Genomic DNA, 1,153,433 nt, shown 5'->3' on the forward strand with positions numbered 1-1,153,433 from the left:
AGAATCTGCCTGCAATGCAGGAGACCCAGGTTCGATTCCTGGGTCAGGAAGATCCTCTGGAGAAGAAAATGGTAACCCACTCCAGTGTTCTCGCTTGAAGAATCCCATGGACAGAGGAGCCTGGCGGGCTACAGTCCTTGCGATCGCAAGAGTCAGACACGACTTAGTGACTAAACCACCACCACATACACTGAAATTATAAATTCCCTAAGATATATAATAATAGTGTCTATATTTATGAAAACATATTTATTAAGAGAGTTCCAAAAGTACATTGAAGAATATGAGGCATCTGTTATTTTTTCCAAAGAAGATTAACTGTCTAAACTGCAAGGGAATAAATGTCGTGGCTACTTATGTATTTGCTCATTAAGCTTACAAATCTTCAAGTGACAACTGCAGGATAAGTAAAAATGAGTAAAAAACAATACATATCTTGAGGATGTTAACAGATTGTAAATTATAATGTGATAAGATGACAGAATGAAAGTACTGGCAGAATTCTGTAATAGCACCCAGTATGGAGTGATCAATTTTGACTAAAGTTTGAGGAAATCTTTATGAAAGAGAAATCATTTAAGGTAGATCTTGACATACGAGTCATTTCATACACAGGGAAATTGGGGGGATAAGTGGGAAAACGGCACAGATAGATGAAAAATAAGATGTATTCCAGTAACTACAAATGTGTGATTCAAATGCTATAAATTTCCACATTAGCTACCACAAGTAGACTATAGAAGGAGTCAGCTAAATTTTGAAGCAAACAGTGGTAAAATAAAATTATTAAAGTATCTTAACAGTGTTTTGTTTTCCTTATTTCTTTGCTCATTTCTCTGCTCATCGCTTGATGGATTTAGTGGGTTTCTCTCCACATTCCTTTACTCTGACCACACCACTGTACTCCTCTCAGACGTGCAAAGGCCAGCACATGCATTTTTTCCATGAAGGCTTTTCTCTGACTCTGAAGCCATCAAGGCCACTTACCCTCTCGACCTAAAATACTGGAGACTGAAGTTTCTTTGGTGCAGCCTCAACCAATGTATGATGGAAGCTGATGGATGAATACCGCAGCCCCCACTGAGCCTAGAGTAGGAGAACTCAGGTGCATATGTACTCTGGCGTCTAGACTTCCACAGGAAGACTGAAGTCCCGTTGTCCACAGTGATAACTCACTTGAAAGTGGAACCTTTCTGACCATTTCTATTCTTCCCTGTCTTGCTTTCTTCTTCTCTTGGGATCGTCTATAAATCACTTACACTTGGCTGTTTTGTTCTGGGACCCACTTTGAAATGGGCATTGGAAGAAAAGCACATGAGATAAAGTGAAATTCCACGAGCAAAAAATAAACGTTATTTATAGTAAACCAAAAAAACCATGAGGTCATTTGTTTCTAAACAGTAACAGAGCCTGTATTGGCTAAAAATAATACATTGGGAAAAAATTCATCTATAAAACTAAAATAAAAGATGTATTATCAACAACAAGAAGGCACATGGAAAAGATGTTCTCATATTTCAAGAGAAAGACAATGTATTCACTAAGGAACACAGAACAGACCAAAATGTGGAGATCTGGAAAAAAAATAAAGGAGAATGATACAGGCTGTTCAGGAGAAAAACAGCAAATTTCAGAAGATCATGGATAAAGAGGATCAAAAGGAAACAGATCTCTATAAAAATGAGTTCAGTTTCTTACCTCTGAATCTGCTTTCCCACAGAATTCTCGTGTCATTCCGCATCACCACTTCTCCTTTGCTCATGCAAACAAAACTTCCACATTTCCTTCTCCCATCCCTTCACTCTCACCTCTCAGATCCACTCCTCACTCCCATTCAATGGGCAGGTCTTGCCAATTCTAACTCCTGAATGTTTCTCAAATCATCTTCTCCTTTTCAACTCCACAAATGCTCTGAGTCAGAGCCTCATTTTCTGTTGTTTGGTTCATTGCAACAGCTCAGTTATTCGTCTTCCTTTCATCCATCTGTTTACCTCCCTTCTCCACACTACAGACAGAACGAGTGACTGAAGCAGGAAATCTGATCACCTCACTGCCCCTCCTCAAGAACCTGTAAACAACCTAAATGAGTGTCCTCAAGGGGACTAAAAAGACAATTGGGATGTAGAAGAAAGTAGTAGAAACTTCACATATTTTTGCTTTATCCTACAAAATGAAATAAATTACTAATGTCTAATACACAGAGAGACAAGAGCACGTGTATGAAATTTATAGGTACATGCAGATATATTTGAGGTGACTGTTCAAAAAAGTTTTACTAAAATGGATGTATAGTCAAAAAATGTCTGGAGGCACGTAGCATAAGGGAAAAAACAGCGTGGCATACGAAGCAACTCCAGCCTCAGCTTCCTACCACACCCTCAACGAGCTTCACAGACTAGTAACAGTGGCTTGTTTACCGTTGCTTGATTATATATTGTGCTATTGTATGTTTCTTTATATTTGTTTACACTACAGTATGCCAGAAACACTCTTTTCACTTGTCTTCATATATCAAACTCAATCGCCTTCAAAGTCACATTCAGTGACCAGCTTCTTCAAGAACCCTCTTCTGAACGCTCGTGACAGGCTGCAATTGGCACATCCCTCCTCTCACAGAGCACCCTCTGAATATCCCTGTCACAACACATGTTCCGTGCCACGAACAATACTGCTTATGCATCACGCATGTGTTTATGTGTCTGTCTCTTCCATTCACTGGAACCATTTTGGAGTCAAGTATCATTATTTTTATTTATCTTTGGATTTCGAGGACCTAGAAGAGTTATCAGTTAGAAGACTGGAGCCCAGCAGATATGTTTGTTGAGCTCTTTACAGGGAGAGTAGCTGAGCAGTTTCATTCTGCATACACAAGCTTCAAATGTGTGGTCTCTAAAAGCTAGTTAGGAACCTAGTTTTAAAATCAAGTTTGGTTCCTTTCTAGGTTAAAAGGCACCCAACAACTAATGACAACAATAGGAACGTTCTTTTTTTTTTTTTTTGGTACCATCAATTGTTTGGATGCGTCTTCCTACCACTTAGTGTAGGGCCCTGAAAATGTTCATCCAGCTTTGGTAATGGATTTTTAAACCAAACGCCCATTGGCACAACTCAATCATACAGTTTTCCCTTTAAAATATACAGCTGAATCAAGCAGCATTTTATTTCCATGTCCATGTATTTTTTCCTTCATGCAACCTTTCTCTTTCTTCCATGAAAGTACTAAAATGCTTTGACCTCCACCCGATAAAAGCTGCACACAGATCTGAGGGATAATAGAGGTTTTCCCACCCCTGCGTACTCGTGTATCTGCTCCTTCTCCACGTGCACATCATTCATCCCCATCGTGAGGCTTACTCTGCTTTTCCCTTCCTAGAAAGATATTATTTTCTACTTTGTTCACTCTGTACTAAAAGTGATGCTATAGAAAGTTTCCCTGCTTGAAGCAAGACATTGAAAATAAATTGCCCTTGGGGTTCCTGGTTGGCCCTTGTGTGAATGCGCGTTACGGGAGTGTTGGGGAAAAAAGACGATGCTCAGCACCACAGTGAATGCAGATGATTCCCTTTCCGAGAGAAAGACAGAGTTACTGTGTAATTTTCTTTGTTTTGATGGTCATTGGCGCCATTAAATTGACAGTTAGACCTAAAAGACCACTGTTGCTGGAAAATAAAATAGCTGAAATCCTTGTACATAACCAGTGGCCGAAGTACCATACACAACCAAGCAAAACAGGACATTTGGTATTGGGAAATGACCATTTGCAGTGACTTTGCTTTCACTACACAGTAATAAGGTAGGTATTTGCAAGCACTGTCTACTGAGGATCACATCCGGGGACCCTACCCTTCCCAGGTTCCATGGCTGCGTCAATCTCGTTCCTTCTCTGAAAGAGTCTGGGTGGCATTGTTTACCTCGTGACTGCTACCCCTGAGTCTGCAGCTCCAGAGAAACACTGCCCCGCAATCACCCCAGCATTTGCACTGCCAAACATATGAAGGGATGAGGATGTGAGACTCAGGGCTGCGGCTTCGGCCACTCTGCGCTGTCACAAACACAAAACCCGGAGCAGGACAAAACGAAAAAGGGAAACCACTAACGCAAAACCTGCGAGATCTAGAATCACAGGGAACAAACAGAGGGCAGAGCAGGACTAACAAAACCCCAAAGGATCTGAAAGCTTCTCTGAGTCTGTGGGCAGGCCCTAGAGAAGACTTCCCTCCAGTAACTCTGGCCAAGATGCAGGGCCGCAGCCCTCACCAGAGGGAGGCAGCGGCATGCTTACAGGAGGACAAAACCCCCAAGTGTCAGAGTACATCATGTCAGGAAATAGGACTGAAGCCTCTACACGAGTCTCTCAGACTTCCTCCTTTCATCAGATTTAAAGGAGTCAAATAATGGTACCATGACATGCAGGACAGGAGAACAAGACAGATGTAATGGACACCTGTGCATTGATGACGCACCCGCCCTGTATGATGAAATGAACTGTTGGTGTCCCTGAATGCCTGGGGTGTGACAGCTGAGATGACTCATTTGTTCCCTAGCCTACTTGTTTGTTTAGCATCCACTGAACAGGAAGAATTCAAGATGGACCACCTCACAGGGCATAGGAGTGGATAGAAGGATTGGCCAAGGGCAATTGAGCCTTCATTTGCAGGACGTTTCTGAAGAGGAAGAGTGAAACACCTTGGAAATGAGTCATTTGGTAAATGGGTGCCCAGTGAGTGAAAATGTGAAGAGACAGGCTGTATTTTGTTGCAATTACTCTCCAGAGGATAAAAAGAGAATGAGCAGGAAATATCTTTGATTTTGCTTTACTGTTATGATTAATTATCTCTCTTTCTCTCCCCCTCACCTTTCAGGGATCCAATACCTCCTAGAGCTAGAGACCCTGTGATATTATATCTCTATTTTCTCTGTCTCTGTGTGTCATTCAGGTAATGTCTTAATTGCTTTTTTAAATAGCTTTTCCTTTCCACACGACACCTGGTGAGATGTTTTAGTGTTCAGAGCAGTTAGGGAGCCAGAGCAGTGACCTGCAACAGAGCAGCTGGCCAGGAGACCATCAGCGTGGAGACAAGAGAGCAGAAAATGGTAAACAGAACTCAGTTATGTCAGGTAGAAGGCAGGGTGCTCTGCCTCAGAATTCTCCATCTGCTCATCGGAGTTCATTCTCTGGCTCAGTAAATGGGGGAGCAAAAAGCCAACTCCACAAAGTGATATGCCAGCTCCAAACTTCCTTTCCTTTTATACCATACAATATTTAAAAAATAATAATGTGTATGCACTTCTTGAAAATGCCTAAATTTTAAGTCCAACCTTCTGCTGTTATTTTCCAACAATTTCTGTTTTTTTTTAGAAATGAGGTCTATTTTTTATCCATTCATTCACTCAGAAAATATGTACTGTGTGCCAACTAATAATATCTCAGGAACTGGTGTCCAAGTTGCAAACAAAGCAATGAACAAAACCAACAGAACAGGCCAAGAGATTTCTGCTCATTAAAAAGTTCCTATAGCATTAACTTCTGTAATATATCCTTCAATTTCTGATTATATTTGACTCTAGACTGTCACTAGAGTACAATACTTATGTAGCATAACCCACTGTGATAGGTTAAAAACGACACACCCCCACCCCCACCGCCACATCCAAACTCTAATCTCCAAAACCTGAGAATGCAACTTGAAGTGGTAAAAAGGAGTCTGACCTCATTTCTGGATGATTGACTGCTGACAGTTATCAAGTCTCACCCATGGTTCTTCACTTGTACCCACACTGGGATACGCCAATAAGATGGTATGCACCTTCTCTCCATTGGCGCTGGTAGGAAATTTACACCACCTAATCTTGTGGAGTGAGTGAAAGTCGCTCAGTCGTATCTGACTCTTTGCGACCCCATGGACTACAGTCCATGGAATTCTCCAGGCCAGAGTACTGGAGTGGGTAGACTTTCCCTTCTCCAGGGGATCTTCCCAACCTAGGGATCAAACCCAGATCTCCCACATTGCAGGCGGATTCTTTACCAGCTGAGCCACAAGGGAAGCCCAATCTCCTTCTAGCACACATGAATTCTCACTAGACCCTGGCCCCAACCCCTAGTCACAAGAACTATTGAGGCCCGTCTCCTTCCCTTGCTTTTTCAGGCCATTTCAGACCAATGTGCGAGTCCTACCTGCCTTCCTCAGAAACTTCAACTGTGAAAGCTTTTCATATCCTCTTGGTCTGCATGTGGCAGCGTCTTGACATCGAGACACATTTTAGGTGACTGTCCATCTCCCTTTACAGGCAATCATAACCTATGGAGGGAAAGGAGGGGGAAAAGTCATTGCAGATGTTGTTAAGTTAAAAATATTGAGATAAGGAGATTATCCTGAATTCTCCAGATGGACCCTAAGTGCCATTACATGTATCCTTTGCAGAGGGAGACAGAGAGGAATTTTACCACATACGGAGAAGATAATATGAAGATGGAACATTTTGAGATTGGAATGATGGCCTTAAAGATTCTCCCAATGCAAGCAGCTCAGGTTAGATCCCTGGTCAGGGAGCTAGATCCCACATGCCACAACTAAAGCCCAGTGCAGTCAAATAAATAAATAAATATTTTAAAAATAGAAAAGATTCAAGGGATGTGACCACAAGCCAAGGAATGCTGGACATTACCAGAAGCTGGAAGAGGCAGGAAACAGGTTCTCCCCCATGCCACTGGAGGCAGTATGGCTGTATATACTCACACCTCCATTTTGTCCCTGATACTGATTTCAAGACTCTGGGCCTCAAGAATCGTGAGACAATAACTCTCTGTTGCTTTAAGCCACCACGTTTGTGGTAATGTGCTATAGTAGTCCCAGGAAACCAGCACACCCTCGTGTGCTTTTCCCTCTTCCATCCTATGCACTACACAGCACCTCAAGACCACTCTCCCTGGTCCCTGCCTGAGAGCTCTGATTTCCTTCAAAGCACAGGACTTGACGCTAGACCTTCTGTCACATTCCTCAGTCTCTTATAATCTTCTTTACCATAGGTGATTTTAGTCAACAATAGGCTATTTTCCTCACTGTCACTCGTCTTGGTAATTTCTTTATCCATGTGGACAATCTTACCTGTATCCAGGGCACTGAGAGTGCCTCCTCTATTCCACTCCTCTAACCTTCCACGCTATCTCCCACGGTCATTTCCTAGACTTTTTGCACACTCCAAACCCACTCCATCTCCTCCATAATCTTGACAGGAAGGTCCCTCACCCTGAACAATGTCTTGGTGTCTATCTCACTTTCCATCTCCCACCCCCCATTGTAATACTTTGAATCTGCAAACTCACATTCCATTTATCCTGCCCCACATGCTCTCACTTCGTTCACAACTCAGCTTAAATCTCACATCCATCATTACAATCACTCCTTTACTCTACTCTGCATTTCTGTGCCCTTTTTTCCTATGTCACAGCTGCCCTGCAAAACCACAACAATACTTAAATGCAACCTAAGCCAATTACTTGTCAACACCCAAATAACTGGAGATGAATGGAGAAAAACATTAAATATGTGGACTGGCCTCACATTAAATGTGAGGAAATAAACTTCAAGAGGACCCTCAGGACTGCCCAACAACAGTATTCCCTTTATTTATCAAATTTACAGTCCTTCTCTCCTGAATGACTTTCATACCTTTTGTCCTCAAACCTCCAACATGCCTACTTTACAGCTTTTCCCTAATAATGACTTTGATCCTATATCACCAAGAAATATTAAACCCCTCAGAAGAGAACTTCTACAAATAAATAAATCAGTTTAACTACATCTTACTTGTATGTGCTTGTGTGCTCAGTTGCTTCAGTCGTGTCCAATTCTTTATGACCCTATGAACTCTAGCCTGCCAGGCTCCTCTGTCCACGGGGATTCTCCAGACAAGAACACTGGAGTGGGTTGTCATGCCCTCCTCCAAGGGATTTTCCCAACCCAGGGATTGAACCTGCGTCTCCTGCACCACAGGCTGATTCTTTACCCACTAAGCCACCTGGAAAGCCCCCTGATTTGTATACTTTGCTTAAAAATAGATGAACAACCTTTGCTGTTTCTGAGGCCAAAGGTCTCCCTTATGTTATGGATTTCTCTCATATATTCAAGAATCCTGCTCAGGTAGTTTTCCCCTTTTTCCTTCTGGACCGTAAATTATGCTGTAATAGATCATTCTTATAAACATCTAAAATGCTTCAGTATCACCCATCCTAAAACAAAAACCTCTCTCTTGGCAAGACAATCCCAATTCCCCATTTCTTACTTCTTTTTATGGCAGATTTCCTCCAAAGTTTCTATGCTCACTGTCTCCACTTTCTTTTTCTCATTCTCTCTCATATTCTTGCCAGTAAAGCTTTCACCCAGTATTCCACTGCAACCATTTATATCAGTGTCACCACTGACCTCCATACTATTAAATCCAATATTTATTTGAGGTCACCATCCTTTCAACTTCTCATCAGTATTTAAACTGACCAGGGAATTCCCTAGCAGTCCAGTGGTTAGGACTCTGCGCTTCCACTGCAAGGAGCATGGATTCTGATCCCTGATTGGGGAACTAAGATCCCACAAGCCATGCAGCCCAGACAAAAAGCAGAAATAAAATAAATGCCAACTGGTATACCTTGTTTCAAGAAAATAAAACAACTGACCATTCCCTCCTTCTTGAAGTCCTTTCTTTCCTTGATTATCCTGGATGAATATTTCTCAAATATCTTCTCTCCTTTTTAATATGTATGACTCAATCTTTTGAGTCTCAGCGTCACACTTTATATATACTCTTTATGACTCCAATCTGGCTGGATCTTCTTCCTTATTCCAATTTCTAAATCCTGTAAACCACCCTGGACTCCTGAATTACTACTTTCTCTTCTCCAGTTGTACTCACCATCTAGATAACCTTCAAAACTCTATAAGCCATTCACCCACCTATGGCTCTTGAATTAACACCCACAGCTCAATATTTTCCCAGTGAAATTTATCCAACTGCCTAGTTTAACAAATCCACTATGCTTAATAATCATCTGAGGTTTAACATGTACAAAACTGTTTTCTTTCCTCACCATCCTGCTCATTAGCAACCCATTCCTTCCAAATCTTTTTCATTTCAGGAATTGTCATAACCATTCATCCAACATTAAGTCAAAAATTTCTTTCCGTTTTTTCTTTCCTCAAAACATATCAGAACTCTACGGAGAAGGCAATGGCACCCCACTCCAGTACTCTTGCCTGGAAAATCCCATGGACGGAGGAGCCTGGTAGGCTACAGTCCATGGGGTCGCTAAGAGTCAGACATGACTGAGCGACTTCACTTTCACTTTTCCTGTTCATGCACTGGAGAAGGAAATGGCAACCCACTCCAGTATTCTTGCCTGGAGAATCCCAGGGATGGCGGAGCCTGGTGGGCTGCCGTCTTATAAAAAAAAAAAAAAAACATATCAGAACTCTAACCAAATTTCACTACCTCCACACCTGCCATCCTAACCCAAAATCCTCATGCTGAGGGGACAGCTGTGGAATTTGGGATCGACAGATACATATGGTTATATTTAAAATGGATAACCCATAAGGACCTACTGTCTAGCACAGGGAACTCTGCTCCAGGTTATGTGGCAGCCTGGATGGGAGGGGAGTTTGGGGGAGAATGGATACATGCGTATGCATGGCTGAGTCCCTTTGCTGTCCACCTGAAACTATCACAACACTGTTAACTGGCTAGACTCCAATATAAAATTAGAAGCTTAAAACAAAGAAAAAACAAAATACCCACACTGTGGTGGCCATGACGGTCCCCTTCCAGGAGCTCAGTGACGGGCCGCCACCAGCTGCCACACTTTTCTGTCCAGTTTTCCCCCAGGTTCTTCCCATGACTGGCTCAGTAGCAGGAGGGGTGGGAACTAGAACATGGTCACTCTTGCTTGTCACAGGATCCCTCTACAGAGCACCTTTTACTAGGGGACCGCCCCCGGGCTTCCCGAGACCCCCGCTGCAGTCTCACCTCCCCTCTCCTTTCGCAGGTCGTCCTCTCCCCTGCTGAAGGCTCTCCCTGCCTGCCTCTGCTCCCCGTCCCTTTCTCGTCCACAGTTATTTAGCTAGATCTTGCAACAGCTAATCCTGCTTGGCATTTGCGCCTCAGAAGACCTGACCTGGCACAAACGTTTCATGGCTACTGACCCTAATATTTCCCCCTGCCCCTACCCTTCCTCTCCTGGAACAGCAAGAGGGGCCTTTGACAGCGTGGATCACCTCGTGTCAGCCCTATCCTTAAAGCTCTCCAGCGGCCTCTCATTGCTCAACCAAATCTAACCAGGGCCCTGAAACTTCAAAAATGTGGCCTTTGGCTATCTCTTCAAATTCCTCCTGTGCTCCTCTGCCCCTGTGACACTGGTCTCGCTGGCATTTGAGTTCATGTGACACAGGCCCACTTCAGCATCTTCCCACACCTTTTTTCTCACACAGAGGTCAAGAATGTTCTTCTCCCCAATGTGCAGGTGAAAAACCCTTTACTGCTTTTGAGTTTCTGTTCTCATGTCTTCCCCTCAGGAAGACCTTCCCTGACCCCAACCGAATCTAAAACAAGAATTATTTCCCACAATGGTAACTTCAAATATAACTTAAATGTATTTAAAGGTCCAGACATGCAAGGCATTTTTCAAAGAATCCTTGAATAAACCCCAAATCAATGTCAAATAAGAACGTAAAACAAAAGCATGTCTTTTGATCACACAATGTGTTAGACATTAACAGTCTCTGGGAAACACTTTCCTCTGAGATTATGAAAGGTGCGCTTCCCTTTTCTTCAAATCGTGAGCGGTTATTATTTCCACTAATCTGTCTATCAGTTTTTTGTAAAATAAAATAAATGCATTGTGTAAATGGGTACAAACTGTGACAATTTGTATTTGTTTTATATTCTGAGAACATTTGCCACAGTCTGCATTTTAAAAGCCTGTCTGGTAGCTCTTTGAGAATATTGTTAGGGACCAATAATTCTTAGAAGAGCGCATATTATGAAGAGAGAGGTTTGATAAAGTGCTTATTATTTTGGTAGCTAAAGCTATAAGAACTCATGTCTGAAGTTGATTTAACAGTTATTTCTGAAAAGTGATCTAATGTGATTTATGTCTAAGAACTTTTTGCTGTATTCCTCTAATGTTAATTATTTGGAATTTAAAAATCATGTTAGGAAAGTCCTTACTTGACATATGTTACAGAGAGACGAATTTCAAGAAGCAGATTATCAAGAACATACCCTAAGGCACTGAATTGTTCCAGGGATGAGTCATTTCATCATCTAATTTGTAAACAGCAAATTCAAACATATGGAAAACATACTCTAATATCAAAAAGAAAACGAATTTATTAGAGTTTTCTAAGACTGAGACTTGGCATGATGCTTTAACTGAGTCCCGTTTTGTATATGAGCAAATTTGGATTTTGAGCTATTCTGTTTTCTGAAACAGACTTTATTTTTGAAAAGTAACGTAATTTTAAAAGTGAGTAAACTTTGGAGACAGTCTGAGCAAATCACTACATTTATAAATGGAATTAAGGTCCAGAGGAGAAGCTGACTTGTAGAACCTACAGAACTGACGTTAACTGAACAGCAATATTGGGCGGCTGAACTCCAGCATAGTAACTCCAAGCTAATGTTGTGTTCATTAAGCTACAATGTTTTTTATTCTATAACAGTTTTATGAAAGAATGATTCACTCTATTTTTTCCTCCAAATTTTTACAGCACAACTGTCACACAACACAAGGTTTCTGCTTCAAAGAACTTGGGGCTTAATTTAAAAGATTTAAGGAACATTTAGGGGCTTCCCAGGTGGCGCTAGTGGTAAAGAACCCACCTGCTAACGCAAGAGACATAAGAGACACAGGTTTGATCCCTGGGTCAGGAAGATCCCCTGGAGGAGGGCATGGCAACCCACTCCAGTATTCTTGCCTGGAGAATCCCCAAGGACAGAGGAGTCTGGCGGGCTATAGTCCATGGGGTCTCAAAGAATCAGAAATGACTGAGGCAACTTAGCACGCAAGGCAAGTTCCATTTGCTGAAACAACTAACAAAGTAATGGCATGTAACCATGAATAGAGATGATAACATGTAGGTTATATGATTACCATTGTGCTGATACTTGAAATAGAGAGAAAATAAAGTATATTTATTACACACGCACACACACATATATACACATATACATATGAAATCATGAGCAAAGTTAAAGACTCTCTTAGAAATTAACAGATGGAGTAGGAAAAAATAAAAAGACAGAAAAGGAAGTGAATGACACCATTGTAAAACAATATTTAAATGAAACAATTTCTGTCTCAATTTCCACTGATGCCCCAAAACAACAGCAAATGACTCCCCACAACCCAAAGTCAGGTGCTAGACCACCCACAGAGGGCTTGAAGAAGACCTTGTTGGGATAGTGTTTGTTTTATAAATCCTTACTCCAATTTGAGAATACATTACAGTTGAAGGGGCTATGAGTTGATAATCAGAGTAATTCTTTGGAAAGTTGTCAGGGTTGCTTTCCTCCCCTCTTAGCTTAAACAAGGACCTTCAATAAGCCCTGTTGGAGAGTTCATGACATGTGTTTGCTAAAGCTGCTGTGACACTAAGAACTGGTACCTTACACATAAGGGACAGTCTGAAACCAAAAGACTAACTCAAGTGGCCTCTGGAAGACAAGCTTAAGGAGCAATGTCCTCCTCAAAAGGGCAGTGAAAGTTGTCTATTCCTCAGCGTCTAGACATGGAACCTGTGTAGATACTAGTTTGTCCTGTTTAACAATTAATAAGTTCTGCCTAAAAGAGACTTTGCAAAAATGAGACATTCTCAGCAGAAAGAGACTGGAGATGAATGTTCTGTTGCAGAAACTGCAGGACAGCTGCAAGCTACCAGCAGAACTAGAGGCAAGGCCTGAGATGAGGGACCTGTGGTCAGACAGTCCAGAGCAGAATATGCATGAAAACCACGAAAAGAAGCACAGGAGAGAGCTTTAATCCTGCGCACAGGCAGAATCAGCTCCCAGCAGGTCCTGTAAAAGCCAAGCAGTGAGACCCTCCCTGCTCCCCAGGCCGCCTCCCTCCTCTCCTTTCCAGAATTCGAATTCTGCTTTGTGAGTGTGTAAGCGGGTGAAAGGGCCCACTGGGAAAATTAAGGAAAGGAGATGCCTGTCTCATCCTACCACTGGGTTCAGGTCTGAAGCAGAACAAGCTGGAGGAGATGAGAAGTTTTCATCTGGTATGAATTTTCAGCACTCATTTCTACACTGAACTGGATTCCACAGTCACTGAAATAAGTCTTTCTATCTAAAAGTGATCAGGGCGTATTTTCGGTATGTGAATCATCAGAAAAGTCATGTGAATGAAAATTCAAGCGAAAGAAGAAAAACAGTTGATTGAAGACATTTAAAGAAATAATGCAGTGAGAGGAAGAAATAAGTTCACTTTCTGTGTGTGTGTGTTAGTTGCTCAGTCGTGTCCAACTCTTTGTGACTCCATAGACTGTCGCCCACCAGGCTCCTCTGTCCATGGGATTCTCCAGGCACGAATACTGGAGTGGGTTGCTGTGCCATCCTCCAGGGGATCTTCCCGACCCAGGGATCGAACCCAGGTCCTGAAGTCTTGCCTGTTCACCATAATGACTATACAATTACATGTTGTGTGTGGGTGTGTGTGCCAAATGCACACATAGATACTCTATGTGAAAATAGTTTTTTTTCTCTTTTCTGGGACAATACTATACACACACACATACAAACATGCATTAGTGCCACAAGAAAAATCAAAATTAATACACAAAAGCTAGAATCATACAGGTCATATTCAAGGAACTCAAAACAATAAAATTAGAAAAAAAATATTTATATATTAGAGCAATGCAGTTCCCCTGCCAAAAGCCATAAAAGGGAAAGAAAACAATTAAAGAATTCAACTTGGAAATCCTCAAACATTCTTTTAAAAAGCCTCACTCTGGAAAAGTTTTGTAACCAATGGTTGTACTCATTCTAAAAATGAAATCCATCCTAATATCCACGGACAGATTCAGGCCAAATTTCATGAGGGATTGGGTACTGAAGTTCACAAAACACTGCCACTAAGACTTGTGCTGCTGAAAGTCTAAAATTGTTTAGTGAAAAAAGTGAAAGTGTCAGTTGCTCAGTCCTGTCTGACTCTGCGACCCCATGGACTACAGCCCTCCAGGCTCCTCTGTCCATGGAATTCTCCAGTCAAGAAAACTGGGGTGAAAAAGAAGAGAATACTGGGGTCGGTACCCATTCCCTTCTCCAGGGGATCCTCCCAACCCAGAGATCAAACCCAGGTCTCCCACATTGCAGACAGATTCTTCACCATCTGACCACCTGTTTGGGCAGTGGGAGTTGGCCCTCACATTCAGAGCAGTCTGACCGCAAGGGAAAGGGCAAATGCATCTGTTACAGAGCAGAGAACTAGAAGCTGAGCTGCAGTCTTAGAAACTAGGAGGAAGGGCCAGGTTTAAGTTCTAGCCTTTTTGATCTCACTAAAGCTTACAGCAATCACTGGTAGTCTAAGCAGCAAGAGTGTGCCCTGGGAGGAAGGGCTAGGGGGACAGAAGGCATGTGTTGGTTAATTGAGAAGTTTTGCTTGTGCTAATATGTAAATACATTTGCATAGCCAGTTGGCAATTTTCTTTTCTCATTTGTAATATACTTTCCCCTTAATCAAATACATTCAATGAGAGTTACTGATTCACTTTATGAAAAGTGAAAACTGATTTATAATGAGTCACATTTTGTATTCTAATCTATCCCAGAACTCATAGACTAAAGAAATAGATACTGTGTCATCTGAACCTCAATTTCCATTTGTGTTCTCAGGTACATTGATAAACAGAGTATCATCAACATACACAAATATTCAAACCTTGTTTTTCCTGCTGATTCAGATTTTCTATAGACTTCATGAATATTTCTTACTGTTCTGAAATACAAATACCCTGAATCTATGCCTTAAATTTAATACTATAATTTTTTTTATGTTTTCAACTAGGACGTATATGATAACATTTATTAACTTAGGAAAATAAACAAGAAATAGATGTTGGATTCCATGACAGCAAGCAACCTTCATTCTATAATTACACTGTCAATAAAAAATGCTTTTGGTGGGAGAGGAATTTATGGGAACTCTGTACTTTCCACTCAAATTTTTCTGTGAACTTCAGATTGCTCATAACATCTATTAAAAATACATTTAAAATGCTATTTGGCATCAAAAGTCAAACCTCATGTCAGGTAATTAATCATCTACTCTAACTGCTGGATGACTACTACTGTTCACTGATTACCTAGGAGAATCAGTACCAGCTGTATATTCAAATGGTGCTGCTCTCAGATGAACAAGGTAAAAAATAGGTTGTATATTTTGATTCTAAAAGATGCATTAAATCAGCAGACAGATATAAAGGTCACAAAGAATGTTGAAAGATATCATCATTCCTTCAATATACTTAATGCCTTCTTAATAAATGATACGAGCTAAAAATTTATAGAGTACTAAATCTGAGATAAGTAGAATTATTATCCCTATTTTACTATGGAGGGACGGAAGGCTTAGAAAAAAGATAAGTGAATGAACCATTTAAGGCCACACAAGGAGGAAATCTTAGAGATCAGACTCAAATCCACTGTCTGTTTTCAGGGACTGCACACTTACATACTACAGATAAGCCTCTACCCTTGACAAATCACACATGTTGAAAAAGGAATCAGGTATCAACTTTAAATGACAATCGGCTATTATCATTACCTCATCTTACTACTGATAACTTTTCTTAACAAGAAAATATTATTGGACTAGCGTGTTCTCATGAATTCTCTACAAATAATTTCAAACATAATATTATTTATAGACAGAATTTTCCAACAGAAACACATAACGACTATTTGCTTTTAAGTCACTTTGGGCAGTAGATAAAGATGAGGCAGGGCTTCTTGCCTCCTGGCCAGATTATATACAAACTTAATCAGAAGGAGGTGGTCTGTGTTCCCCATGAAATAGCTACTAAAGTTCCCTGAACTGTACACTTGGCTCCACTGAGTTTACTCGCTGAAACGGATTTTGTTTTTACTTTAGGACATACACGACCTTGAGCTGAGGAAATCTGGGCTCTGCAAATCAGGATTCTTTTGAAACTGTTTCCTCAGCAAATTGGTGACTATGTGGTAACATGATACCAGAGGGAATAAAGAAGAAGTATATTTGTGCTGCTGAAATTATAGAAAGGGTAAGTGGTTAAGACGGGGTTGCAACATAAGCTGTGTCTGCACATGCTCCATGAAGTGGACAGTTGGATCTATTACACAGATAAGCCAAGCTAAAATACCACTTTTCCTTCAATTATATGGATATTTCAAACAATATAATGTCCTCGGTTTACAAATTTCAGCAACTGCTGATCTTTACCTCTTTGCAGCCCTTTGGCAGTCTGCTACTTGGGGAAATTTAAGTGAGGAAAAAATTCAAAATTCACAGAAAAAAAATAATAGTATAGAATGTCCACTTATCCCAGCCTGTGGCTGTGGTTGCCAGTAGTTTCGACACTGAATCTTACAACCAGAAGTTTCTGCAGCAGCAGACTTAGCAGTAGCTGGTTCCACGTACAGGATAGAAAACTGTGAAAGGTGAATATAGTGGAAGAGAGTAGCCCCTGCTTTTAGAAGAAATATTTAAGCTTCAATATTGTTTGTCCCGGGTTCAAGGAATCTTCATGCACCGAATGGAAGGCAGACCAACAGTGAAAATGCTGAGTATTATGAAAAAGATGTAATACAGTGGGCACAAGAAAGAAAAACGGAGTTTTCAGTCAGAATGACCAGGATGCTTTATAAATTAGACGGTGAATATCTATTTCAAATCCATCAAATAAGATAGAGGTAAATGAGAACAAAAATGTCTCAGAGGTGGAAGCAGAGATGCTGTGAACAAAGTGATGTGAGTCATGAAGCAGTGATACTGAGTCTTTCTGACTCACGTTGTATTAGCACACTCAGAATGAAACCTGCTGCTGGAAGTCTTTGCTACACACTTGTCGAATGAATGAGAATTAAATACTATTCTGATATGCTGCACTACAGGAGGAGATGGTAGGTGATAAAGCCAGAGACATCGCCAGGAAGCAGAATATTAAGGACATCAATGTCAGATTAAAGACTGTGAAGGGTATTCAGTAGGCAAGGGAATTGTTGAAATTTTTTGAGAACAGAAGTAATATAAATGGAACTATGCTTTAAAAGATTATCTGGTTACCAGACATAAAATGAATTATACAGCAAAGAGAATTGAGAGTCTACAGCAAATTCCAAGTTAAATGAAGTGAGTATTTAAACTAAGGAATATGGTACACAGAGAAGAGAAAATGGATGCAAAAAATTAACAAAGGTTGACAAACAATTAATAGTGACGCAATATAAAGAATGAAGGGGAAAGACTGATAAGTTTTAGGATTAAACCTAATACTCCACAGTTTAAAAAACACAGGAAGATGAAAAGATTTGATTATGTGCATTTGTTTTGCTTTAAGGCAGTCTGGAGTGATAGCAATAATGAGTGATAATAGTGATGATGATAATATACCAATAATAGCCAAAAACTTGACAGCATTTAGCATGTGCCAAACCATGAACTAAATGACTTACATGTGACTGAGTTCAGCAGATCTAGATTGGGGTGTAATAAACACACAAGAGATAGCCTAGGCCACAAGATCTGACAAGAGAAAACTGTCGTTTTATATTTTTTTTGACAGTAAAAAATGCCACTCTTGCTGACAAGAGAAGAAAATAAGAGGTAAAGCATATTAAAGTATCTAGTCACCTTAAAAAAAATTACTGTTATTACTAATGGAAAGGGCAGTTTATAAGGGAGTGTTTAAGGAGAGGAGGAGGTCATTTGTTCAGTTTCACACTGTCAGTCATGGAAGGTTAATCCGGTGATATGCTGGAAGTGATATGCTGTGCTCAGCAGGACTGTCAGAACTAAATCATGGTTTTGAAATCAAGATTGGAATTATGACTCTTGAAATGTAAACCAGAAGGTTAAAAACATACCCTGGAGTTTACTTGTAATTTTTCAAGGTATACATCTTTTCTTCCCAACTAAATTATAATCTATATCAAGACATAGAAACTATTTCTTTAGTATCTTCTATGACTTCTCACACAGTGCTGGACACTCAGTTTTGCTAATACATTCTTCTCTAGATACATTTTTATTGTGGGTTTTTGGTTTTTTTTTTTGGTCACACCTCAGGGCCTTAGATCCCACTTAGATGTGGGCTCTTAGACCCCTGACCAGGGATTGAACCCTTGCCTTCTGCAGGGGAAACATGGGAGTCTTAACCACTGGATCACCAGGGAAGTCCTAGATACATGTTTTAAGAAAAACCTTAGATGATTCTCTTACCAATTAATTAAAAGCAAACACAGTGGTTCTATGGGGCTTTCCCAATGGCTTAGTGGTAAAGAATCTGCCTGCAATGCAGGAGAAGGAGACATGGGTTCGGTCCCTGAGTTGGGAAGATTTCCTGGAGTAGGAAATGACCACTCACTCCAGTATTCTTGCCTAGAGAACCCCATGGACAGAGGAGACTTGCAGCTACAATCCATGGGGCCATAAAGAGTCGGTCATGACTGAGAAACTGAGCAAGCAGTTCTAATTCTGATAAGGTAAATACCCTAATAAGGTAAAAGTCAACTTTAAAATAAAAAGTTGTGCTGCTGCTAAGTCGCTTCAGTCCGACTCTGTGCGACCTCATAGACAGCAGCCCACCAGGCTCCCCCGTCCCTGGGATTCTCCAGGCAAGAACACTGGATTGAGTTGCCATTTCCTTCTCAAATGTGGGAAAGTGAAAAGTGAAAGTCAAGTCGCTCAGTCATGTCCGACTCTTAGCGACCCCATGGACTGCACCTCACCAGGCTCCTCCGTCCATGGGATTTTCCAGGCAAGAGTACCAGAGTGGGTTGCCATTGCCTTACCCGAAAATAAAAAAGCACTACAGATGGTAACGATAACCCTATATGCGAGACAGAATAAGAGACACAGATGCATAGAACAATTTTATGGACTCTGAGGGAGAAGGTGAGGGTGGGACGTTCTGGGAGAATAGCATTGAAACATGTATATTATCATATGTGAAACAGAACACCATTCCATGTTCGATGCATGAGACAAGGGCTCAGGGCCGGGGCAATGGGATGACCCAGAGGGATGGGATGGGGAGGGAGGTGGGTGGGGGGTCCAGGAAGGGGAACACATGTAAACCCATGGCTGATTCATGTCAATGTATGGCAAAAACTATTACAATATTGTAAAGTAATTAGCCCCCAACTAAAATAAATAAATTTATAAAAAAATAAAAAAAATAAATAAATCACTTCCAATTCTGATAAGCCTATTAAATTAGAAAACCATCCACCCCTAATGAGCTTCCCTGGTAGCTCAGACGGTACAGTCTGCCCACAGTGTGGGAGACCCGGGTTCGATCCCTGGGTCCAGAAGATTCCCTGGAGGAGGAAATGGCAACCCACTTCAGTATTCTTGCCTGGAAAATCCCATGGGCGGAGGAGCCTGGCGGGCTACAGCCCATGGAGTTGCAAAGAGTAGGACATGACTGAGCAACTTCACCACACCTAATCCTCCACTGGGCCAAGAAGCAAGGCCCTCTGGTACTTTGATTCACAAACTGGACACTGAAGGGACCATCTGCTGTGTTATGTTCAAAAAGCCAAAGTCTATGTTGGGCTATTTTTCAGCAACATAATTTTTTCTTATAATGGCATATCAAGCATATTCCTATATATAATCATCTCAGTTTCCAGTTGCAAAGAGAACTTTAGTGACTACATTCCAGTGGTATACTTGAACGCAACACTTCTAACATGATATATTATTTACCTAGTGCTTGCTATTTTTAATTTTAAAGATATAAATTGCTAATTTGCAAAATATACAATGAGATGAGACTTCCCTGGTGGTCCAGTGGCTAAGACTATGCACTCTCAATGCTAGGGGGCCAGAGTTTAATCCTGGGTCAGGGAACTATATCCCACATGCCACAAGTGAGACTTGACACAGCCAAACAAGTATTATTTAAAAATACATATATATAATGTATATATATATACACACATATATATGAAATGAGAATATGGAAAGGGAAAAGGTATCTTGGGGATGTAAAGAAGAGTAGGGGAGATGAATAGCAAAAGCAGGGGCGGACACATGTTAGAGAGCCCCAGGACAGCTAAGGGACTAGGAGGTCCTCCATAATTACATATGAATGAGGCACAGTGTTCTCAGGCAAAAAAAAAAAGGAATAAAAGAACGGAAACAAACTGCATTCTATTCTAGTAAGTGCTGTGACCTCCCAGCTGCTGTTCTACCACTGACTCAATTCCATTCTAAGTGTTTCTAAAATATTTTTTCCTCTCTCTTTGGCTATCTTTAAGGAGCTCAAGAAGAAGCTCCCAGATAAAGGGGAATGTGAATCATACTCACTGATAAATAATTAGGAGGCTTTGGTTGAAAAATGTCCCTCAAGCATGGACTTAATTAATCAATTAGATTAATTAGAAGTATTTCACCAAAGACCGGTCAGTTCTGAACTGAAGATACCTCTTAGCCATCTAAACAAGATGTTTCATTTATTTATAAAACAGATGCTTGTTGCAGCATGCTGCTACTGCTACTGCTAAGTCGCTTCAGTCGTGTCCGACTCTGTGCGATCCCATAGACGGCAGCTCACCAGGCTCCGCCGTCCCTAGGATTCTCCAGGCAAGAATACTGGAGTGGGTTGCCATTTCCTTCTCCAGTGCATGAAAGGGAAAAGTGAAAGTGAAGTCACTCAGTCATGTCCGACTCTTAGCAACCCCATGGACTGTAGCCTACCAGGCTCCTCCATCCATGGGATTTTCCAGGCAAGAGTACTGGAGTGGGGTGCCATTGCCTTCTCCAGCATGACCATAGCTTAAATCACCATCTGGCAATATACCAGTTGTTTAGTTAGCCCCTGTCAAAATTAGAGAATTCAACTTAGTTGCCTGTTGTCTTTTATCTCCCAAGACAGATCCTAGGAATCCATTCTTCCATTTAATTTTTCATTCATATGCACATATATTAAAAATAATCATTGAGCACTCTCTGTCCATTTCAATATGTTACTGACAGCTTTGGAGAAAATTTTATATGGATACCAATTTATACAATAAACTTATGGCTTCTGGCTTTAAGTCTATGCAGTGTTACTCAGCAATAATTTACAGTAAAACATCAAAAATGTGAACTCATAATTGTGAAAATGATCACAATTTAGAATTTAAAAATCTGATTTTGAGGTTATATTACTTTATCTTTACATGCTAAATTGATTACATGACTTCCTATAGACATAATAGTGATACTTAATAAAGAGTCATTCCACACATTACAAAAAAAAAGATATATTGGGGGAGTGATGTCAATAAGATGACTGAAAAAAATGCCCCCTCCCCAAACTAACAATAATCTGGCATCCATCCATGAACAAAAAGTGCCTTTGTGGGATCCAGGTAGGAAACTGGCACAGTCTAAAAAGGAGTGAAGAAGGAAATGGCAACCCACTCCAGCACTCATGCCTGGAGAATCCCATGGACAGAGGAGCCTGACGGGCTACAGTCCACGGGGTTGCAAAGAGTCTGACATGACTTAAGAACTAAACAGCAAAGAAGGAGCAGAGCCATTTTGGAAAGGCAGGCTTGCACCCAGGTGGTGGACTCAATGACCATGGTCTTAGATCTGGAAACAGCTCTGCACCCGAGGACTCGACTACAGCACCATCCAGCCCTGGTTCTTCACCAGCACCACAGGCCGGGGGAACCAGGCTCCCCCACTGTACTCCGAGGAATAGGAGTAGAGACCTCACCGAGGTCCTCTGTGGCCCTAGATGTGGCCCAGGAACCGGCTCCGGCTCCTCAGCTGTGATCCAAGTGCCCTGGAAGGACACTGAACTAGACATCACCCAGGGACCAGGGAGCCTTTGTAGATGTCCACGAGTCCAGCAGAGACATTTGAGCATACTGTTCAGGAGAGGGAAAAAAACCCAAAAAGCCCACACAGGCTGCACTGGAGAGGCTAAGAAGAACCGTGTGACTTCACAGCATCATTTCTATCCTCAGGCAGCAGAGCTCAGTGCCAGGAGAGGACTTCTGATTTCTCCATGATTTCTCACGTGGGGAAAAGTGCGAGCCAATGGGTAAATGCCCAGCCTCCCGAGCCATGCAGGACGCTGCCAAAGAAGCCCACTTCTTCCCCACCTCATCAGGGCACTGAGTCAGGGGCTGCGCACCTGGGGGCCCCTGGCGGCTGGGAGGACAGCAGCCGTGGCTCAGAGCGGGGTGCATTAGGAGGATAGGGCTCCTACAAACTGCATCAGAGACTCCATCAGCGGGCCTGCCCAGGGGTCACGGGGGACGCCTCGTCTCTGCAGACCCAGGGGTACCACCAGCGCTTCACTGATCTCACCCACACCCCCTCCACCGGGTGGCCGACTCCCAGCACGCATTCCCAAGGGCGGCCCGGGCTTTCCTTTCCGCGCCAGCTGAGTACACGCAGAAAGCTGGCCTGACTCAGCGGTCTTGTGAGAGAAGGTCCTCGGGGAAGCAAAAGCGAGGTTCTCCAACACACGGCCAGGCTCCACAGGATGGAGAGACGGCAGATGAGCTTAAAGATTTTGCCACCAGAGCGAGAAAGAAGTACAGAGCAGGTGCAGCTGCAGAAGGAGCGAGAAAGGCTCAGAGTCACTAACAGGATTGATGGAAGGTATTTCTCTCCCAAAGTCAGGCAGTAAAGACTGCAGCAGATGATGGCTCCTTGAAATGTGAAGACAGCAATGACAGACATCAAGGAACAAGAAAAATCAATGAAATGAGACACTAGCAAAGAAAAAAAAATTTTTTTCGAGGAACTGACCCCGAAGACATGGAGATCAGCAATTTATCTAACAAAGAATTTGAAGTGCTGAAAGAAAAACAAAAAAACCAAAACAAGAATATTCTCCATAGCAAAGTTGCCCTTCAAAAATGAAAGAGAAAGAAAGACTGCCCAAACAGACAAAAGCTGAGGGAAGGCACCACCATACGAGAAAGGCTAAAGGAGTTCTTCAAGCTGAAACGAGGACTCTAATCAGCAACATGAAAACATATGAAAAAGGACAGCACAGGACTACAGGTTAGTATACAGTCAAATCCAGAACACTCTAAGGCTACAATATGGCACCGTGTTAACCAGTTAACTCTAGTAAAATGTTTAAAGGACAAGAGTATTAAAAATAACTATAACTACAACAAGTTGTTAGTGAATACACAGCATAAAAATAGGTAAATTATGACATCAGAAACATTAAAAACAGCATTAACGCTAAGTTAAAAAAGTCAGACGGAGAAAGACAAATGTGGTTGATGTCATTTATGTGTGAAATCTACAAAAGCTGAGCTCATGGCAACAGAATAGAATGGGGGCTGCCAACAGCTGGGAGTTGGGGAAAATGGGGAGATACTGGTAAGAGAGTACAAACTTCCAGTTACAAGACAAATAATCGCATCACAATGTCTGTGGTTAACAGTACTAATATTATACACTTGAAAACTGCTAAGAGAGTAAATCCTGAAAGTTCTTACCCTCCCCATTCTATATACATGTAATTATGTGAGGCAACCCTATTCTGGTAACCACTTCATGAGGGAAACATCTGTCATTATGCTGTACACCTTAAACTTACGTAGTATGTCAATTATATCTCAATATAGATGAAGAAAATAAATATTTTTTTAACTGACACATTGAAATAATGCTGAAGAAAATAAATTATCTTGAATTATTTTTTATCTTTTTCAAATATTTCTTAATGTTTATTTTCAGTCTTTAAAACATATCTACATATGACCTATTTGACCTTTTAAAAAAACCTGCTGTATAGAGCATTGGATCTGCAGGGTAGCTAGGGGGCTGAGATGACGGGTGGATATTAGGGATAAAAGTAAGGATTTTAAAATTAGTTCTGTAAAAAATGTTGATGAGAAATGGCAAAATTCTTTGCTATTCAACCAATCGGGCAACAAATAAATATCTCCTTTTCTTCTGTTATGTAGTTGATTAATGTCACAATACACGTTTAATACACCAACATAGGTTTAAAGTTCCTAGTGACTGACTAACTAGGGAATAATATGAAAGACCTTCACAATGGGGAAAGTTAACCCGAGTCTTCAGTGATGAATAGAAACTACCAGACGAAGAAGAGAAAGGTCCAGATGGAAAGGAATAATCTGTGAAAATTTACTAGCCTTTGGGAATGGCATGTTCTGAGCCATCCATTGGTCAAGGAGATAAATACTGTGGCCAAGAGGCCAGAGGACTGGGTAGGCAATAGACACTTACACGCCATGTGTAAGATGATAAATAACTGAGACTTCACTGCATAGATTATGGGATGCAATCACAGATTTTAAGCAAGACATTCACACTTTTACTTTTTGCTCTAGGAAAATAACTGGGAGCAAAATGGAGGAAAACATGGAATGGGAGGAGATGAGAGGCAGGAAGTAGTTTCTTGAGATAGACAAGATCATGCAGATGACACCACCCTGATGGCAGAAAGTGAAGAGGAACTAAAGAGCCTCCTGATGACAGTGAAAGAGGAGAGTGAAAAGACTGGCATAAAACTCAACATTCAAAAAACGAAGATCATGGCAGCCAGTCCCATCACTTCGTGGCAAATAGATGGGGAAACAATGGAAACAGTGACAGACTTTATTTTCTTGGGCTCCCAAATCAGGAAGGTGGTGACTGCAGCCATGAAATTAAAAGATGCTTGCTCCTTGGAAAAAGCAAACCTAGACAGCCTATTCTATGACAAACCTAGACAGCATATTCAAAAGCAGAGACACTACTTTGCTGACAAAGGTCCATATAGTCAAAGCTATGGTTTTTCCAGTGCTCATGTGTGGATGTAAGAGTTGAAATATAAAGAAAGCTGAGCGCCGAAGAATTGATGCTTTTGAATTGTGGTGTTGGAAAAGACTCTTGAGAGTTCCTTGGACTGCAAGGAGATACAACCAGTCCATCCTAAAGGAAATCAGTCCTGAATATTCTTTGGAAGGACTGATGCTGAAGCTGAAACTCCAATACTTTGGCCACCTGATGCGAAGAACTGACTCATTAGAAAAGACCCTGAGGCTGGGAAAGATTGAAGGCAGGAAGAGAAGGGGACAACAAATAATGAGATGGTTGGATAGCATCACTGACTCGATGGACATGAGTTTGAGTAAACTCTGGGAGTTGGTGATGGACAGGGAGGCCTAGCGTGCTGTAGTCCATGGGGTCACAAAGAGTTGGACACGACTGAGCAACTGAACTGAACTGAAGAAGGCTTCTCTTCTCTGCGAGTGAAGGAAAGGGGGAAGAAGTCTTGCCTACCCTACAACTGTGTGTAATACCTAACCTCAGTGCATTCGCAATACAACTTTTTATGGTGTGCATTATTTTATTTTTCAGGTAAAAGCATAACTTTCATGTATACTAGATACAGCTCGATACTTTTTTAATTAAAAATTAACAAAGCTAGGACTCCAACCTGGTTCCATCTCCATGTGTTGTTTGTATTCTACTATATTCCCCTGCCCTATATGGAAATTACTGACTGTATCAGGAATTCAGTATATAGGCTGCTTGGGTCTTGATGCAAAGAGATAGTTGGTTTCCATGCAGCCTCTAAAAATGTGCTTTCAAAAAGTTAACTCAGTACCTGAACATTGCTATGACCAGGGAAAGTGACCTTATATTTCTGCCATACAATTTACAGTACCGGCTTAAAAAACAATTTCACACCTTTCAACTTGACATGTATTTTGTAACTGAAATGAAATCTAACTGTGCAATAGGATAAAACCATGAATAATTTTAGAAATTTTGTTTAAATATTTTGTAAAGAAGTGTGCTACAAATTACCTATATTTAAGGTCCACGCATGTAAAGAAGCCTTGGGTATGAATTTACATAGAAAATAAGAATGATTAAAGGCTACCTTTAGTTTGGAGTGACCATTTGATGCTCTTCTGCCTGGTGCTGTGAAATTAAATCTCCTCTATGATTCTGGGCTCTACGGGCTCATATTCTTATCGGATTGGGTCTTTCTGCTTTCCTCAAGGATGAGTGCTCAAGTATTTCAAGGTTATCATTTCCATTATACAGGAAGAATTTTTTCCTCCTGTACCCTGATTGAATGTGAAATCCCTTCTCTTCTGCATGTGCCTCTGTTATAACTGGATTAGGAGCATGATTTGAATGAGCTCAGGTCCATAAGAACAGTCCATCAGTCACAGGAACGCATCTCAACTGCATTCAGAACTTTAAAAGCCACAGATTGATAATCAGGGCAACTGGTTTGAAACACATGGCTGACTGCTTTTTAAATTCTGATTTATTAGGCCAGGTCCCTGCAAAAAAATGTGTTTAATAAAGTTGTATTTGTATAAAAAAAAAGTTGTAACCAATATAATTTGGAAGTTTTTAAAAGTCTTTACATTTAAACCAAGAAAAATATTTCCTGCATCTCACTGTTCCAATTGAGATGATTAGAATACCAGGTCAACTCACTGCCTAGGAAGAAACACAGTTCCCTCTTAATAAAGTACTGACAGCAGCACTTATTATAAGTTATTCAAAGGTCTTAAAAATGTCTGTGTATTTGGATCTTTCCAGTTGCCAATCATTGAAAGATCGGTAAGTAATTAAAGTGAATCTGGAATTTTGTATTTGATTTTACCCTACATTCAAATTGTTGAAGAAACAGTCATGGACAATCACTAAGTTACATCTGCTTAGCATTATTCAATACTTGGATGTTAACTGGGAGAAAAGGAGGTGGGTTTTTAAAAAGTAAAAGTTTGGATGGATATATGCACTAAAGTTGCTAACAGAAATTTCATACACCCTTTGGTCATGTGTCATTCTTTTTGAGCTCTGAGCTTTCATTTGTATAAAATCTATTTCATTGTGCTTGTTTTAATCAAAGTTTTGGACAATTTTTCAAGATAATTTCTGTTTAACATAATGGCTAAACTGTGAGAATTTATCATTCATATATCAAATTAATCCAGAGACTGAAATGCAGTAACATTATTATTCTACAGACAGTTATGCCCATGAGGTAAGTTTCAATAATATAGTTCATGATATCCCATGATAATAACAGAAGAAAATACCTCATACAGAATCTAAAGTAATATATTGCAAATAAGAGAGACCTAGGTTAAAATTCCAGTATTCTGTCTGACTTCAGTGAAATGAACTAAACAATGTCAGCCTTAGGGGTAAGCAGCTCATAGAGCTTCAACATGTGGCCTTTGGTCCCTTTTTAGAAACTCATCTTTTTTTTTATTTTATAGGTACTAAAATTGAGGTGACAGTAGAAATCTAACTCAACCTCATTAATACCACTCACCATTCAACTGCTGTAAATGAGAGAGAGCTTTGTTAATCTGAGAGGTGGAGTTCAAATATAGTAGAAAACTAATTAGGAGTGCTGGCGGAGCACTGTTACCTGATACTGGCTCAGGCTAGAAGATGAGGAAATGAGGCACAGGACAAATAACCAGATAGGAGAACAAAACCACAGAATGAGAAGTGAGAGAAGCAGAATTTTATAAACTGAATTTAAATTGTTACTTTGCCTTTAGCTGCTCCCAAGAAAAGGAAAATAGAGTTGGTGGGGGTGAAAGTACTTGTTTGAAAATAACTGAGTCTTTGGTGGTTCTCTCTCTCTCTCTCACACACACACACACACACTTTGGTGAAATAGCAGCAGAATAAACATTTATTCTTAAAACTATGGAAACTCATTTAAATGAACAAAAACTAGGACTTTATAATGAAGTAAAAAACTATTATATAAAGTATTATATATATTTACTACTTACTATTATATATATTTACTATTATATATAAGTAAAAAACATTATATAAAAAACTATATAATGAAGTTGAAAATGGCTCTAATCCCAAACCACACACTGTACAGAATGTTTATCAAATATATCCAGTGAAACATGGTCAAAGAACAAACTAGAAAGCTGATACACCAATGAACTTCTTGCATGTACCATTTTAATTTTCCTGTACTGCAAATAATTAACTCAAAGAAACTGTCCGGTAAAACAGACAGAAGGAAAAAAAAGAAGGTATATTGTCACCCGTTTTGGAAATTGCTTACCAGAGTCGATTATTCTGCAATAAACACTACTTAAGTTACACACACACACACCTAAAAGGTCACAGTGAATCTAGCCCACCTCTTACCTGAAAGGGATGAACAGTGAAAGCCAAGGGAAGACATGTCTTTAGCAAAATTGATAAGAAAGGTTCTGGGACATAACATTCCATTTGAAAGTGCCAGCTTTCCAGTCATTGTCCCCAGTCCAGCAGAAACTGCATGTTTAAGTTATACTACTATCCCAGAAAGAACAATATAGAGAAAGTATGAAACTTGGAATTAATTCGTATAACATAGTGTGTATCAGTTTTCAGTCCTGAAACTCACAAGTACAAGATATATTACATTTTTCCATTTTCTTTAAATTAATTTAGTTTGACTCAAAGTCTCCATACTGCAAAGCTGGTATGAAATTCCAGCTCATTTGTGGTACTCCTTGATCAGACCAATGTTCTGAGTATAAGCAAAGATCCTCTATTATCAGACAAATATATACATATATCACATCTTCTTTATCTATTCATCCACCCTTCCTAAGCCTTCCTTCTCCTTAGTTCTTAGCAAGACTGAACCCATGGAGATCCAAACAACAGTCAACACTGACTCTGAAACAAGACAGATTTTTTCCTTTGGAAGCGAGAAAGTGAGTGTTCTCAGAAGCCTTAGATATTACAGGATAAAAAATTAGGAATAATCTTTCATGAATAAAATGTATAAAATAAAATGTATATCATTATTCAAATCAAAAGAGTCTCCTAAAATCATGTTTAATTCTGGTTTTGAAAATACATTTTTAAACTTGCAAAGCAAAAACAGATTTTTTAAAATACATATTTAATAAAATTGACACCCCCATTACCTATTGAATTTGAGCACTGCAGATACTTAAAAGCTTAGGAGAGAATATTTGCTTAGAAAGTAATTAAGGAAATCAGTTTTTTAATGAAAGCAATTAACATATTCACAGTGCTTCCATTTAATGTAATTGCTTAATATTAATGTACAGCATAGATGCTTTAGTTAAATTAGTTTTAATTTGGTACAGAGCATCAAAGCTTTCCAGTGAGATTAAGTTTCACCAAATAACCTATATTTCTAGATACAAAAAGTATTTAAGGGTGGTGATCGGTGAAACATTTCAGTATAATTGAAAATAATATTAGAAGATCCCCTCATTGTCCTTGGTAGTCAAAGTCACATTTTCAGTCATTATGAGGCAAGTGTGCTTACATTTTAGCAACACAGGCTCCACTACAGCATCACTTTGAGATGTCAACCAGTAATGCTCAAGCTTTTCCACAGATTCATAAATACTTTGTGAGAACAGTTTTGGTCCAGCTGGCAGGAGCTTTGGCAACCCACTCTTGTGTAGGAAGAGGAATGGACTTCCATTAAGACACACATATGTTTGCAACTTAAACCTTTTTTTGTATCTGCAGACTTGGTGGCAGGCATCTAGAGGCCATGGATCTTCTTTCAATCAAAGAGAACAACCTCGCTTCCAGGAAAGACTGTGCACCATCTAACATGCCTACAGAAAGTGTGTTAGGGAAGCAGGCTGGAAGGAAAACACTAAGGCAGTGATTTTCAGTCAGGGCCAAACCCATGCCCTAGATGCTCTTCTGAGCTCCCATGTGGGATTCTGTTATCACACTCATCACACTCCTGGCATTGAAGCTAATGGCATATTTGCAGTTATGTGTGTTGATCTTCTCTTAGAATCCTGTATTTACTGAGGGTGCAAGATTTGGAGTCCTACAGTTTCTGCTCATATCCTAGGCCTGCCACTTGCTACTTCAGGGATCTGAAAAGTTACTTAACATCTCTGTTCCTTTGGTTCATCTGTAAACGGTTTTCAAAACTGTTATGAGGGTTAAAGGAATTAACACAAAGAAGCCTCCTAATAACTAGCATATAATAAACATTCGATAAATTTAGGTATTATTATTAGGTATATAAATTAGGTATTATTATTATTCAATTGTAAGCTCCATAAGTGCAAAATTACAGTATTTATAACTGTATCTACCTAATGTTTGCTCCTTGGAAGAAAAGCTATGACAAACCTAGACAGCATATTAAAAAGCAGAGACGTCACTTTGCCCACAAAAGTCCATCTAGTCAAAGCTATGGTTTTTCCAGTAGTCATGAATGGATGTGAGAGTTGAACCATAAAGAAAGCTAAGTGCAGAAGAATTGACACTTTTGAACTGGGGTGTTGGAGAAGACTCTTGAGAGTCCACTGGACTGCAAGGAGATCAAACCAATCAATCCTAAAGGAAATCAGTCTGAATTGAACTATAATTTTTAATTCAATGCTTTTGTACCAAGTAAATCAAATTACTCCTCCCTTCCCACCATAATTAACTCTGATTCATACTTCAGTCTCAGAAAGGCCCATCCTCATTCCACAAACATTAGAAACTCTATTCTGTATGTTCTAATAGCATCTGGATGTGCCTCACTCTTTACCTGATTATTTGACTTATTTCATCTTATCTGTTAGTACATAAGCATCAGAAGACACGGACTTTTATCTTTGGATTCACTGATGTGTCATTAACAAATATCGTAGTGTCCCATATATGAGAGCCATTCAATGAATATTTACCCTATGGATTAATTGGAATAATAATTAAACCGAGCTGACCTGGAGGCCTAGATGCTAGTTGCTCACACTGGTAATAAAATTTAAAAAACAAAAACCTGACACATTAGCAGAGTAAATTAAAAGCAGTGGATATTTTCATATTTGCACACTTGGCAGCGTTTTTCTAGTAACAGGAAAATTAGCTACTTTCAAGTCACTAAGTAACCATGTTGTCTGCCTTCATCAGGCATGTGTATAAATGAAAGCAGATATCACTATGAAACAAAAGCTCTAATCTCCATTGATTTGTGTCTTAAGGTCTTTGTCTTCAACTCTTAAAAAACTCTCTTCCTTTTCATCTCCCCCTGATTGCACTTAAATGTGACAATCAATCCTGCTCCGTGCTCTCTCCTGTACTTGAGGCAAAAAGACATCACTGCCCTTTGAGATCAGTCCTCCTTTGAGATTCTCCCTCAACAATGCTGCTCTTGCCTTGGAAATGGCCTTCAGAATCCTTACGCTTTTGTTGGTGCTAATTCCTTGTACGATTTTTTTCCTAGTACTTGCTAGGATGGGGTCTGGGTATTTTCATGTTTTGAAATTTAAACCGTGCCTCTGGGAGATTTATTATCGCCACAGACATCTTTCTATACAGTGGAAAGTCTTTTTTTTTCCTTTGAAAAATGAGCATATGACTTTATAAAAGCTCAAAGTCAACACTGAAATACTAATTGTATAGATAGATCTCTGAGGGAATTGATAGTGATCATATTTTTTCAAGCAACATATGCAAATAAAAAATATGTTAGTGACTCTAAAATTATAGATTTCTGCGAGTACTATTTATTAATGCAACACTAGTTTGAAATGCATATGTACCAGAACATTATCTATTATATTTTTGTAAACAACATGGTATAATATACACAAAAGAATAATCTAATGAGATTCTCTCCATACCTTTTAATTTGCTGTTTCTATGTTTACTTTCTACTGTTATTAATTTCTGTCAGTGTGTCATGATGCTGTCAGAGAAATGCTTTGTTATCCATTCTTCATTACTGATAACTTCTCATATATGCAGTTTCTATTCATTATTTCCTTATTTTGTTCAGATCTTTTTTAAATAAAATTGTTTAGTGTTTTAGAATTAATGAGGATTCAGGAAAATTCTTGTTTGGGCCAGGGTGATACAAACAGCTAAAATAATTTTAGTATAGAGCTGATTCAGTTCTTTTTGAATGATCCACTCAAGTTCTGAGATGGATATAATATTTTAAATTTTATACTGTTTTTATAAAGGAGATAGTGCCTGCCATTATGTTTCTGCCATGCGCTATCTTTCTTTTTGCCCACAGAAAGAATTCATATTCAATTTGGTCATTCATTGGGCCTCTTTTGCAGACAGATGGCGTAACTAGGTGCTAAAGGAGATCCCAGGTCTCGCCTGCTCTCTTCCTAGTTCAGGAGTCTGTGTGATTATCAGCCCAGCCACTCTCTGATATTGGCCTCTCAACAGTGAGCTGTCAACTAGGGGCTGCTCTTGAAAGACCAACCTGGAAAGTCTCCTTCTCCTCCCTTCTCTCCCACCATCTCTGCCCAAGGCCAGGAGGGCAAGAAGTGACCTTCTCAGCCCAGCATCTTAGACTTAAGAGGAAGGAGATTAAGCAAAAGTCTTCACTTGTGTCTCTTGGCCAAAGCCAAGTTCTCAAAGGCAGTTTTAACCAGAAAGCCTTCCAAAGGGTCTACTGAGTATTTGTTCAGCCAGAAATAAACTGCTGGTTGGTATCTGAGTATTACTCGCTGTATGTATAACTCCCTTAATAGTAGACGTCAGAGGGAAGGAAAGGTGAGAGGTAGGAGTTAGGAACAGGCACCCTGGCCCCATCTGGTCTCCAAAAGGTAAAATCAGAGTACCCGTTAGGGGATGGCTGTGTTACAGTCGGCTCCCTTCAGGCGTCATGAAGATCCTTCTTGTAACAATTCCACATTCTGCACCATTAAGTCAGAAACCATTTTAGGCCAAATTGGCTCAAAAACTGAGGAACCGTGAATATCCGCTTTATAGTTTAGTGCCCACAGCCCAAAGGAGCTGGAGAATAACAGTGATGATAGTAATGCAACATACTGAACAATGTCTAGTATAAAAAACTGTGTTTTATGAAATTCTGAAAATACATCTATGAGATGGGGGTTATTTTTAATTCCATTTTCTACACACACACCCGGGAAATCAAGTTGCCCAACACACACACACACACACACACACACACACACACACACGAAATCAAGTTGCCCAAAGGCAAATTCAAAACTCCTGTCCTTAATTGCTATACAATCTTCCCTCTTAATCAGATACTCTCTTAGAAGAGAGAGAGTTACTTTAGACTTACTTTACCAGTAGTTTTGATCTGTGGAAATCTAACATGAGATGTATTCATCTGTCTCTCAGCACTCCTCACTCCCACCCTGGGGAAAAAACAAAACCTTAGGAGAGAAAACAATTTAAAACTTACCAGCCATGCTTATCTCAAAATAAATGACTACAACAGGCCCCTCTTTAGGATAGGTTCTATGAAAGCGAAATATGATAGAGAAGGACCATGAGGGAGTTGAGATGCTTCTGAAGTACATTCAAAAAGCAGAGAAAAAAAGCACCAATTCCCAAAAACACACTCTAAGCACTTCACGGGTTTGCCTATGCAAACCTTGCCTACAGAAGCTCTTATATAAATTAGATGCCATCACTACCTTTCAGAGAAAAGGTAATCAGAGATTTGAACCATTAGCAGGAAAAGAATGAAATTAGTTAACTTCAGGCACTAATGAGCTCTGAATCATCAAACAAAATGGGCCTTGTTTGGTCCTTATCATTCTGGGCCCTAGTCTCTCAATCTCGCTTGCATCCTTCACTTCTCTCTGTCCTCTGGGCTCCGTGTCCTCAGAGCTCCTTCTTACTGTCTGCACCCACTCCCCCCTTCACATCCCCCCAGCTCATCCCATCAGTGTTCCAGCACTCTCAAACTCAACTTGTATCTTTGTCCATCTTCCCTCTAACCACTTTGTTGTGCATTTCATTAAATTCCCTTCTCCTGGTGTAGACAAAAGAGGGAAAGGGGAGGAAAAAGCACAGCAATCTAATGTTGACAGGAAAACAGAAAAAAAAACAAGACACAAAAAAACTGAGGATCTGTATCCCTGGGTATGTGCTCAGATGCTCAATCATGTCCGACTCTTTAAGGCCCTTATGGACTGTAGCCTGCCAGGCTCCTCTGTCCATGGGATTCTCCAGGCACCAATATTGGAGTGGGTTGTCATTTCCTACTCCAGATCCCAGGGTATGCAGCTGCATAGATTTCCCTCCTGTGCTGCTAGTGAGAAAAACATCTCATCTTCCTTGGCTTCTTGCTTCAACTAAAACAGCAGAGTCCCTGACTTCTCACCTGAGTTACTGGCAGAAATGATTCTGATAAAAGCTATTTGAATGACTTAACATGGTTAGGATGGGAACTACCTTTATGGAGGACAGCTTCTACCAGAACCTAAGATAGCATCTGTATAACATGAGACACATCTTGCTTGGAAGTAGAAAGTGCTTAACTGAAATACTGGAATGTTCATAAACATCCTGTTTAACCACAATGTTCTTTTTTTCCTCTCCTTTCTACACAGTGCCTAAGTCACTGCAGTTTCAAAAAAGTCCTAACCATTTTCTGCTAGCGAATCCCACTCAATATTAAATAATGACTTAAATGGGAAAATAATTCGAAAAACATACATGCAAATGTATAACTGAATCACTTTGCCATGTACCTGAAACTATCACAACTATCAACTATATCCACTATATCAACTATACTCCAATATAAATTATTTTTTAAAAATTTAAATGTTTTTCTACTAACTTCCCTTGTATAAAGTTCAGGTATAATTTTTGTTAGGATTATCCATATCATTTCTAAAATTCAGTGATACAGAAAATAATATCCAAGTGTTCTCCAGCATCCTATCCTTCCTTTGCTTTACATGTTCAAATACTTGTGAATAAATGCCTGAAGAGAAAGCATACCTAAAAAAATCCTTTATTACTTCTCCTATGTTTTTGTTTAGTTGTTAAGTCATGTCTGACTCTTCTGTGATCCCATGGACGGTACACCACCAGGTTCCTCTGCCCATGGGATTTCCCAGGCAAGAATACTGGAACGCGTTGCCATTTCCTCCCCGAGCACACCTTCCAGACCCAGGGATCGAACTCACATCTTCTGCATTGCAGGCGGATTCTTCACCACTAAGCCATCAGGGAAGCCTATTTCCTCTATATCTGAGGGTAACGAGGAAAAATGTTGTCACTTTTAACTATCCATAGGGCTTCCCTGGTAGCTTTGACAGTAAAGAATCTGCCTGGAATGCAGGAGACTTGGGTTTGAACCCTGGATCGGCACAATCCCCTGGAAAAGGGAATGGCTACACACCTTAGCATTCTTGCCTGGAGAACCCCATGGACAGAGGAGCCTGGTAGGCTACAGTCCACGGGGTTGCAAAGAATCAGACACAACTGAGTAATAACACTTTCACAGGCATCCAGAGAGACGTCATTGATGTCATCTTGAGCACATTGACAATAACAGCCAGTATTTAAATAGTCTATCATCTTCAAAGCATTTTAACTAACCCCTTTATGAAAGAGAATGAGAATTACTCATTCCATTTTACAACTAGAAAACTAACGCTCAGACAGTTCAAGGGGCCTTGTGCTAGCCACAAGGCCACATATATCTTGCAAGTGGTTAAGATTTATCAAAGATATTCTTTATTTCTAATCCTGTGATCTTTCTACTATATTATGTAGTCTGTCTCTAAAAAAGGATAATACTTACCATAAATCCATATCAAGGTTGTACTGAATAATACTATATATATCAGTGAAGTTTATCTTCAATGTGCTCTCTTTTTTTTTAAGATTTTTTTTTTTTAAAGTGGACCATTTTCAATTAGTCTTTATTGAATTTGGTACAATATTGCTTGTTTTATGTTTTGGTTTCTTGGCCCCGAGGCATGTGGTATTCAAACCTACAGTCTCTGAGATGGAAGCAAAGCCTGAACCGCTGGACCCCCAGGGAAGTCCCTGCTCTTTTTCTTTATGTGTAGTACCCCCCCATCTTTAGGTGCTAACTTCCTTTAGAATTCTGTCCTCATGTTGGCCCTGGCTGAACAGGTTGTCCACCACAAGGCTATTCCTATCCTTTCTACCCTGGGCCCCAGAAATTCTCCTCTTAATTCTGCATCCCCTCAGCACTATTCAGACTGAATTAGTCCTGGGTATGGAACACGAAGTCCAGTGCCTTAGACAACAGGCACACTCAGGGATGGGTGGAAAGGACCTGAACTCACCCACTGCCCTGGAACACACTACTGTCTCATAAGGAAATTATGAAAACACACATGAGCTGTTTTGATGATGGCTTATGTTACTCTTTCTTTTCATCTCACTGTCTAACACTACTTATCAGATAGGCATCTTTTGAGAAATGATGGCCCCCTTTGACAGTATTTCTCACGAGGATTATATCAGAAATACCATGGTCAAGTATGATGTTTGAGAACATTTTTCCCCCAACTGCATATTTCTCAAAAGAAAAAGGTGACCCCCACATGTTTAGCCTCACTGGTCCCCCCCACACTAGGCATCACCATTGCATTTCAGCAGACGTATTTAATTCCTTCCTCCAAAGATGACTTCGGGCAAAATATTAATAGGAAGCTTACTGCAGCATATAAGAGTGAGCTAGAAATATTTCTTCAAAAATCAGTTTTCTATAGATATAACCACTTTAATTTCAGCAGTTTCAGATTTATTACAACTGAACTACTCGATCAGGTCTAATCTGTGGGGTTTGTTTTAAACAATATGAAAATTTGCACAGATTAAAAAGGCTAGAATGAAAGAACACAAAGATAAAGAGAAGGAGAAAAGGAACTTAACCCTAACCTTTACCAAGTACTTCCTGTGTATCAAGCAGTTTACATACATTAATTCTCAGAAAATCCTAGCAGTCATTATTAGTACCCTTATTATGTAGGAAGGGCTTCCCTAGTGGCTCAAACAGTAAAGAATCTGCATGCAATGCAGGAGACCCAGGTTCAATTCCTGGGTCAGGAAGATCCCCTGGAAAAGGGAATGGCAACCCACCCCAGTATTCTTGCCTGGAGAATCCCATAGACAGAGGAACCTGGTGGGCTACAGTCCATGGGGTCGTAAAGAGTCAAACATGACCGAGCAACTAACACTTTATTATGTAGAAAAAAGAATTGAGTTTAAAGAGATTAAATATCCCCCACTTTCCATCTCATTAAACAGTCCATTTATGCGTGTACTTTACACTTTAACAGTGCACTTTAACAAACTTGGTAAATTCAGGTCCCATATATATATATGCGTGTGTATATATACATATGTGTGTGTGTGTGTGTATACACACACACACAACCCCTTAAAAGTAATGACAGCCAGACTTGAACCCCAAGTCCCTTGTCCTTCCATCATAGCCTCCTAAGTACACAAATGGTGCTATCTGTGTTATCAGAAAATAAGAACAAAACTACTTGGAACCCATGCAATTCTGCAAACCAGGCCAGTACATACTATACCATTTTATGGGAAAATGTATCTGTTCTTCAATCTTTAATCGACTAAGACAACGGGATGAAAGATAAAGATACTCAAAGGTTACATAGTGAGACCCAATCAGATTCCAGTGAATAGCACACACCTGAGTGGAAAGGGAATGGAGCCTCAAAAGATGAGAGCACCTAAAATATAAACCCATTTTCAGACTGTCAAAGACTATGTATGGATTAGCTTCATGAATTTATAGTCTAACAACCCTTACTTTCTAGACCAGGAATCTGACAACCTAGCAACTAAAATGATTTACCTAAATAAACACTTGCTATCTGATATACACAGGTACTTTTTCAAAGCAGACTTCCCTGGGATGTCAAGGTGCCCTTCAATACTTGCAGGACCACCCCTGCGAATGCTCGTTATGAAGATTAATTATTGGGTTTAACACTGATGGATCTGGTATGAATCCAGGCATAAAAAATAGGCACTCAGTGCTCAAGAGACACACTATCTAAAGTAGAAAGACAAATACATGTTTTAAGAGCTTGAAGGGTGATCAGAACCTTGGAGTGTAAGTCACCATGTTTACATTTATGAAAAAAATGTTATTCTCCCCTTTTCATTGCCTTTACAGCCCATAAATACCACTGAGATTGGAAGGAGGACGATCAGCACATTTGTGAAACTGCATGCAACTGCGTGGGAATATTATTCATTTTAGTGAGTTTATTGCTGGACAGCTGTTTACAAATTTAGGAGCAGATTGGTCCATGGATGAATGAATTTTGGTTTAAGAAAGAGGAACATGAGGGGCCTCTGAGGTCCTTGCTCATAATATTCATACTAACCAATGTTCCATTGTTTCCCTCAGGGAGCAGTTGGATTTTTCCACACCAGTTGATCAGTGGAAAATATCATCTGAGTTATCCTGACAATGTATAGGATATGAAACATATCTTTAGGGAAACCAAAAGCCCAGGGGTCCATATGGAGCCAGGAAAAAAATAAGTTTTCAGATTCTGGTACTGAAATGCAGTAAGGTTTTAAAATCCTGCAGGCTATTGTCTACCTGTCATCAACCAGGTTATATTCATCTGGCCCATGTTAACGCCAAAAAAGGTCCCAGAAGAACCATTTTTTAGAAATTCTTAAAAAGTATAAACCTACAGTCATCAGAAAATGAGCAAATTTTAGTTTGTATATATATGGGGCTTCCCTGGTAGTTCAGCAGTAAAGAATTCACCTGCCAGTTTAGGAGATGTGGGTTCAATCCTTGGGTAGGGAAGATCCTCTGGAGAAGGAAATAGTAACCCACTCCAGTATTCTTGCCTGGGAAATCCCATGGACAAAAGAGCCTGGCAGGCTACAGTCCATAGGGTTGTAAAGAGTTGGACACGACTTAGTGACTAAAACAACATAGATATATACACACACATATATGTATATATACGTATATATGAATGAATAAATGACTTGGGCAAGTTAATTAAACTTGATAAACTTTATTATGAGAAATAAGAATGTTAATACCAATATCTTAGAGTTATTTTTAGGCTAAAATAAGTTACTTTTTGTTTTTAAAAAACTAGCATGATGTTTGGCACAGTGTATAAGATCAGTAACAGAAAATACAGTTACTATTATTGTTATTATTATTATTACTATTATGTCTCTCACTTAACGTCCCTTCACCAGCTTAGGGTGCTCTCCATACACAAAGTTAAAAGCAGTTGTTCTTCATAATGTACCATAAAGTGTTTGAAGTCAGAAAGACTCAAGCCTGAACAGTGTATTAATTTTTCAAGAGATTTAAATTCACGGAGACTCAGTTTTCTCACTGGAAAGGGGATATATTAAGCATAACTCAGGTAGTGAAAATTCAAATAAGATATTACATTGAGCAGAGAGCCTGAAACATCACGGCATTCAAAAAATGTCACCTCACATATAGATAGCTGTATTTTAATAGATAACACTTTACTGTATTTGACTATTTGTCTATTTCATCCATGCCAACATACAAACTTGAAGGCAGTCAACTGCTTTTCCATCTTCGTAATCCCAGTGCTTGACTAGTAAGTGGCTATTAGTTTTGCTGAGTGAATTCATGAATAATTTATATTTTATTTATTCCTCAAAAATGACCACTAAGAAGAGTTTTTAGAATTATAATTAAAAATTGACAGGTTCTAGGATGTTCACATGTAAATTCTTAAAATGACACCTGCTTATCTTATATGTAAGATACAACAACTTTTTTCAATGAAATAAAGTATAGTGACTAGAAATAAATGAATAGACACAGATTTTTGACTAGTTCATCCAATCATTAATTCAAAAATGCCACATGTGAGACATTGTGTAAGACTTTAGGATTATGATAGTAAACAACACAGATTTGACCACTACCCTTATGGAATTACAGCACAGTGCAGCAGACAGATGCTAGTCAAACAAATGCCAATGTACTGTTAAAATTACAACGTGAGTAACTGCTGCTGCTGCTGCTAAGTCGCTTCAGTCGTGTCCGACTCTGTGCGACCCTATAGACGGCAGCCCACCAGGCTCTGCCGTCCCTAGGATTCTCCAGGCAAGAATACTGGAGTGGGTTGCCATTTCCTTCTCCAGTGCATGAAAGGGAAAAGTAAAAGTGAAGTCGCTCAGTCGTGTCCGACTCGCAGCGACCCCATGGACTGTAGCCTACACCAGGCTCCTCCATCCACGGGATTTTCCAGGCAAGAGTACTGGAGTGGGATGCCATTGCCTTCTCCGTGAGTAACTGCAATGAGCTTTAAGATCAGAATGCCATGGAAGCATATACAGGATAATGTCATGTGACTTTTTCCTTCTGTCTCAAAGTTTTGACTGAGTTCCTCTCAGCTGGTGACTATATGGATGATAAATGATTATAGTTTCAAAGCAGAACTCAGCAAGAAGTAGCCGCAAAATCTCTATCGATCTTAATCACCTAACCCTTTAAGCCATACATGACAGGGCTAGAAAGTCATTCTGAAAAAAGATTCACTGAAACAGAGATTTCCTTGAATAGAATTCACAAGGGTAAACTCCAGTGGCATCTTCCCATTACCATTCCCGCTCCCCACAAATTCAAGTCAAACAGATGCCTCTCACGGAGACTGGGGTTATCAGAATAAGAATAGACTTGAATCTCATCCGTGGCACGTGTGCTAAGCTTTAGAAACTCAGGGGCTCACTCCATACACGTGTTAAGAAGAGAGCCCTTCAGGGGCATCCTCAAAAGTTTCGGGGCTTCCATGAGTCTGCAACTAGTGACTGAGTCTAAACGACAAAATACTAAAGGCGGGAGGACAGAGCAGAAGCAGCAAGAAGGAGCAGGCTGGCCTGCTACCCACCGCAGAGCAAGGGTGCTTATGCACGAGTAGGCACTGGGAAGCTAAACTGGATTCATCCTGGAAGCGTCTCTGTGTGGTTAACTTGATGTGGTGTCAACCTGACTGGATCATGGGGTGCCCAGATACTTTGCTAGACATTATTTCTGGGCATGTCATGTGAGTTTCCAGATGAGATCAGCATTTGAATCAGTAGACTGAGTAAAGAAGCTGACCCTCTCCAATGTGGGTGGGCATCACCCAGTCCATGGAGGGCTGAGTAGAATGAAAATGCAGAGAAGGGAGAATGTTCCGTCTGTGCCTGACACGTGTCTCCTCCTCCTTTCAGACTGGGAATCACATTATCCCCTCCCCTGATTCTCAAGCCTTCTGATTCAGACTGAATGACACCACTGCCTTTCCTGGGTCTCCAGCGTGTAGAGAGCAGATCATGAGACTTAACTTACACAATCACATCAACTTCTTATAATAAACTCAGTCTATATGGATAGACAGAGAGAGAGCGAGACCCTATTGGTTGTTTCTTTCAAGAAAGGAATGGCAACCCACTCCAGGATTCCTGCCTGGAGAATCCCATGGACAGAGGAGCGGGCTCCATGGGGTTCCAAAGAATTGTACATGACTGAATAACTTTCATTTTCACTTTTGGAGCATCCTGACTGATAAAATCCCATTTTAAATGGTCATTTGTCAGGATGGGGGGTGGGGGGGAAGGAAGGACTCTAGAGCAGGGGTGAGCTGAGAAGTTACCAAGTAACTATATGGAAAGAAAATTGCATTAGTTGAATACATAACTTACAACCTTCTTCATCAACAGTTGTTCCTTCTTTTCCAGGCACAATACTGTTTTGCAGTTTTTGTTCCTTAGAGAAAAGGGCTAATTATTTGAGATAAAATGCATGTTGAAGAGAGTACAGCACCGAGTAAAGCCGAAATACAATGATGGCAGAAGGAGCTGGAGGAAACTCGAAAACTGGGTCACAGAGGAAAATGGTTCATTACTGATTTGATTGATGGTGGACAGTGCTGGATGAAAACAAAGTCCGGAGTTGAAAAGAGGGAATATGTAGTGAACATGAGGAGGTCAATTCTAAATCAATGTTTTATAGGTAAGGAAAATTATCCCAACTGTCCAAACTATTTCTCAAAAAAAGGTGGAGAGCTGATTATTGATACTCAACTGAAAATATTTTAGGTCCCATTAGCATGAAAGATGACTTTTTAAAACTTGCCTTTTAAAATTGAACTTACAACTTGCAAACTACATTCTCGTACAAAATCTAATTCACTTTCTTTTTTAATTATTATTTCATATCTCAAGGCTTCTTTTCTTTTTTATTTACAACTTTTTAAAAAAATACTGATTTTATTTGGACTGCACCAGGTCTTCAGTGTAGCATGTGGGATCTAGTTCCCTGACCAGGGCTGGAACCTGGGCCCCCTGCACTGAGAGCATGGAGTCTGAGCCACTGGCCCATCAGGGAGGTCCCTAATCCACTCTCAAAATAAGAATGGAGTGACTGGGAAGAGCCTTTTGGAGAAACCCAAGGGCAATCCTCACTAGCCGAGGAGAAAAGCAAGCATCTGGGGATGTGGGGAGGAAGAATTCATCTCCGAGGGGAGGGGCCGAGTGGAGTTTCTCTGAATGACTCTTTTCACCCATGGCCTTGTAGATCCCACATGAAGAATGATTTTTGAGGAGGCTGAATTCCACACTTAATCATTGTCCTAATTATGAGACTACTCTAAGATCCCGGCCCTCTGCCAGCACCAGAAATGGCCCTCTGATAGTGGTATCATCAGGCATCATGATCTCCGAGTGGCCTGTTGCAATGTCTACAGTACTCCCTGTGCTTCAATGTCTTGGGTTATTTCTCAAGATATGGTATAAAAATAGAGTTAGTTTCTTGTACCAATTACCTCATCAATTAGCTCTCCTACAGGTAAAGAAACGAGAAACCACTATAGGCATATATAAACCTGACAACTAGCCTACTTAGACAGAATTCTGCCTAAGAACCTGCCTCACTTCCAACACCCAGGAAGCTGCACCATATATTTAAGATATCTGAACTGTTGCCACCATATGTCCAGCATATCTCAGTGCTCAGTGGCAACTTTCTTTATCAAGGAAGCTAATTGCATCTACTTAACTCCACATATTGTATTTCTGCACTCTATCTTTAGGGTATGACTATCAGTTTCTTCCCTCCCTTCATTTTCCCTGTGGGTTGTGGCCTTGAGACATCTGTATTTCAAATTCTGTCCTCCCTTATTCCCCCGACTACTAGCACTCTGTCCTATTCACAATCCGTTCTCACGGTCTTAGCCACCAGTAGTAACTCCTCCTTCCCTGGATCTATTCTATCCCTAGAAGTTTTCCCTTTTATCACTTTCCCTCATTTTCTGTGTCCTTGGGTGGCCCTCAAACTTCTACGCTGCACCTTTTTTTTCTACCTAAAAAGAAACTTGAAAACAAAGAGTGGCATGTGATTGTTCAGTCACTCAGTCGTGTCCGACTCTTTGTGACCCCATGGACTGTAGCCACCAGGCTCTTCTGTCCATGGGATTCTCCAGGCAAGAATACTGGAGTGGGTTGCCATTTCCTTCTCTGGCATGTGATTAATCAAATGCAAATTCATGCATATCTTCTTTATTCCTCCAAAGCATTCTTTCATGGAACAAATACAGATTTTTTAAAACTGAAGGTATAGTAGCACCTTAAGGGTCACTGGTGCATTATTTCCAAAAAATGTACTGACTGATCACAGGTTATGCTTAACATAGTAATATGAGGCAAGGAGATTAAAACAAATGAAATAATAATTACATACAAGGAACCTACCATAAGGGGCGCAGTTAAGGCAGTATCACAACAGATGAAAACAGAATAGTATAAACCTTAGGAGTGGTCTAAAAGGGGCCTGTGGGATATAAAAAAGATATATTCAATAAAGAGGATGCACTGGAGACTGATGAAATGAATAGTAAAGGAAAAGGACTTCCCACATGGTCCGGGGGCTAAGATGCCACAATTCCAATGCAGGAGGCTCAGGTTCGACCCCTGGATGGGTAACCAGATCCTACATGCCACAACTGAGAGTTCACATGCTGCAACTGAAGATCCTGCGGGCCACAGCTAAGATGTGGTGCAGCCAAATAAATAAAGATTAAAAATAGTAAAGGAGAGACAGCAGGAGAAAAAGAGAGAGAGACTGAGAAAGGTTGGGGAAGGCATTCCAGGGAGAAAGCAAGAGCAATGAAAGCAAATCAGGAGATATCAAGATATTGGGGAAGAGTAGATAACCCCTCCTGGGTAAATATTAAAATAAGAAAATAACAGCATATAGCAAGAATGGTCACTGGAGATAAGTCATAGAGTTTCAAGTGTGCATGGGCAAGGGTTTCATAAAACTGACGGACAGTGAAAGTCAGTGAAGGTGTTAGAACAAAAGAGTGGCATGATTGAAATTTATCAGTCAGCTTCTTAAACAGAATATCAATATGAGAGAAAATTCATTAAGCTTCATTAAAATAGATTCATTATTGTAGTTGTTGGAAACTATATCACATTTGACCAAATATCTAGCTTAACAGGACATGCATATCACCAACTCATAATGATTGTAGTACAGAAATACTTATTTTAACAGAGCAAATTCACAGAATACAAAGTGGCTTTTTTTATGATTCAGAAAAAATTTCAGAAATCTGTAGCATATCTGAGTCACTATCATGAATAGCAGCTGTTTGCAAGTTTATCAGGACTGTCTCATGAAGTAGTTTAGGTTAAGTGTCTACAATAATTTCTTTAATAGATATTAGCCAATAACTGCAGCTGTGCCACATTTATAGATAAAATTTAGTTATGCAGACATAAAATTTTAGTTTTTTAATAAATGAACTCAACTTACTCTGGTTCCACATCGTTTCGCTTCTGCTAATGTTGAAAAGACTTGAATCTCGCCATTTCAAGGTAACTCAGTCATTTCTGCTTTAAAATTTAGACTCTTAGGTAAATATTTAAGCAAATTTAATATTTCAGTCTCTCACAATTAAAATTTTAAGTTTGTATCTGGACTGTTTCCCAATCTTAAAGACACTTCCCTCCTCCTCTTAGAATCTATCCAAGGGCAAAAGGATTACAAGAGGACAGGCATCCTGGGGCAGGGGCTTCAGGCCTCAGTACTTGTTGGCCCCCTCTGAGATGTTTAAAGTCAGCTGGGGTACTGTTCCGGTGGTCCAGTGGTTAAGACTCTGCACTGGCAATGTAGGGGGTGCTGGTTCGATCCCTGGTTGGGGAACTAGGATCCCACATGCTACTTGGCACAGCCAAAAATTTTTCTTAAAAAATAATTGATTGAGGTTTCCTCCTTCAATACATCCACCAAATCCACCCCAAGTTCCTTCTCCCAACCCAGGGAAACCTCTTATTTTCTTTGCTCCGTCACAGAAATTCGTCCTCACATCAAATCTGGTATCCTTCCATAGTCTCTGATGTATACCAAGAAATTGATATTTTTATATTTCCTGAATATGGCTCTTGTTTAAAGGGAAACTTGGGATTTAGAAAACTCCATGCTCTCTTGCAACTGAGAGCCTAGCCTTTCAGACTATTGTTCCTTCTCTGTTTCTTTCCAAAATTTGTTTTCAAAGTCAAAGCTGGGCAGTGATGCATGTGTTCTTAATGAATTTTCTTTTCTTCTAAGGAAAGAACATACAGAAGACGATTGACATGGTTTGACTAATGGGCTTAAGGATAGAAAAAAAGTACAGAAAATAACCTAGCTCACCAGCAAATTATCATAACCATATATGGGCATCATAACTCAGAGATGGATGGATTTGTCTGCTCAGGCTGCCACAACAAAATACCACAGACTCAGGGGCTTAAACAGCACAAATATGTTTTCTCACAATTCTGAAAGCTAGAAGCCCAAGATCAAGATATCATCAGGGTTAGTTCTGGCACGACCTCTCTTTCTGACTCACAGAAGGGGACTTTCTCGCCAAGAGCTCATATGACCTTTCCTCTGTACACACACAGAGAGACAGAGAGAGCCCTCTTGGGTCTCTTCCTTATCGTTATGACTTCATTTAATCTTAAACACTTCTTTAGAGGTTTTGGGCTTCCCTCGTGGCTCAGACGGTAAAAAATCTATCTACCAATGTGGGATACCTGGGTTCGATCTCTGAGTCAGGAAGATCCCCTGGAAAAGGGAATGGCTACCCACTCCAGTATTCTTGCCTGGAGAATCCCAAGGACACAGGAGCCTGGCAGGCTGCAATTCATGGGGTTGCAAAGAGCTGGACACAACTGGGCAACTAACACTTTCTCTTAGAGGTTTTATCCTCAACTACAGTCATATTGGGGGTTACTGCTTCAATATATGAACTGTGGAAGGTCACAATTCAGTCCATATGATGGGTCACAACTTACTTAAATTGTCTGCAAATAATTTGTGAGGAATTGTAAATGTGGTGCTGGAAAAGACTCTTGAGAGTCCCTTGGACAGTAAGGAGATCAAACTAGCCAATCCTAAAGGAAATCAACCCTGAATACTCACTGGAAGGACTGATGCTGAAGCTCCATTATTTTGGCCACCTGATGTGATGAGCCAACTCACTGGGAAAGACCCTGATGCTGGGAAAGACTGAGGGCAAGAGAAGAAGGGAGCACAGAGGATGAGATGGTTGGATGGCAGCATCAACTCAATGGACATGAGTGTGAGCAAACTCAGGGAGATAGTGGAGGGTAGGCAAGCCTGGCGTGCTGCAGTCCATGCGGTCACCAAGAGTCGGACAAGACGGAGCAACCAAACAACAACAACAACAAAACGTACGTATGGGCTTCCCAGGTGGTGAAGCAATGAAGACTGCCTGCAATGAAGGGTCAGGAAGATCCCCGGAGGAGGAAATGACAACCCACTCCAGTACTCTCACCTGGGAAATTCCATAGACAGAGGAGCCTGGTGGGCTACAGTCCATGGGGTTGCAAAGAGTCCTACAAGAGTGAGGGATTGAGCGCACACAGCACACAGTCACATTTATGTTGATCAGAATGACGGAGCGCTCTGACTCACTGCAGTGACTTAGGGACACGTGGAGGGGTCTCCAGCATGCTCTTAAAGATGTCTTGGCAGGTTTATCCCACGCCAGTTGTAAAGGAAAGGAGAAGGGAGGGATTAAAGGAAATGAAGCAAGACAGTTCATCTCTGGGTTTTAGCCCAAAGGGAGAGAGCAGAAGATACTTCTGAATAAACGGACAGCAATGCAGCATATTAACAGTGTTAGAGTTATGGCTAAACTCTTTCCAACAGGTTCAACATAGAATGACCTTTAAAAAGTGAAGTTTATTTTTTTCCCCAAAAATGTCTAGTCCAGACTCTGATAAACTAGAGCCCACGGGTTAACTCTGGCCCACTGCCTGCTTTTGTATGATCTGCAAAAATGAAATTTATATCTTTTAAATATTGAATAAAAAATCAATAGAAGACTGGTACCTTGTTATACCTGAAAATGGTATGAAATTCAAATGTCAGAGTTCCCAAAGTTTTATTAAACACAGCCATGCTCCTGCATTTACGTACTGTCTATATAGAAGTGCTGAGTAATTGTGACAAGAGACTGGATGACCTGTGAAGCCTGAAATGCCTACTGACTTTTGGCCTAATGAGCTCAGGATGATAGAGCAGCTCTACCCTGTGAAGTCATCGAGGGACTTGAGCTGCCAGAGGCAGCGTTGCCAACTTACAGAAGCTCAAACTCAGCTTGTTGGCCATCGGGGGTGCCAGCTGGCAGGAAGAGTGGATATGGCACAATATAGCACAATTACTTGTATTGATTCATCGAGCGAACATGGCTGCAAGGGACAGAGACTAATGCGGTCTCCAGTCGGGAGGCCAGGTGTCCAATTTAAACTCTCTGATAGGAGATAGAGCCAAACTGGAAGCCTTTATGTTGACCCTCTAGTGCATCCTTATTCTCGATTCTGACCTTGAACTTCTGTCTTCATACACTGAATTTTTATTCTCACAAAACAATAAGAGAGACGTGTAATACAAAGTGCAAAAATATGTTTTGTTTGTTTTCAAATACTGGTGTGTCTTTCTTTAAAACACTCTTTAAATGAGGCAAACTGAGACCAATATATCTTATCATCTACATTCAGAAGCTGAAGAAACTGGTTTGAAAAATGACATTATCTTTGTTTTGATACTAGTTACTGATATGTCAAAATTTTTCATCAGTCTAGAACTTTCCTCCCTCCTCCTCCTCCAACCACTTCCATGCAGCTCTGCGACATGTGTCCACTCTACAGAAAGACATGGGAAAAGTATTAAAGCAAAACTATCTTAATGAGTTTCTGCTTCCATAGGATTATCAGGATAAGAACTGAGCTCATTGTCTTTATTCCACCTCCATGGCTGCTTTAGCTTATACTGGACTGGAAAAATTAATAATCTTACTTTTTCTTGATAAATCTCATTAGTCGAGCACTACCCAAACACATGTTTAAGTTTGGCTTAATGAAATCACTAAATGGAATAGTACATCAGAGAGTTGCATTTCCATGCTTCTGATCTGTACAAGACCAAAATAATTGAAAACACAACTGCCATTAAAATAAACCCTATAGCTATAATCAAGGTTACATTATTACTACCTTATATTAGATATTATCTAAATTTTGCCAGAAAACTTTTCCCATTTTTCCCTTCTAGGTTCTTTGGCTAACCCAATAATTGACAAAAGACAGATTAACAGGAGAAAAATTTAATTTCCTATGCCCAAGAGCCTCATATAAAATATAAGACTCGGAGCAGGTAGCTTTTATGCCGTTTAGACAAGGAGACAATAAATTTGTGAAGAAATGACAAGACAAAGAGGTCGGGGTTTGGGATACCAAACTAGTGAAGATGTAACATGTAACATGGTTTATTTAGCCTCCTTGGCCTAAATTCCCTAACTCTGGGGGTAAGGATGACTCCAATCTCTAGGTACAGGGCAAGTGTTTTTCATACAGGAGACTTATTTTCAGCTTTCAAGGGAAAGGAAGGAAGGTCAGAGTGTCTTCCTTTGAACTAGCTATTTAAGTAACTTTAATTCAAAATAACCAATAAGCCAAAGGCATATTCTGTTTTACTTTACTCTTCCACATAAGCATTTGTTTCAGCTACTATGTGACTCTTATTTCTGGCCTCTTGCCTAAGAGTTTGGAATTTAGATTTTTCAGTGTAGAATGGTGAGTGTCCATATCAATTGTCTGAGGCAAGTGAGGAATGATATTCAGCTCCCCCCTTGATCCAAAACTCCTTGATCCAAAAATATGCTTCTCTTTGATTAAAATTATCTGAAACAATGGAACTTGGGAAATAGAGATAAAACAACAGATCCATTAAATGTTAACGCAGAAGGGCATTTTAGAGACTAACCCACCCAGGGCTGCCCAAGTGCAGCCTGCAGGTAAAAAGCCAGCCTTGTCCATCTGTTTGCTGATTGTCTGTAGCTCTCTTGCACCATAAATACTGAGTGTAGTAGTGGCAACAAAGACAGTTTGCACCGAGCACAGAGCTGAAAATGTTTCCTCCCTGTATCTTTACAGACAATGTTTGCCAACCTCTGATTTAATACAACTCCTCTCACTGCCTGTGTGTGGATATTGAGTTCAGGAGAGGTTAAAGGGGTAAAGCAAGAAATAGATCCCACACCTCTTATTTCACAGGCTAGAGCCTCAAAAGTAAAAGATTAAAGTGAAACCTCTTTTTCCTGTTAATTCAATAACAGTCTAAGCTCTTGTCTGTTCAGACCAATAATCTGCTGCCCCTGAAAATGTGGGTCATTCATTTTTATGATTATGACACTGCTCATGCTCTTCCAACCACTTGGAACATCATTTCCTCCTGCCTTGTCTGTCTGGAAAACTCCCACTTACTCTTAAAGCCCATTTCAATGTCGTATCATCTCAGTAGCTTTCCTTGCTATCCTTAAGCAGAAACAATGGCTCTCTATATATTTTCTTATAACAACTTATGTGTGTATTTTTAAAATTTATTTATTATTCATTGAAGGATAATTGCTTTACAATATTTTGCTGGACAAAGAGACTGCACTGGTCATAGGAAACACCCTCTTCGAACAACACACGAGATACCTCTACAATGGACATTACCAGATGGTCAATACCGAAATCAGATTGTTTATATTCTTTGCAACCGAAGATGGAGAAGCTCTATACAGTCAGCAAAAACAAGACCAGGAGCTGACTGTGGCTCAGATCATGAACTCCTTAATTGCAAAATTCAGACTTAAATGGAAGAAAGTAGGGAAAACCACTAAGTCATTTAGGTATGACCTAAATCAAATCCCTTACGATTATACAGTAGAAGTGACAAATAGATTCAAGGGATTAGATCTAATAGACAAAGTGCCTGAAGAACTATGGACAGAGGTTCGTGACATTGTACAGGAGGCAGTGATCAAAACCATTCCCAAGAAAAAGAAATGCAAAAAGGCAAAATGGTTGTAAAAGGAGGCCTTACAAATAGCTGAGAAGAGAAAAGAAGTGAAAGGCAAAGGAAAAAAGGAAAGATATTCCCAACTGAATGCAGAGTTCCAAAGAATAGCAAGAAGAGATAAGAAAGCCTTCCTAATGCAAAGAACTAGAGGAAAACAATAGAATGGGAAAGACTGGAGATCTCTTCAAGAAAATTAGAGATACCAAGGGAACATTTCATGCAAAAAAAGGAACAATAAAGGACAGAATGGTATGGACCTAACAGAAGCAGAAGATATTAAGAGGTGGCAAGAATACACAGAAGAACCATACAAAAAAAGATTTTTATGACCCAGATAACCACAATGGTGTGATCACTCACCTAGAGCCAGACATCTGGAATGCGAAGTCAAGTGGGCTTTAGGAAGCATCACTACGAACAAATCTAGTGGAGGTGATTGAGCTACTTCAAATCCTAAAAGATGATGCTGTGAAAGTACTACACTCAATATGCCAGCAAATTTGGAAAACTCAGCAGTGGCCACAGGACTGGAAAAGGTCAGTTTTCATTCCAAGCCCAAAGAAAGGCAACAAAGAACGTTCAAACTACCACACAATTGCACTCATCTCACATGCTAGCAAAGTAATGCTCAAAATTCTCCAAGCTAGGCTTCAACAGTCCATGAACAAAGAACTTCCAGATGTTCAAGCTGGTTTTAGAAAAGACAGAGGAGCCAGAGATCAAACTGTCAACATCTGATGGATCATAGAAAAAGCAAGAGAATTCCAGAAAAACATCTACCTCTCCTTTGTTGACTACACTAAAGCCTTTGTCTGTGTGGATCACAACTGTGGAAAATTCTTAAAGAGATGGGAATACCAGACCACCCACCAGCCACCTGAGAAATCTGTATGCAGGACAAGAAGCAATAGTTAGAACTGGACATGGAACAACAGACTGGTTCCAAACTGGGGAAGGAGTATGTCAAGGCTCTATATTGTCATCTTGCTTATTTAACTTATAGGCAGAGTACATCATGCAAAATGCTGGGATGGATGAAGCACAAGCTGGAATCAAGATTGTCAGGAGAAATATCAATAACCTCAGATATGCAGATGACACCACCCTTATGACAGAAAGAGAAGAAGAACTAAAGACCCTCTTGATGAAAGTGAAAGAGGACAGCGAAAAAGTTGGCTTAAAGCTCAACATTATGGCATTGAAGCATGTAAATTATCATATGTGAAACGAATCGCCAGTCCAGGTTCGATGCATGAGACTGGGCGCTCGGGGCTGGTGCACTGGGATGACCCTGAGGGATGGGATGGGGAAGGAAGTGGGAGGGGGTTTCAGGATGGGGAACACATGTACACCCATGTCTGATTCATGTCAATGTATGGCAAAAAACACTACAATATTGTAAAGTAATTAGCCCCAATTAAAATAAATTAATTAATTTTAAAAAATTTGACTAAATCTATCAAAAAATCTAACAGAAAAAAATACTGAGAGGCTTGCTTTGAATTAGTTGAATATTGTGTTTTTCTTTCCTTTTTGTTTTTATATTTATTCTAATTATCTCCTATAACATATATAATAGGGAAACTTTTTTAAATAGTATCAAATTCTCAAATTATATAGTGTCTTTAAGTGATTCACGAGATTAAATATTTAGCCATTTAATATTCCACTCAAGACCAATTATTCTAATACCGTGGGAGAAAGCCAAAACATTCTTGTAATTGTTTCTTTAGTTTGCCAACTTTGCTGTTTAAATTATATTTGCTATTTTTGCCATGTACCAGTTATGCCAACTTGGAAATGTTACACAAATAGATAGCCTTTCTGATCTTCCGCTTTCTAATTTATAAAGTGGTAGAAATAGTAGCAGTGACTTCGCAGGGATTTTGTGAGTTATTACCGAAGTAAACAAAGGTAATACTGAGATTAAAACTGTGAGCTCTTTCCTTCTGGCAAGTATGTCTTCCAAAATTTGACAGTACAAACCACCATCATGTTCTTCACTTGAGCTATCTACCATCATCTTTTCATTTAAACTGGAAAAAAACACCAACAGCATGGCATGGGGCAGTAAATTGCATGCACTTGAAATTGTGTTAATGAACATCAGGAATAATAAGAAAAGTTTTTTATCTAGACTTGAAGAAGTTATATGCTCTTGGGAAAGGCTTTAAATAGCCTTTGAATGAAATACGCCATTTCTAATAGGATTCAAATACTATTAAATGTGTTAGACTGTTCCAAGAATAATGGTACAAGCACATTTTGGGAAAAAGATGAGTCTTGTTAATATGCTAATTTCATAGGCATATTTCTACTTGACAACTATGGGTATTATTTTAATTAGAGTCATACTTACACTTTAATATAAGAATTACTACTAAAAGCAGTCTTAATTTCCATCAAGAATAATTTACTGTATTCTTTTCACTTTATTCTTGAATCCACAACCGCTGCAAATTATCCTGTCTCTTTTAATTAGTAGCCTAAAGCAATCTTCTTGTTTTCTACTCTTTTCTGCTATTTATATCAATTATCTTTATTTCTTTTTCAATTTCCCCTTCATTTAAATCTTGATGTGATAAACTTTAGACTAAGATAATAGTAAAAGAATTTTGCAGGCTTTTAAATAAAAATCTATTCAGTATTATTTTTACTTATTTCCAAAAATGAGAAATGCTACAACTTAATGGGACACAATGGGGAAAACAGAGGGTAAAAAAATCTTAAATCATCACTGGGTTCTAACTGGAAGTGTTTATTTTATCTAACCTCATAGCTTTCAGAATAATTGAAAAATTAGTATGAACTATTTTGTGTTTTGATATCAACCTAATGTAAATCCAATTCAGGCCAGTTACGTCACAGATGTGCAGTTACCCTTTTGGGGGGGGGCTCCTTTAAATCATAAGAGTACCATCATAATAATATATACCTACTCCAAATATTCAACTTAGCATCTATAAATCTGAGTTTCTCTTGTGAATTAATGGGTACATGTAGTATTTAATTTAATCACCTTCTAGACCAAGGGCTTCCCAGGTGGCTCAGTGGTAAAGAACCTGTCTGCCAATGCAAGAAACACAAGTTCGACCCCTAACGAAAGCAATGTACTTTTTACACAGAAAAATAAAAGCTCCCTTCCTTCTACCCCCCATTCCTGCCCAAATACGCACACACAATTTTAGATGTTTATTTAGTAGGTTCATAAAATCTCTTGACACTGATTAGTGAAACACCAACCAGAAGTACTCAACAATATTTTCAAAGGAAGTTTTCAAAATCTCTTTCTTAAATATCTTTCAATGATTTTGATTTTTCAAACCTGGACTTTGTTTACATGACTCTGCTCTAAACCTTCAAAATATCTAGCTATTGGCCAGGATATTTTCTGACTTCTTCACTATGTCCTTCCACCACACGTCCCTGTGCCCCTCCTGTTCCTCATTTGCTCATCTGGCTTCCAAACTAGCTTTCCTAACACCCTTCCTGCAAGGCCTGACCTTGGATTTCAGTTCATCCCAGAAGCTTCTCTTTAACAAGCTTGTTTCTTCTTTCTAGGAACCACTGATCTAGAATTCTTCATGAATTCTAATCAATACCCCAATATGATATAACATTTTCTTGAAAAACCAATATATGCAGAGGTCTGTATTATACAAAACCCATAATTTAACTGAAAGGAAAAACAGAGCTAAGTAATTTTTTATGAAGTATCTTCATTTGTATGATTTAAATACAATTGATTTAGCAACTCATACAAATGAAAATTAGATAACAATTCAAAATAGAAATCTACATATAATCTTCAAATAATTTGAGACAATTTTTGCTTGACTTCCATATTTTTCAGAGAATGCCATACAATAAATGAGACTGCTTTATGCATCATTTGCTTCTATTTTTTCCAATCTGATCATCTGATATATTTTACTGACTAAATGTAGGAAATGTGGCATCAAGAAAAATAGGAGGAAGAAAATTAAAAAGCTGTGATCACCTGTAACGAGAAAAGTATTTTCTAATGGAGAGTTCATAATAGAATATTGTGTGCAGTTAAAAGCTCAATTACATGAAATACTTTAGTTATACTTTTATTTTTTATTCTTTTTTGAACAATCTTTACCTGTGTTAACCAATGACTCCCCCTCACTCTGTTTTATAATTTTATTAAAAGATATCTCCCATAGTTCTTACTGATAATATGCTTTCTAGAAAGCAAAGGACACAGTAGATCTAAAACAGTCAATGGAACTGTACATGAAACAACTGACAAAGGATTAATGTCCAAAATACACAAGCACCTCATGCAGCTCAGTGTCAGAAAAACAAACCAATGGAAAAATGGATGGAAAATCTAAACAGACATTTCTCCAAAGAAGACATACAGATGGCCAACAAACACATGCAAAGATGTTCAACACTGCTCATTATTAGAGAAATGCAAATCAAAACAACAATGAGGTATCACCCCACACCAGCCAGAATGGCCATCATCAAAAAATCTACAAACAATAAATGCTGGAGAGGCTGTGGAGAAAAGAGAACCCTTCTGCACAGTTGGTGGGAATGTAAATCGATACAGTCATTACGGAGACCAGCATGAATATTTCATAAAAAACTACCATATGACCCAGCAATCCCATTACTGGGCACATACTCGAAGAAAACCATGACTCAAAAAGACACGTATACCTCAAAGTTCATTGCAGCACCATTTATAATAGTCAGAACATGGAAGCAACCCAGATGTCCATCGACAGAACAAAGGATACAGAAGTTGCAGCACATATACACAATGGGCTTCCCTGGTAGTTCAGATGGTAAAGAATCTGCCTGCAACATAGGAGACCTGGGTTCAGTCCCTGGGTCAGGAAGATTCCCTGGAGAAGGGATTGGACAACCCACTCCAGTATTCTTGCCTGGAGAATTACATGGACAGAGGAACCTGGCAGGCTACAGTCCACGGCACTGTAACTAACACACATACAATGGAATATTACTGAGCCATAAAAGGGAATGAAATTGGGTCATTTGTAGTGATGTGGATGAACTTACAGTCTGTCATACAGGGAGAAGTCAGTCATAAAGAGAAAAATAAATATCACATATTAGCACATATATATGGAACCTAGAAAAATGGTACTGATGAACCTATTTGTAGAGGAGGAATAGAGACACAGACAAAGAGAATGGACTTATGAACAGAGTGAGGGAAGGAGAGTGTGGGACGAGTAGAGAGTAGCACTTATATACACACACACTACTATGTATGAAAGTGAGAGCTACTGGGAAGCTGCTGCACAACGCAGGGAGCTCAGCTCAGCTCTCTGTAATAACCTAGAAGGGTGGGATGGGACGGGTGCGAGGGAGGGAGGCTCAATTAGAGTGGCTTTATGTATACTTATGGTTGATTCACGTTGTTGTACAGCAGAAACTAACACAACATTGTAAAGCAATTACCCTCCAATTTAAAAATTAATTAAAAAATGAAGCAGTCAGTGACAAACTGCCTCAGATCATTGTTTGACCATCAGAAGTCAACATGTCATGTGGCAAATACGTGTGTGTGTGTGTGTGTGTGTGTGTGTGTGCGCACACCCAGTTGTGTCCAACTCTTTGCGACCCCATGGACTATAGCCCGCCAGGCTCCTCTGTCCATGGGATTTTCCATGCAAGAATACTGGAGTGGGTTGTCATTTCCTCCTCCAAGTAATCTTCCTGATCCAGGGATTGAACCTGCATCTTTTGCATTGGCAGGCAGATTCTTTACCACTGAGCCACCTGGCAAATATAACCCCCAATAAACACCTCAATGAAATGTGTAAATAGTTTGTTCATTAATAAGTCTCTGGTTAGAATTTAATAGTTAATTCATCATTTTTCCTCTTTTGCATTAAAGTAGAATCCTCAGATGCGGCTTGCCTGGTGGCTCAGTGGTAAAGAATCCACCTGCCAAGCAGGAGATGTGGGTTGGATCCCTGTGTTGGGAAGATTCCCTGGAGAAATAAATGGCAACCCACTCCAGTATTCTCGCCTGGAAAATCCCATGGACAAAGGGGCTTGGTGGGCTACCAACGGGGTTGCAAAAAGTCAGACATGACTTAGCAACTAAATAGTAGCAGCATGGCAACCCACTCCAGTACTGTTGCCTGGAAAATCCCATGGACGGAGGAGCCTGGTAGGCTGCAGTCCATGGGGTCGCGAAGAGTTGGACACGGCTTAGCGACTTCACGCTCACTTTTCCCTTTCATGCCTTGGAGAAGGAAATGGCAACCCACTCCAGTGTTCTTGCCTGGAGAATCCCAGGGACGGTGGAGCCCGGTGGGCTGCCGTCTACGGGGTCGCACAGAGTTGGACACGACTGAAGTGACTTAGCAGCAGCAGCAGTAGCAGCAGAAGAATCCTCAGACAAATCAAATGAGATGTCCAACCTTACAATTTCTGATTAATTAGAAATTATTAGACAGAGAAATGGTTATATTCAATTGATTGCAAAAGAAACATAATAAAAGGTGCAGCCTTTAAATATTTTAGATAAAGTAATTTTTTGCACAGTGACATAGCTTATTAAGGAAGGACTTCATATATGACATTTGAATGTACGTGAGATGTTTCTTTTGGAAATAAAACCTAATCCATCAGAACTCGGTCGCCATTAGCACTCAGGATAAACAATCTTTATAAAGGCCTAAAGGGGAGTAGAGTTTCCAGTTGCAATGCCTGGGAGCTGGAGAGTGAGTGAGAGAGAGAGGGTGTGGGGTGGGCGGGGAGTGGGTGGTGGGGACTAGGGGTGGGGAGGGGCTGCCTTGCTCGCTCCTCAGGCCAACATTATTATTAATGATAAAGACAGAAAACGGCAGCAGGTTAATGACATTTTCAGCCAGTACCAACTAAGCAGGCAGTGAAACTCCAGTCGGAAAACAGGAGAAAAATTCAAAAGGAACCAAAGCGTTTTTGATAACCAGGAGGAAAGGACGAAATGAATTCCAAGGAAAATCAGGAGCGTAAGCTTCTGGGAGCACAAGGGAGGGAGAGGGTGTCACCAGCAGAAGCCCAGCCAGGTAGCAGCTGCAGGAACATGAAAAACAAGCTGGTCACACGGGAACACTGACCGTATAGCAGTTTTGGCAGGCAAAAAAAAAGCCAAAGCTGATTGAAGCAGAATACCAAGAGAGGTATTTCAACTGCGAATAAAGAAGTCAAGGGTTGGGAACAGAAGCTGAATGTCTGAGAGCTAAATGATAAATTTCTTTTAAAATCACAAGTGAAATTGATAAATTAAATGTCAGTAATCTGGGAGTCTCCAACCTACAGTTTTCAAATATCAAGGTCTGTCGATTCCGTTTACTAAACAGCTCTCAAATTTACTCCCCTGTAACCGTTAAGTCACTCTCCTAATGCAAACTACCATCATTTCCCACGTGGAAAAAAAAGCAAGAGCCTCCTAAATAGTGTCCCCACATCCACTTTTGTCTTCCTCCTGTTTATTCTCCAAATGTTCACTACAGAGGGGTATAATTTTAAAATGCAAACAGGTACAGCCAGAGCCTGCTTCTGACCAAAATGCATTGCCTTTGTGTGCATCGTTAAAGGGCACTTTTCTCAAGACAATTTACTTCTGTCAGAACCCTGTCATAAGAGACATATTTTTTCAGAACGCTTTATCACCGTCGACCAGAAAATCACCATTATAAATATATAAATACAAGGTGTGACTAACACTCACTTATATCTGATTCTCTTCTAGCAGAGGGACTATACTCAATAATATTGGACTGACTTTGGATGGTAGCAGCTGGTTACCAGACATTATGGTGATGATTTAGAAATGTATATAAAGGACTTCCTGGAGGTCCAGCGGTTAAGAATCCACCTACCAATGCAGGGGACGTGGGTTCCATCCCTCGTCCGGGAAGATCCCAGATGCCATAGGGTAACTAAGCCCACACACCACAAGTACTGAAGCCCGTGCACTCTAGGGCTCTTGCTCCACAAAAAGAGAAGCCACCACAATGAGAAGCCCAAGCACCACAACTCGAGAGTAGCCCCTGCTACTTTCGACTAGAGAAGGCCCAGGTGTAGCAACTATTAATAAGATCCAATGCAGCCAAAATACATAAAATTATTTTTTAATGTATTTAAATATCAAACAATTATGATGTACACCTGAAACTAATATAATACTATGCACCAATTATACTTCAATTTAAAAAGTGGTCCTCTTATTCATTGCATCACATGTATAATCACACATATGATACACAGCAGCCTGGTATGTCACTTACTTTATAAAAGGTGTCAACGGCTTCCATTTTTATCCAGGTTAAAGCCTGAAGTCCAACACATGTGCAAGACTCTAGATCTTTCTTTGCCTCTGCTATTTTGTCTGCTTGACATGCTTTCTTCCAATCCCATCCCATACCATCCTGTCATTATTATTTCCCTCTCATCCTTTATTTTCTCAACATAAATGTCATTTCTTCCAGGAATCCTGTCTCCTAGATTGCATGAGGGCCACCAGTCACCTTAAACCTCAGCGAGTCACAATCTCTTATTCAATGCCTCATCTGGTAGAAGGAAGGTTCCAGAAGAGGAGACCCCATGTCAGACTTTCTCAGCGCCTCACAGTTCTTGACACAGTGGTGTGTATACAGTAGGTTCTTAATAAACAGCTGATGGGCGTACAAATGAAAGATGAGTATACAGAATAGTGTTACATAGTAAATAAGCACATGTTAAATTGTAAATTTAATGCCTTGAGAGAAATTATTTTAAAGAGAATAAAAATCAGAGGGAGGAGCAACATAAAATGAATGTTTGGTAAGTTAGAATTGAGCTGTATGATGCATTTTTGTCAGTCCTGTTCCTGACTATGAATTCCAAATTTATTACCTTCCTTTAAATTGAATTCTATATCATAAAATAGAAACATTCTTCCTCCTTCTCTCCATGTAAATATTAGGTCCCTCAAAATCAAATTACCATTTTATTTTTTTGTTGTTATCAAATATTTCTGTTAAAAAACCTTGATAGTGTTGTAAATAAAATATTACCTGTAGAAAATATTAAAGAGGTACAAGTAAACAGTAGTACAGCTGTTTTTCTAGAAGTCTAATATTTAACTTTGAAAAGAAGCATTTGAGTGTTTTTTTCTATAAAAACTTCAAAGAACTGTATAATCAGATATGTATGTCCATTTTATCCTGAGACATCAAGAGGTCAATAGGCTCCACTGACCTACATAAATAAATATAATATTTTAGCAAAAGTAGCTGAAAGAGTAAATACAATTTCTTCTCCTTGCAACTTCAGAAAATACATAGCAAACAACACAAATAAAAGGGACAGTTGTCTACATGTTGAAACAAAAGGATAACCAAAAAGACCTCACACCCCATGGCCTGAAGAAGAAAATCTTTTCTTTTTTTTTCCACATTAGAAAAAAATCATAAAATGATGCATTTTGATAGGGAGATGTTAGAGGCATAAATCTGAAGCTGCAGAGAGTCTGTCCAGGCCCTCTGCTCTGCCTACCAAAGACATGCAAGAAGTTATCCGAAAGGAGAGAAAAGCAGGTCCCTTTCAGTTTTGCCCAAGGGAAGTTTCACTCCATTCTTTGTGTCGAGTGAAGTACTGAAGCAAACTTGGTATATCTGGAAGACATTTTGTTTCTAATCTTTTCGAAGCATTTCCTGCAGAGATATGGACTGTTGACAACATTATGCTTTTCAAATCAACAAGTAACTTTAGCACCAGACTTTCCTGATGGTGCAATGGATAAGAATCTGCCTGCTAATGCAGGGGACAGGGATTTGATCCCTGATTCCAGAAAGATCCCACATGCTGTGCAGCAACTAAGCCCATGTGCCACAACTATGGAAGCCTGCATGCTGCCGCTACTAAACCCCACACATCTACAGCCTGTGCTATGCAACAAGAGATGCCACTACAGTTAGAAGCTCACGTACTGCAACCACGAGTAGCTTGCACTTGCCACAACTAGAGAAAGCCCGTGTGTAGAGTTGACTCATTGGAAAAGACCCTGATGCTGGGAAGGATTGGGGGCAGGAGGAGAAGGGAACGACAGAGGATGAGATGGCTGGATGGCATCACCGACTCGATGGACATGGGTTTGGGTAAACTCCAGGAGTTGGTGATGGACAGGGAGGCCTGGCGTGCTGCGATTCATGGGGTCGCAAAGAGTCGGACACAACTGAGCAACTGAACTGAACTGAACAATGAAGACCCAGTGCAACCAAATAAATAAACTAAATACATATATGTGAGTGTATGTATGTATGTGTATATGTATACACATACATACATACGTACATACATACATACAGTGTCAAAGTCATCTCTCCCTACAAAACAAAAGAACCGAGTGCACCCATGAACGTCTTACAGGCACTTCTGTCTGACAACACAGACTAGTGGAAAGATTAGGAACACATGGATATTACAAGAGATTAAAGACCTTCTTGGCATCCATACCTGTCAACCAAAGGATCGCCTGGCCCTACTCTGACTTGGCCACTGTCCACTTTGTAGCTCATCATAAATGTAACTCCCTTCATGGGTTTAAGTGTTGAGTTGACTCTTCTTTGCTCAAAGGCATTTGAGTGACTCTCCCCTGCTTTTATTTTCATTCAGTTCTCAAGTCAACTTGCAGGTTGACATAGGGCAGTCAAGTTTTCAAGGGCTTTTGTGAAGACCTTGGTTTTTGTCCCCTTGCCTTATTTACACTCTTCTCCAAAATAGATAATTACCTAGTCTCTTTTAATAGGCTCAGCTTCTCTCGAGACTCTAAAAGAATCTTGGCACTGGTGTCAGAGAAATTAAAGCAATTCAAGTGACACAATTTAGGAAAGACTGATTCAGCTCCTTCAAAAGATAACAAGAAGTTTCCCTAATTTAATGATGAAATTCTGTACCAAATGGAATCTAGTTTATTTCCTTAAAGGGCCACCTGCTATGGACGAAAGTTTTGTTCTCTCCTTCCCCTCCCCCACCAGATTCATTTATTGAAACTTACTACCCAATGTAATGTTATTAGGAGGTGGGGCCTTTGGGAGGTACTTAGGTCGTGAGAGTGGAGTCCTCATGAATGAGATTAGTGCCCTTATGAAAGCAACCTGAGAAAGCTCTCTTGCCCTTTTCTGCTATGTGCACTTACAGCAAAAAGATCATGATTTAGGAAACAGTTTCTCATCAGAAACCTAACCTGCCAGAGCCCTAGTCTTGTCCTTCCCATCCTCCAGAACTTTAAGAAATAAATGCTGCAGTTTAAGCACCCAGTCTATGGTGCTTCTGTTATAACAGCTTGAATGGACTAAGACACCCTCCTATTTACAATAACCAGATCCCTAAATCTCTTATTTGTATAAACTTTATACAAGTTCTCACCAGCCTGCGTCTGGCTTTGCTCTCATCATTTTTACCAGAGACTGAAGACCTGTTCTTTCACTCCTAGCCTCCAAATAAAGTGCCTCAGGAGTGGAGAGGTTGGGGGATATGTTGGCCAAAGGGTAAAAATGCAGAGGAATAAATCCTGGGGAATCTAGTGTACAGCATTGTGATTTTAGTTAACAGTACCTTATGACACACCTGAAAGTTGCTAAGAGACTAGATCTGATAAGAAATGATAACCAAGTGACATGCCAGAGATGTTAGCCAACACTGTGGTGGTCATCATATTGCAATATAGACATGTATCAAATCAACAGTTGTGCGTTTTAAACTTACACAATGTTACATGTCAATTACACCTCAGTTTAGAAACAACACAAAAGGAAATCTGATACACACACACACACACACACAAAGTACCTCCACTGAGACCAGACCCCTTACCAGCCACCCTTCTCTTGGATTTTCATCTAGTGCCTATTCTTTACTCCTCTGTCCACCTTCAGTCCCATATAGGACATCCTTAACTTGAACCATCTGCCTTGGGTCCCACTAATAGTCATCAGCACTCCACCCAGCGGGAAAGCCTCCCGCTGCCTCCAGCTGAACCTGCCCTCATCCAAACACCAGTCCTCAGCCCCTCCCAGAATAAGTTATTCTTTTTTTATTGGAGTATAATTGCTTTACAATGTTGTCTTGTGTACAATGAAGTGAATCAGCTCTACGTATACATATATCCCCTCCCTCTGAAGCCTCCCTCCCACCTCTCTGGGTCACCGCCGAGCACTGAGCTGAGCTGCCTGCGCTGTCCAGTTGCTTCCCACTAGCTACCTGTTGTACACGTGGCAGTGCACATCCATCAATCCCAACCTCCCAATTCATCCCACGCCATCTCCCTGCTCCATGGCTACCCATCCATTCTCTACCGGTGTGTCTCTATTTCTGCCCTGCAAATGGGTGCACCTCAGTGCTCACTGCAGCACTATTTACAATAGCCAGGACATGAAAGCAACCTAAATAGCCATTGACAGGTGAACGGATAAAGAAGATGTGGTATACACGGAATGTTACTCAGCCATTAAAAAGGAACAGTATTGGGTCATTTGTAGATTGAGCTAATCTTGAACCAGAAAATCCTATTTACTTCCACAAAGAGAGGTCCTCTGTGGTGGATTTAAATTATAGCTCTGGCTTCCTTACAGACATCACTCCTGCACAGGTACCCATGTCCCCTCTTTCATCCCCTTCTCCAAAGCCCTGCCCATCAACCTCCTTGTCCTTTTTTCTCATAACTGTAAGTTAACAATGCTTTCTCTCTGCTGACACTGTACTAAGTGCCTCGAATGCATTATCTTACCTAATTCTCAGAGCAGTGATGGTGTACTCATCATTTTTATTCAAATTTGAAGAAATAATAACATAAGGCTTATAATATGTAATGACTTGCCTAATAACAAGGTGTAGCTGCTAAATCGCTTCAGTCGTGTCCGACTCTGTGTGATCCCATAGACGGCAGCCCACCAGGCTCCCCCATCCCTGGGATTCTCCAGGCAAGAACACTGGAGTGGGTTGCCATTTCCTTCTCCAATGTATGAAATTGAAAAGGGAAAGTGAAGTCGCTCAGTTGTTTCCGACTCTTAGCAACCCCATGGTCTGCAGCCTACCAGGCTCCTCTGTCCATGGGATTTTCCAGGCAAGAGTACTGCAGTGGGGTGCCATTGCCTTCTCCTAACAAGGTGTAGAGTTGGGCCTTAAAACCAGGTCTGACACTGACATCCACATTTTTAATTACTAGGCTAAACTGCTTCCTGGCTCAGTGGCGGTTGAGTTACAAACCCTCTTTGGAGAGATGCTCTCCTCCACTGAAAGGACCCAGATTGAAGTGTATCCAGGAAAGCTGAGTCTGAGAGGAACAGTGGATCAGACTAAACCAAAAGAGAACACATCCAGATGCATCAGGCAACTTGGGAGGTCAACCAGAGAATCAGGCACGTCTGGCAAATTGTCCAGGAAGCACTTATGTGGCAGTTTTCAAAAGTTTAAGGGTCCGAAAGATAGCAAGGAATGTTAGTCACTCTGTCATGACCCCATGGACTACAGGCAGCCAGGCTCCTCTGTCCATGGGATTCTCCAGGCAAGAATACTGGAGTGGGTTGCCATTTCCTTCTCCAAGGGATCTTCCGGACCCAGGGATCATACCTGGGTCTTCTGTATTGCAGGCAGATTCTTTACTGCCTGAGCCACCAACTCTCATCAATTAGCATTATTTGTTTCTTTTGGGACACATTTTATTTGTGATTATCATTTTCCCTTACTCTATACACTGTAACTCTTATAATTCAGGCTCTATTTGCTTTAATATTTTTCTAACAATCACATCAATCTGTCAGCTTTTTTTAAGTTGTGGTTAATGAAACCCCTCAGATCCTTTCCTGATGCATTCCTGCCATTTAAACATTATTTTTTCAGAAAGCAACTTTTAGCTAAATAAATACAAAACTATGATTGCTCCAGTTACATTAACTTTTTAAAATTTACTTATCATATCCTTATGTGATGATTGCTGTTATGGATTGAACTATGTTCCCCCAATATTTATATGTTGAATACCTAGCCCCCAGTACCTTAGAATGTGACCCGATGTAGGAATAGGGTCATTGTAGATGTAATTAAAGTTAATATGAGGTCATACTAGAATAGGGTGGGCTCCTAGTTCAGTACGACTGGTATGCTTTTCAAAAAGGGGGAGATTTGGATGCAGAGAGCACACAGAAGAAATGCTATGTGAAGACGAAGGCAGAGTTTGGAGTGATGCTTCTACAAGCGAAAAAAATGCCAAAATGGCCAACAAACCACCAAAAACTAGGGGAGAGGCAGGAACAGACTCTTGCCTTCCAATCTGCCAACGCCTTGACCTTAGACACCCAGGGTTCAGAATTGTGAGAAAATAAATTCCTGTTGTTTAAGTCAGTCATTTGGTGGTACCTGGTTGCATCAGACTTAGCAAACGAATACCATGGCTCATACTTCTGAATCTATCATTTATTGTGAACCATCTTATAGGATTTCTACTCACATTCATCTTAGACATAGTTTACAAGTATAAAAGAGGAATTTTTAAAGTCTTATTTTCAATGCTTCCCTATGTGGGCCTTTTTTCACCAGCACATTCCACCCTTACTCCATCATTATCACTTATTCTTGCCTGTTCTGAAGCTGAAGTTTTAATATTTAAGAGGTCATGAAATAAAAGTAACTGATAAACCATGCTCTTCGAAAGAGTTTCCAGCCTGGCTCTCAAGATTCCAGGAGTTCTAAGATTATGTTTTGTATGTTAAAAGCTTAGGTTCATATACACAGACTCATGCTAAAAATGCACAAGCAAACTCAAAACATCAGGTACTTTCCCTGAGCTAAATTTCTACTAATTTTATACCTGTAATAAGATAAACACATTTTGAGAATTTAAAATTTTCCAGACACGACACTAAAAAGATTCCATGTATTATCTATCCCATTTAAACCTCATGACTACACCCCAGGGGGTGTTACCGTTATTATCCCCTTTTAGAAAAGAATTCACCAAGGGTTAAAAAAGTAAATTAAGTATCTTATGCAAGGTTGCAGAATCAGTAAGTGATGGAGTAAGAATTTAAATCTAAATGTGTCTGACTCTAGTATGTAAACTATTAACTACACATACACTTCTATTATACAAGCTGAGAAAGAAAAGGTCTCATTGCTTCAGCCACTTAACAGTAGCACAATGTTGGGCGAATTAATTAACCTTCAATTTCTCCTTTATAAAAAACAGTAGTGACATTAACCTTCTAAGATTACTGTATGGATTAAATGAAAAAAATTGTTATTTATGTTACTTAGCAAATGCAGTTGATTCAGTAGTTAAATTCTTTCATAACATCAGGAAAATAACAGATGAAAATGTCTGGAAAAACTCAGTTCTTGAATGCAATTTAACTTCTTATGCTTACTTCTATACTCAGACATACATACTTCATTGAAAAAGGAAGCATGATAAATTTCTGTTATCAAGTTTAATACTGGGAGGACATATATATAATACATGTATGTATATGGACATAGAGTAATTTTAAAAGTGCGTAAGACAGTTCATGATACAGCATATTTATAGTAGGTTGAGCCAGTACAACAGAAAGCACCTGAGAAGATTCAGTTTTGGTCCATGGAGGAGAATGAGGATGAGGAACCGTATCTTCTTCACACATTAATCCTCCCGCATGAAAGATAGCACAATCACCAAATTTTAAACAAATTCAAATTTCCTTGACAATGTACAGTTATACTTTGTTAAACTAACAACTCTGTCAAACTGACATTTCAGAAAAGGATATCACTTAGCATTTCACAGAGAAACTGAAATGGCCACGTGTGCATTCTCCAGTCATTTATACCGCCCAGGGCTTCTCATACTCTCAACCTCATTCAACCATCCTAAGAATCAAAGTGACTAGACTAATCACGTTCTGATTCAGCCAGTAGGGATGGTTTAACAATCAGATGGAAATTTTTTGTGTGACAGACCAATTGATTCATCAGTAATTAACCTGAAAATAATCAACCTGGCCAAAACAGTCAAACTTTCCCAATAGTTCATCTGTTTTCTTTTCTACATCCTTACTATTCCTTCAATTCAACAAACAGCACATAAAAATACACTTCTCTTACATTCTTTACTTCACTGTTTATAAAAGAGAGGGAGGATACTTTTTAAAAAGCTCTTTTTGAGATATATATTTTAGATCTACTTTTTAACACTATATTCCCTATAAAAGAAAGGATAGTTGAAATCATTGTTTGGAAAGTGTCTTGGAAACTTCTTCCCCTTCCCTGCCCCAGTGGGTGAAAACAAGAGAATCAAACCCATGAGGCACATTAAAATTTCAGAACAAGTTTAAAGAATGAATCTATTTTCTCCAGGTTAGTGTTCTCAATAACTGCACTTAGTAGATGCTGGAATAGCCTAATTGCACTTTCATTTTTGCCCATGTAATTATCTTAACTGAACTCAAATCTGGTATGTTTATAGTCCCAGCATCATCATTAAGCTAAAAATTGAATGTTCTATCTTACCCCGAAAAATTCCAATTAAGCCCATTTGGAGCTTTCCACTGAATGCCAGCACTAATTTCTTTCTGCAAAAGATCAAGGGTACCAGGATGTCACAGCAGAGAGAGGCCAATAGTCAGCTCATTAACAAGATGGATGAAGTATTCTAGGAGCTTCTACTGATGTGAGCATCTCATCTCGGACCAAAATCGCATCCTAGAAGGCTGTATGGGCGATCTGGGAGGTCATCCCTCATGAAGAGTAAGTGTATGTGGACAGTTCAAAATGGAGTCATCTAAAGAACTGAACTCTGGAGGGACGTCAAATGTTAACAAATAGACAAATGGAATTAGGTGCTGTTTTGTTTAAATAGCTGAACTGCTGATGTAAGCAGCACCACTAAAACTCCTCTAATCTCTTGGTTTCACCTCAGTGGAAAATGCAACATGAAAGTTGATTGTTTTTACTTGACTTCTGGCTCTCTCTGTCATTAAAATATGATTCTGTTCTCTCTAAAGTCACAGTCAAATGGAACATAGATCAGTCTACCTGCTAATGTTTTCATCAGTGGCGCCACAAGCACTAACGCGTAGGTTCCAGTTTTGTTTTGCTTTGTTTGTTTTGTTTCTTCAGTGAATTTAGAATATGGGCCTTTTAAGCAAAGAAAATGGCAGAAAGTGAAGAGAAACTGAAGAGCCTCCTGATGAGCGTCAAAGTGGACAGTGAAAAAGCTGGCTTGAAACTCTGCATTAAAAAAAATTAATATCATGGCATCGGGTCCCATCACTTCATGGAAAATAGATGGGGGAAAAAATTGGAAGCAGTGACAGATTTTGTTTTCTTAGGCTCCAAAATTACTGCAGACGGTGATTGCAGCCATGAAATTAGAAGACACTCGCTCCTTGGAAGAAAGCACAAACCAGAGACATCGCCTTCGACAAAGGTCCATCCAGTCAGAGCTATAGCATTTCCAGTGGTCATGTATGGATGTGAGAGGTGGACCATAAAGAAAGCTGAGCACCGAAGAATTGATGCTTTTGAACTGTGGTGCTGGAGAAGACTCTTGAGAGCCCCCTGGACTGCAAGGAGATCCAATCAGTCCATCCTAAAGGAGATCAGTCCTGGGTGTTCATTGGAAGGACTGATGCTGAAGCTGAAACTCCAATACTTTGGCCACCTCATGCGAAGAGTTGACTCATTGGAAAAAACCCTGATGCTGGGAAAGATTGAAGGCAGGAGAAGAAGGGGACGGCAGAGGATGAGATGGTTGGATGGCACATGGACATGAGTTTGAGCAAACCCCATGAGCTAGTAAAGGACAGGGAAGCCTGGAATGCCACGGTTCATGGGGTCGCGAAGAACAACAAGCAAATAAACTGGCCAGCAGTACGGTCAATGGTTAAACATGGTTACACAAAAGAGCTAAATGAACAAGCAAGCAAAATATCATAAAATAAATGGTTGAGACCACAAAGTTGTCAAGGAAGGACAACTCCTTGTCAGTCCTGTCAGGGCCTTCCACCCTTACAGGCTGGATGTTCCTTTCTCATCACAGATTAGGGACTGGGCTGAAAACAAATTACTTTTCAGGGAACATAGCACTGAGTGAACTCAGTAAGACAGGCTAACTCTTATGAGTTACTAGAATCAAATGAGGATGCAAATTTATCTATTTTCAGTTACTTCAACACTGACGAGCAAGCTCCCTTGTAATCAATGTATGGTGAAAATGAAATTAATCTTCAATAATTTTATTGGTCAGCTTGGGTCCAAGCAAATGAAAGAAGATAGTGTTGAGGAATATTTAGTTTACACCATGGTGAAATTTGAAATTTAGAAAAATCTTTCCACACAACTAAGGATACAGCTCTGCTGAAAATAATGCATTTTTCCTAAGAATTCTATGCCCATTCTAAACAGAAATAAATTAATCCTTCCTAAATCTGTGCTTTAATCTTTCCTTTTCCACATAAACAGTGTATCCTTGATTAAAAGTTTTTATCCTTAGGGAAGTTTACAGTGAACTTGGCAGAATAACAAACTATTTTTTTTTTAAGTTTCCTCATATTTTCGTGAGACACTGCCTTAAAAAACTTAACTAGAATTAGATATTTCCAATTAGTCAAAGATGAATGGATCTCTTAAAATAAGTTACACTTCAGATGCTAATCCCATCCATTTCATATTGTTTCCTCCTGTTTTAACTTTACTTCCAAAATTCTGGAGACATCTTGACTCATCTTTACATAATGGTTAGAAGAAGCATTATAAATTAAAACATTTCAGGGCCACGATGGGAGATACCTAACCTTCCCCCACCTCTCCAATCAATGGCATAATTATATGTCATAAACATTGTTAAAGATAGAAGGGGTCGGGGAAGAATGGGAGGAAAGGATGGTTAGGGAATTTAGATACATGTATATGTATGCCTGAGTCTCTTCCCCATTCACCTGAAACTATTATTAATCGGCTATACTCCAAAGCAACTGAACAACAACAACAAATACTCCAATACAAAATAAAAGATTAAAAAAAAAGGAAGGGACATACAGCATTAACCACAATGCTGATGAAGAGCATAAGGGGTGAGAAGTGGAGTACTCTTAAATATCCTTTATTCTAAAGAAGGAGAAAAAGATATCTATTAGCATGCAGTGAAAGTCACTCAGTCGTGTCCAACTCTTTGTGACCCCATGGACTATACAGTCCATGGAATTCTCCAGGCCAGAATACTGGAGTGGGTAGCCTTTCCCTTCTCCAGGGGATCTTCCCAACCCAGGGATCGAACCCAGGTCTCCCGCATTGGGGGCAGATTCTTTACCAGCTGAGCCACAAGGGAAGCCCATTAGCATTTAGATATACACATAAAGCTCTTCACTAATGAGCCAGTTTCCTCTTCCCTGATAGCTCAGTTGGTCAAGAATCCACCTACCTCCAATGCAGGAGATCCAGGTTCGATTCCTGGGTCAGGAAGATTCACTGGAGCAGGGAAAGGCTACCCACTCCAGTATTCTTGGGCTTCCCTTGTGGCTTAGCGGGTAAAGAATCCACCTACCATGCGGGAGACCTGGGTTCGATTCCTGGGTTGGGAAGATCCCCTGGAGCAGGGAAAGGCTACCCACTCCAGTATTCTGGCCTGGAGAATTCCATGGACTGTATAGTCCATGGGGTCGCAAAGAGTCGGACACGACTGAGCAACTTGCACTCTCACTTTCCAGGTAAACCCTAGAATAACCTGGAATTTAAGACAATGAGAAGAGTGCCCACAGTGCTTTTCCAGCTTCATTTCCTACCGTTCTTATCCGCGGGACTTTAATTCAGGCACATTAAAACACTCACCATTCCATGATTTTAATACAAGCTATTATCGTATTGGGGCACAAAGTGTTCTGCGTTTGTTTTGGCTTTTCATTTATTTATTTTATAATGGCAAACCGGTCTTAAATCCCCTTTTCTATCACTTACTACTCTGTACGACTTTAAGTCAGATTTTCATAATCTCTGAGTCATATACTCCTGTGTGCTTATCTAAAACTGGATTCAGTAATACCTAACTTGGATGTAACAGAAGAGAAATCTCACATCTAGCTATTTAGCACGCGTGAAAAATTAAATTTAAGAAATAATGAACAAAGAAGGATCATTATAAACATTTAGATGGAAAAATTAGGATATGGATTCAAATCATACTCTGAAGTCCACTTCTGCCTCATCTTCTCCACCTTGTGAGGCCTGGATGTGGACAGACAATTGGGAAGCACAAGAGGGGAGCTCTTCTGTCATAATTACAGTTTTACTGGGAAGGAAAGAACATCCCAGGTCCCTCATGCCCCTGTCGGAATAAATTAACCCAAATATATTAATCTCACATCTCTTCTCAGATACAGATATCAAAAATCATCCTATTGAAATCACACTTGACCACTACTAGCATACTATTTAAATTATAATAATACATATATTGTCAGATGCTGGTGTGGTTACAATGCTTATGAAAGCACCTACTCAGTATAGCCAGAGGGACTTTGAATAAGACAGACCTGAGCTGAATCCTGAAGACAGAGCTGTTTAGCTATGTGCCTTGGATGAGCTACATAACCATTTTAAAATCTCAATTTCTTCATCTATAAAATTTGATTAATTATTATTAATCCGCCTGAAAGGGTTGCTTTGAGTATTTAATGATGTAGTATACAAATGGCTTAGCACAACACTTGCCTCATGTTGCAAGTAAACAGGAAATGATATTAATTGTTCACTAAGGGTGGTCACTATCATTATCATTATTTCATCACCCCATGCCTTCACATGTTCCTTCTTCCTACAACATTCTCCTTCTTTCCTCTTTATGCTATACTTCTGGTAATTCTCTAGTTTTTTTCCCCTTTTAAGCCCAGTGCCCAGAACAGTGGTTGATACTAAGGAGGAATCTAGTAAAATTTTGATGGAAAAATAAATGAAGAAACAAGTGAAGAAATGGAAGAGACTGAACAGATTCCTGGTAAAGAAGAGCGCCCCTTAGGACCATTTCCATAAAGCTTGGATCAGCAAACTTTTTCTGTTAAAAAAAAAAAAAACAGAAAGTAAATATTCTGAGCCTCGTGAGCCACAGGGTCTCTGCGACAGCTATCCACCTCTGCTTTTGTAGCACATACGCAACCACTGAACGTACGTAAGTGAGGAAGCATGGCTGTGTTCCAATAAAGCTGTACTTAGGGAACTGAAACTTGAATTTCACGTAGTTTTCATGTGTCATAAAATGTATTCTTTGGAAATTTCTTTTCAAATATTTAAAAATGTGAAACTCAGTCCTAGTTCATAGGCCACAGGAAAATAGGCAGCAGGCTGGATTTGACCTGCGGCAATTATTTGCCCATCACTGAGCTACAAATGGAGAAGGCAATGGCACCCCACTCCAGTACTCTTGCCTGGAAAATCCCATGGACGGAGGAGCCTGGGAGGCTGCAGTCCATGGGGTGGTGAAGAGTCGGACATGACTGAGCAACTTCACTTTCACTTTTCACTTTCATGCACTGGAGAAGGAAATGGCAGCCCACTCCAGCGTTCTTGCCTGGAGAATCCCAGGGATGGGGGAGCCTGGTGGGCTGCCGTCTATGAGGTCGCACAGAGTCGGACATGACTGAAGCGACTTAGCAGCAGCAGCAGCAGAGGTAGAAAAACAAAATAATCGAAACTTAGAGGAAATTCTGGCTTAGCAGTCATTTTCCATTAGGCCCATCATAATGATTTGAGAAGGATGTCTTTGGAACTCCTGCGTTTTCAGAGAGATGTGAGAGAGCCTCTCTCATGATATGATGGCCACAGTTCAGTTCAGTTCAGTCGCTCAGTCGTGTCCGACTCTTTGCGACCCCATGAATCGCAGCACGCCAGGCCTCCCTGTCCATCACCAGCTCCCGGAGTTTACCCAAACCCATGTCCATCGAGTTGGTGATGCCATCCAGCCATCTCATCCTCTGTCGTCCCCTTCTCCTCCTGCCTTCAATCTTTCCCAGCATCAGGGTCTTTTCCAATGAGTCAGCTCGTCACATCAGGTGGCCAAAGTATTGGAGTTTCAGCTTCAACATCAGTCCTTCCAATGAACACCCAGGACTGATCTCCTTTAGGATGGACTGGTTGGATATTCTTGCAGTCCAAGGGACTCTCAAGAGCCAGACTTTATTATTGTAAAATTCTTCAGTCTCTTCTCTGAGGCAGTACTAGAAAAGAACTTGAGTTTTAGAGATTGAAGCTCTACCTCTACTTGGTATCTAGCTTTGAGCAAGCCTCTCTCTTAATTCTATCATGTGGGAAATTAGCACAATAATTCCTATTCATCAGTGAAATTGAAGTCGCTCAGTTGTGTCTGACTATTTGTGATTCCATGGACTGTAGGCTCCTCCGTCCATGGGATTTTCCAGGCAAGAGTACTGGAGTGGGTTGCCATTTCCTTCTCCAGGGGATCTTCCCCACCCAGAGATCGAACCCTGGTCTCCCACATCGTAGGCAGATGCTTTTACCGTCTGAGCCACCAGGGAAGTCATTAGTACTGCCATTATTATTAGAGAGTATATATAACGCCCTGTCATCTAATAGATGCTCAATAAATTTGAGTAACAATTGCACCCCCATATTTCACCTTTAGAAGATATTATTTCTCAAACCAATTCCACTTTCTCCTGTTATTTTCAAGCCCTATGGGAATTTACCACTCTAGCAGTGTCCCTGTAGTCACAGATAACAAGATTACCTATGGACTTTTCTTGTTCTCATTGCTAGAATAAGAAATTGGAAAGAATGAAAAGATAACAGCCAGTCAACATCACCACCTTTCCATGGCATCCTAAGTACCCTCATTATCATTTGAGAACATCTAAAAGAGAAATTCAACAGTGGTGGGTGTCTCATTGCCTTGTTCCATGCCACATCTTGGCCCCCAGAACAGTCCTCTACAAAAAACTGGTGCTAGACTTCTTTCGCTCAGTGAGAGAAGGATCTAAGTCAGAGACTATACATTGCCTATAACCTGAAGATCTCTTTTGTTTAGCTCACAGAGCAATTCCAAAGTAATAATAATGAGCTAAAAACAAACAAAAAACCCAGGAGATACGTATGTCCCTTTTATGTAAAAGTGATTTAGATTTATTTACCCAAGTCGGCTCTTCATATTCATATGACAACATGTTTTGAAATATGTTACTGTTGTTTAGTCGCTAAGTCATGTCCAACTCTTTTGCGAATGTGTGCATGCACTGTAGACCACCAGGCTCCTCTGTCCATGAGACTTCCCAGGCAAAGATACTAGAGTGGGTTGCCATTTCCTTCTCCAGGGGATCTTTCTGACCCAGAGATCAAACCCATGTCTCCTGCATTGACAGGCGGATTCTTTATCTCTGAGCCACCAGGGAAGCCAACTTCAATGTTTCTGATTAGAAGCATCATGCTTAAAACTGCGGTAAAATCACATCAAGCCTTTGTTCGAAGACTAGAGGGTGCACAAAGGCTGGTGCTTTATAAGCGTAAAAGAGTGGCCCGACTCAAGGAAATGGAAAGTGAAAAGACAGACACACTACCGTTCTCCTAGGTGCTGAGACCTGTGTATCATGCCCATGTAGCGTTATGGAAGGTGGCAGGATCTTGGAAGGGAAAGGCATGTCCGTGCCTTACAACCTGGAACTGATCCCAGTGCTCAGGCTTGATGGCAGCCATTGAGTAAGTGATGAAGCTGAGGCCCCTGAGACAGTTTTTAACTCATCCAGAATAGACATACCGGTCAGGTAGCTGACAACTATATTAACAGAAGTAATGCTGCTATGCTAACAAATTCCAGTATGTGTCCTATACACACACACACGTGTGTGTGTATGTATGTGTATTCCTGTATTTCAAACACATTTATTTCCTATATAACCAAACACAAGAGTAGTTTATTTCTTATTCACATTGAGTTCAAAAAGATGTTCATGGGACTTCTCTCTCAGTCTAGTAGTTAGGACTCTGCGTCTCCGCTGCAGAGGGCACTGGTTCGATCTCTGGTCGGGGAACTAAGATCCTGCATACTGCATGGCATGGCCAAAAAAAGAGAAAAGAAGAACATTTAGAAAAAGCAAATCGATGTTCGTGACTGAGGAACTGGCCCTTCTTCAAGATTCCATATTCCTTCCTCCTTGGCCTCTATCATCTACTTGATCTTCTAAATTTTCATCTAAAGCAAGCAAGTAGATGGTGAAGGGTTTGCAGAATTACATATGAGAAGTTTTTTAGGGTAGGTTCCCCAATGGACAGACCTACTGGTGAAGATCTGCACACAAGTGGTGCTCTGAGGAGCTCCCTCAGTAACACTTGAATGGAAAGTAAGTTGGTCAGGGAGAAAGTGAACTGCAATGCAGTTGCCAAGACACCTCCCCTGATCTACAGGGAAGTCAGCAGCGTGAACGGTTCACCTGAGCAACCCCAACCTGGACTTACACTGTCAGCCAAAATGGAGTAATGGGACTGAATTTACTTTCCCTCCTTAAATGACCAGAAAATTAGTCGAAATACATAGATAATGGGACTAAACAATAACTGTTTTTTCAGTCATAATAATTTATGGCATTGGACCACAGCGCAAGACAGTGGGGAAATGTCATCTAGAAACTGTACAAAAAAAGCTGGGAAATGTCATCTAGAAAACGTATATCCAAGAAGAAAGAAACAGATTTGGTAAAGAGCTGGCCAGGCTCTCCCAGAAGAGCAAGCACTCACCTGCCCTAACTTACAGCAGGACAGGGAGGAGAACACGGCACACTATGAAAGCATGGCAGAACTTCTGTTTTAAGAACAGGGATGCTTACTGCTGGGCTTGGAGTGGTTCACATTGCAGTGATGAACATCTTCCCACGTGGCTCACTGGTAAAGAACCCACCTGCCAATGCAGGAGACACAAAAGACGCGGGTTTGATCCCTGGGTCAGGAAGATCTCCACTGGAGAAGGAAATGGCAACCCACTCCAGTATTCCTGTCTGGAGAATCCCATGGACAGAGGAGCCTGGCAGCCTACAGTCCATGGGGACTTAAAAGAGTCAGACGTGATTGGGCACATATACACACACAGGTCTCACCAGATCATCCAAAAATACTTATAGCTGTATATAAAGGTTTGGGTTTTGGTTTTTATTTTTGCTTTGCTTTGTTTTGTTTTTGGTTGGAAAACCAAGGTTAGGAATGAGTTCAACATTTGTGTGAATGCAAGGTTGGAGATAAAAGAACACCAGCATAGACTCTAACAGAAGAATTAGGATCCAGAAAATTACACTAATTATAATCACCCTATAAATGCACCCACACACACAGACATACACACTTAATTATAACCACAAATTCACAGAATTACTGGAGAGGGCACTGAACCTTTCAGAAGATATAGAAATGGAGTTTTAAATTCATCTTCTCTAGATATTAAGGGTAAAGGGAGACTCCAAGAGACATATATCTTACAATTATTTTTTCATTCACTTATAATACACATATACACAAAGTTTTTCTTTCCCTTATCTAAATGTCCTTTGCCATGGCACTGACCTTTTGAACTAGGAAAATGAGCTGATGCTCAAACAAAAGAACTGTTGGCAGTATGCTTCATCAAAATAGTAAGTATTAAAATATATTAGTCCTCTAGCCCTTCTGCTTGTAAGGTAATGAATCTAATTTTAACTAGGTGGAATCTTTCTATTTCCCACTAACTGAGTATCATCTAATACTGCAATTGTAGCAGTCAATCACAGGCTTTTCTAGCACCTGAAATCCAGCCAACAAGGGACTATGTGACCTCCTTCTGGAAAGCTAGGAATAGGGAACTGGCTGCTTTACAGGTTTCAATACACCAATCCTCAGGGGCCAAGTGCTGTTTGGTAGTTGAGCAGTCACCATTTGGGATGCTAGGTCATAATGCACAGGGACCCATCAAGAACAGAGAACCTATCTCTGATGTACCTGCATTCCAGAAGTCAGGTGCCAGATCCAGAAAGCCTCTGACCAGTGACTGCAGAGGGACTCTGGGGGCAGAATCCACAGTATCCCAATACATGCCTGGTTCATACGATGACTTTGTTCCCAATATTCCATTCTTTTAACTACAAACCATCTTTGTTTAGGGCTTCCCTGGTGGTTCAGATGGTAAAAGAATCCACCTGCAATGCAGGAGACCTGGGTTCAATCCTTGGGTCGGGAAGATCCCTGGAGGAGGGCATGGCAACCCACTCCAGTATTCTTGCCTGGGATGTCCCATGGACAGAGGAGCCTGGCAGGCTACAGTCCATGGGGTCGCAGAGAGTCAGACATGACTGAGCGACTAACCACATAAATCTATGATTAACTATCAAAACTATCTTTAAGTAAAAGATGATTGTGATGGTTCTTTTTGCTTTCAACAAACTTTCAAAAATGGAAATGTCAACCCACCAGATCCAAAGAAAAGAGAATGAGTCAAGTGTTAGGAACAGGTTCTATTCTCTTCACAGAACGCAGAGAAGGACGACTGGAAAAAGATTTCTTGGAACATCCCTGAAGGTCCAATAGTTAAGACTCCAATACAGGGGACCCAGGTTCAAGTCCTGATCAGAAGACTAGATGCCACAAACTTCAATTGAGAGTCTACATGCCGCAACAAAAGAATCTGCATGCTGCAGCAAAGATCAAAGATCCCACGCGCCACAGCCAAGACCCAGTGCAGCCAAATTAACTATTCTTTTAAAAAAGATTTCTTTTTAAACCTGCAAATGGATACAGCAACCTGCTTCAGGAACCTGGGGAGGTATTAGAGTGAGGTGTTCCTCTCTTAACCCTGGTTGAATTGCCTCACCCCTCTGCCTCCAAGCTGGATTCCCTAAGACTGTCCAGTCAAAGGCTCATATCTCTACTCGGAGAGATGGGCAGTACTAAAGGCAATTGGTGACATTTATTGATTGTTTACCTTGGACCAGGCTTTGTTCCAAATGCTTTATATGCATGCTATTCATTTAAGAATAACCCTATGAGAAAAATGAGAAACTGAGATGTTAAGTAAACTGCACGAAGTCTGGAATGTTCCAGAGCCAGAAAACCATCCCAAGCAATTTGGGACCAGGATCAACATTCTTTTCAACCATATTTTACCTAAGTTTCTTTCTCTACAGTGAATTAAACCATTCTTTCAGAGCAAGGATCCACTACCTCTGCCATCACTGCAAAATCCTTTGTGCCCACATCATTCATCAGTTATTATGAATTTCTACACTCCCTTCGAGACCATGGCCTGGTAGTTCTAAACCCCAGTACTCACTCTGCTAAACAGGGACCCCGTTTGTGACACTAGCCAGGATGCTCTGTCTGGCCACTGCACTCTACAACTGTGGGGGCACCAGTCACATAAACCACAGTGTGAATAGGTTTATCCCATAAGACCCTCTTAATCACAGTTGACTTCCATGTTGACTGTCCAAGTCCTCCATCCACTCCACCTTAAGGACTGAAATTATTTCCTTCAACACTGATCCGTTATTTTGGACCCTCACTTCCACCCATTTCTTTTTGTGCCCTTTTCCCCCAGGATGAGATTTTCTTCCCTGGGGCTGATTGACGCTTCCTGTTAGTAGTGGTTCTTACAACGAAATGGCCAGGATCTCCCATCTTTGACCAGCTTCCTATCACCATCACCACACTGGTTCCCTAAGGATCTGTTCCCAGAGGACATTCCAGCCTGAAGAATTCTTGTCATTACTAGTGTATCCTTCTGTTCTAGGTTTTTTTATGTAGATACTTAACTCATGAATGGAATGAGTGGTAGAGAAACCACAGACATCTCCTTCAGTCTATTCGAAGTTTCTAAACCACCCTGTAGGTCTCCTTCCCCCTGTTCACTCTCATACCCTATTTTATCTTTCAAAGACCAGGGCAAAAAAAAAAACCAAGAAATTCACAGGGACATCTTACTGCGCCCATTATACAAAATAAAAGAGAAGCCCCAAGAGGAGAACACAGAATTATATTCTAAATATAAATCTATTTGAAATATTTTCTATCCAATTACTAAATTTATAATTATTTGCTGTAGAAAATTTTATAAACACAAAAACTAAAAAAAAAAAGGTCAGTCACATCACCTAATCTCAGTTGCTAATTAATATTCTTCCCCTAATTATCCTAAAATTATATGTTTGTATTTATATCTGTATTATACGTGTGCATGTAGCTTCATTTGTTTAAAGACTTTTTGCGCAAAATAGGAATGTGATTATAGCTTGGCCCTCAGAGAGCTGTATCAGGAAGTGATATAAAAAACTGGATTGAAGAAGGTAACTCTGGAGTCCAGAAAAGCCACAGAGAAAGAACACAGGCATGAACAAATATTAATGCTGTAAAAATTAAAAGAAGCTGACCAGTAAGAGGAAAGCTTATTCCATCTATACATTTCTCTAAGTCAATCTCTCCCATAGAGCTCTAAAGGAAATCAGAAGGCAGCTGCCTTCTGAAGGGTAAGGGTTTCAAATGTAATCACTCCATCTTTTTTTAAATTTGAGAACTCCTATAAATAAACCCACTATCATTTATTTGCCTTCAGTTTTTTCATTCTCCTAATTCTAGCAACTAGGAAAAAAATCTTAAGGTAGGAAAGAGAATGAAATTTATAACGCCAGTGTTAAGACTTGTAAGGTTGCCATCTTGTCATTTTTACCACTGCATTTAACTTGTATGAACTCCCAGAAATATGATTGGGAATTTCATATTTTTAAGCCCTTGGACATTAGTTTGTGCTCCCCCTGAATGAAGTGTACTGAATTTGTTATGTTAAATGTGGCACATATACATTTTCTATTATGTGCCAAAAGTTAAATATCAAGTTCTCATCCATAGTCAAATAGTACATCTGATCATATTTCTAGATTAGGGTTTCAGAAAAAAATCTCTCTTTTTGGAGGCAAAAACAATTCTGTGATCACATTAGGAAAAAACTAAATGCCTGATGCATGAATGTCTTCAGCACCAGTGTAACTAAATATTTGCTATTGTTGTTCAGTCGCCAAGTCGTGTCCTACTCTTCGCCACCCCATGGACTGCAGCAAATAAAGCACTAATTTTTAAATGGTGTGCTTGGAACAAAGAGGCCATCAATATGATCAAATGTTTAAACCATGTTTCATTAAGATAACTCAACAGCTTCACTTGAAGTGTGGCATGAAAGTCTGCAAAGTGGAAATTTTCTTATGACTCATCAGATGATTGTTTAGAATTCTATGGTGTTTCCTGAGCAACATGGGGCAGGGGCCACGGGATGGGAATCAATTCATGTCTGTAATTAGCACTGTCATCTTTCAATTGACTTGCCCATCCAACTAAGTTGATTTGACTGGCCCCGGGGGAAGTAATACCTCCTGCATTAACCACTGCCTTCTGACACACAGCCAGAATACCTGCCTTCTATAAACTTTCCTGAAAGATGAATACTGAGAAAATCAAACAATCAATGAACTAAATCTGGAAAGCAAGAAAAAAAATAGAAAATTGCCAGACACACGTCTGCTTCTTCTTTTGGAAAATGAAAGAGAGAAAGACTCCAACAAACCAATCAACAAATTTCCAGCCTCATTTAGAGATGACTATATTCAGCAGCTTCCTTTTAGGTAATACAAATGGGTTCCAATCATTGTTTTCCTAGCTTCAGCAAGTAGATTGCTTTTTATAGGAATTAATTTCATCATTCTAAAGCAATTCTGTCGGAGTTAATTTAAAACTATACAGAAACGTGTGGATTAATTTTGTAAGGTTTCACCTTAGGGAACAGTAGCCCAACATGGAATCAGTTGTATTTGGCACCTCCTCCCAGGAGTAAAGTCATGATTCTTATAAGAATACAGAAAGAAATGTGTCTTCATGGTCTCAGACCCTAGAACTGTTTTCATTCTCTTTATACTTTAATGCTTTCTTCTGTGGCCCAGGAAAAACAATGTTCCCTGTGTACTTGAAAAGAATGTATATTTTGTTGTTGGGTGGAATGTCCTGTATATGGCTGTTAGGTTCATTAGGTCTAAGGAGGGAATTTGAGGTCACAAAACAAGTCTTAAGAATTTCTAGAAGATACAGAAACAACCTAAATATCCATCAACAGATGAATGGATAAAGCAACTGTAGTATATACATGGAATATTATTTAGCCTTAAGAAAGAAGAAAATCCTGCAATATTAGACAACATGGGTGAATCTTGATGACATTATGCTAAATGAAAGAAGCCAGACAAGGAAGGACAAATACTGCATGATTTGACTGATACGAAGTATCTAAAATATCAAACTCACAGAAGCAGATAGCAGAATAATGGAAGCCATGCGCCAGAAAGATGACATGGGGAGTTGCTAATCAACTGGTATAAGGTTTCAGTAAAGCAAGATGAATACAGTCTAAAGATCTAGTATGAGAGCCTAGTGAGACTAGTTCTTTGGGTTTTCCTCAGCAGTCACAATTCTCTCCTATTGGGTCAGCTGCAAGCATCTTGGAGAGATCACCTTCACTGCAGTTGTGTCTGTAGGTGCAAGCTGGTTGGAGAGTAAAGAAATTACAGAGGTGAAACATATAAACATTCAGTATTCTTGTATAAAAGTGATTCTAACTCTGAAAACTGTCCATAAACATACAAGTAGGTACATAAGGCACAGCTTAGAGCAACAAAGAAGCATGTCTCCTGCCAAAGTGTTCATGTACCGCTTAGATCACCTGCGACTTTGTGTGTGTTAGTCGCTCAGTCGTGTCCAACTTTGCAACCCCATGAACTCTAGCTTGTCAGGTTCCTCTGTCCATGGACTTCTCCAGGTAAGAATACTGGAGTGGGTTACCACTGCCTCCTCCAGGGGATCTTCCCAACTCAGGGATCAAACCCAGGTCTCCTGCATTTCAGGCAGATTCTTTACCCTCTGAACTACCAGGGAAGCCCACGACTTCTTAGGAATCAGCATTCAACGGCGTAGCCTTTGGACCTGTGTGACTTATTTTACTGAGTTAATCAAATTCCTTTCTATATAAATCTATTCAACAAGGCTATTTTCCATCTTAAATTTTGAATTATTTACTAAATCCCAAGTGTGTGTGCATTAAGTTTGTGTTTCAGTGGTTCAAGAAATTTATACAAATTTATAGTTGACTCCTTGGAAAAGACCCTAATGCTGGGAAGGATTGGGGGCAGGAGAAGAAGGGGACAACAGAGGATGAGATGGTTGGATGGCATCACCGACTCGATGGACATGGGTCTGGGTAAACTCTGGGAGTTGGTGATGGACAGAGAGGCCTGGCGTGCTGCGATTCATGGGGTCGCAAAGAATCGGACACGACTGAGCGACCGAACTGAACTGAATTGAATTATTCAGAAACAGAAAATTAATTTAATATAAAAGATAAGTAACATACAAGTTAACCCACAGATTTTTTTCACTATATCCAATTCTCAAACAAATCTTGGGGTTTTTTTGTTTCTTGCTTTCCTGTTTGCTAATTGCCTAGTTAAAATGTACAAAAAAAAAGTTAAAGGATGCCATCCAAAAAAGTCTAGTTATAAAGATGGCTAAAAATGTGTCATAGCTAGGTAATAAATTATCCATTGTCAGGAATGTCTTATAGGAAAGAAAATACATTTATAACAATATTTATAAGCCTTTATTAGAAAGGTAGTTTAAATTCACAAAAGCTAAGCAAGCAAACATGAGATGGGAAGGAAGGTACAGCCATAGTGTGAACAGACTTAGATTTTGATTTTGCACAATTTTTTATCTAAAATATTGTAGCTGGAATTAGCCCTATTAAGATACAACTGTCCTTTTGCATTCACATTTAACCAAATTTCCATAGAAATGATGTTAATGAAATGTAGAAGGAACAGAAATTTCATTTACAATGAAGGATATCTGATTTAAGCATTCAACATTTTGCCTTTGATATATTTTTCTGAAGCTTTTTAAACAACTGTCTAATCAAATTCTATTTTAATTTAAGTACCTCTGTCAGTCTCCATGGTTACATTCTAGAGCCAGCCCAAGATCTACCAGTCCCTTCAAAAGATATTCACCAATGGTGTAACTTTTCACTTTGTATTAAAGGTAATCGCTACATAGGCACATTGACAGACATTCAATGTTTACCTCATCTTCATTTAAATGGAGACTTTGAGACAGTTTTCCCATTTCTAAATTCATTCATCAGAAATGTTTGGAAGCCCATGCATTACCTTTTACTGCATTATTCAAGCAGCTTTGGGTCAGTCACAACTATTTTCTGTCAAATCAAGTTACAGACAGTTCACATGACCGAACTGTGTAAATACTACTAGGCGATACTAAGCCTTTTGTCTTTAGATTCAACTTTAAATTCGCAGGACACTTCCTTATTTAACCTTGGACTCAGGAAATAAGGGTCTGTAAACAAAGTCAATCCAATTTTTTCTGATTTCTTTATTTTTCAATTGAAGGATAATTGCTTTACAGGATTTTGTTGTTTTCTATCAAACATCAGCTTGAATCAGCCAAAGGAATACATATCAATCCAATTTAATACGGTAGTTCTTTAACTGTATTTTGCCAAAAGGCATTAAAAATCTGTATTAGAATTGTAATAAATCAAGGCAATGGCAACCCATTCCAGTACTCTTGCCTGGAAAATCCATGGACGGAGGAGCCTGGTGGGCTGCAATCTGTGGGGTCGCACAGAGTCAGACATGACTGAAGCAACTTAGCAGCATGGTTTATATACATCACTGATTTTGTAGTTTTCTCGAATATTACTCTTTCTCATTTAATCGTGATAGAACTTACTATATTTAAGTACGAAAGTATTTTCTCCTTTTAAAAGTAAATATGAGCATATATTAAAAACAGTTTACTGAAAAAGATTTAGTGCCATTTTCAGGTAACATTTTTGCTGCATTCCCCTTCCATTTCATTTCAAAAATGTGTTTAAGTCTACTGAGCTAAGTTTACCTGTCTCTACTTAATGAATCAACTGTAATTGTGTGTTTTTCAACAGTGTGTGTATATAGATACATACATACATACATACATATCTATTAACATAAGTTACATATCCAAGTTACAGTAAATCCCCTATTTTAAAAGTTTTTATTTTATTTTAATGAAGATTAACTATGTATGCTAAGAATAATTTTTAAAAGAGAAGTCACATTCAGGTTATGAAAGAATACAATCCTGATAATTCTAGAGTAATTAAAATATCTGAATCTGACATCATCCTCTTTCCCCAAATGGCACAACCACAAGACCCTTTACTTTCTCATGGTACAAAAATCTAGCACAAAGCAATTACACTATAAGACAGTGCTATTTGCTCTAATCTTTCTGCAACACTGCAAGTTCAAGAAAATAGATTGCCTACTCTCAAACAAGTATATATGTAAAAAAAAAAAAAAAAAAAAGAAACTATGAATCTAAATTACAAAAGAAGGAAAGTGGAGAGCTGTCTTTTTCCTATGTACTACTAATTACATCTACCCAACCCTGCTTTTATGTAGTTCCTTTAAGTTTTATCTCATTAGATTGATTCCATGTCCTCTTTAGGTAATCATGCCATGAAACAGTAAATACAACCAACCTAAAGACGTAGGCCTGAAACAGGCTATCCAGACACTTACTCAGGCTAATAATAAATCATCAGTAAAAATATGTATTTTTGTTTATTTTTATGCAATGTGGTCCTTTAGTTAGTTACGAATTCACTGGGGGCAAACATCCAGTGCATATTTAACTACTTTGCCCACTGAACTGTCAAAAATATCATTGTCAGGCATGTGAAGAGATGCTCAACATCATTAATCATCAGGGAAATGCAAGCAAAGCCACAATGAGATGTTACCTCACACTTATTAGAATAGCTATTATTAAGAAGACAAGAGATAAATGTTGGTGAGGGCATGAAGAAAAGGGAGCACTTGTGCACCGCTGATGGGAATGTAAATGGACCCAAGCACTATAGTAATATAGAGGTTATTACTATAGAGAAAAATAATAGATTCCTCAAAAGTTAAAAATAGATCTACCAGCAATTTTACTTCTGGGTATATACCCAAAGGAAATGAAACCAGGATTTTGATGTGATAAATGCACACCTGTGTTTATCACACCGTTATTCACAATAGCCAAAATATGAAAATGACCCAAATGCCCACCAACATAAAAATGGTTAGAACAGATGTGGTACACAGAGGAATATTACCCAGCCATGAGACAAGAGGACATTCCGTCATTTTCAGTACGGATGGACCTTGAGCACACTAAACTAAGTGAGAGAAGCAGGACAGAGAAAGACAAGTACTGTATGAACACTACTTATATGTGGAATCTAAAAAATCTAATGTATAAGAAACAGTAAAATTATTGTCATCAGGGGATGGGGAGGATGAGGAGGGCTTAAGATTGATAGTGTCTAAGTGTACAAATTAGTAATGAGTAGTATACAAGCCATAGATATCTAATTAATGCACAGTACTCAGGAAAATCTTCTGGAGAAGGAAATGGCAACCCACTCCAGTATTCTTGCTGGAAAATTCATGGACAGAAGAGCCTGCCAGGCTACAGTCCATGGTGTCACTAAACAGTCAGACACGACTTAGCGACTAAACAACAACAAAAATGACTATAGACAGTAAGAGTGTACTGTGGTTACATCAATAGACAAATGGATAAAAAGGATGTGGTATATATATACATACACAGTGAAATACTACTCAGTCATAGAAAAGAATGAAATAATGCCATTTGCAATAACATGGATGTACCTAAAGATTATCATATTAAGTGAAGTAAGTCAGAAAGAGAAACACAAATGCCATACACTATCATTTATATATAGAATCTAGAATATGGCACAAATGAACTTATTTATGAAACAGTAACAGACTTACAGACATAAAAATCAAAGTTATGGTTACCAAAGAGGAAAGGGGGTAGGGGAGGGATAAATTGGGAGTTTGGGATTAGCAGATACAACTACTATATACAAAATAGATTAAAAGAACCAGGTCCTCTTGTACAGCATAGCGTTAAATCATAATGGAAAAGAATATGAAAAAGAATATGTGTATTTATGGTATGCATATAAAATAGACGGACCTCCGTTATCTTCCAATTACAAATAAACTTTTTACAAGTATTTAAAAAAAAATTTTTTAAGTACTGCTTAATCTTAGTTCATCCATCCTATCTTCTAATAATTACTACTGACTTTACAAAAGCTCATAAACAATATTATAAAAATTTACTTGAGAATTTTGTCATAAAACTCCATGAAGTATTATTGTATTTTGTAGAATTTATCATTACTTTTTAAAATGACTGCTCTTTCTTATTCTAATTCTTATTTTCTCCCAATTCCATGACTTTATGTGAAAATAAAAGAAGAAAAGTATACCACAATAAGTAAAGTTCAATGAGATCACTAAGTTTATGTCCTGGGACCCAGAAATTTCCAAAATGGGAAGTGGCCTGAAACAGAAGGTTGTCAAGTATTGACATTTCTATGGTAGATACGGTCAGCTGTGAAAGCTACTTCTTCAGGCTTTAATCGAATTCACAATATCACAATGCTTATACTTTCAAACATTCACACCCTGAAAGTTTATACCAGCCAAATCTATACCTACATACCTCCATGTTTTCCCTTTATATACAGTAGAATAATAAATTATATAACGGAATTAAAATATCAAGCTATTGTGAAGTGAGTTCAAGACTGAAGAGTCTTAAAAAAAATCTTACATCTGATTTTTGTTGTCACTATTGTAATTATGACTGAGAACAAAACTGTTGAAAGAAAGCAACATCTTTCTTATAGTTATAAGAATGACTGTAAATCTTATACTATGTTATACTATATAACTTATACTGTAAGTATGCTTGTAGTATACTTACACTTCACACATCTTCCTGGATATCATAGTATATAGGAATTAAAAACAAATATAAATATGGCTCATCACTATTTATTCTACACAGTCTATGATAGCTTTTTTCTAAAAATAAACCCCTATACAGAGAGCTTACAATATTTTATTTTGTATGTTTGGATCACTCAAACTTTTTTCAATGAAGAGTTTCTGGAGAGATGGGCATTAACACTGTGTATATGTTCTCCATTTTAGCACATTCCTCTACTTGAGATTATATTTTAAAAGCCTATTTAATATTGATAGCTTGTAACATATGGACTTTTAAGACAGAACATATTCATGTACCATCTTGTGTTGTTTCTATTTCAAATAAATTATATAAAACTGGAAAAAACTGATAATCATATTCAAAGAACTATGCTTTTATCTATGAAGTATATATTTCTGTTACCTTTTTTTCCCATTCCATTAATTTATCTGTTCATATATGTGCTTAAAAATTGAGTGCCTCCTATATGAAAAGTCTTCCAAAGAATCTAAGATTTAAAAAAAAACAAAACTAGCTATGTTTGCCAGGATGGAATGACTGAATGGGTGAGCAGAAGAATGACTAATATTTGCTATGGCATGTTCCTTGTTCTTTTATATTCGTCATTCATGAACAATTGATCTCTCTACTACTACATAATCTATCATGCCATAATTGATGTTGCAAATTTGTGTTTCATGTCTTAGATCAGTGATACACGCTGCCATGTTACCATTAACTATTGTAAAGAGCGTAGGAAGTGCTATGCCAATGATCAGACTGTAATTTGAAAACTTGGGAGAGTGTGTATGCCCAATTAATATTAATTATGGTAATAATGCCAGTGCACTTAAGATAGTACTTTCTTCTGCAGATTAAAATGAAGTGATGAGAATAAAACTGCACTAGAAATTTTTCAAAGAGCAAGGTACTTTTTTCCTTCCATCTCTCTTAACAGGTTGCTAATATTTACTTTTAAAAAGATTTTCATAACAAGGACTCAATACCCCCTCTGCCAATATTCTCTTTAATTTGGGGGGGGGGATGGTGATGGGGGTAGAGGGGGAACTATTCCAGCTATGGAAGACACTGTGATGAAGTCCCCCTCAGTTTTCTTAATGACCATGGAATGAAGAACTTGACTTAGTTCAATCAGCCTTCCTTGTACCCATACACCTGCAGCATCTTTGTGCTTCAGCCCCAGGGCACTGTGCCAAAGAGAAAATGACTTTTTGATTGGATAAAGCTTACAGCTCATGACTACAATGCCATGCTTCTATGAGTTAGCTTTTTTTGCAGTGCATGATAGTAAACACTCAAACACTGTGATGGAGGCATCGCATTCCTCAGCACAGGACAACTCAAGCAAACAAGAGGCCTCATAACTCACCGGTGTTATAACTTACCCATAAATTACCAGCGGCAATGGACAACAGTGAAGAACTGACCCCCATCCATCTCCACATTGCCACTCAGCTCTCAGAAAGTCTATGAGCAAAGAAGTAAAACATGATTTGTGGTAAGTTGCAAGATACCACGCTTGCATATTGCTGCGTGTAGAGCAGAGATCAATTCGTGGCTTACAAATTTGTCACAGGACAGTGCATCTTCTAGCCTGCCACCTTCAAATTAAGTGTCATGATGAGAGAAAAATATGGCGATGCCTTGGGAAAAAATACCACATTTCGATGAAGTTACGGAAATGGTGCGGTACAGTAAATGCCGGAAACGAGAGTTCGCATTTGGTCCCAACATTCGGACTAAGATCTAAGAGACAGAAACCGAGAGCAAATACATAAAACAGAAGAACAGGAGTCCTTACAGCTGAAATGAAGACGGTGTCTGAGACTGCAACATGGGAAAAAGACCATTACTGGCTGTCAGCAAAAGAACTGCCTGGCTCCTAACACTAACTCCTACATACCATAAATGAAACTAGCTTGTGGCTTTACTGTTCAAATAAGTTTATACAGACATCACCATTCTGTGAATATTTATTTGAAAACTTCCTTAATTTATGCACTTTCACTCTTATGGCTTTGAAGATAAGACAGCTTAGCGGCAGAAAATCAAACGGATTATTTTCTTTCTTTCTCAATACACAACTGTAAATTATTCTTATTTTAAGACTTAGACTTAAAATCCATCTTGAGCTAATGAGTAAGGCGATTAAACAATTAAAACTCTGCTGACTAATATAAACGTGATTCTGCAGACGCAGATGTGTCTTTATAGGATTTTCCAGAAGCTTTGTGGATTTGATTTGCATTTATCCCAGTTGCTTAAATCAATACCTCAAGGTAGAATCAGCTGATATGATCTTCAGATTCCTCCTGCTTTAGACAAAGAGCTATGTTAGGCATATAAGTTAATTGTGGGTTTTACGTGACATATGAAAAGTACCCAGATATTCAGTATGATGAAATGCCTTCTTGAATTCATCCTGTGTTTTTAAACTTAGCACGCCCGCATCTGAATGCTGGATCTTTTCTCTGAAAGCTGTTGCTCTACTCCCCCTCTGTACAAGTCATCACCATCATTCCAGGTGTTTATATCGCACATCTGGGGATTTCTGATACCTTCTTTTCCATCACCTCGCCTGAGTCCTATCAATTAAACAAACTTCAAGGACACCCGGCTCTTTCTGTTACCACCCCACCCCCACTGCCTACAGATGTGCCTACAGCCACATCTCTTTCCATCCTTACAGCAGCAGCTTCTCAACCAGTCTCACCATGTCTAACTCATTATTCCAACGATTGTTTTAAAAAAGCAAATCTAAACGTGCTCCTCCCATTCTGCAAAGTTGTCAATGTTTCCCTCTTTCAGATAAAGTTAAGCCCAAATCTACAGTGTGACACAAGAGGCTCTTCAGTTTGTGGCTGCTGCCTACCCCTTCAGCCAAAACGCAACACGGCATCCTCCTCCTCCCTTCAGTCAGGCATCCAGGTCACCTCTCAGTCCCGTTTCCTACTCTTTACTTGTGCTGTTTATTCTGGGCTCAGAATCTTTTCCTCCCCACCCCATGCTCCCAAGTAACTCATCTTCATTATTTGGGAGTTAATTCCTTAGGAGAGACTGTCACTGACCCCCAGTTCTGGTGGATCCTCTCTCATAGCATCTTAGGTAATTATGACACTTCTCAAAATTTGTACCTTTTAATTGCATGTTTGTTTATTTAATATAAGTTTTGTCCACTTAACTAGAGATGTCACCACTTTGTATTCACCTCTACGCATCCTTCACATGGCATAGCCTTTGACATGGGATCAGCACTCCATCAAGATCTGTGTGTTGTAGTGATGAATCTCAAACCATACAACTCAGACGTGCAAGGGATGGCCGTGCCTTTATTTCTGCTAATAAACGCGAATCTCATTCTGAGCCTCCATTTTATTGGGCTGGTAGGAAAATTTCAGTACAAACATCACTAGGACTCTCTCTGTCTCAAAGGATCCAACCCACTGGTGACCCCCAAGCTGGGAAGGTCTGTTATTCCTAAGCCTCTCTGTTCACTGCTCAAAACTGATGGCTGAAGATCATAAGGACCTTCCTTCCTAGCCTGCTGCCTGTCTCTGTGCCGTAAGTGGCCAACAAGAATTTTAGTCCAAGTTCAGGGCTCAGTTTCCTTCACATACTTTCTTAATGAGGTTCTGTCAACTTCCCAGGGCACCACTAGGAGCAAGGCATGGGTCTTCTCTGCTCACAAAGGTACCTCCTCTCCCCGCTGTGGATGGCTTCCATCGGGCCTCCTCTTTATTCTCCACATCTCCCCCCTTCTCTTGGGCACAGGGCCTGGGTAGACATCTGAGAAAAAAGAGTGAATCCTGCCCTGCCCACATGACCTTAAACCACTCTGAACCTCAGTTTCCGCATCTTTAAAATGAGATGATGAATTAAAAAAAAAAAAAAACTAATAATAAAATGGGGTAACAAAGGTGCTGACCTTGGGGATTATTGGAAAATTAAATCAATAAAATGAGTATCTTGACACAGAGAGAGAGATAGTAAATACAGAGAAATGCTAGTTGGTATCACCATGATAGATACAAGCCAGGAAAGTTCTCTTTTCAGGTCAGAAATGCAAACTTCACCTGGAGCAATAAGGTACAAAAGGTTTGGCTTTAATCCTCCCTCCAGTATATACTCTAGAGAATGAGACTTGCTTGCCTTTTTCACCGCTACAGCAATGACACAGAGAATGATGTCCAGCCTTAGGCGGGAACTCCATAAATACTCCTTGAAGAGTTCATTAAAAATCACTGCCCAGTTTCAGTAGCACCACACGGAGACAGGGACCCGTGAGGAGACAAGCCCCTACATGAAGTGAAATACAGCAGGGAGAGTGGTATCTCAGGGCTGAGGCCAAGGTCCTAAGAGCCGTCATTGACTAGCCAGGCACAGGGTCACCGGAGCAGAGAACAAATCCACAGCTCCCAGTAAGGGCAGGGAGCAGCTTGGCAAGAGGTGAGATGAGAAGAATCCAGGGGACCTGACATTCGGCAAGGATAAGGCAAGTAGCTCAGACAGTAAAGAATCTGCCTGCAATGGGGGAGACCTGGGTTCAATCCCTGAGTTGGGAAGATCCCCTGGAGAAGAGAATGGCAGCCCACTCCAGTATTCTTACCTGGAGAATCCCCAGGGACAGAGGAGCCTGGCGGGCTACAGTCCATGGGGTCGCAAAGAATGGGACACAACTGGGCAACTAAGCACACAAGGCAAGTCCCCAGGAGGAGGAGGGAGCCGGGGCTTCTTAAGGGGTGGGTGCGGCTGTGTCTGCAATGACATCATCTGCATCCTGGGCAGGAGAATGGGGCCTGCCTCCTGGTGGCTGTGAGGAGCAAACCTGTGAATTTATGTCAAATCTAGACAAACACCTGGAAACGGATGAGTTGGATGAGTTGGTTCACAGTGGGGTGGGCCACCACAGGGTCGCTCTGGCAGACCCCGGGCACCCAAGAGCAAGCCCATCATGTTAGTGACTGGAGCCCTGCTCCCGGCACACCACCTGGAATCTAGCTGCTACTCACTACCTAATTATTTGCTTAATTAATGATGGGGAGGGGAGGAGAGTAGGGGACAAAAATCAACTGGAGCTGGCTCTTAAAGGGAAGTTCAATGTGCAAAGGAGGCGGAGGGCACCCTCCAAGTGACGACTTTCCAGGAATGGGGAACACTCTGAGCAAAGACAGATGGAGGGAAGCAACAAGGGCTGGTCCTAGGAGCCTGTGAAGATCAGGACAGCAGCAAAGGGACAGGGGACGGGAGAGGAGAGATGCGTGCCAGGGGGGAGCCGGCTCTGCAAGCCACACACGTTTGTTTGTTGGTAAATCTGTAGTTTTCCCTAATTAATCTGTTAACTCTACTGAGGACAAAAAACCTTGTGAAGCAGTCAACCATGGAGACTCAGCACACCTAATGATGTCTCTGCTCCGGCTCATTTTGTCTTACCCGGATTGAACGTTACCATCTACCACAGTGTATTTCTAAGTATTCTTGTTTGTTTTTACGAGGTACAGGTGATAAACCCGAATACCGATGCCATAGGCTTAATTAGAGAAAAAGTCTAATGACACTTTCAAGGGACGACAAAAGTACAGATTTTCAGGTTTTGCCAGGCTAATTGCCATCATCTTGAATACCGCATTTTTAAGTTTTCCAAATATTTCTGTATGTTAAACAGTAAGAATGCGATAGTTTACAAAACAAAACTATTTTAAGGTCTTCAAGGTACACACATTTCTACACTTATCAACATAATTTTTCCTATTTTATTATATACATTATCTAAATATTTTTTCTTAATAAGTATTTTTACAAATTAAAAGTTATTAGTGATTTGTTTTACCAAGAAATAGCTTTTTACCCTATTTTCCTGCTTTATATATTCTTCCTGCAGAGTCCTTATTTCAACTAACTCTGCTATTTGAAAACACACTTGATCGAACTGGACAAACCCACCTTGTCATCACCAAAGGTTTTTAACTCCCTCTCCCACCATACCACATTCCTGCCTGGAATGCCAAAGTGCTCTATATTTATCTCTCATTTTGCACATTACATTTGAGCTTATGTGTGTGGTTTATCTTCTCACTAAACTGGAGGTTTATTGAAAGAGATCCATGGCCCACAGGACATTCTGGCATAGCATGCACCAAAAGAACAATACAAAACAGAAACCCTTTCAAATCAATCAAAAGAAAACAATGTTTAATAATCTATCCCTACAGATATATGATTTATATTTAGAATTCATAACTAATTATATTTCAGTTTTCAACCTCAAAACATTAACTAGATATTGACAAGGATGAATATAAGAAACTTTATTTTTTTTACCCTGCCCTCTGAATATCTCTTTCATCTCATATTCGAGGTATCTTTTTTCATAGTTTGAGCCTAAAACAGATTAGGTTTTAGAGTGATGGCAGAAGAAAATAAGGTTTACTTTTAATCAGACTTAAGTATAATATTTAAAATCACTGCTGTAAACTATAAGGAGCTATTTGAAAATTTCAGTAATATTGAATTATTTAATAATTCTAGGAAAAACATGTTATTATAAATATTACATGAAGATACTTACACACGTATCTTTTAGCTCCTTTGGCTATTACAGGGTCATAGACTGGTATATTATGCTATACGATGCTATGTTATGTTATGTTACAATATGTTGCATTAGGGGAGAAAGCTTATCCTTAAAATGAATAGAATTCTGGTGGCTATTAGCTTTCAAGCTGTAGTACAAATACAAATGCCAGCTGCTCTGGACTGTTGAAAACTGGCATATCTTCTTTTCTCCCTGGGGGAATTTAACCCATTTGCAAATACAAACATGGATATCTGTCTTCTTTAACTTTGTTTTTCCCTGGGGATCCTCCTTTAGGACTTGGAAGGACATGTCATAAGCTAGAGAAGACGTACTTTGTGAACAACAATATATTAAACTGCGAAACTAAGAGGTCATTCCAAATAAACTTCATTTCCCTCGTGATCCTGTGTTGCAAATAAATCTCAGTCAAATGGCTGCAATCTCCCTGGCCTTGAGTGAGAAAGAATGAAAACATAAGAGAAATACAACCCTGTTCTATATTTATTCACCTGCACCTCTACACATCAACTCAGTCCCAGTTCTAGATATGTTTCATTTAGCTGTGGAAGGCACACAATAATTTTTTTTTTAACTTTACTGCAAAAGTACTATCAATGAATTATATGGATATTCTTAGATTAATGAAATAGAATAAATTCATAAGGGTGTTGATATGATAAATCAACATAATATAAATATTTCTGGAAAATGTTATAAGTAGATGGATTTGAAATGTTCACACTGACATAATAACATTTTAAGTAATGCTTCCATATAACTTAATTGATAAATGCAGATATAGATCCTTTTAAATAAAATGTTTATTGAATAGCTAGATTTATGTATATTTTAAACAATTTTATAATAAACAGAAATAAAACAATCAAATTTGAAAAAATCTTGAGGAAAAGAACCCTCCTATACTGTTGGTGGGAATGTAAGTTGGTGAAGTCACCATGGAAAATAGTATGGAGGCTCCTCAGAAAACTAAAAACAGAATTACCATATGATCCAGCAACCCCAGTCCTGGGCATATACCTGGACAAAATTATAATTCAAAAAGATACGCACACTCTTATGTTTACAGCAGTACCATTTACAACAGCCAAGACATGGAAACAGCCTAAATGTCCAAACACCAGGAGTAAATACATGAGATGTGGTGCATATATATAGATATAGATATAGATATAGATATATATATATATATATACAATCAAATACTACTCAGCCATAAGAATGAAATAATGTCATTTGCAGCAACATGGATGCAACTAGAGATTATTATACTAGGGGAAGGAAGAAAGAGGCAAATGACATATGGCATCACTTATATGTAGAATATAAACTATGGCACAAATGAACGTTTCTACAAAATAGAAATAAACTCACAGACGTCAGACTCGTGGTTGCCAAGGAGGAGTAGGGGAGACAGGGATACACTGGGAGCTTGGGGTTGGTAGATGGCAATTACTACATTTACAATGGATCAACAAAGGTACTCCTGTATAGCACAGGGAACCATATCCAATCTCCTGGAACAAACCATAACAGCAAATTTTTTAAAAAATGCATGTCTATAATGTGTATAACTGAGTCACTCTGCTGTACAGCAGATATTGGCACACACTGTAAATCAACTATACTTCCAAAAACAAAATCTTGAAATCAAAATGAAAAAACCTAAAAAAAAAAAAAAAACCAAAATGAAAAAACCTTGAGGAAGACAATGGAGCGTTTTCATTTTCAGAGCAATATGCTTGGAACTATTTAGGCACACAGAGAGATTCAATGAATTTTGTTTGCTTTTTAACTGTGGTGATGATGCTACTGTCCTAATTTAAAGCTAGAAACAATTATTACACATAATCAGTTTAACTCAAAGCTGGAACAAGTTGAAGTAATCATTAATAAGATGGCTAATTTTTCATACATTTAAATAGGGCTAGAAATGTAATCGGCCATGCATATTGGAGAAAAATAATTATCCTACTTTGCCCTATGGGATTTTAATTTCTAGGCTTCCCAGCAAATATTACCCAGAAAGTTTGCCATTTTCCCTTTGTAGTAAAAAATTTTTAAATATTAATTACAGAAAGCATCCTAATATTGTTGCCTCATCCTGAAATTCTAGCACTGTGGACCAATCCCCTTACCACACACAGATATGGGACAGATATCAGGATGATTTGGGAGTCTGGCCTTTAACTTCTGGCATCAAAATTTACAATCAACATGCTTTTCTTCTGCCTTAGGAAATTAATTCAGGATATTCATCCATTTTTGGTTATAAAACAGAGAAACCTACTCCTGGTAGCTGATGACAAAGTACAATATGTTACCAAGTATGTTTCTCCTGTAAAATAACTAATAGGTCATCTCAATAGCAGTCTTTTTACTTATATATGTGAGCATTTCAGATTTGGCAAGAATTATAATGTTCAGTTACCAAAACCTTAATACCATCTCTGATCCACTGCTCAATCTCATTCTTGGTTCCTTTATGACTGCACTTCAACCACAAGCACTGACTGTAAAACCTCCTTCAAAATCCAAAAAGATTTTTTTTTCTCTTCCCTCTTCTTACCTCCTTTCCCCGCTTCCACTCTTTCCTTCCTCCTCCGCCCCTCCTTTTTCTTCCTTTGGCTAGAAAGGATCAGTTTAGTGTTACTAGTATTGATAAAAATAAATAGATACCAGGAAAATTTCTCCAATTTATGATTATGGAGAAACCTCTTACACTAATTTCCATAAATAATAAAAAATTGATGACCAAGTTAATAACTATAACCTCACCATAATGGAAATGAGTATGAAAAAGAACATAGTATCTCTATGAACATATGTATCTCACTTATGTATAACTGAGTCACTTTGCTGTACAGAAGAAATCAACACAACACTGTAAATCAACTACAATCCCAAATATATGTCACTCTGGAAAAGGCAATATTACAGTGAAGAAGAATAGCAGTTGTTGCCAAGGACTGGAGGATGCTGGAAGAGATAATCACAAAAGGGCATGGAGGAATTCTTCAGTCACTGGAACTGTTTTACATCTTTTCTGTGATGGTGGTCCCACTGCTGCACACATCTGTCAAAACTCACAGAACTGCCCTCTAAAAGGGGAGAATTTTAATATATGTGATATCATAATTGAAAAAATAAAATAAATAAGTATATATTAGGTAGTGACGGTTGCTCAGGAAAAAATGAATTAGAGAGGAGAGATACAAAATGCCTAACAATGTAAAATCTGAGTGTGGGTAGGTGAGGAAACAGAAGGCCTCACTGCAAGGATGGGGTTTTTGAAATGATCTCCTGTAAGAAGCCTGGCATATTTAAGGAAGATCAAGAAGATCAATGTGGTTAGAACAGTGAATCAGAGACAGAGAAGCAGAGGATGAAGTCAGAGTTGAGTACAAGGGGCTCAACTTGAGTACAAGGGTCTCTGACTATTACTACACATAAGACAGAAAGCTATCAGAATATTTTGAGCAGAAGATTGACATGATTTAGCTTATAGTCTAATGAGATCACTCCAACTGCTGTGTTGAGTAGAAGACAGGAGTCCACATAAGAACACTGGCCAAAAAAAAAAAAAGAACACTGGCCAACAGGCTACTGCAATAACCCAGGCAAGAGATGGTGGCTTGGGCCACAGATAATGGCACAGCGTGCTTGCATCATGGATATATCATAAATGTAAAGTCAACAGATTTCTACAAACTGGACATGGTATCAGTAAGTAAGAAAGGAGTCAAGCCTACATAGGTAGAAAGATTCTTGATCTAAACAACTGAAATACAGGAATATCTTAATTGAAATGCACAAGTTTACAAAAGGAACCAGTGTGGAAAAGGTGTGGACACTAGTCTGGAACACTTGAGATGAAGATGCCTGTGATATTACAAGTAGAGACATCAAGGATGTAGGCGGATATCTGAGTCTGGAACTCAGTGTGTATCTGGAACCTACTAGATACACACATTTGGAAGTCATCACAATAGAAAGATTATATTTAAAGCCATTAAAGAGTATGAGATCACCAAAGAATGGAGATAGAAAGAGAAGCGGTCCAAAGGCTGAACCTTGAGATAATATATGCATCAGAAAGACAATTATGAGAACAGATGCACCAAGAATTTAAGCACCATGAATACATTTTCAAAAATGAAAGAGATAATTTAAATAAAAAACAAGAGCAAAGCTCTATGAAACATAAACTCAATAAAAGTATTAAGAATGAAAAATGTAACAGTTGAAATGAAGAACAAAATGTTTCAGATAAATATATGACAGGATAGACATAGCTGATGAATAAATTAGTAAGCTAAAAGCTAAGTTTGGGAACTTTGCAGAGAGCAGCAGTCAAGGATGAAGAGAGGATATAACAGAAAATCTAAGAGAAATAAAGACTAGATATAAATATGCCAACATCTAGCTTATGAAAGTCTCAAAAGAGAGGAAAATAAAAATGAAGCTGAAAAATGTATAGAGAATAATGGAAAGAAACATCCAAGAATTAAAGAGAAATAAATGGATAAGATATTTTTTTAATTATTGTCTTAAAACATAAAGTGAGGACAGTATTTATTTAAAAAATAAAATAAAATGTATCCAAATTAACCCAGAACAAAAATTAAGTCCATATCAATATGATATTGGTGTGGGTGTGAGGACTAGGCAATAAACAGACATGAAAGAATTCTAAGGTAATTTCTTACTAAAGATAAAAAAGTGACTGATATTAATAATAAGACAATTGAGAGCCAAAAGACCAAAACAAACAAAAAAAGATAAACTAACTGATTCAAAAGAAAACAAAGGTAAAAATATTAGTATCTGACAAAATAGATTTTAAAGCAAAAATAACATTTTGGAAAAAAGAGTATTAGATATATATGTATAATAATGGGAGCTTCCTTGGTGGCTCAGATGGTAAAGAATCTGCCAGCAATTCGGGAGACCTGGGTTCGATCCCTGGGTTGGGAAGATCCTCTGGAGGAGGGCATGGCAACCCACTCCAGTATTCTTGCCTCAAGAATCCCCATGGACAGAGGAGCCTGGCAGGGCTACAGTCTATGGGGTCGCAAAGAGTCAGACACAACTGAGTGACTAGGCACATGTATAATAACAAAGAGAACAATACAACCTGTTCCTTATAATTCTGACCATAAACACATAAGTACCTAACTATGTAGGCTCAAAGTATATCAAGAAATAATTAATCAAACTGTAAAGAAGGATTTTTTTTTTTCTGGCCATGTGGTTAGCAGAATGCAGAATCTTAGTTCCCTGACCAGGGATCAAACCCGTGCCCTCAGCAGTGAAAGCACGGAGCCCTAACCACTGGACGAAACCACCAATGAAACCCCAGAAGAGAGATCGTTAAGTCAACAACTATAGTTGGAGATTTTGCAACCCCCTCCCAGGAAATGATACATCACGCAGACAAAAAGAAACAAATATACTGAAATCTTATGAATATAATTTAAGACATGAGCTACTTAATACACTGCATGTAGAACACAGCACATTTGAAGTCTCCATAAATACCAAAAAAACAATACAACTTCTCATTATACATCTGGTAACCATAATTAGAATAATTTTATTTTTCTAGTCAAAATCTTGAGCCTATATTTTTTGTATTACCCAATTTTAAGGAAATTACCTGGCAACAAAAATTGAATGATTTTAAAAATAGCTGTAGTGTATCAAATCTTGAAAAAGATAATTACAGTTATCTAAAACTAATTACAAATAAGAAGATACAAAGAACACACACAACTTTAAAATAGGGGAGATCTGATGTCCCCAGAAACATATACCTGTTTTTTATGCAAGCTGAAATTACATTTGTCTTATAGAAGAACTTCAAAATTAAAGGAAATGTTAGCACTATATTTTTTTTTCTGAGAGATGAAATAACTGTGGCAACATTTTAGCTATTGAGAAAAACACTAAATTTTAACAATGAATTTATATTTCATCCTGTCCTTTACTGAAAATGTAATGAATCTATCAATTTCATTTCATCATGCAGTTATAAATGCCATAACAACCTTATAGGGTTAATACAGAGGAACCTTATAGGGTTAATGGCTATCATATTCTCAGCTATGGATTTTAGCAGGTCTTCCATTTTTAACTTGAGGGGAAAAAAAGGAAACACACAGTTTCATAGTAGCCTGCACTCTGTCTGTTAATATTATCAGAGTTAATGTCATCCTTGATAGGCAGTTATTAAGTTCATTGCTTTGAGTGGCACCCTGACATTTACTGCCTTGAATACTGGCTGGCATGGTTGTAAATTCTAGCAAACAGCTTATATCAACCTTATTTGCTGCTTCTTGAAAAGCAGATTCCAAGTGAACCAACTTCATTAAGTATGTTTTCTTCTCCTATACCAGTTAGATTAAGAAACACAATTTTTGTTTAGGTCATATATGGTCAAGTAAAACAAACAAAAAAACAATGGAATGACAATAGGCAAGACAAACAAACCAGAGATTACCCATCAGTTCCAACAGAGGGACAATGAGAACAAAACACTCCATTTTTAAAATAGCCCTCCTGTCAACTAAAAGTGATATGCAAATACGACAATTATAGTCTGCTCAATGCAATCAGAGTGCTTCAAAATATTACAAAAGAACTGTTGTAATCCATCAAATTATTCATAACTACTTATACATCTGCTCTAATTTGACATTAAGATTTCCTATTTGCATAAATGATTCTAACTAGTGAAGGCCAAACCATTTAACAGGTTATTTATTAATTAAGCAATTGATTAATGACACTGGAAAACTGTGATTTAATGTTTCAAAATTCACATATGTCTTTGTAAAAAATGATGATTTCTTGTTCATGGACTCTCCTAGACTGATGATCGTGAAACTTATTAACTAGTCTGGTAGGTACTGGGCTATGGTTATAAAGCATCCTGTCAAATTTCACCTACTTAAAATAAACAAATTAATGGAAGAAGCTGTTTAGTTTCAAACAGTCTTCAGAAAATAATAATTTTTTCTATAATGATTCAAACCAAGACGATGCAGACCTGTGTGTCATGAGAGCAATCAGTCCTGAGAATTAGCTTCTGGTCATTGATTCTCGTGATAAAGAGTTACATGTGCCAGAAACTGTGAATGCCCTGAGGAGTAAGACAAACTTCCTAAAATGTACAAAATGCTGAAACAGGCAGCTAGTCTTCGATCCATCCACCTGCGTGCCCGTCTTGCAGCTCTCAGGACTGGCACTCTCATCTCTGACTGCCAGGGATCACACCAGGCAGCTCCCACTCACTCCCAGACCTGTGAGACAACTACATTTCTTACACGCCTTCAAAATGTATCTACTCAGCCTCATTCCCCCAAAACTTGGCTTAAATGTACTAATGCTAACATCCCACTCTGATACATTTTTCTGAGTATCAAACAAGGCTTCTCCCCTAGGTTGGGCATGGAGTAAGGACTCAAATGACCAACATTCCCTTGAATAGCTGCTGCTGCTGCTGCTGCTAAGTCGCGTCAGTCGTGTCCGACTCTGTGCGACCCCATAGACAGCAGCCCACTAGGCTCCGCCGGCCCTGGGATTCTCGAGGCAATAATACTGGAATGGGTTGCCATTTCCTTCTCCAATGCATGAAAGTGAAAAGTGAAAGTTAAGTCGCTCAGTCGTGTCCGACTCTTAGCGACCCCATGGACTGCAGCCTACCAGGCTCCTCCGTCCATGGGATTTTCCAGGCAAGAGTACTGGAGTGGGGTGCCATTGCCTTCTCCATTGAATAGCTATACTCCTCTATTCAACAATGTTTTTGAACAAATATTTGATAAGTATCTACTCTGGTTCACATTGTTCCAGATGTTGCAAATAGTGGGGGAATAGCAGAGACCAAGACAGATATGGTTCCTGCACATGCAGAATGATCTCAAGAAGGAGGCAGTTATTAAAAAATAATTATACAATTAGAGGCAAAGGACAACCCTAGATTTAGAAAACTTTTCTAATGAAGTGATTTTTTTTCCCCTGAGAATATAGAAATAAATATAAGTTTAAAGAAGGAAATTAGTGTTCCCCAAAGTCCTAAAGGCAAAAAGATAGGACACTGAAAGATGAACTCCCCAGGTCGGTAGGTGCCCAATATGCTACTGGAGATCAGTGGAGAAATAACTACAGAAAGAATGATGGGATGGAGCCAAAGCAAAAACAACACCCAGTTGTGGATGTGACTGGTGATAGAAGCAAGGTTCGATGCTGTAAAGAGCAATATTGCATAGGAACCTGGAATGTTAGGTCCATGAATCAAGGCAAATTGGAAGTGGTCAAACAGGAGGTGGTAAGAGTGAACGTCGACATTCTAGGAATCAGTGAACTAAGATGGACTGGAATGGGAGAATTTAATTCATATGACCATTACATCTACTACTGTGGGCAGGAATCCCTTAGAAGAAATGGAGTAGCCATCATAGTCAACAAAAGAGTCCGAAATGCAGTACTTGGATGCAATCTAAAAAACGACAGAATGATCTCTGTTCATTTCCAAGGCAAACCGTTCAATATCACAGGAATCCAAGTCTATACCCTGACCAGTAACACTGAAGAGGCTGAAATTGAAATGTTCTATAAAGATCTACAAGACCTTATAGAACTAACACCCAAAAAAGATGTCCTTTTCATTATAGGGGGCTGGAATGCAAAAGCAGGCAGTCAAGAAACACCTAGAGTAACAGGCAAATTTGGCCTTGGAATACAGAATGAAGCAGGGTAAAGGCTAACAGAGTTCTGCCAAGAGAACACGCTGGACATAGCAAACACCCTCTTCCAACAACACAAGAGAAGCCTCTACAAATGGACATCATCAGATGATTGACACCAAAATCAGATTGATTATATTCTTTGCAGCCAAAGATGGAGAAGCTCTATAGAGTCAGCAAAAACAAGACCGGGAGCTGACTGTGGCTCGGATCATGAACTCCTTATTGCCAAATTCAGACTGAAATTGAAGGAAGTAGGGAAAACTAAAAGACCATTCAGGTATGACCTAAATCAAATCCCTAACGATTATACAGTGGCAGTGAGAAATAGATTTAAGGGACTAGACCTGATAGAGTGCCTGATGAACTATGGACGGAGGTTCGTGACATTCTACAGGAGAAAGGAATCAAGACCATCCTCAAGAAATGCAAAAAAGGAAAATGGCTGTCTGAGGAGGCCTTACACATAGCTGTGAAGAGAAGGGAAGCAAAAAGCAAAGGAGAAAAGGAAAGCTACACCTATTTGAATGCAGAGTTCCAAAGAATAGCAGGGAGAGATAAGAAAGCCTTCCTCAGCGATCAATGCAAAGAAACAGAGGAAAACAATAGAAAGGGAAAGACTAGAGATCTCTTCAAGAAAATTAGAGATACCAAGGGAACATTTCATGCAAAGATGGGCTCAATAAAAGACAGAAATGGTAGGGACCTAACAGAAGCAGAAGATATTAAGAAGAGATGGCAAGAATACACAGAAGAACTGTACAAAAAAGATCTTCACGACCCAGATAATCACGATGGTGTGATCACTCACCTAGAGCCAGACATCCTGGAATGTGAAGTCAAGTGGGCCTTAGAAAGCATCACTACGAACAAAGCTAGTGGAGGTGATGGAATTCCAGTTGAGCTATTTCAAACCCTCAAAGATGATGCTGTGAAAGTGCTGCACTCAATATGCCAGCGAATCTGGAAAACTCAGCCGTGGCTACAGGACTGGAAAAGGACTGCAATCCCAAAGAAAGGCAATGCCAAAGAATGCTCAAACTACCGCACAATTGTACTCATCTCACATGCTAGTAAAGTAATGCTCAAAATTCTCCAAGCCAGGCTTCAGCAATATGTGAACCGTGAACTTCCAGATGTTCAAGCTGGTTTTAGAAAAGGCAGAGGAACCAGAGATCAAATTGCCAACATCCGCTGGATCATTGAAAAAGCAAGAGAGTTCCAGAAAAACATCTATTTCTGCTTTATTGACTATGCCAAAGCCTTTGACTGTGTGGATCACAATAAACTGTGGACAATTCTGAAAGAGATGGGAATACCAGACCACCTGACCTGCCATTTGAGAAACCTGTATGCAGGTCAGGAAGCAACAGTTAAACTGGACATGGAACAACAGACTGGTTCCAAATAGGAAAAGGAGTACGTCAAGGCTGTATATTGTCACCCTGCTTATTTAACTTATATGCAGAGTACATCATGAGAAACGCTGGGCTGGAGGAAGCACAAACTGGAATCAAGATTGCTTGGAGAAATATCAATAACCTCAGATATGCAGATGACACCACCCTTATGGCAGAAGTGAAGAAGAACTAAAAAGCCACTTGATGAAAGTGAAAGAGGAGAGTGAAAAAGTTGGCTTAAAGCTCAACATTAAGAAAACAAAGATCATGGCATCTGGTCCCATCACTTCATGGCAAATATATGAGGAAACAGTGGCTGACTTTATGTTTCTGGGCTCCAAAATCACTGCAGATGGTGACTGCAGCAATGAAATTAAATGATGCTTACTCCTTGGAAGGAAAGTTATGACCAACCTAGACAGCATACTAAAAAGCAGAGACATGACTTTGCCAACAAAGGTCCGTCTAGTCAAGGCTATGGTTTTTCCAGGGTCATGTATGGATGTGAGAGCTGGACTATAAAGAAAGCTGAGCACAGAAGAATTGATGCTTTTGAACTGTGGTGTTGGAGAAGACTCTTGAGAGTCCCTTGGACTGCAAGGAGATCCAACCAGTCCATCCTAAAGGATGTCCTGGGTGTTCATTGGAAGGACTGATGTTGAAGCTGAAACTCCAATACTTTGGCCACCTGATGCGAAGAGCTGACTCATTGGAAAAGACCCTGATGCTGGGAAAGATTGAGGGCAGGAGGAGAAGGGGATGACAGAGGATGAGATGGTGGATGGCCTCACCGACTTGATGGACATGGGTTTGGGTGGACTCCGGGAGTTGGTGATGGACAGGGAGGCCTGGCGTGCTGCGGTTCATAGGGTCGCAAAGAGTCGGACACGACTGAGCGACTGAACTGAACTGAAAGTCCTAAAGTACAACCATATAAACCTCTATTAATATTTATTCAAATATATTTTATATATACAGCATATATGTAAGATACATATGTATGTTTTAGAAAAAGAAAAAGTACATTATAAAATTGGGATCATATTGATCGAACAACTTTGTATACTAATTTAGAGTCATATTAGATATAATATCTTGCTAATTCAATTAAATACCTATATAAAACATTATTTTAATAATGACACAACTCTGTCATTTAAGATTAATTATCTTTTTTTTTTAACTGATCCCTTGGATTACTGAATTGGTTCTTTTCTTGGCATTAAAATTTTTTCTGTGATGGTCTTTATGTAAATTGTTGTGTGTTCATTATCTTCTGGTAAACACTTATGCATGGCCTTAATAGGTCAAAGGATATGAAAATGATATACAGTACCAAGTATATGTAATGTATAAAGTCAAGAAAACCTTAAATAACAAAGTTAGAGGACTTACACAACTGATAAAACTTATTTTAAAGATGAAGTAAGTTGATGGGTTACTGGTCAAAGAATTACAAATATACTACAGGGACAGGATAGAGTCCCACTCATAGATATGGATATTTGATATATGACAGTGATGGTATTGCAGGCTAGTGGGGAAAACACAGTGTTTTAATAAATGGACATAAATGGAAAGCCCATGGGGAAAAAAGTTAGTCCTAACTTCTTCCTCAGCCATAAACCAAAGAATACAGGACTTCAATGTAAAAGGAAAAGTAAATAGAGTATCCCTGAGTCTGTCGGTAGGCAAAAACAGGACACGAAGCCACTATTCCTAAGAATTCAAATTTCCTTAGAATTAAGAACTTCTGTGTGTCAAAGGAAACCACTGGGTCAAAAAGCACATGACAAAGTAGAGAAAGGTACATGCAACCAACATAACCAATAAAGGATTTACTTCCAGAATACACAGATAATTTCCACCAATTATAAGAAAAACAGAGACAATGTTGTATAAAATTGAGCAAAAAACATCAACTGGTTAGCCACAAGAAGGATATCCAGCATCAACTCAGGGACACTTACTTTCTTGTAAGTTAAAGGGAAAGCTATTACTTATTTCACCAAAACAACTTAAACTGAAACTGCCAACAAAGACAGGAAGAATTCTCAGCTTCACTAGGAATCAGGGTGATGGCTGATTGTACGCATCAACCTGACTAGGCTAAAAGATGCCCAGATAGCTATTAAGGCATCATTTCCGGTGTGTCCCTGAGAGTGTTTCTGGAAGAGCTCAGCACCCGCCCTCATCAACGTGGGTGGGTATCACCCAATCCCTTGAGGTGAACTCTCTCTCTTGAGGTGGGACATCCACCTCCTCCTCCCCTGGGACATCAGAGCTCCTGGTCGGCAGCTCTTCAGACTCAGACTCAGTTACAGCACCACATTCCCTAGTTCCCCAGCTTGCAGACAGCGGACTGTGTGACTCAGCCTCCATAATCACGTGAGCTGACTCTCACAATAAAGCTCTGACATATCTGTATATTCTATTGGCTCTATTTCTCTGAAAAACTCTAATACAATCATTGAAACATCAACCAAGGCCACAGTGAATCATCATTACCCAGCATGGCTAAAACTAAACAAACAAGCACAAATTACATCAAGTATTGTCTACAACATGGTAGATTTCTATCTCATATATAGCTAGAGAAGAGCTAATTGTTTATAATACTTTGGAAAACTGTATGGCATTATTTATCAAAGTAAAACACGCATTTCTTAAGGTTCACTAGTTCTAGTCTTAGGGATATGTTCAACTGAGCTATGTACTAATGTGAACCAAAAGACATGCAAAAAATTGTTCCTAACAGCATTATTCATGCTAATTAAAAACAAGGAGAAAGCCCAATGTCTATCAACAGTAGTATCAATAAATATGTTTTTGTATACCCAGCAGACTATTATTCAACAATGAAAATAAATCACTGCCAAAGACGAATCTCAAAAACACAGCATTAAGGAAAAGCAGCCAGCATAAAAAGAAAGCATATTGTTATATCCCACTGACATGAAGTTCTGAAACAGCAAAAACCAACCTCCCCGGGTAGAAATCAGGACAGAGGTTGCCAATGGGGAGGAGTCAAGTACAGTGACAGCAAGAGGGGGCTCAGGTTGCTTGTGTGGTCATTTTTGATCATTCAGCACACTGCAAATTTCATGATTTGCCCCTTTTGTTATATTTTCACACTTTGATAAGACTCATACGTCCATGTAAACACTGCCAGATTTAAAATGGATAAGCAACAAGGACCTACTGTATAGCACAGGACATTCTGCTCAACATTATGTGTCAGCCGAGATGGGAGGCGAGTTTGGGGGAGAATGGATTCATATATATGTATGGCTGAGTCCCCTTCCTGTGCATTGGAAGCTATGACTATACTGTTAATCAGTTATACTCCAATAAAAAATAAAAACTTTCAAAAAAGACTCTAATGTTTAATAATTACACCAGATTCCTCTCAAGATAACATAACAGAAAATTATGCATAGTGTCTACAGAAACACAAATGAAACTGATTAAATGTTCAATGAATTCTCACAGTATAAACAATAATTCAAGTAGGAAAATTTCTCAGGAGCCTGAACAATTTGAGTTACCTAGAAACTTGCTAAAAGTTTGCTTATAGATGCAGAGTCCTGGTTTTACATGGGAAAAAAATCCATAAATGTAGATATAAAATAACTCCAAAAGATATTAAATGCACAATTTAATATGAGAGTGCTATTGTTCTAGTTGACTAAGCCTAAGGAGCGATGTAATATAAAACAAATGCTTGTCAGGAATACATGTTTATTAAAAAATATAAATTCTCCATTATTCCAAAATTGTCAGTGCCTTTATTTGTATGAGAAGTGGAAAAGGATCATCAACTGTAAAACTTGATGTACCTTGTCACTGTAAATACCAGCGCTCTCTCACCTGTCATTTCAGCTTTACTGATGACTGTCAACACTGGAAAGGCAAGCAACCTGCATTCTTCGTCTGCTACAAGCATCACTGAGAAAACAAAACTAAACAAATGAAAACAACACCAAAACCACAGTGCTTGATTACAAATACCAAGCAATCATGGTATTTACTTCTGAGCTATCTCAGAGCTGGTGGTTGTGAAGAAAGTGATCTAGAGAGAAATTTACAAGAAATATTAACATAAGAGTGAAAAGTATAGTAACTGTTGAATGTCATTTTGCCATAGATGCTTTGACCTACGTATGCTGAGTGAATACTAGTTTCCAGTCCCACAATTAGGTGAGAAGTCACTTATCTATTACTTTGGTTGAACTGACTTGTGAAATCCCCAAATCACACACTGTTATATCAAAAGCTATTTTGGAGCACTCCTAACCCAATCGCCAATAAAAGACAGAAATCCACAATACATGCCCATTCAGCCTTCCTTATGAAGTCAAAATATGGTCCAGGAAATTCTTATTGAAAGCTTTCACACATGAACAAGCTGTGACAATGGTAACCTATAATATTGAGAAAATATTCTGATAATTCAAACCAAAAAATTATTTTTCCTCACTTGGCTATAGATTTCATTTAATAAAGCTTTTTTCTGATACCTATTATTATCTTCATTCTTCTTTGTTTTGGTAGGAAGTTTCTGCTCTCAGATCTTTAAACCTAAGAGTAGTACACATATTCCTAACGAGGCAGCTGTATTCATTTCTGTAAAAGAACTAATATATTGTCCCTCTGATCACATGAATTATGTAAATATAATTTTGTTTTGGCTAAAAGCAATCTGAGAAAATACCCGGGGTGTGATTAGATTACATCATTTTGAATCATTTATATAAAGAGTATAAAACAAAATTGTGCTAAGCTTGGTATTACCCTACGAAGTCCAGGCATGTCATGTCCCCCACAAGGTAATGCGCCTCAGTCAAGCAGACTCGGAAAAGACACTCATGAAGACAACTGTGCGAGGGTCATGTTGTCACCATTAGGACAGACGACACCCTGTGCCGAAGGATGGGACCACGCTCGGGACAGACGGGGTGTCAGCACTGGGGAGGAGAAGGGAATTTGGAACACAGTCCTTAGACTGAGATGAGAAGAGCATCCTTCTCCCTTAGGACTTACAACTCTTTTTTTGACCTGAATTCTAGAATCTAAGACATAGAAATTTCTGAGGCATTTTCATTGGCGAATAGGAGCTGCTCTGACCATCAGAAGTGAGGATGAAAGCTGGTCTACACAGGAGTTTGTGACTATTCTGAGCCTCCATGATAGCTGTATATTACTCTTTGGGTGTAATTATCTTTTAATCAAAAATCTTGAGAAAATTTTATTTTATGCTTTCCTCTTGACCTCATTGTACTGTGAGCAACTAAGGTAAAACACGTCCCATTCTTTAGATGGAAGATGGAGAACCCACGACCCCTGTGGCAGAGGAGAAGGACATCCATGGCCACCGAAGCAGCTGCCAGGCCAGCCATCGGGGGGGTGGTGAGAACAATGGAGAACTTGGGGAAACTTCCCAGGCAACGTGAAGCAAACTCTGGAGACCTCTTGGAAATGCTGAGGGTCACTCTGAAATGATGTAATTTCCAAAAATGACACCAGTGGCTCCTCATACTATCATGTGTGTGTGCGTGCGTGCTAAGTTGATTCAGTCGTGTCCAGCTCTTTGTGACCCGTCCTCTGTCCATGGGATTCTCCAGGCAAGAATACTGCAGTGGGCTGCCGTTTCCTTCTCCAGGGGATCTTCCCAACCCAGGGATTGGAACCCGCATCTCTTGGGTCTCCTGCATTGGCATGAGAGTTCTTTACCACTAGCACCACCTTGGATATTAAAGGTAAATGTGGATTTTTTTAATCACAAGCTGGTGAGATCTGAGACTTAGGGATTATAGTAAATTTGAACACTAGATGGAAATGATGGCTAATGTGTAAGCATTTATAGCCTGCATTTTTTTTTTTCTTATAAATTTATTTATTTTAGTTGGGGGCTAATTACTTTACAATATTGTAATAGTTTTTGCCATACATTGACATGAATCAGCCATGGGTTTACATGTGTTCCCCTTCCTGGACCCCCCACCCACCTCCCTCCCCATCCCATCCTTCTGGATCATCCCATTGCCCCGGCCCTGAGCCCTTGTCACATGCATCGAACATGGAATGGTGTTCTGTTTCACATATGATAATATACATGTTTCAATGCTATTCTCCCAGAACGTCCCACCCTCACCTTCTCCCTCAGAGTCCATCAAATTGTTCCATGCATCTGTGTCTCTTATTCTGTCTCGCATATAGGGTTATCGTTACCATCTTTCAAATTCCATATATATGCATTAGTATACTGTATTGTTGTTTTTCTTTCTGGCTTACTTCACTCTGTATAATGGGCTCCAGTTTCATCCATCTCAGTAGAACCGATTCAAATGTATTTTTTTTAATGGCTGAGTAATATTCCATTGTGTATATGTACCACAGCTTCCTTATCCATTCGTCTGCTGATGGACATCTAGGTTGCTTCCATGTCCTGGCTATTATAAACAGTGCTGCGATGAACATTGGGGTACACGCGTCTTTTTCAATTCTGGTTTCCTCGGTGTATATGCCCAGCAGTGGGATTGCTGGGTCATATGGCAGTTCTATTCCCAGTTTTTTAAGGAATCTCCACACTGTTCTCCATAGTGGCTGTACTAGTTTGCATTCCCACCAACAGTGTAAGAGGGTTCCCTTTTCTCCACACCCTCTCCAGCATTTATTGCTTGTAGACTTTTGGATAGCAGCCATTCTGACTGGTGTGAAATGATACCTCATTGTGGTTTTGATTTGCATTTCTCTAATAATGAGTGATGTTGAGCATCTTTTCATGTGTTTGTTAGCCATCTGTATAGCCTGCATTTTTTAAAATTTTGATTTTTTAATATGCTTTAAATTCATTTCTGTTTCTACTCTTTGATGACTTAATATTTTGTAGTATGTGTTTTCGTTACAAAATGCTTGTGCACAGGCAAAAATGAGGCAGGAAACTGTTAAAAATAACAATTTTAAATAAGCTTCCCAAAAAAGTGTCACTTGATGATTTTCATTTTAAATGCATTAGCTTTTTATCTGGCCGTGTGACCTACAGAAACATACTTTCTGTTTCTGTGGTTTAGTTTCCTTCTCTGAAACATGACGGAGTTGAGTTGGATACTGTGAGGTCCCTTCCACTACCGGGATTCAACCATGAAATTTACGCTCATGTAACTTAGTATAATATCCTAAAAACATTTTCTATGAAACGAAGGATTTCATTCTTAGAAATTTTATAATGAAAAACTATTGATTGAAACTCTAGGGGCTGTGATATTCTTTTAAAATAGCTGAATAGAAATACTATGACTGTTTTCTGAGAGAAACATGAAAAGTTGGAAATCTGTAGTCCTAGAAATGAGAAAGACAAAATGGGTTTCACACTGTATTTCCCCTAGTTCAGGAATCACACAGACGTCCGTATGAATGTAGTACAGAAAGCCTACGGATAAATATCAATAGCATGAGTCTATGAGACAAGGTACAAGTAAACAAAAGAACTAGATCTTGAGGTTGAACTAGACAACAATAACCTCCTCCTGTATCTTCACACACAGAACAATCAAATGAAGAAATAACATATAATCTAAAATGGAGTAACTTTTGCCTTATACTTGAAGCATGCAAGGGATGTTTTATTGGAATATCTTTGTAATTATTTCTATCAATGCCTTCATATTGATTTTATGCATGATCTTGTCACTTCATTTAATCAATGGACAGGTACTGACCTTAAATATGTGCCCGGAAATCAGCTTAAGGAAGCAAGCGTAAGCAAACTTCTCTTCAATCTAAACATTGCAATATTCTTCAGTGATTCTTCCAGTTAAAGATGATGCTCATATATTGGCTTAATAAGGAGGTAACAACCAATTGAGTTAGACTTCCCAATTAAGCTGTGGGATTGGAGCTATAGCTTATGAGGCTAATGCTGATAATAACCATTACTCTCCCAGACAAGGCAATACTCCAGCCTAGTTGCAGCCTACATTTCTTATCTATCAACCAGAACCTCTGGTAATAATCCTAGGACGCTTTCCAGCTTTCCTGGAGTAGAGATGTAAACCGTGTATAAATCTTACCTTCAGTGTTAAACCAACAGTTTTCAAACCTCATGGGCAGGTGCTAACTAGTTACACAAAATGTCAAGTTGTTACAAAAAAAAAGATAGGAAATCTCTGTCAGAAGAATCATCACATTGAGGTCACAGTCATCTACTCACTCTTCCCATTTTTTCTAATATGCCTTCCTCACCATTTCTGAGAGATTATGTGCTTATTTAACTTACATGCAGAGATCAGTTCAGCGGAGTATATCATGCAAAATGCCGGGCTGGATAAAGTACAACCTGGAATCAAGATTGCCGGGAGAAATATCAATAACCTCAGATATGCCGATGACACCACCCTTAGAGCAGAAAGCGAAGAGAAACTAAAGAGCCTCTTGATGAAGGTGAAAGAGGCGAGTGGAAAAGCTGGCTTAAACTCAACATTCAAAAAACTAAGATCATAGCAACCGTTCCCATCACTTCATGGCAAATAGATGGGGAAACAGTGGAAAGAGTGACAGATTTCATTTTCTGGGGCTCAAAAATCACTGCAGATGGTGACTGCAGCCATGAAATTAAAAGATGCTTGCTCCTTGGAAGAAAAGCTATGACAAACCTAGATGGCATATTCAAAAGCAGAGACATCACTTTGTCAACAAAGGTCCATATAGTCAAAGTTATGGTTTTCCCAGTAGTTATGTATGGATGTGAGAGGTGGACCATAAAGAAAGCTGAGCGCTGAAGAACTGTTTTGAACTGTGGTGTTGGAGAAGTCTCCTGAGAATCCCTTGGACTGCAAGGAGATCCAACCAGTCAATCATAAAGGAAATCAGTCCTAAATATTCATTGGAAGGACTGATGCTGAAGCTCCAATACTTTGGCCACCTGATGCAAAGAGCCAACTCATTAGAAAAGCCCCTGATGCTGGGAAAGATTGAAGGCAGGAAGAGAAGGGGGCATCAGAGGACAGATGGTTGTATGGCATCACCGACACAATGGACATGAGTTTGAGCAAGTTCTGGGAGATGGTAAAGGACAGGGAAGCCTGGCGTGCTGTAGTCCATGGGGTCAGGGAAGCCTGGTATGCTACAGTCCATGGGGTCGCAAAGAGTCAGACACAACTGAGTGACTGAACAACAACAACACGTGATTATCCAAAGAGAATGTGCTTTTACCTAAAAAGGAGTGACTTTTGTAACTGCAAACAATTTGCATTTTCTGTATTATAACAAAATCATTACACATTTTATAAATTTTTTTTTTCCAGGTAATGGGGTCTGTTAATGGGCTGAACTATGTCCTCAAAAAAAATATGTTGGAAGTCCTTAACCTCCAGTCCAGCAGAATATGTTTATTTGGAAATACGGTTGTTGCAGACGTAATTAATTAAGAAAAGGTCACACTGGAGAAGGGGAGGACCGTAATCCAAACTGACTGCTGTCCTTAGGGGAAGACAAAGCCATACAGCAAGGATGCCATGCGATGACAGGGAGGAGATAAGAATGATGCAGCTAGAGAGGCTCAAGACGGAGGGGATATATGAACACATACAGCTGATTCACGCTGTGTGTAGCAGAAATCAACACAACATTGTAAAGCAAGTATACTACAATAAAAAAAATCAACAAATAAAAGTGGAAAAAAAAAAGAATGATGCAGCTACAAGCCAAGGAACACCAGCAGAAGTTGGGAAGAAACAAGGAAGACTTCTACCCAGAGTCTCTGAGGCAGCATGGTCCTGCCGACACCTTGGATCTCTAGACTTTCTAACAAAAAGACCAAAAAAATTCTGTAGTTTTAAGCCATCCAGGTTGTGGTACTTTGAGAGAGAAGCCCTAGGCAACTAATACAGGGACTCATGAGGAAGAGCAGATGCGATCTCGAGACAGACCTTTGTGTGTGTGAGCTAAGCTTGGGTAAAATGGAGATTATCCTGCCACTGCAGAGAATCTAAAGTTTATCCAGCCCTTACTCTCTACCTAGCATTGTTCTATGCACTTTATAAATTATTTTAATTAAGACCAAGTATCACCTAGTATGGGCTTCCCCAGTGGCTCAGTGGTAAAGAATCCAAGTGTAATGCAGGAGATGCGGAGACATGGGTTAGATCCCTGGGTCGGAAAGACCCCCTGCAGGAGGAAATCGCAACCCATCCCAGTATTCTTGACAGGAAAACCTCACGGAAGAGGTGAGCTACAATACAGTCCATGGGGTCGCAAAATTGAGCAATTAAACAACAACAACAACAATCACTTAGTACTTCATCCACATGAATTAGGTTCTAATACTACCCCAAAGAAGAGACAAAGTCGGCACTAATTCTGTTTAAATAATATTCCTTTTAAGGAATGTATTATTCTGCTCTACAGATTCTTTCTGGAGAATATTGGAGATCTTATACCATTATGCAACTTTCACTGTATTAATACTAAAACTTTAAAATATTTAATTTCAATGAGAAAAAAAGTTGACAATCGTCCCTGTCTTCAAAAATTATATCAAAGTTAAATCTATAGGAGAAAGAACAATACAGACCTCTCCTCTGTTATATCAATGTAAGTGTGCTAATAATCATTATATATAATAACTGCACTGGCTCAAAGATTATTCTATGATATAAAAAAAAGCCTTTAAAAACCGTATGTTTAAAACAAGTATCTGACTTAGGTGGATAGGTTAAAAAATACACTACAATTAAACATTTTAAAACCTCCATGAAATTAGACAATTCTAAACTATAATTATTTTAGAAAATATTTCAATTTTTTGATTGTCAGTAAGTACTGAATGTTTTACTCTTATGTTCTACCTTATTTTTTTTCACTCTCTTTGTTCATAAAGTATTTCAAAACAACTGCAAAATGCTACTGACTAACAAAAGCCCTCAGAAACTTACAACACCCATATATCAAAACACTGCATGGAAAATCAGTGAATCTCTAAATTCCTCCAGACATATGGTTTACAATGAAGTAGTTTATTGCTGAATAAACATTAATCTCCGACAGAGGCAGCAAGTACTGCTTCTCCACCTCTAGATTTTTCTAATTCATATTCTTCAGCTGAAAGCAAACACATCAGTTTGAATTTGCTTTATTCCTACATACCCTCATTTCAAAATATCAAGAGCTTCCATCCCTTGGCAAGCCATAAAGCCCTGCAATTGATTTTCATCATTATTATTCTTTATTATCAATTTGGACACTCTATCAAAATCAGCACGGTGGGCTTTATAATTTAACTGCTTGATAATAAACATAAAGTAATACAAGCCTATACCCTGAGTTTTACATTTGCAAATTTATTGTGCATCTGTATACTGTAATTCTTCTTTTGCTCTAAAGCAGAAGACAATACACTTATAAGAAATAAAGTTTTATAATTAATACATAATTAAGCAGATAATACACTGATATATAACCATATAATGTGCTTCCAAAATCTAAAACATGGTCATCCCTAAAAGAAAGCTAAATCTGTAACAACTAAAAGATACAAAACATCCATCTGTGGAAAAGTTCCACAATGATACAAATAAATAGGAAGTCTGTGGCAAACAGGAAGAGACTGTGGGAGTCAGGAATTGGTGTAAGGACACATCAGACCACATGGTCTTATCCCTGGATTTTTACCAGTGTAACGGAATCGTCAATACCCTTCCCTGCCAAGCCAAAGAAGACTTCAAGGATGCACTTTTTTTCCAAGCTACACAGCTCAGAGGACTGAAGACCAGAGGTTGCACACACACAAATATATTAGCTCATGCACTTAATAGACAAATATTGACTGTTGAGCATCAATTATACCAAAAATCAAAAAGATACAGTTCCTACTTTTAGGAGGTCACTTCCAAGTAACAGAGTGTATAAATGGCACTGTTTGAGGCATGTATTAGTCTTCTATTGCTGAAAATAACAAACTACCCTCAATTTAGCAGCTTAAAACAACACACATTTATTATCTCACTGTTGCTATTTGTCAGGAATAGGGCATGGCTTAGCTGTGCCTTTGCTTCTGGGTCTCTCACAAGGGTGCAGTCAAAATGTTGGTACCACTTGAACCTCCCTCCCCATCCCAGGCCTCTAGGTTGATACAGAGCCCCTGCTTGAGTCTCCTGAGACATACAGCAAATTCCCATTGGCTATCTATTTTACATATGGTAATGTAAGTTTCCATGTTACTCTCTATATACATCTCACAGGGGATATATGTATACCTATGGCTGATTCATGTTGAGATTTGACAGAAAGCAACAAAATTCTGTAAAGCAATTATCTTTCAATTAAAGAATTAATAATTAAAAAAAAAAAAATGTTGGCCCAGAGTTTGTGGTTCCATCTGAAGGCTCAACTAGTGAAGGATCTTATTCCACCACGGTTTCGGGAGTTTTGGGCAGCCATCATTTTCCGTAGGCTGTCAGGCTGGGGGATGCAGTTCCCTACTGGCTCTTGGCCAGAAGTCAGCCTCAGTTCCTTGCCGTGAGGTTCTCCTACATGGCAGCTTTCTTCATCAAAACATGCATGCCAAGAAGGCAGCAGAGACAGCCTTCCAGTAAATTGGAAATCAGAGACTTTATAATCTAATCACATAAATATCATTCCATCTATTCTGCTATATTCTGTTGTATTATACTGTATTATCTGTATGTTGTTACTCAGACATACATACACATGCATCCATCCTTCCCCTAACTCCCCTCCCATCCAGGCTGCCACAAAACACTGAGCAGAGTTCTCTGTGCTGTGCAGTAGGGCCTTGCGGGTTATCCATTTGAATGTAACAGTGTGTACATGTCCATCCCAAACTCCCTAACTCCTTTCTCCTCTTCCTTCTCCCCAACCAGTAACCAAAAGTTTGTTCTCTGTGAGTAAAGAACTTCTTTTGTAAAGAAGTTCATTTGTATCATTTCCAGAAAAGATAAATTTTGATGAGATGAAATAGTGAAAGAAATTTTACAATATGAGTTCATGGTGGGAAAATCAACCTAGAGAATGCCATATGGAGGGAAAGGGAGAGAGGAGGAGTGGTCATCTGAAACCTTCACTGGTTGTTTATTACCCTAAGATATCAAGGATAAAATAGAGAACAATAAAGCTACTTTCATTACCAACTTAGTAATGGTCTATAAATATTTCACAGCCAGACCACTATGGCTAGTGCGGGTGATCGATAAGAAAACTTCAGACCAGTGGAAAACTCCTCTCTGCAGATCCTAACATACATTTACAAGCTTAGGGAGAGAGAAGTTGTATCAGCGCTTTAAGGAGAATAGAAAGGCCTATCATAATTTATTCAGTTTAAATGAAGCTATGTTTCTTTGTCCTCAGTAAATCAATCATACAGGTTGTGGCAGAGATTAGTAAGTGACCTTCAAAAATCTGTGTTTTTATGTTTCTGTGTTTCTTCCTATGCAATCAACAGATGACATTTTCCCAGCTGCCCTACTTGATAGGAGTTCTGGACAGTGAAATTTGCATGTAGGCGACATATTGCACCTGCAGGCTTGACCCACAAAATTCTCATTTATAGTCTTGCATGTTCTTCTTCTCTCCCAAGATAGCAGGAAATAAGGCAACTATGACAGTCTTGGAAGCTGTGTGGGGAAGATGACAGTGTCTTCTGAACTGGGTCACTAAACAACTATATGGAAGACAGCCTCCCTGTTGATTGGTTCCCATCCAATACCACTCCATGAGCATTAAGTAAACTGCTACTGTGTGGGGAGTTTGGTTGTTATACAAGCTAGCATTACTCCTACCATTCTATGCACACAACTATGAAGGGATTTGGATCAGAAATATATAAACTTAAAATAATATCTCCCAGCTATCCAAAATCACCCCCTTATTGTGAATTATATTAATGATTTGAATTAGCTTATATGGATACTATTTACTCAGAAAAGCAATTATTATCAGATTGTTACTTCCTTTAAGAAAGTATATCAAATTCTTTAATATGTGTAACAAACAATACCATTGTGTTAAATATTTTATAAAGACCCAGAAAGAGAAATGAAAATTTCTCTCGTCACTTTTCTACCATGTTGCTGGGGAGGGGGTCATCAGAGTAGAGATGAGAATGCCAGTGGTATTCTCTAGTCATATGAATTTAGGAACAATAATCTCACAGTATATTACAGCAACAACAACAATAAAAACTCTCAAACCTAGAATTAATTTTTTATTACCAAGTAGACACTCTCTGTAAACTGGGTTTATAATGGAATTACTGGCAGACTTCTAACCATAAATGGCACAAATGGAAAGACTGCAGCCATTTTAAATGAGTTTTTTGGTTTGAGATCTGTCAAAATAATAATAATTTGGCTGCTTTTTATTTGATTGGTTGGTTTCTACACTAATGCTTTATTAAATATTCAAAATCAGTGGTTCAAACTAATTTCCTATCACTTCGCCTAAGATTTTAAACATTCAATGTTGTTAATCTTTCGAAAGGGCTTTTGTCACAGTAGATAATCAAGCAAGAAAGAAAAATGCAGAAATGAGCTTCCTACTGAGTTATTTACTTGGAATAAGTGTATCCTATAAAATGCTTGACCTAAAGTATGTAACTATAACAACCCTAGAGACAATAAAACATGGGTTACACAGAGAATTCATCAAAATTTTATAGGAACTCTACAGAAAGAAAAAAATTTTAACTCAGTAATAACCTGAAAGCTATAAAGTCATACTGTTAAAACCAAAATAAGAAAATTGAAGAGATATTAAATCAAAACTTTGATAATTGTACTTATTATTAGAGAAATAAATGAAGCTAAAATACAATTTAATAGGATACTTTTTAATAGCATTTCCCAGCCTGCAAAATGTGTATCATTTTATTTGCACTCTCAAGGTAAAATCTAAGTTATTACTACTTTACAGACAGATAAAATTAACTAATGGTTTCTTTAAAATACCACTGACATAATAAAATAATAATTTGGAATGCTTCAGGTCACTTACTCTCTGATTTATCTGAAGAACAAAAATAAGTAGTGTTTTTCATCCTAAATTACAAACCATAACTTTATGGTTCATTTAAAGCACATACGTATGTATGAAAGTTTTGAAGAGATTAAGGAATTCTGCCAACTTCTCACAACTTGTTCAACTAGAATCAGTCGTTCTGGTTGCTAATCCAGTGCTTTTATCACTAACAGCTTGCTATGATAAAATAGTTTTGTCTCTTCAATGTACTGTCTCAATCAAATTGTTCATTAATGTCTCTATATTAGTTAATCAAAAAAATGCAGTTACCTCTGATTAACAGATACTTAATTCTACTAGGTGTGGTGGTTACAATGAACTAGGTATCTCTCTTGCCCTCCTAAGGCTTAGAGTCCAGAAGGGAAACATGTACACTTTCTTTTTTTCTCCTTTGGGGAAAATCATTTATTTTGGAAATAAATTGCAAACATATTTGTTATGACTACAGAAAACAGACAAGAATTGCTTAAGTTTAATTTTTTATCCTATTCTGTGCTTAGGACCAGAAAATAATGACATTGTTACTCTTGTCACTGTTCTCAATTTGACATCTCATCAGTGCAAATTTTTCAGCCTCAATTTATCACCCCAAGATAATAAAAACATTATTTTCCTGGACATTGTGATGATGTTTGGGGAATTTATCAGCTCTTATTTTTTTAATTTCTATTTATATATTTTATTGTAGTCGATTTACAGTGTTAAGTCCCTTTCTGCTGTATAGCAAAGTGACTTAGTTATACACATATATTGTTTCTTGTTGTTTCAGGCACTAAGTCATGTTCAGTTCTTCTGTGACCCCTTGGACTGTAGCCCACCCAGCTCCTCTGTCCCTGGGATTCTCCAGGCAAGGATACTGGAGAGGGTTGCCATTTCCTTCTCCAGGGCACATTTTCTAAAGGAGATGTTGGTGGCATCTCTGTGACCAGGCAACAAGACACACTTAATTTCCTCTACAGCATATCCTGTTTATAATGTAAGTCACTGTGATATTCATCATCACTGAGCAACTGAGTAGTTAATACTCAAATTCTTGGCTTATGGCTGTAAGGACCATTCAGTTTAACTCTGAGTGAACTGAAACAATGTGGTAAAAGCTTCACCTCTTCAAGTGCTATGTATCTCCCACTCGTAAAAGACTGCATTTACCCTACCCTTCCCCTCCCATCCTTCCAGCTAGATCCACGTCTGTGCATCCGCATGAGGACTCGGTCCTGTGATCATTCACTAATTCATTCAGTCATTCTTTCAACTAATACATCCTAAGCACTTACCGTACTGGAGTGTACTCCAGGTGCTGAGAAGAAAGTGACAAAACGCTGAACAAGACAGAAGAAAAATCCTGTTACTGAGGAGCTTACATTCAGAGAATAAACATCTCAAATAGGCAAAATAAATGTTATTTGAAGTTTCCCTGGTGGTTCAGATGATAAAGAATCTGCCTGCAATGCAAGAGACGCACGTTCAATCTCTTGGACAAGAAGATTCCCTGGAGAAGGGAATGGCTGCCTACTCCAGTATTCTTGCCCGGAAAATCCCAGGGACAGAGGAGCCTGGCAGGATACAGTGCATGGGGTCACAAAAAGTCCTACATAACTGAGCGACTAACACTCACAGTATCTGAGTGATTCTATCTAGTATGGATGTTAGGTGCCAAGAAGAACAAAAAATAAAGCAGAGGTAGAAAATGTGAACTGCAGCAAATGGGAGGCAGGGCGGGTTGGAATTTCGAACACAGAGTAGAGACGATCCCCCCAAGAGAGCTGTGATTTGTGTTAGTAAAGACTTGAAATAAAGACATGAAGGCTAATGTTGTGTCCCCTTGACTGGGTCAAGGGATGACCAGATGTATGGGGAAACATTTTGGGGTGTGACTGTGAGGGTGTCTCTGGAAGAGACTGGCATTTGATTCGGGGAGCTGAGCAGATCTTGTCCCCAAGGTGAATGGGTGTGAGTCTATCCACTGAGTGTCCAAATGAAACAGACAGGTAAAGGAAACTGAATTCACTCTCTCCCTACTGCAGCTGCAACATCATCCACCTTCTCCTGCCCTTGGACTTCAGTGCTCCTGGTACATGGGCTTTTGGATTAGGGCTTATATCACTGGCTCTCAATTCTCAGGCCTCAGACTCAGAATGAATCACACCGCTGGCCTTCCTGGTTCTCCAGCTTCTAGCCGCCAAATCATGGTACTGATTGGCTGGCTTCCGTAAATGCATGAGCCAATTCCCGTAATAAATCTTTCTACCTATCTACATATACGTCTCCATCCTCTGGAGAACTCTGGCTAATACAGGAGGACTTTCCTCAAGTAAATATGATTAAAGCAGGAAATACACCACTAACTGGGTCCCCACCATGGACGTACCCTCCTTGGCTGCAGAGGCACTGCCATGCTCCACAAGCCCTCCAGCCCTCCTTCCCGTGCGGGGCCTTTCATCCCTATGACCAGTGCTGGATAGTTCTCCTACCATGCATCCCAGCTCTTCTCAAGAACCCACGATAGTTAACAAGTGCTAATATCTTACAATGTTCCAGGCACTGTTCTAAACATACTGCATAAACAACATACTTAGTCCTTATAACAGCCCTCTGAAGTAGGACAGTTATCTCTTTACAGAGGCAGAAATTGAGATTAGACACCTCAAGTAAGGTCACTCATCAAGGGACTTCCCTGGTGGTCCAGTGGCTGGAACTCCAAGCTCCCAATGCAGGGGGCCCAGCTTCGATTCCCGGTTGGGGAACTAAGATCCCACATGCTGCAACTAAGACTCAGCGCAGCCAAATAATTTTTTTTAAGTCACTCATTAAGGAAGTGGAGAAGGCAATGGCACCCCACTCCAGTACTCTTGCCTGGAAAATCCCATGGACGGAGGAGCCTGGTAGGCTGCAGTCCATGGGGTCACTAGGAGTCGGACGCGACTGAGCGACTTCAGTTTCACTTTTCACTTTTCTGCATTGGAGAAGGAACTGGCAACCCACTCCAGTATTCTTGCCTGGAGAATCCTAGGGACCGGGGAGCCTGTCTATGGGGTCGCACAGAGTCAGACATGACTGAAGCGACTTAGCAGCATTAAGGAAGAGGCAGAGCTCGTCTTGTAATCAGTCAACTAGCTGTACTCTGAGTTCTGCACTCTTGTCCTTCCATGTAGGAATGATCTGGTGGGAGGCACTGGCCTCTGCCCTTTATCCTCATTGCTGACTCCCATCACAGTGCTCTCCTAGGAACCACATGGCTGTCTAAACCTGCGGTCCTCACCCAACTTCCAACCCAGTATCTTGGTCCCATAAACATGAAGGTCTGCACAGTCAGCCTGCCCCTGTAGTCTAACCGGCTTGCCTGAGTGTATGCAGCTGGACAGGCTTCCTCCTGACTGAATACCTCTTTCCAATAGTTCCTAGAACAAGGCACAGACCACAGTGACCTCTGGATGCAAGAACTGGCTGCCTTGTTGAATCACCAGAGCCAGGCCCCAGAGCTGGATCCCATTTCTCTACTTAATGATTGTGGAGAGAGGAGAAGAGCAAGGGTGTGGTAGAGTGTGCTGAGCTTTCTAAAATAGGGCTAGAAGAACAGAGGGCTAACATTAACACAAGCTAAGGGTGGCTGCACATTCCCAGTTATTCGGCGCTGTTCTAAGTGTTTTACACTGAACTTAGAACTTTACGTGGCATCATCAACACAAAGGACATGAGTTTGGGCAAAGTCCAGGAGATGGTGAAGGACAGGGAAGCCTGGCGTGCTGCAGTCTATGGGTTCACAAAGACTCGGACACGACTGAGTGCTGAACAACACTGAACTCATTGAAAGGGAGATATGCTCCTTCCCCAGCCATCTCCACGTGGGCCACCTTAGGTCATAGCCTAAGAGTTTTCCTCCTGAGGCAGATTCTGAGGTGGAAGAAAGAGGAGTCTCAGGCACCCTGAGCTTCTTCAATGGAGTTAGGAGAAAAAAAAAAATTAGAACAATGCTCTGTTTGCCAAAGGTTAAAAAAAAAAAAAATCTTGAGACACACTGTTCTTTTTGTTCTGGAAACCACTTAAATGAGTTATTTAGTTTTGCAAATGCAAAGCAGCTGATAACTGTGGCTTCAAGGAGAAAAACTGCTTAGCACAAGAACAGGGAGCAATCATCTGTGTAACGGGGTAAGTTGCAGCTATGTGAGTTGCTGCTGCAGTTGTTCTTGTTATTATAGGGGAAATGGATGTTAAGCATGAACTGAGATGACTGTTCCCTATGAACTATTGAGAGTTCGGGTGAAGAGTTTATGTTTTCTGAGCTGATGCCCATAGGAAATCTGACACTAAGGGTCATGCAGAAGACAGTGCATGACAGTGATCAGAGCCACGACAAGATCCTGATGGTGCACCCAGGTCACAGCACAGCACCCAGCAGGGGGGCATGGCATCTGTCCGCCTCAGTTCAGTTCAGTTCAGTCGCTCAGTCATGTCCCACTCTTTGCGACCCCATGAACCGCAGCACGCCAGGCCTCCCTGTCCATCACCAACTCCCTGAGTCCACCCAAACCCATGTCCATTGAGTCGGTGATGCCATCCAACCATCTCATCCTCTGTCATCCCCTTCTCCTCCTGCCCTCAATTTTTCCCAGCATCAAGGTCTTTTCCAATGAGTCAGCTCTTTGCATCAGGTGGCCAGAGGATTGGAGTTTCAGCTTCAACATCAGTCCTTCCAATGAACACTCAGGACTGATCTCCTTTAGGATGGACTGGTTGGATCTCCTTGCAGTCCAAGGGACTCTCAAGAGTCTTCTCCAACACCACAGTTCAAAAGCATGAATTCTTCGGTGCTCAGCTTTCTTTATAGTCCAACTGCCTAGCACCATAGGAAGGACACCATCACAGCCTTGCAGTCAAGGAAGGGCATCCCCAGAAGCCCAGAGCACTGGAGACTTGCGGACACCATGGCATGGTCGTTGGTCTCCTCATGGGACACGACAGTGGCCATGTTGCTGTTCCTACAGGCAGCTTTGGAGATAAGTGGGCAACATCTACGGGCATCCAGGGCTGGGGAGAAAGACTTGTGACTCTATGCATGGTGACGACAGCAAGGAGACAGACTGAAGTATCTGCCTGCCATTTCAGGAGATGGGTTGCAAGAGAGATGGGTGCAATCCCTGGCTCGGGAAGATTTCCTGGGGAAGGAAATGGCAACCCACTCAGTATTCTTGCCTGGGAAATCCCATGGACAGAGGAGCCTGGTGAGCTGCAGTCCATGGGGTCACAAAAAGTCAAGACATGATTGACCACAACCACAACAACAACAAAGGGGTGACCATCACACATCTGAGCGACATTTCAGAAAGTAATACTTCACATGGACATGGGGACATCCAGAAATCAAACTTCCCTGGGTCTTGGAATTATTGTAATGCAAGCATTATATATTAGTGCCTCACATATTCACTGCCTGAGCCCTCTAATTACACAACTTCCTAAATCTCCCCTTTATTAGGGTCTGAAACCAGCCAGCCTGTTTACTATGAAGTTAAGTCTTCACAGAAAATGGGCATCAAATACCTTAATGCCCTTCCCAGACTTCCTCAGACAAGGCTTTAATAATCAGTCTCCTTCACATTCCTACTGAGTTACTCTGTGGCTACATTCCTGAGATGCTTCTATTTCCTCAGTAACTTCCTCTTTCCCTTATCTTTCTGTTTTAAGCAGGAAAAGAAAAAGCAAAAAAAGAAATTGTCAATATCTGTACTTATATAAAGAAAGATAATGATGAGACAATGGTAAGTTTTTTTTATTTTTTCCCCATTCAACATTTAAAGAAAATTTTAACCAAGCTTTGTTTTTTAACAAGTTTTGCACTATGGACTCCATACACTGTCATTCATTAGGAGCAAAGAATCTCAATTAGTAACAAATAAATTCCTACATGGCTTCATAGGGTTATAACAACAACAGAAATTTTGATGATAAATAATATAATGTTAAAATGTATTTGTTAAATGAATAAGATATTGAGCAATACATTGAATGGATGATAATCTGTGAGTCTGTACTTGGGGGGCTAGAAATGTTTCAGTCTACACCACAACAGATATACATTCCTAAGATATTAAATATACTCTCTAAGTTATATCAACAGGGGTGGACGCTGAGACCCACAGAGGCCTAATCACAGGGGACGAGCAGGAGAGATGATGAATGATGATGTTTAACACGTTTTTAACACGCCAGGACAAGACGAGATTCTAACAGAAATACCACAGTGCATAAATAAACTGTTTACAGTAAATTTTGACAGCAGTATGGTAATAAATTTGGGATAAAACTTTTGCAAGTCATTAAAACTTGATTAAAAGATGCATCAATATGAATAAAGAAGATGTAGTAGGTATACACAATGGAATACTACTCAGCCATAAAGAGGATGAAATCATGCCATCAGCAGCAACATGGATGAACGTAGAGCTTATCATACTAAGTGAAGTAAGTCAGAGAAAGACAAATACCATATGATATCACTTCTGTGTGGAATCTAAAATATGATGCTAATGAACTTATTTATCAAACGGACTCACAGACATAAAAGACAAACTTATGGTTACCAAAGGGGGAAGGAGATGGGGGGGTGGAATAAATTAGGAGTTTGGGATTAGCAGATACAAACTACTACCTATAAAATAGGTAAACAACAAGATCTACTATACAGCACAGGGACCTGGATTCATTTCTTGTAATAAACCATAATGGAAAAGAATATGAAAAAGAATATGTTCAGTTACATGTGTAACTGAACCATTTTGCTGTACAGCAGAAACTAACACAACATTGTAAATCCAACTATACTTCAATAAAAAAATGAAAAACTCTATAAAGAGACTAAGCCTTGATGATAAACAGAAAGTATTGTTGTCCAAACTTTTACTCCCCAAGCATTTGCTATAAAGACTGCAGAGTTTTATCTCAGGATTTGCTATAAGAATACCTCACAGGCTAGGGAAGACTTCTGAACTTCAAAATTCCAATAAATATGGCCATATTTAATTGTACTTTAAAACTTAAATTATAGCAAAATATTTCATAAAAATTCAAAATATTGGAAAAGCAACATTGGTACTTTTTTTCCCGCAGATGACAACTAAAAGGTTAATGAGCTATATTAGAAAATCTCTAAAATTAGTATCAAAAAGTCAAAGAAACCAACAGAAAAATGGCCAAGGATGGGAATGGAAAAGTCCTGAAAAGGCAATTTCAGATGGCCAGTAGGTAATTTAAAAGGTGCTTAAACCGACTAGTCTTCAGAAAATGCAAATTTAATTTAAAATGAAATATTAGTTTATTGACCTCAGGCACACAAAATTTTTAAACGAGCACTAAACCAGACTTCCCTGGTGGCTCAGCGACAAAGAATCTGCCTACCAATGCAGGAGACTCAGATTCAATCCCGGATCTGGAAGGATCCTACTGGCCTGTGTGTCACAACTACTAAGCCTGTGCTCAAGATCCTGGGAACTACTGAGCCCATGTGTCTCAGCTCCTGAAGCCTGAGCGCCCGAGAACCCGTGCTCCACAACAAGAGACTACGTCATGAGAAGCCCGCACACCGCAAGAAGAGTAGCCCCTGCTCGCCGCAACTAGAGAAAAGCCAGTGGAGCAATGAAGACCAACACAAATAAAATGAAAAAATATTTTTTTTTTAAAAAAGAGCATTAAACCTACTGTAGAAAGGTGAAAGGGAATTCTCGTTTGATGCTGGTAGAAACGTGCTGTTAACTTTATGTCTGGCAGCACCTATTAAAATGTAAAATATGCCCTTTCTCCTAACCAGGCTATTTCTAGAAATCTCTATCAAAACAGTGAGAGCAACAGCTGATAAAGACACATGTGTAAGGATGTTTACTGAAGCATTGTTTATACTGACAGAATGAGGGGGTAAGTGAATATGCACCAGTAAAGGAGAATAATCAAGAAAGGAGGTCACACCTTTCCTTAAATACCATGTAACCTGTAACAAGAGCAACTTTTCTATTCCTGTTTACTTAAAGAACTTCCATCATACATTATTGAATTTAAACAATAGTGCATAATATAATACACATTTTAACAAAAGCCCCCATAAATACTAATATATGCATATACATTCATATATACAAATAAGCAAATTTCATATGTGATAATACCAGTACTGAGAAAAGTAAGAGAAATACACATCAAGTTGTTGCCATGAGTTACCACCAAAGAGTGGCTGGTTACACCTAGGGAAGGATCATTCAGGTGGAGGTAGAAACATTGCCAGGGGTGAAGTAAAAGGAAAAAATAAAAGCTGGAACTGTTATCTCATTAAAATAGTCTATTTATGTCTGTGTTTATATTCATAAAAAATTACCAAAATGTGAAGTATTTAAGGTTAATGGCTGACTTTGAGAATTTGATAAGAACAAAGTATCTAATTCCCAGAAAACACCCACATTTACACACAGATATAACAATGTTTAGTAGATTTAAGGAGATTAAAGATGCCCTAAAGTTCATCCATGTATACCAGATTAAGGCTATCTCAATGTGTGGATTGAGGACCAGGGACCACAGAGAAATCAAGTTTATTTCACCCATATGACATCTGAAAAGATCAAATGGTATTGCTTTGGTCCAAATTTGGCTGCTGGAGTCAAGATCATTTTCCCATTGAAATGTAGCAAGTGTATACTCAGGGATCAGCCAGTTCAGCCTGACCCATTTGCTCAGAAGGTATGCATCTCTCTGGCACAAATCCTACTGCAAAGTCCATGTTGTCAGTCTTTATTGCAGGAGAATCTCTGGTTTGAATTTTTATACGAGAAAAGTTTTTAAATTGGGGGGAGGGGGAAATTATTTTAGTGAATCAAATTAATCCTTTTTTTGTTTGTTTCTTTGTTTGGCAATTTAAATGCTGAACATAAACATCCAGGTAGAAAAGAAAACAAAGTTAAGTGGCTTGGAAATACAGAGGCAATCCTAAAGGTTTGAGTGGGAGTACATTTTTCAAGTTGAGCTTTGCCTTTTTCTAACTCACAAGCCTTTCAACTATCATGTAAACGTGTTTCTTAAAAGCAGAAAGTTTTCTAGAAAAGGCATCTTAAGAGGGCCAGGCAGCAAGGACCTGCTTTCAATCACAGCCTGCCAAGAGCATCAGGTATAACATGAAGTGCTGAGGCAAGTGGCTGTATTTCCTTCTTGCTTATTCCGTCCGGAGGCCTCCCCCGATGAACAGTTGCCAAGTTACATGGTGGCTTGGTAATGGGACTGTTATGGACAAGGCACTAAATGAGTTCAAGAAACTCATTCATCTTATTGATTGTGCTTGCAATCTGGAGAGAATGCATTCACTTTGAGTACAATACAAATAAACTTCTATAGCACCTTTGATGCAAACACATCCCAAGGCATTTTTCAGCAAAGTACAGCACTAAAATGTGCAAGCGTACTGTCAGAGAAAATCAACCGGTTCAAATATATAAAGTTTAGGTTTAAATAAAGCTTTACATTTAGCATTTTGTATTCTACGTTAAATCCCACTCAAGAACGGGGGAAAATTATAAGTACGTGATCAGGTTCTGGAAGTTTTCAACATTCATCAGCTTAAATGCTGTATTGGGTGATCACAGAAACAACCCCGGATATTTTTATATAGAAGTTGTAAATCTACATTTCATAATAAGTATATCTGCTCCCATCAAGCACTTAATAATCTGCTGTACAAATAACTCTAGAAGTTATTTTGTGTGATCTGGTTTGGCTCACTTCTTTGGTCAGCTTTGCAAGATGATTGCCAAAGACATGCTTCCTTTTCCTGTGGACATGACCCAGCTGACCATCACCCAGGTCATGTTCTTATCTTCACAGCTGCTTACCAATTCGCGATGGCAAAAACAGAAGCCAATGTTTTCTTATGTTTCCCTGCGATGAAACCAGCCAGGAACTCCTCCAGAAAGGCACTATTTCCTAACGTGATACTCAGCATGTTTTCAACATTCTATGGCGACACAGGTACCTGCCTTGTTGTTCCTCAAAAATGAAAACTGATGAGATATATCTTTCACCTGTCCGCACTGATGATGCTCTAAATGTGTTTGACTGCTCAATGAAATCCAGTTTCTTCATCTGAGGCTGGCATCCTCAATTATCAAATAAACTATCTTTACTAAACAGCATTTCATATTGTTCTCTATGTATGCATAATAAAAATACGTGGGATTGGGAAACGTCCTCCTCTACTCAGAATCATTTAATATTTGTACTTGCTTTTCAAAATATAATGCTGCATGTTATCAAGCAATCTACATTTTTGGTACCCATATTATCTTTCATATGGTGAATGTAGATGTTCTGGTGAAGGCCATAAATGCTAATCTGTTCATGTTTAAGGAGAGACTGGAACTTGAGAACACACAGGTGCATTCCTAATCATAAATGCATTTCTAATAGTAAGGGCATTTGTTGTGGGAACAAGCAGGAGGAACAAATACAGATACAATCATCTTATCTGAATTCAAATATTTGTGGCAATAAAAGAAGTATAAGATAAAAAGATGAAGAATGCCTCTGAAATGTTCCATTGTGCTGGTCACAGAGCATCACATCACTGACCTTTATCTGTGATTTCAAGTAACTATTCGGCCATCTGATTGATTTCTCAGTCAGAAATTTGCTGCCTAAACCCCTCTTCAAAACCACAATAGTCTTCTTTGCATCATCTGAGCCCCTCAAACCTGTGAACAGCCTGTGTGTACTAGTTTCCTCTTGCTGTCTAACAAATGACCACAAACGGTGTTTCAAACAATACAAATGTTCTTCCCTCGCATTTTTGTAGGTCAAAGTCTGGGCACACTGTGGCCAGATTTTCTGCTCCAGATCTCATCTGGCTGAAATCAAGGTTTGGCCAGGTGTCCTCACCTGGAGCTTCGTTCCTCGTCCAAGTTCACTGTGAATCACAGGATGCGTTTCCTTCCAGCTCTAGGATGGCGGTCCCATTTTCCAGCTGGCAGTGCCTCCATCCTAGAGGCTGCCTGCCGCTCCTTGCCTCATGATTTGCTCTGCAGGTGGGTCACACCATGAACACATGTTTTCTTCCACGCCAGCTGGAGCACGTTTCTCTGTCTTCCTCTCTACGTCCAGCCAGAGAAACTCTCTTATTTTAAAGGGTTCACAGGTCAGGCTCACCCAGATCACCTCCCTATCGTCAGATCAACTCATTTGGAATCCTAATTGCATCTGCCACCTCCCCTCCAGAAAAACCTAGATTAGTGTTTGACCGACTAACTGGAAGAAGATGTGTTTACACCACAAGTCAGGACTCTTGAGAATTCTGCCCTCTACAATACATAAAAATCTCTTTTGGGTGCTTCCTTTGAAATAACAAGCAAGTCCCATCAAGGAAAGTATCACTCTGTCCTTTTGAGCATGAGATTAAAATTTTGAGACATGAGGATAATAACAATCTGCCTTGAAAACTGTTGTGAAGATTATAAATTGTAAAATGGAGAAGACTGCACATTCTACGTATACTTAGGGCCTTATAGTAGAGGGTTTGGCGTGGACAAGATGCCAGTGGTGGGATGTACAGGTCAAGGACACCTGACACCCTCAGGTGCTTTGGACTGGTGGCCACACAGAAAATAAACAGTAGCCAACAGAGGACCCACCCATGGGGCTCAAGCCCAAGGGTCCACTGTGGACCGTCTGTAGCCCAGTGCCCTGACCTCACCGACCAACAATCGCTGGGACTAGCCATATGCACCCAGTCTCAGATGCTGCTCTCCGTGGACCTCCTGAGAGTCCTCCTTTAACTTGTCACATAGTTGGCTTCTTCTCTGCCTTCAGGTATGAGGCCAAACTAACCGTCACAGAGGCCTTTCTTTAGCATCACAGCCACATATCATCCCTTTAGTGTGATTTACAGATCCCCACCCTTTGTTACAACCTGAAATCCTCTCATATGTATCCATCTCTCCCAGAGGAACAATAAGCTCCATTAGAGAGAGGCTTGGTCTTTCTTGTTAATTACTGTGATAGACTGCTCAATTAATATTATTGAATAAATCAATGAACAAGCAATCTAAAGGCCCATAGCCTCTTGTGGGCAGAAGCCACATCTATTTACCCTTCTTGCTTATGTATTCAATTGAAGTGACTTTGTAACCACCTGTATATATAGATTTCTTGCAAAATCATCAACATCCATGGTGCTCTCCTAGAGACATGGTAACATCTAAACAAAAATTGGGAAATGTTTTTATCTTTACATGAAACTTTATTTCCCAGGAGTTTGGGGTATTCTCTGAGAACCTAGGAGGTAACACATAGATTCAGATACAAAACATATGGGAGGAGGGATGTGTGTGCACGTGCACGTATGCATTCAGTCATGTCCAACTCTTTGCAAACCCACGGACTACAGCATGCCAGACCTCTCTATCCAGGGGATTTTCCAGGTAGGAATACTGGAGCAGTTTGCCATTACAAAATGCATACATCGCGTATAATCACAGGCTTTAATATCAGGCAACTTAGGGTTGAACACCTGTTTCACAGCATACTCCATACTCCAGTTGTATATATGTGAGCAAGATCTTTAAAATCTCTAAGCCTCAATGTTCTCTTACAGAAAAAGGAAAGAACATACTAACATTAAATGATGTCTATAGTATATGAATGTTGAGCGTGTACAATAGGTTTTTAAGAGTAAATTCTTTGCTAGGTACCAAGATGAAATTATGCTGAGGTTTCCAAGTGAGATCTCATGTCAACATGTGTAGATTTTCGATGAAAGTGTTTAAGGACCATCTCCACAACCACTGAGCTCCTCACGCACGTGAAGGATATGAGAAGAGGGCTGAGCGGTGAGAGAAGAGAGGACGAGAGACAGTATCTCTTTGGCGGGAGTCATCGCTCAGTTGGTCCTTACTTATTCCCTCTGGAGGAGACTTCCGCCTCCTCCTGGCTTCAGAGGCAACCAGAGGAGCTTGCTGTGTTGGTTTAGCTCAGGAGCTGACAGCTGAGGGTCTAGCTCCTGCTCACAGTGTCTAGAACATAAGAGAGTGGCTGACCAGTGGTGAAGGATCAGGAGAGGATTTCTGTACTGCTAACTTAGAGTTGTCAGGAGTGACCTTCCCCCCTCTCTGCACTGCACCAGGGGAAGCTCCAGTGAGCTAACGGGAAGAACAAGAGACATACAAGGCGAGGGAATGCCGGGGCCACCAAGCGAGACCCCTATCGCTCAGCTGCTGCCAGTCCACCACGCCTGACCTGGAGGTAAGAGACACTTTCTTATTAACCTGAGTTCAGAGTTCCAAATGTCTTGAGTTGAGTATTCTATCAAATGAGTCGAGACCATATGGGAAGACTAAGAAAAGAGTCAAAGTGAACAAACAAAACCTACACACTGGTGTATCGTAGGATTTCTCAATATAGACTTACTATTTTTATTACCTGGAAGAGTTGAATCATTTAAGAAAGGACAATCCCGGTCCACTATATACTCCATAGCAAAATACAGATTCACCTCCTCTCCAAAAACTTTTCTAATAGAAATTGTAATTATAATGAAATATCACTGTTGTTGTTCAGTCGCCAAGTCGTGTCCGTCCTTTTGCAACTCTGTGGACTGCAGCATACCAGACTGCAGTCTTCACTGTCCTTCACTGTCTCCCAGAGTTTGCTCAAATTCATGTCCACTGAGTTGGTGATGCTACCTAAGCATTTCATCCTCTGCCACCCTCTTCTCCTTTTGCCTTCAATCTTTCCCAGCATCAGGATCATTTCTAATGAGTTGGCTCTTCACATCCAAAGTACTGGAGCCTCATCTTCAGCATCAGTCCTTCCAACGAATATTCAGGTTTGATCTCCTTTAGGATTGACTGGTTTGATCTCCTTGCTGTCCAAAGGACTCTCAAGAGGCTTCTCCAGTACCACAATTCAAGGGCATCAATTCTTCAGTGCTCGGCTTTCTTTATGGTCCAACTCTCACATCCATACATGACTACTGGAAAAACCACAGCTTTGACTATATGGACCTTTGTTGGCAAAAATGACGTCTCTTCTTTTTAATATGCAGTCTAGGTTTGTCATAGCTTTTCTTCCAAGGAGCAAGCATCTTTTAATTTCATGGCTGCAGTCACCATCTGCAGTGATTTGGAGTCGAAGAAAATAGTCTGTCACTGTTTCCATTTTATCCCCTTCTATTTGCCATGAAGTGATGGGACCGGATGCTATGATCTTAGTTTTCTGAATGTTAAGTTTTAAATTAAGCCAGCTTTTTCACTCTCCTCTTTCACTTTCATCAAGAGGCTCTTCAGTTCTTCTTCAGCTTCTGCCATTAGATTGATATCATCTGCATATCTGAGGTTGTTATTTGGCAGTCTTGATTCCAGCTTGTGCTTCATCCAGTCCGGCATTTCACACAATGTACTCTGCATATAAGTTTAAAAAGCAGGGTGACAATATACAGCCTCTACGTACATACTCCTTTCCCTATTTGGAACCAGTCTGTAGTTCCATGTTCAGTTCTAACTGTTGCTTCTTGAGCTGCATACAAATTTCTCAGGAGGCAGGTAACATGGTCTGGTATTCCCAGCTCTTTCAGAATTTTCCATAGTTTGTTGTGATCCACACAGTCAAAGGCTTTGGCATAATCAATAAAGCAGAAGTAGATGCTTTTCTGGAACTCTCTTGCTTTTTCTATGATCCAACAGATGTTGGCAATTTGATCTCTGGTTCCTCTGCCTTTTCTAAAACAAGCTTGTACATCTGGAAGTTCTTCGTTACATACTGCTGAAGCCTAGCTTGAAGAATTTGGAGCATTACCTTACTAGCATGCAAAATGAGAGCAATTGTATGGTAGTTTGAATATTCTTTGGCACTGCCCTTCTGTGGGACTTGAATGAAAACTGAATTATTTATGTTATACATAAACACACATTTTGTGTTGTGTGAAATAACCACAAGTTCCAAGGGGAGTTACTTATTGTGAAGAAAGATGATCATTCCGAGTAGGCAAGGTGTTCCCACTGTCAATTCTGCTGCTATTAAAGGGACAGAGGACAGAGAAAAGGTCATCTAGTTGGACAGCTTGTTAGGTACCTTTGAAAGTACAGCCTCTAAGGTGCTCTGTGGAGGAGGAGGGGAACAGATCACAGGGAATTAAAAGAGTATAGGAAGAAAGAAAAGGAGACAATGACTATTAAAATTCTTGGGAAGAAAGACAGCAGAGCAGGATGATGGCTTCTGGGTATCTCAGCAAGATCAAATGAAGGGGAGCAGAAAGAAACCTATGTTTAACTGCAAACCAAGAAGGAGAAACCAGGGCAAGAGAAAGATTTAAAATCCAGAAAAATTTAAATAAAAAGGAATGAACATTATATTTTTACAAGAGCTACTATGTATTTTGTACTACCTATAGGCTACACCTTTTATTACATATTTATATAAGGCACCTTACAACAATCTGGTGAAGTAGGTGTCATTACACCCATTTTAAAGATGAGAAAACTGAGACTTCCGTGGTTAATCCTTGACTCAAAGTCACACGTTTAGCACGCTCTAAAATGTCTGTTTCCCTCAATATCCCACTAAGATTTTGTTCTTTCTTCTAAGAAGGAAGATGAATCAAATAGATGTCAAAGAAAAAAATACGCTGAAATTAAGATGTGAGTAGTTTAGTGACCTCCTAACAAAATAATTTCTATTTCTCCTAAAAAGAAGCCAAGGTGATTTTTCAAGAACGTGGAAGAAACATAAAATTGAAACCTAACAAGAAATGGAGGTTTGGAAAAATTAGTGTAGGAAATCTGGTTGAGAAGTCACAAAATGTTCAAAAAAAAAAAAGATTATAATCTCTTATTTCTGCCAAAAAAATAACAAGTGGCCCTCAACTGAGTCATACATGAGCTCTGGGACAATCTCACTCACTTCAGTAATCATATTTTTAGTCACATGTATTATTGATTGGATGGGCTACCCAGGTGCTTCAGCAGTGAAGAATCTGCCTGTCAATGCAGGAGACATGGGTTTGACCCCTGGGTTGGGAGGATCTCCTGGAGAAGGATATGGCAACCCACTCCAGTATTCTTGCCTGGGAAATCCCATGGACAGAGGAGCCTGGTGGGCTACAGCCCATGGGGCTGCACAGAGTCCAACACGACATAGTGACTGAACAACAACAACACTATTGCTTTGATACTTAATACATCTTTTCCTTTCTTTCTTAAAGATTCAGAGATGACAAAAATCAAATGACATATCCTATGCAGTGGTACAAGCCAAAGAGAACCCAAGTTTTGGAGAGACTTCCTTGGCGGTCCAGTGGTTAAGACTTTGTGTTTCTAATGCAGGAGGCATGTGTTCGATCCCCAGTTGGGGAATTAAGATTCCACATGCTGAGGAACTGGGCCAAACAAAAAAACAAGAGAACCTAAGTTCTGGAGTGTTTATTTTTAACCGACTTATACAACATTCTCATCTGGGGAAATTAATTCATTTCTAAAAGTTACTTTGAAGTTGTGTCTGAAGGGACGAGAAGACTTTGTCAAAACATTGCTTTATGTTTTGAGAGAATAAATGGTAGAACAAAATGAGTTTGTTATTAACCTTATAGTCTTTTCATTAGCCTCATCTTTCTGACTAGAGAGAAATGAGATGCTAGTAAAATGCTTTCTTTGCATTTTGCCGACCTAACAGAAGATGACTTTATTTAAATTATGGCTCATTTCATTGCCATGGTGCTATATATTAGAAATTGATTACCCCATTTCTTTTATAATAGCTTCATTATATTTGGGGGGAGTCTTTCTTTTATTTTTTAAAATAAGAAATAATGAGTGTATAAAAGTGAAATCTTTATTTTTATTGTGCCTACGATTTCAAATAAAGCATACTGTGTGTAATTATAGCATGAAATTGAATTCAAGACAATTATTATTTTCTGAGCAAAATAAGATTGCTTACAAGAGGGTTTTTTTTAATCAAATATCACTTGTTGTCAACTTTTTAAAGCTTTATAGTAAATCTGACACCAGTTTCTAGCAAGTAGCAAGAATTGGTCAAAAATGCAAACTCTTCCTAACTCTCTGTTTTCTGAGTGATCTTAACATGCCCTTATTCAGAGTAGTGTCTTTTATGATCTTTTGAAATATTTTCAAAATTTTTTTAACTTTTTACTTTGTATTGGGGTACAGCCAATTACCCCAGGGAGAGCAACCCTGAATATCCACTTGAAGGACTGAAGCTGAAGCTCCAGGATTTCGGTCATCTGATGAGACCAGATCACTCATTGGAAAAGTTCCTGATGCTGGGAAAGACTGAGAGAGAAGGAGAAGAGGGCATCAGAGAAGGAGATGGCTGGATGGCATCATCAACGCCATGAACATGAACGTGGGCCAACTCCGGGAGATGGTGAGGGACAGAGAGGCCTGGCATGCTGCAGTCCACAGGTCACAAAGAGGTGGACAGGACTGGGCGACTGAACAACAACACAGCCAATTAACAATGCTATGACAGTTTCAGGTGAATAGCAAAGGAACTCGGCCATATGTATAAACGTATCCATTCTCCCCCAAACTCAAACTTTTAATTAGCTAGATATTCAGCATTTTTTTCATCTATAAGCTGGTAAAATTTTTAATTAAACTCTTAAATAATAAACGGGAACCAATTCCTGAGGTTTGGGGGGAAGGGTGACGCTAGGAATAAGCAAAGGAGCATGTGTGCTCAGTGGCTCAGTGGTGTCCAGCTCTTTGCACTCCATGGACGGTAGCCCGCAACAGAAGGTAAATGAGAGACGGTTGTCTGAATCCTGAATGCCTTGTACTGTTTTTCATGTTCTCCTTAGAACTCATTTTGTGTGATATAAAAAAGTAAGCTGAAGTGATCGCCTCTGCCCTTGAAGAATTTTCAGCCAAAGGGAAAGTACATATATAAGTGAAAATACTGAAAACGAACAGCAGGATGGCATACTGGCATGCTCGTCGGTCATCGAGTGGAACCGCCCGCTGGTCTGGGCTATTCGCTCAGGGTTTGAAAATAAAAATGCCAGGATGGCATACTGGCACGCTCGTCAGTCATTGAGTGGAACAGCCCGCTGGTCTGGGTTATCCGCTCAGGGTTTGAAAATAAAAATGCCAGGATGGCATACTGGCACACTCGTCCGTCATCGAGTGGAACCGCCCGCTGGTCTGGGTTATCCGCTCAGGGTTTGAAAATAAAAATGGCAACTGGAGCTGAGGTTAGTGAGCACAGGCTGACTCCCTGAGCTCAGGGCCATGAGGAACACTCTAGGAAATAGAGGATTTAAATCAGGGCTAAGTTGCCAAAGCAGTATTTCTTCTTGTGACATATCCTGCATTAATTTCCCTAAGCGACATTCAATACACAAAAAAATTCAGTCCTTACACTGTTTCCTTAAATTGGACAATACACTCATTTATTGAGAACTGTTTTCAGAGAATCAACCATATGCTTTTATTTACTCTATAATTGAAGGCAGGGATATGCAACTTCAGTATTAAAAAGAGATGCTCAATATAGAATGATAGGTAGTTACAAGTTATAAGAGGAACTATAGATACCACTTAAAGAGCAAGACTGAAACAACTACTTTAAAAAATGGTTTGCTTTTTTAAAATCCAAAGATGCTACGAGAATTCCTAGGGCTCCATGTATTTAAATATATTCCATTTTCAAACAAGTGTCTAACAGGACTTTCATGAAATTGAGAGAAAAAAAAAATGTGCTGTTACTAGTCCTCATATTCCTACTGTAGGAGCATCCTAAATTAGATTTGGACATGGATAATGGTAACCAGTACTAGCCAAATCTTATGATTTTTATTAGGTCAATCTCAGTTTTTAGCTCCTTGCCCTGGCTCTCCACAAAACTGTGAACCTGAGATCAGAGACTATGACCCAGTAAGCCTTGTGGGGACTCCCCCGGTGGTCCAGTGGTTGCGAATCCACCCTGCAATGCCGGGGACATGTGTTCCATCCCTGATCGGGCAGTAAGATCCCACATGCTGCAGAGCAACTAAGCCTGCACGTCGCAACTAGAGGGTCTGTGCACCACAATGAAAGATCCCACAGGACGCAACTGGGATCTGATGTAGCCAAATAAGTAAACTTAAAAAAAAAAGAAATTCTTGTGCCTGGAAAGAAGTAGGTGCATCATGAGTGATAGTGAAAGAAGGAAAAAGAAAAAGAGGGAGGAAAGGAGGAAGAGGATAAGGAAGGGAGGGAAGGATGAGTGAAAGGAAGGAAAAGAGAGGGAGGCAGGGAGTAAAAGGGGAAGGGAAACAGAGCAAAATTCAGTCCTGAAAAACCCAGACCCCCGATCAGTAAAACAATTGAAGAAGGAAAGACAAAACTATCCAAAAGCAGAAACACAAAGTAAGGGACTTGTATTTCAGTCTTTGAAAACTGTTGTTGTTAAGGATCCTCTGAAATCCTTGGATAAGCATCCTCTGCAGTTCCCGCCTAGTGGAGAGACGGGGACAGAGGTCTGTCCTGACAGGTACAGTATCAAGGGTGCTAAATCAACATATTAAGTTTAAACAAATGCCTTCAATGTGACTGAATTCGTACTATCTTTCATCACTACCATTTTAAACAGTAACAGATCTACACAGTGTTATATATTTGAAGTAGGAGAGGGAAGAATTTATGAATGCCTCGCACAGAGCCATTTTATCCAAATGCCCTCCTTCCAGCATCCAGAAATCAATCATGAGCTGTGTACAGAGACAGCTGTGGTCCTCTGGCACTATGGGATAATGAACTTGTAAAGGCAGTCCCTGCACTACTTCTGAGACTTAAGGAAACTTAAGACACTTTCAAGCTCCTCTGAATGATGTTCTTGAGTACAAAAGAAAAGTATCTTGAATATTTGGCTCAGAAGATCTTTTTTTTTTTTCAGCTGCTTCAAAGGTTATGTTGTAAATAATGCTTCATCTTCATATGAAATTCTGAAACTTTTGCAGTATGCTAATGAAAGGAATTTGGACCTTCAGGATTGTGTTTTAGAACCTGGAGATGTTTTCTGTACGCGTGACTATTCCCCCCAAGAGGCATCCAAAGTCTGAACGCATGCATCTTTGTTGACTGGGAAACCAGGCTGTCTGCTAATTACTATGAAGTCTGAATAAAAGGACAGCCTTAAGGCTGACAAAGCTCTTCAAGGAATAATGAAAATCAGGGATTTTATTAAAAGATGTGAAATAAAGGTAACTTTAGAAATTAATTCAGGAAGAGCAATGAGCAGGGAATGCCATTTGTCAGCTGAAAGTTAGGAACAATGGTTCAGTTTAATTCAGTCGCTCATTCATGTCGGACTCTTTCCAACCCCATGAACTGCAGCACACCAGGCCTCTCTGTCCATCACCAACTCCCAGAGTTTATTCAAACTCATGTTCATTGAGTCGGTGATGCCATCTAACCATCTCATCCTGTCGTCCCCTTCTCCTCTTGCCATCAATCTTTCCCAGCATCAGGGTCTTTTCAAATGAGTCAGCTTTTCACATCAAGTGGCCCAAGTATTGGAGTTTCAACTTCAGCATCAGTCCTTCCAACAATATTCAAGACTGATTTCCTTTCGGATTGACTGGTTTGATCTCCTTGCAGTCCAAGGGACTCTCAAGAGTCTTCTCTAACACCACAGTTTAAAAGCATCAATTCTTCAGCACTCTGCTTTCTTTATAGTCCAACTCTCACATCCGTACATGACTACCAGAAAAACCATAGCTTTGACTAGATGCACCTTTGTTGGCAAAGTAATGTCTCTGCTTTTAAATATGCTGTCTAGGTTGGTCATAACTTTCCTTCCAAGGAGTAAGTGTCTTTTAATTTCATGGCTGCAGTCACCATCTGCAGTGATTTTGGAGCCCCAAAAAATACAGTCAGCCACTGTTTCCCCATCTATTTCCCATGAAGTGATGGGACCAGATGCCATGATTAGTTTTCTGAATGTTGAGCTTTAAGCCAACTTTTTCACTCTTTCACTTTCATCAAGAGGCTCTTTAGTTTTTCTTCGCTTTCTGCCATAAGGGTGGTGTATCTGCATATGTGAGGTTATTGATATTTCTCCTGGCAATCTTGATTCCAGCTTGTGCTTCATACAGCCCAGCGTTTCTCATGATATACTTTGCATATAAGTTAAATAAGCAGGGTGACAATATACAGCCTTTACGTACTCCTTTCCTGACTTGGAACCAGTCTGTTGTTTCATGTCCAGTTCTAACTGTTGCTTCCTGACCTACATACAGATTTCTCAAGAGGCAGGTCAGGTGGTCTGCTAGTGCCATTTCTTTCAGAATTAAAGGCTTTGGCATAGTCAATAAAGCAGAAATAGATGTTTTTATGGAACTCTCTTGCTTTTTCAATGATCCAGCAGATGTTGGCAATTTGATCTCTGTTTCCTCTGCCTCTTCGTGAACCATCTGGAAGTTCACGGTTCACATACTGTTGAAGCTGGTTTGGAGAATTTTAAGCATTACTTGACTAGTGTGTGAGATGAGTGCTATTGTGTGGTGGTTTGAGCATTCTTTGGCATTGCTCAAATGAATGAAAACTGACCTTTTCCAGTCCTGTGGCCACTGCTGAGTTTTCCAAATTTGCTGGGATATTGAGTGAAGCACTTTCACAGCATCATCTTTTAGGATTTGAAATAGCTCAACTGGAATTCCATCACCTCCACTAGCTTTGTTCATAGTGATGCTTCCTCAGGCCCACTTGACTTTGCATTCCAGGCTGTCTGGTTTAGGTAAGTGATTACACCATCGTGATTATCTGGGTCATGAAGATCTTTTTTGTACAGTTCTTCTGTGTATTCTGGCCACCTCTTCTTATTATCTTCTGCTTCTGTTAGGTCCCTACCATTTCTGTCCTTTATTGAGCCCATCTTTGCATGAAATGTTCCCTTGGTATCTCTACTTTTCTTGAAGAGATCTCTAGTCTTTCCCATTCTACTGTTTTCCTCTATTTCTTTGCATTGATCACTGAGGAAGGCTTTCTTATGTCTTTTTGCTATTCTTTGGAATTCTGCATTCAAATGGGTATCTTTCCTTTTCTCCTTTGCTTTTCACGGCTATTTGTAAGGCCTCCTCAGACAGCCATTTTGCCTTTTTACATTTCTTTTTCTTGGAGATGGTCTTGCTTCCTGTCTCCTTTACAATGTCACAAAACTCCATCCATAGTTCATCAGACACTCTATCAGATCTAGTCCCTTAAATCTATTTCTCACTGCCACTGTATAATCGTTAGGGATTTGATTTAGGTCATACCTGAATGGTCTAGTGGTTTTCCTTACTTTCTTCAATTTAAGTCTGAATTTGGCAATAAGGAGTTCATGATCTGAGCCACAGTCAGCTCCCAGTCTTGTTTTTGCTGACTGTATAGAGCTTCTCCATCTTTGGCTGCAAAGAATATAATCAATCTGATTTCGGTGTTGACCATCTGGTGATGTCCACATGTAGAGGCTTCTCTTGTGTTGTTGGAAGAGGGTGTTTGCTATGACCAGTGCATTCTCCCGGCAGAACTCTATTAGCCTTTGCCCTGCTTCATTCTGTATTCCAAGGCCAAATTTGCCTGTTACTCCAGGTGTTTCTTGACTGCCTACTTTTGCATTCCAGCCCCCTATAATGAAAAGGACATCTTTTCTGGGTGTTAATTCTAGAAGGTCTTGTAGGTCTTCATAGAACCATTCAACTTCAGCTTCTTCAGCATTACTGGTTGGGGCATAGACTTGGATTACTGTGATATTGAATGGTTTGCCTCGGAAATGAACAGAGATCATTCTGTCATTTTTGAGACTGCATCCAAGTATTGCATTTCGGACTCTTTTGTTGACTATGGTGGCTACTCCATTTCTTCTAAGGGATTCTTGCCCACAGTAGTAGATATAATGATCATCTGAGTTAAATTCACCCATTCCAGTCCATTTCAGTTCGCTGATTCCTAAAATGTCGACATTCACTCTTGCCATCTCCTGTTTGATCACTTCCAATTTGCCTTGATTCATGGACTTAACATTCTAGGTTCCTATGCAATATTGCTCTTTACAGCATCAGACCTTGCTTGCATCACCAGTCACATCCACAGCTGGGTGTTGTTTTTGCTTTGGCTCCATCTCTTCATTCTTTCTGGAGTTACTTCTCCATTGATCTCCAGTAGCATAGTGGGCACCTACTGACCTGGGGAGTTCATCTTTCAGTGTCCTATTTTTTTGCCTTTTCATACTGTTCATGGGATTCTCAAGGCAGGAATACTGAAGTGGTTTACCATTCCCTTCTTCAGTAGGATCAATGGTAGAACTGCCCAAATGAAGAAACTGCTATTTTCATAAATGGTCAGAACTAGGATAACTACACACAGTCTTTTCCCAAGAGAGTCCTGGTTTAACACTATTATACAATGATCCCCATGATTTAACATTCATTCTAGAAAATTTTATTTTTAATGAAAAATCACTATTAATAATTACAGCAAAGTAAGTCAGAATGCTTTTGACAGACTTTCTCTTTGTACATCCAGCTTTGACACAGGTCTCACACAGAGGGTATGGGGCATGTGTACAGTGAACAGAGTTCTCCCTGTAGTGGGTAGTTATATCTGAGAGACTGAAACTCATCACTGTTCTCAATATTTTCTAAATGCACCGTAACTAACCCCTTCCTCTCAAGAACAGTTTGCGGGTTCTCTGATAAATGGAATGTTCTCAACAATCCCACCTCTCGGTACATATGCAAAGGAAATGAAAACAAGATATCAAAAAGGCAACTATATTCCCACATTCACTGCTGCATTATTCAAAATAGCCAAGATAATGGCATGATCATGATCTAAGTGTCCATTAATGAATGGAAGAATGGATCAAGAAGATGTGGTCCATATACAAGGGAATATACCCTTCTCAGCCATAAGAAAGGAGGAAATTCTGCCATTTGTGACAACATGGATGGACCTTGAGGGCATTCCAGTAAGCAAAATAAACAGATGAATACTGTGTGATCTTATTTATATGTAGACTCTAAAAACAAAGTCAAACTCACAGAAACAGAGCAGAAAAGTTGCTGTTGGGGGCTGGAAGGGTGGAGAAAATAGGGAGAGATTGGTAAAAGGCTACATACAAACTTCAAGGTATAATATGAACAGGGTCTGAGAATTCAACGCAAAACATGATGATGAGAGTTGACAGCGCTGTATTGTATACTTGAAATTTGCTAAGACTGTAGAACGTAAATGTTCTCACACACACACACACAGAAAAACACAGATGTGAAGTTATACGTGTGTTAATAAACTAGATGAGGGAATCCTTTCAGCACGTGCATGTGTTTCAAATCACCACATCGTTCACTTTAAAGTTGACTTTTAAAATGAAATATTCTCCGACATTAGCAGCTGTGGTATGCCAGCTCTTTCTAACCTTAACAGTGATAGCCGTATTCTGATTACCGCCCCTGCAGGCCACCTTGGTCTAGCAGACAAATTGCGAGGTAGCCTGTCTGTCCCTCAGCTTGTGAAATGCCAAGAAACCACCAGACTGAAAATCAGGAGGGTCAGTGAGTATACAGAAAGGCGCAAGCTAAGAGCATGCAGCTTAATGTAGGGATGGAGGCAGAGCAGTTTGGCCAGAGAATACAGATAGCTTTTCTTGTTTTAACTCACTGGTTAATCACTGGGATCTTCCATCACTATAAGACTATGGTGTTGCCCATCAGTGTAAATCAGCAATAAAAGTCATTTCTGATGTGCACCCATGTTTTACTAGATGATTTTAGAGACAACAGAATATAATGATTCACACTACAGAAGCATTCTGAAGTGTGAATACAAAAGCATTCTTGAAGACATATATATATATAATATATGCATAGATATATAGATATATAATTTGATTTGAATTCCAGATGTGCTTGCTATTCCAGCTTAAGGACCTTGAACAAATTTCTGTGTCTCAGTTTCTCACCTATAAAGTGACAAAAATACCACTGCCAAGTTTATAGAAGTGAGTTAAAAGACCAGTGAGTTAACATAGGTAAAACACTTAGAACTGCATGTACTTGGCACAAGGGTTACGTAAGTTTAAGACATCATTGCTTATTAAGCACCTGATATACGCTGAACATTGTACAGAATCTAAAATTAAAACACTGACTGCCTTCCACTTTAACAGAATTCTAATTCTTGATTACAGTACTGACAACTATAGGAAAAGTATTGCTTTTCTCTCTTTTAGTGAAGGAAAGAAAAAAATCAAGATGTTTCAAAAGCATTCATAGAAACCATTTTTAAAAAATACTGTAGGCATTAAACACACAGTTCAATTGGGCATACTTTTTATTTCATCATCACCATTTCTAGTAAGAAATCCTCGGTAACCATCTGAAAACTTTATCCAGGGAGATTGTAGGAAACAGAACTAACCTATATAGAGAAGGTAATAGCTTCCATTTATTACGTGCAGACTTTGTGCCAGCCACTGTTCTAAGCACTTTGTGGACCTAATTCATTCACATAACTCCAAGAGGTCTCTTCCAGGCTGGGCCAGACTCCACAGGAGAATCCTGGCTTCACTCCCAACAACAGTCCACAGGGCAAACTGGATGTGGAACAGAGAGCTGGGGAAAGAGTCTGCCTCCCAAAGCACTGTTGCTTCATTTTTGATTCTACGTTTCTCTGCGGAACTGAACAGTCACAGAGGAGTGGTACTTATGAGGGTAGTGGGGCAGGCAAAGAGGGGGCGGAACTCATCAGGTAACAAGAGACCAAATTCCAACAAAAGAAGCAAAAAGTCTCCCCACCAGGCTATACCTACTCTTAGATTCTACTCCCTGTCAAATTAGCAGGCCCTCATCCTGGGTTCCCAGGTGGCGCTAGTGGTAAAGAACCCACCAGCCAATGCAAGAGACATAAGGGACGCGGGTTCAATCCCTGGTTTGGGAAGATCCCCTGGAGGAGGAAATGGCAACCCACTCCAGTTTTCTTGCCTGGAGAATCCCCATGGACAGAAGAGCCTGGTGGGCTATAGTCCATGGGGTCACAAAGAGTCAGACATAACTGAAGTGACTTATAATATACAAATCCCAGGATTAAGAAGACAGAGAAAAAATGCAAAACTGCAGCCATAGAAACTCAATCAGCTTGGGAGGGTCTGCCCAGACACCTCAATGGCTGCAATGGACGCTGCTCCATAGACAGGGACCAAGCACAGCGGCCTGATGGATGTTAACAGACCCCCTGGACTCAGAATCTTCTGGGGTCGTTATCCTGGATCTGCTCATTGTCGCGGTCAAAATGACTATGCCGGACAAACCAACTACCTTTGGTAAATCACCCCTGGTTCCAGCTCTCCTCACTTCACCCCAGGAGCACTTCTATACCCTGATTACCCACGCAGGAGAAAGAAGTATGGGTAGAGACAGACTGCTCAGAGTCAGAAACAGGCCATCTTTCCTTTGTCAACTTTTTAAATTAACCTATTTTTCCAAGATTCAGATAGGCATGACTTTTATGCAACCTCGCACACTAATTGATAATCATGTGAAAATCACTGATTAATTCATAAATGTTTACACTGAAAGCTGACAGTTGCATGGTTGGATGGTGGCTAAGTCTCTTATGTTCTTCTGGCTTTTTGGGAAACTAACTTTATGATTTTTACAACGTGTATTCTGAATTTAAATGTAGCGTGTGAATATATTTATTTGAACAGAACATAAGTGAAGCACATTTAATATATCTTCTAAAATCTGTATGGAGTAACAAGTACCAAATACTGTTCTCACCATTTTGATCAATGAGCTCATTAAGAGTTGTATCCAAGGCAAATAAAATACAGTATATAGATTTACAAAATGCACTGATGTTTTATTACTAACTATTAAGGTCTGCTAGAAGGATATGTTATGCCAGGTAAACATGAAAAATGGTCCAGTGACATGAACAGAGTTCAAAAACTAGGAAATGCAACATATAAACACATTTATGAAAAATTAAAGGAAATTGCAAATAAAAAACATTTCCCTTTTAAATCTCTTCAATTAGGAAAAATGGTTTTAAATGATAATATCTCATGCTGTCAAGGGAACAAAGAAATGGGGACTCTCTGATCATGTTTTTAAATGCTCCAACACTTTCAGAAAGCAATTCGGCATTATGTTGGAACCATAAAAAATATTCATACTTGCTGTGCTAGAACCCCCTTTTACGTAAATCTTTCTTAAGGAAATAACCTGAAACACTGAAAAAATTATAAATCTAATTCAGTATTATTTATTGTAGCACCCATATAGAAATAAATTAAATTCCCTAAGATAAAGAAATAATCAAATTATAGCAAATTCCAATCAGTAGAACATTATACATCCTAATATACTTAATAATTATAGATGCTTATGCAGCAATATGAAAATGTTTATGACATAATGGTAAATAACAACCTCCTATCATTTGGGAGCAATTGGTAGAAATAAATTAAGATGAATAATATAATTTTTTTTTAAATTAATTCATAGAATTCCACAAAAACAGGTATGTATGTTGAAAAAGATGATAAAAATTTACAAAATGAATCTAAGTAATTATTTTAGCATGATGGCTTTGCTTTTTATCTTTCTTCACAATTTTTGATGCAATTATACTACTCTTTAAATAATATACTTTGAAGAATTCCTAAGTTAACTATATGAATTTAAAGAAACACAGAATGCCATACACTGGGAAATTTAAAACTATTTTTTCCTAAAGAACACCAAGGTCAAGAAAAAACTGAATGCATAACAGCATACTGTTTAGAAAACTGTGAAAATCAATACATTTCATATTAATTCCCGTGGGATCTAATCAAGATTCCTAAATTTAAATATTTTTTCTAAGAAAAAGGCAAAAATAAACTTTATCAACTAAAGAATGTTTTAAACACACAAAGCGAAAGGAAAGAAGGAAGGAGGGAGAGAGGGAGAAAGAAGAGAAAGAGACGCAATTTAATGTATTTATACTATATTTTGGGCAAAATTTACAGAAATTACTACCTAAGTCCAGGATCAGATAGAAAGGAAAAAATAATTTTATAATTTAATGTTTGAAATATTTAGCCTCCTTAGAAGCTATCCAACATTACAAATTAGTATACAATGTAGTGTAGAAAATTTCAACTGTATCTCATATCCAAAGGAGTATGATCTGGTGACTAAGATGTGAAATAAAAAAGTAGTCCATTGATTTTGGAGCAAGATTTCAGCAAACAGGATCCAGCTTTGTAGGTTTTATTTTCCTGTAGGGTGGGGCAGGGTGGGGTGGGGGGAGCTGGTAGGTAGAGAAGAGTAAAAATGGAAACAATGGTCAATATAAAAGAATGAAAGAGTATTCCAACTTTAGCCAAATGAGCATGATTCCATACAGGACTTAAGTACTTGTCAGATTAATCAATAAGTGATTGGGAAAACAAAACAGGAACCTAGACTCTTAGTTTGTGTTCCTCAACTGGAAACTCTTAAGACAAGAAATTGGATTCAAATTTCTTTGGGAGCTTTTCAAATCAACTGGGAGGGAGATTTCAGGAAGCTCCACATCCTCCTTCTTAAGAGACCCAGGTGTACAGGGAAGGAGGAGCTGTCCAATAAGGTGAAGGAGACCTCCATGGTTGACCAGAAGGACGGGACAAGTCAGAGCATTCACTACACACAGGTATACAGAGTCAGCAAGAAGAGCAGGGACTGGGGAACAGACATAGGTATTGAAAGCTCAGTGCGGGCATGATGAACCCTAGGCTTAGGAGAGTAACATTAATTTCAGACACCAGAGGGGGTTGAGATCTACTCATTTACTGCCGCCAGGATATACAGTCTCAAGTATGTGCAGCTGAATGGGACTAGTGTAGGCTGCAGCTGAACACCATCACCACAGGTTAAAAGAGATTTTATAGAGAGAGGTATCAGGCTTCCCCAGTGGCTCAGTGTTAAGGCCTGCAATGCAGGAGACATGGGTTTAATCCCTTAGTCAAAAGATCTCTTGGAATAGGAAATGGCAACCTACTCCAGTATTCTTGCCTAGAGAATCCCGTGGACAGAGAAGCCTGGCGGGCTACAGTCCACAGGGTCGCAAAAAGTTGTACATGACTGAGTACCCACACACACACCACACATACGTATGTATACATATCTATTTGTATGCATATATGTGTGTATGGTTTCCCAGGTGGCTCAGTGATAAAGAATCTGCCTGCAATGCAGGAGACGGGAGTTCGATCCCTGGGTCAAGAAGATCCCCTGGAGAAGGAGATTGGAACCCACTCCAGTATTCTTGCCTGATAAACCCCATGGACAGAGGAGCCTGGTGGTTACAGTCCATAGGGTCGCAAAAGTCAGACACAACTGTGCAACTGAGCATGCACGCGCGTATATGTGTGTATATATCATTTCAATTAATGTCAGAAGAATACTTAGCAAAGGGTCAATATTTATTTCCAATTAAATATCTGGAAACAGGAAGAAACAGTTTCTTCCTCAATAAAACAAAATTCCTTTAACCTAAAGGTTAATATTAAACTCAATCCAAAATCCTAGTCATGCCCTTTAAAAATGGGACAAAAATCAAAATGTCAACTTCTGCCATTCCATAGTATTTGTGAAGTTTGGATGATATACTAAGATATAACCAGAAATATTTGGAATAAATATTGGAAAAGAAATTAACAAAATATTATTGTTTGCTTGTAATAAAATAAGAAACTTATTAAAATGTCACTTGGATTATTTAATGGCTTTATGAAAAAGAAAATGATACAAAAGAAAATCTCAATAATGGGTGCAACTATCAACAAGACACAGCTAAAAATAATGAAAATTAAATGTTCTATTTGTATTAGAAATTTTGAGAATGAAAGTATAATACATGATCCTGTATTAGAGAAATTCAAAATCGTTTTTATAAACACTTTCTAAAAATTAACAAGGTTTTCTGACTTCTAGATAGCTCTCCACTTGTGTCACTATACTAAAATAAAAATTCGTTGAGACTGCTAGTTTACTGTTTTCCAAACCCAAGGTTTCATGTCAGTTCTCATCCTATTGGACCTCTTCTCACGATTTGTACATGCCAGTCATGCCCTGTTTGGAAAATCTTATCCTCTCCTGAACTATTCAAAATTCCTTCTCTCCTAGTTTGCTCTAAGCTCTAATTTCTGCTTCCCATCTGCTTTGACTTCCCCTTTCTAGATATTAATATCTTAAATACTAAGCTCCCTCAGTGTTTTTCCTTCCTTATTCTCACTTGCCATCAAAACTAAAATATCTGATTATGTACTATAATTTGACCTTTACCATGACTAACATATTTGCTCCACCCACTAGACAGCAAGCATCCAATTTACTTTTTTTTTTTTTTTATAAATTATAGCTGGTACGTTCTTAGCACAGAGCTCAGCATATAGCAGATACTTAATAAATGTCTGTTAAATAAATGAACAAATTAAAAATTATTTTATGCTAACTTATAAACCAAATTCTAAGTAAAACTTTGGAAAGGATTTCTAAAGTGTTTTTCAAATTGCTCTGAAACACTATGGTTAAAATATTCTTAAATGTAAGAATAGCTTTTAAAAAAAAGGAATCTGAGAGGGTTCTCCTAGATTATATTACTCATCATCCGTGAAAGTCATCTGGTAAAACCACTATGAGATATGACTACAGATACCATAGGATGTCTGAAATTAAAACAATCGACTTATAAGAGTTGCCAAGTATGTGATGAAACTGGAATTCTCACATGCTGGTGCTGCAAAAGTACAACTGTATAGAACTTTAGGAGACCATGTGCCAATTTCTTTTAAAGTTAAAAGCTGTACATACCACATGACTCAGTCAATTTTAGGAAAGTTTTCGGAAAGTCCAAAGAAAATAAAAGCATATGCCTGCACAAAAAGTCAGAGAAAAATGTTTAACGGCAACTTTGTTTGCATAGAAGGAAGGAAGAAAGGAAGACCAGAAAAGTCAATGTGATAACTTTCTACATAAAACTTTTTTTTTTTTAGCTGTAAGCCAGTTAATATTTGAGGAAAAGCTATATTAAGGTAGTAGGAATTGGGAAACACAAATAGGTCTTATCTAGGTGGGTGACTGACTGAGTATAGTGAGCAAAACTACACACATGCGTTGAAGTTTTGCGCTTAGCTTGACTTTGTGTTCCCAGAATGGGTTTTGCTTAGTAGATAAGTCGTAAGCATGGATGCTTGTTTGTTTGGGGTGATGTCAGTGAAACTGACTGAATGATGGAAGAATGGACTATCTGAGTAGAAAACATCAATCTAAAATTAAATCTTCCTCAAACCTGCCCATGGCAACTTATGCTATCCTTTCAAGGGTGAGATGACTGATAGCAAAGTAGCAAGTACATGGATTATTAAATAAATCTATGTGTGTGGTTCAGATTTATGCTATTCCATCAATTCTTTCTCATACACAGGGACACAGCTTGTTGCCTATGTCTCTGCAGTCCACCAAAAACATTTTCAGTGTATTTGTTTTTCCCCATACTTCTGCATGGCATATGAAATGATTTATTTCCCACAACAGTCTAGAATTATATGGGCAGTACAGAACAAGCCACAGAGCAAGACAACTGAAATATAAAACAAGTGACAGAGATGCGGCCAATGCAAGATAATCATAAGATGGGCTGGGGTGGTGATTCATAGGCAAAGACAATAAACCCATGATTTATCATCTAAACAGGAGGCCGTTTTTAAGGCACAAGGTGTGAGTCTACACCAATATAGACAGAAGACTGGATAAATAAATAAATGAGAGGAAAGAGGCAAATCTCTCTTGCAGAAGAATTTCAAGTAATTTATGGAGATACTTCACCCTTGATGTGGGGGCATAAATCACAATTCCGTTGAGTTGCACATAGTGACTTCCTTCCAAACAGCACAGTGTGAAAAAGAGTGGAGGAAAAAGCAACTTTCAATGGAGAAACCTAATCAACACTTCCTCAGTCAAGTGATCACTTTTAAGATCTACAATAATAAATCATTTTGACGGCATGTATCCTTGATACGATATGATGAAAATGGCCCGTCACCTCTATTCTCTTTCTCCCCAAAACCCATCATCCCAGTCTAGTCATGAGAAAAACACTAGGTAAATTCCAACAGTGGGACATACTGTAGAATAATTAGTATCCTCAAAACTGTCAAGGTTATTGAAATCAAGGAAAGTCTGACAAACTCCCAGCCAAGAAGACCCTAAGGAGATAGGACAAGTGAATTTAATGTGGGCTCTAGAATGAGATCTTGAAACAGAAAAAGGGCAATAGATAAAGGTAGGAAAATCTGAATCAAATATGGACTTTAATAATAATGTATCAAAATAGGCTTATTCATTGCACAAAGGTATCATACTAGTGTAAAGGGCTTCCTGGTGACTCAGTGGTAAAGAATCCACCTGCATGGTTCAATCCCTGGGTCAAGAAGATACCCTGGAGAAGCAAATGACAACCCACACCAGTATTCTTGCCTGGGAAATCCCATGGACAGAGAAGCCTGGTAGGCTACAGTCCAGAGGGTCACAAAAGAGTCAGACATGACTTAGCTACTAAACAACAACAACAACCATATTAATATAAGATGCTAATAATAGTGGAAACTGGATATGGAAGATATGAGAACTCTCTGTACTGTCTTCTCATTTTTTTCTGTAAATCTAAAATTGTTTTGAAAATAAAATTTATTATTAAAAGTTGCAAGATGCAAACACCTAGGCAAAGGGTGAAAACATTCAAAATCAATCCCTGAAGGATCAGAAAGGTTTCAAAAGCAGACTTTCATGGTGAATGTTTATACTCTTTCCAAAGTATGCATCACTGGACTTTCATCATTTATAATTTCTACAGAATTTCAGTTGTGTTCAATTCACCCATTACTTTTGCTTCTTTTAAGTTGAAATTGTATTTATTTTTTGCCCAAGTGATACCATCACACAATCCTCAAGTACAAAAAGTATGCCCACCAAAAAGTCTACCTCCCAGGTTCAGCAACTAGTTGTTATTACTTCTTTGTGTATCTGCCAGAGATAGTTTTTATGTCCATCAAGAAAGTATGTGTGTGTGTGTGTGTTTCCTCTCTTCTATTCTAGACAAATGCCTGCACACCACATATGCTGTTCCGCACGTTGCTTTTTCTAAGTAGCCAAACATCTTGGAGACTTTTTAAAGTAATTAATAAGCTTTCTTATTTTAAAAGTGTAAGAATGGCCAATAATTATGCTCAAAGAAGAGGTGAAACTAGAACTGTAGTTGACAAACCAGGATGTAAGGATGCTAGAACAGAGGAATGAGGTAATATATGCTTGTCGGGGTGGCAGGGGGGAGGATTAAAGTTGAATGTATACATTCTATAAGCTAGTATAAGCAAAGGTAACTAATTATCAGTATTGCATTATAGATGTCCATAGGAAAAATATGTGCCTTAATGTCATCTAATATAGGGACTGAATTTATACTCTCTTGTGAAAAATGAGGAGAAACAAGTCCCTGAATAAGAGAAGGAAGCCCCATCTCCAAACAGAAGGCACCCTAAAAATAACTCCAGGCAGGCAGAGTCTCCTTAAAGTCACTTATGGGAATTCCCTGGTGATCCAGTGGTTAGGAACCCACACGTTCACTGCAGGGGGCACGAATTCAATCCCTGGTTGGGGAACTGAGATTCCACATGCCACACAGCATAATGTGAACACCCAAGATGCAACATTTTGATTACAGTTCATGAGGGCAGATATTTTTGTCCATTCTGTTCACTGCCTGTCCCTGGAGCCCACAATACTATAGTCAGTTGCTTAAGATATATTTGTTAAATGAAACCAATCAATCAATAGAGGTTAATATCAATAGAGGTTAATCAATAGAGGTAGAATAGACAACAAATCAAGAAGGAAAAATCAGATCAGCACAAGTGCTAAGAGACCTACAAAGGTAGCACTGTGCAATGAGTTACAATGCCAGGACTACCAATTTGCCAGTTCACTTGGGGAGGTTGCTTGAAAGTGAAATTGTCAGCTGTTCAGCTGTGTCTGACTCTTGTGACCCATGGACTGTAGCCCACCAGGCTCCTCTGTCCATGGGATTCTTTGCTGAAACTTAGATTTCTCATTTCTAAAACTGTATCAGTAATGCACCAGAGTGAAAAGTATATGCCATACTGAGTTACTATAAAGATAAAATACACATACACACTAATACCCACACACAAACACACAAAACACATTTACATGTACCTGTAAATATAGTGTATTCAATTATATCAATATGTATATTGTATACATGAATACACATATATACAGAGAAAAACTACCATGTTGCTTAGTCTTTAAAACAGTGGTTATGATTATAATCAATGATAGTGGGAAGGATTAAAGAATGACTTCAATGATGCCATGGAAATCTGGGAACTGGGCATTTCAAGAAAGAAGTTAGTAAAAAATCATAATCTAATATAGCAAAACTAAACTCAAACATAACTATAAACGTAAATGGATAGATTCACCTGTTAATAGAAAAAACTACAACTAGAGTCCATGAGCTACAAGAAAAGATCCCATGTGTCACAACCAAGACCCCACATAGCCAAATAAATATATAAAGATTAAATTTAAAAAAAGAAAATATGTTTCATATTGCTTAAAAAAAAAAACTGTCTCCAAAGATAAGCTAAGAGGAAGAGACGGATCATGACTGCATGTAAATTACTAGACAATGATAGAGAGCAGACTGTTACACACAAAAACACAGACTCAACTATTAATATCAGACTACATGAATCAAGGCAAGTGGACAAGAGAAGGGTGCTTTGTGATGATACAGATATAACACACAGTGGAGACTATAACTCTCAAAAACCTTTATAGTTTAATTTCACAAAATAAACTAAAACTGCAACAACCAATGGAAGTGCCACCATAATGACAGATTTTCCACCTACTAACCCAGTTTCACAACAGATCAAGGAAATCAGGAATAATGGATACAACTGACTGAATATTATAATGAAGAAGACTTTTTTATATTTGTATGTATCAAACTCTGTAAGCTGAAAACATTTACAGGGAACATTTATTGGAAAGCATATTTCAGGGACTGCCCTGGTGGTCTAGTGGTTAAGACTTCCCTCTTCCAATGCAGGGGGCATGGGTTTGATCCATGATTGGGGAACAAGATCCAACATGCTGTGCAGTTACGGCAAAAAAAAAAGAAAATGTATTTTATACCATGCCAAAATCATGACTTCAGTGATTTCAAAAAAAAAAAAATATATATATATATATATATAAATAATGCCACTAGACTATTTTTAAGGTAGCAATAATAAAAATACTAAAACTGTGAGACAATAAAGCTTTATACACAAATGTAAACCTTAAACTTTGATAGTCTAGTAAAAGTGAATATAAAATAATTATGCATTCAAATAAAAGATTATAAAGAGAAACAAAATAAAGCAACCGATAACAAAAATAATTTCCCAGGGCCAGATAGCTTCACAGGTGAATCTTATTAGGCATTTAGAGACGAGCTAATGCCCACCTTTCTAAAACTCTTTCAAGAAACTGCAGAGGAAGGAACACTTCCAAACTCATTCTACAAGGCCACCATCACTCTTATACCAAAATCAAACAAAGACAACACAAAAAAAGAAAATTACAGGCCAATATCATTGATGAACATAGATGCAAAAATCCTCAACAAAATTCTAGCAAACAGAACTCAACAACACATTGAAAATATCATACAACATGATCAAGTTGGGTTTATTCCAGGGAAGCAAGGATTCTCCAATATACTTAAGTCAATCAATGTGATATACCATATTAACAAATTGAAAGATAAAAACCATATGATAGGGAATTCCCAGGTGCTCCAGTGGTTAAGAGTCCACCTCGCAATGCAGGGGATGCAGGTTCAATCCCTGGTTGTGGAACTATGATCCCACATGCCACACGGTGACGAAGCCCAAGGGCCACAATTACTGAGCCTTGCGTGCCACAACCAGAGTCTAAGTGCTGCAACTAAAACCTGACATAGCCAAATAAACATTGCAAACAAAAAACCATATGATGATCTCAATAGATGCAGAAAAAAACCTTTGACAAAATTCAGCACCCATTTATGATTAAAACTTGTCAAAAAACGGGCATAGAAGGAACCTGCCTCAACAGAATAAGGTCTGTACATATGATATACAGATATATGATAAACCCACCACAAACATTTTTCTCAATGGTGAAAAACTGAAAACATTCCCTCTATGATCAGGAAAAAGACAAGAGTGTCCACTCTCACCACTATTATTCAACATAGTTTGGAAGTCCTAGATACAGAAATTAGAGAAGAAAAAGAAACAAAAGGAATCCAGATCAGAAAAGAAGTAAAACTCTCACTGTTTGTCGATGACATGATACTATACGCAGAAAACCCTAAGGACACTCTCAGAAAATTACTAGAGCTAATCAGTGAATTTAGCAAAGTTATGGGTTACAAAATCAGTACTCAAAAATCACTTGCATTTGTATATACTAACAATGAAAAATCAGAAAAAGAAACTAAAGAATTAATCCCATTCACCACTGCAACATAAAGAATAAAATATCTAGAAATAGACCTACCTAAGGAGACAAAAGAATTGTATACAAAAAACTATAAGACACTGATGAAAGAAATCAAAGACAACATAAAGAGATGGAGAGATACTCCATGTTCCTGGGTTGGAAGAATCAATACTGTGAAAATGACTAGACTACCAAGTACAATCTACAGATTCAATGTGATCCCTATCAAATTACCAGTAGCATTTTTCACAGAACGAGAACAAAAAAATTCGCAATTCATTTGAAAACACAAAAGACCCCCAATAGCCACAGAAATCTTGAGACAGAAGAACGGAGCTGGAGAAATCAACCTTCCTGCCTTCAGACTATACTACAAAGTTACAGTCATCAAGACAGTATGGTACTGGCACAAAAACAAAAAACATAGACCAATGGAACAAGATAGAAAGCCCAGACATAAACTCGCACATGTGTGAGTACTTTATTTTTGACAAAGGAGGCAAGAATATACAATGGGGCAAAGATAACCTTTTCAATAAGTGGTGCTGGGAAAACTGGACATGTCCATGTAAAAGAATGAAATTAGAACACTTCCTAACACCATACTGAAGTGGTTTGCCATTCCCTTCTACAGTGTGACAAAATGTGGTCCTCTGGAGAAGGGAATGGCAAACCACTTCAGCATTCCTGCCTTGAGAACCACATGAACAGTGTGAAAAGACAAAAAAGATAAGACAATGAAAGATGAACTCCACAGGTCAGTAGGTGCCCAATATGCTACTGGAGGTCAGTGGAGAAATAACTCCAGAAAGAATCAAGAGATGGAGCCAAAGCAAAAACAACCCCCAGCTGTGGATGTGACTGGTGATGGAAGTAAAGTTTGATCCTGTAAAGAACAATACTGCATAGGAACATTGACTGTTAGGTCCATGAATCAAGACAAATTGGAAGTGGTCAAAGAGGAGATGGCAAGAGTGAATGTTGACATTTTAGGAATCAGTGAAATAAAATGGACTAGAATGGGTGAATTTAACTCAGATGTCCATTATATCTACTACTGTGGGCAAGAATCCCTTAGAAGAAATGGAGTAGTCATCACAGTCAACAAAAGAGTCCAAAATGTAGTACTCGGATACAGTCTCAAAAATGACAGAATGATTTCTGTTCATTTCCAAGGCAAACCACTCAATATCATGGTAATCCAAGTCTATGCCCCGACCAGTGATGCCGGAGACACTGAAGTTGAACGGTTCTATGAAGACCGACAAGACCTTCTGCAACTAACACCCAACAAAGATATCCTTTTCATTTTAGGGGACTGGAATGCAAAAGTAGGAAGTCAAGAGATACCTGGAATAACAGGCAAATTTGGCCTTGGAGTACAAAACAAAGCAGATCAAAGGCTAACAGAGTTTTGCAAGAGACCACACTGATCATAGCAAACACCTTCTTCAAACAGCTCAAGAGATGACTCAAACATGGACATCACCAGATGGTCAACACCAAAATCAGATTGATTATATTCTTTGCAGCCAAAGATGGAGAAGCTCTATACAGTAAGCAAAAAGACCAGGAGCTGATTGTGGCTCAGATCATGAACTCCTTATTGCCAAATTCAGACGTAAATTGAAGAAAGTAGGGAAAACCACTAGACCATCAGGTACGATCTAAATAAAATCCCTTACAATTATACAGTGGAAGTAACAAATAGATTCAAGGGATTAGATCTGATAGACAGAGTGCCTGAAGAACTATGGACAGAGGTTCGTGACACTGTACTGGAGGCAGTGATCAAGACCATCCCCAAGAAAAAGAAATGCAAAAGGGCAAAATAGTTATCTGAGGAGTCCTAACAAATAGCTGATAAAGAAGAGAAGCTAAAGGCAAAGGAGAAAAGGAAAGATGTTTCCAACTGAATGCAGAGTTCCACAGAATAGCAAGGAGAGATAAGAAAGCCTTCCTCAGTGATCAGTGCAAAGAAATACAGGAAAACAACAGATTGGGAAAGACTAGAGATCTCGTCAAGAAAATTAGATACCAAAGGAACATTTCATGCAAAGATGGGCACAATTAAGGACAGAAATAGTAGGGACCTAACAGAAGCAGAAGATATTAAGAAGAGGTGGCAAGAATACACAGAAGAACTATACAAAAAAGATCTTCACGACCCAGATAATCACGATGGTGTGATCACTCATCTAGAGCCAGACATTCTGGAATGCGAAGTCAAGTGGGCCTTAGGAAGCATCACTACAAAGCTGGTGGAGGTGATGGAATTCCAGGTGAGCTATTTGAGCTCCTAAAAGATGATGCTGTGAAAGTGCTACACTCATTATGCCAGCAAATCTGGAAAACTCAGCAGTGGCCCCAGGACTGGAAAAGGTCAGTTTTCATTCCAATCCCAAAGAAAGGCAATGCCAAAGAATGCTCAAACTACCACACAATTGCACTCATTTCACACGCTAGCAAAGTAATGCCCAAAATTCTCCAAGCCAAGCTTCAACAGTACGTGAACCACGGACTCCCAGCTGTTCAAGCTGGATTTAGAAAAGGCAGAGGAACCAGAGATCAAACAGCCAACATCCACTGGATCATTGAAAAAGGCACGAGAGTTCCAGAAAAACATCTACTTGTATTTTATTGACTACACCAAAGCCTTTAACTGTGTAGATCACAATAAACTATGGAAAATTCTTAAAGAGATGGGAATACCAGACCACCTGACCTGCCTCCTGAGAAATCTGTATGCAGGTCAAGAAGCAACAGTTACAACTGGACATGAAACAACAGACTGGTTCCAAATCGGAAAAGGAGTAAGTCAAAGCTGTATATTGTTACCCTGCTTATGTAACTTCTATGCAGAGTACGTCATATGAAATGCCAGGCTGGATGAAGCACAAGCTGGAATCAAGACTGCTTGGAGAAATATCAATAACCTCAGATATGCAGATGACACCACACTTACGGCAGAAAGTGAAGAAGAACTAGAAAGCCTCTTGATGAAAGTGAAAGAGGAGAGTGAAAAAGTCAGCTTAAAACTCAACATTCAGAAAACTAAGATCATCGCATCCGGTCCCATCACTTCATGGCAAATAAATGTGGAAACAATGGAAACAGTGAGAGATTTTATTTTGGGGGTCTCCAAAATCACTGCAGATGGTGACTGCAGCCATGAAATTAAAAGATGCTTGCTCCTTCGAAGAAAAGCCATGACTAACCTAGACAGCATATTAAAAAGCAGAGACATTACTTTGCCAACAAAAGTCTGTCTAGTCAAAGTTATGGCTTTTCCAGTAGTCATGTATGGATGTCAGAGTTGGACTATAATGAAAGCTGAGCACCGAAGAACTGATGCTTTTGAACTGTGGTGTTGGATAAGATTCTTGTGAGTCCCTTGGACTGCAAGGAGATCCAACCAGTCCATCCTAAAGGAAATCAGTCCTGAATATTCACTGGAAGGACTGATGCTAAAGCTGAAACTCCAATACTTTGGCCACCTGATGCGAAGAACCAACTCATTGGAAAAGACCCTGATGCTGGGACAGATTGAAGGCAGGAGGAGAAGGGGACGACAGAGGATGAGATGGTTGGATGGCATCACCAACTCGATGGACATGAGTTTGGGCAAGTTCTGGGAGTTGGGGATGGACAGGGAAGTCTGGCATGCTACCGTCCATGGGGTCACAAAGAGTCAGACACAACTGAGTGACTGAACGAACACCATACACAAAGATAAACTTAAAACGGATTAAAGACCTAAATGTAAGACAAAATACTATAAAACTGTTAGAGGCAAAGAGAACACTCTTTGACAAAAATCAGAGCAAGATCTTCTATGAACCACCTACCAGAGTAACAGAAATAAAAACAAACAAATGGGATCTAATTAAACTTAAAAACTTTTGCACCGCAAAAGAAAAAATAAACAAGGTGAAAAGACAACCTTCAGAATGGGAGAAAATAATAGCAAAGGAAACAAATAACTAATAGTTAATTTCCAAAATATACAAGCAGCTCATATAAGTCAATACCAGAAAAACAAACAACCCAATGAAAAAAATGGGAAAAAGACATAAACAGACATTTCTCCAAAGAAGACATTCAGATGGCTAACAAAGACAGGAAAAGATGCTCAACACTGCTCATTATTAGAGAAACGCGAATCCCAGGATTTGATCCCTGGGTTGGGAAGATCCCCTGGGGGAGGGTATGGCAATCCACTCCAATATTTCTGCCTGGAGAATCCCTGTGGATAGAGAAGCCTGGCGGGATACAGTTCACAGAGTCACCAAGAGTCAGACATGACTGAAGCAATAGCACAGACTGGCTTTTTCATCATCTCTAATGATACTCTTAGATGTTGTTTTATCTCATTAAGAATTTCTTCTCAGTATCCTAAATAAAAATGCACACCCCATGAATGTTCTTTTCCTTAGTGTAACTGAGTTCTTGGATGGCAAGAAGAAAAAAAAAAAAAACCTGGCTCTGGCATGTTAAACAGGAACAGAATTTGTTGGAAGCGTATCAATAACTTCCTGGCTCAAAGTGAAGGCTTAAAAACCAGATTTATTTATAAAAAGGATGAGACGCCAAGGCAGTCTTAGGGATCTGAGCTATGAGGACTAACAGAGTGTCTCACCAGACTGCGTGATCTAAAATAAATACTCTCCAACTATTTTCTTTTAATTTTCCTGTCCCTGTGCCATTTTACTCAAGACGTAGTGACCTAGAAGATTTCAACCTCATCTTGTAACTAGAGCAGGGAAGAGCATTTGCTTTTCAACATACCACGAAGGAACACAATGGCTAAAGAGGTCATTCCCCAAGAGGATATTAAGATGCTGATTATCAAAAGAACCAAGACCAGCCAACCAACTTTCATCACCCTCAGTGTCCTGTCCCAGTCGCTCTTCCCCTCTCGTCTCTTTTCTCTTGTCTTTGCTTACCTTCTAATCCTACACACACTCCGCGTAGTGGGGAAATTTTATCCCCCAACCCCCGCAAGTTATCATCTATTAATATATTCTGAAAATTCTCAAATCTGTATCTTAATCTCAGATCTCTTCCTCAAGCTTCAGACCTTTATTTCCAACTATCTACTATAAATGCCTTCATTTAAAAAGCGGGCATCTCAAACACCTCACATTCCAAATTAAACTCATTTCTCATTGCACCACTGCGCCCTGGAGTATTTCTTGGAATGGCCATGATGACTGCATGAGCAGTGACTACGAGAAAGGAAGGATTCTATTTGAAATGGGACCACTGATACAGATTCTGGAAGGGTTTCAGGCAAAGAAATGCCTGAGGTGAGACTCATGGATGAACAGGAGGTGACAACAGTCAATTCAATGCAGTGTGTGGGAGGCAAGAGAAGAGGCCTTGCGATAAATAGGGAAGTTTCATTAAAAAAAAAAAGATACCTGAGCAAAATGTCTGATATCAAAAAAGAACATGAAGTGGGTAGTTCAACATGGATGAAGCACAGGAGTATGAGCATGTCTGTGTGTGTGAATGTGTATGCGTGTGTGTTTCTTCGATAAGGAAACAAGGTCTACTTCCTAAAGACTAGAGCTGAGACTTCGCTGGTGGTCCACTGGCTAATACTCCATACTCCCAGTACAGGGGGCTAGTCCAGGAACTAAATCCCACATGACGCACCTAAGAGTTTGCATGTCACAACTCAAGATCCCACATGCCACAATTAAGACCCAACACAGCCAAATAAATAAATACTAAAATAAAATAAAAGATTAGGCTTGATTGAGCATAAAGGATATGTGACCTGTTTGGGGAGCCATAGGAAAATATTAGGAAAGAAATTCATCTATAAAATGTAATTTTGGAAAAATCTAGAGAAGGAATTGGTAAGGCTGGAAGCAAGAAGACCAATCCAAAACTAGTATAATGTTCCTATTGAGAAATGAGTGTGGTTAGATAGATGTGGCTATGCAGATAGAAAGGAAGGGAATTATTTAAAAAGAAACGTCAGAAACTGAACTTCCTCAACTTGGGAAAGAATTGAATACAATGTGAGAGAGAAAGGAAAGGATTGCTGGCTTTAGAAACTGACTTGTTGGTGATGTCATTTGTTAATGTTGGAAATAAAAAGGAAAAAGGGGTTTAGAGGGGGCAGTGGGAATGGCTAAAATTTACACTTTGAAACATTTAGTAGGTGGATCCTACAGGGGAAGTGCAGTGGACTGTTAGATGTACATAGGTTTGTATCTTGAGACAGAGGGCTGAATTGGAGCTGATGAACATGATACCATAGAATTAAGTCAGTAAATGAAGAAAAAAGATGAGTGACTAAAACAGAGACCTAGAATAGCTTTTAAAGAAGAGTCCAAGGAAGATTCCTAGAAAGAGCATTGCAAAGGATGGCCTCAGAGTGGAAAAAACGATAGCGACTTTTGTCCAGAAATTCAAAAAATGTGAGCTTTTCAAGTAAAAGCAAAGCTTTTAGGGTTGTACTCAGGACCAAGTATATTTCTGTTCTTGGGGAAAGCGGTTTTAATGGTATGATGGTGACAGTGTTCACTTTGGAACAGACTAGCACATGAAGGAGATATAAAATATCAAGAAAGACAAGTTCTAATTTTGGTTTTAGTTTTGGTTAATGTTGGAAAAGAAACACATGTTTAACTGCTGATAAGAAGTAGATTATAAAGGCTGAGAATGTAATAGAAAAGGGTAACAGGATCATGGTTCCTGAGTTACTGGAAGGAGACAGGGTACAGATATAGATTAGAAAAACAGAATGAGATAGAAAGTATAGTCTTCTACGCTATTTCAGAGGAAAAGCAGAGGATGGACCTGGATACAGACACTAGCACAGTGCTGGTTTTGTGACTTAGGACATTGTGGGGAACTCCTCTGTTTCTGTATGGTTTGCTACAGGAAGTGAAATGAGGCAGAGTTTGGGAGTCGGGGTTTGAGGAGAGCAGAAACTGCCTGAAATACCTCATGAAGCGAAACTGACAAGGAACAAGCAGAAACTCCTAATTACTGAGGTCAGATACCATGAATTCAGAGTGGCTCAAATCTCTGAAGTTGTGGAATTACTTAAAGTAATTCTGATTTACTTAAAGTAAATCGTTGACTGTTTCTCCCATTTGAACAGGTGGAAAAGGCAAACATCTAAATGCTGACATACTGGGATTTGGGCATGACGGACTTAAGAGATGTTAAAATTTTCAAAGTAATACACCACGAAGAGGGTTATTTAAGATTTCATGGTACAACAATTCTTGATGACAAAGTGCATTGGGAAGTAATGGCTAAAATGAAAGGAAAACCATGGTCTCTCATGATAAAGAAGTTAGGGGATTTAGAAATTAAGGTACTGAACGTGTCAACCACATGATCACTGAAGCCATTTTTGGATGATGCTGTAGGATTCAGGAGGGAGAAAACCCAATCCTGATTTTTCAGTCTCCAGTGAATAATGTAGGATGACAAGAAGCACGGTGATGAGAGCGATGAGATAAGTCAGAGGATGTCCAGCTGGAGGTCACGAGCCTCAAAAAGCACGTTTCATGAAAAGGTATTAGAACAGTTGTATGCGAGTGGCCATTCTGAGGTGTTTAGCTTGCAGGAGAATGATCTACCTCAATCTAAAGAACTGAAGGCAAAATGCTGTACTTGGTGGGAACCCAAGTTTTAGTTAAAGTAAGTATATTAAAATAAAGTTAAAATAAAGAAATAGAAAGACTATTCTGTGCAGATATATCAAAGATCTAAGGACCACTGAAGGTCTGAGGGCACAATAACAATTTCTGGACACAGCAGAATAGCTGTGATGGGGAGATGAGCAGAGATTATCGGGATAAGAAAACAGAGGAAGACAGAGGACCAGAAGGGCTAACATCTTGAGAGGTTAGTAAGAAGAGAAGGGATTTTAGAGATGGTGAGTATATGTAGCCCCAATTTTTCAAACTAATTGATTCTAGAATTTTCCTAATCCTGACTGCAGGGGCTGCGTGGGGGTAACTCAAACCTATGATCACATGCTTCTCTACAAAATACATTTCCTCATCTCTCGGCTAGCACATCACCATAAGGCAAAGCCACGATTATGAAAACAGAGGTAATCTGCAGAAGCAAGCACAGACCTAGAGACTAAGAGATACGGTAATGAACTGAAATTCAACAGTTCAGCCTTTGGGTGAGAGCGTCCCCAAGAATGAGGTACGCAGCCAGAAAGTCTCCTTGGCTATGTGGCACTGACCCTCTGAATTCATCCCCCGTCACTACCCAGAGTCTCAGATTGATTCTGAGCCCACAGTGTTCTCAGACTTACAGGCAGAGGAGCGGAGTGATTAAGACGTGGATCTACTGCTGTGCTGGCTTTGGGCAGTTATCTTACTTCTCTCACTTGCGATGCTTATCCGTAAAACACATGTAGCTTCCTCCCTGAGTTGTGAGGATTCAAGCAAACAGATTTGAAACACCTAGCACAAAGGTGGAATAAAATATGTGTTCAATAAACGGTGGCTTCTATTATTGCTCCCCCCCACCACTACCAAATAATGTTCTGGCAAGAAGCACGCAGAGCTCTTCTGAGACTGTGCTCACAGGACCTCGCTGAAAGGGCGGGGGGCGGGGGGAATAGATCCAATTTTAGAATAGGTGTCTCACTTCCTTCACTGAATTTTCCTGGTACTAAGCCAGTCTTCTCTCCCTGCCTACTCCTGCCTTTAAAAAAAAAACTGCAATTCGGTAGTATTTTGGACCTCGGCACTGGAAATTCTAATTCTTAATTCCAGGGAGGGACCACACAGTTCCGTATTTTTAATACTTCACAGGAGAATCTGGTGCAGAGCCAGGATTTCAGACCACGGTAGACAAGTCTAGAAAGTCATGAGTGTCTTTGTCAGTACAGGCATTAGGTGAAAATGACATTCGTAGTGAACAAGCAGTATCTCACCGATTTCACCTCTAAATAAGGGAAAGTTTGGAATAACCTCTGAATCATTTGGCTCAGTTATCAGTCCTTACTTCCAGCTTAACGTCCAGACCAGGACTGGTTTCTTCTTTAGTCACAGATCATTTCAGATAATGAAGGTCTACTCTCAGACTTCTCCACCCCACCCTCTCCCAAATTATTTCACATTCTTGCCTCAATGTCTCTGCTTCTTCTTTGCCTTTGTTTTAAAATCCAAAGGTAAAAATAAAAGTCTTTATTTCCTTTTTAGTAGATATGACATCTACACACAGTACATAATTCAAAAAGTCTGAATTGCATCCAGTGGAAAGTTGATTTCCTTTTCTGTTTCCTAGCAACCTACTCCCACTACTTGGAGACAAGCACGGTTAACCGTTTCTGGAATATCCTTTGCAAGATAAACATATTTTTACATACACATGGAGTGGATTCTATCTCTGTTTTGCCTATTTTTCACATTACAATGGGTACTGGAGAATTTTCCACATCAGTGTATACAGATAGTTATCATCCTTTATAAGAGCTGTATGTGCTCCAATATTTGAATAGAACAACATTTTATTTAGTTTCCTTGTTTTAAAAAAAAAACTACCATTTTCAGGCAGCTTTATACATACCATGAAGGAACAATATTCACACATTATGATTAAAAAGCAAGGCAAGGAGGGGAAATTATGGGACAGAAAGACTAGGAAGAATAGCAGACTGTTTTGGTTTTTTATGAAATATTTGTGACACAGAAAAGAATATTTGTGACAGATATAGATTACTATATAGAAAGATTTTTATGAAACAAAATAGAGAAACACCTCTGATCCCATCACCCAACTTAAGAAATAAAATAGCACCCGTAACTTTGAGGCTCCCTATCTGCTCCTGCCCATTCTATCTCCCAGCCTCTGCTTCTCCTTATCATTCCATTAACATACTTATTGAATTTTATATTATAGAATCATACTGCATTATTTTTTTGTGACTTGCTTCTTTTATTTATCCTTTTCTAGGATTCAACCTTTCTGACATATGTAGTTTGAATGCATCCATTTTCACTGCAATGTAATGTCCAATTCATGGACACTGGACAATTTCATTATCCATTTTTCACCAGTGAATGTTTCCATTGCTTGCAGGTTTTTCTTTTTACTATTATTAACAATGCTGCTTACACATGATTCCTTGTATAAGGATTCCTTGTATTCCTTGTATAAATGGGCAAACATTTCTCTAGTGCATATGCTAGGATTGAATGTGCTCATATTCAATTTATAAGATAAAACCAATTGTACCAATTTATACTCTATAGTTTCAGTGTCCCCATTGTCCTACATCTTGTCAAAATTTGCTATTGTCATACTTCAAATATTTACCAATGTATTGAACATATTATGGTATTTCATTGACTATCAATATGCTTTTCACTGGTTATGAATTAGAGCATTTTTTTATATATTAAAATATACAACTAAACATAATATTTGTATATATTTACTGAACATTTCTATTTCTTCCATGAAATACTAGTTTGTATCTTTTGTCCACTTTTCCATTATTTCCTCTACTGTGAAGTTTTTTCAAATTTTGCCTATTTTGATTGGTTTACTATTTCATTTATTGAATAGTACTCAAGTTTTCAATTTCATGTATAATATGACCAAAAAAATCTTCTCTTGGCATGTGGATTGCATTTTTTTCCTTTATTATATCTTTTGATGAAAAGAAATTTATAACTTTAATGGAGTCAAATTTATCAAACTTTTATGCTTTGCACTTTGTACATGTTATTTAAGAAATCTTTTCCTACTTGAAGACCGTAATGAAATTACTCTACATTTTCTTCCAAGTTCCTAAGTTTTCTGTTCACATTTAAAGTATCAGCGCATACTAAGTTCATTCATGCACACACAGATAGGTATATAGACAGACAGATGGATAGAGAGTTGTTTATGGAATAAGACACATTTTCTCCACTGATGCTCAGCGCCCACCTCATCACTGATCAAATATCCACAACTTCCTCATGCTGTTCCTCGACTATCAAATTTCTGGTATCTGTTGGTCTGTCCTTGTGCCAAGACCAGTATTGTATTCTCTGTAGATTATAATGAATCTTCATATTTAATAAAGCCTATCTTCCCACTTCATTCGACTTGAAAAATTTTCCGTCACTCTTGGCTCTTTGCACTTCCATGTAAATTTTTAAATTAATTTTTCCCATTTCCTCATAAGTTCTGTTGGATTTTAGTCAGAAATGCGGACTCTGTGATACTGATATTTTTTTAATATGTTAATATTTGCTTTATGGCCAAATATATGTCAATATATATAAATCATCTATGTGCATTTGGGAGAAAAAAGTTAGTATACCTCAATGTTACAGAAGTTGATGCATATCCATTGTATAAATATGGGAGTTTTTTCCTTCAGTTTCTATGCTTTTACTGGTATTTCTTTTCCTGCCTAATCTCTCAATTACTAAGTTTGCTAAAGCTTCTCACTGTGAAGATGGATTTGTCAATATCTCCTTGTAGTTACATCAATTTTTGTTTTATATATTTTCAAGCTATTCCATCAGTTATGTATGCATTTAGAATTATTATATCTTTCTGTTAACTATAACTCTTTTTTTCACTTCTAATGCTTTTTCCATAAAATACATTTAGTTGCTACTATTATAACTATATAAATTTCTCTTGGTTAGTATTTACACAATATATCTTTTCTGTTTCTTTGTTTTCATCATTTTATTATCCTTAAAGTTGAAGTCTATCTTGCACAGAGCTGGATTTGTTTTGTTATCAAGTGTGACAACTTGCTTCTTTTTTGTAAGAGTTTAATTAATTTACATTAATTATTAGCATTATTTTTACTCATGTATACAATGATATTTTTATTTTCTATTTGTTTTATCTTTCTATGTCTTTTTTCTCCCTTATCTTCTTTTGAAATAACTCAATCTTTTCTCATTCTACATTTTTTCCCCTCTACTGATTTAGAAGATATGCATTTTATCCTTTTCATGGTTACTACTGAAATGTTTAATATAAAATCTTTATGCCTCACTCCACCTCAGGACCACTTTGTTGCACAATTCCACAAGGTAAAGCACAAGAGGAGCCCAGCCCCACACTCTAAAGTCTTTAACAATAAAAGAATCTTTAAAAGCTTTAACCCCCTCAGCCCCCTCCTGATTGAAAAACTATTTTTGCCCTATGCTTTAGTTTTCTCTATATTTTTAATCTTATGTATTAGATATTTTGATTATTTTTTATTCAATCAATGTTTGCTACAATTTACACACATTTTCGATTTCTTTTACTTTTCCTTCTTTCTTGAATCTCAGACCTTCATTTCAAGATTCTTTTTCCCTTAAGTGCATCCTCTAGGCAATACTTGAGTGAGATCTTTCTTTTTTATAATAAGCACTGATTTTTATATTTGAAAAAAAATGTTTCATGCTTGTTCTTGAGTTTCATGATATATACAATTTAATATTTACAGTTATATTCCCTAAACACTTTGAAAATATTAATATAATTCTACTGTTGACCATCTATCTCCATCGTCACCGTGGAACCTAGCTGAGCGTTTAATTGTTCCTTTGTAGGTAATCTGTCTTTTTAACTGGGCTCTTCCATGATTATTACTATTGTTGTTGTTAACTTTATTTGTAGAGCTGTTTTAGGTTTATAGAAAAATTGAACAGCAAGTACAAAAAATTCCCATATAACCCTCACCATCTCCATGACCAACCAGTTTCCCCTAGTTTTAACATTAAGCACTAGTGTGGTATGGGTTTCCCAGAGAGCTCAGTGGGTAAAGAATCCACCTGCCAATGCAGGAGATGTGGGTTCCATCCCTGGGTGGGGAAGATCCCCTGGAGAAGGAAATGGCAACCCACTCCAGTGTTCTTGCCTGGAGAATCCCATGGACCCACAGCTTGGCGGGCTACAGCGCATGTGATCACAAAAGAGTCGGACATGACTTAACAACTGAACAACAACTAGCGTGGTATGTATGTTACAATCAATGAGCCAGTGTGATGCATTAATATGAACTAAAGTACACAGTTTATATTACAGTGCATTCTTCCTGTTGTGTATTGTACAGGGTTTGGTAAATGTACGATGACATGTCTCCGTTGTCACACAAAATCACTCCACTGCCCTAAACATGCCCTGTGCTCCCTCCCTCCCTTCCTCCTAACCCTTGGTCAACACTGATCTTTCTATCTTCAGAGTTTTGACTTTTCCAGAATGTCATGTAGTTAGAATCACACAGTATGTAGTCTTTCCAAATTGGCTTCTTCCACACAAAACTCAGCTTTGAAGGCTCCTCCATGTCGTTTCATGGCTTGACAGCCTGAGGTCTGTGGGGCCTCCTTACAAATTCACCTCAGACGCAAGGAGACCTCTAAAGTAAGCTTCTGTTTTTTTTTAAATTTTTTTTAATGTAATTAAAGTATAGTTGATTTAAAATGTCATGTTAGTTTCAGGTGTGTAGCACAGTGATTCAGTTAAACATGTATACTTTTTCTGGATTCTTTTCCTTTATAGGTTATTACGAAATATTGAGTATAGTTCTCTATGTTATACAGAAGGTCCTTATTGGTTATCTATTTTATATATAGTAGCATGTGTGTGTGTTGTGTCCAGCTCTTTGGACTGTAGCTCACCAGCTCCTTTGTCCATGGGATTCTCCAAGCAAGAATACTGGAGTAGGGTGCCGTGCCCTTCTCCAGGAGCTCTTCCCAACCCAGGAATTGAACCCATGTCTCCTGTGTCTTCTGCATGGCAGGTGGATTCTTTACCCAATAAGCCATCAGAGAAGCCCAGATATAGTAGTATGTATATGTTAACCCATAACCCAGACAGAGAAAGACAAATATATGATATCACTTACATGTGGAATCAAAAAAATGATAGAAATGAACTTATTTGCAAAACAAAAATAGACCCACAGACATAGAACAAATTTATGGTTGCCAAAAGGGAAAGGTGGGGGTAAGAGTAAGTGAGGGGATGGGATTAACATATGCATGCTTCTATTTTCTTGGAGGAAACAGTCTAGTTTCATAGGAGGAAAGACTATTCTTCCTGATGGTAGAACACTGATCCTGCCCCTTGTGAATCAACTATCAGACTACTGTACTAAGGAACATTTAACTCTTTTCTTGGCATGCCTTAACACTACAGTAGCTACTACATTGGCTGTAACAGACTCTCTCAGAAACCCAACAGCACTACCATCTACTTCTGTTAGTTCAATTTAAAAACCTTACCTATTTCCCATCTGTCCCTGTCAGTGGACAAAGGGTTATTTTCCAATACAGCTGACCATGTGATAAAATCATATAGAATAGAGGCATTCTTATCCTAAAGGAAATCAGTCCTGAATATTCATTGAAAGGACTGATGCTGAAGCTGAAGCTCCAATACTTCAGCCACCTGATGCAAAGAGCTGACTCATTGGAAAAGACCCTGATGCTGGGAAAGACTGAAGGCAGGAGGAGAAGGGGATGACAGAGGATGAGATGGTTGGATGGCATCACTGACTCAATGGACATGAGTTTGAGCAAGCTCCGGGAGTTGGTGATGGACAGGGAGACCTGGAGTGCTGCAGTCCATGGGATCGAAAAGAGTCAGACACAACTGAGCAACTGAACTGACTGAATGACTAGAATAAGATTATCTTCAAATGTTGGATTGGCCAAAATCTCACTACAATTTTCACCAACCTATGGTATTACCTTCATTCTAATATTGTTTCCATAGCTGTTATTCAAAGACAGTCACCCTCAAGGCAGTGTTAGCATTACTTGAGAAGCACAAATAAAGATTTCCCAGCTGAAAAATTTCCTTCCCACTAAGCTGCCACTAGGGAAAGAAAGAAATTAACATTTATTGAGTTTCTTCTAAATGTGAAGCACTCTCATAAAAAGTTATCTCATTTAATTCTCACAACACCCTGCAAGATGGGTATCATTATCTACATTTTGATACTTGGGGACACTAAAGGCTGCCAGTTCCCTCTGCAGGGAAGGGGTTGTGCCCTTTGTCTGTTATTCCTTCAGGATAGCCCAGCAGTGGACCCAACAGAGGGACTCAACAAAAGGTCAGCTGAATAAATGAGACTTGAAAAGTCTAAAAAGAAAACAATGAGGTCAAAAACTTTCTAAGAAGGCAAGGAAAAATTCGAACCCCATTCTGATTCCAAATTCCTAACCTTTATTAAAAGTTGCTCAGTCGTCTCCGACTCTTTGCAACCCCGTGGACTGTAGGCCGCCAGGCTCCTATGTCCATGGAATTTTCCAGGCAAGAATACTGCAGTAGGTTGCCATTTCCTTCTCCAGGGGAATCTTCCCGACCCAGGGATCAAACCCGGGTCTCCGTCTTTGGAGGCAGATGCTTTACAATCTGAGCCACCAGGGAAGCCCCAACCTTTATTAAGAGCCTAAATCAACGTGCTTCCCTGATAGCTCAGTTGATAAAGAATCTGCCTGCAATGCAGGAGACCCCGGTTCAATTCCTGGGTAGGGAAGATACACTGGAGAAGGGATAGGCTACCCACTCCAGTATTCTTGGGCTTCCCTTGTGGCTCAGCTGGTAAAGAATCCGCCTGCAATGTGGGACACCTGGGTTCAATCCCTGAGTTGGGAAGATCCCCTGGAGAAGGGAAAGGCTACCCATTCCAGTATTCTGGCCCAGAGAATTCCATGGACTATATAGTCCATGGGGTTGCAAAGAGTCAGACACGACTGAGCGATTTTCACACACTCACACACAAATTAAGACTTCCCTGAAAAAAAAAAAGACTTCCCTGACAGTCCAGTGGTTAAGACTCTGTGCTTCCACTGTAGGGGGGCATTGGTTCAATCCCAAATAGGGGAACTAAGGTCCCATGCATACCACCCAGCCAAAAAAGGGGGGGGGGCCTAAATTATGTGAGGTGCTAAGATTGTGTTACTTGAAAAACTTACATCATGGTATAACTCAAACATCACAAAAAAAGTAAAATATCTGTATGTGCTCTGCATTTTAATCAGTACCAGGGACACAGTTGGGATACAGTAATATTACTTCCCTTTTCCTATCTGAATAGAGCTACATTAGACCTTTCTGGAGCCAGTTCTCTCTTAGATCATCCAAACCACAGTCATCACTGACATCTCACATGTGGAGCTAACATGTCCATGCATTTTCTTGGCTTGAACCTACAGCAAGACTTTCCGAGACTGTATTCTGTTCTTCTAATGTGTGCCCATCACTATGGCATTATTATGAAAGAAGAACCAGACAAAAAGCAACATTTGGTTTACATTTAGTATGTGCCAGACCTGGACCTAGCCATCTAGCTAAGCGTGAAGGACTTGGAATCCAGTCCAGCTCTCCTGGATTTCCATTTCACAATAAGTTAAAAAGTAAAGAAAGGTGAGAGGTAGGGAGTAAAACTGATTAGCATTCCAACAGAAAATAAACCATATTTCTGTTACATCAGTGAAATCTAAATGCAGAGTCAAGTGGGAAAAGAAATTGAGAAGGAAAAGGAGGAGACAGAGGAGAAGACACTCTTCCCTAACTTTTCACTTACTGACTCCATCACAGCACAAAAATGCAAACCCACTGAGCTCGCTGAGTCTGTCCTTCCACTCAGTTTGCACAATTCTAACATCTTTTCACACACAAGTGCTCCCAGCATCTCTCCCTGTTACTGGTACTGTGGGCTGCTTGGAACTGGCCTTCCAATCATAGAAAGATCTACCCAAACCGGAGTGCATAAAATAGACCCCAATTTTAATAAGCCCTAAGGGGTTTACTGAAAATCTTTTATGCTTCCAATTTTCCTTGTAAACACGTCATTTTACTCCCAGAAGAAAGATATTTTGCCAGTAACAACTAGAATATGTCATCAACAGAGTCAGTACAGTGTGTCTGCCTGGAATGAGTCCCCTGGGCCACTGGCTGGGGCTCCACCAGACGGTCTCAAGGCATCCAGGTGCCCTTGTTCTGGTCCCGAGCGAGGTCGGCCTCAGCCCCTGGAGCTAAGCTGGCACTCAGTGGACAGATGCAACTGTAATCCTCGCTTTCAGATAAGAAGTGAAGGTCTTTCCCTGACCTCCCCCTTCTCCACTGCATATACACTTAAGTATTCGTTTTCCATCTCTGCTGCAATGAATAACCACAAACCCAGTGGCTTAAAATGACACAAGTTTCTCATCTCACAGTTCTGGCGATCAACATCAACAGTCTGAAATCCTTTTTTCCTAGATTAAAACCACAGTGTGGGTGAGCCTGCATTCCTTCTAGAAAATCTAGAGGAAAACCTGTTTCTTTGACTTTTCCCACCTCTAGAAGCCACATACATTCCTTGGCTTGAGGCCCTTTCCTTCATCTTCAAGGTCAAGAGAGTAGTATCATTTCTCCCTTCTGACCTCTGCTTAATCCTGACAGCTTGTCCACAATTCCCCTGGCCATCATCTGCAGTTCTCCTCATAGTCGATGACGTGCTTAGTCCCTCAGTTGTGTCCACCTCTTTGCAACCCTGTGGACCGTAGCCCACCAGGCTCCTCTGCCCATGAGATTCTCCAGGCAAGAATACTGGAGTGGGTTGCCATGCCCTCCTCTAGGGGATCTTCCTGACCCAGGGATTGAACCCAGGTCTTCTGCATTGCAGGCAGCTTCTCTACTGTCTGAGCCACCAAGGAAGCCCATAGTCTATGACACACCCCCACTAAATGGTTATTCAGACAGCTGTGGCAGGATATACAAAAGGGAGCGTTCAACCCCTTGTGTGTGAAGCCCACACACCCTATGCCCCATGCTCTGCTGCAACGAGAGGCCACCAGAATGAGACATCTGTGCACCACAAGTAGAGAGTAGTCCCCACTTGCCTTTACAGCAATGAAGACCCAGTATAGCCATAAATAAATAAAACTTTAAAAAAAAGGGTGGAGGAGTGTTGATCAGTGTGGTTCAAACCACGTCAGCCAGGCTGTAGGCTTTCTTCAAGCATGAGGCTGACAGCATCCCATGTGCAATCACAAGCTTTATGGATGCACAGTCATCCGTCTTGGTGCCTGAAATCCCTCTTACCAGGCATGAGGTGAGGGCAAGTAAGTGCTATCCTTCTCCCACAAAAGGGGGATGGTAGAAGAAGCATTAGTTGCTCAGTTGTGTTTGACTGTTTGTGACCCTAAGGACTGTAGCCCTTGCGACTGTAGTCCTCTGACCATGAGGCTTCTCCAGGCAAGAACACTGGAGTGGGTTGCCATTCCCTTCTCCAGAGGATCTTCCCAACCCAGGGATTGAGCCAGGGTCTCCTGCATTGCAGATGGATTCTTTACCGTCTGAGTCACCAGGGAATACAAGTCATAAGAATAACTTGTGAACTTGGGTCCCAAGTACACAAGTTATTCTCTCCAAAGAAGGCCTGCAATTTCCCAATAAACCTCTAGCTACATCAGCTTTTAACACTGGCCCACCTAAAGTAAGAGTAAACGAAAAAGCTATTTTTTCCCAACTCCTTTGCAAGTTTAACACAAGGAAAAATGAGGAAACTGTCACATAGATGATCTTGATCCTCAGCGGAAGCCTGAAGGAAAGGAGTTCCATTTTAATATCCTGTCATATACAGTCAGTTCTGCTAGGATGCTACATATGTGTTCCTAAAAATCACCATATAAAAACCACAGGGCTTAAGGGTTTATGGACATAATATTTAAAAACTTTTTCAGCGACACATTTAAAAAAGTAGGACTCTAATAAATATAGGAGTGCGGTTTTTCACTTGTTAAATGGTTAAGAAATACATAAATGGATTGCAATAAATACGACACTTTTCCTTGAGAAGCCTTACGGTGTGCTTGTGGACAAAGGCATCAGAAGGATGGCAACTGGTGAGTTACTGGGAAGTGGTGAAAGGAGAGTCACCAGGAGGGAGAGGAAAGGAGGGGAATCAGATGGAAGGATGGACGCCAAAGGGTAACAGTGTGGCTTGTAACAAGTGCAGTGAATGCAGGTGGCTGGCGGAGGTCTGAGGCGGGTGTATGTGTGTGTGTGTGTTTGTATTCCTGATCTGTGCATTCCGTGCTGGCTAGGTTTAGCTGAATGCAGTTTACTGTGTTTGCCTAGTGTTTCTTGTGGATGAAATCATGCATAAGCAAACATGAGATTCCTGTATGCTCGAATTATTCTCTGATACATCCATTGTGTTGGAACAAATTTGCATTTTCAAAACAAGCATTATAGTAAAACTGAACATATTTGTGTATGAGTGCTCTGATAAGATCCTCCTGAGGGAGATAAGCCAAAGGATAGTAGCTTATCAAACTATTACACCTAAGTTGTTTTCACTTTTCAGGCTTCTCTGGGTATTACTGGACAGATGGTGAGAACTAAGAATCACTCCCCTACATTAAAGGCAAAATGGGGAAGAGAGTAGGAAGATGTCTCGGGGGACACAAGAGGAAATGGAAGCAAGGAAGCAGTCTATCACAATATGAAGTAAACTTCCACTGAATTCCTGGTCCAAAAACTTCTACCTACACACTGTATGATTCCAACCATCTGACACTCTGGCAAAGGCAGAACTATGGAGACAGTGGGACTTCCCAAGTGGTGTAATGGCTATGACTGAGCGCCCAATGCAGGGGGTCTGGTTCCATCCCTGGTAGGGGAACTAGATCCTATATGCCACAATTAAGACTCGGTGCAGCCAGAGAAATAAATTAGCAAATAAGTAACTATGTAGGCAGCAAAGGGGAGGGGGGCCTCCCAGGTGGCTCAGTGGTAAAGAACCCACCTGCCAAGCAGGAGACATGGATTCGATCTCTGGGCTGGGAAGATCCCTTGGAGAAAGGAATGGCTACGCACTCCAGTATTCTTGCCTGGAGAATCCTGTGGACAGAGGAGCCTGGTGGGCAACAGTCCATGGGGTTGTCAAGAGTCAGACATGATTTAGCGACTGAACAACAATGACAGTAAGAAGGTCAGTGGTTGCCAGGGTTTAGGTAAGGAGAGATGAGTAAGCAAAGCACAGAGAATTTTTAGGGCAGGGAAGCTATTCTGCATGACACCACAACAGCAGATACCCGTTATTACACATTTGTCAAAACCCACAGAATGTACAACAGCAAGAGTGAACCCTAAAGTCAACTATGAACTTTGGGTAACAATAACGTGTCAATGTAGATCCATCAGCTATGGGAAAGGTACCACTCTGGTGGGGAGTCTTGATGGTAGGGGGAGGCTGTGCATGTGAGGGTGTCAGGGGGGTATTCGGGAAATCTCTATTTTCTGCTTAATTATGCTGTTAACGTAAAACAGTTCTAAAGAATAAAGTCCATTTAAAAAAAAAAATCCTTCCTCTGAAAAGAACTTAAATGTAGACATTACAAATATGTGTGGAGTATGAGTTCAACCCAGCTACCAGTTGTCAACAGAAAAGCCTTAAGACTTTCTCAAGCGATACTGTTCCTGCCATAGAGCTTTTCCAACCCTTGTTTCTCAGTCACAGTACCCTGAACAGAAGTTGAGAGCATCCAAAGAGGGAATCAGATTCGTATCTCTGGCACTGATCAGGCAGAAGCCCCTGTTGCATGTGACTTGTACGTCTGAGCCAGTTTATCCTGAGAACAAACAAGAAGCACTAGTTTTTGCATCCTGCATAATGCTGACTGAGAGGACTTCCCTGGTGACTCGGAGAATAACGAATCCACCTGCAAGGCAGGCAACCCAGGTTCCATTCCTGGATTGGGAGGATCCTCTGGAGAAGGGAATGGCAACCCACTCCAGTATTGTTGCCTGGAGAATTCCATGGACAGAGATGCCTGGCAGGCTACAGTCCATGGGGCCTCAAAGAATCGGGCACGACTGGTAACACCTTTCACTTAATGTTGACCGCAGAGAGGCAGGTGAGTGCACTGAGCGATTACAGTGAGCAAGCCCAGAAGAAAGCACGTCCAGATGGGGATTTGTTTTGCAAAAAGGAAGATGAGAAGGAAAGTGCAGGGCAGGGCTTACAACTAATGGGGAGAGATCCTGGGGTTAGGCTGGAGAGTAGGTCCTGGATGAGAGAGAAAGTAGTGTTTTGAGTGCAGAACTCACACTGCTGCCTCTAGGCCCTTTGTCTCATCATCTTAACAACCACAATGGCAACATATTCTCTTGCTCTTCTTAAAGAGGCACTTTTATAAATTTTTCCCAGAGAGCACAGAGCCTCCCCTCTTCCCACCCCCTCATCCCCTCTTCGTCCCTGCCATCACTTCTAACATCCCTAGTTCAGTTCAGTCGCTCAGTCATGTCCGACTCTTTGTGACCCCATGGACTGCAGCACGCCAGGCTGTCCATCACTGGCTCCCGGAGCTAACTGGTAGCTGGGTACTGGGTTGAACTTCAACATCCCTAACCTTGCTGCTATTGGACATGGGAGCTGTTTTAGCTACTTATTCCTAGACTTCTAAGTCATCCTGTTATTACTTAAGGCGTAGTTGTCACAAAAAGAGATGTAGAGTTAAGGAATCATAAATTTAAAAATACACATATAACTTAAGGGGCATAAATTGGGAGGCTGGGATTGACATACACACACTACTATATATAACAGATAACTAATAAGAACCTACTGTATAGTATAGGGAACTCTATTTGGAGCTCTGTAAATACCAATATGGGAATGGAGTCTAGAAGAGAGTGGATATATGTATATGTATGGCTGATTCACTTTGCTGTACAGCAGAAACTAATGCAACATTGTAAATCAACTATACTCCAATAAAAAGTTTCTAAAAAATAAAATAAAGAACATGAAAAAACACATAAGAATTCTTTCATCTTGTATCATTATAATAGCTTTTTAAATTTTGCTTTTAATTACTCATTCATGCTTAAATTACATGGTTTTAGTGTTCATTTCGTAATTCCTTATGCACATTATCAAATTCCAAAGCTAAAACTGCTTTCCTCAATTTGGTGCAAACTTATTTGGAGGCAAACCTGCCCTGCACTTCCAGGAGAATATTTTTATTTTTAGCCTTTATTTATCTCACTTAGAATGAGTAACCTTACATTTCACTACTGCACTAATAATACTCCAGTCAAATATTAATTGACCTGCTTAGAAGGTGCTGCCTCAAATCCCACTAGGATGTTACACAACACAGGATACATATAATTTATTACTTTTCTATAAACCAAAAATCTTGACGTCCAAAACATATTTATTAGAGTAAGGGTGAGAAGGAATTGAAAACCTGCATGATTTTCAAAGTTTTCTGTAATCCAGGAAACATAATGGTAGGTTTTAGTACACCTGCTGGAGAAACTGCTGGTTGAGGTCAGGTGTATTCTTTCTGCGCACTTGGCTACACATAATTCCCAATACTCTATGCAGATATGTGTGAGCAGATGACTAGAGGAACCTGAGATGAAGAAACACGTGATGCTGCTGTATCATGTGGTTAAGGTCACATCTCCCGCTCTGGACTTCAGCTTTTCCTTACCCACCTTGCTCCGACTAGCCTGAAACTGAGTTGGAAGCCATGTCCCAGCAGTGCCAGAGACACTTTGCTAGCCACAAGTGTGCGTGACTCTGTGGAGCAGAGACCACTTAATCAGCAAGTGCTGTTAGGTAAAGAAAAAGGTAACCTCCTCCACTATTTAATCCACAGTATCTTGGGCTTATCTTTGTTACAACACTTAACTGCTACACAACAACCTGAACCCATGGGGTCACCAATTTGAAATTAGCATGTTGGTTTCACTGCTTCTATTTAAAATATGTACACAAATATTTGAGTGGGTTTCTTTATTTAAATAAGATGCCCTTTCAGCTCACTGGTTTTTCCCCTCTTATTGAATCTTAATTAGCATGCAAAACAATTAGCTGGTCAGCACTGGCCCAAATCAACTAAACTGTTTTCCTTCCCTTTGTTTCCAGTCATTTAATAATAAGTTTCTTAACTACCAACTTTCTCAGTGTTTCTCTCAGATAGTGTACAGAAGGAGCAGCCCTCAAGGCTGTCCCTGTGTAGCTTTCAGGAGAAGGAAAAGACAAAAAGAATCTTGAGTCTCTTTTTAAAAAGATCTTTCTAAAGGGTACTAAGAAAATAAATAAATAAATAAAGGGTACTAAGGGGATAAACATGTACAAAATATATGCTTATAAACTCTGGGAATTCTTTTTATTGACTCTTTATGATTCTTGAATTTCTAATCAGTCTAGCCTTGATCCATTCACTAGCTTTTTATTAATATCCTAAACATGCCAACCAAGACACTGAAACTCTATCCAATCAAACCAGACTGTCAGGAACATACTGATAGACCTCTAGATGAGCCAGTCAGCAAATCCTCAGCTATACTGAGAAAACTACTGGTTATCTGAGGATCCAAAGTACTGATACTTGATTAGAAATATCAATGGTACCCTCTAGCTACTTAACAACCAAAAACAATGAGATAATCAGCAAATCTTCATAGTGAGAAAGCTATTGGTTGTTTGAGAACCCAGAGTATTAATATTTGGTTTGAAATACTGGTGGTATCCTCTAGTCACTTAACAACCAAGAACATGGTTTTATTATATGATATTCTCTGTTTATGACTACATTTTGTTATCATTTTAAGATCTTAAATTTTGTGCCCCCAAAAAGTAAATGTTTTTCCACTTACTTGGTCAACTAAATGCAGAATAAAGAAAGAGAAGAAGGAAACTCAAACATGGGAAGGAAAAAAAAATTGAGTGTAACGTAGCATCTTATTCCTTCCCACCTGTGATTTTTCTCTTAGAAATTCTTTATGAATGAATTTGGTACATTAAAATAGTACAATAGTTCCCAGTACGTCAATGACCTCTCTTAATTCAAATATTTTTTCCAACAGACTTTTATTTGATATTCTTCTACCCTGCTGATCTGCTGCTGCTTTAAGCTAAACTGAGGATTTCTTCCAAAGCTCAACACTTGGCCCTATGTTCTTCTTGATCTCCAGTCTTTACTAGATACAAAGTGATGTCATTTCACACTTCCATTATTTTATATATATGACTGTAAAATCACTGTAAAAACCCTTCATGCAGCCCGAATCTGTCAAAAGAACTGATTTTCTGTCTCTAAAAGCCAAGGAAGGGACTTGCCTGCTGGTCCAGCAGCCAAGACTCTGCACTTCCAATAGAGGGGGCCCAGGTTTCATCCCTGGTTGGGGAACTAGACTCCACCTGCTGCCAACTAAGAGTTTGAATGCTGCAACTAAAGATTCTGTATGCCTCAACAAAGATCAACAATCCCGTGCGCTGCAACTAAGACCCAGCACAGCCTAATTAATAATTTAAAAAAATAAATCAATAAAAGCCAAGGGATTCACTGTTCTTTCCCCATTATGTGCCACAACCTCCCTCAAATGCAAACGTTTTATCAAACAAACTGGATTCTTCACTTAATTTCTACTGAAGAAAAATAAAGCCCGGTGATTAAAAAAAACAGGCTCTGAAGTCAGTACACCTAGGTGGATATTGTACATCTGGGCTCTTCCACTTGACAAATGTGTGGCATTGGGCAACTTCTTTAACCTTTTCACAGCGTAAACATTATACATAATACTTTGCCTACAACAGATGTTTAATAAATGTGAGAAAATATTTTCCATCTGGGATACATTATCCAACAAAATATAATCTTAGTAGAGAGAAAACACATACTAAAGAAAATACTTCAAGTCACAGGTGTTCTCTTTGCCTCCATTTCATCAATGCCCTAAAGAAGCTTCAAAGCAATGGCTTAATTACCTAAGCACAAAGGTGTGATAATCAGTCATCAGGGTGGAAAGCTAGGGTACAGTCCTGAGAGGGCCATGCTTCCAGGAAAAGGGAAAGGATCTGAACCCAGACAGCCAAGATACCATCCATAAATGGAAGATAAAGGTGGTAAAACTGAGAAGAGGCGCAAAAAATAGAACGTGATTTCTAGCAGACACAAACTGCATCATTAATGAGTCTTCCACAGCAAGCTCCTTTTAAAGACCTATTCTTTGCCTCTTCATTAAGGAGCCAGTAAGAAAGAAGATCAAATTATCTGTTCAACTCCTGAAGAGTTCAGAAGAACCGTGCTGTTCTATGTGAAGGATACATTTTATTCTCCAACTATGATAATGGTTAAAAATCACAGACTTGGAGCCAGATCACTTGGGTTCAAATTCTATTTCTACTCCTTGCTGGCTCTGTGAACATGGTCCAAGTCAAGCAACCTCTCTGTGCTTCATTCTCCCACCTGGAAACTGGTCATAACAATGGTAACTATATCTCTGGATTGCTGTGAGAATGAGTAAATGTGTTCAAGGACTTAGGATAATCCCATACAAAGAATAAGTGCTATAAGCATTTGCTTTCATCATTATTACTATTATCATTCTATTTCAACACAGTTCTTTTCTCGAAGGAATTGTCCCACTGATGACAGCAGAAACCAATTTAAATACTAGTGATGAGGTCAAAAGTAATTCCCTGCCTGTTGGGATTGTTTATCAGAGGGTGGAGCTTGCTCTGTATCAGCTATACACGTATCACCTGTACAGACATCTATGTATGATGTTGAGTGATAAGGGGCAGCCAAACTTGGGCCATAAACAATGACATTCATAACCAAACTCCACTGCATCTATCTTCACTCTGAATCAACTTACAAATCATGTGCTATACAGCATTTTAAGCCACATTAACTGATAGTGTTCACCACGGAGTTACAGCCTTCTTCTCCCTTCTGACATATAGGCAGATAAACTCTTGCAAAGAGCAGCAAGGAACAGCCCAAGAGTTCACCACTGTTCCAACAATGCAAAAGTACACACATTTCATTAGCTTCAACAAATTTCATTTTTATCATCCTTTCCTTGGTACGCATGTTGTTCTACAGGCAAAAAGGCAAGCCATACCAAAGGAGGTTGTTATCAGGCCTTAAGTAGAACTCCAAATGGCGTTCCTTATTTGGAGCGTGGCTCACAAACAAGCATCTGAACCTGTCGTTACTATTTGACAGAAAACAAATTTATTTCTTGTGGTTTTAGTTGAAGGTGTAACAAACAGACAAAGACCAGGGCTGCTTTCGACATTACATCTTCAACGCCAAGCACAATATGATGGGTAGACGCTCAACATCTGTTGAACGAATAAAATTCATTTCAGGCAGGCAAAGTCTGGGCTTTTAGGGTCCTCAAAATACCGGACATACATCAGCTACCACGTATTGGGCAGACTTCGGTTTTAGAGCGTATGCGACGTCGTTTACACGAATCACTGGCTAATTCACCGAAACCGAAAAAGTAGATTAATTTCCTGCCAGAAGAGGAAACCGGGCCTGAGTTAGAAATGAGGTTTCCCGAGGTGGGACGGGGGAGACAAAAGGCCTAGGGGGGCCGCAACCCCGGAGCTCAGACGGCGCCCCAACCCGCAAGGCACAGGGGGCCGGGGGGGGGGGTGTAGACCCGCCCGGGAGGTGGAAGGGCTCGGCGGGGGCGCGGGCCCCCAGGCCCGGGCGGCGTCGCGGGCCCCTCGCCTCCCCGCCTACCTCATCCGGTGGTGCCTGGCGACGCGCTCCGGGCGCTGGAGGTCGTGCCGTCGGGGAGGCCGCTCACGGGCCTGCGGGAGTCGCAGCCCCGGTTCCAGCGTAGTGAGCGCCCCCGGCCCCTGGGGCCCACGCGCCGCCGGGACACCCGCGCCTCCGCCGGCCACGAGGCGCCCTGGCCTCCGCTCCGCCCACCTCGCGGCTCCGCGGTTCTGGGAGCGCGGCTTCCGCAGCTCTAAGAACAGGAATTCAGAGCACACGTGGGCCCATCTGAGCTCGTTTAGGCGCGCTCATTACGTATCATGTTAGGCTTCCCTGGTGACTCAGCTGGTCAAGAATCCGCCTGCAATGCGGGAGACCTGGGTTCGATCCCTGGGTTGGGAAGATCCCCGGGAGGAGGGCCTAGCAACCCACTCCAGTATTCTTGCCTGGAGAGTCCCATGGACGGAGGAGCCTGGCGGGATACCGCCCACGGGGTCACAAAGTGTCAGACGCGACTGAGGGACTAAGCACAGCACAACACAGCAAGGCTCTGAGAGTTAAACTAACTTGGGGAAGTTGAAACATGACTTTGTGGCGAAGTTAAGAGTTCCAACCAAGGACTGTCTGGTTTCAGAGCCCAACTACTGCTCCCCAATTCCTCCCAGGATAGATTTTTCTGGAGGCATAAATACATTGCTTCTGGCAAGACCACAGGGCACAGAAAAACATGTTCTTTCACTTGTCTTAAAGCTGTGTGTCTGCATCTTCAGAAACGCCAGTGAGTAAGACATTCTGGACTCCCTGCCGTGCACATTAAATCTTGTAGAGGGATGTTACGGCCTTCAAACACGTGCCCGCAGGGTCCGCAGGCAGCTTTCCCGCCTGCAGAGAGATGCTTGGGGAATAATTAGAAATGTACCCAAAGGTTTATGAACATGTGCGTTCATCACAGTGCCGGTCATAATAGCTACAAATGGAGAACAATCTAAATGTCCCACAGTAGGGAAATGATTAAACAAATTAGGGATACTCAAATGATAAAATATCACTCCCATTAAGAACTATGTTTTCCAAAACAATTACTTTTAATATATGATCCTATATTATTTCTGGATGCTGAAGGACAAAAATAGAGTCAAAAGGAACATTATAAGACTAGTTGGGGAATTTTTAATATGGACTGTTTATTAAATATCATCAAATAATACTTAATGTACATTTTTATATAAATGCAATTTAACAAATGTACTAATTCTTAGAAGATACATACTTATATATTTAAAGATAAAAAGCTATATTTTTAAGAAATATCTCATGATGAGAAGGCAGTTCACAATGTAATTTAGGGTAATTAATTTTCATTTTCCTTGAAATATATATATATATATATATATATATATATATACACACACACATAGAAAAAATTTAGAAAGACACATACCAAAACTTAACATTGGTTATCTCTGTGTAGTGAGATTAATCTTTTGTTTTTTTCACTTTTCTGCACACTTCTATTTTCCTGTTGTGACCTATTATTATTTTGTTCCCTCCTCTCCAAGGTATATGCACAGAGAGAAATCTAAGGCTAGGAAAAGGTTGACTAACACATCATTGAGTTAAATTAGTGTAGGAGAGCCTTGTACAGTAATTCAGAGTAAGGTAAGGCACCAATACACACAAAGAATAATAGATCAAAGTTACATTTATGTTGTAAGGGGAGGGATAATTAAAGTAGGCAAATAGATAAAAGCCTTACTTGAAGAATGAAGTTTTATTGGAAACTTTCAGGACAAGAGAAGTATCACACAATATTTTATTTTTGAGGTACTCTAAGGCAAACAAAAAAAAAAGTTTTAAAGGTTCTCAAACTGCAGTCCTGAGTGGAATCTTGGGTGATGTCTTCCGACCTTAGGATAGACTGCCCCTCTCCTCCAGCCAGCTGTCGGGATATGTGGTGGTTTACTTGCCAAGTCATGTCCGACTCTTGTGACCCATGGACTATAGTCTGCCAGGCCCTCTGTCCATGAGATTTTCCAGGCAAGAGTACTGGAGTGGGTTCCCATTCCCTTCTCCAGGGGATCTTCCCGACCCAGGGATTGAACCTGGGTCTCCTGCATTACAAGCGGGTTCTTTACCAACTGAGCCACCAGGGAAGCCCCTGTGAGGATTAGGGAAGGAAATGGCTATGACTGTGAATTCTATCTGGTGATATTCACTGCATGAGGCTACCAGTGCCTTGCTGTCTCCTGGGGAAATTGTCCATTCAGGAAAAGGTGGAAGAAGAGAGAGAGTCAAGGAGAGAGGAAGTTAATGGATGGATAAAAGGCAGCTTGAGTGATGGGAGCAGGTTCTTTGTGGACTCCCTTTATGTTGAAGGAAATGCCTTTATCAGATGTTCTGTCTGAGACAGGGAGACCCAGGTCCTTGAACAGTGCAAGGGGGTGCCTTCACCAAGAAAGGAAGCATATCTTTTCATTTTTCATGCTGGCCAGTCTTGCTCCCATCCTTCCTACCACATCTGCTTGGCTTGGAATTTATATCTAGAAACCTTGGGTGAAAATTTCCTTGCAAATTTTATATCATTATTTACACAAACCCAGAAGGATAAGAAAAATATAGATTTAATCTCCTGCACCCCTCCCCTGCGCACACACTCAATCGGTGGCAGTCCCAGTGTAGACAGTGATGCAGCCAAGATCTACTCAGTATAACTTTCCCAGAGGGGGGGAAAAAAAAGACTGGTTTCCTTGGCAATATCAACCCCTCTGGGACATAGATAAAAAATAAATAAAAGGGCCATTGCCAAGATTATACTACAATTAAGTGTAACGTGCACTAAATTAAAATGTATTACTTTTACATTCATTTATCCAAATGTTTAAAAATTCAATTTTTTGTAATTGAAGGTGACATACTCCAAATATGCCTGGTGTCTGCTGTTTATAATTTGCTTCTTGGCTTTTTGAGAGAATAAATCAAGAAATAAAATTTAATAAAATAAGAAATAGACTTCCCTCTCAGCCCAGTGGTTAAGACTCTCTATGGAGGCACAGGTTCAATCCCTCGACAGGGAAGTTCCACATGCCTCAAGGTGCAGTCAAAAAAAGAGAAACAGAGCCACGGATTATCTAAAACGGATGCGCCTGCCTCACCTTTCCACAATCCTCTGAGTATACCTGATGTCAGGGCGGAAATGCAAATAGGGAACACAAAGAGCAGAAGAGGGCAGTATCTGGGATTCAAAGTCTAGCTCATCTCTGCTCCCCGCCTTTGAGGGCACAGGGTTAAAATGTATAAGGTTGAATGACCAAAGAGGTCTAGATTAAAGAGAAGGGTGAACAGAGACCCCAGAATAAGCCCAGTTACTTACCGACCTCCTTCTATGATTTTCTATGCTGATTAAGAGGTCCCATTAGCAACCTTTCCTTGTTTATTCTCTAACTTAGAAATTAAAATCAGTGAAAAACTTTTTCTTAATAATTCGCAGTCATTCATGGGTTAGATCCATGCGTTTTCTTGTCAAAGACTAAAAATACTGACACTGACTTATCTGAGTGGGAAGAGTGGATGAAGGGCTGCCCTCTGTGATAGGTGACATCCTGCAATGGGAGCAAGAAGGAAGAAAAAAAAAACCAAAAAACCTGCTGGGACAGAGCACCAAGAATGTGGAGCACGAGTGAGACAAGACCAAAGGAACTCTGCTCGGTCACTACCCGCTTCCTACACCCTGGCACAGTGGGATAAAGAGAAAGCTTGGTCTTTCAGATATGAAAAACCTTCTGCTTGTTCAGTTCAGTTCAGTCGCTCAGTCGTGTCCGACTCTTTGCTACCCCATGAATTGCAGCACGCCAGCCCTCTCTGTCCATCACCAACTCCCGGAGTCTACCCAAACCCATGTCCATCAAGTCGGTGATGCCATCCAACCATCTCATCCTCTGTCGTCCCCTTCTCCTCCCGCCCCCAATCCTACCCAGCATTAGGGTCTTTTCCAATGAGTCAACCCTTCGCATGAGGTGCCCAAAGTATTGGAGTTTCAGCTTCAACATCAGACCCTCCAATGAACACCCAGGATTGATCTCTTTTAGGATGGACTGATTGGATCTCCTTGCAGTCCAAGGGACTCTCAAGAGTCTTCTCCAACACCACAGCTCAAAAGCATCAATTCTGCGGCGCTCAACTTTCTTCACCGTCCAACTCTCACATCCATACATGACCACTGGAAAAACCATAGCCTTGACTAGACAGACTTTTGTTGGCAAAGTAATGTCTCTGCTTTTAAATATTCTATCTAGGTTGGCCATAACCTTCCTTCCAAGGAGAAAGCGTCTTTTAATTTCATGGCTGCAGTCACCATCAGCAGTGATTCTGGAGCCCAAAAAAATAAAGTCTGACACTGTTTCCACTGTTTCCCCATCTATTTCCCATGGAGTGATGGGACCAGATGCCATGATCTTAGTTTTCTGAATGCTGAGCTTTAAGCCAACTTTTTCACTCTCCTCCTTCACCTTCATCAAGAGGCTCTTTAGTTCTTCTTCACTTTCTGCCATAAGGGTGGTGTCATCCACATATCTGAGGTTATTGATATTTCTCCCGGCAATCTTGGTTCCAGCTTGTGTTTCTTGCTTGTAGAAAATAGCAAAAGCTCAGAAAATAATCTGATATAAAACTCAAAAGGTAAAGAATCAGCCTGCATTGCAGGAGACTGTGTTTGATCCCTGGGTCAGGAAGATTCCCTGGCGGAGCAAATGGCAACCCACTCCAGTATTCTTGGCTGGGGAATCCCGTGGACAGAGGAGCCTGGAGGGCTATAGTCTGTGGGGTCACAAAGAGCTGGACACGACTGAGCAACTGACACACAAAACTCAAAAAATCACTCGGCACCCACAGCCTTGATATGTATATTGACTAAATACTTTGCTCTGTCTCCTTTGAATATATTAACAAACAACAGAAGGCGCCACGATCTTCTGAATATGGTAACGTCAATGCCACAATGATATTCACATATCTTTGTAGCATTCTGGACATATAACTCTTTCTGAGGACCAACACTTCAGGCCCCATAGGATAGGAAGAAAAGTGCTTTTTCAGAGAAGGCCGAGTCATGGACAATAAGGAGAACCCATGCATTCAGCCCCCTGGAGGAGTTAGGTTTGCCCTGGCACACAGAGCTTTACACATAAGACAGACACATGCAAATAGTAGCGCTTTTTAGAGTCAAATAAATAAATACACTTGAAAACAATGACATAGATTTATAAACCTGGCCTATGACAATGGGATTCAGGTTACTAGGGACTAGTTCTATCTTTACATTTTCAGTGATCAGCACATATAGGGGGCAGTCTAGACAATGAATTTGATTAAAGACACAGGATTAAGTCAGCTTTCTCCTATTGGTGTTAGAAGTTGATTGTCCAATTTGGCTTTTCATTGGGGGCTCAAGGTAATGGAAACTCTCGAGGGTTGGGGGGGGTGCTTTCTTTCAGATCACCTGATGTTAATACTATCAATGCATTAATCATCCTAATTAATAGTTATCAGTTGGTCTTAGACCTCACTCTCCGAGAAGGCTGAGGGCCTCTCCCTCAGACATGGTGATTCAGTGAGCAGATGACAAGAGGGCCTGTGTTGGTCCCTTCGTTTGGGAGACAAGGGGAAAAGATGGGCCTGAGAGCCTCTTGGAAAGAGGCTGGAGGGAAGCTGTAGATGAGGGACTCATCTGTCACGTTGTAGAATGCTATATGTCCGGACTCATAGTCTAAGAAAACGCCAACCTTATGCACTGGCTCTCTGACATGTTGGCCTTTCAAAGGTGATGAGACCCAAAGACTATAATCATCGCCGATCTTTAAGCCTATAAGTGAGAAGAGGTCCCCAGGAGGCTTGGGGAGATTCCCCTTCCTGCTCACTGAGTCCTTACAGATGCCCACCTCCCACTCAGTCTTGTTGCCCACTTCCACCTCCCAGTAGTGTCTCCCGCAGGTGAAGACCTGAGTGCCCAGCACCGTGGCAGACTGGTCAAATCTTTCAGGGTTGTCAGGCAGCTGCTGTCGGATTCCTCCATGTTTCACACTTTTCAGATCCTCAGACAAGACCAGGTAGGCATTGGCTGTGGCTGGATCTAAGGTTATATCCGCTGCAAAAGAAGAAAAGAATGAATTCCCGTTTGCATTCTAGAAAACCCCCTTATGTACGTGAATTTAAATTAAGGTCTTAGTATCTAATCCTTTTTTTTTTTTTGACTGAGCCGCACAGCATGTAGGATCTTAGTTCCCCTACTAGGGACAGAACCCATAACCCCTGCAGAAGAAGCATGGAGTCTTAACCACAGGACCACAAGGGAAGCCCCTAGTCCTATTGTTTAGGACTTAATTTAGGTGACTGTGGTGGGGATTTTTGTTTTGATTGGAACAGTGTCTCTGAAACCCTTCTTTTACTGTATCACAAAACAGAGAGTAGATCTCTAAAAGAAAACCAATGAGTCATGTGGAGAATGATACTGGATCTCTGATAATGGAATGGAAGTGGTTCTATTTAAAAGATATTTGTAGAACTAAGAGCTATTTATCTGCACAGGTCATATCTTTTATCATTTGTGTTTGCTTTAGCCAGGGCTGGTTATGGTTCTTGAGTCTGAGTGGGAGAAAAAGTTATTGGTTAGTGAAATGAACTACTTAGGTGCCAGGCATTTTCTGTACATTATCTCATTTAATCACGCAAATATTATTATCTTCTTTCCATTTTTATAAAAGAAAAAAAACTGAGGTTCGTAGAAGTTAGGGAACTGGGCCAAGATTACAAAGTTACCAAGTGTTTGAATAGCAGTTCCTAATCAGCATTTTTCATTATCTCAAGCTTAAATGTATTAATAACTTCCTATGAGTTAGGGCTCCCCAGATGGCACTAGTGGTAAAGAATCTGCCTGTTCATGCAGGCAGTTTGATCCACCTCTGGGTTGGATCCCTGGATCTGGATCTGGATCTGGAAGATTCCCCTGGAGTACGCAATGGCAACCCACTCCAGTATTTTTGCCTGGGGAATCCCATGGACAGAGGATCCTGGCCGGCTACAGTCCATGGGGTCGCAAAGAGTTGGACACGACTGAGCACAAATACAGGAGTTAATGCCACTGCCAATGACGATTTGATGAAACACTTTTTGACCCAGTGAGGGACCTCCTCTTCCAGCCTCCTGTGAGTAACTTTCAGTGATTATCCAGATAAGATTGGGCACCCCATCATATCATTTCATACTTTTATTTGTAGATCAAATCCCAATAATCACTATCTGTTTGATTCCTATCAGTCTCCTCAATCTCACTGTAAGATCTACAAAAGCAAAAGTAAGTGTGTCTCATTCATCCTTGTAAGTACGTGCATGCATGCTGTGTGTGTGCTAAGTCACTTAGTTGTGTATGATTCTGTGCGACCCTATGGACCATGGCCCGCCAGGCTCCTCTGTCCATGGGATTCTCCAGGCAAGAATACTGGACCGGGTTGCCATGCCATCCTCCAGGGGATCTTCCCAACCCAGGGGGCGAACCGGTGCCTCTTAGCACATAGTAGGCACTTCTCAAATATCTGTTGAGTCCAGCATCCATTAGGCCTTTCCCTGAAGGTCAGATTGTCAACAAGATAAAAGGTGAAACCTAATGCTCACCTCTCTAAGTCTTAGCCAGTGTAAATATTTGGAGCATTGTAAAAGGCTAATTCTTTGAACGTTCCCTCACTGAGATTTAACAGTTTAGATCAGCTTTTATCCTCACAAGAACAGAGGGAGCAACGCAGAACCCCCTGAGGAGGTCTGTGTGTGTGCGTGTGCAAGGCGATGGGATGAACAAAACAGAACCATGCAAACAAAGGAAGGAGCAGGACTCAGACAGAAAACAAAGGCAGATCAAACATCAATCAGGTCTCGGTGCTTCTGTCCGTTCCAGCAGAGATGGTCTGTGCCCACCCTGCACCCAACAACTCTGGAAGCCCCTGGAGGGTCGACAAATCATGCTAACTTACTGCTGAATTTTCTTAGCATCTCCCTCATTCCTGTGATGTGGCACAGAGTCAGTCCCGTGGTGATGGCCTCCGGACACTGAAGCAACAGGGGCTCACTCCTATGGGAGGGCAGAGACGGTCACTTGGTCTCCGCATGGACCGCATGACCTGCTCCAACTTGAGAATCCAGCCCTTTCTGCCCCAACACCAATGGACATTTTCATCCCCTCTCTGAAAACCTATTGCATCAGCACCATCACCCTGTTCCTTACACAACTGAACACAGAAGAAAAACCTACCTTTCCAGTATTCCTCTCACATCCTAAGGGTGTAAAAGAAAGAAGGTTAGTTTTTCTGCACTCTGAGAGCTAGAAAAGACATCCCATTTTGAATACAGTCCTTTGCAGATTTCATAGAGTCCCCTTCCCACGGCTCTAGAATACTTTGAATGGGGGAGCGTGTGGCAGAAAAAAATCTCAAACTTCTTCTAGGGTGAGTGCTTGTGAACACGAGGTGTATCTCACAATAACTAAAGATTTCTTTTTCTCATATCATCCTTTGTCAACAGAATCTGTGGCTGAGAAAGAAGTCAAACTATTGGCCTTATTATCTAATGATGCCTCCAGGAGGTAGAAATAAGCAAAGGGAAGTAACCTTGTGAGAGGTGAAACTAAGCCTGTGTATGGTTGGACTGGGTTATTGTATGTGCTAAGTCTCGTTTCAGTCGTGTCTGACTCTGAGACCCCATGGACTGTAGCCCACCAGGCTCCTCTGTCCATGGGATTCTCCAGGCAAGAATACTGGAGTGGGTTGCGGCGCCATCCTCCAGGGGATCTTCCTGACCCAGGGATCGAACCCAGGTCTCTTAGGGCTTCTGCATTGGCAGGCAGGTTTTTTACCACTAGTGCCACCTGGAAAGCCCAGACTGTGTTATTGGGAAGGCAATAGATTAAATAGCAGCATTCTGGGGAGCTAGTCTAGGAAAGGGATTTGAAGCTGGAAACAGGAAACTGGAACACAGCTTATGTTTTAGAAGGTCCCAAAGAATGCAACAGTAGCCTAGAAAGGTAGTAGAGGAAAGATGGTGAGGAATGTGGACTCAGTACACAAACGCCTGGGTTCTATCACCTACTAGCTATTTGACAGGCAAATGATCTGAGTTACTCAACAATTGCCACTATTACCTGGATGGAAGGAGAGTTTTGGGGAGAATGGATACATGTATATGGATGGCTGAGTCCCTTTGCTGTCCACCTGAAACTATTATAACATTGTTAATGGGCTATACTCCAATATGAAATAAAAAGTTAAAAGAAAACAAAATAATTGCCTCTATTAACCCATTTTATTGCTACCAATCACCTATAGTAAATATCATAATAGCATTTAACCTCTTCGAGTCTTTTTGAAGACATAATTTAAAGTGCCCAGTACACAATGTTCATTAAATATAAAATATTTGGCAAAGCTGAGATTAAAATAAGGCAGGCACACAAAAAAATTGGAGTCATCATTTGACTTGTTTGGATGGACATTCCTCTTTTTTATTTTTTTTTTCCTTTTCCTCTTCAAAATTTTATTTACACTATACAGAGAACAGTCATTCTTTAAGAAAACTTTCTTAGGGGGCCAGAACTTAATTTTTCAAGTAAATTAAGAAAAGTTTATTCTGTGCAACTTGAAATATGATTGGTGACATATGGGTTTTTTTTTTCCATTAGTTTCTCCAATGTTCTTACCTCGAAAGACTCTATAATCGAGTTCTGACACATGGACTCTATCTGTTCCATCATTTTGCTCAGGCTTCGCGTCTGCTGGGTCAGCCTGATCTCATTGTCCCGCAGTTTCTTCAGGTTCTCTCGTTCCTCCATTTCTAGCAGCTGCAGCTGCAGCTGCTCCTCCTCCTTCAGGAACTGGTGCATTTTTGCATATTCTGACAGGACAACCTGCTTACAGGTCTTTGTCTCTTCCTGCCATCACACCGGCGTACGCGCGCACGCACACACACGAACAATATAATAAAGTTAGTCACAGAATCACTTATGTAGATTTTTAACCCTTACAAAGTCCTAGAGTTCCACTGCGACAATTCTTGAAACCTGACACATAACACATACATTCTGTTGACTAGCTGGGTGGATAGTTTGATATTTTAGGAGCTGTGTGTTGTAGCTTATAGTAATAAAACAAAACAAAACAAAAAATCAAAAATTCTACTCCTAAGAGATTGTCATTCTAGTGGAAGCAACAAAAAATAAACAATCAAGCAAATTATGATAGGTGGTGATGAGTACTATTATTTTTAAAAAAGTAAAGCAAAATAAAGTTAGGACAAAAATTAAGGCGGGGGAAGCGTGCATTCATTTATTCAACAAACATTTAGTCAATGAAAGTAGACAATGGATCACATACTGGGAATAGAAATGAACATCACAAATGCTCCCATGTAAGAAGTCAGAGGTTATTGAGATAATCAAAAACATGCTTTTAAAAAATCTAATTAGACATTTAGTTCTGCTCTTTGCTATACAGCTTAAACTGTAATCTGCAGCTAACCTCAAGCTCTCGTTCAGGTGTACTAATCCAGACTGTATTTTGCCCTTTTTCCCCTAAATCATTTGAGATATTCTTTTTTTTCAATCAATTTCCATTCTATGTGATATATCTATAACATATATTTCATAATTATAATCAGAGCAGAAATATAGGTAGCCACCATGTGGTATAGGTACCCAAAGAAGGGAAAAATACGCCAGCCAGGGGATGGGAGAATTGAGCTGAGTCTTCAGATGGACAAACAGAAGTAGGCAGCCCAAAGCAAGGATACTCCACACTGCAGCCCTGGAGATGGTAAATGCTGTCATTTTCTTATGATATTCCATGAAGCATCCCTCTAGTCCCCCTTGTAGAATCACATACAAAATGGAAAAGTAAAACAGATACTGACCTTACACAATATCACTCTCTCCTTCTCATGGTTTAATATAACCTCTGTTTCCTTTCTCTTTTTACACAAAATGTCTAGTATTTCCTGGAGTTTCTCCTACAATAGAAAAAAACTCTCTGTGGTAAATGAGCAGAACACCAGGTCATGAAGGGGTCTTGAGGACCAATAACAAGATGACTGAGACTTTAGATCAAAAGGGGAAAAGGGATCCGTGCCCAGATTTGTGGTCTAGTGCCTGGAGATTAGCACCCATGATTGTCACCCGTAGAAAATTTTATGGCAGTTGGGGCTTCCCTGGTGGCTCAGACAGTAAAGAATCTGCCTGCAAGGTGGGAGATGCGGGTTTGATCCCTGGGTCAGGAAGATCCCCTGGAGATGGGCATGGCAACCCACTCCAGTATTCTTGCCTGGAGAATCCCATGGACAGAGGAACCTGATGGGCTATTCTCCATGTCCTGGTGGACAGAGGAACCTGGTGGGCAAAGAGTTGGACGTAACTGAGCACCTAACATCACCTTATGCGATAGAATCTGATTTGTGTTCTGAAATTTATATCAAGCCTCCCATCTTACTTTGTGATGCTCCTCAGCCTCACTGGAGAGATTCATTCTGTTTACTCCGTGGCCTTGGGTTGAGAAGTTGTGGCCCCCCATCTCCTGGTCAGACCACGCCCTAGTGGCAGCCAGCATCCTCTCATAGCCGCTATGGCTGCCCTCACTCTGCAGCACCTGAGATCTGAGCTGCCTGCCGATGCCAGCCAGCCTCCCCAGACGCTCGTTGGGCTGGAAATGCGGGATCTCCAAGGTCCTCCAGCACTCAGGACATGACAAGGGAGTGTTATGTTCCTCCCAGCTTCTCAGAAGACACACCAGACAAAAGCTGTGCCCACACTCGGTGGTCACCGGGCTGGTGAAATAGTCCAAGCAGATGAAACAGGTCAGTTCCTCCCTGAGATTCTCCATCAGATCTGCTGTAGACATTTTCTCAAAGAAGGACATCGAAGCAAGTCTCTATTCTGGGATTTGAAAATGTTCCCCCAGAGTCTATTGTTTCGAGTAACAAGTGGGTAATCAGCTGCTATGTTGTTATTACACAAAATTCTTACTCTCCTCTGTGACTGATTTCACCCATTGACACAAGCCAATTATGACTTAATTTGGAACTCCTGTATGCTGGGTTCACCATCAACCCCAAACTTTTAAGGAATCATGTAAGCCACATGCTGGATTCTGAGGATACTTGCTCCTAAGAGTTGTCATTTCAAGAGTTGGTTACTGTGTATAGATAGTGCCACCAAACCACTGAGACACATTGGTTTTATGCTGGAGGGTTGGGTAATTTGGTATAAGCCAGTACAGAGATTTAAATTATAATGATCTCTGATAATATCTGAATTGGAGTCTCATCCAAATCTTTCCACTAATGGAATCTAGTTGAGATACTGAAGGAGGAAAACTATAGTATACAGTCCTTCTCTCATTAAGGCCTTTTCTTTCTTTGACCAAAGCTTACAAGCTTTTTGCTCCTTTATCAGGTACTGTGTCCTTTGATTTAATTTTATTCATTCCCCCAAGTGAGACTAATTCCACTGAAGCACTCCCTGACTTTTGATGTACAATGGATTACTAGAGTTATATGTATTGCTCTGCCCTACAGACCATGATACTCACCTCTCTGCCACCACAGAAAGTACCAAGAACATCTTCGTTGTTGGAAGTTGCCACAAGGAGCCGTGACACTATGGAGTGGATGGAAAGAAATTGTATTTAAGGATAAACATAATTTGGCCCCTTTCTTTTCACCCTTTGAAAATTTTTAAACTAGGCTTTCTTAAACCTCATCACTTCTTACTGGACAGAAATTAAGTATGTAGATGTTATTTTTCTACTGATGAAAAGACTAAATGTTCAGTTTGCAGACTGTATACAACCACCACTGAAATTAGTGCTGACTCCTATATATTTACTGTCATGTATTCAGGAGTCAGATCTTGTCATGGCATGTCCTCCACTCCCTGCATGCCAGGAAGTGGAATCTTAAAAGCTCTTCCTCAGAGTCTAACCAGCTCTATACTCCCATCATGTTCATCATACTTTATTTTTCTCCTCTCACTCTCCAACTTGGCAACCTTTCATGGTTCTCCATTACTTGTGTTATCCTAATAATTCCTTTCTGACATTCATGCTCCCAACTGATTGTTCTTTCCCACTCATCTCCAACAAGATGTTGAATGTTTCCTTATCCTGAACTTTTGTCAAAAGACATTTTCAAGCCTGAAATGATTCTGCCTCCGCCTTCCATCCTCCTAGTCAAAACTCATTTTTCTAAAGTCATTAATGTTTTAATCATATGTCATGAGGGAATGACTGGTGTGAGAATTTATGCTAGAAAAAAGAAGCACCAGAACAGAGTTATACCAACGTTTGGGGTCATGAAATCTCTACTGTTCAGATTTCGTATAGGATAGAAACTGGGGGCACAACTTCAAAATATTGTTAGAAATTAGTCTTGAGTAAGGATCTTAGAGAGGGCAATGGCACCCCACTCCAGTACTCTTGCCTGGAAAATCCCATGGATGGAGGAGCCTGGTGGGCTGCAGTCCATGGGGTCGCTGAGAGTCGGACACGACTGAGTGACTTCACTTTCAACTTTCACTTTCCTGCATTGGAGAAGGAAATGGCAACCCACTCCAGTGTTCTTGCCTGGAGAATCCCAGGGATGGGGGAGCCTGGTGGGCTGCCGTCTATGGGGTCGCACAGAGTCGGACACGACTGAAGTGACTTAGCAGCAGCAAGGATCTTGCAAACACACACACACACACATGAAACAAAAAGTACACTACCATGGATTGCCATCTCTGGAAAAAGGATTTACGAGTTACCACGTACAGTCAATGTGTTAATTTCCCACGCAAACTCAGGAGTCTTTCACATTGACCAGAATCATTAGAACAAGCCCTTCATCACAGAGCCCGTATTCCAGTTTGGAATGAGGGGACTCTCGCGTTCTGAGTCAGCTCACACTGATCTGTTCCATCCCACTTCCCTCTTCCAAATAAACCCTTTCCATAAACTGAACACAATAACCATATCTTATTCATCACTTACTAAAAGAAACTTTTGCTCATAGCAAGTACTCAGTTTCTCTGTAAATAAGTTTCAGATGAATAGGCAGGGGAACCATATTGTTGTAGAATCACAGTCTTCTGTCTAACTGGAAGCCAAGAGGTCATACAGTCCAACCACCTTCTAAAGATGATGAAGAAACTGAGACTAATACATTGTGTTAGTTCCCTGAAGACTTAGTGTAGGAGTCAGATCTGGGCTAGGAAGCTGGGTCTCCCTCCTGCCTGTCATTCTCTTCTGTCTACACTATGCTGCATCTCGCTTATTGTCTTCTTTTCAAAAATAATTTTTATTTATTGATTTTGGCCACGTCTTGTAGCATGTAGAATCTTAGTTCCCAGACCAGTGATGGAACCCAAGCCACCTGCATTGGCAGTCCTGGATCTTAACCACTGGACTGCCAGGGAAGTCCCACTTACTGCCTTGTGAGTGGGTAAAAATTTCCAGCTGTGTCAGTGAAATGAGTACGGTTCAAGTGGCTTTCAGAAGGAAATTAGAGAGCTCTCCTTATGGTGTGATCCTGTGAAAAGCATCTGCAATCAGTGGCTACACACTCCCTATTGGGAAAGCAGACTTCTTTACCTTCTTTCTGAACACCTCGATTAGATTTAATTCGAGATGAACTTTAAAGAGTGGGCCAGCCTTCCCAGTACCCATTATACCAACCCTCCAGGCCCTGTACAGCCAGACAGGATTTCTGAGATTAACAACTCAAATAGCTTCTTTTCTGGCCTGTCTCCTCCTACAGAGGTGACCAAGAGGTGACCCAAGAGGTCCGTGATCACAACTATCACCGACCTGCAGTTAGGGGTGGGATACACAGAAAAGAGGAACCTCAAAGACACAGTGAGGACTAGGAGTTCCCAGGTGGTCCAGTGGTTAGGACTCCACGCTTTTACTGACAACGTTGAAGAGTCAGTCCCTGATCTGGGAAGATCTTGTAAGGCATGTAGAAGAGCCTTAAAAAAAAAAAAAGAGAGTGGTAGAATTTAAATTTCTTGACTGCTTTGGCATTTTTGTAGAAGAAATATTTCCTTCTTGATGGAAAACCAGGGAAAACTTCATTTGACCCAGACCTTTAAACTAACAGCTTAAGCACATTTCAAATAAAGGAATAAGCTACTATTCAGAAGTGTGAAAGCTGTGGGGATATTTGAAGAATAAAATACATGATCTGACAGTGGGTCAAAGTATTATCATAACAAAAAATCTAGATTGTAACATTCTTTTTATCTAAGACATATTAAAAGACCCAGTACGGCTTGTCCAGTACGGCTTGTAAATATTCACCTTTGTTATTCTTTCTAGGTAGCCTGTAGTTTCTACCCACTACACCTGGAGGGCAGATCAGAGAGGAGGGAGCTAGTGCTAAAAATTCATACTCAGTTCAAAGTTGTAAGCCAGCAGCTCCTGCTGAGTTGCCAAGGTCGGTGGCTGAGAGTTGCCTTCCAGAGCTCTGACAATTTATGTGTCTTATGTGAGAATTTAGGATGAGGTGTTTTGTTTGTTTTTCCGGAGAATAAACCCTTTACTTGTTCATCCCTTTACCTTAAGAAAAGTCAACTGTTGAAAATGTACTTGTTCCAGGCTTCATGCTGGATGCTTTATGTACTTTATCTTCTAAAGAGATACAAAGGGAAGCCAAGGAAAAGAAAAAAATATCTGAGTTAGGAAGCCTGAGCAGGAAACTGTTTTAAAAAGCAGTTCGAACAAATAGTGAAAAATAAGGATAAAAAGACATGGTCTAAATTTAGGATGGACTATTAGGAAAAAGGAGTTATAGTTTAACTTCTCTCTCCATTTTACTTGTTTTTTCAGTTCAGTCTTTTTTTAATTTATTTTTTAAAATTCATTTTTCATTGGAGGATAATTGCTTTACAATGATGTGTCTATTCCTGCCTTACAACAACATGAATCAGCCATAAATATACATATATACTCCCTCTCTTTCCCCTTTCTTAATGGGGAGGATGGGATTTGAGATTATTACAGCTAAATAATTTTGAGTACCATGCAAACAGGATTTAACATTGGTGAAGAATAATGCTAAATTGAAAAAAAGAATGCAAAGATACCTAGGTTTTTTTAAAATTTATTTATTTTTAATTGAAGGATAATTGCTTTACAGTATTGTGTTGGTTTCTGCCAAACATCAACATGAATGAGCCATAGTTACACATATGTCCACTCTCTCTTGTACGTCCCTTCCACCTCCCTCCCCAAGGTCACTAGTTTTGTGTCTTGCTTTTATCATGTGACATGCTTTAGGAGATGCCTATCACTTAATCCTGCAGGAATTATTAAATATCTTAATATTCCAGGTGTACTATACCCAGTAAATTAGAAAAACAATTATCTCACATAGACATGCATTTTATAGGTAAGGAAACAGATGCTTTCGTGTGTATATGTTGCTTCCTCATCTTTTTAATGGGAAAGTCTGCTTTTTCTCAAGGAATTATTAACATTTATTTCTAAGATTCTCACACCAAAAAAGTTATCTTTAGGGGAAAAAAATCATGAGAGTAGCTAGTATAAAATAAGAACTTTGGCTCTTTGCCAAACACCATTCTCTCTCTCTCCTTTTTTTTTTTAATTGTTTTGTGGCGACATGTACAGCTTGTGGGATCGTAGTTCCCAAACCAGGGATGAAACTCTGCTCCTCCACAACGGGGCTTCCCTGGTGGCTCAGACAGTAGAAATATCTGCCTGTAATGTGGGAAACTGGGGTTTGATTCCTGGGTTGGGACGATCCCCTGGGGATGGAAATGGCAACCCACTCCAGTACTCTTGCCTGAAGAATTCTATGGACAGAGGAGCCTGGCGGGCTACAGTCCATGGGGTTGCAAAGAGTCGGACACAGCTGAAACCGTTTACCTTAGTTTGGGACTCAAACCCAGCCAAAACCCAGTTTGGGACTTAAACCCACATGGCTGGGACTCAAACCCAGCCAAAACCCTGCCTGGGACTTGAACCCTTGTGGCTGGGACTTGAACGCAGCCAAAACCCACAGTACCTGGTTTCAGGACCTAATGAAGCTCAGGTTCTTGGTGTCTCATCACAGAAAAAATTCAGTGAGAGACAAAGTCATAGGTAAGAAGTAGATTTATTCAGATACAGAGAGAAACACATTCCACAGAGTGTGGGCCATTGCAAAGGGCGAATGAGCTGTGAAATTTGGTGTGGTTAGTTTTAGTAGGCTGGGTAATTTCATATGCTAATGAGTGGGAGGGTTATTCCAACTATTTTGGGGAAGGGGTGAAGATTTCCAGGATTAGGGCCACCTCCCACTCCTTGACTTCCCTGGTGGCTCAGAGGTTAAAGCGTCTGCCTCCATTGCGGGAGACCTGGGTTCGATCCCTGGGTTGGGAAGATCCCCTGGAGAAGGAAATGGCAAACCACTCCAGTATTCTTGCCTGGAGAATCCCATGGATGGAGGAGCCTGGTAGGCTTAGAGTCCACGGGGTCGCAAAGAGTCGGACACAACTGAGCGACTTCCCTTTCCCACTCCTTGGTCTTTTAACAGTGCCTGGAACTGTCATGGCATCTCTGGGTGTGTCATTTCACTTGTTGATTGAGGATTAAGGTCTAGTCTTGTCTGCCATCTTGGTCCCATTTGATTCTAATCAGTTTGTGTTGTGTCCTTGGGCTATGTCATTCTTTCAAAAGTTGTGGTGGTGGTGGTTTAGTCGCTAAGTTGTGTCTGACTCTTGCGACCCCATGGACTGTAACCCATCAGGCTTCTCTGTCCATGGGATTTCCCAGGCAAGAATACTGGAGTGGGTTGCCATTTCCTTCTCCAGGGGATCTTTCTGACCCAGGAATTGAACCCAGGTCTCCTGCACTGCAGGCGGATTCTCTACCAACTAAAGCGCTGCCCCTTTCCCTCCTGTTACACAACTGAGCGACTAATACTTCACAGTGAGAACACAGAGTCTTAACCTCTGGACCGCCAGGGATTCCCTCTCAACACTTTTGTATTTTTACTTAATGCTCCCAGTGGCCCTAGGAAGTAGATATTAGTTCTAGCTCCACTTACAGATGAGAAAACAAACCTTGCTTGTGAACCTTGCCCTAGATACCCAAGGTGGCCTAACTCCAGTTGTTGTCATTTAGTTGATAAGTTGTGTCTGACTCTTTTGCAACCCCATGGGCTATAGCCTGCCTGGCTCCTCTGTCCAAGGGATTTCCCAGGCAAGAAGACTGGAGTGGGTTGCCATTTTCTTCTCCAGGGGATCTTCCCAACCTAGGGGTCGAACCCAAGGTGGATTCCTTACCACTGCACCATCAGGGCGTCCCTGTTGCCTTACTCCAGAGTCCATGCTACTACCCACAGAGCTGTACTGCCATTTCCACAGGATTGAATGGGCCACAAACTTTAAACTCAAGGAGTTTACAACTGTGACCAAAAGCAGGTTTGTTGGTTGTGCAAAGATCCAGTCAAATCAAGCACTGAAGGTCAATGGGGTGTCTCCCCCTCTAACTATCCGAGGGTAATTGGCGCTAGATACTGCCAGGTGGCGCTCCTCCCATGTTTTTTGTTCGCAGCCACAGAGGTTAAGTTTCTTAAGAGAGATTGTGACATAGCTTAAGAGAGCAAGTGGAATCTCTTGAGAAAAACAAAATGACACTTTTCTTCATCACCCTTGCCCTTTCTTGGATATTGAGGTGCAAAGATCTAAGAAAACACCTGTTGGGCTAGGGCATGAATTATAGTTGGGAGAATCCTAGAGTTGGAGGTCTTAGGCATAGCTGGGAATTCATGAATTATAGCAATTCATGACAATAATCAGGTGCTGTGTTTAAGTGTGCTTGATGAAAATTGCTGCAAGTATAAGAACTAAGTGCTAAGCACCCTTAAGGAGCTGTTAAAGGGAAGGTTAAAAAACAAACAAACAAAAAAAGACTTTTAGAAATATCTGGGGAAGAGCATCCCCAAAAGATCGAATCTTTCCTGGCAAAGCAGCTGGGGATACAAAGCATGGCTCATGGTCACAGGTTAGGCTAGGTCATTGAGGTTTCATATATGCCACCATCTGGATGCTCCAAAATGTTTCTTTTTAAATCCTTTCAGTCTCTTATTAGAGTTGTCGTTCTCAGACTTAATTGTATATATTCACCTGGTGAGTTACACAAAACCTGTAGCCTATGGATTACCTCCAGAGGTTCTGATTGACTTGGTTTAGTCATAAAATTAAAAGATGTTTGCTCCTTGGAAAGAAAGTTATGACAAACCTAGATAGTGTATTAAAAAGCAGAGACATCACTTTACTGACAAAGGTCCGTCCAGTCAACCTATAGTTTTTTCTGCAGTCATGCACGGATGTGAGAGTTGAACCATAAAGAAGGCTGAGCAATGAAGAACTGATGCTTTCCAATTGTGGTGCTGGAGAAGACTCTTGAGAGTCCCTTGGACTGCAAAGAGATCCAACCAGTCAATCCTAAAGGAAATCAACCCTGAATATTCATTGGAAGGACTGATGCTTGAAGCTGAAGCTCCAATACTTTGGCCACCTGATGCAAAGAGCCGGCTCATTGGGAAAGACCCTGATGCTGGGAAAAATTGAAGGCAAAAAGAGAAGAGGGTCACAAAGAGTCAGATATGACTTAGTGACTGAACAACAACAACAGTGCCCTAACTGGTACAGTACTTCTCAACATCATGTTGAACTTGTTGAAAATATAAATTCTTGAGCACCATCCCAGACTTACTGAATCAAAGCCTCTGGGGTGGAGCCTAGCAATCCCTGTTTTAACAAGATCTCCTCTTAGCTTGGATGAACTGTAAAGTTTGGAAGCCACAGCTTTAGGCATAACAATTGTTAGAGCTCTCCAGAAGACTCTAATAAGCAAAGAAACTTGAGAAGCAGGACTTTAGTGAAAAAAACTACTCCCTAAGACTGGGTTCCACCGCAATGCAGACTGGTTCCTTGGTCATGTTTTCACCCTGCCTTTTACCAAAATCATACATCTCCCTCCTTGTCTTAGAAACAAGAGTTTCCAGCAGGAATGTGAATGGAGAATAACATTCTGAGAAGAACATTCCGGGTAGAGGAATTGAAGTCCCACACAACTTAATGGGGTAAGAATGGCAATTAAAGCCAATATTTTATAATAACTATAAATGGAGTATAACCTTTAAAAAATCATGAATCCTTATGTTGTACACCTGTAACTTATATTGTGGGGCTTCCCTAGTAGCTCAGCTGGTAAAGAATCTGCCTGCAACGCAGGAGACCCAGATTCGACCCCTGGGTCAGAAAGATCCCCCGGAGAAGGAAATGGCAACCCACTCCCGTATTCTTGCCTGGAGAATTCCGTGGACAGAGGAGCCTGGTGGGCTACAGTTCATGGGGTCGCAAAGAGTTGGACACGATTGGGCGACTAACTTTCACTTTCACTTCAACTTATATTGTACATCAGTATACTCCAATTTTAAAACGTGAAAAAAAATTGGGGACAAAAGACAGCATTAAGTGAGAATATAAGAATGTGATTTTGAAAAAAAAAAAAGAATGTGATTTTGAGACAAATCTTTGAGACAAATCTCTGATCTTGCAAAATACCAGGTTAAAGTGAGATTTCTTTCTTCTTAACCCCTCTCTGCCTTCCTGAAAAGGACATTGGCTGCCTTGGATCTACCAGATCTCCTGGAAGAGGTGACTTGTTCTATCTGCTTACACAATTTGAAGAAACCACTTGCAGTTGAACGTGGACACAAGTCTTGTTGTGATTGCCTCTTATGAAATTGGAAAGGAATCTCTGATTATAGCACCTGCTTTAAGTATAAAGAAATTTGCAAGGTAAGGGACTTGCCTGGAGGTCCAGTGGTTAAGACTCTGCCCTTCCATTGTAGAGACACGGGTTTGATCCCTGGTCATGGAACTAAGATCCTGCACACTGCATGGCATATTCAAAATATTTTTTGAATAAAAAATAAAATAAATGTACAAGATAAGTGATCCAAGGTGTAACCTGCAGCTGAGGATGATGGCTGAGACAGCAAAATCCTCACATGATGGATTTAAAGACTAGCATGTGTGAGATCTACCAAGAAAAACTGAAGAGGTTCTGTGTGAGAGATCAGATGCTCTTTTGTGGGATCTGTTTTATGTCTCAGGAACACAAGTCTCATGGTGCTTACCACTGAGAAGATGAAAGATTTCAAGGTAAAATTGTCTTTCAAAACTTCAGATATTCATTCTCATCATTCTTTCCTCTTTAAATACCTTGGGTTTTCAAAATCATACAGATTGAAATCATTTTGCTATCCCTGACCTGTCAAGTATGGAGATTTGGGAGCCCCAAAGACCTCATTTTTGTTTTACAGTAAAACTTCTATTTCAAGCATGCACACTTATTAAAAAAAAAAATGCAAGTGACAACAGTTGTTATCATTGTGGGGAGGAATGAACAGTGACCAGGTGAGGCTGAGGGTGGCATCTGAGGAGTTGATAATGTTCTATAATAATATTGTTTTGGGGTATGGTCATATGAACATTCATTTTTTGATAGATCACTGAGCTGTACATTTTTATAATTCTTAAGTATATGTACAGCATTTCACAATAATAAAAGTTTTTAAAAGAAAAAAAAAGATCCCATTTTGACAAGAAGTAATTGATTTTCACTTTAGAACTCATGCCTGAGTTTGTGCTTTAACTTCAATTATATAGATCTAGCATAGCAACCTCCAAGAGGAGTTAATAGCAAGCTCTTCTTTTCTGAATGAGATCCAGGAAATCCCGAATTTTCTGTGTAAGACATTAGAGTCTCAAAAGAGAGTCCCTTCCTCCAAAGAGATAACTCTATTGAGTCAAGGGAAAAAATCATGTAAAAACCTATAATTATGTGTATATGTTGCTGAGAGGGGAGGCAAACTGTTTTCACTTTTAGGAATAGGAAGCTATAGGGTGGCTAACACAGTCAATAAAATTCAAAGTCCTACCAGGGTCTCTGAAAAGATCCTAGTCATCATTCTGGCAGATGTATCTGGTCATTATGTCACTCTGTGAAGGGTGAAAAGGAGCTGCAAAATAATCATGAGGGAAGGGATTGATTAAAGTCAAGGTAAGAGGTCAATTTGCTTGATAAATACCCTGGATACCTGCAGCCCCAGCGCTCCAGCCCAGTGGGAGTTTCCAGCAAAATACAAACTCACTTAACTAAGAAGCGAATTATCTCCTAGTTGGTTAACCATTTAACCAATCATAACCACACTCTTAACGATTTGGTATTCAACACGTAAACATCTACTTAGTGTCATTCCTAAGGTTTAGGAGTACATAGCTTATGGTAATGGCCACGTAACTGTAATCTAAAATATACAATTGAGACACTGATTTAAGATTTGTGAATCTAAGTAGAGACCCAAATATATTGGGCTTCCCATGTGCTGCTAGTGGTAACGAACCCACCTGCCAAGGCAGGAGACTCAAGAGATGTGGGTTTCACCCTTGGGTTGGGATGATCCCCTGGAGAAGGGCACAGCAACCCACTCCAGTATTCGTGCCTGGAAAATCCCATGGACAAAAGAGCCCAGTGGGCTACAGTCCATAGAGTTGCAAAGAGTCAGACATGACTGAAGCAACTTAGCAGGCACCAAATATATACAATGCACTGTAATATATAAAAACTCCAGGTTTACTCTATGGATTTATGTATGCTGCTGCTAAGTCGCTTCAGTCGTGTCCGACTCTGTGCGACCCCATAGACGGCAGCCCACCAGGCTCCCCCGTCCCTGGGATTCTCCAGGCAAGAATACTGGAGTGGGTTGCCATTTCCTTCTCCAGTGTATGAAAGGGAAAAGTGAAAGTGAAGTCGCTCTGTCGTGTCTGACTCTTAGCGACCCCATGGACTGTAGCCTACCAGGCTCCTCCGTCCATGGGATTTTCCAGGCAAGAGTACTGGAGTGGGATGCCATTGCCTTCTCCGGGATTTATGTATACATACGGGAAAACTAAGATCATGGCTTCTCGTCCCATCACTTCATGGGAAATAGATGGGGAAACAGTGGAAACAGTGTCAGACTTTATTTTGAGGGGCTCCAAAATCACTGCAGATGGTGAGTGCAGCCATGAAATTAAAAGACGTTACTCCTTAGAAGGAAAGTTATGACCAACCTAGATAGCATATTTAAAAGCAGAGACATTACTTTGCCAACAAAGGTCTGTCTAGTCAAGGCTATGGTTTTTCCAGTAGTCATGTATGGATGTGAGAGTTGGACTGTGGAGAAAGCTGAGCACCGAAGAATTGATGCTTTTGAACTGTGGTGTTGGAGAAGATTCTTGAGAGTCCCTTGGACTACAAGAAGATCCAACCAGTCCATCCTAAAGGAGATCAGTCCTGGGTGTTCATTGGAAGGACTGATGTTGAAGCTGAAACTCCAATACTTTGGCCACCTGATGCGAAGAGCTGACTCATTGGAAAACACCCTGATGCTGGGAATGAATGGGGACAGGAGGAGAAGGGGACTACAGAGGATGAGATGGTTGGTTGGCATCATTGACTCAATGGACATGAGTTTGAATCAGCTCTGGGAGTTGGGGATGGACAGGGAAGACTGGTGTGCTGCAGTCCATGGGGTCACAAAGAGTCGGACACGACTGAGTGATTGAGCTGAACCCAGGTTTACTATTCTTATAAGCTTAATTTATCCCAAGAATTTAATGCTTAGAGGAGATTTTTATTTTTAAAAAAATAATTTTATTTATTTATTTATGGCTGTGCTGGGTCTTTTTCGCTGCACAGGCTTTTCTCTAGTTGTGGCGAGTGGGGGCTACTCTCCAATTGCAGTGCAAGGGCTTCTCATTGTGGTGGCTTCTGTCATTGCTGAGCATGGGTTCTAGGTCATGTGGGTTTCAGTAGCTGTGGCAAACTCATTCAGTAGTTGTGGTTCCTGGGCTCCAGAGCACTGGCTCAGTAGTTGTGGCACATGGGCTTAGTTTCTCTGCAGCATGTGAGACCTTCCCCAACCAGGGATCGAACCAGAGTGTCCTGCTTTGGCAGGTGGATTCTTACCCCTGGGCCTCTTAGGAAGGTGGGCAGGGGGAGGGTGGGTGGGGGTTGGGGTGGTGGATTTTTAAGTGAAATGATTGAAATACTTAAAGATATTGACTATACTATCGAGGGCCTATGAAGGTACTTTGTGATAAATTTTAACTTAAATTTGAGGCATTTTCTTTTATCAGTTGGCAAAAAATTTTAGTTACTAGAAGTAAGGAAGTATTGTGAAGCCTGGTTGTGATTCAAATCTGATATCTGTAATTTTTCTGTACTGAGTGCTCTGGGTCACGTACTCAACCTCAAAATCATTAGCTTTATCAACCATAAAATGGATTCATAAAATGTTTCCCACAGGATTGTGGGAAATGGTGGTGGTGGTGGTTTAGTCTCTAAGTTGTGTTTGACTCTTTGTGATCCCAGGCTCCTCTATCCATGTGATTTCCCAGGCAAGAATACTGGAGTGGACTGCCATGTCCTTCTGCAGGGGATCTTCCTGACCCAGGGATCGAACCAGGTCTCCTACACTCCAGGCTGATTCTTTACTGATCAGCTTTATCAACTGTGAAACGTATTGATAAAGTGTTTCTCACAGGATCATGGGAAACACATTGTGTTGCATACCACTTTCTAGAATTATCTTAGTTAAAATATGTGGTCTTGCAGAATAATTTACTATTTACTTAGAGTTTAAGATAGACCTTATAAGCCTCTAAGACATGAGAATTTTGCTTGATGTTTTACCTTTTAATTCAAAGGTTATGTTTTCCTGTCTCAGAATGAAATCATGTAAATTTTAAAAGCTCGGGAAAATAAGAATAAATGACCAAATAATTGATAAAATTTTCATATAATTTGGCTGCATCAAATATTAAAAGAATAAGGAGGACTGAGTAGGAAAAGGAAAAAGATGGAGGCTGAGGAGGGAGGGATACACAGAAAAGAATGTGATTGATTTGAAGGAGAAGAGGGTTTGGGTGGGGAGTGTCATTTGAGATAAAGAGAAAGGATGTATACTTAAGATTCCATAGGGTGGAACTAGGATTTGGAAGATCAGATAGCAAGCAGAAGAATTTTTTCATTGTCCTGCCCAGTAGTTTTTAAACCACTATAACAAAAAAAAAAAAAAAAAAACAGGCATGGTTTTGATGTTTGATAAGCGGCACACAGATTGATGAAAAATGTTTAAATTAAATTGAAAAAACACAAACTTTCCAGAGACAGAATTTTAAAACTTGGGGAGTTGTGCAGATTTTCCTTCCACTGAGGTCGTGCTAAGTCACTTCAGTCTGTCTGGCCCTTTGAGAGCTTGGCAGGCTACTAGTCCATGGGTCACAGAGTCCTAAAGGATTGACTGATTTAGCATGCTTGCACAGACACACGGACTGTAGACTGCCAGGCTCCTCTGTTCAGGGTTATTCTCCAGGCAAGAATACTCTAGTGGGTTGCCATTTCCTTCTCCAGGGGAGCTTCCCAACCTAGGGATTGAACCGGAGTCTCTTATGTTTCCTGCATTGGCAGGCGGGTTCTAGCTCCACCTGGGAAGTCCTCCAGTGAGGTTAACTATGAGCTATCTGAGATTACCCCTAATCTCCCATTCTGAAACACATTCCTCAGTCAGGCAGCTATTTCTCTCTTTTCTACCTACAAATAAAGCAATGATCACTTCTTTCAGCAAACAAGGAACTCGGGCATTGTTCTCTTATAAAACTATTCAATGGTTTAAGATAAAATGGGATGGCTAAGGAAAAAACCGAATGAGATTCTCAGGTAATCCTTGTAGAAGAATTTCTTCCTGTGAAATTGTTACTATATACATGATGTTCATGAAGAACAAAAACAAACCACCAACAAAAACACTTATGTAGTGCCTACCAGATAGCAGCCCCTTAACAAGACCTTGGTGGTGATTTAGTCGTTAAGTCGTGTCTGGCTTTTGTGACTCCATCGACTGTAGCCTGCCAGGCTCCTCTGTCCATGGGATTCTCTAGTCAAGAATACTGGAGAGGGTTGCTATTTCCTTCTCCAGTGGATCTTCCCAACCCAGGATTGAACCCCGGTCTCCTGCATTGCAGGCAGATTCTTTACCAGCTGAGCCACAAGGGAAGACCTTAGAGGTATAGAAAAGAATAAAATATTCACCCAGCCACAGAGACTGAAAGGCCTGAAGAAGGTCCCTGACTATTCAGCATTTTCTAGGAACACATTAAAATGCAAATTAGGGCTCCACCTCAGATCTACCCCAAAGAGATGGTTAGGGTGGGGCCCAGAAATCTGTTTGAATAAGCTGAGATGATTCTAGTGTTCACTGAAGTTTGATAAACACTGGCCTACATGTATTTTATGGATAGGATGTGGAACATGACTGGTTTCCTACCTGATGACGAGAGGGAGGGATTGAGGGAGTAGCTGAAGAGATCAAAGCTCCTCCTTTCCGCTTTTCTAGCTCTTTCCCCAAAAGGAAATACTCAGGGTTACAAAGAAAGGGAAACTTTTCTCTGAAGATTGTTTCCTTAATCATGTGTGTGCTCAGTTGCTCATTCGTGTCGGACTCTTTGCAACCCCAGGCTCCTCTGCCCATGGGATTCTCCAGGCAAGAACCCTGGAGTGGGTTGCCGTGCCCTCCTTCAGGGGATCTTCCCAACCCAGGGATGGAACAGAGACCTCCCGCATTACAGAGGGATTTTTCACCCTCGGAGTCACCAGGGAAGCTTCCTTAATCATGGTTTTCTTTAAATATCTAAGCTTGATTTTAGTATTTAGGGAAGATTTAAAATCATATATACAATGCAATGGTATAAAAGGGTAAATGAAAAAGCCAGGGCAAAAAATAAATAAAATTAGGAAAAGCAAAAATAGCTATGAATTTGGTGCATAGATAACGTATTCATAATCTCCTACTTTGTTTTCACTTGGCTTCTGTAAAAATATTTAATCTCTATTCTCTGTCCTTCACCTATTTCTCTTTGTGCTGGTTTGATTTAAAATATTTACTCTGTGTTAGATAAAATAGATACAGAGAAAATGATTATAAATGGTGGGAAGGTATTTCAAGTTGGGTAGTTAGGAGAAAGGACTCTCAGAGGAAGTGATATTTGAGCTGAGAATAGGGAGGAAAGAGGGCTGAAAGAAAAAGCGAATGTGTTAGTTGCTCAGTGACCCCAAGGACTGTAGTCGGACTCTTTGTGACCCCAACGACTGTAGCCCACCAGTCTTCTCTATTCATCGGATTCTCTGGGCAGGAGGCCAGATCATCTAGAACTGTGTTAGCCTTTGGATTTTATCCTAAGTGCCATGGGAAGTTATTAGAAATGATTAGAGGGAATTCCCTGGCAGTCCAATGGTAGGACTCTGAGATTTCACTGCTGAGGATGCCAGTTCAATCCCTGGTTGGGGAACTACAATCCTGCAAGCCACACAGCCAAATTCAAAACAAAACAAAACAGAAACTTGATTAAGGTTTTAAAATAGTGAAGAAGGAATTCCTGGGGCCTGGACTCCATCTTAGGCCTGTTGATGCTGATCATGCTCAGCTGCCTCTCTAATGGACTCTGAACTCTGTGCCTAGTGCCTGTGAAAACGACAATAGAAGGATAAGACCCCCTCCGGACAGGGGAACCTTGAAGATCTTATCCAGGTTACTCATCGCCTAAGAGAAAACATACACTAATCACCCCTGTCTCTGGACAGGCCGTAAATTTTTCTGTACCTATCGGAGTGTAACCTCGGGCTTATTGATTATTGGCCAATTGTTTAACTGTTTGAACACATAACTCCTAAATGATGAGATTATTGTGATTGTATTTACCCTTCCTTTGTTTATGTAAGTCTCAAAGAATTTGGGGTGGTGAGTTCAGACACGTACACATGGGGTATAAAAGATTTTCACAAATGCTGGTCAGGGTCCTTGGCTAAGAGGAGACTCTGCCTTGGCCCCGCCGGTGTAATAAACTGCACTCCATTACCTGCATTGTCCTTCTGAGTGAGTTTGTTTCCCAAAACGCGTGGCTATAACAATAGTATTCTAGTTGTTGAATTCACAGAACAAACTTATGGTTGCCAGGGTGGAAAGATCAGGTGAGGTATAGTTAGGGAGTTTGGGATGGACCTGTCTACATTGATATATTTAAAATGGATAACCCACAAGGGCTTATTGTATAGCATGTGGAACTCTGGTAATTGTTATGTGGCAACCTGGATGGGAGTTTGGGGGAGAATGGATACCTGTATATGTGTGGCTGAGTCCCTTGCTCTCCACCTGAAACTGTCACAACACTGCTAATCGGCTATATTTCAATATGAAATAAAAAGTTGTTGTTGTTGTTGTTGTTTTTAAAAAAAGCCCTTACCCCCCAAAAGATAGTATTCTGGCTGTTGTGCTGAGGAGCTGGAGATAGGAGTGGGGCAGGATTGAGTATGAACTAATAGAGATGAGGAATTGATGGTGGTGCTTCCAAACGAAATTTTAAAGTGAGTTTGGAGTCTGAGTCAAGAATACTGGAATGGGTTGCCATTTCCTCCTCCAGGGGATCTTCCTGACCCAGGGATCAAACAGGCATCTATGCATTTGCTGGCAAATTCTTTATCATCTGAGTCACCAGGGAGTTGGAGGAAGGGAAGGCATTATTGATTAAAATCCAAAAGTGTTACAGGTATGTTAATGTGGAGTGCTTATTAGACATTGAATTGCAGATGGTTGGGAGTGCCAGGTCTAGGTAGATGATTAAATAAACGTTTGGAAGTAAATGTGGATTACCTAGGGAGATACTAGAACTAGAAGAGAAGGGACCACGCTGACCCTGAAGCCTGTGAAAATTTAGAGGTTCAAGAGGATTCAAAGCCAGAAAAAAAAAAAAAATTGTTGAGAAACAGGCAAATTAAGTAGAAGGGATGTCATTTACAGGATCCTGATTGCAAAGAGAGGAAACTGTTCCTGGCCAACCATGTTGACTGCTGAGAGCTCAAGATAAAGCCAGGAGTGACCACCGACTTTCTAAACGCCTTCATTTTTGTAATAGATCAGTGTTCTGTTTTGATTTTTCAGTCTAGGATATGTTCAAGGAGGCAAGACAAGAGAAGCTACAAGGATCTGAAAGGACCCAGTAAAAAATAACTGGAGTAAATTCAAATCCAGATGATAAGTAGAGGGTAAATATTTGCAATTTGTATAATAAGGGGATAGTCTATTCAATGTGTATCTTAAAATTAAGAAAAAAAGACCAAAAACCTGTCAGGTAAAAAACAGCTGAAAGGCTTAAACATGGTTCACAGAAATATTAAAAATAAACATAACATTTTTATGAAGAACCTTTTCTGAACAGACAAGTGGCATGGTTTTAAAAATGTGCATATTCTTTAATTTTTGATTTATACCTGTTCTAACGTTCTATCCATTCCAATGTTATTTTAGTTGGAGTCCATGAAGAAAATCTGTCCTCACACCAGGACATAGTAGGAAAAGGGGAGATCATTCTATACCTTTTCAGATAATTGTTTGTTTTTAAATCATATTAATGAACGTTGTGTCCTCGGTAACACTAAAGTTCACTGATTTTATACTTTGAATCCACTTTACCCTTTCATAATCTGTGACATCATGCATTGAGCTTTTAGAAAATAACTTGTTGTTCAGTCACTCAGTCGTGTCCGACTCTTTGTGACCCCCATGGACTTCACCACACCAGGTTTCCCTGTCCTTCACCATCTCTGGGAGCTTGCTCAAACTCATGTCCATTGAGTCGGTGATGCCATTCAGCTATCTCATCCCCTGTTGTCCCCTTCTCCTCCCACCTTCTAACTTTCCCAGCATCAGGGTCTTTTCCATCAGTCATTTCTTCATATCACTTGGCCAAAGTATTGGAGCTTCAGCTTCCGCATCAGTCCTTCCAATGAATATTCAAGACTGATTTCCTTTAGGATTGACTGGTTGTATCCCCTTGCAGTCCAAAGGACTCTCAAGCATTCTCTCCAACACCACAGTTTAAAAGCATCAATTCCTCAGCACTCAGCTATCTTTATACTCAACTCTCACATCCATACAAGACTGTTGGAAAAACCATCGCTTTGACTGTATAGACCTTTGTCGGCAAAGTAATGTCTCTGGTTTTTAATACACTGTCTAGGTTTGTCATAGCTTTTCTTCCAAGGAGCAAGTATCTTTTAATGGTTCACTGAATTTGCAGGTTTTCCAAATGTTGACACATTTCATTTTACAATAGCAAAAACAATCAGTTGTTAATATCCCTACTAATTTCATCAGAAAAGGCGAAGTATCGGGAAGCTGTCAAGCTTAGAATAGTAGATACAAGTTTTCTAAAGCTCTCATTTTTGCTTAAAAGCTCAGATTTTAACATTGAGAACTAATACACTTAGTTTCCTTGAGATGACAGTGTTTGAGAAAATGTCTTTCCAAATCACTACATGCGAACGACCACAGTCTATCTCACTTGTTCTTTCTACTAAAAGTGATGTATGAAAAAAATAGCACTAGTACGGCTTGCAACTCAATCAGAAAAAATGCATATTTGTGAGACAAGCATTGTTTTTCCATATGCAACATAAACACTTTACACATTTCTATCTTGTCCCCTGGTATGCTAAATCCTATACTTTTTTTTTTTTAGTGGCATGGCTCAGCATGTGAGATCGTAGATCCCTGACCAGGGATTGAACTTGTGGTCCCCGCAATTGAAGTGCAGAGTTTTAACCACAGGATTGTCAGGAAAGTCCCTAAATTCTGTCCTCAGTGGTTGAGATTTAATATTTTACCACAGCATCAAGAAATATGAATGTTTTTAAGTAAAACAAATTTTTTTTTTTTAAACTGGAAGTCTACAAATAGGTAGAGATTTTTAAAATACAGTAAATGACTTTGGTTCTGTTTGGTGCTACTTCCTTGATGGTAGGACACCAGCAGTTTTATCTACTATCAGTGCAAATGTCAACACAGTGAAAAGGCAAATCAAGTCTGCTGCTTTAGCATGTACCCTAGCAAAATAACAATGTCTTCATACATTGAATATATAAGAATAACAGCTTCAGAATTTTTATTTTTTCACGTATCTTAAAAATTAAAAAAGAGTGAAAGGCCTAGGTGGTGCCATGGTCCGTGCATGGGCTGGAAAAGAATTTCCAGACATCAGGCAGAATGAGAAGAGAATAAAGTTTATTAGAGAGAGAGACAGAGACTGAACAGTGTTAGAAGAGTGGGTTGGTTCAAGGGAGAGCCAAACACTTTGGCAGGCTTGCAGCCAATTTTCATAGCCTCAAGATAGAAAATTCCTACTGGAATGGCGTCATTAGGTGTCAGGAAACTGGCCTGTTTAGATCTGGAGGCTCATGGCAACAGTTGCCATGGGGCTTGGTCAGTTCCAGAGATTTTTATCCTGTGATCTTGGTACATGGCTTCACACCTGTGACCTTGGTATAGGGCTCCACAGTAGATGGTCAAGTTTGGGTGGAATTGCAAGAATGAAAGGCAAAAAGAAGCTAATGAATCCAGAAATGGAAGTTTCGGAGTTCTGCTTTCTTTCAAGTTGATTCTTTGCAAGAGATGTTGTTAAAAAGAGCTGGCTAATGAACCAGAATGGGCAACTGTAAATTAGAGAATTTTGAGCAATTAATATCTGGTGTTACGTGTCATCCACAATGGCTACAGATGGGGTTAGACAAGGAAACTAAGGCGATTCCTTATTGGGAAAGATTTCCAAATTCAGTAGGTAATACATTTTAAGAATATAATTAAAATATTTCCAGTGAAAAGGTAGAATTGTTGCTCAAACGTTACCAGAATTGCCTAGAAATGCGGATGTGCGGATTATAGATCACTTGTTCTGTCTTAAAATATATTTGTATGTATGCGCATATGTGCATATGTATATATGTGTTACCTACATGTATTTATGCACGTACTTTGTTGTTTAGTAGCTCAGTCGCCTACCTCTGCCAAGTTCCTCTGTCCAGGGACTTTCCCAGACAAGAATACTTGAGCTGATTGCCATCTCCTTCTCCAGGGGTGGTCTTCTTCACCTAGGGATGGGACCTGTCTCCAGCATTGCAAGCGGATTGTTTACCACTGAGCCACCCAGGAAGCCCATATATGTACATTTGTGCTGTGCTGCGCTAAGCCACTTCAGTCGTATCTGACTTTGCGACCCCATGGACTGTAGCCGGACAGGCTGCTCCATCCGCGGGATTCTCCAGGCAAGAATACTGCAGTGGGTTGCCATGCCCTTCTCCAGGGAGTCTTCCCGACCCAGGGATCTAACCGATGTCTCTTACGTCTCCTGCATCGGCAGGCAGGTTCTTTACCACTAGCGCCACGGCCAGATCCCATATGTACATATAAATACATGCAATTTCCCTACAGTATTTTTGAAAAGGTTTATTTATTTCGGGGTTTGTGGTTTCTCTCGTGGCTCAGGCGGTAAAGCGTCTGCCTGCAATGCGGGCGACCCAGATTCCATCCCTGGGTTGCGACGATCCCTTGGAGAAGGGAATGGCAACCCACTCCAGTATTCTTGTCTGGAGAAATCCCATGGGCAGAGGAGCCTGGTAGGTTACAGTCCATGGGGTCGCAAAGAGTCGGACATGACTGAGTGGCTTCACTTTCTTTTCTTTCTTTTATTTATTTATTTTTTTAGCAAACATCCTTCAACTGCCAAGTCTCTGGTGAGACACGCCTTACCCTTCAGGCACAAAAATGGCGCCGCAGTCAGGCGCATGCACACTTGCGGAGCCCCAGAGAGCGCCTCTCAGGCATGCGCACCTCGAAGCCAGACCTGAAAGGGAGCGCCTCCTTGGAACGCAGCGACACACCACCTTCCCTCCGGCTGGTTTAAGGAGCCGATCCAAGAGGCTCTCACTTTCTGGATCTCTGCAAGCAACTGGGTGAGTAAGGGATTCCTTCGGCTTGCGATCTGAATGCCTGAGGCTAGGCTCTGTTTTTAGTCTCGGAAGTTCCTTTCTTGCTCTTTGCCAGTGTGCTTTCCTTTGAGCGCCATTTTTCTTTCCTTTTTTTAAAATGACTTACTGGGAAGCACTTTGCTATTTTGTCACTTGTTAATTATTTTCAATAACTTGAAATTCTCGGAGAACTCGACCACTGGTGTAATTCATCGTGTCTCGTTCCTCAGGCTCGTGGCTGCAGAAGGTTTGCTGCAGCCGAAGAGTCCAGGACCCTTGACTGCGGAGGACGGAGGCTGAAGAGTGTGTCTGCCCTATTACACCGCACTCCGTTCCCGTTCGGCGTGCGGGGAGGTGTATTCCGCCTCAGAAACAGCCCGAGCATCTCCAACGAGGGCCACCTGCCGGGATGTCCAAAAGGCCCCGCTCCCAGTTAGAGCAGCACATCCCAGGAGGTGTCCGCTGTGAGACACGCGCGCAGCCACCGCAGCTGTTCCGCAGTGGTGACCCATTGGCGGTTTGTGATCTCAGTCTCCCGCCCCAGGGGCATGGGAGACCTGTGGTGGGGAATGAAGTGCCAGAGGCGGCTGAGAATTACAGGGTAAGCTTCGTACAGATCCCAGACCACCCTGCCATTCTGGCTGCCTCCTCTTTTTATTAATTCCCTTATTTGTTTGGGGAACAGGTATTCTGATCCTTCAAGGCCATTCCCTTAGTTGATGTTGATCAACGGAATACTAGATAAGTACCATATGTAGACCTTCCATGTGTAGTCAGGGCTGTTGGCCTTTCAGTTGTCTAAGGTTAGGAATTTAGCTGTTGTAAAGCAATTACTGTGATATATTTCTCTGCAGAAGTTATTCCAGGAGCTGTTGGACACATTGAAGGAGAAACTTGAAGCAGCTAAAATCATACTGGCTGATGAACAAGAAAGAATGGTGATGATGCAGGTCAGTGCTTATCTTGATTCTTTGCTGGAAATTACCTATAATGTTGCCTAGCAAATAACATAAATAGTATCATAAGACCAATGACACAGCAGGAAAAGCTACTTAAAATCCATAGGTAGGACAAGTATTAATTTCTTCATGTATAAAGAGCTCTTGAAAGTCAATAAGCAGGGGACTTCCCTGGAGCTCCAGTGGTTAAGATTGGACACAGTTCCACTTCAAGGGATGTGGGTTCAATTCCTGTTCAGGGAACTAAGATACTGCAACAAAAACAAAAACAAAAACGTCAGTAGCAGAAGACTGGAAACTCAATAGAAAAATGATCAAAGACCTGAGAGCTCACAGAAAAGCAAATGCAGATAATCTTTTGAGTAGACTGAATTGGTTCATAAGCTCATGTTAAGAGAAATACAAATTAACTGTATTAAATTTGTTAGGGAGATGGCATTTTTATACCTTGTTTATAAATATAAAAAAGACTGATAGTGCAGTTAACAATGCCATAGGAGAGTGAGCATCTTTTGTACTTTGGATGTGGCAGTGTAAATCCTGAAGCCATTTAAAGGTCAATTTAAGAATTTCTATTCGGGGCGTGTCAATTAGGAGTTTGGTATTGACATGCATTGCAGGAGGATTGCAGGCTGATTCTTTACTGCTGAGCCACCCAGGAAGCCCTAACATATTCACAGTACTATATATAAAATAGAAAATTAACAAGGATCTTCTCTAAAGCACAGGGAACTATAGTCAATATCTTGTAAAAATCTATTAAGGGAACAGAAGCTGAAAAATAATACTGACTGTAAGAGGGTGAGATCACAGGTAGGGGGTACTGAAGGGGACTGTTTGCAATAATTAGGGACAGGTGATGGTGAACTGTTTCCACTGTTTCCCCATCTATTTCCCATGAAGTGATGGGACCAGATGCCATGATCTTAGTTTTCTGAATGTTGAGCTTTAAGCCAACTTTTTCACTCTCCTCTTTCACTTTCATCAAGAGGCTCTTTAGTTCTTCTTCACTTTCTGCCGTAAGGGTGGTGTCATCTGCATATCTGAGATTATTGATATTTCTCCCAGCAATCTTGATTCCAGCTTGTGTTTCTTCCAACCCAATGTTTCTCATGATGTACTCTGCATATAAGTTAAATAAGCAGGGTGACAATATACAGCCTTGACGTACTCCTTTTCCTATTTGGAACCAGTGTGTGGTTCCATGTCCAGTTCTAACTTGCTTCCTGATCTACATGCAGGTTTCTCAAGAGACAGGTCAGATGGTCTGGTATTCCCATCTCTTTCAGAATTTTCCACAGTTTATTGTGATCCATACAGTCAAAGGCTTTGACATAGTCAATAAAGCAGAAATAGATGTTCTTCTGGAACTCTCGTGCTTTTTCAATGATCCAGCGGATATTGGCAATTTGATCTCTGGTTCCTCTGCCTTTTCTAAAACCAGTTTGAACATCTGGAAGTTCACGGTTCACGTATTGCTGAAGCCTGGCTTGGAGAATTTTGAGCATTACTTTACTAGCGTGTGAGATGAGTGCAATTGTGCAGTAGTTTGAGCATTCTTTGGCATTGCCTTTCTTTGGGATTGCAGTCCTTTTCCAGTCCTGTAGCCACTGCTGAGTTTTCCAGATTCACTGGCATATTGAGTGCAGCACTTTCACAGCATCACCTTTGAGGATTTGAAATAGCTCAACTGGAATTCCATCCTCTCCACTAGCTTTGTTCGTAGTGATGCTTTCTAAGGCCCACTTGACTTCACATTCCAGAATGTCTGGCTCTAGGTGAGTGATCACACCATTGTGATTATCTGGGTCATGAAGATCTTTTTTGTACAGTTCTTCTGTGTATTCTTGCCACCTCTTCTTAATATCTTCTGCTTCTGTTAGGTCCATACCATTTCTGTCCTTTATCGAGCCCATCTTTGCATGAAATGTTCCCTTGGTATCTCTAATTTTCTTGAAGAGATCTCTAGTTTTTCCCATTCTTTTGTTTTCCTCTGTTTCTTTGCATTGATCACTGAGGAAGGCATTCTTATCTCTCCTTGCTATTCTTTGGAACTCTGCATTCAGATGGGAATATCTTTCCTTTTCTCCTTTGCTTTTTGCTTCTCTTCTTTTCACAGCTATGTGTAAGGCCTCCTCAGACAGCCATTTTGCTTTTTTGTATTTCTTTTCTATGGGGATTTTCTTGATCCCTGTCTCCTGTACAATGTCACAAACCTCTGTCCATAGTTCATCAGGCACTCTGTCTATCAGATCTAGTCCCTTAAATCTGTTTGTCACTTGCACTGTATAATCATAAGGGATTTGATTTAGGTCATACCTGCATGGTCTAGTGGTTTTCCCTATTTTCTTCAATTTAACTCTGAATTTGGCAATAAGGAGTTCATGATCTGAGCCACAGTCCACTCCCCGTCTTGTTTTTGCTAACTGTAGAGAGCTTCTCCATCTTTGGCTGCAAAGAATATAATCAGTCTGATTTTGGTGTTGACCATCTGGTAATGTCCATGTGTAGAGTCTTCTCCTGTGTTGATGGAAAAGAGTGTTTGCTATGACCAGTGCATTCTCTTGGCAAAACTCTATTAGCCTTTGCCCTGCTTCATTCTGTACTCCAAGGCCAAATTTGCCTTTTATACCAGGTGTTTCCTGACTTCCTACTTTTGCATTCCAGTTCCCTATAATGAAAAGGACATCTTTTGTGGGTGTTAGTTCTAAAAGGTCTTGTAGGTCTTCATAGAGCAGTGTCAGACTTTATTTTTTTGGGCTCCAAAATCACTGCTGATGGTGATTGCAGCCATGAAATTAAAAGACGCTTACTCCTTAGAAGGAAGGTTATGACCAACCTAGATAGCATATTTAAAAGCAGAGACATTACTTTGCCAACAAATGTCTGTCTAGTCAAGGCTATGGTTTTTCCAGTGGTCATGTATGGATGTGAGAGTTGGACGGTGAAGAAAGCTGAGCGCCGCAGAATTGATGCTTTTGAACTGTGGTGTTGGAGAAGACTCTTGAGAGTCCCTTGGACTGCAAGGAGATCCAATCAATCCATCCTAAAAGAGATCAATCCTGGGTGTTCATTGGAAGGACTGATGTTGAAGCTGAAACTCCAATACTTTGGCCACCTCATGCGAAGGGTTGACTCATTGGAAAAGACCCTGATGCTGGGAAGGATTGGGGGCGGGAGGAGAAGGGGACGACAGAGGATGAGATGGTTGGATGGCATCACCGACTCGATGAACATGGGTTTGGGTAAACTCCGGGAGTTGGTAATGGACAGGGAGGCCTGGTGTGCTGCAATTCATGGGGTCGCAAAGAGTTGGACACGACTGAGCGACCGAATTGAACTGAACTGAACTGATGGTGAACTGTGGCAGGAGGGGTAGTAGGAGTGGTGAGAACAGTCAAGTTCTTGATAAATCTTGACTCCGTAGTGTCATGAGGTTAAATATGGTCTTTTTGTTGTTGTTTTGGCTGCACTGTGCTGCATGTGGAATCTTTGTTCCCTGACCAGGGATCGAACCTTTGCCCCTTCAGTGGAAATGCAGAGTCCTAACCACTGGACCCAGGGAAGTCCCTAAATATAGTCGTTAAGCCAACTACTCCCAATATATGTCTCTAGCTCAGACTTTACAAGTAGTGGGCTTTCATGTCCAACTTTTTGCCTAGTCTCTCTCCTTGGATGGCTGACTTATCAAGATAGACATATCCTAAACTGAGTTGCTGATACACCCCCCATGTCTAGAATCTGTCCAATCCATAGTTTCCATTTTATGTTTTGGCATCTCTGTTCTTTATCTAAAAACCTTGGGGTCACCCGTTGATTCCTGTTTTCCTCTCATCTGCTATCCGAAGCATCAGCAAAAGCCGTTGGTCCTACCTTCCAGTTTTCCTGATCTCCTGCTCTTTGGTCCTGAAGTTGTGTAGATTCCTCAGTTTTCTGTCAATGAACATGTCTCTATCAGCATTTCATGTTCTAAAATTGTGTTGATATCTTGGCTGATGTTGACTCTGAAATTCCCTTTGTCCTTTGTATCTATGCCTATTATTTCCTCCCCAGTGCTTTATATTTCCTTGGATTTATATTAGAATTATAGATGGAAAGGGACCATAAATAATTATCTATAGTATTTAACCTGAAATCTGTCATTTCTGTGTCTATGATGAAGAAAGAGGAGCAGAATTTTAAAGAAATGATTGAGTCTGAATATAACATAAGGATCCGGTTGATGACTGAAGAAAATGAGATGAGCTTGCAAAGCCTGCAAGGCGGATTCAACCTGAATTTGAGACAAACCAGTCAGAACCAACTGATAGAGTTTGCCAAGAAGCTAAAGGAGAAGTTCCAGGAAACACTACAGGTGAGATACGCAACGTGGCATCCTCACAATATTTGGGAAATGAAAGAAAGAAGAGCTAAAATAGCACAACCACTGACAACTATGCTTTTATTAAAATAATGTGTGTGTGTATGTATATATATATATGTGTATATATATATATATATAGTCACCCCACAGTTCTGTTCCTAATAATTTGTTTTGCAGATACATTTTCATGCATATAAAAAGACACATTTATAAGGAATGTTGTAAAATGATTTCAGTATAGAGCCGTGGCTTAGAAATAGTCTTTGAAGCCAAACTGATGTGATTCCTAACTGGGTTCTATAATTTACTAGTCTAGTTGGCCACTTTCCCTGGTGGCTCAATGGTAAAGAATTCACCTTCAGTGCAAGAGACACAGGTTTGGATCCTGATCTGGGAAGATCCCCTGGAGAAGGAAATGGCAATGCACTCTAGTATTCCTACTTGGGAAATCCCACGGACAGAGGAGTCTAGTGGGCTACAGTCCACGGGGGTCACAAAATGCTGGACACAGATGAGCAACTGAATGACAATAGGTGGCCTTAGACCTTCTGCTTAAGCTCTGGCTTAGTTTCCTTAGCTGTTAAAGGATAATGGCCCTGAGTTCATAGTATTGTGTGATAATCTACATGAAGCTCTTTAATACTGTTTGTACATGTGTGCATTATTGTGTAATGTACATGTAAGTTTAGGTGTTGTTAGTACTTTAACATTTGTTGATAGCAAGAGAGTGGATTCGACCTGTATCCATCAATATTGGACTCATGAAATGCGTTGTATAGGACATACAATGGAATGCTCTTTAGCTTTAGAAAAGATAACATGGCTCTATATGTATGGATAAGGAATGCTCTCCAAGAGCATATTATCTGTTAAGAAAAAAAGCAAGTTGCCAGATCAGTAGTGGAATATGACATCACTTGTGTTAAGAAAAAAATAGCATGAACATTCTCACACGTGCTTAGATGGAGCATCTTTGCAAGGGTAGGAAGGAACCTGGTATCAGTGGTTTGATTATGTTTTTTATTATTGATTGAATTTAATTTTTAATTAAATTATAGTAAGTCTTAGTTTTAACGAAGGAAATAAGAAACTTCCTGAACAAAACTGAACAGCCAAAAAAAAAAAAAGTGACCTGTTTTCGGTCCAGGTTGTGAACTGATTAAGTAGATAGCAGGATACTGTCCACATCAACATAGATACAGTATGTCAGAGAATCATGGGTCTATTGAGGTGTCTTGCTTGACAAGAGGAATACCTTGGCCTTACCTAATTACTTCTGTTTTTGGGTTGGCAGGCAATAAAGTGGGTTTTTAAAGAGATGGTTGAATTAGCGAGTGAGAGAAACCGCCAATTGTTGAATAGTAATAAAGAGATGCTTTGCAGAGAGTGAACTTTCTGGGGAGAGAGAACATGAAGAAACTAAAGGAGAGTGAAGTCAGGCTTTCTGAGCAGATCTGCAGCCTCCAGCAGATCACCGTGGAGCTTGAGAAAAAGTGTAGGCAGCCCGCCGCAGTGTTGCTCCAGGTAAGATTCTGGAAATAACCTTCAGTACAGTATTTGAGAAATGAGATGTGGATAGTACTCATTAGGAGTCAGTGCTAGAACACAGTACCCAGTGATCTTCAGGTGTACTTGAAGATTGTCAGAAGCATTATGCTGCTGCTGCTGCTGCTGCTAAGTCGCTTCTCATCCTAAAATCATAATATGTACAGAGCTGCTTCACTGATCAATAGTTAAGTTTGAATTGACATGCCCTTTAATAGGGTAGGTGGGCTTCCCCAGTGACTCAGCGGTAAAGAATCTGCCTGCAGTGCAGATTCCAGCCCTGGGTTGGGAAGATCCAGCCCTGGGTTGGGAAGATCCCCTGGAGGAGGAAATGGCAACCCTCTCCAGTATTCTTGCTTGGGAAATCCCATAGACAGGGGAGCCTAGCGAGTATACTCCATAGGGTCACAAAGAGTTGGTCACGACTCAGCACGCACACACACACACACACACACACACACACAGGGGAGCCTAGCGAGTATACTCCATAGGGTCACAAAGAGTTGGTCACGACTCAGCGCACGCGCACACACACACACACACACACACCCACCCCTGACACACACACACACCCTGAATGCAGAGTCCAGGGCATTCTGACTCAGCACACACATACACGCAGAGTCCAGTGACTGCCAGGGCATTCCCAGTATTGTATATTTTAAATTTTGTTCAAGAGCATGCCTTGGGACTTCCCTGGTGGTTCAGATGATAAAGAATATGCCTACAGTGTAGGAGATCTGGGTTCAATCCCTGGGTTGGGAAGATCCCCTGGAGGACGGCATGGCAACCCACTCCAGTGTTCTTGCCTGGAGAATCCCATGGACAGAGGAGCCTGGCGGACTACAGTCTGTGGGGTTGCAAAGAGTCGGACACAACTGAGCAACTAAGCACAGCACAGCACAACATGATTATCATTTTCAATAAGTACATTTTTATATTTTAAAGACTATATAGATGCGCCTGGACATAAACAGTTAGGTTCTGCCTCATTCCAGATAGCGCAGACAGGTGTGACCCAGTTACATTCAGTTCCTGACCTGGTTCCAGCCACCGTCCCCAGCATAGCAAGCTAAGTTCCTGTCGCCCCGAGTATAGAAATCAGGTAGATGGGCAGAATTAGAATGAGGAATATCCTCTATGTGAAGTAGAGAGGATTATTTCCCTTGGGAATATAACAGTGATTTCAAGCATTTTTCTGACTTTCTGTTCATTGTTGAAATTTGATATCTGGGAATTAGCACCATGAGGCTGAAGAAATTACTTGGAAATCGAGTTTTGTTATTATGAGAGAAAATATTTTCATGAGCACAAGTCACAAAAGGCTTGGCTCAAATACCCCCTAGTAGTTTTTTTCCTCTTTTTTCATTCTATAGAATGCAAAATATGCTTTGGAAAGGTAAGTTAATCATTTTGGAAACATTTGGGTCAGATTCACAGTCTGATATGTGAGCGCGCAAGGGTGGAGGTGTTGGGATGCGGGTAGCAAGGCCATGCAATGAGAACCATCTACTGAATGGAGGAGCCTGGGTCTGCATGGATAACTGAGATTATCATTTCTTTAACAGGAGTGAGTCACTACTGTGTCAGTTTCTACAGCCCGCCCAAATCACAGACCTGAGTTTGTGCCAAATAACAGGAATGAGCAAAATGCTCAAAGTGCTGCAAAGTAAGTTGACACGTGTCCATGATCACAGGACATTTTATATAAATTCCAGATAGCTGAAGGATTTAAAGAGACTGTATTTGCAGATATTTCTCCCATGGTTTGTATTTTCACTTACCTAGTAGTATCTTTTGAAGAGCAGAAGTTTTAGTTTTTGAAGTTCAGTTTATCATTTTCTTTCCTATGGTTTGTGTTTTTTGTGGCCTAAGAAATTTACAGCAACAAAGATTTCCTTCTAGAAGTTTTATAGTTTTAGTTTTTGCTCTTAGGTCTATTATTCATTTAAAGTTAATATTTATATACCATTCAAGATATGGTACAACTCTCCTCCTTTTTTGTATATATGTGTATTCAGTTGTTCTAACATCATTTGTTGAAAATCACTTGAAAATGAACAGACCTGTTTTGAGTCTAATAGGTTCATTGATTGTTATTTATCCTTTTGGTAATATCATACCAGCTTGATTGATTATTCTATAGAAAGTATTAAAATTGGGCACTGTGAGTTCTCCAGATTTTTTCTTTAAAAATAATTTTGGCCACTCTAGATCTTTCTCCACATAAATGTTAAAATGAGCTTGTTGAGTTCTACAAAAAGCCTGCTGGAGTTTTGGTTGATGTTACACTGAGTCCATAGAACAATTTGGGGATAAGGTGATATATCTCCATTTGTTTAGGTCATCTTTGATTTCTCTCAACAGTGTTCTGTAGTTTTAAGCTAATATTGTACATATTTAATTAGATACCTAAGTGTTTTTTAGTTCTATTAATGAAATTAAATATCAGTTTATTTCTTCCTTTCTAGTCTGTAAGCCTTTTCTGTAGTTTTCTTACGTATTGCACTTACTAGGACCTTCAATGTAATGGTGAATAGGAGTGGTGAGAATCTTTTTCTTGATCTTAGGGAGAAAGCATTGTCTTTGACCTTTAATGTTAGCTGTAGGTTTTTCCACAGTTGCCTTTTGTCATGTTGAGGAAGTTCCCCATCTATTCCTTATTCAGTAAAATTTTGTATAATGAACAGATGTTGAACTTAAGAGATGTTTTTGTCTGTATCTACCAAAATATCCATTTTTTTCTTCATTAATGTGAATTATGTTTGCTTCATATGTTGAGCCAACTTTGCATTCCCAGGATAATGTGTTATCCATTTTATATATTGCCAAAGTGTTATGTACTAATGTATTTAAAAGAATTTTTGCATTTATGTTAATGCATATTTTCTGTAGCTTTCTTTCCTTGTAATCATCCGTTGGCATTTTAATACATTTTATTTCCAGATAATCTTATTTAGTTCTTTGTCAAACCCACTTAGTCTTGCTTTTTTTAGTTTCCTGTATTCTATAGGAGTAGAGGTTTTTCTTTTTTCTTTAAACATAGAAGGAAAATTTATTGTAGAGTTTATGCCTGGCAATTCCAGTATGTAAAGTTCTTCAGATTTTTTTCTGCTAGTCTCACTTTGAGTGTGTGGTTAATGATTTTTTTTTTTTTTTCAATAGTGAGCTTTCCTTTTTTCCTTAGATATTATTTTTAGAAGTTCTTTTCAGATAGGAATAAAAGGTGTACATTCTTCCAGAGACAATTTGCATTTATTTCTGCCAGTCTTCTGAAAATCCTAGGATCTTGGGACAAGCTGAAATTTAAAATTCAAGGCTTGTGGTTTTTAAGACCACTTTAATACTGATATGAATTAGGTCCAGAGATTCATCTTCACTTGCCCGTAAAAGTTTCTAGTGGATTAGATGCTAAAGAAAGAAATCAATGACTGCTACAGTTTTATGGCTTGACCAGCTATAAAGCGATGTGTTCCACTAAAACGTGGAAACTGGGAAGGGATAGGTTTGGAGTTCTATTTTGGATGGAGAATGTTTGAAATTCCTGTGTTTTGTCCAACTGGTATTTGTCATCTTTTTAAAGAAGTAAGTCATGAACGTATCAGTTCAGTTTAGTCACTCAGTCATGTCTGACTCTTGGCGACCCCATGGACTGCAGCACGCCAGGCCTCCCTGTCCATCACCGACTCCTGGAGCTTGCTCAGACTCTTGTCCATCAAGTCACTGATGCCATCCAACCATCTCATGAACATCTAGAAGATATTTAAAACTGAGGCTAAATGAAGTCACTTAGGGCAAAAGAATATACAGGGAGTAAAAAGAAAGATCCAGGGCTGATCTCTGAGAAGTCACAATATTTAGAGGCTGAACAGAAAGAGATGAGAAGGACCAGTTAGAGATATGAAGACCCGTACCACTTTCATTCAAGTATGAGAAATCACAGTGAGCCTTCTTGACTTCAGCTTGATTTTTCTGGAGGATTCTCACAGGTTTTCAGGCCTCTGATATATTCACTTTTGATTTACTCAATGTTAGGGGCCTGCAGGCAGCAGTTTCCAGATGTCTCTGCTGCACCCTGGTGATATTTAAGATAAGGAGGGAAGTTCAGTCACAGGCCAGCGTCATGAATCAGCTGCCCTATAGGAGACTCCAGTGCTCCCGTTGGTTCCAGGCTTGGGGAAGATCTTTAGAGAGTTTCGAGTTGGATTGTAGCTGGGCTATGACTGGGTGTCAGGTCATTCTTACGGCGTGACAGAATTCCTTTCTGGTTTGAGAGGTGCTTCTCAACTCTCTGTAGTCCATTATTCATTGTTTTGTTCCTCTTCCTCAGGTTGATTGCATCTCCTTCCATTATCTTACTGACTTTGTTTCTCTGTGATGTCCATTTGTTTAAAAAATTTTGTTTCTTTATGTACTGCTGGCTCTTTGTTGCTGCACACAGGCTTTCCATAGTTGTGGGAAAGGGACTTCTCATTGTAGTGGCGTCTCTTGTTGTGGGACCCTGGCTGTAGGCGCATGGGTTTCAATAGTTGCAGCACACGGGCTCAGCAGTTATGGCTCACAAGCTTAGCTGCTCTGCAGCATGGGGAATCTTCCCAGACCAGGGATGGCACCCATGTCTCCTGCATTGGCAGGTGGATTCTTAATCACTGGACCATAGGAGAAGTCCCTCCATTATTTGAAACAGAGCTCAAGGGTCCCTTCATCTGGACTTTCCTAGATTGCCTCTCCAATATCTGTGGCTGAGACTGGTGCCATCTCATTAGGGAGCCCTTGAGGTTAGAAGTCATCAGTCCCTAGCACTGACAAGCCCCTCGGGTAACTCAATTTCTTTCTCCCTGCAGGACCTATAACTTTGGACCCTAAAACAGCTCATCCCTATCTGGTCTTGTCCGAGGATCTGAGAAGTGTGAGATTGAGAAACATGCAGCGGGGTGTACCGGGTCCCCCTGAGAGGTTTGATTTCAGCGCCACCGTGTTGGGCGTGCAGAGCTTCGCCTCGGGGCGGCACTACTGGGAGGTGGACGTGGGCCAGGCGGCGCAGTGGCAGCTGGGCGTGTACAGGAGCTCGGCCGTCAGAAACAGTTCCGGAAGTAAGGTCTTACTTACAGGATCTCTCATGGGAACCGATCACACCTTCTGGGCTTTTCCCCCTTTCAAAAGGGTTTCCTTGAGAGAGCAAGTGTGCAGAGTTGGAGTTTTCCTGGACTATGAGTATGAGCAGATATCATTCTATGATGCCGCAAAGAGCTCCCTCATCTATAATTTCTCTAATCTCGGCTTCCAGGGAGCTCTCAGGCCTGTATTTTCTCTCAGTATCTCCAGTGGAGGCATGAATTCAGACTCTCTGAGTATCTGCCTCCCTCAGGCTTCTCCTTGTAATGATAGTGTTAGCCCTCCGTCCTCGGTGTGAAATCCAATAACCACGAGAGCCCAGAATGTTACAAGCCTGACTTTGTATAAATAATTTTACAAAGTCAGCCAGTAGAAGGGTTTTAGCACTTGAGTTGGAACCCAGTTGAACACCCCAGAGCTTTTGCATTCATACAGCCCATAGCCTCGCATAGACATGACTAAAGCAGCTTAGCATGAGGGCAGAGCATGGCTTTCAACACCCTTTTCATGGAAGTGGTTGCATTTAAGCTGAATCATGAATGATAATAACTAAAGGACCCCACGCTAATTAGAACAGCAAGTGCCTATGCAGCATAAGATTGGGAAATTAGAGAAGAAAATAGTCTGGGATCCTTAAGACTAGGTTAAGGACTCTTGAGATTTCTGAAAACAGAATTGGGTATAATCAAGACTTTAGATTTGAGAATGTCATCAAAGTGACATGTGGAATGGAGACATCCTATTCCTGATAGTGTCAAGAGTTCTATCGTCATTCCACATGGAGGAAAACTTAATTTCCCCGGATACCTTATCTTGGTGGGGAGGAGGTATTGCAGAAAATGTGAATATTTCCAAGTTGTTTCAAGTATTCTATTTCTTTCTTATAAGAAAATTAAATTTCTTGAAAGAAATTAGACAGTTTGCTGCTTTGTAATGGTGTCTTGTGTTTGCCTTCCTCTTTCTCTATTTGAGCACCCACTGAAAATTGTTTTCTACAGCCTTGCTCGGGGGTTCGTACAATGCTAAGAAGACAATGAAATATTTATTAGAGAGACTTTTAGTGAAAGGTTTATCATGCTGGATCTCCATGTTTTTAACAGCCTGTAAGTGTGTCTTAATCCTTATTATTCGAATGCAGAAACTCAGCTCAAAGGTGATCTTGGCTGAAGTGTTGCTCTGCAAAGCAGCTATATTTGATATAATAAGGGCAAATCCTGGAACATCTCTGCACCAGTTACAGCTTCTTATATACAAACAACAATTGCACTTTTTACAAATTCTGTTTACTTTTTTATTTTTTGGCTATGCTGGGTCTTTATTGTTGAGTGCAGGCTTTCTTTAGTTGCAGCAAGTGAAGGCTATTCTTTACTGTAGTTGCAGCGAGTGGGGGCTGTTCTTTATTGTAGTTCCAGTCAGCAGGGGCTACGCTCCAGTTGTGGTGCTCAGGCTTCTCACTGTTGGTTTCTCTTGTTGCAGAGCGTGGGTTCTAGAGTGTGGACTCAGTAGTAGTGGTGCACAGGCTTAGTTGCCCCTTGGCATGTGGAATCTTCCTGGACCAAGGCTTGAACCCACATCACCTGCATTTGTTTGTGGATTCTTAACCATTGGACCATCAGGGAAGTCTTTTTTTTTTTTTAATGTTTTGGCCACATTGCAGTGTGTGAAACTTTCCTCGCCAGGGATCGAACCCATGTCCCCTGCTGCAGTGGAAGCACAGAGTCTTAACCACTGAACCCACCAGGGAAGTCTGAAACTTTATATTTATTTGAACAGTTCTTTGATTGCCTTTCCATGAGATTTAAGTACCATGCCTATTTCTGTTCATTGTTTTGTGTTCAACAGTCCTTAGACCATGAATTCTCAAATATGTATTGTAAGTGAGGAAGAAAGCATTAAGTAGTGTTGTATATTATGGCGCTGGGTGAGTGATGCTGGAAGAGAGCTGCACTCGTGTCAGAACCAAAAGGTCAATAAACAGATTCAGGCGAATTGGTGGTTGAGTTTGTTACCGCAGCCACAGTGAAGTACCGCAGACTGAGTGGCTTACCCCTCAGAAGTGCCTTTACTCGTAGTTCTGAAGGCTAGAGATGGAGGTGTTGGTAGGTTCGGTTCCTTCTGAAGACTCATGCCTCTCTCCTGCTCCTTGTTGTTTCCTAGAAGTCTTGGTTCACTTGCAGGTGTATCACTCCCTTTTCGGTTCACTTGCAGGTGTATCACTCCCTTTTCTGCCTCTGTCTTCACTTGATGTTCTCCCTGTGTCTGGCCTTTGGCCTTTAAAAAAAATAAATAAGGGCATTCGTCACATTGGATTTGGGGCTCACCCTACTGTATGGGCTCATTTTAACTTAATAGTGACCCTGTTTCCAAACAAAGTACAAGGAGTTAGGAATTTTTTCTTGGGGGGGTGGTATAGCAGTTGAAGGTTATGTGTGTGCTAAGTCACTTCAGTTGTGTCCAGCTCTGTGTGACCCTGTGGACTCCAGGCTGCCAAGCCCCTCTGTCCAAATAAGAATACTGGAGTGGGTTGCTGTACCCTCCTCCAGGAGATCTTTCTGACCCAGGGGATCTTTCTGACCCACAGCTCTTAATGTCTGCCTGCATTGGCAGGGGGGTTCTTTACCACTAGTGCCACCTGGGAAGCCCATGGTGGGGGATGACAATTCAACCCACAGCGTAAGGGTTAATGTAAAAATAGTTTTTCATGTTCAACAGCGAGTTTGTAAATTCTGTGTATCCTGTAAGCACCTGAGGTTTTTTTTTTTAATCCCAGTATTCATCACCTCTTACCTGCCCCCACTACACATACATTAATTACATCAAGATCTCTGAGATTAGGGACTTCCCTGGCAGTCCCTGATGGCTCAGACGATAAAGAATCTGCCTGCAATGCAGGACACTTGGGTTCTCTCCCTGGGTCGGGAAGATCCGTGGAGAAGGGAATGGTAACCCACTCCAGTATTCTTGCCTGGAGAATCCCATGGACAGATGAGCCTAGCAGGCTATAGTCCATGGGATTGTGAATGAGTTGGACATGACTGAGTGACTACTATTTTTTCTGGCGGTCCAGGGGTTAAGACTTGGCCTTCTAATGCGGGAATGCAGGGGGTGCAGGTTCAATCCCGGGTCAGGGAGCTAAGATCACACATCCCTTGTGGCCAAAAAACCAAAATGAAAAAAAAAAAAAAAAAGATCTCTGGAATTGGAATCTAGGCATCACTTTTCCAAAGCTCTGTGGGTGATTTACAACATGCAGCCAAGATTAAGAAGTACGTTTAGTAAAGGCAAACAGAACAGCTGATTTGGTCAGTGACTACACTGCCTTTCGTGTGGCTTGTAATTTTAAGCTGTCAGAGGTACCGGATGGCTGGTGCTAGTGCTGGGGCGGGGGCAGGCTATTAGGTGAGAGATCAAGGTGAGGTGAGCCTGGATGCCTTCTTTAGTAACAAGCATGTGTAGTTCACATGACTGGGACTGCCAGTCAGCCTGATCTCTTAGGAAGATTGTTGACTGGGCCAGGGGTAATTGGAAGGCACTCTAAGAAACTATATGTCTTGGAAAACTGGGCTCAGTAAGACCTAGGAACTCTCAGGCCATTGGAAGAAGCTTCTAGTGGTTTAGGACAGGGGTCCCCAGTCCCCAGAACCAGGCCTCACAGCAGGATGTGAGCAGCAGGGGAGGGATATATGTATAATTATTATCTGAATATATATATGTGTATGCCTGTATTCTAAAGAGAAGGAAATGGCAACCCACTCCAGTACTCTTGCCTGGAAAATCCCATGGACGGATGGGCCTAGTAGGCTACAGTCCATGGGGTCGTGAAGAGTTGGACACAACTGAGCTACTTCACTTTCACTTTCATATTCTAAAGAGAATGAGGGAGACCCAACGCTTTCCACTGATTCTGCATTATGATGAGTTGTATAATTATTTCGTTATATATCTTGGTGTAATCATAATAGATATAAAATGCACAGTAAATGCAATGCACTTGAATCATCCCGAAACCATCCCCCTACCCCACCTGGGTCTGTGGAAAAACTGTCTTCCGTGAAACCATCTCTGATGCCAAAAAGGCTGGGGACCACTGCGTTAGAACACCTCGAGTTATCCCACCACACTGGGGATGTATCTCTACCCTTAGAACACTTCGAGTATGATAAATGTACGTTGGGTAAAACACTTAGGTAAAAAAATTCAGTTCTATTCTATAGTTATAACTTGAAATGACTTCTCTGTTCCTATATAGAACACTTAAGTTGTGAGACTGTTTATAGCTGAACTACTAACACATTTCTGGGAAGAGCCCAGGAAGGCTCACAGCCCATACAGGTCTAGACCTACTACCCTCCGCTGGGAGTCAGGGCAGTCTGCCTGAAATAATCAGGGGCTAAAAGAAGAAAAGGTAAGTGACTCCACTGCAGTAATTCTCTTAATCTTGGATAAAGAAAAGGAATTGGGATAGAGGAGATAATGAATTCATGGAGAATGGGCAAGTGACTTCACTGCAGTAATTCTCTTAATCTTGGATAAAGAAAAGGAATTGGGATAGAGGAGATAATGAATTCATGGAGAATGGGCAAGTGGTTTGAAACTTTGATTTCTTGGAGTCCCTGATTAGAATACCATCACTGGTACACTGAAGTTAAAAAGCACATGGATGGGAAATGGAAAAAGTTGGAGAAGGTTGCATTTTATCTGTCCTGACAAATTGGAAAGTATACAATGGAGTAGGACATTTGCCCTGAAGAGAACCAAATGTGAGATGAGAAACTTACCCCAACTGAGAGGAATTTTGTGCAATAGATAAATGTACAGTAATAAAAAGATTGAATTTAAGTATTACATGTTAAAATTTAAGTTTGTATATCTACTGTCTGCAAGGTAAGGTTCCAAGTGCTTTATATGCATTACTTCATCTGAGTCTTCTAACTCTGAGATAGACGTTTTTGCTTTATTGAGTCAAAAATATGCTAAAAACCTGAAGATAGTGTTATAAACTCTTGAAAAACCAGGCTATTCATTTCTTTCCACCCAGATTGTATCTCCCTAAAGGTATTCAGTGAGATCTGAGGTTGACTGGAGGGGAAGGTGTGGGAAGTTGAGGCCTGGTAGAGATATGAAAGTGAAATCCATGTTTCTCAAAAGAAGCAGTTGAGAGGACTTCCTGTTGGTCTGGGTCAGGGAACTAGATCCCTCATGTCACCACTGAGGGAAAAAAAAAGATCTTGCATGCCTCAATTAAGACCCATAAGACCCAGCCCAACCAAATGAGTAAATAATTTTTTTTTTAAAGAAACAGTCGATGGAGATTTAATGTAAAATTGTTTTCCTGGAAAGTATTTATGTATTTGTATAATATTTTGAAACGTTATGTAAACTTTTTTCCCCCTAAATGAGTACTTAACCTAATGAATATTCTAACCTGCTAAAGATTACCCTGTATTTGCGTGTGTTGTTTCAGATCATAGAACTGTGGTGATTCCAGATGCTGGTGGGTTTTCTCTTTGAAAAAGGGAGTGTTCTCTTTGAAAAAACGTTGTTCAGTTGCTAAGTTGTGTTCATCTCTTTGTGACCCCGTGAACTGCAGCACACCAGGCTTCCTTGTCCTTCACTATCTCCTGGAGTTTGCTCAGACTTGTGTCCATTGAGTCGGTGATGCCATCCAACCATCTCATCCTCTGTTGTCCCCTTCTCCTGCCCCCAATCTTTCCTGGCATCAGGGTCTTTTCCAGTGAGTTGGCTCTTCACATCAGGGGGCCAAAGTATTGGCATCAGTCCTTTCAGTGAATTTGGTGACAGTCTCCTTATCTCTGTGATCTGTGACATTTCTGAATCTAAAAGCTATTTCTGTGTTTGATGTTGAGATTCAGAACTTCAAACATGTGAATTTATTCCAGGGAGTATAAATGTGAATTTCTTCTGAGAATGTGCTGTCTTTATTTTCATTATGGAATTTAGTGGCTTGTGTAGGTAGAAGCGAGGATACTAGTTTCCTGGACAATTTGAGGAACTAGAGGAGGTAAATGACATACCAGCCTCTTTTCAAACACTTATAAAAAGTACATGTGAATATCCATCAGATGTCTTGCCATTCCTAGTCAGAGCCAGCTATATTCCCAAATGTGCCAACCTCGTGTTTTATGTGAACTTCACAGGTTCACTTTGTCTCAATTTACTTTGAAAATCACTGGCCCCTTTAGTTTGCTCCCATTCTGTGTTCAGTCTGTCAGCAATACCTTCAATATATATCCCAGGTCAAACTTTTAACCAGATTCCCTCTTGCCATACGAGTCTAAACTCTTCTTTCTCACCTAGAATACTGTGGCGGCCTTCTAAGTGTGGCTTTCATTCTTGCCTTCCTCCATCTGTCTTTCACAAAGAAAGCCCTTTCCTGAATATTCTATCTCATCCTGTCTAATTTTCTTACGTCTTACTCTCCATTATTTCCTTTATGGCATCGATCATTACCTGAAGTAATATTATTTAATTTATCTTTCTTTCCTCCGAGGCATGTAAACTACATCATGGCAAGAGCTTTGTAAGAATGGTGAACAAGATAACCAACAAATATTAGGTGATTTCTGTATGCTAGGGATTTGACATGAGAAAACAACTCGGATCTCTGACATCATTAGTGGATGAAAGTCCAACCTTAGAGCTTTGGAGTACAGTTTTGTCTAAGGGACTCTAAGAATTGCTTTCTGTTAGTTTGCTTATTGGGCTTCCCAGGTGGCTCTTACGGTAAAGAATCCATCTGCCAATGCAGCAGGCATGAGATGCGAGTTCGATCCCTAAGTTGGATAGATCCCGTAGAGAAGGGCATGGCAACTCACTCCAGTATTCTTGCCTGGAGGATCCTATGGACAAAGGAGCCTGCTGGGCTACAGTCCATAGGGTTGCAAAGAATCAAACATGACTGAAGCAACTTAGCACACACATAATTCCTTATTTTTATTTTTTGTAAAGATGGCAGCTCCTAATGAAATAAACTCCTCCAGTGTCATTTCACCATCCAGTTTTACCGAGTATATCTCTCAATACATGATTTTAAAAATCTGAACTCAGTGTTTTCTGTTTGTTGCTGTTGTTTGCACAGCATTTTATTCTTGCATGGATGGAATATAGTAATCCTGGCCTTAGGGGCAAAGGTCACATAAAGATTCTGCTAACCAGAGGCTATAGCTACTAGATTAAAAGATAGACCATTACAGGTTGAAATTGTGTGTAAATTAAGAAATTCTAAGAGCCATTTCCAAAATTCTCCATGGCTTGCCTATGAGTGTCAAAATCCAAATTCTTGAGAGCCCTGTTTTGGTTAATGGTTTCTCAGCTTTGAGGCACTTGCAGTTTTTCTCATTGGGTCCTTGGAAGGAAAGTTATGACCAACCTAGACAGCATATTAAAAAGCAGAGACATTACTTTGCCAACAAAGGTCCGTCTAGTCAAGCCTATGGTTTTCCCAGTGGTCATGTGTGGATATGAGAGTTGGACCATAAAGAAAGCTGAGCACTGAAGAATTGATGCTTTTGAACTGTGGTATTGGAGAAGACTCTTGAGAGTCCCTTGGACTGCAAGGAGATCCAACCAGTCCATCCTAAAGGAGATCAGTCCTAGGTGTTCATTGGAAGGACTGATGTTGAAGCTGAAACTCCAATACTTTGGCCACCTCATGCAAAGAGTTGACTCATTGGAAAAGACCCTGATGCTGGGGAAAATTGAGGGCGGGAGGAGAAGGGGACGACAGAGGGTGAGATGGCTGGATGGCATCATCGACTTGATGGCCATGGGTTTGGGTGGACTCCAGGAGTTGGTGATGGACAGGGAGGCCTGGCGTGCTGCGATTCACGGGGTCGCAAAGAGTCGGAGACGACTGAGCAACTGAACTGATACTTCTCTAAATGAAAGTTCTTATGCAAGGATCAGAACTCTTCTGTCGTTTAAAAAACTAAGTCCAAGAGAAGATGCTATCTAGTATCAGTGAGTGTCAAAAAATATATATTGACTGGTTGGGAACACGATGGGTTTCCCCCCACAGTGGGGGGTTAGTGGCTTTTCTTTTTGTTTGACAATGCAGCCATACTTTCATAGAGTATAGCATTTTTCCTTTAGAAAAGATGTCTTTATTTACCAATGTTTCTCTCCTTAAATACTGTGAATGTCCCACAGTAACCACTCATTGAATATTTGGTTAATCGATTTCTTGTTAAAAAATAAATGTCCTTTTTCTTAATGTTTGGTTGATGGTGAGATTGCATACTTGAAAGAGAAAATAAGTTAAATCCTGCATACTGAATAGTGAGACCCAGGCCCGTACCCCACTTGGCTTCTAGAATACTGGCAGTCAGGTTTATCTGTTGCCCCAAGGCAGAGCACTGAACCAAGTGCAAGGTCTCCTAAAGGAGAAGACCTGGCATTTGGTGTCCCACGTAGCTTCCCAATCACTTTTTAATGGACAACCAATGGTGATTTAAGAAATAACTGTAAAGGGAATGACAAAGACCAACAGTAAGAAGCAGAATTTAAAGGAAAACTTCAGAACTCATTAACTATCCTTGGAGAGATGAAAAGATTCTAGAAATAGTGTGTTTCTATTAAAAAAATTTTTTTAAAGAACTTAACCATATGAAAAACTACAGTAACAAAATTCAGATAAAGAGTTTGAAGGAAAAAAACCTCCCAGAGGAGAGAACAAGAAGATGAAAAATAGCTGAAAAAGCAAAGGTAAATCAATCTGTTTATATCTATCTAATCCAGGAACTTTGCTGCTTGACCAGTGGGAGTTCCAAAGAGAGAACAGAAAGTAAGGGAAGGAAAGGAAAATTTCAAACAAATTTTAAATGGATGGGTTTTACATTAAAGGAGTCTCTTACAAGCCAGCGTGGTGAGTGAAGACATATACACCAGGCAAAACATCAGGGATAAAGAGAAGACCCTAACAACTTCCAAAAGGAGAGGAAGTAGGGCGCAGATGTAATTTTCAGAATGGCTTTGTACTCATCAATGTTGATAGTAGAAAATGGAGGTTAAAAGGCTGTAAGTAGGGTCTCAAATGGGGAAATTAGTGAAGACTCTTAACATGGTTTTAGGGCCTGAATCAGGTAATTTTCAAGGTGTGTTTTGCAAGGTGGAGGACTGACGGAGGTTGGGCCACAGTTATGACATCTGAGCACCGGATGGTCATCCCAGAAGGCGAGGTCCCTAACGAGTCTTGGTGTGATGCTGCTGCTCCTGCTCATCAGGCTGTGTTAGGTGGATTTATAGGCTTGTCTTTCAGGAGTAAATTGCCTAAAACCAGTTGTTAAATTACCTTTGTTTGGTCTTAAGTATTAACAAAAGTGTAGGCCATCAGGTTGTTTTTAGTTCCCGTTTTTTGTTTTTGGCTTCTGGGCCTGTGGGGTCTTAGTTCCCTGACCAGGGTTTGAACCCGCATCCCCTGCCTTGGAAGCACGGCATCCTAACCACTGAGCTGCTGGCGAAGTCCATCAGTTCTCAATTTTTAGATAAGAAAATGTTTCCTAGTAGTTTCCAAGGGACTTCCCCTTACCTTAACCAGTACATTTCTGTACATTTCATATACAGAGATAGAGCAACATGGTGTGAATACTTCTCTATCTGTGGGTAGGTGGTGAGATACAGGGTCATAAAAAAATGGGATCATTTTAAAGATGCTACTTTTTTTTCTTTGTATCATCCAAATAATTAGTTCAATTTTTCTGAGAGCTGTTATTCAGTCTCCTGTTTTCTCACCACGTTAAGTCAGTATGTGTGCATGCGTGCTCAGTCGTGTCCGACTCTTTTCAACGCTCTAGACTGTAGCCCACCAGGCTCCGCTGTCCATGCGATTCTCCAGGCAGGAATACTGGAGTGGGCTGCCATTTCCTCCTCCAGAGGATGTTCCTCACCCAGGTACTGAACCCTCTTCTCCTGCGGCTCCTGCCTTGGCAGGTGGATTCTTTACCACTGCGCCACCTGGGGAGCTCTCATGTCAGTGTGCATCTCCTTTCATCTAAATCTCTGGAGATTCTCTTCTGTTTGTTCCCCTGACTTATTGCTCTGCTGGAGCCCGCAAGCCAGTTATTACATTTTCAGGAATAGTGACAGTCAGTTGCCATCATGTTCATACCTTGAGACCAGTCATGCTGGATGTATTCACACCACAGAAGTCAGTGAGTGCTCACCTTAGGGCTCCACACTCCCAGCTGGCTGCAGAACACTGCCTAGCACACTACTGCCTGTGTATCCCACTCTTAAAGTATTTCGTTTTATAAGTAATTTTTCAGGAAAAAAAAAAAGAATTGTTAAACTTAGCTATTCATTTGCTATAAGGAATGCCATTTCTTGTAAGCCCTCTAAGGTTATGAGACCAAAAAAGTTATGAAAAACATAGAGTTTTAACTTTCCATGTGTTTGGAAACTGCTCAATTAGATTTTGATATTTTTCGACTCTTGTACTTTAACTCATCTGACCTCTACTTGTTCCTTTTTTTCTTTGGCTATATATTTTTTAACTTTTTATTTTATACTGGAGGATAGCTGATTAACAATGTTGTAATAGTTTCATGTGAACAGCAAAGGGTTCAGCCACACCAGCACATGTATCCATTCTTTCCCAAACTCCTCCCATCCAGGCTACCACGTAACATTGGGTAAAGTTCCCTGGGCTGTACAGTAGGACCTTGTTGGTTATCCATTCCTTAGTTATATCTTTGTCTTCAAGATTTCACGAGCCTTTGAGTAAGCTAACTGGCTGGTGCAAAAAAGCTGATGAACTCCCACGGTAGATCTTGCCCATCTGTGCAGTAAAAGCTTCATTTGTAGTCAGATCATTTAAATGAGAATTCAGATGACAACATTCTTATCCTCTGACCTCATTCTGTGTTGTACTTCTGCTTATGCTTTTTCCAAAATCACCTTTCTACCTGTCTTCCTCAGAACGTCTGACAAACACCTGAAAAAATGCCCGGTAGCTAGTAGGTGCTTAGTATTGGTGACTTGCTATGCAATTAGACAACTGCCAAATTATATATGAGGCAATTTCTTAGTTCCCTAGGACTACCTGCTGTGATTACCTGCTGTGATAGATTATTACACACTGACCGACTTAACAGATTTATTCGCTCACAGTTCTGGAGACCAGAAGTCTGTGTTTTGGTAGGATGTGTTCTTTCTCAAGGCTGTAGGGAAAATCTGTCCCAGCCTTTTCCAGCCTCTGATAGATCCAGGCAGTGCTTTCTTTTCTTTCTTTTTTTTTTAAGGTGGTCCTTTCTTACAGCTGCATCGCTCCATCCCTGCCCCATCTTCAAATGGCCTTCTCCTTCCCTTCCTTCATGTCTCGCATAAGGATACTCGCCATCGGATCTACTATCCATGGAATTGCCTAGATCTGCAAAGACCAAATGGTCACAGTCACAGGTCCTGGGAATGAAAGCATCTATGTACCCTGGTGTTTTTTTATTTTTTGGTTGCACTGGGTCTTTGTTGCTGTGAGTGATTTTTCTCTAGTCTTGTCAAGTGGGGGTACTCTGTGTTGCGGTGCACGGGCTTCTCATTTTGGTGGCTTCTCTTCTTTCCAGCCATGGGCTCTAAAGTGTGATGGTTTCAGTAGTTGCAGCTGGTAGGCTCTAGAGCACAGACTCAGTAGTTGTGGCGCATGGGATTAGTTGCTCCATGGCATGTAGGATCTTCCTGGACTAGGGATCGAACCCATAACCCTGCATTGGCAAGTGGATTCTTATCCACTGCACCACCAGGGAAGTCCTCTACATATCTTTCTGAGGGCCACCACTCAACCCAGTTATAGGTTCTGGTGCTAGAAAAATGAACGAAACACTGAGCTCACGAGAAGTTTACAGTCTAGACAAGCACATAACTGGAGAGCTACAATCTCCAAGAGTCATAAACCAAGTATTAGCAGAACACAGAGCAGGAGTACTTTAGCTCTTTATAGTATATACTGAGTGAGGCGAATTTCTAAAAAATCTTAGAGGGGGCCAAGCGGCTTCTAAGCAGAAGTTTAAAAAATAAATTTGAGTTGTCTAGGATAGCAGCCCCCAACCCTTTTGGCACTGGGGATTGGCTTCATGGAAGACAGTTTTTCCTTGGATGAGGGATGGGGAAGGGGACATGCTTTCTGGATGATTCAAGTGCTTTACATTTATTGTGCACTTTACCACTGTTACGTCTCCTCTATCTCAGATCCTCAGGCTTTGGATCCCAGAGGTTGGGGACCCCTGATCTAGGACAGTGTGGGTGACTTAGAGAAGGTCACCTTGGCAAAAAGAATAGCCACATGAAGTCGAAGAGAAGTAGGTGTTTTGAGTAGGAAAATTCCAAGGAGTTCAGTATTGCTGGAATGGAAAATTGCTCATGGGTAGTGGTGAGTAAAGGTAAGACAGGAAGTGATGAGGGCCTCTCTGATTTGATGTGCTGTGAGATCATCTGGGGAGAAGGCAATGGCACCCCACTCCAGTACTCTTGCCTGGAAAATCCCATGGATGGAGGAGCCTGGTAGGCTACCATCCATGGAGTCGCTAAGAGTCGGACACAACTGAGCGACTTCACTTTCACTTTTCCCTTTCATGCACTGGAGAAGGAAATGGCAACCCACTCCAGTATTCTTGCCTGGAGAATCCCAGGGATGGCAGAGCCTGGTAGGCTGCCGTCTATGGGGTCGCACAGAGTCGGACACGACTGCAGCGACTTAGCAGCAGCAGCAGAGATCATCTGGGGCCCTTGTTCAAGTGCAGACTTTGGTGAGGCAGACAGGAAATGTGCCTGCAATTCTGCATCTGTGAATGCAGATGCTGATGCCGTGTTTCTCCAGAGCTTACAGAGCTGCACAGATTTAGACCAGTGGATCGAAATCCTGCAGGTGTAGGAGGAAATGAATGAAGCAGGGCAGAGCTAACTGGAATGATCCGGAGAGCCTTTCCACTCCAAGAAAATGTTGCTTGATGGAAACATCTGTTTCTGCCAGATCTTCCCATTATTTTCCAAGAGAAATAACAATCAGTGTTTTTATCTGAAATTGTTCTAACAACTGAAAAGAAGTTGATCGGCTAGTTCTAACTTTTGATCTGTGTCAGGACCTTTGAGATGCTTTAAAGAAGAGTGTCCCGGTGGCAGAGTGCAGTGAAAGAATAGTCCAGAAATAACTTGGGATTTCCCTGGTGGTCCAGTGGCTAAGACTCAGCCCTCCCAATGCAGGGGGCCTGGGTTTGATCCCTGGTCAGGGGACTAGATCCCACATGCCACAACTAAAGATCCCCAGTGCCACAACTAAGACCTGGAGCAGCCAAATAAATACATACAAATGAATAAATAGAAGAAATAACCTTACTGGGCTTCCCCACTGGCTCAGTGGTAAAGAACCCAGCTGCCAAGGCAGGAGGACGCAGGTTTGATTCATGGTTAGGGAAGATCCCTTGGAGGAGGAAGTGGCAACTCACTCCAGTTTGCTTGCCTGGGAAACCCCACAGATAGAGGAGCCAGGTGGGCTACAGTCCGTGGGATCTCAAAGAGTCACATGTGACTGAGTATAGAACGCAACTTTACTGGAGACAGCTGAGATAAGGATGGCCTAGACATGAGACCTTCTACTTACTCTTGAAACACCTGCGATTATCCCACCAAAAATGCAGAAATAGCAAGTGTCATGAAGCAAATTCTAGTTGATGGAAATGATGGCTCATTCTGAAGAGATGGAATGACCTTATGGACATTATTTAGTATAAAAAAACAAGTGCAACTTCCTGATTTTCTCTTGTGACTATAGAAAAACGAATCTGCAATTTTAGTATGGCCAGTGTTTGATAAAAGGTGGTTTTCTCAAGGTTTCCTCAAGGTGTAATTTGGTAGGGAAGCACCACGGAAGGGCTTGAATGTAAACCTTTTAAAATTAGGCTCTGATTTTCATTTGGCAAAATCAAGTAACTTTGTGTCATCCTTGAAGGGATGTCATCCTTGAAGAGGTGGCAAGAATACACAGAACTATACAAAAAAGATCTTCATGACCCAGATAATCATAATGCTGTGATCACTCACCTAGAGCCAGACATCCTGGAACGTGAAGTCAAGTGGGCCTTAGGAAGCATCACTATGAACAAAACTAGTGGAGGTGATGGAATTCCAGTTGAGCTATTTCAAATCCTAAAAGATGATGCTGTGAAAGTGAGACACTCAATATGCCAGCAAATTTGGAAAACTCAGCAGTGGCCCCAGGACTGGAAAAGGTCAGTTTTCCTTCCAATCCCAAAGAAAGGCAATGCCAAAGAATGCTCGAACTACTACACAGTTGCACTCATCTCACTCACATGGTAGCAAGCAGTACGTGAGCCATGAACTTCCAGGTGTTCAAGCTGGATTTAGAAAAGGCAGAAGAACCAGAAATCAAATTGCCAACATCTGCTGGATCATTGAAAAAGCAAGAGAGTTCCAGAAAAACATCTACTGCTTTATCGACTATGTCAAAGCTTTTGACTGTGTGGACCACAACAAACTCTGGAAAATTCTTCAAGAGATGGGAATGCCAGACCACCTGACCTGCCTTCTGAGAAATCTGTATGCAGGTCAAGAAGCAGCAGTTAGAACCGGAGATGGAGCAACAGATTGGTTCCAATTAGGGAAAGGAGTACGTCAAGGCTGTATATTGTCACTCTGCTTATTTAACTTATATGCAGAGTACATCATGTGAAATGCCGGGCTGGATGAAGCACAAGCTGGAATCAAGAGTGCCAGGAGAAATATCAATAACCTCAGATATGTATATGACACCACCCTTACGGCAGCAAGCGAAGAAGAACTAAAGAGCCTCTTGATGAGATTGAAAGAGGAGAGTGAAAAAGTTGGCTTAAAACTCAGCATTCGGAAAACTAAGATCATGGCATCTGGTCCCATCACTTCATGGGAAATAGATGGGGAAACAGTGGAAACAGTGTCAGACTTTATTTTGGGGGGTTCCTAAATCACTGCAGATGGTGACTGCAGCCATGAAATTAAAAGACGTTTACTCCTTGGAAGAAAAGTTATGGCCAATCTAGACAGCATATTAAAAAGCAGAGACATTACTTTGCCAACAAAGGTCCATCTAGTCAAAGCTATCGTTTTTCCAGTAGTCATGTATGGATGTGAGAGTTGGACTATAAAGAAAGCAGAGTGCTGAAGAATTGATGCTTTTGAACTGTGGTGTTGAAGAAGACTCTTGAGAGTCCCTTGGACTGCAAGGAGATCCAACCAGTCCATCCTAAAGGAAATCAGTCCTGAATATTATTGGAAGGACTGATGCTGAAGCTGAAACTCCAATACTTTGGCCACCTGATGAGAAGAACTGACTCATTTGAAAAGACCCTGATGATGGGAAAGATTGAGGGCAGGAGGAGAAGGGGACGACAGAGGATGAGATGGTTGGATGGCATCACCAAGTCGATGGACATGGGTTTGGGTGGACTCCGGGAGTTGGTGGTGGAGAGGGAGGCCTGGTGTGCTGCGTTTCATGGGGTCGCAAAGAGTCGGACACGACTGAGTGACTGAACTGAACTGAAGGGCCACATTGATGGTATTCTTAGGAATTGGGTTTGCAATGTAGTCTAGGTCCCCCTGTCGACCGAAAGAACGGTTCTACCATCTCCTCCCCCCAAGGAAGAAGGCAATTCACTGGAGATGTTTTCATCTATCCTGTTTTTCCATAGAGGGTTGGGGACAGAATTGTATGGTTCAAGTGAGCCGGTTTGTTGATTCAACAAATATGCTATGATTCAACTAATATGCTATGAACTAGGTCTTTGTTGAATGTCCTAAGAGACTGACCGAATGTTTTCCTCACACTTAAGAAAGGAACTAATCTATTATCTTCCTTCAAATTTTGTCATGAACAACTCCTTTTGACAGCTCATGGAAAACACTGGAAGTTAGTGTTGTTAAGTGTCTGAGCTGTCATGAGCGACTGCTTCCAGCTCCATCACACAAATACAACTGTAATTAATTTGATATGGAGTATTTCTTGCAATTCCCTTTCCACTATTAAGGTTTTAATTTGTGTAACCGGAATCATACTATGTATAATTATAAAATGCACTGTTTGCTTTGATGACTAAATTATAAGGCAACTTGTTTTTGAAATGTGTTTTTTGAATAGATAATACACTTTTCTACATCTACTCACCATCCTACCAAGTGTTTCTCTCTAGAGAGTCTGTAAATATACAAACATGTACATAGTTCTTTTTAACAAACTAATTACAGTACTTTTCCACATTTTTTCTTCACAAAATAATACATCATGGAATTGTTTTATCTCTGTTTTCAAAATTTTACTGAAATACATGATGTTATAACAAACAGCCTTGTATACCATCATTTCATGTAATCCATGTTCAGTTATATTTTAGAGGGAAATTCCTGGTAGAATCAAAAAGCATATGCCTTATGCTTTTTATATATGTCATAATTCTCCACAGAAATACCAACATACATTTTAACTTTCAATTGTTTCTTTCCCTTTGACTCAGTAAGATCCTTCTTATAAACATTCTTAATGCATTTAATCATTTTTTAGAAATATGCATGTATATGTGTATATAGATAAGTATAAGTTTGTGTGTGTGTACATATATATATTTTGCAAGTTGATAACCTTTGTTATAAATAGATTCTACAGCCATGTGTCCTTTTAAACATGTAAATGGTAACTAAATTTTCAGATGTGCTTCACAAATGGAGTACTTTACTGCTGGGCTCAGAAACTGAAGCACCCTCAGAAGAGGTTGGGGCCTGGCTGGAGGCCACAGATGGGTGTGTCTTGAGTGGAAGCCATCACTAACAGAGGATATCCTCACAGTTGCCAGTTGTGGATCTGTGGGTCTTGCTTCATGCACACACACACATATAAATATATCAGTGTGTGTGTGTATATATACACCTACACATATCTACATAGGGAGAATGACTAAAGAATAAACATCTGTGAACCCATCACCTAATTTGAAGAGAGAATATGTGTGTGTATATATGTATATATGTATATATATATATATATATGTATATTGCTAGTGTCTTAGATGCTTTCTACGGACTCTTCCCTGATAGTTTCTCTTCTTCCTTTCTCAAAATAATTAATATTTTAAAGTTTGCATTTATGTCTTTTACATGTATTTGTTGTCTGGTTTCTTTGTTTTCGTTTTTTGGCCACGCCCCCATGGTATGTGGAATTCTTGTTCCTTGACCAGGGATCAAACCTGTGCCCCCCTGCGTTAAAAGGGAAGAGTCTTAACCACAGGACCACCCTGTTGTCTGGTTGTTGTTGTTTTTTTTTTTTTATAAAAGTTGTCTATGGAAAAAAAAAAAAGTTGTCTATGTATTAAGGTAGTTAGTCTTTTGTAATATTAGTTGTAGATGTCTCCCAATTTTGTTTGTTTTTATGTTGCTTTTTATAGTTTTTGCAGTTTCTCAGTTTTGTGCTGTGTTTAGAAAAACCCTCCCCAATGTAACATTATTTTTTTAACCCCCCTTTTATGATTAGTTTTCTTTTACTCTTGTTGGCTGGTATCTTGGCATATGCTCCTTTCTGAATTTTAGAATTAGTATTCAATCCTTCCTTAGAATATCACTCCCATCATAGATGTTTCTTGATATTATTTCTGGCCATGTGTGAAATCTTACATTTACCCTTTTTCAGAATCTTCATCAATAGAGGCCGTTTGTTGAATAATTAACAGTCTAACCTTGGAATTTTCAATATACCTGATGCTGTAGCTGTGGATTTTGCAGAAGACAGTTCCTAATGCAGAATGTAAAGAATATCTAGCCTGGAAGAATCTTAGTGGATTTGAATGGGTTGTTTTCATTCTTAAAGAGTGTTAATACTGATTAATATAGAAAATTTGGGTTGACTACATCAATTTCTACCACCTGGAGGTAAACCAGTGTTGTTAACATTTTAATGTATTTCCTTTCAATTTATTCCTTTATGAATATATACATATTTTTAATCTTAAAAATAAATTAGGAAGAAAAAAATCAGGATTAAGATATTTAGTATTTTATGTGCTGCTGATTTCATATTATAATGTCTAAATATCTTCCTGTGTCAATACAAGTCTAAATCATTTTAATGACTGTATCGCTCCATTCTGTCAGTTTACCATAAATGAATTACCCCAAGTTTTGGTTGGATTCAGTTAAGTTACTTATAATTTTGTTTATATGTACATATGACAGGCAGTACGGCCTGGTTTCAGTCACACACAGTTCTGTGTTTGGGATGGAAGTTTCTGCAAAGTGCTTTTCAAGTGGAAGTGATAAGGAAGTAGAGACGGGAAACTTGTGGTATACCTGTAGAACAGAGTCAGACCTTGTAAAAATAATGTAGTGTTTATGACCAGTGGTGAGAAAAGATCTTACATTTAAAAAAGTGTTTCTAGTAATTATGGCGGCTCGTGTCCTTTGCGCCTGTGTCCGCCGACTTCCCACGGCCTTCGCGCCGCTGCTCAGGCTCCCCACGCTCGCCGCTGCCTGGCCGCTCAGCACTACCTTCTTTGCCGCGGAGACCCGGACAAGGCCTGGGGCTCCCCTGCCGGCTTTGGTGCTCGCGCAGGTTCCAGGCAGAGTTACACAGCTGTGCCGCCAGTATAGCGACGCACCGCCTTTGACATTGGAGGGAATCAAGGACCGTGTTCTTTACGTCTTGAAACTCTATGACAAGATTGACCCAGAAGAGCTTTCAGTAAGTAAATTCCCATTTTATAAAAGACCTGGGCTTAGACAGTTTGGACCAAGTGGAGATCATCATGGCCTTGGAGGACGAATTTGGGTTTGAAATTCCTGATACAGATGCAGAGAAGTTAATGTGCCCACAAGAAATTGTAGATTACATTGCAGATAAGGATGTATATGAATAATATATCAGACCCCTTTTCGTCACTGAAAGAAGGCTCAGAAGATGCTGGCGAGTGTCTGGCAGTGAGAACACATTTCTGCATCATTGCTGACTTTAAGAGTAATTCTGTTTAGACTTGTATTTAAATTGTCTTAAGTGTTTTTGCCCTTTGAAAATAAATCTATAAATCCAAGAAAAAAAAAAGTGTTTCTATTCAGTTACTTGATTCATGTTAAAAGAACAAATCATGCTTGGAGGAGTCCATGATGCAAAACGGTTTGTTTGGGTTTGATGAGGAGGAGCCAGTGGCAGCATGTGGGTTCAGAACCTACACAGGCCCTCATTCAGTGATGTGTAAAGTTAGACCCATCCATCAAGAGACAGAGCTTAGAGCTGTGCTTCTTGAACTGCACTGTTCAACACTAGCCACTAGCCACATGTGGCTATTTAAATTTAGATTAATTAAAATGAAAGTGAAATAAAAAATTCAGTTCTTCAGCCAAACTGGCCACATTTCAAGTACTCCATTCTTGCGACCAGTGGTCCCCACATTGGACAGCCGTGTACCTACAGAATAGTTCTATCATTGCAGAAAGCACTGTTCTAAAAGATTAAATACAGCATTTTACAAAATACACAGGGATCAGAGAATGGGTAGGAAGGATCCTATCAGAAGGGTTTTAAAAAAAATGCATTTTTTTTTTGCTTTTGGCTACAGAGTGTGGCCATCTTACTTCCTCAAGCAGGGATTGAACTTATGCTGTTTGCAGTGGGAGCACAGATTCTTAACCGCTGGACTGCCAGGGAATCCTAGACAGCTATTTTTGTAGTCCATTCAAAGATAGCATTAATAAGAAGGAGAAAAAAGAAGATTGATGTGAGGTGATGTTCAGTTATGGGGCTCTATTTTTTAATTTGGGGGACTGGGAGATAGAAATGTCATGGAGAGAAATACAGGACACATAAGGGACAGCAGGTAGAGGAGGCAAGATGCTCTGGGATTATGTATGCTCCCTGGATACTAGGGACTGCCCAGATAAGGCAGATCAAAGCAGGAACACATAGAATGAGCGTTAGAAGCATGAGTAGATCTTTGAGACAATTAGTTTGTCTTTTTTGTCTGTTTTTATTTATTTGGTTATTTATTTGAGGGACTTGTTTGTTTTTCATTTTGACTTTTATTTCTGACTGAATATGCTCAAGCCTATTAGGAAGCTATTTAAAAAAAAAATTAAAGTCTATTTTGAGTAACCCATACTTAACTGTACAGCTCCATTAACTTTTACACATTTATGTACTAGTGACTCTGCCACTTAAGGTTTTGATTCAGTTTCTAACATTCTCCAAGGTCATCTAGTGCAGCTTCTTAGACAATAACGAACCTCCTCCACGGTAACCACCGTGCTGACTTCTGCTGCACATTAGTTTTGCCTGTTCCTGAATCTTATGTGAATGCAATGATAAATACTGGTCTTGAAATATTCCATGCTATTTCTTGTATCAGTAGTTGTTTTATTATTGTTGGCATGCTGTGTAGTACCCCATGGTAAAAACAAATGATAAGTTTTTATCTATTCTCCCATTTGCAAACATTTGGATTATTTCCAATTTTTAGCTATTGTAAACAAAACGGCTATAAATGTTCTTGTGTACATTTTTTTTCATAGACACAGGCATTGATGCCACTTGGGTAGATGTTTAGAAGTGCAGTTGCTGGGCCATAGAGTTCTGAGACGTGCAAATAAAATAATGCATCCAAAATTTTATGTCCATCTTCCATCTTGGGAGTTTTATTGTTTGTTGCATGACTATGTGTGTACATAGGCATGAATACAAAAATCCCTAGCATTTTGTAAATGTCACATTAGCAACAACTAAGTAAAATAATGAAAGGGCAAAAATAATTTCATTCGTTGAGAGAAAAAAAACCCTCAAAGTTATATGATAACCAGGCATTAACAAAAAATGTGAAAGACTTGTGGGAACATTAATAATAAAGTTTACTTAACAACCTTAAAAATGGGAAGACATACCGTGCTTCTTGATGGGATACTTTGTGTCATACAAATGCCAATTCTCACCTAATTTCTAAAGTGATTCAAAATATAATCCCTTTAGGATTTTCTTCAGTTCAGTTCAGTTCAGTTGCTCAGTCGTGTCTGACTCTTTGGAACACACCAAATGGTTCTAAAGTGTATGTGCAATAATAAATGTGTGAAAAAGAGCCAATAAAAAGTATCCAAAAGAAAAACAGTGAGATGGGAACTCCCAACCAGGTATAGACAATAAATTATTCAATAAACAGTTTGGGACAGTTGGCTCTCCCTTTAAGAATAAAGTATATACCCTTGCCTCAAACTCAATAATACATTCCAGATGGATTAAGGGTAAGTGCAAACAGATTAATCCAACACTGTGGAAGAGACTACAGAAAAAAGTAGCTTTATAGTTTTGAACTAAGAAAGGCTTTTCTAAGCAAGACATAAATCCTAGATAGCATAAAATAAAGGTTGAACTATTTAAAATGACATAAAGTTAAAGACAAATGGCAAACTAGGGAAACTCTTCTGCAACATATATGACAAAGTATTAATAGTCTTAAGAGCTCCAACAAATCAATAAAGAAACGACAAGAGTCCAATAGAAAAATAAGAACACAAAAAAGTATTTCACAATGGCAGGCATCAACTACACAGTAAATATGCTTTTACATTCACTAATAATGCATGAAGTACAAATATAGGCATTAAGAAGAGGATGATTTTTTTTTATATATATTTGCAAATATATATAGCATCTTTGTGCCAAGGTCATGGGGAAACAGATACTCTCATAATTGCTTGAAGATGGTGTATGTGAGTACAACTTCATAGGGCACCCTGGAAAAATCTATTTAAATGCTTTGGTTTTGATCCAGCAAGTTCACTTCTAGGACTTAACCCATGGAAATTGTTGAACGGGTGTACAAATATGGATGACAAGGTATTCCTTTTAACATTCCCTTTAAAGAAGGGAAAATGTCAACAGGGGAATTCCTAAATAAATTATGAAATGTTATGTGACTGTTAAATAGGGGATGGATTGATGGATAGATTTTTTGGGGGGTGCACTGTTTGGCTTGTAAGACCTTAGTTCCCCAACCAGGGATCAGACCCATGCTCCTGCAATAGAAGTACAGAGTCTTAACCATTGGCCCACTAAAGAAGTTTCTAGGATGGGTGGATAGATGGATGGAAGTATGGAAAAGATGACTGAAATATATATTTGAGCAAAGTGATGAAAGTAACTTCCATAAAAACTTGTTTGTATTGAAAACTCTGGGCTAAACAATTTACATGGATCCTCTTATTTAATCTTTAGAACACTGATATCAAAACATTTATTACAAATATATCTTCCTAATAAGAACTTGCCTTAAATGAACAGTACAGTAACAACCAAGTTTTGTGAAATAAGTCTATCTTGAGATACCAGTTTTTATTTGTGAGGTTGGCAAAAATCCAAAGTTTTGACAGCCTACTGTGTTAGGGCTGTGGAAACAGGCACTCTCTTATTGTTGTAAGACTATAAAGTTTTTTATACCAACCACATGGGCATTCTTTCATGTCCTTCCTCAGGAACTTCGACTTGAAGCTTTCTTTGTACAGAGCCCAGCAGCTACTATTCATTCGTCAGAGCAAAGTTTAACCTCAACTCCTGAAGGAAGTCTTCTCTGACCTTGCCTCCCACCCCTAAGACTCCTGCCTTAAACATTCATATTACACTTTCATAGCACCTCTCTTGTTCCTGTTGTTCGGTCACTAAGTCATGTTAGGCTTTTTGCAACCCCATAGACTGCAGTACACCAGGCTTCCCTGTCCTTCACTATCTCCCGGAGTTTGCTCAAACTCATGCCCATTGAGTCAGTGATGCCATCCAACCATCTCATCCTCTGTCGTCCCTTCTCCTCCTGCTTTCAATCTTTCCCAGCATCAGAGTCTTTTTCCAGTGAGTCAGCTTTTCACATCAGGTGGCCAAAGAATTGGAGCTTCAGCTTCAGCATCAGTCCTTCCAGTGAATATTCAGGACTGATTTCCTTTAGGATGGACTGGTTGGATCTCCTTGCACTCCAAAGGATTCTCAGAGTCGTCTCCAGTACCACAATTTGAAAGCATTAATTCTTCAGCACTCAGCCTTCTTTATGGTCCAACTCTCACATCTGTACATGACTACTGGAAAAACCATAGCTTTAACTGTAGGGACCTTTGCCTGCAAAATGATGTCTCTGCTTTTTAACATCTCCTTAAATGATATTTATTCATCTATTATTTATTTTTCCCAATCAAATTCAAAATTTGTGAGGTCAGTAGCCTTAACTATCATTTCTTCTAATACTTGGCACCTAGTAGGTACAGAAAAGGGAAGGAAAGTTAGTTGCACAGACATGTCTGACTCTTTGTGATCCCATGAACTGTAGCTCACTGGGTCCTCTGTCCATGAAATTCTCCAGGCAAGAGTACTGGAGTTGGTAGCCATTCCCTCCTCCAGGGGATCTTCCTGAACAAGGGATCGAATCCCGGTCTCCTGGATTGCAGGCAGGTTCTTTACCAACTGAGCTACTAGGGAAGTCCCAATTATATTGCAATTAAAAACTATACTTTTAGTTGTGGGTGCCATTTAATTAAAATCTCAGCCTAAATTTCCTCAAGAAAATACACATCTCTTTGGGATATTTCACCTATTAGATGGATACCATAAAGGATTATGTAACATAGTGTTTTATACAGAGAAAACCCTCAAAAAAGGGGAAACTATTCTAATATTTAATTACAGTTATCATTACCAATGCAGTGTGTACCTCGTTGGCTCATGACAGATCAACAATTACGAAAGGAAAGTCATCCTTATCTGCTTCACTGTTATCGCAATAGCTATGCTCTGTCTAAACCCTTATTTCCTTAATATTTTTCTTTACAGTGACTGACTTCTTAAATGTCTACCATAGTCTGATGCTAAATTAATATCCACAAAATTATTAGTTTTTGTAATATTTTCTGCAATAAATCATTACCTAATAAAAAATGTTGCTGGTAATCACAGATAATCATCATGAGAAGGTGCTGCTTGACTCAATCTTTGGAAAATGCTGAGATAATCACTTGATATTTATCATTTCTGTTCTTTGCATGTCTCAATTGCACCTATTAAAATTATTTATCTCCGTGTTTCTCTTCATCATTAACTGGGATCTCTAAGGGCAAGGATTGTGACTGTAAATTCTATTGCTAGTGATTACCAAGATACTTTCTCTGAACAGCAGCTCAATAAATGTTTGCTAAATGAATTAAACAGCGTTTGAGTACCTACACTGATTAAGGAATGTGCTCAGCATGTTGGCAGAATTCAAAGAATAATCAGACACAGATTCGCAATTAAAAAGATAACAAACTAAAGGAGAAATAAAAAAGATAACAAACTAAAGGAGAAATACTTTTTAAATAAAAATGGATATGTTATATACATTTTATATGTATATTATGCACATACAGTTAATTTTCATGAGTGTTAATAATAGTAAAGATAAATTACTCTCAACTCTAAATTACACTCAGGCTGTATCTTAAAAGTTAAAGATGTGAATTATTAATATGTGTGTATCAATGCCAATTTAAGATTTTAAGGAAATACTAGAAAAAGTCATGTCAGAAAGAGCTGCAAGTGCAAAGCCAATGAGATGGGAAAGTGAGGAAGATGTAATGACTGAAGTTACAGTAGAGTAGAAAATAGTAAAAATGAGTTGATAAAGTTGATAATATGTGGAGTTCTTGACAGTTCATAGAAATGAAAATACGAATGTCTTTAAAATGTGAGAATGATTAACAAAATGTTTTATTTCATTTATATTTAAAAGAATATAAAGGTTACAATGTGATGTCATTTTTTGTGTTGGCTAGCATGAAGGAGAATGGTGCCCTTATCCAGTGTTAATGGAAGTATAAATTGGTATAATGTCTTCAGAAGGAAATGCACCAATATCATTAAAATTTTAAATACTCTTTTTAAATACTCTTTGATCCAGCGGTGTCACTCCTAAGATTTTATTCTCCATATGAGCAATTGCACATATGAGCAATGCTACCCATACAAAAACATTTATTGCAGCAGTGTTTAAAGTCACAAAATCCTAGTATCCTAAATATACTAATAACTGATCAAGTAAATGGAGGTCATAATTATTCAAGGAATACCTATGCCATGTTTATGAAGAATAGAGCTTTCCAAAAATTAATGTGAAATGACCCCCAAAATATCATAGATGCAAAAGATACAGAAATGTGTATAAGTTATTCCCACTTGAAGGGAGAAAAAATGATAATTTGGTGTGTGTCTGTGTGTGCACACACATTTGCCTATCCCATAAATGCATACATGCTTAGGTGGGCTTATAATAATGCTAGAAAAATACAAAAGAAATTGATAAAGTGGTAATTGCCTCTCTGGATAGAAACTGGGTATTCAGAGAGATAGGAGAGGACATTACTTTCCCTTTATACTAGCTGTTGAATTTTATAGTCCTTGAGCTAGATGCGATTTTTCAGGCAATAGTACCAGAGTGAGTTGCCATTTCCTTCTCCAGGGGATCTTCCTGACTCAGGGATCTCCTGGGTCTCCTGCATTGGCAGGCAGATCCTTTAATACTGAGCCACCTGGGAAGCTCAGAAAATACTTAGTACTTACTAAGCTCCAGGTACTTTCATAATTACTGGAGATAAAGCATCTACTCTCATAGAATTTACATTGCATAAGTACATGTTATAAACACTTTTAAATCTCATAGGACAAATATGATTAATGTAATATAGGTAAAATAAATGTGAATTTTTTAAAATTTCATCCCAAAATAAATTTTTTTTTCAATTTCATCCCTGTACATAAATACTAAAATAATTTTTTTAGCCCTTGCTAATCTAAAACTAGTTTTTAGAATAAATGAAATCATTAAAATGTATTATTTTTACATTAAGTACAAGTAAAACTATATATTTAAACTTACTTTTACATTTAACAGTTAGAAAGCCAAATCTTAAAAAGTTGGGGATCAGATAAAGGGTGCTAGAACTTGGATACTAGATTTATAAGTTTAAGAATGAAAAACTCAAATTTGGTGGGTTAAGTGAAAGATTATTGCAGTAGTTTTGTTCAAACAAGTTTTATGAACCTGAATGAACAAAAGGGACAGCATAGGTGAGGCAAGAGCAGCAAAGAGAGGGAGCCCAAATGGAATGGTTCAAACTTCATGTTTGGAGGTTTAAAGGACAAGGTCCCAATGGTGATCCTGAAGATGTGTCTTTGATATAGGATGCGCTGGAATAGGAGGGAGAATAAAATGTTGAGCCCGGTAATTTTGGAAGTGTTCTGAGACTAGAAGACTTTTGTTTTTTATTAACAAAACTTAAATAGTAAGCTACAAGGGAAAACAAAAATTAGAGTAGAACTACATGGCTTCTGTAAACTATATAGATTATGGCTTAGTGGTAAAGAATCCACCTGTAGGAGACTCCAGTTCGATTCCTGGCTTAGGGAGATCCCTTGGAGCAGGAAATGGCAACCCACTCCAGTATTCTTGCCTGGAAAATCCCATGGAGAGAAGCCTGGTGGGCTACAGTCCTCCGGGTTGCAAAAGAGTCAGACACAACTTAGTGACTCAACAACAGCAACAACAATAGATTATTAGGTCAAAATAGAAATGATCAGGGTTGTTTATTTCACACATCTCTTTCAGATCAGCTAATTAAGGTCATTAAAATACCTTAACGTGAATATGGTTTGTGGTGTATCAGGAGGCTTGCAATTGCTGAGATAGTATTCCATACACGATACACTAGCATTGTATTTACCGTGATTGTTCTTGCTTGGTTGATTGAATTAAATTCCTTTTTATTTTATTGAGCTGTCTAATTGCTCCATTATAATTTCTATGTATTTCCCCAAAGACTAGTTTCTTTACGATAGAAGACAATGAAGTAGCCCACAGAGATAAGCAAAAGTATAGGCATATTATCCTCCTTTTAGTTGAAGAAGAAATGTATTTATTTTTATTATAGTTTAGATTGGATGGGGAGGTGAATTCTATTAAATTAAACCACAGAGAAGTCACATAAATATGGATGGAGAGGATGTTTGTTAGGAGACTTTCCAACTGTGCCAAAATCTGAGAGGAGAGAGGAATAGCAAAACTGGAGAAGTGCTGTGAGATGGCCTGAATCATTAATATCCTTAAACATTACAGTCCTTGAAAAGCTTGCGGGCATTGGGTGCCCATGCAGTTGAGCTCATATAACATAAAAGACAGATACACTTTTTTTTCTGTTGCTAACTCTACGAATTACATTGTCGATGGAAAAAAACAATTGCACAGCCTAAAAATTGAGAATTATATTTTATTTTTGGTTGACTTACTGAGGATGTAAGCCCAGGATACAGCCTGTTAAAGAAGACTGAGGAACTGTTCCAAAGAGGCGAGGGAGGAGCCAAGACATATAGGGGGGCTTCCCTGGTGGCTCGGATGGTAAAAAATCCGCCAGCAATGCAAGAGACCTGGGTTCGATCCCTGGGTTGGGACGATCCCCTGAGAAGGGAATGGTTACCCACTCCTGTATTCTTGCCTGGAGAATCCCTCGGACAGAGGAGCCTGGTGGGCTGTGTGGTCCATAGGGTCACAAAGAGTCGGACATGACTGAAGTGACTTTGCACACATGCACGACTAATGAAATCTTTACATCTCACTTCCACATTACAGGAAATACAGATGATAAAATTAAATGATATCATGAGGAAATAGGACAAACCTAGAAGGTGGAACATTATAGTGACTCAGTCTCTTCAATGTCAATATAGTTTTAAAGCAAAGAGGGGCTATTCTAGATTAAAATACACCTTAGAGGCATAACTAAATGAGAAAGTTTGTCATTTATTGTATTTAGATTTAAATAAACATCTTCTTGTGCCAGAAAATAAAGACATGAGCAGAAACCAGGGACATGTCACAAGGACATAGAAATCAACTTGAAAGCACTCCTGCTTGTGAAATTTGGAGCAATCTGAGCATCCTAAATGAGCAATGATAGAGAAGTATTAGAAAAAGTCGATGTGATACATTCATGAGTCCATACTGGCAGGAATAAGTGAAAAAGGAAGACAGTTATTTCTTGAAGAAAAATTCCAACGAATAATGATTTTTTAATCACTATATTATACCCATTCCCATAACTGATTCTGATAAGGATTATCAATGAACTAAAACTGTTGAGTGAGATTCTTGGGGAGCATGATCTTCACACAGTATCAAAGTATCAGCCAAATGATAGCTTATTAATTACAAAGATAAAACGTATTTTTTAAAGGTGAGGGCTGGAAGACACCATTTTAACATCCTCAGTAGCCAAATTTTACATCCTCAGCTGACATAAATTTTCTGACCTGACATACACACCACCTGTGTGGTATTCCTGCCAGAAATGTTTTATCATAAATGAACCTATTTGTGAAGAAACCATTGTAAAAATGCAAATTGAGAGAAATGCTGTAAAACAACTGCTATTTAAAAAGTTTAATGTCAAGACTTTCCTGGCAGCCCGATGTTAAGATTCTGTGATTCCACTGCAGGGGGCTTCGGTTTGATCCATGGTAGGGTGACCAAGATCTGGCATGCTGCACAGTGTGGATAAAAAATAAAAACAATAAATTAAAAATAAATAAAAAGATTAATGTCATAAAAGACTTAAGAAACCCATGTGTCAGCTCAGCCTGGTAAAAGAAAATTACCCATACCAATAAGGCTCCTACACCCCTTCCTCAAAATGAAAACATCCTGGAAGCTGAAGCACAGATTCGAAAAGCAAAAAAATAAAACCAAAAACCTACATTTTCCAAGAAGTTATTTCTTCATTAACCTATTAAATCTAATGTCTCACTGACAAAGAATATTCTTAATGTGACCCAGGTCACCATCATGTTACTGCTGATTGTTAAACCATAGTCTTCAGATTTTAAAAATATTTCTATTTTGGGTTTTCTCTTATTGTAATTTAGCTATGAAATAAATGAATATAATTGCATTCACCTTTCATTTCTAATTCTTCATGATATTTTTCAGTCCTAAAGCTTTTTTCACCTCGGGTCGTGGTTTGTCAGGTTTTATAATCTCTGAGTATTGTCAGTGTTGCCTGTGTGTGGATTCAAAGACCTCTAGGGAAAATCTAGGTCTGCAGACAGGCATTGGTGATTCAGGAAGTGCTGTTCATTCCTGCAAGTGAGTATTGAACCAATGCCCCATCACAAGAGGTGCTATTGTTTTGAAAATGACATAAAACAGAGGTTTTAACTTTAGTATGAGGTTCTTTCATAAAAAACACCCAGAAACTGCCTCAGTTTCAGATTTCATGAGCAATCTTAAGACTTTTCTAAAACATATGTACAAAACTTAATACTTCAGAAGAGGAGAGGGACTTTATTGAGTTGCAAAGGTATCTTTAAACCTGATTGCTTTTTCAAAAGGAAAATTCTGGTTTTGTTTTTTTCCTGAGTATAAAGTTAGATAGTTTTTGTATAAAAAAATCCAGAAATAAAAGTATAAATGAAGTGAAAATTTCATACACAAATCTCATCCTTCAGTGACAAGAATTGTTAGTATTTATCCAATGTATTCCTCTAAAGCCTAGTAAATAAAGAAAAAGAAAAAATCTTGCCTTTGTGTTGTGTGGAGTATGTTTCAGGATAACCAAGGAATTACTTCTCGACACAAAGATTAACAAGAGATGTTTATATTGTTATCTAATTCTGAATTTTTCAAAATGATTCTCATTTTGCTCAGGAGCTTTTTTTTGTTTTTTAATTAATTTATTTTTTAATTGAAGGATAACTGCTTTACAGAATTTTGTTGTTTTCCATTGTTAACTTACCAGACAATGTTTTAAATCAATCACCTGCCAATGATTTTTAATTAATTGCATTATCAGCATACCATAACCTATATGATATTAAATATATTGAGGCTTTCTTATAAATTTGGTGTAACATTCTGTGTATGCTTGAAAAAAATTAATGTTTTTTCCAGAGTATAAAATTCTTTTTATATCTAATATTTCAAACATTTTTAAGGTGTTTTTTTCCCCAAATATGGGTTCACCTTGAAAATCATACCTATTTATCCCCAAAACCTAACAAATATTTTGGTTATATATTTTAATAAAAGTAGATTCATAGAGGTTTTACGAGAAAAACAACCAGCCTTTAATGTCTAATTTATTGGTATAGTCACCACCCAGCAGAGGATTAGCATACATAGCTGTTCCTAATACATCTCTCGGATGTATCTCTCGGATGTACCCTCTCTATCCTAGCTCATTAGTTTCCAGAGTTGGTCAGATCTCCAATTTATCACTTTCCCTAGATACATCATGAATTCCAATCAGTTTTACTGAGGTTAGGAGAAAAATCCCTCTCCCTTTCAAATAAATTTTATTTTAGCTAATAAACTCAGAAAACTAAGATCATGGCATCTGGTCCCATCACTCCATGGGACTAGATGGGGAAACAGTGGAAACAGTGTCAGACTTTACTTTTTTGGGCTCCAGAATCACTGCTGATGGTGACTGCAGCCATGAAATTAAAAGACGCTTACTCCTTGGAAGGAAGGTTATGGCCAACCTAGATAGCATGTTTAAAAGCAGAGACATTACTTTGCCAACAAAAGTCCGTCTAGTCAAGACTATGGTTTTTCCAGTGGTCATGTATGGATGTGAGAGTTGGACGGTGAAGAAAGCTGAGCGCCGCAGAATTGATGCTTTTGAACTGTGGTGTTGGAGAAGACTCTTGAGAGTCCCTTGGACTGCAAGGAGATCCAATCAATCCATCCTAAAGGAGATCAATCCTGGGTGTTCATTGGAAGGTCTGATGTTGAAGCTGAAGCTCCAATACTTTGGCCACCTCATGCGAAGGGTTGAGTCATTGGAGAAGACCCTAATGCTGGGTAGGATTGGGGGCGGGAGGAGAAGGGGACGACAGAGGATGAGATGGTTGGATGGCATCACCGACTCGATGGACATGGGTTTGGGTAGACTCCGGGAGTTGGTGATGGACAGGGAGGCCTGGCGTGCTGCAATTCATGGGGTCGCAGAGAGTCGGACACGACTGAGCGACTGAACTGAACTGAATAAACTCACACAAAACAGACACACAAAAGGATGGGAATCATTAAATAACTAGCTCTCTGAAACAATATGAGGTTTTAAATCCTATCACCTTTTGTCGTTGCTGTTCAGTCACTAAGTCATGTCCGATTCTTTGTGACCCCATGGACTGCAACATGCCAGGCTGCCCTGTCCTTTGCTATATCCTGGAATTTGCTCAAAGTCATGTTTATTGAGTCAGTGATGAAATTTAGCCATCTCATCCTCTGTTGCCCCCTTCTCCTGTCCTCAATCTTTTCCTGTGAGTTGGCTCTTCATATCAGGTGGCCAAAGGATTGGAACTTCAGCTTCAGGATCAATCCTTCCAATGAATATTAAAGGTTGATTTCCTTTAGGGTGGACTAGTTTGATCTCCTTGCTGTCCAAGGGACTCTCAAGAATCTTCTCCAGCACCACAGCTTGAAAGCCTCAATTCTTTGGCACTATCTTCTTTATGGTCCAACTCTCACAGCCGTACATGACTACTGGAAAAACCATAGCTTTCACTAGATGGACTTTTGTTGGCAAAGTCTCTGCTTTTCAATACACTGTCTAGGTTTGTCCTAGCTTTTCTTTCAAGGAGCAAGCTTCTTTTAATTTCATGGCTATCACTCTATTGATCGTTTTAGTTTTACGGAATGAAAACTCAATAGCGTTTATTTGTGATTAGTTGTTGGGTGATTTTGTATTTGTCATGGTAGGGACAGAGGTGAGAGGATTCATAAGGAATTATTCTGAGAGGCAGAACTGTTACTGATCCTCCAGTGGGTCCCCAGCAAGAGTTCTTATGCCTGACGTCATTCAAGCCAATAGAGTGAGACAGAATTCAGTTCAGAAAGAAGCAAAGGAAAGCTTTGTTTTCTGATCAAAGAACGGAAAAGTACCAGTTGCTCTAGAGCGCATGTTCTCCCCAAAACGCCATGGCAGGCCTCTTTAAATGGCTCTCATCAGCTGGGAAGGAATGGAGTTCTCGCGAGACTAGTGGGGCTGTGCTGCCCGTGCTATGAATCTCGGCGCGGGCGCAGCCTCTGTGCACACGGCCCGACGCCGCTGCCGCCATCCTGAGTGGAGGCGTCGTGAGCTTGTTTCTGATCGCAGTCGCTGGGCTCAAGCGGAGTCAGTTTTCACTAGAAACTCTCATCCAGAACTTCCCGCTGGGAGGCCTCTGCGTGTAGCGTCCTAGGAGAGAGTGAAACCGGATTGAGCACAAAGGACAAAAAGCAGGTTAGACTTTATTTTATTCTCAAGTTCTTGTTTTCTGTTTTGGAATTGAAGTATAGGTGATTTACAATGCTGTGTTAATTGCAGGTTAGTTTCATACCCAGGGTAGTCAGCGAGTTTCATACCCAGAGTCTGGTTTTATTTCCCAGAAATTACTAGCGGGCTTTGTAGGTGACAAACGCCTGCTCTGCCTTCTGTCCTGCTCCTCATTTTTGAGGGGTGCAGAGGGGCTAAGGTGCGGCTTCTGTAATTGCCTAAGGGTGTAACCCTGACCGCTGGTGGAGGAGAGGAACTTCCCCAGCTACCTTCAGACGCGTTTGCTTGTTTACCAGGCCTCAGGCCTAACTCTGTGTAGCCTAAGCAACCCCCATTTTTCTAACGTTTTGGAGATGGGACCTGAGACAATTTAGGATGCGTGGCCCATGTATCAGCAAGAGAATAGTGGTCACATATAAAATTTTTTCTTAAAAACGAAAGTGTCTTGGTCTTTGGCCTGTAGGTCTTTGTCTGTGCCCTGATGTGGCGCCTGAATCTTCCTGCTCACACTTTGTTGTGTTTTGGAAGAAAAACTTAAGGTCAGAGAGAGGTTCCCACAAGTAATCATGGGGACTGTTGCCCCAACTTGTCTCTCTAGAGTTTGAGGCTGTCTTTCCAGGTTTGGGGGTACAACCTGTCTCTTGGCTGGAAAGGGTGCAGGGCCAAGGGCGATGGGTGTGGGCAGCACCAGTTACCGTATTCCGTGAGAGCTTTCACTTTCTTCTACCTGGAGAGCACACTTGAGTTGTTTCATTGCTTTTTTTCTTTTTCTTTTTGACTGAGTTGCTTGCTTTGTAAGAACTTAATTCCCCGACCAGGGATTGCACCTGGCCATGGCAGTGGATGCACTGAGTGCTTCCCCCGAACCACCTGGGAATTCTCGCGTCGTTTCACTGAGGGGGCTGAGGTGGACCTTCTCTTGGGCCTGGGGAACGTATCTACTGTGTTTGTGCTTTTGTGTGCTTAGTCGCTCAGTCATGTTCGACTCTTTGCGACCCCATGGACTGTAGCCCACCAGGCTCCTCTGTCCATGGGGATTCTCCAGGCAAGAATACTGCAGTGGGTTGCCATGCCCTCCTCCAGGGGATCTTCCCAACCCAGGGATTGAACCCAGGTATCCCACTTTGCAGGTGGATTCTTTACTGTCTGAGCCACCAGAGAAGCCTTATGTACGCGAGTTCAAACTCACTTGATTTGAACTTACCTCTTCAGCAACGAGAAGAAACTTAGTCCACTTTTCTTGAGTTTCCTAACATAGCTTGATTAAGGTCCAGTTCAAGGTCTGATTGGATCTCTCTTCCTTCCCTCGACAGCCAGGGTCTCCAAGCTGAGTGCAAGGTCTGTTACGCCCAGGGGGCTTGTTTCCCCCTTCAGCACTTAGACCATTACCGCTTTGTAGGGATCCTGGGAGCACAAACCAGGGGATTCTTTTAGTAATGCCTTACCCACTTCAGCTGCTGTTTCAATTATAGCGGGGGATGCTTCTGTCCACCCAAAACACCCATTCACTAGCACTGAAAGATGCTTGAAATTGCACGGTAGTTGTCACCATGTCTGTGAAATCAACCTGCCAGTCTTCCCCAGAATATGTTACTCTGCTCTGAATGGGCCATATCTGGAGGTCTCTGGGGGCGTCAGGTGTTGGGGTTGTTCATTATGTAGGTGGGGCATGTCACAACTATCCGACTATACTTTTCATACCTGGAGTACCAGAACTCAATTAACCAATCATACAGGGATTCCCTCCAATAATGAGTTCCTTAATGAGCCTCCCTGATGGCTTGACAAGCTGCAGTTGGGGAAAGCAGTATTGCTCACATCTGTTAACTAGGCACCCACGGTCTCCTGAAACACCATTTTCAGGCTTTGTCTAATTCATCCTTTGTGTAGATTAGGGAATAATTGGATGGATGCCCCAGTGTGATCCCCTCTCTCAAGGGGGCAAAGTTCAGATGACTCTGAGGACTACGCTGTGTACACACCGCACCTAGTTATTGGGTAGAATTGCTCTGAATTCAGCCAACAGCTGCCTTCTTCTACCCGTCAGTGTCCTCAAAGATTTAGAGTCAGTCATCCTCACATCAGCCTCCCGAAGCCTATGCTGCTGGAGCCTGCATGAGCCTGAAGCCTAGTGGATGGGCACAGGCAAACAGGCCACAGTTCATCTCTTTGTGGCTGCCAGTATTTTGTTACTGACCTTCCTAAATCAGTCCCCAAAAGGGTCCTTCTGCCTTTCAATTGATTTCCATTTAGAAGCAAAGGAAAGCTTCATTCTCTGATCAAAAAATAGAGAGGTGTGGGCTATTTGTATTCTATTTTTATTTCCTGGGAATTGTTAATGGGCTTTACCGGTGACAGAACTACTTCCTTTAAGGTTTGTTCAAGGAACACCTATTAATATGACCCGGAACATACTTTGAGTAATGATGTACTCATAAATAGTGTAGTTGACAGTGTAGTTGTAGAAGACTATAATAATCTCTGGTAACTAGTTATTATTTCCATCCTTTTGTGGGGAAGGGGACAAAAAGTCCATCTCTTTCCTCTGCCACTGATGTTTATAGAACTGACTTTCTCATTGCATTTTGAGTGCACTTCCTGTGATGAAGTCTGCCTATAATGTAAGACGACTTCCTAATGATGCTTCTCATGAACAGGTCAGCAACATCCTAAGCAGTGGCAGCCATGCTGGAAGCATAAGGCACATTTTTGGGAGCCTTTGAAGCCTCTTTGGATGTATGGTTTCTCATCCATTCTGTTCATAGATTCTTATGTCACGCCCCAGCACAGCTGCCATTTTTAATGTGGCTTGTATCCTGACTCCTCAATTTAGAGGAGTCAGCATTGGTCCCTTTTTGGCTGTATTCCCAACAGGGGACCCATGATGTTTGCTGAGTCATCCAATGAAAAGTTTATCTTCTGGATCCATATTATTCTTCAGGCTAGATGTTAGCCACTGTACTCTTTCCTCTCATTGGAAAGATCTTTATTTTGTAGTATAAGGCAGCTCTACCATTCAGAGAAAAGTCACAGCATTTTCTTGTTATAATGATAGTGACCAACCATGATGCTTTCAAGGTCAGAGTCATTTGTTCTCTAGATTGGGGTCAGCAAAAACACATTTTTATCTTTGAGGTAAAAGCAACCAGCTACATTTTTCCCATTGGAAAGGGTTTTTTTAGAGTGTGAAAGCACTCCCTACCCATATCATGCACATATACAATTGTTCAGTGATGGGAAAATAGGTAACATGGGGTAATCAGCAGACTGTGAAAATCACTAGTCTGAGTTCTATAGGAGACCAGATGGCCAAAGAAGAGGCTTCTGGGGACAGGTTAGTGGCATTTTGGGAATACTGTTCTCATTTTAAACGTAAGTAGATACTGTAGTCTAACTTCTCTCTTAACACACACACACACAGTTATTGAACTGTGGAGTTGTATCTCTGTATTGACTATGGACAGTCAACAATAGGATCTTATGCACTATTATAAAGGGGTAAAACCCAGGTTCTCATATGCTGATTTTTTTGTACTGTAAGTCCTATTCGAGAAACATGTTCTTTTACTATTACTTGCTTTTCTTCTTTTTTTTAATTAAAAATATTTTATTTTTATTTTAGATAATTGCTTTACTCTTTCCACTAATGTGTTTTATTTATTTTATTGTACTGGCTGCACCGAGGGGGGTGTGGTATCATAGGTTCTTGACCAGGGATCAAACACTTGCTCCCTTCATTGGGAGCCTGGAACTTAACCCCTAGACTGCCAGGGAAGTCCCATGTTACCTGCTTTTTAAACTGTTTAGCCACTTGAAGGAAAATTGCTTATGGCACAATTTGTATCAAATCTTTTCCAAGTTGTGTATTTGTTTTCAGATTTTAAAAATTACAATAAAAAAGTGAAGCAAAAGCATAGTATTGTCTAAAACCACAATGATATCAGCAACACCTGTTAGAATGGCTGTTATCAGAAAGACCAGAGATAACAAGTGTTCCCAAGTATGCAGTGGAAAGGAAACTCTTGTTGGGAATGTAAATTGATACAGCCACTATGGAAAGCAAGGGTACCTTAATTCTCCCCTGTTCTCACCCTGTAGTAGGAAAACCTAAATTAGTTCACATGCCAGAAGGATTTCAGAAGGAGTAAGAAAGCAAATCCCAAACACAAGGTTTTTTTTTAAATTAATTTATTTATTTTAGTTACTTTTACTTTACAATATTGTAGTGGTTTTTGCCATACATCTATATGAATCAGCCATGGGTTTACACGTGTTCCCCATCCTGAACCCCCTTCCCACCTCCTTCCCCATCCCATCCCATCCCATCCCTCTCGGTCATTCTTTTAAAGCCTCTGCATCATGTTTGCAAATTTCTTAGCAGCAAAAGACAAGTCACAAGAGGGCAAGCCCAGATTCAAGGATAAAAAGCAATGGCCTTCACCTTTTGCTGGGAGAAGATACAGAAGATGTTGTAAAGGGGTGTGTGTGTGAAGAATGGGAAAATGTATGTGATCATTCTTGATGACTTAGCTTGAATGCTCACAAAAACCTTGAGAAAATAAGAAGAGTAAAACACAGGAAATTATAGCCATTCATCTAAAATCAGATAGCAATACCTGAGGGCGGCAAAAACAGTTTATGTCAGTCGCTGGAGATTGTGTCTCCTTTTTGTTTTGTTTTGCGCATGCCTCCAAACCACAGAGTTAAACTAGTAGGAGGGACCTGTTCAGTTTCCATCCACCACTGTTTAAAAAGTATCTATATGTATGCATATGCAGTTGACATTTTTGCAATATGTGAAGATCTACACAAATATAAAGTACTTAGTATCCCCTTCCTTCAGAGATGTTTGCTGACCCTGAACCCCTCCTGCATAGAAATCTTGTTGGCTCTTCTGTATATACTTAACTTCAGGCCATCACCAATCATGAGATTTTGCAATTGTCTATTAGATCATAGGCTCCATTATGAATATTCAGTGTGTCATGTTGTGTTTATCAAGTGCCTAATAGAGGAGGTTGTGTAAAGATGTTCAGTGAATATTGGTTGAATGAATGAACAGTTAACTTAGGATTTACTTTGCTCATCTAAGGGTATAACAGAAATATCTCAGTTTCGATGTAGCATGACCCAGTTAACTCCCAAAGGCCCCCGTCTCCTAATACCATCACACTGGAAACTGGTGCTTCACAATACGGACTTAAGGAGGACACAGACATTCACTGTATCCATGTTGATGTTCAGTTGTGACAAATGTACTGAAATAACATACGATCTTACCAATAGAGAAGAGTGCATGCAGGGTATGTGAGATCTTTCTGTATGTTTCTGTAAATCTAAAACTATTTTAAAAGTAAAAATTTACTTACAGATATCTCAGTTCACAAATAAAAAAAGAATATATTCACTTTAAGTTCTAAAACAGTTCATGTTCTGAAGATGTGAAAGTAATGATTAAAAGAACCCCCTTGAGCTTTTCTTTAAAGTGAGATATAGCCTATTTTAAATTAATAAAAGTCATAGAAACATTCAAGAATATGACCTATTTAAGAAAATAGATCACAGTTAAAAATGGTGCCACATTTTCAGGTTATTATGATTTTTCCAAGAGGTTAAACAACAATTAAGAATTGTAAGTTGATCTCTACCAAATTGCTTGACCTGGTGGGAGAATGGGTGGCTGGGGGATTATTATAAGAAAGGATTGACTTTTCATTAAGTCATTTTGTGTCTTTCGAATTTTGTATCATATGCACAAATGTATTACCTACTCTTAAAAGATTAACAGTCTGCTCTGTTGGGAGATAATAAATATAGCTAAAACCCTGTTTGTGGGGAAAAAAGCAGCATCTCAGTCGAAAATGACAAGATTGAGGCTGATAAGCTATACAGTTGGTGGTCAGGTAAATTAAGCCAAAGAGCAAAATGCCTTTTTGTGCCTGGAAGAATTTCAGAATTGACACTACCTCAACATTAGGCTCATGCCAAATAATACAGCCAGAGTTTGAAAAAAACAAAATTCCAAAGTCTGGAAATTTTCTATGGATGAAAATTAAGTATTAGTAGAATAAAAAGGTAATTTGGTGGTATTAGCATAGACCTTTAGCAATTAAGTGAAACTCTTAAAATGTAGTTTTATATTGGCAAGACAGAACCTTTCCAAAAATATCACACTAATAAGGGTGGTCTTTGAATGGAAGTAATATATATTCAGACATCATATGTTTTATAATCATAGAATTTGGCAATTTTCAATAGATTTTAAGTTATAAAGGAAAGTTATGAACTGGAAGATTTTCCAAATTATACTGGGTGTAATCCTATTTACACAAAGGTGTTGTAAGACCCAGAAGAAAATTGACTAATGTATTGAGTTTCAGTTCTATTCTTGAGCAGTAATTAATGCTGTGACTGTGTCTCCATAGGTTATCAAGTTCTTTTGATGATGATAATAAATTGGCCCGTGAACAACCTAAGAATGTTGTGGAAATCTGACAGCCTCCCCACAAAAAAACCTAGGTTTTCAAGGATTCATAGGATTTTAGGATGTCAGTAGGTTTTAGGGAGGATCAATTTACTCAAATCTCTTTATTTCACAGATTAAAAACTTCTTAAGAGTCATGGAAGGTAGCTAACCAGTTCATGGTCACTAAGCAAATACTTTGTGAACAGAACTAAAATCTAAATTTCTTCCCAGGTTTCACTGCAAGGAATGTATATATTCCTCTGGTTAAATACACGTGTCATTCACCAATATTCCCAGTATAGCTCTTGTTGTAAAACTACTGGGATAGAGAAGAGCTACACAAGAGGCAAACTAAGTCAGTACAAATGAAGTTGGGGGAGAAATTTTGAGTCCTAAATAAAGGAATTAAACAAGGGAGAAAGAAGATGACAATCTTATATCTCACAAAACAGGCTTCTACTCTTTAATTCCATGACAAATTCTCTTTGGCTAGTACATTCTAAATATGCATCTTAGTTCCAAATGAATTACCTCTATCTGAACATTCACCATGGACGATACTGTTAGTTTGTTTTTTAAAGATTTATGTTTTTATTTTTTGGCTGTAATCGGTCTTCACTGCTGTGATGGGTTTTCTCTAGTTGCAGGGATCAGGGGCTACTCTTCCTTGTGATGCTGGGCCTTCTCATTGCAGAGGCTTCTCTTGTTGCAGAGCACATGGACTAGGGCCTCGGACTTCAGTGGTTGCAGCACGTGGGCTCTAGTAGTTGTGGTTCCCAGGCTCTAGAGTGCTGGCTCAGTAGTTGTGACACACTGGTCTAGTTGGTCAGCGGCTTGTGGGATCCTCCTGGACCAGGGATTGAACTGGTACGCCCTGAATTGTAAGGTGGATTCTTAACCACTGGAATACCAGGAAAACCTGATACTATTTTGGAGACACTTCTTGATTCAAGCTAATTTTGTCCATGCCTCCTATTTGTATCCATGCCTCCTATTTGTGGGAAGTCAAGTTTGGAAATAAGGGAAAGGGGCCTAATGCTGGAGCTGAGAGCATCAGTAGCCAATTCTAAGGACGATAGTGGGCTTCCCAGGTGGTACAGTGGTACAGAATCTGCCTGCCAATGCAGGAGACACACGAGATGTGGCTTCGATCCCTGGGTCGGGAAGATCCCCAGGAGTAGAAAATGGCAACCCACTCCAGTATTCTTGTCTGGAAAATTCCATGGACTGATGAGCCTGGTAGACTACAGTCCATGGGATTGCAAAGCGACTGAGTGCACGCACGTGCGCGCACACACACACACACACACTCATAATGGCATTAAGGATGATAGGTAATAAGGAAAGCTCTATGTTAATAAGAATGCAGGCAATACCAAATGATATACTCAGGATTAGAATTATTCTTAAGAACATCTGTTCACCAAATCCCAATTTTCTTGGTGCACTGCCATACCTGGAATCATGTTTTTGTTTATTAGCTTTAGCTAAAACAATTCTTTACTATCTGTAATTATAAATAATATTTGTAAGCCACTTCTCTCCAATGGTAGCCTTGCTGCTACAATCATCCTTAATTGTATGGCTTCTATTTTGATCCATTTTGCAGAATTATCCTTTGACTTTGTATTCAAAAAATGCAAATTATGCATCCTACTGATTTTACTAATTAGACACACATGTCAATAGTGGTTTCTGAATAAAAAGATGATTACAGAGGACCCCTGTATTTATTTAGGAGTTCCTTTTTTTTTTTTTTAAGGGAAAAGAACTGTCTAGATTTTTTTGTTGCCCTTGCTCTTTACTTCAACAAGAGTAGGTGAAAGGCAACCCACAATCTCTCAGTAATTCCCTACTCTAGTATCCTGCCGGAGAAGGCAATGGCACCCCACTCCAGTACTCTTGCCTGGAGAATCCCAGGGACAGAGGAGCCTGGTGGGCTGCCGTCTATGGGGTCGCACAGAGTCGGACATGACTGAAGCACGTGACATTCTGATATAGGGGTTTTGATGTTGCAGTTTTTATACCTTCATTTTGACTCAGACTGAAAACAAACATTAAACTTTTCTCTCAAGTGGAAAAACTTTATTTTTTCCCACTTATAAAGATAAACAGAAATCTTGCTATTAAAAATAGAGACTTGACTTTATCTTTTAAAATTTTGTACGTGTCCCAAAATGCTACTAAAGCTTCTCTGTCCGTGGGGTTTCCCAAGCAAGAATACTGGAGTGGATTGCCATTTCTTTCTCCAGGGTATCTTCTCAACCCAGGGATTGAACCTCTGTCTTCTGAGTCTTCTGCAATGGCAGCCAGATTCTTTACCACCAAGCCACCTGGGAAGCCCGACAAAAATGGACACTTGATTTTATCTTTTTAAATTTTATATGTATCCTGAAATGAAACTGAAAACATAGTTATGAATAAACGAGAGATTTCAGAGAATTTTTGGAAATAGGTAACAATGGTTGAGAGCTTGAGTTTAGTACCATGTAAATAAGGCATTATCAATAACCCTGGCTTCAGTGAGTTTAATGCGTAGATGGAAAACAAATCCACCCATGTGAAGTATTAAAAGATGATTCATAATTAAGAGCCAAGTTGCATTGGAGGGACCAAGGATGCTACCAGCTCAAAGCATTAAAGGCTGGAACACACAAAAAAGCTTCCTGATAAAGTGTCTGTCATGACTTCTTCCTCTTCTCACCTGCCTAATTCAGAGGTTTATATCTCCAGAAAAATTACTAATTTGTTCTCTAACCAAGAATACATGAGAGTGCTACAAAGAAAAAAAACAAAACTCTAATGATTAAAAACTGTGTAGGAAAGATCATTTGGCATCAATTATAATTTTATTGGATAGGATGATGGTATTATAATTGTATTTTAAAATTTTCCTTATCTGTTAGAGATGCATACCAAAATATTTATCAGATGATATATACCTGAAATTTGTTTGAAAATACTCATAAAACAGATTTTCGGTGCAACAGATGAAATAAAAGCAGAACATTGATCATTAATGAAACTGGGTAATAGGTACAGGGAGATTATTGCTCTTTATATTTTTCTATATATTTTATTTTCTCTATAGTAAAATGAAACTTAAAGCAAAAGTTATGCTGAAATGCAAGATTAAAGTTAGCAACAAAAATAAACTATTCTCTGTCCTCATTTCTTTGGCATCTCTAGAGTTTAGCTATGGAAGGAAACCAGTTCGCTATTTTCCTACATATTGTTTATGTATAGATATGAGCATTAGTAATAGCACAAAATATAAAAGCCATGTGGGAGGAACTTCCCTGGCAGTCTAGTAGTTAAGATTCCACATGTCCACTGCAGGGGCCACGGGTTGGATCCCTTTTCTTGGATTTAAGATCTGGCATGCTGCGCAGCGAGGACAAACACTAGAAAAAATATTCTAAAATAAAAATTAAAAACCATGAGATTGAGGGGGAAGGGGCTTCTGGGATCTTAGTTTCCCAACCAGGGATCAGATCTGGTGCTGGCAGTGAAAGTGTGCCAAATCCTAACCACTAGACCACCAGAGAATCCATTTTCTCTTTCTTCTGTAGTGATAGAGCCACAGCCTTGCTGTTAGGTAAGGCCATTTAACTTAGTACTGATCAATGGACTGAGAAACTAATCTGTGACCTTTGTGGGACTGAGTTTTCAAGCTCATTCCCCGTGGCCCACTGACTTCCACAGAGAAGTGGCGGCAACCCAATCTTAACCAAGTAGGTGATGAGCGAGGGAAAGGCAGAACTGAAGGCTGGAAGATCCTTGCATCCCTGAATGACCCCCGGGGAGGAGAGCTGCCTTGGCAATCTGGACTGCTCACACTGAGACCATAGACGAAAGAAAGAAAGTATATGTTATGAAAACTCATCAGGTGGATTGTTTTAATTTAGAAAGTGAAAGTCTCTCAGTCGTGTCTGGCTCTTTGTGATTTCCCCATACAGTCCATGGAATTCTCCAGGTCAGAATGCTGGAGTGGGTAGCCTTTCCCTCCTCCAGGGGATCTTCTCAACCCAGAGATCAAACCCAGGTCTCCTGCATTGCAGGCGGATTCTTTACCAGCTGAGCCACAAGGGAAGCCCTATTATCGCAGTTTTATATCTCTATCCTTTTATAAAAATGTGTGTATATGAACAGAATTCTAAAAAAAAAAGCTACAATCTTTAGAGTAAGCTGAAATTATTTTTATGTGTATCTACATATTTGGGTAGTCATATAGAGAAATTAAGTATTAATACTTAAAGTTTATAAATTATATAGGTCATATGTATGCCCCAATTTTCAAATGTGCTTCTGAAAACATTCTAATTTATAGCAATTGAATTTTTTTCTTTATAGTATTTTGGTGGTATTCTTTTGATGTTGAATACAATGAACTTTCAATCTGTCAGCCATGTGATCGAGCTTAGGAATCAAATTTAATATGCTTTATGTGTTAATAAATATCATTTGAAGTTTAAAGAAAGATGTAAGCTTTTTAAGTAAAAATTGTAATTTTGTGAAACCAAGAGAAATACATACCAAGTTTACTCTTAGTAGATAATCAAGCTTAAATGACAAATGTTTGACTTTTTTTTTTTGCTACATGAGTAGTCACATAAAAAACATGTTTTTAGAAGGAAGGAGAAAAAAACCCTTCAATTAATATACAGAATTTCAATTGGAGATTCTAACTAATTAAGCTTTTAACAGTTATTTTGAAAATTCTTTTAAATTTCCACATACAGAAATATATTTTTGTTTGATTCTATCTTGATCATAGTATGAAAAAGTTAAGGTACTATACTGGACTTAAGTGATAAATCTATCATAAATGGATGATAAAATTTTTAAGTTGAGAAGGTGGTTTTACTGAACAAACCTGTTCAGTAAAATTAGCTAAGAATTTTTGAATGCCTGAATTTTTTTTCTTCGTAATCTGAATAAAGTAAGAAGTCAGAAGTAAAATTTTGTGGTTATTAGATGAAAGTAATGTTTAAACTCAGATGTCCATTGTTAGGGATCTCTTAAGAAATTATGATATGGCCATAAAAATATATAGGCGACAGCTACACAAAGAATGCTCTCAAGATACTAGTAGGTAAGGACTCTAAGACACATCATTAAATGAGGAAAGTAAGCTGTAGTGAAAGCTGCTCAGTCATGTCTGACTCTTTGTGACCCCATAGACTATGCAGTCCATGGAATTCTCCAGGTCAGAATACTGGAGTGGGTGGCCTTTCCCTTCTCCAGGGGATCTTCTCAACCCAAGGATCAAACCTGGGTCTCCTGCCTTGCAGGTGGATTCTTTAGCAGCTGAGCCACGAGGGAAGCCCAAGAATACTAGAGTGGGTAGCCTGTCCCTTCTCCAGGGGATCTTCCTGACGCAGGTGTTGAACCGGGGTTTCCTGCATTGCAGGCAGATTCTTTACCAACTGAGCTATGAGGGAGGCCCAATACTGGAGTGGGTTGCGATTTCCTCCTGCAGGGGATCTTCCCGACTCAGGGATTGAACCTGTGTCTCCTGCATTGCAGGCAGATTCTTTGCCCACTGAGCCACCAGGGAAGCCCCCGGCCTAGAGCAAAGAGTACATAATATACTGTATTTGCATAAAATAGGGATAATTTCTGCTTTTAACTACACAAATAAATTATTATATAGTTTTGCAAACAATAAATAAAAACATTCTAAAATTTGTCATGTATATATATAGTGAGAAATAAAAAGTAGGACACACTTCAGAAACAGTTACTCAAATTTAGTTCATTTTGTCAGTAGGATATCTTTTTTTTTTTAAGTTTATTTATTGACTGTGCTGGGTCTTTGTTGCTGCATGCAGACTTTCTCTAGTTGTGGCAAATAGGTGCTACTGTCTAGTTGTGGTGTATGGATTTCTCACTGTGGTGGCTTTCTTGTTGCAGAGCACAGACTCTAGAGCATGCAGGCTTCAGTAGCTGTGGTGAACAGGCTTAGTTGTTCTTGGCATATGGGTTCTTACCAGTTCAGTTCAGTTGCTCAGTCGTGTCCAACTCTTTGCAACCCCATGAGTCGGTGATGCCATCCAACCATCTCATCCTCTGTCATCCCCTTCTCCTGCCTTCAGTCTTCCCAGCATTAGGGTCTTTTCAAATGAGTCGATTCTTCGCATCAGGTGGCCAAAGTATTGGAGCAGACTAGGGATCAAACCTGTGTCCTTTGCATTGAAAGGAGGATTCTCAATCACTGAACCACCCAGGAAGCCCATTAGGTGATCTTTTAAATAAAAAATGATTCAGTTCAGTTCAGTTGCTCAGTCGTCTCCGACTCTTTGCGACCCCATGAATTGCAGCACGCCAGGCCTCCCTGTCTATCACCAACTCCCGCAGCTTACACAAACCCATGTCCATAGAGTCAGTGATGCCATCCAACCATCTCATCTTCTGTCGTCCCCTTCTCCTCCCCCACCTAATCCTACCCAGCATTAGGGTCTTTTCCAATGAGTCAACTCTTTGCATGAGGTGGCCAAAGTATTGGAGTTTCAGCTTCAACATCAGTCCTTCCAATGAACACCCAGGATTGATCTCCTTTAGGATGGATTGATTGGATCTCCTTGCAGTCCAAGGGACTCTCAAGAGTCTTCTCCAACACCACAGCTCAAAAGCATCAATTCTGTGGTGCTCAGCTTTCTTCACCGTCCAACTCTCACATCCATACATGACCACTGGAAAAATCATAGCCTTGACTAAACGGACTTTTGTTGGCAAAGTAATGTCTCTGCTTTTAAATATGCTATCTAGGTTGGTCATAACCTTCCTTCCGAGGAGTAAGCGTCTTTTAATTTCATGGCTGCAATCACCATCAGCAGTGATTTTGGAGCCCCAAAAAATAAAGTCTGACACTGTTTTCCCTGTTTCCCCATCTATTTCCCATGAAGTGATGGGACCAGATGCCATGATCTTCGTTTTCTGAACGTTGAGCTTTAAGCCAACTTTTTCACTCTCCTTTCACTGTCATCAAGAGGCTCTTTAGTTCTTCTTCACTTTCTGCCATAAGGGTGGTATCATCTGCATATCTGAGGTTATTGGTATTTCTCCTGGCAATCTTGATTCCAGCTTGTGTTTCTTCCAGCCCAGCATTTTTCATGATGTACTCTGCATATAAGTTAACTAAGCAGGGTGACAATATACAGCCTTGACATACTCCTTTTCCTATTTGGAACCAGTCTGTTGTTCCATGGCCAGTTCTAACTGTTGCTTCCTGACCTGCATACAGGTTTCTCAAGAGACAGGTCAGATGGTCTGGTATTCCCATCTCTTTCAGAATTTTCCACAGTTTATTGTGATCCACACAGTCAAAGGCTTTGGCATAGTCAATAAAGCAGAAATAGATGTTTTTCTGGAACTCGCTTGCTTTTTCGATGATCCAGTGGATATTAGCAATTTGATCTCTGGTTCTTCTGCCTTTTCTAAAACCAGCTTGAACATCTGGAAGTTCATGGTTCACATATTGCTGAAGCCTGGCTTGGAGAATTTTGAGCATTACTTTACTAGCATGTGAGATGAGTGCGATTGTGCGATAGTTTGAGCATTCTTTGGCATTGCCTTTCTTTGGGATTGGAATGAAAACTGACCTTTTCCAGTCCTGTGGTCACTGCTGAGTTTTCCAAATTTGCTGGCATATCGAGTGCAGCACTTTCACAGCATCTTCTTTCAGGATTTGAAATAGCTCAACAGGAATTCCATCACCTCCACTAGCTTTGTTCGTAGTGATGCTTTCTAAGGCCCACTTGACTTCACATTCCAGGATGTCTGGTTCTAGGTGAGTGATCACAGCATTGTGATTATCTGGGTCGTGAAGATCTTTTTGTACAGTTCTTCTGTGTATTCTTGCCACCTCTTCTTAATATCTTCTGCTTCTGTTAGGCCCATACCATTTCTGTCCTTTATCAAGCCTGTCTTTGCATGAAATGTTCCTTTGATATCTCTAATTTTCTTGAAGAGATCTCTAAAATGATTACTGAACCTTTAAAGGAATAAGAGATAAAGGGAGACAAAAGGAAACCTAATTTCATAGTATCTTAGTAAATATTTTTAGGAGGATAGTTCAGAAACTGCCAGTGTTTTTAGAGCACTCACTTTTGCTATTATATCAATGTTGTATCTATCCAGTTTTTGTATCATTGTTCATCACAGATGAATTTGCCTTCCAGCATGTTATTAACCTTTTCACAGTTTCTGTTTGTACCATTCCTCCCTATTTGCGTATTATTTCGCAGGATTTGAAAAGGAAGTAGTTTCATATTTCTTTATGACACGGTGGCTTAACTACTAGCATATGTATTTTTCAAGTCAAAGCAATTCTCTTTCCTGGCGACTAAGCAGGAGGGTTAAATCTGTACAATCTTCCAGTTGTTTTGTCACATCTTTCTGAAGAAATGTATTTTGTCACTTGGAGCGTCTTCCCCATTTCTTAGATTATTAGACATGGCTATATTCAATTTAGAATTGAAGTCAATTGAGAAAAGAGTTACTTTTTATTTTTACAAATATATCCTATCCATTTTCATTCACTCCAATTCATGCAAGGAAACAGCAGATATTTTGAGACTATCTTAATATTTTCTGTGGCCATAGATTTTCTACCAAGAAGCTTATATATATTTAAATATATATTATATAATATATAATATACAATAATATATTGATAACAATAGCATAGGAGTATAAAATATTAAATATATAAATAATATACATGTATTTTTTACAAAGGAATTTGACTACTCAGGTGATTACTCACTTGATATTTCTCAAATATTGTTACTTGGACTTTGTTTCTAGGTATTAGCAGTTTTCTAATTTGCTTAAATAAAAAATAATTATTTCTAGCCAGTAATAGTAAATAAAAGAAATTAGTTTTTTTCTTTGACAATCTACTCCCAGCTCAGTTAAGCTGATTGATTTGCATTGAAGAATTTTAAGCTAGTTTTCTGTGTGTGTGTGTGTGTGTGTATGTGTGTGTGTTTTGGCCCAACCAACTGGCTTTTGGGATCTTAGTTCCTTGACCAGGAATTGAATCCAGGCCCTCAGCAGTGAAAGTGTGGAGTCCTAACCACAGGACCACCAGGAATTTCCCTAAAGCTAGTTAAACTCTTTCAAAAATTTTGAGATTAAGTGGATTATCTAGTCCAGTGTTCAGCATCAAAATGCAAAATTTTAGACTTCACAGTTTTTAATTAATCAGTAAGCCATATTGATTTTTGCCTAAATATCTCTCATTTGAAGTACTGTAAGAACCTTAAAAGTGGTTTTTATGCTTCTCCTTGTCCAGTTCATTGTTATCAAATCTATCTTTCTGAAATTTCGTTTCCATCAGTTCATTATCTGATTCTAAACCTTTCAATAAAACTTTGTAATAATTTTAATGACAGTTATTTGAAAAGATTGGGCTGGTAAAACATTAATGTGTCAACAAGCAGGGGCTGGTTAAATAAATTGAAGAATTAATAGCTTTTTTGGAACCAGAGCCTGGCTTCTTTTTTTCTGCCTTGTCTACCATTTGAGAACATGGATCTGTGAGTTATTCTTGAACACAAAGAAGCCCATGGGGACTTTCTGTTCAATTAAAAAAGATTAGTTATATGCATTTTTTTCTTCCCCAAATAAGTATTATGTTATGATGAAACATCATATGTACCATTCAGTCTTTTGCATAACATTGTGCAGAGTATTATTGGTAAATATTTCATGTTATGTCTTAGAAAGTTACAGTATTCAAATGTGTCAGAATTAAAAACATTTTTTTAAATCATCAGATTACTTAATTGGGAACTTTCAAAACCACTTGGAGAAGAATCTACGTAGGCTCAGGTCCTAGGGAGCAAGCAGAGGACTCTGAGTAAGATGAACTAATAAAACGTGGCTATAAATGCAGGAGGAGAAGGGAATGACAGAGGATGAGATGGTTGGATGGCATCACCGACTCAATGGACATGAATTTGAGCAAGCTCCAAGAGTTGGTGATGGACAGGGAAGCCTGGCGTGCTGCAGTCCATGGAGTCACAAAGAGTTGGACACGACTGAGCGACTGAACTGAACTGATAAATGCTAACAGGCTCTAGGTTCAGTGTGTCTGTGTATGTTTCACTCACCGTGAGTGCCAGAGATATTGAAATGGTTCGGTCCAAAAATACAACTAAGAAATGCGGTTGGAACAAAGATGGTTGGTGAAAATTCTGACAGTGTAAGGACAAGTAGCAAAGTAATTTTAGGAGCCATTTATTTTATCAGCAGTTCTCAGATCCAGGGTAGCAGTACAGGGAATTGTTTTGAGCAACTGTGAGATGGGTAGGTACTTTGCTACTAATGATAAAGTACCAAAATTGTAAATTATGTTGCACATAAATTAGGAGAGTTATCCTTTTAGTACCTTATTGTCCTGAATTTCTTGAATGAGAAATGAGTTTCAGGTAGAACATATACATGTGGAAAGAAAAATCTTTTGGTTTATGGTATAATTGAAGAATTTGGAGGATGTCCTTCAGTCTTTAATTCCACACTCCATCGCTAAAACCTCCTACATGTTGATATTTTATTTTTTGTTTAAGATTATAGTCTTTAAAGTTTCAATGTATTAAGTCAGGGAGGAGGTACAATGTTTCCACAAAATGAGTTGAAGTATAACTGGTTATGAGCTTAGTTAAAATTAAGGAACAAAATATCACCAGGTGAGGGTATGTTTTAGCAAGATGTGACACTGGGCAGTTAAAGAGTAGCAGGATTAATCTTGGGACTTTAGGAATGGCAGGAATTGGAGAAAAACAGAACAAAACTTATGAATGAAAGCTATCAGGACCAACAACCAGTTTGGCATCCAGAGTCACAGAGTGGAGCATAGCACTAGAATGAATTCTAATCTTGGCTTTGAAATATAGCTTTGGAATGCTTCATAACTTTCAATTTTCTGTTTCTTGGTTGATAAAATAAGGTTTACAAAGAGGAAAAATAACATAATTTCAGATATTTTTAAGATAGACATCTCCATTGCTGGTAGAAAAATAGATTGACACAGCTTTCCTGGAGCTCAGTTGGCCAATATATGCAATTCATAAAAATTAGTATTACGCCATGTTGCTAATTTTTCACAAGGATATATCATTTTTACCTTTGCTAGTCATTATAAAGTGTTCAGTATTTACAGAGTTTAATACTAATATATTTTATTCTGGTAAAGATGTAAATGATTTCTGTCTAATGAGAAAGAAAGCCCAAAGGTTATGGTTTATTGCTCTGTAAGACATTAACCAGATTTTACAAAAATCTGCCCTACCAATCTTATCCTAATATTTTTTTCTAAATGCCTATCAATACCAAGTTTCCCAGGTGCTTTTGGAACTAGCTTAACAATCTTACTGATTCCCTCATTAATGAGTTAAATAAATTTTTGACAGATGTCCAATTTATATTTCTATGAGAGCCATGCTTTTAAATTTTAACAATAGGCTTATTGGTGTTCTGCCATTAGGTTTATAAATATTATTTAACATGTAACAGATAACAAAGGATTAAGAAAAATACTAACCTAAGGTAGCATCATTTTCATCATTTCTTATTGCTTCACATCTTCAAAATTTTGTGTTGTCAGTGTTTCAGATTTTGGTTGTTGTAGTAAATATGTAGTGGCATCACATTGTTTTCTTTTGTATTTCCTTAATGACATGTGAAATCTTTTTGTATGCCTATTTGTTGTCTGTACATCTTCTTTGGTGAAGTGTCTGGTAGAGTCTTTGGCCCATTTTTAACTGGTGAGTTTTAAGAGTTCTTTGTATATTTTGGATAACAGTGGTTTATTAGATGTGTCCTTTACAAATCTCTTTTCCTAGTCTGTGGTTTGTCCTTCTCACCATCTTCACATTGTTTTTCTCAGAGCACTTTTTGAATTTTAGTGAAATCTAGCTTAGCAATTATTTTTTTTAACAGGTCACAACTTTGGTGTTTTATCTAAAAAGTCATTGCCATACTTAAGGTCATCTAGATTTTCTCCTATGTTATCTTCTAGGTGTTTTATTTTAGGTTTTACATTCAGGCCTGTAATCCATTTTGAGTTGCTTTTTGTGGAGAGTGTAAGGTCTGTGTCTGGATTCATTTTTTTACTTGTGGATGTCCAATTATTCCTGCACAATTTGCTGAAAAGAGTATCCTTGTTCCATGGTATTTCTTTTGCTCCTTTGTCAAATACCAACGGACTATATTAATGAAGGTCTATTTCTCAGCTCTCTGTTCTATTCCAGAGACCTATTTGTCTGTTCTTTCACAAATACCACAGTCTTGATGACTGTAACTTTATACTAAAGACTGAAATTGAGTAGCATCAGTCCTCCAACTTTTTCTCCTTCAATATTGTGTTAGCTGGTTTGGGTCTTTTGCTTCTCATATGAACTTTAGAATAAATGTGCCAATATCCACAAAGTAACTTGCTGGGATTTTGATTGGGATTGCATTGAATCTGAAGATCAGGTTGGGAAGAACTGACAGTTTGATAATATTGAGTCTTCCTATCCATGAAGTATTTGTCTGTTATTTTGTTCTCTGATTTTTTTCATCAGAGTTTTATAGTTTTTTTTTTTTTTTTTTTGCCATGACACATGGCTTGTGGGATCTTAGTTCCCCAACCAAGGATCGAACCTGTGCCCCATGCAGTGGAACTGTAGAGTCTTAACCACTGCATCACCAGGGAAGTCCCTTCCAGTTATTTTTCATGTGGATTTTTTACACATTTGTTAGATTTATGCCTAAGCATTTCATTTCAGGGGTGCTGATAATAAAAGGTACTATGTTTTTAATTTCAAATTATACATGTTCATTACTTGTATATATAAAAATGATTTTTATATGTTAATATTTTGCAACCTTACAGTAATTGCATATTTACCTGAATATATTTAATGGCAAACTGTTAACATATAAGGGCTTCCCTAGTAGCTCAGACAGTAAAGCATCCTCTTGCAATGCAGGAGACCCAAGTTCAATCCCTTGGTCTGGAAAATCCTCTGGAGAGCAGCCGTGGCATATATGAGAAAAAAGTGTGAAGAAAAGCCTATTTGAAATAGTGTCAGAAGATGGGTTTTATTTGCATGCCAGCATCCACCTGTATGCCTACGTGCTTTGTGAAGATGTGTAAAAACAGACAAGATCCTTTTCTATAGGTGCCATTTGACGCTATGCTAATGGTTATAACAAAAGCTAACCAATATTGGAATTCTAAAACCTCATCTACATCTGAACATGAAAAGGAAGAATTCACTTCTCCATAGGTAGTTGAGGAATCTTTGTCAAGGAGTCAGAATTTTAACTTAATTTTTTAAAATGTGGATTTTGACAACTGGTTTGCCATTTTAAATATTAGTCAATAGGATAGTATATGGAGATTATTTGTGAGCCGGGTCTTTTGTGTCAGTTGAAATGAAAGTGTAGGATGGTGTCACTAGTTGTCTAATTTTTCATTACAGGAAAATCTTTCTAATTTCATGGTTCAGACTTTCCTGTAATTAATAAACAAAAGTAATTGGGCTCATCAGCGGTCCTTGGGTAATTTAATTAATTCTCTTTCTATCAAATATCCATTTTCTATCTGATACTGAGCCTGAGAGGCTTGAAGAAGTAGATGTTGGTATTTTTACTTTAAATTTGCCATTTTGATTAAATTCAAATGCTTTACAGTTGTTACAAAAAGGAGAGACAAACTAATTGACTGAAAACATTTTTGCAGTTTTTTTTCATTTTTCCTGGTTTAAGTATTACTCTTTTGGTTTCTATAGTTTCTTAATCCTCTCAAACTGATAATAGAAATAATAATAATGAGCACAGATATTTTAAAGAATTTCACACATGCTGACACTAATCACTCATAAATAATTTATGATGTATGCATTGTTATTATTCTAATTTTGCTGATAAGACCAAATACTTGAGAGGAATTCCCTGTCAGTCCAGTGATTAAAACTCTGCAGTTCCAATGCAGGAGTCATGGGTTTGATCTCTGGTCGGGGAACTAAGATCCTATATGCCACGAAGCCAAAAAAAAAAAAGAGAGACCTAATAGTTGAGAAACTTGCCCAAGATAAATGCAGTCAGTAAGTGGCAGAGCCATGAGTTAAAACCACAGTCTAGGACCAAAGCCTATTTGTAGCTCTCCAGCTAATGGCTGTTGGGTCTCTCTTTTGAAAAGGCCAGTGCTAAATTTTTAGAAATGCCGTATTCTTTACAGATTTTTTAAAAAAATGCAGAGTAGTTCTTTTAAGCAACATATATAATTTAATATGAATGCTTCTAGAGTCTATGGACATTATTTTAGGTTTTAAGTATTATAGTTTTGCATACTGCATATTCTATATCTTAGTCTGTCGTATTATGTACTCAGCAGGCACATTGCTTCTTCAGCTGTCCTTTTTTAACCTAGATCTGGGCATACAATAATGATGCCATTAAACATTAAAGGTTGAATTCTTTGATTTCATAAGTGTGTTTGTGAATAAACTGTGTTTTAGAAAAAACTTCACATTTGTGTAACAACTTTCACTCTCAGATCTTCACACAATATTCTATTTTATCCTAAATCCAAACACAGTAAAATAAGACAGGCATTATTTTTTTGTATTTTACAGATGAGGAACTTGAAATACAAAAATTATGTGTATTGTCCCAAGGTCACACAACCAGTTAGAGGGAAAGGCCAGTCAGGAGCTCAGTTTTCTGAATTCACAGCGTCAGGGTTTCTATTTTTCTCCTCTAAGAAACTGCTGTCCTTGTTGGACATCTTCTGTTGTTTCTGTTCTTTTAAGTCATGTTTTTAGAGGAATCCTTGACAGTAGCCTTGATTTGGCTACTTTTGAAAGTTGTGGAACTAATTTAAAGTGCGTTCTGAATAGTCCTTACTTAGCTGTCTGTACTGGGGATGTCTGTTGGTGGGGAGGAGTAGGAGACCCGGGATTGGGTGCCGCATTTGAATCTCTTCATGGGCGATGAATAATAATTATGTGGTTGCCGAATTAGTGCAACCAATTTGAATGTTAAACAGTAAGACAAGGGCAAAGAGGTGTACCCCCAACTCTGACAGGAAGCTAATGACAGAAACCTTTAACCAAATGTAAAATAGCTCCGGAGTTAGTAAAGAGGTCTTTAGTTCAGAATAATTATCATTAATAAGTGATTAGCGTAGAACTATTTAAAGTGAGCTGATGGACTATTTGCATCTGAATCATCTAGGAGCATTGGTTAAATCCTTGAGCTCCACCCACGATTTATTGATTCAGAATCTCTGGGCTGGGACTGGAAATTTATGACATCATCTAACTTCAAGAGGAACCAGTGAATAAAAGTAGGGAAAACAACAGAATATTTAGTTGTTGTCAAATACCAAAAATTTCCAGTTTAAAAAAAGTAGTGGATGGAGACAGAGCACAACTCCCCATTTCTTAATTATGCGCATTGCATAGTGACTTCCCTTCAAAAACTGCAGTGTGAAAAAGGTAATTTCACAGTGAAGAAAACTGACAAGTACCACCTCAGCCAAATGATCAAGACAGCATCAACTAGTGAGATTTAGTATGTACTCTTGATATGAAGTGATGAGAATGACAATTTTCCTCAGTGGTCTTCCTCTCAGAAGCATATTAACCCATCCGAATTATGAGGAAAAACAGCAAATTCCAATAGAGGAGCATCCTACAAAATAGAAGATCAGTACTCTGAAAAATTGTCAAAGTCCAAAGCCATCAAAAATGAAGTCTGAGACCCTTGTCACAACCAAGAGGAACCTCAGGAGAACCTAAGAACTAAATATAATGTGGTATCTGGGATGGGTTCTTAGAACAGAGAATGGGCATTAGGTAAAAACTAAGGCAGTCTGAATAAATGTTGCAGCTACATGGGTTCATTAATTGTAACAAATGTACCATACTAACGCAAGATGTTAATAATAAGGGTAACTGTGGAGTATATGGGAGTTTGCTACTATTTCATCCATTTTTCTACAAGTCCAAAACTGTTGTGGGGAGTTCCCTGGCAGTCCAGTCGTTAGGACTCCGTGGGCTCACTGCTAGGCCCGGGGTCAATCTCTGGTCAGGGAGCTAAGATCCCACAAGCTGTGTGGCACGGCCAAAAACAAGCAAACAAAAAATGTTGTAGAAAATTATCTAGTTTTAAAGAACCCTCCGGTTTGCCAGTGGTAACTGGGGACAATTGTGGTAAATGGTAAATAGAAAAAGAACAAGACTTACCTGGCACCAGTTTTTGCCATGGCTGTGCACTGTTGAAGGGAGGCTAGACCTGAATCTGGAGCTGTTAGGGCTTGCAGACTAATGTTCAAGATGGGAAGATCCACCAGTTGGCCAAGCACAGAGAACTCTTCTTACCTGAGACAAAGAGCTTTGGTAGACTGAATGTTTCTTTTAGGGAAGAAAAATGAGAGCTTCTTTAAGTCAATGTTTCTTGAGCAGATTTGAGAAAGAAGAGTTGGCGTTGATTGAGAGCTTCCTGTGTACCCAGCCCTGTTCTATGTATTTCATAGACATTAACTCATTTCATTCTCCCAACACCCCCATGAGGTAGGCATTGGGTTAGCCCCACTTTACAAATAAGACAAAGGAGGCTGAGAGAGACTGGGTGGTTTGTAGGATCCTCTACAAGATAGTGCAGTATTTGGCTCCTGTACTGTACTGTTGCCAAGTGGGTTTTCCTAGGAAGGGTGTCATTTCCAACTTGAGTTGAGGATGCCTTACATCACTGAAGATTTGACTTTCCTTTCTTTCTTTTTCTTGTACTTTACATCTAAGCTATTAAGAAACCCTGTGACCAACTCTTATCTTCAAAGTAAATAATCTGATCACTTCTCACCATGCCTCCCTCCACTGCCATGCTGATCCAGCCTCCATCAAAGCTTTCCTGACTTGGGACTTTTCCTGATGGTCCTGTGCTTAAGACTCTGCATCCCACTGTAGGGATGATTCAATGAATTTTGACAAATGAAACAGTCATGTAACAAGAATCACAAAATAAAAGTTTCATCAACCCCCCAAATTTCCTCATTCACCTTTCAGTTAGTCCTCCTATTACTGCCATCACCACGTACTAGCAAATGTCTGTCAACCACTGATCAGCTGTCTATCACTAGAGATTTGCCTTTTCTAAAGTCTGTTATATTTAAATGAAAGCAGGAAATAGATGGGGAAACAGTGGAAACAGTGTCAGACTTTATTTTTTTGGGCTCCAAAATCACTGCTGATGGTGATTGCAGCCATGAAATTAAAAGACGCTTACTCCTCGGAAGGAAGGTTATGGCCAACCTAGATAGCATATTTAAAAGCAGACACATTACTTTGCCAACAAAAGTCCGTCTAGTCAAGGCTGTGGTTTTTCCACTGGTCATGTATGGATGTGAGAGTTGGACGGTGAAGAAAGTTGAGCGCCAAAGAATTGATGCTTTTGAACTGTGGTGTTGGAGAAGACCCTTGGACTGCAAGGAGATCCAATCAATCCATCCTAAAGGAGATCAATCCTGGGTGTTCATTGAAAGGACTGATGTTGAAGCTGAAACTCCAGTACTTTGGCCACCTCATGCGAAGAGTTGACTCATTGGAAAAGACCCTAATGCTGGGTAGGATTGGGGGCAAGAGGAGAAGGGGACAACAGAGGATGAGATGGTTGGATGGCATCACTGACTTGATGGACATGGGTTTGGGTAGACTCTGGGAGTTGGTGATGGACAGGGAGGCCTGGCGTGCTGCAATTCATGGGGTCGCAAAGAGTCGGACACGACTGAGTGACTGAATTGAACTGATACAACATGTGTGTATAGCTTCTTTCACTTAGTGAGTGCTTTTGAAATGTTTCTGTTGTTATATGTATCAATTACTGAATCCTTTTGATTGCTCAGAAATATTCCATGGTGTTCCATACCACAATTTGTTTATCCATTCACCAGTTGATGGACTTTTGGGTTGTTTCTAGTTTTTGGTGATTTTGGCCATTTTGAACAAATTGCTAGATGAAGATTCCAGTGCAAGTCTTTGTGTGTACATATGTTTGTTTTTTGGTTGGTTAAATATGTGGAGTGACTTTGCTTGGTCTTACATAAGTACATGGTAAAAAATTTTTTAAGAAACTATCTAGTGTTTAAAGCGGTTGCATAATTTTGCATTCCCATTAGCAATTTTTGAGAGTTCCAGTTGCTTCACACCCTTGATAATGCTTGTTATTTTCAGTTTTTAAAAATTCAGTCATTGTAGTTGATGTGCAGTGGTATATCTTGATTTTAATTTACATTTTCCCAGTAACTAAAGATGTGTGTGCTTTTATGTGTTTGCCTTTCATATATAGTGATGAATTATCTATTCAGATATTTTGATCAGCTTTTAAATTACACTCATTGCTACTTTATTGTTGTAAAGTTCTTTATGTACTCTGGATTAATTTCTTTATCAAAAATAAGGTTTTTCTTTGGTGGGGAGAGGCTGTGTTGTGGAGTGTGGAATCTTAATTCCCTGACCAGGATTCAAACCCATACCCCCAGCAGTAGAAGCCAATAGGCAACATGTGGCCCACTGCCTTTTCTTGTAAATGAAGGTTATTGGAACACAATCATGCTTATTCATTTATACACACCTATGGCGTTCATGCTACAGGGCCTGAGTTATTTTTTATTTTTATTTATTTTATTTGGCTGCACCAGGTCTTAGTTGCAGCAAGCAGGCTCTAGTTTTCTGACTAGGGATTGAACCCTGGGCCGCCTGCATTGGGAGCACAGAGTCTCAACCATCTACCACCAGGGAAGTTCCCAGAATATTTAAAATAGAAGTACAGACTCCCTGAAATTCAGAGAGACTATCTGAGTGCTAGAACATCTTACATAGTTCTCTGTGACCCTCCACCAGTCTCCCTTCTCTGCCCATCTACTGTACTCCTCTATTAACCCCGAGCCCCTTTTCTTAAAAAAAAAAAAAAAAAGTTATAGAATTAAGTTCTCTGACAGAATTACGAAATGATTTAACTCTTTAAAATACAGAGTTCTTGTCTTATTTATCTTAATTTATAATTTATGGAATGTTAGGGTTAGGGTTATGAAATATTGCAAACACCTAAAACAATGATTTGAGGATCCATTTTTTCTTTTAGAGCAACTTCCTTTCTTTATTTTGAGTCACAAACTGCTTAACATCCTGCAGAACTAGGAAGGCTGCTTCTCATTTTCTAATCCCTGTCTGTATTAACATAATCTATTATTTATTCTCAGACTGAATTACTATCCTATTTGATGTTTCAGATGGATTAGTGACTTCTGGCCAGGGCCAGAATAAACTGATATAAGGAATTTCAGCATTTTAATGAGTCATACCATCCTGAAGGCAGAAAGTTTGCCACCTTTGATCCCAAACTGAACAAACTAAAATCAATGTAAACTATATCAAAAGCTTCTCCAAGTGATAGGAGCAGTGTTTGAGTGATGTTAACCAAGTTGTGGGTAGAAAGAGTGTGGCTTTCCACATACAGTTACTTCACTTACCCTCTTTACTTCTGCTGGCCTCATTGCCTGTCATTTCCCTTGGCTTTCAACATTCCAATTTTAATGAAAATGCCCGATAGCCACAGGACCTTTGAAAATGCTCTCTGGAATATGTGGGGCCTCTGTCCACTACCACCAACTCCCACCTGTACGTCTTTCCTTTCTCAGCCTAATTATAATTTTCATCCTCAGTCTCCCCTGAACCCCAAGGCTTGTTTATATGCCTCTCCACACACTGCATAGACCTGAATCATACCATTTATTGTGCATTGGGCACAACATCTTATAGTTGGCTATTTACCTGTCTGTTTTGCCTAGATTGTAAGAGAAACCATTTCTGTCTTATTCCATGTTGTATTAGCAGTGCTTAATACAGCACCTGGCACATGGTAGTAATTATTTGTGAAGTAAATAAACCTCTTAAATGTTGTCTTTTGTGAAAAAGGTATAATGCAACTAACCTGTAGAATTAGGATGGTTAAAAAAAAAGATGCTGGATATGAATATATTTACATATCACAGTGCTAAGCAGGTAATAGACATTCAATGAATGTTAGTTGACTGTGAAATCTGCATTTTCTTTGAGTCACTATAAAGCTCCAAGTCAACTTTTAAATTTTGTTGTAGATTCAATTCAAACTATGTATTTTATATATACTAACATTCCTTTGCTTTTTATATGGTCAGGTTTTTTTTTTGGTTGTTAAATGGATTCAAAAATATGCTGAAAAATTAAATGCCCTTTTTAATAGAGTTGGGTAACTCTAAATGATTTTGTGAGTTTTCCACTATATATTAAGTAAAAATATATTACCAGAAAATTAAAGCCATACATTTCTGATTTGTTTACAGTTAGAATATAATTAATATTCTTCTTCAAGAACTATCTTAATAGTTCATTATTATTATATATGTATAAAGTGTTCTTTTTCTCATGAGTGTATACTAAATCTACTGAGTGAAAGTTTGATGAACAAGATATATCCATCTCCAAGTATTTTCCCACAAATTACTTACGAATGACAAAGGATGAACATTGACTTCTCATTTGAGAAGTGTAGCAGACACCGCCTTTTAGCCAAGTGTTCTCAAACATAACCTTGCCCTGGAAAAACCAGCATTTTAGGCCTTTTGATATAATGCAAGGTGAAGACCACAACATCACAATAGTTATATTTCTACTAAAGATACACAATATAAATCTAATTATAAGGAAACAACAAACAAACCCAGTTTAAAAGACATTTTACAAAATAACTGGCCTGTACTTCTCAAAAATGTCAAGGTCAAGAAACACAAAGAAAGAATAAGAAACTTCTCTATGTTAAAGGAGACCAGAAGGTCATGACAATTGTCATGTAATTTAAAGCGTGATCCTGGATTGGAGCCTTAACCCTGGGGTAAGGGGATAAAGAACATTACTGGGAAGATGGACAGAATATGACTTGGAGATTATGGATCAGGTAATGGGCTTCCCTCGTGTCTCAGAACGTAAAGAATCTGCCTGCAATGCAGGAGACATGGGTGGATCAGGTAATAGTTTTAAAGTGAAAGTGTTAGTTGCTCAGTCGTGTCCAACTCTTGCGACCCCATGGACTGTTAGCCTGCCAGGCTCTTCTGTCCATGGAACACTCCAAGCAAGAATACTGGAGTGGGTAGCCATTCTCTTCTCCAGGGGATCTTCCCAACCCAGGGACTTGGGTCTCCAGCATTGCAGATTCTTTACTGTCTGAGCCACCAGGAAGGCCCAGTAGTCTTATGGACATGAATCTGAGCAAACTCTGGGAGACAGAGGAGAACAGAGGAGCCTGGCATGCAGCAGGGATCACAAAGAGTGGGACACAACCTTATGACTAAACAACAACAACAATAATAGTTTTATCAGACTTAAATTTGATAAGTACAGTATTTATGCAAGTAAGTAGCCTTGTTCACCTCATCTATTCTTGATGAGAGGAGTGGGTTATGCTTAAAGAGATGGGAAGAATTGTTGGCAGCCATATTGGAAGGCTGTCTACCACAAAGCCAAAATAAACTCATTTAGATAAATTTGAATGTATTTATCAAAGAGTAATTTAAGAACATTGGCATATAAAATAAATGTCAAAAGAATTTCAGTTTGAGTGAAAGTTAACCTATTGTGTGTATGGAGTCAGAACCATCATTTATAAATGTTTAGATGCAGTCTAATATATAAAAGTATCAGACAGGAATTCCCTGGTGATCCAGTGGTTAGGACCCTGTGTTTCCACTGCAGGGGGCCCAGGTTCAATTCCTGGTGGGAGAACTAAGATCCTGTATATTATGCGGCATGGACAAAAAATAAAAGCAAATTTTAAAAAAGTGTCAGATAGATGTTCTAGCTGGAGCCTCTCTTTAGAATTCAAAGTAGTTTGATTCTTGTCAGCCACCAGGAGACCATTATACAAATGAATTGTCATAGTCTGTCCTGGGATAGTTAGACCCCATGGACTGCAACCTACCAGGCTCCTCCATCCGTGGGATTTTCTAGGCAAGAATAATGGACTTTTGAGTGAAGGAGAAAAAAGTAGTGTTTCTCTGGGCTCACAGGTGAATGGTGGTCTCTGCCTCAGATGTTGTCCCTTTGTCCTGACCCATAGACTTGCACTGAAGAATTCATTCAATTTTCATTCATTCATCCAATTTTCCCTCAGAATTGAACTATTAGAATTATCCATATAAGGTGTGCCTGTCATTCTTTCCATCCTAGTCACTGCTGCAACTGATAAAAATGTCCTGTTAAATTATAATCACCCTGTCACAAGACCTGCTGAAACAGAGCTCTAATTCTTTATAATGGTCTGTGCTCTCACCTCAAAATTATTGTATACAAGCTGGCTGAGAGCACCTTTCAAAGACTGTATCTGGTATAACTTCAACTCAATGGACATGAGTTTGAGCAAGCTCCGGGAGTTGATGATGGACAGGGAAGCCTGGCTTGCTGCAGTCCATGGGGTCAAAGAGTCGGACATGACTGAGGGACTGAACTGAACTGAGTATAACTTGATGTGCTGTGCTTAGCCGCTCAATCATACCAGACTCTTTGCAAACCCATGGACTACAGCCCACCAGGTTCCTCTGTCCATGGGGATTCTCCAGGCAAGAATACTGGAGTGGATTGCCATGCCCCTCCTCCAGGAGATCTTCCCAACCCAGGGATGGAACTCAGGTCTCCAGCATTGAAGGCGGATTCTTTACCAACCAAGCCACGAGGAATACATATATAAGTTTCCTCTTAGGGAATTCCCTGGCTGTCTAGTGGTTAGGACTTGGCGCTTTCACTGAAGATGGCCTGGGTTCAGTACCTGGTCAGGGAACTAAGATCCTGCAAGCTGCATGGTACAGCCAGAAAAAAACAACTTTTTTTTTTCCTTCTAGTCTCTAGAGGTAAAGAATGTCATCTTTTACTTCTTCTAAGATAAGATATTTAACTTTGGCCATATTTAAACATCCTAAAAGGGTAACATTTTATTCTTGTGAGCTTTTTCCTTAATGATTGAGTGATTTACAAAAATGCATGCTCTACATTTTCTTCCTGTAAGACTTAAGTGAGACATTATCAATTCCTCATATTTCTTTTGGAAGGACACAAAAGGGACATCATTATCTACTCCCCTGTCTTTAAATGTGAGAAGCATGTGTCCAATTAAATCTAGTGCTTCCTCTTCATTGTTCTGTATGAATAATTAACCTTTCTAAGTGCTGACATCAGGAATGTTTTGAATCTCGCTTTCTTCCAAGAGGAAAATAAAATGAAGAGCAGAACTGACACTTCTTTAGAGTTTTTAATCACTTTGAAAGATAGTTAATAACAGTAAAATATGAGCATTCAAATGTAAAATGTTGATTCTTGAAATTATTTTGTTTAGTCTTTGGTGATAATGATTTTATTATTATCATAGACTTCTCTAAAGTAACAATGTTCTCTAATGCAATCATTTGGAACAATATGGTCACCAATCTACTTTCATTAGTCACATGGGAACACTATAAATCAATTCCTATGATCTTTGTAATTGAAACTTGCTGGGTGCCAGCTGTGTTAATATCTGTTAATTATTATCCTTTTAAACCTCATTCTTACTGTAAGTCAGATACGCACTTGAGGACTTTTTATAGTTTAAATTGTTCTGCTCATCCTCCTACTGATCTCCTACAAGGTTTTTGCCTCTCTCAGTTGATTTATAATGTAACCTTGAAGCAAGAAGTAGCATTTGTCGACTGCTGTTTTAATAAATGGCTTGTCAGCTGTTTTACAACTATGGTTATTTCTTTGACTAGAGAAATTTCTAGGTAGCTGGCTTTTGAATTCCTCAGTATTTTCAAGATTTGACTGGACATTCTTGATCAAATCTGTCTTCTCTGCAAATAAATGCTTGATTGCTAGAGAGAAATAGTTCTGCTATGTTTTGATTTTGATTTTACATGGTCTGATTCTGTCATAGACTTACTAGTCAATTTGGAGGGTTGAGAATATAATAAGACTATTTTACATTTAACCTGTTAAAAGAATAATTACCCTCTCTGGTTTACTTGTTTTGCAACACAGAATTAAATTATCATGAGAAATCAATAAAATTTTGGAATGCTGCAAAACTTTTAGCTTCCACAGTAAAAATTAATTAGGTTCACTTTTCACAGTGATTTTTTTCCCCCAACATGCACAATTGCCATTTCAAAATAAGTCTTGTCTTAAATTGAACGCATCATGTAGTCAGTCTCTCCTGGCTTCCATTTCTGCACTCTCAGTTTCCCTTTCCCTTAATGGCATCAATCCATCCACTTCACCAAGCTGGAAATCTAAAGAACATGCTAGATGTTTCTTCTTGCTTCCATGCATCCAGACAGTCCGAAGACTTGGCCGAAATATGTCCTGCTTCTGTTTCTTCTTTATCTCTCCAGTTGCTGCCTTTGGGGAGCTTTCAGTATTTCTTACTTCCAAACTGACCTGTTTTCTCCAGTCTTGTCTTTTCCCCTGCTTCCCGTTACACTCACATCCATAGCTCACACAGCAGTGTTTGATATAATACTGCCTATTCTCTTCATGTTCTTGCCCCTGGCAATCACTAAGCTACTTTCAATTTCTGTGAGTTTGTCTATTCTGGGCATTTCAAATAAACGGAATTGTATGATAACAGAGAATTTTGTGTCTGGTTGCCTGAACTGAGCATGTCTTCAAGATTCATTGTTGTAACATGCATTCATACTTCATCATTTTTTATGGATGACATAATATTCCACTTATGGGTATATCAAATTTTGTTTATCCATTCATCAGTTGGAGGCATTTGGGGTGTTTCCACTTTTTGGCTCTTATGAATCATGCTGTTATGAACATTTGTGTACAAATTTGTATATCTCTTGGGTATACATCCAGGGGTGAAATTACTGGGTCATCTGATTAGTGTGCTTAACATGTTAAAGAACTGCTAAACTGTTTTTCAAAGTGGCTATACCATTTTACATTCCCACTAGCAGTGATGGAAGGTTCAAATTGCTCCACTTTCTGACCAAGACTTTTTTTAAATTATAGCCATTCTAGCAAGCGTGGTTTTGTTTTGTTTGTGATTTTGACTTGGATTTTCCTAATGACTTACAATGTTTATCATCTTATTGTGTGCTTTATGGGTCATTTTATTTATTTCTTTGGAGAAATGTCTGTTCAAGGTCTTTGCTAAGTTTTAATTGGTTTATTCTTCTTTTGATTGTTCTATATCAGTGAGGTGAAGTTTAGTGCATCTGTCACTTTCACAGTTTTTCCTACTGCTTGGAAATGCTTTTAGCTTTGTCTAGTCAAGCATTTGGGCTTCCCAGATGATACTGGCAATAAAGAATCCACCTGCCAATGCAGGAGACACAAGAGACATCGGTTTGATCCCTAGGTTGGAAAGATCCCCTGGAGGAGGAAATGGCAACCCACTCCAGTATTCTTGGCTGGAAATTTTCATGAACAGAGGATCCTGGTGGGGTACAGTCCATGGGGCTGCAAAGTGTTGACAGGACTGAGCACACATGTGTGCTGTCAAGCATTTAAACATCCATTAATATATTATGTTCTCTGCCTGTGTTGGAAATAAAATATCCGATAAGACATGTCATCTCTCTTATGCTGCCTGACTTCCTACTCCTCAATCCTCTTTTACGCTGCATCCCAAATGATTTTTCTAAAAAGTGAATTTGATCATATTACTTACGCTAATGACTTTAATGCTTCCTTTATTCACTACTAGAGAAAGTTCTAGGTCCTTGAAATGATTTATGAAGTCTTCAAAATTTGTTCCTTGCCAACCTCATCAAGGTTATCTTGTCTCTACCCTGTACCCCCATCTGGGATAACTTTGGTGTAGTCTAGTTAAATGTGACATCTAGATATACTCAAGTTAGAAACTAGGGGGATAAGTGGCTTTCTGGTGGCTCAGTTGGTAAAGAATCTGCCTGCAATGCAGGAGACCCAGGTTCAATCCCTAGGTCAGGAAGATCCTCTGGAGAAGGGAATGGCAACTCACTCCAGTATTCTTGCCTAGAGAATCCCATGGACAGAGGAGCCTGGTGGTCTCTACTCCATGGGGTCATAAAGAGTCGGATGCAACTGAGTGACTAACACTGACACTCAAAAACCTGAAGCAGGTCTCTGGTGAGAATGAAAGGAGTCAGTGGAACTTCTTAACTCTGGATCCCAAATAAGCAGATCTCTCTGAAGCCTGTGACCTGAGAACACAGGCTGTATTCTGTTACCCTGTTGTCTTTAGTGGGATCTTTAGATGTTCCAACCTCACCTCATTGTTTCTATTAAATTGTAAGGAAGAGCTAGAGCTTGGATCAGGGTTGAAGGGGAGCATAGCCCTTTAAGGACCAAGGGTATCACTACCTCACTATATGACTTTGAAAATAGATCTAGGAGCTCCCTGGGAGTCCAGTCCATGCTCTCACTGCCAAGGGCCCAGGTTTGATCCCTGGTTGGGGAACAAAAATCCTATAAATACCAAAAATCCCATGGCCAAAAAAAAGAGGTCTATATAAATTTAAAAATTCCTTTTAAATTTTGGCATAAACTAGTAAAATAGCAAAATCTATATGTATATATACACACAACACAGAAATATAAAGCAGACTGTGAAATTCAAATTACATCTCCAAAGTGGAAAGTATGTTATCTATTGCTACATGATGAACTAACCCCAAAATTCAAATGGCTTAAAACAACCATTTTATTTTTTCAGCTTGTTTGCGCTGCAGTTGACAAATAAAATTGTAAGATATTTCAACTGTACATTGTGATGATGTATACATATATATGATGAGAATTTTTAAGTTCTACTCTTAGTAAATTTTAATTTTACAAATTATAAATTATAGTCACTATGTAAAAAAAAAAATCATCTTTTCTCATCCTTTTGTGGGTGAGAAATTTTGAAAAGGGCCATCTAGGCCCTACAGTTGATTTGGTGTTACCTGGGGTGAGTGTGGCAGGATGATCCTTCCGAGATGGCTCTTTGATTTGAATCCCTGGCATGTCATGACTCCTTGGCCTTGCTGTCTTCATGTCTTGTCCTGCTGGGCCTGTGCAAACGGCTTGCATCAGCTCCTGTTGCAATAGCTGCTGGTTTTCCTGGTATGGTGGTCTTCAGGTAATCATGCTTCTTAAGATGACAGTTGGTTTTGGCAGGAACAAGGCAGTAGCTGCCATGTCTCTTAGAGGCTAGGCCTGAAGTAGGCTTAGCTATTATAGCATCAATTATACCACACCCTGTTGATCAAAGCAGACCAAGCAGAGACTCAAGACAAAGGATCGTAGACCTCAACTCTTAACTGGAAGAGTAGCAAAGAATTTGCAGTCATCCCTAAACTGCCATAAAATCTTTTAGGCATATATATTTGATAAGCATGGAGGTTTCCACTGCCCTCTGTCAAGTATCAGAAGTACCACGCTAAGTCCTCAGCAGTTTGCAAATGTGTTGGCTGTCTTAGATAAAGATGAGGTGCTATTACATCTATTGTGTATAACTTTGTTATTGTTGTTCAGTCTCTAGGTTTTGTCCGACTCTTTGTTACCCCATGGACTGCAGCATGCCAGGCTTCCCTGTCCTTCACTACTTTAACAACTTCTAAAATATTTAATAGCCATAATCAAAATGCTCTAAAGTTGTATTTCTTTGATTTCTGCGTGTGTATTTTATGATCAACATATGCAGTTGCAGGAAGCATGTAGTTTGCCTTTTATGACACATACCTGAGATCTTAGGAGTATTAAAAATAGTTTATTAATGCCCAGGGTATCATTCTGGCTCACCTAATACCTTGATTTACTGAAGTCACAAAAGTTATTTTGGCTTTTTTTATGGATATAACTTTAGCCACATTGTAAAGCATAGCTTTGTACAGGTGTTTTCACATGTCTGATCCACTGACATGAAAGAAATTCAACCCTTGGGTCATAGAGAAAAGAAGCAAAAGACCTAATAAAAAGCACATGTTAACCGTTAATGTTCATTTACCAAATCTTACTTAAACTCTTGTACTCTCAGAGCTAATTTCATCCAATTGGCTTTTAATTATAGTCTCTTGCTCAGAGTTGCAAATATAATGGCTTTTTAATATAACTTGCAGTGTTCTGTGTCCGATGTAGGATGTAATCATGCAATTTATTCAGTCAGAGCTAGTGCATTAGGTAATTAAAACATAAGCATACACAGATTTCTGCACATGCATATTTGGCAGGAAAGTAATGTAAGAATCTGACAATTCTTCTTTTGCAGAATTCTTTCTGGATAGACTAGAAGGGAAATCCTATGTCTACCAGTGCAGAATGTAGCCAAGGTGAAATACAGAAATCAAATATGACTGTTTGGGAGATATGTGCACATATCACAGAGAGTACGATAAACTAAAGTAGGAATGTAAGTGGTTTAACACCTTGTTAACTAACTAATCAGAGCCTTCAGTTCAGTTGCTCAGTTGTGTCTGACTCTTGGCGACCCCATGAACCTCAGCACGCCAGGCCTCCCTGTCCATCACCAACTCCTGGAGTCCACCCAAATGCATGTCCATTGAGTCGGTGATGCCATCCAACCATCTCATCCTCTGTCGTCCCCTTCTCCTCCCACCTTCAATCTTTCCCAACATCAGGGTCTTTTCAGATGAGTCAGCTCTTCGCATCAGGTGGCCAAAATATTGAAGTTTCACCTTTAACATCAGTCCTTCCAATGAACACCCAGGACCGATTTCCCTTAGGATGGACTGATTGGATCTCCTTGCAGTCCGAGGGACTCTCAAGTCTTCTCCAACACCACAGTTCAAAAAAACATCAATTCTTCTGCGCTCAGCCCTGTTTATAGTCCAACTCTCACATCCTTGGTTGATATAATTCTCAAGGCAAGATAGTTCTTCATTATCTAAGATGTTAGGAGTTGAACGGACCCTCAATCTCCTGTCCCTTTTAGAGGAAAACAAACAAAAAAAAAGATATGGGATTTCAGATAATTTTGACTATTAACAAAAACAACCATTAAAATGTTTTTATGTAGTGATTACTTTTGGGGAGTAAGAGTTGACGTATGCATAGGTAATTAAATTCTTCTCTAGTTTCCACCTTTATTTTGGAGTAACCAGATTTTATGTAAAAACAAGTAGTGCTTTACCAGCTGTTTTAAAATATATATAATTTTGGTGACATTTAATTGAAAAGATGGGGAAACAGTGGAACAGTGGCTGACTTTATTTTTTGGGGTTCCTAAATCACTGCAGATGGTGATTGCAGCCATGAAATTAAAAGACGCTTACTCCTTGGAAGGAAAGTTGTGACCAGCTTAGACAGCATATTAAAAAGCAGAGACAGTACGTTGTCAACAAAGGCCCATCTAGTCAAGGCTATGGTTTTTCCAGTGGTCTTGTATGAATGGGAGAGTTGGACTATAAAGAGAACTGAGCGCCGAAGAATTGATGCTTTTGAACTGTGGTGTTGGAGAACTCTTGAGAGTCCCTTGGACAGCAAGGAGATCCAACCAGCCCATCCCAAAGGAGATAAATCCTGGGTGTTCATTGGAAGGACGGATATTGAAGCCGAAACTCCAATACTTTGGCCACCTGATGCAAAGAGCTGGCTCATTTGAAAAGACCCTGATGCTGGGAAAGATTGAAGGCAGGAGGAGAAGGGGACGACAGAGGATGAGACGGTTAGATGGCATCACCGACTCAGTGGACGTGAGTGTGGGTGGACTCCAGGAGTTTGTGATGGACAGGGAGGCTTGACGTGCTGCAGTTCACGGGGTCGCAAAGAGTCGAACTCACCTGAGCAATTGAACTGAATTCATAAGAAATTTATTTACTTATTTTTTGGCTGTGCTGGGTCTTTGTTGGTAAGCACAGGCTTTCTCTAGTTGTGGAGAGCAGGTGCCACTTTCTCGTTGTGGAGTATGGGCTCCTCACTGCAGTGGCTTCTCTTGTTGCAGAGCATAGACCCTGGGACGCATGCGCTCAGGAGTTGCGGCTCCAGGGTCTACAGCACAGGCTCAGCAGCTGTAGTGCACAGGCTTAGTTGCTCCATAGCATGTGGGATCCTCCTGGATCAGGCGTTGAACCTGAGTCTCCTGCATTGGCAGGCAGATTCTTTACCACTGAGCCACAAGGAAGCCCTGTAATTAGTTTTTAAAAAGCATATTAAGCTACATTTTTATACATTTACTCATTCTGTAATTTATTAAGTGCTAACTATTTATACTCCATATGCTACAGTGATACCAAAGTTTTTTTGTAGAGTGTATTTTTCCAGTGTTAACTTTAACTGTATTTGACCATTAAATAAATTAAAAAAAAAAAAAGGATACATGCCATGAATCTGCATATCAGTGTGAAAACAAAAATATTTATTGATCAGGATTTGGGGTTTGTAAATTGCCAGTATCTGGAGACATACAGAACAAACAAGAACAGTTAGGAGGCTAGCCAAGTAACTTCCTACTCTCAGGTCAGAATTTAACTTAGTCGTAGAATCCAGCTACACAAGCACTTTCTCAGGCTGATGCTCCTTGTACATTTACACGTTAGGGTTATAAATACTGAGACTTTGGCCCCTTCAGCTCCAGAAAGAGTCATCTCTGAAGGAGACCAGCCTCCACACACAGGGGATCCTTCCTGATGCTGAGTCCCAGCTCTCAAGTTTATAGCCTAAACCTTGCCATTGAATTTCTCTAGTCTTGACTGCTCTCTATTTAATCCTGCCTTTTACCTAGTCCTATCGAAGCTTCCCTCATAGCTCAGTCGGTAAAGAATTTACCTGCAATGCAGGAGACCTGAGTTTGATTCCTAGGTTGGGAAGATCCTCTGGAGAAGGAAATGGCAACCCATTCCAGTATTCTCGCCTGGAGAATCCCATGGACAGAGGAGCCTAGCAGGCTACAGTCCATGGGATCCCAAGAGTTGGGACACAACTTAGCGACTGAACCACCACCACAGTACTAATTAGCTTATTCTTAAGTAAAAATGGAAGCCTTTGATTTTTTTTTAAAAAATCACATATAGTTTTATTTTTGGCATTTCTAAAAACAAGATTAATTTTAAATTTGATATGTTTATATATTGTGTTGACTGTTTTCCCCTGAAAAGTTGTTCATGGTACATACTTCCTCCTATGACTTCTCTCTGGCTGTGGACCTCTTTCTTTCCCTTTATGCCTAGCTTCCTTTAAGGATATTTGCACATTTCCCTACTGAATAAAGATTTATGCAACTTGTTCCCTTTTAATGGACATTTGTATTATGAATCAGACCACTATTAAAACATGTTTTAGTCAACATCTTTGAACAAATTATCTACATTAGTACACATATTCTGTAAAATAGAATTCTAGAAATTATTTGGCCTAAAACAACACTCATTATGGTTTGAACTGTATACCCTCAAAAATCCATGTTGAAATCCTAACCCCCAGTACCTCGGAATGTAACCTCATTTGGAGATGGTCATCTTTATAGTCCAAGTTACAATGAGGGCATCAGGGTGGGTTCTGATCTAGTCTGTCTGATGTGCTTTTAAGAGGAAATCTGAACACAGGTATGCAGAGGGAAGATGATATGAAGATACAGGCAAATGCCACGTAACCCTGAAGATAGTCATCTTCACGCCAATAAGACACATCTGGAACAGAGTCTATCTTCACAACCCTAGGAAGGAACCAATACTGCCAATACCTTTTTTTGAACTAGCTCCAGAACTATGAGACAACAAATATCTATTGTTTAAGTCACCCAGTTGGTGGTTCTGTTATGGCAGTTCCAGAAAACTGGCTAGCACACCCCTCCCCAAATGGCTTTTTATCCCTTAACCGACCATGTAGGAGAGTAACTTTCCCCCTACACTTCACTGACACTAAGCAATCAGTTTTTACCATGTTTTGCTAATTTGGAAGACAACTAAATGACATCTCTTTTTAATGCACACTTCTTTGATTTTTTAAATACAGATTTTATACATTTCTGGGGTTTTATTTCCTTAACATCTACTGTAATTAACATGGTTTGATACAATCATAAAAAATAAAATGATTAAACAATATGCTTAACTTAAAAAATTTTAACTATGCATTAATTTATTGAGAATCTACTGCAAAATTTTCATTCTCTAGAATTATCACTTGTATTAAGTATATTCCTAAAAGGAAAAAGCTAAATGATTGAAAACTACAAAGTGAAAAAGTCAAAGTTGATTTCTTATTTATAGTATGAGATATTAAGTCTCATATCGAAAGATGCAATTTGTTAAAAATATTAAGGATTATGCTTTTGAAGTAAGTTCATTACTGACCTTACTGTTAGAAGCACGCTGTAATTCTTCACAAAGTACTAAAATAATATCTCAGACTAGAGGAGCATCTTAGTAACATTAAAAAAAAATGGCTGAGGGTCTCGATATTGATTTTAAAATTGTTTCCTGAACCAGTTATCAATGAAGCATATTTGTTCCCAGTAACTCTTTAGTTAATATATGCCTATCCTGTTTGATGATTATTTTTTAATCTTTTCTCACAGACTCATATGGGCCTTTGCATGAGTCAAGAGGTGGGCTTTCATGTTATTTGATTGAATAAATTTCCTGCGACAGCCTACAAAAGGACACACAAAAGGTTTCTCCCCAGTGTGGATGCGCACGTGTGTACGCAAATTGAAGGACAGGGAAAAGCGTTTTCCGCACCCTTCAAAAGTGCACGGAAATGGCTTCTCTCCAGTATGAACCAGAAAATGTCTTTTTAGCTTTGCACTCTCCTTGAAGGCTTTCCCACATTCTGCACACACATGATTTCGGGGATTATGAACACGAAGATGCTTTCTCAGGGATGATTTATTCTTGAACTCTTTTATGCATCCATCGTGAGGACAAATATGTTTTTCTGGAGCACCATATTCTTTATTTGTACTTGGCTTCCTTCTTGCACATCCTGTGAGCTGTTTAGGTTCTGAAAAGTCTGTGTTGGGTGTTCCTCCGGGAGGAAGCTTCTTGCTTGTCTTGTACTCAGAAAACTCCAGAAGTGGATTCTCTCCAACAATCTGTTGAGGAAGTTCTTGTTTTGTGTCCCTTTTCACGTATTCCAAGGAACGTTCAAGAAGTGAGCTTGCTGTAAGAACCTGTTGAGAAAGGTCTTGTTCTGATCCTTCTTTTAGACGTTCAAAGGACTGAAGGAGTGGGTCCTCTTCCATGATAGGTTCAGAAAACTCACCTCTTATTATGCATTCTATGTAACAGTCAGAGAAGGAGTCATCTTCGACAGCCCGAAAGCTCGTCTCATAGCACACATCCTCATCACATAAGATCCACGTTGTGTCAGGAGGTTCCTGCTGGGCTGGCAGTGACTTGTCCCTGCTGGCAGCTCTTCTCCCCAGGCCTTGGCTAGGTCTCGTTCCCCTTTTCTTCAGTTGCTGGTCCATGGTGCCCTGTTAGTTCCCTCTTTGAAGGTTTACACCAGGATAGATCAGCCACTTCCGGGTAGGAGTGATCAGCCTGGGTTGTCTTCAGCAAGCACCTGTTTGAGATGGCAGTTATTAGGTGAAATGTATTCCAATTAATATAGTCTCAATTCGAGCCATGATCAGAAAATGACCTCAAAAAATGGCCTAGGACTCATTTTCTAATAACAAAATCGCTACATTTACATCTGTGACTAATTCTGCAAGAGAGTAAGAGAATTAGTTGTGAAGTACGTAAGACTTGGACCATACCCATTTCTTTTCTGGGTACCCCCCACATGTCATCAGACCTCTCTGAACAGCTGATGTCTACTGGGCACTCATGATGTACTAGCCCTATTCTAGGCTACTTGTGGGTTGAGAGACCAGTGAAGAGATACACACAAGAAAATGTGTGCCTCATAGAGTATACGTTCTCCTGGGCACAAAAAATAGGTTACATCCATTGTATGTTGTATGGAACAAGCCAAAGGCCTAGTAGAAAGCAGAAGTTTGCACTTAAATAAGGAGCCCCAGGTAAACCTTGACTGAGGGAATGGCAGCAGGTTAAAAAGTTGGAGGAGGTGAGGGAGCAAGATAGGCCTACATTCTAATATAACTCTTCTGTGAAATTCAAATTAAATACTGCATTTAAAGTGCTCAGCACACTTCATGGCATAGAGCACATGCTGACCGCTCATGTGAGCTACTGTTAGTTCACCTTTGTATTCATTCTGTAAGTAAATATAGGATCCTGCCAAGTGCCAGGTACTCTTCTAGACCAAGGGCAGCAAACTTCTTCTGTAATGAGACAGATTTAAGCTTTGTGGGTCCTGCAGGCCTATGTCATAGCTATTCAACTTTCTCACTGTGGCATGGAAGCAGCCATAGACAATAATTGGAGGATGGGCAGTTTACAGCAGAGACTGATTTGGTACATGGCTGTAGCTTGCCTACCCTTGTTCTAGAAGATGGGGATCCAGAGAACAAACCACATGAGATCCTCGCATTCCCATCTGCTATCAGTGCAAGTCAAAATAAAGGCACAGGGGAATTTGGCCCCAAATGGTTTTTGATTTTTTTAAAAAAAATCTTTAAGTAGCATTATGAGAGTTACAACATGATTATATTCTTCCTAAGAGCCCTTTGCTTAATCGTTACAATTGTTTAGCAATTAAGCAAAGGATCTAAAGATCTTTTATAAGATCTCTTAATTTTAACCTGATGTCCTGCTGTAGGAACAAAAATTTAGTGCTTTTGAAAAAGGAGCAAATGTGAAAGTACTGGAATGAAAATTAACTGCTTGAAATATTTTAAATAGCCATATTAAAAAATACCACCTCAAAATTTTGTGTCATTTACTTTTGGTAAAATAATACACAGAATGAAAACAAAACATGCTTTTATGTCTTATATAAAGTAAATATACATTACATAAATCACTAATATACTTTAGTATGTATATATATAGTATATAGTATATATATACTAAATATATATATTTCGTATATACTAATATATACTAAAGTTTGGGTTTGGGTAGACTCCGGGAGTTGGTGATGGACAGAGAGGCCTGGCGTGCTGCAATTCATGGGGTCGCAAAGAGTCAGACACGACTGAGCGACTGAACTGAACTGAACTAAAGTTTGTATATGTAAAATTTGTATAATGTATATTTACTTATATATATAAATAAATAATATGTAAATATATAACAACATATAAACTATGTATGTATTATATAAATTTACTTAGCTGTATAAAATATATATAAATGGGGATTTCCCTCACAGTCTAGTAGTTAAGACTCCATGCTTCCAATGCAGGGAGTGAGGGTTTGATCCTTGATTGGGGAACTAAGATCCTGCATGCCTTAGCCACACACACACACACACACACACACACACACACACACACACACACACACAATATAAATGTTATATGATATTTTAAAATTGCTAAGGGAAGATTTTTAAATGTCTTCTTAAGCATTTATATATATATTATACAAGTAAAATAGGTATTATTTTTATATGAATGTAAGTATGTCATATTTATATATAAATTGCTCAGGGAAGAGGTTTAAATGTAATAAATATATATTTCTATACAATATATATACTCATATTTAAAACATTTAACACTCTTCCCTTACCAGCTGAAGTGCACGTTTGGTTTTTATTGCATGTTTTTCTTTTGCCAAATATAAGTAGCATCATTCTTTTGAGGTGGTTATTTTTAAACAATTTTAAAAAAATTTTATAAAGCTGTTTATATATGTTATATTCCTAATAATAAAGTTAATGGTATAAGCATTATTATTTATTCTCTCCAATCAAGGAGACTGTATCCAGGAATATTTGCCTAACAAAATCTTGCTCTCATAGCTAAAAAATAATTTTTGTTTCATTTTGTATTAGTGAATATAGCACTTTTGGAGCAAAACCACTAGTCATAGACCTAAAGTTTAAGTAGGAAAGATCACAATAGCCCACTCCCTCAATCAGCTCATTTAAAGTAGCTGCAATTCGTTTGATTCCAGCTTTTCTCTACAAACTTATCTCTTGCCATCTCCAGCTCTCCTATTTCATTTCCAGCCAAATAAACTCTCCTTTCACTAAAGTGTTAAGCTCTTTCCTCTCAAGAAAATACTACCTGGCCTCATATGTACATCTGAAATTTACATAATATTACTGTAATCAACTATATTCTCCCCCCTCCAAAAAAACTAGGATAAATGCCAAGCTATTTACCAAGAATTAAAAATTTCCACTTAATCAGCATTTGCTCAGGGCCACTTTCCTTGATTCTCAGTCTCTATTCAAGTCTCAAAGCTAAATGCTCTCCTAGCTCCCTACTGTACACTGACCGGAGCCCCTTGGTTCTGATTATTTCAGATCTGTCTTTCCTACCAGTCTGTAAGCTCTAAGAGAGCAAGGGTCTCTGTGTCTTATCCACATGCCCTAGCACTCACTAGCTTTGTATAATGATGTATACATTATGTATTAGTTTTATAAAAACTAATTGATGAATATGCATTTAGTCATCAGACTGGTAATACCTGATTTAGCAATCCTATAAAAAATTAATTTACTGGAAGAAAAAGTTGCCTATCAGTGATGCTAACGTGTACAGCACTCGCCTTTTAAAATAAGATTATTTGTCAGATCTCTGACCATGCCATTTCTCACAATATGCAAGCTTGTGAGAATGATGTATAAATTGAAATGGTAATTTATTATGAGAACACTCCTGTTGATACTGAACTATATCCTCCGGTGGTAGAAAAAGCCACATGGAAAACGTACTGGTTAAGCATGGTATTAAGACAAAATCTGGTTGTTACATGTATTACTTAATGGCATGAGATTATATATTGTATTTTTTATTTCTCAAATTGTGATTTAAGTACTTCCAAGGCACATCATTTACTTATTCAATCATTCGACAAATATTTAGTAGCAAACATTGTTAGGTGATGACGCTTAAAAAAAAATTTTTTTTTTGGCTGTACCGCATGGCTTACTGTATCTTAGTTCTCCTACCAGGGATCAAACCCGGCTCATGGCAGGGAAGGGAAAGCATGGAGTCCTAACCACTCTGCTGTCAGGGAAATTCCCCCAGAGCTGACTCTTAAGGCAGCGAAAAAGATCGAGTCCCTGGTTTTCATGGAACCTCTATCTGTGTGTGATAGAAATGTAAATAAAGTTTTTATAAGATGGTAAATAGTTTCCAGTTGAGAAAAATGCTATGAAATGAAACCAATAAGAGGAGAAATGGAGGAGGCTAGCTTTTAAAAAGAATGTCTGCAAAGGCCTCCAAGGAAGCATTAGAAGAAGCATCTGAAGAGGAAGTATTAGCCAGCTGAAAGAGGTGGAAGGAGAGTGTTCTTTTCAAGCTACAGCAGAAAGCACAAAGGGATTAGCTTGCTGGAAGGAAAGAAAGCCATGCTTGTTACACAAAATGGCGGGGCGGAGGCCACAGAGGTCAGAGATAAGGTTGGGGACGTGCAGGAGGGAGCCATTTGCAGGTCATTCCCAAACCCAGGGGAGCCATTAAGGGGTTTCTTTCAAACAAGGAAATTAGCATGCTCTGATTTAGGCTGAAAGAGGACTCGCTGATTTGTGAAGAATGGATTAAGGCAGGAGAAAGTGAAAGGAGAAAAAAAAATCCCTTAGGCTAGTTAGTAATCTAGGAAAAGAATATTGGAGGTTTGGAGCTTGTGGTGGCAATGGAGTAGAAACGGAGGGAGAGAGAAAATGGAGATAGTCTTCCAATTTGCTGTCAGGTTGGATGAAGGGGGTGAGAGGAGAGGAATCAGGAATGAGTGAGGAGCCTAATTTTTGCTCGAGCCATCGGGAGGATGGCAGTGCCATTTACAGAGATAATTGAAGAGGAAAGAAAGGGAAAATAAGTTTACTCTCTTTATAATAATTTAAACGTGTTAGCATAAAATAGACCTAGCCGTTTCTTGCAATGAAAGGCAATATCATTTTGAAACAAAATTTAAAGATGCAATTTCAAGGAAATTTCAACCAGGCATCTGCTTTCTTGAAAGTATATTTACTTTCCTACTTTGGTTTAAAAGTTTGAGGCCAGTGGCTGGCCCGAAACAGCTGTAGATTAAGGCCATTTAAACACTGGAAGTCTACAGGCCAAGGTCCACTCCCAACCTGGTTCTAGGATGATAAAATGGATTCCATTCGTGATTTTCAAATTTTTTTTTGATAGGGATACAGTTTAAAATCCATCCTAAATAGTGAACTCAATACACACCCCATCTCCAATAGCTGAAAAAAAGTAGTTCCACTGAACAGTACTTACCCATGCTACCGCGAAGCACTCTATCTCCTATTCCAAGTCCTCTCAAAGGTAAGATGTAGAAGAAACTGCTACAAGAGCTCCCCACACAGGGTTAAAATCAACCTGGCTTTATGCTCCAGGGGTTGGATCCACCCTCCTTTTGATGGACACGTGGTCACAGGTTACACCTACTTTTCAACTCTGCATTGGTTAGTTGAATTTCCAAGGGAAGGCCCTACCTACCCCCAGGAAGGTTGAGGGATCAGGCATCGGTGGGCGTGGAGGTGGGTGTGACTCAGCTCCGGGTTCAGGTGGGTTTGGCTGCCTGACCTGCTCCCGCTGGGTCACCTTCAACCGGGAGCCCAGGGGCAGGGGCGACTCCCCACCCCATCCATGCCCCTCACCCCTCTGCCACGTGGGAAAAACTTCTGAATCCCTACCTCCCAGTTTTAGCAAGAAGTAGACACTCAGTAAATCTCTACTGAACAAATGAATGTAAACAGAATCAAATTTAGGTAATTCTTTGTCAGTGAAAGAAAATCCATTTGCCAGGAGGCAGTTTCACCCCTGCTGAACGTACACCACGCCTTTCCCTGTGCTTTCTCTTACCTTCCCCCAGACTCCATCCCAGATCTCACCTTACCCTTGGTCTCAGAAAAATGCCTGTGAGTCTTTTCCAGCCATTATGTGTCTGTCCTTGTCTCTAAAGATAACGCAACTCACTTTGAAAGCACTGGTCAGTCCACGCTCACCATTGGCTATGGTCTAGTGAAGTTTAATAGTTCGTATAAGTACACAGACCATTAAAAGAAAAACCAAATCAATGTTTAAAAGCCTCTTAAACATTTTCACTTGCCTGCAATTTCACATGTATATCTGGGAGCAGTTCTCCACTTTTTTTTTTTTTTTGCCTGTTTTAGAATAAAAACTAGTGAGAAAAATTGGAGATTGTTTCTAATGGGGAAATAATGACTTTTTAAAAAATGGATTATTCTGATCTTCCGCAGTAGGCCACACCAGGTCCCCATCCATTTGATATCAAAATTATGTAAAACTTTCTTAGTTCCTTACCTTGAAATGTTTTTATTTGCGGGTGAATTTCTGAAGACAGGGATTGTGAGAAACTACTTCTCTCTTGTTCTTTGGGAAGCACTGCTACGGTCTCTAGAAACTGCAGGCAAGTTCTCCGAGCAGGTGTGAATCAGATGTCTGTGTGTGTGTGATAAAAATGTTAATGTTTTGGATTTCAGTAAGAAATACAACTTCAAGGAGCCAAAGAATCCTAGAAGAGCATTCTTTCAAAGCCTTTAAGTGTCAGTGTCATTGGTGGTTGAAAGTCCTTTTCCTCACTAGAGGTGCTCTCTCTCTGTATCTATATAAACTGTCATTATCATCATTTACATATATAAACGATACTTATGCTAAACAAAATATAAATGATATATCACAATATTGTGTATCCGTTGTATATTGACGTTATATATATTATATATAGGATGACATATGTAGAGGAAGAGATATACATACACACATGTAACTAAAGACGAAGATTCTTTTTTTTTTTCACCTACTTCTTGCATCTTATTTGCCATACCACACCTTTTTTGTTTTCACCCCGTTAACTTTTGAGACAGTGCATACAATCAACTAGATCAAATTATAATCTCCTTCCCCACTACTCATTCAGTCTGGTCACTTGATTTGTAGTAATGTAACTCTGCATGTAAACTGGAGGCTACATGTTTAGAAAATCTAAATTTACATTTCACACTATACTTCTTACATAAATTATTTTGATCCTATTTTGTTTTAGCTTTCCTTTCCATGGCCTTAGAGAAGTAAATCAAAAAGAAGGAACTCGTCTGTTGTCATATGAACCCAGCTCAAGGAAAATTGAATTTCTTCAAAATGAGCTAGGGATCCAATTAAATCCTGAAACAAAATTGGGCTGCCTTTTGAAATTGATACAAAGAGGGTGGTGGATGGAAACAAGTGGCTTTTTGGATTGCTGGAGCTTTAGTCATAGTAATTCTTCTACGAATAACATTTTAGGTGGTTTTTAAAATTTGTTTTTACTTTGACAGCTTATTTCTGTTACCAACCAATATTTTCCCCAAAAAACTTAGGATTCGAAAACTGCCAGTATGCTGTAGTTCACTCTACACGTATGGAAGGTTCTCCCTCAGTCACGCCGCTGTTATGGGTCCTGAGCATATGCGGCCCTGGCTTCCTAGGATTTGCAGACTGGAGCTGCAGGGCCAAAACTAGGATGAGGCATGTAACTTACTGGTTTCTGCAGAAATATTTCAGGGGTGCTCCCAAATTCAGTATTTAAGATTGATAATATTTTAATGCAGTATTTAGCAAATAAAATTAGTGCAAAAATTCATGATGAACACAATATCAAAAATTTAAAGAGAACGAAATAATCATGCTTTGTAAATATTGAAATTCAGGCTATTGTTAGGACAATGAAGGATAGGTATTGGATGTCACCAGAGCCCAGAGTAGGAGACTATGACAATCTGGAAGTTGAGGAAGATTTCCCTAGAGTGCTATGATAAGGTAGTCAGCCAAGAGTGGAGATCTCACTCAGAGTAGACGAAATAACCTATGAAGGCAATGGGAATTGGAGGGGATGTACGGTGCCAGACCCCCAGGCCTTGTAGGTAATGGAAAAGAAGTTAGATATTTATGCCAAGAGCAGAGGGAACAGAATACTTTAAGAAAACATGTGTCATATGTACTCAATGCATATTAACCTTAAACTTGTAGAATGTTGTTCCATTGTTGGAGCTTCAGTCTATCTCTGTTTGACTTAGCAAACTAAGTGTTTTACATACATTGTCTCGTTTTATCTCAAAATCAAATTTATAAAATGATTACTATCATCATCATCATCATCATCACTTTGCTAATATTTTAACTTAAGAATTCTGAGGCACAAAGGAAGTTTACACACCGGTAAGTAGCTAAACTCAGAACTTGAGTGTGCTTAATTCTTTGAGATATAGCATTTTATATTATGGTATTTTACAAACTGCATGGTTATAGCTTTCATAAAAAGCCTCTTGCGTTATTATTTTCAGTAATTTATAATGCTCTTTTACATACTTATTTGATTTTGATAGAAAGCTTATGAATTGTTATTACTCATTTTATGAATAAGGAAATGGGAAGTCAGTAATGACAAATGCCTTATTGAAAGTCACAGAGGTATTAGTTTATGGGCCAGAGTTTAGAACCTAGCTCTTGCTATCATGATACAAAGTTTAAAGGTAAAGTTAATTTTCCAAGTTCAGTCAGTTGTTTAAAGAGCTTTTAAAATGTCTTTTTAGTTTCCATTCCAAAAAAGCCAGTCAATAATATATGTTTCTCCTTGAAATTTGATATCTTAGTAGATCATGACTTTTATGAGGGCATATTCAGGCACACTTTGACTACATTAAAAATATATGTGATTAACATATAACATTAGTTGCAGGTGCACAGCATAATGATTTTATATATGTATATATTGCAAAATGATCAGCATAAGAAGTCTAGTTAACCTCCATCAACACACAAAGTTACAAAATTTGTTTCTCATGATAAGAACTTTTAAGATCTATTCTCTTAGCAACTTTCAAATACAATGCAATATCAATAAGAACAGTCACCATTACATTTCTAGAACTTACTTTATAATTAGAAGTTTGTACCATTTGACTCCTTTTACCAGGCTGAGTATCAGGGGGTGAGTGGGGCATGGGAGGCGCAAAATGGGTGAAAAATTCTACATTAAAAAGAAAATCTAAGTGGATGCAGTTTGGTACTTCACACTGAGCAGAATGAGACTTGTATCAAAATCTTGTTTATTTTCAACAGTCTTTACACTCTTTAGATGAAAACCGTAACCACATAAATATTGTCATATTACATTTTCTTTGTGAGAATTTAACAGTGGACCTCAATGCAGGAGCTAAAGGCAATTTTTTAGACCACAGATTCTCCTCAGTCCTTGACGGTGTCTTGTGAATGTGATTATTTGGCAGTTTCATAAGATCATTTCCTCTTAAGAATGAACTATCCACATAACTCCTTTCCTATTAAAGAATTAAAATTTGGTCCTCCTGGAGAAAAATTTTACAGCTTGAAATTTTGATCTAACTTGATCGTTGATTAACTTTGACCTTGCTTGATCTGACTAATTTTATGTAATTTCTCATTTTTTCCCATAAAAATTTAGGAGTCAACCTCAGATGTGTTTTCTGTTTTAGCTTTCTTATTTTGAGATATTTTGGGGTTTATGGAAGAGTTGCAAAGATAGTACAAGGCATTCTCATATATCTTTTCACCCAGTTTCCCTTAATGTTAACATCTTATGTGAACACTGTACATTTAGCAAAATGAAGAAATCAATATTAGTATAATACTAGTAACCAAACTCCAGACTTTACTTGGACTTTGCCATTTTTTCCCCAATAATTCCTTTAAACAATTTTTGTTCTGTTCCAGTCCAGATGCCTTTTTGTATTTAGAACATAGTGAGTGCACAGACATAAATACCACAATGTAACTAACCCCAGTTCTAGCCCAGAAAATGTAATTTTTGTCTTGGAATACCCTCTCTAATATCATCTCTCCCATAAAATTCATCCCAAATTTGATTCCAGCTTATCTCTCTCCTAAGACTCAAATCAAGACTCACCACCTCTCAGGAAACTTTTCTTTTGGAAACTCAATCCCACCTCTCCCTATACAGAATTGGGATTCCTTGGTGGCTCAAACAGTAAATAATCTGCCTGCAATGCAGGAGACCCAAGTTCGATCCCTGGGTTGGGAAGATCCCTTGGAGAAAGCATGAAAACCCACTCCAGTATTTTTGCCTGGGAAATCCCATGGACAGAGGAGCCTGGCAGGCTACAGTCCATGTGGTTGCAAAGAGTCAGATATGACTTGGCTTTTAGGAGTATATTCTATATGATATAATCAGCCATTTAACATTACCTTTAGAAGTTTTTTTGGTATGTATAATGCGGTAAGTAGAAAACCAGTAAAACACATCTGTGCAGGAGAAAATCATTGTGACAGATTGGAAGCTTCAGGCTTTTTAAGGTCTATATACTCTAAAAAGGAATATGGTAGAACAATAAAAACAGAACAGAGGTTTCTGTTTTTGTACTAAAAATTATGAGAATAAATGATGAATGTCAGCCTGTGAGTAATGCTGGTTCTGCCCTTATTTGGACAAAGAAAAATGTATTTAAAAATAGTCCCGGGTTACACAGTCATATATAGTCTTTTCTTTTTTTTTTTTGCATTTTAAGATCTAAATTTATATTGTTCAAACTGACTTGGAATCAGTGGGTGAGCATTTTGTCATTGCCAAAAACATTTGAAATATGCAACTCTAAATAATTTGTTTACATATATGGTTAGAAGTGGGTCAATATGGGTAAATATGTAAACATCAGTGATTCAGACAATCTTTGTTTTATTTATTTATTGAAGTGTAGTTGATTTACAATGTGCCAGTCTCTGCTGTACAGCAAACTGACTTAGTTGTTCACATATACACATTCTTTTTCAATATTCTTTTCCATTATGATTTATCATGGAATTTTGAATACAGTTCCCTGTGCTATACATTAGAACCTTGTTTATCCATTCTAAGTGTAATAGTTTGCATCTACCAACCCCAAACTCCCAGTCCACTCCTCTCCCTTCCTGCTTCTCCCTTCCTGCTTCTCCCTTGGCAACCATGAGTCTGTGCTCAGTGAGTCTGTTTCTGCTTTGTAGATGATCATTTGTGCCATATTTTAGATTTCACATAAAAGTGATATCATATGGTATTTGTATTTCTCTTCCTAACTTACTTCACATAGTATGATAATCTGTAGTTGCACCCATGTGGCCGCAGATGACATTAGTTCATTCTTTTCTTTGACTGAGTAGCATCCCATAAACGATTGTTGATTTAGAAGTTCAATGTTATCTTTTAATAGATCTTTCCTGTAGCTCAAACGGCAAAGAATCTAGCTAGATTGCAGGAGACCCAGGTTCAATCCCTGGGTTGGGAATATCCTCTGGAGAAGGGAATGGCAATCCACTTTAGTATTCTTGCCTGGAGAATCCCATGGACAGAGGAGCCTGGTGGGCTACAGTCCATGGGATCGCAAAGAGTCGAACTCAACTGAACAACTAACACTGCTGTGTTATCTTTTCTTTTTTAAACTGAATCTCCCAAATTTGCTGTAAGTCAGGTTGGTTCAGGTGATCTACTTTATGTAATTAGATAGTGTAGGTCCTCATTTCTCCAGTTACATATAACTGATCTGTCTGCAAGAAGATGCAGTGGGAATGAAATATGTTAGTTTTTTAGCTACATCCATCTTTTTAACTTTTAACATGTAATATTTTGAATTGTTTATTAAAATGTTAAAAAACTATAGAATGTAACACATTAGAGCCCAGAAACTGGCCTGTACACACGGGGTAATGTGACTCATCTTTATCCCCCCAAACTTTGTGTTGAAAGCTAATGCCTGATGTGATGGCATTTGGAGGTAAGACCTTTGGGAAGTAATTAGGTCATGAAGGCAGAGCCCTTGAGGTTGGAATTAGTGTCCTTATAAGAAGCCAGAGAGCTGGCTTCTTCTCTTTGCATCACTGTGAACATGATGAGAGGTTGACAGTCTGCATTTCAGAAGAGGACTTTGACCAGAACTGACCATGCTGGTGTTATGATCTTGGCTTTCAGCCTCTAGATCTATGAGAAGTAAATGTCTTATAAGGTGATAAAACACCTTATAAGGTACGCATCAGTATGGTGTACTTCGGCATTTTATTATAGCAGCCTGACTTGACTAAGACCCTAACTCATGACAAAGGTGACAGTGGGAAAAGGCTAGTATTTTCAGAAACAGTACTGGGACAATTAGCTCTCTGTGTGGCAAAAAATGAATCTTGAGCCATAAATCACGTTGCACACACAAATAAGTTCCAGATTGTCGCTATAACTATGGATTGTAGATATAATTGTGAAAGGTAAATACACCTTTGAGAAAGAAATAGAACAGCTTCTTAAATTTGGGATTGAGAAAGCTTTTAATTTTATACACAAAAATACTGAATATAGAAGAAAATAGATAAACTGGATGAGATTGAAATTAGGAACTTTAAGAGGTATCACTGAAAGAATGGAAAGGTATATCCTAGTGATTTTTAAAAAAGGTGTATGAGATGCCACTTCCTCCAATGGTTTTCCATCTTCCTTAGGAAAAAAAAAAAAATCCCAGTTCCTTCTTATCTTAGAAGATACCAAGCGATCTGGTCTCCACTCCCTTCTGCCTCAACTCTGCCCCCTTTCCTCTCAAGCCAAAGTGTCATCTCTGCCATGTTTATTGGTAGGATTTTGGTACTTATCTTTCTTCCGTTTGAATTTCTCCACCCTTCATTGTCATAAGCCTGGCTCTTTGCTCCATTCTGATTTCAAAGTCAGTTGTAGGGAGGGGCCAGTGTGAATGAATTGCTCAGATGCTAGGATATCTCCATTTCCTTCATGGCACTTCTCACTCTAGAAGGTATTATTCACTGCCCCAGTGTGGGAGGAAAGTACAGGTAGAGGAGACTGAATTTCAGTTTACCCACTTAAAGTGTAATCTGTAAGTAACAGAGGGCAGAGAAGAAGCTGAGTGGATTTTCTGCAGGGTACTCATCAAGTTTCTTTAGTTTGCTGGGATTCTTTGCTTGGATAAATACAAAGGCTCATGTAGAGGCGGCTGGGTATATGTTTACTTTCCTACAGAGAGAGCCAAGAAACCACTGCTGTGGTAGGATTGCTAAAAATGTCTCTTGCTGACCCAGTCCAGGAAGTCTTTGGGCTTGGAAATGGGTCTCAGACATGTGTTGCTAGGTCAGAATTGCTTATAGCTTCTAGTATGGGAATTCTCCTTTCCCTGCCCCTAGAGTTTCAACCACACGATGACCAAAAATTCAAGAGAGGTAAGCATTTTAAGACATTGACAATGGCTCAGTGGGTAAAGAATCTGCCTGCAATGCAGGAGACACAGGAGATGCAGGTTCGATCCCTGGGTGGAGAGGATCCCCTGGAGAAGGAAATGGGAACCCACTCCAGTATTCTTGCCTGGGAAATCTCATGGACAGAGGAGCCTAGTGGGCTACTGTCCAGCGAGTCCCAAAGAGTCGGACATGACTAAGCAGCAGCAGTCATAGGAAAGAATTCTCAAGTTCTAAAAGAAAATAATTTTAGCTTTGGTACCAGCTTGTACCATATTCTTGGACTGCCTTTTTCTGAGCTCTTCTCCTGTGTGTACCAACTCACCTTACTTCTTTATCAGCGTGGTAGTCTTACCACCTGAGTCTTTTGAGTTAAATCTCTTTAATGTTTCTAAATCTTCTTTTTCTTTCTGTCTCTCTGCCCTACATGTGTTTCCTCTGCCTGCAGTTCTTTTCACAGTTCGGTTCAGGACATTGGATTGATTTTTTTTGTTCATTTGATACCTTTCTTCTTACAGTTTTGTTTGGAGTGATAGTGAAATCATATATTTAATATCCTTTCAATGTTTCTACTTTATTTATAATGACATTGAATGTCTTATACTTTCTCAGACAAAGGGGTCCCTGGGCATTTATATCCTTTCTGCATAAGTGCCAAGCCTCTTAACAGACACTGCAGTCAGTCTCCTAAAACACTGATGATGTATCTTTTGCTTCCATGAAAATTTTGAATAGGTTCTAAAGCATCCCAAAAAAGAGAGTTCTTAGTATGCTTTTGAAGCCTTCTCTAATCTGGTTCCAACCTTTTCTTCCCTTTTACTGTCTACATATTAAACTGTTCCAAGGTTTGCCTATCTTTGGCACTTGGTCCGGATCTGGACTTTTGCCTGCAATCGGCTAAGAAAAGCTTTTACATTTTTAAATGATATAAAACAATAAAAAGACAATCAAAATAATAGTATTTCATGATATTGAAATTGATGTGAAATTAAAAGCTCAATAACAACAAATAGAATATTATTGGAACAGAAACATGACTATATGTCCAGCTATTGGATATAGCTGCTTTTTATATTACAACAGCAGGGATGAGTATAACACAAAACCTAAAATATTTATTATCTGGCCCTTTATAGAAAAAAAAGCTTACCGACCCCTGAACTCTTCCATTTTAGCTGAATTGAGCTGGTTCATCTACAAAATTCTGCTGCTGTTTATGTGTGTTCTTAGGACTGAGCCAGTTATTTTAGTTTTCGATTTTCTCTTCACACCTGCTCTACACCATGGGATAGATGTTTATCTTTTTCCTCATTGCTTCCTCCAGACTTTTCTCTTTCCCAGTACCTCGCACTGACCAGCTTGGTTGAAGCTTACAATGTCATACTGTTGTCATCACCACTACCCTCTGATGCGGTTGGATGTAAGTATCCCAGTACTAATGTTAGTGACTTCAGTATCTGCAAGGATGGATGATTCTTTCTCATCTCAGCCACCTCGTGGTCCAAACTTGTCATTACCTGTGACTCTACTGGATTCATATTCTCAATGGGTGTATGCTCAGTTGCTTGGTAGTGTCTAACTCTTTGTGACCCTATGGACCATATCCCACCAGGCTCCTCTGTCCATGGGGTTCTTCAGGCAAGAATACTGGAGTGGGTTGCCATGTTGCCATTTCCTTCGCCAAGGGATATTCCCCAGCCAGGGATCAAACTTGTGTCTGTTTTGTGTCTCCTGCGTTGGCAGGCAGATTCTTTACCACTAGCATCATATCCTCTCTAGCGTCATATTCTCTCTCTCTCTCTTTACATATATATATATATAAATATATGTATATTTTGTACATATATTTGTACATATATATGTACATATGTGTATATATATATATATATATATAGATGCTGGTTTAGTTGCTAAGCCGTATCCAACTCTTTGTGACCCCGTGGACTGTAGTCTGCCAGGCTCCTCTGTCCATGGGATTTTCCAGGCAGGAATCCTGGACTCGGTTGCCATTTCCTTCTCCAGGCGATCTTTCCCACTCAGGGATTGAACATGGGTCTCCTGCAATGCAACCAAATTCTTTACCAACTGAGCTACCAGGGAAGGCCCAAAGGAACTTGGGATGTGGTGGTTTAGTTGCTAATATATATCTTAGCGAACATATATATATATATGTATGTATTTTGGCATGCTGCTTGGCTTGGGGATATTAGTTCCCCAACCAGAGATTGAACCTGGGCCCTCTGCGGTAAGAACATGGAGTCCTAACCACTGGAACACCAGGAACTCTCCATATTCTCATTTTAAAAGCATCATGGTCTATGATAGTCACTCCAGTCTTCCTGGATCACCTTGTATATCTAATCCAACAGTCTGCCATCCAGCAGCTCTCCATCTTTTCACTCTCTCTTCCTGCTCTTGTTCTCACTTCCTGTCTGGTCCATCTTAGATTACATGGCCCATTATTTTATTAATTCCCTTATATACACAGGTTATAATCCTTTATCCCAAACCCTGAGGTCTGATCTATTTCCAGATTCAGATTAAAAAAAAATTAGATGATAATATATTTCCTCTATACCGTGTTATGTAATATCTGCAGTGTAACTGATGATTATTCCCAAGTAAGTGTTATCAGTAAGGGGTCTAAATAGTTTTGTGTCTGTTCAGGTTGAATTTTGCTACCAGATGAGTTGTGAGCAAACTTATGAAAGCAAAACAGAATAAAACATTCCTTTTTCCATGCTCTTTTTAGATTATTAAATTGCAGAAAGGGATGTGGACCTGGGCCTTAAATTCCTTGTTCCATTCTCAGTTCATTTTCTTCTCCAGTAAAGCTTCCACCCTGGTTAATGCAACCCAACCTACTCTGAATTGCATCCAGGCAGCTGAGCAAAAGGCACACCTGTACTGATGGTGCATGTGTGCTAAGTCTCTTCACTCGCGTCCGACTCTTTGGACCCCATGGACTGTAGCCCACCGGGCTCCTCTGTCCATGCAGTTCTCCAGGCAAGAATATTGGAGTGGGTTGCCATGCCCTTCTCCAGGGGATCTTCCTGACCCAACGATCAAACCTGTGTCTCCTGTAACTCCTGCAGTGTGGGTGGATTCTTTACTGCTGAGCCACCAGGGAAGCCTACACAGTCTATGGAATTCTCCAGGCTAGAATATTGGAGGGGGTAGCCTTTCCCTTGTCCAGGGGATCTTCCCAACCCAGGTCTCCTGGGAAATTATAATTCCTAATGGAGTGGGCTCCTCTTCATGTCCAGTAACAGTGGTCCTCATCAGCAGTTGTATCGCCCCCTAGAGGGCATAAATATGTTGTGTTGTTGTTCAGTCCCTAAGTTGTGTCTGACTCCTTGGGATCCCGTGGTCTCCAGCATGCCAGGCTTCCCTGTCCGTCACCATCTCCCAGAGCTTGCTCAAACTCATGTCCATTGAGTCAGTGATGCCATCCAACCATCTCATCCTCTGTTGTCCCCTTCTGCTGCTGCCCTCAATTTTTCCTAGCATCAGGGTCTTTTCCAGTAAGTCGGCTCTTCGCATCAAATGGCCAAAGTATTGGAGCTTTAGCATCATTCCTTCCAATGAATATTCAGGATTGATTACCTTTAGAATTTGTGGTGTTGTCTATGGTCTAATATGTTTAAGTACTGAGCATTAACATATGGGAATACATGTTATTTTATTATGAATAACTTTCCTTTTGTTTCTTTATATTATGATGAGGGCATTATATTGATTTTAAAAATACAGGTAGATAGCTTAAATTAATTATTTTTATTATAATTCCAAAGGTGTTAAAAATATGTGTTATAAAGGAGGACATTAGGTCTGATAGAGTTGAGAACAACTGCACAAATCAGTTTACCTTCTCACTTTTATTTATATAATGCACTTTATTGTTCAAGTGGTTTTAGGCCCACAGGAAAATTGAGTGAAGGTATAGAAGTTTCCCTTATACTCCTGTCTCCACTCATGCATAACCCCTTCCTCTACCTATCAACATCCCCCACCAGAGTGGTACATTTGTTAACTACATGATGAACCTATACTGACACATCATAATTACCCAAAGTCCGTAGTCTACAGTGGGCTTCACTCTTGTTGTACGTTCTGTGGATTCAGACAATTATATAATGACGTGTATTCGCTACTACAGTGTCACATAGTGTAGTTCCTCTGCTCTTAAAGTCCCCTGTGCTCATTGCTCCCTTCCCCATGTCACAGTTATTTTACATTGTTCCCTCTTTTGTCAAACATCCCCCAGTCCCAGCAGCTATCTTACTGCACTGAGAACCTCTACGCATTCCACCACCCAACTCATCTACATCTGTACTCAGGAACTTTGCAGCCTACTTTGGCAATAAACGTGAACTGTCTGTGCTTCTATCCAGAGCTTCCTCTTCACTTATCACTTTATCACTGGAGGGACACAGAATAAATTATGGAAATTAGATCATTAGAATGTTCTTCTTTCAGATCTTTCCATGGTTGGCTCTTTCTCATTTGCATCTTTTCCTGATCATCCTTCTAAAGTAGTACTCTTCCGTCACCCTTTATTCTATTATATTGTTTTATTTTAGTCATTTACTTATGAATCTGAAATTATTTATATTTTTATTATTTTATTTTCCATCTCCTACCCCTGTGGAATGTGAGCTCCATAACTGTAGAAATTTGCTCATCTGTGTTCTGTGATTATCATTAGACACAGTGCCTGGCACATAGCATGTGGTCAATAAATATTTGTTGACTGAGTGAATAAACACATCTTAAGAATAGGAAAGCCTCTTTGGTCCTGAACCCCATTTGCAGAGAATTCAATTATAAGTCTTATGTTATTATAACTTGTTGATAAGGAAAAAGGAGAATGTTAATAACAGATGGGCTACTGATGGCCTTTGAAAGACTTGGATTGAAGGCTTTTGAGTTTTGAGAAGACAGATGCTTTAGAAAGTAACTACCAAGCTAGGATGAAAATATTTTACTAGGAACTTTGAAGTGTAGTATTCAGCAGATACTCTCTGATGGACTAATTCGTCCATTTCTTTGGCAGGGATGATGCATAAGGAGATAATACGATTTGTCATTCAGAGCCCGTGTTTGGAGCTCCCAGGTTTTATAAAAGATTGTAATAGAACATTTTAAACCAATGTATGATCTCAGATCAGCAGTATTGGCATCATGGGGGAGCTTGTCAGGAATGAAAATTTTTAGTCTTCACTCCAGATCTACTGAGAACAAAGATTGAAACTGGGGGTGAGGGGTGTCTGAACAGTGAGTTAAGGGAACAGGTTATGCAAAGGAGGTTTAAGAGTTATTAATTTTCACCTCGTGGTCAAAATGAGCAACTTGGATGAATACACACATCATTAAGTCTAGTGACTAGTCTAAGATAGCACAGGTGTTTGGCATTACACAGAGAATGGAGGGCAAGTCTATTTTCTGACTTGATTATAATGAAACACATTTTTTTTTTTCCATTGAGAGTTTTAACTCAGTGTATGAATTTCCTCAAGGCTTTTCAGTACCTTTGGGGAGAGGGTGAGTCAGAAAGTGATAGGTTTGGTTCTATGTCCTAGGTCAGCTTTGACCACCAAGGAGACAGAAAGAAGGAAAAACCTTGGAGAAATGGAAAAAAAGAAATTTGCCTGTGTGGAGGCTGTATGGAATAAAGATTGTTGAAATAGATTCCTATATTTATTTCTATATAAGAAGGGATTTGCTTTTCCCTTGGTGAGGAAGAATGTAATTTGTTTCACAGATGTTATTTAGGAAAGAAGAAAAGAACTGCAGTTGTGTTCACAAAGACCTTTGGAGTAGGCAGTGGATTCATATCCTGAAATAAAAATTCAAAAAGAAATAGATCTAGGCTTATTTGCTTGGATCTGGGGAATTATGGTGATTTACTAATGCACTATATTGCCATGACATCTTTATGAAGTCACTTTAAGCTTTCCTGTATTTTTAATTAGCAGTCGTTTAGCCAGTGCCTCCGTTCCTTGGCAGCAGTGGTCTTAAATGGCTATGGCATAAAAAATGAATAATGCCGTCCCCTCTAAACATTTCAGACTGAACAAGAAGAGATAATCATTCTCTACGTGTCAAAGATTGTTCTGAAGCAGAGTTTAGAGAAATGGAGTTTCACACTCCACCTCCACTGTTTCTTCAGTTTTAACAATCTGCCTAACAGAGGTCCTAGTATAATGCTTTGTGCTTAGTGAACGTCTTCTTTACTGTCCAGCCCCACAGTGAGTATAGCCAATGAATCCTGATGATGCTGAATCAAAAATGGCAGGAGAAGCAATATTTAAGAAGTCAGAAGTCAGGAGAGCAATATTTAAGAGTCCATGTCTGTAGAGACTTTCACTCAGATCCACCACTGCTTTAATAGGTGTGCATTTTGGCTGAGAAGGGGGAAGATTTGGAGAGTAGAGAGGAATTTGGGTGGGTATTACGGTGTGGTGCCTCTTTTCCTTACAATCTCAACAAAGCTTCACCTCTGACTTTGGGATATGCATTAATATAAATATTTAGTTTAGATTAATTCATTTAGTATTGGATGTTCTTTTTATTAATATGGATAACCCTATAATTTGTTGTTGTTCAGTTGCTTATTTGAGTCTGACTCTTTGTGACCCTATGGACTGCAGCACGCCAGGCTTCCCTGAACTTCACTGTCTCCAGGAATTTGCTCAGCCTTACGTCCATTGAGTCAGTTATGCCATCCAGCCATCTTATCCTCTGTCACCCGCTTCTCCTCCTGCCTTCTATCTTTCCCAGCATCAGGGTCTTTTCCAATGTGTTGGCTCTTCACATCAGCTGGCCAAGTATTGGAGCTTCAACTTCAGCATCAGCCCTTTCAAAGAATATTCAGGATTGATTTCCTTTAGGATTGACTGGTTTCATCTCCTTGCATTACAAGGGACTTGGACCCCAACACCACAGTTCAAAAAGCATCAATTCTTTGGTGCTCAGCCTTCTTCATGGTCCAACTCTAACATCTGTACATGACTACTGGAAAAACGATAGCTTTGACTATATAGACCTTTGTAGGCAAAGTGAGGTCTCTGCTTTTTAACATGCTGTCTAGGTTGGTCATAGCTTTTCTTACAAGGAGCAAGCATCTTTTAATTTCATGGCTGCAGTCACCATCTACAGTGACTTTGGATCCCAAGAAAAGAGTCTGTCACTGTTTCCATTGTTTTCCCATCTATTTGCCATGAAGTGATGGGACCAGATGCCATGATCTTAGTCTTTTGAATGTTGGGTTTAAGCCAGCTTTTTCACTCTCCTCTTTCACTTTCATCAAGAGGCTCTTTAGTTCCTCCTAGCTTTCTGCCATAAGGGTGGTGTCATCTGCATATTTTGCAGTTATTGATATTTCTCCTGGCAATCTTGATTCCAGCTTGTGCTTTATCCAGCCTGACATTTTGCATGCCGTACTCTGCATATAAGTTAAATAAGCAGGGTGACAATATGCAGCCTTGCTGTACTCCTTTCCCAATTTGGAACCAGTCCATTGTTCCACGTTAAGTTCTAACTGTTGCTTCTTGACCTGCAGACAGATTTCTCAGGAGGCAGGTCAGGTGGTCTGGTATTCCCATCTCTTGAAGAATTTTCCACAGTTTGTTGTGATCCACAGTCATAAGTAAATAGAAAAGCAAATTATGTTGATAGTTGATTTCCACTTATTCAGGCTTCCCTGATGGCTAAGATGGTAAAAAATCGGCCTGTAATGCAGATGTGGGTTTGATTCCTGGGCTGGGAAGATCTGGAGAAGAGAATAACAACCCACTCTGGTATTCTTGCCTGGAGAATTCCATGGACAGAGGAGCCTTGCGGGCTATAGTCAGTTGGGTCGCTAAGAGTCAGACACAACTAAGCGACTAACACTTTCAGTTTCCACTTATTAAATGCAATTTCTGCAATATAGCATGGCACACTGCAAGTCTTAGGCATCTGTAGTTTCAAAAGGTTGTTGATGCATAAATGAGTAAATATATTTACATATTCTTTTCCCTCTGTTTTTAAAATAAATTTTAATTTTTTAAATAAATGGGAACATGCAATTTATTGGTATCTTTAGCTATTCCTTCACATTTGCATACCTTCTCTGTTGTTTCAACTCAAGGATTAACTGTGCACCTGCTCAGTTTTGAAGCAGTGGCAGGCACGGATGCTTGATTTATTGTGACTTTGAACTTCTCCAGAGCTGTCTGGGTGAGACCCCCCCAAGGCTAAAATTATGATGAATGAGAGAAAAAACCACTAGCTGCTGCTTTTCTGATTATCTTGAAATCATTTATTAAAAATTATTAGAAATTTATTTCCTAAACGAGATAATACATGCGCACAATACAAACACAGCGGCAACAGGGAGAATCAGAAAAGGAAGTGTCTTTCCTACTCCTGACCTCTAGCCACCCCTTGTTCTCTTCCCCAAACTAACTTACATGACCTTGTCTTCTATGGCTTTTGTCGTCCATCATCTCCAGATAACTGTGAGCTGCATTAAATAGTTATTTTTCAAGGTTGGTGTTTAATGAAAAGGCATTCTTCATGACTTCCCACATATAAACCTGGGAGATGATTCCTGTAATCTGGCTTTTTAGGAAGAAAGGAAACTCCAGAGATCCTTGAGTACACTGGTTGCTTCCCTATAGAATTAATCCTACTTGTTGTGATGCCACAAATATTCACTTCTAAAATCCCTCTGCTTCTTACTGAGATAGACATTCTGAAATGGAATTCATGAACTTGCTAACTCCATTTTCTTCCTCTTTATATGGCCCCTTGAGGCTACTGTGAAAAAATAGGTTCATGAGACATTTGTCACCCTTCATAATGGTCTCTAAATTTGTTTATAGCTGTGTTCACTAAGTTCCTGATTCCAAATTAGGTTAGGTCCACATAGAGACTAGAAAATTTTGTGAAACTATGTGATAAGTGTGATTTAAGCAATCAGAGTTTTCAATATTAACATTTATGTAAAACTTAACGTTGATATTTTGTGTGTTCAAACACAAAATTCATATGAATTTCTAAGATAAAATTGAAGCTTTCAAAGAAAGATTAAGCCTGAGGAGGCATATTTTTCTCTAACACTAGAGGAAGCCCTTGGAAAAGTTTGACAAGCATTCAAAGTAGATAAATCTCTGTGGAAGTTGAATAACTTGGAATATACAAAATGAAGAGCAAAGAGTAGGTGTTAAAATTGGAACGTGGGAGGTAAATGATTCTTCAGTGGCTCTATTAAATGAACACCATTTAATGGTGTAACCATCCATGATTGAAATAAGACAGCATCAATAGAACCACTTACAGCTAAGAATATGTCCTATGTTAATAGGATTAAAAAATGTGGTACAATGAGAATACTTTTCCTACACAACTAAAAGTAAGATAATTAAATTCTGTCAAATGTTGATTTTAAAAATCATGGTTACCTTTATTAAGTAGCATTTTAATAGATGCCTCAAGAAGGTAAGTCCTGTATACCTACAGATGAACAATTTGTTCATTGTTTTCAAGAAAACTAGAGTGGTAGTTAAATAACATTTCCTGTGAGATGGTAGGAAAAACTATCAAAAAGTGGTTAACTCTTTCCCCAGGGTTGTTTACCTAAAATCCCATGATTTCCTTTGACATTATCAATTCATTTTACTGCCTGAGCCTCCCACCTCCCAGTTCAATTATTTCAGTATTTAGATTATTTAAATATTTAAAATATTTGATTATTTTTAGTATATCAATTTATATATGATTGCATCATAACTTTAAATATATTTATATAATTAATATAGAGTGTGGTACATGTCTTAAATGTAAATTAATGTCAATCTACAACTTAGGGGTGGATTTCCCACATGGCTCAGTGGTAAAGGATCTGCCTGCAGTCCAGGAGACACAAGAGCTGTGGGTTCAATCTCTGGGTGGGGAAGATCCCCTGGAAGAGAAATTGGCATCCCACTCCAGTATTCTTGCCTGAGAAATCTGATGGACAGAGGAGCATGGTGGGCTATATTTCATTGGTGAAATGAACAGTATTCAAGATATGTGATAGGCAAGAAAGATTTTATCAGCTGTACTGCCCTTAAATAAAGGAAGTATGAATATCTCATAAGATTTGCATTCCTAATCTTGTCAAAATAAGCCATTAGGTCTTCATTTAACCCTATGACCCCACCCTTCACAGGTAATGACTGTGGAATCTGATATAAGAAAGTGTGCTGATCCATCCTAGCGGCAAAATAATGCATCTGCTCTGAAGTCAATGTTTTGTGCACCCTTCTTGTTACAGCAGCCAAGGGCTGAGAGTGGCAAGAGGTTGTATAGCTCTTTTTCTGCCTACTTTTTTTTTTTTTTTTTTGGCTTGCAAGATCTTGGTTTCCTAACCAGGGGCTGAACCTAGGCCACAGGTGAAAACCTGGAATCCTAACCACTAAGCCATCAAGGAACTCCCTTGCCTACTTGCTATTAGATGTTTGTAGGATTGATGATATGAAGTCCAGGACTTACTATCCTATAGTACGTACGTGTATGGGAGCTAAGTCGCTTCAGTTATGTCTGACTCTTTGCAACGCTGTGGACTGTGACCTGCCAGGCTCCTCTGTCCATGGGATTCTCCAGGCAAGAATACTGGAATGGGTTGCCATTTCCTACTCCAAGGGATCTTCCCAACCCAGGGATCAAACTCATGTCTCTTCCATCTCCTGCATTAGCAGTTAGGTTCTTTACCACTAGCACTCCCTGGGAAGCCCATCCTATAGTACACCACTTGGAAATTAGATAGTAAACTATAAGGTGTGTAGAACTAACTAGAATCCAGCAATTTTCATCATCAGATTCTTCCAACTGTCCAATGAAATAATATTTTTTACTTCAGTATTGAACTTCATAGGTTTAAATAGCTTCCCAGGTGGTGCTAATGGTAAAGAACCTGCCTACCAATGCAGGAGACGTGAGTTCGACCCCCTGGGTTGGGAAGATCCCTTGAAGTAGGAAATGGCAACCCATTCTAGTATTCTTGCCTGGAGAATCCCGTGGACAGAGGAGCCTGACAGCTACAGTCCGTGGGGTCATAAAGAGTCTGACATGACTGAAGCGACTTAGATTTTAAATACCCAACCAAGTTGGAGAGAATCTATTGATCTGTTTTGGTGAATGTTCCATCTGAATCTGAAAAGAATGTGTATTTTGCTGTTGCAGTCTTCAGTTAAGATAAGTTGGTAGCTATTTCTGTTCAAGTTTTATGTTTACTCACTGATGTTCTGCGGCGTTATCAATTTCTGAGACACATGTTGAAGTTTCAAATAATAACTGCATTTGTCCATTTCTTTTTTTTTTTCTATCAGCTTTTACTTTGTCCATTTTGAAGCTCTATAGTTAGTTGCACACATTTAGGCTCGTTACCTAGTCTTGATGAACTGGCCTTTTTATAGTTCTGTGATGTCTCTTTCTGCCCCTGGTAGGATTGCTCTAATCCGCTTTGTCCTGTTAATGCAGCTGCTCTACTTTGTTATGATCAATGTTTACATGGAACGTCAGGGTTTTCCACTTGTAAAAACCTTACAAAACTTTAGACTCTCTGTGAAAAATGAACACTGCTAATAGTAGAAAGTGGGGGAAATTTCAATCTCAGATGCTTTAGTGCCACTAAATTGCATATCACCTAGTAAGTAATAGATGACTTAACACACTTATCCTCAGAACTGTTTGAGAATGCAGTTCCGAGATGTGATTTGTAAGTCTGAATGTGAACCTCCCTCTTCTAAATATAATAATTCTGAATATTAAAGATCTATGAAAATCAGTACCTTAAAATGCATCTCTTAAAAATAATCTGTTCATTTGGAGTATTTTAAAAATGAGTCTTATTATAAAAGATATAGCTATGATATTGAATATTTTTTGTGTACAAACCTACAAAACGTAGTACTGATCCTCTTTGCTAAAACTGTTGAATGGCCTTTGATATTCTTTTTATGTGTTCAATAATGTATCTGTCCAATCTAATGAAATATTGTGGCTCAATTTGTTCAGGGATAATGGTACAATAAAATGTAGGCTTAAGCATGAAAACCTTGTCAATACAATTTACTATGTTTTTTTGGTAGGTTTACAGTGCTGCAAAAAATCATGACATTATAAAGCTGCACCCATAAAGCATCAGCACATAACTCTCCTCCTTTCTATGCTAAACAAGTTATTAAAAAATATTAACTCTAATTATGAGAAATAAAATCATATTTTATTTTTAGAATAATTGGTATCTCCCTTGTTAATTAAAGCATCTTTGCTTTCATTTTTGATGAAAGCAACATTTTCATTTCATTTTCATTTTACATGCCAAAGTAAAACAAAATATAATTATTGCTTTTTTCTTCCAAGTCCTTTAAGAGATTACCATCATTCTCTACTTTGCAAATCTAGACTTAACCAGTAAACAGCTGTTGATTTATTTCTTCTTCTCTAAGGAATTTTAATCTCAGCACTTAGAATTTTTTTAATCTATTAGTAGAAGTCAACACAAAGAGATTAAAACCCACAAAATGTAAAAATATGTTGTAACAAGTGTGTTTAAAATGAGATTCTTGAGGTGGATATTGCTAAGCTTTGGAAAAGGGAAGACAAATATCTTTGATCTCTTTATTTCAAGCCAACACTCGCTAAGAAACAAAAACAAACAAACAAAAAATCAATCGCTTTGTGTGTTTTTGAGGAGCTTAGCTCAGTTAAGGGAAGCTACAGTGGGAAAGTTCAGCTATCAGGTCATAGAATGGCCGAGATAAACTATGGGGGACTGGATGCTGGTGGTGGACTAGAGATCTATGATGCTAATGAGGCATCGAAGGTCAAGTCTCCTGTATGGCAGTCGAGGAGGTTGTTGCAGGCCCAGGGAGTGGGGAGGAATTGATAAGTGCCCTGTAAGAGGTCATCTCAAGAATATAAAGATACAGAATGGTTATCTCTGGGAGGGAAAAGTATTATCTTAGCACAATAGATAAGTATATTATTCCTGAATTTAGAAGAGAGATTGTAGCATAAAATGAACACTGCTTTGTATTACAGTACTAATTGAGAAGTTGAAAATACCAAGCAAATGGACAACCACAAAAGGGATTTTACATTAACTCTCAGTATAACCCATCAGATCTTGGACATGAAGTGTTTAAGCATTGATGTTACTGAGTTACTATTGCCTAAAGAATGTGTGCTCTGCATTATGGTGTGGTACACAATGTGCTGCATGAAAAAAGGGTTTCATTTTCTGTTCCAATTAAGAGCTGTAAGGGACAATAAACTGTAAAGTTCCTTGTGCTTCATTTTCCAAGTTTTCAGAGATATTTATCTCTATGTAAAGAATGTAGACAAGTAGCCTTTTTTCTTGTTTTGGCCACACCGGGTCTTAGTTGTGGCACGCCAGCTTTTAGTTGAGGCATGTTGCTATTTACTCGCCCAGTCCTGTCTGACTCTTTGCAACCCTATGGACTGCAGCACGCCAGGCCTCCCTGTCCCTCACCATCTCCTGGAGTTTGCCCAAGTTCATGTTTGCTCAAACTCATGTCCTTTGCATCAGTGATGCCATCCAGCCATCTCATTGTCTGTCGCCCTCTTCTCCTTCTGCCTTCAGTCTTTCCTAGCATCAGGGTCTTTTCCAATGAATTGGCTGTTCGCACAGGTGACCAGAGTTGAGGCATGCAGGATCTAGTTCTCTGACCAGGGATTGAACTCTGGCCCCCTGCATTAGGAGTGCAGAATCTTAACCACTGAACCACCAGGAGAGTCCCACAACTGGCATTCGTTTTGAAGAGACAGAAAATTGCAATAATCAACAACCAATGATGAACACAGTGTCAAAGAATATATTGAGTGAAAGATTTCTGCAGAAGCCAATGCATAAAACTTCTGTATGCAGTTTATATTTTGATCACACATGTAGAAGCAATATGGTAGCTATTAAACTGCCCTAATATATTGCTTCCAGTTTCCCTGTACAATATGTGTTCCTTCCTGATCTTACTTGCAGAAGATTTTACCCCGCTGACAACAAAATAGCCTAGTTAGTGATAGCACTGTGTCCCACTGCCTCTGGGTGAGCTAATTGGTATTTCTCTTCAAGATGTAGATTTGGCATCATTTCCTTCAAGTTTTTAATGATTCCTATACTTTTCACATGTTTATATCTTCCAATAACTTCTTGTGTATATGTCTTTTATACCATTTACTAAACGGTAATGTAATTATGTGTTTATATGTTGGCCTTTAGCTTATCATCAGACTTGCGAAAACCTCAAAAAAAAAAAGACTAACAATTTGTCTATTATTTCTAGTCTCTGATACAAGCTTCACACTAAATTATCATTCAGTATATTAGTTGTCTGTTGCTGCTGCTACTTTTTCCCCATATGTTTGCTATGATCTTAGTTTTTTGAATGTTGACTTTTAAGCCAGCTTTTTGACTCTACTCTTTCACTCTCATCAAGAGGTTCTTTAGTTCCTCTTTCTGCCATTAGAGTGCTATCATCTGCATGTCTGAGGTTGTTGATATTTCCCCCAGCAATCTTAATTCCAGCTGAATTCTCAGGTATCCATATGACACATTTGTTTCTCCAGTCTGATTTCTCTTCAAAGTACATAGGATACTATTGACAGAAGTTTGTTTTTTGTTTAATAGAAATACTTCAAAAATCAAAATGATAAAAAAATTTATTATTCTTTTCAGGCTTTCTAGTTGTTAAACATGTAATCTTGCTATCAAGCCAGTGCCAGTTCAAATCTCTGCTTACACCATGCTGGATAGTGACTCAAAGAAGAGGTTTCTCAGAGGCTCCCAGGGATAGCTTGAAGCCTTTCTTTATCTAGAGGAAGAAAAAGATGAAGAAAGGGTCTGAACCAGGAATTCTGTGTGAGCTATGGTGGAACTCTCAGTATAACCAACCAAGAGTCAAGGCTTTGTAGGGCTCTCTACTTTGGAATATCTCTCGTTTGCTGGGTTTTTTTTTTTCTTTCCTAAATACATGTATTTATTTATTTATTTATTTGGCTGTGCTGGGTCTTAGTTGCAACATGCAGGATCTTTAGTTGTGGCTTGTGAACTCTTCGTTGTTGCATGTGGGATATAGTTCCCTGATCAGGGGTTGAACGTGCGTGTATTGGGTACACAGAGTCTTAGCCGCTGGACCACCAGGGAAGTCCTAGTCTTGCTTGCTGTGCTCTTTTGTCTTTTGGCTGTCCTTTGTGTGATATATGAGAGACCTGGATATCCTCATGCTTAGCTACTCATCTCCTTATCCTCTCAGGAGGCCAAGCAGAAACCCAGCTGTGGCTGAAAGCAAAGGGGGAAGGTAGGGAGCAAAGCCCTAGGCTTGAGTGAGAAAAGGTGTCCCTTCCTTGCTCATGGCTTTCTGAGTCCACCACATGTAGGACTTGGCTCTACTTTTCATGTTTATATCCCTCAGGAAGTTACAGTGACAGCGATTGGGTGGGTGGTCTCCTCCCTGGAGCTGATGGCAACATTATTTCTTATTGCTAAAGCAAGAATGTTGTATTTGCTGGGGTATTCTGAAACGAAAACAACAGTTAATCTTTGTGTGAGGGAGATTCTTACAAGGAGACAAGAATTTTAACCTTAGACAGTTTTTAGTTAGTTTCTTTGTCTTGTTGATTGAGTTTCCACATCAGTATGTCTCAAGGATTTTTCTGTACTTGTGGTTGGAATGTAGCCACTTGGTATGGAACCTAAGAACTATTAGCCCAAAAGCCCAGAGGAATTTGAAATAGCCACACTTGATGTTCATTCACATAAGCAGGTTTCTGTGTAAGTGATAAGATTTTAGGACAAGCTTAAGGGAGGAGCTGAACTTTCTTTGAAGATGTGAGGTAAGGCTTTAGTAGGCAGAGAGGACAGGTATGTAGAAGAAATGCTCTCCACACTGCTTTGTTAGTAAATCTGCTAACAAATGTATAAAAGCAAAAGGCTTGAATAACACTTTCTGAGAATTGAGGCAGGCGCACAGATGGAATACGCAGAAGCTTTTGGTGCTAGAAAAGCCTGGGTATTTATTAGCACCGAGACACCACTTCCTCCTTGATAAAGAGATGGGTGCCTGGTACAAGTGTGGTGATTGAGTGACAGGTATTTGTTTTGCCTTTGTAGGATGTGATTAATCGATATTAATAATATGTAAATTTTGTGCTTTTTCTTAATATGAACAAATCCCATGAAAATAAAGGCAAATGTTATAGGATAATATGTGCATTATCTAAAAATAAAGGAAATATTATTGAGATGAATTCATATCCAAAGGAAAAAGTATGTAGTGAAAAGGGGCTATTTTCAAAATAAATTATATTCTTTGTGCTTTTATTTTTTCCTCCCTCTTTTCCTCTTTCTTTCTTTTTTCCTCTTTTCTTTCTTCTCAGAACTATTTTGGTATTCTTTAGTTTTCTGTGTTGCTATAGCTACCATGTGCCCATAGACACAGTCCTTAAAGGAACCATGATCTAGGTTGAAGGCAGGAAATAACAGAGAGCATTTACAGAACGAGTTTGTTATATAGGTTTGAGGGTGATCGTATCAGCTTTTAAATATAGCTCTTGAAAATGTCAGTGTCTATAACCATAACGAGTACAACTCCGTGCTAGGCACTGTACCAATTTATAAACATTTTGTTTACTTTCACAGTAACATGGCACAGGTAAATTTCTCATTCTGCAAGTGAAAAACTGAAGCTCCAAGTTTTAGCTACTCAAAGTTTTCCAGTGGGAAGATGATAATGCTGTGAATGATCCCTTGTCTGCCTGATTCGCCCAAACTGATACTCTTTTTATTTCATCAGATTTGCTTTTTTGTTTGCTTCCATTACTACTGTGCCATTCACTGTGATTCTGACATTGCTACCCCAAAGATGCCCTGAGCCCTTTGCCGTGGCTAACAGGTATTTGCCTGTATGGGGCTTCCCTGGTGACTCAGGGATAAAGAATTTGCCTGCTCATGCAGGAGATTTGGGTTTGATCCCTGGTCGGGGAAGATCCCCTGGAGGAGGAAATGGGACCCACTCCAGTGTTCTTGCCTGGGAAATCCCATGGACAGAGGAGCCTGGTGGGGTACAGTCCAGGGGGTTGCAAGAGTTGGACATGACTGAGTGACTGAACAACAACAGCAACAACAGAAGGACTATTACATTCTCTGATTTGTGGTGGATTTGATGTCATACCTCACATCACCCATATGCCCCTGGTTTTCAAACACATATCCCTCAGTGTCCTTTGCTCTCACCTCAGAGCAAGTAATTTTTGCTGATGCAGGATTTTCTTGCTGCAAGAAAAAATTAAGGACCATTTAGAGATGTTCTCTTTGAGGGAGACTTTGAGGATCTTTGAATCTTTAATTTTATATCTGTAGCTTTAGAAGTTAAACATGCTTTCTTCTTAAAGAGATGAAATTCAGCTGTAGAAACATTTTCCATTTCTAAGACTGCAAATATGGCTAATATTGTGAAAGGATAAAATATTTTGCTTGAAAATATTTTAATTACTTATACAGAGAAAGTGCTTCTGAAGAGAAGAATGGAGTCATATACATAATAAATTTAGTGTGAATGAAAATAGCTTTCTATCTCAGTGGAGCTGTATGATGATATAAGATTGCCTGATGTCTAAAATTGCTTTCCTGTTTGCTATTACAGTAGCTTCTTAACAGCTGTCCTTGCTTCCTTCATTGTCCCTTTCCCATTGCACTTTCTTTCGAGAACACAAAAGCCAGTGTTGACTTTTAAAATCTTAAATATAACTTTATTACTCCCTGCTTCAGTTGTATCCTATTGTTCTTAGAATATGATTCAGCAGCGTCTGTTCTGGCTGTAAAACCTATGAATGATCTCATTTCCATCTACTTCTTCAGCCATGGTCTCAGGCATTGTCCAAGGGTCCTAGACTCTCAATGTGTGTGTGTATGTGTGTGTGTGTGTATTCATATACACATAGTATGGATATGTACAATGACTGTCACAGATGAGGCTTTTCCAGACCTTTTCCTTTGTTTGAAATTTTGGTTGTACTTGCCACTTAAAAAAGTTGTTTAACAGGTATTATTTCATACTCTTAACAACCCTGTAATATAAGCAGTATTTTCAGTTTTCTCTATTTCACAATCAGAAAAAATGAGGCCTTACAAATGAAGTGACTTGCTTAAGATGTCCAGTTGGTATATGACAAATTTGTAACTCTAATCAAGTTTTATTAGTTCTGTACTCTTGAAAAGCAAACAGTGACAAATAGTCATCAACCAATTGCTATGTGTTAATGTCATGGAATTTATCCAAGTCAGTAAGATATGTTCCTTGTCCTCAAGGAGATAGAGCTAACTCTGTGATGCAAAGTAGAATAAAATTAAGGCTACGATCTGGGAAAGAAGAAAAATACTATGGAAGCAGAGTTTAGGGCAGCAGTCCCCGATATTTGGCACCAGGGACTGATTTCGTGGAAGAAATTTTTCCATGGATGGAGGGGGAGGGATGGTTTGGGGATGATTCAGGTACATTGCATTTGTTGTGCACTTTATTTCCTTCATTATTACATCAGCTCCACCTCAGATTATCAGGCATTAGATCCTGAAAGTTTAATGGATAATGTTGATACAAATGTTGGGTTCAGCTTGAAGAAAGCCTGTTTTTTATTTAACTTGTGTGCAGCATGTTGTTGATGGATAAGTTAAATAGATGGTGATGGTGACATGCGAAACCCTAAATGGTGATGCATCACAGATAGTTTAGCAGAAGACTAGTACAGCTGAATTTAGATTCCCCATGCTCAGCTAATCTAGCTGAATCTAAAAATGGATTTTAGAAAAAGTTGGACTGCTTATGGGAGTGTCATTTCAGTTAAATCTGGAGAGAAGGAAAAATTAGTACCGTGATAAAAAGCAGGTTGAGGGAGTCATACGAGCAAGGGAGAGAAAACAGTTCTTTGATGGGGAAAGGTGCATAGTCAAATGTGAGGAGAACAATGAGTCTCAGCACAGACTATTCATTGAAGTCATCTGAAGAGACTTCCCTGGTGACCCAGAGGATAGGACTCAGTGCTTTCACTGCTGAGGGTCCCTGGTAAGGGATCTAAGATCCTGTAAGCTTTGAGTCTAAATATGGAAGCAAGGTCCGATGCTGTAAAGAGCAGTATTGCATAGGAACCTGGAATGTTAGGTCCATGAATCAAGGCAAATTGGGAGTGATCAAACAGGAGATGGCAAGAGTGAACGTCGACATTTTAGGAATCAGCGAACTAAAATGGACTGGAATGGGTGAATTTAACTCAGATGTCCATTATGTCTACTACTGTGGGCAAGAATCCCTTAGAAGAAACGCAGTAGCCATCATAGTCAACAAGAGAGTCCGAAATGCTGTGCTTGGACGCAGTCGCAGAAACGACAGAATGATCTCTGTTCATTTCCAAGGCAAACCATTCAATATCATGGTAATCCAAGTCTATGCCCCAACCAGTAATGCTGAAGAAGCTGAAGTTGAACAGTTCTATGAAGACCTACAAGACCTTCTAGAACTAACACCCAACAAAGATGTCCTTTTCACTATAGGGGACTGGAATGCAAAAGTAGGCAGTCAAGAAACACCTGGAGTAACAGGCAAATTTGGCCTTGGAGTACAGAATGAAGCAGGGCAAAGGCTAATAGAGTTCTGCCAAGAGAACACACTGGTCATAGCAAACACCCTCTTCCAACAACACAAGCGAAGACTCTACACATGGACATCACCAGATGGCCGACACCGAAATCAAATTGATTATATTCTTCGCAGCTGAAGATGGAGAAGCTGTATACAGTCAGCAAAATCAAGGCTGAAAGCTGACTGTGGCTCAGATTATGAACTCCTTATTGCCAAATTCAGACATAAATTGAAGAAAGTAGAGAAAACCACTAGACCATTCAGGTATGACCTAAATCAAATCCCTAACGATTATACAGTGAAGTGAGAAATAGATTTAAGGGACTAGATCTGATAGAGTGCCTGATGAACTATGGACGGAGGTTCATGACATTGTACAGGAGACAGGGATCAAGACCATTCCTAAGAAAAAGAAATGCAAAAAAGCAAAATGGCTGTCTGAGGAGGCCTTACAAATAGATGAAAAAGAAGAAAAGCGAAAAGCAAAGGCGAAAAGGAAAGATATAAGCATCTGAATTCAGAGTTCCAAAGAATAGCAAGGAGAGGAAGCCTTCCTCAGCGATCAATGAAAGAAATAGAAGAAAACAATAGAATGGGAAAGGCTAGAGATCTCTTCAAGAAAATTAGAGATACCAAGGGAACATTTCATGCAAAGATAGGATCAATAAAGGAAAGAAATGGTATGGAACTAACAGAAGCAGAAGATATTAAGAAGAGGTGGCAAGAATACACAGAAGAACTGTACAAAAAAGATCTTCACTACCCAGATAATCACAATGGTGTGATCACTCACCTACAGCCAGACATCCTGGAATGTGAAGTCAAGTGGGCCTTAGAAAGCATTACTATGATCAAAGCTTTTGGAGGTGATGGAATTCCCGTTGAGCTTTTTTGAAATCCTAAAAGGTGATGCTGTGAAAGTGCTTCACTCAATATGCCAGCAAATTTGGAAAACTCAGCAGTGGCCACAGGACTGGAAGAGGTCAGTTTTCATTCCAATCCCAAAGAAAGGCAATGCCAAAGAACGCTCAAACTACCTCACAATTACACTCATCTCACACTCTAGCAAAGTAATGCTCAAAATTCTCCAAGCCAGGCTTCAGCAGTACGTGAACCATGGACTTCCAGATGTTCAAGCTGGATTTAGAAAAGGCAGAGGAACCAGAGATCAGATTGCCAACATCCACTGGATAATCTCAAAAGCAAGAGAGTTCCAGAAAAACATCTGTTTATGTTTTATTGACTATGCCAAAGCCTTTAACTGTGTGGATCACAATAAACTGTGGAAAATTCTTCAAGAGATGGGAATACCAGACCACCTGACCTGCCTCTTGAGAAATCTGTATGCAGGTCAGGAAGCAACAGTTAGAACTGGACATGGAACAAAAGACTGGTTCCAAATAGGAAAAGGAGTATGTCACGGCTGTATATTGTCACCTTGCTTATTTAACTTATATGCAGAGTACATCATGAGATACGCTGGGCTAGATGAAGGACAAGCTGGAATCAAGATTGCTGGGTGGAATATCAATAACCTCAGATATGCAGATGACACCACCCTTATGGCAGAAAGTGAAGGAGAACTAAAGAGCCTCTTGATGAAAGTGAAAGAGGAGAGTGAAAAAGTTGGCTTAAAGCTCAACATTCAGAAAACAAAAATCATGGCATCTGGTCCCATCACTTCATGGCAGATAGATGAAGAAACAGTGGAAACAGTGGCTGACTTTATTTTTATGGGCTCCAAAATCACTGCTGATGGTGACTGCAGCTATGAAATAAAAAGATGCTTACTCCTTGGAAGAAAAGTTATGACCAACCTAGATAGCATATTAAAAAGCAGAGACATTACTTTGTCAACAAAGGTCCGTCTAGTCAAGGCTATGGTTTTTCCAGTGGTCATGTATGGATGTGAGAGTTGGACCATAAAGGAAGCTGAGTGCCGAAGAATTGATGCTTTTGAACTGTGGTGTTGGAAAAGACTCTTGAGAGTCCTTGGATTGCAAGGAGATCCAACCAGTCTGTTCTAAAGGAGATCAGTCCTGAATGTTCATTGGAAGGACTGATGTTGAAACTGAAACTCCAGTACTTTGGCCACGTGATGCCAAGAGCTGACTGATTTGCAAAGACCCTCATGCTGGGAAAGATTGAAGGTGAGAAGAGAGATGATGACAGAGGTTGAGATGGTTGGTTGGCATTACTGACTCAATGGACATGAGTTTGAGTAAACTCCGGGAGTTGGTGATGGACAGGGAGGCCTGGCGTACTGCAGTCCATGGGGTTGCAAAGAGTCGGACACAACTGAGCGGCTGAACTGAACTGATATATAATCACCTGGAAAACTCCACGCCTAGAGATTCTGATTTCATCAGAATGGGTTGGATCGTGGGCACAGTTTCCAAAGTTCCCCCAGGGGATCCTCCAGTGCAGTGGGGAATGGGAACATGAGCTAACACCCTGTTCCTTAAGTGTGGATCCTGGACCGGCAGCGCTGGCATTGCAGGTTATGAGCTGTGAAAGGTATGTCGTGTCATGTGTGGAAGATCTTGAATATTGTTCCTAGGAAATTAGCTCCTCAAGGCTCCTCAAGGGCAAGCATGGGCCATTTAGCCTAAAACCACAGCCTAACGGTTTTGTTAATTGCTTTTATAAATTATAATATTTGCCCTCTAGTGCTGGTATATTGCCTTATCGTTTTATGACTTGGTTTTTTAATAACAACAGTTTCTCCATTTTTGAAAGATATGGCAAGTTGTCCTTTTACAATGTACACTCTCTCCTCTCTGGTCACCTTCATAGGAACTAACCATGTTATACTCCACTACTTATGGGTCTTGCTGTTTCCCTTCCCTCCAGCCATGCAAAGCCTTTTGTGTTATTCTATCAATATTCTAGTCAGCAGCTTCAATGCTCAGGTGATAAAATTACAAAATATTTCAGGTAAAACAATCACATGATTTTCTTGAGTTCTTTTAACCATATTTTGAAGAGAAATATGATGTCTAATAATAAATCATCCAGACAAAGACAGGAGTGCTCTTGGCAATTTTCTTGAAATTTGTGTCCCCTGAGTTTACTAATGAAAATGAATGGGGCAAGTTTTGTGTTCCCACAAACTTTCCAAAACCTTTGCTACTTCTCAATAGACAGCAGCTGTCATTGAATAGAATACTGAGATTGATGTTAGGATGAAAGGTTATGAGTTATGAAGACAGCTGAAAACTTAGGTCTGCAAAATCTATCAAAGTCTAGCTATTGAATCGGAATTTTGTGGGCTTTTTTGTTTGTTGCTTTTGTTTATTGTGTGTCCAAGGCTAATTACACTAATTAGATCAGGAGGCATAATTGTAAATTAAAGAGAAAAACCACTCAGGAAAAAAATAAGTGTCAGAAATTGCTGTGTTAGTTGATAGGGGAAGGAATTGAAGAGCTATTTCATCTTTCACCAAGCCCTGTAAATACATGGTGTGGAAATGGAGTTCTTCTGAGCAGAGGTCATATTCTGTAATATTATATTATCTTGGTCATTGAATTTGAGGACTAAAAATGAAGAAATGTAAGCTCATACAAAATAAAATGTGGGGTATAAAGAATCAGAAAATCTATTGCATAGAATGAAATCATTTCTGAGTTGATTATTTGTGGAAGAATTTTATGAGATGTCAGTTGTCCTACAAAAATAAGAAATGTATTCGGTGAAACACTTCCCAAAGCAATAATAAAAACATCTAGTTACATATCAGGGCATGTCTATTTTGAGAATTAATTCTTTTATGGGCACAGAAAGATCTTTAGATATTCTCACACAATGACATTTTAGCCTAGTAAATGGCACAGCAAAAGGAAGTGTTAAAAAGAGAGAAATTACAGCTCAGATTCACTGGCTTCTTTTTTTTCCTTTTCACTGGCTTATTTTTTGAGGAATTCATTTACTTATTCAGTAAATGTTTGTTTAGAACTTCCTGTGGGGACTTCTCTGGTGATCTAGTGGCCAAGACTCTCAAAACCAATGCAGGGGTTCTGGGTTTGATCCCTGATCAGTGAGCTAAATCCCACATGCCACAACTAAGACCCAGCGCAGCCAAATAAATAAATAAACATAAAAATAAAAAGAACTCTCTATATCTTAGTACTGGGTTAGATAACTTGGTTAGATAGGTTACTTGGAGAGCCTAGTACTAGGATGGGGTAAACATAAGGAGTTATGAGAATGCAGAGAACTCTTACTTAGTACTTGATTAAGAAAGTGTTTTGGAAGAAAGTAGAGTAAAATCTTAGAATATGATCAAATGGTTGAATAGACACTAGAAGAGTGAAATGATTTAGGCAAAGATTGTGAAATGATTTAGGCAAAGAGTGTAGCATATTTAAAATCCCCAAGAAAAGACAAAGAATGGGAAATTGAGGGACTTCCCTGATGGTCCGGTGGTTAAGACTTCATGCATCCACTGCAGGAGGCACAAGTTCAATCTCTAGTTGGGGAGCTAAGATCCTACATGCCACACAGCATGGCAAAAAAAAGAATGGAAAATTCAGGCATAGCTTATGAATAGTGAGAGGAACTATGTCAAAAGGGAAGCTAGATAATAGGCATGAATGTGTTTATGAGGACTTTGTTAGCCATTGTAAGGAGTACTGGTTTCATCCTGAGGCAGGAATGAACCAAGATAAGTTTTAAGCTTTCAAAAGTGCATGAAAACTATAAAACACTGATGAAAGAAATCAAAGATGACACAAATAGATGGAGAAATATACCATGTTCATGGATCAGAAGAATCAATATAGTGAAAATGAATATATTACCCAAAGCAATCTATAGATTCAGTGCAGTCCCTATCAAGCTAGCAACCGTATTTTTTACAGAACTAGAACAAATAATGTCACAATTCGTATGGAAATACAAAAAACCTTGAATAGCCAAAGCATTCTTGAGAAATCAGAATGGAACTGGAGGAATCAACCTGCCTGACTTCAGACTGTACTACAAAGCTACAGTCATCAAGACAGTATGGTACTGGCACAAAGACAGAAATATAGGTCAATGGAACAAAATGGAAAGCCCAGAGATAAATCCATGCATCTGTGGACACTTTATCTTTGATAAAGAAGGTAGGAATATACAATGGAGAAAAGACAATCTTTTTAACAAGTGGTGCTGGGGAAACTGGTCAACCACCTATAAAAGAATGAAATTAGAACACCTCCTAACACCATACACAAAAATAAACTCAAAATGGATTAAAGATCTAAATGTAAGACCAGAAACTATAAAACTCCTAGAGGAAAACATAGGCAAAACACTCTCTGACATAAATCACAGCAGGATCCTCTATGACCCACCTCCCAGAGTAATGGAAATAAAAGCAAAAATAAACAAATGGAACTTAATTTAACTTAAAAGCTTTTGCACAATGAAGGAAACTATAAGCAAAGTGAAAAGACAGCTTTCAGAATGGGAGAAAATAATAGTAAACGAAGCAACTGACAAAGAATTAATCTCAAAAATATACAAGCAGCTTCTGCGGCTCAATTCCAGAAAAATAAACAACCCAAACAAAAAATGGGCCGAAGAACTAAACAGACAGTTCTCCAAAGAAGACATACAGATGGCTAACAAACACAAGAAAAGATGCTCAACATCACTCATTATCAGAGAAATGCAAATCAAAACCACAATGAGGTACTATCTCATGCTGGTCAAAATGGCTGCTATCAAAAAGTCTACAAACAATAAATGCTGGAGAGGGTGCAGAGAAAAGGGAACTCTCTTACACTGTTGGTGGGAATGCAAACTAGTACAGCCACTATGGAGAACAGTGTGGAGATTCCTCAAAAAACTGGAAATAGAACTGCCATATGACCCAGCAATCCCACTGGGCATACACACTGAGGAAACCAGAATTGAAAGAGACACATGTACCCCAATGTTCATTGCAGCACTGTTTACAACAGCCAGGACACGGAGGCAACCTAGATGTCCATCGACAGATGAGTGGATAAGAAAGCTGTGGTACATATATACAATGGAATATTACTCAGCTATTAAAAAGAACACATTTGAATCAGTTCTAATGAGGTGGATGAAACTGGAGCCTATTATATAGAGTGAAGTAAGTCAGAAAAACACCAATACAGTATACTAATGCATATATATGGAATTTAGAAAGATGGTAATGATAACCCTATATATGAGACAGCAAAAGAGACCCAGATATAAAGAAGAGACTTTTGGACTCGGTGGGGAAGGTGAGGGTTGGATGATTTGAGAGAATAGCATTGTAACTTGGATATTACCATATGTGAAACAGATGACCAGTCCAAGTTCGATGCATGAAACAGGGCACTCAAAGCTGGTGCACTGGGACAACCCTGAGGGATGGGATGGGGAAGGAGGTGGGAGGGGGTTCAGGATGGGGGACACATGTACAGCCATGGCTGATTCATGTCAATGTATGGCAAAACCCACCACAATATTGTAAAGTAATTAGCCTCCAATTAAACAAATAAATTAAAAGAAAAAAGTGTGATGTGTTCAGAGGTTACCTTTGAAAGGCTGCACTAATTGTAGTGGAGAAAAAAAATTGGAGATATAAAGAATCTGCTTTTAACCTAAATGTGACTTCTAAAATTATAGTATGATATACAGTTTGATTCAAATAAGCTGTCAAAGCTCAGTGTACTGCCAATAACATCAATTTGTTGTTTGGCTGTGTTTTGAAGAAATTCGTGAATGAGGCAAACAATAACACATTATCTTAAAAATTGCAAGTTAGCAATGGTCTGATCTGAGATATGAAAAATTCATATATTCTTAGAATATTATTTATGTGCTATTATAGGATACTATGCATCTTTTGTGATTTTAGTGAAAATTATAATTCAATAGTAATAAATACTGATAAAGTGACATATTTCTGTGAACAGTAATAAATATTGATCAAGTGGCATATTTCTGTGTACTGTACCTTAGAAACACCAGTTGACTTGATTGTCTTGACTGGTTCATCTTTTAGTTGAATTGCAACTAAATTTGTTATGTAGTGATTTATACTGAATGACTTGATTCCATTAGGACCTTTTTTTTTTTTTAAGTACTTAAGATGGACTAAAACTTGCTGATTTGGTCTGAAGAATCATTTTGACTTACTCAGATTTAGATTTAATGAACTTCAGATGCTAAGGTAGACTAACACACATACCAACCATCTCTATCTAGAACACAAACTAAAAAGCCACACGTGGCTGATAATATATATATATATTTTTTACAATACCAACCGTAACTCAGGTGAAAAAACCTCATCAAATCACTTGGTGTTATTGATCTCTTGGTAGTTTTTTGTTGGGGCTGGAGATGAATGGAGGTTCAGAGGAGAATAAATGAAAAGTTTGTGTTTTGTTATTGTTGTTACCAGCTTCATTATCATTTTTTTTATTACAGAAATACCTGTTGTAAGTCTTTCATTATAGAAATAAAAAGAAAATTTTTTCATTAATCCTACCCTTCACCTATGACTACTTGTATTAGTTACTTTTTTGTTGTAGCTTAAGTCTCCATTGATTTTTTTTGTTGTTGTTCATCCATTCTTCTGTTTTTTTTTTAAATCTATTTTATTGAAGTATAATTGATTTATAGTGTTGTGTCAGTTTCTGATGTATAGCAAAGTGATTCGGTTATACATATTTATATATATTCTTTTTCATGTTCTTTTTCCTTAATAGTTTATCATAGGATATTGAATGTAGTTCCTGTGCTATACAGTAGGACCTTGTTTATCCATTCTATATGTACTAGTTTGCATCTGAGAGAGAGAGAGAGAGACAGAGTCCCTCAGACACTTTTCCAAAAATGTGTCCAAGTATTTAATACATTTTCCAAAAATGGAAGATATTATACGTTTTCCTATTTGCTTTTGCCATTTAACAATGTATCTTGGGGATATTTACAAATTAAAACATTCACCACTTCTGTTTTTCTGTGTTTCCTAAAAAATACAAATTTTGCTCAGAAAAAAATAGTGATTTTATTACACTTGAGCATTAGGCTTGATATGTTTACTATTCCATATATTTTGAGTATCAGAGTGAAGGGGCAACACACCCTGTCTCATGATCAAACCGTTGGCTTCACTTGCGCTCTGTCTCTGACACACACACACATGCCATCACATCTCCCTGACTATAGCTCAGATCATCTAAGCCTTTGTTCTCACCTATCATAGTGTGAGATTAAACTATCAACCAGATAACCCTCTCTCTTCTCAAGTGTCTTTTCTGGCTACCACCTTTAGAGATAGAGCTTGGAGGCAAGTTCATGCTTAAATTTTTTTGAGGTGGACTCTGATGACAGCTATTGAAAATCATTCAGGATAAGGTGATCATGTAGTTTATCAACCAAACTGGGATACTTTTTAGGGTAAAAGACAGGGCCCGGGAGTAATTAAATATTATTTTTTTAGTGGAGGATAGTTGTTTACACTGCTGTCAGTTTCTGCTGTACAGCAAAGTGAATCAGCTATGTGTATACACATATCCCTCCTTTCTTGGATTTCCTTCCCATTTAGGTCAACACAGAGCACTGAATAGAGTTCCCTGTGCCATACAGTAGGTTCTTACTAGTTGTCTATTTTGTACATAATAGTGTATAGATGTCAATCCCAATCTCCCAATTCATCCTACCCCTCCCCCTTTCCCCTTGTGTCCATATGTTTATTCTCTACATCTGTTTCTCCTTTGCTAATAAGATCATCTTGATCATTTTTCTAGATTCCACATACATGCATTAATGTACAATATTTGTTTTTCTCTTTGACTCACTTCACTGTGTATGATACTCTCAAGGTCCATCTACATCTCTGCAGATGACACAATTTCATTCCTTTTTATGGCTGGGTAATATTCCATTATAGTTATGAACCATATCTTCTTTATCTGTTTCTCTGTTGGGTATTTAAATTGCTCCCATGTCCTGGCTGCTGTAAATAGTGCTGCAGTGAACATTGAGGTGTATGTATCTTTTTGAATTATGGTTTTTTCTGGGTATATGCCTAGGAGTGGGACTGCTGGGTCATTTAAATATCAGATCCTGAACTGAGTTGTCCTGAGAAAATCAAGTTATTCAGACATCCCACTTCTAGAGGGTATTTCTGACAAGTCTGTTGTTTTAGTCTCTATCTCTTTCCTGCTTCCCTCCATAGTATTTTGTTACCTATAAAAAATAACAAAAAAGTAGAATTTTCTGTATTTTGTTAAATGGCTCTCAAAATACATGTACTACTGAAATCATGATCTATCGGTAACCTTTTTCCTCTTTTATTTCTGCAGAATTGATCTGTTCTGACCTATTCCATGCTATATCTTTTGGTCCCGTTTAGTATCTGTACCTCATTACACACTTGAATAGCTATTTAATCTTGCACAAACACCCATATGGTGAGGTTTGAAACCTGGCACAAGAGATCAAGGCAAGTAATTACCATCCACACTTAAGATTTTATCTTCTTGTCATTTAAAATCTTTTTTATAGAAGTCCTGGTAATCTGTATGATTAAATGGCTAGGGTCTCCATTCTTCTGATGTATTTTTATGGTTTGGACTCAACAAAAATTTATGTTTTTAAAAGTTATAGTTGTAATCTCATCCAAAAACCTAAGCTAGTTTATCGTACTTGCAAAAAAATGATCTTACGTGAAATGAGAAGTATGAAGTAGCATTGTAGACAGAGCACTTAATTTTATTAAATATAGATACTGCCGACAAAATAAATATGCTGAGATGGAACATTAACTATTAAAAAAAATGGCCAAAGGTGCCCCAATGATTCTTCCTTACTCTCTTCATCTAATAAAATTATTACACTAAGGTTGGTTTAAAATACCCCCTTTAATAATCATCTTGGAACACATTTCATGTATTTGGTTGGCCAAAAAGTTCTGTTTTTTCCAATGTTTTGGAAAAACCTGAATGAGTTTTTTGGTCAACTCAATATATCAGAAGTTCAGCATTAGAGTGGAAACTGTGGAGCTAAGGTATTATGTCACAGTCATGATTCTGACATTAATTAACTCTACGATCTTGAAAATAAAAATACAAAAATAATCACTGTTCTGAACATTCTCCTATTTGCCTCTCTATGAAGAAAGTGAAAGAAAGTAAAGTTGCTCAGTTGTGTCCCACTGTTTGTGACCCCATGGACTCTACAGTCCATGGAATTCTTCAGGCCAGGATACTGGAGTGGGTAGCTGTTCCCTTTTCCAGGGGACCTTCCCAACCCAGGGATTGAACCCAGGTCTCTTGCATTCCGGGCGGATTCTTTACCAGCTGAGCCACCAGGGAAGCCCAAGCATACTGGACTGGGTAGCCTATCCTTTCTCCAGCAGATATTCCTGACCCAGGAATCAAATGGGGTTTCCTGCATTACGGGTGGGTTCTTTACCAACTGAGCTACCAGGGATGCCCTTTGCCTCTCTATATATGTCACCAGTCCTCAAGATGGTCCCGTCAAATAGGCATTAATTGCAGTGCAGGGAGCTTTGATTACTGACAAAGGAGCCTAATAACATGTGCTTTTTCCTTTTCCCTCTTGGTCCTAGAGATGCTCTAGAAACCAGAAGGAGGGAGATTAATATATCAAACTTATATAACAATTATGGAAACCCCACTCAGCAAAGTAAGTTTTCTTGGTTCGTGGTAAATGGCAGCTTCTAATGGATTATAGACAAGAGAGAGTGAGGAAGGTTTCCAGGACCACCGTCTGCCCTGTTGCTACTGCTGGCCGCAGGATGGCCGCAAGCTCGGCGTAGTGGTGGCCTGCAGCTGTGTCATTGAGGCTTCTTGTGAATCAGCTGGTGAGAGGAAGGGAGAGAGGTTCTGGCTGATGGACACCAGCTCTACTCCCCAGCAGAAATTCTTCCACTGCTCCTCCCACCGCCTCCACACCCAGAGGGCTGGGAGATCAAAACTGGGAATAGCCTGTCCTGAAGAGGAGGCAAGTTAGATGAGTTACTAGCCTCTGCCAAGATGGAACCCTGTGCTGCTGCAGCTGCTGACCTTTGATACGCCTTGAAGGGAGTTCGGAGTGGAGAGTGAGGTACTCTCTGCTCCATGGAAATTGGCTGTTTTCAGGAACTGATTTCAAGGTCCCAATCCTTGAATCTCCTTTTATCTAGAAAAGCGCTAAACCCCTTCATGGTGACATCAGCTCCTCATTTGTGAAATGAGAGCTTGATGGCTTTGAACTCCCCCTTCATCAGAATCGTACGTATTGACCTTGCCCCGCTACCTCTTTGCAGCAGTTTCTCAGCTGTCTGAGATGCCATCTCCCAGTCTACACTCCTCATTTTGCCCCAAATAAAACTTAACTTGCAACTCTCATGCTGTGCATCTTTTTTAGATGACAGTTATGGTGCCCAACGATGCGACCCTTAACTTCCTTTCTTCACCGGAACTCCACGAGGAACTGGAGCTTTGGTAACAGAAGTGGTCCCTTGGGCCCATCTGCCTCCTCTGGGAGTCTGGGAGTCTGTTTTCACTTCTTGATTTATTATGAATAATGCTGCTATGAGCATTTGTAAGCTAGTTTTTTAATAGACATATGTTTTCCGTTTTGTTGGGTAGTTTTCTCTCTCATTATTGTTTAGGATTCTCCTAACCAAAATTTCAACGTAACTTGGACAATTAACTCCTAGATACTGAATCCTGCAGGTTAAGAAAGTAATTCCATCTCTGGAGTCAGAATTCTGTTCAGGCCTTTTCCAAATCATTATCAAACTTACTTGCTTTGTCATCTTTCCTGTTGTTGGCCCTTTTCCTACTGAAAACTTCATTTTCCTGTCACACCATTTTAGGGGGTAATTTTCCTAAGGTTAATTTATCATGGGACTTCTGGGCTTTCCAGTTGCCAGATCCATTTTTTGCATGTTCTTCTGCAGCCTTTGTGAATTTATCTAAATTTGAGCCCTTCCATCACCCTTCTTTCTATCACAAATATCAAATCAGAGTAGACATATTCATCTGCTCTTACATTAATGCCAGGAAATTTTGCTGTAACTTGTTCAACACTTTCAAAATAATTTTTCGTATCTGTCACACTTCAGAACTTTCATGAGCCCCTTCCACTAGAAAATGGAAGCTAAATACTGTTTTTTATCATTCTTTTTCCACTTTCTTGACTATAATCTCTGGTGCTTTAAAGTAGTATCAGTACTGGATTAGTAAACCATGTCGCAAAGGACATGCATTGTCAGTAGGAGGGTTTGTTTTTCTTCATCTTCCATTTCCAAGGGGCACTTAACTACACATTTAACTTATATATTTATTTATTTTAATTTTGGCTGCACTGGGTCTTCATGGCAGCACATGGACTTTCTCTCTAGTTGTGGTGCCCAGGCCTGGTTGCCCCATGGCAGGATCTTAGTTCCCCAGTCAGGGATCAAACCCACATCCACTACATTAGGAAGTGGACTCTTAACTACTGGACCACCAGGGAAGTCCCTTGCCACACGTTTACTATAATCTTCTAGTGATCTTTTTGTTCCTCTGATTCTCTTAGTTGTCTTTTTTGACTTTTCCTAATCTACATCACTGAACTTGACCAAGGGTTGGCATTTATTGCTTCCATTTCACTTGGCCAACTATTGGTAAGCGTCAACCATCAGAGTAAACCTCAGAAGAGAGTGAATGTGCCCTCCACCAAGTGAATGTTTACTTCCTGGTGGTCGCCTTCTTAGGGAGGCCAGATTTAGCAAATGAAAACATTGGATGCCTGGATAAATTTGAAGTTCAGATAAATGACGGTTTTCTAGTGTGTTTTACATGTTATATATTATCTTAAATTAAAATTTAACTGGGACATATTTTAACTCTATATAAAAATGTTCCTATTTGCTTAAATCTTTTAACTTACATGGACATGTTTAGGTCTCTGGACTTCTGTCTTGCCTTAATGTGTAAACAATATTGAAATTAAGTTTTTACACAATATTTTCTAATCTGTCATGGGTGGAACTATGTCCCTTTAAAGGATGAGTTGAAGTCTTGACCCCTAAGATCTCAGAATGTGATCTTTTTTGGAAACAGCATCATTGCTGATATAATTGGTTAAGATAAGGTTATTATTTTAGGAGGGTGGACCCCCAATCAAATATAACCAGTGTCCTTTTTTCAAAACATGTCATGTGAGGAGATGGGCATGCACACTACGCATGCCTTTTCCTTCTCTCAAATTTGAGTGCCACATCAGGGACTCAAGAGCTGTTGTGTGGTGGACTTCACAGTAACGTCTTTGGGTTGTGATCAGGACTGACCAATGCATTTTCTTTTCAGATAATCTAAGGGTAATTTAGCATTGAAGACTCTCTGATTGTGGATTAGTTTCATGGGGCAGGCATAACAAAATACCACAAGCAAGGTAGCTCAGAACAGCAGAAAGTTTTTATATCATGGTTCTGGAAGCCAGAATCAAGATCCAGGTGTCTGCAGGACCATGTTCCCCATTATGGTCTTTGAGAAGGATATGTTCCAGGACTTTCCCAGCTTCTGGTGGTTTATTGTCTTTACATGAAGTGTGCATGTCCATCTCCTCACATGACATGCTTTTTTGAAAAAAGGACACTGGTTATATTTGATTGGGGGTCCACCCTCCTAAAATAATAACCTTATCTTAACCAATTATATCAGCAATGATGCTGTTTCCAAAAAAAGATCACATTCTGAGATCTTAGGGGTGAAGACTTCAACTCATCCTTTAAAGGGACATAGTTCCACCCATGGCAGATTCGAAAATATTGTGTTAAAACTTAATTTCAATATTGTTTACACATTAAGGCAAGATAGAAGTCCAGAGACCTAAACATGTCCATGTAAGTTAAAAGATTTAAGCAAATAGGAACATTTTTATATAGAGTTAAAATATGTTCATGAAACTTGGAACACCTTAATTAGTCAACAGTAGGATGTTGTAGCTATGCAAAAAATATACAGCTGAGAAGACTTACTGATATGGAAAATATTAATGTTAAATGAATAATGGTTACATGATTATATTGTTTTATCACTTAAAATATTTGCTGGCCTCTCAGGGATGCATTGGAGGTTCAGTCACTCAATCTGAGCTTATAGTCCATAAGGCAAAAAATAAACATAGTTATTCAAATTATTTGCTACAACTGTAACTGATGCTGTAAAGAAAATCAGTGTTATAAAAATATATGTATTTTTGAAGGATTGGAAGCCAAAGTATCTCTGATATTTTCATTTGAAAATAAAACTAGAGATTACGTGCCTAAAGCAACTCCCAGCAAAGAACCCCAGACGCTCGCATCATCCGCCACCAGCAAGTGGGGGCTGAACGGAGAGGAGCGGGCGGCATTGCCTAGGGTAAGGACCGGGCCCGAGTGCCCCGAGGGCGATCTGAGGGAGCTAACGTGAGATAGTAACCTAAACTGTGGGACAGCGAGAGAGAGAGAGAACTATCCCGCGAAAAGCCCAACTCTAAGGCACTGCCGGCCCGCTCACAGAACAAAGGACTGAGCGATACCAGAGGAGAGCTAGCCGGCTGCGGACCGCCCCATCCCCCGCCGGACACAGCGGGCAGGCGGGGCCCGCCAGAGCCGGAAAGGGGCAATCTCGGCTCCAGAGAGGGCACCCCCTACCAAACTGCAAACAGGCTCCCAGTTTCTAAGCAAAGACTGCCTGAGATCCCGGAGGGTCGACAGCCGCCGGGAGGGTAGCAGCCAGAGACCAGCTCCCCAGAACCGACACAAAGCACACCGGAGCCGGGCGCACCCGTAAACCGAGGCGGGGACCAGGGTGGTGATAAGCCGCACCGCCCCAACAGGGGACAGAGCCCTCGCCAAACTTCTGGCCGCCTGGGCAGCTCCGACCGGGAACGGCACAAGCCGCGGGCGAAACCGAGTCTGCGCCTTTGTGGAGTAACCGGGAGCCTGAACCTGAGCGGCTTAGACCTGGGAAGTGCACGCAGCTCAGGGCCCGCTCCCCGGCCGAGTAACCTGAAGCCTGAGCAGGGTAGACGGGGAAAGCACACATGCCGTGAGCGGGGGCGAACCCAGTGCGGCCGAGACACTGCGAGCTTACCACACACACGCCAGAATTGCAGTGTTCCTTCCTCCCCACAGCACGATTGAACAAGCGAACCTAAAGAGATCACCTCCACCGCTTTGTTGCAGGGCGGAAATTAGATACTGAAGAGATCTCCAAACAGAAGCCAAATAAACAGAGGGAAGCGCTTTGGAAGGGACAGGCCAACAGATTAAGATCCCTGTAGTTAATACCGATTGCATTAAAAAGGACCTATAGATCTTGAAAAGTATAAGCAGGAATAAGGATCTATCTAAAACTGAGCAGATCCCACACTGCTCACAACAGCTCCAGAGAAAGTCCGGGATATATATATTTTTTACTATTTTTTTTTTTTTTTAATTTTTTTTTTTAATTAAAAAAAATTTTTTTTTTCTCTTCTTTCCTTTTTCTTCAAGTCCTCTATTACACCTTTAACTTTCATTTTCATAACCCACTATTAACTTGCAAAAAAAAAAAAAACAACCCTATTTTTGAAGCAAACTACATACATATATCTTATACCTTTTGTGTTTTCTTTTTTTTAATGTTTTTTTTCCTGTTCTACATTTTTTTACTGTTTCTTTTTTTACTGTTTTACTGTTTTTTTTCTTTTTACAGTTTCCTTTTTTCTTTTTTTTTTAGATTGTAAGTTTTATAAGAGTCTAACCTCTACTCTAGATTTTTAATCTTTGTTTTACATATTTGATATCAACTTTGTACATTTAAGAACCCAATCTTTAGGACCCATTTTTACTCAGGAGTGTGATCACTGGCCTGATCACTCTCTCCCCCTATTGATGCTCTTTCTTCTCCCCCAGGGAACCTCTATCTCCCACTCTCCTCCTTCTCTTCTCAACCCAATTCTGTGAATCTCTGAGGGTGTTCTGGGTACCGGAGAACACTTCAGGAACAAGATACTGCCCAGATCTCTCTCTCCCCTCTTAATTCCTCCCTTTCTACTCATGCTCACCTCTATTACCTTCCTCCCCCCTCTCTATGTATCTCTGTGAATCACTCTGAGGGTTCCAAACTGTGGAAAGCACAGAGGGAAGTGCTTACTGGCTAGATTGCTCTCTCCACATTTGAATTCCCCTCTTCCCCTCCTGGTCACCTCAACCCACCCCCCCCACCTCATCTCTCCATGTAACTCAGTGAACCTTTCTGGGTATCCCTCACTGTGGAGAATCTTTTCACCATTAACCTAAAAGTTTTATTATTGAGGCTGTATGGAAGGAGAAGTCTTGAGGCTACTGCAAGAATAAGACTGAAAGCCAGGGGAAACATTAATTAATAAGAGACCATCCAATAGCTTCCATAAATTCACTGAAACCAAGCTCCACCCAAGAGACAATAAGTTCCAGAGCAAGACATACCACGCAAATTCTCCAGCAACGAAGGAACATAGACCTGAGCATCAATATACAGGCTGCCCAGAGGCACACCAAATCCATAGACATCTCAAAAATTAATACTGGTCACTCCATTACACTCTAGAGAGCAGAAATCCAGCTCCACCCACCAGAACACCGACACAAGCTCCCCCAACCAGGAAACCTTGACAAGCCACCTGTCCAACCCCAGCCGCAGTGAGGAACCTCCACAACAAAGAGGAACTTCATACTACCAGAATACAGAAGGGCCACGCCTAACACAGCAATCTAAACAAGATGAAAAGGCAGAGAAATACTCAGCAAGTAAAGGAAAATGAGAAATGCCCACAAAGCCAAACAAAAGAGGAGGAGATAGGGAATCTATCTGAAAAAGAATTTAGAATAAGGATAATAAAAATGATCCAAAATCTTGAAAGCAAAATGGAGTTACAGATAAATAGCCTGGAGACAAAGATTGAGAAGATGCAAGAAATGTTTATCAAGGACTTAGAAGAAATAAAAAGGAATCAATATAGAATGAATAATGAAATAAAGGAGATAAAAGACACTCTGGAGGGAACCAACAGTAGAATAACGGAGGCAGAAGATAGGATAAGTGAGGTAGAAGATAGAATGATGGAAATAAACGAAGCAGAGAGGAAAAAAGAAAAAAGAATCAAAAGAAATGAGGAAAACCTCCGGGACCTCTGGGACAATATGAAACGCCCCAACATTCGAATCATAGGAGTCCCAGAAGAAGAAGATAAAAGGAAAGGCCATGAAAAAATACTCGAGGAGATAATAGTTGAGAATTTCCCTAAATTGAGGAAAGAAATAGTCACAGAAGTCCAAGAAACCCAGAGAGTTCCAAACAGGATAAACCCAAGGCGAAACACCCCAAGACACATATTAATCAAATTAACAAAGATCAAACACAAAGAACAAATATTAAAAGCAGCAAGGGAAAAACAACAAATAACACACAAGGGGATCCCCATAAGGATAACAGCTGATCTTTCAATAGAAACCCTTCAGGCTAGAAGGGAATGGCAGGACATACTTAAAGTAATGAAAGAGAATAATCTACAACCCAGATTACTGTACCCAGCAAGGATCTCATTCAGATATGAAGGAGAATTCAAAAGCTTTACAGACAAGCAAGAGCTGAGGGAATTCAGCACCACCAAACCAGCTCTCCAGCAAATGCTAAAGGATCTTCTCTAAACAGGAAACACAGAAAGGATGTTTCAACACGAACTCAAAACAACAAAGTAAATGGCAACGGGATCATACTTATCAATAATTACCTTAAATGTAAATGGGTTGAATGCCCCAACCAAAAGACAAAGGGTTGCTGAATGGATACAAAAACAAGACCCCTATATATGCTGTCTACAAGAGACCCACCTCAAAACTAGGGACACACACAGGCTGAAAGTGAAAGGATGGAAAAACATATTCCATGCAAACGGAGACCAAAAGAAAGCAGGAGTCGCAATACTCATTTCAGATAAAATAGACTTTAAAATAAAGGATGTGAAAAGGGACAAAAAAGGACACTACATAAAGATCAAAGGATCAATTCAAGAAGAAGACGTAACAATCATAAATATATATGCACCCAACATAGGAGCACCACAATATATAAGGCAAATACTAACAAGTATGAAAGGAGAAATTAACAACAACACAATAATAGTGGGAGACTTTAATACTCCACTCACGCATATGGATAGATCAACTAAACAGAAAATTAACAAGGAAACACAAACTTTAAATGATACAATAGACAAATTAGATTTAATTGATATTTACAGGAGTTTCCACCCCAAAACAATCAATTTTACCTTTTTCTCAAGTGCACATGGAACTTTCTCCAGGATAGATCACATCCTGGGCCATAAATCTAGCCTTGGTAAATTCAAAAAAATTGAAATCATCCCAGCCATCTTCTCTGACCACAATGCAGTAAGATTAGACCTCAATTACAGGAAAAAAACTATTAAAAGTTCCAACATATGGAGGCTAAACAACACGCTTCTGAATAACCAACAAATCACAGAAGAAATCAAAAAAGAAATCAAATTATGCATAGAAACGAATGAAAATGAAAGCACAACAACCCAAAACCTATGGGACACTGTAAAAGCAATACTAAGGGGAAGGTTCATAGCAATACAGGCGTACCTCAAGAAACAAGAAAAAAATCAAATAAATCAACTAACTCTACACCTAAAGCAACTAGAGAAGGAAGAAATGAAAAACCCCAGGGTCAGTAGAAGGAAAGAAATCTTAAAAATTAGGGCAGAAATAAATGCAAAAGAAACAAAAGAGACCATAGCAAAAATCAACAAAACTAAAAGCTGGTTTTTCGAGAAGATAAACAAAATTGATAAGCCATTAGCCAGACTCATCAAGAAACAAAGGGAGAAGAATCAGATCAACAAAATTAGAAATGAAAATGGAGAGATCACAACAGACTCCACAGAAATACAAAGGATCATAAGAGACTACTACCAACAGCTATATGCCAATAAAATGGACAACTTGGAAGAAATGGACAAATTCTTAGAAAAGTATAACTTTCCAAAACTGAACCAGGAAGAAATAGAAGATCTTAACAGACCCATCACAAGCACGGAAATCGAAACTGTAATCAGAAATCTTCCAGCAAACAAAAGCCCAGGACCAGACGGCTTCACAGCGGAATTCTACCAAAAATTTAGAGAAGAGCTAACACCTATCCTACTCAAACTCTTCCAGAAAATTGCAGAAGATGGTAAACTTCCAAACTCATTCTATGAGGCCACCATCACCCTAATTCCAAAACCAGACAAAGATGTCACAAAAAAGGAAAACTACAGGCCAATATCACTGATGAACATAGATGCAAAAATCCTTACTAAAATTCTAGCAAACAGAATCCAACATCATATTAAAAAGATCATACATCATGACCAAGTGGGCTTTATCCCAGGAATGCAAGGTTTTTTTAACATCCGCAAATCAATCAATGTAATACACCACATTAACAAATTGAAAGAAAAAAACCATATGGTTATCTCAATAGATGCAGAAAAAGCCTTTGACAAAATTCAGCATCCATTTATGATTAAAACCCTCCAGAAAGCAGGAATAGAAGGAACATATCTCAACATAATAAAAGCTATATATGACAAACCCACAGCAAACATTATCCTCAATGGTGAAAAATTGAAAGCATTTCCCCTAAAGTCAGGAACAAGGCAAGGATGCCCACTTTCACCACTACTATTCAACATAGTTTTGGAAGTTTTGGCCACAGCAATCAGAGCGGAAAAAGAAATAAAAGGAATACAGATAGGAAAAGAAGAAGTAAAACTCTCACTGTTTGCAGATGACATGATCCTCTACATAGAAAACCCTAAAGACTCTACTAGAAAATTACTAGAGTTGATCAATGAATATAGTAAAGTTGCAGGATATAAAATTAACACACAGAAATCCCTTGCATTCCTATACTCCAATCATGAGAAAACAGAAAGAGAAATTAAGGAAACAATACCATTCACCACTGCATCAAAAAGAATAAAATACTTAGGAATATATCTACCTAAAGAAACAAAAGACTTATATATAGAAAACTATAAAACACTGATGAAAGAAATCAAAGAGGACACAAACAGATGGAGAAATATACCGTGTTCATGGATTGGAAGAATTAATATAGTGAAAATGAGTATTCTACCCAAAGCAATCTACAGATTCAATGCAATCCCTATCAAGCTACCAATGGTATTTTTCACAGAACTAGAACAAATCATCTCACAATTTGTATGGAAATATAAGAAACCTCGAATAGCCAAAGCAATCTTGAGGAAGAAGAATGGAACTGGAGGAATCAACCTGCCTGACTTCAGGCTCTACTACAAAGCCACAGTCATCAAGACAGTATGGTATTGGCACAAAGATAGAAATATAGATCAATGGAACAAAATAGAAAGCCCAGAGATAAACCCACGCACATATGGACACCTTATCTTCGACAAAGGAGGCAAGAATATACAATGGAGAAAAGACAATCTCTTTAACAAGTGGTGCTGGGAAAACTGGTCAACCACTTGTAAAAGAATGAAACTAGAACACTTCCTAACACCGTACACAAAAATAAACTCAAAATGGATTAAAGATCTAAACGTAAGACCAGAAACAATAAAACTCCTAGAGGAAAACATAGGCAAAACACTCTCCGACATAAATCACAGCAGGATCCTCCATGACCCACCTCCCAGAATATTGGAAATAAAAGCAAAAATAAACAAATGGGACCTAATTAAAATTAAAAGCTTTTGCACAACAAAGGAAACTATAAACAAGGTGAAAAGACAGCCTTCAGAATGGGAGAAAATAATAGCAAATGAAGCAACAGACAAACAATTAATCTCAAAAATATACAAGCAACTTCTGCAGCTGTATTCCCGAAAAATAAACGACCCGATCAAAAAATGGGCCAAAGAACTAAACAGACATTTCTCCAAAGAAGACATACAGATGGCTAACAAACACATGAAAAGATGCTCAACATCACTCATTATTAGAGAAATGCAAATCAAAACCACAATGAGGTATCATTTCACACCAGTCAGAATGGCTGCTATCCAAAAGTCTACAAGCAATAAATGCTGGAGAGGGTGTGGAGAAAAGGGAACCCTCTTACACTGTTGGTGGGAATGCAAACTAGTACAGCCACTATGGAGAACAGTGTGGAGATTCCTTAAAAAACTGGGAATAGAACTGCCATATGACCCAGCAATCCCACTGCTGGGCATATACACCGAGGAAACCAGAATTGAAAGAGACGCGTGTACCCCAATGTTCATCGCAGCACTGTTTACAATAGCCAGGACATGGAAGCAACCTAGATGTCCATCAGCAGACGAATGGATAAGGAAGCTGTGGTACATATACACAATGGAATATTACTCAGCCATTAAAAAAAATACATTTGAATCGGTTCTACTGAGATGGATGAAACTGGAGCCCATTATACAGAGTGAAGTAAGCCAGAAAGAAAAACAACAATACAGTATACTAATGCATATATATGGAATTTGAAAGATGGTAACGATAACCCTATATGAGAGACAGAATAAGAGACACAGATGCATGGAACAATTATATGGACTCTGAGGGAGAAGGTGAGGGTGGGACGTTCTGGGAGAATGGCATTGAGACATGTGTATTGTCATATGTGAAACAGAGCACCATTCCATGTTCGATGCATGTGACAAGGGCTCAGGGCCGGGGCAATGGGATGATCCAGAAGGATGGGATGGGGAGGGAGGTGGGTGGGGGGTCCGGGAAGGGGAACACATGTAAACCCATGGCTGATTCATGTCAATGTATGGCAAAAACTATTACAATATTGTGAAGTAATTAGCCCCCAACTAAAATAAATAAATTTATAAAAAAAAAAAAAAAAAAAGAAAATAAAACTAGAGCTGTTTCCATTTTAGAAAAATACATTAGAGCATGAATTTATTTCTGTAAACAATGAATGATGGATATAAAAGATATGGCTTCTTGCTTCACAAGATTTGGATACAATACATTCATTTTTAAAAAGCTCCAAGTAATTATTTAAGCATCCCAGGCTTTCAGTGGCTTTTCATGGAACAAGGCATAAAATCTCAGCTGCTTGTTAGGGCTTTTAAGTTCTCCTTTTCTGGTTCTTGTCTCCATCTGCAACCTAATCTCCTATCAGAGTCCTTCCATTCTCTACTAGCTTGCTGCTTTCCAGCCACACTTATTTTCTTTCTATTCCTCTAATATGCCAAGCTTGTTCTGGCCACAGGGCCTTTGCTCTTGGTGCTTTTTCTATGCACAAAGCTGTTCACCCAGCGCTTGGATAAGGTAGCCTTCTGCTCATCATTTCAGTGGGCATTCCTGACAATTTAGCAGTCTATGCCAAACCCACTCCTATCGTATTGCATTTTATTGGTTTTGCAGCAGTTTCATTTTCTGAAATCATCTAGTTAAAAACAATCAGTTATCTATTCTCTTTCTCTCTGTCTCCAACAGTATGGTCGTACCATTTGACAGCCAGCCTGTGGAAATATAATTAGGTAGAGGAGCACATTTTTCAAAAGGTGTACCTCTTCAGCACATTTAAGGTATGATGCTGGCATAATATTTAAGGTTTTGATGATAGCAGAGAGAAAATAAGACCAGAAATAGATCAGGAAGATAGACCAGTGGTCCCTCACCAACAATGACTCAGGCCCTGCTATGCTTAACAACTCTCATATTAGAGCCTGGTTATGGTGTCCTGAGGGGCTTCCCAGGTGGCTCAGTGGTAAAGAGTCATCTGCCAAGCTGGGGATTAGGATTCAGTCTGTGGCTGGGGAAGATCCCCTGGAGAAGAAATGGCAACCCACACCAGTGTTCTTGCCTGGAGAATCCCATGGGCAGAGGAGACTGGTGGGCTACAGTCCATGGGGTTGCAAAAAGGTCGGACACATCTGAGCAACTAAACAACATATTCTGTCTTACTTTTGTTGACTGAATGAATGAGGGAAGGAAAGAAGAAAGGGAGGGAGGAGGGAGGGAGAACAGTTCTCAGGGCAGTAAGTTCAATCCTTTCCTCTTGAAATCATCACCCCATTCTCAATCATTCTAGAAGCCTTTATGCTTCCTCTGTTTGAATGAGCAAGTAGTGCTTCTAATACCACAAGGATCTACAGAGAGAGCTGACAACATCCTTCTATACCAAACAAGGTGCTGTTCTGCTGTAAGAATTAATCCTAAAAATAATATTTCTGTTTAGGAGTTAAGACAGCATTTATCTCAAGTCATTGTTTTGGCCTAATTTATAAACTCCGCTCAGGAGACTTCTGTCGATCAAAGAAAGACAAGAGAAGTTTTAAGGGGAGCAAAAGAGGGGCTTTGAACATGCTGTGTTTACAGTCTGACAAATGCTCCCGCACACATCCCCTGAATCTGTTTGATTTCCTTCCCTTTTCCTCCCTTGCTGAAACCTAAATATTTAATGTGTGAGAGTCTGTTCAGATAAAAGTGGCTCAGTGCCAGCTCTGGGTTAGTACTTTGCCTGAGGACATGAACAATTACAAACTATGGAGAGTTATGTATATCCAGTGTTGTCAGTATCAGCTGTAATAATCAATGGGCTTTTTGTTTTATTCTCGTACTTAAACCAGCATCTGCTCTATCCTCATAACAGAAATGAATGGGTTTTTGAAACTGTATTTTATTATCTATTCGGCTTTGTGTTTGAAGATCAATATGGTTGCACACTTGATTGCATTTCTTCGTACCAGTAAGTTTTCCCTGTAGGCTCTTTTTAATTTGTTGAAATTAACTTCAATCAGGGCTTCTTATTGTCTATAAAGCCCACATTTAAATTAAAAATGATTTTTTCTCCAAAAATAGTTTACTGCTTCTGGCTGTGTTCTACTCACTATAAACACACATACACACAGAGACACAAACCCAAGCCAATAAACAAATTTAAAGAAAAGTGCATCATAGTATACTTTATAAACATAAACATTTTATAAACTTATGGAAATTTTACATTAAAATGTGTGAAAGTCGGGCAAATGAAGATTTGCAAGGGTCTAATGTAATTGCACCCTGATATCGCTGCATGATGAATCTCTATTGTATTTGTTCTTATGTGTCAGCTTATTGTGTTTTCATTTAACTTAAATGAAAGGAAATATTCAGTATTTCAGTTTACAGTATTAGTCTTCCAGTTTTTGGTCCACACTTCCCTTAGTTAAAATGACTTTCTTCCTATTTAAGTTCAACGGTAGGAAATTTTACTAAGAAACTCTATTACAGAAGGTTTTGATTACTAAATTCAAAATATCCCTTCACCTTTTGTAGCGTAGAATCTTCCCTGTGCTCCTAAATTTTCAGTCTGATCAGTATCTAACCGATTATTCTAAATATGTTTAACATTTTGCATTTGGAAACATTTAGGCTTTTCAACATTTACATTATCTAAAAATATTTATTGGACAATATACTTTGCTTGTGACTACCCATAATTCACTTCCAAACACTAATATGAGACTTGAATATATTTTTTAATTTAAATTCTAGGAGCAAAGGTGTAAATTTTCTCTACATTTCAACTTACATGTTAACCTTTGTTTATAAATGAGAGATAAGAAGTGTCAAGTTCAAACAATAATGTTTCATGAGTAAGTGAAAATGGGTTGGAAGAGAAAACTGTATGTAAGCTTAATAATGCAGTGTACTACCATAAACAATATAATGAGAGCAGACTGTATTTGTTACTCTTTTGTGTTTCACTCCCTCTCACTCCTTTTCCTACTTTGCATTTCTTCATAGCACTAATCACCTTGGTATTAAATAAATGTTTTAACTAAAATATAGCATATAGAAAAATGAAAAGATTATATGGGTTATTTGCTCTACTACCCAGACTAAGACATAGAATGTTACAACCTCCAGAAGACTTGCAGAAATCCCTTCATCCTCTCCTCCCAAAGTAACAACTCTCTGTCTTGTAACACCATAGATTAATTTTGCCTCTTTGTGATCTTTATATAAGTGAGATCATACCATATATAATTTTTGTGTTCAGCAGTTTTTGCTCATGATGATTACATTTGTGAGATACATCTTTATATTTGTGTACTGTAGCTCATTCAGTTTAATTATTTATTCTATTGTATAAATAAACCCCAGTTTTAAAAATATTCATTTTACTATTACAGACGTTTTTATTGTATCTGGTTTTGGACTATTAAACATTGTCCTCCTATGAACATTCTGGTGCATGTCTTCTGGTGCATAGACATATGTGGTTCTACTGATTGTATACCTAGAGATGGGAATGTTAAATTAGAGGGTATGCAAATCAGCTTTGGTAGATACTGCCAACCAGTTTTCCAAAGTAATTGTACACATTTCCACTCTCACTAGAAATGTGTAGGTGTTTCAGTTGTCCTACATACCTGTCAACACTTAATATTCTCGATTTTCAGGCTTTAGTCACTCTACCTGATTCTTCCTACTAAAATTTGACTTTTATGACAGTAGGGATTTTATCTATTAGTATTTAGTTAATTATCATTTCCACAAATGCTTGAAGCTTGTGTTTCAGCTAATGTTGAATGAACAAATGCTTGCATGGTAGGGCTGTAGGAAAAAAGGGCAGACTTCATTCCAAAGTCTAAGATTTTTTATCTACTGGTATTAACTTACCCTACTCTGGACAACCATGATGCTTGTCTGTATTTTTGCATTGACATTTAAATATTTATGCCATGAGTTACATATTTTGATGTACATTTCTTATTCCTCCTGCTAGAACCAGAGTTGCTCAGTCTTGACAGAAGTGGCATTTTGGGCTGGATAATTCTTGGTTGTGAAGGGCTGTCCTGTGCATTGTAAAATGTTGAGCAGCATCCTTTGGCCTCCACACACTTGATGCCAGCAGTACTGCCTCCCCAACTGCATCCTGCCTCCCCATAGTGGTGACAGCCAACAATGTCTCTAGGCGTTTCCAGATGTCACTGAGAAACAGATTTGTTCTCCATTAAAAAAACTAGTAAGCTAGATAATAAGCAACATGAGAATAAATGTATCAACTTTCCCTCTTCCCAAGTTTAGCACAGAGTTTTATCCATAGTAAATACTTCAGCTATTCAAGATTTATTCAGTTGCCTCCTTGCTACATATCAAAATCACTTGGAAAACTTCAAAGGAATAGAGATTCCTCGAGTCGACCCACACCCTACTGAATCCAAGCCTATGGGATAGGCTTGAGGAATCTGTGAATGTGAAAGGCTTTCAGGTCATTCCAATGGGCAGCTTAGTCTGAGAATGACTACTTGTTAGGTGTCACATTTTTTAGTTCAGAAATAATTCAAACTGATTGTCAGATCATACTGCACATGTGTATGTAGATACAAAGTGCTTCCCCTTTAATAAATGTAGATACAGGTTTTATCCTATTAGTTTCTTATCTGAAAACCATGTTCAATTCAGTCTAGGCAATTTGTGGCTTCAGTGGCTCAGATGGTAACGACTGTGCCTGCAATGCAGGAGACCCAGGTTTGATTTCTGGGAGAGGAAGATCCCCGGGAAAAGGAAATGGCAAACCCTTCCAGTCTTCTTGCCTGGAGAATTCCATGGACAGAGGGGTCTGGGTCTGGCGGGCTACAGTCCATGGGGTTGTGAAGAGTTGGACACGACTGAGTGACTAACACTTTCAGATATTCTACAATACATTTTAGAGTTATTATTCCTATGAAGGTCTTTGTTTTGAAACATATCTGCAGTTGCAATTATTTCTTATTCTTTTAACTTCTGTGAGAAATATGAGAGAAAGATGTTGTTAATTATTCCTTTTTTGCATTGTTATATTCACCTTTTGGGGTAAAAATCTTAATCACAGCAGATGGCAATGAAAAAGAAATAGTGACTTCTTCAGAAATAAAAGAAGAAATCGATTTATATGTGCCTCTCTTTTATTTTGAATTGCAAAATTCAGCAATATAAAACATAAAAAAGATTGTATTTTGCAGCTACATTTTTTCAAGTTATATATACATTGGACTGGTAAAATTACATTTTTATGTAATAGAAAGGCAATTTTTATATTTAACTTTTAGTTTTTTTATTGATTCTGGGATAGTTTATTGTCAGGCTTCTGTGTGTTTTCTTAGATTTACCAAGTAAAAAGAAATATATTTTGACTTCCTGTCACCAACTACAACTGATAGTATAATGTAAATTTTCTTCTATAAAAATTCTGAAGCATCTGAAAGCAGTTACTTGAAAGGTGAAGTAAGATAACTACTGATTTTCCAGTTTTCTGTTTCCTCAATATTTCCTTTGTTTGCATCTATTCCTTAGGGGTCATTGCCATAAATGTGCAGAACAACCTGGAGTGATGATTAAATTAAGGGTCCCCTTCATTGTGTACATCTAATTTATTGACAACTGGAAGTGAGTTTTAGGCCTATTATTGAAACATTTCAACTTAAAAAAAAATCATCTGTGCTATATGCTGCCTGTTCCCTGTCAACATGTATTCTCTCCTTCTTCCTTATGTCCAGAACTTGATATTTTTTAGAGTGGTAATGAGTCCAATTTAAGGTAAAAAAGCAAACAAAAAGATTCTAGATGTCTTTGGTATCCATAAGTGACCATGTGATACAATTCTGATCAATAGCATATGAGCAGAAGTTACCCAGCAGGATTTCTAGGGGAGCTCTTCTTACTTTTAACTGGCATGGGCTTGTTTCTTTTTCCCCTTTACTCTTACTCTTTTTTAAAACAATTGATTAATTTTTAGTTACATTGGGTCTTTGTTGCTGCAGGCGGGCTTTCCCTAGTTGCGGAGAGAGGGCGCTACTCTTCATTGTGGTGCAGGGGCTTCTCGTTGCAGTGGCTTTTCTTGTTGAGGAGCACAGGCTCTAGACACGTGAGCTTCAGTAGTTGGGGCACAGCGGCTCGTTAGTAGTGGCTCACAGACCCTAGAGCATGCATTCCAGTAGTTGTGGCACACAGGCTTCGTTGCTCCGCCGCAGGTGGAATCTTCCTGCACCAGGGATCGAACCAGTGTCCCCTGCACTGGTAGGTGGATTCTTATCCACTGTACCACCAGGGAAGTCTTGCTCTTGCTCTTATTCTCCTCTCCATGACTTGAAGGTAAATGGCCATATTTCAACAAGGAGGTAAAAAATCATGAAATCATGAGGACAAAAGACACATGATAATTCTCACTCAATAGGAAGAGAGAAAAAAGAGAGAAAAATGCATCATCAAAAACATGATGATGCATTTGAATGCATCATTAGAAATGTTATATGAGAAAATAAAACTATTACTCAAGACACTTCACACTGTGCTTTCTGTTATGTTCCACTGAACCAGTTCCTAGCTGATGAACCATCCTTGCATCATAACCTTGTGACAGGCCTTGTTCTTGCCTCACTTGGTCTTTTGAAAACCTTGTTTCTCCTTATTCTTGAACCTAAAGCCTTTTTTTTTTTTTTTTTAATATTCATTCTGTCTTTAGCAGTATTACTGACTGCCTATGTAATTTTTACGAAGTTTAATTTGGGTCTTCTATTATATTCTACCTACTCTGTTTCAAGAAGCTAGTTATATTCCAGAATCTTTCCATTATTTGCTCATGCTTAATTCTGCAAAAGCATGATGATCCTTCGCTGTCTGCTTTTATTGAAGAGTGGAACCCTGAAAAATTGGTTGGAATTTATAGGCACAAGTTTCACATCAACTGGGGCTTCCCTCTAGTTTAAAATAGGCTAGGCTGTGTGTCTGGGGCTGTACTTCTCTTTTTTTCCAAGATGCTGTCCATCTCTTCTGCTGTCTCCCATTGCAGAGTTCTGTTTCTTGTGTGCCAGAGAATTAACTCCAGTCTTCTCCCATGGTGGAGAACAGTTGGTTGCCTGGCTGGCTGGCTGGCTGGTGAGGGAGTGAGGATTGTCCTGTGAGAGTTTCTGCCTGGTTCTTAAACAGCTTTTCATTCTTTTACTACTAGTTTCTGGGGCTTTGTGGGTTTTCTGCTATAAATCATGTTGCCTCCTTGCTGTCCTCATTAGCAGCCTTGATTTGAGCTTTTACAGTTCTGTTCTTCTGTTATGACTCATTCATTGGTTTCTACTTCCAATATGTTGTTATTGTCTTCTCTTTTGATGTTTTTGCCCTTATGGGTTTATGCCTTAAAACACAACACAACAAAGCAAGCTTGTTTTGTGTACACTAAAGAGGAAGCAGAGATTAGTACATATTTCCAATCTCTTATCTTTAACTGGAAAATTATACTTTCATTCCAAATATTTATTATAAATATAACAAATATTCATTGTACTAAATGATGAAACATTTAAAAACTGATGGTTAACATTATTGTATTTCTTTTGAATCTATATTACCTGCACATATATTTAATACCAATTTAAATGTTTAATATTTACACTTATGATGTATAATTACATATTAAATAAATATTAAAGATATGAAATAACATATATAAATGCATAATAACATGTATATTTAAGTAAATTGCCATCAATTTTGTATGTAGCTTGCTTTTTAAAATTTACTATTGTATCATGAGCATTGACTCATAAAATGATAATTGGAGCATGAGTTTTAATGGCCTCACAATATTTGATGTTGTCAGTGAATACAATTTCTTCAAAGTATTTACTGTTAGTCACTAAGATTGCTTTCTGGAGTTCAGCTTGTTTTTGATGAGTGTCCTGTTCCCATCTCTGTTCTTCACAAGCAGTACACTTACCTTCATCAGACGCCCATGATGTAGAGGAGTTCCTTGACCTCTGTTTATTGACAGAGGAGTATTACTAAATCAGCTCTGGAAGATCCTTCAAAAATACTCAAGAAAATCCTTCTTAAGGAGCAGAGCAGCAGTTACTGGAATCTCTCACCGTGCGCACTCTTGCTACTGCTATATTGTGTGCCTGCCTGTGTGTGTATATTTGTGTGTGTTAGTGTGTGTTTTATGGTTGAGGAGAGGGCAATAAAAATTCCTTCTTTTTTAAACGCACATGGGCCACCCAGCATGCATGGACTTTTACACCCTTCATGGGGTAGTGTGGCCAAACTAATGGTTTTATGAATACCACTTCCTTTGACATTCCTATGGTATACAAATTAACATTTATTTATTTATTTTAAATTTTTTTATTGGAGTATGGTTGCTTGACAGTGTTGTATTCATTTGTGCTGTACATCAAAGTGAATCAGCTATACATATCCATGTATCCCCTCCCTTTTGGATTCCTTCCATTCAGGTCACCACTGAGCACTGAGTAGAGAGCTCCCCGTACGGTGCGGTAGGCTCTCATGAGTCATCTGTTTTGTACATAGTCGTGTCTAATGTAATCCGTATCTCCCAGTTCATTCCCCCCCTTGGTAGCCATACATTTGTTCTCTACATCTGTGTCTGTTTTTATCCTCCCAAAACAGCTTTGGGTTTGAGACTGGACTGTCCATGACTGTAACCCGTGTACATGCATACTGAATTTATTTCCCAGGTTTTGATTCTGTTCTAAATGTACAATGGCAGCATCTTATTTTCTGAGAATCATGATTTAATTTTTTCAGAACATGTGTTTAGTATGAAAACTTTAACTTCCAACAAGACCCCATACTCCATTCCCATTCTTGCAAATGCCAAGTAAACTATATCACATAACTGAGACCACTTCTTGAGTCTGAAGACCAGTTCTGCCACCAAGGTATTGTTGAAACTGTGAAGGTGAGATCATTTAGCATGAATGAAGTTGCTAATCTTTTCTAAGCTTCACTTGCCTCATGTAAAAATTAAAATATATCTCTCCTCTTTTCCATCAGAAGACTGATAACAAGGTCAAATGAGATGATTTCAAGTTATTCATAAGTATTTAATGGACATTGCAGAAGATCTGAGTCCTGAAAAGAGAAGTTTTCTCCTCATTTCTCTACCTTAAATGCAAGTTCCTTTATAACAAATGCCTCTCTTCTATGCTTCCACAGCATTTTTGTCAAGTACAGGCAAGATTATCTGATGATAATGTTTGTTTTTTTTCCTCTAAAATCTGTACGTTGAGCTCCCAGAGGGTGGGGATTTTGTGTCTTAAGTCCCGGCATCTTAACAGAGTACCTGACATGCAGTAGGTCTTAGTTAATGATTGGGAATTGAGTCAAGTGGGGAATGCTTTGAGAAGGGCTTTAGAAATATAAAGTACTTTGTGATATTGTCTTCTGTGTAGGGCTTTGCATTGTACAAAGTTCTTTCACATGTATTATTCATTTACTTGTATTTGATCTTCCTGGCGATCCTGTGAAGGCAGATGTTAATATCTTTATTTTGCACAGAGGACTTAGAGTAAGATAGGTTTTGGGGTAAGAAATGAAAAAAATGATTAAGTATCCTTTGCAGTTTATATGAATTTATGAAAAGAAGTCCCTTGGTTATTGAGTGTGGGACAGTGCCATTTTGAGAAACGGAGACACATTCTTCACAATTCAAAGCTAAATAATCATTCGATTTCTACTCGTCTTTAAACATCTTAATGAACTAATCAGAGACACAAATTCAGTGCTGTTCTTTCAGAAACATGAAAGCCGTATTCTGCCTTTATAGTAAAATGTTTTAATGTTTAGTTCTTGTTTATAACTTGCTCTCTTTATACTGGTGGTTTGCACTTAATTTGGTGTCTCTTTTGTCCATAATCTCTTTACCTTTAAGTGATCTTTTATCTTTCCTGGAAATAGCTGACAACACTGTTTCTCAGTTCAGGACGTTTTCATAATTACATTTTTAGCCCTGAGGGAAAAACTGTACACCTCATCAAATCCTTGAGCTCTGCAACTGAGTAACTTTAACAACCCCAAATACCACTTGCTGCTATTATAACTTAATTGTGAATTAGGTAAAATAAAACTGCTTTATGACTTCTGACAATGTTAAATTCTGCTAAATGGAAGTGTTTTATATAGTGTTTTAATGTTACCAGTAAGTCAATAATATGGACTGTCTCAGGTGTTCATTTTCATTGAGAGACCTTGACCCACTGAACCAGTATTCATCAACACTAATTTAATCACTTTTACATTTTCTGGTACAAAGCTGTTCCTCAGCGTGACAACATGGTGCTGTTTTTTGTTTGTTTTGCAACAGTCTTTGTTTATAAATTCAGCACTTCTCAGTAACGTATTTTAGTTGGTCTATTTTCTCACAATTTGCATGCCACTGAGTTTTCTTTTCTTTGTTAAAATTTATTTATTTTTAATTGAAGGATAATTGCTTTACAATATTGTGTTGGTTTCAGCCATACATTAACATGAATCAGCCATAGGTGTACATATGTCCTCTCCCTGTTCAACCTCCCTTCTACCTCCCACCCCATTCCACCCCTTGTAAAATAGATGTGCTGTGCTTGCTTAGTCGCTCAGTTGTGTCTGACTCTTTGTGATCCCGTGGACTGTAGCTCACCAGGCACCTCTGTCCATGGGGATTCTCTAGGCAAAAATACTGGCATGGGTTGCCATGCCCTCCTCCAGGGCATCTTCGCACCCCAGCGATTGAGCCAAGGTCTCCCGCATTGCAGGCGGATTCTTTACCATCCGAGCCACCACAGAAGCCAGTGGGAATTTGCTGTATGACTCAGAGAGCTCAAACCAGTGCTCTGTGACGGCCCAACTGGGTGTTATGAAGAGGTGTAACTGGGGCTATCTTCGGTGGACTTGCCATGTAGCTGCAGTGATTCTTCCCTTGGGCCAATAAGCTACCCCGATCTGGTACAAATAGAAATCCTCTGTTAATTTTGATATTCACCAAGCTTCCTTCTCTTTTGCATTAATTGTATATTGGGCTGATTATTGCACTGTGCTTAGTCACTCAGTCGTGTCCTGTTCTTTGCGACCCTATGGACTGTAGCCCACCAGGCTCCTCTGCCTGTGAAATTTTCTTGGCAAGAATACTGGAGTGAGTTTTCATTTCTTACTCCAAATTATTATTATTGCATTAGTTTGGGTCACTTTTCCATCAGAAAAGTGAAAGAAGAATATTGTTGAAGGTGTTAACAGAAGGAATTCTGACTTGCACATTTCCTTACATGAAAGTGCAGAGTATACAAGGCTCTTCACCATCTGATACACGTACAACTAACTATGTTCTCTACTCCAGTTTTTGTCCTTATAAATCTTATGCTTCAGGCAAACCAGAGTATATTCCTACCATCATCTCAGGTAGTAGCGTCCCCCTGCCATTCTCCATGCTTCTCCCCCTCCAGGAGTCTCTCACCCAGCCTGGCTTTCAACGTCCAGTCCAAGTATCGGCTCTTCCCCACCGGGGGTACTACTCTGCCCCTTCACAACTGTCCCTTACTCCCTCCCGCTTCCACGTGAAGTAGGCGTAAATGTTCTCCCAGTAGTGGTAAATACTGTTTTAATGTGATTATTTGGTTTCATAATGTCTAATAGTCTAATAGAACGCTAGAGAGATGAAACTTCCCTCTAAGCATAGCGTTGCTTTCCCTGTATCCCATAAATTTTGATGTTAAATGTTTAGTATCATGTTCAAAGTATTTTTTATTTCCCTGTATTTCCTTATCTCCTTTGACTTTGAGTAATTTTAAATATTTTGCTGAGTTTCCAAATATTTGGGGATTTTCCACATATTTTTAAATTATTTCTAATTTAGTTCATTTGTGGTGAGAGAATCATGAGTACTGTCATTATTTCAATTATTTTAAACTTCTCATGATGAAATGGTAGGATGACATCTCCAACTCAGTGGACATGAGTTTGAGCCTGGCCTGCTGGAGTCCATGAGGTCGCAAAGAGTTGGACACGATTGAGTGACTGAACAACAACAAACTTCTCAAGTTTTATTTCATGGACCAGCATACAATCTGTCTTTGTGACTATTTAATGTACTCTTTAAGATATATATTAAGATTTTGCTCTGTGCTGTATTCTATAAATATTGATCGAGTTATATTGATTGAGTTATTCATATCTTCTTTACTGATTTTCTCATTACTTCGATCAGTTGCTAAGAGAGGGGTGTTAAAATATCCAACCATAATTATGGATTTCTGTTTTTCTTTTCAATTGTCTATTCATGTATTTTGAGATTATTTTTAGATGTATATGCATTTAGGATTGTTATATCCTTGTTTTTTCAAAGGAACCATTTGTATGTTTATTTTTTAATGAAGGCTTTTTTCTTTGTTTCTTTCCATTTTTTTTTCTTTTTTTTTGGCCATGTGTGATCTTAGTTCCCTGACTGGGGATTAAACCTGTGCCCCTTGCAGTGGAAGTGTGGAGTCCTAACTGCTGGACCACTAGGAAATTCCCAAGGATTGTTATATCTTCTTGACTTCTTGACTTATTATTATAAAACGTTCCTCTTCACTCTGGTAATAGTTTTTGTCTTGAAGTCTACTTTGATGTTAATATAGCCCTTACAGTTCTTTTGATTAGTATTTGCATGGTGTATCTGTTCCCATCTTTTGATTTTTAACTGACCTGTATCAGTATATTGAAATTGGTTTATTGTAGACAGCACATAGTGGGGATTTGTTTTTTTATGGCAATCTCTCTCTCCAACATCCCTGCCATATCTGAGCCTGGTTCTGATGCTTTCTCTGTCTCTTAAAACTGTATTTTTGCCTGTTTTGCATTGTAATTTTTTGTTGAAAGCCAGACATAATGAACTGGGTAAAAGAAATTGCAGTAAATACACCATTAGTGATAGGATGGTAAGGGATGGGTAGAAAGAAGCATCCTGTAGTCTTATGATTGTGTTTAAGTCTTTTGCTGAGCTTGTGTCTCTGGGATGTGACCTTCACAAGAGCTTCTTACTGATCTTTCCGTTGGTGAAACGGAAAGTCTCCGAGGGGCTGGAGTTGGGTATTTTCTTTTCCCCAGGTTATTTAAGGTCTGGTAAAACCTCAATAGATTCTGTTCTGGTAAAATATTTTCTCTTGAGGGAAGACCTTGTTAAGAACAGAATGCTCTGGGCTTATTTCAGAATAGCTATTTTCTCCCTCATCCTGTGAAAAGCATGAGGTTTTTTCCCCTCCAGTCTTCACTATGAAAATCTCATAGTGCTCCTGGAGGTAAAATACAAAAGTACAAAGGTGCCCCTAATACCAGACACCCTTGGAGTTTTTAACTCTCAGCTTTATCCAAACTGAGCCTCCAGCAATTTGTAGATTACAATTTATTTTCCTGCCCAGAACTGGTTCTGTGGCACTTTCTGCTTTGGTAATTCTCTGTATCTACTGGGCTATGTTTCCAATTTTGAGGGCATCAGTTTGCCCTGTGACTTAAATTCCCTGATGGGGTTAAAAACAGTAGTTGATGTTCAGTTTTCTTCAGCTTTTTGCTTGTTAAGAAAGAGTGATGATCTTCAGATTCATTACATGCTATACTGGGAACTGGAAGCCAGTCTCTTCCTTTCAGATGAAATATTAGTTCTTTTACATTTAGTTATTTATACGGTTGAATGTAAGTTCACTGTCTTGCTATTTGTTTTCTACATGTGCTTTATTCTCTTTGTTCTCTCTGTCCCTTTATTTTCTGCTCTAGGTTTGATTATCTTTTAATGTCTTGTTTCATGTCCACGTTAGCTTATTAGCACTACGTCTGTATTTTTATAAGTTTGTATTTTGTAAGATACTTCTGTACTTCTGTATGTTACAAGTTTATAAGATAGTTTTAACTTTAAACACTTTACCTTCAAATAAAGTCATACCATTATGTCATTTTATATATAAGAAACTCACAATAGCAATTTTCCCTTTTTGTTACAGATGCTGTCTTAGATTAAATTAATTGTTGAAATATCCATATATTTTTAGTAGTAGAGAGTGACTCTCTTTATAAAAGGGAACAGAAATTAATGAATGATAGTCTACTAAAATCTAGCACTTAAATTTTAAATTTAAGTATAGAGTATTATATAATTATTGCATAACAGAAATATAATGTATTGAGAATAAAATATATTCACAAACATACGACTCCTATATATATCATTTATTAATTGTTTGACTCACATTTTTATTATTTTTTCACTCAAATTTGATACAGCTGATACTTCAAACAAGTACTTTTCAATGTCAATTTTCTGTTTCACAGGAATAATATTTTATCTCTCTAACATTTGCATTTCAAATATCATTTTATTAGAATAAAATTTATTTCATTTTAAAAAGAAATATTAAAAAATAGAATGTCTTTACTATGTAGATTCAGTGTAAAATTTCCTAAGCAATTTTATATTCAAAGTATATGGAAAAAAGTTAAGATCAGCTCTAAATTTATATCTCAGTCTCAAGTAGCCTGATTAAATCTCACTGAATAAAATGACATTCTTTCCATAAATTGAAGAAAATGTCTCTATGAATTCAATCTGCATTCTTTCCTATGGACATTCTTTGCAATATTAAATTTTGACATTGTAAAGTGTACTCTCTTCTACCATCTCTTATGCTTAATATGGCATAGTTTTTAATCTTCAATCTAGAGTTTCATTCTTCAAGTGTATATTTTATCTAAATGTTTTCTGAGAAATGCTTTATTTTGTTAGGAAAGAATAAAATGAAGCTACAGCAATGTAAATAATTTCAGGGAGAAAAGAACAGAAATACTTACTGGTTCAGATACAGATGTGTCCTGTAAAATGTAAAGTAATGCTCTAAAATATGAATATTTAAACTTTTTAAAAAAAGTTCCTTCTCCCACCAGTGTTAATACCACCCCATTTCTGTATTCTCCTCTTTAGTGAAAGTATCCATGAGTTGCTATAGTCAACTTTTTTCCAGTTGTTCTCCTCCTTTCTTTCTGTCCTCCTCACTCTTTCTTTTGGAAACCTTTTGTTTTGCTCTACTTTCTACCATAAGTAAAAGTTAAATGAATAGTATGAGAAACTCCTATATATCCTACATATGAACTCTCCATTTGTTTACATTTTTGCTTGGTTTGCTGTATTCTCTTTATCTGTCTATCTATATACACATCCATCCATACACATACATACCCTCATCGCTTTTTTTTCTTAGCCATTTGAGAATCTGCAGCCCTTCCCAAGGCTTCCTTTATCTTTGTTGACTTTGTCATCATTCCTAAATGCACTCCTTTTAGGAGTGTTTTCTCTACCACTCTATTGAAATAGTTCTCCTTCATGAGTAGTAATATCCACAGAGTTAATTCTTTCTTTTTCCTGTTTATCACCATTATATGCATATATTCATTCATTCGTTGTTTAGTCACTAAGTCATCTGACTCTTTCATGGCCCCATGGATTATAGCCTGCCAGGCTCCTCTGTCCTTGGGATTTCCCAGATAAGAATACTGAAGTGGGCTGCCATTTCCTTTTCCATCCACAGTATTAACTCTAATGGGTAATTTTCCATCTCACCTGACAACACCATTTGACACAACTGGTCACTCTATCTTCCTTGATTCAAGTTAATTAAATCTTTCAGGACCCCACTGTCTTTTAATGTTTTTCCTGCCTCCCTTACCTCCTATTCTCAGTTTTTATTGCTGGTTCCTTTTCTGCTCTGCCACCTCCTGCAGTTGGCTAGCCCCAAAGGCTCAGTTCTAGGACATCTTCTCCTTTATCTACACTCACTCCCTAATGGATCTTATACCATGTCAGTGGCTTTATATTCCATCTACATGCTTGTTGTTCAATTGCTAAAGTTGTGTCTGACTCTTTGAAACCCAGTGGACTGCAGCACACCAGGCTTCCTTGTCCTTCATTATCTCCCGAAGTTTGCTCAAACTCATGTCCATTGAGTCGATGATGCCATCCAACCATCTCATCCTCTGTCGTCCCCTTCTCCTCCTGCCTTCAATCTTTCCCAACACCAGGGTCTTTTCAGATGAGTCAGCTCTTCGCATCAGGTGGCCAGAATATTGGAGTTTCAGCTTCAACATCAGTCCTTCCAATGAACACCCAGGACTGATCTCCTTTAGGATGGACTGGTTGGATCTCCTTGTAGTCCAAGGGACTCTCAAGAGTCTTCTCTAACACCACGGTTCAAAAGCATCAGTTCTTCTGTGCTCAGCTTTCTTTATAGTCCAACTCTAACACTGTATGTTTCAGAAAAATGTTTTTGTCATTCTCTTGCTTAAAAATATAAAGTTCTAATACAAAGTATTATAAAATGTCACCATTGGATAGTTTATTTTTATCATTCACATCTCAAATTTTATGAAATTTTTCATTTTATTTTTTTAAATTAAAAATTTTTTTTGGATGTTCTGGCCCTTAGCTGTGGCACTCGGGTTCTCTAGTTGTGGTGCTTGGGCTCCAGAGTCTGTGGGCTCAGTATTTGCAGCCTGTGGGCTTTTCTAGTTACTGTGCACAGGCCAGGATCTTTGTTCCTAAACCAGGAATCTAACTCTAGTTCCCTACACAGAAAGGCGGATTCTTAAACACTGAACCACCAGGGAAGTCCCTGAAATTTGTTGAAATTATCAGAGAATTTCCTTCTTCTGTGCTTCGAAATGTCTCATGAATCCTTTAAATTTTTATATTCCTTTTGACTGTTTCTCAGTGCTGATTTTATTACTGTGTTTAGGTTACAATCTATACAATACAGTTTTATAACGTTCTAGTTTGTTTAACCATAAATTATATGTTGTTTTATAGGTTATCATTTCTGTTTTTTCTCCATGCAATGTTTATTTTAAAAAATATATAAATTGATAAAATAGTGTCAAAGTTAGTATATATGTTACTATTTATAGCAGTATATACTAGTATATATGTTACGAGGCATCAATGGTTTATATCGATGTCTCTGTGTGTAATTATTTTTACACCATCCCTTCTCTAGCTTCCTTCATGTTGTGCTCAGAATCAAAATGACTCAATAAATGGCTGTTTACCAAGTGCAAGTTAGTCAAGAGTAGGATTTCTGAAAATGAAATAAATGTTCTACCAAAAGAAAGCTCCACATAAATGCTGAGTACAGAGGAAATCTCTGAATTGTGAAATTGTGACACAGCAGGTGGTTTTTACCTTTTGACCTTCAATGATTCCAGTCACTGGAATTAACAGGTTGGATTTTTGCTGAGCACAAAGCAATTTCTGTGGCAACATTTTACATAGGGCCAAAGAGCAAACTAAAAAGCAGAAAGTGACTTTGTGTGATTTTCTGAGCAGCACAAAGGCATCATTGAATTGTTTCTCTTTGTACAGTGTAAGAAATGTTAGCTCCACTGTAACTCTTACACCAGGCTTTCTAATTGTTTTGTCAGCAATGGAAGGTAGTTGGCACACTTTTCTAGTGCCTCTTTGCTTTCTTTTAATAGATAATACTTGAGTATCTAACAACACTTGTAGCTATGAATTACTGAAGACATTATTTAAATTTTTGAAGATGCAGTGAAATAGGCTTCCCTGTATCCTTTGAGTATTAAAGTTTTCAGTGACCTAGTGAAGAGACATACATTTATTTAAATGTAATACTTCAACCTATAACTTTATATTTCATACTAGTTAATATTTAATTCAATGCTAGCTTTTGTGATCTATGAATAGTGAAAACTGGTGGAGGAGGAAAGATTCATACAAAAAGGAATTACTGTAACATGCAGGAGGATGCAATTAACATCTGCTTTATGTGGAAGAGAAGTGAATGCATCAAGAGCTCAAAGAAAAAGACTCCATACAAGGCAAGGAGTAGTTGTCAAGGTTTTCTAAGGAGTGGTAAAAATTGAACTAGATCTTAATAGTTGTAAAGGCGGAGGGGAGAGAGAAGGAAACAGTTTGTCCAGGCACAGGGAGTGGAATTTAGTTTGGACAAAGTCTTAGGAATTATCTCTCCAACACTCTTAAGTTGAACACGAGCTTCCTTTAGTTCTGTGGTCATTCTTGCAGTTGTTTTAGTTTAAAAATGACCTTTAAAGTCTCCATTCATGTCCAGTCAAAAAGTGCCGTTGACTTCTCTTTTGAAGTGTTACTTCTGTCCATCCTTTCTTTTCCAGTCTCGTGCTGCCACTGTAGTTGTGATTCTTTCTCCTGCTTGATTTACTCCAAGGGCTTCCTAACACACCTTGATTCTAGTCCATCCCACCTCACATTTATCCTGCGTCCTGAAATGCACATCCTATAAATGCTCTTAAAATGACTCTCTTCATTCTATCATCAACTGCAGCTTATGAAATTGTCTTAAAAGCCTAAGCTGTCATTTAAGGCTCTCAATATGCTGAACAAAACTGTGATTTTCCTATCACATCTCCCACCCTTATAGGAGTTATCTTCCTTAGGAAGGCTAATGTATATTTTTCTCTAAATATGTCAGACTCTTTCCAGACCTGGTGATTTTTTTCATGCTATGAATGCATTCCTGAAATGCACTCTTATCTCTTATTCATCATGCTTAATCATATCCACTTTTGAAGGCACAAGTCTTTCTCTCCATGAACTCATCCAAGACTATGCCAATTTTAGTGAATCTTACTTCCCCAAAGTCCTATAATGCTATTTAATTTTTTTGTTTGTTTGTTTATTTCTTTTGGTGGTGCTGTGTGATATGTGAGTTCTTAGCTCCCCAACCAGGGATCAAACCTGTGCCCCCTGCATTGGAAATGCAGAGTCTTAACCACTGGAGTGCCAGGGAGTGACCTACAATGCTATTTAATTAACTTATATGGCATTTATACATATTATTCTGTCTTGTTAATTAACTTTTTAATATTTGCCTATCCTGTCTTTGTTTAATTTCCTCCAGGATAAGTACTGAATATCAATAATCATTTATATGAATATTAAGAAATGTTTAATTGAACTCTGTACATAGTAAGTACTTAATTAAATACTTCATGCATTAATTGAGTGGTAAATGAAATTAGCTCTTCTAAGGTAGGCCAAATTTGGAGCATTTTCAAAATTTCTCTTTTTACTGGTACATGAATAGGTAGAGAGAGGTCAGTGTTTTCTAAATTTTGACTTTCGGATTCATAGACTAAAATTCAAATCCTAAGTTTCACAACTATAGTAAGTGTCAAGATCGTCTGACATTGTACACTGCAAATTTAGTCAGCCACAAATGGGAGGAAGAACTTTCATTTGTAGCATTAATGACAAGCAAATAAAAATTTCCTTCTATTACTCTGGACTTCCTATTTCCCACACCTTTTCATATGACCTCTGAGATGGGAGAGGATCTTTTTTTTTTTTTCCCAATTTTTTTATTTTTGGCTGTGTTGGTTTTTGTTGCCGTGCGGCCTTTTCCCTAGTTGCAGCGAGCAGGGGCTCCTCTCCAGTTGCGGTATGTGGGCTTCTTGTGGCAGTGACTTCACTTGTTGCTGAGCACAGGCCCTAGGGCCCACAGGCTTCAGCAGTTGTGGCATGTGAGCTCAGTAGTTGTGGCTTCCGGGCTCCAGAGCACAGACTCAGTAGTTGTGGCACACAAGCTTAGTTGCCCTGTGGCATGTGGGATCTTCGGGATCAGTTGATGGAACCCAGGTCTCCTGCATTGGCAGGTGGATACTTTACCACTGAGCCACCAGGGAAGCCCTGGAAGAGCATCTTAATGAAAGTACTATTTATTTTCTTCTGACGCTGTCCTATTTGGGTAACAGATATTCAGTAGTTTTGGTTTCCTTATTATCTGAAGTTGTTTCTATAAATGAGCTTCCCAGGTAGCCCAGTGGTAAAGGATCTGCCTGCCAATGCAGGAGAAATAGGTTCGACTCCTGGTCAGGGAGATCCCTTGGAGAAGGAAATGGCAGCCCACTGTAGTATTCTTGCCTGGGAAATCCCATGGACAGAGGAGCCTGGAGGACTACAGTCCATGGGGTCATGAAAGAGTTGTACACAATTTAGTGACTAAACAATAGCAACAGTTTTTGTAATTACTTGATTTAGCTACTCATTCAGCAGTTACAGAGTACCTGTTAGAGCACTTATTCCAGACCATCCCTCTGAACAGGGATGGAGATATAGGAGGCAAGTAACAAAGACATAATTCTTCCTCTTGTGAAACTTACCACAAGATAATTGACATTTAATCAAATAAGTGGTTCGTCATCATGATATGTAATTCATTTATACTTTTAAATATATAATCTACCATTCTTATATTTAGTGATATGTATCATACCTTGTATAAGATGGACCAAAAATTATTAATTTGTGAAAAAGTTACTCCCAAAGACTAAAATAATGTAATGGTTGCTTTCAGTGAGAATCAATATATGTTCTTTTTCTTTCTTTTAAAAAAAATATTTATTTGACTGTATTGGGTCTTAGTTGCAGCATGCGGGTTCTCATTTGCAGCATGTGGGTTCTAGTTCCCAGACCAGGGATTGAACGTGGGCCGCCTGCTTTGGGAGCATGGAGTCTTAGCTATTGGACCACCAGGGAAGTCCCTTTTCCTTTCTTTTTAAGTGCTATCAGTGTGTAATCAAATGTTGCAATACTTGAATGCTATGAGATATTAAAGGCCAGGCCATATGAATATTACTATCTGCTTTAAGCAAAGTCCTGTCTCCAACCTGTTGAACCAATTTGAAGTATTTAAATGTGTGTACTGTATCTTCAAATAGATTATACTTTCCTTTATTCCAAATCATATTTTCACATCTCCGTGTTTGGGTCTGTGTCAAGTCTGCCTTTCTCTTTCTATCTATCCATCTTTTGTGAAATCTACTGGGCCCAAGTCAAGTTCTAGTTTTGTTGTAAAGTTTCTCTGATGCTTTTAGTACATGGTACAATAAGAACTGCAGTAGAGCACATTTCCAAATGCTGTTTTGTTTTTTAATTATTTCATGACTTTTTTTAAACCCAGCCAATTTGAAGGCTTTTTGTGGGAAGAGATGTTTTTTCCCTCTGAGGTTTTAAAATTTTGTCTTTGTATAACATTGTGCTGTTTACAAAGAGGTCAATGCATATTTCGTTCATAACTAAGAGGAGTAGCTTGATATAACCAACCTTATGATTATGCTCTCAGGCATGCTACAGGGGAAAGATACAAAGCAAGTACATGGGTGAAGATTGGAATGAATGTTTAATAATAACAATTATTATTAATAGCAGGAATTCTTAATGGAAGAGATTTATCTTTTTTTCCCAGTGCAGTGAAAACCAAGGGTTTCAGAGAAAAGGGATATAAATTCATTGTTTTGCTCTGCTAAATTAAAGGAATCTGCCAAAGGCAGGGTTTCTAGGAAGCCAATCTGGTTTTTAAATTATTTGTGGGTATGCTTAGTCGCTCAGTCATGTCTGACTCTTTGCAACCCCATAGACTGCAGCCTGCCAGGCTCCTCTGTCCATGGGGATTCTCCCGTGGAGTAGGTTGCCATGCCCTCCTCCAGGAGATCTTCCCAACCCAGGGATCGAACCTAGGTGTCCTGCATTGCCGATGGATTCTTTACTGTCTGAGCCATATTTATGTATTATTTTTTTTTGCTTTAATAAATATATGCTATCTCATGATGAGTTATTTCTTTAATTATCTGGCTTCAGTATGGGAATATACAGAAAGCATTATGTTAAATGCTCCAGCCCTTTTGCTGCATTACTGATCGATATTATCAATAGCATGTACCCATAGTGGAAATTGCCAAAAAGAAAGCTGCCAGGGCACATGCCTCGACTTACCTGCCCTGAGCACACCTTTTCAGTACTACCCAACTCTGCCAGATATAACAAATATGAAATTAATTCAACAAGCTATATAGAAAATTCAAGTGGGGCTATTTAAAACAAAAACATTAGGCCAAAACATAGTTTTATTTACATAGCTCATTTGTGAATATTGGAAGACAATTTAAAGATATTTATTATTTGTGTTGTCTTTATTTCTTTTTCCATTTTTACTTTCTTCAACAGCAAAATATGTTAATAAGAAAGAGGAAGTGTTTTACTGGATTTTTAGAAATACAAACCACTTATTCTCATCAAGTAATTAAAATATCTTATTTAAGGAGATATTTTAATGATTTCAGGCAGTAAAAATACTGGGTCTGTACTAGTTATAAATATGTGATATATATGCTAAATAATGTACATTGTCTTCAGAGTCTGCACACGCCCTGTCTGCAAACCATGGAGCAGGCTTCCAGTTTGCAATTATTTTACAGCATCTTAATTAGTATGATCTGTTGAAAACCCTAGTCTCTGTTAATATTTATACAGATGTCTATGCTTAGCAGCTGCCCAGTTTATAAACAAGCGTAAATGAACCTTTGGTAAACCATATGTAATATGGTCATTCATTTTGCATGCACTCAAACTATTTTGCAGCATCACTACATGCATTATTTATATCTCGCGTCTATGCCTTGCTGATGTGAAATGAGCTCAGAGTCAACTGTTTACAGGCTAAATCTCTTAATATATGCTCTTATAATGGGATGGAATAAGACTGACAAGGTGTTACTAGGCAATAATTGGTGATAAGCTTTGATGATGGCATTTACAGGAAGAGCATTTTTTTTTTCTGGGTTAATAAACAGCTTTATTTGCCCTTGACAGCATCAATCTTCATACATTCTCAATTAATTTGCCATTAAAGTGCTGGAAATTTTCTTAATCACAATAACATTTATTAAAGGAAATCAGAACTAATATCAGGAACGCGGCGATCACAAAGAAAACATTTCTCTTACAACACACAGAATGGAAGGCCCTCGAGTGGAGTGAGTGGGTGGCCTAATTTTCAGAGATTCTAATTCCCTCTCCCCCGTGAGCACCGAACAGGCTGGGACCCACCGCCCCCCACTGGGGAAACAAAAAGCAGTGGTACACAGTGATACCCACGTGCCCCGCCGGCCGGCTCCTCTCGGCCGGCTTTGGGTGGTTGCTGTTGGAGTAGACCCAACTGTAGGAGAAATAAAGGTCTGGCCCCCCTCTGCTGCCTTCTACCTCACCCCACCCTTACTAGCAAAAGCCCCCCAAAGTCATTACAATGAAAAAAGTGGGTTTCCATGACCCCAACACTAACAATGTTCACTAAAAATGAAGATAATACACACAAAAGCTGGCTTAGTAAACAGGAGCTCTCAGCATTCAATGCAAAAAAGAAAAGAAAACAAAACCTGAAATCTGAAGGCAAATACTGCTGATTTTGCACCTGTCTGTAAAGCTCTGGGAGGATCCTAAAGGCGGCTGGCTTTTCAGCACTTGCCCCTGGCAGAGGCCAGATCTTTGCATTGTTGCTGAGGCTGTTGGCGTGTTTCTCTTTGGAGTTTATATACAAACACACCCAGGGCTGATGGAGTTCTATACAGATACATACACACACAGAGGCCGGCTACTCTTTCTTTGTGGAAACTGTCAGCTCCACCTCGGGAAGCTGGATGCCAACCTTAGTCCCACTGTCATTGCTGGAAGAAGATGACAGTCGGGACTTCTTAGGGGACGAGGACACTCCACTGCCCTGTAACTTGCCTGCCTCATCATCGCTCGCGGTCACCTCATAATGACCTTTGCTCTTTGACCCCAATCCACCAAAGCTACCAAATTTCAGCTTAACTGTGTTTCCCTGTGACTTTCCCGCCTTCCAGCACCACCTCCGCACCCTCTTAACTCCAAAGTCCCCATGCGGGTGGTAGGGGCAGAGTGCTCCCTTTCCACTGAAGGAATTTGAGCGGTGGCTTGGCTTCTTGCTCTTAAATAAGGAGAATTTGCCTTTAGGTGAAGACATGTCGACCTCGGCCTCACCTTCCAGGGAACCTAGGCTGGCCTTGGAGCTCTTCAGGTCACCTTTGGACCCTGAAACAGATGCTTCTGGTGAGCCAGCGATGCCAGCTTTCCCTTTAGGTTTGGAGAAGTTGAACTTGGGCATCTTGATTTTGGACTTTTTAAGTTTTATGTCGGATTCTTCCCACTCGCCCTCTCCGGCACCAGACTGGACACTGGCCTCTGCTTTAGGGAAGTTAATATCCACCCCCAGGAAGAGCATTTTTAATGCTGATCATCCACTCTTAATATGTGCATCGTTTGTGGCATTGATTCAGTTCTGAGGATAAACTTGTTTCCAAGAAAAATTCACATTTGAAATTGGTGGAGTATGCCTATATGGGGAACAGAGAGAAAGTTTCTGTATCCAAATGAATGTTTCTGCTTAGCAGTGCATATCCATACCCGAGGCTCTGCCATAGCTGAACCACTTCAGTGAGGTTACGGATAGCCAGCAGCTGCTCTGGTTCTGGGTCTAGAACTTTTTCTTGGTCACCAGAGCTTCATCTTGGTTCTGCATTTAACAGAATCATTGTAAAACTACACAGTGTCTTTTGGTTAGAAATTTGTTCTGATTCTCTGCTGAAATTAATAAATTCTGTTATGTGTGTTTGTGTGTACATGTGTATCTGCATGTACATAGCTTCATTCATTTTGAAATCGGAAACTGTTAGTGCTCACCTCAGTATGAAAGGCTGTGTGTGTGTGTGTTTGCTAATGGCAATACTTTTTTTTTTTTTTTTTTTAAGAAATAATTTGCTCTGGTTCAGTTGAATGCATTTCTTTGCTTTTTGTAGGGATTTTTTTTCCCTTCTCGTCTCTCAGTGGGCCCCATCACAGAAATTTGGAAAAGTAGAAATGAAGCAAAGGTATAGAGGAGACAAGGGCAGTATCAGCAGGGGCTATTAGCAATAAAATACTGAAAAACAACTGTTCAAAGTATTTTGCATGTGATTATAACTTGATGTAGAAGTTACACAGTGCAGTAGAATTAGACCCAACAGGAGATGCTTTCCAGAACTGGGTTTGTGTGTCTGTGTGTGCGCTTGTCTTCTAGGGATCATTTGTTAACATTTGAATTAGTATTTTACATTTTCCCTTAAAGTCATATCCAACTATGGAAATTTGAATAGTGCCTTTTTTTTCTTCTTTAATAGTCCCTATGTCCATTTTGTGGTCTTTTATTCTGGCTTTTAAATACAAAAAACTCAGAATGTATCATCCTTGTATCTTAGAATCTGAGATTTCTGAATTCTTACGGTTATGTAATAGTATACAAACTGTGAAAGGAATAATTTACTACATGTATTTTATCTCTATATTTCTGGTGGGACAAAAATAGACTATTCTATAGACTGTTCTTCCCCTGCCACCAAGATGTAAGGAAGAAATGACCTTAAAAAACTCTAGAAATTGTTTTACAGTGTCTATGAACTTTTGAAAACAAACTCAGTGGCTTATATTTCTTGGTATTTTCTTTAGCACAAAGCATAGTGCCTTGCTCAAAAATAGTCTTTGTAGTATGAATAAATATATGATTGGGTGGGGAGGTGAATGAATTATGCCTCTGAATCTTAGGAAAAGGGAGTCTTACAGCCTATGAACAAATGGGATGGTAGTAGTTTTCTTAGGGCCAATTACTTTAGTAAATGCAGTGGTCAATTCATTTTGCCCACTCATGTCCTAGATTAATATTTCCTAATTAGTGGTAATTCTTTGGTCTCCACTGAGTGAATTCCTATTTTAGCTTTTCTTGCTCTTATTGTGTAAGAAATGTCTCCAGTGACACTCAGTTGCTCTTTGCCTAGAATTTGAGTGCAGAAACAAATTATACGCTTAAAATGGATTAGAATATTTCACACACATTGGACGGGGATGTATACCCTGCTAGGAGCAGACGGCTATAATTAGAATGTGCTCCTATGGCCGAGAATTTGATTAGAGAAGAGAAAGTTATAAATTCTTCATGGGAAGAAATTATCTGATAAAATTAAAAATTACCTCTATTTCATGGATATTCTTGCTACTTCTTATCCCACAAAGTTGCTAATGCTAAACTATGTGATACAAAGGTACTTTAATAAACATGTAAAAATGAAATTGGCTAGCAGAAAATAAATTTAAAATATAAGCATCTTAGATCCAAAAGTAAAGACAATGGTTAAAGGTAGTGCTCAGAAGCAACAATATCTTCTGCAGTTGGTTTACATATAATCTTTTTATGGCGCACACAAACACACACACACACACACATATAAGAAGAGCACCTATTTTTTTAAAGTTCCTTTAAAAATTATGTGGTTAGGAACACATATAACAGGAGCAGTACTGGGGATTATTAAAAAACCTGGTGATGGGAAGTTATTTAAATATATTTTTGCCTATAAGAAAAAAACACACCATACCTACAAAAAACAAAGAGATGTATTCCCTTTTAAAGGTGTATATTCTTTCTATGCTAGTCCCTATATGCTTCTGATCCTTTGCCAGATTCAACTGTAGTTTCCTTTCCAGCCAAGTTGAGCTTTCATATATACTGAAGAATTCAAGAGTTAGAAAAATTGTCCAGAATTTTCATATCATGTCTTCCCACGCAATTGAAGGGATTATAGGTGGTGAAAGTGTCTGTATTATTTAAATAGATGCCTGGGACATTTAAAGCAGATCAGAAAATCCTTTAAGAACATCGGTACTTCAAGAATTTGGAGGAAAAAAAAAAGACACTAAAACTTACAGTTTCTCTGTGGAATTGAAGAATCCCACTTTTCATAAAGGACTATAGAGAATTTGACACCTTTTAGAAGCCTATAAGTAATGAATATTATAAACATTCAGTATGATTATAAAGACTCCATAGACATTATAAGATATTATAAGGAAAAATACCTGTCAACCTTTAGTTTCAAATTGTAGAATCCTGACTCTTAATTGCTAATCCAGTGGTGGGAGTAGAATAGAGATATGAGGTATTGGGGGGAGATATTCATCGAAGTCTGTGCCAGGCAACTACTGTCTTTATTACCTGGCATATTGTCAGCTGCTACCCCCTGACCACCTACTGTCTAAGTGACACCGATTTCCTTCCCTTCCCTTTTATTTTCCTTGCCCTTCATTAGAAAATTAGCTCTAGGACAGTGGTTCTCAGTGGGGTATTTCCTCCCACCCCAGGGGATTTTGGTGAATGTCTGGAAACATTTTTGGCTTTCACATAGTACGGGTATTTGTGTGAGTGCTGCTGCCGTCTAGTGGTAGAGACCAAAGATTCTTCTCAACATTCTACGGTGTACAGGACAGCCCCCAAAGACAATTATCTCTCTGACCCATGATGTCAGTAGTATTGATGGTTGGGAAAAACTTGTCTAGGCAGAAAAAGCAAAGATTCATAATCCTATCACTTTGTGGAAATTCTGTCTCCTACCAGGAGCATGTTTATGTTTGTTGCAAGTTGAGTTCCTCCTGAAGTAGACACTAAGATGGAAATGAGCCAACAGGGTACTTTTAGGGAATAATTTACGGATTAGCACCCGTGGAAGGATACCTTCCTTCCTTTCTTACCCAGAAAGCATGATTGGGCAGAAAAAGTTGAGCTTGCAATGAAGTTCCAGTGAGGGCATTAACCAAATCCACCAAGAACTGGGAAGTTGGGGTGAACTGTCCGGGGCTCCAAGTGCTGAGCAGGCCGGTCCTTGGTACCCACCCTGCAGTTTAGTCATGAGGTGTGGGCTCTCCTGGGTGGAGCCACTGTTTGAGTGAAGCAACGTTCTTTAACTGAAACATTCCCCGGCGAGACTTGACAGCCGAGGACCATCTTTCCAACAGCACTTCCAGCCACTGGGGAAATAGGGTCTTCCTGAAATGGGAATTCAGGTGGGGAATCCCAGAGTCTGCTGATTTTCTACAAAGTTCTGTAGTGAAGCTTGCAGCCTGTACTGCTCTAAAGAGAAATGATCTTTATGTAGTTAAGATCCTGAATCTAAGGTTCAGTTTTTTTGATCTTTTGAGACAGGGTGTTTCAAATGCCATTATACTCTTAAGTAATGTGATCATATGCAAAGAGCAACACTTGTTTTGAAGAATATAGGTATGTCAAAATTAAACTGATAAATAAGAAGCAGAATAGAAAGACACAAAGCAAAGAAAGTGAAAAATTATTTTCTACTCTGTGTAAAACTGTGGTAGATATTTTAAAGAATAAATTTTGCAGTTTATTTCCAATATTATTAATTAGTAAGTACTAATGTCACCATATTTTAAACTTAAATTACTAATTAAATCACATATGATGTCAAAGATACCAGCTCTTCTTTCTAAAAGCAAATATTATCTATTCATCATAAAACTTTAGCTATTAATGTATTGCTAATATAAACACTAAATATATGTTGGGAAAGACTTCAGTAACAAGGGAAATATATAAAATAATACAATAAAACAATACAGTGCAATTCAGTTAAATATTTACTGAAAAGCTAAAATGCTCAGGGTAACAGTAAATATATCTCAATGAGTAAGAAAGATACTGTTTTTGGTAGAGGAATATTCATCACCCAGCAGCATCATAAAAGGGATACTTAAAAAAATAATAAATATGATACACCAAGGGCTTCCTTGGTGGCGCAGATGCTAAAAAATCTTCCTGCAGTGCAGGAGACCTGAGTTTGATTCCTGGGTTGGGAAGATCCTCTGGAGAAGGATATGGCTCCCCACTCCAGTATTTCTGCCTGGAGAATTCCATGGACAGAAGAATCTGGCACGCTAGAATCTGTGGAGTCACAAAGAATTGGAAATGACTGAGCAACTGACACACACATGATACACCCCAGAAGCAATATGAGTCTTGTCTCTGAAGATTTAGAAAGAAGGCTCACTGTTACGTTGAATTAAGGTGATCAGAGAGAATGCAAGTATAGACAGGGTTTTGACATATAAAAATGAATGATGTATGAGGTTATCTCAGGCAGAAGAGAAAGCATAAGCATTTTATTTAAACAAAGATATGTATTTTGGGGAATAATATAGGCTTTATAGAGAGTTGTCTTATTTTTTCACTTGACCTATCTATTTAATAAAATGAAAACTCCGGAATAGGTAGTTTGACAGTTTTAAATATGTACTGTGAAAAAGCAGTATTTCTTTGGGTTAAAAACCTTTTTTCTTCATCTTTATAAGGCAGTACTTCAATGAGTATTTAAATGTTTTTGATTATATGTGGAACATCCACTGGGGAAGAACTCATGAGAGGTTAACTTTTTGTTGGCAAGTAAATACCTATCAGAACTAGGCTGAGGCATTTTCAGGATGAACCAGATTGGAATAGGTTACAGTTAAAAACCTAGGAAGATAACCAAAAGGATCAGGAGAATTGCAGATGTTACAGTATTGGAATGAGACTTGGGATTGGTTATTCAGGAAATCAGTACAAAGAGATATGTTCCAAAGTCAATTATGCTTCAATTAAAAAAATTAAAGGAGAGAGATGTGTTCTAAACATTAGTCTGAAAAGCAGTTATCAGTTTATGAGGTAAATATAGATGTGGTACAAACTTTATTGGCCAAAGATACAGACCAAGTCTAAATTCCAGAGTAGCAATCTAACCTGCTGTCGAATGCTGGTAGATGAAGATTTAGCAGCAGGAAGTCGGTAAGTGTGTACAAGGAGTGTTCATATCGAGAACTCTGTCCTTCACGAATCAATAAGTAGAAACAGGTTGGTAGGGATGAAGGAAGTATGTATAGGAAATAAAGGGCCAGCTTAGCAGGAAAGTATTTAGATATACAGAAGAAGCTTAGAACATAATACTCAAGCAACCAAGCTATCTAGCAAAAGAGAAACAAACAAAAACCAAGAGGGGGCGGGAGAGAGAAAGGGGGAGAATAAAGTGGTTTATCAGCCAAATGAAGTTCCCAGCATCTCATCTGATTTCAGGCTGAAACAGCAGATAGTGAATGAGTGATCTAGAAAAGTGTTGTGGCAGGTCGGCTCTGAGAGGCTCCAGTCTCTTCCTTCTGTTGTTCATGTCCTGCTGTGATCCTCTTCTAAGTGTGGGTGGGAACACCTGACTTGTTTCTAACCGTAAAATACAGCAAAGGTGGTCAGATATCACTCCATGAGATTTTGACTTCAGTCTTGCTGTCATACTCTCTGTCTGGCTCTCTCCCTTGCTGGCCCTGATACAGTAAGCTGCCTTATGAAGAGACCGTGTGGCGAGAAACCAAGAGTCATCAAGAACTGTAGGTTCTCAGTTTGACAGCCTCCAAGGAACTGAATCCTTCCGATACCTATGCTCACTTGGAAGTGGTAGAGCTTGAGATGAGAGGCCAGCCCCGGTGGGCAGTGCAACTGCAGTCTTGTAAAAAAATGCTGAAGCAGAGGACATAGCTAACTGGTGTCCAGATTCCTTACCATAGAAACAGAGGGGTAATAAATGGATGTTGTTCTGAGGCTAAGTCATGGCAATACATTCAGTTCAGTTCAGTCACTCAGTTGTGTCCAACTCTTTGTGACATGTAAGTTAAATAAGCACAGTGACAATATACAGCCTTGACGTACTCCTTTCCCTATTTGGAACCAGTCCATTTTTCCATGTCCAGTTCTAACTGTTGCTTCTTGACCTGCGTACAGATTTCTCAAGAAGCAGGTAAGGTGGTCTGGTATTCCCATCTCTTGGAGAATTTTGCACAGTTTGTTGTGATCCACACAGTCAAAGGTTTTGGTGTTATTGAACACAGAAGTAGAAGTTTTTCTGGAGCTCTCTTGCTTTTTCGGTGATCCAATGGATGTTGGCAATTTGATCTCTGGTTCCTCTGACTTTTCTAAATCCAGCTTCAACATCTGGAAGTTCACGGTTCATGTACTGATGAAGCCTTGCTTGGAGAATTTTGAGCATTATTTTGCTAGCATGTGAGATGAGTACAATTGTGCAGTAATTTGTACATTCTTTGGCATTGCCTTTCTTTGGGATTGAAATGAAAACTGACCTTTTCCAGTCCTGTGGCCACTGCTGAGTTTTCCAAATTTGCTAGCATCTTGAGTGAAGCACTTTCACAGCATCATCTTTTAGGATTTGAAATAACTCAGCTGGAATTCCATCACCTCCACTAGAGCTTTGTTCGTAGTGATGCTTCCTAAGTCCCACTTGACTTCACATTCCAGGATGTCTGGCTCTAGTTGAGTGATCAAACCATTGTGGTTATCTGGGTCATAAAGATCTTTTTTGGTATAGTTCTTCTGTGTATTCTTGCCACCTGGTCTTAATATCTGAATATCTTCTGCTACTGTTAGGTCTATACCATTTCTGTCCTTTATTGTTCCCATCTTTGCATGAAATATTCCCTTGGTATCTCTGATTTTCTTGAAGAGATCTCTAGTGTTTACCATTCTATTGTTTCCTCTGCATTAATCACTGAGGAAGGCTTTCTTATTTCCCCTTGCTGTTCTTTGGAACTCTGCATTCAAATGGGTTTATCTTTCCTTTTCTCCTTTGCCTTTCACTTCTCTTCTTTTTCAGCTATTTGTAAGGCCTCCTCAGACAACCATTTTGCTTTTTTGCATTTCTTTTTCTTGTGGCTGGTCTTGATCACCGCCTCCTGTACAATATCATGAACCTCCGTCCATAGTTCTTTAGGCACTGTCTATCAGATCTAATCCCTTGAATCTATTTGTCACTTCCTTTGCCTTTTCTATGTTAGACAGCAGTAGATAGCTAACAGACACTGAGTTGGTGATGAGGCTTAGTGAATATTGTGTTGAATGGCTTCAAAAGCAAACAGGGACTGAGGACAAGGTCGTCTATATATGATCAGTCACTGTCAACAGTACAGGGACAGGGCAGGACAATTTTCTGCAACCTCCTCTCCTTTTCTTGCAGGAGTGATACCATTTTGCTGTGTAGACTTTCTGGTTGCAAGACTGTAAACCAGCGAATGGGCAATATACAAAGATCTACCTCTCTTTTAAACAAATATCAGGTCCAGTTTCACTGCTGTTGTGTAGAAACAGTTTTGGGTAAAATCCAGTTTTGTGGAATCCAATTTTAATAACTGAAACACAAAGAGAATTTGAGTGATGTTCAAAAATATGTTCAGCCTTCTTAGTGGATTTATTTATTTATTTATTTTTTTTAATAAATTTATTTATTTTAGTTGGGGGCTAATTACTTTACAATATTGTAATAGTTTTTGCCATACATTGACATGAATCAGCCATGAGTTTACATGTGTTCCCCTTCCTGGATTTAAAAACCAGCTTTTTGTGTGATGTTTTCGAGTCCTCAAATTCTTGATTCCAGTTTTCTTTTTCCTCCTCTAATCTTTAATGGAATCAATGATTTTTCATTTAGACTCTTAGAAGGGTAATGTGAAAAGTCTTGATCCCCAAAGGATATTATATTCTAATGGCTTACTGGAGTGAAAGAAGTAAAATGCACTTTTCTTTCCTGGGAAACAGCACTTTATTTTAGGAAATGAGCAGAAATTAAGAGCTTATTTGATACAGGCGTGAGTGATCAAATCTGAATTAGGTTTCTTGTTCTACCACTGATTCATTTTGTAACCTTGGTAAACTTCTCAAACTTGTGTGTGTGTGTGTGTGTTTTCCATGACACTTTCAGAAATGAAACACTATAAATCAAAAAGATTTTTGAAGATCTTTTCAGTATATTATGCTGTGTTTGACTACTTATTTGAGAAAGTTAGATCATAAGTTCTAAGGTGAGAGCAACAACAACCCTATATATCATATTAGTTCCTTGTTATAGAACTTTTTTATATTTTTCTATTTTAGTAACTGGAATTCCCTGGTAGCTCTGCTGGTAAAGAATCCTCCTGCGATGCAGGAGACCCTGGTTCAATTCCTGGGTTGGGAAGATCCACTGGAGCAGGGATAGGTTACCCACTCCAGTATTCTAGGGTCCTAGATTTAAAGGTAATTTCTTTTGTATAAAATTTAGTCATGGGAGTGGAACATCTCTTGAAAAATAGGTAATTAAATTCATGCAATGTAGAATTGTGAATATTTAGAAATGTCTAATATTAATAGATTTTTCTTGTTTTATCTGTTTTTATAAAAACCTTTCAGTTGAAAAATTGTGTCCTAATTATTTTAGTATGTTTGTAAGTTTTTACTGTATTAGAGCTTGCTTTTGTTTATATCAAGGACGCATATTTTGTAGCATTGGAACATTTTTATATGGTTAGAGAAGAGGAAAAAGAAAATGAAACTGGAAAACCTAAATTAAAAATTGCTACTAAATCAAATCAGAAGTCATATTTCACATAAACTAAAACGCCTTTCCTCTGCAAAAAAACCCAAAATCTGATAAGAAATCTATAGTGACAGATAGCTTCTTTTCAAAGTATAGTACAATTGGCATTCAGTGTTTTTGGAAGTTGGTTATAAACAACTTTAAGTAAAGCACTCCTATGACTTGGTTTTTGGTAAAGACTTTTATGAAGCATTGCAGAGAAAAAATCTTGCAAACTAATAACTGGAGAAGCATAATTTTGAGATGATGTTTTCCTTAGAAGTCAAGCTAATGTATATGCCTTCAAGAAGAGGTCTTTGTATTCAAAATGAGACCAAGCCTGAAAAAGATATAATTATTAGTTGATATTTTATTTACATGGAGTGCACCAGGCAGCTAGAGTGGAGATACATCCTAGAAACGATTCTCTGCTGATTTGAGAAATAGCCAGGGATGCTGGTGACTGTGCTAACTCCAGACTCCCAGCACATTTCCATTAGTCAGAGTTTTATAGATGGTGATCTGGTGAACATCTAGTAAGTGCTTCTGCAGTAGAGAACTCAGGGCAGTTGCTCAGTGCAGTTCAGTCGCTCAGTCGTGTCTGACTCTTTGCAACCCTATGAATTGCAGCACGCCAGGACTCCCTGTCTATCACCAACTCCTGGAGTTTACCCAAACCCATGTCCATTGAGTCGGTGATGCCATCCAACCATCTCATCCTCTGTCATCCCCTTCTCCTCCCGCCCCCAATCCTACCCAGCATTAGGGTCTTTTCCAATGAGTCAGCTCTTTGCATGAGGTGGCCAAAGTATTGGAGTTTCAGCTTCAACATCAGTCCTTCCAAGGAACACCCAGGATTGATCTCCTTTAGGATGGATTGATTGGATCTCCTTGCAGTCCAAGGGACTCTCAAGAGTCTTCCTCCAACACCACAGTTCAAAAGAATCAATTCTTCAGCGCTCAGCTTTCTTCACCGTCCGACTCTCACATCCATGCATGACCACTGGAAAAACCATAGCCTTGACTAGACGGACTTTTGTGGGCAAAGTAATGTCTCTGCTTTTAAATATGCTATCTAGGTTGGCCATAACCTTCCTTCCAAGGAGTAAGCGTCTTTTAATTTCATGGCTGCAATCACCATCAGCAGTGATTTTGGAGCCCAAAAAAATAAAGTCTGACACTGTTTCCACTGTTTCCCCATCTATTTCCCATGAAGTGATGGGACCAGATGTCATGATCCTAGTTTTCTGAACGTTGAGCTTTAAGCCAACTTTTTCACTCTCCTCTTTCACTTTCATCAAGAGGCTCTTTAGTTCTTCCTCACTTTCTGCCATAAGGGTGGTGTCATCTGCATATCGGAGGTTATTGGTATTTCTTCTGGCAATCTTGATTCCAGCTTGTGTTTCTTCCAGCCCAGCATTTCTCATGATATACTCTGCATATAAGTTAAATAAGCAAGGTGACAATATACAGCCTTGACGTACTCCTTTTCCTATTTGGAACCAGTCTGTTGTTCCATGTCCAGTTCTAACTGTTGCTTCCTGACCTGCATACAGGTTTCTCAAGAGACAGGTCAGATGGTCTGGTATTCCCATCTCTTTCAGAATTTTCCACAGTTTATTGTGATCCACACAGTCAAAGGCTTTGGCATAGTCAATAAAGCAGAAATAGATGTTTTTCTGGAACTCTCTTGCTTTTTCGATGATCCAGTGGATATTGGCAATTTGATCTCTGGTTCTTCTGCCTTTTCTAAAACCAGCTTGAACATCTGGAAGTTCACGGTTCACGTATTGCTGAAGCCTGGCTTGGGGAATTTTTAGCATTACTTTACTAGCATCGGAGAAGGCAATGGCAACCCACTCCAGTACTCTTGCCTGGAAACTCCCATGGACAGAGGAGCCTGGTAGGCTGTAGTCCATGGGGTCACGAAAAGTCGGACACAACTGAGCGACTTCACTTTCACTTTTCACTTTCATGCATTGGAGAAGGAAATGGCAACCCACTCCAGTGTTCTTGCCTGGAGAATCCTGACGGAGCCTGACGGGATTACTAGCATGTGAGATGAGTGCAATTGTGTGGTAGTTTGAGCATTCTTTGGCATTGCCTTTCTTCGTGATTGGAATGAAAACTGACCTTGTCCAGTCCTGTGGCCACTGCTGAGTGTTCCAAATTTGCTGGCATGTTGAGTGCAGCACTTTCACAGCATCATCTTTCAGGATTTGAAATAGCTCAACTGGAATTCCATCACCTCCACTAGCTTTGTTCGTAGTGATGCTTTCTAAGGCCCACTTGACTTCACATTCCCGGATGTCTGGGTGTAGGTGAGTGATCACACCATCGTGATTATCTGGGTCGCGAAGATCTTTTTTGTACAGTTCTTCTGTGTATTCTTGCCACCTCTTCTTAATATCTTCTGCTTCTGTTAGGTCCATACCATTTCTGTCCTTTATCGAGCCTATGTTTGCATGAAATGTTCCTTTGGTATCTCAAATTTTCTTGAAGAGATCTCTAGTCTTTCCCAGTCTGTTGTTTTCTTCTATTTCTTTGCATTGATCGCTGAGGAAGGCTTTCTTATCTCTCCTTGCTATTCTTTGGAACTCTGCATTCAGATGGGAATATCTTTCCTTTTCTCCTTTGCTTTTCGCTTCTCTTCTCTTCCTAGCTATCTGTAAGACCTCCTCAGACAGCCATTTTGCTTTTTTGCATTTCTTTTCCATGGAAATGGTCTTGATCCCTGTCTCCTGTACAATGTCATGAACCTCTGTCCATAGTTCGTCAGGTACTCTGTCTATCAGGACAGTTGAGATGAGCACTAAAACCCTCCTGCTCTCCTGTCATGTAGAGGTTACAGCTCCAACTCAGACTCTTAAAAAGGACCTGGCAATACAGATGCTTTTGTGGAGCCAGGTCACACCTGCATCATCTTCTGGCCTATGCGGATTATATTTATAATTTTCTTGCTTGTTTTTCTTTTAAAAAAATTTCTGGCCTTCTCTATTGTTATTATCTACTCTGTTGAGCCATTTATTCTCTTGTTTGTCTAGATCAGCGCTTCTCTAGAATTAAAGTATGTCAATCACTTGAAGATCTTGTTAAACTGATAGATTCTAGTTTGGTAGGTTTGGGGTGGGGCCTGAAGTTCTGTTTCTTTCATGCTCTTAAATACTGCTGCTGCTGCTATATCGCTAGCCATTTGAGCCTTGGCTACTCCTGCTTCTTAAGGGTTTCTGCTCCAGTTAAATGCTTTCCCATAATTCCCTAAATTGTTTTTCATAGTAGATTTCCCTGAAGCACACTCATAACTCCTATGCATGACTACCCTTTTCTTTCTTACAGTGGTATCTTCTGCCCTGACTTCTCTAGTTATAACTTTGCTGCCTACCACTCTCTTTGTTACTGTTTTCATGTAAGTATTCATCCCTACGGGCTTCCCTGTGGCTCAGATGTTAAAGAATCTGCCTGCAATGCGGGAGACCCAGGTTCGATCCCTAGGGCAGGAAGATCCCCTGGAGAAGGGAATGGCAACCCACTCCATTATTCTTGTCTGGAGAATTCCATGGACAGAGGAGCCTGGTGGACTACAGACCATGGGGTCTCAAAGAGTCAGACATGTCTGAGTGGCTCACACTTTCACGTTCACTTCATTCATTCCTCCATACTGTAATTTAGTTTTGCTTGCTTTCTTCAACTTTTAAATGAACGGTATTAATGAAATAAAATCACAGGATGACACTTTATGTGCCTGGCTTCTCTGCTCAGAATTATCCTTTGTGAGATTTATCTGTATTATTGTTTACATTTGTTTTCTTTGCTGGATAGTATTCCACTGTAAGGATTATCACTATGTCTTTTTGGACTCTTGATGGGTGTTTGGGTTGTCTTTAGCTGCTACCAATAATGTTGCAATAAACATTCTAGTACATATACTAGAATACCATTTTAGTTTGGTATTTACCTAGGAGTAAAATATTTGACCTATAGGGTATGAGGATTTTATATGTATATTTATATTTATATATATATATATATACACACATATATATACACACATACACACATGTATTTATTCTGCAACTTTATATAGTATTAAGCTCTTTTTCAAAGTGATTAAATCATTTTATTGACACAGCTTCTGGGTATAAGAGTTCCTGTTGCTGTATAATTTTATCAGCACTTACTATTGTCTGTTTTTAATTTTAGAAAGGCAGGTTATATAAATGGCATCTGCTGTGGTTTTAATTTGCTTATTACTGAAGTTAAATGCTTTAAACCATGCTTACTGGTCAGTTATAATGTCCTCTTCTGTCAGACTTTGTTCAAGCTTTCTATCAGTGTGTCAGTCATATCTTACTGCTTTTAGAAGCTATTTTGCATGTATGTGTTGTAAATATTTTCTCCCACCTGTGGCTGGCTGGCTCACTGTATTTCTCTGGATACACAAAAATTCTTAACACAGTTGAACTGAGCAATATTTAATTTTAAAATTCATGTTTTTTTGGTCCTATTTAGGAAATCTTTTCCTATTCTAAAATCCTGTGGCCTTATATTATCTTCTAGAAGCTTCATAAATTAGTTTCATTTTAACCTTTTACTATTCTTGAAATTATTGTATATTTATGAAGCAGGAGTCAAGCTTGAAATACTTTTCCATGCAGATATCCAGTTGACCCAGCACCATTTATTGAAAATACCATTTTTTCCCGTACTGCTGGTTTTGTCATACACTAAGTGTACATATAAACATGGGACGGTCTATGGACTTCCTATTATATTTAATTGATCTCTTTTTAAAAATCCTAGTGCCAGTACTATAATACACTGGATTCATTATAGCTTTCTTTTGAGTCTTGATACTGGGTAGAGTAAGTTCTCCCATCTTGTTTGTATTCAGGAGTGCCTTGACTGTTCTTGTCTCTTTGCATTCATGTATAAATTATCTGTAATTTTATCTATATCTTAACTTTATCATGTATAAAGTATCTGTCAATTAAAAAATAGCTGGGATATTTGTTAGAGTTCATTCAATCTATAGATAAATTTGAAAGAAATGACATCTATACTACACTGAATCTTTCAATCTATAAATATGTTGTATACCTCTGTTTATTTAGGCTTTCTTTAACTTGTTTCAGTAACGTTTTAGCGTTCATGTAGAAGTCTTACATGTAAATTGTTAAATTTATTCCTAACTTTTATTCTTCCATAAATAGAATTTTTAACTTCCCTTGCCTTAGAACATGTTTTTTTATCAGTTATTTTTGTTATAATGTTTTAAAATTTAAATGTAAATTGTATTTCTTAACAATTAAATTTTCTTTGTTGCTAATATAATTTGAATCTACTTATTTTGCAATATGTACTGATTATTTCTTTTAATTTTTCAGATATAAACTTAGATGTGTATTTTTTGAAGAGGTAGGTCAAAGCCTATCATAATTAACATCATTTAAGCTTATTAGTCCATATTTAAGTCACCTGTTCCCACTTATTTATATTTGTGCAGTTGTAATAAAAGTTCATATTTTCTACAAGTCCTGTTCTTAGGTATCTGCAGTGAAATATAAGGCATTTGATCCATAGCTGGCTCCTTCTCAAAGAGGTAAAGGTTAGTAATGCCAATAAAAGCAATAAACACTTTTATACTCCCCTTGACTGATTCCTGCATCAGGTGATTGGACATATAGCAATAATAAATGTGGGTATAAACACATCAGTATGTTCTATGATTCCACAATAAAATATGGACCTAGAGGACCAATGTGTCGATTTAAAGAGAAATATGTCATGCTTTAAAAGAAATTGTAGGAGAATAAACATAATAAAATATAAAATCTTAATTATGCACCTCAATGACTTTTATAAACTTTAATTATATTTTATAATAAAATATATTAAATATATTTTGTATATCCATGTAGCTTCAGCCCATATTAAAATAAATTTAGAAGACCATCGAAGTTTATCTTTTGTCTCTTCAATTGCATCCTCTAGAGAAAATTACTATTCTGAATGCTGTCTGTGGTATTTGGTACTTGGGTATCATATATTGTCATTTTTTTAATGCACTGCTATATTTGCTTTAAAAATATTTTGTTTAGAGTTCTTAAAATTTATGTTCTAGCTGGTGAAAAATTTCTTTTGCTGCCCTTTTTTATCTTGTTAAATATTTTTCAGTTTTATTGAGATGTATTTGACAAATATAATTCTTTTAATAATATATTTGCATGATGATTTCATATATCTACACATTGTGAAAAGATCCCACAATTGAGTTAATATATTTATCACATCACATATGTATCTTTATTTTCTTTTACTGTTCTTATCAGTTGCATTATCCTTATAAACCAAGGTTAATTTTACCCCACAAAATGAAATAGGTAGTTTTCTCCTATTTTTTTCCTCCTCTGAAAATTTTGTATAAAATAGAAATTATTTACATCTTCACAGACTAAATTTCTTTATTATTTATTATATTATTCAGATTTTGTTTTTTCACCCTTGGATCCAATTTAACATATTTTCTAGAAAATTATTCAGTTTAATTTTGAAATACTCATTTAAAGTTTTAAAATAATCCCATTGTGGTTTTTAAAATTTTTTAAAGAATTTCTCATATTATGTATTCTGTCTTTTCTTATTTTCTTTTCTCAGCTGTCTTAGAATGCTATATATCCATATTCCATATTTTCTGTTTCTCTGTAGAACACTGACATACTCTTACACAATATTAATTGCTGAGTAGCTAAATCCAGTCCAGTGGAAGCTGCACATTTTTACTGCCTAAGGGAATGCATAGCAGTATGAAAGGAAAAGCAGTGTACCACACATCTTCCCTGATATAGTGTTACTTTGGGTAATTGTTGTACCAAAGTCATTATGTCACGTTCACAGTAAATGTTAACAAAATTTCTGGCTGACTTTAATAAGAAAAATGAAAATTCTAGTACAGTTAATGGAAAGATCAAGAAGACTATGAAAAAAGAGAATCATTTCAAAGGGGAAGAAGGTGGTGGTGGAGGGACTGCTCAATTATACACAAAAAATGAAAAAGAAAGAAATGAGAGTGATGAAATATGGTCAGTGTTACAGTTCTTGAGTTGGATCATTCCAACAGACACATCAAGTCCAGAAAGAATGGAGGAAAGAGGCTTAAGACTCTATAAAGTAAAAGTGTTAGTGGCTTACTGACTTACACAACTGTTAGTCAGTTGTGTCTGACTCTTTGTGACCCCATGGACTGCAGCCCTCCAGGCTCCTCTGTCCATGGGGATTCTGCAGGCAAGAATACTGGAGTGTATTGCCTGTCCCTTCCCCAGGATATCTTCCCAACCATGAAAGAGAGGAAACCTATCTGAGCAGATTAGGAGGTGAGTGAGCCTAGGGATCAGAGGCTGAGGACCTCCTGGTGGAACACAATTTGGGACAGTTGTGTTCTTATCAGTTACTATGTGAGAGTTAAGATGTTACGGGCCACAAAGTCCGTGCCTTGAGAAGTGAGAGGAAAACTGACAAGAGGTAAGAGAGAGCTGAAGCGCTCTATTTTTGCTTGACTCCCCTGAGAGCGCCACCCTTCTGTTTCGGCTCCAAGGGTATTTTCATGTTTACACTCAATGCACCATCTGTTATTTTGCTGCCTGACTCATTATAAGTCCGGCTATGTGCTGGAGCAGCTGAGATCTCTGTCCTTTTACTCTCTCTGGGAGTGAACATTGTGAAGAGCTAGGAATTGAGAGCTGAAGGCAGTTGCTCTCCCTGATCCAGCCTGTTTGATGGGCTGGGTCACGTGGGGTGATTGTGGCTGCCTGCATCTCCAGTTGCTGGTTGTCAGCTAGTGGCTGCAAGCTTCTGCCTGGGCTGGCTAATGAGCGGTTGGTTTGGAATGGTGTAGAACCAAATGCAGCAGTGGACACTGGAGGAATGTGACCGATACCTTTCTGTAAGGGATAAGGAAACTGGGACTTTTCACGAGCATCCCAATTACATCTAAAGAGCTCGAGTCGGTATTGGAGGTCTCTTCTTAACCATATTATCAATATTGATGTGTAGGGAAAAAAGATGGGGAAATTAAGCTGAGCTTCTCTTTCTTAATAAACCCTTAGAGTCTCTGAACAAATTTTCTCAAGTCAATGTAAAGATAAATGTTTGCCTTCAAATGATAAACTCATGTAGAAGAGAACTAGGGAAGGAAAGGGTTAAAAGACTAATGGTAACAAAGTTTGCAATTAGAGTGTAAGTTGAAGCTTCTTTATGCATATTCTTTAGATCAAGACTTTTTTTTTTTGTAGGTCTGGATAAAGGAATACAAATCATAAGAAGCTAAGTATTTCTAATCTAATGTCCTTAGTTTTAAGTCCAGAGTTTGTCTCGTCTTTGAAAGATTAAATATTTATCCTCCAGTTGTTATTCTCTAAGAATTGCACTTCCTGTTTGTTAGAGAGACATGTCAAAAACCTGAAAATTGGGACTTCCTTGGCAGTCTAGTGGTTAAGAATCCACCGTGCAAATGCAGAAGTGGGTTCAGTCCCTGGTTGAGGAACTAAGATCCCACATGCCTTGGAGCAACTAAGCTCCAGCCACAGCTAGAGTCCGTGGACGGCAACGAAAGATCACACATGTTGCAACTAAGAACCTCCCACAACAAAGACCTGACACGGTCAAATACATATTAAGATTTTTTTTTAATCTCAAATGTTCCCTTTTGAGATTTTTACGTATATTATATATAAAGTAAATGTTATATATAATATATATTAGAGTGACATATATAAATGCACAAGTGTATACACTGATTTATATATTTATAGGTGGTTCTAAATTTATATAATGCATTCTCCTCATTGATATCTGTATAAACCCTTCTTTGTTGTCTTCCCAGGGGTAGAGTGAGCTAGTATACATTGAGTGAGTGAGTCAAATGCTTACACATTTTCCTCAGGATCAGAACCAGGTATTTTGGCTAAAGGTTTAGAGAACGCTGCTTAACTGGAGGATAAACATTTGATCTTTGAAAGATGAAACAAACTCTGGAGCATAGTATAAAGAGATGATATTGTCATGAAATTCTCACAGATGATCGTGGACTACCAAAAAACTGTCTTTAGTTCATTGAATTTCCTAGTTTTGATCTGGGATAATTTTCTCTGAAATGGTAGAAGGATATGTCAGGCTCTGAAGACATCCATATCCTCTAAGAGTGATAGGAGTCATCTAATTAGTTTTGCCTATTGATAAACTCTGGCTCCCACCTCCTTGCCATATTACTATGTAACTGTTTTTTCATTCAAGCATTCTATGATACTTTCTGGCCATCAGAGACTTTCCAAAGTCCTTGGAAAGCAGCACATTTCCTTGACTGGAACAGAAACTTAGTTCTCATTTTCTTACTGCTGAACTTCTTCCTTCCAGATCAACAGAAAGCAATAAAAATAACCAGTAAACTAAAGAAAAAAATAATATGTATATCTTAGTGTCTAATGAATTAGACTGTATTTTTAATGGATGGCATTGTGAATTCTGATACTTGCTAGTATGCCTTCTGTGTGCCATTCTGAAGAGTGAAAAATTCACAGAAGCATTTCTGTACTTCCAAGCAACATCAGCAGGAATGGGAAATAATTCTTCCTTTCAGTCTGCTCGGCTTGTACTTGGGTAGTCTATTATGCTATATAAAGACTCTGAAAAAAACACACTTCAAGTATGGCGTCTGGCACATCCCAGACTGGGAAAGGGTACTAGACTGTTTGCTCAAGCATATGATTTTGCCCTTTGTCTTAATTAGCAGTTGAAAGATTGCAAAGCATAAAAATGGGGTGACATAGAAAAATAAATGCATGTTCACCTGTAGCCAGCAGTGTTCTAAATTAAGTTATTTTCTCTTCTTCTGAAGCTGACATAGTCATGCTAGAAAAAGAATGATCTGATTTAAAAATGTGAGAGAAAATGTATGAACCAGCAATATAGTACTTTATATAAGTATGAAGATCTTTCCATGAACCACATTAAATTCTTTACTCTCTCTACATCTTCTTTTTATTAAAGTCACAGTTGAATAATGTGATTATTCTGAATTTATTTTAAAAAGAGAAAGCACTGCCTCTGACCTTTGAAAACCATAAGACACTGCAGAAATATTGTCAGGATTGTTATTTTGGTTTTTAATTATTATTACTGGAGATGAGGTTGTGTCTAGAATCAGATTAGAATCTGATGACATCCAAAGGTTAGTGAAGGCTTGATATCACACCATTAAGTGGAATTACAAAAAGTGACATTCAGTATTCAGATAGCCTTTATTAAACATTTATTCTATGACATGACTGTATTTGGCATTTATCTCTAAGTAGGGTTACCAGTTTAACAGAAAGCAAGTCAAAACGAAGCAAACCAACAACCAGAACAGGCTGCCCAGTTAAATTTAAATGTGAATTTGAGATTAGCAGTGAATTACTTTATGATCATATCCTGATTCCAATATTATTCAAATAGTGCGTGGACATATGTAAATTAAAATGATTTGTTTGCCTGAAATAAATGTATTTAATTGAGCATCCTGAGTTTATCTGGCAACGTTGTTTCAAAGATAAAAGTTGTAATCTCTGAGAAACTTAGTGTATTGAGGCAGTCAATGTGTATATATTACTTCTTGGAGATGCAGTAGAAATGAAGCAACATGCTTTATACACACAGAGGAAGGTGTAAACTAACTTGAGTGACCCATCCCTTGATTTGTTTTTCCCCTTGCTGGAAAAGAACCTACAGCCTGCTCAAAGATAATTTGCTGTCCTCCAGTCCTACATGAAAATGAAAGTGAAATTTGCTCAGTCATATCCAACTCTTTGTGACCCCATGGACTATACAGTCCTTGGAATCCTGCAGGCTAGAATACTGGAGTGGGTAGCCTTTCCCTTCTTCAAGAGATCTTCCCAACCTAAGACTGATTTTTCTCACCAGATCTACTCTTGGTAAGGTAATATTCTCAAAAACAGCACACAAATGGAAGTGAATAAGTAAAGTCAGTTCATCTCATCTGACCAAGTTTCCAAATCTCCCTTCCCTGGGTTTGTGTAACTGGGAAGCTTCTGAAGTCCTATGACAGCATATACTGATCTTAAGGAACATTGAGTACAAAAGCAAACATTTCTAACTGATCTGGAGGTTGTTTCTGGTGACTTATTTCTTACTGTTAAGAAATGGATGGTTCTATTAGAACTACATGTTTCTGTTTTTACCACCAACACCCACCAGCCCAAGCTGAGTCCCTATCCAAATGCTGAATTTCTGTCAGGAACTCCTAACTGCCAGATTGTTGACCTTCATAGAGGTGGAAGTAACCTGGAGCTAGACTTAGAATCTCTGCATTCTAGCTTTTTCTTTGCTTAATTTGCTATGTGGCTGGATTCTAAATTAAATTAGTTGAAATAGATGCTTTCTAGGGATCTTTGCAACTTTAGAAGTTCATAGCTTTAAAATTAAGAAATACAGTTCAGTTCAGTTCAGTTCAGTTGCTCAGTCGTGTCTGACTCTTTGCGACCCCATGAATCGCAGCATGCTGGGCCTCCCTGTCCATCACCAACTGCCGGAGTTTACCCAAACCCATGTCCATCAAGTCAGTGATGCCATCCAACCATCTCATCCTCTGTCGTCCCCTTCTCCTCCCGCCCCCAATCCTTCCCAGCATTAGGGTCTTTTCCAATGAGTCAACTCTTCACATAAGGTGGCCAAAGTATTGGAGTTTCAGCTTCAACATCAGTCCTTCCAAGGAACACCCAGGACTGATCTCCTTTAGGATGGACTGGTTGGATCTCCTTGCAGTCCAAGGGACTCTCAAGAGTCTTCTCCAACACCACAGTTCAAAAGCATCAATTCTGCGGTGCTCAGCTTTCTTCACCGTCTAACTCTCGCAACCATGCATGACCACTGGAAAAACCATAGCCTTAACTAGACGGGACCTTTGTTGGCAAAGTAATGTCTCTGCTTTTAAATATGCTATCTAGGTTGGTCATAATCTTCCTTCCAAGGAGTAAGCGTCTTTTAATTTCATGGCTGCAATCACTATCAGCAGTGATTTTGGAGCCCCCCAAAATAAAGTCTGACACTGTTTCCCCATCTATTTCCCATGAAGTGATGGGACCAGATGCCATGATCCTACTTTTCTGAATGTTGAGCTTTAAGCCAACTTTTTCACTCTCCTCTTTCACTTTCATCAAGAGGCTCTTTAGTTCTTCTTCACTTTCTGCCATAAGGGTGGTGTCATTTGCATATCTGAAGTTATTGATATTTCTCCTGGCAATCTTGATTCCAGCTTGTGTTTCTTCCAGCCCAGCATTTCTCATGATGTACTCTGCATAGAAGTTAAATAAGCAGGGTGACAATATACTGCCTTGATGTACTCCTTTTCCTATTTGGAACCAGTCTGTTGTTCCATGTCCAGTTCTAACTGTTGCTTCTAGCCCTCTATTTATCCTTGATTTAAAGCTGGCATCCCCAAACTCAAATGCCTGCAGGGGTTAGTTTGGTAACTAAACAAGCCAAATGGAGTCCACCATGGCTTGGAGAACACATGCAGTTTCAGACTGGGAGGTGACTCATCAGCTCCAGACAATGGTTATGTCGAGGGCCTAATTTTTAGCTAGATAGTGAAAAGTCAGGCAAATATTTACAGAAGCTGAAAATATCTATTATTACATGAAATCTTCTGATTATTATATGAGAGTAGTTAATAAAATAATTTTAAAAACAGAAGAAAAATTCTACCTTATAGATGTGGTCTTTAGACCTTGAGTTTGTCTCTGATAAAAGCATCATTATACATCTATAAGCTTTTTTCTTTTAACCCCAGGTTTCAAATCACTAGAGTTTCTTGCCATTTATTGCCTTTTTCTTATATTATGGAGTAATATGCAGATTTTAAACAAATATTCTAGAATTTTCAAGTGTATGTTAGTGTTGTCTTCTTCCAATTAGTTATCTTGAAGTAATAATTATGATTAACATCTGCTGAGCGTTTATTTGTTCCAGATTTTGTTCTAAGCATATATATATATATATAGTTTTTTTATCTTACCTTTACAAAACCTCATTAGATAAATGTTATTATTAATATTATCCCATTGCCAAATGTTTCACTTGATCCTTGCTTTTTAACAAACTACCCCCAAACTTGATGACTTAAAACAACATTTGTCAATTCTAATGATTCTCAGATTGGCAGTCTGGATAGTTCTTCTGATACCACCTGGGAACATTCATGTTCCTGCCATCATCTGATGGCTCAACTGAGGCTGGAGTGACCAAGATGGCCTGATTTTGTGTCTGGCTATTGACTGTCAGCTAGGATACCACTTGTCTTCTCCACAGGATCTCTCATCCTTCAGTAGGCTAGATGAGGCATCTTCATAACATGATAGTCTGATTTCAAGGAGGTAAAAATTAAAACTGTGAAGTCCCTTAATTCCTAGACCCAGGACTTATATAATGTCACATACTTGCATTATAGTTTGTTGGACTAAGCAATTCATAATGCTAGCCCAGATTCAGTGTGGCAGAAGACTCCATGACGACATGCATTTAGAAAGGTATATTTTATCCAGTGTTGTTTTGCAACAATCTACCACATACAGACAGCTAAAATGAGACGTAGAATGTTGAGTAACTTGCGTTAGATCATCCCGTCTGTAAGTAGCAGATGGTTTTACAAATCTGTATAGTACTCTGTGACTTTAGGTCAGAAGCTGTAATACCATTGCTATTTATTCAGTGTAACTTTCTTGAAGGATAACATTAATTTAGAGATATGTTTTTGTATCTTTGTTTCTCAAGTCACCTTAAAATTTTTCTTGGAATGCCCATGTACTTTTTTAAGTAAAAATTGCCCATTTTTTACTTTTAAAAGCTGCCTAGGGAAAGTTTTAAACAATTACAATTAATACGTGATATTCTGCACTTTGGTTTAAATGCCAAGAAAGAGAAAAATACAGATTGACATTTAGATCTTCATTTTTACCTGTATAGATAGAAAAAGTGAGTTAAATGATGTAGAATCAATTGCATCCATTTGTTTCATCTAGAATAAGGTGAGGAAGGGGGAAAAGGATGGTAGTATATTTATCTTCTATTTTAAACCATAACCATAGATAAGTCTGAGAAATACATTATAAAAATGTGTCTTCAATGGCAGTAGTGTGTCTTCAATGGAGGTAAGTGTGCATTTTGAAAGTTGAATGTTTTATTGGAAATGATTTCTCTAAGCAAATAAAGATTTCATATCCTAGAAAATTAAATTGCTGATCAGCATGTCAAATTAGACCAGTATGATATTATTTCTTAACATCTTAGGAAAGATATTGGGACATTCAGACTAAAAGGACTATTCCTTGGTAAGATTGACTAAATGTTCTATTTTGTAACACTGATCAACCTACAAAGTTTAGTTAACAATACTTTATTTCAAGTGCTCAAAAGTTGACCTAACTTTTCTTTACTAAGTCTTAGGAAAACTGTCTTCACTTTGATGGGTCGTCAATTATTTATAAATTGCTTGCTTTCTCCAAACACTATTGCCTTTTTGGGGGGTGTGATTCTATTTCGATTTGTATACAGGGGAACAAACTCATTGAAATCGGTTTAATAAGAACATGAAAAAGTAGAAAATTTCTGGGGCTTTAAGGAATTGTCAAGATTTTTGAGATATCAGAGTTCACAATATAAGTCAAAGGCACATTATTTATTCACTTCTTGGAGATGAGAAAGCTTGTACTCCTAGGGTAAAATAATAGAAAAATCAGCGGCTCTGTGTTCTCATTCCAGTGTTATAACTGACAGCTTTGAATTTGTCAAATAACTTTCCTTTACTCCAGTTTCTGTCCTTTATAATGGCTGTAAATACCCGAGCTTGCCTTAGGGACAGAACATGATATTTTCGTTCTTCCATAGATTTAAAATAGCCTCCTCAGGTGACTGGGAGGACAATTATAGGACTCTTCATGGCATTGCTCTGGTCCTACCTCTGTTGTCATCGGTGGTGAACAGTGATGGGTGGAGGTCAGGTGCAGATCGAGGTGGTGGTACTGGCCCTTCTGAAACTGGAAGAGGGAACAGGGTCCCCACAATGGACAGAATGGGGTGAATAGGCCATTTTTCCCCTCCCCTGCTTTGTGAGTTTCTGCTCTCTCATGGAAAAGTCTAGATGCTTCCAACCTATGAATTTAATTTATGACTGAGGCAGATATGTTTTCTTATCATAGAACAAGGTAAACTGAACTCTAAATTTTTTTTAATTGGAAACTATGATTTGGTCTCGTTATTATAGAAAACTCAATCTAGTGTACAAAACTCACACTCAGATTGCAAGAGATACTTACAGATTTTGAGGGAAACTGGTGTAGATGCTTCAGCAGTTAAAAAAAAAATCATGAAAACACCAGAAATCTTTCAACTGTTATTAATTATTCATTTATTCAGCAACTACTGATAAAACAATTATTTTGTTTGGAGTACTATATTTGACATTGGTGATACAGTTTTAAACAAAACAAAACAGAACAGTCTCCAGGTTCATGGGGCTTGCACATGAGATGCTGCTTGCTTCCGAAGGAGAAATCTAATCCTTGCCAACATCAGTTGAATGAAAACCATCACCAGGATCCAGTGAATAATAGTCATCATGTAATGTGATTCTAAACTACATCATAATAAATGTGGCAGTATATATACAGATAATGTTTTGTTTTATGTAACAGGGATATGTACTACAGTTTATTACAGCTTCCATGCAAATAATTTTCGCTGAGGTATTTCAAAGGACCAGATTTAGGAATAAAAAAGAAAAGCAGCTGTATTTATTTGCATATATTTGCATGAACGCTGCACATCCCATCCTTCACTGGAAATTAGAATTTTTACAAGTTAGCTCCAAAGTGTAATTTTCGAAGTTTTCTTTTCTCAATACCTTCTTAGAAACCTATTCATGGTTTCCCAAGTAGCCGCACTATGGCCTTGAAATACATATTTAAAAGCTTTTCCTCACTATCCATATTAAAAAGATACAGTGTTTACCTTTTATAAATGTCCTAGATGTGCAAACCTGCTGAAATCTGAGCCCAGAGAAAGGAATAGCCAGAGTAGTTACAGAGTATCTATTGCTGAGGAGGATGAAAGATAAAATAGTGATCCCATATTATATCTTTCTTCTAAATCAGAGTCAAAGATGTGATTCCATTTGTAAGTCCCTTTGTATCGAGACAGAGTAACTAGCCTTCAGTGTATTTTTGGGTAGTTTAGACTTTCACTGATGGTCATTCCTTGTTTTTTGTTTTTTTTTTTTCCCAATCATGGTGTAATAGTCAACAACAGCAACAATAATAGGTATCATATATCATTTCCTTGATGTATGCCAGTCCCTTTGTTAAGTGCCTTTATCATTTTATTTAATTGATAGAAAAATTCTATGAGGTGGGCAGTATAATTATATTTATGTTCAGATAAAAAATCTGAAATTCACAGAAATAGCCTGAACAAAGCCATAGAGTTAAGTAGGCTAGCCAAGATTGAAACTATACCTGCCTGATTCCAAATATCTGGACATTCACTTCTATTTACTCTCCTGAGAAAAACAAACAATAGGCAATAATTAAAATAGAACAAATCATGCAGGTAAGAAAAACAAGCCCAAACCATTAAGATAGAAATAGATATATGGTTAATATACATGTAATTTATCTATGTAAAGACACAATTCTTTATATAAATTTTAGTATTCTTCCAGAAATACATTTTGTTGTTCAGTTGCTAAGTTGTGTCCAACTCTTTGGGACCCCGTGGACTGGAGCACGCCAGGCTTCTCTGTCCTTCAGTACCTCCCAGAGTTTGCTCAAATTCGTGTCCATTGAGTCAGTGATGCCATCCAACCACCTGATCCTCTGCTGCCCTCTTCTTTTGCTTTCAGTCTTTCCCAGTATCAGGGTCTTTTCCAACGAGCCAGCTCTTCACATCAGGTGGCCGAAGTATTGGAGCCTCAGTATCAGTCCTTCCACTGAATATTCAGAGTTGATTTCCTTTAGGATCTCCTTGCAGTCCGTGGGACTGTCAAGATCTTGGTTCCAGCTTGTGATTCATCCAGCCCGATGAAACATATTTAATAGATAGTAAAATAGAGTAAAAAATTCTCACCCTCTTTATTGAAAGCAGCAGTTCTAAAAAAAAGCAAAATCTAAATGAGCCAAGTATTGGGAAGGCGGTGTTTCTCTAATACTAAATCAGCCTGCCTGCCCCTTTCTCATTGGTTTTTCAGATTGTAATAAAGCATACCCACTGCTTGACCTGAGAGTTCGAAAACTTATTGGTGGCAATCCATAATCCTTAAAATAAGAGAATCATAAAATTCACACGTTATAAAGAAGAAAATTAAGATTGCAAGTCTAGGAGTCTTCCATTATGGCTTGATTTTTAGCCCTTTAAATCATTTTGCTTCAAAAGGAAGTGACAATTTTCATAATTTAGGAACTAGTTGATTTTCTTGCACACTATGCTCAGACATATTAAAAATATGTTCTGTTTAAATCTGAATGTTCTTGAAAAAATATAACAGCAATCACCAGCCTGAGAAGAGGTGTGACTATCCTAAAGAAACATTGCTTTTACATCTTCCAGTGCTCCCAAACCTACAGTTGTCTTCTCTATCAAGTCAAAAATATGGGTTCAAGTTACTCCACAATCTGACTTTCCTATACATGCCTCACCTTCTTTCCTTTCAGTCAAGCTAGCATCTTACCTCTGACACTTACATACACATCCAGTTCCTGCCTCACACCATTGCTTATGTTATAACACACATTTATCTGTAATATTGATACAGTGTTTTTTCTCCTTCTCTTTACCTACTAAAGATTCAGTGGAAGTCTTACCTGCTACAGAAGACACATTCTGTAGAGTCCTATTATAAGTCTTGGTACACTTATAATCATTAGCACGAAGCTTATTGTCTTGTGTGTATTCTGTGGCTCAAACTGACCTTTCTAAACTCTGCTCTGTGGTGCTAGGATGGAAATATGTGACCAATATCGGGTCTTGCCATCAGGTTTCTGCCTACAAAAGGCGCTAGAGGGAGACAGGAAGGTGGGAGGAGGTGAGGTGGACTTGCTCCTTCCTGTCAGCCTCGTTCAGGAGCAGCATTTGATTCAGCCTTTGTTCCACACCCCAGAACCATTGTCATAGTTCTTGAGAGTAAAATACTGGGACCAATCAGGCAGCAACACCCACCCTTCTCCCCAACAGACACCCCCCCCCCACCCTGAACCCCAGCCCAGAGGTAGAAGTTCCAGTTCCCTGGGATCCCTCCTGAGACCTGTGAGGTGGCCTCCATCAACAGTAACTGCCCTTCTCTCACAGGCTTTCCAAGATTTTAGGTTATGACAAGCCCATGCTCTTCCTTTTATCCCAGTCCAGGGGTGTTACCTAGGAATCCCCTTATCCCTGGTTGTTGTCTTTCCAGGCCTCCAGGAATTTCCCGTGTTAAAGTACTGGCATGGTTTCTCTTTTCATGACACTGCTCTGACTGAAACACTCCTGAAAATGAACTTGAAATAAGTTCAAAAGATATTAAAAATGTGAATAATGACAGCACCACTTGAATGTTATACAAGAGAAAAGACAGTACAGTGTTTTAAACTGCAGGCTTTGAAGTTTGACAGAACAAGTCAATCCTGGGCCAGTTACTTGGTATGGTGTGACCCTGACATTTTGAAATATCTGTTTGCACACAGCTAAAATAGGGAAAAGATTATTTTCTTGGGCAGATATCAACAGTGAATAAAAGAGTAGATGTCAAAAACTTAGAACAGTGTCTAGCATGTAATAAGTATACAATAAGTTGTATTTAACACGTTAGAAGTGAAGAAAAGTTGACAAAAGTGAATATGTGTGTTCAGGTTGATAAAAAGTCATAAATTTATATTCTCTCTCTGTGTGTGTATGTGATGTTTCCCTTTAAGGGCTTAGTAGATTGTTGTATTATCATTAATACTAGATATTCAAAAGGAATACTGCCTTAATTTTTGGAAAACTTAGCACTGAAATTGAATTCTAAAGTAATCTATCTAGTGAAGGCTCATTCACATATGTGATAGTTCCTATCTACCATGTAACTTGCTTCTCACTGTCTTCTTCTATTTTCCATTTAAATAAATTCTTTCAGTTCATATCCTTCTTCTCTATGTCAGGCGTTTATTTGTATTTTTCAAGCCCTTAGTCTCTGTCCAGCATCAAGTTAGCAAGTATAAACCATGATGTTTGTTGGTTACTTTGTCTTTACACCTTGCTAGATTTATTTCAGATAATTCTTTGGTACAAGTCACTGAAATAAACCAGTGCTCCAGTTCTCTTTCACATTTGATCTAATCATTCTTGACAGTCCCTCCTCCATAGTTTTTCACAGGAATGGATAAACTGCATCATACAGACAATACAGACAAGTTTGAATTTTGGCAGATTTAATTTTTTTGAAGTTTCCAGAAATATATATTATGAGCCTCAATACTCATGACAAACTTGTTCTAGGATTATACACCTTTTACAAATAAAGGAACAGTTATATTTTAAGTACCCTTCTCAAGGTCAGATACATTTATTGGAAACCAGTGAAGTCGTCTTTCTCATCATGTAACGTTGTTTGATTATCTGCTCCATGAACTCTTAAGGTTACACAAATATGAGACATTCCTCCTCGACTTTTACAGTCGTTGACTTTTATAGTCATTCATAGTTTTTAAACAAATGATTGAACCAAACTTTTATATATGTTCAGTTTCTCTACTTTTACGTCTTGTTTTCAGTTTGAGGGTCGAAGTAAGCAAAACAGAGCGTGTCTGAATCATCAGGGAGATTTTTGTTTTCCTCTTGACTTTGGAGAGCGTGTGCGCATTTGAGGGGTAGCTGAGGGGCGAGGACAGGCAGGGCTCCGGACCACTGTGTCAACCAGTTGACAGATGAACCTATGGAATGTCCTTTCTTAAAAATGTTTTTAAACTAGACTATTTTGCTGCCTAAACTGGGTTTAAGTATTCTTGATTGAAGTTAGAGAAACTAGTTTATATTGAAACAATTTGAGATACACACACCCATCCTAGTGTTTAATGTGCTTTAATATTGCACTTCTGTAAGGGTTTCAGAATAGATTCCCAAGATCAAATGTTCATGAAAATGATTCATTTTGCTAGTTAATTTTTATCAGTTCTTCAAAGAGCCAGATGAACAACAACGCAACGAATAGGATAATAAGATGCCATTTGTGAGTCAGTGCAGTATGGTTAGAAATAGACTCAACTGAAGATGAAGCAATTTAGGTTCTCTTCCCATCTTCATTATTCATTGGGTTTTTTTGGCCCTTGGAAGAGACGTGCTTTCAGTATATTATTTATCACATCTGTAAAATGAGGTGAATGAATGATGTGGTGGATGAATAAAGTTAGTGCTGAATACCCCAGCACTAATTCTCTAATTTATAATTTAAACAGAAAAAATAGGTTTTCAACTACCGGATAAGTTCCGAGACATTCACGGACATAACTGTCAAGACCCTGTTAACATACAGAAACCACACACAGTGATACACACATAGGGTGGTTTTATGGGTTCACATAAATGAAAAGTACGTATCATTATTTGTTATGATACGTATTTTATATTTATCTCTGTCTCTGTCTGTACCTCTGTCTCTTGGTGTACATACAGAGAGGTCAGATAGATTAGCCAGAGTGCAGTCTTACGAATTCTAACCAACAGATGAAAGGTTTAGTTTGCTACCTTGCTCCATTGCCCCCAGAAAATGAGTTCTATACAGGGAGCTGTTCTTTTTCTTAGGAAAGAAAAAAAAATAACATATAATGTGTTGAAGTAAATGTCTGTGGCAGAAGTGTATATATACCTCCCTGTGTGTATCTATCTTTATATGTCAGATGAACTGAGGATTTTTCAACATATAGAAAAATTTCTCAAAATTATGTTTTACTAGAAATTTCTCTCTCTCTAATATATATGTTGCGTATGTATGTAAAAAATCTATTGCATATACATATAAATATTTACTGTAAAATTTAATTATTTTTTGTAGTTTAAAAATTATTCTATTAAAAGTCAAAAGTTCATTGCCTTTGTAAAATGTGATATAATATACTTTATTACATTCTGACAAACATCATATTTCATATTAAGAGGAACCAGAAGAGAGCCACATCATAAGATAAAATATTTAGTTAGTATAATAATGAAACAGTTTTATTTTGAATTATTGACACTTTTTATCCAAGCTTTATTTTGTTACAAACATCTTCACATACTCTGGTAAGACTTGGAAAGGGGTCAGAAAGGACATAAATTAGGATCAGTGGCCCCAATTTGGTCTACTCCCAATGGTCCATGTGAAATAATCAGAGGTGATAAAGAGTAGAGTTTGATGGAGAGCTCTGAACTCATATGTATAGCACAAGATAAGACTCCCTTCAGGTCTTGGTATTAGTTTATCTCTCAAGTTCCTAAATCATTTTGATAGAACCATTTGATTTCAGTATCGAATTAGATGCATTTGTGAACACTATTTGTTCAGCTTGCTTCCAGCCTGTTTCCTACTATATCTTTACTATTCTTAAGTGTACACGATCAGGAGTTTTAAGTAATAACAGGATGAATTGTAATGCTTTTAAAATGTTTTATTTATTTGCATTTGAAGATCTTAAAACTAGGCATGTTAAAATATGCTATGCTTCTTGATATAGTTCTTTATGAAAACTAAGAAATATCATTGAAGTAATTTGCTATGAAGTAATCAAGAATGACAGCTTAAATATATTTAAAATATTAGTTCTAGATAGTATTTTATAATCATTCTGTAGTTTTGTTTCCCTTTGTGGCAATTTGTCATGGTCTTGTCTCATGGATAGAAAGCTTTTTACAGAATGTGAAAAACAGTTAATTTCATTTAAAGTACTTTTTGATAAAAGTCTGTACCCAGTCGAATTACATGTATATTCGTAGAAAAAACATCTTAATATTTTCTTTCTAGTCATAACATCTCAATGCTCTGCTGCTTTAAGATTTTTTTGTAAATATTTTGCGCTTAAATTTATAACTTTGCCTTTACCAATAAAGGTAGGTTAAGATCTTAAAGATCTTATTGAGCCAAATAGAATTTTTAATTGCAGCACCGGAGTTTGAATATTTTGCATTGTTTCGGTTTCTGGCAGAGGTCATATTTTCCAAAGAAAGCAGGAAAAACAAGTTGATCTCTTACCCAGTAGTGTTAGAAATCATTTGTGGGAAGTATTTTTGTATCCAGATATTTCAAAGGAAGGAGGAGGAAGAGGAATAAAATCCCTGAAACATAACTCAGGGGATTAGATAAAAGGAAGGTTTATTCAGAGTAAAATCTGAGTGGAAAAGAAAGGGACAATGGAGTTGAAAAAAAGTAAAAAAGTGACTGAAATATGTTCAGAGAATAATGTAAACTTTGGGTCTGAAAAGTTCTTAGTAAAATACACTGAGAAATGTATAAGGAAGAACAATGGAAATTGCTTTATAAAAAGTAAGTTTCATGTTCATTTGAATGATTGTAAGAGAACTAATGCTTCACCCTTCAGACCTTGGAAACATTCCTGCATCCTGCATCTAATGCTACATGCCATCTCCACTTGAAACTTGCATTTATTACCATATATTTCATCTGTGCCTCCCAAGTTATTACGATGGTAATTGTTGGATTTCTCATTACACAAAGCCAGCCCTTCATAAATATTATATGTGGCTATTATTGGCAGACACAGTGTCAGTTTCTAAAGAAATATGAAAATTCTGTAATTTGAGGTGATTCATTATTTATCTTTTTTATAATTTTAATGAATACAAGTGTCTCTTATTCATTAAAAATAGAACAACAAAAATATTCATCTAGTCAGTATCCTCTTGATTAATCTTCCCCATTAAGCTAAAGATCCAAGCAGAGCACCTGAAAGCACCTTAATTCTTCTTCAAAGATCATCATCACACTAAAATTATTTGTTTCTGGAAATCATTAATTTCCTTTTATGGATATGAGATTTTTTTTTCTGGATTGTGGTATATTAACATTCATTTTCATTCACCCCATTCTAGGAATTCTTAGTAATAAAGCAGAAATAAATGGCACACATTAAACATCATTCACTTAATCTTGGGGGAAGTTAGTTACAAGGAAAGTTGCAAGAGTGAGTTGAAAATAGTTCTTCAATCTCATTGTTGGATATTTCATTTTATTTGCCAGTAAATACATAGCTATATATGTTACTAATACATATCAAGAGGTAAAAAATGATCACATAATTAATTACTCATCATTACTATATGCTAGAAACTCTTGAGATTGGCACATGAGCCCCTTGCTCACCTTCTGAGGAGTCTCCTGGCTTCAGGAGTGTTTCCACTTGGTGATCCTTAGAATGACCAGTCACTTTCAACTAAAGCCAAATTATTCTGCATGAGTTGCTGTTTTGACAGTTAAGGAAGGACCCACTTCTAAAGACGACTGGTGATGGGAAAATAATTCATGTGATTATAAAGAAAATACGCAGCTTTTAAAGGAGAAATCCTCACTTCTCATTTCTATACTTTTTCTTAGTTACCATATGTCCCAAGTATAAGGCAATTGTTTTTTGGCAAAATTATTTTTCAGAAGACAGCACTATCTGTGTCCTGAAGAAGTCTCTCATATAATAGGCCTCTCTCTATCATTTCATTTTAAACAACAAAGTTCAGGTTTTACTAAAATGATTTCAAGTTTGCTAGATTTTGTTGTTTTAAGAGTCACCTTACCTAGTGGGTGAAAAAGGAAGGAAATATATATTTAAAAAGCAGATTCAGTGATTATTCCTACGGGCAAAGTCTCACAATTGCAAATATGGATGTGGTTGTACACTAGTATTTTTACAGTCACTTACTTGAAAATAATTTGTGGAATGAAAAGGTTTGTTATTACCATATAGATCCTTTGGTTCCTGAGAACTTGGAAGAACAGAATGCTAAACTCCAGTGTAAGAGGACTATCTTCAAAGAAAACAAAGCCGAAAATCTTTTTTTGAAACAATTTTTGTTTAGTCAATTTTTGTTGTTGATTAGTCACTAAGTCATGTCTGACTCTTTACAACCCCATGGACTGCAGCATGCCAGGCTTCCCGGTCCTTCTCTATCTCCATGAATTTGCTCAAGCTCATGTGCATTGAGTTGTGATGGTGATGCCATCCAACCATCTCATCCTCTGTTGCCCTCTTCTTCTCCTGCCCTCAGTCTTTCCCCAAATCAGGGTCTTTTCCAGTGAGTTGGCTTTTTGCATCAGGTGGCCAAGTACTGGAGTTACAGCTTCAGCATTAGTCCTTCCAGTGAATATTCAGGATGGATTTCCTTTAGGATTGACTGGTTTGATCTCCTTGGAACTGTCCAAGGAACTGTCCAAGGAACTCTGAAGAATCTTCGTCAGCTTGAAAGTTCAAAAGCATAGTTTCTTTGGTGGTCAACCTTCTTTATGGTCCAACATTCAACATCCATACATGAACTCTGAAAAAAACTATAGCTTTGATTATCTGGACCTTTTTTGGCAGAGTGACATCTCTGCTTTTTAATATGCTGTCTAGGTTTGAAACAGCTTTCCTTCGAAGTAGCAAGCATCTTAATTTTCTGGCTGCAGTAACAGTCTGCAGTGATTTTGGATCCCAGTAAAATAAAATCTGACACTGCTTCCAATTTTTCCCTTCTATTTGTCATGAAGTGATGGGACCAGATGCCATGGTTTCAGTTTGTTGAATGTTAAGTTTTAAGCCAGTTTGTTCACCCTCCTCTTTCACCCTCATCAAGAAGCTCTTTAGTTCCTCCTCACTTTCTGCCATTAGTGGTATCATTTGCATATCTGAGGTTGTTGATACTTCTCCCAGCAGTCTTGATTCCAGCTTGTGATTCATCTAGCCCAGCATTTCACATGAAGTACTCTGCAAAGAAGTTAAATAAGCAGGGTGACAATATACAACCTTGACATACTCCTTTCCAAATTTTGAAGCAGTCCATTGTTCCATGTTCAGTTCTAATTGTTGCTTCTTGACCTGAATACAGGTTTCTCAGGAGGCTGGAAAGGCAATCTATTATTCTCATCTCTTTGTGGATTGTCTACAGTTTGTTGTCATCTACACAAAGGCTTTAGCTTAGTCAGTGAAGCAGAAGTGTATGTTTTTTTGGAATTCTCTTGCTTTTTCTATGATCCAGCAGACGTTGGCAATTTGATCTCTGGTTCCTCTGCCTTTTCTAAAACCAGCTTGAACATCTGGAAGTTCACGGTTCACATATTATTGAAGCCTGGCTTGGAGAATTTTGAGCATTACTTTGCTAGTGTGTGAGATGAGTACAATTGTGTGGTAGTTTGAACATTCTTTGGCATTGCCTTTCTTTGGGATTGGAACGAAAACTGACCTTTTCCAGTCCTGTGGCCACTGCTGAGTTTTCCAAATTTGCTGACATACTGAGTGCAGCACTTTGACAACATCATCTTTTAAGATCTTATATAGCTTAGCTGGAATTTCACCACCTCCACTACCTTTATTCTTAGTAATGCTTCCTAAGGCTCACTTCAGTTCATTCTCCAGAATGACTGGCTCTAAGTGACTACATAATCATTGCTATCCAGGTCACTTAAGACATTTTTGTATAGTTGTTCTCTGCATTTTTGCCACCTCCTCTTATTCCTTCTGCTTCTGTTAGATCCTTACCATTTCTGTCCTTTATCATACCTATCCTTGCTTGAAATGTTCCCTTGACAACCCCAATTTTCTTGAAGTGATATCTTCATTTCAGTTCAATCATTCAACAGTGTCCGACTCTTTGTGACCCTATGGAGTGTAGGACGCCAGGCTTCCCTGTCCATCACCGACTCCTGGAGCTTACTCAAATTCATGTCGATAGTGTCAGTGATGCCATCCAACCATCTCATCCTCAGTTATCCCCTTCTCCTCCTGCCTTCAATCTTCCCTAGCATCAGGGTCTTTTCCAATGAGTCAGTTCTTCGCATCAGGTGGCCAAAGTATTGGAGTTTCAGCTTCAGCATCAGTCCTTCCAATGAATATTCAGGACTGATTTCCTTTAGGATTGACTGGTTGTATCTCCTTGCAATCCAAGAGACTCTCAAGCATATTCTCTAACACCACATTTCAAAAGCATCAATTCTTTGGTGCTCAGCTTTCTTTATAGTCCAACTCTCACATCCATACATGACTACTGGAAAAACCATAGCTTTGACTATACAGACCTTTGTTGGAAAAGTAATGTCTCTGCTTTTGAGTATGCTGTCTAGGTTGGTCATAGCTTTTCTTCCAAGGAGCAAGCATCTTTTAATTTCATGGTTGCAGTCACCATCTGCGGTGATTTTGGTCTTTCCTATTTTATTGTTTTTTTTATTTCTTTGCATTTTCCACTTAAGAAGGCTTTCTTATCTGTCTTTGAGATTGTCTGAACTCTGCATTCAGTTGGGTATATCTTTCTCTTTCTCTCTTGCCTTTCACTTCTCTTCTTTTCTCAGCTATTTGTAAAGCCTCCTGAGACAACTACTTTGCTTTCTTGCAGTTCTTTTTCTTTGGGATGTTTTTGGTCATCGCCTCTCGTACAGTGTTATAAACCTCTGTCCATAGTTCTTCAGATACTCTTGTTTCAGTCAGTTCAGTTCAGTTGCTCAGTCGTGTTCGACTCTTTGTGACCCATGAATCGCAGCACGCCAGGCCTCCCTGTCCATCACCAACTCCCGGAGTTTACCCAAACCCATGTCCATTGAGTCAGTGATGCCATCCAACCATCTCATCCTCTGTCTTCCCCTTCTCCTCCCACCCCCAATCCTTCCCAGCATTAGGGTCTTTTCCAATGAGTCAGCTCTTCACATAAGGTGGCCAAAGTATTGGAGTTTCAGCTTCAACATCAGTCCTTCCAATGAACACCCAGGACTGATCTCCTTTAGGATGGACTGGTTGGATCTCCTTGCAGTCCAAGGGACTCTCAAGAGTCTTCTCCAACACCACAGTTCAAAAGCATCAATTCTGCGGTGCTCAGCTTTCATCACCATTCAACTCTCACATCCATACATGACCACTGGAAAAACCATAGCCTTGACTAGACGGACCTTTGTTGGCAAAGTAATGTTTCTGCTTTTAAATATGCTATCTAGGTTGGTTATAACCTTCCTTCCAAGGAGTAAGCGTCTTTTAATTTCATGGCTGCAATCACCATCAGCAGTGATTTTGGAGCCCAAAAAAATAAAGTCTGACACTGTTTCCACTGTTTCCCCATCTATTTCCCATGGAGTGATGGTACCAGATGCCATGATCTTAGTTTTCAGGTTCTAATCCCTTGAATCTATTCATCACCTCCACTGTAAAATCATAAGGGATTTGATTTAGGTCATACCAGAACAGCCTAGTGGTTTTCCCTGCTTTTTCAATTCAAGCATGAATTTTGCAATAAGGAACTCATGATCTGAGCCACACTCAGCTCCCAGTCTTGTTTTTGCTGCCTGAATAGAGCTTCTCTGTTTTCGGCTGCAAAGAATATAATGTCTTATTTTGGTATTGACTATCTGGGGATGTCCATGTGTAAAGTCATCTCTTATGTGTTTTCTATGACCAGTATGTTCTGTTGACAAAACTCTTTTAACCTTTGTTCTGCTTCATTTTGTACTCCGATGCCAAACTTCCTGTTTCTCCAGGTGTCTCTTGACTTCCTACTTTTGCATTCTAATCCCCTGTGATGAAAAGTACATCTTTTCTTGGTGTTAATTCTAGAAGGCCTTGTAGGTCTTCACAGAACCATTCAACGTCAGCTTCTTCAGCATTAGTGATTGGGGCATAACTTGGATTATTGTGATATTGAATGTTTTGCCTTGAAAACAAACTGAGATCAATCTGTCATTTTTGAAATTGTACCCAAGTTCTGCATTTCTGACTCTTTGGTTGACTGTGAGGGCTAGTCTATTTTTCCTGAGGGATTCTTGCCCACAGTAGTAGGTGTAATGGTCATCTGAATTAAATTCACCCATTCCTGTCCATTTTAGTTCACTTATTCCTAAAATGTCGATGTTCACTCTTGCCATCTCCTGTTTGATCATGTCCAGTAGGACCTAATGTTCTAGGTTCCTATGCAATATTGTTGCTTACAGTATCAGACTTTACTTTCACCACCATACACATCCACAACTGAGCATTATTTCCACTTTGCCCAGCCTCTTCATTTGAGAGTAGTTTATTGACAAGTGAAAGTGAAAGTCGCTCAGTTGGGTATGACTTTTTACGACCGTATGGACTTCTCCAGCGAAGTCCATGGAATTCTCTAGGCCAGAATACTTGAGTGGGTAGCCTTTCCCTTCTCCAGGGGATCTTCCCAACACAGGGATCCTACTCAGGTCTCCTGCATTGCAGAAGGATTCTTTACCAGCTGAGCCACAAGGGAAGTCCACAAATACTGAAGTGGGTAGCCTATCCCTTCTCCAGGGGATCTTCCTGACCCAGGAATCGAACAGGGGTCTCCTGCATTGCAGGTGGATTCTTTACCAAGTTTATTGACAATTTTGTATTATTTTCAGGTGTATGGCAAGGTGACTCAGTTTTATATATTCGTGAATCCATTTTTTTTTTAAGATTCTTTTCCTAGATATGCCATTTAAAAGCATTGAGTAAAGTTCCCTGTGCTATACAGTAGGTACTTATTATCTATTTTCTATATAGTAATGTGTATGTGAGAGTCCCTTGGACTGCCAGAAGATCCGACCAGTCCATCCTAAAGGAGATCAGTCCTGGGTGTTCCTTGGAAGGACTGATGTTGAAGCTGAAACTCCAATACTTTGGCCACCTCATGCGAAGAGTTGACTCATTGGAAAAGACCCTAATGCTGGGAAGGATTGGGGGCAGTAGGAGAAGGGTACGACAGAGGATGAGATGGCTGGATGGCATCACCGATTCGATGGACATGGGTTTGGGTAGACTCCAGGAGTTGGTGATGGACAGGGAGGCCTGTCGTGCTGCAGTTCATGGGGTCACAAAGAATCGGACACAACTGAGCGACTGAACTGAACTGATGTGTCTATTCCAGTCTCCTAATTTATCCCTCCCCACCACCTTATTCCCTGGTAACCATTAATATGTTTTGTACATCTGTGATTCTCTTCTTCTGAACTTTTAAAAAATTTTTAGTATTTATTTGGCTGCATCAGGTCTTAGTTGCAGCCTGTGGGATCTTTTGTTGTGCTGCACGAACTCTCTTGTTGTGGCACTCAGACGTGGACTTAGTTGCTCTGTAGTATATGGAATCTTAGTTCCCGGATCAGGGATCAAACGTGCATACTCTGCATTGCAAGGTGAATTCTTAACCACTGGACCACCAGGGAAGTCCCTGGTTTTTTTTTTTAAGCTTCTGAATTTCTTATTGTGCATCTCCTTCCTCTCCTCATTCTCATTTGAGACGTAAGAATCATGGACTTTCCTTGTTCTTATGCCCCTATCTTTACACATACAGCTTTTCAATCTTCTTTGTATTTTAAAGCAACTGAGAAGTAAAAAAAATTACATGCTGCGGAAAAGAAACAGTAACACATCTAATGCCATTGTTAGACTTGTTAAAGATGGTGAAGATAATATTGTCTAAGATGGATGTGGCTTCCCTGGTAGCTCAGATGGTAAAGAATCCACCTGCAATGTGGGAGAACTTGGTTCGATCCCTGGGTTGGAAAGATCCCCTGGAGAAGGAAATGACAACCCACTCCAGTGTTCTTGCTTTCTAAATTCCATGGACAGAGGAGCCTGTCAGGCTACAGCCCACGAGGCTGCAAAGACTCAGACATGACTGAACAATTACCACTAAATCACTCACTCAAAGTGTATGTGGACAGTTTGAATGAGAGTGAAAAAGAACTATGTTCCCAAAAGAATCTTTAATTTTATATTACCATGTTGTCCATTGTGGTAGCCACTAGTCATGTGAGGCAATTTAAATTTAAATTATTTAAAATGAAAGAAATGTACAAATTCAGTTCGTCAGTTGCACTAGTCACATTTCAGGGGCCCAATACTACACATGGCTAGTAGCTACCACATTAGACAGAGTAGATATGGAACACTTTTATTATTGCAAAAAGTTCTGCTGTATGATGCTGTACCAGAGTATAACTTTAAATATTTGGGTAGTGAAAAAATTAATATTGTAAATAGACATTTGACTATTTCATTTATATATCTACATTTTAAGTTGGTGAAAAATTTTTGGAATAAAATGGGAAATTACTTTTGAGGTCATTTTTCATTTGGGCACACATAGCGATATATTTAAAATATGAATTGACTATTTTATTAAATGTCATTACCTTAAATTCTCAGTACATTTTGTTAATTTTGGGACATAGCTGATACTGACACCAAACTTTGAAAAGCAAGTATTAAAAATGCCGATTCTAAGGTAGTGAATATAGGACTTCATATTTAATGAAAGTTTCACAGCTTCTATAATCCTTGATTTCATTTCTTCATGACATTTGCTAAGATAGGCTTCTGTTTTACAAAATGGCCCAGGGGCATCAAATAACGTGTTATATGAAAATGTAATATAAACTAGTAAAATTTCTATTTAAGAAGGAGTCAGAATTGTATTTACTTTAAAGCATTTTCTCCCTGGACTTGATAAGCAATCCTTGCAGTATTAGTTGTTTCTCCTACTAGTTGATACAGAGCACAGCCTCTATAACTGAGTCTTAATGGAATTTAGAAAAAATTTCTAAGACTAGTTTCTAAATTTAAAAATATAAACCTGCCTGGCATTCTAATCAGAAATTCAGAAGGCTTTTTTGGCAAGTAAATTTCTTTGGTTATATGGATTTCCAGAAGGAATATTAGCAAAAGCCTTTCACTGTAATGAATCTTCTGAGTCCTCTCATACTATTGCCGACTCTGAAAACCTCCTTAATTTTTGTTTCAGTTTGTTACATTGATTTTGTAGCTGTGTAGCTATAAATCTTCCTTTTGTTACATTTTGCTTTAATATTTGTGTGAAGAAGTAAACTGATTAACTCGTTAGCATTTCCACCATCTCTCTCTGCATCCAGATCACTTAGCTTCATTTCAGTCTTCCAGTTTTGAATTTAGAAAAGACAAAATTTGCACAGTGAAAATCTTCAGAGATGAAGAGTCTTCCCAGAGTACCTCCTCGCCAGAGTGTTTCCTCAACGTGTAGAAAGGAAGGTGAAGAGGAATAGCAAGAAGGGATAAGAAAGCCTTCTTCAGTGAGCAATGCAACGAAATGGAGGAAAATGATAGAATGAGAAAGACTAGAGATCTCTTCAAGAAAATTGGAGATAGCAAGGGAACATTTCATGCAAAGATTAGCACAATAAAGGACAGAAATGGTATGGACCTAACAGAAGCAGAAGATATTAATAAGAGGTGGCAAGAATACACAGAAGAATTATACAAAAAAGGTCTTAATAACTTGGATAATCATGATGGTGTGGTCAGTCACCTAGAGCCAGATATCCTGGAGTGTGAAATCAAATGAACCTTAGGAAGAATAACTACGATCAAAACTTGTAGAAGTGATGGAATTCCAGCTGAACTATTTCAAATCTTAAAAATGCTGCTGTTAAAGTGCTACACTCAAAATGCCAGCAAATTTGGAAAACTCAGCAGTGGCCATAGAGCTGGAAAAAGTCAGTTTTCATTCCAATTCCAAAGAAAGGCAGTGCCAAAGAATGTTCAAATTACCACACAGTTTCACATGGTAGTAAGGTAATGCTCAAAATCTTTCAAGCTAGGCTTCAGCAGTACATGAACTTGGAACTTCCAGATGTACAAGGTAAATTTATAAAAAGCAGAGAACTAGAGATCTAGAACTGAAACTAGTGGTTGCCAACAACCACTGGATCCCAGAAAAAGCAAGGAAATTTAAAAAAATATCTACTTCTGTTTCATTGACTACACAAAAGCCTTTGGCTGTGTGGATCACAGCAAACTGTGGACAATTTTTAAAGTGGTGGGAATACTAGATCATCTTAGCTATCTCTTGAGGAACCTGAAGAAGCAACAGTTAGAACTGAACATAGAACAACAGACTGGTTCGAAATTGGGAAAGGAGTATGTCAAGTATTGTCACTCTGCTTGCTTAACTTCTGTGCAGAGTACATCATGCAAAAGACTGGGCTAGATGAATAACAAGCTCGAATCAAGGTTGCTGGGACAATTATCAACAAATACACAGATGATACCACTCTAAGGTGAAGAGGAACTAAAGAGCTTCTTGATGAGAATTGAAAGAGGAGAGTGAACAAGCTGGCTTAAAACTCAACATTCAAAAAACTAAGATCATGGCATCTGGTCCCATCACTCATGGCAAATAGATGAGGAAAAAATGGAAACAGTGACAGATTTTCTTTTCATGGGCTCCAGAATCATTGCAGATGGTGACTGCAGCCATGAAATCAGAAGATGCTTGCTCCTTGGAAGAAAAGCTATGACAAACCTAGACAGCATATTAAAAAGCAGACACATCACTTTGCAGAAAAAGGTCCATCTAGTCAGAGCTGTGATTTTCTCATTAGTCAAGTATGGCTGTGACATTTGGGCCATAAAGAAGACTGAGCGATAAAGAATTGATGTGTTCGAACTTTGATGCTGGAGAAGGTTCTGGAGAGTCCTCTGGACAGCCAGGAGATCAAACCAGTCAATCCTAAGGAAAATCAACCCTGAATATTCATTGGAAAAAATGGATGCTAAAACTGAAGCTCCAATGCTTTGGCCACCTAATGTAAAGAGCTGACTCATTGGAAAGAGCCTGATGTTGGCAAAGACTGAGGAGAGTAGAAGAGCAATGGAGGATGAGATGGTTGGATGGCATCACCAGCTCAATGGACATGAGTTTGAACAAACTCCTGAAGATAGTGAAGGACAAGGAAGCCTGCTGTGTTGCAATCCATGGGGTTGCAAGAGTTGGATAGGACAGCAACTGAACAACAGCAACAAGGTGGTCATTCTGAGAAGAGGTATACATCTATTAAGTATTAACTGAGCCCCTGTCATTTTACTGTGCAGTATATAGAGGCTCCACCTAAAGCAATCAATTGACAAATAAGCTCCTATAATCCTGTGGAGTCAACTGTCTAGTGAAGGACAGAGACATTTTAATCATCCCACAAACATATTCAGGAAAATATATTCAATGACTGTGGCTGACACACAGAGTCCTTTCTGCCTTGTTTATTGCTATTTCCCAATAGGAGTCTGCTCTCAGCAAACATATGTTCTAACAAGGAGAAGTGAACAAATGCATGCAAACAACCAAAGAGATAAACTTACAGAATGTAAACCTTGGAAAAGGGTTATAAGAGAATGATCTATATGTAGACTGTCGAGAAGAAGAAGCAGAAGTTTCTGACTTGGTTTGAGAATTTGGGCGCGTCTCCTATCAGGGAGTAAAGTTGAGCATCACTTCATTTCTTTTGGCCGTGTTGGGTCTTCGTTGCAGCGTGTATGCTTTCTCCAGTTGTGGCACATGGGCTTAGTTTCCCCGTGGCATGTGGGATATAGTTCCCCAACCCAAGCTCTAACCCATATCCCCTTTATTGGAAGACGGGTGCTGAACCACTGAACCACTAGAATAGTCCCTTGAGCAGCACTTTACATGTTACAAGAGGTCAGTTGAAATGAGGAACTAATGAGGGAAGAAGAGAGATTGAGAGAAAAAGAACATATTGAGTGTACATCCTCGGAAAAATCCTTTAAAGAGGGGACAAGGCACAGTGGAAGAAATAGGGAGAGCGATTTAGTATGGTACGAGAAGATAAACGGAAAGGGTGACTGAAATGGCAGTGGAAAAGTAAGCGGAGGACGGGTCATTTGGGATCATAAAGGCCAAGGTAATGAGTCTGGATTAGAGTTTATTTCACATGCAGTGAGAGTTTCAAGCTTGCTGGATAGAGGGAATCAACTGGGATAGGATGCGTGAGATGAATTAAGAAGCTTTATGACATCAGATGAGAAATGGGCAAACTTAGATTGTGTGTGTGTATTTTATAGTTATTTTCAAATTAGAGTAGTTGACTGAATTATATATTTGGACTGGGAAGCATTAAGTAAACCTTAGAAATAGCCAGTGTTTGAGAGGAAATCTGGAGAGGAGATGATTAAAATGGAGATGGGATGATTCTTGGAGAGAAATGGTTGTTTCCTGTCCTTCATTTTGGATACAATGGCTTATCATAGACTAAAATGCTGTAGATGTCTCAAATAGCTGGACTTATTGCCAGACTGCTTTACACTTAGGTTCAGTGTTCTACAAGTGCTATCTAATTAAATCTCACAACATCGCATGAAGTAGATACTATTGTCACTATAGATACTATTACCATTTTTAAAAACTTTTTATTTTGTATCAGGGTATAGCCAATTAACATTGTTTTAATAGCTAGAGGTGAACAGAGAAGGGACTGGGCCATGCATATACCTGTATCCATTCTACCCCAAAGTCCCCTCCCATCCAGGCTGCTACATCACATTGGGCAGCATTCCTTATGCTTTACAGTAGTTCCTTGTTGGTTATCCATTTTAAATAGAGCAGTGTGTACATGTCCATCCCAAACTCCCTAACTGTCCCTTCACGCAGTCCTTCCCCCACAACAACTATAAGTCCATTCTCTTAAATCTGTGAGTCTGTTCCTGTTTAGTAAGTTCATTTGAGATATTATTATCATTTATATTTAATGAAGAAATTGAAGTTTAGACAGATTAAATAACTTGTCAATGAGATTATATAATGCAGCATCTCATTTTATAAATGAGGATTCTGAAGCCAATAGATGATCATTCATCTCCCTGTGGTGGATTGGATTATTGCTAATTCTGCACTCTGTCATGTCCATTTGCAGATTGAAGATGAGAGGGATGATCATCTGGAAGTGATCACTGATGATGAAAAGAGGCTGAGGAAGGACAGGCTGGCAGTGATGGCGTCCATGGTGAGGATGGCTCTTGAGCACATAATGGGGTTTCAAAATCATGTCCAGTTATTTCTTTACCTGGGTGCTTGTCTAAGATTAAAGTTTTCACTGGGGCCTCTCTCCTGGTATCTTCAGCACATGCTCCCTGCTCTCCCCACCTCGTCCTTCTCTTGTTCGTTAATTCACACTGTCCTGCTCCCAGTTCCATTTTCGCTTCCTTTGGCATCTTAGTAGTTATATTATGTCTTACTCTATAATTTTTGCTTTAAATTTTGATACCTCTTTATGACTTAACCATACAACGATATATGATTTAAAATAAAAGTGTATTTGTCCTTGTCTCTGATATTGGACTTGACCCCATAACTTCATTCAGCCGACACAATTTTAGTAGTACTGTGCGTAGAGAATGCCATAGTGGCGACTTCCCTTTTGCCTTGACCCTGAAAGAGAGGAAGGGAACAGAACCAAAGCTGGAGGCTAGTCCTGCAAACCTGCGGGCTGGCTGGCAGAACTCTTTTTTGCGATACGACTAACACACCTTTGTGCGTTTCATACATCATGTGGCACGTGAACTCATCAATTTTACCTAGAAGCAATTATGTTGTATGTGAAATTTTATATCATGCTTTTCCACTTGTAATTATAAAGACTCTTACCCTATTTCTACAGTTTTTATGGTTTTTAATGGATGCTACATTAAGTGAATTAATCATAATTTACAATTTACTTCCTGAGAATGTATTCCATGTTTGTTCTGAGGTAGAATTACTGATTTAAAGAGTGTAAAGTCTTTCAGTTCATGTTGCCAAATTGCTTTCTATATGGTTGAAGAAATTTCGGATGGTCCCAGCAATATGTGAAAGTCATTCTACTTCATTGCTGTTTTAATATAAAACTTTTCCTGTTTATCAAGTTTCAGCACTACCATATTTTAAAGCCAATGTCTAGTTAAAATGTGCTATTTTCTGAATTGCATGTTCATATCTCTTTTCCATTTAACTAATGATTTCTTCTGTTATTTTTCTAGTTTGTGTGTTTTTTTTAAAACATAAAAAGTCTTTCTTTTGTTGCTATCCTCAGATCTATTGATGCTTTTATTAGTTGATGAAAGAAAAATTCAGGTACAGATTTGGGGAAACAATCATAGTCTATTTTTATGTATTTTAAAAGCACTTTAAGTAGAATTATTTTGGTTTATTGTATGAAGTATGGTTCTAAATGAATTCCCCCCTCCCCACCCCAGTTGCAAAGCACTTAATTCAACTAATACTAACTACCCCTTCCATTCTGCATAGTTTTGTGATGTTTCTTTTAGTATACACTAAGTTGTTATGTAGGTAATTTTCTCTTCTTAGGTTAACTCTTCCACTTGTTTGGATAGCTATTCTTTAATGAGTTTTTTGAGAAGAGAAAGTAGAAGCGGCATTTCTTTTCATTCCTCAGTATTCTGCTTGGGAGACAGTCAGTAAATGTTTATTGTTGTTGACACTGGAATAAAACACAGAGAAGGGGAAAAAGTCTCTGCTACTCCATTCTGTACCCTGTATATGTTCCTCTCACTTAAGTCAGCAGTAACACAGGCATTTTCCTACATTAAGGAACAAAACACTGATTATGTGATAATCTCTGAGATATAAATGAATCTCACAGGTGGGTCCAGATGCTGAACATTGAGACTTACATAGGGAGTTTAAAGTGTACTGAATAGGGAAGGATTTGGAAAAGATTCAGAGCCACGGCCCTGGAACAAAAAGATAATTGGAGTTTTAGAAAAGCCTGATGCAAAGAAGAAACACGTAAAAATGGAGTCAGTGAGGATGCTAAGAACCATCAGTTTTAGTTTCTTTGTATGTCAAAAAAACATGAACAGCAACGTAAAGCAATTTAAGATTCCATTTAATCTTTATAGCTTTCTTATTGTTTTCATTTTTAAAACCCTTTCTTTTTTTCATGTAGTATTTGTTAGTAAAAATTGTTTTCAGCTCAAAATAACTTCTAAGTCTTAAGGTCAGAAGCAAGTAGTATATTCTTTGTGTATCTGAAAGATGAAAGTCTGAGTGCTGATAACAAAGAAGGGGCCAGGTAGAGCAGTCTTCAAAGCCCAAAGAAAAATGACAAGAGAAAGCTTTGGAACTATCTCAGGAGCAGAACTGGTGCTGAGAAGATGCGAGCTTCCGGGAGGCCTGGGTGCATGTTAGGAGCTGTTTGGTGTTTCTCTTCCCTTTTGCATCCTTCTGGGTCCTTCTTTTCTTTTTTCTTCAGCATTTCTTGCCTGGTGGATGTGTTTATCTCTTGGACCTTTCTTAAGTTTAAAATATCTTGCTGGGTTATATGAACTAGATGAAAATCATCTTCAAATTTATGGCTCTAAGTTTTGCTATTCAATTAACTTAAATGTCCCAGACATTGCTTCTGGGATAATTTTTGTGAGGGCCCCACAGGCGACTCAGATTTAGTATTTTCAAAGCCGAGTTCATTATTCCTCACCATTCTTTCCCAGCCACTTCTATATTCCCTTTTCTTAATTAATAACTTCAACAGCCACACAATCAGTCAAGCGAGAAATATTGCAGCTTCCCCAGTTTCCTGCTGTTTCATACCTCAGATTCAAATTGTTTAAACCCCATATTCAAGTCTACCCTCCTCTTTAAATTGTCTCTCAGTTCAGTTTTATATAAGCCCTTTTTAAAGTCTTGCCTGGAGGATCACCATACGTTCTTATTTTACTCATCCTAATCTTTTCCATCTTTGATCCACTCTTCTTTCCACTGGATATTTTTTTTTTCTATAATACATATCTGATATTGATAGCTTATTTTTAAATAACCAGTAATGTCAGTATTTTGTCTACTGTATAAAATCCAAAATGGCCTCCACCTGCCTTTCCACTTTATTAATTACTGTACCTGTTTGTGTACTCTAATCCTGAGTCATGCCAGGCTGTTTTTTTTTTTTTTCTCTAAATATGTTAAGCAGTGTCAGTCTTCCTGACCATATGATTGATTCAAACAAATTTATCCAAGTAGATTTAAACCACTCACTTTTGTTCTCCCATAACCGATTCTTTTATACCATATAACACTCAGCATTGTTTTTACAATAGTGGTATTTATCTTTTTTGTTGTTGTTTTTCTGGCTCCACTAAGTGGTATGTGGGATCTTAGTTCCTGGACCAGGGATCGAACCCATGCCCCCTTCATTGGAAGCAGGAAATCTTAACCACTGGACTGCCAGGGAAGCCCCAGTGGTGTTTATTTTTGTACATTACAGAAATACACACTCATGGAAGGCAGCCAGTGTGACCTCTCCACTTTTGCACCCTCCCATGTCAACAAAGGTCCATCTGGTCAAAGCTACGGTTTTTCCAGTGGTTATGTATGGATGTGAGATTTGGGCTGTAAAGAAAGCTGAGAGCCAAAGAATTGATGCTTTTGAACTGTGCTGTTGGAGAAGACTCTTGAGAGTCCCTTGGACTGCAAGGAGATCCAACCAGTCCATCCTAAAGGAGATCAGTCCTGGGTGTTCCTTGGAAGGACAGATGTTGAAGCTGAAACTCCAATACTTTGGCCACCTGATGTGAAGAGCTGACTCATTTGAAAAGACCCTGATGCTGGGAAAGATTGAGGGCAGGAGGAGAAGGGAATGACAGAGGATGAGATGGTTGGATGGCATCACTGACTCAATGGACATGGGTTTGGGCAAACTCTGGGAGTTGCTGATGGACAGGGAGGCCTGGTGTGCTGCGTTTCATGGGGTCACAAAGAGTCGGACACGACTGAGTGACTGAACTGAACTGATGTCTTCTATAAAATTTATTATGACAGTTTGCACACAAGAGCTATCCAGTGTGTGTACTTTAATATTCTACATTGATCCCTAGTTCTTCCCTGTTTTCCTCTACAGGGCTTAACATTTCAAAACCCACATGCATATGCACAGAAAATAACTCTGAATGATACACAAAAAATTCCTAACTGTGATTACTTCTGGAGAGGAAGATTTGGTGGAGGTGTACAGTGGGAAACTGAAACTTTTCCCTCTGTGCTCTGCACAGTTTACAATATTATGCTATCTATTTTGGAGAAGGGAAGTGGCAACCCACTCCAGTATTCTTGCCTGGAAAATTCCATGGGCTGAGGAGTCTGGTGGGCTACAGTCCATGGGGTTGCAGAGTCGGACACGACTGAGAGACTTCACTATCTATTTTATAATAAAATCTAATCAAATTAAATTCTGCAGACCCTGACGTAGACCGAGTCATATTTGTTTAAAGACTTGAATGTACTTCAGGCCCACTAGTGTTGATTCAGGGGTACATTTGAAGAATGAATGGAGAAGCATGCAATTCTTCTTCTTCTTTTTTTTTTTAAATCGAATAGTTTCCTCAGCCAAATTATCGAGGAATAAGTGACATGAGAAGAGTTTCAAATTTATTATTGAATGTACATATACATAAAATATTATTTCAGATTTTAAAACCGAAAAGGAGATAAAATTGAACGTATGTAGCTTACTAATTCGGAGAAGGCAAAGGCACCCCACTCCAGTACTCTTGCCTGGAAAACCCCATGGATGGAGGAGCCTGGTAGGCTGCTGTCCATGGGGTCGCTAAGAGTCGGACATGACTGAGCGACTTCACTTTCACTTTTCCCTTTCATGCGTTGGAGAAGGAAAGGGCAACCCACTCCAATATTCTTGCCTGGAGAATCCCAGGGACGGGTCACACGGAGTTGGACACGACTGAAGCGACTTAGCAGCAGGAGCAGCAGCTTGCTAATTGCTGAAATTTTTGAATATTTAAAAATGTAACTGATTTTTATAATTATAATTTAAATAACTTCTTTTTAAGAATTTTTTTTTTAAGTAGCTCTCCATAAGGCTAAGAAGAAACTAATAGTGGCTCATGTATTTATCCCACGATATGTTGGGTCATTCATGCCTTTGTTTTTAAAAACTAGTTATTTAGAAATGTATGTACTTAATTTAATTATAATTGAAAATGTATGAATAGTAAGACCGTGAAAGTCTTAACTCTACACACAACGGAGTTAATGAGCCATAAAGTTATCCTTAACAAAAGTGCTGGCTTTGGATGAGTCTTATACATAATTTGTAACTTCAGTGATATGATCTTCCTTCTTCCTTTTACCATACTATAATTAGAGATGTATAAATTATTCTTTTCATTTATTGTGCATGTTGAAGAATTACATGTCATAAAATCCTTTGACATTGTGCTATTTTATCAACAGTGATTGTGGGATATAAAAAATGATTCTAAAGAGCATCTTGCACTTCTCAGAAGTCGACACTAATCTCTTGAGAGCAAATATTGAAAGAAAGGAGCTGGGAAATTAGGAAATTACGAAGGTGACTTTAATCTCTCCAGTAGGCGTGCAGCATGCACCCTGAGCAGGTGTTGTTTCCCTCTATAGGAAACTTCGTTGTTTTAGAAACAGAAAGGACATTAATTCTAGCATTTTTGTGAGGTTAAAGTTTTGGTAAGTCTGGTCTCTTTGATATCCTAATTAAAGCAGATTTTGGATTCTTGAAAGAAAAATGGTTGCATTGAACTCCAAACTGGAAAAGATATATTCTAGGCTCAATCTACCCAGCTCTTTTATTGTACTGTTCATATTTCCACATTTTTACATTTGTACACAGAATTTTGTTTTCATAAGTACCTATTGAAACTGAAATTTTCTGTGCTAGACTAGAATCATTGATGCAACAGTTTCAGATGATTACATAGTACTTGGATGACAGCACTAGTTGGTAACTTGTTTTTGCAAACCATTGAAATCATAAACATCAAAATACTTACCACTGCAAAACAGAAAATAAAGGTCATTTTGTTTATTTTGAGTTCAGCAACATAATAACCAAAGATTTAATTTGACAAGAAATGGCTAGTTTATGTTTTCCTTTTTCTCTTGCTAAAAGACTATTAATCCCATGATTTTTGTTTCTTTGTTTTTTTTAAATTGAGGTATAACGTATATATAATCATCATGATAAAGAGAATTAATGTGTCATCTCATGTTTCTGAAGATTGAAAAGATATGTAACATTTCAATAGATTGCCTTAATAGTTAGATATATGTGTGCGTGTGTGTGTGTGTACACGTTGTAAGCTGGCAGGTGGTGTGGAGTAAAATTTGATCCAAGGTAACCTGCCTGCCATCTTTTCACTCTTAACCCCAAGCTCATACCATCTCTTCCTTGAATCTTTAAAGAACAGACCATCTGTCTATTTTTTGAAGCTTTGTTGTTTTTGTTGTTCAGTTGTTGAGTCTGAGTCTTTGTGACACGATGGACTGTAGCATGCCCGGCTTCCCTGTCCTCCACTATCTCCCAGAGTTTACTAAAGTTCATGTCCATTGATTCAGTGATGCTATCTAACCATCTCATCATCTGCAGCCCTCTCCTCCTTTTGCCTGCAGTCTTTCCCAGCTTTCCAGTGAGCTGGCTCTTCGTATCAGGTGGCCAAAGGGTTGCGGCTTCAGCTTTAGCATCAATTCCTCCAATCAATTTTCATCATTGATTTCCTTTAGGGTTGACGTGTTTGAACTTGCAATCCAAGGGACTCTGACGAGTCTTTGAAACCATCAGTTTTTCTGTGCTCAGCCTTTTTTATGGTCCAACTCTCACATCCATGTGACTACTGGAAAAACCATAGCGCTGCCAGCTATACAGACCTTTGTTGGCAGAATGATGTCTCTTGTTTTTTAATGTGCTGTCTAGGTTTCTCATTGCTTTACTTCCAAGAAGCAAGTGTCTTCTAATCTCATGAATGCAGTCACCATCCACAGTGATTTTGGGGCCCAGGAAAAGAAAATCTGTCACTGCTTTTTCCCCTTCTATTTGCCATGAAGTGATGGGACTGTAGCATTTCTGAAGATACTGGCTGGCATTCTGCTTGATGGTGTCTTCACATAGTGTAATACTTGGGTATCAATGATGGGCAGAAATTTGATGTCAATCAGGGAAAGTAAAAATATGATTGACAATGGGAAGCCAGTAATATATAATGTATTATGTGTTCACATCACATTGTTTTCCTTATGTATTGGGTTGGCCAACAAGTTTGTTCAAGTTTTTCCATGCTATCTTATAGGAAAACCTGAATGAATTTTTTGGTCAATCCAATACAAATACAACTTATAGACCAAAAGATACGGGTGTTGTTCTAGTTACTAGTCTTTTAAGACCTTCCCTTATTTTCAAGGAAAAGAATAAAATGGATGAAGGAGTACATTTACCAGTACAGAAAATTCTTAGAAGGGATTATGTCATTTGTTATCAGTAATACTGAGTTTGAGTGCTCAGCGGCTCTGTCATGTCTGATTCTTTGTAACCCCATGGACTGTGTTCCGCCAGGCTCCTCTGTCCTTGGGATTTCCTGAGCAAAAATACCAGAGTGTGTTACCATTTCCTCCTCTAGGGGAGCTTCTCAACCCAGGATTTGAACTCACATCTCCTGCTTTGCAGGTGGGTTTTTTACCACTGCACCACCTGGGAAGCCATTCTGGAGAATATCAAACATTGTTTTATATCGCAAGTGACAGGATAGTATAATGATGCATTTAATGAATCTAGAAACAGAAGACCTATATTAAAATCCATTCTTTACTGTCTGGGTAAGCGTGGGCAACTTACTTTTTTTTCTCTGGGCTTCAACCACTTCATTGTAAATGAGGTAGATGGGTGAGGTCAGGAGTCAACAGCTCTTTTTTGTAAGGGCCAGATAGTGGTTTATTTTATTTTTTTGCTTTGTGGCCCCTGCGGTCTCAGCTGCAACTACTCAGCTCTGCTGTTGTAGTACGAAGGCAGCCGAGACAATATTTACAGAAACAAGTGAATGAGCATGAAAGTATCTGTCTTTACAATGAAATTTGTTAGTAAAACCAGGAAATGGTCAGTAGTTTGGTGACCCCCGAACTGGATGGTTTCTATAATTCCTTCTAGTCATAAATGCCTGTTGTTGAATTAAGGGTGTGCTTACTTTCCAAGTGTTGGAAGTTGTCATAGAGACATCGTAAGAGGTGAGTTAGTTCTTTTATCTACCCGAGGCAAGATTAAACTTAAATACCTAATGAAGACAGCTATCCAGGTAGCTATCCAGCTACCTGATCTAGTAAAAGGATAAATCTCCTTTTACTTTTTTTTCTGTAAAATCACTGTATAATAGGTAATATATCTAAAGTTAGTGCAAGATTTTGGAAATAATCTTTAATGGTTTTAGATTGAATATCTTGTCATTTTAAAAATTGACTTTACACATGATAGAAGACAGAGGGATGATATATCTGTTTTTCATTATTCTTATGGCTTCAAACCCTAGGAAATCATCCTTTCTCTTAATAGATCTAAACATTATAAAATTTTTCTTCCATACAAAGAGATTGTCATAAATTATTTTTTTAGATATGCAATATAGATTTAATAGAGTAGGAACCATAGCGCTTCTGTCAGCCCTTCAAGCTTTTCATTCTGTTTATCTTTTTCATTTAAGTCATTTTATGAGCTTTATAAACAAAACATAAAAAGTGCCTAAGGCAATGTAGTAATCAGATTTCATGTAGTAAAAACTACTGGAATAATCTCAAAAATCGTTTATAATCATTGTTGTTTCATAGTGTAAAAAATTCATTCATTAAGATATAACTTAATTCAAAGTAGAAAAAATGCAGTATAATTACATGATATGGTACAGCAACTAAAGTTAACATTAAGTTTTACTTTTCCATTTTCTGCCTTGATATCAAGTAGCTTTTTGGAAATGATTCCAAGTATTTTGGAAATAATTTCCTTAAATTATATTTATTGTTTATTTTATATTTTTTGTTCTCATATTAATTGGATAAACTACATAAAAACACACTGAAACTTAAAAAGGACAGATGCTCCTTAGGATTAGGTTAAATTTACTCCAAGGCCCACATATATTTGTATGAAGCATATAATGAATATGATAAAACATAAAAAGCTATTGGAAGTCATTCCTGTTTTCATCTTCAGAATCTTCCTTTAATTTTTGTTTTCTAATAAAATCCAACCCCAAAATCACTAAGTTTCATTACCTAATCTTATGAAGCTTTGGCAGCAAGTTAACAGTAAATTCTCTCAGGGCTGGAAAGAGGTCTGTTTATATACTCCCATATTGTCAGTACCTTGGAGAATTATGTATCCCATATAGGTACCTTATAAAACAGGTTGACTTGACTTAAAATAGCATCATCTTATCAGCATCATTGGGTTTCTCTGGTGTGGCTCAGGAGGTAAAGAACCTGCCTGCAGTTCAGGAGACTTAGGTTCAATCCTTGGGTTGGAAAAATCCCCTGGAGAAGGGAAAGGCTACCCACTCTAGTGTTCTTGCCTGGAGAATTCCATAGACAAAGGAGCTTGGTGAGCTACAGTCCGTGGGATCGCAAAGAACTGGACACAACTTAGCAACTAACATTTTCACTTTTTTTTTTCATCACCACCGTTATTAAATTACTGTCCTACTACTGTGCCATATGTTGTACCGACCACTTAGATCATTTATAATCGTGCAGCAAAACTACAGACTGAGTTTCTTCATTTTAGATTTTTCTGTTTTCTCCCACCTTTTTCATTTTGTTCAAGTTGTTAAAATCTGCAGTAAAGTAAATATGGAGCCAGGATTTGAACATTGCTAGTTTATTACTTCTCTATACTGTTGTATTTCTCTAACGTGTTCAAAATGTAACTGGCATCACACTATAAACCCAGATATATCTTAATTTGCTCTATGGAAAAATATCTCTTAGTTATTCAGTTTAAAATATTTGGCCACTGTCTCATATCATACACAAAAATTAACTCAAAATGGATTACAGACTCGAAAGTAAGACCCGAATCCCTAAAATTCCTAGAAGAAAATATAGAGGCAATCTTCTAGACATAAGTCTTGGTGATGATGTTTTGAATCTAATACCAAAAGTAAAAGCAACAGAAAACAAAAATAAGTGGAACTATGTTATACGTTTCTGTGCAGAGAAGAAAACCATCAACAAAATGAAAGGCAGCCCACTGAATGAGAGCAAATATTTGCAAATCATATACTGATAAATGGCTAATATACAAAAAATATAAAATACTCATACAACTCAATGGCCAAAAATCAGGCAATCAGATTTAAAAATGGGCAGATGATCAGAATAAACATTTTTCCAAAGAAGACATACAGATGCCAAATAGGTATATGAAAAGACTCTCAACATCATTAATCATCAGAGGACTGCACATCAAAAACAACAGTGAGCTATCACTGCATGTCTGAGAATGGCTAGTATCAAAAAGACAGGAAGTTAGAAATGTTGGCGAGGATGTGGGCAAAAGGAACCTCAGTGCACTGGTGGAAATGTAAATTCATGCAGATATTATGGAAGATGGGATGGGGGTTCCTCAAAAAATTAAAAATGGACTACCCTATGATTTAGTAATCGCACTTCTGTGTATTTATCTAAAGCAAACAAAAACATTAATGTGAAAAGATATTTGCACCCCCATGTTCATTGTAGCATTATTTACCATAACCAAGACATGGAAATAGCCTGAGTGTTCATCAATTGATGAATGAATAAAGAAGCTGTAGTATGTATATATACATATATTGTATATATACACATACATACATGCAATGGAATATTATTCAGACATAAGAAAGAAATCTTGCCATTTGTGACAACATGGATGGATCACAAGGGCAATATACTTACTGAGATAAGTCAGAAAGAAAAACAAATACTTTATGATTTGTATTATATGTGGAATCTAAAGAAACAAAAACCCAAGCTCATTGATAAAGGGACCAGATTGGTGGTTGCCAGAGATGCAAGGTTGGAGGTTAGACAAAACAGGTGAAGGAGGTCAAAAGGTTAAAAAGAATTAAGTTTCCTTCCCTATTTACATAAATAAAAATAAAAGCTGTAGCTCAAATTACCAAATACATATTTATATAGCACAGATTTAACCATACAGGCAAGTAGAGTGGCTGCCATAAATACACAATAAAACATCTCATTCAATAAAGGACAAACATTTGTATATGTTTCAGAAAGTCATCTCCTTATAAAGATGACAAAATTATTTTCCAAAATAATGTTTGTCAACATTTGAAAAAAAATCACACAAAATAGGTGAATAGATAGGGGTAGATAGAAGATGTCCAAAGAATTTAGCTCTCTGCCTCTTAGGAATCCAGTCTCAATTTCTTCCCTGACTGTGCCATGAATATGCTTTCTCATCTGAGGATCCATCTTTCTCTATATCATTTTTCCTGCAAATATCTGGGAAGATATTTCATCACAAAGCTGATGTGACTATTATCTATTTAAAGTTCATTTTTTGAAAAAAGGTTAAAAGCAATGAAGCATGAAGCAGTGCCTAGGGTATTAGTGGTTACTTAATTGAAAGTAGCACCATTGTCAGAATTAATGCAAGGACTGCAGCTTGTTGGTGTTTAACGTACAAGTCTCACAACTCAAAGAGAAGCTTCTTTCAATTGATGAAGTTTCTCAGGGATGACTCCCTTTGTTTTGCAAACTCCTAAACTTCAGTAAATGTGTTGGAAGAATTCTTATTTAAAAGCACATTACCTTAAAAGGAATAAGAATGAAAAGTGAGAGACTATACTCACATATATGTACATATATACATGAATGTTCATTGTAACACTGTACGTGTATGTGTGTGTGTGCGCTTAGCACTCGGTTGTGTCTGATGCTTCGCGACCCCATGGACTGTAGCCTGTCAGACCCCTTTGCTCATGGAATTCTCCAGGCAAGAATACGGGAGAGGTTAGCCATTCCTTTTTCCAGAGGATCTTCCTGACCAGGGGATGGAACCTTGGTCTCCTGCATTGCAGGCAGATTCTTTACCCTCTGAGCCACCAGGGAAGCCCTGCAGCACTGTCCATAAGAGGCCAAAACTGAAAGCTACTGGAATGGGAAAGTGACCTTGGACAAGATACTCTTCTCTGTGTTTTCTGTTCATCTGTAAAAGCAGAAATCATAATAGCACTTTATTATCATCATTATTATTTATTAGGGTGGCTCTGAGGGTTAAACAGTGCCTGGTATATAGTAACTGATATGTAAATATTATTAAGATGAAACAAGAAAGATTCTGTTGTCTTACCTTTCTGCTGCAGCTGGAGCACATTTTGCTTTTGTTCGGAACTATTTGGGGAAAACTGACAAAGGAGAAAAATCCATGTTTGTACTGCTTGTCTCATCATCAATCAAAGAACATTCATTAATTGTGTCTCCACTGTGCCAGGCATCATCATGATCAAGTCAAATGGCAGCATTTGTTACCTGCTCTTTGGGTGCCGGTACAGGAAGGAGTATTTAGTAAATGTCCATGTTCACACTGTGTCATGTTCTTTCTAAACCTGGTCAGAAAGAGTCCCTGTTCTAAAATAAAACTGTGATTTATAGTCATATAAGAATGTAGTGGCTTTGAATAGCACCCTGCACAGTGTGAATTCCAACTCATAATTAATGACAGACATATTTTTCCTATTACTTAGCACTTAGAATGATGCTTCTATACACCAGTTAGCAGCATCGTACTGTCCAGGTGTAATGCAGTTGAGACTATAACATTGATCAGCTCAGTTAGTCTTCCGTTCTCTGCAAACGGAAGTATTCATGGCCAAGGACCTTATTTATTAGCTGGTTTTCTACTTCGTCATTTTAAGAACCATTCAGTTAGAGTAGATACAGTTCTAGCTAAGGTGCAGACAGGAGTGAAATGAGACATAGCAAAGAAGATTTCTGAAAGGCTCTTTATGAGTGGTTCTGAACCTCAGTGCTTATTTCAGGAGCCTTGGTCAATACTAAGGTGGAGACGATGGCTGGAGACCAAATGGTGTTCTCTGTGACTCTGAGTTGAACTCATCCAGCATATATCTTTTATAGACGTTGCGTAGATCCTTAGTAGGATCTTGATGAAGTTTTCTGCACACAAGCCAGAAGACTTTGATTTCAGTTAGGGACTAATAGATAAGTTAGAAGAGTTCTTTCCAGTTAGCTTGTTTTTGTGTGTATGAGTAAGATATAAAACCAGTGGGAGTGGTACCTGCTTCCTTACTAGTGAAGAGATGTAGACCATTAGCTGACATTCTTTCAAATCAAGATATAATTTAATTTCTAATTTTTTACCTTTAAAAGTATGTTGATTCTTTATAGATTTGAATGTATCTTTTGAGATTATAATTCTACCTTTCGCAATTTTTATGCAAGCTAATTACTTCTAAAACTGAAAAAAATTATTAGAATTTGAGAAGGAATACCAATTTGTTAATTCAAGTTACCTCCTTCTGGGTATAACGTGCCCTCGTTGTGTGCTAGTTTGCACATTAAGAACCTCTCCAAATAGAGAGTATAGTGTGTTCAAAATATCCATTGAATCTATTCATTTATCCTTTCCCTAATTCAGTAAATATTTAATGGTCACCTATTATGTACCAACTATTTTTGCAACAGTGAGACAGTCATGGGAGGTCCCTGCTATCAAAAAGTTTACATGACAATGACGGGGAGGGGAGAGGCAATGGACAAGTAACCAAATACATGAACAGGATAATTTCAGGTGGTGATTATTATAGTGAAAATGGTTAAATAAATGATATTCCAGAGAGTTCCTAGGGGATATGCAGCTGTTTTCTATCACTAAAGAGGAATATTTGTACTGATGTGTAAATAAGGACCCAGCTATGAGTTCTGGAGGGGGAGTGTAGTTTATTGTTTGGATGTCCTTCATTCAATAAATGTTTGTTAAAGGACACAGTTGGGGGATAAATTCTGTGACTTTATCCTGGAATTTCAGAATTGTGTAAGTTGATGAAAAGATGCATATATACTTGGGCGTGTACATGTCTGTGACGCAAACTCAGCAGCTCCTCAGATCTCCCTGCATCAGTGAGCAACATAAATTCACAGATGCTTGGTCCTGAGCATGGAGGAGAGAATCCATGAATAAGCTTCATCAGTCACATCTTTCCTTTAAAATACGATTGTTCAACAAGCGTGCACGTGGGTAGGTGCTAGAGGACAGGGTGAGTTGAAACAGTGCCCTGTGGTGGTTGGGCCAGCTAGGAGACTGCTTTATTATAATATGGTGACGAGCATGATTTACTTAGGGATCTTAAGTCATCTGTGTGTGTGTTAGTCACTCAGTTGTGTCCGACTCTTTGTGACCCTATGGACTGTAGCCCACCAGGCTCCTCTGTCCTTGGGGATTCTTCAGGCAAGAATACTGGAGTTGGTTGCCACGTCCTCCTCCAGGGGATCTTCCTGACCTAGGGATTGAACTTGTGTCTCTTACATCTTGTGCATTGGCAGGTGGCTTCTTTACCCACTAAGCCACCTGGGAAGCCCTAAATCATCTGTAGCCATTCCCGAAAGAAGGTGATACAGAATGCAGCAGTAGTAGGAATAGAGAACATAATCAAGCAGATAACATCATTTTGGGAATTACGGGAAACCTTCTACAAGAGGAGATATTAAAGCCAAGACTTGAATGATAAATATTACAGAAGAAGGTAAAAGGGGAAAAGGAGAGATTCAGGTTGTATGATTATTTGAAAAAACCCAAGGGAACAAGAGAAGAAATTTATTTGATAAAGTCAAAGAGTTTCATTAACATAAAATTTAGGCTACCAAGAAGTTCAGTAGAAGAGTTTGTTGTGAGGCTGAGATTATAGCCTTATGCAATGACTACACCATGAAAGACATGCTAAGTGGTGTTAAGGAACTTGTACTTCATCCTGAGGACACTGGGAACCTATCAAATATTCTGAATAAGAGAACGATGTAATCAGATTGATATTCTAGAAACATTAATTGAACAGCAATGGGGAGAGTAGACTGGAAAAAAGTCAGGGGCAGATGTGTAAAGAGGCTATAGCATTGTTCCAAGCAAATTATTAATATGCAGTAGTCAGAAATACAATAATGGCAGTGAAAACAGAAGTGGAAGAATTAGATAATTAGAATGAAGCAGCAAGACAATTGCATGATTAGATGTATGCAGAGTGGTAATGAAAAGAAGGGAGCAAAGGTGATTTCTAGGTCTTTTGCCTGAATACATGTGTAACACAAGAAATTGGGAGCATATATCAAGACTGTCAAGCCTTTGTTGTTTTTGTTGTTTGTTTGGTGGGGGAAAGAAGTTGAGCCAAATTTAGACTTTCATTCCTTTATATAGGTAAGTATTCAGCATTTAGCAAATAAATCAGCCCCTGTTATATGCCTGGCACCATGCCTGGTCACCAGGGATATAACCATAAACTAACAGGCAAGATCTTGTTCCATGGAGCTTACATACTAGTCAGGGAGAGAGAAAGCAAGTGAACACATGAAAAATGTTTTTATAAAATGTCAAGGTACCATGTTGAATTTGAGGTGCCTGTAGTATATTTATATGGATAATACACCCAAAAGGCTTCCCAGTGGTAAAGAACCTGCCTGCCAGTGCAGGAGATGCAGATTCATGATAATTTTACCCATTCTGTAGGGTTGTTGTAAGTATTAAATGAGGTAGTATAGGTAAGGTACTTAGACATGTACCTGACATATAGTGATCATTATATATTCATGTACTAGATTGTATTACATATATTTGCTTTATTGTTATTACTACTATCTAACTTACCTTAACTGGGTGGTAAGTTCCCAGGGACCTGGGTACAGTTTTGATATGTCTTTCTATACTAAGTTTCTAATGCTCATTGTATCTTTGATGAATATTTTGGAATGTGGCTGTTTCACTTTAAGAGTTACTTCATTAAAAAAAACTACGTTGTTACTGTAATATTTTACTGGGCATGTACTTTTCCTTTAATTCATTAAGGGTTTCTAAATTTTGTATTTTTAACCAAGAAATCATAACAGGGATTCACTAAATGCAAAAAAATATTTTTCATCTATATTTTATAAGTTCAATGGAAGAATAATGGAAAAAATTGAAAACTCTCATGTGCTTCCAAAGTGATGCAGTTTTATAGAATGTGGAGATTTGACAGGTGTATAATTTATTGTAGAAAGCTGAAATGATGTCATTTGCTGCCTTGACTTGTTCCTTCTAACTCTGAATGGAGCCAGTGCTTGAATAAATAATGATATGAAACAGGGTTAAGGTTTGAAAAAGGACATCATTTCAGCTTGTATATAACTTATTAAGGATCTGGAGGAAGTTCCTTGTGCTGGTAATGATAAGCCCATAAAGCAGTTTTAGGAAAAAGTTACCCTATAGTCCTTCTCTGCCAGAGTGTAAACGTAGCTTGGCAAATGACAAATGGTTGTAGTTTCTCTACCGTCGATGACTTTATTAGTATTCTTTTCCCATGTGGCTTTGTATAAAAGCCAAATTTAGTTCAATCAGTAGTAATATTTGAGACAGTGTTTTTTTTTCCAGTAGATGGAAATACATTATGTGCTCAAAAAAGGAGATAAATACAGAAAAGTAGAAGGCTATGGAAAATGTATGGTGGTGTATAAATATTTTGCTTTTGCACAAGATTAAAAAAAATGAACCTTAAAGCAGAAGCTCTGTCTACCCACTGGTAAAGATGGAGATTTCATTTTAGCTCAGCTTTGATATTTGAGGGACTTGAGTTTATATTTAGAATATTATAACTCATTCTTCTTACTGGAATTATTCTTAAAATGAGAGGAATATTTTTTTAAATTTCACATATCCTTTTTATTCTCTTCCCCTCTAGTCATATGATATTGAATATATTTCAGCCCAGTGAATTTCAAATTTTATTTCATGTTACAGATGTTAGCTTTATAAATTTAGCCCTACCTCACATACCCTATACTTAGCTTTCTTTAGAGATTATTTGATCACATTTTTAATAGAAAACTCATAATTACTAATGTTGTACCTCCTGAAACCAAAATCTGAATATTTTATGTTAAAACATATTGGCTTACATTTTGATTTTTCAAAATGATTTCATAAGTACAATTATTTTGCTTATACAATTCTGTGGAGTGCACATGACTATTATATTTAGCTATTTACCATTACAAAGTAAGATTAAGGTTTTGTAAAGTAAGTAAGGTTTTGTAAAATATTATATTGTGACATTAAGAATGAAGTCTGGACTCTCAAACTTACCTCTAAGTCTTTTGAATCAGTGCGTGTTTTTCTTCTTTCCCATGAGCTGGCCAAATTTAGTAATCTGTGAAGTTCTCTAGGGGTATATTCTTTGAGATAATACCAAAGTTCCCCCCCAAAAAATCATCATTATCATGTTGGTTCAGTTCAGTTCAGTTGCTCAGTCGTGTCTGACTCTTTGCGACCCCATGAATCACAGCACGCCAGGCTTCCCTGTCCATCACCAGCTCCCGGAGTTTACCCAAACTCATGTCTATCGAGTCGGTGATGCCATCCAACCATCTCATCCTCTGTCATCCCCTTCTGCTCCTGCCCTCAATCTTTCCCAGCATCAGGGTCTTTTCAAATGAGTCAGCTCTTCACATCAGGTGGCCAAAGTATTGGAGTTTCAGCTTCAACATCAGTCCTTCCAAGGAACACCCAGGACTGATCTCCTTTAGGATGGACTGGTTGGATCTCCTTGCAGTCCAAGGGACTCTCAAGAGTCTTCTCCAACACCACAGTTCAAAAGTATCAGTTCTTCAGCGCTCAGCTTTCTTTATAGCCCAACTCTCATATCCATACATGACCACTGGAAAAACCAGAGCCTTGACTAGACGGACCTTTGTTGACAAAGTTGTTTACTACATCTGTAATTTTTTTACACTGTTGATGTAATGGATTACACTAATTGATTTTCTAGTATCAAACCAACCTTGCATACCTGGCATAGATTCCAGGTATGATCGTTGTGTAGAATTACTCTTATACATTTTTGAACTCAATTTCTAATATTTAATTGAGAATTTTACATATATATTCATGAAGAATATTGTTCTTAGTTTTTCTTTCTTATAATGTCTCTCTGGTGTTATGATAATGCTGAGCTCATATTGAATTTAGGAGGGGTCCCTTCTGCTTCTATTTTTTGTAGCAAATTGTGGAGAACTGGATCATTTCTTCTTTAAATGTTTGGTAGAATTAACCATTGAGACCTCCTGGGCTGGATGCTTTCTGTTTTGTAAGGTTACTCATTGTTGATTCAATTTAGTTATTTAATGCAGGCCTATTAATCTCTTTGTGTGACTTTGAGTACATTGTATCTTTCAAAGAATTGTCTCATTTCACCTAAATTATTAAGTTTGTGGTTATAGAGTTGTTCATAATATTCTTGTATTATCTTTTTCATGTCCATGAGATCTGTAGTAATGACCCTTCTCTCATTTCCAATGGTAATTTTTCTTGTATCTATAACTTCTAATTCTTCCTCTTTCCTATTATCACCACTGAGGTTTAGTAATGTCTTCTCTCAACTGCATTTTTTTTTTGCCTGTTATAGTTATTAGTTTTGCTTATATGTCAATACTAAAATATAACACATCTTTATGTACCTGTGGATATCTTCTTTAAAGCTCTTTGTTGTTGACTTGCAAGAAAATATAGAATTCTGGTTATTCTTCCAATGTTTAAGTTCTTTTTTTCTTACTCATATCAAGTTTTATCCTCATTGCTTTATTCTATTATTTTCCTGTGAACATAACTTTTTGTTTGTCACTTTTTTGTGACAAATTATGGTACAGTCCTTCTGAAGATACTTTAAATGATAAATAAATAAGAAAAGAGGCCAAAAACAGGTAGCAGAAACAGTGTCAAGGGTTCTGTGTAGTAATTTGTTCTGGAAGGAAAAGGGAGGGCGAGTAGGGCTTCAGCCTCAACGGAAGGGAAGCGAAGAACAAAGGTGAGGGCCAGAGGTCAGCAGACTTCATTCACTCTTTACTTAGGAGGAAATCCAGTCAGGGTTTCTTTGCAGAGCTGGAACATTGGCTGGTGAAGGCCCTGAGGCCCCATGGGCCAGGTGGACTTACTGTGATGCCCTTGAAGGCCTACGGAGGTGGCGTTCCAGCTATTGGTGAGCAGACAACTGGTCTGGAGAGGAAGGTCACAGAAGGGATGAGACCCATTCAGTGTGCTCGCCCCAAAGGCAGCTTTGGGTACCAAAGCAGATCCTAATTTAGTCTCCTCCATCACTAGCGAGTGAATAGTGGTATGCAGATGTGAAGAAAACAGTGCTGTCATCTGCTTCTAGCTGCACAATGTCAAGACTCAAAGATGCCCTAAATATGGAACCACAAGCTGGTGCCTCCCAGTTGGCCTGCTGAACCCCTGCATTAACTCTCTCAAAATGTGCTGTGAAGTTCCTTCTTGCCAATGAAGACTAGTCATTGCATTGGCTCTTCCTCAAAAATAAATAAATAAATAAATTCTCCCAAGTCTTTCTTGGGCTCTTGGCCTTTTCAGCTGGAGGTGTTTCCCAGCATTCCTTGACTCTGTCATCAAATATCAAATATCTAAACAGAAACAGACAGAAGTGATGAGGTGGCTGAAGTCTTTCTGAAATAAATGGAAGTTATGAATGTAAAGTTAGTAACTGTAATCGAAAAAATGTAGAGGGACAAAAGAAGAGGCTGAAAATAGACCTGCAAAAGGTGGGAATAAAACAGAATCTAAAAAAGATTCAGAGAATACAGGAAGGCTCAAAGAAAGAGAATTGAATAGAGTGAGAATCAGGTTATGCTCAAAGGATGTTTCAAGGAGAAGTCAGAGAGGGTCGTGGAGCAGAGAAATAAAGGCAAATGAGAACTGGTTCTAGTTCGCATATTTCTGTGATGGTGGGAGTCAGGTCTCGCTGCAGAGTATACAAGGCTTATTGGTCTCAAAATTTAACTGGACTTAATATGTACATTGTGATTTTATTTCACCTGAGTTGAGAAGTTAGTTTATGTACTTTGATGCATTCCAAGCCTATTCTTGCTCACCTACCCCATTGCTTATAATTTCACTACTCTTTTCATAGTTAATTTTCTTGAATTATTTAACACTATTAATTATAATTGAAATCAGGCAAAAAGTATGCAATAGTAACCTTAATTAAAAGGTTATTTTTCCAGACGTGAGTATAAAGGTCTGGCTAATGCATCCTCAAAGCATTTCTTAGGTTAAGCTTGACTATTTCTTTATGTGAGAGACAAAGAAAAAAAACCTTACATTTTGAAGCTGAAATTATTTTTTTTTTTGAACTTGCACATTTATTTTTTTAAATTAGTTTATTTTCTATTTTTTAACTTTACAATATTGTATTTGTTTTGCCATACATTAGAAGCTGAAATTATTAATGGAAAATAAAATTTTAATATTAATCAGTGGGGAGATTTTAGGAGTCATATAGTGAACTACGCTATAATATTTTTTTTTCAAAGTTGGCACCACTAAGTGGGAATATTCTCAGTTGAATAAACACATAATAATGATGTGTAACATTTATTAAGCCCTTACTCTGTGTTAGAGACTGAGAAAAATGCTTAATTCACCATTGCACTTTCACCGCAGACAACAGACAGGAAAGCCAAGGCTTAGTAAAGTCAAGGGAAGTGTCCAAGTTTCCCAGGTGGTGAGTCATGAGGTTCAGACTCAGGCTGCTGGATTCTGAAGCTTGTTTAATTAACCATTATTAGATATTGCTTAGTTTGAGGGTAGGTGTGTTTTTGCTATTAGCCTTTCATTGGGAATCTTAAAATATTTTCCCAGCTATCTTTTAAGTATAAAAAGTTGTCTTTTCATACCATAGAGGCAAAACACTAAACCAGGTATATTTCTTGAGAAAAAGGAATGTGTCTATTATTTTTTAATTTAAAAATTGTATTTCCTAATTTTCTCAGAAAGAATTTCATTAATGCACTAAAAATAGCTTTTGGATTTTATAAGGTAGTTGTATAAGGATATTATAGCTATTACATGGAATTTATCTAGATTATTAATTTAATTTACAATTAGTTAATTGTTTCAGTAAGTGAATTGAGATCTTATGTTAGGAGATGTAGAGAGGAATTACAATCTAACATTTGCATGAAGATCCCTCACATTTAATATATAATGGAGATTACTAGTCCATTTTAATCCCCCTCATTAGAAACAAAATTTCTCCTAATGTTCCCTGTGCTTTTTAGGAAATTGCTAAACAATTCTAACCTCTATCATATACCTATCATTTAAATAGTTACTAAGGCAACAATACTTGTAAAACACATTTAATTGTTAAGACTGTTCCTGTGAAACAAAGAAGATAACATAGGAAACAAAGGCTTACATTATAGTGTATTGCAGTGCTGGACAGTAAGTTTTTTTTCACTTTTCTATACCCAGTGCTTAGTGGATATGATATAGAAGATACCCAATAAAGAGAGTACTAAAAAACAAGGCTACAAAGAGAATAAGAATGTCTAATGACTGGTAGAACATATAAATACTAAAGCAAGAGAAGGAGTCAGGTCATTACAGGAAATTTCTAGAAGATAATGCTTGAGATAGAGATCTAAGACTATGTAAGTAATGAGTGTTTGGTCCTTTCCAGAAGAAAGGTGGCAGGTGTGTAAAGGCACAGAGCTACTGTCTACATTTTTATAGGCAGTGCCTGTACTGAGTCAGCCAGTCGGTAGTGTAGCTGAAATCCAGTTGTATCCATATATGATTTTTGATGGCCCTGTATCTTATCTCTGGCCCTCTACCACCTGACTTCTTTTTCTGTGCCACTCTATACTAATTTTATGCCTCATTTCATTTCATTTTGTTTCTCTCTTCTCATTTATTCACATAATTATTATCAAAATATTATTAAAAATTTATTGTATATTAATTATACCTAGTCCTGCCCTGTTGGACGAGTTGCTCATATCTTTAGCTGGTATGTGATGATTTCAATTTGAGAGTTCAATGAATAGCATAATCCAGAAAACAGTTAGAAATGGTGATGAATATTTTCTACCCGTCTGGTATCACAATAGCTGCCAGAGGCTTGCCATCACTCTGTTGGTCATTTGTAAAACCTGACCAATTTTCTTTTTTGTTCGTGCTCCCAAAAGTTTACCCTGCTTCTCCCTCATCCTTCTGTATAGCAGTAGCAACATCTAAGAATTGCTGTTCGGGATGGTAGAGAGTAGAAGGGACACTGAGCGTGTGAAAATATTCTGCAGGTGACCAAATAGATAATATTAGAAGTAGCTCTAACACTGAGCAACTTTTGTTTCTTTCCTACTACATACAAGTCTCCATGCTGAGGACTGACGAAAAGTAAGATGAATAAAGTACCGTTCCTCCTTTAGGTCATTTGAGACCCTATGGAGAAGATGGGATGCATTTAATAGCATTTCTCATATTAAGTCACCAGATTAAAAAATGAATTTAAGTACCCTCAGAAAACATTCATATTGATACATGTTTTGTTAACTTTTTGTTTAAAAGAAATTCTTTAGAATTATTTTAAAAATATTTTTTAACTGAAAAAATTGGCTTCTTGAAAGTGTCATTTTCCTCCTGAATTGCAGTTAATAATGTGGACATATCTCTTTATTTGAGGACTCTACTAGTATAGTTTCATGTTAATAGTATTTTATGGTGTCTTCGCTTTTAAGTAATTTCAATTGTCTTTAAATACAATTGCAGTGTTTCCCTATAAAATGTCTTTAGTTTTACTGTTCTTAAAGGGAAAAAGCATTACATTTATGAGGTTTAATGCTCCTATATAAAATTGTCTGAGGCAAAACAACTTTAACAGAAGCTCAGATCTGCCTTCTAATGTACACACATAACTTAAGCTCCTTGAGGACAAGGATTTCATTTGCTGTGCATCTTAAAAGAACTCAGTACTATGCTTTATTGGAGATGATGTTCAGACTGTATTTGTTGAAATGATCTCTATATAATAAACATACTCTATAGATTAAAATCTTCATTTGTCAGATTAGTGGATCTTCTTCAACTGTTTCCACTGCCAAGTTATAGGTTAGCTATTCTGAGCAATTTTTTCCAGGATTATATAAGTTACAGTTTGAGTCAATGTTTATTGTTATCTCTAGCAATTAAAGAGCTTCCCTAGTAGCTTCAACAGTAAAGCATCTGCCTGCAATTCAGGAGACCCGGATTCGATCCCTGGTTCAGGAAGATCCCCTGGAGAAGGAAGTGGCAACCTACTCCAGTATTCTTGCCTGGAGAATTTCATGGACAGAGGAGCCTGGCAGGCTACAGTACATGGGGTTGCAAAGAGTTGGACACGACTGGGCGAGTAACATACACCAGCAATTAAAAACTTGAGGGCAACATGAAGACTAAAGAGTTAACCAAATAATACAGAATTATAGCATTAGAAAAGACGAAGTGTTCTGATTTTTTTGTTTTCCAGTTTTTCTGGGATAAAGATTTCATAATTTTAAGCCCATAGAGTATTAAATTTCCTTAAAGATCTTTGAACCATGTCGTTTTTAAACAGTGGCAAAGTGTGTGTACACACACATAAAATATACTTACTACTGGCAGAATAACTAGTTAAAATATGAAAATGAAATCAATAACTTTATCTCTTTCTCTTGCTCAATTAGTTATCTTTCAGGTCATGTATTTGATTTATTTATTTATGTTTTAGTATTCAAAGTTGGTCACTAAGCCAATTTTAGCTTTAACTCATTAAGACAGATTTAATGCTATGAAAGTTAAGGATGCAAATATTTCCTGAAGTATTGTCCATTGGGAATTTTTTTTGCTTTATATCTGTAAGAACAGGCTTATGATAATGTGAATATTTAATCTTAATTATATGTGATACTTAAACCTACACACGTTTCAGAATTTTACAGACACTGTACAAATCTCACAGGACTATGAGATGAAGTAACAACACCCTCCGAAAGGATTCTGAAAATTAGCATTTAAAATAAAAGTCATGCGCAAGCCAGTAGATGAATAGCCAAAGGAATAGTTCGTATTTCACGTGGTTAGACAGCATAATTTCCACATTCTATGGGGAAAAAAAAATATTCATTGAATTTTATATCATCTGGCAATTAAAATAAACATGGTTAATTTTCATAACTAAAACAAACTCCGTATGTTACCAAAAAGTTCTGAGAATTAAAAGCAATGCTAAAGGCAAAAACATAATTATTAGTTCTTTTCTCACATGGATAAAATGAGAAAAGATTTCTTATGATATAGTTCTAAAACTTAGGTATCTGTCTCTAGGTCTTGAGGGTCTTCACAGTTTCTAGTGGGTTACTGGATGAGAACTTTGAAACAAATTTTGGTTTAGAGATTGTAACCTTGATAACTAATCAAATGGGTATGGCCTGAGGAGCCAAGAATAAAACCAACAGCCTAGAGAAGAGGGATCTTGACTGTAATAACAGCTTTGGGTCTTTGCCTTCTTGCTTCATTCAAAACCTTACTATTATCTTAACAATCAAGTTTTTTTGTGCTATTTCCAGCCTTTGTCTTTCCATCTGCTTTTTGTTCTCCCTTTCAAACATGTATACGGATGAAGTTTTCAATAGAGCATTTGCTTCTTCAAGTTACTCTCCCATTTTTACAAATCTATTTTTTTTTGGCTGCACCACATGGCTTGCTGGATCTTAGTTTCCTGACCCTGAATAGAACCTGTGCCTCCTGCACTGGGAGCATAGAGTCTTAACCACTAGACCACCAGGGAAGTCCCTACAAATCTATTTTAAAAATATATCTTAAACATCTCTACTGTGCTTTGAAACGAACACTTAGCTTTACATTTCCACATTGGCTATCCTGTTTGCAGTTTCAGTATAGACTTGGCATGGTTGGATTATAAGAATATCTTGTTTTTATTGATAGAACTATGAAAGTAAGTTTCATCGTTTACAACGTTAAGAGCACTTTTGCTGTTCTGCTTGCTTTTGTCTGTAGAAGTTTATCAAAACCTCTTAGATGTTACTCACTATTAAAGTGGAGGACACAGGTGAAAATGCTGGGTAAATATATTTATCTGAGATCATGTGAGCAAGTGTAGAATAGTACATTAATTTAGGCACTGCCATGAAAAGAAATTATAAAAACACAAAGCTCAGTTTTCCATTTTTCAAACAGCTTTTGTCATCTGAGAATTGGTGTTTTCTGCTCAAGATTATTTAAACAGGAATTTGTTTAGACAATGTTGACATCACGAAGGTCTGAGTTCTTTTCATTGTTTTCACTGCTCTTCCATAAGTGTAAGTAACACCTCTCACTCCTGGAATCATGGGGATGTGTGCTTGGTGCAAGGCCTCCAATCATGTCCTCGCATATAGAGAGCAGAATACATTGTTAACTGACACGGAGGTTGCTTGTATGGCCCTCTCCTGCCCATTTTCATTTATCAAAACTCACAAACTCACCGAAACAGAGCTAGAGGGTAAGTTTGGAGGTCACTTTTGTCTTTTATAGACATGTATGGAACCCAAAATTCCTTCCATCTATTGTGCATTCGAATTAAAGACTATTTCATGAGTTCCTTTTTTCTGGACAAGAATATATATATGCCTGAAAAGAAAAGAAAACAAAACACACAAAAAAGCCCTTTATAATCAGATGCTGCCTGGAGCACTGTGAGAATGATAACCTGACCCATTTTTGGTTGCATTTAGTATTTATTTCCAAGACTCATACGTGTATATGCTTTGAGGCTTTCATTTTTTGTCCCAAGATAACATTAAAAAAAGAATTAAAATAGGAGATTCTAGCAAGTAGGTTCTGCTCAAATGTTCTTCCAACATTTTGAGGTGGACCTATCCCCAAAATTGATGTGTATGAGGATTTTAGTACATCATTCACATAAAGTAAGTAGTTCAGCCTTTTGTAACAGTGGCTGTCTAGACCTCAACTGCAGTGTCAGCTCTTGACAGGGAAGTTGTTTCCTATTCTAGACAGAAAGGTCACAGACTGGCCGTTAGAATTCTGTACTTGGATGAATGAATGGAAAGAAAATAGAAATTTATAGTGAACTGAGTTTTATATTTGCCCCCACGTTACAAAACTATTACCAAAAGCTCTTTCACTTGAAAATATCTCTGAGCTTGCTGAAAAGGTAAACATTTGCAAACTGCACTTTGTTCAGTGAGGTCTTCAATATGAAGCACCCTTTATTTATCTTGTTAGCAAGTCAAAAGTTTCTTGTAGAGCTGTTGAGTTAGATTCAACATTTTTTAAAAAGGGGATTATTGTAAGAAAACCAAAGAGCATTAAGAGGCTCTTAAAAAAATACCCTGTTACAATAATGACATGAAATGTGATCTAGGGTATTAGAATCTTTTTTAAAAAAATTGCTACATTCTCTTATGTAACAGCAAAAGGTACCTAGGATCCAGGTCCTGCTAAGTTGCCCCCAGAAACCACTCTTGTACTGCAGGTGGGTTCTTCAGGAAAAAGCTCACTTTAGCACTGACCAGAAAGAAGACAGAATAGGAAAACAGTTGAAAATAACTACTTGTACAATATTAAATGACTCATGATTTCATGATCAAAAAGGGCTATTTTGCCTCTTTCACTGCAGTGACAGCAAAGCACTTCACTTCATAAAGGACCACAGACCTGTTTGTTGCAGATTATAAACCGGTAGTCCTGTGTGTTGGCCTGAGAATTGATGCTTGCCCTGGTTCAGGTGGTAATGACCCTCCTGAACTGTAATCCGTGATACACGGTTCAAATGCTGATAACATCTATTATTGTCATCCTATAAAGAAACTTAATCTGTTGACAGGAAAATGTGGTTCATTCTACTAGAGTGCCCTTCTGACAGATGGAATAATTATTTTGACCCAGCTTTAGAGCTAATTATGTTATTTTAAACAGTCATGCTGATAACGGTTTTATAATTTCCTGGGTTTTGATATTTTATGGGTGCATAATAACTGTCCTCATTTATTAAGTTTATCACTGTTTTACAGAGGCATGAATACATTTCAATTAGATTTGTATAAAATGCTGAATCGCAAATTCTTTTCGAAATAGAATGAACTGGTCTATCATCCAAGTTCAACCCACTCAGATAATTTGATCCTTTTGGCTTATACACATGTAAAACAAATGACTCTAGTAAATTTGCATGTAAAATAGCACCAGTCCTAAAGGCTCTAACATAAGCAATTAATTCCATGTTTTTATCTCACAGAAACACTGGTTTTCCACACCACAGAAAACAACCTTGTAAAGTGTGTATTTCAGAATTATGTTAGGGAGGAAACAGTACATGGCACAAATAGTCCACCTTTATTGCTTTGCTCTTCAACAATGAAAAGTTCCCTAAACCATTTCAAATATATAATTAAAGATACCTGCTTGCACTTATTAAAATCAGGGACACTATAATTCCTATAATGCTGAGCTTACCTCATTATTCACATTGAGCAAAAATTCCACTGGAAATAACATTTAATTTTGAAAGGATGCTATGCTTATCTTAATATGCAGGTCTGCACAACCTATATTTAAAAACCATAAAGAGTTCATGTACCTTTCATTGAAACAAACATATGCTCTTGAAGGTTCTGGAAAGTCACAAAGCTTGAAGAGAGTTTATTTTTAAAAGCATAGTAATGTAGTAGTTTTTCCTTGACTAAAATATGTTCGGAGTGTTTGGGTCGTTAAACAAAGGACACAGTATTTGTTCTTTCAGCTCGTCATTAACCCAGCACAGGTCCTGGAAGCCGATTATAGAATTCACAGTGGAATTTTGTGACGTCAGTTTCAGTCATTAATTTTTCTAACCTGGATTGTGGAGTGGCATAGTATGTGGTGTGATAGATAGATACAGAGATAGATTTTACCATCATTTTCATAACTGTGGACAAATCTGACAAGCTTTAGAAATTAGCATTAGAAAACCTTTCTAACATTTAATATGCCCCCTAAGAAAACTTTCTTATTCTTCACAGATCTTAGCGTAACAAAGGCACATAGTCAGCAGCTGATAAATATTTACTGGTATATTTACAGAGATCCAATTAGGAATTGGTATCTTAGAGATGATACCAAAATAATTTTGAGTATTCAAACATTTTTTTATATGCCAAACATGACCAAGCCTGCAAAACTGCACTAAAATCTTGTTGTTTGACTTAACATGTTTGGATTAAAATATATTTGGAGTTTTATTTTGCCTTTGTGTGTGTATATATGTGTGTGTGTGCATGAGATTATCTAGGAAAGAGAGAGATTCTGAAACATAAAAATCTGTACAACAGCTATCGGAAGACATTTATGTCTCTTGTATCTTGAATAAAATAACAAGCACCATAATAGTTTATACATCTCTTCTCGTATATATATCAGTGCCAAAATGCTTCATGTACAGTCCAGGATGAGCAGTGACTGCTCTTTTGAGATATTATTTCTTTTGCAAACATTTCTTGGAAAGGATAAAGCTGAAGTGACTGTATTAACTAAAGTTTTTGTTGGTGAGACATTTAGCAAGTAAACTAATATTACCTATGTGGTATGTGGGCACCAGCCAAGGTAACTAAATATTTAATCAGTGCATTTTAAGTATCAAAATATCTCTATCTTAAAAACCCAGCTACATTTTGTAGAAGCTAAGTCTTAAAAGTTATTATTACATATATATGTATATTTTATTGTGGTAAGGCCATTTAACATGAGATATTTCCTTAACAACCTTTTAAGTGTACAATACAATGTTCTGATTATAGACAAAATACTTTACAGCAACTCTCTAGAACTTATTTGTCAGCAATAATTGACTTTAATTTTCCAACTTACAAGTTTAAAGAAAAATGCTTTTTGTTTTTTTTTGTATTTGACCAGGAATACATTTTTTGTTGTTGTTTTATTATCATTATTTTAGATATGGCTGCTTTTTTCCTCAGAATTTGCTCGTTATTGTTTTTACTGTTTGAAAATAGTAAGTAGTGTGTCTTCTCATTGGATACAGTCTGAAGAAGCATACAATTTCTGAAGCTCTGTATTTTACAAACTAATTAGCTCTAACTTCTGCAACACACACTTGTTATGAGAGGAAAGGCTCATGGCAGGAAGTTTTCCTTCTTACTTGCTTTTGGCAAGCCTAGTAATATTGACTATTTGTTGTTGTAAAAAATACTCATTAAAGATTTTCAACTTCCAATTTGCTTTCCTGGGGCTTGAATAACTAAAAAATTTATCAGTAAGAAACCATTAAAAAAAAAAAGAAGAAGAAGAAGAAGTAGTTTCAAGCCAGAAGAAGAAGAAGAAGTAGTTTCAAGCCAGGTAGCACTGGTTGATATTTAATGACACTTCTTGTGATTGTTCCTAATTGAACCAGGAATTCTCTAGGTTTAACCAACTAGAGAATGATAAGAGAATCTATTACAATCTAAAGTAAATAATTTTAAAATTCTTTTTGAATACTTTGTTGAACAGGGGAGCTTGGCACGGTTAAAAGTTATTCAGTGCTTCTGCAGCTGGATGGCGGGACATATACGTTTTTGATAAAATGCAGTGCTCAGCTCAGGGCACAATTAACAAATGCCTGGTCGGCTGATTGTGAAAGTGATGATGCTTAGTAGCAGGTCTGTGACTTCAGAGAAAAACCAGTTACTTTTTTTTCCATAGCATATGTTTTTATTTGTTAAACTAACAGCCCGTTATGGGCTTCCTTGGTCAATCTCATGCTAGATGACATCTATTATTTGGGACACACCTTTAAGAGAAGCTTAAATAGTTCTCAAAGATAATTGTTGGCAATGGTCTTCACACATTTTTAATAACTCATTTAATTCCTTTTCTGCCAAGGGAACAAATAAGGAACATTTAATATCAGAAATGAAATAAAAATGATTTGTTATCTTGCACTATCTTTGTGACAATTCGTAGATCCACTTAGATTTTTACAAAGTCTGGCAGACAACTGACATATATCAGGACACAGATTAATTTCAGAGAGAACCAGGTGGGACTTTGGGCAAAACTTTGACTTATCAACAAACTTTTCCCAACTGTGTTTCACCAAACAGTAGAGTATTTCCTTGCTGAAATAAGCATGGAAAAATATTGGGTTAAGTAAAGTTAAACACATTCCTTTGCAGAAAGTCTCAGAACCTTTAATACATGAATATGAATGGCAGACATCTCTAAATATGCCATATGGTTTGCATCTACTGGTGCTGCCTTCAGTAGCATTTTCAGAATGCCAGTTTCCTTCCTAACTACGTGGCCGGGCAGGTTTTCTTTTGGATGAAGTTTCCCAGAGGGTAGCATTCCAATGAGCTGATTACTGATCCTTAGCCACTGACTTGCCTTTGTGAGTTTGCCAGTCTGCTGAGACCTTTTCTTTTATCCCTTCAAAATGTCTACGCAGAGTCATCTAGTTACCATTTAGAGTTTTTAATTTTTAACCTAATTTAATTTTATGGCTGCTAATTCTCATCCTTGGCTGTTATTCTTTGCAACTTTTCTTATTACTAAACTGTATAGAAAGAGAGCCTCTTCAGTCTTGGGAAAAATAAGAACTCATATATGCTGAATCTGACAGTGATATAGTATACTTGATTTGATTAGCATTTCTAAAAATTGCATTGTCTTTTAATTATTTCTCTAGTAAGGCATCATGAGAATTAGCAGGCTTAGAATAAATTGTTAGACGACGACACAAGGAAACTGTAATTTCACATGTCATCAACTTGTGTTTCTTCCTAAGTGAATGAGCATTTTAGGAAATAAATACAGTCAATCTAAGTGAAGGAAATGAAGGTCATTCTGTCTGAAGTCACAGTGATGCTATATTTTCTGAACTTGAGAAATGACTGGAACAGAAAGATTCTAGAAGGGACAGGAAATGTTGCAGCAAATTGGTGAGATAGAGAAAAAAAAGGATCATTATTAGTGTTTTCGTCATTATTTTCGAAGGCAGTTACGTTGAGTCATCTAAGAAATCCAATGCATACATGTTTAGTGTCCATCAGTATAGGAAAACTTCATGAAAGTGAAAGTGTCAGTTGTGTCTAACTCTTTGTGACCCCATGAACTATAGCCTGCCTGGCTCCTCTCTCTGTGGGATTCTCCAGGTAAGAATACTGGAGTGGATTGCCATTTCTTCCTCCATGGGATATACCCGATCCAGGGATTGAACCCACATCTCCTTCATTACAGGCAGATTGTTAACTGTCTGAGCCACTGGGAAAGCCCCATGATGAACACTAAATACTCTCTTTACTTTTGCCTATGAATTCTTCAGTTCAGTTCAGTCGCTCAGTCATGTCAGACTCTTTGCAACCCCATGGACTACAGCACGCCAGGCTTCCCTGTCCATCACCAACTCCCAGAGCTTGCTCAAACTCATGTCCATCGAGTCAGTGATGCTATCCAACCATCTCATCCTCTGTCATCCCCTTCTCCTCCTTCCTTCAGTCTTTCCCAGCATCAGGGTCTTTTCCAGTGAGTCAGTTCTTCACATCAGGTGGCCAAAATATTGGAGTTTCAGCTTCAGCATCAGTCCTTCCAATGAATATTCAGGACTGATTTCCTTTCGGATTGACTGGCTTGATTAGTATATTTAATTGTAGGCTCTTGATTTGATTATTTGACACGAGTATCTGCAGCACTGACACATTAAACAAATGTACTTATTAGTACATTTCTTCTCTGAGCTTGCCCAGGCTCATTGCTCAAATTATCAGGATAAATGGAATACTCAGAGGGAAAAAAGAATTCTTATAGTGCTATTTTAAAATTCCATTTTTCCTCCTATCCAAGTTGCACTTATGAAATCAATCTTTTCTTGCCTGTGATTTCTAATACATAATAAGAGTGCTGCTAAATGTAGAATTATTACATTTTGCCCTGTATCTCAGTTACAGTGTCACATGGCTTTCTGACTGCAACCGGCAGCCTGTCCGTACTCTAAATACATGACTCTGTATCTACTGCCCAGATGGTAGGAACTTCTCCAGGATTCTTAAAGATGAAATCCTATACTCAAGTGAAAAGCAAGCCTCTGTTTAAAGTCAAGAGTCCAATTGTTTATTGTTGTTCAGTCATGACACAACAAAAGGACACTCTTTGACTTAAAGAGCACTGGAGATAGAAAAAAGGAAATCAGATTGATGATTTCAAGAATAGTTATTGTCTGAGGTCAAACAAAGTATCATAACCATGCCTGGGAAATTTTGGCAAGAATGAATTTGATGATCTATCTAGAAGTCTAAACTAGATCCTAACTAATCAGAATTTGGGTCAGAAATGTGCTCTTGACTTTAGTGTGTGGAGTGCTGAACAATTAGCCAAATTCACTGTTCCGTGTTCTCAACTTTTCCCCAAGAATTTGAAGGCATCCTGTTGTGACCAATATCTAGGCTGTGAATCCTTTGTTTCCAGGGTGGCCTTCCTGGTTGCTTTGATGAGTTTTCTTTGTTTTCACTCCAACAACAGTATGCATTTCAGCTTTCTTTCTTTCTTCCTTGTTAAAAAGAAAACAAACCCATCATTAACTTTCTTAAATGCAAGGCTGCTATTGTTTCTACTCAACTGAACTAATAAAATGAATAGCAATGGGAAATTTTCTGATGGATGCCTTCTAAATGATTACTATTATTGGATGCCTTTAAACTTATGTTAAATGGGGATGGCATGCTATCAAACAAACTCTTTCGCTATTTTTAGTGTGTAGATAGGAGAACTCAAGAAAGAAAAAGTTTTTTCTTTTCCTTTGTAATTTATAATAAAATAAAACCAGATTGTTTTGGCAGTTTTACTAGCCATTCATTTTTTTCTTTGTTGCCTAAAACTAAAACAGAACAGAACAAAACAAAAACCATCTCTCATATCTACATATTGAGGTTTCATTGTTACAGAGTTTCAGATTAGTTATTCTTTATGAATAACTCCAGAATTTATTGTCAGTACATATTGTTTTTGGTGTAGTGAAATTTACTATTTTTTCCCTGACATACTTTAATAAGTATGTTATTAAACTATTAACCATCCTCAAACTAATCACCAGAATTTTAATTTTTTAACAAAGAAAAAAAATGCAGACATAACTATTATCAAAGTAATCTTTGTTTAGCTAGTCATATTTTAATTGGTAACTTTGTGATGTGTGAAATATCCATGGAATATAATTTATAGTTTGGCCATAGGTATACAGTAGGATTAACCAGCTTTCAAACAGATTTAAAACATCTGAAAGAAGCACTGCTTTTTTTTTTTTTTTTTTTTTACCAAATCACAAGCACTGCAAATTAATTCTTATGAGACACAGAAATAATTAAAAGGAATAAATGTTCCTGGTGTAGGTTATCAGCAGTGCCTGTTGCCTCCACCTGGAGAACACACCCCAAATCTATCCAGCTCCACATTTCCACTACTTGGTTCAAGTCATTCCATCTCCCTCTAATACGCCTGTAATTTCTACTGTCTGGTCTCCCTGATAAGGCTCTTTTCCCTGTTTCAGTTCTATCAGAAACATAAATAAGATCCAACTACAGCCTGGGAAAACCCTCTATTGATTTCTCTTTATAGTTGAATCTAAAATCCTGAGTTTGACCCTTACTCCTGCCTACTCTTTCTTGCTTCCCTGACTTCACCTCACATCGCCCCCAGCCCCCCCTTCTCCTTTTGCGAGCTTGGCTGGCCTCCTTTTCTCAAGTATGATGAACTTCTTCCTTGCTGAGATCCGTGGCACTAGCTGCTTTCTCTTCCTATAGGTCTCTTCCTTCAGAATTGTCCAGGACTTGCTTTTTTTTAGTCAGTTCATTTCAGCTGAATATGATCTTTTGGGAGCTTTATCTAACTGCCCAAACTAGAATAATACCTCTCCCAATTACTCCTTGTCTTGCTTTAACTCTGTCATAGCATTTATCACATTGTAGACTGTATCACTCTGCATCATTGCTTATCAATCACTCCCTTTTATTTTTCCTTTACCATTTATCACTATGGTCTCTGAATGAACTGGAAGAACCATCATAACTATGCATCAGATAAAAGGTTAATACTCAAAATATATAAGTAACTCATACAGCTTAATAGCAAGAAAAGCAAATTGTCTGATAAGGAAATGGACAGAGAATCTGAATAGACATGTTTCCAAAGAAGATATATAAATGACCAAGAGACACGTGAAAAGATGCTCCAGATCACTAATCATCAGGGAAATGCAAATCAAAGCTATAATGAGATATCACGTTAACACTTGTTAGGATGGGTGTCATCAAAACACATGAGTTAAGAGGTGTTGGTGTGTGTGGGTGTAAAGAAAAAAGAGTACTAATGCACTGTTGGTGGGAATGTCAATTGAGCCCTGTGTCTAGAATAAAAAACTTCCGTGAGTTTACTGATATATGAAAAAATGGTAACACTGGAAATAAGAACAAAATTCCAAATCTTAAGTCCTCTTCAATTTTTGAAGCAAGTTTCATCCCAAAATGTCCAATCATTATAAATATGTCCATGTAATATCAGACCCTACTTTCCAGCCTTTCTAGTCTTCATAGTGTTACTAGTGTTCATTAATTAAAATGTCTAATTTCTATGGGGCTCTTATACTGAATCCAGTAATGTGTTGGCCTTTTAATGTGGTCCTTTCCTATTTCTTTATCCTTTATTGCTTTTAAGAAATGAGGTGATCCTTAATTTTGAGTCTGTGGAACTGCAGTCCCAGACTTGAGTCCCAGAATATTAAATTCAGTTCATTTATAGCTGCTCCTGTAAGCCATCCACATAATGTTAGTACTGGTGGTTCTGTTGCAGTAAACCTTGCCAAGTCTTTGAATGATCACTACCTTTATATTGAGTTTTTCTATATTCACTAGTGAACAAAAGTGAGAAGAATATTAATGAAAGTACAAATAAAAAACTTACTATTCCACAATCCTATATCTTTATTAAATGTGTAAAAATGTCAGTCATAAGGCTTGATCTTGAGTGTTCATTATTGGAAGGAATACCACATAACTGCCTGGAATGCTTCGTAAATTGTGAGACCTCTTAGCTTCAGTGCTTCTTTTGCATTGTACTGTCAAATTTAAAGTGGAATCATGACTCAGACTTTATGACTCAGTGACACTTCAAAATCAATTATGATTTCATTGAAAGCTACATTATTGAATATATATATATATGAGTGTTCATCGATAGAAAGTATAAATGGCTGTATATATGACATGAAGGTTTGCTACCTCATGTAATTTATATAGTGTTTCTATTTTCAGGAAAATATCATCTTAGTACATATTTATACCCTTTACATCAGTAAATTTGAAAAATCAGTGTAGAAATGCTGGCATTACTAGTGATGTTGTCTTCATGAAGATATGTAGAACTTGAATTTTAGTTATAGTTCAAAAATGTTGTACTGTGATTTCATCTTAAAAATTCTATGAAAAGTCAAATGCTTTCTTTTTGCCTACAGCTTCAGCATTTACTTTGCTATGCTGATATGCAGATTATCAGAGTCTAAGAAATCAGGAGTTAACTTAATAATGTCTACAGTTTTTCTTGGCTATCTGTAATGAATTCTTGTTCAAGTGCAGGTTTGAGTAGTTCTTCAACAAAGAATCAACTTTTGAAAATTGACATAGAGGATGAGGCATATGGGATATATTTTGTTTCTCTTTTCTTTTCTTCTTTTGCTGTTTCTTACAGAAAATGATTTTGTTAAAGAAAAGCAGGAAAGTAAATGAAACCAGGACTTAATATGCTTTTGGGACAGAAGCATCCCAGTAACCTAAGATCCTCCAATTATAGTTCAGGAGAATGAAAGTGTCTCTTTAGGACAAGGATAATTTAATATAGTAGTTGTTGATAGTATATATTGCACATGTACCATTCCTTAAAATAGCACATTTTATTTTCCTACTTCCCATCTTGTCTGGAAACTTTCAAGCCAGTGCCATTATTTGTGTTAGAGTAAATGTTTGCCATAATAACCAACATACTCTCAACATGCTCTCAAAATCAGGTTGATTTCAGTAGTTTACTTAATAGAGGCAGAAATAGAGAGGGTTCAGTTGTTTTCACTTGTGTGAAAAACTGAACAGCACCTGGAATAAAAAGCGAGTGCATGCAGAGTATATGTTTGCTGCTGAACTTTATCCAAAATTAAGCATGAGGCCAGACCAGATGGTGCTTAAGGAGAAAGTTTACCTAACTGCTTTCCAGACATGAACTATTCCAGTATGGTGTGGGCATGTGAGAATAAGATATCTGGTATAGCTAAGTTAGGGCTTTCCAAGTGGCTTTAGCGGTAAGGAATCTGTCTTCCCATGCAAGAGATGCAGGAGACACAAGTTCGATCCTTGGGTTGGGAAGATCCCCTGGAGTAAGAAATGACAACCCGCTCCAGTATTTTTGCTTGGGAAATTCCATGGACCAGGTGGGTCCATGACAGGCTATAGTCCATGCAGACAGTTGGACTTGACTGAGCGACTAAGCACTTGCACAGGTAGGTTAAAATTTTAAAGCTCGCTAGTCTTGAGAAATTACTTACCATTCATATACAGATTTTTTTCAGTTGTTGAATTGAGCTTCCTCAAAGGATTGTTGTACATATCAGATTGGTAAAAAAATTTGTCTGGGTTTTCCTGCAACATCATTTAGAAATACCAAAAGCACGTCTTGGCTAACTCAATACTTGTGAGATTTGAATAGGAGATACAGATGAAGTAGCCAGTACATAATAAGAATGCAAAGGACACTAGTGTTCTCTCCTGTCCTCCTGTTGTGTGTGTGGTAGTTGCTCAGTCGTGTCCAACTCTTTGCAACCCCTTGAACTGTAGCCCACCAGGCTTCTCTGTCCATAGAATTCTCCAGGCAAGAATACTGGAGTGAATTGCCATTCCCTTCTCCAGAGGATCTTCCCGACCCAGGGATTTCCTGCATTGCAGGCAGATTCTTTACCGTTTGAGCTACAGGGAAGTCCTATTGTCCTCCTATTATCATGTATATTTACAGTAATCTTTGGGAAACTGTATAATGCCGTGAGTGGCTCAGAGGGAAGTCACTGGAGTTTGTATAACAAAAACATACCCAAATAGAAACAAAAATAACAAAGGGAAAAAAACAAACTGAGTTTAAGTCTAGAGTTGAATAATTGGTGATTTATTTTCTCTGAGGCCAGTTTCTTCATCGGTAACATAGTGATGTCAATGCTGTCAGCTCCAGAGCACCAGAAACTTGTGCTTGAACGAAGCTGGCTCATTGACATGTTACAGTGAGGAAGAACACACATCCTGCGGACCCTGGAACATAGCAGCAGGTAAGTGTTAGAAAGAAATGATAGGATCTGGGCTTTGGTCAAGCGATTTTGGAGTCGGCTCAAAGAAGCAAAGTTTTGTTATGGATTGGAGGCTGTTAGGGAGCGGGGCGTTTTCGGATTCATTATGACAGAGGAATGGAGGAGGCTCAGGTAGTAACTGGTGAAGGAGCGGCAACCCCTCATTTTAGCCAGGCTAAGGGGACCTTGGCTTACTTCTGTGGTTTGACAAATGCTGTTGTTTTTGTCTGGGTTCAGGCTTGATTATGGAGCGGTGATATTTTTGTCCTGCTCCGTCCTCATCACAGTGTGATCCCACTGGCTGGCTCTGTGTGCGATAGTTTCTGTGCACCAGGAGCACATCAGCTCCACTGCCCACTGTTCCGGCTGCTCTGCTCTTTCTCCATAGTGGTAACCAGAGTATATTTTAATTAAAGAGAAAACCCATTTTAACAGCCTGGGATGGTGCCTGTTACTTCAAAATATGTTCCGTATTATTATTTTCATCATGAATGCCAGGTTTTTCACTATGACAGTCCTATTTGAGATATTCTGTCTTGTTATGTTTAGACTTGATTTCTGATTTGGAAAATAAGGACATATTTCCTCGATCCGAAAAAGAAGCCCTCAAGTAGGACAATGACATCCACCACTGTTATTTCTCTGCTTCCTGGTTTCTAGTCCAACTTCGAAGAAGTTGAGAGGATGATAATATCAGGTCTTGTAGTGCTTTTAAACACAATTTAAATGTTATTCTTTTAAGTAATGTGAGTTACAGGTAATCTCTGAATATTTTAGTAGATGGATAGTATTGAACAGAGGTCAAGAGCATGTCCTCTGTCTAGCGGTAGTCTGCCTGGGTTTGAATGCCCCCTCAGTCTTGTACTGACTGTATAATCTTTGTGTGAAGAAAACACACCTCTGTGCTTCTTCACACTCTATAATTCTGACTGGTTGTGTAGATTTTCCACATATTAAGCAATTCTCTCACACCAGCTGGGTGTCCTGCAGTTGAACTCTATTCTGACACTGGGGGTCAGACCCTTACCCCACAGGATTGTCCCCCTTGCTCCCTCATATGTCAATTTCAGTCCCAGCTTGTCAGCTGTATTTCTGACCTGTCAGCTGTAGATAAATTGGGGTTCCCATGACCTCCTTCTTGGCTTTGATAATTTGCTAGAATGTCTCACAGAACTTAGGGAAACACTTAACATTAACCTGTTGCTTGTAAAAGGATACAGATGAACATCCAGATGGGAGAGATACATAGTGCAAGGTGTGGGGTGAGGGGCATGGAACTTCCACGCTGAGTCTGGGTATACCACTCTCCCAGCACCTCCGTATATTCAGCAACCCAGAACATTCCAGATTCTTTACTTTGGGGACTTTTATGCAGGTTTCATCATGTAGTCATGATCCATCGTTAACTCAGTTTCCACTGCTTTCCCACTTCCAGGAGAATGAGGGGTGGGAGGGTGAGTTGGAAAGTTTCTAGCTTCTAATTATGGCTTGGTAACCAAGCTTGATCCTGAAGGTAGCTTGGAGCCCAGGAAAAGTCACCTCATTAGAGCAAAAGACACTTCTATCACCCAGGAAATTCCAAAGGATTTAAGAGCTGGGTCAGGAACTGGGATCAAAGACCAAGTATTAGAACAAAAGATCCTCTTAGTGCTCTTATCACTCAGAAAATTACAAGGGTTTTAGGATGTCTGTGTCAGGAACTGCCAGCGGAGACCAATATATATAATTTCTATTATTTCACAGTAGGAAAAGTTTTGTTTTTTTTTTTTTTAACCTTCGGTGCCTCAGTATCTTCAGATCTAAATGAATTGCAAATACCTGGTTCATAGAGTCAGTGTGAAGATTAAAGGAAATAAAACATTAAAGTGTTTAGAACAAATGCCTGGGGTATAACAAGCATTAACAGCAACATATAATAAATCCCAGCACAGTAGATTATGTAGCCATTTAACTCTGGCCATTTCATCCAATGATGAAGGAGCTTGAGATGAACAACAATATTCATTGCTAACGACTCTGTATGAGATGCAGCAACTGTATCAGATATGTAGAAATAACTACAGTACCTGCCTTCAGGAAGCTCACTATAATATAGCTGGGAAATACATGAAAAGATAAATACCTAAATAAGCCTGTAAGAATTCAGTACAGATGTCTATCATTGGCAATAAGAATTGCAGTGTTTTTGAGGAATGAGAATTAACTTCTCTAGACTGGCAAAATGCAGTGATGTAGATGGTAGATGAGCTGAGTCTTGGGTGATTTATAGAATTTGACCATTTGGAGAGATGCTGAAAGAGCACTCACTCTAGATGGATGGAACTTCAAGGGCAAATGTATGAGAATAAGATGATAAAAATTCCAGCAACAACAACAATAACATAGCCACAAAAGCAGAGTAGAACACGTACTAAACATAAACCCAAGCACTCAGCTAAGCACTTAAATTTATTATCTCATTTAATCTTCTTTATGACCTTATAGAAAAGGTAAAATCATTACCCTCATTTAGAGAGGAAACAAAGCTTAGGCATTTTAATTAATTTGTTTGCAGTTGCTAAACTAGCAAATGCTGGACTACATTTTAACCCTAACCTAATGGACTCTAGAGGAGAAGGCAATGGCACCCCACTCCAGTACTCTTGCCTGGAAAATCCCATGGATGGAGGAGCCTGGTAGGCTACAGTCCATGGGGTCGCTAAGAGTCGGACATGACTGAGCGACTTCACTTCCCCTTTTCACTTTCATGCATTGGAGAAGGAAATGGCAACCCACTCCAGTGTTCTTGCCTGGAGAATCCCAGGGATGGCGGAGCCTGGTGGGCAGCCGTCTGTGGGGTCACAGAGAGTCGGACATGACTGAAGCGACTTAGCAGTAGCAGCAGCAGCAATGGACTCTAGAGAGAAGGCAGTGGTACCCCACTCCAGTACTCTTGTCTGGAAAAGCCCATGGATGGAGGAGCCTGGTAGGCTGCAGTCCACGGGGTCGCTAAGAGTCGGACGTCTGAGCGACTTCACTTTCACTTTTCCCTTTCATGCACTGGAGAAGGAAACGGCAGCCCACTCCAGTGTTCTTGCCTGGAGAATCCCAGGAACAGCGGAGCCTGGTGGGCTGCTGTCTATGGGGTCGTGCAGAGTCGGACACGACTGAAGCGACTTAGCAGCAGCAGCAGCAGAATGGACTCTAGGTCCCAACTCTTAACCTCCACTGTTTGGTTTCCCTTTAAATCATCTTTGTATATATCATACCGTTTAAGGTCCCCAATAACTGACCCAAATCAGTGTGACTGTGGTCAGATCATGCAAAGTATTTAATGCAATGTCATAAAATTTTTTTTCTCTCTTGTGTAGAAGGGTGAATCCATTGCTGTTTGGAGGAGTGAAGTGGTATAATTTTTTTTAAAGGTATTTTAACCAATAATCCTGTCTTTCTTACTTACCACAAGTATTTTTAGAAAACTCCACCATAGTCAAACTGAACTGATGTATCTATAGAGGAAAGGGCCTAACAAAGGAAAGACTGTATTGAAAAATATTTCTTTCATTTGCAGAAAAACTTGCCATATATGTATTTTTTTTCCGTGAGGTCATATTTTTCTCAGGTTTTAAGCCTCACATATAAGGATTCAACCCACATACCTATGCCATTGAGAAAGAAAAAAAGACAATGAGAAACCTTGAGAAAGAAAAATCATTAGATTTAGTGATGGACATTAAAGACCACTACATTGAAAATTACTCACTTCAAAAACCACTACAATATTGTAAAGTAATTAACCTCCAATTAAATTAAATAATTGAAAAAAAAGAATTACTCAGTTTAATTGTTCACTAAGTAACAAAAGGGGCCAAAGTGCTTGGTTAAAAAAAAAAAAAAGATGAAGATCATTCCAAACAACAAACCCATTTGTGTTCAAGCAAATAGCTGCTCCTTTTTCATTTCATAGGCTTCCCTGATAGCGTAGTCGGTAAACAATCCGCCTGCAATGCCAGAGACCCCAGTTCAATTCCTGGGTCAGGGAGATCCACTGGAGATGGGATAGGCTACCCAGTTTCCATTTGGTACTTATTGAAATGTCTATAATTTATTCATCTCAGGATACATTTATATATCTGTAGAGCCGTTACTTTGGCTTATCTAAATTTTTTTTGAAATTAAATAAACTGTTGAACAAGGTAAAAGATAAAACTCAAGGGAGAACAATGGGTTTAGACAAAGTTGTTCTTGAGTGGAAAATAGATCACAAAAGTAAAGGATTTTTGTCAAATGGTCTGTAATAACCATTGTAAGCCTTGTCAATCATCAATTTAAATTCTCTGAATTTACATTTGTAACTCTATGGCTATATTGCATTCATCTCCTGATAGTTTCCTCCATACTTCAGTTATCTTTTAAATGTCATAAAAACCAAGTTTTTAAAAGTGAAGTTTTTCCAAGTGCAGTTCCTAGTTACGTAGAACTGACTCTGATAGTTAAGAGTGGAATGGGAATCAAAGGCTATTCCAAGTGCAGTAGAAATTTGCAGTCTCCAAATTACAAGCGTGGTTTGGAATTTACTTTTCCAAATTTTAATTTGCATCTATTTAATTAACTTTTGGTTTCCCTCTTTCTGGAATATTCACATCCATGAAATCTTTACCAGGCTCCCCAGGAACCATCAGTGGAACAAGTTACTGGGAATGTGTTGAGTCTCCCTAACTGGGGAAAGGACCCAAGGATGTTACCATTCATGTTGACGAGTCTGTTACCCTCAGTGGAGAGCACAGACCTTAGGTAACAAAGACTGGAGTTTGGAGCACTGCTCTGTCTCTTGCTAGAAGTGGAATCTTGGGCGAGATATTTAGACACTCTTTTCTGAATTTTGGTTTCCTCATTTGAAAACAAAACAAAACAAACAAAAACTCACCTCCTGAAGTTGTTATGCAAAACATTAAATGTATATTTTCAGTATTTATTATCAAAATGCTTTGCACAGGGCTGATATAATAATACACATTTAATAAATGTGAACTCTCATTTTTAAAAGGGACTCCAGAATCAGTAAGTTATTGAGCTAGAACATTTGAAGACTTTCCAATCTAGGGATTATATAATATTCTTTTTTTTCTATAATTACTTGGCTGTACTTAAGATTCTGCATCCAGTTTCAGTGCATGGGGGTTTTCCCCACAGCACCAAGCAATTATCTGACCTCAGGTAGAGGTCAATTCAATCCAGCTCTAGCACAGTGTACTGAGGGACATCATCAGATTCCACAGGTTAAGAGCTTAGTTCAGCAAGACTACTTTCTGCTTCAGATGCCAATTGTGAATCTAGTTTATCGTGTTTTGACCTATTGACTGTGATCAGAGGTCCCCCTACCCTCTCCTTGGATTCCATTCATTTGCTAGGGTGGCTCACAGAACTCGGGAAACTAGTTTACTCACTAGATTACTGGTTCATTATAAATGATATTAAAGGATATGAAGCAGCAACTAGATGAAGAAATATACAGGTCAGCGTCCTGAGGAGAAAAGCTTCTATTCTGGTGGACTTTGGGACATGGAGACATGTGGAACTGTGTCCTTTGGGGCTTTTATTGAGGTTATTATTACATAGGCACAATTGGTTAAATCATTGGCTGTTGGCAGTTGACTCAGCCTCCAGCCTCTTCTCTCCCTGGAGGTCAGGGGATGGGATTAAAAATTCCAAACTTCATATGATATTTTTCTTTCTCTGTCTGAATTCACTCAGTATGACAATTTGTAAGTCCATCCATGTTGCTGCAGATGCCATTATTTCATTCTTTTTAATGGATTTATAATATTCCCTTGTATACATGTACCACATCTTCTTTATCTGTTCCTCTGTTGATGGACATTTAGGTTGTTTCCATGTCTTGGCTATTGTATACAGTACTGTAGTGAACAGTGGCATGCATGTATCCTTTTGGACCATGTTTTTCTTCAGGTAGATCATGATTTAATCGATTGATTAAATGAGTGGCCATTGACAGTTGACTTGACCTCCAGCCCCTCTCCCCTCCCTGAAGGTCAAGGGGTGGGGTTAAATGTTCAAACCCTCCATTTCTGATTGTTTTTCCTGGTAATCAGCACCCCTCCGTAGGATCTATCCAGAAGTCACCTCATTAACATAACAAAAGAGACCTTTATTGTTCTTAGCACTCAGGAAATCCTAAGGGTTTTAGGAGCTCTGTGCCAGAAGCAGGGACCAGGACCAAATACATATTTCTTATATATGGATCACCACATCCCAGTACGGCTCATTTTGCCTGTAACATTTATGGCATTCACTTGTTATTTATCTTTTCAGATGTTTGTCTTATCTTCACTTAGATAGTAACTTTATTGAAGGCAGGCACTGTGTGAAGTTATTACAATTTTCCCTTGAGTATATGGAACATAATCTTCTGTACATATATGATTTTCCAAATCTTGTTTCTATTGATCATGCTGATAAATGTATTTGGAAACCTTTCTGCCTACCTTGTCAGTATTTAGTAATTCAGCTTACATGGATGTTTATTATTATCGCTAGGGAGCAAGGAATATGCAGGAGTTCTAAATATCCTAAGTGAAAGTCACTCAGTCATGTCTGACTTTTTGCGACTCCATGGACTCTACAGGCCAGAATACTGGAGTGGGTAGCTGTTTCCTTCTCCTGGGGATCTTCCCAAATCAGGGATCGAACCCAGGTCTCCTGTATTGCAAGCAGACTCTTTACCAGCTGAGATTCCTTTTATTCTCAAGGAATAGTTTAGACCCCAGAAACATCTGGTTCATTAAATGAGTGTTTACACATTTTCCACATGAATTAGCTTAAGGATTCATAGAATGACAACTTTGCACCAAATTATACTTTAGTGGCTTCCAGCATCTTTAAAACTGAAGAAAAAAAAATCATTTTTTTTATAGTTTTAAAATACAAAGGATGCTTTCAATACTGATTTGAGAAAAGGAACAGGACTAACAGCAGAGTACAGGTGGATACAAATGAATATGCAAACGTTGCCAGGATAGACTGAATTCCCAAGCATCCTGATCATTGTTTTTTTCAGAGAAAGCTACAGGTGGAAACCTGCTCATGAGAAGTCTTTCTGAACCTGTATTTTCATAGGGAAAGGCAAACAATAGTCTGTGATTGAAGTGTTCTACAAGGAGGAATCATCCTAGTGTCTCAAAGAATGGCAAGAACAAAAATATACTACTTGTCTGCCAGAACCATTCCCCACACAGAAACTTATTATCTGCAGAGATTGTTTTAGATAATAATGTGTGAAATTCAAAAAGTGTACCAACTCTGCTACATTCAGTCATGAGAAGCTAGTTTTCTGCCTGGCCTTCTGAGATTTTCTTCCACCTGCAAAGCTGTCATCCTGTACTTCAGAAGGAAAGATTTGGGACAGAAGAGAAGGGAAATTTTACCTTTGTACAGATTTGCCCCTAGAGTTAGTGGTTCACTTCAAACAGTTGTGTTCTTCCATTATGTGGTCAAATGGATGCTTATATTCTGTGTGACTCAAGGCAACCATAAAGCTAAAAGAAATAATTGGAAGGATAGATGTCACTGACATGGGAGGCTCTTTTTACATACTTACTTCTACTCAAGCTTTTTGTTCAATACTCATTTTTGAGCTTGCCCTCCAGTGCTATCTACCTTTCTTCGCTGGATCCATTCAGAGTCTGCCCTTTCAGACACTCTAATTTTCCTGCATTTAACCTTTAAAAAATTGACAATTTTTCTCTTCTTTACAATTTTATGACTTTTGAGTCCATAGAAAGCAGGAAATAAAATGCCATTTCCTTTCTCCAAATTAAAAATAAAAGAAATTTCGAAAGAGAACAGAAGACAAATTGTTAGACTGTCAAGATCTTCCATGTTAAGACATTGGATAATGAAATCAAAATGGATCATCAAGTATAGGTCAACTCATTTGCATTCAAGTATTTCTTTAAAATAATGTTGCATGGGAGGGTTTTCCACAAACCCCAAATGCAGGTCATTTTGAAATCATCTTCTAAAACATCCTATTTATATTTAGCCATTGTTTCATAACTACTGACTTGCAGGAGAATGTTAGGAAGTATAGGAGAAGAGTAGCTAAGAATTATGAATGTTTAGGTCATTATTTGTTATATTTGAAATACTGTCAAAGACTTTCCTATAATTTATCAATCTATGAATATTGAGTTCAAGTATACAGCAATGGGTTCTATCTCTAGTGATAAGAATACATAAAATATAAAGTAGCTATATTTGGACACATGGTCAAATATAATCTAACAAATGAGAGGATATCTAAAATCAAAACTGTCTTGGAAAAGTCTAGACTTTATAAAACATTCAGTTACCCCTAAAGAGTGCGTGTGTGTGTGTGTGTGGTGAGCAGCCATTCATTCTAAGTAGAAGTCCTGTGGCAATGTTGTACAGATGATTAACAATAAGGAAGAAGACTTTACTTAGTAATACAGTCAGTGCTCACAGAGGCCTTGTCAGAAACTCTGGCCCATTGTTTCCGTCAGATTTTATCAGTCACAAATAACAGGTAGCCATTTCCCTTCTACAATAGTTTTCATGTTTTCAAAAGTCGTCATGAAATCAGACAAACAGTAATTAGAACTATTACTATTCTAGATGCTAAAAATTAACAACAATTCTGAGGATGTTATATAGAACATGATATTAGTAAATTGAAGTCCACCTATGGAAGAAAGGAAGTGGGCATGTATATTGTTGCTACAAACTTTTCCTCTCACCCAGTTGTACTTAACCTATTTGAGTCCATTTTGTTATTGTTCTTTTATTTTTTTCTAAACATATATTACTTTTGTAGTGTTTTGTGCAGGCAAGGGTTGGAGAAAACATCTTTCTTGAAATGTTATTTCCTTAGATTATGTAATTTGACTATAATTTTTATGGAGTACATTTTTTAGTAAAACTCATAATAACTTATTGGTGTTCAGTTCTAACTTGATTCTTAGTGACAGAATTTGTCCAGTCTCGCTGTACAAGTATTGGAAAGTTTCTTCAGGATCTATGCTCTCCAAGTTCTCCAATTACCTGTTCACATGTGTTATTAGATTTTTTGGTCACGATAGAGATGTATAAAATTATAAAAGATGAGTGTTTGAAGGGTGATTGGAGGCTATACACCCATGCTGCTGCTAAGTCACTTCAGTCGTGTCCGACACTGTGCGACCCCATAGACGGCAGCCCATCAGGCTCCGCTGTCCCTGGGATTCTCCAGGCAAGAATACTGGAATGGGTTGCCATTTCCTTCTCCAGTGCATGAAAGGGAAAAGTGAAAGTGAAGTTGCTCAGTCGTGTCCGACTCTTAGCGACCCCATGGACTGTAGCCTACCCGGCTCCTCCATCCATGGGATTTTCCAGGCAAGAGTACTGGAGTGGGGTGCCATTGCCTTCTCCGATACACCCATGCAGATGCACACAAACATGTATGCAACATACATGTTGTATTAACCCTCCCAGGGCAGAAGTCTTCAACTCTTTTCCTCCAAATGAATTTTTAGGCCAAGAGTAGTCATGACTTCACTAAGCTTTGCCTTCTCCTATGCCACTTCAATTCTCCTCCCCTCTGAAACCACTCTGGGGAATAATAAAGTACTGCAGCAGAAAAAACCTTAGACCCGGGAGCCTAGGAATCTAAAACGACTTAAGTTATTGGTGGAAAATCAATTTGTTCTGACACTGTTTTTGAGGAAGGATTTGAGATCAATTTACCGTAATGCTACACTTGCTCCTGCCACTATTTTTGCTCAAAGAATGACATTCTGCCAAGGAAGGAGACAAGTATCTAAAACCTTCAATCATTCGTGAATAAAAGCTCTCCTATTGGGCAGTGTTGTCTGATCGTCCTTGGTGTCAATTCATATTTTCTTTGTGCCTTGCTGATATTTTTAATGAAACACATGATTAGGATATTGTACTTAGTAAAAAGCCAGCTCCTTTGTGCTCTAAAGATTTGAAGAAACATAACTTTTCATTTATCCAGGCTATATAAATAGAACTGAAGCTTTTCTTTTAGCCATACTATAGAAATGGTCCAGTAGTGGGCTTTTCATGACTGTGTAGGGGGTGATAAGTGGGCCCATTTAAAGGCAATTCCCCTGATCTCTCGCAGAATATGGGAGGGAGTGATGTCTAGAAAATTCTCCTGTCTAGGCAGAGAAACTGCTGTCAAAATAAATTGGTTATCAAGTGTTTATTATGTTTTATGTTTGCCTCTCATCATAATTCTTCATAATTATCTAAATAATTAATTGTGACTATATCCAGTCTTCTGAGACTTGGAAATAGACCCTAAGTTGATCAAAAGGGCTATGAATCCCTATTTGGGAAAGAGGGAGAAGAGGTTTTTTGTTGTGCTTGTGAATTTATCATATGTTAATTTTGCATTTATTGAGTGTTCACAACTTAGTGTGAACAACTAAATCTGCTTAGACATATTAGGCCATTAGAGTCTTTTCATACACTGCACATTCAAGAGTCGAGGGCTGTTTCTTACTGGCGGCAAAGGGTATAAGACAGACATTCTTTGTAATTTTCCTGAATGGTGAAAGGGTTAGTAAATACTATGTATTTTTTATGTAAATATAAATATATATACATATGTATATTCTTTCTATAAAGAAATCTCATGCATTCTAACCCTGTGTTAGTGTGCAATATCCAAGATATCAGACTGTCTGGCTCCATATTCTGTGTTATCTCATATTCTGTTTGGAGGAGTGTTTCTCATGACTGTGATGTGTGAAACCCTGGGGGTCCCCAAGACTTTTCAGGAGTTGCCAAGACCTCTTCAAGAGGTTCTTGAGGTCATCCTGTTTGAATAATGGGACAGTTTTTTCCATTTGCACTCTCATTCTTCCACAAATATATAGTGTTTTTTCCAAAGATTGCTTAGTAAGTGATTATGTCATCACTCTTACAGATAATAAAATGTGTCCTTGAGCATTCTTGTATTTTTAAAGACTTCTTAGTATTAACTTTTAGTAGGGAAAGGAAAATATTGGTAGATATAGCCCACATATACAAAAGCTCTTCAGAGTTTCGCAATAATTCTCAAAAGTATAGAGGATTCTGAGACCAAAGAATTTGAGAACTGCCTTAAAGAAATAAATTACTTATCTTCCACAAAGAACACAATCGATCTTTTCAGTAGAAATGAATTGGCAATACAGATATTCTCTGATCTTCTTAGTCTATCAGGCCTCCCTGACATGGTATATTTTTGGATGCCAGAATCCTCCCTATTTTCATAGAGAAATATAACTTTCTTGGAGGACAGGCTTTCGTGCGTCCATTAGAAAAACATGTCCCGCAGAACAACCCTAATTATATTTACTTTAGTTAGTAAACAATTTTTCAGGAAGTCCTACAGATCTCTCCTTCCTCTTTTGCACTCAGTATTATCACAGAAATCCACCTTGAATTCAGTTATATTTGGAACATTTGATACTATGAAGGCTTGGTTTCTTTGAGGTCATTTGTTTGTAATTTACTATGACCAACCAAAGGCTTCTTTGGAAGATAATCTCTTTGACATTCATAATACAGGAAAAAAATGCTTGCAAGGCAGTCTGAAAAACCTTGGATTGTAAGAATTAGTAAATCCTTTTAGGTTACCATCTGACTGATTATTGGGAGACTATCTGAAAAAACTGCCAAATTTGACATGTTTGTGTGTGATACACACTAGAGAAAATTTTACAAAGGAATTTTTTTTCTTAAGATACAGGACTTTGATCCAAGTTTTTGTGAATCAAACACTGTTTTCAGACTTTTAGTCTTTCACCTCTTACAAATTACGATGGAATTCTTTCTCCAATATTAAATATACATTTAACATGACAAGAATCATAATTATTGACTATATTTTAGAGAAATCATCAGTTATCAGATCTTGAAGAGGTTATCTTCAAGTTCAAATGATATAGAGACCCCAAATTTTGACTCAGAATAGATTAATTGCAAGTTGTAGAAAAAGTAAAAGTTAATGACTTTTAGTATATTCAGTTCAGTTCAGTCGCTCAAGTCATGTCCGACTCTTTGCAACCCCATGAACCGCGGCACGCCAGGCCTCCCTGTCCATCACCAGCTCCCGGAGTTTACCCAGACTCATGTCTATTGAGTCGGTGATGCCATCCAACCATCTCATCCTCTGTTGTCCCCTTCTCCTCCTGCCCCCAATCCTTCCCAGCATCAGGGTCTTTTCCATTGAGTCAACTCTTCTCGTGAGGTGGCCAAAATATTGGAGTTTCAGCTTCAACATCAGTCCTTCCAAGGAACACCCAGGACTGATCTCCTTTAGGATGGACTGGTTGGATCTCCTTGCAGTCCAAGGGACTCTCAAGAGTCTTCACCACAGTTCAAAAACGTCAATTCTTCGGTGCTCAGCTTTCTTCACATTCCAACTCTAACATCCATACGTGACTGCTGGAAAAACCATAGCCTTGACTAGACGGACCTTTGTTGGCAAAGTAATGTTTCTGCTTTTTAATATGCTATCTAGGTTGGTCATAACTTTCCTTCCAAGAAGTAAGTGTCTTTTAATTTCATGGCTGCAGTCACCATCTGCAGTGATTTTGGAGCCCAAAAAAATAAAGTCTGACACTGTTTCCACTGTTTCCCCATCTTACTTCCCATGAAGTGATGGGACCAGATGCCATGATCTTTGTTTTCTTAATGTTGAGCTTTAAGCCAACTTTCTCACTCTCCTCTTTCAGTTTCATCAAGAGGCTCTTTAGTTCTTCTTCACTTTCTGCCATAAGGGTGGTGTCATCTGCATATCTGAGGTTATTGATATTTCTCCCGGCAATCTTGATTCCAGCTTGTGCTTCCTCTAGCCCAGCATTTCTCATGATGTACTCTGTATATAAGTTAAATAAGCAGAGTGACAGTATAGAGCCTTGATGTACTCCTTTTCCTATTTGGAACCAGTCTGTTGTTCCATGTCCAGTTCTAACTGTTGCTTCCTGACCTGCATACAGGTTTTTCAAGAGACAGGTCAGATGGTCTGGTATTCCCATCTCTTTCAGAATTTTCCACAGTTTATTGTGATCCACACAGTCAAAGGCTTTGGCATAGTCAATTGCATGTTCATGTTTAGTATATTGCTGCTGCTACTGCTAAGTCGCTTCAGTTGTGTCCGACTCTGTGCGACCCCATAGACGGCAGCCCACCAGGCTCCTCTGTCCCAGGGGATTTAGTATATTGAAGATCCTTAAATCAAGTACCTGATAAGTGAGAACACTTTCCAATGTGCCAGCCATTTTATTTGCACCAGATTTCCTGGAGTTGATGAATAATATTGATTGGGGTAGTTGAATTGATTGTGCAACAATACCCGTTAATCATTAAGACAGCTGATAAGAGCATATCAGCCCTAAGACAGTTTGTTTATTTCCTGTATATGGACATAGCTTTAATTCCCAGCACAGGAGTCTCAGAGAAATTTTCTTAATACAAATTTTTTTTTCGGCTGAGTACACAGTAAAGAGTCATTTTCTCCAGTGCTGTAGGGAATGCGAGCTCAGGGACATGGTCTCCGCATGTTGACACTACATTTTAGGTTTGTAACAAAGGACTTAATTCTTCACCCTAAGGCTTAGAACTGAGCTCTGGTAAATCTATACCAGGAAACCATCTGCAGGTGTTTTCACGGTGAGGATGGAGTGAGCCTCTGTCCACGAATGAGAATAAAATGCCCCTGAGCATTGTGATTATAGTGTTTCCTGAATTTTTGCAGTTTGCTTTCTCCACATCTGGTTACAAGCAAGACCTGGATTATATGTGAATATATGCGAGATGGATGCCCCCAAAGAGATTCCCAGTTGAAAACTCTGACTCTCCCATCGGAGTTTCTTGGGTGAGCACAAAGTCTGCAAATTGGTGGCCACACAAACTAGGTGATGACTGTGAGAAAACCTTTGGGGCAGAGACGAGCAACATTTGCTCTCTGCGTTCAGAATTCTGAGATATGACACAAGTGACATAAGGAAGAATGCTCACAAAGTATCTACAGGGGAAGTTCTCTATAAGATGATTAAACCCCAAGTTACCTCTTTAATCCATTAGACAGTTTTTCTTTTTAAAAGAAACTACTGTAGAATCTTACAGCACAAAAGAACTTGGACAGGAGGGCAGAAGTTTATAAAAATGAAACTTGATTTTGATTTTTGTGAGCAGCTAATTTGGAATAATGTAAAACTTTTTATGTGGGGATCTCTTGAAATGCCACAATTTCTGTGAAATCTATAGGTTGGGTAGTCATCTTCTTCCCTTCTTTTAACTGTTCACCTTTTGAGAAAAATGACTTTTTCCTAGATTGTCATCTAGTATTTGTAATCTTTTTAAAATTTCTTTTTGGCCAAATGTTTCTTTAGTTGTTCTTTCTATAGATGCTGAATTTGTGTTTTCTTTGCCTCTAATTGGTACGTAAAGGTTGTCTGCTATTCTCTCTCTCTCTCTCTGCCTCACAGAGGGACCACAGCTTGCATTTGAGTCTCAGAGGGTTTTATGACCAAACAAATCTTGTAAACCACAGTCTGAGACCCTTGATATAAGTATCTTATACTTTCATATACCATAGTGTGATCCTTAGGGTTACAATCTACAGAATGACCACCTCAGTTTAAAGAATAGCTCTGACACCTGCCTTTTTAGGACCTTGAGTTAGTTTCTTACTATTTTGGTGTCTGAGTTTCCTCATCTGAAAAACAGAGAGTTGATTATATTATAGTTGATTATAGTTTTGAAGGGTAATTTAGTTAATACAGATAAGCTAATTAGGTCAGTGCCTGGCACCCAAAATAATTTCCAATAGCTGTTATTATTGGTTTGCTTGACCTAAGTGAACCAACAAATGTTTTTACTCTGTGCAGAACTGTATCTTATAGTCATCACTGCCATAGAATTATACTGAGAGATTATAGTAATCTCCAATTATGCAAAATCATTATCTTAGTAACTGTGTATGAAACAAAGAAGCACCCCTCAGATAGGGAAGGTCAAAGCTCATCATGAAATCTCAAGCAAGAATTAAATGCACAAGAACCATGGAGAGGGTATTTGATGGATCCTAATCTATAAATTTTCTCATTCTGTAGATCTGTGTTGAGGCCAAGACTTGGTACTTCTAATAAAGTGTCCCAGGTACAAATTATTACACACACACATACATATATATGGCTCTCCTAGTGGCTGAAATGATAAAGAATCTGCCTGCAATGCAGGTGACCTGGGTTCAATCCGTGAGTTGGGAAGATACCCTGGAGAAAGAAATGGCAGCCCACACCAGTGTTCTTGCCTGGAAAATCCCATGGACAGAGAAGCCTGGCAGGCTACAGTCCATGGGGTTTTAAATATATTAATTTATATGTAATAATGTATATAAATAGTAGTTGTATATATATAGTAATTGTATATATATAGTAATGATTATATATATTGATTGTATATAATAATGATTACATATGTGTATGTATATGTGTATTTATGTTATTTTAGTAAATAGAGAAAATACTCAGAGGATAAATGAACACAAACAATTGATGTTTTTATTTTTTGCCATAGTTCTCTAAATAGAATGTTGAGTCACAATAGAAAAATGTCCTTCTCACAAAACTTCTCCTTCTATGAGTGAACATTCCCTTTATTCTTAGACATGATAAGAGTTCTTTGAAGTCTTTTTGGAGTAGCCAGTTACCTGTGAGGATATTCGACTAGAGACTCAGGGAGGTTTAGAATGATTTTCTTATTTTGGGCTGTTCTTAATGCAAGTTCATGTTGGTATGATGTGTGAATCTATTTGACAAAAGTGTCAAGCCTTCAGAGAGAGTTTTCTGAAGGCTAAAATCAAGGCTGCTCTGACAAATAATTCAATATTTGTTCCTTAGTTCCCAAAATATTTTTATATTTTACATATCTTAAACATATTCCGTACCTTTCATCATCATAACAGCATAGTATCAGGTATATAACAAACAGTGTATGGGACTCAGTAAGCTAATATTAAATTGAATTTGTTTTAAATATTCTAAACTTATATTTAGACATAAATAGTGCACACACACATAAACACATTTTCAGGTCTGAAGTCTTCTCTTTTTACTCTAATGATTTTCATCTTATTTAGCATAAATAATTCACCAATTATGTGTATTATTTTCAACAAAATGTATCTTATATTATTAATATTCTATATACAAGGCACAGGGCTTCCCAGGTGGTGCTAGTGGTAAGGAACCCACCGGCCAGTGCAAGAGATGTAAGAGAAGTGGGTTTGATCCTTGAGTTGGGGAGATCCCCTAGAGGAGGGCATGGCAGCCCACTCCAGTATTCTTTCCTGGAGAATCCCGTGGACAGAGAAGCTGGGCGGGCTACAGTCCATGGGTTTCCAAGGAGTTCGAAATGACTTAGTGACTAAATAGCAGCAGCAGCAACTTGAAGTTCTGAGAGTTTGAATAACTTTCTTAAGATCATAAAAGACTGGTAAACAACAGAGTCAGGCTGTGTATACCTCAGTCTATTTACACTTCAGTCTGTGTATGCCAGGTGGAATCCCAAGTCACTTACTGCATTTTTCTATAGCCTGGAATTATAGAAATAGAATTAGAGCAGTAGCCTCAGATCGTTCAATGGAAGCCACGTGCAGAAACAGTACATAGACATTTGTGCCTCAGACTGGGAGAGTGAATCTAATTTAAAGGAGGAGTGAATGGTCTACTGACCAAAATTGAGTTCCCTAATTCAGTTTGTAAGTAATAAAGCTGATATTTTGGAGTCTGAGTCCCCAGCTATTTTTCATCTGGATCAAAATGTTTAAGACAAAATGATATGATTAATATACCAGTTCCCAACCCACTCAAGTATTCTGGCCTGGAGAATTTCATGGACAGAGGAGCCTGGCAGGCTCTAGTACATAGGATTGCAAAGAGTCTGACATGACTGAGCAACTAACACACACAACCATTCCCTAACAGGCACACAACAGCACGGTATTTGGAAACAGAATTAAAGACAGACTTGTGGCTGTAAAATCAATTCTTAATATCATACCTCAGCCAGATAGTTCAGAAAAATACACGTGTGCTCAGTCACTCTGTCATGTCCAACTCTTTTGTGACCCCCATGGACTGTAGGCCGCCAGACTCCTCTCTGCATGGGATTTCCCAGGCAAGAACACTGGAGTGGGTTGCCATTTCAAGCTGCATGTGATCTTCCCAACCCAGGGATCAAACCCGCATCTCCAGTATCTCCTGCATTAGCAGGCAGATTCTCTACTACTCGGCCCCTGGGAAGCTACAAAAATGCATATAGCATTTTATAACATTGATAAATGTAATTAAAGACCAAGAAAATTCAATATGTTTAAGAAGCTTCTAAGATAAAGCTTTTACATCTCCTTCATTATAGCTGCAAAGAATATAACTCTTTTTGCTTTAGCCCAAGCTCATTTTGTATTCTCATCCTCTCTGAATTATTTGAATTATATTTCTAGTTTATACTTCAGCACTTCTTTCACTTCAGAATTTCTAGTTTGCATTTTTCAAAGTTGTTTTTGTTTTGGCTGATATTTATTTCATATCTTAGCAACACTTCTTTATGTTAATTTGACCTTTTCATCTATCTTTGATACTCTCATCTACTTGAGTAGTCCCTATTTTTTAACTTGTCTATAAGTGTATAACCTATGTCTATGGGGATTTGTTGGTTGTGATTTCAAACCCTTTTTCAGTTCTTTCTTTCAGAAGCCTCAAAAAACGGAGGATCATTCTTTTAAGAAGTGGTGATTATAGAAAGAATGGAGCGGTACATAAACATTATTTATTGCAATTTAAACCAGTTCAAAGTCAGTAGCGGAGAAGGCAATGGCACCCCACTCCAGTACTCTTGCCTGGAAAATCCCATGGACGGAGGAGCCTGGTAGGCTGTAGTCCATGGGGTCGCTAAGAGTTGGACACGACTAAGCAACTTCACTTTCACTTTTCCCTTTCATGCACTGGAGAAGGAAATGGCAACCCACTCCAGTATTCTTGCCTGGAGAATTCTAGGGACGGCAGAGCCTGGTGAGCTGCCGTCCATGGGGTCTCACAGAGTCGGACACGACTGAAGCGACTTAGCAGTAGCAGCAAAGTCAGTAGAATATCTTTCTATTGGTGTATTTATTGTGAAACATCACAAAACATGCATTCTAAAAATAATAATTGCCATCATAATATTTAACGCTCATTGTATCAAGAAACTTTCTAGGAGGTTTATTTGTATTAAGGAGTATACTCTCCATAATAATACTAAATAAAATATTGCTAAGTACTATTATTAAGCTCCAGTATACAGATAAGAAAACCAAGATAGAGGTCACACAGCTATGACGTAGCAGTGTCAGGAATACCCCTAGTGTGTGTGTGTGTGTGTGTGTGTGTGTGGTTAAAGGTTATAGTCAGTAAAATCCATTGCCAAATCTTAACGGAAATGTTATTTAAGAGTCAGATGAAAAGATCAAGTTTGATCCATGATTAAAGGTAGGGGCCATTTTTCTCCTCTCAGACAAAACTGCCCCAGTTCTTCATGGATTAGTACAAGGACCTTTCTTACTCCTCTAGTCTCCTTGGGTGATGGCTCACTCACCTTAGGTGTGAGCAGAATGGATGGGCTGACTCAAAGGCCATCCATCACCTCTGTAATTCAGGGTCTCAGTTTCACTAGAAATTCATTCATCTGAGTCTGGAGCATGAAATCTAAATGACTTCCCTAAGACTCCAGTTGTCTCCCAAAGACTAAATCTAATGTTGGGCAGAATGCCATTCAGATTGTTAATTAAAATGACTGCCAAGTCTAGTTGAAAATTTGGGGACTTCAGAATCAGAGAATCTAGGGAGCAAGTTTCAGCTCTGCCATGAACTAGATGAGTGACCGTGGACACAAAAACTTTGCTTCATAGGTCTTGTTTTCACAAAATGGTTCTGTCCTCAATTATATGGATACAAAAGGGCAATGGGGTTGAGTGAGCATGTCTTAGCTTGGGCTGCAGTAATAAAATACCATAGGCTGAGATGGGATGGGGTAGAAGGTGGGAGGGAGATTCCAGAGGGAGGCGACGTATGTATACCTATGGTTTACTCATGTTGACGTATGGCAGAAACCAACACAATATTGTAAAGCAATTATCTTTCAATTAAAAAAAATAGATCTGAACAAAATTAAGGAAATAATGAATAGAAACCACATATGTGAGGAGTTATCAGTAATGAAGAATGAATAACAATGCATTTCTCTGATGGCATCATGGCACACTGACAAAAATTAATAACAGTACCAAATAGAGAAACAACAATTTAAAGCTATGGAGAGAATCTCAGTAGATTATCATTTTGTGTATATTATGCCATGTTGCTTACGATAGATAACATCCTGGTATATATATTTTACATTTTAAACTAGCATTGCCTTAATGAATAGTACTCACAGAAATCTGTAATTGTAGAGTCACTAACATTTTTTATTTGCATGTTACTTTAAAAATATCACTATTTAATAAATAAACAACACAACGCACACACACACTTGCAAACAAGCTTTTCTAGTGATTCTGCCACATACTCAAGTTTGAGAACATTATAGTGCACTGAGAACATTAGGAAAGTAAACAAAACAGAAACACCATAGGCTGGATGATTTAAAGAGCAGACATTTATTTTCCCACAATTTTGGAGGCTGGAAGTGAGAAATCAAGGTGCTGGCATGTCTGGTTCTGGTGAGAGTTTTCTTCCTGATTGTAAATGGGGCCTTCTCTTGGTGCATGCTCATGAAAAGAAAAGTGAACTCTCTCTCCTTCTTCTTATAAGGACATTTTCTCTTCCTGTTCTCCTAATCTTATTTCTAATTCCATCTTGAGGTTCCCACCCTCTTGACCTAATCTGAATCTAACCACCTCTCAAAAGTCCCAACCCCCAGTACCATCACAGTGGAGGTTTAGCTTCAATAAATGAATTAAGGGGAGAACATAATACTCAACTCATACTAGAGCTGTTTTAAACATGTCCAAACTGTGAAGTGGGATTCATAAATTTACCCTCTGTAAAGCAGCTCAGGATAATAAAAACCACAAAATTCTTTGCTATAATTTTATCAGCTCTGTGCTGTTACAAATAGTTGTCTCACACTGATCGTGCTTTTAGATTAATATTTATGATTAATAAAACAAAAATATTACTTAATAAAATGCAGTTTAATGAATAAAATGTTTCAAAATTCAATGTCTTTGTTGCTGGAAATAAAAACAATAATTTCAGGTGTAGTTGGTAACAGGAATGATTATTGTTGTTGCTCAGTCGCTTAGTTGTGTCCAAGTCTGTTGGGACCCCATGTAGCCCACCTGGCTCCTCTGTCCATGGGATTCCCCAGGTGAGAATACTGGAGTGGGTTGCCATTTCCTTCTCCAGGGGATCTTCCCAATTCAGGGATTGAATCAATGTCTCCTGCATTGGCAGGTGGATTCTTTCCCAACCTGGGAAGCCCACTAGGAATTGTAGCATGGATTTAAGGGAAAGTAATCAGCCTATTACAAAGCAAAGATGTCACTTTCTAGACAAAGTCCGTATATAAAAGCTATGATTTTTCCAGTAGTCATGTATGGATGTGACAGTTGGACTATAAAGAAGACTGAGCAACAAAGAATTGGTGCTTTTGAATTATGGTGCTGGAGAAGACTCTTGAGAGTCCCTTGCACTTCACAGAGATTAAATCAATCAGTCCTAAAGGAAATCTACCCAGAATATTCATTGGAATGACTGATGTTGAAGCTGAATCTCCAATACTTTGGCCACGTTATGTAAAGAGCCGACTCATTGAAAAAGACCCTGATGCTGCGAAAGATTGAAGACAAAAGGAGAAGAGGATGGCAGAGGATAAGCTGGGTAGATAGCATCGCTGACTCAGTGGACATAAATTTGAGCAAACTCCGGGAGATAGTGAAGGACAGGGAAACCTGGCGTGCTGCAGTCCAGGAGGTCACAAAGAGTCAAACATGACTTAGCGACTGAACAACAGCAATCATCGTATGACTGCTACTGCTACTGCTGCTAAGTTGCTTCAGTCGTGTCCGACTCTCTGGGACCCCATAGACAGCAGCCCATCAGACTCCCCTGTCCCTGGGATTCTCCAGGCAAGAACACTGGAGTGGATTGCCATTTCCTTCTCCAGTGCATGAAAGGGAAAAGTGAAAGTGAAGTCGCTCTTGGCGACCCCATGGACTGCAGCCTACCAGGCTCCTCCGGCCATGGGATTCTCCAGGCAAGAGTACTGGAGTGGGTTGCCAGTGCCTTCTCCGATTGTATGACTAAGACATGGTAATTGTTTGATATTCTGGGAGGATGATCTTCCTGGTAGAACTTAACTACATAACAAGAAATTTCTCCAATAAAGCATAAGGCATTTCTGAAAGAATCAGAATATGTGACCTATGAAGTTTGACATTCAAGTGACCAAGGAAGCCATGGTAGGTCATCCTCAGCCTCTTAGACTTAAAAAATCAATGTTGGCAGTGTGGGTAGTCCCAGGGCATCCTGCTTTACTGTGGAGGTGGGCAGCAGAGAGAGAAAGAGGAATGCTTATAGGGCATGTCACTTCAACAGAGCAGGGCAGAGAGCAGCTGGGAGGCACAGCTAGCACACAGTCACTGCTTAGCAAATATTTTATGAATGAATGAGCAAAGCCATGTCAGATGAAATGCTGATGAATACCACATACTAAGGTGTTATAGTATGGCCCACGAAGGAAGTATATGCTTGTAAGATAGAAGAACTGAAAAAGAAGAGTTAGGAGACCAGACAACTATTCATATAAGGCTTTTATACCAGATAATCAGACATTAGAAATAAAATATCTTATCATCAACTAAATGCATAGAGAGTCTCTAAGTTCTATGATGCATGTGTTAATAGCATAATATCCTTCTTGATAAAGTGTTCATTAAGTCTTGACCTAATCTTCCTTGCTGCTTTTGCAGAAGACTGACGGTAACCACCCTGTCATGATGAGACTCTGATCTACTTCTGAAGATTTTTAGAAAAAAAAAGGATTTCTGCCACCAGTACACACACTCAATAACAGCTTTATTTGTTTAGCCCTTACAGGTTACCAAGTGCTTTTCATAGATTTTCTCATTTAGATTTTTACCACCGATGATACAGGAAGCACATAGTTTATTCTTGTTACAGATAAGCAAGAGGAGGCTTATTAGCAAAGGTGGTCAAAATCGAGTTGCTGATGAAGGACTAGAGTTGGGTCATTAATATAGGTCTTCCAGTTCCTAGTTCTTGCAGTGGAGTCATGTTGATTCTAGGTAAGTACTGTCAAAAAGTACTTTTTCCTCCTAAACTGTATCTTTCATACTGTAATGTAGATTCAGTTTTTCTTGATTTGTAAAAAAAATGAAGCTAGAGAGCATTACTGGCACACATCTGAGACAGCTAGTTATTAGAAAAGATTAAAATTATCAAGTATAATTTTGTTAACCTTTCTACTTAGGCCATATTTTCTAAAACTCTTTAATCATCTTAGGTGGGTCTCATTTCAGTGTCTAATTATTAGAATTTGTGGTAAGCAGTGCAATAAATTTACTGTTTCTTGAAAACACAATCTGTCACAATAAGATAATTATGTGTAGAAAAATATGAACAGTTAAGAACATAACAGTACCTATCTTCTACGAATGAATGAAGAAAGAACTGCTGACAGTTAAAAGATTACTAAAATCATTCTTTCACAATACAGTGGGGTAAATTAGAAGCTAGCAGTAAAAATGTGCTTAAAAATAAATTGGCACAAGCTGCCTTAAAGAAATGTTATTGTTCTTATAATGCTGTGGTTTTAAATTATAGTTCTTATTTTCAAATGTTAAAATTAGAAACTTTATATCATGGGACCACAGCCTTAAACATCTTGTAATACTGTGTGGTTATATGAAATTCTACTTATAAAAGCATTTTAGGTGTAACAGTGTGGAAATGTGAGTTAAGGACAATAATTGTGGAGTCAATGCTTTATATTTTACAAATAAATGTTGCACATACATTGCTCACCCTATAAAGTATTATCTGTATTTTAGCCAAGTAAACTGGAGTAAGGAGAAGCCAGAAATCCCCTCCAAATAGCACACAGCTCTTGGGCTGAACTCAGAGATCAGACTCAATCTTTTCATTTCAAATATGCGACTTGTTCCATTTTTTCACTTTCCCATTCCAAATATTCCACGTGAGTCATGGAGCAATTTTCTACTTAGTCATCCCAGGAGAAAATGTAGGTGATATTAAATTTAAAAAGTTTTAGTCCCTTTTGTCTCCTCTGTTTTGACAAAATATATTGAATGTCCTTAATTATAAGAATTCAGCTTTTTTTATACACTCAGGATATTGACACATAGGATCACTACTCTTCTCTATTTGTTAGCTATCATCATCTTTTAGGCGCATGTGCTGGGCTTTATTCTTTTTAGAAAGAATGTATTTGGAAGTCTGTATTTACTACTATAGCAACCTTTGCCCAAAACATTAAATTATTTGACAAACATGGAGAAAATTAGCTTCCTCACCTATCTGAAACTCAGATGAGATTCACACATGCAATTACTACTCTGGTTGGAAGGACTTCAAGAGATTACAAGGACCACTAGTTCTGTCCACAAGGGCTTGTCAGTTTTGTAAACCCCTGGCCACATAAGTTGTTTTAAGGTGTCTTAGTATAGCTGCTATAACAATGTAGTATAGACTGGGCGGCTTATCAACAACAGAAACATATTTTTCATGGTCTGGAGGCTGAAAGTCCACAATCAGGGTGCCAGTATGGTCTAGTTCTGATGAAAGCCCTCTTCTAGGACACAAACTGCTGTTTCTTGTTATATCCGCACACAGGCAAATAGAATGAGGATGTAAGCTCTTCATGATTCTTAAAAGGATACTAATCCCATTCATAAGAACCCCATCCTCATGACCTCATCTTAATCCCAATTGTCTCCCAAAGGCCCTACTTCCTAATTCCATCACATTGATGGGTAGGGTTTCATCATATGAATTTGGGGGGTGGGGTGCAAATGTTAAGTCTATAACAGAAGGAGAACTGGAAGAAAGTTGAATTTTGAGATTGGTCAGGCATGACTTTGAGTCCCAGCTTTATCCTTCCATTGAGTTACCTTTTTTTCATGTTCATCCTTGCCAGTCTTATTTCTAAAGAAATTTAATTTTAAAGGAAGATTTGAAAAGTTAAGATGTATATTGTTATTCATTTGTGAAAATTCAGAAAGTCAAAAGGAAGAAAATAGAAATTGTGGTTACTCTGAAATATTATTAAGATTTTGAAGAATATACTGTATTTATCACTTATATGTTTATGTGTATTTACTAAGTAGAATCATATTGTAAATAGATATTTAAAGTCTGCTTTTTCCAAATAATCCTACAGTATATCATTAGTTTTATACAGCATCATTTTGAATCAGCAGTTCTCCAACTTTCTGGCACCAGGGACTGGTTTCATGGAAGCCAGTTTTTCCACAGACTGGGGAGAAGGGAATGGTTTCTGGATGATTGCATTGCATTTATTGTGTACTTTGTTTCTGTTATTATTATTGCATCAGCTCCACCTCAGAGCATCAGACATTAGATCCTGAAGGTTAAAGCCTCCTATTTTAAATGATTGGTTCATACTCCATTTTACAGATCACCATAAATTTAACTAATCCTCTGTTATTGAGCATGGAAATGGTTTCCAGTTTTTTGCTTTTATAAGCAACACTTGATGATTATCCTTATAGATGAATCTTTGCTTGCTTTCTTTATTGTCATCTTGGGATTTGTTGAGTAACTTTACATTTATATTTGAAGGTTTTCAACACAGATTGCCCAGTTGTACTCAAAAAATGCTTTACTAATTGGTATTATTACCAACCATGCATGAGAATGTTGACTTCCTCTTTCTACCTCTCATTCTGTACATAGTGATTCTTGAGTTTAGTGAAAATCAGGACTTTTCTCCTAAAGAAAAACCCAGGTCACATATAACCAAGTGTTACATACACATAAACCGTGTGTCCATCAGATCCCTCCTTTTACTCCACAACACCAGAGGCTTTTTCACTTACAACTCTCAGTGCTTTTTTTAAATATATTTTTTCATGATCTTTCATTTGTCTTTTGAATCTTAAGATCTTCTTGACGCAAGAATAGAGGGATGCATGATCAAAGAAAGACAACATTGTCAGCAATTGTTTTCTTTCCATTTGGGAAGTAAAGGGAGATACATATAGAAATATGCCAAGCATGTAAGGAGCTCTAAGGAATTGAAAGTTACAAGGAAAAATGCATTAACAAGCTGAGATGCATAAACAGAAACCATGGAAATGAAAACATCCCGCAAAGAGGGTGAGCATAATACATACTGATTACAGCTTCTGACACATACTTCAAGGGCCACTGAGAAAGAAAGTGGATTCTGGATGAATTTACAGCATTGATGACATAAACACACACACAAAGATAAGACAGGAAGAGATCACTCACGTGCTAACCATCTTTGTGTGTGTGTTGGAGGGAAAGAATAGTGAAAGAACATAAAAAAATTCAATGAGACATTTATTTTAAAAGTTCAGAATCCCTTTCTTTTTCTGAAAGGATCAGGTCATTGAAAATAAGTTCAAAATTAGAGGTGTATCTGACAAAGAGAATTGCTGGAACTTAGGTGAAGGATTATGTTACAAACATAAATATTACCTAATGGAAATAAAGGTGAATGGACAAACTTAGCACCATTGGTTAGCAGGAAGGGATTCCCTTGCAGTCTTCTAATAGAACTGTCTGATATCTTCCATATAATATGTTTCCACTTTTAAAATCAAAAGTTCTTGCCCCAGAGTTCAATATTAGAGAAAATCTCCAAGGAAGTCGTAACATTTTTAGGATGAAGAAAAGACCTGAAAATTGAAGTTTGTAGATCTTTCATAAGAATTTTGCATAGATGCTCTTGAAGAATAATTCTAAGTTCTAGGCTTCTGCATCCTCAGAGAAAAGAATAGCATGTAATTTTAATTAGGAAACATGTGTGTTGTGAAAAATACTGTTTTGTGCAGTATAACCAAATATGTGTAATAGTTTTAATCCTCACATATACGGATGCTTTGAAGGTAGGACTAATTCATAGAAAACACCAGTGGCATCAACCATTTCCTAAAGTGATCAAGATTGCCCCGGGAAATATCAGTAACCTCAGAGATGCAAATGACACCACCCCTATCGCAGAAAGCAAAGAAGAACTAAAAATCCTCTTGATGAAAGTGAAAGAGGAGAGTGAAAAAGTTGGCTTAAAGCTCAACATTCAGAAAACTAAGATCATGGTGCCTGGTCCCATCACTTCATGGCAAGTAAATGGGGAAACAGTGGCTGACTTTATTTTTCTGGGCTCCAAAATCACTGCAGAAGGTGACTGCAGCCATGAAATTAAAAGACTCTTGCTCCTTGGAAGAAAAGCTGTGACCAACCTAGACAGCATATTAAAAGGCAGAGACATTACTTTGCCAACAAAAGTCCATCTAGTCAAAGCTGTGGTTTTTCCAGTAGTCAAGTATGGATGTGAGAGGTGGACTATAAAGAAAGCTGAGCACCGAAGAATTGATGCTTTGGAACTATGGTGTTGGAAAAGACTCTTGAGAGTCCCTTGGACAGCAAGGAGATCCAATCAGTCAATCCTAAAGGAAATCAGTCCTGAATATTCATTGGAAGGACTGATGTTGAAGCTGAAACTCCAATCCTTTGGCCACCTGATGTGAAAAACTGACTCAATTTGACAAGACCTTGATGCTGGGAAAGATTGACGGTGGGAGGAGAAGGAGATGACAGAGGATGAGATGGTTGGATGGCATCACTGACTCATTGGACATGAGTTTGAGCAATCTCTGGGAATTGGTGATGGACCGGGAGGCCTGGCGTACTGCAGTTTATGGGATCACAAAGAGTCGGACAGTGCTAAGCAACTGAACTGAACTGAAAGGGATCGTTTCAAAGAAGAAATCAAGCAAAAAATGGCCTATGCTTAAAATCTGTTATTTGAGTCTAATTCTGTAAAGAATGAGATTGTAGCAGCATGTTGATATCAAGCCGCTGGTGCATTCACCTCCCCTCCCTCCGCCCTCTCTCTGTGTGATTCATGCTTGCTCAGTGACCATGTGCAGTCCTTACATAGGCCTAAGTGGCCTTGGTCACCAGGTAAGGTATATATTATGGCAGATCCAGAACTGCTTTTGAGGTAGATTTTGGCTTTTCCTTTCATAGGTGCTATCTGAGTTCACCCCTCTGCATAGGGCATATTTATGGCCATGTTGTTTGCAGTGCCCACCTCCACAGGGCACCCGTCATACTGAGCTGTGAAACATGGCCCCATGTCTCTCCAGAGGTATCAGAGGCCATCCATGTGGGTGTGGTTCTTGGTTAATCTCACTGATTTTCAGAAGAGAGCACTTGCCACATCTTTTACCTGGTTCACTCCCAAAGCTAACTGGCAGCATAGGTATGTACAAAGCAGATATAAGTCCAGGATTAAAAACTTTGAACTACTTGCTGTTTCTGTTGTCACAGAAGAGATAAGAGTTCCAGAGAGCCGACAGAAACTCCTTGTTGCATAAAAACATGAGAAGGAAAATCAGAACACGTGGAATGTTCTAGATTGTAAGGAAGGTAACGCTTCAGTGACTTCGAGGGGCACCTTTTGGAGCGTGGTGTGCAGGTCACTCTGATTACAGGAAGTTGAGGAGGCCTAGATGGGAGACAACAGTCAATACTCACAGGCCACTGACCTAGATCTTAGCAGTCAGACAAGTGAGAAAGACTGAGAGATGCACTAGGATCTTGGGGTGTGTTTTGGTGTATGTGTGCAAATTTGGGAAGAATTTTGGGTATTATTGTACAGAAAGAAAGGAGAAAGAGAAACTGAAGATATTGTAAAAGAAACTGCTAGGTGGGTAGAGTCGCAGGGCACCTCAGGCTTTGGGAGGGCATGTCACCCTGAGCCCGGGTAGTATGCTGAGCCAATGCAGAGGCACTGACACTGCTTCCTTGCGAGGCCACATTTTGGATGGTGTCCAGACGCCTCAGCTAGCCTTCTGTAGCTAAAAATGCATGCTACTACTAATAGGTGGGGTCTTTACAAGGGTATTGAAATCAGGGCTGTTTCCCCCAAGCCTTTGGCTTTAGGATCCCGTGCAGAGCTACAAACTGAGCAGAGCCTCATGTCAGGGAGGTTCATTATGTTGTACTGCAACATAAAAGAGATGTCTGGGGCTCCCATGCACACAGTTAGCTCATAACTCTTCCATCCCTTTCTGCAAAACACCATGGGGACTATATCTTTCTACTTTTACATACATCTCAGATTCCTCTCTAGTAACTTTTTCCCATTCCCAGCCTGCTGTTAATGCTCACAGTATCTCTCCTGGTTTTGCCTGTAGACAACCTTCTCGGGAGAAGGTGGGAAACACATACTGAGGTTTTCTTTAGGGCTGCTCCTGCCACGGCTGAGGTCAGAGTGCAAGGGACAGGAATGCTCATTCCCAAAGATAAAAGTGTCCTGAGTACATTTGATACAGTCAAATAGAAGCTAGCACATAGCCAGTTGTGTTTGGTCTTTTTCCCAGGGAAAATTTTCTACAGCATTTTGAATGTGTGAATCTTATAAAGTGCCTTTCTTTCTCTGAAATAAATTTGACACGAGGCAGATGAGTGGCAGTGAGGTCAGTGAGCCTCCTAGCTCAACCTTTGTAAAATGAAAAATGCTTTTAACCTGGTGGGGTGGCTGATTTTAATTGTATAGGAGGACTGCACTTTAAGAAGGATTCCTATTTGTATTTTATCTGTGTTCATAAACAAAGATTTTACTATATATGCTGCTGCTGCTAAGTCGCTTCAGTGGTGTCCGACTCTGTGCGACCCCATAGACTGCAGCCCACCAGGCTCCCCGGTCCCTGGGAATCTCCAGGCAAGAACACTGGAGTGGGTTGCCATTTCCTTCTCCAATGCAATTCAAAGAAACTTCTGTACTATTAATGTCAACGTGGCAGAAGTAGAGTTTAAAAAAATAAAGTATGGTCACATAACATGAAGCCTTTGATGTTTCGATGTTGTATAGGTATGAGAAAAGTCCACTGCCTCCTGAACTATTACTCCAAGTTTTGTCATTGTTCAGGGGCTCAGTTGTTTCCGACTCTTTGCAGCGCCATGGACTGCAGTGCGCCAGGCCTCCCTGTCCTCTCCTGTCTCCCAGAGTTTGCTCAGACTCATGTCCCTTGAGTTGGTGATGCCATCCAATCATCTCATCCTCTGTCACCCCCTTCTCCTTTTGCCCTCCTTCTTTCCCAACATCAGGGTCTTTTCCAGTAAGTCAGCTCTTCGCATCAGGTGGCCAAAGTATTGGAGCTTCAGCTTTAGCATCAGTTAGTTTATCGAGTATAACAAGTCAAAAGAGAGAAATGTGAGGTTAAAGAGAAATATGGGTCATGGACAGTGACTTCCATCTGAAAGATTCGTAATTTCAATTATTTTAGAGTTGTATTCCTTCAGAGAAAAAGGAGGTGCTGGTGTCCCCAGAAAGCACTGCATTGAGATGTGGCTGGGGTACCTTGAACAGACCAAGGTTAGCCGGGTAGAGTGTCCCTGAACTCTTTCCTTTCTGGTGCCCCTTAATCCACCCTTGAATTCTCTAGCAAATCACCTGTGTTACACGTAAGACTTTTAGACTCATTAAATATCTGTTCTAAGAAGACAGCATAAAAGAAATATCCTCTCCTCCCCCAACAAGGAGACAACAGTACTGAAACATTGTACTGCCACATCCACCGTCCTGCCCAGGCAACGAATGTCCCCCAAATCCCCTTTCTATGTTGCCCTTAAATATAAATAAGACTCTGTCATATCCACAGTTTTGCTGCCAATAACTATGAAAAACTGGACACAGATTTATCAAACTTGGCCTGAAATTTTATCTGGATCTTTACAGAAAAAGTTTTCCGAACCCCTGCTCTCAAGGGATTAAGTGATTTTAGATTGGATCATTCTTTTTGTGTTTCATAATCTTAACATAAATGCAGCTAATTTGGAAAGATGATTTTTCCAGTATCTACATGTGTGGGGCAAAGACAATGAAAGAGCTTATGTCTGGAACCTGTTTTCCATGGCGGAATCCCATTCAGTGCCTCGACCGGCCTTTCGGAAGACACCTATAGATGTTTGCTGGTAGAAAAATAATGCTGACCAAGTTGCAGAGTTCTTAGCTCTTACCTTTGTGCTCCAACCATGAGATCACCTGATAAATTATTCTTTCCAAAATCATACAGGGCAGTCTGTTTATTTTTTTTCCTCAGAAAAACAACGACAAAGACCGACGTGTTTCTTTCATTATTCACAAGTGAAACCTCATCAGCTGCTTTAGCAGACTCCTATACTGAGAGTTCTAACAGGTTCTAAACTTCAATTCAGCATCAGGCATGTGTGAACAGGCTTCAAAGGCAGCTTCCATCTTTCCTGTCCTTGTAGGATTATAGCCTTGAAATCCTTGAGGGACATGATGGCTTCTCTTGAGAAAAATCGGGCTACTGTCTGAAGTGTGCGTGATGTTCGGAGAGACACTGAAGAAGCCTGCTGTTTGAAGTTGTGACAGAGTCTGCTCTGCACTCTTCAGACAGCCCGCAGTACTTTCTGTCTTGTTTACTGCTGCCAGCGGGTCATTTCATGAAAAGTCACAAGTTGGAGTCAAAATGCTGTTATTTCCAACCACTCGTTTACTTGCAAAAACACAAGCAGGAACTTCACAAATAGAATTTTCCAAGGCCAAGCTAATGAGGTAAGAAAGACTACACTAGCTTCCGAATGACCCAGGTTTAAACTCAGATTCTGCCGTTTTCTCTTCAATGTGGTGACAGGTACCTAAGTCCTCTGAGTTTTGGTGCCTTGGCTGGAAAATGGGATGTTTCCCCTGGGTTGTTTGAGGAGTAAATGCAGTAAGTCACAACCTAGTTTTCAACATAGCAGCTGTGCAATAAACATTATTCTATTATTTCCATTCACTAGAATTCTAAACATTTTCATGTTTGAGGACATATGATGCTTAAACCTGGACCACTGAAGCACTGTTCTTAAAAAAGGTGAAAACAACAGACGTATATACACAAGCACATACTACTAACTTGTATGTAATGTAAACATAACCTTGACACAACTTAACGAGGAGGAGGGAACCTACAGTCTGGCTCTGATGATGTGGTGAGTCACTTCTCTGGCTTACAGTCTTTATCAGCAAAGTGAGAGAATGGAAGCAAATGCTCTTGTCGAGCGGCATAAAATGCTCATTTCTGTGATGTGTTCAGATCCTGATTCCTTTAGGGGAGTGCTTATATATTATTCACAGGTCTCAGAATCCACTCTTCTTGTTTTTTCATTTGAAGTTGTACACAGTACGCAATGCATTTATGTTTGGCTTGAGGATGTCATTTTGTTCTTTAACATATGGATGAATGTGAGTGTTTGGAAATGTGCTTTAATCAAAGTGCTGAAGTGCCACTCTCAGCTTTTCCTCCTGCCTTCTGCTCAAAGCTGTCCCTGGCTTCCTATCCCCTGCAGAATGCCTAAATCATAATCGCCTCTCTCCCTGATGACAGTTACTGGGTTAAGCTGGCCTTTTCTGTACCCTGTTTCTCTTTCTTGCTTTCCTTTTCTCAGTGGATTTTCTCATCACTGCTTTTCTCATTTGGGGGAGATAATGAAGTGCTTTGGTTGCTGATGCGTAGACGGCATGTAGAAATGAAAACCAGAGATACTAAACCATATTAACTGTGAGCTACTCTGTTTAATTGTATCCGTACAAACCATGAAAGATAACTGAAAGTTGACCAAGTTATCTTCCAGAGAACAATGGTTGTTTACACTTAGTTTTTGTCTTCTTGTGGCTGATTTCCTTCACCGAACTGAGGTGAGATCTCTGTTCTCCTGAGACTCATGCTTTGCCCTTTTGTCTTTTGGTATCATGCTGCAAGCTATTATTATGAGTACAGTAATGAACAAAATAAATCCTCTTACTGTCGGCAGATAATCTCTACTCCACGAGATAATTATCAGATCTCATGGGAATTTGTTTTTAAACTCACTTCATAATGATGGCTCTTTTCTCTGAAGATGCTTCATCACCTCTAATAGAATGTAATCACAAACCAGGGTGGCATGCGTAGTGGTTGTTTAAAATCCATCTCTTAAGAGGAAAGGAATGGAGTCAGTTAATTATATCTAATGGCCCTTGATCTCCCACGAGGATAGTCCTTCCCACCTGACAGCAAACAGTGGTTTGAGAAGCCAGGAAATCTGATAAGTAGCTTTTGTTTTGTAAAAGGTGAGAGGTCCCCTTGTGTTATATGTCAAGGCTACTGTCTAAAAGAGAGGCACTTAGAACTGCATATTCCTTAAAGAAAAACTGACAAGCAGAATGAGAGTCAAAGCTAATACTCTAAAAAAATAAAAATGGGAAGAAGACCTTTTGAATTTTTAATCATCTCACAGTCTATAAATACAGGTTTTTCATTTGATTATAGAAACTCCCGTGAAGGTTTTACATATCGGCAAATATAGCAGGTAATGAACTATTGATCTGAAAGAAGTTCAGGAAATGCAGAGCTTAACTGAATTGTCTATTTTCCATTGGAAGGTAAATTGATATAGTAGGAGAAGGGGGGCAGTCTATTGATTCACTCCCCAAATCCCTCTGATCCCTACTGATAAAAGAAAGGGAGTCTAAGCCCAGTTTTCATCCAAGGAATAATCCTGTGTAGAGAGAAGTACCTGGGTCTCCTCAAATCTGATATCATCGTCATGATAGTTGGCCTTATGACCCGTTTTGAGTTTTATCAGCACCACATGTATAAAATAGCAGTTGAATCTTTCACCTAGAAGCAGATTCCTGCCATGTGCTAAAAGAAGTGCTGTGGATTATATCTTGATGGTAAGAGACCGGAATACAGATAGTCTTTCCTAGGATTTTTCCTTTTCACTCATTTCTAAAATTAAGTTGAGGCTAGGTTGTGGTAGAGATTCTTGGTTCCAAGGAGAGGTGGACCACTTTGCTAACACCTCAGCCAGTCTTAAAATGCTAAGTTGCATCCTAGCAGAGTCAGCATAGTAAGCAAGAGAGGAGAATCACAGTGAACTGAGAAAGAGAAGAGATTTCATTTTAATATGTTACCAACATACTTAACACACATCCATTGTGCACTTATTATGTGCCAGGCACAGTGTCTGGCGTTGTCAGATCAAAAGGTAAATTAGACACAGTTTAATTACTTGGGAGAAGTAAACAAGCAAATCACATCCTCACCAAAATGTAATCAGCTCTATGACCAACATGCAGCCACAATGCTAAGAGATAACACAGGAGCATCTAAGTGATAATGAAAGGAAGTTTCCCCAAGATCTGAGTGATGAGAATAATACATCACACCTTTTACATTCAGGAGGAATATATGGATGCTTGATCTACATGACTCATTGGACAGACACAAAGCAGGATCTAAAGCAAAAATTGCAAATGTTGAGGGTAACAAAGAGGTGATTAGAGGAACAGAGGGTACCCAGTAAGTGAGAGGACCTGTGTGCTAATCAAGGAGTTAACAGTTTATCAGGAAAGCCCTGTGGACTCATTGAAGGATGTTAAGCAGAAGGTTGACATGACCATATATGTGATTTAAATATAGCCTCTGCTGGCTGTGGGGAAGCACATGTGGGGAACCAAGACCAGAGCAGGAAGGATATTTTTAGATATTCTTTTTTTATTGGAGTGTGGCTGTTTTACAATGTAGTGTTAGTTTGTGCTGTGCAGCAAAGTGAATCAGCCACATGTATACTTTTATCCTCTCTTCCATGGATTTCCTTCCCATTTAGGTTACCACAGACCATTGAATCGGAGAAGGCAATGGCACCCACTCCAGTACTCTTGCCTGGAAAATCCCATGGATGGAGGAGCCCGGTAGGCTGCAGTCCATGGGGTCGCTAAGAGTAGGGCATGACTGAGCGACTTCACTTTCACTTTTCACTTTCATGCATTGGAGAAGGAAATGGCAACCCACTCCAGTGTTCTTGCCTGGAGAATCCCAGGGACGGCGGAGCCTGGTGGGCTGCCGTCTATGGGGTCACACAGAGTCGAACATGACTGAGGTGACTTAGCAGTAGCAGCAGTAGCAGACCATTGAATAGAGCTCCCTGTTCTATGCAGTTGGTCTTAATTAGTCACCTGTTTTATACATAGCAGTGATGTATGTCAATCCCAATCCCACAATCCATCCCACTCCCCTTTCCCCCCATAGTATCCATACATTTGTTCTCTCCATCTGTGTGTCTGTTTCTGCTTTGCAATTAAGTTCATCTGTACCGTTTTTCTAGATTCCACATATATGTGTTAATATATATTTGTTTTTCTCTGGCTGAGTAATATTCCATTGTGTGTTTTTGTGTGGGTGTGTGTGTGTATCTATGCACCACATCTTCTTTATCCATTCCTCTCTTGATGGACACTGAGGTTGTTTCCCTGTCCTGGCTGTTGTGAATAGTGCTGCAGGGAACATTGGGGAACATGTGTCTTTTCAAACTACGGTTTCCTCTGGGTTTTGCCCAATAGTGGGATTTTTGGGTCGTATGGTAGGACTATTTTTATTTGTTTTAAAAGGATCCTCTTTACTGTTGTCCATAATGACTGTACTAATTTACATTCCTACAACAGTGTAAGAAGACTTTAGAAAACATGAAAACAATGCAAGAAGTAATCACAGCCTGAATCATTAACTTTAAATATGTCATAAACCAATGGGATGCTAAGTATTTTGTAAACACATCTCATTTAATCTTTATAACACACCTATGGAATAAGTACCAGATACCTATTTTAAAGATAAAGGAGCTGAGATTCAGGGAATTTGGAAACCTTGGTTGAGATTGCACAGATATTGGTAAGCCAGAATTTGGACAAACAGAATCCGATTTATCTGACTTTAGAATATATGTACCAGGAGGCATCAGGTAATACTTCCAAGGGCAATAGCAAGAGGAACTTAAGGGAAAGTTCTACCATTCACCAGAAAAATTCAGGTACAGACACAGAGTTTGGGAGAAAAAATAATGAGGTATATGTGGATAATGTTAAATGTGAGGTTCCTGTTAGACATCTAAAGAGAGATGTCCCCTGAGCAGGTATATACTTATCTGGAGTTTGAGAGGATCTGGGCAGGATAACCATCTACAGTCCAGTCACAGAAAATCACATAAATGGTTACTCACTCACAAAGAAATATAAAGTGAAAAGACTGGCAAGTCAAGACAAAACACTGGGAAATAGAACTAAGCAGAAGAGAAGCCCATGAATGAAATCAGAATGGTATCCAAGTTGAGTCTTGTGTAAAGTCAGCCTATCAATGTTAATTATGCTTTTTATGTACACAAGGTGCTGCCTTGGGCCCTGTAGTTGATGCTAGAAACTAGTGTGACATCAGGATTTCTCCCCAAAATTACAGAAGTGATGTTGGGAGGAAAGTCACATACACATAGTTAAAATTACTGTGAAAATTCACAAAACCACTAGGCAAAGTAAGAAATATCACCAGGCAAGATGCCATACATTTCTCCTATAAGTGGTTTAGGAAATAAGGGTTCTAAGTTAGGGGTATTAGTGAATCACTGGGGAACTGGGTGAACAAGAAGGGATTTACAGAAATTATAGAACAACTGATCTCAAATTTAGCTGTGCATCAGACTCAGCAAGACATCTTGTTTAAATTGCAGATTTCCAGGCCTTCCCTCAGTTGATCTGATTCAGGAGCTTGACATTGCGCTCAAACATCTGAATTGTTAACAAGGACTCCAGGTGATTCAGAAGCAGATGATCCATCAACCCCAACTTGAGCAGTAATATCTTAGAAAATGTTAAAACGTGGACAGAGGTGTTGAGCGGTGCCTAGTACATGTGTTGGGGGAAGGGCTGAATGTTTAAGGTGAAGAAAAAGCAAGAATGAAATCAAGACAATGTAAGAAATGAAAGACTATTTTCACAGATGGCCAAGAGAGTCGGGTAGGGAAACAGAAAGATAAAAGTGAAAGACAGAGGCCTCTCTCACTGAGAACCTTGATTGTCGTTGGAGGATTTGTTCTCAACCAAAGAGATCTCTTTGGTACTGAATGTTATATCTCACGCAATAAAATGTTGCTTTCTGGAATAGATAATATACATCACATTGCCCTTACTGTTGGAGAGTCTGCAAGTTCTTCTTGAGAAATGCTGAGTTTGAGATCTCTAGAAAAAAGCCAAAACATAAAGAATGAGGTTGAAGTGGTTTGGGCAAAATCAATAAAATGCTCCATAGCAAGTAAAATGCATAGGTTTGATCAAGTTACTTTAGTTGCCCCATAACTGTTTGTCAGCCTTCCCAGGTGGCACTGGTGGATGCCAGTGCAGGAGGTGTAAGAGAGGTGGGTTCAATTGAGAAGATATCCTGGAGAAGGTGGCAAAGAGTTGGACATAGCTGAGCGCATGTGTGCACGTGCGTGCGCGCACACACACACACGCACACGCACACGCACGCGCACACACACACACACACACACACACAGCCATTTGTCAGCTAGCCCCTCATAGCATTCTGTTTCATTTAGGCCCTTACTCTTTTAAGAATTATGAGTTTCATAAGCTCCTTTTGCTCCTTACAAAGTGGTATTTAAAAACTCATGCTTAAAATATACTACCAGACATTAATTACCGTTAGTAACAACTCTTGAAATTACTCCTCCAAACCATAGATATGAAAATTCAGGAAAAGAAGTGAGAATTTAATCCAAGACTCTGACAATAAATTGACATGCCTTTGCTTGCTCTTATGCTGACATTTATAAGATTTTGTCAGTAGCTCATAGACTTATTTGTTTCAGAAAAGAACTGTATTCTGAGGTCAAAGAGGGAAAAAAAAAAAGGAGAGGAAAGTAGCAAAGTCCAGTGTTCATTTTCCCAACTTTTTCTAAGTGTCTTAAATCCATCCTGATTCAAATACTCTTTCGAATATGTAATCTCTAATTGCTGGGATGCTTGTCTTTAGTCTCTTTTGCATGGAGGTGAGCTTCTCAGGAAATTCTCTGTCCCCTATGACAGAAATCTCTTTGGATGTGCATCTTCTAAAACAAAAGCCTTCACTTATTATCTTTTTACCTCCTACCCGATGTCAAGTTTCCTCTCAACTCTCCAATACATCTTAGCTTATATTCTGGGAAGTTGGAAAATGACTATCATCTCATAAAATTTTATGCATCCGGCAGAGATAAGGAATGTAGGCAATTAACAAAGAAGCTATCTTTTTAAAACTTTTTATTTTATATTGAAGTATACCCGGTTAACAGTGTTGTGATAGTTTCATGTGCACAGCAAAGGGACTCAGCCATAAATACACCTGTATCCATTCTCCCCGAAACGCCCCTCCCATCCAAGCTGCCGCATCACACTGAGCAGATCTCCCTGTGCTCTACAGTAGGGCCTTGTTGGCCATCCATTTTAAATGTAGCAGTGTGTATATATTGATCTGATCACAAACTCCCTAACTTTCCCTTCCTCAACCCTCCCCCACCTCCCCCTTTTGCCCCCGCAACCGACCAAGAAGCTATCTTTTTGTAAACTCAGTGCTAAGATCGTTTCAAGTTCTGATAATCATGTATACATGGGCATGTTAATATTTTGATTTCAAACATCTTTATTAGATGTTAAACAAGACAAATATACATCAGATGATTCAGTCCTTTAAAGGCCAAGTGGAGAAATCATTATAATTCCAGGACAGTAGCAGTAAATACTTCCTTGTGGCCTTATTCCAGTGTCAGCACTTCATTTTAATGATAAATGAATTTCTGCTGTTCATTGTGAAATCCTTGGATGTATTTAACAGTCTGCTTAGAGTGTATTGGATTGATAGGGATGACCAAATGAAGCCAGCAAATTTAGTGTGAGGAAATTGTGCAGATTATATGGGAGAGATTCCTTCTGATGAAAGGTTGAACCATAGCACAAAAATGTAAAGGTTTGAGTAGAAGAATGTTTCAGCAGGTACAGTCATGCCTGTTGTCACCCTTCATCATTGTCAAGTCTCCCTTTTGAGTCTACTTCTCTTAATTCTTGATTAGCAGCTATCAGAGCTCTCTCTAGAATGTGATAACACTACTGTGATCGTTCTGATAGCACTCTGCAGTTTGCAGAGCATTTTTCTTTTCTTTTAAAAAAATTTTTTTAAAATTTATTTGGCTGAACCAGGTCTTCATTGGGGCATTCAGGATATTTGATATTTGTTGCAGCATGTGGGATCTAGTTCCCTGATCAGGGATTGAACCCTAGCCCTCTGCATTGGGGGCTTGGAGTTTTAGCCCCTGGACTACCAGGGAAGTCCCAGAGCGTTTTTCAATGAATCATCTTTTTAATGTTTTCAGCAATCCCAAGACCCAAGAATTATTATGGTTATTTTATGTGTGAGGGAAAGGAGGATTAACTAAATTGACCCAGGGTTATTAGCTGAGTAAGGATGGTCCTCTTCCCTCTTGACAGAATGTGTATTTGTTTGTGTTTGGTTCCTTTGGCTGCCTCGCGTGAACTTTGTGGGCTGTCACTGTCCTTTGTGGTCCTGTGGGTCACAGGGCCTCGCCCCCCACCATGAAAACCATAAAGGGCCTGGCCCCCTTCTTCCTAGTGCCTGGCAGCAAGTGTGTAGCTCATTACCTGGTCTCAGCCAATTTAATTGAATCTGAGGCAAAATGAATCTTGAGAAAAAAAATTACAAAGATAAAGGAATGATGAGAATATAGTTCTGTGAGCTGTGTCTGCTGCCAGCAGCATTTGCTAGGCCCAGCGGTACACAGTGGCCCACATCCTGTACAACTAAATATTTAAACATTGTAAATCCATCTAAGGAACTGCTTAATAATGTATTTCTATTCTTATACCTTGACAAATTTTCATTAAAACCCATCTGGCCAGGACTGAATTAGAATTCTGAGAGCCCTCGGAGTTGAGGGCTGAATTTTGAAAGCTTGGGGAGAGTGGACCCTGGTGCTTGGCCCTGGTCTGCTGACCCCCTCTTTCTCTTCCTGCTCCAGGCTCTGTCCTGCTTTGTTAGGAGCTTCGTGCCCATGCAGGTGGACACCCTGGCCTACAGATGCAAATACGCATTCTATCAGAAGGAAGAGGACCATCCTCACTCAACTAATAACCCTGGGGTCAATTTAATTAATCCTCCTTGGGAAATTCATATTTCCCAACATAAAGCTGTATGTTGGCCACTCCCGTGTGTGTGGTCCACTCTTGAATGGGTCGAGGCTGTGAAGAGATCTGCATAGGTTCAGGGTATTTGTGCAGGGAATTTTGGGGTCCTGTGTATCCAGCCAGAGCTTGCTCAAGAAGGCAGGGATGGACTCTGGGCAGGCATGTTTCCTGAATTTCACAGACTTTTGTTTCAAGAAGGTCATATTCAGAAAAGGACCAAGATAGGCCTTTTAACCTTCCCACCTGGACATGAAGGCAGTAGTAGATGGTGGTATCCCATCCTGGAATTTGTTTCATCTTGGCTTCTAGAAGCCCTTTGGTTCTTGCTGGTTTTCTAAGCAGGTCTTCTTACCTCTGTGAGTCCCCTACATACTTCCAGACTCTTCTGTGGGCTTAGAAGAGCCAAACTAATTTTCTGTTGCTTACAACTAGAAATCTTGTTTGATATACAGAGTCTGTCATTTTTTCCCCACAGGATTAGGACGGTATGAGGTCGGGATTGACTCGACAATGATGGATGAAAACAGCCTGAGCAATGGTAAGTACCATTCATCAGTTCATGGTGAATATTCATCTCTCATGGAAAGACAGGTAGGTAAGAATGTCCCTCTGATTTTGTATATATTCCATCAGGCTCACCATTTCTTATCATCTTCCTTCAGAGTAACCTGAGTTAACCTCATGGCTGAAATATTGTGAAGTGACACAGTGCCTTGTGCTGGTTGCTGTAAAAACTAATATGCTATTTAGTTATTTAAAAGGCTATGAAAAATACCTTGTGGATTGCCAAATCAACAGATAGCCATTATAGGAAAGACTTCTAAGTATAGAGAAGCAAAAGAAAAGATATATATCCATAATTACATGATTATGCCACCCCAATATATCAGATAGTTTTCTGTGCATATCTTTAAAAAAAGATTCATACTGTATATACTCACTTGAAACATATTTTTTCCCCAACTCTGTATTATAGGTACTTTTATTTCAATAATTATTCCCACAATATTTTTTAAATGAGTACATATTACATCACTGAATGATGTGAGATTGTCTAACCTAATGCTTATTGCTGGACATTTTGGTTGTCTTAAATTTTACTATTGTAGACAATATTAACAAACATTTTGAAATGAAATAATTATGTGTATGCTTAATTATTTTCAAAGGATGTATTTCTGTAAGGGGAATATTCATTTCAAAGACTACAGTGTTTGAATGCTATTTAAAAGCATTGTAACCCATGCAAAGAGTAATTATATATTGAACAGCATTCATCTAGCACATATTTTTATTAAGAATTAGTAAAGCATGGTTAAGAACTGGTATTATTCAAATCCTTTATATTAATTCAGTGTGTTACATACAATACACTTTGGCAAGATCTTTAAACAAGTCTGGAGGGAAATGAAAATCTCTCTCGTCTGAGAGTGACCCACTTTTCTATTTCTCTTCTTTTTTAAAAACAGCTGTGTTGTAATATAGTTCATGTACCATATAGTGCACCCACTTAAAGAGTGTAAGTCAATTGTTAGTATGGTCATAGTTGTGCAACTATCACCACTATTATAGGAAACTTTTATCACTCGTAAAAGAAACCCTGCACCCTAGACTCTGCCCTAGTCCTCTGTTATTCCCAGACCCAGGTAACCACTTTTTGGTTACTTTTTGACACTGTAGGCTTACTCATTCTTGACACTTGATACAAATGGAATCACACAATATGTGGCCCTTGGTGATTGACTTCTTTCACTTAGCATACCATTTTAAAGGTTCATTTATTAGTAATATGTGTCAGTAATTTGTTCCTTTTATTTTTTACTGAATAATACTCCATTGTATGGATATACCTCATTGATCTGTACATCAGATAAACATGTGGGTTGTTTCCACTTTTATGTACTATGAGTAATGCTTCTATGAACATTTTTGTGCTAATGTTTGAGTGGACATACGTTTTTATTTCTCTGGGGTGTAAGTGTGAGAGTGAAATTGTTAATTGTATTTTAACTCTGTGTTTAACCACACAAGGAAACACCAGACTCTGTTTTCAAAGATACCAACTCTGTTTCACAGTGTTTATATTGATAATTAAATATATTTTCTTTTAGAATTCATTTTTTAAATAACCCAGCTTTACCTTAGGACCTACAGTTGTTGTAGTTATATAAAATTTGTATGTGTTTTGAATAGATTTGCTGTAATTGTTATCCTACTCTATTATAAATATAGATATTAATCATTTACTGTCTGTGGTTTCCAAGAATGTATTATTAATAGTTTAATCAAACATCATGACTAAGGTTTGGAAATGTTTTGTTAATGAAGAAGTACTGTATTCTCTTATAGGAAAATTGATAAAGTATATATTTTTGAAAAACTGATTTTAACAGATTAAGAACTTAGATTTATCATAGTTTTTTTTGTGTCTTAAGCTTCTTATTAAGATTTTTATTTTTAAAAGATTCTTTTTCACTTTTAGAATGTTATGTTATCCAAATTACAGTGGTAAACCAAAAGCATAGACACGTATCTTTTTCTTTTAATATATAAGGTACTATCAGTTCAGTTCAATTCAGCTGCTCAGTCGCGACTGACTCTTTGCAACCCCATGGACTGCAGCATGCCAGGTCTCCCTGTCCATCACCAACTCCCTGAGTTTACTCAAACTGATGTCCATTGAGTTGGTGATGCCATCCAACCATCTTATCCTCTGTTGTCCCCTTCTTCTCCTGCCCCCAATGTTTCCCAGCATCAGGGTCTCTTCAACGGATTGCACTATTTTACAGTGAATATGTTACAGTCACTCTAGTTGCAATTTTTAGTATCACATTATGCCCATCATCCCCTGGACCTTTTTGGGCTTTCATTGAAGGGCAGTTTAGGGTTTTTATGCTGGGGTTTCACACACATACACTCAGGACAATAAGCAGGATGTAGGCCAGGAAGACATTTCCAGTTTTGCTTGGCCAGGTGACCAGTATCCAGCAAAATTCCTGATATTTAGGTCCCAATAAGCACTTGATGAATAGTAAATCTACTTGTATACATTAGAAATAAAAACCAAAATCAACCTATTATCTTAGTCTTCTTTTCTTATATGTGGAAACTTCTCTTGGGGAAAAATAAGATTAATAATGGTTGAATGTGGTCTAGTTTTGCTTGATTTTTAGTAAGTGAATTTTGGGGGGGCAAACATTTAAGCCATTCATTCATTCATGAAACACTACTGAGTGTGTACTAATGGTCAACCTCTTAGGCATTTGGCGTTCAAAGACAGTATGATGGGATGTGGACACCTCCCTCCAGTAGCTGTAAGTCCTTGCTGAACCATTATATTGTCATCTCAGGGGTCATCTGGCTGCAGTAATTTTACTGTGGAGATTTTACTGTTAATATCTGACTCAGCTCAGAGCAGGACATCTGATAGGAAGCAATGGTGATATGATGTGAAATAAATACAACACGACTAACCATCTAATTGAATATTGAAAGTTAAATATTGCTGCAGAGAAAATACTTCTGTGACAATACTTTGAAAAGTATGTGGATAAATATTTGATGATATAAAAGTGGCATTCAACCCCTGAGGTAACAAACTTTGATACACTTGAGACTTTGTGGAAAAAGCTGAAGGGCAGAGTGGTGCATTTACTTTCAGAACAAAATCCACATGCATATATTGTAGGTCTCAGATGGATTTGCAGAAAATCTTGTTCTCAAAAGGATAAAAGTGTGCAAACTCTTTTGAATAAAACAAACAAACAAAAAAATTCAGGGAAGTAGTATCTGCAGTGTACGCTGGAACAGCTATTCATCAGCAAAATCAAGATGGCTCACAGAGCTCTGGAAGAATCAAGCTTTATATTGATATATATTCTATGAAAGGATTTCAGTTCCCAGTGGCATCAAGGACAAGACTGACTGAGATTCAGATCTAATCACATGATTTCTGGAGAGTGGATTAAGTAGATGACATGAACCGACTAAAATATTCTGAGAAATCTGAGAAAAGAAAGGCTATGAAGAAATGTTAAGATCACTACAGATTTGTTTTCATTGGCTTTGACCTTTGCTGCGTTAACTTGACCACTATCTGACGGTGTGACCTTGAGCAAATTTCTCCAAGCAAGATGGAGGCAGCTGCATCCCAGAGTTACTATGTGGATTAAACGAGATAACGTGTGTACAAGCATTGTCCTATTTAATTACTCAAGTGCAGCATTCTCCTTGTCTCCAGCATATAGTAAGCATTCAAAAACAATAATAAATTGAGCATTTACTCTGTACCAAGGACTTTTGCATTACTTTATACCTATTGACTCATAAAATCTTCACGTCAACCTAAGAAGAAGGTATAGAATTGTTTCGTTTTGCAAACAAGGCACCAAAAGTTAAAAAGTTTCAGTGACTTGCTTAAGGTCACACAGCTACTAAGTAGTGAGCCTAGGATATGAACCCAGGCAGTCGTTTAAAGCTTAATACTATTACTACCTTAAATATAAGGTTGGAGTTATAATACAAAAGCTAGTATATTTTAATGTAGAATTGTTACTTTCATACCAAAAATTCAATTGCCTTTTTAAACATTAGTTTGTGAATAACAGTAAATCTAGAAAACAGCAATATAGAAAACAGGATGATTTCATGGCTTTTGTAGTCACCCTTAATAGGATAACTTCATGAAATTTCCAACAGAGTATTTGATATCTATTCCCATGAGTCGCATATCATAATTACTGTAGTGTTGGAATCAATTGAATTATCTTAGCACTGACTCTCGGTAACTCTAAAGACAGGTAACTTCATGACTCTTAACAGATACATTATCTAAAAGCCAAGTGGTGGCAACACTCCACTATATTATAATTCAGGGTGTCTGTCATGACTCACTTGCAAGATCTTTCAACCTTTCCTTTAGTGTATTAACCACTGTAGGTCAAGCCTATGCCCTAAACTTGAGCCCCTTGAAGTGCACTCTGCATCAAATTCTAGACTCATACCTAGAGTTAGTTCCCTGGTGAAAGAAAAGATTACCTCTTTAAAGCAAGCTTTGACACTCTGAATCTGACTTGGGGCTTTGGCTGTGTAATCTTTGGTATGTGAATAGTGAGTCTTTTCTTTTTCAGAAATAGATGATTGATTCTGCTAAGACCCTAAAAAAAGCACTGTCTAGTGGAATAGCCACAAGCCCATTGACACTTACATATGGCTGCCCAGAATGCAGATGCACTCTAAGAGTGAAAACACATCAGAATAGAAAACTAAGTACCAAAAAGGGAATGTAAAATGATCATTATTTTTTTAAAATAATCAGTACATGTTAAAATATATTTGATTAAATAAAATATTATTAAAATGTCACGTTTCTTTCAACTTTATTAATGTGAATGTTGGAAACTTGTAAATTATACATGTGAAGTGCACTATATTTCTATTGGGCATTGCTGCTTTAAGAACTCTACACTATTCTGTTGTTTCCTTGGAAGACAGAAAACTGAAATCTGCGAGTTAGTGGTCTGGGAAGTCCACTCTTAGCTACAGAAGCAGTCAGACCTTAGGGTCAGAAGAAAGGACTCTTCAGAATAGACCCGCCATCTCAATAGAGGGCATGAGCAAACAAATGAGTAGAGGTTTAGAAAAAAAGATTTATTTTTTCAAGATTGAGACATTGTAGTTAATAATATGCATCATAATTAAAGTCAGCTGAGTAGATATTAATAATTAGCCAGAGAGAATGTAAAGATGGGAACCTTCAAAGATATTGATACATTAATATAAAAGGACAGAAGATTACAGGAAAAAACAGGAAGAGTGTAGGTCAGATAAATCAAGGGAGGGATATATTAACATATCCAACTGATATTAACATATCTAGGTTTGTGGATAAAGTCAGAAATACCGACCAATTTATTTTCTAAATTGGCTGGCCTATCAAACAGCTAAAATTTAAGATACAAAGTTACCTGTTCCTTGACTGTAATTAACTCTTTTACATATAAAGAACCTCCTCCAACTAACAAAATTAAGAGCAAGTTATGAAACATTTATAATCTTTGACATGCTTGGCCGAAAGGGGAATATATAAAGGGAGAATAGCTAATTGGGTTTAAATCAGGTGTGCAGATATTCAGTAAGCAAGTTCCATGAAGGCGTAAATGATCTGAGTCATAAACAGTAAAGAAGCTGAGTCATGAACAGTAAACCAACTTGGCACTTGGGTAACTATAAATTTAGGAAAAGCCTTAAGAGTGTACATTCTGCTTGCATAAATGTAGCAGTGCTTCTGTGTGGTAAATCTGTGTCACAAAAAAGGACTAGCCAGATTTTATTCAAATGTTAGAGGATGTGTCTGGAATCATTTGATTTAAAATATAAACTACATGGCAGTGAGCAAGTTTGTGTGGGGAAGGGACCTCTGAGCAGAGGCTGGCAGTCAGCTCCCAGGGTAGATGGACTCATAGATTGCTGACTGAGCTGTTTGTTAAGCCATGCCCAACCCTGACACCAGATCTCTAGGTGGAGAAATAGGAAGAATTGATTAATTTGTTTATTACTGGCTAACAAATCTCCTAGACAGTGCAGAACTAGACAGTGAGGACTTAAAATAGAAAGTTATTTCCTGTGAATAAAGCAGTAAATATGTACTGCCTTTCCAAAAAATGATAAAAGGTGTTATTAACAATTGACTTTGACATACTATCCATTATAGCCCTAAAACAGAGCTAGGGAAAGATTTTCTCTTCACATATCGAATAAATATAATTGACATCCAAAATTACTTTTGATCAAATTTCTATTTAAATTTCTGTTTGCTCTCTTTTTTCTGTTGTTCTTTTTCTCCTTGGGAACTAGTCACTGACTCCGCCATTCAGCAGTGTGTTGCCTGACTATTCTAAAAATCTACCCAAAATATCAAAATGTTAGTTTTCTTCAGCAGTGTAAGACCCATGCCAAATATTTTGTGTGTGCTTAGTCACTCAGTCATGTCCGACTCTTTGACCCCATGAGCTGTAGCCCACCGGGCTCCTCTGTCCATGGGATTCTCCAGGCAAGAATTCTGAAGTGGGTTGCCATGCCCTCCTCCTGGGGATCTTCCCAACCCAGGGATCGAACCCAGGCCTCCCTCATTGCGGGCAGATTCTTTACCAGCTGAGCCACCAGGGAAGTCCAACCTTTTATAATCCTGTCTAATCTTTCTCTTTCATTTGTGTCTATCTCTTTTCCTTTCTTCTGATAATTTGTTGATTTCTGCCATCATAAATTTTAAGGAAATGTGAGAGCAGTGACTAAATTCAGAGTTCATCATCATATGGATGTTTATCTCAGCATCTTTTATAAGATAGTGAAATAAGTCCTCTTTTCAAGACACAGAAACTCTTACACCAGAATATGTCATTGAACCAATAATCCAATAGCTTAGTTATGTATGTGCCAACTAAAAATTGTCACTCACTATCTGGCACTACAAGAATGAATTCACTAACCACTGTAGTTGCTGATCTTCACCACAGCCCAGGAGTTCAGGATAGAAATTAGGAATGAGGCACTCTGTGCTCTGGGAAAAACTGGCAAAACAGTTCTTCAGATAGTAGGTATTTTTCAAGAAATTTTATTAGCCCAGTTTCTTGCATCTTCCCATATCTAGAAAAACACTAAAATCTTTAATGGAGATTTTAAATCTTTAATGGAGAGATCTGCTCCTTATAAAAGCAACCTTCTTGTGACCAGCAACACCCTTCTGCCAAAATGTGTGCTTGATTGCACATACCACATTCACCAAAATCACATATGCATGACTCCCCCCATCCCTACCTCTTCAAAGCAATTCCTCAGAGCTATCTGAGAGGCTGTCTCCTGGCCATAGTCCTCATTTTGCCTCAAATAAGGCTTAACTCACTACTCACGTTGTACTTTTCTTTTGTTTCAGTCAACATATGTGATAGTGACTGCTAATTAAGATGCTGGGAGATCTGTGCTTTTCAACACACAAAGCTGTGTTTAAATTAAGCTTTGTTCAGTTCAAGTCATGCTTAGTATGTTGTTAGGACTTTTGATTTGCTCATCTTTCTACCTGCAACTCTTTGCTTTGTCTCATACAACTTTGTTTTTTTTCAAAGTTGTTTTGAATATTCTAGGTTATTTTCTTCATGAATTTTAGAATCAGTTGTCAGTTTCTTTAAAAAAAAAGCCTTCAATGAACTGAATTCATAGTTCTATTTAGTGTTGAGTTCATATATAAGCAATATTGTGTCTCTGATATACAAATGCAGTATATCTCCTCATTTATTTAGTTCTTATACATATTTCATCAGTGTTTGGTAGTTTGGAATAGGCAAATCTTACACATATTTTTCTGTTAGTTTTATCCCTAAGTAGTTGATTTATTGATGCCTTTGTAAACAGCATCATTTAAAGTTAATTTTAAATTATTGTTAACACATAGAAATACATTTGTTATTTGGCTCCTTATATCTTGGAATCTTGCTAAATTCATGCACTAATTCTAAAATCTTTTTTTTTGTAGGTATTTTTTGATTTCCTCTGTAGACAGTCAGGTTGACTGAGAATAAAACCATTTTGTACCTCATTTTCCAATCTCTGTACCTTTTATTTCTTTGCCTTGCATGTTGTGCAGCATCACCACGATGTTTCCTAGGAGTTATGAGAATATACATGTTTGGTTCCCAATTAAAGGAGAAAACTTTCAATTTTTCAGCATTAAGTGTGCTACTAGCTGAAGACTTCTTTGATGGTAGATATCCCTCAGTTGTTTGCTGAGAATTTTTGTATGTTTGTTTCATTTCATTTTAAATCAGAAATAGGTGTTGAGTTTTGTTGAATGACTTTCTTGCAACTATTGAGATGATGATATGGTTTTTCTTGTATGGTCTATTAATGTGATGAATTACATTGGTTGATTTTCAAATGTTGAAATGGTCTTGTGTTCCTGAAATGAACCTTACTTGATTGTGATGTATTATCATTTTTATATTTACTTGGTTCAATTTCCTAAAAGTTTGTTGAGGATTTTTGTGGCAGTGTTCTTAAGGATATTGCCTATAGTTTTCTTATAATGTTTTTATATGTTTTTGAATCAGAGAATGAATTGGGAAGTAGTTTTTCTTCTTCTCTTTTCTGGAGTAATTTGTATAGAATTTATTGTATTTCTTCTTTAAATGTATCCACTTCACTTTATATTTTTCTAAAATGTATTCCAGCTTTCCTCTTTGTTTAATTCATATAAGAAGAGGCCATCCAGTTCATCTGCATTGTTCTTTATATAATATGACACCTATATTATCTGTCATAGCTTTTGCATTTTTAAAAGACATATAAATAATTCAAATTATTTTATAGTTAAATGGTGTCATACTATTTTGATAAAACAAGGTTATAGAAATTAGTTATTGATGAAATTTAAACTTGAAATAGATTATTTTAAAAAGGATGGCAGCTAACGTTCTTCATCTTTAGTGAAGAGTGTTTAAACAGAAACTTAATTAAATAACAAAAGGGAGAATTTCCTGACCAAGAGGATTGATACTGAAATTGATTTGGATCTCAGATATATGTTAATAGGTTAAGTATTTTCCTAGCATAGATGAGTCTTCCAATTTAAGATCTCATGGGCAGAAGTAATACATTTAAATTTGCATGAAAAATTACATAAATATATGTAAATGTAAATTTGAAGCTTATCCAAGCTCATTGAAATCTTTAAGTAAGAATTATTTTTAAATTTTAGAATTAAGATGGGCTTTAAATGTTATGCAGGACTAAAATATAGAAAGTTAAGATTATTAAAAACATCTACCTTATAAACCCCTCAGGTTTAGGTAAGGAAATTGAAGTTCAGGGAAATATAAGAAATTTGTCCAAAATAATTTATCTGGTTTTAAGAACAGTTCCCTTTAAAATTGTTCATTATAATTTATATCATTATTCTGCATATGAGAAGAGTGGACCTAGATAAATTTTTAGCTTTTAACCCTTGAGTCAGTTTCATAAATACTGCTTTCCTTTGTGGAATTCTGAATGAGCAACACACTTCTGGGTACTGCAGTACTGGGAGTCCAGATTCTACTGTTAGTTCTGTCCCTTCAACCATTCAGCTTTTTGGTACAGTTGTGTGATTTAGAGTAAGAGCCTACTTCTGAAGATTGACCTCAGTCTGAATTTAATTGTTGGAATACGATGGAATAGTTCTATTTATTCTTTAGACCTTGAATGTTCAAATATTAGTGTTAGAAAACAGTAGTGTCAGCGTCAACTGGGAGCTTTTATACCACCAGAAACCACTGTCTTCCAATGCCCTTTGTTTGACTTGACTTTTATTTTAATTGTTTTTGAGCATCTATTCTCCAGGAAAGAAAGATATCTAGCATAATCTTCTTCATAAACAACAGTATTCAAACCTTATGGAAATGGTTGAAAAGGAGGACAGTTTCTTGAATTGACTGAGGGAGGTGGCACAGCTGTTCAGAGTGATGTTAACTTATTTAACATAAGGGATATACTGGGTTCAACAGAAGGCTGATGATCATTTTAGTTTCTATGTGAATCCTTTATCAGTCACAGGAAAGGTTGTTTACCTTGACAGTGGTTGAGCAATCTGTGATTCATAGGCTCCATAGATGAGAGAGGATGCATTTTCCTGGTCTTCATTATTGAGATCAATAAGCAAATTGTATAGGAGGCCATGCATGTCTGAAATAATGAAACAGAGTTGCCAGAACCCGTTTTTCTCTATTCTTTCTCTTTATTTCACAAAGGACCCTGAGAAAGCTGGGATGTGGAAATAATTGAACAAAAGCAAACCAACCCTGCTAGTTGTTTATCTTAGGTGAGGCTTACTGCACACTACTTGCATCACATGAAAGAGAAGTGCATAATAAGAAGCCTTTGCTTTCCTAAGGTCAAAAACAATAAATAATGAAAGCAATGCAGAAAAGATATAAGATGTGATAGTGTGTTTTTGTAGGGGGTTGAGTCCTGAGGATGGGAGCAGGCAGAGAGAAGACAGATACTTCATTCAAATATGGCATAAACTAGAGGCTGAATTATTATGCTTAAATTCTCTCTTCCAAACCAACTCACCATATGCTAACTACATTCCAATTTCGCTTCATAAATTATGTAGCAAAAATGCTGTGCACATAAATCATATTTTGTTAAGCTCAGCTTCGAGTGGGTGCATGTAACTTATTGTAAGTCCAGTCTTAACTGTTTTTTTTCCCCCTTTAGATTGAAGTCTTTTATTTTTATCGGAATTTCTTTCTTAATACTTTAATTTTGGAGCTAACAGTTACCTAACATGCTTTCATGCTTAAGAAAAAAACATTGTTCTTCATTTAAGACCTATTAAACACATTGATTCTCAAATTAAATGAAAAAATATTTTGAAAGCTGATTATATATATATTTTGAAACATCATATCATTTGAAATATAAAGCATGAACGTGGATTTTGAAACATCATGAATGTGGATTTTAAAGCATATTATTTTAATCCAAAAATTTTATCTAACATTATCTATTCATGGAACAAAATGTACATCTATGGGGGTCAGTAGTAAAATCCTAGGGTTATTTTATTTCTTATTGGAATATAATTGCTTTACAGTGTTGAGTTAGTTTCTGCTGTACATCAACATGAATCAGTCATATGTATACATATATTCCCTCCCTCTAGAACCTCTTTCCTACCTCCCACCCCATCCCTAGGCCTATTTTAATATGGCTGTGTGATATATACTTTCTAGAGAGGAAGGCAAGCTACCCTGGTTAAAAAGTTGAGAGGAAGTTTGCATCCCACATTTCCTTTATTTTTCATCAAAGGATCTAGTGATGAGAGCAAAATGGATACATTGTAAACAAGGTAATATGCGCTGTGTCTGCACTTCAGGTTGAAAAAGATACTCAATATAACTTAGCCTGACCATGTTCTCTTACTGTTGAAGAAACAAACATTTTGAGAGGTAAAATGATTAACTCCAGGTCACAAAGCTGCTCCAGAACTCAGGCCTCCCAGTTCTTGCCTTTTAATGGAAAGAACAGAGCCTGAGGCTTCAAACAGAGCTGGATTTGGATGTTAACTGTGTGACCTTAGACATAAATTGCATAACTTCTCTTGGCCAAAGTTTCTTTATCAGTGGTTAAAAAAATTTGAGCTAATAGTTCTTATATTTTAAGTTTGATGTGAGGATTAGAAATGTACATAAAATGCCAAATATAGGGCACTGCGCATCATTTGAGGGACTTTGTAATAATACACGATTAATATGAAACATAATTGTTTACTGGGGCTTCTGTTACAGGCACAGGAATCTAGTCTGAGAAAGAAGAATAAAGCCTTGGCTATAGAAATGTGTTAAAATTCAAAATTCTACCTAGGAGATCTTTAAAAAGAGAAGTAACCATGGAAATATAAACAATTCCACTGCATAGCAAAAGAAATAATCAGCAAGATAAAAAGGAAGCCTACAGCATACAAGAAGATTTTTGCAAACCATATGTCAAATAAGGGTCTAGTATCCAAAATATATAAAGAACTCATGCAACTCAATAATGGAAAAACACAAAACAAAAAAATCCATTTTAAAAATGGGCGGAGGAACTAAATAGTTCGTCTAAAAGGTACTCAAAATCACTATTCATCAGGAAAATGCAAATCAAAACCACAATGAAGTATCCCCTCATACCTGCTAGAAGGGCTGTTGTCAAAAAGGTGTGAAACAAGTGTTAGTAAGGATGCAGAGTAAAGGAAACTCTTGTGTGCCATTGGTGAGAATGTAAATTGGTGCAGCCACTATAGATACAATATGGAAGTTCATTGAAAAATTAAAACTAGAACTGCCATTTGATCCTGCAATTTTACTTGTGGGTATTTATTCAGAGAAAATAAAAAAACACTAGCTCAAACAGATATAAACTTCCCTGTGTTCATTGCAGAAGTATTTATATAACTAAGATGTTGAAACAACCTAAATTAGTCCTTTAACGCATGAATGGATAAAGAAATTGTATTATATATATAAATATACACGCACACAGCACAATGAAATATATGCAACTCACCCTTGAGACAGAAAGAAATTATGACATTTCTGACAACGTAGATGGACCTAGAGGGTATTATGTTAAGGGAAGTAAGTCGGTAAAAGAAAAACTTGCAGATGTTCAAGCTGCATTTAGAAAAGGGAGAGGAACCAGAGATCAAATTGCCAACATCCTTTGGATCACTGAAAAAGCAAGAGAGTTCCAGAAAAACATCTACTGCTTTATTGACTATACCAAAGCCTTTGCCTGTGTGGATCACAGCAAACTGTGGAAAATTCTTTCAGTTCAGTTCAGTCTCTCAGTCGTGTCCGACTCGTTGCGAACCCATGAATTGCAGCACGCCAGGCCTCTCTGCCCATCACCAACTCCCGGAGTCTACCCAAACCCATGTTCATCGAGTCGGTGATGCCATCCAACCATCTCATCCTCTGTCGTCCCCTTCTACTCCCTCCCCCAATCCTACCCAGCATTAGGGTCTTTTCCAATGAGTCAACCCTTCGCATGAGGTGCCCAAAGTATTGGAGCTTCAGCTTCAACATCAGACCTTCCAATGAACACCCAGGATTGATCTCTTTTAGGATGGATTGATTGGATCTCCTTGCAGTCCAAGGGACTCTCAAGAGTCTTCTCCAACACCACAGTTCAAAAGCATCAATTCTTCGGCGCTCAGCTTTCTTCACCTTCCAACTCTCACATCCATACATGACCACTGGAAAAACCATAGCCTTGACTAGATGGACTTTTGTTGGCAAAGTAATGTCTCTGCTTTTAAATATGCTATCTAGGTTGGCCATAACCTTCCTTCCAAGGAGTAAGCGTCTTTTAATTTCATGGCTGCAATCACCATCAGTAGTGATTTTGGAGCCCAAAAAAATAAAGTCTGACACTGTTTCCACTGTTTCCCCATCTATTTCCCATGAAGTGATGGGACCAGATGCCATGATCTTAGTTTTCTGAACGATGAGCTTTAAGCCAACTTTTTCACTCTCCTCTTTCACCTTCATCAAGAGGCTCTTTAGTTCTTCTTCACTTTCTGCCATAAGGGTGGTGTCATCCACATATCTGAGGTTATTGATATTTCTCCTGGCAATCTAGATTCCAGCTTGTGTTTCTTCCAGCCCAGCGTTTCTCATGATGTACTCTGCATATAAGTTAAATAAGCAGGGTGACAATATACAGCCTTGACGTACTCCTTTTCCTATTTGGAACCAGTCTGTTGTTCCATGGCCAGTTCTAACTGTTGCTTCCTGACCTGCATACAGGTCTCTCAAGAGACAGGTCAGATGGTCTGGTATTCCCATCTCTTTCAGAATTGTCCACAGTTTATTGTGATCCACACAGTCAAAGGCTTTGGCATAGTCAATAAAGCAGAAATAGATGTTTTTCTGGAACTCTCTTGCTTTTTCGATGATCCAGCGGATATTGGCTATTTGATCTCTGGTTCCTCTGCCTTTTCTAAAACCAGCTTGAACATCTGGAAGTTCATGGTTCACGTATTGCTGAAGCCTGGCTTGGGGAATTTTGAGCATTACTTTACTAGCATGTGAGATGAGTGCAATTGTGTGGTAGTTTGAGCATTCTTTGGCATTGCCTTTCTTTGGGATTGGAACGAAGACTGACCTCTTCCAGTCCTGTGGCCACTGCTGAGTTTTCCAGATTTGCTGGCATATCGAGTGCAGCACTTTCACAGCATCACCTTTGAGGATTTGAAATAACTCAACTGGAATTCCATCATCTCCACTAGCTTTGTTCGTAGTGATGCTTTCTAAGGCCCATTTGACTTCACATTCCAGGATGTCTGGCTCTAGGTGAGTGATCACACCATCGTGATTATCTGAGTTGTGAAGATTTTTTTGTACAGTTCTTCTGTGTATTCTTGCCACCTCTTCTTAATATCTTCTGCTTCTGTTAGGTCCATACCATTTCTGTCCTTTATCGAGCCCATCTTTGCATGAAATGTTCTTTTAGTATCTCTAATTTTCTTGAAGAGATCTCTAGTCTTTCCCAATCTGTTGTTTTCCTCTATTTCTTTGCACTGATCGCTGAGGAAGGCTTTCTTATCTCTCCTTGCTATTCTTTGGAACTCTGCATTCAGATGGGAATATCTTTCATTTTCTCCTTTGCTTTTCGCTTCTCTTCTCTTCCAAGCTGTTTGTAAGGCCTCCTCAGACAGCCATTTTGCTTTTTTGCATTTCTTTTCCATGGGGATTTTCTTGATCCCTGTCTCCTGTACAGTGTCACGAACCTCTGTCCATAGTTCATCAGGCACTCTGTCTATCAGGTCTAGACCCTTAAATGTATTTGTCACTTCCACGGTGTACTCATAAGGGATTTGATCTAGGTCATACCTGAATCGTCTAGTGTTTTTCCCTACTTTCTTCAATTTAAGTCTGAATTTAGGAATAAGCAGTTCATGATCCGAGCCACAGTCTGCTCCCGGTCTTGTTTTTGCTGACTGTATAGAGCTTCTCCATCTTTGGCTGCAAAGAATATAATCAATCTGATTTCGGTGTTGACCATCTGGTGATGTCCACGTGTAGAGTCTTCTCTTGTGTTGTTGGAAGAGGGTGTTTGCTATTACCAGTGTGTTCTCGTGGCAAAACCCTATTAGCCTTTGCCCTGCTTCATTCTGTACTCCAAGGCCAAACTTGCCTGTTACGCCAGGTGTTTCTTGACTTCCTACTTTTGCATTCCAGTCCCCTATAATGAAAAGGACATCTTTTTTGGGTGTTAGTTCTAGAAGGTCTTGTAGGTCTTCATAGAATCTTTCAACTTCAGCTTCTTCGGCATTACTGGTTGGGGCATAGACTTGGATTACCGTGATATTGAATGGTTTGCCTTGGAAACGAACAGAGATCATTCTATCATTTTTGAGATTGCATCCAAGTACTGCATTTCGGACTCTTGTTGACCGTGATGGCTACTCCATTTCTTCTAAGGGATTCTTGCCCACAGTATTAGATATAATGGTCATCTGAGTTAAATTCACCCATTCCAGTCCATCTTAGTTTGCTGATTCCTAGAATATCAACGTTCACTCTTGCCATCTCCTGTTTGACCACTTCCTATTTGCCTTGATTCATGGACCTAACATTCCTGGTTCCTATGCAATATTGCTCTTTACAGCATCGGACTTTGCGTCTGTCACCAGTCACATCCACAGTTGGGTATCGTTTTTGCTTTGGCTCCATCCCATCACTCTTTCTGGAGTTATTTCTCCACTGATCTCCATTAGTATATTGGGCACCTACTGACCTGGGGAGTTCATCTTTCAGTGTCCTATCTTTTTGCCTTTTCATACTGTTCATGGGGTTCTCAAGGCAAGAATACTGAAGTGGTTTACCATGCCCTTCTCCAGTGGACCACAATCTGTCAGACCTCTCCACCATGACCCATCCGTCTTGGGTGGCCCCACACAGCATGGCTTAGTTTCATTGAGATAGACAAGGCTGTGGTCCGTGTGATCAGATTAGCTAGTTTTCCCTGTCGGCCGCCGGCCCCCGGCCTGGCCTAGGCCCTGTAGGCCGCCGCCCCCGGCTCCCGGCCCGCCCTAGCCCCTGTCGGCCGCTGCCCCCGGCCCCCTGGCCCGGCCTAGGCCCTGTTGGTCGCCGCATCCAGCCCCCGACCCCCGGCCTGGCCTAGCCCATCTCAGCCGCTGCCCCCGGCCCAGGCCCTCTCGGCCGCGGCTCCCGGCTCCCGGCCCGCCCTAGCCCCTGTTGGCCGCCGCTCCCGGCCCCTGGCCCGGCCTTGCCTGGCCCCTGGAAAATTCTTTAAGAGATGGTTAATACCAGACCACCCGACCTGCCTCCTGAGAAATCTGTATGCAGGTCAAGAAGCAACAGTTAGAACTGGATATGGAACAACAGACTGGTTCCAAATTGGGAAAAGGGTATGTCAAGGCTGTATATTGTCACCCTGCTTATTTAACTTATATGCAAAGTACATCATGAGAAATGCTGGACTGGATGAAGCACAAGCTGGAATCACGATTGCCAGGAGAAATATCAATAACCTCAGATATGCAGATGACACCACACTTGTGGCAGAAAGCGAAGAAGAACTAAAGAGCCTCTTGATGAAAGTGAAAGAGGAGAGTGAAAAAGTTGGCTTAAAACTCAACATTTATAAAACCGAGATCATGGCATCCTGTCCCATCACTTCATGGGAAATAGGTGGGGAAACAGTAGAAACAGTGACAGACTTTACTTTTGGGGGACTCCAAAATCACTGCAGATGGTGATTGCAGCCATCAAATTAAAAGGTGCTTGCTCCTTGGAAGAAAAGCCATGACTAACCTAGACAGCATATTAAAAAGCAGAGACATTACTTTGCCAACAAAGTTCCATATAGTCAAGGCTATAGTTTTTCCAGTGGTCATGTGTGGATGTGAGAGTTGGACTATAAAGAAAGCTGAGCGTCAAAGAATTGATGCTTTATAACTGTGGTGTTGAAGACTCATGAGAGTCCCTTGGACAGCAAGGAGATCCAACCAGTCCATCCTAAAGGAAATAAGTCCTGAATATTCATTGGAAGGACTGATGTTGAAGCTAAAAAACTCCAATACTTTGGCTACCTGATGCGAAGAACTGACTCATTGGAAAAAACCCCAGTGCTGGGAAAGATTGAAGGCAGGAGGAGAAGGGGATGACGGAGGATGAGATGGTTGGATGGCATCACCGTCTCGATGGACATGGATTTGAGTAAGTTCTGGGAGTTGGTGATGGACAGGGAAGCCTGACGTGCTGCAGTCCATGGGGTCACAAAGAGTCAGACATGACTGAGCGACTGAACTAAACTGAATTGGAAAGAAAAATACTGTGCAATATCTCTTACGTGTGGAATCAAAGTTAAACTAGTGAACACAGAGAGTAAAACGGGAGTTGCTAGGGACTGTGGGTAGAGGAATAGGAGAGATATTTTAAAGGTTTTCTCAGGGCATTTGAATGACAGAGTATTTAGGTATTAAAAAACAAGTTTCTTTGGCATAATGTTGCTAGGTTAGTCGAGACTTGTTACAGGGCTAGGAAGCCATAACCTTTGGAGATAATTTTTTTCTACCAATAAGAAATACATTAAGTTAACATGTTACCTCACAGAAACTCAACTCTTAATTAAATAAAATTAGCAAAATGAAGACAGGTGCAGTCTTCTAGAAAGTAATCCCTGTTTGAACTTATGTTCTGTATGACATTGAAAGAACATGAAATCTTTTTTTCCCAGTTTTAAATACTTTTCCTTGATGTGATTCATGAAAGTCCTCTTATAATTCTTTTATCTTTTTTTCCCGTCATGCATTGCGTTTCTGTTGCCACCTTAATAAGTTTACCACAAATACAGGGGCTTAAAATAACACGAATTTATTATCTCACAGTTACGCAGATGAACAGTCTGGTATAGATCTCACCAAACTAAAACTAAAATTTCTCCAAGCTCTATTCCTTACTGGAGGCGGTAGGGGACAATTTCATTCAGTTTCTTGACATAGTTGAATTCATTGTGGTTATGGGAATAAGGCTTCCATTTCTTCCATGTCAGCTGAGGGCCCTTGCCAGCTTCTAGAAGTCCTTGTTCCCTCTCTTCATCTTCAAAGCTTAAATGGAGGATTAAGCATCTTGCATCTTTCTGACCTAATCTGCTTTCCTTTTCCACTTTGGTGGACATACGTAATTCTGTGGACTCACATAGATAATTTAGGATAATCTCCCCATCTCAAAGTCTGAGCCCTTAATCACATCTATATAATCCTTTTTTCCTGTGTAAGGTAGCATATTCACAGGCTTGGGGGATTGGGATGTAGATATTTTTTAGGGAGGTCATTATTCTGCCTATCACACATTGTAAGTGTACATACAATTCAATGGTTATTAATAAATGTGAAAAGTTGGGCAACCATCGCCCAAGCCAATTATAGAATACATTTCACCACTCCCTCCAAGTTTGTCTGTGCCAGCCTGTGCATTTGGTTCTGATCCCAACCCCAGGCAGCCACTGATTTGGTTTCTGTATTTATAAATTTACCTTTTGTGGACATTTCATATAAATAAAATCTGAAAATATTTGGTCTTTTCATTCTAGCTATTTTCATGTAACATATTTGTTTTTTTATCCATGTTTAGCATTTATCTGGGGATGGCGGAGCCTGGTGGGCTGCCGTCTATGGGGTCGCACAGAGTCGGACATGACTGAAGTGACTTAGCAGCAGCAGCAGCATTTATCTGTAGTTTGTTCTTTTTATTGCTGAGTGTATTCCATGGATTGTATATACTGTGTCTTGTTTGTTCATTTGTCAGTTAATAGACATTTGAATTGCTGTCTAACAGTTGTTGACTATGATGAATAAGCCTGCAGTAAATATACCACATATGTCTTTGTATGCAAATATATTTTCATTTCTCTTGGGTAAATTCCTAGAAGTAGATCATAAGGTAATTTTATGTTTAATTTTCAAGAAACTGGCATTTTTTCCCCCAAAGTGGTTAACATTATTTTAAATTCCTTCTAGGGATGTATAAAGAGCTTTTCCACTAGTTACTGTCTTTTTTGTGATTATTGCCTGTGTAGTCGGTGTAAAGTAGTATAATTTTAGCTTACACTTTTCTAAGGACATAAAATGTTAAACATCTTGGCATGTGCTTGTCAGCCATATGTCTCTATTCTTTTGTGAAATATCTATTCAAATATTTGCCCAGTTTTTGTTTGGGATGTTTGTCTTCTTAATGAACTGTATGAGTTCTATATTTTGGATGCCAGCTTTTATCAAGAGATATGATTTGCAGATATTTTCTGCCAGTGTCTTGTCTTTTTTTTCTTTCGTTTTCCTTCTTTCTCTGTGTCTTGAAGCATAAAATTTTTCATGTTGATGAAGTACAGTGTATCACTGTTTCTCTTATGAGTTGTGCTCTTTTAAATTGAGTTATAGTTCATGTAGGTGTGCTTGCATGCTAAGTTGCCTTCAGTCATGTCTGACTCTTTGCATCCCTATGGACTGTAGCCCACCAGGCTCCTCTGTCCTTAGGATTCTCCAGGCAAGAATACGCGAGTTAGTTACCATGGCCTCCTCCAGGGGATCTTATTGACCGAGGGATTGAACCTGTGTCTCTTACGCTTCTGCATTGGTAGGTGGGTTCTTTACCACTAGCACCGCCTGGGAAGCCCCTAGATAATGTACAATATTATGTAAATTTCAGATGTAATGTTAGAAGTTATACTTTATTTATAATTATTATAAAATATTGACTATATCCTTGTGTTGTATATTATATCCTTGTAGCTTATTTATTTTAAAATTTATTTTTTATTGAAGGATAATTGCTTTACAGAATTTTGCTGTTTTCTGTCAAACCTCAACATGAACCAGCCATATGTATACATTTATCCTCTCCCTTTTGAAATTCCGTTCCATCCCTCTCCCCATCCCACCCCTGTAGGTTGATACAGAGCCCCTGTTTGAGTTTTCTGAGCCATACAGCAAATTCCCATTGGCTATCTATTTTACATATGGTAATGTAAGTTTCCATATTACTCTTTCCATACATCTCACCCTCTCCTCCCCTCTCCCCATGTCCATAAGTCCATTCTCTATTTCTCTTTCTCCATTGTTTCCCTGTAAAGAAATTCTTCAATACTGTTTTTCTAGATTCCATATATATGTGTTAGAATACGGTATTTTTCTTTCTCTTTCTGACTCACTACATTCTTTATAATAGGTTCTAGTTTCCTCCACCTCATTAGAACTGACTCAAATGTGTTCCTTCTTATGGCTGAGTAATATTCCATTGTGTATATGTACCACTACTTCTTTATCCTTTCATCTATCAATGGACATCTAGGTTACTTCCATGTTCTCGCTATTGTAAATAGTGCTTCAATGAACAATGGGATACATGTGTCTGTTTCAATTTTGGTTTCCTCAGGGTATATGCCTAGGAGTGGGATTGCTAGGTCATATGGTGGTTTTATTCTTAGTTTTTAAAGGAATCTCCATACCGCTAAGAGTCAGACACGACTGAACGACTTCACTTCCACTTTTCCCTTTCATGCACTGGAGAAGGAAATGGCAACCCACTCCAGTATCTTGCCTGGAGAATCCCAGGGACAGTGGAGCCTGGTGGGCTGCCGTCTGTGGGGTCTCACAGAGTCGGACACGACTGAAGCGACTTAGCAGCAGCAGCAGCAGCAGCAGCAGCCATACCATCTTCCATAGCGTCTGTATCAATTTCCATTCCCACCAGTAGTGCAAGAGCGTTCCCTTTTCTCCACACCCTCTCCAGCATTTATTGTTTAGACATTTTGATGAGGGCCATTCTGACCAGTGTGAGGTGATATCTCATTGTAGTTTTGATTTGCATTTCTCTAATAGTGACTCATTTGAAAAGACCCTGATGCTGGGCAAGATTGAGGGAAGGAGGAGAAGGGGATGACAGAGGATGAGATGGTTGGATGGCATCACTGACTCGATGGACATGGGTTTGGGTAGACTCCAGCAGTTGGTGATGGACAGGGAGGCCTGGCATGCTGTGGTTCATGGCGTCACAAAGAGTCAGACATGACTGAGCGACTGAACTGAACTGAATAATGAGTGATGTTGAGCATCTTTTAATGTGTTTGTCAGCCATCTGTATGTCTTCTTTGGAGAAATGTCTGTTTAGGTCTTTTTCCCACTTTTTGATTAGGTTGTTTGTTTCTCTGGTATTGAGTTGTATGAGCTGCTTGTGTATTTTGGAAATTAATCCTTTGTCAGTTGTTTCATTTGCTATTACTTTCTCCTGTTCTGAGGGTTTTCTTTTCACCTTGCTTATAGTTTCCTTTGCTGTGTAAAAGCTTTTCAGTTTAATCAGGTCCCACTTGTTTACTTTTGTTTTTATTTCCATTACTCTAGGAGGTGGGTCACAGAGAATCTTGCTTTGATTTATGTCACTGAGTGTTCTGCCCATGTTTTCCTCTAAAGTTTTATAGTTTCTGGTCTTCAATTTAGATCTTTAATCCATTTTGAGTTTATCATTGTGTATTACTGTTGGGAAGTGTTGCAATTTCATTCTTTTACATGGAGCTGTCCAGTTTTCCCACCACCATTTATTGAAGAGTCTGTCTTTGCCCCATTGTATTTTCTTGCCTCCTTTGTCAAAAATAAGGTATCCATAGATGCATGGGTTTATTTCTAGGCTTTCTATCTTGTTCCATTGGTATATTTATCTGTTTTTGTGCCAGTACCATACTATCTTGATGACTGTAGCTTTGTAGTATAATCTGAAGTCAGGAAGGTTGATTCTTCCAGTTCCTTTCTTCTTTCTCAAGACTGCTTTGGCTGTTGGGGATCTTTGGTATTTCCAGATGAATTGTGAAATTTTTGTTCTAGTTCTGTGAAAAATGCCATTGGTAATTTGATAGGGATCACATTAAATCTGTAGATTGTGTTTGGTAGTATAGTCATTTTCACAATATTGATTCTTCCTACTCAGGAACATGGAATATCTCTCCACCTGTTTATGTCATCTTTGATTTCCTTCATTAGTGTCTTACAATTTTCTGTGTACAGTTCTTTTGTCTCCTTAGGTGAGTTTATTACTAGATATTTAATTCTTTTTGTTGCAGTGGTGAATGGGATTGATTCCTTAATTTCTCTTTCTGATTTTTCATTGTTAGCATATAGAAATGCAAGTGATTTTTGAGTACTGATTTTGTAACCCGTAACTTTGCTAAATTCACTGATTAGCTCTAATAATTTTCTGATACTATCTTGAGAGTTTTCTATGTACAGTATCATGTCATCTGCAAACAGTGAGAGCTTTACTTCTTCTTTTCTGATATGGATTCCTTTTATTTCTTTTTCTTCTCTGATTGCTGTAGCTAGGACATCCAGAGCTATGTTGAATAATAGTGGTGAAAGTGGACACCCTTGTCTTGTTCCTGATCTTAGGGGGAATGCTTTCAGTCACCATTGAGAATAATGTTTGCCGTAGGCTTATCATATAGGGCCTTCACTATGTTGAGGTAGGTTCCTTCCATGCCCATTTTTTGAAGTTTTAATCATAAATGGGTGCTGAATTTTTTCAAAGGCTTTTCTGCATCTGTTGAGATTATCATATGGTTTTTATCTTTCAATTTGTTAATACAGTGTATCGCAGTGATTGATTAGTGTATATTGAAGAACCCTTGCATCCCTGAAATAAACCCAGCTTGATCATGGTGTATGAGCTTTTTGACGTGTTGCTGAATCCTGTTTTCTAAAATTTTGTTGAGGATTTTTGCATCTATGTTCATCAGTGACATTGGCTTGTAGTTTTCTTTTTTTGTGTTGTCTTTGTCTGGTTTAGGTATCAGGGTGATGGTAGCCTCGTAGAATGAGTTTGGAAGTGTTCCTTCCTCTGCACTTTTTTGAAAGAGTTTTAGAAGGATAGGCATTAGCTCTTCCCTAAATGTTTGATAGAATTCTCTTGTGAAGCCATCTTGTCCTGGGCTTTTGTTTTTTGGGAGATTTTTGATCCCAGCTTCACTTTCAGTGCTTGTAATTGGGTTGTTCATAATTTCTATGTCTTCCTGGTTCAGTCTCGGAAGATGGAACTTTTCTAAGAATCTGTCCATTTCTTGCAGGTTATATATTTTATTGCTATACAGTTGTTCATAATAGACTCTTATAATCCTTTGTATTTCTGCATTGTCTGTTGTAACTTCTCCTTTTTCATTTCTCATTTTGTTGATTTGATTCTACTCTCTTTTTTTTCTTGATGAGTCTGGCTAAAGGTTTGTCAATTTTGTTTATCTTTCCAAAGAACCAGGTTTTAGTTTTATTACTGTTTACTATTGTTTCTTTCATTTCTTTTTCATGTATTTCTGCTTGGATCTTTATGATTTCTTTCCTACTACTAATTTTGGGGTATGTTTGTTCTTCTTTTTCCATTCGTTTTAGGTATAAAGTTAGGTTGTCTATTAGATGTTTCTCTTGTTTCTTGAGGTAGGATTGTATTGCTATAAACTTCCCTCCTAGAACTGCTTTTGCTGCATCCCATAGATTTTGAGTTGTGTTTCTTTGTCATTTGTTTCTAGAAATGTTTAGATTTCCCTTTTGATTTCTTCAGTAACCTGTTGGTTATTTAGAAACGTGTTGTTTAATCTGCATGTGTTTGTGTTTCTTAGAGTTTTTTTTCTTGTAATTGATATCTAGTCTCATAGCTTTGTGGTCAGAGAAGATGCTTTATACGGTTTCAATTTTCTTAAATTTACTGATGTTTGATTTATGACCCAAGATGTGGTCTATCCTGGAGAATGTTCCATGTGCACTTCAAAAGAAGGTATATTCTTCTGCATTTGGATGGAATGTCCTGAAGATATCAATGAGATCCATCTCATCTAATGTATCATTTAAGACTTGTGTTTCCTTATTAATTTTCTGTTTTGATGATCTGTCCATTGGTGTGAGTGGGGTGTTAAAGTCGACTATTATTGTGTTCTTTCAATTTCTCCTTTTATGTCTGTTAGTGTTTGTCTTATGTATTGAGGTGCTCCTTTGTTGGGTGCATAGATATTTACAATTGTTATGTCTTCCTCTTGGATTGATCTGTTGATCATTATGTTGTGTCCTTCCTTTTCTCTTGTAATCTTCTTTATTTTAAGGTCTGTTTTGTCTTATATGAGAATTGCTACTCCAGCTTTCTTTTGCTTCCCATTTGCATGGAATATATTTTTCCATCCTCTCACTTTCAGTCTGTATGTGACTTTAGGTCTGAAGTGGGTTTCTTCTAGACAGCATATATATATGGCTCTTGTTTTTGTATCCATTCAGCCAGTCTTTGTCTTTTGGTTGGAGCATTTAATCCATTTACGTTTAAAGTAATTACTGATATATAAGTTCCTGTTGCCATAATTGTTTGGGGTTGATTTTGTAGATCTTTTTTTTTCTGTTCTATTACTTGACTATATAAGTCCCTTTAACATTTGTTGTAAAGCTGGTTTGGTGATACTGAATTCTCCTAACTTTTGCTTGTCTGAAAAGTTTTTTATTTCTCCATCAATTTCAAATGAGATCCGTGCAAGGTACAGTCTTCATAGTTGTAGATTTTTCCCTTTCAGTACTTTAAATGTATCCTGCCATTCCCTTCTGGCCTGTGGAGTTTCTCCTGAAAGGTCAGCTGTTAAGCATATGAGGTTTCCCTTGTATGTTACTTGTTGCTTCTCCCTTGCTGCTTTTAATCTTCTTTCTTTGTGTTTAGTCTTTGTTAGTTTGATAAGTATGTGTCTTGGCGTGTTTTTCCTTGGGTTTATCCTGTATGGGACTCTTTGTGCCTCTTGGACTTGATTGACATTTCCTTTTCCATGTTGGGGAAATTTTCAACTGTAATCTTTTCAAAACTTTTCTCATGCCATTTCTTTTTCTCTTCTTCTTCTGTGACCCCTATGATTCAAATGTTGGTGTGTTTGATATGGTCCCAGAGGTCTCTGAGACTCTTCTCAGCTCTTTTCATTCTTTTTACTTTATTCTGCTCTTCAGAAGTTATTTCCACCATTTTATCTTCCTGTTCACTGATTCCTTCTTCTGCTTCAGATATTCTGCTATTGATTCCTTCTAGAGTATTTTTAATTTCAGTAATTGTTTGTCTCTGTATGTTTATTCTTTAGTTCTTCTAGGTCTTCACTAATTGATTCTTGCATTTTCTCCATTTTGTTTTCAAGGTTTTTGATCATCTTTACCATCATTATTCTGAATACTTTTTCAGGTAGCTTGCCTATTTCCTCTTCATTTATTTGGACTTCTGTGTCTTTAGTGGGTTCCTTCATTTGTGTAGTATTCCTTTTCATTATTTTTTTTTTTAAGTTATTGTGTTTGGAGTCTTCTTTTCACAGGCTTCAAGGAAAGTTGAATTCTTTCCTTGAAGAAGGTTGAATTCTTTCTTCCTTTTGGTTTCTGCCCTCCTAAGGTTGGTCCAGTCGTTTGTGTGAGCTTTGTATAGGGTGAGTTTGTGCTGAGTTTTTGTTTGTTTTTCCTCTGATGGGCACGCTGAGTGAGGTGGTAATCCTGTCTGCTGATGATTGGGTTTGAATTTCTGTTTTGTTTGTTTGTTGTTTAGATGAAGCATCCTGCACAGGGTGCTACTGGTGGTTGGGTGATGCTGGGTCTTGTATACAAGTGGTTTCCTTTGTGTGAGTTCTCACTATTTGATACTCCCAATGTTAGTTCTCTGGCAGTCTAGGGTCTTGGAGTTAGTGCTCCCACTCCAAAGGCTCAGGGCTGGATCGATTTTGCTTTCCCTTTGTGCTTAGTCAAGTTTCATTTGTTCAGAGGGTGCCACTTGCAGAGGTCTTGCACACAGCACTTAATACTAGAGTTCCAGGTGCAAAATGGCAGCAGCCATACCTCAGTTCAGGGTGGTGGCAGCAGGGAGTGTGGGAGAGCCTGGGCTTTGCTTATTTACCTTTTACATGGTAGTTTGGTCCTCTTCGTCCTCTCCTTTATGTTGCCCCTCCCCCTTCTCCTTCCCCACTGGTAACCACTAGTTCTCTATATCTTTGTGTCAGTTTCTTTTCATTAGTCAATAGTTGGTTTTATTTTTTAAGTTTAACATGTAAGTGTTACTGTACAAAGTTTGTCTTTCTCTATCTGACTTGCTACACTTAGCATAATACCCTCCAAGTCCATTCATGCTGTTGGAAATGGCAATTTTTTCTTTTTTATGAATGAGTAATTTTCCACTGTGTGTGCATGTGTATGTGTGTGATCTTCTTTATTCAGTCATCTGTTAATTGACACTTAGGTTGTTTCCATATCTTGGCTATTGTAAATAACAGTACTATGAACATTGAAATGCATGTATCTTTTTGAATTAGTGTTTTCTTTTTCTTCTTTTGGATTATATACCCAGGAATGGAATTGCTGGGTCATGTGGTAGTTCTGTTTTTAGTTTTTTGAGAAAGTGTTTTCCACAGTGGATGCACCAACTTACATTTCCCACCAATAGTATACTTCTTTGCTAAATATTTCTTTGCCAAAACAATTTTGGCATGTAGAAATTTGGGAATTTAAGTGCTAGCAAAAGAAGAACGTAACAACTTTTATTTATTTTTCGTATGTAAAAAGGTCACAATATCGTAAAGCTGCCCAGTGGCTGACTAGAATAGCAGTACATTAATACAAGTTTGGACAGATCGTTCAATTGATAAATTGAAACTGGAGACCAAATAATTGGTGGCACATTTTCTAAAGGACCATGTTTCTTTTCAGTGTGAATCTGCAGCCAAAGCACCTTTTCTGTGAGGAACAAATAAATCAACCACAGATACTGAATCCTTTTTTAGCACCATGGTAACAAAGATTTTGAATAAATCCCCAATATGGTCTATTCATATCTCCTGCCATCATAACTAAATTTACTCAAAGATAGTATTATTGCCACCCTCCTCTGACATTTTACATGGGACCAGGAAATCCAGATAGAGGCTCTGTGAGTTTTAAAAGCATACACAGGTGCCTTGATCCCTGGAATTATATTACTCTGTTTTTTCCATGACACATTTTATAAACTAGTTTTAAATCACATTACCTTGTTTATGATTCTGCTACAATAACCTCTTCATGTGTTTCTTTCAAGACAAATTAAGTGATCTCCTTAAAATGACCCCCTTCTATTTTCACAGTATACTCTTTTTTCCTTGCTTTTCTGTATCCCATATTCTTTAACACACTCCCAAATGATCCTTTCCCTTTGAATCTAGAATGTTATTGTTCTCCTAAAAGGAATTAAATTGAACCAGACTACCACATTGATATGCTTTGTAAGATTACCCAAACCATGTCTTATTTCATTAGCTCAGGTTTGTTTAAGAGAAAGTGAATAGAGTGGATCTGGACACACAGTGTCTGAGGCAGATCAGGGCTCTGGAGAATGAACCCTGAAAATGATTAAGAAAGGAAGAAACCAGTTTTCTGTTAGAGAATTACCAGCTGGCACCCAGACTCAAGAGTGCCCAGCAAATATAGTTAAGAAATCTGAAAGACAAGGCGACCTCAGCTATGATTTTGCTTTGTTAATTACTCTTAAACAATTTATGCTTGGCTCAGTGTTGTTGAAGTTCAAATATTTTAAAAAGTAGTCTTTCTTTTGGGTAGATGTTTTACTTTCACTCCACCTGTACTGATTCTCTTACTAATGAAATTCTTGGTTATCTGATATACTCTGAATTAAAGACACAGCCTGATTACTTCTACATGCTTTTCTTCAACTTCTGATTTTGAACCATTTTTTTTAAGAGAGCTTCCCAGGAAAATGACTCCCCCCACAGGACCCAATCAAATTTCCATATCAATTAAGAAATTTGACAGTAGTGTTAACAGATTTCTTAGTTATTAATACAAGGACTTTGTTAGAGCAACTCCTTCTGCTTCCTTCAAACCTTTAGAAATTCTTCCCTCAGGTTATATTCAATAGAAAATTGAGAGAACAATTCAACAATTATCTGTACAGCGATCTTTTTCTGTTCTTTTTTAAAATAACAAAATTAGAAGTTTTAAGATAAATAACAATCTTCCCATCTAAAATAATAGATATAAAATATTCAAGGAAAACTTTTACATAAAAGAAAGGAATAATATTTTGATAGGGTGTTAAAAAGTATTTTATTTGCAAAACTTACTTCCTAATGTAGCCATCAGTAGGTTTTCAGTTGTTCCAGCTCACAAAACATAATTCCTAGCAAAATAAATACTACATTTGTTTTTGCTAATTTACTAATATAAAATCAATAAAAAATAAAAAGCTATTATGAAGCAAAACCCAAAATAAAACTGTGGGATGCATTTTTGTGGGGTTTGCAAACTTAAAAAGCAAAGAAATTACAAATCTAAATTTTGTAGTTTTGATATATTATGAATTTGCAACAAAAATATGTATAGTGTTCAACCCTTTATATATCAGATTTAAAATTTAATACATCATCATTGTATACATGATTTGGTAACTGAATGACTTAAAATTATTTTATTTATTTATTTTTTTGGCTGTGTGGCATGTGGGATCTTAATTCCCTGACTAAGGATTGAACCCATGCCCCCTGCATTGGAAGCCCAGAGTCTTAACCAGTGGACTACCAGGGAAGTCCCACGAATGACTTAAAATAATTTTATAACTGAGTTAAGCTGATATTTTATAATCAAATGCTGGAAGAAATGTTTGATTAAAATATGGAAATCTCAGAAAAATAAAATTCTCAGAGTTGATGACTTCTTTCAAGAACAATTAAGAAGCCTTTAATATAGAGAATGCAGTATTTATTGAGTATTCTTGTAGAGGGGGGCTTCCCTGGTGGCTTAGATGGTAAAGAATCTACCTGCAATGCAGGAGACCCAATTTCAATCCCTGCATCAGGAAGAGCCCCTGAAGAAGAGAATGGCTACCCACTCCAGTATTCTTTGCCTGGAGAATTCCATGGATAGAGGAGCCTGGTAGGCTACAGTTCATGAGGTCTCAAAGAGTCAGACATGACTGAGCGAGTAACACTTTCAAGCTATATTCTTGTAGAGACAAAAAATTATTTAAGATAGAATAAAAATATATACACATTTTAAAAGTATAGTTATATTCCCATGTTTGTTTTCAAGAGGTATTTTCCTTCTTTTCCCATGAAATCTGTTGCCTGATCTCTAACTCTGCTCTTGCCTTGACCACCTCATGGTGGTCATGGAGTCCTGTAAGTCTTACAGTAGGCTGTTTTCCAGCCACGAGGAGAGAAGGTGAGTAGCTGCTTTTAGAGCAGAGTCAGTGCTTCAGCTAATAGGAGTGTTAAAACCAAAAACAAGAGTCCTTCTCCCGCTCTTCCATCTGTCACTTCTATACCAGGTGTTTCTTGCTGCCAGCCCAAGTGAAAATCTACCCAACTCTACCTTAACTTTTATCATCTTGTGTGGCCATTGGCTGTCTTGGCTGTCAGCTCATTTACTCTAATGGATATGCAAACCGCTAACAGAATGCCTTCCTTCTAAACTCAGTCTGAATATTTGCAAAAATATTTTACATACTTTAAAGGAGTTCAAGATGTGTATATAATATCAGGTTTTTGCTTTTTTTTCTTCTTCACTGTGAGCTGTTAGAGTAGAAATATCACAGTCCAGAATTAGACTTCCAAGAAAGCATGATTCAGGTTAACACACTGCGGAAAGTCAGCTTTGTTGGCGATTTTCCTGGCTTTTGCTGAAGGACTAACTGGTGTCCTTGGGTGAGATATTTAAACATTCTTCTAAGATTCCTCAACTTAAAAATGGAGATACTATAAAATATAAACTTGGAACATACAGATATTAGAGGCTCCACAAAAAATACAAATGAGAGTTCAGTACTTATCATTATAATAGAAACTTTTCTTTAAGATCAAACTTAATTCATAACTCTTGGAACACATAACCTATGCCTGTGATTTCTGTCTTTTGATTTTGAACTACCCATTTTATGAAATTTCCATAGAGTGCCTAACTTGAATAAATTTCATCCAACTCTATGGGGCAGTTGCTAATTAATTCTTTAAAATATTTTATGTTCAGGTTAAGTTAAAATGCTTTCAGCTGGGAAAGAAACAGGTTGAGTTCCTTGAGCAAAGCAAGCTCATTTAGTGCAGAAATAGCGTTGAGGATACAGCTAGACCACAAGGAGCAAGGATGCTGGTGTGCTCTTCAGCAGTGAGTAGCCCCTGATTAAGAAGTTTATGCTGCCACAGGCTCAGGGTAGGCACAGTTACAGACAGACAAACATCATGAGATGATATTTGTGGGGGAAAAAAATGCTAAGGATTATATAACCCATATAAATTCATAAAACCAAGTAACACAAGTGCAAACATTCCTGAATCATTGCTCCTCTTTTATCAGTTTGACCACATCAGAGAATGACAGTGCTTCCAGATTAGAGTGGCAGCAGCTACCTGGAAGGAGAAGGGGCTCCTGGAGCCATCTGGGCCACCTGTGAACCAGTTGCTTCTCTGTTTATTGTTCAAATCTGGAGTTGGAGGCAGAAAGGGATACTGTCTGCTTTGGAGAGTGTGAGAAAGGAAGGAGCTAAGGAGAAAGGAGATATTGTTGAGCCTCTGTGGAGAGAATCTAAATCTAAATTTACTTTTCCTTTAGCAAAACCACTCTTCAACAAGAGCCATGAATTAAGTGGTCTTAGGACAGATTTTAAGAGATTATTTCCACGTATCTAGACACTAATGAAACCTTAGGTGTCTATGGCGGGGCTCCAGGAAGCCTCAGCTTGGGTCTGTGAAGCAAATGAGGAGTCCATAAGTGAAGCAGCAATTTGAACTCATAAACAGTGTGAGGAAAGAAACAGAACTTTAAAGAAGCATGTTTTCTTTTAATACTGTCTTGTAAATTCCAAGTTAGTTTTCTTTATGTGTGTTTATTTGACTGATTTCTTTGTGTTGACAAACAAGATGTTAGACATATTCCTGAACCGTGTGTAATTAATGGCGTACTTCCATGGGAAAGAGTCTTTCCTCCGTCAGGCCTGCTGTGTGAGTAGCACTGCCACCTATTGGTATGTATCTCAAACTGCAGCTCAGGTTAGCATAGACCCAGTGACTGTATGGAGAGTAGAACAAGAATTTAAAAACCAGACTTGCCCAGAGTAAGAACTCTGGAGGCTTTGCCGTGATTGATTCAGTCCCCTAATTTTACTGCTGATGTGCAGAGAAAAGAGAGGGTTCTGCATTGATAAAATGATTCCAAATAGATAGTTGCAGTTTTTGTTGTCTTTGTATTAATAAAGGGCCAGAATATATATATATATATACTTCCCTGATGTCTCAGCAGTGAAGAATCTAGGATGGTGCAGTGCAGGAGATGCTGGAGACATGGGTTCGATCCCTGGGTCGGGAAGATTCCTTGGAGGAGGGCATAGCAACTCACTCTAGTATTCTTGCCGGGAAAATCTTATGGACAGAGGAGTCTAGTGGGCTGCAGTCTGTGGAATTGCAAAGAGTCAGACATGACTGAGGTAAGTGAGCACAGTACACACACACTCACACGCATATAAAATAGACAACTAGAGAACAGCTCACAGTCATCTGTGAGCAGGGTAAAAACTGCAGAACAAACAAGAAAGTACAGGCATTCAAGTCATTGCTATTAAACAAAATAAAATACAGTTTTCAAAATAGCAAATAAAATTTGAGAATAAAGAGATAATGTATTAAATAAAACTATTCTAATCTTGAAAAAGTGAGATTTATTTTTTAACTATGAGGAGTCATTATGTTTATTATAATAGTTATTCCTCCTTCTCTGAAAAAGAATCAAGCTTTCTTTCATGGTTATAGCGTTTTTCTTTTTTTCTCTCTTGAAACCAACATGCCAGTCTTTAACCAAAAACTGACATTGTACACTCTGTGGTTTGACAAGAAGGAGGTCATGAAATGATATACATTAAAAATTAACTCTGTGGGGAAGTTTTCAGATGTCATATTACAGGAAATAATCTAAAAACTACAGGCTATGGGATTCCAAACTGGAGAAATCATATAATACAGAACAAGAAGTTGTTCTTGCTATAAACTTTCTTCATACCTTATGAATCACATATGTAGTGCCATTACTAATGGCTATTGAAATCGTTTCCTGGGGGAACTCCTTTAGTCGCACCCTTTAGACACACTTTGATCCTACAATCAAAACCTTCTCTCTCTTGCCTAACTAGTGAACTACAAAACCCTGAATGCGATGTGATTTATTTTAGGTCTATAACCTGAAATTTATGATGCGAAAAGCTGACATTATCTTGCTACCTGAAAGAATGCATTCACTTTTCAAGTTTGGTTTTTGCTCAAGCAAGAGAGCTCCTTAATATATCCAATGCCACATGGGCAAAGCACTCATTTTCAAGCTAGCAAGTTATTACTAAGCATGTGTTTATTTTTCTCACTATACTTTACGGTGAAGGTCACCACAAATATAGACCGCATCAGGACATTTTAAGAAAGTATTTGGAGCCACTTAAAGTCAATGGTATACCACAGAATTATGTGAATTCCTGTGGGATCCCACCTTATGGCAGTCAAGTTTGTGGTTTTTGCAAATTCTGGAAATAAATGGATGCCTCGTTGGCATTTTTAGACATCCACATTACACGAGACAAGAACAATTCAAATATGGCTTAATTGGCAAGAAGAGTCAAGGAACAGCTAATACTCCTTTTCACCAGAATTTTCTAGGAAAAGTAAGTTATTTTCTAACCTTGGATTCCTAACTCATTAAAATCATATAGCATCAGAGTTGCTCCTAATTGAAGAACAGGCAAGTTTCAAATCATTTTGGTAAAGCTGTTCAGTGCTGAGTTTAGCGGCAAGAGATTCAGAGTCTCCCTTTTCATCCGTGAGTATTTTCTAAAGTTTAGCTACAAGCACACCAGAAGCCTGAGGCATGGTTTGCTGGCAAACACACCAAGGGCAGCAAGGTAGTAATTTTGTGGAAGGAACTGTTCTGTGACAGAAAAGCAGAGAAGTTATTTAGCCCAAAGGGTAGCAGGTAGGGGCAGGACTCTCCAGGAATGCAGTCTCAAAATTGGCAGACAGTCAAGTTCCTAACAAGTCCAGAGAGAAAGGTCAAGAGGCAAAACGGGGGAGACCTCGCACAAGCATTGGCTTAATCCTATGATGTGTTCAACACGGATGCAGAGCCTGCTCAGGAAAAGAGCAACAACATCCTCTCTCTTCTGTCAGAAATCCTTGCTCTGCAGAAACAGATAGTGACGAGGTCTCACTAGAAAACTGGGCAATGCTTTTACAAGTAGCAAATTGTGATCACTTCCTTTGGTGCTTATTAGACTAACATTAATCATTATAAATTCTTGTCGTGTGACATTATTTCCTCCTCTTTGTTCTCACAAGAAAACCTTAAGCACTGTGTCACTTGCCAAACAAACTGGTGAAGAGGGGTGATTTTTTTTTTGGCTCTTTCTGATCGTGACTGACTTTAAATGAAGACTCATCAAGTTGATGAAGAAAAAACTAGGCATGATTATAGTTTGACTGAACTGTCTTCAACCTTGATTCATGCCCTGATACTTGCCAAATCATTACAGTCGTTTGCTTTCAGATATAAGTTCTGTCAAATGATTATAGCAAATACTCAAATAATTTAGCATTTCTAATTCAGTAGCTAGTATATAAAAATCTTTCTTGCCTTCAACAACATTTATAACCTTCTTCAGATGATCATTATTTTCCATATTGCATTTTCTATTAATTTCAACAGTTTCCTCCTCCTTTCAATCCGTATCTTGTTTTCATAATGGTAGGACACAGTGTTTAAGGCATTAAAAGCAGCTTGTGGTGTTACACGGTTTTGGAAATCCTAGTTTGAGAATTAGAACTAATGCTTGAGTAGTTGATAGTTTTATGTCATGGTCTGTGTATTTAAATTAGCTGATATTAAACTAAGAGAAATGTAAAGTTTAAACTGCCTTTTTTTTTTTTTCGAAAGAGGATACCTATTCTTTCTTAACACAAACAACAGTAGTTTCATGATATTTTCTTGATAGAGGATACTCTTAACACAATTTAATTTAATATTGTTACCTGCCTTTAAGAGCTGTCTGCTCTAAACTGATTGCAGAATAAAGTTTTCTTGTTACTATCTAGCTGTAATGTTGACTAAAGTTCTTATTTGTGTATTTTATCTTATTTTATCTTCTATGTTGATGCCTCATGAGATTGTCAGTAGTCCACTCTTGGTTGGAATTTTTTATTTTGTGCTTTTCAAATAGCAGATCACTATGCTGCTTGAGTAGCCTTTTGTTTTCAAAGCTTTTGGTTGCTTTATTTTTGTTTTCAAAATTGAGAGATTTTACTCTGTTTCAGTAAAGTACCTACACATCAACAGTATAAATTCTGGAGCAAAATATTGCTCTTTTATGGAGTTTAAACTGCTAGACATTTATGCCTATATATCCCAGATATGAGTGTTAAGTCATACATGATTAGTTAAAATGTCTTTTATATCACCTTGTTGGTTATATAGAAGTCAATTATCGATCATTTAGAATATAAATAATCCTGTATGCAGCCAAGAAAGAAGCAAAGGTCTGTAAATAACCTTTGAGAGGTCAAGGTAAGCTTATTCTGTCATCTGTTAATTAAAACTGTATAATGTTGAATATTATTCTTGGGCTCGATACTGAGAACATATATGACTGCTTTTATGGAGCTTGTAGTCTATGGAAATGATAAGTTTTAATGAATGAATAACATAAATAACACAAAATATGTAATTTTAGGTGAGATTCAAAGAATGATTAGGAGTGAATTAGATGAATACTAGGGAAAAAGTGTTCCAGGCAGAGGGACAATTGTTCAAAGTCCTGAGAGGAAGACAAATACAAAGATGAGACTGTAGAATAAATAGGACTCACATATATATATTTAGTTATAGCGTTATTTTTAAAATTGTAAAGACATTCCAGATAGTTTTCCTATGCACCAAGCCAGTCCCCACTACTGACATCTTACATGAGTTTAGACTACGTAATGAACTATAATATTTAATTATTATTAGCTAAATTATTAGCTAATTAGCTAAAAATTAGTTAATTATTTATTAGCTAAACTTCATACTTTGTTCAGATTACCTTAGTTCTTACACTGTCCATTTTGTGTTCCAGAATCCTACCCAGGGAGCCACATTACTTTGTCTTATTTCCTTAGATTCTTCTTGGATGTATGGTTTCTCAGACCCTCCTTATCTCTGATGACCTTATCAGTTTTGAAGAGGACTACTCTGGTGTTTTATAGGCTGCTGTCTACTGTAATTTTTCTGATGTTTCTCTCATGATTAGACTGGAGTTATGGTTTTGGGGAGGGAGGTTACAAAAGTGAAGTGCCATTTTCATCCCATCATGTCATGGGCATACACTCACCATGATTTATGACTTTGATTGTACCTCACTGAGGCAGTTTCGACAGTTTTTTTCCACTGCAGAGTTATCTTGCGGTGCTCTCTCTTTCTATAATGGAAAGGATGCAGGATGTCCCTCTGTGCAACTCACACTTGAGGAGTGGGAGTTATGTTCTACCTCCTTAAGAGTAGTTGCATAAATTTTTGTGCTTAAGAAATTTGTTTGTGTTCTCAACTAGTTTATTTAGTCAGCCATTCGTTTATATCTGTAAGGACTTGTAGATATTTATTTTATACTTTGGGTTGTAGCCCGGCTCTACTTTGTTTCTCAGACTGGCCCAGTGTTGGCCACCTGGAGCCCTGGCTTCTGTGCCCCTTTGACATGCCTCCACCATGCCTCTCACTACTTTGGGGAGAGACGGCACTTCCTTACTCTGTGTCACCACAAGACACTTGAGGCTTATCCTGTGCATTTCCTGCCCCAGTGCAAGCACCAGCCATTTCTCTAAAGAGCGCTGGTTCCTTTTATGGGAGAAGGTGCTAGAAAGCAAGATCTGGGCACCCGGTGTGTTCATTGCTTCTGGATTGCCATTTATTTTAGGTCTTCTCAGCTGTCAGTGGAAAGAAATACATGTGTGCATTCTAATGAATGGGAGAAGGGGACAACAGAGGATGAGATGGTTGGATGGCATTAGTGACTCAATGGATATGAGTTTGAGCAAACTCCAGGAGATAGTGAAGGACAAGCAAGCCTGGTATACTGCAGTTCATGGGGTCGCAAAGAATGGGACACGACTTAGCCACTGAACAACTGCTGCTGCTGCTGCTAAGTCGCTTCAGTCGTGTCCGACTCTGTGCGACCCCGTAGACGGCTGCCCACCAGGCTCCCCTGTCACTGGGATTCTCCAGGCAAGAACACTGGAGTGGGTTGCCATTTCCTTCTCCAGTACATGAAAGTGAAAAGTGAAAGTGAAGTCGCTCAGTCGAGTCCGACTCTTAGCGACCCCATGGACTGCAGCCTACCAGGCTCCTCCGTCCATGGGATTTTCCAGGCAAGAGTACTGGAGTGGGTGCCATTGCCTTCTCCAAACAAATTCTAATGCATGTGTGTACACACCTATCATATTTATACAGGCGATCACCTCTGTGTATTTTCAGCTGAACATGAGGTTGTAGTGATGTTATCATCTCTGATCTATTAGTTTGTGCATCGTTCTAACGTCCTCTGCTTGCTCACTTGTAAATTCTCACTCCAAATGTAAGAAACCTGACTGCCTCCACCCATTTGCAGAGGTATTCAATTCTGATGTACATGTATAACAGCATAGGAGTTGTTAAACTGTACCCTCATGGGAAGTAATATTATCAACTAGAGTAGAATGCCTGTGTGCAAAATTTTTTCCCCTTTAAGCTTAGGTTGTTTAGTCGCTCACTCACTTTCACCTCTCATGTGACCCCTTGGACAGTAGGTTCCAGGCTCCTCTGTCCATGGAATTTCCTAGGCAAGAATACTGAAGTGGCTTGCAGTATCCTTCTCTATTAAGCTGAGGGATTCTAGCTAATTCCAAAGTTACTTAGGTCAGCATCTTTCTTCTCCTACCCCTACGTCACGTTACCACTCCAGTGAAGTAATTTCATGTATTTATAATACAGTTGGATTCTCTTCTCATATTCTGCTTTTATTTCTGGGATCTCCAGTTTCCTATTTTCTAAAATTGTGCATACATTAACATTTATTCTTCACGCTATAAAATTTTATCAATTTTAACAAATGTGTGATGTTATCCATCTACCATTACCATGATATCCATCTATCTACCACAATATCATACAGAATAGTTTCACTGTTCTAAAAATCCATGGTGCTTTGCTAATTCACCTCTCTTCTTCCCTCCTGGCAACCATTGATCTTTTTACTATAGCTGTAGTTTTGCCTTTTACAAATGTCACATAATTGAAATTATACAGTCTGTAGCCTTTCAGACTGGCTTCTTCCACTTAGCAATATGCATTTAACTTTCCTCTATGGCTTTTTGTGTCTTGATAACTCATTTCCTTTTATCACTGAATGTTATTCTATTGCATGGATAACACACTTAGTTTATCCATTCACCTATAGAAGGACTTTTTGTTTGTTTCCAGTTTTTGGCAATTATGAATAAAGCAGTTACAGTTATTCATACTTAGGTTTTCATGTGGATATAAGTTTTCAGATAAAATAGATATATACCTAGGGGCACAATTAGTGGATGGTGTTGTAAGACTATGCTTAGCTTTATAAGAGCTTGCCAAATTGTCTTCTACACATTTTTGTTCATTTGTCCCCAAAATGAATGAGTATTCCTGTTGCTGTGTAATCCTCATGATCATTTGGTAATGTGAGTTGTTTTTAGATTTTAGCCATCCTGATAGATGTGTAATGGTATCATATTGTTGTTTTAAATTTTGATTTCCTAATGACAAGATATTGAGCATCTTTTTGTATCTTTATTTGCCATCTTTTTGAAGTCTCTTCAAACATTTTGTCTATTTTCAAAAGTGTTTTTTTCTAATTGTTGAGTTGTAAGAGTTCTTTGCAGAGTTTGGATACGTGTCCTTTATTTGTTATCTGTTTGGCATGTATTTACTCCTGATCTCTGGCTTATCTTTTCACTCTCCTGATAGCGTCTTTTGCAGAGCAGAAGTTGTAACTTTTAATAAGATTCAACGTAACAATTTTTTTTCAGTTGATTATGCTATCAGTGTTATATCTGAAATCTCCTTGCTAAGGTCAAGGTAACATAAGTTTAAAACAAAAATGAACTTATTTTCTAGAGTAATTTTAGGTTCACAGCAAGATATAGAGACTTCCCATGCACTCCCTGCCCCCACACCCACATAGACTCCCCCATTATCAGTACCCCCACCTGAGTGTGACATTTGTTACAACTGATAAACCTACACTGACACATCCTTATCATCCGAAGCTCATAGTTTACATTAGGATTCACTCTTAGTGTTGTACATTCTCTGGAGACGGACAAATGTGTAGTGACATGTATTCCACATTATAGTATCATACACAGCAGTTTTACTGCCCTAAAAATCCTCTGTGTTCTACCTATTCATCTCTCCATCCCCTTTAAGCCCTGGCAACCACCGATCTTTTTACTGTCTCCATAGTTTTGCTTTTGCAGGATGTCATACAGTTAGAATCATACAATATATAACCTTTCAGATGGGCTTTTTACATTTTTTAATTGGAGAATAATTGCTTTACAATGTTGTGTTGGTTTCTGCTGTGTATCAAGATGAATCAGCTGTATGTTTACATGTATCTCATCCCTCTTGAGCCTCCCACCCTTCTAGGTCATCACAGAGCTTCAAGGTAAGCTCCCCGTGTTACCCAGCAGCTTCGCACCAGCTGTCTGTTACACATGTGGTAGTGTGTATATGTCAGTGCTACTCTCCCAGTTTGTGCCACCATTTGCTTCCCCTCCTGTGTCCACAGGTCAGTTCTCTACATCTGCATCACTGTTCCTGCTCTGCAAATAGGCTCATCAGTCCCATTCTTTCACATTCCATATATATGCAATATATGCATTAATATACATTTGCTTTTCTCTTTCTGACTCACTTCACTCAGCATGACACTCCAGGTTCATCTTCCTCACTACAGCTGACTCAGTTGGCTTTTTCACTTAGGAATATGCATTAAAGATTACTCATATCTTTTCCTGGCTCAATAGCTCATTCCCTTTTAGCACTGAATAACATTCTATAGTTTGAATATACTGCAATTTATTTATCCATTTGCCTACAAATGGCAAGCCACTTCAGTAATCTTGCTTGGGAAATTGCATGGATAGAGGAGCCGGGTGGCTGCAGTGAATGGGGACTCAAAGAGTTAAGACACGACTGAGCACGTGCGTGTACACACACATTACCCACTGAAGGACTTCTTGGCTGTTCCCAGGTTCTGACAATTTTGACTAAAGCTGCTGTAAACATCTGACCACAGGTTTTAGTGTAGACATAAGTTTTCAGTTCTTTTGGGTAAATCCAAGGAGCATGATCCTTGGCTGTTATGCTAAGAATATACTTAGCTTTGTAAGAAGCCACCAGACTGTCTTTCAAAGTGGTCGTACCATTTGTATTCTCACCAATATAAGTGACAGTTGCTCCACATCCTTGCCAACCTTTGGTCCACCTTCTGAATTTTGACCATTCTCATAGGTGTATAATGAAGTCTCTTTGTTGTCTCAGTTTGCATTTCCCTGTTGACATATGATGTGGAGCCTCTTTTTATATACTTATTTGCTGTCTGTATATTTTGGTGACGTGTCTGCTAAGATCTTTGACCTCGTTTTTAATCCAGTCTTTTGTTTTCTTATTGTTACATTTTGAGAATTCTTTGTATATTTTGGATTACAGTCCTTTATCAGATACGTCTTTGGCAAATACTTTCTCCTGGTATTTATTTTTCTCCTTGTTTATTTTTTTATGCTCTTGAGTCACGTAGATTGTTCTCTTACGTTTTCTTCTAGAAGTTTTATAGCATTTTGTTTTACATTTGAGTTGAATGCCCATTTTGAGTTACCTTTTGTGAAAAGTGCAAGATGAGTGTCTAGATTTGTTTTTTTGCAAGTGGTTGTTCAATTATTCCAGCACCATTTGTTGAAAGACTATTTTTCCTCTATTGAATTGCTTTTGTTCTTTTTATCAGTAATCAATTTATTGTATTTGCATACAAATTAAACTATTATTGAGCTATAATTTCATCTTATAAACTCCTCTGGAGTTAAGTGTACAATTTAACAAATTTTATAAATTTATAGGCTTATGTAACAGTTACTATAATCAGTTTCAGAACTTTTCTTTCATTTTAAAAGGATGTCCTGTGCCCATTTTCAGTTAATGCTCACCCTTACTCCAGCCCTAGAGAACCACTAACCTGCCTTCTGTCTCTATGTTTGCCATTTCTTGCTAGTATGGCTATTTCCATACAAGTTTTTGTGTGGCTGTTTGTTCAGTTTCTTAGGGTAAATTCCTAGGAGTAGAATAGCTGGTTCATATGGTATAGATTATATTGTTATCTCTTGCTTTTTGATCATTGTCATTCTAATAGATGTGAGGTAGTTTCTCATTGTGCTTTAATTTGAACTTCCTGATTGACTAATGACATTATAAGGAAGCATCTTTTTATATGTTTATCAGTCATTCACATGCTTTATTTAGTGAATGTCTTGTAACTGTTTACTCAGTTTTAACTAAGTTATTTATCTTCTTCTTATAGATTTATAAGAGCCTTTTATATATCCTGGAAACCAGTCCTTTATCAGATACGTGTGATTTGCAAACTTTTTCTTCCTGTATGTAGCTTGTCTTCGTTTCCTGAAGGTGAATTTTGAAAGCATAAATATTTTTAATTTTGACAAAGATCAATTTATCATTTTTTTTTTCCTTTTATGGATTCTGCTTTTAGAGTTACATCTAAGAACTCTTTGCTAAACCCAAATTCATAAGAAATTTATTATGTGTTTTCTTCTAGAAATGTTATAATCTTAGCTTTTACATTTAGGTCTGTGCTCCGTTTTCAGTTAGTGTTTGAGTATTGTGTGAGTCAAGTGTCTAAATTCCTCATTTCGTCTGGTGTTATCCAGTTGTTCCAAAGCTTTTCATTGCAAAGATCATCTTTTTGTTAACTACCTAACATTTTCCTCTCTAAATTGGTGCCTTTGTCAAAGTTAATTGATCTTATACGTAAGAGTTTATTTCTGGGCTTTCAAGACTATTTTATTAATCTTTATTTCTGTGCTTCTCTCAGTACTACATATTCTTGATTAGAAGTGCTTTACAGAAGTGTTGAATTCAGTAAGTGTAAGTTCCCTAACCATGTTTTTATTTTTCAAAATTATGTTGACCTTTGGCCTCACCAAATTAACCTTCTTCAGAGCTCTGCATCTCAGTGGCCATACCATTCTTGCAGTTCTCAGACTGAAACCTTAGAGTCATCTTTGTTTTCTCTTAACACTTCATAATTAGGGCCAAGATTGTAAAGAAAGAATGCTTTACATTAAGTAACCACTAAAATAGTTCCTGCAAAAGGGGATATGGTTCACATATGGGTTGTGGCATTAGAGATGTAAAGTGAATAGATTTTAAGTATATTTTGAATGTTAGAACCACCATAATTTTGTAGTGGACTGAATATTTTAAAATTTAAAGTTGAACATATTGACTTCCTGGTCTAACACCACTCAGCAGCTCCCCACCCAGAGTTAAAACCAAAATCTGTATGTTGCCTGTAGTGCACTGTATAACTAGGGTTTTTACTTCATCTCTAATCATGTTCTACTACACTACCAGTCTGTCTTCACTTTGGTTTGGCCACTTGGACCCTCTCAAGCTCACTCTGCTCTCAGCTCCCAGCTCTTCAATTGCCTTGATGTATGCCTGGCCATGGAACATATTTGTTGATGAATTTAAGAGATTGTTTATTAAACATAACCATAAGCAATATTAATTTATTTTTATACCATGTGGTATTTGAAGCCATAAAGTAGGGGAAATCAAGGGAAGAAGATTAAAAGGTAAAGAAAGACATAATAACAGTAGTAATGTATAGTAAGAAGTATTAATGTCTAACAGGTATTAATATCTAGCACAGAAATTGTGTGAGGAATAAACACAATAACTCAAAAGCTAAAACTTTTATTGTCACCAGTGCCCTTCTACAACTTGAGTGCTCCACTATTAAATCCCTGACAGTCACAAGATATCTCTGAACCATTTAGACAAGGTTAAAAAATATTGATCACATCATGAAAGCAAGAAAGAAGGTTAAAATGATTCAGGAAAAAAATTAATTTTATAAGTTGGTCTAATTTTCCAACTATTTTACTGCTTAAAAAAGTGACTTTGCTTATTTGGAGCATTAGGTTGGTTCTTCTCTCCCTTGGTTCTTGTCTAATCGTAGCAAAGAACTAAAAGGATAGACCAGGATAGCTCAAGCAGGCAAGATTTATTCAGCTGTACGCTCTGGAAATGTTAGAGTAGACCAACTCCTTCAGGAGTGGTCCTGCCGGGTTTTTGGCTTCCTGTTTAAATCCTTTGTTCCCTCCTCTGGGCAGTCCTGGGACCTGATTGTTTGTACCCTGTGCAAATAAGGCATGAGCCTGAGACCAATCAGGGAAGGGGGTGTGCCAGACTCATTTTCCTGCCGGGAGTCTTCTCTCAGGTCCTTGGTTTAGCCGCCACTTCTTCTGACCAACATTTTGGGTGCCTTTTTTACCCTACTCTAACTGGAGTATTCAGGAGTATTCAGTTCAGGGAAATAATTCCTTTCCTAGTGCTGTAGCAAGGGGCTTTGCCCCAGGTACCCTTAAGATGTATTATAGGAGAACTTTTCACTTGTGTGACATAAAGACATTCAAGTTAAATAATAATTTTTAAATTAGCATAAATATTTTGCTTTTGAAATATGTATCATGTGTTAGTTTACTCTTATTTCATGAAAACTTTTTTGAAAATAGTTTATGCTGATTATAAAAATGTAGAAAGAATGGGGGTAAAAATCACCCACAGTCCAACTAGCAAAAGACAAACACCATTAAAATTTATGTGTTTCATTACAGGCATTTTATATAATTATATTCTTCTAAAACTCTTCATATTACTTAATGTTTTATTATTAGTTTAAAATTATTATTCTTTGTGTATCTAAAACCTTGCAGCATTTCAATAATTTTTAAAAAATAGATCATTTCAATATCCTGTGGGATATGTTTAATGCCTTTGTTTATCTATGTACCCCATCCTTATTTTTCTAACACTGTAATACATTTTATTTTAAATACTTTAACAAAAAATTCTCTGTTAAAAAATAAGCCTAATAGAACATAACATTTGAGTTGTATTATAAAATACTTATAATAAAAAACTTCAGCATGAAACAGAAGTAGCTACTTATTCACAGGAGTCACTAATCTATGGAAACAATACTTAATTTCAATGTAAAATGCATTAAAGCTACATAGGTAAGTTAGGATCCCAAATGAAATACACAGATATTGTTTTAGAATGTAATTTAATTGCTATGTTTTTGTCAAAAGTGCAGAAAGAATTTAGTAGTTCATGACAAAAGTGAAATTGTACATTGCCATTAAAATTATATATTTTATTTCCTTTCTGAAGGGCATTCCACTTAAATGGACACAATTTATTTACATATGGAAAAATGCTTTACCAAACTTTTCTGTACCAGAAATCTTAAACTTTACATTTATGTATCACCCTCTCTCCCTTTAATAATAAACTCGCATCTTTGAACAAGTTCTAATGCTTAAATGATAATAGTGATCAAAACTATAGGAAATAATTGATCTCTTAAATAGTTTGACATTTAAAAGGCATCTTCAAGTCTTCTAATCTCATTATCTTCTTTTAGAAATCCTTTCAAGAGATTCCTGATAAATAATCATCCAGCCTTGACTGGAACATTTCTAGTGTCTGGGACCTCTCCAATCATTCACTCCATAATTACTTATTCATTCTTCCATTATTCATTTATTTAAACAGTATTTATTGAATATCTGCTCTTTACCTGCCAATATGCTTGACATTGAATACACAAGATGAATAAACCTGGAGAAACATAAGTGCAACTAGGATGTTTGCTTTAACTAAGCTTATATATCTCTTCTTTCCACTGCTGTCTTTTCCTGATTATAAAAATGGTGGCTGTGAAAAATAATTCTATTGTTTTTGGTAAAACATCCGTTTACAAAAATAAGACAGGATAAAAAGAATTAAACGTGAAACAAATGTTTTCCAAGAGATAATCCTACAAATATTAGTATTTTCATTTTACTTCCCTTTCAGTTCAGTTCAGTTACTCAGTCATGTCCGACTCTTTGCAACCCCATGGACTGCAGCACGCCAGGCCTCCCTGTCCAGCACCAACTCCTGGAGTTTACTCAAACTCATGTCCATTGAGTCGGTGATGCCATCCAACCATCTCATCCTCTGTCGTCCCCTTCTCCTCCTGCCTTCAGTCTTTCCCAGCATCAGGGTCTTTTCAAATGAGTCAGTTCTTCGCATCAGGTGGCGGAAGTATTGGAGTTTAAGCTTCAGCATCAGTCTTTCCAATGAATATTCAGGACTGATTTCCTTTAGGATGGACTGGGTACTTCCCTTTACTTCCTTTCTAAAAATTGTGGATGCAAACCCAAGTGCACACACCTTGTATTTCTAAGCTAAAAACATCTTTAATTTCTTCATGTGACACAGTTCCGAGTAAAGTTACCATATTTAAAACTGCCTTTTGTCTAAAATTGTCTCTAATCTGTTTTTAAGTATGGTAGCCAGAGCTAAAAAGGTACCATTATCTTTTAAATAGGGTAGCCAGAACTAAACATAGATTTCTGAACACTGAAACATAGATTTTCCTGAACACTAGTAGCTGAGTTTAAACTGCATTTGTTTTGGGAGAGGGAGAAGATGAAGTCATGCACACGACTGGTTCATGTCAAACTTGGTTTAGACATGTAAGTACTGTGTCATAGTCATAGTACTGATAGAGTATTGAATAGGCAGAATTTTTATTATTTATTTATTGTTACTGGTAGGCAAGATTTTTCTTTATTTACATTCCTCTCATAGTTTTAATTTTGTCACTTTAGCCTGTGAAACATTTGGAATTAAGGTTTTGTGATTGGATGTACAGTTACCCATGCTTCCTTGACTTAAATGATTTCTAAATTTGATTCTCTTTATATCTTTAGTTATTGATTTTTAAAAAAGTAATGAAGTCAAGACTGTGAGCAAAACCTCCAAAACAGATAATAAACCATTAATAAATAATTGATCCTTCAACTTGATCATGAGCTTTATCTTGGTAATGAAACAGTTATCAATCCTTTTTGTCTCCCAAGCCACAAGAAGACCTCACTATCCACATTTTTCAATCTTCATAGGAAAAAATCCTCAAATATCTTGATAACAACCTGAATGCATGTAATCTTTCCAGCATTTTTTTCATTGTTTAGTCCAGTTACCCTGCTTTAAAAATAAAAAAAAAAAACCTCTTATTTGATGAAATTTCTTATGCAACCTTTGCTAAATTATTATGATCATTATTACTATTAACTTGTATTTCACAAGTACTGATGGACCACATACATCTTTGATAATCTGTTCTAGAATTTCACCAGAGATATATCTATATTTTATTTTCCTTTTTACTTCTCACTTAAAATTGACCTAATTTTCTCTGGAGTGATTTCTATAAGGAAGCACATACTTAGTTTTCTCCCCCTCCCCTTTTTTTGGACTGAAAGATAGGATTAAATCATCTAATCCAATCTCATTTTTAAAATGAATAAATTGAGGCATAGGGAAATACATTTATGTCAATGTAAATCTAATCATGCATTTTATTTAGTGAGGTCCTTCACCATTTGCAAGGACAGTCCTAATTTACTCAAAGAAGTTAACTTCCAAGTTGAAGGTACCCTCGGAATTTCCAGATATGACTTTCCATCATTATGAAGTTGAGCGAATTTCATAACTGCAGTCAGGGGACTTTATGATTGGCCTGACTCCATCTATTCCACATAACTTACATTAATAAGAATTATCATTGGATGAGAAAGGGATAAATTGGATACAACCATTACATTAAGTATAATATACTAAACTGTTGACCTTACATCTATAACTGAAGGACAGACCGAGAAAAGACTGAGATTTCTATGGTATGAACTGAAGGGCAGCCCTGAAATAATTGATGCTTCCCTGATACAAACTTCCTATAGAAAATTTAAAATTTTATCTAGAAATAATTTGAATTTTGCAGAGCTTGTTTTTAGAGGTTTCAAATCAGCATTCACTGTATCATATTTTTAACAATCAAAAACCTGGGGCAAGTCGTGTTTCTCTTTCTCAAATAAATTGCATTTCTGTCAGCTGCACAGACATAGGATATTAATGCGAGTAATTTAAAAAAATGAAAATGCGAATAAAGCAAACAAAAAGGACACAACACTCAGAATGTGAGTTTTCTTCTTGCTCTTTGAATCTGAAAGTATGCTGGCCTTTGCAAAACCAAGCTCTGTGTTAGTTAGGCCACGTCTACTGAAGAGGACAACAGAGGCTTCTCTTTGATTTTGAATCAGTCCAGCAGGGATTCCTGATCACTTGAAAGCTACGCAAGCTTGCACTTTACGTTGGTTTTAGAAATCTGGTTTGAAAAATTGTAATGCATTTAGTGCTGAGAGTGGCATTCATCCTGATTCTCAGAAAACTAGACTCTTAGTGCCTTGAGAGCAAGAGACTAACACATAATTTCAGGATTAATCATTATATTCATATCTGCTGCTGCTGCTAAGTCGCTTCAGTCGTGTCTGACTCTGTGCGACCCCATAGATGGCAGCCCACCAGGCTCCCCCGCCCTTGGGATTCTCCAGGCAAGAACACTGGAGTGGGTTGCCGTTTCCTTCTCCAATGCATGAAAGGGAAAAGTGAAAGTGAAGTCGCTCAGTCGGTCTGACTCTTAGCGACCCCATGGACTGCCGCCTACTAGGCTCCTCTGTCGATGGGATTTTCCAGGCAGGAGTACTGGAGCGGGTTGCCATTGCCTTCTTTGATATTCGTATCTACAGTAACAGCAATTATTTGAGTATTTCTGTGTGCTAGGTCTCAGTGCTTTTGCTGAATTTAAAAATTGCACAATAAATAAGTGAATGCACTTCACTGTAAAGGATTCAGTCAATACACATAAAACAAAATTCAACCTTGATAAAATTATTTTCCTGCAAGCCCCACCCCCTCCTTTGCCTGATCCCCAAATTGACGATTGTCTTTATGTTGTTTACATATATACATATATAAGTAAAGTGTATATATTTTCTAAAAATATGCTTTGTATAGTACACATGTGTGTGTATGAATTATATACTATACTGTTTTGTGGACTTTAAAAAGTACATGAGATCAATTATTATGTATTTTTCTTCAATTTGTTTTTCAATTTAACAGTATGGCTTTGAAAATTCTTTGGCAGTATATGTAGATAGAGCTTATTATTTTAAACAGTTGGATTAAACCATGAATCACTGTTTACCTAGCTATACTGATGGGCATTTAGAGATTTTCTCATATCCCTAATTATAAACAATGTATTTTTGCAGGACTAGAGTATTTATCCAGGGCAGATTCTAGGAAATGGAACTGTTAGATGATACTGTATATATTTTATATTTTATAATGTTCTCCCAAATTTCTTCTTCAAAAATAGGCATAAATTTGTACTCACCAACATTGAACTTGAGGAGCTGTTTCTCTATAACACCACTGGCAATATAATCATTCTGTTGATTGTTTTTTTTTTTTAATCTGATGGATACAAATTGTTATCTTATTGGAGTTTGAATTTACATTTCTTAGAGTATTACAGTTAAAGATTTTTTTTTAATGTTTATTGGTCATTTATATTTCTTCTTCTATGAATTACTTGTCCCTACATTTTATTCACTTGTAAATTACATTCTTTGTACTTTAAAAATTAATTTTAAAAATTCTTTACATATTTAAATATTCTTAATATTATTTTTTATTGTGCATGGTAATAATGACACTTGTGGCTAATGAGCCCACACACCATTCTAAGCACTTTATGTGGATTAACTAATTTACTTCTTTCTGCACAACAAACCTGGTGGGATTGTCTCCATTTTACAAATGAGGGAACTGAGACTAGAGAGCTGAGAAACCCTGCCCAAGGTCACAGTAGCTGGCAGAGTTGGGTACAGACTCAGATAATCAAACAAACCTGGAGTCGGTTTTATTAACCAACATATAATATTAGATGAGACATCAGATATTATATATGTTTCATGTAGTAGAATTTCTTCTATCTTCTGTTTCTAAAGAGAAGAGTTTAAACAGAAGGAGAGTTTTAATATCAAAAGTACACTGGTACTTTACTTGGTACTTTATTATACAGAAGCCTGTATTTTACATCCCCAAGTTTTTTAGTCTTTACCTTTGTTGCTCTCCCCCTGCATTGCTTTAAGCTCTTCTATAGTCTAAAGATACATTGTATATTTTTCTAATAATATTATTGTTTCATTACATTTAGAATATATGATATATAATCTGTAAGTTTATTTTTACCCTACAAGTTGATAACCAATTTGTAAACCCTATTTACTGAGTTTTCCCATCCATCCTTTCCCTACTATTTTGGAAGGTTACCCTTATCATCTCACATGCTAGTAAAGTAATGCTCAAAATTCTCCAAGCCAGGCTTCAGCAATACGTGAAGCGTGAACTTCCAGATGTTCAAGCTGGTTTTAGAAAAGACAGAGGAACCAGAGATCAAATTGCCAATATCCACTGGATCATTGAAAAAGCAAGAGAGTTCCAGAAAAACATCTATTTCTGCTTTATTGACTATGCCAAAGCCTTTGACTGTGTGGATCACAGTAAACTGTGGAAAATTCTGAAAGAGATGGGAATACCAGACCATCTGACCTGTCTCTTGAGAAACTTGTATGCAGGTCAGGAAGCAACAGTTAGAAGTGGACGTGGAACAACAGACTGGTTCCAAATAGGAAAAGGAGTACGTCAAGGCTGTATATTGTCACCCTGCTTATTTAACTTATATGCAGCGTACATCATGAGAAACGCTGGGCTGGAAGAAACACAAGCTAGAATCAAGATTGCTGGGAGAAATATCAATAACCTCAGATATGCAGATGACACCACCCTTATGGCAGAAAGTGAAGAAGAACTAAAGAGCCTCTTGATGAAGGTGAAAGAGGAGAGTGAAAAAGTTGGCTTAAAGCTCATCGTTCAGAAAACTAAGATCATGGCATCTGGTCCCATCACTTCATGGGAAATAGATGGGGAAACAGTGGAAACAGTGTCAGACTTTATTTTTTTGGGCTCCAAAATCACTACTGATGGTGATTGCAGCCATGAAATCAAAAGACACTTACTCCTTGGAAGGAAGGTTATGGCCAACCTAGATAGCATATTTAAAAGCAGAGACATTACTTTGCCAACAAAAGTCCATCTAGTCAAGGCTATGGTTTTTCCAGTGGTCATGTATGGATGTGAGAGTTGGACGGTGAAGAAAGCTGAGCGCCGCAAAACTGATGCTTTTGAGCTGTGGTGTTGGAGAAGACTCTTGAGAGTTCCTTGGACTGCAAGGAGATCCAATCAATCCATCCTAAAGGAGATCAATCCTGGGTGTTCATTGGAAGGACTGATGTTGAAGCTGAAACTCCAATACTTTGGCCACCTCATGCGAAGAGCTGACTCATTGGAAAAGACCCTAATGCTGGGAAGGATTGGGGGCAGGAGGAGAAGGGGACGATAGAGGATGAGATAGTTGGATGGCATAACTGACTCGATGGACATGGGTTTGGGTGGACTCCGGGATTTGGTGATGGACAGAGAGACCTGGCGTGCTGCAATTCATGGGGTCGCAAAGAGTCGGACACGACTGAGCGACTGAGCTGAACTGAACCCTTATCATCCTTTGAGTTTGCACACATAGATCTGTTTCTGCATTTTCTATTCCGTGGCACTCATCGGTTTTCCCTTTCTTGTAACAAATCTTTGCTTAGAATAGTAAGTAAATGTTAATCACCACCACAAGCTTATGATTTTTTTTCTTTTTAATATTTTTAATGGCTAGTTTTTTACCTTTATCTTCCAGTCCTTTCTTAAAAAAATTTTAAACTTACCTACCATACGGTGTATAGATATGTTTATTCCTTCATCTGTGTCTTCTAAACTCATTTTTCCAAATGAAGCTCAATCTGTGTGATGAGTTTCTTGGAAAACATGCTAAACTTTAACTTAATTTATTAAAATATAGATAATAGACATCTCCATTACATTGAATTCTCTTAACCTGGCATGAGGTGTGGGTTCATTTCTTTATACCTTCCTTTATGTTCTTAAATATAATTCTACTGTTTTCTTTATATAGAACTCACAATTTTCTCATTAGGTTTATTCCTAACTATTTTAATATGTATGTTGGCAGTGTAATTGGTCATTTTTACTTATGCTTTCAAATTGGCTATTGCTGATGCTGTTGATTTTGGTCTACTTTTATTTTTTATCATGGATTGGCTGAAATCACTTATCAGTTTGTTGATTGATTTTCTTGGCTTTTCCAAGTGGAATTTTTTTCTTTGTTTCTCATTATTCTATCCCTTATATATTTATCTTGTATTTTACCTGGCAGAACTTCCAATATAGTATTGAACAGTACTACTGCTGATAGAGGGTATTTATGTCATATTGCTGGAATATTTAATGAATGTTTCTAATATTTCCTGACAAATATTATGCAGATTGAATGTTACTAGTACCTACCTTTATCAACAAGTTTCCTCTTCTTTTTGTTGCTAAATAATTGTTTTATTTGTTTGCTGGTTTGTTTGTTTGTTTTATTTAGGAAAGAGGGTGAATTCTCCCCTACCCACAGTTTTATTTCAATATAATTGACATAACATTGTATCTGTTTTAGGTGTACAAAATAGTGATTTAGTACATGTATATATTGCAAAATGATTGTTGCAATAGGCTAGTTAACATCCATCAGCCACACAATTACAATTTTTTTCCTTGTAATTAGAACTTTTAAGACCTATTCTCTTAGCACCTTTCAAATAAGCAATACAGTTTTGCTGACTCTAGTCACCATGATGTACATTATATCCTCGAAGCTTATTCATCTTATAGCTGGAAGTTTGCAGCTTTTGACCACCTTCACCTGGTTCTCCCACCCAACACCCCCTACCTGTGGTAGCCACCAGTTTGTTTTCCATACCTGTAATTTCTTGTGTTGTTTAATTTCACATATAAGGGACATCATAAAGTACTTGCCTTTCTGTGTCTGACTCATTTCACTTAGCACAGTGCCTTCAAGTTTTACCCATGTTGTTGCAATGGCAGGAGTTCTTTCTCATAGTTGAATAATATTCCATTTTCTTTACCCATTCTTGTATTGCTGAACACTAAGGTTGTTTCCATGTCTTCACTATTGTGAACAATGCTTCAGTGAACATGAGAGTGCAGTTATCTCTTCGAGGCAGCGGTTTTATTTGCTCTGGATATATACACAGAAGTGGAATTTCTGGATCATTTGGTAGTTCAGTTTTTAATTTTTGAAGGAAGCTCTCTATTGTTTTCTGTAGTGGCTGTACCAGTTTATCACCACCAACAGTGCACAGGTGTTCAAGAGGGTGGATTTTATCAAATAATGCCGTACAATCACTCATCTCTAAAACTCATAATAACTATGGCAGGTCAGAGTATGAAGTGAGATTTGAAGAGATTAGGTAGAAATGTAGAACCTGCCTCAGGAATACTAGATAAAAAGGGAAAGTTCTTAGGCTCCAAAGGAAACCAAGGAGAAGAAATTGTGTTTTCTCTGCTTTCTGTCCTTTCTCTTATGTTCCTGAGAAAAATGATGGAAACTGTCCTTAAAGGAACTGTCATCTTACAACCCAAACCTCATGCCAGTTAAAGTCAAAGCTTCTATGATTGTATCTTTAAAGTTACAGCACTATGAGCAAGTCTGAGCAGAAGAAAATATCCATTACTCTGAACTGCTCTTTGCATATTAATATGTCCTAATTCTGGTATTTCTGAACCTTGCCAGCTGTTTAAACTAAATGGATGAACTGCTGTAAAGCACATGAGCCAAATTTCCTTCCGGAACAATTTGGCAGCTGTCATATAGATATAATAGCAGTGTTCATTTCGGTAGAAATATATTGTTATCCAAAATTCAAATGTTTGGTAAATATCACTGATTTTGAAAATATATTTTCTGCTTTGTGATTCCTACAACTAAATACCGTTGCTGTTTGGGTGTTGTTGTGAAATATCTTTCTAACCATTTCTTTGGACCATCATTATCCATCATCTATCTCTGCCACTTTTGCATTTTCTTGTGAAACTCGTGTTTTTTTATATTTGCAGTGTTTCAATACACGAATGTTTCTCTGAAGATTCCTTTTGTTTAAAAGTAATATGTATCTTTACTTTTTAAAAAAAATATAAAGTTATATTTTAATCAAACCCAAAACAATCTTTAAGAAAGTAGAATTTCTGATTACTACAGAAGAATTTTCTTATTCTGTTTTAGTGTTGCTTAACAGTAAAATTTTACTTTACTTTGGGTAATAAGGTATTCAGTGTCCTATTTTAGACTTAATGTGAAAAGAAGCTGATTATCCCCAGATTGCTAAAATTTATTAGAAGCACTGTACAAGAAAGAAAATTCCCTTGATTTTTTTCCATCTTTGATCTCAATTATATCCTTAATAGCACATATTTTACAAAACAAGGAAAATAGTTCCTTTCCCAAGAAGAAGATTTCTCTAAGAATTCCATTGTCTTTTGACTCAGCACTAAGTGCTAATGCCTGGGGAATAGGGAACCTGCAGAGTGGCATTTCTACAAATATTTATGACCGTTTTACCCTCTATGATGGTCCTTTCCGTCCTGCTGCTGTAAATTCAACCAGAGAGCCTGATGTGACACCAAGTATCCTTTAATCAGAACATACCTTTCGGATGAATTTGCATAAATGTAAACCATTCCTCAGAGATAAAAATATAGATGGTAAATGTATGGGAGAATGTTTTGTAGTAAAGAGATTCAGATTTAAAAGCTAGGTATTATTTTATACGTATTAATTTTGCATTTAAACTAATATCTAATTCTAGTAAAACAGAAATGTTCATATACTGCTGGTAGCAATGAAGGTGGTGAAGTCTCTTTAGAGAGCAATTTGGTAACACATGTGAAGAGCAAAAATACTGCATCTTAAGCCTCATTTATGGGTATTTATTTTAAGTAAATAATTCAAAAATATGAAAAACTTATTATATAAAATTACATTCATTCAAATATTGTCAATCATGATTTTAAAAAAATGATTTAACAAATGAGATTTGGTTTAGTAAATTATGGCACCTACATGAAATCCTCCACAATCTTATTTGTGAGAATTTACTCACAGGAAATGTACTAAAAATATCTAATTGTAAAATAATCTTTATTGTGGTCTAACTGCTATATTGGAGAGGCAAGACTCATGGGATATAGTCAGATGTCAACTTAACATCCGGTCACGTCTTTTTTTAAATTTATGTTTCCAATTTAATTCAATATTCTCTTAAGATTTTTTTTTACATATATCTATTCTTTTTCAGATTCTTTTACTGTTTAGGTTATTGCAGACTGTTGAGTAGAGTTCTCTGTCCTATACAATTGGTCCTTTTTGATTATCTATTTTATGTATAGTGATGTGTATATGTTAATCCCAAGCTCCTAATATGCTTCCCTCTACCTTTTATCTTTAGTAACCATGCATTTGTTTTCAAAGTCTGTGAGTCTATTTCTGTTTTGTAAATAAGTTTATTTCTGTCATTTTTTTTAGATTCCACATGTAAGTGATATCATATATGTCTTTATCTATCTTGCTTACTTCATTTAATGTGAATAATCTCTAGATTCATCCACGTTGCAACTGGCATTATTTTGTTCTTTTTTATGGCTGAGTAGTATTCTATCGTATATATGTACCACATCTTCTTTATCCATTTATCTGTCAATGGTCTGTTTACTTCTTGTTAAAGCAGTTATGTGGGACTAATTTTTCCTATCTTCTTGAATGGCAGTTAGCTCAAATTCTGTGGTTCTCTAGTCATTCTTAGATAAATAAAAAGTGCTACCAATACTTTACAAAACATAAAAATAGTCTGTAAATTTCAGTTTAGAAATTAATTTTTTTATTTTATTAGAGTAATTACAACTTTATACTTACTCAAAGCTATTATTTCTTTTTTTCCGTAATTTCCGTTCTGAAATGGGAAAAGAGAGCCCTGTTAGACTCCTTCTCTTTTTTTTATTCAAAATTATAGTACTTACAGAATTTTAACAGCATGCAAAACCATAGTTTATGTTGTATAGTGATATATAACTAACACAACATTGTAAAGCAATTGTATGGATAGTGCTCAGTTGTGTCCAATTTTTTGCGACCCCATGGACCTACCAAGCTCTGCTGTCCATGGAATTACCAGGCTAGAATACTGAAGTGGGTTGCCATTTCCTGCTCCAGGGGATCTTCCCAACCCAGGGGTCAAACCTGCAGACTCTTTACCACTGTGCCACCTGGGCTTTGTAAAGCAATTATACTCCAGTTAAAAAAAAAAAGACAACAAAAATTTTTTAAAAAGATTTCTTCTCTTCCTCCTTTACACATCTAGCTTTCCTTCCCATCTTTACACACCACGTTTTAATTAATAAAGGACACAAAATATGGCTTATATGGCTGCAGCAAAGTAGATTTAGCACAATAAATATTAGGAGTGATTGAAAAAAAGGAATACAAACTGTCTTACTGGACTGATTTGAAGGCATAGATACTCCTTGGGCTCATCCATCATAGAAGGCTTACATGGCTTCTTTGAAGAACCTCTTACCCTCTTCCAAAGATCTCATTTATAATTCTCTTGATGTTGGTGAAGAATCTTTAATAATTGGTGCTGATAATTTTGGTAACCTCTGATACATATGGAAGTCTTTCTCTTTTTTGACATTCTCTAGAGGGTATTTAAGATAAGCCTCACATATCCTTAGAAGGAAAACCATCACCTTGGGTTCTGCAGCTTAAAGGAACAGCCACATCAAAGGTACCTTATCATTATTTCATTTAATCTTCACATCTTGCTGTGTCTGCATTACTGTTTCTGTTCTAAAGATGAGGAAAGCAAGAGTTAGGGAAGTACCTTGCATGTTCACATGCTTATGTGAAAACGTTGGATCTAAAACCAGAGCTTTCTGACTGCAAAGATCTGGGAGTCAGTAGAGCTGATTTGGCTCCCACTTTGCATAGGGCTCCTGAGAAACCTGTATGCAGGTCAAGAAACAACAGTTAGAACTGGACATGGAACAATAGACTGGTTCCAAATTGGGAAAAATGTATGTCAAGGCTGTATATTGTCACCCTGCTTATTTAACTTATTTGCAGAGTACATCATGAGAAACGCTGGACTGGGCGAAGCACAAGCTGGAGTCGAGATTAACAGGAGAAATATCAATAACCTCAGATATGCAGATGACACCACCCTTATGCCAGAAAGCGAAGAAGAACTAAAGAGCCTCTTGATGAAAGTGAAAGAGGAGAGTGAAAAAGTTGGCTTAAAACTCAACATTCAGAAAACCGAGATCATGATATCTGGTCCCATCACTTCATGGCAAATAGAGGGGGAAACAATGGAAACAGGGACAGACTCTTATTTTGGGGGGCTCCAAAATCACTGCAGATGGTGACTACAGCTATGAAACAAAAAGACGCTTACTCCTTGGAAGAAAAGTTATGATCAACCTAGACAGCATATTAAAAAGCAGAGACATTACTTTGCCAGCAAAGGTCTGTCTAGTCAAAGCTATGGTTTTTCCAGTGGTCCTGTATGGATGTGAGAGTTGGACTATAAAGAAAGCTGAGTGCCAGAGAATTGATGCTTTTGAACTGTGGTGTTAGAGAAGACTCCTGAGAGTCCCTTGGACTGCAAGGAGATCCAACCAGTCCATCCTAAAGGAAATCAGTCCTGAATATTCATTTGAAGGACTGATGTTGAAGCTGAAACTCCAATACTTTGGCTCCCTGATGCGAAGAAGTGACTCATTTGAAAAGACCCTGATGCTGGGAAAGATTGAAGGCAGGGGAAGCGAACAACAGAGGATGAGATGGTTGGATGGCATCACTGACTCAATGGACATGAGTTTGAGTAAACTCCGGGAGTTGGTGATGGACAGGGAGGCCTGCCGTGTACAGTCCGTGGGGTCGCAAAGAGTCGGATGCGACTGAATGACTGAACCGAACTGAACTTTCACAGGACTTGGTATACAAATAGGCAGAACTGTTTACCTCTCTGAGTGTTAGATTCCTGATCTGTAAAACAATAGGACTAGGAGATTCTTCAAGTTCCCTTCTACTTCATTCATGTTTAATATCACACTTTGGAATATAGTATCTTTGCTTTTGAAACCTTTAAATACCAGAAGTCACATGCAATTCATCATCTTTCCCTATGATCAGTTGTATACCGTAGCATGTTCTGTTAGAGAAAGTACCCACCACCATGCTAGAAGCAATGCTTTCTGAAGGTTTAGTGGGTTCATGGCACTGTAGTGGGAGCAATACAGAGTACCAAGTGCAAGTCTATATTTAAGAATTCAGGTATATTGGCTCTTAGCCCTTTCTAAGACATTCTTTCAAGTACATGGAGATGAATGAAGCAGAATGATCAAAGTGCTATCCTTAAGACTCTTTGTAGTATGATTGTAGCAAACTGTTCTTATGGGAGCATTCAGGGCCAGGTTTCTGTCATGTATATTTTATAATATCCACAGATTGAGAATTCTTTGTAATTCTTTTATGTACATTACAAGCAGCTACAGTGGGAGAAATATAAGCTTATTACAGTTTGAAGAAAGACCTTTCAAGGACTTTTTTCTTAATGCAAAACCATTGCTGCATTAGGTACAGAATTAACACTATAATTAGAATAAATCAAAATGTTCTTGCATTGGTTTTGTTTTTAGGAAATGTTAATTGCATGTTGCTTTATGCTCTGTCTATATGATGGACTTCTTTAATTAGATTATGAATTTTTGGTTTGAAGGTCCAACCTCAGGGTAATTAAAACACTGGCTGATTAACCATATTTTCTGAACCTTACACTCAGGAAATATTTTTGTGGCTTTATTTCCATGTCTCACCTGTTGTATGAATATATGATTTTTTTTCCTTTCTTATGAAAAAACAGTGTGGAAAACACAGTTGATGGTCTGCTGTTATAAGAAATGGTTTATAATTTGGATGATGATGCGATGATGTTTTTGGTATATTGAGGGAGCTGTGTCCATAACAGAGAGAGGCTGGCAGTGGTCATTCAAAATCCTGCCTCTGTCTGCCAGGCTGAGCTCGGGCACCAGGAGCCCCTACTTGTGCCAGGCAGTGAAGTGTCATTTAACTGTTGGCAGAGGATGAGATAGTTAAATAGCATCACCGACTCAATGGACATGAATTTGAGCAAACTCCTGGAGACAGTGGAGGGCAGAGGAGCCTGGCATGCTGCAGTCCATGGGGTCACTGAGAGCTGAACATGACTTAGCAGCTGAACAGCAAGAAAGAGAATTTCTAGTAAATTCCTAGAAACTTGTAGATGTTGTAAAGTGGCACCCTAGACTTATCATTAGTTATCAGTTCTTACAAAAAGCAGCAAAGGTTTATCTGCTTGGGAAAAGAAAAAAGAGAAGAAGGGCAAAAAATGGGATGAATGTGAAGCAGGTGACTATGACATAAAACACCAAAGCTATTTAACATTGTAAGGAAAAATGACAGCGGAGAGGAGCAAGTAAAATTATGGACACTTGTGAAATCAGATGAGGGGGAAAACTTAGCAATGCGGTTTATGGAAGAGCAGTTGACAGAAGTGAATTTCATCCTGAAGGAAAGTGATTCATCAAGACGATGAATGGAATACAGAAAATGAGACTTTCTCATAACTTACTGAAACCTTGAAAGAATCCTGTCCTCATACATGTGGCATTACTTTCCCTGCAACCTGGCAGAAACAGGGTCAGCCACACCTGGAACTCTGAGCCTCCTGACACCCATAGAATGGCAAACACAGATACTCCCCAGCCCCAGTACACCTTTCTGCTAGGGGAGGTGATGGTGCCTGGACTCACCGATTCCCACTTTGCCACTTTCTCTGACTCAAGACAGGGTGGCATCCCGTAGACATTTTCCTCACTGGTAAAGTGGAGAAAATAATAAAGGCTTAACAGGAGCCAGAATTAAATCACATAGGTTAAGACCATATACATAAACCCATCCCCCTTGACCATTCTAGAGTGTCACCATATTTGTCTTCTTCATAACACTTCTTTTAATAACAACAGCTCATCTCTTCACTTTCAAAGTGACACTGATACTTCCTTCTTCTTTGAGGCATTGGTTTCCTAACAGCTTTACCTGCCCCTCATCTTATGGTAATAACAGTCTTTCTAGAACATGAAGAGGGTCTAGCCTCTTCCACATTCTCCCTTTTTCAAGTTCTGTAAAATACACCTTGACCCCTTAATGATTTACATGCTGCTGTCATTTACTTTAATTTGTCTCTTTATATTTTAAACTTCACAAAGCATAATTAAAATTGTGTACAGTTCATGTTTACTTAAAATTTCTATGTATTTATTAGTCTTGCTGTTTTTGGTTCCTTTCTGTATCTATAGCTTTCCAGCTCTAATTATTTTCCTTCAATCAGGAAAATTTTCTTCAGAGGCATGCTGTTTCAGTTGTGTATCTGAAAATGTCTTTAGCTTGCCTCCATTTCCGTTGAAGGATTTTTGCTGCGTATGGATTTCTGAGTTTTCTATTAGCACTTTGAAATTATGATTCCACTATTTTCCAGCTTCCATCGTTTCTACCAAGAAATCTGTTTTTGGTTTATGCAGCACTTTTTCTTGTGGTCTTTCACCTTTGCCAGCTTTTAAGATTTCCATGTATTTGAGGTCCAACAGTTTTAAGATTTCCATGTATTTGAGGTCCAACAGTTTTAAGATTTCCATGTATTTGAGGTCCAACAGTTGATATGGGGAAATTTTGTTAAAATATATTGAGATTACTTGTTGAAGATTTCTTGGGATTTAGTATCTATGAATTGAGGTGTTTTATCAAATCTGGAAAATTCTCCCCCATTCACTCTTCACATATTGACGGCCTTTGTCTCTTCTCACCGTCTTAAACTACAACCTTGTCATTTCCCTTTAGCCTTCTGACACCATTTATTAAAGGAGAATTTATATTTTCTGGCTCTGCATCATTATTACCAAATATTGTTATTTATTGCTGTGTATCTTACATTTTCTCTATAATATCAAACCTGATTTCTTCAAGTTTTCCTGTTTATTCCTGTTTACTAAATCCATATGCTTTGCCTTGCTTCTCATTCTCCTCGATTTCTCTATGGAATTCATCACTATTTACAGTCTCTTTCTTTCCTCTTAAAATTTCTCCTCTTCCCAACTTCAAGAGAAAATTAATTTCATAACACAGTCCTGTCTTTTTAATACCCTCTGTCTCTCCTTCACTTCAAACCTACAAACTATGGATGATCTGGAAGAGTTTTTCATCAAATTATTTTTTTTTCTTTTAGTCATTTCTCAGTCAGAGATCCTATTGCCTGTTCACCCCTACTCATAGCTGTCTCACCTGCATCTAGAGCCCACAGTCAGCTGGTGGGCACTTGCCAGGCAGTGCTGTGTGTTTACGGCCACGGCAGATTCAGGCTTGTTATTGTGCTGCTGCATTGGTTGTTATATATTTTGAATATCACCCATGATTATTATTCCCAACTGTCATCTCTCAGAGGATGAGATGGTTGGATGGCATCATCGACTTGATGGACATGAGTTTGAGCAAGCTCCGGGAGCTGGTGATAGACAGGGAAGCCTGGCGTGCTGCAGTCCACGGCGTTGCGAAGAGTCGGACACGACTGAGTGATTGAACCGAACTGAACTGTTGCCGCTCTAACAAGTCCTCATCCCATATTTTCAATGGCCTTGGGGAGATTTCCATTTGATTTATTTCCAACATCTTAAACTCAATTTACCTAAAGCTAAAAATCTTTATCTCCACCCCTACTCACTTCCTACTTCTCTCTCCATATTTTCTTACTGATGTTCACATATCTCTTAATAATAACACTTAATTTTAGATTTTATCCTTTCTTTTATTCTAAATTTGATGTATGGACAATTTTTACTTTTTCTCCTTTGTATATTTTTCTGATTCATTTAATCTTTCTTCCCTTTACCATTGATGTACTTGCATCCAAGCATGTCCCAACATGTGGGCTTCTACCTGGATTCTGTTCTCATCTAGTTGATGTGCCAGAACCTTATCAATGTTAGAACAGCACCACGATTATAACATTGTTTCCTGTTCACAGAAGACACTGTGGCTTAGAGAATACTTCTTAATTATCTGTATTGAAAGCCCAGTTTTGTTTTTGCTTTTGATTTCTATCTCACAAGAAAGAATACCTTTGTAAAATACAATAAAATGAATCACATAAAATTAAAAAAATGGCATACAAAATACAGTGCCACTTCCTAAGTTATATATTTTAACAGATATAAAATTACATCATTAAGTTGCTGTACCATTTTTATGCACATATTCTCAATTTCTCGGTCAAGGATGGTAACAGTTTATAGACTGGCACAGTGTGCAGATCACACATGGAGTAGACCACACTTCAGTCACCAGGACACAGATTTTCCATGGTGCCTACAGAGCAGAATCAGTAGAGGACATTTAAAGTATGCAGATGGCCATACTCCTAAGAGGTAGTAATAGGATCTCTGGGTGAGTGCCAGGGTATGGGCATTTCAGAAAATTGATTATGATACTCAGCCAGGGCTGAAAACTACTGGCTTATGGAGAAAAGTGCAAACTTTCAATTCTCTATAACTGGATCCCAATCTGTCTTTTAAATATTGTCAGATCACTTCCTTCATATATCCCAAATTTCAGTCAGGCAGGATTTTTGATGTTTCCGTCATATGATCTGCTCTTCCTCATGTCTGCTCTCTACTCCCTGCCTTTTCTTCCATCTGGAATGTCCTCTTCCACCATCTCTACTATCAGAATCCAATCCATTCTTCAGGTGTCTATATATGGAGTAATACCCCTCATTATGAAATTGCAATGAATTTCAAATTTTAATTTTGTTCTCATCTAAATGTCTTGAATACTTTATGATACTTATGATATCATTTTTATTTAAATTTATTTAAGTTTATTTAAATTCTGTTTGTATAAACTTTATGATATAAAGAAAAAAGTTTTATATTCAGGAGAACTGTGTCTGAATCCAAATGCTACCTCTTTCTAACTGTGTGACCTTAAGAAAACCCAGTAACTTATCCAAACAGGGACATTGCAATAAACATCCAAACCTTTATCACAGGATAGTTGTTATAGCTAAGTGAGATTATGTATGTTAAAGCATTATCAATATAAGATGTTATTAACTGCTTCATTAGGTTAAAAGCATACTTGAGGAAAAAACTGAGTAAGATAAATCTTTATATTCCTACAACCCTAGGTAGGATATTTCACACAGTAAGAATTCATTATATATTTTCAATTGAGTGAATAAATAAGCAGATTCCTTCCATAGTAAGATTTCTATTATTTATCCCAAAAGGCCATCTTGCCCCAGATTGTTTCCAGTAGCTTTTTGGTATTGGTGCCTGAAATTTCAGCTTCATACATTTTTCCCCCCTTTGGATTAGCATTGACTAAACTAAGATAATTCATTGAATCATTCTTACTTATGTATTTATGTAAATCTCTTCATCAGATTTCTTCTCTGGGGAAAGGGTCTAGTGTCACATGAAGACACAGAGAAGTTGTTACTGAAAAGATGGGAAGGGACTTTGAGAATACCAATGGATATTCTAATTCATTTAGCCTTTTATTCATGAAAGGAATCTGAGTTGATCAAATGATAAGTTAACCTTTATTGATATCTTACTATGTATTAACTAGAAATGCTAAACTGTTTACATGAATTATCTTTGTAATCCTTATAATTTGCTTATGTTAACCATTGTTAACATAACATAACCAGGGAACGCACCAGGGCTTCCCTGGGGCTCAGTCGGTAAAGAATCTGCCTGCAATGGGGGAGCCTTGGGTTCGATCCCTGGAGGAGGGCATGGCAACCCACTCCAGTATTCTTGCTCGGAAAGAATCCCCATGGACAGAGGAGCCTGGTGGGCTACCGTCCGTGGGCTCGCAGAGAGTCAGACACGACTCAGCGACTAAGCACACAGCACAACCACTGTTAGCCTCACTTTGCTCTTGAGAAAATACGGACTTAGTAAGTTGACTAAGGTTAAAGGACATAAGTATAGAGTTATGCAAGTAGTAATCAGTGGAGGGACAGTTTGAACCAAGATTGGACCCTGGTGCCCAAGCTCTCGGTCATTAAATTCAAGTGCATTTCGGAGCATACTTCTAGAAAACCCAAAGAATACTTATTATTTTTCAGTAATTGCCCAATAACTATTTGGGCCTAAGTTTGGGTGTAAAAGTGTGCAAAACATAGAGTCCCTAAGTACACAGACCCTATACTATAGTGAAAGAAAAGTCAAGTAGAATTTATTTTAAGAAATCTAAGCACAGAGTATGATGGTAGCATACAAGGAGACCTGACTGTGAAACCTAGCTGGGAAAGATGAGTGATGGCAGGCTTCCTGGAGGAGGTCACATAAAAAGCACCAGAAATTCTCTTCAGCATAAGCAGAGGATTGGCAAAAAAGGAAATAATGTTGAGAGGAATGGAGTGTCCCATACTGAGGAAGAATAGACAAAGACTTGGAAGTGAATAAAAATATTGGCTATTTTGGGAACCTAGTTGGAGATTGGGTAGTTCCGTGATAGATTAGGTGGTTCACCTACTACATGGGAGGCCTGGGTTCAATTCCCAGCCAGTGCACTGCATATCCCTTTCTGGGCTTCCAATCCACCTGCCAGTGCAGGAGACACGGGTTTGATCCCTGGGTCAGGAATATCCCCTGGAGAAGAAATGGCAACCCACTTTGGTATTCTTGCCAGGGAAATCCCATGGACATAGGAACCTGGTGGGCTACAGTTCATGTCTTTGCAAAGAGTCTGACACGACTTAGTGAATAAACAACAGCAACAATTGGAGAGTATGGCTGAAGGATATAGTTGAGGGCACAGCTAGCTAAAAGACAAGACAGGAGATATAATTAGGGACTGGGGAAGGTTCAAAACCAAAAATTATTTTATGGATTATTTATCTTTTGGTTTATTTAATTTTAAATTAGGGTTTCTGGACAAAGAGAACATATGCTTAGTTCTTCTTTAAAAATTAGTGTGATCCAGAACTTATCTCATGCTTCTACATGCTGTAATTTCAACAAGAGCCGTTTAAGATGAAACGTTAACACTTACCAAAACAAATACTGGACACCAAACAAGTTCCACGATTTGGATTCCTGACATTACTGTGAAACTAGCTCTAATGTTCTTATTTAAAAATATTTCACTGAATATTAAAATCAAGAGGATTCTAGGAATCTTAATAGGCACAACTGAAGAACAAATAAGTGAGCTTAAAGATCAATTAATAAAATTTATAAAGGAGAACAGTGAAGAATGAAGAGATAGAAAATATAAAAGAAAAGCTAAAAGACATAAAAATAGAATAAGTAAATTATGAAAGAGCCCAGGAGGAGAGAAAAATGCAAAAAGAAAACGTGAAGAATTAATAGACACTTTTCAAAATCAAAAAAGTTAAAAGACTTCAAATGGATAGGACTTAGAGCTAACTGGGGGAGAGAGAAGGAATAAGGATAAAAATAGACTTCTCCATAGCAAAGTGAGAACAAGACAATGCAATGTTATTTTAAAAGTATTTAAGCATAAGAACAGTGAATCTAAAATAGTATAGCTAAAGAAGTTGGTATACAAAGATAACCATTTAATAAAATTATTCTTACACATAAAAGGCCTCCAAAAACATTTACCATGAAATGGCCATCATTTAAAACACCTTTTGAAGAACAAAACTAGGAAATGCTGAAAGAGAAACAGAAAGTAGGGATGAACAAATACTAAACTTGTAAAAATAGTTAACTATTAACTAATGGTTACACTTATAAAAATAAAAATTAGGTTGCAAAAAAGTATATTGACAGTAATTCAAAACTAAAATTCTGCTTAATATTATAGCATAATTGAGACAAGACAAAAGAAATATTAGAACTAATCAAGTTTTTAATGTTAGAAGATATATTTACACATTTAGGACATCAATAAGGACAAAAGAGTATGAGTCTTTTGATAAAGACAACAATTAAAATAATAGAGTATATTACTTTTAAAGCAGAAGGAGAAAAATCTATTTTATTGAAACTAGGAAAGGAGCAGGGAAAGTATAAAAAGAGAAGAATAAATAAAAATATTAGATGGCAGAGATAGGTCTTAATTTAACAACAATTATGATTTACATTTAAATTGAAATTGTGAATTAAGATGCCAGAAATAAGATCTAATTTCATAGTAATTACACCAATTAGTGCTCAGAGTAAACTAACTAATTAAAAGACCAAGACTCCCTAATTGGATGAAGAAATATGTTGTCTGCAGGAGAGACAAACTGGAAGCAAACATACTCAGAAAGACTGAAAATAAGAGGATGGGAAACATATACCAAGCAAATATAAATCAAAGAAGTTGACAGGAGTCAACCCTACAATGAAACCAAATGAAGAGTCAGTCACAATAGAGATAGGAAAGAATTTAGCAATGACCAAGGGAGACACAAATGAATTCAGATCCAGGACCTGGGAGCATCACAAGAACGGGGTTGCAGTTTGTGTTAGACCACTGACTTGAGAAGGTGGCCACTGGTAGGAATGAGATGGTCTTGATGGAGCAGCTTTGAGAAGTAGACATTGAGGTCTGTTCATGGAGTGATTATAATGGAGTATGTGGAGTCTCTTGGTTGCTCTGAGATGATCTGCTATGGAATATCTAATACCTGTTGTGACTGGGGAGTAAGAATTTTAAAATACAAGACTATGTATTCCTAAAGAACAAAGACAGAAAAGAAGATAAAAAAAAAAAAAAAGAAAAGAAAATGGTATAACAGGCAGAAGAAGAAAGGAAGAGAGTGAAAAAGGGAGAATGGAGGAAGGAAATAGAGAACAAGTTAGAATCAAGAATGTGTGTGTGTGCATTAAGTCACTTCAACTGTGTCTGACTCTTTGTGACCCTATGGACTGTAAACTGCCAGGCTCCTCTGTCCATGGGATTCTCCAGGCAAGAATACTGGAGTGGGTTGCCATTTCCTCCTCCAGGGCATCTTCCCGACCCATGGATTGAACCTTCACCTTTTACCTCTCCTGCATTGGCAGGCGGGTTCTTTATTGCTAGTACCACCTGGGAAGCATCACAAATAAACTATGTCTGTTTCTCCATTGTTGCCCTGTAAGTAGATTCATGTTGAGGTTTGACAGAAAACAGCAAAATTCTGTAAAGCAAATATCCTTCAATAAAAAAGTAAATTAATTAAAAAAAACAAAATAAATTATGGCAAAACTAAAAGACAAAACCTCAGGGGTTTTCTAACTGATAAAATTATGGGTTTTACTTTGCCTATAAAATAGCATTATTTCTGCTTTAGATGACAACAGATTGTCTTGCATGTAGTCCTAAAAATTTGAGTATTTGAATTTTTATTATTTATTTATAGGTATATCTGAGATAATGAGACTTTGTTATAGATAAAATAAAACAAAACAAAACAGAACTTGTTTTGATGAGATAACCAAAGCTGCCAACACTTGACTTCCTCTCCTGGGGTCTACTGTGGAGCAGTACACAGACCTTTACTCCATATAACCTTTCTCCTGATCTGTCGTGAAAGTTCCAAAGTGTTTTGTCTGACTGGACACTCCTCTCACAAGAATTGCCTCTGGCCTTATTTGGCAGTGTCATCTGTAATGACACCTAAAGGGGAGAAAATTCATAAAATTTTTATATTATGAATACCATGGAGGAAAACAGATATAAAAATTGACTCTACCAAGCTTTACTCCCAAGAAGGGGATTTACAGAGCATAGATTATCTTTCCTTATTATAAGAAGTTTCCGTTTGAATGCTGAAGGCAGAAGCTCATTCTAAAATAAAATGTGAAAAGTTAGTACCGAAAGTCTACCTGCATAGAGATAGAAACATCATTCCCTATCACTTTTGTTATTATTTTAACATTATTTTTTAATAAACTTCTTATTTAGTATGTGGAGAATATGCAGATACCTGTCTCAAGTTATCTTTTTGCAACCAACATCAAGGAAAAAATAAAAGAACCTACATTGATCTGCCTGTTTTCCATCATTGCCTCTATTCATTGAATTTTCCTTTTTTAATAGCCCGTGGATGTTTTCAAGGTAGTAACTCTGGAATCATGATTTTTATTAGTGGGAATTATTAATACTTAGTTTACTATTTAATCTTTCATAAAAAAATTAGGTTGTTTTTTCAAAGTAAATACCTGAAAGTAAATTTAATTTAGAGTGGTTTTAAGGTTTTTATAGATGTTTCAGAATGCCATCTCATGCGTGGAGGTAGACATTAAATGTGATATTTCATAAAGACAAATGGACACAAGGAAGCAGGTTTGTCAGTAATGCTTTGTTGGGCTCTGCCCTTTTTAAAATAAGTTAATGACATTTGTTTCATGACCCATTTCTAATGGTAGCTTAGTCTCTAAGGAGAGGATGCCGCTGTCCTAGTTCAGAAGTATTAGGCAGTCATAGCATTGGAGCACATTGAAAGCAAGTAGATAAGACTTAAATGTTAAATACTTCACAGAATAAAAGGCCACCAATTAGTTAAAGAAATTATTTGCAGTCAACAGATTGTAAAGATGGTACTTAAGCAAATATCTTGATAGTAAAATTCTATTTTAAAACATAGTTATAGTAACTAGACTAAGTAAACATTAGGAAGCACACAGCTCTTCTAATTAAATACCATCTCATTGTAGGTCATATGTTTCATACAAATAGTATTTTAATTATATAAAGGAAGTACATTTGTCTCTTTTCACTCTGAAAGCCACCATTTTGCTTCATCTGATTTTCCTTCACTTGGACTTTGGTTGTAAAGTGTTTGGGATGGACTAAGATTAATTCATTTATGATCATAAAATATTTTTGTATGTTTCAGGCTGTAAGTCAAGTGATTTTAAGATCTAAGAATCAGATTCCTATGTTATCTGGCCCCATCACTGTACTGGACTCATGAGTTTTTTAATATTTCACATCAAGAAATTTCTCTTCAGAAAAAAATTTAATTCTCCATCAGTGATGAGATTTTCAGTTCAATTAAACATATTCATGTTTAGTGTTTTCCTTTTGATGTACTACTACACTGTGTATTGAAATGGAGAAGTATAGAATTTTTCAAGTAGGTAAAATAGACAAAATCATTGCATGTGAATAGACTAATGAACAATTCAAGTAGTAACTGAACAACCATAACTATTTATCATAGAGAATGGACAGCAAGAGAATGATTCTCGTAGGTGAATGTTAGAGATTAATGTATGCAGGAAGTGGTTTTGAACGCTGAAAAAGAGTATTTCCTGTGTCCTGTGCGCATTCTTAGCATCTGGTCTTTCATAGTAATCCCAGGTTATGTTGAGTTTCTGCAACACTAATTCAGAGATGAGGCTGCTTGTAAAGGTGCAGATGACTTACAGGCCAGCAATATCTGAAACGACCTAGACGAGACGCGGAGCATATCCATTGTGTCTCACTCAGTGTTCCCTCGCATACTTCAGATCTGTTCAACTTTAGTATGCCCGTCTTTTGAGTAGGTCTACTCTTTCTCTTCCTGGCAATCCACTGTATCTCGAAGATTTCAGCTCTGTATTAAGATGGTGATTTACAATTCTGACACTACTAAGTTTCTATGACCAGGCTTGTACGTTACATAGTTTATTTTGGAGGCAACATGTGAAAGGAAGGAGGCTGAAGAAGCAATTCTGAGGTCATTTCAAAACCCTAGGTGAGAGATTGAGTACAGAATTGAATTTAGACATGGGAAGTAAAAAGGAGACTAATCCCATAAGGGATCATAAAAGGAGAAGACTACGTAAACCTAGTGAATAATTAGATGTGAAGGAAGACTGTTTATGGCACAGCCCTAGTCAGTCCAGTGTGAGTATCCTCGACTCTTGCTGCTTTGCTCTTTTAGCGACAGCCCTATAGTGCAGGAGGAAGCTGTGCCTTCCTGCCAGAAAGAAAGAAAAAGAGAAAGAGACAGTGTGCTCCTTAAAAACCAAAATGAAACAGGTTGTGGCAGTTGTACACATTACTGCTGTTGACTCCATGGGCAGAAAATAGATACAATCTTTATTCTGAGTGGCCACATGCCCATCTGAAATCCAGGATTTCATTAAGAGTAACAAACAGAAAACAGATGTAGAAAAAGAAAACAGGAAATTAACATGTGATACTGTGTTATTAGCTGATGTTATGCTACCGTCTATTATTTGTTTCCATTCCTTGTTCAAGACTCCACATTGTATTTAATTGCATTGAGTTGCTTCAGCTGCTTGCAACACATTCTGGTAAATTCTCTTTTCATTTCTATTCTATTACAAATATTTTAAAATTTTCAGTATTATGGCCTCTTAGATATTTAAAAGTGGACATTTAATTTCCAAGTATGTAGGATTTTTAAAGTATTTTTGATATTAATTTCTCATTTAAATGCTTTCTTATCTATAACCATACTGTTTTTTAGTCTTCTAACTTTACTAAGGCTTTCAGTGGCTAAGTCAAAGGTCTCTTGGTAAATGTCGCATTTCACATGAAAATATGTGGTTTATTTTGAAATATCTTGTGAAATTGATTTCTAACATAATTCCACAGTGATAAGAGAATAGACTCCGTATGATTTCAATAACTTTAGACCATGAAATATTTGTACCTTGTTTTATGCCCCTGGATATGGTCCAGTGTCTCCTAGTTTATAGACTATAGGAACTTGAATAGAATTTGTATCCTACTGTTGTGTGAAAACTGTATAAATTTTAATTATGTTGAATTTATTCATATGTTTTTCAGGTCTATTATATCCTTCTACTTCTCTGTATATTCTGTTAATTTGTGAGAGTTTGATATTGGGACTCCAACTAAAAATCTTGATTTATCTCCTTAAAAAATCATTGTAATATATAGTGAAGCTATATGTAACTTTTGTTCTGTATCTTCCAAGTCTCCTGTAAATGTGTTATCATACTTTCATAATTTAAAAATAAAAAAAGAGAATAAAAAGAAATGGAAAACAGCTCCCAGTTGTAAAAAGAAAAAGATATCTCCCACCCCCAGCCACTCAAGAGTAGAAGAATGAAATGAAACTTGAATGCTTTCTTTGTTTTCTTGACCCAGGGAGAGCAGTTTATAAAGATATAAACACAGACGCATTTTACTCATATACACAGGCATATGTATGCAGGTATGTGTGTTTTGGGCACTAATTTATGGGCAAACCACTGTACACCCTACCTATACATTCATTTAAATCATGCTTTTATAGGAAGCTCAAAAAGGAACGAACCATTTAGACTGAGTTATAAGTATCCCATGAGAAAGATAAACCCTCAAACCAAATTGTGTTTTAAATTCTCTTTGATTTAAGATATCACATTATTTCCTTTAAGTGAAAGTAGAAATGGAGGAGCTTGGGAGGGAGAGCAGAGCTACTGGGGCATCACTATAAATATGAAGTGTTCATAAAACATGTAATTATAAGTAATATTATTTCAGTCATTATTGAGAATATTGTTTCTTGATAGATCTCAAAATTTGAGATATATGCCTTTTTCTTTTTCATTATTTCACAGTTTCCATCCTACTCTTATTTGAAAATGCAGTGGGTTAATTTTCAAACCTGTAATTAGTATACTGTACATTCCACAAATATAATAGCAATCTCTCCATTTTCTTTTTTGCAAAAGTCAATTCCATACATACGAAAAAATGGAATAAACTAGGATTTCTTTTCTATAGCTGTATTCTGTTGTATATCCTACTGAGTGTAACAGTCCTAGAGTTTTATGGCTTAGTTATTGTTGTTGTTTTTTCCCAAATGCAGTTACTGCTTTGGGCCATTTCCTGCATGCAGAATCATGAGTGTGAAACAGAAAACAGACTGAATGGATCTCTAACGTTAGAACCCAGCACATTTGGGAAAGTGGCCTTAGATATATTTCAAGGTAAATGTGTTTCAAAAAGATAGCCAAACTTTAAGTCCTAGGTGGTAGAGATAATAACCAGACAGGTCTCTTACAACATTTTTTTTCAGGGAGATAAGAATGTTAATGAGGTCAGAGAGCAGTTCAGTGATGGCATAATAAGTCATGCAAATACTGCACTGGAGAAAAGATGAAAAGGTGTTTAAGAAGGGAAATAAGATTTTAACCTTTGGGTTAAATCCTTTGAAAGGACTTCACCTTTACTCACAGTAGTGTTACTCATTTTTGACCAAGTAGCAGGACCAATAGCATTTGATTCTGCAGCTTATGTTCCATCAGTACTGATATTGAATTACTGCATTTCAAACTTCAGAAATGGTATATAAATACATGCTCTGGGTCACTTTGGTATAAAAGGTTTCAGAAAATTTATGACATGGAGAGGAAAGGAGCAGTCATGGTTGGGTTTAGAACATACATCCATATTCTAACAGATCTAAATCAGAACCATTTTTTTTTTCCAACACAGAAATGCTTCTTTGTGGACATCAAGACTCTCATAGTTTTTCATACCTGTATTTTTATGGATTGTAAGAACAGAAAGTCATGATATTTGGAATTTAAGAAGTACTCAATGAGATTGAACAGGTGTTTACATTTGTCATTTTTTTTTAAATTTTTTGTATGGTATAATTGCTTTTTAATGTATCACTTTCTGTTGTACAGGAGAGTGAATCAACTGTATATTTACATATATTTTCCTTTTTTCATATATTCCTCTTTTTTGGATTTCCTTCCCATTTAGGTCACCACAGAGTTCTCTGTGCTATAGAGTAGGTTCTCATTTAGTTATCTATTTTATGCATAGTATCAATAGTGTATATATGGATTTGTCATTTCTAAAGGCTCTTTGGGAAGTCCTTTTAGGATATGTCTATTTTTTATATGATAAGTTGATCAGTAATTATACTTTGTATTTCTAATATCTACCTCTCTCTTGCCTATTTGTCAAAACAAGTTTTGTATGCAGATGATGACCCATGTATATGAAAGCATTTTATAAACTAGATTCTATCTGAGCATGAATTACTGTCATTTTAGAGTAGATACTAAAGAAGTTAAGTCTTGTACAATAAGAGGGCAGAAACTGGACCCTTGTTCTCTTGTACACAGGTAAAAGTGTAACACTGGATACTCAAAACAATCTAGACTTCCCTTTCTTCAAAATTAAAAGGTAGTTGAATTAAATTAAATTTAAAGTTGGGCTGCCCAGGTGGCGCTAGTGGTAAAGAACTTACCTGCCAATGCAGGAGATGTAAGAGACGTGGGTTCTATCCCAGGGTCTGGAAGATCCCTTAGAGAGAGGCATGGCAACCCACTCCAGTATTCTTGCCTGGAGAATCCCACAGACAGAGGAACCTGGTAGTCTACAGTCCATAGGGTCACACAGAGTTGGACATAACTGAAGCAGCTTTAGCATGCATGAATTAATGATCTCTAAGAATTCTTTTCATTTTTAGTATTCAGATGCTAGAACAAGTAAATCATTGGAAGTTCAAATAGCAATGAAGTGAAATGCATCAAAAAACCATAGCAAAGTCAGCTGTAAAAAGAAATGAAGTACTGACACATGCTACAACATGGGGAACCTCAAATGCTCTACGCTAATGAGAGAAGCCAGACACAAAATATTCCATCGCCGTGCACTTCTATTCCTGTGAAATGTCCAGAACAGGCAAATCCATAGAGCCAGGAAGTAGATCAGTGAGTTCCCAGGGCTGGAAATAGGGATCAGGGGACTACAGAGAGTGATGGTTGCAGGATCCAGGGTTTCTTTGGGGAGTGATGAAGATATTCTAAAATTGATTATAGATGATAGATGGATGTGCAACTCTGTAGTTATTAAAGGTCAACCACTAAATTTTGTGCTTAAGTGGGTGAATTGTGTGGCATATTCATTATATCTCAATAAAACTGTTTTAAAACATTTTATGGTTTTAGTGGTGCCAAGGAGAAACACTGGAAGTATCACAATGGTTCTCTTTTACTGGGACATCAGTCTCTGGGTAAAAATTTCTTGTTCCTCCTCACTAATGAAAATGCTCATTAGGGTGGAAAGTACAAGATAGGGAAGTGTTTACCTCACATATTTTCTTACTGATCTTATCAACATTTTGCTGTGCCTTTACCTACGAGTGTAGTTGTTTGTGCTTACTCTCACTGGACAGTGAAGTTTTTGTTGTTGTGACCTCTTATGTTTCAACCTATACTTGTTTTCTGCAACCACTCCTACCTGTCATAATCGTGGAATTGGACTTTATCCTAGCAATAAACAGAGATCTGGAGAAAAGGTAGTTCACAGCTAAGCAATAACAACATATATATTTACATATTTGTGTCATCTAATTTAGCTCTTTCAGTTCAGTGAAGTGATGAGAGATGTTATCCCCAGTTTACAGTAGAAGGAACCAGGGACCAGAAAAGTTAAATGTTTTGTCTAAGGTCAAACAGCTATTATGTTGCAACTCCTGGATCAGAATTTAATTTTATCTGAAATCAAAAGCCAAGTTCTTTCTTTTCCATTGTGCTGACTCTTCCACCAAAATGAAAAAAAGAAAAAAAGCTACCCTTTTGGAATGCTCTGTACTTTTAAAAATAGAGTTGTTACATAAAACACCCTAGCATTAGAAATAGTCCAGAGCTTGGAGAGAAGTTGAAACTTGAAAAAACTACCAAGCAAAGGTTCAGAAAAAGCCCACCTTTTAATTAGGTGGATTTTTATTTTTACAAAAAGTTTCCATATAGAGAGCCTCCTAAAAGAGAGTTCTGGTAGGCATTTAAAACATGATTTGATTTACAGAAATGAGAGGCAGTTGCTTGATGAAGTATGAATCAGAGAACGTAAATTTAAGTCTTAGTTCTTCCACTAACTACTTGAGTAAATTGTGAAGCCTATAGGAGCTTAAGTTTCCTCAGTAATAAAGCATGAGTTTAGAAATTATCTTTTATTCATTCATTCTTTTACCTGTTCATTCATGCATTCATCAAGTATGAGCCTTCTATGTGATACAGATTCCTTAGGGACAAAGAAGGAACATAGTCCTGTACCTTCAGCAGCAAGGTCGCTGCTGACTTGCTCTCAGCAATTCTAACCTTCCCATGCTCTGCAGTTTGTGGTGGGGACTAGCATTTTCTTAGGGTCTCTTGGCTTCTGACTTCTTGGTAAGTTCAGCCTATGGGAGGTATTGGCAGAAGATTAGAAAGAGTAGAAGGTATGGAAAAATCAAAGCATTTCTTCCTTTAGTGAATTCTGCTCTTCCCAGGCAACCCTGCCATGATTTTACTTCTGGAAATGCTGCTGCCTTTGTGTCTCTACATCCAGGGAGTCATAACCACTTCCCATCATTGCTAGTACCTCAATGCATCATGCTCCCCCTTTTTAATGAAAAATACAACACATCAATCCAAGGAATCTACAAACCCCAAGCAAGATAAACGACTAAGAAAAATATACCAGTGTGCATTGTAATCAAATTGTTGAAAATCAGTTAAAAAGAGAAATTCTTGAAAGCAGAGATGAAAGAAAGCCCAAGATAAGACATACACTGACTTTTTACCAGAAATAATGGATGCAAGATAACACAGAGTATTTAAAGTGAGGAAAACAAAAGCAAAAGTCCCTTTCTACCTAGACTTATACATCTGGCAAAAATATTCTTCCAAATTGAAGCAAAAATAAATACATTTTCAAGAAAGAGCTGAGAGAATCAGCCACCAGATAATTAGCCCTACAAGGAAAGTTAAAAGAAGTTCTTCAGGACAAAGGAAAATTATACCATATGAAAACTTGAATCTTTAGAAAGTAATGATGAACAACAGAAATTATATATATATATATATATATGCAAATATAAAATATTCTTCTTTGTGTTTTAAAATTGTTTTTTATAAGGATAGGTTTTAAAAGCAAAATAAATTATTTTAGGTTTTATAAAATATATAGAAAATAAAGTGAAACGAAAGGTACAAAAACAAATGATGGACTGAGTGTGCAGGGGTGGTTGCAAGTATAAGGTTGGGGTGTTCAGGATTATTTGAAGTTGGACTTTGACAAGCTAAAGATGCATATTGTGAAACACTAAAAAAGTAAAACCAAGTGTTATAGCTAATAAACAGCAATTTAGAAACCTTTATGATTCTGTGAACACTATCTCAGCAACAAATCTATTTTATTAGCTAAAAGTACACCTACTTAGGTTTTATTTAAGCATTTTATTAATTCTTGAATCTTCCATAATTCAAACATAAACTCATATCTTTGTGACCCCATGGGCTATATAGTCCATGGAATTCTCCAGGCCAGAATACTGGAGTGGGTAACATTTCCTTTCTCCAGGGGATCTTCCCAACCCAGGGATCGAACCCAGGTGTCCTGCATTACAGGCAGATTCTTGACCAGCTTAGCCACCAGGGAAGCCCAAGAATACTGGAGTGGATAGCCTATCCCTTCTCCAGTAGATCTTCCTGACGCAGGAATCGAACTGGAGTCTTCTGCATTACAGGTGGATTCTTTACCAACTGAGCTATCAGGGAAGCCCCATAAACAGTATGCTGCTGCTGCTGCTGCTAAGTCGCTTCAGTCGTGTCCGACTCTGTGTGACCCCATAGACGACAGCTCACCAGGCTCCGCCATCCCTAGGATTCTCCAGGCAAGAATACTGGAGTGGGTTGCCATTTCCTTCTCCACATAAACAGTATACATGTTTCTAATTCCAACCGAGAAGAAAAACTGGAGGAAGTAACGGGTAAAAATTGAAGCAACTCCAAGACCCTTAGGTCATTTACTTCCACTTCCTCAAAGAATATTGGTCACTTGACTATTTCAGCTCTGTTCATGAATGTGTTTCTTCAATTACATTATAACCTTGGGATTCCCTTATTTCTTACATGATACTCAGCTGTTGACACCACATCTGTTAGCTTTTATTGAAGGTCTCTGATGAGTCCATGACTATGTAGGTACAATATTTAGATATTCTTTGGTTGGATAGATTTCATTTTATTTAAGTATTTGTCTGATTAATTTCAGATTTCAGTGTTTAATGTATAGTACAAGATATAGTTTTGACTTCCATCTGACATATTGTCACAGAACTTGTTCATTCTTTTATCCCATCCATCAAACAAAAGATAAATTTACATTATATTATTAAGAGAAAAAGTAATTGTTGGGTAGTTTTAAAGCTCTTGATAATTTTCAGATGGCTGTGGTTGATATTGCAAACATGAAATAAAAATTATGTGCTTGTTTATATGCATGAAAATGTGCTGAAGATATTGAATATAGAAAGTTATTTGATTACAAATATATTTTCTTAAAGGAAAAAATCTAATAAGCAGAATAAACATATAAATATATTGTTTGCAAAGTGATACGAACAGAAATTATATTGTTTTAGTGAATATTGAAATTGAAGAGCTTCTTGTATGATCATTAGTGTGAAACAGAGAATTAAAAGTTTTCCTATTCTGAATTTCATTAATCAATTCATTCAGCTACATTTGACCTGTATCTTGAGATTGAGCATGATTCACATATATATTTCTTGAAGACAAAGCCTAGCATGTAATCATATATACGCTAAAGCAATGATTTTTTTCCTAAAAGAAGTGCAATAAATAGAAAAAGATCACAATTTTGAGATTAGCTACTTCATCAGTTATTTTTTAAAATTTTATTTATTTTTGGCTGTGCTGGTTGCTACACTTTGTTGCTACACTTGGGCTTTCTCTAGTTGTGGTGAGCAGGGGCTACTCTCTAGTTGCAGGGTACAGTATTCTCATTGTGGTGGCTTCTCTTGCTGCAAACAGAGGGCTCTAGGTGTGCAGACTTAGTAGTTGTAGCTTGCAGGCTCTAGAGCTCAGGTTCAGTAGCTGTGGCACAAGGGCTTAGTTGCCCTGAGGTATGTGAGATCTTCCTGGGCCAGGAATCAAACCCATGTCCCCTGCATTGGCAGAGGATTCATTACCACTGGGCCTCTAGGGAAGTCCTATCAGTTAATTACTGTCACAAAAAAATAATGCTGTGTACCAAGCACTCAAGCTCAACAGCTTCTAACAACAGTCATTCAATATTTCTTGCAAGTTTTCAGAGTTGGTGAAACTAGATAAGACAAGGAAGGGACCTTCTAGCCCAGCTAATATACATACAGGCAACTGAGGATTGGCTGTCTGTGTTGGGTTGGAGTCTCTGAGTAGGCTCATTTCCATTGTCGGTTATACTCCTCCTGGCATCCAAGGATTGTCTGCAGTAGAAGCACAAAAGAGGAAGCAGAGACATGCAGGGCCTCAAAGGCCAGGCACACTGTCAATCCCATCTCATTCTAGTGGCTAGAGCACATCAAACTGCTGATGCCAGAATCATCTGTTGTGAAAGAGATTGCCAAGTCACAGGGCAAAGAGGTGGATACAGGTGAGGGTGAATAATTGAAGTAATAAATAGAATCTATCTTGTCTCTGCTACTGTAAGACCCATTTAAGAATGTGCCAACCATGAATAGCCTGTTGATATCGAAAGGATGTACTTCTCAAGCGTCTGTAACTTGATCCCAACATTCAATGCCTTCACTCAACATGTCTTTGCTTGTTGTCTATTATTTTTGTGCCATCTTCAGAAATACCAGCATGCCATATAAGTGGACTGGTCACCAAATTGGATAGGATCACAGTGCACATGGTATTTAGAGATGCTATCAGTACATTGCATCTTGCCACCACATCACTGATCCATACGTCTTGTGTTCAGTGGTTATACTAGCTTCATTACTATAATGCTGTATTAAGTCTTTCTAACAATTTTGGGGCAAATACAGAGTACAAAAATAACTCTTTTAAAGAACGAATTTTCTTTTATGGCCACCCCATCCTTTTCCCTCCTATTTTACTATGTCAAAGAAAAGTCAAGCTTTGGGGAGATTTTTCCCATATTTATCTTGTTACACATGCAGTTTAAAACTACTTGTTTGCCCATGTGATGTTCAGATGTCCCAGAATAAACAGCAGTTGTTAAAAAAAAAAAAAAACTGCAAAGCCATTGACATAGTCTGATTCTCTTACTCTTTAACTCTGCTCTAACTGTGACCATAAAACAGTGCTTAAGATAAATCACCTTATGAAATATATTCTCTTTTTTCTTTTTTTTTTTTTTTTACTATTTTTTCTTCAACAAATGAAATCTAAAACTAAAACAACAAATAAAATAACTATTTTGGTGCTAACTGCTGCTTTCTAGACTTTTAAATTAAACACTCTCTATTGTAATATGTTTCAATAGATTAGAATATTATCTTCTGTGATAGTTAAACAGTTGTATATTTGATTAGTTTTCAAGAATCCAGAAATGAGAGTTAAGGTCTTATTTTTTCAGTGATAAAAATGAGTTTATAACATTTAGCAACATTCTCCAGTAGGTCCTTTTCTTTTTTGACCATACATCTTAAAATTACTGAATAACACATAGTAGTAAAACATGTAAATTAAAAATTTTCATAAAGATATCAAGAAAATGTTGACATTAAAGATATATAATTGTAATTTACTCAAAAAGTAGTCTTTTCTGCCTAAAGCTTCAAGAGGTCATTTCTGAATAATAACCAGTATTTGAGCAGTCTTGCAGTTTGCAAAGCATTTCCAGCCCTATATATCTGTGATTCAAGGAGGTGCTTGTTCAAAGTTAATTAGCAAATAAGATGCACAGCCCACATCCACATCTTGTGATTTCTAAACTTTGTATCTCTGCAGATATTCTGCCAGCTGCATAACCTTGTGAAACCTCTCCACTCCTGATCCTACCTTCCTTATCCACTCCTTATGTTTTCTTCAATTTATGTAAACTCAATTTATACTACATGCATCAGCAAGGTTCCCCTCAATTGTAGTCTGAATGTTATCTTCTGTCTTCACAACTGAATTGAGAATGTTATTACAGAGAGAGATCTCTTGTGCTGGATGTTTCTGTAAAAGCTGTCTCCTGTTCCCATCATATGCCCTTCATCTCTTCATACTCACCCACGCTTAATGCCATTTGGTGACTGAATGTAAAGAAACATTTGGTCATTAGTGTAACTAACAGCATTTCATAGTTCAAACTAATTGGATGTTTTCTGGTTTAGTACAGAGGGCTAAAGTGTGTGTGGTCATGTCTTGAGGATTCTATAGAAGTAAATGGCCTTGTTTCTAGAAGATGTGAAAAGTGTCTGATCTAAGTAGAGTTGGCTGAATTCTGTTGATCCCAGACTATCTCTCCTGAAGCTTAATTTTCTTGCTTTTCATTCAATAAAGTTCCTAAATCCCCTTCTTAATAAATTTATGTTTTTCTGCTCTGAATGTTGAAAGGCTTCCAACAAAACCTGAAAGCAGAATATTTCATCTCCTGGAGTTTCAATGAACTTTTTTTTTTTCCTTAATAGCTCAGTGAAACTGGAGAATAATTACTTTTTCAGTTAATGTTAAACTGATGGCATTTTTAAACAAAAAGCTGGCAGCAAATATTATGTCAAGCTATAGTGCACCAAAGAGCGGTTTTGGCCACTTTGCAGCTCACCTCTGAAGCATCAGACTTCTTTGTCGTGCCAAGTACAGCATTAAGAAAGAACACAATGAAGATAGAGGGGGATGCGGAAATTTTTTTGTTCTGGTTGTGGAGTTCTGTATCTCTACAAACTGCCACATGAGCCTGACTTCTCAATCCTATTTTAAAATAACCAGGCAGTCCTTTTGCAAAACCCCCACCCCAAATCTGTTTACTCATGATCTAAAAAATATGTACATATAAACAGGTTCATATTGATAAGCCATTCAAGTGTTTTAATGTTTCTCTGGTTTGTTTAAAACTCAGGACTAAGTCAGCTTTTTATCATGCTTTCTGAAATATTTTAAGAAGACTATAAAGTTAATATTTTCTGGCCATAAGCCAGGCATCGGTACATACTATACTGATGACTGAAATGAAGGATTGTAGGGCCAACTCATTCATATAACCTTAATAGATATTTCGATCAATCAGTACACATCAGAAACTATATTTCTTTTTTTTTAATGAGCAAAGCTCTGTGTTGGCTATTGTGGGGACATTTAGAAAAGATGAAACAGTTGGGGTTAGGACAGCTATATAAATAACTATATTTAATATACAGTAGGATGTATTGAGTTTAACAGTGAAAGTGCAAGTTGCTCAGTTGTGTCCGACTCTTTGCAACCCCATGGACTATAGAGTCCATGGAATTCTCCAGGCCAGAATACTGGAGTGGGTAGCCTTTCCCTTCTCCAGGGGATCTTCCCAGCTACGGGATCGAACTCAAGTTTAATAGTAGATGCACAGATAAAATGCTTTGTGGAAGAGAGGATGAGGTCTTCTTTTTGAAGGGACTGAGAGATGGTGAAAGAGGAATGGGGCAAAGTCAGAAGACCTGGGTCAGAACTGGGTGTGATGTGACCTTAGCGTGTTGACCAGAGACACGCAGGAGACAAGCAATCCAAAGTGAGAGAAATTGATTCTGAGTTGTAAATACAGAGTCAGGCATGAAGGTTAGAATCACAGAGCTGGGAGTTCAGAGGTGGGTGGGAGGGTCAGAATGACAGCAATTTGGGAACAAGTAAAGACCGATGCCAGAGAAACACTGGACAAAGTTTGTAAAACATGAGATTTGAGGTGGTTGGTTTTGGCTGTCTCCAAATGCTATGTGAGCAGGAAAAGGTTATGCCCAATTTTGCTGGCACTGGTGGCTGTTTTATTTGTGATATGTGTGTGTTTGTGTGTGTATCTGAAGAACTGGATTGTTAGTGCTACAGGTTACATGATTACTGCTATATTTATGTATGGAATAAAGCTTTATTTGATCTCGAAAACAATAAATGAATATATCATTCAGAATCTAAAAATCACCTTAAGCTTTTTACCAGTAATGTTTATGTTGAGGCAATCAACTAAATAGTATGTTTTTTTTTAGTCTTACTTTTAACTGAATAAATACAATTATAGCAGACATTGGTTATCTAAGTATATAAAGGAGGCAACCAGAAAATTAGTATACTTTGGTCTTGGTTGTATTATATGTTGTTTGGTTATGAGTTTTATTGTGGTGTACTTTACATGTCATAGAGTTCACCCATTTCAAGTGTACAAGTCAATGATTTTTGGTCACTTTGACAAGTAGTGTGAACATCACCATAAGTCAGTTTCAGGACATTTTCATGCCCCAGATAAGATCCCTTCTGCATATTTACATTGATCCCATCTGCATATTTAATCCCTTTCTTCACCTTCAGCCCCAGGTGACCACTAACCTACTTGCTTTTTCTGGATATTTCATATTTATAGAATCATACCGTCTGTGGTCCCTTGAAGACGCTGATTTCTTTCATTTAGCATGATGTTTTTGAGGTTCACGCATGATGTGGCATCTGTTAGCAGTCTCAACTAGTATTCCATCATATAAATATACTATATTTTGTTTATTCTTTCACCAATTGATAGATGTTTACATTGTTCCTGGGTTTTCACTATTATGAATAATGCTACCATGAACATTTATGTGCAAGTCTTTGTGTGCGTATATGTGTTATTTCCTTTGATTAGGTACCTGGGAATGAAATCCTGGATGATAGGGTAGTTTTATGTTTTTAACATTTGGGTAAATTGCCAAATTGTTTTTCAAAGTGGCTGCCATAGTTCTTTTATCTGGATGTTGATGATGAAGACAGTATCTACTGGTGACTGATTCTACCAGGTGTTTATTTTATCTTTGGGCTAGGGTTATGTCAGTTTTTATATATATATATATATATATATATATATATAAATGTGTGTGTGTGTATACATATATATATATAATTTTTTCCATTCAATTTTCACAAAAATTCCACGTGGTAGGAGGCCCCAACACTAGTATTCCCATGTAAATCTTGGCTTTCACTCTGTTCATCATTTAAGTTGCTCAAACATTAGTAGCCTAGTATTTAACAAGTATGCCTAATACTTCAAGGGGAAAGACCACCATGGTCTAAGTGAGAACAAGAAAGTTTCAAAATTTGTTGATATTAGAAGTCAGAATAATTTATGAACAACTCTAAAATAATGTCTGGTTTAATTGCGGAAGATGAGCGAAGAAGCATATTTCTTTCTTGGGTGACCCATTTATGCTAGAAATGTAGTGCATTTTCAAAGATAAGGAATCAGAGTGCCACCTGATTAAGTACCATGACGGGTACTGTCCCAAGCTGATTGTAACTCAAGCTTAGCTCATGACCATCCTGAGACTAGGCCGTTGGATTCTTCCAGAGCATGGCCGAGTCCTATTTCTTGTTATATCCCTGATGACTACATAGGAATAGGGGCATGATGTGTATTTTGGTTGATCAAATGTGGCAACAAATAAATATGCACTTTCAGAGATATTCTCAGAGGTATTAGAGTCAGATCACAGTGAATATATAACCAATAGAAGCATCACACCACAGAACAGATAGAGCATAATTGCTGAAACTCTAAATCCATACTAGCAAGTAAGCTCACTCTGGTACTTTAAATTTACCATTATGAATTTCCTCTCAAGGCCAAATTAAATCTGTAGGGGTACTTTTATTGCATGTAGTCAAATGTATTTGGTCTCACAGAATAATCTAAGTTAAAGATGGTCCAGTGAGAAACAGACATAGAGAACAGACTTATGGACATGGGCAGAGGGGAGGGGAGGGGAGGGTGAGATGTATGGGAAGAGTAACGTGGAAACTTACATCACCATGTGTAAAATAGACAGCCAACGGGAATTTGCTGTATGGCTCAGGAAACTCAAACAGGGGCTCTGTATCAACCTAGATGGGTGGGATGGGGAAGGAGACGGGAGGGAGGTTCAAAAGGGAGGGGATATATGTATACCTATGGCTGATTCGTGTTGAGGTTTGACTGAAAACAACAAACGTCTGTAAAGCAATTATCCTTCAATTAAAAAATAAATTAAAAAACATTTAAAAAAAGATGGTTCAGTGATATGGAACTTAGGGTATGGCAAACATTTGAAGAGGGGGAAAAAAGGCACATCACCCATGTGTGTGCTGTATAAAATGAAACAAAATAGTATCTAGATAAAATCATCATTTTTCATGTCAGTTAAGAGTTTGGGTTTAGATCCTAATAGCTTTTCAGATTTTTTTAAAGATAATTTCATCTATTTATTTGTTTTTGGCTGTGCTGGGTCTTTGTTGCTGCTCAGGCAGTTGCGCGCGCGCTAATCATCAGAGTTCTCGGGCTTCTCATTGTAGTATCTTCTCTGGTTGTGGAGCCTGGGCTGTAGGGCCTGCGGGCTTCGGTAGATGCGACACGTGAGCTCGGTAGTTAAGGTTCCCAGGCTGTAGAGCATACTCTATAGTTGTGGCACAGGCGCTTGTGGCATGTGGGGTCTTCCCAGACCAGGGATTGAGCCCGTGTCTCCTGCATTGACAGGAGGATTCTTTACCACTGAACCACCAGAAAAGTGAAAGTGAAAGTCACTCAGTTGTGTCTGACTCTTTGCCACTCCATGGACTGTCCAGTCCTTGGAATTCTCCAGGCCAGAATACTGGAGTGGGTAGCCTTTCCCTTCTCCAGGGTATCTTCCCAACCCAGGAATCAAACCCAGGTCTCCTGCATTGCAGGTGGATTCTTTACGAGCTACCAGAGAAGCCCCTCAAATATAAAAAAATATATAAAGTTAAAGGAACTTTAACTTAATAAATACTTAATGATTTTCTCTCTTTCTTTCTCTAACTGACCTTGAATGAAGACAGACAAACAAAGGCAGGTAAATAATTAAGGGAAAGATGTTGATTGATTATGCCATGGACATATTTCTTAATTAAAGCTAGCATAAATCCAGTGGTAGAAAGCCAGTGCATGACTAATACTTTCATACCCTGCTTCAGCATTTGCTCGGCAAACAACTTGGCAACAACCATCAAAAACCTTAAAAATACTTGTGCTTGTTGATTAGGTAATCCCTCTTCTTGAGATTTACCCTGAGAACATAAAGATAAATGTAAGAAACATGGAAATACTAGCAGAAAAATATTCTGCAGAAAAATATTAATCATAGTCTCTTCTTTCCATTTTTTGGCAACTTATTAGACAACAGTCCAGCAGTGCAGGAGATCTGGGTTTGATCCTTGGGTTGGGAAGATCTCCTGAAGGAGGGCATGGCAACTCCCTCCAGTATTCTTGCCTGGGGAATGCCCATGAACAGAGGAGCCTGACGGGCTACAGTCCTTGGGGCTGCATAGAGTAGGACATGACTGAGCAACTAAGCACAGCAGAGCACAGGGGGTGATTGTGTACATATCAGATGACTCAGTGGCATATAAGATAGCCATTAATAATGCTGGTGGTTACAATACCCTGTGATGACTAATAATGGAAGAGAACATAAAGCAATGTGTATATTTATATAACTGAATCACTTTGCTTCACAGCAGAAATTAATACATTGTAAATTGTCTAAACTTCAATTTAAAAAAGAAAAAAATATTACAATAAAAAACATAATGCTGGTGATTACAGTTTCGTAGAACACAGGACCTGGAGAAGGAAATGGCAGCCCACTCCAGTATTCTTGCCTGGAGAATCCACTGGACAGAGGAGCCTGGTGGGCTACGGTCCCCGGGGGTCGCAAAGAGTCGGACATGGCTGAGCATGAGCAGGTGCGCACAGGAAGATGCTCATGATAAAGTTGTACATAAACTTGATAGAAAGTCTTACATGCATTTAAATAAAGTTATTTACTTTTAATGCATGGAGGAAAAAATTCTGGGAAATTATACAGTAATACTAACAAAATTAGGCTCCTGTGATGAAGGACCCTGTCTCTCTTCTGTTTTCCAGTTTCTGTGTGTGGTTATGCAGTTATCAAGGAAAACAAAAAAAATAAGAATGAAATTAATCCTTACACTTTTAGTAAGAATAAATCTTTAGGCTTCTTTTCTTTAGGGATAAGTGTATACTTAGGTATACATATATATAGGGATAAGATGTATCCCTGTACATCTTTAGGGATGTGTGTATACAAAGTTTCCATATATCATGTTATTTAACTTGATCACTGTTTCACAGTATGAATAATATTCTTACCTTCATTTTGAGTGAGAAATAATAGCTTGGAGAATTCATTATATTAAGTAACATTCAGTAAGGAGTTAAGTACAGCATTGACTGAAATCCTAATCCTGGTCAATTCCCATGAGGGTATAACTTCTTAACCAGTGTTCTTGTCCAACCTTAAAACCAGAACTGGGGATTAGGTGATAAACTTGAGACCTTTCAGATTAACTGTGTAAAGGTAAAAGAAGTATCTTCTGGATTTTGGTTTTGCATAAACAGAAGTTTCCTGTGTCTGAATTTTTCACTTGTAGTTGGGACATTTGGCAAAATGAAATTGGACACGGGGGGATTGGAGGTCGGAGCAGGCAAAAGTTCTTGGCATATTTCCTCTTGATTAGTTTTACCAGTCAATGCTAAACCAGGATCCCATGCTTCTCTGGCCTAAGGGATCACCTGATTATGTTTTTTGGAGACAAGAGTATCTGGCCCTATTTGGTATTCCTGGACAACTTTCCTTCTTCCAAATAGAAGAGTTTTTGGAAATGTGCAATCTGTCCACAAGGAACCAGGAGTGATATTTCCTGCTCAGTGAATTGTAAAAGACAGTGTTACTGTAGCTGCAACCCTGATTTGAGAGCTGATCAAATGTGACCTTTCAAATGGAACTTGCAAGGGGTGGGTGGGCGGTATTTCCTTTCTCTTTCTTTAAGATGGTCTGACTCACCCATCTGATCAGCTGAGGCAAAATCCTCTAAGAACAACTCTGAATGAGAATTACAGTAACAGCCTTTGTCTGACAGCAAAGAGGTTTTCCTAAGGCAATGTGTTTGGCCTGGAGATGAGCCCAAAACAGTTTTACACTAGAGCAGTTGAGTTTGTCTCAGAAAAATATTTGTTTGTGCTGACTGGAATTTGAATGGGGAGTAGGAGGACCCGCCGGGTGTGTCTGAAGTGTGACAGTGTTTATTTGAATTAGATGGTAAAAAAGGGAGTCATATTGATTCCGGGAAAGAAGTTCTTTTCATTGGAAATGTCCACACTTTCAATCTCTGCGTGACTCTCCCACTCTCCTTTAGAATAGATTTGATGCTTTGGTTTTGGTTTAGAAACAAAAACAAACAAGCAGAGAAACTACTGTAGTCTCTCTCACTGTCTCCCAGTGATCCAGCCCAGCGCTGTGCAGTTACAGAAAGACATCAGCACAGTTTCCATGCTGCTTGGGGCAGTTTTTAATAGAGCCCAGAGGCACCCTGACATGTTTAAGAAAGGGGAAGAACTGAGTCAGTTTAGTTGAAATAACACCCAGAACTGGTACCATCACACCATATGGTAGGACTATGCAGCATGTAAAAATAACCACCCTTTCTTACATGTGCCACACTCAACCTTCTCTGTGAATTGCTAGAATTTCACCCAGTAAGGGACTATTTGGCTTCAATTTCCAAGTTCATGGTTTGTACGCCTCCTGCTCCAAAGAAGAACAATTTGTAACAATTTAGCCACTAATAAATAAATGATCCTATTGTGGTAAAACAAATAGTCTTTAATCATAGAATTTTTGTTGTATCCTTAATGAACATTGATTACCATCATGATAAAATGATGTGATCTGTTACAATAAATTTTTAAGTAAACACTGCTACACCTGCAAGCAGCCAGAGGAAGATGTGGAATCAATCCAGCAACCAACTTCTGTTTCTAACCTTTCACGTTCTCAACTGCCATTTGCTTTGAGAGGGATTTTAAATGAACATTCAACATTTCACAAAACTTGCTTTCTGTACTCAATAATTTATTTCTTGTTAGAACACTTTTTCTGGCTAATTAAGATGAATTGTTTGTAATGAACAGAAACCTGGCATTCATATAGATTGGCTTGAAGTCTGAATTCTAAATGACTAAAAGAATAGGAACCTTGAAATTAGAAAATGTTTACTTATGCTGCAATTTGCTGGTCAAAGATTCAGATTCATGATTTGGATTACCACACATACTTGGGTCACGATTTCTAAAGTAATGCCAATATTTCAAACATAACTTTCTTCTAATTAAGAGTTAAAAAAAAAAAACTTTTTGAAAAGGTCAGAGATTCAATTTGTGTGCATCTTAAAGATCAGAATTTTTCTTGGAAATTTACTAGTTGACTTTCTTCAGAGATAAGTTTCTGTAAATTTATACTTTCAGATTTTCTTTATTTTTTCAATTATTTGTCTAAATGACATTTTAAAAGGGAAAGAATGGTCAACTGACTCAATTTAGTGACCTTGGTTAAATAACATATTTCTATAGGATTGAACTAGATGCTCTTTTAAGGCCCTTTTCAGCTCTAAAATTCCATAATCCCAGCTAGTTTTTCTTCATTCTCATATACTTTAATTGCCCTCTGACTTGGTGGATTCTCTCTGAGTTTCAGACAAAGAACAGGATGTGGTCCAAGGTAAAACGGGACATTTTTACACACATACTTTAAAATGGACAATATGCTCCTCAGGGTGATCTTACTTAGTGGTTCCCAACATGTGTGAATGTGAAGGTCCCTCTTTCCCATCAAAATTTGAGTTTTTCCTCATGATTAAATTATACATTTTTCCCATGTAAGTATTGAGAAAATATATGGCAATAAAAGCTACTATGATAAAACAAAGAGATACAACTCCATGTTCATAAGAATGGCTAAAATCTAGAACACTGACGACATCAAATGTTGGTGAGGATGTGGAGCAACAGGAACTCAAATCTATTTTCTAGTGAGCATGCAAAATGGTATAGCCACTTTGGAAGTAGTTATAAAATTAAAGTTTCTTGCAAAGTTAAACAGACTCTTACTATATGATCTAGTAATTGTGCTCCTTGGTATACACCCAAATGGGTTGAAAACATATCTACCCCAAAACAAGCACATGGATGCTTATAGTAGCTTTATTCACAATTCCCAAAATCAAGATGTCCTTCAGTAAGTGAATGGATAAATAAACTGTAGTATATCCAGACAGTGGAATATTATTCAGCAATAAAAAGAACTATTAAGTCATGAAATTTAAATGCACATTGCTAAGTGAAAGAAACCTACCTTAAAAGGCTACACACTGTATGATTCCAACTATATGACATTCTGGGAAATACAACATAATAGATACAGTAAAAAGATCAATGGTTGCCAGATATTCAGGGGGAGGTAGGGTTGAATAGATGGAGCACACAGAATTTTTAGGGCAGTGGAACTATTCTGTATGATACTACAAATGGTAGATACATGTCATTACACATTTATCCAAAATCAGAGAGTGCATAACACCAAGACTGAATTGTAATGGAAATTATGGACTTTGAGTGATAATGAGGTATCAATCCATCTGTTATAACTCTGGTACAGGATGTTGATAGAAGGGGAAGCTGTGTGTGTGGATGCAGAAGACACATGGAACTCTCTGTGATGAATCTAAAATAACTCCAAAAAAGTCTATTAAAAGTTAAATCATTAAAAAAAAATACACTTACCGTATGATCCAGCAGTCACATTCTTGGGCATTTATTCCAGAGAAAACTGTGTACACCACACACATGCACACACACACAGAGGCTAATCTGACCTTGGCAACCCATCTAAGTTATTTGGAGGCTATTAATCAGAATAGTGGCCTTCCCAGGTGGCTCAGTGGTAAAGAATCCGCCTGCCAATGCCGAAGACACAGTTTTATCCCTGGGTCATGAAGATCCTCTGGAGAAGGAAATGGCAACCCACTCCAGTATTCTTGCCTGGGACATCCCATGGAAACAGGAGCCTGGTGGGCTACAGTCCATGGGGTTGCAAAAGACTTGGACATGACGTAATAACTAAACAACAACAACAATCAGAATGGCAGCTTGAGATTGGTTTGAAAACAGTGCTTGTACATTGTAGAAAGGGGGACATCTTAAAGGGTTTTATGCACTTGCAGACTGGGAACCACTGCCTTATGGTAAATGGCTTCATTTGAAATATTAACATCAAAGTCCCCCATCTTACACTGATTGAAAATTCTGAAAGAGATAGGAATACCAGACCACCTGACTTGCCTCTTGAGAAACCTTCCTGTATGCAGGTTAGGAAGCAACAGTTAGAACTGGACATGGAACAACAGACTAGTTCCAAATAGGAAAAGCAGTACGTCAAGGCTGTATATTGTCACCCTGATTATTTAACTTATATGCGGAGTACATCATGAGAAATGCTGGGCTGGAAGAAGCACAAGCTGGAATCAAGATTACCGGGAGAAATATCAATAACCTCAGAATGCAGATGACACCACCCTTATGGCAGAAAGTGAAGAAGAACTAAAAAGCCTCTTGATGAAAGTGAAAGAGGAGAGTGAAAAAGTTAGCTTAAAGCTCAACGTTCAGAAAACTAAGATCATGGCATCTGGTCCCATCACTTCATGGGAAATAGACGGGGAAACAGTGTCAGACTTTATTTTTTTGGGCTCCAAAATCACTGCAGATGGTGACTGCAGCCATGAAATTAAAAGATGCTTACTCCTTGGAAGAAAAGTTATGACCAACCTAGATAGCATATTAAAAAGCAGAGACATTACTTTGCCAACAAAGGTCCATCTAGTCAAGGCTATGGTTTTTCCAGTAGTCATGTATGGATGTGAGAGTTGGACTGTGAAGAAAGCTGAGAGCCAAAGAACTGATGCTTTTGAACTGTGTTGTTGGAGAAGACTCTTGGGAGTCCCTTGGACTGCAAGGAGATCCAACCAATCCATCCTAAAAGAGATCAGTCCTGGGTGTTCATTGGAAGGACTGATGTTGAGACTGAAACTCCAATACTTTGGCCGCCTCATGCGAAGAGTTGACTCATTGGAAAAGACCTTGATGCTGGGAAGGATTGAAGGCAGGAGGAGAAGAGGACGACAGACGATGAGATGGCTGGATGGCATCACCGACTCGATGGACATGAGTTTGGGTATACTGCAGGAGTTGGTGATGGACAGGGAGGCCTGGCGTGCTGCGATTCATGGGGTTGCAAAGAGTCGAACATAACTGAGCAACTGAACTGAATTGAATATATATTATTACCTCCTCACAATAACCCTGTCAAATAGATATGGTATCCTTTTACAGATTTAGAGATTGTGAGGCTAAATGATATCAAGAAATTTGATGATAGTGACAGAGCTTGTAAGTAGCAGAACTGTGATTTGAATACAAGTCTGTGCGATATTTAAATGATAATAGTGATGATGATGTGAAGATTGATTTCCATAGCTTTAAACAAGGACAGATTCTTTCACAATATGTTTATCATAACACCTCATAAGTCTCTCAGCTCTACAGTAACCTGCCAGAATTGAATGAATGCTAGTTACACAATTTAACTACTGTGCGATCTTCAACAAGCTACTAATATCTCTGTGCTTGCATTACCTTCCTAAAATGAAGTAATAGTACACTTGTGTTATAAAAATCACTCTGAGAATCAAATGAATTTCTCTATGTCAATATGTTTTGAATAGTGACTGGCCCATGGTAAGCATGAAATCTTGATTAGCTATTATTATTAAAATATTAAAAAGGCATTTTAGATGACATTACTACAGCATTGATGTTGTAGAGTGTTTATAGGTTTTCAGTGCCAATGACAACTGGTTTGAAATTTTGATTACTCAATATTCTCCATTCGATGTGGACCTCACTGGAACTGATGAGGTCCCCCACCCCTACCTGGTCTGATTGGATTCACTGCTGAACACTTCCATCAGGCGCCTTAGTTTGCTGAGCACCCTGATTGTAGAAATGGCACACATTTGGAAGGTGCTTGAAATGAAGGCTGTGGAGCCAAAAATTTCTATTTTTGAAAATCCTATGAAACATAAATTACGTAGGGTTCTTTTATTGCAGAGACTGTGAGATTATTCTTATTTGGTCATTTACAATATTGGTAGCTGGGATAACACAGTGTCAGTGTTGATGAGGACTCAGGGTACTATAAAGTAAGTTTAGAAATGTATTTGTGAGTCTTCATATTCTGTAAGAAAAATATCTTCAAACCTCAAGATTGTTCTATGTTAGGTTACATAGTTTGAAATTACATTAGTTGTAGAAACATCAACTTGTCTGACATCAGATACATTTCTCCCTGAGAGGAAGATTGAAACAGCATTATGAGACAGTTAACCAAAATGAGATGGTATATTTTTGACACAGCCTAATGTTCATTCACTAGGGCTCATATGATTCTATTCAGCATTGCACATGAAAGTTTACTCATTTATACACAGAAAACATATTTAACTTGTTTGTGGCAGAATCTAGTAGACAAATCCTTTCTTTCATTGATTTTTAAGATAAAAATTTACATTTCTAGAACTATGTTTTCAAATCATGATTGTTTACCCTAGGTTTGTACTTCTCTTTAATTTTAAAAGTATCTTTCTGTTTTTTCTGACAGTAAAATGAAAACTGTTGTTCAGTTGTCAAGTTGTGTCCAACTCTTTGAAGAGTCCAACTCATGAAAATACACAATTCCAATTGAACTCCAACTCTGGATTCAGAGATGACTTTTAACTGAGGCTGGATCGACTGTGACTGCAGCAGATGGTAGCACATGACGTATGTTTTATTTCTGGTCATTAGTAACAATATGTATGAGAGACTTTAGGGTCTCAGAAGTTATGACCCAGAATATTTTATAATTAACTTGTAATTTAGTATTTAGCAAATAAAAGTTTACAGGGGCTTCCTTGGTGGTCCAGTGGTTAGGAATCTTCCTTCTAATTCAGGGCACATAGCTTTGATCCCTGGTTGAGGAAGTAAGATCCTTCATGCCACAGGCCAACCAAGCCTGTGTGCCACAACTAGAGAACACTGCATCGAAGACCCAGCACAGCAAAAAAAAAAAGAAAAGGTTTGCAAGTAATTTTGAGAAAATAGTCCAGATAGGTAAACATTACAGGCTTATTTACTTCATCTTGTATGTATGGGACAAAAGAAATAAGCCATGTGAGATATGTTTAATGATGGAAACAGTTAAAGAAGATAAAAAATTCTTAAGCTAGAAAATACTCCATGAGAATGAGTGGAATGAATCTGGTGAGGCCTGGAACAGATGCAGAGAGATCTCTTTTTGTTCCTGACCCCCTGAGGCGAAGCTTACATCAGAAAAGCAATGTGCATATCATTAAAAACTGTAGTCTTGAATCTGCTGTAAATCTTTGATTTTTAACTCAAGAATGCAGTCTTCCTGCATCCCGACAGGGACAGAGAAAGGAATCAACATTTTTTCCTCCTCGAGTTAATTAAGAGTCTGCTGTATCTTTAAAGAGTCCTTATTCTTACAAAGAAAGAAGATGATGGAAAGTGTTTAAAAATGTAATAGATGCTTCTTCAAAGAAATTAACATAATACATTTGGGAATAGGATCACTGCAAAATGAGAATTTTAACTATGGTATTTGAAATCCACATAGCCAGATAAGCATGCCTGGAGAATGTGAATTTAAATAAATATTCTGTTGGTACCTATTGCCTTTGTGGAAATTTCTGAATATAGTAATTGAGTCATTTAGATAGAGTGTAAAGTATAATATTTCTATTTTGTAGGCCTCCGAGTTGGTGGAAGATGAAGTACAAGGAACTCTCAAGAGTCTTCTCCAACACCACAGTTCAAAAGCATCAATTCTTAGGCACTCAGCTTTCTTCATAGTCCCAACTCTCACATCCATACATGACCACTGGAAAAACCATAGCTTTGACTAGATGGACCTTTGTTGGCAAAGTAATGTCTCTGCTTTTTAATATGCTGTCTAGGTTGGTCATAACTTTCTTCCAAGGAGTAAGCGTCTTTTAATTTCATGGCTGCAGTCACCATCTGCAGTGATTTTGGAGCCCCCAAAAATGAAGTCTGCCATTGTTTCCACTGTTTCCCCATCTGTCTGCCATGAAGTGATGGGACTGGATGCCATGATCTTAGGTTTCTGAATGTTGAGCTTTAAGCCAACTTTTTCACTATCTACTTTCACTTTCATCAAGAGGCTTTTTAGTTCTTCTTCACTTTCTGCCAAAAGGGTGGTGTCATCTGCATATCTGAGGTTATTGATATTTCTCCTGGTAATCTTGATTCCAGCTTGTGCTTCATCCAGCCCAGCGTTTCTTATGATGTAGTCTGCATATAAGTTAAATAAGCAGGGTGACAGTATACAGCCTTGACGTACTCCTTTTCCTATTTGGAACCAGTCTGTTGTTCTATGTCCAGTTCTGACTGTTGCTTCCTGACCTGCATACAGGTTTCTCAAGAGGCAGGTCAGGTGGTCTGGTATTCCCATCTCTTTAAGAATTTTCCACAATTTATTGTGATCCATACAGTCAAAGGCTTTGGCATAGTCAATAAAACAGAAATAGATGTTTTTCTGGTACTCTCTTGCTTTTTAGTTTTTCTATTGATATCATTAAATACTTTTAAATAATGTATATAAATGTTTAGTTTTTCTTTTCTTAGCAACTGCAAATATCTCTTGATGCCCCAACTTGTTAAAACTTCTTTTTCCCCCTACGTATCTCTTTCTTAATTCTTTTTTCATCTTGTTAGCTGTACCTCGATATAGGCAAAACTGATATGTGCATTCAGATCAGTACATATATTAAATCTTTATTTAGCTGATTTTAAGATCTGAAAATAGATATATGGCCTTTCCTTTCTCTCCATATCCCTGGTACAGTAATTGCTTCAAGGACAGACTTACAATTGGGTTAGTTCACTAAAATGCAATTCCAGGACTTTTAACTATTGGAAAAGAAACACTTTTCCCAATAGTCACAGACCTCTCCTTCAAAACCTTCTATTAGATGTTTATAGAACCATATGGATCTAGCCTTTATTTCTCATGATTTTTCTCTTATATTGTCACTTTTCTTTTTAATTTTATATTCTGGGAAATTTCTTGTCCTTTTTTTTCCAGCTAATTAATGATGATCTTTTGCTCAGGCAATAGTTACCTGACAACCTTAGTCTTAATTTTTAAGAACCATTTCTTGTTCTCTGAAGTGTCTTTTCTCATAGCAGCCTCTTCTTATTTTATAGTTTAGTTATACATGTTCTTAAATTCCTTAAGGGATTAGAACTATTTAAAGTTCTTTCCTTATTTTTTTAAAGAAAAATTTTTATGTTTTTTATTATTATTGTTTCCCCCTCAGGGTCAGTTTTCCTTATTGTTTGTGTTGGTATTTGTCTTGCATAATCCTTGTGTAACACAAGTGTCTCGTGTCCTTGGAGTCTGGACTGTGGTGATGTCTCCAGTGGTGCCTTCTACCATCTTCTTGATTAGTGGATCATTGTAGGTAGGATTTGCAGAGCTGAGGCAGGGGCTCTGTGAGACAAGGGAAGATTGCCTTGTTTCCCCACAAAATGAGTACTCTTTTAAAGTATCCACAAGTCAGAGGGCATTTCTGCAACAATGGGAGCAAAGAAATCCTTCAGTCTGATGTCACATGGACAGTGGGCTCCATTTGGATGCTTTCCAGCAAGAAGATGATGTCGGAAAATAGGAAAGCATAATAAACATCCTAATTGCCTAAGTCTAATGCCAACTCAGACAGTCTGACTTTTTCAGTATATTTATGTCTTTGATCAGAGTGGCATGTGAGATGCAATGAAATAGCTGGTATCCACAGATGATATCCATATACCAGCAGCATTGGACACTCCAGATAGCCTAACCCAAACCTAATAAGAAGGTCAGTATCAGTTCAGTTCAGTTGCTCAGTCGTGTCTGACTCTTTGCGACCCCATGGAGTGTAGCACACCAGACCTCCCTGTCCAAAACCAACTCCCTGAGTTTACTCAAACTCATGTCCATTGAGGCAGTGATGCCATCCAACCATCTCATCCTCTTGTCGACCTCCTCTCCTCCTGCCTGCAATCTTTCCCAGCATAAGAGTCTTTTCAAGTGAGTCAGCTCTTCGCATCAGGTGGCCAAGGTATTCAAGTTTCAGCTTCAACATCAGTCCTTCCAATGAACATTCAGGACTGATTTCCTTTAGGATGGACTGGTTGGATCTCCTTGCAGTCCAAGACATTCTCAAGAGTCTTCTCCAACACCACAGTTCAAAAGCATCAATTCTTCAGTACTCAGCTTTCTTTATAAACCAACTCTCACATCCATACATGACTACTGGAAAAACCATAGCCTTGACTAGACGGACCTTTGTTGGCAAAGTAATGTCTCTGCTTTTTAATATGTTATCTAGGTTGGTCATAACTTTCCTTCCAAGGAGTAAGCGTGTTTTAATTTCATAGCTGCAATCACCATCTGCAGTGATTTTGGAGCCCCCAAAAATAAAGTCTACCACTGTTCCACTATTTCTCTGTCCCACTATTTTCACTGTTTCTCTATCTATTTGCCATGAAGTGATGGGACAGTGAAGATCAGTATACTCAACCTTTAATATAACATGACATTTCTCAATAAAAGAAAGATGGACCACTCCAGACACATGGCACACTTTTCAGAACCCTTGAGTCTCCTACCCACACTGCCCTGGACAGCATTATTGGGGAAGATGTTGGATGGAGATCATTAGGAGCCCTCATGTACCACCTTTTATTAATATTTCCTCTTCCCACGTATAACATTTTTAGAAACATTTCTTCAAGATTCGGCTTGGCAGGGAGTTCATGTGTTTATTCATGTAAATGTACATTTAAACATTCAGTAATCATGACAAAACCATGCCAATTTAGAAATGTTTGCAAAGACAAATAGAAGGTCCATAACAGTCCCCCCAAATTATATGCATTTATAGGGTGTGTTTAATCTTTTTGAAATCAATTTGACAATTTCTACCTGTATGGAAGTTTTTTAATGTCTGTCATGATTTTGATGTTACTAAGGCACTTAAACCTCTGATTATTCTCAGTCTGCAATCAAGGCTACTACAGTAAAATGTGCTAAAACCTGTTTTAGTCATTGAGTAAATGTTACTCACCAAATACTATACTGAAAGAACAAACTGGTTTATTGTATTAGCAATAAAGTATGTAGACAAGTAAATACATTAATGTTATATTAGTAACAGCTAAGAAATAGTATATAAAAACAATAACTATTAAAGTCTAATGATTGGCCTGATTAAGGTAGTTAAAATCACTCTCACGTGACAGTCAGGATCTATGTTAGAGATGATTAATTTCTGTGATTAAAGTATCACGAATCTCAATTCACACTGCTAAAAACTTATTTGTTAAAATCAATATTAAAAAGGAGCAATATATTTAAAGTAGTATGAACACTACCTACAGTGAAATTAGAAAGAATGAGTTGAATCAACCATTGTGTTCACTTTCTTTCTTGCTTTGTATTTTAAAAATACAGGTTTTAGTTGAAGTCTTAAATACTTATGGGTTAGATACCTTGTGTAATCAAATGATCTTTGGTTTGACAAAGCATGGACAGATACACAGCTGAAGAAAAATGTGTATTATGCTTCTCACTTAGTATGTACAACCTGATACACTTATGATAGTTAGATCCTGTGTTCCTCTACATAACTAGCAGCTGTCCCAATTCCAAAATGCCTTCTATTTTACCATTTTTATGGTGCCTGACAATCTCTCTAATCACTTGAAGCTATTCTTGTGAATTCAGTTATTGTTATATGTTATTTATCACACTAATTAGACGAAACCACACACTGGTTTGTTGTTTGAAGTTATACATAAATATTGCTTTCTGAGATTGAATGACTTAATGTTGTGATATTGAAATGGTTATAATCTAAGTTTTAAAAGAAAAGGATCATTCTAATGAATCTTTTATTTTTTTATTTTTGACAGATTGTCAAATTATTAGGGGCCACATGTTGACTCTAAATATATAGCAATCAGGAATTGTACAAGTGTTTTTATTTTAAACAAGTAATTTGGTTTTATTATAAAATTTATCTAGACAGCTAAATGAAAAAATAAAATCAACAATTTTCTACATATATGGGATGCTAAGTTGAAGGAACATCTTCATTTTATAATGTACACAATCAAATAAGATATAGATTCATATGTGATATCATAATGTGATATCTTAAAATTCCACTGAAGTTGTATGATAATGTGACAGAAGGAATACCTTTTTCAGTGAACATTTAAAAGCAACAGACATTTTAGAAACATTGAATAGGTTGGACATTTGTCGCCAAAAAATAAAAGTTATTAATAAGGAATTCTGTTAATTAAACCTTAATTTGAAATTAAGGAGATACTCAGTAATATTCCTATGTAATTTTACTTTCTAAATCAATATTTTCATTAAATTTTCAGTTGACGTTGTGACAGCTTATAGTCTTTATTAACAAAACTATATATATATCCTATTTATAAATATATATTTTATTTTAATTTATGTAAGTTTACACATATGTCTTATATGTAATAAAATAATTGTGATAGTAAAGAATTTGCCTGCAATGCAGGAGACCCAGGTTTGATCCCTGGTTCGGGAAGATCTCCTGGAGAAAGAAATGACAACCCACTCCAGTATTCTTCCCTGGAAAATTCCGTGGACACAGGAGCCTGGCGGGCTGCAGTCTTTGGGGTTACAAAGAGTCAGACACTGGTGAACAACACACACACACACACACACACACACACACACACACACACACACACTAAAAGGCATTTTGTTACAATCTACCATCCTATGTTTTATATGTTTCTCAAATTATTTTTAAAAATTATTTAAAATTTTAAATAATGTGTGTGTTTAACATACAACAGAATATTCATATTTAAAAATGAGAATGCCTCTCATAAAACATAATCATATTAATGTTTAGCAAATCAATAAAATTTTTCTTCTAGAATCCATTTTATATAATTCAAAAGACTTTCCTCATTAAATACAGTTATACTAAAGCATATGTTTATCTGTTTTCTCTAAAATGTTTAGATACTGCTTTGAAGGAATCCTAAGATGCACAATTTTTCAAAATGCTGCAAACCAGTAGATGATATGGAAGAATAAAGACATGATCAGAAACTAAAGGAAGCTGACGTGGAAGAAAAGAAAAAGATCAAAGCAATTGGATCAATTCAGAGAAACCGTATCAGGTTATTCTTGTATCAGGTTATTCTTCTTCTTTTCCTTGTTTGTCTATTATGTGTAGATGTGTGTCTGCTGAGAGTGAGGGTTGAGTAAGAAGGAAGAGAAAAGATAGTGGAGAGGAAAACAAACTCAGATTCAAATATATTGGGCACTTTGATCATCAGTAGATAAGTCCATTTTCTCTCAACTGAAGGTGGCAGCATGCTCTGAAAGATCTCAGTAACAGATTTTTCCTGTCATAAGTGAGCTCCAATTTTCCTTATCACAGTAGCAAAAGCCAGGATGAATCTCATTGCCTACTGCAAGAGCAAATAACCTCCCCCTAGTAGATGTGGACCAAGTGGAATTGTTCTGGTTCCCTTCACTTTGCATCGTGTTAACTATATGCCAATTGTATGTTTTGGTCATGAGTACTTTGTGGAAGCTGACTTCCACAAAGTCACCCCACTAGAATTATAACATAATTTGGACATATACAAATCATGGAGACACTTTCTGCAGACTTCTTGGAAAGAAGCTGGATTGTTTTCTAAGAAGTATACTGGAAAAAGTAATCCGTCTTTCTACTGAATACAATTTTGTCTCTCTTGCTAGCAGCTAAACTCTTATCTTCTAACTAAAAGGAGAGCTTTAGATTAAAGCCAAAGGCAGTTTTGGATTGAAATAATACTTAGAAGACAGGTAGGGAAGAGATGGAAGAAATCTGTCTATGGTAACATCATTGTACCAGTTTATCGAGTCTTCTGAGCCAGTGATTTCCCTTCATTGTTTAAAATAATCTGAGTTTAACTTATCAGTACATCAAGAGATTTGTATATAATACACTCTCCTAGAAAATGACAGCTTCTATTAACTTTTTATCTGATACTATTTCTCAGTAGAAAATCCCCATTTTCTAATTTCCATTAAGTTCAATTCAGTCGTTCAGTCATGTCTGACTCTTTGTGACCCCATGAATCGCAGCTCGCCAGGCCTCCCTGTCCATCACTAACTCCCGGAGTCTACCCAAACCCATGTCCATCGAGTCAGTGATGCCATCCACCATCTCATCCTCTGTCGTCCCCTTCTCCTCCTTCCCCCAATCCTACCCAGCATTAGGCTCTTTTCCAATGAGTCAACTCTTTGCATGAGGTGGCCAAAGTATTGGAGTTTCAGCTTCAACATCAGTCCTTCCAATGAACACCCAGGACTGATCTCCTTTAGGATGGATTGGTTGGATCTCCTTGCAGTCCAAGGGACTCTTCAAGAGTCTTCTCCACACCACAGTTCAAAAGCATCAATGCTGCAGCACTCAGCTTTCTTCACTGTCCAACTCTCACATCCATACATGACCACTGGAAAAACCATAGCCTTGACTAGACGGACTTTTGTTGGCAAAGTAACGTCTCTGCTTTTAAATATGCAATCTAGGTTGTCCATAACCTTCCTTCCAAGGAGTAAGTGTCTTTTAATTTCATGGCTGCAGTCACCATCAGCAGTGATTTTGGAGCCCCAAAAAATAAAGTCTGACACTGTTTCCACTGTTTCCCCATCTATTTCCCATGAAGTGATGGGACCAGATGCCATGATCTTAGTTTTCTGAACGATGAGCTTTAAGCCAACTTTTTCACTCTCCTCTTTCACTTTCATCAAGAAACTCTTTAGTTCTTCTTCACTTTCTGCCATAAGGGTGGTGTCATCTGCATATCTGAGGTTATTGATATTTCTCCCAGCAATCTTGATTCCAGCTTGTGTTTCTTCCAGCCCAGCGTTTCTCATGATGTACTCTGCATATAAGTTAAATAAGCAGGGTGACAATATACAGCCTTGACGTACTCCTTTTCCGATTTGGAACCAGTCTGTTGTTCCATGTCCAGTTCTAACTGTTGCTTCCTGACCTGCATACAGGTTTCTCAAGAGACAGGTCAGATGGTCTGGTATTCCCATCTCTTTCAGAATTGTCCACAGTTTATTGTGATCCACACAGTCAAAGGCTTTGGCATAGTCAATAAAGCAGAAATAGATGTTTTTCTGGAACTCTCTTGCTTTTTCGATGATCCAGTGGATATTGGCAATTTGATCTCTGGTTCCTCTGCCTTTTCGAAAACCAGCTTGAACATCTGGAAGTTCACGGTTCACGTATTGCTAAAGCCTGGCTTGGAGATTTTTGAGCATTACTTTACTAGCATGTGAGATGAGTGCAATTGTGCAGTAGTTTGAGCATTCTTTGGCATTGACTTTCTTTGGGATTAGGACCAAAACTGACCTTTTCCAGTCCTGTGGCCACTGCTGAGTTTTCCAAATTTGCTGGCATATTGAGTGCATCACTTTCACAGCATCATCTTTGAGGATTTGAAATAGCTCAACTGGAATACCATCACCTCCACTAGCTTTGTTCGTAGTGGTGCTTTCTAAGGCCCACTTGACTTCACATTCCAGGTTGTCTGTCTTTAGGTGAGTGATCACACCATCGTGATTATCTGGGTCGTGAAGATCTTTTTTGTAAAAATTACATAATTTGTCTATTCAAGTTCAAGTTTAGTTATTTTCTTACCTAATAATGTGATTTCAGTTCTTTCAACTAGATTCCATATCTACTTTTAAATTTTAATTTTTCTCTTTGTTTTTGATATTTTTCTCACAAAACTAGGCATTTCTTAGTTAACAGTAGTTCTTCTCCCACTAGTTCATTATATATGGTCCTTCCATCTCATAACCTTATTTAGCAATGTTTCAGTATAAAATAGAACCCCTGAGAGGTAATAAGATAACTTCCCACAGCTACCATTTATCTTAAAAGAATTAAAGACATAAGGCCCAGAGAGAGTAAGTTTACATGATGGTGAAGTTTAGTATTAGAAAAGAAGAATTTGTAACCTTTGTTAAGTGGAAAATAAAAGCAACAATTTTTATAGCTATTATCATCTAGATTAGAAGTAGTATCATATTTTGATTCTAATGAATTAAATTCATTTGCAAGTTGATTCTATTTTTCAGCTCAAAGTCTCTTAAGTTATTAGTTTCTCATTATCTAAAATTTGAGTGTTTAATTCTAATATTAAATTTGGCAGTTTGTACATTTTCACCAGGCTTTCCTGGTGGCTCAGTTGGTAAAGAGTCCTCCAGCAATGCAGGAGACCTGGATTTGATCCCTGTGTCAGAAGATCCCCTGGAGAAGGAAATGGCAACCCATCCCAGTATGCTTGCCTGGAAAATTCCATGGGCAGAGGAGCCTGGTAGACTACAGTCATGGCATCATAAAGAGTCAGACACAACTAACTGACTTTCACTCACTTCACATTTTCATTAAAGTATTTCCTGGAAAGTTTTGATAAAAGAGTAGATTTGAAAATTTTTCCCATAGACAAAGAAATTAACAATGACCAATTACTAGAAAACAAAGTTACTATCAATAGTTTTCCTAAAGCAATGATTATGGTTCATAGGGGTCCATGAAAGTTTTCTAGGTTCTAATAACTGATCATTTATTATGTTAATGTTTTATTAGTTTATCCTTACATTTCTATTATAAGTATTTGATTTGTAATATTTAGGAAAAAACAGACTTCTTTATTAGATTTCATCTAAGGTAATTTTATTCCTTACCCATTCTTCACCTAATTCGGATTTTTTCTTTCCTTAGTGCAATTGGGGATAGGTAGGGAACAGTGATCTGTAGTTCCATCTATTCTAATAAACATGAGTGAAAAAAGTTGAATATCCTTCTGTATAGCAGTGGCTAAAGCCTATCCAAGTAAATATAAAGCCAGAAGAAAATTAGGACTGAGGCTATAGCATTCATTTATGATTCTCTGTCTATATCTTTGTGTGGGTGGATTTTGTATAACTTAGGCCAGAATAAGGAACCATTTTATAAATGCATAAGAGACTTCCCAGGTGGCACTGGTGGTAAAGAACCTGCCTATCAGTGCAGGTTAGATATGAGACATGGGTTCGATCCCTGGGTTGGGAAGATTCCTTGGAGGCGGGCACTGCAACCCACTCTAGTATTCTTGCCTGGAGAATCCCATGGACAGAGAAGCCTGGTGGGCTACAGTTTATAGAGTTGCAAAGAGTTGGGCATGACTGGAGTGACTTAGTATGCAAGCAGTAATGGCTTAAGGACCTTCCTGGTGGCTGAGTGATAAAGAATATGCCTGCTGATGCAAGAGGCACAGGAGATTCGGATTGGATCCCTGGGTCAGGAAGATCCCCTGCGGAGGAAATGGCAATCCGCTCCAGTATTCTTGCCTGGGAACTCCCGTAGACAGAGGAGCCTGGCTGGCTACTATCATTGGGGTCCCAAAGAGTCAGACATGACTTAGCAACTGAACACAGCACAGCAAGAAGGGCTTAAATACCTGAGGAAACAAAAGAAAATGTTTGCTTTTTATGTATATGTATTTTATGACAACTTCTCATTACTAAAAGTCCCTTGGTACATGGGAAAGTATTAAAAGGTGGGATGTATTATCAAATTTTTGAAATACACTTTCTGTTTGACATTAGACGTTTGTGTGGTAATAACAAAGAGCTGTATATTACAAATGAAAAAAGCCCAAATTCAATAGAAGATGTATGCCATGCGGTTTTCCAATCATACAGATGGACTTATGTCAAACAACTACAGTTTCTCACCTCTAGGTCCTTAACTGATCCGATACACATATATTTAAAGCTGATGTTCAAAATGGAGGAAGACTCTCAAAACAGGTTACCCAAAGGCTGATGGAATTACTTCGGTGAGTGGAAGTAAATGAAATCCCTCTTTTGTGAAGCAAATGGGCACCTTTTTGGATGCAGTCTTAGAGGAGTACATGCAAATATAATGAGACATGTCTCAGGACAGACATGTCTCAGCACAGAAATCCGTTCTAGAAAGGGAATGTTCTTGTCCAGTACAGGATAGTGGGTCTCCTTTTGTGCTTCCTTTAATTTCTGTATTCTGTCATTAAAAAGATTAGCCATTATAGACAGAATTTCATTTTAATCATAATGTATGTTATAAAATCAGGCACTCCCTCTTGTGCTGGCAGATTAAAAAAAACGGACAGTATTTCTTCAATCAAGTTAAAATACTTCTTAATTAAAATGTTTATGATAGATGCCGTTTCTGTCCATATGTAGGCACCCAGTCCTGGCTGGTCTTACATATATTACTAGTAGTAAAACTTTATGCATACTTGTAAGGAATTCTTAATGTTGGTGAGGCTTTGCAAAGAATGCATTAATGTTTGAAAAGAACAGAGGAGCTGACCTTGGGAGGGGTTTGAAAAATGTTTCACAAATCCAAATAGGAGTCCAAAACAGTGAAGAGTAGAGCTTGAGTGATGGGAAAATGAGAAAGAAAAGCAAGATGAAAACAGGAAGGGTTTCTGAGAGCCTTTTAGCAGAAACAAGTTAAATCATTAGGCACCCAGTGTGATTTTAATGTAATAAGATGAATATTCCTGGGTGGCTTATGGAACTGTCTTCTTATTTCAGAATCACACCATGCTCTTAAATGTGCTCACATTTGTCTCTTGCTGCTCCCCACAGCAACACATTTCCCATTAAGCAAAACTGAAAATATGGACATCCCAAGCAGTATGAACTTCTCAAGGGCAAAAATGGTGTCATTCATAATGGGATATCCAATCCTTAATGCAGTGTATGGCACATAGGGAACAAATATATTAATTGAAAATAGAAATGTAATTATACTTAAATTTTAATATCCACAAGTTCTCATCTGTTTTTCTGAATTTTAACTAATTTATCCCACATGGTTAATCTATCTTACTTTGAAACTATTTATTAAGGATAAGCATAATTTTAATTAGTTTTTCTGAAAATATAAATAAAACTTGCCCAGTAATTACTAAACTCTACTCTTTCTCCTAACACTGGTTGTTGTAGCAGAAAGGCTTTGCCTTTGGGTTCCTATTTCTGGGTTTGAGTTTCTGATCCATCACTTACTATGTCACCCTTGGCAAGTTACTTCAAGTTTCTGAGCCTTTAAAAGAGTACAAAATACTTTATAATTATCAGGGTATTAACATTATCATACTATTAATTGTTAGAGTTAAATGAAGTAATGGGTGTGGGTGAGATGATATATAAACATCAACTCCTCTTTCTCTTCCCGTCTGAATTTTGGGGGTATTGACAGATAGGCAAGAACTGGCCTCATAGTATTAATATTCAGGACAGGAAACAGCTTATATTTAGTTGAAATGTATTATGTCTTTACTTCTTCTCTGAGGATGTGTGGGAAATACGTTCTGTCCTTATCTCCACTGATCAAAAATTGTTGCTATTTTTCTTTGTTTTTAGAATTCATATTCCTATTGTTAAAAAACAAAACTCAACTGAGTAAATTTTAAAGATCTTATTGGTATTATTCAATAATTCATAATCAGGTAGCATCCCCTGCAGCAAACAGAAATGAGCTCCAAGGAACTGAACAAAATGAAAAGACTTATTAGGCAGCAGGGAGCAGGAACAAGGAAGTTATACCAGACAGAACACTTGGATGGGTTGTGACTAGGCCACTTTCCTTGAGGGGACAGTAGGATCTATCAGGCAACCTAGCTGACTAGTGCCAGTTAGGTGATTCCTGTTGACTGGCCTAAGATTTTATTTCTGGAAAACCGAAATTGTAATGAAATCTCAGTTTAGTGAGGTGGGACCTATGAGTGACTCCATTTGGAGCCTGTTGTCTTGTTTTTAAAACTATTTATTTGCTGAGAGTATCTTTATGTAGTGGAAAACAGTGTTTGGGGGGGTTTGGTTTGTCTTTGGTTGGTTCCCGGTTTGTTTTCGTCTTTTGCTGCACTGTGCAGTACGGGGGATCTTAGCCCCCTATTGTTCAGTCGCCAAGTCCTGTCTGACTCGTTGCAACCCCATGGACTGCAGCATGCCAGGCCTCCCTGTCCCTCACCATTTCCCAGAATTTGTTCATGAATTGGTGATGCCATCCGACCATCTTATCCTCTGTCATCCCCTTCTCCTTAGGCCGTCAGTCTTTCCCAGCATCAGGGTCTTTTCCAGCGAGTCGGCTGTTTGCATCAGGTGGCCAAAGTGTTGGAGCTCCCTGACCAGGGATGAAACCCATGTTCCCTGCTGTGGAAGCATGTAGTCTTAACCACTGGACTGCCAGGGAAGTCTCAACAGTGTTTTGGGTTTATATTCCTGAAGAAGTGTATTTAAATAGTTTTCTAGAAGTAAAATCAAAAAGGTTTAAAACCTAAATGTCATTGTTGTTTTTCCTTGTTATTACTAATTAATCCCTTAATGCCCAACTCAAGTATATAATTTTCCACCAAGAAGCCTGCACCACCCCAGTCAAAATTTTTGTTTCCTGAAGGCCTTGCATTGCTGTTTAGTTTCCAGCCATATGTGGTGAAATATTATTATTTAATTAATACATATATGTTAGAGGCCAACAATTAGTCAAGTTGGGAATATAGATAAATAACACAGAAGAGACAAAAGTGTAACTATTATATACTATTATGTTTACAATAGGTAACATTTATCTTAGCTCTACTTTTACAATTTAAATGGCTGATCTTTAACATACAGAGATCTATGGAAAACTTTACTATTTACAATTTTCCTATTACATTTTACAATGAAACAAATCCCACAACTAAATTTCACGTGTTTTAAACATGCCAGTTAGAATCTAACATTCTCATGATTAATTTTTTTTTTCTGAATCAGATTTATTGCAGTCTAACAATTGAATAGAATTGAGACCAAAATTGTAAGAATAGTCTTACAACTTAATCTTAACAAGGCTGAGACTAAAATGCCCAAAAATATGTCAGGTGATCATCAACCTCATGTTGTTATTTTCAGATGCCATTAATTATTCTGTTAGTCATTCTCTCTATTCATATCGAGTGAGTTTTCTCAATTCAAATTTGAAACCAGTATTATTTTGCATGTATTGTATTACAGCAGAATCTTTCATTTGTTCTAACAGGCTCTGGGAGACATTTGAAATTCTGTAAAGTACTTAGAAGTCAACCACTTCCCTATTCTAACCTGGATTTCAGTATAATACATTTTTAAAGGCAAATATAGTAGATTAATATACACTGTACTATTCATTCAAAAGTAGGTCCTCTTGGGTATAATCATTTACTTATATTTGTGCTTTTTATAAACACAAAATACAACTCTTGCATGTTCATCCTCCGTAAACTGATAATGAACATAGGGAAACTATTGCTATATATTGATAATGAAGAATCCATTAATTCCTTGGTTATGCCTGCCTGGTGTGTTTAATTTAAAATGCTTAACTATGTAAATACTATACTATCTTCATTAAGCATGTACTTTTTAAAATCCATTTTTACATTATGCTGTCTTAACTCATTACACTCAAGGTCTGTTTCTGCTCTAATAGCCAAAAGTAAGTCACCACTAGATCTTCCTTTAGTGTGAGTTACCAGTTAATTGAGAACTGTTTTCAATTTCTTTGATAATTGAAAAAAAATGGTGATGTCAGTATTAAATTATAAAATTAAGATAAAGAGATAAACAGACCCAAGGATATTATGACCAAAACTGAAGTTAACATTAAGGGATACAGCTGACAGGGTTTCAGCATTTTCTCTGGAACTTGTTCTCATGATAAAAGAAATGTGTTCTGGTAGCATCATCATAGACAAAGTCCAGTGGAAATGTTTTGTAATCAACCATCTTACAATGGAATAGATGTTGATCTGATTTATGAATTTATGGATTACTTAAACATAGACTTCAACATTTTGTCATCAGGTTTTAAATGAAATTTATATATTAAGTTGCAGTCATTCTAGAATATTAGAAGATATTAATAATTGACTTCCTCAGAAAGAAGATTTGTGGGCTAATCCACCATATTTGCATCAATCTGTATCAATACTAGGGCTTCCCTGGTGGCTCAGATGTTAAAGAATCTTCCTGAAATGCAGCAGACCTGGGTTTGATCCCTGGATCGGAAAGATCCTCTGGAGAAGGGAATGGCTATCCACTTCAGTATTCTTGCCTAGGCAAGAACAAAAATATACAAATTATAATTTTTTTTCTCCACAAATTTAAGGATGAATAATAATTGAAAAGTCACTTTTTAAAAAAAAAATGTATTTTGAGCTGTGCTGGGTCTTCTTTGCTGCTCACAGGCTTTCTCTTATTGCAGAGTCGGGGCTAGCCTCTGGTTGCAGACCTTGCACTTCAGTAACTGTGACATACGGGCTCTGTTCCCTGCAGCACGTGGAATCTTCCTGGACTGGGGTCAAACCTGTGTCCCCTGCATTAGCAGGCAATTCTTAACCACAGGACTACCACAGAAGTCCCTGAAGAGTCCCTTTTGATGCCTATTTCTTGGCAAGAACCAGTCCTTTAAGAAAGTTGTATGTGGGTATGTTCACGTTATCACAAAAACATTTTACTTTTAATATACTTGCAAAGATACCTGGGCACTTCTGAAATTCATTTTTCCCCAAATGATAAAAGACATTTTGTTTTATCTAAATATATAATGTTTTTATGATCACAATTTTGATTATTATTGGCAAAACAATACCAGAAATTTTCATTAGCAGAGTAATAAATGTACCTGTGTATGAACAGCTTTAACACACAGGCAGCATCCTCTGTAGAGTCTGTGAAATTCCTACAGTGGTAGCTGCCCTGTTACACAATAGGCTGAGAAAGAAGACAAGCGTCTGCATTGTGCAATGTAATTACAGAAATATTTAACAAGTGGCAACGAAGCATGGCATAGGGGATTCTTCAACTGCCTTTCAAAGTGGTATCGATACAGAATCTTACTGATTTTATCTTCTACCGTGAGTGGCCCTGGTGCTCAGATGGTGAAGAACCTGCCTGCAATGCAGGAGACCCAGGTTCGACCCCTGGTTGGGAAGATCCCCTGGAGAAGGGAATGGCTACCCACTGTAGTATTCTTGCCTGGAGAATTTCATGGACAGAGGAGCCTCACAGGCCACAGTCCATGGACTCACAAAGAGTCGGACATGACTGAGCGACTGACACTTACACTTTCATGGGTAATTAAACCTTTCTCTTCCAGCAGAAACTGGAAAAGAAATGGTCTAAACCAGAATGCTTAATTGTCTCTCTGTCCCAGGAAAGGTCTGAGCCAGAAACAGAGAAATAAGGAAATTCTGCTCCAGCCTCCTGTTTCTCATCAGTATGTTAAGTGATGCATTCCATTTTCAGTGATGAATTGTGAAGGTTAGAATACTGAGGAGAGCGAGGCAGGTCTGACCCAGGCATCATTCCTGCTCCTCCTGATAACCTTCCACATGTTTGCTTTCATCGTTTATATTGAATGGCTGAACATCAATCATGCCCACATTCAAATGTAAATATGAAAGCATATTCCATAGGAAAATATAAAATGGATTTTGGTCCTTTTGGGGAGTTAAATTATCTGCTCAATTGCTTCCATCCATTAGTGAGGATAATAGAGAACTGACTGAACATCTTTTCTATACAGGAACAATTGAATTAGGCTTTCTATCTACAAAAGTGACTATCACAATTACTGAATGTGTTTAATGCCACTATAAATCTTTCCTGAAAGTAGGAAAAGAAGAAATAATAACTCTTTGAGATGTTCAATGGCTGGGAAAAGGGAAATTAAATACCACAATTATTCAAAATTATAAGAAAAAAGCAACTCGTGGGCTGCCCAAACTGTGGGAACCACAGTATCGCTGTATCCAACACAGGTTGGAGTTTCCTTCATAATAGTCTAGACACCACACCAGATCTTAGCTCCTAAATATTTATGGAAAATTTTCTAAGAAAGCAAGATGGATATATTCTACACAAATAATTCTTTACACAAATTCTTTTCTAGAAAACACTCATAGCATATTCTCAAAAGGCTATCTTTTTAGTGGGAGCTATAGAGAGCTCCTATAAACCAATAAGGGCATAGTCATCCCATGCTTCATAGGGGCATTTTGATTTGTAATGAAAGACCATGCTGTATCAACACACATAGCTATACTTGGAGACCATCCTTCTGGCAAAAAAAAAAAAGTTGTATAAAATTGAAAATTAATTATAGTTTCAGTTTAGCCTTGTCTGTCTCTCCTTATATGTTTCTTGCTTTCTCGCAACAACCTAAGACTGTACTTAGCGTCTGTATTAAAAATACTGTAAATACAAAGACATGGAGAAGACTTAAGTATTTCTCCCACATCTCTAGATTAATATTTAAAACACAGCAAGCTATGTAGTAAATTAAAGATGTCACAGAAAAAGTGTCCAAGAGTTTGACTTCTGCAGCCTTACAGTAGGAGTTGTTTGTAGATGATTGACCCCACACCTAGTTTTAGCCACTCAAGGCTCATGGAGAACAATCAGTTTGAGTTGTTTGGTGTCATACAACTGGATGATAGAAGAGCCTGGCCTGGAAAACAATCCGGACCCGTCAATAAAATTCATTTCAAGGAGGATATAAAACACTGGGAAATGAATGTCTTCAGCTAAACCTACTTACTCCATTTAGTTGTTTAATGTGTTTTTTAGTATTGCATTTTGTTGCTGTCTTGAGTTTCTTTATGTATATATAAATTTGCTTTATCTGTCTTGACTTTCTAATATCTTTTTAGTTTGTTGAACTTATGTGTGCTAAGGAGCATGCTATTTGCCAACTCAAGAAACCTCCAGATATCCAGTAAAGGATGCTGTCAGTAAAAGCGCCCTGGAATGTGATGTTCCAAAGGTCAGGGTTGCCTTTTGTTCATATTTATGTCCTAGCCACTAGCCATATTGGTTATTTAAATGCACATTTAAATTAATTAAAATTAAATAGGTAAGATTCACTTTCTCCATTGGAGTAGCTGCATTTCAAGTGGCCAACAGCTTGAAATAATTCAATTTCTCAGGTGTGACCATTGGTTGCTACCAAATATGGAATATCACCAGCATCATAGAAGTTCTTTAGTGCTGGAGGGCTTCCCTGGTAGCTCAGATGATAAAGAATCTGCCTGCAATGCAGGAGAACCACATTCAGTTGCTTGGTGGGGAAGATTCCCTGGAGAAGGGAATGGTGACCCACTCCAGTATTCTTGCCTAGAGAATTCCACGGACAGACCGTGGGTTGCAAAGAGCCAGACATGACTGAGTGACTAACACTTACTTACTTAGTGCTGGTAGCGATGATTACTACAAAGACAGCATATTAGGGAGAGATTGGATAGGGTACATATAGAGAGAGACAGTTGATAAATAGATTAAGTGGATGGGTAAGGAGGGAAAAGAACGAGAGAAGATGAAAGATAACTAGCTGATATTCTGAAATATTTTAGATAGGTTTTGTTGCTGGGTAATTCTGTAAAAAGTTCACTCATCACCACCTTTCTGAGGGTTATAAAATGTATCTGATCCACAGGGTACAGAGTGGAGAAGCCATGACTTATAGGCACCCTGTCACCTCAATGAATACAGCATGCCCACCTTGAGATAGGTGCTTTGAAGCAGAGTAAAAAATAGTGGCTTTCAAATTCTTTAAGCATAAAGAAGACAAAAGCTGCAGTAATGATAATTTAGGACGTGAGCCTCTGGGATTCATATTATGGCACAGGGATACAAAAATGATGAAAATGTCTGTGTACCTGTGGTTTAAGTCCATATTTATAACTTTTCCTTGAAGATTATATACTACATTCTCATTGTTCCCATCTTTCTGTCATTTTCCTCTTGTTTTAAAATCATGTTGTTGTATTATTCATAGAATTAATTTTAACATCTTACAAGCCATTTAGCAGAGCCAATATATGTCTGTTAAGTATCACATATTACCAATGAGGATTATGATCCTTGTCTAACGACTACACACAAGAACTTTTTTCCTGAGAAACATATAAAATGAAAAAAAAAAAATTTAATGAACTTATTAGGTTATATAATCCTTTCCCAGAGTTGAATAGTTCTCTAAAGAATAGTCGCAGTATTTCTTTCTCAGCCCAGTTGGAAATGGCCCATACAATGGAAGCTCCCTTGGGAGGTGACAGTATCTAGAATTCTGAATCAGAAACATCACAGATTTCTGTGGTGCAGAGTGAGGTTTTCCCATCCTATAATACAAAAGAACATGAACTTCTATCAGTGATAACATAGAAAAAGCTTTTATTAAATATTCTCATAAATCTACCTTGACTTTTTGCTTTTGTCTTAAAAATTTTTATGTTAAACATTCTGAATAATTGTTATTCAGAATGTTAGCTTCCCTAGTGGCCAGACAGTAAAGAATCACCTGCAATACAGGAAACCCAGGTTCGATCCCTGGGTCGGGAATATCCCCTGGGGAAGGAAATGGCAAACCACTCCAGTGTTCTTGCCTGGAAAATCCCATGAACAGAGGTGCCTGCTGGGCCACAGTCCATGGGGTTGCACAGAGTCAGACATGACTGAGCAACTAACAATTTAGAATGATAAATCATTCTGATGGGAAAGCACCTTACCTTTTCTTCAAGAATGATAATACTCACATGAAAATACAGCCCATTTCAGATAAAAGTTTCCATTTAGATATGTCAGTATACTGAAATATTTTAAAAACTCAGTGATATGACTCTTGAGGCAAATTATACCAGTATTAGTGGAGTACCATCCAGACTTAATATCTGTTTTTCTTCACAGCAAAGGATGCTCTCAATCCAAGGAAAGCTTTCGACTGATCTCTCTGTAAGTAGGCAAATTTTACTTTAGTTTTCATTCCACATGTTCTTTTCTGTATGAGTTATATGTAAAATAGCTTTTAATACAATTATTCAATTAAAAAGTGTAATATTTTACTATGCTACTATATGCTAATTATGGAGATGTAGGAATGAATAAGAAAGTTATAGTTTATGATTTAATGGAACTTAGAATTTAGTTGTGACATAAACATCCAACACATTCTTACATGAATGTTTATTTTGTCAAAATTATAACAGAATAATATCATATACATGTATATATGTTTGTATATGTTTAGTGAAAGGCAATCATTGATTGCAAGGAGAATATATAATAGGTGGACCTTATCAGGCTGGGAGGTCAGAGGGGGCCTCCCTTTCAAGTAGCATTTCAGCTGGGTAAGTATTATCATGTGAAAAATGAAGGAAGAACCTTACAAGAAGAGGGAACAGAATGTGGAAAAAAGTCTAGAATATTCTGGAAACTAAAAATGTATGTGTCTAGGATGAAAAAGAAAGCGCTGAATTTTGTGTCTGGAGAGAGAAGCAGAGGCTGGCAAAGAGATTATTGCAGAGGAAGAGAAGCTGGAGGGGAGGAGGAGGGCATGAAAGTGGTACTGCAGAGCGTGGAGCTTCTGAGAGGTTCAGGGAGATGAGGACTCAGAGGTGCCCTGAGGAAGAGGGCAAGTGACCTCAGCGAATGGCGGCTTGGTGTAGAGTGTGACTGTGGTGAGCTATCATGAGAGAAGCTAGGAGTAGATGGGTGCTGCAGATGAGGAGACGGAAACTATAATTAATGCTTTCAGAAAAGTTGGCTTTGAAAAGTGGAGAGAGAACTACGCTTGCAGGCAGTCGCTTTGTTCTTATTTTTAAGAATGGCAAATACTAAATTAGATTTCAGTGCTGATGGGAAAAGGGAGAAGACAGATTTAAGAAAAAATGAAAGAGAGGGGATAATTCCTAGCATAAGAAAATTATAGAAGGAATTGCATTTTAGATAGTTACATTTCTTTCAAATATGATACACATATATCTGGAAAAATATTCTACTCTGTGCTTTATTATGGAAATTCTATTTGTAGTTATCTCTTTCATAATTCTAATTAATTTATTTAGTTTTAATATTTAATCGTTTGGCATTAAATTGTTTACTGTGCATTATCCTGAAACTATTCACAATGCTCATTACTAATAATTGCTTATATTAACTTAGCATTCCCTTATTGCTAACAAATTTCTAGGTCATATCATTGCTCATGTAACTAATGAAATTTTGGTTTAATTGGCCATTCTCAACAGTGTGAATCTATTCTTAGGTGGAACCTTGTTCTTGGGACTAAAAGAACTTATATTATGCAATGGAATGAATCTCTTGATCTTTTGAATTGAAAGAGAAAATACAGAATAATGGAGAGGGATATGGGAAGATGGCAGCTCAATTCAACCACCACTTGTGGTTGCTGGGACCAGCTGAGAAGAGGGCTGGTAGCAGAGAGTAAATAAAACCAAGGGCTCCCTCTGGGCCTCTGGGTACAGGGTTAGAGCAGACTCTTCTCCTTTGAGAGCTAAAAGAAAGCCAAAGGAACAGTGTCCAAAAGCTCTGGGTGGCCATCCTAGTGAGAGATTGGCAAAGAGCTTTTCTGACCCATAAAAGAGAAAATGTTGTCTGATCATTTGGCTGTCTAATCATTGACTCAGGAAGGTCATGATGATCTATCAAAAATATGAAAACATCACAAGACCTGAACAGAGTCCAGAATTCTCTTCACTCTTAATATCAGAGGATGTGAGCCTTTGAATCTGGAATATTAAAGCCTCCCCACCATCAAATGGACTTCCTTCATGGCTCAGATGGTAATGAATCTGCCTGCAATATAGGAGACCCGGGTTCAATCTCTGAGTTGAGAAGATCCCCTGGAGAAGAGAATAGCTATCCACTCCAGTATTCTTGTCTGGAAAATCACATGGACAAAGAAGCCTGGCGGGGGTTCGTGAGATTGCAAAGAGTCAGACACAATTGAGTGACTGACACTACTGCTACCATTGAATGAATTGTTATATATCAGAAATCAATGTCTAGAATGTATAATTTAAAAATACTTTATTGACAATGGAAGGAGGAGGAGGGGGTAGGGCAGGGGACAGAGGAGGAGAAAGACTTAACCTTTATGAACAGTATTATAAACTTTATTGAAATATATTAAAGAAGAACCAAGCATAGGGAAAGGTAAAAATATTTGGGATAGAAAATCTCTGCAGAATATTTTGTAAGTAAGCATTGATTTTATACAGATCCTGTGACCCTGCAGTTCTGTTCCCACATGCATAGGCCAGAGGAACTCTGATATGTAAATACACAAAGAGACATCATCATCATCATCATTATTGTCATCACAATTAATGTTTACTGATTTATGTACGTGCTTCCGTACATGCTCGGTCATGTCTGACTCTTTGCGACCCCATAGACAGGTTCTTCTGTCCATGGAATTCTCCAGGTAATAATACTGGAATTGGTTGCCATTTCCTTCTCCAATTTATGTACAGGTACAACCATAAGCATGTTATATATAGTAGCTCCTTTATTACGTTGCAGCTGCTGCTGCTGCCAAGTCACTTCAGTCGTGTCCGACTCTTTGCGACCCTATAGACGGCAGCCCACCAGGCTCTGCTGCCCCTAGGATTCTCCAGGCAAGAATACTGGAGTGGGTTGCCATTTCCTTCTCCAGTGCATGAAAGGGAAAAGTAAAAGTGAAGTCGCTCAGTCATGTCTGACTCTTAGCGACCCCATGGACTGTAGCCTACCAGGCTCCTCCATCCATGGGATTTTCCAGGCAAGAGTACTGGAGTGGGGTGCCATTGCCTTCTCCTTATTACGTTGCACCATCTGAAAATGCTGTTTGGCCTACAAAAATCACAATTACATATCCCTCAGGCTAATATTCTTCTTAATATTGCTATGAAGTAGGCATTATTATCTCCATTTTAAAATGGGAAGCTGAGACCCAGAGAGACTAAATAACTTTGCCAAGTTTGCTTAGCTACCGAATGGATAGCCATACATCAAATTCACGAAATCAGACAGTGGAATCTGTGCCCATACCTGCGGTGCTGTACCACCTCTCAACCTGGAAAGAATGTTCACAGCAACACACCTCAGGATAGCAAAAGGCTGAAAACAATATTAAAGTCCCTTAACAAGGGAACAGATAAATAACTAGATGTGTATTCATAGAATACAAAGTACCCAAAATGAATAAAGTAGAGTTCCTCATCTCCACGTTAAATGAAAAAAAGAGCGTTTCCATGAAGGTTAAAAACATTTAAGATAGTGTTACATATTGTTGAGGGACAAAGATATATATGACACACAGATTCCTTCCCATGAATGAGAAGCCCCAGTTTAGGATAGTGATTAATATATGCATAGAAGATGCCATTGGGGGAAGGATGTGGAAGAAATATCAGCTGTATTGGTAATATTTTAGTTTTAGTGAGGTGGTTGGGTACGTGAATGCTTGTGGTCTCATTTTTAAGGCAACTCTGCAGTCAGAGAGAGAGAGAGAGAAAAAAAACCACAAAAAGATATTCTCAGAGAATGTTATGAGGAATGAAAAACTTGATAAGAGTGGGGGCAGTAAAAAAAAAAGACGGCATTAAACATTTCAAAGATGTACACAGGGAGTACGATATGATCTCATTTATGTAAAATTAATCTGTATTTACTTGTATGTTCACAAGAGGAGCATGAAGTAGAGAGGCCAAGATCTTAACAGAGATTGTGCCAGTGTGATAACATTTCAAAGTGACTTATACATAGTTTTCTTACAGTTTTGTACAATTTTCAAGTATTTTGCACTTACTTATATGCAGTCAGAAAAAGTTACAGCATTGTAGACAAAGAGAGAATTGAGAAAGCTAGATAGGAAGATGGACTCAACCTTTCGGTAAGGAAAATAAATGCTGGCTTCTCTCTCATTTAGTCTTCCCTGGTAGTTCAGACGGTAAAGAATCTGCCTGCAAGGTGGGAGAACCAGGTTTGATCCCTGGGTTGGGAAGATCCCCTGGAGAAGGGAATGGCAACCCATTCCAGTATTCTTGCCTAGAGAATTCCACAGACTGAGGGGCCTGGCCAGCTGCAGTCCATGGGGTCACAAAGAGTCAGACATGACTGAATGACTAACACTTATCCTAAACTTATCTCTCTCATTTAGAAGTGATAGACAGTATTTCCCACCAAGATCACTCATCTGGTTCAAATTCCATGTCTTATGGGACACCATCTAATTAATTAGCTAACGATCTCCCTAGGAATGTTTGGGCTAGGGATCTGTCTTCTTCTAAGATGTGCTTATGTCTTTGACAGACATGGGAGCTTTTTGTTTTCCTTTTTTAAAACTTCTATTTTTAATTAGAGGATAATTTACAATGTTGTGATGGTTTATGCCATACATCAGCATGAATCAGCTGTACGTATACATATGTCCCCTTCCTCTTGATCCTCCCTTCTACCTCCATCCCCATCCCAACCCTCTGCTGCTGCTGCTGCTAAGGCGCTTCAGTCATGTCCGACTCTGTGCGACCCCATAGACAGCAGCCCACCAGGCTCCGCCATCCCTGGGATTCTCCAGGCAAGAATACTGGAGTGGGTTGCCATTTCCTTCTCCAATGCATGAAAGGGAAAAGTGAAAGTGGAGTTGCTCAGTCGTGTCCGACTCTTAGCAACCCCATGGGCTGCAGCCTACCAGGCTCCTCCGTCCATGGGATTTTCAAGGCAGGAGTACTGGAGTGGGATGCCATTTCCTTCTCCGTCCCAACCCTCTAGGTTGTCACAAAGTACTGGCTTTGTGTTCCCTGAGAACCGAAAGGGAGCAGTAGCATTGAAAGAGTAGCGTTGAAACGTGTGCACTACCACATGTGAAACAGATAGCCAGTGGGAATTTGCTGTATGAGGCAGGGAACTCAAAGCTTTTTTTTTTTTTTTAAATTGGAATGGTTGGGGATGGGGAAGGGAGAAGCAGCTTAGGGGTCCAAGAGGAAGGGAGAATTTTAAATTCAGAGTTACAAATACATAGATTTTTGGAGGGATAAATAACGTGGGGGATGAATTATAGGAGGAGAGCACCAGATGAGGGATTTGAAGTTCTAAGTGGGGATAGAATTGAGGATTTGAATATCTAAGTGGGGATAGAATGAGGTTCTGTCCTTCCCTCATGGGAAAGGAGTCTGTTCCATACATGCCCCTTGAACTGCGAGTTAGCCTTGGATTGCCCTAGAGAAGACCAGAACCTGGCCAGTCTCTTTTTCATGAAGAATTGAGGTGAGCCCAGAAGCAGAACTATCTCATTGCCCAGATGGTAAGATAAGAGATGTGTTAGAGAGGAAGCCAGTCTCTCTACCTCTACCTGGAACTTGATGATTCTTTGTCACCACAGGGATGGGGCTTCATCAGCATATGGAGTCAGCATCTTGCAGGGTCAGTGTACTTCTCAAGAAGGGCAGATGAGAGGTAAACTTCCCCGGATGAATTCCCAGGGAGCCAAAGCAAAGTGGCCAGTAAAGTTGAAGGGAGGTTTGGTCTCCTGCTGACAGACCAGGTTGTGAGCAATTGCTTTGAGAACTTTTAAAGATTGCTGGAAGACTTGGGGGAGCAAATTTCTAATAACAGGAAGATGGTTGATTGGTTCATAAAAAGAGAATGTGTATCATTGTGTATGCAAAAATAGATCATGGTTAGAAGTACAAATATGGGTTACTCTTATTTTGCTAAATTTGTAACTAGGTATTGTCTGATGAACAATGTTAGCAGTGCTTTTTAGTATCGTGAGGATTACTTTTCACAAGGTTAAAGAGTTAGTAGAATTGTCTGAGTTGATTTAACTTTTTTTATTTGATCATGAAATGGGTGAAAGAACAATAGTATGAGAGACAATAAGAGCTAGAGTGAAAGAAGAGAGAGAAAGACATGGAGAAGAAAGAACATTAGTTATACATAGAAGCAGACAGGGTGAGGAAGAAAAATGAAGACCCATAATAGCTCTTCAATCTGTCTTTATAGAAGTAAACAGTCATTAATAGTGAAAACACAGAGCTGAAACTTTAGAGCCGAAAGGAGGCTTAGTTTTCATAAATTCCAGAAACCTCATTATACTGATTAGGAAACACAGTCTAAAGACTTCCTTAGAAGAAGAGTCTCAGACTGAACAGATTTCTGTTGAATGTCATGTATTAACTTAAGGCTTAATATATGTATTGTTAGCATTTTCTGAATTGGGTTTTCAGCAAATTAGTAGCAAATGAATCATCCATAATTACCGGAGTTGAATTAAAGGAGAGTATTTTCCTACTTAAAAGGTAGGCTGGGGTCAATTTTATGGCAGTGTTATTTATGTTTATGCATAAAGACATCTGGTGGCCTGAAAATTCCATTTCCATTTCCAAGCCTTTTATATTTTCCACAAGTTGAAATGCCTGGTTCCTGCTGAATTCATTAGAAATTGTTACAAAGGTGAAAGGAAAGGATATAACAGAAATGGTAAATGAAAACCTGTCACTAAGTCACTTTTGTGACCCCCATGGACTATAGCCCGCTGGGCTCCTCTGTCCATGGGATTCTCCAGGCAAAAACAGTGGACTGGGTGGCCATGCCCTCCTCCAGGGGATCTTCTCAAATCAGGGTTCGAACCCGGGTCTCCTGAAGTGGCAGGAGGATTCTTTACCACTGAGCCACCAGGGAAGAAGGTGATTAGAATTCAACGGAAGGTAGAATAAAAGAGCAGACTGTGGGGAATATGGATGAAGAGAATCATCCTCATCTTCAGAATGGAGAAGCTAAGGCACAAAGTTAAATGAGATGTGTCTTTTACTGTCAGTGACATATGCCTCACAGGTGGATGGGAAATGATGTCTTAGAGTAGTTTTAATTTGCTATTCTCTGGTTGCTAACGAGTTTGAACGTGATTTCCTCTGTGATGCATCCATTGTGCTTCCTTTACTGAGAAACTCCTTATCTTTCACCAATTACTACATTCAGTTCAGTTCAGTTCAGTTCAGTCGCTCAGTTGTGTCTGACTCTTTGCGACCCCATGAACTGCAGCACGCCAAGGCCTCCCTGTCCATCACCAACTCCCGGAGTCCACCTAAACCCATGTCCATTGAGTCAGTGATGCCATCTAACCATCTCATCCTCTGTCGTCCCCTTCTCCTCCTGTCCTCAATCTTTCTCAGCATCATGTTCTTTTCAACTGAGTCAGCTCTTTGCATCAGGTGGCCAAAGTATTGGAGTTTCCACTTCAACATCAGTACTTCCAGTGAACACCCAGGGCTGATCTCCTTTAGGATGGACTAGTTGGATCTCCTTTCAGTCCAAGGGACTCTCAAGAGTCTTCTCCAACACCACAGTTCAAAAGCATCAATTCTTCGGCGCTCAGCTTTCTTTATAGTCCAACTCTCACATCTATACATGACTACTGGAAGAACCATAGCCTTGACTAGACGGACCTTTGTTGGCAAAGTAATGTCTCTGTTTTCTAATATGCTGTCTAGGTTGGTCATAACTTTCCTTCCAAGGAGTAAGCGTCTTTTAATTTCATGGCTGCGATCACCATCTGCAGTGATTTTTGGAGCCCAGAAAAATAAAGTCAGCCACTGTTTCCACTGTTTCCTCATCTATCTGCCATGAAGTGATGGGACCAGATGCCATGATCTTTCTTTTCTGAATGTTGAGCTTTAAGCCACCTTTTCCACTCTCCTCTTTCACTTTCATCAAGAGGCTCTTTAGTTCTTCTTCACTTTCTGCCATAAGGGTGATGTCATCCGCGTATCTGAGGTTATTGATATTTCTCCTGGCAATCTTGATTCGAGCTTGTGCTTCCTCCACCCCAGCGTTTCTCATGATGTACTCTGCATATAAGTTAAATAAGCAGGGTGACAATATATAGCCTTGATGTACTCCTTTTCCTATTTGGAACCAGTCTGTTGTTCCATGTCCAGTTCTAACTGTTGCTTCCTGACCTGCATACAGGTTTCTCTAAAGGCAGGTCAGGTGGTCTGGTATTCCCATCTCTTTCAGAATTTTCCACAGTTTATTGTGATCCACACAGTTAATGGCTTTGGCATAGTCAGTAAAGCAGAAGTAGATGTTTTTCTGGAACTCTCTTGCTTTTTCAGTGATCCAGTGGATGTTGGCAATTTTATCTCTGGTTCCTCTGCCTTTTCTAAAACCAGCTTGAACATCTGGAAGTTCACGGTTCACATATTACTAAAGCCTGGCTTGGAGAATTTTGAGCATTACTTTACTAGCGTGTGAGATGACTGAAATTGTGTGGTAGTTTGAGCATTCTTTCGCATTGCCTTTCTTTGGGATTGGAATGAAAACTGACCTTGTCCAGTCCTGTGGCCACTGCTAAGTTTTCCAGATTTGCTGGCATATTGAGTGCATCACTTTCACAGCATCATCTTTCAGGATTTGAAATAGCTCAACTGGAATTCCGTCACCTCCACTAGCTTTGTTCATAGTGATGCTTTTACGGCCCACTTGACTTCACATTCCAAGATGTCTAGCTCTAGGTGAGTGATTACACCATCATGATTATCTGAGTAGTGAAGATCATTTTTGTACAGTTCTTCTGTGTATTCTTGCCACCTCTTCTTAATATCTTCTGCTTCTGTTAGGTCCCTACCATTTCTGTCCTTTATTGAGCCCATCTTTGCATGAAATGTTCTCTTGGTATCTCTAATTTTCTTGAAGAGATCTCTAGTCTTTCCCATTCTATTGTTTTCTTCTGTTTCTTTGCATTGATAGCTACATTATTTGTCATTTAAAAAAAATTCGTTTGTAAGAATCCTTTATATGCTCTTCATACCACAAACCTTTGTTGGTTTTGTGTTTTGCAAACACATCCTTGCTATTTGAGGCTTGTCTCTTCACTTTTTAATGGTTTCTTTTCATGATCAGAAATTCTTTATTTTAATGTAGTGTAATTATCAGTCTTTATTTTATGGTTGTCTTTTATGTCCTTTTCAATATCCTATCCTGAGATATTTTTTTTTGTCTTTCAAAAGCTTGTGCTTTTGCCTGAAATATATAATTCGTTAATCTACCTTAAAGTTACACATGGAGAGGACGTGAAGTAGAAATATAATTTTTATTATTTTGTATCTACAACTAAATGTGCTCATACCATTTCTGAACAATCTGTCCTTTACCATTGTACTTCAAGCCCCATTTCATGAAGGATCAGATTTCTAAACGTGAGAGTTTATTCCTGTAGTTTCCAATCTGCTTTCTTGGATCTATTTGTCTATCTGTAGACAAATATCATGCTATCTTAATTACCTTTGCTTCACAATAAGATTCAATATATCTGATAATAGAGCTTCCCTGTTGGCTCAGATGGTAAAGAATCTGCCTCCAATGCAGGAGACCTGGATTCAGTCCCTGGGTTGGAAAGATCCCCTGGAGAAGGAAATGGCAACCCAGCATCCTTGCTTGGAGAATTACACGGACAGAGGAGCCTGGAGGGCTATACAGACCATGAAGTCTCAAAGAGTTGAACATGACTAAGCAACCTTCACTTCACTTCACTATCTGATAATAAACCCCTACCTTCCTTGGCCCTTTACTACATAAATTTTAGAATCAGGTTGTCAGATTATATGCAAAAAAAAATTTTGTCATTATATTGAATCTGTAGATAAATTTTGGGGGAGTGGACATTTTTATGATGATGAGTCCTTAAAATCTGGATATGGTTTCTAATGGGAAAGACATTTTCCTAGGCCAACGGGAATGATTTTTTAAAATTTTAAAATTAATTTATATCTGAAGCTAAACTTAGTAAATCTGAATTTTAAACAGAATAAGCATTTATAAAAATCGGAAACTCCTCCAATTCTGGAAGCCAAGGAGCAGTTTACAAAACTGAGACACATTTTACAAAGCACTCCTTACCTGAGACCCTTGTCCTTTTAAAATTCACTGAGTTATAAGAAGAGAGAATCAGCTTTTATGATTTTAAGGAGCTTAATTCATCTGGTTTAAGTTCACTGATAACTAAGCTAATATAAAAGCTATTTCTTCTAGGCTGCTAGAAGTCTGTCTTTTCAGTTGTATTTTAACTCCTGTATGGAATTGCTTTTTTTTCTAAGCTACATTTTTCTGAAAATACATATATTTTGAGCAACAATCTCCTCCAAACATCCTCTTATTTATGCATTTCTGATTATGTGCATTCCTCTCATGGTGAGATGAACAAGCAACTGAACTTAAAAGGCAAAACTTCAGAATCCCCTTTTCTTGAAATGCAGGGCCCAAAATTCACTTACAGAGTCAAAACTGGTCCAGAGTTCTTACTTTCATTGTTCATGTGTTTCCATAAGCAAAGCTCCCTATTCCGTAAATCCCATAGACAGAAAGCAGCTCTTCCATCCTGGCTAAATATGGGGTATTTAGCCAGTCTCCCTCTTCATCCAGGTGTGTGGTACCTTGAGAGTATTAGTTGACCCTACCCTTGGCACTGATGTCAGACCTGTCACTGGTTGCAGATGCCAACTGAACTCATGAGATGCTTCGTCTCTTCTTCCATGGAAGTGACTTCAGTCATTGGGAGAAACAGAAAATTACTTATTATGTGAAACCTGTACACATAGGCGTGTGGGGTATTTTGAAGAGGACCGAGATCTCATGGCTGGAGATCCATGGCGGTGAAAGGAGACAAAGGAAAGCTGCCAGTGGCATCCTCCTATCGGGATGCAGCTAAAAGAAAGTTGGTTTTTCCTCCACGTGGTAGATGCAGAAAAAAATATTTGTTGACAACAGCCAACCTTCAAAACTTTATTTCTACCAAAAACCAATTCAGAATTCTCAGAAAACCACTGAAAGACATAGTGATATAGAGGGAATTGAGTTTTACTTCTTAAAGCAAGTTTTCTCTACCTCTTTGATTGTCCCCATCAATTTTGGATTTGGATTTGCAGCAATAGATTTGTGGAGGCTCATTTTTTTTCCTTCCTGACTCTATGGCTACAATCTGTTCAACAAATCTGCACCTTGGGTTATGACCGTATGGATCTACCAACTAGATTTCCCCAGGGTGGAGTAGCTAAATCTGAGAACTTTTATCTTGCAATGCACTCAAGCTTTTGCTAAGAAATATCATTATTTACTGAAGTAGTAAATACAAAATGCTAACTATATTAAATTATTTGCCCCCAAATGGGTAGAACATAGAACAAGGTTAAGCACACATTTCGATTTAAGTTAATTATATATTAGGCAGTGGATGTGAAGTTGTTTCTATCACTGTTTAAGCCAACCCTGTCTTTTCTTAATCATTAAAGGAAAAGATTTTCTTTTCTTTTTTTTTTCTTCTCTCTTCAGGCTTCAACAATTCCAGAGGCCTAGACTATCATAAAACTTCTTGGCTATTTCAAATAGCTAAATCACAAATCTTGCTTACTTCAAGTAGGTGAGATTTTATAGGAATTTAATGATATTTAATACACTTCTTAGGCTTATCCAGAAGATGATTTTGGTTTGTCCATTTGGCACTCTCAGCACTGGTATATTCTCTTTACCCTATCTCCACAAAAGGACCTCCCTTCCCTCCGCTTTCCTTTTTTGCATTGGTTGTCTGCTTCCTTTCATTTTGGGACAAATCTGGAACATTTAATAAGTAGATAAATGCAATTTTGTTGTTTTAATTACAATCAGCAGGTTTTTTTTCCCCCTGATGCCTAAGCTACCATCTCACTTACTCTAATTCAGGGCTCAGGCCTTTTATATGCTATGCTTCAATAATTAAGATTATGAAACAGCCAGCCTAGGAGATTAATAACACATATTTAAACTTGCTTCTTAATGGGGCTTTGCATTTTTCTCTCTCTGGCCATCGTAAAATTCAATCAGATAGAACATTTTAAATGTTATATTCAGGTCTTTTCCTCTATTCTCTCACTTTGATCCTCACTTGATATGTCTATTTTTCTTATTTCCTTCATTGAACAGAAGGATTCTGCCAACTTCTCTGTAGTTCAGAAAATATTAATGGTGCTTTTTAAAGGTTAAATGATAGATAGCCATATAGGGTTATAAATTGCAGATAAAAGTGTATGATCAGTTGCTAAAATAGAAAATACAATTTTGGGCTCTTTAGTTGCAGAAAAACAATTACATATAAACCACTGTGATTTCTATTAAAAAAAAACATTTTCTATCACAAATCAAAAGCACAAAACCACAATATGTCAGCATTAGTAGTATTTTGGTAAAAATGTACTTTCTCAAAGACTAAAGCTTGCATTGCTTTTATTTTTTTAAATGATAATGAAGTGGCTCTTAGGCCCAGTAAGAAACCCTCTTCAGATGGTCTATAACTTTAGAAATGCTTTAAAGCATCAATACTTGCTGCAGAAGTCTGATCTTTTAAAATTGCAAATTGGAAAGGCATAACAAATATCTTCTGATGGTCCAGCTTTAGGAAAATTAAAAATATGGAGATTAGTATATTGTAGTACAAATCCAGAAATGTTGTTTTTAATCCTTCTGTTCTATACACAAGTTTTAAAAGTTAGAAATTACAACATTTTGATTAAAAAATAATGTTATAAGGCAGATATTTATCTTTTTCACAGGGAGACGTTGTGAAATTAAGAACTAGAAATCTTCATGAGTAATTCTAGCTTAGTGCTAAACATGCTGTTTGGCCTCAAAAAGCAAGAGATAATTAATATTTTGCAGTCTTTTTGTTGCTGTTTGTTTTCTCCTCATTTATTGCGTAGTTCTTTTTAAATAAGCAGAATCATCTGAGTCTAGAATCTCTTCCTACCCATTTAAAACTCCAACATTTATGTGTCACTCAAGTAATTTATGGAGAAGGCAATGGCAACCCACTCCAGTACTCTCGCCTGGAAAATCCCATGGACGGAGAAACCTGGTAGGCTGCAGTCCATGGGGTCGCTGAGTCGGACACGACTGAGCGACTTCACTTTCACTTTTCACTTTCATGCATTGGAGAAGGAAATGGCAACCCACTCCAGTGTTCTTGCCTGGAGAATCCCAGGGATGGCGGAGCCTGATGGGCTGCCGTCTACGGAGTCGCACAGAGTCGGACACGACTGAAGCGACTTAGCAGCAGCAGCAGCAGCAAGTAATTTATGGATGCAAGAGCTAATGTGTTTCTTCGTGTGACCGATTTTCTTTCTTAGGGTAACTGGGCAAAATTGGAAGTTAGCTTATTTGTCTTTGGTGTTTTAAGTTTCATCCTCTAACTAGCTTTAGCCTGGAGGCCTGGAAGGCATCATGCTGCCTCCCAGCCCCTACCTCCATTTGCTCCTCTGACCTTCTCAGGAAAGGTTTTCCCCCTCCCCAGTTGCCACCAGAGTATGCCTGGGTGCTGATGGAGACGGGAAGATTTTTGATGTCCTTTAAATATCAGACTCCTTATTCCACTATTATTCAAGATAAACTTGGGGTGGCCTTACTATTTCTCAGGATATACTTGCCAGTTCTGGGACAGTTTCTAGACCTGGCATCTTTCTGACTCTCTGGAGACCAAATATTCTGGTTTCTTTGGGACTATCCCAACATAATTATTAATAGTGCCTCTTGCACAATCAGGAATGTGTTTGAACAATAAAGTATATGGCTGCCTTAGCTATAGATCAATACTTACCTTCAATTTCTGTAAAAGAGCAAGTAAGTTGAGGCCTGGAAAGAGAATACTGGTTTTAATGATTCAACACTTTGCTAGTGTTTGAGAAAGCAGATTAATTGGGGATTTGGGGGCTTGAACTGAAATGAAATGAGTTGAAAAGTGAGTGAGATGCAAGGAAAGGATCATACCTGGAGAGAAGGTAAGTTCTTTCACAAGTTATCAAATCAAGTCACATTCTACATTTCCATAATAACCCACATCATTGCTGTCAATCATAGCCGACCAGCAGCTCAATTTTTTTTTTTCTTTGTTGAATCTCCTATCTCATTGTCAGTCCCCTTCATATCTATTCAGGCTCTGCACTAGAAGCTACAGAATCTTGTTTCATTTTTCTTCCCCATAAAATTGGTGTTTTGTTTCTGTCTCTTCCAATTCTGTCATAAGATCTGAGTCAAAGACTCACTGGTTTTTGCACTGCTAGGATTATTGTCATAACCTTCTAACTAACTAGTTTCCGTGTGTGTTCAGTCACTCAGTCGTATCCGACTCTCCACAGCCCCGTGGGCTGCAGCACGCTAAGCTTCCCTGTCCTTCAGTACCTCCTGGAGCTTGCTCAGCCTCACGTCCCTTGAGTCATGGTCCCATGCAACCATCTCAGCCTCTGCCGCCCCCCTCTCCTGTTGCCTTCAGTCTTTCTTAGCATCAGGACTTTTTCCCGTGAGTTGGCTCTTCGCATCAGGTGACCAAAGTACTGGAGTTTCAGCTTCAGTATCAGTCCTTCCAATAAATATTCGGGACTGATTTCCTTTAAGACTGACTGGTGTGATCTCCTTGCAGTCCAAGGGACTCTCTAGAGCCTTCTCCACCACCACAGTTTGAAAGCATTCATTCATTTTAATTTGTCTTCCATGCTATTGACTGTTATTTCCTGGAAAAATATGTATCATGTCCTAGCCTGCTTTAAAACTTCTGTGTGCTTACTGTTGCCAATAAAGTAAAGATCTAGCTGCTTAATAGGATATAAAAGAGCTTTCAAAATCTGGCTTCAAAGTGCATTTTCAGTTGTAGCCATTCTCATCTCCAAATTCTTGTCCTGCTCTGCACTAAACTGAAACTCAGGCCATGCAAAAGTCTGTTAGTTCCTCAAGACACCTTCTCACTGTTTCTTTGCCAAAATGTCCTCTTCTTTGCCAAAATGTCCTCTTCTTTCTCATTTCCACTCCCATCTTTATGCCTCATGTATGTCCAGATAGGCTTCAAGACCCAACTCAAATATTGTCTTCACTCTGGAGCTTTTTCCAGTTCTTTTTTAAAGAAGAAGTTTGTGTTATTTGTGCAGTTTAAAAATGCCTCTGCTCTAATGCTGACAGTGAAGGCCCTGATTGGTGACTGTCTTACTTTTCTGTTGTCAAACTTTTGAGGGCAGCAACAAAGTTTTACGTGTTTCTGTACGGACAGGACTTAAGAAATTCTAGTACATAATTAGACTTCATTCTGTATTTGTTAATGAAGATTAAGACTCATTATAAATTTCACCCAGAGTTCTTTGTATCTATTTTCTACCTCTATTGAAAACCACATATTCACTTTATTTTATATGGACTCTGGTTCCCTTCAGTCTTATCAGTATGTCTTTTTGTTTCTCAAACTTTAAAAGCTGCAGAGTCCCAAGGTAATCGCAAGGATTTTGCTGATCCCAGTTGGAGGAATATAACATAAATTAACCTAAATATTTTAGATGATCATTTAACACTATGTGATAATATACAACAGTGTCTATGGTGGGTACTGAAATTTCATAGCAATATGCAAACAGAAGATGGTCCTCTAGATGATTGAGAAAATGCTCATATTAATTTTCAAAGCATTTTATCAAAATTAAAATACAAGATAAAAAATACTCAGATCCCTGGCAGATCTCCTAAGGCTATTTTGAGAATCACTGCACTATGGAGAATTCTCTTCTACTTCTGTGCACTGCCAGTTAATTATCCAGAGAACATAGCAAGGGTCACAAAGTGAACACTATGGATATTTGCCTACAAAGGGAATGTATCCCATCCTCCCAGTCACAGCTCACCAAAGGAGAAACACAGTTTGACTAAAGAATAGAATTAAGAAGAAGAGAGTGAATGGAGATGAGGAAAGAACGGGTGAAGGAAGGGGGGCCCACAGAAGTAGACAGGGAACTGGCCTGGCTCTGGACAGAGGCTGAGCACATGTCCTGCTTGATGGATTTGTCAGGGACACAGTGCACCGTGGGCTTTAAAAGTCTGCCTTGAGCCACCTGCTTTGATGTGTCTACACCTTTCTGCTCAGTCAGAAATTGCAGTGTTCACCATTAAGAGTCTATTTCTTGCTTTAGATGGGAATGTTGTCTCTAGAAATTCTCTGTAAAAATACTCCTGTTTTACAGGAAAAATTTAAAAAAAAAAGACCAAGCATTCTGGTTAATTTACTACAGTGATTTGTTAGTTTAGATTGACTCCCTTTTAGCCAAATACAGTCTTCCAAGGTACAAGGAATTGAAGCTGTGACTCATAACAGTAACAACAACAAACATAATAATGCATCACATTTTCTAGAAGCCGAAGTGCCAGGGAATGTTCTATATTTTACGTATATGAAATCATCTAGTCTGTAAAAATAACTCTGTGATTAGGTGCCATTATGACTCTCTTTTTGGAGATGGAGGAACTGCCATGAATCACATCTACTGATTCTGCCATTATGTTCATCCAGTCTCTTTTCAACAGAACCCTTGGTCATGAAGAAGACTAAAGATAAGGACAGGCTGCCTTCGAAGAAGCACATCTGTACAGTTGTAAATTCTGAGCATATACCTTATGATCAGTTTGACCAAAATAAACATTCATGCAATGTCAAATGTACATTTATTAAGTTCAAACTTAGAGGTACTGGGCTAGGGGCTGAGACTAGACAGATGCAATAGAAATAATTATTGAGAAATATATGTGAAAACCCCTTGTATATGAAGAACAGTGTATCTTCAAGGAACAATGTTTTATGCAAAAGGCTTTCACTCTGTCCCTCAAGCTTCTAGTCAATGATTTCTACCCCATCAAGAATTTACTAAGCAAAAGCATTTTCACTTCAAAATAGCTTCTTTCTATTTCTTCTGTCTGAAGACTGAAACTTCTGATTGCTTGCATTTCGGTGGAATTGACCAGAGAAGATTGCAGTGCACTTAGATAAGACTTACATTTGTCCATTCAAAAATTTTTCTTGAGCACCTACTATCTGCCAGGCTTTGCTCAGTGCCATATAGATAGCAGTGAGCAAGACAGAAACGGTTCTGAGTCTCATGGAGTTTGCTGTATAACATGCTTTGGTGGGCTACTGCTAAGCAAAAAACATCTGCTATAAATCAACAAAGTTATTTATTCCAGTTTCCAGCCGTAAGGTGGCACACCTCCAGTGATTTATTGTACAGGAACCCCCCTTGCTGTGCATGTTCCTGCAAAGTCTCATTAGGACCTTTAAACTAAAAATATCTGATCCAGCTAAATTTTGGAAAAGGAAACTATTATTTGAAGAATTCATTTTCAGCAGCTGAGTGCCTCAGGAAGTTAGTAATGCCCAATGGAGCTTTATGCTTCTGGTCTTCTCATTTGAAAGCAGCAGAGGTTGGAGCAGTTCTTAGTTATTAACATCTAATGGCTGTTTTGTGACTTCTCAAGTGCCTTGGACTCCTGCCCCCCCAAGTCCCAGGGAATGGAAAGATACTTATTTGATTTAATTAACTCAGAGGAGAGTCAGCCTAAAGGATAATGATTGAATATACTTAGTACTGAATGTTCCTACATCTTCCCTAAAACTTAATGATGGATTTGTTGGACTGCTAATTGCCAGGAGTGTATGGGATAGAAGCCCCATGGAGAAGTAAAGCCAAAGTCAGGAAGTATCTGTCACCACCATTCTTCCTCTGCCGTTAAGTTACAGTCTCACCTCTGTCTGTATCCGTCTTAACACAGAATCCCCTTTGCAGAAGTTACCCCTTGTGTTCCAGATAGAAGCTCCATGAAATGTAGAAAAGAATGACAGTGAATGAGACTTCAAATCTGTGCTTTTCTTTGAGGCAACTTCTCAGTCTGTCTTTCTCTCCTAAATGTCTGTACACACATGTTACTTTGCTAATTGAAAAGATACTTCCATTTTGATAAGTCTTCAATAACTTCCATTTTGATCACTCAAATTCATATCTCGATTAATGAGATGCTGTACATAAATTCCATGTTGTTTTGTAGATGCTGTCAAAAGCTGTCATAGTAATTTGTTCACAGATCTATTCATTCTCAAATATTTATTGCAGATATGCTATGTGTCAGGCATTGTGTGAGGAAGTGCAGGCATAACAGTGAACAAGAGAGATAAAATTACTACTCTTACGAGTTTAGAAACTCACGCATGTATTTACTCACCTATTTAGTATGTATCATATGCTAGATCCTGTTTAAGGGATCTGGGAAGATTCCAAAATAAATAAGAAAATATTGTAAGGATCAAGTGTAGGGTCCCTTCAGGAGGACAGTGACAGTGGGATCATAAAAGGAAGGAAAAGTCTTTAAAGATAGTTTGGAGGTAGAATCAACACTGGATGATTTTCAGGAGTGGAGAAAAGGTAGATATTGATGGGGATGAGTTTAACTTATTTCAAAGTTTATACCAAAGGTGTTCGGGTTGATTGCTGGTGCTACTAAAGCAAGTTAGAAGATAAAGGAGGAGAACTAGCTTGAGGGCAGGTTTAGGGGAGACAAAACAGCAAAAATAGTGGAAGGATAAGGATGGCATTGAGATATAAACCAAATTTGAGATGATACATCCACGTGTGTCCTTTTCTATTCAAATGAGAGACTGCGAGCTTCTCCAATCTCAAGAAAGAACTGAATTCTTTTCATTAGATGTTTATGTTAGATATTATTTATTTTTTATTCTAAATCTTGTTCCCAAAGGAGTTTTGGTAGCTTAAAATGCCATGTAGAATAAAGTAAGATAAAATAAAAATGAGAATACAAGGGGTGTGGTGGGCATTTGGAGAAAATCTTTCCCCCAAATTAAAAACCGTTCTTTTCTGCTACATGTATTTCTGGAGCTTCCTGTATCTCATCCTCTCTAAAGTCTGATTGTTGGACTTTTTCTTTATTTCTTTGGTCTAGTCCAGACCTTACAATTTTTTTTTCCCTTAAATCAGTTAGATTTTGGTTTTTCTGGTTTCAATGATAGAACCTAACCTGATTTTTAAAAAGTTCCTAAAGGTTGTTGTTGTTCAGTTGCTAAGTCACATCTGACTCTTTGTGACCCCATGGACTGCAACACACCAGGCCTCCCTGTCCTTCACTGTCTCCCTGAGTTTGCTCAAACTCATGTCCATTGAGTCAGTGATGTCATTCAACCATCTCATCTTCTGTCATCCTCTTTTCCTCTTGCCTTCATTATTTCCTAGCATCAGGGTCTTTTCCAGTGAGTTGGCTCTTCTCATCAGGTGGCCAAAGTATTGGAGCTTCAGCACCAATTCTTCCACTGAATACTCAGGATTGATTTCCTTTAGAATTGACCGGTTTGATTTCCTTTAGAATTGACTGGTTTGGATCTCCTTGCTGTCCAGGGAACTCTGAAGAGTCTTATCCAGAACCACAGTTCAAAAATCCATTCTTTGCTGCTCAGCCTTATTTATGGTCCAACTCTCACATTCATTATGACTATTGGAAAAACCATAGCTTTGATTATATGGACCTTTGTTAGCAAAATGATGTCTCTACTTTTTAATACAATGTCTAGATTTGTCATAGCTTTTCTTCCAAGGAGCAAGCATCTTTTAATTTCATGGCTGCAGTCACCATCTGCAGTGATTTTGGAGCCCAGAAAATAAAGTCTGTTGCTGATTCTGTTGTTTCCCATCTACTGCCATGAAGTGATGGGACTGGATGCTGTGATCTTACTTTTTTGAGTGTTGTGTTTTAAGCCAACTTTTTCACTCTCCTCTCTCATCTTCATCAAAAGACTCTTTAGTTCCTCTTCGCTTTGTGCCATAAGGGTGGTGTCATCTACATATCTGAGATTGTTGATATTTCTCCCGGCAATCTTGATTCCAGTTTGTGAGTCATCCAGCCCAGCATTTCTCATAATGTACTCTGCATATAAGTTAAATAAGCAGGGTGACAATATACAGCCTTTCCTTTCCTAATTTTGAACGAGTCCATGGTTCCATGTCCAATTCTAACTGTTGCTTCTTGTCCTACATACAGGTTTCTCAGGAGGCAGGTAATGTGGTCTGGTATTCCCACCTCTTTAAGAATATTCCACAGTTTGTTGTGATCCACAAATTCAAAGCTTTAGCATAGTCAATGAAACAGAAGCAGATGTTTTTTTGGAATCCCTTTGCTTTTTCTATGATCCAGTGTATGTTTGGAATTTGACCTCTGGTTCCTCTGCCTTTTCTAAATCCAGCTGGTACATCTGGAATTTCTCAGTTCACGTACTGCTGATGGCTAGATTGAAGGATTTTGAACATAATCTTGCTAGTGTGTGAAATGAGTGCAATTGTATTGTAATTTGAACATTCTTTGCATTGCTTTTCTTTGGATTAGAATCAAAACTGAACATTTCCAGTCCTGTGGCCACTGCTGAGTTTCCCAAATTTGCTGGCATAATGAGTGCAACACTTTAACAGCATCATCTTTTAGAATTTTAAATAGCTCAGCTGGAATTCCATCACTTCCACTAGCTTTGGTTGTAGTAATGCTTTATAAGGCCCACTTGACTTCACACTCCAGGATATCTGGCTCTGGGTGAGTGACCACACCAACATGGTTATCTGGGTTAATAAGGACTTTTCTGTACAGTTCTTCTGTGTATTCTTGCCACCTCTTCTTAATCTCCTCTGCTTCTGTTAGGTCCATACCATCTTTGTGCTTTATTGTGCCCATCTTTGCATGAAATGTTCCCTTGGTATCTCCAATTTTCTTAAAGAGAACTCTGGTCTTTCCAATTCTATTGTTTTCTTCTATTTCTTTGCATCATTCATTTAAGAAGGCTTTCTTATCTCTTTGCTATTCTCTGGAACTCTGCATTCAGTTGAGTATATCTTCCATTTTCTCCTTTGCCTTTCACTTCATTTCTCAGCTATTTGTAAGGCCTCCTTAGACAACTACTTTGCCTTCTTGCATTTCTTTTTCTTGGGGATGATTTTGGTCACCATCTCCTGTACAATGTTACAAACCTCCATCCATGGTTCTTTTAGTCACTCTGTCTACCAGATCTCGTCCCTTGAATCTATTCATCACCTCCAGTGTATAATCATAAGAGATTTGATTTAGGTCATACCTGAATGGCCTAGTGGTTTTCCCTACTTTCTTCAATTTGAGCCTGAATTTTGCATTAAGGAAATGATGATCTGAGCCACAGTCAGCTCCAGATCTTGTTTTTGCTGACTATATAGGGCTTTTCCATCTTCAGCTGCAAAGGATTAATCAGTCGGATTTCAGGTCTGACTATCTGGTGATGTCCATGTGTAGAATCATCTTGTGTTGTCTGCTATGACCCGTGTGTTCTCTTGGCAAAACTTGTTAGCCTTTGCCCTGCTTTGATTTGTACTCCAAGGCCAGACTTGCCTGTTATTGCAGGTATCTCTTGACTTCTTACTTTTGCATTCCAGTCCCCTGTGATAAAAAGGACATCTTTTTTTGGTGTTAGTTCTGGGAGGTCTTGTAGGTCTTCACAGAATCATTCAACTTCACCTTTTTTGTCATTAGTGGTTGGAGCATAGATATAGAAGTAAGATCTTGCAAATCACAGAATCTCAATTGTGTCACCAGCTAAGCTGAAGTAACATGAAGCCTAGTGAGACCCATCTCCCTGGTCCAACAGTTGAAACACTGTGATATTGTAGCAAAGTGATTGGTTACCTAATTTCCTTGGAAATCAATCCACATACTTCCTAGACAGAAAGTAATAATGTGGTAGAAAAATAACAGAATTTTGGCATGTGTTGACTAATTTGCAAAGGTTCTATGAAAAGAGACTAGTTTTACTTTAGTATAAAAACATGAAGAAAAACAAAGAAAAAAAGTCCATCCAAGCATCTCCTGATAAAGGTCTTGACCATAAAAAGCCTAGACTAAAATGAAGCCTGAGGACAAGGGACAGGTCACTTTGGACTTCGCACTTGAGGCTTATGTTCTGATGTTCTGGTAGAGATCCAAATGAGCCCCATAAGTTGGGGCAGCCCCAGATGGAGAATCTTATCTATTGCCATCTCAGATGTGACAGTGACGTCACATTGTCACATTGTCTCTTTCCCACAGAATTGGAAAAGACAGACTGGCTGACCAAGAGGCTGTTTCTCCTGAGAGGGCTCCAATTCTTATTTGCTTTGGACCTCCTACTCTTCTGTTGTGTTCATTCACCTCCTTTTCGAAACAAGAGGAAGGGTTTGTTTTGTTTTGTAATTATGCTTTTTTTTTTTTATTTCCACCACTGTATATTATGTATATTGGGGATAGTTAAATATATAATTTTCATATATTTAAATATATCATTTAACCATAGGTTGGTCCACCAGTAAAAGCTAATCTGGACTTGACCTAGAGAAATTCCTGTCACCCAAAGATCCTGACCTTGGATCTGGAGGCAGATCCTTGTTTAGAGGATAAGATTTTATGACCCCCTTCTTTGGTTGGGGAGGGGGGAGTTAGTGGATTTTAGATGTATAATTAACATATGCATTGAATTTGGTGTGGGTATTTTTGAAATTGCATGTTGGAAAAGAATCAGTGTGCATGTTGGAATGAAATGTTCAATATTATGAACATCTGTTATTTTTGCCTGTTTTATCAATAAGTTTAAGCTGAGAGTTGCTTCCATTACAAACCCCAGGATTCAGTGGCTTACAACAAAGGCTTATCTGTTGCCCACATTGCACATTCATATGAATTAGCTCTGACTTTGCTGTCATCCTCACTCCAGGACCCAGACTAAATGGAGCTGATCTTATCTGAGACATTGCTTTGGAATGAGAGAGTATAGCAGGATATGCCCACATTCTTAGAACTTCCACAAAGAAATGACACATATCACTTCTGCTCACATGTCATTGGCTGAAGCAAGTTCCATGCCAGTGCTGGGGATGGATTGCTTTCTGAGGGTGTAGGTGTCATAAGGAAGGAGTCTGAGTAATGTTCTTTTTGCTGGTAATAAAACTCAATTTTTCCTTGAAGGATAATCCCTTGCCAACTCTTAGTGAATGTGAGTTTGACAGGGTTGACCCAGATCCAGAGAGGGCTTGAGAGAGAGCTAGGGTTAGCTAACCAGTGTTGTCCATTTCTCTGGTCAAAGTAACACCAATGAAATTCAGTTCCTGGATGGAGAAATTCTTTTTATGTTGGAATTGCTGAGAAGATAACCTATAATCTTGGAGCTGCAAGGAACCATCTAGGTGGAAAAAAACACTAAGAATGAAATAATCATAAAAGAAACCAAAGCTGAGAGGTAGAGTGCATTAAACTCTGATGTGACTATTTGAGTCCCTGTCTGCCCTGTTTTCAGAAGGTAAACCAAAAATATGTAAGTCAGTATTTTTTTCCCCCCTAGGAGTCAATTCATGTTGACTTGTAACTTAAAGATTTCTTATTTTATAAAGGAAGGGGCCTTAGTGCCTGAAATGCATTTCATGTAAATGCTTCTCTATGCTTTGCTGAAGGGGCCCACAATTTTGGTTACAAGTTCCCTAGCTATCAACTCAAAGAAAAAAAATTTGATTAGTATATAGTACCCCTACTATTCTTGCCTAGAGAATCCCATGGAGAGAGGAGCCTGGCAGGCTACAGTCAGTGGGATCGCAAGAGTCAGACACGACTTAGCAACTAAACCACCACCCTTACTATACTGTATCTATATTACAAGAAATTGCCCAATATATGTTAAAAATGATCAAACATTGGTATTTTCTTGTGGTCCAGCTTGATACAATTTGCAGTACTCTGTAGTAAAAACAAACCATTTCTCCAGCAATCACAGTTTTTCAGAGTAAGTTTCTACCATGGGACATCAGTTAAAACTTGCTATGCAAAGTGTGGTACACAGACCAGCAACATCAGCCTCACTGGGGATTTGCTATAAATGCAGAATCTTAGCTCCCACTCAGACGTACTAAATCAGAGTGTGCACTTTTGCAAGATCCCCAGGTGATTTTTTTTTTTTTCTGCACAGTAAAGATGTTATGTAATATGGTAAATATCTTCAAGGGTACTCCTATAAAGAGTGTATTATAATATTTATAAGATTGTACATTTCCCATTATAACTTAACAACACACTGTCATGTGATTCTAGGAGGGATGGAAAAAATCCTAGGAGAGGGTCTTTGGAAGCATTTCAGATAATACGATCCAGGACTTTATTACTGATGTGTTTCCAAAGAGCACAGAAATGCATATAATCAGCCAGCTAGTCACCTTTCTATTATCCCCATATCATGATGATGGGAGTCCATGAACTTCGTTGATTCACGTAAAGCGTGGTGTTACCTATGGCATGGTTCATTCCCCACTTCAGGTCTTTTCCAATCTAGGCTTCATCTGATGGAGCTCATCCTCTTGCGTTTGAGTACAGATAGGTATGCTGGGTCTTGCAGCTCACTCTGACTCCTAGAATAGCTGTAGTAGTGTTAGTTGGTGGCCCTGGTTTATCAGCCTGTCAGCCGCATCTGGAGAGATTCGGTCTGAACAGTGCTGGAAACTAGGGACCAACTCATCCTTCATGCTTGCCCTGACCAGCCAGGCACATCACAACACAGTTTTTGCCCTCCATTCTGCTTTGCTTTTTTCCTCTCATCACCACCCGATAAGAATTTTCACCTGTCAGGTTAAAGAAAAGTCTAGGCAGAGGACAGAGCCACCTCACATTATGTACAAATTTAGTTATCAGCAGAATAGATTATATTCCTATTTCAGTGGTCTTCCCAGTTTGTTCAATGGTAAAGAATCTGCCTGCCACTACAGGAGATGCAAGAGATGTGGGTTTGATCCCTGGGTCGGGACGATCTCCTGGAGAAGGAAATGGCAACCCACTCCAGTATTCTCACCTGGGAAATCCTATAGACAGAGGAGCCTGGAGGGCAGTCGTCTGTGGAGTCACAAAAGATTCAGACATGACTTAGCGACTAAACAGCAGCAAAGTATAGAAAGAATGGTTTCACAAGGAAGAAGACACGTAAGAGAAGGGCGGTTGACTTTATTATGTCTGAGTTCTCAATGCACAGCAGTCATCACTGCGAGCATCAGTGTGTCAGATTACACATTGCAAAAGTCCTGCCTTCCCATTAATCAGAGGGCAGATTATGCTGCTAACCCACGGAGAGTGGTCTATGTGAACACAGCTAACCTGGCTTCATATGGAGTTTCTAGGCACCAGGCACCAAACAGAGGTACACACCATCTGGTGAAAATCATTTAGAAAATAATTAGATTTTTAAAATCTCTCTCTGCTTCAGCTCCTGGGATAAATTTGCAGTTGGGGAGATCTTTAAATACAGACTTAAGCTTCTAATTAGTGAAGGTAACATTTGGGTATAAATCCTACATACATAAACAGTCTGAGCTCTTTCCTTTGAAACCAACAAAAATAATATTTCTTCTTTTCTGCTGTTGCTTCTTCTGACTTTTTAAAGAGAATTAACTTCAATGTTTCTGCCATTCAAAGCAAGGATTGCACTAGTGAAGTTTATTTTTCTGTATTACAATCTATTTCTCTATTTGATTGGGACTAAATAATGGTGCACATTTATTTTTCTTACCATTAATATGAATGAGTATTTTGTACATGAATTTAGATCCCTCTACCTGTAAAACCATTCAGATCAGAAAGACCAGATTCCAAGAGCTTGCCAAGTGCATGTCTAGTCAGTTTGTTTCCTTTTCATCACCTGATGCTAAATCAGGCGATGTGGAGGTTTTGGTTCAGAAACACCCCAGGAGCAAATGTGGATGAGCATGGTGGTCAGTGATGGGCAGTATGTGGGATAATATGGACTTGATATTTTTTTAAATTCATAGAACATTCATTTGCTTTTATAATGAAGTAAAAATTCTCTAGGTAATTAGTTTTAACCAAAATATTTTCCAGACAACTGTAAATCCCATAATTGAGGGATCAGTCAGAAAACTTTATCGATATTCTTAACTAATCAGTGTAGCCATTTGATAAGCTGATTTGCAGAAATAAGATGCTCATGACAGTAATAGAAGGAATATATAACATAGGAAGAGAAGTATGTGAGAAACACTATAATTTATTGAAATATAAATACAGTCATCTTATATTTTAGGAATCAAATATACATTAATTTTCATAGCATCTGTCAGTTCTAGGTATTTTTGTTGTAAACTTCTTTGCTATAGACATCTTTGCCGCAAGCATTTTTGCCACAAACATTTTTGCTGCATAATAACTAATTGCTACATAAAGCAATTTTACCATAGAAGATAAAATAGCAAAAAATAAGAGAGAGACATTAAGACGGACATAATGAGTTGTGAGGCATGATATCAAAATTAAAAGTCTTTATTGCAAAATACAGAATATTTGAATACATTTAAGGTGTGTATAGATTCATGGCGACACTGTGAAATAACTTTTATTTTGTGCATTATACCTAAGCACTTCTGTTGCAAGAATTTGTACTTTTTTTTTTTCTTGTTGATTTGTCTCCTTGCTTGCCATTGTACTTTTTCTTTTTTACTAAAGTTTCTTTCTTCATTAAGAGAGGTATCCATTTCCAAGTACTGGGATGCGGATTTGTAACTGATCTTTGTAGTGTATTGTGAAAGCTTCTACATGGTTGAATGTTCTTGGCAATATGTTCATTGATAGATATTTCAAAGTTGTGTTCAAAATGTGGGTTCAACTCTGTGCCTTTTAAGCCCTCAGCCTATTTCTCCTCAAATGTAGTGTGTTTTAAAATAAGAAATCAACTCTTGGGGCAAATCTTTGTCATCTGTCATGTTTTTTGTATTGTATATGTCAACCCAAACTGTCAACTAGTTATTTTATCTTTCATGGCAAAATTGCCATATAACCAATTAGTTACATGGCAAAAATGCCACAGAAATGCTTGCTGCAAAGGTATTTACAGAAAAGAAGGTCACAGTGAAAACTATCAGACATGACATTTATCCTTTCTTTTCTTTCTATGAGTTTTGTTCTTTCTTTTTTCTTCTAGAGAATCTTGATAAAGTCATTTAAAAAATAAAAATCTAAAATGAATTTTTGGAAGGTTTAAAAATCAGTGTTCTGGAGCTCATCGTTAAATTTACAGAAATGATTATTTTTAGGGGAACTACCTTATCAAAAGAAACATTACATACATCATTATATGGTTAGAAAAATACCCATGTTCATCCCTTATTAAAATGCTACCTTTTTTTACAGACAAAGGATATGGCATTAATCTTCAGTGCATGTTTTGTTGAGCACATACTATGTGCCATACCTCTGCTTCCACTACCTCAGTTAAGTTTTATACCATCCTTTAGGAATTATAGCACTTTTCCTTTGACGGGAGAGGGTCCTGGAGAAAGGTTCCTATGGACAGGCAACCATGACAGCGTTATGTGATTTTCCAGGTGGGGATAGTGAACAGAAATTCTCAAGGCAACAGATAAAGTAACTGAAATGCAAAAAGATTCTGAAAGGAAGAGTAAGGATCTGATAAGGACTCTCTAACACTGAAGTTTATATCTCTACCAAGAACCTCTTACTTTCTTAAAAGCAAAGGATTATCTGTATTCACCTTTAATTGTTCATTGCTAGCACAGCACCTGCTAAGTGATCAGTAAGTCCTGGGAATTTACAGTTTTAAACATGTTCTCTTACTGGGCTTCCCTGGTGGCTCAGATGATAAAAGAATCTGCCCGCAGTGCGAGAGACCCAGGTTCAATCTCTGGGTCGGGAAGATCCCCTGGAGAAGGGAATGGCAACCCACACCAGTATTCTTGCCTGGAGAATCCCATGGACAGAGGAGCCTGGTGGGCTACAGTCCAGGGGGTCGCTCTGCTTTCAAATCTCACTTCTGACACTTGAGGTCATCCTCTCATGTGGGCAGTTGCAGTCATTTCTGAAGTCATTTTCCTGTCCTTTAGTTTTTACCTTCCATCAGTCCCCCGTGTGATTTATGCCCTACCCACCCATTCTGTAACTCCTCCGGTACCGCCCTTTAAAATAGGCGCAGGAAGACACTTTGTGTGCTCTGAACACCCAAGGCAATAACAGTTCTCCTCCATGACAGTAGTTGTTCTGTTTGCTGAAATGACATGTCTACCTGGAAAAAAAGAAGTCTGACTTGTCCTTCAAGACTTATTTTATAGATTCCTCTGTGGAACTGTTTTGCATCTACCCAGGATTGGTGGCGCTCTTCACTAGTTTTGGGTCTTGTACAAACACTGTTACAGCAGACCGGCCACTGTGCTGTAATAACTTGGCTTTATTTCTGTTTCCTTCCTCTGGAAGTTCCTGGAGGCAGGGACATCTTATTTGGCACTAAATCCTTAGAACCCATGCACTTGAGTTCAATAAATGTTATTAAATGTTGAACAAATGAATGGATATGTCTATGCTTAAACAGTAAGACACTAACTAGTGCCAAAAGAACATAGTTTTCCATATTAGAGGTTACAATCTGTGACAAAGAAGCTTATCCATAGAGCATGAATTCACAGAACCTTGAGCCCTTTGGCATGCAAGGAGTAGCAGTGCAACACGGAGTATCTTGGGAAATTATGAGCAGGATGACATATTAGTTTCTTACACTACCTAGAAATCTACACAGATAACTCCACATTTCCTAAAATCAACATCGAAACCCCAAGCAAGAAATTGCTCAGTGGAATGGTATGATTAGGTCAAGAGAGCACAGTTCACATGAAGAAAATCTAAAAATAACGGCTTGAGAATTGACAGCACTTTCTCTAAGTTAATTGTTTCAGAAGGATATTTCTTCACACTGGCAAGTTGAATAAGCTTAGAATTAAGTATTAAAGTTAGGGAGAACCTTAGGACCCCCTAATTTCAACTTCCCATTTCTGGAAAAGTGCTGATCCCGATTCAACTTGAATACTTCCAGTGATGGGAATCATTTTGGAGGCAGCCATGGATTATTCATGCTGAGTTGAAATCTGCCCTTTATAGTTTCATTCATTGATCTTTGTTCTTTTTCCTGAAGCTACGTTAATTGTTTTTCTATATGACAACTCTTCATGTATTTGAACACAGCTTTCATTTTTCCCCAAGCTTCCTTTTCCCAAGATTAAAAACACTCCATTTCATGTGCTAATTCCTTATGTGATGTTGGTTTAAAGCCTTTCAGCTCTCTGTGATCATATTCCAATGGACTCGCTCCAATGTGGTACCCAAATGTGAATGTAGTACCACAGATGTAGCCTAAGCACTGCAACCTAGAAGAAGACATTCCTCAGTTGATGTGTTTGGTATATTTCTTTATGATGATCAAATATTGTACTAGATCCAAAGGGTACATAGATCAAAATACTATATATGCCAGGAGTTGTTTGGGAGCTGAGATAGAAAGGTGGGTAAAACAGTCTTTGGTTTAAGAAGCCCACATCTGACAGACTACAGATATCCTTTTAATATATTGTGATATTGTATAAATACTATCTTTGAGGGATAAGCAACATATGATCAAGTAACTCATATCTTAAGTTTTTAGACAATTGAATATCTATGCCTATTTTAGAAGACTTGCTATACCTCAAGATCACCCTAACTCCAACCACGTGCTGTTGATTTTTTTAAAAATTCAAATTTTGGACTTTATGCATCTTTCTTAATTTGATCTTATTGATTTTGTTGTAATTCCAGCCTCACAAGGTCTTTCAAACCTCTATCATAAAATATGTTAGTTTTACTTTGTCAGCTGTAAGTCTGACAGTAACAGGAAAATTGGCTGCTGTTTTACATGAACAAAATGGTTTGTGTTCTGCTTTCCCAGCAGAAATTATGTTTGGGAATTTGGTTAATGGGAAGTGGTAAGGCATATATTTAGAAAAGAAAGTTCATTCCACTCTAGACAAATATAGGCACTTGGAATTCTATCCACCATGACTCACAGAAAGTACAGAAGTTTCTCATCTTCAGCTACCACTTGGTGTTAGCTGCTGGCATGTGGTGAAGTCCAGGCCTGAGAAACAGACAAAAGGGAGACAATACCTGATTCATTTTTTATTTATTTATTTATTTTTGTTAGCATCCATTTCTGATAAGCAGAAGCCCTACTGCAAGTTGAAAGTCACCTTTACTCTAGCCACCCAATGGAGCATTTAACATGTTTGGTAATAAACTTTTCCTGCATCTCCGCTTGAATGACATCTTGCTAGAACAGCCTTCTCTGACTGCACTGTGCTGCCGTCTCTGCTCCCACACCCCTGAGTCGCTTGCCCAGCATTGGTGTTTCCCATGGCTCCTGGCGCTCTCCAGCACAGTACGGCCTTCCGTTTGTTGTCAGTTTCTCTCCAGCCCCGGTGCCCATATATACTAGAGTACCAGCTCAATGAAAGCATGGGCTTTGGTATATTTATTGGAGTGCCTCCTTGGTTTTGAAGAGAGCCTGACACTAGCACATATTCTATCAATATGTGTTCAAATAAGTATTTGTTGAATATGTTAATGATTCTGGAGTAAAATGGTGGTAAATTATTCAGCTACAGTACTTAACTGGCAAAAGACTGAAAAAGATAAAACTGAGAAAGTCGTGTTTACTTTTCCTTCGTACAAAGATAAGATTAATTATACAGAGAATTTTGAGCTTCTCTAAATGAAAGAAAGTCATATGTACTTTCACTATAAGCTGATGTTACTTAGTGATGTGTAGAGAGAAAAGAGTATGGGAAAGAGTAGTAGTAGATATCCATGACCAAATACCAAGTAATGGGCTAACTGCTTAACACAGATGTTGTCATTAAGCATCACAATATTCCCATGAAGTAGGTTTTATCATGCATTTTCTTTATACAGAAGCAGAGGCTCAAAGGACTTCAGTCATTTATCCACAACTCCCTCGCTCCAAGTGCCAGAAGCCCAAAGCCATGTCCATTTAAACTTCTCCCACCTTGCAACATTTACTCTAGTCATGAACCAAGAAACAAATGTCACTTCCTTTTGCGAAACTTTCTGGTACCATTGCCACGCAGGCTGGGGAATTTTATCAGCAGGTGAGGTCTTTGTAATATAGCCAGAGTTCTGTAATGAGTCACCTAACTGCATAATAGAGATAGTTATGCTTAGACAAGTGACCACCAAAATGACAGCTGGGTATTTTCCGGTCCCTGCTTTCCTTGCAAATCAAATTTTCCAAGAAAGCCAGGTGAAGTGAGTTTTTTAAAGCTGTCAGCATTCTTTACATCAGAAACAAGTTATGTGTTTTCTATCACATTCATTACCCCCTCGACAAGATTTTCTCCTTTAAATGGGAGAGCTGTGTGAGGCCAAGTTTGCACTTCTCTCTTGCTGGCAATTTTGTGCAGTAAGATAAACTACAAAGCTTGCTCTTCAGACCCTCTCTGAATTCTGACACTCTCCCAGAACCAATTTTCACTCGGGGGTTACCAGGAAGAAGTAAAAGGATTGCCCATAAACCAGACATACATTACTGAGAAGGGACAGAAAACAGGAAAGCACAGTGACATGGGTCCTTTGCAGAGCTATTCTTTCAGCTTCACCCATGGCAGATTACCTAAGGTCAGCGATGTCTTTGGATAGCTAAGCTTTTGGAAACAATTGGAGAAACATCCTCCAGTTTTCGTTCCTCCAGTGCACGTCATGAGTATTGACCCCACTCTCATACATATTGTTGAAAGGTATGTGGTTTGCACTTATATTCAGGTCAAAACTTTTTTATTTGGAAAAGCCTCTCTTCCCTTACCTGTCCAAGCATCATGTGGTTCCTGTCAGCACCACTTACACAGAGAGTGAAATAGATGAGAAGGAAGTAGGAAGAATTTGACACTCAGCAAAGACCACACCAAGGTGTAGTTCCTAACACAGTTTCTTTGCTGTTGCCCTTGGAGGCCCCTTGCCTGTCAACAGTTCTGTGAGGGATGAGATAGTTCTCATAACATCTGCTCCACCTTCCTCATCTCTTTTGGCTGACAAAGTATCTCATTTGGGGGTCTGATCTGATTGAAGTATCTGATTTAAGAGGGCTTGGGTTTCCTCCCAAGGGTCTATAAAAAATAATCAGAAACTTCAATTAAATAGTTTCTGAAAATAAGGGCTTCCCTGGTGGCTCAGATGGTAAAATCTGAGGCCCCAGTCTAGTTAGTACAGGGAATAGGCATGGGCTGCTCTCCAACAGGAGTGTGGCTCTGGGAAACTCTTCTGAATATTGTGTAACAAAAGACGTCGAGCTTATTAACATATGGATCAGAGTATGATCAAAAATAAGCCTTCCCTGGTGGCTCAGCTGCAAAGAATCGACCTGCCTTGCAGGAAGACACAGGAGACGCACGTTCAATCCCTGGGTCAGAAAGATCCCCGGAGGAGGAAATGGCAACCCACTCCACTATTCTTGCCTGGGAAATCTCATGGAAGGAGGAGGCTGGTGGGCTCCAGTCGATGGGGTCACAAAGAGTCAGACATGAGTGAGCAACTAAGCATGCATGTGAACAAAAATAAGACCAACTCCTGTGTAAGACTTTCGCTCAGATCTCAAGTTGGCAGCCTACTCAAGGGAAGAGTGCTTACCATTGTAGGTGCGTTCTGTTTCTCTTCATCTAACCAGAAGGTTTAGAGAAAGGTGCCCAGAAATCCTGTGTGCTGAATAGGCATTGCTATCTTGAAAGCTGCATAGCAGACCACAGTCTGGCATTAGGCCTCCAGAGCCTGAAAGGACCAGGTAACTCCAGTGCAGAGTCGGTGGGAGAGAATGCAGTCACAGTCACCCTTCCCTGAACACTGTTTTCCCTCCTTCATTGCAAGATCAAACAATAATAATAACAACATATATAGTGAATGTATCTGGACTTCCCCAAGGGCTCAGTGGTAAAGAAACCACCTGCAATGCAGGGGACCTGGATTCCATCTTTGAGTCAGGAATATCCCCTGGAGAAGGAAAAGGCAACCACTCCAGTATTCTTGCCTAGAAAATCCCATAGGCAGAGGAGTCTGGCCAGCTATAGTCCATGGGGTGGCAAAGAGTCAGACACCACTGAGTGACTAAACAACAAATGTAGTAAACAGAATAAACACAGTAACTTCCAAACTCTTTAGTCATAAAATCATTACAAAGTATCTCATTCATGTGAGATATTGCATAAAATTCTAGCAGTGATACAAGCTTGAAATAAATGCAATACCATCTCTTTCAAAATCCTGACTTTTTTTTGTGGGGAAAGCAGACTTGAAACTGGAATTGCCAAGTGATCTCTTGTCATGTCATTTCACTTCCATATCTGTGAAAGTTGTCTGTGCATCTTCAGTTTGCTTGGACAAGTCAAGCTCTTTGTCCTGGCAAAGGAGATCGCCCATGGTCTGTCTGGTCCAACCTGCCCCTCCAACATCATCTTTCTCTTCATTCTGCCTGGCATCCTAGTCTTCAGCATCAACAGTCTGCCCACCCTTTCTTCAGTGTTCCACAGTGCTTTCATATCTGTTGCCCCTTTCATCTAGAATGCCTTTCCCTCATTTATCTTGAATAAGTTCACATTCTTTAAAGACTCCGTTTCTGCCTTCTTCTAGCATGAATGAACATCCATTCATCACATCCTCTTTAAACCATGACTTTTGTCAGGGTTTGAAAGAAGCTTATTGCCAGTCATTGTCTTCACACTAGAGTGTGTGCTTCTTGAGAATGAACAGCTTCTTTTGTCTCTGTTTCCTTAGCATGGATCCCAGGGCCTGACACCTCACAGACCTTAAAAGTATTGTGAAAAAGTAATGGTGATGCAAGGCATTTAACAAAGCAGAAAAGAAGGATACGATAGAAATGCAAGGCAGGTTTTAGATGTAGTTGGGAAGAAGGAGGAGTTCATAACGTGTTCGTCATTCAAGAAGGTTGGATTGGGGAAGTTGGATTGGGATTTCCACAGTGCCTTAAAGAATGGGCAGGATTCAGGAAGGAAAGAAAAGTTTCTTAAGATGAAGAGTCAACGTGAAAGACATCAGAGATGTCTGAAACATTGAACTGAATAAAGGCTTACAAAATAAGATGCCAAAACAGAGTGAGGTTGTTTATGTGGGTTAAGTCTATCATGAGAATATTGTGGTCTTTATTTAGAAGGTAACATGGAGACATTGATGGTTCATGAAAAAAAATTACATAGTATAATGCTTGTTTTAGGAGGATAATTATGGCAGCAATGTGCAGGGTGGTTTAAAATTCAAGTGTCTTAGAAAACCAGGAAAGAAAATGTTTCCAAAAGAATGTTGCCAGTGTGAAATTGAATGAGAAATGAGAAAAGGCAGCTGGTGACATAAGAAAAGCAGGAGGGTGGAGGGGAAGAATAAAAACATCACCAGAGTTAAGTAGAAGAGACCAAATGGATTGAAATTGCCAGTGAAGTAGATTACCTTTGGAAATAGAAGTGTAGGTTCTTCCTTCTAAAAAAGGAGAGAAGGGGGAGAAAATGGTAGAAAATACAGGATTCTGAGTTAAAGCAGAGTAGAGAAGTTTTAATACTGATAATTCTATATTAAATTAGGATATCTTTTATGTTTTAATTTATTGTTGTTCAGTCGCTCAGTTCTGTCCGACTCTGCGACTCCATGCACTGCAGCACCCCAGGCTTCCCTTCACTATCTCCTGGAATTTGCTCAAACTCATGTCCATTGAGTTGGTGATGCCATCCAACCATCTCATTCTCTGTCGCTATCTTCTCCTCCTGCCCTCAATCTTTCTCAGCATCAAGGTCTTTTTCAGTGAGTCAGCTCTACAAATCAGATGGCCAAAGTTTGGAGTTTCAGCGTCAGTCCTTCCAATGACTATTCAGGGTTGATTACCTTTAGGATTGACTGTTTTGATCTTGCTGTTCAAGGGACTTGCAGGAGTCTTCTCCAGCCCCACAGTTTGAAAGCATCAATTCTTTGGCACTCAGCCTTCTTTATGGTCCAACTCTCTCATCCATACATGACTACTGGAAAAATTATAGCTTTGACTATACGGACTTTTATTGACAAAGTGATGTATCTGCTTTTTAATACACTGTCTAGGTTTGTCATAACTTTTCTTCCAAGGAGTAAGTGTCTTTTAATTTCATGTCTACAGCCACCATCCACAGTGATTTTGGACCCTAAGTAAGTAAAATCTGCTAGTTTCCATTTTTTCCCCATCTATTTGCCATGAAGTGATGGGACTGGATACCATGATCTTGGTTTTTTGATTTAGGGCAAGGCAGAGTCTTGTGATGACCAAATGGAGAGTAAGGGATGTGTTTTGAGTTTGAGTGGAGTGGAAAACTTCCAGAACGGTGCTGTCAGAAATAAGAAAGGAGTTAATTAGTATGCAGTGAAGCACTGACAAGACCACTGAGGACTTGCCTGAAATAACATAGCATGAGTTTTTGTGGAGGCAACCACCATGGTTCCAGTATCTACAGCTGACTAACAAACCATCCCAAATTCTGTGGCTTAAATCAGTGGTCATTATATTAGATTGATGACCCCTGGGTCATAAATTAGAGCAGAGAAAGTCTGAATGGATCGTTTGTTCCACGTGGAATCGACAGGCCACTTGGTTTATCCAGCTGGTAGCTGGTGGAGCTTTCACTCTCATGTCTGGCACCTTGGGAAGGTGGCGGGAAACTCACACACCTGCATCCCTCTCCATGAACTCTTGGGATTTTTACATGCACTGTCCATCAGATTAGCCAGCCTTCAAACAGAAAAGGAATTATCTAGGCTCTCTAGGTCTGGGACTGGACATCAACGCAGAGTCACCTTCACAGTTGTTTCTTGGCTAAAGTGGACAGAAATCCCACCAATTTTCAAATAAGAGAGACCCACACCCCATTTCTTATTGGGGTACACTACAAGCATTTTTAGCTAGCTTTTTTTTTTTCCCCCTAGTGTGAGTTATTCTGACATCAGTGTAACACATTTATTTTCTGTTTTCTGTGTTGTCCCCTGGAATGTAAGTCACATAGAGCAGGAAGTTCTATCTGTTTTGTCTCAAGTATCTGATATGTAGTAGACAATAATTATTTGTCACATGTATGATAGAAAAATGAAGACAGAGGAGCAGATAATAAGGGTGTGAAATGCCCAGGGTTGTGGTCTTCCAGGAAGGTAGGGAAGAATGACAAGAGACTATAGGGTAGTGGTTCCCTCCACATTTGTGAGGCTGACAGCATTTCCCATCTGCCATCAGTGACTCAATAAGGCTTGGTTTTCACCTCCAGGGAGCAACCATATCAACATCTTCAGGGCCAGTGCTCCAATGAACAGATTTATCTTTATCCCAATTGGAAGTCTTCCTTCAGTTAAGATTATTGCATTGATGAGTTGCTAATTAACCATACAGTTTGGAGGAGTCTTCATCTACATTTCATAGAGTGGCTTTGAGAGTTGGTGAATCCTCTGAAATCATGTGAGCAAATGCATCATCTTGAGTCTCAGCAGATTTTCAAAGGGAAACCTGAGCCCTAAATATTAAAAACAGCACTCTCAGAATAAACTGTACTTGAGTTTTACCTTTTAAATATAAAAAGCTAAATCCTTCAAATATTATGAAGAAAAAAATCACCTGGAACAGGAAAAAAGACACTTGTAACTTTAGCTAACGCCACATATGTAGCAAGCAGATCGATGCGGTAATCTTTAATGATTCCCCAGGAGCTATTAAGTTTGATTTGGTTAGTGACTTGTGAACCTGTGGGGATTTGTTGGTTAAGTTATTCTAGCTACTAAGAGAAGTCACGTCAGAAAGTCACTTAAAAAAAAGATATTTTTGGAGATTTAGACTATGAAAAGCTCTGTTTCCCAATTAGTGCTTAAAAACCTCTGATTATAATGTGGTATTCCTTTAAAAATCCCCTAAGTATATGTTAACAATTGAACTTGAACTAAAATTATAACTCCATTATTTGAAAGTGCTTTCATATACTTTTCTTTCCTTTTTTTCTATTACCTTACTTACTAAAAATAAGTTTTTTTTTAAGTTTACAGTTGTCAAACTTTAACAACATTATCAACATAAGAGGGCTATATATAGTCAAGTATTTTAAATATTGGGTAGTTTATAAATGGAGGAGGCTATAAAGACATTAGGTAGATTACATCTAGAAACATGAAATTTATAGGGAAGCTAATACAGGTTTTAAAGTGCTGTAGGAATATTAAAATGTACAGGACTTTTAAAAAGTTTTCTTATTTTTAAGTGTAACTACTTAAATGATATCACCATGAGAATTTCCTGTCATAATTTATAAATTCCATGCAGGCTAGAAAGCTAAAGGCTTTATCTCAGCCATAGTCAGATTTATCTCTCATTGCCTGTGTTTTTTTGAATGAACAACCATTACATGGGACCACCCTTGATTCCTTTCTAACCAGGTCGGTCTGGTACCTTCATGTTCTCAAAAGGACCTCAGGTTCTACAACCATCTGGGTCCCATAGCTAAGGCAGGAAACGCACAAATATGGTACCAACACAGGTCTAAAATAAACATATTTGCATGCTCTGTTTTCTGGTTCATTCCTTGTTCTCAATCTATAGCTCAAATCCTACCAGTTTTCCCCTCACTGAAAAGTCCAATTCCTTAGTCTAGGTCGTCCTCATTTTCCTCTGAGATAATACCTCTACCTCATCGCCGTGATGCTGAACTACTTTGTTTTTTCTTTCAAATGCTGCTGAGACACAAAACTCTGTAGAAGAGTCCATTTTCTCTTCAAGTGCCTGTGGTTTTTCATTTTTCAGTGAATCAGTAAATCAATACTGTGTCTCTTCAGTCTCTCAGAACAATGCATAGGAGACCTGACCAGTTAGACAATGGCTAGTGAGAATTAGGTTGTAACTGTGATTGATTGGTTCACAATTAAAGATCACATGAAAATATAGAGGGATACTTCTTGTTTTCTTTTGGCCCAGGTTAGGGTCTAGTATACTAGTGGTAAAGAACTCACCTGCCAATGCAGGAAACAAAAGAGACGCGGATTCAATCCCTGGGTCAGAAAAATCTCCTGAAGAACACTGAACCCACTCCAGTGTTCTTGCTCGGAAAATTCCATGGACAGAGGAGCCAGGCGGGCTATAGTCAATGGGATCGCAAGAGTTGGACACTACTGAAGCGATTTAGCACTTAGCAAGGTCCGGGAATCAGTTCATGTCAGTTGCTCGGTTGTGTCCGACTCTGCCACCCCATGGACTGCCGCACGCCAGGCCTCCCTGTCCTTCACCAATTCCCGGAGCTTACTCAAACTCATGTCGGTGATGCCATCCAACCATCTCATCCTCTGTTCTCCCCTTCTCCTCCTGCCTTCAATCTTTCCCAGCATCAGGGTCTTTTCCAATGAGTCAGTTCTTCGCATCAGGTGGCCAAAATATTGAGCTTCAGCATCAGTCCTTCCAATGAATATTCAGGACTGATTTCCTTTAGGAAAGTCAAAGAGTTGGACTGAAATGACTTAGCACTTAGCAAGGTCCAGGATCCAGGAGTCAGCTATGTCTAGATGTAGTTCTGGCACAATGCACATACAATGAGTCTGATTCTGGTACATAGCATAGAAATTAAAGGATGTATTATACTTTTGGAGTCACATGAATAAGTATAAGTATACAAAACCTAAGTACAGGTTTCTCTGAATCTAAGTAAATGTGCTGTCCATGTTAGGGGTAGAGAAACTTAAAGGTGTCTTGGCATCCTGGTCTTAGCTGAACATTTGCATAGAGAACAAGAATTACAGGAGGAAAGAACTCTATAGTCAATCTAATTTTTATCAGTCACCAACATATACTTTCTCACCTAGCTAGTATTGGCTCTCGCCTTGATCCCCTAAACGGTAAGCTTACCTTCTAATCTGTCTCTCAATATTTTAACCCTTCTTTTGAGATATCCCTTCATATTTTCTCCATCTCGTCAAGTCCCTTTATTCTACTTTGTATTTTATTTCAAACGCCACTGAGGTGGAGCTGAGTTCCAATTCCATTTCATTCCTGAAGCCATCTCCAACTTCTTCCCGTCATTCTGATCTGTCTTTTCTTGGAACTCCTGTACTGACAATGAATAATGGCTGTGTCAGGGATGCTTAGTTTCATAAGTGGAGAGTAGGGAACATGGCTTTAACTTGTTTGTGTCTTATTTGTTGCCTGGCATGACTCTAAGATCAATGAATAACTTTAGATGATTGTTTTGATCAGAACTCAAATATTCTAAGAAATTACTAAGCTTTGGGGAATTATATTTTATTTTTAAAAAGAAAGAAATAAATATAATCATGAAACTACAAAATTTAAACCTGGAGAGTGATGTTAGAAGTCATCTCATTTGACCTTGAAAATTAGTGAAGGAGGAAATAATATGCCAGTTTGCACAAAGCTAAGCAGTAAACTAATGACAGATGCAAGGCTAGAACTCGGGACCTGAGTTCCATCCTAATACTCTTTGCTAAACCGAACTATAGCATACAGCATATAGCATATGTGAGCATGAATGGAAATAAAATATTTTAACTATGCTTGTCTTTTGAGATAATGAATGACATGCTTTATTTTAAACTATAAAATACCTGGGATATGACTGTGACTGACACTGCTGGTTGATTATCCAATATTCATTCCTCTTTCTTCCTTTACTACTTGAATATATCTGTGCAATAGAATACAGAGGGATGGTTATGTGCCTAGTTTAAATCTAAAACCCCCCACTCCTCTTCTTGTTGAGTGACCATTTGGTATGTGTCTTCTTACTAATGAGATATAATTAAAACTCTGCTGGGGATGTGATCACATTTTCAAATAATGAGCAAAATCCTTATGTGGGGAAGGTTTTGGGATCTTTATCCCTTTGCCTTTTTTATATTTGGAATATAGATGTGATGCTGAAAGTGCAGTAGCCATCTTGTGACCCTGAAAAGGAAGCCATACCAAGGATTACAAACAGCATGATAGGAAAAACCTGAACCCTTGATTACACTCATGAGGATCAGACTCTGTCTTGAGTCCACTCCAGACTTCTGAATAAGAACTATAAATCTACTTGTCTAATCCATTAGTTAGTAAATTTTCTATTTTCTGTTACTTTTGTCTAAATACCCTCCTCCCACCAAAGATAAGACCACAAAATATGTTAAAATGCAATGGATCTAGTGACTGATTCAGTCAGGTCATTTGGCTAGCCCTTTTGCAGTGACTTTGCCACAATGATGCTTTTTAATATGTAACAGGTTAACTGTTTTTTTAAAAATGGCTTAAATATGCTAAGCACTATTCTGAAGCCCTTTAAATATATTATCTTATTTAATAATCACTACAATTGTGTGAAGCTGCATTGGTATCCTCATTTATAGAGATACAAATGAAAATTTAGAGAGGTCAATTATCTTTATGCTTACATGATAAATGTCCCTAGATACCAGTGACCATATTCTGTTCATCTATCACACCATGTAACAAACCATGTGAAGCACAACTCTGTGAGTTGATTTATTATTTTAAAATTTAAGATAGTTGATTAACAACCTTGTTTTCTTCTCCTTAAATGAAATACTAAAGCTGTAGTACAAATACAAAACCTGGAAAATCTGTGTGTCATCCAAACAGACTGTTAGTTAAAGTTGTGCAATTGGAAACCATTAACTTAATATATAATTTCATAAAGAATCCATTATATAATTGATCGTATTTTTTGCTTTGGCTCTTGAACTTGACCTTCCATTGTGCTGGTAATTATTCCAGTGGTAGCAGCTTTGAACAAACAAAAAACAGTACTACATTCCACAGCTTGTCAACACTTCAACACCAGCTCCATTTAGTAGAATAACTTCTAGATTTGCCTAACTCCTACAGAAACACGATTTTAAGTACAGATTCCAGTATCTTTCAGGTAATTCATGTTTTCTGATCTTTTATTCTCTAGGGATTATTTTGTTCATTTCTTCCCTTGGAAAACAAAGGGAAACATGAAAAAATGGGGTGGCCCTTGATGAAAGGCTTGAATAAATATATATGATAATAAAAAAGAAAATTGATTACCTTACGTCATTAAATAGCCACTAATTAGAGCAGTTTTAAAAAGCTAATTATAAGTCTAGTTGTATCTGTTTAACTGAGAAAAGTAGCATTTTGAAGTCAATTGAAAATATACATCAAGGTAAAAAATATCTTCATTCTCTCATTAACACTAGATGTTTAAGACAAAATATTTTTCTGGTGTAAACTTCTTGTATATTTGCCACAGTAAAAAGGAGGAGTTTTCTCATGGCTATATCAGTTCAATTTACTTCAGTCGCTCAGTCGTGTCTGACTCTTTGTGACCTCATGGACTGCAGCACGCCAGGCTTCCTTGTCCAACACCAACTCCCAGAGCTTACTCAAAATCACGTCCATTGAGTCAGGGATGCCATACATCTTATCCTCTGTCATCCCCTTCTCCTCCCACCTTCAATCTTTCCCATCACCACGGTCTTTTCCAGTGAGTCAGTTCTTCGAATCAGGTGGCCAAAATATTGGAGTGTCAGCTTCAGCTTCCGTCCTTCCAATGAATATTCAGGACTGATTTCCTTTAGGATGGGCTAGTTGGATCTCCTTGCTCTCCAAGGGACTCTCAAGAGTCTTCTCCAACACTACAATTCAAAAGCATCAATTCTTCGGTGCTCAGCTTTCTTTATAGTCCAACTCTCACATCCATACATGACTACTGGAAAAAACATAGCTTTGACTAGATGGACCTTTGATGGCAAAGTAATGTCTCTGCCTTTTAATATGCTGTCTGGGTTGGTCATAACTTTTATTCCAAGGAGCAAGCATCTTTTAATTCCATGGCTGCAGTCACCATCTGCAGTGATTTTGGAGCCCCCCAAAATAAAGTCTGCCACTGTTTCCCCATCTATTTGCCATGAAGTGAAGGGACCAGATGCCATGATCTTAGTTTTCTGAATGTTTAGTTTTAAGCTAACTTTTTCACTCTCCTCTTTCACTTTCATCAAGAGGCTCATTAGTTCTTCTTCACTTTCTGCCATAAGAGTGGTGTCATCTGCATATCTGAGGTCATTGATGTTTTTCCCAGAAATTTTGATTCCAGCCTTTGCTTCATCCAGTCCAGCCTTTCTCATGATGTACTCTGCATATAAGTTAAATAAGCAGGGTGACAGTATACAGCCTTGATGTACTCCTTTCCCTATTTGGAACCAGTCTGTTGTTCCATGTCCAGTTCTAACTGTTGCTTCTTGACCTGCATACAGATTCCTCAGGGGGCAAGTCAAGTGGTCTGGTATTCCCATCTCTTTAAGAATTTTCCATAGTTTGTTGTGATCCACACAGTTAAAGGCTTTGGCATAGTCAATAAAGCAGAAATAGATGTTTTTTTTTTAACTCTCTTGCTTATTCAGTGATCCAATGGAAGTTGGCAATTTGATCTCTGGTTCCTCTGCCTTTTCTAAATCCAGCTTGAACATCTGGAAGTTCACGGTTCACATACTGTTGAAGCCTTGCTTGGAGAATTTTGAGCATTACTTTGCTAGCGTGTGAGATGAGTGCAATTGTGCAGTAGTTCGAGCATTCTTTGGCATTGTCTTTCTTTGGGATTTGAATGAACACTGATCTTTTCCAGTCCTGTGGCCACTGATGAATTTTCCAAATTTGCTGGCGTACTGAATGCAGCATTTTCACAGCATCATCTTTTAAGATTAGAAATAGCTCAACTGGAATTCCATCACCTCCACTAGCTTTGTTCATAGTGATGCTTCCTAAAGCCCACTTGACTTCACATTCCATGGTGTCTGGCTCTAGGTGAGTGATCATACAATCATGGTTATCTGGGTCTTGAAGATCTTTTTTGTATAGTTCTTCTGTGTATTCCTGCCATCTGTTGTTAATATCTTCTGCTTCTGTTAGGTCCATACTATTTCTGTCCTTTATTGTGCCCATCTTTGCATGAAAAGTTCCCTTGATAGCTCTAATTTTCTTGAAGAGATCTCTAGGCTATATAAATCTCATGGCTATATAGGCAGCAGATTTAAACTTGTTATCCAGTAGTCAGTGTTTTGGATGAGAGGCAAAATAAAACTCCCCCAAATTTGTGGTTTTAGGAGAAAACTTCTGAAAAACTTAGATACTATGAATGCAATCTAATACCAGTCAGATTAACTGATGATGATCTTGTTTTTAATGTGTTGTAAAAATCTTCCTCATGATTTGCTTCGGAATGTATTTCACCATTTCCACTGAATTTTCAGATGTTCCCCATAATGCAGTTCCACTTGGCTGTAAACCCAGTATGTCTTATGGCCTCTATGCGACCTCCAGGGGGATTGTTTCAGAGGTAATTCCTGATAAAAAGAAAATCCGAGTCCCTAAGATCCCATATCACTATAGTAATCCATTCTTCCCTATTAGGGATATGTGAGTTGCAAGGCCCTCAGTGAATTAGCTTAGTGGAGAGATAGTATTTACAAACAAGAAAAAACAAGCAGAAAATAGAGAACAGGCTATAGCCAGAAGTTAAATTGAGTGACACAAATGAGAAGCATGGTCAGACCTCCCTGGAGAGAAAGGTCACTGAAGTCGCAAACCCTGAGGACTAAGTGTGCTGCCCTTTGAGTTCATTCTCTCCATTCAGTACTGAATGGGGGACCCCTGTATGCAAGAAACAGTGATAGACTCTGATAGTAGAAGAGACTGTGACCCCAAGGAGTTTGCAGTCTAGTGGCGATCAGAGGAAAAACCGAGTAAGTGAGTAGTTGTGATACATTGTGACAAAGTCTGAGTAGAGGAATGTTCAGCTTCCACGTGTCAGAGGGGAGGGAGCTTATCATGGTTGGCAGCATGAAGAAGAAATTGCTGAGAATAACAGATGAGCAATTCATTGAATTAAGGAAGCATTAGCTTTGGATAAATACCCAGAAGTGGGATTCCTGGATCATATGATAGTTCTGTTTTCAATTTTTAGGAGCCTTCATACTGTTATCCATAGTCTCTGCATCAATGTACATTGACACCACCACCATACAAGGGTTCCCTTTTCTCGCTACCTTTGCAAACTCTTGTTATTAGTATTTCTTGTCGTTTTGATGGTGATCATTCTAACAGGCATGCGGTGATCTCATTGTGGTTTAAATTTGTATTTCTCTGAAGATAAGTGATGCAGAGTACCTTTTCCTGTACCTGTTGGCTATTAGTATGCCATCTTTGAAAAAAAAAAGTATTCAAGTGCTCTGACCATTTTTAAGATCAGATTTATCTTGCTATTGAGTTGTACAATAAATGAAGACAGGATGCAGTAGAGATCTATACATCCATTGTAGCATTATTCACAATAGAGGAGATAAGGAAAAAAACCTAAGTGTGCATCAGTGGATGTATAGATAAGGAAGATGTGATATGTATAATGCAATATTATCCACCCATGAGAAAGAAGGAAATCCTGCCATTTGAGACAACACAGATCGACCTTGAGAGCAGTATACTAAGCAAAATAAGTCACAGAAAGACTATTACTGTGTAATATTATTTATATGTGGAATCTGAAAAAGCTGAACTCCTAAAGACTGAGAGTGGATTGGTGGCTGCCAGGGGCTGGCGTTGAGGAAAATGGGGAGATGCTGGTCAAAGGGCACAAACTCCCAGTTATTAGCTGAATTAACTCTAGGGATCTAATATCCAGCCTGGTGATTATGGTTAATGATACTGTATTATACACTTGACAGTTGCTAAGAGTAAATGCTAAACGTTCTCACTACAAAAAAATAAGTGGTGATTATGTGACATGATGGAGATGCTGGTTAACACCACAGTGCAATTATTTTGCAAGATTATAACTGTATCCAGTCAACACATTGTACTTCTTAAACTAGCTTAATGTTCTAAGTCAGTTAGATAAAGCTGGAAAAAAAAATATTGAACATCTAGTCTGTGAGAATTCTTGTACAATCTCAATGAAGTATGCTAAATTTGAGGGTGAAGTGCTTTGGGAGGTAAGAAAAATTAAAATTTACTCTTTCTTGAGTAAAGGCTCCAAAAAAGGGAGGAAACAACTGAGCTGGGTGCATTTTCTTAATAGAGAAATGAAAGTTCATTAGAATAACTAGCTAAGCTGTGTAAAAGAGCATCAGTGTGGAGAACAGAGGATTTCCATTCTGCTAAGACCACAGGAGGGCTTCCCTGGTGGCTCAGACAGTTATCTGCCTGCAATGCAGGAGACCTGGATTTGATCCCTGAGTTGGGAAGATCCCCTGGAGAAAGGAATGGCTAGCCACTCCAGTATTTTTTGCCAAAAGAATTCTGTGAACAGAGGAGCCTGGTGGGCTACAGTCCATGGGGTCCTAGAGTCGGACACGACTGAGCAACTAACACTTAACTTACTGAGGCCAAAGGAAGCAGGAGTGAAGGGAAAGGAAGTCGATGGCGCTGCAAAGTTAACTTAGGGTCAGATAATTTAGTCTTGTAGCCACTTAATGAGAGAGTTAGAAGTCAACCACCAAAGTGGTTGATATGAAATCCATGAACATAAATGATGTCTTCAAGAGAGAAAGTATGTATTAAAATTGAAGAGCTAAGAGTCAAGGAAGACTAATCTGCTTCCTTTCATAAATGTACTTAGCAAGGCCAGGAAGAATTGCCTGCATAAAGTGCTAATTTTACTAGTCTTCACCTATGACATGAAGATTATCGATGTTCCATCTGTAGGTCTCAGGCATAGGGGTTTTCCCATCAGTGGGGCTGAATCTGCACTAAATTTCACAGCTGCCTTGTTATCACCTTTTCAAGAAGGTTGGGAATAATTAAGAGTTGTAGGTTGGTGTTTAGACATAGACAGAATTCAGAAATAGGCAAAGTTGTTGTTTAGTTTCCACCAAATTCAACAATGGAGGGAGAAAGAGATGTTGAGAAGAGACTACATAAAAGGAAATCAGTCCTGAATATTCATTGGAAGGACTGATGCTGGAGCTGAGACTCCAATACTTTGGTCACCTGATGTGAAGAACTGACTCATTTAAAAAGACCCTGATGATAGGAAAGATTGAAGGTGGAAGGAGAAGGGGATGACCAAGGATGAGATGGTTGGATGGCATCCCTGACTCAATGGATATGAGTTTGAGTAAACTCTGGGATTTGGTGATGGGCAGGGAGGCCTGGCACGCTGCAGTCCATGGGGTCACAAAGCATCGGACATGACTGAGAGACTGAACTCAACTGAACTGAAAATTGGATTTGTCAAGAAATACAGACAAAATTGGATTTGTCAAGAAATACAGAACCCCAAATTCCTTGCAACTTCTTTTCTAAACCTAAAATCTCTTTTCTTGGCAGAGTTCATGTGTTGTAGACTTAAAGACCTGGGAGACTGAGTTTTGTTCCTGGCAGTGGAATGGTGAACTGTGTTCTTCTACATCAAATTCTAAGAGAGAGAAGATTCTTTTCAGATCGTTCTGAATATTAGGCAAGTATGCATAAACAATAATTTCCGAGAACACAAATGAATAACCGTGAGTCAATTTCATTCTTCTGAGATGGGCATCAGAGGGAAACACAGAACAGGAAAGAGTTTTGCAAAAATAATAATGAGCACAGCCCTATCAAACAGCTACTTTGTTTCTTTCAGACTGGCTGACTGCCTAGGGGGTGACCCTGAGCAGTTTCCGAAGCAAACAAAACAGAGATTTGAACCAAAAGGTGGTGAAGGGAATAGGAAGACAGAGGGTAAATAGTTATGCATTTCTCAACTGAAGCTGTGAATGTTCTTTGCTGATCTACAACTGGTTGGATATATTTGCATTTAGTCTTAATATGCAGTGGTGGAACAATAGCTCATAATAATATAGATGACACCTCAATTTAACTTTTGTTCTCCATTGATGGTTTTTGCAATATATTGTTGTTTTCACCGACATTCATGAATGCGACAGTCTCTCAGTTCTGAGAATAAAAATATTTTGACCCATATTCATCTGTAAATGAATTTATTAGAAAGCTGTGGATATTCCCTAGATATTCATATTGGGAACAACTGATTTTATTTTGTCTTTTGTTGTCTTCTCAGAAGATTCATAAAGAAAGGCAGGGGCTGTGAGAATTCATACATCAAGGGTTTTATGCATGACATATTTTCCTGCAAAATACTTAAGTCCTGCAAAAGGCATTCTAGAAAACATTTACCACCAGATAATTGCAATTTGTTTGCATTTGAAACAAAAATGTAATTTGCATTTGAGTCAAATTGAAAGCAATGCTGAAATCTTCAACTTGCCAAGACATAAAGTCAGAAATGAAGTCTGTACGAGAAAGAAATAAAAATCATTTAAAATGCAGCATTTATCATTTCAGAAAAAAGCATATTCAGTATAAAGACAAATATCTGTGCTGTATAGATGGGGTTGATAATTTCCATTATTTGTTCAGTTTAGAGAATCATGATGAGCGATGGGTGGGAGAGTTGCAATTTTCAGCAAATTCATAGTTTTATTGCATCTTTTCAGATGAACTTTAAATAAGGAGAAGTTGTGTTGCTTACTTTGAGGTTTTAAAAAATAGCTTTATTATAGATAATGCTGTGGCATATAGGCTCCACACTGCCTCCACTGCTGCTTCTATTTCCACTGTCAGGACCTTCATTTTGGCTCTTATTCTATATATTTGAAATATAATTTGAATTAAAATATTGTGTTAGTTTTAGGTGTACAGCACATCTATTCATTTATGTTCTTCAGATTCTTTTCTCTTATAGTTTATTATAAAATATTGAGTTATAGTTCCCCATGCTATATAATACGTCCTTGTTGATTATTTTATATATAGTGTTGTATGTGTATTAATCCCAGCTTCCTAATTTATCCCTCCCCACACCTGCCCTTTCCCCTGGTAACTGTAAGTTTGTTTTCTATGTCTGTGAGTTTTTGTTTCAGAAGTAAGTTCACTTGTATCTTTTTTTTTAATTCAACATATAAGTGATATCACATGATATTTATCTTTATCTGGCTTACTTCACTTAGTATGATAATCTCTAGGTCCGTCCATGTTGCTGCACATGACGTTATTTCATTCAAACAGCATTATCTTTTGTAGGGCTGAGTTGCTATTCCATTGTAGACATGTGCCACATCTTCTTTAGTCATTCATCTGTTGAGGGACTCTTAGCTTGCTTCCGTGTCTTGGCTGTTGTAAATAGTGCTGCGGTGAACATTGGGTTTTATGTATCTTTTTGAATTACGATTTTCTCTACATATATGCCCAGGAGTGGGATTGTAAGAGTATTCGGTAGTTCTGTTTTTAGGGGGGTTTTTTGTTTTGCTTTTAAGGAAGCCCCATACAGTTCTCCATAGTGGCTGCACCAGCTTACATCCCTACCGCCAGCACTGTGGTCATTACACTTCAGCAGGCCTACTGTGCTGGCTATTATTTGTCCCTCCGAACTGTTTCTGCCTCGCTCACTTATTTCCTACTGTAGGAGGCCGATCTTTAGAGACTTGAATTAATGATCTCTCTCTTGCTCTCTGCCTTCTGACCGGCCTCAGCCAGTAGAAATGTTGGGCAGATTATCAGAAGACATAAGAACTGTGAGATTGGGATGTTACTCACCAGTTCCTTTCCTAGGGTTGATGGCTGTCCTCCTCTCCCAGAGGCCAGAGCCCCTCTTCAGCATCCCGCCCCCACAGCTGAAGTTGCCTAACTTTGCTTCTTTGAGCCCAGGACTAATGATGACTTTCTGTTGCTGCCAGGATGCTTCCACATCCTCCTTGGTTCCCAAAGCCCTGCGCACATCTCTGTAAATATACTCTTTATTAAACTGCTCTCCAGTGTCCTTTTTGAATAGGCTACATGGCCCCTGCTGGGATTCAGCAGCCTTGAACTAAGCCAGGTCTTACGTAATGGCAAAATACAGACCATGACTAAGCAGTGTCTTCATCTACATTCTGTAAAGATGAACGTAGTATGATCAGCGCCAGTCCCCCAAGCAATGCCTCCTGTAACCCCTCAAGTATTGGCCTGGCCACTGTGCCCTCACAAGACACGCCCCAGTCTGAATTTGGCAACTTGTTTATTTCATGTATGATAATTTGTAATGATTGTTAGGACTACTTGCATAATAATAAAATTGAGAAAGTTTTATAAATATATGCTGAATTTAGATGATATGAAGCATTTATTTAATAAGCCAGGCATCCAATCAATTTTTTTTCAAACTTTCTATTTTATATTGGGGTATTCCCTTGTGGCTCAGCTTGTAAAGAATCTGCCTGCAATGCAGGAGCCCTGGGTTTGATCCCTGGGTTTGGAAGATCCCCTAGAGAAGGGAAAGGCTACCCACTCCAGTATCCTGGCCTGGAGAATTCCATGGACTGTATAGCCCATAGGGTCGCAAAGAGTCAGACACGACTGAGTGACTTTCACTATAGCCAATTAACAATGTTTTGGAAGTTTCAGGTGAACAGCGAAGGGACTCAGGCATACATATACATGTATCCATTCTCCCCCTAAATTCCTCTCCCATCCAGGCTGCCACTTAACATTGAACAGAGTTCCATGTGCTGTAGTAGGTCCTTGTTGGTTGGGCATTCAGTCAAGGTTTCTCTTAATTACTAACCTAACTTGACAAAAACGTTTTTTTTTTTTTTTTTAACATGAATAGTTGAGGTAATTAAGTATATGATGTGATTCTAGACTGGGCTTTGGGTTGAGCTGATCTCAAAGAAATGATTCGTATTACTGTAGCAGGTCTCATCCTGCAAACCACATATTCGTCACACTGATAACAACAAAACAATATTCAAAACAGCTTGTGTGGCCTGACATAAAATATTTGCCTAATAACGTAATTCTTTCTCATGGGAACTATAAAATTTGGTTAACGTAATTTCTTCATTATCGCTTATGTGTTAATAATTCAGACATTATTACTCTAATTTTTCTTGATTCCTAAATCTTAGTATTTGTTTCAACTTTTAATTCTTCAGTTTGCATTTGCAATTGCAATCTTTTGTCATAAGAAATAGGCAATATTATCTTATAATAGACTAGTAATATGAAAGTGAATAATAGAAGGCAAATATTTAGACATTTATGAAAAGCATTTTCATGAAAACAGAAGAAAATTGTTAGAAATAACTTACGATTATTCTTTATGATAAAAGTTGGTATATGATCACTTGCTTGTTTTGAGGTAGGACATATTGTGAAAAAGTGAAAAAAAGTGTTAATCTCTCAGTCGTGTCCAATTTTTGGCAATCCCATGGACTGTGGCCCTCCAGGCTCCTTGTCCATGGGATTTCCCAGGCAAGAATACTGGAGTGGGTTGCCATTTCCTACTCCATGGGATCTTCTCGACCCAGGGATCAAATCCAGGTCTTCTATACTACAGGCAGATTCTTTACCATGTGAGCCACCATAATTATTCTTTATGATAAAAGTTAATATATAATTACTTGCTTGTTTTGTGACTGGGCATATTCTAACAACAATATAATGTCTACTTGTAATAGGCTGATTTGGCTTATGACTTAATATAAAGTTCTTTGAGATCCTCAGAAGAATATAGATATGTAAATGGAAATTAGTAGAAAATCTGTGATGTCCTGATTGTAACATATATAATGTCTACTTACTCATATCCCACCACACTTCTTTCCCTTCTGTCTCATCTGATACAGGTCATAATATATTTGTGTTTACTTTGCAAAGTGTATAGAGCATAACTCATGAAATCTTTTGCTATTCTTCATTTCTTTTAATTATTGAGAATGTCAGATCTTTGTGAAAGGCACTAATGTTGACATTAATTTCTATGTATTATACAGATGTCTTTTATAAAATAAAACATTCTGAGTCTTTTAATTTGGTCAAAATTTTATATGTTACATTATATATTATTGCTAAAACTTTGCAGCATTATGGTAGAAATTCACACTAAATTCAAGGAGCAAGCCTTCATTAGTACTCATACAACTCAAATTCCGAATTCTTCACAAATAAAATAAGTTAGAGTGCACAGACAAAAAGGGGACCTATTACACTTTTTCTGTGGAGATGAAGCAGTCAGAATGCAATGAAATCAATCAGCTTTCAGCAGAAACAGAAGCCTTGCTCTAATGCAAATACTGTGTGTGTGTGTGTGTGTGTGTGCATGCGTGCGCGCATGCACACTCACTCCTGAGATTTCATTTGAAAAAGCAAAGGAGTTTAATTAAATGTGGATTGAAGTTCCCAACCACCAAGTCAAACCCATGTGATGATAGATGTAAGTAGCTTTCTAGCTATGAGACCACACACTTAATCCATCTATATTTTTCAGCTGCCAGAAATTAAATAAATAAATAAATCCCTGCACTTAACATTTACTTGATGCCTTGCTTTTTAAAAGCTGAAATGGCAAGTCAGAGGAAGGAAAACATAGCTAAGTAGGTCATGGTTGAGAGGCCCCCATCTGTTCTGGGCCCCGTCTCTCACTCTTCCTGAGAGATTGGCCAATATAATATGCTCATGTTCATACTTCCTAGTATCAGCATAATGGAGAGTCTCTAGGGGCTATTACTTCATTGCCCATATATTTTAAATGTAAATTAGAACACCTACTGAAATGAATTGAAAAGAAAAATCAAAAGATCAATTTCACAGGCCAGAGGAGAGCAAACTCATAATATGGATATCCAAACAATAGAGTACATAAAATAGCAGGGATGTCAGGCAGTTTGCCCAAAAATTATATATTCTGTAAAGTCCATTTGCATATGCTGCCATGCTACCCTTGTAGTGCTTTGTTTTGTTTGTTTTTTTTTTCCTTCAGTAGCTTCAGGGCTCCATGGAAATTGAGCCTGTGCAGTTGATAAAAGCCTTCTATGATACACCTTCAGTTAAGAATTGCATTAGTGTAACAACACACGTTACAGGTAATCACCTCAATGTCATGTACTTTTTGCAGTCCGAGTCCGTTTGCCCTGTGGGAGAAGTTCCTGGATGTGCCTCTAGGGAGAACAGAAGATGCCTAATGAGAATGGCCAGGGCTCATACACTGTTTTGTTTTTGTTTTTTATTTCCTCTGGGTCATATTCCAAGTAACATCCATTTTTTAAAAAATTGAAATATAGTTGACTTTTGCAGTATTATTAATATATTAATTTCAGGTGTACAACATAGTCATTTGATAATTTTGATAGGATATACTTTATACACAGTTATTAATTATGTTAGTGAAATATTGACTATATTCCTTGTCCTGTACAGTCCATCCTTGTAACTTATTTATTTTATACCTAACACTTTGTACCTATTAAACCTTTCACTTATTTCTGGAATGTGAAGTCAAGTGGGCCTTAGAAAGCATCACTACGAACAAAGCTAGTGGAGGTGATGGAATTCCAGTTGAGCTATTTCAAATCCTCAAAGGTGATGCTGTGAAAGCGCTGCACTCGATACGCCAGCAAATTTGGAAAACTCAGCAGTGGCCACAGGACTGGAAAAGGTCAGTCTTCATTCCAATCCCAAAGAAAGGCAACGCCAAAGAATGCTCAAACTATCGCACAATCGCACTCATCTCACACGCTAGTAAAGTAATGCTCAAAATTCTCCAAGCCAGGCTTCAGCAATACGTGAACCGTGAACTTCCAGATGTTCAAGCTGGATTTAGAAAGGGCGGAGGGACAATATTTGTGAATCTGTTTGTTTTGTTTGTTCATTTGTTTGATTTTTTAAATTCTACATATAAATGAAAACATACAGTATTTGTCTTTCTCTGTCTCTCTTCACAAAGCACAACACTTTCCAGGTCCATTTTTATTGTCTCAAATGGCAATATTTCATTTTTAAAGTTAGATATAAGGCGTAGACTTAGTGATTCTATGTATACACTTTGGAGTAACATTTATCTGGGTGTGAATTTTGATTGTACCATTTGCCTGCCTGCACACCATGAAGCCTTTCTCATTTATAAGTGGAAATAATGGTAATTATTAGCACTTAACCCATGGGGTGGTTGTGAGGATAAAATTTAATTACATATGTAAATACTTTAGCCAGTTACTTTCTGCCCAGCTAGAAAGTAGCTGTTTTCAAAGTAGCTTCATTGTTGTTTTTCTTTCTTCATCTCTCCTCTGCTTCTAATCGAGCCTCCACACTGTTCATTTCTCTCTCCTGCTTTCCCACTTGTGTCTTTTAGTCCATAGGACGGAAGCACACAGTCCTCCACGTCTGGACTCAGGCCTCCATTCCAGGGCCGCCTCCCGTCTGTGCCCCCAGACCCACTGAGGTTTTCATCGTGCTCACTGCCGGGGGGCCTCATGGATCCGTGTTTTTTGTGTGCTCTTCTCTCCTCTGACTGAACACACTCGAGCTTGCTTTCCTGGACTTCACTCAAGCGCCACCTTCGCTTCTCACTGACGTTGACAGCCTTGCTCTCCTGGTACTATAATCACTGCCTGTGTGTCCACATCTTTCACCAGATGACACTGAGCGGAGATCAGCTTGGAGCATCTCTGGATTTTTGTTCTTTTCTTTTCATTTTCTTGTCCTAATGTACTGACAAATCTTATCACAGGAATTTAATATATGTTTGTTAAATAGAGGCCTGGGTACCTGTGGCCCTGAGATGGGAGACAGCCATATCCTTCTATTAAATTCAATGTTGTGCAGTGTGGTGACTATCGTTAAAAAGATTGTATTGCATATTTGAGGGTTGCTAAGAGAGAAGACTTTAAAAGTTCTCATGACCAGGAAAAGTATTGTAACTATGCGAGGAGATGGATATTAATAGACTTCTTGTGAGTGATCATTTTCTAATATATAAAATTATCAAGTAGCTATGTTGGGAGCTTCCTTGGTGGTCCAGTAGTCAAGACTCCGCCTTCCAGTTCAGGGAATGTGGGTTTGATCCCTGGTCGGGAACTAATTTCCCACCTTCCTTGCAGCCAAAAAACCAAAGCATAAAATAAAAGCAGTATTATAACAATAAAGACTTAAAAAATGGTCCACATCAAAAAGTTCTTTAAAAAAACGTACTTATGTTGTACACCTGAAACTAATATAACTTACATGCCGATTATATTTCAGTAAAAATAGAAGCAAACCTTGCTTGACAGCCTCCCCCCCCAAATTCAGTGTATGTTCATGCACTATTCATGAATAAGATAATTCCTGCCCCTTAGACTTTAAATGTCTTCAAGGAGAAATGAACATGTAAACAGATATAATTGCAATATAACATTCAGTGAAAGGCTGTTACAGGAGCTCAAGGAAGTATCACTTTTTCAACATGAAAAAGTTAAAAAAGACATTCTGAAAGTGGGGAGACGTGTTTCAAAAGATCATCTCTAGAGCACTATTATTATTGTTTATCCTTCTTAAAAAATTTGCAAGTGTAACAAATTGTAAATATATGATTAATAAGGATGTCTCTGAACTTAATGTTCTATTTAACATCAGCAACTATATAGAGAGATTATTAGTCTTGGGTTACAATTCTGAACAATCATATTAACATATTCTTAGTACTAAAAATTAAATTGACCATAACTGCGTCTTTGATAGTTGAGACGGCCCTTCAGGAGGCTGGAGTGGCTTGAGGTCAGTGTGAAATTACCCGCCAACACATAAAGAAGATGGTTACTTGAACATTGTTTCAATTATCTTTAAATAAGCATTTGCTGAAACATCTTGAAATTTGCTGCCCAGTACACAGGACTACCTGTGATAGTAGTGAGATAGTAGTTGATAGTTAAGAGGTCATTTGATGTTATAAATAGCATACTAGCATAGCTACCTGTGTTCCCTCTTTTGCAAATTTAAGAAAACAACTCTGTAGGACAAGATGTGTGGGATTTCTGCACATTTCCAGAGATGACCATTTTGTTAAGTTTTATCAAATTATTTAAAAAAATTATTCAATTTGCAGAATCCATAGATGGAAAGGTTTCAGATTAATCACTAAGGTGGTGAATAGCTGGAATAAATTTCCATTAAGAATTACACTTCTGTCTTTGTTCGTGTAACTTGCTGGGTTAGCAGTTCTTTGAGAACTCTTTCATATTGGATGTCATTCAAATACAGAGATGACTCAATTCTTAGCCATTTTTCTTAGCATTTTTTTTTCCTTGGGCTTTGCTTTGTTGCTCAGTCATGTCCGACTTTTTGTGACCCCATGGACTGTAGCCTGCCAGGCTGCTCCGTCCATGGAATCCTTAAGGCGGAATAGTGGAGTGGGTTGCCATTCTCCAGGGGATTTTCCCACCCCAGGGACTGAACCTGGGTCTCCTGCATTGCAGGCAGATTCTTTACCATCTGAGTTACCAAGGAAGCTCTTTTTTCTCTACCAAATCCAGTCAACAAATATGTATAATTATTGATTGGGACTCATATTTTTTTCTAAAAATTTTGAAGAATTTACACACAAATATGTAGTTGACAGTGCCATTGCTGGTATCTGTAGGAATATTGAGAGTCAACCAGTCATAGAACATTAAGTAGAAACAGAAGTAACAGAATCTTCTGTATTTTTGGAGGTATGTATTATGGATTATACATATTTTGGTTTGGATACATGTATTAGCCATATGGCTAAATTATTCACCAAACTGAGATATATGAGAAACCAAGGAAATTACAGATCATTATAAAGAGTTAGTTAATATCCATAAAATTCTTTTTACTTGGCTTTTAGAAAACTAGCATTGCTATGTTTTCCTTCTGTTCAATAAATGTGGACACCCTCCCAGGCCTACTTCAGGGTTCATCAGGAGTAGAGATTATGTACATGATTACACAGCAAATGAAAATATTAAGTGTCATGCAAAACGGATTGATTTCACTGCATTAATGTCAGCCCTTCCAGAAACAACAGCAGCCGAAGCAGAGCATGGACACAAACAAGCAGAGGGACCAGCTTCTGCCACTTTGTTCCTCGGGCTCCTGGCTGGCGAGTCATCTGCAGCACTCCGATTATAGCTACAAGCATCCAAAAGCAGCTGTGGACGGAAATAAGTTTTAATTCCAAGTGAATACAAAAAAGACTCTTCTAAAAACATTCACTTTACAGTACACAGTAGCCTGGCAAAAATAGCAGCATTCTTTTTATATCCTCATTCTCATAAAAATGAAGACAATAGTTGGAAAAGGCACAGTAACAAGCTATTATTCTCCCTTTCTATCTTAATCTGCTTCCAGAAGAGGGAGGTGAAAGAAAGCTCTTTTTGTATGTATATGTTTTATTTTGTTTTTATCCAATAATATGAAAATACTCTAAGTTTTATAGGTTTTTAAAAAAATTTTCATGGCTTAAAAATCAAAATGACTTATAAAGGGTATAAGTGGGACACAACCACATTTTGTGTTTCTGCCGTATCCTTCAGTGTTTCTTTATATATAAAGACATATTACTTCTCCACTTTCCTAGCAAAAGATTGCATACTACAAAGATTGTTCTACCCCTCCCTTTTTTTGCCTGTATCTTGAAGGTTTCTTCCATATCAATATAAATGAATGTTTGCATAGTATTCCATTTTGTAGATACGAAACTTCTTCTGCATTAGCTTTTAAGGGTAGGAAAATGCACGCTGTAATGTTCATGTTTCTTAAAAATAAAAGATTTTAGGGACTTCTCTGGCAATCCAGTGATTAAGACTCTGTGCTCCCAATGCAGTGGGGCACAGGTTCAATCCCTGGTTAGGGAATTAAGGTCCTGCATGCTGCACAATGAAGCCAAAAATAAAATAAATAGAGTTTGTCAGAATGGATTAAAGAAAAGCAAAATCTAGCTACATATTGTATACAAGAGACACAGAAAAATAAAATTAAGTTAAAAAATAAATAAAAGCTTTTAAATCTGATGAGACCAAAGGTGAAAACAGTTTAAATACACTGCTTTAAGATCTTCAATGAATGGTACAATTACAAATCAAGAGATGATGGTTTCATGTTCATATTGCAAAATATTATTGGTTTTGTGTAAAAAGTAAGCACCCACACATACAGTTTATATATCAGTATGACAGCTGCTATCTCTAAATACAAAGAATATTCAAGGACTGGTCACAAAAGCACTTTGCTTTGTAATGCTGTATTACTATTAATGACTTATGTTAATAGTTTTTTCTTCCTTCTAAATTAATAAACTCCTTATCTTCTATGTCTTTTGTAAATATAAGGCAGAGCTGAAGGTGTTGGGAATTTGCAACGGTGGTTTAGTCTTTGTGGCAATAAATACTTTTCTCAATATTTTTCAGGCTATCCTATGTTAATTTCTTGATATTCTCTTGGATTATTTGAACCACGAATTCTTTCTGTAGAGTAATTAAATTAAAACCAAGGATATCCACACAATTCTCAGAGTACGTGATGATGTTCAATAATAAACAGAGAAATGTAAATGAGAAAAGGACTTTTAAGAATCTATCATCTTACAGATAATTTAAGTACAGAGAAGTGAAGCAAAATTGTCCAGTATTGTATAGATTTGCTTTCAGGAATGTTGATTCTGATTGATCCCCTTGTTCTTATGTGCTGCTACTTCATCAATAAAGAGTTTGAAGACAAACTCTGTAAGCGTCAGGGCAGCTATTAATAGACACAGGGAGACCATTTGGCAGGCTATTGCCACATTCTAAGCAAGAGCTGGTGGTGGCTTGCACCAGGTTAATTAGCAAGCTTGAGAGATGGTTGTAATGCAGACAAATTTTAAAGGTAGAACAAATAGGATTATCTGATGGTTCAAATGTGGAGTGTCAGAAGAAGAAAGATGCCAAGAATAACTTAAGTTTTTTTGGCCTGAGAAGTGAGAAAAGTGGAATTGTCCTCACCGTTATTGAGAATGGCTGAGTGAAAAAAAAATGTTAGAGGAAAATTCGGAGTTGAGTTTAATTTGCTGTTGTCACAAAGATGGCATGTAGCAAAGCGTTCCAAAAGCTGAATGGATTTACTGTTGGCTGGTGTCATCTGGCAGGAACTGAGCTTGCCTGGGTGTGGCTCCAGCCTATGGGTTAGGACACAGTTGTTCCACTGTCTTCTTGGACTAGCAGGATGATTGAAGCATATTTCTTAGAGGGCAGAAGATTTGATTTTTCTTAAAGCCTAGGCCTAGAACTTGCACATTGCCGCTTCCCACCATGTTCCATTAACCAAAGCAAGTCACCCTATCAAGCTCAAAATGAAGGGACTGTTGGTAGATGGCCAAGTGCAAGGATGTGAGTCTGGAGTTCACGTAAGCAGACTGGGGTTCGCAGAGAAACCAAGGCATTATTAGTGTACAAATAATATCTAATGCTAAGTGACTGGATGAGATTAGCAAAAAAGTGAGTGTGATAGAGAAGAGGTTCAAGGTCTGAATATCTTGGAACTGAAAATTTATATGGTCTAGGTGAGGAGGAAGAACTCAAAACTGAGACTGAAAACTTGGTGCAAAAGAGGTCAGATGAAAGCCCAGAGAGTGTTATGTCCTGGAAGCCAGGTGAAGAAAGTGTAGAAAACGTGATTGACTTTGTCAAATATTGCATATAAGATAAGTAACACGGGGGTTGTAGGTGACATTAATGAGAATAACGAGACAAAACTCTGATTGGACTGAATTTAATAGAAATAGGAAAATAGATGAATAGAAACATTTAAAAGTAATTTTACTGTAGACATGGGAGAGAAAGTTGGGGGGATTCGACAAAGGGTAAACTGGGGCTATGAGATATTTTGTGGAAGTGTGTCAAAGTATTAGTCTCTCAGTTGTATCTGACTCTTTGCGATCCCATGGACTGTAACCTGCCAAGCTCCTCTGTCTATGGAATTCTCCAGGCAAGAATACTGGCACAGGTAGCTGTTTCCTTCTCCAGGGAATCTTCCCTACCCAGGGATCAAACCCAGGTCTCCTGTGTTGCAGGTAGATTCTTTACCATCTGAGCCAATAATCTTTTCTGCCAGCTCCATTTAGAAAAGTCTCTAAAGAGACTTTTAAATTGGCCCGCTTGGATCACATGTCCATCCCTGGCCAGTTGTGTCCAGGAGGATAGAGTGTTGAAATTGGTAATGTTTGCCAGCACCATATTTCTCGAAAGAGTTAAATGTGAAAAATAATCAAAAGAAAGGGAAGAGAGTAAAATTAAAGCAGACCAAAGTAACAGGGCACAAAAAAAGCTTCCTTTTCAATAAAATTTTTATAATATAATACAGTTGGTAGTATGGGTAAGAAGACATCATTCTGTTACTTGGGAATTCGGCGACAGGGAAGAGAAAGAAGTGAGCCAACATACTAAGAATATTAAAGACCCTGAATCCAAAATCCATAAGCCCTACATGTTCTCTGAATTTATTTTATTATTATTCTTTTCTCACCAACACACCGCTGTACCCTCTTTTAAATTAGTAGAGTTCATCACTGTAGACATGTTCTGAAAGGTGGCTCTTTTTAGATTAGGAAGTGGTAAATTCAGAGGAAGTGTTTTGATAAAGTAGGCAGTTGTGGCTTGTATCATTTAAATGACGCGGAGAGTTGAATAGTGGAATTGCTCAGTGGATGTTATGAAAAAAAGTTGATTGGTCAGGTATTATCACCCTCCCCAAAGTACTGGAGCTCTGATACCATTATGTAATTATTCAGCTTCTTGATTCACTTGAAGATCTGCACACAGCTTCTAATGAGCAGTTTGAATAAGAGAGGGGCAAATTGGAAGAGAGAGAAAATCAAAGTGGATGTCTGCTAATGCAATGCACAGTTCAGACACCTAAACTGAAACAGGACAGATATGGGAAAGAAGAAAAGTTAACAAAAGATGTCAGCTCCTTGACCTGAAACAGAAATCTTGGTATTCATCCAAGGCAAGAAATTATACCACAGGAATCCCTTAACATATTTAAATGTCTTTTCAGCAGAAGTCTTAAATTTGAGTCTAGTCTTAGCTGTAGCTAGTTAACTTGGAAGCAAGACACTTACTGTTTCTGAGCCTTGATGAATAAATTTCAAAAACTGTAAACTGATATGAAACAATTATTGCTCATATGATATTGTACTATATATGATTATGTCATGTATGTGTGTATATATACATATAAATTAGATATATATATGACATGAGCCAAGGATACTTTATTTTATTTAGGGTCTGTGCACTGCTTATTATCTGTAGCCTCAAGGCAACATGCTTGGCCTCTCTGAGCTCATGTCTCTTCTTTTGTACCCATGCAGAATTGTTTGGAAGGTTATACAATTTTATACAATTTCTGCCACATACAGATACTTAAAACTAGAAATTATTAATATCATTATCCTCATATAGTTCATATTACTTGGCTTTAAATGTTATTATCTATTTGAAGTTTTGGAATCATGCAAGCCTTCCACTCTGCGTTTTTCATTCTGAAATACAAAGAGGGATGATACTACGTACATTTCTGCTGTTGGGCTTTTTATCCTTATCTTTGCTTTGCTAGCACTGAATGCAATAGAAAGTTTGAACTTACAGGGAAAAATTGTGACCCAAAAGTAGAAATGAGTCATATCAAGTACTTCTCAGAAAAGTGTGCTGTGAGAATGAATGGTTCCAATTCTACTGCTACAGAACACTAGGCTTGAGGGAGCGTGTTCTTGTAATAGCAGTGATTTTTCTAAGTAGATCAGGATCTTATGTCAACTGTGAAAGAAACCCATCTTCAACTCTGTTTACCATCGTTTCTGGCAGAAAAATGTAGAAAGACTTTTTGATCTCCTAAAGGTTCCTTTAAAAATTAAATGATACTGGCAGAAATATAGAAATTGGATTAGCAAGCAACTGCCAAACTCATGATCATACATTTAAATAAATGATGATACACTTAAAATGAATATAAATATTATGATACATAATTCAAGTGTTTTCTTCTGATGTAATTTTAATATAATATTGTGTGCTCATACTTGACTGTAATTTCCACCGCACTTTTGTGTAACTATTTAGCATCTTTATTGTCTAATTGATATACCATGCAATTAACCATTTGAAATTTACTAGCCAATGGTTTTTAGTATATTCACAAAGTTGTACAAGCATCGCCAAAATTTAAGTTTGAAACATTTTTATCAACTCAAGATAAATCCCATATCTGTTTGCATTCACTCCATAATCCTTCCTCCCCCATTCCACAAGTCCTGGGCACTAGGCTAATATTGTTTCTTTATAGCTTTGGTTATTCTGAGCATTTTATATGCATGGGGTCATACAATATGTGTCCTTTGTAACTTCTTTCACATAACATAATGTTTTCAAGTCCGTTCATATTGTAGTATATATTGTTATTTTATTCCTTTTGTCAAATAACATGTAAGTATTTATTCAGCTGTTCATTATTTAAAGAATGTGTGTACTGTTTCCACTTTCCACTACTTTGGATGTTGCCACTATGAACATCTATGTAGACATTTTTGTATGGACATATATTTTTAGTTATTTTGGGTATTTACCTAGGGTAGAAATGCTGGATTATGTGGTAACTCTGTTTAACAGTTTGAGGAACTGCCAAAAGAATTCCAAAGTGGCTGCATCATTTTATATTCTCATCAGGAATGAATGAGGTTTCAAATTTCTCTGTGTCCTTGTCAACACTTGTTATTGTCTGTATCTTTTGTTTACAGCCAGCCTGCTGCTGCTGCTAAGTTGCTTCAGTCATGTCCGACTCCGTTTGACCCCATAGACCTCAGCCTGCTAGGCTCCTCCATCCCTGGGATTCTCCAGGCAAGAATACTGGAGTGGGCTGCCATTTCCTTCTCCAATGCATGCATGCATGCGAAGTCGCTTCAGTTGTGTCCGACTCTGTGTGACCCTATGGACAGCAGTCCACCAGGCTCCTCCATCCACAGGATTCTCCAGGCAAGAATACTGGCATAGTAGGTGTGAATTATTATCTTATATGGTTTTGAGTTGCATCAATTTTATTAGCATCAGAGAGCAACATGTACTAGAGGGACTATGGTTCAGGAGAGGAGAGAGCCTTGAAAAGGTGAGCTGGTTATCTGTGAGGACATTTTTTGGAGAGCATTTACAATGTTGGATGTGGTGGTCTGAGAATATGCTCTTGGCCTGAGGCTGGGAGCTATCATGAGAATAGGAATGAGCCAGACATGGATGAGGTCTTAATTAAACTGAAACCCAAGCTTTACTCAGCTCAGTTTTAAGGTGATCAGCTCCTCTATTTGTCTAGCAGAAGAATGTATAAAAGCTCTCAAACTCAACATTTAAAAAATATACATTATTTTGCTCTTAAAGTTATTTCTATATTTACTAATATAAAGAATCATATAATAAATACCAAAAGAAAGAATTGACAGACCTAAAAGACGTATAGATGATTTAAATGTTATAATCAGCAGATGAAAACAATGTAACTATTAATACATTCAAGAAAAAAGGAAAAAATAGGAATTAGATGAAAAGATAAAAATTTACAAGATAATTGGATTCTATAAGATGAGTAAATGAAAGTATTAGAAAAATTTGCATCAGATATTGAGAACTCTATTACTGAATTTAACACAAGAATATAGATATCAAATGTCAAAATATACAACTAATTTTTTTCCCCACACTCTTGGATATTGGATATTGAGTCATGTGTTTATAAAAATTCCTTGGGTCCAAAGCAGAAATAAATTAGAAATTTAACAACATTTATACCAAATACCATTGAATACATAACTCATTAAACTTGTGAGATATAACCAGTGAGAGGTTTAGGAAGAAATCTACTATTTGAATGTGTATTTTAGAAAATAAATACTAAAAAAAAAAACAACAAAAACAATGATATAAACTTGATCTCAATAAGATGAGAGTGGAATTTACTAAAATACTAGGACTTCCCTGGCAGTCCAGTGATTAAGATGCCGTGCTTTCACTGTGGAGGGTCCACATTCAGTCCCTCATCTAGAAACTGAGATCCCACAAGCCAAACTGGTGCAGCCAACCCCGCCCCCCCCCAAAAAACAACCCCAAAAGAATTCACTAAGATAGAAAATATAGAATAGAGGAAAATTTACAAAGGCACAATTTGGTTTATTTTAAAAAAATAATAAAAGTGATAAACTACTATCAGGACAAATCAATGGGCAAAAAAAGAAAACACAAGTTAACCAATATCAAGAAAGAAAAAAGAAAACTTTAGCATAAAAACTAGATTCACTAAAAAGAATGCGAACATGTTTTGAAAGAATTCAAGTGAATGTATAAATTCAGAGTATGAAGTCAAAGCGTAAATTGGGTCTTGTCATTTTTCTTTTCAAAAGTCTAAAAACTTTCCCATCATTCTGAGGATGAATAAGAGCAAGTAGGATCTGCTCTTGTCCATAACTTCAGCCTTTCTGCTGGTACTAGGCTTGCTCTTCTCAGCTGCAGCCAAACTGGCTACTGGCATCTGTCAGTTCTTCAGACACACAGAGTTCTAACCAGTGTCAGCATTTTCACAAATGCTGGTGTGTCTGCCTTTGACTGTGTTAGATGAAGAATCTTGAATGGGCCTTTTCTGAGAAAGCTTGAGCATGTATTTTCTATTTTGCTATCTTGGTTTAACATGATATCATTTTCTGGGATATAGAATAGTCTATGTATGTGTGTTAATTGCTCAGTCATGTCCTATTCATTGCGACCCCATGGACTGTAGCCTGCTAGGCTCCTCTGTCCGTGGTATTCTCCAGGCAACAATACTGGAGCACGTTGCCAGTCCATTTTCCAGGGGATCTTCCTGACCCAGGGATCAAATCTGAGTCTCCTGCATTGAAGGCAGATTCTTTACCATCTGAGCCACCAGGGAAGCCCTTGGTATAGACTACAGAATAGTCTATAGCATAATGTCTCTATTATTGCAATGAGTCCTGTAATTTATTTTTCACATTATATTAATACAACTATTATATAGTGATTTAAAATATAGTCAATAAATACATAAAAGTAGAAAAGAGAAAGCAATCCATAATATAGTCTTCTAAAACAAAAGTTGAGTACAGTTTTATGCTGTATTTTTATATAATGGAATTTAAAGTGATCTTCCACATTATTATACTTTATATGAGTCTATAATATTCCACCATGTGGTAATATCATACATAAACATTTTCTTTCTGATAAAATTTGAGTCTTCTCTATTACAAAGAATTCTTTGATAAACATCTTCTTTCATGAAGCATTTTCTGAATTTAGGATTATTTTCTTAGACCATATTTCCTGGTTGTGTAACTGTTATCTCAAAAAAATGTATATAATTTTGGAGTGATTACTACATAACACCAAACTGCTGTCTGAAGAATTGTGCTACCGCCCACTTCATTAGAAAGAGTATGATGCCCCTTCCTGTCACTAGGTTTCTTCAGTTTTTTAAATAGCTTCTCATTGGGTAATAGAAACCATATTTTATTTTAAAGAAAATTTTCTATTTATTTTATTACAAGTACTTTATGTAGTGGTTCATAGTTGAGGTGCATTTTCTTTTGTATGTATATTTTTACTCATTTTTCTGTTGCAAGAAAATTGTCTTTAGATGATAACTTTGCAGACCACTTGAAATCATCAGCAGTTAAGTGACATAACCTACAGACATAAAATAGAAAACAGTGGATAGAGAGATGCCTTTTAGAAGAGAAGTGGGTATTAGTTTTCTATGAAAAGCACTTGAAGTGACTTTCAAAATATTCATCAAATAGTTTATAGAAACTAACAATTCCTTAATTTTTTTTTTTACCACCCCTCTTGTAAAGCACTATATTAAACATAGTTAAAAGCACAGAGTCCCTAAGGCATATCTGCTCTATAATGGGGAGAGGTTGCTGATAACATTGTTAATTAGCAGCTTATCAGGATATCCATGTCACTGTGTACTCTAAAATGCCCATGGGCCAAATATAAATTATTCATAAATTAGCATAGGAAAAGCAAAAGCTAGATCAGCAAGTTGAAGGTCTTATCTACCTGTTATGCTGAAATGCTAATCAACCCATGGTTATTAAAGATGCATATAAATAAAAATAATCTCTTCTGAACAAAAAATATGCCTTATAATATACTTTAATTAGCTTAATAAAACTTCCAAATTAAATTTATAAAATTGTTAAAGGTCAGTCACAGTTCCTCTTTGGTAAATCTAAAATTTTTCTAGTGAAACCTATGCAATGCAACTTAAATAAGAATTTTAAGCAGTTATGAAAAATGCCACAGGGAAGATCAAGAAAAACAAGGAGCATTGTCCTACACCTCTAATTCCTCTGAATTTTTTCTAAATTCTCTTCCTTTAGTATCATTTCTGAACACAATTGTAATATTCCAAAAATTTACTCAAACACATAGAGTGCCATAAATGGCACAGGGGCAATCTCACGGAATTTATTTTTCACCAGAAACAAAGAGAACAAAGACATTGTTCTGATTCATAAATGCTAGTTTATACCCACTTGGCAGACAACTGAATACACATGTACAGTGATCAAGATATCTGTCACTTTTGGTTAGATACTTTCAGTTTCCATTAAGAGTTAATTTTATCACACATGATAAAAAATAATATTTACATGCAATAGTTGCATTTTCGATTCTCTGCTATTGTGAACAGTTTATTATCAAATATGTTAGATCATTTCAAGTTAGTCAGTGTCCATCATGCCCTGTACTTGGTTCAAGCAGTTACTGGTGATGAATGTTATCGCAGCAAAACAGTGCTCCCCATAACACTGCAGTACTGGATATGCTGCTGATGGAACTGGCCTATTAGTTCATTAACCATTCTGTTAACAGCTTACTGCCACCAGAACTGTGCACTCAGCTCTGCTCCCAGAAACTGACTGAAGTATTTAGGAAGGTACAGAATATATTCAAATGGGTCCAAATCAAGACCTTAAAAAAAAACGAGTGTGTTTTATTTATGGAGCATTTTTCATGTGATCTATCCAATGTGGAATTCTTTTTCGTTTGTTTGTTTTAATTTATCATGCTTTTTAAAAAAATCATTTACTTATTTTTTTGGCCACGCTGGGTCTTCGTTGTTGTGCAGGCTTTTCTCTAATTGCGTCAAGTGGGGGCTGCTCTGTAGCTGTGGTGCGTGGGCTTCTCATCGCAGTGGCTTCTCTTGTTGTGGAGCACGAACTCTAGGGCAGTGGGCTTCAGTCATTGCAGCATGTAGGCTCAGGAGTTACAGCTCCTGGGCTCCAGAGCACAGGCTTAGTAATTGTGGCGAATGGAGTTAGTTACCCCCTGGCATGTGGGATCTTCCCAGACAAGGGATTGAACCCATGTCTCCTGCATTGGCAGGAAGATCCTTTACCACTGAGCCACTAGTGAAGCCCAGAATTTTTTGATTTATTGTTACTATCATTATTGATTGGCTTTAGCCCTTACAACAATGTGTAAGAAAGTTATTTTTATGAAGATCGCTTTATAGGTGAGGAAACTGGGGCTTTGAGGGGTTGATAATGTCACCAAGGTCCTATCACTGGTGACAGGTGTTGCTGCGGCAGCCTTCCTACCCCGCAGCCTGTGGTGTTTGCTATCATGCTACATCTGCAGTGTTGAAGAGCATGGGCTTCTTCAAGGTCAGGCCTTGATTTCAATGCTCTTTCACTCTGACAACAAGATTCAACGTGTTATGTAAATTGCCCTCTATAAAGAGAGTAAAAAAAACACACAAAAATAGCCTGGTCTCTTCCAGGAGCTCTCTGAGTTCCATTTCTGATCCACAAAACAGTAGGAGTCTTAGCACTCCTGCTCTGCACTTATTAATATTTCATTTCTATTGCACCACCAACTTTGGAGAAAGAGGGAGAAGGTTTATGTTAAAACTTTTAAATAATAATCTTAATGGAACGCTGAATAACATGATCAAAACAGTGGTGAAATGAAATCCAAGATAATAACATCAATATAACATTTCCACACATAGCAGACACTCAGTTTTGAAAAATTTCAATAACCTGTTGATGAAACTGTATTTCTAAAGCAACAAGTCTGCGCTTCCAAGTTTTAATGAGCATTCACAATGTGAAGGCAATTTGCTTATTCCTCTTTATTTGTATTGAATTGAGCTTATTCAACCACCAGGAAATGTGCTCAGCTCGTGGCAGTTCAGAAGGCTAGAGGCATTTGTGAACAGAGAAGAAACGTTGTGTGGATTAAAAGCAGAAAAGGAAATCATGAGTTTTGAGGATAGCAAATAAAGTAATCAAATCCAGTAACCAAGAAATGCAGACGAAAAGGAGCTTTGAGACAAACCGCGTGACCGTGAAGACAGCATTCTTGTCTTCTGCTCAAATTCCCTTTCCTACCCTCCAATTCACAAAACCTTTGGGGAAGCCTTGGTTATCCAGTGTTTGGGATGGAGCTTGAGCAAATCTCATGCGGATGGATTCCAGGGGCTGGGAAATGTCAGTTGATATTAAGAATATATAGGCATAACGTGTGTGTGGTGTTCAACCTGCTGTTGGTTACTTGGCAGAAGGAGGGTGGTGCCAGGGCGTGGGAGAAAAGAGAAGGGTTACTTTCATTTATGATACATTTCAGTCCTTACAGAAATGCCTGCCTGCTGTCAGGTGATTCACTGGTCTGTCCTGTCCATCCACCTCTCTGGACCATAGATTCACAATCTTTTATGGTTGTCAGGTCTGCTGGACTCCAAACACAAGCCTCTTTTATGGATGAAAGGCAAATTTATAGACAGAAGGACAAATATCATGCCTGGAGATAGCATCTTTTGGTCCTTGCAATCTTTTTGGAAAATTCATGTCTATAAAAACTCTTTCATAACATACCAACAAGCCAGAACCAACAACATTAGATCCAAATTGTTACAGAGAGCACATAATAAAACTGTGGCACCCATAGTCTAGTAAAAGTCATCAGCCCTGTCATTGTCCCAACTAGCTTTTGTTTTAGCAGAGATTTTAGTGTTTTTAGGGGGAAAATGTCAGCAAATGAGTATCTTTAAAGTTTTGTTCTCTCCCTGATGATTTCTAAAGATAGCCTGTGCCTTTACAAGTGAATTATGGGTCCATTAAAGACTTTTTCTGTATTTGTTGCTAATCTTAAGGAATGTAATTTTTTTTAAAGCAGAGTATTAATCATAAAAGCTCAAATAAGGAAATTCAGTAGAGAAGGCAAAATATCCAATATGTAGAAATATACTAAATAGTTCAGGAAAGTATAATTTGCAGAATCAATTGAACAATCTGGGGGCAGGATCTAGATGGCCAGTCCTTCTGCTCAAAGACAGTGAGAAAGGTGTGTACAGGAAGAACTGTAACGAAAAAAGTTAAGGACGATAATGCCCATGGCTGTCTGGTCATTAGTGAGACTCTGCGTGAGAAAGGTGTGTACAGGAAGGACTGTAACGAAAAAAGTTAAGGACGATAATGCCCATGGCTGTCTGGTCATTAGTGAGACTCTGCTGGCAATGTGGACAAGTGCTGTTGATTTTTATGAAATCTGAGAAATTTTATGAAATTTGAGAATTTAAGAAATTGCAACATTAAAAGTTGGCTAAAGACTTACAGTCAGCAGGTAGGAAGAGATCATGGTCTAGTATATGACATTTATTCCTTAAATCCTACAACCAAGGGAGTTTTTGTAACAGGGTGAAATTAACACATAGTATGCTTATGTGAGACTTCCCTGATGGCTCAGCAGTGAAGAATCCACCTGCATTGCAGGAAATGAGGGTTCAATCCCTGGGTCGAAAAGATACCCTACAGAAGAAAGTGGCAACCCACTCCAGTTATTCTTGCCTGGGAAATCCCATGGGCAGAGGAGCCTGGCCAGCTACCCCTACAGTCCATGGGGGTCACAGGGAGTCAGACATGACTTAGCAGGACAGCAGCAACAGTAATGCATATGTTGTTGAATAAGCATTCAACTTAAGCCCTGAGAAACACCCTTGGTGACGAGCACATTGACCTTTGCAAATAAATCTCACTGTCATCATTTTGTGTACGAGCTCTGAAGCAGTAGAGCAGAGTTTCAGTTCGGGCTCCACTCCTCAGTAATTGAGTGACTCTGGGCATCAATTAACCTCTATGTGCCTCTGTTAATTCACCTGTAATGTGAGGATAATTATAGTAACTAAGTCATCTTTATGTACAGAGATAATAACAGTCTCTACCTGGTAGAGTTATTCCCAGACTTAATGCACAAAGCATTTAGAACAGCGGATACCTAGCAAGGCCTCAATAATATTATCTATCGATATCTTCTTAAAATCCTAAATTTACAAACAAGCAAACCAAAGGTCAGAGAGCCTCTCTGCTACAGATAATGGCTCCAGGAAGTGACAGGGCAGGGAGTAAGAGCCAGGTCTGCCTGATTAGAAAATGCTTATTCTTTTCCACACGATTGTGTATCATAAGTCTGTGTATAGGTCAGAACAAAAGAAGCAAAACAAGCCGGTCACTGGTTAGGTCAGGTGACTGAGAAGGGGAAAGGAGGGCCGATTATGGTAGAATGGTGAGATTATGACTCAGTAGTATATTGTTTGAGCTGATGATTTGCTCTGGGATATGTGTGGGAATGACTTAAAATGAAGTGAGTGGTTACATTTTGAAGCTATAAATTTCATCTTACCTGGGTTATATGATACAGGAATATAAACAAATCTCTTAATATTCTGTCTTGTTTTTGTAATTTGTAAATACAAAAAAAAGACCAAAATCATCTTTTAACCCCCTTTCACATTTAAATCTTGACTCAGTTATAGTCAATGAGCCTTAGCTTTTTGTCTGATCTAAACTTCACCTTTTAAATGAATATTTGCCACCTTATTCATGAATATTTATTGAGTCCTTGCTAACCATATAAACTATGACAATTATTATAAAAGTTAAAAGAGATAAATTAGTGTTAATCCTGTTCTGAGGAATGTCACATTGTAGTAGGAGGGGCACGGCATAGGCACAAGATGTTCAACGTAAGGTAGAAAGCTCTGATTTCTCTTTTGAGCATATAAATGAAATGCTACTGAAATCCAAACCTTGAAAGATGTAGGGTTGAAACAAGGTCTAGAATTGGAGTGTGCAGACATAGAGGAGAAGAGAGATACTTTGAACAAGTTTAGAGACTGTGAAATGCATGAACTAAACAGCTTTGTTGGCGTGTAGGGGATGTGTTGGAGAAACAGAAAATGAGGCACAAGCTCTCAGTAGCAACTAACAAAGTAACAGGGACTGAGACTAGGGTCCGGGTAAGGATTTGAGAGTAGCCTGGGGACAGTATCAGGGCTTCCCTGATAGCTCAGTTGGTAAAGAAGCCACCTGCAATGCAGGAGACCCCGGTTCGATTCCCGGGTCAGGAAGATTCACTTGAGAAGGGATAGGTTATCCACTCCAGCATTCTTGGGCTTCCCTTGTGGTTCAGCTGGTAAAGAATCCACCTGCAATGCAGGAGACCTGGGTTCAATCCCTGAGTTGGGAAGGTCCCCTGGAGAAGGGAAAGGCTACCCACTCTAGTATTCTGGCCTGGAGAATTCATGGAAGGTCACAAAGAGTCGGACACGACTGGGTGACTTGCACTTTCACTGTTACTTTGGGGACAGTAGGTTGGTAGCCATTGCAGGTTCTAAGCAGAGGATGAGCAGATTAGAGCTATCATTTTAGGAGAAGAATTTTACAGCAGATGGTATGACAGGGGAAGAGAAACTGAAGGAAGGTCAACCAGGAAGGAATTGCCATAATTCTTACTCTACATCACTGAACAAGCAAATAGGTGTTTTTGATTAGTGGACCTGGTTTAGCCCTTTGTCAGCCCATTAATATACTTGTTGAATGAATAAATAATGTTTTAATATTAGGAAAAAAATGAAAAAATGCTCTGCCAACCCAAAATAAAACTCAGTAGACTTGAGCTGACAAGATTAAGGTAATCCTAACAAAAATATAATAGCCTTATAGAAAGCAGATTAAAGAATGCAAATGTTTCTGTTTGCATGACCAAAAATACCATCGACTCCATTAAAATGTTCATGTTATTTGCAGAATGGCCCTGTTTAAATATTTCATTTTTGCTCATTTCCATATATGCAATCAAAATTCCAATATATTTTACATCCAGGCTTGTGCTGTGAAATATGATAGTCTGTTCAAACAATATTATAATAACACAGCCTCAAAAAATTTACAGAAAATCTTCCAGGGAGCCTCCTCCACAATCTGTTTGTTGTATAACTAGGTGGCAGGTTCATTTAAAATATATCTCCTCTGCTTTGGTTCAGTTTTGGGGGTATGTGTAGAGGGGCCCAAATTAAATAAAACTAGGTGAAGTGAATCATTTAAGAGCTGCTTAGCAAGTCTTTACTGATGGCTGCATAGGAGTCTGGTAAGTATAAGGACTGTATTTAACAGGTCTCCTCTCCTTAAGCAGTTTATCTGATACTATTAACATGAGTAAAACATACTCTTTTCTACTTATCCCAGGACTCTTGGTACATGATAACTTGCAAGCTTATAGGAGAGCTTACAAAATTATCAGCTTTTATATAGTTGATTGATACAGGAATTTTAAAAATCTGCATAAATGTCTTAGTCTATTACATATCTTTTATTGTATGACCAACTTTCTTGGAAAGAGCAGGAGATATGTGCCCCAGGCTTTGACTTAGAACTGAAGAGACATCACCTCTCTTAGAGAAATACCTCTCCCGCTCTGTTTTTACCTGCCTTTTTATCGTATGTCACATCCCTTAGGCAGAGGACTGTTTTGTACGCTGAGAGTCTAGGAGTAAATGCTTCTGGTGTTGAGCAGCTTGGCCATTTCAATGGCCATTTAAGTGCATCTGGAGTTGCACTCTTCTGTGATTCAATTAAGTCTTCTTGCAAACTGGTTATTTGAAAAAGTTAGCAAATGGGAGATGTAAAACATGGTCTTATATACTTTGATATTTTATCCATGTATTTAACTGGCTTTTAATTTACTATCTATGTAGTTTTTGATAGGCCAAACCCATTTTTGAATACGGATCCACAGATTGGGGAACCAGTTTTTTTTTTTCATAAATCACAGCCATAATGCACCTTTGTAATTTTAGAATAATGATTTCTTTAGAATGAATTAGAACTTAATGACAATTACAGAAAGATGGATGCAATAATAAACTTGTCCTCATACCAGTCTGCTTCAGTTGTCTTGCCCATGTATAATCAATGGCATATTTTAGCAGTTTGTGTTCAAAAGTCTTTAAGTGAATTTTTATTAGTTTTCATAGAAAGAGCAAACTCTTTCGTGTTGTACTCAAATTCCACCAGTTATCTGTTAGGCAGCTAACTAAAATATTTAATTGTAATAATAAGTAAGCCTGGCATATACAGATTTAGGAAAAAATACAAGTAGCACTTGCTAAATATAGAACTTAACGAATGGGAGCAGAATTATACCGTGAGGGAATTGCCTGATAGTCCAGTGGTTAGCACTCCCTGATCAGGGAACTAATGTCCCACATGCTGTGTGGTGTGGCCAAAAAAAAAAAAAAATGAAATAAATAAAATAAAATATTTTTGTAGAAAAAAGGCTTGTTCCATAATAGTGGAGTATAGCGACCAGCCACATGATTTCAGTGGGCAATGCCAGGTGTGTTTAACAGAATAAATGAAAACGTTAATTAGCTGTTGAGTTAGTTAAGTAAAAATTGATTTTGTTGTTGTTATTGTTCAGTTGCTAAGCTGTGTCCAACTCTTTGTGACTCCGTGGACTCACCAGGCTCCTTTGTCCTCCCCTGTCTTCTGGAGTTTGCTCAAATTCACGTCCATTGAGTCAGTGATGCTATCTAACCATCTCAGTTTCTGCCACCCCCTTCTCTTTTTGCCTTCAGTCTTTCCCAACATCAGGGTCTTTTCCATTGAGTTGGTTGTTTGTATCAGGTGGCCAAAGTATTGGAGCTTTAGCGTCAGCATTTGTCTTTTCAATTAATATTCAGGGTTGATTTCCTTTAGGATTGACTGGTTTGATCTCTTTGCAGTCCAAGTACATAAACTCAGTCTGTCAACACGTGGGCATCTTTGCTGACAAAGTTTTGAATCTCTTAAGGTAGCTGCTTATTTCAAGCACGTGTATATGCAGTATCTTGACCCTGTATTTTATTCCCTAAAATAAAGTTTCTTTCACATTTAAATAATTGGTACATTTTGTAACAAACCCAACTGTAGCTGAGAACTACCAACTGTTACCAAGCGCTCAGAGTTTAACAGGTGCTCTGCTCAGTGTTGTTAATCAGGTATTTTGTTTAATATTTTTAACAGCCCTGCGCATTTAATACTAGTATTATCAGCATTAGCAAGTGAGAAAACTGAGGCTCAAAAATGTAAAGTTACTTAGCAAGAGTCTCACAGGTAACAGGCAAATGCTACAGATTAAAATTCATTATTCCTCTGATCATAAAAGCCTAAACTTTTGACCATTATGCCATCATTTTAAATTTGGCTCAGCTTGCAGGATCTTAGTTCCCCGGCCAGCAACTGAACCCAGGCCACCACAGTGAAAGCTCTGAGTCCTAACCAGTGGACTGCTGGGGAATTCCCTAGATTTCTCAACCTTGATGATTTTGCTTAGTCTTTCTCTGATGATATTAATCTTTAACTTCTCTGTCTACTGTCAATACTAACTTCTAAATTTAAATGATCAAAACTCATTCAAAGTTTTCATGACAGTATTGTCACATCTTATTTTTTAAGGACCTGAATTTCTAGTCTTTCTCCTCATCCCCCCTACTCCCTTCCATCCTTCCTTTCTTCCTAAAAATAGTGAACATGATGACATTCATTAGTGTTCTAACTGGCCTTTGCCGCTTCCAGTTTATGTCCCAGCAGTCCACCCAGAGTACTGTAGTCAGAGTAATTCTGTGAACGCATGTCTGACCACACCCCTCCTCTGCTCTGACCTTCCAGAGGCTTACTGACTCACTTGGATGTAAACCAAAGTCTCTAAAGACATTCAAAGCCTTAAGGGGTTTGCTCCGCCATGGCCTCACCTTCCTAACTTCATCTGCTTCTCTGCTTCCCTCTGCTCCAGTCACCGTCCTCCTTGCCCGTTTTGAAAACATCAGGCCACTTCTGCTTCTGGGTTTCCGCATTTGCTGGTCCATTTCCTGGAACCCACTTCTTCCAAATGTCTGCCTTCTCACCGCTGTCATTTTTGGTCCAAATGTTAGGCTTTCATTGGGATCTTTGGTTGCCCACCCTAAGTGACATCATACACCCCATCATCTGTTCCCTTTTCCCACTCACCATACTTTTCTCCACAATACTCATCACTTTCTAACAGTGTGTTTATTTTACTCCTTTGTGCCGTATGATGATGTTGAGGTCTATCTGAGTAAAAGGTCTCTTTGTTGCACGGCTGCATCCTCAGAGCCTAGACCAGTGCTAAGCACAGAGTAATGCTCTCCACTGAATTGGATGAATGACTAAAAGAATGAACGATGATTTCAAGAAGCACATTTTATCAAACCCTAATGTATGTGGGTAGGAACCTGAACATGTTTAAAAGCATCTGTGAAACTGTAGGCAGTTTAAAGATTGAATATTTAGACTTAACATTTATCATAAAATACAATCATATTTTACTTTGACAAGTCGAAATTACTTAATCATAGGAAAGATTTTTAAAATGCTGACGTTTTGTCACCCAGTGATAGTATAAAGGAAAATATAATATGCATATAAATGACATATATATTTATGTACACATGTATACATGCACACAGAATCACAGCTCCATATTAGGACTTCAGGAATTATATTCTCAGGTTATATTTAGCAGAAAACATCACAGTGTTCTGTCCTGTAGTAGCTTTATAATCTGCCAAACCAACTTCATCTAAGTCTGTTACAATTAAGGGACAAAGAACAGGTATAAATGGACTATATCAAGGAGTTCTTCAACTTAAAAGCTTGACTAGGAGGGAATTACCAGCCTGTTCTTAAGGTCTTGAGAGGCTTATGAGTTCAGGTTGATTGAATTACACAGTTGAAGGAAACATTTTCAAATCATGCTTGCTATGTTTCCCTGGGAATTGCTGAGACCAAAAATAAATAACCAGGTTTAACTTATCCCAGAACAAGTCACATGCCTGCCAGGTTAGCAGACAGGGAAAAATTATACCCATTGTGGCTATTTAGAAGAAATATTCTGGTTTTCTCTTCTGTATTTTCACCATAATAACTCCTACTCATTTGGCGAGACAGATATATCAAATGTGATTTTAAGATCAATATTAAAGGGAAGGCATTTTTACTCATAGAACAATCTAACTGTGTTCACATCTGTCATAATAATGCAAGGGTTTAAATTGGAAAATCTGGATGTTTCTTTCCAATTCAATTCAAATGATGCCAACAAATCTCAAAATTCACAATTTTTTTAATCTCAGAGTCTTTTCAAGGCTCAAACAGTGTCCTCTACCTCTAGCCACACCATAGCCCTGTTCATAATTTTCTGTGAACCTTAATAGTTCTGTGAACATGATCCTTAGAAAGCTACTAAACTACTAGATCATATCAGCTGTATCTCGTTCCTGGTTTACTAATTATGTTCTGTAACTTGACCAGAGGAACTCCTTAAAAATGATTTCTCCAGGGAGCCACATGAGCCCATGAAGCTGGAGGATAAATCTCTAGAAGATTTAACACAAAAGAAAACTACATTCAGTTGAAAACTCCATTTTTGCATGTTCAATTCTGAGTTGCTTCTGGATAAAAGCAGAGAAAGTAATGTCGTATTTTTTTCTTCCAGTTTTATTGAAATGTAATTGACATTTAGCACTGTATAAGTTTAAAGTGTAGAGCATAATGATTTGACTTATACACATGAAATGATTATCACAATTATAGTGAATATCCAACAGCTTATGTAGATAAAAATTAAAGACATAGAACAAACATTTTTTTGTGATGAAAACTTAAGATTTATTCTTGTAACAACTTTCATGTATGACATACTACAGTATTGATTATATTAATCATGTTGTACATTACATCCCTGATATTTATTTATAACTGGAAGATTATACCTTTTGACTTCCTTCATCCAATAGGCAAAGAAAATAGCAATTTCTGTTTAATTGTATAAAGAAGAAAATGTAGCTCACTCAAGTTTTCAGTTAGTGGTAATATGGAATAGGGTCATATTGAACTGAGTGTATTTCTATTAGTTTGTGTAAGCTTCTAAAGCTTTATGAACAGTTAAGACTTGAGAGTTCCTTGGAATGCAGGGAGATCAAACCAGTCAATTATAAAGGAAATCATTGCTGAATATTCATTGGAAGAGCTGATGCTGAAGCCCTAGCTCTTTGGGTACCTGATGTGCAGAACCAACTCATTAGAAAAGAGGGATACTAGGAAAGATTGAGGGCAGGAAGAGAGGCGGGCAACAGAGGATGAGATGGTTGGATGGCATCACTGACTGAATTCATATGAATTTGAGCAAACTCTGGGAGATAATGAAGGACAGCGAAGTGCTGCAGTTCATGGGGTCACAAAGAGTCAGACACAACTTGGCAACTGAACAACATTGGAGAAAAAGTGTTGAAATGGTCAGTTAATTTAGTGTTTATTTTTTAAAGATGTTTGGTTCCTGGAGTCAGGCCTGTGCAGAGCTGCCCTAAGTACGAGGGGGAAATCAGACTGCTTTCTACACCCTCCTGTTTTGATTCCAAGAGACGATCTTTATTAGCCATCTGAACCACTTATTTTCTCGGCTGCTATGTCCTGCATCCATGTCTAGCTCCTTACCTACCATCCGTATCTACCAGGTACATACATCAGGGAGAAAGAATTTCAGGCAACTCTTAACTTGTCATCTCAGCTTTATACAGTTGAGTTGGGTGGGGCATGGAGAAATCAGTGTTCCTCTTTCTGAGATCTCTTGCTGACCATCACCATCCAAAGCATAGCACTTTAAAATTTAGGTCCTTAGATATTCCCCTGCATTCTCTAGCTTTCATGCAGTCCTCCTTTTTTTTCTTCCTCACATCACCTTTTTCTCCTCAGTTCTTTCTCTGAACTCCCAGTTTTTCTCCATGCGCCAGATACTCTGTTCCATTTCTCAACGTTCAGGGAGACAGAACTCCACCCTTAGGTAGTGTAAACTGTTGCTTCTTCTATGACTGATTATAAGTCAAAATGATTCTACCTTTTCACTCTACATTCCCCTCCTTCTTGTACATGGTTTCTTTTCTGAGCATGAAAGGGATGAGAGTAAACAGTCTAGTACTCCTCCAGTCTCAGCTTGGAATTCTTTCAAATTTAATTTCCACTCATTGCACCCTTCGAATTACAGCTAATACAGCTTTTACTTAGTCTCAAAAGCATTCTTCACTGATCCCCTCAAATTACTTTAGATTTTATTAGCCCCATCTCTGCATTATTTGTTCATATTTTTAATAGTTTATATACAAAATTTCAATTTCCCCATCCATAAGGTTAAATCAGGGAGAGAGACTCCATTCTCTCATTTAGAAATTTACATTTAAAATCATAGAATATTAGACCTCCAGTTCACCTTAGAGATCTAGAGGCAGTTCAGTGACCTCGTTGTAATGATGAGTAAATGGAATTAAGTTACAGCCTCCCATTAATATATAACACAATGCACACAGTAAATAAACAACAAGCACTTGTTGAATAAATGAAGTTCAGCTGCTCATTAACTGCTCCCATTACCTTTACCTGATGGCAGCATTTATTCATCACTTCTGTGTGAAACAGTGATAAATGCTAAACAAACGGAATTGAAAAACAATCACAATAAGAAAGATAACATTGAAGCTGGTAACTCTATTAAGACTGTAAGCATGGCGGAGGGGTTAGGGTTGGTGTGACATGCTGGTAATCAGGTGACTCCTAAAGAAGGAATTCCTAGTGGGGAGTGCAGGTTGCAAGGAACCTTCCAATTCTCTGCACAGTGGTGAAGACTGATATAATTGAAAGAGTATGATTTTAAAAGTTGAATGACAGTCCTGAAGCATCCAGGAAGATGAAGTGCTCCTTCATTGTCTTGTGTGCTCTGTTATTAATGGGTGAAGTGTAAGACCAATTCTCTTGAGAGCATGTATTCTAAATTTTGTTTACATTCCTAATTGGCCCTGTTCTTTCCTATAACATGATTCTTTCAGGACAGTTCTTATAATTGTTGAATCTTTAACATACATTTATGGTTATTAGGGAAACCAACTTTATTTCAAGTTCTGTGCCTCATGTTGGAAGCGTTTTAAGTGTCTAGGCTAAAAATGCAGTTAATTGGTTTGTGGTTTAAGAGAGAATATGCTTCAAACCATGCTCAAGAGGTGGAAATGATTGCCTAAATCTATTTAGTCATTTTCTTTCTTGGGAGAGCTAAACTTTAAAGATCAAAAAAGAGAGGAAAGGCAGAATCAAAGTAGAAAGCTATTTCGGACAAAGGGCAATGAGCATATATAGTAAATACATCTACACTAGAGAATTAATAACTGAGTTAAATACAAATATCTAAGAAAGGAGATAGGCAGAATATTTGAGATGCAAAGTAAATGCTATGCACTATAGAACACATAATTTTTAAAAAGTATAATACTCATTCATGAAAAAATTCAGACACTGTAAAGGTGTTTAGAAGAAAGTAAAAGTCTCTTTTCCCACAGTTCATTTGAACTTCTTACAAACATTTGTTATCAGTGTCTGTTGATTCCTTTTCAAAACTTCCCAAACATACCTCTATCTCTGTTTCCACATCTATCTACTTACCTATCTACCCAACATTTACTTTGTCTATTGCTATAGATTTCAGTCTATCTTGATGTTTCTCTGTCTGTGGGCACATGCAGTTTTAACATAAATGAAATCATTATACATTTGCTCTGTAACTTTCCTTTTTGTTCTAAAAGTTAACAGTATACCTTGATATCTTTTCAAAGCAACAATCATGTTTTACCTCCCTTTTTTTCATTGCATAATATTCTGTTATATGACTGTATAATTTTTAAAATTTAATCACTTCGTTATTTATAGACATTTTGATTACTTTGGAAGGTGTTTTTCTCTATCCTTCTAGGTTCTCCTGGCTGGTCTAAAAATTAAATTGACAGACAGATTCAGGGCTTCCCTGGTGGCTCAGGTGGTAAAGAATCTGCCTGCAATGCAGGAGACTTGGGATCAATCTCTGGGTCAGGAAGACCCCCCTGGGGAAGGGAATGGCTACCCATGTGGCACTAGTAGTAAAGAACTCACCTGCCAATGCAAGAGACGTAAGGGTTGAGGGTTCAATCCCTGGATCAGGAAGATGCTCTGGAGGAGGGCATGACAACCCACTCCAGTATTCTTGCCTGAAGAATCCAATGGACACAGGAGCCTGGTGAGCTATAGTCCATGGGGTCACAAAGAGTTGGACATGACTGAAGCAACTTAGCACACACGCATGAGACAGATTAACAGGAAGAAATCCATTACCAGCTTTTCTCTGGGGCCCTTTAACTGTGCCTTCGGAAAGGAGAACAACATTGTGAAATTAGAATATTTACACTGGATTTTTGCTTTTCCTTGAAGGTGATGCAATGGGCTACTTCTGTGGAACAGCTGGTGCTAAGTACAGTGACCAATTCTCTCTTTAAAAAAAGATCACACAAAAGTTTAATAACCTGTATACATGGGAGAGACCCAGGAAAACTGAGTAACTTGGAAAATGGCCAAAACTCTTGCATTAAATATCACCTTTAGCTAAAGACGAGACAATGTTCGGGGCAGTGGTTTGGGACACAAAAGGGGAAGAAGGCAGTTGATTCAAAGATGGAAAAGTGAATGTTTGGTGAATAAATGTTTGCTGGGCCAGGAATAAGCAATGGGACCCAGAGAGGAATTTTAACAAACAGACTTAGCTAGGTTCCTCTTTGTCTACACAGCGAGTTCATACTATAGTTATCTATGGTTATAGTTCTCGTTCTAGAACAAGTCCTCTAGCTACATTCTTTAAGCAACTAAGGGGTCAGAGTTTCTTCCTGGGTCTTCTGGGCATTAACTGTTTTCAGCTCACAACAATCCACATGACAAAGAGACATTTTGGGGTGACAAGTTTTGCTCCCCTGAAGGTTTCTTTTAGGTTTCAACGTTTTAGGGTTTCTTACAGTGAACCTCCCTGGGCATATAACTGTAATAAATTCAAAGCATTTTAAAGTCTCCTAAGAGAAGAAGTGAGCAAAGTTTTCAAGAAGGTTATATAGTTAGAGGAGAAATGAAGAAAAATGGTGTTAACCAGGTGGGATATTGAATGCAATCAGAGTCAGAGTCATATTGCATAGTAACATATACATATGCTAGTAAAGTAATGCTCAAAATTCTCCAAGCCAGGCTTCAGCAATACGTGAACTGTGAACTTCCAGATGTTCAAGCTGGTTTTAGAAAAGGCAGAGGAACCGGAGATCAAATTGCCAACATTTGATGGATCATTGAAAAAGCAAGAGAGTTCCAGAAAAACATCTATTTCTGCTTTACTGACTATGCCAAAGCCTTTGACTGTGTGGATCACAGTAAACTGTGGAAAATTCTGAAAGAGATGGGAATACCAGACCATCTGACCTGTCTCTTGAGAAACCTGTATGCAGGTCAGGAAGCAACAGTTAGAACTGGACATGGAACAACAGACTGGTTCCAAATAGGAAAAGGAGTACGTCAAGGCTGTATATTGTCACCCTGCTTATTTAACTTATATGCAGAGTACATCATGAGAAACGCTGGGCTGGAAGAAACACAAGCTGGAATCAAGATTGCCGGGAGAAGTATCAATAACCTCAGATATGCATATGACACCACCCTTATGGCAGAAAGTGAAGAACTAAGAGCCTCTTGATGAAAGTGAAAGAGGAGAGTGAAAAAGTTGGCTTAAAGCTCAACATTCAGAAAAGTAAGATCATGGCATCTGGTCCCATCACTCCATGGGAAATAGATGGGGAAACAGTGGAAACAGTGTCAGACTTTATTTTTTTGGGCTCCAAAATCACTGCTGATGGTGATTGCAGCCATGAAATTAAAAGATGCTTACTGCTTAGAAGGAAGGTTATGGCCAACCTAGATAGCATATTTAAAAGCAGAGACATTACTTTGCCAACAAAAGTCCAGCTAGTCAAGGCTGTGGTTTTTCCAGTGGTCATGTATGGATGTGAGAGTTGGACGGTGAAGAAAGCTGAGCGCCGCGGAATTAATGCTTTTGAACTGTGGTGTTGGAGAAGACTCTTGAGAGTCCCTTGGACTGCAAGGAGATCCAGTCAATCCATCCTAAAGGAAATCAGTCCTGGGTGTTCATTGGAAGGTCTGATGTTGAAGCTGAAACTCCAATACTTTGGCCACCTCATGTGAAGAGTCGACTCATTGGAAAAGACCCTAATGCTGGGTAGGAGTGGGGGCAGGAGGAGAAGGGGACAACAGAGGATGAGATGGTTGGATGGCATCACTGACTTGATGTGCATGGGTTTGGGTAGACTCTGGGAGTTGGTGATGGACAGGGAGGCCTGTTGTGCTGCAATTCATGGGGTCGCAAAGAGTTGGACATGACTGAGTGACTGAGCTGAACTGATATACATATGAAATTCTTATCCATTCAAACTATTTTTAGTTAGAGCCAAGAAACTTAGAGAAATTTTCCATAGTTTAGAATTCATTTAACTCTAATTATATAATCCAATTCATCATTCTGAATATTACTAGTTTTTATGTTTAAGTTCAAATGAAAGGCTTATAGAGCATTTAAGTGGCATTTTTGTCTTGGCAGCATTTTTCTCTTTTTAAAATCAGAGTCAGCAGTGAGTCTGTCCAGGAACTAAACTGTGCTAAATTATTCTCTACTTAATTGTCAGAGCTTCCCAAACTACCAGTGATGCTTTTCCTCAAGCTTTGCAATTCCTGCAGAGTTTAAGATAGAAAAATAGTTCTAGGTTGAAAAAGCTAGTTTGCAATACTGTCAAATCCATTTATAGTCCATCCAGATCTGTAAGCCAGGGTAAAGCTAACGATCTCTCTCAAAAGGATGACATAAAGAAAATGGTTAAATTGTAATATTTGCAGAGAAACTTTATATTAAGATGTTTAATACTGAATTTCAGCTACATTAATTATGTGAAAAAATTGTCAAGCTCAAAATGGTAACAGAGATAAAATGTTTCTTTGTTTTCAGAACTTTAAAGAAATTCTTAAAAATCTTGTGAGGGTGATACCCAGACCATAGGCATGTAGTACTGAAGGGTCTCTCGGTGGTTGTGGGGGTGTGTGACTGACTGTACCTCTTTGCCCTGCCCAGATAAGGAAGGAGTTTGAAAGGAATTAGGATGTGAAAGAGGTCAACAGGAAATCATTCATGAAAGTCCAGACAAGACCATTATAAGCACTAGAAAAAGAGCAAAGGATTAGAAATAGCACTGCTTTACTGTTTAGCATGGTGGATGCATCTAGATCAGTGCCTCTCAATCTTCCTCTTGCACATGGGTTTGTGGATGTTACTAACGTGCAGATTCTGATTCAGTGGTTCTGAATTTCTCATGAACTCCCAGATGATGCCAAGGCTACCATCCTTTGAGTTACAAGGCAGTCTAGGTATTAATGGGGAGATTAATTGTGGTTAATTAATGGAAAGTGGCACTTGATAGTGGGGGTGAACAGTTTCATTTCTTTGGAGGGTCTAATGCTCCTGCATGGCTTCAGAGGGCTGCAAACAAAGTTCTGGGAGTGCTGATGAAATAGTTAGCAATTTCTATTACTGTGGGAATGTTAATTTCAGTAGCTGAAGAAACCATTTTTGGTACACAGCGTCAGGAAATGAAATATATCTGGGCATTGCCAACTAAAGAATGTTGCTTGCCCTCCGGCTCTGCAAGGATTGCATCATTAGCCACTGCAGTCACTGAGCTGACCTTCCACACACCCTGGGAATGAGGCACTGTGCTCTGGCAGAACAGGCCTTCAGATAGACATTTTCAGGAGAAAATTTTATGAACCCAATTGCTTGCATATTTCCATATTTAGGAAAGCACTGAAGTCATTAACTAAAATATCTGTCCCTAAACGTAACTTTCTACCAAGATGTAGGCTTGGTTACACATACCACTTCTCCAAAATCACATATATACTGACCTCCCAACCTCCTTGGAGTTAGAGCCTCAGGGCTCCCTGAGACTGTCTCCCAGTCTGTAGTCTCAGTAAGATGCACCAGTAAAACTGAAATTCACAACTCTCATGTTGTGTGTTTTTATTTCAGTTCACAGCATCCAGTTCTCAGAAAGGGATTTTGGTCAAGGGTTATAATTGCACTTCATTAGACTCTGAAGGATTGATGGGGATTGAATTGAAAGGAACCAAGAGGAAAAGGGGCAAGAGAATAATTGGAAGAAAATAACCCCACAAGTCTGCAGTACACTAACCAATCATCAGAGAAGTGTTAGTAGCTCTTCGAGGGCAAAGATTAGTAACTTGAGAGAAACATACATTCACTATGTCTGCATACACAAATTAATTCATTGAATTAAAGAGAATTCATTTGTTTAGCTATTCTTCTCAAGTGTAAAGGCAAATAATTGATCTAATGCACTTTTGTGGGTGCAGCCATATACTTTTAAGTTTAGATTGTTTCAAACAAGGAAGATGACAGAAATTGTATCATATGAATCTAGAATTCCTCTGTATTTTGTCATGTCTCTTATAGCTAAGTATGTTATGCAAACTATGTCTATTTAATTTGACCATTTAGATCTGAATTTAAATGGTCAGTTTATTCTAGATCTTTAAGCAAGTTGTATAAATAAATTGAACATATATGCACTGTATGTGTGTGCATACATATGTGTGTGTGCTAAGTCGCTTGAATCATGTCTGAGTCGCTGTGGCCCTATAAAGACTATAGCCCCTGACAGGCTCCTCTGTCCTTGAGATTCTCCAGGCAGGAATACTGGAGTGGGTTGCCATGCCCTCCTCTAGGGGATCTTCCCCACTCAGGGATCAAACCCGAGTCTCTTACATCTCCTGCATTGGCAGACGGATTCTTTACCAGTAGTGCCACCTGGAAAACCATATGCTTTAGTCACATTAAAGCAAATTTTAATTAGAAGAATGAAGATCATTAGAAACTATAGAAAATCTTTTAAGTTCTGAAGACAGGGGGGAATCAAACTTTGAAAAAATGTAATAGCATATTTCCTGAGTACTTGCACCTTTAAATGTGAATAGAGAAAGAAAATATTAACATATAGGGAGAAATGGAATAAAATATTTAAGTATAGGATGGATAGTCGTATGACCTCATTTTTTCCTTTTTCTATTTATTAATATCATTATTTTCAAGAAGTATAGCCAAAGACTGATATTTTACATTTGTAGCAAAGGTGTATTTTTTTGTTACCTGAATAATACTCAAGGAGTTTCAAAATTGATTGCATGTGTTGAAGAGAATAGAAAACTAATGTATTGACTTGAAAATGTCCTATTTTAAAACTTTTCTATTTTATATTTCTTCTTTATTCATGTACATTTTATAATTAACTTTCACATTTTGACCAAAGAATGGTATGTCCTTCCGCCTCACCCTTGCTTTTGTTATGCATGAATGGTGCCTTCCATGTGGAATCACATTTTAAAATTTGACTTCATACCTTAAATTTGGGTCAAAATGTTAGAGAGAAAACTGGTAATTTGACTTCAAAACCGATTCTTTCTTTTTGCCCCATCTCTAAATAACTTTATTGTTCTCAGACTCTTCTGGTAACATAATTGAAATGGCTTATACCATTTAGCTAAACCACATTTAGCTCCTTTGAGATGTTAAAATGTTGAAGCTGGGAAATGTACCAAAAGTATATTTAATTTTCCCCCCATTTTCTAATTAGATAGGAAGCAGTCAATCAACAACATTTATTGGGTTCTCACTGGGTGCTGTGAGCTGCAGAGTAGATTATATGCAGAAGTGTTGAAAAACCCACTCTTCAGTTTACTAATGCTTCTACAAAGGAAGGAATCCTTCTGTTGTCAGTAAAAATTCAGATGAGATGGTACAGAGGTGAGAAACTAACTCAGAATTAATGGCTAACAGTAAAATTTAAATGGACAATTCTAAACCCTCAATCTTGATAAGGTTGAACAGTAAAAACAATAAAAGTAAAAAAATAAAATTTTCTCTCTATACCTAGAAATCCATGTCAAGGGAGAAATAAAGACATAGTAACTATGTGAATTCATGCAAGTTTTTGCTGAGGGTTTCGTCTGTATCTATCTGTAGAAGGTGGCGCTAGTGGTAAAGAACCCACCTGCCGGTGCAGGAGACGTAAGAGACGCGGGTTCGATCCTGGGTCGGGAAGACTCCCTGGAGGAGGGCATGGTAACCCACTCCAGTATTCCTGCCTGGAGAGTCCCATGGACAGAGGAGCCTGGCAGGCTACAGTCTATAGGGTCGCAAAGAGTTGGACACGACTGAAGTGACTTAGTATGCAAGTTTCGATGTATGTATGTATCATCTAACTACTATCATTTTTCTTTGGTTCAAAATAAGAACTTTAAAATGTTAACTTCCTCCTGACCTGATAACTGATTTGTCATTTATCGCAATTTGGTAACAATATAATCGTAAAGAAATATGCTAGTCTTCAATTACAGATGAGGGACAGAACAAGATTATAAGGCTGTCATCACCACACCCAAATGCTGGTATTTGTTTGAGTCATTGCACTGCCTTGATTAAGAAAGGGAATGGGCATTGTGTGTGTGTATTATTCAAATGAAAACATCCACAGTTGTATTTGATTCATTTTCTTCTATTCAGTTAAAAATAGTACAATATTTCCTGATTTTAAAACCACATTTTAAAAATTGTTTATACTATTCAAAACTATACCAGGAAATGCACAGAAAAATAATACTCTATAAATATTCAACAAGTCCTTTATCCTTGGCTTATTTGGCTTCTTTCATTTCATTAAACACATCATTGCAATATTAGTGAGTTAATGTCATAATCCATTATCTTACATCTTTTAAGTCTATGGCCATTTCTTAATTTACCACCACATTGACATTCCAAGTGTTGTTGTTAGTAGATGATTAAAACAACCACAACAAATAGGGTTCAAGGTAGTGGTGTCAACTACCAAATTGATCTTCTGTCTTTTCAGATTAATATATAAAAAATAGTGTTGCTAATTACTTTTTTTTAAAAAGAAATTGTATCATCGTAAGCATGATGTCTACATGATAAACCAGAAGCATCACTGTCTTTCTCTGCAGGGGTAAGAGCTCGTAGTAGGCAATGTTTATTTCTAAAAGTGTTAATCACTCAGTCATGTCCAATTCTATGACCCCATGGGCTGTAGCTCGCCAGGCTCCTCTGTCCATGGGATTCTCCAGGCAAGAATACTGGAATGGGTCGTTGTGCCCTTCTCCAGGGGATCTTCCAGTCCCAGGGATCAAACCCAGGTCTTCTGCACTGCCCACATATTCTTTACCATCTGAGCTATCAGGGAAGCCTTATTGCTAAAACCCCTGGGAAAAAACATTAAGGCAATAGAAATATAGATAGTTTTAAGCTCTGTTGTGTTTATTTGTAGGTTTGTCTTTATTTGCTTAAAACATAATACAAAATACTTCAAACTTTCGAGGAATAAGTCTCCAGATTTTGTTTTTATTTATTCTTTATTCTTGAGTTTGTACCGTAGTATCCGTGAAAGGAACAAAACATAATTTAAATATATTTTTCTTAATTTTTCTTTATTAATCTTAATATCTTACTTGAAGAATTCCACTTCTGGGGTCATGTTACAATATTCATCTCCTATCTCGTTCTCTCTCTCTCTTTGTTTTTCTCTTTTTTATGAATATTTATTGGAAAGAGATTAGTCTTTTCCCTCTTTAGAGATGAGCAAGGATTCAAAGGAAAAGTCACAATGAAATTCTGCTTTATTTATTTACCTGCTTTATTTATTTACCTGTTTTGTTAAGGCATGAGAGAAGACCCTCAAGTAGGTCAGTATTTTTTTCCTTTTAAATATGAGGACCAAATCCATTTTGATTTATTATTTTCCTTCAAAGGACAGGTGACATTTCCTGAAACATTAACTGTAATTCATAATCCCCTTTTGGCAAGCAAAAAGAGAATTACAATTGGAAAGATTTTCACAGTCAGACACTCTACTAGAATGAAATGCTATAGAGGGTTTCACTTCAGCCAAACCAGCAAAATCTTTCCATTGCCAGTTTTTCTTTTATATTTTGAAGTTGGCCTCTCAGCACAGATTTGATTTACACCATTTAAAAATAAATCTGGCATCTACAAAGCAGAAAATTCAGGCTGTGTTGTCATAGTATCACTATTTCCATTTTTATGCCTCGAGACAACCTAGACTTCTAAAGAGAGCTATGGTTCCTAATTCTATGATAAAAGTAAAACCTAATTTTATTGTAAGTGTTCACCTGATTTTTATACTTACTAAAGAATAAAGTACCACATTTATACGTAGCACATTAAACATTTTTTATGAGTGATTTAATGCCATGCTGGAGAGGGTGTGGAGAAAAGGGAACCCTCTTACACTGTTGGTGGGAATGCAAACTAGTACAGCCACTATGGAGAACAGGGTGGAGATTCCTTAAAAAACTGGGAGTAGAACTGCCATATGACCCAGCAATCCCATTGCTGGGCATACACACCGAGGAAACCAGAATTGAAAGAAACGTGTGTACCCCAATGTTCACCGCAGCACTGTTTACAATAGCCAGGACATGGAAGCAACCTAGATGTCCATCAGCAGACGAATGGATAAGGAAGCTGTGGTACATATACACAATGGAATATTACTCAGCCATTAAAAAAAATACATTTGAATCGGTTCTACTGAGATGGATGAAACTGGAGCCCATTATACAGAGTGAAGTAAGCCAGAAAGAAAAACACCAATACAATATACTAATGCATATATATGGAATTTGAAAGATGGTAACGATAACCCTATATGCGAGACAGAATAAGAGACACAGATGCATAGAACAATTTTATGGACTCTGAGGGAGAAGGTGAGGGTGGGACGTTCTGGGAGAATAGCATTGAAACATGTATATTATCATATGTGAAACAGAACACCATTCCATGTTCGATGCATGAGACAAAGGCTCAGGGCCGGGGCAATGGGATGACCCAGAGGGATGGGATGGGGAGGGAGGTGGGTGGGGGGTCCAGGAAGGGGAACACATGTAAACTCATGGCTGATTCATGTCAATGTATGGCAAAAACTATTACAATATTGTAAAGTAATTAGCCCCCAACTAAAATAAATAAATTTATTTAAAAAAAATAAAACAGATAAAATCTATTCTAAAAAAAAAAGAAAAAAAAGAAAAAATATATCTATGTTAAGAGGTGATACCCTATGGCAACAATTGATTGTGAGATAGATACCTTAATATGAATTTGAATTCAATATCAATATGCCATTTTGTTTTCACTTTATCATAACGATTTCATCGTTACCTGCTTAAAGATCAACTAAACAATTGATGGTGTTTGCCTATCATTTCGTGTGGTCGCTGGCCTCTAGAAATGACTCTTGCAGGTCTGCCCCTGCTCCCTACACATACACTCTGCTCTGAGCATCAGGAGGTGGGACTTTGCTCCCTCCCTTGAATTCTGTGATGACTTTGACTAAGAGGATGCAGAGCATGTGATGTTCTGAGGCTTGCGAGTCCAGACCTCAGAGTGTGATAACTTTCAGTTCCTCCATCTTAAATCTTTGAGCCAGTACATGTGAAATCCAAGTTATCCTGTGTGCAGATATGAGTGCTTGTGTTTGTGTGTGAGAGAGAGACAGAGAGAAAGAATGTGGGGGAGAACCAGGAGAATAAGACATCAGAAAAAGAAAAAAACAAAAAACAGAAGTGTCACAGCCAAGAATCTAAGGAGACGTGACAACTAAATGTAACACAGTATCCTGATGAGATCCTGGAACGAAAAAGGATAAGAGCTATAACTTAAGGAAATTTCGTGGAAAATAACAACTGTAGACTTTAATTTTATAACTTGCATCATGATTGGTTCATTAATTGTAATAAATGTACCGTACTAAAGTAAGATGTTAGTTATAGAGGAAACTGGGCTCTACTATCTTTTCAAGTTCTCTATAAATATAAAACTGTTCTAAAAAATAAACTCTGTAAAAAAAAAAAAAGTGTAGCCACTGAGATCGGCATTAGGGAGCTAGACATCTAGCTACACCTCCTCCAGCTGCCATTTGTCTGCAACTGCAGAGAAACTGCCAGTGAGGCAGCAGAAGCAGCCCCCAGCAGAGCCTCAGCCAGTCCACAGAGTTGACAGGCAACGAAGCAGCTGTTGAAGCCTCTGTGTGTTGGCATTGTTTATTAAGCTGCAATAGGTGACATGACCAACATGCTGCTTTAATTCGGTTATGTCAAAGATGTGTGGTAGTTGCTCAGTTGTGTCTGACTCTGCGACTCCATGAACTGTAGCTGGCCAGGCTCCTCTGTCCATGGAATTCTCCAGGGAAGAATACTAGAATGGGTAGCCATTCCTTTCTCCAGGGATCTTCCTGACGCACGGATCAAACCTGGATCTCCCGCATTACAGGCAGATTCTTTACCATCGGAGCCACCATGCCTATTTTATTACATGCAACTTGAGAAAATGAGTCGTTAAGACTTTCATTTCATTGGGAGGCATAGAGGTGTCTGGGGAAGGGGCTGCTCTTTGGAAAAGATGATAGCTCCGGTGGAAATATGAACACAGACTCTGGGGTCAGAAACCAGGGTTCCTATGTTCTGTTTACCTCCAACTAGCAATGTGTACTAGAAGTGGTTACTCTTTCTTATTAAGAGTTTTTTTTCTCCTCTATTAAACATGTTACCATGCTTATATCATAGTATGATAATTAGAAGAGGTAATACACTGAGGCTCTTGACACAATTCCAGTCACAGAGGACTCGTGCTTTGAATGTTAGATGCACTCAGCAGGCCACCCTATTGCGTTGTGTCTCCTCACCCATCCATGATGTTGCACAAGGCCCCTCTTTGCCATTGCTTAGTTACTTGCAGATCTGGGTCTAGTTCTGTTATCGCATCTGGGCAGATGTTAAGCTCTCAGTTAGTGATTAATTGTGTATCCAGTAGTTTACATATATTGTCTCACTTAATTTTCAAGGCTACTATCCAAGATGGATATCATTGCTTTCTTTTATTTAATGAGAGAGAAACTCATGCTTTAAATCATTTACATTACCTGCCCAAGCTCAATAGGCTGTCAGTAATAGACCTGGAATCTAAGCCTAGGCTATTAGATTTCAAAGTCCATGTACTCAAACGTTATGACTTACTTCTTCTGTTTGCATAGCTTAGTGTTTTTTTTTCTTGTTCTTATTAATTCAATACTGTTTTAAAATGTACTATTTTTAAGCCTGGAATTATGTTACTTATATGAAACCAGGTAGATATTAACCAATTTGATCTTGGTCAGAAATTTTTTAGGTGCTTTGCTATGAAACCATGTTACAAAGGAACACATGGAAATATACACACATACACACACACACATGAACTTAAATTTACATATGTGTGTATATACATACAGATATATGGTTGGATGGCATCACCGACTCAATGGGCATGAGTTTGAGTAAACTCCTGGAGTTGGTGATGGACAGGGATGCCTGGAGTGCTGCAGTCCATGGGGTCGCAAAGAGTAGGACATGACTGAGTGACTGAACTGAACTGAATATATATGGCTTAAATTGTGAAGACCTAGAATTCTCAAGTGGTGAAAGGAAATATTTTTATACTTGAAGAAAAATTCAGTATAACTAGGTAAAGATCAAGAAAAAAAGAACCAGAGTGTTGCAGTGATTGAGCTGAAGAATACAATTAGGTTGTGATGAAGGGCAACAAATGATAATGATAGAGATATGAGAAGGGAAAAAATAAACAAGACAGGAGAAAAAGAATATGGTCTGCTAATACTGACAGTGTTCCCAAGAATTTAGCCACAGTGGGGAGAGCCACAGTTACATAACTAACCTCTGATCATAATCTCTTAAGGGTAAATAAAGAAGGAACAGAAGAATTTCTACACAAATATTCCATAAAATAACATTTTTAAAAAAAACTTAGTTTTTGGTTGTCTGCAAAATACTCAGGATGCCAAGTCTGTCAGTTTAGGAGCTGTAGTTTTAAAAATGGGAAATGGTTTTCCTCCTGATAAGAATGGCATTTCCATTTCATCTTTACGGCTCTGTAACTGCTGTAGGAATAGGAAGAGAGAGGCAGAAGGAGATCAGGGTGACAGAAAACAGCCCCCTAGAAGAGAGAAAAAATTGGTTTTTAAAAGTTTTTTATTCATGAATGAAGCAATACTTACATTACTTCCTTCTAACTAGACAGTCAACATTGAATGTCATATTTGCAGTTTCCTACAGCGAGATGCACCTTCTTCCTTATGTGACTGTTGTATTATTTACTTGTCTTGCTTAATTTCCTATATATGTGTGTGTGTGTATAAAATATATAGTATATATTATACAATTATATATATAATATATAGTATATATATTATTATATACTGTCTTTTGGCATAATATATAAAATAATATATATAGTAATATAATATATAATTATATATAATTATATAATTTAATATGTGTATAATGTATGTATACACATAAAAGTTTGAGGCTTGTGGTAACTAGAATAATGGCTCTCCCAAATATGTCTGTGCTCTGATCCCTGGAACCTATGAATTTGTTATTAGGTTGGTGCAAAAGTAATTATGGTTTTTGCATGTTGAAATTTGCTGTTTGATACTGGAATACATTCTTAAAATAAATGGGGTTATGTTATACATCATTTTAATGTGCATTTCTCGCTTAATTTTTTTTTTTTTTTGCAAATGACTTGTTATTTGCTGTGTATTTTATATTTATTTTGGATTAAGGAAATAATGTTAGACAAAAGGCAAATTAGAGTGATTTTTCTTATTTGAGGCAAAATGGGTCGTAAAGCAGCAGGAACAGCTCGCAGCAGCAACAATGCATTTGGCCCAGGAACTGCTAACGAACATACAGTTCTGTGGTGGTTCAAAAAGTTCTGCAAAGGAGACAAGAGCCTTGAAGATGAACAGCATAGTGGCTCGCTGTCCAAAGCTGACAATGATAAAATTGAGAGCCATCATGGAAGCTGATTCTCTCACAGCTACACTAGAAGTTGCCAAAGAACTCAACGTCACCCATTCTATTACTGTCTTTTGGCATTTGAAACAAAATGGAAAGGTGAAAAAGCTCAATAAGTGGGTGCCTCATGAGCTGACTGCAAATCAAAAAAATCATTATTTTGAAGTGTCTTCTCTTATTCTGTGCAATGACATCAAACCATTTCTGTGGTTTGTGATGTGTGATGAAAAGTGGATTTTGTACAACAGCCGGTAATGACTAGCTCAATGATTGGACTGAGAAGAAGCTCTGAAGCACTTCCCAAAGCCAGACCTTTACCCAAAAACAGATCATGGTAACTGTTTGGTGGTCTTCTGCCCGTCTGTCTATTACTGCTTTTTGAATCCCAATGAAACCATTACATCTGGGAAGCATGCTCAGCAAATCGATGAGATACACTGAAAACTGAAAGGCCTGCAGCTGGCACTGGTCAACAGAAAGGGCCCAATTCTTTTCCACAACAATGCCCAACCACACATGGTACAACCAGCGCTTCAAAAATCAAACGAATTGGGCTGTGAAGTTTTTGCCTCATCTGCCATATTCACCTGACCTCTCACCATCTGACTGCCACTTCTTTAAGCATCTTGACAACTTTTTGCAGGGAAAACATGTCCACAACAAGCAGGAAGCAAAAAGTGCTTTCCAAGAGTTCGTTGGAAAAAAAAAAATTTCATCAAATCAGAAAGCACAGATTTTTATGTTGCTGCTGCTGCATCGCTTCAGTCGTGTCCGACTCTGTGCGACCCCATAGACAGCAGCCCACCTGGCTCCTCCATCCCTGGGATTCTCCAGGAAAGAACACTGGAGTGGGTTGCCATTTCCTTCTCCAATGCATGAAAGGGAAAAGGGAAAGTGAAATTGCTCAGTCATGTCCGACTCTTCGCGACCCCATGGACTACAGCCTACCAGGCTCCTCCGTCCATGGGATTTTCCAGGCAAGAGTACTGGAGTGGGATGCCATTGCCTTCTCCATTTTTATGCTGCAGGAATAAACAAATTTATTTCTCATTGTCAAAAACGTGTTGATTTTAATGGTTCTTATTTTGATTAATGAAGATGTGTTTGAGCCTAGTTATAATGATTTAAAATTCACGCAATTATGTTTGCACCAGCCTAATATATCACAAGACAAAAGAGACTTTGTAGATGAGATTAAGGCTATAATTCTTCAGATGCAGAAATTATCCACCTGGGTCCAATCTGTTCACAAGAGCCCTTAAATAGTGAGAACCTTTGCTGGTGGGTCAGAGAGATGTGACATGAGAGAGACTCAGCCCGTAGCTGTTGGTCTTGAGAATGAAAGAAGGGGCCATGGGGCAAGGGATATAGTCTTGAGAAGCTGAAAATGGCCCTCATTTACAGCCAGCAGGAAAGCGGAAACCTGGATTCTAGAACAGGAGATTGAGTTCTGCGAACAAGCTGAATGAGTAAGAAAGCAGATTCCAGAAAGGCACTCAGCCAAAGACACTTTGATATTAGATCCCTGAGATGAGAAGCAGACTTTTGATCTACAGAACTGTAAGATAATGAATTTGTGTTTTTTTTTTTTAATTATTTGTTAACTAATTAGGTAGCTTTTTATTATTAATTAGTTATTTTTGGCTGTACTGGGTCTTCATTGCTGTGCGGCCTTCTCTTTAGTGCGGTGAGCAGGGGCTGCTCTCAAGTTGCCGTGCGCCAGCTTCTCATTGTCCTCGTTTAGCACGGGCTCTAGGATGTGCAAGATTCAGTAACTGCAGCACGTGGGCGCAGTAGTTGAGGCTCCCAGAGTCTAGAGCGCAGGCTCAGTAGTTGTGACGAATGGGTTTAGTTGTTCCATAGCAGGTGGGATCTTCCTGGATCAGGGGTCAAACCCATGTCTCCTGCCTTGGCTGACAGATTCTTTACCACTGAGCCACCAGGGATTGTGTTGTTTTAAAATGCTAAATTTGTAGTAATTTGTTACAATGGCAAGAGACAACTTATACAAGTTTAATTATTGTATCTTGTCCTCTTACATTTTTATAGAGCATAGCACAGTGCCTTAATTATATATTATATACGTAACTGTTATATATGAAAGCTATTATATATCAAAGCTTTGGTTTTTCCAGTAGTCATGTATGGATGTGAGAGTTGGACTATAAAGAAAGCTGAGCACTGAAGAATTGATGCTTTTGAACTGTGGAGTTGGAGAAGACTCTTGAGAGTCCCTTGGACTGCAAGGAGATCCAATCAGTCCATCCTAAAGGAAATCAGTCCTGAATATTCGTTGGAAGGACTGATGTTGAAGCTCAAGCTCCAATACTTCGGCCACCTGATGCTGAAGAACTGACTCATTTGAAGAGACCCTGATGCTGGGAAAGATTGAAGGTGGGAGGAGAAGGGGCCAACAGAGGATGAGATAGTTGGATGGCATCACTGACTCAGTGGACATGAGTTTGAGTAAGCTCTGGGAGTTGGTGATGGACAGGGAGGCCTGGTGTGCTGTGGTCCGTAGGGTTGCAAAGAGTCGGACATGACTGAGCAACTGAACTGAACTGAGCTGATTGTATATGAATATTGTATTAGTGAATTTATGTATAATATACATAATTATATATAATTGTTAATAATTGCTAAAGTTACCAATTATTTGTTTTCTAGTCCTAAAAACAAGCACAAAGGGGCATACCATTATCACTCCTATTTCACAGATAAGGAAACTAACCTTAGTGAGAACAGAGGGTAAATACTTAGGCATTTCTATTTCTCTTTTACGTTTTCAAAACTATAAAAATAGCTTGTGAATGTGTCCACTATGACAGAATTAAAGACCTTTCATATAATAGTTCAGCTCACCACTCACATCTGTTAACTATGACATTAATTATAAATATAGGCTAGACATTTTTTCATCAATGTGAAATTTAAACAATAATTGAATGTTATTTTAAAAACTAAAAGCATTGATGTGGGTACTCAAGGGATTGAGCTTAATGAATCAATCAAACTTTATCTTGTTCATTCAGAATATATCTTATGTGTTTTGCAAAACACTTTTCGCCCAATTAACATTTTATTCAAGCTAAAAAATAATACCCAATTCCAATAAATGGACTTTAATAAGCTCTCACATTTTCTTTTTTGTGCTGCATATCTCCAGGTCACAAAGAATGTTATATATTGTTTAAGTGAACAATCAAAGGCATGTGGGTTAATTACTTAGCAAGGAAGCTGCAGGGTCCTTACAGATGTTATCTCTATGTCAGGATTGGTGTTTAACCAAGGCCAGCAGATATTTAAAGTAAGAAGGAACCAAATGCAATTTTATCTAGTGAATAACACTAATTTGCTAGTCTGGAACAACGTTAGCATAGCACTGAGCTTCTGAGGATAATCATGATAATGACTAGGAGGAAGAACATAGCAACCTCTACAGAACACATTTTACCCACACTGCCTCACTGAATTCCTCCCTGAATGCAATAGGCATCTTCAGTGATATTTTACAAGGATGGAAATCTGAGCTTTGTGAGGTTGAGTATTTTGTACAAGGACACAGATTAAAAAAAAATCTCTCACTATGAAGGTGTCTAAAATTAACAAGTTCTCTGTTCATACATTTCAGCTTTTCATTATTTCTCTCATTTCACAAGATTCTATCTTTAAATTGCTGTGGGTGTCCATGAAGGAGAAAAAAATTAAAACAATTGGTAAATGTTATAAGATTTCTTTGCTGCTTAGAAATAAGTGGCATTGATATGATACTTAGGTAAACTTTTGCCTTAGAAACCTTTTTGTTATTTCTTTGCCTTTACTTGCAGAGTCCTACATGTGCCAATCATGACTTCTTTTGCACGATGTCTAAAAATACTTGATATTTTATTTCAAAGATTTTCAAATTAAGATAATAATAAAGGGGATAAAAGCAAGGGTATATGTGTGGCTTCCCTTGTGGCTCAGCTGGTAAAGAATCCGCCTGAAATGCAGGAGACCTGGGTTTGATACCTGGGTTGGGAATACCCCCTGGAGAAGGGAAAGGCTACCCACTCCAGTATTCTGGCCTGGAGAATTCCATGGACTGCTTAGTCCATTTGGTCACAAAAGAGTCAGACACGACTGAGTAACTTTCACTCACATACGTATATATGAAAATCTGAAAGATATCTTAAAAATATATGTCAATATGTATAATATATCATAGCTATATATGCATTTCAGTTGTATATCAGACCCCTTTATATCTAACATATATATTTTTCATATATATATGACTTTGCATATATATGTCTGTATATATATATACATATATATATATGACTGATGGATTGACATATGGGATAGCTGAGTTTCAAAAATTAAGTTCTTAATCAGTTCCAATTTTCAAGGTCCTTTTTATTTCATCTTTAAGAGTTAGGCTCTGAAATAATGGAAGGGAATATATAAATATAAATATATATAGTTTTCCCCAGGTGTTTTACCTGAGAAAGTTATGTGTACTGTTTTCACTGTCTTAGAATCCAGGATCTCTACTGATAATAATCATTGTATATTCTCATCTTTCCAATTAATTCATATGATCAGTTCTCTTTTGAAGATTTCTTTTTGAAAAAAAGCATGTTTTTTAAGGAGTGTTAGTATGTTACTCCAACAAGAATTGACATACGGAAACCAAACTGTACTTACAAAAATTACATTCAACTCAAGTTTACTTCTCAATGATGTAACTTGATTTGAAAAAAGTTATCATTCCTTCTTTAACATATGTAAATCTGGATTCTGTGATATATAAATCTGAATTTCAAGATGCTAGAAATTATTTGTAAATGATAAATACTCTGGAAAATATTCATTATACTTCTCTTTTTATAAAAAGCTAAAACTATTTGTAAATTAAATTATAACACCTATGCTAAGCAGAAAGAAAGAAAAGAAAGTGAAGTTGCTCAGTCGTGTCCAACTCTTTGCGACCCTGTGGGCTGTAGCCTACCAGGCTCCTCCGTCCATGGGATTCTCCAGGTGAGAATACTGGAGTGGGTTGCCATTTCCTTCTCCAGGGGATCTTCCTGACCCAGAGATCGAACCTGGGTCTCCCACATTGCAGGCAGATGCTTTAACTTCTGAGCCACCAGAGAAGCTATGATAAGCAGATGATCCTATATTTTTTGTAGGTGTGAAAATATTCTAGGATTTTTGATAAAATAAATGAAGCCAGAGTAATGTTTAATAATGTAGATATCTAAAGTGGAGTAAAATGTTTTGTCCATCATTTTAAAACATGTACTTTTTTAAAATGACATAACTTTGCACATTTATGGGATAGTAAAAAAAAATAGTGTTCATCTTTTATTTCTTCATCCATCCCCAAAATCACATATTGACCACTAAAACTTGTTGATGGGGTTTACTATACAAAGTTGAGAAAATCTTATCTTCAAGCAGCGTTTTGTTGGTAAGATGAATCTTATTAAGAGATCTGCAGTGTTCTATTATTCTATGTCCTGCTCAGGTCACAAGAATCTTTCTCACTGTGTTAGTTTCCTAAGGCTATCCTAACAAGTTACCACAAATATGATGGCTTAAGACAACAGAAATTTATTTACTCACAGTTCAGGAGGACAGGAGTTCAAAATTAAGAAGCTTGCAAGATTGGTTCCATTTGGAGGCTCTGAGGGAGAAGGTGTTCCCTACCTCCCAACAAGCTTCCAATGCTTGTTGGCAATCCTTGACATGCACTGCTGAAAGACACAGTCCTCCAGTCTCCGCCTCCATCCCCACGACTCCTCTGTGGCTCAGTGTCTTCTTCTCTTCTTATAAAGACTGATCATTGGATTTAGGGTTCATCCAAAATCCAGAATAATCTTGAGACTCTCAGTGTAAGTACATCTAAAGAGACCTTTTTCCTAAATAATATCATCTTCCAGGTATCAGGATTAAAGGACTTGGACATCCCTTTAAAAATTTTTTTTTAATTGGAAGATAATTGCTTTACAGTGTTGTGTTGGTTTCTGCCCCCACAACAACTTTAAATCAGCCATAAATATATACGTATCTCCTCACTCTTGAGCCTGCCTCCCACCTCCCTCCCCATCCCACTCCTTTATTGGACATATCTTTTGGGGAACCACTATTTAACCCACCACATGCTCAGTCGTTTCAGTCATGTTCAACTCTTTGTGACGCTATGGAGTGGCCGTGGGATTCTCCAGGCAAGAATACTGGAGTGGGTTACCATGCCCTCCTCCAGGGGATCTTTCAGACCCAGGGATCAAACCCACATCTCCTGTGTCTCCTGCCTTGCAGGCAGATTCTTTACTCAGTGAGCCACCTGGGAAGGCCAGCTGTACCCACCCATATTTAATACATATGATTCTTTGTTCTATACTGTTCATGCAATCATGGACCATCAATCTTATATGTGTCCCTGTATTATGGAAGCAGTAAAATAGAGTGGTTAAAAAAGCATAGACTCCTGAGCCAAGTTGTTTCGTTTCAAATACTGGCTCTGCTATTTTACTAGCACTTCAGTTCAGTTCAGTTGCTCAGTCGTGTCCGACTCTTTGCGACCCCATGAGCTGCAGCATACCAGGCCTCCCTGTCCATCACCAACTCCCGGAGTCTACCCAAACCCATGTCCATCGCGTCAGTGATGCTATCCAACCATCTCATCCTCTGTCGTCCCCTTCTCCTCCTGCCCCCAATCCTACCCAGCATTAGGGTCTTTTCCAATGAGTCAACCCTTCGCATGAGGTGGCCAAAGTATTGGAGTTTCAGCTTCAACATCAGTCCTTCCAATGAACACCCAGGATTGATCTCCTTTAGGATGGACTGATTGGATCTCCTTGCAGTCCAAGAGACTCTCAAGAGTCTTCTCCAACACCACAGTTCAAAAGCATCAGTTCTGCAGCACTCAGCTTTCTTCACCGTGCAACTCTCACATCCATACATGACCACTGAAAAAGCCATAGCCTTGACTAGATGGAATTTTGTTGGCAAAGTACTGTCTCTGCTTTTAAATATTCTATCTAGGTTGGCCATAACCTTCCTTCCAAGGAGTAAGCGTCTTTTAATTTCATGGCTGCAATCACCATCAGCAGTGATTTCAGAGCCCCCCAAAATAAAGTCTGACACTGTTTCCACTGTTTCCCCATCTATTTCCCATGAAGTGATGGGACCAGATGCCATGATCTTAGTTTTCTGAACATTGAGCTTTAAGCCAACTTTTTCACTCTCCTCTTTCACTTTCATCAAGAGGCTCTTTAGTTCTTCACTTTCTGCCATAAGGGTGGTATCATCTGCATATCTGAGGTTATTGATATTTCTCCCGGCAATTTTGATTCCAGCTTGTGCTTCCTCCAGCCCAGTGTTTCTCATGTTACTAGCAGTTAACATTATGTAACTCTGCTTCGGTTTCCTAACCTGTAAATATACATAATAATAATACTTAATGTGTATAATTTTTGTGTTAAATAATATGTAGAAGCACAGACACATATGAGTATTACCAGTTACCATTACAGAACCATTGTTTTCTTTAGCAGTAGCTACTGTTTTGAAATGTGATCTTATAAGACAAGTCAGTGGAATCGATGGCTCGGCAGGATTACATTTAGACAGGAGAGATGATATCCAGGATTTTAGGTCAAGAACTTGACGAAATGGCGGGGATGATTTAAGTATAGAGGAGACTCAGAGAAAGAAGGTTTTTTATAACAACTCTGCACTGAGATAGAACCTTCTGGCCATTAAGGGTTGTAGAGCTGGAAGTGTAATGGAAGAGGGTGGGAAGAAAATAGTTGTCTCCTATGTATGTTGAGTTTGAAACAACAGTAGATGTGTTTAGCCAATGATTAGAAAGGACAGTGAAATCTTAGGGGTGGAAATTTGTTAGTTACTCACACAGAAGTAAATGATAGGCCTAAGGGAGAAAACTTAAAAGAAAAATAATTCCAGAGAACAACAAAATTTCAGAAAGCATCCAGTTGAGGAAGATAGAAGAGCGAGCGTTCCCACTAGGAAAGATAAGAATAAGTATTTAAGGATAAAAGTGAAGTGACAAAATATGCAAACTAATAGAAATCAGGGGAAGGAATTTCATGAAGGAGGTACAAAAAGAAATATCAAATACTTTAGCAGGGTCAAGGATACTGGGAAGACATTGGCCTTTTCTCAGTTTGCAATTAGAAAGTCAGTATTGAATTTTATATGAGTAGTATTTGTAGATTTGGAAAATCCACTGAGATTTCAAAAGGTTGCGTGAGTTAAGAAATTGGAGCCAATAATTGCTCCAGAAGCTTAGCAATAAAAGAAATAACTTTTAGAAGTTTTGTAGCAGGATTTATTCTAAAAGTAAGATTTTTAACCATATTTGAAGACAGTAATGATGAAACTAACAGAGTATACTAATTGAAAGGATAAGAAAGAGGGGACATAATTTTTGTGAAGGCTTAGAGGATTCAGGAGGGGAGAGATTAAAGGAGAATGATGAAGACCTTGGGTCTGGAGATGATTCGGTTCAGTCAGACAACAAATATTTCTGTGACCTAGAGAAAGCATATTCTTGTATTTCTTCACTGAAGCAGTGAATATTTATTGAACCACCCCTCCTACAAGGTTAGCACTAAACAAGACACTGAACAATAAAACAGACCAAAAGCTCCTCCATAGACCTTACTTCTGGTTTTTATGTGATCTTAGATCTAACTTGTAGCGTAATCAAATAGCATGTGACATTTAAAAAGCTCTGCTTACACACTTAAGAGGGGCTTCCGTCATAGCTCAGTTGGTAAAGAATATGCCTGCAATGCAGGAGACCCTGGTTCGATTCCTGGGTTGGGAATATCCGCTGGAGAAGGCATAGGCTACCCACTCCAGCATTCTTGGGCTTCCCTTGTGGCTCAGCTGGTAAAGAATCCACCTGCAATGCAGGAGACCTGGGTTCAATCCCTGGGTTGGGAAGATCCCCTGGAGAAGGGAAAGGCTACCCACTCCAGTATTCTGGCCTGGAGAATCCCATGGACTATAATAATCTATGGGGTCACAAAGAGTCGGACACGACTGAGCAACTTTCACTTTCACTCAGCCACTTAAGAAAGTTGAAAATGGTGTCACCTAGGTTCAATGGTTGGTTAGAACAGAAGGTTAAAACATCTTGAGTTGTTAATCTAGAGTTCTGAGTGAAAGAAGGTCTCTTAATCTCATCAGTGTTGACATTTGGGGCTGGATAATTCTTTGTGTGAGGGGCCATATTGTAAGATGTTTGGCAACATCCCTGGTCTGCCAATAGCAACCCCAAGCCTCAAGTTTTGGACAACTAAAGATGTCTGCAGAATTGTCAGATGTTCCCTGGAGAGCAAACTCACCTAAGCGAGAGGACTGAGCTATAGAAATACCCTGGGCCTGGCTGATAGAGGTCCAGCTGTGGAGAGAGGAAGGAGAAACTGGCTGGAATTATGTGGATATAGAGAGGCATGAAAGAAAGAAGGCCATGATGATGATGAACAGCAGATTCAGTGTGAGTGAGCAGAGTTGAAATGAGCTGGTAGTGTGATGGCTGATTTTATATGTTAATTTGGGCTTAGGGATGCCAGGAAAGCTGGTGAAGTCAGATTTCTGGGTGTCTATGAGTGTGTTCAGACAACAGTAGTGCTCAGATGGGGAGACTGAATAGAGGAGAGGCGCCTCGCAATGCCCTGACACTATCCAGTCTTTAGAGGTACTAAATAGAATAAAGCATACAGGAAGTGAGAATTCACTCTCTCCTTCTCAGCTGGAACATTCATCTCTGCCCTTGCCTACCAGTGTTTCTGGTTCTGAAGCCTTGGGATAGGACTGAATTATACCACCAGCTTTCCTGGTTTTCCAGCTTGCAGACGGCAGACTGTGGGATTTCTTGGCCTCCGTCGATAATTGCATGGACTAATGCTCATAATAAATCTCCTCTTTATCTCCTTCTCTCTATATATCCTATTGGTTTTTTGTTTTTCTGGAGAACACTGACTGATACAGGATGTTGCCAGTGGCATCAGATAGAGCTTGGAAATCAGAAGACCTGTGTGTGACCTGAGTAAAAGCATTTACCTGCTGAGTCTCAACTCTTTCCTCTGTAAAATGAGGGAAATATTACAGGTTGTGTGGTTTTGTTGTCGAGTTACATAAAATTCCACCTATTAAATTATTTCATACAATAATATGTGCTCTACCAATAAAGCACTTTTATTAAGTTTGAATACATGAGAAGAGAGAAAAAAGTCAAAGTGCAGGCAAAGCGCTTTAGCTATTTCACATGAATTTCATATGAATGCTTTTGAACATATGTAACACTTCAAAGATCAGTAGTGTATAAAACCTCAACTTTTTTAGATTGGTTTCTAAAAACTTTCAAATGCTTTCAACACTTTCTGCGTAATCATGATGGAAGACAGATTTTGGACAAAATAAGACTCGAGAGTTTGGACAGTGGCCTAAAATTATGTGTTCTTTTTGTGTCCTGTGAATTTAGAAATAGTTGGGACATTTCTGGTTTCTTTTAATGTGTTTAAATGTGTGTAAAGAACAGCTATATTTGAGCCTAAAAGGCCCTGTGTTGTTACCACCCTTGTGGTCTACATGGACTAAAAATATAATGCTTTTCCAAAAAGGTTTCAGTGCCTAGATCCTGCCTGACTTCTATAGTCAATGTATAAACCCCAGATAATACAGGTTTGTGATGGAAATGCTGACATGCTTTTAGGTCTACCAGTTATAACTTTCTGGCCCTGACTTACAGCCCTGCTCAACACTACTGTTAAAGGTTTTTCAGTACGGTCTTTTGAAATGGAGGACTATGAGAAGGTGAATTTGGGTAAAATCAAAATAGTTAAAAACAAGCTATATTGACATTTAGATTAACTTGAGAAGGTACTTTTTTGGTCCAAATTCTAGGTGAATGTCAGTCAGTCTGTTTGTAGTTTTAAATAAGTCACCTTCTCCAAATGGGTGTGAAGAAATGATTAGGAAAATCCTTTTAAAAATGTATATAGTGAAACAGAACACCATTCCATGTTCCATGCATGAGACAAATGCTCAGGGCTGGGGCAGTGGGATGACCCAGAGGGATGGGATGGGGAGGGAGGTGAGAGGGGGGTCCAGGAAGGGGAACACATGTAAACCCATGGCTGATTCATGTCAATGTATGGCAAAAACTACTACAATATTGTAAAGTAATTAGCCCCCAACTAAAATAAATAAATTTATTTTAATAAATAAATAAATAAATAAAACCACAAAAAAAAATGTATATAAAATATCACACCTCCTTCTTTTGATGGAATATGCCTTTGAGCATCGTGTTCCCAGTGGTTCACTGACAACATTGTGATTGTCTTATTGCTGTCTTGATGTGTTCTTTCTTGTACTTCATGGGTAGAGAAAAAGCCCCATTTTTATTTATATTTAGCCTTAGTGTTCATGCATGTTTATGTGTAATTGAAATAGATTTCCAACGTGTTATAAAAACCATCAGAATGGCAGCACCAAGGATAACAAATTACCTGATGGTATTAAAACAATTCTTTATGTTACTTTCTTTCCTAGAGTTTTTTTTTTTTAATATGAAAACTGGTTGTGTATACATACTAAAGTTTAACAAATTCAAGAAGTTCTCAGTTTCACACCATTTCCATTTATGTAAACATTTATTTGCTATTTGAACTTCAGAATTGACTTCAAATGAGCATTGGAAGATAACAAATCAATATAGATGCTTTGTAATATAATTTTCCAAGTCACTTGTTAAGATCTTTTTTATAAAACATAAAAGTCATAATTTCCATATGCCCATAAATTATGCTACAATCATTTTTCTAGTTTGTTTCTCTTGCTTGTGAAGTTGTAAAGTAATTCACTTATTTGTCTATGAAATGATAGCAAAACCTTTATTACTATAAGGGATTTGACTGAGAAGATCACATTAAAATAATCCATAAACAGTGAAACAATTTTTTTCAGCATAATTCATGTTCCAGTTTTTTTAAATGGCCACGTGAAAGGAGATAGATAATGAATATCTTTGGTGGGTTATTTTTATTATTCAAAAGCTGCATTTTCCATGTATGAAATCTCTTATTAAGTAAAAGTTGCTATAGCCTTAATGCAGATGTTTTTTTCAATTATTTTTTGAAGTTTTTATGTTTAGATTTTGACATTCGAAACACAAAAGCCTTTTTATAGGCTCTTTTAAAGGCTCTTTTTATTCTCCTTTAAAATCAGCTATATTATTCTAAACATTGTATATATGGCCCGTGATTTGTTTGCAGACCTTCTGGGCATTTTCCCCAGTGCCATACAAATTGGATCCCAAGAGATTTTCCTATTGAGACCTCTTTCATTACTGTTTCTTCTATTTATTTCTAAAAACATACTAATATTGGATAGTCCCAAAAGATGAAGTATATGCCATGATTACATTGTATGAACACATTTTCAACAAAAAAGATAAGTGTGATTTTTTAGGCCAACCGTATGAAGCCTTTGACTGTGTGGATCACAATAAACTGTGGACAATTCTGAAAGAGATGGGAATACCAGACCATCTGACCTGTCTCTTGAGAAACCTGTATGCAGGTCAGGAAGCAACAGTTAGAACTGGACATGGAACAACAAATTGGTTCCAAATAGGAAAAGGAGTACGTCACGGCTGTATATTGTCACCCTGCTTATTTAACTTATGTGCAGAGTACATCATGAGAAACGCTGGGCTGGAAGAAACACAAGCTGGAATCAAGATTGCTGGGAGAAATATCAATAAACTCAGATACGCGGATGACACCACCCTTATGGCAGAGAGTGAAGAAGAGCTAAAGAGCCTCTTGATGAAGGTGAAGGAGGAGAGTGAAAAAGTTGGCTTAAAGCTCAACGTTCAGAAAACTAAGATCATGGCATCTGGTCCCATCACTCCATGGGAAATAGATGGGGAAACAGTGGGAACAGTGTCAGACTTTATTTTTTTGGGCTCCAAAATCACTGCTGATGGTGACTGCAGCCATGAAATCAAAAGACGCTTACTCCTTGGAAGGAAGGTTATGGCCAACCTAGATAGCATATTTAAAAGCAGAGACATTACTTTGCCAACAGAAGTCCATCTAGTCAAGGCTATGGTTTTTCCAGTGGTCATGTATGGATGTGAGAGTTGCACGGTGAAGAAAGCTGAGCGCCGCAGAATTGATGCTTTTGAACTGTGGTGTTGCAGAAGACTCTTGAGAGTCCGTTTGGACTGCAAGCAGATCAAACCAGTCCATCCTAAAGGAAATCATTCCTGAATATTCATTGGAAGGACTGATGCTGAAACTGAAGCTCCAATACTTTGGCCACCTGATGCTGAAGAACTGACTCATTGGAAAAGACCTTGATACTGGGAAAGATTGAAGGCAGGAGGAGAAGGGGACGACAGAGGATGAGATGTTTGGATGGCATCACTGACTTCATGGACATGAGTTTGAGTAAGCTCCAGGAGTTGGTGATGGACAGGGAGGCCTGGTGCTAGTCCATGAAGTTGCAAAGAGTCAAACACAACTGAGCGACCAAACTGAACTTAAGTGATGGCAGTATAGCTCAAAATAACTTAATCAGCAAAGTGACATCTCGGCCCCTGCTGCTAACATATCTTGCTATGGAACTGTCTTCAAGGAAGAATTTATGCAGAGGCTCTAACTAGCGAGGAACTAAGCAGGCTGAGGGGTGCAGGTGGTGGTACCTGAAGAGCCAGTTCTCACTAGCAGGAAGGAATAGTTTATTACTTATAGTGGGCTTCCCTGGTGGCTCAGCTGGTATAGACTCCGCCCACAACGCAGGAGACCTGGGTTTGATCCCTGAGTGGGAAAGATCCCCTGGAGAAGGGAAAAGCTACCCACTGCAGTATTCTGGCCTGGAGAATTCCATGGGATATATAGTTCGTGGGGTCAAAAAGAGTCGGATATGACTAAGCAACTTTCACTTTCACTTTACAGTGTTTAAAATCATTGGCATATAATAATAACAAAAAACACAACTTGGCTTAATTTTGCATTTTTCAGTTCAGTTCAGTAGCCCAGTTGTGTCCGATTCTTTGTGACCTATGGACTGCAGCATGCCAGGTTTCACTGTCCATCACCAACTCCTGGAGTTTGCTTAAACTTATGTCCAGCAAGTAAATGATGCCATCCAACCATCTCGACCTCTGTCAGTTCCTTTCTTTTTATATAGTTAATCTTTTATTAAATATGCAACTTGTTATTTATTCGTAATACTAATTTGGAGAAGGCAATGGCACCCCACTCCAGTACTCTTGCCTGGAAAATCCCATGGACGGAGGAGCCTGGTAGGCTGCGGTCCATGGGGTCTCAAAGAGTCAGACACGACTGACTGACTTCACTTTCACTTTTCACTTCCATGCATTGAAGGAAATGGAAACCCTCTCCAGTGTTCTTGCCTGGAGAATCCCAGGGATGGCAGAGCCTGGTGGGCTGCCATCTATGGGGTCGCACAGAGTCGGACACGACTGAAGCAACTTAGCAGCAGCAGCAGCAGTGATACTAATTAAATATTAATTACGTATTAGGTACTTACATGAACTTAAAGTATAAAACAAGATACATTCAAAGAATTAATGCTTCAGTCCTTCTCCTGAATACCCTGTCCTGCACTGTCTCCCTTTAGGTAACCATTGTTTCTTTTAAAAAATACAAGTGGGTACATATATTTAATATACAAACACATACATGTAAGTGCACATATATATGATATATTTATAGGGACTTTGCCAATAGCTCAGTGGGTAAAGAATCAGCCTGCAATGTAGGAAACACAGGAGATGCGGGTATGATCCCTGGGTCAGGAAAATCCCCTGGAGGAGGAAATGGCAACCCACCCCAGTAATCTTGCCTAGAAAATCCCAAGGACAGAGGAGCCTGGTGGGTTACAGTCCATAGGGTTGCAGAGTCAGACATGACTAAGCATCTAACACTTTTCACTTTCATGATATATATATATTATAGAATCTCTCTTGTTTCTTCAACAAAGGGAGCTATACAATAACACTGTTTTGCATCTTGTTTTTTTCACATTATATTCTGTTGTTACCAAGTTAGTTAAGAGCATCCTCATTCTTTTCTTATAGTTGCATCACATTGTACTTTGTTGTGCAGCAAAACTTAACATGGCTGGGCCATTTTCTTTTAACAAAATAAAAAGCTGCACTAGTAATAAAAATAAAATTTAATTATAAAGCAAAAATACTTTAAATATTATGAGTAGCATATAAATACATTCCTTTATCCCTACAACTCCCTTTATGTCCATTCCTATTTGAAAAGTATTTCTACTCAACAACATTATTAAGATTTTTTTAAAGCAATTCCTTCTTTGTGGTTGTTGTTAAGTCACTAAGTCATATCAGACTCTTTTTCTGCATGCCAGGCTTCCCTGTCCTTCACTATCTCCCAGAGTTTGCTCAAGTTCATGTCCATTGCGTTACTGATGCCATCTAACCATCTCATCTTCTGTCGCCCCCTTCTCCTCCTGCCTTCAATCTTTCCTGGCATCAGGGTCTTTTCCTGAGTCAGCTCTTCACGTCAGGTAGCCAAAGTATAGGAGCTTCAACTTCAGCATCAGTCCTTCCAGTGAATTTAGGATTGACTGATTTGATCTCCTTGCTGTCCAAAGGACTCTCAAGAGTCTTCTCTAGTACCATAGTTCGAAAGCATCAGTTCTTTGGCACTCAGCCTTCTTTATGGTCGTTAACTCTCACATCCATAAATGACTACTGAAGAAGCCATAGCTTTGACTAGACAGACCTTTGCTGGCAAAGTGATAGCTCTGCTTTTTAATACACTGTCTAGGTTTATCATAGGTTTTCTTCCAAGGAGCAAGCCTGTTTTAATTTCATGGCTACAGTGACTGTCTACACTGACTTTGGAGTCCAAGAAAATAATTTCTAATCTAAACCTCAGAGGGTCAATTTGAGCAAAATTTTCCCTTTCTCCTTCCAGCAAAGATTTTCCTCATTAATTGGTATTGATGTCTCTGTTCAAAAAAATTCCACCCCATTTTTCTTTGCTAAAATCAAGAACACTACTAAAGGTACATTTATTTTCTTGAAAACTTTGATTTTGTTTAAGAATCCTGATCAGTTAATATCCAACTTCATTGTAGCTTCTTACTGTATAAAGTCACCTGTGTTTCCCTGAACTTGCTGTTCCTTGTCCCACTGTTAACTCACCCTGTCATGCTTACCTACTGGACTCCTGCCCTGAATTACCTCCCCTCATAGAGAGTATTAGGGGCTTCTCCTTAACACTCTAAAAAATACTGTGTACATGTGTGCCTCTCATCACTTCTCAAACAAAGTTATTTACTTGTCTGCTCTTCTATCTGATTGAAGTTCCTCTGGAAAAGGATCATGTCACTTTTCTCAACACCTTCTACCCACAACATAGTACTTGATAGGGTAGGTTATTAGAAAGTTGTATATACCATACGGACCGTAGCCTGCCAGGCTCCTCTGTCCATCAGATTCTCCAGGTAAGAATACTGGGGTGGATTGCCAGACCCTCCTCCAGGGGATCTTCCTGACCCAGGGATCAAACCCGCTTCTGTCATGTCTCCTGCATTGGCAGGAGGGTTCTTTAACATTAGCACCAGCTGGGAAGGTCTCCAGTTACAAACTTGTGTGTGTGGATGGTTAATTGTGTCACATTCATTTTTATATTTTGATATGCCTAACAAAATGCCTAAACATAGATGGAATATACAGCATCTTTCTTAAACTGAAAAGTTTAAAATATTAAAGGAACATGAGCATCTATTTAGGTTCACTGAGCCTCATTACCCTCTGTTTTTACTTAATGTTATAAAAAGAGACCTTACCAAAATTGTTCAGTGGTAGAAAATGGATGTGGAACAGAGTCTATAAGTTTGAAAACACTTGCAACAATAACAATACATTCCCCAGAGATAATCAGATTTTATCTCTTTTTCCTAGCCTGCAGTTACAATATTCTTGCCATGCATTCTAAAATGTTACCTCTCATTGAGTTGAATAGAATGCAGAACTTTTCTTCTGATTATAGGAACCAAAATTTTTCTAAAAAAAATAATTTAGAGATAATTGGAGGGTGACTATGTTCTCATATATTTTTAGGATAAATAACTGAGAAAATAAATATAAATTATGCTTAGTAGATGGAATGCTTATGAAATGTAGGCATTTTAAATGTGACTTTCTTTGATCATTTTAACAAGATTTTGTTATTCATTTTTTTTTGCCTAAATATTATATTACTTGCTCTGAAATATCCTCATAAAGTTTATATAATTCTTGCATTAGTTAGTTGCAAGTCAGAAAATCGCATCTGGTCTGTAAACTATGAATAGTAGAAACATATTGTCAAGAGCAGAATGCAGACTTTTTCTATTTTAAGATTGGGTTGAATAAGAATATGCTATATAGGAAAGCATACTACTCCAGGTAATAACTTCGTGATAGAAGTGAGCTTTATGTTTCCTTCTAGAAAGACTGAATGAAGTATCTGCCGTAAGTAGCAAACAATCAAACAAAAAACATTTTTTTCCCTCAGAGTATCTTGATATCATTTTGGTCACCTATGCATTCTTCATAAATTTTCTATTTTTAATGACTAATGAAAATAATAGTTCTTTGATACTGATAAAGGTCAGTTTGTTGGCTTGTATTTTTTTAGACTTTATAGGTAGTAAAATAATAATCCTAACTTCCACCTTGAAATAATTAGCATCAACAACCATTTTTGTCGTTACCTTCTTTCTGAGACCGTTTCTAAGTTTTAGAGATAATTTACTTTTAGGAAATCTGAAAGAGGTGACATCCCTTTATAATTATACTAGCAACATATGTATTACCACCACTGATGTAAATCACCACATATAATATGCTAATACGCTGCTCTTTTGATGGGGCTAGTTCAGATTTTCTTGTAAATACGTTGGATTTCTTCTGATTGCCTTTCCATATCCATCCCCCACCCAGGTCTATCTGCTTTCTACCCCTAAGGGTCCAAGGATACAAACTGAAGCAGAGGACTTGCTTCCTGACTTCTGATTGAACTTGGCTAATGGGAGGCATCAGTAGGAAATCATGGTGGAAGGAAAGTGAGGTCAGGCTCTTTATTACTCTGGCTTTCTCACTGCTAGGTATCCATGAGCTAACTCTGCACATCCAGGAAAGACCACAGCTCCTCTCAGGCAGCTTTGGAGGCTCCTCAGATTTTGGTCTCCTCTTTGCCCCTTCAGACCTAGCCCTAGAAACAACTTCCTGCTACTAGCCCTGGTATCACACGATCCTTTGTAACTTCTCTTAAACCTTGTCTGTAGCTTTGTAACTACAGACATAGCTTGTTTTATTGTGCTTCACTTTATTGTGCATTGCAGACATTATGTTTTTTATAAATTGAAGGTTTTTGCAACCCTGCATCAGACACGTCTATAGGCGCCATTTTTTCCAGCAGCATTTGCGCACTGCATGTCTCCATGTCACATATTGGTAATTCACAAAGTACTTCAAACCCTTTCTCAGTATTATTGTATTTTTTATGGTGATCTGTAATCAGTGATCTTTGGTGTTACTATTTTAATTAATTTTCTTTTGCATATTTTAAAGTATTACTTTTGTTAGACATAATGCTATTGCATGCTTAATAGATTATCGTAAAGTTTGAACATGACTTTTATATGTGCTGGGAAGCTAAAAAAATTCTTGGGACTCACTTTATTACAATATTTGCTTTATTGTGGCAATATGGAATGAAACCCACAATATCTCTGAGCTATGTCTGTAGTTTTCTATTAAACTCTCTCAAAATACCCAGTTTCAATGAGCTGTTTCCAGACAGGACTAGCACTGATACATACACTATTTTTGCATGTCTCTATTGGTATCCACTCCTTTAATTTCAATGGAAATTTACTAGTGTTCATGTGTATGGTGTCAGAATAAACATCTAATAGTAAATTTTCAGACATCGACAGCTCAAATAAAAATGAGAAATAGCCATACAAGATGGGCTATCTGCTATAGAGTTTGTAGTCTATAAACTTTATTCAGAAGCAGAGTATCTCATTCAGTCACATTCCTTATTTTTAGGACACAGTTATAATTAGCTTGTCTCTCTATTTGCCCTACCTAAGACATTTTATAAACTACAAATTGGAATGCAAGAGCTTAAAAGCCCACTAACAGCAAAATCTAGTGACAGATGGCAGCCAAACAGCACAAAAGGTGACAGAAAATATAAATAGAAGACACCAGCATTAAAAACACAGCCGTCTGGAGCGAAAGGAGACATTAAACGTTTCTAGACACCCTGATAGACCCAGAGACATCATCACATTCTAACCCCAAAGGACAAACACATCCATAATGGTGGCTCCAGGCTGTGTTGTCCTGTGCCTAAGAACACAGGAGGGCACAAGATACCTGTTAGAAAAACCCTGCCAGGGATACTTGAATTTAGTTAGTTTTTTTTTTTTTTTAATTAACTTAAGTGGCGTTATTTAACTATCTGGAGAATGAGATGATTTTACATCAGAATTTTATGCGCACATATACATCACGTAGAATGAACAGTATGAATGTAACTCTATGCCATTTTCATTTATTTTTTGGCTTACTATTTTTATCTGTATATTTACTCTACTTCTATCTCAATTTTTGACCATTCCAGTATATCTAAACGTGATTGCTCCAACTGTGTGTTTTCTCAGTTTCTTGACTTTCTCTTCTCCAATAACATTTTTCTTCACCCAACCTCAGGCATGTGCTACACCTTGCAACTACCAATACATATAAACATATTATTTCTACCCACAAATACCGTTCCATGACCATCACCCTTTTTCTTTCCGGTGCACTTAATCTATCACAGTTCTACCTAAGCTAGATTCCATGATCAACCATTGTAAGCTCTTGCTGAATACATGCTCAGTATGGTGAGCTGAATAATGGCTCCACACACACACACAAAATTCCATATCCTAAATCACTGAACCTGTGCATATTACTTCAAATATCAAAAAGGAAGCTGGGGATGCAGTTAAATTAATTAACCTCTTCGTCTTGAGATGGAGAGATCATCCTGGCTTTTCCATGTGGGTTTTGAATGCAATCGCATGAATTCAAGGAGGGAAAGAGGGAAACGGCAGGGGGCAGAGTGGGGGGGAGATTTGACACACAGAAGCCGAGAAGGCACTGTGACCATGATGGCAGAGCTTGGGCTGATGCAGCCACAGCAAGCACAGAGTGCTGGCCCCTCCAGAGGCTGAAAGAGGCAAAAAATGGATCCTCCTCTAGAGGGAGTGCAGCTCGACCACACAGTGATTTCAGCTCAGTGGTACCGCTTTGGTCTTCTGGCCTTGAGACCTGTGAAAGGAAAGATTCTTGTTGTTTCCCATGAACCATGTTGGTGGTCATTTGTTAGAGTAGCCATAGGAAACTAGTAATTCAGTTTCTAATAGCTTAGATGAAACCACAACCTTGGTTGAATTCACCCTCCCTTTGCTTCACGTCTGCATTCAAGCAACTGAATGTGAGTGGGTAAAAAGCACAGCCACATTGAACAGTCTCATTTTTAATTCATATGCATTTGATTCACGACCAAAGATATCAAGTGGCTCCCTGACGTGTCCAACGATTATATTATACTTGCTAGTCTACCCTAACATCTAGATGGCTGTTGTGTATCTTCTCCTTTCTTCTCAGTCTTCAATACGTCTCCCCCATCAGGACTCTCAGCTAATGATCTTGCTTCTTACTTCATTGAGAAAGGGCTTCCCTGGTGGCTCAGACGGTAAATTTCTGTCTGCAATGTGGAAGACCTAGGTTCGAGGCCTGGGTCAGGAAGTACCCCTGCAGAAGGGCATGACAACCCACTCCAGTATTCTTGCTGGAAGAATTTCATGGACAGAGGAGCCTTGTGGCCTATGGTCCATGAGGTTGCAAAGAGTGGGGTATGGTCCACGGGGTTGCAAAGGGTCCGAGATGACTGAGTGACTAACACTTTAACTTTCACTTTCATTGAGAAAATTCAGACAACTAGAAGAAAGCTTCTACAGAACCTTGTTAGAACATCTTCTTACCTTCTTCTGCCCATAAACTTTACCTTCCTGCCTGAAACCATAGACTATTGATGGTCTATGTATGCGTGGAAGCCTTTCACTCTTTGTCTATTTAAAGAAAGCAGTCCTCTGTGCTGTGTCATCGGCCTTCCCTTTTCCACCAAATCCTTACCATTGCTACTGTTACTTTACCAATTGTTAAAATTCTTTACTGCTCACTTATTATCCTTTGTGGTATAACTATTCCAAAGGGATTTTTTTTTTTAAATTTTTGTTGTCTCAAGTGCTGTTTTCCCATTCTCTTTTAACACATTGAATCCAGTTTTCAGATCATGTATTCCTCTAACATTGCTTTGTCACAGATCACCAACAACCTCCACATGGATAAATCTAACAAGTCAATGCTCCAAACAAGATATTTTCATATCTCTCGACTTACTAGCACTATTTGATATAGTTGTACATTCCTTTCTCCATAAACTTCCATTCTCTTTGGTTTTCCTCCAATTTCATTCATTCCTCTTTTGCTTCTTATTGTTAGAATACCTTAAGCTTAGTTTTTGGTCCTCTACTCTTTGCATGCCTTCACTGTCTCAATAATCTTTCCAGTCTGATGCCTTTAAAAATCACCCATAGTCCAGTAACTTGAAAAGTCACTTCCAAAATCAAGACCCCTTTCCTGAAATTTGGTGTCACACACCTAATTTCCTCCTTGACATCTCCATCTGGGTTACTAATAAAATGAAGCGTCACACATCCTAGAACTCAACTCCTGATCTCCACCTCTTTCAAACTTGGTCAGATTGCAGCCTTCCTTATCATAATTGATAAAAATGTCATCTGTCCACTTGTTCCAGTCAAGAACTTAGAAATCATCTTTGAGTTCTCTTTATTTCATATCCCACATCTGTTACACCAGGAAATCATCCAGGCTTTAGAATATATCCTGGATCTAGGCTCTCGCCACCTTCTTGCTCCCTTTATAAAGGCGATGTCACTTTCCTTGACTTCACGGACCTTGTGTGGTCTCCGTGCTTCCACTCGTTTCCTCAGAGTGTCTGTTCTCAGCACAGGAGCCAGTATTCCTCCTGAACATTGAGTGCAAGTTCCTCTTCATTCTTCCAGACACACTGGTTCCTTGCTGGTCTTCATATATGCCAGGCACACTCCTGCCCTTGGGTCTTTGCACTGGCCGCTTTTTCTTGCCTGTATCTTTCTCCAGTGACTCATGGCTAAATCCCTCACATCCTTTAAGAGGTGTCACTTAAAATCCTTCTGAATAAAGCCTACCCTGACCACCTGATAAAAATTGCACTATCATTGAACTTTTAATTCTCTTTGCCCTATTGTATTTTTCATTTTCCAAACAATCCCCACCTTTAAACATACTATTCAGGTTACTTAAAAACTTTTTATTTTGTATTGGGGGATAGCCAATTAGCAATGTTATAATAGTTTCAGGTGGACTGAGAAGGGACTCAGCAATACATTTATATATATCCATTCTCTCCAAAATTCCAATATACGTATTATTTATTTTTATTTGTGAACTTATTGTTTATCTTCCTGCCTTTGGAATATATACTCTTTAAAGGTGATGTATTTGTTTTGTTCACTGATGTATTTTAAGACTTAAAAACTGCCTGGAACATTCTTATGTTACATTGTAAGAATCAATTTAGAATTGGTTAAGAGGTATAAAATTTTTACCATAAGAGATATAAAAAGTGTAAAATAATATTCTAGTTGTAATAATTCGTGTCAATCTGTGAAAATAATCTTACAAATTCTCATCTCTTCAAATATTTTAATTTGAACAAAAGCACATTATTATCATGGTCTGATGTTTTGTTATGTTAGCCGAGAAATTTACTGGTTTTGTTTTGGAATAGCTTTCTTAAAATTTCATCTAAAACATAGAGTAATCTCTCCTCTTTATCACAAAACATACAATTGCTATACCCAAAGTATTATGTAATATGAATCAATTTGGGGTTATATATTCTTGAATTTGGGGCTTCCCAGCTGTCTCAGCAGTAAAGAATCTACCTGTGATGCAGAATACGCAGGAGATGCTATGAGTTTGATTCCTGTGTTAGGAAGATATCCTGGAGGAGGGCATGGCAACCCACTCTGGTATTCTTGCCTTGGAAAATCCCATGGACAGAGGAGCCTGCCAGGCTACAGTCCATAGGGTCACACACAACTGAAGCGACTGAGCATGCACACTTGAATTTATACAAATAAGCTCTATGATCCATAGCATTAGAAGGTTAAAGAAGCAGAATAAATAACTAATGTATATTGAATCTCTAGCTTCTACATGTAAGATGTGTATCCTTAATTCCACTATTAAAATTGCTTTGTGTTTTCAGCATGATGCTAAGTAGTTTATATGTGCTGTTTCAATGAATTATCTCGACAATTCTCTCAAATAGGTAGAATGATATGTATTTTATATGTGGGAAAGCTAGAATAAGAAGAATTAAAATCATTTGCTCCCAGGCAGCATTAATAGAAGATATCAGGACAGTTCACGATCTCAAAGCCTGTGTGACACCCACCAGGCAGTGGGAGGCAACTGTGCTAATTTACCTCGGAGGCGAGATTCAAACACCGTTTTTAACTTAGGGGCCCTCCTTTCCCAAAGCACAAGTTCTCACAATGCAAGGAATGCAGTTCCCTAGCAATGCGCATAGTAGCTATTTTTGATACTCATTCCAGAAACTCAGACATCTGAACAAAACTTGTTCTCAGCTTTTAAGAAAGTTTTGGCTGCTCTTCAACCACAACTTTGGCTTAACTTTCATCACATGACCTAATCAAGTGCAGATGATATGAAAGACAGTCTCCATCTGTGAATGGGAGGAGACCAACCCCTGAAGCTGACTCTTCTAGACGGATGCAAAGCGCACACATACAAACCTTTTCCAAAAGGAGAGAAAAATTCAGGCAATTCATGTGAATGTTAGGTTGAAGTAAAAAGTAACGAAAAGGAAAAAGTCTAGCCATAGTCACAAAGTTGTTGGGCCAGCCCAGAGGAAAGAAATGTTTTAGTAGTAGCAATCTGTAATTTACTCTTACTATTGTGAAATGTCACTGAGGAAGTCTCCAAACAAGTATGCTTTGTGGTAGGTAAATTGTTATGAAAAATATGAGGGGGTAATTCTTCCATTTTAAGATGCTGAGAGCAGCAGGAAATGTAACCACTGGCTGTAGATTCAAAGCCTTAGAGGGTCTACAGAATGGAGATCTGGCTCTGCTCAAATACAGTTCCTGGATTTGATCTGCAGTTGTTTAAAAGTTGAATCATTCCGGATGCATATTTACTCTGAAGTTAATGGTGAAGGATTACATTTCAAAATAAAGACAGTATTATCTTTGTTTCCTTCAAATCATCTTGTGACTAAAAATCTAAAAATCTAAAATTATTCTTCAAAATAAATTTCAATGATTCTCAGCAACAAATGAAAAGGTAAATTAAAATTGAACAAGAAAGAGAAAGCTAAATAATAGTAAAAATGAAAAGTAATATTTGGGAGTCTATTCTTATTACTCAAAAACAACAAAACAGACCTGAGACTTTTTTGAAATAAATGTGATTTTTTTCAAGAATTTGTATTTCCTTAATTTAAAAATATGATTCATGATTTCCCAAATTTTTGAAATTTCTTTTGAAAGAATTGTTTGCTTCAAGTATTTTTCTGATTTTTTTTTAAAAAATAGCATTATTGAGGTATAGTTAACATACCATAAAATACACCCATGTTCAAGTGTGCATTTGATGGTTTTTAGTATGCTCACATCCTTGGACATCCATCACCACAATCAATTTTAGAGCATTTTCATCACTCTTTAAAGACAACCTTGTAGTCTTTAGTTATCACACCTTCTCCCAATCATCATATCTTCTGTAGCCTTGCATGCGTGCTAAATCACTTCAGTCCTGTCTGACTCTTTGTAACTGGGCTGTAGCCAGTTAGACTTCTCTGGTCAATGTGATTCTCCAGGCAAGAATACTACAGTGGGTTGCCATGCCTTCCTCCAGGGGATCTTTCCGACCCAGGAATTGAATCCTTGTCTGTTGCATCTCCTGCATTGGCAGGAGGGTTTTTTACCACTAATGCCATCTGGAAAGCCCCAAGTCAACATCTGTAGGCTTAAGCAACTGTAATTAATCTAGCCATACTCTCTGCCTATGAATTTGTCAATTCTGGACATTATATAAGAGGATCATACATTATGTGGTCTTTTATGACTGCTTTATACTTAGCATAATTTTTCAAGGTTCATCATGTTGTAACCTATATCAGAATTCATCCTTTTTTATTGCCAAATAATTTCATTGTGTGGTTTTACTGCTTTTTTATTGATCCATTGATCAGTTAAAGAAAATTTGGGTTGTTCACACTTTTTGCTGTGATGGAAAATGCAGCTGTGAATATCATGTACACATATTTGTAAGGACATGGTTCATTTCTCTTGGGTATAGATCAAAGAGTAGAATTGCTGGATCCTATAGTAACTCTACCTTTTAAGGAACTGCCTGTAATGCATATGCTATACATTGTAAGTTGTAACAGTTTTTGGCTTATTCAACTTATTTTTTCTTGTTATAAGGGCAAAGGGTGACAACTCTTTACGTGTCTGAGCTGAAACTGGAAATCCTGATACCCTCACCCTCTTCTCCAGAAACCTGTTTGTCTTTCTGAACCGTGGATTTCTCTGTCCTGATGCTGTGTGGGCAGAGCTAATGTGCCAGCTTCCTGTTGCCATGGCCTCTGTTATTGTGGAGCATGGGTTCTAGGGTGTTCAGGCTTCTGTAGTTGCGGCCCATGGGCTCCGTAGTTGTGGTTCACAGGATTAGTTGCTCCGTGGTGTATGGAATCTTCCCGGATCAGGGATCAAACTCGTGACCCTTGCATTGACAGGCAGATTCTTTACCACTGAGCTCTACCAGGGAAGCCTGCTGAGTAGAGTTTTGATTAACTTGAATTTTCTCTTTTCTGAGATCGTGTTAAGTGTTCTCTACCAAAAATCCCTATATTCCCTGGGGAGGATTTGTCTTCAAGTCCGTGTGGAGCCTTGGTGATTTTTGTTTTCTCCCTTAGTACTGTGTGTATTTCCAATACCACCCAACACAGAGTGAAACCAAGTCAGGGGAGAAACCACAATTTTATGCTTGTTTCCTTTCTTTTTAACTTTTATTTTCAGTCTGTCTTTTTCCCTTCCTCTCCCTTTCTCTAAAATCGATGGCTTGTTTGTTTAATGCCCTCCTGATTTTTAAGTTCTTTGTTAATCATTTATTATAATTGGGATACTTGCATTTACTATCCTGGTGATGTCTACCTGGGAGTCTAAAGGAAACTGAATTTCAAGTAGAACATTTAGCTAATATTTGTAAAAATGTTTAGAATATTTTTTTTACATGGGGCAAAAAAAAAAAAAAAAGATTCTTTTTCCCTTCATGTAAAAGACAACCAGGAAGGGAGAAATCAGTGGCAGAATCCTTGGTTGATGGTGAGTAGGTGCCGGGCTCATCCTGGTTGTGCCAGCAACTCTGACACTGTGACTTTAGACAGAGGCATCTACATTCTTCAAGTATTATTTGAGTATTATATTCCCAACATTGTATCACTGGGGATTCACTGATGAATAAGACAAATTCTTACTCTCATGGATTTGCAACCCAGTTAAACGTTCCTTTAAAATTTTAATATGCTTAGTGCCTACTTTCCCATTTTAAGATGAATCTTGCTGAAATACTGAATGGGATAGGACCCTTCACTCTAGCATTCTTTGATTTCCAAGGACAAGAATGAGGACTTGAACAGGTATGTGATGAAAAAATAAGGACTCTCTGTCATGGGGAATTTAGCTAAAGAAAACATAGAGCTGATAGGTTTGCACTTAAAACACTTTAAAAGGACTGGGGAGTCCATTGACATATTAGATGTCCATACTTTCCAAAAATGTCAAAGTTCTTAAGTTACTGAATAGGACATTGAAAAATCTGATGTCCTTGAGCTCTATGCTATGTGGTGTCTTGGCAATTTAGAAGAAGGAACTTTTCCTTGCTTATCCACGTAATACATTATTTTAAATTTTTTTTTAATTAAGTTGAGGTACAATATATATTTCAGGTGTACACCATAGTGATTTGCAATTTTTGCAGGTTATATTCCATCTATAGTTATAAAATTTTGGCTGTAATTCCTATGTAATACATTTTTCAGCTTAAACATTACCAAGCCTGCTACTGTGTTCCATAATTCTCAGTTCTGTAATCATGGAGACAAAATATTACAGTGGTTTAACATGACAGGTAAATAAAGGATAGAAGGGATTTTATTAAATCTCCCCCTAATTCGGGGACAAAAGAACACATTAAGAATCATTGTACCTGTTCCCAATTTTTCTGTGTGGGTCCAAATGGCTGAACATTGAACTCCAAGAGGAGAAAAGGTGATGGATTTGATTGGGGCTCCCTTCTCTTCCCTGTGCAAAAGCTGCAGTTAAAAAAACAGAGAGGGGTAAGAGCATCTGTTAAAAGTATTTAACTTCACAAAAATACCAGGAACCTTGTTGCTGATGCTCCTTCACCTTCAGATTAGTTATTTATTCCACATACAGTTCATTAGAACTTCACTTAAAGATAAAGATAAATAGCAATAGTATCTTTCATCTAAAACCAGAAAATTCTAAGCCTTTTCAAAAAGTACGGCACAAGGAATAAAATGTTAGTTGCAAAGGTCTTACTTGCCTGTGTCTCAAGTCGTAGTCATATAAGTTAAACACGAAGATGCTTTTCTATGAAGTCTAATAACCAACTCATTTTTTTTTGCATAAGCAAAAGACTGGAAATAAATCAGATGTCAAAGAACAGAAAAATTTGTTAAATTATGGTATATACATAAAATGAAATTCTAAGCAGCTAATTAAAAAGTGTTGTTTAGCTGCTAAGTCACGTCCAACTCTTTGTAATCCCACGGACTGTAGCCCCTCAGGCTCCTGTATCTGTGGGATTTTCCAGGCAAGAATACTGTAGTGGGTTGCCATTTCCTTCTCCAAGGGATCTTTGCAACCCAGGGGTCAAATCTGCGTCTACTGTGTTGGCAGGCAGATTCTTTACCACTGAGCCACCTGGAAAGCCCCCAAAGAGCTTCAACTTCACCATACAAACTGGCCCATATGGGAATCAAACCTATGACCTTGGCATTACTAGTACTACACTCTAACCAACTGAGCTAGCCAGCCAAATTAGCTACATAGAATTTCAGTGTATGGATATACCAAAATAAGAGGATGCACGCTCTTATTTTTAGTGTATGTGTATGGCTTGAGGGTGGGAAGGTTTTGAATGTAAATTTCAAAAATATTTAAGACATTTGGTATCATACAAGAAAAAAATGTTCTGTTGATGTCTTAAGTGAAACAAGGAAACTGACCTCCCCACTATGGCCCCTGAAGTTTGGACCGATACTATGCTCATTATTAGTGGGCATATCTTTTGGACACTGAATGTTTTTTCCAAGTTTGTCTTTAAAACTACCTGGAGCATCACAGTAACCAGAGAAGCGATGTTCAGAGCTTCAGGTGACAGCATTTAATCTAAATGCAGCTCCTGGAAATAAAACAAATTTAGATTTCATCTGACATTGGGAATTGCCAAGTAGGTCCAGCTGCCTCTGAAACCCCATTTCTATTTGAAGTGTGTGCCAAACCACGGGCACCATGATCATAGCTAGCATTCACTGACCTCTTACTCTGTACCAGTTGCTTTATATCTGTTGATTCATTTATTTCTCATAATGATCTCATGAATAAGGTGCAGTTGTCTTTGTTTTAATCTAAGATTAAAGGAAAAGTAGGTGACTTATTCAGGACCACACACCCAATGAGTTGAACCAGACCTGAAATATAAGCAGTCTGACTTTAAAGGTCTTGCTTTCGTTTGCTAGCTTATCCTCTCTGAGGCTCAGTTTCAGCCCAGGATGCTATAACACTATGCAAAGGTGGTTGTGATTTGAGAAAGCTAGACTCCTGTTGGCCCAAATTCTCACCCTGACACAGTATGGCAACAATGCACACTGACATAGGAATTTGGCTCTGAAATGCCTCTAACACTAGGTCAGATTACCTGGCTTATGTTGAAAGGTTTTGTGCTTGGGTATTGTCAAAGGTGTCATTGAAGCATCATTAAATGATGCCACACAATCGTTTACTCTGGGCACCTAACAGCAACAAACAAACCTACCTGCAGACATTCCAAAAGGCTTCATGATTGCTTTTTCCTGTGTCCTTCCCACCAGCCAAATGAGTAATTCACTCTCCCCACAAAGACTCATGTTCTTCCTGAATCTGCAAAGTCTTATGCTTTTGGCTGTTTAAATGTTGCCCATCCTCATAAAAGACCCTTGGCCCTTGGAAGAAAAGCGTGACAAACCTGGACAGCATATTAAAAAGCAGAGACATTACTTTGCTGACAAAGGTCTGTCTAGTCAGAGTTATGGTTTTTCCAGTAGTCGTGTATGGATGTGAGAGTTGGACCATAAAGAAGGCTGAGCCCCAAAGAACTGATACTTTTGAACTGTGGTGTCAGAGAAGACTTGAGAGTCCTGTGGACTGCAAGGAGATCCAACCAGTCCTTCCTAAAGGAAATCAGTCCTGAATATTCATTGGAAGGACTGATGCTGAAACTGAAGCTCCAATACTTTGTCCACCTGATGTGAAGAACCAACTCATTAGAAAAGACCCTGATACTGGGAAAGATTGAAGTCAGGAGGAGAAGGGGACGACAGAGGATGAGATGGTTGCATGGCATCACCGACTCAATGGAGCAAGCTCCAGGAGATGATGAAGGACGGGGAAGCCTAGTGCCTAGTGTGTTGCATTCCATGGGGTTACAAAGAGTCAGACATGACTGAGCAACTGAACAACAACAAATCCTCATGGTTTCAAAGATATGCAAGCTCTCATAGTTTTTCTAAGTGGAAGTATCAGTTCCTTCTGCATTTTCATTGTGATGTTTATCATTCATTATCCTCCTCATCTAAGAACTATTTTATACCTTCCTTATTTCTCTTCCCTAGCTGGCTCAGATGGTAAAGGATCTGCCTGCAATGCAGGAGTGAAAGTGAAAGTCACTCAGCCATGTCGGACTCTCTGTGACCCATCGGCTGTAGCCTTTCTGGCTCCTCTGTCCATGGAATTCTCCAGACAATTCTACTGGAGTGGATAGCCATTCCCTTCTCCAGGAGATCTTCCCAACCCAGGGATCAAATCCAGGTCTCCCACATTGCAGGCGGATTTTTACTGTCTGAGACACCAGGGAAGCTGGAAGACCCGGGTTTAATCCCTGGATCGGGAAGATCCCCTGGAGAAGGAAATGGCAGTCCACTCCAGTATTCTTACCTGGAGAATTCCATGGACAGAGGAGGCTGGCAGGATCCAGTCTTTGGTGTTTCAAAGAGTCGGACATGACTGAGCGACTGTCACACACGCACAGCCATAAAGGCATGTTTTTCATACCAAATTTGGTCTTCTGTACACCACAGTAGGAATTCAGCACACATTCATGAGGAATGAGTGAAATGTGTTGAGGAGCCCTGATGCAGGGGAGTGTTTGCATATTTTAAGGAAGTGGTTGATAGAAGCAAACACTGATGCAGCAACTGAATACTTAGGCATTGCCTCCATCAAGCAGGACAGTTACTCAAAGGACACAATGCTTGTTTTCACACAGTACTACCCAGATGCACGTGAAACTCCCCTCACAGATTGTTGTGGGTGGTTGGCTATCATATTTCACTCCAGTGGAGGTGTATGGAAGCATGACTAAGATGACAAAAATCAAATCAGCAGGGGGTATTTAGGATAAAATAGCTGCCTTTGCATGTGGACATACTTTGGGATTTACACAAGGAAACTAACAGAGAGATGAGAGTCCTCCTCCTAATTTCACCTTCTATTTCAATAGACACTTGCCAGACTTTCCTTCCTATCAAAAAAAAAAAAAGTGAAGTCGCTCAGTCATGTCCGACTCTTTGCGACCCCACGGACTGTAGCCTACCAGGCTCCTCCGTCCATGGGATTTTCCAGGCAAGAGTACTGGAGTGGGGTGCCATTGCCTTCTCCACCTATCAAAGACATGGGTGAATCCTACTTAGGAGAGCATATGGCAGAATAATTTAACTATGACATCAGGGAAACTGCAGTATCTCTGAACCTCCTTGGATTCCTTCCGAGTTGTGGGAGATGCAGGTAGAGCTGTTTGCAGGACATCAGACTCTCAAGATTTAATCCTTGTTCTCCGGTATCTGACTCTCAGCCTCTCCCCTCTGGACACTTGGACACCGTGTGTCCATAAACAAGAGTTCCTTAGGCAATGGCATCAGGCTTCAGTCCAAGGGGTTGCAAAGAGTCAACTGAGTGACAACAACAACAAAGTTTCCTAGAAAGCAAAAGGCAAATGTATGTTCACAATAGGGGATTTCCTCTTCTCACTCCCTTCCCATCCTGGTATTAAAGTACCAAAAGGTCAGTTTTGTTATGGTTTTTTTTTTTCCCCCCAAAGATGACTTAGTGCCTCTCAGATTAGAGCAAGGGGTGATAAGCGATGTCTGTGAATGAAGTCAAGGTGTTGGGCAAGTTGCCTGTAATGTTCCTGCTGCATGGAGAGATTTCTTCTCTACTGAGTTCCCTGGATCCCCTTCTGCTTACCCGGGGCTCGACTCACACAGAGGCATTTACTTCTGCTTTTCTAGGCTGACCATTCCATTCCCACTGACACCTTCTTTCTATAAATGGTGTTGACACTCTTTCCATATCCCGGTTCCCATGGTCCTGGGAGATGTCCTATGTGGGGAGATATCCTTATGGACCACTTTAAGTATTTAATCTGTGCGAGCATAAACACCAGCTCCCTCCTAGGATGGAATATCTGCTGGAGTGCCCAGTTACCCTCCCTTCTTTTGCCTTTAAAACCAGGCAAATCTATCCTTATGACTTTCTTAATTCTTCGTTCTACGTTTCAGCTCCTTTCCTTTATACTTTTCTCCAGGGCGAAAAATAATTATTCTTCTTTGTTTTCCAAGGATCTTCTTTTTAGAGCTCTCAAAATCTCCTTTCTCACATGCATGCTCAGTCATGTCCGACTCTTTGCGACCCCATGGACTGTAGCCTGCCAGGCTCCTCTGTCCTTGGGATTTCCCAGGCAAGAATACTGGAGTGGTTTGCCATGCCCTGTTCCAGGGGATCTTTCCAACCCGGTATCAAACCCCCATCTCATACATCTCCCTCACTGGCAGGCAGATTCTTACCACTGAGCCACCTGGGAAGCCCCAAGTTTTCCCAATTAAATATAAGATAGAAATTTCCCTTCCTCATCATAGCAACCAATTCTCATATGTAAATAACCCCTCAAATCTGAAATATACTTGTAAAACTTTTCTATTTTAATTTTTGCCCTTGCTAGGATGTCAGTATTTTTATATTGACAAGAGATAATAAAAGGTTTCAAATATCTAAGGTTTTTGCATACAACTCTTAATAGTCTCTGGCTAGATACTCTGTGTTGGTTCACTCAAACTCTGTTATACCTTGTCTGTATCTGGGAAGGTTGCAGAGCTAACAGGTACACTCTTCAGGATCCTTTGATGCTAGGATTCTGGACAGATGCAATCGTGAAAAATTAGGAAGACAGGAATGAGTAGAGTCCATCTTCCTGAAGGTTTTGGATGGTGCTGCTGGCAAGCAAGTTCATGGAAATACTGAGTTCCTTCAGCACTAGCCAGTGGCTGTTACAAGGATTCTTGGATGTTAAGACACAATGGTGGCAGAGGAGTCAGTTTTAGCTTCTTATTTCCGGCAAAACTCGTGTGGTGGCCTCAAGAAGATAATTCTGTTTTCTGTTCTGTGTTGTTTTGTTGGTAATTCCGAAAGATTAAACTCCCTGCACCTTCTCAGTTCATTTCAGTTCAGTCGCTCAGTCGTGTCTGACCCTTTGCGACCCCATGAATTGCAGCACGCCAGGCCTCTCTGTCCATCACCAACTCCCGGAGTCTACCCAAACCCATGTTCATCGAGTCGGTGATGCCATCCAACCATCTCATCCTCTGTCGTCCCCTTCTCCTCCCGCCCCTATTCCCACCCAGCATTAGGGTCTTTTCCAATGAGTCAACCCTTCGCATGAGGTGGCCAAAGTATTGGAGTTTCAGCTTCAACATCAGTCCTTCCAGTGAACACCCAGGATTGATCTCTTTTAGGATGGATTGATTGGATCTCCTTGCAGTCCAAGGGACTCTCAAGAGTCTTCTCCAACACCACAGTTCAAAAGCATCAATTCTTCGGCACTCAGCTTTCTTCACCGTCCAACTCGCACATCCATACATGACCACTGGAAAAACCATAGCCTTGACTAGACGGACTTTTGTTGGCAAAGTAACGTCTCTGCTTTTAAACATGCTATCTAGGTTGGCCAAAACCTTCCTTCCAAGGAGTAAGCGTCTTTTAATTTCATGGTTGCAGTCACCATCAGCAGTGATTCTGGAGCCCAAAAAAATAAAGTCTGACACTGTTTCCACTGTTTCTCCATCTATTTCCCATGGAGTGATGGGACCAGATGCCATGATCTTCGTTTTCTGAACGTTGAGCTTTAAGCCAACTTTTTCACTCTCCTCCTTCACCTTCATCAAGAGGCTCTTTAGTTCTTCTTCACTTTCTGCCATAAGGGTGGTGTCATCCGCATATCTGAGGTTATTGATATTTCTCCCGGCAATCTTGATTCCAGCTTGTGTTTCTTCCAGCCCAGCGTTTCTCATGATGTACTCTGCATAGAAGTTAAATAAGCAGGGTGACAATATACAGCCTTGACGGACTCCTTTTCCTATTTGGAACCAGTCTGTTGTTCCATGTCCAGTTCTAACTGTTGCTTCCTGACCTGCATACAGGTTTCTCAAGAGACAGGTCAGATGGTCTGGTATCCCCATCTCTTTCAGAATTTTCCACAGTTTATTGTGATCGACACAGTCAAAGGCTTTGGCATAGTCAATAAAGCAGAAATAGATGTTTTACTGGAACTCTCTTGCTTTTTCGATGATCCAGCGGGTATTGGCTATTTGATCTCTGGTTCCTCTGCCTTTTCTAAAACCAGCTTGAACATCTGGCAGTTCACGGTTCATGTATTGCTGAAGCCTGGCTTGGAGAATTTTGAGCATTACTTTACTAGCATGTGAGATGAGTGCAATTATGCGGTAGTTTGAGCATTCTTTGGCATTGCCTTTCTTTGGGATTGGAATGAAAACTGACCTTTTCCAGTCCTGTGGCCACTGCTGAGTTTTCCAAATTTGCTGGCATATCGAGTGCAGCGCTTTCACAGCATCACCTTTGAGGATTTGAAATAGCTCAACTGGAATTCCATCACCTCCACTAGCTTTGTTCGTAGTGATGCTTTCCAAGGCCCACTTGACTTCACATTCCAGGATGTCTGGCTGTAGGTGAGTGATCACACCATCGTGATTATCTGGGTCGTGAAGATCTTTTTTGTACAGTTCTTCTGTGTATTCTTGCCACCTCTTCTTAATATCTTCTGCTTCTGTTAGGTCCATACCATTTCTGTCCTTTATCGAGCCTATCTTTGCATGAAATGTTCCTTTGGTATCTCTAATTTTCTTGAAGAGATCTGCACCTTCTACAGATCTTGCAAATATCTAACTTACTGTATTGAATACCTTTCTGCTTAATGATACCTGGAGTTCTCTCTAGTTCTGGAACCAAACCCTGACTGATATATTCCACCCCCCACCATGCTTATGTAGGAAATGTGACCTCCAGGGACCTCCAGATCTGTCCGTCTTAGAAGGTCTCCCCCATTGTCAGCAGTCTCAGCACTCAGCAGTCACTGCCAAGAGTGTGTGCTCATCACATCGTCCAGACTCTTATCATGAGCTTCCATATTTCGTTTTCTCAACTTGCCATTCCCTCTTGATCATGTCCCACCCCCTTCTCACCTCTTCCTTGACTCCCTTTCTTGCATCACAAGCTTCAGAATCTTCCTCAGTTTCTTTATTAAACCATTAGAGCAAAGTGAACTATTTCTTCTGCATTCAGTATACAGTTCCATCACTGAACTTATCATGTGATACTGCAGGAGGCCTTCAGATTTCTGTCTCCTACCTAGACTGTTAGTTCTTTGAGCTGGGGTACCTCATACCCCATTTGTTCTCAAACATCTAAAACATGGATAACAATTACTTGACAAAATTTTGAATGAGTAAATGGAAATTATTCATGGCTTCTCAATGGCTTCATATATAGTATTTCTATCTCCCGTGGTGCACTTTGCTTGGTATACTTTATAGCTGCATGTAAATAATAGTAGCCTATTGGACGGCTGCACTGTCCAGCAATGAAGTAAAGCATTAAAACTTTCCACCCTCATGAACAGCATTTACACATGTTTTCTGGCTATTTTCACACTGATTTACCCCACTCAAAGTGTACGTGTTTGAATATGATCTGATTTATAACATAAATTCTCAGAGGAGAGAATAGAATTTGTTTAGATGGTTTAATATAGATACTGTGGCTGAATCTTCAAAAATATACTGAAGGATAGTAATTTAAATACTCACACTAAGTGGGGCATTCATTGGGGGCTTTTCCAAACTGTGCTTGAACAGAAGGGTATCCATATTTGTTGCATCATGTGTATAAAGAACAGGTGGTCAAAACTGTCTCCTATTATAAGGGGGAAAATTACAGCAAATGGCTCTTATACTACTTCTGAACACTGGTATTTCCTTTTATGGGAATTCCTATTTGAATGTGGTCTCAGAATTTATTACAAGACTTCTGTTAATACTGAAATGTGAGACTAACTTTCTGTATAAAATTTTACTTTCTACTAAATTTTTCATTCAACCTGATCATTAAAAAATGTGCATTTATGAGAATGCCAAGAGAAGGACTGTATAAAAGTTTATTTGTCTTTCTTTAATAGAATGTGAAGGAATTGTTTTTCTGACACTATATACTTTTAGCTTTTTTTAAAATGAACTTTTTTTAAATTCTTTTTATTGGAAGAGATGTTATTCCTAAGAAACATTAAGCGAATTTTTTTAAGCTGAAAATTGTTACCACCATTTCATGATTTCAAGTTTTCTTTATCCAAAGTCAAAAGTCAGTAATGAATGCAAAATATTTATTAGAAATGAAGGTATAAAATAGGGTTTATAATGGAATACTGACAGATTTTATATTGTTTTCATAACCATTGCTAAGCTCCCTAAAGAAATAAATATTCCCCCAGGAGAACACACACACTGAATGTGTTTTTGTAAAGGGGTTAGTTTCACATGAAGTTCATTCCGAGCTGCTTTTACAAACCATAAATCTTTGCATCTTTGAGAACAAAAATTGAAATTTGTCCAGTTATTGGGCAATATGGACACTGTCAACATCAACATATTCAGTGAATTCTGGTACATTTATGTTAACTACATATCTACTAATTGTAGACTCTATTTTAGATATAAGTTTTCTTTTTAATAATATACAGTTTTTATTTTTATTTTACTTTTTAATTAAAGTTTTTTGGCCATGCCACATGACATGTGGGATCTTAGTTTCCCCACCAGGGACTGAACCCATGCCATGGAAGCACAGAGCCCTAACTACTGGGCTGCCTTGGAAGTCCCTAGAGACAAGTTATATTTATGATTTTAATATTAAGTGAACTGAAAACACTCTTTTAAAATATTTTTTTTACATTTAAATATTTAAATGATTCAGCATAGTCATGGCCACTCAAGGAATAAGATGACGCCCCTGAAAAAATTTGAATTGGATATTAGAGACTGATGGTACCATCCACACACCAACAGGGTGTGAACAGTGTATAAGACATTTGAAAGAGAGGACATCCCACATGGGCCAAAAAAAACAAAGGCTTGAGAAAACAAGAAGAAAGCCTAGCCTAGGGTTTCTATGGTGGCTGGAATGGCAGGAAAGTGGAAGTGTTAGTTGCTCAGTCATGTCCGACTCTTTGAGACCCCCATGGACTGTAGCCCCCCTGGCTCCTCTGTCCATGGGTTTCTCCAGGCAAATTTCCTGGAGTGGGTTGCCAGTCCCTTGGGAATGGGCTTTTTTTGAGTGGCATGAACTTCCTCTTGGTACCAAAAGAGAGAGCACCCAGACTTTTATGTCATCTTGTCCAGATATACGAGGGGAGGAGACAGGGGTGAGGCTTAAAAACTGTTAGCAGTCAGATATCAAAAATCAAGTCAGAATCTTTCATTATGCTTGGAATTTGCTCTGTTTATGTAACATTGAGCTGCCTTAGAAAGTTAACAGTGCCTTATATTGCACAACCTGACAAGCATAACAGAACAAGCAGACACACTGAGTTCACATTCTAAGTTGTTGCTTGTTTGTTTTCTTTTCACAGGGCTCTAATGAGCAATGGATGAGAAAAAACAGATGCAAAACGTCTGGTGCGCCCGAGAGATGGTCCATAACAGTAAGTCTTTATATATTTTGCTGGAAATTTTCTCAAACATTGATGCCTCTATGGCAAATTTGATTGCTGTCGCTGCAGATAGAATAAAAATAAAATTTAACCTTTGCCAAAAATAAACAAAGTGAAACACTAGTTAAAATGGTAAGGACAGATTTTAACCTGTGATAATTTGCCATAAAGTCTAGCATGAACTGAACTCAATTTTGATGTGTATAGAGGTGAATGGGCATTTTAGAGAGAGAATGTGGGTTTAGAGAAGGGGGGCGATCAGGGGCTTGGTGAACAGAGTTTGGTAAATGAAATATTACAAAAAGCAGGCACAGGAATTGATCCATGTGAAATCCACAAGGGTTTGCTAACTGGTGCTTGTTGAAAAGTCGAAGTTTGGCTCCTCTTTTCCCAGAGAGACTGAGAGACGCAGGCCAATCTCTAGGTGTTGGCTGAAACAGTGGATTTCTTTGGCAGCACTGAATTTTCTCAGGCAAGTGCTTTAGGGGTGGCTAACGTCTTCCCAGGGAATGCAGCCTCGAGCTGCTAGAAACTATGTGAGTGTTTGTTCAAGTCTCTATCGGTCAAGCTGGAGGCCTAGTTAAGAAGAGAGTTCAGCGGACCCTGGTTAGAGTTTGGTCAAGGAGAGAATCTTGGCACCTTAAAAGGGAATATTAGAGAAATGGCTTTTGGAACTTTATACGAAATTTGAAAACTGCCAAAATTGTTTATTAACATAAATTTTAAATTCTGAGTCTTGTTTAGAGATAAAAATCTCAGCACATGAAGTTATTCATATTATTATGAGGTTGAAAAATTATATGAGATTTATTCTTTTTTTGGCTAAAGTTTACAAAGGCAGTTTTTAAAATTTACTTTGAAATAATTACACATTTACAGGGAATTGCAAAAAAAATATACAGGAGGTGTCAAATACTTTTCATTCAGTCTCCCCCAGTGTAACATCTGACATCATTATAGTACAATATCAAAATCAGGAAATTGACATTGTACAATCCAAAGAGCATATTCAGGTTTTATGGATTTTATTCTTAGGCAGGAAAGTTAGTATTCTACCTCTACAGTGATACGCTGCGTCTGCAACGCAGATAAAAGACCCTTTGGTCATCAAGCTCCGGCAAGTACCCATGACTTGAGTTGTACTCTTCAGTACCGTTAATTCTGTCATCTCTGTACACAGGCTCAATCCTTTCTCTCATTCTTTGGCCTTGTTTTGCTTTGCTTTATTTTGACATAACTTCAGGCTCTCATAAAAGTTGCAAGAATTGCGCAAAAATTCCCATATGCCATTTACGCAAATTACTCAAATATTCATATTTTACCACATTTACTTTACCCATCCCACACATTCATGCACATTTTTTAGCTGTTTTCTTCTAAATAATTTAGTGTTTACTTCCAAGCAAAGACATGCTTTTTGCAACCCTAGTATAACTTTGAAAATCAGAAAATTAGCATTGACACAATACTATGAGACACTCTGTATAATTTAGTCAGATTTTGCCAGTTATCTCAATAATATCCTATACAGCAAATGCATTCAGTTGTCATGATTTCAATCTCCTTTAATCTGGAGCACTTCCTCAATAAACATTCCTTTGTCTTCTGTGACACTGATGCTTTTGAAGAGCACAGGCCAGTTATTTTTGTGGAATATCTGTCAACTGAGATCTGTCTTCTTTTCCCTCTTGATTAGGGTTGGGCTAAGCACTTTTAGTCAAAAATGCCATATAAGTAATTCTAGTTGTTCTCAGTGCCTCAGATGCAGAGGTGGAAGAAGTTATTTGTGCCATTATTGGTTATATTAATTTGATTGCTTGGTTTAGTTTGTTTTCACAGCTTTATCCAGTATAAAGCTATTATTTTTTTCTGCCTGGGAGAACATAACCTTGGCTCCCTCCCCTTCCCCTAATCCTTTAAGGTTCAACTCAAATATTGCTTTTCTACTTGACATATTCTCCACTGTATATTATTAAGAACTTAACTTCATTACTGTGTTGATTATATGGGAAAGTAACATTTTTTCTATAGTACCTAGTAGGTCGGAGACCTTTGTCATTAAGGACTTTATCATATTCATCACTGTATATTCTAGAAAAAATAAGTTCTCAATAACTGTTAATTGACTAAGCTATCAAATGAATAAATGAATTCCAAAAGGTAGATTTAAGAAGTATTACCTTCTCTGTTTTATAAAGATGAATAGTGAAGGTCAGCAGAGGCTGGTGATTTATGACTGCAAGATCTTAACATTGATTGTTGATTGACATTGGCTGTTGATTAGGTAACAATATTACTGAGCTAATTTTGGGGGAGTTCAAAAGCCTACTTTAATTTACTATAACTCAAAAACAGGGAAGGCAAGAGACTTTTTACAACTAGGTTCACGAGCCTAGATGGGTTGGAAAATGTTTCGTAACTGTTGATAGTATACCGGATACATCAGTTAGCGATACAGTACAGCCCACCACAACTTTAGTGAACTGCAGTAGCACTCCTTTTTCACTCACACTCTTCTGTGGGTTATCTGAGAATCAACCCATCTTGACTAAGGCCAGGGGGCTGGCTGTCAGCTTCAGGTTGGATCTCGCTAGGCTCCATTGATCTCTTATTCTCCTGAGCAGTAGACCCTCCAAGACCGGAAGAACAGTTGGCAGAAGCCATACCAGGCAGTGCCTCCCCGGGCTGCTGTACAGGAGTGGCACATGGAACCTGACTCCTGTTTGCCAAAGCCAACCACGTGGCCAGGCTCAACCTCATGAGGGCCAGTCCATACCCTCTGTGCGGGTATACAAGAGGGACAAATAATTAGGAAGAGTAATTTGGGGGCAATAAAGCAATTACTGCAGAAATACAAACACAGGGATGGATATATGCCAACTTCAGGTTGAGGAGGGACCCAGCGAGGTTGCAGATTATCTGAGAGATCTCCTGAGTGTCCAGGTGCCCGGGTGCAGGCAGCTGTGCCTACCTGGTATGTGCCGGCTCCCCCTCCATATTCCCTGTGCTCTGCCAAGTCCATATTCTCATCAGATCTAGAAACCCCATCTTCCCAATGACTACATATGTGTGCTACCTAAGGCATTTAAACATTTTGATATTCACCATATGCCCAGCCTAATTCACACAGTTATTGGTAGAATGAAAAATCACACAAGAGAAAATACCAAAAAGTTGCAAATACGATACTAATAACACCTTACTGTTATTGCTACTCTTTCGCTCTTCAGTCCAGATGTCGGGTGCTCCCCAGAGCACATGGAGATGATCATACTTTGAACAGGATAGCTTACTCCTGAGTAGAGACACACCAGAGTTTATGTTAGCTTGTATGGGACAGAAGTAAATGAACTCTTACAATTCTATAATTCCTAGAAAGGACACTAGAAAATGTCCTGGATGTCAGGGGTAATTTTTCAGCAATTGAAAAAAAGAAGGAGGGAGAGAAAGGTGAAGAAATTCCGAAAGGAAAGCATCCTTCCCTAGAAATCCAGTTTTCAACAGATATTTAGAATTGAATTTTGTTCTTGTTGTTGATTTGGTATAGTTTATTAAGGTTAGTATGCATATAAAAACCATGTGAACCACAAAGCAGATGGTTTATCCTCCACAATAACCACAAATAATCTACCATAATGTTGCATTTCGCCATTTATATGTTTCACAGAAATTCATAGTCAAAAAAATAGGATTATAACACACTACTTTAGGGAAAGGATTTTTTTTTTCTTTTGAACTTTTTATGTTATATTGGGGTATAGTGGATTAATAATGTTGTGATGGTTTCAGGTAAACAGCTAAGGGACTCAGCCATACATATATATGTATCTATTCTCCCCTAAGCCCCCCTCCCATCCAGGCTGCCACATAACATTGAGCAGAGTTCCCTGTGCTGTACAGTAGGTCCTTTTAGTAGAACTGAATTTTTAACATATGTTTGCTGAGTGCTACTTGAAAAACAATGTGTGTTTCCAAATACAACATGATCAAGTAAAAAGCATAATAAATTCAGGTAAAATTCACTAGACGTCTCTACCTACTTTACAAAGAGCAGATAAAAAAAATCTTTTCTTCAGAAATGCTCACACTCCTACCATTATTCAAGTCATAACTGTAAAAGTCATGGTCTGCTTTTATGGTTCTGTGGGTCTTTTTGGCAACAGAAAGCAAATGTTTAAGTCTTTAATATGAGAATGTGAAGTAGCTGCTTTGTTGTGTCATCTAGTCATGACAAGTCTTTACATCAAATCAGAAAATACAACCAATCATTTTCTGAGTTTCTTTTATCAGGAAAAAAAAAGAACAACCATTTTTAGTTTAAAACAAAGTATAGAGAAACTAGTTAATAGGTAAAGAGAAGAGAAATGCATAGAGCCAAAGGCTGTTTCTATAGATCACCATTCAAGAAAGGCGTTTACTATGTCTACATTTTCATTTACCCCGTCCCCCCAACCAAGGTGTAACTTTATAACCTTCTATGAAGGCAAAGACTTGCTTTCTGTGGTGCCAACCCTCTATTCTGTTTATTACCAGCAATCTTTTTTCTTAGCCATTTTCTTTGCTTTTGGGGGGAGAACGACTACATAAAGGAAAATAGTTTCAGAATTTCTAAGCAGTTCTGTGAATAGAATGGTCTCTGGTAGAACTAACGGTGCCTAAATTTGATCCATGCAGACACCATTGTCAGAGTAGCTCTCTTAATTCTCATTTCCTTCTCAAACCTAAATGCTTCCAACAGGTACCCTAAGCACATGGTCCTGACTGACTGGAGGCGTTTTCCCAGATTTCGCTTTGGTGACTTGCATTTTGCACCAAACATATCTCACACACACATGGCAGCAAATATAATGCTATAGGGTGTGAAGCATGCAGCTCTTTCCCTATTTCATCTCAAACTTCTCGCCTGTCTGAAAGTCAGTATTCATACTGATCATTTTAAGCACATAACATAGCTCTCCTCCAGAGCCGAATAAGCCTCTGGGGAAAATGCAGGATGAGTAACAGTCTGGTTCTCTTTTATAGAGAATGAAATATCTGAGCTTCTAGAACTATACCTTAGATTTCAGGAAGTTTGTCTTCTTCCTAATCTTTTTAAGTTCCATGTCATTTGCCATGTGGGTCTTTCAGCTGACAGTGCTCTGCAGAAATAGTTTTAAGTCTTCCTTTCCAAATATTTGGCTTAGAGGCCTTATTACCCTTCCTCCCGCATTTATTCTGTTCTTTCTTTTCGTCCTGAATTTAATGATGAAATCTGATTTACCAAACAACAGATTCATTATATTCCTTAATGAGTTTATACTTCATTCATAAAGACGTTTCAAATGTGTTACCATAGAATGCACAAGAGAGGAAACCCCGAGTCCGTCCAGGCCATTCTCTAGGTCAGTGTCACTTGGTGGTATGTGTCTGATAGCGTTGCCTTTTCTGTGTATTGTTTTTTTTTAATTGCCATACACTGCTTGGTACAGTGTCCTGGTATAATTCTCACAAAGTCAATCTACATATATTCTGGATTTCACTAGTCAAGGTTTCTAATATTATATAATTGTGTTTTAAAATGTAAAAACAGTAGATTTACGATCTCCTTTTTTATTGTGGTAAAAAACACATAAATTTTACCATCATAATCGTTTATAAGTGTATACAGTTCAGTAGTGTTTACTATATTCACATGGCTATAAAACAGATTTCCAGAACATTTTCATCTTGGAAATCTAAACTCTTTACTGTTACCGTTCAGTCACTAAGTCATGCCTGACTCTTCGCAACACCATGGACTACAGAATGCCAGGTCTACCTGTTCCTCGCTGTCTCCCGGATTTTGCCCAAGTTCATGTCCATTGAGTCGGTTTGCCTTCAATCTTTCCCAGCATCAGGGTCTTTTCCAATGACTCAGCTGAAGTTCTATACCCACTAAACAGTTCCTTTTTTCCTCCCCCTGGCAGCCCTTACTGGCCACCATTCTATTTTCTATTTCTATGAATTTGATTACTTTAGATACTTCATAACAAGTGGAATCATACAGTATGTTTGGTGACTGCCTTATTTCACTTAGCATATTGTCCTCCAGATTCACCTGTGGTGTAGCATGTATCAAATTTCCTTCATTTTTAAAGCTGAACAGTATTCCATTGTGTGTATGTACATTTTGTGTTTGCATTTCTCCATTGATGGACATTTGAGTGACTTCTGTTTCTTGTCCATTGTGAATAATACTGGTAGGAACCTGGATTCATGCAGATTGACTGTCTGTTGCAAAGGACAGAACTATATAAGATAAGAACTTCAACATGTTGAGTTATCTGAATTAAGTATGGGGAGCATTTTCTCAACTTCTGCAGTGCACACTAAAGAAATATTTCAGATTAAATACCTTGCCCTATGACTTGTAATGATGAATAACAGAGGTAATTAGATTAAAAAACTTTAATTAAACCTGTCTTTTACTTAGGTCTTACCTACATGACTCAAAGTTATTCTTAAACTTAAGTGGGAAATGTGTATGAGGGAGGCACATTTGAAGGGTTCCCAGGCTCCCCTCTTCCCCCACAGAGGCCCAAGTCTGATCTTCACTCTTTATAATCACCCCACTGAAAGGCGGCATCTGGTCATTCTCTGTAGCTTCCTGAGAGTGACTGTTACTTGATCATGCACTCACTGGTGCTTTTCTGAATACAGAAATACCAAGAGTCATTTTAGGAGCTTGGTTCTTTGTTGTGCCTCCTGAATCATCCTAAAGACTTTTCTCTTTTTTAAAAAATGTTTCATTTTGTATTGGAATATAGCTGATTAACAGTGTTGTGATAGTTTCTGGTGAACAGCAAAGGGACTCAGTCATGCATATATATGTATCCGTCCTGCCCCAGGGGCTTCCCTGGTAGCTCAGCTGGTAAAGAATCTGCCTGTAATGCAGGAGACCCCAGTTCAATTCCTGGGTTGGTAGTTCCCCTGGAGAAAGGGTAGGCTACCCACTCCAGTACTCTTGGGCTTCCCTGGTGGCTCAGATGGTAAAGAATCTGCCTGCAATGCAGGAGATTTGGGTTCGATCCCTGGTTTGGGAATATCCTCTGGAGGAGGAAAAGGCTACCCACGCCAATATTCTTGCCTAGAGAATCCCCATGGACAGAGGAGCTGGCAGGCTACAGCTCCATGGGGTCACAAAGAGTCGGACACAACTGAATGACTTAAGCACAGCATTCCACTCCAAACTCCCCTCCCACCCAGGCTGCCACCTAACACTGAGCTGGGTTCCCTGTGCTGTACAGTAGGTCCTTGTTGGTGATCCATTTTAAATAATGGATGTGTGTGTACATGTCCATCCCAAACTCCCTAACTATCCCTTCCCCACTGGCAATCATAAGTTCATTCTTTGAGTCTGTGAGTCTCTCTATTTTGTAAGTAAGTTCATTTGCATCATTTCTTTTTAGATTCTACAAATAAGGGATGTCATACAATATTTCTCCTTCTCTGACTTACTGCACTCAGTATGACAATCTGTCAGTCCATCCATGTTGCTGCAATGGCATTATTTCATTCTTTTCAATGGCTGAGTAATATCCCATTGAATATAGATACCACATATTCTTTATCCATTCATAATGGATTTTTGGAGGTTTAAAACTCTTTTACCAGTGTTATCTGTGACCAGTGACTAAGCTTAGGGAGCACAATAAGGTGAGAGGTAGTTGAAAGCATCAGTTTAAACAGTATTCATAGGAACACTCATACGTGCTTTGGATGTAGTATGATAACTGTGCCTGCGGTGATTATATTATGATGCTATGACCTGCTCTCTTGTTGGTTTCCCTTTCTGGGCCGTGAGCTTGATGGAAACAGACTTTGCTTTATTCAACGAGGTCTCTCACATGCACTGTTATTGCTATTTACCTCAAGTTGTAGTAATACCTGTAAGATACAAAATGTGAGACACATTTCAAAACAATTGAAATCATTAAAGTATAAGGGCCTGTAGATTATTTATTGGTAGCAATCCACTTATGAGAAGGTTCCAGTACACAGTCTAGTCAGAAAATAGTAACACTGCATTGTAAATGAATTTTCCTTTGTAAGAACAAGGAAGAAACGTCTTGACACTGATTAAGAGAAAAGTGTGCAGTGTTAGTAGGAACACATGTCCCTTGGGCCCTTCAGGTATTATTTTGACCTACATAAGTAGCATATATGCCTAAGTATAACAAATTGTAGAGTTTTCAAGTGGTTTAGATGCTATAGAAAAATGATATTACTAGGAAGCATTTCTTTAGATGTCTCTTTGACTCATTTATAAATATACGTATATATGTATAAGCATAAATCATACAAATTAGTAATTTAGAATTTTATTGGTATGTGTGGTTAGTAAAGAAAAGTAAAAGTTGTTTCCTTGACCCTGCCTTTAGTAATAATCCGGGACTATTAGAACCTCATTTATTTTCTCAGAGCAGTATCACCATGGAGCTACACTTTCTGACAAGAGTAACTCCTATCTTGACTGGGAATGCTACAACTACTGTGTCGTAAATCAGAAAGCTCTAATGGGTTGGGGAAGGGAAGCTGCTGTAAGGAAACATAATTAAACCACTCTTTGAAGGCAGTGTGTGAAGGTAACTAGATCCATTTATCCCTTCCATGAACTCCTCTCTTACGTGTGTTTGCGAAGGCTGTATCAGAAAACCAATTACAGATGTAGCTTCTGCACTTGGCTTGCTATCACTGAGGAGCAGCTAATGTCCTGTAAACACTACTCTGTTATCTTATTAATTGAAGAAACACAACTCAAAAGGGAAGTGTGTTTACTTTCAAGATAATTAAAAGAAATATTGAAAAGGCTGGGGACTCAATACCAACCTGCCTGCCTTTCAGAAAAAGTGACTGACCTCCAACTTGCATTTAATGCTCATCTCTATAAATTCTCACCAGGAAGTTCTTAAGGGATCAAATTAAACATGTCAGAAAAAGGTTTGTTCTGTAAAGATGTATAATTTAAGGAAGCATTGTCTCAAACATAAAAGAAACATTTACATCCTTAGACAAAGGGACTTCAAACCAGTTAGCCAAGAAACATTCAGGCAGTCTGATAGGTGTCTTTCGAAGGTAAAAATGAGGACTCATGAATAATTCAGGTACAAATAGTATAAGAGGAAACAAATACGCCTCACCTACAGTTATCTGGGGAAGACTTTGTGACCAGGTGCAATTTCAAGAGCTTTTTTGATTGAGGAGAGTATTTGAATTGATGGTTTCAATGCAATACTTCATTTATTCTAAAAATACACATAGATACACTAAAATTTTAGACTGTATGTAGAGATATTCTTAAAAGACAAAAGTTCAAAAACACTAAGCCAAATTTTCTTCAAAAATAAATTATGCCACCAAGCACAGCAGCAGAAATCTACGTACTGATCTGAAATAGTGAATGGGCGCTCCACAGAGACTGCACTGCAAGGGAAAACACAGTGGGGCCACGTGCATGAAGAACCAACGAAGCCCAGGGTTAGTAGAAAGAAGGAAATAATAAAAATCAGAGCAGAGATAAATGAAACTAAAAGGACAATAGAAAAGATCAATGAAACTGAGAGCTGGTTCTTTGAAAAAGCAAAATTCACAAACCTTTAGCTAGAGTTGTTAAAAAGAGAGAGTACTCAAATAAAACCAGAAAAGAAAGAGAATTACAGCTGTATCAAAGAAAGACAAAGGACCATAAGAGACCACAGTAAACCATTATACACCTGTACATTGGACAACCTAGAAGAAATCAGTAAGTTCTTAGAAACATACACTCTTCTAAGACTGAATCAGAAAGAAATAGAAAATATGAATCGAGTAATTGCTAGTAAGGAGGTTGAATCAGTAATCAACCCCCCCCCCCACAAACAAAAGTTCAGGACTTTACGTCAAAATAAATTGCCAGCATCCAAAATAGAGACTATGATTACAGCTTAGCTAAAGTCTTTTCAGTGTTCTCATTAGATTCCCAACTATCTCCACATAAGGGACGCTTAGGGTCAGTTTACTTTAAAGTCCCAGTCTCATTAAGGATGCTTTGAATGTGCACATCTATCTTGATCTTCTCAAATCATTTTTAATGAGTTATTTATGAAAGCAAACAACCAACGTATTTACCTGCTCTTACTGCTCACCATACGTACCAGAATATCAGGAGAGCAATAAAATACTGAAAAATTGCAGACGGATAATTTGGGGTGGGCATAGGCTCCATGCTTAACATTTAAACATAAATTTAATGTTTCCTTCAAATTTTTAAGAGATTGAAATTGTTGTCTTCAGGCAATCAAACCACATGGTAACTAGAATGAATGTCCACATAAAGTTGTGATAATAAAAATGGTCACATATGAAAATTGCTCAGTCATGTCCAACTCTTTGTGACCCCATGGACTATACAGTCCATGGAATTCTCCAGGTCAGAATCCTGGAGTAGGTAGCCATTCCTTCTCCAGGGGATCTTCCCAACCCAGGATCGAACCCAGGTCTCCCACGTTGCAGGCAGATTCTTTACCATCTGAGCCACCAGGGGAGCCCAAGAATAGTGGAGTGGGTAGCCTATCCCTTCTCCAGAGGATCTTCCTGACCCAGGAACCAACCCAGGATTTCCTGCATTGCAGGCAGATTCTTTACCAGCTGAGCTCCCAGAGAACCCCTTAAACTTATCTTTAATGTTTCCTTCAAATTTTTAAGAGATTGAAATTACTGTTTTCAGGCAATCAAAGCACGTGATAGCTAGCACGAATGTCCACATAAAGTTGTGATAATAAAAATGGTCACATAGCATTCCTGTAAATTTGGTAAATGAGGCCTGTCAAGACTCAATCCTGGCAGTAGCTTCTTTGTGGGCATAACTCACCCTTGCTTGCAGGATCATGTTTGGAACATCATGACCTTACTGAGCAGTAATAAGAACCACCCTTCTGTGGCACAGTAGCTCCAGTAATCTCTGGGAGTTGTGTAAAAATCAAGAAGGGCAGGCGACAGTATGGTGTTCATTCGTTAAGTCATGTCTGACTCTTTACAACCCCATGGACTGTAGCCCGCCAGGCTCCTCTGACCATGACATTCTCCAGGCAAGAATACTGGAGTGGGTTGCCATGCCCTTTTCCAGGCATCAGTATGGAGATTTGCCTAATTTTCTCTGATTTAATCTTTCTTTCTTGGCTCCTTTTCCTTCTCTCAGGAAAATTTCATGTAGAGTATGTCTTGGATCCTTTCCAACTAAGGCAAGTTTTTAGACCCACTTAGTAGAAAATATTTCAACAAATCATGCACTGTATGCTTTTATTTGTACAATTATTATGTACAATTGTTTGTATATAATAAAAAACAATTTAGGATGAAATCAAATGCTTAAATGTGGAGGAAGAGAGAGAGACCCATCTTGGTCTCTGGAACAAAGCCTTATCTTTTGACTTCTTCATCTACTATGAGTGCTCTGGCCAGCCCCAGGTTCCCCTTTTTAAAATACAAATCCTTCTTGGATTGGGATACATGTTAGCACCTTTCGTTCTGCACAGCATCTCTATGAAGAAGACCTTACTTCATTTCACAGTTTCAAAGAGGGAGACCCAAAGCACAATTGAGTATTAAGATTTAAATTCTATCTTCTGACTCCCCAAAGTGAATTTTTACCACTATACTTGCCTTAATGTTTTAAAAGGAATCATTAGAAAATGGGAATTTTAATAGGTTGATGTGATGGATTTGGAATTTTTATTTTCCTCATCTCCCATAAAAGCCAAAACTATAGTTCAATTCAATTCAATTAAAATTTATAGGGAAGATCCTATGCCCAGGGCAGTGCACTCAGTACTTTAAGCTACAGACACATGAGAAAATTCAGTCCCTGTTGTCAAATAATTTATATCCAGCATGAAAAAAGAAAATATGATTGAATTCAACCAATCTTGACAATCTGATGCATAAGACAAGTACTGTATCTTATCCTGTAGATATATTGTTAAAAGAACATGAAATGTTGTGGGGCTGGGAAAAAGGAAAAAATCATTTCCCAATGAGATGGGCCAGGTGCAAAGGAACCTGGTAGATACAGGATGACTCAGAGAGAGAAGTATGAGAGGGAAGGTAGTAGGGAGTCACAAACAGATTTTTCTTTGCTTCCACAACATTGCTTAAAAGAAACAGAAGTCTTTTTTTTTTTTTTTTTTTTGGTGTACCTGTTTCTGGTGTAAGTCAGCTTTGTGTGGAAAAGCCTTTTCCACCCAAAGACCATGTTAACACTTGTTGTTCAGTTGCTCAGTTCATGTCCGACTCTTTGCGACCCCATGGACTGCAGCACGCCTGGCTTCCCTGTCCTTCACCATCTCCTGGAGCTTGCTCAGACTCATGTTTGAGTAAAAGAAAAAAAAAAAAACCATTGAGTCAGTGGCGCCAGTGTTAACAGTGGTGACAAAAAAGGAAAGGTCTGGGAGGGTGTGAGACTGCTGACTCAAGCCCTAGAAGATCTTCGAGTCAGAACTGAGCAACCAGGAGCCCATGATATTTAAGATGCATGATAACCCTCTCCCTGACCTCAGGCTCTGTGTCCTTCTGAAATCTCTCTGGCCCTTCTTCCCTCTCCCACCCCCTCAAGCAAAGCTCATAACTGTTTGCAAGGAGGCTGGAGTTCATGGAAAACAAAGGTGAATATTGTTTTGGGCTATGTGACCCTTCTGAGTTGTTTTGAAAGGATTCCCTGAGGCAGGAGGAGAAATAAGACAGGACGAGAAAATAACCCGCGGGAAAAAGGGAGAGAACTAAGTTTGGAAAGTCATATATACCCCCAGGGGGAAAGAGTGCAGAATGAACTGGTTTGAGGAAAAAAAAGAAAAGAAAAAGTTGGAAACACAGGGAACAGTAGGAAGTTTCCATTTGTGAGGAAGAGAGAAGACTGTTTCCTAATTTGTATTACTCTTCAACATACACAGAAAATGACCTTCAGTTTTCAAATCTGTCCTTGGGATTGCTCCTTTCTAATAGTTTCTTAGTGCAGGTTTTCTCATTTGAAAATTAGTTTATCTTGGTAACGCTTACCACTTGCTGACTTTATTGTCTTTTCTTCATTATGCTTTGAGAAATTGAGAGATTATATTACCTCATGAAGTCCCATATGCAGCATCTCACTGTGTTTTTGAAATGTTTGCCTATAGAACTTGGAGATAGTCCCACTATAAGCAAGGAACATAGAAGGCTGTAAATTTGTTGGGGCTGCTGTAACAGAATACCACAGACTGGGGAGCTTATCAACAACAGAAACTTGTTTCTCACAGTCCTGAAGGCTGGAACTCTGAGATCAGGGTGTCCACGTGGCTGAGGGAGAGCCCTCCTCCAGGGTGCAGACTTTTCTCATTGTGTCCTCATGTGATGGGAGGGATGAGCTAGTGCTGTCAGGTCTCTTTAATAAGGGCACCAATCACCTCCCAAATATCCCACCTCCTAATGCCATCAACCTTGGGCACTAGGTTTTCAACATAGGAATTTGGCAGGGGGACAGAAACAGTCAGACCATAGCATAGGAGAACTCACAAAAGGTGATTCACCTCCAGGATGGCTTTCCACACTTTCAAACAACTCGTGTGTGTGTGTGTATTAATTGCTCAGTTGTGTCCAACTCATTGCGACCCTGTGGACTGTAGCCCGCCAGGCTCCTCTATTCATAGAATTCTCCATGCAAGAATACTGGAATGGGTTGCCATTTCCTTCTCCAGGGGATCTTCCTGACCCAGGGATCAAACCCAGGTTTCCTGCATTGCAGGCAGTTTCTTTACTGTCTGAGCCACCAGGGAAGCCCTAAAACAAACTCATGTAATTCCAAAAAGATTAAAATAAGGAATACAATTAAAATAAGAGAAAGGCAGAAAATTTATTCTGGAGAATTAAAATAAGTGAACTATTTGAAGAAATCAAGGGATTATAACTAAATTCTTTTGATTTGATATAGAATTTATTATTAATTATACTTGCTAAGTAAGGAACCATTTTGAGATCCCACTAAGTACAAACATTTTTGACTGGTGATTTTATTAAGTTTTCTCAAAATCTACATTAGTTGAAAAATGTTATTCTCATATGACAGTGGAACTTAGTAATTAAAATTGTCAACCAGTGTCTAATTCCTCAGTTCAGTTCAGTCGCTCAGTTGTGTCCGACTCTTTGCAACCCCATGAATCGCAGCACGCCAGGCCTCTCTGTCCATCACCAACTCCCGGAGTCCACCCAAACCCATGTCCATCGAGTCGGTGATGCCATCCAACCATCTCATCCTCTGTCGTCCCCTTCTCCTCCCGCCCCCAATCCTACCCAGCATTAGGGTCTTTTCCAATGAGTCAACCCTTCGCATGAGGTGGCCAAAATATTGGAGTTTCAGCTTCAACATCAGTCCTTCCAATGAACACCCAGGATTGATCTCTTTTAGGATGGATTGATTGGATCTCCTTGCAGTCCAAGGGACTCTCAAGAGTCTTCTCCAACACCACAGTTCAAAAGCATCAGTTCTTCGGTGCTCAACTTTCTTCACCGTCCAACTCTCACATCCATACATGACCACTGGAAAAACCATAGCCTTGACTAGACGGACTTTTGTTGGCAAAGTAATGTCTCTGCTTTTAAATATGCTATCTAGGTTGGCCATAACCTTCCTTCCAAGGAGTAAGTGTCTTTTAATTTCATGACTGCAGTCACCATCAGCAGTGATTCTGGAGCCCAAAAAAATAAACCCTGCCACTGTTTCCACTGTTTCCCCATCTATTTCCCATGGAGTGATGGGACCAGATGCCATGATCTTAGTTTTCTGAATGTTGAGCTTTAAGCCAACTTTTTCACTCTCCTCTTTCACCTTCATCAAGAGGCTCTTTAGTTCTTCTTCACTTTCTGCCATAAGGGTGGTGTCATCCGCATATCTGAGGTTATTGATATTTCTCCCGGCAATCTTGATTCCAGCTTGTGTTTCTTCCAGCCCAGCGTTTCTCATGATGCACTCTGCATACAAGTTAAATAAGCAGGGTGACAATATACAGCCTTGACGGACTCCTTTTCCTATTTGGAACCAGTCTGTTGTTTCATGTCCAGTTCTAACTGTTGCTTCCTGACCTGCATACAGGTTTCTCAAGAGACAGGTCAGATGGTCTGGTATTCCCATCTCTTTCAGAATTTTCCACAGTTTATTGTGATCCACACAGTCAAAGGCTTTGGCATAGTCAATAAAGCAGAAGTAGATGTTTTTCTGGAACTCTCTTGCTTTTTCGATGATCCAGCGGATATTGGCTATTTGATCTCTGGTTCCTCTGCCTTTTCTAAAACCAGCTTGAACATCTGGAAGTTCATGGTTAACGTATTGCTAAAGCCTGGCTTGGAGAATTTTGAGCATTACTTTACTAGCATGTGAGATGAGTGCAATTGTGCAGTAGTTTGAGCATTCTTTGGCATTGCCTTTCTTTGGGATTGGAGCGAAGACTGACCTCTTCCAGTCCTGTGGCCACTGCTGAGTTTTCCAAATTTGCTGGCATATCCAGTGCAGCACTTTCACAGCATCACCTTTGAGGATTTGAAATAGCTCAACTGGAATTCCATCACCTCCACTAGCTTTGTTCGTAGTGATGCTTTCTAAGGCCCACTTGACTTCACATTCCAGGATGTCTGGCTGTAGGTGAGTGATCACACCATCGTGATTATCTGGGTCGTGAAGATCTTTTTTGTACAGTTCTTCTGTGTATTCTTGCCACCTCTTCTTAATATCTTCTGCTTCTGTTAGGTCCATACCATTTCTGTCCTTTATCGAGCCTATCTTTGCATGAAATGTTCCTTTGGTATCTCTAATTTTCTTGAAGAGATCTCTAGTCTTTCCCATTCTGTTGTTTTCCTGTATTTCTTTGCACTGATCGCTGAGGAAGGCTTTCTTATCTCTCCTTGCTATTCTTTGGAACTCTGCATTCAGATGGGAATATCTTTCCTTTTCTCCTTTGCTTTTCGCTTCTCTTCTCTTCCCAGCTATCTGTAAGGCCTCCTCAGACAGCCATTTTGCTTTTTTGCATTTCTTTTCCATGGGGATTTTCTTGATCCCTGTCTCCTGTACAGTGTCACGAACCTCTGTCCATAGTTCATCAGGCACTCTGTCTATCAGGTCTAGTCACTTAAATCTGTTTGTCTCTTCCACTGTATACTCATAAGGGATTTGATCTAGGTCATAGCTGAATGGACTAGTGGTTTTCCCTACTTTCTTCAATTTAAGTCTGAATTTGGCAATAAGCAGTTCATGATCTGAGCCACAGTTTGCCCCTGGTCTTGTTTTTGCTGACTGTATAGAGCTTCTCCATCTTTGGCTGCAAAGAATATAATCAATCTGATTTCGGTGTTGACCATCTGGTGATGTCCACGTGTAGAGTCTTCTCTTGTGTTGTAGGTCTCGGCATTTTTGTACCCCCAAGTTGGTTAACTCAAAGGTCTACTAGGCTCAGGACCTGTGAGGGGTGGTTCAGAATCCTTAGATTAGGGGAGAGTAGAGCTTAGCAGTATTTCACCTATATAATAGAGTACAGCAGAATTTACTTTTCAGACATTAAGTATGCCTCCCCAAAAGACAGAAAAGAGTGGATTAGCCCTGGAGGTCACCAGTTTGTGACTACATCATAACATGCTATTTTATTAATGTACATGCTCAAAGAGACGTGTTCTTGAAGCAGCTTTCACTTGGGTTTAAACTTTTTTCTTTTTCCTAATAGAAGTCTGAGCTTATCTCTTCTCTATAAAGAAAAGTAAATGCTTTTATGCTTAGCAGAAAAGTAGCTTTGCAAATAAGCAAATATACCCGTGGTTTTTGGATTATTTTCCCCACTAATATCCTTGCTAATATGTCATAAGAAACAGTGGCTGCATTTGAGTTTGGCAGGATGCCACAAATAAATACAACTGCCTGGAGTTTAAATTCCAAATGCCTGGAGTTTAAAATTTCCACACAGTGTTTCCACTATAACCACCACGCAGAACTATAAGGCTTGATAGATGGTACCAGATGCCTGTGTTGGAAACCTTATATGCCTGCTGACATTATCATTGCCCTGGGATGCTCTGTGGCTCCCGAATAGAGAAGAAAGAACTACCACTGCATTAGAAGCACATAAATGTGAGTTCAAAGCCAGGGGGACAGTAGATGTGGATGAGAAGGCAAATTCTTTGCACACTGAATCTGCTTTTGAAGAAAACCTCTTTCTATAAAACATGCCTTTTACAGGAAGATTAAGACTTTATTTTCACATTTGGAGAGATTGTTGAATTTCCATAAAATATCCACTTTGGTGAACGCTGGACTAGATAGAAATGTTTACTGGAATCAGATGTGCTCTTTTGTTCATATTCTTTACCCACATTTGATTTGTTCCTATGTCTAGAATCGAGTATAATTTGGTTGACTGGAGCAAGGTTATATGGAAATAAGACAAGAAAGGAACATTCCACAGAATTTACTTTTTTAATTACACAAAGGAGAAGACAATAAGATTTCTCTGTCAGCAGTAGTCTCAGAGTGAAAAGGGAAAGCATACTGAGGAAACTATGCTATGTTCTTCATTATTATGATCACAAAGCAACATTTTGTCTTTGGCTTTTTTAGGAGGTATTTTTTTAAAAAATAATAAGGGATCTTATTAGAATTTAATATCCAAATATATATAAGAAACTCATACAGCTCAATAGCAAAAAAGACAGTCTGAATGAAAAAAGATCAAAGAGGACACGAATAGGCATTTGTCCAAAGAAGACACAGAAGTGGCCAACAAGTACATAAAAAAGGTACTAAACATCACTAATTACCGGAGAACTGCAAGTCAAAACCACGAGATATCACTTCACACCCGTCAGAATAGCTATTATCAGAAAGGCCAAAGACAAGAAATATAAGCAAAGATAGACAAAGAGAACCCTGATGCACTGATGATAGGAATGTAAATTGGTGCAGCCACCATGGAAGAAGTACGGATTCATCAAGAAATTAAAAACAGAACTGCCACATGATCCCGCAATTCCACTCCTGGGTATATATCCAAAGGAAATGAAGTCACTGTTTCAAAGAGATATCCACACCACCCTCCATATTCACTGCAGCATTATTCACAATAATCAAGACATGGAAAGAACTTAAGAGTCCATCAATGGATGAATGGATGAAAAAAATGAAGTATATATGTATGGGTACAATAGAATGTTATTCAGCCATAGAAAAGAAGGAAATATTGTCGTTTGTGACAACACGGGTGACCTTGAGGGAATTATGCTAAGTGAAATAAATTAGAGAAAGACAAATACTGTATGCTGTCACTTATATGTAGAATCTAAAGACGTCAGACTCATGGAAACAGAGTAGAATGGTAGTTGCCAGGGGCTGAGTGGGGGGGAAATAGATGTAGGTTAGATTTCCAGTTTTAAGATGGATAACTTTCAAGAATCTAAAGTACGGCATGCTGAGTGTAGTTAACAATACTGTATTTTACACTGAAAAGTTGCCATGAGAGTAAAGTTTTAATGTTCTGACTATAATAACAACAATGACAGAGTAGTAATTATTATGTGAGGCAAAGATGGAGGAGCCTGGTGGGCTACAATACATGGGGTCCCAAAGATTCAGATGTGACTAGGCAACTGAGCACCTGTGTGCAAGGTTAACTAACTTCTTGTGATAAACATTTCATAATATATAGCTGTATCAGATCTTCACATGTGTACCTGAAACTTATACAATGTTTTATGTCAATTGCATCTCATCTATAAAGAAAGCTGAGGATGTGAGGGCGATCTGGTTGCGACATCTGTCACCCCATTGATCGCCAGGGTTGATTTGGCTGATCTGGCTGGCTAGGCGGGTGTCCCCTTCCTCCCTCACCGCTCCATGTGCGTCCCTCCCGAAGCTGCGCGCTCGGTCGAAGAGGACGACCATCCCCGATAGAGGAGGACTGGTCTTCGGTCAAGGGTATACGAGTAGCTGCGCTCCCCTGCTAGAACCTCCAAACAAGTTCTCAAGAAAGCTGAGCGCCGAAGAATTGACGCTTTTGAACTGTGGTGTTGGAGAAGACTCTTGAGAGTCCCTTGGACTGCAAGGAGATCCAACCAGTCCATCCTAAAGGAGATCAGGCCTGGGTGTTCACTGGAAGGACTGATGTTGAAGCTGAAACTCCAATACTTTGGCCACCTGATGCAAAGAGCTGACTCATTGGAAAAGACCCTCATGCTGGGAAAGATTGAGGTCAGGAGGAAAAGGGGACGACAGAGGATGAGGTGGCTGGATGGCATCGTTGACTCGATGGACATGGATTTGGGTGGACTCAGGGAGTTGGTGATGGACTGGGAGGCCTGGCGTGCTGCGGTTCATGGGATTGCAAAGAGTCGGACATGACTGAGCGACTGAACTGAACTGAAACAAACAAAAGCCAAACAATTTTCACAAGCATCACAAACTTAACATATCCCATCAAGCTTTCATTATTTTTCTCATGGAATACCACAGTAACCTTCTAAGTAGTCTTACCACCACTATTCTCTCCTCACCTGCAGTACACCCTCTATGTTGCTTCTAGAGTGTTCTTCCTAAAACGGGAAGCCATGCATGTCACTCCACTGTTCAAATGGAGGCAGATGCTGAATCCAACTTGATTTCTTAATGTGGCATAAGTGTCTTGATAATCAGACACCCTCACACCCTCCTAATTCCTACTGTATGTTCCCCTTGCCTCATGGTCCCTTTCTCTCTCTGGTTGGATTATATTATTCCAAATACCATGTCATACTTTATTTACTTTCTGTTTAACATGTACTGCCTCTTTTTTTTCCCCCAAGATATTCTAATCTCCTCATTTGCCACTTTACCTCAACCTGGGGAACCAGGGAATACCTACTCATCCTTCAAGATGCAGTTCAGTTATCACCTCCTTTCTAAAGCCGGTCCTGTTGTGCTAAGTCACTTCAGTCAGGTCCAGCTCATTGCAACCCTATGGAATGTAGCCTGCCAGGCTCCTGTGTCCATGGGATTCTGCATACAAGAATACTGGAGTGGGTTGCCATTTCCTTCTCCAGGAAATCCCGACCCAGGGATCTTATGTCTCCTGCCTTGGCAGGTGGGTTCTTTACCACTAGCACCAAGTGGGAAGGCAAAACCCTTCCCTAGCCACTCATTATTACTTCCTCTTGGGTTCCTCCAGAGAACTTTCACCAAAGCAATGATCCCGTAAGATGCTTTTCTCCTTACTAAGGTGAGAAGACTATAACTTAAGTTTTATCTGATAATTGGCTGTCTAGTACCAGCTTGTTAGAGATGATCATTAGACATTCAGGAATTTTGCAAGATGGCTGTTAAATTGTGGGTAACTTAAAATCGATCACGGTAGGAGAATTTACACCCCAAAATTGCCAAACACAATGCATAGGGATACTTGTTTTCCTCAATGAGGCGGTTTGTGAGCATAGCTGGGTTTGTCTCCATAGTCTAACAGAGTCACTACATAGTCAGTAGAATTCCTCAAATTATTAATGTGATTCAATTAGCTAAAAATTATTTGGGCATAAATAAATAGAGATAATTACACAAACAACAATGGAATTTAATACATTATCACAGATTGAATTATAATCAAATTATAAGAAACAAGAATGGATTTCAATTTTTTAAATAATTAGAGATTCTATTCCAAGACAGTATGATCTGTAGGTATAGGTAGGGTGGCTCAAATACAGGAATGTTGGCTTATTAATCCTTGTGTAATTATCCATCATGCAGAATCTGGCATGTGGTTGATCCTCATTAAATTCTTATTAAGCAGATTTCCACATGAAAAAACATGGAGTGTATTTCTGTATCTGAAGGGTTGGCTATTTTTATCTACACATATAGAATCACTGCTGAAAAATGGCAGTGCCCATATGGTAAAATTTTGTTCAGAAACAAAAAAATTAAGCTAGTTAAAAGCAAAAGAAAAAATTTTCCAAAAAAAAAAACCTGAAAAATAATGGCTTTTTCCCCAAAGATGTTGATTTTGGGGGATATTATATGTTGAACATTTTTTTGATGTGCTTATTTTTTAGTAACTATATAGATATTTATGTGTAGTAGCTGTATTATATACAACCATATGTATGTTTATTATCAATATATTAGCTACTTATAATTTATGTAATTTTTACAGTAAACATATATAGAAAGAGAGAAAACGAGTAACTATAATCTTATAAGTAACTGAAGCTACTTATAGTATAGAGGAAAAAATTATTTATGTACACGGTTAACCAAAATTTTCACATATATTTGTGTTTAGATTTTTATTCATTTCAAAAGTCATATGTAATTTACAGCACTGGTTGTCAGTTTATGCAAAAGTATCACTAGAGGAGCTATATAAAACAGCAGCTGTCACTGTATAAATGATGAAACTCATAGAGCCATATGGGAACCAGCAGGTTTAAGACAACATTTTAGATTACCTTTGTCCAGTACACTTATTTTACAGATGAGGAAGTAGTGTAAAGAGAAGTAGATTTTCTTTGTTTGTTTCTATACACCTTGCTAAGGGAAATATCCAGGGTTTTAATTAATGTCAAGGTAATGGCAACCCACTCTAGTACTCTTGCCTGGAAAACCCCATTGACCAAGGAGCCTGGTAGGCTGCAGTCCATGGGGTCACGAAGAGTCGGACACGACTGAGCGACTTCACTTTCCCTTTTCACTTTCATGCATTGGAGAAGGAAATGGCAACCCACTCCAGTGTTATTGCCTGGAGAATCCCAGGGACAGCGGAGCCTGCTGGGCTGCCATTTGTGGGGTCACACAGAGTCGGACACGACTGAAGCGGCTTAGCAGCAGCAGTATTGTCTTTTAAATTGGCTTATTTAATACTATATAAACTTTGTGTGTGTGTTTGTGTTTTGGCTGTAGGGAAGCTAAGAATGCTATTCAGAAATTATCAAAGACTAAAGAGTAAAAGAAGAAGCATTTTAAATTTCAGTTCAGTTCAGTCGCTCAGTCATGTCCGACTCTTTCAAACCCCGTGAACCGCAGCACACCAGGCCTCCCTGTCCATCACCAACTCCCTGAGTCCACCCAAACCCATGTCCATCGAGTCGATGATGCCATCCAACCATCTCATCCTCTGTTCTCCCCTTCTCCTCCTGCCCTCAATCTTTCCCAGCATCAGGGTCTTTTCCAATGAGTCAGCTCTTTGCATCAGGTGGCCAAAGTATTGGAGTTTCAGCTTCAACATCAATCCTTCCAGTGAACACCCAGGCCTGATCTCCTTTAGATGGACTGGTTGGATCTCCTTGCAGTCCAAGGGACTCTCAAGAGTCTTCTCCAACACCACAGTTCAAAAGCATCAATTCTTCAGGGCTCAGCTTTCTTCACCATCCAACTCTCACATCCATACATGACCACTGGAAAAACCATAGCCTTGACTATTCGGACCTTTGTTGGCAAAGTAATGTCTCTGCTTTTTAACATGCTATCTACGTTGGCCATTACTTTCCTTCCAAGGAGTAAGTGTCTTTTAATTTCATGGCTGCAATCACCATCTGCAGTGATTTTGGAGCCCCCAAAAATAAAGTCTGACACTGTTTCCACTGCTTCCCCTTATATCTGCCATGAAGTGATGGGACCAGATGCCATGATCTTAGTTTTCTGAATGTTGAGCTTTAAGCCAACTGTTTCGCTCTCCTCTTTCACTTTCATCAAGAGGCTCTTTAGTTCTTCTTCACTCTCTGCCATAAGGGTGATGTCATCTGCATATCTGAGGTTATTGATATTTCTCCCGGCAAGCTTGATTCCAGCTTGTGCTTCCTCCAGCCCAGCATTTCTCATGATGTACTCTTCATATAAGTTAAATAAGCAGGGTGACAATATACAGCCTTGACGGACTCCTTTTCCTATTTGGAACCAGTCTGTTGTTCCATGTCCAGTTCTAACTGTTGCTTCCTGACCTGCATACAGATTTCTCAAGAGGCAGGTCGGGTGATCTGGTATTCCCATCTCTTTCAGGATTTTCCAGTTTATTGTGATCCGCACAGTCAAAGGCTTTGGCATAGTCAATAAAGCAGAAATAGATGTTTTTCTGGTACTCTCTTGCTTTTTCGATGATCCATCAGATGTTGGCAATTTGATCTCCGGTTCCTCTGCCTTTTCTAAAACCAGCTGGAACATCTGAAAGTTCACAGTTCACGTATTGCTGAAGCCTGGCTTGGAGAATTTTAAGCATTACTTTACTAGCGTGTGAGATGAGTGCAATTGTGCAGTAGCTTGAGCATTCTTTGGCATTGCCTTTCTTTGGGATTGGAATGAAAACTGACCTTTTCCAGTCCTGTGGCCACTGCTGAGTTTTCCATATTTGCTGGCATATTGAGTGCAGCACTTTCACAGCGTTATATTTCAGGATTTGAAGTAGCTCAACTGGAATTCCATCACCTCCACTAGCTTTGTTCGTAGTGATGCTTCCTAAGGCCCACTTGACTTCACATTCCAGGATGTCTGGCTCTAGGTGAGTGATCACACCATCATGATTGTCTGGGTTGTGAAGAACTTTTTTTTTACAATTCTTCTGTGTATTCTTGCCACCTCTTCTTTTTTTTTCTTTAATAAATTTATTTATTTTAGTTGGGGGCTAATTACTTTACAATATTGTCGTGGTTTTTGCCATACATTGACATGAATCAGCCATGGGTTTACATGTGTTCCCCATCCTGAATCCCCCTCCCACCTCCCTCCCCATCCCATCCCTCTGGGTCATCCCATTTTCCCCAGCCCTGAGCATTTGTCTCATGTATCGAACCTGGAATGGTGTTCTGTTTCACATATGATAATATACATGTTTCAATGCTATTCTCTCAGAACGTCCCACCCTCACCTTCTCCCTCAGAGTCCATAAGACTGTTCTATGCATCTGTGTCTCTTATTCTGTCTCGCATATAGGGTTATCGTTACCATCTTTCAAATTCCATATATATGCATTAGTATACTGTATTGGTGTTTTTCTTTCTGGCTTACTTCACTCTGTATAATGGGCTCCAGTTTCATCCATCTCAACAGAACTGATTCAAATGTATTCTTTTTAATGGCTGAGTAATATTCCATTGTGTATATGTACCACAGCTTCCTTATCCATTTGTCTGCTGATGGACATCTAGGTTGCTTCCATGTCCTGGCTATTGTAAACAGTGCTGCGATGAACGTTGGGGTACATGCATCTCTTTCAATTCTGGTTTCCTCAGTGTGTATGCCCAGCAGTGGGATTGCTGGGTCATATGGCAGTTCTATTCCCAGTTTTTTAAGGAATCTCCACACTGTTCTCCATAGTGGCTGTACTAGTTTGCATTCCCACCAACAGTGTAAGAGGGTTCCCTTTTCTCCACACCCTCTCCAGCATTTATTGCTTGTAGACTTTTGGATAGCAGCCATTCTGACTGGTTTGAAATGGTACCTCATTGTGGTTTTGATTTGCATTTCTCTAATAATGAGTGATGTTGAGCATCTTTTCATGTATTGGTTAGCCATCTGTATGTCTTCTTTGGAGAAATGTCTGTTTAGTTCTTAGGCCCATTTTTTGATTGGGTCATTTATTTTTCTGGAATTCAGCTGCAGGAGTTGCTTGTATATTTTTGAGATTAATTGTTTGTCTGTTGCTTCGTTTGCTATTATTTTCTCCCATTTGAAGGCTGTCTTTTCACCTTGCTTATAGTTTCCTTTGTTGTGCAAAAGCTTTTAATTTTAATTAGGTCCCATTTGTTTATTTTTGCTTTTATTTCCAATATTCTTGGAGGTGGGTCGTGAAGATCTTTTTTGTGTAGTTCTTCTGTGTATTCTTACCACCTCTTCTTAATATCTTATGCTTCTGTTAGATCCCTACCATTTCTGTCCTTTATTGAGCCCATCTTTGCATGAGATGTTCCCTTGGTATCTCTAATTTTCTTGAAAAGATCTCTTGTGTTTCCCATTCTATTGTTTTCCTGTATTTCTTTGCACTGATCGCTGAGGAAGGCTTTCTTATCTCTCCTTGCTATTCTTTGGAACTCTGCATTCAAATGGGAATATCTTTCCTTTTCTCCTTTGCTTTTCACTTCCTGTCTTTTCACAGCTATTTATAAGGCCTCCTCAGACAGCCATTTTGCTTTTTTGCATTTCTTTTTCTTGGGGATGGTCTTGATTCCTGTCTATTGTACAATGTCACGGACCTCCATCCATAGTTCATCAGGCATTCTGTGTATCAGATCTAGTCCTTTAAATCTATTTGTCACTTCTACTATATAGTCATTAGGGATTTGATTTAGGTCATACCTGAATGGTCTAGTGGTTTTTTCCACTTTCTTCAATTTCAGTCTCAATTTGGCAATAAGGAGTTCATGATCTGATCCACAGTCAGCTCCCAGTCTTGTTTTTGCTGACTGTATAGAGCTTCTCCATCTTTGGCTGCGAAGAATATAATCAATCTGATTTCAGTGTTGACCATCTGGTGATATCCATGTGTAGAGTCTTCTCTTGTGTTGTTGGAAGAGGGTGTTTGCTATGACCAGTGCGTTTTCTTGGCAAAACTCTATTAGCCTTTGCCCTTCTTCATTCTATACTCCAAGGCCAAATTTTCCTATTATTCGAGGTGTTTCTTGACTTCCTACTTTTGCATTCCAGTCCCCTATAATGAAAAGGACATCTTTTTTGGGTGTTAGTTCTCGAAGGTCTTGTAGGTCTTCATAGAACTGTTCAGCTTCTTTGGTGTTACTGGTTGGAGCATAGTCTTGAATTACCATGATATTGAATGGTTTGCCTTGGAAACGAACTGAGATCATCCTGTCATTTTTGAGACTGCATCCAAGTACTGCATTTCGGACTCTTTTGTTGACTATGAGGGCTACTCTATTTCTTCTAAGGGATTCCTGCCCACAGTAGTAGATATAATGTTCATCTGCGTTAAATTCACCCATTCCAGTCCATCTTAGTTCACTGATTCCTAGAATGTCGATGTTCACTCTTGTCATCTCCTGTTTGACCACTTCTAATTTGCCCTGATTCATGGAACTAACATTCCAGTTTCCTATGTAATATTACTCTTCACAGCATCGAATCTTGCTTCTATCGCCAGTCCCATTCACAACTGGGTGTTGTTTTTGCTTTGGCTCCATCCCTTCATTCTTTCTGTAGTTATTTCTCCACTGATCTCCAGTAGCATATTGGGCACCTACCGACCTGGGGAGTTCATCTTTCAGTGTCCTGTCTTTTTGCCTTTTCATACTGTTCATGGGATTCTCAAGGCAAGAATACTGAAGTGGTTTGTCGTTCCCTTCTCCAGTGGACCACATTCTGTCAGACCTCTCCACCATGACCTGTCCATCTTTGGTGGCCCCACACGGCATGGCTTAGTTTCACTGAGTTAGACAAGGCTGTGGTCCATGTGATCAGATTGGCTAGTTATCCGTGACTGTAGTTTCAGCCTGTCTGCCCCCTGGTCCCCTCTCTCAGTGCCCACCATCGTACCTGGGTTTCTCTTACCTTGGATGCGGGTTCTCTCTTCACGACTGCTCCAACAAAGTGCAGCCACTGTCCCTGACCTCTGACTCACCATGGGATCTAATTAGCAATCCAGTCAATAGCTGAGTGCCCACAGAGGAATTATCACGACAAGCAAGTTACACACTCCAACCCACAGCTCATATTCCGGTGAATAAATTTGGAATCTACCAGATTTTTGTGTGTTTTTTGTTCTTCATACATTGTGTTCTTTAATCATTACAGTTTTGTCAATTTTGTGAAAGTGAAGCCGCTCAATCATGTCCAATTCTTTGCGATCCGATGGACTGTAGCCTGCCAGGCTCCTCTGTCGATGGGATTTTCCAGGCAAGAATACTGAAGTAGGTGGCCATTTCTTTCTCCAGGGGATCTTCCCAACCCAGGAATCGAATCCAGGTCTCCCACATTGCAGGCAGACTCCTTACCATCTGAGCCAACAGGGAAGTCTTTATTATTTTTAATTAATTTTGAGTTTCCCACTGTAACATAGCAAGATTAGTTTTTATATTGTTTTCTTCTTTCTAATTTCATATTTTTATTGTTTTGCAATGTATAGGGAGATCATTAATAAACAATTTGATCAAACTACCATTGATAGTGAAGATTTGAAAAGTAGTTCTTAACATATAAATTGTCACACTTGATAATTTCTTTCTATTGACTGTCTCATTTCTATCATCTCTAATAGAAGAAATTTTGGAAATCCATTTTACCTAAATTTATCTGATCATTGAAAGCTCTTACCTGAGTGTATTTTTCACATATCTTATTTTGGGTGAAATCCACCCCCCCCCCAGTTTACCCTTGATTACTCATAAAGGTCAAGATGTTTCTTATATTAAATATGCCTCACAGTTTAAGTTTTAAATTTATGGCCAAAGAATACAGATTCTCATCAAGTGATAGCGTGATTTATGCTAGTGGATAACCAGTTCCAAGCATTCAGAGTCCGATGTCTTGTAACTATGATCTCAATGGAATTAATTTCATAATTCAACAGGTAAGCTTGCTAAACGAAGAAAAATATCTTTAAGTTCTTATTAAGGGCAGAGACCATATCATCTTTATCTATTTGGCATGTAACATAATGCTAAGAACAAATAATTTGTCATTAAATATGTATCGAATTGAACTAGATAAAAAAAAAAGTGATCCAAAATAAGAAAACCTCAGCTCCCTTGCAGGATTCATAGTTTTTCAAAATGTCTTTCAGTTTGTACCTTGTATAATTATATTTAATAAATATTTCTATAATATCATTTATGTCAAAAATATATATCTTCGTATTCCCTTATTAAGTTATTTAAAATTAAAAATAAATGATCTAGGAAAATAAAGTTTTTCTTCTTTCAATACAGATACAATTTCAGAAATCTTCTTCCAACTACCCAATGTTTATTGACCACTGAAAATATTTTTGTACTAGAAAAAAATGGTCCAGGATGTAAAATGCCTCAGAAAGATAAATTAGGCACAAGTATGCCTTTATTAGGAGAAAGCGATGGCACCCCACTCCAGTACTCTCACCTGGAAAATCCCATGGACGGAGGAGTCTGGTAGGCTACAGTCCATGGAGTCGCTAGGAGTCGGACACGACTGAGCGACTTCACTTTCCCTTTTCACTTTCATGCATTGGAGAAGGAAATGGCAACCCACTCCAGTGTTCTTGCCTGGAGAACCCCAGGGACGGCGGAGCCTGGTGGGCTGCCGTCTGTGGGGTCACACAGAGTCGGACACGACTAAAGCGATGCAGCAGCAGCAGCAGTGGCAGCGTGCCTTTATTACAAGTCCCAACCTGTAAGAAAGCACCTGTGTATTGTTGTACAATTTTGAGAAACAGAGAGGCTTGAGGAGACTGTAAATTGATATACTTCTTCAGTAGTTGCTCTTGTGAGATTCTTGTGATATAACGAAGAAAGGAATTAAGTAGCCAGGAGATGGATACAATGAAAATCTTACATTTATTTAATATATTGTGAATTATTTCTATACCTTGTAGACAACTAAATAAAAAGTAAAAGTTATAGAAGAAAATGGAAAATAAAATCATATTTAAAAAATTATTTAATTCATTAGTTAAGTAAAACAAAATTTTATAAGATATGTTGAACTATTAACATCTTAAATTCTTAAAAGGACTAGGATATTTTATATAATTTTGTTAAATTATCATCCTTTATTAATTATGTAGTTTAATTCTGCAGTCAACACATTTAGTGATAATGAACATTTTAAAACTTGACTCAAAATGTTTGTAACAAAATGTTTTTAATACCCAATGGTATAAATATGATATATATTTTTAATTATATTTATCTTCTAATTTTTCCTCTATTGTATTAGATGCATTCCAATATTTGGTATTACTTTGGGGCATATTTTCAAGTATCAAATATTCAGATATATGTTTATATAGATTTTCAAATACTAATGAATATTTAATTTCCAGATATTTACATACATTATAACATCATGCAATTTACATTGTAATAAAGATGATAAGATGCAATTAAATTGAACACAAGAATCAAGTACCTACCTCTATCCCAGACAGATCATAAAATTAAAAAATATATAAAATGAGAATTTTAAATGTAGTCTAATTAAGCAAAAATTTTCTTACAGGAGTTTTGCAAATACCTAAGCACCAATTTATTTCACTACCTAAATAGGTATGCCTATATACAAATTAATACTGCGTATTTGTTTGCAAAAAAATGATGATAGAGACGTGAAGTAACGTGAAAGTCACTCAGTCGTGTCCGACCGTTTGTGACCCCATGGACTCTACAGTCCATGGAATTCTCTAGGCCAGAATACTGGGGAAAGGGTATTCTGGGGAAGGAAAAGAATAGCCTTTCCCTTCTCCAGGGGATCTTCCAAATCCAGGGGTTGAACCCAGGTCTCCCGCATTGCAGGTGGATTCTTTACCAGCTGAGCCACAAGGGAAGCTTGTGATAGAGACAGGTAGATGCTAAATAGATGATAATTTTGTTAGTCATTCTTACTGTTTTAAATCAGAGGTAGAAATCTAGACATTTATTCTACTTGCTGCAAATTATTTTTATTTTGTCTTTATTTTTATTTATATAGAAGTACACAAGATATGTGAGGTCAATCTGATAGTATCTATTCTATCATTATTCCACTAGTTGAATTTTTATGCTTAGGTTTTAGCTGAATACATGATACATATTAGGCACTCAAAACTGATGAATCAATTGCTGAGTATATGACTTGTTAGGTAGTTTCATATAGATTGTTATATATTGTCAGCCTCCTTAAATACTTCTTGAAAATTAGAAGTAATGTCTGTGTTATTCATTTTGAGTTTTAGGCTAAGGAAATTGTTTGAAATAGTTCTATGACTGAAAGTAGACCAATATTACAAGTAATTTTACACCTGAAGTGAATTTTAATAGAATAGTAATCTAGCTTGGTTAGGTAAATAGCCAGGTTATAAAGATCTCAGAGCATGGGGGAATTACTGACATTCTAGATACTTTTAAAATTCTGACCAAGGAAAAAAAAATAAAATAAAAAATAAATAAATAAAATAAATAAAATAAAATTCTGTCCAAGGATTAAAGAGGACTTTAATGAAAAGTGAAAGAGCGGATTAATCTCTTTAGTATTTATGATAACATATAAGAAAATCACATTTTCAGAAACTAAAATGAAGTAAAATAGAATGGATAATTTTAATAAAAATGTACATTATATTCTCCAGTGGATGTTTTCCTTTTATCTTGAATTTACTTATTACAGATTACTAAATTTGTTTATGTCTTATTTATAAACTCTTTCAGTTTTCTGTCTGTAAATTTTTTTCTGTCTGTAATTTATGTTGTCTTTGTTCACAGAAAGTCTGAAGTCCTTCTGCTCCATCCCTGTTTAACCTAAGGATGGAATGAAAACGTTTACCATACCCTTAAAGGTTTTGAGTGATTTTACCATTGTTCTGTAGGACAGATTAGGGAGTGGTAATCTCTCCAGACTTCACAACAGGAAGATCTTCATTCCATTCATAAAGTACTGGGCTCCTTGGAGGGCAGTGTCAGATCCCTGATAGCAGATATTAGAGCTAGTGGAATGTTGAGTCAGAGTCCTTATTTTAAGGGCTAGAAATCTTAGTTTCCAGTTGCACCCAGGAATAAAATAGAAGTCCTCACAGAAACCTAAGTTACCACCAGACTTCGCAAATACCAGGCAGTCATTGCCCCACCAACTGCCAGCTGGTTTCTGCACTGTGGTTTTGCTAACGTGTCGCTGGTCCACCGCTCAGCTCTGATTCACCTGACTCACAGACATCTTCGCATCATCCCTCTCTGACAGGATAAAAGGCAGGGGCACCTTTCCCAGGGAGCTAGAAGAACCAAGTGTGGTTCTTAATGCCCTTCATCTCAGCCTCCAGGCTGTTTGTCACTGCTTCTACCAGACTGAACAGACACACAGACACCCTAGGCACAGGAATAACGAATAGAATTTTCACAAGGACAAAAATAAAGGCATGTATCTCCCTGCGAGGGACAGCACACGGCAAAACATTTCATTTGCATAAAATTATTGAGATCTTGTAATGTTATTTTACCCAACTCATCTGGAAATCTGTCAGGGTAGCCACCAGCCTGTCAACTCTGTTCTTTGCCTCCTTTGGTGGTACTGACTGTTTCTGAAGCTTGCGCCTTTATTATACTGGTGGTGGGGATAGAGGGAGGTAATTGATGAAATACTAGTAATAGAAAGACACAGTGTGTGCATGTCACTAAACAAAAGTCAGGACAGATCATTTCATGAGGAATTTGTATGCCATTTCTAAGGAAGAAAATAAGTGTTGCAGATGAAGCTTGAGTGTCAAAAAAGTTGGGATTTCCAGGATAATATCAATATTAAGGTTTATGGGACCAATAATGTAAGAAAATGGTTCAGAAAACCCAGGGTCATACAAGAATATTTAGAGCATATTGTTGCTGTGGATATAGTACATAGGGCAGCTGCTTGCGTCAGAATTGCTATGGGATTTATAATACCTACAGCTTACAAAGAGCATCACTGGACAGAGCCTGCAGAGATTGTTTTATACTCACTGAGGCTCCATGGAAATACCTAGTGTGAACTGCTCCAAAAAAAGTAGTGGTTCAAAACTGATGGAGTAAACATCCTTTGCATGATGTAGAGTTCATGGAAATAAAATAAGTAAAATCATAGTGTACATTTAATTTACACTTTCTCTGTATATTCAATATTATCCCTGGACTGCAGAGCTTCAATGGCACGGAGCAGTAAACTCCAAAAGCTTTCCAGAACCAAAACAGCTCACCCAGGAGCCTAAAGCATTCAGAGTGACTGGACAGCTGATGTCCCATCAAATCCAGAGTGCTAAATGACACCTCCTAGCTAATAAATTCCTGCTTTTGATTTTAAGGTCCTACCGGGCAGGATAATTCTCTTTGTACAGTTCCTAGGACAGCACTCTGCACATTTGAGCATTTAATCAGTGCTACTTGATAATGAATAAAGGATTTTACAGCACAGGATCAAATTGGTCCTGAGAGAAAAATATCTCACTCTCGGAAAGAAGCACTTTCTTCTGAGTTGCTGAGTAGCATCTCCCCGAGCTCATCGACATGAAACATCCTCAGGTAAAGAGCCACTTTCACTTCGCTTGAACTTCCCCAAGGTCAGACCCAGGAAGGACTAAGAATAGAACACAGATTACATAGTCCACTTCACTTAAAAACCTCAAAAACTAACAGTGGCTCCTGAAGGGGCACCCATGCATTTTGCAAGAAAGTCAAACTGCTCCCAAAACTGTCACAGATGGAGAAGCGGTTGAGGCCCAGAGGTCCTTAACATGTCCCGAGAGACTGCTGAAAAGATAATTCACCTCTAACATCGAAGACTTAATTCCTTTACATGTGAGAGAATACAGTGCACACTACATATCCACTCATTAGAGTCACATTGCCAAGTGGGTCAAGGGTCCTGACAAAGTTGTTGAGGTCCAAGGGCAATAAGTTCAGTGTGTGTGGAGGAGGTGTGATTCCTAAGGCCGGTTCTCACTTCCTCCTCCCCTTCCTTGGTGCCTGCCTAGACTGCCAGTTTCCAAATTTGACTCATTCTGTGCACTACCCAGTATCCTTCCAATATTTTCCTTTTCTCTGTAAATTAACCAGTTTCTGTTTGCTTACTTTTTTAAAATTCTAGCATCTTGACTAGTAAACATGGGTGCTTGATGAATGTCTTCATTAACAAGCTGTATGGATAAATAAAGGGGACATAATAACTATATTTATTATATAATATCACTTGTTAGAAATATGTTAGTATGTTCGCAGGAAAATGAAAAAAAAAAAACCAAAACAAAACACTTTCATCACCAGACATAATGAGAGTCCTGTTCAGCTCTAAGCTATGCCTCATGCCTGATGGCTTTGGGTTCCTTACGTTCAGAGACCTGAAGTTAAGAAGAGGAGAAACCAGTCTGGCCAGGTGACTGACTGGACCCCTGAGTGGGAGCAGGACTGCGGTCACAGTGGAGGCGGGGAGTGGGGAACGGTTCACTTGGGGTCTCTCTCTATCCCTTGGGATTGAGAGTATATTATCCTCCTGCGTAAGCCACAATGGCAAGCAGAGGTGTCGTGGGGACGTGGGGAATGGAGAACGTACGATGGAGGAGGAATTGATGGGGAGCCGGTGAGGACGCAGGGGCACTAGCCTTCCTCTGCTGCATTTCCTTTAGGCACAGAGCCTGCCAGCAGCCTTAGTTACTGCTCCTCAGATGTATCCAAAGAAAGGGCTTGGGTGGCACCAGAGGTGGATTCGGGCTTCCCAGGTGGTGCTAAAGAACCAGGTTGCCAGTGCAAGAGACTAAAGAGAAGCAGTTTCCATCCCTAGGTTGGGAAGCTCCCCTGGAGGAGAACATAGCAACCCGCTCCAGTATTCTTGCCTAGAGAACCCCAAGGACAGGGGAGCCTGGTGGACTATAGTCCACAGGGTTGCAAAAGAGTCAGACACGACTGAAACGAGAGGATTGACTGTGATGGATAAGGAGAACCACTGCCTAGATAACCCTCGTTGCCCCAGATGCTCTGAGTCCTGCCAGTCTCTATTTGTGACTTCTCTCAGGCTTTGCTTCATCTTCAGAGAGCCCCTCACCCAGGGTCACACCCCTCCCAGAGTGGCCCACGTCTGATGACTAATGATGATAGTACAAATGTCTCGTCATTTTGCCCCAACAACCTAAGGGTTCTGAGAGGCCGTTTTCTCTCCCGCTGGCCCCAGCCTGCTTCCTTCCCACTGGTGTTGATGCCAAAGACACAAACATCCTGCATCCTACACTCTGTGTAACGTCTGTTTCCCAGGAAATCTAACCTGCGACATAGGACTTAGAGCACAAGAGACCTAGTGAGGTCCCTCCTAAAGGGACCTCTTTTTATTTTCTTGGGCTTCCCAGGTGGTGCTAGTGGTAAAAAAAAAAAAAAAAAAAAAAATCTGCCTGCAATGAAGGAGACATACGAGATGCAGGTTCGATCCCTGATTGGGGAAGATTCCCTGGAGAAGGAAATGGCAACCTACCCCAGTATTCTTGCCTGGAGAATCCCATGGACACAGGAGCCTGGCGGGCTGTAGTCCATGGGGTCACGAAGAGTCAACACGACTGGGCAACTGAGCACAGCATGACCTTCAGTAATAGAAGCTGAATAGATATTTGTTGTATGAATGAAGAATAAATACATCATGTTGGTCCAAATTGGCTTGAGCCTATCACTGGCAAGAGAGAGGGAAAGCTATCAGCAGGAGAGGGGCTTCCCTGGTGGCTCAGATGATGAACAATCTGCCTGTAATGCAGGAGACTGAGATGCGATCCCTGGGTCAGGAAGATCCCCTGGAGGAGGAAATGGCAACCTATTCCAGTATTCTTGTCCGGAGAATCCCAAGGACAGAGGAGCCTGGTGGGCTACAGTCCATGGGGTTGCAAAGAGTCAGACACCACTGAGCGACTAACACACTTCGTTTTCTAACACACTTTGTTTTCTTCTAAAGAAAATGTGAAAACTAAGTATTACTACTGGTCATCTAAGGAATGATGCTTGTGGAATGTATAAATATGTATACTGAGCTCAGTCAGTGAAATTACAGGCTCATCTTACCCGTGCGCTCTGCTCTGTCCAGTGGCAGAAATTGCCTCCAACTAGTCATCTTAGAAATGAGTCTGATGGTCATAAATGGGGCTAGATAGGAAGAGAAATGCCCATCATCATTGAACCTGAAAACAAAATAGTATCAAAAATCTCCCAGATAGCACTCCTTGTGAATAATAAGGCTCTTTAATCGACCACTGATTATTACTCTAATATACCTTAGACCAGGCTTTTCCCTAACATGGAAGAATGGGTGCAATAGGGAGAAATTCCGGCACTCTGAGCCTGTCGTTCTGTGCGTGGATTTGAAACCCTGTCTGAGCTGCTTCTTTCAATCAAACTGGGAACCCTTCTTTGAAGCTTAGGGGTAATGGGAGAACTTTATCTAATGTAGAAGAGCATGAAGTCTCCCAGGCTAGACAGGCCAGGTGGCACTGAGTGAGGAGCCGTGAGTTAGTTGAGCTGAAGATGGCAGTGCTCTGGCAGCTTCCAGATCATATGCTGCCAGCATCTCTCCTGCACACCGCGGCCCAGATGTTAGAGGATTTCTCTGTGTTTGATCCCAAAACTAGGTGCTCCTCTATAAATTTCATGGGCAGTCCTTTAGATCCTTAAATGTGTGGATTGATATTAATAGGGAAAAAAGCAGTGAACTTGGAGTTAGATATTCTGGTTTTAAACCTTAGTTCTGCCACATAAAAGCTGATGAATTCAATATAGTTTCTCACTGGCAAAAAAAAAAAATTAAACTCAAGAATTTTTAAGGAAAAGTTAATAATAAAAATGTAGGTAAAAGCACCATTTCCACAGGACCAGACATCTATTACAGCTCAGTGTTTACTAGCTTTTTAGGTCAATTTGGATTCTTAGCCATAGAGCCCCTGATCCCCTCCTTCCCCACAACCCGGTTATTTATTTATTTTCCAATTTTAAGTCTAGTCCAGACTTGAAGTATACAAATCAAGGTTTATTTAAGATTATGAAAACGAAAGCAGTTCCAGAAACTAGATCATGTCTTTTCAGCATTAATTATGCTACCATTTTATTATACAAACAATAAACATTTTAAAAGATGTGATTACATTGAATGCCTTGACTTTTCATGTCTGCAAATAGTTTTAATAATTTACATAGCATAATAACAGGGATAACCTGTTAGTTTCCTTCACTGTTTTTCTGTCCTGTTAATTTCATAATTACATATAGTATAAATTATTGTCATTAAAGGTATTCTTGTTTTAAAATATTTGCTGCCCCTCCCTGGGTAAGGATTAAAATTAGGCTTGGCCCTGTAGCTTATTTTGACCAATGAAAAATGAGTAGAAGTGATACAGGTCACTTCTTAGACAGCAAGCCTTAAGGTCCTATGAGTGTTTTACTATTTTTTTTTTTCTTTCTCTCTACCAAAGCCATGTATTTCCCAGACAGAGACAGTTCTATCATTCTGACTTGGGGACTGGAATTTCTAACCCTCCAGAGCCCAGAGTTGCCAAGGTGGAAAGCCCAGAGTCTCCTGGTGGGTTATCGAGATTGATGGTAGCAAGGTCATTCTGCTTCCAGCCCATAGTCCCCCAATTTGTGTATTTTCCATATTTGGGTAAAGTGAAAGTGATAGTCACTCAGTCATGTCTGATTCTTTGCAACCCATGGATGACCCTGGTCCACCAGGCTCCTCTGTCCATGGAATTCTCCAGGCAAGAATGCTGGAGTGGGTAGCCATTCTTATTTGGGACACAGTCTGATTTAAGGTCTTTGACTCCAGGTGGATATTGCATTCTAAAAGGGATGTGACCCATCCTCAGAAAGTAGCACTGCTGAGCTAGTGCTTCAGCTCTAACTTCAGCGGGCCATTCTAATGCTCCATCCTACCTGCAGCATTCTGTAATATGACTAGTGGGCCCCATGGTATCCTGCTTCAAATCTCCTTTTCTGTTGAGTGAGCCCAGTTTATGCCAAATCCCATGCCAGCAGATCAAACACTTTGTAAACTCTTGGAGCAGGAAAGGCAAACCTAAATCTGGAGTGTGAGTCTGTGTGTCTAGTTCTCTGATTGTTTGCTCTTCCAGGGTGGAAGGGTCCAGTGTATTCAACTTGCCACTGAGTGGCCAGTTCATTTTCTTGAGAAATGGTGCCAGTGTCGGCCTCTATTACTGGCAAGTTGATCATCAGATGGCAGAAACAACTAATCAGCCTTGGTAAGTAGAAGCCAATACATGTCGTCTGTTCCACTGTGGCCACTCTAAGAGGGCATTTCTTTCTGTTACTAAGTACATGGTCTAGATTAATATTTCCAGGTGTGGAATTCACAACCTCCAAAACCCAGAGGCTTACCAGGCATTGTGTTATCTAATGGTGGGAGATATTATTCATGGGTTTTATTGTTTCATTTAATGTGTTATTCATGGTGGGAGGTGTGATGCAGTAATTTATCTTTTATTAATAGTTTGGCTGGTGTGTCTTGGCACGTTGTCCATGATCTCTGGCTGCTGACAATTTTAATTGACAAGGAAGTATTCTGACCATTCACGAGGTTTATATCCCACCTCATGGAGCCCATTTATCTAAACAGAGCTTCCAACATGCTAGCCCCTTCTTGCATATCCGACTTTATTATTAGCGTAATACAGTGACTCAGTGTGATAGTCTGCAGGCTTCCCAGACAGTTCTGAACATGGCAGATTATATAATGGCAGAAGGAGAGAGAATTCACAAAGCCCCAGGGCAGAGCAGTAAATGTATACTCTTATATATTATAAGTGAATATAAATTGCTTCTGATTTTCTTTTCCCATAAGGAGAGGGAAAAACTCTCTTGCCAGATCAAACAACACTTGTCATGTACCTCCAGGCCATGTTAAGTAACGATCCGACATCAGGCATGGGCCCTACAGCTGGGGCTGCTCCCTGTGGTCTGTGGGCATCCTCAGGATGAGCATATTAAATGGAGAATGATCCTTTAGATCTTAAGGGAGGCACTGATATCACCAATTTCCCCCACCACCCGGGGTGCAGTACTACTTTTATTCACTATGTTGGCAGTGTCAGGGCTGACTTTTAAGGGCTTTCATCTGGCCTTCCCACTATCAGACCTCTTATTCTCTAGACAAAGGACTCAGTGTGGACTGACCCAAATACCAAGCAAATCTATGCTGACTTCTACATGTGAGGGCCGGGAAAATGACCTGTGAGGGGTTAGCAGACTGTACAGACCCACTACGAGCCTCGTCTCAGAGAGGGTGTCATGTGTTACCTGACCCCCCATCCGCCCTACCCTCAGAGGAACTGGACTGACACATCAACGCTCTGGGTGTCAACAGCAACTCAGGCTTGTTCCTCTTCAGGTTCAATGCCCTCTTCTCTAGTGTAATGTGGCCTGAACAAATGGCCGTCAGTCCTACTAGGGAAAGACTTGGAAGACATCACTGTAAATAGTCTCTGCCTTGTCACAGGGGCCTGACCTGTGGAATACCAGCTTCTTTTCAATCGTGTGATGTGAAGCCTGGAAACTGACTCAGATCCAGAAATTAGACACAGGAAACTGTACCTGTCCCTGAAGATAGAAAAGAGCTGAAGACCCTCTGATGTCAGCATCCTCGCCAAGGGGGTATCAGAGCGTTCCTTCAAGGTGGATTGCCATACCCATTCTAGCCTCTCTCCATCGTTTCTCTTAACAACAAAGTTCTCTTTGGGAGAAACACATGAGCCTGAAGCAACCACAATCAATACTACTTTTAGATAATTATAGGAGGCGCCTGTTAGACAGTGGAAAGGAGCTAGAGACTGAACAGAGACTCAGTGATGGTTTCGGAGCCTGTGATCTTACTTGGACAAGAGTTTGATGTCATTATCAAAATTCCCCTAAAGATGGCCATTAAAAGCAACACAAAAAGTGGTTACATTGTATGTGGACAGTACACTCACACAGAAACAAATACAGAAAAGAAAGCTAAGGCAATTTAGTGTTCTAAGCATTGAAAAGCAAGGATTATGACCTATCACAAGCACCTTAAAGAAAAAACGATGATGATGTACGGTGGAAGAGTGTGAGATGATTCCAGTAATGGAACTAGTAATGATGGCCAAAGTCTGGTGGTAAAGATGCGTGTGAAGAAAACAGCTACTGGCTTCCCCCTCTCTCTGTGCCAAGAGAAACTTAATATATCATTCTCTCCTGACCATGCATGCTCTTTGTGACCCCCTGGACTATAGCCTGCTAGGTGCCTCTCCAGGCAAGAATACTGGAGTGGGTTGCCATGCCCTCCTCCAGGCGATCTTCCTGACTCAGAAAGCAAACCCACATCTCCTGCATCTCCTGCATTGCAGGTGGATTCTTTACCACTGAGCCACATGGGAAGCCCTTCCTGACCACAGGATAGTGCATGGAAAGGCTTCATGAAATTTCCATGAGTTCTTTTTGCATCCCCGAGTTCAGAACCACATGACAACTTTCCTGGAAATCACCAGTGCAATCCTTCCCTGGAACTCACCAGTGCAATCCTTCCCTGGAACTAATACCATCTGCATAGATTCACCTTTTAACTCAACACGGCAGGGAAGAACAGTGGGGAAAACTCAGTATAGGAGAAACACTCATGGAGGAAGCAGAGAGGAGAAGTGGAAGAGCAGAAAACCTGAATTTAGAAACAAAGAAAATCTAGAAAAATAAAAATGCAGAAAGTGTATATAAAGGCACTGTTGCTCAGAGATGAATGCATTTTGTTATTATAGGCATTTTATTATATACTTTGGGCCTCTGTGGACACGTTTAGGAAATCTCATTTGGTGGACAGTGGCCTATTTCCTAAAGTTTATCAGAATCCTATTATATTCTAATCTTCTCCTAAAGCATTTATCCTTGGCTTTGGATTGTCCACAAATCCAATTAGCACACTTTCAACTCAATTTACCAAGTATTTAATAGTAAGACTGAATAGAATGAGATTGAAAAGGGCTTCTTCTCACGTACAAGTTGTCAATAGGCTTCTACAGATAAAGACAATTCATATTCTAAGGGTTTCCCTTTAGGATTGGGATGAAATCCAACTATTACGGTAACAGCAATAACAATAACCATCATGGGTTTACTACATATATTTTTATAAAACTAGTTCACAACCATCATTTTAGTTATTCTTTTCAATAACACTGGGAGGGCAGCCAAGCATCACCAAATAAATTCTTGATACAATATTGTTCTGACTTTGGAATATGTGAAAATAGTCATTTATCTTTGTAATACTGATAAAATCTAAAATGGCTTAGACAGTTTGGAATAAGGTCTAAACTTCTGTTCAGTATCTTAGTATTGCCTACTAGCCCTGTCCCATGATATTGAACCATATTTTTCTTGTCTCAAAATATTCATCCTTATCTATTTGTCATGGAACAAAAAACTGCCTGCTCTTTTAAAAAATATGAAGGAAGATAAAAAAACAATCGTCATTTAAATTTTCTGTCAACATCTATTCTTGCATGCATCAGAATTGTGCTGACTCACTGCATCCAGCCCAAGATGGCCTTGGCCACTGCTTTGAGGGGCTGTTATGTGCCTCATTATGCTGCCACATGGCTTCTCCTCCCTTGCACTTGCCTGAGGAAGCTCCACTTCATGGACCTCTGCTGACCGTGTGATGGATGACGAAGCTACGAGGAAAATTTCATGAAACCGTCTAGAGGTTGGAGCCCTCAAACACTTTTCTTTGGATAACGCAGAGCATCACTGTAATAACTCAGCCTCTTCTGAGCACTTAGCACTGCCGGGAGCAGAGCCTCGTGAGGAATTGTTTTCGAAGCAGTGGGCCCAAAGCTCCTCTAACCCCAGTCAGGTGCTTTAAAGCTACCAGGAGTACAGGGCAAATTTATACTTGCCCTGCCTGCAAAGAACACCTTCATGTCTATTTTTCTGTCTAAAGGCGTTGTTAGGATCTTCATACTCGAGCCATTGTTGACAGGAATGCACGTGGACGCGGTGGTGTCTCTTGTTACCGACATACGTGACGCCGTGGGTGCCTGGCTGAACTACTCCAGGTCTTACCAAGCTCTTCCTCGCCTTACTCGTCCCTCTTCTCTTTAACAGAAGGCTCTCGACTGAGGAAGTGAAAGTTTCCCCCTTTCACGTGTTCTGAGACATACCGGGATGTGCCTGCAGCTTTCCTCAAAGCCCCCAGGGCAGGGCAAGACCACTAAGGGTGACTCTCCTGCACATTATCCCCACCTCTGTCCTAGAGCACCTTCAGGCTATCTGCTCTGAGTCTGTAGAAACAAGTTTATATTTTTACAGGCATTCTTACAATTCTTAATATTTTTGATGAGACTGAGTTTTGATGAGAATATTACTTCTCAATCAACCCCTTTTCTTTCCAAATTTCCTGTCATTTTCTGTGACTCCCTCAGTACTTTTATTCCCTGCTGCCACCAAGGGTGGGAGGGCTGCCAGGCAAAGGTCATAAATGTCCTGATCTATGTGGGAAGATAGATTCACTTTTTACATGAACCAGATCAGAAACTTTTGAATATGAAAGAGATGAGTTGACTCATCACATCAAGCATACTCTGCAAAAAATGGTTTGCTTATTTTAAGTCACTTTGGCTATGGACCAAAGTGCAAAGTACAAAATAAATTTGCTATCATTGTTTCGACTTGGGTCCCTATATAGCAAAAAAAACCCCAAAAAACCTAGACAGCATATTAAAAAGCGAAGACATCACATTGCTGACTCTGGTCCATATAGTCAAAGCTACAGTTTTACCAGTAGTCATGTACGGATGTGAGAGTTGGACCATAAAGGAGGCTGAGCACTGAAGAATTGATGCTTTCTCCAGTGGGGTTGAAAAATGCTCTGGAGAGGCCCTTGGACAGCAAGGAGATCAAATCAGTCCATCCTAAAGGAAATCAACAGTGAATACTCATTGGAAGGACTGATGCTGAAGCTGAAGCTCCATACTTTGGCCACCTGATGTGAAGAGCTGACTCACTGGAAGAGACCCTGATGCTGGGAAAGACTGGGGGTAGAAGAGGGCAGCAGAGGATGAGACAGTTAGACAACATCGCTGACTCAGTGGACGTGAATTTGAGCAAAATCCGGGAGATGGTGAAGGACAGGGAAGCCTGGAGTGCTGCAGTCCATGGGGTTGCAAAAAGTAGGACATGACTGAACAACAAGTGTTGGCAGATGCTACTCTTTTATTAGGGAGTGTGATCCCAGGGATACAAAACGGGGTGGAAAACAGTGGTGTGTGTGAGCAGAGGTTGAACTCGGAAGGAGAGAAGTCCCTTCCTGTCAGTCCCTGATCACTGCTCAGCATCCCACAGACCTGTTCCCCCCACAGTCCACCATCACCCAATCGTGATTGTCCATGGAAGACATGTACATATATCCCCAAATATTAATCTGTTTCATTTTGTAAATTCTGAAACAGACTTAATATTCAAGCAATGCAGCCATAGTTCTGGAAATAATATGGCGTATTTTTTTAATTCATCTAGAGCCATGAAATGATTAATTTTTCAGGCTTGATGAAATCAATAGACATGAATTAACACAAGATTTAAGACCACATAGATAACCTCTTCTCTCCTTCCTCCACCCTAACCACAACACCCAATGGACTAGGAGAAACTCTTAGAAACTAGACAGTATTCATGGTTGTAGAAGAAAATATTTGGGACAGGAAAGGACATACGCCATGTTTGTAAGGAGAATATGGGATCCCTTGTTTGCAGTGACACTCCAAACTCTTAAAGAGGAAAAGGACATCTTATGATGTCTTATATTCACCCACTAAAGAACTGACATAACTCATGTGTTCAATACATTTCTGAATATAATACTTGAATTAGAATCAGGTGAATGGTTGTGATGAAGTTCAACAGTAATCGCAGGTTTTTCTCACAGTGTTTTTCTCAGCTTAAGAGTTCTGACTTGTTATTTTATTATTCACACATAACATGTAATGTAGTGATTCTATATATAAACTCAGCAGTTAACACATGATCTCTTTTGTCATGTTTGTTTTTCAAATAATGAAGCATCTGTGAGCCATACATCATCACTCTTTTTTCTGATTTGCAAAAATCACTTCTACCCTTTTTAAGCTGAGACACCCTCCGGCAAGATCAACTTTAATGAGATGACCTCTCTTGCATAATTCCCTTCAAAGATGTACAGGGAGATATTCTTACTATGTTTATAATTACAGACAAATTTTATAGAATCCTTAGCAACACTGCCTGGAAGAAAATTCACAGATTGATAATGTGTGATGAGAAATTATTCCCACAATTTTGTGTTCTCTCACTCAATCTGCTTATGGTGATGGAAAGCATTTACAGGGAGAAGAGTATTCTAACACAGTAGCAACTGGATGACTGGGTCATTTGCCAGAAATGTGCTAAAATAGTTTGATTTTTGGTTTCACCATGGTGTCTGCAAGAGGGTGATAAGTCAAGTAACTCAAATAGTCTGACCCTGGGCTAAGTCTCCTCCAGACTCCCCCGTGAATTAGCTGTGTCTTCACACGTGGCTCCATCCTCTGCCTGTCGGCTCCCCTCTACTGACTACTGCACCGCAAGAAGAGGGGAGTGAGCCCTGGATGAGGGAACACGGCTCTCTAGATGAGGACCGGCAGCACCACTGGGTAGTAAGGCAAAGCTCAAGGGCAACTACTTTGAAGTCATTGGGACTCACAATAAGGTGTGTGGTGAAACAGTGGCTCCCGCCTTCTATAATATGTGCTTATCGGTAGACAGCCTCAGGGAATGACCCTTGACCTTTATGATACATAAACAGCATCTCTTCAGTTCAGTTCAGTCGCTCAGTTGTGTCCGACTCTGCAACCCCGTGGACTGCAGCACGCCAGGCTTCCTTGTCCATCACCAACTCCTGGAGTTTGCTCAAACTCATGGCCGTCGAGTCAGTGATGCCATCCAACCATCTCATCCTCTGTCGTCCCCTTCTCCTCCTGCCTTCAATCTTTCCCAGCATCAAGGTCTTTTCCAGTGAGTCAATTCTTCATATCAGGTGGCCAAAGCATTGGAGGTTCAGCTCCAATGAATATTCTCACTTCCGATGAATATTCAGGACTGATATCCTTTAGGATTGACTGCTTTCCACCAGACTCCTCTGTTCATGCCCTCCAGGCAAGCATACTGGAGTAGGTTACCATGCCCTCCTCCAGGGAATCTTCCCAACCCAGGGATTGAACTCCGGTCTCCTGCACTGCAGGCAGATTCTTTACTGTCTGAGCCACCAGGGAAGCCACCAAGTTTCCATCTCTACCGGAGAAAATTCCTGAGGGGGTCTCAAGGAGGGGTAGGGGGAATGTCACACAAAATCAATGTGTGAACCATATCAAAGAGAACAAGTTATCAGGAAGAAGCAGAATGCTTGATGAAGGTGGAGCAGAGTTGGCTGCTATAAAAGGCAACTATAATCTCGTCTCATCCTATTTCAATGAAATCCTTGCTCAGAGGAACACATAAAAGAAAGTTGACTGGGATTTTAAATGTGGTAAAGACTTTATATTTGATAGCATTAGCATGTTATTATCCCCAGTAACTCTCATATATCTACATAGTTGCAGGGCTGTTTCTGAAGACCATCAGAAGTAAAAAGTGAATATTCATTTTTGTGTGAATGTAGATCATCTGAGTTCCTCAGTTCCATTTGGCATGCTTTGAAAAAGAGTGTCTTCTCCAAGTTCACTAAAATCTAAAATGAATTAGAGGGTGATTCCTTTGAAGATTTTATTTTAATTCTCTGCTAATCATTCAAATTTCCCCCCAAAGGAGTTTAATATATAACTAATTTTAGAATTTAAGAGTGATTAAATACCCAATTAAATTGAACAATGAAAGTATAATGTAACAGAAATTAACAGTGTGTGGAGGATAATATTTTGGAGGTTTTTGATGTTTGATGACTTTTGTTTGCTTCTTTCTTAACACATGAAGCATTTCCCTGTATTATAAGTACAGAGTTACTTTTCAGCTTTACAGTCCCCTTCTGGACAGCACTGTGATGCCAACGATAGTTTCTATGGATTAAGCTCCCTAGGTAGAATAAATACAGATATGTAGAGATAGAGATATAGAGATATAAATGTGTATATTCACATATGTAATCAGATGACCAGGTAAATTGAATACACACATATGTATGACATATACACTGTTATTATATAATTATCACCTATGTTTTCACAGGTCACACAACTAACCAGAGTAAAAATATCCCCATAAACAGTTGTAATAGTAAAATATTTACAAAATCATTTCCTCAGGGATGCTTATACCTCAGGAGTCTGTAACAAAACTCAAAAAGAAGCCAATGTAGCCAAGTGTGTATCCTTCAGGGATGGTGTGAATGGCAAACAGAATGGCTTGTCCTCACTTGTCTAACATATGGCTGATGTCCCTCACCATTCAGGAGTCCCGTCTTTTCCAGGCATTGGCCTTGTGGTTTCCTTGACCACAGATTACAGTTTTACCTGATGCAAGCCCTGGACCACATCTGGTTGTACCGCATGGTGTTGCTCTCCCTGGATGGGCTGCCCTGAGCTTGGAAGGGCACAGGGAGCTTTAGTGACCTTGCTTTTCCATGCATTCTGTGGCCATCTCCCTCTTAAGGGCTCAAACACAAGTCTGTGATGTGGGTAGGGCAGGGAAAAATCCGAGCAAGGAAACCACAGAAGTGAGCTCTCTCACCTTGACACTTAGGACCTGACTTGCGCACTTAGAAATTCTCCTGCTACTGTTGTGTTTTGTTTTTTTTTTTCTTTCTGCTTCCTGTCCATGACCGAACACATCTGAATTTTCTGGGGAACTGAGCTCAGGCTCAAAACTTGAAATACTCTCCCCCGTTACCTATTTTAAATGTATTTTTTCTAATATATGATGATGGAAACAGGAAATATGTCTACATTAATGCAATTTTACCATGGAGACAATGTATTCTGCTTCAGGGTCACATAGCAACCTTAATGCGATATGCAAAGCCCAGGTGATTAAGAGAATTAATAACCACAATGCAAAACAATCCGTTATTTCTCTATATCCAGTCAAAAGTATTGTTGTTCAGTCGCTAAGTCATGTCTAACTCTGTAACTCCATGGACTACAGCAGGCCAGGCTTCCTTGTCCTTTGCTGTCTCCCAGAATTTGCTCAAATTCATATCCATTTAGTCAGTGATGCTATCTAACCATCTCATCCTCTGCTGCCCCCTTCTCTTTTTGCGTTCAATCTTTTCTAGCATCAGGGTCTATTCCATTGAGTTGGCTCTTTGCATCAGGTGGCCAAAGGATTGGAGCTTTATTTTCAGCATCAATCCTTTCATTGAGTATTCAGGGTTGATTTCCTTTAGGACTGACTGGTTTGATCTCCCTGCTGTCCAAGGGACTCTAAAGAGTCTTCTCTAGTACCATAGTTCGAAAGCATCAGTTCTTCAGTGCTCAGCCTTCTTTATGGTCCAACTCTCACATCCATACACGACTACTGGAGAAACCATAGCCTTGACTAGATGGACCTTTGTTGGCAAAGTAATGTCTGTGCTTTTTAATACGCTGTCTAGGCTTGTCATGGGCTTCCCTCATAGCTCAGTTGGTAAAGAATCTGCCTGCAATGCAGGAGACCTGGGTTCGATTCCTGAGTTGGGAAGATCCCCTGGAGAAGGAAATGGCAATCCACTCCAGTATTCTTGCCTGAAAAATCCCATGGACAGAGGAACCTGGTGGGCTACAGTCCATGGGGTCACAGGAGTCGGACACAACTTAGCAACTAAACCAACACCACCAGGTTTGTCATAACTTTTCTTCCAAGAAGCAAACGTCTTTTAATTTCATGGTTGCAGTCACCATCTGCCATGATTTTGGAACCCAAGAAAATAAAATCTGTGACTGTTTTCACTTTTTCCTCATCTATTTTCTGTGAAGTGATGGCACTGGATGCTATGATCTTATATATATATATATAAGTTTTAAGCCAGCTTTTTCAGTCTCCTCTTTCACTTTCATCTAGAGGTACTTTTGTTCCTCTTCACTTTCTGCCATTAGAATGGTATCATCTGCATACTAAAATTTGTTGATATTTCTCCTGGCAATCTTGATTCCAGCTAGTGATTGATCCAGCCCTGCATTTCACATGGTGTACTCTGCATTTAAGTTAAATAAACAGGGTAACAGTAAACAACCTTATCGTACTCCTATCCCAATTTTGAACCAGTCAGTTGTTCCATGTAAGGTTCTGTTGCTTTTTGACCCACATACAGATTTCTCAGGTGACAGGTAAGGTGGTCTGGTATTTCCATCTCTTTAAGGATTTTCCACAATTGTTGTGATCCACACAGTCAAAGGCTTTCTCCTAGTCAGTGAAGCAGAGGTAGATATTTTTCTGGAATTCCCTTGCTTTCTCAGTGATCCAATGAATGTTGACGATTCAATCTCTAGTTTCTCTTTGTTGTTGTTGGTCAGTTGCTCAATTGTGGCTCTTTGTGACCCCATGGACTGTAGCATGCCAGGCTTCCCTGTCCTTCACATCTCCCAGACTTTGCTCAAACTCATGTCGATTGAGTCAGTGATGCCATCCAACCATTTAATCCTCTGTCATCCCCTTCTCCTCCTGCCTTCAATCTTTCCCAACATCAGGGTCTTTTCCAGTGTCAGCTCTTCAATCAGGTGGTCAAAATATGGGAGCATCAGCTTCAGCATCAGTCCTTCCAGTGAATATTCAGGACTGATTTCCTTTAGGATTGACTGGTTTGATCTCCTTGCTGTCCAGGGGACTCTCAAGAGTCTTGTCCAAACCACAGTTTGAAGGGATCGATTCTTTGGCACTCAGCCTTTTTTGTTGTCCATTAGCCCCATTGTAGAGCCACTGGGTAGGCGACACACAAACTGGAGAACAGTTATACCAAAGAAGTTCTCACACTGCTGTGAAAGTTCTAGGACCCACAACAGACTTCCCAACCTGGGGATCCAGCAAAGTGACTGACTTTGAAGATCAGCTCCCCTATGACAACCTAGTTTCTCTGCCTTTTCAAAATCCAGCTTGTAAATCTGGAAGTTCTTGGTTCACATACTTGCTAAAGCCTAGTTTGAAGGATTTTGAGCAAAACCTTACTAGCATGTGAAATGAGCACAAATTCTTTGGCACTGTCCTTCTTCGGGATTAGAATAAAAACTGACCTTTTCCAGTTCTGTGGCCAATGTTCAGTTTTCCGAATTTGCTGACATATTGAGTACAGCACTTTAACAGCATCATCTTTGAGGATTTGAAATAGCTCAGTCGGAATTTTGTCACCTCCACTAGCTTTGTTCATAGTAATGCTTCCTAAGGTCCATCTGCCTTCACAGTCCAGGATGTCTGGCTCTGGGTGAGTGATCACACCATCATGGTTACCCTGATCATTAAGATCTCTTTTGTATAGTTCTTCTGTGTGTTCTTGCCACCTCTTCTTAACCTCTTCCTGCTCTGTTAGGTCCTTACTATTTCTATCGTTTATCATGTCCATCCTTGCATGACATGTTCCTTTGATGTCTCTGATTTTCTTGAAGAGATCTCTAGTCTTTCTCATTCTCTTGTTTTCCTCTACTTCTTTGCATTGTTCACTGAAGAAGGCCTTCTTACCTCTCCTTGCTATTCTCTGTAACTCTGTATTTAGTTGGGTATACCTTTCACTTCGGAGAAGGCAATGGCACCCCACTCCAGTACTCTTGCCTGGAAAATCCCATGGACGGAGGAGCCTGGTAGGCTATAGTCCATGGGGTCGCTAAGAGTCGGACACGACTGAGCGACTTCACTTTAACTTTTACCTTTCATGCACTGGAGAAGGAAATGGCAACCCACTCCAGTATTCTTGCCTGGAGAATCCTAGGGACGGCGGAGCCTGGTGGGCTGCCGTCTATAGGGTCGCACAGAGTCGGACACGACTGAAGCGACTTAGCAGCAGCAGCAGCAGCACCTTTCACTTTCTCCCATGCTTTTCACTTTTCTTCTTTCCTCAGCTATTTGTAAAGCCTCCTCAGACAACCACTTTGCCTTCTTGCATTTCTTTTTCTTTGGGATGGCTTTGTTCACTGCCTCCTATACAATGCTACAAATCTCTGTCCATAGTTCTTCAGACAGTCTGTCTACCAGATCTAATCCCTTGAATCTGTTCATCACCTCCACTGATAATCAATGGACTTGATTTAGATCATATCTGAATAGCCTACTGGTTTCCCCGCTTTCTTCCACATTAAGCCTGAATTTTGCAATAGGAAGCTGATGATCTGAACCACAGTCAGCTCCAGGTCTTGTTTTGCTGACTGTATAGAGCTTTTCCATCTTTGGCTACAAAGAAGAATATAATCAATCTAATTTTGGTATTGACCATTTGGTGATGTCCATGTGTACAGTTGTCTCTTGTGTTGTTGGAAAAAGGTGTTTGTTATGACCAGTTCTCTGGGAAAAACTCTGTTAGCTTTTGTCCTGCTTCATTTTCTACTCCAAGGCCAAACTTGCCTGTTACTTCAGGTATCTCTTGACTTCCTACTTTTGCATTCCGATTCCCTGTGATGAAAAGGACATCTTTTTTTGGTGTTAGTTCTAGAAGGTCTTGCAGGTCCTCATAGAATCATTCAACTTCAGCTTATTTGGCATCAGTGATTGGGGCACAGAAGTGGATTGCTGTGATGTTGAATGGTTTGCCTTGAACACAAACTGAGATCATTCTTTCTTTTTTGAGATTGCACCCAAGTTCTGCATTTCAAACTCTTTTGTTGACTATGAGGGCTAATTCATTTCTTCTAAGGGGTTCTTGCCCACAGTAGGAGATATAATGGTCATCTGAATTAAATTCGCCCATTCCCGTCTATTTTAGTTCACTGATTGCTAAGATGGAAGTGTTCACTCTTGCCATCTTCTACTTGACTACTTCCAATTTACCTTGATTTATGGACCTAACACTCCAGGTTCCTATTCAGTATAGTTCTTTACAGCATCAGACTTTACTTTCATCATTTGTCAACTCGGTGTCACAGAGACTTGAGTTCCTGCAACAAAGAGTAGGTTTTCATGTGACTGTTGGAAATAGGGCTTTTACTAGACACAGATTGCTTCCTGAGTAGGGTACCACACTGAGGAATTTGGGTTACACAAAGAATTCCAAAGCATATGAGAGATGGTTTGTGTAAGGGAAAAGATGGTATGTTGGAAGAAAATGTGTCAGTAAGTTGATCATGCCAAGCCCATAGCAAAAGAGGCATAGAGTTGAATGCCTCTGAGGCCAGCATAAGATGTCCAGTAAAAACCCTATTTCCAACCATCTACATTTGTCTGGCACTGAAAATGTCCTTGGATGTAGGATGTTTAGTGCTAAAACCATGACAGTTGCTCATCCTAACCCTAAACCAACTGGAAGCTGTGCTAAGTCACTTCAGCCATGTCCAACTCTTTGTGACCCCACGGACTGTAGCCTGTCAGGCTCCTCTGTCCGTGGGATTCTGCAGGCAAGAATGCTGGAGTAGGTTGCCATTCCCTTCTCCAAGGGATCTTTGCCATCCAGGGATTGAACCTGCATCTCTTACATCTCCTGCATTGGCAGGCATGTTTTTTACCTGTAGTGCCACCTGGGAAGCCCCAACTGGATCTTAGTTGGGATTGAAACAATCGGTAAAAAGAAATTATAAGAAATTTATAAAGTATATATACACAAAGCAAGGACTAGAAGTTTCTCACCAATTATCAATTTTATTTCTACTTTCTTATTAGAACCATCCAAAAAGTAACTTAGGTCTTAGAACTCTTTGTACTGCTTGAAAGGAATTCATCACCTAAATTCACTTGATGCTTCAAAAAAAAAAAAATGCTATGGTTCATTAACTCACAAAATTAGCTGAAAGGGCTCCAAACACCCTTATAATGCAGGGAAATTTACTTTTTTCCTTACTCAAAGTATTTCTTTTTAGATCAAAGACATAAAACTTTGTACATTATTGTGATTTATCAAAAATCTCATATTACACTATTTTAATGGAATAAAATATATTTAAGATCACTCGTGTACTTTTGCTTGCTTATCATGTCAAGCATTAAGAAATGTAGTTAACATGTATGTCTGGCCTTGAAGTTAAAAAATGTATTAAGGTATTTCATTTGACTTACATATCAAAAAAGGTTTTTTGTTTATTCAGGAAAAACTTAATATCATACAAAGAAATCTCAGTGTGTCTTTTACAAAGACTTCACATTCAGCTTAATTTTATTGTCCATATATGGGCTTCAAATTGTTTCATATTTAATTAGAAAACTACTTTTTTCTAAATACAAAGTATCACCTTTTTACAAATTAATTTTAGTAAAGTCATTTAGTGAGTTAACTCTTAAATATTCTATTGTTGACTTAGATTTAAGATTTCTGACCACTATAAGCGGTGCCTGAAGTTTAAGGAACAGGGGAAGAGAGTTATGTAATAGCATAGTCACTGAATAAGGAGTGAAGACGAGTGCTTCCCGAAACCCTCAGCTGACAAGCTGCTGCTGCTGCTGCTAAGTCGCTTCAGTCGTGTCCGACTCTGTGCGACCCTATAGACGGCAGCCCACCAGGCTCCGCCATCCCTAGGATTCTCCAGGCAAGAATACTGGAGTGGGTTGCCATTTCCTTCTCCAGTGCATGAAAGGGAAAAGTGAAAGTGAAGTCGCTCAGTCGTGTCCGACTCTTAGCGACCCCATGGACTGTAGCCTACCAGGCTCCTCCGTCCGTGGGATTTTCCAGGCAAGAGTACTGGAGTGGGGTGCCATGACAAGACTATATCTTAAAGTGAGAGGTCTGCTCAATTTTTACTTTCTCTGCCTATACGTTCATTATTATGGAATGCTCCATCCATTCAGCTATGGAACATCAATTCCTAATAATTGTGATAATTGAGTTTTCACATAAGCCAGTGTCTCCCTGGTGGCTCAGATGGTAAAGAATCTGCCTGCAATGCAGAAGACCTGGGTTCGATCCCAGAGTTGGGAGGATCCCCTGGAGGAGGGCATGGCAACCCACTCCAGTATTCTTGCCTGGAGGACCCACATGGACAGAGGAGCCTGGCGGGCTATAGTCCATGGGGTCACAGAGAGTTGGACACGATTAAGTGACTAAGCACAACACAGTGTCTCCAAATAGAAAGGCAAACTGACGCACTGAATCTGAGAGAAAGCTCCTCAAGCCTTCCAAATGTATTTCCCTGTTTTTGTTTGTGCTTGTTATGATTCAGGAGCCTTTTAAAAAAATTGTTTTTAGGTTGTCATCATTTAATTTACTGAGTAACTTGGTCCAAAGAAAGGCCAAATTATTTGGTCAAAAGCAAGGCCAAAATAGAAAGGAGAAACACAGTGACATCCTTGTTACTGTGTATATTCAAGTTGAGTTTTTATTGATCACTGGGAGTCAAAACAAGTTCTTAAAAAATAGAAGGGAAACACGTGGAAGAACTTTCTGGACCAGGAAGAGACAGAGACCACTCTCTGTCTGCTACTAAATAATGTCAGGTCTTTGATTAATTATTGACCACACTCATCTTAAAACCACACTATAAGCTTGTGAAAAATGTATTTCCTAGTCCAGCTTTATCTACTCCAGGAGTTAGTTTTTGTTTTTGGTTAACAAACTTTTCTTCAAGAAAGACAAAACAGAACTATATGTAATATATGTTTTCAAAACCTTCGTCTTTCCACTGCATGATCATCATGCTCTGTTTTGTGAATTTTATTCTTTGTGAATAATATTTATTTTTAACAATTTGTCTCATTTTGCCAACAAAGGTCCATATAGTAAAAGCTATGATTTTTCTAGTAGTCATATATGGATGTGAGAGTTGGACCATAAAGAAGGCTGAGCACTGAAAACTTGATGCTTTTGAATTGTGGTATTGGAGAAGACTCTTGAGAGTCCCTTGGACTGCAAGGAGATCAAACTAGTCAGCCCTAAAAGAAATCAACCCTGAATATTCATTGGAAGGACTGATGCTGAAGCTGAAGCTCCAATACTTTGTCCACCTGATGTGAAGAGCTGACTCACTGGAAGAGACCCTGATGCTGGGAAAGATGAAAAGCAAAAGGAACAGGGGACGGCAGAGGATGGATGGTTAGATAGCATCACTGACTCAATGGACATGAATTTAAGCAAACTCTTGAGAGATAATGGAGAACAGAGGAGCCTAGCCTGCCACCGTCTGTGGAGTCACAACGAAATGGACACCACTTAGTGACTAAACAACAAGTTTGAGCAAGTTCTCAAAATGAGAATATTTTAGGAATGCAATCACAAGCAGGAAAATGAGGAAATTGATGACAGGGAGTATGTTTACTCATTCATGAACTTATAAGTATTGACTGAGCATTTACCATATTCCCAAGCACTGCTGAATGGGGATATAGTGGTAAACAAGAGGAATAAGTCCCTGACCTCTAAGTAAAGATGAAGGTGGGGGAGTTTGTCAGTGTGCCACAGCAAGCAACAAAGATCAAAACCTTCTTTCTGGTTGTCCGCAGCCTGAAGGCTGCATCTTTCTACCCTAAACAGCTCAGGCTGTCTATAAAATCACTGCTGGTGATACTGAAGAGTGAAGATGCTCAGAGCAGAGAGCTAAGTGCAGCAGACTCTTGCCAGGTAAGACAGGGAACGGCATTACCTCCAGGGTAACCAGCAGCTGTGGTCCATGTTTGCCAGCGCACGATGGAAAAGGGCTTCTTTAAGGCACTGTTTATAGGATGAATCAGCAGTGGTTACTAGGCTTAACTTTTTGAGTATTTCTGGCAGGGAGGCCGGACAGGCCATTCAGGCATGATAAAGGCTCTGAAATAAGTGCAATGTGAGGTCATCTATATGGATGGGAGGGGGCTTCCTTTTAATACTCAAGTAAAGTAAAGTAAATTTCTCAAAATTCCACCTTCCATAGGCACAGAGTCTTTTTCTCACTCCTCGGTGGATCGTCTTCCTCTAGGGCTTGAAAATAGGATTGCTTTTCACTCACCTGCCTGAGACCTTCCTTTCTACCCTCTCCTGGGCCGTGACCATTGCTCCACTCAGCCTTGGCGGTCTACCCACTGTGCTGTGGATCACAGCCTGCACGCAAGGAGTCCTGCCTCCTGTCTGAATTCCCCAAAGTTCCAGCAACACAAAGCAAGTGTGTTCCTTCATGTGTTTTACGGAGAATATTTAGAAAAAATAGCAGGTTACTGTTCCTAGAGATGTAGCCACCTTTCTCCGCTAAAGGAACTTTCATTGTCCATGTCCCTCCAGTGGTCCAGGAAGCCTGCCATCTTGCGGAGCCCCTCTTCCCTTCCCCTGTCTACCATTCCAAAGTTCTCCTTCCTACACGTGCACCTCCAGGCAGCACTGGCACACTGCAAAATTCCTGTTACTTTTTTAGAGTTAATTTATGTCCTAATAGAGTGGATAAAGTTCCTATTACTTTATTTGGCAGAACAAGGGTATGATGGGATCCAACTTACATTGGTTTGACTTACGATTTTTCTACTTACAACGTTGTGAAAGCAGTACCTTGAATTCTGAATTTTGATCTTTTCTCAGGCCAGCAAGCGATACCTGGTACAATCCTCTTCCATGATCCTGGGCAGTGGCAGCTGCAGCTTCCAGGTGGTAAACAACCAATACCCTTAAAACCATTGTTTTCCACGTTCACTCCAATGTACAGTATATTAAAGGAGACATTCAATACTTTACTGCAAAATAGGCTTTGTGTTAGATGATTATGCCCAACTCTAGGCTAATGCAAGTGTTCTGAGTGTGTTTAAGGTAGGCGAAGCTAAGCCATGATGTTCAGTAGGTTTGTTGTTGTTGTTTGGTCACTAAGTTGTATCTGACTCTTTTGTGACCCCATGGACTGTAGAGCGCCAGGTTCCTCTGTCCATGGGATTTCCCAGGCAAGAATACTGAAGTGGGTTGCCATTTCCTCCTCCAGGTGATCTTCCCACATTCAGTAGGTTAAGTGTATTAAATGCATTTTCAATTTAAGGATTATTTTCAATTTATGATGAATTTCTGAGATGTAACCCCATCAGAAATCAAGGGAGATTGGTAATTCTTACATAAAATATTTCCACTTAGGTAATCCCAGGAGCTATTACACAAAGCAAGTGATCACACTGGGATGTTATCATGATCCATATTTAAGCCATTCAAATAGTAAAGCATGTATCTGTAAAATCTCATTTTAAGAAATACTTCTCACAGGCCATATTTGGAAATCTAGTGCAAACCTTCTTAACCTTAGACCCCATATTTGATAGAATGTAGAAGCTAATGTTTCAATAGCATTTGGTTTTGCCAGGTTCTTTGTTTCAAAAGATCCCCCAACACATACCACATCAACTCTGGGAAGCACACAGAGATTGCTTGAGAATGCCGAAGATCTGGGAAGTTTATAGAATAGTCTAAGTTGTCCCCATAGAGTTAAAGATGAAAAGAAATGAACAAGCTAGAGCATACACCTATACCCAGGAGATCATCTAGCTTGGTGAGGGGCGTCTCCTTTCCCCAGGAGAGTCTACTCCCCAAGCAAGCAGACATTTAGGACTGTGTGCTGGGGAAAGGGGGGATGCAAAGTGTATCTACCAGCTGCCCCTCATCTTTAAGAGGAAAAGTTCTTTCCTTTGCTCACAAGGCTTTGTGATACTGTGATTTATAGTAAAAAAAAAAAAATTATATTTAGTGTTACTTTCTGGCACAGGGCCCTTAAAACCTTTGAAAATTCCTAAGTGTTGAGAGCGTAAAGATATCTTTTGTTATGGACATGAGGTGACTGGTACTCTAAGGATGGGAGCTGGTTTCCAAGAGACAGTCTTGTGACTGGAGGGTTGGAACTTTCAGTCTCATCCCCCGGATTCCCAGAGAGAGGAGAGGGGCTGGAGGTTGAGTTGATCAGCAGTGGCCAATAATTTAGTCCATCCTGTCTGCAGTGAAGCCGCCTTAAAAAGATCATTGGAGTTTGGCCGGCTCTTGGGCCGGGTAGAGCATGGAGGTTTGGGGGCAGTGATGCTCTTGCAGAGAGGACAGGAGCTCCTTGCCTTTTTCCACACTTGCTCTATGTATGTCTTCGGTTTGGCTGTTCCTGAGTAATTTTATTATTGATAATCTGGTAGGTAAGATGATTCTCTGGGTTCTATGAGCCCCTCTGGCAAATTAATTGAACGCAGCGAGGAGGTTGTTGGAACTTCCCATCTGTAGCCTATCAATCAGAAGCATGGGTGACAACTTGGATTTGCCATGGACATCTGGAGTGGAGGGCAGCCTTGTAGGACTGAGCCCTTGACCTGGAATTTCGACACCATTGGCTGATACAGATGGTGTCACAATTGATTTGAATTTGTAGGACACCCAGCTGGTGTCAGGGAACTGCTAGGTGTGGGGCAAAGACCCACACGTCGGAATTGAGTGTGAGGTCTTAGGCTTCTTTCTGGGCTCTCATTATACAACTGTGTTCTCAAGAAGATTCTCATCTTCAGCTGAAAATAAGCTAAAAATTAAGGCTGATTTTTGTCTGGGAGGCAAAATAGAATAGTGATTAAAGGCTTTAGCTTCAGAGTCAGAATGTCCAGGTATGAATTTTGGACCTGACAAAATTCTATGGCATTAAGGAGCTAAAACCCTCCAAACTTTAGTCCTTTCCTCAGAAAATGGTCATGCTAATTGTATTTACCTCATGGGATTGCTGTGAAGATAAAATGAGATGATGCAGGCAAAGAATTTGGCACAGTGCAGGATGTAGAGTGAGCATAAATATATATTAGAAATTATGTATAAGGACCTTATCTACCACTCTTTAATTTTCTTCGGAAAATCTGAGTTCTTTATGTTCCACTTCGTTAAGAAAGAGACGATTGGAGTCTAACAAACTGAATTAATGACTTTGAGCAGAAAAACTCAAATTGATTTGAACTAAAAGTTTCCAACAGTTGGAATGTATTTCATGTCTTCAGAATATAGACTTTATAAAGACAAATGGAGATGTTTTAGCTACAGGATTCTGAGTTAGCCCACATTTTTCCTCCCAATCATGCAGTTATCCTCTAGTATTTTTAAAAATTCCACAGCCAAAGTTGTCAGCTTGAAGAGATAAAGACCTCTCTCTTAGTCTTTTGTTGTTTTTTTTTTGACTAAAATGGTTCTAAAAGTTAACTGTCATCATTATGAAAGTAGAATTATTAATGGACTCTTGAAGGATACACATAAGGAAAAATAAGTCCATGTACATATTTCTCATCTGGCCTCAAAGAGCGATCATTTGGTCACAGCTTGGAGTCAGCCATCAGCTTCACCATGGAAAGAAATGACCTATTTCACTTCAGTATTTCTCACTGAAGATTAAAATATATGAAAGTTTAAAGGTGTCTGGATAGATTTAGGCAAAGAAATCTGAATAAATATAGAGGTGAACTCTATGAAACTTTATAAAATGATGATAAATGCATTTCAAAGGCATGCATTTTATTTACAACTTAATATATTAAAATTCTATAAACATTGTATTGTAGCCTTTGCTATCCCATTTCCAGGAAGCAAATACAATTGCAAAAAATCCATCTTAGATTTTTTTTTTTTTGGCATCAAATTCTTTATTTATTTATTTAATTTAATTTATTTATTTTAGTTGGGGGCTAATTACTTTACAATATTGTAGTGGTTTTTGCCATACACTGACATGAATCAGCCATGGATTTACATGTGTTCCCCATCCTGAACCCCCCTCCCACCTCCCTCCCCATCCCATCCCTCTGGGTCATCCTATTGCCCCAGCCCTGAGTATTTGTCTCATGCATCAAACCTGGAATGGTGTCTGTTTCATATATGATAATATACATGTTTCAATGCTATTCTCAGAACGTCCCACCCTCACCTTCTCCCTCAGAGTCCATAAGACTGTTCTATGCATCTGTGTCTCTTATTCTGTCTCGCATATAGAGTTATCGTTACCATCTTTCAAATTCCATATATATGCGTTAGTATACTGTATTGGTGTTTTTCGTTCCTGGCTTACTTCACTCCAAAAGTCTACAAGCAATAAATGCTGGAGAGGGTGTGGAGAAAAGGGAACCCTCTTACACTGTTGGTGGGAATGCAAACTAGTACAGCCACTATGGAGAACAGTGTGGAGATTCCTTAAAAAACTGGGAATAGAACTGCCATATGACCCAGCAATCCCACTGCTGGGCATACACACCGAGGAAACCAGAATTGAAAGAGACACGTGTACCCCAGTGTTCATCGCAGCACTGTTTATAATAGCCAGGACATGGAAGCAATCTAAATGTCCATCAGCAGACGAATGGATAAGGAAGCTGTGGTACATATACACAATGGAATATTACTCAGCCATTAAAAAGAATACATTTGAATCAGTTCTGTTGAGATGGATGAAACTGGAGCCCATTATACAGAGTGAAGTAAGCCAGAAAGAAAAACATCTTAGATTTGTATTTCATGAATGATTCCCTTTTTTTTTTCCCATCTGGATTGAAAAGTAAGGGCAGACTTAATTTCTTTTGGCTGTATCTTTAAAACAACTCCTGGAGCAATGAGATTATAACAATGGAAAATCCTCAATTGATCAGAGACTCCTGTTCCTCTCTCTGCTTCCTCAGCCTGGATTTCTCAGGACCCAGCCAGAGCAGAAAGCTACTTCCTTGGTAGGATGCCTGCCTGCTTGCTAAGTCGCTTCAGTTGTTTGTGTCCAACTCTTTGCAACCCGTCAGTCCTAAGTTTTAAAAAATCTAAAGCTTTTCTTAACTTGTTTATATTTTCACCCTTGTGAAAGTGTTAGTTGCTCAGTCACGATTGACTCTTTGCGACCCCATGGACTGTAGCCCACCAGGATCTTCTGTCTGTGGGATTCTCCAGGCAAGAATACTGGAGTGGGTTGCCATGACCTCCTCCAGGGGATCTTCCCGACCCAGGGATTGAACTCACCTCTCTTATGTCTCCTGCACTGCAGGTGGATTCTTTACTGCTGAGCCACCAGGGAAGCCCCTTGATAGAGTGAGGGCTTGCATATCTGTAGGATGGGACCACTGCTAAGAGGGGAAGTTACTATTGCTTTCCTTGCAAGAAACCAGCAGATTCTGGAGTCACCTTCTACTTTCAAGCATCCTAACCCACTTGGCATCCAAGCCAGGAGATGGCACCTCTAACACTTGGTTTTTGAACTTCACACTTACCTCTTCATGATTTAATTGTTTATGTTTCCAGAAGAGTTGAGGGAAATAAAGTGACACATCGAAAATAATTTAAAAACAGCACCGTATTACAAATTGATGCTGTGTATAACTAAATACCAGAATGAGCACTGAATTAGGAAGTTGAGTGTTTAAGGACCAAGGTATTTGAGAGAATGCTTGATCTTTGAATTGAGAGAGTTTTCTGGAGATTGGTGAAGCTGAACATAGGTGAAGAGGAGCGTGCACACTGAGGACTCAAAGACTGGGCGGTGTAGGATGGAGCCAGAGTGGAGAGGGTATGGATCGACAACCAGACAGAGGCGTTTGGGTTTGATAATGCAGAAAATATGAAAAACTCAGATGTTTTTGAGTGGGAAAAGCCTGACAAAGAGCCGAATGGCAGCGTTAACTCTCAAAATCTGTTTTCCATTGTGTAAACATTGATGTATTTGTGCACTCACATATTACAGATATATCATGCAAGGAAAAATGTGTTTGAGGGAGGAAATAAACAAATGTGTTATTGACATTCTTAAGTGAGAATCTCAATTGGCATTAACATTAAAAGCATAAACCCTTCTTTTCAAAGTTTGCTTATAATCCTTCCATTTGCGTTAGTTCTGGCAACAGCAATGACAGCTCCATCTACAGCATGAAAACAACAAAGGTACACAGCACAGGAGCTACGGTAATCGAGAATGCAGGTGAAATAGACACTGGCACGACTTGGCTTTTGGTTTAGAATTCTATTCTTAATTCTGCAGTCCTAAAATGCACAATCTAAAGAAATAGAAAGGAGCCTACCATCTAGTGGGGTTCACTGGGCAGTGTAGGATAACTTCATATCCACGGAAGCTGTGGCAAACACTGGCTTCCCAGAGGGGAGGCTGGACAGCACACTCATGGATGCTGAACCAGATTCAGGACTATGCCAAGCAGAGGATTGTGAGGCACCAAGTTATTTGCAGGCCAACAACAAAAGGCACTGTTATCACATCGTGAAGTCTGGCTCACCACTGTTGATGAACGAGGACTCTGGCCCAAAATACAAAAACGGAAGTGATTTTCTAGAAATCTTGCTTTATATTCATATTACTGCATCTCTCAGGGTTTCTAAAATGCTCAAATTTTTTATGTACAAATACATTTAAAAAGTTACAATTGGATAGCATGTTATAAAAACATCATGCATACTATGTATGTATTTTTTAAATTAATTTCTTATACAGTTGTTAAAACACAAATTTTGTAGCTTACTTGCTTAATACACCTGAGATTAAAGTGCTTAGAATGCTTTCTGTTTTCCTGGTATTAGAGAGGACAGCCAGAATTCATGTTCTCAAATCAAGGCAAAAATATCTTTGAGACAGTATGGTTGTTATGTGAGTTTTCCCTTTTAGTGCTTCTTTTAAAAGTTTCAGTTCACCTTTAAAAATTAAAGTCCACTGACATGCAGAATGATCATAAAATAGATGTTTCATTGTTAGGGTGGAAACTTTCTGTAATTAGGTTTTAATGAAGTTATTTTAAATGGATATTTCAAAACCTGAGTGGGTGTGTTAATAACGTGCTAATATATGCAGGTGGTAATGTCTTTTCTCCTATTGATTGTGAGTGAATCACGCTTTTATCGAGATTTGCCCCTTTCATTTCTTCCTCAACACCCTCCTTTTTTCTCTTCACCGGATAGGCATTCAAGTGGCAACCTTGAAAATACTTCTAACTAGGAACAAAGCTGTGAAGCCCCATCCTCAATGGGCTCCAAATCAAAACTTCCACTGTTTACATCTTTACATATTCTGTCCACATTAAACTTTGGATGTCAGACGGCATAGATGCTTCGAAAGGAACCTGTGGTGTGTCCTCCGAAGGGCGGGCACAGGAGACATTGCTTTGAACACTGATCCTTTAGCTTTCCTGACTCGTCGGAGGAGAGCAACAAGCAGGTGGATACAGGGAAGTCTGCTTGTTTCCGAAAAGCCAAGTCCCTCAATCGTTTCATCCAGTTTTCATTACTGGGAACTCGGGATTCTAACTCAGGGTAGCACACAGACTCTTTGGAGGACAGCTGGAGATGAGATTTGGAAGACTGCCCTCTCCCAAGAGTGCGCCATGGCTGGCCCACACAGCAGACCTTCTGACTCCAAAGTGTGTTTGGAGTAACAGGCTCGTGTAACAGGCTCAGCAGACTTCAGTGCTGACACGCAGTTACCATCTGGTTGTCTAGGTGCTGAGATGAGCTCCCGTCCCAGACGCCCACTGTGACCCGCCTCCTTGTTCCTGGTGCACATCTCCCATAGGCGTAGCCCTCTCACATGCCAGCTGTCTTCTTGTGATTTGTCTTCAGCATCATGTGGCTTCTGTGTGTTCAGGCTTGAGGCACCGGGGAGCTTTCAAGAAAAGGTAAGACATCTATGAATTGGATATATGTCATCATGGATATTTTCTTATACTTTATATAGTGTCAGGAGGACAGGCAGTAGCCATAGTTCTCTTTAATCCGCTGGCCAAACTTGGGTGGTTCAAGGTAATATCAATATATTCCATTTTCATGCCTAAATGCTACATTGGCATCAGTATATTTATGATAGAAATATACTGATCTGTAGAAATGAATTAGGTGACTACAGCCTCAGAACATAAGGGGGAAAAGTGTTATTTTGGATTTAAGTTGCAAACGCTAGAATATCCAGTGTAGTTTCAGTAGAACAATGTGCTATGCTAGTTGGTGTGCTAAAGTGGCACCAGGAGTGGAGCTAATCAGACTCACATCCTAGCTCTGTTACTTTTACTACGTGTGCAGTTTGGACTAGTTCCCGAGCTTGTCCAAGCCTCAGTGTCCCCACATGCGAAATGCTAATGTTGACTGTCTCCTGTGATTGTTTTGAGGATTTGGTGAATTATTATGTGATTAGATAAGACTCAAGAAGTCCTACCTGTTACTGTTATTGGATCAGGCAGTAACATTTGAATGGATCCCTGTTTGCAAGAGAACTTTGACTCAATGAAAGGCAAGTGAAACACATGCTCAAAGAAAAGCACATTCACTCTGCCTTCATAACAGATAAGGAGCTGGCAAATATGGCTAACGTACAGATAGAAAATGCAAATTCAACACAGTTGTGTTCTACCCAGCTTTCTAGTATCTGAGTGATTTAAACAGTCCCTTCTAAGTTAGCTTCATTTTTAAACGTTTTCTAAATGTTTAACCACTGAAGGGTTCTTTTTTTTAATATAATTTTATTTATTTACTTATACTATTTTTGGCTCTGCTGGGTCTTCATTGCTGTGCGGTCTTTTCTCTAGTTGTGGCAAGTGGGGGCTACTCTGTAGTTGCGGCGTGTGAGCTTGTCATTGCAGTGGCTTCTCTTGATGCGGTGCACAGGCTCTCGGATGTGTGGGCTTCAGTAGTTGCGGCTCCCAGGCTCTAGAGCACAGGCTCAGTAGTTGTGGCACTTGGGCTTAGTTGCTCCATGGCATGAGGGATCTTTCCAGATCAGGGATCGAGCTCATGTCTCCTATGTTGGCAAGTGGATTCTTTACCACTGAGCCACCAGGGAAGCCCCTGAAGCTGCTTTTGCAAACTTGGTTTTTGGTCTCTTATCCTCAAACTTCCCATACATACCAAGTCTATAGTACCTACCACCCTTCTTTGATCTGTAATTGCTGTCCCCACTTTCTTCTTAACATCTTTGCTAAGATGGGGGTTTGGGAACAAATATATCCCAAAACTTCAAAACAAGTATTTCAGAATCCTCAGAAAAATCCCCACATTATCTGTATTGAAACAGCACTCACTTGGCCCCAGTGCAGAACCCATCGTGGACAAAGGAATTGGAAAGTGTATTATTTAACGTGGGCTTGAGTTCAGCTGTAAAAAACCACACATAAACAACCACTGCAAAATGAGATGAAGTCCCTGATATTTAGCTATAGATGTAGGCGTGGTTCTCGCCAGGTGGGATCTTGCTCGGACAGAGCATCTCAGGTCGCTGGTGTTTCACAGCTTTTTTGTACCTGTTCAGGAAAGACATGCCAAAAATTTACACAGATATGGGCAGATGTCAGTGCCCCTCTGGATTCTTAATGGAAACCAACAATCAACAAGGCTACACATTCAGTTAGGAGAAGAGCCGAGAGTGACATTGCTGATCTGTATATCTAACCACACAGCAGCCCTGTCTCCACCCCCCAGCCTTTGTCACTTACCCTGCCACTGTACTGGCAATTTGATTCTGAATTTTGTCGACTGACATCCAGTTACCCACAAAATGCTACACTCATCCAAAAAAGAAAATAACAGTAGGTAATCTTTTTACTCCAAATATGAGCCTTATGTGAGAGTAACTTGATAGCATAAAGAAAAAATATGTAAACATATATATGTATACAAATATGATGTTTATCAATGTATGTCTTGGTCTTTGTTAGCTGCTGTAACAAAATACCATGGACTGGGTGGGCTAAACAACAGAAATTTATTTTCTTATACTTCTAGAGGCTATAAGTTCCTGATCAAAGTCCCACAGGGTCAGGAGAGCCATCTTGCTGGCCTGTACAACTGTGGCCTAACATGACCTTTCCTTGGTGAATGGAGAGAGAAAAAGAGTGAGAGAGACTCTTCTTATAAAGCCACCAATCCTATCAGATTAGGCCACACATTCATGATCTCATTTAATTTGTGTGAGTGTGCATGCTCAGTTGCTCAGTTGTGTCCGACTCTTTGCAACCCTGTCGCCTGTAGCCCACCAGACTCCTCTGTTCATGGGATTGTTAAGGCAAGAATACTGGAGTGGGTTGCCATTTCCTCCTCTAGGAAATCCTCCCAACCCCAGGGATTGAACTCATGTCTCCTGAGGCTCCTGCATTGGCAGGCAGATTCTTCACCACTGAGCCACCTGACAAGCCCTGAATTACCTCCTGAAAACTCAGTCTCCAAATACAATCACATTGGAGGTTAAGGCTGGGCTTAGTTATAGAAATTGGGGAGAGGGTGGTGGTGAACAATTCAGTCCATACTATGTAACCACTATTTTAAACCACTGTTATACAGATTTATTCAGAAAAGTAACACAATCTATTATAATTAATTGTCAGGTCATCTAACATCTAAGGTCTACTCTGTAGACCTTACCAAACCCCGTGTCTTTCATTTCTGGTCCTATCTCAGTAACAAGATAGCTTTTCTCATTGCATTTTCTCCTGTTAAGTTCAATTAACACACATAGCGTTATTTCAGCACTTGGTATTTGAAATCAACAACCCCCCCTTTCCCATGCCAGCCAGTTTCCTACATCATACCTGCCAGTTCTAGTTTATGAGATTTGAACTTGTAGTGCTTTTATTCTTCAGATTTCTCCAGTACCTAAATTTCATGCTAAGGTTCCTAAAGTTGTTTATCCTCCCAGCCTTCTGAGATCTGGAAGCTGTACCTAAGTGCCAGCCCCCTCACGCTCGTAAGTGTTTGCATTTCATGTCTGAAACTCAAGCTTCACACTGCTCTGAAGGCTCACTGATTTGTCAAAGGAAAGGAGAACTTATTCAATTGCAATCATCATATTTAACTCTGTCTCTGTGAGATTTTTCAGTTGCCAACCAGTTTATCACTTCTGATTTTCGTCTCTCACCAGTTTACTGAGTAACTCCCGTCCTGCTACGGCAATTAGCACGTGCACTCCCGGCCACCACACCTCCAAGCACGTGTACACCCTCTTTCTCAGGGTATGTTCTCCCATTACTGCCAAGTAGAAACCTCTTTTCAAAAGAAAGAGATTGCATCTCATTGGCCCCTTAGCCCACCACTCAAATATATACCCAGAAATTTTCATGAAACTCAAAAAAGCCTTTGGATCAAAGCTTAATGTGTTTCCTAGTTGGCAGGCAACACAACTTAGAATTTTTTATTAATTTTTTATTGAAGTATATCTGATTTGCAGTGTTGTGTTAATTTCTGCTATATAGCAAAGTGACTCAGTTAGACACATATATACATTCTTTTTTATATTCCTTTTCATTATGGTTTATCCCAGGAGATTGTATATAGTTACCTGTTCTATACAATAGGACTAGCTGTTTATCCAGTCTACATGAATAGTTTGTATCTGACTCCCAGCCTGGGGTTTTCGTAAAGATTTTTATGAAAAGTCACTGCAACTACCTTGACAGTCCTTACAGGCCCAGACTGATAATAGAACACTCAGCTCTATAGTTATATTATGATGTAGGTTTTATGTGTCTGGGAAGTCTAAATCTAGAAACCATTTTAGATGGCTTTGAGTTATTTGGGGAATAGTTTTAAAAACTTAAATGGTTTCTCAGTCACATCGAAGAGAGTATAAAAGCTTATTTATTATTAATCTCCAGGCCATTGTGACTTGATTTAATGCCTTTCCCTTCCCGAACTTCACTCACCTGACCACACCCCCAGCTATAGCTGAAGGGACCCATGAGAGGTGCTTGATCTACACTGGCCCGTGACACTGTTTTGTTTTAGAAAAGTAGGATTGAGAGAGGCCAGTCACTCTCCACGGGCCTTTTGAGCTCAAGGCCTGTAAGTCTAAGATCTGCAGGGTCCTCTTCTGCCATGAAGAGAGCCAAGTTACAGAGAAAAATGCTGGAAGCTGATGGGCAGAGAGAAAAAGAGTAAGGACCCAGGCAGCCCCCGAGGGAGACGGAGGGTGACTGACAGAATGAGCTTGGTTTCCACGGGAACTGCCAGCTGCTCTTTCCCCTGGATTCTGAGGCCCAGCTGCTAGTTCTTCACCTGAGCTCCATGACCTTCCCCTATATAGTGAGTTGAATGGTGTTATGGTCTGAATGTTCATGTCCACCCCCCTAATCTTATATGTTGAAAGCTTAATCTCCAATGTGATCATATTTGGGGGAAGGTTGAGGGGTAACTTAAGTCATGAGGCTGGAGCCTCATGAATAGGATCGGTGCCCTTATAAGCAGGGACATTACAGCGCTTGCTTCCTATCTTGGTTCCTCACCATGTGTGGACACAACAGGAAGAGGCTGTCAGCGAACCAGGAAGCAGCCCTGGATCTGCTGACACCTTGACTTTGGGCTTCCCAGCCTCTAGAACTGTGAGATTGAAATGTGTGTTGTTTAAGCCACTATTGTAATTTGTTATATCAGCCCAAACCAAAGTATATGGTGACCTCCCAAGAGATATGTCAACCTGCAACCTCAGAATTAATCCTATGTGGAATAAGAGTCTATGTAGATATAAGTCAAGATCTTGAGATGGAATCATTTCTGGACTAGAGTTGGGCTCAAATTCAGTGATAGATGTCCTTTTAAGAGACCGAAAAGGAAAAGAAAGAGACATAGAGGAGATGAGGGTGTAAAAACAGTGAAGAAGGATGGAGACACAGCTTGGAATGATGCTTAGACCAGCCAAGGAATGGCCAGGATGGCTGGGCACCCCCGGGAGGCTACATGAGAACCGGGCAAGGATTCTCCCTGAGAGTCTTCAGGGCCAGTGGTCCTGTCACTGCTTGATTCTGGACTTCCAGACTCCAGAACCATGAGAGAATAAATTTCTATTGTTTTAGGTCAGCTGGTATGAGGCAATTTGTTGCAGCAGCCTTAGAAAACGGACACACCTCGTAAATCTTTTACTTCATTCTATTTAAACTAACAGGGACAATGTTTAGCTTTACTAATAAGCAAAAATTATTTCACTAAGACAGAGGTTATTTATAAATAACAATTCCTTGACAAACACAATTTAAAATTATACTTATTGTAGGATAGCAAAATATTATTTTAAATAATGTTAACATATTGAACAAACTGCACTGCAGTCCGTGCTCTGCTTAGTTGCTCAGTCGTGTCCGGCTCTTTGTGACCCCATGGACTGTACCCACAGGTTCCTCTCTGTCCATGGGGATTCTCCAGACAAGAATACTAGAGTGGGTTGCCATGCCTTTCTCCAGGGAATCTTCCCAACCCAGGGATCGAACCCAGGTCTCCCATATTTCAGGCAGATTCTTCACCATCTGAGCCACCAGGGAAGCCCAAGAATACTAGGGTGGGTAGCCTATTCCTTCTCCCGGGGATCTTCCCGACCCAGGAATTGAACCAGGGTCTCCTACATTGCAGATGGATTCTTTACTTGTTAGATTATGTTCGATTATGATGTAGGTTTTATGTGTCTGGGAAGTCTAAATCTAGAAACCATTTTAGATGGCTTTGAGTTATTTCAGGAATAGTTTAAAAAACTTAAATGGTTTCTCAGTCACATTGAAGAGAGTGTAAAAACAGCTGTAGTCCATGGGGTCTCAAAGAGTCGGACACAACTTAGTGACTGAACAACAACAGTTTAACAAACTATTGAATCAAAACAAGGAGATAGTGTATACCAAGGACAATGACTACCCTGTAGTCACTGTTTGTCCATTTGACATGGGCCCAACCTCCAATGTAAATATTTTCCCTGCTGTTCTAAGATGGGAAGATTCTGGCATGCATTTAATTTTTCAGTTTGTTTTCTAATTATTCATGGAAATGATAATGCCTTTTTCTTTAGTTACTGGTCACAGTGAAGTACAGATCTATAGAGGACTAAACCGCAAACAGGAAAAAACCATCTGATGGGAAAGGGGAAAAAAAGCCATTAGATTCCAAAGACTCTAGACTCGACTCACCACCCTCAGTCTCTCTCACAAATCAACAGGACTGTTCTCTTCAGCTATGGCTCATTAATTAGCTGATCCTCTAGTATTTGGGGCTGTAGTAAGAGATTCTGTCTTCCCACAGGGAGATGTGCAAACCTACAAAGACCTAGAAAATAGACCAGACACTGGAACAGGACATGATTTAGTGAAACTCACTCAATTTAAAGAAAAAATGTAAGGCCCAGAGAGGTGCTGTGAATTAGTAGTTGAATAGTCCAGTTAATGCATTCTGACTGCTACTAAGTGCAGGACCAAGGAGGCTGCAAGACTAGGCTGCTTAGAAATGCACAAGACTACCAAGCTAAAGAAAAAAAAATCAAAACGAGCAAATACAAAACACTACAAGATTTTAAAATGCTATTTTGTGGTCACTGGAGGAAACTGAATTCTGCCTTCAATTCCATCCCTCTGTCCCTGAAGTGAATAAAAAAGAGAAGTTTATGTTTCTTTTGAAAGCTATGTTGTCTGTTCAATAAAGTCTGAATAGTAAGAAAATTAGGTTCTGCCCTGCCCTTGTCTGTATTTCTCAGCTGGGTATGTATTCCTGAACTGAGTCACACATCTGCAAGTAAATTAATCCAAGAGAAAAGAAAATGGTGTTTATTTAAAGTTCAAGGCATTTCTTAAACATAAGCATTTGGTCCAATGGGTCACTGATTCCATTTTCAGAGCACTGATAACAAAATCTATATATTTAAACATTAAGGAAATAATAATAAGGAAAGCCTTTTACTTGTTTTGCTTCTTCTCCATGACATTTCTTGAGGGTTTAGGCATTTGGCCCCTAATTTTATTTTTCACTTCACTGCTCTGACAGCTGAGCTGCAAAGCTTGGCATTCAAAAAAAAAACACAAAAAATCAGTATGAGTGGTTGAAATGTATTATTTCCTTGGTTTGGGAAGGCTTGAGATGTCTGGAGACTTACTTCCCAGCTATCTTTGTTGGTTTTATTGACGATGGGTCACACAGCTTTTTGATGAAAGATGAGTTGGAAAGAAAAGAAGGAATGTAATTATCTGGTTTGGGCTCCAGTGGCGTGGAGAGGCCCTGGATACCTTAGTATGAACCTGAGTCCCCATCCCCTTCTCTGCACCAGGGCGAGAATGTCAATTGAGGCTCCTGGTTTCGTATTCTTGTCATTACTCAGACAGGAAAGCAGTGTTTTGTTCTCTGTAATCTTTATCATCATTTACTTCTAATCTCCTCTCAATCCTGACAGTTCCATCTTCAGATTTACCAATAAGATCATCATCCTTATCAGACAGGGCTTGTCTTAGGCTTCCCAACTGAGTGCTGTCACCTCGGCAGTCTTGCTTCCTTGGGCTGTTCCTAAATCAATCCTCACTGGGTTCCAGCCCCTTGGAAAACAGCCTTCAGGTAAGATTTTAGATTCCAAGGAAATTGGAGGCTCCATTGCTGCCTTACTTTAGCTTTATCTATGCTGGCTATTATTTCTCACAGGGAAACATTAGCTTGCCCAGAAATCACTCACTTCATGGAATAAGAGTATTGAATTGTCTCAGAATCTTTAGTTACACTGTCTGGGAACAGAGGCAAGACCCCGCTGCCCTTCAAGCTCCGACAGAAACCATCCAGAGCCATTTTCTTAACCAGATTTGAAAACAAACAAACAAAAAAAACAGGCAATGCCCAGAAGTGCCTACATTTGCTGAGTTTATAAATTGTGTGAATGAGTCGCGAATGTTTTGCATTGTCATGGAAGAGGAAAATCTAAATTTTAAATATCTGCTTCTCAAAAATAAACACGAGAAAGGATAATCAAGAGAAAATAAGATGAGAACAAGTGGAAATCTTTTTTTTTTTCCTACCAGGTCTAACGCGGGGCTGCAGTATAGCTGTGTGGGCTGAAGGGGGACAGAGTGGGTCCTAGAGCAAAGGCAGAGGTGAGGGTTGTTCCTTGTGAAGGTTGTTCCTGGAGTTGTTCCATGCGGTGGCCCCAGCTTTAGAATAGTAGGCAGGTCACTGACAGACCCCTCATCACCATAAACTTGCCTGAATGGCATTCATTGTCATTTAATGTGAAAACCCTGGGAGAACACCCTCAAGACTAGGAAGGACCCACCCTCCTATTGAATTGAGGGCTAGAGATTGTCTTGTATTTTTTCCCAGTCTCTCAGTGGGTTCTGCTTGGGATTGGGTTCACCCAATGTTTAATGCCCCCTTGCCCTTTTAATGTAAGAACATACATATGTTATCTATCTCTCTTCTCCAGTCTTGTATATTCCAGCCTTTCCGGGTTATTGCCATTATTTATGACTCTACTAAAATGTTAAAACTGGCTTCAGAAATGTCAAACAGAATGATGGGAATGGAGAAATCAGAGACAGAAGTCAGCTATAACCAGTCCCATCGCTCCTGCTTCTACATGGCAAGTGTGACTTATTTTCTTGTTCAGAGTGCTTTTGTGGCAAAGTAAAACTTCCATTCTTTAAAATGCAAAGACATGCACTCACACACATGTACCAACTTATCCACAGAGGTAAAAAGAGCATTTGCCAAGATGTCAGTTTACTGAATTTAAGTCTATGTTTAGTACTATGTCAATTTTATATTAAAGGGCTTGCATGCTCTTTTTGGAGACAATATTCAGTACAGTCCTGGGTAAGCTCACTTTGATAGGTTGTATTTCAATCAGAAAGGAAAGATGGAAATGAAAAAACAAAGCTGAAAATTATTCAAAATGGAAAGAATGGAATAATTTTTACAAAGCAGTAAATACTGGTAGGTAAGGATTACAAGTCAAACATAATTGCCAAATTTCTATGATCATTGTAAGTTAAAAAAATAGCTACAAAGAGGTAGGGAAATGGGGACCCCCCATGTCTAGTTGTGAACCTTTTTCTAACTAATCATATAACAATAGGCCTTTATGTTACTTCCATTTCATCTGTGAGAAAGAGAACTTGAATAGACGGTCTCTAAAGTCTTCTTTCATTGGAAAAGAACCTGATGCTGGGAAAGATTGAAGGCAGAAGGAGAAGGGGACAACAGAGGATGAGATGGCTGGATGGCATCACTGACTCGATGGACATGAGTTTGAGCAAGCTCTAGGAGTTGGTGATGGACAGGGAAGCCTGGCATGCTGCAGTCCATAGGGTTGCAAAGAGTCGGACATGACTGAGCAACTGAACTGAACTGAAAGTCTTCTGACACTCAGATTTTATACTTTTAAGTAATATACAAATTTGGATTGAGAAAAATCAGAAAAGGTTCATTTAAAAATGCATGATCGTGAAAGATTCACCTATTATTTTTAATAATTAGTATTTTCTTTTAAAAACATTATCATGTTTATAAGTGATAACCTATTTCTAATTTATTGGTTTCTTTTTATATCAATCTCATTTGCAATATCATCAGAAATCCACAGGGTAGATGCCACTAAGCTGACTTTTAAGTGTAAACACTGAGACATGGAAAAGTTAAGAGTAAAAAGTATAATGTATAAAGTACAATCCTGAGTTTTCTGAGTCCTTGCTTATTCTTTTAAGCCCAGCTACTGCTCCAAAAGTGCAAAAGACATAAAAAACTTTTTAGAGAACTATTGAATACATCCCTAAAATACTGGGATTAATTTCAGTAAATTCGAGGCAGATAGCAGGAAACAGAAAAGAAACTGAGCTCCGAACGGCTCACAGTTTCACGCATACAAATCTCTCCAGTATGCAGGAGCAAGAGTGAGAGCAGACTGGTATTAATGTCGGTTGTGAATGTATGCTGTCTTAGCTTGGCTCCCTGGAAACAGACTCTAAATTGGAGATTTGTGTGCTTGAGATTTATTGGGGATTGGTCCTGGGAATTACACATGCAAGGGAGTAAAAGAAGCAGGATTGAACCATGATGCAGTTGCAACACCAACCTCAAATTGATCCTTCTGGGAGTTCTTGAACAGAGATTCCTACAGAGCTGTCCCTCATTGAGGCAAGGGAACAGTCCTGTACATGCCCTCTTTGATCAGCACTGGAGGCAGGCTTCCCTTGGGATGGAGACATAACATTGAACCAAGTGATCCCCTTCTGCCAGGGGTAATTTTCACATAAGGAGTCAGCTATGAGATGTCAGTACCCAGTAGTCCCAGCAGCTAAGGTATTCATTCAGTTCTCTCCCTCCTGAAGGGAGGATCTAGGTGTCAAATGACAGCATCCACTACACATCCCATCTCTTGGTTAAGTGGACTCCATTTTTACCTAGCCACTAGAAGTTCAGTCTAAAAGCATTTGGAAAAATTGCAGGAAAAAAGAAACATCTCCTGAAAATCTATCATCTATCTATGATTGCCATCTCCTTAAATTCTCAAATAAGATTCCCTTTATGCATGCTGCAAATGTTAGGCAGTCCTTCTTTTTGCAAAACACCAGGGACTGACCAGGAAATTTCTACTCATGAAATTATTTGAGGGGGAAAAAAAAAAAGGAATCTAGGAGGTGATTGCTGACACTGCTTGAAGGCAAATCCATTAGATTCTTTGATCATGTTTATTTATCCTTCTCATCAAAAGCATTCTGTATGTGTGTGTGTGTATTCAGTCCCCAAGTCGTGTCTGACTCTTTGCGACCCCGTGGACTGCAGCATGCCAGGCCTCCCTGACCCTCACCATCTCCCAGAGTTTGCCCAAGTTCATGTCCATTGAATCGGTGATGCTATCCAACCATCTCATCTTCTGTCATCCCCTTCTCCTTTCTTAAATCTTTCCCAGCGTCAGGGTCTTTTCCAGTGAGTCAGCTGTTTGCATCAGTGGCCACAATATTGGAGCTTCAGCTTCAGTATCAGTCCTTCCAGTGAGTATTCAGGGTTGATTTCCTTTAGGATTGACTGGTTTGATCTTCTTTCTGTCCAAAGGACTCTCAAGAGTCTCTGCAACACCACAGTTTGAAAGCATCGATTGTTTGGTGCTCTGCCTTCTTTATGGTCCAACTCACACATCCATGCATGACTACTGGAAAGACCATAGCCTTGACTATGCAGACTTTTGTTGGCAAAGTGATGTCTTTGCTTTTCAATACACTGTCTGGGTTTGTCATAGTTTTCCTGCCAAGTAGCAATCATCTAATTTCATGGCAGCAGTCACCATCTGCAGTGAGTTTAGAGCCCAAGAAAAGGAAATCTGGCATTGCTTTTATCTTTTCCCCTTCTATTTGCCATGAAGTGATGGGTCCAGATGCCATGATCTTAGTTTGTGTGTGTGTGTGTGTGTGTGTGTGTGTGTGTGTGTGTGTGTGTGTGTGTGTGTGTGTGTGTGTATGTATATATGTGTGTGTGTGTGTATGTATATGTGTGTGTGTGTGCGTGTATATATATAAATATTGAGTTTTAAAATATTTATTTAAATTTAATTTTTATGTAAATATTTAAATTTAATAATTTTTTAATGAGTTTTAAGCTGGCTTTTTCACTCTCCTCTTTAACACGCATCAAGAGGCTCTTTAGTTCCTCTTCACTTTCTGCCACTAGAGTAGTATCATCTGCATATCTGAGGTTGTTGATATTTCTTAGTCTTGATTCCAGCTTGTAACTCATCCAGCTTGGCATTTCACATGATGTGCTCTGCATATAAGTTAAATAAACAGGGTGATAATACACAGCCTTGACATACTCCTTTCCCAATCTTGAACCGGTCCAATGTTCCATGTCAGATTCTAACTCTTGCTTCTTGACCCACATACAGGTTTCTCAGGAGACAGGTAAGACGGTCTGATATTCCCATTTATTTAAGAGTTTTCCACAGTTTGTTATGATCCTCACCGTCAAAGTCTTTAGCATAGTCAATGAAACAGAAGTTGATGTTTTTCTGGAATTCCCTTGCTTTCTCTAGGATCCAGCGAATGTTGACAGTTTGATCTCTGGTTCCTCTGCCTTTTCTAAACCCAGCTTGAACATCTGGAATTTTTCGGTTCATGTACTGCTGAAGCCTAGCTTGAAGGATTTTGAGCATAACCTTTCTAGCGTAGGAGATGAGTGCAGTTGTCTGGTGGTTGAACATTCTTTAGCACTGCTCTTCTTGGGAATTGGGATGAATATTGACCTTTTCCAGTCCTGTGGCCACTGCTGGGGTTTTCCAAATTTGTCACATAATGAGTGCAGCACTTCAATAGCACCGTCTTGTAGAATTTTAAATAGCTCTGTTGGAATTCCATCACCTCCACTAGTTTTATTGGCAGCAGTGGACCCACTTGACTTCACACTCCACAGTGTCTGGCTCTGGGTGACATACCATCATGGTCATCTAGGTCATTAAGATCTTTTCTGTATAGTTCTTCTGTGTATTCTTGCCATCTCTTCTTGATCTCATCTGCTTCTATTAGGTCTTTACCATTTCTGTCCTTTATTGTGCCCATCTTTGCATGAAATGTTCCTTTGATATCTCCAGTTTTCTTGACGAGATCTCTAGTCTTTCCCTTTCTGTTGTTTTCCTCTGTTTCTTTGCATTGTTCATTGAAGAAGGCCATCTTGTCTCTCCTTGCTGTTCTCTGGAACTCTACATTCAGTTGGCTATATCTTTCCCTTTCTCTCTTGCTTTTCACTTCTCTTCTTTCTTCAGCTATTTGTAAAGCCTCCTCAGACAATCACTTTGCCTTCTTGCGTTGCTTTGTCTTTGGGATGGTTTTGTTCACTGCCTCCTGTTCAACATTATGAACCTCTGTCCATATTTCTTCAGGCACTCTGTTTACTAGATCTAATCCCTTGAATCTGTTTGTAATAACCTCCATTGTATAATCATAGGGGATTTGATGTAGCTAGTACCTGACTGGCCTAGTGGTTTTACTACTTTCTTTAGTTTTAAGCCTGAATTTTGCTATAAGGAGCTGATGATCTGAGCCACAGTCAGCTCCATGTCTTGCTTTTGCTGACTGCATATGGTTTATCCATCCTCGGCTACAAAGAATGTAATCAGTCTGATTTTGAGATTGACTGTTTGGTGATGTCCATGTGTAAAGTTGTCTCTTGTATTGTTTAACAAGGCTGTTTGCTATGACCAGTGCATTCTCTTGGCATAATTTTGTTAGCCTTCACCCTGCTTCATTTTGTATTCCTAGGCCAAACTTGCCTGCTACTCCAGGTATCTCTTGAGTTCCTACTTGTGCATTCCAATCTCCTGTAACGAATAGGACAGCATTTTTTTGATGTTAGTTCTAGGAGGTCTTGTAGGTCTTCATAGAACTGATCAACTTAAGCTTCTTTGGCATTGGTGGTAGGGGCATAAACTTGGGTTACTGTGATGTTGAATGGTTTTCCTCGGAAACGAACTGAGATCATTCTGTCATTTTTGAGGTTGCACGCAAGGACTGCATTTCAGACTCTTTTGTTGATTACAAGGACTACTCCATTTCTTTTATGGGATTCTTGCCCATATCTACTACTTATAGTAGTAGATGTAATGGTCATCTGAATTAAACCCACCCATTCCTGTCCATTTTACGGAGGAGCCTGGTAGGCTACAGTCCATGGGGTCACTAAGAGTCAGACACGACTGAGCGACTTCACTTTCACTTTTCACTCTCATGCATTGGAGAAGGAAATGGCAACCCACTCCAGTATTCTTGCCTGGATAATCCTAGGGACAGCGGAGCCTGGTGAGCTGCCGTCTATGGGGTCGCACAGAGTCGGACACGACTGAAGCGACTTAGCATAGCATAGCATAGCATTCCTGTCCATTTTAGTTCACTGATTCCTAAGATGTCCATGTTTATTCTTGCCATCTCCTGCTTGACCACATCCAGTTTACCTTGATTCATGGACCTAACATAGGAATGGACCCAGATTCCTGTGCAGTACTGTTCTTTACAGCATCAGATTTTACTTCCATCACCAGACACATGCACAATTGAGCATCGTTTCCACTTTGGCCCAGCCGCTTCATTCTTTCTGGAGGTATTAGTAATCGTCCTCCACGCATCCCCAGTAGCACATTGGACACCTTCTGACCTGAGGGGCTCAACTTTTGGGGTTATATCTTTTTGCCTTTTTATACAGTTCATGGGGTTCTTGTGGCCAGAATACTGGAGTGGTTTGCCATTCCCTCCTCTAGTGAATCATATTTTGTCAGAACTCTCCACTATGACCCATCCATCTTGCATGGCCTTGCCAAGGCATGACTCATAACTTCATTGAGTTATGCAAGCCCCTTCGCCAAAATGAGGCAGTGACTCATGAAGGGGATTCTGTATATAAATTATCTAATTAACCAAGAAACATTTACAGATAACCTACTGTCTACAATGCGGCACTCGTCCAGGCAATGTGGAGAAGACAAAGAATTATAAAACCCAATCTTACCCTTCTCTTACATAAAAGAAGGAAGCACATGCCACTGAGTCGATGACACAAATGATTGCAACACAGAGGTAGAGATACATGGAAAATATTTGAAAAACCATGAATGCAATAGTCATATTATATTGGGTTGGCCAAAAATTAGTTTGTGTTTTCTGTCTTACAGAAAAGCCAGAAGGAACTTTTTGGCCAACCCAATAATATAGAGATTCCTTTGGGAATCGTGGGTAGTAAGCAAAAAACAGATCTAAAGTGAAATATAGCAAGATTGTAGATGGCCTTGAACCCTGAGCTAGTAAATGAGGACTATAGTAGACAGGCTTTAAGGAAGGAGTATAAGCCAATTGGCCTTCTAAAAGGCATGTAAGAAGCATGCAAACCAGATTGGATTAATGGGACAACTCAAGGGTCTGAAAATAGTCTTTGGCTTTCAAGGGCAAGTTGATTTTCTCGCTTGTCAGCTTGACAGGTATGGAAAATCAGTTTTTATGAAAATGGCATATGAGATAAAAATTATCAGATTTAAACACCTGTATACATTTCATCCCCATATTATATTTCTATTGTATTACTGTTCAAAAAGTTTCATTATGTGTTTTCTAAAAAATAGAGTACTGAGCAATCGTTTTATGTCTCACCCCACAAAATACATTAACTTTCCCCAAAACTAACCTTTTTTTCTCTAACACTTTGAGTGCATTTGTCTAGACTATTTGAAAGTTTTCCTAATATTTTACAAAATGTGTTACCTTTGTTTCTCTCTATGTTTAACTTCTGTTCTGACAATCTTACAACTAGCTAGAAATCTAAACATTTCTTTCCAGTCAAGAAATATATTAAACTGCAAAAATATGATATCCAGGGTTTGAACAAGACAAAACAAACCAACCTTGAGATATTCATGAACTTCAAATCATTCAAAATTCACAAATCTGTATACATTATGCTGCAGGAATTTTAACAATATGTGTAATGTGGCATGCTGCCTGCTTTACATCTAGACAAAATAAATACAAATGGTAATGGTTTTGTTGAAATCTTTATACACATGAACATTATAAGATATGTTAGATAGGAAATCTGTTAGGAACATTAAAACAGCATCTTGTATATGACTTCTGCAATAAAGAACCTCACCCAAATATCTGGTGGGTATGCACGATCACATCTCCTCTTCTATTTTCTCAAGCATCTACAGTTTAGACAGTTCCTAGTAAAGAGACTATTTGATTGATTTTAATACATTTTCTTTCAGTCACTGCTATTTGGATATAGACTCTGCATGAACGTCTATTTCTACCTAGCTTTTAAATATTGAAGTTTCTCATGGCTAGGTGCTAAGCATTCTTTTCTTACTCATATACACTGTGTCCTATTTAATCTCAACCATCCCCATGAACGTAAATACTAAATATAAGCTGAGAAATACAAATTATCTTAATACCTTTAACCTCAAATGCCCTCTAGAGCTAGGCTTATATCCATTTGAAGTCTACAATAAATGCCTGTTAGGCATGTCAGCTAGCTAGATTGCCCCAGATATGTTGTCTGACCTTCCCAGACATGTTCCTAGCGTGGTCATCCACATTTCAGTGAATGGTGTCATCATTCATTTAGTTTAGCCAAGAACCTAAGATTCACCTTTGACTGCTCCCTCTTCTCCTCCCTCACATCCACTCATCAGCCTGTCTTGATGCTTCTTTCTGTATGCTGCTGCTGCTGCTAAGTTGCTTCAGTCGTGTCCGACTCTGTGCGACCCCATAGACGGCAGCCCACCAGGGCCCTCTGTCCCTGGGATTCTCCAGGCAAGAACACTGGAATGGGTTGCCATTTCCTTCTCCAGTGCATGAAAGTGAAAAGTGAAAGTGACGTCGCTCAGTCGTGTCCGACTCTTCGCAACCCCATGGACTGCAGCCTACGAGGCTCCTCCATCCATGGGATTCTCCTGGCAAGAGTACTTTTAAAAAAAATTTTTTATTGCAGTATAGTTGATTTACAATGTTGTGTTAGTTTCAGGTCTACAGCAAAGAGAATCAGTTATACATACACATCTATCCATTTTTTAGACTCTTTTTCCATAGAGGCCATTGCAGAGTATTGAGGAGGGTTCCTGTGCTGCACAGTGGTCCTTCTCAGTTATCTGTTTTACATATAATAGTGTGTATGTGTCAGTCCCAATCTCCCAATTCATCCCTCCCCCAGCCTCATCCCTTGGTAACTATAAGTTTGTCCTCAACATCTGTGGCTCTGTTTCTGCTTTGTTGTTGTTGCTCAGTTGCTAAATAATATCTGACTCTTTGCGACCCCATGGACTGCACCATGCTGGGCTTCCCTGTCCTTCACTATCTCCCAGAGTTTGCTCAAACTCATGTCCATTGAGCCAGTGATGCCATCCAACCATCTCATCCTCTCTTGCCCACTTCTCCTGCCCTCAATCTTTCCCAGCATCAGGGTCTTTTCCAGTGAGTTGGCTCTTCACATCAGGTGGCCAAAGTATTGGAGCTTCAGCTTCAGCATCTGTCCTTCTAATGAATATTCAGGGTTATTTCCTTTAGGATGGACTGGTTGGATATCCTTGCAGTCCCAGGGACTCTCAAGAGTCTTCTCCAGCACCACAGTTCAAAAGCATCTGTTCTTCGGTGCTCTGCTTTCTTTATGGTCCAACTCTCACATCCGTGCATGACTTCTGGAAAGACCATAGCCTTAACTATACAGACTTTTGTTGGCAAAGTGATGACTTTGCTTTTCAGTACACTGTCTAGGTTTGCCATAGCTTTCCTGCCAAGTAGCAGTCATCTAATTTCATGGCAGCATCACCATCTTCAGTGATTTTAGAACCCAAGAAAAGGAAATCTGGCATTGCTTCTACCTTTTCCCCTTCTATTTGCCATGAAGTGATGAGTCTGGATGCCATGATCTTAGTTTTTTTTAATATTGAGTTTTAAGCTCGCTTTTTTCACTCTCCTCTTTCACCCTCATTAAGAGGCTGTTTATTTCCTCTTTGCTTTCTGCCATTAGAGTTTTATCATCTGCATATCTGAGGTTGTTGATATTTCTCCCAGCAATCTTGATTCTAGCTTGTGATTTTATCTAGCCTAGAATTTCACATGATATACTTGTCATATAAGTTAAATAAGCAGGGGGACAAAATACAGACTTGATGTACTGCTTTACTGATTTGGAACCAGTCCATTGTTCCATGTTGGGTTCTAACTGTTGTTTCTTGACTTGCATACCATTTCTGAGGAAACAGGTCTGGTATTCCCATCTCTTGAAGAATTTTCCACAGTTTTTTTTTGCGATCCTCACAGTCAAAGACTTTCACATAGTCAATGAAGCAGAAGTAGATGTTTTTCTGGAATTTCCTTGATTTTCTATGATCCAGTGAAATGCTGGTGATTTGATCTCTGGTTTCTCTTTTCTAAACCCAGCTTGTACATCTGGAAGTTTTCGGTTCACGTACTGCTGAAGCCTAGCTTCAAGGATTTTGAGCATTATCTTGCTAGCATGTGAAATGAGTGCAGTTATGTGGTCTTTTGAACGTTCTTTGGCACTGTTCTTCTTTGGGATTGGAATGAAAACTGACCAGATTATGCCTAATGTTTGTAACCAGTTTTTTCACTTAACAATACATCATGTACATATTAACAGTTGCTTTGTAAATAAGTTTATTTGTACCATTTTTTAAAGAGTCGGCGCATAAGCAGTATCATCTGATATTGGTCTCTGTATCTGACTGCTTTCACTCAGTATGACACTCTCTAAGTCTAGCGACTTTCCTCCACCTCTCTTCTCATCACCCTGATCCAAACCGCACTTACGTTTTGCCTGGATTATTCATTCACTTCTCTCCTATTGTCCACTTTTACCCTTTTTAACCTTCTCAACCATGAAAACACAAAAACAATTTTCTTTAATGTAAATCCTACCTTAGGAGCAAGATACTTCCCACCAAGTCTTTCAGTGGCTTTCTGTGACTGAGAAAGCCCTGCATGGCTTGGGCCCTTCTTTCCTTTCTGGTCACCCCATTTCCCCAGCCCCTGAACTCTGTTCCGCCCATACACCACACTTTCCAATCTCAGGACCTTCATAGTCTCTATTGTCTTTTCATATGACTGGATCTTCCTCATCCACTGTCTCAGTTGAACCCTAACGTCTATAAAGGGCTCTCCACATCATCTGAAATGTAATCTTTTTAAAAAAAAAATAATTTTATTTATTTATTTTTGGTGAAGGAAATGGCAACCCACTCCAGTGTTTTTGCCTGGAGAATCCCATGGACAGAGGACCCTGGCGGGTTACAGTCCATGGGAGTCGGACACGACTTAGCAACTTAACCACCATCCCCGTCATCTATGGCTGTGCTGGGGTTTTATTATGCACGGGCTTTTCTGCAGTTGCAACAAGTGGGGCTACTCTAGTTGTGGTGCTTGGGCTTCTCATTGCGGCGGCTTCTCTTGCTGTGGGGCACAGGCTCTACGCGGGCTCAGTAGTTGCGGCTTCCAGGTTCTAGAGTGTAGGCTCAGTGTTGTGCGGCACAGGCTCAGTTGCTCCTCAGTATGTGGGATCTTCCAGACCAAGGATCGAACCCTTGTCTCCTGCCTTGGCAGGCAGATTCTTATCCACTGAGCCACCACAGAAGCCATCCAAATCATCTTAAAGTATGCCCTTTAGTTGTTTTTTATTTTTACCCTCTATATTTAAAGATACGATTATTATAAAATAAGGACCCAGAAACACCATTGTATTCTTTGTAGCGCTTTCACAGTCTGGATTTTATTTTACTTATGTGATTACTTGCTTGTCTTCCCTATGAGTGTGTGAATCAAGAGTGAGGATCTGTTCAAATTGAATTCCTAATACTAAACACACTGCCTGTCATATAGATGATAACCAGAAATATTCTGGAGTGAATCAGTAAGTGCATGGAAGAATGAAATTTGGAATTTGAACTAAAATATCAACAGTACTAAAATCACAAATTTCCTTTTAGAAATTATTTTTTTCGTGCTTAGTATGTAAGTGTAATGGTGGAACTTTCAACAGCCACAATCCTGGGACAGAGTTCTTCTCAAAGTCATAGTATGGAAAAATATAGGGAGTAAAATATTTCCATGGGAAAAAAAAATAGACCATGTGTAACAAGGTTGCCACAAATTTCTGGCTGTTTCAGAAGGAATTGGCAGTCTCCAGTTGAAGCCAAGCCAAGGATAGTAAATAGGGTGTGGTGATATATCTCAGAAATTGTGTACATTGGCAGAGTTGGAGGAAGACAATTTTTCATCTGCTGCTTCTACTGTATTTGGGCTTAAGATAGTATCATTAGTCTTTTTCTTCCTTTTCAAGAATGACACAATTTACAAGAAAACTTGTTTTTTATTTCTAAAAATAAGCTCTAATTTTATAATCTTCACAATTTAATGAGGTGTGGATTAATAGTCCCTTAAAATGATGTCATAATTTGGACGTTTATTAAACACACCAGTTTTAATATTTAAATTTACAACAAAATCACTGTTATAATTAAAACACCCAGGCTTAGCTTGCCCTGGCATTGTAAAAGGGGACAAACTAGTAAGATGTATTTTTAATATTAAGTAAGTGAATAGTCTTTGGTAGCTCATTTTGGAGACGAGTCTAGGTTTCTTCTTAAAGGGAGGAATTTTATTCTTACCTCTGACATTATTCCTTTTCACTGGAGTTTCAATTTCGTTTCCAAAACTTCATCTTGACCCTGCTGATTAGACTATGACAGATGCAAGAATAAAACCTTTATTTTGTTAAATAACTGAGATTTTTGGTTCAATGTCTTTATAAAAGTTAGCCTTTCCTAACTAACACATCTGTAAAACCCCAATTTTCTAACTATTGGTTAAAAGTTGTGGCCACCTGTTGTTTTAATTATATGATTATGTTAGGTACAGGCATACCTTGTTTTATTGTGCTTTGCTTTATTGTGCTTCAAAGATACTGCTTTTTTTCCCCCTTACAAATTGAAGATTTATGATAACCTTGCATCAAGCAGTCTCATCTTGCAATTTTTCCAATCGCATTTGCTCACTTCATGTCTCTTTGTCAAATTTTGATTATTCTTGAGATACTTCAAACTTCTTTATTTTCATTGTATTTGTTATTATGATCTGTGATTGGTGATCTTTGATGTTACTGTGGCAAAAAGATTACAGTTTGATGAAGGCTCAGACAATGGTAGCATTTTTTAGCAATGAAGTATTTTTATTTTTTAACTTTTTATTTTATATGGAGTGTAGCTGATTAGCAATGTTGTGATAGTTTCAGGTGGACAGCAAAGGGACTCAGCCATACATATACATGTATCCATTCTCCCCCAAACTCCCCTCCCATCCAGGCTGCCACATAACATAGAGTTCCCTGTGCTAGACAGTAGGTCCTTGTTGGTTATCCATTTTAAATGTAGCAGTGTGTACAATTCCATCCCAAACTCCCTACCTATCCCTTCCCCTCATCTCTCCCCCTACTAGCAACCATGTGTTCATTCTCTTAAGTCTGTTTCTGTTTTGCAAACAAGTTCATTTGTATCTCTTCTTTTTAGAGTCTGCCTATAAGGGATGTCATATGATATTTCTCCTTCTCTATCTGACTTAAGCAAAGTGAGTATATTTAAATTAAGCTTGTACTTGTTCTTTTTAAGACATAACACTATTGCATGCTTAGTAGACTACAGGATAGTGTAAACATAACATTTCTATGCACTGAGAAACCAAAACGTGTGTGACTCAGTTTATTTCAATATTCACTTTAGTTTGGTGATTTGGAACTTAACCCACAGTATCTCTGAGGTACACCTGTACTATCTTGTGCACGTTATATAAATTGTCTTATTTAAATAGATAAGAATATTTAAGTACTTTTCATATTTGCCAGTTTTTGGTATCATTTTATTATTAACTGCTTTATTTGAAGGAATACACTTTTTGAAGTCAGGCCAACGTAGGTTTAAATTCTGGTTCTGTCATCACCTCTGGCTTTGTTGAGATGCAGAGAATTAAAATGCCTTTCCGAGGCTTTGTCTCTGTTTCTACACAAAGGACCTGTTAATGCCTAACATACTGGGTTCTGGTAAGAATTAACTGAATATTCTATGTAGTACCCTTCATATATTAAGGACCTGATACTCAATAAAGAGTGACTTAAAAATATTCCCTGTGGCTCAGATGGTAAAGAATCTGCCTGCAATGGGAGAGACCCGGGTTTGATCCCTGGGTTGGGAAGATCCCCTGGAGAAGGGAAAGGCTACCCACTCCAGTATTCTGGCCTGGAGAAGTCCACGGACTATATATAGTCCATGGGGTCGCAAAGAGTCGGACACAACTGAGAGACTTTCACTAGCAGTGAAAAACTTCTCAGAAACCTTTTCTATCAAAAATACAAGACCAACTGAAAAATATTTTTTAAACAAATCTTTAGATTTTTAGCCACCTACCCCAAAGCCACTGAGCTTAATTTTAATGACTTGAATGGATGAGAGATTATGTATATGATACAAGTTTCTTGGTTCATTTGGATTGCTGTGGCAAAAATGCCATAGACAGTTTCTCACAGTTCTGCAAGCTGGTAAGTGCAGGATGAAAACACTGATGAATTTGGTATCTAGTGAGGACCCTTCCCACATTGTGGATGGCCATCTTCATGCTGTGACCTCACATGGTGGAAAGATGGTGGAGCTCTCGTTTTTGTTTTTCTTATAAGGGCACTAATCCCATTTATGGAGACTCTACCCTCATGACCTCACCACCTCCCAAACCCCCACCTCCTAATACCATAACCTTGGGGGGTTAGGATTTCAACATGTACATTTCTGATAGACAAACATTCAGTACATTGTAACAAGGTTGTAGATTGGGTCGGATATGGAATTTTAGATTTACCCTGAATGATATAGGGGAATCTGAATGTATCGAAATTGGAATAAACCATAAAAGAAGCAGACTCAGAAAAAAAATTTGATTCTAACAACATGAGGTTTTAGGAGACTCAGGTTTCTCTCCTTCCTAGCCCACAGGAATTGCGTGATGTCACTTTCCACCCAGCACAAACCCAGCATCTGTGAACCATCGCCACCACTGCAACTTCCTTCTGGGGAGATGGCTGCAGACCTAAAAGAAGGAAGCGAGGCACACACTCAGGGCGTAAGTGGGGAGCACATATTAGCACAGTGTGTTTAAGGAGCTGGGAGGGTTTATCATTCATTCATTCAGCAGGGATTTATGAAGGTCTTATGTGTGCCATGCTGGATGCTGGGTATAATGGTGAACCAATTGGACACGAGCTCTATAGGCAAGAAAGTAATGTGTGTGTGTGCTCTGGTGGGGAAGAAAGATATATTGATAATCACATGGTAGATCTGAAAAACTCTGGATATGAACAACGGTATGACAAAAAGATAAAGGTACTCTAAGAGCATGTATCAGGGAGACTGATCTAGCCAGAGTGGTCAGGGAAAAGACCTTGGAGGGAAAGAGAGCTCAACTGAGAGCTAAAGAATGAGCAGGAAGTAAGTATGTGAGAGAAGGAGAGTGGTACCTTCCAGACAGATAAACATTGTACACAGACCCCAGGGCAAGTCTTGCTCAAAGGGAGTCTGGATAGCTAGAGCGAGGGGTGAGAGCACGTGTGGTTTGGGATGCAGCCACGGTGGTGAATCCATGGACCATGCTTAGATTTGTCAGAAATTATCACACTGGATACTGAATAGAGGTTGCCTAGAAGCTTTGATAAATATGAACTACCAAACACTGATATATAGATATATATTTACATATATATACATATATTTCAAATTATATAGATATATATATATATATATATCAATGTTTAGTAGAAAATGGATTGCCTAGTCATTACATGTTGCTTTTCAAATTATATATTTCAAATTCAACTTCTTTGGCCTAGAAGAATCAGATTTTACTTCTTGATAGATATACCCACATACCTAAAACTCTGATGGTTTATTCAGGGTTTTTTTTTGTGACTAAATATGACACAAGATTTTTATTCATGATATTTAAGAATAAAAGATCCCAGGAAGTATATGTATACATACCATTATCAAAAATGACAATCATTGGTTTAACTTTGAGACTTAAGGTTTTGACAAAACCAAACATAAAATCTATATGAGCGAAATTAATCTTTTAAGGATAAATTCAAGAAAGACCAATTGGTCTAATACCTTGAACTTCCCTCTAATACCCAGGCCTTGTCCTGCCCCAGGGCCTTGGAATATGCTATTCACCCTTCCTAGAAGAGATATATCAACAGTATAATATTTGCTGAATGAATAAACGAGTCAAGGATTTCCCTGGTGGTCCAGTAGCTAAGACTCCATGCTCCCAGTGCAGGGAGCCTGGGTTCGATCATGATCAGGGAACTAGATCTCACATGTTGCAACTAAGACTTAACATGCTGTAGCTAAAGATCCCACATGCCACATCTAAAACCCACCACAGCCAAATAAATAGACATTTAAAAAAAAAAATGAATGAGTCAGGATCTTCTTAAGGATGTAGACTATACTAAGTATTCACTTCCCCAAAGTAACTATAATACATGGTATCAGTGTATAGATTTGTATTCCTAGTGCAGTGATTCTCAACTGGGAGCGTTTTCCCCCAGAGGGTACATTTTGCAGTGTCTGAAGATAATTTTGGTCATTGTAACTGATGGTGTGCCATCAGCATCCATTGGGTAGAGGCCAAGGATGCTAATAAACATCCCATAAGGCACAGGACAGAACCCACAACAAACAACTTCTGGTCCCAAATGTCAGTAGTTCTGGAATTGAAAAACCTTGCTTTAAACTAATACATTTTCATTAGAAGAAGTCAGCTTTAGTCACTCTACTGGGCCTTTGAGTCTTTCACATTACATAAAAAGCCTATTTAAGTAATACTAGGAAAGGGAATCCTCTTGATTAAAGACTACTGTCATATACTCAGGGATTGTGTGTTTTTTTCCATCAGAGTCAATGTCCCTAGTCCACAACTTAGGAACCAAGATTCCCCTTTTGGTGAGTATCTTGCTTACTTCCTCACAATGCTAAGATGAGCCCTGCCTTTCCATTTGTTTTTCCAATGGTAAAATGACCAGTGATCTCCAAAGCTGAAGGCATACCTTTGAACCAAAGTGAGACCCTCTTCCTCCTCTACCACTTGACTAACTTTTTCATGATAGTTAAGATTCAGCCCGTTATGGAGACATAGTTCATTCTGCTGAAGTTCACCATTAATTTCAAGAGGATTGGGAGTATATTGCCTGTTTGTGAAAATCAAGAATCTGTGGAATTTTCAATACATGCACACATACATATTAACACATCTTTTATACAAAACTACCAGACCACAAGGCCTTGCTATATAAAATATCCAGATATCCATTTTATGAGACTAATATACACCTAAAAGATGCTTTGGTTTCTTTAAAAAAACTGTAAGTGAAATGGTCATATTCACCCAGGAAATGACCTGAGTAGAAGGTGAAGTATTTGTTACCTGATTTGGGTAATTTAGAAAATACTTAGAAAAATAAGAAAATATGCTTCCTTAGCTAATTTTTTAATTACCTTGTCTCCCATAAATATTTGTAACGCTCTGCAGACATGCAGTCAGGCTAATATTGACATTTCCCATAAGTGGCCCTACACTTTCCTTTTCAGGCTGTAGGAGGTTAGTGAGTACTTTCTGACCTAGTGAGTTTTCTAAGGCCTAATACATCCTACCTTAGAAGAGCACTTTGATTTAGTACTTCAGGTAACAGCCATGCACTTGATGTTTTATGTTTTAGAGAACAGAAATGTCTAAACTATTATGTTCCAACTTTAGTAAAATAAAAGGAATTTCCTTTCTAGTGAAAAACATGTTTCTGCACAAAATAATTGGCTCTCACGGAAATTACCATTCAAAGACCTAGGAAGCAGAGAATCAGTCATAAGACTGGAATAGTTAAAAAGAAGCTGTTGAAAGGACAGTTGATTTATAATGCTTGTACTCAAGGTGGAAGTTTATGGACAAGACCCTTTCTGTCATGTATTTTCCCAGTGACGGGACATTTGCAGACTAGCCAACTGTTGCTGAGTTGAAGAATCTGACTGACCTGACATTCCAGGGAATTCTGATGTGGGGACACTGCGTATAGCCTGGCGATGACATCTTTAGGACCTCTCCTCCAGCTCTCCTGGAAGCAAAAGCAAATTCTGAAACTGTTAGTTCATTTCCCTTGGTTTAGAAATATCTGGGTTGGAAGCTGGGATCTCAGACGTGTACGGGCCTGGAGGACTTGCCCCGGGACAGCTTGGCTCCAGGAAGGCTCAGGGAGTGGATGCAGGCCCATTTGGGGCCATGCCACTCTGAAACTACACCCAGAGAACTTCCAGGGTCAAGAATTCTCCAGGTAAGTGTTGAAGCAGTTACATACTATCCATTTTACAGGTATGCATTCCAGTGTTTCCAATAGCAGAGCTCCCTTTGTTTTGTTTTAAACTTTTACACTGGAGTATAGCTGACTAACAGTGTCGTGATAGTTTCAGGTGACCAGCAAAGGGACTCAGCCACACACACACATGTATCCAAACTCCCCTCCCACCCAGGCTGCCACCTAACACTGAGCAGAGTTCCCTGTGCTGTACAGTAGGTCCTTGTTGGTGATCCTTTTTAAATATAGCAGTGTGTACATGTCCATCCCAAACTCCTATCTCTTCATCCCTGACGACCATAAGTTTGTTCTCTAAGTCTGTGAGTCCGTTTCTGTTTTGTAAATAAGTTCATTTGAGTCATTTCTTTTTAGACTCTGCATATCGGGGATATCATACAATTTTTTCCTTCAGAGCTCCCTTTAAAGCTACTGATTTCCCCAAATTAAGTATTTATCTCTTTGAACTTGAATCCTCGAAGCAGGCTATTTGAATCTCTAATGCAAAGGCTTTAAGAGAATGGAGCTACTGTACTTTTTGTTATAACTTCTGGGGCTTTATAATTATAATATTCTTTAAATATGGCATCGTCGACTCAATGGACATGAGTTTGAGCAAACTCTGGGAGATACAGAAGGACAGGGAAGCCCGGCATCCTGCAGCCCATGGGGCCTCAAAGAGTCGGACATGGCAGAGACTAAACGACAAATATTCTTTAAAAATAGAAACTATTGTATCATGACAGTTTTAAAATATACAGAAAAATAGAAAGAATACCACAAAAAAGACTTATATACTTACCATCCAGATTCAACACCTGTAAACATTTTGCCTTTTCTGTTAATCTAGATGTAGGTTTTATTTGTGTTGTTTTAGTCACTAAGTCATGTCTGACTCGCTTGCAACCCCAGAGACTGTAGCCTACCAGGCTCCTTGGTCCATGGGGATTCTCCAAGCAAGAATACTGCCGTGAGTTGCCATTTCCTTCCCCAGATCATCTTCCCAAACCAGGGATGGAACCTACATCTCCCGCGTTGCAGGCAGATTTCTTTTCCACTGAGCCACCTGGGAAGCTCAATCTAGATATATACTCTCTATATAAATTTATACTTTTATCATTGCTTATACTTATCTTTTTGACTATAACATTTAAAATAATTTATTTATATCATGATTCTTTCCCCCAAATTCTTTAGTGTGAGAAGAAATGCTCTCCATACGATCACAGTAGCATGACTATACCTAACATCAACAATAATTCCCTAATAAAATCAGATACCCAGTCTATTGGTCTACATTCCAATTCTCTCACATATCTGTTCATGAGGATTCAATCATAAGGCACTCAATACATTTGTTGTGTCTCTAAGTCTTTCTAAGTCAAGTAGTTTTTACCATTTTGTATTTCTGCCCCAGCTATTCACTTCTTTAAGATATCAAACCAGATGTCCTATAGAATGTTTTACATTCTGCATTTGTCTGGATGTGTTTTCATCACATAATTTATATTTCTCTATCATCTATATTTTCTATAAGCTGAAATTTAAAACTAACATCAGGATTAGACACAAGTTAAAGACTTTTGTGAAAAAGAGTTCATGGAAAAATCAGTATTCCTTGTTGCATTTAATTTATAGAATGTCTGTGTTGTTCACAAGTAAGTAGTGCCACTGGATTAATTCCATTAGTCAGATCTTTCACCACAAAGGTATGTTTTCTCTTTTTCAATTAACAAATAATCTGTGGGGAGATACTCAACATTATGTGAATATTTTGTTTACCAACATTTCACCAAAAAATGTTTACATCCATTGAAGTTTCTTTCTTCCCTTAGCTGTTTCGTTAAGATTAGCAGTGATTTTCTTTTTTTTTTTACATTTATTATTATTACTCTATAAATAAGTAAAAAAAAAAATTTTTTTTAATCAACAACTAGGGCCCCTTTTTTAAAATCCTTGAATCTATAGTTCTTGTTGAAAAAACAAGATATTATATCTTGTTCTCATCCTTCTTTTGGACTGTGCTGGGTCTTCACTGTTTCGAGGGCTTTGCTCTGGTTGCGGTTAGGAGGGGCTGCTCTCTTAGTCATAGTGTGCAGGCTCTGAACTGTGATGGCTGCTTTTGTTGTGGAGCACGGGCTCTGGGGCATTCAGACTTCAGTAGCTGTGACACGTGGCTTCAGTAGCTGCGGCTCCCGGGCTCTAGAGCACAGGCTCAGTAGTTAGCTGCTCTGTGGCATGTAGCATCTTCCTGGGCCAGGATCAAACATGGTCTCCTGCATTGTTCGCATCTTTTAATTACCAGTTTTCAAAAGTAAGGAATTGGTATGTTAGTCATCTCCAGAGGTGATCAATGAATTTGTTTGATTTATAGTCTCTTTTCTTAGTCTTACTATTAACTCAGTGATATATATTTATGTAATGGATTCCAATGAATTCTAGTTATTATTATTGGTGTTTGAACTCTCCCAGTTTGGATCAGGAGGAGTTACTCTAAGGCTGGCAGCTGTGTCCTTTAACACAATCTGTTCATCCTTGAATACTTTCCTTCTCACAATATGGAGGGCACTCATGGTATTAAAGGTTTGGCAGTCACCATTCCCTTCCACTTCTTTGCTTCTTCCTTTAGAATCAGCCATTTCCTAAGTGTCTCTGATTCCTTCAGTGTGAATAATAATTAGAAAATGAAAACTGGGTGTGAGGAGTGCTGATTTCCACAGGGAATATTATTGTTTCTGAATGTTTTTGGATGGAGAGAGCTAGAATATATATCTTGTAAGATTATATTTGTATTTGGTATTTTCAACTTTTTAACATTACATGGTTTTAACTTTTAAAAAAATTTGTATGCATCTATCTCTTTTTCTCAGAGAAGGCAATGGCACCCCACTCCAGTACTCTTGCCTGGAAAATCCCATGGATGGAGGAGCCTGGTAGGCTACAGTCCATGGGGTCGCTAAGAGTCGGACACGACTGAGCGACTTCACTTCCACTTTTCCCTTTCATGCACTGGAGAAGGAAATGGCAACCCACTCCAGTATTCTTGCCTGGAGAATCCCAGGGACGGAGGAGCCTGGTGGGCTGCCGTCTATGGGGTCGCACAGAGTCGGACACGACTGAAGTGACTTAGCAGCAGTAGCATCTCTTTTTCTATATTATTGCAACTCTTGGATCTTAAACAATACAATAATTACTATGAAGACAAAGAAACTGAGATAATTTTAAGATTCCTCTGCATTTTTAACCTTAGAATATATCTCTAAGAGTAAACAGCTGCTGCTGCTGCTAAGTCGCTTCAGTCGTGTCCAACTCTGTGCGACCCCACAGATGGCAGCCCACCAGGCTCCGCCGTCCCTGGGATTCTCCAGACAAGAACACTGGAGTGGGTTGCCATTTCCTTCTCCAGTGCATGAAAGGGAAAAGTGAAAGTGAAGTTGCTCAGTCATGTCCGACTGTTAGCGACCCCATGGACTGCAGCCTACCAGGCTCCTCCATCCATGGGATTTTCCAGGCAAGAGTACGGAGTGGGGTGCCATTGTGCAGTATATTCTCAAACCATTCTGATGTGAATACTTATATTTCAAAAAGCTTCTCAGTGCTACATATTTTTCCTTTGTCCTATAAAAACCATCTTTTTATACCTCCTTTCTCTTGTTTTAGTGTAAACCTTTTAGTAGCTTCCAGTTACCCTCTAGTATGAAATCTAATTGAATTTGGTTCTCTTTTCCTCCATTTCTGTCATCTCTCTCATTACCTGTAAACCAACAGTCCTCCCCCCAGCAAAAGAAAAATTTTGTTCTCTGACATTCCAATCCGGATGCCAGTTCCTTTGATTGATTACTTCCTCACTTTCAGAACTAATCCATCATCTTCCTCCAAAATTAACAGGGTCTTCTCTAGTAATACCAGAGATTAGATAGTTTGAAAGACACTTGATCATACTTTTATGCTGCTTAAGAATAGTTCTACAGTAGAGAAAGTGGGAGGAATTTGGCTAAAATTATCCCAGTTGAGTGTCCCGTTTGATCAAACCCTCAGAATAATGGCTGGGCTGTTTCTTTCTGCCTGGCACCAGGGGCTCTTCTGCAGTCTTTGAGCATCATGGGAAATAATTTCATAATGCATTTTTGCCCACTAGAAGATCTGCAGTGTTTTTTACCATAAATTTGGGTATTTTCTTTCTGTAATAACTTTGACCCTCTCCCAATATTTATCATTTATTTAATAAGTGATCTATTTCTCACACAGTGATTTAGGGGGAAATTTTATGAAGCAGAAAGTTTGCAGTGCTCCACATAAAGTTCTACTATTTCCATAAACTCCACTAGTAGTCTGTCCTGATTCGTGTGACAGATCTACTTTTTAGTTCATTCTAAGACTCAATAACAAGATAAAATGATGTTAAAATGATTTTAATTTACCTGAGAATGTTATCAAAGTATGCTACATATCCAAGAGTCATATTTTAAAAATAATGAGAACAGAGTTGATTACATATATTAGACAAGAGTATTTAATGAAATCTCTACTGGTGTAGCTCCTCTAGCACTTGAACAGCATACTGTAAAATACTGACTTAGTGTCTCCTCTGTGATACTTTGCATCCTGTTTTACTTAATCTCAAGGTGTATACCTCTGACAACAAGAACCTCAGATGGAATAAATAATGTTAACTGAAGAGAAACTGAATTGTAGTAAGTTTGCAAGGAAATGTAAGTATACAGAATTTAACTGCATGCAAAATCTTTAATCCTGCTGGTTTTCAAATGGCTACTGTTGGGTTTCATCCTATGCAATATTTCATTTCCTATGTGCATTTTAAGGGCACCTAATTTTAAAGAAAGCAAACAGAATAGTGTGGAGAAGAACATATAGAAGTGTTTAGTGCTGAGTATTATGAGAACTCTAACACCTTAAAGATTTATTACTAATGAAAAGGATCAGCATTATTTGTAGGTTCACATTAGGAAAACTGAAATCTAAGAGCAAGTTGTGAAGCTCAGACTCACAGATTCTTGTTAAAATCTGAAATTCAGTTTTTCTTTGGGATAAATATTAACTGTAGACAGAGGAACCCTATCGAGGAGACTGAAGATCACAGAGAGAACTAGACTTCATTAAAAGTGTAGTAAAGCAAAAGAGAAGAAATGAATTAAATTCACAAAATACCATCATAATGTTCTTCAGCTACTGAAGAACAGAAGCAGTAATGTTCCCAGCCATAGACATCTGAAATACGAGCATGTGGATATGTGACAGCTGTGGCAGTCAGATAAGAAAAGCATCGTGAAACAGTAGAGAAGTCATTTTCCTGCAACTTATTTATAGTCACCAGGGCTATAAAGGTACCAGGAGAAGAGGGGTGGAAAAATCAATCCCAGCCTGTGAGAGAAAAAACTCAGTACTGATTTTGTAAACATTATACACTGAAACAGTGATACCGTTATTCCCCTTCATTTCCCACTGTTCTTAGATATAAATCGGCCTAGTGAAGAATTCTCATTGATGCCAAGATGCATTTCTTGGTAGTTGTCAAATGTTGTGAGACAGCTGTAAAGCTGCTAAGAGTAATTCAATTTTAGCAGATTCTAATGACGTTTGTGTTGACAGAATAATATTCATGGCATGTAGCCGGACGGAGCCTCATGGAGATCTAATAACCTTCTGGCCTAATGTGAATGCCTATTATATCTCCCTAAAGAAGCAAGGGGAGTTATTTGAAACAACGTACAGAAACACACTGTCCTCTGTTTCTGAAATTCCTACTGGGCAACCAGCCCAGATATCAGTCCGGTTACAAAGTACTGCACACTTTAAATAGGAAAAACAAAATCTAACTATAGACCAGCAAATTGTTGGAGCATCTTTAAACTCTTTTCTCTCCCCAAGAATTCTGAGTACAGTTACAAGAGCAAGAGAAGGGGGAGAAAGAGAAACATTTTTTTTTTTCCCTTACATGAAGGCGAGGCTATGAAATCATAGGGAAAAAATGTTCTGACAAAATACAGTGTATAATCTTTTCAAAATACCCTGGATGGCCCTTTACCCTGAGTGCTTCAACTGTGAAAATAATTGACTTAAAAATTGTAAAATGCATCTTTTAAGAATTCAACTTTTAAAGCAGATTAGTTACAACACTGTGGCTCTTATTCCCACAGCATCCCTGAGGGGCTTAGCTTACTTTCTCACGGAAAAAGCAATGCTGTGTATTACAACTCCTAGAAAGAACTTGGCCTGCTCTTGAAATAGCTATGTAGTATTCCCCAAATAAGAATTTTATGACTCTGGGAATCCCAGGGTCACAAATCTCACCCCCAGGGTCCGGAGTCCCACGCCAGCTTGTTGCTTCTCCTTTGCAGGAAGTCAGTGACTTGCCGCTGTCCTGAGCGCCAGTCTTTCTCAGAGGTGACCCAGAGGCCTTGTGGATCAGATAGAACGAAGCAGTGTTTGCAGAGGTCAGCAGGAGTGGAAAGAACAGAGAAGAAAATCAAAGTGAAAGTCAAAAGAAAACCCATCTATTCTGGAGCATGCAAAATCAAATACAGACGCACTAGGAAAACTTAATTTCTCTATACAGCTATTGGTGTGAACCAAATGCATTTTCTGCCAATTCTTTTAAAAGGTCTGTTAAATCATCCAGCCTTAGAAATCTTCCTTTATCATGTATTTTTCTCCCCATGATATACAGCTAGAGTGCTTGGAGTATAAAGTGAAAATAAATTCAGTAAGACTTGGTCTTCCCTGCCTGAGGCATATACCTCATTTGCTCTGTTCACCTGCCACTTGTCACACACTGCCTTATTCCCTGATTTTATAGATTTGTCTGTGTCTGTCTTATTTCCCTTAATAAGGCATACAGTTCTTGAGCACAAGGACCCCGTCTTATTCAACCTGTCTCCTTTAAAGTGTGATAGATCCCGAAGGAGGACCTGAGGTGGTAAGGTAAACTGGAGCACAATAGCACAGCCCACAGAAAACAAAATCACGTCTCAGAGAAACACCCTCATCTTCTCCTTCTCAGACACTGATGACTGTTTCTACAGAAAGAGCAGGAATAGCCTAACAGAAAACTGGATGGATGTGGCCATAGTAGTGGATTCCATTTTTAGGAAAAAACACGCTAAAATTTTTAATATAACTTTGCTCTTCTTTCCCAAAATAAATTGTATATTTAACCTCAGGGCTGCAGGGGGACAACCATAGTTACGCATGTTTGGAAGTAAAGACAAATTTCTTCTATAGTAGGTCTAATATTTCTTCCCCACTATTCAACTGGGAAGTAGACGAAAAGGATACTCACACGTGTTCGTGAAGAATGCATGTCCTTCTTCCAGTATTTCTAGAGTCACTGCACCAACTGCATCTATTCCTTGTAAAGGCTTGGTCTTTTCAATTACAACTCCCGCCACCCTCTCACAGGTATGTACGTGGCATACATGTGGTTCACCTTATAGGTAAAAAAGAGGTTTACCTGTTTATGCATTTCTATTCCACTTTGTTCTTGAAAGGAATTCTGGCAACTGAATAATGTGCAATAGAATGATTCCATAGATTTTTCCATAAGTCTGTTGAATGGGCTCCCCAACAACATTACCATATGCGATTTCTTTGGTGGAAAGTGAAAGCCTAGAAACTAAAAAGCAAACAAAGTTATTAGATGTAATTTTAAAAGGATGCAATTCGGAAAAATATGTAATGAGAAGCAAAACAGAAATATTGAAAATAGAACTTAACTAGGGAATCCTAGATAGACGTGAATATTGAAAAAGGAAAGTGATATCACATATGTTACTCTTCGTGTTGTCATAAAGCCAGGCCAAACAATAAGAAAAAAGTCTGTAGACAGTAATTTGGCCTGAGTCAGAGGAAAGTCTACATCATCCACGAAGATTTTTCCAATTCTAATTTATCTAATTCTGTGAATATTGACAGATTTGTTTAAAGAAACACAACAATACAGGAAAGAAGCTAGAGGGAACTTGCCAATAAGCAAAATATCTCAACGTCTGTGCCGAGTTACGTTGCCAATGCTCTTTAAAAGTGAGGCCCAGAATTACTATTAAGTGATAATTAAAAGGAAAACTATATGCTCAGGGCCAGCTTGGTTTACTGAGGGAGGGTAAATTTTGCCTTGTACTTCATACATTTATGTGATTTCTATTATATAGTGGACTAGCCCAGGTTAATATATAAGCGTTAACTGATTTTTTTAAGAAGTCAATCTGTGCTGATTAACTTACTATTTCTCTTGCCACAAATTTAATTATTAATTCATCATGAGTCACTGCATAACATTATAAAACATTTTGATTATTATAAATCTGTATGTTGAGAGAAAGTTAAATCTAGCAGTTTTTCAGCAAACAAAAGAAGAAAAACAATACAGCCTTTAAAATGATCTCTCTGAAAAGGTGTAACCAGATTGGAATAATTGTAGACTTCTTTCCCTAGAGTTAATGTCAGTCTATACAACAAATTATCTCATACACTAGCTTTGGCTCATACAGTTATGATAAACCCAAAGGATAGTGGGGAAGTCACTGTGTTAGCTGATTCTCTCTAGAAATATTTGACTTCTACAATACTTTGTCTACTTATGGATCAGTTTAGTCACTCAGTCATGTCTGACTCTTTCCAAACCCATGGACTACAGTATGCCAGGCTTCCCTGTCCATCACCAACTCCGGAGCTTGCTCAAACTCATGTTCATCAAGTCGGTGATGCCATCCAACCATGTTATCCTCTGTCATCCCCTTCTCCTCCCACCTTCAATCTTTCCCAGCATCAGGGTCTTCTCCAATGAGTCGGTTCTTCGCATCAGGTGGCCAAAGTAGTGGAGTTTCAGCTTCAGCATCAGTCCTTCCAATGAATATTCAGGATTGACTTCCTTCAGGATTGACTGCTTTGATCTCCTTGCAGTCCAAGGAACTCTCAAGAGTCTTCTCCAACACCACAGTTCAAAAGCATCAATTCTTGGTGGTCAGCTTTCTTTTATAACCAGTTTATATGCCATTTTGCCATATGCTATTTTCATAGATGCACTTAAAAAATCTTTTTAAAAAAGTATCATGGTATTTTTTTTTTTATGTGGACCATTTTTAAAGTCTTTTTATTGAATTTGTTACAATATTTCTTCTGTTTTATGCTTTGTGGGTTTTTTTTGGCTATGATGCATTTGGGATCTTAGCTCCACGACCAGGGATTGAACCCACACCCCCTGCATTGGAAGGTGGAGTCTTAACCACTGGACCACCATGGAAGTCCCATTACCCTGATACTTTTGATCCTAAAGTTATTTGAACTATATTTCAAGGCCCAGTTCACTGGACCATGAATCCAGCCCACAGGAGTAGACAGACTAAAGAGGCCCTAATTACTCTCCTTTAATTCTCCAAGCACATTAGAGTAACTCCAGGACCTAGTGTCACAAAGGAAAGTAAACTGTTACTTTCTGTTTCAGGTGGGTGTGTGAACACAGCCCTGGAAAGCTCTCCATTATGGGGGCAAAGTTGGAAAGCTGTGATCTGGGTGTTCTGCAAACTCCCCACTTCTAAGATTTATATTTTGTTTTACAAATGAAAGTTTATTTTATTAAAGGAAAAAAAAGCAGTGCAGCTCTGCTTGGGCTTGTTAAAAAAGGCTGTGTGCATTCCACAGTGGCTACAGAGAATGAATGCAGAAATCAGAGCCCTGGGGTTATTTGCCTGAAAGGATCTGGAGAAATACAAAACTACTTTCATAAAAGTCTTTCTAGAGATCAGACAGCTGTGATTAGGATGTGAAAATTGAGGGGTTTGCTTTCTAATATTTCCCTTTCCATGCTCTCTTCTGGGTCATGACAATTAATTGGCCTACTTGGGGCCGAGTGCAGCTAGCTCTGTGATAATTGCTAAAAAAAACCTATTGTGGAGTCAAAATAAATCCTTGGGAATTTCACTTTTCTGTCAATGAGAGACTCCAGGACAAATACTTAATCTGTATCTGATACATTCTTCCCAGTTACCTTTACAGAATGACTGAAGGGTCCACATGTTAGCAGTGGCTTTTTTTCAAAGTCTGTGCATAAAAAAACGTATGCAGTCTAAGTTTGTATTATTAAACATTGGAGTGGCAAAATCTTTTTAGAGCTATAATATTGAGTATCGCTGACTTTCATCTAGTTTGCCCATGACTAAAGTGATCCGTGTGGATTAAGGCAATAATTCAATCTGAATGTTTGCTTTGTATTTTAAAAACAAATGAAATGTTGAACAGTTGTCAGGTGTTAGCTTGATCTTTATTGTAACTCATTGCTAAGATTACGAGGATTACACTGAGCACTCGAGGTAAGATTTGAATAGTGACAAATACCAGGTTACTGTTATCTGGTTTCAGCATCAGTCAAAGAAGTATTAAATAATCAGATAACCTCTCTGAGCTCTCAAAACACGAAATCCCTTTATGCTAATCCACACATGCTACCAATCAGGAGGCAACCACAGAAACTACACAGAAAACAGTATATGTGCTTCTATTCACATATCGTGTATTCAGTATAAATTAGGAATTAAGATACTCTGTTCTGATTCATCCACGCGTCTTACCTTTAGGCAAGAAAAAATACCCATGGGTTGCACGCTCTCTCCTGGCCTCCAAAACTCACTGTGAGATCTCCATTCTTGCTTCCAGGGATCCCTTCCTGTTTTTCACCTATCTTTAAACCCAACTGAAAAAATGAAAATATAGTTATTATTAAGTGTCATGATATTTTGAGTCTAAATTATACCTTCAAAATGATTTTATCTAATCCATTCACTTTATAGATAAGAAAACTGAAGTTTATAGAATTATACTTCATTTTTAGTAGAAATCAAAACTTCTGATCCACAGCTTACTTATATTTTCATTACACCAAATTAGTTTTGGAAATTTATTGTCTGTCTGCTCTCTAAATCATTATCTTTGCAGAGGAAGACACTTAGAATTTTTTAACAAAGCTCTAGAACATTGCTTTTCATTTTCATTTGATGATATGGGTGTCTTTATGCACATTTCCAGGCTTCCCTGGTGGCTCAGATAGTAAAGAACCTGCCTGCAGTGCAGGAGATCAGGGTTCTATCCCTGGGTCCAGAAGATCCCCTGGAGAAGGAAGTCTGAGAAGCAAGGCTTCTAAGTATACCAAGAAACCAACATGTTTAATATACAGTTGACCTTTGGACAACACAGGTTTGAACTGTGCAGGTCCACTTACATTACAGATTTTTTTCAATAAGTATATTGGATAAATATTTGATTTGTGACAATTTGAAAAAACTCTCAGATGAGCCTTGTGGCTTAGAAATATCAAAAAATTTAAGAAAAAGTTAAGTATGATATGAATGCATAAAATAAATGTAAATAGTAGGCTGTCCTTTCATAGACGGGTGAGTGATATTTAATATGAAATGATGAAATTACCAGACAAAAATTTTTAAACTATAATAAATACCTTTAAGAATTTAAAGGAAAAGGTGACCTAATAAGTAAATATATGAAGAGTCTCAGTATAGCAATTAAATCTATTATAAAGAATCACATGGAAAAGTCTAGAATTTAAAAGTATGCAATCTGAAATAAAAATTCATCAGATGAACTTCACAGCAGATTGGCAACCACAGAAGAAAGAAAATTATCCAATCTGAAGAACAGAGAATAGAATTTTTTTTTAAATGCAGTTACTTGTGGAATGACATTAAGCAGTATAACATTTCATGTATGTTTTTTGCCAGAGAGAGTATTTCTTCATATTTGTTAAAAACCATCAACCCAGATCCAAGAATTTCAGCATACCCAGAACAAGATTAATGCAAAGACAACCACAACTAGATACATCTAATCAAGCTGCTGCATATCAAAAATAAACAAAGTATCTTAAAAGTAGTCAGAAGAAAGGACAATTTTTATACAGAGGAAAAATGATTTAATTGAGAGCTTCTCATCAAAAACAATAAAGTCCAGAAGACAAACGGCATTTTTAAAGGGTTTCAAGAAAAAAAAAAAACTACCAGCCAGAATTATAATACTCTTTTTTTCTAGCATAAGTATCCTTCAAAACATGAGTTAAATAGATTCAGATAAACAAAACCAGAGAGAACGTACGGCTAGTGAATCTTCACTGTAAGAAACAGTAAAGGGATTTTTCAGAATAAAGAGAAATAACACCCAAGGAAAACTAGGAAGGAAAGAATAGCAAATACATGAAATGATAAATATATGGGTAAAGATTTCAGATAAATTTGTGTTCTAATTCAGGGACTCACTGTCATGGCGTTCTCTGTCTCTGCCCCTCAAATTTTGATAATTCTGGTTACCTACCCTCGTCTTCAGAGTACCGTGAAGCTCTTACTGTCTGCTTCGGCTGTTGCCCTCAGGGAATAAACCAAGGTAATTCCCGATGTCCGATGTCTTTTTCTCAAGTACTTTCTGTGTCCTTGTTCTCTGATATATTCAAAGAGTTGTTTTTTGTATTTTCTCAAGGTTTCATACCGTTATCAGCAGGAGGGTTAGCCTTATAAGCTACTCAGTCATGGCTGAAACAGTGTCAGCCAAGCAATCTTTAAGGAGAAAACCAAAGCTAACAACCTTAACTCTGTATTTCAAGACACGAAGTTATAGCAATTAAGACAATATGACTTAATGCAAGGAGAAAAAAATACACAAATGGAACATTAGAGTCCAGAATAGACACATGTAGATGGAATTAAATTTACGACAAAGATGGCACTTCATCTCAGAGGAAATATACAACCTTTCGAAAACTGACATAGGGGAAATTGGAAATATATATATAATATATATAATGTCTCTATACCTAATTCACATTATATGCAAGAAGCAATTTAGGCAAATTGTAGATCTAAATGTTAACTGTAAAATAATAAGGTTTCTTGAAGTAAACATAGGAGCATATTTGAATTATTTTGGTTTAGGCAAAGACTACTTAAACGAAACATGAAATGCATTAAATAGGAAGATATTTTAGAATTACACTATTCTGTTCAACGCCAATAAAAGTGAAGCCACAGAGTAAAAATTGTCTTTGGTTTTTGTTTTTGCCATAGTTAAGGATGGAGATAGGACTTAACACTTACCAGAATAAATATAATGTATTTAAATTTAATATAAGAACCTGCAGTAGTAAGTGTTGTAAAGGTTATGTAGCAACAGTATCTCCCATCTTTTTGATAAGAGTAAAATAGTGTTGTGGAAACCATGCACAACGCTAATCACAACCCACAGTGCTCCAGAATCTTAAAAAAAAACTAAAGCAGAAAACAGCGTCCTCCATACAAAATAAACAGAAGTAATAAGAGAGGCTGAGGGGCTCTGCCTCACTTCTAGCCAGAATGATCCAGAGCTAAATGGCATGGAAGTGCCTGAAAGCCAAGAAGCAACGCTGCTTTCAAAGAGAGGATGGGAGCTGGCTGAGAGAACTCAGAGGGATAAGATACAAAGGAACAAATAAATAGAAAGCAAATATTAGTGAAACACTTAAAACTCAGAAATTCCATTTCTAATACATGCCTTTAAAAAGATACTTACGTTTATTAAAGGTGTGTACAGGAATAGTTATAGTTGGTCTCACCTGGCGGTCCAGTGGCTATAACTTCATCTTGCCTGGCGGTCCAGCGGCTGTAACTTCATCTTCCAATGCTGGGGGTGCAGGTCCAATCCCTGGTAGGAGTGCTTGCCTCGTAGCCGAAAAACGAAAACATAAAACAGAGGCAGTATTGTAACAAGACTTTAAAAATGGTCCACATCAAACAATCTGCAAAAAGAGTATTTATATTATTTGTAATAGCCAAAAGTATAATCAACCAGATGCACATGAATCATCTAACAGATAATTAGATTTTCAGAGAGTTATACAAAATACCATCCAACAAAGAAAATGAGCAAAATCATGCCCTTCACTATAACATGGATGGATCTCATAAACATAATATTGAGCAAAAGATGATAGAGAAAAGAGAGAATAAAGAGTATTTATATATATTAATTTATATGCAGATCAAAACAGGCAAAAGTAATCATTGGTGTTAGAGGTCAGGAGAGTGGTTATTTGGGAAGAGAATCAGAGACTGGGGAAAAGCATAAAGGAAACATCTAAGGTTCTGATATTTTTGACCTGAATAAAGGGTACAGAAGTGTTTCACATGAACAGTCTTTGAGCCCTACTTTGTGGTTTGTATGTTTGTATATAAGCATACTGTGCTTTGATACAAGAAGCAGCCTATTAAACATGCAGTTTGGTAGAACAGAAGGTGTAGGTACAATGATGAATGGGCAAGAAAGAGCAACAACAGCAAGGTTATAAAGAGAATTGTTTTGAATTGGGTTTTTCTAGGGCAACAGCTTTCAAACAGTTTTAAAGCCCCAAACTCACATTGTGTGTGTGTGTATTTATACTTATTTAGGTATATATAAAAAGTGAAAGAGAACTTTTAAAAAACAGTACCACACCAATAGCAATACACTCTGGTGCCTTCTATTCTAGTTACTTTTTTAGTTATCTTCCTCAGTCTGAAAAAGGACATCTACAAAAAACTATGGTTAACATCATATTTATTGGAGAAAGCTTAAATGTGTTCTCCATGAATCTGGGAGTAAGACTAAGATGCTAACAGCACTACCAGTCAGCATAGTATCAGAGGTGTTACATAGTTCACTTAAGCAAGAAAAATAAAATTATAAAGATTGGAAAGAAAGTAAACTTAAATCATGGCAGGATTATAGAAAATCCAATGCTTGGTGGAGATCGTCTTCAAAGCCAAGATTGTCCAATTTGCTAGTTTATCATTTTAGTTAATAATTGATAATATATTTTCAATTAATGAGAAAACAGCATGTGTTTAATACATACACATTTTTGGAGACAAGTGCAGATATTGAGTGAGATTCAAAATTCTAAGTGCAGGTAAGCTTTGAACCAAAACTGTAAATTATTATAAGATGCTTTTAACATCTGAAATCATTACAGTTTAAAATCTCTTTATCAAATTTTCATACAAACTACTTCTTTGAATAAGTTTCTTATTATGCAGACTTAGTATACTGTTACAGAACTATTAAATATAATAATTTAAATGGCCAATGAATGCTGAACAAAGTTAGCTTAACTATGCTAGGAATAAATATGTAAGTTATCAAATGCCAAGTACAGACTTAAGTACTGTGAAGAAGGCAAATACTTTCTAAAGCTTGTCTTTCCATCTTTTGCTCTATTCTGCCTTTTATTTTCATGTTATCAAGAAATTAGGTGTGTATGGGTATTTGTGTGAGTGTGTGTGTGTGTTCTGCAGGTAATGCTGGATAACATGACAAGTGCTCTATAGTAGCCAATACATTTCTAGGGCAAAGGAGCTGGAACTTTAGAACCTGGTTGCCTCTGGGAAAACTACCTTGGTTAACAGGAATCGAGCCAACAGTCTTTTTGGCTAGCATCCAACTCAATAGGCGGTCACATTTTTCAAAATTGAGTTTTTAGTTTTGTGTGTGTGTTTATTTTGGAACTCCACTGGGATTTTCAGGATGTAAGCTTGTATTACGTTTTAAATATATTTTCATAAAGATATTTAGATGTTCTCTTTCATGTATTGTTTCAAATTAAGTTCAGAAACTCAAGACATGGATATTCAGTGTGTCTTAACCCTTAAAGTTAATGACTTCTAATTAACCCAGCAAGAAGCTAATGACTTGTAATCACTTGCCAATTGATCCTGAGGTTTTGGTTTGTTTTTGTAAAATTAGTCTAGATGAAACGGAGAGAACTATGGCTGGTGGGGAAAAGGCAGAGGAAGATCCAGGTTCAAGAAGTCACTCACAAGATGAGTTCTAGAAGATACTCAGGGTGATGGAAAGCATGTTTCTGGTCTTTTGCCAATTATTATAAGACCCATGAATGTTGTTGTAAATAAAGGTGCATGTATTGGAGACTATATAACTGAAACTGAGAAAATCATTATCTAGTATCACTTAACTGATCTTAGTGCTTAGCACTTGGCAACAGTTCAGCTAAAAAAGAGGAATATACACATAAAATTACGCATGAGATAACTGATTTTATGAGATACTTCACTTACAAGGATATTGGTTGATGAAACTTGTTCCATAAAATGATAGAACATGAATGATTCTGAATCATATAAACATTTATTAAAATCTGCCCTTGGGCCAGGATCTGGGCAATCCATTGGGTATTGAAAGATGAATAACCCACAGCTCTTTTCTCCAGGAGTTTACACTGATTAATAAATAATCACCTAGAGTATGGAACCCTATAACAAAGAAATACTTTAGAGGATATGAGATTTGAAAATGCATGTGTAATCCTCTCCAGCCCTTCATACACAGCACACATATATTTTTATACCTCTTAGAATTTGCCAGTTACTACTCCCTGGAGGAGGGCTTCCTTGGTGGCTCAGACAGTAAAGAATCCAACTGCAATGCGGGAGACCTGGGTTTGATCCCTGGCTTGGGAAGATCCCCTGGAGGAAGGCATGGCTACCCACTCCAGTATTCTTGCCTGGAGAATTGTCATAGAGGAGCCTTGCTGGCTACAATCCATGGGATCGCAAAGAGTCAGACATGACTGAGCGCGTGCGCACACACAGAGATATTGAAGTTCAGGAGACTGACAAAGGAATTTTGTCGGGAATAAGGAAGATTTGGTAGAACAATGGTGTTGGCTAGTCTTATTTGACTTGTAAAAAGTGTTTCAGAGAATATTAAAAAAAAACAGTCCCTACAGCTGTAGCTATAGAACAGATATCTAGCTTAAGACTAACACTATTCAAAAATACTATGTATTAAAAAGAGTGGTTTGTGATTAGGTATAATTGGTTTTAATAGGGTGATAAGAAACTGGAAAAAAAAAGTCATGATTCATTACTATTTTTCAAGAAAACATACAGAGTAGCCTGACATTATGGAACAATTTTCACAACCGTGATGTTAAAAAAAAAAAAAGCTGTACTGATAAGGAAAAATTTTTAAATAAAGCAAAAAGAAAACGTGCAGTGCTTCAAACACAATCTTTTTTTCCCCTTTGATCATGGTTAAAGGCAATTCAGCCCTGTAATTATTTTCCAACAGAGAAACAAGGTCAGAGTTATCAGCAAATCAGCAACACTGGACACTCCTGAAGGCACGGCCCTTTCTGCCTCTAAACATGATCAATACTTACTTCTTCCTCAGTCCTGCAGCAGAATCACCCACTGACTCCCGCATTTTTAGCTGGCACCCCTCTTTTTAAGTGCCTGCCAAAATATCCTACTTAACTATTATGGCAAGAAAAAAATCATCAAATTAGGAAAGTAAAGAAAGAATAAGGCCATTGTCTGTGCAGTTGCCTCCCAAGCTGGCCTGTCATTTTCCCTGGAAGGGAGCTCTGAACTGAATTGACTGCCCAAAGTCTTAGGTTCTGTTCTCACACCAACCACTATGATTCCATGTGAGCTCAGCCAAGCTCTTTGATCTCATCAGCCTTTCCTTTTTCAGAGAGGAGACTGGTTGTGTGTGATTGCTTGTTTTGAGTGCAAGCGTCTGGGTACGGCTAATCAGACACCTGATGGGCTTGACTTCTTTGGGGTGTATCATTTTAATTTTGTTTTTCTGTTTTAATCAGTGGTGTTAGATGATTTCAGTAATTCTCATATAAATATACATACATATATGCCTATGTATTATGTGTATATATATTACACATAATGTGTGTGAAACTTTATAAAAGGTAACTTTATAATAAGCACATTGTTTATTGTACTCTGACCAAGTACAGAGGCTAATTTGAAAATCCTTGGAACAATAGTCAGAAATTCCTATTTTTAAAGAATTCATTCATGCATCTGCATGCCTCTAAGGACAGAAATGAACATGACAGTTCAGCATGATAACAATGACAGTTCAGAAAATAAACTCCTTGATTTTCCTTACAAAACAAAAACTGAAGCATGACAGTTTTGTTGTCGTTTTAGACCAGAAGCTAACATTTCTTCTGGTTTCTTCTCTCATATCCCAAAGCCATTTTCCCCTACTAACTTTCTATATAATGACTCTCAGCACCCCAAATCTCAAGGGAGGATCTAGTCTGAAAATTCAGGAAAGTTCTACCCTAACTGCTGCTTGCACCAGTGAAACACAGTATGCTATCCTTGCAAGTCAAGGTAAAGATCATCAATCAATGTTTCCTCCAAATTACACAATCCTCTGAGTAAAATTAATAATTACAGACACAATTATGCTCTATTAGCATGAGTAAAATGTTTATGCAAAGAACCTTAGCTAAATGAATGCAAATGATGGTAGATCACAGGCACAGACACTTTACTTTGCTGTTTCCTCTGCCAGGAAGGAAACGCTCTAAGATCTTTGTCTGCTTTCTCTCTTCTCATTATGGAGGGTTCAGCTCTGATGCCATCTACTGAGAATGGTCATTCTTAACTATCCCATTTCATGAAATACTCCAAACCCCCTGTTCCATATTACCTTGTTTGATTTTTATAGCACTTTGATCTTTATTTGTTCTTTTGTTAACTGGCTGGCTGTCTCTCCCATTAGCCTGTAAGCACCAGGAGAGCTGGGGACTTACCTCTCTGATTCACCACGCTGTTTCCAATGCCCAGAATCATGCTCGGTGTACGGTAGGTGTGCATGAATATCCAATTGGTGAACAGATGAACAAATGAAATGCTCATGTTTTTGTTGTAAAGGAAAAGATTACATAGGAAAGGGTGAACAATTACAAACCAAGCTCAAGACTGATTTTACTTAGAAGTACTTGTAGTTTACCAGACAGTACTTATTATACACTTGAATTTTTAGATCTGTATTAATCTATCTGAAATTTTACATATAATAGCCATCTTATGGAAGTATAGAGAATATGCAAAAAAACAAAAACCACAATAGTGGCAAATGCACAGGATTACAGTGAAGTAAAATGGCTTCTCCATGTGACAACAGACTCAAAGTTAAATTTCTAAGTAATTAGAATCATTATCTGTTTCTCTTTAATCAATTTGTAGATTGAGACACACTAACTCTATGCACACTGTAAACTCATGAAACATAGCAGTTATTAATTAAAGTAGCAATAAAAGTTCATAACCTAGCTCTCTCATAGGCAGGTCCCCTATCAAACAATGTAATACAAAACAACAGGAATTATTCTTTTTAATTTATGTTCTTATTGTGTTAGATGCTGTTGCACAATTTGATTTTGAGTTTTCATTGAAAAGAACACCTTAAAAATATGGACAGTATTTTCTTGCCATGAAACTAAAAATCTGAGTTGCATGAGTCTTAAAGTACTTTTCCTGGCTAATCTTCTTTTTGCTGTTAAAAAATGTGATAAATTATTATATGATTCAAAACCATAATATAACTGAAGGAAATGATTATTTGAAAGGATTTTAATTAAATTATGTTTCAAGAGTACTTTCCTATGACACTTTATTTTTCTCCCTATTTTCAACTGTCAGATCTGCTATAAGCCAGAACTTTGGGTAGCAAACTAGAAAAATTAAGTTACAGTTCACAGTAGGCATTTTCTTACATTTTGAATAGAACAGACCCCTCTGAATTCATTCCGTATTGTATTGAGAAAAACTATATGTAAAAATTGTGTTTTGTAAAGTATATACCTTTCCTTGGTCTTGCCACTGAAAAGATTTTTGTTTTGCATTAATAACACCCAGTGATAAAGAGTTATATGATCCATTTCGATATCTGTATTCATAAAAAAGTTACATAAAAATATAAGGGAATTTCAGAATTAGGGTCTATTTTACTGTTAATATATGTGGGGAAATGTGGATTTGCTAACCTAGAATCTCTTTTTTCTTTGTAAGGATAATTGATTCTCTTTCTACACTGTAATCTCTTTCAAGTCAGACCACCAAGAAAAATTGACTTTAAAACTCTAACATACCTGTGCTGGAATCTGTATGATAACATTGAAGATTTACTATCAAGAGCATGCCCTTATATAGCTGATGGTCTGGGAAAATATTACACCTGTAAGAGTTAAAAGTCAAAAAATCAGTGACACAAATTAGAAGAATTTATTGTGAAACAATATGGAGACTCATAGATATACATCTAGTACAGCAAAATATCCTGTCATTATAATGTTAAAGCATTTTGAAATATTTTTAAAATCCAAATTTGTAGTCAGAACAATTTCTGAGCCTCTTTTTTCGCTACACTAATATTTTCTTTTAGTCATTAATCCAAAGATGCCTAGAAAGAACACTGATGCTCTGGGATGTAATCAATAAATGCTGATGGTTCATTGATTGATGTCCTGGTCCTAGACAGAAGAGTTTCTAAGTCACCCATGCCTTCATGTGAGATGAAGGTTGCAGTATGGAATTGTACATATTATAAAGTCACCCCTCTGAACTTCTGTGTAATTCGTATCATCTATGTAAATTTTGAAATTGTTCTGTAAAACAGACAAGGCCATGGGTAAGTTCAGTGTACACTGTGCAAAAGTATACTGTTTAATAGCTTTTATTTGAGAAAAAATCATTTTATAGTTTCATTTTTATTTTAAATGATTTTGAGCTTAGACTATATTTTCTAAATTCTCCTTTGTTTCTTGCTCACAACCATTGCTGAACATAAATTTGCCTTTCCCTTCATGAAATCACTGCTAAGGACATAATCATTTGAATATGACTTACTTTAAAAAAAAAAAAAAGTCCAGAAATGATATTGCTACTTCACATTCTCATGGCACTTTGGTCATAATCCTGAGAAAATATTGACAAAGTTATTATTTTAAGATGTTAAGTACCAATAGTAATAAGTGTGGCAATCTGGCTAAAAAGCACATTAAAATCCACCTGTGAAGAATGTCAGAAAAAATTAGTTGATGGAAAACAAAAAATCTTAGGTTAATTTTTAATTATAAATTTATATACAAACTCAATCTTTCTTCTCTCCTCAAATTTTTACATAATTTTAGAGAATGCTGATTATATAAAGATGAATGAAAACCAACTCATAATAGAGCCCATTCTTCAGTCTATTGGAAGAGAGATATATGTGAATAATAATTAAGACACAAATCATGATGTATAGAAATTATAGCCCTTATACATTGCTGGTGGAAATATAAGATGGTAGAGCCACATTGGGAAAGATTTTGGCAGTTCCTCAAAATATGAAACATAGAATTACCACACCAGGGATTTCTCTGGCAGTCCAGGGGTTAAGATTCCACATTTCCAGTGCAGGGAGCAGGAGTCTGATCTCTGGTCGGAGAACTAAGATCTCACATGCTGTGCAGTGATGCCAAAATAAAAATTATAAAAGGCAGAATTACCACACTATCCAGCACTTCCACTCCTAGGTATCACCCAAGAGAAATGAAAACTTCTATCTACACAAAAACGTGTTCCCAAATACTCACAGCGGCTTTATTCATAATAGCTGAAAATGGAAACAATCCATATGTCCATCTATTAAGAAATGAACAGGTTAAATGTGTTATATTCATACAATGGAATATTATTCATCAGGAAAAAAATGAATCACTGATAACATGCTACAGCATAGATAAACCTCAAAGACATTCTAACTGAAAAAAAGCCAGTAAGTGACAAGAGATCACATATCTGTTTATATGAAATGCCCAGAATAGACAAATCTGTAAGAAAGTAGATGAGTGGTCGTCTAGAGGGAGGAAGAGGCATGTGGAGCTATAGAGGAGGACGCAGAGTAACTGATAATGAGCACTCAGGTTTCGGGGTAGCAATAATGTTCTCAAACTAGACGATGCCGTTGTACAAGTCTGTGAATATACTAAAATGATATTACAGCATATAGATCATAAATCAGTAAAGCTATTAAGATGCAAGGCAGTATGTGATAAAACAAAAAGTTAAGTATTCCTGAAGGATGGAAAAGAGAATAAGTAATTCCTTGTATGGTAGGGCAAGGGAGGAAATGGATGTTAGCGGTTTCCTAGAAGAGGAAACTTTTAAGCTAGATCTTGAAAAATAATTAAAAATATCTCTAAGTTGAGAAAACTCATCATCTGTGACAGAGAGGCTAAAGCACAGATACAGGAAAAATCACAGTTAATTTGATAAATGATTGAGCAGTGGGAGGATGGATAGACTTAGGAAAGGTGTGTGGAAGTGACAGAGAATGGTAGAAAACAAGGGTGGTTAAAAACCCTTTAGGCTTTGCTGAAAAACAATGATACACTCCTCTGAATTTGACAGAAACTATTAAAGTTTTTTTTAAGAAAATTACCATGCTGCTTTTTGTTCTATAGAAATGAAACACAACTCTTTCAGATTAAGATTTACATCTCTGATCAAAATTGTCCATGGAATCCAGGAATCAGTAAGATACTTACCTGATTCTGACTGGTCAGGAGTTGAATCAGTAACAAGAGCAGAACTCTTCCACCTTCTGGGAAAATTTTTCTTTTAACTTTGTGTTTCAGAGGGAACTGATGTAATCTTGCAGACACGCCTTCCTGGCTTCAGGCGCATCCTTGATCCAAATAAACTCAATAGTAACTGTGACACTGTCCAAAGTCTTTGGTCCTTTGTCACCGTTTACCTTTTTCTCTAGTTGGGACTAAGAAACGAGATCCCGTTTCTGTTTGATGGTAAAACCAAAGTCACTGATTTTGTTGGTGCCAGTGTCATAGAGGATGTCTGTTCATGAGAAGTGGTAGCAGTGATAAACTGAGGGCATCCTGATGGTATTCAAAACCACAGTTCTAGCAATCTCCCAGGCCACAACCTAGCCCTTGGTAATGAGAGCCATTGATTTCCTCTTTAGGGTTAAGCTGGTTAAAGTTGAATTTCTGTCACTTGTGGCAAAATATTTCTAACAACATTAGAGCTAGGAAGTTTAATCAGCCACCAATAGATTCTTGCTGGCCTATGTGATGCACCATAATGTTTGAATTACCTGATATCTGCCTGCAATGCAGGAGATCCTGGTTCAGTTCCTGGGTTGGGAAAATCCCCTGGAGAAGGGATAGGCTACCCACTCGAGTAATCTCCAGCTTACCTTGTGGCTTAGCTGGTAAAAGAATCCACCTGCAATGAGGGAGACCTGGATTCAGTCCCTGGGTTGGGAAGATCCCCTGGAGAAGGGGAAGGCTACCCACTCAGGTATTCCAGCCTGGAGAATTCCATGGACTGTATAGTCCATGGGGTTGCAAAAAGTCGGACACGACTGAGCAACTTTCACTTCACCTAATATCTATGACCTGGTTTAGCTAGAACCTGGGTATTAAACTCGGAAGTAAGAACAATGTGTGTGCTGTGGTAGGGGAACTTAAAAATGAAGTAATAAAGAATTTTCATCAATTTTTAACATCAGTTCCTGGCTGATAGATGTTATTATATCCTAAATGGACACATTTTCTCTTGGAAAGTCATTTACAACTAAAAATGTAGGTCAGAGATACCAAGTGTCTAGCGTGTGTGTCAGGTCTCCCGCCATACTTTTGGTCGCCTTGACTAGCTGACAACAGAATTTTACTAAACCTGGCTGTGCCCCCGAGTTCTTCATGAGCAGCCCACTAGGAAGCCACTGACAGTTAAGTAGAGTTTGCATGCATGATCAAATCTACTTGCCAGCCTGGATAAGGTTACTGATAATTATCTTAATAAAATCATTATGACCTCTCTTCTCTCTTCTCTATAAAGTTAAAAACCCTTCTGCCAGTTTAAGATGGAAAGCCTGCTTTTAGGAAATCTGTTATTCATGTATGCCACAGTGGAGTCACCTTTCCCCGTGTGGGTGCATTTTAATCCTTTACTACAAACATTGGATGAAAGGATTTCCTTTCGGTGATAAAGAATTTCAGGCATCTGAGAGCAAATGGAAGAGTTATTTCAGGAGTACTTTTTCACAGAGCTTCTGGGAGCCCACCATGTGTTTGGGGCTAATCCCCCCTTTTCGGAAGTCATACCGCCTAAATTGTACCCACCAGGCTCACTCTAGACAAAGAGAATTTGAGAGAGTCTGACCTGCTTCATTAAATAAACTGCCTTCAATTCATTTTACAGATTAGTTCAGAGGTCTGTCAAATTTTATTTCAAAACCCTCAATATTCTATAGACCTTAAGTTAAAAATGATATATATTCTTTCCACTTGGTAGATTCTCTGATTTCTCTTAGCCAAGGTAGTGGAGGAGGATATCAACCAGCTGTTTTTAAAAGCTAAGCTCCTGAATCCTTGCAACAACTGTCAGGAGCCTGTTCTCTTATAAATCACACACACACACACACACAGACACACATACACAGACACACACACACACACACACACACGAGACCATGACCAGCTAAGGAAATCATTAATTTAATGCATATACCCACATTTATGGGCTTCCCTGTGGCTCAGCTGGTAAAGAATCCACCTGTAATGAGAGAGACCTGAGTTTGATCCCTGGGTTGGGAAGATCCCCTGGAGAGGGGAATGGCTACACACTCTAGTATTCTGGCCTGGAGAATTCCATGGACTGTATAGTTCATGGGGTCGCAAAAAGTGAGACATGACTGAGCAACTTTCACTTTCCCTTTCACCCACATTTATATCCCTGGTGGCTCAGACGGTAAAGAATCTGCAATGTAGGAGACCCGGGTTGGATCCCTGAGTAGGGAAGATCCCCTGGAGAAGGTAATGGAAACCTATTCCAGTATTCTTGCTTGGAGTATTCCATGGACAGAGGAGCCTGGTGAGCTACAGTCCATGGGGTCACAAAAAGTCGGACATGACTCAGTGACTCACACACACATGTATATCACAGGTGGAAATCCACAAAGTGTGCATAGGAGTCAAAGTGTCCTAAAGAAGTCCCATTCTTCTTTGTCTTTTTCATGATGTTGTCAAGAACAATGAAGGGTCTGAGATGTTATCCTGACTAGAAGCAAATTAAGTAGCTCATCGAAGTTTCATGGATTCTGTCAAAAGTCAGTGACAAACAACATTGCTATTCAAGAAATAGCAGTGGCCAGAATATGAGCATTTTCCAGCTCCACAAGCCTAATTCCCAAAAGGGCAATTCAAAGAGGGTCAGGTGACCCTTGTGCCTGTATTAAAGGAGAGGTGACCTTTGTACCTGTATTAAAGGGTTGCAGTAAAGGAGAGGAACCCTGAGCTTAGGAATTCAGGTCTTTTATAATGAGCAGTAAATATGCCTGACCATTTGTTCTAGAGGAACATAATATAGTATGGTATAGTATAATGTAATATGATATAGTATTAGTATGGTATAGTATAATAAATTTAGTATTATTATTATTATAAGCATATCTGCCTTTTGTTTCAGTGACACTATATCTTCTAAGTCTGTTTGCTATTAAAAAAAAAATCCTTGAAAACATTGTACAAGAACAAGTACAAGTACAAAAGACCTCTGCTCATAAGACATGTAAAAATGAAAGACACACAGAAAATTATCTTTCAACAGATATGTACAACAGATTCTTTTTTGTTAGTATGGGTTGGTTATATTGAAAGTCATAGAATTCCAATCGATCAATAGATTTCATGATAAATGTTCTCATTGAGAATTTTTGAATGTAATATTAACTGATTACTGTCATGTGATGCTAGGAGAAATACTGGCAATGTATAAATTCAAAAAATACCAAATTTAAAAAGGAAATAGTGGCCATTTTATCCCTACCTTAATCCAAGAATGGAAAGCACATTGAAAACAGTCGTGGGAGAATTTTATAATTAGAGAAACAGCTTTATCAATCTAAAGTCAACCATTTAAAGATGATATAGTACATATTGGGGCTTCTCTGGTGGTTCAGACAGTAAAGAATCTGCCTGCAATGTGAGAGACCTGGGTTCAGTCCCTGGGTTGGGAAGATCCCCCTGGAGAAGGGAATGACAACCCACTCCAGTATTCTTGCCTGGAGAGTCCCATAGACAGAAGAGCCTGGCGGGCTACAGTCCATGGGGTCGCAAAGAGTCGGACACAACTAAGCAACTATCACTTGCACACTTTACTTTCACACACAGTACATATTGGGCACTGGTTTCCTTTTATGACAAATGTGTAAGAAATAATGGAAATTAATTGTGTTTGATCCAGAAAGCCAGCTTTATTTTAGATAAAATATGTAATTGAGTAAAATAAACAACATATATGCCCTCAAATGATGGTCCACTTCATATTTTATAATCTAAATCTATGTTAACTAGTAGTTTAAAAGTGTGGTATTGCTAACTAGAAATAAAGTTTGATACATACTACCCTATAATACTTAATCAAATGATTGAAGTAATCCCAGTATTTTTACTGTAAACTTGTCAGGTTTGTAAAATGCCTTTACCATGCATATAACTCACATAGAAGCTGAGCCCATGACTGTGGAACAGGCAGTGGCCCCACTTCCAAGCTTTTTGTGCTCACCTCTCACTTTAGGCACAATTTGAGCCCTACCTTTCCTGATAACTTCAAGGTCTTTTTTTTGCCTACATTGGTGTCTCACATAGGCAGTAATCTGCATGAACTTGTTCCAAGACCACATCTGGTGGGTTTCAGACCAGAGTGGATCTTTTGGGCCACCTGGGCTCCATGCTATTATCCGTGACTGTATCCATGGTTCCAAGGCTCTAAAACCTTCAAACTCTAATAGTTGCTTTTGGCTCCTTTGCTCCCGATTTGTCTATCCTTTCCAAGCCTGTTTCAGGGACCATACACCAAGTCATTACAATAAAGAATTGAATTACAATAAAGAAGTAAAAGTCTTTGGAGAGGCAAAGTTGCCCTTCTTCAGAGTGAACCAGCATAAGTAGATGTTCAAATATTTCCTCTCCTTTATGCTCCTTGTTTGTATATGGGGCCATGCACCCGAATGTTAACACACTAATGTCTCACTTGTCATCAGGCTGGCCTGTACCTAGTGCTGACAATTCCTTCATTCTCCTGTCACTGCACGTACATCTTCACCCAGTTAAAATTGGCCCATTTCAAACTATTCTCCTTGACTGTGGCTCCCTGATCAACACGTTGCTTGCTGCCAGTTTCTAATGTAGAAGAATATCATCATGCCTTCCACATTCCATGAGGGTTGGTTCAATTTTAAGAACACTGTTATAGCAAGCAGCATAATGACCACTCTTTCCCTCCTCTGTTTCCTGCCTAAGTAGCAGAATGTACTAGACTGAATGAACCCAGTAAATGTGGCACCAGTTTGTACTTTTCTTGAATGAAAAGCCATAATTAGTTTGTTTCCTTTACACAGTGTAAAACGAACAAGATGGATTAGAGTGGTTGCTTCAAGTAATTATGTAATTAAGATTCATGTGCACTGCTAAGTGAATTCATAATCTTTAGGAAATTCTTTTCAATTATGACTAGGGCATCATAAGCCATGTTTTAACCTTTAAAATCTCAAAAGATTTTTTTTTTTTTCCTTGACATGTCCAGTTATTGACATACTGGCCTACAGATCTCCCTGTTTAAATTTTAGTTGGCCTAGAAATGCTCTAGAAGGGTTCATAATCAAGCCTGAAAATCTGAATTACCTAAAGAGCACTTGTTGGGCTCCCCTGGTGGCTCAGTGGCAAAGAATCCGCCTGCCAGTTGAGAAGACAGGCCGCAGAGCAACTAAGCCCAGGCAGCACAGCCATTGAGTCTGTGCTCCACAGCCTGACAGCTACAACCACTGAGCCCACAGGCCGCAACGACTGAAGTGCGCGCACCCTGAACCCATGCTCCGCAGCAAGGGAAGCCACTGCAACGAGAAGCCTGTGCACAGCAACTAGAGAAAAGCCTGTGCAGCAACGAAGACCCAGGACAGCCAGGATAAATAAATGAAATAAAGAGCACTTGTTAAAAATTGCCCTGATGCGCTTACCGAAACTAACAGTCAACAGCTTGGATTTTATGTACTTCTCGCTTCTAAGAGCTCGCTATGAATTAAATCTGCATGGCCTGACAATAACATTATCTGAACGTTCAAAACTAATTACAGTGCTGCAAATATTCTGCAGGAAGCTAAATCAATATGAAATTCAAAAGTGCACAGCAAGCTTACTTGCTTCATAATATGCCTATGTACCTTTTTTAAATTACAGCATTGTGATTTTTTTAAAATTAACCATCATTCCATCCTGATTTGTCTTACATTACTACCAAAACATAATCAATCAGAGATGAACAGAGAACCTGTTCATTCAACATTTATAACCACCATTCAATAATTCATATCTAATGAACCAGAAAATATTCTCCCTTGTGTTATAATTATGTTTGTATATGTCTTACACTACTCTATCTGTCATCAGGCAAAACACCTAGTATAATACACTGAACATAGATATGTACCTATTTGTTGATGGAAAGGTTGGAAGGAGGAGGAAGAAGGGAGAGAAGGAAAGAGGGATACCCACTTTTGGATGTTTTTATTAGTTTGTACACTCTCAAAAATTAAACATAAGCTTAATTGTAACTGGGCAAGGATATTATAAAAGATTCTGATTTTTGCAGTTTGATCATTAAAAATATTTCAGTGCTTCTGGATAAAATTTACTTTTAGAAGAAACTATGAGGGTAAATGCTTTATCTCAGGGATAAGTTAATGTTATAGAAATATTTTCTGGTTTTCACATTCTAATATTTTACAAAGATGTTTGATATTCTCTAGATTAGACATGTTTAAGTATAGTTACTGTTTATGAACAATTAACATTTTTTCCCCAGATGTGAAACCATTCCATCACTATTCAAATACTTTTATTTAATTTTAACTTACAAAGAAGTAATATAAAGACCAATATTTGTGCTAATTGATCAAGTTCTTACTAATTATGAATTTTCACAAGATTTTTTGGGAGGGGTTCCTAAGATTTCAGGTCATCAAAATAAGGAAAGTTTTCTTTTTCTTGACTTGGAGGTTTTCTATCTTTGTTTTGTCCACAACTCCAGCTTTGGCAATGGCATCTTGTGGTTAACCTCAAAGTGAGCATCTTTCTTACAGTTTCAACTCAAATTACATTTATGTTGACCAATTCTAAATCTTAATTTCAAACCAGTTGTTTTCTCCAAGCTCCAAATATCTCCAACTGCCTCGTCAACATTACAATTCAAATGTAGTGTTATTTTCATTTATAAATGAATTTAAATGCCATTATACTTTTTATTCCTTATCTTCTTGTTTAAATCAGTGATACCCCATGTGACACATGCTTCAAATAATTTTTGACCTGCCTACATGGTGACAATCACCTTTTCTCTAATTTGTGATGGAACTGGAGACTTTTCGGGGAAGAACTGCGGTCACAGACTGGAAGACTTGTGATGATTTAAGGTGTGAAAATAATTACCCACGTACTTCTTCCTGATTTAATGATGTTAGATGCCGAGTCAGTAAAAAGAAGCATGCTATTTGAAAGTAGAGCCCATTCAATTAAAAAATAAATAAATTTTAAAAATAAAAGCAGAGGTCAAGAACTATAATATGACCTGTTACCTGGTGTATCAAGTGACCTTGAACATCCAGGTAACTACATCACTGAGAAGTCGCACCATATTTAAGAGTCAGCAACAAGATGCCACAAAATCCTGTTGTGTCTCCATCAGGATTTACCTATGTTTCTGACAAAAGATGAAAGATGACAAAAGATGACAAAAAGATGAAAGATGACAAAAGATGACAAAAGACATCATTTGAGATACCGCATAAACTAGTGAAGATTCAACCCTCGTGATATACTTTTTCTAACTCTCCTAGCCTTACTTATCTCCTGTTGATTGACCAATGTACTCCAGCTGATCAAATACTTATCCCTGAACATAAACTATTCCAAATGGTTTGGATTTTCTATACTTTCCCAGCATTTCATGGAAAGGCTAGATTTCTAGGATTCTTGGCATCTCCAGATTTCCTGATGTAACTCTGGCGATGTAACTTGTTCAGTGAACAAACCTGATGAGTGTGAGATGCTTATCACAAAGCAGACATTCAGATTCTTATTTTCATTAGGTTTTCTAGGATCCTATTTTATCCTACTTGGGGATTAACCAAAAAAAGAAAAAGCAGTCTCATTATTTTCTGAATGTTCTTAGGTAATAATACAGTATCCAGTGGTGACTTTTAAGACACAAAATACAAATTAAATTTTTTAATAAATAGAATGTTTAGTTACATGAAATAATCAACACTTTTATCTTCATTCAAAGATAGTCCTTCAGTCCTTTTCCTCTGCCGTACAGCTAAGGGGAGGGAAATGACCAGCCTCTCCCCTTTATCCCTCCTTCTTCCTTTCTCAGTAGCTCCTACTTCTGCTCTTCCAAGTTTGGGGCAGGAAGGATTGGAGGGTAGGAAGAGGGATCTGGAAAACCTTTTTTGCTTTTGTGGGCAGGTTTCATTCTCTTGAGGCTGGAAGTTTGAAGAAAGCTGCGCCCTCTTTGCATGTTTTAGGTTTTCCCAGAGCCTCCCTTCCTTACCCCACCCCGCCCTCTGTTCATTAGAGGGCTCTCTGACTTGTAATTTCCTCTATTCTGGCCCCTCAGTCCTTCTGTAGCTTTTCAGATTTCAGAGGTTGAACTCCAGCAATTCTTTTCATGTTCCTCAGGGCTATGGGCAATGGGGACGGGGCAGGAAGAAAAGTAATTAAACTCTCTATAATCTTATTCCCACATTGTCCTAGTCATCAGTCAACTCAGCCTTTGAGCAGGGGGAAAGAACTGTAGAAAGATATTTTGATATGAGACATTGAGGAAGCAAGAATTATAAAGGAAGTTTCAACTGACCCTATAGAATTACTTCCACTCAGCGTATTAAAAAGGAAATACTGTGATTCAAGTTTTAAACTCAAGTGCATGCATGCTCGGTCACCCAGTCACGTCTGACTCTTTGAGACTGCATGGACTACAGCCCTCCAGGCTCCTCTGTCCATGGAATTTTCCAGGCAAGAACACTGGAGTGGTTTGCCATATCCTACTCCAGGGAATCTTCCCCACCCAGGGATTGAACCTTCATCTCCTGCATTAGCAGGCGGATTCTTTACCCCTGGGCCACCTGGGAAGCCCCCACAAATTAATTAAACATCCACTGTATTTCCTAAAAACTCCGAGGATCTGTGAAGCTGTTAAAAAACTCTAGAATAATTTTTCTCCCAGCAATAGGAAGACAGATTCTGCCTTTTTTGCAGACTTAGAAAGTAATAGTGAAGTGAAAAACCCGAGTTTCGGTTTTATCCATATTCACCCATAGCTGTGCAGATCTGACCTAACTTGCTCACTGGCAGAATTCAGTCTCAACCTCCATTCTGTCTGTTACATGGCATTGTAAAGCTGAAATTGCCTAAGACCTTTAATTTAAATTCCAAGCAATAGTTTGGAAAATCCCACAATGGTCAAAAATTCTGGCAGCAAGAATGGAAAAGTGAGCTTTGTCAGGACAAAAGGACAGCTCTAACCCCTGAAAGTAATCAGACACTCTTCAAAGAAGGTTTCTGAAAGTCAAAGCATGTACTGGCTGGTTAGAGACTCCACTCCAACCAGTTCTCTCAGAAGGTTAAAATTACACCAATTCAAGATCGGACCTTTCAGTGCAGGGTTGACATTGAAGTGTGATATTTAATTCAGTGGGATAGGATTTTCCAGTACAATTAAATCCAAAGCTATGGTTAATGTGACTATAAAAAGGACATTTGGTTATCCAAGTACTGTGATTGAAAGAATACGTTTGTTCATTTAAAACATTCAAGATACTGAGAAGTAAACTGATAAGGGAGTTGTTAACTGCAGAGGGGAGGAGAAGAGCAGGAAGAGGACTAGTGAAAGGCAGAAGATTAGAAGGAAATTAAAGTGGACTTTTAATCTCTTTGTATAATTTTTCTTTGCTTTTTCATTTAAAAAGCCTTAAAATGCGCCTATTCATGGCCTTACCAGAAATAAATGCATGAAGAGAAAGAAATCCAATTGATTTTTAATTGTTGACACCAAATTGTCAATTCAGAACAGTTTCTAGGAGAAATGTAAAACTAGTCACATACCAATGTGAGCGCACTTGTCCTCTAGAGCTTGAGAAGTGAAAACATAGGCCAGGGAAGCAGAGCTCGCATTAGCCAGGGCCAGGATGCAGCCAGTCAAGACCCCTAAGCAGCATGAAGTGGGTCTAGAAAACTACACGTCTGGATGAAGGCTGCATGTGCGTCTTCAGTGGTCTTCTGTTATTTGCTGCTATGAATTTGAATTTGTATTTCCTTTCCACTGTCTTCACATTATCAAAGTATTTATATCCATGCCATATATACTATCAGCCGATCGCTGTCTACAGTACTTCTTGCAAAGTAAGCCATAAGTAACTTAATGAGTTATGTAATAATGATGATTGGTAAGTATTTATTTCAGGATGCTCACAACAAAAACTGAAATCCTCATTTTTCATATAGAAAACTAGGAAGCTTAGTTTGTTCAATGAACTCCCCCATGGCCATTTACCCAACTGGAAAATGTCAAAGTCAGAAATTGAATATATACATGTCTTACTTCACTCAGGATGCATGCTCAAAACACCATGGCTCTTTATTTTCTCTTCCTTTGGAGATGGCTGCTCATCCTCATTGCTTCCGTAGCTCCACCTGTCCAAAGGGAAGTGTTCTTTTAAATCAATACTCACTACACTTTCTGTTTTTAGTTGGGCCAACTTCTGCTGCCCACCTAGTGAATTGCATTTTTAAAGAAGCTTCTAAATTTTTAGAAGTACAAAGCCTAATTCTATCAAATAACTTTCTATCTGGATGCATTAGAGCCAATGGGCAGGTGAAATATTGGGAACTAGATCACCAAAGTGGAAGGGAAGACCAGCTTCTCTTGGGGTCCCTCTCCTGTCTCACAGCTACAATTTGCACAAAGATAAATATTCTGGAGGGATAATGATGACAGTGACAGGCAACAACACTGAAGAGAAAACTCTTCCTACATAATTGTTGAACGTTTTCATTTAACGTCCCTATTAGTATGTAAAACTCAACTAAAATCTTTTTAAAAATTATATAAAGAACAGCATATATGTTTCAAGCCAGGCAAATCTCCTATTAACAAATTTAATTTACAGCAATCAAATAAACCATCTTTCTCAAAGCATCATCAAAAAAATCCAGTTGTCTTGTCTCAGCCATTTCATTAGCTGATGTCCAGAAATGAACTGACACCATTAGAACTCTTATAAATACTGTTTGCAAAATATATTTTACTTGAGTGATTTTTCCTCATGACCTCAAATAACTTAATGACTCAGCTGCCTTTCTGCCAAAGCCAGAAATCCTTTCACCCTGTGATATGCTGCCTTCTACCCCTTGCTACCAAAACCTCTAGGTTCCTAAAACATCAATATATCTTTTACCTAAAGTTGCCCTTTGAGGTAATGCATGCTTTTGAGTCATCTGTCTTTAATTTCCTTTGTCAGTTTTTCTCCCACTCTAGTTTCAGTTAAATATCACCTGGCATTCTTATGACATTACCATGATCGTGATATTGTGAATGCCATCTAAAGAGTTTCCATATTCTGCACCTCCCCTGGAGATTACCTCTCATCTCCGGGAAACACTTTGGCCTCTGAGTTTTAGTTTCTTATGTCACTAATGGCTGACACTCATCCTGATTGAGGGAGTCCTGCCTGCCAGAAGTAAGTGATTCCATTTAGGATGGAATAAAATAACTATGTTGCTAATTATACCCACCACTTATTGAGTACTTGCTACATGAAAAGCCACCTGCTGAGTCCATTTCTTCCTCATGGTGATCTTATGAGAATGTATTCTTGGGGCTTTCCTGATGATGGTCCAGTAGCTAAGATTCTATGCTCCCAATACAGGGAGCCAGGGTTCGATCCCTGTTTTGAAAACTGGATCCCACATGCTGCAACTAACACCTGGGATGGCCAAATAAATAAATTCTTTTTAAAGAATATATTGTTTTCCTTAGAAACTGTCAAGGTGAGGAATCAGGCACCAAGACACAAAGTCATTTGCCTACCATTACCAGCAGATAACAAAGGGGAGATTTTAACCCAGGCAGCCTCACTCTGGAACCTGATTGCCCAGCAATATTAGAGTGTCCATGGCAGTTTGCGGGGACAATACTGAGAAGGCAGAGTGGTGGGCAGCAAAGCAAATGAGAATGGATGGGCTTCCTGGATGAGCAGAGGGCTTCCTGGATGAGCAGTGTTCAGGGTGTCCCAGACTCCATGGTTGTTTGAAAAGGATAAAAATCAGTGTGAAGGGGATATCAAGGATGAACGCTTTCAAGACTGTAAATTCATTTGACTCAATATCAGTGTGTAAGAATACAGATGGCTACATAATTTCAGCTGGTCTATGTAAATGATTAGCAAAACAACTCAAGCCCATGGCCTTTGGGGAAATTGCCATTGTGGTTCCAGATGCTCGGAAGATGTGCTCCCTGGACTAAGCCAGGCAGGGTCCCTTAGGTGAATGAGTGCCATTCTGTGAATCACCCTCCAAATGTGTAGGGTATGTACTGTATTTTTATTTATTAAGCAACCATGAAAGACAAAGCTGCAGAGGATTCCCCGAGCGCCAATAAACAATAAAAGAAAGCCCAACTGTTGTTTTGTTGACATTTCAGTTTTCCCACATGCCCCTCTTCTCAAACTGCAAAAGTGCTATTCATCCCCACGTTGACTTAAATGAAAAGCAGTAATCTGTTGGGATCAGTTTCTTTTAGGAGCAAATAGCAATGAAGCTTGCTATTTAAATCTTCCTTCCATTGATGCACATGAGCATTTAAATTGCGCAGTTAAAAGTAATGAGCACTTAGTACCATTTTCTGCCGGCATCAAACTGCTCTCTCCCATTATCTAAGAGAAAGTATTTCATTCCGAGCTTCTCAGATGAAATAGGAGAGGCTTCTTACCTGTTTTTCTTTTTAATTCTCATAATTCCTTGGTTCTCCCAAGTCTTAGCCCAACTGCTATTAATTCTCGCATGCTTTCTTTACATGCTAAAGACCTCCTTGAAGCTGTCTCAGCAACAGTGCTTTCTTCTTGCTTTTAAAAGAGCTGTCAAGATTAGTCAGTCCACAACATACGTGTTTTCTGTATCATTCTTCCTCCAAATCAGTGATAGTCATTTCTTCTGCTGAGAAATTCTTTATAAAATAGTAAAAAAAAATAAAATTAGCATATTTTACTTATAGCTCAATATGTGACTTGCTGTTTTGCCAAGCAGTGATTTCCAGTCATATGTGTCACAGTGAAAATAATAATAATGACTTGAAGCTTGCTGATGTTCAATGGCCCAGGCTCTGTAGGGCGGCTTCACCCAACCACTAATTCTTCACATTAAGAAGGATTGAGCCTCAAAGGTCTCCGTTTAGATACAGTGTCTATTCTTCCGTTCCTGTGCTTTGTCCTCCCCCTCTGAACCAGTGAAGCTGCTCAGTCGTGTCTGACTCTTTGCGACCCCATGGACTGTAGCATCCAGGCTCCTCCACCCATGGAATTTTCCAGGCAAGAGTACTGGAGTGGGTTGCCATTTCCTTCTCCAGGGGATCTTCCCGACTCAGGGATTGAACCCAGGTCTCCCGCATTGCAGGCAGTTGCTCTACCGTCTGAGCCACCAAGGAACCCTCCCTCTTTGGGCTGGATAAATTGTAACACACGGTGGGATAATGGCCCATCCAGATTGGTGCCCGGAGTCAGTGGCTCAGTTTATACTGAACAGTGTCCATCTGGCTGATGGTCTGCTCTCTGTCCTACCTCGCACCGCCCCAGGCCACCCAGAGCGGGTCTCCCTCACTGTTTCAAGGAGTAACAGGGAAGCCACACATCTCACAAGCTTCCTCTGTGAACAGCAGCATCTTCACCTAACATACGGTAGATCTGCTCATTCCCAGGAAGTCCAGCCACTAACCCACCACACACCTCTCACCTGCCCGAAATGACTTGGTATAAACCAAGTGTAAGTCCAACAGTAACACCATTTTTTGGAATATGCTAATATATAGCATTGAAATGACATAAAAATGGAAATGTGTGAGTTTTTCTTTAACAATAAGCAATCAAGGAAGCTTGAAAACACAATATTTTTTTTTTTTTTTTGAAAACACAGTATTTAAGTAATTTAACCAAACAAGGTTTAGGTAATTTAACCAAAACTACATGAGTCTATGTGTGTGTGTGTGTTAGTTGCTCAGTCGTGTTCAACTCTTTGCGATCCCATGGACTGCAGCCCACCAGGCTCCTCTGTCCACAGAATTTCCCAGGCTAGAATACTGGAGTGGGTAACCGTTCCCTTCTCTAGGGGATCTTCCTGACCCAGGGATCAAACCCATGTCTCCCACATTGCAGACAGACTCTTTACCATCTGAGCCACCAGGGAAGCCCTCATGAGTCTATATTTAACATTAAACATTAAATACAGACAGGAGGAAAGTTCTCAACTCTTTCATTGTAACTTGCCAATAAAAGAATTCATGTTGTAGTTTCATTAATTTTTTAACATTATTTCATATTATTTTTAAATATATGTTAAAAGTATATATGATATTTAAAGGATGGTAAGACAAATACCTACTTAGCTACCATTATACATTATCAACAGCCTTGTTATTCTGTTGATTTTTTTATAGTTATGTAAAAATATTAATATTACTAAACAGTAGGCTATTTGGTTTGTCCTAATTCCCCTTTTATAATGATGGAATCACACCACAATATATGTGGAGATTTGTGTGATTTTCATGTGATTTTCTTTTATTGCTCAATATTAACTTTTTGAGATGCATGCATAAATTTGGGAATCTAATTTGTTTATTCTGTTCTTAGAAGACAAAGAGTTGCTTTCAGGATATTGCTTTTGTGCAAATGCAGCCATGACCATTATTGTACATACCTTCTGATACATATAACACAAAGTTTCTTTAAAGTATATTCCAAAGAGTGGAATTGCAGTTTTTAGGTAATATACATATATACTTTAACTAGGTTAAGTCAAAATTTTTCCCAAAGAACTACTGATTAATGAGGTTAACAAGATTAATGAGAACCTAATCTTCTGAACATCTATAATCTTAGATTTAAAAATTATTCCAGAAGGTTGGGTGTCAAATGGCAACTAATTGTGATTTTATTATTTTTCATCTGATTCCTAAATAACATTTTTTTGTATCCTATTAGCCATTAATGAGTCCTCTATCCTGAACTGCCTGTTCACACTTTTACCTATTTTTGTATTGCATTGTTTGCTTATAGATTCCATTTTATATGTTCTTTACACTAACTTTTATTAGCTACATTTTTAACATGTGGCTGATATTGTGTCCAGTTTGCTTGTTTTCTTGCTCTATTTTAATCTAACATTTAAGTCATATTGGTTCCAAAGAACCATTTTGAAAATTTTACTGTCAGTACCAAGAATCTCTGGATCAATCTGGGAGAAAACTGACAAATTTATGATACTGAGCTCTCCCTATCAATATACATGGTCTATTTTTTCATTTATTTAGGTCTTCTTTGATTTCTTTCAGCTAATATCATTCTATTCTTCGTAAGAGACTCTTACATTGCTTTTAACTTTATTCTTATGACATATTTTTGCTGCATTTGTATGTGCTGTCTTTTATTTAGCAAATCGTAAGCATTATTTGCTAATATAAAAATAAAATTGACTTTAATACCTTGAATCTTCTATTCAGCAACCCTGTTAAATCTCTTATGAGTCCCATTGATTTGGGGAAGACTTTGGGTTTTCTCTTCCCTTTAAGGTAAGGATGGTACAGTGGTGCACCCTGGAAAAGGCTGGGAGAAAAGAATATCCCCTTTAGATCTGAGAGGCATGTGATTAGCTGTATAACACTGATATAAAGAAAAATGTGAACAATGCAAAAGCCAGTCAGGCACCCTCAAACTGCAGTCTCTGAGGAGCTTGTGTAGAAGATGCCTAGGGAATTTTTTTTCAGTTGTCCATTCACTGTGCAACTTTGAATTAAACCATTCAAGAACTTCCTCCATAGATTTGTTACTCTCTGCTATCTTCTGGTTCAAAAATTGCTAACTAATTCATTAAAAATGTATTTTTTACCTTTTAAAGAATAAATTAAATATAGTAGTACATGGAACAAATGTTATAAAATAGACAAAATGATAGCATTTTAGGTGAATACAGCATGTTTTGAAAACATCCCTATGTCAAGTTCAGTTTTTTGCAACAAATATTCATTGAGGGCTTCCTATAGGCAACACTGTGACCCATTAAGAAGAGTATTTGTTTGGTTATCCTGTGCCAGGAAAAATCAAGAAGATAGTAAATTTTACTAATATAAGCCATCAATCTCAGAAATAGAAGTAATGCTCACCCCCATCTTTACTCTGTAATAGGTTTATCACCCTGATTTATTGGATAATTGCCTGATCCATCTTGCATATGTAGACAAGAATTCATCTACCTGAGATACTTAAATGTATTCATCATTGAAAGAAAACTCCAACTAGCTAGCCATTACGTCCTAATTCATTAGCAATGGTCATCACTCAACACTTTCTAGGGAAAAGTCATACAAAAGAAATGCTTATGACAGTTCTTTTTCTGACTCAATGAAAATTCTAACATTTTTCAATTCATGTCTAAAACATGGAAATACAATGGTAATATTTAGCCTGAAAAGTGTTAGTTGCTCAGTTGTGTCAGACTCTCTGTGACCCTATGAACTGTAGCCCACCAGGCTCTTCTGTTCATGGAATTCTCCAGGCAAGAATACTGGAGTGAGTAACCATTCCCTTTTCCAGGGAATCTTCCCAACCCAGGGATTGAACCTGGCTCTCTTGAATTGCAGGCAGATTCTTTACCATCTGACCCACCAGAGAAGCCAAATTTTAGCCTGTGTGTGTGTGTGTGTGTGCGCACACACACGCTAAGTTGCTGCAATTGTGTCTGACTCTCCGCAACACTATGGACCTAGCCCACCAGGCTCCTCTGTCCATGGGATTCTCCAGGCATTAATACTGGAGTGGGTTGCCATACCCTCCTCCAGAGGATCTTCCCAACTCAGGGATCGAACCCACGTCTCTTACATCTCCTGCAGTGGCAGGCAGGTTCCTTAACCTAAATAGTTTTAGGGACATAATTTCTAGTAGCAAGAAAACAAACACTTTGTAAGCATAAGAAATTTCTGAACATGTTGCAGATTTTTCAATAAATGTTATTTTCTCCTTTTCCTCCTTGTGGTGTGTGTTGTAGGGAAGTAGGGAGGTTATATCTTTCAGAGGAGGACTTTGAAGACTCAATTAGATGTTAAGTATTTAAAAGATTTAATGCTCTTCCATTTAGTTCATTTATTTGAGCTACTCAAGTCTTCTCTACTTGCTACATCTGCTACCAATACAAAAATATATTTATTTAGAATCAATGCAAACAATACTGAAATATATTTGGAAACATTGCAAACCCTCCACTGTTGCTACCAATCTCATTTCCCTCCCCAGAAAGAATAAAAGCAGTGTACTTTGTAACTTTAGAATGTTTTTCTATACATTTACATAGATGCATTCATTGGAAGGACTGTTGTTGAAGCTCCAATACTTTGGTCACCTGATGCAAAGAGCCAACTCACTGGAAATGACCGTGATGCTGGGAAAGATTGAAGGCAAAAGAAAGGGGTGGCAGAGGATGAGATGGTTCGATAGCATCACCAACTCGATGGATATGAATCTGAGCAAATTCCAGGAGATAGTGGAGGACAGGAGCCTGGAGTGCTGCTGTCCATGGGGTTGCAAAGAGTTGGATAGGACTTAGCGACTGAACAACAACAACAGATTCATTCATAAATGGATAAAATGTTACATAATTTAGAATAATTTTGTTTCAATATAAATGGAATCATAAATATTTATGCAAAATTATTTTCTCATAATAATAGATCTTAAAATGTTTCCATGTTTTATTTGGAAAATATAAATATGGAAACATTGCTTTTTCAGCTGCCACAGAGTAGTTTTTTTTTATATAGTTTAGGATATTATCTAACCATTCACTTACTGATGAAAATTTATAATATTTACATCAATCTATGAATATGTTTTAGATCATCCTGGTGTGAATATCCTTATAGATGCCTCCTATAACAGAAGTGAGCAAGTATGTACTAAAAATACTTGGACATTATATTTTCCCTAAGGGAAAGAAAGGCCTAGAAATTACATACGCCATCCTTCAATCTACAGAACACATCCAAAGATTCCTTTAAATTCAGTTATGTGTTTCTCAATATGTCCCTCTAGTCAATTCTCATGCCCATGTACTCTGTCTTTTCCCAGTTCAATTAGTTCTATCAGATTGTGGAAGATTTGTTTTCTAGATTAAAACTTTAGCTATGATTTCAGGTATCCCAGGACTGCCTAATGTGTGATACAATCAATAATGTAGCTGGTAGGAAAAAACTGCTTAAATTTGGCTGAATTCAGGTTAGCTGAAAATAAGCTATTTCACTCAACAACTTGTGCAAAAATTAATAGATATAAGAACTCTGTTAAATATTTTGTTAAATATTGTGCAACCACCTGTTGCCCTTTGTAATATTGTACAGATCATTTTCTAAAATGCAGTGTGTATTATATCATAGATAAATATTGATGTTTTGTCAGTAGAATTTATATAGCATTGTTTTTTACCTTACCATAATTTATTTAGGCTATTTTGTTTCATGTTGCTGGAAGTTTGAACTTTTCCTGTATGTTAGTTTTCTAAGCAAAATCTTTCTCTAATTTTGCAATAGCAATTATTAGGCATTCTCTGCTTATTTCATTATCTTTTACCTGTATTTCTAATCCATTCTTAGATAACGCCCACTCTTTCAGCTTCCATGGAGAAATGTTGTTGTTGTTGAGTCACTCAGCCGTGTCTGAATCTTCTGTGACCCCATGGACTGTAGCCCACCAGGCTCCTCTGTCCATGAGATATCCCAAGCAAAAATACTGGAGTGGGTTGCCATTTCCTCCTCCAGGGGATCTTCCCAACCCAGGGATTGAACTTATGTCTCCTGCATTGGCAGGCAGATTCTTTACTGACATTAGATTAACTCAAATAGCAAATAAAAGTGGCTTACTTAAAAAAAAAAAAAAAACTGCTTAATTTTCTTTTCCCCTTGTACAAAAAAAAGGAAAACAGAGTCAGACGAACAGAATAGGCTTAACTGACTTTAAATTGTTATTTTCAAAGTAGAAAAATTCTATGCTTCAAATTTCAGTTCTTTTTAAATTAATGATTCATTATTGGCTTCTTTTTCTATTTTTCCATATTTAAAGAGAAATGTATGTTTTATTTTAAAATAGAAAAATTCAATTTTTCTATTTCAAAAATACAAGTTTTTAAGCATTTTAAAATAGAAAAATATAAAAGAGAGCACAAAGCTCTGTAATCTTACCTATCCAAACTATCTATTAGCTTTTTAATTATCTGTACAAATTGCTTTCTAAATACAAAGTATGTTTATTATATATTATTTAAATATTTGTATCTCAGTTGTTAGCAGAATTGGGATATCATTATTTTGTAACCTACAATAATTTATTCAGGCAATTTACCAAATGATATTTACTTTATTCCAACATCTTCATAGCTTAAACAGAGTGTGCAGGAATAATTTTATTATGAATTGGAAATATGAAAACAAAAAGATTGAGACTCAGGTGAATTGATTGGTTAAATATGAAAGAACATGACTGAAATGATATTAAATATTAAAAGAAAAAAGTATAAAAATACCTATAAAATGGAAAAGAACATGTAATGATGTATGAAGGTCTGCAAAATGTTCCAAGGTGCACCAAATATAGCTAATACTAAAAAAAAAAAAAAAAGCAGTGTCTAGGAATTCTCATTTAAAGCCCATCATCATTTCAGCCAAAATGACCTGCTGACCAACTTGCTTTTAACTAAATTGCTTTCAGCGAAATTATGTTCTATAAAATTGCATTTATCCACACTGCTTTTTCTGAGCTTTTTTTAAAATTATTTTTTAATGGTCAAATTATATGTTGCTATTGGGACAGAATTAGCAATCTAGAAGCCATTTTTTCCCATGCTTAGTTCTTTTCTCTATCTCTGCATCTCTCTGTCTCTCTGATCATCTTTATCCTTAGATTTCATCATTGATCAATTTCTATCCCTGGACCATGAGATTCTTCCTGTGAATATAAATGTCATTTGAAAGATGACCTTCTTCATACCAGACTTTCAGAAATACTCTGAAGTTGCGGCTTTTTAACCACAGAATATCTAACTCGCCTAGTTTTAGGGTGTTCCCTTCAGTCCTTTTTCAAACTAAATTTCATGCCTCGTGTTGTTATCTCTCCTTGTAAGATAAACACCAGGGCTTCCCTGGTGGTCCAGTGGATGAGACTCTGCCTGCCAATGCAGGGGACACGGGTTTGATCCCTGGTCCAGGAAGATCCCTCGTGCCGCAGAGCAACTAAGCCTGTGCATCACAACTGCTGAAGCCCATGTGCTGCAGCTACTGAAACCTGCGCTCTGCAACAAGAAGCCACTGCCGTGGGAAGCCAGGCACCACCATGAAGAGGAGCCCTGCTTGCCCCAACTAGGGAAAGCCCACGTGCAGCCACAAAGACCCGGTGCAACCATAAATAAATAAATATTTTAAAAATCCCTTAAAAAAAAAGATGAAGACTAAATATTTTAAGTGAATTCCTGAATAAAACATGTGGTGCTATATAACCAACGAACAAATCAACTAGGCTACTCTCACTCACTGGAGCGTTTTACAATAGCACACGCTTTCCGCATATACCAAGAACACTATTCCCCCCACCTTCTGGCTTCATCCTCCAGTTCCCAAAGCTGTCTGCATAATGTTACTGCCATAATAACAATGCAGTAGAAAAAAAAAAAAAAATTATCACTATGCTAGTATTCACAGCCTTTCTCTCCTGAATTCCAAAGATTCTTGTTTGAAAGGCCATCTCTTGACTTCTCTGTAGCTCCAATCCTAACAGCAGGCTGCCTGTGAGACTGCACTTTCCCAGTAGCTGTACCAAGAGCAAGAGAACGGTGAAATGTCACAGGGCAGAGGGTCTGGGGAGTGAGGTGTGGGGGACATGGTGCATGAGAGTGTGTTGAGTGAGGCTTATGAGGTCGGGGGGAACACGTGAAACAGAGGAGCAAAGTGGCATGAAGGAACAGGACATTTTTACTTTTGTGATGTGTGGTTTTCATGAACATATAATATTGAAAGAGATTATATTTGAAAGCATTTGTGGTAAAACCTCCTGTGTCATGGACAGAGTGAAATGGCCTGACTGGACTTGTTAAGAAGGTGAAAAGCAAAAATGATGCCTCAGAGCTTCTGGAGTCACATTAGTGTTTCCTTTTAACGTGATTTTGAGAGACTGGGTCATGTGTAGACATGGCTTATAAATATCATCACCTGGTCAAGAGCAGAATAACGTGTCCTGACCACTCTCACACAGGTAAAATTAGAATTAAAAACCATCCTCCACTTGATGACAGATTCTCAGGGAACACTCTAATACCAAGGGGCAAGTCTGGCTCCCTTGCCATCATTTTTGCTTCAGCCATCTAACAGAAATCTGCACAACAATCACCAACTACATTCCAACTCAAATTTCTCTTAGCTCTATAATCAACCCGTATCCTATTTTGCATTAATCCCTTTCAGCCTAACCACACCACATCACACTCAGCATCTCACTTGAGAATGGAACACAAATCTGTCATCTGAGCAATACTGAAGTCTTGCTGGAACATGACTAGCTGCAGTGTTTAGGAAATTGCGTTGTTCTGGAGAGAAAAATCTTAGAAATCTACAAATCTCTCCATACCTTATGGCGTCCTTTTATCACTCCCACGCCAAAGGGGACCAGAACTCTCACTGGCAGTATCGGGAAGGGAATAGCCCTGCAAATATATTAGATGTTCGGTTCAAGTGCTGTGACAGTGGCAGCAAGATTTTTGCCCATATTTTCAAAAGAAATCTACCATAGAATAAGGCTACCCTCGAGAACTCATCTGGACCTACTTTGTAAACTCCCCGTATCTCTCACTTTGCTGGTTACTGCTGTCTGTTAAGACTCCTCAGAAGCATATCTTTATGTTTGCCCTTATTTCATTTGCAATATCCTGTCATATGAAAGTTGTCCTTAAGTTCATGCTTCTCCTAAAAATACCTGTTTTGTTCACGGTACATTCCTGGCACATAGGACAATGCTGGTATGTAGTACATGTGCCATTTGACAGTGCCTGTATCTTATCTCTTCTTTACTCTTATCTCAGTTCCAAAAGCTGAAACAATACCTGCTATGGTAGCATAAAGGATCTGCACTGATTTTAATCATCAGAGGAAAAAAATTCATAAAAATTCATAGTAGTTAAGTTAAAGATAGGAGAAAGTGCAGAAAAATCCTCTGTTAAGATAAAGGACTAGGACCAAATGATGTTTTGCAGTTGTTTACAATGCTCGAGGAGCTGAAGTTTGTAAAGAAACCATAACTAGTAATTGATAAGAATGCAGTTACCTGTGTTAGGGTGGTCAGGAAAGGACCCTCTGAGGACATTTTCATAAGAGAACCAAGTAACAAGATGCAGAGAGCCATGTGCAAACTTGAGAGAAGATCATTCCAGGTACAAAAAGGACAAGTTCAAAGGTCCTGAGGCAGGGGGAAGCTCAGCGAATTCTAATGATAGGGCCAGCGAATCAAGTAAAGATCTGTGGGGAGAAAAAGCATCGTTAATGTTCGCCAGTCTGAAGATTATTTTCCATATATTTGCATAATAATGTATGTACTGGTCTCACAGCATCTCTATGTTTTTTTCTTTTAAGTTTGTTACTTTCCCCCTTTAAAAAAAATTGTTTAAAAGACAAGGGCTCAGGGCCGGGGCAATGGGATGATCCAGAAGGATGGGATGGGGAGGGAGGTGGGTGGGGGGTCCAGGAAGGGGAACACATGTAAACCCATGGCTGATTCATGTCAATGTATGGCAAAAACTATTACAATATTGTAAAGTAATTAGCCCCCAACTAAAATAAATAAATTTATAAAAAAAAAAAAAGAAAAAAAAATAAGTAGATTAATTAAATAAAAAAATAAATTAGTAATAACTGACTTCAAAGGAAAAAAAAAAAAAAAAAGACTTACAGAGTTGCTTAACATACTCCAAGTTATCTGAGAAGTTTTTTCAACTTGAGTAGCAAGAGGAGATAAACACAATTTGTGAATTATCTGCTTGGGAAAGGCACTTAGAGAAAAAATGCAAAGAACATCTGTAAATAACATTTATATGAAAAAGTCTAAAAGATTATCATTTTCCCCAAGCCACTATATCGCACAGCTATATATAGTTTTTGTTGGAACATAAGGAAGTGGACAAGCACAGGGAAGCTTGGAACTTGAAAGGTAAGTTATGACTTCTCATTGATCGTTTCTAAGAGGAAATTAATTATGTCTTTCTTAATGGAGGGATAATAAGGGAAGTGGAGGTCTACAGAAGATAGAGAAAAAGGCTATAAAATTTTAGATACTTGAATAAAGTATTTTAATTCTCAGCTGAGAGTCCAGTGACAACTACCATAAAATCAGGAGGACCCAGTAAAGACATGGAATGAGCTAATTTTACTTAAGAATGAGAAAAAAAAATCAGCATGAATAATAATTGAAGATTAGAGGGAAATGTATTTAATACACTTAACTTTGTTAAAAAAAATTCTGACCTAGATTATATATTATTCATTTAAATTCACAGTATTTAAATGCACTAGAGAGTAATTCTCATAGACACTAAGTATAGCTCTGTTAAGCACTCTTTGTGTTTTAAGAGTGGAAAAGGGGCTTTGGTTTAAATCTCTCAGTTAATCGCCCTTATAGGAAGTCTAGAGGTTAATATGAGGACTTAGCTATCTCCACACACCAGGTGGATAAATATGGACATTTGAAGTATAATGTCCAGAAGATAAAAAATTTTAAAATCCTTGCATTGTAGCCTGCAAAATAAAAATATTTTTAAAATATTAGTGTAAATATATCCAAAGTCTTAATAAATTTTCAGCTAGATCAGTTTTGCTAGCTGGTAACTTTAGAAAATATTGGGAAGCCAACCTAATAGAGGCTTTTATGACTATGATTCCTCATCTTTGAAGCATTCGTTCAGTGAAGAATATTCTAAGCTCTGTATTAGGTTGGAGGAGAAAGTTAAATGCTTGAACTTTCCTAGATGGACTCAGATGTCACAATCTATTTTTTTCATTGTTGAGACCAGAGAGAAAGTCAAAAATGTGCTCACTGTGATAGGAAAAAGATCTACTCCCTCGAATTAATATTAAAATACTGTTTATTACTGCCACATAGTATCAGTAATTGGTCTCCCAAATTTGCTTCCACATATTGACATGAAATACTTCCCCATTTTACAGCCATTCTTCTTTTACCATGTTTCTACCAAAAAGTGATATTTCTAAAGGGCTGTATCTGGATTGTAGTGTTGGCAACAATTTAATTCGCTTCGCGACGCTCCATCTTCTATAGAAGAATCAGTCTTCCCTCAGAAAGCATATTCCATACATCCAACACTAAACCTGTGCTAATTTTAAAGAAGAGAATCTCCTACTTAGGTAACCAGTACTTTTACTCCCACATCTCATTTCAGTTCCTGTATTCTCATACTGCTCTTGAGTGCTCTCATATTTACTGTTAGCTGTCTGGTTTATAAATTGTAATGTCAGGAATGAAAATACCAGACATTTCTCATGCACTTTGGGCTCCATTTAGGATCTTAGGACTCCCTTTGTAGCTGAATTGTGAAAACATTATTTGTAGATTTATAATGAATTTTCAGTTTTGTGGAATCATAAAAATCAAAAGTATTTATTCCATGGACTGACAATAAAATTTAGTGGGTATTAATTTTTATATTTTAACTCTATATTTGGCAGAAGTATACATTTATTAACAAGTTTCTAACAGTAACAGTGATATGGTGCATTTAGAATCTTTTTTCTGGATTTTTTTCTAGTAATATTTTTTTTCTAGCTGTAAAACAAGACAAAATTCTAATCCAATCCCCATTTCTTCTATTTACTAACAGTCAAATTTTTAACATTACTTAAACTTGGCTTCCTTGATCTGAACAGTAAGCATAATATCACTGTCATAGGCCATTGTAAAGATTCAATAACTGAATATAAAATAGATAACTAGTGAAGACCTACTGTGTAGTACAGGAAAATCTACTCAGTAGTCTGTAATGACCTATATGGAAAAAGGATCTTAAAAAGAGTGAATGTATGTATAAGTATAACTGATTCACTTTATAGCAGAAACCAATACAACATTGTAAATCAACTATACTCCAATGAAAAATTGCTTTAATTTTTTTAAAAAATCTTAAGAAAATAAATAAGTTACAGAGATGTAATGAATAGCACATGGAATATAGTATTTTATAATACTTTTAAATGGAATATAACTGGTAAAGATATTGTACGTTGTATACCTAAAACTAATATAATAAAGTCAATAAGAAATAAAGATAAGAAAAGATTCAATGAGAGATTATGCTCAGTAAACATTATTTTCCTTAATCTAACTTGCTGAAGCTTTTTTATAAAGATTTGAGATAATAGGGGATTCACATGGAGTTGTCAAAAAATGATACAGAAATTTCTTCTTACTTTTAAACCAGTTTTCCTCAGTAGAAGCATTTTTCAAAGCTATAGTACAATATCACAGCCAGCATATAACATTGATAGAATCTACACACAGGTCTGGTGTAGATCTCCCCAGTTTATCTGTACTACTGTGTATGGGTAGTGTGTATATGTGTTTAATTTTTTATTTTAAAGTAACTTTAAACTTAAAAAAACTTAAAGAATAATAGCAGGAACATTTTTTCTGTTTCCTAAATAATTTTAAGTTGCCAACCTGATACCCCAAATATATTAAGTATGAACTTCCAACAAACAAGGACAGTTTCACATATATAGAATTACCATCAAAATCAGGAATTTAACATGGATACATTATTACCATCTAATCTCCAGACTTGATTCACATTTCACCATTTTCCAATAATATCCTTTCTAGGAAAGGATCCAGTTCTGTTTAGTTGGCATATCTGTTAAGTTCAGTTCACATTGGATCTGTTCCTCCATCTTGACTTACATGACTTGACACTTTTAAAAAATGTAGGTAAGTTATTTTATAGAGTGTCCCTCAATTTGAGCTTGTGTGATTTTTCTTCATGACTAGATTCAAATTATGTATTTTGGGTAGAAGTATCAGAAAAGTAATACTGAATTATTTTCATTGCATTCTATCAACTTATAAGTAACTTCAATGCATGCCATTACTGGGGATATTAAACGTAAGCACTAGACAAAAGGTATTTTCTTTCTGTTTCTCTAGTTGTAAAGAGTCTCTTTTACCTTTGTAATTGATAAGTATTTCATGCAGAAGTGCTTTGAATCTATAGTAATATTGTGTGCATCATTTAACTCTCACCAAAATGTTTTACATGCGTTGATGTTTTTGGCTGAGTTACTTATTACTCTGATGACTGACAAATGATTATCTTATTCTATAGTTCTCTATTACTCGGCATTCCTCTGTTATGAAAATCTTTCAGCTCTTCCATTTAGTTACTCATTCATTTATTCATGCATTCATACCTGCATGAACTTGTAGATTTCCATTTTATTCAATTGATTCTAATATATTGCTAGTATTTCTTATTTTAATGCTCAGGTTGTTCCAGATTTGACTAGTGGGGATCTCAACATAGTTTGTGTATCCTTTTGACATGGTTCCATCACTAAGGGAACATTTCTTTATTTTCTGGCACATCAAGCTGTTCCTGACTCACCTGTTTCCTTCCTCCCTTCACCAGCCCAGGAATCTAAAATTCCTCCAAAGAGTTCTCCACTAATTCCTTTTAGTGGAGAATGGTATTTACAAAGGAAGATCTGAGTGAACAATATGCTCATTGCTATTGGGGTATCTCTGCTCCCAAGCTCTCTCAGACAGACCTAGGGTATATAAGAACCATACAGTATAGAAATACATCATTTATCCCCACATCTCCCTTTCTCCCTTCCTCTCTTTGTTCCTTCCTTCATTTTTTCCTTCTAATCTATTGAAAATTCACATTAATATTTCCATATTTAACCCCACATTCCAGGGTTTATTCTCATTTTCTCTTTTTCCATACTGTAACTCCCTTTTCCAACAGCAATAAATCAGACTCAACTTTTCTCAATATAAATAACTACTTGATTACTTCCTTGCTTAAGTCCTCAGCTCATCAGAGCCACCATCACCCTCCTCTTCATCCTCCTCGTCTCCTCCCCACCGACGCAGACAAACTTCCCAAGTGGCTTGGTTTCTGAATACCCTACACCAGTTGCCACCACTTCATTCCTCTACATGGATGCCATCCTCACCCCAGTCGATCTTCAGTCCTTCACATTAGATGCCACTGCTCACCTCCCCCATCAGACATCCTCCTCAACTGTCTCATCCTGGGGTAACCAGGCCAGGCTGCCCCTCACTGCCGTGAACCCAAGCCCCCAGACACACCCGTACCTCACTCAGATTCTGAAAGCCTCCCACCTTAGGTACTGTCCGTAACACTGTATGGATGACACTTTTTTCACATCTTTACTTAACAGTTTCTTGACCAAATTAGGAGGAAAGGAATGGAGAAAATGAGGAGGTAAAGGGAAAAAAGGGTTTACAGAAAGAAGGAAAGGAATAATTAATCAGGGGTTTGTTTATAGGCCCCTATCTTACACTATACATAAAAGTCAACTAAAATGGATTAAAGACTTAAACACAAGGCCTGAAACCATAAAACTCCTGAAAGAAAACATCATACTGTCCACTGTAAATATATGCAATTTTAAAAAAATAAAAGTAGAATCACCTTGAGATCCAGTAGTTCCACGTCTGGGATTTATTCCAAAAAATTGAAATTAGGATCCAAAAAGGTTTTACCACTCCTATGTTCAGTTCAGTCGCTCAGTCGTGTCCGACTCTTTGCGACCCCATGAACTGCAGCACGCCAGGCCTCCCTGTCCATCACCAACTCCTGGAGTTTACCCAAACCCATGTCCATCGAGTCGGTGATGCCATTCAACCATTTCATCCTCTGTTGTCCCCTTCTCCTCCTGCCCTCAATCTTTCCAAGCATCAGAGTCTTTTCCAATGAGTCAGCTCTTCGCATCAGGTGGCCAAAGTATTGGAGTTTCCGCTTCAACATCAGTCCTTCCAATGAACACCCAGGCCTGATCTCCTTTAGGATGGACTGGCTGGATCTCCTTGCAGTCCAAGGGACTCTCAAGAGTCTTCTCCAACACCACAGTTCAAAAGCATCAATTCTTCTGTGCTCAGCATTCTTTATAGTCCACCTCTCACGTCTACATGACCACTGGAAAAACCATAGCCTTGACTAGACGGACCTTTGTTGGCAAAGTAATGTCTCTGCTTTTTAATATGCTGTCTAGATTGGTCATAACTCTCCTTCCAAGGAGTAAGTGTCTTTTAATTTCATGGCTGCAATCAACATCTGCAGTGATTTTGGAGCCCCCCAAAATAAAGTCAGCCACTGTTTCCACTGTTTCCCCATCTATTTGCCATGAAGTGATGGGACCAGATGCCATGATCTTAGTTTTCTGAATCTTGAGCTTTAAGCCAACTTTTTCACTCTCCTCTTTTCACTTTCATCAAGAGGCTCTTTAGTTCTTCTTTACTTTCTGCCATAAGGGTGGTGTCATCTGCATATCTGAGGTTATTGATATTTCTCCGGCAATCTTGATTCCAGCCTAGGCTTCCTCCAGCCCAGCGTTTCTCATGATGTACTCTGCATATAAGTTAAATAAGCAGGGTGACAATATACAGCCTTGATGTACTCCTTTTCCTATTTGGAACCAGGCTGTTGTTCCATGTCCAGTTCTAACTCTTGCTTCTTGACCTGCATACAGGTTTCTCAAGAGGCAGGTCAGGTGGTCTAGTATTCCCATCTCTTTCAGAATTTTCCACAGTTTATTGTGATCCACACAGTCAAAGGCTTTGGCATAGTCAATAAAGCAGAAATATGTTTTTCTGGAACTCTCTTGCTTTTTCGATGATCCAGCAGATGTTGGCAGTTGATCTCTGGTTCTCCTGCCTTTTCTAAAACCAGCTTGAACATCTGGAAGTTCTCGGTTCATATATTGCTGAAGCCTGGCATGGAGAATTTTAAGCATTCCTTTACTAGCGTGTGAGATGAGTACAACTGTGCGGTAGTTTGAGCATTCTTTGGTATTGCCTTTCTTTGGGATTGGAATGAAAACTGACCTTTTCCAGTCCTGTGGCCACTGCTGAGTTTTCCAAATTTGCTGACACATTGAGTGCAGCACTTTCACAGCATTATCTTTCAGGATTTGGAATAGCTCAACTGAGATTCCATCACCTCCACTAGCTTTGTTCATAGTGATGCTCCCTAAGCCCCACTTGACTTCACATTCCAGGATGTCTGGCTCTAGGTGAGTGATCACACCAACGTGATTATCTGGGTCATGAAGATCTTTTTTGTACAGTTCTTCTGTGTATTCTTGCCACCTCTTCTTAATATCTTCTGCTTCACTGCAGCATTATTCACAATAGCCAAGTTGTGGAAACAAATTAAAACTCCATTAACAGATAAATGTAAAAAGAAACTGTGGTATGTACATCAAATGGGATACAATTTAGCCTTTAAAAAGACATGAATTCTGCAATACTCAATCATGTGAACAAACATTAAGGAGATACTAAGTGAAATAAACCAACTACAGAAGACAGATATGGCTTGATTCCAGTTATATGAGGTATCTATGAATAATCTCTAAACAGCTGATGTACAATATTGTACCTATAGTCAATGATAATATATTGCACACTTAAAGAATGTTAAGAGGTGAATCTCATGTTAAATGCTATTTCCATGATAAAACTTTAAAAGTTAAAAATACAGCCATTCTGATCTCTGTGTCCAACATAGGACTTGTACTGATTGAATACAGGTAATATTTGATGAATAAGAAAAAAAGTCAAAGAATTTATTTATTCCCAATAGAGATATGACAAGAAATTCTTTCTCTTTTAACTGGCAGGGAGAATGAGTAGTGAAGGAAAAAGTTCATTTAGGCTATTAAAAACTCTTTTAAAGAGCTGTCTCCAGAAAAGTTTACAGAATTACCACAATTGGGCTTTAGAGTTCTTAACCTCCTGTAAAAATTAATGAAAAGACATCTTGGGCTTTCCTGGTGGCTCGGTCGTAAAGAATCCACCTGCCAATGCAGGAGACACAGGTTCAATTCCTGATCCAGGAATATCCCACCTGCTGCGGAGCAATAAGCTCGGGTGCCACTGCTATTGAGCCTGCGCTCTAGAGTCTCAAAGCCCAAACTACTGAGCCATGTGCCACAACTACTGAAGGCTGTGTGCCCCGAACCTGTGCTCTGCAACAAGAGAAGCCACTGCAATGAGAAGCCTGCTCACCGCAACTAAGGAGGAGCCCTCACTCACCATAATACATATATATTTTAAAGCCATCTTAATTAAAATAGTCAGGAAGCCAGAAGGGGGCGCTCTGCGGCCTAAAAGATTGCAGATCTCAACAGGAAGCAGACAGACTTTCTCGTCTTGCCTGGCAAGAGCTCAGCCAATGACAGACTATGGCAGCTCAGCTGGTGAAAAGCCATTATACTTAGAACTCTCAATTCCTCCAGCAGACTCTGTTTAGTACAGCCCTCGGAGAAGGCAATGCCACCCCACTCCAGTACTCTTGCCTGGAGAATCCCAGGGACGGAGGAGCCTGGTAGGCTGCAGTCCATGGGGTCGCTAAGAGTCAGACACAGCTGAGCGTCCTTGCTTTCACTTTTCACTTTCATGCATGGGAGAAGGAAATGGCAGCCCATTCCAGTGTTCTTGCCTGGAGAATCCCAGGGACGGGGGAGCCTGGAGGGCTGCCGTCTGTGGGGTCGCTCAGAGTCAGACACGAATGAAGTGACTTAGCAGCAAACAGTACAGCCCTCTCAACTTCCTTTCCTCTTCTTTAAAAGCGTTCTTCTCTGGTTGCTATGAGTAGACTTGTGAGTGGCTCGCCATTGCAATTCCTTGCTGATCCTGATTAAACCCACTTTCGTTTTTGTTGGAGCAGTAGCTGTCAGTCTGAGGTCAACACTCCGCGTTTTGTGCTTTTCTGTCTCACCTGCTGTGGACACCTAGCACCCTCATGGACTCTCCCAACCTATTCAACAAGGATCGGAAACTCATTCACATACTGTAAATAAGCAAAAGCCAGGTTTTTGCTTTTCCTTAGATAATGAAGGCACAGAGACTAGGTGCTAAGTATTCTTTACCTACCTGACATCTTTTTCTAAACAGATGGCTTTCCCAGGCACTATGTTTGCCCTGCTTATCCATCACGCTTAAAGCTGAGGTCATGGTTCCGTTTTTGACCTGTGTATCTCATATCTGGTTCTTCCCTGTCTATGCTAGACCATACTCTTGCTCTAGATTGTATTCATAGCTGGTTCTTGCTTCTTAATAAACAAAAAGATAGAAATGACTTCTCAACTGCCCCAGGGAAAAAAACTGATTGTGGACTTGATGGCTGAAGTTCAGAAAACTGAACAGACAATACAGCCTTTTGTGTTCTTTCTGACACTGCGAGGAAGACAGGCTACAGAAAACAAGCTCCAGGAGGACAGCGCACCCGTTGGTCTGGCGGTGGATCAGAGTGCCCGGGGCAGCAGCGTTGATGCGCACAGACCAAGGAGAGGCCCCAGAGAAGCCGTTCTTAGAAGCTAGAACATACGCTCCTGTTCCTGTGCTCATGGTTGAGGTGATCTCCCTCTCAGATCCTCCGTCAGATTTTCTTTAGATTTTCCTTCCCCTATGGTTTCTCGGCGGCGAGGTGTTTTATTGAACATCTGGAGTAGCAGCATAGGAAAATGTCATAAAAACGGAGGAAATTAAACGAAATATGCCCGGTAGGAGCCGCGCATGAACGCGCCAGTTCCTGTTCTTCATTGCTGTTCTTTCCAGATGTGGAGAGTTTTCTTGAAGTGGAAGAAATAAAAAAAGAATGGTTAGTGGTGTCTAAAAATATATAATTGGATTCAATGACTATTGTGCTGGAAAGGTGTTTTTCAGAAATACTTCCTGGAGAGAAAAGACACAGGAGAAATTATATTTTGGCTGGCCTGGCAACATGATTTTCCACCCTGAGGGCTGTGACTGTTTTATCTGGCTGTCATCTTTTTGGCTTTGCTGAAAGTTAACCCTCTGAATGGATATTAAGAACTGAGTGCCAAGGTTCAGTGTCTCCACCTCACCAGTTGGCTGGTGTTGCTGCATATTAAAAAAAAAAAAAAAGATATATTGCTATGGAATACAGGGGAATATTTTCCTTATGGGTAGAACCTTCATGGAAATGTGGGAAAGAGTCACTAATGTCTTTAAAGATTTTTTTTTTTTTTTTCTTTAAGTTGCCTGAATCTTCTTACCTTTCCCTCAGTGCTGTTGACAGGGTTTACCCTTTTGGAAAGAAAGTCATTGTCTCAATAATCTTCTCAGTGGTTCTATTTTAATACCACTGATGATGAGTGATGATATTTCACTTGGTCTTTTTTCCTCTTTCTAATCCCACTCACACACAGTTTTTTCCTTACCTGAAGGGGGGAAACGTTTTACCTTGCTCTTTGAAACTGCTATTTCATGGAGTTGCACATGCTCTCAACAAACCTCCCAACTGTGTATCCCTACTGTTTTCTTGATTCTGTCATTTTCCAGCCCAAAATCTGAAATAAAAGAAAGAAGTTTGATGAAAGGAAAGGGAGACAGAAGCACCCTGCTGCCAAGAAGCCACTTGGACATTTTCCTTCTCTTCAGAATGTTCCATTCATTCCTCCATTCATTTAGTATGCGTCTATTGAAATGTACTGGCTACAAGGTAGAGAGTTACACATTGAGGTGTCATTACACATTTGAGGTGTAAGGATCTACTAGACACATTCTCTGTCTTCAAAAATTGAAATTTCAATAGGTGAGAAAAGATACTTTTAGAGTAAGTTAAAGGCTGCAAGAGAAGTCCCTGTTAAGTGCTGAAACTGAATAAATGAAAAGATGTATTGAATTAGGGAATTACTATATTAATTTTGTTTTATGAATCAGGGAGTTATTTTATGGGGAAGTTCCATTTGATTTGGGACAGGCACACTGGTTGAATTTTCACCGGTGGAGATGAGGTCAGAGGAGAGGGACTCAAACAAGGATGAATGGTATGACCACAGTCACACATGTTTCTCATGTGGGGAAAACAACAGAAGTTTCTCATACCTGTATTGCTCCCTTCATGGTTATACCCTTCATTTCTCATGTTGTTCCTTCTGATTCTCCACCTTGACAGGGTCCTATGGAGCCAAGGAGAATGTGGACGCTTCCATGTGCCCCCACTCCCCTGCCGCCCAAAGCTGTCTGCTTAAACTGAAGTTGACACCCAATCCACTGATGCTTTGGGAAGGCCGTTGGGCCCTCTGAAAGCTTTTACAGTTTTTCTTCTGTTTTCTGATTACCCATCCCCTGCTTAAATACTGTAGTTGCATGAGACTCACTACTCTTAAAGAGAGTCTATTTTTCCTTCTGAAAACTCAATTACAAATTTACTTTTCACATGTTCAGAAGAAACCTGATCTTCTTGTGCCCTCCAATTCTGTTCCCAAAAGTAGTCACGCAATGAGAAAATCCTCTTTTGCTAGAGATAAACTCTATTCTCCTTATGTAATTTAACAGCAGTTTTCTCTCTACAGGGTGATACATGTATAGAATGCTTCCTACCCTCTGACCCATGATTTGGAACATTGGATGGATTATTTTGTGTATTTACTCCTAAATTCCGAAGACTTGAAAAATACTTACTACAATAAAGCTCTTACCATTAAGAATGAATTACATGAACAGAAAAGAATACGATCAATTCCCTTGGCAAAATAAACAATAATGGCTTTATGAATGTCTTGTCTTTATGATCCCTTCTCTTATAGAACCAGATATCTTATAGAACCAGATATCTTGGGTAGAGCCTTCCCTCTAGAATGTTGAACAGATAACACTGCAGTAATCGAGGAGGCAAGAGTGGCATGAATATTGTGTTTTCAGGAATTATTTCCCGCAACCTGGCTTTGAGAGCCTATTTTGTGAAGGGGGATAATGTTAGTTAGGACACTGAGGAAACCAGTGATTGTCAAAAGTACCATCGACTCTTTTATAAAAAAAAGAGTGGCTCTAAACTCAAAGTGGATCCAAGTTTTGCTTTGGCTGCAGGAGCTCGTCTGCATCTCTCTAAATAAAACGAAAATAAACTCAACAGTTGTGTATTTCTCAGTGGCTTGCTGAGTAATGCTTGTTTGTTGCCAGATATTTAGTCAAACTGAGCCCACCTATAGAACATCCAAAATGCTTTGGGTTCCTTTTATTTTTTTGGAGTATAATTGTTTTACAATGTTGTGTTAGTTTATGCTGTACAATGAAATGCATCAGCTACATGTATCTATATGTCCCCTCCCCCCTGAATCTCCTTCCCACCTACCCCATCCCACCCATCTAGGTCATCACAGAGCACTGAGCTGAACTCCCTGTAAGGCTATGTCCTCGCTGGCTAAAGTTTCAGACAAGTTCCTGAATACCAAATCTAATTGTCTTTTCTAAACCAACTCTCCCTATTTTTACAGAGTTGGACACCCTCTCTTAGAAAATCTAATCTCCTCCTGGATGTTAAACATTATCAAGAAAAGGTAGAAAAACAGAGAGCTTCAATTCAGAGCTTAGATGCCTTTGAAATTAGTTGACTGATAGTTTTGAGAAATCTTTTTACAAAAACTGATAAAGAGTCATATCTCTCATTAAAATTATAAATTTGCTCTTCAAATTTAACTCTATAGACCATTTGGAGTTTATTTTGTAATATGCTTTGCTGCTGCTGCTGCTAAGTCACTTCAGTCGTGTCCAACTCTTTGCGACCCCATAGACGGCAGCCCACCAGGCTCCTCTGTCCCTGGGATTCTCCAGGCAAGAACACTGGAGTGGGTTGCCATTTCGTTCTCCTAATATGCTTTGAGGTAGTCTCAAAGTCATTTTTCTCTACATAGTCAGTTTTTCTAATGTGATTTAACAAATATTCTTTCCTTTACTACTGATTTTTCATGCCAGCTGAAGTGTATACCAAATTCTCACATATATAAGGATTTGCTGAACAAATCTATTCTCAATTCAGTGGGTTTCTTTATCTATTTCTATGCTCATGCCATATTCTTTTAATCAATATACTTTTATGATGTCTTAATAGCTTTATTGTTGTTGTTTAGTTGCTACATTGTGTCCAACTCTTTGCAACCCCGTGGAAGGTAGCCCCCAGGCTCCTTCTGTCCATGCGATTTCTCAGGCAAGAATATTGAAGTGGGTGGCCATTTCCTTCTCTGGGAATCTTCCCTCAGGGAATCAAACTCATGTCTCCTGCACTGCAGGCAGATTCTTTACCTCTGAGCCACCAGGGAAGCCTAATACATACAATAGCTTGGGTTTCTTTTATTAAAATTGCCTTTCCTAATCGTGAGCTGTTGATCTTCAATATAATTTTTAGAATCAGCTTTTCAAATTCCCCAGTAAAATCTTGTTAGAATTTTTTAGCAATATTGAATAATCAATATCTACATTAATTTGGAGAGAACTGACACAAAACAGTGTTGCTTTCCACTTGCTTAGGTCTTCTTTAAAGTTCTTTAGCAGAGCTTTTAAAGCATATATGTGTGCATATGTCTTATGCATTCTCTGTTAAATTCAAGATATTCATATGAATGCTGTTTAATTTTCTATTGTGTTTTAACTTGTTTTTACTGATGGAAAGAGGTGCTAAAGATTTTTAGCTTGCTTTAATTCTTGGAAATTTGCTGAATTCTTATTAACATGAATTATTTTGCGTCGATTTTCTATGTAAGTGACCAGAGCATCTTCTGACAAGAGTTTTTACCTCTTCACTTCTATCCTTATCTCTCTTGGTCTCTTTTAAAAAGCTATTTTTGCATTGGCCAGAATCTCCAGCATCACCTTACCTATTTCAATTCCTAGTTCAAGTATTACCTTTTTTATCCGTTTATTTAAGCTTGTGACTCCCACCCAATACTGTTTTACCCCATTCTTGTGTCTTCTTCATAATACTAATTACCTGGACTTCCCAGGTGGAGCAGTGGTAAAGAATCTACCTGCCAATGCAGGAGAAACGGGTTTGATCCCTGGATCGGGAAGATCCCCTGGAGGAGGAAATGGCAACCCACTCCAGTATTCTCACCTGGGAAATCCCATGGCCAGAGGAGTCTGGAGGGCTACAGTCCATCGACTCGCAAAAAGTCAGATGCAACTGAGCGAGCAAGCACACACACACTATTACCTACCATTAGGCTCAAATGTAGACAATTATTTGATTTTCTACTTCTTATTAGAATGTAAGTTCTGTGAGGGCTGGATTGTGTTGTCTGTTTTCATTCCAGTGGAATCCTCATCATCTAGGAGAGTGCTGGGAGGACAGCTGTCTGTTGAGGGAATAAATGCTGGACAATTGGAATGGTAGGGGGTATTCATTCTTATTCCTTAAATCTAAAAAAATTGTATCTAACATATGAAAATTTCTAGTAAACATAGCTTTTTATGTAAAAAGAATGTTTATTCTAGTCCTAGTGTTCTATTAGTAGTATGTTTATACTAAAGGTTTAACTTTATCTAATAATTTTGTGCATAAATTACAAAAGAGGCAGCGTAAATAAAAAGATATTCTTAGGATCCAGTGAAATGAATATGATAATAGGAAATGTAGGTAACTCTGCAAATTGCTTATCCAAAATGAAAGTGAAGTTAATTCTATCATTGGTGGACCTCAAAATTAGAAGGCAGAGAGGGCTGTTCATGCAAAAAGAAGGCTCTTGATCACTGGTATTTGACAAAAGCCACTTAAATCCATATAACAGAATCTGAGGTAACAGTAAATCCTGAGGAGTGGGCTGGGGAAAGGTTTTACTAAGGCTTTCTCATTAAAAGTGAGCAAGCTGTAAATTATAAAATAAGTTAATTTTACTTTTAATAAAAATAAGATTATGTTAGTTCTAAGAATCAAATTAATCAAATGTTAGTTAGATGAATTGGGCTTTTATTTTTTCTCATAATATTATGTTATAGATACAGGATTTCATACTTCATTTTTTATTTAAAAGCAAAATTAAACCATTTATTATTTTTTAAAAGAATTCTTAGTTTTCATCAATTTTTTCCCATGATCTTTTAAAATTATTTGATGATTAAGTCATTCTGTTTTACTTACCTATTATTCATCAACTTTGTTTTCTTTCCTTTTCTTCAGTTATCAGCTGGTCTAGACGGATGGGCTTTCATTTGTCGTTGGGTCTGTGGTGATCTGCTCAGTTCTTTCATATCATTTTTATTGACTGCACAAAATATTGCATCTTTTACAATGGTCACCCTTTCACTTTGCAAAAGCTTTCTGTTATTTTCTATTGTATTACTGAATATCTAACAATTTGCAAAACCACTCCCTGTCTCATGGCAAAGTCAGATTGTAATATTAAACCTCAAATGTAAAATCTTCCAGAGCAAAGATTTTGTCTGCTTTGTCTATAAGAGTCTCTTCCAAGACCTTAATGTAAAAACCTCACTTCCTACTTTGAAATCTACTCTACCTTCTATTTCTAGCCTCATTTAACCCACAATTTCCTATCCTTTCTAATTCTAGTTCTCTGGAAAAATATACATGAGTTAAGTCCATGGGCTAGAGTTTCTTGCAGTACTTACGGTTGTGGAGGGATTACTTGGTTCTTTCTCACAGTTTCAATCCATCTCACAGAGTGGTCTCTGTGAACCAAGAGAGAAGGAAAAGCTTCAATACTTTGAGTGCTAACTAATAAAACCAAGAAATATATGTTTGTATCTATTCGTTATCTTCTCCCTGAGGGTAATAGCTTTACCACATCTATAAGTCTATCTACAAGATAAATCAATAGAATCTATATGTTGAGTATGAAGTTATTCTCCTTTCCTCTGCAATCATCCCCTCTGTCCATTTCCACATTCCCTGTCTTCTAGTATGTGACACGATGCCTGGCACAAAATAGCTTCTTAACAAAGAGTTGTTGAGTTTGTTGTTGTTCTTAGTCGCTCAGTTATGTCTGACTCTTTGTGACCCCATGGACTTTAACCCATCAGGTGCCTCTGTCTATGGAGTTCTCCAGGCAAGAATACTGGAGTGGGTAGCCGTTCCCTTCTCTAGGGGATCTTCCCGACCCAGGGATCGAACCTGGGTCTCCTGCACTGTAGGCAGATTCTTTACCGTTTGAGCCACCAGGGAAAGTCAAATACTCTCAAAGCAGAAAACTAGTAATAATTTGTATGTTTTTACAGAATTATGTATAAATGTTAGCTGTAATAAATTTCTTCATGCCACCATGAACAAATCCAAGTTTAGGTGTAAAAAAATGTCATCAAAGAGAGGAAGGATTCCAGGGAAAGTTTTGCACTTTACACTATATGTTGAAGAAGGTTAATATTGTATAACTCTGTGGGGTCCATTTACATTAAGCAAGTAAATGACAGGCATATATATACATGGAATCTTTTTTTTTTTTAATATGGGCATGAATAGACTTGATTTTCTTATGATCAAATATGAACAATAGTGGCAAACTTGATTACCACTGGCTCTGGAAAAATCCAAGGCTTCCTAGTAGATAAACGTACGGTGTATGTAGTTCATTAGTTTGGTTGATTAGAACACAGCAAGGCCCCAATCAGAAGCTGAATTCCTGTGGTGATCAAATTATCTCCATTGTATACCATGGCCAACTCTTAACTCTGAACAACAAATCTGAGTTGGTGGTCTCAAGATGATCTGAATGAGAACAGGGTGCAGTTTTAAACTTGTCGAATCAATCACAGCTGTAACAATTGTCATTCTGGGCTATAAAGACTTTTCTGCATAGTTAATCCAAAAGAACAAAACATTAAATAACCTTAAGGTAAGGTACTGTGGTAGGATTTTTCTTTGTTACTACTGATCTGAAAATAATCTACCAGAGCAGAGTGACATCTTTGTTAAAATCTAATTCTAACCCATTAAATTTGCTGTTAGGGTAAGTAAAATAGAGTCAGTTTTCATATACAAAATGAAAATGGCAGCTACATTATTGACTAGAAGACAAAGAATAATTTAGATGAATAAATTGTATCCCAAGCCCAATGTATACAGAAAATTTCAACCCAAGAAAAGAGTTACAGTATAATGAGTCTTTTTCTCTTTTGCCTTCATGTAACACTTAAATAATAATAATAATAACACGAGTATATTTCCTTTGCTTTTGTTCCTGTTGTTACTGCTGTTTTGTTTTTTTTTTTTTTTTTTTTTTAGCTCAACTGCAACTAGATCATTCTCATCAAGTAACATGAAAATGTTAAATTCTGGTTATTTTATTCAAAAGAAAACATCCTTGCTGCCATTGAAAGTTTAATATGCTACAAATTTAGTATCACTAAGCCAAGAAAAAGCAATAATCTGACCAATTATTTCCCATTGTTACACTACTACTATTCTATTTTTTTCCTGGAATATTGACAGGCACTATAAAGATTATTAAACTTTCTGAAAAATATAAAGCAACATAGGGTAGCTTATTTCAGGAAATTTTGACCATAAAAAAATCAGAAAGGCCAAAGGAAAAATATAATAAAATCTTAGAATAAACTTAAACTTTTTATAATAAAATAGTTAAAAATACTGAAATTTAAAACTTTACCATTATATCACTATTTACAAATTATACTTAAATACTGAATTTTTATGACAAAATATCTGATCATTAATTATTTTCTACATAAATGTTTTGTTATAAGTGAGTGTGAATTAAAATTTCAATCATTTCTGTAAAGAAATGAGTTTTCTTTGAAATTAGCCAATGTATACCAGTCCTAGTAGAGTCAGTTACAGTTTTTTTTCTGATCTAGGATCACACACTGCTTTTAGTTTTTAATGTCCCTTTAGTCTCTGTAATCTAGAACAGGGCTTCATTCCTTCTTTGTCTTTCATGGCTTTGGTATTTTTGAAGAGTATAGGTCAGTTGTTTTGTATACTGGCCCTCATTTTGAGTGTATCTGATGTTTTCTCATGATTAGAGTCAGCTTACGCATTTCTAGCAAGGGTATTGACATAAGTGATGTTGTACCCTTCTCAGTGCATTGTATCAGGAGACCCATAAATGGAAACATTTTAAAGAAGAAATTTAATAATTGTGCCATCTCAATGAATAAGTTAGTTTCTATTTTTCTATGAACGCTTCCATAATTTTTCATACTTGTAACACAGAATGATAGAATTTTTTATTCTGCTTCCTTTTCCTACATTGTAGCATTTTTATGTTTCTGTAGAACTTTATAATTTTCACATAATAATTGTATAATATGCTGCTAAATTCATGTGCCATAATTTATTTTAACAGGTAATCTATTCATTATTGGGCATGCAGGCTGTTTCAGATGCTTCACTATACTCTTTATTAAGTGAACAAAAATGATACATGTCACACTGCTGATGAAGCTATTAGGTTCAACTGGACACAAAATGATGACAAAACGTTATGCTAACATGACTGAAATTCTCTATTCTCAAGTCTCCAGCAACATCCCCCATTTTTTCAGCCCACAGACGTACAAAAATGAGAGCTTTGCAACCAGCAGGATTTGGCAGAGAATAAGGGTGGGACCAACTTGCAGTCATTCCCAATCCTAGAAAATAATTGTAAATGTAGACTGTGTCATTTTTTCTTGATAGACTACAGAATAGCTTGGTATGTAAATGTGCTTAGGGAAAAATGTAATTTACATTGGCTTAAATATGCTTAAAATTATTCTTTTTTTTTTAAAAAGAACTAACATTAGGAAAAGCTTAGATGGGAATTTTGCTCATGCTTTTTCCAACTTTTACACTGGAAAAGAAGATATCCCAGAGAAATCTCTGCATACTTACACAAGTGGAAAGAGAACAATGTTTGACACAGGCCAATTATTGTGAATGCACCCGGGATGCTGTCAGGTGATCAGAAATAGTATGCTGATGTTCTGTAATGAAGCTCTGCAGATCCTCCATCCAATATGAAGTGTTCCATTAGTGCCAGCAGTGGGTCCTTTGGAAGATCTCAGAAATAAAACCTTGAATCAGAATGCCAAGCATCTTTATGTCCTGCCAGACTCCCAGGAGAGAAAGTTAGAGGGAAAGGATGAGAGAAGAAGGCTATTGGTGATCCCTTTTTAGGCTGCACCCTTGCCTAGGTTCACAGCAATTAATTGACTGCATTTCCAAAACTGGTCCAACCACCAGCTTACCGAAGAGCCTATGAGAATCATCTGCTGAGTGGGAAGGCAAGAATTCATGTAACTCTTGCAGGTTATATCACTGCTTAATTTGACTTCGCTGTATCTAGTCAACTCATTATTATCTTCTGTAATGGGTCTCAGAGGGAGGGGTGGGAATGGGTAGCTGCGACACAGATAATACTGAATAGCAAAGACGGCAGACTATTTTCTATTAGGCTTTTGCATATTATCATATGCTTAAGCAGGAAGTGTGTTTATCTTTCTAATTATGTTTTGCTTAGACTAATTTTCCTTTTAATTCCCATGCCAATGAAAAAGCTATTTCGTATTACATGCATAGTAGGGGAAAACACAGAGAAGGCAATGGCACCCCACTCCAGTACTCTTGCCTGGAAAATCCCATGGACGGAGGAGCCTGGTAGGCTACAGTCCATGGGGTCGCTAAGAGTCGGACACGACTGAGCGACTTCACTTTCACTTTTCCCTTTCATGCACTGGAGAAGGAAATGGCAACCCACTCCAGTATTCTTGCGTGGAGAATCCCAGGGATGGCGGAGCCTGGTGGGCTGCCGTCTATGGGGTCGCACAGAGTCGGACACGACTGAAGCGACTTAGCATAGCATAGGGGAAAACAGCCTAAGTTTTAAAATCTTCAAGATAAAATTCATGAAATTGGTAAACTACAAACCTGAAACATATTTTTTCTGAAAATGTGGCCTCTCCAAAGCCTCAGTTTGAGCCTTCATTACCCAGACTCTTCACCAGACTCCCTAGTATGGCTTGCTTTTGTCTTCCTCCTCTTCAACCCTGCAGCCAAAAGGGAGCCCAGTGGTTGCAGAAGGAAGTGATGCTGAGTTCACACCATGGTCCTGACTCACCCATAGTTGAGGCGCTGGAGTTGGTGGAGGGCTCACTGCCCTTGCTGTCACTAATTCCTCAAGGTCTTCATACTCCTCATCCAAGGGCCTCTGAGTGTGTTAACCTACTGAAAGAAAAAGCCCAGACAGCACAGTGCAAATGGCAAATTTTGGCCCTGGCCTCCTCCAACATAGCAATGCATCCAAGTCTCCTCTCCCAGGATACCTCATCTTATCGGAAGTGACCTTCACTGTGTGCGCCTGCTCTTTTCCCAGTTTAAAGTGTTTAAATAAACTTTAGTTCTTTCTTTATTAAGGTCCTGCTGTTGATTCTCAAGAATCTTATCTTCTTTCCATAAATTCATCTTTTGCAAAGGAATTGGTTTTGTCTTTCAAAACTATCAGTGGGAGGCTGGGTGAGCTTCAAGAAACTATTTTGGAGAAAATGAAAACACCCATATTTACTTTTTTTCTCTTTACATTTCTGGTATAGTGATGTAACTCTTCTCTGGCAGGCAATTAGTTGTTGCTCATCATCTAGTAGATAGGCGATCACTTACAAGAAAGTTTAGAAAGAAAAGTATCGGTATAACATGTAATCTGTCATTTCAGTAGAGGGATTGTTTGAAAGCACATCTCTCTATACTAGTCTCCTGTTTAAAACCCTCCAGTGATGTAGCATTCATGGCATTAAAACTCTATGTCTTATAGTTGCAAAATTTCCAACTGGTCTTTCTAGTTTCATCTGTGTCATTCCCCTATTAGGCTAATGCAAAAGTCTATTTTCCATTCTCCAAAGGCGTCATGTGTTCAAGTCAGTATAATTTAGGATAATGTCATTGTTGACAGAATATGGGCTCACAGCCTGAATACAGGCTCCTGTCCCACATCCACCAACACATTTTTTGGGAGTGGAGGGCAAACCTTATTATCCTTGAAAAAGCAATACTGAATGCTACCACTCACCCTGCCTTTTCAGTCTATTTCTTTATGAATTCAAAAATAGCATAAAACTAAAATGCTGCCCAAATGCTTCTTTGGGTGTGCAGTTCCCTGGGCTTGTGGTCATAATTAACATGGGTGAGAAGACTTACTACATTTCTCCTCTCCATATCCCTTCCCTATGCCAAAGAGAAGGTGATTTTATTACAGATAAATTCATTTTCTTCCCTTTTTTATTAATTGACCTACAATAGTATGTAAGTTTGAAGTTACTACATAGTGATTCAATATTTTTATACATTATAAAATGATCACTGTGACCCTTTAGGTTTATCCTGTTGGTTGCAAATGGCAAGATTTCTCCTTTTTTAAGGGCTGAGTAGTATTTCTTTCATTTGCTCCTCACGTATTAGAAAATCCCGTTGGCTTCTCTCCAAACTATACTCAAAATTGACCACATCTCCACCACCTCTCCTCCAGTCCCCCAGACCCCACCAAAGCCCCCTAAAGGCGCTCCTTTTCACTTCATTGCCCCTTTAAGGTCTTCCTCACAAAAGAGTCAGAGTGATCCAGTTAAAATGTGAGTTACATTCCATCCCTCGCCACTGAGCACCCTTCAATGGCTTCCTTCCATCACACCATAAATCAAATCCTGAAACTCATCCTACAACGTGCGACCTAATCTTTCCTGCCACCTCTTCCATCTCATCTTCTGCTTTATCTCCTACTACTCCCCCCGCTCACTGCACTCCAGCATCAGACCAACCACTTTATATTTTCTCAAAACACCAAGCCCCGCCATGGGCCATTTTCAATTGTTTACAATCTTCCTCCAAAACTTCTTACACAATAGGATTTACTTATTTGTCATGCTCACTGTTCATTTTTTATTTCCCATCTGTAGAATGTAAGCTCCCCAGGGGCAGAGTTCTTTGCTTTATTTACTGGTATATGATAAGTACCTAGCTAAATAGCTCAACATATTTTTGTAACTTCTTAAGGATTGGTCATTGAACGAAAAAATATTGGCTATTATTATCGATACTATCAATAACGTAAGCTACACTTGTCTTTACACACATACACAACAGTCACACAGCTTCATTTCTTTTTAGCATCAAACAAAGGACTCCCATCATGGATTTAACATTTTTGAATATCAATCTTATAAGAAATGAAAGAAAAATAATATAATTAATTATTTTTGTACTGGGTTAGTCCGTCAGGCTTATGTAATTAAGGTTTCTCAAAAAATGTCTCCTTTTCTAATAAATGATAAAGCCTAATATTTATGTTTCAGTCTTTGTTTCTACTATAATCCAAATGGATATTTATCATCAGTATTCAGGGCATGTTTTATAGAAAAGTAATAGAAAATGCCTACTTAGACATTTCAGAAAGCCATTTCTGTATGACAAAAATTGCAGGCTCTCGGGTACTCAGCGAAATGAATGTCATTTTATCTATTACTGCTCCGAAGAGGGCCTGTTTGGTATGTGGAATCTTTGCACACACTACCGAGGCATTCTGGTTTGGCATTTTTCATTCAAAATATTCAGATGAGCCCATTCGAGCCCATGGAGGCTACATGTTTGATTATTCAACTGTAGGCCAGGTAAGCACAAGAGTTGACAGTATGGGAATCCTATCATGACACTTCCTGCCCACGTTAGCCATGGTTTTCCCATCACTGCGATGATCTTCAACTGCGTAATCGGTTAGAATTCAATTCAGTTCAGGATTAATCTAGAAGTCTGAGCATTTCTCCAGTGTACCACTGCTGAGGATTAGCCAAAGCTGGATTCTGAGTTCAGAGATCAGGAGCAACAGAGGAGAGAGAGGGAGCGTAAGGAAGGACTGCCAAAATAAAGGTTGGCTTGCATGGGTATGTCTGCATGGGTATGTCTGCTTTATCCCCTTCACAGCTATAAAAATCTGGAAGACCAGTTTATTTTGGAAAATCAATCTTTAGTATACATCACATTTTGCAAAAAAAAAAAAATGGTTTATATAAAAATGTCTATACCAAAGTTGCCATGGTATACATTACAAGTGCATATATATTATGTATAAGGAGAAAAATAAAATCTGCTTTGTATTTCTACCTCTGGGATGACTCCAAAAACCATTCCACCAAGCAATGGGCTATTTGATCTCCACTTTGTTTTGCTCCTTTTGGAAGCAATGAAATTTGTATGACTAAGATTTAGAGAAGTCCTCAGGTGGTCATGTGCTAGAGTACTTAAAGGACCACTGTCTACATTAGTTAGCTATTCCTCTGGGTTTTGTTTCTTTAAGTGGGAAGCCATCCTTAATATAAAACAGAGAAGAGCCTCAGTGTAGCTGGCTCGCTTTGGTTGAAAGAACCTAAGCCCTGGATTACGTTGCTTGGGTTCAAATCCCAACCCTGCCGCTGACTAACTAGACAAGACTGGGTGTGTTACTTAACCTTTCTCTGCCTCTAGGTTTTCTCTGTAAGGATAACAATAACACCTTCCTTCAAGGATATCTTAGGATTTAATAACTTATTTTAAATAATGCTGTATTTGTCTGCTTAGGCAGCTCCAATAAAGTACTGCAGACCTCGTAGCTTAAACAACAGACACTTACTTTCTTACAATCCTGGAGGCTGGAAATCCAAGGTCAATGTGTTAGCACAGTTGGTTTCCAGGGAGGACTTTCTTCCTGGCTTGCAGACAGCAGCCTTCTTGTTGCAATCTCATCCGGCCTCTTCTTTGTGAACACACACTCCTGGGGTACGTTCTTAGAAGGACCCCAGTCTTAATGAACTAGAGCTCCATTCTTGTGCGCCCATTGTAACCTTAATTACTTCCCTGGTGGCTCAGACAGTAAAGAATCTGCCTGCAATGCAGGAGACCCGGGTTCGATCCCTGGAATAGTGAATCCCTAGAATGGCTACCCACTCCACTATTCTTGCCTTGAGAATTCCATGGACAGAAAAGCCTGTCAGGCTACTGCCCATGGGCTCGCAAAGAGTCGGACACGACTGAGCGACTAACACTCTCTTAAATATTTCTAGTCAGTAAGGATCTATTTATAAAAATACAGGACTCCTTAGTGGCCCTGCTCCAAATACAGTCATAGTAGGGTTTAGAGCTTCGGCATATGAATTTTGGGAGAACACAATTCAGTCCAGAGCAACTACATATACACTGTCTGGCACGTAGTAACTTCACAATAAATACCAGCTCTTATTTTGTGATATGCTTTTACTTTTCTCTCAGATGTGTATAAGAGTCCTACTTTCAATATTTACCACTTTGGTTGGTGAAAAATCCAGTTTATAAGTAGAGGCACATTTACATGAATCATCCCCAATGAATGCATTATTTAAAATGACAGGGAGTGTAGTTTTGAGATGACTTGAATGCAGACATATACACCTGTCCCATTAATTTATGTAAATTTATGTAATTGTGTAAAAGACACCTGACTGTCATCTCCTACAGTACATCATTGCTCAAAGTCAGCAGACTGTGGTCTGTGGGCCAAGACTTGCTTTTGTACATCACGTGCACTAAGGATGTTTTCTACATTTTTAAAGTGTGGCAAAACACACACACACAAAGAAAAATATGTTACTAAGACTTCATGTGGTTCACAAAGTTAAAAATATTTACTATCTGGCCCTGTACCGAAAGAGACCGCTGACGCTGCTACATGGAAGGAGTTTAATTTGAGCCCTTCAAATACATCCATTTCTTGTCATGTAAACACTTTGGCTTTTCTCTATCCTGAGCAGTCTTACTAGTTACTCCCAACATATTCTCATCCTCTTTATTTTGGGGAGGTGTAGTTCTACAGTCTCTGGCATGTCTGACCAACTTCGGAGAAATGTACCAGGTATTCACATTTTCCTGGTTCTGGGGACCCACTGATGGCCTCAGAAGTGAGCAAGGATCACTTGAGCTGCTTTTTCTGTTTGTACCTCTCGTGATCAGACTGGAGCTCTTATTTCTGCCTGCTGCTGTCCTGCACATCTTTGTAAACTCCTTCCCTTCTGTTTTCCTTCTGCTGTGGGCTGGGAAAAGAAGAAAACAGAAATCACTACTGAAGAATACTTTGTATCTATTGGGTTTCATTAGATTCTGTTCATATGTTAGGGTCTTTGATTCTCATAACTTTATGACTATATATATATATAAGAACAGGAAAAGCTAGAAAAAAATTTTGTGAATTTAGAGTTAAGGATGCAAATCGAAATACCTCACTGGCTCATGGAATCCAAAGAATACATTTATTAAAAGTTAGAAGAAGGGACAGGATAAAATTAGGCCAGAACATCCCTTACCTTTTGCTTCTGCTTCAGTCTCTTTCACATGATGGTAGCTTATTTTCTTATAGAGACTTGGCCTTATGATCATTAACATCTCCTAAACTGTATGTGTTATAGCTTCCCAAACTAAAAGGGGACTGGCTCATTCAGTTTCAGTAAAATACACACACACACACGCCCCAAAATCCAAGCAAACAGAAAACCCAGAAAGGATTTCTAATTGGCTTGATTTGGATCACATATCCATTCATATACCAATTAATTATGAAGAGGAAAAAGAATTTTAATTGGCCAGTTTGGATCCTGTAAGAACATGGAATCTCCCAGTTTAGCACATGGAAGTATTTCCTAGGAAAAGAAGAGTTCCCAGCAGATAATAGCATAACTACCTACATGGTAATATTTGGGGTATCTAGTAAGCCAGACACTAGAATAGATATTTGCATGTGTTTTTAAAAGGATCAGGAAAAGAAATTTTTATGAAATAAGTGAGAAAATATCATATGATATCACTTATATGTACAATCTAACATATGATACAAATAAACTTGTTTACAACACAGAAACAGACTCAGGCACAGAAAACAAACTTATGGTTACCAAACAGGAAAGGGGGATGGGGAGATAAATCAGGAGTCTGGGATTAGCAGATATAAATTATTATATACAAAATAGATAAAAACCAAGGCGCTACTTTATAGCACAAGGAACAATATTCAATATCCTTTGATAATGAAAAGAATATGAAAAAGAATATATATGTAACTGAATAACTTTGCTGTACACCAGAAAGTAACACAACATTGTAAATCTACTCAATCAAAAACTTTTTTAGAATTTTTTTTTTCCTACAATCCCAAAGGAATTTAGAATTACATTCTTTATCATTATTGCCATAATATATAATTGGTAAATAAAATTTTTGCCTTTAGAAAAATGTACAATTACAAAATCAAGATTTATGAAATTACATTTGGTAGACATTTTGTTTTGTCTTGTTTTTCATTTCTGTAAGCCTGTTTGTCCAAGTCAGAATTTTTTTAAAAAATGGAACACTTTCTCAGAGTTCTAGGCAGCCTATTACCCCATTTTCGGTAAAATGAAAAAATAGAAATGCCAAAGTAATCAGAGTCTCATGCATGGATGCATGGATGCTCTCTAGAGAACGAGTTGTGGTTTTACAATCTTGGCTGCCCACTATAATCACCTGGGAAATTTTAAAAGGTGCTTATGACTGGACTACGCCCCCCAGAGATGGTAATTTAATTGGTCTGATTTAATTACCTGGTACAAGGAGTATTAAGAGCTCCCTAGGTGATTCTAATGTGCAAGCAAGACTGAGAATCATGGTGTAGGTGGGTACTGATTAATTCAGGGTCAGTTGGGTGTGTCTGTGGAGCTGGGCACTGGACAGAAAGACTTTCATAATCAGTCGACTCTCCAAGCCAACTGAGTCACGTGCCACCAAGTAAACTGGCTATAGAGCCTCCGAAGACTGGAACAAAAGCGTCCAATTCAGCTGGACTTTGCAATATCTTGAGATTTTTGCTCTGGACAGTTACTTTCACTTTCAAATTTTTCTTTTTCTTAAAAATCAACCCAAATATTACCTTTGCGTTTTCCTAGTGGCAAAGATCATAACATAACAGATATTTTATGTTATTGACTATATTTCTTGTGTATTTTGCTGCTGATGATGAAGCAAACGACCACAGAAAGATTAAACACACATGAAACAACCTGGATAACATGCCCTGTAGGTACAATGGCTTTGCTCTTTTATCTGATTTGAGTGTGTCTTGAGATTCAGTATTATAGGAAAAGAATATTTCACTTGAACTACAAACTATAAACTGAAATTGTCCTTCAACTGGAAATAGTCAACCACAATGGGATTTCAAGGGGAAGATTTAAGAGTAGCTTCAAAGAAGTCAGAAACTTAAGGACAAGAAGATGCTGATGTGTTAGGAAAGTCTACAGTATTTGCTTCTGTGGTTTTCAAGATGTAAATAGAAACAGCCATGGCAAAGAACTTCTATAATTAGCTTTCATCCTGATTCCAAAAGTTGCTTATTATAGAGCTTTTAATAGTATGTGAAAACCACAGCTTGAAACTCTTGGTTTGAATTTTCTGGCACTTTAATGAAAAAATTAGTATTTTCAAGCTGGGGGGGTTCTCTCTAAAGTCATGTGCTAAGCAAGTAAAAGTCTAATGTTGCCAAAGGGTTCGGGGGGAGGGTGGATGCCCTGGTAATTTTCTCCTCCCCGGACATAGTTTTCTCTGAGTCAGAGAATGCATTTAAATCAGAAATGAAATGAATTCCTAATCTAAACTGTGGGTGTAGTTATGGACAGACACTGGTATTTAGACCAAACAAATGTGCTCTTTAAACACAGTGATCATACCCAGTTGTTCTTCCAAAACCACAACACAGAACGATCTTGCTCAGTTAATCATACCTCCCTCAAGAACCGCCACCTCGAAGGGTGTCTGTGTTTCAGCAACAAGATGGAGTGACCACATCCTACCTTGAAAAGTGAACCCTCCTCATTGTCCCTCCATCCAGACTGCCAGGCAATATCAGGTCCATCTCGTGAGCTCACCAAATGTGCTGTCTCTTGACTTGTTTCTCCACCCCAGTGAATTCCTTGTAGGTCTAAATCCTATAGGATATAAGTCAAATCTGGAGAAAGACTTTGAATAAGCCTCCACCATCTCCAACCAGATTTTATCCACATGCAAAGTAAATCAGGTGGGAATTTGTGTAGTTGCTAAGTTGTGTCTGACTCTTTTGCAACCCTATGGGCTGTAGCCTGCCAAGCTCCTCTGTCCATGGGATTTCCCAGGCGACAATACTGGAGTGGGTTGCCATTTCCCCCTCCAGGAGATCTTCCGGACAGAGGGATTGAACTCGTGTCTCTTGCATTGCAGGAGTCTTCTTTACTAAATTCTGTCTGTAACTGAAAGAACACAGTATAATTGGTGAGTGGTCAAGGAATATTTATGGCATTCTTGAGTTCCATTCAACATTTTGCTGAGAAGTTTCAGGAAAAGAAAAAGAAAAGCAATGGTGACTGATGGAATCAAATAAGTGAATGACGTAAAACTACAATACTTTTTACAAACCAGGGGAAAAAAATTAGTTCTGGATTAGTCTCTCGGATACCACATAGGGAAAATCTAGCCTAGCACACCCCCTAATTTGCAGAAATGGCAGTGAATCTTGGCATATACCCTATAGAAATCTGTCAAATAAGATTAGTTCTGGGTTCCGTCAAGAATTCAGGATGCTGCTTGATGATCACTGTGGGATGCCCCTGGACTGCCTTGAATCCATCCAGTATGAACTGAAAACCTTGCAGCAGTGGTGAAATAAAGAATCTTTATTTCTCAAACTTGTCTGTAGAGAATTTTTTAAAATTATCCATACTTAGAGCCCATCCCAGAACGTCTGAATCAGAATCTCTGGTGGTATATATTTTGAAAAAACACTCATAAAAGTTTCAGATGAACAGCCGAGTTGAGCGTCTCTGAATTTAGGTGAACAGAAGGGTTAAGTTTCCCACAGGAAACTAACTAGCTCTTCTAAGGGTAGAGGGACTGAAGGTTTGAGGGGATTGTTCCAGATCGTCTCAGCGGTCCTTTCAGGGGAACTCCAATCATTCAAGATGTTCTAATGAACAAGACTAGTTACAGAAAGGAGAAAGGACACTCTTGAATGGTAAGAAGTCTTTGAATATCAAAGAACTGTACACTTGAAATTATTCCAATCAACTTTGTTCTGTAAGAATTAAGTTTGGAGATGACTTTTATTTTTGCTGTTTGCAAATTTTACAAAAAAGAATAACTCTTTCAATTAGACAAACTTCTATCTTCTGTAATATACCCTTCATGTAAATATTTTCCGGTTTTAATATTTGTCATATCTCATTCCCAAGAATGCTTCCCTTAGAAAATGTTTGCCAAAATATGATCATACAGTTCATAGTTAAATTTTGTACAATTTCTTTGATGAAGAGGAGATTATATGAGAGAAGTTTGGACTAACATTCATTGATCTCCTCATATTATCCATTTAACTATGGACTGATTTGTATTCTTCTCATTTTACTGTTGAAAAAAATTGAAGTTCAAATTAACAGGAATCTCCAACACTGTACAGCTGTTAAGTTATAGTATCAGTATTTAAAACTCAAGTCTGGCTGATTCCATAGTTCCTATTTGCCAAATTGCATTATACCAGGACAATCCATAGAGAATTAGGCATCTTTCTTATTCCTTAAAAGCATGTCATTTAATAATTCACTTGGTGGATTAGTCTGTATTCACAGCATGGCCATAAAGATTAGACAGCTGGGTATCTAATAAGACTTTTTCGTCTTTCTTATTTTCCAATTTTTCACGAAGAAGTATATAGATACTTTAAGGAATCATTAAGAGGATCCAATTTTTAAAAATATACTGTCTTCCTAGCCAACTAGAAAAACAACACAAAAGATTAAGGTAGGTGGGGACCAAATTTTTGCCTTTATTGTGGACAAAATTTAGGCTGAAGGATGTGACTTAACCCAGGAGGAAAGTGGGCCTCCTATAGTTGAATTCCAGTTTTGAACACTTATTCATCCAGGTACAGGCAGCCCTCAGAACACTGGAAGTTTGAAGGAACAAAGTTAAATGTATACTTTCTCTAGCCAGACTTCTTTTTAAGAGAAAATTCTAGATTTCTCCAAACTCACCAATCAGATAAGTTGCTCCACTGGCAGTAGAGAAAGTCCAGCACAACTACACCTATGGATCTCCCTTCAAATGGGGGGGAAAAATCAGAATTAAAAAAAAGAAAAAAGTACTTCTCCTGGTCAGAAAACTGTACCAGGAAGTTTTTCACACGCTTGATAAAAATGTGTAAGGACACACCCAAAGTTAAACTTTATTTGCTGAGTTAAAGGAAGAAGCAAAAGGCTAGCAAACCAGCTCCCATATTTTTTTACATACCAGTTCACTGAAGAGGAAAACGAAAAGCCTCAGGTGGAAAATCATTTAATATCAATGTTTTTTAGTATGTACCAATCAAGCACATATGAAAGTCAAGGGTTTGAGGTGACATAAATACTATCAGTGTCAGAGAAGTTAATAATTAGGATATTTCTATTATACTTAAAAAAAAAAAAATCTTGCTTTTTGTTTCCTCCATCTCCATGGTAAAAATTTGCCCTAAATTTAGGTATCTTTGAGGACACATTCCTCACCATAAGTATTAAGACTGAGAGACTGCAGAAAGAGAGCCATATCCACATAGTTTTGGATGGTCTTTCGACTCTTCTTTAGTCTGTTTGAAGAAATATTCCCACCATGTAATATTCATAAAATGTGGGTACTTGTTCCGCTAGTGGTTCATTTATACCAGCACACAACAAATGAATTCATAATTAATGTAAATTAGATGAGTTAAATAATTTCTAACAATTTCTTACTCTTCATGAGTTTTTAATTTCTACTTCAAAATGATGTGCAATAAATATGAAGTCAGATTTCTGAATAATTTAGGCCAACCTTCCTACCCCATTCTCATAAAAAGTTCTTCTATGAGAGTCCTTAAATTTGAGCCAATATTTGTTTGACTTAACATCTCAAAAATCAGGAAAAGATTAGTGCCAGAAGGCACTGGGTCTTAATACCCTAATTTTGTAGATAGGGAAACTTGGACTTGAAAAGATTAAGTGATACAATGAAGATCACAGAACGACTTCTTTAGCAGAGCGGAAACTGGAGTTAAGTTCCTCCAACCTCTGAAAGAGCTTTTTTTTTTTTTTTTTGTGGTAACGCTTGAAATACATTTACTAATTAAGACAACCAACACTTTTATTTGCATTTATTTTTTGCGGCCATTTATTCCCGGGCCATAAGTTTTTGTTTCTTCAGTTTCTTCTGGGATATCTTTTTCTTCTGTGCAACCTCCTCTTCTGGTTTAGGAACAATCTGTTCTTTTTCAGTAAGGATCATCTCAATGTGACAGGGAGAGCTCATGTAGGGGTTGATCCGACCGTGAGCTCTGTAAGTCCTGTGCCGCATCTTGGGGGCTTTGTTCACTTGGATGTGCTCAATGACCAGAGAATCTACATCTAAGCCCTTAAGTTCAGCATTACTCTCTGCATTTTTGAGCATGTGTAGTAAAAATTCAGCACTCTTTTTGGGCCACCGACCCTGTGTCCAGCCCCACTGTTTGGCCTGTGCACACCTACCAACTCCACCGTTGTAACGACGGAATGGCACACATTGCTTCTTTAAAGTGACATCCTTCAGATACTTGGTGGCTTTTCGGATATGCATACCCTTTATGGCCTGGGCAGTTTCACGAGTGTTCTTAAAGTGAACACGAAGATTTGAACCTCTTGATTTGCATGATTTTGTGGGGTTTTCTGGGTCGAGTGAATAGCGCACCATTTTTAGGGGTCACCTCAGGCCGCTTACCGGAAAAGGAACTGAAAGAGCTTTTGAACACCAGACGACTTTATTTTTCAATTTACTTTCATACTACTAATGTCTAGCTTAAAAATTCTATTTCCTAGGGCCTCCTAGGTGGCTCAGTGGTAAAGAATCCACCCGCCAATATAGGAGACACAAGAGGCAGGGGTTTGATCCCTGGGTCAGAAAGAGCCCCTGCAGGAGGAAATGGCAACTCACGCCAGTATGCTTGCCTGGAGAATCCCGTGGAGTCGCAGAGAGTCAGACACGGCTGATCATGCACGTCTGTCCGGGATGGTATTTCTCAATCCTAGTTGCTTTGTTTTGAAGTTTAATTTGATAGTACCTTTTTTTTGCTTTAAAATCTGGTGTGATTCTACAGAAGGAGGAAAATTTTCTTTTACTGCCTTTATTGTTGCTTTTTATACTATAATATAAAAAAACTTAAACAAATATTTAAATCATATGATATCACAGTTCTTAGAAAGCATTTGGTTTACCTCCATCCAGCTCTAATTATAATAGTCGGTTCTAACCTCACGAAGGGTCTACACGTGCACTTTCTGTTGACTAAACATCCCAGTGCTTGGCTTCGGTTTCCCAGACTTGGTGTTTCATTTGGGTTTGACTCCCATCACCTGCATTTTGCAAGGCTTCCCTTTGCAGTTTCCAACGGCACATGTCAGATTGGGAGAAATGTCCCTGCCTGTTTATTACATTAGAAGATATTTAAGTGCATTTCCCAAATAAGATGTCCTGTTTTCCACCTGACTGCTGCCAGTAACTTCAAAATCTCTGGGGATGACCAAGTCTGTTCTCAGAGGTTCTCCTTTGAGTCTGATTGTGTAAAACAAATCTGCTTCTTTTCCGGACGCTCTTGGAAGTCTCTGTTATGTTCCCACTTCATTTAAAAACATGTTCAGCTGCTCCACACCAGAGGAAAACATTTCTGTTTTGCCCAAAGATTTTTGTATCCACCAAGGTTAATTAGATAGACTTGTTGTCCAAAATTTGAAATCGGGTTTTGTGCCTCTTAGCAATGATTTCCATCAACATAATGCAGCCATCGTACTTTTCCAACACAAAACATATGAATCAGGGCATAGAAATTTCTTGATGTAAAATAAACTGTAAAATGCAATATCATGTAGCATATGTCTACGCAGTGAGAAACAACCGGTTCCAAAAGAAATGAGCCTAATTTTCGGACCCACTGGTGTGAGAGGGACTGGACTTGGATGAGGCGCAAAAGAAGCCATCTGAAGATGTAGCATGCCAGAGGAAAGGGACATTTTGATAATGCTGCCCTGCTCAGGAGCACATCCGCTTTGATAGGAGACCCACTCTGATGTGAGCACAGAGGACAGAGTGCTGGAAATGGACCTGGTCTCTGGTCCGTTTCCTCCAGCTCCTTTCATGGCTCAGCTGCAATGTCCCGTGTACTCCAGTGGAGCCTTCATCAACAACTTCTCTCAGGACAGGGAAAGTTGGAGTCCTCATCTACGAGCCAGATTTTCTCTGGATTTAAAAAAAAAAATCATATAATTGAAATAGGACTACATGTTTAGTGTTGAAGTATTCATGGATGGCTTTCTTCCTTCTGCATGTATGGACAATCTGAATTGCTGTCTATACATGGTCTAAATGTCTCTCCTCACCCCATTTTGGTCTTTTTACAACCTTCAGCCAGAAAAAAAAACCAACAGAACAGGATTTCTCAGGAACTGTTAAGGAGCCAAAAAATATGCTAGACGCATTAGATTTATGTCGGATGTAGGATCTAAGAGAAACAAGAAATCCAGGAAAAGTTTAAAAATCAGATTGAGTCTAAGAGGAAGCAGTCTCTGGCGTGGCGCCTGCACGGACAGCAGGAATGATGCAAGGAGGGCTGTAAGTCACTCATTTCCCAATTAGACCTGATTTTCCCTGATGCCACTATAAAACCACGTCTCCACACAGCAGTAGAATTCATATTCCACTGATCAGTCAGGTTCTTTATTGCTGATTAGGTTTCCTGAGTAAGTTCAGTAGTAGCCCTAATGAAATAGCTTCAGATTTGATGGATGGAGAGAGTTGGAGCCTTGTTTAATAGCACTGTTTCAGTTAAGACCTTCACCATTCTTGCCAAATGGAAACTGAAATGAAATTTCAGCATATCCAACCTGGCCCTTTTCATGACAGACAAGTTATTGGTTCTGAAGCACCACCAAAGCAGCATCATATGGGAATGACCAGCAGGTCTGGACTGTGGCCCTAATCTGTCCAGAACCGTTCACTTCATTCCATGGTCAAGAGTTTCCTTTCCAGAGATCTCCTCCAGGTGTAACCACTATGGTCCTAGGAACAGGACAAAACAAATGTTCTAATCACATTGAGTCTGGTTTCCTTCATGAGAATGCTTCACCCAAAATAGCCACAATTAAAATAGTGTGTGAGAAATGAGGTTTTGGGTACCACTATCTATCAGGCAAAGCTATGGTTTTTCCAGTAGTCATCTACAGATGTAAGAGCTGGACAATAAAGAAGGCTGAACATTGAATTTTGGTGCTCTTGAGAGTCCCTTGGTCAGCAAGGAGATCAAACCTGTCAATCCTAAAGGAAATCAACCCTGAATAGTCACTGGAAGGACTGATGCCAAAGCTCCAATACTTTGGCCACCTGATGTGAAGACTCATTGGAATGACTCATTCCAATGATTCATTGGAAAAGACCCTGATGGTGGGAAAGATTGAAGGCAGGAAGAGAAGGGGATGACAGAGGACGAGATGGTTGGATGGCATCACCTACTCGATGGACTTGAGTTTGAGCAAGCTCCAGGAGTTGGTGATGGACAGGGAAGCCTGACATGCTGCAGTCCATGGGGTTGCAGAGTTGGACATGACTGAGTGACTAAACAACAACAAATTTATCAGGTAAATGGATCACATATCTTACGGGCATTTTGGATAGGACCATACATCAAAGACCTATTGGCCTGAACTAAGCATCCTAGAGGCATTCGGGGCAGGACCAAATATCCTACAAGGGGAAAGGAGAGGAGACAGGCAAACACTGACTTGAAGTGTAGAGGCTGGACAGCACCCCTAGACCAGTTTGCACAGAGGACATGATTGAGTGAAAGCAGCCCTGTGTCCGTTCCACTGCTGTTACAACCAGGTCACTGCTGTGCAGAGAGTGGGGTTAAGGGCAGCATGCACAGCTCTGATGGTACTGGTCCCCCACAAGTCCTACACAAATGCAATGTAGGCAGAGCTCTGTTCTGGCCATGTTCATCTTTATCCATGAAATCCTCTTTCTATGTTCTCTTCTCTCCTTCACAATCAACAACACAAAACACCCAGACATTTGTCCCAAGGAAATCAGTCATCCCCACCCCAACCAGGAACCCAGGCACCTAATTATCCACTTCTACTTATTTACTATAAAACATTCCATTCAGAGATCCTATGCCAGTATGTATATTCATGCAATTACAATAATTTGCCCATGAGAATATGAAAAATTATCTTTAACCTTCCAACTGGTGGATGTTTACATCCTAAAGTACTTCTTGTGTTCCCAGGAGGAATTCTAATTTGTAATATATGGAGATGGTACGTCTGAGCAGTGGCTTTTATGGTACCAGAGTGCCGTTCATCCAAACTCCCACAGGGAATGAAACAAAGAAATTAACTTTCTTTATCTCATTTAATCTTCACAAATTAGTGAAGCAAGCTTTATATATTTTTTTTACCTTTTATAATAGACTGAAATTCAGAAAAGGTTAAATGACTTGCCCAGAGCTTAGTAACTCCATGTTCTAAACACTCAACATGTTTTTGTACTTTATGTCAGAATTTTTAATATGAGTATTCAGAAGTATTAACTTTGAAGGCAAATTAAGAGTCTTCTGTATGTATGATAGTAGAACATGGGACTGTTATTCCTAAAGAGCAGGTGCTTTTAGTCTGGAAAGACTTGAGTTTGAATCCCAGTTAACTTGATCTGAGATTAAGGGAAGGGTTTTCAGATGTTCTGAGAATCACTTTTGTCTCTAGAGAAGGGTAATGGATGTTTAAATGAATTGGTGTATTTAAAGACCTTCTGCCAGTAGACACAATCCCTTTTTAATGTTTCAAATTTTTCAGAAGTAAAAAAAAAAAAATCCTGTCTTTGGAAAATTATACTTAAATTTCTAAAAATTATAAAAAGCTATTCACAATTGTTATCATAAGGGCCTACTTATATCATATTTTCATTTTTAAAATGTACCAATTAAAGCAATTTTTAAAATTTTTTCTTGGAAACCTACGAAATAAACACTGGTGCTAAAAAAAAAAAATAATACATTGCTCTATAATTGAGAAAGTGCTCCTGAATAAGAGAAGATGTTATAGTAATAATACAGGACACTGAATTAGTGCTACAGAACTAGAGTGTCATAGATCTAGAGGTAGAAGTTATATCTTGGTAGCCAATTCAATGGCCGGTTTAGACCTATCTCACAGATCAGAAACTGAATTAAAGGAACCCATTAGTCTACTTTTTCAGGTTTTATTATTGACAGCCTTCAGATAATATTTTTTATTCATCTATTACCATTTTATTTTATTTATCCCAAAGAGGAAAAACAATCCTGAGGGCCAAGTTAAGAAAAGATTTTGTAACAAGGCAGTTTTCTGTGACTGAGCCCCTCAGTAGAAAAAAATCACAAAAGTGAACTCGATTCAGGCAAAGAAAGGAAGAGTGAAACAAGGTGGCATTTGGAAAGTAGGAAATACTGCAAATGTTACCTGGGGAATCTAACAAATCTCTCTTCTGTCTCTCTCTCAATATATATAAAAACATATACAGAAAAATAAACAGTGCTCTTTTCCCTCTACTGCTGACTGTGTTCTGAGAAACAAAACCAGTAAGATACCTACACATATATGTATGTATTACGAGTGGAAGGGGAAAAAGTATTTGTTCAACTTTACTGAGGTTTAATTGTCACAAAAAATTGTAAGATATTTAAAGTATACATCATGAAAGCATTGCTCCCATCTAGTTAATTATCACACTCTTCACCACACATATTTACATACTTACTTTTTTCAAAATGTTTTATTTCTCTTAGAGCTGAAAGTCTGTTCCCTCATTTCACCAACCTCTCCTTATGGCACCCCCACCTCAGCCCCTGGCAACTACTTTTCTACTCTGCTTCTGTGAATTTGACTTTTTTGATCTTTTTCAGTATCTATCTTTTTCTATCTGGCTTATTTCACTTAGCATGATGCCTTCGAGGCCCACCTATGTTGTTACAAATATCAAGATTTCCTTCTTGCCTCCTGGCTGAATGATATTCCATATTCCACATCTTCTTTATCTACTCATCCATTGACAAACACTCAAGTTGTTTCCATACCTTAGCTGTTGTGAATAATTCTGCAATGAACGTGGCATTGCAGATATCTTTTGGCATCCTGTTTTTATTTTCTTTGGATGTATACCCAGGAATGACTTGCTGGATCATAAGGCAGTTCTATTTGTCATCTTTTGAGGAACCTCCATACTGTGTTCCATAGTGGCTGTACCAGTTTACATTCCCATCAACGGTGCTCAAGGATTCCCTGGAGAAAAGGCATTTTTGATGATAATTTTTAATCAGATCATACCATATCTGAAGCTAGTCATCCCTGGAATATCCCAATTAAAGAGCCTATAGATTTCTATATAGAAAAATAGCACTAGTTTGATTTCAGATACTTACAATTGAAGGATTATTGATTGATGCATAAGTAACTCAAGCTAAAAAAAAAAATCACTAAAGCTATTCTGTTATTTCCTGTTCTTAGTCACTCAGTCGTTTCTGACTCTTTGGGACCCCATGAACTGTAGCCCACCAGGCTCCTCTGCCCATGGGGGTTCTCCAGGCAAGAATACTGGAGGGGGTTGCCACGCCCTCCTCCAAGTGATCTGAACCCAGATCTCCCACATTGCAGGCAGATTCTTTACCGCCTGATTCATGAGGCAAGTCTAAGAATTCTGGAGTGGGTAGCCTATTCCTTCTCCAGGGGATCTTCCCGACACAGGAATCAAACTGAAGTCTCCTGCATTGCAGGCAGATTCTTTACCGGCTGAAGTATCAGGGAACATAAATATTCTTAAAAACACTGAAGGTGTCTAAGTGAGAAAACCATTCATAAAGGCAAACATAGCATTCAATACACATACACCTATATAAATACTACCTCTACATCTGAAGCTGCCAAAGATTCCAACCAAACAGGATAGGTACCCCTAGGCTTTAATGCACCGGAATTGTTTCAACTCCTTGCTTTTCATAAGAAAGATTTTATTTCCCCGGTTGATCAGAGAGCATTCTTGGAGAAAAATCTGTTGATATTCCCCTTGCTGAGTTTTAAATAGCCTGAGAATGTGTGATATATCTTTTGTAGTGAGTACTTTAGAGAAAAAGCATTGCTTTTAAATCTCATGCATGCCCCAAATGTAATGTGAAATAAATTCCACCGTGAATGAGCTCCTGCCATGTCTAAAAACTGAATTGTAATATGCAAGTTTCTCCAAGACAGGTCATTTTTTTGTGGTCTTAAAAGCAGCAAAGCTAAGAGGACTGATAAATTTTAAATCTCTCTAGCAGATTTCATGTAAAGCAGTAAGTTTACATCTCTATGCAACTCTAGTAGCAAAAACATAAGTAATTCATTTTGAGTCTTCCCCGGGAACTCAAGCCTGTTCAATTAACAGGGTATATTTTACTCAACATAGGAAAGTTGTGAATAAAAAATAATGATACCACAGCCTTGAGTCTGCCCTCTGGGAATTTCTGTTTCATCTCTGAAATGAACTTAGTGTCAGAGAGTTTAGTCTCTCAATTTTTCCATCTTATTTTTGGCATCCTTCTGAAACTATCAGCTTGTAATTAAAAGCTCCAAATCAGGGCTTCCCTGGTGGCTCAGTGGTAAACAGTCTGGCTGCCAATACAGGAGACATGGGTTTGATCCCTGATCCGGGAAGATCCCGGATGCTGTAGAACAGCTAAGCCTGTGTGCCACAGCTATTAAGCCTGTTCTCTAGAGCCCACGAACTGCAACTACTGAGTCCACTTGCTGCAACTACTGAAGCCCACGCGCCCTAGAGCCCATGCTCAGCAACAAGAGAAGCCACCGCAGCCAGAAGCTCGCATACTGCAGCAAAGGGTAGCCCCTACTCGCTGCAACTAGAGAAATGCCCACGCAACAGCAAAGACCCAGCAAAGCCAAAAATCAAGCAGTAGAAAATGTTTATTCGATTAACATTTATGGAGATGGTGTTTTAAAAAATCTGAGAATCAAATCACTATTTGGGAGTTCAGTGCTATAGGAAGTAAAGAGCTGAAGTTCCCTTCATGATTCTCTCATCCCTCAAGGGTGAGGGGGTCTTTTTTGAACTCTCAAAGAATATCTTACCTTCCCTAGAGACCCTTCTCAAATGCAATAGGAACCTAATTAAATGAAAATATCAGCCATTGTTTATTGAGCACATACTACATGCCAAACACTTCACTCGCTTTTCATATAGTATCTCTCTTCATACATCATTATCATCTTTCATATATCATGTTCCTTTCATATATCATCTTACCACACCATAATCTTTCACATACAGGTCTAGTTATTTCCAGCTTAAAGACCCTAAAGATTAGTATATATGTAAGTGTGTTAGTTGCTCAGTCGTGTCCGACACTTTGCGACCTCATGGACTGTAACCCACCAGGCTCCTCTGTCCATGGGATTTCCCAGGCAAGAATACTAGAGTGGTAGTCATTTTTCTCCAGGGGATCTTCCTGACCCAGGGATCAAACCCATCTCTCACACATTGGAAGCAGATTTTTTTTTTTTTTTTTTTTTTACCATCTGAGCCACCAGGGAAGCCCAGTGAGGTTAATTAACTGAACTAAGGTCACAGCGTCTTTAAAGGAGCTAGATTCAAATCCTGAGCTGTCTGTCATCAAAGCCCGGGTTCTTTCCACTCCACTGTGCGTTCCTGAAAACGTGCCTGTAGGGCCTCATACTGAAGCTGTGAAGTAATACATTAACACAAATACAGTCACAGCGGCCCTGACTGGCTTTCTTCTCCCACACCTCAGATCATTCCATAAACTACTAATGGGTAGTCTGTAACCTGAGAAAACGTCTGCCCAGAGGCATTTCACCTGCAATCACCGAAGATAAGAAAGCATTCCATATGCCACTCCGCTGTTAACTCAGTCCATAGAGGTCAGCCCTTCACTGTTACCAGAGTTTCATGACTGAGCAGAGGGGAAACCAGTGGACCAAAGGGACATTCATCTAACAGATAAGACTTGCAAATATCAGCTCCCGAGCAACAGTCACGTACCATTCACCGACTGCTATGCATGTCCGGTACGAATTGAAATATGCAAGATAAATAGTTGAGCACACAAACTTTTTTCCAAAAACAAGTCATTTGCAAATGCAAATTGAGGTCACACAGGCATGAACTGTAAAATAAGTGTTAGGGCATTCATGTTTTATCTCTTCAGCTCCAAGAACTTCACAGCTGCTCTTAATGTGTGGTGAATATTTTATGTGTGTGTTTTGAAAGTAATGTATTACTTTTCTTAAAATTCTCTATAAATGGCAGAAATGTTTTTCTCAAACACCTAAGCTTTCCTAAAACACTGAACCTTATTCTCAGAACCCAGTGTGTTAGAAGTGAGGTAAGCAAGTGTCATTTCTTCTTAAAAAGAAACATATCATTTCTTGCAAATATAAGTGTTTCCCTTTAAAGTAATTTTATTGGCCTCTGGAGAACATTTGTATAAAACATTAGATTTTATAGATTTTTAAAAATTTCCTTTCCATACTCTTATCAGTTATATGCCATTGAAACTGATTGAGCAGCTGTATTGGTTAAAATGATAAAATAAGAATGTATCAATACTCTGTAGTGACCTATATGGGAAATGAATCTTTAAAAAAGTGGATATATATCTGACTCACTTTGCTATATAGCAGAAAGTAAAACAACAGTGTAAATCAACTCTGCTCCAATAAAAATGTTTTAAAAAGAATGTATTATAGTGTTAAATTCCTCTATAGCAAGCTATGTGTTTTTTAATTGTGGCAAAATACCCATGACATAAAATTTGCCCTGTTAACCATTTTTGAGTGTACAGTTTAGTACTAATTACATTCACATTGTACTTAATCACCACTACCTATCTCTAGAACTTTTTATTTTTCAAAACTGAAACTGTGCTATTAAACAATAATGCCCCATTTCCCCCTCCCCTCAGTCCCTAGAAACTATCATTCGTCACTATGATTTGGACCTACTCTAGGTACCTCATATAAGTAGAATTGTAAATATTTATCATTTTGTGATGGATTATTTCACTTAGCATAATGTCTAAGTTTCATTCATGTTGCAGCGTGCATCGGACTTTTCTAAGGCTGAATAACAGTTCATTGTATGTATTTGCCACGTTTCATCCACTCATTTGCTGAGGGACACTGGGGTGGCCTCCTTGGGCTACTGTACGTAATGCTGATATAATGTGTGTACAGACAGCTCTTTAGGATCCTGCTTTCACTTCTTCAGGTCTATGCCAAGAAGTAGAATCACTGAATCATATGATGCGTGCTCAGTCGCTTCAGTAGTGTCCAACTCTTGGTGACCCCATGGACTATAGCCCACTAGGATCCTCTGTCCAGGGGGTTTCCCAGGAAAGGATAGCAGTGTTGCCATTTTTTTCTCCAGCAGATCTTCTCGACTCAGGGATAGAACCCAGGTCACCTGCATTGCAGATGGATTCTTTACCAACTGAGCCACCAGGAACTAACCCCTATTAAATACATGACTTGCAAATATTTTCTCCCAATCCATGCATTGTCTTTTCGCCCTTTTGATTGTGTCCTTTGATGCAGTTTTAAATTTTTGATACAGCACAATTATCTTTCATTTTGTTACCTGTGCTTTTGGTGCTATATACAAGAAATCACTGCCAAATCCAATGTCATGAAGACTTTCCCCTAAGGTTTATTCCAAGTTTTATAGTTTTAGCTCTCCCATTTAGGTTTTTATGCATTTTGAGTTAATTTCTGTATATGATACAAGGTAGGAGCTCAACTTCATTTTTTGCATGTGGATATATATATATGTGTGTGTGTGTGTGCCATCAACTCTCATTATTCATGGAAGTTTTGTTCTACACAGTCATTATAAACACTGAATTAGGGAATACTGAGCCATTGCTCTAAGAAAAATACAAGGTTAGTCTCCTGAGAGCCTGTGGTCACATTTTTGTCAACTAATCAATACATAATCTTGTATTATGTGTGTTTCTGTTTAAAGATACCCTATTCAATGTACATTGTTGATTTATGAATGTTGAGCTCAGAGCCAACAGCACCGTGACTCATGGCTGAATGAAGCTTATCTAACATACTGATTTTCTCTATAATAGAAGCCCTGCTCTTAGGAACACTAGCATACACTTCAGCACAATGTTTGGCGTGATTTTAAAGAGAAAAATCACCAACGAAAAATATAAAAAATGAGGAAAAGGTGGCACTAAATGGACCATGAAAAGGACACTTGTGTCCAGTACAAGAGCAGAAACATGAAGGCAGAGCGTCCCCTTGTCCCACTTCACTTGGGCACTTGTGCACAGGGTGACTGAAATGTTTTGCTACTCTGCCTGTTTCTGCAAATGACCATGAAATCCCCACATGTATTGATGCGGGGATTACAAATACATCATATGGGAATCTGCCATCCAATGCAGAGGACACGGGTTCCACCCCTGATCAGGAACCACATGCCATGGGCAGCTAGAGAAAGCCCACGCACCACAACAAAGACCCAGCTCAGCCAAAAATAATAATAGTTTTAAAACACACATGTAAATACATTTTAGTGAGTAGGAAAATTTGAAAAAATTGAATCCATGGATAATGAGGACTGTGCAAATATGTATTTTGACTTTGCTTCAGGAATCCTTCTCTCTTTGACATCCACTGAGAGAAAAAACTGGATACGCAGAACCTGTGAGAATAATATGTATATGCTTAGTCTTGGTCCCTTATCAAGGACTCTGATATAATTTAGTTGGGTTCCTCCTCCTCCCTGAGAACTAACTTACCCTCTCTCACCCACAAGCATCATTTCAGGAAGCAATGAGAAAAAGATGTTCATTCTAATTCTGAAATTATACTCTATTTGATTGTTTCATCCAAATCACTGACTTTTCTGAAGACAGGTCAGGTTGACTCAAGTAAATAAATGGCTGTCTATTGGGGAGATAGACGCACCTTACTAGCAAAACCCAATATCCTCAAACAATTGAGCAGGTGACTCAGATACTTCACTTGGCTCCAGTGTAGCTTCTGACGGGAGGAGACACTCCCCTCTAAAAAAGTACTAAACAAGCAAGGGAAAATATTGCATAGGAACCTGGAATGTTAGGTCCATGAATCAAGGTAAACTGGAAGTGGTCAAACAGGAGATGGCAAGAGTGAACATCAACATTTTAGGAATCAGTGAACTAAAATGGATGGGAATGGGTGAATTTAATTCAGATAACCATTACATCTACTACTGTGGGCAAGAATCCCTTACAAGAAATGGAGTAGCCCTCATAATCGACAAAAGAGTCCAAAATGCAGTACTTGGGTGCAATCTCAAAAACACGAATTATCTTTGGTCGTTTCCAAGGCAAACCATTCAATAGCACAGTAATCCAAGTCTATGTCTCAATCACTAATGCCAAAGAAGCTGAAGTTGAATGGTTCTATGCAGACCTATAAGAGCTTCTAGAACTAACACCCAAAAATGATGTCCCTTTCATCATAGAGGACTGGAATGCAAAAGTAGGAAGTCAAGAAGCATCTGGAGTAATAGACATGTTTGGCCTTGGAGTACAGAATGAAGCAGGGCAAAGGCTAACAGAGTTTTGTCAAGAGAATGCACTGGTCATAGCAAATACCATCTTCCAACAACACAAGAGATGACTCTACACATGGACATCACCAGATGGTCAATATCAAAATCAGATTTATTATATTCTTTGCAGCTGAAGATAGAGAAGCTCTATGTAGTCAGCAAAAACAAGACTGGGAGATGACTGGCTCAGATCATGAACTCTTTATTGCAAAATTCAGACTTAAATTGAAGGAAGTGGAGAAAACCCCTAGACCATTCAGATAGGACCTAAATCAAATCCCTTACAACTATACAGTGGAAGTGACAAATAGATTCAAGGGATTAGATCTGATAGGCAGAATGCCTGAAGAACTATGGACGGACGTTCAAGACATTGTACAGGAGGAGAGAAGCAAGAGACAAAGGAGAAAAGGAAAGATACACCCATCTGAATGTAGAGTTCCAAAGAATAGCAAGGAGAGATAAGAAAAGTGTTCCTCAGTGATCAATGCAAAGCAATAGAGGAAAACAACAGAGTGGGAAAGACTAGAGATCTCTTCAAGAAACTTAGAGATACCAAGGGAACATTTCATGCAAAGATGGGCTCAATAAAGGACAGAAATGGTATGGACCTAACAGAAGCAAAAGATATTAAGACGAGATGGCAAGAATACAAAGAAGAACTATAGAAGAAAGATTTTCATGACCCAGATAACCACAATGCTGTGATCAATCACCTAGAGTCAGACATCCTGGAATGCGAAGTCAAGTGGGCCTTAGGAAGCATCACTACAAACAAAGTTAGTGGAGGTGATAGAATTACAGCTGAGTTATTTCAAAGCCTAAAAGATGATGCTGTGAAAGTGCTGCACTCAATATGCCAGCAGATTTGGGACACTCAGCAGTGGCTACAGGACTAGAAAAGATCAGTTTTCGTTCCAATCCCAAAGAAAGGCAATGCCAAAGAATGCTCAAACTACTGCACAATTGCACTCATCTCACACACTAGTAAAGTAATGCTCAAAATTCTCCAAGCCAGGCTTCAACAGTACATGAACTGAGAACTTGTTCAAGCTGATTTAAAAAAGGGAGAGGAACAAGAGATCAAATTGCCAACATCTGTTGGATCATAGGAAAAGCAAGAGAGTTCCAGAAAAACATCTATTTCTGCTTTATTGACTATACCAAAGCCTTTGGCTGTGTGGATCACAACAAACTGTGGAAAATTCTACAAGAGATAGAAATACCAGACCACCTTACCTGCCTCCTGAGAAATCTGTATGCAGGTCAAGAAGCAACAGGTAGAACTGGACATAGAACAACAGACTGGTTCCAAATTGGGAAAGGAGTATGTCAAGGCTGTATATTGTCACCCTGCTTATTTAACTTATATGCAGAGTACAACATGTGAAATGGCAGACTGGATGAAGCACATACTGGAATCAAGATTGCCGGGAGAAATATCAATAACCTCAGATACGCAGATGACACCATCCTTATGGCAGAAGTGAAGAAGAATTGAAGAGCCTCTTGATGAAAGTGAAAGAGCAGAGTGAAAAAGCTCGCTTAAAACTCAACATTCAAAAAACGAAGATCCTGGCATCTGGTCCCATCACTTCATGGCAAATAGATGGGGAAACAGTGGAAACAGTGGCAGAATTTATTTTGGGGGGTTCCAAAATCACTGCAGATGGTGACTGCAGCCATGAAATTAAAAGATGTTTGCTCCTTGGAAGAAAAGCTATGACCAACCTAGACAGCATATTAAAAAGCAGAGACATCTCTTTGCTGATAAAGGTCCATCTAGTCAAAGCTATGGTTTTTCCAGTAGTCATGTATGGATGTGAGAGTTGGATTATAAAGAAAACTGAGCACCAAATAATTGGTGCTTTTGAACTGTGGTTTTGGAGAAGACTCTTGAGGGTCCCTTGGACTGCAAGGAGATCAAACAAGTCAACCCTAAAGGAAATCAGTCCTGAATATTCATTGGAAGGACTAATGCTGAAGCTGAAGCTCCAAACTTTGGCCACCTGATGTAAAGAACTGACTTATTAGAAAAGACCCTGATGCTGGGAAAGATTGAAGGCAGGAAGAAAAGGGGACGACAGAAGATGAGATGGTCGGATGGCATCACCGACTTGATGGGACATGAGTTTGAGGAAACTCCAGGAGTTGGTGATGGACAGGGAGGCCTAGCAGGCAGCAGTCCATGGGGTTGCAAGGAGTTGGACACAACTGAGTTACTGAAGTTTTCTGAAACAAGTACTTTAGTTCTTTTCAGATTGGCTCTAAGGGATGTTACTGGAAATGGATGGGACACTGCATTGCTATATTCACTTCCCTTGGACCACACTAACCTGAGGTTGCACATGGGGAGTCCCAACAATTGGGAACTACTACTAGGATCCCATTCTCTGAGAATTCAAGACGGAGGGCAGTCATTGTGTCTAGATACCAGGATTTAATCACTCCTTTATTTGAGACTTGTGCCTCCTTCCACAGAAACAGACTGTGCCTTCTGGTGTTCCTGTGGGTTCAGCTGTGTCTCCTAAAAGATACATTCAATTCTTAAACCCCAAGAGCTGTGAAGGAAACTTATTTACAAATAAAGTCTCTGCAGATGTGTTCAAGGTAAGATAAGGTCATACTGGATTAGAATGGCGTCCTTATAAGAAGAGAGAAATGTGGACACAGAGACGTTGACACCCAGGGAGATCACAAGAAGACAGAGACAGAGATGGGAATGATGCATCTATAAGCCAAAGAACACCAAGAACTGCCATCAATATCAGAGGTTAGGGTGAGGCAAGAAAGGATCTTCCCCCAGAGCCTTTAGAGTCAGCATGGCCCTCTCAATATCTTTATTTCCAATTCCCAGAACTATTGGGTTGGCCAAGAAGCTCATTTGGATTTATCCATAGTATCTTATGGATAACTTGAACGAACTTTTTGGTCAAGCCTGTATATGAGAGAGGGCTTCCCTGGTGACTCAGAGAGAAGAGTCTGCCTGCAATGCAGGAAACCCAGGTTTGATCCCTGGGTCAGGAAGATCTCCTGGAGAAGGGAATGGCTACCCACTCCAGTATTCTTACCTGGGAAGTCTCACGGACAGAGGAGCCTGGTGGGTAGAGTCCGTGGGATTACAGAGTCGGGCACGACTGAGCGACTATCACACACAATATATGAGAGAATAAGTTTTGTGTGGTTTAAACCATCCAGTTTGTGGTAATTTGTTAGATCAACCCTAGCAAACTAATACAGATGTCTCTTCTGGAAACAGTACTGCTTGTATAATGCTTTGTCTCTTTCATCTCAGGGAATTATTTCTTAATTAAATGCATCATAGAGAACATCTATCTAATTTTCTGAGATCCAAGAACATTATTTGTTGCAGATCACAGAGAGATAAAGGGGAAGAGTCAGAAGAATGACACAATCTCTTGACCACTTGATTTGTGTTTCTTTCCAATGCACACACTTGCAAACAAATTTTAAACAAATGGTAGAAAGAACAAAAACATAATTCTTGATCACCCTGTCAGACTACAGTTATAGATTTAGCAGCAATGAAGAAATACATTCAGAGCTACAGGAACTAGTACCTCATTGTGCCAAATGTACCTTAAGATTCGGCTTGGTTCAATAAATAATTTTTAAATACAACCTATCACATTGTCTTGGATTTTGCTCCTTATCATAATAGCATATGCAATGGGATTCAGACATGCATCATTTAACTCATGACTCTCACAGATTAAACATTTTCTACCTTCTGGGACTTCCTAGGTGGCTCAGTGGTAAAGAATCCACCTGCCAATGCAAGAAATGCAGGTTAGATTTCTGATCCGGGAAGATCCCACATGCTGCAGAGCGACTAAGCCCGTGCCCCACAACTGCTGAGCCTGTGCTCCAGAGACGGACCCCGCGACTACTGAAACCCACTCTCCCTAAAGCCCGTACTTCACAACAAGAGAAGCCACTGCAATGAGAAGCCTGCAGACCACAGCTAGAGAGTAGCCCCACTCTCCACAACTAGAGAAAGCCAGCCCAGCAAGGAAGACCCAGCACAGCCAAAAATAAATAAAATTATATATATATATAAACATCCTCTACCTTCCTTTTCCCAAATGTACCCCTCACATGCATAACATGTAAACCTACAGCAATGCCTAGACTTTGACTGAAGCATTAGATGTATGTGAAAAATCTATACATGTATGTATTTCCCAGTGAATAAGACCTATTTCTCTCCAAATTATTACATATCTAAAGAGCAAATACCGACAAGGGAAGGCTTAGCATCAAAGATAAAAGGTGAGGGGGATATGCTATCCTCAGTGATGGCAAGAAGCACCATGTACCATCGCTTAAAAAACACAAATTTCAGAGCTTGTTGGTCATTCTGTTTTCTTAAAACTGAACAGTAAATCTTATTTTGCAAGACTGATCAGAGATAAAATTTGAGTTATTTTATTAACAATTTAGATCAGCAAGTTATTACTCTCACTCATCTGTTAGTAGGTATACGATATTTACTTTTCTGAATGCCAGAGCATGACATTGAATTTTCTTCAAAATTACTATTTTATTTATAGTTTGCTTCTTTTTGGCAAACTGTCTTCAAGAATTATTATTACCTTCAGAAGAATTCAATCAAACTTATTTTACAGTGCCTTACATTCTTAGTTATCAAGATTCATTAAAATTCAGTAACACCTGTGCTTTTTGGTATTGCATGTATGGTGAGATTTACTTTTAAATTAAATTTTTTGTGTTTCATTGCTAGATATGTACCAGTACTCACTGACAACAACATGTGTTTTTTTAGCCATGCAACTTCTTCAGTTTTTGTGTAATATTACTACATAACCAAGTCTTACAAATTCTTTTTGGTTTATATATAAATATATATGCATGAATATGTATATTCAATACATATTTATATATGCTACTCTATTTTAAAAGTGCTTTAAAATTAGTTCAACATATGCATGACAAAAAGTTCTTAATATCTTTTCCAAAAAATTATCCTTGTATAATTAAGAAACATCTTACACTTCAGCTACTCTTTTTTTTTTTATTAAAGGATAATTGCTTTACAGAATTTTGTTGTTTCCTGTCAAACCTCAACATGAATCAGCCATAGGTATACATATATCCCCTCCCATTTGAACCTCCCTTCCATCTCCTTCCCCATCCCACCCATCTAGGTTGATACAGAGCCCCTGTTTGAGCCTCCTGAGCCATACAGCAAATTCCCATTGGCTATCTATCTTACACATGGTAATGTAAGTTTCCATGTTACTCTTCCCATACATCTCACCCTCTCCTCCCCTCTCCATGTCTATAAGTCAATTCTCTATGTCTGTTTCTCCATTGTTGCCCTGTTAATAAATTCTTCAGTACCATTTTTCTAGATTCTGTATATATGCATTAGAATATGATATTTTTCTTTCTCTTTCTGACTCACTTCACTCTGTATAACAGATTCTAGGTTCATCCACCTCCTTAGAACTGACTCAAATGCATTCCTTTTTATGACTGAGTAATATTCCACTGTGTATATGTATCACAACTTCTTTATCCATTCATCTGTCGATGGACATCTAGGTTGCTTCCATATTCTAGCTATTGTAAATAGTGCTGCAATGAACAACGGGATACATGTGTCTTTTTCAGTTTTGGTTTCCTCAGGGTATATGCCTAGGAATGGGATTGCTGAGTCATAAGGTGGTTTTATTCCTAATTTTTTAAGGAATCTCCATGCTGTCTTCCATAGGGGCTGTATCAATTTACATTCCCACCAGCAGTGCAAGAGTGTTCCCTTTTCTCCACACCCTCTCCAGCATTTATTGTTTGTAGACTTTTTGATGAGGGCCATTCTGACTGGTGTGAGGTGATATCTCATTGTTGTTTTGATTTGCATTTCTCTAATAATGAGCAATGTTGAGCATCTTTTCATTCAGCCACTCTTAAACACTGGAAAATTGATACTTTCAATAGTCTGATGGTGGTGGTTTAGTGGCTCGGTTGTGTCCAACTCTTTGCAACCCCATGGACTGTAGCCCGCCAAGCTCCTCTGTCCATGGGATTCTCCAGGCAGGAATACTGGAATGGGTTGCCATTCTCTTCTCCAATAGTCTACAGCTATGCTAATATGATGGCTACTAAATTTAAATGAATTAAAACTCAGTAGAAATGAAAATTCAGTTCCTCAATCACAGAAGTCATGTTTCTGGGATGTTCAATAACTACATGTGGCTGGTGGTTTCCTTATTAGACAGTGTGGCTATACAGGACTTCTATTATTGCAGAAAGTTCCATTGGACAGTTCTGGCCTATAGCATTAAAACTTAGAATTTAAAGTTAAAAAAATAGATTCGAAAAGAATATGATTCTAACATAATATGCTATGTTAGATGGATATAAGGATACAATATACTTAATTTATATGGTAGCATTCATGTCTTAAAATTCTATGTATTATTTTTAAAATAATGACTTACCATTATTATCTGTTAATTCACATTGTACTTTAATTTTTATATAAAGTTTTAATCCACACCTGGAAAGAGGAAGGAAAAACTTAAGAAAATCCACACAAAACAATACCTCTGCTAATATTTAAACAGAGTGAAAAAGCTAAATTTGGGCCCTCATTTAAATTTTCTCTTTCTGTCATTCATTTCTAAGTTTTAGTTTCAATGTGAATATTAGATAAGAAAATGAACAAAGCATGCCTTTAAAGATCATTAAATAATATGTCATAAAAATTGCTCAAGGTCAAAGCTCAAACACCATAGGGAAAGCTGCTGGCTCTTCAGGGAGCTTCTGAGTAACAACCAAAAATAATAGTTTCAAAGATGCAGGGGTGCCTCCAGCCAAAAACAAGAAGAAGGTTTTCCTACAGAGATTATTGTTGTATGGTGTGTGCTCCTAGGAAAGAGATGGACTTTAATAATGTAACAAGTCTGTCAAAACCCCATAGCAATGTCCTTTGGTGTCTGGCCAGAGAGATGTACTCTAACACTGGAAATGCTACTCCCATCTCTTTCCCTAGTCATCGAAATAAAAAGTTTCATTTCACTGTTTCTCAGTGGACAGTTCTTTGTTATAAAAATTAAAAACAGGACACAGAACATGTTCAAGTTGGAAAGCTCACTAAAGTTATGTGAATTTAACAGAACAGGCTATGAAATTGCCTCAGCCTTATAAGAATGCTCATTCAACTACCATAGGAAAAGGCTAATGCTCGTTGTTACACAAAGAAAGATAAATGGAATTTATCAAAGTAATAAGGAAGAGGAGAGGGACTAGCTGGGTATCAATTATTAATACCTTTTAAAATTGTTTCCACTTTCTTTTCACTGTCTTCTGATTTCTTTGACATCTTCAGCTGTATTCCCTGGAAGATTCAGAAAAGAAAAAAAAAAAAGATGAGCAAGATAATTAAAAAGAAAGTATGTTTAGGGGAGATATAAGTTGGTTACAGGGTAAATTTAAATTGATCCTATGTGTGGGCTTCCCCAGTGGCTCAGTGGTAAAGAATTTGCCTACAATGCAGGAGACATGGGCTTGATCCCTGGGTCAGGAAGGTCTCCTGGAGAAGGAAATGGCTACACACTCCAGTATTCTTGTCTGGAGAATCCCATGGACAGAGGGGCCTGGTGGGCTACAGTCCATGGGGTTGCAAAGAGTCAGACTTGATTGAGCAAATAAACACACACACACACCATATGTGTATTGATATTTTATTGTATCTCCAGCATCATGGTATGTCCTAAAAAAAGGCACTGATTTCAGCACATTAAATCCAATTATAGTGCAGTTTTATATGGCTTACCCTAAATAACTTCTGGAATCAACTAGGGCATTACTTAATCAGTCAGACTCTATGAATAATTATATCATAAAAGGTATATTACATTTAGTGCCACATCTTCTTGCATTGAGCTTCCCTCATAGCTCAGTTGGTAAAGAATCCGCATGCCAAGACGACAACCCCAGTTTGATTCCTGGGTCAGGAAGATTCGCTGAAGAAGGCATAGGCTACCTACTGCAGTATTCTTGGACTTCCCAGGTGGCTCAGCTGATAAAGAATCCGCCTGCAATGTGGGAGACCTGGGTTCGATCCCTGAATTGGGAAGATCCCCTGGAGAAAGGAAAGGTTACCCACTCCAGTATTCTGGCCTGGAGAATTCCTGTATAGTCCACGGTGTTGCAGAGAGTCGGACAGGACTGAATGACTTTCACTTTCACTTTTCATCTTGTATAGATGTGGCACTAAAAGTAATACAGACACATGTGTCCTGCATAGACACACGTCTTTATCACGTAATAACACTTCAATTAAAATTCAAAAAAGGGAGAAAGTCGCAATTAGCCGGATTCACCTTGACAAAGGAAATGAGATTTCATGTGACCTTGATGGACTGTTGGCATACACAAAAGAGAGTGGGGAGGAGGGTCTTTGAGGTCTACAAAGAAACGGAGTCAAAAGTGAGCATCTCGGCTCAGAAGACAATTCCGTTTCTATCGGAGACATGGGACTTCGCACGTGCACTGTATGGCTGTGGGAAACGGGTTACAAATGTGAGAGAGAGGTCTGTATCAAGGGGCCAAACACGCCTTCCAAAGTGGGCAGAACTTATTAAGATAAATGGCAGATTAGGCATTTGCATTTGCCCTCTGTTGCACTAGGGCCTCAATGATATAAAAGTCCAGAAGTATAATAAGGAATAAACCTAAACTATGAAAAACAACAATGCAATTGAGCGTCAACCATAAGGAGTGATCGCAACAAACTTGTGAAAATTGCTGAGGGGCAGGGTGTACACAGCCACTCCACTGCTGTATGCTGAGAGGCTGAGAACAGGGCAAGGGCTGTCCACCCATGAGGCTCCGAAAGGGTCCCAGGCTCGGGTCTGGATGGGACTGCTGAGGGCTTAGGTCGTGGGGTGCAGCCGGAGAGAGAGAAAGAGATGCATCGAATCAGTACTTACATCCCTCCATCTTTATCCAACATGGGAAGCAGCTGAGAGCCACTATTACCCCAGTGTCAAACCCTAGTTCTTCTCTGGACAAATAAGAAAGTGTTTGGGGAAAGCTACTGCTCCCAGCAAGGATGCTGACATTCCAGAATAAATCTTTCTTAGTTCTGTTCCTGGGGGATTTGGAGTTTGACAGCTACCTCCTTATCTATTCACTGCAAAGAGGGTTTACTAATCAGCATGACATCACTTCTGTTCATAGGTCCCCGGTTATGTTTTTCAGTCGGGTGGGAGACCAGGCTAGAAAAGAGCTGCAAGTGAAGTTCCCCCCAGATTCCCACCTGCCTATTAGAATGTGAATTCAGCAGCAGTTGTGTGAGCTGCTTGTGAGCATCTCAGAAACGTGTCTGCTTCCCTTTTATGCACAGGCGGGAAGCCTGGAAAGTACATTTCCTAGACTGACTCAGAGGAGGCATCTGCACAAGCTCTGGAAGGCACGGCTTCCGCAGACGGCGGAAGTGAGCGTCTGCCAGCATGGCTCACGGGTCCTCTTGTGAGTCATTCCCTGCTCTGGTCTCTGAACTTGCTGATTTTCTAAAGACCAGGACCAACTTCCTGGACCTAAAACACACCTCCAGTGCTTCCTATGGTTTTGTAAATTTCTAATTTCCTCTGTTCACTTACCTCCTGTCTCACTTTTCTGAATGAAATTTGTCCCATTCACAGAGATATATGGAGAGACTCATAGATTTCTCTTACTTTTATACATAAAAGTAAAATAAATTTTAAAAAACCAACATGAAAGAATAGCTCACATTGGAGTAAAGAGACCTAATTTAGACAAGACGATACCAGAAAAAAAATAACTAAAAAAGTTGGATTCCTATTCTTAGACAAACTTTAAAATATAATACATCCTTGAAACAAGATACTATAAAAATGGAGAATAAGAGATGTTTAAATATAGTAGCTGAAGAGGACTCAACAGGATTTAAAAAACAAATGTGAAGAAATCTAAATTAAAAAGCTTAAGACAGCAAGATTCAGGGATACAAAGAAAACAGAAAAAAATTAAAGCAGTGACTTTATCAAAGACATGATAAAAAGAAAAGTCCAAAATCTAAAGAAGTATACTAGGATATTTGCGGGGGGGTTGGTGGTTTTATTTTTTTTTTTTTATGCTTGATCTTGATCACCTAAAGGTTATTTTTATTCCTTAAACAAGTAATCTCCTTCCTCCATTGTCAACACCCACTGGTGGCTCAGAGAGTAAAGACTGCCGGCCATGCAGGAGACCCGGGTTCTATCTCTGGGTTGGGAAGAGACCCTGGAGAAGGGAATTGCTACCCACTCCACTATTCTTGCCTGGAAAACCCCATGGACAGAGGAGACTGGTGGCCTACAGTCCATGGAGTTGCAAAGAGTTGGATACAACTGAGTGACTAACACTTTCGCTAATCCTAGTATATTTGTTTTTCAATTTCATTAAAAATTTAGTCTCAGCACCTCTGCTGTTGTATACAGTCTAAATTCCCTATAATCAAATGAAAGTAAACATTCACTTTTTAGTAATATTTTTACCTTTCTTGTTCCTTTTTCCTTTTGTACCATTCACTGGGAGCAAACCACAATCTTGGACCAACCCAGAACCCTTCCTTCTGTTCCCACACCATGTTGGCGAGGGAACCATGGAAACAGATGCAGTGTAGTAATAGCGTGAGGCAGATCATTCTTCTCCTGAGAGCTAGCAATTAAATTCCCAAAGAAAGGCAATGCTAAGGAATGTTCAAACTACTGCACAATTGCACTCATCTCACATGCTAGTAAAGTAATGCTCAAATTCTCCAAGCCAGGCTTCAGCAATACGTGAACCATGAACTTCCAGATGTTCAAGCTGGATTTAGAAAAGGCAGAGGAACCAGAGATCAAATTGCCAACATCCACTGGATCATTGAAAGAGCAAGAGAGTTTCAGGAATACATCTATTTCTGCTTTATTGACTATGCCAAAGCCTTTGACTGTGTGGATCACAACAAACTGTGGAACATTCTGAAAGAGATGGGAATACCAGGCCACCAGACCTGCCTCTTGAGAAATCTATATGCAGATCAGGAAGCAGCAGTTAGAACTGGACATGGAACAACAGACTGGTTCCAAATAGAAAATGGAGTACGTCAAGGCTGTATATTGTCACCCTGCTTATTTAACTTATATGCAGAGTATGTCAAGGCTGTATATTGTCACCCTGCTTATTTAACTTATATGCAGAGTACATCATGAGAAACACTGGGCTGGATGAAGCACAAGCTGGAATCAAGATTGCTGGGAGAAATATCAATAACCTCAGATAGACAGATGACACCACCCTTATGGCAGAAAGTGAAGAAGAACTAAAGAGCCTCTTGATGAAAGTGAAAGAGGAGAGCGAAACAGTTGGCTTAAAGCTCAACATTCAGAAAACTAAGATCATAGCAACTGGTCCCATAACTTCATGGCAGATAGATGAAGAAACAGTGTAAACACTGGCTGACTTTATTTTTTGCGGCTCCAAAATCACTGCAGATGGTGATTGCAGCCATGAAATTAAAAGACACTGGAAGGAAAGTTATGATCAACCTAGACAGCATATTAAAAAGCAGAGACAGTACTTTGCCAACAAACGTCCATCTAGTCAAAGCTACGGTTTTTCCAGTAGTCATGTATGGAAGTGAGAATTGGACTATAAAGAAAGCTGAGGGCCAAAGAACTGATGCTTTTGAACTGTGGTGTTGGAGAAGACTCTTGAGAGTCCCTTGGACTGCAAGGAGATCCAACCAGTCCATCCTAAAGGAAATCAGTCCTGAGTGTTCATTGGAAGGACTGATGCGGAAGCTGAAACTCCAATACTTTGGCCACCTGATGTGAAGAGCTAACTCATGTGAAAAGACCCTGATGCTGGGAAAGATTGAAGGCAGGAGGAGAAGGGGACAACAGAGGATGAGATGGTTGGATAGCATCACCGACTCAATGGAGATGAGTTTGGGTAAACTCCTGGAGTGGGTGTGGACAGGGAGGCCTAGTGTCCTGCAGTCCATGGGGTCATGAAGAGTTGAACACGACTGAGCAACTGAACTGAACTGAAGTGATTAAATATTCAGAAATTTTGCAAGTGAACTGTTAAACCATTGACATCACCCATGTCGGGAAACTGACAAATGCCACAAATCAAGACGTTCATTTTTCCCCAAAGAGCCAACGTACCAGCACACCACTGCCCCTTTTTTGCTTTCCATATCCACCTGGGCTCTCTTCTCCTCTAGATAATACTTTTTAGTTTCATCATCAACCTTCTACTCCATTCTCCATAAATTATTTTCCAAAATATCCATTCTCCTCAAACTTCTTACTCCAGTCCTTCCTTCACTCTGGTCACATTTCAAAGAGAAAATAATGACATCATCTCCCAATTCTCTCACCATCCTGTCATATGTACCCTGTAATTTCTCCACATCCTTCCATTCTCATTTTTTCCTTCTTCCTTCCTGGTACAAAGTTTTCCCATTTCACCTGGATCTCACCTTTTTCTGCCTCCTGAGAAACTTCTGTTCAATTATCTTTTTTTCCTGTGTCGATACTAGCTTCTCATTAGTGTGTAAATATTCTCAAATTTCTCCAATTAGAAAAAAATATGTCTTAGCCCCCTACATCCCTCCTACTATGATAGTCTTTCTGGATCTTAGAACCATGCCAGGCTTTCTGAAGGGAACCTCCCCACCCACAAGAGTGGCTGCAATAGTAGCTCTGGAGCCAGAGAGCTGTGGTTGAGGTTCAGTGTCTGTCTCTCACTGTGTCTGGTACCTTAGACAAGTGACTCAACCCCTGTGTGACTCTGCTTCCTCATCTGAAAGCGGGGGAACACAGTCATACTTGTCTTAATAAAGGGGTTGACACAGCTAAAGCACTTAAATAAGTACCAGACACGGCAAACAGCAATTATCACTTATGCACTATGAACTATTATCACTATTCACTTCACTGCCCTCCACTGCCCAGGTCATCAGCAGTCCTCAAGCTGCTAAATCTAATGTGCATATTTCAGTCTTGACATTTTCAAGCTTTTCTGCAGCATTTGACCCTGCATCCTGGTAATTCCTCCTCCCCTTGAGTTCCCTGCCACACCATCCTCATTTCCTTGTAACCTCGCATACTGTTCTTCCTATTCTAAAAAGCCAGTGTAGTGTGTGTGTATATACACACACATTCATACTACATCCACACTATATACACTACCATGTGTAAAATAGACAGCTAGTGGGAAGCTTCTGTATAGCACAGGCTGCTCAGCTCCGTATTCTGTGATGACCTAGATAGCTGAGATGGAGGGTGCAGGGAGCAAGGTCCAAGAGAGTGGGGATATATGTATACATATAGCTGATGGATGTTGTCATACAGCAGAAACTAATGTACCATTGTAAAGCAATTAAATTCCAATAAAAAACTAAAATGAACAAACAAAAACAAAATAAATAAAAGGTTAGTATATCTGATAATGTCATGTTCTTCCTTGACTCCAGGCTCCTTGAAAATGTCCTAAGTCAACTGGCTCACAAAAAATATTTGGGGGCTCTTATTATTAATAACAATTATTGTCAATAGATAGAGTTAGGTGAGTGACAGATAACAGGTTCAAAACTATCCTTAATATGTGTTGTGTAAGCTAATTCCCAGCTTCCTGTCCTGCTTGGTGTCACTATACTATTCATGAAACGTTCACTGTCAGGGAAGTGAGTACATGTTAGAGCTAAGAGCCAGTTTATATTAAAGTTCATATCCTATTAAATAATAATCCAACACAGAACCATTAATGAGTCAGGCCTCAAGCATCATCCCTAAAGGAACAGGTAATGCGGACTGAATCACACCTACACTGTATTCTTACAAGGATGGGAATGTCTCCGGCACACTTCTGCCCATTCCCTCCCTGAATACCACTAATGTCATCCATGCAAGTTTCTAACACCCACTATGTTATCCTGCACATCTCACATTTCACCAGTGAAAACTCATTTCTAAGGTTAATTATGCTAAATAATAGACAGTGACTGTAACCATGAAATTAAAAGATGCTTGCTTCTTGGAAGAAAAGCTATGACCAACCTAGACAGTGTATTGAAAAGCAGAGACATCACTGCCCACAAACATCCATATAGTCAAAGCTGTGGTTTCTCCAGTAGTCATGTACAGACGTGAGAGCTGAACCATAAAGAAGGCTGAACGCTGAAGAATTGATGCTTTCAAATTGTGGTGTTGGAGAAGACTCTTGAGAGTCCCGTGGACTGCAAGGAGATCAAACCAGTCAACCCTAAAGGAAATCAGCCCTGAATATTCACTGGAAGGATGGATGCTGAAGTTCCAATACTTTGGCCACTTGATGCGAAAAGCCAACTCACTGAAAAAGCCCCTGATGTGGGGAAAGATGGAGGGCAGAAGGAGAAGGGGGCGACAGGGGTTGAGATCATTGGATGGCATCACCATCACTCAATGGGTATCAATTTGAGCAAACTTCAGGAGAAAGTGCATTACCAACTCGATGGACATGAGTTTGAATAAGATCCGGGAGCTGGTGACGGACAGGAAAGACTGGTGTGCTGCAGCCCATGGGGTTGCAAAGAGTCAGACATGACTGAGGAACTGGACTGAACTGAACTCAGAAGATGGTGGAGAACAGAGGAGCCTGGTGTGCTGAAGTTCATGAGGTTGCAACATGTCAGACATGACTTTGCGACTGAACAACAACAACAAGCCCCTCAGTTGTTGATGGGAAATAACCAAGCTGAAACACTTGTAGGAGCTGCTTCTGAAGAAGGATCTTCCCCATCAACTGGATACACCTAGAGGTGTGAACTCCTCATTAAAGCAACTGGCTGTTCCCATCTAACATGGGTAATACTTCACCAGCTCCAGGGAGGTTTTGTAAAGTAAATGATAAGCATCATAACAGGTTTTGTCATATCCTTTCTCAAAGTGAACCATCCTTCTTTCTGCACCTCCTCCAGCCCCTCTGCTCCTGGAGAAAATCCATAAATATCCCAGATCAAGATTCAGATGTGGCTTCCTCAGGGCTGCCTCCTCAGCTCCAGGGAAGCCTAGTAAACTCCAGGGAGCCTGGACTAAGCTCCAGGGAGCCTGGACTGTGAGCTCGGCTCCACTCTGCAGTGGCGCAGTTGCATTTAATTGAAATTGTTTATATACTTATCTTTTTTTTCTCTTTAATACTGTATGCTCCTTAAGATCAGAGGCTGGGTCATTGACCATCTATTTATTCCCAGGGGACCTCCATACACCTGGTATCATGTAGGTGCCAAGTGAGTGATCTTGGAATCGATGAAAGGAAAGAAACCTAATAGCAGTTTACATTGCTCACAATGATCAAACCTTTGGAATGTCTATGATGTAAAAGGATGTGAACTATGATCTGGAAATATAAAGAGGAATAAGTCAGGAGCCCTGATCTAATGAATTCACATTCTAGTTAGTTAGATAGACACACAAAATAGGCAATGCTCATAAAACACATCGGACACGACTGAGTGACTTCACTTTCACTTTTCCCTTTCATGCACTGGAGAAGGAAATGGCAACCCACTCCAGTATTCTTGCCTGGAGAATCCTAGGGACGGCGGAGCCTGGTGAGCTGCCATCTATGGGGTCGCACAGAGTCGGACACGACTGAAGCGACTTAGCAGCAGCAGCATAAAACACAAATAAAGATATACACCCCTACTTTCAGGGGAACTGACTGATGGAGTCAATCAGGGTAATATCATCCTCTTGTTCTTAAAACTGATTCTGTTATCCAGGTTTAAGTCAAAAAGTTCTGACATTACCCTGATCAGACCTTGCTTTAGAAAAGGGCACAGGATATATTTTAGGGCCAACGAGACACACAGGGAGTTTGGCTGGGATTTCTGAGACAGAAATCTTACTCTTTCAGAGCTTTCAAGAGAAATATTTCCTCTTCTAGTCTGTCTGTGTGATGTACCCATAAAAGCCTGGGACTTCAGCACTTTGCTATCATGGAGGCAGCCAGTCTTACACAAGTCTAACATAATAGAAGGTAAAGAGGAGAGGTAGAAAGAACCAGTTCCTTCATACACAGAGGTGTGCTGCTGAATCAATATAGCTGTGTCTCATATAGGCTTTCTATTATAATTGAATTTTCCATTATCCCAGTTTTGCCCCTACTTTTCATTATTTATATTTGAAAACCATTAATTATAAATGTGAAAATAGGGCACATAATCCAGATTCCAAGATTTATATCTCATTTATTCCTTGGTATGCACTGGCTAATAAAGCTGCTGTTTTGACCGATATGGCTAGTCATTTAAATTAATTATAATAAGAACACTCAGATACTAGAGTGGTCTGGTGGAATTAACCAAACCGCCAGTAGTTTTGGCATCAGGTAAACACTCAACCTGCTTTGAACTACCAGGCATTCGCTTGTAAGATAATTAGTTGTATTAATAGAAGAAAAAGGTGGGGAGAGAAAAATGGTAGCAAATGAATCTTAAGGAGGACACAGAAATGGAATAACCAACCCTCAATGGCAGAATGCTGCCTTCTGTAAAAAAGGAGGTTCTATACAATTCATAGAGTAGAACAGAAAAAAAAAAAAAAAAGAATAACTATAAAGTCACTGCAAGATGATTAGGAACCAAACCTTTTTAAGGCAGGATTCAAACATATCTACTACAGAGTGACCTATCTGCCAGCACACAAGGGTTAGAGGCATTCCTTATATGACTGGAAGTCAAATAAAATATATTTTTCAAGTACTTTGAGAAGCTCTCCTCATGCTTGCTTGGAAAATTTAGCATAGCAACAGCATTCAGAAGTAAATCCCCACACTACAGCCTGCATAGAAAGAAGGTATAAACTGAATTTTATTATTTCTGCTGCTTCTGTTTCCTACCCAATCCAAGGTAACTGAAAAGAATTAATTTAACTCTTACAGATCATCTGTTTATTTCAATCAATTTTAGGAACATTTGGTATGTGATTATTTTAGAATATTCATGTTTAACAATTACTCCCTCCATAAAAAAAAAAAAGCCTGAATCTACAGCCTCAGTTCAAATTGCATTAGTCTTATGCACTAAATCTCACTGCCAACCACACCTGGCCTGTTACCCTAGCAAGCCTTGTAGGTGCAATGTGAAATAAGGCCAGTGCATGCCATAAAGAGCTGGTGAGTTGTGGCAAAGAAAAAACGATGGGCTCACATTAAAAAAGAAGACTGAAAGTACTCTTAAAGCAGGGTTCCTCAAACTCTACACTATTAATACTTTGGGTCACGATTAACGTTTTTTGTTGTGAGCCATTGTCCTGTGCATTGTGGGGTATTTAATAGCATCCCGGCCTTCACTCATTTGATACCAATACCCCGCAGTTGTGACCATCAAAAACATCTCCAGGCACAGCCAAAAGGCCCCTGTCCTGGTTGAGAACCACTGGTTTAAGTACAATAATTTCCAGATGAATTGATGATGAGTTGGTGTTTTATGAGCACTATCTAACTCTTACAGGGCCTTCAAAAGTAGATACTATTAGTTCATCTGAAAGGGAAATGCAATTAGTGTGAGATGGAACAAACACTAGTCCAAGGCCCAACAACAGTCCTGGATTCAAAGGCTAAATGGTACTGTTCTAGGCCCTGGACATTGAACACGGACTGAGATAATAATTTTTGTCCTCAAGAACTTCCTAGTACTTTGACTCCCAGCTAAGGGGGTGGAATGAAGACAGAAAGCGCTATGGAAAGGCACGGGAGGCTCTACACGCTGCCCTGGAGTTGGGAGGAGATGTGGTCAGAGGAACCTTTCTGGAGAAAGACCTGAGGGGTAAACTGGAGTTAAGCCGATTAATGGAGGTCAAGACGGGTTTTGGAGGCCAGAGCAGAGAGGAAGTGATTTCCAAGAAGAGCAAAAAGGATTTACAAATGCCAAGAATGAAGAGAACGTGGCACAGATCAGCAGGACTGGAGAAGAGGGTGGGGGAGAACTGACCAGCTTCTCAGCGTGTCTTTGAGCAAAGTGATGAGCTGCAAACAAGAGGAGTTATCTTCTAGAACCCTCGTTATCTGCTGGAAAAAGCCTACCTGTTCTTCCAGGGAAATCCAGATCTACACATTTGCATCAGCCACAGTGTTTATTTGATAATAGAATTAGTGCTGTGCCCTGGACTAAGCATTAAAAAATAAAAGCACTGGGATGAGATCATCTCAACCTGTTAAAAACAGAAAACAGTGGGAATTCAGTAGGCATTAGTATTATTTATTTAATTTCATTTGTGTTCTTACCTCCATATAGCTTGGCACTTTTTTCTCCAGAATATTCTTACACACTCACCTAGTAAAAATACACATAATTTCATCAAACTGCAGATGCTGTTTAAACTGTGCTGCTCATATTACTGAGCAAGATGCATGGTGGGGCACAGAGGTCTATTCAGAGCCAGAAGGTATCAGAATTCCAGAAGCTCAGACATGCAGAGCTGGTTTGTTGTTCTTCAGTCACTCAGTCGTGTCCAACTCTTTGCAACCCCATGGACTGCAGGATGCCAGGCTTCCTTGTCCTTCACCATCTCCAGGAGTTTGCTCAAACTCATGTCTATCGAGTTGGCGATGCCATCCAACCATCTCATCCTCTGTCATCCCCTTTTCCTCCTGCCTTCAGTCTTTCCCAGCATCAGAGTTTTTTCCAATGAGTCGACTCTTCGCATCAGGTGGCCAAAGTATTGGACTTTCAGCTTCAGCATCAATCCTTCCAATGAATATTCAGTGTTGATTTCCTTTAGGATTGACTGGTTGGATCTCCTTGCTGTCTGGTGAACTCCATGAATAGAGTGGTTTAGGGGAACTGTGCTGAGAAGGCAGACCAGTGAAAAAAGGTTTAAGAGCAGACAGGTATTTACAGCGTGCTTCAATTCATGTAAAAGACATTGCAAGTGTACTTTATAAGCATACTTTGTATATTATATTTAATTTCCTTTCCATGACTGTAAAGAAAACACCTGACTCGGTCTCTAGATGTAAGGGAGCTAAACCTTGCCTTTGGTGTATTTTCACTGTTTTCAACTCTTTTTAAGCTATGATCTCCATCATTACACCTAGTGGATTTAGGAGACTAGGGAGATGTAGTGTGATATTAAAAATGCACTGGCACTATAGTCAAGAGATCTGGGTCTCTTGATCCTTTCTAAATAGGATGATGACAGAAATCAAAGAAGAGCTCAAGACCCTCTTGATGAAAGTGAAAGAGGAGAGTGAAAAAGGTGGCTTAAACTCAACATTCAGACAACTAAGATTATGGCGTCCAGTCCCATCACTTCATGGCAAATAGATAGGAAAACAATGAAAACAGTGACAGACTTTATTTTGGGGGGCTCCAAAATCATTGCAGATGGTGACTGCAGCCATGAAATTAAAAGATGCTTGCTCCTTGGAAGAAAAGTAATGACCAACCTAGACAACATATTAAAAAGAAGAGACATTACTTTGACAAGAAAGGTCCATCTACTCAAAGCTATGGTTTTTCCAGTAGTCATGTATAGATGTGAGAGTTGGACCATAAAGAAAGCTGAGCGCCGAAGAATTGATGCTTTTGAACTGTGGTGTGGGAGAAGACTTTTGAGAGTCCCTTGGACTGCAAGGAGATCCAACCAGTCCATCCTAGAGGAAATCAGTTCTGAATATTCATTGGAAGGACTGATGCTGAAGCTGAAACTCCAATACTTTGGCCACCTGATACGAAGAGCTGACTCATTTGAAAAGACCCTGATGCTGGGAAAGATTGAAGGCAGGAGGAAAAGGGGATGACAGAGGATGAGATGGTTGGATGGCCTCACCGACTCGATGGACATGAGTTTGAGTAAGCTCTGGGGGTTGGTGATGGACAGGGAAGCCTGGTGTACTGCAGTCCACAGGGTCGTAAAGAGTCGTACACAACCAAGCAACTGAACTGAACTAAATTAGCATGGCTGACACTGTGTTGCCATAGATAAGTCACAGGAATTGATCAACATATGTCCTGACAACCTCACCAGCTTGTCATGGGGATAAAAATAATGAAATCATATAAAAGTGCTTTAAAAAGTGAGATCTTCTAGAACTTCAAGACCTTCTAGAACTAACACCCAAAAAAGATGTCCTTTTCATTATAGGGGACTGGAATGCAAGAGTAGGAAGTCAAGAAATACCTGGTTCAGTTCAATTCAGTCGCTCAGTCACGTCCGAATCTTTGTGGCCCCATGTACTTCAGCACACCAGGCTTCCCTGTCCATCACCAACTCCTGAAGCCTACTCAAACTCATGTCCATCGAGTCGGTGATGCCATCCAACCATCTCATCCTCTGTCATCTCCTTCTCCTGCCTTCAATCTTTCCCAGCACCAGGGTCTTTTCCAATGAGTCAGCTCTTCCCATCAGGTGGCCAAAGTACTGGAGCTTCAGCTTCAGCATCAGTCCTTCCAATGAATATTCAGGACTGATTTTCTTTAGGATTGACAGGTTTGATATCCTTGCAGTCCAAGGGACTCTCAAGAGTCTTCTCTAACACCACAGTTCAAAAGCATCAATTCTTCAGCACTCAATTTTCTTTATGGTCCAACTCTCATATCCATACATGACCACTGGAAAAACCATAGCTTTGACTAGACAGACCTTTGTTGGCCAAGTAATGTCTCTGCTTTTTAATATGCTGTCTAGGTTGGTCATAGCTTTTCTTCCAAGGAGCAAGCATCTTTTAATTTCATGGCTGCAGTCACCATCTGCAGTGATTTTGGAGCCCAAGAAAATAAAGTTTCTCACTGTTTGCATTGTTTCCCCATCTATTTGTCATGAAATGATGGGACCAGATGCCATGATCTTCATTTTTAAAATGTTGAGTTTTAAGCCAGACTTTTCACTCTCCTCTTTCACCTTCATCAAGAGGCTCTTCAGTTCCTCCTTGCTTCTGCCATAAGGGTGATGTCATTTCCATATAGGAGGTTTTTAATATTTCTCCTGGAAGTCTTGATTCCAGCTTGTGCTTCATCCAGCCCAGCATTTCGAATTATGTACTCTGCATATAAGTTAAATAAACAGGATGACAATATAGCCTTGAGGTACTCCTTACCCAATTTGGAACCAGTCCATTGCTCCAGGTCAGGTTCTAACTGTTGCTTTTTAACCTTCATACAGATTTCTCTGGAGACAGGTCAGGTGGTCTGGTATTCCCATCTCTTTAAGAATTTTCCACAGTCTGTTGTGATCCACACAAAGACTTTGGTGTAGTCAATAAAACAGAAGTAGATGTTTTTCTGGAACTCTCTTGCTTTCTCTATGATCCAACAGATGTTGGCAATTTGATCTCTGGTTCCTCTGCCTTTTCTAAATGCAGCTCGAACATCCTGAAGTTCTTAGTTCATGTGCTATTGAAGCCTGGCTTGGAGAATTTTGAGCATTACTTTGCTAGCTTGTGAGATGAGTGCAATTGTGTGGCAGTTTGAGCATTCTTTGGCATTGCCTTTCTTTGGGATTGGAACGAAAACTGAGCTTTTCCAGTCCTGTGGCCACTGCTGAGTGTTCCAAATTTGCTGGCATATTGAGTGTAGCACTTTCATAGCATCATCTTTCAGGATTTGAAATAGCTCAACTGGAATTCCATCACCTCCACTAACTTTGTTTCTAGTGATGCTTACTAAGACCCACTTGACTTCACATTCCAGGATGTCTGGCTCTAGGTTAGTGATAACAGCATTGTGATTATCTGGGTCATGAAGATCTTTTTTGTAAAGTTCTTCTGTATATTCTTGCCACCTCTTCTTAATATCTTCTGCTTCTGTTAGGTCCATACTGTTTCTGTCCTTTATTGTGCCCATTTTTTCATGAAATGTTCCCTTTGTATCTCTAATTTTCTAGAAGAGATCTCTAGTATTTCACATGCTATCATTTCCCTCTCTTTCTTTGCACTGATCACTGAGGAAGGCTTTCTTATCTCTCCTTGCTATTCTTTGGAACTCTGCATTCAGATGGGTGTATCTTTCCTTTTCTCCATTGCCTTTCACTTCTCTTCTTTTCTCAGCCATTCGTAAGGCCTCCTCAGACAACCATTTTGCCTTTGTGCATTTCTTTTTCTTGAGGATGGTCTTGATCCCTGCCTCCAGTACAATGTCATGAACTTCCATCCATAGTTCTTCAGGCACTCCGTCTATCAGATCTAATCCCTTAAATCCATTTGTCACTTGCACTGTATAATTATAAGGGATTTGATTTAGGTCATAGCTGAATGGTCTGGTGGTTTTCCCTACTTTCTTCAATTTAAGTCTGAAATTTGCAATAAGGAGTTCATGGTCTGAGCTACAGTCATCTCCCAGTCTTGTTTTTGCTGACTGTATAGAGCTTCTCCATCTTCGGCTGCAAAGAATATAATCAGTCTGATTTCAGTGTTGACCATCAAGTGATGTCCATGTGTAGAGTCTTCTCTTGTCTTGTTTGAAGAAGGTGTTTGCTATGAGTGGTGTGTTCTCTTGGCAAAACTCTTTTAGCCTTTGCCCAGCTTCACTTTGTACTCCAAGGCCAAATTTGCCTGTTACTCCAGGTATCTCTTGACTTCCTAGTTTTGCATTCCAGTCCCCTATGATGAAAAGGACATCTTTTTTTTTTTTTTTGGTGTTCATTCATCAGTGGATATCTCTCAGGCACCCACTGATGCACTGTGCCCCCCACTCTGTTCCGAAACTAGTGGGCAAAGAGACCATATTTGTTTTACTCACCTTTACATCCCCATCATCTAACCCAGTTCTTGCCGCATAGCAGGCACTCAAACAAAATGGATGAACTGAAATGATTAAGGGGCTGAGTGTAGAAATGAATGGATGGTAAAATTTCCACAGATTGTAGGACAGCAAAGTGAATCCTAAAGGAAATCAATGCTGATATTCATTGGAAGGGGTGATACTGAAGCTGAAGCTCCACTGCTTTGGCCAACTGATGCAGAGAGCCAACTCATTGGAAAAGACCCTGATGCTGGGAAAGACTGAGGGCAGGAGGAGAAGAGGGACGACAGAGGATGAGATGGTTCGATGGCATCACCAACTCAGTGGCAGCAAGTCCAGGAGATAGTGAAGGACGGGGAAGTCTGGCGTGTGCAGTCACAAAGAGTCAGACACGACTTGGTGACTAAACAACAGCAGCAGCAGCCAGTGTTTTCTCTATTTCTCTGATTATAAAAACAATGCATAATCCCTCAACTTATTCAAGACCTTTGGAGAAGGTCTTCATTGATTGCCTTCGCTAAATAGTACCCTTTCCCATCATCTGCTCTCCCCTTAGGTCCTGCTTTATTTTTTGTAAAACTTACCTCTATCTGACTTAATTGTGTGTATGTGTTTATTTTCTTTATCCCCAGACTAATCAAGTGGGTAAGGGGGAAGTGATGGTGGCAGCAGTATGCTCCAGGAAGAAAGAGTATCGCTGAAATTGTTTAGAATTTAGTGATATTAAAAATTATTGACTTTTGGTGTGTGTGTTTTTGTTTTTTTTTTAATTCTCTACAGACGGGGCACCCTTTATTACCTGTGTTCAGGACGGACCATCCCTCTGCCCCACCCTTAGTGCATCAGTGTAAAACCCATTAGGACAGAGATAGTTTTTGGTTTTTTCAGGCTTTTTCCCCACATTAGATAAATTAAAGGGCAGTATAAGCATTGGAAAATAAATATTGACATTAAAAAATAGCCACTCATAATCCCTTCACCCAAAAGTTAAATGGCTTTTTAAAAACATTTTAACATGTTTTTTTCCACCTTTTTCTGTGTATTTTTTTTAACAGAAATAAGAGCATGAAATGTACGCCTATGCGTACAGTTTGTTTTTCCTTAATAGTTTCTAAGTAGTTAAATGAACACAATCTGAAAGCAGACAGCCACAGTTCCAATCCCTGATCTGCCACTTACTGAAATGTGAGCTCTTAAGTCACATACTTAACATCTTTGAGCCTCAGCTTCCTGATTTTAAAAATAAGCTAATCACATAACTGCTGTTACAAAGATTAAGCGAGATAATCTATGTGCCTGGCTGGTGGTATGTGAATGTTAGTTTGGGGCGTGAACAGCCTCTAAAATGGTCTGCAGTGATCCTAGCCTCCGGGTATTGACATCCTGTGTAATCTCCTACCTTTGAATGTGGACCATGACTCAATGCTAGAGAAATGACTAGTGACTCACTGCCAGAGAAAAGAATATAGCAAAAAGTAATCGGAATGCTACTTCTGAGAACTGGTTACAAAGAGACTGTGGCTTCTGTCTGGGACCATTTCTTGCTTCTCGTTCAACTCTGAACGAAGCCAGCTGCCACATGTGAGCTGTTCTAGGTGAGGTTCCTTGTGACAGGAAGCTCAGGGAGACCTGCCAGCAGCCAGCAAGATACTGAATTCTGAATGCTGATGACAACCTGAATGAGCTTGAAAATGAATTCTCCCCTGTTGAACCATCACCTGAGACCACAGACGCAGTCCAAATGGATTGCAACCTTTTGAGAGACCTTGTCACAATGGCATTCAGATTAATTGTGCCTGGATTCCTCATCCACAGGGATTCTCTGGTGGCTCAGACGGTAAAGAGTCTGCCTGCAATGCAGGAGAAATGAGTTTGACCCCGAGTCAGGAAGATCACCTGGAGAAGGAAACGGCAACCCACTCCAGTATTCTTGCCTGGAAAATCCCACGGCCAGAGGAGCCTGGTGGGCTACAGTCACAAAGGGTTGGACACGACTGAGCGACTTCCCTTTCACTTTAACTTTCCTCATCCACAGAAACCATGACATTAAAAAGTGTTTGTTGATTTAAAATAATTTCAACATTTTGAAGGAAGTTGTTATGTAATTTCAATGTAGGAGAGTGTGGAGAGTCCCCTGGAATGTAACACTTTTCTCCCGCACTAAGTTTTTGAAAAAGATAGGCAACAGGACTGGAAGATGGGAAATCAACATACCTTTTTATTAATAAAAGTTGAGCTTTCGTATGTGGCTTGGTATGACAGCCGCATAATCTTTCCAACTGAATCACAGAGGTAGGCAGACTGAGAACCCTGTCTTGGGCAGCACTGGATAAAACAGGCTTTTTCATGTGGCTGGAAAGAAGAGGACTCTGGAGAAAGATTCTGTTACTGGGGAGAAACAAGAAAACAGAAGTAGATCATGCTTAGTTTTACGACTCAAAGTTACTAGTTAACTAGGGGCAGCATGGCTAATGAACAGGGCAAGTAAACCAAGGAGGCAACAACCGTGGAGTCCCCTGTACCTAGAGGGGACTTAATCAGTATGGATTAAGTAGCACTCCTGGTCTAATTTTAGCCTTTACAAACTACTTATGAAAATCACCATAATCACTGTACCCTATTCATCATGTGGTTATACTCCAATTTATTAAACTAATCACATCTTGTTAGAAATTTAGATTATTTCAAGTTTTTAGTGTGGTAAGTATTGCTGGTGTGAAATGTCTTTCTTATTTCCTTAGCATAAGTCCCCCAAAAGAGCACTGTTAATTCACAGGTTATGAGCATTTAAATGTTTCCTCTGTATATTTCTAGTGTTAGTCGCTCAGTCCTGTCTGACTCCTTGCAACCCCATGGACTCCTCTGTCCATGGAATTCTCCAGGCAAGAATACTGGAGCGGGTAATCATTCCCTTCTCCAGGGGATCTTCCCAACACAGGGATCGAACCCAGGTCTCCATCATTACAGGCGGATTCTTTACCGTCTGTGCCACCAGGGAAGCCTATTTAGCAGTATGTTGCTAAATAGGTCTCAAAGGGCTGATTAATTTCTTCTCCCATCAGTAGAGTATAAAAATGTGCTTCTGACCCTTGAAACCTTGGATTTTAGATGTTATTTGATAATCTTTGCTAATTTGGTAAGTGAATCATATCTTGTCCTTATTTTTCTGTTCCTTGGTTATTGTTCAGGTTGAAGACTTTCATTGTTAATTGGCCATTTGTATTTCCTTTCCTCTAAATTATCTGCATGTTTCTTCTGCTCATGGATCCATTGGCATTATCCATCTTCATTCTTAGGGCAAACGCTCAATTGCCCTCTCTTCTGGAGCTGTGTGATCCCACAGAGAAGAGGGCCTGAGAAAATGCCACAGAATGTTTTCAGTTATTCTTAGTATTTCCCTAATTCCCTTTTTTTGGACTTAATTTTTCAAGAGTGTTTCCTACTCTATTGTTTTTGTTTAGTCACTAAGTTGTGTCTGACTCTTTTGCAACCCCATGGATTGTAGCCCACCTGGATCCTCTGTCCATGGGATTTCCCAAGCAAGAGCACTGGAATAGGTTGCCATTCTCTTCTCCAGGGGGTCTTCCTGACCAGGAATTGAACCCGTGTCTCCTGCGTTGCAGGTGGATTCTTTACCTCCGAGCCACCAAGAAGCCTCATGCTCTATTATGGCTCAGAATGACACCGAATATAGCATGATACAGTGTCAGGTTTTGTTCTAAGGGCTTTGCATAGATTAATGCACTGAATCCCCACACCAACTCTACCAAGTAGCTACTATTTTTATAACCATTTACAGAAGAGGAAGCTAAGGCGAAAAAGCACCGAGGATCTGTTTTGCCCCAGGTAAAACAGATAACAGGTGGCAGAGCTGGCGAGTTTCCATGCCAGGGTGAGTGAGCGATCCACCTATCTACCCAGCACAACACTGTGGTTAACCCTAGAGGATAATGGACTTAATTTTCCCTAACAAGTCATCCTCAAAGAATAATGTGTCTCCACATTAAAATGATAAGGGTTCTACATCACTCTGATAAGTTTTAATAAAAAAAATGATTGTTTTCAAAACTGAAGAACTTTTTTTCTGATTATAAATGATCTGTTTATTTTGATGTTTAAAATGTTCAGAGAGTGCATAAAATACAAAGAAAAATGATGGAAGTTCATCCTCTAGAAGCAGAAAAAGCACAGTATAAAAAAATTAGAGCAATCTGAAGTTCTACTTTCGTGTTATGGCAACAAAATCTGATGGGATGAGGAGAGGATTAATAGCATAAATCTGCTGCTGCTGCTGCTAAATCACTTCAGTTGTGTCCGACTCTTCGCGACCCCATAGACAGCAGCCCACCAGGCTCCTCCGTACATGGGATTTTCCAGGCAAGAGTACTGCAGTGGGTTGCCATTGCCTTCTCCAACATAAATCTTACTTGCTCTAAAAGACTTTCACACCACCCATTGACTATATATATTATACTATAACATTTAGATGTTACTAAAGGAACATACAAACTTGGGAAATTTAATTATTATAACCTTTTTAAATTTAATTTTGGGAATGAGATTTCACTTAAAGAGAAGAAACAAAGCATTTAAAAACAGCCCAGATAACCTCAGATATTTGCGTTGCTTCCTCTAATTCTATTTCCCCTTCTATTTAGAACACTAATTGGTTGCATTTACTTTAACAAAAAGAAAGTACCACACACTTAAGTTAATCAAACTTACATAGTAAATCATGGGTGAATGCAATTTAGATGTACACTGCATCCCTGAAACCACGCTGCTGAAAACTGATGACTTCCATTTTGTGAACTCATGAAACGACTGAATGCTCTAAAAACTATGACAAATATTTAAAATCAACTGAGATTGATTTTTGGTTATTGGGGCTATTCAAAAATCATATAATCCTAAAACTAAAAGCATAAGCACACTGTTCACATTTAATTTTAACAATTTAAACAATAATTTTTAAAGCCTAAAATAGTCTTTATTCAAAAATCCTTTAAAACTAAACATTGATTATTCTTCTAAAATCATTAATTATCTCATGCCTTAATTGTCAGTGTTACCAAGTTAGAATTGATCCCAAATATATATTTTCTGGTGTTAATACCTATTTCACCTGTTTAAAAATACTGTGAAAAATTATACTTCACAATGTAGGGACATGATATATTCAAGTAAAGGCAAACAACATATCTTTATCCTCTTGCCTAACAATATACCTGGTTCATAGTAGACATGAAACCAATAATTGCTGCCCATGTTTTCTATCTAAAGGTAAATATATTAGATCTGGAATATTTTGTTTTCATGCCAGGATATCACTAAACTTCTCTTTCACTGGGTGTTTAAAATGCACAGGCTTAAGAAGAATAAAACAATAGGATCAGTTACTTTGGCAGCAATCCAGTGATACCTCTGTTCTTGACCTCTTTTGAATCTCTTTGATTAAAAATCAAATATTTGATTGGATTTAAACTGGTAGGGTTTTTTTTTCCCCTTTCTGTTTTTACTTTTTCTATCTTCCACCCAATGCGGTAAGTACTGACCTATATAGAGTTGCACTGTACAGAAAAAAGGGCAGAACGAAGGTATATCCTAACTTGACTTCTTACGAATCTGTAACTCGGAGCAAATTTCCCACTTGCAAAATAATAGGATCTAATATTGTTCCCTCATAACATCACCTAACAAAATCATAATGCTATCTATCATCATAATATTTAACAACTGCCACAGTCGTTGACCATTCTTAGGTACACTGTAATTTCTTATCAATGTTATTTTTATTTCTAATTATCCAAGGTAATCAAAGATGTGCTTTTTTCAAAAATAGACTTACACAAAAAATAGAAAAATTCTAAAAATGTGGATGGGAAAAACCCAAAAAAGATAAACATTCGGAAAAGCTGACAAAGAGTTGAAATGTTCCAAAATAGATGACGTGATGATGAGATGCTATGCGACAGTGAGTCCTGTCTTTTCTATTTCTGGTTTCGTTCAGAGCCAGCCAGGGGACAGGAGGGAATCGACAGCTCGCATGATCTTACAATCCCTACCTCTGTTGCTGGACCTGAAGGTCCTTTGTATGTCTCTCACTGCTAAGAGAAACAAGATGCACGTTAGTCAGTGTGAGGCTAGCCTGTAAGACGGTCTGGGCTCATCCTGGCACTGGGGTGCTCTGGATTGTCCCATCGGTCCAGCAGCCATGAGGACACTGCCTTGTCTGTCACTAGATGGGTAGCAACCCTAAGTACCGTATTTATGCAACAGTGCGCAAGGGCACAAAGCAGTTGACAGCATGGAAGGAAGAGTCTCCTCGTCCCCTTCTATCTTTGCAGGGAGGCCCTAGAAGTCTTCCTGTTTTATTTCATTGTCCAGTGGAGGTTATGCCTACTTCTTGAACATACTTCTGTACTCTAAGATCAAAGTGCCTGAACCAAATCAGGGTTCCGATGGGAAAGAAGGGGGTCAGAGGTAGGATATTTTAGATAGGCAATATAGTGTACCTAATTTAGATGAACATATTTAATACAACAAACCTACAAGGTAGGGGAAGATTTTAATTTTTTTTTTTAACCACAGTAAGAACAGCAACAAAAACCCTCAGGTTCAAATACAATAAATAACTTGTCTTAGACCACAAGACTACATAGGAATGGAGTGGAATTGAAATTCAAGTTTCTCTTGCTAGAAATAGTTTCATTCTTAATATTAAGTTCACGTATTAACTCCCCTTTTGACTGTTAAATAATTTAACTGAAATGAATATGTTTGTTTTAGCTTTGTATGTGTACAAATTTATTGTATAAATAAAAATAACTCCCTCAACTCTATTTGGTAAGATATTAATTTCCATAAAGATACTGAAAGGCTTAAGTAGAACTTACAAAAGAAAGAGGATAGAACATCAGAAAATAGTAGAGTTGAATACAGAGTAGATAGAGAGCCATGGGACTTAGGTTTAAAATATAAAACCAGCTACTAGTTATAAGGCAAGAAAATTATTACTATTAATAATGAATGACAGTAATACACCAGCAGTGACTGAGATTCCTACAGTCTTTTCTGTTAGTTTAACAATGTAGGAAACGATATTGTTTATTCTAGTTTTGCTATTGACTTCTACATTTTACTAGTGATATATTTTAACAGATTTCAATATCACTTGTGATCATCTAAATGGTGATAAGAGACACCACCATCTACTGAAGACAGTGGGTGACCCACAGACCTTTCACAGTAGAATGTTTTTGAGGCAGACTTGTTTTACTTATGCTAATGTTAAAGTGAGTTTCCTTTTTTTAAGCACATTTCAGCTGGTCTAAATACAGCAGTCCCTGAAGGAAGCCATGTTTAAATTAACTGTCCTTTGTATGCCTTTAAATTCTCACATTGTTTGATTTTGCAATTTTTCTTACTGCCTGGCAAGGGCAAGTAATTCTGTATGCTAAAATACTGTATTTGAAATTGGCACTGTTATTAGTAACTGCAAGGATTTACCCAACAATTATTTGTGCAATTATTTATATTTTTAAAAATACCTTTCTGTTGAATGAGCACTTGCAACATAGATTTCCATCATTAGAATTAATTAGGCATACAAAAATCAGTGTGCATTCACAAAGACGCAGTGTCAGTTTTGCCTCCCATAAAGGCAAAGCAAGGATTTATGTAGAACTTCATTTAGAAATGTATCTATAATCACTATGCTTCTACCTTCAAACTGAGCATAAGGCTTAGGGCTGCAATATCTTATACCTACACACTGCAGCTGCCTTAGTTCGCTCATCTTTTTTATTCTCTTCTTACCTTTAATTAAAATGCATTAAAGAAAGAAAAAAGAAACAAATGGTTGTAGAAAGTAGCATTTACATGGAAACGACTGCTCTAAATGCTGCTGTTTAGGAAATATACGGCGAGGTGTGCAGCTTTGCAAGGTGTCAACAAGTACACACGAGATAACGTAAGTATCATTGATTATGATGCTGGTTGGAGTAAAAGGACTGTTCCTGGGATCTGACTTCCAGATGGAATTTTTCAGCGTATAAGCCAAAGCAACTCCTGAATCTTTCACTTTTTGAAATCACGTGTGTTTTCATAAAATTTACAAATGCATACAGCATTGAGTTACTTTTCCATTGCTGCTATAGAAAGTTACCACAAGCTTGGTGGTTCACAGCATACGAATAATATATTATCTTAAGAGTTCTGGAGGTCAGAAGACTGAAATGGTCTTTCTGGGCTAGAGACAAAGTGATGGAAGGATTTCACTCCTCTCTGGAGGGTCTGGAGGAGAATCCATCTCCTTGTCTTTTCCAGCTTCTGCAATCTGCCCTTATAGCTTGGCTCCCTTCCATCTACAAAGCAAGCAACAGCCAGTCCACTCATAGCCTATTCCTCTGACACTGACTCTTCTGCCTTCCTCCGCATTATGGACCTTGGTGATTACACTGAGCCCAAATGGACAATCCAGGATAATCTATCTCAAAACCAGCAGATTAGCAAATATAATTTCATCTGCTACTTAATTCCCATTTACCAAGTAATTTAACATATGCAAAGGTTGCAAGTATTAGGACAGGGGCGTTTTTTTCAGAGGCCATTGTTCTGCCAACCACAAATAGACACAGATATAGCCCACTCTAATACAATTAGAAATATAAATATTTACTAGTCCAGTGTTTTCACTTAAAGATTTGACACATTTAAATATGTATAAACCATGCATATTTGAGCACTATATAACCTATGTATGCAAATAATTACCACATACAGGCAAATTCATAAATATCCCTAAACAAGTCATGTGTTAAATGCACAAAATTAGGTCTAAGCTCTTCTGCTTCACTTCCCTGGTTTTTGCCTTGGCTGCTCTGTCACACTTTATCCACCTACTTGTTCTAATACGGGGTTCACCAGCCACCTCTCTTTCAAAAAAACAAAGGCATATAATCACATTTGCACACATACAAACCCACTTATGAGCACACACCCATTCAGAAACCTCAGCACGTTTCTGAATCAATCTCTCTAAGAGAAGGAAAGCTTTTTCACCCTGATTTCCAAGGATTCACCTTTCAGGTGCTGTTGCAAAATCCGCTCCCATGTTGTTTCCAGGACTGAAGCCACTCTAACCCCATGATGCCTAATTCTAAGAAGGCTCTGGTTACACCTGCATTCAAAGTCCGTGTTCCTTATCTCCTTTCAATGTAGGCGTACACCACACATCTTGGGTCACCTCTAAGTGTAGACTCACATTCTGAGGAATTGTATTTTGATGACTGCGTGTTGACTGTATTAGGTTTAGATTGTAAGATCTCGCACACTCAAATTAATTTCTGGCATGGCTCCTGAGAGGAAAATCATATTATTACACAATGAGTTTTGTTCTATTGAGAATGGAAGAGGGGTTACATTGGCAGAATTCACTCTGTCTTAAGACATGCTCAACCTACAACAGCTTAGTAGGCAACTAAACTCCCTAAAAATTTTGTTCTTCTAAGACACTAAGACATCATTGCAATAAACATTTACTAAACACATATTACGTGCCAGGCTTAGCTCTAGGCACACAGGATACATGAGTATACAAAAGAGAAAAATGACCCACGTCTAACATGTCTCATGTCACAGAGCAGAGCAGTACACTCAGGCCATCTCAGATAAGGGGCTTCCCTGGTGGCTCAGACAATAAAGAATCCACCTGCAACGCGGGAGACCTGGGTTCAATCCCTGGGTTGGGAAATAAAGGACTTTGTCCAAAGAATCCACAATACAGGAAGGAAACAATGGCAGCCTGCCTTTCTCATGGTCTTGTTCTTCCCTAGACCTGCTTCTCTTTCCATTTCTATTGTATCTTGTAATTTACCTTTTGGTGTATTCTTTTATGTACTCACTCATCACTAGAAGGTAAGCTTTAAGATGGCAGGCAGGGGATTTCCTTGATGTTGGTCATAGCAGAAACTTCATGGCTCAGAACAGTGTCTGGCACGTGGTAGAGTCTCCAGAATCTATTTGTTGAATGAGTGAATGAATAAGTGAACTTTGCCTCTTGGTCCTTTCCTGGTTACTCTCCTCCTCGGCTCCCATGTCATACTTTATCCAGTTTCTGTGATCTGTCTTGGTTGGCATATGCTGAAAAAAGAGAAGTACTAGTATTTTGTAACTTTAGCTCTCATAGTTTTCACTTCTTCATCTGTAAAATGAGGGTAATAAAGGTCTTACTGGTTATCTACTGCTATATAATAAATGACCTCCCATTAAGTGGTTTATAACCATAAAAAACAAAAGTGTATTATTTCACATAATTTTTAGGTGCCAGGAATCTGGGGATTGGCTTCGCTGGGTTCCTAGCACCAGGGTCTACTAGTCAAGGTCTCTCATGAGGTTGCACTTAGGAAACTGGCTGGAGCTGCAGTCATCGGAGACTTAACTGAAGCTTTATTTCTGGGTTTATTTCTGCATTGCTGGCAAGTAATGCAGGTTGTTGATCGGGAGCCTCAGTTCCTCAGTTTGTGGTCCTTTTCACAGAGCTGCCTGGAGTGTCCTGATGACATGGAGCTGGCTTCCCTCAGGGCTACCCAAGGGTGAGCAAGGCAGAAGCCACACCACATCCTTTCTGCAATATCCTACCAGTTACACAGGTCAGCCCAGTTCACTGTAAGAGGAGACTACACAGAGGCACAAATACCGGGAGGTGAGGATCCTGGGGGGATCATCATCTTCAAGTCTGGCCACCAGCAGATATTTAGCAGGATGGTGGCTGGCATGTAAATAAATCAGACATGTAAAGTACCTGGCATGGTGCCAAGTACACAGTAATTAGGAAATACCAGCTCTGTTTGGTTGCTCAGGTTTTGCTGAGCTTTTTTTTAGTGTCTATATAGTGATAGAAGATTCTCTCTAAGTGCTTTCTGTAGACGTCTGCCTTTATCTGTGGAATTCATCTCTCTTTCTTATCCATTCATTCAACAAGTCTGCTTCCCTCAAATACTGTAGAATATGTCAACCTTATTCACCTAAAATAAACATTCTTGACACCAACCACAAGGTGAAATAATGACCCTCAATGGCTGGTCTGCCACTGGGGTATGAGAATGCACTATTTCTTGGCATCTGTGCAATATTATCTCCTGGATTTCCAGGGTACACCTGAGGTCTGGCAGCGGTAAGTAAGTTGGCCACCTTCTCTAGCTCACCCTGATCACTTTGACCCTTTCAACATTACCTTCTCTGCTTCCAGCCTCTCTGCACACAGAGAAAAGTCTATCACGGCCTCAGTCTGGATGTCATGAAAGCAGACCTCTGTGGCCTCAGTAATACAGAGCTGTGCAGAAATAAAAGGGATAAGGAAGAAGATGAGAACAAGTCTTTGACAGAGGACTGAAGACCAAGCTGGGGGCAGAGAAAAAAAAATCCTTCTAAAACAAACTTTTCATCAAATCTGAGATCAAATCATAGGAAAAGGAGAAATTTTGAAAACCTCATTCTTCTTGATTTTGTTTGAATGATAAGCTGTTGATGAGTGCTCTCCTACATGCATTATTTTTGCACATTTGAAGAAACTAATCATAAGCCTCCCCTGAAGCCAGCACCTGTTCAATTCTGTACTGCCAGCAAGGGTGCCACAGGAGCAGAGGCCTCACTCCAGGGAGTTAGCCCAAGATTAAACTTCAGCTGGAATGCTAGGAGAAGCTGGTATGCTGAGTCAATACCAAATACCGGGTTTAATCTGATGTTTTCCATGCATGATCAAAACTGTGGTTTTTCCTAACTGTGGAGCTATTTCTTCCTCTGCTTTCTTTTATGGGTTCCCTGTAGAGTGTGTGTCTCTGATATCTGAAATTGATCGTGCAGGTTCTATTTCAAGGGTGATAATAAACCTGGTACCCAAGCTGGGGTTAGTGAAGGTGACTATTAACCTTTCTTCTAATACGGTCAATTGATTTTGCCTTGTGGCACAAACTGATTTCCAGTATGATCTGCTGATGACTTCAATTTAAATATCACATATAGATGAAGAATTAGGAATGGAAGAGAAATCGTTGTCTGGATTTTTGCACAGAGAGCTGAAAAGAGTTATCCCTCCTTATGTCCAGACTATTATTATAAATGTTGCCATTAAGGAATTCATAGACAAATTAAAACCTTTTATTATCTGCTATGTGGGGGTGAACATGTACAGAATATCAGATTTTTCCATTTACTTATGAAGGTAAAGATCAACATGCCAAAAATCTTGAAGCAATTTTAAGATCAAAATGATCCTTGCCAGTGTGTGGTGAAAGAAAGTTAAGTTTTAGAATCAGATAAACCAGACTTCCTGTCCTCAGTTTCTTTATCTGCCAAGAAAACAAAGAATTCCTGCTTGTTAGTTCTGTGAAAGTTAAATTATTTAATATCTGCAGCACCTAGAAGAATACTAGGTGAATGTTGAGTAAAATGTGAATTCTCTTCTTTCTTGGAATGGTTTTTACAATATATGTACAATTGTTGTTATTGTTTCTTCATTTCTGGGTCTAAAGAACCTCGGGTTTTATTCTCATTTGCTACAACAGATTTCCTTCAGATCCCATATTAACTGGGTTACAGATGAGTTACCCAGTGACTGATTGAGAAATAGATCTCTGAACATTTTATTGTCATCTTAAAACGTGAATATAGGTTGGATCACAACTGGTTTGGCATTAATAAAAATATATGCAACAATTACAGTTGTTCTTTATATGGCAGTTTTCACTGGTGCCTTGTGACCTGTTCACTATCTTGGGTGAAAGTCCAGTACATTTCATTTTTGTAGTTAAAAGAGTCTTTATTTCTAAATGATTAGTTAGCTAGAAAAACAATAAACATCCTAACTCAAGACTTGGGTGAGAAAGAGATCTGATACTGCTTGTAAATTCTCCACTGCAAACAAAATCAACATTTATATGATGTAAAAACCATGTCGACCCATTATCAGTCTTTGTACAAATGGTTTTAAATTTCCAAAATTAGGATTAAAAAGATATCTAACAAGGACCAAATGGGAACATGATACATGTGTTTCTAGAGTTACTTAGAAATTACTTTGTAAAATGAAATTTGATATTCATGGATTGAGAATAAAGATGCCTCTAGATAGCTTAAAGCAACATTATGAAAGTGGACACATGCTATATTAGCATAGTATTTACCCCTGCTCAAGTAGAAAGCCAAACTTCTATTTCTTTATATTATGCCTTTTGGAGATTGGGAGGAGAAAACCAATTTACTTAAGAATTAAAACAATAACTTTAAAGCCCCAGGAAGCTCAAGGACATGGTAATAATTGTACCTCCAGAATGAAGAAGCAAAATCTGTATCTTTTACTGAAAAAGATTGAGGTGGACAACAGCTGTAAAAAGACTGAGGATTTTGGACATTTTAGTATCTTAAAAATGGGAAAGACAAATGCAGTAAGGTTTTTATTGAAAACCTTGTGCTAAAGAAATTAATACATATCCAAAGCTATGGCATATGTATATTGTGTTTGGAAATATCCTGATGTGTTTAATGCAAACTCATAAACACATCAGGATAAGTTTGGTTGCTAGGTCATCTCCAACTCTTTTGCAACCCCATGGGATTTCCCACGCAACAATACTGGAGGAGGTTGCCATTTCCTTCTCCAAGGAATCTTCCTGATCCAGGGATCAAACCAGGTCTCCTGCTTGGCAGGCAGATTCTTTACCATTCTTTACCACCATATATTACCTAAAGTAATACATTCAAGGAACTGTATGCATCTCATCCATGGTTTAAATTTGGATTAAGGGGCAAAACAGAAGGCCTTGTTTATTATATGAAATATAATTTAATAATCAGTGAGTTAAAACTGCTAATTGACTCAACTCAGTAAAATGTCTTTTTACACTAACTCTTAGTAGTCAGTTCCCCTGGATTTGGTATGCCTGTGAATGTTGGAAAACCATGGCCTTCCTTGGTATGATAGCTGACACAGGTTTGACTTCTCGCTGGATTTGTTTGCTCAGTTGATTTTATAATATTCATTTCTCCTTAGATTTTCTGTGTTCATGTTCTGAAACACTTTTTCTCTCTACATATAGAATTCTATTACCAAAAGGTAAGTGGGCTTCCCTGGTAGCTCAGACAGTAAAGAAGCTGCCTGCAGTGCAAGAGACCTGAGTTCGATCCCTGGTTTGGGAAGATTCCCTGAGAAGAGAATGGCCAACTACTCCAGTATTCTTGCCTGGAGAATTCCATGGACTAAACGAGCCTGGTAGGCTGCAGTTCATAGGGTTGCAAAGAGTCTGACACAATTGAGCAACTAACACACCAACAACGTTAAAGTACAAAGATAGTATGTTTGTTGAAGGAATCATTTGAGGGGCTGCAGATAGCAAAATGTTTGTGTAAACTAAAAAATGTTTTCTTACTAGAAACTCGTTCGACAACTTAAATCTGGGCGTCTGTAGGCAGATTTTATAAACTCAGGGCTGGGACTACTAGAGAGACCAATTTTGTTGCTTTGGCCTTGGTTCTGGAAAGAATTACTTAGATTTTTTTTTTTTTTTAATTGCTTGAAACTTTCACAGTCCTCTAGGAGTTAAGAACATAGAGTCATTGACTTTATATGAGCCAGACCTGACTCTCCTTTCTTGATCTGGCCACGTTTTTGTTTTTTTGGCCATACCACACAGCATGTGAGATCTTAGATCTCTGAGCACGGATGGAACCCGTGTCCCCTGCAGTGGAAGCGTGGGGTTTTAACCACTGAACCAACAGGGAAGTCCCTCTGTCACTTCTTATGTGACCTCTGCCTCCTTCCCTCTTTAAGCTCTGGTTTCCTCACCTGGAGAAATCACGCCATAGTAGTACCTATTCTTCATGTTGTAAGGATTAGATTGGGTTTCCTTATAACAGTACAAAGCACAAGTGATTGGTGCATTTAAGTTTGCAAAACTTTTTACCTTTATTCTCTGCAGATGTTGGTTTGATTCATTCTTTCCTGAAGAGTTCTGAGCCGTCTTCTTGCCTTCTCATCAATGTCTTCACTCTGTGGAAACTGCTCTTCCAGGTATTGTGGAAACACAGCAAAGGAGATCTTTGACTCTCCGGAGCTCCCTCTCTAGTGGGGGTAAATATGCACAAAAATAGCTCAAAACAAAACACTGCTCTAAGCAGTGTTTAGAGCAGAAACATAGCATTGTTAAATTAACTCCAGGAGTTCAAGAAGAAGGCTGGTGGTATAACTTTCAAGTCCAGAGCAAAATGAGAATGCAGAGGCCCTTGTTCAAATTTTAAGAGCAGAGTATGAAGCCAAGCACTGGCCACTTCTGAGCTTGGGGCCCCGTGTGACTGTGTGTGTCCCGCACCCACGCAGAGGGTCCAGACTGGATGGACACATTCATTTCATGAAAGAAAATTAGAGATCTATTTGCTGAGAGCTCTAACAGATCAACTAGACCTTGGAGAATGGAAAGAACTTTGAAGAATGGATAGAACGGTCTGGGCAAAAGAAAAAAAAATTGTGTTGAGCCTTCCCTCCCCTACTCCATGGAATTAAAAATAGTTTGTGTGGTTTTTTTTTAATGAGACTTACTAGGGAAAAGAGATTTTGACCATAGAAGGGGAAGGGAGATGAGATAACAGAACTAAATTTGAATTTTCTAATAAGAAAAAAGCAACCCAAAGGATTTTGAGAACTGATGCAAAATCAGATCAGTTTAGGAAGATTTCTCTGGTGGCAGCAAAACAGAAGAATTGACTTGATGAAGGGGGCACAGGCAGTGGGAACTCTGCAGGTGAGAGTGACGTATTCCTTGACTGGGGAGTGGCAAGTTTCTCTGTTGCTATTCTCCGCAATGTGATGTGTGCTTTTTTCTTCCCCCACACAAAGCAACGATCTGTTTCTGTTCTGAAGACATCTTCAATTACACAGTGCCGGCCAAAGAAAAACATGATGGAATTTTAACCAGATTTCTTTATCTCTGTAGACAGCTTTTCAGGAACATCTCCACTGAGGTTATAGAAGGAGAGCCTGAGAACACGCAAATGTGCCTTGAAAACCTATCATCTTTTCTTGGCCTTTCAGACAGAATTGCATTCCAGAAACACCGGGTCACTCTGTATTCCAGGTGTATTCCTTGAAGACAGCACGGGTAAACCCTCGCCCTCTCTGTCGTCAAAGAGAAGAGCAAGTCGCTACACGTTGCTGCGTCTGCGTCTCATCCTGACAAACTGTCTTCAACAGTGGGAAATGCAAACCTTCTTCCTTCCTTTTCTGTTTTTCTTATAATAACTCAGCCTTGAGTCAGAGGTTCAGCCTCCCCAAAGTGCTGCTGTCATATAGAAGGAGTTCCTTTTGTCCCCTAATTTACCATGTCTTAAGGAAAGCTAAAAAGTTCAGGACTACAAGGACAGGATCAGCTATCCCTGAGAATGGAGAATGTACACAGGGAGCTGTATTTCAGCACCTACAAGATACAGGGAATGGAATCTTATCCTGTGTCACATCCCAAAGAAACAGGAGAAAAAGACAAATATAAGTTAATGTCAATGGAGTATTAAAACTAATTAATAATGTTAAGGAAGAACTCTCCTTAAGGTAATTTCAGAACTTTTTTCTTTTCTTTTGCTCCTCCATTAAATTTTACCGTTGCTGTTAAACTGAACAAATAACTTAAGTCTTTTCAGGCCTCAGATTCCTTCCCTGTGACAGGAACAGATACGTGCTAAGATCCTTCAGCATTAGAACATAGCCCTGACATTCTCTGGCTTGGTGAAGCTCTGTCTCGGGTGCCTGTGTAGGGGGTGAGAGAGAAGGGTTCGCATCCCTGCCTGAATACTTGCCCGCAAAACGCCCATTCCCTTCACTGCGGCACTAACCTCCATAAATGTATTTCTTAAACAAGTAGTTACCTTGTTATTTTCTCCAGGATAATGTGTAGATTACAGGCAATAATTAACGTTCCTCCAACCACGTGCAGCCAGTTGAAGACTGAGTCAGCAGCTGCCGGTCAAGCCCAGAGTGTGGGGTGCAGGTAGGGGGCAGGGCAGATGTATTCAGAGGAATCAGAAAATGCATGCATTTCCAGGACTCTAAGAATGGAGGCTCAGCAGCCCCTTGAATCAGAATTTCCTCTGCAGGTCTCTTTCAGAATTTCAACCAGACTTCAATAACTTGTTTTCATTTTAGTTGCTCTTTTAAAAACTCTGACCATTCACTTTTTGCATTTCTAACGTGCTATACACACACACAAAGATGTCTAATATTTGCACAGAGATAATTTTGCTACTTGGAATATGCACAGCAATAAGTGCTAAAAGAAATGGGCCTTGGGAAATCTCTATTTTTTTGGGAATCTGGATTGTAGAAAAAGAGCCATGTCAGAATCCCATAGTATGCCAGAGAGTGAAATGAATAATGGGGCAGGGATTTATCATGGTCCAGGAAGAAAAGCCGTCCCAAGGGACCACAAAGGTAGTAGGTGTGGTTGGGAGATTTTGAGTATGAGAAAGCTGTAGGCATTTACTGCTCTCCTGGAAAAGGCTTCTGGGTGAGGATGGGCAGTTTCTTAGAGCATTTTCCACTCACTGTCGTTCAGTTGCTCAGTCATGTCTGAGTCTCTGTGATCCCATGGACTGCAGCACACCAAGCTTCCCTGTCCTTCACTATCTCCCGAAGTTTGCTCAAACTCATATCCATTGAGTCTGTGATGCCATTAAATCATCTCACCCTGTGTCACCCCCTTTTCCTCCAGCCCTCAATCTTTCCCAGCATCAGACTCTTTTCCAGTGAGTCAGTTCTACACATCAGGTGGCCAAAGGATTGGAACTTCAGCTTTAGCATCAGTCCTTCCAATGAATATTCAGGACTGATTTCCTTTAGGATGGACTGGTTGGATCTCCTTGCAGTCCAAGGGACTCTCAAGAGTCTTCTCCAACACCACAGTTTGAAAGCATCAATTCTTTGGTGCTGAGCCTTTATGGTCCAATTCTCACATCTGTACATGACTACTGGAAAAACCACAGCTTTGACTAGATGGACCTTTGTCAGCAATGTGATGTCTCTGCTTTTTAATACTCAGAAATACTTCCAAGAAGGTGCCAGGAATAATTCTGAACTTCTGTCACTGAGCTGCAGAAATAGAGCAAGAAATTGCAGTGTTAGGGGGCAAGAATACTATAGCTAGTTGTCTAAAAATACTAATAACCATGATGCCAGTGCTTCAATGTCTTTAGGTTTTTTAGTCACTAGAATATGGAAGTGCAGATATCTATTGATAAACAATAATAATAGAACCACACACCAGTAACCTGCCTCCCAGTCTGTGTACTCTCACGTATAGTATTTCCCGCCTTTTTAATGTATATTGAAAACAAGGTTCAAAGTTTATTTGTATACATATAGCTGATTCACTTTGCTGGGCAGTTGAAACTAACACAACATTGTAACACAACTATACTCCAGTAAAAATTAATTTAAAAAAAATTTTAGTGACTTTGCCCCCTGTCACTTAGAAAAGGGCAGAGCTTATAGATCCCAAAGCTTAGACAGTCTTTTTTTTTTTAATTTGAAATGCAAATCAAACCTACAATGAGGTATCATGTACCCTGGTCAGAATGGTTATCATCAAAAAACCTACAGACAATAAATGCTGGAGAGGGTGTGGAGAAAACACTACCCTCCTACACTGTTGGTGGCAATGTAAGTTGGTGTAGCCACTATGGAGAACGGTATGCAAGTTCCTTAAAAAGCTAAAATAGAATTAATATATGACCCAGCAATCCCACTACTGGGCATATATTGAGAGAAAAGCATAATTCAAAAACACACATGCTCCCCAATATTCACTGCAGCAGTATTTACAATGCACAGGAAATCTTGTTGACTGCCTGCATTATAACAGCTTTGCCTCTCAAGTAAGGATGGTTTTACTGAGCACAAGTCTTTTCATTTTCTTTAAACCACTCACCGTGTTGTTTCTGTCTCATTCTTCTTAAAAATAGTTTGTCAGTTTTAATATGTTTCAATTAGATTATGCACAGATATGAACACAATGAGGAGGAATTTCTCTTTTGCTTCTACATTTTGAAATTCCATTTGATGGCGATATTAGTACCTTTGGATTTGTGATTATTTTTGTTTTCTTTCATTTTTGCCTCTATTTCTGGTATGCCTACATAGAATTAAAATGCAAGAATTTGCAGAAGGGACAAAATGGTTCAATCCAAAAAGTCACTGATATTTGGTGAGCTTGCCAAAATGCACAAACATTAGTCATGTGTTTTAATTTCTACTCCATTACCAATTCAATCATATTTTTAACTAGAGTCTGTAGGTGAATTTGAATTAAAGAAATAGCAAAGTTTCTCAAGTTGGTTTTGCCTTGTTTTTTTTTTTCCTGTATTGTTGTACACCTGTGCACACCTGTTTTTTTAAAAAAAAATGCTACTACATACAAGCATCTTCTTATTTGAAAGAAAGTTCACATTCATTTGAAAGGCATGAGCTGCCTAGAGTACTTCTCTCCTTTTACATTTACCATCTTGCTGTAGAAGGTCAAGCATCTCACAGTATGTATCTCTCTGTTACAATTTGCTTCCAGCTGAGCAGAAAGGCTGAGCCAAGTTCAATGTGTCTAACACACCTCTCATGGGCATGAGAGGCTGCAGATGCTGGCAGAGTCAGAGAAGCACTGGATCCCTCTTTATTGGCATGTTGCAGCTAATTGATGCTCCGTGGATTCCTTGCTCCATGCCCGATACGGCCCTTTATAATCCTTCCAATTTCATTGAGCTGCTGAGCTCACTGTGGAGATAGCTCAGAGACCCCCAGATAAGTCAGTGGTCGAGGAGAAAGTCTTAAAGAGCTCTGAGTCAATTTGCTTCTTTTGTGGTCACTGTGGCAATATTACAATGAGAAGAAAAAAAGGACAGTTGCATTCATCAACAAATTCTAAACATGGACTAAGTGAAATATGTCAAAGATAAATAGCACAATTTCACTATATGTGGAAATCTAAACAAGACAAAACAAATAAACAAATGTAACAAAACAGAAACAGTGTCAGAGATACAGAGAACAAAGAGGTGGGCAGGGTGGTGGGGAGAAGGTAAAGAAGTGGGCAGAGGTGGGGATGGGGAATTGGAGGAAGGCCATCAAAAGGTACAAACTTCCAGTTATAAGACAAATGAGCTCTAGGGATGTAATGTACAACATGATGAATATAATTTATCTTTAATAAAGATAAATATAAATCATTTTAAATCTTTAAATGTATTATTGAACAACACTGCTGTGTGTTCTGTTACTGTCCAGTTGCTAAGTCATGTCTGACTTTGCGACCCCATGAACTGCAGCATGCCAGGCTTCCCTATCCTTCATTGTCTCCTGGAATTTGCTCAAACTCATGTCCATTGAGTAACTTTCATATATTACATATACGCTATAGGTTATATATAAAAGTTAAATGAGTAAACCCTAAGAGTTCTCATCACGAGGGAAATTATTGTTTTCTCCTCTCTTTTGTATCTATATGAGATGAGGGATGTTCATTAAACTCACTGGTCACGGTTCATGATGTAGGTAAGTCATGTCATTATGCTGTATTCCTTAAACTTATACAGTGATGTATGGCAATTAAATCTCAATAAAACTGTAAGAAAAAAAATGTTTGTAATAAAATACAAAATAAGTTCCAAACATACAAAAGAGTTTCAGAGATACGAAGAGAACTACCTCAGCCTTGGGCCTCCTCTTTACTAAGACTATTAACTAGGACCAAAGGCTAAAACCTCTGTGAGATGTAACTTTCTCTCATATAAAATGAAAACTGACAAGAATTCCCCAGCAAGATAACATATAATAATTACATAAAATAACATGTGTAAAAATGGAGGGACATAGTCAAGTATTGGAATTTTACTGAAGTATCAGAATATCCTTGGGCTTTTTAAAAAGTGGTCACATTAGGGAATTTTTAATTTTTATTTAAATATGGCAGCTTTGACACAACCTGAACAGTTTCAAAATAATGTTACAAGAAGCTACATGTGCCACAAACATAAAGTTAAGGGCAAGTTGTGTATATATAGCATTTCTTTCCTTCTTGGACAATTTCTTTTCTCTGTTGCTTTTTCACTTTCTTGATAATTTACTTATTCTCTCAATGACATACACAGAACCAAGTTTATTTTTCTTTGTCTAGCTTAAAACATACAAAACCAATGTGCCATACTTATGCATTTTTCTATCAGTCAGGTGTTTTTTTTTTTTAAAGAAAGTCTTAATTTTTTTATTCTTGCTCTTACTAGAAACCTCAATAACAGAAATATAGCCCCAGGGGTAGATATTCAAGTTGATATATTTGTAGAGCTCCGATTAGTGATCTGAAGTATACAAAATATGTATTAAAAGGTCTCCCTATCCTCCACTCACCCCTTCATGACCTTTGCTCAACCAGGGTGCACCAGCTGACTGCCCTGAGGGCTCAGCAGTCACGCTACATAAAGACAGCATTTTTTGAAAAGGGTAAAGCAAGGTGTTGAACTCGGCCTCCTGGTAACCTGCAACCTTCCTCCAAGACTGCAGGACTCTAGAGGCACATAAAGTGCATTCCTCTTCCTCGCCTCTTAACTCTGCAGGCACCGGTGATAAGAACCTAACAAGAACTGCCTTTTCATCACTAGAAAATGCTAAAGTGGATCCAGAGAAATCAGAAGGTAGAGAGTCAAGCTGGGCACGGGAATGTTTCCTTCCATTACAGGAATTATTCTGTATGTTTTGACCCAGAGTTGGCTATGTTTCAGTTTTTGTGTTGATGGCATCTGAGGGAAGGCAAACGGGGCAGTCAGATGAAGCAAACCAAAGGTTCATTTTACTGTGGTGGCCTGTTACTGATTGGTGCAAAAGAACTTTTGAAACTATCACCCTGACGTGCAAGGAAAAAAAAAAAAAATGACCTCAAACAAAAAGCCCAGCAAATAGGCTGGACTCTGTAAAGCCATTTTCTACACACACACATCTCAACAGACTTAATTAGCACTCTTCATTTTCACATGGTTTAAAGGCTCAGGCTTAGCTCTGTCTAACCCCTAGAAGTTCCATTTATTTCCCAAGCACAACATTAGAAAATGTGAATTCTATATACTGACATGAGAGCTTGCTTTCTACTCTTGTGAACATTAAAATAAACAGAGAAGATAAAGGGGAAAAGAGAAAAGGAGGGAGGAAGGGAAGAAAGGAGTTAGGGAAAAAAGGGGAGGAAGGAAAAAAAGAGGAAAGGTATTCTTGGAACAAAATGAAAACCTTAATGTCAATTTCCTCTACTTTGGGTATGTTCCAAGTTGATGAAAGATGGGAAGTAGAAAGAAACAAAGGAAAAAGCAAAACTATAAGAATGTTAGACTGTAACTTTTTAATCAAAATATAATATTTGAAAGCAAAAATATGTTATCATGTGACATCACAGTCAAAATTTTTGTAGAACTCTCCATGTATCTCCATCTAAAAACTCATGAAACTTTAATATGCCAAGAAAAATAGGGTAGAAAAAGGAAGATGATTCCTCAAAACTGTCTTTCTTATTAAAACCTCACTTTTGGAGAGATCTACATGACCACAAATAAGCATCTGGAATTTGTCGATTGAATATTTCTTATTTTAATCCAAATACACAGCATTTGTATAGTTACCGAAAAGTATATTTTGAGAAAAACTCTGCAGCACAAAAAGCATACTTCCTCTTCAGAAAATATGTTATCTTGTAGTTTACTTTTAGAGACCCAGGCTGCAGAAGTGGTTTAACATCATTACGTGGTCATAAGAGACAGTCTTGCTACTATTGTAAGGGTACAGAGCACAGAGTCGAGACTATACCCTAAGATTACTAAGGTTCTCCCAGCACTGTAGGACTAGAAAGTGGAGAGACCCCATTACTGAGTATATTCAGAAGCATGGCTATGACAGCTGTTCCAGTTGGGTAGATACATCCAAGATGTTTGGTGAAGACCCAGAGAACAGCAAAGCAGAGTAAAACACCCCCACCCAGGACATGGGGTTCTTTCAGGGATTCTAAACACTATATGCATCTTCCTAAGTGTCTCATTTACTACTGAAGAATGATTCGACTTCTGGAAGTAATTTAGTTAGTAAATAAGAGATGATGATCAGGATAAAGATGGTCTGTAATTTGGGGTTAGACTCCATGACCCAACATAGCAATTTCCCAGTAGTTTATAATTTTTGCTTCCAATCTTGAACTGGATAGAGTACAAGTGTAAGAAAACAAATGGCTGTTTTTCCTTCCAACATTCTAAATACTTGATTTGGATTTGGGTACATGTTTGAATCTTTAGTGTGTTAGGAAAGATATTATCTTAAATCATTTTTCTCTCTATGCCTAGTCACCAGATTGGCACGAAGAATCTTCATATTTTTAATATTTTTTGTAAGTTTATCATATGTATACATATAAATGCATGCACATGAATTATTTATATTTACTTATCAGTCATATCAGTTGTAATACAATATTTGAAGCTTAAAAACTTTATATTTGGGCAATATTACATTAAGTAAAAGTTGTATACTTTCAATGAATAGTGTTTTAGTTTTTGCGAAAGAAAATCTGGAAAAAGTCAAGTGAATCTTTGATAGGCACTATAGTGTTTTATTAATGAACACCAAAGGACCTCGTAAAATCAGCAGAGGTTCAGAGAGCAAATTGTTCTGTTAATGCTATTTATATTCTTATCTAACTTACTGAAAATGTTTTATCATATTATATACCCAAATAGTTGTTAAGCAGCAACTCTTTAGAAAATGCTAAGTTGCCAAATAATAATAACCCAAGAAATTATGTATCATTTGAGGTTTGGAACTGAAATACAAAGTATACAATTTGTAATAACCACCTGCAAATTTGCAAAGCCATCACACAATCATAATGTGTGATCAACTATCTGAAGAAAGGGATTTCAAAGATGAAAGGAAAATTAAGGTAGGTATACTCTTTTCCAAGAAAACAAAGATAAAACAGAAGTGTGTGTTTTGTATATTTGTATTACAGAAACAAACAGACCTCTTATTTTTGAAGCAGTAAAAATGATTTGTAGAAGTTAATGACTGTCATCCTTTTGTCCTCTTCTTCTCCCTCTTCCCCCAAACACACACACACACACACACACATACACACACACACAGTTTTTTCTCAGGAAATGAATGGGGCTATGAGGATTTTTCTTAATTGAGGTAAAGAGGCTAAAACATCTAGAAACCATAGTCTCTCTCCATTTATGTACAAACCTTTACATTTTGTGAAGCTAGCAGTTTTGTTGATCAAGTAATGGGTATAATGAAACAGTTGGTATATTGAGCATTTTGGGTAATGGTGTCATCATTAACTCTACTAGGAAAGGAGTACATAGGTTACAAACTCCCATCACTGTATGTATTGGAGAAAAACGGGTTTTTAAGTTATAATTTTTATGGTAAATGTAGTTGTCAAATATAATCATAGAAAAATTAACGTGGCATAGTATTTTGAAAGGAAACACACAGCATTACATATAAGTAATGCTGTTTATTTCAGAAAGAACTCTGTCTAACAGAGATAATTCCTACACGTCTTTAATGAAGAAAGCTTAGCATTTCCCCTAATAATTATTCCTACAGTCTGACAATAGCTCTATTCAAGAGCTTTAGTTATATATAATAAAATAGTTGCTCCAATTTTACCAGTTCCTCCCTGAAGAGAAATAATTGATTCCCATTCTTTGAATGCCTTAAAAGGCTTTCAGATGAATGTTTCTATCTTCTGACAAGCAAGATCATCTCTGGGACCATGGCCTGGTCTCCATGTAGTTTGAATGGGTCATGTCTGTAAGTCTGCTGCAGTAGAGAAAGGGGAAGAATCTCATATAAATTGCAAATTATGATCAAATCAGTCACAAGTAACATGAAATAATTGGAAAAATGAAAAGTAGAATGTGTCTAGTTGTTCTGATTATGCCACTGTGCATAGATCTATAACCAAGAATCATTTTATTATTTCCTATTGATTGAGGAGCATATATGGCTATAGAGATTCTTTTAAGGGCAATAAGATATGATTTTTTCCAGAGTTTCAAAGGACACCTGGGTCTTGTCATGACCCAGCCATCTCTTCTGCAATGGGGTATCTAAGTGGTAGATATAAAAAGGAAGTCAAAAGGTCATCTAGTTATTAACTATGCAAAACTAGAAAACCCAGTTATTATTTGGTAAAGTGAACTGAGCAGATGGTTCAAACTAGACCCAAGTGGAATCTATTCACCTCCCAACAATGAATCTTACCACCAGATGGCCACAAGAAACTAAAGCAACCAGTGTTTACATACAAAGAAAAGAAGAGACAGAATTCCCTAGTGATCCAGTGGTTAAGACTCTGTGCTTCCTGTGCAGGGGGCCTGGGGTTCCATCCCTGATCAGGGGGCTGGATCCCATATGCCCCAACTGGGAGTTCACATGCCTCAACTAAAGGTCCCACATGACGCAAGGAAGACTGAAGACCTTGTGTGCCACAACTAAGACCTGGCACAGCCAAATAAATAAATAAAAATAAAATATAAAAAAAGAGAAAAGATATTAATATCTGCTGTCTTTCTTGTCCAGCCAACTCTAAGAAATAGGAAGCTAATAAATCTGCCTTCCCTAATGGCTCAGATGGTCAAGAGTCTGCCTGCAGTGCAGGAGACCTGAGTTTGATCCCTGGGTTGGGAAGATCCCCTGCACTAGAAAATGACAACCCACTCCAGTATTCTTGCCTGGAGAATTCCATAGACAGAGGAGCCTGGGGGGCTACAGTCCATGGGGTCACAAAGAGAGCACACAGCTGAGCAACTAACACTTTCACTTTTCGAAGCAAACAATAGGTAAATGTGGCCAATCAGATTTGTATTTAATCCACTTGACAAAGAACAAAAAAGTGATGGGTAGAGAGGCAGGAATCTCAACTCCTCTCTTGCAGGACTTAAAAGTGTTGAATTCAGGCCTATTCTTTTCCCTGTAAGTAGGATACAATCCTCTCTCAATATCTGCAGGGGATTGGTTCCAGGACCCCAGGGAATACCAAAATCTGAAATACTCAAGTCCCTTATATAAAATGGCATATATTTGCATGTAACCTATACACATTCTTTGAATCATCTGTAGATTACTTATAATACCTGCTGCTGCTGCTAAGTCACTTCAGTCATGCCCAAGTCTGTGCGACCCCATAGACGGCAGCCCACCAGGCTCCTCTGTCCCTGGGGTTATCCAGGCAAGGATACTGAAGTGGGTTGCCATTTCCTTCTCCAGTGCATGAAAGTGAAAAGTGAAAGTGAAGTCGCTCAGTAGTGTCCGACTCTTAGCGACCCCATGGACTGCAGCCTACCAGGCTCCTCTGTCCATGGGATTCTCCAGGCAAGAGTACTGGAGTGGGTTGCCATAATACCTAATACAATGCAAATTCTATGTAAAGAGTTGCTGTTATTGTTGCTTAGTCCCTAAGTCCTGTCTAACTCTTTTGGGACCCCACGGGCTGTAGCCCACCAGGCTCCTCTGTCCATGGGATTTCCCAGGCAAGAATACTGGAGTGGGTTGCCATTTCCTCCTCCAGGGGATCTTTCTGACCCAGGGATTGAACTTGTGTTTCTTGGAGTGCATGCAGATTTTTTACAACCAAGCCACCTGGGAAGCCACAAATAGTTGCTAGCATGTAGCAAATTCAAGTTTCGCCCTTTGGAATTTTCTGGAATTTTTTTCAAATATTTTTGATCTGCAGTTAGCTGAATGTAGAACCCTCAGATATGGAGGGCTGACTGTATTCTGCAAAACCACACTGAAATACCAACTCCCCTCCAGGATATCCTGCCATAGTGCGAGTTGCACAGGCCTTCTCCACAGCAAATAAACTGGGAATCAGGTAACTCCAGATAGAACGCCCAACCATCTTGGGAAGCTGCCCCAAAAAAGAAATTTCAGGCCAGTGATCTAAAGTTGGAATCCTGTACTCTGTAGGCAAATGTTCTACTAAGCAGAACAACTTCAACATTCTTCCCTAGTGCTGTCTCCTGGACTGCATGTTCTTTTCAATTATACAATACAGAGTTATCAGCTACAGTCACATGTGTCCATGAACAGATAAATAGACAAAACATGAGGTATATACATACAACAGACTATTATTCAGACATGAGAAAAGAAGGAAATCCTGATATTTGTGACAACATGGATAGGCCTTGAGATCATTAAGCTAAGTGAAATTAGCCAGATAAAGACAAATACTGCATGGGATCACTTATATGTGGGATCTAAGAAAAAATGTCAAACATAAAACAAGACAATAGAAAACTGGTTGTCATGGGAAGGGGGTGTAGGGAAAATAAGAGAAGGTTGGAAAAGGGTACAAACTTTCATCTATAAGATGAATAAGGCCTGAGGATTTAATGCATAACAAGGAAGGTCTGTTCTTCCTGATATCTGTATGTCTGGCTAAAAATGTTTGATGAATGAATGGAGTAATGAGATATATAATTAATTTGGAGCGAAAGAGTCATTTGAAGAAAGATATGCAACCAAACACATTAAATGTAACAATTATTCATTCTTGTTTGTAGGCTGAAAGATAATGATGCAAACTATTTGCATATTTTATTAATTACACATACATGGCTGTTGTTATTCAGCTCCAAGTCATGAAGTAATTTGAGAAGATACAAAAGAGCATCATCAAGAATTCCAAGAGGACTTGAATATTACCAAGACTGTCTTAAAGTTTCAAGCTATATAATATGTCTAAATAATTAAAGAAATAATTTTAAGAGGAGATATGGAGGCTTCTATCCTTAACATGGATGCTGCAGATATTCTGGAGAAGGCAATGGCAACTCACTCCAGTACTCTTGCCTGGTAAATCCCATGGATGAAGGAGCCTGGTGGGCTGCAGTCCATGGGGTCATGAAAAGTTGGACACGACTGAGCGACTTCACTTTCACTTTCATGCATTGGAGAAGGCAATGGCAACCCACTCCAGTGTTTTTGCCTGGAGAATCCCAGGGATGGCAGAGCCTGGTGGGCTGCCGTCTATGGGGTTGCACCGAGTCGGACACGACTGAAGCAACTTAGCAGCAGCAGCAGATATTCACTCAGCCATTCAACAAAATTTCAGGAGCACTGTGTTCCAGGGGTTCCATTAGACATCAAAGGTTCAGAGATACAGAAGGAATAACGCTCCTTCTCATGGAGATTCCATTTTAACCAGGTACGCATCATGAGAAAGCATAGTCTACACATCTTTGAGAATGTGGGAAAGGAAGTATCAATTTTTTACATGTGTCTAGATGAGCAATTTGGGGGATATTTTTATGAGATTTGAAGCTTGATTGGGATATTTCTTCATGTGAACTTTGGGTGGGAAAAAAATAGGTAATAGGCAGAGGTAGGGTACGTAGAGCTTCCTTCATGGCTCAGATGATGAAGAATCCACCTGCAGTGCTGGAGACCTGGGTTCAATCCCTGGGTTGGGAAGATCCCCTGGAGGAGGGCATGGCAACCCACTCCAGTAGTCTTGCCTGGAGAATCCCCATGGATGGAGGAGCCTGGTGGGCTACAGTCCATGGGGTCACAAAGAGTCAGACACGACTGAGTGACTAAGCACAGCACAGCACACAGGGCAAGCGGAAATCGGGGTGGGGGTAGTTAGTAAAAACAAGGTGAAGAATACAGCATAATGAAGGCATGAAACTGTATGATATTTTCTGGAGGCTGAGTTCTCCGGTGGTTAAAGCAGATTGTGAAGATAAGGAGAGGGGTGAAAACAATTGCACTCATCTAACACGCTAGTAAAGTAATGCTTAAAATTCTCCAAGCCAGGCTTCAGCAATACGTGAACCATGAACTTCCAGATGTTCAAGCTGGTTTTAGAAAAGGCAGAGGAACCAGAGATCAAATTGCCAACATCCGCTGGATCATCGAAAAAGCAAGAGAGTAACAGAAAAACATCTATTTCTGCTTTATTGACTATGCCAAAGCCTTTGACTGTGTCGATCACAATAAACTGTGGCAAATTCTGAAAGAGATGGGAATACCAGACCATCTGACCTGTCTCTTGAGAAACCTGTATGCAGGTCAGGAAGCAACAGTTAGAACTGGACATGGAACAACAGACTGGTTCCAAATAGGAAAAGAAGTATGTCAAGGCTGTATATTGTCACCCTGCTTATTTAAATTCTATGCAGAATACATCATGAGAAACGCTGGGCTGGAGGAAGCACAAGCTGGAATCAAGATTGCCAGGAGAAATATCAATAACCTCAGATATGCAGATGACACCACCCTTATTGCAGAAAGTGAAGAACAACTAAAGAGCCTCTTGATGAAAGTGAAAGAGGAGAGTGAAAAAGTTGGTTTAAAGCTCAACATTCAGAAAACTAAGATCATGGCATCCAGTCCCATCACTTCATGGCAGATAGATGGGGAAACAGTGGAAACAGTGGCTGACTTTATTTTTGGGAGCTCCAAACTCACTGCAGATTGTGACTGCAGCCATGAAATTAAAAGACGCTTACTCCTTGGAAGGAAAGTTATGACCAACCTAGACAGCATATTTAAAAGCAGAGACATTACTTTGCCAACAAAGGTCCATCTAGTCAAGGCTATGGTTTTTCCAGTGGTCATGTATGGATGTGAGAGTTGGACGGTGAAGAAAGCTGAACACCGCAGAATTGGTGCTTTTGAACTGTGGTGTTGGAATTACACTGCAAGGAGATCCAATCAATCCATCCTAAAAGACTAATAAGAGGATGAGCCAGTGATGGAGCAAGAGATGCTGAACTAGGAGCAGTGACCAGTTAAGAACCACTAGAGGATGAGGGAAATACAGACCTGTTGGTAAAAGGCCACAAACTTTCAGTTATAAGATGAAAAAGGTCTAAGAGTCAGACACAACTGAGCGATTGAACTGAAGGACCTAATATATAAAATATGAGGATTTCAGCTGGTAACACTCTATTTCATAATTGAAATCTGCTAAAAGGGTGGAAATGAAATGCTCTCACCAAAAATGGAGAAAGAGGGTGAGCAAATAAGTGGGGTGATGACTGTGTTCACTTAATGGGGGAATCCTTTCACAATGTATAAGTATATAAAATCATCACATAGTACAAATACCTTAAATTTTGTCAGTTATATCTCAATAAAGCTGAAAAAAGCAATGTATAAGACAAAAGTGATAAGTTGAAATGGTAATGACAGGGAAGATGAACTGAAAAGAGGGAAGAATCTAAGATGATTCAATTTTCTGATTTGATTAATGGAATAGACAGTGTAACCATCTATAAAAAGCAAAATGATATATGATGAGGCTGCTAGTGTGCAATTCAGCATTCATAAACTTTGAATTCAGTCAACCTTTCCTATAAGTCAAAGAATATTTGAGTTTATTCATTCTCATTTCTGCATTTGCTAATGTGAAGTTTGACTATTTGTGCATTCTGAAATACCAACAGTGTGAAATGAGAATATATCTTTCTTTTTTTCTACCCATTAGTCCATTAGCCTTTCATGTTCATTCTGTGTAATTCAAAATGCAACCAATATAGGAGAGGATAATTTTTTATATTTTACTTTCATAAAAGATGGTTCACTCTCTTGGTAATCAGTTTTACACATTTACTTTAATTGTATCAATTTCCAAGTGTTATGAACCTTTCCCTTGACATCTATATAATTCTACATAATTTTCAATTGCTTTCAATTCCATCACTTAGCTGAGTTTCATTCCAGTTACTAAAAAAATAAGTTTTGAGAAAATCAGAACAAAAATAAAATTCAAAGCATTATGCTAATGTAACGTGTTTTTTTCCTATGTGGAAACTTGGATATACACCAAAGAAAGAAAATGCAGAAATATTTTATTTAGAGTAGAAAAAAAATCATCAAAACAATTGTAATGTTAGTCCATATCAGACCTATTCTATTTGCCATTAGAGTAAACTTTTGAAAGGAGTATTTCATGAAGGTGAAACTTCACGGAGTAATCCATGAAGATTTCTGAGGGTGGTGATCTACTGATAAGTAAGACCACAGGACCTGAAGTCAGAAAGGCTTCCTCCAAGGTTTTCTTTCTGGCAAATTTCTTAATTTCTCTCTGAGCTATATCACAGTGTAAAATGAGAAAAATAATTGACCTAGTTAAGATTTCATAGGATGCAAGCTTTAGAAATGCAATTCAAGTTAGTTTCAGTGCAGAAAGGAATTTATTATGGCAGGCTACCCAGAGTGTTAAGATGCTAACCGCTAACTTGAGCGGTGTCCATTTGCTCAAATAATGGTTCTTTCTCTCTCTCTCCATCGCTAGTGACTTGTTTTCTTCATGTTGGCTTCATTCCCAGCCAGGACCTAGTGCCTATATATGTGGTGGGAAAGTTGCTGGCTATTTTTTCTGTGTGTGTGTGTGTGTTTGTTTTTTTTTTGTACCATGAGCTGAGAGGACTTATGTAATTCTGGAACTAACAGAGAAACAAAAAATAGCAACTTTCCCAGGGCAGCGCAATTAGTCATGCTTGGGTCATGTGACCAGCCCTGAACCAATTGTGGTTTCAAGAAGAAAAGTAATTATGATCGTTCAGGCCATGGGTTCAGCCAGCATTTGGTCCTGGGGAGCAGATCAATTCCACCCAACCACAAGATTTCTGCAGAGTAACTGCAGAATAAGGAAAGGCTGCTCCCATAAGGAGGAGATGACAGAAAGGCAAACAACATTATAAAAAACACTATTATAGTACACATTCCAAGGTGGTTGGCAGGTTAAATTGGATGATACACCAAAGCACATCAGAAAACTCAAAATGGGTTTATTATTAATTACTGGCATACAATATTAATATAATCATGGGCTATTCCTATCTTCTGTCTATAGAGGACATATCCGTCTCTGCCTGACCAGTTCCTGGGCCTTCATTGTTCAGGCTAACAGTATAATAATAAACACAGTGTTGAAGAATTGAAGAGGTAAGGGATCATATATTGAACAAATATTGACTGAGCCTCTACATTATGCTGACAGTTCTAGGTGCTAGGATACAGTGGTGAAACTAAACAGGTGTAGTGCCCCCTCTTGGGTACTTGTGTAAACAAAATAATTTCAAGTATGATCAAAGATTTCTAGGAAAACAAAACAAAGCAATAATGCTTAAAAAAGTGCCTAGGAATGAATTACTTTAGATTGGGTGTAATGAAGAGGCCTTGGCAAGAATGTGATCAGACAATGGTATAAGACAGTCAGTACCTGTTGGCTAGAACACAGTGAATGAGAAGGAGGAAAACAGAGATGAAGATGGGGGGAATATAGGTGCCTTGTAGGTTATGGTGAAGGATTTTAATTTGATTCATTTGAACCTACAGGTAATAGAAGTCACTGAAAGATTTTTGATCAGGAATAAAATGTGATTTGCTGGTTACTGAAAAATCACGCCCTCTTACTTTTTAAAAATTATTAATTGGGGCAAAAGTAGAAAGCAGAACACCAATTAGAAGGCTTTTGCATTCCATACTGTAATGACGGTGATGAGAAACATGAAGATCTCAGTAAAGGTGAAAAGTGGAGCAATACCAGATAATTTTGGAGATAAAATTTACAAAACTCTGTGCTGGACTGAATGTGGAAACTGAGGGCAAAAGAAATACCAAGAATAATTTATAGGTTTCAGTCTTGAGCAACTGTGTGGATGAAAAGATAGGAGAAGAGATAAACTTGGGGATAAGAGAATCAGTAAGAATTTGGCCATGCTAGATTTGAGCTCCCTCTTAGAAATCGAGATGGCAATGCCAAATAGCAGGTGATTTGGAGTGCAGTCCAAATCTGTCAGCCCAGCCGACCTCTCCGCGCACACTGCCCCTAACTCTCCTTCCAGCTAGTGGGGTCCGCTTTCTGTCCCTCCAATGCAACAAGTGCCTTTCTGCCCCCTGCCTTTGCTACAAGCCAAGAACACTCTGCCCTAAATCTTCACGTGGCTGGTTTGTCTCACCATCCAAGCTTCAACCTCCACATTTCCTCCCAAAGATCAGCTCTGTGGCACCGCACACCACAACACAGAGCACTTACGACTATCATACTTGCTTGTTTCTTTACTTTCTGCTTCTCTCCACGAGAATGTACGTTCTCTCAGGATGGGACCTATATTTAATTTTTTGTTCCCTACTTGTAAGCCTCAGTACATCTTCCCTGGTGGCTCAGCTGGTAAAGAATCCGCCTGCAATGCAGGAGACCTGGGTTCGATCCCTGGGTTGGGAAGATCCTCTGGAGAAGGGAACGGCTACCTCCACTCCAGTATTCTGGCCTGGAGAAGTCCATGGACTGTATAGTCCATGGGGTCTCAAAGAGTTGGACACGACTGAGAGACTTTCACTTCACTGTAAGCCTCAGAGTCTAGAGCCTGGCACAGAGGAGGTGGTTGTGAATATTGGTTAAATCAATGAAAGCGAGACATATTTTTGCAATACTGCTCTGAGGTGCACCCTCTAAGCAGTCTTGTGTGGTTGACCACCCTTAGCGCCTCCTGTTTAGTGCACAGATTCCAGAACCACACTGATTTACAGCTCTGCCCCTTGCCGGATGTGTGATCTTTGATAAACTACTTAACCTCTGTTTCAGTCTCTCCATTTAGAAAATCTGGAATAGATAGCCATCCCGAAGTGTTACAGAGATTGAAAAAATTTATGCATTTTAAGGGCCTCAAAGAGTGTATGGCTTGTGGCAAGCCATGAACAAGTGATGGCTATTTTTAGCATCACCATCATCACCATCACCCCTAGACCAACTGACTACCATGAGGGAGGCATTGTCACATAAGAACACAAAAGTTTCTGCCACATTAAACTCCAGATCATAAGGCTGGAGAGGAAAATGTTCAGAGAAGACATGATAGTGTGTGATCATGATTTTCAATCTTATTTGAGTGTGAAAAAGAATGAATTATCAGAAAGTTAACAACCTTACTTAGAGTATATTTCAACTATGTGGGGATTTGGGCCTGCCATTTTACTTGTTTTGATCGTAATGCTCTCATTTGTAAAACAGGTTATTCCTAAGATCTTTCCAGCTCTGAAAGTTTATGACTGTTTCATAACCACAAATCCGCATGTAATACAAAGGGGGGAAACTTAAAAATTAATTTCCTACTTAGTTTTCAACAAAGTCTAACTTTGTAAGGTATAAGACGTGAGCCAGTTTTTATTTTCATCCTGATTTCTATGAACAATATTTCTGGATCTCACAAAATTCTTATGCTGTAAATAAAGCATTATTGTTGTTTAGTCACTCAGTCATGTCCGACTCTTTTGAGACCCCCATGGGATTTTCTGGGCAAGATTACTGGAGTGGTCTGCCATTTCCTCCTACAGGAGATCTTCCTGACCCAGGGATCAAACCCAGGTCTCTTGCATCTCCTGCATTGGCAGGAGGATTCTTAACCACTGTGTCACCTAGGAAGCCATGACTATAGTCTATTTCATGAGTAGGTGAAAGGATGTTAAATGACTTTTTCCAACATCTTTCTAAAAATATTTTAGAAGAACGGAGATTAAAATAAAATTATTTATTCCGAGTTTCTTATCACTTGGCTGAATTAGCTCTCATTCTCTTTCTGGCACAGTTAACTTGGTAACATTCTCCTGTTAAGAGGGTAATTGTGGATGAAATAACCATATAGCACTCCAAAGAGATTTCAAAATGCTTCCTGGATTATAAATTCCTGGGCGACTTGACTTCATGTAGACCACAAGATACATTCAAATTAGCCAGTGATGAGTCAAAAATTATTTTGCTCTTGGAATTAGACAGGTGTCAAAGGGAGATTATAAAATGTAACCATTGCAGAAACTTCTTACTTCACATTCAGTGGCTTCTTGCTCCTTTCTGTGCAATTCCCCATGTAGATATTGACTTCAGTGGCTGTAAATACTTGTCTTAAGATCGTTATTCTCAATTTTGAGGGGGTTTATTTTCTCCTTTAGATTTCAATTATCATTGAAACAACAAACATTTAAAAACAGCTAAAGATGATTTTCATGCAAAAAATCAGGTACATGAAAGTAGTATTTGTCAAATATATTTATGCTGCATTAAAAACTGCATTTAGTAAACAAAACAAAAAGCTCATTTGTTGACCTTTTTCCAATCATTAACAAAAGGACTAAGAGGGCTTCTGTGGTGGCTCAGTGGTGAAGAATCTGCCTGCCAGGGCAGGAGACACCGGTTCAATCCCTGATCCATACCGCGGGGCAACTAAGCCCATGCGCCAAAACAACTGAGCCTGTGCTCTACAGCCCGGGAGCTGCAACTGCTGAGTCCACGTGCCGCAACTACTGAAGCCCATCCACCCCAGAGCCCGTGCTCCACACCAAGAAAAGCCACCGTAAGTAGCAGCTTACATACCACAACTAGAGTATCCCACACTCGCAACTAGAGAAAGCCTACACAGAGCACAAAGACCAAGCACAGCCAGAAATAAATAAACAAACAAAATTTAATTTAAAAAAACCTCTCATCCTAAAAAAAACAAAAGGACTAAGAATAACAGAGAGAAATATATCTATGATTATACATAGATAGATAAATCTGCCTCACAAAATAGCTAAGTGATGATGAAGATATAAGGAGCATCAATATGGGGATTATTTTCATGAGCTTTATTCACCTTTAATAAAAACAAGAATCTTAAAAATATAGTGAAGTTTATTATCACCACTTCCTGGTAATTTTTTGTCTTTCTGAAACTTGGAAGAAAGAAAACAGTAAACTCTTCTTGGAATCTACATATCACTCAAGTGTCAGACATGCCAATAATTAAGGGCCAGATGATTTATAGGAACATCCACACTTCGCATGACAACTTTCTATCCCTACAAGAATCTATGGATCATTTCTCTTTAGGGAAACTAAATCCAAACAAAACAAGACAAGCCACACTTTCCAATTTTGCAGCCAGAACATATCAAAGGGATGTTTTCTTGGAAGGAAAGAAAAACCAGGAGGCATGTATTCTGCAGTATGTGAATCACAAAACCCTGAATTTCCAGGTTTCTATCATCACTCAGCGTCCTGTAGGTGATACTTGTCGTTGTCACAATTATTAGACTCTTCAAATAGAGACATGTTCCAGAATCCTCCAGGAGATGGATTTCAATAGCCCTTTGGGCAATTTACACAACCAGCTTCCCCACTCAGCTGGAAAAAAGCCATCAGCTCTTTGAGGGTTGCTAAAGGGAAGGGGCATCACTTCATGGCAAATAGAAGGGGGGGGCGGTGGAAACAGTGAAGGGCTTTATTTTCTTGGGCTCCAAAAATCACTGAGGATGATGACTGCAGTCATGAAGTTAAAAGACACTAGCTCATTGGAAGAAAAGCTATGACAAACTGAGACAGCATATTAAAAAGCAGCAGAGACATCTGCTTTGCCAACAAAGGTCCGTATAGTCAAAGCTATGGTTTTTCCAATAGTCATGTACAGACGTAAGAGCTGAATCATAAAGAAGGCTAAGCACCAAAGAATCAATGCTTTCGAATTGTGGTGGTAGAGAAGACTCTTCAGAGCCCTTTGGATTGCAAAGAGATCAAACCAGTCAATCCTAAAGGAAAGTAATCCTCAGCCTTCATTGGAAGGACTGATGTTGAAGCTCCAATACTTTGCCACCTGATGGGAACAGCTGACTCATTAGAAAAGACTCTGATGCTGGGAAAGATTGAAGGCAAAAAGAGAAGGGGGAGCAGAGGATGAGACGGTTGGATGGCAGCACCGACTCAATGGACATGAGTTTGAGCAAACTCTGGGAGATGGTGAAGGACAGTGAAGCCTGGCATGTTGTAGTCCACGAGGTTGTAAAGAGTTGGACACGATTAAGAGACAGAACAGCAACAAAAATTGGCTTCACTTTGCCCCACCCCTGGGTAGATAGTTCAGTTCAGTTCAGTCGCTCAGTCGTGTCCGACTCTCTGCGATCCCATGAATTGCAGCACGCCAGGCCTCTCTGTCCATCACCAACTCCCGGAGTCTACCCAAACCCATGTTCATCGAGTCGGTGATGCCATCCAACCATCTCATCCTCTGTCGTCCCCTTCTCCTCCCGCCCCCAATCCTACCCAGCATTAGGGTCTTTTCCAATGAGTCAACCCTTCGCATGAGGTGGCCAAAGTATTGGAGCTTCAGCTTCAACATCAGACCTTCCAATGAACACCCAGGATTGATCTCTTTTAGGATGGATTGATTGGATCTCCTTGCAGTCCAAGGGACTCTCAAGAGTCTTCTCCAACACCACAGTTCAAAAGCATCAATTCTGCGGTGCTCAGCTTTCTTCAGCATCCAACTCTCACATCCATACATGACCACTGGAAAAACCATACCCTTGACTAGACGGACTTTTGTTGGCAAAGTAATGTCTCTGCTTTTAAACATGCTATCTAGGTTGGCCATAACCTTCCTTCCAAGGAGGAAGCGTCTTTTAATTTCATGGCTGCAGTCACCATCAGCAGTGATTCTGGAGCCCAAAAAAGTAAAGTCTGACACTGTTTCCACTGTTTCCCCATCTATTTCCCATGGAGTGATGGGTAGATAACATCTTCACAAATGGCCTGGTCTGTTTTCATTCTACTCTCTTCTTCTGTCCCTTTCCTTTCCATTTTTGCAGTTTCCTTGTTTCCTACATATATCTCTCTGTCTACATCCTTGTAGCAAAAAACAAGAGGATGCGATTTAGAAGTGGTGAATATGAATTGACAAAGAAATACTATTCAGATGCCTTTCTTTCTTCCAGTTTGTGACTGTATCATCTCTTTGTGAAGGGCAAAATACAGAGTCAACAGAGGTTGTATGGGTGATACAGGGTATTAATAGGAATGTTCTTCTCTAATCATGTTTATATCATGGTTTATAGAATGCATAAAATGAGAGACTTACCTACTCTTTGTAACTTTGCTAGAGAAACATTCGAGTTACCTAACAGGGTAAGAGTAGGACAAAAAGTACCAAATTATAGCTGACTAACTTTATATGAACTGATTTATGGGGGTGAAAGTCTGGATTAGGCTCCATGATGCAATGTAGAATTCCAGGATTTTTACAGTTTTTACAACCCATTACGAGTGCAGAAGGAATATATTTTATTTCACAACTTGTACTTTCTACTTTTGTGTATGCATTATGAAACGTGAAAGTGTTAGTTGCTCAGTCGTGACCGACTCTTTGTGACTCCATGGACTGTAGCCCACCAGGTTCCTCTGTCCATGGAATTCTCCATCAAGAATCCTGGAGTAAGCTGTCATTCTCTTCTCCAGGGGATCTTCCCAACCCAGGGATCAGACCCAAGTCTTCTGCATTGCGGGCAGATTCTTCACTGTCTGAGCCACCAGGGAAGCTAATATGTATTATATAAATGTGTAATGTGTAAATATATATATAAATTGGCATTAGGCAATTGAAGTTTTGGAAGACCTCTAGATAAGAGTATCTTCTGTACCTAAAATACTATTTTTCAGTTCAATTCAGTTCATTCGGTCAGTCATGTCTGACTCTTTGTAACCCCATGGACCACAGCACACCAGGCCTCCCTGTCCATCACCAACTCCTGGAGTCAACTCCATTGAGTCAGTGATGCCATCCAACCATCTTATCCTGTCATCTCCTTCTCCTCCCACTTTCAATCTTTCCGATTTTTACCCATGTCAAATAAGACCTCTTATAATATTCTCTTTTCAAGATTTTTGAATGGTAATTTTCAATTTAGCTTAAGTTTTGGCTATTTACAGACTTGTCATAATTAATACTTGGGCTTAATCAAGGTATTTTTTGAAAGCTATAGATAGAGCCCCATATCTGATTATTGATCATAGTGAGGTTAATAATCTAACCACGCAGCAGATGGCATTTTCATTTGTTTTAATCTGAATTCATCATTCTCAGAGCCAGTTATATCCATGTACGTGGCACCACAATCTGCTAATCGATGGGATTTGTGAAAGACAGTACTACCTGTAAAGCATTTTCTGAACAACACTTGTCTTGGCATCCGCAGGTAACTCTCTCAATGTACGCAGTGTGAACCAACAGGGAAAGGCAGATTATAATGTATAAGGCTCTGTTCTCCCCTCATGTGAAAAGCAGGAGTGAGATCTTTAATTTCTCGATGAGATGTTTGGTGAAGAATTGTGAATTTTCAAAATCCTCTTTGTATAAGTAATTACTACTGATTTCAAAATCATTTCAGCAGTCACCATGATAACTCTTGGTGAAACAAAACTCGAACACAATAAACACAATACCAAGGGCAGGTTTTAGGAGAAAAGGTTACGTATAACTAATACCAGAGAAATATATGATCTTAACCAGGGATGGGCAAGTTTTAAAATATTAGTTTAACACAGCCGCTTACTAGCTGTAAGACCTTGGGTGAATCTCTTAACCATGACATACCATATTGTTTCTCATTTGATAAACTTGGATAATCATAACCTACTTAGCAATGTTTCTGTGTGGGTGAAAGCCTAGACTACATTTTACTATCAGTAAAGCACAGAGTTCATTATTACAGTTACTGTTGGTATTATTATTACATTGGCAATGTAGAAATTGACCAAAATGACAAGTCTTTACCTAGCTTGGTAGTATATTTTGGATTATAGACACACACTGTGCTTAGTTGTTCAGCTGTGTCTGACTCTTTGCAACCCCACAGATTATAGCCCGCCAGGCTCCTCTGTCCATGGGATTCTCCAGGCAAGAATACTGGAGTGGGTTGCCATGCCCTCCTCCAGGGATTGAACTCAACTCAGGGGTTGAACCCAGGTCTCCCACATTGCAGGCAGATTCTTTACCATCGAAGCCACCAGGGAAGCACGGCAGGGTTAATTTTAGCTCAAATTTCCAATGTTTCTACTTGGGTTGAAAATGCCCATTGATATTAACATAAGAATTTTGTTTACCACAGAATTAGCTTACACAATATTCACAAAGTCTAGGAAAAATAGAGGCACACAAACTTAACATCTCTGATCTTCCATGACAAGGTAAAGGTGGGAAAAATTCTAAGTGTCACTTGCAGAGTAGTAAAATGGAAGAGAAATGCTGATGAGATGGCCAAATCTAAGCCAATGCAGGACAAATGAAAGGCTGTGCTGCTTTGTCACAACTGTGGGCTTTACAACCAGGCCTAAGTTTGAATCTCAGTTTACCCACCTACACACAGGATGCTCCAATGAGTCTATTTCCTCCTTGAAAAGCACATTCCCTTGTAGCTATTTCTGAAGTGCTTCCGGAGGATCAAATGAGACATCATTGAAGATGCCCATTTCCTTCTCCAGGGGATCTTCCCAACCCAGGGATCGAACCCGGGTCTCTCGCATTGCAGGCAGACTCTTTACCCTCTGAGCATCAAGGAAGCCCAGAAGATACTCAAGGGAAGGCTTAAAACTCTCAGATGCTATTTAATATTGGTGAAGTTTTTTTTTTTTTTTTTCTGTTTTTCCATAGAAATGCTTGTGGACTATTGTGCCAGTTTATAAATAACACATCTCGAAAGAGCAAAGTGAAAAGAGAGTGCAAATAAGCAAGGTGCCTGCAAGGGTATGCCCATTAAGCCAAAGAGTCCTTGATAATTAGAGAGGGAATTAATACTCCATATTTAGCGAACAAATATTAAAGAAAGATAAAGGTAGTGCTGAGCAGCCCTCAGAATGTGTTATCTTTTCCTCACTTTCTACTCAGCTGATTACTAAGGAAAACAGAGCCGTTTCGTTAATTCATAGCAATGATGAGGAGCCCCACTGCAAACAACTGAATATCCCAGAGTAATCAGTAAAGAACTAAGTCCCACTTTAAAAAGGAAATATAACAGTGCTGAGATATAGGAGGTAATATGTTCATCCTACAATTGCAGCTGAATTTAAATTATTTTGGATAATAATCTATTCCACATATATGGATGCTCTTTAATGCACTTGAGATATTATCGGATGGCTCCACTATTTCCATATCTGAATAATTATCTAAGTACTGAATGAGTTCATTAAGAAATTTGGATGGCTGATTTACATTAACATATGCCACATTCCTATTTTAAAATGGTTTTCATTATCTTCTCAGCTTTCAAGTTTTAATCATGCCTCAAACATGGGCAAGCCTCAATTACCAATGAGTAAAGTCACATGAGTTCAACAAAGAAGTAGGCATAACAGTATTAATTGCTTCTTGTAGTCTATCTTCACAATCAATAATGATCACAATCACTGAGTCAATCATGTGATCATCTGCTGTGTCTGTTAAAATGGCAGTAATAAGTGATTCAGCTGTCCTCAGATCATTCAGGTTTACATAAAAAAATATACTGACTCTCCAGCAGACCAAGGGTGTTCAAAGGAGATAGTCAGAAACAAAACCCAAGTTTGCACATGAAAGAAAGCAAGCCATTATTCCAGAACCCCGAAGCACTCTAACCCACCTTACAAGGTTATCATAGAAAACCCTACTAATATCTGATCCACTAACATCAACTTATTTGACAGTAAATAGTGTATTCTTGAAGAGAGGGCCCCAAATTCAATTAATACCTCACAGTCGAAGTAAATAAGAAAAGACTAACAAATCTCCCTGCATGCATCCCCACAATTTCATGTTCCTTTTGATCAAATTGGGGAAAAGACAGAGCAGAAAATGCGATTTTTGCTCTGTAAGAAGGCTGCATAAGTGGAAAGTGTGTTTTTAAAGTTCTCCATGGGAACAATTATATCAAGGATATAAATATGACAGAAATAGTATTTGTAGAAAATTAAAGGGGATTAAAAAGAAAAAGAGTCAAGTTAATAAAACTTCTTAATCAAAAAAATTATGACCTAGTCATTAATAACACATGGAATACAGGATCCTGTTTGCTTGAAACAGCATAAATTGTCCTTCTGAGAGAATACATGCTACCAGTGAGCAAAGGAAAACAGATGCTATTCATTTCTGGACACCTTATAGAGTTATTTCCTAGTTCAGGATAAAGTGAGCAGGTTCACAGACAGGAACGTAGTACAACTGAGACTTAGTAAAACTGAGTACAACTGAGGGCCAGAAAGCTCTGGTCGCCATTCATGGGCTGTTTCACAGACAAGTTTATGCCTTGTAACTAGTCGTTGACTTTGGCCTGAGCAGCTGCTGGAGGAGGAGACGACTTGTCTTACCCTCACTTTCAACAACTTCTTTCTAATGTCGCTTGCCTACATTTTACTACAAAAGTATTAACCATTGTACTTAATTTTATTAAAAGGACCTTGATTCTACCCTCTACCCTATTGATTCTTTTTAAATTTTTGGATCTTTTAAAATTGCAGCACGACATGGATGGATCTAGTGATGATCATACTAAGCGAAAGAAGTCAGAAAGAGAAAGAGAAATACTATATGATGTCACTTCTATGTGGAATCTGAAATATGACACAAATGAATTTATCTATGAAACAGAAACAGACTTACAGGCATAGAGACTCGTGGTTGCCAGTGGTGGGGAGGTGAGGGCAGGAGGGATTGGGAGTTTGGGGTTAGCAGATACAAATTATTATACATTGGACAGATAAACAACAAGGTCCTACTGTATACCACAGGGAACTATACTCAATATCCTGTAATAAACCATAATTTAAAAATATGAAAAAAAATGTATATGAAGCTGAATCACTTTGCTGTACACCAGAAACTAACACGACATTGTCAAGCAACTATACTTCAAAAAGATAAATTTTTAAAAAAACATTAAAATTGCATAACAAAATATCTTTACTTTTGGTTCTTGCTTTGATTACAACCTTAAAGCTTACACTCTCCAATTCTTACTAAGAAAAGAGCTAGAATTCATACATATATCTGCATATTCTAAGTTTTCTCCTAAGATCAACCCTGACCATCAAAATAATATGTATTTTACACTATTTTTGTTGCCTCTTAGAAAAATATTCACAAACAAAGCCTCAGCACTCTGTCATTGACATACACTTAGAGATGTTTTCTACTGAGAGTAAACCTATGGATCACTATTTATTCATTGTAGTGATGATATTAAAGATATCACCAGGGATCACCTAAAAAGAACTGATGGGAAATATTTCTTCTGACTCCAACATGTAGGAAAGCAATGATTCTTCTAAACAATTGAGTCGTATTTATTGTCTGGATACTATTTCTTGTAAATAGTGGTGTCTCTCTCTGCTTTGGCTCTCCATTAACTTACACAATACAATATATGTATTGATGTGTTAATTTTATTTCTGAATGTATTAGTTTCTTATTGCTGCATAATAAATTATCCAAAACATTAAGGCTTAAAAAGCAATAAACATTTATTATCTCACAGTTTCTGTGGGTGCAGCTTAGCTGAGTGTCTCTGTTCCAAGGCCTCATGCATGTCTGTGATCAAATTTTGAGAAGACAGGGCTGTCTTCTCAACTCAGGGCTTAAGGAAAGGAGCATCTGCTTTCTTGGAATCACTTACCTAGTTGCTGATAGGATGTGACTCTTCACAGGATGTTGGACTGAAGTCCTTAGTTTCTCATTGTTGGTCAGAAGACTCACTCAGTTCCTTGTTGAGGTGCTTTGTCCACAGGTCAGCTCACATTCATGGCAGACTGAGAAAGCAACAGAGAAGATGTAAGTTACCGTCTTTTTGTAACCTAATCTCAGAAGTGATCACTTCTGGTACATTCTATTCAATTAAAAGGAAGCCACCATTTCCAGCTGACGTTCGAAGGGAAGGAATTGCACAAAAGCATGGAGACAAAGAGGTGAGGTCCTTGGGGGCCAACTTAGAGGCTATTATTTTTATTATTTTATAGAGATTTCCCCTTTGCCTTAGGTCTCATTATTTTTATTCTTTGTACTATTCATACTCGATAACCTTCCTTAAAAGTCATACACATATCATATGAAAATGTGGTGTCTTCAATAAATGTCTAGTGTTAGATTGAACAGCCTCAGTCATTCACTTTAACAACTGCAATAATTATTAATCCATCCATTAAGTGTAGATCTGTTTTGAGAACTAGGCACACCATCATTTTTAAAAAGGAAGAAAAAAGTCCTGCCTTCCAGAGTGGGTGTGGGGAGTCAGTATGGAAAGTAAAATTCTAGTTATCATCCATTCAGTCCTTTAAAAATCATCAACTAGTGCCCACTATTTTTCAAATACCCTTCTGGCCATAAGGTGTTTTGATTCTCTAGGATAGAGTATCAGTTAGGGAGAAGTTGGAGCTTAGGTTCTAGTTGAGAATCAGAGATTGGAGGAGGCTGTATGTTTCACACAAAATTTTATAATGTTTTGTAGTAAAAATTTTAGTGGTTTTCTATTTTTCGTCATGACATCTGCGTAAATATCATGTACTCCATGCAAAAAATGCAGTGTCTGAATAATTCTCAAGTGAACATGCCCATGTCGGAGCAGGCATGACAGAATGACCACACCAAAATGCCATGTGCCCAGAAGGGAGGGCCTTGTGTTTCTTTGTAGGCTCTTGATTATGGAAGTTAGAGGCTTCAATTCTTGAAACTATTTTTATTAGACAATGGGTACCACACAATTTATCAAAAGTGACAGAAGAAATTTTAGTTGGTAAGTTTTATTAAAGTACCACAAATACAAAATGTGCACAAATTGTTCAGTGTTAAAAAATATATTTTTCTAATCCAGAGAGCTCAAAACTCTAGGGAGGTGAAATAAATGATAAAGATTATAATTTTGTATTTTAGAAAGATGTGATGCAAACAAGTCAAAGAGTCCTTAGCTCATTTAGTAATGAAAGGGCTACAGTTTCCTTCCTCATGGCTTTTGCCCTGGAGTCACTTCTAATGCATCACAACATGATGTTCTAAAAGAAAAATTACATATATAGAACCTATCTGGAGAGACTCAAACATTTCTATATATTTACAGCTTAAATATTCAGTAACAAATGCTTAAGTAATTCTTCATGTCCTAACTATTCACCGGAAGGACTGATGCTGAAGCTGAAGCTCCAATCCTTTGGCCACCTGATGCCAAGAGCCGACTCATTGGAAAAGACCCTGATGCTGGGAAAGATTGAGGGCAGGAGGAGAAGGGGACAATGGAGGATGAGATGGTCAGAGGGCATCACTGACTCAATGGACATGAGTTAAAGCAAACACAGGGAGATAGTGAAGGACAGGGAAGTGTGGTGTGCTACAGTTCATAGGGTCACAAAGAGTCAGACACGACTTAGAGAATGAACAACAAGGAGAACGAGAGTTAAGTGTTCAAGGAAAATTTGAAAAAAATCCGAGCTGAACAAATTTACATAGGTTTTTCTATGGAAAGATTTCTCTGAGCCTCTAATATGTTAAAGCTCAATGTTAATTTTATTTACCATCTAAATGTTTATTAATGGGAATTATATTTTTTAATATAAATCCTCTTTGCCTGCTGTAAATAAATCCAATCTTGTCTGGGTACATTTTCTTTTGTAATACACATTGGATTTGATTTTCTAGTTTTTGAATATAAATTATTTTTAGAATTTTTACACCTATATTATAAAGTAAAATTGACCTGCACATTTTCCTTTCACATGGTTTTGGTTTTTGACATAAAATTAGATATTCCCTCTTTTTCTGATGATTAAGAAGAGTTTGTTAAATTAAAAATTACATTAAGGATACTCTACAGTTTGAAAATTTGGTAGAAATCACCTATATAATCACCTTATTCTGCAGTTTTAATTGAAGATTTTTATTACTTATCTGTTTTTTGAAGACTAATTTATTTTAATACTTACAGAATTATTCAAGCTTTTAATTCTGTTTAGATCTCTTCTACACATTATATTTTCTCAGGAATTTGGCCATTTCAACTCAGATTTCAGAATCATAAGAATATAGTTGTTGATAGTGTTGCTATTATCTTTTTAATTTCTCTTTAGAGGAGGAACCTCTTTTCACTCATAGTGTTATTTATTTGTCTCTTCCTTCTCCTTATTTCCATTGTGGGTGTTTTATTTTCATGTATTCCAATTCTGGATTCTTGGATCCCTCATCTGACTTTCCTGTTTCTACAATATATTCCACAATTCTAGCCTCTCCTCTGGATTATGAACACCAGGATCCTGCATGGTCCTCCATCTCACTTTCTCCTTGGGCCTGGATTTCTCTGATTCATTTTGGATCAGCCACTTTCCACTATTGCAGGAATATGCTCTAAGCCAATCCCGTCTTGTTCAGAAAACACACACTCAGGATGGAACCAAGCAAGTCTGAGTCTCGGGAGCTACTCGCCATCTTCTCCTGACTCGTCTGCACCTCACACGGTGGCCTTGCCTTTGGAGCTTTAAACTCTGTACGATGCCATCACCTGCACCCGGCCTCAGACCCTCCCGTGCTTCCTCCTGGCCTTCATCTACTTAGCTATTATCCAGGCTTGGCCGCCCCTGACACCCTCCACCTCGAAAATAGTCCCCTCTGTTCTCTTCTTCTACCATCTGTGTCTGTAAAGAGGTGTGAGCCACTGAGACAGAGACAAGACGAGTCCAGAGGGAAAAGGGAAATGGAGTGGGTGCTTGAAAAGTTCTCCTGACACTGAAAATAAAAGCCTGAGGCTGAGACCTGGGATTCACTGTTCCCTCACGGCAATCTCTTCATGGAACATTAGCAGCTATCATGTCTCTACTGGGCCTCCCAGGTGGCTCAGTGGTAAAGAACCCTGCCAATGCCAAAGATGTGGTTTCCATTCCTGGGTCAGGAAGATCCCCTGGAGAAGGATCCATGGGGCTGCAAGAGAGTCGGACACGAGTGAGTGTCTGAGCACGGTGTGTCTCTACTTAAAAGTAGGTTGAGTAATATTCCCCTATATGCGAGACAGAATAAGAGACACAGATGCATAGAGCAGTCTTATGGACTCTGAGGGAGAAGGTGAGGGTGGGACGTTCTGGGAGAATAGCATTGAAACATGTGTATTATCATATGTGAAACAGAACACCATTCCATGTTCGATGCATGAGACAAGGGCTCAGGGCCGGGGCAATGGGATGACCCAGAGGGATGGGATGGGGAGGGAGGTGGGTGGGGGGTCCAGGAAGGGGAACACATGTAAACCCATGGCTGATTCATGTCAATGTATGGCAAAAACTATTACAATATTGTAAAGTAATTAGCCCCCAACTAAAATAAATAAATTTATATATAAAAAAAAAGTAGGTTGAATCATTTTAATACAAAAATGAAATTTTTAAATGAAACAATCTTTTGAAATTTTCTGACATATTTTAAGCGGATTTTTCGTTCTGCATCATGTACTTTCTACCTAATCTCTGACATGCCACTCACTCACATCTAAGAAACAGGAGATACGGTACTGCCTGGTGACTGGATAAGCCTCTCTGGCTGTCTGTGTGCCCAAAGTTCCCTTACGATTTTCTAATGCCTGCAGTTCATCTTCATACGGCTTAGTACCCATGTGACAACAAAAGTCAGGCTGTTTATTTCCTTGCCCTTGACATCATTTTGTCAAATGCTGATAGCAGATGTAAATATGAAAATGCCCTAACTAAAGTGACCGTGATAGTTATTCTGTAATTTTTTCCCATTTCTCTCCTTTCATAAGTTGGCAAAGGATCTCATCCGTCAAAGCCTCAGCAAGAAAATTCTCCAATTCTTTTAAACTGTTTAACAAAGGCTATGTCATTTTTAATCTCCTATGTGGGGATCAATGCTAAAAGGAATAAACAGATACTCTCCCTGAAGAAAACTGATATCAAATGCACCGAAAAATTCATCTCTGGTTTGATATCAATCATTTGCTTAATTATCACCATCTTCAGGGCTCTTTGAATTAGACAAGGCCATAGTGACAGAGAATATAGAAGGCGCCCTTTGTTCCTGAGTTAAGGGCCGTTCCGCTGTATCTCTCTTACATCTAACAATCGGGAGGTGAATGTGCTTAATAGGCTTTGTCTGTGAAAAGCTTCATTTCTTTTTTCTGAAGGAAACTATAGCTTTGGACTTGTCTCCTCATACACGCCACCTCTTGACAGCACTGAGCCTTCATTTGAGAAAGAAGTTTAATTAATGCCCTTGGATACACTGTTAACCTTTGAAATGGTTTCCTGATGCATGGAGGCCCTTTCTCTCCTGCCAGGAATTGATTTTAGAAATGGCCCTGCCTCCTTATGCCTTGAGATTCAGACAAAGGAAGAGACCATGTGAAGTGTAGCAAGGCTGAGATAAGAGCCCCATGAAGTACAGTGATGAAGCGTTTGCATCCGTTTCTGGAAAACACAGATCACTGAAAATGTGGGAAATCAGCTACAAAGAGAGATGATGGTCTTATGAAGAGGTTATAATATCATCCCATTGAAACAGAACCACAACACTGAAAATACAAAGCAAATTTCAAAGAAACTAAAGAAAGGCTCTCAAATTTCTAGTAAGATAATAAAGTGTTTTGTTTTGTTTTTTTAATGGCATAGACGATGGAGACACAGAGTGGGGAAGGAAGGACACAACTTTTAGGCTAGGAAATTTTATTGTATTTTCCTGGCATGGCTCCCAGAGACCTTGGCAAAGAAAAGGATGCCAAAGAGTTATACTTCAGGGGCTTTTTTCTGTTAATGTAGTTATTATTCAATGTACAGTTGTTTAATGGGACAGATGTTATTTCATTAACTGCTATTGTAGAAAAGTGATTTTTTTCCCAAAGCGGAAGCAGTGTTTGGGGGCAAAGGGTGTGGTGAGAAGTACTGCAGAAGATTCTTCACGTCTGTGCTTACTTACTCCAATAGTAACTCTTGGTATAATTAAACTACTGTGGCCCGCAATTTGATCCGTGCGTCAGGAAGAGTCCCTGGAGGAGGAAATGGCAAACCACTCCAGTATGCTTGCCTGGGAAATCCCATGGACAGAGAAGCCTGATGGATACCATCCATGGGGTCACAAAGAGTTAGACGTGACTTAGTGACTAAACACAGAGATACACACACACACAAACACGTATGTGTTTCCATGGTAGCACAGTCAATGGAGACGCCACAATTTTGTCATCTCAATTACCACCTTCAGAGGAAGACCATATTGGATTGTTTGCATGGAAGTTACCAAAAATACAATCTGCTGCAGATAAAAAATAAATGAAACTCTGTTCTCAGTTATATTATTATCACTTCAGTTTTTTTGAACTTCACTTATGAAACCTTTTTGTCTTCTATATTAATGATACAGATTGCTTATTGAATTAATAAGGACCAAGCAATAAAGATCTGAGGACAATTTGGAGCCCACCGGACTATGAAACAATCCTATTTTCTCAATCAAAATGCTAAGTGTTGCACTGTCTATTGCCTAATGAGAAATACCACTGCCCCGTGTTTCCCCTCTAAAACCAAATTAGGAAACAGGGGTATGCTTGAGGCTATGTTATCTACCCTGACAGTTTTAGCCGACATGGCACATTCTAAGGAAAATGTTGAAAACCAGCTAGCAGTGACTAGGCCAGTGCCTCCAGCCCCATCACTCCTCACTAACTGGGAGCCACAGCAGAGCCCTTCTGGTAACCAGGTCACTCCTCTGCTGGTGAGGACCACTAAGCCAAGTGCTGCCCTGGCATGCATTCGCTTGGCAAGGGCTGTTCAGATGAGTGCAGCCCAAGAAATGTGGCCTGGCCAAAGGCTGTTCACATGTGGTTCTGAGAACATTTGAAAGCCAAGTGAGTTACACCCAATATCTTATTTCTCTGGTATGGCTACGGAACAATAGTGTCCTGGAACACAAAACTTTTGGCTCTCAGTAAAAACAAGATTTTATTCTTCCCCAAGTGTTCCCAGATTTTATTCTAGTAGGTCCTAGAGGGGACTTCCCAGGCGGCACTAGTGGTAAAGAACCCACCTGCCAATGCAAGAGACGCTAAAGACACAGCTTTGACCCCTGGGTCGGGAAGATTCCCTGGAGTCACAAATGGCACCCCACGCTAGTGTTCTTGCCTGGAAAATTCCATGGGCAGAGGAGCCTGCTGGGCTACAGTTCATGGGGCAGCAAGGAGTCAGACATGACTGAGCACACACACACAAGTACTAGACAGTAGGTGTTTAACACAGGTAGATGGAAACTTTAGGCTTTATCCTTTCAGCTGAGTCAGCAAATACTTGGCACACTGACCTTTAGGCAGCAGTGCAGGACTCATCCATCCGCGAAGCTGTGACGCTGAATAGGAGATGGAGCCGTCCCTGGGGCTCTCGCGAAGGAAGGGAGTTTTTCATTGTGGCCTATCATTTGTTCATAGTACAGGCTCGCTTCAATATGAACAAAGTGTTCATTACGAAAATTGAAAAATGAATGACTTGCAAGACACTGTGGATATAAATATTATGCCCTTTTTAACTGACAAGTGAAATGAAGCCAGGGAAGATGAAGTACAGTCTCACAGGCCACACAGTCAGTGACAGAAGCATACTTCAAAAGTTTTGCTTTTGAGTCTCCTTCAGCATTCACCTTCTACAGCAGGTGCCGCTTTTTCTTCTCTTGGCTTCAATGTTGACTAATTGGGGTCCTTTGGGAAGGAATTTCTTTAAAGATAGGAGAATTGGAGAGTTCTCAGGAAACGTTCTCTTCTATAAATCTCGATTTAAAATTAAGAGAAGCTGCTATGAAAGCCAGAAAGAAAATGAGACATGATTAATTAAGAATGTAAACTAACCAAAGAGATGTGTAACCATGTTAATAGTATATTAGCCATCATGGCCGATTTGTGAAACTTTAAAATTTATATGACAGAATTACAAATGAGGCAACAAGAATTACCTCTTCTGCAGTGATGATGGTGTATGAAAGGCAGGTACATTCCAAAGACACTGGGATATAATTTAGATTTCTAGCTAACATCCTTCATACTCAGAAAATCTACAAAATGTTTTCAAAAGAATGATTTAAATAGACAGGGAGAATGAACACTTTCTCTAAAAATATGTCTTTATGTTCTAAGCATATTTCCACAGCCTTAGTATTGGAACGCTATTCAGATGACAAGTTTATGTATCCACATATAACAAAAGATTCATTGTTGAAATGCACCAAAATTAGAGACGGAACTGAATCTCAACAAAAAATAGCCACTTTTCTATATAAAACTGGCATTTCTAGGGATAGGTTCATATTTGTGATATATTTTATACCATCTAACAAAATTCTAAGAGGAAATGGCAACCCACTCCAATATTCTTGCCTAGGAAATCCCATGAACAGAGGAATCTAGTGGGCTACAGTCCATGGGGTCACAAAGAGTCAGACATGACTTAGTGACTAAATAAAAACAACATTCTACCTAGAGGATTAGCCCTTAACACCCAAATTCCCAACCCACTAAGATACTACAGCAATGGGCTTTATCTCTACAACTAATTCTACATTTCTTCTTACAGTCCTTTGCTTAAATATTGTATAGAATAAGAAACCGTTGACAAAAATAAACTAAAACCAAGTCTTTTAGGGTCAGATGAGGAAGACTGGTATTGAATTATTATGATCCACTTCACCTAAAAACCATTTAGGAGCCACTTAATAATGTTTGTTCAGCTTTCAATTCATAAGCTGTGTTAGGAAATATCTCGTAGAAAGAGGATGCATGAAGGTCTGGATAACAGGGGTCAAGTGAAATCATATTTTCTGCCATCACTGGGAAAATGACAACAGTGACTGTAAGATCCAGACTATCAACAAACCAGTGCTTTTAGAAATCTCTGCATAAGAATGAAAGTTCACACACACATGAAAGCCAAACATAGAACATCCCTCAGAAGAGTTGCCCTCTTGGTCCAGAGGACTCAAGTCTGGTCAGACCTGAGAAATACCACAAAAGCTCCTAAAAACAGAACTTAAGAATTACCATGAAATATGTCTATAAAGAGTATGATTTGGACTTCCCTGGTGGTCCAGTGGTTAAGAATCCGCCTGCCAATGCAGGGGACACAGGGTCAATACCTTGTCTGGGGAGATTCCACATACTTCAGGGCAACTAAGCCCACAGGCCACAACTACTGAAGCCTGTGCACAATCTAGAGCCCATGCTCTGCGACGGGAGAAGCCACCGCAATGAGACGCCCGCACATCACAACTAGAGAGTAGCCCCTGCTTGCCACAACTAGAGAAAGCCCACGCACAGCACTGAAGACTGAGCACAGCCAAACATAAATAAAAAAACGTTTTAAAAGAGTATGATCCCACTTTCCTCTAGTTTATACTAGGATCCTACTTGCTCCCATGTCCACTCTTATGCTTCACTTCCTTCTCTGTGCTCCCCATGCCAAGCACAGACATAAAATCATCTTTGAGAGTCCCCGGTTCTGGATTATTTCCTTGGGGGAATGAAAGGAATGAAAAATGGAAAGTGACAAAGGCCAAGGATATGTCAATATGCAGTAGACATATTGCACTATGCACTACCCAGTGTTACTGACATGGAGACAGAGCCACACAGCACTTCATGCACAGCAACTGCAAATCCCCATGTCGCAGACGCTCTGTGGGTAGAGTCATCTTGGCCTTCAAAAGTCTGTGTTTGATGTTTAGTCCCTGCGGGCTCATTCTATCTAAAATCTCTTAATTTTACTCATGAAACTGATAACATGCATTATTGTATTCTACAAAATGCTGTTGTTTAGTGGAAGCCAAATTTTGTGGATATCTTATGTTCTTAATTCTCCTCGTTGTTCAGTCACTAGGTCAGGTCTCACTCTTTGTGACCCCATAAACTGCAGCATGCCAGGCTTCCCCATCCTTCACTATCTCCCAGAGTTTGCTCAAACTCATGTTCATTGAGTCAGTGATACCATGCAACCATTTCATCCTCTGCCACCCCCTTCTCCTTTTGCCCTCAATCTTTCTCAGCATCAGGGTTTTTTTCCAATGAGTTGGCTCTTTGCATCAAATGGCCAAAGCATTGGAACTTCTGCTTCAGCATCAGTCCTTCCAATGAATATTCAGTGTTGATTCCTTTAGGACTGACTGGTTTGATTTCCCTGCTGTCCAAGGGACTCTCAAGAGAACACTCAAGCATCACAATTCAAAGGCATCAATTCTTCAGCACTCAGCCTTCTTTATGGTCCAACTCTCACATCCATACATGACTACTGGAAAAACCATAACTTTGACTATTAGGACTTTTGTTGGCAAAGTGATGTCTCTGCTTTTTAATACGCTGTCTAGGTTGGTTATAGCTTTTCTTCAAGGAGCAAGCATCTTTTAATTTCACGGCTACAGTCCCCATCTGCAGTGATTTTTGGAGTCCAAGAAAATAAAATCTGTCATTGTTTCCACTATTTCCCCTTCTATTTGCCATGAAGCGATGGGACCGGATGCCATGATCTTAATTTTGTGAATGTTGAGCTCCAAGCCAGCTTCTTCACTTTCTTTCAGCCTCACCAAGAAGCTCTTTAGTTCCTCTTTGCTTTCTGCCATTAGAGTGGTATCATCTGCATATCCAAGGTTGTTAATATTTCTCCCAGCAATCTTGATTCCAGCTTGAGATTTATCCAGCCCAGCATTTCACGTGATGTACTCTGCATATAACTTAAATAAATAGTGATAATATACAATCTTGCCGTACTCCTATCTCAATTTTGAACCAGTCAGTTGTTTCATGTAAGGTTCTAACTGTTCTTCTTGACCCACATTCGGGTTTCTCAGAAGACAAGTAAGGTGGTCTTGTATTTCCATCTCTTTAAGAATTTTCCAGTTTGTTGTGATCCACACAAAGACTTTAGCATACTCAGTGAAGAAGAAGTAGACATTTTCTGAAATTTCCTTGCTTTCTTTATGGTCCAATGGATGTTGGCAATTTGATCTCTGGTTCCTCGGCTTTTTCTGAATTCAGCTTGTACATCTGGAAATTCTAGGTTCATGTCCTGCTGAGGCCTGATTCTCTTTGCCCCATAACAAATAAGTGTCTATTTCCTTGAACGCTCTAGCTCTGAGCACTTGAATTCTATGTATATTCTACAACAGGAGGCTGACATACTCTCTTTTCCTGAATTAGGTTTTAATATATATATTTTATGTTCATAATTCCAGCTCTAAGTGCTAAGCAAAGGGAATTCCGTATGAATATACACTTTGAAACCAAACCTTGTAGTATTACAATGTCTCCAGAGATTTATTTGTGTACAACAGCTAACTACAAAGTAAGGTTAGAAAGGTAAGGTAGATTATTGGAAGAAGAAAAATTTTTTATTTTATCACTTTAGTTATATATTTTTAAGCATCCAAATGATATTAGTCTCATGATTTTAAAAACTAGCAAGTGGTAAATAATATTTTAGGAGCATTTGAGAAATTAAGAAGATTCTAGTAGATAATAACTCTTTCAAAGCTCAATTTAATGCCTCTAGAGCACTTACTGTGGGATTAATCAGACAATTTTAATCAGTATATTCAATATACATTGTTTATTAACACATAGTTCTTCAGGATTAACATCCACATTTTGCAATTAACACATACAACATCAGCATTTACAATCTTTCTGGTACCCCACTATTAATATTATGTGTAACCTTTACTAAAAAGCTCTTGTCTTAGGCTTCCCCTGTGGCTCAGTGGTAAAGAATCCACCTGCCAGTGCAGGAGTCACGGGTTCGATCCCTGATCTGGGAAGATCCCACGTGCTGTGGAGCAACTCAGTCCGTGTGCCACCACTATTGAGCCTGTGCTCTAGAGCCCGGGAGTCACAACTACTGAGCCCGTGTGCCCGCAACTCCTGAAGCACTCACGCCCTGGAGTTCATGTTTCACAACAAGAGAAGCCGCCGCAGTGAGAAGCCAGTGCACTGCAGCTAGAGAGTAGCCCCCGTTCGCCACTAGAATAAGGCCTACACGTCAGTGAGATCCAGCACAGACAAAAATAAACAAATAAAATAAAAAACTCATCTCGTGTCAAGATGCTCCTTCTGTTATTATTAGAAAGTATGCAGGAATTAGAAATTAAAAAGAAAGAGGTAATAATCTGTGTGCATCTTTACCAGAGCTCTGGACATATTTTACTGAAGTTATAAATTCATATTCTAGGCATCAAAAAAGTTTAAATCACAGATTTCCATGTCTCTTTTTTCACAGCTCTTTAGATGATATGATAAGCTCCTCAAAGACAGCGAGTCTATTTTATCTGACATAGAAACAAAGACTATGTCTGGCACAGAGTATGAAAGCAGTAATGTTCTTGCTAAACTGACTTAAACCAGTGGGTAAGAGGTTAATTATCATAAGTAGAAGTGGTCCAATGTATCAATATAAAGAAGGCTGAGTGCCAAAGAATTGATGCTTTTGAACTGTGGTGCTGGAGAAGACTCTTGAGAGTCCCTTGGACTGCAAGGAGATCCAACCAGTCAGTCCTAAAGGAAATCAGTCCTGAATGTTCATTAGGACTGATGCTGAAGCTCCAATATTTTGCCCACGTGGTGCGAAGAGCTGACTCACTGGAAAAGATCCTGATGCTGGGATTGAGGGCAAGATGAAAAGGAGTTGACAGCGGATGAGGTGGTTGGATGACATCACTGAGTCAATGGAAATGAGTTTGAGCAAACTCTGGGAGATGGTGAAGGACTGGGAAGCCTGGCATACTGCAGTCCATGGGGTCACAAAGAGTCAGGCACGACTTAGAGACTGAACAACAACAATATATCAATACACTCTGGATGAATGAGTGAATGAATGAATAAACTGTAGAAGCAATTTTACTTTTGTTTCCAACTGTCCCATTAAACCTAGCTGGTACTTATAGTCCATCCCCTGCCCTTGACAGAACAACAAAGACATTTCTACAACTCTTATGGTTTCGTAGATAATAGAAAGGCCCATGATAACTTTAAGTAATGAGTATGACCTCAAGTAATGTGAATTTCCTTTCCTAGGTGATACTGAAAAATTCTGAGCTGATTCAAGTTAAATCTTACTTCCTCCCTCAACTGCAGCCTGTAGCTAGCAGCGGAGGTGAAATTCCTTTCCTGTTTTTACCAGATGGGGTTGGAGGAGGCTGGATATAATAGTGACAGGAATACTCTTGCTCTTTACGCAACCATTGCTGTCACAGCTCTGCCTCATTTGCAGCCCTTGCACATGTAACAAAGCTGACTTCCTTGTGCACGTGCTTGTGTGTGCTCTCTGATGATTCCTCTGCTGGGCCCCATCACTTGCCACTCCTGTGACATGGGTAGTGTCTTTCCTTGAGTCTTCAGCTCTGGAAATCACAGGTCAGCTTCCGTCTCTGGTGGTACACCTTTCAGCCAGTTACCACTTCAGGCCCTGGCAGGAAAAGCCCTCGGGCAAGATTCATTTTGAAATGACATCATCACAACGTCCTCTGGCCGAGTAGCCACACCTCTGTTGACCTGCACTGATGGGGATTCATTTTCTTCCCAGATACAGAGTTCTTCTCTTCCACACAAACCTCTTTGACTTTCTCAAGCATGATTGTGGTGCTATGGCCTTTTAACCACAAACTCATCAAGTTGTCCCTGAAAATATCCTTTAATAATCTTGAGCAAAGGGAGTGTGACTCCTTAAGGGGAGTGTGGTTCCTGATGCCTTCTTGACATAGAACTTTTCCCAATCATTACTTGACAAAATCCTTTCCCAATCTTACTCAACCTTTCAATATTTTATCTTGGTGAAGAGTCCCTGGAAAGAGACTCAAAATCATGTAACCGGTTTGCAAATAAAAAGTTTGAACTTTATTTAATCATTTTCATCTTCCAATTTAACCATCTGCGTGGTCATTAACATAGAGCCAGGGATGGGAAATCAATTTCAACTCCCATGCTCACTCTGATCCAGTCATGGAGCACTGAATTGAGGAGATCTAGGCTCTAGGGTGAGAATGTCTTTACTGATTAGTGATGCCTGCAAAGGGAGCAGGAGTAGAAGACAGGGACATCCCTGTGATAGGCAGGATCTATGAGGGCAGATACCCTCCTGATTGTCTTGTTCATGCTATATTTCCTGTCCTAACATCATGCCTGGAATCAAGTAAGTTCCTGTTAAATGTATTGAATACATGAATAAGGGTGTGTATATGTAAATGAGTGGCTGTATACAGATATAGTTAGATCATTTAAGTATGTAATATTTATGTTATTATATATATGTGATGAATATTTAATAAGCTAAATATTGTTTAATATACCATAGTACAAGTTCAATTACTTTTTTTTTTTTTTTGGCTGTGCTGGTCAGCATGTGAGATCCTAGTTCCCCTACCAGGGATTGAACCTGTGCCCCTGTATTGGGAGCACGGAGTCTTAAACACTGAACCACCAGGGAAATCCCATCAATTACTTTCAACTAATTGTTTCTTATAAGAGTAAATTATAAAACCCTAAGGCAATAAAAGTCCCTGAGGCATAATTAAAGATATAAGCTTGAATTCAACTCAAATGATAATTATGAAAATTTTAATATCTCTTTCAAAGAAAAGCTTAAACATGGCCAATCACTGGCTATGTTATCATATAAAATACGATTTTAAATAAAGTTAATTTGGGTTTTCAGAGTATGTTAGTACACTATCATCTAAAAAGAAAATAAGAGATAAAAGTTGGTAACTTTTCATGACTTGAGGTATCTACTGTTTGATAACGATTGGTAATTATTGCCAGGTGGGGCCTTAGTTAAAGCTAGACAAACACTCCTATAATAAACCATAATGAAAAAGGATATGAAAAAGAACATGTATGTGTGTGTGTGTATATATATATATATACACATAACTGAAACACTTTGCTGTGTACCTGAAACTAACACAAGTTTGTAAATCAACTATACTTCAATTTTTAAAATATAGATTTAAGACCAAAAAAAGCTAGGACACCCTAAAGCTTAGGTTATGGCATTCCCCTCACAGCCTCCTCAGCCCTGTCTAGTGACTTCCTACTTCCATGACCTAGACAACAGATTGGGGACCTCTGGAATAGTAACCCGACGCTGCCTATCATCAGAGTCACCTCTGTTCCTCAGACACTGTTAAATATAACACCAGACTTCCCTGTGTACAGACCAGCTCTCCACAAGGGGCACCCACTAGCCTAATTCTATTTTGTTTTTCCTCTCCATCTCTGTTGAAGTCCCTGCATGTCTCACAACTGAGAAGAAACAATACACGAAACAGAATGTAGAGCAAACATTTTATAATATTGATCAGTAAATACAATTGAAGACTGACTCATACAGAACAGCCCTCAAGTGTCAAAGGAGAATATCCAATGGAACATATTTAATTTCAACAGTATTTACAATTGCCAGGACATGAAAACAACCTACTCTCTATTAATGGATGATGGATAATGGATTATTAGTCAGTCTTAAACGGAGGAAATCCTGCTATTTGTGACCACATGGAGGGACCCGCAGATTATTATGCTAAGTGAAGTCAGTTAGACAGAGAAAGGCAAATACTGTACGATTACATTTACGTGTGGAATCTTAAAAAAAAAAAAAAAACAGATTCACAGACAAAGAGATCAGATCGGTGGTTACCACAGGCAAGGGGGAGTAATGGTAGAAATGGGTACAGGTGGTCAAAAGGTGCAAACTTCTAGTATAAAATAAGTAAGTACTGAGATGTAATGTACAGCATGATGGCTATAGTTAACACCGTTGTATGGTATACTTGAAAGTTACTAAGACAGTAAATCCTAAAAGTTCTCATCACAAGGGAAAAAAAACATTTTTGTGTACTTATACAAGATGACAGATGTCCATTAAACTTCTTGCAGTGATCATTTCAGACGATACATAAGTCATTATGCTGTACGCAAACTTCTACAGTGCTGTATGTCAATTATATCACAACAAAACTGAAAAAAGTAAAAATATAAAGAGAGAAAAGTTAAAAAAGAAAAGAGGTTAAAAATTGTGCACAAAACATAAAAATTTTCTTAATGTAGGGAAACTGTTATTCCAAGATAATTTACAGAAATACTATTAAAAATAATATCAGATACCAAAAAAAGGAACATATTACATGTAAGTAATTAATTGCATAACTTCTTTATCTACACTAGCCACTGTTAACCATTCCCGATTGCGATGATGCACAATGACTCCTCATCCATGGCATGTGTAAAATGATGTTACTTCTGAGATGGAGCTTCTTTGGATTACCATTTAAATAATTTAGATTCTGGAAAATATTCACACTATAATTCCTCTCAAAGTGCAAAAATACCTTCCATTAGACTTCATGATGAACATACTAAAGCTTTTAAAAACACCTAAAAGTGACATTATTCAAAACTCAAGTTGAGGTTATTTACGGGAAGCACTTCAGTATGGCTCTTTAAAGTTTGCAGCTGCCACTTGGTTGAAATGTGAATGAGCTCACGACCTGTGGCTATTACTCAACTGAAGACAGTTTCCCAGAAAGCTAGATTAACAAAGCACATCCCATCAGGTTTTGCTTCGAAGGTTGAATCTTCACAGTGAAAAGAAACAAACTTCAGAGGTATAAAATGTAAGACTACTTTACCCAAAATTGCAGAATCCAAAGATTACCATTACTTTCAATTAAAAGACTAGCCTCTTTCCCCCATGCTGTCTCCGTTTTCTTCTACTGTTTTAGAGAATTATTCTAAAGATGTTACTAGTCACAATTGTCTTTGCAAAATATCTTTGTCTAAGCAGGCGGCTGTACCTTTTTTTTTTGAAATTTAGACATTTTCATGATTGTGGTCCTGAATATCTTCTAAAATACTTCTATTCCCCTAAATTCAAAACGTCTTATCTACTCTCAAGTTGATCTAGTGTTTTTCTTGTGACACATTATTCCCCTGAGAAGAGCATCTTGGATGAGAACTTGAGAAAGTTTGCTCAATATCACTTTCATCATATTTTAATCTCAGTCCTACTAATCAAGAATTGGATGGTAAGTGCTTCCCTTTAGATACATGTATTAAAACATATAATATTTTTAAAGACCCAAGTTGCAGCATAGTGGAGTTGATTGCTCTGAAAGTCTTCAAAATCAATGTCTGGACAAACCATTTATAATCACATATAATCATTAAGACAGGACAAATCACATTAATTAGGGCTGTGGAAGTAATCAAATCAGTAAAGTTTCAATTTGACTAATTCACTGATAATCATGCAACTACAATTTGGGCTCTTTCGGAAATTTTCATTCCAAACTAAAGATGAAAGTGTAGAGAGAAAAATAAATAAATAAACAGTCTAACATCCAAACTGAGTTCAACACTGTTATCAGAAGCAGTATAGAGGAGAGGTAAGTCTGGGGAAGTGCTGGGCAAATGGGAGACTTTGATTCCTTGACTCGATTCAGTACTGTGTGACCTTGAGCAAGTTATTTAAACACTCTGTGCCTCAGAATACTGTTCCTCTTCTCTGCTTTGAGCAGAGAGAGACTGATGAAGAAGAAGCTTGCTTCGTGTGGGCCATCTCTTACCTGTGGAGGTATGTGCCTAGGGCTACTCTTCAGAATCACAGGACACTTCAGCAGTATATCTCATCTTTGGGGTCTCACACACAAAATGAGATAATTCAACATCTTGTTTCAATGGACTCACTGTTATAATTATTTTGAATGTACTTATCATGCATTCCCGTAGCACTGTATCACACATTATTTATTCTATTTTAATTTGAAAAAATTCAAACTTTAAGTTGTAAAAACCATAAAGAAATAACCCATATACCACTTTCACCAACTGTAAACATTTTGCTACATTTTCTCTCTCACATATGTATATATGTATATATACATGGTGTGTATATGTATATGTGTGTGTGTTTGCTGAATCATTTGAGACTAAGTTGCACATTTCATGACCCCAAATACTTTAATGTGTCTCCTAAGAATAAGAATATTCTTAAAAACCACAATACAGTTACCACATACTATAAGTTTGATACTCATTCAATACATTTTCCCAACCATGTTCATTACAGCAACTTTTTTTCTGATTCACTATCCAATCCAGGATCTTGCATTACATTTGGTGATATTTTGTTATTTATTGTAACATTGCTTTACTAATTTTATCACTAGTCTCCTAGTATTAGGCTAGATTATAAACTCTTGATGACACATACTATATTTTAATATTTATTTTCATCTTTGTACTTTTGGCATAAGCACAGTTCTCTCACATAAAGAGACTTGGTAACTATTTCATGAAAGACTTGTTGGAAGCTACTTGTCTTTTTCCCGTGTTAAGTACTAAGCCAAAAATTTGACAGTGATATTTTTCATTTAAAAAATGGGACTCAGAAGTTATTTCATTCAAACCCTTATTTCTTTGATGAGATCTCAAAGAGTCACTTACTAACATTACAAAACTGGGAGGGCCAGAGCAGAACTGGAGCCAAGTTTCGAACTCCTAGAGCGTCACGCATTCTGCCATGCCATGCTAGCTTTCTCAGCCACTCGCAGAATCCAACACGGATATGTAAAATGTTGTTTCCTTGCTCAGCATCTATTAATCTTGGGCAACTTCACCAATGAGAAGGATAAGCATAGTTTAATATCTTGTACTACCCTCCTCTGGTCTGAGCCATTCTCATTTAGAAAAGCAATCATGGTACACAAACCATCTTTCACGATTGTGATAGATGTGAACCTGCTGTCACTGTGCTTCAAACAACAAGCTATTTTCCATCATCATGTGGGACATTGTTCAGTGTTCGACTGGAGTGTTGGAACATGAATATCACAATCAATTTGGCAATTAGCATTTTCCAAGACAATAGACACATTATTGGTTGGAACAGTAGTGCACACTTTAAACAGAGAGCCATTGAACCACTACTTAATGGCTGCTTTAGTCTCTTTTATGTAGGCTTAATGAACAAGGATGAACATTAGGGAAAAATTTATTTGGAAATTCATTAAAGACATATTTTATTCAAACCATATCATTGTCCATGTCTCTTCCAAAACTACTCATAAAGAAAATAATATGAATTTTTAAGGATGAACTCTCTTACTGATTTTCACTGGCATACATATCAAATTCTCCAACATTATAGTATAATATCATAATATAACAATAGTATGTAAATTAATATGTGCTATCATTTTACCTGCTCAAAACATGGTTTACATCTTTAAGAGGAACCTCATTCATGCTGTATTTCACAGTTTTACCCTAATAAAGTTATCCATTCTATACATAAATTGTTAAATTGCAATTTTCTCTGTGATAGGAAAGGGAAAGTCAAGTTTCTCTGAGATTTAAAAATCAAAGCGATAACTTCAATTTTATCCCTTGAGTCATTAGGTGGATAAAGTCTCTGGAATACTGCTCACTTGACTAAGGCATTTCCTTTCTCTGATAAAATTTGCAGCCATCAATGAAAAAAAGGGCACATGTCACCTCGTCTATAAAGAAATCAAATAAAGGGGAAGCAGTGTCTCGGGGGAGAGGAGAGAGGAAGGAATCTCTCAAGACATGAAGATCAAGAGACTAATTCAGCTCTGACCATCAGAATGGGAGAAACAGAAAGAAGTTTCTGCAGAGGGCTGTGTGTGTTTGTGTGTGTTGTCTGAGTTTCTCTTCTACTAGACTGTAAACAATCTGGAACAGAAACTTATCTTTTTTTGCCTGTTCTCCCCACAGTGCCTTGAATGTGAGAAATGCTTAATAAATGTTTGCTAGAGAAAGAAAGCAAGGCAGGAAGAGGGGGGAGGAGGAAAGGGACGGAGGGAAGAGAAAGAGAAAGGAATCAAGAAACCTCCCAGTGAAAAATAAAACCTTGTCTCTACCAGTTGTGCAACTTCCTTCAAATCCTTTGTTTGCAGGCTTCACCTTTCTCTGATGTCCTCACCCTCTGCCTGGCCTCACAGAGACGCTCACCTCTAACAAAACACAACCAGTGTTTCTCCTTCTAGACCTCCTGACCCCTTATCCCAGTCTCATCTAACCCCTAACTGCAATGCTCTTGAACTTGAGAAACTTAAGAGTTGGATCTATAGGGAATTTAAGATAAGCTAGTCCAACTCCTTCATTTAAGAGATAAAGAAATGGAAACATAAGGGGATGAAGTGTTTTATTCTCCTGCAAAGAGCCAGGTCACTGCACAGCCTGCTCCAGAAAACAGATTGTTTCAGATTCCTGATGTTTTTTTCCTTTTTTTTTCTTTCAAAATGCTTCAAATTTCAACAGCTTTGCTGCCCTGATGCCCTGTTACCCTCAATTATTTTAGAATGTGTTTCCTACAAGTGATATCTTTTCCTACAAATCTCTGATACAGTAATTAAAATAGATAATTTAGTGTTAATATATTTCAACCATCTATGTGCTGTGCTGTGCCTAGTTGCTCAGTCGTGTCCGACTCTTTGCGACCCCATGGACTGTAGCCCACCAGGCTTCCCTGTCCATGGGGATTCTCCAGGCAAGAATACTGGAGTGAGTTGCCATGCCCTCCTCCAGGGGATCTTCCCAACCCAGGGATTGAACCCAGGTCTCCCACATTGCAGGCAGATCCTTTATCAGCTGAGCCACCGGGGAAGCCCTCTATATTTTGGTGGGAATTTCAAATGTGATGCTCCGCTCTCAGTGCGGCCTATCGGTGCTGTATCATTTTGCTTTGTCTCATTCAGTAATGTTCACCTTAACCCCTTGACTAAGTTGTAGTCTGCCAGGTCTCTTCACTGTAAAAATCACTTTTTGTCCCTCTGTGAAGGTACTTTAAGACAAAAATCCATTCCTCATCAAAGTTTCTACCACTAATGAATAGTCATGGGTGTTTCTGGCCTGCATTATTACTATGACGGCTGCCAAATGACTTTCTTCTTCTTTAAACATTAATCAGTCAATAGTCTACTGTTAGGAGAAGGTCAACTATCATTTTTTCATTCTGATGCTAAAATTGTCCCTTATTTGGCCTCTTGGCTTCTATGTCCTTTTGAAATGTCCTGATTGTTCTTTGAGTATTTTCTTATTTTCCAGTATAATGAGATGCCTTACATTTATTTTAAAACTTCCCTAATCCCACCCTAGATCAGCCATTTTTCTGAGGAATCCTGGTTCTTTTACTGGAGCATGGATTTTACATGGCAACATCAGGATGGCACTGGTGTGTCACTGTTCTTAAGTCCTCTCATTGGACAGAGCTAGTTAATATATGCATGTATGTACATGCACATACTATACATTATGTTATTTGTTGTTGTTGTTCAGTCACCCAGTTGTGTCTGACTCTTTGTGACCCCATGGACTGAAGCACGCCAGGCCTCCCTGTCCCTCATCATCTCCTGAAGTTTGCCCAAGTTCATGTTCATTACATTGGTGATGCTGTCCAGCTATCTCATCCCCTGACACCCTCTTCTCCTTCTGCCCTCAATCTTTCCCAGCATCGGGGAATTTTCCAATGAGTCATCTGTTCACATCAGATGACCAAAACACTGGAGCGTCAGCTTCGTACACACATGCACATCTATCTATCTATCTAGTATCTATATATTGAAAACCATGAGTGCAAACCCATCCCTCAGTTCCAAACTAACACCACAGAGCTTATGCCAGTGTTCTCCTTTTCCTTATTTCCTACAGTGAGAAACCTGTTTCTATCTTTACTATACTTATTTATTCACTCAGTCCCCCAGAAGGTAACCAATTCCTCATCAAACCATCTCTATCACCAATCTTCCTGCAGATGTCCTATTCACCACCTCACCCCCAATGCCTGCACAGGTGCCCTGCACACACGGCTTGGGCTCCAACACTTATGCATGGATGTTGCTGTCATTACCTCTGTCTCCCACCAGGGTGCTCTCATCACCTGGATCTCAGCCTTCATGACCCGTGGTGGGTTTCACCACCAACACCCACAGAGAGGCAAGCTCCTCCTCTCTTTTGGGCTCTGATGCTTCTTGTCAGACTACCCACATGCCCCTTGTGCCCTCTGAAGCACGACTTCTCCCCCAAAAGTAGGAGGACTTTCACCCCTCAATTTTAAAACTTACAATAAAGCCACAGAAATCAAAGCAGTGTGACAAGCATAGAGATTGACATATAGATCAATGGGACAGAATAGAAAGTTCAGAAATAAACCTTTAGGTCGATATGTATATCGTGAATTTACTTTTGAAAAAGAGCCAGAGAAATTCAGTGGGGAGAGGATAATTCTTTTCAGCAAATGGTGCTGGAAAAATTGGATATCCATGCAAAAAAATCACGATAGTAATCACTATCTTAGCTCTTTATAACACCTCACACACAAAAAACAACTCCAGATGGATCATGACCTGAATGTAAGATATAAAACTATAAATATTCTAATGTAAACATGAGAGAAGATATTTTTGAAACTGGATTAGGCAAAAGACTTTTTTTAGATGGAACACTAAAGCTGTGATCTATAACAGAAAAACTGATAAACTGGACTTACGCTCCCCGATACTCCTCACACGGACTTTCTCCTTTTCCTCCAATTGCCCTTCTACACCCATCACTACCAAAACCTCTGCCTCCTTTCAAGGAGACCTTCTTCACTTGCTCTGACTCCAACACCCCTCACTGGGTTTTCCACAAGCTCCCACCTACCACTTTCTGTGCAGAAACCCACTCAACTAACTAAGTTTTAAAACTTCACCTCCAAGGGCACAGATACCATCTGCAACTTGCTCAAGCAGTAACACATTTACTGTGTCACAGCCCTTCCCACTTACAGGTGCGCGCCTTGATCAGCCCTGTCTAAAAGCTTCCAGACAGGAAAGGAAGGAGAGAAGGAAGAACAGACTTTGAGCTGAAAGAGTCAGTGTTCTACCCGGTTGCTGTTTGTATCGTTAAGTGTCTGCATGGAACACACATCAGCGTAGCTTCATTAAAAATCTAAGACAAGTACCCTATCTATTCACCAGATCATACATATTCCTGGAAAAAGATACGAAATGCACAGGACAGAATAATGCATCTCATGGGGTTCTCAACAAATATTCATTGGCTAAAAATATATATATTTCCTTTGCCAAACACGTAATAGTTCAATTGAAATCGAATTTCACATCATAGTTTGTAAGACCTATAAATTATATATGGTGAATAATAATTAACGAATTAAATACACAGAAGGAATTAGATTAATAAACTTAACTAGAGACTATCTCAGAAATTTTTCACTGCATCATTTTGTTTTCTAGCCCTGAGCACCAAAAACAATTCTTCTCTCTTAGTAGAAATTTTTAATAAAAAATCTATACTGAATATGTTGTTTTATTTTGAACTAAATCATTTCAATAGGCAGGGTGACACAAGTGTGGCTGAAATCTATGACATTGACTTGACAATAAAATGTCCATTTTTTTAAAAATGATTTGATTTGAAATAGCCATAACCTTCTGTTATAATACTGGCCCCTTAAAATGATTTTCTTATGTCTCAGCATTTGCCAAACTGAAGGAAAATCTATTCTTATAATAAGCCCACACTGAAAATAAAAATTTAAAATAGTCGATGCCAGATATTAGAAGACTAAGTCAATATAAACTATACCATTTTTTATTTAATTTATAATTGAATACCTTCTAAAAACTTCAGTTATGATTTGTTTTAATAGTCAACCTTTGTTATGGTTTCTGCTGGTTTATGGTTATCTAAATATTACGAAAGCCTCGTAAACAATGCACGGTATATACATGTAGAAAATACTGGAGACAGATGACCTGGTACAGCATTCAGTTTTTGAGGTGATTGGAATCTTTACAAACCAGAAAATGGGGGGAGAGGGAGGACTGGAAACTGGTGGAAAGAAAATGGACAGTTTCCATCTATCTACATCCATAAACTAAAATTGGTTCTATACAAAGTGAGACCAAGAAACAGAACACTGGAGAGAATGCACATGATAATTTAATGGTATGATTTGTATTGCACTGAATTGAACAAAACTGCATTTCTCCCAAACCACAATATTCTTGGATACCTTTTGTCTAAATGTCGCCAATGGACACTGCCTTCATTGTGTAGGTTTGGATAAAGAAAGCACAGGCAGCTCATAAGCTTTCTACTCTACAGACTGCATAAATTTGAAATTTTGAGAGGATCAGCCTCTACTGGCTAAAATCTTGCTCAGCTAGTGAAAGCACTGAACTTAACATTTAGCTCCTTTTGTTGCAGATGGTCCTGTATTTTATAGCCCTCCTTCTTGAAAGAAGGCTTTTTATCAATTCAACAATATCTCATGATTTGGGGGCTGTTTTTCAGGCATACTCTGTCAAACATTCTGGCAATCCAACAGCAGCTCCAGGCTTAGGTATCATTTGCGTCTCTCCTCTTCTTTCAGGGGGCTTCCTGGGTGGCTCAGCAGTAAAGAATCTGCCTGCAGTGCAGGAGACACTGGTTTGATGCATGGGTCGGGAAGATCCCCTGGAGAAGGGTGTGGCAACACACTCCAGTATTCTTGGTTGGAGAATCCCATGGACAGAGGAACGTGGCAAGCTACAGTCCACAGGGTCGCAAAGAGTAGGACTTGACTGAAGCGACTGAACATATACACACTCTACTTTCAAACAGGTCCCTGCGTCTTTCCAGGCTTAGTCTGGTGATTCTTTATTATCAAGTATCCTGTAACAATACTGTGATGCTAATCAGATTAGCATGCTTTAATCACTACATTTCTGTGGCTTATTTTCTACTAATTAGACCTGGTAAAATGTCCTGCTAATTTAATTAATGAAGGCACTCATCTCTGACAGGCATCATCTTTCTTGCTTCATCCACATATTTAAACAGAGCCTGAAGTCTGCAGGTGATTTAATCGATCACCACTGTAGACGGCAGCAACAATGCCTAACTCTGACCAAGGGGAGGCCTCCATTTCTTCATCAGTTCAGTTCAGTCCTCAGTCATGTCCAACTCTTTGCCACTCCATGAACTACAGCACACCAGGCCTCCCTGTCCATCACCAACTCCCAGAGTTTACCCAAACTCATGTCCATTGAACCGGTGATGCCATACAGCCATCTCATTCTGTGCCATCTCCTTCTCCTCCTGCCCTCAATCTTTCCCAGCATCAGGGTCTTTTCAAATGAGTCAGCTCTTGCCATGAGGTGGCCAAAGGATTGGAGTTTCAGCTTCAACATCAGTCCTTCCAATGAACACTCAGGACTGATCTCCTTTAGGATGGACTGGTGGGATCTCCTTGCAGTCCAAGGGACTCTCAAGAGTCTTCTCCAATACCACAGTTCAAAAGCATCAGTTCTTCAGCGCTCAGCTTTCTTTATAGTCCAACTCTCACATCCATACATGCCCACTGGAAAAACCATAGCCTTGACTAGACGGACCTTCGTTGGCAAAGTAATGTCTCTGCTTTTTAATATGCTATCTAGGTTGGTCATAACTTTCCTTCCAAGGAGTAAGCGTCTTTTAATTTCATGGCTGCAATCACCATCAGCAGTGATTTTGGAGTCCCCCAAAATAAAGTCTGACACTGTTTCCACTGTTTCCCCATCTATTTCCCATGAAGTGATGGGAGCGGATGCCATGATCTTAGTTTTCTGAATGTTGAGCTTAAAGCCAACTTTTTCACTCTCCTCTTTCACTTTCATCAAGAGGCTCTTTAGCTCTTCTTACTTTCTGCCATTAGGGTGGTGTCATTTGCATATCTGAGGTTACTGATATTTCTCCTGGCAATCTTGATTCCAGCTTGTGTTTCTTCCAGCCCAGCATTTCTCAGGATATACACTGCATATCAGTTAAATAAGCAGGGTGACAATATACAGCCTTGACGTACTCCTTTTCCTATTTGGAACCAGTCTGTTGTTCCATGTCCAGTTCTAACTGTTGCTTCCTGACCTGCATACAGGTTTCTCAAGAGGCAGGTCAGGTGGTCTGGTATTCCCATCTCTTTCAAAATATTCCATAGTTTGTTGTGATCCACACAGTCAAAAGCTTTGGCATAGTCAATAAAGCAGAAATAGATGTTTTTCTGGAACTCTCTTGCTTTTTCAATGATCCAGCGGATGTTGGCAATTTGATCTCTGGTTCCTCTGCCTTTTCTAAAACCAGCTTGAACATCTGGAAGTTCATGGTTCACGTATTGCTGAAGCCTGGCTTGGAAAATTTGGAGCATTACTTTGCTAGTGTGTGAGATGAGTGCAATTGTGCAGTAGTTTGAGCATTCTTTGGCATTTCCTTTCTTTGGGATTGGAATGAAAACTGATCTTTTCCAGTCCTGTGGCCACTGCTGAGTTTTCCAAATTTGCTGGCATATTGAGTGAAGCACTTTCACAGCATCATCTTTGAGGATTTGAAATAGCTCAACTGGAATTCCATTACCTCCACCAGCTTTGTTCGTAATGATGCTTCCTAAGGCCCACTTAACTTCACATTCCAGGATGTCTGGCTCTAGGTGAGTGATCACACCATCATGATTAACTAGGTCATGAAGATCTTTTTTGTACAGTTCTTCTGTGTATTCTTGCCACCTCTTCTTTATATCTTCTGCTTTTGTCAGGTCCATACCATTTCTGTCCTTTATTGAGCCCATCTTTGCATGAAATGTTCCTTTGGTATTTCTAATTTTCTTGAAGAGATCTCTAGTCTTTCCCACTCTATTGTTTTCCTCTATTTCTTTGCACTGATTGCTGAGGAAGGCTTTCTTATCTCTCCTTGCTATTCTTTGGAATTCTGCATTCAAATGGGAATATCTTTCCTTTTCTCCTTTGCTTTTCACTTGCTGTCTTTTCACAGCTATTTGTAAGGCCTCCTCAGACAGCCATTTTGCTTTTTTGCATTTCTTTTTCTTGGGGATGGTCTTGATTCCTGTCTACTGTACAATGTCACAAACCTCTGTCCATAGTTCATCAGGCACTCTATCAGATCTAGTCCCTTGAATCTATTTGTCACTTCCACTGTATACTCATAAGGGATATTGATTTAGGTCATACCTGAATGGTCTAGTGGTTTTCCCCACTTTCTTCAATTTACGTCTGAATTTGGCAATAAGGAGTTCATGCTCTGAGCCACAGTCAGCTCCCGGTCTTGTTTTTGCTGACTGTATAGAGCTTCTCCTACTTTGGCTGCAAAGAATATAATCAATCTGATTTCGGTGTTGACCATCTGGTGATGTCCACGTGTAGAGTCTTCTCTTGTGTTGTTGGAAGAGGGTGTTTGCTATGACCAGTGCGTTCTCTTAGCAGAACTCTATTAGCCTTTGCCCTTCTTCATTCTGTACTCCAAGGCCAAATTTGCCTGTTACTCCAGGTGTTTCCTGACTTCCTACTTTTGCATTCCAGTCCCTTATAATGAAAAGGACATCTTTTTTGGGTGTTAGTTCTAAAAGTTCTTGTAGGTCTTCATAGAACCGTTCAATGTCAGCTTCTTCAGCGTTACTGGTTGGGGCATAGGCTTGGGTTACTGTGATATTGAATGGTTTGCCTTGGAAAAGAACAGAGATCATTCTGTCACTTTTGAGATTGCATCCAAGTACTGCATTTCGGACTCTTTTGTTGACCATGATGGCTACTCCATTTCTTCTAAGGGATTCCTGGCCACAATAGTAGATATAATGGTCATATGAGTTAAATTCTCCCATTCCAGTCCATCTTAGTTCACCAATTCCTAGAGTGTCGACGTTCACTCTTGCCATCTCCTGTTCGTCCACTTCCAGTTTGCCTTGATTCATGGACCTAACATTCCAGGTTCCTATGCAATATTGCTCTTATAGCATCAGACCTTGCTTCTATCACCAGTCATATCCACAACTGGGTGTTGTTTTTGCTTTGGCTCCATCCCTTCATTCTTTCTGAAGTTGTTTCTCCACTGATTTCCAGTAGCATATTGGGCACCTACTGACCTGGGGAGTTCATCTTTCAGTGGTCTTTTCATACTGTTCATGGGGTTCTCAAGGCAAGCATACTGAAGTGGTGTGCCATTCTCTTCTCCAGTGGACCACATTCTTCATAAACTCCTTTACATAATGATAGCCATGACCATCAACACTAAGAAACTAGTCTCTCACTAAGCACCTTGAGTGATCTAACCTTGTAACAGCTTAAATGTTTTGGTCCAATTCCATATTGACAATCCCAACATAATACACTTAAGTAATCGTTTTAATCAACAAACTTGTCAGATAAAAATGAAATCAAGGAGCCATGTTTGAGTTGCCCATGTGGAATTGAATTAATTGGTTAGATTAGCTAATAAGTCTATCCAACGTCTCATATAAATCCAGCTGTTATCTATATATTCTGAAATAAACACACCTCAGGTTGACCTTAATTTACAAATGGATCGGTTTTGTAAAACTATTTGCTCAATTATTTTTTTCCAGTATAAACGCCATTGCTAGTTGGTTTTCCTGGTTGGCTCAAAGAGTATATTTAATCCATAACTACTGTTCCTAACATAATAAAACTACTCACTGAAGCCACACAGCTCTACTTGATGGGCTATGTCCAAACTACTCAGTTTCCTTCCTCTCATCTGCTTTCAAGTCTCCCCTTTGCTAAAACATTTCAAGTCTTTTCATAAAAGCAGTGTCAGCAGAAATTCTAAAGCCAATGGTTGATCCACAGCATATAATGAAAAAAACAATAATGAATTAATTTAGCCTAATGTGAATTTGGAAATAAAGCTCTGTCTTCCCACAAAATACTGATAGCTGCTTGTAACTGTTTCCCAGAAAAGTATAGGAAAACATTGCATGACTTGGTTATTTATGCAAAAGTAGTGGATTCTAATGTCAGGATGTCTATCTTGTTGATGGAGCTGTAAGGTACAACCTTCGGGTTTGGGTCTATATGACCACTAGGCCCCCTGATGCAAAGAGCTGGCTCATTGGAAAAGACCCTGATGCTGGGAAAGATTGAAGGCAGGAGGGGAAAGGGATGACAGAAGATGAGATGGCTGGATGGCATCACCCACTCAATGGACATGAATCTGAGCAAACTCCAGGAGGTAGTTAAGGATGGGGAGCCTGGCATGCTGCGGTCCATGGCATCACAAAGAGTCAGACACGACTTAGCAACTGAGAAACAATGACCACTGTGCTGTGCTTAGTCACTCAGTCATGTCCGACTCTTTGCGCCCCCATGGACTGTAGCACACCAGGCTCCTCTGTCCATGGAATTCTCCAGGCAAAAATGCTGGAGTGGGTTGCTACATCCTCCTTCAGGGGATCTTCCCAACCCAGGGGTCGAATCCAGGTCTCCCACATTGCAGCAGATTCTTTACCGCCAGAGCCACAAGGGAGGCCTCAACAGTGACCACTAGGATCTCTTGAAACTGCATAGCTCTAAAAGTAAATCACATTAAGTTAGGAAAGAACGGAATTGGAAATCCCTAATTGTTCTTATTGAGGAAATATTTTTGTTTCTTTGCGTTTCCTCAAAGCTTTGTGATCTGAAGGAAAATTATAAGGAACCATTTTATTTCTCTGTATTCTTCTCTAGGATTAGCTACCAGATGATATGTGGGTCTCAATGGATTAGGAATCTGTGTTAGAGTCAGTTCCGGTGACAAAAAATGGTTGCTTTGAAATAACTGGTTTGGTATATCCAGAAATGTGATTCTCTTCACGTTCAAAGCATTTAATTCCTCCAGGTTGCTAAAAACTGTGGTGGATGGACCCCAGTAATGCCTTCAATTAGTTCCTATATAATCTATTCTCCTTTGGTAGATCCCTCACAGAGGATGTTGGCCTTGGCTTTGTCACTTGCTTAACTAATGAGACATTAGCAAAAGTGATATGAACAGAGATTTCAGAAGTCTTTCCTCTTGCTGTTGTGGGTATCCTGCTGCCATGGGAACAAGCTCAGTGTAGTCAGAGGTATGATGAGAAACACATGGCCCAGTTACCCACACTTCCCCAGCTGACACCCAGTTAACCTCCAGAAGCAGAACAGTCACGGTGACTGGCAGCTGACCACAGACACATGACCGAGATCAGGGAAAAACTGTTCTGTTAAGCACATCTCAGACTGCTGACTCAGAATTGTAAGCCAAACAAACGGTTGTTTTTTAAGCCACTAGTTTTGAGGTAGCTTGTTATGTTGCAAAGACCAATTTACACGAAAGCACTTTTTCATGATTTTTTATAATTCTTTTAGGACTAGAAATTAAACTATTTCCTATAGTGGAAGGAGTATTACTAAGATAAGATTTGGCTCCAGTTAGAAAAAAAGAGCAAAGTAGGAGGACTTTATTCAATCTCAAAACTTCCTATAAAGCTACAATAATCAAGGCAGTGTGATTAGCATAAGGATTGACACATAGATCAATGGAACAGAATAGAAAGTTCAGAAATAAACCCTTATATTTATGGTCAATTGATTTTTGACAAAGAGCCAAAGAAATTTAGGGGGAAAGGATATTTTTTTTTTTTCCAACAAATGGTGCTGATATAATTGGATATCCATATGTAAAAAAATAGCAATAGAAATCATTATCTTAGCTCTTTATGAGAAGCCACACACAAAAATCAACTTAAAATGGATCATAGAACTAGATGTAAAAGAAAAAATTTTAAGAATTCTAATGAAAACATGAGAGAAAAGCATTTTTGAAATAGGTTAGGCAAAGATTTATTAGATATGACACTAAAATTATTATATATAAAAGAAAGATTGATGAATAGGACTTCATCAAAATTTCAAAACTTTTGTTTTCTCAATTTTAAAATTAAATACAAGTCACACACAGATATATAGAACAGTATTATGGACTCTATGGGAGAGGGCAAGGGTGGGATGATATGGGAGAATGGCATTGAAGCATGTAAATTATCGTATGTGAAACGAATCACCAGTCCAGGTTCAATGCATGATACAGGGTGCTCGGGGCTGGTGCACTGGGATGACCTGGAGGGATGGTGGTTCTGGAAGGGGAACACATGTATACCCATAGTGGATTCATGCCAATGTATGGCAAAACAAATACAATATTGTAAAGTTAAAAAATAGATAAACTAATTTAAAATAAATAAATAAATAAATAAATACAAGTCACAGATTGACAGAAAATATTGCAAATCATATATCTCAGAAAGGACTTGTATCCTGAATCTATAAAGAGCTTCTACATCTCAATAATAAAAAACCTCCAGTTGAAAAATAAGGAAAGGATCTAAACAGACATTTGTCCAAAAAATACATTTAAATGACCAACAAGCATTTGAAAAGATGCTCAACATCATAAATCACTAGATAAATGCAAATCAAAATCACAGATGCCACTTCACACACCCTAGAATGGCCATAATAAAAATTCAGACAATAAAAAGTACTGATGATGAAAATTTGGATCCCCCTGTCCATTGCTGAAGCAAATGAAAAATAATGCAATCACTTGGGAAAACTATTTATCTTTCTTAAAAAAAGGTTAAATGCAAACTTATGGCACAAAAATTCCTTTATTGGCTATCCATCCAATGAATATTGGCCATTCATCCAGATGAAAAATGACATTCATGCAAAGATTGTATCTGTAATGCTCACAGCAGCACATTCACAATAGTCCCAAATTGTGAACAATTTGAATGTCTATCAAGTGGTAAGCTGATTGAAAAAAAAAATGTGGTATACCCATACACTGGAATAGTATTCACCAATAATAATAATTAAAAAAACACAAGCTACTGGTAAAACACTACAGGTAAACCTCAAAAACAATATGCTAAGTAGAAGAAGCATTTCAAAAATGGTGTTGTATTCTCTTATATGATATCTATAAATTTCTTTGTTGTTGTTCAGTCGCTCAGTCATGTCTGACTCTTTGCAGCCCCATGGATTGCAGCACACCAGGCTTTCCTGTCCTTCACCATCTCCCAGAGCTGGCTCAAACTCATGTCCATTGAGTCAGTGATGCCATCTAACCACCTCATCCTCTGCCACCCCTTTCTTCTTTTGCCTTCAATCTTTCCCATCATCAGGATCTTTTCCAATTAGTCAACTCTTCACATCAGATGGCCAAAGTATTAGAGCTTCATCATCAGTCCTTCCAATGAATATTCAGGGTTGATTTCCTTTAGGACTGACTGGTTTGATCTCTTGAAGTCTAAGGGACTCTTCAAGGAGTATTCTCTAGCACCACAATTCAAAAGCATCAATTCTTTGGTACTTAGCCTTCTCTACGATCTAATTCTCACATCCATACGTGACTACTGGAAAAACCATAGCTTTGACTATACGGACCTATACCACCCACAAAGTGATGACTCTGCTTTTTAATACAGCCTAGAATGTCACAGCCTTTCTTCCAACAAGCAAGTGTCTTTTAAATTTTCAGCAGTGATTTTGGAGCCCAAGAAAATTACATCTGTCACTGTTTCCACTTTTTCTCCTTCTATTTGCCACGAAGTGAGGGGACAAGATGCCAGGATCTTAGTTTTTTTAATGCTGAGTTTTAAGCCAGCTTTTTCACTCTCCTCTTTCACCCTTATCAAGAGGAAAAGTGAGGTTACTGAAGAAAGCAAAAGGGAAATCAAAAAATTTCTAGAAACAAATGACAATGAAAACACAATTCAAAACCTATGGGATGCGGCAAAAGCAGTTCTAAAGAGGGAAGTTTATAGCAATACAATCCTACCTCAAGAAACAAGAAAAACATCAAATAGACAAGCCAACTTTACATCTAAAACAACTGGATAAAGAAGAACAAAAAACCCCCAAAATTAGTAGAAGGAACTGAGCAGAAATAAATGAAAAAGAAATGAAAGAAACAATAGTAAAGATTAATAAAACTAAAAGCTGGTTCTTTGAGAATATAAACAAAATAGACAAACCTTTAGCCAGACTCATCAAAAACAAAGTGAGAGAAGAATCAAATCAACAAAATTAGAAATGAAAAAGGAGAGGTTACAACAGAAAATGCACAAAGGATTATAAGACTATTATGAACAACTCTGTGGCAATAAAATAGATAACCTGGAAGAAATGGACAGATTCTTAGAAAAGTTCAATCTTCCAAGACTGAAACAGGAAGAAATAGAAATTATGAACAATCCAATCACAAGCACTGAAATTGAGGCTGTAATCAAAAATCTCCCAAAAAACAAAAGCCCAGGACCAGATGGCTTCACAGGAGAACTCCATCAAACATTAGAGAAGAGCTAACGCCTATCCTTCTAAAATTCTTTCAAAAAATTGTAGAGGAAGGAATACTCCCAAACTCATTCTATGAGGCCACCATCACCCTGATACTAAAACCAGACAAAGACAACACAAAACAAGAAAACTACAGGCCAATATCACTGATGAACACAGAATGCAAAAATCCTCAAAATTTTAAAAAACAGAATTCAGCAACACATCAAAAAGCTCACACACCATGATCAAGCTGAGTTTATTCCAGGGACGCAAGGATTCTTCAATATATGCAAATCAACCAATGTGATATATCATATTAACAAACTGAAAGATAAAAACCATATGATCATCTCAATAGATGCAGAAAAATCCTTTGACAAAATTCAGCACCCATTTATGATTAAAACTCTTCAAAAAATGGGCATAGAAGGAACCTACCTCAACATAGTAAAGGTCATATATGATAAGCCTATGGCAAACATTATTCTCAATGGTGAAAAAATGAAAGCATCCCCCCTAAGATCAGGAACAAGACAAAGGTGTCCACTTTCACCACTGTTATTCAACATAGTTCTGAAGTCCTAGCTACAGCAATCAGAAGAGAAAAAGAAATAAAAGGAATCCAGATTGGAAAAGAAGAAGTAAAGCTCTCACTGTTTGCAGATGACATGATACTGTACATAGAAAACCTTAAAGGTAGTATCAGAAAATTACTAGAGCTAATCAGTGGATTTAGAAAAGTTGCAGGATACAAATCAATACACAGAAATCACTTGCATTTCTATATACTAACAATGAAAAATCAGAAAGAGAAATCAATCCCCTTCACCACTGCAACAAAAAGAATTAAATATCTAGGAATAAACTTATCTAAGGAGACAAAAGAACTGTACACAGAAAATTGTAAGACACTAATGAAAGAAATCAAAGATGACATAAACAGATGGAGAGATATCCATGTTCCTGGGTGTTGCTGCTGCTAAGTTGCTTCAGTCATGTCCGACTCTGTGCAATCCCATAGACAGCAGCCCACCAGGCTCCCCCATCCCTGGGATTCTCCAGGCAAGAATATTGGAGTGGGTTGCCATTTCCTTCTCCAATGCATGAAAGTGAAAAGTGAAAGTGAAGTTGCTCAGTAGTGTTCTACTCTTAGCGACCCCATGGACTGCAGCCCACCAGGCTCCTCTGTCCATGGGATTTTCCAGGCAAGTGTACTGGAGTGGGTTGCCATTGCCTTCTCTGATGTTCCTGGGTAGGAAGAATCAGTATTGTGAAAATGGCTATACTACCAAACACAATCTACAGATTCAATGTGATCCCTATCAAATTGCCAACGAGATTTTTCACAGAACTAGAACAAAAAGTTTCACAATTCATATGGAAACACAAAAGACCCCAAATAGCCAAAGCAGTCTTGAGAAAGAAGAATAGAACTGGAGTAACCAACCTTCCTGACTTCAGATTATACTTCAAAGTTACCGTCATTGAGACAGTATTGTACTGACACAAAAACAGAAATATAGACCAATGGGACAAGATAGAAAGCCCAGAAATAAGCCCATGCACCTATCGGTATTTTATTTTTGAGAAAGGAGGCAAGAATATACAGTGGGGCAAGGACAGCCTCTTCAATAAATGGTGCTGGGAAAACTGGACAGATACATGTAAAAGAATGAAATTAGAACACTTCCTACCACACACAAAGATAAACTCAAACTGGATTAAAGACCTCCATGTAAGACCAGAAACCATACAACTCTTAGAGGAAAACATAGGCAGAACACTCGATGACATAAATCAAAGCAAGATTCTCTATGACCCACCTCCTAGAGTAATGGAAATAAAAATGAAAGTAAACAAGTGGGACCTGATTAAACTTAAAAGCTTTTGCACAGCAAACATCCTCAATGGTGAAAAATTGAAAGCATTTCCCCTAAAGTCAGGAACAAGGCAAGGATGCCCACTTTCACCACTACTATTCAACATAGTTTTGGAAGTTTTGGCCACAGCAATCAGAGCTGAAAAAGAAATAAAAGGAATACAGATAGGAAAAGAAGAAGTAAAACTCTCACTGTTTGCAGATGACATGATCCTCTACATAGAAAACCCTAAAGACTCTACTAGAAAATTACTAGAGTTGATCAATGAATATAGTAAAGTTGCAGGATATAAAATTAACACACAGAAATCCCTTGCATTCCTATACTCCAATAATGAGAAAACAGAAAGAGAAATTAAGGAAACAATACCATTCACCATTGCAACAAAAAGAATAAAATACTTAGGAATATATCTACCTAAAGAAACAAAAGACTTATATATAGAAAACTATAAAACACTGATGAAAGAAATCAAAGAGGACACAAACAGATGGAGAAATATACCGTGTTCATGGATTGGAAGAATTAATATAGTGAAAATGAGTATACTACCCAAAGCAATCTATAGATTCAATGCAATCCCTATCAAGCTACCAATGGTATTTTTCACAGAACTAGAACAAATCATCTCACAATTTGTATGGAAATATAAGAAACCTCAAATAGCCAAAGCAATCTTGAGGAAGAAGAATGGAACTGGAGGAATCAACCTGCCTGACTTCAGGCTCTACTACAAAGCCACAGTCATCAAGACAGTATGGCACTGGCACAAAGATAGAAATATAGATCAATGGAACAAAATTGAAAGCCCAGAGATAAACCCACGCACATATGGACACCTTATCTTCGACAAAGGAGGCAAGAATATACAATGGAGAAAAGACAATCTCTTTAACAAGTGGTGCTGGGAAAACTGGTCAACCACTTGTAAAAGAATGAAACTAGAACACTTCCTAACACCGTACACAAAAATAAACTCAAAATGGATTAAAGATCTAAACGTAAGACCAGAAACTATAAAACTCCTAGAGGAAAACATAGGCAAAACACTCTCCGACATAAATCACAGCAGGATCCTCCATGACCCACCTCCCAGAATATTGGAAATAAAAGCAAAAATAAACAAATGGGACCTAATTAAAATTAAAAGCTTTTGCACAACAAAGGAAACTATAAGCAAGGTGAAAAGACAGCCTTCAGAATGGGAGAAAATAATAGCAAATGAAGCAACAGACAAACAATTAATCTCAAAAACATACAAGCAACTTCTGCAGCTGAATTCCAGAAAAATAAACGACCCAATCAAAAAATGGGCCAAAGAACTAAACAGACATTTCTCCAAAGAAGACATACAGATGGCTAACAAACACATGAAAAGATGCTCAACATCACTCATTATTAGAGAAATGCAAATCAAATCCACAATGAGGTATCATTTCACACCAGTCAGAATGGCTGCTATCCAAAAGTCTACAAGCAATAAATGCTGGAGAGGGTGTGGAGAAAAGGGAACCCTCTTACACTGTTGGTGGGAATGCAAACTAGTACAGCCACTATGGAGAACAGTGTGGAGATTCCTTAAAAAACTGGGAATAGAACTGCCATATGACCCAGCAATCCCACTGCTGGGCATATACACCGAGGAAACCAGAATTGAAAGAGACACGTGTACCCCAATGTTCATCGCAGCACTGTTTACAATAGCCAGGACATGGAAGCAACCTAGATGTCCATCAGCAGACGAATGGATAAGGAAGCTGTGGTACATATACACAATGGAATATTACTCAGCCATTAAAAAAAATACATTTGAATCGGTTCTACTGAGATGGATGAAACTGGAGCCCATTATACAGAGTGAAGTAAGCCAGAAAGAAAAACAACAATACAGTATACTAATGCATATATATGGAATTTGAAAGATGGTAACGATAACCCTATATGCGAGACAGAATAAGAGACACAGATGCATAGAACAATTTTATGGACTCTGAGGGAGAAGGTGAGGGTGGGACGTTCTGGGAGAATAGCATTGAAACATGTATATTATCATATGTGAAACAGAACACCATTCCATGTTCGATGCATGAGACAAGGGCTCAGGGCCGGGGCAATGGGATGACCCAGAGGGATGGGATGGGGAGGGAGGTGGGTGGAGGGTCCAGGAAGGGGAGCACATGTAAACTCATGGCTGATCCATGTCAATGTATGGCAAAAACTATTACAATATTGTAAAGTAATTAGCCCCCAACTAAAATAAATAAATTTATAAAAAAAAAAAAAAAAAGCTTTTGCACAGCAAAGGATACTATAAGCAAGGTGAAAAAACAACCCTCAGAATGGGAAAAAATAACAGCAAATGAAACAACTGATAAAGGATTAATTTCCAAAATATACAAGCAGCTCATACAACTCAATACCAGAGAAACAAACAACCCAATACCAGAAAAACTCAACTCAATACCGGAAAAACAAACAAAAAGTGGGGAAAAGACCTAAGACATTTCTCCAAAGACATACAGATGGTTAACAAACACATGAAAAGATGCTCAACATTGCTCATTATTAGAGAAATGCAAATCAAAACTACAATGATATATCACCTCACACCAGTCAGAATCAGTTCAGTTCAGTCGCTCAGTTGTGTCTGACTCTTTGTAACCCCATGGACTGCAGCATGCCAGGCCTCCCAGTCAGAATGGCCATCATCAACAAGTCTACAAGCAATAAATGCTGGAAAGAGTGTGGAGAAAGGGAATGCTCTTGCACTGTTGGTGGGAATACAAATTGATACAGCCCCTATGGAAGACAGCATGGAGATTCCTTAAAAAACCAGGAAGAAAACCACTGTATGATCCAGCAGTCCCACTCCTGGGCATATACCCTGAAGAAACCAAAACTGAAAAAGACACATGTATCCCATTGTTCACTGCAGCACTATTTACAGTAACTAGAACATGGAAGGAACCTAGATGTCCATTGACAGGTGAATGGATAAAGAAGTTGTGGTACATATACACAATGGAATATTACTCAGCCATAAAAATGAACACATTTGAGTAAGTTCTAATGCGATGGATGAACCTAGAACCTATTATACAGAGTGAAGTAAGTCAGAAAGAGAAAGAGAAATATCGTATTCTAACACATATATATGGAATCCAGAAAAATGGTACTGAAGAATTTATTTACAGGGCAGCAATGGAGAAACAGACATAGAGAACAGACTTATGGGCATGGGGAGAGGGGAGGAGAGGGTGAGATGTATGGAAAGAGTAACATGGAAACTTACATTACCATATGTAAAATAGATAGCCAACGGGCATAGATAGCCAAAGTGAATCTATGGGGCAGAAAGTAATCAGTGCTTGCCTTGAGCTAGAGGTGGGAGATGAGATTGACAGCAAATGGGCAGTAGGAACTTACTGGAGTGATAGAGACATTTTTAAACTGGGATGTAGTGATAATTACACTGTTCTATAAATCCACTAAAAAAAAAAAAATCAATTTGCATGCATGCCTGCATTTTCATATAATGTAACTAATACCTTAAAAAAGCGTGGCTGTTAAAAAAACAGACTAGCTTTGGACTTCCTCTTGAAAGAGAGGAAAAAAAGGAACTGGTAAATATGAGAATAAATGTGATTTGGAATTTGCCCATAGACAAAATATAGTTTTTAAAAATTGACCAACTGTCATCTTCCGTGTATGCGTGTATATGTGAGTTAACGATCAACATACTGAAATGATATTACTCTTTTCTTTTGGAGTTATGCTAAAGTGAAAACTTTCATAGCATAATCACTCCCAGCAGGGGAGATTGGACAGCAGGGAACTTGTGGCTGCCCACAACGTGTCTAGGAGGCCAGCAGGAGGACAGATGATGTAAGCATAACAGGTTGTAACCGTATCTGTGAAATCGCTTTCTCTGGCCCTCACCCAGTACCCACTCTGTCAGCGCCCACCAGCACACCTGAGCATGATCAGGCCCGTCTGTCTGTCCAGATACCCAGAGTCAGATTCAAGTGAGGAACATGAAGGTGGTCTTGATGGAGCATATGGTTCCATTTTGCTGATTTGGTCCAGTTGTTTAAAAACACATTGTCTTAAGTAGCATGCTATTTATCATATTTCACTATCTTTCAGGAGAGGTTTGAAGAGGGAAAAAAAATCATACTTTTTCCTGATGTAATCTTACTTTCCCAAATTTGAGAAATAAGCTGTTTCATTATTTTACAATGGAAAAGAAGATTGCACCCCATTTTTGTTTTACAGCATTTATAAGCACATGCGTTGTTGTGATAAATTAAACCTGGGAAGGATTAAGGGAAAATTCTCCACCTAAGTGATCGTGCAGCTTCAGGCAACATCCATAGGTCAGCTCAACTACCCCTCTGCCAAAGACATACTGTGCTTAAAAAACCACACCCAGACAAATGAAAGTTTATTCTATTTTTAAAGATTTCCTGGGGAGAGGATCATAGGAATTTTTGCCCCTTAAGGCATTTAGTCTGTCTGAGAAATTCATTTTACAAAGGAACATGATCGAAACAAAAAGAATATGATTGTCTGGCTGGCAAATGCAAGGACTTTTATTATCAGTATCATCATTCTGAAATACAGAGGACAAAGTGAAAGATAAAATTCATGCACTATGTCTGGTGTTCTTCTGATTAATGAAACAGACCCTTCTATTTTGTTAAGGTTAAGTAAGCGAGCAGAGCCAAGAAGCTTAGTTTTGCATTTTAATTTTGGGGACTCTCAACAATAATAAGGCTGCTGAACATAAGAACGTAAGCCAAGAACTGCTTTCTCTAGAATTCTACTATGTTTTTCCCCAGTTATTACACTGAAGAAATTGCGGTTTAGCTAGTATGAGATAGGTTCATAAATTTAAAGTATTTATGGGTCATTCTCAATTATTATTCTGAGATAACGAAGATCCTCCAGCATAAATGGAAAAGTCAGCTCACAAGTGGTTTAAAATGAGAAAAACTGAATAACCAAAAAGCCATCTGAATATATATAAAATATATACATTTTAATTTAAAAGAAATCAATGTTTTGCTAAAATTTTAATTACTCAAATTGCCCGTTGTCATTACGAGCTTCATTCTTTTTCTAATCAAGGGTGATCATTTGCTCAAATTGTCCTCCTCTCGGTGGGTAATGGGCAAAAACTGACCTTGTGAAGAGAACTCACTTCCAAAACAAGGAATCTCTCTCTACATTTCAGTTCGTGATTAAAAAAGACAAACAAATGGGGGAAGGGCAGAGGGGTGGTGTGGAGGTTGAACCAGCTTTCTAAATGCCCAGGGCACCAGAGAAAAAGCTTACTCCGTGCATACCTAATGAAAGGGCAAGAGCAGAGAACCAACCGGGATACAGCCTGTCTGTCTGAATGAAGACCTAGTTTGCTGCCCAGCTCTGGGTCACGAGCACCTGCAGGAGGCAGACCTGCAGGAGTTTCCTGCTTTGTTCTCTTGTCACCGCTCCCTCACTTCCTTTCCCTCACCTCCACCTGCCCACTATACATAAGAGTAGGAGAACTCCAGAGTTGAGTTCTGTCTAGGGTAAATAGTTAACCTTTCTCTCGCTCATATTTGCCATCACACTCAAAAAATATTCCCACACATATTAGTCATTTTACTTCCTGGTAAGTCATGTATATGGTGTTTTTAAGAAGAGGAGTAGTATGCTGGGAATGGCATACACCAGCGGGTCTGTGGAGCTGAGCTGGTTGGAAAGGGCCTGCCCAGAGCTTTGAGACCAAGCTGACGGCTTCTGCTTTGTAACACTTATATCAGGAAGAAACCCAGATGAACCCCCCTTTAAGAGGGAATGAGGAAACCAGAGGATGGGGTCCTGACAGGAAAAGGTGACCCCAGTGAGAAGGTAGTGACCACACCACTTACTGCCCAACAGCGAAGAGAAAGCAGGTGCCATCTGCTAACTTGGAATGCCAGGGGCCGTGGATCTGCCCAGGACTGGGTGGAGGTTCGCATGAAATGAGAAGCATGTGCCATCGAGGATCTGGTTGCTCACATGCCCTTTCAGTTCAGTTCAGTCTCTCAGTGGTGTCCGACTCTTTGCGACCCTGTGGATTGCAGCACGCCAGGCCTCCCTGTCCATCACCAACTCCCAGAGCTTGCTCAGACTCATGTCCATGGAGTCAGTGATGCTATCTAACCATATGCCCTTTGCATGGGCACAAAAACTATGTACTCAGGCCAGTCTAAAGATGCCACAAAGGAAACTACAGAGTTCTAAAACGTTGTGGGTATGAACTTGCTTAGAAACCTTTGATTGCCTTAGAAGTAGCACAACATTCAAGGTTGAGGAAAGACTGAGATAAATATTAGTTCTCATGGGTTTCAGCATAAGGCTTCTCCTCGCCCCTACTTAACAGAGAACCTATTGAACAGAGATGAAAATATTCTCTTTGAAGTTTGGTTAACTCACTGAGGATTTGAATAAATTTTCATAACTCTAGGTTAAGGAAAATACACAATAAGCTAGAACATTCATATAAAACATGGATAGCCGTAAGCAGAAGGGGACAGAAACTGCTGCGGAAGATCCTGGGTCTGTTGTAAAGAAGAGATTTCTACAACAAAAGTGGCGAAACTTTATCTTGAGATGATGATTATTAAGCCCATCCTACAAAGTCTTTTTTAAAATATTTAGTTAATTAATTAACTTGGCTGTGTCAGGTCTTATTTGTGGCATGCAGGATCTCAGCTGCAGCATGTTGGACTGGTTCCCTGACCAGGGATCAAACCAGGCTTCCTGCATTGGGGACACAAAGTCTCAGCCATTGGACCACCAGGGAAGTCCTCCCACAAAGTCTTTAAACAGAGAATAAATAGTACATTCAGATAGAGAATAAATAGTACAGTTGACATGACTGAGCGACTGAACTGACTGAAATAGTCCATTCAAACCTAGAATTAGAATCTCTTAATTAAAAACCCCATGTGCTTTCAGTATGTCAGGAATTGTATACTTTGCATGAGCTTTCTGTTTTAAACATCACAAGAATTATTTCAAATGGTCTTTAGTAGTAGTAGTAGTAGTAGTATGCCCAATCGTGTCCAACTCTGCCACCCCATGGACTGTAGCCTGCCAGACTCCTCTGTCCATGGGATTCTTCAGGCAAGCATACTGGAGTTGAGTGCCATTTCCTCCTCCACAGGATCTTCCCGAACCAGGGATCAAACCCACATCTCTTAACATCTCCTGCATTCGCAGGCAGATTCTTTACCATTAGCACCACCTGGGAAGCCCATTATTATTATGATCATCAACACCACCAACTAACAAATACACTGAAACTTAGAATGGTGAAATAAACAACCTAGAATTATTGACCTCATGATTACAAGAGTAAAGATTTGAGCTCAAGTTTGCTTGATGTTAAGAATTTTGCTTTTTTATTTCCCTATTGTGACTTCTAAAGATGGATTTTTATGAATGCCTGATGACTCTCAGCTCAGGACATTCCCTATGGTAATGATTACAGGCTCTCAGCCCGTGAAAGGCTAGGACTTTGATCATAGCTGATGTCAGAGTTTTCCCACTGGAGCCTGGGAGAATTCAGGGACCCAGATGAACGTGAGCCTGCAGAACTAGTTTTCATGTGTTTATAAGGTACTGACTTCATTCCCTTTCGCCCACGTTTATTCCCTACATCCACCATGAAGTCCCAATAGGTATGTAGGTTTGAGTTCCTACCTGTCTTAGGTGAGGTTCTCTGGGAAACCTATCTGAGATGGAGATTTGCCCTCAGGGAGTTTATGGGACCAATACCCTGGGGAGAATTGAAAGAAGTAGGATTGGGTGGATGAAAGAGTTCAACTGTGATGCAGTTCTAACAACGGCTTGCAAACCCTTCAGTTGCCAACACTCCCAGAAGTTGGTAGAATAAATGCGTCTGTTTGTGGGTAAGCAGCACTCAATTGCCACATACGCAGGCCTTCAGTGCATCGGCTGACACCAGCTTGACTCAGCAAAGCAGACATGGCTAATTCTGCAAGCAGTAGACTGCCTCTGGGAGGTCAGCCTACCAGCAGTGGCAGGAGCAACCCTAACTCACCCAGACTTGCTAGCTCCAAAAAGCAGAGCCACACATGAAGTGCTGTATTTATTAAAGAGCCAGAAGTGCAAACAGAGAAAATCACTAGCAAGGATTTAATGGTATAGGTTTGTGGACCTGATGAAGAGACCATAGCCTCTGCTCGAATTAGGAGATGCTCTGTGGAAGTGGAACACTGTGTCCTGCCCTCCCTTTGGCCCTGAACTTCTGACAGGGGCTCCATAGAACATCTGAGAAGGGGAGAAATGGAGGAAAATGATTTGATATCACACCCAGAGTGAGCCAATACAGCACATCTAGACACAACCTGCTGTGATAGCTCTCATGGATTAGGAAGAGAATTTCGGGGTTAAATACATTCTTACATGTCACACTAAATTTATTCTATTAAAGAGTGTTGGAACACTTTCACTAAATGTTTTCCAAAGATCAAATGTTAAATCCAATTACACCCTAAGGTTCTCTATCTACAAGTAAAGAGCATGGCCTAGAAAACTTTCATTCAATCAATAAAAAATTTACTACACACCTACTATGTACCAAGTTGGGTTTCCCAGGTGGCACTAGAGGTAAAGAACCCACCTATCAAAGCAGGAGATGTAAGGGTTCCATCCCTCGGTCAGGAAGATCCTAGAGAGCATGGCAACCCACTCCAGCATTCTTGCCTGGAGAATCCCATGGAGAGAGGAGCCTGGTAGGCTTCAGTCCATAGAGTTGCAAGCAGTCCGATATGACCGCCGTGACTTAGTATACACGCGTGTACCAAGCATCAGTCCAGTCCCTGGAAACAAAAAATTTTGCTGAAATAGTGCTATCTGATATAAAAAAAAAAAAAAATCATGTGTGTGGAAGACACATAAATAGCTAGTTAAATAGTGATTTGATAGTGTTACAAGAGTCGGACACGACTGAGCGACTTCACTTTCCCTTTTCCCTTTCATGCATTGGAGAAGGAAATGGCAACCCACTCCAGTGTTCTTGCCTGGAGAATCCCAGGGACGGGGGAGCCTGGTGGGCTGCCATCTATGGGGTCGCACAGAGTCGGACACGACTGAAGCGACTTAGCAGCAGCAGCATACAATAGTGTTACATACAAATTGCTATGAGAGCCCAAAGGAAGAAGTAATCAGAGAGACATGACGATAATACACTTGGAAATAATGGCAGGTGTGGAACTGGATGTCAGAAGCATAGTTTGCACTCCTAGGGCCCTGCAGTCTAGCAGCCCTTACGCTAACACCATTGCTGTTTTTAATGTCATCCTTGCAGGGGTAGCAGGAGTAACAGTAACAGGAAAAGCAGAGGGAGAGAAATACTTCAAGTAAGCTAGGTTTTCTGAAAGTTTTCTCTACAAAATCTAAGCAGAACTTGACATTTGCCTTCAAAGAATGCAGTTATAAAAACGTAAGCACAGTTAAACCACTCAATCCTCTACACATTTTTTTTCTTTTATAGTAATCTCAGCCTTTCTGATTTACACATACCTTATCATCAAAGAAAACTGACCTTGATTTCAAAACCACAATTTAATGACTCACCCAGGCCTACCCCCACTCCACCTCCCCCCAAAAAACGGCTTCCTTTAGAAAAAGAACTATTTCTTGCTTTAAGGTTTCATGCATGCATCAACAGCTTAATTTTTGTTTAGAGTTTTCTAGATGGCAGTTAGGAAACAGGAAAGGACTCACCTCTCTGAAAAGCAACGTAATGTCTGGCTAGGTATTTATTCTGCTGCCTGGGAAAATGATTTCAGATGGTTCGTCGCGGATCGCCCAGACTTCCTCAGCTCCCTCCTGCTCTGGTGCAAATTCCTTTCCTGGGGCGGTAAGTTGAGAGGAGAGCTGTGTAACATTAGACCAGGAGCACCTGTCCTCCAGAGCTTCCAGTGGATTCTTTATCACGAGCAGCCTAGAAGCAAGAGTTTAGAGTCACATTTTTTTCCATGTAGGATGTGGTCAAATTTGGAAATTTTAACATGAAAAAGAAAAAGGGTATGTAAATATTTCAATCTCAGATAAAACTTGACAGGGAGGGGAAAGGAATCAGGAGAGATGGAGAAACATTTCTACTAGTTTAGGACTTTGCGTGATGCTTGGAGAGTCATGCCCTCTTAATAGCTGGGGACAACCTTCCAGTAGAGTTCTAAATGCACTGTTAATGTTGGAAAGAATTAAATAAGTGATATTTTTATAAGAAAACTTTGTTTTCATTCTATACTATTATTTGATTCTTATGTGACAAGCTTTTCAAAAGAATGAACATTTGCCAAAACAATGATAAGTAAAAATATATGAAACTGTTCTCACGGGGAATACCCACTCTGTAAAGTCTCACCTAGCCAGGGGTACATCCCTCCAGCGATATTTATGCCCTGTGTTTCCAGCAAGCACCGGTCTCCTTTTGGCCTACTGAAATTGGGATGATCTTGGCTACATGGCAAAGGGAGAAAGGAGATCAAGGCATGCACAGAAACGATAATCTGGGGAGACAAACTTGAATTCCACAGCAGTTTGGCAGGGCCAGCGGAATGGCCCGGTGCACTGTCTGCCTCGGCACGCAGTTCAACTGTCTGCTCTGACAGAAACCTCCCCACAGCAGCCTCTGAACTACAGACACACGCTGCTGTCGCTCAGCCACACCCCAGAGCAAGCATGTGAGCTGATAAATGCATGAGAAAATTACTCTTGGCAAATGAGTTTATTAGAGTCCTTTGAGAATCATAATAATGCTAATATGAATACTTCCATTTGCTGGGATTCTAGGACATGTCAAACATTGGAATGGACACTTGAAAAACATAACCTCTAATTACAGTTCTGTGAAATAAGTTACCCATCCCTTAGAAAATTAAATGCCTCAAGGTTAAACGACTAAACTGTGTTCATGTAATTACCAAGTTGCAGAGGTTACATCTGCACCTAATATTTCTGATTCCCTTAGATTTTCACAACATCGCTGTGGACTCTAAATAATAATGCTGTCAGGTGTCATTTGTTGAGCACCTATTGTGTACCTGGTATGCCACTATGAACTGTATATATTTCATTGTATTTAATTCCCAACATAGTCTTTGATATCAAGGAATGTTATTTCTATTTATAAAAATCTCTTATAAAGGTAAAATGTTTGTCTAAGTAAGGTTTGGGGATAGTTATTATCTGCATTCCTGCACGCATAATGGATCATCGTTTCCTACTTTTGTTCAGGAGATAGATTGGATGTCATGTCGTCTACATAAAGATAATTCTATAAGACTCTCTCAAAATATCAGCTAACGTGGCGCTCCTTGTACATCTTTTACTCACAGAGAAGAATGACTGCATGAAATTAACGATGATTGAGAGAACAAGTTTTGGGATCATCCCAAACTGGTTTAGAATCCAGGCTGGGTCATTTTTGAGTTCCATGATGATCCTGTAGTCACTATTTAATCTTTTTAAGTTTCCATTTTCTTAGTTGTAAATTATAGATAATAATAACCAACTCATAAGTATTTGTATTGGACAAATCAAATCGGGCAATGTCCATAAAACCTTTAGCACAATGTTTGGTATCTACTAAGTGCAAAATAATTGCTAGCTGTAGTTATTTTAAATCAACAATAATCACATTTTATTGACTGCATCAGTTAGAATTTGACATAGCTGCTTTAAGAGGAAAACAGTTAGCAGTGCCTAACAAAGATAGATAAAACTTGTGTCTCATGTAAAAAAGCACAGAACAGAGACCAGGACATGTATGGTGACTCCACGGTGTCATTAAGGAGACCCAGGATGTTATCTTTCTTCCATTATCTAGACAATTGCTTCCATTCTCAAGATTACCTAACAGTCTAAGGTGATTTCTGAAGTTTAAGCCAGCTCATCTGAGCCTTGTGTCTAAAGGAGAAGACCAAAAAAAGAGATCCCTTGAAGCCAGGTCAGCTCCCTTAAATCTACCTTCCCATGGTCCCAGGCAACTCATCTGCTTCCGCTTCACTGACTATCATAGTCCTTAGTTACATAACCACACTACGCTACAGGGAAACGAAGACATACAGCTTTTTATTCTAGGAAAGATTATGCCAGCTGAAATGGTTAGGATTTGTTCCTGAGGTGGAAGGGGAAGACAGACAGTGGGAAAAGTAATCGACGGTCTCTGCCACACTGGGCAAGGATGATACCACCCTGATTGGAGCAGGTCAGGGCTGATGGAATATTATCAATATCCTAGATCCATCTTTTTATTTAAAAGATGGTAAATGCTCACCCAGGGAGATAATAGGATGGATGAAGGATTGCCTGATGAGTCAGAGGCACTGCCCAAACAGAACTCAGATCTCCTCTCTGCTGGTCCAATACACTTTCCATCAACTTGGCTATCTTTCTAATACATGCTTTTTTTGTTCTTAAAAAATCTTCTTCTAGAGGAATATGATCTAGATCTTTGAGGCTTCTAGTTCTTGTTTCATCCTTCACATTGGTGAGCAGCAGTCAATATTCAATTTGCCACTGTAAACTCTGTTTATAATCACTAACAGCCATTTTACCAAGGCAATAAATACAATTCTGTTATTTGCTCTACAGATATTATTGTCTAAGTCTTTAATTATTCTGTTATTCTCCTCTGAACTCATTTTATTATTCTTACAGTCTAACATTTATCCTATGAAGATGCATTTTGCCCTTCCTGAGGTTATAGCCAGGGAAATATTATAGCCAGAGTCTACAATTTTCAAGCTTGTTTTTATTAAAGGAAATTTGGTTTGCATGTTTCTATCTCATTTAAACTAAAATGTGAAATACTAATATGTTGTTTGATATCTATACAATCCTGAGGGCCTTTTAAATAGGCTTTGGAAAAAGACTTATTTTTAGGAGAGGAAGATATGTAATGCTAAAATCACCCTAGTAAATGGACACAAGCAGTGAAAGATTAGAATTAAGTGCAGGCCAGTAAATTTTAAATGAATCCTAAATTAGAGTGATTTTTCTAGTTCCTAATTAAAGAGGTTTTAATCACAGATTGAGAATAAAAGTGTAAAAGAACATGCGGCATAAGGAAAGAAATCATAATTATTTAGTTGGAAGAAAGATGTGTTAGAAAAAAATTTGTGCCATCATCTTAACTTGTTATACTTTCCAGGCATGCTTTCAAAGAAAAATAAGAATTCCTTTCTGCTCTCTAGAAACTTGGATTTATCTCAATCACAGATTCTTTTGCAAATGAATTAATAGGGAATTCCAAATTTTAACAAGATGTCTTCTCATGGAAAGACATTAATCCTAAATTGGTAAATCAAAGAAAAAAAGACAAAAAGCTATATGTAGAACCCAGAAAAAAACTCTTTTAAGAAATAATATATACAAGCATGGATATTTTAAAAGTTATAGAAGGATGTACCCAGAGATTAATAGTAAATATCCTGAGTGGCAGAATAGTGAAGAATTTCCCTTTTCAGTCTATGCTGTTTTTATAAAGAGAAAAATTTTGTTTATATTTTAATTATAAATGACACAGTTACCTGATGACAAACCACTGAATTTGAAAGATAATAGGTGAACTCTCAAATGCACATTTTAATGAAAGAACAAAATACATCTGTTAGGTAGTTAGAATAGGAAAAAGAAAAACATTCAGATTCTACAGGATCTCAAGAATGAACTGCAGAGTTCTCAGGGTGGCTACAATTTCTCTTTGGGGGATCCTTCTCCTGGTGAGGGGGAATCTGGAGTTGGCTAATGCTCCTAACTAGTCCCTGTTATCACCATATCAATGCTGCTTATGATTGCTCCACGTACTATCAATTGTCTAACCCATTTTGTCTCTGCTCAGGTCAACAAGCTACAACATACAGTGCCAGTTTAACAAGGATATATAAAACTACACCCAACCACAGAAAATACCACTCACCCTTAAATGGACACTGCTATAAGGACTCTGAGGCTTGAGACAAGCAAGAAGGGGAGGCCTAATGCCCCTCGCCATCCCAGCTCAGCAGAAAGTAGCCAGAGAGACCTCAATGACCCTACTCCCAAAGAACTGGGCCTCCCATCTCTTAAGGAGGGGATGTTAGGTAGTTAGAATAGGAAAAAGGAGCCCAAAATGGCGGTAGTTAAAAGACAAAGAAAGGGAAAGCCCAGAAAAACAGAACAAAAGAAAACCCGCAGACCAGAGTGAGAACTTCAGGTGAAACAAACACACATTTGAAAAGACCCTGATGTTGGGAAAGATTGGAGGCAGGAGGAGAAGGGGACGACAGAGGATGAGGTGGTTGGATGGCATCACCGACTCAATGGACATGAGTTTGAGTAAACTCCAGGAGTTGGTGATGGACAGGGATGCCTGGCGTGCTGTAGTCCATGGGGTTGCAAAGAGTCGGACACGACTGAGCGACTGAACTGATTTTTATAAAATTTGAAGAAAAAAAAAATCTTTGTTTTCCAGATGTCCACAAAATGGTACTACGATTTTACTATGGTAAATAAGGGAACAAATAAAGAATAAAAAAGTAATAGCTCATATAAACTTACTAGCATTTAAAAGTAAATTTATATTCTGTTATATTTGAAATGTAGCACTAGTAAATGGCAAACATTATTTATTCAGTCTATGAACAATGGCAATGTTTATGGCACGTATCAATTGATAACCACTGGCAATAATTCCAAATGTCTCAGGGAGCTGAGAATGGGAATGTCTGGTGAATCCACTTGGGTTCCTGCCTTCACCACTGTGTGCACAACCTGAATTATCTACACATTAGTTGGTGACAGGAAATTTTCCCAGAAGTCAGCCTTATCCTCACATTCTCATTCCCCTTTTTCCTGTGCTTTCTCTCGCCTGCCTGTCCCCTCCTATACCAAGGAGCAAGAGACAGTGATAGGAGACAGAGATCCAGAAAGAGCCAAAAATTAGGGCACTGAGTAAAAAGCCATGTCAGGGGATGTCTCACGTAGTGCAGATCAAATAGAGGTGTTGACCTATCTTCTCCTTCAAAGCTCTTCTCCCGGGTGTTCCACAGGGCCTCACGCTCTCCAGCTGCCCCATTCACAGACGAAACCCAGGGCTCACTGCAGACGCTGCAGCTTCAGATCCTTTCTGTGACCTACTCTTCTTCCACATGTCATCAGAATCTAGCCCGAGCACAGACCACGTCCCCTCCATGTCTATTTCTGATCAAACCGGATAAACTAATAGCAGAGCCCAATAGAAGTCTATAGCTATCCAGCTGATTATCTTCTGGGAAAATAACTCAATTATGCAGGATTCAAATGCTTTATCTCAACCATAGAAGATGCCCAGAACTGCCTTTCTGAGGCTTATTTCAATCTCTTTCCAAGGTGACTTCCAAGAAAGGACTCATCCTACAATTTATAAGCTGACTGACCACAATTCTTAGGAGATTCAAAATGAGTAATGATTGAGTACTGTAATCGTTAGGTTTGCTCCAGTCCGTGTTCAAAGGAAAAAAGAGCTGTGAGTCAAAGGTAAAAATTCTGCATGCTGAAATCTCTGTAAGTCAGAGAAACACAGGAAAGTCACTTCAAGAGGCTATGTCAGGCTTCCCTGGTGGCTCAGTGATAAAGAATCTGGCTGCCAATGCAGGAGATATGGGTTTGATCCCTGATCCAGGAAGATCTTACATGCCATAGAGCAACTAAGCCCGTATGCCACAACTACCGAGCCCGTGTGCCACAACTACTGAAGCCTGCGCACCCTAGAGCCTGTGCTCTGCAACAAGAGAAGCTGCCACAATGAGAAGCCCATGCTCCACAACTAGAGAGTAGCCCCTACTCACTGCAACAAGAGAAAAGCCCACGCAGCAACCAAGACCCAGCACAGCCAAAAATAATAAATACATAAATTAAAAAAAATTTTTAAAAGAGGCTATGTCATCTCAAGTAGACTGTGACTCAAAGAAGAGCAAGGCAGAGCAGCAGATGAGTCAAGCAAAGGACAGGGATCCCAGAGGCAAACAGATTATTATCCAGAAGTATAGACTCTGTGCTTTGCAATTTAGATTTCTTAGCTGATCAAGCAACTAACAAGTCTCAAGCCAGCAAAAAAGAAGTGAGAGTTGGTATTTCCACCCTGATATGTCTGCCTCGTTGTGGCCAGCCAACCTGCCAGGAAAGAGCAGCTGGCTCATGGTCAGCATTCTCTTGTCAGTTCTGACTTGGGAAAAGCCTAGGGATGCCACACAGGGGGAATAAAGCATAGATTCCCAAGCTTTAGGTGTTAGACTTTTTGTTTTTCTCTTTTTAACTCTGGTCTGTTAAAAATGAACCAAAGAACTTACTCTTGAATTATGCTAAATTTGTTCCCTGGACAGTTTCTGGGTTTCGTCATTTTAGATGTCTCTCTTTTGATCAAATGATTCTAGAAATTTACTGCACTTTGTAGGGATATTTCACAGAGAACATGGCTTGCTCTCTTGGTTGATCCATCATCTGCTTGTGTATACTGATGTGTCACTGAGCAGGGGGCCAAGTGCCAAGATTCAGGCTGTCTTATTCCCTCCTAAGGACTGACCACTGACCACTGCGTACTGAGAGGAACACCGTGTCAAGTGTGCACAGGCAAACTTGCCTGGAGCCCAACCAGACCCACAGATCCTTAACTGCCTTTCCCTGGAATCATTCCAGAAGCTTTGAGTAAGACTTTCATCAAACCCCGGGACTTACACCTGGCCCTATCCACATGACTTTCTGTAAAGGATGACCTCTCAAAATTACGGGATTGGGATGTCTAGAAGCAAATGCATCTTGTGAAATGCCTGAGAGACACAGAATAGAGGAGTTTTATCAGGAGAGAATAAAACTAAGTCCAGAATAGTTTTCATCACTTATTATCTCCTATTACTATTGTAATAGGAATTATTTTCCTATTATTTCCTATTTTCCTACAATTTTTTCCTATTACTATTGTAACAAATTGCCACAAACTTAACAGCTTCAAACAATACAAGTTTATTCTCTTACAGTTCTAGAAGTCAAAAGTCCAAAATCAGTCTCACTGGACTGAAAGCAAGCTGAAGGCAGGGCTGCTTCCTTCTAGAAGACTCAAGGGGGAAATCCATTTCCTTGCCTTTTCCCTCTCCTAGAGGCCAGCTACATTCCTTGGCAGGGGGGCCCTCCTCCATCATCAAATCCAATGCCTAGCGTCTGGCTTCTGTCATCACAGTATCATCTTCTTCTGTAATCAACTCTCCCACCCGCTCTCTCCTATATAGAACCTTGTGATTACATTTAGGGACTACCAGGATAATCTCTCCATATGGAGACACTTAGATTTATCATTTTGGCAAAGTCTCCTTCCCGATAAGGTCACTGACAGGCTTCTAGGATTAAAATGTGAATATTGGTGGAAGGATCATCATTCCATCCAGCACAACCAGAAAATAAGGATGTTTATGGTTATACGAGACAGGGTTCTCTAAGAAACATAACCAATAGAAAATAGATACAGATATAGATGTAATTTTATACATAATACCATTTTAAATAGATTAATACCTTATATTAAATCTCTTTCTAGATATATACTACATATATATTAGATATAATTATATGATATACAAATATATTATAATCTAATAAATATAAAATTTTATAAATTATATATCTATTTTTATAAATATGTAATATTTATATTATATATTTAATATACGTATTGATATTTTAAATACATTATAATCATACATCTAGAAAGAGGATCTTTTTTTTTCACATTGGAGTATCTACTCCAGTATTCTGGCCTGTATAATTCCATGGACAGAGGAGCCTGGCAGGCTACAGTCCACGGGGTCTCAAGGAGTCAGACAGGACTGAGTGACTTTCACTATAGTTGCTTTACAGTGTTGTGTTAGTTTCTGCTGTACAACAAAGTAAATCAACTATTTGTATACCTATCTCCACTTTTTTGGATTTCTTTCCTATTTAGGTCCCCACAGAGCAATGAGTAGAGTTCCCTGTGTTGGTGTTAGTTGCTCAGTCGTGTCTGACTCTTTGCTCTTCTGTCCATAGAATTGTCTAAACAAGAATACTGGCATGGGTAGCCATTCCCTTCTCCAGAGGATCTTCCCGCTCCAGGGATCGAACCCGGGTCTCCCGCATTGCAGGCAGATTTTTATCATCTGAGCTGCCAGGGAAGCCTCTCTTTTTTGGATTCCTTTCCTATTTAGGCCACCACAGAACAATGAGGAGAGTTCTCCATGCTATATAGTAGGATTTCATTAGTCATCTATTTTATACATAGTAGTGTGTATTTGACTGTGATTGTGCTACTTACAGGCTGTGTGCTTATGACAAATAGTTTGATGTCTCTGAGCCTCAGTTTCCTTATATATAAATTGTGAATTATTTTGCCATAACTATATAAAATATTTGATGCCAAGTGATTTGTGAATTGCTACAGAAAATAAAGATGTTATTTTGAAGGGTCCACCATGCACTCTTGCCTATTTACAAATAAATGCATTGTTAATTTTATACATTTTGGTAGTTTAAAGTAGTTTAGGTGTCTATAAAGCTAAAGGTTAAAATAGCAAAACTCTTTTGGAGCCCCAGAGTAATTCTCTACACTTTCCATGTTGGTAAAGTTATTATTAGTACTTCATCATATAAAGAAATTCCAACTTCTAGAAATAAAATTAGCTTCAGAACAACAAAGATGATAATAATGCCAAAGTGGCTAAGATAAATCATACCAAAGTTGGCTATTTTGTTATGTACAAAAGGGATCTGAAGAGTAGTTACAGTATTGTATTAAAGATATTTATATTCAATACATACATAGTGCTCTAATTTAATACATATTTTGTGAGCAGACTATCCAATGGCATTTTCTAAAATAAGAAAAATTAACAACGAGAATTTGAACATTGACCCTGAAAAATAGGGCTGTTACTTCTCTAGGCAAGATGTAGGTATTTCTCAAGGATGTAGAAATTTCTCAAGGATGAAATCTTGGATGAATCTTGGATGAAAGGTTTCATCCAAGATTTCTCAAGGATGTAGCTCACTGAGTATCCTCAGGCCTCTGCCCTGCAATCCCCGAGCTTTGTCGTTGTTCAGTTGCTAAGTCGTGTCCGACACTTTGTGACCCCAGGGACTGTAGCCCTGCCAGGCTCCTCTGTCCATGGGATTTCCTAGGCAAGAATACTGGAGTGGATTACCATTTCCTTCTCCAGGGGATCTTCCCAGGGATCGAATTCGTGTCTTCTGCATTGGCAGGTGGATTCCTTTATCACTGAGCCACCAGGGAAGCCCAATCCCCTAGTTTGCTGCTGCTGCTGCTGCTAAGTCGCTTCAGTCATATCTGAGTCTGTGTGACCCCATAGACAGCAGCCCACCAGGCTCCCCCATCCATGGGGTTTTCCAGGCAAGAGGACTGGAGTGGGTGCCATTGCCTTCTCCATCCCCTAGTTTACCATCTAACAATCTTGTCCCTTCTGATTGGTCCACACCTGTGCAGTCTTAGGTGTATCATAAAATACCACTTCTGCTAACAGGAGGGTCAACTACTGTCCCCAGTCTGTATCCAGAGGTGTGCCTTCCAGATCATGGACCAAACCTGATACCTAATTATACACACCTTTTCCAATTTTCCATGAATCTGGCATTTCTGTTCATTATTATTCTAGTGAGGCATTATATATAGGAGCCATTCAGTAAATATATGATGTTAAATTATTCCAATATGAGATGAGAAAGAAAAGTAGGAACTATCACAGTTTCCTACAAATTATACACACACATACTACTTTGGGAAAGTAAAATGCTTATTAAAATGTTTTAGACATTATAATATCATGAGCAAAATATTTTTCTCTCATAGAAACACATGGGTTATAAACTGATAATATAGAAATTGATAACATTAATTAAGGAGGAGGAAACAGATTCTCCTAAGTTGATAATGTGAATAAAGAATTGTATCAAATTTTGTGGGGAGCAATTTGACACTGCAAGGCAAGAGTAGTTAACAGTTCTCCCTCCTTTTATCCAAATTTCCGCTTCTAGGAATTTGTCATGAGAGACAATCTTATGCTTAAATTTTGTATAATTACAAAAAGACCAGGATTTAAGAACACAAATGTTCAAAGAATCACTCATAATAGCAACAAGCAAAGAGAAATTACTTAAGGGCCTAATTATAGAGAGGGAAATAAATTATGTTGCTTACATATAATTAATACTTCACACATTATATTAATATTTTCATTAAATGCATCATATAAAAATATTAAATTATGCAACAATATGTACTATTTAATTTTATAACATGCAAAATTTTAAATAAAATTAAATTTAAAATTATAAAAAATGAAAATATATAAAAATAAATATGTATTTATACATTTCATTTTAAAAGATTGAGACCAAAATAGAAATAGTGGTCATTTTTCCAAATCAAGTTAATTTTTTTAATTATTCCCCATTTCTTTTGCATTTTTCTAATTTTCTACAGTGAACATGTATTAATTTCTTAAGCAGAACAAAAAACTCTATAAAATTGAAATAACACACTGAGGCAAATAAATATCCAATGTAGAAAAATGAATCCCATTTTACTCTAATAAACTGTTAGTCAATGCTTCATTGTGTACTAGGCTCTGCGAATTGGACAAGGTCGTTACCTACGTGACATTCATCAAAATGAATGTTTAAAATATCTTTCAATTTAATACTGTCTCAAAGGGATTTGGCAAAATGCCTGCTTGAATGCATTATTAAATATGTCCAGGAGGACGCTGGTTTGGTTTTGTAAGTCAGCTTCAGAAGACAATGAACACAGGCACCACAATATTCTCAAATGAATTATAACCAATTTGCTTCTAGTCAATGGTAACTTGACGGCCCTTAAGCAAACTATGTCAATACAATCCCTTTGGTAGATCTCCAATATCTGAATTTGACTCATGGGAAGAATACTGTATAAATATTTTCAATTCTTATGACCATTTTGTTTGTTTAGATGAAGATTTTCAACACCTGTGAAAAGAGCTCTTACCATCCTTGGTGCTCAGTGACCACCAACACCTTCATCACCAAGGTCTTAATTAATTAGAAAAAGTTTGTGTGCTAGCTTCAGTTAAATTAGCTCCTCAATATAACCTTTCTCAGAGAAGATACCTTGAGAAAAAATACACTTAGTAACTAAATGTTGGATACAGAGTTCCAGGAATTTACTAGGCAGTCTCTGCTGGAGATGAACTCACACATAAATGTTTATGTCAGATCTAGTGGGAATGGCAACACAACAGACAGCTCTTAGGAAGGGCAAAGAACTGGAAATCACTGGGGAGTCATGAAGATCCAAGGCTGGTTTAACATGATGCAAGAGAAACAAGGCAATCAGTAGGAAGTGCATTTGAACATTCTGATTGAGTTTTCAGAAACTTAAATGTTACTGCATTTATCCAAAAAAAACATAAAGTTAAATTCCTTATCTTTGAGCCCCTCCTCCTCAGCCATTCAGGACACTCATTCAGGCTTCAACTAATTTTATCAGTGCTCTAAGAATCCCACTACCTTAGAAACTGCTTTATCTACGTAATTTCATTCTATTGCAAAATATTCCCATCCAAGAAAGTATTTTTGTAGAATTCTTTACTAAAATGTGAATTATTTTTTAGGTGTTTCAGTCATTTCATGGATGGAGTATAAAATGCACCTGGGATCATTATAAATTGAGGAGGAGAATTAACACTGGATACACCAGTGCAATGGTTAAATGCAATAGAAACGAGATGCTCAAATAAACCGGAGAAGGCAATGGCACCCCACTCCAGTACTCTTGCCTGGAAAATCCCATGGATGGAGGAGCCTGGTAGGCCACAGTCCGTGGGGTCGCTAAGAGTCGGACATGACTGAGCGACTTCACTTTCACTTTTCCCTTTCATGCACTGGAGAAGGAAATGGCAACCCACTCCAGTATTCTTGCCTGGAGAATCCCAGGGATGGAGGAGCCTGGTGGGCTGCCATCTATGGGGTCGCACAGAGTCGGACACGACTGAAGCGACTTAGCAGCAGCAGCAGCTCAAATAAACTGTCTCTGCAAGGAATAGTACCTTATTTGATTGTATGTCTTCTTTTTACAGAAGAATATTGAAAACTTCTAAATTGGGTATAAAATGACAAATTGTTATATGATTGCTTTTATCTATAAGACAAGGGAGTTGAACAAAATGATTTCTAAGTTCCCTTCCATTTTTAAAATACTATGATTCTACCTTTTTCACTCACAACATGACAGTAATGGCTACCCAATGCTACAGCATCAACCTAAGAATGTTTTTTAATGACCGTTGACTGCCAACTATCATTTTCCATGTCAATGGCCCCGAAAAAGGCTTGAGATCCATTTGGACCTCACAGAAAGTAAGGCACTAGACGTACAAAGTAAAATGAAGTTATCCTTTGAGAAGTTGCTCCAGAGATGGGTTTTTAATAATTGAGAAAATATTTCTTAATGGAGGCTCAATATTTTGGCCAAACCACACAAATCTTCATCATGCTTACAAGAAGTGATTAATTAGAGTAATGATGATCCATCTTTCAGGCCAGTTCTCAGAGAGTAAAATGTATCTCAAAATCTTCTTAAAATGTTATCTTGGCTGGATGAAGATGAACACAAATGCTTTTTCAAAAGTGACATGAACAGCACTCTGGAAGTTTCCTTTTGCCTTATATTATTAATATTTTCTGGAAAAGGAAGAGTCTTTGGCAGGCCAGGGGAGAGTGTAGAGAAGAAGTACAAAAATGGATGATGCCTGAGTACCGAAGCTCAAGGATTCAGTAGCAGTGCATGAATACGTTCTGGGGCTCTGAAGTTCTGCACTGGACACCTGTGCTGTGCTTAGTCGCTCAGTCGTGTCCAACTCTTTGCAACCCCATGGACTGTAGCCCAACAGGCTCCTCTGTCCATGGGATTCCCCAGGCAAGAATATAGGAGGGGGTGGCCACGCCCTCCTCCAGGGGATCTTCCTCTCTGATTCTGCACCAAACACAACAGCAGCATCTTAAAGCAGCGGCTTAGAACCTAGAGAGAGCAGACCACCGAGAATCTGAATCTGGAAGAAAATTTTAAGAGCTGTACTACTGAGTGAGTCATGTTCACTCAGAAATCCTGAGATCACTTGGAAAAGAACTAGCCCTGAGGTCCTGCCTGGGCAGATCTGGATTTGGAGCTAACTAGATTTGGGTGTGGATGTTAAACTGATCACATTTTTACCTGCAAGATAATGAAACTCAGAATATTTACACTGAGTAGCAAATGACTTTCAAAAGGAATGCAGATTAACTTCTTACTCTACATAATAATGCAGATACCCTCTGTACTGGTAAATAAAAAGATGAAATTTCAGGCCAGACCAAAATCCTTTTTTCTCCCAGCGTGTTACATTGAAGTTTTAAAGCAGAGGCATCAAAAGATCATTATTTATATGCAAATATTATTATACCTTAAGGAAGTGTTATTCTGACCATTAACTATGGAAACTGAATAACTCAGTTCAACTCTCTGGCCTCAGTTTTTTATTACAAAAATAGAGGGATAAACAATGTAACAGTGAAGCCTTCTATTAATTCTAATATTTCAAATATTCCATGATTCTGTCAACCACTTCTAAGATTATATATATATTCAAAGATACATATGTATTCAGATATATATGATTCTATATACAAATATATATAACTACATATATATGTATAATCAAAGAGAGGATTTGTAATTTGGGAGTAAATCCTTTGACGGCTTAGTTACTTTTACTTTTGATGTTTTATATCAACAGTACATTTAGTGATATCCCTGGAGAACTAGTCAACTCCTATTACAGTTTGACTTCTTGATCTGAAAAGGAGATGAATCAACATCCCTAGCCACCGACATTATAAAAATCAATACCTTCACATCTTGATCTTAGTCTTTAATTTTAAACATTACCCCCATATAGAACGAGAAGTTCCCTATTTTTTTAATCTCTCTTCTCAGTCACGTCTTCTGTAGTACAGTCACAAATTAAGACTGAAAAATGCCTTCTCCTTCTCTATACAGTCTGTCAACCAGTAAAAGACAAAAGGATCCCAATCACCTGGCTCCTGTTGCAGGAATACAGCCTCGAGTGGACTCAGAGGATATTCCGTCCAGTCACTCATTCAACACAAACCATTTCAATAGACCTCTTGTCTCTAGCCTACGCTAATTTATTCATATAGCATTCAAGCATACGGAGTCTCCCTGAAAATGAAATCTTAATTTGCTTCTCTGATGGAACTCATTTTACTTCTTTTAAGCTCTGCCTTTGATTATTACTTTGTGACACTGAAAAACCAGCGATAAAGCATTTTAATGATGACACCTCATGATATTTGTTACACCTGCTATAAAGTAATTAGTTATTTAACTATAATAACTGCTTATTAAAGTGAAATGCAATAAATACTAGAAAATCTGTAAGCCAATTTAGCCACTTAGAAAAAGTTATGGTCTGTTAAAGCTTCCAAGAACAAGGACTTACCTGCGTATATGTGCGATCTGCACTGTATTCCCATTTTTTTGTTGTTTTTTAATACCCTGTGTTTTGATACCCTCAGTTTAGTTATTAGCAAACAGGTGTCCTTATTATGCTAAGCTTCCCTGGTGGCTCAGATGGTAAAGAATCCACTTGCTAATGCAGATGAGGGTTCGATCCCTGGGTTGGGAAGATGCCCTGGAGAAGGAAACCCACTCCAGTATTCTTGCCTGAGAAATCCCATGGACAGAGGAGCCTGGCAGGCTTGAGTCCATGGGGTCACAAAAGAGTCAGACATGACTTAGTGACTAAACAGCAAATCCTTATACATAAGGTGTTATTATATATATTATATATGGTGTCCTTATTATACATATAATATATGTAATAGCCATAAACTACTCCCTTGGTAGCTGAGAAACCAGAGACTCAATTCTCAAGGAGACGTGCTTTCTTGTGGAGATGATCCTTCAGTTCCAGACTGAGTAGGATAGGGCTGCTCTGCTGTATGTAAAGCCTACCAGGGGAAAAGATACTATTTGGAGTCTTTTATAAGCATTGAAGATAAATTTTGTCTACCAAGAAGAGTGCTAATTTTCACATAAGAGGCATTCTCTGGCTGCCTGTGCTGATGTTAAATTGCTGGCTGCAGGCAAGGACTGCAACAAACAACAGAAGATAATTCAGACTTAGCTACAAGAAGAGGGAAAACAATGGATTTTAATAAACAAACTATATAACAAACATTTCGTCTCTGTGTTTCAAAGGAAATTGACCTCTAAAGAAGGAAAGCCTACTTTTAAACTTCTTTTTGACTGTCTAGAAGGAGATCTCACAATCAAATCAAAAGAAAGCACAAAGGATTGGAGAAAACGGATCTGCTTTCCTTTCTTCATTTTCTGAAGTCACATGACCTGCCCGGCTCACTTACTCTCTCAATCTCATACTTTCTAGTTTTCTTATATTTAAATTTTTAGTATTAGTTGCCTCACAAGTGATAAAGTCTACTAAGAGAACTTGATTACCTTGGAAAAGAGATTTCACACACACACACACACACACACTTCACAGCTTTAATCTTCATAGCTTAGGTGTCAATCATTTATACCTTAACAAAATCTATACATACAGGCCATTTAAACAGGTAGTAGGCTCATTATATATTAACTTTGACATTCAATTGCAGGCCATCTGTTGCTCTGTAAACATTCTGAGGTTAATTTTTAAAATATGTCTTTGCAGAATATACTAGGTAGACTAAGTTACATAGAACAGCCTCCTATATTTCTGCTCTAAAATTTTTTATGAAAAGACTCAGTGTGAGAATTGCTGGGTCAGATGAATGTGAGCCCACTTATAACCCAGATATAAGCCCTTTTGTCTTACTTCCTTCACTAAAAAAAGCCTCTTCAGTACACACTACAGAAGATGAATTTATGAGGAGCCTTATTTAATTTACTTTGGTCAGTGAATAGAGATCTAACTTACTCCTCAGCTTAAAAATAAGAGGTACCAAGACCTAATTGAGATTACAAATGTACCCTTTTAAAATAAACTTGACTTTCTAGAAATGATAAGCATAAATTCATGATTTTTTACCTCATACTAATACTGTGAGAAAGTTAAAGTTTTAAAACCCCTAATATTTTTTAACAGTTAACTTGATGCTTTTCAGAGCAGATGTCCTTAACCATCCCTTTCTGATACTTCCCCATCCTAACCACCACCATGCTTGCTCCTTGGAAGAAAAGCTATGACAAACCTAGACAGCATATTAAAAAGCAGAGACATTACTTTGCTGACAAAGGTCCATATAGTCAAAGCTATGGTTTTTCCAGTAGTCACGTACAGGTGTGAGAGTTGGACCATAAAGAAAGCTGAACACTGAAGAATTGATGCTTTCGAATTGTAGTGCTAGAGAAGACTCTTGAGAGTCCCTTGGACTGTAAGGAAATCAAACCAGTCAATCCTAAAGGAAATCATTCCTGAATATTCATTGGAAAGACTGATGCTGAAGTTCCAATGCTTTGGCCACCTGAGGGGAAAAGCCAACCCTTTGGAAAAGACGCTGATGCTGGGAAAGACTGAGGGCAGGAGGAGAAGGGGATGACAGAAGATGAGATGGTTGGATGGCATCACTGACTCAATGGACATGAGTTTGAGCAAACTCCGGGAGATAGTGAAGGACATGGAAGCCTGGCGTGCTGCGATCCTTGGTCACAAAGAGTCAGACATGACTTAGCGACTGAACAACTAGTAGCACCAACCACCAATTCCCCCAAAACACCAAACTGCTAGAGTGAGAGGCAGTATCCATGGATGGACTTAGGGACCCATTATAATAAAATACTGAAACTATTTCCTTACTTTTATGTGTGTTAGGGCTCTTGTTTACAAACAACAGAAACCCATTCAGGTGACCTTAAACAGAAAATGAATTCACTGGAAGGATACTGGATAGTTTGCAAATTTACTGGAAAGATACTGTAGAACCTAGAAATCAGTAATGAAACCAAAGGAAGCTAGGCAATAACAGTGAAAATCACACCACAAGAAGAGACTGGTTAGGACCCCACTGCTAGCAGACATAGTATTTCACTGCTAGAAACACAGCTCTTGCTGGTCTGGAGCATTGAACCAACTTGTGCCTCCAGAGTAAATACAAAGGGATCACTGTTTCTTTGTAACATTAGCTCTAGACTCAAAGTGCCAGGAGTAGACAGGATGATTCAATTGGCAAGAGCTCAGGCCATGTGCCAACTTTCTATCTGCCATCTCAGAGACTGCAATGGGCCTCTGCAGATTCTGGGGTCCATACTACTGGGGGAGCTTAGTTGTTATGAAAACTTGCATAAAGGCTGAGTACCTAACAGCTAACTCTGGGCAATTTAAGAGAAATGAAAACTATATACACACAGATACACACACACACATGTATTAGGTATATACACATATTTCATGAAAAAAGTGTTAGTTGCTCAGTCGTGTCCAACCATTTGCAACCCCATGGACTGTAGGCCCCCAGGCTCCTCTGTCCATGGGACTCTCCAGGTAAGAATACTAGAGTGGGTTGCCATGTCCTTCTCCAGGGAGCTTCCCAGCCCAGGGATCAAACCTGGGTCTCCTGCATTGCAGGCATATTCTTTACCGTCTGAGCTACCAGGGAAGCCATATAAATATAATTACATACATATACAGTTAACCCTTGAGCAATGCAGGAGTTAGGGGCAACAACCCTTGTGCAGTCCAAAATTCACCTATAAATTTACTGTTGTCTCTCTGTTTGCCAAGTCCTTCCGTATCTAAGTACAGATTGTGTAGCATTGCAGTGCCTGTTTAGTGGAAAAATTCCATGTCTAAAGGGACCCATGCAGTTCAAACCCATATTGTTCAAGGGTCAACTGTACATATCTTTCAGGAATCTGTACTTTTTACTGGGGAGATAATTTAGAGCTTCTATCAGAGTCTTACAAATATTGATCACCCAACCAAACTGAGAATCATCTTTGCATAGAATCACAGAACTTTATCTCCAGAAGGAACCAGAGACCTGAAAGATTAAGAGATCATACTCGACATCCATTAGCTAAATCAACGCAAGGCTAGAATAGAGGAACCCAGCAAAGGGAAGCTGTTTTCACTCAAACAAGCCTAATCACATTTATAGTCCTTTAATTGGAAGTTTATATCTCCCTATAACTCTTAAGTTCACGAAAACTGTCAAGTTTCTTCATTGGTCACCAGATTAAAAGGGAAAAAACCTATTGGCAGACACAGAAAGGATCTTCATCCCAGGGGAAAAAATAAGGGTTTAAAAACTGCGTGCTGTTACTGGCTGCAAATTACTCTTTTGCTCAAGACCACATTAAAAAAGACATAACACTGTATCCATTTGCTTCCAAAATTAAGGGTGCAATTAGATTTCTGGTTCAGATATGGTTCCATTACAAAATATTCTATCTTTAAATCAAAGCTTGAATAAATGAATTGCATAAAAACTTGCTAGGAAATTTTCAGTCATTTGCTTTATAGGATTTCATGTTTTCTTTCCTTTCCTTTCCTGTCTTCTTTATTTTTTCTTTATTCCCTTTTTCTTCTTTATTATATTTAAGAAGTGCACATAAATACCTGTGTCGGAGGGAATTACACAGCATGTCTTGTTTTGTTTTATCCATCTACACAACAACAGCCACTGGTCACAGTCTGAACTTTAAGAACTGTTTTTTAAGTGCTAAGAAAAAATAAATTTTTCAAAAATAGCTTGCTATCAATAATATAATAGTAATATACAGAAAAATAGAACTGACAGCCAAACATAAAGATATATAACTTTATTAATCTTAATTCAAGAAGCTTTTCAGAATGTTTTAATTAACCTATAAAATCTCATAAAGACCTATAGAGAGAAAATATAATGTTCCTCATTTTGTCAGAAAACCAAGGCCAAGAAAATACTTTCTTAGGTATGAATTGTTAAGCAATAATCAGGGTATACAGAGTAATTAACATCATCATAATAATACAAGTCAGGCCTGTAGACTATGAACAAGGCAAATGTTAGGTAGTGTGGTTATTTCATTTAGGTATTAAATGCAGTTAATAGGTTAATACCCAGAAAATCAAGGTGAGATGGGGCTTGAAGAACAAGCTGGAATAAAAAGGCAAAGAGAAGGGTAGAGGTGGTGTGACTGAGGAGCTAACACAGTGCTCTGTTGTCTTCAGGAGATAACAGGGCTGGTGAGAGCTGAGAATTTCTAGGAAAAGTGAAGATCAGAAAACATGTATTTGAATAAGTATAAGGTGGTTCTCAAGCATCACACCAAAGAGTTTGACTTTGGGCAAGTAGTTTACTAAGTATTTTACAAAGACATGTCTGATATTTCTGTGAGTAGATGAGCTAAGGCACTCATAGGAAGAATAAAAAGGAAGAAAAACGCATTATAAAAGTATTAAGATAACACATGTAATACTGGAAATGCTATTCACACTTCAAGGACTTACATAAATTTGAAAGAAGTTAATCCGGGTCCACAAACTCAAGTGCTGTGGCTTCAAATTACGGACTCCTGCTACCTCCATATTGTGTTATAAACACACTGTGGTAAAAGGGAAGACAAACTTGAATTTACACTTGAGTCTGAGTGGGAACTGATAGTAGAACATCAGCAGAGTATCATTTATTTAGTAACAGGGATAAAACTCAGAAAAAAATTAAAACCTAGAGATATAGATTTCAGGACAAGTTAGGAAAACAGAGTTTCCAGAGATGATATTAGTCTTTACAGTGAAGTATGGTAACACGTTACTTATTTAGAGAGGGAGACAGAGCTACTGGGCCCAATCAATTCACCTAGTTCTGGAAAGTTCTCAAGCCTTGCAAGCCTGGTGTAACAACAAAGAGGATTGATGAGGAGGTGAAGTGGGATCTTACTGAACTGACTCAGTAAACCAGTGCTCACCAGTGGGGAGAGGGAAGCGGGGAGAGGCCTTGGAGGGGGGAGGGGAAGGAGAGTTATTAGGGGAAGAAAAGAGTTATTATGGGATTATATGGATTCATGTACTTTTGAAAATTGCAAAGACCAAAGAATTTAAAGAGTCTTTCATTCAATAAAAAAAAGTTTTTAATGTAAATGCTACAACTGCTGGTTGATGTTAAATTATATCTATCATAAAGCAATTACTAGTGAGCCCCCCACCCCCGCCAAAAAAAAACTGATCACAATTGAAGAAAGATTAAGAGAAAAAAGAAGTCCATGGTGTTGGTGAGAACTTCTCTCTCTGATTAAAGAAGCAAAGCCTGGGAGAGAAGCTCTAAGGAGCCCAGTGGGTCGAGGGAAGTGGGAAGAGCGACGCGTGGTTGTAGAACAGCAGAGTGTGAAGAGCAGGCAGGGCATGACACCCGGACATTAACACCCCACCAAGCACCAATCCTAAAGGAAATCAGCCCTTTATACTCATTGGAAGGACTGATGCTGAAGATGAAGTTCTAATACTTCGGCTACCTGATGCAAAGAGCCAACTCACTGGGAGACGCTAATGCTGGGGAAGATAGAGGGCAGGAGGGGAAGGGGGCAGCAGAGGATGAGACGGCTGAATGGCCTCACCGACTCAATGGACATGGGTTTACTGAGCAGACTCCGGGAGATGCTGAAGGACAGGGAAGCCTGGCATGCTGCGGTCCATGGGGTTGCAAAGAGTTGGACAAGACTGAGCGACTGACCAACAACAAGGTAGTGTGAACACAGGGAGGCTGGGCTAAATGGGGAGGTCTCTGATGAATGGCTCCGAGACCAAATGCTCAAGGGGCCTAAATGGGCTTCACACTACTAGAACTGTGTCTATAGCATCACTTGACCCTGAAAGAGGAATTCTCTGTCAGCATCACTGAGTTTCAGGGAACACTGTCAAATTCCCAGCCACCTAGTGCTACCGCCTTTGTGCTCTCTGGTGCCAACAGATGGTCCCTGGCATAACTCTGAAAGATGTGCTTCCTGGCTCGGAGTCGCCTAAAGCCTTAGATGGATCTCTACCCAGACAAAATTCTGAGAGTCCAAAGCTTCAAAGAAGTTTAAATCAAAAGTTTAGCCACAGGGGGCATAAGGTTAACTGAAAGTCAAGTTTGCAAAATCCATAAAACAGAATGAATAAAATACAGAAGTGTGAATATAGCAGTCACTGGAAAGAGAATTGATGCTCTCTATTACACACAATCTAGACACTTAGAGGGGAAAAACAATGAAAGACCTGACCCCCAAAAAATGTTTTTGAAGAAGAGTTTTAAGAGATTATTTTAAGTGCATTCTACTCTTTTATCTATAAAGGGTTTTATCAGATGTGCCATGAAAAATGGCTATTAATTTGGCCAGGATTACCCTCTTCTATTTTACTGGTGACTGATATACTCGTAAAAGATACTAAGAAAAATTTACGTCTGTTTTGAGGCAAGTACATAAAACAATACTTGGAATTTAGTAGCCATAGTCCTTGGTTCTGGTTTCAAGTGTTGCAACTTTGCAGAAGAAAAGCAAACATTTTTTTCAGTGAAGGAAAAATTATGTAAAAACACAAAATAGCATTTATAATGTGATTGTTAAGGCCCAGAGGAGGTGACGGACTTTAAAAAGGAAAGAAAGGAAAGAAAGAACTCACATTCGCTAAGAATATATTTGGGAGTTCTCTCAGCAACGATCATTTGAAATATGAACTGAGAGAGTTAAAGCAATGCACGGAAGTTACTACTGAGACCTTACACTGGTGCCTGTCCAATTAACTTAATATTTCCTTTCATTATGCCCACAGCCTTAAAAGGCATTGGTTTTATGGACTGTGGGATGATAAAAAGGATTATTATTTTGCCCATATCTGTAATGTCGATGGGAGAACTGTGCCGCTTAAGTTTCTCACACACACAGATCATAAATTCAAGAACAAACTCTCTCCTCCACTCCCCAACCTTTCAACTCTGAGGCCTTCACCAAGGAAATATTTCAACTGGACAGAAAGGCAGGTCTCCCGCTGGAAGGGCAGCAGGAACCCAAGGATGCTGTCTCTTCTCTGCAGAGCAGAGGATGTGCTGGAAGGCGCCTGGACAACCTTGCTCACCTTTTCACTTCTATGAAAAAGACGTCAACTGAGCCACTGTCAGGGCTGGGAGGTGAACTCGGTCAGATCAAGGAAGAGGGCTTTTCCTTTCTGAAAAACTGCATGTGTACGCACACACACACACACATACACACACACACACAGAGCTTTCCTTTTTTCCAATACAAAAGGAGAAATATATTGAAAGAAAAATGGGCCTGTCTTCAGGGACACAAGATTGAATGAAAGAGCAAATCAGCAAATGGCTAAAAACTGGCGGGGGAAGACAGTGGATAAGTTGATGGCTGTTATAGAATGAAGCAAACTATGTAGTAAAGGTTTGGGGTTTATTTGTTATTTCCTAAGCTCATTAACCAATACTTACCGATCTTAACGGACATACAGTTGTCTGGGGATACAATTACAAACAAGACAGTTTCTCTCCTTCAGCTTGTATCTGAGAACTATGCTCAAGTTAAATTGCTGGTTCTCACAAACCCCGTAAAAGTTATTTTATTCTATTTTCTCTGCAAATAAATGAGTAGCAGAATCGTATTGACTAGGTTCAGCCTGATTGCCTGCTAATGAGTTTCTTAAGATTTGCTAATCATCAAAGACAAGATTTGGTCGCCAAAATGAATTTGCAGTGTGGTCTGGAAATAACATATAATATGCAGAGTGATACATGTCCACAGAAATAGGTGGCCCGTAGAGAGGCAAAGCAGCAAACGACAAATTCTGTCAGCAGGGGCATCAGGTTAAGTTTGCCTCTGGCTTCCCTGGTGGCTCAGTCAGTAAAGAATCTACCTGCAATGCAGGAGACCTGGGTTCGATCCCTGAGTCAGGAAGATCCCCTGGAGGAGGGCATGGCAACCCTCTTCAGTATTCTTGTATTCTTCCCTGGAGAATCCCCGGGGACAGAGAGCCCAGGGGGCTGCAGTCCATGGGGTCTCAAAGAGTTGGACATGACTGAGTAACTAAGCACAGCCCAGCACAGCCTGAGATGCTTGAGCTGGTTGTGTAGTGGTACGAGAGAAGGGCAGAGGCCTGGCAAGGGAAGAATGTTTTCACAGGGCAGTTCCATAGTGGGTTCAAGCGTAGTCCGTACCAAAACTGTTTACATCTAGAGAGTGGATATTGGCAAGATATACATATCCTCTATTTCCATACCACTGATAAAAGAAAACTTCCGAATGTGTAAAGTTACATACCCTAGAGCAAATCATTACTACTTATTTTAGCTCTAGACAATATCAGTTCTCATTGTGATATATGGTAGAAGAAAAAGATTTGTTTCCATTCCAGTTCCATTTTCAAAAGAAAATGCAGCTGAATTTCCTCCATAAAGGAGGATATGAGAAGTTAAATTTTCATTTGCTGGCTGAAAAGCAACAGTGCTATGAACACACAGAATTGTATGAATATTTTTTCCTATTACAGAAATATAGTGAAAACTACACTAAGACCATGTTCCCATTCATTAGGTTCTAAAGAAGAAACTCATTGTGTATGTCACACTCATATATATTTAAAATCTATAGTTCAGTGTTATGTAATTTAATCAGCATTCAGTAAAAATTCAAGACTGTCAGTTGAGCAGTATCAGAAAGTTTGTCTTATTTCAAACATAACAAACCTAATTACTTTGTATGGAACATCATGTCAAACCAACTCACTGTACAGTATTTTCTAGGTTTTTAGCAAACTCCAAAATTCTAGAAATATATCTGATGTGCTTAAGTATTGCCCTATTTCTCATCATCTTTTCCAGACCAATAGAAAAGTGAAGAATGGTGATCACTTTATGTAGAGGACTTCCCTGGTAAAAGCAGACAGTAAAAGCGTCTGCCTGCAATGCGGGAGACCTGGTTTCAATCCCTGGGTCGGGAAGATCCCGCTGGAGAAGGAAATGGCAACTCACTCCAGTACTCCTGCCTGGAAAATCCCATGGATGGGCAGAGGAGCCTGGTGTACCGCAGTCCATGGGGTTGCAAAGAGTCGGATATGACTGAGTGACTTCACTTTCACTTTATGTAGAATTACTTTGACTATGAATTTAATATCTCCATATGACAATTATAGAACAGATGCATGGAAAAAGTTTATAGTTTCAGAGATATATTAATTTCCCTTTCTCCAGAACCACCTATTAGTGTCTTTGATTCAGGTTGTTCTGTCATATATTTGCTTTTCCTGAACTCAACTGAAGCATGAAATACAGGTACGTTCAAGGTGCTTTTAGAACTGGAAACAAATAGTACATGAGACCATAAGACTATGTTTTTGTTGAAAACACTGAGTTTTTAAAACCATGCCTAAATTACACTCTTCCGAACAATTGTTTTCCTTCCTCTGTCTCACAGGGGGGATAAGTGTTTTTATTATCTTGCAAATGAGTATTGCTTCAAAGTCAATGGATATCCAACAAATGTTATCAACTCATTGGCCAAATAGTATGTATTTTGTGACTGAAGCCGGTATCAGGTAGGTAGCAGGGAGGTAAGACATTTGCCAAAAGTATAATAAAAGGACGATTTATAAAGTGAGGGCAGGATTATTGGAAACTGTGAGAGTTAGAGCAGTATTCTGGAGATAGGAATGATGGAGAAGGAGATGAGCTTTGTAGAGAAAATGCAGCCAGCTTAGTCTGTCCCTTCCAGTCTGCCTGTAGGTAGGACTCAACACAAACCTTGAGGACAAGTTTCACTATGTGAAGCCTGTGGGTCAACTCTAAAGCTGAGAGTATACAACCTACTCCGGTCAGTCATGGTGTTGACCCTATCCTCAGTTTGAAGCTCGGTCTTTAGTCTGTCTCTTTCTGGGCTTTCCTGGTAGCTCGGTGGTAAAGAATCTGTCTGCCAGTGCAGGAGACAAGGGTTTGATCCCTGGGTCAGGAAGATCCCCTGGAGCAGGAAATGGCAACCCACTCTAGTAGTCTCGCCTGGGAAATCCTATGGAAGAAGCGCCTGGCGGGCTATAGTTCAAGGGGTCATGAAGAGTCAGACATGACTTAGCAACTATACAACAAAGCCCAGAGCAGGGTGGAGAAGGGTGGAGAGTGCGTCTAGAGGGCAAAGGCAGGTAAACCACACCACAACAGACCCACACTTTTGGGCCTGACATTTCACCTCTTATGTCTGAGTATGACAACAATGGATTTTGAACTCAAACTTTCCAAGCTTTGATCTGTTCACAAGCTGATCCTTTTTTTTTTACATTTTTTTTTCTTCTTAGTGCTGGAAAGCATTGCTCTAGTAGAGTGGAAAATGGTAACCAGACTGAACAAGATGCAAATATCCAAGTGCCTCAATGACATCTGAAGAGTAATTTTGGCAATAAGAAAATATGGTTCTTGACTCCATGTGCTCCTCTCTTGAAGTATCGAATCTATCAATCACTGGCCAATCAAGTCTTTGGATATATACCATAAAGAGATTTATTGATTCATATAATCCACAGTCAAACCTTTACCGAGAATGTGTCACACTCGATGTCCTTCTCCCTTAGACTGACCAAATGCAAAAAGCATTATGTTAAGCAGAATTTATGCTTTGAGAATTAGCTATGTATTTCATTCTATATTTAAGTATCACATTTCTTCTAAAACTAACTTTTAGATATTTGCAAAAAGTTGTGTATGACTTCTCTCTATATAGCAAAAAAAATCTTAATAATATATAAAAAGAAAGTTTGGTGAATAATCAAGTTTATTTAGGTACAGTCTATGTACGAGAGAAGTTGAGATCTTTCTAATTTATTCTTCATTACAGTCAAGTCTTTTAGGGACTTCCCTGGTGGTCCCAGTGGTTGGGACTCTGCTCCTCCACCGCTGGGGGCACAGGTTCGATCCTTGGTCAGGACATTAAGATCCCACAGCCACAAAAACTAGTCGAAAATAAACTTTTCAAACTTGATTTGTAAAATATTTTTTTCTACTGGATTGGGTTCTATTGTTAAGATATCCTCATTTACTACTTTGACAGTTACGTATATATTTCCCACACAAACAGTGAATTTCAGCGGCTTTTCCTTTCCTTGTTTGCCCAGCAGGAACATCTCAAAGTCAGGGGCTCTTCTTGGCTCTGAGGCAATGGAAGCTGGAAGCAATGGAAGTGGATGCTGTGTGATTGTATGTCTCAAAACACAGTGTCTCTCACAAAGCACCAAATCCCCATATTACTTGTCTTTAGAATAAGTTTCTCTAGTCAGATCCTACCCAGCATTAGTAAATTGTGCCCGTCACAGCAAGTAGGTATCCTTCAGGACAAGCTATTTAAAGGGGGAAATCCAGCTGAAATCAACTATCTTTATCCAAAAAAAAAAAAAAAATGAGTCTTAAGTCCAGTCTTGCTTACCTGCCACAGGACTTGAGATCATGAACAATTCTGTAGTGGAGTGAAATAAAACCCATTATCCTAAGGACTTACATGTTTCCTGTCACTGTCAGGAGTTTACAAAGTTCTGAGTTTTTATTCCCAGGGCCTGGGGTGAATTTATAAACATAGCTTTTAAAGTTCACAAGAATAGTTAATGTGGTCGATTTTCAGAATCAAAGCAGGCCGCAAGGTACTGAAGCTCTCAGAATGTTGGCTGGATCTTGGTAGATATCTCGGCCAAATTACTTACCATGTCTTTTGTTATTCTATGGTCCCTCATTTGCACATATCATAAGCTTAATTTGTTATATCATTAGCTACCTATATTAACTTCTAGGTTATCTGATTGTACAAGCAGGTGCATTTTTATACACTGCAAAAGTCTAGCACACTGCTCTGTATCTAATAAGAACTCATTAAACCTTTCTCAACTGAATCAGCATCTTTAGTGTTAATAATTTGGCCACAGGCTCTGATTCTATGAAGTGCTTATAACCTTCAAAAACTCTTTCTATAAAACAGTATTTTTTCCATTAAAAAAGTCAAGTCTTTCCTCTGAGATTAAAATATAAAATTAATAATGTTTAAAATTTTCAGACACATCAGTTCAGGTTCAGTTCAGATTAGCTCACATCACATCCTGGATGATCTATTCCCAATGCTTCTGTACCAGTTTCAAAACTGTGGCATGAACAATACTACCATCTCTAAGAAACCTTTCTTTGAGCACATCTTTCTCTGAAATCTTGTCGCATTTAGAGTTAGAATACTGGAATAATATTTTATAAAGATAGCCTATTTCATATGATACAGTGTCTTAATATTTAGTAACATATTCATGTATATAACTATTTTCTTGATAGCAAAATCATAAACTCCCACAGGGTAGGTAATATGTCAGATTCTTCTGGGAGGTACATCCATATCAATGAAAATTGAGAGCAAAATGACGTGACTATTTCTTTTCCAACTAAACTATTTTGTACCTTGAGCTGGGCCATGGGATAATGCCAGCAAAAAAAGTTCTGGTCCACTGTTCACAAGAAAGCCTACCTCTCACTTCAGGATATGGTTGTACTGGATATCCAATTTTCTTTGGAGTTTCTCCTGTATCTCTTACATGAGGGACTTGTTTTGCTTTCTTTCAATTGCTTCACCTTTTACTTTTTCTATGTTCTTATTGAAATACATTTGACATATAACATAACACAAATTTAAGGTGTATATGTTAATTTGATACATTATATATTGTAATATGATTGTCACTGTAGCAATCACATCTTTCACATTACATAATGATCCTTTCTTTCTAGTGGTGGGAAACATTAAATTTTAGTCTCTTAGCAACTTTGATAATTATAATACAATATCATTGTCTATGTTCACTGTACTGTGCATTAAATTTTGGGGATATGTTTACTGCTGTTGCAAATTTGTCCCTTTAAGCATGTTTCCTATCTCCCTATCCCCCATTCTGCAGTAGCCACCATTTGGCTTTCTGGTTTTCTGAGTTTGGCTTTTTTAGATTCCACATATAAGTGCTATCACAAAGTACTTGTCTTTTTCTGTCTGACTTATCTCAGCATAATGTGTTCCAGGTCTACTGAGTGAGTCAAGGTGACGATTGAACACATGCTTGAAACACAAGAAAAAACAATTTTTCTCAACTCCCAAGGTTAAAAGACTTTAAAAGATAAAATGTACATAATTTTCTAAAGTCACCTTCTGGCTTTTTGAGTAGCTTTTTCCCACTTTACTATCATGAGCCAGATACATCAAGAAACCTTGGAATGGTTAGAGGGGCAACAGAATGGAACAATTTCATTCTACTGGAATTCTCATTTCAGAATTATAATAAGTTCAATGTTATGGAATATCCCAGCTCAGATTCAATTAGGACAATGGCCAAGAAGAAGCTTTGTTGAACTATAGAGAAAGTGGCAGAATTAAGTATTTACTTTACCCTCCCTTCTAAATTATGAAGTACATTTAAAATTTAACTAGGCATTATATGTATGTATAATTGATATTAAAAAAATCTTCAATATTTCAAAATATTATCATAACTTCACAACTGAAGAAAGATGTGTCATTTTAACCACAGCTTCTCTATTGGAGGCAGTAGGGATTGAAACTGAAAAATACCTAAGCAAGTTTGTTTAATATAATACTATCAATATAGTGAAAATAACCATTTGTACTTTTGTCTGAAGATATAAAGAATTTTGAAAACATCAGTTCAGTAACCTTCACAAAAACTCTGCAATTTAGATTAAGATAAATCTATTCCAAAGTAAACCTTTCCATGTTGCACATTTTCCATCATAATAGAAAAGAGTCTGACATGTGTCCCCAAGTTGCACATAACAGCCTAGACCTTTCAGTTGCTAATAGGATAATATATATGTTGTTGTTGTTCAGTAGCTAAGTCATGTCTGACTCTTGAGAGCCCATGGACTGTAGCCCACCAGGCTCCTCTGCCCATGGAACAGCTGGACATGGCTAAGCAACTGAACATGCATATGTTAACTCTATCTCAGTAAAGCTGGGGAAAAACAAACAAACAAACAAACAAAAAAACTGAGATAAAATCAGCTGAACCACTATTATTATCCAATGAATAATTTACTGAGGGCTGACTCTTTATGACAACATGGGCTGCAACCCACCAGGCTCCTCTGTCCACGGAATTCTCCAGGCAAGACTTCTAGAGTAGGTTGCCATTTCCTCCTCCAAGGAATCTTCCCGACCCAGGGATCGAATCTGGGTCTTCTGCATTACAGGCAGATTCTTTACCATCTGAGCCACCAGGGAAGCATACATGATATACATTTGCACAAATATATTCACATATTACAAATTATGAAGAATGGGAAACAGCATTTAAGGTCTTAATGTTTTTTAAAAAGGTTTCTTCTAAACCCTTGGCTAGGAGCAGGCTGGGAAATGATTTTGCTCAGGTTTGCATTCATTTCATTTTTTGTTCTATTTAATTTGGCAGCATTTGTTGCCCTTCCCTGTACTTCATCCCGCTCTCACCCTAGAGTAATTCAATGACCAACAGCTTTGTGTACCAGCCAATCCCTTCCTTACACTGGGCTTTGAAGCATTGCAGCAGTGAATACTCAAAGCATGTAAACTTTTTCTAAATATTCAGACACTATAATCAATGATTTGCCAATAGCTCAAGACTCTCTTTCTTTCTAATAGCAATGCCGAGATCCCTTCAACTGCTGGAAGCACAGGGGACAGTTTTCTCTGATACTGTCCACAAACCACCTTCCCTACCTGTAAGATATTTCAATATCTGAGAGTTTGGAAGAAAGAGAAGACCCTCCAGATGGAGAGTTACCTGAAAGAATTTCCCCTGCTACTTAAAAAGTTTTACATCTGCAGTAGTACTTAATAAATCCTCTTCAACCACCAACCAAAGTTAACTAGATCTACCTTCAGCATCCCTGATAAATTTCTATTTCATATCACTTCTGTGGAACATATGTCTGTCACATGATTTACCTTCCTATGCTTTGCCTTCCATTGGAACAGTCACTTTGCAAAACAAATTTAAGTGTGCATATCAATTTATTTAAAAATTCATGGTTAAGATGTACTATTTATTTCATACACATAAATATTGGCCACTGTTTATGTATGTTGATGTAACACTGAATTTTGTATTTATGCTCTATCAAAAAATTTTGAGTGTCTACTCTAGTGCCAGCTTTGTTCAATGGTAAAGAAAGGAAACAAGACAGGAAAAAAACAATGATTTTATCTTACTGATGGAATTAAAATTTTACATCTGCATACCTTTCTATTTGTTGTGTTTCTAAATTTTATTTTTACTGAAAGTTGCCACCTTTGTAACAATAGAAAAAAATCAACAAATTGATCTTAAATAATATAAAACTTTTTATGTGAGAAGTTTATATACTCCAGGCAAGGAACTGGAAGAGACTTTTTCTGAGGAGTCTTAGAAAAGAGATCTAAGAATAAGATGCTAGGGGTTTCCAGAGAAGGAGCCTAGCCAGATTATCTCTTTCCATTGGGTTGAAAGGGCAGGAATTAGGAGAGAAAGATAGGCAGGAGATTACAAAGAGCTACATTCTCAGCTTGAATTTTGAGAAATCAGTAGTTAATACCTAAAACAAACAGACAAAAGGTTCCCAAGTAGTAGCAAAAACACTGTTAAATATCAAGATTCAGCAATATACATCTATTCATTAGAGACACGTCAGTAAATAACAAAAAAGTGTCAGTTAAGAGTTGAAAAGTAGTTGTTTCTAGGGAAAGAAAAATGAAAATCAGGGTGATCAGGGACTGACGACTTTTCTAACAAGTTTTAAAGAGTTAAGAGTGTGTTCATAGATAAATCATACAAAGTAAAATCAAGTTAGGACCTGTTAAGTACATAATAATATGCCCAAGAATTGTTGCTCACAAAGCAGAGAGCAAAAAGAGACAGAAGCCAGTGCTCTAGTGTTTTTTCTTATAAAGATACTAATCCTATTCAGGAGCGCTCCACCCTCGTTATCTTATTAACTCTCCAAAGCTTCACCTCCTAATACCATATCAATGGGGGTTGAGATTTCAACAAATGAAATTGGGGAAGACACAAACATTCAATTCATCAAATAAGCCCACTGCCATTTTGCTGATGGAATGGCTTTCACATGGACTCTTGCCACTCTGATCTGGCTCTTTCACTTTGACCTTCCACAGCACAACAGACGAGGGGCTGTTATTTATCAAGAGGCCTGCCGAAGTTTCCACAATCACGGGGCGAGTAACCCACAGGAGGCCTTACAAAGACTGCACAGAGCCATACCACCATTTCCGTCTCTCTCTGCACAGCTCCTGGACCACCTCCAGGTACCTCCGTGGATGTACAGCCTTTCCTTGGCTCCAACCTCCAGGGAATAATGGTTTACAGCATTACTTAGAGAACCCACACACAGGCTTCTAAGAACAAGCAATAATGAAAATACAATGGCAGTCTAAATCTAGATTTTGAAAACAAACAGTTCTCACAAAGAAGTAAGTTCTGCAGAGATAGCCTTAACAAGAAAATTCAGAGCAATTTAGCTCTTTGGAGCCATAACTTCAAACTTCAGAAGAGTAGTGGATATACTCTCCCAAAGCAAACTCTGGGAGATGGTGAAGGATAGGGAAGCCTGGCATGCTGTCGTCCATGGGATTGCAAAGAGTTGGACACAATTTAGCAACTGAAAAAACAACAAACAGTGCTCTTTAAAATGCAAGACTCCTTACTCTTCCTCACTTAGGTTTTTTTTTTCCCTAGAGCTTCTATTTTCTTCTTCATAGCTACATATACTTAAAGTTTCAACTAAATCTAGACTTACAACAAAGAAATTATAAAATTCCTGCCCATCTCATCCTATATTTCCTTGTGTTAGTTTCATCATTTTATATTTATTTTTTTTCTACATTAGATTTTATGCTCCTTGAGAGTGCAGATCATGTGTTATACTCAGAAAACATCTGAGTATAGATAGCACCTGTGTATGTATGTGTGTAGGTGCTGATTAATTCCAACTACATTTATAGCAATTCAGGTAAAGAAAAAAATTCATGTGCTATAATAATACCACCCAATGGCTTAGTTCTTAGAAGATTTAATATAAGTTGTTATATCACGTTATCCACAAATCTAGTCTTGAACCCATGTAATTACATTTTAGACCTAGAAGGGACTTCAGAGACACATTAGACCAACTCCTTAATTCAAAAAAAACTTTAGCCTAGGAAAGTTTAGATTGCAGATCAATCTTATCAATCAATCTTATGACTCAATCTTGGTCATAGTTTGTAGCATGACCCTAAACTTTCAGAATTAGAAGACAACATTCTTCCCAGCTCATGCTGCTTCTTTTCTATAAGATTATACATTCAATAAGTATTCTCTGAACACTTGCTGTACATGTGCCGTGCATTCAAAATAATATGTGAACTCAGCCTATAAGCAGCTTGAAGTCCAGGGGTTGACATATGTTACTACTAGGTATACGTTGAGATGAATGCTCAGAAGACTTCTAGAGCTGCTTTAATAATAGAAAGCCATATAAAATGTTAAGAGTCAGTCCTGCTAATACACACTTCTTATCTTGAGAAAAACTGCTATGATTCACCCAGAAGCTATCTATACATTTTTTTTCTCTGAAAAGTCTACCAATAACCCAAACATTACACCAATTCAGAGTGTTTATATTTCTGAAGTTTCAAGCAGGCAAATAACGCTTTTTGTAAGGTATACTTATTTCAAGAGGTAGTAAAATTATCAATTCCCTGCCTCTGAAGATTGCTCTATGTGCATCCATCTCTTTAGTGCTTACGGGAACCACCTAAACATTAATCTCATTTCTGCTCAAAAACAAATTGACATTCAACTCTATTATTCTCTTGGCTATTCATCATTACTCAAAAACTTGAAAGACATTACTCTCCTTGTGTCTTTCCAAATACATTATCTGACCTACACTTTCTAGAACTAAAATTTATGATGATCGTGATGTCAATATTGATATCTAGGAGATTTATAGGTGACATATAAATCATGGCTTAATATTTTCAAATCTAATTAATATCTATATAATTGTATATCTGAATAACCAACTATTACATATAACCAACTATTACATATTCATATAGATATGTATATATTACATATATATAATATTACCTTGACATCTCAGAAAAATGATGAGTCTAAAAGAGAACCCAGCAGCATAACAATAAGATTATAAGTCATGATTAAGTGGAATTTATCCTGTGAATGCAAGGGTGGTTCAACATATAAAAAGAAGTGAATGTAATGAATCACAATAATACAATGCGGGGGTGGGGGGACTAATAATCACATGATTGCCTAAAGTGATGCAGAAGCAACATTCAAAAAACAAAAACAGAGAATAGAAGATTTCCTCAACCTGATAACGAACATTTATGAAAATGATCTCATACATATTCAGTGATGAAAAACTGAAAACTTACTCAGTAACAGGACCATTTCTCTAATGATTTTGTATACTAATCTAATTTTACCAACTAAAGTACAAGCTATTTAAGTGAAAGCGAAAGTATCTTTTACTTCTTTGCAGTTCACTTATGTAGTGCTGGAAACAGAGATAATGTTTTAAAAATCACCTCCGTTTCTTCTACTTGAAAACAACTGAATTTAAATTTGAATCTTTTACATCAATGGAAAATTCTTTGAAACGTTTTTGCACTCCTGTTCAGAAAAATAAGACTAGGGATTGATACATTACAGTGTCCTGAACCGAGCAGCATTCTTATTTAGACAAAGGAAAATTTTAAGGTCATTTGTTACATACAGTATTACTAAAGGAAAATTATTGACTTAGATATTTAATCTTTAAAATAATATCCTTTCAGAAGTTCTGAAATCACTAAGCAAAACTAGAAATAGTTTTGATGCAATCAGCACATTTATTTACACACCCACCGTCTTAGTTCTTCAACATGTCTTTGAAACACTAAACTTGACAGCTTTTGAAAAGGTGCCTTGTTTCAACATAAAACTATGAGAACACCCATAATGTGGCTGTTTCCTTTCAAAAGAAGGAATGCAGGGGAATTTTTTTTTTTCTGTTTAAACAAATGCTATTGTTTTATTGCCAATTTTTCTTTAAAAGTACCCATTAATGAATCCTGCAACCTTATTAGGTATTTTTAATCAGTTAACGACGCTGTTAGAACTTGTTATAAATTCCTACATACCATAAGAAAGTTCTACAGCCTTTAGTCATTCTTTGAACCTATAACTACCTACCTGAAAATTTATTTCCAAAATGCTGATTTAACACTGTATAGTTCATTATGTTATCATAGGATTTCCATAAAACAGAATGAAAATTACTTTCTTCAGTTTTATTTCATGAAACTGACGATAAATTTACATTACATTGTCTCAGTATTTTTCCAACTTCTAAATCTCTACATGCTTGTTAAATAGCACATTGAATATGCATTCCATTCAGTTTTATCCACTTAGAAACACCAGCAAATGCCCCTTCCAGCCTGCACAGAAAAGGGTCTTCTCCCCAGAAGTTAAATATTTAACTCATTTATGTCAATCTTATGGAAATTCTAGTTTATTTGCACTACTGTGCTTTCAAAAGCCTAACATTTCACTGCTTAGAATTCTGTATTATCCAAAAAGTTTTGATATTTTAAATGCTCAACTGATTTGTTATTGTAAAAAACATAAAATTAAAATATGACCTGAAAAAAAACTGTAAGAAAATTCAAAGTGCTATATTAGCAAACTAGAGCTTAATGGAACAATTATTTGCAACATTTATCCCATCAAAAGATAGTCTATTACTTCAACCTACATGCACGTATTTTCTATTTTTTCCTGTTTTGATTCACAATCATTTCTCTGTCATCTATGGTATAACCAAGGAATAACCAAAGACAGACAACTTATAAAGCTAAATCCAGCATCTGAAAGTCATATTTTTAACCCGATGTTTAATGCCTTTTCTCGTTTTCTCAAAAGAGAAAGACAAAAGAGACTGATAAATTAGAATTTAGGCCACTCACTATCACAAACTTAGCCACAAAGTTTGTTGTAGGTGTTGTGTCCTCACTGAAGTGAAGTGAAAGTCACTCAGTTGTGTCCAACTCTTTGCAACCCTGTAGACTACACAGTCCCTGGAATTCTCTAGGCCAGAATACTGGAGTGGGTAGCCTTTCCCTTCTCCAGCGGATCTTCCCAACCCAGGGATTGAACCCAGGTCTCGCATATTGCAGGTGGATTCTTTTACCAGCTGAGCCACAAGGGAAGCTATGTAACCAATATTATATTAAGTAATCTGGGGAACATAAATGAAATAAGATTCTACTTCTGTCTGTGCAGTGCAAACCCCCAATTTATATTTGCCCCTATACAAACACTAGGTAGATACTGACGTGCAATGATACTGCCAAAACAGAAAAAGGAAAGGAGTAATCTGGTTCCTAAATACAAGTTTTCTGTGGGTATTTTCAGCAAGTAGACTGCTAAAAGCCCATCAGCCCAAATCTCCCTCCTAAAAAAACTGAGGGCAATTAAAAGTTGAAAATCTATTCACTTACTCATCAGAAGGGTACGAAAATTACCCCACAAATAGATCTTGGCTGCAAAACATATGAGTCATTCCCAGCATGCACCAATCTTTCCCATTTTTGATAGAACATTAACTTGTCCCAGTAGAAGGAACTCTCCACATTGCATATTGCTTCGAGTGTTTTACCTTGAATATTATAACTAGCAGCCCTTCAACATCTGGTAAGTAACATATCATCAATCAACACCAGCAATGAAAGTCAAGTATGAAAAGACACTGGAACATGCTGCATTTATAAGAAGCTGAGCAGCCATCCATCATGTGTCTCTGACTCTTGGAGAAGCAGCAACTACAACAAATTGGGGTTCAGCAGGAGGGGAAACCAGAAGAAATTTTGAAAGAAACAATATTCACACCCACCGGCTACTGGAAGCACACGGATTTTCTTAAAAACATTAACTAGAAAAGATGGCCATGCCTTGACTTTAAAATCAACTAATCTTTACATAGTAGAGTTTATTTTGTTTACTAAAGATTATAAAAGACAAAATAATGTAAAATATGCTAAAGGCAGTCTCTTTTCAAAACTTTCTAAGCTAATCATGAAACATGAAACATGCATTATTTCTAATACAGCATAATGTACAACAATTCCCTCATAAAGACATACTGTTGGAGTTACAAAAGTGTTTCTCTTCTCAGAAATCTCATTCTAACCCTGGCCAACACCTGTAATTTACGTGTTACTATACAAACCACAGTTAGGAGCCTGACCTATTATAGGTAAAACTTGTATCATTGATGTTCATTTAAATTAATACAGAAAATGTAATGGTCTGCAATCTAGTTTTATAGCATTTCTGAATTGTCAACTAGAAAAGTGCTACAAAACACATTCTACTTAAACATTAAGGGGGCAAATATTTCATCGTCAACATTTTAAGCTGCAAATCTGTGTTTAAAAGACATTTCAAAGCAATCAAATAGACCATGACTTCATTTGTATTTACTGAGTTCACTTTTCAAATTCACTGAAAAACATGACTGAGAAATGTCTTGTAATCTCTACAGGGAAAAAAAATGTAACCACCATTCCCTTCTCACTGAGTATATCAGAACATATCCATTCTTTATCCATTATCCCAAAACCCTTACAGTATGTAATCCATAGTACACCAGAGAAGTTGAAGATGAACTTCTTTAAGAATAGAATCAAAGGAATGTATGGGGCCAGTTCTACATCTGGTGAGAATATTTGGCATAAGATCCAGAGTTCTTACTTGCAACAACAGTACACAATCACAGAAGTAGATGCTAGAAGAGATGTTTGAACTTGGGCCAGGAGAGATAATAGAGACAGAGAACAAAAGAGAAACATTTAAGTCAAAAGGTCTATTGCCAATTTGTCTTTCACTATAAAAGAGAGATAGTTCATATGTAAAAACATTCATGAACCAGAAAATCAAAAAGTAATTTTGCTCTCAGATTTGGGGATAGAACATAGTGAAGACAAAACAAAAGATTTTTGATAGAGAAAAAGAAAAAACAACAAGAACTGCTTCCTTTTCAGAGTCTGAAAATTCCTTTAGACAAAATAGAAAACATGCAGTAGAACTATCACTATTTCAGAATGAGTTAAAGAAAAAAAAATATATATATACATATATATATGAATGCAACCAATATTCCCACAAACGCTTATAAGAAATGAAAAGTCCGTGATTTTCATGAACACATAGTACTCAGCATGAGCCATTCAAGGTCAAAGGCAAAAGCTTATTATTTAACTGATTTTTCTTAATGCTTTATTCTTTGAAAATTAACTGTATCATAATACTTCAAAGTATTAATTTTTATTTAAAACAGAATAGAAAGATCGCTAATGCAGTTATTTCCTAAACTACCCATAAGTACAATGGTTTTCTACTAAAAGGTGTGAATGTCCTCAGTGCTGAGAATGGCCCCATAAAATTGTGCAAATGAAAGCCACTGCCTTTTTGATATTTTCTCCAGTGCTGTATCTTAAATAAAAATATGGGGATTGGAAATAAAGAGCCACAGCCTGGAATGCAAAGTGTTGTGTGGTAATATAGCATGCATTTATAAAAGAAAAATTATAGACATTGGAACATTCAGTGAGAAATTTTAGGACAATTTGATTTGTCCATCAATTATAACATCTTTCTCATTAGAATCTATGCAATTATATATTATCTTTCAAAGATAAATATAAGAATCTTATGCAACTAAACAGGAAGGTATGTAATTTTCGTTGTATGACAAATTACTTATAAAATTTTATGAAAAAAATGAAAAAGCTGCAGAATTACTTTGCTCTTACTTTAGATTTGAAAACATTATGGAATATCAGACTGAGAGGTTTTTTTCCCTCTACTTAGTTCTGGAATTTTTTCCAGAAGTACTTGGAAAAAAACAACAGTTCTTAAACTTTGTAGTCTCAGGACCTCTCCTTTAATTACTAAAAAGTATTGCGAACCAGGAAAGCTTTTGTTTATATGGATTAGGTATACCTATGTTTACTGTGTTAGAAATTGATCCTGAGAAAATTTTAAATATTTATTGTTATGTAAATCTAACCATAACAACTTATTACATGTTAAGATATATAATATATATTTAAAAAACAGAGTGAAAAGAGTGACATTGTTTTGCACTTTGCAAATCTCTTTTGTGTCTGACTTAAAAGAAAAGCCGAAAAATTGTTTTGGTAAAAATATATCAACAAAATCATTCTCACACAGATATGTGTGAGGAAAAGGAAGAGTATTTTAATAATCTTTACAGATAATTGTAGATAGTCTTCTTTACTACTGGACCAAAATTTGATAATTAGTAGTTTTTAAATGATAGATGAAAAATGGAATCTGAAACCATAGCAATGAAAGCTGTATGCTCTGCTATATTAACATCTCTTGCACTATCTTAAACTTAAATGGATTTTTTTAGCCTAAGTATGGTTTTGTAATATCAGGCATTGCCATGTGGACAATACTGATTTACTGGAGATCTGCCAAATATTACCACATTCCACTATTCAATATTTTAAAAATTATATTGAGTATGTTTAATACTACTGATCTTACCAGAAAAGTCTTTGAGTATCAGGAAGCAGCTAAGTTCATGGGAGCAGACAAGTTTTTACCAATTCTAATTTTCACTGGTAACAAACATTATTAGTCCTTTTCTTCAAGATGACAATTCAATCATTTATTTAAAACAAAAAATCTACCCAATACTCAAGTTTGAATAGCCATAGTTTATCTGTCAGTTAGGCTCTCAAGTAAATAGTGTTCCTGAAGAAAGTGGCTAGTTCATCTTGAAAATCAAACAACTGCTTGAGGACTTTTCCCCAGGAAAACTGTTATAATTCAGTAAGCCGCAGAAAAGCCTTATGTATATTTTCCACTTCTTCCTATTCAATTCAGTCGTCATTCGTGTCCGACTCTTTGCGACCGCATGGACTGCAGCACGCCAGGCTTCCCTGTCCATCACCAACTCCCAGAGCTTGCTCAAACTAATGTCCGTCGAGTCGGTGATGCCATCCAACCATCTCATCCTCTGTTGTCCCCTTCTCCTCCCACCTTCAATCTTTCCCAGTATCAGGGTCTTTTCCAATAAGTCAGTCTTTGCATCAGGTGGGCGAAGTATTAGAGTTTCAACTTCAGCATCAGTCCTTCCAATGAATATTCTGGACTGATTTCCTTTAGGATTGACTGGTTTGATCTCCTTGCAGTCCAAGGGACTCTCAAGAGTCTTGCCCAACACCAGAGTTCAAAAGCATCAATTCTTTGGCGCTCAGCTTTCCTTATAGTTCAACTCTCACATCCATACATGACTACTGGAAAAACCATAGCCTTAACTAGACGGACCTTGGTTGGCAAAGTAATGTTTCTGCTTTTTAATATGCTGTCTAAGTTGATCAAAGCTTTTCTTCCAAGGAGCAAGCATCTTTTAATTTCATGGCTGCACCATCTGCAGTGATTTTGGAGCCCAAGAAAATAAACTCAGTCACTGTTTTCATTGTTTCCCCATCTATTTGCCATGAAGTGATGGGACCAGATGCCATGATCTTTGTTTTTTGAATGTTGAGTTTTAAGCCACCTTTTCACTCTCCTTTCACTTTCATCAAGAGGCTCTTTAGATCCTCTTCACTTTCTGCCATATGGGTGGTATTATCTGCATATCTGAAATTACTGATATTTCTCCCGGCAATCTTGATTCCAGCTTGTGCTTCATCCAGCCCAGCATTTCTCATGATGTACTCTGCATATAAGTTAAATAAGCAGGGTGACAATACACAGCCTTGACGTACTCCTTTCCCAATTTGGAACCAGTCTGTTGTTTCATGTTCAGTTCTAACTGGACAGAAGAACCAGTTGCTTCTTGACCTGTATACAGATTTCTCAGGAGGCAGTTAAGGCGGTCTTTAAAAATTTTCCACAGTTTATTGTGATCTACACAGTCAAAGGCTTTGGCGTAATCAATAAAGCAGAAGTAGATGTTTTACTGGAACTCTCTTGATTTTTCTATGATCCAATGGATGCTGGCAATTTGATCTCTGGTTCCTCTGCCTTTTCTAAATCCAGCTTGAACATCTGGACGTTCACAGTTCATGTACTGTTGAAGCCTGGCTTGGAGAATTTTGAGCTTTACTTTGTTAGCATGTGAGATGAGCGCAATTGTGCAGTAGTTTGAGCATTCTTCGGCATTGCTTTTCTTTGGGTTTGGAATGAAAACTGACCTTTTCCAGTCCTGTGGCCACTGCTGAGTTTTCCAAATTTGCTGGCATATTGAGTGCAGCACTTTCACAGCATCATCTTTTAGGATTTGAAATAACTCAACTAGAATTCCATCACGTATACTAGCTTTGTTTGTAGTGATGCTTCCTAAAGCCCACTTGACTTCACATGTTGAAAAGGTATGTGCTCAGAGATTGAGATTGATAGAATTAATTTTTACTGCTTCATCAAGAATATTCTTAAGTGAAACGTGTGTGTGTGTGTGTTTATTGTGGGTGTATAGCAATGAAGAATACAATAAATATCACCACATATTGGTGCTGTGACCTTGATCACTGCTAAGGTGACAGCAGTTTTCCTCACTGTTGTCTTTGCATAGTTAGTATTAATATATAGTGGAAAAGGCAAGCAATGTTTTAATATTGCCCCGAAAATTGTTTTGACTCACAGATCCCCTGAAAGCTACCCTCAAACCACCCTCAAAGGATCACAGTTTTAGAACCACTGAGACAGATAAACAAACCTTCAGTGACATTCTTCTAGGATCCTCAATGTGGTCTATATATTGACTTTCTAGGTAAGGGACACTCCAACAAGAAACTCAACTACAGAGTTAAGGAAAATGCAAGTTTAGTAACAATTTTATCTCAGTCAAACCCTCCAAATAACTCAAAAAACTCCTTCAAAATCTCAAGGAGCTCCTGCTTTTTTGTGTTGGATGTGTTTATGGAGAACCGATTTCAAATGGTGCAAATCAAGGCACTGGATGGAAAGAAAGAGGACGAGAAGCAGGGAATCTAGAGGGGATACGCAGAGGTGATGGAGATGCTGCCATTAGGAGTTATTGTACAAGGCTATTTAATATCTCAAATATTTTATTAAGTAACAAATTACTTCGGTGGTCACTTCACATTCAACTAATCTCTGATTAGAATAGGTGGAAACATTTATTGTGTCCAGTTCATACACAATCACTTTCTAGTTAATGGAATCCATTATGGTTAAATTTTGAGTGCCTAACAAGCTGAATATGGGAAAGTCATTTTGCATCCTCGTAATCAAGCATAGCATGTATTATAGCTATCTTTAGAAAACAGAAGAAGCTCTAAGGAAATTTCTTCATATCATATTTAGGAGCAATTAATCCCCACTAGACTATTTGATACTATATACTGCCAATACCATCATTCCAGAGATTCACATTAAACATTTACTATATGTGGAGGGGGGGAAACTGTCTATATGGAATTTCTCTTTACTCTGTTGAAATATTGTGAATGTCTATTTGACCCAGTCTGAAGCCTGGCTATACCCAAACAGGTCTTTGGGTTGATTTTCATGCCAAGTCCATCCACTGTATAGTATTTCAGTTATCTTTGCTTCATTGCATGCTAGAAAAAACATGTGCAGAATCTTGAGCAAACTGCTATAACAGGATTTGTAACATTTGTGATGTGGATTACATTTTAAAGTGGTTTCACAGGTAAAGCATACAGGAGAATGACTGTGAAATCAAATGATGAGAAATACTCATGATTCTACAAGTAAATTCTATGGAAAATTAAATTGATGAATACTAAATTAAAAAATAATATTCCAAATTGTTTCCTAATTATATAGAGAAAATATTGTAATATCTGCAAGGAAGAATATTTTGCCTATCTAAGTTTAAGCAGAAGTCTTGAAAGTTAAGGGTTATGCTTTCCGATATTAAACAACTTTTGTGACCTAAATAGCAACTTACCAAAGAACTTAAGAGAAAAACTTCCTTTATAAATGATATTAAATATACTCAACTTTTTTATTCCCAGAATTCTTTATGTTTATCTGACCGACCAGAAAAAGCTCTCCATGTCACGATGTTTTTTTTACCCTCTAGCCTTTTTACATACGTCAGGAAAAGTAGAGGGAATAATATCACCTTTAAATCAACTTAAAAAAAAGTTTTCTTAAAGTAGTTATCCATTTCAAAACAATTTGAAACTTTAGAATTATTTATTTTCTCATTTTTCCTTTCAATTTGTAAATGAAAATCAAGTCTAGGTGTCTTTTTTCCTACCCTACAATATAATTTGACAATGAAAACTACTTAAAGCACTTCAAATATATTTAGCATACTGAGTAACATCTCATATTATATATATATACATATACATAAAAACATATTAAGCACAGTTTCGTTTTTTTTCTTTATACTTGACACTTATTCCAATTCTAATTAGATATAAACTGCTTCACAGGAATCTTTAGATATTTGGGGTCTTCATCCATTTTCTTTTTGGCATTGAATCTTTCTTCTAACAGAACATTTCTTCGACTATTCTCTAAAGGGCTCACATTGAAATTTATTCAACAAGGACTACCACAAGGTTGTAGGTGGTTGATCAGGAAGATTCCCCTGGAGGAGGAAATGGCAACCCCCTTCAGTATCATTGCCTGGAGAATCCCATGGACAAAGGAGCCTGGCAGGCTACAGCCCATGTGGTCACAAGAGTCAGACACGACTGAGCACATAAGCACAATCACAATAACCTCTAGTCTTTCTCAAAAGTATTCTACAGATAGTTCTCCAATAATGGCATAATCAGAAACTTAGCCTAGTGGAAGTATAGTGTGCAAGGAGTAATCTGAAGCATAGTCAGAGTCATGATAAACCAGATTAAGAAGACTAAGTTTTAGCATAAGGATAATGGAAACTATCGAAGGATTATAAATATTGTTATATAATACTTTAAAATAATTAACTGTTATCAGTGATAACTATCACTCAGTTGAACTTTATAGGAATTAGACAAAGGTTATAATCCCTATTGCCCAAGAAATATATTATTGATTACCTTCATATTCCTGCTGTTAAAGATTGGGTTATCCTAGAGCAACCAGTGGCAACCTACTCCAGTATTCTTGCCTGGAGAATCCCACGGACAGAGGAGCCTGGCAGGCTATATAGTCCATGGGGTCTCAAAGAGACAGACACAGCTGGGTAACTGAATGACAGCACAGCAGCCACAGGAGAGGGCTCTGCTCTATTATATATATTATATACTAGATGTATATGTATTATATAATACAGAGATATATTAGAACTAACTATATCTAATGTGTTAAAATATTTATGCATATATGTTAGAGCCAATTCTAGGCTTAACAGCTGCTGAAGATAACTCTAGACTCCACAGTCAATTAGATTCATACGAAGCTCCACTGAAAATTTTGCAGCCAAGACCCTCAGATCAGTCAACAGTGAACAATATCCAAACAATAAATATTTATGGAAAGGCTACTGAACACAAGGATTAGTCCTCTCCAAGGATTTGCAATGAACAATCACAAACCAGACACAGAATCTTGGAACTGAGTCAAAACTAGCAAGAGCCTTAAGGAGTCAAGAAATGAGTCTGAGCTAACAAGAACTTTTACCTTTTTACTCTCAGTGGCTATCTTCAGGATTAAATTTTCTAAATATAATCAATTTTCTTCCATTTGCCAATCAGTTGAGAAATAACGAAGGATTTGCTGTGTGTCAGGCATATATTTGCTAGGTGACAGGAACACAGAGGAAAAAATTAGACCCAATTCCTGCCCACTGAAGCTCAAAAACTAATGGGGAAGGCAGACAATAGAGAAATTGTAAATGTGATTAGCACAAGGGAGTATTGAGGCAATGTACATCAATAGTACCTAATCATTTGGGAAAAGAAAGAATCCTGGTTTTAATCAAACTAATCAAATTCTCCAAAACACTGAATAATATTAACACAAATAAAGATCACATCACAGTTAGTTCATAGTGTATAATTCTCCAAAACTGGCTGTTTCCAATTTTCCTCTAAATTTCATTATTTTGCATAAAAATGCTTGAGGGTGAGAATTGCTTTGAACTGTCTCTTAGGGCTCTCCTGTTCAAAAATGCAAGACTGAGAATTCCTAGGATGCCATTTTGACCACCCAGTCCTGCAAATCTCTCCCCTTGACTGATGAGAGTTCAGATCTGACACCAAAAATCTTCCAGACCATCTGTCTTCCTCGGTTCTAAAGAAAAATCCTTAGACTAAATTCTTGGTTTTTTTTCTCTTTCCAACTCTTCACATTTGTGAATTTGCTTTACTCATGAATAATGCACAGTTGGTCAAGTATTATATCTTCTCCGGTAAGAACTTTTGTAACTCTCCATCACAAACAGTATTATTCCCGGATGACAATTACAACAGTAAGTTATTACTCAGAACATCATGTGAACTCAGTTAAACGAGGTGATGTAAACTAAACGAAGTAAATTGAAATTAACAAAAAGGAAGGAAAAATGTCTGAGGAAATGAAACTAGAAGCACAAGTAATTTGCCAAAGACATTAAACTGTATAAGTAACTGTTCAAAGGTACTGGTTATAAGTTGAGCATGTGTTTCTAAATTATTTAACCTAATTGTACTAAAAGAAAAAAAAAAAAGTTCTGTCTGGGTATCCAATCAACTATGGGAATTTTAAAGTCATCTGATGAAGTTGCCTGAAACAGAGGGGAGAAGAAAGTTAAGATGCTCTCTTACTTTCCCTACCTCAGCAATATACTTGGAGTTAAACCATTCCAACATGTGTACCAGAGTCTCATTTCAGATTTTTTTTTTTTGATGCATACCATTTTTAAAGCCTTTATAGAATTTGTCACAGCATCACTTCTGTTTTATGCTTTGGATTTTTGGCCACAAGGCATGTGGGATTTTATCTCCCCTACCAGGGATCAAACCTGCATCCCTTGCATTGGAAAGCAGAGTCTCAACCACTGGACTACCAGGGAAGTTCCCTCGATTCTTCTTATATGCATACAATATAATAAGATCTTTATCATCCTTTGGCTATTTCATTTAATTATCTGATAACCAATCATTTTTCATATTTTTCTTAAGCATTTTGTTTTCCCCATTCTTATATCATCTCTTATTTAATAAAATATTCTTGGGGGGGTAAGGAAGTAAGTTAGAAATCATTTTGGAACGTACTAAGTACTAAGTTTTGTCCACATTTCATTTCTTTAAATTTTTATTTAATCTTATTGCTAGATGCAGACAGGAGAATTCTGTTCCAAAAGAAAGGAACATTTTTTCTCTTCCCAAGATATTAGAGCCAAAAATGGTGACTAGAGGTGATAACTGGTCCAGAACCAGCACTGACCTCTATTGTCCCTTCACAACAAGAGAAGTCTCCCCACCAGGCTGTCCCAGATGGAAGTTTAGGCTGTGGTTGTCATCAGTCACCTCCCTTGCTGTTGTTGTTCAGTCGCTCAGTTGTGTCCGACTCTTCACAGCACGCCAGGCTTCCCTGTCCTTCACTATCTCCTGGAGTTTGCTCAAATTCATGTCCACTGAGTCACCTCCCTTAGTGCCTGCATATTTCCCAAGTCTGATTCTTCAGCTATTCTGACAATTCTGTGAATTAACCAACATCCTTTCAATAAAATTCTTTCTGCTTTAAACCAGCCAGAGTTGGTTTCTATTTCTAGCCACAAAGTGCCCTGAATAAAGCAAGGAGATTTATTGGACTCTCAGACCATTACATTAGTGCACTATTTCCTGGATGGTGCTGTATGGTGCCCTAAATTTATAACTTATACATATTTCTCAGGCACCAAAAGTAACTGGTAAAATAGAATTGGACTCATTATACTGGATAGATGGCTCTCATTCTAACACCAGACTTTAGGTTGTCATAGGAATTCCTTAATAAGCCTGAAGTTTAAAAAAAGTAATGAAAGAGGTACTTTTTTGAGCTATTGGTCTTCCCTGGTGTCTCAGATGGTAAAGAATCTGCCTGCAATGCAGGAGACCTGGGTTTGATCCCTGGGTCGGGAAGATCCCCTGGAGAAGGGAATGGCAACCCACTCCAGGATCCTTGCCTAGAGAATCCCATGGACAGAGGAGCCTGGTGGGCTAGAGTTCATGGGGTCACAAAGCGTCAGACACAACTGAGTGACTATCACTTTCACTTTCTTTCAAACTATTATATACCTGGGTTGAGTTAGAAACTTTCCTGGAATTGGGAATAGTTCAGTCCAAATTCACTGGCTCTTCTGTAAGTAAGCCGATACCAAAAGAAGACTTAGGACTTTAGTACTCTCTGACTCATTTTCCTCATTTCACCCATTATTGAGCAATATGACCTGACAGAATTTATTCCTCCGCCAAAGAATCCAATTTTAAATTAGGTTTACATAGCCTGGGGCTTCCCTGGTGACTCAGATGGAAAGAATCTGCCTGCAATTCGGGAGGTGTGGGTTCGATCCCTGGATCAGGAAAATTGCCTGGAGAAGGGAATGGCAATCCACTCCAGTATTCTTGCCTGGAGAATCCCATGGACAGAGGAGCCTGGAGGGCTACAGTCCATGGGGTTGCAAAGAGTCGGACACAACTGAACAACTAACACTTTCACTTTACATAGCCTAGGAAATCTTGATACAAAATACTAAAATTATTGTCCTATTTCAGTTAAGAAAACACTCAGCTGTGAATAGCAGAAAATCCTATCACAAGGTTTGACTAAGAAACAGTGTATTTGATACATTAACAAGGAGTCTAGACTAGCCCTTCTTCTCAACAATGCCATTAGCAACCCAGAAACCTTGCAGCTCTCCGCTCCTCCATTTCTAGCATGCGGTTTTTCCTCCTGATGGTTATGGTTGCGAGATGTCTCGGACATCTAAATGTCACTTTTATGTTCAAAGCAGAAAGAACACACAGGGGATGGGGCAAAATCCTTCTCCTGGGAAAAAATCAGTTTTTTCATCTGAAAAAGGAAACTCTCTCCTGAGGAACTTCTGACTTCCCATTATTGCACAGAGCTATGCTCATGATCTGGAAAACTTGGAAATTCAATAGTTGCTTTCCAGCTCCATGGTACAAGGAGGTAAAGGATAACGTAGTTCAAATGAGCACTAAATGAATCAGCACAAATTTACAGTATCAGCCATGTCTCATGACCTAGTTTTCATTGAGCAGATTCAGTGATTCTAAGGCCTTCATGTAAATATGATGAGATTTTTGCTTTGTGTTGTTACTTAGTCCACAAGTATATTAAATAGAGCATCGTCCTCATTTTAAAGTACACATCATTCACATTTCTCTTTAGCTAATAGTCAATTTTATTTGGACAACTGTCTGCATTACTTATCTAGTGCTGAATAACACATTACAGCAAAAGGTAGCAGCTCACAACAGCAAACATATATTGTCTCACTGTTTCTGTGAGTCAGGAGTCTGGGTGTGGCTACACAGGGTGTCTTTTCTGCAAGGCTTCTCAAAAGGCCACAGTCAATGTTTGTCAGCAGGGGATGCAGTCTCATCTAAAGCAAAGGTGGTCCCCAACCTTTTTGGCACAGGGACCAGTTTCGTGGAAGACAATTTTTCCATGGACTGGAGGTGGGAAGGGTGGTTTCAGGATGATTCAAGTGCATTCCATTTATTGTGCACTTTATTTCTAATCTAATGCTGATGATGATCTGACTGGAGATACCAATCCATGGACTGGAGGTTGGGGACCCCTGCTCTAATGGATCAACTAGGGGAAGTTGGCTTTATGTTCATTCACGGCATTTTTGGTCAAATCAGTTTCTCTCTGGTTGTGTGCCACGTGGCCTTTCCTTAAAGTGTCACTGACAGCAGGTATCTAGCTTCTCTAAGAGGAAGGTAGAAAGAAAAGAAGAGCAAGACAGAAGCCACAGCTGCTTCATAGCCTCATCTCAGAAGCGATATCTCATATCCTTTTCCACATTCTGTGCGCTGGAAGATCGGCCCCAGATCCAACCCACATTCAAGGTAAGAGAATTACACAAAGGCATGAAGCCAGGAGAGCTGGAGATGCCCAAGTGACTAACCACACACACACACACACGAAACCAGCAGGATTCATTGAAGAGGCAGTTTAGAGGTTACCAACATTACATACATCATCTATGTAAATAGGCAACTGATTGGATGTTATTATGAGACTTGTTTTCTAATCTGAGTAACTCATGTATTACTTGATTATATCTTGGAAACACTAGGAAGAATCGGGTATTACAGTTGAAAACTAGTTTAAGAAAAATATTTTCTTAAATTCTAAGCTTAGTTAAATTTCGATTAAATAATTTCTTTGTAAAGCTACTAATCAGATTCACCTTAGACCCTCTTCCAATTCCTAAACTACATAAAAGATTGGATTCTTTATTATGATAATTTGTGAATTCATTTAGAAATGTTATTACTATCAATAATGTCTTATATATTTTCAAGTTTGGTATTAAAAAGTGCTATTGATTTGAGATGTCTGTGCTGCTGTGGTACTTAGTCGCTTATTGTGGCTGACTCCTTGTCACTCTAGGGATTATAGCCCTCCAGGCTCCTCTGTCCATGGAATTGGCCAGACAAGAATACCGGAGTGAGTTGCCATTTTTTTCTCCAGGGGATCTTCTGGATCCAGGAATCGAACCCACAGCTCTTATGTCTCCTGCACTGACAGGCAGTTTCTTTACCATTAGCGCCACCTGTATTAAATAACTTTGCTCAGTTTTATAAATTCTAAGTTTCTCCATTGATTTTGCTTGTTTGTTTTTTTTAAAGGTCCCATCATCTGTAAATAAATGAGACTTGTTGCTCCCCTTTGATTCTCATGCACCCAATTTATTTTTCTTATTCTCTTCCATTAACTAAGATTTTCAATATTATGTCAAACATTTGTAGCAATTGGGAAAATCACTTTTCTTTTTTCCATTTTTAAAGGTGATATATACAGCTTTTTCAATGGTTATGACTATTGCTGGAGGTTATGTACTTTAACAGAATGTCTGGTATTGAAAAATCATTTTCTTTGGGAAAAAATACATTCAATTATTATGTATGTTTTAAATGTTATTAGGGTTAATCGAGTTTGGAAGCTTTTTGTTATGTGAGATAGAAATTACCTGTTCCTTGAGTTAAGTAGAATGCATATTTAAAACAAGCTGGTATTGGAGCTGTTTGGGCCATATAGGTATTTGATTATATTTTAATTTCTTCACTGATAAATATCATATCCAAGTTTTTTACCTAATCCTGTAACAATTCTGTATTACATATAGCTCCAGAAATTCATTAATTTAATCTCAGTTTTCAAATTTTTAGCCATTTTGTTGTTCATGATAAACTCATCATACTTTGTCTCTATATTATATAAGGTTATCTGCAGGTCTTTTAAAATTATCTTTTTGTTATTGATCTCTAATTTTATGATTTTGCCTTTATAAAACTTTGAGTCTTCATTTATAAATATTCATGTATGTGCAAAAAGAATGTGTATCCTATGTTTCAGAGTATAAAATTCTGTTTACATCTACCAGTTTAGGTTTACTAATCGTAAGGCTTTTTTCCCCTCAAATATTCTAAATCCATCCTTTTTTCATTTTTGTCTTCTTGATCAGTTTTTCTTCTCAGACATCTGTTAACAACACTAATTACAGTTGTTGATCTACCTACTTTACACTCATAACATCTTTTTTCATAATCCAAGTATTCATGCAAGTATTCATTCATAATACAAGTATTTTTCCATCATTTACATTTTAATCTTTATTTTTCTAATAAAATAACATTTATATCTTTTACTTATATTATTTAACAGCTTAAATTGCATTTCATCTGTTACTGAAATTGATCAGTTTTCCATATTTTTAACTATTTATTTTCAATTTTTCTGTTTCTTTTCATCTTAAATTTATCCTGTAGACAATGTATTGTGGCATCTTATTTCCACTGAGTGTCTCACTGATTTGATGTGCATGTTTAATTTCTTTACATTTACTTTAATTACTTTCATGATTTACTTCTATTTCATTTTTTCATGTAATTATCCTTTGTTCTTACTTAACTTTTTTCCTCACCTTCTGCCTTTCATTGACTAGATCAATTTTTTCCATCTGGTCTGAAAATTAAAATTCAACCTCTATTTTTTAGTTGCTAATGTATTAAACTTTATACTTTATTTTCTTAGAGCCCATTAATATCTATTTCTTCCCCTTGAACAAAAGGACCTCGGTTTTCCATCAAAATCTCCTGATCTCTCCTTGTTCCTTACTTCTCACCATATATTAGTATGATCTACAACTTTTACTTAGATTATTATAAAGCTATACCATACACTGTAGTAACCCACAAACCACAGATGGTGATTCAAATATAAATCCCTTAAAATTAAATAAAATTTAAACTTCAGGGTTTTTTGCCACATTAGTCACACTTTACATAATAATAGCCATATATGGCTAAGGATTATCAGATTGGACAGCAAAAATAGAACATTTCCATCAGAAATAAAGGTTTACTGCATAGCTCTGTTATAGATATATACAAATAATTATAGATACTTTTGGCCATTATTTATTTCTTCTGAAACCAGGTATTTTCTCTGCATAGAACCTTCTGTAGAATGTCTTCTATAGAGTTTATGTTTTATATGACTTGTACATATATCTCACAATGATTTTAATCAATCTCATGTTTAAATAATAATTTACTTGTATATGCAAGTTTAAATGAGATTATTTTCTTTCAGTATTTTAAAAATATTACTTTAACATTCTACAGTGCCACTGAGATTTTTGATGTTAATTAATTCATAGTAAGATTTTTCTTCTAGACCCTTTTAGAATTTTGTCTTTGATGTTTTAAATGAAACACCTCGTGTCAAGATTTGGGGTTTTCTTTATCGATGTTGTCTCTTGCTCTATGGGGCCTTTTGATCTGATTCTTCTATCTTCAATTCTTAGCCATTATTTCAACAACAAAAATGCTGGGCTCCATCCCGTTTATCTAAAAGATCAAAGTTGACCTTTCTATCTTCTTTCTATATTTTAGTTTTTCTTGGATATTTTCCATCTGCCTATTCCTTTATTGCAACTTCTAGGAAAATTCTGTAGCTAGGTCCTTGATCTCACTGATTCATTCTTTGGCTACATCAGTTCTTCTGTTATGTATTTTATTCCCATCTTTACTTGATTCTTCTTCTTCACTGATTTCCCTTATCCATATTTGTAATATTTTGCCCTTCTCTCTGAAGGTAGCTATTTATTTTAAATTCTTGCTTTATCTGGGCCATTAATTCAGCTTGCTCTGATAAGGGTCTTCAGTACCTATTTTTCTTTTCAGAGGTAGTACACCTCAAAAAAAGAATTAGTACATCTCCTCGATTACCTTTATTTTTTTAAAAGAAACTTTTTTCTTTCTTCTTCCTACGAACTTAAATTCTGCTAGAACTACTGATGACCTTATCTGGGAGCACTTAATCAGAGTAGAGAGTAAGACTTAGACCTCGCATGTAGTCTTCTCCTGGTACCTTTGGGCGGTTATGGCAATGACTTAGAGAGAAGAGCCTCGATTACTGCAAATTTGGAAGCCTTAATATCTACTCCAGGGCTTCCCTGGTGGCCTAGTGGTAGAGAATCTGCTTGACAATCTATAAGACTTTTGTTCAATCCCTGGGTCAGGAAGATCCCTTGGAGAAGGAAATGGCAACTGTTCCAGTATACTTGCCTGGGAAATTCCACTCTCTACTCTGATTAAGTGCTCCCAGATAAGGTCATCAGTAGTCCTAGCAGAATTTAAGTTCGTAGGAAGAAGAAAGAAAAAAGTTTTTTTAAAAAAAATAAAGGTAATGGAGGAGATGTACTAATTCTTTTTTTTGAGGTGTACCACCTCTGAAAAGAAAAATAGGTACTGAAGACCCTTATCAAAGCAAGCTGAATTAATGGCCCAGATAAAGCAAGAATTTAAAATAAATAGCTACCTTCAGAGGAGCCAGGTGGTCGCAAGAGTTGGACACCACTTAGCAAGTAATAACAACAGCACATCTACTCCAAGCCTCAATCCTGCCTTTCACTGAACTCCCATTTATTTTGCCCAGGAACAGCTATTCCTGGAGTCCAGTTCCCTCTGTTGTCCATTAAGCAATGATAGGGTACCAGCCTCCCTACTTGAGATGGTAATGATCAGGGCTCCCGCGTCACCTTTTCATTGTTATCTGGCTCATGCACTGGTGCTGGCACGGGGCTGCAGTGTCCTCTCACTACAGCGCAATGGAGAAAACAATGATTCAGCCAGGGCGATGCTGGATGAAGAGATGAGGACAGTTAGAAAGCTCCTTCGCACAGCAGCCCCTAGTTAGCAGCATCTGGTTCTCTTCAGGTCTGGACAGCTGCTCACCTCCCGGAGAATGACCCTGACACCTTTCATGATCACTAGCGCTCACTGCTGTTGTATCACCCTCCCTGTTGCTTGTGTAGCATTTCCAGGCTGAATTTATGCAAAGGAGCCAGTCTCCTGGGCTAGTGTGCTGTCTTGTCCACAGGCCTCAGTTTTTTGGTCAAAGTTTATACTCTGACCCGATTCAGACACGGCCATAGGACCAAATAAACAAAGAACAAGCAATTCCTTCATCTGAAAACTTTCCAGGAACACTTGGCAGAAAAATTCTATATCCCATTTCTATTGAAAAATGGACCAGGGAAAAACCTCACTTGGGAGGAAAAAAAGAAGCCTAAAATGGCTTATCCATTCCTAGCTTCCATTACTTCAGATTTTGAAAGCAAAATTATTTATAATTTTTCTCAAAATATAAATATAGACGTAGAAATAAATTATTGGTGATGAAAGACATAACTGATAATCACTAAATTATCAGCAAAATTTTATACTTTTATTAATCAGTTTCAACTGTTTTTTGGGCTTTCCTAGTGGCTCAGACAGTAAAGAATCTGCCTGCAATGCAGGAGGACCTGGGTTCAATCTCTGGATCAGAAAGATTCCCTGGAGAAGGGAATGGTAACCCACTTCAGTGTTCTTGCCTGGAAAATCCCATGGACAGAGGAGCCTGGCGGGCCACAGTCCATGAGGTCACAGAGAGTCAGAAATTACTGAGTGACTAACACTTTTGTTTTTTCACTTTTCAACTGTTTTTTTTATGTGCCAGGCATTTCCAAGTTTATTATCTTCTCTATTTTTGGTAGATACCTTGAAAAGCATCCTTAAAGAAAGTTGAGAAGAAGTGGTGACTGGTCCCCAGGTAGTAAATGTTGGAACTGAGGTTGAAATCCAGGTGGAATTCTGTTTTTAACTACCTAACGTGCATTTATACTGTTTAAATGACATTAAGGCTACACATCAGAAGATAAGGATAAATTACTCAGGAAATATTTACATCTGTCAAAAAGCTGTCTTGGATGTACACCTGGAAACCATGTACTTTGGTTTGATGTTTTATTCATTTTCTTTCCTTAAAGTTTTTTTATTTACATATTATTTCAGAAACATATTGCTGCCTCTCTGGGGGTAAACATGTGGTAGTTCCAGGATGAAGTCATACAAATGGAGCACCTGGGCACTGTAGTTTCCCCCATGTGGGCATTATTTAGAGTCTTCCCTTAAGCAGTAAAAGACTTTTCTACAGCTTAGGGTTTGGAACAGGGGCTAGGAAAAACCTACAGGGAGTAGCTTTTCAATAAATCATTTAAGCAAAATTTAACTGAGTTTAGATCGCGTTTTTTCTTAAACCAGTTTCCAGATATCATACTAGATTCTTCTCTGTATTATCAAATTATAAGTGAAAGTTGCTCAGTCGTGTCTGACTCTTTGTGACCCCATAGACTATACAGTCCATGGAATACTCTAGGCTAGAATACTGGAGTGGGTAGCCTAATCCTTCTCCAGCGGATCTTCCCAACCCAGGAATTGAGCCGGGGTCACCTGCATTGCAGACGGATTCTTTACCAACTGAGCTATCAGGTAAGCAAAGCCAAGTGTAAGTCTCATAATAACACTGAATGATCCAAATCAGAAAAATTCACAGTTACAGGCTTTGTATGGTCAGATATTTAGGTCAGAGATTTTTTCCCCCCTTCAATAAATGATACCTTAAAAAGAAAGGATCACCTTAAAAAATCTGTCACCTTAGAGAATGCCATTTCAATTACTTTATTATGAACAAAAAATATAGTTTATGGCAGGAAAGTTCTACTGTAATGACCTCTATCACTGCTAGTTTGGGATGCTTACATAAGCCAACTTCAGAACCTGTAAAATATTCTGAACATACATAATCATTATTCTTACATTTATATGACCAGTTACAGGTGAACATTGTAAATATACATTTTAAAAGATGAATGAAAAGAATAACTCAATGTTATATGAATAAGCACCTACAGTGTAGGATAAAATTTCTAATGGCAACATCACATATAATTCAAAAGTTGTTGTTAGTCGCTAAGTCCTGTCCAACCCTTTGCACCCCGGGGACTGTAGCCCACCAGACTCCTCTGTCCATGGGATTGCCCAGGCAAGAAAACTGGAGAGAATTGCTATTTCTTTCTCCAGGAGATCTTCCCAACCCAGGGATCAAACCCACGTCTCCTGCATTGCAGGCAGATTCGCTACCACTGAGCCACCTGGGAAGCCCAATTCAAAACTGGCACTTCTCAAAAATATATGGAATATGACATGGAAAATGAGATCCGAGTGAGCCTAACAAGTTGCTCTGGTGATGATGAAGACCCACTGTTTAGAGATACATGTGACAAATTGAGCAAAATTGTTTTACAAAAAAATTAGAAGTGGAAAGAATATTGCTCAGTTTGTATAATAATGGTAGTTGGAATGTGTAGATAGTACCAAATTTGAGAAATGTCATTGTTGTTGTTGTTGTTCGGTGGCCCAGTTGTGTCCAACTCTTTGCAACCCCATGGACAGACGCACTCCAGGCCTCTCTGTCCCTCACCATTCCCCAAAGTTTGCCCAAGTTCATGTCCACAATGCAGAAGACTTGAATACTTTGAGTTACTTAGTTGATTATTTTACCTATATCCCCAAACATTCATATGTTCAAGAATGGAAAAAGATTTAAGAATCTTCTAACAATGCTTTCTTTTCAAGGGCAAATAATCATTGGGCATCTGCACTAAATCTCCAAATCTCTGCCATACACCAAGTTATGGAGCTCAGCCCAGCAAAACGAACCACCACACCATCTACCCTAGAAGCAGCCATGCCTCTGAAAGATCATGAAGAAAGTATAAACACAGTCAGCGGTAGGACATTTCTGCAGGTTTCAAGTACACTCTTTTGCTTGATTCGCTCTCCTGAACAAATGATATTAATAATGGAGCTATAAATAAAAGTTAGTGAGCTTAAATAAATTAAAGGAGAATAAATATTCAAGCAATGACCATCCAAAATAGGTTGTTGATTCTCAATGAGTAAATAATTTCCTCAGGAGCGAAAAAAAAAAAAAAAAAAAGACCAGTAGACAAGGAGAATCTTCCCACTTACTTAAAATAAGAAAATATAGATTAGAGGGCTTGGTAGGAAATCTCCCTTCTACCTCAAAGTCAGCAGGGAACTGAGCAAAGATGAAATTCAAATCATTGTGACCTACAACATTCCTCAAGTCTCCTGCATTGTGGACATGAACTTGGGCAAATTTGGGGAGATGGTGAGGGACAGAGAGACCTGGAGTGCTTCAGTCCATGGGGTCGCAAAGAGTCAGACATGACTGAGTGACTGAACAACAGCATTTCTCAAAAACAAGAGAGATGATCCGAGTTATACAAAGAAGCTTCATGTCAAAGGCATCATAAAAAACGGCCTGCTACTTCCCTGGTCGCTCAGTGGTAAAGAATCTGCCTGCCCAGCAAGAGACATGGGTTTGATCCCTGATCCAGAAGATCCAACATGCCATGGGACAACCAAGCCCATGCATCACAACTACTGAGCCTGACGCTCTAGAACCCAGGAGCTGCAACTACTGAGGCCCACGTGCCGCAATTACTGAGCTCCAGCATCCCAGAGCCCATGTTCCACAAGAGAAGCCACAGCAATGAGAAGCCCGAGGACTGCAACTAGAGAACAGCCCCCACTTGTGACAACTAGAGAAAGCCCGTGTGCAGCAATGAAGATCCAGCACAGCCAAAAATAAAGAAATAAACATTAAAAAAAGGAAAACTGCCTGTTAATACATAATGGTCAATGAAGGAAAGCCAAAAATCAGCCTTATGAAATTAGGTCTGCCAATACAACTTCATCCAACCCCACTCAACCTTTACCAAGATTTTCTCTGCAAAAATGCTGATCTTAACAGACCATTCTTAACCTTAGCACTATTGACATTTGGGACCCAGTGTCCTGTCCCATGCACTGTAGGATATGTTAGCTGCATCACTTGCCCCTACTTGCTACATACCATTAGCATCTCCTCCCTAATTGTAACAAGCCAGAACAGCTCCAGATACTGGCAGACGTTCCCCTGCAAGGACATTTCCCCCAGCTGAGGACAACTGACCTAGGCTTTGTATGCTCAGTATCAGAATATCAGTAATGGCTGCTACTACGTTTTCTGGGTAGTTAATTCTAAATAAGAAAAGTATGTACGAGATGAGGGAGGAAAAGCTTGGCATTAATAACATCAGGGGCAAAATGAAGATGAGCGAGTCAACTATAGATTCCTTTCACTTGTCCTTTCTCCACAACGTTCTTATAAATCCTTCAGCAGAAAGAGAACCAGAGTCAGCTTTAGTTCTAAGCAGCAAACTAGTTCACCCCCAACTTTGTGTACACCTGGACCCTGGCGAGTTTCCTGCATCTAGCCTCTTGATGTTTCTGGATGGCTGCATTCTAAATGTGACCCAAGAGTGCTGGAGCCCACTGTGGAAGCAGGGTTGGGCTGCCCTTCCGTCCATCTGTTCTACTAGCCATGAACTTGTGTTCCCTCCCTCAAAGGCGTTCTGTCAAACATCCCTAAATAGCAAATATCACAGCTACATCCACCCTCTCGTTGGATACACGCCAAGGTGATTAAAGCCGCCTTCTATGACTTTGTGCTTCTCAAACACTTCATACTTAGCCCCAGTTGTGTGGACACTAACCCCCTTAGGAAGCGAAACTGAGACGGGTCCTGGGGTTAGGGCTCAGAGACTTCCTCTCTGGGCATGATCAAGACAGTCAACATCATATGACTTTACCGGCTCTGCTTGCCTTTTCTTTTCCAGGTTCACAAAACGGAAAGCTCTTTAATTAACTTACTGTGTCTGAGGTCTCTTTTCCCTATGGCGTAGTTCCTCTTGCTTTTGGTCTCTGCTCCCTGGTTGGGTGAGGCTGATCCAGTGGCTTGTGCAGCCTTCCTGATGGGAAGGACTTGTGCCTGCGTTCTGGTGAGGGGAGAGGAGTTTCTCCCCTCTGACGGGCAGGGCGGTGTGAGGTGGTTTGTTTTGGGGTGTCCACGAGAAGCCTGTCTGCTGATGGCTGGGTTTGTGTTCTTGTCTTGCTTGTTGTTTGGGTGAGGCATCCTGCACTGGATGCTGCAGGCAGTCGAGCGGTGCCAGGATATAGCTGGAGACCTTGGTGGGAGTTCTTGCTGATTAACATTCCCTGAAGTCTGGAACTCTCTGGCGGTCTAGAGTCCTGGACTCAGCACTCCCACCCCAGAGGCTCAGGCCGGACCTCAAGTTTTGTGTGGATCCAAGTATTTCCTTTGGTGGGGTCAGAGACTCCTGCCAGCTCTCAGCTGGAGCTCTGCAAGACCCTCTGCCTCTGAAGATGTACTCCTGGTGTGTCCGTAGAGAGGGACGTACTCCAGGTCCACCTACTCCTCCGCCATCTTGTTTTCCCCTGCAGAAGGCTGTTTAATTAAAATCAAGTGTTCTGAGTTAACCTCCCACTTCTCTCTCCATCTGTGGAGCATCTGTTTCCAGATATGCTCAGGCCGTTCCAATTTTCCTGGGCTGACATTGGTCTAGTTCACCCTGCCGCTGTATCAAACACACAGAAGCAGATGCATTTCCAAAGATGGTTATCTCTTTGCTGGGAGAGGCCTGACCTCTCCCCAGAGCTCCATTTTCAGAGGATTTCTGTTCTACACCTTTTCTCTCTTTCACTAGTAAAAACATACCTAAGAAAGTACTAGGTCCTTTATGTATGCTCCCTAACTTTTCCTGAAAATCACTGATGTTAAGTTTGCAAATTACAGACTTGCAAGCCAGCTAGGGTGAAGGCTTATTTTAGCTCTGACAACAGGTGTGACTTCTTTTCCCTCTTGTCTCTCTTCCCTTTTTAAGCAGAGAACATGACTGATCACAAGCTCCTTGAAGCAAGCGCCTTGTCTCTCTTTCTCTCTGCAATGTCCCGTTCACTGCCATGAACGCAGTAGAAACGCAGTATGAATTTCTTGGATTGAACTGAATTTTGTTTCTGAAGGGAAGTTGTCTGTGTCCCAGAAATGCCTTCCTGCAATTGATTCAGATGCTGACTTCTCAGTTGCTGATTACCATTGTGCTGAGGGCTGCTGAGTAGGTTGGTAGCTTTCTGGAGTGGACACCTGTCTCTCAAAGGCAGGGCTGAGTCACCATATAATTTCACTGACTAAGCAGGGCCCTGAGATACCCACTCAGAGCCACGACCAACCTGAGCAGGATTCTTTCTGGAAACTTAGTAGTGAAGAGGGTAAGTTCCAGGTTTTTCTTCCTAGTGTTCCAATGCCCCTTAGTCTTCCAGGGCTCTCCAGCCCCTTCTGTGATTCCTTGAAGGTTTATTAGGCTTCCTGCTGAAAAATGTTGCATCATTTTTCAGATGGTTAGAAAGTGACAGGAACAGCAAGAGCTGCCTCTCCCAGTGAACTTAATCTGCAACGACTACAGAGATTGGCTGAAGATCCAGCACCTGCTACACTAGGCAGACACAGCTGCTCTGCATCCAGTCTCACCCTAAATAATTACATCTCTGAAATTCTGCTGTACTTAAAAGCATTTAAAGATTTCTTGTGTTTATGTCTTCTCTTGTTAACTTGGCCTCTGAGCATCCCTCCACTTGTTTTGATGTATCAACCTCATCACTTGTATGAACATTACATATGCTTTCAACCATTAAACCCATTATTACAAACCACACAAAAATCCTACACGATAGGAATTATGCCTATTTCAAGCAGATGCAACACATATAGGCTTTCAGATGATTTTTAAAATATGCAAGCCAGATAGAAAAGCAATTCAAGGGCTAGAATTTTACAATCAAGTGAATATGAATATGCTAAACCTCCAAGTGCCAACACTCTGCAAGACACTTCAATATTTTTTAAAAAATAGATAAACCAAACTCTTTGCCTGAAGATCTCTAATGCTGATTCTGTACAGCTCCCATAATGTTGCTTTTATTAAACTCTCCTATCATTTCCCAAATTGACCAGCAAGAGATGTGTCCATTCATCACATGCCAAAAGAAGCAAGTGTTGTGGGAATTACAGCCACAGGTCTTACACACTGCTGTGGGAGCATAAACTATACAAAGCCCTTGGGGGAAAAAATTACCATTACCTAATAAACTCATGATGCACACACACTGTGACTCCAAGCTTCTACTTCTGGGTATATTTCTTTGAGAAAGTTCCCCATGCGCACCAGGACACATATCCAAAATGTTCACAGCAGTTTTATTTTTAACAGCAAAAATCAGAAAACAACACAAACTGCCATTGACAAGGGAAAAGATAATCGTGTTTTCAAAGAAATCTCTGCCCAGTCCTGCACATGTGCCAACAGATTTGACCGCTGCCTGACCCAAAGGCCTGCTTGAGCCTTCTATGACTCATCCTAGATCTTGCAGAGAACTGGACCAGGTTTAACACCCACTCAAAAGCCATCAGGCCCCGATAATGCTCCATACCTAGAGATGCTGCTACATTCCCTGCTGTATTTAATCAAAAAATGCCTTTCAGAATCCTACCTTGTTTGGAATGAGCCCTCAGAGAGACTAACTAAACTCATGCCAGAATAATGCTGCTCTAAAAATTAAATTCAGACTCAACATACTCTATTCTTCATCCTGGACTGTTCTTCAATGTATGTTACATTTATTTAATTGAGTATTACATAGCAGCATAAATAAGTGCACCATAGAACCTGTACTGATAGGAACTTACCTTACAAATATAATACTATGTTGCTTAAGGACACACACACACACACATATATATACACAGATATGAATATAAATATATTTTTGTATTCCCTGAGGATTCCCAGTCCCTTTGCTGGATCCCCCAGGTTGGGAAGTCTGATGTGGAGCTAAAGATTTTATTTTCTTAGGCTCCAAAATCACTGCAGACAGTGACTGCAGCCATGCAGAAGGCTGAGCACGAAAGAATTAACGCTTTCGAACTGTGGTGCTGGAGAAGACTCTTGAGAGTCCCTTGGACAGCAAGGAGATGAAACCAGTCAATCCTAAAGGAAATCAACCCTGAATAGTCACTGGAAGGACTGATGCTGAAGCTCCAATACTTTGGCCACCTGATGAGAAGAACTGACTCACTGGAAAAGACTTGACGCTGGGAAAGATTGAAGGCGGGAGGAGAAGGGGATGACAAAGAATGAGATAGTTGGATGGCATCACCAACTCAATGGACATGATTTTGAGCAAACTCCAGAGAATAATGAAGGACAGGGAATCCTGGCATGTTGCAGTCTATGGAGTCACAGAGTCAGACACTACTTAGCAACAACATCTGTGTATGTGTAGACAAAAGATATATTTGTATGAGCATTTTTGTGTGTCTGTGTGTATATATACAAAAGAATGATTGACACAAAATAAAGAGTGAGCAATAGTTAGCCCTCAACTTTTCCAGTCATCTCAGCCCAGTGACCAGACATGTGAGTGAAGGGGCTATCTAGAATATTTCAGTTTAAGATTTCTCCATATAAAATCAGGATGCTAATTATTGTAGCATTACTATTAAGATAAAATAACATAATATGTGTATAGTTCCTAGCATAATGCTTTGAACACAGTTGGCTACTTGATAAGTGATAGGCAAATAGCAGCAGCATGAGAGGCCAAAGACTGAGATGGCTACAGGGCATTTCACACACAAGGACTTGGTTTTCAAACTGTGGTCAGTCTGATTACCTGGATCAAAAACACCTGGGATGCCTTTAATACTACACGTGTGGACCTCATTGCAAACCTACAGAATTATCACCTCTATAGTTGGGGCCGGGCACCTTGCATTTTAACAAATTTTCCAGGTGATTCCTCAGTAGTAAAAGATTAAGAACCACAAGTTTAGAGATTCAGATTCAGTGATTGGGGGATTTCCCCGATGGTCCAGTGGTTAAGAGTCCATGTTTCCAATGCAGAGGGCATGGGTTTAATCCCCAGTTGGGGAATTAAGATCCTCCATGCCCTGCAGTGCAGCCAAAAATTTTAAACAAAAAAATAAATTCAGTGGTTGGTTGTGGTATCCTGAGGGAGAATATAAAAAGATCAGGAACTAGGGCAATGCAAGCTGCTGCCTCTTTAATGACGACCAGGAGTACCTAAAGTACAAGAGTATCTGAGATTTTAATCAATAATAATTAATTATACATACCACTTACTTATCAAGGTGGTAGATATAATATGCACATTATATTATTTCCAATAAAATTTCTGAGAGGTGTTAATACTCCTGTTCTTACAGAGAGGGGCAATGAGGTTCACAGCTGTTGACTGTCCAAGGACCAATATCTTATAAGTAGAAGTGGCAGGATCTCAAACCAGGGCTGACCTATTCTTTCTATAAAGGCATAAGCCAGCAGATCATGTTGCTGCTGTTAGGAATGAAACAGGTTATATCTACAGTTATGTACATCCTAAGGGCCCCAAAACACTATTACTACATGCTAGACAAGAGATGTCAGCAGGGAATTTTTCCTTGCTAGAACTGTCCTTCTTTAGAACTATAATCACTGAATAAAGCCACACTTGATTTTCTGTAGGCTACAACTACAGGGGACTAAAACTAATAGGATGTTTACATGAAAATTGACACTCATATTTAATAACTCCCTGTGTGTGCTCCCCACGGATCAAGATCATCCCCAAGAAAAAGAAATGCAAAAAGGGAAAATGGGTGTCTGAGGAGGCCTTACAAATAGCTAAGTAAAGAAGAGAAGCTAAAGGCAAGGGAGAAAAGGAAAGATATACCCATTTGAATGCAGTGTTCCAAAGAATAGCAAGGAGAGATAAGAAAGCTTTCCTCAGTGATCAGTGGAAAGAAATAGAGAAAAATAATAGAATGGGAAAGTCTAGAGCTCTCTTCAAGAAAATTGGAGATACCAAGGGAACGTTTCATACAAAGATGAGCACAATAAAGGACAGAAATGGTATGGACCTAACAGAAGCAGAAGATATCAAGAAGAGGTGGCAAGAATACACAGAAGAACTATACAAAAAAGATCTTAATGACCCAGATAACCACGATGGTGAGATCACTCACTTAGAGCCAGACATCCTGGAATGTGAAGTCAAGTTGGCCTTAGGAAGCCTCACTATGAACTAGTGGAGGTGATAGAATCCCAGCAGAGCTATTTCAAGTCCTAAAAGAGATGCTCTGAAAGTGCTGCACTCAATATGCCAGCAAATTTGGAAAACTCAGCAGTGGCCACAGGACAGGAAAAGGTCAGTTTTCATTCCAATCCCAAAGAAACACAATGCCAAAAATGTTCAAACTACCACACAATTGCACTCATCTCACAAGCTAGCAAAGTAATGCTCAAAATTCTCCAAGTGAGGCTTCAACAGTACATGAACTGTGAACTTCCAGATGTTCAAGCTGGATTTAGAAAAGGTAGAGGAATCAGAGATCAAATTGCCAACATCCACTGGATCTTAGAAAAAGCAAGAATAAAGCTCCAGAAAAATATCTACTTCTGCTTTATTGTCTATGCCAAAGTCTTTGACTGTGTGAATCACAACAAACTGTTGAAAATTCTTAAAGAGATGGGAACACCAGACACTTTGCCTGCCTCGTGAGAAATTTGTATGCAGGTCAAGAAGCGACAGTTAAAACTGGACATGAAACAACAGACTGATTCCAAATTGGGAAAGCAGTATCTCAAGGCTGTATATTGTCACCCTGCTTATTTAACTTATATGCAGAGTACATCATGCAAAATGCCAGGCTGGATGAAGCACAAGCTAGAATCAAGATTGCTGGGAGAAATATCAATAATCTCAGATAGGCAGATAACACCACCCTTATGGCAGAAAGCGAAGAGGAATTGAAGAGCCTCTTGATGAAAGTGAAAGAGGAGAGTGAAAAAGTTGGCTTAAAGGTCAACGTTCAGAAAACGAAGATCATGGCATCTAGTCCCATCACTTCATGGGAAATGGATGGGGAAACAGTGGAAACAGGGACAGACTTTATTTTGGGGGGCTCCAAAATCACTGCAGATTGTGACTGCAGCCATGAAATTAAAAGACACTTGCTCCTTGAAAGAAAAGCTATGACCAACCTAGACAGCATATTAAAAAGCAGAGACATTACTTTGCCAACAAAGGTCCGTCTAGTCAAAGCTGTGGTTTTTCCAGTAGCCATGTATGGATGTGAGAGTTGGACTATAAGGAAAGCTGAGTTCTGAAGAATTGATACTTTTGAACTGTGGTGTTGGAGAAGACTCTTGAGAGTCCCTTGGACTGCAAGGAGATCCAACCAGTCCATCCTAAAGGAGATCAGTCCTGGATGTTCATTGGAAGGACTGATGTTGAAGCTGAAACTCCAATACTTTGGCCACCTGTATGAACTGACACACTGGAAATGACCCTGATGCTGGGAAAGATTAAGGCAGGAGGAGAAGGGGACAACAGAGGATAAGATGGTGGGATGGCATCACCAACTCAATGGACATGAGTTTGAGCAAGCTCCAGGAGTTGGTGATGGACAGGGAAGCCTGGCATGCTACAGTCCATGGAGTCACAAAGATCGGACACAACTGGGCGACTGAAGTGAACTGTGTGTATTGAGTCGTGTTTAACTCTTTGTGACCCCATGGACTGTAGCCTGCCAGGCTCCTCTGTCCATGCGATTTCCCAGGCAAGAGTACTGGAGTGGGTTGCCATTTCCTCCCGCAGGGTATCTTCCCAACCCAGGTATCAAACCTGCATCTCCTGTGTCTCCTGCATTGCAGGCAGATTCTTCATCACTGAGTCACCTGGGAAGTCCCAGTACACTCCCTATCTCTCCCCAGAATTACATCAAATGGAGTTTTTGGTTGTCTGGTTAGCAGAGCAGAGGTCTTCTTCCAGGGCTAGAGCTCACTGGCTGTCTGATTCTGTTATCCCCACACCAGCAGCAGTAACATTTGTAGGCCTGTTCAGGACCCTGTGCTAAGAGCCAGAGGCAGTCTCAATGTCTATCACAAGTCCAGTCTGCTGAGGACTACTGTGTGAGGAAGGAAGCGAATGTCATTATGCACATCCTGATAGAGACACTTGAGACTGAAGAAACCAAAGTCACCCACCCCATCTTGTCTCACTTAGTGCTGGGCTCCGCTGCCCACCTGTGGTCTGAGATGGGAGGACAGGGAGGTGAGAGCCAGCCCCTCCCTGCTGTAAGTCTGCTCACACACAGCTCCAGGCCTGACCTCTATCTCTGTCTCTGAGGGTGGGGTGGGGGTGGAGGGCGGGTGCTTTGTGGACACCAGAGGAAAGGGTGATGTCAATTTGAAGGGGGAGGGCTACAGAAACATGGCTGCAGCCGCATGTCCCCTAAGAGCAATTAGCCTTAAAATAATTTCCAAGTGGGCACTTCCCATTCTGGGATAGGCAAGGGCTTAATGGGAGATCGGAAAAGGAGAAAGTATGTTCTGAAGTCTTTCCAACTGCTCGAATCCCCTAACAGACACAGCCACTTGATGAACACTGATTCCTGCAGCTGTTGGGTTTTCTCACTGTCCCCTGCCTCCCCAAACCTCACGCAGTTAGGCCCCACCGCCAGGCATCTGAAAGTCTAATGAAGCTTCTAATCTGATTTCTCCACTGATGAAGCCCTGGCTTTGTCTCTACTGCCATGACACACAGTATTTTCTTTCCGGGTGTTTACTGTACAAACACGCTTTCATCATCTGTAAGCATTCCCAAAATAAGCGCCTCTGGGGAAGAATGAGAGCCCAGTCTAATGTCCCAGCCCAGTCCCTCGTGTACTTTGAAATTTTCTTATCACAGAAAGTGAACCAAGGGCTCTCATTTTCCCATGCTCACGAGGTCCTCTGAGTGACTTCACATTCTATGAGCTATTTTTAGTGGTTAAATACTTGCTTCTGAAGAGCAAAGCTTCTCCTGTCCATTTGTGATCTGGGAATAAAAAGAATCTAAACATATTGACAAAGGGTTCGGCCCTATTTTATTGATCTTCTCTGGCCAAAAACCACCTAAATATTTCATCAGAGTAGAAAATACTTCTGGCACCCTAAAATATTGGTGCAACAGGTTTTATTTAAGGTATATTAAAATCAGTTAATGTTCACAAAAATCTTAAAATGATCAATGATTATTATTTTTAAGATAATCAAAACCCTAAAATTTAAGTATTAGAGCGAAACATGTTCCCAAGGCCAATTAAACTATGGACCAATTTTTTACTTAGTTTTGGGGATTTTTTTAAGGGTGTAGGAAGTAGAAAAGGATAAAGTTATACCCAGGAGAGAATCAGTTCTGGAGCTGTATTTCAATGACACGTATCAGCAGAACCATATTTTTTAAACTGGTATAGCTTTTTTTTTTCATCATAATGTACTTCCACCTGATTCTCTTATCTCAAATGTAAAAACTTTACAAGACAATACAATTTGTCTTTCTTTAATTTGACACATCTGTTTTTATAAGAGGAAAAATGCCAAATTCTGTTTTAGAAAAAGAAAATGCTGTATAGACAAGATTATCTGTCAACCAAATTACAACAGGATATCAGTCACATCTGAGATTTTTCTTAGCCACTTCCTAAAACATTCATTTGGACTCTTAATGCTGAAGCAAAACTTTCACAGACATCCTCACAGGACTGTCTTCACTACAAAGCAGCAAATTTCCAATAAAAAAAATCTCCTGTCCTTTGCTCTCTCCCATCGCTGACAAAATATGGACATTTGGGTTACGTTTTCAAGAGAAGCATCCACTGATCTGACTTGAATATAATTCTCCTTTCCCTTAATTTAACTTCAGTTTTGCCTCTGGAAAAATACAGAAGCAGACTGAATGCTTTTCTGTTACAGTAGCTATTTACCTGTGATTTAAAAATCATGCACTTTAATGAGTGGGGATCAGCAGGCTGAGCCCTTGGGAATACAGCCCAGCGGGGAGGCGGTGGCAGCAGGTTCCGTGCTGGGGACCCAGAGTGATGGGGAAACTCAGGCTGAATTTGTGTCTGGTTCAGGTCAATGTCAGGGTACAGTAAGTTCTTATCAGGTGACATAGGAGGGCAGAAGGAATACAGGTGGCAAGCGATCTTGAAGTCTAGAAAGGAAGAGAGGAAAATCCACTGAGGATTTAGATTCTAAGGGATATGAGTCAGACGAAGCTGGGGTGTACCTGCAGGAGGCTGAGATTCAGAGTGGCCAAGACTCACCCCACAGCCATACTGCATCCCAGATCCAGGGCTGCAAACCCCACTTAGCAGGTCATCAGGGCATGGGCCCATCCGGACTGACTAGAGCTAGATCTGCAGTGACTTCAGCTGGGAGGGGTAGATAAACATTCTAGAAAATTACTTATTTGCATGTATGATTCTCCCAGATTCTTTAAATTATCTTACTTAGCCATTAAATCACTTTGGTTAGACAGTAATTGGATTCTCTCATTAGCAAAGTGGGAGGTTTGCCCTTTTGCATTTCGTAAGCCTGGGAAGAATGCAATTCTTTTTTTTTTTTTTTTTTTTTTTTTAATAAATTTATTTATTTTACTTGGGGGCTAATTACTTTACAATATTGTAATAGTTTTTGCCATACATTGACAAGAATCAGCCATGGGTTTACATGTGTTCCCCTTCCCGAACCCCCACCCACCTCCCTCCCCCTCCCATCCCTCTGGATCATCCCACTGCCCCGGCCCCGAGCCCTTGTCACATGCATCGAACATGGAATGGTGCTCTGTTTCACATATGACAATACACATGTCTCAATGCCATTCTCCCAGAACGACCCACCCTCACCTTCTCCCTCAGAGTCCATAAAATTGTTCCATGCATCTGTGTCTCTCATTCTGTCCCGCATATAGGGTTATCGTTACCATCTTTCAGATTCCATATATATGCATTAGTATACTGTATTGTTGTTTTTCTTTCTGGCTTACTTCACTCTGTATAATGGGCTCCAGTTTCATCCATCTCAGTAGAACCGGTTCAAATGTATTTTTTTTAATGGCTGAGTAATATTCCATTGTGTATATGTACCACAGCTTCCTTATCCATTCATCAGAATGCAATTCTTAAACGCTCCTGGATAGTTAAGTCGTTAAAGGTCAGAGTTAAAAGAAGCCTATGGTTTGAAAAGAATCCCAGACTTGCAACATTGTATAGTGTTCAACGGATCCTTAACAGCCTTTCATGGACAGCAAGCCTGCATCTGACCTGGCCCTGTGGATACTGCTTACCCCTGCAGGTACCCCTCTGCCCTCCGACTCCTCCAACCAGTCACTGGCCAGCCCATCAGTCTGTCCCTTGGATTCCAGCATGCTCTATGATGGGGTCCACCGTGGCTCTTGACATGTCCACACTCAAGTCTTAGGTTCATCCACTTCACTGCATCATCTGACACTTTTTTTTTTTAAACTATCCAATTTTTTTCTCTTACTACTGCTCTCTGGGCTTTTGATTCTTATGAAATGAATGAAAAGTCATTCATTCCCAGACTTTTTCTCCATTTATTTTTCAGTCTGTCCCTTGAATACTGCTGCTTTTCTTAGTTCAGCTTTAGATTTCTTATACTCCTTATTCTACCTACTCTCCATTGGCAATCACTTTCACTACCATTGTTTCAACTACTTTCTGTAACTGGAAGCCCAGAAAGTTCCTCGGAACTTACAATTACGGGAATGTCTTACACTTTCCTCAATGTCTCTGAAACTAATCTCTTTTTTTTCACTTGCAATTCTAGCTTCTCCTGAAGTCCTTATCATGACTACAAATTTACTATTCACACAGGCTAACTCATCACCAACAAAGGTTCATACAGACAAAACTATGGTTTTTCTAGTAGTCATGTATGGATGTGAGAGTTGGACCATAAAAAAAGCTGAGGGATGAAGAATTGATGCTTTTGAACTGTGGTGTTGGACAAGACTCTTGGGAGTCCCTTGGACTGCAAGGAGATCAAACCAGTCAGTCCTAAAGGAAGTCATTCCTGAATATTCATTGGAAGGACTCATGCTGAAGCTCCAATAGTTTGGCCACCTGATGTGAAGAACTGACTCATTTGAAAAGACCCTGACGCTGGGAAAGATTGAAGGCAGGAGGAGAAGGGGACAACAGAAGATGAGATGGTTGAATGGTGTCTCTGACTCGATGGACATGAGTTTGAGCAAGCTCCAGGAGATGATGAAGGACAGGGAAGCCTGACATGCTGCAGTTCATGGGGTCGCAAAGGGTCAGACATGACTGAGTGACTGAACTGAACTGAGCTGAATTCATCACCCATCCTGTATCCTTGATTCTTGGCAAGCGTCATTCCGAGTCCTTTTATCTGGGCTTTCCAAATACCTCTTAGCTCTATATTCTCTTCCCACTGTGCTCTCCTTAGTTCATGGAGTCCTCAGCTACTGCCCAGATCATTCCCGTGGCTCCCTAGCATTTTTCCTGTCCTTCTGATATCTTCTGTCCTGTCCTTCTGTCCTTCTGATCCTCTCTGAACCATTCTCCACACTGCAGCCAAGTTATTTTATGAAAATTGAATGAATCTAATTGTCTTATCCCTTGCTGATACTTTTCATGTTTTCTCCGACATGTCTTTCTCTGACAAGATAAAAGTCCAAACTCTTTCGAGTGGCATGCATCTTAGTGTTGTTTGTTTTCAAAGAACATAAGTTGACTCCCTCCTAAAAGAAAGAGTATTTATTAAAAGTTACAGAGTGGTAACACATGGCACACAGAGGCAGGAAGCCCATCTCAAGAACCTTGCTCATAAGTCACGTGCTATCATGTCTCTGCTTCTCTCTGAGCACATGTTTTATTATCCTGTTTCTCTCTGCAGACCTGTGAGTTCTACTTCAGGAAGCACGTGGTGGAGAAGGGCTGCCAAAGCCCAACCTTTGATGATGTCTGCTCGGGTATCCACCACACACCCATATGACCCCTAGTTGAAGAGTTGTCATTTGATGGGTTCAGCCTATTCTATGGTTTAGCTCCTCTGGAGTCATGTAATCACCTTTTATTCAAGTGTTGTGGCCAGTGATAGCCAGAGAAAAACAGGTTACCCTGACTCACACCTGCAGCCAGGTTGTGAATGATGAGCAGGTCCCATAGAAAGGCATGATCTGGATAGGTTTCCCCAAATGTAAGTAAACTCAGCAGATAAAACCTTTTCTTACTGCCCCATGCCTGCCTATTAAGCCTCACTCCTACCTCTAGCTCTTCTTTCCTACACAAGAGTTCTGTAATGTCCTGAATTTCTTACACATTTTCACCCCTTTTTGCATCCTGGTGGTACGTATCTGCTTGGTATATCTTTCCCTTCTCCAAACTGACCTGCAAACCCCTGGAACTATGCAATTGGCAAACTATTCATTGTCCTTCAAAATCTTGCATAAGCGCCACCTCCTCTTTGAATGTTCCCTAAAATTTCTCCCTTGGAATTAGAGATTTCATCTTCAGATCCCATCATAACTTGAATATACCTCCCATTAGCACTAAAATGCACTGTATTGTCATCTTCAGCTGAAGCTCCAACATTTTGGCCACACAATGCAAAGGGCCAACTCATTGAAAAGACCCTGATGCTGGGAAAGATTGAGGGCAGGAGGAGAAGTGGGTGGCAGAGGATGAGATGGTTAGATGGCATCATCAACTCAATGGGACATGGATTTGAGCAAACTCTGGGAGATAGTGGAGGACAGAGGAGCCTGGTAAGGTATGACCCTCACCATGGGGTTGAAACAGACATGAGTGAATGAACAACAATAATTGTTGTCTTTGGTTCCTATCTCTCTTCTTAACAGAGAATGACCTTCTTAATGGTAAAGTCCAAGCTTGTAACTGTTTTGGTGGCAAGCATGTTTCTGAAATATGATTAGCCTCAACCCTTAGTGGGAAATAAGGGATGAGAAGAGAAATGGAGAGGATTAAGGGAAGGAGTAGTAAAGCTATACTCTTCCCCCTTATTTTCAGGAGCAAGCCCTAATCATGTTTGCATGCACAGTATACCCACTTTGGAGGGAGGGCATGTCTATCAAAAGCCCACTAGTGAGTGAATGATGACCTGTGTTTCTGGTCCTGCTTTGCTCTTGGTCCTGCCCTCTCTACTCTAGACAGATCAGCCCACTGTCCTTGTCCCTCTATGTCCTCCTTGCTCCCTTATACAAGACCCTGATATGTTACATGATTGATGTCTGCATCTTTCTTTCAAGATCTCTATAGTAAAACATCTGCTGCTTTCTTTTCCAGCATTTTGTCCTATTTTGTCTGGCATCTTGAAGCACCAGGTTTACCTTCAGTGCCTGTGAATTCCCTGGTTTCTGGCAAATTTTCATCAGACTTTATAAGCTTGAGGACACAGACTAAATCCACCTTGACTAAATTCTCCACATCCTGGCATTAAGCCTGGCCAATAGCAATCAATCAATAAGTGGTGTCGGTTTTGTTATTTCTTGCTCAATTGTATCCAGACCTTCAGGTTCTGGGCCTTCTTCCTGCTCTCCTAGCCATGGCTTCCTATCATAATAGAGCATTTCTTTACCACCCAGGTGTCCAACAGGCACATGTGTTCAAGGAAAGATAATTGTATGACCCAAAGTCCTTCCAACTTAAGAAAAAGGTAATATAGTGATAACTGCTTGAGGTAGACACAGCGTGACACCAGCAGTCAGGGGTCCTCCTGGTTCAAAAGGCCATGTGTGATTTTTGCACTCCCAGGATGGTCTCTCACAATAACTGCTTTCCCTGCAATTCACTGTAGTGTGACGACATTTGAATTAGGTTTGTTCTTTCCTAAAGCTTTTCCTCTGCTTATAAGTCTACTATTTCAGCTCCCTCTGCTGATACTCCCCAGTCCTTACCCTGGTGTAGTCAGCCCAGCAGAAAGCTTTTCCGATGTTTGTCAGCATGTCTGAATGCCAGGTGCTCTTTCTCCAAGCAATTGCTATGCTTTTTAAAAGAAATCAGGAATACTGTTCAAGTAGCCTTCAGTTTTGTTAAGGAGGGTCTTATGTCTCACTTTTATGTCGCTGTTGCCATTTGCTTGGGAATGTCCAGTACTCTAGGCTCAGAACATGATTGTTGATTTAGTTTAGTTCAAAGTACAATTTTGTTTTCAGGAAGGGATGCTAAATCAATTATTTATCTTCTTAATGTTCTCATAGTGCCTGGTAACTTGATGAAAGACTCCAGTGGTTTGGAATGTAGCAGTTGTCAATATAGCCTAAGAGAATAAGGAAAGAACTGAGTGGGGAGAATACATGTACCAGTATGGATCTGGGATCTGGATCTGGGCCCCAAGGCTCCTTTTGATGATCTCCCCATAGAGTTAGTCTGGACAGTATGTGAAAGTGAAAGTGTTAGTCGCTAAGTCACGTCCGACTCTTTGCGACCCCGTGGACTGTAGCCCACCAGGCTCCTCTGTCCATTGAATTCTCCAGGCAAGAACACTGGAGTGGGTTTCCATTTCTTTCTCCAGGGGGTCTTCCCCTCCCAAAGATCACACCTGGGTCTCCAGCATTGCAGGCACATTCTTTCACCATCTGAGCCAGCAAGGAAACCCTAAGAGTGGTCTAAATGATAAAGATCTCGGCCTGGGAAGCGAAATCTTCTAACATTAAGTATGAGTTTTTCCACAGAGCTAACATTGTATTAATTCCTCTAAAGCCATTTCCTTGTCATTCTAGTAGCAATTCTCTGACTCTGGAAAGGGTTAAATGCCCAGTGGTAAAAACTGGTATTCAAAAAATATATATGAAGGGGTAAAAAGAGAGAATAAGAAGACAGTAGGTAGAAAAGCAAAGGAAGTGCATGTTAACAAGGAACATGCACTAATAAGGAAGTAAATGTTTAACAAAGTAAAATGACATGAAAATAGCACTATGTCTAGAGAGCCAGTATTTAGGAGGGAGGTTAAGACATTACAGGAGAAACAAGAAAGCATGTTGAAGCCTGGAAAAGAAGTGGATATTGGTATGTGTATTCTCCCCATTTATTTCTTTCCTTATTCTCTTTGGCTATATTGACTAACGCTACATTCCAAACCACTTGTGTATTTCATCAAGTTACCAGACACAACTGGAACATTAAGAAGATAAATAATTGATTTAGTGTCCCTTCCTTGAAATGAAATTGTATACTTTGAACTAAACTAAATCAATGAAAAGAAATGCAAATATAAATCTAAGAGAAAACAACAAGAAACTTAATGAATATTTACGTTCTGAGCCTGAAGTAAGAAAGTGAACATTCTGAATTCTGTTTCATGTCCTGCCTTCACTCCTAAGAGTCTGATCATCATTCACACACTTATTTACCTGTGATTCAGAATTAACAATCTTCCCCATCATGATCTACTGAGTTAAATTAAATATACAGTAGGATATATATCTATTTATAGATAAAATATATTTGGTGTCTTTACAGCTATTATTAACAGAAAAATATAAAATCTACATAATGATTAACAAGGATTGTACTCAAACTTCACCAACAATTGCACGCATCCCATGGACACTCTGATAAACCTCCTCTCTTGCTTTGGAAAGGTTCCTGGGTTCCATTACACCCGGGACTGCATCAGACTCATATCACGACATGCTTTATTCAAAAGGTAAATTCACATCAAGTCCTGATGTGCCCTCCGCATACCCTGGGCTGGAACAAATCCCTTGGAGTATTTGTAGCCTGGATATGCCCTGCCCCTAACTGACTCTAGCTGCCCTATATGTAGTACTGGGAATAAGATGAGCTGGAGTCCAGGTAATAAAGCCAGGGCCACCTGCACAGGGCCATTCTAGGGAGGTCATTGGTGGACACTGCATGATAAGCCCACCAATACCCTGGTGACTATGATTTCCCCAAAGACTCAAGCTGCTAAATACTGAAATCAGTGTTCTAAATAGATAACAGCTTCTATTATAACACTCTCATACTTATCGCCTGCTTAACTGTATACACTGAATTTATTCCTTCTTCAATACAGCACAACTTCAATTGTGTTTACCGATTATCCCATATTTTCTACTAATGCATTCTATGGAAATCCTACCATGGTGATAACTGATATACCTCTAACTGCAGTTTAAACTTTTATTTTAAAAATCCCAATATATCACCCAGGCTCCAGTATGAATCCTAATAAGAGAGCCTTATTTGTACTTACATTGCCTACATGAAAAATGTGTTGATATTAAATCTGATATATAAATAAACACACCATAAATTTTAAATTTTAAAAATATTTTTAAACAACTGTGTTGTGAAGGTTACTATGAAATATTTTTTGTGGTAGAAACTTATTTGGATTTTATTTTGACCATTTCTTGCACAATGAAGTAATATTTCAAAATTAGTTGGGAGACAATTCCCCACAGGACTCCCACATTTTTACAAATCCTGTAAACAGAGGCACTGGCTGTCTTTGCTCTGGACTGTTTCCAAAGATGCTTTGTGTAAGAAATGGTACTGGAAGATAGAAATAGCATCTTTCACTGGAGCAAAGGATAGGCTTGCTAACAGCTGTGGAAAGTACAGATGATATTTCCTCCCATGACATGGGACAATCACTGTACTGTATAGTAAACATGATATTTCCCTCTTAAAAAGAATAAGCATGCCTACTGCCCATTATAAAAGAGTCAAGTTCCCTAAGGTCAGACTTCTCTCCTCTAATACAACCCACTGTGTGCTCAGATGTCACGTGGCCTTCTTCTCACTGGGGCTGAGGGCCGAGGTAACCAGCCCAGGAGAATGCAGGTATTCTGGATAAGAAAGTTCTTTATCTGTGACACTGGAGTCTCCTGACTTCCATCAGCATCCATGAAACTGTGACAAGCTAACTCTTTAGCTTGCAATCTCAGTAAACCTCAGACCCTTCACAGTTCTTGATATCATTTTTAATAAAATAACATATAATGAAAAATTATATATGAAGGCACGAACGATATATGCATTTCAAAAATACTTTACTAAAAAAAAATGGAAATTTCTATTTGAATGAAGTTTGTATCATGCTGCACCCCCTAACATCAGCTGTATTTCAGAATTCCAGAGTGGTTTAGCCTATATTAAAAGGAAAAAGGAATCACTCTGACTCACAGAAACCCCTTCACGACTACTTCTCCTTTAAGAGATGAGCTGGTTTCAGTGTATGTTGAGTGAAATCATTCAACCTGAACTACTTCAAATTTCCTCCTCACTTCAAACTGTTCTTTATCTTGGCTAATCCTCTCTTTTTCTTTTGTCTTAAAAGCAGTGTGGTAAGTTATTATAATCGACCCCCAGGTATTGTGCATCTCTGTATTTTTGCCTTTGTCCCATCCTCTCCCGCCTGGACTCTCAGCTGCTCTGTGACCTAAAGAGCACTTTCCTTTGACCTAAAGAATAGGACCGCAGTGATGCTGGGTGGATGCCAGCGCCTAGGCCTTTAGGGGTCTTGTAGCTTTCTCTTTCCTGAGTCACCATATTAAAAAAAAAAAAAAAAAAACCTCCAGGTTATCCTACTGGAGAGACAAAATGAAAGAGAGGGCCCAGAGGATAAAAGAGAGCCCTTAGCATTTCTGCCAAACAGACTAAGGAGTGAGATGAGCAAGCCTAACAGTTTGGTCGTTCTGGTGCAAACTGTGGCAACTTCGGGTGGGCCCAGCTAAGATGACATGGAGCAGAGAAGAACCATCTCAGGTGGGAAATAATAAAGTGATGTTGCTTTATGCCACTAAGTTTGGAGGTAGTTTGGTGAACACAGCAATGAATAACTGAAATAGATATAAATGTCTCTCTTCTTTACTGACACTTGCTTCTTCTGTCCTGCTGAGATCTCTCTCTTCCTTAGTAGTCATCTCCATGTTTGTCTACTGGCTCCTTCACTTGCTTATAATGTTCTGCAGTCTTATTCCCCGCCCCAACCCAATAAAAGCCCCTTTTTGAACAACAATACTCTCAAGAAACTATGTGCATACTTCCATACAACAATTAATTATCAAAAATTATATTTATAATATACACCCAGTTTTGCTTCCTCTTTACCTTCTATTCAAGTCTACCACTCAGATAAAAACTATCTGCATTTTTAATCTTTTTACGGAAAGCACAATCTTAAAATTTTTTAATCCCCAGTCCTGACCTCGATCCTCATTCTTTTGGAATCATTTTGCATTTGACTCTAGGAACTACCTTATTTTTTAAAGCTCCTCCATGATTATAAGTATCCCATGTTTTCTTAAGACGTCTCTGGCTATTCCTTCCAAACATTCTTGCTGGCTCGTGTTCCCCACCTGACCCTGTTGTTTAGGCACATCTGCTCTTCCCTTCCCACTTCTCTTTTTATTCTATCCTCTGTAATGTCAGTGCCTCTGGTCCCATGACTTTAATTAAGACCTCTATTAAAATGGCCTCTAAATCACTCTAACTTCTTTCCCAGCCTCTAGGGTTTTGCTACATAAACCCATCATCAGAACTGATATTTCCTGGAAGCTGGGGTAGGGGAAATAGGAATTTCAGACTTCACCTACTGCATCAGTATCTGCATTTTAATAAGTACCCCCATCATCCGTATTTCCATGAAAACCTGAGAAGCCCTGCTCTAAATATGTATTTCCATCTACCTCGGCCAAAGCAAAAACAATCACTTCACCTGTTCTTCCCCACAAGTACTGCAGAACACTCTTCTTTTTCTAGTGAGCCATTAGTCTATTCTGATTTTACCATCGACTGTATCACAAAAGCCAAGTCTTTGGCATCATCCTCATCGTGGACTTCTGCCTCACCTGCCCTCCACTACTAGTCCATCAGTTACCCATCTGGTCCATTTGACTGCCAGCATCTCTCCTTCTGCTCTGGCTTTGCCTTCCTGCTTACAATAGCATTGAGTTTCCCTTCCTGGAGACTATTATGATCACATCTCAACTGGACATGCTCCCTCCAGCCTCTCTTTCTTCTAATAACTTACTACTTAACGGCTTATCATCCTCACACAAACAAAAAATTAAATCAAAAGAGCAAAAAAACAAAACAACAAAAATTTTAAAAAGAAAACAAAACAAATAGCAGTCAAAAATGAGACCAAAATAACAAAAGTATGTCACGTTCTTGTTTAAAATCAACGTGAAATTTTTTTTTCTACAGAGTGTAAAGTATAAACTATTGTCACGTAGCATTCAAGAGCATGCAAATTCCAGCCCCAGCTTGCCTTTTTTTGGCCCACTCCCTACATTCTCAAGTCAAAATGGAAAACCAACATTTACTCATCTGCTCACCTAGTCTGGAATTTTCTCCATTTCCCCATAGCCCAGTGATTAGGTTAAATCTTACCTCTCCTTCAAGGCTCACCCTCTCTTGCATAAACACCTCAATACCCTAGTCTAGAGATAGGCACTTGTCATTCCTCTGAGCTCATTTGACATTAACATAACTTATTCCAGACTTTAAGACAAATATGCCTCAGATCTTGCTATCCATGCATAATCCACTCTACAGCAATCAGTTCCTCAAGCTGAAGATGACATTATATTTCTCTCTGCAGTCCCCACAATGTCTAACATAATAAGTACTTGATGTATGTTTGTTCAACTACTTAGTGAGTAGACTCAGACTATTCATTAGCTCAACCATATTGCTAACTTGCACTCATTTTTAAAGACTAGATTTAAAATATGTTTCAACAACAACAACAAAAAAATAGAAATTCCCACATCAGTTTGTCTCCATTTGTGTTGTGATGGCTGTTAGATTTCCTCCCACAGAACAAATTTCTTTGGAAATCTTGATAAACCCTGGACCATATCACCACCAGTGGACATAATTACGATTGCAATTTGGATGTGCTTTGCACACCCAGGCAAGCCAAAGTCCATGTTTCTTCTTCAGTTTACTTATAAATAAAACTACCGTTGCTATGGATGTGTCATCCAAAATATGCTTCCAGGAAGTAGGAGTGCAACCGTAAAAAATGCAACTCAGTAAAAAATTAGCAGCTCCATTCTCAAAGTATATAATCATGTTTAAAAGAAGACTTCCTGCAGGAATGTGGAATGGATCATAAAGTTAAATTATATGATAGTTAAGACAAGTTTGTTGAGGGAAAAAACAAAATAGGAGTTTAGAAGATATCAAGCCCTTATGCTGTAGAATTCTACTCTGGATGAGTACTTGAGTACATGAGAGACTGTATAAATATTTTAAACTAGAATGATCAAACTTCCATGGGATGCTTTTCATGACTTCAAGGAGCAGGAAGGAAGGAAAGACACTGTCAGCTTTTGAAATTCCATGTAAACAAAATATGGGAAAATCTTTTAGAGGCCATGGTACATGTCCTTTGTTTTTCCTCTTTCAAAGGCAAGTATGTTGTTTTCCTTACTTTAATTGTTGAAGAAACGTGGACTATTTATGACTGATTACGCTGAAGGGATTTTACTCAGGGATCCCTAAGTGTTATAAGGCAGCACGGAGCAACTAGAAACAGAGAAACAGAAACAACGAGGGAAAAATAGCTTGCTACCTAGCTTTGCTCCCAGAGAAGAATTTCCAAGTCTGCATCAGAGTTAGAGGGTGGGGCCTTCTCAGTCCTTCCAGGATGTCCGATGACTATGGCCACAAGGACAACAATTCAGACATTCCGTACTCATGGGAAGAACCAAAGATTTTTGGGTCTTGGCCAGTTTTAGACGTCAAACATGTGTATGACATTATTCCTCCCGTTGCTCGGAGTACCAAGGGGGCCAATCATGTGTTTTTCGGGCTCATTTTCCCCTAATTTTTAATTTTGGCTGCTTACCTATTTGACCAGTTCCTATTTATTAGCCTTTTCATCAGAAAAAGTCAACAGTTAAAGCAAAAGAAGAAGAAAATAAAACAATTAATTTTGTAACTCAGAACTGTAAGATATTTTCTTTGGCAAGATCTTAAGTTCCATGAGGTCAGGGATGATTTTTACATTGTTGTCCCCCTAGCACCTAGAATAGTTCTGGACATATAATACTCAATAGACGTTTCTCAAATTAAGTGCAAAAATGAGTAAAATTAGACATAAGAAATCCAAAATTTGCAAATTACCTAAGATATCCCGTCTTTCATTTCTGTGAATAATTGAGACCTGGCACTGGTAAAAAGCCACATGACATACATGAGTTTGTGCCAACCAATGTTCCAGTTTGGCGGCTTGGTGTTACAAGGTGATTGTGATTCCTTGATCAACATCCAAACCCCAGGTTGCTTTAGAGTTTCTAAGACAGAAGCCTTCAAACTGTTTTTACTGCAACCCAGAGTAAGAAATAAATTTTATATCAAGACCCAACACACACATAACACCACTCCACACACATACACACACACAGAGGAAAAAATTTAATAAAGAAAACAAAAGTTTCATGGAACAATATCTACTTATTATGCAAAATATACTGGTATGTTCTATTCATTTCATTTTTTAATTCATTTCATGACCAATTAATGGGTTACAACTCGTAGTTTAAAAAAATCCTTGTACCAACGTAGCTAAGCATAAGGGTGGTGAAATGGTCAAGGAGAGAAACTTAGACTTGCGGTCACTTCCCTTAGGCAGTGGATCTCTGAGGGTGCAGTGTTTCAGGTTACTCTCAGGCATTGACTGGACTCTAGACTGAAAATTTCTGGGTAAAATTTCACATAATGGTTCTGAATTCAGGCAAAATACACAGTTCTTTGCAGTAGGGCATCGGCTGAGCTGTAAGCCATGTCTTAGACATATGCATCAATCACTCACAGTCAGTGACTTGTAATTTTCCTAGCACACATGCAGTTGGGTTTTGAGGGTTGTATACAAGTTTCTCAGCAAGTCCCACACTCATGTAGATGTTGTGAAGGTATTATTAGCAATAAAGTCGAAGAGGAATGACTCTTTGACATCAGCATTTAATACGGTTGATACTAAACACCATGAGTCACTCTGAAGACGGGAGAATCACTCAAAGGAACTGAAGCAATTACCCAAATAGACTCAAAGAACCTGGGGTTTTCATTTTCATTGACTTAGTGCCTGGCATAGAAGAGGAAAATCTCTGTCCCGGTCAAGCTGCTTTGAAATCTAGTCTATGATATTCAACATATAACATGGGAAATATAATATGGACTCTTTGTCATATTGATCACTGTTGAATATCTTTCAAAGAGAAAGATAATACTTATCTGTACACGTAGACTACTTCCCAGACACTCAAATTTGCTAGATGTGACTACTAAGAGGAGTGAAATATGGAGTCCAGAGTCTACCAGGGTAAAAGTGGAAGTGATAAGACCAAAACTGCTTTCCACGCTCCTAACCTTTCTGTTATTTCTCTAGACACATCTCATTCCTCCACCCAGTTTCTGTTGAATCTCACCATATTCAAGGTGCTGCATTAGGTGTGGCACCCAGAGATGTAAGACGCAGTCCCCACCCTGACGGTGCTCACCAGGGAGGGTAGAGATAAACGTACAAGTGATTTCCAGCAAACAGGATGAGTGCTATAGTGGAATAATATGAGTGAGGCACACTGAAAGCAGAAAAAGAACACCTAAAGCAGCATAAGGGGGTCCTCAGCTTATACAGGGGACCTGATGTTTGAGCATTGAAAGATGAGGAGCGATTTGCCAGATGGGTAAGAAGTGAGGGCATTACAGCTGCAGGGAGCACCGTGTCCAGTTACAGCATCTGAAGAGAACATGCAAGTTGGAGAAAAGGCCCAAAGTTCAGCAAGAGAAGCTGAAGATTAGGCTGATAACAGCCTTGTTCTAAAAGAGGCCAAGAGGAAGGACAGTGATTTTAGAAGCAGCAATACACCAGTGTCACTTAAAGCCATGACGTGGATGCAAATTTTTAGGGAGATTAAAGCAAATGAGGGCTTCCCAGGTGGTGCTAGTGGTAAAGAACCTACCTGCCGATGTAGGAGACGTAAGAGATGCAGGTTCAATCCCTGGGTCGGGAAGATCCCTTGGAGGAGAAAATGGCAACCCACTCCATATTCTTTCCTGGAGAATCACACAGAGAGAGGAGCCTGTACAGTCCATGGTGTCACAGGGTCAGACATGACTGAAGTGACTCAGCACACACAAAGCAAATGAGGAGCTCAGTACTCTCAGTGTGGACTTATACCCGAGTGACTGCTTCCTCTTTTTTCTGTATTAAATTTTTTTTTTCGTTGCTTCCTCCTTATACCTCTTCCTTGGTTCTATACAACATCCTCCTCCTCTTCATCGTCATCATCAATAACCTGATCACAGTTTATGGAGCATCTACCATATGCTTCACCTTTGTCATCTTTAATCCTCACAACAGCCTGATGAGATAGGCTCTATTTTCCCCACTTTCCCAGAATCACAGATGCAGGGATGGATGGTGTCAGGTTTTGAACTTGGCTGTCTGATTCCAGAGCCCCTAGGCACGTAGCCACGATGCTATCCAATATATCTGTAAGGATGTAGTCTGCACCATATCCTCAGGCTCCGTAGCCTGGATCATAAACACTGTCTACAGCGCACTGAGTTACAACACCTCCTAAAGAAGAGATATAGCATTCTTCCCAAGCTCTCCTCACATCAATGTTAATAATCGAAACTCTCCTGTTTCTAGAATTATTTCTTCCTACCCCTCTCTGGGTTACTTTTGAGATTACTTTAAAGCATTCACCATGTAGATCAGCGGTTGCTATTTGGCATGTTCTCTGTTGCATAATTTGCAAGTTGCAGAGTTAGTGCTCAGCCGGATGATTCCAAAGCCTACTGGACAGTATCACTCCAAATGCAGTAGGCAGTAAGAACTACCATGGCAGTACTATGCTCACTTGGGCTATAAATTTCTTGAGAAAGGGAAGCTAGTTTATACTTACAACAACTGTTGACTGTAAATCAAAGGAGAACTTCTGAAGCCAGATGCTTCATTTGTTATTCTAATGTGTATTTTCTTTTCTAAAGGATTGCAGGATCCATGTTATCTTCTTTACTCAGAAACTGAGTGGTTGAAATAAGCTCTGTCTTTGTGGGTAGACAACTTTGTGGTCCATCAATGCTCACTTGTCCTGTGAACTTGAACTCTTGGGTGATTTTACTGGTGACTGGATTTAAAAGTTCTATCTAGCAAGCTTTGTGAGAGTGACAATTTAAGTAGCTCTCACAAAAGTCACAAAAACACCGGGCCGATTGGGTAATAAAGTAGTTCCTTTAAAGTTAAATGAGTCATAATTTAGCATGAAGTAGATTGATTAGAGAAACACTTGTGAGTTGGCAGGCAGTTAGGATCCTGGAGTCATCTCGGTAATTAGGACTGTTATGATGGCTATTGGCACTGCATACACAGCAAAGATGGGTCATGTCAAGAATCCATTCAAACACTTGTGGGTTCAGAGACTCAAACCCGAGTTGAACCTTTTGGCGTTTTGAGTTTGTTAACTGTTGGCTAAATGCCACTTCCTGTTCCTAAGAAAAGAGGCTTGAAAAAGTCTCATAAAAAATGACTTAAAAGGCTTCCTTGACTTCAAAGGGCTCTTACAAAACAACATTTTGATGAGTTAAGTGTAAAGGAATCAGAAACATACGGATTAAATTTCCCTTAATAGAGTCATGTGTCTTAAAAAACCAGGGAGGGAAAAGTAGCAAGTTCATTTGCTTAATATGTTTCCAAAAAGCCTAGGGTAGCCATTGATTCCCAAAGTGATCAAATTCTTCCATTCCAATATAATATTAGCATGTCAAAGGTTCCAATGGAATAAAGACCTGCATTTCTGTAGGTCAGGTTACATCAGGTCATCCTCCCTACAGTCCGTTATGCCAACCTCCACTTGAAAGGAAACAGCAGAATGTTACAGACAGAGCCACAAAGAACAAAGAGAATTTCTAACCAGACCTCTCACTCAGGTCATGCAATTGTCATCAAGTCACCACACTGATGCATTAAGCTGACTTTATTGTTTGAATAAAGCAAATAAAAACAAACACTCTTCAGCCATGGAGTGTCACCAAAAGGCAGCATTACCTGTTGCACATGTTTGATTTCCACATCTTTAATCATAATTTTATGGGTTTCTCACCCTTGAAAATCATGATTATTTTCCAAGGGTTGGGGTCTTTAGATAAGAACATAACTGCAGAATATAGAAAGAAAGAAAAATCGTTTGACCTGGTCTTGAACAACTACAAATTCTGGACAAGAATTACTCCTCATCAGGTTTGCCATGAATTTAACTGAGTGACAGCTAATCCCTGATTTATTCTGTGTCTGAAAGTCTTAAAGAACAAAGCATTTTACTTTTGAGGGCAAATAAAAACAAGACCACACATGTTTAACAATGCAGCATTAGATGTCAATGAATAATTTTGACCATTAGCTCTCAATATAACCTAAGTTAATTTTTTCTATTTGGCCAAATATAATAGTATGAATTTTTAGAGTAATAATGTGCTAGATGGATCCCCTATAGTGATGGCAGTTTCAGATCATAAAAGAAAAATTTCTGCAAGTGGACATTTCTTATTTTAATTTGCTGTGACTTGAACTGCTATAGTAACATAAATAAGCTTCCATCTTAAAACAAAATTAGTGAGAGAAAAAGGTCCTAATTAATTGAATATATTAGTAACTTTTCAAAATAATTTTATTTATGTCAACGTACTTCATAGAAAAGGAAGGAATAAGAACTTTAAGTATTGGCTTATGGAGTCTAGTGACATTTACATGTAATTCCAACTAATATAGATCAATAAATACACTTAAAGCAAATAAATATTACTCTTATAATATCCAGTATATCTTCAAATTTGATTCTAGGAGACATGAACTATGTTAGGAAATATCAAGCAATCATAGAAACAACTGCAGATTTTTTTTGTTTCTTTATACGTCCCAAATCACCAAGTCCTTAACCATGTCCCATGACCCAAAGACCCCAGAGGACAAAGGAATGACATGGCCATCCTAGGGTACAGAAATACTCCAGAAAAGTTTACAACTTCTGAGGGATGGTGCTAATGATTTCAACCTAACTTAGCATTAGTTGCCAGAACAGGATTAGAATGTTATTAAGCAGAATTTTAGGAGAGCTGCTGAAACAATCAATGAAAAATAAATGATGTTAAGAGGACAAATAAGCCCTAATATTTCAGAAGTGTTCAAAGAAGTGGCTTCACTTAATTACAAACCCCCGAGGCATGCTAATAATCACTGACTATAGGCATAGGGCAAGCACACAACAACTGTCCCTCCTTTCAAGAAAAAGGATTCATAATTTTCTGTTCCCCATGCATCTCTAAATCTTGAGATTATCTACCCAATTCCCTTTCCAAATATCTTGAACATTACTCGGGGCATCTTTACACATACTAACCAGTTATGTTCTAATATGATATAATTACAGGTCAAGAAGCATTTAGTCCAGCAAATACCTCCCCATCCAAGAATGCAGCTCTTGCAATTCTGCTATTGAAGAACCACAGACTTAGGTTAAATATTACTCCCTGAGGTTCTCCTTACAAAATTTATATCCTTCTAGACAGGTGGTAATTAAGCCAATAAAGCCTCTGTGTTAATTAACCCATCAAGAAGCTGTCTATATAAGTTTTAGAATACATGATATCAGCGAGTATGAGGAAAAGGAGAAACAGCAGAAGGAAAAAAGGGGGCAAGGTGATTCAAAGACAAGTTTCACCAAATTTACCAATTTGTCTAAAACAAGCCCCCACTTCCTACCCTACAGACTGTGACCTCTACCACCAAAATTATATTTTTCTTCCATAGTTTAGAACTGTTTTATGGGCATCTTTCAAAGTTGTGTTACCTGATCACCAAATTCAAATAATGTAACTTCAGCGAGAATTAACCTGAAAAATGACAACCATAGCAGTGCCTCTCTCCAGGGTTAAATAATCTTTTCCTAACAGCCCAGACTGTGTTTCATTGCTGTGTTTTATTCACTGAAAAAGTGTTTTTCTTTCTCAAAATGCTGACTGGAAGGGGAGAAGAATAGCAAATAAAACCTCAGGGAGTTAATATTAAGACAAGTTTTAATCCCAGATCCTACCTTGTTATTAAAAAGATTTCGGATGCTAAAAAAAAAAAAATACAAGCTTTAATAATGTTTGCAACAAATATGGCAGGTAAAATATGTTTGCAATGCATAGAGCAAAGGGTCTCCACCCTTCTCAAGATTTTTTTCGATGAATGGTGGTCAAATGATATTTTTCTCACAAAGTCCAGTTCTGCTTACAAAAATAAAAAATTATCTGAGTACCCACTAGCTATCTCAGTAGGTGTTAGTATAACTTTGCTAAACCACTTTTGTTTCAACGTGTTGGGTAGTGTCTTAGTCTGTCTGGTGGTTTAGTTGTTAAGTCGTGTCTGACTCTTGCAATCCCATGGACTGTAGCCTGCCAGGCTCCTCTGTCCATGGGATTCTTCAGGCAAGAATGTTGGAGTAGGTTGCCATTTCCTTCTCCAGGGGATCTTCCTGACCCAGGGATTAAACCAGTGTCTCTTTTGTCTAAGAAGCTATAACAAAATGCCATTGACTGTAGTTTATGAACCACAGAGATTCATCACTCATCATTTTGGTGGTTGGGAAGTCTGAGGTCAGGATGACACTATGGTCAGGTGAAGCTTCTCCTCTAGGTCACATATTTCTCACACTCACAGGGTGGAAGGGGTTAAAGACCTCTCTGTCCTCTTAAAAGGGCACTAATCCCATTCATGGGCGTCCCTTCCCAAGATTTCACCTCCTAATACCATCACAGTGTGGGTTCAGATTTTATCACGTGAATTTTGGGTGCTCACTAACATTCACATCAGAGAAGGGAGTAAAATATAAACCATTTACATTTTCTCTTTAGAGTAGATCTGGCATAGTAATCTGGATCTCTACTATGCTTACAACAATGATATGTTTGTTTAAGTAAAAACTAAAAAGGAGAATGGAAAAGTGGATAAAGTTGATTTATTAAGAAAATGGGATGCTGGGAGATATTTTTTCCAGCTCTAATGTTTACAGTTTTATTTGTAGAGTGTTGTCTGTTAAGAAGAATCCTAACAGGAAAATCACTTTTTTAAAGCCTTATCTTCATTACCCAGGACTGCTGCAACTTTTGAACTATTCTAGGAAGAGATGACTCAACTAGTTTCACAAGCTTTTTGTATCTGGGTCAAAGTACCCTCAGTGTTCAGCTAACATCCTATGGTTATCACCTGTGCCTATAAAACAGCTATCTAAAACCCAAGCAGGAGATACTGAGGCTCAGCCCACAGCTCCAAAAAACCAGATACAGCTTACACAGGACAGACCTAGAAATAACACAAACACAGCTACCCCAGAGAAGTTACAAATGGGAAACTCCATGAGACAGAGCGAGGAAATACCAGAGCCAGCAGCAAAACAGCCTTGCAATGATTTCTTTCGGTCAAATGCTAATTGAATGTCCTCAGTTCTGTGAACCAAAATGATGCCAGAACCTGAATTGGGCTAAACCTCCAAGTCTAGCTTGTTTTTCAATCACTAAGTCATGTCCAGGTCTTTGTGAGCCCATGGACTGCAGCATGCCAGGCTTCCCTGTCCTTCACCATCTCCCAGGAGTTTGCTCAAACACACGTTCATTGAGTCAGTGATGTCATCCAACCATTTCATCCTCTGTGGCCCCCTTGTCTTACTGCCCTCTATCTTTCCCAGCATCAGGGTATTTCCCAGTAAGTTGGCTCTTCGCATCAGGTGGCCAAAGAACTGGAGCTTCAGCATCAGTCCTTCCAATGAATATACAGGACTGATTTTCTTTAGGATTGACTGGTTGGATCTCCTTGCAGTCCAAGGGACTCTCAAGAGTCTTCTCCAGAACCACAGTTTAAAAGCATCAATTCTTCCATGCTCAGCTTTCTTTATAGTCCAACTCTCACATCCATACACGACTACTGTAAAAACCATAGCTTTGACTAGATGGACCTTTGTTGGCAAAGTAATGTCTCTGCTTTTTAATAAGCTATCTAGGTTGGTCATAACTTTCCTTCCAAGGAGTAAGCGTCTTTTAATTTTGTGGCCACAGTCACCATCTGCAGTGATTTTGGAGCCCAAGAAAATATCTGCCACTGTTTCTACTTTTTCCCCATCTATTTGCCCTGAAGTAATGGGACCAGATACCATGATCTTAATTTTTTGAATGTTGAGTTTTAAGCCAGCTTTTTCACTCTCCTCTTTCACCCTCATCAAGAGACCAAGTCCAGCTAGGGAGCTTGGAAATGGGGTGTGGGTCAAACAGACAAGCCAGGCTCCTTCCCTCCTCCCCCAAGTTAATCCTATGTCCTTCTCTTCCTTTCTCAGAGTGCAGATATAAGAGTATGCTTCCACCTCTAACCCTTTGACTAGGATGTTCTATCCCTCTCTTCAAATGCTGTTATTTTTTTTTTTTTCTTCACTCCATCTCAAAGGCCCAAAACCACTTCCATTTACTGCACAAAGAAATTCAAAGCCTTCTAGCCAAAGTCAACTGTCCCCTCTCCAGGTATTCCATTCACAGTGATAACTGGAAAAAAATCGGTTATTTATATTAACCACACTAATACTAATAGCACAGATTCTAATTAACTCTGAAAAAACTGAAAATAATAATGGGGTTTTTGACAACGTTAAATTTAATTCTCTTTTTTTAAAAGGGGGACCCATGTCTGATGTGAGATGGGGTGCCTTGTAGCTATGCCATTCTCTCACTTTAGGGCAGTTGGTCACCCTGGCAGGGACACTATTTAGGGACAAGACTACCTTCCAAACTTACAGACAGCTTAGCCTTACGATCTGCCTCTATAACCATTGGTCTTTGACACATTCTTGACTTTAGCTCTAAACCACCCTCTCGACACATTTTATTCTTCCTGTTGATTCTTTCCTGTTTCAGAGCATCGTAATCTTTGACCATCAAGCCTTTTCCATCAAGCTTTGGAGCTGCTTTAAACTTGGGTTTCCCTTCTCAACCGGGATTCTTTTCACTAACTGTAAAACAATTAAGCAAAGATACCCTCTGTCCACACAGGCTCTCAGGACACACACACCCACATAGCCTCAGACTGTGGCAACTTCTCCAGGTAGAATCAAAGCTAAATGATCCTGTTTAGATGTCCAGTTCTACCACATGTAATCTAACTCATGAAAAATAATAACAACAACAAGAGAAATAATTCTGGACACCTCTGAAGAGAGTACTATGAAAAATATAAAACTTGAATTGGGATAAAATACTTTAAAATAGCTAATAAAAGGGAAACTTTTGTATTGTCTTTAGATTTTATTCTTAATATTCAATCTTTATTTTAGTAAAATTGAATAATACTATTTTAACTAAAAAGGTTTTGGTTTTGTTCTGTTTTGTTTGTTAATCTTACTTAATTCCTGGTTAGTTTCTCTAAACACCCCTTTGTTCATTCCTGCATCTAATAAGTAAATAACTTCTTGTGAAGAATTGTGAAGGAAATTCAATCATAATAAGAGTTCACTAACTGAAATCAATTGCCTTTAATGTCCTGAAATACTATTAAATAAACCTCTTCTTTAACTACTTAATATGGAAAGAATTAAGCTAACTTCAAAACTGATTTTATTATGCTAGACACAGTCTTCCTCTAAAATTAAAATCTTAGTGTGGTGACTCTCCACAGCAATGAGAAAGAACAGAGACCTATTTTATGTTTTGAAATAAACATAATTCATAAATGCATGAGTTGTTGTATACGATAACAGACTATTAAAGACAAACATTTAAATCTATTATTATTCAAAAATACACAGCATTCTTCTGGGTATTTTGCCATATATTATATGCTAAAGCAATCCTAAAAAACAGATAAAAATTGCACAACCTATAGGATGTTATTATATAAAACTTTAAAATTCCATCTTCATAACACCAGTATCTCACCTCCAAAGAAATTATTGTCCTTGGAAAACAAAATTAAATAAAAAATTCCTAGAGTCTATTATACGGTGTCATGAAGTCTAGAAATACAATATAGGGTAAAAATTATTAAGTAATTGATTTTTAAAACTGGTTTTTCATTCTGAAGTCCAGCATTTCCCTAGCAGGAAGTAATAGGACATCATTTTCAAACATGTGACTTCCTTTATTATACACTTGAGATTTCAGACTTTAAATGGGATTACATGCTTTCTTCTGGTGAATCATGTTCCCACATTTAACGGGCTGCTAACATTTGAAATCAGAAAGGAATTTTCCCTTAGAACACTTTAGAAAAAACATGAATAGTTTCCCGCCCCCACCCCCTGCTCTTGGGAACACTGAATGGAGATTAACATTAGTGAAGAATAGAATAAAATAAATGTGAAAGGATGGACATTTTGATTTGTCCTTTCATCTACAGCTTTGTATTTCACCCTAAGACTTGGCATATGGAGTATCATTTCATCTTGAAGCTCCTCAGTGGTTGAATGATTTTTGACTGAGTTATATCCTCCTCAGTACAGGAAAACTGATGGTGTCACGTGCTCATAGAAACTAGAAGTTATGCCAGGAGACTTGTAATGCTTGCTGAGGCTGTGTAAAAACTGTGAAATGTGACAACAGGAAAGACAGTAAAAGGAACTGGAAATTTCTTTATGGCTTGCAACTTCTATCCTAGTCCAAATTGAATTGTGAAGTATTTTTGAACATTAAACTCCTTGGGGGGAAAAAACTATCATAGTAAGAATAAGACTTAGGGTCTTTAAAAGATTATCTAGAAAATGATTTTGTGAAAATAAAGAAAAATGAATAATCTGACTTGAAATCATTGTGATACTAAAGCACAAGCAAATACACAAGAAAAGTTCCTATTGATCAGAAACTCCCAGAATCTTCTACTTTTTTCTGGTCTCAGAAGTACTAACAGAAAAAACAAATTTGCCCATAAATTTGTTTGCAAGTGTATAAAAACCTGGCAAGATACAGTTTTCACATTACTGGTTAGTCTGTGTGCCTATAAATACATCTTGGAAGCAAAACATACATACTCTTTCATCAATATTTTTTAACAACCAAAGGTTCAAAATGAAAGCAACATTTATTTTTGAAAGAAAGTTACTTATTCTATTTATCCCCCAAATGTGTCTCTTGCTGGAAATATTAAAGATGCATGTCATTTTTCCTTGATTTTATAACAAAAGAAAGGAAAACTTATTATGAATCTTTCTTAATAGATCAATCTTCATGTTTACATCAACTTGACATTTTATGATTTCTTCCAGTGCAGGAATGCCATGGTATGAGAAGTTTGATAGTGTCTTATCAAGTTCCTAGCAGCAGTAAGACTTTTTTTTTTTAATTTATTTATTTTAGTGGAGGCTAATTACTTTACAATATTGTAGTGGTTTTGCCATACATGGACATGGATCCGCCATGGGTATACATGTGTTCCTCATCCTGAACCCTCCTCCCATCTCCCTCCCCATCCCATCCCTCAGGGTCATCCCAGTGCACCAGCCCCGAGCACCCTGTCTCATGCATAGAACCTGGACTGGCAATTCGTTTCTCATATGATAATATACATGTTTCAATGCCATTCTCCCTATTCATCCTGCCCTTGCCCTCTCCCCCAAAGTCTAAAAGACTATTCTATACATCTGTGTCTCTTATGCTGTCTCGCATATAGGGTTATCATTACCATTTTTCTAAATTCCATATATATGCGTTAGTATACTGTATTGGTAGAGAAGGCAATGGCAACCCACTCCAGTACTCTCGCCTGGAAAATACCATGAACGGAGGAGCCTGGTAGGCTGCAGTCCATGGGGTCGGTCGCTAAGACTGAGCGACTTCACTTTCACTTTTACTTTCATGCATTGGAGAAGGAAATGGCAACCCACTCCAGTGTTCTTGCCTGGAGAATCCCAGGGATGGGGGAGCCTGGTTGGCTGCCGTCTATGGGGTTGCACAGAGTCGGAAACGACTGAAGCGACTTAGCAGCAGTAGCAGCAGCATACTGTATTGGTGTTTTTCTTTCTGGCTTACTTCACTCTGTATAATAGGCTCCAGTTTCATCCATCTCATTAGAACTGATTCAAATGTATTCTTTTTAATGGCTGAGGAATATTCCATTGTGTATATGTACCACAGCATTCTTATCCATTGGTCTGCTGATGGACATCTAGGCTGCTTCCATGTCCTGGCTATTATAAACAGTGCTGTGATGAACATTGGGGTACACGTGTCTCTTTCAATTCTGGTTTCCTCGGTGTGTATGCTCAGTAGTGGGATTGCTGGGTCATATGGCAGTTCTATTTCCAATTTTCTGAGGAATCTCCACACTGTTCTCCATAGTGGCTATACTAGTTTGCATTCCCACCAACAGTGTAAGAGGGTTCCCTTTTCGCCACAATCTCACCAGCATTTATTGCTTGTAGACTTTTGGATAGCAGCCATTCTGATGGGCGTGAAATGGTACCTCATTGTGATTTTGATTTGCATTTCTCTGATAATGAGTGATGTTGAGCATCTTTTCATGTGTTTGTTAGGCATCTGTATGTCTTCTTTGGAGAAATGTCTGTTTAGTTCTTTGGCCCATTTTTTGATTGGGTCATTTATTTTTCTGGAATTGAGCTGCAGGAGTTGCTTTTATGTTTTTGAGATTAATTCTTTGTCCATTGCTTCATTTGCTATTCTTTTCTCCCATTTGGAAGGCTGTCTTTTCACCTTGCTTATAGTTTCCTTTGTTGTGCAAAAGCTTTTAAGTTTAATTAGGTCCCATTTGTTTATTTTTGCTTTTATTTCCAATATTCTGGGAGGTGGGTCATAGAGGATCCTGCTGTGATTTATGTCGGAGAGTTTGTTTTGCCTATGTTTTCCTCTAGGAGTTTTATAGTTTCTGGTCTTACGTTTAGATCTTTAATCCATTTTGAGTTTATTTTTGTGTATGGTGTTAGAAAGTGTTCTAGTTTCATTCGTTTACAAGTGGTTGACTAGTTTTCCCAGCAGCACTTGTTAAAGAGATTGTCTTTTCTCCATTGTATATTCTTGCCTCCTTTGTCAAAGATAAGGTGTCCATAGGTGCGTGGATTTATCTCTGGGCTTTCTATTTTGTTCCATTGATCTATATTTGTCTTTGTGCCAGTACCATACTGTCTTGATGACTGTGGCTTTGTAGTAGAGCCTGAAGTCAGGCAGGTTGATTCCTCCTGTTCCAGTCTTCTTTCTCAAGATTGCTTTGGCTATTCGAGGTTTTTTGTATTTCCATACAAATTGTGAAATTATTTGTTCTAGTTCTGTGAAAAATACCATTGGTAGCTTGATAGGGATTGCATTGAATCTATAGATTGCTTTGGGTAGTATACTCATTTTCACTATATTGATTCTTCCAATCCATGAACATGGAACATTTCTCCATCTATTTGTGTCCTCTTTGATTTCTTTCACCAGTGTTTTATAGTTTTCTATATATAGGTCTTTTGTTTCTTTAGGTAGATATATTCCTAAGTGTTTTATTCTTTTTGTTGCAATGGTGAATGGATTGTTTCCTTAATTTCTCTTCCTGTTTTCTCATTGTTAGTGTATAGGAATGCAAGGGATTTCTGTGTGTTGATTTTCTATCCTGCAACTTTACTATATTCACTGATTAGCTCTAGTAACTTTCTGGCAGAGTCTTTAGGGTTTTCTATGTAGAGGATCATGTCATGCAGCAGTAAGACTTAACCTGTTTGATCTCTGCACATGTTGCACATAGGTGAATATTTTGAACCAATAAACCCAAGCCGATTAGCCTTCAAAAAATGGATTAAGACCAATTTGTGTGATCTAAATTATGTAAGTTTACCTGAATTCATCAGGGACACACACACTCAAAAAAATCAGTGGCTTATGCAGCACACCTCATCTTGTTTCCTATTCATTGCTCACAGTCTGAAATCCCCAGTGATCCACATGGGAGCCCATAACAAAAAAGCAATTCCTGGGATTGATTGATATCTCAACAAATTGAGTTTTACAAAGGAGAGTTATACTGAACAATAAAAAGGGATATATTATTTTGTCTATCCTATTATTTTCTATTCAAAATGTAAATAATCCCTATGACTGCTTGATGAGATGAAGTATATCAACATAAATCTGGGTTAATTTTACCATCAGCTTTCTAGTATATCTCAAAAGACAAGTATTTAAATCTTTTTTTAAGGTTTTAAAACCTTTCAATGAACATCTATTTGAAATCTGTTTTCAAAGACCCACAAATCATGCCTTCCTTCCTTTATTTTGCATCTCATTGCGAACAGCAATATAATTTTAGCAGTCACTACATTTTGGTCCAAATGAAACCAGAGCTGCTTTATCGGATCTCATGATAGCTCTTTCTGTTTGAATTGTAAAAGGAAAAGCCCTTTGCCCGGGCATGTCCTCTGGGTATCCTTCCTTCACTTAGATCATTTAATTATTAAACAGTCATGAATCTACATTTTCTCAGTAATACATAGGACTTTATTATTGTTATTATTTTCAATTTTCAGGGTTTTTTTCCCCTCTGAGGATACAATTTTTCATTATTTTAGTCATGGTTCTGTTTTGAGCTCCTTCAGTACTTAATCAGACCTAGTCCCTTAAAATTAACTCAGAGAATAGATGCTGAGAAGACAAACTTACTAAACTGAGACAGAAGTGAACTACATTACATTCAGATTGTGACAGGCAGTGTGGAAGGATTCCCCTGACAAATGTATATTTTCCTTATCTGTTCTGCACTTGTTCAGCCCACTAATACTAACAAATAGAAAGCACACGGTCATAAATCTGTTATCCCTAGTGTATTTTTATTGTGGATGAATCTTTAGTGTAACCAAAATGTCAGAGTCTAGTTGACAGTATATACAGAATGTGGTTGTTAGGAAACTTTAAACATTTCTGAGTATTTTTTAAAGTAAATTTATTAGAACTCTTGGGAATATAGTATGTTTTTAAAGACTGAGAAAAATAACTTTTGAGGATTTCTTTCTGAAATAACAGTAAAAGAAGGGCATCATTAAGGTCCTATGCTAGCTAACTGTCCCTCTCTGAGGCATTTCTGACCCCTTCTCTGCTTTGCTTCCATTTAAACTGTGATGAAAAGTGACTTTCACATTTGATGGCCTTGTGTGCTTTCTCCTGATAAATAGTAAAAACTGTGTAACTTGTTCTGTTTAACCTTTTCGTTTGGACCACCAGGAATCTGAGAAAGCATCACAGTTCATCTCTAACAGTGTTTAAGATTATCATGGTGGGCATATATGTAGTATTACATCGTATACCCTGCTTGACTGTCCTCTTGCTATATCACATTCTTCATGGGATCTGAACTTTGTCTTTTCTATTTTCAAATCCTCTCTTCTTCCTTTCCAACATCTTTGTGATCCCTTGTCAGATGCTTAAAGACTTATGATTTCTGTGCATGGTATTGAGCAATGGAGTATTCCTGCCATATTAGTAAACAAGGATGTCCTGTGAATTCCTGAGCCCTAAGGGCACTCAGGAAAGAGAAAAATACTTGTGATCTAGCTGCCATTAGGCTGAACCACTCCCTACAGTGAGCTCTGAGGAACTCAGGATGTGAAAAACACAGGTTACTGGCCCCAGAGAGCTGAGATAGGAAAAGAATGATTTCAGTGAGCCCCCCACTCTGGCATCTTCCCATAATAGAAAAGCACTAAATTCCTTACCTTGAGATATCTGGTTTTCTTTAATTCACAAAAATCCTTCTGATGTTCAGACCACCTGCCCTTTTGTTGCAAACATCTATATAACCTGACTCCTCCCCACTGTCTCCTCATCTCTCAGAGCTACTTGAGATGCTGCCTCTAAGACTTAAGTCCGAAAATTTTCCACTGAATAAAACATAACTCTCAACTTTTAGATCGTGACTATTTTTTAAGTTGATGGTATCTTTTTGGAGAGAGAGTATTCATTTGTGATTCATGACCAACATCCATGTGGCTGCCTGCCCTCCCTCACCTCAATCCGCCCTGAGCCAAGTGCAGTAATGGGATGGAGCCAGGCAGAGTGGTCCTCACTGTCACATCCTCTCACTGACAAAACGGGGATTCTGAATCTCTAAAACTGCACAGCACGCACCCACAAGGACTGATGGACTTCTGTACACTCTGCCCTGTGGCTATGCAACACCCCAAACCTGTATCTTGAATTGGGCTTCCTGCCTGATGTAAGATGCAAGTAATGTTCTGCCTAAACTTACAGGAAATGTCTTTTGAACTAAGTAAACACATTATAATTCCTAAGGCAAGGGAGAGAGAGCCTCCCAAGGTTTCCAGTTGTCTGGCTACCTCTCTGTTCTCCTCTTCAGTAGAGAATAAGCCACTCACCTCTGATTAATTCCCTGGACATCTTCATCACCCAGGAGTACGTACATAGTAACATAGTTACTGTCCTGCATACAGTTCCCCATAGCATTCTGTAAACCTACAGACCTTGGAAGTGTGACTGAAGCAACATGTTCTTAGTACATACTACTTACCAAGGAAAAATAAACAAAAGATGGCCTTGAAAGAGAATAAACAAAGAGCTCCAGGCACGACTGAAAGAATAAACAGTTTTTAGAATAAAATTGCTAAAAGGTAAGAAAGAGACTGCTGCTGCTGCTGCTGCTAAGTCGCTTCAGTCGTATCCAACTCTGTGCGACCCCATAGACAGCAGCCCACCAGGTTCCGCCATCCCTGGGATTCTCCAGGCAAGAACACTGGAGTGGGTTGCCATTTCCTTCTCCAATGCAGGAAAGTGAAAAGTAAAAGCGAAGCCGCTCAGTCGGGTCCTACTCTTCGCGACCCCATGGACTGCAGCCTACCAGGCTCCTCCGTCCATGGGATTTTCCAGGCAAGAGTACTGGAGTGGGTTGCCATTGCCTTCTCCAAGAAAGAGACTAGCAACACCCAAAAGATGACAATGCATGGACTGTGCATATATTTGCATTTATTTCCTCCAATTCTGATCATAAATCATAATCAATAGCACAATCAACTATAGAACAATTTTCCATTAAGCATCCATCACGATAAAATTCTTATGCTTCTTTCATCTCTGACCAAAACCTTAAGGGTAGAACAACTTGTTTTATTTTGACTTCATTCTATCACCTTATAACTACTTCAACCAGCTCAATTTGAACAATCATGGCCAAATTCTGCTATGGAAGGTTTATTGTTGATATTGTTCGTTTCCTTTGTTTTGTAGTGTATTTTTTCTATATATCAAGCTTTGCCCCCTCTATATCATCTGTAGTTACAGAAATTCTGAGTCTGCCACTCATAAGATCATCTTAGTTAAACATGTGAGAAGGAGAAGCAGTTTGTGTTGTGGTTAAAGCTTCGGGACCCCGAGATGAGAAAGACTGAATTCAAATCCTGCCTCTGCCTCTTCATAAACATATAAACTTGGGCAAGCTGCTTAATCTCCCTGTTCCACAAATATCTTTTCATAAAAAGGAATAATAATGCCTCTTAACTGAGTGGTACTTATTAAAAGGCAATGAGAATACCACATAGCAAGTACTCAACAAATCTTAGTCATTACTACTATTTGATAATAAAAGGTTTTTGTTTCCACTGTATTTATCAGTCACCTTTGTTTTCTAGGTAACAATATAGGTTAAAACTTACAGTTTAAAATATTTCACTCATTCTACAAATCTTAATCTCCTCCTTTCCCCCCTGAATTAGTCAAAGAATACGTTCTATGCCTCCATGCTTGTTCTTGTCTTTCCTCTTGGTCTCATCTCTTTCTCATACAGAAAAGGACAGAACAGCTACTGTGCCATTTCGAGTTCCACGGTCATATCATAGACTTTCAAACATCCATGGTTTTTCATATACTTTGGCCTCTACTTGGATGGAATTTGCCATGATCGCTGCTGTTTGCTAAATTCTTATTCATCCTAGAAAGTTAGGTCAAATGCAGTATCCACTATCAAGCCTCCCCTAGTTTCCCAAGGCACAATGAGAAGTAGTATCCTTGTGCCTCTATAATACTGTAACCAAAGCTCTGAGTTGCCATGTAAATGTCATATGTAATGGGTTGATATATTGATCTTCCTATCTCTCTCACAATACACTGAGTTCCTTGAAGGCAGGGACTATCAAGTATGGATCCTTTACTTGATGTCTCTAGCCTCTAACATGTGGATCCCATATAGTAGATACAAGATAAGTATGCTTTGAATGGGTGAGAGTCTTCTGTCTTGTACAGAAAGAGGCTAAATTATTCATAAATGTATCTAAAATATAGCACTCACAAACTAAAAAAAAAAAATCCATAGAAAAGTTGAAAAAAGAAAAGCAAAGTAAACAATCCAGGAAAGTGCACTACATAGAGGGACTTTGCAACTTTTCTGCATTAGCTGATTTATTTTGACAAAAAGTGCTAGAGCCAGAATTCCATAAAAGCCTTCTCTTTGAGCGCTATCATGTTTTATCAACAAACATAACTTGTTATGACATAAAGTTGCTTTCTTCTCCCCAAGCAACTCTTCACCATCACTTGGAATCTTAATCATTGGCAAGATTAAGATTCTAAGATTAAAATTTAGAAAACTATATTCCAACCAAATCATGAGTGTCTACTATAACATGGTTCTCAAATTTATTATATCAACAAAGCTTTTAAGAATTCCACCATAACATAAAGTAAAAGACCACTTTTCTTATATAATACATATGTTTTCCTAGACATCTGAGTATTTTATTTACTGTAAAATATAAAGGCATAAAAATTGTCACACGTTAAAACTACTATAAGTTGTTTAGCAATGTTTGAAAATTCTCCTGCAATTAATTACATTAAAATTATGCTATTAGGCATAGATTATTTCTGGGTTAACTTAAAATACAAGATAACAGTAAAACTTACAGTATTAGTAATGAGAGAATTTGATAGCTTTGATAGCTATGATTAAATTGCAGGCAGGCTAACTCAAGCTTTGCTATCAGCAGTTATTACATTATGATATAAAGCCACAGGTGGGTATCTCTGATCATCGGCTATTTCAGGAGGTGAGAAGATCCTGGACAGGCTTCTTCCCAGCTCACAGTTGCTAGGAAATGGGTCTTATTCTGAGGTCTGATATTCAATTTATCCCCAAATGTCTGAGTTTAATCCTCTAAATCCTTCCTCCAAAGCATATGAACTACCTTCTCATTCTTTCATCATCATGGAAGTCTTTATTTTAAGAAAGTAAATTTATATCACAGAGATGATTCAATGCAATAAAGATATGACATATAGACACATACAAGAGAGAATTCCAAAGGTCCAGCTATATTAAGATCACAAAATTAGATAAGGGATAGAAGGATCCCCTTAAACAACTAGCTTATTCCTATCTTGACACAAGCAGTGCTTCTTAAACTTCAGTAGCGTGCTGGAAATTTTTAAAGGAAAAATTTCTCAGGATTAACTTATACTTTCTTTTAATAAATATAAGGAAAACCATTGAATTATTGAAATCTGCATGAAATGTGAAGGCAATCCAATTATTGTTCGAATTTATTTAAAACAAAAACAATCTGAAAATTAGTTTTCAATTTTCACAGACATTGAAAAGAAATTCCAGTTTCAACATAAACTTCACCACCAAACCAGTGATGGAAACAAATAAATGTTACAAATTATTCATCCATTTCAATACCAAGATCATTTGAGCATAAGACAAGTTTTTTTAACATTGCTTACGCTTTGTCTTCAATTTGGAAAACCTCATGTAATACCATCTTTTATATTTTGGTCAACTTCTATTTTCTTGTTAGCCTATTAAGAATTAAAGTACTTCCAATTGCCAATTTTAATCCCAATGGGAAGTTACTTTTGCCTCTTCAACTGAAAAAAGAATTCCCCATAAAAACAATGGTAGACCCACATGGTCATTGTCACTTTGTTCTGCTGGCATGCAGCCCCACAAAACAAAAGTTAGATGCTTTTGCTTTAGGTACCAAATCTTGTTCTAAAACAAGCCCAGAAGCACACGTCGAGATTGGATTCAGTTATAAAGTGGCCATGTGGATAACGCAGACTATACTTCTGTTAATTTTTCAGGTTATTATCAAAACCAAAAACACTATTTTAAAACGCTCATAGGGAACTCACCCATCTCAAATAACACATCCATAAAAGATCCAAAAATTTCACTTTGAGAAACACTGAATCCAATTCCTACAGACTTGCTTATTATGGATTTAACTGCGTTCCTCCAAAATTCACACTTTGGAGTCGTAGCCCCCACTACCTTAGAATGTGACCTTATTTGGGGATAGGGTCTCTAAAGAGGTCATCAAGTTGAGATCAAATTACTCAGGTGGACCCTAGTCCAATATGCCTGATGACCTGATTAAAACTGAAAGTTCAGACATGGAGACAGACACTCCTAGAAGGAAGATGATTCAAACAGACTTGGGGAGAAGACATTTGTCTACAAGCCAGAGAGATCTGAAGCAGATTCTTTCCTCATAGCCCAGAGAAGAAGCCAACACCTTGATTTTGGACTTTAAGCTTCTAGAACCATAAGATGAAAAAATTCCGTTGTTTAAGCCACCCAGGCTGCAGTTCTTTGTTGTAACAGCCCTAGTAAACTAACAAATCCATAAGCAAGCATGGAAATAAAATTCAGTTATAATGAGGTCATCAAGATTATGCAGAACATGCTGTAGTTTATTGATTGTAAAAATTAAAAAAAAAAAAAAACTATTTAAAAATGCTTGTGAAGAACTCACAGATCCCAAAGAACACATCTGAGAAAGATCCAAAAATCCCATGTTAAGAACCTCCCAATTAGAGGAGTGGACACTGTTTCTCCAGTTCCTACAGATCTCCTTAAATCACTCTTGGACACTCTTTAAATCAAGAGGCAGATGTTCTCAACAGGGTCATTGCCATAACTACATGAACTAAATAAAAAATGCCAGATTTTCCTGACTGCATATAGCAAGCAAGACAGATCAAAGCCATCTGGAACAAAAGGTCATGTAACAATGAAGTTTAAGTGGCGTTTCCTGATGACGACCAGAGATGTGAGCACAGGGCAGAAACATACTGAGTAATTCCTATCTGGTAAGGTCCAACACAAAGACTCTTCGAGTGGTCAATAAGATAAACTAACCACCAGTTTCTACCAGCAGAATTAAAAGGCAGCAGAGGGATAATCTATGGCAGGTAAGCTCAGCATTTGCAAGAGCATTTGCAATCCTAGTAAACATGTCCCACCCACCAAGAGAACTTTCAATCTGTCTCAGACTGACAGCGTGAATATAACTCATTGCTAAGTACTACTCTCTTCATCTCCCCAAATTAGGTGTCTAACTTCTCAACAACTTCCAAATACTTCTAATGTCAGGGAAACATGTCTAAAAAGCCAATTTAGTGTAATTTAGAGGGCTTAATAATTACAAACTGTTATTTTTTAAATAACTGTCATTTAGGAAGTATAAACTATCACCTGCTCTATTAGATGTTTCTGTCTTGTATCCCATTAATTTCTTGCCATGATACTGTGAAGTCACTGTTGCTACTCCCAGTTTGTGGATGGATAAATTGAGAGGTTAAATCTTAGGGAGGTTCAGTCAGCCATGTCAGTTTCCACTACAGTTACTAGTGGAGACTTAACTATTATGACATATACATGGTACACTATCCATTATAGAACAGACACCTTCTTAATTTATAAACACAGTTTTATCTTGTGCCCATTAAATTCAAACCCTTTAGATCAACCCTTCCTTAGCATTTGATACATCATAGATGTAAACTACAACATCTGAACCTAATGTTCAGAACCTGTGTCCTGAACCTCCTGCTGCTGCTAAGTCGCTTCAGTCGTGTCCAACCCTGTGAGACCCCATTGATGGCAGCCCACCAGGCTCCCCTGTCCCTGGGATTCTCCAGGCAAGAATACTAGAGTGGGTTGCCATTTCCTTCTCCAATGCATGAAAGTGAAAAGTGAAAGTGAAGTCGCTCAGTCGTGTCCGACTCCTAGCGACTCCATGGAATGCAGCCTACCAGGCTCCTCTGTCCATGGGATTTTCCAGGCAAGAGTACTGGAGTGGGATGCCATTGCCTTCTCCGCTGAACCTCCTACTTTTATCTTTATTTTTCTGTACTCATGTGTTTTCCTTCGCTCACAGGAAAGGAAAAGCACTGCAGTGCCTCCAGTTTATGAAAAAAGCTGCCAACATATTTAGGGTCTATATTAGAAGAAAAATAACAAAAATCTTTAAAGGAAACAATTTATCAGCACTTTCACAAAAGATGCAAATGGACTTCTTAGGAAGCACATGCGGTAAGACAGGACTATTGTTTAAAGAATGTCACCTGATGAAAGCAGTAATCAAAAAAAAACAGTGAAAAAGTAGCAATATGACATGTGAGGGTTGTTCTGTGGCCATAACATATACTTCACATTAAACACACAAACTATTGCTTTTCATATGATGTTCTTTGCATAAAGTCTTATTTTCATATGATGTTCTTTGCATCTTTGCATCTGACATCTTTGCATATGATGTCTTATGCAGAGCACATGAACTTGAAAACTGATGACGTTTTGTAGGATTTTCTTTGAAAGAAAATACTTTGGCTTATGAATATTTCAGCTAAAGACTGGTTTTGAGATCTGAATTGCAGATATTTGTTCTCCCATCCTTTTTCCATAGATAAACACAAACAATTTTATCATTTATTTTTCTTAAATTTAGAAGAAAACATCAGATGAGCAATTTGGTGATATTTTGATTGAGATGTTTTGTTTGGTTAAACCCAGCTGATAGAAACTTAGTACCCCACGTCCTGCAATGCATGAAATCATTTTGTGAAATAAACTTACATCTTGTCCTCGATTGCCTTACATAGATGAGAATTCTACAGGCATTTTGTAGCATTGCTATTTCTAACTCTCCTTGGGTATCTGTTTCTAAAGTCATACACTATTTAAGATAAAAGCACTGAATAATTCATTTTAAAGAGTTTCATGTGCCTTTTTCAGGGTTGGGTATTTTACAGAAAATCACTTGTAAATTGCTTTTAGTCTCATTAACTATGCTATAAACTATGCAGAAATTTGAATGGCAAAATAGACCATTGAGGCCATACTTCTGGTTTTATTTACTAGCTAAAGAGAAAAGTCTTTTAACATTTTCATTCTTATATTGAATGTATTTATTGTCTACAAACCTCTTACTAATGTGAAAATGCTATTTTACCAGCTACAATAATTCAGTTGTCACGAAATTGAATAAAGACAGTAAAGAAACACCACTGAATTTTTTTCAGCACAGTGTTTTTACAACTTTGTACATTTTCCTTTAAACTCACTAATCATCAGGATCTTGGCAGTAAACACTTTTAGTACTCACACATCAAGAAGAAAATACCTACAGCATTGTTTTCCTTTCTGCCTACCTCCCACATTTATTAGCCCAAGTTACCACCCATGTCAATATGAGTCATGTCTCTCTGGACATACATTTTATAATCATTCACCTGAGCTGGATATAACCAGCTTAGATAAGGCCAAAAGTTCTTTAGAAATATCAGCCACAACCCCTTGTCAGTGGTCAAGTAAAAATATTGTGTCATAAAATTTTTAAAAAAGCATAAAATACAAAATGAATAAAAGAGTAAAATATTCTGTGCATTTTACAGTCATGGCTTGAGCAATAAAAAAAAGGGGGATTAAGTTGTAATACAGGAAAAAATAATCAAATACCTAAGTATAGAGTTTCCTTCTTTTCAATACTGTCTTACCTAATTCTTATTGGAAATATATAGATAACAATCACATACTTAATAAACATTTAATGAGTAAAAAAGATGAACAAACATCTTACATTGCTTTCCTAAGTTAAAAAATTATTTTGGCTTTTTATTTATTATTTATTTGATATTCATTTGAAAAATAATGTTCAGCTCCTATTAGTCAAGAATCTTCTACAATGTAGAAGATCCGGGTTTGATCTTTGGGTCAGGAAGATCCCCTGGAGAAAGGAATGGCAAACCCCTCCAGTATTCTTGCCTGGAGAACCCCATGGACAGACGAGCCTGGTGGACTACAGTCCATGAGGTCGCAAAGAGTCAGACATGAGTGAGCGACTAAGGAACAGCAGCCGTCATAAATGCAGTACTGGACCCTACGGATGTAAAAGTGGAACAAACAGGCAGACACAGACACAAATGTATGAGCTACACAGAAAAGAAAAGAGGCAATTACAGCATCCTGCAATAGAGCTCATTTGGAGGGAGCAGGTAGGAAGCTATGCAGCCCTGACATGAAATACCAGGGAACCCTTTCCAGAGATACGAACCTATAAATGTAACCTGAATAATGACTAGCAGCTAAACCAGTGAGAGAATGGAGGGTTCATGGGTGGGCTAGGTGGAGAAGAGGGTTACAGAAAAGAGGGGAGGGAGGGAGGAATAGAAAGGAAAGGAAAGAGGAGGGAGGGGTTGGGGGGAGGAAGGAGGGGTTGAGGGGAGGAGGGAGAGCACCACTCTGGGACAGTAGAACAGAGTCTGTATTTCACTGCTTTGTTTTCCGGCAACTACAGATTTGTATCAGTTCCATGAAGTCCCCGGAATCTACATAGGCTCGGAATGTCTTGGTGTTCTCATTTATTCTTCCTTAATTGATCAAGGTTTTCTTATAATATCTATTACCCTTCCAAAGATGAAGTTTAATCTTTGAAATCCTCAAACACTTTTCTTAAGTGTTACACTATCTAACACTGGAAACTTAAATTTTAGTTCTTTAATTATTTTGCTGAAACAATTATAAGATGAGATATCCATCAAAAATAAACTTGGAAAAGCCTTACCTTATGTTAGAATAATTTTAAAATTAATACTCTTTGTTTAAACTTAATACTCTTTGTTGTTAATACCTTTTTACATAATCGTTGCACAATCTGTAGAGAATTAGAAACAAACTTTATTTCTTAACACTGAAATCAGTCTTCTAATAAAACTGATTGTATTATAGGTATTATTTAGATTTATTGTATAAGCTACATGTATGGATTTGGATACTTTTTAAAGGTCTGTACTGTTAAAATAGGGCTTCCTTGGCAGCTCAGTGGTAAAGAATTAGCCTGCTAAAGCAGGAGACCTGGGTTCAATCCCTGCTTCATGAAGATCCTCTGGAGGAGGAAATGACAACCAGCTACAGTATTCTTGCCTAGAAAATCCCATGGACCGAGGAGCCTGGCAGGCTATAGTCCATGGCGTCACAAAAGAGTCAAACATGACTGAGCAACTGAACAACAACATTGTTAAAATAATTTCTAACAATGAATGGCAATACTGTCTACTATCAGTATTACTAGTTAACCTCAAAGGATACTCATCTGTTTCTGTACATTATATTGAGTATTTCATGCCAACAGTGCCTGCATAAGTTTTACAGGAAAAAAAGTACCAAAATATTTATTTTAAAATAATAACGTTACATAAAACTTGAAAAATAAAGGAGAGAAATCACTCAAAAGTCGTCCATGTTACCTGAACAGCTATTGGCATTTTACCTCTTGTGAGGTATTTACAATCTGGGTGGAAATGAGGTATGTGGTATAATCAGGCAAATGCATTGCCCACTGTCTTTCTCCTGCCTCTAAAACTGACACCTTAATCTCTTTTTGAAACCCTCTCTCTGGCTTCCATCCAGGGCATGATGCCAGGACAGGCAAATTTCTACATGGAACAATTTACAAAGTAAGTCTCCAAGTCCCTCGCAACCCTCTCATTTGTGGGATGCGGCATCGTCACACTGAGGGCATCTGGATTAAGGGTCCTTGGAGATCGCACACATTATAACAGCCTCCCCTCACCAGCTCCACCAAAGAGAAAAAACAAAGAAGATTAAAACCTGCCCCTGGGAAATACAGTGTTGAATGACTCAGTCCTCCCTCCCCTTTCTCACATCACTGCTCGACTTGCGGGATCTTAGTTCCCCTGACTAGGGACTGATTCCGCACCAGTCAAGAAAAAAATGTGTATTTCTCTTGCTTTCAATTTACCCTCAGTCCCAATGCCATCTTTTCTTTTTTATACAACCTTCAGAAAAACTACAACCTTCAACCCATCTCCTTCTCAGCTCTTCTCCCGGTCTTTACTTCTTCCTGACCCCCTTTTTGCATCCTTCTGTCCCCTAAAAACTTCCAGGACATTGAAAAGCTAAGTGAGCTTCTGTTACTTCAAAAAAATTCTAAAAAGCTCTAGATTAAAGAACAGATAAATATTCTATGAGATTATAAGCACGTCACAAAATTCAGAAACACCAAGATGTTAGTATTATTTTCTCAGGTGAAAAATCAGAGGGCTTTACATTTATTTGTTACATATTTCAATGTTGTCTCATCTTTAACAACAAGCATTGCGAAGTAAGCAATAACTTTTTTAAAAAGTCTACTCAAAGAGTTAATTAATGTATCTTATATGGTGCTTTTGAACTGTGGTGTTGGAGAAGACTTTTGAGAGTCCCTTGGACTGCAAGGAGATCCAACCAGTCCATCCTAAAGGAGATTAGTCCCAAGTGTTCATTGGAAGGACTGATGTTGAAGCTGAAACTCCAACACTTTGGCCACCTGATGCGAAGAAATGACTCATTTGAAAAAACCCTGATGCTGGGAAAGATTGAAGGCGGGAGGAGAAGGGGATGACAGAGGATGAGATGGTTGGATGGCATCACCGACTCAATGGACATGAGTTTGGGTAAACTCTGGGAGTTGGTGATGGACAGAGAGGCCTGGCGTGCTGCAGTCCATGGGGTCGCAAAGAGTCAGACACGACTGAGCGACTGGACTGAACTGAACTGACTGATATGGTTTATGACTGTAAAGATGCAGAGAACCACAAGCCTAACTGAGATAAGGAAGCTGAGTTGCTTCATTTCTTTAGTTAAGTAATTCACCTCTGCCCACCAACCTTACAGCCTTTAAAAATCCAAATTCTTAACCCCACAAATTTTTCAAGGGATAATTTGTCAATATTAAGAAGGAAAAAAACCTTTTGAATGCATGTAAATTTCTGTGTTTATTTAAGGAAGCAACATAATTGTATTTAAAAAGAAAATTCCTCAAAGAATACACATGAAACCCTTAAATTTGGTAAAGGTGAAGTCAAGCGGGATTGAAAACTGGAATCACTGAGGGAACTTTTATTTTTCAAGAACTTATAAAATTTTTATAATTGGAAAAGTTCTGCTTCAGCAAAATTAAAAATATTTACAAGTCATGTCCTATCCCACTGCTCATAAATAGGAAAAACCAAGTGTCTGCTGTGCCCATTAAAGACCTCTGAACCATTATACATCGAAGAAATAAGACCATATGTCTACCCTCAGGGAGTTTACAATTTTGTTGGGAAGACAAAGCTTGAAAATAAATCAGTTTAGGGGGAAAAAACCTGAGACAGACTACTGTTAAGTTCTAAATTAACTGCAATCAAGTGCATATGGTCAAAATGCAAAAAGTGATGGTTGCAAGTCTCTGAAAGGAAGGATCAATATTTGGGGAGCAGTAAGCGACATGATAATGCATGACTTACGGGTCCAAAGAAAAGAGAAGAGTGACCTAAAGGAAGGGTTCAAAAGCGTAGCCACCTAGAGGTGGCAGACACCAGGGTCCACATGAAGGTGGGGATCGTGGATGAAGATAGTTGTCAGGAACACAGAACATGGACCTTCAGGAATGAGTCTTAAACATATTTCTAGACAAGATCTTCCTTGCAGAAGGTTTCAGATGGTAGCTTCATGATTCAAAAATGACTGATGAGTCCTACAGAAACTTGTCCATGATAATTAAATAAAGCTTTATGAAGAAAATATAGCAGTGATACTAACAGTGATGACAGATTTAGACATGTTTGGCCTGAAAGAAAGGTATAAAGGTAAAGCATGAGGAGAAGGTGATGACAGAAGATGAGATGGTTGGATGGCATCACAGACTCAATGGACGAGTTTGAGCAAACTCTGGGATATAGTGAAGGACAGGGACGCCTGGCGTGCTGTAGTCCATAGGGTCACAAAGAGTCAAACACAATGGAGCAACTGAACAACAAAAGTTTGAGGAGGGGAGAGAGTATGATATACCTTTTGGGTTGGAAGCATGGTGAAGAGAAAGTGCCCTAGACTAAGATTTCAGACTCCTTCTGCCAGCTCTGACCTGTCTCCATGACTACTCACTTGACCATGTTGATGCATATTGTAACATCTAGAAAGTACCTTATTTAAAAACATGATTTTTAGGATCCACTCCATTACTGGGGTATGTGAATTTGTTCAAGGGTTTTCCATCCAAAATTATGTAGGTATATTCTGTACAGCTTCGATGGAATAATTCACATATTTAGGTGACCAAAATCTAGAAAGAGATTTTCACATCATGTGAGTATATTAGGGTTCTTGACTGTAAACAACACAAAATAACTCTGGTAATGTACATGGCAAAAGTGATGTATTTAAAGGGATAGCTTACAGCCTCCATGGGAAGACCAGAGAGCCAAGCTTGTGTGGGGAAATGGAAAAAAGTCCCTGTCACAGGCAGAATTTTTAGAAGACTACCAAGGGCACCACTGCCATTGGACTTGGACAAAGACCATACTGGAAACGTGCAACAGCAGCCACAAATAGTCTCTGACTTTGAACTTGGCTACAGTTCTTCGCGAGTCCCAGGCGCAGTGGTGGTATCTGATTGGCTCAGCTTATGCCATGTGCTCAGGCTTTAGAGGGTTTAACAAGAGAGAAACATCCCATCTCATCTCAAGAGTAGGAGCCAAGGTCTTACTTCTCATCTGCTGAGGAATTACTTCCAAATAGTAAGGATGTATAGATACTGTTCAAAACAGCAAAAGTCCATCCTAATAAAATCTGTCCAAACATAAATAGATTGCTTTTGGAGGTTGTTGGTGAATAACAGTCCTCCAAAGATATGCAAATGTCCTACATCCCAGAACATGTGCTCGTGTGCATGCTAAGTTGTTTCAGTCATGTCCGACTCTTTGCGACCCCGTGGATTGTAGCCTGCCAGGCTTCTCTGCCCATGGGATTCTCCAGGCAAGAATACTGGAGTGGGTTGCCATTTCCTTCTCCAAGAACATGTGCAAGGTACCTTATTTGGAAAAGGGTCTTTGAAGATGTTAAGTTAAAGATCTTGAAATGATGTGTTCTTTCTGGATTATCTGCTTGATCCCTGTATCTAATGACAAGTGCTCTTTCAGGAGACACTCAAAGGAAAAGACAATGTGAAAACAGAGGCAGAGACTGGAAACTAACAGCCACAAGAAGCTACAAGAGGCAATAAATGCATTTTCCCCAAAATCTCTATAAAGAGTGCAACCTGGCTGAACACCTTCACCAGCCTTCAGAAACACAAATTGATACATTACCATTTTTTTAAGCCATTCAGTTCAGTTCAGTCCCTCAGTTGTGTCTGACTCTTTGTGACCCCTTGGACCGCAGCACACCAGGCCTCCCTATCCATCACCAACTCCCAAGCCTACCCAAACTCATGTCCATTGAGTTGGTGATGCCATTCATCCATCTCATCCTCTGTCATCCCCTTCTCCTCCTGCCCTCAATCTTTCCCAGCATCAGGGTCTTTTCCAATGAGTCAACTCTTCACATCAAGTGGCCAAAGGATTGGAGTTTCAGCTTCAACATCAGTCCTACCAATGAACACCCAGAACTGATCTCCTTTAGGATGGACTAGCTGGATCTCCTTGCAGTCCAAGGGACTCTCAAGAGTCTTCTCCAACACCACAGTTCAAAAGCGTCAATTCTTTAGTGCTCAGCTTTCTTTATAGTCCAGCTGTCACATCCATACATGACCCCTGGAAAAACCATAGCCTTGACTAGATGGACCTTTGCTGGCAAAGTAATGTCTCTGCTTTTTAATATGCTATCTAGGTTGGTCATAACTTTCCTTCCAAGGAGTAAGCATCTTTTAATTTCATTGCTGCAATCACCATCTGCAGTGATTTTGGAGCCAAAAAAATAAAGTCAGCCACTGTTTCCACTGATTCCCCATCTATCTGCCATGAAGTGATGGGACCAGATGCCATGATCTTAATTTTCTGAATGTTGAGCTTTAAGCCAACTTTTTCACTCTCCTCTTTCACTTTCATCAAGAGGCTCTTTAGTTCTACTTCACTTTCTGCCATAAGGGTGGTGTCACCTGCATAGCTGAGGTTATTGATATTTCTCCCAGCAATCTTGATTCCAGCTTGTGCTTCATCCAGCCCAGCGTTTCTCATGATGTACTCTGCATATAAGTTAAATAAGCAGAGTGACAATACACAGCCTTGACGTACTCCTTTTCCTATTTGGAATCAGTTGTTCCCTGTCCAGTTCTAACTGTTGCTTCCTGACCTGCATACAGGTTTCTCAAGAGGCAGGTCAGGTGGTCTGGTATTCCCATCTCTTTCAGAATTTTTCACAGTTTATTGCATTTGTGTAATTTGTTATTAGCTCTAGGAAACTAGACAGAGGCAATGAACCCCCCATTGCTATAAGTGTTTAACAGGTCAAGTTCTGTTTCTGAGAACAGTATTTTGTAGGCAATTCTTGCTCAAAGTAGGAAGCTGCATTTACTGATATCTCAGAGTTCTTTTCAGCTCTAGGGTTCTGCTCTTCTGCAATTAGGCTTAATGACCAGAATATTAATATTTGGCTATTGGTAGAATTTTGGAGATTTTATCTCTGAAGTTGTTTACGTATAAATTTTGATCTATTACATCCACCCTCTCTTGTTTTTCATCTCTTTTTTTGACACAAAAGGTTGAATCAAGTAACATGAAAAAATTAACTGTTCAGATTATGCAGCTGTCATTTTTCATGCTCATTGGGAATATTTGCTGGAAAAAAATAAATGGAGTTGGGCTGCTACATTTGTTATCAAATCACTGGAAATTCCCTTATTACACTTTGAATCATCCTGAGACACACTTATTTTTAGCCGCTTTCTTGATGTTGTCATAAATCAGGATTCATCTTTACCTCCTTGTGACTCATGTTTTATCTACATAAATAAATATTGAGAAGTAGTGAGTACAAATTTCTCCTGTGTTTTAACAGAGGAACTTAAGCAGGTGACAAGTTATTCTGCACATCTGGAAGCTAAAGTCCATTGTACTAAATTTGACCTGATTTCTTGTTCTTCCATTGTTTTTCTAACATGCAAAGTTACGATCGCATAGAATTCTTTAGAGGATTTTCCAGGTGTTTTTAATGAATCTAACTTTTTATATCTCTATTTAGGATCATATCTGATGATATTTTATGGACGTACTCTATTAATAGCTGAGCATTGCATGTTTCCACATGTCATGAAACATTTGCTTGCAGATGCAGTTTGTTGTTGTTTAGTCGCTAAGTCCTGTCTGACTCTTTTGCAACCCCATGAACTGTAGCCCACCAGGCTCCTCTGTCTGTGGGATTTCCCAGGCAAGAATATAGGAGGGGGTTGCCATTTCCTTCTCCAGGGAATCTTCCCAACCCAGGGATCAAACCTGCATCTCCTATATTGGCAGGCAGACTTCCTACCACTTGCAGATGTAAGCTTAGTTTTAGTAAATATATTTAAGTTTTACAAGTATTGGATTTTACATGTAAAATGGGCTTCCCTGGTGGCTTAGACAGTAAAGAATCTGCCTGCAATGCAAGAGACCTGGGTTTGATCTCTGGGTAGGGAAGATTCCCTGGAGAAGGGAATGGCTACCCATACTAGTATTCTTGCCTGGAGAATTCCATGGACAGGGAAGCCTGGTGGGCTACAGTCCATGGGGTCACAAAGAGTTGGAAACGACTGAGTGATTAACACTTACTTACCGAGGTAAAATGAGTTGTAATCACCACTAGATACCAAAGTGGTGGTATGTGAGAGATCTCTTTGCTTTACTGTAATCTTGCCCACTCCCACTGTTGATCCGGTCATACTCCCATTTATCCTCTCATGATATCCTTCTCTCTCTGACCTTTTCAAAGAGCTCACAGGACAGAGGGAGTAACAGAGATACGTACAAAAAAAGTGTAACACAGAAAATGCTGTAGTGAAGTTACTAACATGCTATATAGGAGAACAGGGGAGAGAGAGGCCCATTACATGTTGAGAGATAAGGGAAGTCCTCCGGAAGAAACCAGAGTGGCAGAAGTCTATGCAGTGGGCAGGACTTCCAAACAAACCATGTCATGGGAAAGTGAGTTTTCTAAATCAGAAGTAGAAGAAGCAAAGAAAGACCCAGCCAAGAGAGTGTGTTGAGACAAGCTCTGACGATACCAGGACAAGGAGGTGATAGGTAATGGGCCAATCAGAGGCTGGATCAGACTTTGATTTTATTTTCCAAATAAAGAAGAGTCATTGAAGGCTGTTAAGTACAGAAAAGTTTTGCTTTCTAGAAAGCTCAGATGATGTGGATGTTAAATTTGGAGGGAAAAATGATGAATCCAAGTCATTCTTTCCATGCAGCAAGTTTGGAGATGGTATTCTGGCATGGTGATGGTGAAGGAGAAATTTTGAGAGTCAGCACGAGGAAAGCCAAGGGGCTTTTTATCAAACCTGAAAGGTGAAAAAGAGGGATAGCAGGTAGGGTCAACAGAGGTCACTTCACAGTCTTGACTGCTTCATAATTTCAGACGTAATCATCCCAAGGAACTGAAGGGCTGCCTATCGTGATGTTGAAATAATGAGGGAAAGGCTAGTAATACACCCTCAAATGCATCACACAGCTTGAAATACCATTTGAATTCTATCCAAGTTGTTCAAACCCAAACTCCTAAAAATCAAATGACAGCTTTGCCGCCTTTACTGTGGTCGGTAAGCAGGATAAGCAAACTTTCAACCATGTGTTGTTTTCGTAGATCGCTAGAGCAAAATCTAGAACTTCCCTGCTCTGAAATCACATGTTGGTGTGCTACTCTTTAGCCCAAAGTAAAGACATTTTGCCTTCCCAGTTGGCACAATTGTTAAAGAATTTGCCCACAATGCAGGAGGCACCAGAGATGCAAGTTCGATCCCTGGGTTGGGAAGATCCCCTGAAGGAGGAAATCCCCACTCCAGTATTCTTGTCTGGAAAATTCCATCGACAAAGGAGCCTGGTGGGCTTCAGTCCATGGAGCCGCAAAGAGTCAGAGATGACTGAGCACACACACATGCATGGTAAATAAAGACTTTTTATATTGTGTATTTATACGTGTGTGTGTGTGTGTGTGTGTGTGTGTGTGTGTGTGAATGTACTGGGGGTGGAGAGAAGTGTTCAGTGTGAAGTATGCGTTCTGCTCTTTCCAGTAATGACATAAAATGCAGCTGTGTCTTTCAGCCTAGCCCAGCCCACCCTCCCTATTCACCCTAGAGCTGTCTTTTATTTGCGGCACTTGACCAAGCCAGTCCTAAGTGCCTTTTATCGCAGGCTGAATGCAGTCTGCCCGCTTGGCTTTCCCGTGTCTACTTCCCTTCTGCCTTCTCCTTTGACGAGGGTGTGCTTTTCCCAGCATATTTCTCTGCAGTTACGTACCTCTCGCTTCCAGAGAGATGGAGGCTGCCTATAATCCTTAATCATATTTACCGCTCCCGCTGTTGGGTTCAGAAATGTTTGAATGAGGTTTGGGGTTTGGTTTAATTTTTCTCTTGTAGCCAGAACGTTTGTGATTCACTATTTTTCCTTACTTGTGACAGCATTTGAAAGAGGAGAGAGAAGTACGGCTGGCACACTTGGAAAGTTCTAGGCCTACTCCTTGCCAAAAAGAAAATCCAAGCCCAAGACGCTTCCTCTGGGAGAGAGACTACAGTGCGGGTAAGTTGTGCCCATAGTGCAAAGTACTCCTTTCTTTCCCACAAGGAATGTGTGCCTTCCAGTACAATAATGCCACATCCATGCTGAGCTATGTCAGCTCTCGGAATCATGGTTTATATTTTCTGTCACCTCGTGGCATACTGTGACTGCAGCCTCGAGGTTACTTAGTTGGCAGGGAAGACCACTCAGCTAATTCTCAAACTGCATTTGGACAAACAGACCTGCAGATTCCCTTAAAGGTGGATTTACCCCTTCTTTGAAGGCCTCCCTAGACTCAAAGTTATAATGGAAAATAACAATTATTTCAGATCCTTCTCTAGCCCCTGCTCTCATAAGACAGGGTCCTACTTTGAAGAAATTTGGGCTTCCCTGGTGGCTCAGTCAGTAAAGAACCTGCCTGCCAATGCAGGAGAACTGGGTTCGATCCCTGGGTCAGGAAGATTCCCTGCAGGAGGGCAGTGGCAACCCACCCCAGTATTCTTGCCTGGAGAATCGCATGGACAGAGGAGCCTGGCGGGCTACAGTCCGTAGGGTCACAAAGAGTCGGACACAATTGAGCAACTTTCACTCACTCACTCACTCACTTGGAGAAATAATTCTCTGAAGTTTTCACCAGTTGGTCAGTGTCCTGGAAACCTTTGGGAAAGAGAGTGAGGGTAGGAGAAGCAGGACAGTTTTCTCAGCAGAATGATGCTGTGGGAGGTTTTAGAGTTGCTTGGTCTTAAGTGTCAGGCTAAGGAATCCTCCCAATTCTTCATAACTGAAGACGTGTTTTTGAGAGCAGGTCAGGAAAAAAGCACAAGTAGCAGGGAAAGGGCTTTGCCAGTAGCAGGAGAAAGAAGCCCAGGGTGGCCTCCATCATTAACCAGCTCCAGGACTCAGGTTCAGTTCTAGCCCTATCCTAAAAACAAGAAGGAGACACCCAAAAGGATCATTTGGAATAATCCTTTGTGATGATCTATGTGAACTTCTAGATTCCTTTTTCTCCCCCCTCACACCCCCACAGCCATCTCTCTTCACATATTCATAAGAGAACTGTAAAGTCAAAAAGGGCTCCCTTTGAAAACAGAGCATCCATTTAAAAATCCCCACAGGGAACTATTTCTTGAATAAACACTGAGAGTCTGTCTTTTGTCAAGCACTTGATTAGGCATTAGGAATACAAAATCAAGTAATAAATAGTCTTGACTCTGAAGATGCATATGTTTTAGCAGAAGAAACTGCAAGATTCCAGCCACAGGATAAGTGTCTTCAGAGGGTACTATGGAAGCATTTAGGAGACACTTCTAAATTAGATGAGGGGCTTCCCTGGTGGTCTAGTGGTTAAGAATTAGGCTAGCAATGCAGGGACCCCGGTTCGATCCCTGGTGCAGGAAGATCCCACATGTCGCAAGCAACTAAGCCCGGAAGCCACAACTACTGAAGTCAGCATGCCATAGAACCCGTGTTCTGCAGCAAGAGAAGCCACTGCAACGAGAAACCCCCACGCTGCAACCGGAGAGTAGCCCCTGCTCTCTGCAACTAGAGAAAGCCCAGGGCAGCAACAGAGACTCAGTGCAGCCAATAAATCAATCAATAATAAAGTGAGAAAAAAATAAATTAGATGAGCACAGAAAGGAGAGCGTCTCAGAAGAAGTTCTGCCCTTACTTTTGAAGCATGTGTAGAAATTAGACAAGAAAGAGAAAAGAATGAAGGTGGTTTTGAAGAAAAGAAACAACATGAGCCATTTTCCCCTACTAAATAGACACGGGAAAACTAGAACAAATAAAGTTAGGGAAAGAAGCCAGACCCTTCTGAGAGACACATGAAAGCTTTGAGTCCTAGGCTAAGGAATCTGAACTTTATTCATCAAGCTATGGAGAGATGTTGAAGGATTCCTGAATGAGTTAATGACATGATTGGACTAGTATTTTATAGCAACCATTCTGACAGCATTCTGAATAATAGTTTTAAAGAGAGGCAAGAATTTTAATTAGGTGGTTAATGCAATAATCCAGGTAAAAAGGTGAAATCCTAACCTAAAGGGATGATGCTAGGGTAGAAATAAAGCAGCTAAAATGAAAACATCTAAAATGGTAGAATTCAAACGATTCTATGACTCATTAAGTATAATAGGTGAGAGAGAGAGACAAGAGGGGGATGTCACACAGGTGTCTGGCTTTATCAATGGCTGAGTAGTGACAGTACTCAATGAGATAAGAAATTAAAAGTAACCAATTTTCTGAAAAGTCTATTGAAAAATGTTAGATTTGAGGCTTCTGTAAGACATATAGTCTCAAGACAATTGGACATAGAGATGTGGAGTTTTCAGAAAATCAGAATTTGCAATTCCATATGAATATGGATTACATACTCAGAAAAAAGTTGGGAAGAAAATACATCCTAAATTTAATGAGAGTTATCTCTGGTATAGATTTAAAGATGGAGTTTCCTTTCTATAGACATACATTTTATCTTTCAAATTTATGTAGTGACTACGTATTACTTTTATTGTGGATAAACTTCCTTTTAACACTAAAACAAAAACTAGTAAGAAAAAGAAAAACGTCAATGTGGTCTAGAGTACCATCGAGCAATAGAGGAAACCGCTGAGGAAAGTGTCTTCTGGTTTGACAATATGGAAATCATTTGGGAATTTTACTGGGAGTCCCTTTCCATGGGTAGAGTTGTAAATGGGCTCAGAGGAAGTAGAGATAGCAAGCACAGGCGATGCTTTCAAAAAGTTTGACTGCAAAAGGAAGCAGAAATATGAGTGGCAGCCTGAAAAAGGGGTGACTGAGCACAAGGAAGATACTAGTTCAAAGGAACATCTACCGTTGGAATTATCTCAGTGTGTTTCAAGGTAACAGGAAAAAGCCAATACAGAAGCAAAAGTACAGAGCAGGGAAGGGACGACTACTGCAGCGGCACCTCTAAAGAGACAGGAGGACATTGAATCTGAATGTCAAGTGAAGGAATAAGATGAAAGGGGGAAACTATGGGTAGAGAAATAAAGAGACAAAAATTAAACACATGCATTAGCCTCAACTCTTTCCTGAATCTCATGTAGATAACAGTCAAGCTATTAATATACGAAAGTACAAAAATCCAAAAGGAATGAAAACATCAGTGATATAATTTCGAAAGTTGAAAAGCAGATAGATTTGAGAAAGTTAGCAGTGGAAAAAAGCTAAAGAGCAACCCAATGCACATCTCACCATCTGCAGGAGAGTCAGGGATGGGGGGCCATTTCTTGCAGAATGCTTGCAGTGTGGGGTACCCCACTAGGCAAGAGTTAGGAAGGGCCTTCGCAGGGGAATCTGTGCCCCTTACCGGGAAAAAAAGCAAAGATACTGACATTGGAGATTCTGCAAGAAAGTAGCCAGCCAACCCACTCTACTCTACCATCATCATCATCATCATCATCAAATCCCACCAACAGCATAGAGTTACCCAGAAAAGACTACTGTGAAACAGTCTTGAAATTTAAAATATATTAATAAAAATGAAAGCCCAATAGAAAAGTTGCAAGTAAAGAAACCTAGAAATAAAAAAAAAAAAATTTTTTTTTGAGAAAATAGGGAATAAAGGAAAAAAAGAAAGAAAGAAAATTAGAGAACTATTCAAGCAAGCCAACATCCATATAGCTAAGAGTTCCAGAATGAGAGAATAGGAAAGGAAAATGGAATAAAAATAATCATCAAATAAGACAAGAGAATTTCCCCAGAGCTGAAGGATATGAGTTTCCAGGTCAGAAAAATCCACCAAGTGCCAAATTCAATGAATGGAAACAGAACCACACCAGTAAATTTCGCTGGTAAATTAAAAGAAGTGGTGGAGGGGAGGGAGGAGCGATTTTTTTTTTTTTTCTTTCCCCACAGAGCAAAGGAAAACCAGGTTGCATATGAAAGATTAGGAATTTAAATGATTTTGGACTTCTCAACAGCAGTGTTGGAACCAAAACGATGTGGAAAATGGGTTCAAAATTCTGAGGAAAAATAATTTGCAGTCAAGAATGCTAAACGTGGCCAGGCAATCAAGTAAGTGAGAGAATAACATTTTCAGACATGCGAGATCTCTAAAAGGGGACAGCTGCAGGGCAGGCACGGTCATCAACAAGCCAACCTGCAGTGGGTCAGAGGCTCCAAGATAGCCGGTTCCAAGAAGAGGAAATTAACATTAAGGGTTGCAGGGATCGAGAGGAGATTTACACAACTGGGAAGAGGATAAGGGAAAACCAAGCAGATTATTATTAATCCAAGAAACACACACACACACAAAATGTGTGTTTTAACTGCCTCCTCTTCATGCCTTTGGTGAGGGAGGAATTCCCAGCCTAGGGCTATGGGCTTGCTGAACACACAACACCTAACACTGGGCAGATGGGATCTCAGCAGTTTATTAATAACAAATACAACCTCGGGAGGAGGACACCACGGCAGGACACAGAGGTTGCTCTCAGGAACAGCGAACCAGCAGGGCCTTGGGGAGGCAGGCTTTGTAGCATCAAGGAGTGGAGGTGACCCCTGGGTCCTGCACAAGGATGTGGCTGACTTGTGTGAGTAATGCCACGTGCTAGCAGGGGACGGAAATTCATTACTCAGAGACAGGCAGGAAGGCCTGTCCAAGGTCCCCTTGGAAAGGAGGGCCGCTTGGCTGGGGGATGTAATCCACGGGAGGAGTAGGGAGAGGAAATTTGGTAGGTAGATTATTGAGGGTCTCCTGGTTTCTCCAAGTATCAAGGATGCACATCATACTGGGTCTTAATTTTAGGCCTTACTACACAGTGTCCAGGAAAGAAAAAGTAATTATAACACACCTATGGCTTGGCTGTGAATAGCATCTACATTTTATAATAAATAAATGTAGCCTGCAGGAAATAGGGGAAGAAAATGTGGTGCACGCATTGAGAAGGAGGAGTTCTTGCTGCGTAACCTAGCTAATCCTCACCCTGCATGGTAGGAAGTCAACAGAAAGTAGATAAAATGGACAGATAGGTAAATAGCAACATATACACCATATTTAGAAATATGACTGTAAGGACCCAGAGTCTGCTAAAACGGTTGCTTCTGGAAAAGAGAAGTGGATAAGAAGTCAGGGACTGCTGTTTTATCATACCTGTTTGTCTCTCTGAATTATGTGCATGAATAACTCGAAAAAAATGTTAAAGCTAATTTTTTAAAACTAATGAAGATAAGTTTGGTGTTGACAGGAAAGAAACTGGAAGAATTTATTGATGCTGAAATGTTGGCTCTAGGGATAATCCATGGAGGTTTGGAGCATGGCTGTCATCTCACTACTGGGACCTCTCTTAACCTCTGGTGCCTCTGCTCTAAAATGGAGCAATAATAACCATATCCAGCTTAGGAAGCGCTGGTGAAGATTAGCTGAGGTGATGCAAATCACGGACTTGGCACGGTGCCTGGCACAGAGTAAGCACTCAATTTTCTCCGAAGAGTAAAAAGCAGTCTTTTGCTGAAAGGGATGGGTGAGATGGTGAGGTTGGGAGTTTCAGGAATGAGATGACTGTGAAGAGTCGCTGAGGGAATGGGACTAAAACTGAAAACAACTGCTATGTGACAGTGAGGGCCCAGCTGAGGTGAGACCAAGAATGTGTAGCGACTGGAAACGCACCGCTGTTGTCTGAGGCTACAGTGCTCGAGCAGGCGCAGAGAAGTCAAGGGCTGGGGTGGAGTGGAGTCCGGAGCTCTGCTGAGCAAAGAGGGTGAGAGGCTTAAAAAAATAGTGGCAAGAGAGTGATTGAAATGATGGACGGCAGAGTTTAGGCTGGAAATGAAACCTGGCAAAAGTAGAAGCCACCTGATTGATGGAGCCTGGAGGGTTTCCTGCAGCCAAAGAGGATTACGGTGAGAAAAAAGGGGGTGTGAACTAGAGGGAAAGGCTATCTCCTACAAAATCAGAAGGGAGGTCATGGCGGTTTTCCGTTTCATAGCTCCACGGTATGGAAAATAACATAAGACGTGGAAAAAAATGTTTATCATATCCTCGCAATAACCTTAGAAAGGATGAAGGGAAGACAGAGGAGATAACTGATATCTATTGACTACTTAACAGGTATCTGGATTGTGGTAGGCCTGTTACATAATAATTTTGTCTTTCACAACAGCCTTATGAGGTAAATAGTAATATTCCCATTTTAGAAGTGAGTAAACTATAGTTCAGAAAAATTGAATAATCGGTTCCAAAGTCAATATAACCTTCACAGCACCCAGCTGTGAAGACAGGCTATTAGTAAGACAACTAGCTGTGGGAACGAGGAAAAAATGTTTCTTTTTCCTCAAAATGACCATGTTGGGTAAGAAATTCTTTAATACACTTCAGAAATAAGACTCTAAATAACAAAGTCTGTGAACATCATTTTTCTCATTCATCGAGTTGGAGGTAAAAAAATGGACTTTTACCCACCTCAGAGAATTGTTAGGAAAATCAAATGAGACCATGTATATGAAATGATTTATATATTAAGATGTACTGTATGATTGACAGTTTAAAATATTGAGAAATACAGGAGGAACAAATCAAAGTCATGAAGAAGAAAAAGAGGGAGACAGATTCAAATAATATCAGGTGAACACTGACCCTCCCACTTATGAGCCCAAGATCTTGGTATGATTATCTCATTTCCCTGTCCCTCAATTTTCTTATCTAGAAAACAGGGATTAAAAATTGGACTACCTCATAGAGTTGGAAGAGGAACATGCATTGCTTTATAAAAAGCATTTTTGAGAAATCCCTAGCACCACAAAAGTGATGAAATATTAACTCATCATCATTACTACTGCTACTATTTTCCAGATGTGGCATTTTTGTATAACAATATATACTACACGTGTGTGTGTGTATGTGTGTGTGTGTGTGCGCGCGCACGCGCTCAGTTGCTCAGTCATGTCCGACTCTGCAACCCTATGGACTATAGTCTGCTAGGCTCCTCTGTCCATGGGATTTCCCAAGCAAGAATTTTGGAGTGGGTTGCCATTTCCTCCTCCAGGGGATCTTCCCGACCCAGGGATCAAAATCTCTTGCGTTGCAGGTGGATTCTTTACCATCTGAGCCACCAGGGAGGCCCCATATTATATATATAATATATACATACAATGTATTTATAATGTACACTAAGAAATATAAATATGTATTATTTATATATATTAGGCAAAATGCCATTCCTGAAAAATATATAATACACATAAATCATACAATGTATAATTTATATAATACCATAAAATTATATATGAACATTTCTTTATATATATATAATATATATAAAAGAGAGAGAAACTACCCAAGGGGGGAAGAATCAAGAGTCTGAAATGGGAATAAAGACTGAGATTAGAAAAATAATATGTGACATAAAGACACTTGGTCGGCTGCCAGCCGGACTAATGAGTAGAAACAGTGGGCAGTGCCCTGTACGTGTGGTCCGTGCCGCCCCGTGGAGTCTGTCTGCTCCATTGCCTGTAGTACATCAGTCCTCCAGAGATATCACTGTGTTCATTCATCCTGGACGCAACCATGTGCTGGCGCAACACTGTGTTAAGTGCTGGAGAATAAGAGATAAATACGCTTGGTCCTTGCCCTTAGGCACTTACGAGTGAAAAAAGTCACCTATTTCGGCAAGTTATTCCAGTGCAACATGGAAACTGCAATTTTTTACAAGGGAGAGAGAAATAACTGCAGACATTTAATGAAAGCTTACTATGGGCCAGGTACCATGCAAGTGCTATATGTATATTATCTTACTTAATCTACCCAAGAAAGCCAGGACTCCAGGTGCAGAACTGTTGTTAATCACTCTGCCTTGACTAAGAGCACAGAGGCAGGAGGTGGCTGGCATAATCCAACTGGGAAGGGCCTGAACTAGGGGAGTGGTGGCAGGAATGAGGAGGAGATGGATTCAAGTTACATTCATGGAATTAAAATTTACAATGTCTTGGAGATGCATTAGGTGCAGTGGGCAAGGAGATATTAGAATCAAAGAAAACTTCCGGAAAACTCTGGAGGGGCTTTGCCCAGTGACATGATTCTAGAGGGAACAAACATTTAAACATCTTTAAAAGCTCAAGCTTATTTTCAAAATTCTTCATTTTTCAGAGACTGCTAGTTTCCTATTTAACAGCCCCACTCCAGTACTCTTGCCTGGAAAATCCCATGGACGGAGGAGCCTGGTAGGCTACAGTCCATGGGGTCGCTGAGAGTCGGACACGACTGAGCGACTTCGCTTTCACTTTTCCCTTTCATGCACTGGAGAAGGAAATGGCAACCCACTCCAGTATTCTTGCCTGGAGAATCCCAGGGATGGCGGAGCTTGGTGGGCTGCTGTCTATGGGGTCGCACAGTGTCGGACAGTGTCGGACACGACTGAAGCGACTTAGCAGCAGCAAGGCATCTTCTTAACTAAGAGAATCTGTACATTAGTCAGTGCAAAAAATTTTTGCAGCCTCCCTTTCCGGTAGGCATAGCTAATGAGATGCCAGCAGAATGCATGGGATGAGGCTGCAGGTAAGTTCCTGTGTTCTTCTCCCTTCTTTCCTAAATGAAATGTGGGTCCAATGGCTTAAGCACCAGCAGCCTTTTATATGGATGATCTTGAGGATGAGCACTAAAAGCTAAGGATGGAGGAATTAAAAATAGAACAGCCTGGGGCATTAAAGTCATCATGTTACCACCATACCAACCCTGGGCCACATATATTTAGCTCTGCCTGGAGAAAAAGAGAACCTCTTTCTTGTCTAAGTTTTGCTATTTTAGATTTCTTTACTAGCAACTAACTACTATTCTTCTCTCTTTCTTTTTTTTTTTTTAAATTATGAAAGTATGATAACACATTTACAGGAGACTTGGAAAAGCCAGAACAAAGTTACATATCTTAACTGATATCCTCCCACACCACAAACATGAAACTCCCTTGCTTTCTACCACTGCAGGTCTCTAGTCATTTTAGAGAGCTACTCAGACTGAGAATCATTCTCCACAACTTTTAAGCAGCAACTGAAACCCAAAACTCAAAAAGTTCTCCCTCTTTGCTCCTCCCATGTCTGGCTTTGCCCAAGAACCCTGGCTCATCTGCAAGTCAAATTGAAACCCGATTCTCAATCAGTTTTGTTTTTTTTTTTCATGTGAACATGTAGATGCTACCAACTACTACCTGGGTTATGACCAACCTAGATAGCATATTTAAAAGCAGAGACATTACTTTGCCAACAAAGGTCCATCTAGTCAAGGCTATGATTTTTCCAGGGGTCATGTATGGATGTGAGTTAGACAGTGAAGAAAGCTGAGCGCTGAAGACTTGATGCTTTTGAACTGTGGTGTTGGAGAAGACTCTTGAGAGTCCCTTGGACTGCAATGAGATCCAACCAGTCCATCCTAAAGGAGATCAGTCCTGGGTGTTCATTGGAAGGACTGATGTTGAAGCTGAAACTCCAATATTTTGGCCACCTCATGCGAAGAGTTGACTCACTGGAAAAGGCCCTGATGCTGGGAAGGATTGGGGGTGGGAGGAGAAGGGAACGACAGAGGATGAGATGGTTGGATGGTATCACCGACTCAATGGACATGGGTTTGGGTAAACTGCGGGAGTTGGTGATGGACAGGGAGGCCTGGAGTGCTGCGATTCATGGGGTCGCAAAGAGTCGGCCACGACTGAGCGACTGAACTGAACTGAACTGAACTACCTGGAAGGGAAGAGGGTTGTACAGGAGAAGATGAAGAATTCAGTTAGGAGGAAGTTGAGTTTAAGATGACATGAGGATAGCCAGGTGAAGTGCCTCGGGACTGCTGTAACAAAATACCATAACCTGGGTGGCTTATAAACAAGAGGAACTTATTTCTCACAGTTCTGGAGGCTGGGAAGTCCAAAATCAAGATGCTGACCGGTCCGGTGTCTGGTGAGAACCCATTTCCTGGTTCACAGGCGGGGTCTGTTTACTGTAACCTCACATGGCAGAAGGGAGGGGATCTCTATAGAGCACCTTTTATAGCGGCACTAATGCCATTCACCAGGATTAGGCCCTCACCACCTCCCAGAGGCCCCACCTCCTAGTATCGCCCTGGGGATTAGGATTCCAGCATCTGAATTTTAAGGAGATGAAAACATTTTGTCCACCGCATGAAGACTGTCAGAATGGAGTTAGATATGAATGTGAAAGGAGAAAGATGAGGGGTAAGGATTTGGAACCATGAACGTGGATGGGGTCCGTAGAGAGAGAGTTGGAAGGAGGGGTGAAAGATCCCTAGCAGCACCAGCCCATAACATGTGGGCAGAGGAGTCCTAAAACGTGACAGAAAGAGCCCAATGTAGTTGACGAATGAGAACCAGGGAAGAAATGTGTTTATGAAGAGCTGTGGGGAGTAAGAGTAAGCCCCCTCAAGAAAGACAGAGCGATTCCCTTAGTGAAGCCTTCCTTAGTAGCTATTTCCCACCTACAATCTTATTTATTTACCTATTTATTTATTAGACTGGGTCTGTGCTGCGGTGTGTGCGCTTAGCTGCCCGTAGCAGACGGGATCTTAGTTCACTGACCAGGGATAGAATCCATGTCCCCCATGTTAGAAAGTGGATTCTTAGCCACTGGACCACCAGGAAGTCCCTACAGTCTTACTTAAATGCAGGCTCTCTTCCCTGAGGGCTGATGTGTGATGCTAACTAGCTTGCTCTGACTGGAGGCTTTCCTCAAGCAGAGCTGGAAGGGAAGGGAGGTGGGGAGCAGTAGAAATCTAGAGACGGGGTAGTGGAGAAGGGGTGACAGGAGGGTGAGGAGGTAGCAACGAGGTAAGAAACCTCAACCACCAACTTCCCACGTAATTCTGTGTGGCGACACGAGCCTCGCGCTCTTGTCTGAGCTCCGTGGGCCCCGTTTGCCACCTTCCAGCAGTGTGTCATGTCAACCAGAAAGCCTGCAGTCCTTGCTACTCTAAAGCCAAGGCTTCATTCATCACAGTTACAGTGGAAAAGGGTGAGAAAAGCAGGTGATAACACAAGACAGTCTCTGAAGCCATAGCTGGTCATTTAAAAAGGCATGTATATCCGGTTCTTAAATTTGAAACAGAATGGATAATTTGCATGAATGGATATTTGTCAAAGATTATACATTTTGATACAACTATGACCTGTCAGTCCCAAAATTCAGTTTTAGAAGTCTATGTCAGTATAAAACTTGGACTATTTAAAAACATTTCCTTTACATTGGCTAAGACTATCTCCCTATCTTTTACTAAAACCACTTTAATAATTACAGAGGAAGCATAACCATGATATGTAAAAAACGTGAATTTACCTGTTTTTCTTATATAATACGCCCTATAAACACTAAATCTGTCAGGTGCTTGCTGTTTAAAGCAGTATCAAGGTACCTGTTCTGTTGATGATTATTTTCATGGCTGACATCCTTTGTTTTGAACCAGATGGAATATTTTTTTTATTGCTGCAGAGTCTCATTGGTTTATATTTCCTTTTCTTAAGAGAACTATAGCTATTTCTGCGAGATGCTCAATGCTGAATGAGGCTAAGATAAGACATCAGATAAAGGATTCATCTGATCACAGAGGTCCATCTGTCACATTGGGCTTTTTAAATATACAGTACTGTGTGCAAGAAAGTCATGTAAATCCTACTGCCTCCAAGATGAATGGAATATTTATTGAAAGTCTTGCAATGTTCCTATAATTGTGTCTAGTTTTAAGGATTCATTTTCCAACACTCAGATCCTTGATCACTATAATTGCATTCCATATCTCCAGAGTGCCAGATTCATAACAGAACAGGAGAAGGGTGTCTAGAGGCATACTCTAAAACAACAATGCAAGAGAGCCCAGAAGCAATGTCCCTGCTCTGTAATCAGCCGCACCACAGACTTGTGAGAGGAACTGAAGAGGTCATGAAGGAAGGTTGGCTTGTCAAATGGGATTTTCCTTTTCCATCTAGAGAACATTTATAATTCTTCCTTGTCCAGATTACACAAAGGCCCTCTGCTCTTCTTCCTACATACAGTCTCTATTTAGAAGAAAATTACTTCACCCTTTAAAATTTCACCCTTGATGCTGTAAATCACGGTGACTAAAGAGGAGTCTTGATCCTCTTTGCAAGCTGGGACTAGATTGTTTCAGGAAATGTTTCATCACATTCTTTTCCTGTCATTAGAGTTAATTATCATGTATATTTATGCATTCCTTTGTATGCAAGTGCAGTTTGGGTCTGAAAAGAGCCTGTACAAAAGGGCATTTTTAATTAGACAGCCCATGTGTCTCCTGACTCAAAAAAAGGGAATAAAATGATACGTACCTATACTGGACAAGCTCACAGAAGTGAGTTTCTACTGCTCAGTGGTCCTTATTTAATAGAGCTGATGAGCAGTCTGCTGCATTCTCACGACCTCACACCTCACCCGCCAAACATCCAGCTGAGCTCAGACCCCACAGATTATTATTGGCAATGATGTTTAAAGCAAAATGGTTTGAGCATAGCACCCGGATTTTCTAATTTGGCAGTTAGAGCAATCTTGTTGTGACTTGTAAACTTTGCACTTAATTTGCGGGGTATTTAATACATAAATTAGGTGTAGGGCTAAAAGCCACAGTGCAGATTTAATGCCTTAAATTGTGTCCAGTCTATGGTTCAAAATGAGCATTCCTAAATTTCCAGCCAAAAGAAAAAAAAAAATGCCCCTCTCTTAAATCCAGGTAAAGTATTCTTCGGCAGATTTTAAAGCCTATGGAGTGTTTAGGGAGCATTGTTTTATTTTCATAGGCAAAAATAAATTAACTCGCTTCCTTTAAGAAGGATCCAGAACCTTCTGAGAGAGAGCTCAAGCACTAATATCAAAACTGAAAATGTCCAGCTCTTGCCTGCCCAGCTCTTGCCCTGACAGCTGGGGTCAAGGCATGCAGTGGTCCATCCACACAGCGGGGAGCTCCCCCAATTAAACAGATCCACTTTTTTTGAACCTTCAGCTGATGACAAGAGGGGGCAGGAGCCGTACTGAAGTGGGCGCAGTGGTAAGGGGGCCAGCGGTTGCTGCAGCAACATCTGTTTTCAAAGGCAGCAGTTTTGAACAGGGTTCTGTGATGGAGACAACACCGCAAGCCAAAAGGTTATATAGAGACTTAATAAAGGGGAAGGGGCCCCTAGGACATCAAGTATAAATCTCATACACAGTTTGGACTATCTAGAATAGTGTCTCCGTTGACTCACACAAATGCCAAATTTTACATAATTTTATGAGCAAAAACATTTAGCCTGTCACCTAGCTTCTCTCTTGTGGATCGCTTGACAATTCTTTCTCCCAAGTTCTTATTATCATACACTCCGGTGGTGGTTCATCTGCTATCATTTCTCTGCATTTCACAAGCTATACTCATCGATGCTACATGGGAATGTATTTAATTTCCTGCCCGAGTATCAGCCTGCTGCTCCAGACCCGCTTAGAAAATTTTCTTTCATCTGTCCTCTTACTTTCCAGACCAAGAGAGTGGAACCACAGGAATCTGATTTCGATATTGACGACTCACCCCAGTCTAGGATCTCATTATTGGTTAGCTTGTCTTTCTATTTTATCATGAGAATGGCTTGTTGGTCATATTAATACAACGCCTTTTAAAAAAATTTTTGGACCCTCATTTGTACTGGCTTTGACTTCTTATTGTCGGTTTTAGGTCAGATATTTGTAGGGTGCTTGGTAGACTTAGCTGCAAGTTGACTGACTGTATTGCTATTCAGTGTCTGAGAGAACCTTGATAGTTCTGCTCGATTGTTACTATTATAGATAGTATTTATACTAAATCTATATATATTTATTTAAATATATAAATAGTATTTATACTAAAAGTATAAATCTTTTAGTGGACTATTTTGAGATTATTGTTTGGCAGCAAAATTGAGACAAGTGTATTAACAACAAAAATCATCATCGTGGTTCTCCTATTGTGATCTTCATGCCTCAGTACTGTGTCAGTTCCACAAAATGGCACCGTCTCTCCTGCATAGTTGTCTAAAAGTGTTTCCATGGTGTCCAAATGTGGCCCACGCTGCCATCTGAATGACTGTGTTGAGAAGGGTCTGAGAAAACCGTTTTGTGTGAGAAGAGCTTCTTGTAGGGGTGGTGGGAAAACAGTCCAAAATCAGCTACCAGGCTTCTAATTGCATCCTTGCATAATGTTGGCTGAAGAGACTGAAAAAGCTTTTAGTATGTTTTTAAAAATACCTAAAACATCACTAAAGTTCAGACCTGCAAGATTTGTGCTCAGTCTTGCATCCAGTCTCTCTCTGTTGTGTGGAGTTTTGGAATCCGTCCAAGAGCACCCCTTCAGGCCTTCCGAGTAGTCTACTTTCCTCTGCATGCAGGGAGGGCAGGAGTCAGGCTGATTACATCTGAGCTGTCATGCCATCAGCCTGGTGACCAAATCAAGCCAACTGCCTCGAATTCCAGCAGAAACTGGAAATGTGCATCTAACAGGAATTAGCTTGAGCAAAGAGACTTCTTGGTAAAATGCCTGGAATTGTTGGTGCCATGATATTTGCCTTTTTTGTTGAAAGCAGATGTTCACCACCGCTCCCTTCACAGAGAGCAGCCAAGCCAGCTTGCCTGCGACACTATTTTATAGCATAATCTTTGTGGTTTCACTGTCTTGGTGTATCAGTCCTGATTTCTATAACAAATACCTTTCCCCGTCTACTCATTATTATTCCTTTGTCTCTTCCTGGGAAATGCATTTATCTTTTTTATTTTCCAAGTCGGATGTATTCCTTCCTCACACACCTTCCCTTAGTCACATAAACTATACAACTGATCGTGATAATTACGGTTAGCCTAATTTATGCTCCTCAAGCAATTCATATTTTCTTGGACTATCTACTATAATTTAAAAGGGTTACTTCTTATAGGAAAAAGTAAGATTCTTCAATGTCTTCTTTGATTTATAGTTGAATATGTTCTACACTATGATATTTCAGAAATCAGAAAGGCTAGTTTTTCACAAAATATTTTAGGCAACTCTAGATTTACATTAACTCTGTACAAATACCAGTGTCTTCTTTAACTAAGAATTCATACAATAATAGACTCTTAGAGCTAGAGTTTATAAATTCTCTAAATAATGATTTTCAGATTAACATACAGGAATTCTACAGAGGTTTCACTGGAGAAAAAGGAAAAAGGACACTCCTCAAAACATGCATACACACACCACACACACACACAAATCACTCACATAAACAAACACCCCCACTTCAAATAGAACAGATCTGCTGTATTGGACTTCTCCCTATAACACCTATAGAAAAGGGTCATCTGCTACATAAACATCAGTGTAAAAGTTCTGATTACTGGGGTACAATCTCCTCATTGTTCTAAAAAGATAATAAAGGTCCACATGGCTTAAGTAGTTTAACCAAGGCATTGGCTTCTCATCTTCTTGTCAAGTCCCTTCTCCACTCACTTTCTTTTTAAATTCTTATTTGTTTATAAATTATATGTTTAAGGTCTTTTAAATTATAGTTACTGTGATTTTTATATTTAACTTTTATATTTAAGTGATATATGTAAGTATTTAGTTTACAATTATCATTATAAATGGAGGCAGTTTGAGTTTTATGACATAACCAGAAAGCTCTTTTTCACTTCCCTTGAGCACCTAAAACTATCGCTGTGAACTGTGCTCAAAAGGCACATTTATGTATCCTAGTGCTGGCCTCACCAAGATTACAATGTATTTTTCTCTTTTTATATACAGATCAGAAAACTATAAAATACAGGACAAAGAAAAATGATACACAAATGTAGCATGAGTTTCATTCTGCTTTTCAAAACAATTTACTACGCTTCTTTGGCCATTATGCAAAGTTTATCCAAATGCTGCTCAAGTCTGTTAATAAAATATATTTGACAGTCCTAAAAAAGTTGAAGAATTTCAAAAGTATTTATGGTATGCACTCCAGAAAAAGGTTTTCTGGAGCTGTTAAGGATAGCACCAAAAAAGAATTAGAAATTCCACTATTTGATCTAAAAGGATAGGTTTACCTTACATAAGTAATTTCAAAACCATTTTTTCTTTGATAATTTAGTGCAAAATACTTGCAGTTAGAAGTAAAGATGGCCTTGAAGTTTTCCAAGGATGTGATATGATTAGGACCTTGAAATTTATCTGTTAAGCCAGGTAACTATTGTGACTGCAAGCTCTTCTCTTTTGTTTTCTTCATTTAGAAAGCAATGTTAGCTAATCTCATAAGATTTCTATGAAAAACTATTATAAATGACAGTAGAAATCTTTATAAAATAAGATGCAAGGGAGTCCTATTAACTATGAAATCTGAATCATGACCATTATAATGACAACTACATTCATGGGTGATTATGACCAAAGAAAGAAAGAGACAGTATTTAGCTAAGAAAAAG

General features: G+C 38.7%; 5 protein-coding genes, 7 long non-coding RNA genes and 2 pseudogenes across 21 annotated transcripts; 6 read left to right on the forward strand and 8 right to left on the reverse strand.

Moving 5' to 3' along the window:
• Positions 1 to 2,745: 2,745 nt before the first annotated feature.
• Positions 2,746 to 183,176, reverse strand: LOC145517391 (uncharacterized). The gene is made up of 4 exons (XM_081519722.1): positions 183,109 to 183,176; positions 181,223 to 181,489; positions 33,297 to 33,372; positions 2,746 to 6,299 (listed from the first exon to the last, which is right to left on the reverse strand). The coding sequence occupies exons 1-4, from the start codon at positions 183,174 to 183,176 to the stop codon at positions 6,261 to 6,263; spliced, it is 450 nt and encodes a 149-aa protein (XP_081375848.1). The 3' UTR covers positions 2,746 to 6,260.
• Positions 183,177 to 186,441: 3,265 nt separating this feature from the next.
• On the reverse strand, positions 186,442 to 195,076 carry TRIML1 (tripartite motif family like 1). 8 transcript variants are annotated; one of them, XM_081521677.1, is made up of 9 exons: positions 194,985 to 195,076; positions 194,702 to 194,801; positions 193,813 to 193,880; positions 192,715 to 193,048; positions 192,143 to 192,238; positions 190,935 to 191,165; positions 189,495 to 189,517; positions 189,217 to 189,314; positions 186,442 to 187,340 (listed from the first exon to the last, which is right to left on the reverse strand). In XM_081521677.1, exons 2-9 carry the CDS (start codon positions 194,744 to 194,746, stop codon positions 186,790 to 186,792), a joined length of 1,446 nt encoding a protein of 481 aa, XP_081377803.1. In that variant the 5' UTR covers positions 194,747 to 194,801; positions 194,985 to 195,076; the 3' UTR covers positions 186,442 to 186,789. The 8 variants fall into 8 exon arrangements, with proteins under 8 accessions (XP_081377803.1, XP_081377809.1, XP_081377807.1 ...); XM_081521683.1 differs by lacking the exon at positions 194,702 to 194,801 and having other exon boundaries at positions 192,871 to 193,048; positions 195,031 to 195,076; XM_081521681.1 differs by lacking the exon at positions 194,702 to 194,801 and having other exon boundaries at positions 195,031 to 195,076.
• LOC145518093 (uncharacterized) lies at positions 192,552 to 193,933 on the forward strand. Its single transcript, XR_014062608.1, has 2 exons — positions 192,552 to 193,352; positions 193,799 to 193,933. It is a non-coding gene; the product is annotated as an uncharacterized LOC145518093 (long non-coding RNA).
• Positions 195,077 to 212,635: 17,559 nt separating the features above from the next.
• Positions 212,636 to 227,066, forward strand: TRIML2 (tripartite motif family like 2). 2 transcript variants are annotated; one of them, XM_081521686.1, is made up of 9 exons: positions 212,636 to 212,983; positions 213,912 to 214,158; positions 214,404 to 214,774; positions 215,028 to 215,123; positions 219,295 to 219,486; positions 220,879 to 221,019; positions 222,417 to 222,439; positions 222,609 to 222,709; positions 225,885 to 227,066. In XM_081521686.1, the coding sequence occupies exons 3-9, from the start codon at positions 214,583 to 214,585 to the stop codon at positions 226,451 to 226,453; spliced, it is 1,314 nt and encodes a 437-aa protein (XP_081377812.1). In that variant the 5' UTR covers positions 212,636 to 212,983; positions 213,912 to 214,158; positions 214,404 to 214,582; the 3' UTR covers positions 226,454 to 227,066. The 2 variants fall into 2 exon arrangements, with proteins under 2 accessions (XP_081377812.1, XP_081377813.1); XM_081521687.1 differs by lacking the exons at positions 212,636 to 212,983; positions 213,912 to 214,158 and having other exon boundaries at positions 214,329 to 214,774.
• Positions 227,067 to 244,579: 17,513 nt separating this feature from the next.
• LOC145519096 (acyl carrier protein, mitochondrial pseudogene) lies at positions 244,580 to 245,233 on the forward strand (annotated as a pseudogene).
• Positions 245,234 to 258,243: 13,010 nt separating this feature from the next.
• LOC145518095 (uncharacterized) lies at positions 258,244 to 832,772 on the forward strand. The gene is made up of 24 exons (XM_081521690.1): positions 258,244 to 258,462; positions 420,790 to 420,879; positions 497,952 to 498,014; positions 588,863 to 589,023; positions 590,013 to 590,187; positions 592,040 to 592,142; positions 595,349 to 595,509; positions 600,128 to 600,225; positions 604,659 to 604,880; positions 607,108 to 607,220; positions 609,140 to 609,184; positions 655,323 to 655,452; positions 670,579 to 670,830; positions 738,659 to 738,730; positions 771,653 to 771,761; positions 775,480 to 775,608; positions 792,966 to 793,031; positions 799,299 to 800,011; positions 808,525 to 808,680; positions 821,155 to 821,212; positions 822,618 to 822,751; positions 825,659 to 826,010; positions 830,654 to 830,740; positions 832,388 to 832,772. The coding sequence occupies exons 14-17, from the start codon at positions 738,673 to 738,675 to the stop codon at positions 793,000 to 793,002; spliced, it is 333 nt and encodes a 110-aa protein (XP_081377816.1). The 5' UTR covers positions 258,244 to 258,462; positions 420,790 to 420,879; positions 497,952 to 498,014; positions 588,863 to 589,023; positions 590,013 to 590,187; positions 592,040 to 592,142; positions 595,349 to 595,509; positions 600,128 to 600,225; positions 604,659 to 604,880; positions 607,108 to 607,220; positions 609,140 to 609,184; positions 655,323 to 655,452; positions 670,579 to 670,830; positions 738,659 to 738,672; the 3' UTR covers positions 793,003 to 793,031; positions 799,299 to 800,011; positions 808,525 to 808,680; positions 821,155 to 821,212; positions 822,618 to 822,751; positions 825,659 to 826,010; positions 830,654 to 830,740; positions 832,388 to 832,772.
• ZFP42 (ZFP42 zinc finger protein) lies at positions 296,434 to 299,451 on the reverse strand. Its single transcript, XM_081521688.1, has one exon. It carries the CDS (start codon positions 298,424 to 298,426, stop codon positions 297,527 to 297,529), a length of 900 nt encoding a protein of 299 aa, XP_081377814.1. The 5' UTR covers positions 298,427 to 299,451; the 3' UTR covers positions 296,434 to 297,526.
• Positions 323,403 to 336,154, forward strand: LOC145516475 (uncharacterized). Its single transcript, XR_014061418.1, has 2 exons — positions 323,403 to 324,712; positions 333,200 to 336,154. It is a non-coding gene; the product is annotated as an uncharacterized LOC145516475 (long non-coding RNA).
• Positions 344,374 to 353,588, forward strand: LOC145516513 (uncharacterized). Its single transcript, XR_014061436.1, has 2 exons — positions 344,374 to 345,204; positions 352,854 to 353,588. It is a non-coding gene; the product is annotated as an uncharacterized LOC145516513 (long non-coding RNA).
• On the reverse strand, positions 344,818 to 354,867 carry LOC145516512 (uncharacterized). The gene is made up of 2 exons (XR_014061435.1): positions 352,851 to 354,867; positions 344,818 to 345,193 (listed from the first exon to the last, which is right to left on the reverse strand). It is a non-coding gene; the product is annotated as an uncharacterized LOC145516512 (long non-coding RNA).
• Positions 827,720 to 838,477, reverse strand: LOC145518096 (uncharacterized). Its single transcript, XR_014062609.1, has 5 exons — positions 838,362 to 838,477; positions 836,612 to 836,733; positions 833,500 to 833,661; positions 832,341 to 832,446; positions 827,720 to 828,319 (listed from the first exon to the last, which is right to left on the reverse strand). It is a non-coding gene; the product is annotated as an uncharacterized LOC145518096 (long non-coding RNA).
• Positions 838,478 to 857,606: 19,129 nt separating this feature from the next.
• On the reverse strand, positions 857,607 to 877,550 carry LOC145518611 (uncharacterized). Its single transcript, XR_014063031.1, has 5 exons — positions 875,968 to 877,550; positions 870,570 to 870,760; positions 863,702 to 863,822; positions 860,939 to 861,172; positions 857,607 to 858,642 (listed from the first exon to the last, which is right to left on the reverse strand). It is a non-coding gene; the product is annotated as an uncharacterized LOC145518611 (long non-coding RNA).
• Positions 877,551 to 901,389: 23,839 nt separating this feature from the next.
• LOC145518097 (large ribosomal subunit protein uL22 pseudogene) lies at positions 901,390 to 902,061 on the reverse strand (annotated as a pseudogene). The gene has a single exon (XR_014062610.1). The product of XR_014062610.1 is annotated as a large ribosomal subunit protein uL22 pseudogene (transcript).
• Positions 902,062 to 952,319: 50,258 nt separating this feature from the next.
• Positions 952,320 to 1,024,572, reverse strand: LOC145518098 (uncharacterized). The gene is made up of 7 exons (XR_014062611.1): positions 1,024,477 to 1,024,572; positions 1,023,371 to 1,023,569; positions 986,942 to 987,426; positions 980,283 to 980,415; positions 955,717 to 956,643; positions 953,660 to 954,878; positions 952,320 to 953,243 (listed from the first exon to the last, which is right to left on the reverse strand). It is a non-coding gene; the product is annotated as an uncharacterized LOC145518098 (long non-coding RNA).
• Between the last annotated feature and the right edge of the window lie 128,861 nt (positions 1,024,573 to 1,153,433).

Source organism: Giraffa tippelskirchi, chromosome 8, assembly GCF_054371585.1.
Source record: "Giraffa tippelskirchi isolate mGirTip1 chromosome 8, T2T-mGirTip1v1.2.pri, whole genome shotgun sequence".
Taxonomy (NCBI): Eukaryota; Metazoa; Chordata; class Mammalia; order Artiodactyla; family Giraffidae; genus Giraffa; species Giraffa tippelskirchi.

Excerpts from the sequence above, each read along its gene's own strand:
- LOC145517391 (XM_081519722.1), bottom strand. The coding sequence starts at position 183,176 with ATGACTTGGCAAGTAAACCACCACATATCCCGACAGCTGGCTGGAGGA. Across the intron at positions 181,490-183,108 it reads GAGGGGCAGTCTATCCTAAG|ATGGGCCCACGTGTGCTCTG; the intron begins GTCGGAAGACAT and ends AAACGAGCTCAG. Across the intron at positions 6,300-33,296 it reads AGATCAAAACTACTGGTAAA|GTTATGATTGCCTGTAAAGG; the intron begins GTAAGTCTAAAG and ends TTCCCTCCATAG.
- TRIML1 (XM_081521677.1), bottom strand. The coding sequence starts at position 194,746 with ATGGACTGCAGCCCACCAGGCTCCTCCATCCATGGGATTTTCCAG. Across the intron at positions 193,881-194,701 it reads CCATCCATGGGATTTTCCAG|TGTCACGGCTCCTTGTGGCA; the intron begins GCAAGAGTACTG and ends TCCACTCCATAG. Across the intron at positions 191,166-192,142 it reads AGAGAGTGATATTGTGTAAG|GAAGAGACAAAGACCTGTAA; the intron begins GTCAGTATCTGT and ends GTGTGATGGCAG.
- TRIML2 (XM_081521686.1), top strand. The coding sequence starts at position 214,583 with ATGTCCAAAAGGCCCCGCTCCCAGTTAGAGCAGCACATCCCAGGAGGT. Across the intron at positions 214,775-215,027 it reads AGGCGGCTGAGAATTACAGG|AAGTTATTCCAGGAGCTGTT; the intron begins GTAAGCTTCGTA and ends ATTTCTCTGCAG. Across the intron at positions 222,710-225,884 it reads AATGCTCAAAGTGCTGCAAA|GACCTATAACTTTGGACCCT; the intron begins GTAAGTTGACAC and ends TTCTCCCTGCAG.
- ZFP42 (XM_081521688.1), bottom strand. The coding sequence starts at position 298,426 with ATGGACCAGCAACTGAAGAAAAGGGGAACGAGACCTAGCCAAGGCCTG.
- LOC145518095 (XM_081521690.1), top strand. The coding sequence starts at position 738,673 with ATGGATGAGAAAAAACAGATGCAAAACGTCTGGTGCGCCCGAGAGATG. Across the intron at positions 738,731-771,652 it reads CCGAGAGATGGTCCATAACA|ACATAATGAGAGTCCTGTTC; the intron begins GTAAGTCTTTAT and ends TTTCATCACCAG. Across the intron at positions 771,762-775,479 it reads GGAGAAACCAGTCTGGCCAG|GGTGGAAGGGTCCAGTGTAT; the intron begins GTGACTGACTGG and ends TTGCTCTTCCAG.